Source organism: Diabrotica undecimpunctata, chromosome 6 (genome assembly GCF_040954645.1).
Source record: "Diabrotica undecimpunctata isolate CICGRU chromosome 6, icDiaUnde3, whole genome shotgun sequence".
Lineage (NCBI taxonomy): Eukaryota > Metazoa > Arthropoda > Insecta > Coleoptera > Chrysomelidae > Diabrotica > Diabrotica undecimpunctata.
Genome location: NC_092808.1, coordinates 86,973,232 through 88,126,664, shown reverse-complemented (window position 1 = coordinate 88,126,664; position 1,153,433 = coordinate 86,973,232). Strand labels below are relative to the sequence as shown.

The following is a 1,153,433-nucleotide window of genomic DNA, read 5'->3' as shown; positions in this document are numbered from 1 at the left end:
CGTTTCATTCAAACGTTGTTTCTAAGAAGGGTACATCTACATACAAAGTGTTACTAAACATTGTTGTTCAAAATTACCTCTCTACAATTCTTGTTTGAAATATTTTTTTCTGACTTTTGACGGGCAAGCCGGGGTAGGAGTGGTAAATTTTTTGCATTTTTTCTGGGGTCAGCAAAATTCAGCTTGTTCGTCTCGTTTTTAGAGATCAAATCTCTGATGACGACTATCAAAATAGTTATAAGAAAAGTTTAGCAACTAATTGTCCTAACTACTTAATCTATTAATAATCACTACTAGTACTAATACTTTAACATAATCCTTTCAAAGTAAAATAAAGCTTACATAATTACAGTAAAAATTATAAAAATAGATAATTTTATATTTACCATAAATAGTGTATTGTTGTTCACAGAATCTTACCTGTAAAACAAAAAATATATTGTGTTTATTACATGTATGAGATCATCTACATTCTATACATAAAAAAAAGAAAAAATCATTGGAAACTATTATTGTCAATTATATATTTCAGTAAATATTTACATTTCTGTCTGTACAGAATGGCTAAATTTACTCGTGTGAAATAAACGTCATGTAACATTGAATTTGAAGACTGTAGTTTAATGTTACATGATGTTTTTGTACATGAACACCACGCTAGTACTGTTCGCAGTATAGTTTCTAATTTTAAGAGAGAGAGAGATGTTCTTTAGCGCAGCTATTGCTTAAAATCAAAATAATCAGAATAATGCAGTAAGTGCAGAAATTAACAGACGGATATATCTGGCAAATAGAGCCTATTATGGATTAAAAAAATTTAACAACAAGCCTAGCTACAAAAACAACGAAACTAGTGATATACAGAACTCTTATCAAGCCCATCCTCACCTACGCGTCGGAAACATGGACGATGTCAAAGAGCGATGAAGAACGTTTAAGATGCTTTGAACGTAAAATACTACGGCATATCTATGGAGGAGTACATGAGGGTGGATTATGGCGTAGACGCTATAATTTCGAACTTTACCGCCTGTATGACAGACCTGATATTATTAGGTCCATCAAAATAGACCAACTGCGGTGGTTACGTCACATAGAGAGAATGAATGATATGGAGCCGCTAACACATATTTATAATCAAAGAATAGATGGAGTGAGAAGGAGAGGCAAACCCAGAGCACGATTTAAGGATCGGGTGGAGGAAAACTTGAGAATGTTGGGAGTACGAAACTGGAAAGCCAAGGAGAAACATAGGAGAGAATGGAGACTTTTCCTTGAGCAGGCCAAGACCTACCATGGGTTGTGGAGCCAATGATGATGATGATTGTTTAAAATATACCTGGACTCAAAATATGGCGATGTAAGTGTCAAATGGGAATAACTGTAGGTAATGACACAATAAACTTTCTTCTGTTCGCGGATGATCAAGTACTGATAGCTGCTGATATTGACGACTCAAGCTATATGCTAGGAAAACTGTTTAGGGAATACTAGAAATAAGATTTAAAAATAAAACTACACAAGACCAAATATATGGTAATTGGCGATGGAAACAAGCAAGATCTCGTTACAGAAAAATTTAATATTAAGCACTGCTCATCCTTCAAATACATACTGGGATGTAACATTAACCTCTGACAGAAAGAGTCAGCAAGACATTAGAAATAAGACAATTTAACTTTGAAATAAGTTTATTTTTGGCGTTTCAATTTTCACTTTGGAAAGGAAATCGTTCTCAAAATACAAAACATTATTGTTAATAAAAATAAACTTACTTTAAACTTAAATTGTGGCTTATTCCCATCAAAAATAGTGAAAAATATCTATTTACAAAACCATTGTTGAAAGCATATGTACATATGGGTCAACAATGTAAGAAGTTCGAAAAAAAAAATACAGATATCCCTAGAAATGAAGTACTGGAGACAAAGCGCCAAGAGTTTAAGGCAAGACCATGTCATAAAAAAATGGTGAAAACTAAAAGATACATCAATCTAGTTGGTATAATAGAAGAAATAGAAAAGAAAATACTGTTATGGTATGGCCATTCAGAACAAATGATTGACACTAGATGGTCAAAGAAATATGGAGTTGGGTCCCAGAAAAAAATAGGAAACGAGGTCAGTCAGCAATAAGTTGGAAAACAGATGTCGAAGAGGCAATGAAGGTGACTGGCAAAACCGAAAATTATGGAAGTTGAGAAACGAGGAACGGTTTAGGCCGTAAAAGAATTGCATAATATAAGTTATTTACAATATTTTTCTAAAAATTTTATTATAAATTATAAAATGTGGTCTTTATTTGATGACGTTTCGATTTACATAGCGAAAGTCTTTTTCATTTTTTTTTAACCCTTTTTTACTAAACATTTTTCACGTAAGTTAATCTTATTTCATTAGAATATGGCATTATATATTTTGAAGTATTATAGCTAAAAATAGTATTAAGTTTTTTTGGATATATTTCTGTTACGAATTTATTGTTCATTTAACAGAGGCAGAGAAACAGAGGAGATATCCACTGTTCTGTTTTCGAGCTGCCCTTTAATTTATGTCACATTGACAATGAGCCAATTAATTATGACTGCAGTTTTGAATTGTTATAATATAATCAAATTAGTTATAATCAAATTAGTTAATTTAATACAACTTGTGTTTTCTAGAACGGAATATTTTTTGAGGTAAATCATGTTACTCATAAAATTATAAGGGGAGTACTCATTATATCAACAATTCTTCAGTTTATGGCACGCTTGGGCCTAGACGTCGCGTCTTTGAAGATCTTGTCCAAAAGTTCATTGCGTGAAATTATTGATAGTCCAGTACACCCCGGTTTTTAACTCCCAATTCCATTAACACCCATCGATTTTCTTGAAATTTGAATAGAAAGGAGGGAATACCTAACAAGGTATTATACTCTATGCGGAAATGTGCTTTTATCCAGGGGGTGGAATCCACCGCATCTGGGGGAGGTAACATATAACCTCAAGAATCAATAGAAATATATATTCTAAGCAAAAAATGTTCTATAGAGTTTTTTCCACAAATCAATACTTTTAGACTTATTCATGATCGAAAATTGTAATTTTTCTTGTTTCCAATTGATTTTTACAAATTCAAAAAACATTTCATCGAAAAAACTGTAGAACGATCAAATTAATCTAGCTTTTAAAAAAACGAAGCCATTACTGTTTAATTTTTACTTTAAGCTTAATACAAATAGAGTTATAACTTACTGAAGTTAAAAATTATGTACGAAAACTTTTAAAAATTCAACATTATAATATAATAACAGGAAAACGGTCAATTTTACGGAAAAATTTATAGTGTCTTTTTTAAAGTACTTAAAAAAAGCCTTAAAATGAGATTTTGTAGAACTCTTGAGCATATGAACTAAGGAAGCTATAACGAAAATAAAGTTCATTTCTATTTTTTTTTTGTAAAAAAAAACAAACCCTTTCTATTTCTACCATAATAATTGTACATAAACGATATAGATTTAAAATTCACTTTATTTAAGCATCAGTAACGGGATCCAAAACAATTTAAAAATTTGAACAATTTCAAATGCATAATTTTAAGAAACAATATGTTAGGGAGAAAAAAATATTTATGACATTTTTAAAAACACCATCTTTTGTTATAAGTACAGAACTGTTTAAGATATATAAAATTTGCTATAAGAACATAATTATTTCTTTACAGAAAATTTTGTTGTTTTTAAATTGTTGTAGATTAAAAAACTGAGACATGGTTTTTAAAGTACGTATTAGCATGTGACTGGTGCTGTTTTAGAGCCCTTTATATGTTGCCCTTTTAAACTTAAAGGACTTAACAAATTATCAACTTTCATATGTATGTAAGTTATAAATAAAATGGTATTTTTTTGACAGCCTAGCTCGAAAAACCAAACAACCCGGTATGACTAGTTTATCCTAGTTTTGACTAAAGCCTTTAGGCCAACCCCGAAATAAATTCGATTTTCGGCCTTTGACTGAAGTGTTTCAGTCAAGCCTAGAAGTTCCTAACTTTTCAGTCAAACATCGAAAGAGCTGTTTTGAGCTTTGCCTAGCTAGACGATCCTAGCAGCCACTGACAGACTCAGTCAAGCTCTGTACTGTACTTGTTAAATGTTTAAACAGGTTTACACATATTCTCTTGAGGTGTTTCGATTCGATAAATTATTTCGTCAGTCATTTGGTGTTTTTACTTTGAGCTTGCGGGTATGTAAAATTAAAGATAAGTGTTCCAAACAGTGTTGGCACTGAAAACGTTACCGAAAAGGCGATTGTAGGTCTTCATGCTCAGGCTAATGTTATGAAACAATTAACTGAACAAAAAATTCTGCAAATTGCGATTGAAAAAACTGTAACCATACCTATTTCCAGCTTTGATCGAGCCAAAGGAGATGCTCGAAATGTATTGGGTATGATACAAGATAAAACAGTTAACGTTTTATACAGACTAGGGATGAAACACGGAACAATAAACACACTTTTTTCGAGGAATCAAATAAGATTGCAAAGAGAATTTTGTTAATTTCAAAGATGTGCCCGGTGCTCAACTGTCTCTAAAAGAAATCGATTTAAAAGATTTCAAATTTGAGGGACAAGGCTTTATAAAATGCTACTGCAATAAAAAATGCATTTCAAAATTGTGTAAACGTAAAAGTTGTAACGTATTGTGCAATTCTAAATGTCATAATGCCTCACCAGATTAGAATAAAGACAAATTTTTTATTACGACAATGACAAAAGGATGTTTTGTCAGGGGTTTGGCAGGTTAGACCCCGATGTCATGAAATTGAGTTTCCACGTTTGCCTGACCAACTTTAATTGTGGAAATCGTCATGCAAGATGAGTTGACTGAACAAAAAATTATTATACCAGAAGATGCCGACGTATTAGTTATTCTGACTGTCTTCCGACTGAAAAAAAATTTTTTCCTATAATTAGGCAAATAAAATGTCCTCTTTGGTATATTCATTGCAAAGCTTCGAAGTAGAGTGTCCAAGCAGTACAAGATTTATAGCTTTTTCGCATGCATTTTACTTAACTGGCTGTGATACAACGTCACAACTTAACAATGAAAGTAAAACGAAATCTTCTGAACTTTGGAAAAAAAGCTGAATTTAAAAAAACAGGCATATATTTTACAGTAGTACGTCTGAAGCAGAGAAAATGCTAAAAGCCGGCAGGTATTATTCAATCATTTTATACGGACCTGCTAAATATACACAAGTAAAAAATCGTAAACATTGAAGACTAGCAAGTATTTCTTGAACAAATCAGTCGTTGAGTAATTCTTTAAGGCAACCACTAAAACCAATACCAGTCTAAGTCAAATTATTATCTCTTGTTCCTACAGTGGATGCTCTAAATGAGCATATTAAAAGACGCTACTATCAGATTCTAGTTTGCCTTGCATCAGACTGCAACAAAGTCCGGCCCCACAAGAGGAGATGACGAAAATACCGATAGTGATGATTGATGATCAACCATAATTTATTTATTTATTAATTAAATTAAATTTAAATTAATTTTTTTTTATTAATTGACTTACATCTAGGTTTTGAGGGATGAAAATGTGTAAACAAATTATATAAATTTAACGCGGTAAAAAGATAATGGGTTTATATAAATGATGTATCAAATCGTATAAATATTTTTTGTTACAAGGGATGATCTTGAAGGGTTGACAATTTGGAGTTTCCAAAAATATTTCAGTGACACACAATAAAAATTGCCAATTTAATATAAATAAAGTATGTCAAATTCACTATTTTTTTCCAATGTTTAAATTAAGAAGGTAAAGTTTATAGTGGATAAAATAAATCAAAAAGGGTTGACAAAAATCATAAATAGTCTTTTACAGTATCATATACCTTTAATTCAAACCCTATAAATGCTTTTCAACTTATTACGTGCTTCAAGTTATATTGTTTTGTTGGGAATAATCACAATAGTCCAGTCGTCAGAGTTGACCCCTAAAAATCATACGAACATGCTGAATTTTGCAGAGAATATTAATTTTGGGACCCCAAAAAAGATGCAAAAAAGTTTACCACTTTAACGCTCGGGCTTTCCCATAAAATCCCCCTCGCAGGGGGGTAAAAACGCAAAATCAATTTACCAAGAATCTGTACACCGTCGAAAAAAATGTATAAAATAAAAAATGTAGCTGAGATAATTTTAAACAAAAATGTTAATAAGCATTTTTTGTGTAGAATGAACCGTTCTCTTAGAAATGACGCTTGAAGCGACCGTCGATTTTGCATGTCAGTTACGCGCGCGAAATCAATGTTCAATAAAATTCATATCAGCTGGACGGTAAAAATTCGATATCTTTTGATCCAAATGTCCTATCAACAAAAATCAAGATGCGTTTTAAAGGCAAAAAGTGCAGCTTTCGTATGTAGTTTTTTTATTTTTCGGATAATAAACTCAGTTTTTATAAGGGTGTTAAATAAATTACCGTGGCGCGATTCTTGCCATTTTTTATGATTCTCGTGAGATCAATAAAATTGATCACTTTCACTGACCAGTTATAGTAAACTTTTCATATTTAAAAATCAATCTTTAAAACCTTCAATTTTGAGTTCTGGTAACAAATATGAGCCATTTGAAATATGAATAAAAACGCAGAATTTAATGTTTTACATTACAAACGATCACACGTCACGGAGAATGCATTTAAGAAGACTGTGGTGGCTGTAGATTATTGCAGTAGTTTTGTTTTTTTTTTGAAAAAAGTACTAGTGTAATTAAAAAAAAGTTTTAAATGTTTCAGATCGTTTGTTGTGTAAAATATGAAAGTTTAAATCCAACGTTTTTAAGCATATTTTAAATGCGTCACATTTGTTGTTAAAAAGCTAAACTAAAATTTCATGCTATAGCTTTTAAAGGTTAGGCTCTAGTAATCAAAACTTCATAGTGGCCAGTCAATGAAAGGGATAGGTTGTATTGATCGCGTGAGAATCATTAAAAATGGCAAAAAATCGCGCCACGTTTATTTATTTAACACCTGTATAAAATCTGAGTTTATTTGCGGTAAAATACAAAAATTGCACACAAAAGCTAAACTCTTTACCTTTAAAACGCATTTTGATTTTTGTCAATAGGACACTTGAATCAAAAGATATCGAATTTTTACCGTTGAGCTGAAACAAAATTTTATTGAACATTGAGATCGCCCTCGTAACTGACATGCAAAATCGACGGTCGCTTCAAGCGTTGTTTCTAAGAGAACGGTTCATTCTACACAAAAAATGCTTATAAACATTTTTGTTTAAAATGATCTCAGCTACATTTTTTTTAAATATTTTTTTCTGCGGTGTACAGACTCTGTGTAAATCGATTTTTTTGCATTTTTAAGAGGAAGCCGGGGGTAAACGTGGTAAACTTTTTTGCATCTTTTTGGGATCCCAAAATTAATATTCTCGGCAGAATTCAGCTTGTTCGTATGATTTATAGAGGTTCAGTGGCATTTTCGTCTCTGACGGCTGGAGTACAATTTTACTTGAAAGTTAAGTTTATTTGAAGTTTTGATTTCCACTTCAAAAATTGTTCTCAAAATACAAAACATTACTAAATCTTTATATCTTTATAATTTTTCGAAAAATGCTTCCTTAAAATGATACGCCTAAAAAATTTTACTCGAAGCGATTCGGGAAATTGTTTTTTGTTATGTTATTTGTTAATAACAATGTCAGACCCACTTGAAAAAATTAAAAAGAAAATACATTTGAACTTATAACTATATATATATATATATATATATATATATATATATATATATATATATATTTTAAAAAAATAATTATATTCCGGTTCTAAGCATCTTTTGGGGGTAATCCGCACGTCTATATAGACAAGGAATATGTAAAGAAATAATTATAATGATACTACATTTTCTACATTATTAATTACAAAGAAAGATCATATCAAAAAATAACCGTTCTAAGCGAAAATAATATAATAGACAGAACAATCCCAACATTGTATTTTGTCCTCCCGCTAATGATCCTCAGTGATTGATGCGATTAGTAAATAAAAAAAAATGTAAACTATTTTGACGGTCATTTTTCTAAAACTCAAATCTGTTCCCTTGACACACACATTAGATTTCAGCCATCTTATAAATCACGAATTCACAAAAAATATTTTCTATTTTCTACAAAATATTACCTTAAAGTTATCGTAAAATCCAGAGCACAATTCGAATCACCTAAACCACTAAATCACAGCACTGTCAAATGGCGAATGAGTTTTTTTTCCTGTCGTCGAAAGCGAAAATTCAACTGAATAAAACTCGCTGGCTCGTATCTTCCCAGGCCCAGGCAAACTTTCTGTTTCGAATAGAATGAGTATCTATACCGTTTGTATACACAAAGCCTACTAAATAATTTATTTTTAATAAGTTATTACATTAGGTATAGAGAAACAAATGAAGGTGAGTGAATTTCCGCGAAGTGTTTAGCACGCGTTTGTGATGCCTCAGTGTCTGTGATTATGTAGACAGGTACGGATTGACTCATCAAGTCATGAGTAAAAACAAATGCAAGGTTACGTAATGCACAATAGGTGTAAAATAAAACACTGCTAATACAATTTGAATTGGAATAATATATACTTAATAATAAAAATGCTTTCAACAGTTGATTTGAAATGCAGCGAAAAAAATAATCGTGATACATAATGTAGAATGAGTCCAATTTAATAAATATCTATAATAGCAATGTAATATAAAAGTATAAGTTTTCCTTTATAATTTAATTTAATTTTATTTGATTTATAATTTTAATTTTTTAAGAAAACACTCCCTACTACATACATATGGCTTGGTCATATACAGGGTAGAAATAAATATTCTCATAATTGAGTATATGGGTCCCTTGAGGGTGGTGGTGAGCTATAGAATTATCCATACTAGAAAAGCCTTCTTGTGTCTGATATCTTATAGTTTTTGTTAAAACAAATCCGTTTGTACTGTATCCGCTTTGATGGGGCATATATTGTAAGCCTCGAAACCAGTAGCCTAATAATTCTACAACAATAAAAAAAAAACTACTTGAGATCGTTAGTATTGACTCATCTCCTATACATTAGTATGTATTCCGTTCTTTGGAACAAGCTTTGGAGCTATTAAAATTAAGCTGGGGAAAGTTGAGAAGTCTTAACTACTGACGGAGGTAAAAACATGAATTGCCAAAACAAAGGTGTTGTAAGCAGAAATTACCACACAGAAAGATTCAGGATCAGCGGCGCCCTTGATATTCCAAGTATTGTTCATCAAGGCGCGCTGTGCGCCAAGGTTTTACCTTGGAAAGGAATAATGGCCAAGGTCATATCTACTATCAATTTTATAAGAAAAAATTGGCCCACACATCGTCTGTTCTAAAAGTTCCTAGAAGATCTGGAAGCTGACTATGGTGACGTGGTTTATTACTGTGAAGTTAGTTGGCTCAGTCGAGTTGCCGTTCTAAAAGTTGTTTTGAACTGAGGAAAGAGATTTGAGCTTTTATGTAGACTAAAGAAATGTTAGTTGAAAAGTGGAACTTGGTTTTCTGACTGGTTTAACCGGGGAGCTATATCAGCTCATCAAACTCTTGTAGGGGAAAATAAGTTGATATGTGAAATGTATTCAGATGTAAAGCCATTTGAAATGAAACTGAAAATAGTTATCAAGCATATTGATGAAAGAAAACTCAATTATTTTCCCAACTGCAAGAAAGCTGTTGACGAAGTTGGCGAGAGTTTTGGATGACTAAAATGAAAAATGTGTTGATACAACTTCAAAATGTCTTTGAAAATAGATTTGCTGATTTTAAAAAGATCTTACTTGACATGGAGATTTGCCAAAACACTTTTGCAGTTTATATTGCTGTGGTACCACCAACCAGGAATTTAAGGAAAGCATGAACTTGTTATACTTCTACAAAGGTTTGGATTCTAACTTCAAGAAATTCAAAAAGTAGTACAAATTACTTCAAAATGAGAGTTACAATAAATACGGTTAAAAATGCAAATATTAGTTTGATCTAAAAAAATTGTGTTTTAAAAACGTTTGTAGCTCTTATATACGAAAAGATTGAAGTAGTTTCGGTTATTTGGATATGGATACAAATAATACAAGGGTAGATGCAATATTAATATATGAAATGGACTATAAACAAGTCACGATATAAAAACGAAAGGATTCATCATATAAATAAAGTTGATATTTTTTGATATGAAATTAATACGTTAAATAAAGATTTACATTTTAAAATCATTGTTACAATTAATTAATAAATATAATATAATTTTATAAGTCGACTAAAGCAAATATTACTGCGTTACTGAGAATAATTTGTATTGTTAAATTTTGCTACCAAGGTTAAACACGTCTCTGTATTCTTTCACTGGTCACATGATTTTCGTTTGTAGGTTAAAAATTACCAGGTAGCTATAAGTGTTGTATTATGAATATGGTGTCCTTTTTTGTGGCGCCTGGCAAGAAAGTTTTATTCGTGATTTATATATACTAAAGGAAATATTTTGTAATAATAAAAATTCTGAAAGAAATATGTATTGATTACAGTGCGTGGTACCTTAATTAAGCAATGGTTTAGGAAATAGTTGTATTTTTTATGTTTCAGTATCGAGTTAACAATAATGTATAAATTGTATAAATAATATTTATATAATCATGTCTATATATTTGTTTGCGTTCTACAATTTCGGGAACAAACTTTGGAATGAACATCAACAAACTGATATATTTGATTAATATATAAATTTAAACCTTAAATAAATTATGTGATACATTATTCCCGTTTTATGTACATGTAACCAAAATGAGTGTAGTTACAGTATACGACAGTCATCTTTACGATATATCTGGGTGTGTGATAAGAAGCGAGACGGTTAAATATTTTGCGAAATAAACATCGGATCGAAGTACCGAAAAGCAGGTGCTGAAAAAAAATCTATCGATTGTCACCAAACACGACCCTCACCCACACTCCCTAGAGCGGGGTGTGAGGCAACTTTGAAATCTTAATTGGGAACCTCCTTTTCTATTGCAGATTTGGATTCCATATGCAAAATCCAGTAACCTTTATTTGAGACATTTTTATGAATTGTTATTCTTATTCCCTAAGAAAATTATGGAAACGGTCTAATATCTCGAGAAATTCACTTCAATATCAAAAACTGAAAAATACGTACTGAATATTTTTCAAAAATCTATCGAATGACACCAAACATGACGCCCACTTTGGATGCAACTTTATAATCGTTAATAGGAACCCCCATTATTTATTGCAGATTTTGATTCTACAAAACATTCTTAAAAAACTGTATTCAGTATCTACCATAAAAATTAGTTTACAGACTTCTGTCCTGTATATGTTTCTCTGTGATTACAGCGTCATCTATCGCGAATCTAAAAAAAATTTCAAATATTTACTTTTTCACGTAAAATCCTACTTTGCAACAAAAAATGTGGTTTTTCATTTAAGAGGTTAAAGTTTACACCACTCCACCTCCAGAGGCCGGGAGTGCGGGTTCTGTTTGGTCCCATTCGATAGATTTTAAAAAAATATTAAATACTTAGTTGTTCATTTGGAAGTGAATTTTTCGAGATATTAGAAAGTTACTATTATTTTACCTAAGGTATTATGATAAATCGTATTTTTCTAATTATAGTAATCTATCAAGAATTTGACAAAATGTTTTTTATAGAGTTATTTATTTTTTTATGAGGAATTCGTGTGGGCGAGGGGGTCGCGTGTTTGGTGTCATTCAAAAATATTAAACACCTGTTTTTCTGATCTTCGATCCGACGTTCATTTCGTGAAATATTCGATCGTACCGCTTCTTTTCACATATCCGGTATATTAATAATACATGAACGGATGTTTTTTTTCTGCAAAGATCTTATGACAATGCCACTAGTATAATTATTTTATAAAATCATGCTACTTGGCGAATTTTAGAAATATATCTCAGTTTAACAATATTTTGTAAATTTCATATATTTTTTTATTTTCTTAGATTTTTAAATTCACATTGTAAAATTAAACTTAACTTTTATTGTCTAACATAATTATTAGACATTGCAGTATTCGCCTATTGGTACTGTATTCGCAAAATCTAAAACTGCATAAACAGTTTTTTCAGATGTGGGTGGCAGGTAGGCCATCTGCATTCGAAGAAATAACATTTATATTATGTACATTTTGCACAAAACCTTGTTTTCAACGAATAAGTCAATTATGTGGGTGAAACCTTTTTATATTTGAATTTTTATTAAAATAACCAAGGCTTGACAGAATATGTTCTTTGTTTGGAAGTGCCCCATTAAATGTAATTTATTACGTTGAATAAAAATGTAGGCACAAGGCAAATTGGAACGACAGTGAGTTTTTAATTATTCCCATAATACATACACAAGGCAACTTTATTAATAGAATATTTAATAAGCTACAGACCAGTACAGTGCTTAAAAAATCATTTTCAAATTAAATAATCTATTTAATTCAAATTAAATACATACTTAATGGAACTAACTGAAAAACTAAATGGTACCAGAAAACGTTGAAAATTTTAGCGAATAATATCATTTTCCTATAAAGTCAATATACTTGTAAAAAGTAGTATGTTATTAAGGTTTGTAGGTCTAGTCCTACATGTCATTTGTCGTCTGCAAGGACCAACTTTTCCTTCTTAGTTAAAGGATATCGCTCGTGTCTAAATCACTAGAATCACGATATCTATTAATACGCCTTAAAACTTCTTCATTTCTAACATGGTCAGTCCATGGAATTTTTTAATTTGGTGAAATATCCACATCTCAAAGTTTACGTAGAGATCCACATCTCTAAGTAACGAACTAATTTGACAACGTATCCAGACTTCCATATCAGGTAGTAGGATACTGTGTATATAGCATTTTATCATCCGGTATCGTAGAGTTAGCTAAAGATCTCAGATGGTCAAAAATTATCTCATTTTTAGAAATACGTTTCTGGCCTATGTTAGGAGTATTCTTTTTCGTGATAACCATTGTTTTTTTGTTTTCTATGCCTCAATTGTTGTAATTAAGGCCATATTTTTTACGCTGCCTCACTAACTTCTTCAGCAGAATTTGTAGTTCCTGCAATTAATACCGTATCGTCGACATATCGGATGTTATTAATAATTCTTCCGTTGACTTTAATACCTGATCCAGAGCTTGTGCAAAGATCTCCTCCGAGTATAGGATGAATAAAAATGGCGAGAGTATACAACCAACTCCTATTTAGATTTTAATGGTTTTTAGTGTCTTTGTTTTATTTAACAAATGCATTTTGGTTCCAATACAGTTTACGTATTATGTTTATATCACTGGAATCGATGTTCTCGTTTTGTAAACATTCTAGTTTATCGTGCTTGACTTAATCAAAACCCTTCTCATAATCTATGAAACAAATATGCATATTTTTGTTGATCGCGATATTTTTGCATGAACACAATGAAACTAAACAAAACCTCTCGAGTTCTCATACTGTTTCTGAAACCATATTGTTCTGGGCCCATATCATCTTCGCACTTTTTGTAAATTATGTTGTGAAATACTTTTAGAAATAACTATAACGTATTGGATACGCGACTTATAAATCGAGAGGCGTTACACTTTTTGGCGTTTTTAGAATTTTGGATTTAGGGAGAGGTACAAACTATAGTTTATTTTTATGAACGAGAGAGTAATTAGCATAATTTTAACTGGTAGCTCCGACCACTCCATGGGCGTGCTCAAGATTAATTGAAAAATTACTTTGAATAATTGTAAAAAATAAATGAATTATTTCAGTGTTATAAAGTGTTATGTGTATGTAAACAAAAGTGACCTCTTTTATCACACACTATATTAGAACTGACTGGCCTACATTAAAAAGGGTTTTAAAAATTCACATTTTTTTTAATTTTTAAAAATTACAAAAGAGAAAAAGAGTTTTTAAAACCGTCTAAGGCATGTTAAATAGATGAATAAAAATATTAATATAAAACTTACAGCTACTTGTTACAAATCCAAATCAGATTCAGAAGATGAACTTTCAGAACCAAGATTTATAATAATTGGCTCGATCATTTTATCAGTAATATTGTCCAGCTTCCACATTTTTTCCTCTTCTTTAATAGTGTGATTTACTGCCTTTTCCCAGTTTTCAGGTTTTACATTATTTACGGCCTCCAAAAACAACTGTTTAACATCATGAATTTTAAAAGTGGTATTTTTTCTTGAAACTTCACTCTTTATCTGTGCCCATACCAGTTCAATCGGGTTTAATTCACAATGATATGGTGGGGATCTAAGTACTGTCATTCCACGATTTTTGGCAATTTCATCAATTTCGTATTTTTTAAATTTTTCTTTATGAAGGGCATACAACGAATAAAGTTCCTTTCTTATAGATCCGGGATGGTACGTAATATTTTTGAACTCAGCCAATTCTGCAAGTCTTTTTTTAACCACTTGGTTGTGGGCAGTCCTTCTATAAGTCTGGAGTGATAACTTGCATTATCCATTACTATTACACAGTTCTTAGGAAGAAGATCTATCATTTGTTCGAACCATTCTTAAAAGACATCAGCGTTCATGTCTTCATGGTAGTCACCGGTACGAGTTGATTCAAAAGTTAATAAACCACCTTCAACAAAACCGTCTGAACTGCCAATGTGTACTATTATCAGCCTGCGTCCCTTTCCTGATGGTGGGTTTAAACCAGTAGATAAGTTCTTTACAAAAGCGTGCCTTTGACTTGTAACAGTTTCATCCTGCCAAAATTTATTTGGTGTATGACCCTCGTTGATCCATGTTTCATCAAGATAAAATATTTTTCTTTTTTGGTTTCTCATTTCCTTTATGGTTCTTAGAAAATGTCTTCTCCATATGACAATATCGCTTCTTTCTAATAAAATAGACTTTCTGGGATTCTTTTTCCAGCGGAAGCCTATTTCTTTTAAAAGTTTCCATAGCGTACTTCGACTCATTTCTGGGTATCCTTATCATCTCGAACTGAGACAAGAACTTTATCCAATGTTGGAAATTCTTGTGTAAAGAAGAATTCATGCACTTTCCGTCGAAGTCCTTCTTTAAAATGATATTCTATTTGAAATTTTGGTTTCCCTGGAGCATTACACGGCATTTGAAAACTACCACATTTCTCTTCTTTAATAACTCTGTAAATCGTAGATTTCCCAACACCAAGTGTACTGCTAACTAACTCAACGGTCTCATCAACACTTTCACATAAACGTTTGTCTGTAAATGATTTAAAACAATTAAATATTAATGTTTTTTCATTAACTGTTAGAGGACCAATTTTTCGGCGTTTACACGGCACTTCCAAATTTTCCATAACACTAGTATACACAATAAACTGCACCTTGCAACTGAAGTACCTACTTTTAGTGAACTGTTAAGAATTTTAAATACGCCACTTGGACCTTCCTATATACAAAATGGAAAAACCCACTATCACATTTTCTGTGGAATAAGTTTAGAAGGTAATTATCTAGTCAATTACTGTCGTAGATTCCTGGAATTAAAGAATTAGATGTTTGATTGTTGAAACCCTTACTTCGTGGAATGCACTCATTTCAGATAAAATAAAACGTTTTATTTTATCTAAAGAATTAAACTTTATTTTGCAAATAGGCAAAGAATTAAACTTTATTTTGCAAATAGATAAAATAAAACGTTTTATTTTATCTAAAGAATTAAACTTTATTTTGCAAATAGGTAGGTACTTATTAAACTTTTATTGGTCATATATAACCAATAAAATAAACATCTTACATTTCTTGCAAATTCATTAGTACCTGTTAACCTCCATCACTCCGACACTGGCAACCTTATTTAGGGATTAGTAACCCTCACAACTATTGTATTCTATTCTGCTCCAACCTTTATACCTGATGGTCATACTCAATTTAAAATTGTTTTCCTATATACTTCTGTAAACTTGTTGACAAATATCTGTTTTTCATTGAGTCACCCGTATCAACAGTTTAGGGATTTGCATACATAATTTATTGTTTTATTACTCTCTCATACATAAAAATACACTATAGATGTTAGCCACTCTTGTGGAATTTTGCATATATTATTATAAGCTTTGTATATATTATTGAACATCTAATAGACTAGAAATATATGGAATATAATATATTTAATATTTAGAAAAATAATATGAACATCTAATAGAAAAGAAAGAGAAAAGAAACAGTTAGATGAATGACAATATACTGCAACTAATGGAAGAAAGAAGAAAATGAAACAACAACAAAAGAATGTACAAACATATTCAGAGACAAATAAGAACCTAAATACGAAAGGCCAAAGAAAATTGGTTAAAAACACAATGTGAAGAGATATAGTGGTTGAAACAAAAACACGATACATTTAATATGCGTAAAAAGGTAAAACAAACAGCTGAAATTCAAAAATCTAACACAGCTAGCAAACTACAGATTAATAGGGAAACATGAAGAAATATGCATGTGGACCAAATATATACATAAACTCTTTGATGATAATAGGTCCGAACAACCTCCATCCTACATATGTAATGCCCAGTTACCAATCACATCAGATGAAGTGGAAAGTAAAGCACGACAAGCTGATAGAGATATTAACAAATATTGGAATAAATACCTGTGATCTAAGAGTTATTGGCCATCTTTACTTGAATCAAACATCGTGTATCCGTACAGATGCCGAAGAATCCAATGATATCAAAATGAAACGTAGGGTGCGACAGGGATGTATACTATAACCCCTGCTGTTCAACATATAATCTGAGGAAATATTTTAAGAAACAGTATAGTATGTTGAAGCCGGAATTCGAATTAACGAATAATGTACCAATAACATCAGATACGCGGACGACACGGTGGTATTCGCTCACAGTTATGAAGCCCTCTAGGAGGTAATCAATAGAATCACAGAAGTAACTCAGAGATATGAACTTTCACTAAACATAAAATGCAATGTAGAAGAAAAACTATGAGTTTTAATTCTGGTGGATATTAGGTTAATTATACTGCACTTTTTTCCAGAAAATATTCGTAGAGTCAATCTTTTACGAGCAGTAATTTACTCAGTTTACATGCAAAAGACCTTTGTCACCGACCATATCTCACTTTGTATTGTCTCTAGAATACCTTGTAAAAAATAAACCTATTTTTTGAGTTATTCATGAAAAATCGTTGAAAACGTGACTTTTTTTTATGAAAATTCGCCGTTTTCAACTACAAATAGCTTAAACAGTATTGTCTTTCTGAAAAAACTCTATAGAGCAAAAGTTTCTTAGAATTTAATCCTCATCGATTCCCATAATTATTTTGAAAAAAGAAATTGTTCATCCGAGAGAAGGGGTGGCAACAGTTCTGGGGCGGAAGCACACATCGGCGTGATATAGCTTTTGTTATTTGAGCAATTTCCTATCAACTCACCAAATTTCAAGTGAGTCAGTTCAGTCCGACAAAATTTGGAGGTGAATAGCCCGAGTGACAGAAGTAGCTGCCTAAATTGAAAAAAGAACTATTATAATATATGTAATAATGTACTAATCCAAGGTTCTTAAGTAGAAAAGCATATAATAAGTGAAAGAAGTCCTAATTATGAGGTGAAGAAAAATCATTGGACAAATCCATTTCGAATGAGAGTGAAACCAAAGTTTATATTTAGAAAGTATTTTGTTACAGAAAAAAAATCAGAGACAAGTTGATCTAACATCTTAAAAAAAGAGCTCAAGAACACTAAACTTTGAATTATTATAAATATATTATTGTAGGGAGATTAAATAAAACGAGCGGTTCGAATTTATATAAGTATATTTATTTATAAGTTTACAGTTCGGTAATAACTTATCAACTAAACTCACTCATAACATCGTTACATATATATACCAAAAAGTATTATTCTCGAATCTTCTGGGGTGGTCCCACCTCTAATTCGCCTACGTGACGTGTTGTTCTCTCTCGCACTCGATACATCGCGAATGTTCTTGATGACTTTTTCGAGACGCAACCGTTACATGGGCCATGCCGAAAGCATGTTCGTAACATTATATTATGAACCAAAATATTGAAGAAACAAACGATTGGTCCATTACTTTTCCCGGAAATGAACGGATCAAGCATAAATTTAATTAGCTATTTTACAATCTTCAACGAAAAATACAGTGAAAATGAAAAAAAAAAAAAAAACGAAATAAACAGAATCACATGCAATGGAAACAGCAAAAAAATCTACAAAAACTCTATACAGTAATATCAATAAACCTATTAATGGGACGGTTTCTAATTTTTATAGACTCAAGTAGACAGTTCCGAAACTTGAATTTTTGAGTGTATATCAACTGCATCCTGAAACAATAACTGAAAACATGAAAGTATTTAAAAGAGTGATATGATCAATGAATGATCCTGATATCAAATTGTTCTGTAAGAAAATAAAAGCTACACAGTATCAAGCAAGTTTTAAGGGTTCATATTCATTGGATTTTAGAAATGAGATTCTTAACAACTATCTGACCGGAAGGAACAATGGTCGATTTTAATGTTATAAATATAGATAGATGACATGATTAACAGTATGCCCAATATTATCAATCAATTGAAAATCGTTTCTGTTAACTCTCAATCGAGTATAAATAAAACAAACAGGATCGAATTGATGTTTACTTACAATCAAAAATTCTGATATGTATTTATCTAAATGCTGGTATAATGACAAAAATATAAATTTTTTGTATTATGTTAATTACCACTTATATTCTTATCATTATAGAAGTGAATATATTCATCGTGACCTACTAATATTGTTTAAAGATACTTTTAGATTTAATATTCCATTTAATTTTCCAATAATGCCTCTGAACATTTTAATTTTAAAGGTTATTTTATTAGTGTCAGTTACGAATCAAATCAATATTGCCTACTAAATACATATTATAGAACAATGGGAATGCTAAAAAGAATTAAACTCAGAAGACAAGAACATAAATTTAATATAAGAATGCTTAAAATAAAATAAAAACAAATAATATAAATGTAAACACGGAAAAACACTAACTGATATAAAAAAAATATTGAAACCAGTAAATGAAAGATTGGCTCAAAACAGGCAAGAGATTTAAAAATATTGGGTGACACGACAAAATACTACTAAGAATAGAGGAAATAAGAAAATATAAAGGAAAATATGTACAGATACAAAGAATAATTAAGGAAAAAATTCAAAGCAGCTAATAAAAGTAAAATGTAATGGCATGTCTCGCAAAACAGAAAACCAAAAAAGGTATATCGATGTAAGGCAACCGTATCTACGTATTTCTGACTATTGGTCGTTTTCAGTACGGTGCAGCCAAGTTAGAAAAGTAGCATGTTAACTAGCATGCTACTTATATAAATTAATAAGTGACCGGGATATGTACAAAAAATTAAAAACGTGGACACATAAACGACGTAACATTACTGAACGGAATATTACTGATATATTTACCCAATACATTAAGAAAGGTTACGGTTATGGAAGGAGTACTTTTGGAAACTGTTCCAAGACGAAAGTGAAATGTAAGAGACAAAAGAATTAAAGCCTTCAAAGTGACAGAAGATCATGATAGATGAAAAAAAAAATATGCTAGAATAATAGGATAACATAGAAGTATTGACAAACATGTTCAACAAGTCGGCGTTTATATCTATTTCAAAACAATCAGCAAAATCAAATCTCTCAGTATAGAACACTGAGCTTCATGAGTCACATTTTAAAAGTACTGCTTAAAGTGATAAATATGAGAATTTATAAAAAATTTATAAAAATAAGACCACAAAATATGAAACAAATATTCACAATAAATGGTAACGTGATAGAACAAGCAGAAAATTATCAAAACTCGGAAATTTTGACCAATGAAACAAATGATCATACTTCAGAAATATACAGACGGATAGAGATTGCTAGATCAGTATTTATACGAAATAATAATACACACCATTCAAGTATTTTCAATATTATATGGAGCTGAGGTATGGACGTTAAAAAAAATTGAATAAAGCAATTTTATTATTTATTTATTTATTACTTATATATTAAATAAATTATATTAAAATAATTCAATAAATTATTATGCTTGCTTCTAACGCCACCTGCTAACGTATTAACAAAGCATACGTTGTTTACTTCTGACAGACCTGCCAAATTCAGGTCAATCAATTCATTCAATTCAATTCAATTTAAAAATAATAATTGTATTTATTTATAATTATTTTAAAACGAGAAGGGTCATAAAAATTTAAACAGATGATTCAATATTGTTATTAATTGGACGACATTTCGGACATTGGATGACATTGATTTCGCCAGTCGTTTCTGGACGCTAAAGATACAAGAATGATAAATTAGAGGCTTTCGAAATGTAGGATTACAGAAGAATGCTTGGAATAAGCTGGGTGGACAGTGTTACAACCAACCGTGGTAATGTAAAGAATATGAAAACAAAAAGAAGTCCTAAACACTATGACAATTAGAAAGGACGAAGAAGCTGAGGGTAGAAGACGCGTTTCCTGACTAAAAAATCTATGAAAGTGACTCAACTGCAGTTCTACAGAACTGTTGAGCAGCGGCATCGAAGATTCAAATGGCTATGATGGTTGCTAACCAGATAGGAGACAGCATGTAACGAGTAAAAGTCTTTCTTTTCGTTTTTGTCCGGAATATTAATCTTTTATATTATTTGTAATTTCGGCATGTACCATACTACGAAAAAAAATTAACTAGAATTAGAAATAGAAAACTGACTTACCCGTAACAATATTTTAATAAATAATTCAAATCCAGTGGAAACTTTACATTACTCACTAGATTTATTTTAAAAACAAAAATTATCATTTTCCCACTGAATTCCAGTCAACCGCACTAAGTTCTGTACAATCAATTACGATCATTTTATTACTGAATCAAAATCCTCTTAGATTTCTCGGAATGATTCATTTCTCAGAACATTGTCTGTAATTTAAACAATTAAAGACTGTTATTAACACGTTCATAGCCAGGTTAATTGTTACATAATATGTACATATCCGAAAACTATTTTGACTGCTCAATGTAATTTTTAATTTTTGTTATATGTAACAAATAAGATCCTTAATCAAAGTAAAAGAATGTTAAAATCAAGCAAAATTAGTTAAAGCAAAGTAATACCAAAGAGGGGATGTGAGAAAGAAAAATGAATAAAATAACCAAACACACAACAAAGAAAGCTAAATTCTTAATCAAATGAGATTTATACTAGACAAAAGTTATAAAAAACCGAATAAAATGTTAGAAAAGGATATAAAAATGTACTAGAAGAAACACTCTAATAAATTCATTCGGCATTAGCCGGTTTGAGTCCACTGCTGAACATAGGCCTCCCGTAAATAATTCCATTGCATCCGATTTTGAGCACTTTTAATCCAGTTGTGCTGGATGCGCTTGATATCGTCTGACCACCTAGTTGGAGGCGTCCTCTATTACGATAAGCATCATGTCTAGGTCTCCATTCTAAAATTTTCTTGGTCCATCTTCCATCTCTGACTCTGGCAACATGTCCTGCCCAGTTCCATTTCAGCGTTATAATTCTTTTAATTGCGTCCAGAACACAAGTTTTTCTTCTATCTGTTTGATTTGAAACTCTGTATCTGAGGGATATATTCAACATTGACCTCTCCATTGCTCTCTGTGCCACTTGTATCTTATTGATTACTTTTTCGGTAAGAGACAATGTTTCTGCTCTATACGTTAGAATTTGAAGTATGCATTAATCAAAGACCTTCCTTTTTTAGCACATGGGAATATCTGATCTAAAGACTCCCCTCAGTTTTTCGTAAGCTGCCCATGTTAGAGATATTCTCCTGTTTAACTCTGTTGTTTGATTGTCTCTTCCTAATTTGAACTCGTGGACCAGAATCTTATATGTATATTGCACAAGTTTATAGTATAAACTTGTGCAATTTGCGCTCCATTAGTTGAAATGATGGACAGAATACAGGAATGAATTATTTGAAGACGATAGAAACAACTTAACTGAGATAATCAATGCAACTGGGCCAGACATATTGAAAGAAAAAGTGGAATAGGCAATAAGAAACGCTAAAAATGGAAAAGAAAATGGACCTGATGAAATTCCTACAGAACTGTTGAAGCTTTTGAATAATAAATCCGTAACCATAGTATTACATCTATTCAATACAATATACAGTACTGGTATAATACCTCAAGAATGGTTGCTGTCTACGTTTGTCACCATACCGAAAAAACTAAGGCAATGCAATGTTCAGATCATCGAACAATCTCCTTTTTGAGTCGTCTGCTTAAAATATTTCTTAGAGTCATCCACAACCGAATCTATCAAAAGTTATATATTGATATTAACGATAAACACATGGGATTCAGAAAAGGATTAGGTACAAGAGAAGCTCTCTTTACCTTAAACGTCCTAACACAGAGATGTCTAGATGTTAACCAAGAGGTACACGCATGCTTTATAGACTTTGAAAAGGCCTTTGACAAAGTACGCCACAATAAACTCAAAGAAATCCTGGAGGGTAAGAACAACGACACCAGAGACATACAAATAATATTAAATCTGTACTGGAATCAGCGAGCTAATATAAAAATAGGAGACCAAACATCGGACGAAATATAAATAAGTAGAGGAGTACGACAGCGTTGTATATTGTCACCGCTCTTGTTTAATATCTACAGTGAACACATATGCCAAGAAGTTCTCTCACATGCAAACGAAGGGATAATAGTCAATGGAGAAGTTATCAATAACATTCGATATATATGCTGACGATACTGTGATAATGGAAAGAACAGCGGAAGATCTACAACATCCAGTTGGATGTATGAATGAGATATATAATCACTACGGCATAAGGATGAACGTCAAAAAAACCAAATATATGACCTTCAGTAAGAATCCAATACATGACAATATTATCGCAATAAACGGTACCCAACTCGAAAAAGTAAGCGAATACAAATACTTGGGAACCCTCATCAATGAAATGGGTGACCAAAATCATGAGATAAAAAGACGTATTGAAATTGCCAGGTCTACCTTTATAAAAATGAAAAAATTATTTTGTAATCGTGATATTAGTATTCGTTCGTTAATATTCGTATATATAGTTTCCGGCACGTAGCGTTTTCACTCCAGCAATTGGGCTGCGCGTTCACATTTTCATACATAGAACGTTTCAGTTTGGTTCGGTGAAGATATGATCTCGCTTTTCTCGACAAAAATTATGTGCAATTGCTCTTCTTTTTAACGATGAAGAATGAAAAACTGTGTTAAAAAGAAGGTTTGAAGTACATCCAATGCTAAGAGAAAGGAAGAAAGAATGTGAATACTGGACTTTATACAGAGAATTAATTGATGACGATGAAAAATATTATGAATATTTTAGAATGAATAGGATTCAGCTTAAATATGTTTTAAATTTAATTTCACCTTCAGTTAAAAAACAAAATACTACATTTAACGAAGCCATACATATCAAACCAAAAAGTATTTTTAAAAAGAAGAGGTATCACTTCCGTACAAAAGTCCTAATTGTTTATCACTTCCGTGATTAATTGTCACAAAGCAATAAAAACACATGCATAAATGACAAAATAGCCTCGAAAATTAATTTTTTAAATACTCTGTATCAAAATCAAACAAATACCTAAATAAACAACGGCGGGAAAACGACGGAGATCTAATTCACATTATCCTTACCAACCGGTTACGACTCGTTACGTAGCCGTCGGCATCAGTAAAATATTGTTTTCAAATATACTGAAAGGAAACGTTAAGTGTCTGAAACGCTATGTTCCGGACAGTGTGCGTTGTTCATGTTTAAAACCATTTAAATTATATTTTTCGGAAACTAAACGCTATGTGCTGGAAACGCAACGTGCACGATAATATGCCACGACCTTTAAACAGAGTAAGGTTAAAAATCTTGAAAGCTTTGAGATGTGGTGCTACCGCCGTATACTAAAAATAAGTTGGGTGGATAAAAGTACAAATGAAGAGGTAATACGCAGAATAAATAACGATCCAGAAGTTATACTGAATATAAAAAAGAGAAAACTTGAATACTTAGGCCATCTGATGAGAGGACAAAAGTACACATTCCTACAAAATATAACGCAAGGAAAAATCCAAGGACGCAGAAATCCAGGCCGATGTCCTGGATGAGAAATTTAAGAGAGTGGTTTGGCTGTACCACTAACGAATTACTCAAAACAGCAGTAAATAAAATTAGAATCACCCTAATGATATCCAATCTCCGATAGGAGAGGCACTCAAAGGTGAAGAAATTGAAATGTTTTTGAAAAATACAAGGTTGGTCATATATTGTGTTTTGGAGAAAAGTTTATCTTAACACCAACTCGTGTACAAGAGCTCTGAAGGTCTTAAAGGAATTGGCAGACATGATATACCCGATCTGCAATAAGGACTATGTCACCTGCAAACCTCAAGTTGTCCAGAAACTCCCCATTTATGTTGACTCCAATATTTTAATTATTGTTTCTCACAGCACTCTGTAATAAAGCGGAGATGGTGTCTACTTGCGTAATACCCTTATCCAAGGAAAATGTATTTGTGTCGCCACAGTACATTCTCAGTGCAGCTGTTGCTATATTGTATATACTCTGAAGAAAAGTTGTGTACCTATGATCAATACTGCACTCCGTACGAGCTCTAAAGATGGAGCTTTGCTGGAGTAAAATACTTTCTGAAAGTCTACAAATATTAATATCGATGGCTCTATAACTTTCTCTATCAAGGATTTTATTACTTGTAATGGTCTAATGGTCATTCGTTCCAAAGTCATTACTAAATGCGGCTTGCTCTAGTGGTTGGTGAAAATCTAACTTAGGTTCCAATCTGTTGGTAATTATTCTCATAAAGAACACTCCCTGATAACTTGGTAAACGAAAAAATTGAAATTAAGAGAACCCACGAAAGTAGTAAGTTTAGTAAGTGCACTGATGTCCAAAATAACAAAAAAGAAATCCTTAAGTACTAGTTCAAACAAAGGAAAGAAAAGTAGTTGAAGAAGTAAGGATATCATAAAGAAGAAAGCAAGCGCTAAAGATATACAGACAGGAATATAAACAGGAATACAGACAATGGGTCCAAGACCTGCGCCCAGTTGCTAAAGGGCAGCTCTTAGCAAAAAAGGAGTAACAGAACAGGACAAATCGATACATAAACTCCAAAACCTCTCAACCGAAAATCTGGGCTTCTAGATGTAAGTTCTAAAAACTCTCAATTACGTTAAATAATTTATGTGAACTAAAATTCAGTAATTTTTAACTCAAATCGCATGGAAAAGTTGTGACCTAATGAAAAATAAAAAATATTCTTTGTCATCTACGGTCCATACCGTAAAATTTGGAGATTTTCAGTTAAAAGATTTTGGAGTTTAGGTATCGAAATCCCCAATAAACTAAAAAACGGTGTACAAAAACAAACGAAATGTTTAACAATGTTCAAATTATAGAGATAGCTTACTACTTAACTTAACCATAGAATGGAAATATGTAATAGAATATATTTTGAATGGAAAATGAGTTCCAGGAGATTATGTAAAATCTGTAACCAAAACAGATGTATAATGAAATAAAGCTACGGTAAGTCAGGTGTCGGAAAATTGATAAATTTTACGTCTTTTCAAACTTAATTAGTAGTTTAATAGGTGCGAGTATGAAGTTGGTTGATGCGCTTAAAAGAAACAGAGTACAAATTGCTTGCATTCAAGAGACGAGGTGGAAAAGGAGACGTAGTTACTAAAAGTAAAATGATATCTTTGGATAGTGAAATCAATCGGTATTACAGAATAATAGGAAATAGATGGAGATGCATGCAGTAGAGTTAGGATGGAATGGATGAGGTGGAGGGAAGCGAGTGGTGTGTTGTGTGACAGGTAGATTCCATCGAAACTGAAATGAGAATTCTATAAAACTGCCATCAGACCAGCTATGATGTAAGGAACTCAATTTAGGGCAGTTAAAAAGAAAAGAACAACAAATGCATGTGACTGAAATGGGAATGATTAGATGGATGAGTAGAATGACAAAAAAGGATAACATTAGGAATAAGCATATAAAAGGAAGTCTAGGGGGATGTAAAGATGATAGGGCATATAATTAAGATGGTTGGGGCATGTTTCACGTCGAGACGTTAATCATACAAAACAAAGAATTGCTGATTTGCAAGTTCTTGGAAATAATAGAAGAGGAAGACCTAACTTACGCAGGATATGTCGGTAAAGTGAATTGATATTGGTACGACAAAAGGTTAAAAGGAATTTTTAAATGTATTGTTTGTGATAATGGTATACAGCCAGCTACAGGAATTTAGTTTCCTTGTGGAAAAGAGAGAAACATATGGAGAATTGTAATTAAACAAGCCGACTCTACATACGGATAAAGGGCAAATGGAATGATGATGAATACATTAAGAATAAAATCAGTAAAGTTAAGGACAAATGATGGTCGGCTTCTCATTTTGCTATTTTGAGGTCGGAATATGATAAAATAGATTTAAAGCATTTCCTAGATTGTCAACGATATTTAACTATTTTTGGTCAATTATTTCTTTGAACATAGATCAAAATTATATAATTAATAATTAGTCAAAATATATAAGTCTTGATCTGACTTTCAGCCTCGAAATCGGTATAATAATACTCCTAAATCGGAATAATACTCCTAAATATAATATTTAGTATCCTAGCACCAATTACACGTTGTAATTGTAATAATTTTTAAAAAGATATGACATTGAGTACATTAAGTGTTGGGAAACTAGAATTCACAGTAGATATTTTATCAAAACAACGAATTACTTGACACGAAATAATAGAATATCTAATTATTGCTATTTATTTTATCAGATTATGTCAAGCAAACTAGAATTAGCTAGTTTATTTTATTATTAAAAATGTTTTTATACATAAACGTACGCTTATTATTATTTGTGTTAAATTACACCGTATATTATCAGAAAATTACTACGATTATACGATTGTAGGAAAATATAGCTTAATATTAAAATTTTCCAAGTTATTTGTTGAGAATTAAATGTGTCTTTTTAAAACAGTTTATTTTTACTCCCGGTAAATCTAATTTTTATTGGTTTGTTGTTTTTGTAAAATTTTAAAAGTTATATTTGGCTTACTGTAATTAAATATCGCACACGTACATATGAAATGGTTTTTCTATTGAAAGAACTAGATATATGTTCAGTTATCCGTTTATTGAAACTTCTTCCTGTCTGATCTATGTGCACTTTTGGGTATGTACCACAAGTATATACTCCCGAACTTCGGCTGCTATCATCTCTATATTTATTATTTTTAGTAATTATAGAGAATTGTAGGTTTTTAGAGCTGTGTTGTCGCGTTAAGAGATGTCATGAAATCATAACAAGCCAAAATTGAAGTTTAAAATAAGTTTATTGACGTTTCAATTTCCACTTTGGAAATCGTTCCCAAAATACAAAGATTGTATATGTATAACACAATTTTTTGGTTTCAATAAATTGCAAACAATTTATGTATACAAACTGTTTGCATACAAAAATATATAGTTTAATATTAATATTTTTCGGAGCAAACAGATCTTTCAGCTTCTGAATGAAATTTCAGCGAAACAATAAAATTGAATATATTTTGTGGAAGTTACAATCGGTGTTGTGTCTTATGTTATGCAGACCCACCCAAAAAAATCGTAATTAGAGCAAACCTTGCAATTCTTCTTCTTCTTACTCAGCTTTTGCCTTTTCAGGGGTCGCTGTTGCTTACTCTTCGTGCCACTCATTTCTGTCCATTGGGTCTTCTTCACTTAAACCTTTCTCTCTCAAGTCCTCTGCCACACAGTCATTCCATCTTCTTCTCGGTTTTTCTCTACCTCTTCTTTCATCAACTTCTAACAGCTCTATCCTTCGTCACACATAATTTTCATCCCTACGTCTGATATGACCAAACCCTTGCAGTCTTTGTTCTTGAATCTGTTTGAGACTGTAGTCACCCCGGCTCTTTCTCTAATCAAGTCGTTTCTGATCCTGTCCCTTCTAGGCTTACCCAACATCCACCTTAACATTTTCTTTTCAGCTACCACCATCTTCTTTTTCTGAATCTTCTTTACAGGTCACACTTCCTCGACGCACACCAACGCAGGTCTCACCACACTGTTGTATATCTTTCCTTTCAGCCCTTCCCCGATTTTGCGATCAAAAAGTGTACCGCTCATACACTTCCAGTGTTAAACCAAATAGCCTGTATCCTGGCAGAGCAGACCTTGGAATATGCCTTCCTTATTTTGGATGGTTAATCACTCCCATAAAAGGAATTTAAAATTAATATTACATAAAATAACTTGTGTATAAAATTATCTAATTTGTTTAAAATATAGTTTTAATGAAAATAATATTTGTTTATAAATGCCTAAAAGATGTTTAAGGTCTTTTCGGAAAGGAAAGATATTTGTCAACAATTTAATAACATTCGTAAACAAGGTCATTCAAGTTTAACCTCTTTTGAATGTATGCTGTCTATTTTAAGTATTTTCAAAAGTTCTGAAGAGCACGAAAATGAACTAAAATAAGAATCTAACTGCTTAAAAATCGAGAATTTCAGTGCTGTCATTGGTGTTTGTGCTAAAGCAATGAAAAAGGGCTACCCAAATGTTTTATGCTTATCTGGGAAAACATTATGGATGATAGTAGTGTTACGTAAAAATATGAGTCATAGTTTTAACCTTTAAACATGTTTTATTCACTAATAATTCTGTTTTATTGTAGAAATTTTGGCGAAGGATCTAGATTCAAATTATGGTGAATCATCCAACTAGATGCTTCTCGATTTTTCGATGCAAGACAATGCGATCTTTCGATGCTGTTCTAGTATATCAGGATTTCGTATATAAATACAACATTTTTATATGGAGGGCCAGTTAATTCTCAAGACCCGCGCTCGCGAATTTGTTACGTACGGATATAATGAATTATTGTCAGATAAGTTAATATAAATAAAGAAATAAATTAAATCCGTAAGTGTTATAAATATTGAACCTTTTAATAAATTCACAACAAATGGTGTCAGAAGTGAGATCGAACATAAATTAGACTTATAATAATAATACAAGTGGATATAAAATAAATTGTGAAAATGACGACGATTTATGAGCTGACAGTGACTAATTTAAGAAGACATCTAGAAGACAGAGAATTAGCTTCTACCGGAAAAAAGGCTGAGTTAGTCCAACGACTAAAGAACGCTTTGCTAGAAGAAGGTCTAGATCCAGAGACTTATATATTTGAAGATGCTGTCCTCTCGTCGATTTCGAAAGTTTCTTCTGATGTAGCCAAAGTTTCTGGTGATGTAGCCAAAGTTTCTGGTGATGTAGCCAAAGTTTCTGGTGACATCGCATCATTAGAGAACAAAGTTTCTGACGATATTTCGAAAGTTTCTTCTGATGTAGCCAAAGTTTCCGGCGACATCGCTTCGTTGGAAGACAAAGTTTCTAACGAGATTTCTTCGCTGGAAAGCAAAGTCTCTGCTAACATCTCTTCGGAAATCTCTAAAGTCACTTCTGAGATGTCTGCCCTGGACGATAGAATATCTTCGTTAAAAAACCAAGTTGCTGCCGATATGTTGGCCTTCGAAGAAAAGATATGGAAAGAGATGGAAAAGAAGCTGGAGGAAACAGGGACGGCAGAGAGAGGAAACAATCCAATTACAGTGGAGATAAAAGAAGACGAGACGAAATGTAAGTTAGAAACACGGCCGAAATTTGAAGGAAGTGGAGGTTCTGTCCATGTGAAAGTCCCAACTTTCGATGGAAAATCGTCATGGAACAACTACATGAAACAGTTCGAATCAGCCGCAAGAGCAAATGGATGGTCTGAAAAAGAAAAGGCGGTAAACCTGACTATCGCTCTTCGAGGAGATGCCTTAGATGTGCTTCAGACCATAGCCGTAGAGGAGACCGATGATTTCGAACAACTGAAGAAGAGGTTAAATATGCGATATGGCCACGAACATTTGGAGCATGTATATCAGTCGCAGCTTAAAAATCGTAGACAGAAGAAAGATCTTCAAGAATATGAGGTAGATATTGCCAGATTAGTACGATATGCTTATCCAACAGCTCCCGAAGACATGATGGAAAAATTGGCCGTTCAAACGTTTATTGATGGTCTTCGTGATCATGAAATGCAGAGAACACTACGATTAGCTCGTCACAAGACGCTGGTTGATGTCTTATCCGCTGCCCTCGAATACGAGTCAGCTACGCAGGCCTCTGGCGGGTACAGTAAAGTTAGGACTGTAAAAGAGGAAGGAGATGAAGATAAACTTGACCAGCTCGTTAATATGATGAAAAGCATGACATATAAGAAAACGAAGATCATCAGATGCTGGAATTGTGGCGAAATAGGACACGTACGAAGCTCCTGTAAGCACCCTAGGTACGACGCAAATCAAGAAACTCACCATCAGGAAAACTAGAACGGGTCAGCCGTAGGGGGGCAGCTTCGACCCAAAACTTTTCCAACGACCCTCTCATACTAATAGCTTCTTTGAAATGTCGTGAAGATAGTGTATATGTAGATGGAGACATAAATGGTAAAAAGCATACGTTGTTGGTGGATACCGGAGCGACCAGAACCATTATACGCCCGACAGTTATAAACAGCCGAAAGAAACTGTTACCAACGAGGTTACGACTTCGGACCGCTACAGGTGAAAATGCCAACATTCATGGAGAAATCCAGGTACAATTGGGAATTGGGGCAGAAAAGTTTGTCCATACTGTTATAGTTGCTGACATCGAAGAGGATGTTATATTAGGAATGGACGTAATGAATATGCATGGATTCCAATTGGATTTTAAGAATAAGGTAATCAAAGTTGGCAACGAGGAGGTATTTCTCCATCCACATAATGACAACACTGTGCAAGCAGCCATTACAGAAGATACAGTCGTGCCTGCGAGAAGCGAAACGATCATAGTAGCGCGACTACAGGGAATTGTAGACGAAGGGAGACCTGTTATGATGGAGCCTTGGAACCACGACGATGAGGTTGGCCGTGGAATCATAATTGGAAAGGAATTGGTGACTTCGGCTAAAGAAATTCCTGTGAGACTTATCAATGTCAACGACTACCCAGTGACCATCAAGAAAGAGACAAAGGTAGGAACTTGTGTACCTGTGACATCCATAATCCGTCAGGCGACAACATCTGATAATTCCAACGACAAATTCGACCAAATGGTTGCAGTTGCAGGACAGTCTCTAAATCAGATGGAGAAAAGGAAATTAAGGGAATTTCTTCGGCAGTATCGTGATATTCGACGGGAAGAACTACCGTTGTTAAGCATAAAATTGATACTGGTAATGCTAAGCCAATTCGTCAAACAGCTCGACGATTACCACAGGCAAAAAGAGAGGAAGCTGAAACGATTGTTCAGGAAATGAAGAAAGACGGGGTGATAGAACCTTCTACGAGCCCATGGGTCTCTCCGGTGGTCCTGGTTAAGAAGAAAGACGGAACGACGAGGTTCTGTGTGGATTACCGTTTGCTGAACAACGTTACCAAGAAGGATAGTTATCCTCTGCCTCGGATCGATGACACATTGGACACATTGGCTGGAAGTAAATTGTTTTCTACTTTGGATTTGAAGTCTGGATACTGGCAGGTAGAAATGGACCCAGTAGATAAAGAAAAGACAGCCTTCACCACAGGATCTGGATTGTGGCAATTCAACGTTATGCCATTTGGACTCTGTAATGCTCCTGCGACATTTGAGAGGCTTATGGAAAATGTGTTGAGAGGGTTATCTTGGAAAACATGCCTGGTTTATTTAGATGACATAATCGTCTTGGGGGAGACATTCGAAGATCATTTGAGGAATTTAGAAAATGTTTTTAATCGACTTAAAGCTGCCCAATTGATGCTAAACCCCAAGAAGTGCCAGCTATTTCAAGGTAAAGTCAATTATCTGGGTCATATAGTCAGTAAAGAAGGAGTGGCCGTGGATAAGGGAAAAATCGATTCTATTAAGGAATGGCCAAAACCAACTGACAAACATCAAGTGAGAAGTTTTCTTGGACTATGTACTTACTACCGGAGGTTTATTAAGAAGTTTGCAGATATCGCTAAGCCATTAACGCGACTTACAGAGGAAGCAAGAGAATACCGCTGGGATATAGACTGCCAAAATGCCTTTGAAACGTTGAAAAAGCATTTAATAACAGCACCAATTTTAGGGTATCCACTGCCAGAAGGAGAGTTCATCTTAGATACGGATGCAAGTAATGTGGGAATTGGAGGAGTGCTGTCTCAGATTCAAGGAGGACAGGAACGAGTCCTCGGATATTTTAGTAAAGTTCTTTCAAAACCTGAGCGGAATTATTGCGTCACGAGAAGAGAACTTCTGGCAGTAGTGAAATCAGTAGAGCACTTCTATCAATACCTCTATGGAAGGAAGTTTTTAATCCGAACCGACCATGCCGCCCTTAAGTGGTTGATGCAGTTTAAGAATCCAGAGGGTCAGATAGCCAGGTGGATCGAACGACTCCAAGAATACGATTTTAAGATTGAGCACCGGGCCGGAGTTAGCCACAGAAACGCTGATTCTCTTTCCAGAAGGCCATGCCCAGCAGAGTGTTCCCACTGCAACAAAACGGAATACAAGGAAGCAGCAGTGCTAAGAACGACGATTGTCAACGACGACTGGACGCCTACTAAGATAAGGGAAGAACAAGAGAGAGATCCAGTTATACAGAAAATCCGAAAATGGAAAGAGGAAAACCGTCGACCACCTTGGCAGGAAATATCAAACCTATGCTCAGTAGTTAAGACGTATTGGGCCCAGTGGGACTCATTTATCATCGAAGATGGCTTGCTCAAACGAGTCCTGGAAAATGATGACGGTTCAGAGAAAAGAAGACAGTTGGTGATCCCAAAGAGCAGAATAGCCGAAGTACTTCGTCAGTTACACGACAGTCCATCGGGAGGGCGTTTTGGTGTAAGGAAAACCCTTCAGCGAATTCGGGAACGGTTTTATTGGATGAACAGTTCCGACGAAGTAAAAGACTGGTGTAAGAAATGTACTATTTGTGCTACGAGTAACGGGCCTCACCGGAAAAGGAGAGCTCCTATGAGACAATATAATGTTGGAAGCCCGTTTGAAAGAATAGCTTTGGACATTGCAGGGCCATTTCCAGAAAGTGAAAATGGGGGCAAGTACATGTTGGTAGTAATGGATTACTTCACTAAGTGGGTCGAGATTTACGCACTTCCAGACCAGAAGGCCGCCACCGTTGCAGATAAGTTGATCCAAGAATATATCAGCCGATTTGGAGTGCCTTTGGAGATCCATAGTGACCAAGGCAGGAACTTCGAAAGCGATCTATTCCAAGGAATATGTGATAGACTAGGCATGAAGAAAACAAGAACTACCGCGTATCATCCGCAATCGGATGGTATGGTAGAACGAATGAATAGGACAGTTGGCAAGTATTTGACAAAGATGGTGTCCGATCATCAGCGAGACTGGGACCAATACCTTCCGTTCTTCACAATGGCCTACAGATCTGCTGTTAACGAATCAACAGGCCAGACACCAGCCAAAGTCCTATTCGGACGCGAAATGCGACTACCTTGTGATCTCGAGTTTGGATGTAAACCTGGAGAAGATGTAGCAGGTGAAGATTATGTGATCGAATTACGAAGAAGAATGGACGATGTACATGAGTTGGTCCGTTCCCACCTTCAGATCGCTAGCGACAGAATGAAGAAACGGTACGATACACAAGCCGAAAAGGGTTGCTTTAAGAAGAACGACAAAGTATGGCTGTATAATCCCAAGAAGCGAAAAGGTTGTTCTCCCAAATTGCAGCAGTTTTGGGAAGGTCCATACCTCATTATGGAGAAGATCAACGATGTCATCTACCGAATAAGCAAGATTCCGAGGGGAAAGCCGATGATAGTACACCATAACCGGTTGGCATCTTTCGAAGGTGACCACGACGTAGATGAAGAAGTGGAAGTAAACCAAGTCCAAGATGTGTCTGACCTCACGTTTGAGGAATTCATGGGTGCCTATGGAGGTACCGGTAAAGCGAGACATGGTGTTACCACTGAAGAAAAGCAAGATCTACTCGCGCTCCCCGATGACTACTCGCTGGCCCTTACCATCCCGGCCAGTATCAAAGACGCACCAGGGTTGGCATCCGTCTTTCGAAGGAAGTTTGGTCGAGTTGCAGAACTTCAATGCCAAGTGCCAGCTCCCGGTAAAACCTTGAAACTCCAAGATGCATCACGTTACCTTTTCTACCTGGTAACAAAAGACACTGCCCGTGACCAACCTACCTACCGAGATGTATGGGAAGCCTTACTTCAATTGAGAGGGCACGTACTAGAGTCCGACGTGCAAAAGTTAGCCATGCCAAAGTTGGAGTGCCGCCAATTAGATTGGAGGGTTATCCGAAATATGGTGGAGGAGATCTTTAAAGACACCGAAGTCCAGGTGTTAGTCTGTTGCAATCCGCATAGTTACTGGTGCGGAGAGAAAACCGTCCCTTGTCATTTTTATACAACTGGAAGTTGTAAAAGAGGGTCCAGTTGCCGATACCAGCATACCGTTCCAGTTCTAGTCCCAACAAGGTTCCAGGAGGAACCATCTTTTGAGAGGGGGGCAATGTTACGTAAAAATATGAGTCATAGTTTTAACCTTTAAACATGTTTTATTCACTAATAATTCTGTTTTATTGTAGAAATTTTGGCGAAGGATCTAGATTCAAATTATGGTGAATCATCCAACTAGATGCTTCTCGATTTTTCGATGCAAGACAATGCGATCTTTCGATGCTGTTCTAGTATATCAGGATTTCGTATATAAATACAACATTTTTATATGGAGGGCCAGTTAATTCTCAAGACCCGCGCTCGCGAATTTGTTACGTACGGATATAATAAATTATTGTCAGATAAGTTAATATAAATAAAGAAATAAATTAAATCCGTAAGTGTTATAAATATTGAACCTTTTAATAAATTCACAACAGTAGTAATAAAAATAAAAAATCTGTGTAAGTGTTGCCTTTACATAATTCCACTAATATTTAGTGCATAAAAGTTTACATACTGAAAACAGACAATTTGAAAATAACAATATTGGAAAAAGAATCATCAAGTGAACATGCATATTATATTCATATATACTAATTGCTGTATTTTATACCATTTTACTTATTTTCTCAAAAAAATGGTAAAAATATAGGCCTAATCCAACTTTATACTAACAATTTCAAGACAGAAATGTTACTTCATTCCGCGAGGTGGCTACACTACAACATGCCGTAGAAATAAGTGTACTATTATACAAACTCTATATTATTAAACACAAGTTTCCGGCTAATTCCATATAAAATATTAAAAAGTCATATGTTGTTCGTCGACCTACGGAAAGCCTACGACAGCGTTCCACTGAAGAAGCTGTGGCAATCAATGGAAAGCACGAATATTAATATAGAATTATTAAAAGCCGTCAAAGTGCTATACAACCAACCAATAACAAAGATAAAAGCAGGGACACAAATAACAACAGGATTTATAACATCAAAAATACCTACCAGTTTATTTAAAAAAAATACATCGAAAGTGCTTTAAAAAGATGGAAACAAAAATGCAGGAGAATGGGGATACCGCTCACCCCAACACTATGGTATATACGCTCAACTTTGCAGACGATCAAGTAATAATGGCTCAAGATTATGACGATTTAAACTATATGGCACGAAAATTAATTGAAGAGTATGATATATGTTGTCTAGAAGTAAATAAAAAGAAAACCGAATACCTGAGCATTGGAGTAGAAATAAAAGATCTCATATTAGACGATAACACTACGATAAAGAACTGCTGTGACTACAAATACCTAGGTATCACTATTTCACAAGATGGAACATTAGACAAAGCCATAAGAGAGAGAAATACGTCAGAGAGAAAAGCCATCACAATGTTAAACACCATTTTATGGGACCAATCCATCAGCAAAGAAAATAAAAAGAGGATATATGAGACTATAGTAAAAAGTATCACTTTATACAGCTGTGAGGCATGGCCACTGAATGAAAGAACACTGTCAACGCTGAAAGCGACGGAAATGGATTTTGGAGAAGAGCCGCAGGAAGATCTAGAAGAGAAAGGATTACCAACGAACGCATTAGAGAAATAATGGGAATTAAACGAACAATCACAGATGACCTAACAACAAAACAACTTATCTGGTTCGGACACATACAAAGAATGGACGAACAACGAATGCCAAAAGAAATACTAAAGTGGCAACCAGAAGGAAAGAGAAAACGAGGTAGACCGAGAAAAAGTTGGAGCGAAGGAATAAATAAAGAACTGACAGAGCCATAGAAAAAGATCTATGGAACAACCGGTCTAAGTGGCGATTGGAAGTCGGAAAACGGCGGAGAACGTTATAAACCGACAAGTAGTAGTAGTAGTAGTAGTATTATTGTCCAAGAAGTAACGATAGAAAAGACAGCCATATTTGTGTTTATTGTAAAAAAAATAAATATGTGTGCAGAACACCAATTTACTATTTGTGTAGATTGTAAATAATACAAGAATAAACTATTCAGTTCCCAACTTGTTTATTAATTTACTTTTGACATCTTAAAAAGTATTTGTCAAATATAAGTGCTTTTATATTTTGACTCACTCTGTGGATTAGTTTTGCTTATTGATATCTAACAATACATTTTTACAATTTTTTGACAAAAAATTTTAAAAAACATTTGTCTTTTATTTTAAAAAATATTTTCGGTTTGCCGGTGACCCCACCTTGTGAAAATCGTTCGACCAATTTCAGTTTGTGGTTCTAGCAGTCGGGTTATACTACAAAATGTAGGAGACGAGATCAAACAAACTATATGGAAATGTCAGAAATATCAAAAATTAAATAAAGGTGATAAATTACGAAAAAGCGTTAAAATATAATTTTTATTAAATATATATAATTATTTTGATTTACCTATAAAGATACATATCTCCGCTCGCTGACCATCACCTTGAGTCATTACACATATTATACCTAACATAGCTTTAATAGGAAAAGCCACAAGAGGTCCCATAAAATATAATTCTGGGAACTACAGATGCAACTTATATAATTTAAAATTGTTTTCGATGTTAAATTTTATACTATAATTCAGTGTGATTAGTACTAAGCAAAATAATTATTAAAGTTCCTTACCCTCAAATAATCACCTTATTAATTTAGTTTAATCTTAATCAACCTCGATGTTGCACGTTTTACGCGAATATGGATAAAACTTAAAATCCCGCTAAGGAAGCAATTTTATCGTTTTTCAACAGATAAAGAGAGCAGCACTGCACTGTTGATTATGATGTATTGATAAAAGAGCGCATTAGAGCTTCCAGGAAAATAAAAATAGACACTGACCTGACCTCTAACTAAAAAGCTATCAGGCGAAAGAGTTCCCTGAAAACCTTGACTTAAAACGAAGTTTAAAAAAATTCCATTGCTTTTCGTGATTATTGTGAATCCATTACATAAACGGTATCGGGCGTTCGTCTTGGAAGTCATTTTAGGCCAGTAAAAAGTTGGATTAGGAAAAATAAAATCAGATGAAATATTAAAGCAACACTGATCCCGAAAATAAAATATAACATGGTAAAAAATCATAAGTGCTGCAATAAAAAAGCCCTAAAATGATTATGATAACAGAAAATCGGAATTTAGATAGAATCCAAATCAAGCATAGTATGTAATAAAGGTCTTAGAGGCAACAGTTGCTAAAAGTTTAAAATCAACTTGGAAAAAAGCAAGAAAAAAAGTGGTGAAAAATAAAGACGTAGGAAAATATTTGTTTATTTCAAAAAATGTATCATAATTCTCTTTGTCTTCATTCCTACGCCGGGTCGACTTCCCTAATTACATCTCTCCGTAAGTTTCTATCTTGGGTTATACCAATATCCTCAAGATCCTGTCTAAGCGTCTCCTACAGGTGTTCTTTGGTCTTCCTCTCCTACTCGTTCCAGGAACCTGCAGATCAGCGATTCTTTGTATTGGGTGATTAAAATCTCGACATTTAATATTACCAAACCATCTTAACCTATGCCCTCTCATTTTGGCATCACTTGGTGCCACCAGTATCCTTTTCCTAATATACTAACTCTTAATTTTATCCTTTTCTATCACTCCACTCATTCATCTAAGCATTCTATGGTCTTAAGTTTTTTTTTTATAGAATTTTCCATCCAGCTTTAATGGAATTTTTCTGTCACACAACACACCACTTACATCCTTCCCCTAAATCCATCCAAATATCATTCTACTGCATGAATCTCCACCTATTTTCCCATTGCTTTGTAATACTGATCCTAGTTACGTAAAACCAATACTATTCACATTAATTTCACCATCCAAAGATATAATTTTATTTGCAGTAACTCTTTCTTTAAATGTACCTTCCAAATACTCTGTTTTGTCATTTTTGTAAATTTCCCTTGTTTTTGTAAACAGGTACTTATATACTGCTTTTACATTCGTCTGGCATTTGTCACACTTCCATAATACTATTAAGTAAACCTGTTTTTTGGTGGCCACTGTTATTACTATCACCGTTAACTCAACTGGTTTTCTGTCCAATTTTTGACACTCTTTTCTCGGATACATCTAATTTCTTTAAAATCGTTTGCTTTTTTTGCTTTATGTTTGACACACAATTGTTACTAAGAGCCTATTCCTACTAACCACTTTGAAGCCTATTCCATAGTCTGGATTTCTTGAACTATTAGGTGGATTACTATGTAGTGAATTGCTGAAAGAGAATCTGTACAGATTTCTACCATTTTATTGTCGTTAAGTGAAGTTTTCACAATTTGCAATATTCCATATATTTGGGCAGTAACAAGTTTATTGTACTAAAGTGGATATATAATAGCACAGTCAAAACTTTTTCCCTTTTGGATGCATCTGTGAAGAGGATCTTACGGAATTTGCATTGATAGATTATTTGACAGAAACGTTGTTTGAGAATAAGAGGTAATGTTTCATTCGTATTGAATTTGCATAATTTAGTTTTAAAAATTTGGGAGCTTAGATGTGCATGGAGGAGTGTGAGGGATATCGAAAGACGCGAGCATGAGTTCCTTTTTTATCATTCTCTTCCATGTGACTAGTGGTCTTCTATAGGTCAAAGTGTGACCTATCCACCTCCATTTCCGCTTTTATTTTGTAATTTCTATTTTTTTCTCGTTCGTTATTCGCCACAGTTCTTTGTGTGTGATTTCGTTTGGCCAAAATATTTTCAATATTATCCGTAGGCATCTGTTCACAAAAATATGCATTTTTTGAAAAAGTTTATTATATTTCCATGTATCGGCACCGTATATCAAGACTGATTTCCCATTTAAAAATTTGTATGTTATATGTCTTTTTCCGTGCCACCTGTTGCATTTACCTAGATAGCCGAATTAGTCTAGTTCTTCTATTTATTTGTCCTCCAGGTGTACAGGTCAGCTGTTATTTTTTTTGCTTGAGAGTATTTTTGTTTATTTTTAATCCAACAGTTTTAAAATCCAAATGTCTTTTAATGCGGTCGTTTTGTAATTGCCATGTCAGTTGTACTTCAAAATAGAAAGAGAAATTGCTGGTCATCTATAAAAACGCATACCTCTATTCAAAATTCATTTATATATTAAATCTTTCTTTGGGGCGAGTAATTACATTTCTATTTAATCTAAAACTACACACCACGTTTTATTTTTCAATGTATTATTCCCATATGCAGTTAGTATCTTTAATATAATTTTTTTAATAATTATTATATTCATTTTATCCTTGCCAATTTAGGCAGGGAGAGAAACTGAGCTAGATGAGGCCGAACAATTGGATGCCAAAGAAAGTTCTGAGCTTTATTGTTCTACATTGGCTGCCAACTTTCGGGAGTAGTTATATTATTACCCATTGGCACCCACCGTTTCTGATGGGTCTTTCGATGATTACACATTGACGCTTAACTTGGACCTTGATGGTTACAAAATTAATAAAAATTTCTTCATTTTTTCCGCTACCTCTTCCAAAATGATTTTAAATTTTATTATTATTCTTTCGTTCCGTTCAATGGGTATCTGTTCTTCCATCCAGTAGTATTTATCATATCCACTGACAGGGTTACGTGCGCCTTTATTAATTCTGCTGGTATTCCATCTACTCCCGATGCTTTGTCATATTTTTAAATAGTTTATTGCGTGCCTTATCTCATCTTTCGTAAATTTCTGTTTCTTTATGTTCAACACTTCATTCCTTTCTACTTCTTCTGCCAATACTTCTAATTCTTCTCCAGTTCCATGTCCTCCTCGTACAATTCTGCGAAAAATTGTATACATCTTTCTGCTACTTCTTTTTGTCCTGTAAGTATATCTCCTTCCTTCACATTTATTTTTGTTTTTTGTTTGCTTGACCTCCTTTCAGTCTTTTTATTATTTCGTACAGCGTCTTTGTTTCATGTATTTCAGCTGCCCTTTCTGCCTCTTCTGCGATTTGTTCTATGTGCAGCCTTTTATTCAATCGAGCTCGTTTTTTTTTCGTATTTTTCTCTTCGTCTTATCGGATTTGTTGTCCTGATTAGTTTTGTTTTTATTGTTCTTCTCTCTTCAATTTGTTTTAGTGTCCTGGATTATCCACGGCTTGTCAATGTTCCCTTTATATCCAAGTGTCTCTATTGCTGTGTTTATGTATGCCTTCTTATATATACCCCATATGTCCTCAACATTTAACTCTCCCGTACCGTCTCCCTTCGAAAGTTAGCAATCCAACAGTGGCTCTGAAGATCTCGATCGATGTTTTACCGTTGCCGAGCCACGGCATTTTATCATCTTCCTATTGACCTTTTCCCCCGAATTTTTCTTTCGATGATCAACCGAACTATTTCGCATCTACCTCCTCTCATTACATGCCCAATATACGTTAGTTAACGCTCTTTGATCGTTGGCGTTAGAAAACATTAAAACAATGGTGGAGCATGTGATTTAATATTAATTTTAAAGCGCTTTGAATATTAATTTACTTTATATAGGTATAATATTATATAAGTCATATTATAAGACAAACATTAATACATTTTTCAATTCAACTAATTATGTCGAATTTTGGAATATTTGGTTGAACAATGAACATATTGCATCTTTTGAGAATATTAAACTGTCCGTTAGATTTAAATGTTTGTTTTTAAATTTAATGAATTTTTAGATATACTGATTAAATTTTTATACAAATTTTTTTTTCTTCTCCACACCGTGGTAAAAGTGGTTTTCACACAGTTTATATAAATAGTAGTTTTGATTGATTGAGTTGCAAATGAAAAAAAATATTTATTTATATGTGTTTTTAAATAATATATGTAAAGTAAAAATAATTCGATGAAAATCAGAATGTGATATCGTATCGAAAAGTAAACTTTCAATGCTCATAATATATCTTTCGACACAAAATAAATTAATGTTATGATAGCGTAATCTTGCTCTTATTATTTTTATTGTCACGCTGACTCTACGTAAATTCTCTAATCTATTTCTCCTCTCACTAATCTTCAGCTCTAATAACGAGTTCTAATTTTTAATGGTTTCGTGTAATATTTTGCAAATTGTGGTTTATTCTCTAGTATATAACTGATAAAAAATATTAAACATTTAAATGGGGTTAAGCCAAAATTGATTGTAATGAAAATTACATTTACTATATTGTGCATACATAGTTATTCAATTTTTGATGTTCTAATATCTCCTGCACCTCCGTAAAAGGATCTGGTCGTGCTAGTGTTATGTATCAAGGTAAAACTTAGCTGAGTTAACGGACCGAAACTGACTCAATAATGTTTCCGATTTCCAATCTAGAACCATTAAGGATAACTAGACCATTCAATAGACACATCCCCGCATGTACACAATGAGCAGAGGAAGTAAGTGGTGCCATCATCAGTAACAAAATGTTTTTCTTAAATTAAACAAGATTTGTTCTAGTTAATGACATTAACATCCAGGGACTATAGAGAACTAGGACAACCTTGCTTTCGTTAAAAAAGTCTTCGCATATCAAGATGAAACTATATCATTTTGGAATATAAAATGTTTGGCTGTCGTCGTGTAAATTTTATTCTTGAGAAGATAGGAGGAAACACTGATTCAGCAATTATTTTGCTGAATTGGTAAAGCTTGGCCATAAAACAATATAATGAACTGAAACAAAATTAAAGTAAATATAAAGAATTATCAATCTAGAACATAAGAGATATGATTCTGATGAATAAAATTTAATAACAGTACTTGCAATATGAAATAATTTAAAAATCCTGGCCTACTAAACTAGTAAAAATAAATTTTACCAGGAATTTGCCGGGAGCGGCTAAGTTTGTAGATCGCGTGTCTTAAATAGTAAAAACACTCACAACTCGTAAAATGGAGTAATGAACTAATGAATAATTTACCCTGATTATTTATTGTAGGGGTTAATTTTATCTTTATGCCCCTGAAACTCGACTTGCATGTTGCGGGTATGTACACTAAGTAAATACGCAGAAAACCTTGTTCAATTTTCACTAGAAAGTCGTTATTTATCGAAATGTAGCTTTTACCTAGATTAGGGACCAAAGTGTACAAAGTTACGTATTTACGTCAATACTGAATGAAGTGGGAAGAAAGCTAAAGGGATTTTCGTTTGAAGTTTAACAAGTAGTTATTTAATATTAGACTAGTCATGTGTTGCTATGTTGGGTACAACCCAGTAATTAATTAATAAACGGAAATAAGCCTGAACGAAAATGATTTTTGAAAGTGGCACTAAAGGTACCTGGAACAAAAAGTAAAGGAACGTAGGTGTGAACGCAAAAGGACTACATTACAACACATCAAATTATAAACACATATTAAATAAAATGAAAAAGACAGTAAAGATTTGATTTCACGCACAAAGCGTCTATGTATCTGTTGATACGTATTTCGACTTAATAAGTCTCATCAGAACAGTTATTCATAGGCGTTCTCAACGTGAAAAATAAATCTTTTCTGTCTTAAGAAGCAACAGTAAAATAGCTTCATTTTATTCGGATCTACTCTATATGACTACAAGAAACAAATTCGTTAAGGATTTCTGCTTAGTTGATAGACATGTCGTGGAATGCAAATTTTAGATTCCCCATGTCTCTATTAACATCTTTATCAACGTCTGTTATACCTTGCAATTTTTAGAAGGTTCAGATTAAAGCAGAAATCTGAATTTGTTTCGAAACTATTTTACCGATTTTTTACATATTAAATATTATTGTATTGCAGTAAGTACTTACTACAAAGTAATAGTCATACGTTGTTTACTTCTGACAGACTTGTCAAATTCAAACGAAATATTAAATTAATAATAAAATATAAATAGATATCATTTTATAGTAAATTCATAGGAAATCCAAATAATATTTGCAATATACTGAACAATTTAAGTAAATTGTCTGTAAAACTCTGTCTGTAAATTGCTGAACTCACCCAGCCTTTATTTATCACGTTCACTGCTGGACATATGCCTTCTTCAAACTCCTTCATTCTTTGCGATTTTGTGCTCTTTGTTGCCAATTTTTCGTGATACACCTGATGTCGTCAGCCTAACGTGTAAGTGGTCTTCCTCTACTACGTTTGTCTGCTCTTGGCCTCCAACGTGTAATTTTGCTCGTCCATCTTGAGTCATGCATTCTCGCTACATGGCCTGCCCAAGTCCATTTTAGTTCCGCTATGCGTTCCACAACATCAGCAATACTCGTTCGCAGATCTTCGTTTCTTATTCGGTCCCGCAACGTCACTGCCAGCATAGACCGTTCCATTCGTCTCTGTGCCACTCTCAATTTCGAAGCCGTAGTCTTGGTTAGAGTCATAGTTTCTGCACCATAGGTCATGACCAGTAATAAGCATTGGTCAAATACTTTTTTTTTGAGGCTAATTAGTATGTTGGCCCTAAGTGTGTTTCGCAGTTTTCCAAAGGCTGCCCACGCTAAAGTAATTCGTCTTTGGATTTCGCATGTTTGGTTATATCTGCTGATTCTTATTTCGTGACCCAAATGCGTATATTTCTCCACCAGTTCTACCAGTTTGTTTTGAATAGTTAAATGGTTATTGGGAACCATGTTTGTCATAAACTTAGTTTTGGACAAGTTCATTCTGAGGCCCACCTTCGAACATGCAAAGTCCAAGTCATTTAACATATCTGTGGCTTTTCAAAAAATTTCTGTGATAAGGATAATGTCATCTGCGAAACGGGGAGGGTTAAGTTCTTCGCCGTCTATTGTTACTCCTCTGTGATCCCAATTGACCTTCTTAAAGGCATACTCTAATGCCGTTATGAATAATTTCAGTGACAATGTATCTAATTGCCTTATCCCACGTTTTATTTTTATTGGTCGGGTTTTATCGTGTATCTTAACAGTCATAGTGGCATTTTTGTAAATATTGTAAATAAGTTCACTATACCTATGGTCAATCCTGCTGTCATTCATTGCTTCTATAAGACTGTCTATTTCGATCGTGTCGAAAGCTTTATGAAAATCTATGAAAGTGAGAACAAGAGGTTTGTTGTATTCTATAGATTTTTCAATGAGCGTCTTTACTGTATATAGGTGATCATTGGTACCATAATTTGATCGGAATCCTGCCTGCTCTCTCGGTTGGTAGAAATCTAATTTTTTCCCCAATCTTGATGTCACTAACCTAAAATTGTATATGTAGTTCAACAGGCTAATAGGTCTATAATTCTCTAGATCCGTTCTATCTCCTTTTTTTATGTAAAAGGATGGTTATAGCATTGTTCCATTCTTTGGAAACCTCTCTTTGCTGCAAACATAGATTAAACAGTTTCTGTGGGGTATTAACAAACAAATGTACTATTACAAATTAATAGTACTTAATTAACAGAACTATTCCTTCGGTAACTCTGGCGAGAAAATAATGGACTTTTCCTCATTGGTGCAAATAATTATTAAAATTTAAATGGTTGCAATAAACAATCAAAAACAATTTATAGGTTTAGGTAAAACTAGGTAAAACTTACCGCTGGGTCTAATTACCAGGGTTTGCACTACAAAACAACGAACGAAATCAATTTAATATGCGTGCATGGGTTCCCGTGCCGGGTTGCGTCTTTTCTTTTCAACGACTCGTGCTCTTCTCTGCTTGGCGATATGTATTTCCGAGCCCTCAGCGGTACTATTAGGATCGGATGAATACAGGGGAGGAAAAATGTAATGATTAATTTATACAACCATATTTGAATTTAAACATTCTCCCCCCTTTAAAGGCCATAAGGTCTTTAAAAAACAAAACGAATTCTAAAATTTTAAATACTATCATTACTTAAACAACTAAAACGATAATTAATACAAACAATTCCTATACAAATCTTAAACAAATATTCAAAGCTTAAACTACAATAAAAAAATTAAAATTAAAATGGTGGTTTCGTCGCGGTTATATTGACAAAAGCCGAACAAAACAAAATTAATAAAAACGTTGTAAAGCGGCCAAAAAAGCTTCCGAGGTCAAATCACTAGCTAATTCAAGATTTAAAGCCTTTGTAGCGCAACATACAAATAGACACAAATAGGGCTTTTGAGTTCTAACTCCCCTGTAACGAGACATGGTTATCGAAAACGGTCCACCATAATCTAACCCACAAATCGAAAAGGGTTTAATGACACCGAGACGAAATCTAGGCAAATTACCCATAGGGGGTTGTAAGTTTGTAGGAGATTGTTTCCAACATCTAAAACATTTGGACAATACCAAATTAACGGCTTGTTTAGAAGACATTATCCAAAACCTTTGACTAACCAAAAACTGAGTACTCTTAAATCCAGCATGTAAATACTTCTCATGATAATGACGAACTAGAAGAGTAGTAAGACGAGATTTTTTTGGTAACAAAAACGGGTGTTTTGCTTCATACGATAACGAAGACTGAGATAGACGACCACCTACTCTTAAACACTGAGTACTATCATCTAAAAATACTCCCAACTTACGAAATGGTTTTGGAAACGAATTTGATTGAAGATGTTCTTCAAAATACTTTTCTTGTGTAAATCTGACAAGAATAATCAACGAGTCTTCTAATTCTACGAAAGTCAAGGGTCCTGACCGTTTCGACCTTTTATAACGAGAGTTGTGCGCGAATCGCAACATAAAAGCCAAAATTCTTTGGATCGAGGTAAAAGACGATTTATTTTTCAGCAAACAAGACAGAAAATGTTCCTCACGAGTGGAAACAAACACTAAAGCTTTCTTTATCTCTTCCAAAGAGGATTTTTCCTGCAATGAGGGAGGAACCTCTGGAAAAATTAATGGAATATTATACAAAAACGAAGGACCTGTTAACCAGTCTAATTTTGATAGAAAAGCGGCCGGTAGCATGCCTCGCGAAGGCGCATCGGCTGCATTATTTCGAGATTCGATATAATGCCAAGAATAATTTTGACTATGGGACTGGATATACGAAATGCGACTTGCGACGAAAGTTTTGAATCTCGAGTGGGAGCTTTTAATCCAGTGCAATACGATTTGAGAATCTAGCCAAGCATATACATTTTGAAATATTATATGCTTCCACGACTCTAACACAAACGACATAAGTTTTACCAAATGAACAGCAGCTAACAATTCTAATCGAGGTATAGTAATCTGTCTTATAGGAGCTACTTTCGATTTGGCACACAGTAAATTAACTTGAACTAGGTTACGAGTATCAATACTACGAATATAAACGACACAAGCATATCCCTTTTCACTAGCATCGGCAAATCCATGAAGCTCCAAGATGGGACATGAGGAAATATTCAAAAAACGAGGAATTTTGAACTGTGAAATAAGAGATAGTTCGCTCTTATATTGTTCCCATACCCGAATTATTTCCGAAGGAGGGCGATCATCCCATTTAAGACCGGTTGCCCAAAGTTGTTGGATTAAATGTTTAATAAAAAAGGTAATAGGTGTCAAGTAACCACAAGGATCATAAATTCGAGCTAATTCGGACAAAAACGATCTTTTAGTACAAGGGACGTCTTGCAATTTGACTGAAAATTGAAAGACGTCGGACTGTGCAATCCACTTCAAACCAAGGATTTTTAATGAAGGACCATTTGCTTCTGGATCAAAATTAATGGAGTGAGGATTAATATGGGATTCAGGAAATTGCGACAACAATTTGGATTCATTCGAACACCATTTCCGTAATTCAAAGCCTCCTAACTTTAACAAAGCGACTAATTCGTCAACTAAAGTTTGTGCTTCTTCGAGAGTCGAAGCACCAAAAACAAAATCATCAATATACGAAGCGTGACGAATAAGCGAGACGGCGTTAGGAAAACGAGAGCCTTCGTCTAATGCTAATTGTTGGAGAGTTCTTAAAGCGAGATACGGCGAAGATACTATTCCAAAAGTAACAGTTAATAAACGATATTCCTGAATTTCCTCAGCGCTAGAAAATCTCCATAACACGCGTTGATAATCCGTGTGTTCAGGAGCGACTAAAACATTACGATACATCTGACGAATGTCCGCACACAGCGCAAAACGATTAAGTCTAAAATTCAACAACAGCGAGACTATGTTCTGTTGCAGCTTAGGACCGACCAGTAAATAGTCGTTTAAAGATTTACCGCGACTGGGACTTTTCTGAGACGCATTATATACAACTCGAATTTTACTTGAAACACTATCTGGTTTCACAACGCAATGATGTGGAATATAATACTTTCCCCTTTTCTTTTCGGCATTAGAGACTAACTGCATATGACCTAAATCAAGATACTCCTGCATATGAAAAGAATATTCTTTTTTCAAACTTGGTTGACGAGATAAGCGTCGTTCTAATGATAGCAATCTATTTAAAGCAATATCATAGCTATCTTGCAAACAAGGCGGCGATTCACGAAAAGGCAAAGATACAACATATTTACCCGAGACGTCCCGATTATGCGTTTCCAGATAAATGTTCTCGCACAGAACGTCTTCTGGTTCTGAAACTGGCTTTTCCGGTACGTTTTCCAGTTCCCAAAATTTCGTTAACGAAGAATTTAGTGGGTCTACAATATTTGAAAGACAAACAAGCGAAGTCGACGAAAGGTTAGGTGTGCTAGTAGGTCCTAACAAAATATAACCAAAAACGGTATTTAGGGCATCTGGTTGTCCCGCTTTACCTTCAATTTTACCTTCTAACAACACCTTCGAAAATATGCTACAACCAATTAACAAATCTATAGATTGACTACAGTTAAATTCGGGATCGGCTAACTTCAAATTCTTAATATAATTCCACGTCGATATGTCAATTTTGGTGCTCGGCAAATCCGAGCAAACCCGATCTGTAATAATAGCCTCCAAGTGAAACACCGGTGACTCCTGATGACGAGGTTGGATAGAAAAACTTATTTGACCTTGATTCAGTTTCGTTTGCATCGAATTGAGTCCGTTAACTTCAAATGAACAAGGAGTTTTAGGCCAACCTAATCTACTGGCAGCTTTACGACTAATGAACGAACTCATTGAACCTGAATCTAGAAGACATCTCAAGGGCTGTTTACACCCCTTACTATCAATCGCGTGAACTAAAACGGTACCGAGCAAAATTTCCTTTTTTGTCTCGTTTTTCTTCCCTATAAAACTAGCAGCACAATGTGATATTTCAGGCGAATTTTGTTCGACTCCCGATGCCCCTGGATTATTAGTATTTTCTATGGACGACTGACTATTGGAACGATTTCTATCAAAGTGCAACAAACTATTATGAAGCTGACTATTACATTTACTACATTTAAAGGCCTTTGGACACGACTTGACAGAATGATTAGCCTGATTAAGACACCTAAAACACGAGGAAGATTCTTTACAAAATTGGTATCTTTCTTTTGGAGATTTTTTCAAAAACAACGAGCAATGGTTAAGAAAATGACTTTGTTTACATAAAGCACAACATATTGACGACGAATTTGTAACAAAGGATGAACTACTATTATGCCTTGACTCATTGGAATGTTTATAATTACACTTTGGCTCCGTATAGGTTGGAGCCCTCGACGATTTCTTAGATTCACTTAAGCTACTATTCAAATTATCGTAAGCAATGTACAGAGTTTCAATAAACTCTACCAATTTTTGAAATGACGGGATTTTATTCGATTTATTTTCTAACTCAAATAACTTTACTGAATCCGCGTCTAATTTCGACAAAAGTAAATTAAACATAATAAAATCCCAATGTTCTGTCGGAAGACCTAATGTTTTCAATGCGGCTAAATTTTCTAAAAACGTATCTACTAATTTAGCCAGATTTTTCGAATTAACTACCGATATTTTCTGTACGCCCAAGATCGCATCCCAATGCGCGGTCGCACAACGACGAACATTTGTGTACCGTTTAACAATTAGATCGTAAGCAATTTGATAATTATCGCTATTTATTGACAAATTACGAATCAAACTAAGTGGAGTCCCTTCTAAACATCCTTTCAAATACTTAAACTTTTCTACGTCTGCTAGGCCTGCGTTATTATGTACAACCGAATTATATAAGTCTAAAAACGAACTAAACTCCTTAAAATCACCCTTAAATTTAGGCAGCTCTATTTTAGGCAAGCGAATATTTGATTGTGGAACTACTACCGATCTAAATGGTTCTGGAGTTTCAAATTGTGGCTCAAATAATTCCGCACTAAATAGTTTTATTTTATAAAATTGTTCCAAAAATAATTCCCGAACATTTTCTTCAACCCTCGTATCCGCGTCTGGTACAGAAAGAATATTACTAATAATATTAGTGTGATGTTTTAAGAACTCTTCGCGAATCGAATCTAATTCTTCCAGTCTAATTTTAAATAAAGGGCGAATAGAAACGTCTGAACGGGCCTTAAAACCTAAATCGAAAATTAACTGAATATCATTTAAAGCAGTTTTTCTTAAAAATTTGAGCTTCCTATTCTTTTCTTCAAGTTTTTCCATTTTAAATTTCTAACAAGTTCCAATAATATTATACAAACGAAAATGTACAAAATGTGGTCTAAAACCCCGAAATTACCGATTTGTAATTCGATACTTTATTAAAACGACGATAATTCCCTTCTAAAAAGTCCCATATGGTCGACTTTACAAAAAGGTCATAAATTATTCTCGAGCCACGACAAGAGACGCAAACTTAAGATAAGAACCCTCAAAACGACGAGACGAAACCAACCATTCAAATTTAAATATAACAAAAAATATTTTTTCAATAAATGAGTTCAAATCCGGCTAGATAGGCCAATGTGGGATATTAACAAACAAATGTACTATTACAAATTAATAGTACTTAATTAACAGAACTATTCCTTCGGTAACTCTGGCGAGAAAATAATGGACTTTTCCTCATTGGTGCAAATAATTATTAAAATTTAAATGGTTGCAATAAACAATCAAAAACAATTTATAGGTTTAGGTAAAACTAGGTAAAACTTACCGCTGGGTCTAATTACCAGGGTTTGCACTACAAAACAACGAACGAAATCAATTTAATATGCGTGCATGGGTTCCCGTGCCGGGTTGCGTCTTTTCTTTTCAACGACTCGTGCTCTTCTCTGCTTGGCGATATGTATTTCCGAGCCCTCAGCGGTACTATTAGGATCGGATGAATACAGGGGAGGAAAAATGTAATGATTAATTTATACAACCATATTTGAATTTAAACAGTTTCCTTAATTGATTTAATAGCATATCTCCTCCATTTACGATAGCGTCTATTACAATTCCATCCTCTCCTGGGGCTTTGTTATTTTTCATTTTTCTTAACGCTTGTCGAATCTCATCTGCCTTTATTTCTGGCATTAGTTCGGAACCTTGATTCATGGTCTTCTTTGAAGTGGCTGTTTGTATTCCTGTTTGATCTTCTCGTCTACTTCCATATAATTCCTCGTAGAACTCTTCGACGACTCCTTTAAATTTCCTAAAATCTCTCCTGATTATATTATATTACTTCTCATTTAATGCCTGTATTTTGTTAGTTATTTTTCATGTAGTTTTTAATTTAAACCTGCTTAGAATAAATATATGATGACTAGAAACTAGTTGATCGAGAGTAGTGAATCGATGTGAAGGACCGCTATTTTGTGACGGTACCTGTGACGCCTACTCGTGACACTCGTCTCAGCATTTCACTAAGAGAACAATTTACATAGAGAAAAAAGTTCTTCTTCTTCTTCTTCTAATGGCGCTACAACCCTTTGTGAGTCTTGGCCTGCTTAACAATGTTCTTCCATTCTGCCCTGTCGGATACTTTCCTTCGCCACTGCCTGATGTTCATGGTTTTAAGATCCCTCTCTACGTCGCCTAGAGAAAAAAGTTATACAACGCAAATATAAAAGCGTCGCTTCAAAAAAAAAACATGATGCAGTAGACTAGCGCGAATCTTCATACTGTTTTCAAATTATATCATATTATAATATTTCAATAAATTATGTTTGCTCCTAACACCTAATAAAACGCTCATAATAACATTAAATAAATATTCATTTGATAGTAAATTTAATTACCATATAAATCAAATAAGATGTTTAAAAATAATTATATTTATATAAAATTATTTTAAAACGAGAATTATTATAAAAATTTAAACACATGATTAAACGTATATTAGAATATAAGGATACTAGAATTTCCATTAACCCTCCCTTTTTTACGCCATGGGATTCGACAGCTTGGCAGTAGTGCATAACTCAAAGTAACGATATTAGTTATCTGTAAGCTTAGGGAACAATTTAAAAACAAAATTGCTGAGTTGGCGGCTTTCGCAATGCGAAAATGCAAAACATCAACAACCTCCTTTATTCAACAGTATAAATAGCAATCTTTACCTTCCAAATATTATGTTTGTGTTTCAATAAGGCACATATAGGGAAGAAGGTGGAGCTGATGATAACAAGTGTTCAGTTAATAATGGAAAATAAACTGAGCACCATTCAGAGGCTTAAACAATGTAATGTAGATGAAGCAAATACTCCGCCAGATGCGGATTATAGCCGCATTAAAATTTCGTGTCCAAAATACACAGAAGAAAATGACAGATTTTTTAAAGCTTAATACATTTTTTATGACCGTAAGTTAATACTCACGTAATACTTTCCTAATTAACTATCATCCTCTGGACTATACCTGTTTTGAACGACCCGTGTATGGGTCCATCCCAAAGTCTCCTTATTTTTGGGAAAAGGCTCTTAGTCACGGTAACTCAAGTACTCAACGCACCCAGAGGCCAAAACGAATAGCAAGGGAAGCGATTAACGTTAAGTAACTCAACAAAATTAGAAATTACATTCAACTTAAAGTATTTTTGTTTATTCGTATTATTTTAAAAAAGGGTTTGAATTTGGTTATAAACAATGGTGGTCCTCCAAGGTAAAATAATAAATGGGCCTTAATCCGGACCATATTTATGTAGAAATATAGGACCACTCTAAGAATATCGAATAGAAAAGTTGTAATAAATATAACTGATTTATATTGATAAAAATTTGCAGTTTTGCTAGCTGCTTCAGTGATTTTAATACTAAGTTAGGTAGAAAGTACGCCCAATTCGAAAATAATGAAAACATTTTATATACTTGTGTGTATAAGTAACAATAATTTCTGGTTTTGTTGTTTCGTGACTTAGAACATTCAGGAGATTCGTGATCAGCTTTTACAATATCAATCAGATCTACTTGGATATCACAAAGAGTAATCAATAACCCATCGTCAACTTACATTTTATCAAACGCAAATGGCAAAAATATATACCTAGTAGTTTTAATCTAGAGGTAACATTTTAAAATAAATAAAGTAAGATAAGCGCAATTCCTTTGTGGTTACTTGAAATGTACGACAAAAGTTGGCGGCAACGTGGTTACCTTCAATTGTATACTGGTCCAATGTTCAATCAAATTCTACATCCATATATATATATATATATATATATATATATATATATATATATATATATATATATATACTGTTATGATTTAAAAAATATGCACAAAATTTGAATGACAGAAAAGAAGAAAAATGATATGAATTATATTCATATACGGTTTTATTTGTGTTGGAAGTTAAAAGAACTTATTTTCGACGTATAGTGAATTGTGAAATTTAAAACATTAGGTAGAATTAAATGTAAAAATATGTATAAATAGAAAGTGTTTCTTTTTAAACTTCAGGGAAAATATACTTATTTTATTTAGATGTGGAAATTGAAACGTCAAAATATACTTATGTTAAAGTAAAATTGTGGCTTATTACCAATAAAAATAGTAAACTGTAAAATAGGGAAAATGAACATATTTATTACAAAACATAAAAGATCAATCCAGTCTGTACCCCAGTTGTTTTAATATTCAGTTATGCATCCAAAAAAGAGAAGAATTGACACATTTGAGATATGGTCTTGGATAAGAATGCTTCAAATACCTTCCGATAACCAAAAGGACAAACATCAGTTACTGAGGAGACTAACAACAGACGGGCTTCGTCGCTTTGTGTAAAACTTACCGAGGTCACTGGTTAAACAAACACTACTAGCACAATCAGAAGGGTTTTGATTAGAAGGTAAATAATGCCGAGTAGAGCGAGGTATCAGTTCTTGTATGTGTGTAATACGATTGGCAATATATGGGTAGAAAAATTAGCTCGAGTGAACGCAATCGCCGAATCAGTGCAAACATGAAGATCGGACCAAAAACTGACAGATGTGGCTATATCAGCCAGCAATACGGCTGTCAACAGCTCCAATCTTATTGAATCAAAGCGAGTATGAAAATTGGACGATACTCGTTGACAAAAGTGACTAGATCAGTCAGCAGTACGGCTGCCAAGAGCTTCGATCTTCGAAAGAATAGTCCACTTTGTACAAGGTTTGTCAAAGGGACGAGAAGAATAAGAAAATATGTCAGTCATAGGGTCCCATTTAAAGCCTAGCACCTGAATAAATGGAAGGTTCCTCTTTGTTAAACGAAAAACATGTCAAAATACCTGAGCCAAAGCCTTAATATAAAGGAGGATGGTTGCTGACGCATTTGCCTGAATAAGTGCTCACTGCGGAGAGCGAGAATATAAAAGAGAATTACTTCAAGCGTGATTCTTTAAGCGAAGATGAAATAAGACGACTTGATACTAAATTCCGTATACAATTCCGCAGAAATATGATTATTTACCTAGAATTAAGATTCATTTCTCAAATCACCCATGCCGACAATGCAGGAAATGTTTCTAATTTTGCAGGAAAAAGAAGTAAAGGGTAATCCCCAATCAGGTGTACTGACAATGTAAAAACTAGTAGATACAAACTAGTGCAGTACGAGTATCCCAAAATAGAGACAGATAAATAATCAGCGTCAAATCTAGCCCTAATCTGCATTGGTCTTAGAGGTTTGTCTAATGGAGCGTTGGTGGTAATTTGTAAACCTAGGTAATTATATTTCTCGCATCGTTTAATTCGCTGTCCAACTTCTAGTAGTAGGTCCTGCTGTTCTCCTCTAATACACAAATATTTAGTTTTCTCCATTTTCAATTCTAAACAACACTAGAGAAGAAGTAGCTGACAAATTGCAAACTTCATTAAATTAAAATTAATTCTTGGACCCTAAAACGACGAATCAAATAAAATGAAACGAAATTCAGCCATAACAACTTCACAAATAAAAGGATTGAAAATGTACCACTTAAAGTAAATGATAGCCACGAATTATTCAACAAATCAGCAAAGTATTTTGGTACCATTATACGCAAGATTGCGGTGGCAAGTCCACACTGAAACTTAAAAAAATAAGTAATTAGTAGTCTTCCGAATTTGACCATGTCTTTGACGCTCCATATCTATGTGGGTCCTTAAAGCTTATTTACCTTTGTTATTAAGGAATACCGTTGATACCATATACGGAACAGTGATCTTTAACGCGATCTGTCCATGGAGACTGTGGATAAAGTAATCTATAATACAGCAGCTACTCGAGAACAAAACCGCCAGGCTATGTGATTGTTGAAACAATCCAGTTCCTTGACTGCTTGAATATAAAGAAGACCCAAAAGGACAAAACCTTTCGAATTGCTTTGGGTTTAGTATGAAAAAAGAGAATAGTGAAATGTAGTGTCCCATGTTACATTACAACGTTATTTAATAGATAAAATAATAGCATACCTTAGGATGGCTTCTTAGTTTTAGAAAACAGTCGGTTTAAGTTATGAGATTCATTTATAGTCGTAGAATTGAATTTTTATCTTAACATTGCAATTTCAAGCGATCTAAGAAAAATATGCTTTGTTTAGTAACATATTTTTAATTTTTTTGTATAAACATATCAATATGAAAAACTACATAATAGTCTTACCCATTGTTTTCTATAAATTTTAAAACCAGTTAAGTTCGTATGAAACATACTAAATCTCAATTTTAGATTTTTTTTCTTGGTCGAAATATTAAAACACTATTATTTACCTGAATAAGTAATTTCTGAGAAGGCATCTGGCTATTTAGAATCTAATAACATCTCGCAACTTCTCTTAATAAACCGTTTTCTTAACAAATAAATTCATAAGAATTTGTATCTGCCTAATAGCTTTCAAGAAAAATAACGAACTTTTGTTGCTTGGAATTTCCCAAACAACATTACGTTTATTGCTAACCGTTACCAACAAAAACAATGTGGATTGCATTAAGATTATGTATATGCATGCGTCTATGCGAGGGAGGAGCTGGGAGAGTCGAGAGTTTATGCGATTTTTGAAAAACTGGCTATTTTTAAACAGCTGTATCTTCAATATACTAAATGGATTTTAATTTACCAATGATCGTTTGAAAGGTGTTTAAAAATCTTATAATTTACCTGTTTCTACAATTTTTTCTTCGTTTAGTTAAATTTTGACAATTAATTGAAAATCATAAAATTTTGTAAGATTTCTTTTCGTTCTTCTTTACCTATAAAATAAAACTTTGCGTAAACTTTGATGAAAGATGCTATGTGTTCTCCGTATTATTTTATGGGTTGGAGGCTTGGACATTAAAGAAAGATGTTTCGGGCAGATTAAAAGCGTTCAAGATATGGGCCTACAGAAGGATATTAAGAATAAGTTATAGGATAGAGTGGATAGAGTCACGAATGCCGAGAAGTTGGGAAGAATGGGAAAAGATAAAGAGGTTTTAAATACAATTAAAGTAAAAAAACTGCAATATCTGGGATATTTCATGAGGGGCGAGAGTTATAACTTGTTGCAATTAATAATGCAAGGAAGAATACAGGGTAGAAGGAGTCGCGGAAGAAGACGCATCTCCTGGTTAAACAATTTGAGAGCTTGGTTTAACTGCACTTCTACTGACCTCTCTAGAGCAGCGGTATCGAAAGTGCGAATTGCCATGATGATTGCCAACCTTCTTAGAGGAGATGGCACATGAAGAAGAAGTAAACTTTGATATTTGCGTACAAATCGTCCAGTTATATCTGTTTTTACCGCGATATATGAGGAAAAGCGTTTGATTTAATTTTTAAAGGATGTTTCCTATTGTTACGATAATTTCGATTTTCCTCTCGTCGATTTCGAAAGTTTCTTCTGATGTAGCCAAAGTTTCTGGTGATGTAGCCAAAGTTTCTGGTGATGTAGCCAAAGTTTCTGGTGATGTAGCCAAAGTTTCTGGTGACATCGCATCATTAGAGAACAAAGTTTCTGACGATATTTCGAAAGTTTCTTCTGATGTAGCCAAAGTTTCCGGCGACATCGCTTCGTTGGAAGACAAAGTTTCTAACGAGATTTCTTCGCTGGAAAGCAAAGTCTCTGCTAACATCTCTTCGGAAATCTCTAAAGTCACTTCTGAGATGTCTGCCCTGGACGATAGAATATCTTCGTTAAAAAACCAAGTTGCTGCCGATATGTTGGCCTTCGAAGAAAAGATATGGAAAGAGATGGAAAAGAAGCTGGAGGAAACAGGGACGGCAGAGAGAGGAAACAATCCAATTACAGTGGAGATAAAAGAAGACGAGACGAAATGTAAGTTAGAAACACGGCCGAAATTTGAAGGAAGTGGAGGTTCTCATGGAACACCATGGACATGATGGAAAAATTGGCCGTTCAAACGTTTATTGATGGTCTTCGTGATCATGATATGCAGAGAACACTACGATTAGCTCGTCACAAGACGCTGGTTGATGTCTTATCCGCCGCCCTCGAATACGAGTCAGCTACGCAGGCCTCTGGCGGGTACAGTAAAGTTAGGACTGTAAAAGAGGAAGGAGATGAAGATAAACTTGACCAGCTCGTTAATATGATGAAAAGCATGACATATAAGAAAACGAAGATCATCAGATGCTGGAATTGTGGCGAAATAGGACACGTACGAAGCTCCTGTAAGCACCCTAGGTACGACGCAAATCAAGAAACTCACCATCAGGAAAACTAGAACGGGTCAGCCTTAGGGGGGCAGCTTCGACCCAAAACTTTTCCAAAGACCCTCTCATACTAATAGCTTCTTTGAAATGTCGTGAAGATAGTGTATATGTAGATGGAGACATAAATGGTAAAAAGCATACGTTGTTGGTGGATACCGGAGCGACCAGAACCATTATACGCCCGACAGTTATAAACAGCCGAAAGAAACTGTTACCAACGAGGTTGCGACTTCGGACCGCTACAGGTGAAAATGCCAACATTCATGGAGAAATCCAGGTACAATTGGGAATTGGAACAGAAAAGTTTGTCCATACTGTTATAGTTGCTGACATCGAAGAGGATGTTATATTAGGAATGGACGTAATGAATATGCATGGATTCCAATTGGATTTTAAGAATAAGGTAATCAAAGTTGGCAACGAGGAAGTATTTCTCCATCCACATAATGACAACACTGTGCAAGCAGCCATTAAAGAAGATACAGTCGTGCCTGCGAGAAGCGAAACGATCATAGTAGCGCGGCTACAGGGAATTGTGGACGAAGGGAGACCTGTTATGATGGAGCCTTGGAACCACGACGATGAGGTTGGCCGTGGAATCATAATTGGAAAGGAATTGGTGACTTCGGCTAAAGAAATTCCTGTGAGACTTCTCAATGTCAACGACTACCCAGTGACCATCAAGAAAGAGACAAAGGTAGGAACTTGTGTACCTGTGACATCCATAATCCGTCAGGCGACAACATCTGATAATTCCAACGACAAATTCGACCAAATGGTTGCAGTTGCAGGACAGTCTCTAAATCAGATGGAGAAAAGGAAATTAAGGGAATTTCTTCGGCAGTATCGTGATATTTTCGTACCGAAAGGAGGAAAGACGGGAAGAACTACCGTTGTTAAGCATAAAATTGATACTGGTAATGCTAAGCCAATTCGTCAAACAGCTCGACGATTACCACAGGCGAAGAGAGAGGAAGCTGAAACGATTGTTCAGGAAATGAAGAAAGACGGGGTGATAGAACCTTCTACGAGTCCATGGGTCTCTCCGGTGGTCCTGGTTAAGAAGAAAGACGGAACGACGAGGTTCTGTGTGGATTACCGTTTGCTGAACAACGTTACCAAGAAAGATAGTTATCCTCTGCCTCGGATCGATGACACATTGGACACATTGGCTGGAAGTAAATTGTTTTCTGCTTTAGATTTGAAGTCTGGATACTGGCAGGTAGAAATGAACCCAGTCGATAAAGAAAAGACAGCCTTCACCACAGGATCTGGATTGTGGCAATTCAACGTTATGCCATTTGGACTTTGTAATGCTCCTGCGACATTTGAGAGGCTTATGGAAAATGTGTTGAGAGGGTTATCTTGGAAAACATGCCTGGTTTATTTAGATGACATAATCGTCTTGGGGGAGACATTCGAAGATCATTTGAGGAATTTAGAAAACGTTTTTAATCGACTTAAAGCTGCCCAATTGCCAGCTATTTCAAGGTAAAGTCAATTATCTGGGTCATATAGTCAGTAAAGAAGGAGTGGCCGTGGATAAGGGAAAAATCGATTCCATTAAGGAATGGCCAAAACCAACTGACAAACATCAAGTGAGAAGTTTTCTTGGACTATGTACTTACTACCGGAGGTTTATTAAGAAGTTTGCAGATATCGCTAAGCCATTAACGCGACTTACAGAGGAAGCAAGAGAATACCGCTGGGATATAGACTGCCAAAATGCCTTTGAAACGTTGAAAAAGCATTTAATAACAGCACCAATTTTAGGGTATCCACTGCCAGAAGGAGAGTTCATCTTAGATACGGACGCAAGTAATGTGGGAATTGGAGGAGTGCTGTCTCAGATTCAAGGAGGACAGGAACGAGTTCTCGGATATTTTAGTAAAGTTCTTTCAAAACCTGAACGGAATTATTGCGTCACGAGAAGAGAACTTCTGGCAGTAGTGAAATCAGTAGAGCACTTCTATCAATACCTCTATGGTAGAAAGTTTCTAATCCGAACCGACCATGCCGCCCTTAAGTGGTTGATGCAGTTTAAGAATCCAGAGGGTCAGATAGCCAGGTGGATCGAACGACTCCAAGAATACGATTTTAAGATTGAGCACCGGGCCGGAGTTAGCCACAGAAACGCTGATTCTCTTTCCAGAAGGCCATGCCCAGCAGAGTGTTCCCACTGCAACAAAACGGAATCCAAGGAAGCAGCAGTGCTAAGAACGACGATTGTCAACGACGACTGGACGCCTACTAAGATAAGGGAAGAACAAGAGAGAGATCCAGTTATACAGAAAATCCGAAAATGGAAAGAGGAAAACCGTCGACCACCTTGGCAGGAAATATCAAACCTATGCTCAGTAGTTAAGACGTATTGGGCCCAGTGGGACTCATTTATCATCGAAGATGGCTTGCTCAAACGAGTCCTGGAAAATGATGACGGTTCGGAAAAGAGAAGACAGTTGGTGATCCCAAAGAGCAGAATAGCGGAAGTACTTCGTCAGTTACACGACAGTCCATCGGGAGGGCATTTTGGTGTAAGGAAAACCCTTCAGCGAATTCGGGAACGGTTTTATTGGATGAACAGTTCCGACGATGTAAAAGACTGGTGTAAGAAATGTACTATTTGTGCCACGAGTAACGGGCCTTACCGAAAAAGGAGAGCTCCTATGAGACAATATAATGTTGGAAGCCCGTTTGAAAGAATAGCTTTGGACATCGCTGGGCCATTTCCAGAAAGTGAAAACGGAGGCAAGTACATGCTGGTAGTAATGGATTACTTCACTAAGTGGGTCGAGATTTACGCACTTCCAGACCAGAAGGCCGCCACCGTTGCAGATAAGTTGATCCAAGAATATATCAGCCGATTTGGAGTGCCTTTGGAGATCCATAGTGACCAAGGCAGGAACTTCGAAAGCGATCTATTCCAAGGAATATGTGATAGACTAGGCATGAAGAAAACAAGAACTACCGCGTATCATCCGCAATCGGATGGTATGGTAGAACGAATGAATAGGACAGTTGGCAAGTATTTGACAAAGATGGTGTCCGATCATCAGCGAGACTGGGACCAATACCTTCCGTTCTTCACAATGGCCTACAGATCTGCTGTTAACGAATCAACAGGCCAGACACCAGCCAAAGTCCTATTCGGACGCGAAATGCGACTACCTTGTGATCTCGAGTTTGGATGTAAACCTGGAGAAGATGTAGCAGGTGAAGATTATGTGATCGAATTACGAAGAAGAATGGACGATGTACATGAGTTGGTCCGTTCCCACCTTCAGATCGCTAGCGACAGAATGAAGAAACGGTACGATACACAAGCCGAAAAGGGTTGCTTTAAGAAGAACGACAAAGTATGGCTGTATAATCCCAAGAAGCGAAAAGGTTGTTCTCCCAAATTGCAGCAGTTTTGGGAAGGTCCATACCTCATTATGGAGAAGATCAACGATGTCATCTACCGAATAAGCAAGATTCCGAGGGGAAAGCCGATGATAGTACACCATAACCGGTTGGCGTCTTTCGAAGGTGACCACAACGTAGATGAAGAAGTGGAAGTAAACCAAATCCACGATGTGTCTGACCTCACGTTTGAGGAATTCATGGGTGCCTATGGAGGTACCGGTAAAGCGAGACATGGTGTTACCACTGAAGAAAAGCAAGATCTACTCGCGCTCCCCGATGACTACTCGCTGGCCCTTACCATCCCGGCCAGTATCAAAGACGCACCAGGGTTGGCATCCGTCTTTCGAAGGAAGTTTGGTCGAGTTGCAGAACTTCAATGCCAAGTGCCAGCTCCCGGTAAAACCTTGAAACTCCAAGATGCATCACGTTACCTTTTCTACCTGGTAACAAAAGACACTGCCCGTGACCAACCTACCTACCGAGATGTATGGGAAGCCTTACTTCAATTGAGAGAGCACGTACTGGAGTCCGACGTGCAAAAGTTAGCCATGCCAAAGTTGGAGTGCCGCCAATTAGATCGGAGAGTTATCCGAAATATGGTGGAAGAGATCTTTAAAGACACCGAAGTCCGGGTGTTAGTCTGTTGCAATCCGCATAGTTACTGGTGCTGAGAGAAAACCGTCCCTTGTCATTTTTATACAACTGGAAGTTGTAAAAGAGGGTCCAGTTGCCGATACCAGCATACCGTTCCGGTTCCAGTCCCGACAAGGTTCCAGGAGGAACAATCTTTTAAGAGGGGGGCAATGTTACGATAAATTCTGACCCAAAACCGTAAATATATTTATTACTAATATTTTCATTCATTCACGTATTTTTTAGGTAATGCCTACCTGACACACGATGGGTCCCCCTTTGTAATAAAAACATAACAGTTCGAACCTTCTGGAGACAAGCCGATTTAACCATACCGGTTCTGAGAACAATTCGCCGCTCTGTCTAGAAGGCCTTTCAGCAAAACAGCGGTCTATGTTCGATGTGTTTCGAGAAACAACTGTTTTCATTCTCGAATAACAGGACTTTATATTTATAGAGGAATTTTGGTTATGGAGGGACAGTTAATAAAGAAGATTCGCGCTCGCGATATTATTGTTACGCTCGCCTACTAATAAATTATTGTATATGTAGTGATAAATAAACTTATATAAATTATCGTGCCTTTTAATAAATTAAAGTAGGAACAATATAATAAATTAGTAAAGACATTATAAATTAAAGACATAACAATTAATAAATTCACAACACTATTATTAAATGAACAACTGTATTGTTTTGCAAAGTATTTTTTTAATTAACGTCGTTTTTATGTTGATTCTTCCTTAAGTTTCCTCTCTTTTCGTTTAAACTTTAATTTGCTACGCTACTTTAGTTGATACTAACAAAAATAAAATACGAGTATGCGGCCATTTAATTTTCGTAGAAAGGCAAAACTGAATCAGCAATATTAAAGATATTACTGTTTACAATTGATGTGATTCCATTGTTTCATTGGATGGCAATTTAATTCCGATAACTGAACCACTTCCCGAAGTCATTAACAATGGGACATGAAAGGCCTTACACATTCATACAATGTGTGGTAAATGTGTCATTGTTTACCATATATATTAATTATTTTATGACTAATTTATTAAACAATATCACTTTTATCCATTTATACTTTGTATTGGTTAAATGGGATGGTTTACACAAAGGCTTTAACATTGTTTTTTTAATTTATTTATACGGGGGCTGCCCAGTGTTTTTACAAAAATTGCATACAGTACAGGCATAATGCAATAATGGAATATTATTCAATAAGTATTTTAATGTGCAAAATGTTCAAAGAAGCTATTTAGAACTATTATATCGCTGTAGAGACTTAGTTTAAATAACAATTTGCATATTTAGCTGTACTGTCTCCTTAAATAATTCACTATTACTGGCTATTTCCCAATTTATACTAAGAGTGTCAATCTCTTAAAAGAGATAGCGAACGTTGTTTAAGAAAACAAAAGTTTAAATGTTTTGAGGTGAAATACGAACAACATAGGCAACAAAAATATATACAGAATAAGAAACAGACACAGAAACATTACCACGGATAGAACTGAAATCCTCGAGCTTTTAGAATTCTTTTATCGCTAAATGATGAGGTGACCAACGAAAGACAAAATCAGCCCCTATCCAAAATCACAAATTTAAGGATGAGAATAAATGCCAGAAATAACACCATACGAAGTCAAAACGACACTATTAGAAATGAAAAATAACAGATTCCCTTACAATTATAACACCAAAAATCTTTCATAACAAATTTTGAATATTTGCAACACTTTTGTACGAAATTATTACTAATATACAACCAAAAGTTCAAGAAACTAATATAACAAATAAATCTTTTAAAGATATAATGCAAGAAAATAAATATCTAATAGAATCTTTCCTCTGTTTGATCTTAACAATCAAAAGAATAATGATTATCAATTAAGCCAACAACAAAGTGAAAAAGATGAAGTAGTCAACTTATTAGTATCACGTGACGTAATTTTCTTTAAAAATCAAAAAAGTTCAAGTTCTACGTGATTTAACAAATCTCAGATAATATCCTGTCAAGGACACATTGATGACATCGTTCTAATTACCAAGGGAAGTTTAAAAAATATCTTCTGTGACCTAATTAGGAAAGGACTGAATTATACAAATACATAATTAAAAAGGATGGGACTTATGATCAACCCAGTTTACAAATCAATAGAAACATATGGGACCACAATTGAGTGGAACATAGGGGATAACATCCAGGTCTCATTTTAGATAATAAACTCATCTATTAGAACAAGCATTAGAAATGGTAATCGACATGGCCACAAAAAGTCCAATATCAAGTGGATATATACAACATTGGTGAGACCAATTGTTAATTACGGAGCAGTAGCCTGGGAAGTAGAGCTAGTACAGGCAACACGAGTAACAATCTCGGGAATCTAAAGACTGCAATTTGTATGCATAACAGATGCAATGAGATCATACCCAACAACTGCCATGAAAGTAATCCTTGATCTCACACATCTACATATTCTAATGGAGAGTGTGAGAAGATCATACATGGTGTAACCGATAAAGAAATAATTAAATCAAATTCTTGATTAAACTTTGAAGAGAATAAAGTATTGGTATATGTTCCAAGAAGACATTGCTCTATTAAATAGCAAAGGTAACTGGGATAGGAGTATACGGGTTCTAAGAGTAAATTAACGGATTGTTAATTTACTTGCGCTGAAATTACTTACAAACACTTCCAAATTTATATGGGAACACTTATATAAATTATAAAGAAACTTATAAATTTATATATATATATATATATATATATATATATATATATATATATATATATATATATATATATATATATATATATATATATATATATATATATTAAAAAGAACTAAGCAAAGAAAACTTAGTTACCATCCTATCATCTTAAAGCTGGAAGAAATCGAAAGAGAAGTGGATCCCACAAAATTGAAATATTAGGATGATTTACAAACAATTAAAAATACTTCTAGAAACTATAACAATAAAAGATTTAAACATAGCATTAGTCTGTTTTCTTCTTCTTTTGGCAGTAGTGAAGCGCATAATAGTGCTAAGTCTAAAAGAAGAAGTATTTTTGTTTCGCAACGAAATGCAAATATTATTACAGTCTGCGATAAAAGATTAGTCAAACTGGACAAAGGCTTGAATATTAGGATATAAGATAAGAACAAAGTTAAATTATCTTTCCTTGTTCCTACAGTGGATCCTCTCAATGAGCATCTTAAAAGATGCTACTACCAGATTCAAGTTTGGCTTACATCAGATTACAACAAAACCCGGCATCACAAAAACTCGTGCAAATAATATTTTGAAACTACAAAAAAAGGATGTGGTGCATCATGTGGGTGCCTAAAAGTTGTCATTTTTTGCAACTTAACTTGTGATGGATATTCTGGTCAACACTGCCAAAATAGTGCTTCAATATCAATATTAAATGAAGCAGAGAAAGAAGACGAAAATACCGATAGTGATAATGCTAATTATCAAACTTAATTGTATGAAAAAACTGATTTTGTTTATATTGTATGTGACACGGAATACACGGAAAAAATGAACATAATATTCCTTTCTAATTTTCCAATTTCATTTTTTTTACAATTTTATCTATGAGGGGTATTTTTTAAGTATAAAGATAGTGGGTTAACATAAGTGATGTATTAAATTGTATAGATATGCCCGTAGACTTAATTTTTTCGTAATTAAATGTCAAGATGATAAGTATGAAAAATTCACTAAATTGGTTTTTTTCAACGTTTAAACTAACGAGGGAAGCTTTACAGAGTTTAAAATAAATCAAAAATGGTTTACAAATCATAAATAGTATCTTACAGTATCAAATAACCTTAATACAAACCCAATAAATGTTTTTCAACTTATCGGCATAGGGTAGATTTTTGAAGTTAAGTGTAAATAGAGGATACACCTGGAAGTTGTAAAAGAGGGTCCCGTTGCCGATACCAGCATACCGTTCCAGTTCCAGTCCCGACAAGGTTCCAGGAGGAACCATCTTTTAGGGGCAATGTTACGATAAATATATGATTCATATTTAACTGTAAACATTATATTTCTAATTCTATTCCATTCAAGTCTTTTCTAGATCATACACCAGCCGACAGAAACCCCAGGTAATACCTGACGGGTCTCCTACGATTCGAAGTTTCTAGAAGCAGTTCGAATGAAAACCAGTCCGGTGACCTTCTTGTCTGTTCGAAGGGAATCGCCGGAATTCTAGTCTAACGGTTGTTTAGTATAAATATAGAGAAGCCTTTTATTTAAGTTACAGTTAGTTTTGAATATGAAGTCGAGTTTTTAGTCCGAAATAAATGTAAATAAATGATATAAATTAAAGTAGTTGTGTTCTAGTTCTTAGTTATAAGTAAATATTGTAATAAAGACTTTAATAAACTTGTAAGTGTCATAAAATGTAAAACCTTTTATAATAAATAGAGACAATAAATTAGATTAATACAAAATACTACAATACTAAAATGAATTTAAAAAACGAATAATTTTAATGATAATCAAATGTAATAACCGTGTTTTGTATCATAAAAATAGATAATTATTTATCAAATTGTGGAGTACGACAAGGATTGCACAATAAAAGAAACAAATTTACTTTTAACTGAAAATTATTATTGTTAAATTATCCTTATGTAGGTACAAAGCAATATTTATATTTTTTACATAATATACTTTCTTTACTCAAAATATACGAAAGAAATTATTTGTTGTTTGTATGGAATAATAGTAATTACCAAGACTTTAATGCGGTTTATATAACAGAACAAGAGAAATTGTTTTAGACAAATGTTGTAGTAACGATTTAAAATTATTTATTATATATTTGCAAAATCTATTAATTCAAGTTGACCGTTTCGAACTGTAGTTTAAAGTCCATTCTCTAGTTTTCTAGTTACAGAATAGATTTCAAATGTAGGTGTTAACATAAGCCCCCAAAAATCCAAAATCATGAAATTTATCAGAAGGAGGAATTTAGAGAGGTTGTGTCCTCTAAGTTTACATCGTACACATCTAAATCTGGTGAGTGAAGTAAAGTATCTTGGGATAATATTAGACTCGAGGCTTACTTGAAATCAGCAGATAAAAGAATAACCAAGAGAGCAGTGACTACGATAAGGGTAGCCAGACGTGTTCATGAAAAATGTGGGGTTTAAAACCAGACATGTTATATTGGATTACTGACATGGTGGTAAAACCAACAATTGCAAACCAAATGCATCAGGGTATGGTGGCGAAAGCTGCAGTAAAAAAGTACAATCCTCACACTAGGCAAAGTGCAAAGACTTGTTTGCCACTAAATCATAGGGGCTATGAGGGGCAAACAAATGACAGCTACAGAGTCCCTACTGGACCTCCTTCCTTTACACATAGCGCTAAGGGGAATGACGCGAATGGAATATTATAGACTGCGAGAAAATCTGACCAACGCCAACATACCGATTAGATCAAGACATAGTAACATCATAAATGAAATTAGGGATACCGAACGGATGATAATTTCTAACCATATGGTACCCAGATTTTATTCCTAAAGTACCTTTCCAAGTGAAAATTTGCCACGAGAAGGATATGGCAGAGGAAACAGATCTAGACTGCAGGGTTATACACGGTACACAGACGGATCTAAAACTGCAAAAGGTTCGGGTGCAGGAATATTCAGTAGTGGTGGACATTTAAACATTTCTATTCCAGTAGGAGTATTCCAGTAGAAGTACTTGACGCAGGTATTTTTGCAATATTGCAGTGCACAAGAGAAATTAATATGAATGCTTTCAAACTGAAGCGGATCAATATATGCACATGAATATATAAGCAACCACGGATTGCTAAGGTATACTAAGGCCTACAGTAGGCTCTAGGCTAGTGTGGAAATGCCGAGAGGAACTGACAGACTGATGAACATAACAGTGTCACACTGGTATGAGTGTTAGGTCACCTGGGAATACACGACAATTAAAGAGCTGATGCGCGCCTGAAAAAAGTCCGATCCAAAGGCAATATACTCACTTGGAAAACATACCCGGTCAAACTACTCAAGTACAGCGGAAAATAAGAATGAGTCAGCTCAGAGTCATTACAAGCTTCCTTAGTGGACATGCGCCAGTCAAGGGACACCTACATATAATAAGGTTTAATCTACAGACTTGGTAGCAGAGAACCTGAAACAGTTAGCTTTATCTTGCATGACTGCGAGAAATCAGATCGCAGTACGAGAGTATCAAGTGACTCCAACAATATGTATTAAATATAAATACAGATATGAGGAAAAACCTGATATCAGGATTAAAAATGGCGTTATAGAAACAGAAACAATGAAAGAAAAAACAGAGATATTGAAAAACAAGAACAAGTTAGAAAACCACAACGATCGCATTTACATAAACAATGACATAATAACGAAAGAAAAAGACCATACAGAAACAAATCAGCATAGTGACGAAAGAAGAAAAGGAAAAATGGCAAGAATATGATAAAAAGGTTAACAGTAGAATGTAGGGAATGGAGACACGATGAAGAAAAGGAACAGCTATATGAAATAAAAAAGGGGAAACGGCACATAGGGCGATATAAATACTAAGCAACAAAGGAAACATGGTAATGACATGGCTTCGATAAGGACGATGATTTTGGAAAAAGGTAAACAAAATAGCAAGAAAGAAAACAAACAAAATGAAAATAGAACGAGGAACTTACGCGAAAGAAGCATTGAGAAATTTAGATGAAATACGTGTGAAATATAGAATCGAAATAATGGCCTTACAAGAAAACAAGCAGCTGGGAAGTGAGATAGTAAAAGTTGGAAAAAATACTCTTTTTAAAAGCCAAAATAGATACCTAAGGATGGGTTTTAGGGTGTTAAGTAACTGAATTTTAAGCAATATCAAAAAGATTGTGCTACTTAAGATTGCTCTGGAAATAAAGAAAAATCAGCATAATTAACGCACATGCTCCTACAGAAGAGGAAGAAATGGAAATAAAAAATAAGTTCTATGAAAACATGAAAATGAATACTATTCTCAGAATTCTGGAGTGGCCATGGGTTCACCTATCTCAGTACCAATAGCAAACTTAGTAATGGAAATATTTTATCTCTAAATTGAAGTGCAAACGATGTGTTGATGACTGCTTACTCTACATTCCGGATCATGAAATCGATTACATTCTTCAAATGTTCAATAATTTCCATAATAGCATTCAATTGACTTATGAACTAGAAGAAAACAACAAAATTACTTTTCTTGATTTAAGTTTAAAGTATAACAACAATAACCGTCTGATAAAAACTAACTGGTTTACAAAAGATGTTTGGCCCGGAAGATATCTAAATTTTAATACCAATGCGCCTATAACTAATAAAATAAGTGTATTCAGTCTTACTGACAGAGCAATTAGGCTATCTAGCAATGGTATTGTGGGCCATTCCGAGAATCTGAAAAAAGTTAAAGATATCTTTAACTTGTTAGAGAAAAAAATTATTATCCAAAAGCATTTTACAACCATATGATTAAAAAAAGAAGTTGAAGTATCAGAAATAAATCTAATTCCGATACCACTCTAAAACACACCCAAATCATACCTAGCAATAATAATAGTAATGTCACTAAATCAATTAAACACTCCTTACCACATATTAATGAATTCTCTGAACCAATGTCGAAAATGTTGGCAAAATATGATTTCAATGTTGGACATAAATCGTCAAAAACATCCGCAAAATATTTTTCAAAATTTAAACCCAATTTTAATAAAAACAATCATCAGTCGGGTGTTATTTATAAAATAAATTGTAAAGACTGCAATTCAACATATATTGGGAAAACACACCAATATCTACGTAGTTTATTGTACACAAACATAGTGTTCTCTAGAAAATAGACATTCTTTTGATTTTGAAAATCATAACATATATAGATCCACAGCATCCTTGCCTTAGTCCTTTCGTGACCAGGAAACCTTTTAATAGTTTATTTTTGGATGTCAAGTTTCTATGGTTTTTTTTTCTAGTACTTCCCATAGTCTATTAATAGATACAGTGTCATATGCCTTCGTTAGATCTATCATAAGTAAATGCAACTCTAGGGCTCTTGACAGATTTTTTTCTTTTATTTAAGTTATATGATTCACAAATGAGGTCTTTTAATATTCTTAGTGTGCTAGTTAAGGTAATACCTCTGTAGTTATTTGGCTCTTGTTTAGTACTATTCTTATGTATAGATGTTATTCCTCCGTCTGTTCAAGTCTGTGGTACCGATTCTCCATTTGAAAATCTTTTAAATAATATTGTTATTATTTTTGCTAATAACAAAAGAGAGGAATTATTTGCGTTGACGGTACTCTTGCAGAAATGTCGGGAATATAACAAGAGTGCATATGTATGCTTCATATACTTTAGGAAGGCCTTTGACCGAGTGCAGCATATGCAGTTAATAGATGAATTAAAAAACATCAATTTAGAGTAAAAAGACATTGAGTTTATTAAGGCTATATACTGGAACCAGAAAGCAGTAGTAAAGGTGAACGATATAGAAACAAATAATATACCGATTGCGAGAGGGGTCAGGCAAGGATGCGTCTTGTCTCGACGCTTTTCAACGTGTACTCACAGGTCATATTCAGAAAAGCCTTATGGGAAAGAAAAGAGGGAATAAGAATTAGTGGAGAAATCGTAGGCACCATGAGATTTACAGATGACACGGTAATTATGGCTGAGAGTATAGAAGAACTACAAACTTTACTAGATGCAATAAATAGTGAATGCATTCAATTGGGACTTGACATCAACACAGATAAGACCAAATTTATGATATCACAGTATCAAGGAGTCCAATAAATAATGAACAACTAACCCTTGGTGGACAGCAAATAGAGAGAGTGACAAAATATAAATATCTGGGAGCTTACATCAACACAGAATTAGATCCAGACCAAGAGATCAGGGTACGAATAGAAATGGCAAGGGCAGCGTCTTAAAATTCAAGCAATTGTTCTGTGACAAAAATCTGAATACTGCGCTGAGACTGAGGTTTGTTGAATGTTACGTCTGGTCCCAACTAATGTACGGGGTAGAAACATGGACGTTAAAAGAGCAAATAGTTAAGAAGCTTGAAGCCTTTGAAATTTGGATATACCGGAGAATGTTGAGAATTCCATGGACTGCCAGAGTCGCCAATGAGGAAGTGTTGAGAAGGATCGGTCAAGACAAAAAATTGTTGAGAACAATAAAAGTACGCAAGGCTGCATACCTTGGACACATACTGAGGAATGATAAATATAGTCTTCTGCAGGTCATCATGCAGGGTAGAGTCGATGACAAAAATAGAATAGGTAGAAAGATTAAGTCATGGCTGCGAAATATTCGAGACTGGACAAACATGACTGTAGACGAATTATTCCACGTCACAAAAGACAGAGAAACTTTTAGAAATGTGGTCGCCAACCTCCGTTAATGGAGACGGCATAGGAAAAAGAAGAATTTTTGCTGATTTGCCGGTTAGTACCATTTTTTAGTAATTCTGCAGGTATTCCTTTCAGGTTCTGGGATGAGTCCCATTTTTAATAAGGTTATTACATTTTTCGTCTGTTCCTCGTTTATTTTTATTGGCCGTCCTGTGATCTCGATTGTTTTGTGTGATGCTGTACTGTATTCTGGTATTTTTTCTACCAATAGTTTTTTGTAAGGCTCTTCCCATTTCGTTGTTTTTATGGGGTTTATCACAGTTTCTTCTCTTTTGTTGGGTCTTATATTATTTATAAATCTCCAGGCTTCTCTCTATTTTCACTCCGATGTACGTGTCCAGCTCCTGACATGTGACTTCTAATTTTTGATTTTAACTATTTAACCATTGCTTAAAGGTTTCGGCAAATTTGCCATTTTCAATAAGCACTTTAGTTTATTTTATAAACATTACATTTTCACATGGATTAAAAAATTTATATATATATATATATATATATATATATATATATATATATATATATATATATATATATATATATATATATATATATATATATTCCGAAAGGTTTCCGCACAATTAAACCTAGAGCTACGTTTAATACTATTACATGAATCAATATTATACTCAACAGTTTTCCGGGTTGAACCGCGTCGATTATTATTGCTCCGAGCTTTCGACATCCTCTTCGATGTCTTCTTCAGGGCTTCCGAGGTCTCAGTCTCCCGAGCCCCCAGACACTACTACATTGATCACTAACCAATGCATTACTGGTACTGGGAACAGAGGACGGTTCATTTATACCGTCGATGATGACGTAGTTTGGGTTACGCAAACCCCCACGCCATAGGGAGGTTGTCGTGGGGGTTTGCGTGGGAATTGGCGCGAAAATTGGCACGGGGGTTGGCGCAAATATTTCTGACAGTAGGATTTTGATTGAATTGTGGAGCGGACGATATTTTCTTTATGAGTAGTCTCCAAGTGGAAGGTAACCGTATGCCATCATCTCTTTTATTGAGACAATTTGGCCTTCTTTCAATTTCTATGGCCTCTCGGATAATTAATTCTTGGTTCATTAAAGCGGATGGGGCCAATGGTTCTAGAGTTTTCAAAACCAAAATGTGACCTGTGACCTGTATGGAATTGCGAACAGAAATGGAATGTTAATAAATCTTATTTTGGATTCTACGATTTGTTTGGCCTATATAGGATTGGCGGCAGTGTGCACAAAGAATTTCATAAACTCCGTGTTGTTCATTTGAAATGTTGTCTTTGATTGATCGGACAGGAGATCAAAGTTTTTGTTGTGGGGTAAATATTGTCTTTATTCCTCTTGATTTAGGAATTTTGTCGATTTTGTCAGTGACACCTTTGATGTAAAGAAGAAAAGTTTTCGTATGAGGAGGGTCAGAGTCTTTTGGTTGAGATCGAGTGGGAAATTGATGTCTGGGATGATTCTATTGATGTGATTTTCGCGGTATCTATTTTGGATGAGGGCTTGTTTTGAACTAGAGAGCTCAGCGGGTCTACTTGCATCATCGCAAAGGCATATTGATTTGGAGACAAGCGTACTAATGACTAAATTAATTTGTGAAGGGGGATGATGAGAGTTGGCATGCAAGTAACGATTGGTATGGGTGGGTTTTCGATAAACAGAGTGGTGAAAACCTTGGGATTGGTCTTTATTTAAAATAACATCGAGAAAACGAAAAGATAACGTCTGGAGAAAACAACAAAAGCCATTATCAATTAAAATCTTTAGGGAACCAACATTAGATAGTGCAAACATGAATTTACTTATTGATAGATACTTTTATTGCGAGCTTGTTAATAATATACGACTAGAAACAAGATTAAAATTTTCGATTTATTTAGCTAAAAGTTAAAATATCTTTGTGTTCCACCGAGGTATTTGTATGGCTTCGTTAGTAAATCGCTCAGGGTAAACCGAGGCGAAGAGTATTATGCATTTAATATCATTACAGTTCAAACAAAAGTTCGTAAAACACAATACTTTTTAAACATTAAATATGTACAGCCAGCCAAGCCTGGAATACAAATAGGAAAAATTCACACATTCATAATTTTTCTGAATAAAAACGAGTTACAAATAAAACGCAAAATTGGAAGTCAAGTAAATTAAATAAAGAAATTTATGTGTACAACTAATTACGTTAAACTGTATCATAGTGACCTTTAAATATCATCATATATCAAATATTATTATTCATTCTTTATACAAAGAAACCCGTAACACTTTTTATGTTTTTATTGAGGCATAATTATATTGGATTGTCGTCTAGCGTATTTAGTTCTGGCAAAGTTGAACAGTTCTCTATGGGACATGTTCCGGTTCTTCGAGGGTGTAAAAGTGGTCCTTTCTTTGAAATTAAACCGCTTGCAAACAAATTATATGCAATAGCCTAGTCTATATTGGTCCAATTCTGTTTCACTTTCACAGAAACGGCAGTTCTCATTCTCTAATTTAGGAATCTTATTGAGGTGATATCTCGAAAAGCAGTGTCCGGTTAGGAATCATGTTGCCAATTTATTTTTGGTCATTTCAAGACAGATCATTTTCTATTATAATACGATTTAAGATAACTTGACCTTGCAACATACTTGACGAGGATTGCTACACTGTCCTCATACAATCTTTTGGGTTTATTAACAGTGTTATCCTAGATACTTCGCCATATGTTCTAAATTGTACCGAAATAAATGAGACATTTTTACCATGAGGACTATAGGTGCATAGTGTATGAATTATGTAACAAGGTTAGACTGAAAATTCGATACGAGTGGAAGATTCCGAACGCGGTTGTTTGCGAGCATGATGAATCACGAATAGATCCAGTTTCCATTCTAACCGAAGCGCGACGGTATTTTCTTCACGACCAGTAAAGAAAGTCTGAATCAAAAGCAATTCAATCTGAACAAGTTATCAATTGAAACAATTAAATCGTTTATTTCAGAAAGGTACTACTAACTACGAAATGTAGATACTAACATTTAGTTAATTTTGAGAAAATGATTCAAAATACTTAGGGTAGATCTTTGTGAGCCCAATGAAAAGATGAATTAATGGTTTAGAAAGAAACAGATAGTAAAAAGAGAAAAAGGAAACAGCTATTACTTTACTAAATGAGGAAAATTACGTAGCAAATTTTTCAATTGAATGCAACATGATATGTTAACCGAGACTGAAAGAAGAAGTCGGTAATAAGAAAATATCAACATTGATGAATTTATCAATATAACAGGGACACATCACTTAAAATTTAAGATATATATATACTCACTAATGCAGATCCCAAACAACACACAGGGTCAACAACAAATCAAAATTATACAGGGTTATCCACAAATCTCCTCAAATATTTTTTCTGATAAAGGTTTTTTGAACTGGAAGTCGAAGCGTGTTTTAAAAGCTTGCATGTAATTTCTTGTAAAATACAATAACAACTCTGAGATTTAACCAAATGAGCAGAAGGGGGAATGAGGAACCGCGTCGTTCGGAGGACCAAGGATCACTTAACCACGTTCTAACTCTTAAAGGCTCAAAGGCATATTTAGAGGACTAACGTTCTTCACTAGTGGACTAATAAAATATTTTATAACTAACCTATTTTCAAGCGACAGATATCACAATATAGCAAATATGATAAATACAATTTGTATGATTAAATCTAGATGTATGTATATAAATCGATATGCAACTTACTGAAGGTCGAATAGCAAAGTAATATTAATGAACTAAAGATAAAAATTCTCGAAACATGAGACTTTCTATTCATTACATTTGATCCTATCAAGATCTGCAAAAGAGCTATAATCGAACAAAAATTTTTTATATCTAGATCCTTACTAAAAAATCTTTGTCCGGAGTATTTTACTTAAGTAAATACTTTATTCCACACGAACAGCGCGAATAGAGCGAATACAGCGAAGTTGTTTTAGAAAATGATCATTCGGTTCATTCGCACATATATCACACGCTATAGTCAACCAATATTACCTATAGTGTATGTATTTAATTTAATAATATCTATTAACTTACCTTTAGAAGAGTGAGAATTTTTTGTGACAAGTCGTAATCAAAATTTGAGTATTTCGAATTCGACATGTCGTATATGAAGACAATACCAGCCTTTTGAGTTGTTGGGTTTTGCAAGGCACAATCCAGTTGATAGACAACACCCTGTAAAGTAGTTTGGTGCGTGCTATTCGCAGGTAAGTGCTTATGAGCAGTGAACACAGCTATGGCGGCATCTGCCGAGTCCCGTTTTGGCTGAAAAAAGAAAGAAATTTGTTTAATATATAACAGAGTCGCCTGGCTGGCTATAGCTGACAGTAAATGTCACAAATACTACAGCCTTACTATTGGACAATAACAGACCTAAGATCTAATATAAGAAGAAGATATTTAGTAGTTAGATCTTGCAGAAACAGTGACCATTACATTGTTTATTTTCTAGATGTTCAGACAATTTGTTAATAATAATAATAATTAGCCAACCAAGAGAATTAATTTCAAAGTTTTTTGAAAACCCATTTCCAAGTGCTGCTAGGAACACAAGAAAATTCATTTACACAACATTCTTTGGATTGGAAGAAATAAACAAACCCGACTATTAAATGAGGTCAAACGAGCAAAAGGCAAAGAAACGATAAGGTACCGGGATACTACGATCTTCACTCCCAATATTTAAATTAGGTGAAGGACACCTAGCAATATAGATGCATGCACTCATATTGATGAAGATTATCGTTAAAATGACTCTGAAAACAACTGTGTTTGATGAGGATTGTTCATCTTAAGCTCTTCCTTTCATGTTCACGCTTGGTGTTGACTTACCAGGAACGCCGACTGCTTTATCACTTACGATGTGTCCAATATCAAATCTTCAGAATTCATATCCGAAATTGGACAGTATAATTTTATCACCCAGTAGACCGAATAAATCTATTTGTTATTAAATACACACACGTAGTTAATTAGGTTACATACACATTTGGTCAATTATAAATAATAATTTGGACATCAGTCAAAAGTACTGACAAAGTTAAACAATTTACATAAATTAAATACACATATCACGCTAGGTACGCGAAAAATATTGACCCAAATAGAATTTATATAAAACTAATATCTCTTGACTAGAGAAGCATTCAATCAATAATCACTCAACGAACATATAGTCTTCAACGATCAACTTCATCAGTCTCTACTCAAAGTAATCCCGGGTCTACACCCATAGTGTACGTCTCAACAATAAACTCTGCTACTATTATTTGGTGTTTCCATTACAACAGAACGAACATCTTCACTGAGCCAACGAAGGGAATTTGTTCATGGTCCTATCGAGAAACAGAATACTTCAAGGAAGTTTGAGAGAGCATATACAGTCCACGCCAGCAACACCCTCAGTAGCAGAGAGAGACCACTAGACCCGGGAGAACGAGAGCAGTACCAAAGCCGAGAGCCATACTAGAGCCGAGAGCGGTACCAGAGCCGAGAGCAGTACCAAAGTCGAGAGCCAGACTAGAGCCGAGAGCAGTACCAAAGCCGAGAGCCATACTAGAGCCGAGAGCAGTACCAAAGCCGAGAGCCATACTAGAGACGAGAGCAGTACCAAAGCCGAGAGCCATATTAGAGCCGAGAGCAGTACCAAAGCCGAGAGCCAAACTAGAGCCGCAGAGCAGCCAAAGGACAGGACCGATTGCAGAACCCACCAGAAGCGAGGGATCCTCAACGTCTAAGAACACAAAAAACCGTAAGTTTTTGAATAATTACAAAATCTTCCAACTTTTACAATCTTACAATTTAACAAGTTTTTTTTTTATTACAATTTAACAATTTAGAACAACAATCTCCACTCTATCAATCGTATAATAATGTACTTTAGAATGCATACCATTTAAATAATACAGAGAATTGATAAAACAAAAATAAACGTCATTCACAACTATAATTAACTAAACAGTAATTTTGTATGACAATTTGAAAAAAGAAACGTTCATACATATAGCTTGCTTTTAATTACAATTAAATATTTTATTTCGAAAAATTAAAATAATTACGTAGCAAATAATTTCATTTATTTTGATAACAATATATATATATATATATATATATATATATATATATATATATATATATATATATATATATATATATGTATGTGACATCAAGAATCTAAGCGATATATACCACCTGTTACTTAAATCAGATACCAAGAACAATACTATATCACAGATTACTAACTTGACTGATATATCCATTAACAACTAACATACCTTTATAATTAATTTTCATTAACAAAAAATATATAACATTCCCTTGCTTTTCTTAGATACGTCTCAATAAGATTCAATAATACATGAACAATATAATATAATTAAATAAAGAAAATCAAAATAATATTTCCCTTTACTGGGATTTAAATTCATTCGTTTTTTACCAATGAACCTTAACGACATAAAGATTCATACCAATTATAATGAAGTTGTCAGCGCTTGCGTTCTGGCTTAAACAGAACCTCACTTTTAACTATTTAAAATCAAAAATTTAGTTATTGCCGACATTTCAAAGAATTACCTCCTTTTAAATGTAGTTGCATTGGGTTTTCGATTAACCTTGGGTAAGCCTTTACGTGTCAAGTTCGAAGCTACCATACATTTCATTTCTTATAAAAAACTTTTTTTGCACATAGTAACAAAAAACACCACTATGTTACTAGCAAAGTTTTTTAATATTCTAACTCTACAATTCTAAGTTACGGTAAGATCATTAATTTTTTAATAGATAATATATGGTAGCTAATTATAATTTATTCTCTTTCAGCCCTGAAGAAGCCAAATTAATTCTCTTTGGCGAAAACGTTCGGCGAAACAATTGATACACATTAGAGTATTTCTTGCAGATTTCCCCAATATTTAAGAGTTTACTATATATATGTATATATATCATTATAAGAGTGTGTGGATTACATCTTGACCTACCTCAATGCAAAGAATAGCACAGCAGGCAAGGTCAAACTCATATTTCGCTAAATTGCACATTCCGATAGAAAAGAAAGTGTTATAATACAGGTATACTTATTTAATACATAACGTACATTTAGTATTGTCTAATATATTTACCGCTGAATGTAAAAATTTTTAAAATAATCATGGAGAGTCTATACGTTAAGCAAGCGGAATTAGGAACAGAAATAGTGAAACTCGTTTCAAATACAAAAAAGGATTCCCAATCTCGGAAAAATCAACAATACATCCGGGATAGACAGGAAAAATTAGAAGAATATTGGGCAAAATTTTTAAATAACCACGAAAAGCTGCTAGAAGGGGGTATAACGAAAGAAAAATATTTTGAAACAAAATACTATGATCAGGTATTTAAGACATACATTGAGGGGAAAACCCTGTTGGAAGAATATGGAAGGGTGCTGAAAAGAGGAAAAGCACCGAAAGTAAAGGAGATACAGATAAGAAAACAAAGAATCGAGGAATTATTACGGCCAGAAAATGAACAAGACTTGCAGGAGGATGAAGAATTGCAGTCAGAGTTAAGAGAATACATGGAAAAGGTGAATACACTAATGATTGAAGCAGCAGTAAATGAGGAACTGGACGCTACAGATATTGGAGAAGTAGAGAGAATAAATCATCTAAAGAGGAAAGTCAGGGAAGTTTTAAAGAAAATAAGGCCAGGAATGCAACGGCCAGAAAGCACACAGAGGAGGGACGGTGTGACATTGCCGCAGGTAAAAATCCCTGTGTATGAAGGCAGATATGAAACGTGGAGAACTTTCCACGATCTGTTTACTAAAGTAATACATGAAAACGACCAGTTATCAAACGCAGAAAAAATGCAGTACCTAAAAACTCAAGTAAGAGGGGAAGCCAACAGAATGATACAACACTTAAACATATCCGAGGCCAACTACGAAGTGGCCTGGAACATGCTAAAAGATAGGTATGAGAACCCAAGGATGATATTGTTTAAATTAATAGACAGGATGCTACTAGCGCAGGAAGTAAAGGAATCTTCTGCTAGAGCATTGAAATCACTACATGACACCTTCCACGAAAGTCTGGAAGCCATAGGAGGGTTAGGAACAGACACGGAAGCGTGGAGCCCATTGATAGCCCGAATTATCATAACGAAATGGGACAATGAAACTAGGAGGCTGTACGAAAACCACATTGGAGACAGTAGAGAGATACCGACGTACAAATCGACACAAACATTCTTACAGCGAAGATTTCAGACACTTGAACTGCTGGAGTCAGAAAAAAGACAAGAGAAGCAAGGAGGATCTCTTAGGAAACCAAGAACACATTGCGTGATATGCAACGGAGATCACGGAGTACCGAACTGCAGAGAATTTCAGGAACTCAATGTAAGAGACCGGAACAGGATGATAAAAGAAAAAGGATTGTGTACAAACTGCCTAGCACATAAAAAAGAAAAACAATGTTATTCACAATATAGGTGCAGACACTGTGGCGGAGACCACCACCATATGTTGCATTATGAAAAAGGAAACACAAGCAACAAAAGAAACTCCAATGAAACGAAACGAGAACAAACACAAGAAAGAAATGGAAGAGATTCAAACAATAGAAGAAACGGGTACCAAGCTGATAGGTACAGAGGAGGAAATAATAATCCATACAACGCCAGAGAACAAAATAACGGAAGGCGAGAAAATACACAAGATACCAATGGGCCTAGGAATAGCAACGACCAGCAAAGAGGGCAGAATTCAGTAAACTGTGCAAGCCATAAGGAAGGTGAAGCATTACTAGCGACAGCTGTGGTACGCATAAGAGATGCGAAAGGAGATTCACACATAATGAGAGCACTAATCGACCAAGGGTCACAATGCGCATTTATAACGGAACAAGCTGCGACGATGCTAGGAACAACAAGGAAGCCCATACAGGCGACCATATCCGGGATAGGCTCGTCAGGAGAAAAAACAGCCAACTGGAGTATGAAACTTATAATCGAAACTCATTACGAAAGTGACTTCAAAATGGAAATAGAAGCACTAGTACTACCGAAGATAACAAGGAATTTACCGGAAAAGGATATAATTCTACCGGACTATAACGAGAAAAATGCAATACTGGCAGATCCAAGATATTACAAGGTAGGGAAGATAGACTTACTACTAGGAGTAAAAGAATACAGTTACATATTGACAGAAGGGATGCACAGAATAAGTAATGGACTCCTGAGTCAAAACACCAAACTAGGATGGATAGTTTCGGGAATAGCACGAGAAAGGGAGAATATAAAAGCAGAAGTATGCTGTATGATATCAAGACAAGAAATGGACGTACAAATAAAGAACTTCTGGGAATTAGAAGAAGTAAATCAGGATACAAGTTTCTCAGTGGAAGAACAAGAATGTGAAGAACTGTATCGACAGACTGTAAAAAGGAATGAAGAAGGGAGATACGAAGTAAAAATTCCGTTTAGGGAAGACGTCGCAAAGTTAGGAGAATCTAAACAGCAAGCATTCGCCAGATTGATGCAACTAGAAAGGAAGTTTGCAAAAGACAAACAGTTAGAAGCGAATTACAGACAATTCATGGAAGATTATGAAAACCAAGGTCATATGGTAATAGCAGAAAACCAGGGAGATGGGTACTACTTACCTCATCATCCAGTGAGAAAAGAGGACAGTACTACAACGAAAATAAGAGCCGTGTTTGATGCATCAAGCAAAAGCTCATCGGCAGTAAGCCTGAATGATATTATGCACACAGGGCCGAAATTACAACAAGACTTGACAAATATACTATTACGATGGAGATCCAATAAGGTAGCATACTCAGCGGACCTGGAAAAAATGTTTAGACAAATCAGAATGGCAGAAGAAGACCAAAAATATCAAAAAATTTTGTGGAGAAAGGACACAAAGGACCACATACAAGAGTATAACTTAACGACGGTGACATACGGCACGGCCGCAGCACCCTTTTTAGCGTTAAGAACAATACAACAATTACAAGAAGACGAAGGAGCGAGGTTCCCGTTGGCATCGAAAATTGTAAAAGAAAACATGTATGTAGACGATATACTAGGAGGAGCTGAGACAGTGCAGGAAGCAGAAACAGCCCAAAAGGAATTAATACAACTGTCCAGAAAAGGAGGTTTCACTCTTAGAAAATGGTTGAGCAACGAAGAAAAAATAATGGAGAACGTACCGGAGGATATGAGGAACGTAGACTCGAAGGCATTCAAACAAGAAGAAGTACGGAAAACGTTAGGAATACACTGGTCACCTAAAGAGGATATAATCACATTCAAAATAGGGATAACGACGGCAAAGAAAATAACGAAAAGACACGTACTGTCAGAAGTAGCAAAACTATACGACCCACTGGGATGGATAGCACCTGTAGTAATTCAGGCGAAAATGTTCATACAGGAATTATGGGAGCAAAAGACCAGTTGGGATAAAGAATTAACTAGCAACCAACAAAGCAGGTGGAATACATACCAGGTGCAATTAGTAAATCTGGAGAAAATAACATTGCCCAGGTGGAACAACTTAAGCAAGATAAACAGAGTAGAACTGCATGGATTTGCAGATGCGTCTATGAAAGGATATGGAGCGGTAATCTACTCAAGGGTATTAGGCCCAGAAATTAAAACGAATCTAATGATAGCAAAATCGAAAGTCGCACCATTGAACAGGGAAAACATTGAGGTATATGCATGGTCGGACTCAACGATAACCCTGGCTTGGATAAGGGGATCATCAAAAAGGTGGAAAATGTTCGTCGCCAACAGAGTAGAGGAAATAAGACGCGTTATAGGACCGAAAAATTGGCATAAGGTAGATACAAAGGAAAATCCAGCGGACATCCTCTCACGTGGAAGTACCGCATCAGAATTATTAGAAGCAGAGCTATGGTGGAAGGGACCAACTTGGCTGACTAGTAACAAAACTTTAACTCAGGAATCAGAAGAAATACCAGAGACAAATGAGGAGGAAGTCAAAACGAAAATAACGGTGCACACGACAACGATAAAGGAGGACATATGCGAGAGATTCTCAAATTTAGAAAGAATGAGAAGAGTACTTTCATATTGTAGGAGATTTGCAGACAAATGCAGAAAAAAGAAGGACAATGGACAAAGTCAGATTACAGTCCAAGAATTAGAGGAAACGCTATTAAAGGTGATAAAGCACACACAGCACGCCTACTTCAAACAAGAAATAAATAAGCTGGAGAAGAAACAGCAATTAGACAAGAAAAATAAATTAGCGTCATTGGTACCATTCCTGGATAGACAAGGAATTCTAAGAGTCACCGGAAGACTGAGACACACGAATCTAAAGTACGGAGAAAAACATCCGATAATTTTGCCAAAGGATAGTGCATTAACAAAGTTACTTATAACAGATAGTCACGCAAGAAATCTACATAGCGGATTACAACAAACACTACAGTACATAAAAAGGAAATACTGGATAATCAACGGCAGAAGAACCGTGAAAGATCATCTAGCAAAATGTTTAAGGTGCAGGAGGTATAAAAGCCAAGCAGCACAACAATTAATGGGAGATCTACCGAAAGACAGAGTGAACCCGAGTCATCCCTTTACTAACACAGGGATAGATTATGCCGGGCCAATAAAAATAAGTACCACGAGAGGCAGAGGACAGAGGAGCTATAAGGGCTACATCTCAGTATTTGTGTGTCTGTCAACGAAGGCAGTACACCTTGAGGTAGTAAGCGATATGTCTACGGATGCTTTCATCGCAGCGTTCAAGAGATTTACGGCACGCAGAGGACAGTGCAACAACGTATACAGTGATAACGGAACCACATTCGTAGGAACAGCAAATTTGTTGAAAAAAGAAAATCAAAAAATAGATGACGAGATAAAACAAGGATTACGGGCACTAGGTACCCAGTGGCATGTCATACCTGCATATGCACCACATTTCGGAGGATTATGGGAGAGCGCAGTGCGAATAATGAAATATCACTTGAAAAGAATCATCGGGGAAACAGTTCTAACATATGAAGAATTGAGTACGGTGCTGGCACAAATAGAAGCATGTATGAACTCGAGACCATTATGTGGGTCATCAGAAGACCCTGAAGGGAAAATAGCCCTGACACCAGCTCACTTCCTTATAGGGAGAGAAATTATATCACCAAATCGGGAAGAAGAGCTTACGACTTATTTGAAGATGCCGACGAGGTGGAGATTAGTGGAGAAAATAAAAAGAGACTTCTGGAAAATTTGGAAACAGGAATACCTGCACCAATTACAACAGAGAAATAGATGGCATAAGGCGCACCCTAACATAAAAGAAGAAGAAATAGTTATAATTAAAGAAGAGGATACACCTCCAGGCAGATGGCCATTAGCGAGGGTAACAGAAACACACCCTGGAGCGGAGGGATTAACCAGAGTAGTAACAGTGAGAAAGGCAAACGGGAAACTGACTAAAAGACCCATACATAAGCTAATACGACTGGAAGAAGAGAAACAGGAAAAGCCGAAAAAGGCAGCAGCACTAAGATGGAAGAAAATACTAGTAGCTATAATGTTTTTAACGATGTTAAAACCCATAAAGGCAGAACCGTATAAAATATATAATCCGGTACCAGGATTTTTCACAGAAGACCTTGGAGAGGTCGTCATAGACCGGGGAACATTTCGAATAAAGGTGTTACTCGAAAAAGGAAGAATTCGAACAGAGCACCAACTAATAGGAAATATGATACAAGGCGTACGAGAACTGTGTCATGAGATAAAAATCGTGAATTGTAAGGATATAATAGAGAAATTGGAGGAAGGACAAAGAAAGGCGGAGTCAGTAAGCGAGGGGCTGACAGTAGAAATAAAAGGAAGGGAAAGAAGAGGAATATTAGGAACAATATTAACCTCAGTATTTGGAGTCAATGACGAAGCCTACAGTAACATTGAAGCATTAGATAATAACCAAAAGGAGCTAATAAAGGAATCACAGCACCAGGCGAAGATAATGTTAGAAACAATAACATCAATCAATCACACAGAGAACAGGATAAACGAGCAAATGAACAAGTTTAACAAAGCACTAATCACAGGTCTACAAGAAATATCTAAAGGACTTAACGAAGTAGAAGACAAAGCACAAAAACTAGAAACCGAATATAGCACGTTACGAATACAAACGATAGCATTACAAGTTATGGACTTCATAAACGAATATACTCAATTTTACGAGGGAATATTAAACCTTCACTATAACCACGGACACTTCATTGATATAGTGAAACCGGGTGAAATAACCAAATTAATAGGGAAAGCAGGGCAGATACTGCCTCAAGGGGTCGAAATACGACGACAACCCATTATAGAAACAGAAGTCAGTCATGACGACAGATATATAACAGTCATCGGCTACTTCATAGTGACAGGGAAAAATAAGTACAGCATGCTCAAAGTCACGGCCATACCACTTAACGTTGAGGGGTCGGTGTTGCGCACATTTGTCGCCCCAAGGAATCTACTGGTCGTAGATTATAACACACTGCACTACTTCGAATTGACCACGGAAGATAGAGAAAGGTGCTTACTGTTGACAAAGGCGCAGATAGCGTGCTCACCAACGGCTATAAGAAACATGGATACCCAACCAAACTGCATACTAGAAGAAATTTATGAGCGATCTAAGAATAGCACATGTCCAGTGGTAGCCAGGACAATACAGACAGCTCAATGGAGTAAGATGGGTACTCCCAACCTCTGGCTAGTTATCACGCCAGTCACGATACACATATCCATTATTTGCGATGGAAATCGGAGCGAAAGAGTACTGGTACGAGTCACATTCCTGAAGCTTTCACCCAAATGTATCGCCCAAACGAAAAATATTACATTACTCCCCACTAGCAGTGGGGTGGACAGAGCAGTGACGAGTTACCTGAAGTCGCCAATCACTCCCGTGGCCCAACTGGTGGCGAGGACACCCCGCAAGTTTAACACGCCTCTAAACACCTACCTTGACATACCAGGAGGAGAGCTACGTCATGTGTTACTTGAGGAGGAGAGTCTGGAACAAGAAATGACGCATACGCAGTGGCGATCGATTCACGAATCTAATTGGCATTATTTTGTGGCCACCGGGATCATTACTATAATGGTAATAATTGGGATACTCACGTTATGGAAGTACCGTCCTGTTGCACGACTATGTCGTTCAGGGAATCCACAAACTCAGACTAACGAACAGGAAGTACCTGTATTAGTTAGTAATCGGCACAACAATGTACGGTCGACTTCCCAAGTTGACATCCCACTTTCCACATCTTCATCCAATTGCCCTAATTTTAATCTAGAGATAGAGTCGGACATTGATAGCTAGGGTACGGTTGGAAGATTTTGATTATTCTTAAACTATTTATAATTTATCATGTTTGAATTTTACTATGTTATGTAATACTTATATGTAAACTTTGAGTATTGACACTTGGGCCAGATTGCCCGATTCCGCAGTATGTCCAATATCAAATCTTCAGAATTCATATCCGAAATTGGACAGTATAATTTTATCACCCAGTAGACCGAATGAATCTATTTGTTATTAAATACACACACGTAGTTAATTAGGTTACATACACATTTGGTCAATTATAAATAATAATTTGGACATCAGTCAAAAGTACTGACAAAGTTAAACAATTTACATAAATTAAATACACATATCACGCTAGGTACGCGAAAAATATTGACCCAAATAGAATTTATATAAAACTAATATCTCTTGACTAGAGAAGCATTCAATCAATATTCACTCAACGAACATATAGTCTTCAACGATCAACTTCATCAGTCTCTACTCAAAGTAATCCCGGGTCTACACCCATAGTGTACGTCTCAACAATAAACTCTGCTACTATTATTTGGTGTTTCCATTACAACAGAACGAACATCTTCACTGAGCCAACGAAGGGAATTTGTTCACGATGAATGGCAAAGAAAGCAGTATTCGGGGAGGATCCTTCGGTGTCCCCTACGAAAGAATTCTAGTAGAGAGGGTAAAGCCAATTCTCAAGCCTCATCTGGTTCCTGAAGCAGACACCAACTGGACACGCGGAGCATCCAATATACCTCGGAGTAAAGATGGACATAATACTCACTTATAAAGCTCACTGTCAAAAGACCGCTCTAAAGTTAGCATCCCGTAACAATCTACTTCGCAAACTCCCCTACTCTAAATGGAGCTCCCAGTCAAACGTCTCTCAGTTCCTCCACGGGCGAGTATGCATGCTCTGTCTGGGGTAGATCGACACACGCTAAAAGTGGATGTGGCCCTAAACGAAGCATTCCGAAGAGCAACGCCACTAGAGAAACTATATCAGTGTGCGGGGATCGACCGATCGGACCTGCGAAGACGAACCACGGAGTACACTGAAAGCTTCAGTCATTTGACGACAGACATGTGACGTTCGGTGCGGAAGAGCACTCATAAGAAGACCTGCAGCTAAAATCCAGGAAAGATTTACACAATAGCGTTCTCGTGGGAGCTTTAGCTTGGTATCCTCCGAAATGAAACCAACCGACTGGTTTAAATTGAGTCAATTTGTAGTTTTGAGCGAAGAAAATCGTAATTTGGTGTTTTTTCAGTTTTAAATTATTTATAACTCGAAAACGATCAACTTTAGAGAAAACTAACAACAGATATTTTTTAATCATAATGGTCTAAACACTTTTGTGTCTTAGATCTTGTTACTCTCTCTTATACACGCCGCAGCCCGAGCGCCCGTCCTGTCATAAGCGCTTGATTAACGATAAAAGAACAATATTTAAAATTAAATAAGCTCAAAATACTTATCGGGAAATAATAGAAACAAAGATTGAACTTGAATTACGGTCCTTGGTGAATTCAAAAATAATATTTTTTAATTGTGTTTTTAAGTCTAGAAAACAGTAATTTTGAGTTTTTTTAAATTTTAAATTATTTAAAACTCAAAAACAATTAAGTTTAAAGAAAACTTACAGGATAACTATTTTTTTCAGAATGGTCCAAACAATTTGAAACAATTTGTCCGGACCGAAAAATTAATTGTTACAATTTGTTTAAAAAAAATTGTTCACAAAAATTTGAACATCTTTTCGCCTGGGCGACCTCTTGAACCTTATTTTGGGGTATCTCATGAAAGTGAATATGCAAAAGAATCTCATAGGAGTATTTTGCCGAACGAAACCGAGCTTTTCGCCTTGTCTATAGTTGGATACACTATATTTTCCAATATACAGAAGAAAATATTATTTTTTAACGCAAACATTGTCGTCAGATGCTATAAAAAATATTCCGTCCCTAACTAATTATATAGACAATTATATTTATTTATTATTATTATACATTTACTTATACCCGCTAGTATTTTTAATTACTATTTCTACAAACATTTAAATTGTACTATTGGAGATGATATTGCACAAAAATATATCATTCTTTATAGCTTACACACAATTTAGTTGATACAAGGACTCTGATAACTCTACGAAAATTATATGCAATTATACCAGAAGTTTACTTGGAGTTTTATTATAAACGTTCAAAGTTTTCTCATTTTTGTTATTAAATAATGGAAAAGTTATATCTATACTAAAACCACAAATTACCATTCATATTATTTGATAAAGTTATATTTTGACAACATCGGTTTATTTGTGACCATTAGTTGCTTATTGAATTACGGTATCAGTAGTATTTTAAATTGATTATCTATCAGTTAACTAGTAATATGGTTAAATAGATTAAATTATTAAAACAAAATTAAAATTACTGGGGATACACAGAAATAACGTGGTATTATTACATATGTATTATAAATTACGTGTTTCCTAGTGACGAAATACGGGTAACAATACATTTCGGTTGACGGATTAGTCCTTACAGTAAGGATCGTGATATGTACAGAAACACGTAAAAGAGTATGAGTAACACTGCACTTTGGTAGTGTGTTGTTCAAATCTTCCTGGAAATCCTCCTAGTGTGCCATGTTCCTAGGGAACGTCGGCGACTACCATGATTATAACATTCTGATATTGATATCGGTCTTGGGCTACGTATAACAATTGGTCTGCTGTTAAACCCATCCATTGTCGAAACTTTTTCAACCAGGAGAGTGTCCTCCACCCTATCCATTTCTTTCCTTCAATTGAGACTTAGCCAATAGAAAGCGATCATAAATTGGTATTGTGCAAAATCCGAATGAAAACACATATATGTAATAACAAAACACCAGAATACACCACAAAGATAAAAGTCAGAAGATTACAGGATGACTTCTCAAGATACCTATTCCAAAAAAGAATAACCGAAAAAAGCAGAAATACATATATCACAGAAAGTGATGGAGTCAAAGAAAGCTGGGCAGAAGTTAAGTTTAATATCTTAGCCTCGGCGAAGGAAGTTCTTGGTGAAAGAAATATAAATAAAAGAACTGCATGGTTCAAGGCGAAGAACTCCATGGTTTTGTACAGAAGTGAAGGAAAATGTAAAGAAAAGAAAAAAGGTTACCTGAAATACATGTCAAAGAAAACACAAGAGGCATAGCATAATTACAAGACAATTATAGACGAAACACATGCAATTGTAAGAAAAAATAAAAAATGATCACTGGAAACGTTTTCGAAAGAAATGGAACATGATTTTTACGGACTGCAAAAGGAAATATGGCGCTTCATAAGAGGTCAAAGAACGGAGGTAAAGGAACCAATAGAACAAAAACAAATAGAAAAGGATACGTTGATTGACTACCTAAATAAGCTATATGCAGAGGAAGAACAAACGACGCTACAACCGTAGAAATTTCCACAAACGAAGAACTTAATATAAATGTACAGGAAGTTCGGAGAATATTTGAAAACCTGAAGAACAAACAAGCAGCAGGTAAAGACGGGATACCAAACGAATTACTGAAATATCGTGGAGACATTTCTCCATAGAGAAAAAAATAGCCAAAAAACAGAGGTATAAACTTGTTAAATACTACGCTAAAACTTACTACTAAAATTTTACAAGTACTAATAAATCAGAGGATAAGTGTTTTCGTAGTGGAAGATCGTGTACAGATGCAATATTCGTTATAAAGCAAATTACTGAGAAATCGCTAGAGTATAATAGACCAGCATTTCTGTGTCTGATTGACCTAAAGAAAGCGTTTGACAGAGTAAGACACAAAGAATTATTCCATCATCTGCATAATAGAGAAACTCCACTAAATATTATAGAAACTATCGAAAACATCTACCAAAACAACAAAATGGAAGTCAGAATAGATGGACAACTTACAGAACCTATAGAAATAGGCAGCGGAATAAGACAAGGGGATTCACTGAGCCCCATGCTCTTCAATTTTATCATGGATGAAATCATCAAAAGCGTTAACAAAGGAAGAGGATACATAATGGGAAACAAATAAATCAAAATACGCTGTTACGCAGACGACGCAATATTGATAGCCCAAGGTGAAGATAGTGTTGTGAATTTATTAATTGTTAAGTCTTTAATTTATAATGTCTTTATCAAAAGGTTCTTATCTAAATTTATTAAAAAGCACAATAACTGATATTAATTTATTTATCACTAAATATACATAATTTATTAAAAGGCGAGCGTAACAATAAATATCGCGAGCGCGAATCTTCTTTATTAACTGTTTTCAAAATAAAAGTTCCCTCATATTTATACGAAAACAGCTGCTCTAGAACTCCATGGATGTTGACCTCAATTGACCTGGTTTCGCCTCGAATGGACAGGCCTAATTCCGGAAGATTCGAATGGAACCAGTTTTTTTTATTACTTGGAGTTTATGCCAGCTGGTCGAAAGGTCTCGTATAATCTAAAACATATTAGTGAATAAAAACATGTTTACAGGTTAAAACTATGACTCATATTTTTACGTAACATTGCCCCCCTCTCAAAAGATGGTTCCTCCTGGAACCTTGTCGGGACTAGAACTGGAACGGTATGCTGGTATCGGCAACTGGACCCTCTTTTACAACTTCCAGTTGTATAAAAATGACAAGGGACGGTTTTCTCTCCGCACCAGTAACTATGCGGATTGCAACAGACTAACACCTGGACTTCGGTGTCTTTAAAGATCTCCTCCACCATATTTCGGATAACCCTCCAATCTAATTGGCGGCACTCCAACTTTGGCATGGCTAACTTTTGCACGTCGGACTCTAGTACGTGCCCTCTCAATTGAAGTAAGGCTTCCCATACATCTCGGTAGGTAGGTTGGTCACGGGCAGTGTCTTTTGTTACCAGGTAGAAAAGGTAACGTGATGCATCTTGGAGTTTCAAGGTTTTACCGGGAACTGGCACTTGGCATTGAAGTTCTGCAACTCGACCAAACTTCCTTCGAAAGACGGATGCCAACCCTGGTGCGTCTTTGATACTGGCCGGGATGGTAAGGGCCAGCGAGTGGTCATCGGGGAGCGCGAGTAGATCTTGCTTTTCTTCAGTGGTAACACCATGTCTTGCTTTACCGGTACCTCCATAGGCACCCATGAATTCCTCAAACGTGAGGTCAGACACATCTTGGACTTGGTTTACTTCCACTTCTTCATCTACGTCGTGGTCACCTTCGAAAGATGCCAACCAGTTATGGTGTACTATCATCGGCTTTCCCCTCGGAATCTTGCTTATTCGGTAGATGACATCGTTGATCTTCTCCATGATGAGGTATGGACCTTCCCAAGACTGCTGCAATTTGGGAGAACAACCTTTTCGCTTCTTGAGATTATACAGCCATACTTTGTCGTTCTTCTTAAAGCAACCCTTTTCGGCTTGTATATCGTACCGTTTCTTCATTCGGTCGCTAGCGATCTGAAGGTGGGAACGGACCAACTCATGTACATCGTCCATTCTTCTTCGTAATTCGATCACATAATCTTCACCTGCTACATCTTCTCCAGGTCGACACCCAAATTCTAGATCACAAGGTAGTCGCATGTCGCGTCCGAATAGGACTCTGGCTGGTGTCTGGCCCGTTGATTCCTTAACAGCAGATCTGTAGGCCATTGTGAAGAACGGAAGGTATTGGTCCCGGTCTCGCTGATGATCGGACACCATCTTTGTCAAATACTTGCCAACTGTCCTATTCATTCGTTCTACCATACCATCCGATTGCGGATGATACGCGGTAGTTCTTGTTTTCTTCATGCCTAGTCTATCACATATTCCTTGGAATAGATCACTTTCGAAGTTCCTGCCTTGGTCACTATGGATCTCCAAAGGCACTCCAAATCGGCTGATATATTCTTGGATCAACTTATCTGCAACGGAGGCGGGCCTTCTGGTCTGGAAGTGCATAAATCTCGACCCACTTAGTGAAGTAATCCATTACTACCAACATGTACTTGCCCCCATTTTCACTTTCTGGAAATGGCCCTGCAATGTCCAAAGCTATTCTTTCAAACGGGCTTCCAACATTATATTGTCTCATAGGAGCTCTCCTTTTCCGGTGAGGCCCGTTACTCGTAGCACAAATAGTACATTTCTTACACCAGTCTTTTACGTCGTCGGAACTGTTCATCCAATAAAACCGTTCCCGAATTCGCTGAAGGGTTTTCCTTACACCAAAATGCCCTCCCGATGGACTGTCGTGTAACTGACGAAGTACTTCGGCTATTCTGCTCTTTGGGATCACCAACTGTCTTCTTTTCTCTGAACCGTCATCATTTTCCAGGACTCGTTTGAGCAAGCCATCTTCGATAATAAATGAGTCCCACTGGGCCCAATACGTCTTAACTACTGAGCATAGGTTTGATATTTCCTGCCAAGGTGGTCGACGGTTTTCCTCTTTCCATTTTCGGATTTTCTGTATAACTGGATCTCTCTCTTGTTCTTCCCTTATCTTAGTAGGCGTCCAGTCGTCGTTGAGAATCGTCGTTCTTAGCACTGCTGCTTCCTTGGATTCCGTTTTGTTGCAGTGGGAACACTCTGCTGGGCATGGCCTTCTGGAAAGAGAATCAGCGTTTCTGTGGCTAACTCCGGCCCGGTGCTCAATCTTAAAATCGTATTCTTGGAGTCGTTCGATCCACCTGGCTATCTGACCCTCTGGATTCTTAAACTGCATCAACCACTTAAGGGCGGCATGGTCGGTTCGGATTAGAAACTTTCTGCCATAGAGGTATTGATAGAAGTGCTCTACTGATTTCACTACTGCCAGAAGTTCTCTTCTCGTGACGCAATAATTCCGTTCAGGTTTTGAAAGAACTTTACTAAAATATCCGAGGACTCATTCCTGTCCTCCTTGAATCTGAGACAGCACTCCTCCAATTCCCACATTACTTGCATCCGTATCTAAGATGAACTCTCCTTCTGGCAGTGGATACCCTAAAATTGGTGCTGTTATTAAATGCTTTTTCAACGTTTCAAAGGCATTTTGGCAGTCTATATCCTAGCGGTAATCTCTTGCTTCCTCCGTAAGTCGCGTTAATGGCTTAGCGATATCTGCAAACTTCTTAATAAACCTCCGGTAGTAAGTACATAGTCCAAGAAAACTTCTCACTTGATGTTTGTCAGTTGGTTTTGGCCATTCCTTAATGGAATCGATTTTTCCCTTATCCACGGCCACTCCTTCTTTACTGACTATATGGTCCAGATAATTGACTCTACCTTGAAATAGCTGGCACTTCTTGGGGTTTAGCATCAATTGGGCAGCTTTAAGTCGATTAAAAACGTTTTCTAAATTCCTCAAATGATCTTCGAATGTCTCCCCCAAGACGATTATGTCATCTAAATAAACCAGGCATGTTTTCCAAGATAACCCTCTCAACACATTTTCCATAAGCCTCTCAAATGTCGCAGGAGCATTACAGAGTCCAAATGGCATAACGTTGAATTGCCACAATCCCGATCCTGTGGTGAAGGCTGTCTTTTCATTATCTACTGGGTCCATTTCTACCTGCCAGTATCCAGACTTCAAATCCAAAGTAGAAAACAATTTACTTCCAGCCAATGTGTCCAATGTGTCATCGATCCGAGGCAGAGGATAACTATTCTTCTTGGTAACGTTGTTCAGCAAACGGTAATCCACACAGAACCTCGTCGTTCCGTCTTTCTTCTTAACCAGGACCACCGGAGAGACCCATGGGCTCGTAGAAGGTTCTATCACCCCGTCTTTCTTCATTTCCTGAACAATCGTTTCAGCTTCCTCTCTTTTCGCCTGTGGTAATCGTCGAGCTGTTTGACGAATTGGCTTAGCATTACCAGTATCAATTTTATGCTTAACAACGGTAGTTCTTCCCGTCTTTCCTCCTTTCGGTACGAAAATATCACGATACTGCCGAAGAAATTCCTTTAATTTCCTTTTCTCAATCTGATTCAGAGACTGTCCTGCAACTGCAACCATTTGGTCGAATTTGTCGTTGGAATTATCAGATGTTGTCGCCTGACGGATTATGGATGTCACAGGTACACAAGTTCCTACTTTTGTCTCTTTCTTTATGGTCACTGGGTAGTCATTGACATTGATAAGCCTCACAGGAATTTCCTTAGCCAAAGTCACCAATTCCTTTCCAATTATGATTCCACGGCCAACCTCATCGTCGTGGTTCCAAGGCTCCATCATAACAGGTCTCCCTTCGTCCACAATTCCCTGTAGCCGCGCTACTATGATCGTTTCACTTCTCGCAGGCACGACTGTATCTTCTTTAATGGCTGCTTGCACAGTGTTGTCATTATGTGGATGGAGAAATACTTCATCGTTGCCAACTTTGATTACCTTATTCTTAAAATCCAATTGGAATCCATGCATATTCATTACGTCCATTCCTAATATAACATCCTCTTCGATGTCAGCAACTATAACAGTATGGACAAACTTTTCTGCTCCAATTCCCAATTGTACCTGGATTTCTCCATGAATGTTGGCATTTTCACCTGTAGCGGTCCGAAGTCGCAACCTCGTTGGTAACAGTTTCTTACGGCTGTTTATAACTGCCGGGCGTATAATGGTTCTGGTCGCTCCGGTATCCACCAACAACGTATGCTTTTTACCATTTATCTCTCCATCTACATATACGCCATCCTCACGACATTTCAAAGAAGCTATTAGTATAAGAGGATCTTTGGAAAAGTTCCGGGTCGAAGCTGCTCCCCTAAAGCCGACTCGTTCTGGTTTTCCTGATGGTGAGTTTCTTGATTTTATAGTCTTCGTTTTCTTGCATGTAATAATTTTCATCATATTAACGAGCTGGTCAAGTTTATCTTCATCTCCTTCCTCTTTTACAGTCCTAACTTTACTGTACCCGCCAGAGGCCTGCGTAGCTGACTCGTATTCGAGGGCGGCGGATAGGACATCAACCAGCGTCTTGTGACGAGCTAATCGCAGTGTTCTCTGCATTTCATGATCACGAAGACCATCAATAAACGTTTGAACGGCCAATTTTTCCATCATGTCTTCGGGAGCTGTTGGATAAGCATATCGTACTAATCTGGCAATATCTACCTCATATTCTTGAAGAGCCTCATCTTTCTTTTGTCTACGATTTTTAAGCTGCGACTGATATACATGCTCCAAATGTTCGTGGCCATATCGCATATTTAACCTCTTCTTCAGTTGTTCGAAATCATCGGTCTCCTCTACGGCTATGGTCTGAAGCACATCTAAGGCATCTCCTCGAAGAGCGATAGTCAGGTTTACAGCCTTTTCTTTTTCAGACCATCCATTCGCTCTTGCAGCTGATTCGAACTGTTTCATGTAGTTGTTCCATGACGATTTTCCGTCGAAAGTTGGGACTTTCACATGGACAGAACCTCCACTTCCTTCAAATTTCGGCCGTATTTCCAACTTACATTTCGTCTCGTCTTCTTTTATCTCCACTGTAATTGGATTGTTTCCTCTCTCTGCTGTCCCGGTTTCCTCCATCTTCCTTTCTATCTCTTTAATCTTTTCTTCGAAGGCCGACATATCGGCAGCAACTTGGTTTTTTAGCGAAGACATTCTATTGTCGAGGGCAGACATCTCAGAAGTCACTTTAGAGATTTCCAAAGAGATATTAGCAGAGACTTTGCTTTCCAGCGAAGAAATCTCGTTAGAAACTTTGTCTTCCAAAGAAGCGATGTCGCCGGAAACTTTGTTCTCTAATGATGCGATGTCACCAGAAACTTTCGAAATATCGCCAGAAACTTTGTTCTCTAATGATGCAATGTCACCAGAAACTTTGTTCTCTAATTTCGAAATCGACGAGATGACAGCATCTTCAAATATATAAGTCTCTGGATCTAGTCCTTCTTCTAGCAAAGCGTTCTTTAGTCGTTGGACTAACTCAGCCTTTTTTCCGGTAGAAGCTAATTCTCTGTCTTCGAGATGTCTTCTTAAATTCGTCACTGTGAGCTCATAAATCGTCGTCATTTTCACAATTTATAAATATTCACTTCTATTATTATTATAAGTCTAATTTATGTTCGGTCCAACTTCTAACACCATTTGTTGTGAATTTATTAATTGTTAAGTCTTTAATTTATAATGTCTTTATCAAAAGGTTCTTATCTAAATTTATTAAAAAGCACAATAACTGATATTAATTTATTTATCACTAAATATACATAATTTATTAAAAGGCGAGCGTAACAATAAATATCGCGAGCGCGAATCTTCTTTATTAACTGTTTTCAAAATAAAAGTTCCCTCATATTTATACGAAAACAGCTGCTCTAGAACTCCATGGATGTTGACCTTAATTGACCTGGTTTCGCCTCGAATGGACAGGCCTAATTCCGGAAGATTCGTATGGAACCAGTTTTTTTTATTACTTGGAGTTTATGCCAGCTGGTCGAAAGGTCTCTTATAATCTAAAACATATTAGTGAATAAAAACATGTTTACAGGTTAAAACTATGACTCATATTTTTACGTAACAATAGTCTGCAAAGACTGGTTCACAGATTTAACATAAGAGCAAAAGAATTTAATATGACAATCTCATCTCAGAAAACTAAAACAATAGTAGTCAGCAAAGAACTAACCAGGTGTAAAATAGAAATTGATGGCATCAGTATTGAACAAGTAATGGAAATAAAATACCTGGGAATTACACTGTCAGCTATGAAGACCTAGACAAAGAAGTGAGAGATCAAGTACAAAAAGCAAATAGACTGGCAGGATGCATTAATGATACTATATGGCGAAACAGACATAATGACACTGAGATGAAGTCAAAAATTTATAAAGCTAGTGTAAGACCAATAATGACATACGCCTCAGAAACAAGACCAGACACAGCCACAATGCAAAGGTACTGGAAAAGGCAGAGATGAGAGTACTAAGAAGAATTACAGGAAATACGCCGAGAGATCGAAAGAGATGTGAAAACATTAGAAGAAAATGTAACGTACAGTGTATAAACGAATGGACATAAAATAGAAAAAAAGAATGGAATAACCACATAAGCAGAATGGAGGAGACCAGTGTCGTCAAAATAGCAAGAGATAAGTCACCAATCGACAGAAGAAGTATCGGACGACCGCGCAAAAGATGGAGTGGCAACCTTCCATAGAGGTATTAATCCGTCAATGAACAAGCAAAGTTGCTTATAAAGAGGAAGTAGATATTGGTTTATTATTTGATATTGTTTGCCTTTATTGTCCCTTCCATTGAGAATGCTAGCGTAGCATTAATGTTGACTTTTGTTCATATCATTATAATGATTGCTGTTGGTGTAAATTTATTGATATATTATGGTCTTAGAATCATATATTTGAATTACTTTTATCGTTATTTATTCTCTTTATTTTTATTATGAAGTACTCTAAACGATTGAATATTGTTTTGATAACTTGTATGTGTTCTACCAATCTTTTGTTTATGATAAACCATACTCCGAAATACGTGTTATCTTCATTTCCGTTATAATATAAAAAATACCGGATCTTAATGTAATGCGGTTTTATACTGTCTCGTTATTGCTAAAATTAGTATTAAGTTGTTTTATAATAAAATATTATACCGCTAGTGCAGCTTGGCAGTGTAATAAGGTAATAGTCGCTTATTTCTTGCGCGCCTACAGTATACAACGAAATTGTTAATCATATTTACGCTGAGTCGACCTATGGCCTTTAAATATTTTTAAAATATCTAGATATTTTCACAACAAAGTTTTTTAAAAAGAGATTGTCGACGATTAAGTTGTCTATGGAAAGGTTGACACTATTGAATTCCGGTCATAGAAACAGCGCCGGCAGATTCATTTTTACGTTGCAGACTAGCTCTAATACTGCATGTTTTCGTTAGTCAGAAGTGGGACCAGCTTAGCGTGAGGTAGTGCATCTTAAAACTTTTAAACGTTGACCAACTGTTTCTCTACAGTGATACATCAGATATAAAACATAAATAATTTTTCTGTATGTAACTACTTAATTTTTAAATGCTTTACGCTTGTAAAAAAATATAGTAACAATAGTATGTTTATAAATAATTATTTCTGAACAAAAATATGTAAAAATAAAACTAACATTTCGTTTCAACTAATGGAAAAGTTATGTATTAGACCGCATTAGACCAAATGTCCACGATTTCTAGAAGATTAAGTATACCTAATTGACTTTCAAAATAACTTAAAACCCCGCATTACTAGCCACTGCTCTGGTAATAAATAACTTTTAAAAATTAAATGTTAAAGCGTCAATATTTATGCAATGTTTAAAAACTGATATAAACGTACACTTATCGTTTTGTTGAGGGCATTAAGAGTTTCTTTATACTCATAACATAGTAAAGGAACCGAAATGAAATTTTGGAAAATTACTGGAACCGAATCTTCACATCGTTGTTACTTATGCGCGGCAACATCCACTAAGTTCAACGATATTAACGCAATGTTAAAAAGAGCCGTAAACGATAATCATTACAAACTAGGATTGTCAACTCTATATGCAAAAATTCGGTGATTCAAATGTTCATATATATTCAACCAAAATGCTTACGATCCAGGATGGTTTCAAAAAAGAATTAAGATTCCTCGTCCTCATAGACTAGCCAAAACTAGGCTTTGGCAGTAATATTAATGGAAACAAAACTCGACGTTACTTTGAGACTACGAATATATCAGCTAGTATAACCGGAATCGACTAAAACTGATCCATCGTTTTCATATTATTTTACCAACACTTTCCAGTGGTGAAGAAATTTATATAGAAAAATTTCGGAAATATAACTAGAGCAACAGCCAAGTACTCTGTTATATCTATATCCCTGATACCATATACCCACCGAAGTTCACCGATTACTGACCCATGGAACCTATATAATTGCAGCAGCATTATTATCAATAGGCAAACAATCAGAAAAAGATTATTACCAAAAGCGAGAGCTCTCTTAGTCTCCGTTCCGATTGTTTCAGACACTGATGATGATTCAGAAAAGGATGTTTGTGGAGCCAAAGATTCCTACACAGGATGAAGACTCCGGCAGTATATTAGCGATTATGAAGATAAAACTGAAGAAACGCTTACACAACATGACAGCGGACTTGAAAACCATAAAGATTAGAGAAAATTAGTGCATACGATCGTAATATTTCTAATGTTTTACATAAATAAATTTATTTGTAACGAATGGAGACATTTCTGAGGGAGGCCAGGGCTCGAAATGGGCTGTAGAGCCTTAGGATGGATGGAAATTATTCATGTTTATAAATTATATTTATTGATGATTTCTTAAGCTGACAAAGAATTATTACACTTGTTAAAAAAGGTAAATATTTTTTTTTAATTTAAATATTAATTACAACTGAAACATTTGTATTTAGAAAAGTCAAAAACTTTATAGTCTAAATTTTTATAAATTTCGTTGGTCATTTTACCGTTTAGAATATTCAAATTTTGATATCATAAAAATTAGTATTCAGCGAGGTCGTATTTGTGTCCAATTAATTCAAATTTTATGAAATTTGGTCCATCATATTGGATTAGCCATTTTGAATTTTTCAATTTTGACATCATTTTCGTAATCAGCCTAAATTGGGTTGAAGACCTTATAGCGCACATTCATATCGATATAGGTATATTTAGACTTTTAGCCACGTTTTCCGTAATTCGTCCCACTATGTAGTGCAAGGTTTCAAAGTGGGCATTCTGGATATAATTAGAGCTGTTGAAAAAGTCTGTCAACACCTATCAACACATGAAAAAGAAGAATTTAGAGTACTGTGCAAAAAAGAACTCGAAAAAAGCACAAAATCCAAAAGAAAATATAAGTAAAGAGGAACTGAAAGCTGTCAAATCTTAAAAAAAAAAGTAAGTATATAATATGTACTCTAATCAGCAGATAAGGGTAATGTAACCGTAATCATGGACAAATTCAGTACCAGGAGAAAATTCAAGAACAAGTAACAAATGGACCATATAAAAAAATGAGAAAGAACCCAACCAAATCTTCGGAGAACAAAATATACAGATCATTATCTAAATTTAAGGAGTAGCTGACAGACGAGCAAAGAACCTTAACACCCCATTACAGTAGGACACCACATATATACGAAGCCCCAAAAATACACAAAGCTAACGTAATCCTCAGATCAATTTGGGCAACATGGGTTCTTCTTGCAGCAAACTGTGTAAACTCCTTCTAGATATAATACAACCATTGGCACATAGTACGAAAACTTTTATAAACAATACACATTTGCTGCAAAAACTAGCAGAAATAGATTACAACCCAAACAACATGTTAGTTAGTTTTGACATCAGCAGCCTATTCACAATTGTGCTTCTGGAAAATACCTTAAAAATAATATGAACCAAACTAGAGAAGGATAATACATTGACAACTAAATAACACTGAATGTATCGGCTGGATGGAGCTAGAATATTATGTACTGATACCACCTATTTTCAATAAGACAACGATTTTTATAAACACGACTTTAGATTAGCCATGGACTCTTCATTATTTCCATTATTAGCAGATATATTCATGGAATAATTTGACAAAAATATTATGTACATGACCATAACACTTCTTGGGGTAATTGCGGAGTGGATTGAGTAGCTCTGCGATTAGTAATATTGCTCAAAGAAACAATGTACAGCCTCAGAACAGGATTGATACTATGAAGATGACCACGGCAAGAAATAAGGACAAGCAAAAAACATACAAAACCCAGATGAGAACTACTACATGGAATATCAGGTCACTCAATCAAGGGACCAAGAAATAACCCAAGTGCTGAAAGAGAAACAAATAGACAGTTGCGCTCTACAGAAAACACAAAAGATAGGAAAATGACAATCAAAATTAGATGAATACATATTAATCTAGTGGAGTAGCAAAAGGAAACAGGGCCAAAGAAGGTGAAGCCTTACTACTTCACCAAAGATACCAAAATCACATCAAAGAGTGTCAATACATATCAGAAAGAATTTTAACAGCAAAGATAAGAATGGAGAAGGAAGACCTGAACATCATCGGAGTATACGGCCCAGAAAATAACAAGCTCCAAACAACAAAGGAACCGTTTTATGACCAATTACAACAAGTAGCAGATCAAGTCAGAGGAAAGATGATAATATTGGGGGATTTTAACGCTCGAATAGGCAACATAACGAGGATGTTAAAAACGAAAATGGGGAACTGATGTTAAACTTCTGCACGAATAACGAACTTAGAATAAACAACATATTTTTGACCACAAAGACCAACACAAATATACATTTAATAACACCCGTGGACCAAGATCTGTGATAGATTATGTTATAGCCAACAGAGATACATCCATCGAAAATAATCCACGTAAGATGCCTCAATTCAGCAGATCTAGGTAGCGACCATAGCCCAGTATTATGTAAAATAAGAATCATCCTGAAATACTTCACACCCAAGAGAGCGGTGGCAACATAAACCAAAATCATACTCGAAGGACTCTGATAATACGGAATTCACGGAATACTTATACAGAAAAAGAATATCGAGACGATTGTTGGGAATAAAATATTAGAAAAACTCAAAACCTCAAAAATAACATAATTAACGCAGCAACAGATCACTTGGGGAGAGGATGGCAACAAACACTAATATATCAAAAAAGAAAACCCCATGGTTTAGGCATACAACCACTATAAACGAATCACCACCACCACCAAAGGCGACTGCAAACGAAGAAATAAATATTGAAGAGGAAGAGGTAAAGGAATCATTTAGGAAATTAAAAAACCCAGGAGAGGACAGAATACCGAACGAACTCCTAAAGTACGGAGTACCAGATCTGACCAAACAACTATTAAAGCTAATCCAAAAAATAATAGAACAAAACAGACTTCCTCAAGAATGAAGATCAAGCATCCTAGTACCTCTCTTTAAAAAGCAAGACAAGTAGGACCCGGAAAATTACAGAGGAATTACTTTATTAAATACAACCCTAAAATTAACAACTAAACTGATAACAAATAAACTTAATGAAATTATAACACTAGCAGAAAAACAATAAGGTTTTAGGAGATCGTGCGCCGATGCTATATTTATAATGAGGCAAATGCAGGAGAAATCATTAGAATACAACAAATCGGCATATCTGCATATTTGACCGGGTCACATTAAAGGACGTTATCTACTTATCGTACGCAAGAGAGATTCCTTTAGGAATAATCAAAACGATTGAAAATATCTACCAAAACAACACGATAAAAGTAAAAGTAGAAGAAGAACTAACTGACCCTATTAAAGCTGGCACTGGGATAAGACAGGGCGATTCCCTGATCCTCTATTGTTCAACCTGATTATGGATGAAATAATAAAAAAAGTAAAAAAGGCTACCAAATGAAAGAAAAACAACCAAAACAACCTACTCTTTCAAAGTGAAGATGATTTACAACGTAAGCTGCACCAATGGAATATAACCGCCACAAAATTTAACAAGTTAATTTCCCCAAAAAAGACAAAATGCATGATTATAACAACAAATTTACCAAGATTTAAATTGGAGCTGGAAGGTCAGATAATAAAACAAGTGATGAAGTTAAAATATCTAGCATTAAACATTATCTAGCTGGATAAATTTCTGTAAGAAATGTATCCAAGTGTTGCTACGCCACTAGTAGCAATTAACTTACAATTCTTAACTTATACCTAGGTAAATTCTCATGAAAGTCGAAAATGTATTTAAAAGATATGTTTACCCGTAGATTAACTTTCTCCGACCAATTCCAAAAATTTCTCTGTTAGACAAGAATTCAAAAGGTCGGTTTTTACCTACCTTTGTATAGAAATATCGAAGTTGTCCCTCGCCGCTCGAAAATCCCTTGCAATAGTCAGGTATTGAAAATCGGAATTTTAAGTCAGTATAATATTGTAACCCAGCTTAGCTGGTCGCTCGCATATTAGTTAGTTTTTAGTTTAGAATTCGATATAATTCGACGCATTTTTGGTTTAAGAGTTTTTAGACTATCGCGTAATCAGTATCAAATTGTATCCCAGCTGAGCTGGTCGCTTCTTGTTTTTAGAGTTTTATCTCGCGCATTGTAGTTATCGTCACATAGCTTAGAGTTAAAAGCTGAACGCTCATTAGTTATCAAGTTTATTCATATATAAGAAAACGTCCTTAGTTGAAGTGATAGTAGTAATATTTAATCTGTATCAGTGCTTGTGTTTGTAGTGTGTCGTGGACCAGTGTATAGACAGTGATCGGGGCTATTTCAATAAAGAACTTGCGCTACAACTTTGGCTAGATATTAACTTAATTGTAGTAACATTCAATTATTAAATTACGGATTGTTTGAACTGCTTGTGTTATTATTTCCCACGCCAGTGGGTGGTCTTTCCGATTGGAAGTAATTACAAGACTGAGTACGCTCTAAATGGTAGCAATATCGCCATCCTAATTTGTTGAACAAATGTCCGTTTAATTCTACCACTAGCTACGATAGCTCGAAACAGAAGTGGAAGATCAAGTGAATAGAGCAAACAGAGCCGCAGATTGCCTGAATGAAACAATATGGAGAAATAAAAATATCGGGAAATAAATGAAAGGCAGAATTTACAAAACAGTCATCAGACCCATAATTATATACGCGGCAGGAACACGACCTGTAACAGACAGGACAAAAATTATGTAAGAAACAGCAGATATGAAAACACTTAAAAAAATTGATGGTAAAACAATATGGGGCAGAGAAGTACAGATATACGACGTAAACGCAAGATGGAAAATATCAAGAATTTCGTAAAAAATAGAAGAGTAGAATGGAACAATCATATATGCCGAATGACAACAAATAGAGTAGTAAAGACACCAAGACGGTTCCCAATTGGAAGACGATCAATAGGAAGACCACGAAAACGATAACTTACTGGAGACACATTGAAAAACAGAGTCATGTCTACATAAAAAGAAAAGGAAAAAGAAAGAAAGAAGAAGAAACATGACCAAAAACCCATAGTAGGTGAAGATATTTAGATGATCTCAATTTGGCCTCACGGACCAGAAGCACTCTAACAAAATTTTGATGAACATTAACTGTAAAGAAGAATCAATCAAATTCACCATGTAAAAGGAAAATAATAACTCACTACCATTTCTGGATGCATTAGTCACAAAGGAGGATATGGCAATTGTAACTAAAGTCTACAAAAAAGCAACCCACACCCACAGATATGTAAATTATTAGTCAAACCACAACATAATTTCTAATCCTCCTATATGATAGGAACAAGGAATTTCACAAGATTAAAGAAAAGAAACAACAAAACACCAAAGATAACCCATAAATGCTCATAAGAAGGGATTTGAAGAGAACAACAATATTATGTAAAAGTCTTATAAGAAAAATTAAAAAGAATAGGAAATAAATGCATTACAACAACATTTAAAACAACCAACAAACTGAGATCTATTCTTTCCAAAACCAAACCCAACAACACACAGAAGAGATCAAAAAACTGCATTTATAAAATGTGAATACAAAAACTTTCATCTGGTAAAAACTTCAATAAGGATAAATGAGATTTAATCATAGGGACTTTGATATATCCCAGATGCATCAATAGTCATGAAAGAAACAAACAGCAAAAAGAGGAAAATCAAAGAAGCAGAAATACAGATTAAGATCATTCATAATAAATTTTATTTTAGAATTTTTGAAAATGATTTACGGATTAGAAATCAAAATGTCAAAACAAATGTAAAATATAATTCTCATTCCTATCAGTTGTGGTTTAATCCCATATAAAATAATACTTATGATTCTAGTTAAAATAAAGATGGATACTTACCAAGATTGTGAATTTCCCTGTGAGCAGTTCAGACTTGAGCGGTTCGTTCTTGGGGTCAAAATTTATTAGGCCTTCACGTTGTCGAGTCAATTCGTGTTGGTCAAATAACGTCAGAGCTCTGACGACGTCAAACTTACGCGCGTACAAAAATCGCACAGCCGTGGTCCACGACACCGGTCCTAGTTTCCGACGGTATTTGGCGTTTACTTTTTCTATAAATTCTTTTGTCGTCTGAAACAAAAAAAAATAATAAATAATGGGTTATAATATTTATTTTATAAGAATGAAAATAATGTCACATAAATAGTAAAAATAAATACTTCAATTCGAGCGTTCAAAATTTGAGGAGTTTTATTATATTATTACAAAAAGTGGCAGAATAATGAAAAGTTAAGCATAAACACAGGAAAGCGCGCGATCAAAGGGCATTCAATTACAATAAATTAATCTGTATAAAGTAATCTCATTTAGTTTAAATTTTTACAGTCGATATTTTAAAATTGGAGCATATTGGAATCCGCTGAAGAAAGTTTTGTTTTCATAACAATAAATTTGATGCACGAAGCATCAGGTAAATTATATTGCATAAAGAAAAGAAGTACACGCGTTGTTTTGAATGCTGAGTGGATTGGAAACTAGTATAAATTGAGATTGGTCCAAATTTAGCGGTAGTATTTTAATATTTTTTCCTTAGTTAAGACGTTTAAGTGTACTTATTTGATATACAAATAAATTATTTTTTACACAATTCTACTGTCGACTGCGTATTATTTTTTCATCGTCGATGTCCGAAGAACAATCAAATAATACACAGGATATATCTCTTCTGCATCGGCTTACAACACTTCGACGTGGGGTTAAAAATCGAAGCATGTCTACGTCTGGTGTATATGTAATATTTACCGACTTGCTGAGTTCGTGTATTTGTAAAATTTGTTATATACAAATTTATAAAAAAATATTATTTTATAGCACATATATAATTTATATACTATTTATATATATTATTAATTTATATACTGCACAGCACAATTCCAATTTCTCTTTTGTTTTGACGTCACTTGAAATTTAAAATAGTTTCAAGGATGAAAAGATTTTTAAAGTTTAATAATTATAATACAACATCGAATATTACATTCGTAAGAAACTGTTTGTTATGAAATATTTTGTTGGGAATAAACCACGATCATAAAAACATGTATTTGATATTTCGGTTTCCGGAAAGTGATAGTGATTTGTAAATATAGCCAGCGTATTTTCTAGAGTAATAGAATGCCACAAAAATTACAACCATAAAAAATTACATTATGTAGTGAAGTGAATATTGAATACGCCTTCTAAATTGGACATATTTAATTAATTAATGCAAATACCTAAACTTGAAAAGACTGAAAAATTGTGTTACTTGAATCTATTTTAACAGTCTAATCTGCAACAAACACTAAACGAAGAAATGAACTAAAATTATAAATCTGATTATGAATAGATAATATTTAAATAAGAGTTCTATAAAATGTATGCTTGGAGAGAAAAGAGGGCAAAACATACGATAATGAGCTGTGGTGGAATTTACGCCAAGTAGTTGAACAAAAAAAAGGTATAAGATTTGAAGTAAAGGAAGAAATAAACAAAAGCCAAAAAAAATAATTGCGAATTTAAGTGTGAAGAGATAGACAGGTATATCGGAAGACTGTAAAATCTTTCAAAGCTAAAACAGATCAGACAAAAACAGTAAACTGTAACAATATTACCAAGGTAATAGACAGAAAGTAGAAAAAACAGTGCATGAAGTCAGGACAGCCTTAAGAAACATGAAAAATAAAAACCGCAGGATCTGGATGGATACCTATAGATTTTAATAAAAATTATCCATCATTGGCACTGGAAAAATGTGCTAAATAAATATACGATTATATCATCATCAGTTGGCGCTACAGCCCTTCGTGAGCCTTGGCCTGCTTCAAAACATTCTTCCATCCTTCCCTATCGAGTGTCTGTCTTCTCCAGCCCCTCACTCCAATCTCCCTCAGATCTTCCTGTACATCGTCCAGATATCTGAGTTTAGGTCGCCCCCTTCTTCTTCTTCCGACCGGCCTGTTTAGCATAGTTATTTTAGTGGGATCACTCTCATCCATCCGCATAACGTGGCCCACCCACCTTAGGCGGTTTGTTTTGATGGTCTTCACAATATCTGCATCACCAAAAAGTCTATAGAGTTCAAAGTTATATCGCCTTCTCCACAGACCCTGTTCGTTTACTCCGCCATATATGGTCCTCAATACTCAATACAGTTTCAAAGACTCGCAGTAACTCTTCATCTCGGGTCGTCATTGCCCATGTTTCCGATCCGTATGTGAGCACTGGGCGTATTATTGTTTTATAAAGTTTGCACTTTGTTGCTATTGACATACTTCTCGCTCTTAGTTGAGGACCCAGGCCAAAATAACAGCGTTTATCCACGCATATTCTTCTTTTATCTCGTTGGATGTGTTATTTTTGTAGTCTACCAGTGATCCTAAGTAGCAGATTTTCAGGAAACGGAAGAACAATATTACCAAGGTAATAGACAGAAAGTAGAAAAAACAGTGCATGAAGTCAGGACAGCCTTAAGAAACATGAAAAATAAAAAAACCGCAGGATCTGGATGGATACCTATAGATTTTAATAAAAATTATCAATCATTGGCACTGGAAAAATGTGCTAAATAAATATACGACTAAGTTAACTTATATAGGCTCAAAAGAGGAGGGTTGAGCGGAGGGCTAACTACCCACCGTCGGAAAAAGAAACTAGTTATGAAAACTGCAACTTTGCCTCGGAATCGGACAGATAAACACAAAAAAACGACAAATGCTATGTAAAAGGACTATGAATATCGGAACTTGGAATGTCCAGAGTTGGTACAGACCTGGAGCTGCTATAAATGGTGTGGAGCAACTGGAAAACATAGGAATGGATATAACAGCAGTCCAAGAAATAAGATGGCCAGACGATGGAAATATAAAAATAAGTAAATCCATCATCTTCTTCAACGGTAACAAAAACGGAAGACATGAATTCGGAACGGGCTTTGTGATTAGAGATAGCCTAGTACAGAATATAGTAAATTTCAAACCTATAAACGAATGAAGGTAGAACGATACAACATTTCGATTATTTCAGCGCATGCACCAACGGAAGAGAAGGATGAAGATATTAAGGATGACTTCTACGATGCCCTAGAAAGAGAGATAGATATGATGCCCAAACAAGATATGCGCATACTCTGTGGGGACTTTAATGCTAAAATAGGCAAAGAGCCTAGCCTATACCCCACAATAGGTAAACACAGCCTCCACAATATATCCAACGACAATGGCTTAAGACTCACAGAAACTGCAGCAGCTAATAATATGCTAATAAAGTCAACCATGTTTCCGCATAAAGACATCCATAAGCAAACCTGGGTCTCAAACGACCATATTTCGCGCAACCAAATTGACCACATCATTGTAGATGCCCGTCATGGGAACAATATTATAGACGTAAGAAGCCTGAGAGGAATAGACGGAGACACAGATCATTGCTTAGTCAGAGCAAAAGTCAAATCCAGAATATCTAGCCACAAATACAATAAAACAACAATAAACCCACAATGGAACATGGACGAAATGCACAATACAGAGAAACAACAAAACTATAGAGAATAACTTGAACAAATATTGAATTCTGAAAGAAAATATAATGATATAGAATAGCTATGCGAAACGACTGCCGAAATGATAACCAAGACAGCGGACAAGATCTTTGGAAGGAGTAGGCAGAAGAGAAAAAAGACAAACAGTAAGGAAGACTTGGATACAACTGCAAACAGACCAAAGTAAAAAGGAATATGATGATTGCCGAAAAGAAACAAGAAAATAATACGCACAAAGAAAAGAAACTATGGACAGCAAAAATATGAAGATATGGAAAGAGACGAGCAATTTCCTCTGAGAAAAGAGGACATAGAAACAATTCCATCTATACACTAAGAGACAATCAAGGCCGTATGATAATCGACGGTAAAGAAGTAACCGAAGAATGGAAAGAGTATTTTAGGGACCTTCTAAACATCATACAGGAAGAACAGGACAAAGAAGAGATCTATATCACAGCGGACATACCCGTCAAAAATCCCTCCTTTGAAGAAACCCAAAAGGACTTAAATAAGCTGAAAAATTCACAAAGCGCCGGGTACGGACGAGATACCAGCAGAACTTCTGAAATATGGGGGAGACGCACTACATCGCCAAATCCACCAGCTAATAATGCACATATGGTTAGAAGACAGGATACCGGCACGATGGAAGGAAAAAATTATAGAGGATTTTCACTCCTAAACACGGCATATAAAACCCTCTCAAACATCATTCTTAGTAGACTAATCCCTTATGCTGAAAATATCCTAAGCGAATATCAAGCCGGTTTAAGGGCAAACAGATCAACAATAGATCAACTATTCACGCTGAGACAACTTCTAGAAAAGGGATGGGAGTATAACAGACCTATACACAATCTTTTCATAGACTTTCGACAGGCATATGATAGAGAAATGTATTAGATAGATATATTAGAGAAAGCCATGAGGTCGGCCGAAATAAAAACAGAATTGCTATCGGTTCAAGGTCCCAAGCTACGGACCTCACCATGACATCACCACAAACCAGTATAAGATCAGAACCAATATCGAATTAAAAGCACTCTACAATGACGCCGATATTGTCTAAGAAATTAAATCACAGCGACTAAGATGGACAGGCCACGTGCATAACGAGAGACTTGTAAAACTGGTATGGGAGGAGATTCCTACAGGAAAAAGACCACCCGGACGTCCCAGAATGCGATGGAGAGATAACATCCAAGCAGATCTCCGGAAAATGAACATTAAATTTGATCCTAGGTTGATGGAAGACCGAACAAATTGGAAAAAAGTTGTACAGCCAGCCAAGACCCACCCAGGGTTGTAGCGCTACGTGATGATGATGATGATGATGATAATGCAATTTTCTATAAGACACGAGTGGTTAAAAATGTAATACAAAATTCAAAATAGCAATAAATACAAAAAAAGAGGGAAAACAAGCCTTTTCCTTTTCAACGTTTTTCAATCACTTTGATTGCACTTTATGAAGGTCCTAGAAAATGTTTACAGCATAATAAAACAGCCCACCATATTTCATTAAAAACGATTTAATAGATTTCGCATAATAATTTTGCAATCTAATTTTTTTTAACAATTAAATTTTTTTAAAATCTTGCACAACAAAAAGTAGACCATATAGAAGTTAACCAATTTTTCTACTTATAAAAAAGCACTCTACCTATCTAACGTACTTTATGGAATTGAAATTTGATTATTTGGACGGCCTCGGGAATGTTTTAAAATTATAAACAATTTTATAAAAAAATATAATAACTCGGAAAATATTAGTTTAAATGAAGTTCAGAAAACTACGTTGGAAAAGAAAAGAAAAAAAATTGAATTACGATCAGTGGTTCCTGAGATACAACCGGTCAAAGTTGACCAGCATTTGCGACGAAGTTATTATAAGACAGAAGACATGACATAATAATCAAAAGGATCGGTATTGCACCTGAAAAATACCAAAAAAACTAGTACTGTTCTAAAGCTATTTTCTTGTGGCATCTTAAAGTAATTACTATTTTAATGGGAATAAGCCACAATTGAAGTATTGGCGTTTCAATTTTCACTTCGGAAATCGTTCTCAAAATTTTGCTCAGAAGCTACAATCAATGAATGTTTTATTTCTGTCGTTACAGCTTTTTAATCATCTGACCTTGTAATTGGCATATGATTTATTTACAGTATCTCTCACTTCATAATAATTATGCTCTCTTCTGAAATAACCTATGAGCTGACTCACGAACAAAATTTATAAAATACTTGGAAATTCAAAAGGAAACCACTTATTTGTCATTTCCAGTAATCTTGTTATTAAGTAATACAAATTGTTTTAATTGTTATTCTCACAATTCAATTAATTTATAATTATCACCACTTTTTATTATAAAACATAAGTTTCACGTCGTTTCAGACAAATAGATAATAACAAATTCGATAGAATAGTCAATATTACTATGCGAAATATGTAGGTGTCGTACCTACGACATAGTACAGAATGGTCTCGTTCGTTCGTTTTATTGGTATACCTACTACCGAAATATGTAGAGCCCTAGACTTTTTTAATTTGTTGATTCTTTACCAATAGATGAACAAAGATAAACATAATTGAAGCATTGGATAACTGTTAAATGATAAAAATATCTTATGTATGTCGTACCTATATTCACAGGAAATAGATACAGTTTACTGAAACTGATTCTCAAAAAAAAACAGAAGATCAAAGGGGTATAGGGAGAAAATAACCTTCTTGAAAAAGATCGAGATTAGATCGAAATACGAAACACAGCGTAACTGTTATTGTCACTTGGTACAATACCGTTAAGCTTTCTTTATGACGATTGCAAATGTTGGATAATTTTGATATGACAGAAAAAGAATAAACATGTAGTCAACTTATTCTTGTTTCCATTGACGCTGTTAAGCTCCGTTTCTGTTTCATCAGACGTTTCTGTTTCAACTGTTTTGCCTTTCTGGTTCTACTAAATCTTTATCAAACTTTCAATTTAAGAAGTTATAAAAGCATTTTTTCCAGAGCATTTTCATATCGACTTCGACTACTAGTATTATCCCAGATACATTTTTGTTATTTATTTCGGAATATAGGTATATTTTTATAAACTTCTGTTTTAATTTTAATTTTTTCATGTTTCTTTGTTTTCAATCTTTTTTAGTAGATGATATAATTCAGCTTCATAGATCGCAAAAATTGATAGATAAATAGATATTTACATTATATTTTACCATTAGGTGTATATTTGTGTTATAACTACCCCCGTGTGACGAACTAAGTGGACTTCGATAAAGTTCTAGTTTTCCTACATCTATCTTGCATCATTTTACATAGGTTCAGATGATTTCAGTCGACACCATGCCATGTTAAATTAGAAATTTTTCAGGTATTGACGTCGCTATATAGCTTCTGATCTTTTGAGTTGTGTTAATAAGTAATATAAGTATTACTAAATACTTATATATAGATCTAGTCATTCACTATGAATTTTCACTTCTAAATAAAAAGTACGATAGAAAATAACGTTACTATTGTTGGATCGCTTTAGTTTGGTTAATTCCCATTTTAAATTGAACTAATTACTACTAATTTTAAACATCCAAGGAACTAAAAGAGGTAAGTTAGCACTTCCGGTCGTTCTTCGCGGTAAACGCCTGTCAAATCAATTTGTAAATACACTAATCCATTGCAGTCGAAGTACGTTAACCTGGAACCCCTATATTAGCTGTCGTCTCCCAATTTCCCCGATAACTTAATAAAACTCGTCGCCGGTTTAAATTCTCGTATAGGCTCGACTAAGCGTCGCGTCTGTTAGAATATTGAAGAAGATATAAAAATGTTTAATCAGTAGATTTTTTACTGCTATGTTATTAATTGGAATAATTAATTTAAAAAATGAATAACATGATGTGCAACAAGTATTCAAAACTCTACGATCCCTCTTATGACAAAGTTTAAGATCAGCGTAATTTGAAAGGGGTAATGGAAATATTAAATGAATTAAATATAAGATAATAATACATAAAGTACATAAGATGGAAAAAAATGATAAGCTAAACTGCTTCAATGTGGTCTCTATTACTATATGGCTGTGAGACCTGGACATTAAAACAGTATGACGTCAACAAATTAAATTCATTTGAAATGTGATGTATCGCCGAATGCTAAGAATAAACTGGACCAGCAGAGCTACGAATGAAGTACTGAGAGCAATTAACACACAAGCCCTCATGTGGTCAATACTATCAAAATTAGAAAGACGTCATATCTAGGACACATAATGCGCCATAGGGAATTTGAGCAGCTCCAGGTAATATTAGAAGGCAAGATTCAAGGTAAAAAGGGTATAGGCCGAAAGAAAAAATCTTGACTACGAAACATCAGAGATTGGACCCACACAAGAGGAAATGAATTAATTCATCAAGCCCAGAACAGAGAGAAATTTGCCATATTGATCGCCAACCTCAACAGAGAAGGCAACTGCTAGGAGGAGGAAACTGATTCATAAAATTGTTGGAATATAGGTACATCCACAGAAGAACAAATCAAAAATTATTAACGAATAGTTGACTATTACTAAAATTAATTAAGTTGTTACTGAAATGGGATTAATAAAAACGTGGAAATTGTGTGTAACATTAGGAAAAAAACATTTCGATGTAAAATACTTGTATGAAAAACGCCATGATCTCTTTTATACCATCAAATCCCATCTAGGTGTGTATTGCGTGTGTGTACCTATTCGACTATAGTCATTATCATCATCACCCAGCCTGCTACGCCGAAAGTTGAATGTAGGCATCCTTTAATTTCTTCCAGTTCTGTATATCTTAAGCTTCATACAGCCAGTTCCGAGCGATTCTTTTGACGTTGCCGTCATTTGTCTATTGTGTAGGTGCTCTATCTCTGCTTCTTCTGTCTGCTTATGATCTTTACACTGTAATTTTTTTGGTCCATCGCTCATCATTGTTTTATTTCCTGGTTCCTGACCCTGTCTCTGAGAGTCAGTCCAAGTAACGACCGTTCCATTCTTGTTTGGTTTATTCTGAGTTTGGTTGCTGTGGCTTGTTGAATAGCTTCTTTATATTCTCTAAAAGTCTTCTCCATCCAATTAACGATTAAATGAATACATATTTAAAAAATTTAGAATAGAAAAAGGAATCGAATATTTTTAGCCTTAATTATTTCATTAACTATGACGTTATCAAAAATGTTTACTGAAACGTGTTTTTCGGTATATCAAAAAAAGTTTTTACATTTACCTTTATCTCGATTTTTATTACATGTGTTTACCATTTGACTATGGTATGCAATTTGAGTTTGTTTATATAATTCGCAGTTATCTCAACGAATATAGACGGTCATAGAAGGTTGCTTACAAAAAAAATTGATTAGAACTAAAGAATTGAAAGGATTAAGAACCATAAGAGGAATTTCTCTTACAGATATAATAAGGAATGGGGATACGTTAAGAGAAAATGGAGTCTAGGATGTGGTGAGATAGATACGAGCACGAAGCCGCAAACGGAGAGATCTTGACGACAGAATGGACCCAGGAAGAATCGCGAAATAGGCAAAATAACATTAACCCCATATAAAAAGAACACTTCGAAGTCCCTCGAAGAGGTGGTAGAGGTGAGTTATATCCGGGCCGTTTAAGAGATGGAATCCAAGGTCGCATGATCACTCAATGCAAGCATCGGTCAGGTCGTACAAAACTAGCCTTTCTAAAAAACTGTTTACACCGTCATTATTTGTGTTTCACTTCCGCTGGCTGGTGAATTTTGTTAGGCAGTGCTAAAAATAATTGTTTGTAGAGTTCACGCGTACGTATATTAATTTGTATTAATTACTGAGTGAGTTGGGTTTATTAACGATTGTTATTAATTGTGTGTTACATCTATATTAACTATGGATGTAAACACTCTTTCACCTTCAAGAAAAAGATAAAAAAAACACTTAACTGTTGAGGAAAAAGGTGTAATAATGAACACTTATAAAAAAGCATCCCAAGAATTAGCAGAACAGGGAAATATTGTAAAATTCACTGCTGAGGCTGCAGGTAACTATTAGCATTAATGTAAATCAATAACCTGTAAAAAACCGTATAAATATATTATAGGGAGAGTGTTAGTTCGTTTTTGTTGAGCGGTGTAAACGTGGAAAAAGTGATAACATAGGGAAAGGAATTTTTAAGAGTGCGTGCCATTCACGTGATCATTCCACCTTTTCAGCGGCCAAACTATAAACATCAACATCACAAGAGCTAGGATGATACAATAAAGAGGACCATGTCCTACAAGAAAAAGAAGATAGAAGGTTATCGCTTATGGAATTGATATCCTCCGTTTTAAATGTAAAAAAAAAAGTTTTGTTAAGCGGTCGATTAAGGTGCCTTGATAATCTTGTTTGCGCAATTCATACAAACTTCTGACAACCGCTGTGAAAACAAGATTTAGTTGAATCGCTGAATAAATTATTGATGCACATCAACTGTAAAGAAGAATCAATCAAATCCAACATGAAAAAAGAAAACAACAACTCACGTGTTAATCAAAAAGGAGGATATAGGACATGTAACCAAAGTCTGCAGAAAACCAACCCGTACACAGATATTTAAATTATCACTAAAACCACAACATGAATATCAAAAAGGAAATCATGCAATTACTATATAATGGAGCCCAAAACACCTGTCCAACAAAAAAGGATTTCGGGAAATAAAAAAACTTGCTAAAAAAATAAGAAATCATTATCCATTGTAAACAACGCAATTTAAGATTTAAGAACAAGAAAATTTTACAAGATAGGCTTATCAGAAAACTTAAAAAAGATAGCAAATAAATCTAACATTACAAGAATATTTAAAACAACCCACATACATAGATCTGTTCTTTTAAAAACCAAAACCAACACACATGAGAGATTAAAGTGCAAAACTACATTTATAAAATACCTTGTGAATGCAACAATTTTTATCTGGGCTTTTTATCTGAGTTATCAACTTTGTATCTTTTTATCAGATAGACCGGACATCAGATGTCCGGCCTATCTGATAAACATGTCAGTGCGAACTAACATTGAAACACATTCTTACTGAATATCATCAATACGGTGCAGTAAGACGTCAGCTAAATCTCAAACCGCAGCTAGGCGACAATCTTAGTGATCCCAACCAGATATACAGAGTTCTTCAGTTTTTTAGAAAAATATTATTGTATAATAAACTCTAAATTATTTTTATATGATATAACTTATTAATACCTCTTGTAATGTTGTATGTAATCGCCCCGGTGCTAGTGGCCATAGCTGCCGAGCACGTAAATGTAAATAAAAAAAATATTTCATCTATTGTTTTCAGTAAGCCCCCTACGCAAAAGCTACTTGAAGTTGTCAGCAACAATACATAAATAACTACATATAATAACTTTCTGATATTGTCTCATATTTAGAAATAAAATTAAGTTTATATTCGTATTAAGCACTCTCAAACATATTAAACACGTTAACTTTATTCAACTTTAATACCTTTTGGGACAATCCGCGCAATTTGTGACTGAATTTTAAATAACTGTAAAATAAAATTACAATCGTAATCTAATTTATTCCTTCAGACAGAAGGTAAAAGTTTTATCTTGTTCAAAAACCCTAAAACCCTAAAATTAGTTTTTAAACCTTAGACTCCCGAGATAACTGTCTGTCTTTTTCTTGTTACTAACCGCACGAATGGAAGATTTATGAAATTTTCTAAATATAACAATAAGGCCGGTCATGGCATAATTTTAATGAAGATGAAAATGAGTTGAAAATACGACGGCGACGGAAGTTTTTAATAAACCGGAAATTTCTATTTACAGACACAACGTCTTAACTAAAAATATGTTTTATATATAAAATAAAAATATTTACGGTTTAATGTAAAATAAAAAGTTTAATGTATAAGACATAATCTCTAGATTACGTGAAAATAAAATAATACAAGAAAAATGATGTGAGTCAAAATTAAATATGCACCATGAAATAGGTTTGAAATACAGAATATATATAAGGATTTATAAATTTTCTAAAAGTATCCGTAAAATTTCTTTTTCAGTTCTTATACCACGTCAGGTATATCTTTTCAGAGTTTTTTACTTTAGTCTTTCCACATTTCCCTATTTGGGTCAGGTTGGCAGTTCTGTTTTGTTGAGTGACTTCAAAATTTTCAAGATTCATCGTAAGTTTGTTTTAATCAAAGGTTATTTATAACTGAAATTATAAATAAAAAAGAGCATAATATTGAATGTTTGATTGTATCGGAAATGAAAACACAGCCCTCTGTTATGATGTTGGCAAGAAGAAACTGAAAATATTGAGTTTATATCGATTTAAGATCGCATCATGGTAGAACTACGATAAGAATATTGTAATAAATATTATACGAGTACACCCTCCTACTGTAGATAAAAACTAAGAGATTATAGAATAATTCCATAATATCTTAGAAAAGGAAACAACAGCTTTGACAATTATTATTGTCAGCATAAATATTGAGCGACTTGCGAAGAATAACCAGCAACTAACCAAAAACTGGAATATTTTGTGCCTACGGAAAATCCATCAGAGGAAAGTGAAATAGTAGTTTACAAATGGAATGACAATAATGTGGTTTCCATAATATACAATCACAATCAGATATATCCAACAAAGCAAGTACAACGGTATTCTCAAAAAGAAAAAAAGAAGGTGCTTGTTGATCAACCGAATATTATAAAACAGTATAATGAAAACATAGGTGGCGTCGATCGGGCAGATGAAAATATCAGCTACTACAGAGTAGCCATGAAGATGATATGGCAAGAAATGATATTTTCCCATTATAAGCCACATAGTGGATCTAGCAGAACAAAATGCCTGGCAACTCCATAGAATTAGTGATGACAAATGGATCACTTACAGCATCTTCGTACAATTACAGTAGGGATTCTTGAATCTTTTAAAAAGAACAAAAAAAAGACCCAGCAAACCTTCAGCCAATTTGCATAGTCACTCAAGATACGATCGGATGGACCACCTTATTGTCTATAAGGACACTGAAACTCGTTGTGCTGCTTGCCACAAAAAGGTAATTTTTGCTGCAATAAATGTAATCTAGCACTACATCCAAAACAATGTTTTTATAAATATCATACACACTAGATATTTAAGATTTTTTATTTTAATTTGTTGAAATAATTAGAATAAAAAACTTTGTTTTAAAATTTTGGTACTTTTAATTATTTGTTATTCACAATAATTGATTAGAATCGGGCTTTTAAAAGGACACCCTTTTTGAAAAATATATCGTATTTTTTGCAAAAATTCTTCCATACTTTATTTCTGTCAACCTTAATAAGCCTAAAAATTAAATATCTCATCAATATAAGAGAATAAAAGTTTCGGCCTTAAATGGGTTAAGAGGTCTACTCACCAAAAGGAAAATATGGTTAGACAGTGTGAGAGACAATCTAAGTAATATGAATGTGAAGTGTAATAAAGTTCGAAGTAGACTACTGAGGAGAAGATCACATGAGAAATAGTATGGGAAGAACATGTATACTAACTATAGTTATATGTTTTGGGAATACGTTTAATTTTAGGTATTAAAAAATTGAAATATTGAATTTTATTTCTCAAAAAACTTATTTTAATCATTATTGTATTCATAATTATGTCATTCATAATTATGTATATAAAAAGACTTTTTAGAATGCAAAATAACGAACATCGTGATTCTAACTAATCTAATGAGGACATGTAATAAGAATCCAGCCTGTCATTTCGTATTTCCGGTAGTTAATAGGATTATTTTCAGGAATTGTGTACAGACAAGGTTTTTAGCGATAGGCTATTTTATTGATATATAATCTGCTACCGTGACAATTAAATTCTTAAAATAGTGACTATTGTAACTGAACTAACGATCTATTTTCTAGGAAATATGTGTAGGAACTAACCTCAAATAAAAACAGAATCCCTTAGTCAATAATTCCTGGATCGAACTCACTCAATGGAACACTTTAATAAACTCTTATAACGACACTAAAGAAAGTAAAATTAAACTCTAGAAAGTTACTTTTATTTTAAAAAATCTTATGAGATCATTAAACAATTGATAAATCTTCTGCTAATGCCTAACAAGGCATGAAAATAACGATCAAAATCTATATATAATTAACAGATCCAATGTGATACAAGCCCTTCTATTTATCTAAAAAGCTTAAATTGTCCACTGCTGAACGTAGGCCTCCCTAAGTTTTTGCCACTCCTCTCTATCTGTGTCCTCTTTATCCAGTTTCCAATAATTTATGTCGTCGGTTCATCTACTGGGTGGACTGCCTCTACTTATGTACGCTTCGTGTCTCGGACGCCATTCTACTATTCTTATCCACCGCTCATCCATAAGTAAAGTAAATTTGAGGTAAGTTTATTCTCTTTATAGTATTAACCCATTAACGGCCGATACAATAAACGAAGATAAATTTGACAATTAATTTATTCGATTGGATTAAAAAAACATAAATTAAGACTAATTTACAACCAAAAGATTTTTTTTTCATTTTCAAGGAAAAACAGCACAATTTTTAATAAAGGAACATATTGTATCTAAAATGTAAATTAAATATTAAGGTGAACATTTTCGAAACATTCGGGGTGTAGATGCACTCTACACCTTTTACATAAATAAATAGTATTACTTTTGCACATCCTACATTCTTGCACTATCGTCTCTTTTTGTAATGTGGCCAATATTGTCGAATCTGGTTTCATCTGGTAAAGCAAATTTAGATTGACGTCCATGTACTAAGTTTGACACTGATGTAGCGGTTTCTTCACTATTTTAAATACAAATCTATGTCGGCTCATGCTTTCTCTTATAATGTGCACTTCTTTATCCTCATCCTTCGACCAATACATATCAACTTGAAGTAGAGTGTGAATAAGATAATATACATATGCCAATAATTTTTTTTAAATCTATGTCATTCATTTCAAAATCGTGACGGTTATTCTACGATGCATAAATATTTGTAAAATATAGAATGCTCTCAATTATTTGTTTATCAAAAAAAAGAGTGAAAAAACTTCAATGTATGACTTGCCTGAATGGTTAGCTTTTATATTGTCTAAATATCAATCATACTGATGTTGAATTACTACTGAGTACGAAGGAGTATCTGTTGTTACCTAACTTGAGATAAATTTGGATTTACTATTTTGCCTGGTTTTTTCTTTAGACGTTTTATCTGTGCTTCAGAGGAATATCATAATCAGAATCGTCAGAATTCACAATCACTTGTATTTCATATATACCTGCAATATCCGATTTTATATCGAGTCAGCATTTTCACAATCCGAGTCTTCTTTTAACAAAGCTATTAACTATTTAGTAATTAGTGCCATCTTCATTTCATATTTCGAGAATTTACTAAAATAAACAAATGTACTACTATATACACGCATTCATGATAATAGTTTATCTCACTTAATTTTGATTTATATGGAATATAAAACAAATAAACACATGGAAACTTTCAAATCAAGTTAAAAAAACAAATATAACGTTTACAGCACACTGCAATTCTATAAATAGAGAATAAGGTGTAATGACGAGATCGTATATTAAAATTTCAATTTAGTCTAATGAAAAAATAAATATTTTGCAAAGTTTTCTGTTTTTTGAAGTACTGTATTAGGTACTCTATAATAACAATAAAATTTTACTTTATTTTGTTAGACAACTATAAGATACCTGTTAAAAGACACATGATAATTTAATAATTATATGAGTCTTAGATTTAATTTTTACGTAATTACTTATGTGTTTAAATAAATAATTAAAATTTTTTTTGGTACGCCTTTGCAAAATTGCTAACTGGAAATATGATTTCGTTAAAAATTGTTTTAGCACAAGTGTCTATGGTCTATTCTACACTTGAATAAGGAATCTATGAGTTTTTTGACATAAATATATTACGCATTCGTATGTGTTAATTCTGACATTATTATTGTGGCACTGTCACACGGTATTTGGATGGATTCTAAAAAGATCCTTAATCTTTTTGAGTTTCTGAGATTGATCATCTAAACATCTTGAAGTCTGTCTATAATAAACAAAACAAAATTTATGCCTGTTTTTATTTGTAATGAATTGCATTCGTCGGAAAACTTGAATAAAATGACGTGAAAAAGAAAAGATTAGCAGTTGATAAAAGATTTGGTACAAGAGTGGAGACAATTAATGTTGAGACTAGTTTGATTTTTGTTTTTCACTTCCATGAGGGCGACTATAGAGGTAGGAAGGCCTAGACTTCCCGATAGGCGATCGTAGCGGCACGATGTAAGAAATCTGAACTTCACAGTGGGGATCCAGTACCATATAATATTCTCGATTAGTCTATCTAAGGTTGGAAAACATTTTTAGAGATTAAATGTACCTTTGGAAGTAGTATGCAGTCAACGAACTAGTAAGAGATATCTGAGTTGCAATATGCCGATGAAAAGTGTTTTAAGTTGCAGTTTAAGGGAGTTTTTGGACATAGAAGCACAAACTGTGAGTTATATTTTCTTGTTTCGCCTTTCTTTCTGATGAAACAAATTAATGGAAGCTGAAATTTTCAATTGAGATATTTGGTCAAGCCAATTTTTTTACCTAATTAAACCTGATTTCATTTAAACTATTTTTACATACTATGTATTTAGTGCAGTGAAGTACAAAGTTTTTTTATATAGGGTATTTCCATTAAAATTTTATTTCGTATTCCATAATGATCTTCTGTTTTTTTTTGTGTACAACCTAAAAGTTCAGTAATAGTTTGTATGTTCCGTAAAACTTTTTGTTCGGTTAATTTATAGGTATTTTTTTTTTAATAGATAGTAAGTGTTAACGCCGATATTATCATGATGCTATAGGTGAGGTAATGTCTAAGCGGTTTTGCTAAATGTTACTATTTAAATTCATCTTACAGCTTTACCCAGTTATAAAGGTATTCCATCTAATTTTAGAAGTATTTGTATTTTTTGTTTTTTTTTTCGCTATTTCCTTTGTTTTATTTATGTTTACTTTACTAATGTGTTGACATTCCGTAATACTTTTATCTGGCTGAACGTTAAAGTAATAACAATTGTTAATTTGTCGTCATTTTTTTGTTTTATGCTCTCCTATAATCTCTTCATTTCTTCTAGTAACTAATAAGAAGGTAAATCAGATAGAAATCTAGAGAGATAATATAAGGTAAGTATGTTTGCTTCCTTTTTTGACTATGCATGCATTCTGATTTTTTAGAGAGATTTAGCCTATATTTTTTATCTTTCTTAAGCCAATCCTCTCATAGGTCAAGTATCGACCTCGTACCTCGACAAAGGACTAGGTGGCGCCTTTTATTTTCCCCCTTTCTTTTAGTACCAAATTCTGTGCTTTTCACAAAAATAAAACACAAACTCAGGTGTCCTTCAAAACACCTGAGCGCCTGTTTGCAAGGTGAACCGAGTTGCATCTGGATTTTCTATTTCTCTTTCCAATCTCAGTAGGTTACAATATATCCGGGCAGGATATAAATTCAGTTTTCAATACTAGTCTAGAGAAATTTTCATGAAATTCTTCAATGACTTCATCTACTTTATTGTAGTTCTTTTAACAGCATTTAACAGCTTTTATACTAAAGTACTACGGAGCCACCACTAAGCCATTGAGGAAATGGTGACACTTCCCTTACTACCAATACCTCCTATCTCCATTCAGACTGATTGTACAGGAGAAGCAAAAGACTGTTTTTAATATTAATGGTTATAAATAGAAACAAAATGGGTTTGAGGTATTGTTTTATTTATATTATTAAGTATCTTACAAAGCACAAATCTGATTTGACAGACAAGAAGCTCTCTGTGTAAGTTAGTAGATATTGGTAAAAAATAACACTTTATTAGAACTTAGAAGTTATTTCTACACATTTTTAATGAAAAAATTAACAAGTTTCTTCAATTATTAATTTATTAAGTTATTCTATCTAATCTTAAATTGACAGTACCTACTAATAATATTTTTTTAATTCTTATCCGCTCTAACACAAGACAATATTTAGTTGATTGTGTTAGTTATGAGGCAAATGATCATAATAGATGTGACAATCAGGAGGAATCACTTTTTTTAATACCTGCAAGTGTTTGTACGTTAATGCAATATGCGATTTTTTTTTATTTTTCGTTCAGTGGCACTATGTACTGAGTCACATTCCATTTGAGTGTGACCGACTTGTAGGTATTTTTGGGTTATTGATATATTATGAATCATTGCAAAATTAAGAAAAGCGTTGGAAAGAGTAATATTCCTATTTTGATTTGTGCAACCATTAGTAAAGATTACAATAGGTAAACCTTTTGATAAGCAGTGACGTGTCAAGTAATAAATTAGTAGTGATGCGTAGGTAGAAGCGTTTAGGTCTGTTTCGGCCTTGGTAAACCAATAACAGGTGGCAAGATAGGATGTAACATTTTAAACTGTATAATTGTGCATAGATAATTTTGTCTTAACATATATTGCACTAGCTGTGACATGAGGACAAACTTTAGCTGCCTGGAGATCAGCAGTGAGTACAATGCACTCACCCTTTCCCGCTTTCAACTTTTTTCAGTGATCTTTTCCTCTCTAGCTATTTTTTCTCGTAAGATGTGCTTGATACTCATGTGCATCAGCGTTACCTAGATAATGAGATGCACATGTCTTTTTTCATTTGATGCATAGATAAGTTTTTTGCATGCAATTCCTCATGGAATTTCTTAAGTGAAAACGACGTAATGTTTTATTCCACGCAATATTCTTTGTAAAGTTTGTAAAGGTGCGCTTGGGACTTCTACGTAGGCTCAAGGCAATTTTAATAATTAGTCCCACTTTTAATTATGAATGTTAACTATGAGATTGATAAGCATAAAAATAATACCAGATTGTACTAAAAAGTATTAAAATAATTACATGTTCGTGGCGTATCGCTGGTATTCACTAATTTCATATAAAAATAGCAGGCAAATGAAAGTTAGGAGATAATGAATGCTTCCTAGAATTTGACAGTTTAAAGTAGAATGTATTTCCACTGACCGTAGTCGTTCATTGAAATTGATTTTAGATGAGATGTCTTGGCATACGGCGACTTTAATAATTTTCTAACAGATGGCGTTAAAAAGTAATTTTGTCAAAATTTCGAAGATAGGAGGTATTGGTAGTAAGCGGACGATATGTCATTCTAATTTCTAGGGCAACGTTGTAAGTTCAACGAAAATATTGTATCAAATCAGCTAAAAGGAGGGCTGTGCGACAGACACATTATAAAATTACAGTAGATAAATTCCAATGTTCCCTGTGCCAATACCCTACGTTTAAAGATCCTTTAAACATTTTGAGCATTAACTTAACTCTCCCTCTGGTTATTTAATTTATTAGATACGGTTTTTTGTTTAATGATAATAATAATACCTATATAGAAACATTTTTGAACGTTCTTTTTTTATTTAGATTTAGTGCCATTCTGTGATGGCAACAACGAATTGATTCACGAACCATTGTGTGAAGTCTAAACACAGGTTTACATTGGGAAAAAAGTGAACGTTTTTTCGTCTCTTTATATGGTAGAAATAAAGATGATTCTCTAACAGCATGAGATACAAACGATTCGCCAAAACAGCAAAAAAAAAATTACATTTAACTTATCATCGCTTCCGCCAAAATAAGACGCAGCTCGTTTTCACAGTGTTAGAGTTTATCCCAGGAAACACTGCGATCCTGAAGATTGAGGCTGGAAAAAACATGGAAAAATTTGGAAACCAATCAAAACTTTCAAAACTCCAGCACCCTTCGAACTTCTTAAATTAATTTTCTGCAGATGCAAGGAATACTGTGAAAATATGTGTGGTTGAGGACAAGTAGGCTTAAAATGTTCTGCAGTGTGCCTCAATTGTTCTGGTGAAACTTACAGTGACATGGAAATATTAATATTAATCGAAAAATTCGTAGACGAATTACCTACAGTGACGCCAATTCTAACTTCCGTTCTTTCGCAAACATTCACCTTGGATACTGAATTAGATCCTGAAACGCACCCTGGGCCACCAAAAAAAAAATGAATAAACAAGAGCTGGAAAGCAACTTTTTAAATATACAATTATGATCAATATTATCTCGCCTGGAAATTGTCAGTGAATTAGGCCTGATGAGGATACCACTTAAAAAAACGCGTCTTCACACACGTCATAGATGGTCGGGGAAAAGGTCGATAATAATTAATAATGCAATAGAAATGTTAACCAAATAATAAATAATATGAATAAAAAAATATATATTAAAAAACTAAGCCTAATGATTTGTTTTTATCGTATTCTTATGAGTATTCGAGAACCCGGCCAACTTCGGAGCGCTGTAAAATCCAGAGAAATTGTTCCACAATTTTTAGTTATTTTTGTTTATAGCTTTTTTATTTTCCATTTTGCGATTAAAAATAATAGAAATAAAGTTGTAGACATTTAGAATTTAATTTGCTACAATGTCTGGTAACATTTTCTGAAGGTTTGCTAGTTTACGAGAAACAGAGCGAAAATCCATTAAACCCCTTATTCCAAAATGGCGAGTATTCTAAGATCTAATGTCGTTTTATTGTAAAATAACCAGAAACAAAGTTAAGGCTCAAAAGAAAATTTGTTTAAAAGTTTTTAGTTATTTTTGTTTAAACTTTTTTATTTTCAATTTTACGATTAATTTAATTTAATTTGCTACAATGTCTGGTAACATTTTCTGAAGGTTTGCTAGTTTACGAGAAACAGAGCGAAAATCCATTAAACCCCTTATTCCAAAATGGCGAGTATTCTAAGATCTAATGTCGTTTTATTGTAAAATAACCAGAAACAAAGTTAAGGCTCAAAAGAAAATTTGTTTAAAAGTTTTTAGTTATTTTTGTTTAAACTTTTTTATTTTCAATTTTACGATTAAAAGTACTAAGCAATTTAATTTGCTACACATATTTTATAAAATTTTCTGTAGCGTTGCTAGTTTACGAGATACAAGGCGAAAAACCGTTGCCATCCTTTTTTCAAGATGGAGGCATGGGGACAAGGGTGGTGACCCCACAGACTTGAACTTAAGTTTATACTAACCACCCCAACACATCAAAAAAATAAAATTGCGCCTTCTCAAAAATGTAATCTCAATGGACTATCATAATAATATAATACAAAAAAGAATGGCACATGACATTCTTCTAATATCAAAAAGAGTGCGTAGCTTTTCAATAAATATAAAATGAATCATATACTTAAAATAAGCACAAATTTAATATTATATTGGGTTATGGTGTCCCTAATTGGCCGTAAAAAAAGGAAATCGACTATTTTAAAAATATACACTCACTTTAAAAGGTCGTCAGCCAAGGAAAGGCCATATGCCGAAGCCAAAGAAACAGGTAGGGCTCAGATAGGCAACAAAAAGATAAGAGTTCGATACCATCAAATCTTTTTCTCACCATCGGTATTAAGACGGGAATGCAAAGCGATTACGAATTAATTTAGGAAGACCAATTCAATAATTAGCCGGGGATTAAAAAACCCTACAAATAAAAGAAAAACTGCCTTTATGTCGAGTTTAGATAAATTGACAAAAAAATAATTAAACTTACCACTTAGATACGTGGTTTTTTCACTAAGAACTGTAAATTTACGTCTGTCGACATTGTGACCAATCCATGAGAGCAAAATCTGGGCGTTTTCGTGTTTTAAACGTTTAACCACACTAATTAGAGTAATAGACACTTTAAATAAGTGCTTAAAAAAATTAATGTGGCTGAGACTATATTACGGGTACACTTTTAACATACTTATCCCCAGGCAAAATCGATTATAGGGAGAAACTTAAAAATAAAGCGTAGTCATCGGCAATATTACGCATGTTTCTAAATAATCTAGACACACAGCGTTAATGTTATGGGAACTTAAAAAACGGTGTGACTTGGTACAGTACCGTCAAAAAATTTAAACTTCTGAAATAGTGCGATTTTACTCCGTTAGAGTCTTTCGTGTGGGGTTTTCGTCGCAGGTCTATGCGAATAATCCACAAACCATAGCGGCCCTCAAAGTCAACTTTCAACATAATTTCAGCCTGATTTATGTGCCAGAGTCATGGAAAATTAGACATTTCGGAAGCGTGTCATCTAGCAAAGCCATGACAGACATTTGAATGATATTATATTCCATACATAATGGCATCGAGAGGTATTTCAAATGAATAAAAAAAATTTGATGATATATCTGTTTGTTGTCATTTTGTCACTTTGTTTTATTTAAATTTAAAGATAGGAAACGCTTAATTAAAGCCCCTATATACAAAACAAAAGTTTTTGGTTAACCTACGCCGATATACATAAAAGAAAAGTTGCTGGAAACACAGTTTGAACTTACTCAGGAATCGTTCTCGTGTTAGTAGATGTTTGCACATGGTACTAGCGTGGCTACAATTCAACCCATACCCAAAGTTCAACCTTGGCAGATTGACAGGAAGAACAAACATTCGCAGCAATATGTAAATTATAATCAACATACAGAACTGTAAGCTAGCACGCATATGCATTGTAGTATTGTATGCATTGTAGCTAGTTAACTGCTATGTGTAAATGCATCTTAAAATTTCAAGACAATGCTTATTTAATGATAGAAAAAAAAATAGATCGGAGAGAGACTTTTGCTTAGCGAAAACATGCATCTTAAAGTTTTAACAGGATCTAATGGGCTACAAACACAAAGTTTATTTTATTAAAGTTCTATTTTATTATTTAGTTTATCATCCGAATATAATTCTGATTTAGTATACTGTGTACACGTGTATTAATATTATTAGTAAGACTAAAGTACACTTCATTGATGATTGCTCATTAGTCCCATCTCAAAGCAATAATTTTAATCGATCGTCAATTTGGCGACCGATAGTGTTAATATAGACAGAACTCTATCGATTTATTATTTTTAGAAACGTACGGGCCTCCAGGAAGATTGGCTGCGGTAATTTATCGAAATTTAAGTGGAATTGATTTTGCCAGACACCTGTGGTTCGTTTAACTGCTTGTTTAATGACGCTGATTTATTTCCACGTATTCTTACTTAATGCTAGCGTTTATTGTAAACCAGGTGATATTTATTCGCTGCGTCATGTATTTAGTAGAAAATAGGGTGAAATCGTACTTTTTAGAAATTGAAACGATTTCCGTCATAAGAAAAAATGTATTTAACTAAGTGCTTAGTTGTTTATATAGAGCAACAAGGTAACCATAAACGTCATGAACCAAAAAATTATCAGAGACAATGGATATAGAAATATACAAAATAACATGGAAAAAGTTTATCCACCAGAAATGTTTTGTATTGACTTGTTATAGATTTTTAAAAATTCATTTCATAAAAACAAAACGTTCATACACATAGAGAAAGCATTTAATAACACCTCATTAGAATCTATTAAATCTGCAATAGTGTAACACTGCCGTGCTACAATGATATATACAAGCCAGAATCGCTCACTGTCGAAGAGAATTGGGCGGGGTTTTCTTAAACATATAGAAACTATATCGTATCTTAAATTCAAGCACAATTAGATAATATGAAATTATAATTTATTATTGGACGCCACCCCTGGTTTATCCTCGAAGGGGAAGAGCAAAAAAAAATTAAGATTTATTGAAAGTTTACAAGAAAACTATTCTTTATTATTTCTTAGTAATGAACAAAAAGAAAACATTAAAAGTTACGTCATCCCAAAGGGATTCCAAAATATTATTTTATGTTAACATTATCATAAACAAAAAATCTTTGTATCGTATTAAATTAAGAATTGGTTATAAAGAAAATGAATGTATATATATATTAACCCCAAATTTCGAAATTTGTTTACATTGAAAATAATATAGTTATTTATCAACTAGGAACAATGAAGAAGATAAACCTTTAAATTAAATTAGAACACTTCACTATATTTTCATTTTTTTGAGTTCATAATCATTTCTGTTGTCTTGAAAGTAGGTATAATAAAAATTGGTACAACCTTAATCTGCTCTGTTTCTCTTCTTATTTAATCAGTCACCAAATAAACCATTGATTCAGCTACGTACTATATCAAATCACCACCATCCTAGATAAGAGGGGTTAGGTATTCCATAAAAAGATACCGCTATTGGGCCATGATCTGGAATAACTCCATAGGAATACTATCTTGCGACGAGTATTAGAAATATAATATCAGCATTATAGCCTCTCCAATAAGGGTCTAAAAAAATAAATATCTATCTGAAATATGAACAAGAAAAGGATTGCTTAGCTCACCTCTGAAATTGAGACCCACTTTGGAAACACGTCTTAACGGTTGGACGGTCTTAACAGAAAAGAGCGAAGCGCTATCATGGCGCCTGATTCTGGAAATTGGGCGTGAGTGACAAGTTGAAAAATATGCTCATCTACCGGATATATTTGGGAATTACAGAAGAATCCTTGAGTCGGCTACAGGTAGGTACTTGACAGATAGATGGGGTTAGAAGTTTTATTTAAAAAAAATTATTGAAATTTATAATGATTTTCTTTTAAATCTTTTGAAACGGTTACAATAGGAAAGTTATACTACCTTCTATAGTCGTCGAATTGCCGTCTGGGGTCGATAGAGCTTGACGATCTTTCAACAAAGTCGAAAAGAGAAGGATTTCCTGCTCTGGTTTATGTAGATAATTTAGTTATAGCAGTTGTAAGTAAACATGACATTATTGCTGATCGCTTGCAAAGTAATTTAATCTTGTAACTATCTGGTGTTCGAAAGAAAGACTACCAATAAACTCTAGCAATGATAGAAATACTATTAATGCTAAAACGACATGGTTCTGAAACTGTTAGTTTAAATTTAACTGTCTAAGTTAAAATTTAACTAGAATATTTAATGTTTATATGAGATTAAGCCACAATTGGTTATAATCAAAATTACATTTGATAATTGTTAATTTGACGTTTAGATTTCTACACCGGAAATCTTCTTCAAAAAGGACTATTTTAAAATGGTGTGCTGCAATTATAACCAAGTTGTTTGGCGTTTTCCAAATTGAACGGTTACTTACTTGACCTTGATCTTGTAGGCTCATAGGCACGCTTTTAGCTGATAATTCTAAAGGTGATGTTTTTGCCCTATCAAATTCTGATTGTTAGAGCTAACTACATTCTGCTGATGAGTTTGCTACACATTTTTCTTCATTAAGTACGAAGAGCGTATTATGAGAGGTCAAAGAACGAAGGTAAAGGAACTAATAGAACCAAAACAAATAGAAAAGGATACATGGATTGTCTACATAAAAAAGCTCTATGGAGAGGAAGTACAAACGACGCTAGAACCAGAAACACCAGAAATTACCACAAATGAAGAACTTAATATAAATATATGTATAGATTCGTATACTTGTATAAATATAGCGAGTTCGTAAAGTACTTGAAAATCTGGAGAACAGAAAAGCAGCAGGTAAAAACGGAATACCAAACGAATTACTGAAATATTGTGGACCAGCAATGACAGAACAATATTAACAACATTAATTAATAAAATTATTAAACACAATAATATACCGGAAGAATTGAGAACAAGAAAAACTAATTCTTCTATTCAAAAAATGAGATAAAACGCATCGAGAAAACTACAGGAGGTATAAACTTGTTAAATACTACCCTAAAATATACAACTAAAATTTTACAATAACTAATGAATCAAAGGATAAGTTTAGCAGATAAATACATAGTTTTCGTACTGGAAGATCATGTAGTGAAGATGCAATATTCGTCATAAAGCAAATTACTGAGAAATCATTAGAGTATAATAGACCAGCAATTCTGAGTCTGATTGACTTAAAGAAAGCATTTGACAGAGTAAGACAGTAATATATCTTCTATATAATAGAGAAGTTCCACTAAATAGCATAAAAACTATTGAAAACATCTATCAAAACAACAAAATGGAAGTCAGAATAGATGAACAACTTACAGAACCTATAGATATAGGCAGCGGAATAAGCTCATTGAGCCCTGCGCTCTTCAATTTAATCATGGATGAAATCATCAAAAGAGTTAACAAAGGAAGAGGATAAAAAATGGGAAACAAAATACTCTGTTACGCAGACAACGCAATATTGATAGCCCAATATGAATATAGTCTGCAAAGACTGGTCCACAGATTTAACATAAGAGCATAAGAATTTAATAAGACAATTTCATCTCAGAAAACTAAAACAATAGTAATCAGCAAAGAACCAATCATATGTAAAATAGAAATTGATGGCATCAGTATTGAACGAGTAATGGAAATAAAATACCTTGGAATTACTCTGTCCAGCTATGGAGACCTGGACAAAAAAGTGAGAGATCAAGTACAAAAAGCAAATAGACTTGCAGGATGCCTAAATAACACTATAAGCGAAATTGACACAACACTGAGATGAAGTCAAGAATTTATAAAGCCAGTGTAGGACCAATAAAGACATATGCCTCAGAAACAAGACCCGACACAGCCAACACAAAGGCTACTGGAAACGGCAGAGATGTGAGTACTGAGAATAATTACAGGAAATGCGGTGAGAGATCGAAAGAGAAGTGAAGACATTAGAAGAAAATGTAACGTACAGTGTATAAACGAATGGACACTAAATAGAAAAAAAAAAGAATGGAATAACCACATAAGCAGAATGGGTGAGACCTGTATCGTCAAGATGGAAAGAGATAAATCACCAATCGGCAGAAGTATCGGACGACCGCGCAAAAGCTGAAGTGACAAACTTTCATAGAAATATTAATCCGCCAATGAACAAGCAGAATTGCTTATAAAGAGGAAGAAGAAGAAAAAGTAAGAAGAGGACTGCTTCTTTGATTGTTCTCTTTTTCATGTCTGTTTATTTCATGACTATTGTTGCATCTTTCCATTGTACTATGTGCTCATTATCCCAGGCATATCTGTGATTTGTCGAAGTCTCTATTTTTGAAGTATAGGTATTACATTTATAACACTAACAGAAGAACACCACGGGAAATTATTAGAATACAACAAACCGGCATATCTATGTTTCGTGGACCTTAAGAAGGCATTTGAAGGTTAAATTAATCACAAATTACAACCACTCGTTCAATATACAGATCACGACATTGTTTTATTGACCATACAACACAATGGCAATCGCTGTGATATGTTACACGTTTCCACCTCTATTTTCATTTCACAGTAGGTACGAATTGTAATTGTCACATTGACATTAAAAATTTCTTGCCTTCAAAAATAGACCCTCACCAAGTGTTACAACAGTTAAAAATACCATTAAACATTTTCAAACTTCGGGATGTGTAAACAGTTGTAAAAAGTGTCATGAAGGTAATGAACCACGTGTTAGTCCTGTCGATGAGGAGCGTCAAAACAGGGATATTGATATTTGTGCTTTTGTGGAAGCTAGTGAACCCTGCAATAGTGTACAAATTGCTAGGGAAGTTAACGTGAATGCTCGAACTGTCCAGCGAGTTCTCAAAAGGAATACTCACTGTTTTAAGATACGACCAACACAAGAACTGTTTCTGAAAGATAACTTTAGGCGGATGGAGTTTTGTGAATTTATGTTAGAAAAACAGAATGAAAACGTACACTTTTTAAAAAATATTTTATTTTCTAACGCATCTTCATTTTCATTACATAAAAAACACAATCTATCCGTTGCAAGGTATTATTCTTGGAAAAAATAGGCACTTCAGTGTTACAGTGCGACCGCAGCATCTGCAAAACTTAAATGTTTGGACTGGGATGTTAGGCGACCATATTGTGGGTCCATTTTTTATCGATGGAAACCTAAACGGACCCAAATATTTACAACTTTTACAGAATGAGATCATTCCGGCAGTTCGACGCCTTCCCGTTCAATTTTAGGAGGTTTATTTCCAACACTCGGAACTCAGAGCAACTCTAGAGCAACTATTGACTTCCTCAATCAAACGTTTCCTGATCGACTGATAAGTACACGTGGTACAATTAAATGGCCCGCTAGATCCTGTGACTTAGCGCCTAACGATTTCTTTTTTTGGAGTTTTCTCAAAGAAAACATTTATAAGCATCAGTTTGAAAGGGCCACAAACCTAGTCAAATTAAGGGCAAAAATACTTCATTTCTCTGCAAGCATTACACCAGCCCTACTCCAAAATATGAGGAGAAATCTGTATGACAGATTTGGTTACTGTTTAGCACAAGGATTTGGAATATTTGTACTTACTTATTTATTTGTATTATTTGCTATTAAGACTAAAAAATAACCAAAAAATTAGTTTTAGAGCATTATAATAAATATTCTCTAAAGATGGGACTGCAATAAATCTTAATTCTTATGGTCAACAAAACAATGTTGTTATCTGTATAATAAATCAGTGCAAATCCTTGCCTACGCTTATGATATCAATATTGTTGGGAGAAAGGAAAATGCTGTACGAGAGGTGTATGTAGCATTAAAAGAATCAGCTACAAAAATGAGTTTAATAATAAACAACAACAAAACGAAGTATATGAAAATAAGCAAGCAACCACAAATCCTATGACCACGTGTTATAGAAAACGACGTCATCGAAGCAGTGAACGAATTTGTATACCTGGGAGCGCTCCTTAACACTGAAAATAATACTACCGCACAGACATAAATCTCAGAATTTGCACGGCTAAAAGATGCTACTTTGGGCTCAATCTCCTCCTTATATCCACAATTATATCGAGGAATACAAAAAAACACTCTACAAAACAATAATACGCTCAGTCCTAACATATGGTTTAGAGACCTGAACTCTAACAAAAAATAATGAAAACATGTTAGGATGTTTCGAAAGAAAAGTAGGCACTGAAGATGAAGAACGACAATGGAGTGTGAAGAAGACGATACAACTTCGAACTTTATAGAATATACTAGGAAGCTGATATCGTAAAACATATTAAGATAGGACTTCTGAGGTGGATAGGTGGATGTAATGTGGATGGAACAAAATGACACAGCTAGAAAAACGCTCCTTGATAAACCCATTGGTCAGAGAGGAAGAGGAAGACCCAGAACAAGGTTCTTTGATAACATCGATGAAGACATGAGAAATATGGGAATACGTGCTTGGCGGAGGAAGGCGATGGATAGGGACGATTTTAGAGAAATTCTTGAGGAGGCTAGGACTCACGCAGTTGTAAAGCCAGATTGATGATGATGAATAAACAACTGCATTCTTAGTACCAGTTTGTTTTAGACAGACAAACCCAGACAAAACCGATTAAAGGGAGAACTCGAGTGCTATATTGGACTTAATACATAATATCAGTTATAATGAACTGTTACAATCTAACCAATATCGTCAAGGGTATGTTGCAGAATAGAAGATTCTACGTGTCACTGCAAGGTAAGACGAGTCTTTGGAGGAACCAAAAGAACGGTTTGTCTCACAACAGTGTGTAGTTCCCTCTACTATATAATAGCTGGGAGTCAATTGATTATAGAGTGGAATGGATTTAGACTGCAGCACTGCAACTATCTAAAATATCTAAGTGTTAAAGACGGAAATGAATTCTTCTTCTTGTTGTACCTATCCGTGACGAATGTTACAAAGAAAAGCTACGCAGATGTTGTGTTGAACCCGGTTCTGAGGTTCTTTAACCAGGATGTTGTTCTTCTTCCTGGGCCTCGCTATCCTCGCTAAGTATTATTCGATATAGCCACATATCAAATGCTTCCAATCTTCTGCACATATCTTCGTTCAAGGTCAACGATTCAACACCATAAAAAAGTACAGAGAATACGTAGCATCGCAGCATTCCTACTGTTATACCAAGAGAGAGGTTGTGGCTCTTTAGATCTAGCTTTTCCAATGCACGTTCTTAACTCCTGGTTGTTGTCCATTCTTCATTTACTATGGTTCCGAGGTAGTTGTAGTGCGCTACTCTTTCTACTGGGTTTGGTTGACGTACGTCAACCACGGAAATGAATAATGCATAGAAATAAAATGAATTGCTTTTTAAATAAAAATGTTATTGTTATTATTCTTATTAATTTTATTATGATTGGCACAGTCTATACATATTTATGTATATACAAAACATATATCATTTAATCCTATATTGTTATTTGTTAAACATATTTTTTTTAATCTTAATCTTGTTTCTTTGCCCATTATCATTTCTTTCCCTTGGTTATTTAACAATTATATTATTTGATTAAATGAATGTATTATTAATAATTAGATATATTTTCCGGTATACTGTTAAAGTTATACTTTACATGGCGTTTGTGTTACCTCTATAAGACGAATGCAATTTTTGAATTTTGACATAACAATAACGCAACTTTTACGCAACTGTACTTTGAATACTAGTTGCTACTCTTACATTATTCATTTATTTGATTAGATATTAAAATCAATTCAGTTACACGATTTGTTAACAATCAACAGCCGTAAGTCTGCTGTTGATTGAACATAAATTATTTACAGAGCTTAGAACTGATAAATTATCATTTATAAATTGTAATAGCAAATATTTATTTCTTTCGAAACTAGAGGAATATTAAACTATATAGAATTGTTATAAACGTGAAAATGGTGGAAGAAAAAATTTACTTTAAAAGAAATGACATTAACAAATTTATACAAAATAAATTAAATAATTTATCAATAATTATTCTACTGCCTTTACAATTCTAAAAAAATAGGTTAGCTAATAAACTACCCAAGTTGCGGTAGCCACACTAATTCCTTGAGTCCATTACTTATTTTATAAGTATAAGCATATTACGATTCATGAGTTTTGGGAGAATTTAGATTTAATTTATTGATTTATGTGGATTCATAACAAAATTAGCTGGATGCTCTTATTAACGAACAAACACGAACTATTCTATTAATAGCCTACCTGAGAACCTATTAGAAGTTAATCCTTCTATTCTAGTTGCTTGTCTACATTAAATTGTACCATTGCCAATGCTTTACGCATTTCTTGAATTTAATTTTTGTATTATTATAAGTCTCTATTATATTTGTCCAAGTAAATATAAACAAAAAAAAACAAACAAAGCAGATTTAGTTGTTGAAACGCGTAAGCTGTACAAAGAATAAATAGGTAAAATTGACATTGGCAAAACCTTTTACAAACTCTGGACGAAACACACAAAAAAAAACAGCAGAAGAGAGTACAAAATAATATCGAGAAAATAATAAATAATTGAAAATTACTTATATGTTTTTGTACACCTCTATGACAAATGAATGAATGGAAAAGAAAAGTATTTTTAAAGTGTGCAAAATATTTAATTACTAGCTGAGCGTTTTCGACTTTCAAAGCCATCTTCAGAGCTATGGTCAAAATTATAAAGTACCACCACTAAAGAGAGATCATATTGGCGAAATTACAAAAATTTTTCTTTAAAAGTAAAAAACTAGAAATTTCTCTAAAAAAAAACATCCACAAGACACCACATTATACTCAAAAAAAAAACATTCAAATTTTTTTTATAACTCCGTGTGAGCGACAAACGATATGCCGACCAACGCCATAATTGATTCTTCGCCAAATGGAAATCGTTTGGCAATACAGGCTTGAGCGTTTCTCTCATCTGATGGTCGCCACACTCTTCTGCACTATACTTATACTCCAGTCATTCGGGCTATTCACCTTCCAATTTTGTCGGACCGAACCGATTCACTTGAAATTTGGTGAGTTGATGGAAAAGTACTCAAATAACAAAACCTATTTAGCGCCGATATGTGCTTCCGCTCTAGGGGTGGTTGCCACCCCTTCTAAGGTCCCATTCAAAAATGTAGTTCTTTTTTCAATAAATTCTCGAGAATAATATTCTCGTTTTTTATAAATTTCTTTACCGTAAAAGACAATGGAGATATTACCGATTAAAATATATGTCTTCGTGCGAACACCCCCTGTTTCGAGTGCTTCAAACTTAATTTTTTAAAATTGAAGAGTACCTTGGCTTTCCAAACTTATAGCTCTTGAAATTACCTTTCAAAGACTATGTAAACATATATCAAAGCTGTAAAATTAACTGACTTTTTAAAGAAAAACCAATGATATTTTTGGGAGATAATTTTGGAGCGTGAAAAATATACGTATATTGGAGCTCCCACATATCCAAAGTACGCATAATAATTTTGGAGATGAATATCTCGGCACCAACAACGACATTTTTATTTATAAAAATGATACAAGCCGTTCACCGTGCTTCGGAGGGCACGTTAAGCCGTCGGTCCCCCTGAGCTAGCGAACATCGACACTAGCTACTTGAAACAGTTAAAAATGTAATTGTTGCCGGAACCTATCTATTATTAAACCAAAACTATTTTTAACGTTGTAGTCGTCTTCAAGCGTGATTTTTAGGGGTTGAAGAGTTTAAACTAAAGAAATATCGTTTCATAAGCGAGGAATAAAATTTTAGTTATCTAAACTATACTTATCTCAAGTCATTTTAAACTATTTTTAAGTATTGTTTGGCTTTTAAGTATTTTTTGGCTTTTAAGTATTTTTTGCATAAAGGGATGCTTTCTAGGGCTTAAAAACTTGAAATCAATGAAACATCATTTCAGAAGCGATGAATGAATTGTTATTGATTTTAGTTCATAAGTTAACCATGTTACATCGTAAAAAAATATTTTTTAACGTTATTTACGTCATAAGCGGTGGTTTCTAAGGGTTGAAAATTTGTATTAAAGTATATTAAAGTATATTGTGTTGAAATTTTTCTTACAAACCGACGATTTATTTATTGCTCTGAAACCGGTTGAGACATGCAAATGAAATTTGGTGAATTTTAGTGGTAGTGATTGCGCATTTTTTCCATACAATTAAGAATTTTATATTTATTATTACCGTGGTAATGGCTAATGGCGTGCATAAGGCTACAAAACTTATTTCGTTGAAGGGAATACCAGAATATTTGAATTGTACATAACAATTTCAAACAACAATGCTAGTAGTCAACATATTCTGGATGGAAAGTTTTCGAAAATAGCAAACGAAGCAAACGTATAGCAAAGAAATAATTCAACGATTGTTTTTGTTATATTATTGTCAAGTAAATATTTTGTTTTAAATTTAATTTTATTTATATATTAGACGTCACTTCACTTTTAAGTACTTAAGTAATTTGATAACTCATGAAATATTAAAAAATTAGAGATTACTTTTTCTCGACCAACGTAATAAAACAAAATTAATGTTTGGCACAAAAAAAAACACAAATAACTCACAAATTAAAGCAGTTAGGTATTGAGGTATAAATTATAAAGTATCATAAAAAAACATGTCATTGCAATACTAAAATACAGGATATTCCATTAAGGAAAACTCAGAAAATACTCATTTTAAGTTCCGACTAACCCTGTATATCAAAATTAAAGATTTCGCCATGTTAATAATTTTAGACAATCGTAGGCTATATTAAAAATTTTTTGAACATAAATACATTTTTTGATCAAATCTCTACTATTCTACAGGGTGTTAATTTCGCTACGAAATTAATAAAAAAAACGTAATTATAGTTTAAATTACCACCTATAACACTGCTAAAACTTATATTGAAAAAAACTAGAACATTGAGACAAGTCCAAAAATATACAGGGTGCTCCATTAAAAAAGTTTGTTCCATCCAATCAATATGGGTGGCCTTGAATATTTGAAAACATTTTTAGAGTATGGTTCTATCTGTACTCCAACTTTAACTTAAATATTTTTTCACAGTATCTCTTACAATAAATGAGTAATTGGACTTCTTCGCACTAATGCCACACCCTATATATATATATATATATATATATATATATATATATATATATATATATATATATATATATATATATATTTTACGGTAATAAAACGGATTTAGCAAGACGAGAGTGTATAAAATCCATAAAACACACCGATACTGAGGGAAAGATATATATTGTAATGCATTCAGTGGTGAATTTGAACAGTGGTGCGATTTTTATATTTTATTGAGTGATTCTTTGTTATGTCCTTAAGTAATGGGATATCCAGATCATTGTGAAGTGTTTGGTTAGATACATATCATGGAGCTTTACTTTTCATATAAGGTATGTTGGATTGGAATGTTTGAAATATCTTCGCATTTGAAGGTTTACTACAGCCCCATAGTTCTATTCCATATGCCCAAACTGATATAAGTATAGCTTTGTACAGAAGCAGTTTGTAGAAGTAAATGTTGTCAGAGGAAGAGATAGTTGACATGGAGTTTCGAGGAAATTCTTATATCATCATCTTCATCGTTTTTAGTATCTGGTGCTGCGAATACAGTTGCAAGATGCTCTGCGAATACTGTTGTTTTTTCTGCGTTTGCGCGGGCCCAGATCATATATGTTTTTCTTAAACGTGAATTTGTTATTGTCGGTCGTTTAAATTTTATTGTAGCTTTCCATATAGAGTGATCTTTATTTGAGAGGTTCAAAACACAAATCTGGAAAGAGTCGTTTTTTTCTTCATGTAATGCTCTATTTAGTCTATGACTTATCCTGTTAAGGTACGCTTTTTTAGTGGCTTTCTCGTTTGTTTCCATATGCGTCGAGCTCTTTTTTTTTCTGCTACAAATTCTGTTATATGGAGGGGGATATTATGGTTTTCTTGCACACTTCTTTGGGGCTGTGTGTGTGTAAATCATGGTTTAAGAGGTGAGAGAATACATTTTTGAATTCATTTAGGAAATTTGATAGTTTATTTGCTAATTCATTGTTATTTTTGTTATCTGCATTTATATTTCCAGTGGCAGCATCTCTATAACTGATTCTGTTGAAATTATGAGTATGATGTTGGGTAGGTATATTTACATTGCAATTGTTGACAGGATTTTGAGTGGTGATTTGTTTTGATTTGTATCTGACATTTAGTAGTTCACGATAAACAGAACATCCTCTGTAATTGGAAGGATGGTCTCCTTTGCAGTTAGTGCAAGTTGCTGGCCTGTTTTTTTGGTTTATTGAAGTCCTTTGTGTTGTGTGATCCAGCGCATTTTACGCAATTATATGGTTTTGCACAGTACGTTTTAGTGTGACCATATCCTTGACATCGTGTCTTGTGGTATATTTCTTTTAATTCTCAGTGGTTCTACCCTTATTTTACAATGTTGTATATACTGTAGTTCAAATATTTCTTTGTTGTTCGTTTGAGGCTCGAGGTCCACAAAAAATAATGGTAATGGTTCACGGCTCAATCTGTGTCTGACATTTGTAACGTTCCTTACCTTATGACCCTTTTTCTGAATTTCCGCTTTAATTTCATCTATCGGAACGAAATGATGTAGATCTCAAATAAATCCTCTGTGCCCTCTGTCTTTTTTAGGTTGGTATGTATGGTAGACGATTTTTTCCTCTCGTACGTGATCTATTAGTTTTCTGTAGGATTCAGGTGCCTTTCGTAAAACTTTTATTGTGTTGTTTATTAAGGCTTTAGTAAAGTAAGTTTCTACTTCTACTGCTAGAGTTAAATTATCTATCATTTTACTATAGTCATTTACGCCATATATAAAATCGGAAGGGGTTTTGAGATTGGTGGATTTTTATTCGGAGTTTTCCTGTGGAAATGGCTGAAACCTATTTGAGAGAGTAATTGAAGCTTCTTCTTCTTTTGAATCTTGACGTTTAAGCCTTTTTCTTTTTGATCTTATTGTTTGCCATGGATGTTTATTATTTTGAGAGTTTTCATGTTCTTCATCTGACATCGAATCATATTCATTCTGTATTTCTGGATTGTTTTTTTAAGTTTGTTAGCCTGAGAGTTTGATGTAGAATGAGAAAAGTTGGTTTGCTGGGCAACTATTGGTTGTACCTGATATTGTTGTTGATAATTATCAAAAGGTATCATTTGGTTGATTTTTGGTTGATTTGAGCACAATGGTGGAGCTTGAGTATTTATATGACTTAGAATTGGTAATACGGATGTATTAGGTGAAATGATAAAGCAAAACTTAGGATATAAGGTTTTAATCAACATAAATTGTACATATATTGTTAACAAAAACAATAGAAATTAATATGGCAGTGACAGTGACTTCTTTCAAACACTGACAGCATAAAGTTGCCTACAATATTAGAAGTCTACAGCCAAAGCAATACTAAGGAGGTTAATATCACATCATTCTCCCACACTATAATCTTCCAAATACCGTGGTAAATGACGAATTCTTTCAGATCTTCTAGGTAGTGCTGAAGGAGGCGATAAGCTCTGTTCAGAACTCATTGGGGGTTCTTCAAGAAGAAATGAATCCGGTGGAGGGGGAGATGTAGATGTATCTGCCAGGGGCTGCATGTTTTGCGTGGTTGTATTGGATAATGAATCATTAAGACTCGAATGTAACTCATGTGGGTCTTCTACGAACACTGATTCTTGACCTGGTATATCTAGTATTTCCCCTTCACCTCGTCCACACGGAGCCAGATGACGATTAGACACTGTGGTCTCCCGTCCGTCTTTCAGTTTAACAAAAGAGTATTCAGGATTTGCCTCTATTACCTCCACTTCCTCTACGATAGGCTGCTACTTGTTCTTCCGATCGAACCTTTTCATCAAGACATGCCCAGATTCTGCTAGCCATGACGGTATTGTATTCCCATTTGGAGATCGACGTGTGTGCACGAACATCCTTTCATGCGGCGTACAGTTAGTTGCGGTACACAACAGTGAACGAATGGAATGCAGCACGACAGGTAGGTATTGTTCCCAATTCTCAATAGGTGCTTCATGTGATTCACAGGCCAGTTGAATAGCTTTCCAGACAGTAGAATTCAACTTCTCCACTTGACCATTTCCTCGAGGATTATAAGCAGTAGTTCTACTTGTTGCGATTCCTCTGGCGTTGAGAAACTCTTTGATTTCAGCTGACAGAAATTGAGCCCCCCTATCCGAATGAATGTATGCAGGCATTCCAAACATCATGAATAAGTTATTTAAATTCTTGATTACTGTTTTGGCACTAATGTCACTGCATGGGAAAGCAAATGGGAATCTGGAATACTCATCTATTACCGTAAGAATATAATGATTATTGGTATTCGAAGGCACTGGTCCTTTAAAGTCAATACTAAGGCGTTCGAAGGGAGATGTGGCTTTTATAAGCTTTGGAAAAAGCCCCTTATTCTTAAAGTATCTCGGCTTAATTTTAGCACATACCCCACAGTCACGAGTCATAGTCTTGACTTCATTGAGAGAGAAAGGCAAATTCTTTGATTTTATCCAATGAAACATACGTGTTACCCCTGGATGACAAAGTGCAGTGTGAAGTGACTTGAGTTTTGATGCACCTGCCGCCGTGGTAGTAGCACAAGAGCAGATGCGCGATAAAGCATCCGCTGCTTGGTTGTCTTTTCCTGGTCGATACACAATGTCATATTTATAAGGTGCCAATTCAAGTCGCCATCTTTGTATTTTCTCATTTTTAATCTTGCTGGAATGCTTCGTGTTAAACATAAATGTTACAGACTTTTGATCAGTAATTATTGTGAAAGGCTTTCCTATAAGAAAATGGCGCCACTTCTTTAGAGATTCAACAATAGCATATGCTTCTTCCTCCACAGCAGAATGGTTCAGCTCACTAGAGTTAAGTGATCTTGAAAAGAAAGCAACGGGTCTGGAATCCTGACTCAAGGTAGCAGCAATTGAGTGTTCTGAAGCATCAGTTTCAACAACAAATGGCATATTTTCGTTGATAGCGTGAACAGATGACTTTGCAACTATAGATTTCAGATTTTCAAAACAAGATAAAGAATCTTCGTTCAATGGAAAATTGTTGACATGAGCTAATGTGTGGACCCTTTCGGAAAATTTGGGAATCCATTTTGAATAATGGGCAAACATACCTAATACCCTTCTGAGAGATGCAGTGTCATTCGGTGGAGGCATTTTTAATAAGGGTTGTAGTCTGCTAGCATCGGGCTTTATGACATGGTTTGGTCCTATAGTATAACCAAGTAAGTTTATTACTGTTTCATTGAATTTGCTCTTGGTTTTGTTTAGTGTCAAGCCATATTTGTCTGTGGCCTTCAGAAAGTTCTCAAGATTTTTGTCATGTTCTACCTTCGTCTTACCACAAACAGTTCCCTTCAAGGTTTTCTGTGCGTATGAGCCAGTCGATTGTTCTTTGGAAACTGGCTACAACATTGGTAACACCAAACGGAATGCGACAAAATTGGTACAGTTTCCCAGCGGCTTCAAAAGCTGTGTACATCTTTTCATGTGGAAGTATTGGAACCTGATGGTATGCACTTTGGAAATCTATTGCACTAAAGACAGTGAATTGTGATACATTGGAAACCATTTCCTCGATATTTGGCAGTGGATAGGCATCAAGTTGAGTGAATCGATTAATTGTTTGAGAATAATCAATGACAAGCCGCTTCTTGTGAGTTTCGTTTTTGGTGATAAGCACTTGCGCTCTCCAAGGGGACTGACTTTCTTCAATAATGCCATCACTTAAAAGCTTCTTTACCTCATTTTTAATAAAAATCTTATCTTCAGCACTATGCCTGCGCGATTTTACTGCGATAGGTTTACAATTTGAAGTCAGGTTACAAAATAAAGGAACTGCAGGTACTGAAGCTTCAACTACACTACATACCTTGAATACTTCTTTAGGTCCTCCAAATTCAAACTCTAGACTTGAGTGGTTAGATAGAACATCATGACCAATTATAATATCAGCACAGAGATTTTTAACTATAAGTAAATTAATGTTGTCGTAGGAGTGGTCACCAATTTTAATATTTTGAGTAGTCACACCTTTAACTTCAGAGGTGTGTGATAATGAGGCCATAGAAACAGTCTGAATACAAGGCTTCCTAGGGAGTTTGCACAGGTTAGCAAAGTCTTAGATTCTTAGATCACAGATTAGCAGCAATAATGCAGGCTGTGCAGTTTTCATAGCCTTCAAATACGTTGGCAGATGCACTAGTGCACTTGGAGCGGCAAACCTTTGCAAAGTGTCCCTTTTTATTACAGGATTTGCAAATGGATTCTCGAGCGGGACAGTTCTTCCTTGAATGTATTATTTTCGCGAGAATCCCAAAATTTGCATTAAGTTTGACAGTTATTTTGACAATATCTGGGCGGGGATTTAAAAAACCTTTCCAAACATTTCCAATTTGTGTGTATTTATACCATAAGAAGTTGGAAATATTGGTTTTTAAATTGTTTGAAGAATAAATAAGGACTTTTGGTTATGAACATTCATTCCGTGCGATTGGTATTAGTTGTTATTCGCGAATTTGTGAGGTAAGAATATCAAAGTATTAAGATATTTACTATGAATATTCATATTTTAAGGTTATGTCATTGTTTGATTGAATACTTTAATTATTTTTTATTGTATTTCAATATATTTGGTTGTTGTTTTTATCGGGGTTATTTCAAATTTAATCAATAAATCATTGAATTTATTTACGAAGTTAAAAAATATTTAAATTATTGTTCTATTCTTTTCTTTTCTATTCTAAAAAGGCTAAATATATTCGTTATCTCGCAGTTTAAATAGATAAGAGTAGTTTTGTTGTCATTACTGAAAAATTCAGTAATACTAGATATCTTCAACCCATGTTTACTAGCCATTAGATCCCCAGATCTAAAAAATAAACTCAAAAACTATTACAACATTCAAAAAACATTTTTTTTATACTCTTAGTGGCAATTTGATAGAAAGGTTTCCACAGAATGTTATATTTTAACTTAAACTACGAGAAAACAAATATCTTTAGTCTTTTACAGCATAAAATCAATTTTCAACTTCGTAAATAAATTTAATGATTTATCGAATTACTTTGAAATAACCGCAATAAAAACAACAACAAAATACCTTGAAATACAGTAAAAAAATAATTAAAGTTTTATTCAAACAATAACATAACCTTAAAATATGAACATTCTTAGTAAATATCTTAATACTTTGATATTATTGCATCACAAATTCACGAACAACATATAATACCAATTGCACAGCATGGATGTTCATAACCAAAAGCCCTTATTTGCTCTTCAAACAATAAAAAAACCAATATTTCCAACTTCTTATGGGACAAATACACACAAATTAGAAATGTTTGAAAATGTTTTTAAAATCCCCGCCCATTGTAACGTCAGACTTAGGTAGTCCATTAACCCAGTCATTTATAATCCAAATGACGATACCGACCACGGTGATTATGAGTATTAATCTAATTCTTGATTACACTGTAAAGTAATCTGTTTTCATTTTCTAATTAAAAAAAACTTTAGAGTGTTATTGTAATTATTTTATCAGTAAATACCTACATAGAATTTGTAATTTTGTTCTATTTTTGTACGAATGATTATATATTTCTCTAAATGAATGTAAAATCCATTATGAGTTAAAACCGCATTTTTGCTTGTCTTCGACAGTGCTTCAAATCTTGAGAGAATTTTCAATTAACTTTCTCAGCACAGCGGACCGTTTAAGTCAAAGGTTTCCATCCCTAATCCAAAATAGCCGCAACTTCGTGAAATATACTTTACTACGTTAGTTTTCTTTATTTTTTTTGTACACCAGGTCAAGGATCCGAACCACAATGCGAGCCTACCAAAGTTTTTCACATTATTCAAATTTAAAAATTAGGAATGAGTGATAAAATTGACCAAACTATTATTTTCAATTTAAAATTCACTTTTAAAATCACTTTGATTATAGAAAATTGATATGACATTTCCATTCAGCAAGACCTCTAATGAGATGTTTTCTAAAAAAATACATAAATAAAAAAATACAACGGTATATATTTCGTAAGAAACAGTGAAACCCTCACCTAACCAAATCCAACTGTCAAGATTGTACATTATATGTTTGAGCTCAGTACTTTATTCGCAGTATATTTTTGTATTTGTGTACGTAATTCGTAGTAACAGTATTTTTGGGAATAACGAATTATGCAATTCTTGCAATAATATACCTTTAGTATACAATATGTACTCTAGTATATACCTTTATATTCGATTTAGTATTTTTTTCTTACTTTCGAAAATATTTCATGATAATCCTATTCGTGTAGAAATTATTAACTAAAATATTTATTTAGACCCTTTTTTTAATCTACATAGTTAACTATGTACACCATGCTTTACCCCGAAACAACTTTTACTAAAACATTTTTAATCTTCTCTGGACTCGAGTAATCATTTTCTAGGAAAGACAACCTCAAATAGTTTAAATTTAGGTCATCCTTATACATAGTGCTCTCGCCGGTTTCAATTTTCTTTGGTATTCATGAGAAGTCCTAGCATTTTTTCTTCGAGATTGCTCATAATGTATTCAAAGCCAAACACGTGACGATATACCATAGAGAACAGACGAGCAGTGATCTATTTTTCAACAGTTTCATATTCACAAGTCCGTGTCTCAGGTTTGTAAAGCACATAAATAATAATCCCGAGGTTTTGATAGAGGACCCTTGATTCTTTGTGTAGGAAGATTAAAGTTACAAAAAGAATGGCACTAGTTTTAAACTTTAAGATTTACATAAATAGAAAATAGGTCAATGAGGCCTTATACTCAGTGGCGTATGTGTACACAATAATTATTTATGGATGAAGCAAAATTAAACGTACTCTTGTATAAACTAAATAATCTTGTATATTTATATTGTATATTAGAATGTTTAGAAATTATGTCAGTTTTACGAGAAGTATTTAAATTTAAACTTACATAAAATAGTAATAGGTAGAGAAAGACATGTAATATTCAAACTCAGTGTATTAGGCTTGTAAAACACAAAAAATAATGCTACGATTTTGATATAGGATAATTGATTCATTCTGTAGGATTATTATCATCATTCTCTTTGCCTTTATCCCTATGCGGGGTCAGCTTCCCTAATTACATTTCTTCATAAGTTTCTATCTTGGGGCATACAATATACCAATAACGTCTCGACGTTAAAAATGGCCAAACCATCTTACCATATGCTCTCTCATTTTGGCATCAAATGGTGCCACCCCTAGACTTCCCATAATATATTTATTCTTAACTTTATCCTTTTTTGTCACTCCACTCATCCATCTAAGCATTCTCATTTCCGCGGCATGCATTCGTTGTTCCACTTTATTTTTATCTGCCCAACATTCAGTTCGGTACATCATATGGCTGTCTTATAAAATTTTCCCTTCAGCTTGATTGAAATTTTTCTGTCACATAACACAACACTCTCTTTCATCCACTTCATCCATTCAACCCTACTTCTACTGCACGCATCTCCATCTTTTTCCCCATTACTGTGTAATACCGATCCTAAATGCTTAAAATTATTACTTTTCACAATAATTTCACCATCCAAAGATCATACACATAATCAGCATACATTAGGGGATGCTACCCTGAAGTTTCGCTGTTATCTGATCCAACACTAACCACCAGGAGGACGCAAGAAATCTCGTTGGCAGTAGATCGTGGAGGAGAACGGCTACAGACCGTAACGAATGGAGAGATTTGCTTAGGAAGGCCAGGGGTCGAATTGACCTTTAGAGACAAAGGATGGATTGAAGCCTTGGGCAACCCTACTTTTATATGAAATTTATCAGTCTCTTCCACACCTGTTATAACACTAGTTGTTATTCCCTCATAATTGTCTCTCATAATCTTTCCACATTCACCGAGAGGTACGTGTGATCTTCATACCAAAAGCAGGTAGGATGGACTACACCCTACCCAAGGCTTTCCGACCAATTACATTAACATCATTTCTCTTGAAAACGATGGAAAAGCTATGCGAGAGGTACATAAGGGATGAAGTTCTGGTTTATAACCCACTTCGCTCAAATCAACATGCATATACTTCGGAAAGATCTACTGATTCTACCCTGCACCAAGTAGTGAGAAAAATTGAAAGATCGCTAGAAAGGGAGTCTGATAAAATCACATTCCCAAACAACTCAATCTCAGGAATGTCCTCCTGGCCGTGAGCGATTTTATATTCAGTGTGTTCTCCAGTAGAGCAATAAGCATAAATATAGAAGACATTTCGGTTAGAGGGATTGTTACGAGGGATTGTCAACAGGAAGAGGTGCTATCACCACTCCTATGAAACATAGTTCTAAACACCCTGATTGACCAACTCAGCAGCAACGAGTTCTACACAACAGCCTATGCAGAAGGCTTTGCTATCCTGCAAAGCGGTAAGTTTGAGAATACACTATGTGTGAGAGTTACGAAGACATATGAAGACAGATATGGTCCTCTTCATCAGAAAAAGAAACATCACGGAGGGTCTACACTTTTCTGAAGAGGTGAAATACCTTGGTATTGTCTCGACAGGAAGTTAATATGGAACTCCCATTTATGATGGTAAAGCTAAAAGAGCATATATTATATTGCCTATGAGCAGTGTCGACGAACGGTCGGACGCTCCTGGGGCCTTTCGCACAGAGGTACCAAAAATACTACAAGCAACAGCGATCAACAAACTAAACCACCTTGCCTAAATATAATGGGTTCCATGAAAACAACACGAACTGCTGCAATGGAGTTGCTCATTAGCGTCACCCCTCCAGACATATATGTCAAAGAGGTGGCGCTGGTGACAATGATGTGAATGCGATCAATGGATGCAAACCTTGATTTAGGAACGGGACAATTGAGATTTCGTTTCTGGCGGGGAGAGCTGGATGCCTAAACCCTACTACAGGCAGGCTGCAATTCAATTAAACCTAAGTGTGTTTTTGACAAACCCTCCAAAATCGAAACAAGACAGCACAGGGAGTCAAAAGTGGCAAATGCATGTTGCATATACACCGATGGCTACAAAATAGAAGAACAATCAGGATGCGGGATATACTCCAGATCACTGAACCTAAGAATAAAGGGCAATGGGTATGGACAAAAATCCCAGAGAAGTTCAGACAGAACTGGCTGGTATCACCATAGCTGCAAAAGAGATAACCTAGAAAGGTATAACTGAGAAAACCATAATAATCTGCACGGACAGCAGACAAACAATACTAACCTTTAATAGACCACGTGCCACACCAGGGTTAGTAATGGAGTGTCACGAGTCACTAACTCAAGAGTCGCATTATAATAACATCATCCTGAGGTGGGTTAAACGAATAAAGGCAACGAAATTGCTGACCAACTAGCTAGGAAGGCTACAACAATCATACGCAAACCCTGAAAAGATGGGAAGAAGGGCAAGGATGTAGACTTGCCAAGGTAACACCAAGTAACCGTGAAAAGTCAGCATCAAAGAAGTAATTAAGAATAATGACCAAGGAAAACCCAAGCTTGACATTTGGTGTTTTTAACTGGTCATTGTCAATTTAGCAAACACCTCTACATACTGGGGCTAGTAGACACACCTCTATGCAGGAAATGTGAACGAGAAGACGAAACTGTAGAGCATATCCTATGTGAATGTCCTCAGTTATCATCAATACGCGTTCGGAGAGCCCTGGCCTACATCTGCTCACATAAGGGAGATGCCCCATGTAGACTTGTCCACCTTCCTGAAAATGGCAGGATGGAAAATGAGCTAAGGACGAAAGTTCTCTAGGAGGATGCAGAATGTGTAATTTGGGGCCTAAGTGCTGTGGGACTTGACTCGCCCTCTATACTCTACAGATATGGATCAAATCGGGATATTCCACCGGAATATCCACATGGATATTCCTCCTAGGATATTTTTTTTTGTCAGGGAAACATTAAGAAATGATGAACCGATACCATATTGGTTTTTATTGAGATTCAGATGCCGTATATCGAATGTGTGGGAAGATAAGTTTCCAAATTTATGATTTTGAAAAATGGACTAAAAACTGACACTTTGAAGTTCTATAACTCAGAAACAATTGATTTCTGAGTCTTGGGACTCTGAAAACGTTTAATCAGCATGATCAAAGCTACATCTCTGCAAAGTTTCAGTCAATTTGACTGATACCATATTAAAAAAAATTGACAATATCACCCGTATGGGCGCCAATAATGAATATAAAATTCGTAATTTTTTGGTAAAAATGCGCAATAACTACCTCTTAAAACATACCAAATTACATTTGTTTATCTCAACAGGTTTCAGGCCAATAAATAAATCATCAGTTTGTAAGAAAAATTTCAACACCCCATATCTCAGAAAACGAAGCATTTGCGAAAATACGTTTATTGAGCAAGCTGTCATTATTTTTTCATGCAGAATGACTTCTTGAAGTTTGTTGCATTTATTTACTAACATCCTGTATATTATACAAATATGAATTATTCAAATGGACTAAAATCTGACACTTTGAACCCGTGTAACAATTAATTTCTGAGCCTTGGGACAATGAGACTTTTGATCACAATGACCAAACCTCTCTGCAAATTTAACCACTTTTACATAAGAAATTGCTAGTGTCCTTTCTTTACTCTTCACTGCTATATTAATACGAGTAAATTTATTTTTTAACAATACCAATGAATGTAGTCACATAACACATCTTTTCACTTAAAATCACATAAAACTTAAAGGTTGTTTCTGTTGAAATATTTTCTTGAACTGTTTATTCTTTTTTTTTTTTTCATTTTTCAGCTGAAATTCGTTTAATTTTCATCTTATGAATTGTGGAATATTATTATTATTATTTTGACATTTATTATTTCTTCTTCTCCATGCTGTCACTCCTATATTCTGTTACAATTTAATTTATTTAAATATTCCTTACTGAACTTACTCAGGATTGCCATGTAATTAAAGCCGATAGCAGGCATTATTTCGAAGCAGATTCTTTTCAATGTTAAGAAATTAAGAGAGAATAAGAACAAATCAATGCAATGTGGATTATTCAATTCACCATATGCTTACTCAGCAGAACGTGTGATCTTTAAATAAGCATAACACTTTACATTTGGAAATAAAATAGAATATACAATAAATTTAATTAATATTTAAAAGAACCCTTTGGGGCTACATCACAGAACGTTTTTGGAAATGCATGTATGAAGCAACTAAATATATGGATAAAACCCCTTAAATGTTGTTAAGTTAGTTTTAAACTACATTGTTGCTAAAAACACATTCCCATATGGTAAAAATTTCATGGGTCTACGTTAGATATCATGTTGTCAAGTGAGCAAAAACAACAAAATAATTCTGATCAGATAGTATCAGTAGACATAGTTATAAGTTATTTAAGGAATATCTCATGTATTTCTAGTATTGCATAAAATTCTTTAACTTGTTTCCTGCTGAAAATCTTTGTAAATGTCAGTACAGACTAAAATTTTAACATAATAATAATATGTACCTATGTATAGTATTAACAGACCTTTTAGGCCTGTTGCTGTATGGATAATTTCCATGTTTTTCTGTTCTTAACTGTCAGCTTCCAATCTATAATTCCCATCTCTCTGAAATGGATTGGATTGGTCTTCCATCACTACATCTCTCCATTTTTTCTTTGTCTTCCTCTCTTTTTTGCCCTCGGGTACTCTCCAACCAATATTCTTGACTTGTCTATTACCTTGCATTCTTTCTAGATGTCTGTGCCATTCTGTTTGTTCACTACTTTTGTTATTAGAGGATTAGCTTACAATTGATACACTTCTACATTAGTTTGTTTTCTTCATTCTCCCTCTACTACTTTTCCACCAAACATTCTGCAAAGTATCTTTCCCATGCTTCCAACCTATTCTGTATGGTTTTGTTCATAGTCCATGTCTCGGCAGCATATAGCATTGTGGGTCTAATTATAGTTTTGTTTACTCTTATTTTTGTATTACGAGATATATCTTTGGCCTTAATTATTTTGTTCATGCCCACAGCACATATGTTGCTCTTGGTCAGTCTCAGATTGATTTCAGTTTCTTCCTTATATCTCTGGTCAATAACGGTAACTAAGTACATATATTCATCCACCTCTAATTTAAAGGAGTCTTATTCTTTTTTTGCTACAAATTTCCATGTACTTGAATTTATTAATATTAACTTTTAGTCCCATTTTAGTGCTTTCCTGAATCAGTCTTTTTGCTATACTTCCCAGTTCTTTTCCATTTCTAGCAATAAGAACCACATGATCAGCATATGCTAAGCATTGGTGCTCATTATAGAAAATAAAACCTGACCTATTTATCCCACTAACCCTTACAATTTTTTAAAGAACTTATATTGAATGGCAAGGTAGACAATGGGTCTCCTTGGCTAACACCTTTTTTCACTTCGATTTCTTCTGAGACTGTACCATTGCACTCCACAGCACAAATAGTTTTTCTAATTGTCATTTTTACCAATCTCGCTATTTTTTCTGGTACTTGGAATTCTTTTAGGAGTTACTCTTTCTTGGAGTTTCTATTAATTTGTTTCTTTCTATTGTAGGTATCATTGGCGGCCATCTAATCAACGAAAAGTAGTTGTGCCAAAATGTTGTATTCATAGCAATTGATCAGGATTTGTTTTAATATAAAAATTTGATATGTTGGTGATCTTCCCTTGAGAAATCCTCACTAGTATTCTCCTAGATTCTTCTAGGATACACATATATTTCTAGTCGTTTTTTGATTAGTATGGCGAGCACTATGTATATTACCTCTAAGAAGGACATTCCTCTACAGTTTTCGATTTTGGTCCTATCTCCCTTTTTATGTATAGAAATTATAATGGCCTCTCCTCCATATTTGAAATTCTCTGTCACAATGCCGCTCTCCCTGGGGCTTTCTCGATTTTTCATATATTTTATTATTTCTTTAATTTCTTCTCTTGTGGGAGTTGGTATTATGTCTACTACTATTTTGGGGTTCAGGAACATTATAATTTTTAACATTAGTCACTCTGCCATTTAACAACTCTTTGAAATATTGTTACATTCATTGTTCTTCCCTGATACCCAGATTTAATGTATTTTACCCCTTTGCAGAAACTTTTTATTTCGTTTTTTTCTTAATGTTCTTTAATACACTTTACTTTAACAGCCATATACTTTCTTTTCTGTGTCCTTAGGATTTTCTTTACTTTTTTTCACTGTGTGGCATAGCTTTCTAGGTCATCTTGTTTTTGCAATGGCAAACATTTTAATCTCCAATCTGATATTTTTTTTAACTCTGCTCTACATTCGTCATCAAACCAGTGGTTTTTTCTAAATTCTCTTGTTCTATGTATGTTCTTCGATGTTGCTTCCTTTATATTGTTTCTCATATTCAAGAACCTTTATTGTATATCACTCATTGTATGTCCTTTTGGTAACCCTGTACTACCTCAAATTTTCACAGCGCTTCAACATTAAATTTAGGTTGCACATTCTTTTTCTGTTTATGTTTTTTAATTATTGCATCTCTCATACTCAGTAATTCTAACCAAAAAAATGATCAGAGTCTATGTCTGTGCCTCTAAATGTCCTATGTGGTCTATTTGGTTAGTGTCATTTGATCCTCGAATTTTCCATGTTCATTTATAATATTCTTTCTCCTGAAACGCATACTTATTATTTTCATCGGGTTTTCAACTGCAAATGTAATCAATATTTGGCCGTTATCATTTGTATTCATGTTTACTTTCGCCCCCTGTTACGTTTTTTATATATATATCTTCTCTTAAAACTTTTGTATTTGCATCACCTATAATAATTTTAATATCTTGTCTGGGCATTTCTTCTGTCAATGACTCTAGTTCTTCATAATGTCATAATAATAATAACATCATACACTTAATCTAGTGCAATGTTTCAAATGCTTCACATTAACCAGTCCTCTGTTTAGGATTCTTAATTTTAAGAAAATTTAAATGATATTGAAGTGTAACATCTCCTTAAAATCTTCAATTCTTAAGCTATTACTTTTGTTCTATTTGGTGTTTCATTTTAATTTTCTCTTGTTTATTTAATGTTAATTTAATAAATTTCATTTGTTAATTGTAATTTTAACTTTTTACATTAGCCGTAGCAAATGTTTACTAGTCTTTTATGAATTTAGTGTTTAACTGTGAATAAATTTACTTTAATTATCTATACTTGTTCTTTTAATAAGAGTTTTGTGCTATCCATCATTTGTTTTAGTTGAATTTAAATAGTTGACTACAAAAAAATGGTAAAATAAATATTAATTTAACAAATTACATTATTACATTAATAACATACATAAATATATAATGAATTTAGTCTGCAATTATTTATAAAACGTTTCATTAAACAAAAGAAGAACTCTTGTTCTTAACAACTTCAACAGTGTTATTGTCTATATTTAAGTCCTGTAAATTGTTGCTTTCCGAAAACTTCATACATAGTTAAAGGTATTATACACTTTACGTGTGTGGGTTGGGTGTTTCGACGAAGAGAACATTTAAAAAAATTAAAAATAATTCCCAGTAGCCTTACAAAACAAAGTTTAGTATTTTTTAGTACACCGGAAAAAAAAAGAGATGCACTGTCATTAGTAAAATATGATTTATTTATCGATGATCAGAAGAGACACTTAGGTTGCAATATAATAAAGTAGGTTTTTAATTTGTTACTTACATTTTCCTGGTCGGGTGTTAAATTGGCATCCATATTTGTAAAAGATACACGTATTTTATTTTTCTCTCACACTGTGTAAAGCCACTACACTACATTCAATATTAAAAACCTACTGTAAATTCGATTATATTCTGATTTTCGATGACACAACAAAATTATTCGATTTTTCGATTTATTTTCTCGAGTTCAATATCGATTCACCAAATCCGTTCACAGTTTAAAACAATCCGAGCTTATTGTAGGCAACACCTTTAACAAAATTTTATTTAAAAATTCTGTATAAAAAGTTTGTATATAAGATCCTTTCGGGCTTCATCACAGAACTTTTTCGGATTAAAAAGTCCATCATCAGTGTATTATTACCAGGTGTACATAAGTCAAGCCACTAAATATCTGGGTAAAAACCCTTAAAAATTTAAAATATTTTTATTGTGTTACGTTTTTGTTGAAAATATGGTGTGATGTTATAGTATTTAACAGATATACTGCATGGCAACGTAAGACTCCCAATAGGAGGTTGTTGCTGACCCTCGGGCATTGCTTGAGAAATGAAATCAGTCTACTCGAACATCAGGAAAAAGCAGAACTAATCTGATTTGACAATGACAAGTCTGACCTTGCCGAAACGTCGCCAAGACAATGGTTTTTCCAAAAAACAAAGCAATTTAACGCGGTGTCAAACCCAGAAAACCACAGAAATCACATATAGCTCCGCAGAAACTTCAAATCCAATATATATATATATATATATATATATATATATATATATATATATATATATATATATATATATATATATATATATATATATATATATATAAACCGCGAATGCTTTGTAGATCCTATTTCTTCAGTAGATCAGTCTTTTTTGTTTATCTTATCTTCTTGTCGATATCTCTCCATTTTTTCCTGTCTCTAGTTCTTCCTCTCCACTCTCTGACTCCTGCCCTTTGGAGGTCTTCTTCAACTTCTTGCAGCCACTTTGATCTCGGTCTTTCCTTTCTCTTTCTTCCTCCTGGATTCCATTCTATCATTGCGTATGTCACTGCCTCATCGCCTGCTCGCCAAATGTGACCTAACCATCTAACTCTGCACTGCTTTATTTTAGTTACGATGTTCTTCCTTAATCTCTGCATTTGTTCTGCTTCTATATTCATTTTGCTCTGTTCTGATTGGTCCTAGTATGGTTCTCATAAACTTTCTCTCTGCTATTCTTAAGTCTTATTCATCTTTTTTAACCATCGTCATTGTTTCTCCTGAATATATTAATATTGGCCTAATTATGGTGTTATAAATGCTCATCTTAGTTTTCTTATTCAGTGTTTTGCTTTTATGTAATGTTTTATAAGTAAGTAAGCTTATTTTGCAAAATAAGCTTTATTCGCTGCTAATAGTTTTTCTTTTATTTCGGATTTCCTTTCTCCGGATTTGCTTATTGTATCTCCTAGGTATTTGAAGTATTCTACTTCTTCAAACTCAGAACTTCCTATTTTGATTTTTTCTTTCATTGGTTTTTCCCTAATCTTAATATTTTTGTCTTTTCTTGATTTAATCTTAGCTTCATTAACTCCCCTTTCTCTCTTATTTCTTCTAGCATTTCTTTCATTATTTTTCTATTCTTTGCAATAATAGTGTTACGATAAATTCTGACCCAAAACCGTAAATATATTTATTACTAATATTTTCATTCATTCACGTATTTTTTAGGTAATGCCTACCTGACACACGATGGGTCCCCCTTTGTAATAAAATCAACAATTCGAACCTTCTGGAGACAAGCCGATTTAACCATACCGGTTCTGAGAACAATTCGCCGCTCTGTCTAGAAGGTCTTTCAGCAAAACAGCGGTCTATGTTCGATGTGTTTCGAGAAACAACTGTTTTCATTCTCGAATAACAGGACTTTATATTTATAGAGGAATTTTGGTTATGGAGGGACAGTTAATTCTCAAGACCCGCGCTCGCGAATTTGTTACGTACGGATATAATAAATTATTGTCAGATAAGTTAATATAAATAAAGAAATAAATTAAATCCGTAAGTGTTATAAATATTGAACCTTTTAATAAATTCACAACAAATGGTGTCAGAACAGTGGAATACTTAGATAAATTGCGAAAATAAATTACAAGTGAATATAAAATAAATTGTGAAAATGGCTACGATTTATGAGCTGACAGTGACTAATTTAAGAAGACATCTTGAAGACAGAGAATTAGCTTCCACCGGAAAAAAGGCTGAGTTAGTCCAACGACTAAAGAACGCTTTGCTAGAAGAAGGACTAGATCCAGAGACTTATATATTTGAAGATGCTGTCCTCTCGTCGATTTCGAAAGTTTCTGGTGACATCGCATCATTAGAGAACAAAGTTTCTGGCGATATTTCGAAAGTTTCCGGCGACATCGCATCATTAGAGAACAAAGTTTCCGGTGACATCGCATCATTGGAGAACAAAGTTTCTGGCGATATTTCGAAAGTTTCCGGCGACATCGCCTTATTAGAAAACAAAGTTTCTAACGAGATTTCTTCTCTGGAAAGTAAAGTTTCTGCTAACATCTCTAAAGTAACTTCCGAGATGTCTGCCCTCGACGATAGAATGTCTTCGCTAAAAAACCAAGTTGCTGCCGATATGTCGGCCTTCGAAGAAAAGATTAAAGAGATGGAAAGGAAGATGGAGGAAACAGGGACAGCAGAGAGAGGAAACAATCCAATTACAGTGGAGACAAAAGAAGAAGAGACGAAATGTAAGTTGGAAACACGGCCGAAATTTGAAGGAAGTGGAGGTTCTGTCCATGTGAAAGTCCCAACTTTCGATGGAAAATCGTCATGGAACAACTACGTGAAACAGTTCGAATCAGCCGCAAGAGCAAATGGATGGTCTGAAAAAGAAAAGGCGGTAAACCTGACTATCGCTCTTCGAGGAGATGCCTTAGATGTGCTTCAGACCATAGCCGTAGAGGAGACCGATGATTTCGAACAACTGAAGAAGAGGTTAAATATGCGATATGGCCACGAACATTTGGAGCATGTATATCAGTCGCAGCTTAAAAATCGTAGACAGAAGAAAGATGAGGCTCTTCAAGAATATGAGGTAGATATTGCCAGATTAGTACGATATGCTTATCCAACAGCTCCCGAAGACATGATGGAAAAATTGGCCGTTCAAACGTTTATTGATGGTCTTCGTGATCATGAAATGCAGAGAACACTACGATTAGCTCGTCACAAGACGCTGGTTGATGTCTTATCCGCCGCCCTCGAATACGAGTCAGCTACACAGGCCTCTGGCGGGTACAGTAAAGTTAGGACTGTAAAAGAGGAAGGAGATGAAGATAAACTTGACCAGCTCGTTAATATGATGAAAAGCATGACAAATAAGAAAACGAAGATCATCAGATGCTAGAATTGTGGCGAAATAGGACACGTACGAAGCTCCTGTAAGCACCCTAGGTACGACGCAAATCAAGAAACTCACCATCAGGAAAACTAGAACGGGCCAGCCTTAGGGGGGCAGCTTCGACCCAAAACTTTTCCAAAGACCCTCTCATACTAATAGCTTCTTTGAAATGTCGTGAAGATAGTGTATATGTAGATGGAGACTTAAATGGTAAAAAGCATACGTTGTTGGTGGATACCGGAGCGACCAGAATACGCCCGACAGTTATAAACAGCCGAAAGAAACTGTTACCAACGAGGTTACGACTTCAGACCGCTACAGGTGAAAATGCCAACATTCATGGAGAAATCCAGGTACAATTGGGAATTGGGGCAGAAAAGTTTGTCCATACTGTTATAGTTGCTGACATCGAAGAGGATGTTATATTAGGAATGGACGTAATGAATATGCATGGATTCCAATTGGATTTTAAGAATAAGGTAATCAAAGTTGGCAACGAGGAGGTATTTCTCCATCCACATAATGACAACACTGTGCAAGCAGCCATTACAGAAGATACAGTCGTGCCTGCGAGAAGCGAAACGATCATAGTAGCGCGACTACAGGGAATTGTAGACGAAGGGAGACCTGTTATGATGGAGCCTTGGAACCACGACGATGAGGTTGGCCGTGGAATAATTGGAAAGGAATTGGTGACTTTGGCTAAGGAAATTCCTGTGAGGCTTATCAATGTCAATGACTACCCAGTGACAATCAAGAAAGAGACAAAAGTAGGAACTTGTGTACCTGTGACATCCATAATCCGTCAGGCGACAACATCTGATAATTCCAACGACAAATTCGACCAAATGGTTGCAGTTGCAGGACAGTCTCTAAACCAGATGGAGAAAAGGAAATTAAGGGAATTTCTTCGGCAGTATCGTGATATTTTCGTACCGAAAGGAGGAAAAACGGGAAGAACTACCGTTGTTAAGCATAAAATTGATACTGGTAATGCTAAGCCAATTCGTCAAACAGCTCGACGATTACCACAGGCAAAAAGAGAGGAAGCTGAAACGATTGTTCAGGAAATAAAGAAAGACGGGGTGATAGAACCTTCTACGAGCCCATGGGTCTCTCCGGTGGTCCTGGTTAAGAAGAAAGACGGAACGACGAGGTTCTGTGTGGATTACCGTTTGCTGAACAACGTTACCAAGAAGGATAGTTATCCTCTGCCTCGGATCGATGACACATTGGACACATTGGCTGGAAGTAAATTGTTTTCTACTTTGGATTTGAAGTCTGGATACTGGCAGGTAGAAATGGACCCAGTAGATAAAGAAAAGACAGCCTTCACCACAGGATCTGGATTGTGGCAATTCAATGTTATGCCATTTGGACTCTGTAATGCTCCTGCGACATTTGAGAGGCTTATGGAAAATGTGTTGAGAGGGTTATCTTGGAAAACATGCCTGGTTTATTTAGATGACATAATCGTCTTGGGGGAGACATTCGAAGATCATTTGAGGAATTTAGAAAACGTTTTTAATCGACTTAAAGCTGCCCAATTGATGCTAAACCCCAAGAAGTGCCAGCTATTTCAAGGTAAAGTCAATTATCTGGGTCATATAGTCAGTAAAGAAGGAGTGGCCGTGGATAAGGGAAAAATCGATTCTATTAAGGAATGGCCAAAACCAACTGACAAACATCAAGTGAGAAGTTTTCTTGGACTATGTACTTACTACCGGAGGTTTATTAAGAAGTTTGCAGATATCGCTAAGCCATTAACGCGACTTACAGAGGAAGCAAGAGAATACCGCTGGGATATAGACTGCCAAAATGCCTTTGAAACGTTGAAAAAGCATTTAATAACAGCACCAATTTTAGGGTATCCACTGCCAGAAGGAGAGTTCATCTTAGATACGGATGCAAGTAATGTGGGAATTGGAGGAGTGCTGTCTCAGATTCAAGGAGGACAGGAACGAGTCCTCGGATATTTTAGTAAAGTTCTTTCAAAACCTGAGCGGAATTATTGCGTCACGAGAAGAGAACTTCTGGCAGTAGTGAAATCAGTAGAGCACTTCTATCAATACCTCTATGGAAGAAAGTTTCTAATCCGAACCGACCATGCCGCCCTTAAGTGGTTGATGCAGTTTAAGAATCCAGAGGGTCAGATAGCCAGGTGGATCGAACGACTCCAAGAATACGATTTTAAGATTGAGCACCGGGCCGGAGTTAGCCACAGAAACGCTGATTCTCTTTCCAGAAGGCCATGCTCAGCAGAGTGTTCCCACTGCAACAAAACGGAATCCAAGGAAGCAGCAGTGCTAAGAACGACGATTGTCAACAACGACTGGACGCCTACTAAGATCAGGGAAGAACAAGAGAGAGATCCAGTTATACAAAAAATCCGAAAATGGAAAGAGGAAAACCGTCGACCACCTTGGCAGGAAATATCAAACCTATGCTCAGTAGTTAAGACGTATTGGGCCCAGTGGGACTCATTTATCATCGAAGATGGCTTGCTTAAACGAGTCCTGGAAAATGATGACGGTTCAGAGAAGAGAAGACAGTTGGTGATCCTAAAGAGCAGAATAGCCGAAGTACTTCGTCAGTTACACGACAGTAAGGAAAACCCTTCAGCGAATTCGGGAACGGTTTTATTGGATGAACAGTTCCGACGACGTAAAAGACTGGTGTAAGAAATGTACTATTTGTGCTACGAGTAACGGGCCTCACCGAAAAAGGAGAGCTCCTATGAGACAATATAATGTTGGAAGCCCGTTTGAAAGAATAGCTTTGGACATCGCTGGGCCATTTCCAGAAAGTGAAAATGGAGGCAAGTACATGCTGGTAGTAATGGATTACTTTACTAAGTGGGTCGAGATTTACGCACTTCCAGACCAGAAGGCCGCCACCGTTGCAGATAAGTTGATCCAAGAATATATCAGCCGATTTGGAGTGCCTTTGGAGATCCATAGTGACCAAGGCAGGAACTTCGAAAGCGATCTATTCCAAGGAATATGTGATAGACTAGGCATGAAGAAAACAAGAACTACCGCGTATCACCCGCAATCGGATGGTATGGTAGAACGAATGAATAGGACAGTTGGCAAGTATTTGACAAAGATGGTGTCCGATCATCAGCGAGACTGGGACCAATACCTTCCGTTCTTCACAATGGCCTACAGATCTGCTGTTAACGAATCAACAGGCCAGACACCAGCCAAAGTCCTATTCGGACGCGAAATGCGACTACCTTGTGATCTAGAGTTTGGGTGTCGACCTGGAGAAGATGTAGCAGGTGAAGATTATGTGATCGAATTACGAAGAAGAATGGACGATGTACATGAGTTGGTCCGTTCCCACCTTCAGATCGCTAGCGACCGAATCAAGAAACGGTACGATACACAAGCCGAAAAGGGTTGCTTTAAGAAGAACGACAAAGTCTGGCTGTATAATCCCAAGAAGCGGAAAGGTTGTTCTCCCAAATTGCAGCAGTTTTGGGAAGGTCCATACCTCATCATGGAGAAGATCAACGATGTCATCTACCGAATAAACAAGATTCCGAGGGGAAAGCCGATGATAGTACACCATAACCGGCTGGCGTCTTTCGAAGGTGACCACGACGTAGATGAAGAAGTGGAAGTAAACCAAGTCCAAGACGTGTCTGACCTCACGTTTGAGGAATTCATGGGTGCCTATTGAGGTACCGGTAAAGCAAGACATGGTGTTACCACTGAAGAAAAGCAAGATCTACTCGCGCTCCCCGATGACTACTCGCTGGCCCTTACCATCCCGGCCAGTATCAAAGACGCACCAGGGTTGGCATCCGTCTTTCGAAGGAAGTTTGGTCGAGTTGCAGAACTGCAATGCCAGGTGCCAGCTCCCGGTAAAACCTTGAAACTCCAAGATGCATCACGTTACCTTTTCTACCTGGTAACAAAAGACACTGCCCGTGACCAACCTACCTACCGAGATGTATGGGAAGCCTTACTTCAATTGAGAGAGCACGTACTAGAGTCCGACGTGCAAAAGTTAGCCATGCCAAAGTTGGAGTGCCGCCAATTAGATTGGAGGGTTATCCGAAATATGGTGGAAGAGATCTTTAAAGACACCGAAGTCCAGGTGTTAGTCTGTTGCAATCCGCATAGTTACTGGTGCGGAGAGAAAACCGTCCCTTGTCATTTTTATACAACTGGAAGTTGTAAAAGAGGGTCCAGTTGCCGATACCAGCATACCGTTCCAGTTCCAGTCCCGACAAGGTTTCAGGAGGAACAATCTTTTAAGAGGGGGGCAATGTTACGATAAATTCTGACCCAAAACCGTAAATATATTTATTACTAATATTTTCATTCATTCACGTATTTTTTAGGTAATGCCTACCTGACACACGATGGGTCCCCCTTTGTAATAAAATCAACAATTCGAGCCTTCTGGAGACAAGCCGATTTAACCATACCGGAATTGGAACACCTTAGGAAGACAGCAAGAACAGCTTTTAATAGAGCAAAACGCACCAAACTCAAAGAGGATTGGGATTCTTACCAATCAAATCTCAGAGAGTTTAAAAAAGTCTGCAGACAAAGACAAAGAGCTGCTTGGAGAACCTTCTGTGAGGAAATCGAAGATTTCCCGCAGGCTTCCAGGTTACAAAAAGCGCTCTCAAAGGACCCACATCGGCATGTCGGCATACTAACGAAGGAAGATGGGAATAAAACTTCCAACCTTCGCGAAAGTGCTGAGGTCCTGATGAAAACACACTTTCCCGGTTCTAGTGTCTCAACAGCACCAAACCGGATGGAAGAAGCAATCATACCGTCAACAAACGACTGGCATCTCGCCAGAACAATGATTAATGAGGAAAAGGTAAAATGGGCCATATTGTGCTTCACCCCTTTCAAATCACCAGGGCCTGACGGCATATATCCAGCCCTACTACGGTGGGGACTGGATATCCTTCTGCCGCACCTCGTGGAAATATTCAGAGCCTCTTTGGTTCTGAGATATATTCCTAGGAAGTGGAGAGAGGTACGTGTGGTCTTCATACCAAAACCAGGTAGGATGGACTACACCCTACCAAAGGCTTTCCGACCAATTAGCCTAACATCCTTTCTGTTGAAAACGATGGAAAGGCTATGCGAGAGGTACATAAGGGATGAAGTTCTGGTCCATAACCCACTTCACCCAAATCAACATGCATATACTTCGGGAAGATCTACCGATTCTGCACTGCATCATGTAGTGGGAAGAATTGAAAGATCGCTGGATAATAAAGAATCCACCCTAGGTATATTCATAGACATTGAGGGAGCGTTTGATAAAACCACATTCCCAACTATCACCCAACAGCTCAACGTCAGGAATGTTCCCCTGGCCATAAGCGAATGGATATTCAGTATGCTCTCTAATAGAGCAATAAGCATAAATGTAGAAGACGTTTCTGTTAGAGGCATGGTTACGAGGGGCTGTCCACAGGGAGGGGTGCTATCACCACTACTCTGGAACATAGTTCTAGATACCCTGGTTGACCAACTCAGCAGCAACGGTTTCTACACAATAGCCTATGCAGACGATATTGCTGTCCTGCAAAGCGGTAAGTTTGAGAGCACACTATGTGAGAGATCACAAGTTGCTCTCCGACTAATAGAAACATGGTGCAAGGAACACTCACTATCTATAAATCCAAAGAAAACTGAGATGGTCCTCTTTACCAGGAAAAGAAGAATCACGGGCTTAATACCCCCAAGGATTCTAAACTACAGTCTAAATTTTTCTGACGAGGTGAAGTACCTTGGTATTACCCTTGACAAGAAGTTAACATGGAACTCACACTTAGATGGTAGAGCTAAAAGAGCATATATTGCCTATGAGCAGTGTCGACGAACGGTCGGACGCACCTGGGGCCTCACGCCCAGGGTGATCGCCTGGGTCTACACCGCTGTCATTAGGCCAATGCTAACTTACGGAGCTATTGCTTGGGTACCAAAAGTGCTACAGGCAACAGCGATTAACAAACTAAACCATATTCAGCGGATGGCTTGCATAAATATAACAGGTGCCATGAAAACAACACCAACTGCTGCAATGGAGTTGATCATTGGCATCACGCCTCTAGATATATATGTCAAAGAGGTGGCGCTAGTGACAATGATGCGACTGCGCTCAGCTGGTGCAAACCTTGATGTAGGAATGGGACAATTGAGAACTCGTTTCTGGCGAGAAGAGTTGGATGCGTTACCACTTCTACAGGCAGGCTGCGACTCAATTGAACCAAAGTTTGTCTTCAACAAACCCTACAAAATTGAAACAGGACAGTACATGGAGACAAACGTGGCAAATGCCTATTGCATATACACCGATGGCTCCAAAATGAAAGAAGGCTCAGGATGCGGGATATACTCCAGATCACTGAACCTAAGAATAAAGTGGGGTATGGGCAAAAATGCCAGCGTAGTTCAGACAGAACTGACTGGTATCTCCATAGCCGCAAAAGAGATAACCCAAAAAGGTATAGCAGGTAAAACTATAATCATCTGCACAGATAGCAGACAAGCGCTACTAACCTTGAATAGACCACGTGTCACATCAGGTTTAGTAATGGAGTGTCACAAGTCACTAACCCAAGCTTCGGATGGTAATACCATCATCCTGAGGTGGGTTAAAGGACACAATAGGAATAAAGGCAACCGCATTGCTGACCAATTAGCTAGGAAGGCGGCAGGCCTAAGACTCTTAGGACCTGGGGATCTTTTTGGTTGGTCAACTACAACAATCGCGGAAATTGTCAAATGTCACTCCCATACTCAAACCGTAAAAAGATGGGAAGAAGGAAGTGCCAGGGTAACACTAAGTAACCTTGAAGAGTCAACATCTAAGAAGTACTTGGGAATGACCAGGAAAAACCTACGTTTGGCAGTTGGTTTTTTAACTGGTCATTGTCAACTAAGCAAACACCTCCATACACTGGGGCTAGCAGACACACCTCTATGTAGGAAGTGTGAACGAGAAGACGAAACTGTAGAGCATGTCCTATGTGAATGCCCAGAGTTATCGTTAATACGAGAGTACGCGTTCGGCGAGTCCTGGCCAACACCTGCCCACATAAGAGAGATGTCTCCTGGTGACTTGTCCACCTTCCTAGAATTGGCAGGATGGACAATGAGCTAAGGGTGACAGCTCCCTGGGAGGATGCACAATGGGTCAATTGTGGCCTAAGTGCTGTGAAACTTAACTCGCCCTCCCTACTCTACAGATACAGATACAGAACCATACCGGTTCTGAGAACAATTCGCCGCTCTGTCTAGAAGGCCTTTCAGCAAAACAGCGGTCTATGTTCGATGTGTTTCGAGAAACAACTGTTTTCATTCTCGAATAACAGGACTTTATATTTATAGAGGAATTTTGGTTATGGAGGGACAGTTAATTCTCAAGACCCGCGCTCGCGAATTTGTTACGTACGGATATAATAAATTATTGTCAGATAAGTTAATATAAATAAAGAAATAAATTAAATCCGTAAGTGTTATAAATATTGAACCTTTTAATAAATTCACAACAATAGCAACATCGTCTGCATATGCAATTATTTGACCACATTTTGTTCTGAGATTTCCTTTATTTATATTTCGTAGTACATATTCTAATACTAGATTAAATAGCGTTGTTGATAAGGCATCTCCTTGTTTAATCCCTTTATTTATACTGAATTCCTGTGTCTCTCCTCTTTGTGTCTTTATGCTTATTTTTGTAGTTCTCATTGTCATTTCTATTAATTTTCTGAGTTTATGTGGAATTTTTAATTTTTTAAGTGATATCATTATTCCATTCCTTTTAATTAAATCAAATGCCTGTTTGAAGTCTATGAATAACATTTCCAATTCTAATTTATACTCATTGCTTTTTCCATTATTTGTTTTATTGTGTTTATTGCATCTATTGTAGATCTTCCTTCTATGAATCCACATTGGTATTGTCCTACTGTCTTCTTTATGGTCTTTGATAACCTTTTTTTTTATTAGTGATGTCTATATATTTCATATGTTGTATTTAGTAACGTTATTTCCTCTATAATTTTCACAGGTTTGTTGGTCTCCCCTTTTATGTACTGTTATGATCTGCCCTACCTCCCAATCCCCTGGCATTTTCTGTTCTTTCCATATATTTTTCAATAGTGCCAGTATTTTTCCTCTTAGTTCCCTTCCTCCGTATTTTATTAGTTATATATTAATTCCATCTTTACCAGGTGCGTTTTAATTTTTGCTTCTCTGTATTACTTCATCCAATTCCTTTAATATTGGTTCTTTTGAAATTTCGATGTCTACTTCATCTGCTTCTTCTTCGTGCACCGTTTCCTCCTCGTTATGCATTTCTTCTTCTATTGTTTCCTCCGTCAAGAGCTTTCTGTAGTAATCTCTCCATACTTGCTTGTATTCTTGGTCCTCTATTAACACTGTTCCTTCTCTATTTTTTATTCCGTTTGTTTTGCCCTTATATTTTTTGTTTTGTTCTTTAATCTTTTTGTAAAAACTTATAAATCTTTTTGTACATACATATTGATGACTGTCAATTAAATCTTCAGGGTTGTTCCAGAAATGAACATACCATTTTAAAATATAAAATAAAAATATAGTTCTTTACACTTTTCTTAGTGTAGAATAAGTAAAATATTCACTAATATCTAGTTTGCTCGGGATAGCCCGACTTAATGGCGCCACCACAGCCTCTTAAATAGTTTTCACACCTAAATACAAGAGGGGTAATCTACACTTTTACGCACCAAATTTTATTTTATTAGTTAGTTCTCACTCACACGCCCTTGAGGCAACACTCTCAATTCATATATAAAATATTTCTCTACGCCGAAATCGGGCATTTTTTCTCATAAATACGGTTTTCTATTTTACGTGTGATAAAGAAAGAATTATTTGATACTGTATAGTCAGCTACGTCGTTTTGAACCTCTTTAATCTAAAAATAGTTAATTATAAGTCGATAAACTTAAAGTGCTTTTATTTCTCTGGAGCAATAATTGCTCATCTCAACAATCCTTATCCTTCAACGGTCACTGAAGAACCAAACCTATGGAGATGCATCCATTCACAAGTCCTTTGAAGTAAGGCTTGGAATCAAAAGATTTCCAACCCTCTCATCTAGGGAGCCAGTTACAAGGCTCCCACTCATTCGTGGTCCTATCGAGCACAGATTATTTGATGAAACAGGACTGAAGAAAGAAAAGGATTACACACGCCGGAGAGCAACAGGAAGAAAGAATAATGGTTTCTCGTCCCTAGAAGAAAGATTGCACAAGTTGACCTTCGTTCAAGATTAGACACGTGTGTTTTGTAAAAAGTGCGTTATGTGCTGGTAAGCGACAGCGGTAATTAAATTGGATACTTGAAAAACATTTGGTGAGGTTAAAACTCTTTCTATATTTTCTATAATCACTGCATGCACATAATTTATATTGATAGACATTTGTCTCGACTTTTATTTGTTTATTAATATTTATATTAACTAATGGCTTTGATTTGACAACAGATCTTTCTTCTCAATATCGCTAAAGATAGCTGACAATTGTTTATTATACAGATTGTCTCACAGCCCGCTCTCACGAAAAATATTTATTTATCACTCTAGTAAAAATACTCTATTAAAATTAAAATCGCGTCTTAGTTGAAAAAGACATTTACACTAAACAAAACCATTCACTCTTATTTCTCGCTCAGCATATATTTGCAAATAAATTCACTTTAAATAAAAAATGGAAGCTTTAAAGAAAAAGCGCAAATCACTTAAAGCATCAATTACACGTATCTCAGAATGGTTTATAGCTAATAAAGACACAGAAAACGAAATACTTGATTTTGAAAATAGGAAAGAAAAACTTTTTAATTTTTTCACACAATATGAACAAATTCAATTAGAAATCGAACAGACTGATGACAGCGACCAACAATCAGCTGATCGAGCAAATGTTGAAGAAAAATACTTCAACACACTCAAAGGTTTGCAAAGAAAAATAATAGAATTAAATTTAACAGAAAATAAAGTACCTAGCTCAAATAATAATGCTGTTTCCAGTGCGAGGCTGCCTGAAATTAGCATGAAAACCTTTACCGGAAATTTCTCAGAATTCAATGAATTCTTTCAACTATTTGAAACTCTGATCACAAACAATTCAAGTTTAAATAATGTACAAAGGTTTATATATTTAAAATCCTTCCTCAAAGGAGAACCTTTAAACTTAATTAGCAGTATCGAAGTAGTAGATGCAAATTTTGCTATCGCTATAAAAACCCTAAAAGAAAGATATGATGACAAATCACGAGTGATTAGTACTCTTATAAAAAAGCTGTTAAAGTCTCAATCTCTAGTTAAATGCACTCCTCAGGTACTAAGAGATTTTCTTGTACACACAAAGCAAACGCTTCAAGCTCTTAGTAATCTCGAAGTTCCAATTGAACATTGGGACCTCCTTTTAATAGAAATATTTTTAGAAAAAATAGATTTTGCTTCTCACAAGGCTTTTGAATATGAAGTAGGTTCTAAGAATGTTCCAACACTCAAACAATTTTTTGAATTTCTAGAAAAAAGATGTAATGTTTTAGAGAAACTTAATTACACTGAAACTCAGTCAAAGTTTAATAATAAAGTCACTCAAAAAACTGCTCATATTTCCACTATAAATAATAATAAATCTAGCTATGAAAATTGCATATTTTGTAAACAAACTGGTCATAAAATATATCAGTGTAACTTATTTAAAGACACAAATTCTCGAGAAAGGTTTAATTTTGTAAAGCAAGCACAGCTTTGCAGAAACTGTTTTGGCACTAAGCATTTTACTGATAAATGCATCTCTAAATACACATGTAAAATTTGCAATAAAAAGCACAATACACTTCTGCATGAAGAAAATAATTTTTCTCACACTCATCAAAATAATTTATTCTCTCCCACTCGAAGCAATCAAAGTGCTTCAAATTCACATGATGGTAATCAAAGTCACGCCAATAGACAACAATCACGCTTTAATGCACCACAAACCTCTCAATTGTCCGCAAGTATACAGGGTGATTCACAAACTCAAAGTCATTTTCATGCTCCTCAAAGGAGTAATAATACCCAAGTTACTCAAACAATTAATTCTCCACATTCATATAATGAATCACCAAACACTTCTACTCACTTAAGCACTCAGACAAATGAAAATTGTCTACTCTCAGACACGCAAAGTCAAAATTCATCTTGCATCTCTTCTCTCTCCACTTTCAATCCAAAAAACGAAGTTTTGCTAGCCACAGCGCTGGTAACAATTTACTCTAAAAGTGGACAACCTGTACACGCAAGATGTCTTCTCGATAATGGATCTCAATCGAGCTTTGCAACAAAAGATTTAGTAAATAAACTAAATTACTCTACCACTAATAAAAGATTACAAATTTCCACAATCTCTCAAAATTGTTCCATCTCAAATGAAATGGTAAACATTGAATTTTTCCCATATAAAAACAATGATATGAAATTTGAAGTATCATGTGCAGTTTTGGATAATATTACGTGTAAAATACCTCAGGTACCTCTAGATCGTAGCAAAATAAAAATACCAGATGGCATAAAGCTCAGTGATCCCTCTTACTCCTCCCCAGGGAGAATCGATCTCTTATTAGGTGCAGAAATTTACTGTGATCTATTAAAATATGGTTTAATTCATATTGGAGCAGGTCTTCCAGTGCTTCAAAACACTCATTTAGGATATGTCATGTTCGGTAACCTATCTCCACAAGTTTCATCTAAGAAAAAGATGCACTCTCACTCAAACTGTAACTATTCACACTCGAATCATATTTCTTTATTTGTTCAATCTCACACTGAAGAAGAAAATATAAATAATCTTCTCCAAAGGTTTTGGGACATTGAAGAAGTTCCCGAAATAAAGCATTTAAGTCCTGATGATGAAAAGGCTGAGAAAATATTTAAAGCCACAACACAAATCCTACCGAATGGACAGTTACAAGTAGATTTACCCCTATGCACGCCTAATGAAAATAATAAATTGGGCGACTATTTGCAAATGGCGCAAAGGCGATTTCTAAATTTGGAAAACAAATTCTCAAAAAATGATTCTCTTTACAAACAATATAAATCTTTTATAGATGAGTATGTTGAATTAGGACATGCAAAATATGTTCCGTTGTCTCTGCAGAATGTACACTCAGAAAACAAATATTTCTTGCCTCACCACAGTGTAGAAAAAGACACTTCTCTCACAACTCGTTTGCGCGTAGTTTTTGACGCATCCATGAAAACCACTTCTGGTTTTAGCCTTAATGATATTATGTTAAAGGGTTATACCACACAACCAGAACTATTTGACACTTTAGTCAACTTTAGACTCTTCAAGTATGTATTCACATCTGATATAAAAAAGATGTTTAGACAAATCAGAATAAACCCCAACCAAACTTTCTTATTAAATATTTTGTGGCGCAACTCTCCCTCGGAGCCGTTAAAATGTATACAATTGGAAACGGTTACCTATGAAACGAAACCAGCTACCTTCCTTAGCACACGATGTTTAATTGAACTCGCAAACATGCATAAGGAAGAATATCCTCTCGCTCATGATATGCTCATTAATTTTTGCTATATTGATGACATATTATATGGTACAAATAGTATTGAAACACTCACACTTGCGCATGAGCAAATCACTGCACTGCTACAAAAGGCAGGCATATCTCTTCACAAATGGTGTTCAAATTCACCACAATTTTTAGAAAATATTTCACAATTTTCAACTGACTCCACGTATGTCATATCTCCAGAAAATCATTCTAATAAAATATTAGGTCTTTGTTGGGACTCTAAATTAGATAGTTTCTCTATTTCAGTACCAGAAATCGAAATAAAAGATTCCTACACTAAGAGACAACTGCTCTCGATAATCGCAAGTTTTTTCGACCCCAAGGGATTAATTAATCCTGTAATAGTAACTGCAAAAATAATAATGCAAAAAATTTGGCTTTCAAAAATTCAGTGGAATGAAAGTTTAGACTCTACACTCTTAAATGAATGGTTAAATTTTCTCAAACATATTTCAGCACTAAAACATTTAAAAATTCACAGACCTTTTTTTATTGAAAATTATATATGTAGTATACAAATACACGCATTTTCCGACGCTAGTGAAAAGGCATACGCCAGCTGCATATATATTAGAGTTACTTATAGCTCAAGAAATGTCTCTTCCACACTCATCACCTCTAAAAGTAGGGTAGCTCCAATAAAAACATTAACTTTACCTAAGTTAGAACTTATGGGTGCTGTTTTATGCAGCAAACTCACTAAAAGAATAGTTGAAATTCTAAATAATAAATTAACTCAAATAGACTCAATAAACTGCTGGACGGACTCAGAAATCGTACTTGCTTGGTTAGGCTCACATAGCTCGAGATGGTCACAGTTTGTTGCAAATAGAGTTTCTGAAATACAAGGAAACCCACAATTTAAGTGGCGATATATAAAGTCAAAACAAAACCCCGCAGATATTGCGTCAAGAGGCATGTCTGCTCCTGAACTTCTAAACTCAAAATTTTGGTTTCAAGGTCCCTCATTTCTACTTAATTATGACTTAGATTTAACTTCTTATGATTCAAAACCAAATGTAAGTAAAATACCCGAGGAAAAGAAAATAGTTCATCTAGCACAAGAAAGTCCAATAAGTTTCATTGAAAATTTATCTCTCAAATTTTCAAACTTCTCAAAACTACAACGCAGTATCACACTTATTCTCAGGTATATTCACAATTTCAAGTTTCCAAATGAAAAATATGTTGGACCCTTCTCTGTTTCAGAATTAAAAAATGCTGAAAATTTAATAATAAAACTTTTGCAAAAGGCACACTTTTTTCGAGAATTTTCTTGTCTTGAGAATAAGGAGATAATTTCAAATAGAACAATTTTAAAACTCAACCCATTCATAGATAATCAGCAAATGATTCGTGTAGGTGGTCGTCTAAGGTACTCAGACGTCCCATATGAACAGAAGTACCCATTACTTCTACCCTCTCATAATCACATAGTAAAATTAATGCTGCATAGAGAACATATAAGATTATGTCATGCAGGCCCTCAAAATACTCTTTCCAATTTTCGTTTAAGATATTGGTGTCTAAATGGTCTCAAAGAAACTAAAAGGATAATTAATAAATGTCACGATTGTTTTAAATTTAAAGCAAAGACAGCCACACAGTTAATGGCTGATTTACCACGGGAACGTTCATGTTTCTCCCCTCCATTTACCAATGTTGGTCTAGACTTTGGTGGTCCATTTCTTATAAAAAGCTCCAATTTAAGAAAGGCTCCAAAAATAAAATCCTACATAGCGTTGTTTGTATGTATGGTTACTCGTGCACTGCACATCGAATTAGTCACAGGTCTCTCTACCGAAAGTTTCTTACTTGCTTTAAAAAGATTCATCAGTAGGAGAGGCTGTCCACAAATTATCTACTCAGATAACGCCACTAATTTTCTAGGAGCTAGAAATCAGTTGAGGGAAGTTGCACTATTTCTTAAACAAAAGGAAACCTCTGAGTCCATATTCAATTTTCTCTCCTCTTCTGAAATCCAATGGAAATTTATTGTAGCCCATTCTCCGCATCATGGTGGAATTTGGGAGGCAGCCATAAAAAGTGCCAAATATCACATTTTAAGGCTTTTAGGCAATACCACTTTAACTTTTGAAGCCTTTAGCACAGTTCTCGCACAAATAGAAGCAGTACTAAACTCACGCCCTCTTTGTGCTATGTCAAATGATCCAAATGACTTTAACACATTGTCTCCAGGACATTTCCTAATAGGAAAACCAATTACGTCATTTCCTGAAGAGATAGTGACGGAAATACCTGACAATAAATTAACAATTTGGCAAAACTACATGAAGATTCAGCAATCATTTGCCAAACGCTGGAAAATTGATTACCTTAATCAACTTCAGAATCGCCCCAAGTGGTTAACACCACAGAAGAATCTTGAAGTTAACGACTTAGTTCTATTAAAGGAAGATAAAGTTCCACCCCTACACTGGCCATTGGCAAGAATTGTTGAATTGTTTACTGGTAAGGACGATAAGGTCCGTAGTGTTAAAATAAAGACTAGAGATGGATATTTTAACAGACCCATTACAAAACTCTGTCCTCTTCCTGTGGACAAAGTAGAAAATTAAAATTTTAAATTTTGTCACATTTATATGTATTACTCTAGTTTAGGAATAGTTATTTCTTAAATTACATTTAAGTTAAGTTTGCTTACTTTCTCAAATCACTCTTTCTTTCGTTTTGAAGTAAATACTTCAACGCGGGCAGTCTATGTTCCAGAAATGAACATACCATTTTAAAATATAAAATAAAAATATAGTTCTTTACACTTTTCTTAGTGTAGAATAAGTAAAATATTCACTAATATCTAGTTTGCTCGGGATAGCCCGACTTAATGGCGCCACCACAGCCTCTTAAATAGTTTTCACACCTAAATACAAGAGGGGTAATCTACACTTTTACGCACCAAATTTTATTTTATTAGTTAGTTCTCACTCACACGCCCTTGAGGCAACACTCTCAATTCATATATAAAATATTTCTCTACGCCGAAATCGGGCATTTTTTCTCATAAATACGGTTTTCTATTTTACGTGTGATAAAGAAAGAATTATTTGATACTGTATAGTCAGCTACGTCGTTTTGAACCTCTTTAATCTAAAAATAGTTAATTATAAGTCGATAAACTTAAAGTGCTTTTATTTCTCTGGAGCAATAATTGCTCATCTCAACAATCCTTATCCTTCAACGGTCACTGAAGAACCAAACCTATGGAGATGCATCCATTCACAAGTCCTTTGAAGTAAGGCTTGGAATCAAAAGATTTCCAACTCTCGAATATAGGGAGCCAGTAACAAGGCTCCACTCAAGGGTTAATGTCTGTATCACCACTAGGAATGTTTAGCGAGGAAAAGATCTCTTTAGTGACAATTTCATAATTAATTATACTATTAGTAGTAATATTCCACTATAGTTTTGTTTTAAACAATAGTCAGCTTCTGTAAATTGTTTTGATCATATTCTCGCGGTTTCTACATTAAATTTGTCTCGCTGAAAACACTTGAAGACTCATAGTTTACGCATTTGTTTGTCTCTAGGAAACACAAGAAAACGACATTTCGAAAAAGATTTACTTTTTTTATTATAATTGTTTAAACAACCCACCACTGCGCAATACATTATGGCAACCAAATAATTAGTCTTCTTTATAAAGTAGCTACAAGTAGTCAAGAGAAAAATACGTACGATATATAAATTAGGTGATATTAACACAGTAAACTGAATGTTTTCACCACAAAATTTATATAACAATATAATATACAAAGTCTTTACTACATCAATGAATAAATAAAAATTTCATTCACTACGTTTTGAAGTACACAGGATAGCAACAGATAGAGCATTTAACTTCTATAAAGTTGTCTGAATTTCATTCACTACGTTTTGAAGTACACAGGATAGCAACAGATAGAGCATTTAACTTCTATAAAGTTGTCTCGGGTTTACGTCACAGGTGTTGCAAGAACATGCGCGTTGACTTATCTTGTTAGTTATAGTACTAGCGGACCAACTCGACATCGACCGGAAGTAAAAATATTTTTATCAATAACTCAAAAACTATAAATGATAATTTCGTAAACTTACATGTTTGAACTCTACGTTGAATTCTCTATTGATTTGACTAATAAAAACGAAACTGGAAGTCGACCTCAAAACCGGAATGCAATTTTTAGTTCATCAAATGTCGACATGGATATCATTTAGCAGTTAATTTTGCATGTTGATCACGAATCCGGTGTCAGATTTGCTCTATCTTGACGTTTTATGCGCGTTTCGGGTCACTTCCGGTGTCGGATCGCAACCGGAAGTACATATTTAGATTCGTCTCGACGAGACCTTTCGATCCATATATACATTGTGGGGTCTAAAACTTAAAGTAAATTTTAACTTCCGGTCATCTCAAAACCGGAAGTGAATTTTTGCACCAAAAGTATATCTTGACAATCTCATACGTAATACTAATAATATTCCGAAAAAATATTTTAATTATCTAATATGGTTTTTGAGTAAAGTGGTGGACAAGAAAAGGGCTTAGCGTTTTAGTATATAAGATCATGAGCGTGTGGCAAAAGTGTATAAAGTGTTGCCGCTTTTTTAGAGTAAGAATTTTGTTTGTTTTGATTTCTTACACAATTTGATCATAATATAATATATATTAATAAATTGTATTTATAAATACATATTAAATTTAGACTAATAGCTTTAAAAACTAATTATTGTTGTGTATTGTGATTGTGCTATGCCAAAGCAAATAAATAGTCTGTAGAAAGCTGATAAGCTTTCATATAAGATAGCTTATTTTGGACAAGAAATAATGGCGGGACGTTTTTACTTTTAAAGCCCTAAAAGAGGTAAGTTTAAAATTTAGAATATATAATTTTGTATTAAAATGTTTTCTTATGTATTTTAGTGTGTTACAGTGGTCTTAAAACTAAGTGTATTTACTGGTAATATAATAGTTTGACAAATAGTTGACATTTTAAAAATTCCTCACCTACTATGGACTGTTTTTTAACCAGGAGGAGTAATTCAAATTTTCCGCGCCGTAATGCTTGTTTGTAATTGGTCCAACCGCAGGCAAGTTTACTCCACTAAATTATGACATTTTGACACTAATGACATTTGTGAAATTTTAAAATTCAAAATTTATATCGACAATTTTTTGTGTTTTCTGCGTTATTCCTTACATTTTTAGATATTTCGTTTGTATTTATATAAAAAACAGTTCTTTTTAGAACTATTTAGCGATATATTAGTGTTATTAAGATAAAAATATGGATTCGATGCCAAGTACTAGTGGTAATTATTCCTCTCCACTTAAAAAACGCCGTGTAGATTTGGGTCATTTATCTTCAAATGAGAAACAATGTTATATTGTTTCATAAACAACATTATAACCATGTATAAACAAATCAAAATTGATAATTCTGGAATAAAAATAACAGCCACGGTAGCAAAAATAAAACAGGCAACAGGTTAGTTTTGCAGAATAGTTATTGTTAAAATCAAGACTTACTAAAGTAATGTGCTAATTTTATTAGCACATTACTTTAGCTTGTAAATTTTAATTTATATTCTAATTTTATTAGAATATAAGCAGACTGGAACAGTAATATTATTGTAAAATTCCATTGGATTTTAGATATCATTTTATCACGAATATATCGCTTTCGTATACGTTCCGGACGATTTTCTTCTACAATGTGATAAATAAACTCTAAAAATTCTTCAACTTCTTCATAACAGTCCAACATTTTTTTATTGTAATTAGAAATACTAAATAATATATATTGGAAGTTAATTCGAAAAATTATTATTCAAACATAAACAATCAAAGTTATGTTAGAATCAACGTGTGAAGATGTCCGATACTGATTACTGGATTACCGCAAGGCCGAGATAATCAACAAAAAAAGAAGATGTATTTGGTGACTTTTCTAGTAACTTTCTTGGGTGTGAATCTGTCTTTTTAGTTTACTCCTCCTGGTTAAAAAACAGAGTATGATGTTTTGGCAACACTGTACGGTTCTGACGTCGTAAATTTTGAATGACGTGCAAGAATTTTTATATGGAAAAAGCTATATGTGTGTTATTATTTTTAAGTACTGTAAGTTGCCTAGATATGCCGTAATTTTGAGATATAACTGTAATTTAGACAGTTATGCTCGATAAAACTATATACAAAATCATTACACAATTGTCCATATTCATTAAATTTATATCAAAATCCAGAATATTTCAAAATTTAAAGTGGCAATCCTGACAATCCCTCTTATTTGCTCTTATTATATGAAATGTCAGTGTCAATAATCAGCTGTCACACTGTTTTGAATTATTTACCAAAAAAACTTAAAACTTAAGGTCCATTACCATTAAATAATTGAATAACCTTGACATAAATATTTCTAATAAATAATTGTAAGTACCGTTTCAACGAAATAACTTGTAAACAAGCAAGTAATTAAAATATTAAATCAAAATTACTGGGATAATAAATCTTATGGTTGTTCTAAGAGAATAATTTACTATAAATATTTATACTTTTAAAGTTATAGTTCTCTAAATAAAATATCCTCACATATTGTTGAAGTTCTATTCCTACTTATACTGGAAAATGTATATTTTAGTTTTAAAGTCTATGGACCTATCTATTTTTATTTATTTAATTTTAATACTGATTTCCAGAGACTTAAATGTATAATTATGTTATGTAGTTTTATGCCAAATCTTCTGTAGCCAATAATCTGCTAGTTTCTTAAAACTAGATAAGATTACTTAATGTTATACCGTTTTTTTAATATCAACAATGTTTCCTGGTTTCATATGAAAATACAGTTACATAAGATGTTTTAAAAATTCTCATCTATCTCTTTTATTTTAACATTTGATACATACTTTCCTAAACATACTTCAGTATTTACATATGTTATAGGAATGTATGTATTCATTTTGAAATTGACTATTCTGGATAAGCTATGCTGTTGCTATGTTGCTAAGCTATGGCTCCATTTGTGTTAAGTTAATTTATCTTAAAAACATTTTGTTCAATCTTGATATTAGGCCAATTGTTTGTTTTATCTTTATACACTTCTCCCCTCCATGTTTGGATCATTGTTGCCCCATTTTCAATCCCCTTCTATGATTTGATGTCCTACTTGTGATTTATCTTCAATGATTCTCCCTACTTTTCCTTGTATTCTGTTACTTGTTTATGCACTTTTGATATTATATCGTCCATTACGATATGGTATAGAAGGGTCTGAATGCATTTCAGGCCCTTCTCATTTCCACATATTTATGTAGTTTTTTCTTGATTTATAGTCAGGTCATATTTTCTAGTTTCTTCTTCAAATTTTGTAAACATTTTTCGAAGTTCTATTATTGAACTGTTTAGAAATACGAAGTCATCTGTGAAACCTATACATTGTTGTTTTTGTTAAGAATTGTGCTGCTTGTCTGGATCTTGGCTCCTCTATTTATTTTTTTCTAGTACTAGGTTGAATAATTCTGTTGACAGGGATCTCCATGTTTTAATCCTCTATTGACAATAAACTGATTTGAAAGACTTCCATCTATCATGACTTTATTGACTGTATTAGTTAGTGTCATTTTGACTAATTGTATCAGTTTCTCTAACATTCCTAGTGATCTCATCCCTTCATATAGTCTGTTTCGTGAGATTGATTCATAGGCCTGTTTAAAGTCAATGAAGAGAATATGCAAACTTAGGTTTTTGTTCATAACTATTGTTTTGTAATAACTTAAGCATAAAAATTTGATCAGTTGTTGTTCTTCCTGTCTGAAACCAGTCTGGTATTCTACTATTAGCTCTGTTCCGCAGATTTTTAATCTACTTCACATAATTTTTGTTAGTATTTTATATAGTACTTCTAATATGCGATTCCTCTATAATTTTCACAGACAGTTTTATCACCTTTTTTGTGAATTGGGCAGATGACTGCTGTGTTCTATTAATCTAGCATTTTTTTGTTTTCACAAATTTTTATAATAAGTTGAGCTATCTTTTGCTGCAGTATATCTCCGCCTACCTTTAATATTTCTGCACTTTTATTATTTTTTAAGTCTCTTATTACTTCTATTACCTCCTGCTCTGTTGGTTCTTATGTTTGTTGTTCTGTTTCTTCTTGTGTTCGTTGTTGGATTTCTGTTCCTGTTTCAGCTTTATCATTTAATAATTCATTGAAATACTCTATATTGTCTCCTAATAACATACCATCTTTATTTCTGCAGAAGATTGTACTTTTATTTTGTGGCTTTTTTGTTCAAAGATTCAAAAGTCCCGTAATATTTGTAGTCCTTTATAAAACTTAATAATATATATATATATATATATATATATATATATATATATATATATATATATATATATATATATATATATATATAACAATAATTTGTACTTCTTTTTGAAGATAGCTGTCTTTTATTATTTCTAGTTGTTTTTCCAGTGATGTTCTTTTCTTTTGGCTGCATAATTGTTTAGTTTATCTTCTTTTGGTTTTATAATGCTCTTTACTTTTTTCTGTATTACTTCTAATATTTTCCAATTTTGAGGTACTCCTTTGCGCTAGGATTCTTTTGCAGTCCTTTTTGAACTAGTGTTCTCTCTTTTACTTTTCAACTTTCCCATTGCTAAGGTCTGCCGCTTGTATCATGGGTGTTTTGTATTTGTTCCCATTCCACCTCTAGGTTCCCTGTCATGATTTTTCCCAATCTCTTGTATATTTCTTCCTCTATTCTTTTTGCTACCTCTTTATCTTGAAGCTGCTCTACCTGGTATTTTTTCCGTTGTTTTCCTTTTCTTGGTCATTTGGGAATATCTTGCTTAAGTGTAGATATTGTCAATATATGGTCACTGTCAGTATCTGCTCCCCTATAGGTTCTACAATCCGTCACTGATCTATTTTGTTTTCTTTCAATAAGAACATGGTTTATTTGGTTTTTCGTTTTCCCATCAGGAGAGATCCAGGTTATTTTATGTACGTCTTATGATCAAATTGTATACTTGCTATCTTAAGGTTATGTTCCATTGAAAATTCTATTAGTTTTTTTTCCATTGTTATTACTTTCTTTATACAAACTTTTACCCCCTGTTATATTCATGTAAATGTCTTCTCTTCTTAATTTCACATCCATATCTCCCTATTTTTATGTCATATTTTGCTACTTTTCCAATTAGCTCACCAAGTTGCTCATAGAACTCATTTTTTATTTCCGTCTTTCTCTTCTGTAGGAGCATGAGCGTTAATTATTCTGATTTTTCTATATTTCCCAAGCAATCTTAACTGCACAGTCTTTCTGATATTGCTTGAAAATCAGTTACTACTTGGCTTATTCTCTCTGACATAAAAATTATCTTATGGTTGGACTAATTAAATAAAACATGTCTGTGTTGTTGAGTCAATTATAATGTATTTAGTTCTCTATGTATGTTTTCTTTTTTATTTTTAGATGAACCACATTTCAAATTTTTTTGTAAAAACTCAGCGTCTCAAACTTACTACTTTGGTTAGGTTTGAACATAGTCTGGAATCATCACATAAAGTTAACAACTTAGAAAAGAAATTTTTGGTATGGACTGGCAAATATAAAAATGTTGCAGAGGTACCACCTTATGTGACTCAAAGTACGATGGAGAGGTGTAGAAACAGAATGAGAATTAAAATTGCAAATTACATGATGGCTGCTACTGCTTTAGGTTGTGTTCTTATGGTATATTTAGGAAAACGAGATGCTAAAAGGGGAATAACTTTAAGTCAGGAGAATAAGGATTGGCATGCTAAAATTAAAGCTGAACATGAGGCCAAAAAAGATAGTGCATAAGTTAATATGTTTTAAAGCATAAAAATGTATATATACCATTAGGAATTATGTAGTGTGTACTAAGTTGTATATTAAATGCATTAAAAACGTATTGGGCTTAATTTGTACTATATTTTTAATAACCAATTTTAAGCAGTTAAACCAGTTTTTGTGAGACTATCATCTTCCCTATTTTTTTTATATGTGTGTTGTTTTGTTTTTATTATGCCATAGGTTTTCCTTGAGAACTATAAAATAGTATGCAAACGCAAATTTTTTCTGTACACATAGGCATGTGTCACAATGACAGATTTGTTCCCTTTTAGGTACTTTCAAGCCCCATATCGTTCTAGAAAGTTGACAACTAATTACATGTTTTTCATTTTATACAGGGAGTTGTGATCTAATGAGTAGATTATATAGGCCGATTTCCCACAGGAAGTGATATGTCAATAATCTATAATTAGATCTGTAACCGTTTCAAAAGATTTAAAAGAAAATCATTATAATTTCGATTACTCTTTTTTTTTAAATAAAACTACTAACCCCATCTATCTGTCAAGTACCTGTAGCCGACTTAATGATTCTTCTGTAATTCCCAAATATATCCGGTAGATGAGCCCATTTATCAACTTATCACTCACGCCCAGAATCAGAGCGCCAAGATAGCGTCTCGCTCTTTTCTCTTAAGAACGTCCAACCGTTAAGACGTGTTTCCGAAGTGGGTCTCATTTAGAGGTGAGCTAAGAAATCCTTTTCTTGTCCTTATTTCAGATAGATATTTATTTTTAGACTCTTATTCGAGAGGCTATAATGCTGATATATTTCTAATACATGTCTCAAGATAATACTGGTATGGAGTTATTCCAGATCATGGCCCAGTAGGGGAATCTTTTTATGGAATACATAACCCCTCTTATCTAGGATGGTGGTGGATTGATATAGGATGGAGCCGAATCAATGGTTTATTTGGTTGACTGATTAAATAAGAAAAGAAACAGAGCAGATTCAGGTTGTACCAATTTTTATTATATCTTTCAAGAAAACGGGAAATGATTATGAACTCAAAGAATGAAAATATAGTGAAGTGTTTTAATTTTATTTAAAGGTTTAATTTCTCTATTATTCCTAGTTGATAAATAACTATATTATTTTCAATGTAAACAAATTTCGAAATTTGGGGTTATTCATTTTCTTTATAACTAATTTTTAATTTAATACGATACAAAGCTTTTTTGTTTATGATAATGTAAACATAAAATGGTATTTTGGTATCCCTTTGGGATGACATTTGACATAACTTTTAATGTTTTCTTTTTGTTTATTACTAAGAAATAATAAAGTATAGTTTTCTTGTAAACAGTGCTACTGATCTTTTCTAGGTCGATGTGAAGTGATATATCAATTTACTACGCAGTATCTAGTTTTAGTGAGATGCTCTATAGTTAGATCTTAGATTATCTAGACTGATTCTCCGCAGGAAGTAATATGTCAATAAGGTTCTAAAATGATTTTCTTGTGGTATGTCTAATATCTCCTCTACACATCGGCAGACGCGTCTGCATATGTATCATCACAAGCTGACCACCCATCTATAGGTCGTTCAGTACCTACTAACAAAGTAAGTGAAATATAGAGTTACTAAGAAAATTTTGATTTAGACTTTCCTGATATAATTATATTGGTAGGTATTAACTTTTACATTACACAATTTTTTTTAAAGGTGTAGCATGTAAAATAAACTTGCTGAGCTTTACGCGGAGCCATCTGGAGAGTTTAGTAATTTTGTTCGAATGTCTTACAGCGATTTTGAATACCTTATACAAAATATATCTCCAATGATTGCTAAAAAGGATACTCATTAGAGGGATGCAATTCCAGTGAAAGTTTGCCTGACAGTAAAATTAGGATGATTAATTTCATCAATATTTTAGGATGTCGAAAAATTGCTTTAACGTATTGTTTTAAAAAATTGAAAAAAAAAAATGACACACTGGAGAAGAGCTATTTCACCGAGGCAGCGTCTTGTAGTTTGTTTAAGGTACGTACGAAATAAATAAATTTATAAGATATTATGGTTTTCTAATTTTAAAACGTGGTTTTTGCAAAAAGGGTGAATTTCTGAAACGTTTAACTTTTTCTAATCAATATTCTGGATCCACATAATATGATTGAAGAAAAGCGCTTAGACCTTCATTTAATAACTAAAAATATACACAAGTTTTATAAGAACTAAAACATTTCTCAAATAGTATAACCCTAATAGGTACATAAAATATATACGTTTATAATATAAACATAAAATACATATTATATTGAAAGCTGCGAAAGCAGTCCTGCAAATCTTGAAAGTTAGAAGGGCTTGTAGTATCATCATCATTTATAATTTGTATTGGCAGTGCAGATTGCAATTGGGTATAAACAGGTGATTGCATCGGTGAATTGGTTGTTGATGTATTAGCATATTGGTAACTGGATACAGGCGATACTATTGGAAGAGCTGTTGTACTATTTGATTGTTGCTGATTATAATTATTATAGGTTTGTTCTTGAAGAGACTTTAGCTCATATTTCTGATTTCACAAAATGAAAATTTAGAGCCGGAAGGGACTTTTAGGCTGGTGTTATGCCAGTTAGGAAGGCGTCAACTGCAGCTGGTGGTGCCGTAAGTTGCTCCCCAAGTTTGTTAATTAAATACTCCATGAGTTTTGCTGAAGCAGAAGGCTGAGAATAGGTAACTTTTCTTTTACTCCTGCTCTTTTTTATGTAGTAGTGTTTTTGTATTGGTAGTTTTTTAGTCCCTTGAATTGAAGCAGACGAATCTTCTCTTTGACTCTTGGTTTCTGCTATTATTTCATTTCGTTCATCGTTTGTCTCTTGGCTTGGGACAGAAACATTGTGTTCCTTCTCATTGCCAGAATTACTTTTTTCATCTTCAGGTACTATTTTTTTAGACTCTTGTTGGGTATTATCAATATCCTTAATGTTAGTTATCGTTTTTTTTTCATTAAAATGTTTTTTCAAGAAACTTAGTTGATCAGCGTATTTGTAAGTACCTCTTTGTTACTTTGCCACTCTGTCCACTTTTTGTGATGTTTCTTTTTAAATACTTTCTAAATGTGTCTCTAATATTTGCCCATCTAGTCTTACACAGTTGACCTACAAAAATGTAATTTGTTTAAAGACAGATAACATAAAAAGTGGTTTGATAATAGAATAAAAGTTTTACATAAAAAACAGTACTACAGCTCTTTGCTTTTTAGGTATTTGGCAACTGGGGACTCTTTCTTGACGGTCTCTTTTAGTTTCCGCTTAGGACATAGTACAGTGCAAGATATTGTACATAAAACATGTAAAGTTATATGCAATAGTTTAATAGCCGAAACACTACCAGAACCTACTGAAGAGATGAGGAGAGCCATTGCTGGAGATTTCTACCCAAACTGGAACTTTCCCAACTGTGTGGGAGCCTTGGATGGCAAACACATTACTATTTAAGCACCTCCAAACACAGGATCGCCTTATTATAATTAATGAAAATCATTTTCAATTGTTTTGTTGGCTTTTGTAGACGCCAATTATAATTTTTTGGTTGTTAACGTCAGAGAATATGGCAAGAACAGCGATGGCGGAATTTTCGCAAATTCTTCATTGGGCAAAAGACTTCTACAAGGAACATTACAACTACCACAAAATACAACTCTACCGAATACACAAGTTGAAGCCCCATATGTAATAGTAGGAGACAAAGCATTCCCTTTAAAAACATATTTATTGCGACCTTATCCACGTCAGGACTTAAATATAGCAGAACGTGTTTGCAACTACCGCCATTGTCGTGCCAGAAGAGTTGTTGAAAATGCGTTTAAAAATGCAGATAACATAGTACTGGCGACTTGTATTTTACATAATTTTATTAAAAAATATGATGGATACACGTGCAACTATGACAAAAATGAGCCAAAAGTAGAAACAAACTCTGAACTCCAAAATTTGCCGTTGCAAGGTGGAAATGCAACAGGAAATGTTTTTCAAGTAAGAGACACATTTAAAAATTATTTTAATTCGCCAGGGGGACCTTTGCCGTGGCAACTTGAAAAAATTTAAAAACTGTATGTTGTTTTTCTTTTAGTGAAATAAAAATAATTGTGGGTCCGACAGTGAGACATGGACATTAAACAAGAAGGAAGAGGATTCTGCAAACACGTTCTGCTATATTTAAGTCCTGACGTGGATAAGGTCGCAATAAATATGTTTTTAAAGGGAATGCTTTGTCTCCTACTATTACATATGGGGCTTCAACTTGTGTATTCGGTAGAGTTGTATTTTGTGGTAGTTGTAATGTTCCTTGTAGAAGTCTTTTGCCCAATGAAGAATTTGCGAAAATTCCGCCATCGCTGTTCTTGCCATATTCTCTGACGTTAACAACCAAAAAATTATAATTGGCGTCTACAAAAGCCAACAAAACAATTGAAAATGATTTTCATTAATTATAATAAGGCGATCCTGTGTTTGGAGGTGCTTAAATAGTAATGTGTTTGCCATCCAAGGCTCCCACACAGTTGGGAAAGTTCCAGTTTGGGTAGAAATCTCCAGCAATGGCTCTCCTCATCTCTTCAGTAGGTTCTGGTAGTGTTTCGGCTATTAAACTATTGCATATAACTTTACATGTTTTATGTACAATATCTTGCACTGTACTATGTCCTAAGCGGAAACTAAAAGAGACCGTCAAGAAAGAGTCCGCAGTTGCCTAATACCTAAAAAGCAAAGAGCTGTAGTACTGTTTTTTATGTAAAACTTTTATTCTATTATCAAACCACTTTTTATGTTATCTGTCTTTAAACAAATTACATTTTTGTAGGTCAACTGTGTAAGACTAGATGGGCAAATATTAGAGACACATTTAGAAAGTATTTAAAAAGAAACATCACAAAAAGTGGACAGAGTGGCAAAGTAACAAAGAGGTACTTACAAATACGCTGATCAACTAAGTTTCTTGAAAAAACATTTTAATGAAAAAAAAAACGATAACTAACATTAAGAATATTGATAATACCCAACAAGAGTCTAAAAAAATAGTGCCTGAAGATGAAAAAAGTAATTCTGGCGATGAGAAGGAACACAATGTTTCTGTGCCAAGCCAAGAGACAAACGATGAACGAAATGAAATAATAACAGAAACCAAGAGTCAAAGAGAAGATTCGTCTGCTTCAATTCAAGGGACTGAAAAACTACCAATACAAAAACACTACTACATAAAAAAAGAGCAGGAGTAAAAGAAAAGTTACCTATTCTCAGCCTTCTGCTTCAGCAACACTCATGGAGTATTTAATTAACAAACTTGGGGAGCAACTTACGGCACCACCAGCTGCAGTTGACGCCTTCCTAACTGGCATAACACCAGCCCAAAAGTCCCTTTCGGCTCTAAATTTTCATTTTGTGAAATCAGAAATATGAGCTAAAGTCTCTTCAAGAACAAACCTATAATAATTATAATCAGCAACAATCAAATAGTACAACAGCTCTTCCAATAGTATCGCCTGTATCCAGTTACCAATATGCTAATACATCAACAACCAATTCACCGATGCAATCACCTGTTTATACCCAATTGCAATCTCCACTGCCAATACAAATTATGAATGATGATGATACTACAAGCCCTTCTAACTTTCAAGATTTGCAGGACTGCTTTCGCAGCTTTCAATATAATATGTATTTTATGTTTATATTATAAACGTATATATTTTATGTATTAGGGTTATACTATTTGAGAAATGTTTTAGTTCTTTTAAAACTTGTGTATATTTTTAGTAATTAAATGAAGGTCTAAGCGCTTTTCTTCAATCATATTATGTGGATCCAGAATATTGATTAGAAAAAGTTAAACGTTTTAGAAATTCACCCTTTTTGCAAAAACCACGTTTTAAAATTAGAAAAACATAATATCTTATAAATTTATTTATTTCGTACGTACCTTAAACAAACTACAAGACGCTGCCTCGGTGAAATAGCTCTTCTCCAGTGTGTCATTTTTTTTTCAATTTTTTAAAACAATACGTTAAAGCAATTTTTCGACATCCTAAAATATTGATGAAATTTTACATCATCATAAAGCAGTTCTTTATACAGTGTCACGTATTCTCCTTCGGTATCTCTTTTTTTTTATGCGCCATGGATCTTTTTCCGTCTTTTTGCTTGGTTTGCTTCCGCTTCTTCTTCTTCCTTGTTCAAACATATATCAATTATTGCTAATTCTTCATACGAGAAACTTTCCATCTTTTCAACAGGAAACTGCGATTTACAATTCCGACCCAGAGATAGCCGTAAAACTCGTTTTTGACCAAACAAGTGCCGATAAGAAATCAACAATGGTTCATTTTATATTGGCGTTTCTGAGGGTAGTGCATGTGTTGCATTTTGTGAGTATATTTTATGTGATAAGTTTGTAAACTTATTGTTGTCAAGTGTTTTATCAAATCTGTATTGTAGTATTGATAAAACGTGTTATTGATAATACGAGTGTTATTAGTTTGTCGTTTTATAGTAAATTTTTAGTTATATTCTGTGATTATTTGGTTTGAGTTTTATTGGAGTTTTGGTTTATAGTGAATTTTCAGTTATATTCTGTGAAGAAAGATCGAGTTGTTCCAAGAGAAGACAGCAAAATTCTGATTCCAAAAATGAAAAGCCGCAAATGAGACGGAAAATGTTAACGTCCGAAGAGAAGGTAATGATACGAAACGTTTATGAAGGAATTGTCGATAGAAAAATGGCATTATATGTTAGCCAAGCGGTCGACATTTGTAGCAGTTTAACAAAAGTATCCGTTAGCTGTATTTATTGTGTACTTAAAAATACATCGGAAAATAAAAAGCCAGAAAAAGGTAAAACTAGAGTTAGCATTGCTTTGGATGACGAGACAAGGAATATTATACATCGAAAAATTCATTCATTTTATTTTCGGAGTGAAATTCCAACACTGAAAAATATTTCTCAAGAGCTCGAAAACGATGACTCCTTACCCAAGATATCTCGTAGAGTCTTAATCAGGACCATGCGCGAAATGAACTTTCGATATGTAAAACGCAACAGAAAAAGTATGCTATTAGAAAAAAATGAAATTATTCTGTGAAGAAAATATTTAGAAGAAATACGCAAAATTCGCAGTACTGGACGCAAAATATATTATTTGGATGAAACCTGGATTAACGAAGGTCCTACAATTGGCAAAGTTTGGCAAGATTTAAATGTCAAAAGTAAACGCAAAGCATTTATAGAAGGCTGGTCTACAGGATTAAAAGCTCTATCAGGAAAGAGACGGCGTTTAATCATCACCTATATATAGGAAGTGATACAGGGTTCCTTGATGATGGTTTGCTTCAATTTGAATCGAAAAAACAGGTGATTATCATGAAGAAAAGACTTCCGAAGTATTTGAGCGCTGGTTTAAGAGAATCTTACCACAACTGGAACCTGGGTCTGTGGTTGTTATGGACAATGCACCATATCATAGCCGCAGACTAGAACAATTAGCGACGACGGCATGGCGGAAAGGGAGAATTCAAGAATGGCTTACAGAAAAGGGGATTGCATACGAAGAATCAATGCTCAAAATTCAGGTACTTGACATTGCACGGTTAAGGAAAAGTGAATATCTTAAATATGCTGTGGATGAAACTGCAAAAGATTATGGTGTCAAAGTTCTGCGTCTACCACCTTATCATTGCCAACTTAATCCCATTGAACTTATCTGGGCGCAAGTGAAAGGAGAAGTACCACGCAATAACAAATTTAAGCTAAATTTGTAGGCCACATAATTAAAGAAGAACATCGTATGTGGGAACTTGACACTTATGTCGAAATTTTACTAGAGCCAATTATAATTACACCAGGCGAAGATAATGACAGCGATAGCAGCACTGCATCTTCAGATTTAGACAGCGAATAATATTTTCTAATAGTTTAGTAAGAACATCAGCATAAAAACCCAAAAACAAAAAAAAAAAGAACATAGTAAGTGTGTATAGTGTTTGTTTTATAGGATTTTATTTTGTTTTGTTTTATACTGTTCAAGTGTTTTGTTCATTTTATTTAATGGGACAATATGGCTCTTGGCGAACACTCATTTAAAAAAGTAACGCGCCACAAGACATACCTTTGGGGTGATGTGGAAACTGTCTTAAAATTTGTTTTAAAAAAATTTCATTGTGTAACTCTTTAAGGACGGGTCACGTCAAAAGACGTTTTAGCGTAACTTCTGCGACAGCCGGGTGGCACCAGTAAGCTTTCTGCAAAATTACTTGTTTTTTATAGCTTTCTGTTTGTGGAATTCTGTATTTTTAGGAGACTGTAGGGAATAAGCCACAAAATATTTATTCAAATGTTTAATTTACTGACGTTTCGATCTCTATATAAAGAGATCGTTTTCAAATATACAAATGATAGTAATATTTATTTTTTTGTGGTTTTTTGCTCTCCGTTCTGTATTTTTAGAAATAATGTTGGGAATAAGTGACAATATATTTATTCAAATATTTAATATATTTATTTTTCTATAGCTTTTTGCTTGTGGCATTTCGTCTTTTTAGGAAGAATGTTGGAAATCAGCCACAATACATCTATTTACATGTTTAATTTACTGACGTTTCGATCTCTATTCTAGAGACCGTTTTTAAAGCTAAGAAAAAAAAAAGAAAATAAATAATATAAGATTATATAAATATATAATAATACACAAATAAAATAAATATAACTATAATTTATATCTTTGAAAACGGTCTTTGGATATAGAGATGGAAACTTCAGTAAAAACGTGAAGATAAATATATTGTGGCCTATTTCGAACAATAATATTTAAACAATATAATATAATTAACGTTAAAATAAAAGTGAGTGTACGCTACTGGATTTTCATACGTCTTTCCCCACTTCTCCGCCTTCAAACGATGAATCACTCTTCCAAATAGTGGAATTATAGTTTAGGTAACTATATAATTAAAAATATTGTTATAATAACTAAGATTTAAGTCTAATACAATGTAAACTTTTTGAAAATATTTTAATATGTTGTTTTTTGTCAGAATAAACGTTTTGAAGGAAGTGGTCTCAAAAATTTATTTTACCCTGTACAGTAGTAACAGATTTTTTTAAAAGTTAAGATTGATGTCAAGTCACCTATATAACAGCTTTACTTACTATTTACACTGATTTTTGCTTACATTTTCAAGTTACCTAACAGACAGGGTGACTTGAGAAACACGGTTTTTATTTTATTTGTACTTTTTTTGTTTTTTTTTTCAAAAAACTTTTATATAGGTTCTATTCTTTGCTAAAAGTGGCATAACACCATATTTTTTGTTTTGTTATAGATTTATCAGTATGTCAGGTATTACTGAATTAATGTCCAAATTGTAGTCAAGTAATCCAACTTTACGGTTTCAAAAGATACTCGTGAAAAGCCAAATGTGGTTAAAAAAAGTGCTACTGTAAGGCAGCTAATACTTTATGCAACTTCAAATGTCACGAAAGTTTGTGATGTTTAAATAAATAGTAGGTATTTTTTATAAAATTGACAACTTTGTATTATTTCTAATACACTATTCAAAATTGAGAATAGTTAAACTCGACATTAACCAGCTAATGTCAATATATCTGAATTTTATACATTAACATTACATAAAGTTGATGAATTTTGGGCTACCGGTATCAAGGCTTACAATATTTGCCCCATCATCAGGCCCCAATACGTTATTTTTGTATGTATTAAAAACTAAAAGCTAAAACAACATATAACACCAATAAACAACTGAAACACAATAAGCTCTAGAAGAAGGAAAAGTCTGTTCCGCAATTTTCCTCGATGCAGCACAGGCTTTTGACAAAGTGTGGCATGACGGATTATATCATAAAATGAGATGCTACTTACCAAAACAATATTCTGAACTACTAGAATCATGTATATTCGACAGATACTTTCGAGTTAAATAGGAGGAAGCATATTCAGAATTAAGAAAAGTTAAAGCTGGAGTTCCACAAGAAAGTGTCCTAGGGCCAGTGCTATACCTGCTCTATACCAGCGATATTCCATCATTAGAACCTAACACAGTTGCGACATTTGCAGACGACACATGCATTCTAGCAGTCGGACAAAACCACGAGGATGCAGCAACCAAGCTACAGAACTCTGTTAAACAAATTAATATCTGGACCAGGCGATGGCGTATCAAATTGAATGAAACAAAAGAGAACAACAGTTAGTATAAATAGAAACCAAATACCTTATGCAAATACGGCAAAATATTTGGGTATGACATTAGATTCCAAGCTACTTTGGAAAGCACATATTAATAAGAAAATGGAGGAATTAGAAATTAAGTTCAGAAAGATGTACTGGTTAATAAAAAAAATCCAAATCTATCTACTTATAACAAATTGTTATTGTATAAGCAAGTCCTTATACCGATATGGACATATGGGATACAGCTATGGGGCTATACAAAAGAAAGTAACATCCAAATTATACAACGATATTATTAAGGAACATCAATAACGCTCCATGGTATTTCAGAAACTGCGATCTTCATAGAGACCTCCAGATGGATGCGGTTATCCAGACAATAAGTAAGTTTGCCGAGAGTCATGAACAAAGGCTCTCCAACCATGTGAATGTCGAGGCCATCAAACTCCTAGACAACGCCAACCAGATAAGAAGACTTAAAGGAACGAAGCCGTTTGAGTTAGTGAGTGAAAGTGAAAAAGCAGAACAAAGTGCGGCTAAAGTGTACACGTTAGCTAGTAGTACTATAATATATTAGAGCCTAAGGAATATTGCTGAATGTAACCTTAGATAAGTTTTTTTGTAATATTTTGTATATAGAACTAACTTGCTTATTGATCATAGTGAATGATCAGATAGCAATAATTATAAGATTCCTGTTTGAGTTTAATTAAATAATAAAAAAAACTAATACAGATCTTGAATATGTTGTCTGTGTGAGTATATTTCAAATTAGGTAAAACGTATAAGAATAGGACTTTACTCACATTCAATTTGTTCTACCACCAACAATCGGTTTGGCATACTATAATTTGCTATGCAACTTCAGGTCAGTACAAGCAAAAAACTAATTAAGTAAGTGAAATTTTTAATTTTCACTTAATTTTTTATTTAATTAATTGGAATTCACACTTAATAAATTGCACACATATAATATTACCATCGTTGCTATATATTTTGTACCAGACAGCACCCTAATATGGGTTATTATATTTTCAGTATTTAGTTTACTGTTGACCTGTAGATGCATAGCAAATTATAGTATGCGAAACTGGTCATTGGTGGCAGAATAAATTGATTGTAAGTCTTATTTTTTTACCTAATTTACCTACTAATACAAATCTTAATTAAAATTTATATTCTAGCTGCAGCAGGGAAAAAGAAAATTTTAAAGAAAGGTGTTGTTCCCTCTCAATGCCTTTTAAAGGTCTTACTGTATCGCGTACATATTTAGAAATATCCATAAGACGAACTTTAACGTCTTTATTTTCCACTATTAAACCAACTAAAAATCGATGGAAGGTAATAAATACAGATATTGCTTCACTTAAAACGATGTCTCATATACTATGATAGTTTGATTTGTTTTCCTACATGCTCGATCAGCTGAGCATCTGTCAAAGCGCCCCCTATACTTCATATACATCGCCAATTGCCACTGCCAACGCAGTCAATATTGTGCTGCTATCTATGAGCGAGTTTTAGGTGTTAATATTTGCACCACTATTTACTTATACAAAAAAGTGACTTACACCAATTTCTCTTTCACCGCCTTAAATGTGGATCCAGCTATTAAATATTGAAATCAAATTTAAAAAATTGTAAATCATAAAGTTGAAACTTTAAATCATAACAAACACAGAAAAATATATTGTAAATAATAGAGAAGGATATGTATTAAAAAATGCAAAAAGATACTTAGGGAAAAATAGCAAAATTTATTTTGCAAATTAAACAAAGAAAATAAAACATATGGTAATACAAATGTTTTAAAATATATTTATACAAAAAGTATTTTAACTAAAATATTTAACATTTTAAAAACTTAATTAACATTTATTTCTGACGATTAGTAAGTAAAATTTAATAGAGTAACTTTAATGTGAAAACAAAAACGTTTTATGTAAGTAGTTGTATACAATATTAACAATTACTAAGTCCAAATATTATATACATGAAAATTGCCTTACAAAAAATATTACAGAGTTTTAAATATTCTTTGAGCCATATATCATATGAAATATGTAAAAGAGCATTTTATTCCCGATTAAAAAAATCTAACAATCAGTAATTAATTTACTTAACAACAAGAAAATAAAATAAAAAAATAAATACATGAAGACAAACATAAAATTTAATGTATTTGATAAAATTAAATTTAACTCTAAAACCTTGTGTGCAATCTATTATTGGAAAAAATTCTTAAGTATTTAATAAATAATCAGATTATTACTTAATATATTATTTTTTTTTTAAATCAAATAACATAACATGTAATACAAATTAAGCTCAATATGTTAATGAAATTAATATACCCCTGAGCATAGACTAGACATTGAAATTCTTACTAGCAAACATAAATAGTGGATCACCCTGATATTTGAAAATATTCGTTAGATTTTGTGACAATAACCTGTTGATTTTTATTCCAAACAAGATATGTTTTAATGATAGAGATATTATATCAACCACCTCCCTTCCAGTTCGACAACCACTTAATTTTAAATTGGGAATATACCATATGCTGCACATTATTAGGCAAGCAATGTGATAGTGTATGATGTGTATCAATGATGTTTTATTTTCATACTAACTCCATTTTTGTGAATAACTTACTTTACTTAAAACCTGTTACATCTTTTAAAAATGTATTACATTTAGATGTACTATTTAAATAGTACATAATTTATTGAGTGTTACACCTTTTAAAAATAAAATTAAATGCCTATGTATCTTTACCATCACATATCACATTTACATGTCGAACATGGCTGTTTCACACAATAGTATTCAATTCAATGGTTCATAATTATGATGAAACTACTGGTTGTTAAAAAAATTGTGTTTCAGCATTTTCACAGTCTTCTGAATATTGTCAAATATAAGGATGAACTGTTTTCAGCAGCCCACTTAGTATATTTTTCATATAATAAAAAAGTTTAAACTTATGCACTATCCTTTTTGGCCTCATGTTCAGCTTTAATTTTAGCATGCCAATCCTTATTTTCTTTACTTAAACTTATTCCCTTTTTAGCATCTTGTTTTCCTAAATATACCATAATAACACAGCCTAAAGCAGTAGCAGCCATCATATAATTTGCAATTTTAATTCTCATTCTGTTTCTACACCTCTCCATCGTACTTTGAGTAACATAAGGTGGTACTTCTGCAACATTTTTATATTTGCCAGTCCATACCAAAAATTTTTTTTCCAAGTTGTTAACTTTATGTGATGATTCCAGACTATGTTGAAACCTAACCAAAGTAGTAAAGTTCAGACGCTGTGTTTTCACAAAAAAATTTGAAATGTAGTTCATCTAAAAATAAAAGGGAAAAAAACTAATTAGATTAAAATAAACTTTATACAAATAATTTTTGCATAATGTGTTAACTACACAAAAATTAAAAAAAATTTTCTGTTTTTCCTGTTTCTAAAATTAGATTCAATTATTAATAAAAAATACTATCTAAATCATTTTAAACAAACTAAAACTGGTAAAAATTTGCCTCTGAAACGAGCAAGCCTTGAATGTTCCATATTAAGTGTCATTTAACATGTCTAATTCATGGTCATTCATACCTATACTTTTCTGACTATATATTTTTTATTTTTCTTAGTTCAACTATCTAGAAACAACTTCTACAACTATTTATTTTCCGATGTTATATTTGATATCACAAATAAAAAATAAATGAGAAAAACCCTCTACGGAAAAATTTTTGTTCCTTTTTTTCATTTGAACTTGAGATATTTTTGACTATCTGTTGATTTTAATCAAAAAGAAGATTTATTTTTGTTGTTTTTATATAGAATTATCATCAGTTACTTTAATTGTGTGACAAAAAAAACATTCATTTTCAGCTCAAGATAGCTAATAGAAGATACAATGTATATTTAAATTATAGGGCTGCATCTAGTACCCCCTTATATCATAGTCAAATATTATTATAAATTTATTGAAATATATAGATGGAAGCATATACAACAACTTACAGCAAATATGGTAAACTTAAAATGTATATACTATTGCATTTGACTACTACAGTCATAATGACTTAAGCCGGGGATACACATGCCTGTTACTATAACAATGGCATACCAGTAACTATTAAGAGCCAGCTACTATACCCAAACTGGCAAGTGTGAACATTTACGGGAATGTTATTTTTCGTGCCAGTAGCATGCTTTTTGATGTACTGTGCATGTGTGCAGAGTAGCACAGGCATGTGTGAATGCATGTGACAGTTAATGATATGCCAGTAGCAAAATTTTTCTCTTTTTTTTAGTTCGATTTGGTTTTCATTATTAAATTTCTAACAATACCCATGGCCATGAGCATGTGTATCTCTGGCTTTATATCTACTCCTGCTTTTTTGCGTTTCCAGTACATGCATGCAAACTACTGGTATGCCAATTACTTGCAAATGTGTTTTGTGCATACCAGTTACTGGTTTGGGAAAGTTGGGAAAATATGGAATTATTTGATAAAGAACAAAAATAAAGAGCAATAATTCATCTTTAATTACTATTTAGGAAACGTTTCAATTATTTAATATTTCAGATAATTTTTTTTAATGTTTCTATTGTGTTCTTAAACTTTTTATGTAATACCTATGGGTAAAAAAAGTTAATGCTATCCATAGGAAGACATAATACGATCTATAGTAAAATATTTTCTTCTGCTAACCATAAATTATTGTTTCAATGTTTAATGGAATAATTTCGACACTGGACATTATCAAAATTATTTAAATATATCTATTCTGTCTTTAAGTAACTTGTATAGTCACATGAAAATTTGGAATTACACTTTATGTAACTACATGTAACTTATATTTTAGGTTTATGTTATCACTTATAATTTATAAGGTCAAATGAAAAATATAATCTCAATTGATTTAATGTAAATTTGTTATTATTTGTAAAGTTATACATATCATTAAAATAGTACTTACATTTATTTTTATAACTATACAATTTTTCTTTAAAAAGTCACCTCAAGGTTATTTAATTACTTTTAACACCTTTTAATAATTATTCACTCATGACTCAAGACACCCTATTTTTATAAGTGTGTTCTGTGATTCAAATCAAAACAGATAACAGAATAAACACAGAACACAGATTGAAATGTTCACTTCACAATAACAAATGCCGCCTTTGATTTTTTGATGCAAGGTTACTTGATCGTCGGCATATTGTACGGGTACGGTACGCGATAAAGTCAGAGTGGTATTGGTATAAATTTTGTAACTACTATGCAGGTCTGTACTTGGGAAAATATCGTGGTTTTCAACTTAAAGTCAAAATGCTTTATTGCCAGAAAATGACTCGTAAAACACATCGAAGTTTTTTTAAGTTATAAACGATATGGTATTTGTGAAACGAAGCTTTTATACTGGCGTTGTATTAATTTTTTCTCTATAGTAAAATGCTTAGGCGAGCGTCACTGAACTAGCGCCACAAAATGGCGTCGTCAGGGGAGCGTAATTTGTTTCAAGTCATCATATATTTATTCTAAGAAAGTTTTAACAAAATACAGACATTAAATAAGAAGTAAAAAAATTAAAAGAATATTTGTCAATAAGAGATTCGATTCGCCACAAATGTCAAAATTTAAAAGTCATAATTGTCATTAATCATTTGTTTAAATTTTTAACACACAATATTTCGTTTGAATTGGACAGGTCTATCAGAAGTAAACAACATTTGTTTTTTTAAGATGTCAACAGGTGGCGTTAGAAGCAAACATACTAATTCATTGAATTATTTGAATATAATATAATTTGTTTAAAATATAAATAATAAAAAAGTAACAACTTTTTTAAAATTTATTATTTATTGTATTTAGGTATTGTTATTAATACATATAACAGTATCCCACATAACGTGCCTCCTAGTGGCGGAATATGGGCAACAATACATTGGTTTATAGGGCAGTCCCTACAGTAGAGATTCTGGCCTACACAGAAAAATGCAAGCAGGTGTGGGGTAATACTGCACTTTGGTTGCATTGGTGGTGTAATGGCTAAATCGTGCAGAAAATGATAATGATAGATAAGGCATTAAGGCATCAAACGTTCGAAAATCTTTTCAGACCATAATAATGAAAAGACCTCCAATTTAAGGTTGATCTTCACCCCCGATTAATTTGTTTCTGATCCTAGAGATGGCTCTACTGCGGCATACTACTGTGGTAATTTTTTTAACTTAATCGTAGATTTCTACATGATGACTCTGTGATATTTTCAAACGCTAATATAAATTACAGTTTTCTATCATTATATCCATTGGCTGAGTTGCCAAGTTGTGTAGACAGTAATTTTATCAAATACCTAGTAGACCAAGTAAGCAAAGATATCTTTAACAACATCTTTATGTATAATATTTTACTGCTCCGCTGTGTCAATCGGAATATATTAAAGTTACGCATTTGCAAGAACATAATCCACACATATCATTGAAAAATGACACATATTTATTATGTAAACATTTTTATCGACAAAGAGGTACTTAGCGGCGCTATCTGTGAATATCGTATTACCATTAAATTTATACATGCAATCATATATTAGATTTTTGTTGATAGTTAAAAATTAAATTATCTGGTATTATTAAATATTTTAGCGGGATTTATATGAAAAATGGTTAATCGTCAAAAATGTTATTTAAAACATGCGAACATGTCTTTCTTTTGGTCTGTTTATTACTGGTTTCAGGTTTGTTATCTTCCTTATTAGTGCGTCTTTTTCTCTTCTTTGTATGTGTCCAAACCATCTCAGTCTGTGTGGATTAATAAATTTCACTATGTCTTCCCCTTAGGTTATATTTCTATTTCTTATTTCATGCTTCATTAGTCTTCTATATTCTCCTTGTTCGGGCTTTATTGGGCTGTTTATTCTTCATTTCTTATGCTTATCATTTTGCTTTTAATAATTCTTACTTTTTCTTTATATTTTACTTTTTATTTATATTTTTATTTTCTTTATATCTATTTTCGTAAGACATATTACTTTTGCTACGTATGCTATCACCGGTCTAATTGCTGCTCTATATATTTTTGTCTTTGTTTTTTATCTTTAAGTAGTGAATGATATTTCCAAAACACGATGTTTTTCTCTGACCTTGTGTGCGTGGTAGTGTCATGCGTTGGATGTACGATTTGGGGTAGTTGATGCCTATTTAGTTATCACGGTTCTATTTGGTCTAATTAGTTCTTCAGTTTCCGTATTCGACCATTTTATAAAGCCAAATGAGTATGTGAAAAGTGGTATTGCGTATCTGTTTATTGCTTTTACTATGTGCTTGAAATTAAGTTTGCTTTTGAGTATTAGTATCCCAGATTTAGTCATACGGCTCACACTCCATCTAAGGGGAAAATTCACTCATCCCAGATACCTACGGTATCAAAAGAATTGAGCTCTGGTGGGACTCTTTCCGTGTTATCGAGCCCTAGGTGGCTTGGTATGTTGGAGTATCTCCCAAAAATTTTCGTACACATCTGGACGTTGAGAGTACTACAGCTTTCTGCATAGTCTTGTAGAGATGTTGATTCTGACCTAGCTTTTTTATGTTTTCTAGGAGTTTCTTTGAAATGACTCCAGTAGTGGAGAGAATACTAGGTATTGTCTGGGTACTTTCCATTCTCCACTGTCTTCGTATTTGAATTTCCAGATCCCTGTCCTTGGCGATTTTTTCGTTCTGTTTAACACGAAGATTATTGTTGTTGGGTATCGCCACATCAATTAATGTTGTTAGTCTCTTTAGTTTATTAACCAGTATGAGATCTGGTCTATTATGTGCCACTGTTTGTTGTGTGAGCACAGTGCGGTCCCAGTATAGCTTGTAGTTGTCATTGTCAAGTATACTCTCAGAACGTATTGATAATATGGAAGATGGTTTGTTTGAAGAAGTCCCAGTTTGATAGCTATCTCTTGATGAATGATCTTTCTTACTGAGTCGTGCCGTTCCTTATATTCAGTTTCAGCAAATGCCTGACAGCCCCGGTAAGATGTTGGATGGTTTCCTGAGCTTAACATCCATATCGGCATTTGTCATTCTGGACCTGAGGGTCTTTGACGATATATTTCAGGTAATTTTTGGTTGGTATAACCTGATCCTGAATGGCCAGTAGTGAATCTTCTGTTTCAGGGAACATCTTTCTTGATGTCAGCCAATAGTTCGACGCTATATTGTCGACATGGTCTTGACTGACCTCAATGGGATGTCGCCCGTGCAGAGGTTTACCCATCCAGGTGCGCATTTTTTCGTCCTTAATAAGATGGTTTATGCGCATTTCTGGTTCCCTCAGTTAGATCGGTGTTGTGATCTATTGCACAAATCGCGCAATGTAAAGTAGATGTCTCAGCTTGCACCTGAAAATAAGTTCTTAAATTAGTAATCTGTTTTTCGAGTTGCTCACTTATATCCATAAGTCCTCGTCCTCCGAAATACCGCGGTAATGTCGTTCTTTCTACTGCACTTCGAGGATGGTGTTTTTGTGCCTTGGTGAGGTGTGTTCGTACTTTTCGCTGAAGATTTTCTATATCAAAAAGAGGTTTAATCTTTGTATGTAGGTATATTTAAAAAAATATACCTATATACCTACATACAAAGATTAAACCTCTTTTTGTGTTACATGGTATACAGCCAGCTACAGGAATTTATTTTCCTTGTGGATTTTGTATATCCGTTTTTGTCCACTTAACAATACCAAATGAATAGCTAAGCGCGGAACATGCGTAGATGTTTAGTGCCTTAAACAAATTTTTACTGTTAAGGTGTAAACGAAGCAGCTGTTTTACCTTTCGTATAAACTCAGTAGTTATCTCAGTTTTTATTTGCTTATGGTCAATCTTCCGCGCTTGCTTTATTCCTAGGTATTTATACAGATCATTTTCACCGATAGCCTCGATGTTCTGGCCGTTTTGCATATCGAATCAGCCGGGCTGAACCTTTCCTTTGATTATACGGCACTTCTCAAGACCGAAGTGCATACTAATATCATTAGAGAAATTTTCTACTGTTTTTAGCATCTGATCCAGGTGGCTTCGAGTGGAAGCTAATAGTTTTAAATCATCCATATACAATAGATGATTAAAGTTGATACGCCGGGCTACACAGGATGTGACCAATTTATACAGAGTTGGAAGACAAGTAATTGGGCGGTACTTGGTTGGATCTTGAGTGTTACTTTGATCTTTGGGAATTAAATAAGTTATTCCCTGGGTTAGGAAAGATATAAATAGAAAAAAAAAATACAAACAATATAGTTAACATAAGGCTAGGTACAATATTCTGTTCGTTTTCATCAAACTTGTTTTTGAAACTATTTAAACTAGTAGCTTCTACTATAAAAACAAGTCCGGAGACATTCTATGAAAATTTTGATATAAAGTATAAAGCAGAATTCGCTTTACTAACTATTTTTGCTGTTTGAGTAGACCAACTTAATGTTTGGTTGACCGTAACACCAAAATCATTAACTTCCCTTAGCGACTTCAGAGGAACTCCATCCCAAACATATTATGTATATCGGAAATATGAATATCGGCATGAGAAGATTTAAATGACAAAAAGTTAGAAAACTATATGTAAAATGTAACTTAAATGTAAAGAAGCAATATTGGTCTAAAAAATATTGGTTGTTGTCTTTATTCGTTTTTTTGCGGCATTTTGTTGGTTAGTACTAATAATAGTTGAAACTTTATTAATATACTTTATTGTTAGTTCTTTGTTAAGTACTTTATATTTTTCCAGTTCCTCTCGCCATTTATTCAAATAGTTTAGTTGATATTTAGTTATGTCATCCTTTAAAATTGAACTCTAGAAAATTTGGTTCTTAACCACCTCATCTAATTGTGCAACATAAATAATGGACTATTATTATCTGCAAATTTAACCGTTAATGGCCTAGGCTTATTACTATTGTTAACCTGCCAATACGAAAAACGGAAAAACGTGGAAACTGATAACGAATATTTACTTCTTGTTACAATCCTCGAGTTACTCAATTGAGTCACTTTGAGAAAGTTGTTCCAAGGCCTCGAGACAATCCTTAATCGATGCGAATCTATCTGATAACTTAGAAATTAAATCAGATAATTTATTAAACTGATCTTAGAATGTATAGCAACTATTACAGACAATTCTTAGTGACTTCGATTTTGTCCTAGTTATTCTTATAACTTCTTCTTGTGCAATATTTAGACATTGAATATGAATACGAATATGAACAAGTTCGTTTGAAATACCTTCTATAATTATTACACCAGCATCCAGTTCAAATAATTCTAATATGGCACCCATTTTTGATGTTAACAAAGATTTTTCTATCTTACCAGTAAAAAACTATATAAAGAATAGTAGGAAAATGTAACTTGACTTTCACACACAATACAAAAAATCCAACAACGCTAATTGAATAATTAAATTACCACGTTAAATATGCAGAACACAATAATTATTGTATAAATACACAATATGATATTAGATATACATATCTAATATTAGGCTTATAACAAAAGTAGACAGGTGGTAGACATTGTGGACTATCACGGGTTGTGTTTCTCTGCATGTGCTAGGAGTAGAAAAGAGACATCTCTATGAGAGAAGAGAGCATTTGACAACAGCTATAAAAAAAAGAAAGGAAAAGATCAATGTAAAGATGGCAAGAAGAGGAGAACAACAAGGAAGATGTTGCCCAGTGGACCAAGATGCTAATCCCGAGCCTAAGGGGACTGGTTAGATTGTCTATTTTAGGGCGTATCTTCATAGGTTCAGAAAGACAGATACAGATAAATGCCTATACTGCGAATATTCCGACATTGTTACTCACACAATGCTGGAGTGTAATATATGTACAGTGGAGAGAAACAGAGAAAGAAATAGGTATGAACCCTGTGACTGTAAGAGAGATGATCGTGAAGATGACTGGAAGTACGGAGGGATGGAATAGTGTTCACAATTACATCCGAGCAGTCATTAAAAAGAAAGAAGAAGAAGAGAAACACCAACCGAGCCAACGACAGAGATAAGATCTAATTACTATTTTAATGGAAATAAGCCACAATTGAAGGTTAAAATAAGTTTATTGACGTTTGAATCTTTGATCTTTGATCTTGCACTAATAACTTGTTTATATTCCAACAATTAATAGAAAAAAGAATAGTAGTTGGTACCAAAGTACATCTAGCCTTCATCGACCTAGAAAAGGCGTATGATACAGTTCCAAGACTTAAATTGTGGCAACAACTCGACATTAGTCCATACCTTTTAGGAATAATTACAGAAGTATACAGGGAGAACACTACTTACCTAAAAATTGGAAATAGACTATCAGAGCCAATAAAAGTAACTAAAGGACTAAAACAAGGATGCAGAATATCACACTCACTGTTTAATTTATATATTGAGGCAGCCCTCCATAATTGGAAAAACCACTGCCTGGGAATGGGAATCCCCATAGGAAATTACGTACTGTTCTACCTGAACTTTGCGGATGACCAAGTCGTCCTAGCTCAAGATTTTTATGATCTAGAGTTTATGATAAAGCGTCTATACAGAGAATATGTAAAATGTGGGTTACAAGTCAGCATGAAGAAAACAGAATATTTAGTTATCAATTCAGATGCAAAGTTTGAAGTGTTGATCGACGAGGACGTGGACATCAAACAAGTGGAAAAATTTAAATATTTAAGTGCACTCATTGCTAAGAACGGCTTGGGACAAACCGAAATTAAACACCGAATTACTCAGAGACGTAAAATTGTAGGATGTCCGAACTCCTTATGGTGGGATCGCAACATTTCCAAAAGGAACAAAAAAAGAATAGGGCAAACCATGGTTGAATCAGTTCTTTGTTATGGCTCTGAAGTATGGACAATTGTTAATGCAGACCTGAAGAGAAGATTGTTAGCAGTTGAAATGGATTATTTGAGAAGAAGTGCTAGAACATCAAGCCAGGAAAGGAAGACCAACGCTACAGAAACGGTCATTGGCAGAATAGAAAAAAAGAGGTTCAAAATGGTTTGGACACCTATTGAGAATGCCTGACGAACGTTGGCCCCAAAAACTTCACAAATGGATGCCCCCTGAAAGAAGAAAAAGAGGTAGAACTTGACGCTCATGGAATGAAGGAATTAGAAGAGCGATGGAATCGAAAGGTTTGGAGGAGGAGCATGCCTTAAACCGGCAGGATTGGCGGAGAAGAACGAGAATACGGCGATAGCCCTCTCCAAAATGTATTGTATTTACAAGTTGGCTTATTCCCATTAAAATAGTAAGTACCTTAAAAGCCATAAGAAAATAGTTTCAGAACAACAGATAAGATTTAGATAAGAGAAGGGAGTGTTCCAAAAATGTCTTCACCCCACTTTTGGAGTACGGCACGTGCGACAGTCAAATGCACACAAGTAAGAGAGGGTGGTTTTAGTTGGTAGGCAGGATAATAGATACCTGAATCTTTGGCACTGCTATCTTTAGTACTTTAAATTAAACTTAAAACCAAATTTTAGGGACTCAAAATGGAGGTAGCATAAAAAATCCTCAGACAAATTCTGTGTACGCCACTGGTTATGTAAGAAACACTATTTTTATAAATACTAAAATAATTAACTAAAAACGCCTAAATAGGTTTTTAAAACTAAATAGGTTTTTTATAGATATATTACTTATAGAGTGTAAATTTTATGATATAATACTCTCAAAATAAAAGTTGCAGTATCTACTATTCTGTAACTCTGTAAGTTTCAGCATGACCGGTTCAAAGTTCAAACCGATAATATTCCTATTAAATTTTGTTGTTATCTGCCAAAGTGTTGTACAAAGTAATTGATATGGCAACCCTGTTAGTGTGACGTTTCGCTTGAAGCGTTTCGAAGCCGAACGTAATGCTATCTATCGATGATAAATACTACCATTTCTTCAGATGGAGCCATCTCCCTACATTACAATTTGAAGGCGGCAGTTCAAGACATAATTCTTGTTTAACGAGATTTTTCATATGTTTAGGAAAAAATATTTAAATTTTTGTTGCAAATATTATCCACTTTTACAGTTTTATATATGTTGTTATTAAAAAATCTTTCGGTTTCTTACCGATAACTTTATTATAAGCCGAAACATATTATTTTTTCGTATTGGAACAAAACTGTAAATTCAAAAATTTTCAAAAAATTCATAAGTATTTCCTATAATCATATCTTGATGCTGTAAAAAAATTAACAAAATCCTATGTTTGGTTTTCCCGCTTTATACTTGGAAAAAAGTAGTTTTTTTGAGTTTTTTCAAAAACGAAAACATGAAGTTTGTTTAAAAGTTGTCAAAATACTTCTAGTCATCACATATACCTTCTCAAATTTTTTCAAATTTTTTGAATTTGGGGTTTGTCTTTTGGGGGGTGCAGATCAACCTTAATAAAAAGACTACTGAAATGATGGTATCATATGAGGTTGTACCATACATATTGAACTGAATTATCAAGAAGTAAATTTAGAGTATTTATACACAATATACTCGAAAACACCATTGCTTAGTCCTGGTAGCTTATGGGTAAGGTCGTTCATAGAGAATTAAAACACAAGAAAGAATAGATACAAAACAATAAAAAATAAACAGGGAAGAGAACAAAAAGTCGCCACTATTTTTAAAATCTTGAATCCCAAAAAAAAACTGAAATGTGATATTCAAAAAAGAAAGAGAAAAATGCAAATGTCACAAAAAAATGATAGAATTTTTAAAATATAAAGTATCATAAGTTAATCAAATATCATATCACATATCAACAAAGTTATAAAATATAAAAAGCCTGAAAACAGTCTTAGCTAACCTAAGTTCTCTTTGCAACGGATTAACTGTGTTGAAAATAAAGAAAAAAACATGCCATCAAATGAGAGAATTTAGATGATTACGTGAAAGACCAAAAAATTTACTGTTTTACTGTTTAGTTAATCCATACCGATTTAAACATGTTTAAAATAGAGACTTCACAAAAAATATCACTTAAACAAATTGTATAAACTTGCTTATTTGCTTTGAAACACGTTTTTTTTTGATAATCTGTGTCTTTTGTCTTCACAAAATTGAGTTATAGACTTAGGCAAATATGCAAATAAAAAAGTATGAAATATGCGCATAAATATGCAGTATTTTACGCAAAAATATGCAGTATTTTATGCAAAATATGCATATTTATCTAAAAAAATGCATGTAATAAAATATATTTACAATTTTTTTTTATTTACAAAAATACTTACAATATTCTAAATACATAACATATACAATTATTTTAACATATAAATATTATTTTGAATTGTGGTAACAATAGATTATCAAATGATGTTCAAAATTTTCTAATAAAAACTTATGGCTTCTATCTGAATACATAATTTGTAAATAGAAAAACTTTTTTCGACATCAACTGATGTAACTGGGGCATTTTTCAAATTTACTATAATAGATGGTTCTAAATTAAGTGGTTCGGAAAATGTCCCAGCTAGTACTTAAACCACTTCAGAAAGAACCTGGTAACCACTATTTTTTTCCATGTTTACTTTAAATTTTTGAAAAATTTCCTTTCCAATAGTACCTTTAACGTTTTGACATAATGACTCCAATTCTTTTATTAAAACTGTACTCTCTAACAATGATAATTTGGAGGATTCTAATTGTGTTCCAGAAATGAACATATCGTTTTAAAATATAAAATAAAAATATAATTCCTTAGACTTTTCTTAGTGTAGAATAAGTAAAATAGTCATTTCATCAAGTTTGCTCAGGATACCCGACTCATTGGCGCCACAGCCTCTTAAATAGTTTTCACACCTAAATACAAGAGGGGTAATCTTCACTTTTACGCATCAAGTAGTATTTTATCAGTTCATTCTAACACATCGCCCTTGAGGCATGTGCATTTTAAAAACACTCTCAAGTTTCATGTATAAAATATTTCTCTACGTCGAAATCGGGCATTTTTCTCATAAATACGGTTTTCTCCTTTACGTGTGATAAAGAAAGAATTATTTGATATTGTATAGTCAGCTACGGTCGTATTGGGCCTCTCTACTCTAAAAATAAGTTAATTATAAATCGATAAACTAAAAGTGACATTATTTCTCTGGAGCTATATTTGCTCACATTAACAATCCTTATCCTTCAACGGCCACTGAAGAACCAAACCTATGGAGATACATCCACTCACAAGTCCTTTGAAGTAAGGCTTGGAATCAAAAGATTTCCAACCCTCGAATGTAGGTAGCCAGTTACAAGGCCCCCTCAAATTGAGTGATAGTTTTCTGGACAAAACTATAATTTGATTTTATGAATGACGGTTGCTGTTGGAGGCTGTTATTTTGGAAGGCTTGCTTAGCTTCCAGTAAAGATTGGCAACTATCATCCGTTAAAAGGTTAATTTTTTTTTTAAATCAACAAAATGATCAGCATTGACGTTAGCTGCTTCCAACCATGTTCCCCAACGTGTTAAAATGGGTTGCCGTGGCAGTGGAACAGCAGGAAGCATATTTCTGTAACATTGTATTCTTACAGGTGATTTCAGGAATACCTTTTTGACGCTCGCTATTAAACTGTTAACTAGTGGAAAAATTTTTCTTACTTCCTCCGCAACTCTGTTTATTCCATACGCTAAACAAGTGATATGTATTAAGTTTGGATAAAATATTTTTAAATTTTGTCCTGCTTTCACCATATATGGTGCGGCATCAGATAAAATAAGCAATAATTTATCATTAGGCACAGCAGCAGGAAGAAAAAGTTTGCTAATGCTTCTTGTAGAAACCGTGATATTGTTAAAGTGTTGGTTTTTTCCACTTGCTTACAGGAAATTAAATACGATTTTGGAAAGGTTTCATCGCTAAGTACACCAATCAATAAGTGCACAATGTATCTTCCTGACGAGTCAGTGTTCTCGTCCACACATATGTAAAAGTAATTATTACCTATTTCGGCTTTTATGTTGTGGATAACTGAGGAGAATAACAAATTGACATTATTTCTCTTTAGAGTTCGTTCACTGGGAATGTTTTGTTTGCAATATTTTTTTAAAAAAGAACTACGGTTTTCATTAGATAATTTTGAAAGCGGTATATTAGAAGATACTAATGCACGACACAAGTCTTCGTTAAAAGTTTCTTGTTCGGTTTGTTTTTTGGAACTGGACTGAAAGCACTTCGACACTGAAGGTTGATATTTTTCACCAGATGTGATTTTTACTTTTTCAGCTAAATGTTTCGCGGTTCTGACATGCTGATCTATTTGAAATTTTTTTTCAGATGAAATCTAAAAAAGAATATAAATATTCTATAGTTGTACCCATTTTTAAATTCTAAGATTGTAGAAATAAACTAAAAATGAACCGTTTTTGCATAACAATTAAATATTTAAATTAGATCAAATAAAAATCGGTGTAGTAATCTTGAAAAAGTCAATAAATGACTGCAAAAAGGAAGAACCCACAAATATTTACAAGAGGCTCTTGGTCTTTTCTGTTTACATCTAAAGAAAAAATACTGTGAGCATATACTAAAAGCACTTAATTAATTAAGTCCAATATCTGATATGTTTTTGTATTTAGCAAAATTAAAGCAAACTATGCTATTGTTAGAAAAAAAATGTTAGCGACCTTTCAGTAGACTATTGAATGATTTGAATTTTAAATAAGTATCCTACTTTTTATCGCAATGAGTTTAAAAAATGCTTGAAAAAAGAAAAAATACATCGATTTATTGCGAACTAGCCTTGTGTCGGTACTTTTCTTAAACATAATCTCCAATCTTAAAATCTTTGTTTGTACCACCGTGTAAATTTTTAAAATAAAATAAAAAATATTACGTATGTACTTATGGTTTTGCCATAACATGAACAATAAACTTTATCCATATCCATAGATAGCTCTTTGTAAGGTTTTATCCAACTTGAAACATTGCTTATTTTCGGCATTTTCAAAGCACAATAATTATTCACAATTGAAAATACACGTTGTTTTCGCCTCCAATTTTACAACAAAAGTGAAACCAAGTGAAACTGACCGCCAAAATAAAAATTTTTACCTAGAGACATAAACTGGCAAACACAAACCTTTAATTCCAGGACAAAACGTGAAAAAACTATAGGCCGCTGTCTTTTATTAGTTATTACCTATACCAAGATTTTAAATACCAAGTGATTATAAAACAATATTAAATATTGGCATTTTCAAGCTATCTGTAAGTTTGAATATAAAAATAAATAGTTAACACCAAATTTTCAAATGATATGCACATTGCACATTATGCTCACTTTTATAAAAATATGCAAAATTTGACATTTTTGCATTTTTTATGCATTATATGCAATTTGCATATTTGCCTAAGTCTAGTTATCATCCCTGATAATGCGCCATATCATACCAGAAAAATTGAAAAACTTTCCACAAAATGGCGAAAACAACACATTATCAATTGAATGATTCACAATGAAGTTCCATACAAAGATAATATGTTAAAAAAATTATTAAGTAGCTTTTTGTGAAAATGTTTGTTTAACTTGTGAAAATTTTATTTTGTTTAAAGTAAATTACTCATTATTATGTGTATATTAATTATAAACTATTTAAACATATCTAAAATGTGTATGTAATAGTTCATTTATGAAATTCCATTACATGATTAGAATCAAACAGTGTTGACACAAATACAAAAGTTTCAATAACATTATCGAAGTTAATTACTACTTAAATGGGAATAAGCCACAATTAAAGGTTAAAATACGTTTATTGACGTTTCAATTTCCACTTCGGAAATCGTTCTCAAAATACAAACATTAGTTCACAGTAGGGAACAACTCAATTCCTTTTCTATTATAAACCCCAACAAAAATAAAAATGATTTAATCTTTGCTGTCTTTTTCATTTTATTCGGATCTACTCTGTATGAGTACAAGAAACAAATTCGTTAAGGATTTCTGCTTAGTTTTTAGATTCCCTATATCTCTATTAACATCTTTATCAACGTCTGTTATACCTTGCATTTTTAGAGGGTTCAGATTAAAGCAGAAATATGAATTTGTTTCGAAACTATCTTACCGATTTTTCTATCAGATGTCGCTATTGCGTCCATAACGAAGCCATTTTATTGTTGCTTCTAAAAAGACAGAAAAGATTTATTTTTCACGTTGAGAACGCCTACGAATAACTGTTCTGATAAGACTTATTAAGTCGAAATACGTATCAACAAATACATAGACGCTTTGTACGTGAAATCAAATCTTTGCTGTCTTTTTCATATAATATGTTTGTTTAAGGCCAGAAAGTAAAATAGAAATTTGACATATGATTTTATCTTATAAATTTCGATTTAGACGTAGAATATTTCTTAATGAAATGATGTGAAAAATTACAGATAGATATATTGACTATCAAAGGAAACATGACAATATAGGAATCAAAATGGCTGATGGTTTTTATACTTTTTATTCATAATTGAATCCACTCACCGGCTAAGAGTGGCTATAAATCAAATGGTACACACTAAAAACAAACTAAAACTTTTTCATCTTCTTCCCCCCAAACAAAAAACTTTTCTTCAAACAAATTTAGCACAGCTCCTGCCGCCTACTTTTTTTTAATTAACCGAACTTCCTTTGCTTAAAGTTGAAACCAGAATGCGCGCTAATTGTTAATTCTTAGTCGGATAAACATGCCTGCCTAAAACGGCCGCTGGAGTCGCTGTTTAACACCAACTTAGAAATTAAAAATTAAGAAATATTAATGGGGTATGGAATTAAAATTTTTATTTAATAGTGAATAAAGAAATATTAAAGTGACGGACTCGATACACTATGATGCAGATATTTTAGCCCCAAGTACACCAGCAGAAACAGTGAGTGTTCTCCAAAAAGAACAAAATATCCATTGCCAGTTTTACAGTCTTCTGCGCCAAAAAATTGTACCATCTGCAGGTGGATTTACTGTTTCAGGTATTGCCAAAAAAATATCAAGAAATTATGTAGACATCTTATTTTTTTCCCTTTTTCCAGGTTTAGATGCAATAAAGAAGGATTCAACCGAGTTTTCGAATATATGATGGAGAAAAAATACATGAAATTACATATAAATGAAATAGCCTTCAGAGGCAAAAACAATTTGCCCAACGATGTGAAACATATGTCATCACCAATGCAGTATTTCAATCATTACTTCAATAAAGAAGTTATGACTTTGATTATTGAAGGAAAAGAGAGAAATAGAGCTGCTTTTATTGCTAATTCAAATTTTGCAACAAATTTTGAGGACATGTATTATTATATCGGTATTTTGCTCTACATGTCGATCTATAAGTATCAAAACCTGGAAAGTTATTGGGGAAAAACACATTTTAAGCAATCCAGTTCACTATGACTACAGAAATTTGAACTGATCAAAGGATATTTATAAGATGAGAGTCGACGTGCTAGAAAAGGTGAGTTTTGATATGACAAGCTTTTTCATCTCAGAAGACTTTATTTGTTGTCATTTGCCTTATACATCGTTCCATTTTACTCTTCTATTTCTTATGCAGTTCTTGATGTTCTCCACCTTGCATCTATGTCGGAAATCTGTGCTTCTAGCTTTGTCCCATGGTGTTTTATCATTCATTTTTTTTTCTCATCATTAAGTTTTTTTATCTTTGCTCTTTCTAACATCCTTTCGTCCTCTGTGTATCAAGTCTTGTTTCTGCCGCGTATGGCATTATTGGTCTGATGGCTGTTTTGTAAATTCTGCCTTTCATCTCTTTTCCGATGTTTTTATTTCTCCATATTGTTTCATCCAGGAACCTGCGGCTCTGTTTGCTCTATTTCCTTGATCTTCCACTTATGTTTCGACTATTCCGTAGCTAGATAATGTGATGCCTAGATATTTAAACTCCATCAGTTGTTCTATTATCTGACCTTTCAGCTTCAATTTACATCTTAGTAAATTTGCTGTTATAACCATGTGTTTTGTCTCTGTGGGGAAATTAACATGTTGAATTTTCTTGTGGCTATATTTAATTGGTGCAGCATACGTTGTAAATCATCTTCACTTTGAGAGAGTAGTATTACATCGTCTGCATAGCAGATTATTTTATGTTGTTTTTCTACTATTCGCTATCTCTTTGTAGTTCTTACTTTTTTATTATTTCATCCATAATCAGGTTGAACAATAGAGGACTCAGGGAATCAGAGGTATTAGGGCACTGGCTGATAAAATAAATGGAAGATTTGATTCCATTCCGAAAACAGCTGGTTTATGAGTAGACGAGCAAATGTGTAGTACCAAGATCATGCATCATTTGAGACAATACCTTCCGAATAAATCACGTAAATAGGGAATAAACCTCTTTATATTATGCGATTTACATGATTACGCTTACCGATTTGAAATATACAATGGTGCAGATCATCATTTTACCTGGTACACCAGATCTTGGTGCTACAGCTAATGTAGTTGTACTATTGTCTCAAACAGTACCTAATTTTGTCCAGCATATAATGTACTTTGACAATTTTTACACCTCATTACCTTTATTAGTATATCTTCGTACAAGAGGTATGTATGCACTTGGTAACTACTATAAGAATCAATCGGATTTCAAGTTGTAAACTTCACACTGATAAGGAAATAAAAGATGCGGAAAGAGAAGATTCCATGGAATATGTTGGCACTGCATATGATATCGATGTAAATACGATACAATCAGCTAAAAATCACGATATGATAGTAAAGAAAAAAGTGCATTGAACTAGAATGTCGTATAATATTACGAAACCCATGTGACTATTATACTCTCCATGTAAACCCATGTGACTGTTATACTCTCGAATAATACGAGAGTATAACAGTCACATGGGTAGCGTAGACTTGATATATGGACTGATGGGTCGTTATCACATCAGACTAAAGACTATGAATTTAATGATTCGAACGTTTTATCATATGATAGACGTGTCCGCAACAAATGCATACATTCTATATCGTCGAGGCCATGATGATAAATCTAGTAATAGTGATGAAGGATAAATTATACCAATTACAGTTACCTCAATTTTGAGAACAAATAGCTACTGGTGTTGTGGTTTATAAACAAAGACGTACTGTTGGTCAACTATCTTCTCAGTCCGGATCCAGTCTATATCCTGGTACTAGTAGTGATCACAAAGCTAAACATCCTGTCGCTGATGTCAGATACGACAACTACGTTAATAATATATCTTTTTAATAATATATCTTTATTACATCTTTAAATACACCTTAATAACATTAATTTAATAATTGTATTATCAATTAAAACAATAATATAATCCATATTTAAATTTAATTATAAACAATACCCAGTAGGCGTTTATTATTTGAGTGTTAACCAAAAATTCACTTTCACCTGCCTTAAAAACCTTGTCACTTGTAATTAATTTTATTTTCTGATCTAATTAGTAGGCTAGTATTAACCATTGGATCAAGTTATTCATGTTTCCTTAAAGTGATAAGTATCCTATAACATTTTTAAAGTTAATATGATATTAGATATTACTACCAGAACTGAGGTGGATTGGAATCCTCAAGGATGTCGAAAAGGAGGCAGACCTAAAAAAACTTTGAAACGGGCAGGGACGAAGGGAAGAAAATTGGAAAAATTAGACTTGAAATCTTTGTTCCTCTAGAAATTTCGGAACTTTTACGATCTTTCATCCTTTACCCATTCTTTAATACGTATTACACGTATTACACTAACCTAGATTATTTTTCGTATTTTCGTAGGTTATTAAAAATTCTATTTTTAATAAAAAAATTATTTATTTAATATGTAGAATATATTTTTTAAATTTTTCTGTTTTATTTTCGATTTTATTGGCTTCATCTATTTTACCATCAATTTTTACAATTATCTGTAAATACCTATTTGTTTATCTCTGTGCATTCAAGTATATTTAATTTTAATTTTAACTTTTAATCAGATAAGAATATAATCTGTAATTGACTTCTCGTTTCCGTGTTATCGTTTAGATCTTATGAACTTTCTTTTGTTGAAAAATTTCAATTAGTATAAAATAAAATAAAATTTTTCCAGATTATCCTACAATTTTTGGTGTAGTATTTTTCTAGCTCTGGAATGTACATTCAATAATTTAAGCAGCAGTCATTCTCCGGGAAGCAGATTGCTGAGTCACCAATTAGCGTTATTAAGGAAAGTATGTTATATGGATAAATAAGACACTTTTTCCATTTTTATTTTTTATTATATTTATTAAAAAATTATACAACAAAACAAACCGGCAACAGCTTTAATAATAATAACCTTACCCTTTCTTTCCTTACCAGTCTGTCTAGTACTTGCCCATTTAACAGATTATAATGCAGCCCAGGATGCAATCATTTTTGATACGTAGTAAAATTGTTTTTTTGAATAATTTTTTATTAGTTTATATGAAATTGTTTTAAAAACTATTTCCAAAATGAAAGAAAAAAAAAACGGCAAATAAACTAGTTCTCGGAATATTTGTGGTGTAATCTATTGTCAACTTTTTGACTCCAAACACAGAAAAACACCAGTAAAACAGGATGATGCATTAAAAAAAACAGAACTACAAAAGAAAAAAAAAACAAAAAAGGTCCTAATGGTAGAGTCTTCCTTGCTTATTCCTTCCAGGAATTTGCAAATCAATCCCAACATATGCCTAATCATTTTAGTTAGCAACAATATTGGTGTCACCACTAGACTTTCTAGAGAAGAAAAAAGAACTGACAACAAAGTTCATACGAAGGGTAAAACTGTTATTGTAATCAAACCTTATCATCAAAAAAATCTTTAATTTACTCAACAGTTGTCCATGCTGTGACAGTACATACATGATTCTTATTCAAACAGACAAACATTATCTTTGGAATGCGATGTGACGAACAGCATTACCAGGATGTCTAGGATGAAGAGGACCAATAGATATAGGCAAGCATTTCGAAAGATAGGCCCGATTTTACACTACAAAATTAGCGTTATATATGACAACACCCCTTAAACTGAGGCAACAAGAAATACAATAACACCATCTATTCAAAGTAGAATAAATGCGTGTCTGAATTGAGAAACCTCTTCATGAATTGCTTCCCATTGAAGTCAGTCAGGACTATGTCCATAATATAGTGTTGAACTAATGGTTGACATAAGGAAAGATGTTTCTCGAAAGTAAGTGTTTCCTACTAATTACTTATTATACATCCTAAAAAATGACGACTTCAGGCTATATTGGCACCGTACTATGCTTAGATCAACCAGTGTTAGATAAGAGTCCGGTTCTAACTAGGCAAAAAATGATTATTTGTCTGTCGATACCTAACAACAATAATCTTCATAATAAAAATGAGAAAATAGTTAACTGTGTAGTGTCCTTGTTAATTTTTGCACTACCCAATTTTGGGCGTGGGCGTCTCCTCGTAACATATTTACCATTTTAGTATCGAAAATGATCGCATTCTTATACGACTCTTACGTGTTATACAGCTTCTTTCCAAATAAATTAAATAAGTTAAAAATTATGTTATTACGTATAAAACATCATACATATGTTTAAAGCTACCCAAAGAATTCATGAATATTGTTTTATATTAAAAGAAAAACATAGCACTCATTCTAATACACATCTAAAAACTAAATTCAGAAATTTGACCTTGGTTAATAAACAATAGAACGATATTTCCATCATAAAAATATGATTTAGAGTTTAATTATTAAAATGTCTTGTTAGAATGTAAAAATTCGAACTTAAAATCATATTATCAAAATGTCATCATCACCTACGCTATACTTTAGAATACTATAATAGGATTCTTCCGTCGCTATAGCGTTTGAAGCGATGATAACTGTGTCATCGGTGTATGTAGCGAATGTTGAATCTGCTCAACATTTCAAATGCATGAGTATTGGTATGACTGGTAAACTGGTAGAAACGGTAAACCGATCTTTTTTTTAATTTTGCATTATGCTTTCGTTGGTTTAGTTTTTATTGAATACGGGTTATGATTTCTTAAATAACGCACATCATGATATTCGAGATTTCATAATAATTGAAAACCGTAGAAATAAATAGTCCTAGATTTTAATTTAAACAAAGCATTATAATAGTGCAGGATATGACGGATTTCTGCTCAGAATTCTTTTTATATGCATGAATTGGATTGAAATTTTGACAATAGATAGAAAAAATAGTTTATAAAAAATCGATAGTAGTCGCTAGAATAGTAAATTTTAAGACACAAATATTCCTTAAAGTTTTTTTAAAAAGTCAATATTTTTGGATTTATTCATGATTGAAAGTTTTCAAATTATACGTCAAAAAAGCATGTTTGTTAACGGTTTTTTGCGAATAACTCCAAAAATTTAGATATTATCGGGAAAAATGTTTGTATTTAAAATGAAGCTTATAAATTAAAGAGACTCGTTTTTCTTATTACTGTAAACTTAATATTAACAAAGTTAGGGGAACGACGGGTAATAGCGAACAGCGGGTGATTGCGAACATCACAAAATACATGCGTACGTCATCTGTATCATTCCGTTGTAAACTTCATTTCGTGCTTCCTACTAGTCTGCACATGGTGGCATAGATACACAGTTGCCCCGTATTTGTGGAATTTTTTACAGCGATTTATTTGTTTTTGGTGCTTGCACTACAATTTTAGAAATTCAGAAAATAAGGTATGTACCTAAACACTTGATGGTTTCATTTAAATTGTTAGAGTTAGTTAACTTCCTATTACGGAGAAGTTAAATGCATTTATATTATGATTGTTTCGTTTCTTCATATTCATTTCCAAATCGGGTAATCACGAACAGATGTTCGCGATTACCCGCCAAGTGTTCGCGTTTACTCTTTTAATAATTTGGCTTAGATTCTTTACATTTTTGCTTTTCTTTTGCTTATTCAACAATTTGTATCTTTTTCAGATGCCTTTTAAACGGAAACGAAGTACCAACAAATTTTCATGGACTAATGATCAAATGAAAGCTGCTCTAAAGGCAATTGAAGAAAGACGTTATGGCCTAAGGGAAGCTGCACGCCAATTTAATATACCTGTTACAACATTACAAAACAGATTCTCTAGAGGCTTTTACAAAGGCAGGCTGGGTGCAAACACTCTCTTTTCAAATGAACAGGAAGAAGAAATGAGTCGTCATTTACTAACGTTATCTAAAATATTTTATGGATTAACCCCAATTCAGTTGCGAAAAGAGGCCTTCGCCTATGCAGAGAAATTAAACTTAAAACATAGTTTCAACAGAGAAAAACAAGAAGCAGGTAAAGACTGGTTATATGGATTCATGTCAAGGCATCCTGAGTTAAGTTTCCGTAAACCTGAAGAAACAAGTCTTAATCGCATTCAAGGTTTTAATAAGGATCAAGTCTCAAAGTTTTATGACAATTTGGCTAAGCTGTACGATGAATACAAGTTTCCACCTACTCGAATATTTAATGTCGATGAGATTGGCATTACAAACGTAAATAGGCCTAATTGGATCATTAGACCTAGAGGCCAAAAACAAGTTGGAGCCGTTACAAGTGGAGAAAGAGGCAAGAACGTGACGGTATGCTGTTGTATGAGTGCCAGCAGATCTTGAAGAAAAATAAAACTGCAAAGAGAAAAGTACTACAATCTTCAAGCGAAGAGGAAGATTCGACATCATATAAAGATGATGAATCTGATGACAATGACGATATTAATACCGACGATTGTAATGAAGGAGAATCTTGTTTAATTTGTGGTGAGTTCGGGAAAAGCGAACTTTGGTTCCGTTGCATTATATGTGGTGGATGGGTGCATAAATTATGCAGCGGCTCGGACACACCGGACAACTATAAATGTGATTTCTGTTAATAGGTAATACTGTTCGCCATTACCCTTCTCATGTTTATTATTACCCGACATTTCGGATAACAGCGAACATTTCGTGAAAATTTTTAATTGAGTTTTTTTATTATTAAAATTTTTATTTTTGATTATCCAATAACAAAAATTAATAGCTGTATTACTGTTAGCCACTCTATAGTGGTTTCCGAGTTTTCAACATTTTTATATTTCAAATAAACAATTATTTTCCTTAAGTGTTCGTAATTACCCGTCGTTCCCCTACGGCTGTTCAAAAGTAGACTTTTATTCATCGAATACAAAAATCCAAACATATAATGTTGAATATCCCGAAAATGGTGAGTTTTTCATGCAAAAGGGATAGAAACTTTTTTAAAGAACTAAAAAAAACCTTTACAATTGATTACTAGTAAAAGTGATTTGCGTGAAAATTAAGGTAAGATACAAATAAAATAAAATCCGCTTATATTTTTTCTGACGAAGCAAGTAACAAACTCACTCCCGCTAAAAAGTATCCTGTTTGAAACGATTCATTTTTTATTTAAAATTTTCTTCATATATATATATATATATATATATATATATATATATATATATATATATATATATATATATATTAAATATAAACACGTGTATTAATCAAAGCTGGTTGATTAAGTTCTTCAATTCCAATATGTCGTTGGTGGTCACCATCATCATCAGAGAATGCTACAATTTAGTTACATAAGAAGTCACAGTTAGACCAATTACCAGTTAGACCAATAGTGTCATCCATCGAAGCGCTTACAGAGAGCATATCCAATCTAGTAACATACATAACAAAGGCATATGACCTTAATAAAATGAATATTACTTTTTGAAGCTAAAAAATTAGTGGAAGGCATCATTCCCCAATTATATACTTGCCAGTCTAGATGTAGTATCCTTGTTTAGTAATATTTATTTAGAAGCTTGCTTAAGATCTATTCAAAAGAGACGGAATAATATAAAAACACATTGTAAAATCGAAATTTTCTTAGAATTAGTAACCTTTTTATTCGACAATGACTATTTTATTGTCAAAAGAAAAATAGTTATTCGACAATAAATACTTTTCTTTTGACAATAAATTATATAAATTTACCTTTGGATCACCTATGGGTGCAAAAGTTTCACTAATTCTTTCCTCTTAACATAGTGATCCCAGTCCTTTTCTTTGATTTGATTTTTGTCAAAAAATATGTTAATAACATCATCCTGGCACTTCTCAAAGATAAAATTGAAGATATATTATTTGTATTCAACAGTTATGACCCACATATACAGTTTCCAATTAATACTGAGGATAATAAAAAAATCCTGTTCCTTTCCTCGATACTAAATTAATAAGAACAAACAACAATAACATCCTAGTTGACTTTTATAGAAAACACTCTACATCGGGTAGATGCATATCCAAAAAAATTAGTCAACAAAATCCTTTTTGACACACCCTCTTCTTTACTACAAATTCTAAACTATGCAAATAAAAATATAAAATGCCAAGAGAGAAATGGGAGTGTTAAAACATATTACTCAATTGTAACTTTACCATATCAGGGATCTCACCCATAGACTGGCAAGAGGACTCAATTCCTTATATAATTTTAAAATAGCAAATAAAACAGTGTATAAAATTAAAAATTTACATACTAAACTAAAAGATACTACACCTAAGGAGCAAATGTCACATGTAGTCTACAGTATCCCTTGCAAATATTGCAATAGAGAGTACATTGACCAAACAGAAAGGTACCTGAGCAATCGTATCACATCACACAAGAGTGACAGTAGACTAAATGACGACCGTTGCTCTTAAGCACTACATGTAGTAAATGAAAGACACTGTATGAATTAAGAATCCGTTAAAATTCTAGAAAGAGAAACTAATTACAAAAAAAGACTGTTCCTAGAGATGGCTTTCATAGAACAAACAGAAAACAATATGAACAAAAAAAAAAAACAGTTGACAAACAACACATGAAATTTAAGAACTCTGTAGACTCCATCAGAGACTAAATTAAAGTCACTCACCATACTATCACATAATTTATAATAGATTTTTGGGAAAATAAAAAAAACAATAAAATTAAATTTCTTAACGTTTTATACTATAAACATAAAACATATTTTTCAATAAATAATCAAAATTGGGTTTTTCACCTAATGTTCAAAGTTTATGTGTCGATAAATCCAGTCTTTTTTTAACAAAATTTAAATTGTCACCTTGTGTTAAAACAACTTTAATAGTGCTCAAATAGTGGTTTCCATGAAAATCTTACCGTTTTCCGGTTATTCAACATCATATGTTTGGATTTTTGTATTCGATAAAAGTCTACTTTCGAACAGCAATAACATGCCATAACTTTGTTAATATTAAGTTAATGGTAAAAAACAAATATCTTTATTTTATTAATTTAATTGCTTAATTTTATATCCACAACAGTTTTCACAATAAAATCTAAATTTTTGGAACTATTCGCGAATAATCGTTTTAAAATGTGCTTTTCGGGCATGTAATTTGTGAACTTTCATTCACGAATACCGCCAAAAATATTTTCTTTTCCAAAAAATTCTAAAATACATTTTTATCCTAAAATTCACTATTCTAGCGAGTACCATAATTTTTTTGGATAAACCTTTTCTACCGACAAAGGAAAAGCACATATTGGCGTAGACTAGACTTTGATCTTTGATCTATTTTTTACCTACTGTCAAAATTTCTAGCAAATCGATGCCTATAAAACAAATTTAGAGGTTTTCTACTATTTTTACGATCATATCATGGACTAGAAATAAAATATTAACCATACAGTGCATATTGATGCAAATACTGACGCACATAAAACCATATATGTTGTATGCATCAACCATACTTCTAGTTCGTATCTTTTTATGCATATAGGCGACACGTTTTGAGCCCATCCGTATTATTGGGATATTTTTTTTATAGGTGTAAAATAAATGCGAGATTGAAAACATTTTTCATTGAAATAACTATTTTCTAATTGCTAAATAAAGATAAGATTTTTTCTATTGTATTTTATAAGTGTTGAAATTGTATTCCCACCGTAAGTAAAGGTAAATATTAAAAATTATATTTATGCTTTCTAAAAGACAAATACTGGATGCGTTAAAATAGACTGGATATAAAATTAGATTTTTACCAACCTAGTGAACAGGCAGGTTTTAGTAAAAGCTTTGGCACTAACGACCACCTCCACTACATAAAAGGGATTCTAGAAAAATCCATCAAATTCAATCGACCTTTGGTCTTGGCTTTCATTCGGAGACTTTCGCAAAGCATTCTATACGATAGAAATTACCAGCGTAATTTGAGCGTTAGTCGCATAGATTATCGGTACTCCAAACTGATTGCAAATATATGCAATAATGCAATCATGACCGTAAGACTACACAGAGATACAAACTGTATACAAATCAAACGAGGAAATCAAACAAGGAGACAGGTTATCTCCCAAACACTTTACAGCAGTTCTGGAACATGTTTTAAAAAAATTGGAGTGGGACGCCAAAGGAATCAATGTCGACGGACGAAATGCTCTACCATTTACGATTTGCAAACGACATTGTTCTGATAACAGATAACTTAAAAGAGATTAAAACTATGCTTACTGAGTTATATGCCGCCTGTAAGGAAGTTGGTTTAAACATAAATTTTGGAAAGACACAATACATGATATTTAGTACCAACCAAAAATCCAAAAGTTGACTGCAGCTAAATAGGATTAGTTCCTAAATATAAATACTTCGGTCGTGAAATCCAAATTACCAGCGACAACTGTTGAAGGCCAAATTATTTGAAAAAGAGGACGTTAGATCAATATGAGCTTCCAGTCATGACTTACGGCGCCGAAACGCTTTCCTTAACTTAGGCTATAGCAACCAAACTTACAGTAGCCCAAAGAAGAATAGGACGCTCGCTACTTGTACTGACTCTCATAGACAGGGTTAGAAACGAAGAAATAAGAAGAAAGTTAGTCGTCACAGATATCATAGGGATCGTGATTTCTTCCAATATTGCTAACAATTTTTATCCACTGGTCTCTACCTTTAGCAGCTCTAAGAGCTTTGCAGAATGAATTTCCAGCTGAATTCTTCGTTTGGTCGGACCATTTAGTTGGTGATCGTCCTCTTGATCTTCTCCCCGGCACGTTTCCAGAAACAATTAATCTTTCCAAACTACCGTCACCTCTGAGAACCACGTTACCGAAAAATTGCAGAATACGTTGCAGACATATTGTGAACAGCCTTTTTTAATATCGAGTTGGTTTCGAATGGAAACGTTTGTCCTATGAGCTGTCCAAGGTATGCGCAGCATTCTTCTCCAGCACCACATCTCAAAGGCATCAATTTTTTGGCGCTCGCGTCCGCGAAGACTCCAAGTCTGCCCCGTATAGAAATATTGAGAATAAAAGGGCATTCACCAGTCTCATCTTGATATTTTGAGAGATAGATCTGTCTTTCCAAACTTTAGTTAGGCGACTCATCGCATTTTTGCCATACCAATAGGTCTCCGAACTTCTGCTTCACAGTTACCATCGTTAGTTATAATAGACCCGAGATAGACAAAACTGTCCACTATCTGGTATTCCTGAAACATGTTAGTAAGTTGAATAGTGTGGAATCTGTTGACCATTATTTTTGCCTTAGCTTTATTGATTTTCAGACCAACTTTGTTGCTTTCGGTCTCAACTCTTCGCAGGGGATTAAACATTTCTTGTTCATTTGCTGCTATAAGTGTAGTGTCATCAGCAAATCTTAAATTGGAGATTTTCCTACCAGCCACTGTTAGTCCACTGGCCCATCCATCTAAAGCCAACGTCATGACATGTTCACCAAGATCGACATAGCTGGAAGAAATTGGGCGAGACTAATAAATTCAATTTTGAACATAGAAGGCTTAATGATGATGACAATGATTGTTAAATTTTGCATGAGTGTCGATGGAAGAAATTCTTTCAGTTGATGAGTAGATTTGTTTAATATAGGCCCGACATCATTTAAAATAGCACATGCCATTAGAACCACACAAATGAGGATACAAACGTTTTATTTTATATGGAGTAACAGTCTGTTGTTACAAATTTGAAATCCACAAGGAAACTAAGTTCCTGTAGCTGGCTGTATACCATGTATCACAAAAATTTTTTGTTAAAATCCTTTATAAAAGGTATATAAATTAAAAAATTTAATTTTTATACCTTTTATAAAAGATTTTAACAAAAATTTGAAATATATACCGGCATCAATAACGATGCTACTAAACAATTTCTAGGAGAGCCAGATTTAGGGGCCAGTCCTAATATGGTGATACGTTTGACAAGGAAAAATCCTGCTAAAAACAGCTATTATGAATGTTATATAACCAATGTTTGGTGAAAGGATAATAAAGTAGTAACGTTATCCTCGTTTATTGAAAACGAGCCATCACAAACAGTACAAAGCTATAACAGACAGGAAATATTATAACGGCATTGCCTCGCTGTTGTAAAAAATATAATTAACACATGGGTGGGGTAGATTTATTAGAAAGAAAAACATCATATACGAATGAGAACATGCAAATGGTACATACGAACATTTTATCATATTTTGGATCTTGCAACAATAAATGCTTGGCTTTTATACAAAAAGTGTAATGGAGGAGGCCGAACAATGAAACTTGTAGATTTTCGTCTAAGTTTGGCATACACGTTGTGTACTATTGGTTCATGTGCCACACCGTAACGTGGAAGACCATCAGAATTGCAAAACGAAATTAAAATCAAGAAGAAACAAGCAAAATCTGACCCAATTCCTTCTCAAGATGTGCGGAACGATAAACAAAAATATTTTCTTTAATGAAATATTACCAGAATAAAATGCAAATTTGTTTGCGAAAAATCTAATATAGCTGTATGTTTAAACAAAAGAAAAAACTGCTTGGTTACATTAAATAGCTCCTAAGTCATATGTTTATTTGCTTCTTGCATGTCAAAGTAATTTGTATTATTTTCTTAGTTGCAGATATCATATACCACTGTGTACATATAAATGCATTGTGATTCATATGTGAATCATCCATTTTTTTTTAAAATAAATACTAAAAAACAAAAGAGGATACATTTTTTTTATCATTGCGTATTTTAATCAGATTAGATCTATTCGCGACTAGACGAAAATAAATTCATTAAATGTAGAATTTTTCACAAAATTAGTTGAAATAATCAATATAGTAACAAAAATATTAACCAAATAAGAAATAAAGTTTCTCGAGCATCACAAAAATTAAAGTTGAAAGTTGGACCAGACAACATATGGAGGTATGTATAACGTTAGGAGAGACCAACTGGCCAACAAGTTTGTTAGCTAAACCAATTTGTCCTAGTTTCATAATATAACTATGGGTGTGAAACAACTTCCAGGTAAATATAAAAGTAATCTTTTACTATTCAACAATGCACATACTCTTATTCTTCATCATCTTTGCTTAGAGAGTTATGGATTTACATCAAAAAAAGCTCTCATTTTGTTCAATGAGGTGATAAGTCCCCTTTCCTTGACTTTTTGTTTGTTGTTGTTGCTTATATTATTACTTAAAACGTTTTTATAACGTTTATCACTTACGATAATATATACCTGATCAAAACTTCCTAGCCCTTTCCCTTCCTTTTAAATAGAATTTTTTTGTAGGAGGCTATAATTTGAACATTTTTAACAGCTTTGCAATGCCGCTGTTTAACACAAGAACACATATCATCTAAGCAGTCTTATTTTCAAAACCATTGTGATGTTTTTGCTACTGTCATTTAAAATTCTTTTATTTGTTTTTCGTGTACTAGTAATTTTTGTTATTACCATAAACTGTGTTTTTTTGTAAAAAAATATTTCATTTTCCTCGGTGCTATCTAATACTTTGTCAACTATTTGTTAATCTTCCAATCATTCAGCTATTAGGGCAGTATTTTCTCTAAAACGTATATTGTTGAAGAGTTGACCATTTATTTTTATAATTGTCGTTAGCTCTTTCAAAGCTTCGTTGATTATTTCTTCTGTTTGTGTGTTTAACTGGATAGGATACCACACTGTCTGATACCTCATTTATTGTGTATTTTTTCTAAATATTCTCCTATCTAGTTTTTTCTTTTCGAACAATTGTATGAGCGGTTATGTTTGACTTTGTTATATGTAGTTCATGCAACTTTGTATAAAGATGTTTGTATACATTCTCTTGTTCTCATTGCCCTTCTGAACCCATATTGCGTTTAGATAATAACATATTCTTTAGTAGTAGTATTTTAAGAAATATTTTAAGTGTTTGACTCATTAAACTAATTGTTCTATGATCTTAATATTCTTCTTCATTATTGCTTTGTACTATATATATATATTGTACTGTAATAATTGTTGTACTATATATATTGTGTTTTATAAGTCGACCGGTATTTCGATATTATGCTTCATAGACTTTAGGAAGGCCTTTGACCGAGTGCAGCATATGAAGTTAATAGATGAATTAAAAAAACATCAATTTAGACAAAAAAGACTTTGAGTTTACTAAGGCTATATATTGGAACCAGAAAGCAGTAGTAAAGGTGAACGATATAGAAACAAATAATATACCGATTGTAAGAGGGGTCAGGCAAGGATGCGTCTTGTCTCCGACGCTTTTCAACGTGTACTCACAGGTCATATTCAGAAAAGCCTTATGGGAAAGAAAAGAGGGAATAAGAATTGGTGGAGAAATCGTAAACACCATGATATTTGCAGATGACACGGTAATTATGGTTGAGAGTATAGAAGAACTACAAACTTTACTAGATATGCAATAAATAGTGAATGCATTCAAATAGGATTTGACGTCAACACAGATAAGACCAAAGTTATGATAGTATCAAGAAGTCCAATAAATAATGAACAACTAATCCTTGGTGGACAGCAAATAGAGAGAGTAACAAAATATAAATATCTGGGAGCTTACATCAACACAGAATTAGATCCACACCAAGAGATCAGGGTACGAATAGAAATGCCAAGGGCAGCGTTCTTAAAATTCAAGCAATTGTTCTGTGACAAAAATAATAAAATACTGCGCTGAGACTGAGGTTTGTTGAATGTTACGCCTGGACTTTCGCCTCCATATACATATAATACCGAGACTGTACGTTTCAATCTAAAACCGTTTCCCCAGTGCGAAAGAGAAAAAATATGCGAGCAGTCCTTGTATGTCTTTTTAATGGCCGGGGTTTATTGACCACGTAACCTTCACACTATCAACCAATCTCCAAACACATGTGAAGCAAATACATGGAGGAAGAAATAATATGTTTATAAAAAAATATGATAGCTGATGAAAAAATGTGGAAATAAAGAAAAAATGCTCATATGGTGTCCATTATTCTCGAAAAAGCATACGGAAGTAGGAACTTATAATCAGAAAGGAGTTCCGGATAAGGATGAGACAATTGTGACAGATATGTGTGCTTGATGTTAGAAATAACTGGTGTTAAAATAGGCGGGCAAGGCAAGTAACAGGGACATTTTAAGGGCAAATTATTTGGGATTTAATATATGATGACGATGTTGTATTGTGAAAAAAGTAAAAGAGAATTAGAGCAAATAATAGTGGAGGTAAGCTCTTAGAGAAAACAATTTAAAACGTATAAGAATAAAAACAGTGTATGTAAAATTTTCATTTAAAGATGAAGTTACTACGACATGTAAGATGACGTCTTGGAGTAGTGAAATTATTGTAAAAAGTAACAGCTTTCGTTATCTAGGGAGTTATTACTTAAACTTATTACGAAAGTTATGGGAAAATAAATACAGGTGCATGCAGTACAGTTACAGCCATATGGATGAAATGAAAGGAGAAGAGTGATTTGTTCTGTAACAGAAAGAGTCCAATGGGATTGAAATGAAAATCCTATGATGAAAATTATCATAACACCAGCTATGATTTATATCGCTGAATGTTGTCAGTTTTAAAGAAAGATTAACAACGAATATCCTTATATTACGTATGTGGCGTAAATATTATGTATATTTATATAGCAAAAATTTAAAACTCATTTAAGAATTAGCGAGTTGCAACATGCTTTTAGGTCAGTTGGAAAAGAAATCCCCAAACTACTTTTAGAAAAAAGAACACCTTGGATAATAGTAGGAATTCTTGAAATTCTGGAAGAACGAAAAAAAGAAAGCAAAAGACCTGAATAAATACAGAGAAATTCAGGGAAACATCACATAGACAATTCAAGAGGCAAAAGAGAGGTAATTCTTCGACAGATGCAAGAAAATAAAAAAATCTGTATAAAAATTATGTAAATATTTTAATTTACACAAAAAATTTAGAAGAGAAATGGTTTTAGAAATATCATAAGACTAAATATCCTTAAAAATGATAAAAGGAATATTATTACAGATGTACAGGTAAGATTGTATCACTGGACCAATTACATCCAATAATTTTTTATTGATGAAAGAAAAGAACTGTCATTAGAAACCACAGAGGATACTGAAACACCAATATTACGAGAAGAAGTCATCTATGCCATCAAAAACACAAAAGATGGTAATGCTACTGGACCAGATGATGTTACCATTGAATTATTAAAACTCATTGATGAAAATGTTATTAATGTAACGATTGACCTATTTAATATAATACATCAGACTGCCACAATCCACAAAGAATAGTTGAGAATGAGTCTGATTAAAAAAAAGGTCGAAAAATGTTTCGCAGATATCTGCAGCTTTTAAGGCATAGGTGGGGGTTACTAGATGACGAATAGATGAAAAGATACTCCTATTTTTACCTTGCGTTTTTTTTAAACAATAATTTATGGTCACAATTTGATTTTTTGTCTATCAGTTTTTTCCCTTATATTTTAAATAAACAATATTTATATCATTTTTTTATATCAAGAATATCTTTATTTTTCCGTTTTTTTCGATTAAAATTCATGAATAATTTACGAGATATTTGCAAAAAAGCAGTTTTTTTACACAAATTTATAAATTGTATTAATTTTGTTATTAACAAAATAAAATGTTATTAATACATTTGAACATCAAGGAATTACCGTCTTTTAAATTTGTGCGAAATTTTCCCCCGATCGGTGAAATGGTTTAAAAGATATTTAATTTTGTTAATCCCTGAGACTAATTATTTAAACTATTGAACTTGCCCTATGCATGATGCTAGACACATTTAGCACATTTCCTAGGATTCTTTAAGACTTAGACTATCTCAGAAGTTAAATGCATATTGCGTTTTCATCGAAATTATTTATAAAGTAAACGTTTGAAAAAGGGGTATGTTCTTTACTTATAAACAATTGTAATAACTTCTCTATTTTTCAATCTACAGACTTGTACGTACAACCATTGGATAGCTGGTAAAAAATTCACATTAGAAAATAAAAAACCTTCTGACCAATAGGGACGAAGTTAGCGACTATTTTTTTTAAATCATATCTCCATTGTTTATAAACATTAAGAAGTAAAATTTGCACAAGTTTTGAATGAAAATCTAAACTTTATATTGAAACTTATAGCTATAAAATTCATCTAATTTTTCGAAACTTAAAGCCCTTCGAAACGAAGGTACTTTCGAAAGATCAACATAGGAAAGTGAAGAGGATAACTGTTTCAGCTCCCTTTTTTTTCGACATCGGAACTTCAAATTGCAACACGTAGGAAAAATTTACATTAAATCGGCTTCCATTGCAGCTGTAAGCCTCTTTTTTTATTCTGGGGTAGCTCGTCGAAATATGAATAACTACATAGTTTTCACTGGCCGAAAAATATGGGAAACCTCGGAAAAATTGAGTCCATTTGAAATTCACCGTAAATACTTACTTTTTTTTTTGCTGGAATAGTCTGTCTCAGCATTAATAATGATGACATAATTTTCACCCCCCATAAATCTCGGAAAATCCCGGAAAATCAACATATATTTTTTTATTTTATATCAATGATGTAATAATACTTATATATTTTATAAATTAAATTTCAGGTAATTTTTTACACAATATATTAATATATTCCTTATATTAATAATTATAATTGTTTGTATCTTTATAATTAACAATATTGATTTTTATTCTATTTTTCGTACAAATATGATATACATTAATAATCTAATCTGCGTTACTGCTTTGATAAAATAAGTCGATTTTTTCATCACTTGTCTTATTAAATGTTGCAATGTTTATTGAACTTTACTTTTTTTATTTTCTTTACATACATTGGTTTGAAAGTTAAAATTTGGTTCATTCATTCGACTTCACTGTCAGCTCTGAACCTTTTTGTTGCAGGTTGTTTGTCTTCACTTATTAAGTCAGTCTATAAATATACATCTTCAGAATCACTGTCGTCTTCAAACGTAACTGTACCGAAGTTGCAGCATATTTTCTCCTCTTCTTTTAGTTAAAACTTTTTTGTTCAAAAAACACAAAATATTTTACTTGAAGAAGTATATTGCTTTCTAAAGCCACTACACTAAGACTGCCGAAATTTTGGAGCGAGGAGCTAAAACAGTAAAAATAGTCGCTAACTTCGTCCCTATTGGTTATAGAATATATCTTTTTTTTTTAAATGTGAGTTTTTTTACCAGCTATCCAATGGTTGTACGCACAAGTTTATAGCTTGAAAAATATAAAAGTTATTACATTTGTTTATAAGTAAAAAACATACCCCTTTTTCAAACGTTAATTTTGTAAATAATTTCGATGAAAACGCAATATGCATTTAACTTCTGAGATATTCGAAGTCTTAAAGAATCCTATGAAATTTGCTAAATATGTCTAGCATCATGCATAGGGCAAGCTCAATATTTTAAATAATTAGCCTCAGGAATAAACAAATTAAATAATTTTTAAACTATTTGATCGATCGGGAAGAAATTTCGCACAAATTTAAAGGACAGTAATTACTCGATGTTTAAATGTATTAATAACATTTTATTTTGTTAATAAAAAAGTTAATTAAATTTATAAATTAATGCAAAAAACTGCTTTTTTGCAAATATCTCCGTAAATTATTTATCAATTTTAATTGAAAAAACCGGGAAAATAAATATATTCTTGATATAAAAAATGATATAACTATTGTTTTTTTAAAGTATAAGGGAAAAAACTTAAAAAAAAACAAAAAAGCAAATTGTGACCATAAATTATTGTTTAAAAAAACGCAAAGTAAAAATAGGAGTATTTTTTCATCTATTCGTCATCTAGTAACCCCCACCCATGTCTTAAAAGCTTCAGATATCTGCGAAAAATTTTGCCGTGAAACCGATGATTTTTGCATAACCAGACTGGGCTAAGCTGCAATTGACCAGATCATAAAACAATATCTTTAATGAGTGACACACTTAAAATATTTTTGAAATTATTACACAGCAGAGTTGTTCAAACTCTTGAATATAAAAATAGTAACACACAATTTGGCTTTAGAAAGGGTATGGCCAAAGGCGATGCTTTGTTCGGCTTTAACATGCTGGCCCAGAGATGCATGGACATGAATCAGGACATGTACTTATGGTTTGTAGACTTTGAAAAGGCATTTGATAAGGTTAAAATTATATCTAATCTATATTGGCATCAAGCTGCCAAGGTCAGAGTTGACACCTAGAATATCTAATATATAAAAATACAGAGAGAAGTCCGCCAGGGTTACGTGCTGTTCCCACTACACTTCGATGTCTACAGTGAAGCGGTATTTAAAGAAGCGCTCACAGGTTTAGTATAGGGTATATTTTTATACAGGAACAACAGGAACAACAATGATTTACAGAACGTAATGTAACGCTTTAACGAATGCTGACATAAATATAGCCTTAAGGTGAATCTGAAAAAAACTAAGTGCATGATTATGACTAAAGCTGCAGATGTAAATATCCAATTAATTATTGAAGATACTGTAATTGAAAGTGTGGACACCTACAACTACTTAGGAACATGGATAACATCAAATGTAAGCCAAACCAAAGAAATTAAAACATTTACTGAAATAACACAAGTTTCTTTGTTGTCGGGATATAAGGTTAGAACTACGCATAAGGATACTTCGATGTGACGTGTTCTCAACTCTCAAATAAGTTAACCACCTTTAAATTTTAGTGTTAGATAAGAATCTACCAACATCATGGATTAAAAGAATCTCAAACTTGGAAATAACTTACAGGATAGGAAATCAAGGGAAAATAATATTAACTCTCAAAAGAAGTAAACTTGAGTGCTTAGTACATGTGCTGAGAGGACAAAAATACGCATTATAACAACTTATTATGCAAGGCGAAATTTAAGGAAAGCAAAATGTGAGAAGACGAACAATATTCTGGCTTAAGAACGTGAGGGATTGGTTTAAATGTAGTAGTGCAGAACTATTTAGAGCAGAGGTCAACAGTATGTATTTTTGTTTATAGGCTTCCTATTTTTAAGAGAACGGGGGAAACATTTCTGAGGTAATTTAGGTAAAAATTTAGGGACTAGGAAAAAAGGAAAGGCTAGGAAGTTTTTATAATTTTTTTTAGGATAAACCAGGCTTTTAAATCTGCTCTTTTTAGTTTTGGAACATAGTAGATACGTATAATAATACTAAGTAAAACCAAATATTTTCATAATTGCAAATAAATTTTAATATATATTCCTTTTTTTTAGGAATACAAATTAATATTTAAATTCTAGATATGAGTAGAACCTTGGGTAGCACAACATATGTTTATTTGTATAAAATAAGGAAAATGTTTTAATACTTCTTTTACACATATACTTTTATATCTTCATTTCGTCTACTTTTTTCCCAACACTTAATCTTTATTATCTATATATTATTACATATATAAACGAGTACAGTCCGAATTATTTTTCATTAGGAAAAAAGTATACCGTAAATATCGGCCTACACGGCAACTGTTTTTAGTTTGATAGTTTAAACACATATTTAGATTAGACTTCTATGTAACTTATCCATTTTATATTTACTTAAACTTAGTTTTCATAAATATGTATTTTACGGTATATTTACATAATAAAAACAATTTTTTAAGGTGGTGCGTGCCTGTAAACACAAAATACTTTTGATTTTGTTTACATTATCTACAGTAAAAGATACTAAATTCCGCTCTAATATTGTATTACATACTAAAAATAGTACAAAAGTTATATTTAAGTTTGTAGCTAAATAAATAAGGCCTAAAATTGTAGTTGTGGAAATTGACAAATTACAATTTTATAAACTATTCCTCATTTGGATTTGTACCATGTTATTTCTACTTCAATTTTGGTAAATTTATTTGCTTTGCATATTATTCTGAAAAAAGGAGAATCTTTTTTAGGTACTATGATTAAAATATTGGTTAAAAACGAGTGGTAGAATTACGTGCCGTAATGTAACTACTCATTCGTGAAGCTTGATTGAGTAAGTAAATTACTTCTATACAGCGTTCCACGTTAAGAAAATAATATTGCGGAGATAGGGCCATGTATTTCTTATGGACGATAGAAGCGCAGCGATGCCACGATGAACACAAGCACTATTCACGGTTGTATAATTTGTATTTTCGTTTTCACAGACATGAATTAAATAATTGTTTTTTGACGTAATTTACCAAAAGTGTCCATTCGAAACAAGAGATGAAAAGTAGGGAAAATGATTTTAATTAAATAAATAGTATTTACAACAGATAATTTTATTTTATCTTATTTTAATTATAGTAACGATAGTTTATTTGTTTTTCGGTAAGAATATCACATACCATGAATCATAGAAATCAGTAGAAAATATTGCTTAGTTAATATCTAATTACTAATTACTAATTGCAACTTAAAATAATGCGGTGTGCGTATGTCAGCGATTTTGTGTCGTTCTCTGAGACTACATAATGATAATAAGGGTTTGTGGTTCTTCAGTTGTTATTCTGACTTTACAGTTAAATGTTAATTGAAAATGGAAATTCGAAAAATATATCGACAATCTAGTAAACCGCATGCCTGAGAGTTTTGGCAACACTGATCTACATAAGCCTAATGTTATTTTCTTAACGTGAAACGCTCTATAGTTAGGTAGTTATGCTACTTACGAGGTAAAATCCACCTACACGTCCAATCAAGCCATTTATATAATTGAAAGAAGCACCTATTATACATAAATATATTCACACTTTGTGTTCGGAAGCCATGGAAGATGTAATCATATATATTTCAATCCTTATACAGGGTGTCCAGAAACTCTCCTGACAAACAAAAACCGGAGATTTCTCGGATCATTTTAAGACGATTTAAGCCAATTTACCTAGAACGAAAATGCTTCCTAAGGAAGCTAGTGCTCTTTGAAGATGGCGCATTGTAAGTAGTTTTATTTAATAGCTCGAGAATGCTTTTATTAAGAAAAAACGAAAATTAGTACGATTATTTATTCTCCTCCTGAGTTGAATCGATCCCATTAATTGCGAATTTCTAGTACCGTTCATAGGCGTCCTTTTTGGGTAAATCAACGGTTAATTAACGCATAACTTATTTGTATTTAACTTTTAAGCATTTGTGATACTGACATATGAAATTTTCAGGTATTCTAGTACCAAAAGGTATTTATACTTTAAGTCTGTAGGATACACCGTTTTCTTTAAAAATCGACTAGAAATTTTTTCGTTTTTTCGCCAGAAAAATTAAATTAATAGGTACCTTAATTAATTTTATAAATTACCTTTTATTTCAATAAATGGTAGATAGTAACAAAGGAGGCTCAATGTGATGACCATTAGTCTCTCAATTTTTCATCTTGCTTAAAGAACGCTGAATTCTTGCAAAAATTCCAAAGTTATTTCTAGATTCGTTGCAAGCATCTTGCATCCTTAGCTAGAGTTGTGCACAATTTTGTATTGAAATGGAAATCACAAGGATTCAAATCCGGCGACCTTGCTGGCGAAGCAACTGGACCACCTCTTCTAATCCAGTGGTCTTCTTAGGTATTATCAAGAAAGTTGCGTATATTCCTGCTAAAGTTGACCGGACAGCCGTCATACACTTTTGTTGACAGTTCAAAGCCAACTAGTGCAAAAAATATTAATTTAACTTCCATGACGAAAAAACGAAAAATTTTCAATTTGATTTATCTTGAAAACGGTGTATCCAACTTACATAAAATAAGATTAGGTTTAGTCAACTCTATAGGATATTTTCATTTTTTTCTATTTTTAGCAGGAAATCGCTAAAAACCACACGTTTGAACATCGAAACTCTAAATATAAGGTCTTTAAGCAAAGACGAAAAAATCTACGAACTCGAAGAAGACATCAAAGACTTAAAATAGGACATAATTTGTCTAGCAGAGGTAAAAAGAAAAGGTGAAGAGTGCATAACACTAGAGTCCAGTAACGTCCTATATTACAGTGGGCGAGAAGAACAAAGTCTAGATGGCATAGGATTTCTAATCTCCCAGAAATATGCACATAAAGTAGAGCAATTCGTAGGAATATCTGAAAGAATTGCAATAATTAGGCTAAATGTAAACGAGAACATCTCCCTGAAAATTATTCAAGTGTACGCTCCAACCGCTGCACATCCCGATAAAGAGATTTTTATCGAATTTTATTAGAAAATTGCAGAAACTAGCAAGAATTATCACAGCACGTATACGATGATAATAGGAGACTTCAACGCTAGGATCGGACAACGACTTAAATAAACCGATAACTATATAGGACAATTCCGCTCTGGAGTTAGAAATGAGAGAGGAGAAACCTTGGTTAATTTCCTACAAGCCCACAAATACTATGCAATGAACACATTCTATAAGAAAAAACCTCAGAGAAATTGGACGTGGCTATCCCCAGACAGAAAAACTCGGAACGAAATAGATTACATACTGTGTCACAGATATCATACAGGACGTAACAGTAATAAATACGGCGTCAGTAAATAGCGATCACCGAATGGTTAGATAAAACATAATAAAAATAGAAATAAATTTAGAAAAACTTGGAATATAGACACAGATAAACTAAAATCTAATACAGAACAATATAAAAGCAAGTTAAAACCCACGAAAGTATTAAATCTAGATAAACTTAACTTAAATTAAATTAATGAAGTCATAACAAAAGAACTATTTAATGCAAGCTCAGAAGTGGCAACCGCTAACAGAAAACGAAAATCCAAAATAAGTGTAGAATCACAAAACATGCTAAAACAAAGAAAAGATCTTCTGAGACAAACCAAAAGAGACACTGCAGAATTTAAGGAACTTAATCCAGTAATAAGAAAACAGATAAAAAAAGACATTAAAAAACATCAAGAAGACCGTATAGAACAAGTCATAGAAAAAAACCAAAGTCTTAAATGCACCAAACCAAAACTAGAAAAGAAAAACATAATAACCATTAAAATGAACAAGGACAACTAGAAAAAAGTAAATCTGATATAGCAAACTCAATTGAAAAGTTCTGCGCCGAACTGTATCATTCTAGAAACGATCCAAACGATTTAAAAACGATCGAGTCTTCGAGGTGGTAATTGGAAAAAGGTGTTCATTATTGCACTATCCATTTCCTGGCAGAACTGAACAAGGCGGTCTCCTCTATCATTTCGCGTTCCTAGTCCAAAGTGTCCCACAGTATTGCCAGCACCTCCTTTGCCTACTTTGGCGTTGAAATCTCCTAGCAGGATATTCAGTTCTTGGATTTTGGTATGTTTTAGGGATTCTTTAAATTGTTCATAGAATATTTCTATTTCCTGCTCTGAGCTTTCCGAAGTTGGAGCATATGCTTGAATAATATTCACGTTAACTGGTTTAGCATTAATTTTGAGTACTGATTTTAAATTCCATAATTATAGAACTATCTGATATTCCTATAAAACTAAGTACACATTTGTTAACTTCTTTATTAACTATTATAGCCACTCCGTTTTTGTTACTTGTTGTAGTATCTCCACAGTAGTATATTGTGTGGTTTTCTATTTCGCACTCGCCTAAATTGGGCCATCTAACTTCACTGCATCCAAGTATGTCAATGTTGAGTCTTCGCATTTCTTTAATTACTTTATTCACTTTTCCGGCCTGGAATAAACTTCGTACATTTCATGTACCAATCTTCTTATCATGTTTAAATCTAAATATTTGTGGCCACCGGGGGATTCTTAGTACCTTCTCCCCACTTAAGGGGTGCCCGGGACTAAGGGTCGTTTCTTAGCTAAGAAATTTAGCTTTTAAAATCTAATTCCGCTAAGACAAGCGGAAAAAAAATAGACACTACTGAAATGTTCTATTGGGGAAGGATGCTACGAATTCCGTTGACCGACCACTAGACAAATAATTCAATTTTAAATGAACTATAGGTCAGCACACGTCCATCTCCAACAATTAAAATACTTTGTACATGATATGAAAGCAGACACAGAAAATATAGAAATACTTATTATCTGCGAAAAGGTAAAAGGCCGAAGATCACGAGGAAGATTCCCAACATGGAATCGACTAAATTGCAGGAGTATGCATTATTAATTTTAATCGTATTTACGATTTACATAGATAACAGAAGAAAACGCCAGAAGAAAATATTTTCAGAACAATCATTTATAAATTACAATTTTATTGTGCGTATTAATCAAAAATATCCACAATTATTTGTACGATACCATTCAATATAGGGGGAATTTAGTTCCTTTCACATAATAAAAAATATAATAAAGGGCGGTGTAGATAAAACATTAACAATAACAGCAACAACATTTTAGCAACAACAATGTAAATCATGAGAAAGTTACTCAGACACATATGTTTTTATCATTATTTTTTAACATTATTTTATTTTAATATTATCGTTTGTGACAATTAAACGCCTTTTTATTTATCATTATATAATAGTATATACAGAGTATCGGTCTGTTTAACTTTCGAGTTTTACGTATATAACTTTTTTCTCCTATCTACATCTGGTTTTTGGCTAAATTAAAATATACCGTAGGATATATCAATCGAATGGTAGTAAATTATTTAATTTAATTAACGGTGTGCCATACCGATTTTTAATAATTGACAGAATGTTCTATAATTTAATACTTGGCTTGAAAACTTCTTATGAAGCTAAAATTTTCTGCTTTATTATGTTTTTTTTAAGAATAACTAAATAATTTTTTCCTACTACTCCAAATGGGGTTAGTTTCTCATTCAATACGAGAGTTTGGAACGCTCCTTTTATTTAAGCAAATTAATAATTGTGTTCATGGTTGTTCAGTCAGCAAAATAAAAAAATATGGATACTCCAATTTAAAGATATATTGAACAGGTTTTTATAATTATTGTAGCTTCCAACTCTTTTTCTATTGTGCCCTATTCAATTAATGAATATTGGTAATTACTTCGGCACATTTTTTCTATAACCTGCTGTTTTTGTTCGTTTATTCTAGAAAGCTTTTTCCTTCTAACACCAAGTTTTCCTTCAATTTTGCCTGTTAATATGAGTTGTGTTAAATTAGGTTCTGGTTCCTTAATAGGTGTCCACGGTATTATATATTTTCATGTAAGTCCACATCTCAAATGCCTCTATCTTGTTCATGGTTGGAATTGTGAGTCTGATCCGTAAAGGCTAGTTATCCCAAAATAGCATTAAAGTAGTCGTATCTTAAGCCTCAAGTTAAAGTGTGTCAATTCTGCACTTAAACTCGAGATTCGGGTACAGTTGGTTGTTTATCCAGCAGCCCAGGTACTTTATTTTGTTATTTGTTCCAAGATTTGACCATTATATATGATAAGCATTGGAACATTCTGAGATCAAGAAAAGGCCACCGCTTTGGTAATCTTTGATCTATGTTTATTTTCATATAAAATTCTGGTATAGTAAGATGGAGTCTATCGATATTCCTTTGAGGCCCTATACCTGAGTCTTCTATTAAAATTGTATCATCTGCATATGTTTTCAAACGCTTTGCTAAAGATTGCTTTAGAGTACAAATTAAATAATATAGACGACACCACATAGCCCTGTCGTTGTCCTCTATTAGTAGGTATTTGTTTTGACAAGTTGTTATCAATTCTAATTGCCACATTTCTATCAGTGCAGGCTTTTAAATTAGCCTTACGTCTTTATTGCCTGGTTATATACTCTTTATTAGTTGTAAAAGTTTGCCGTGGTTGACTTTGTCAAAGTCCTTCTTCAATTTAACGAAACACATAAAAATATTTTCTTTGATTATGGAATTGTCCCAACAGTATTTGGTGATATAAAAAAAACTTCCCTCGTGCCCAATCCACTCCGTAAACTGCAACTGATCTGCACTTAAATTCTAAATCTAAAATTTTTGAAATTGCTAGGATTGACTTTTTTAGGCAATGAAGATTGATTTCAGCCATTCTTGTGGGAGATCTCCCGTTTCGTAAATTAAATTGAATGCAGCTGTTAAGTGATTTAAATTGTAGTTTTGAATTAATTTTACTATTTCAACATATATGTCATCAGAAGCAGTACTTTTGTTTAGTTTAAGTTCTATGGTTGCTCATTTTAATTTACTTCCTAGGATTTTGTCTGGTATCCTGTCTGGTATCTTGTCTGGTATTTTGTGGAATGTAGTTGTAGAATTTAGTCTTTCCAAAAACGGGAAAAATGATCTTCCTTGGAAACCAAAAACTTTTTAGAAGATTACCAAAGAAGCCAAAGTGTTTTTTTACAAAGAAGGAAGTGACTTGTTTTCGTTTTAAACACATTAATGTTGGCATTACTAGCTACTTTCTTGCTACATTTTCTTTTTTTTGTAATTTATACAAACACGAATATGAGTATTATACATATACTTCTTCTTTTCGTAGCACTAAAATAAGCTCATAAGACATAACCAGCCCATCTTAGACGTTAAGATTTAATTTATTGGACTACATCGCTAGCCCTATACATCTGTTTGACCTTGGCATTTGTTATCATTCGGTATTAATTAGTATTCGGGTTATGATAGGGTCCAAAGATTCTTCTGAAGACTTTTTTCTTAGAACAACTGAGTTTTGTTTCCATTAATCCTATAGATACATCTGTTTGCATGTCTTGTACATATACGAGTTTATTATTAGATCCAAGTTTTTCGGTTTCATAAACCAGTTTATTATTTATAGCTTTATCACCATTCATCAAAATCAAACAGAGTAAACAAATTTCAAGTGCCAATTGTAGATAACCTTATACCGATAATTTTATTCTTTGTTGTTGTATTTATTTTCAGATACGACGTAAAAGCGGAAATTTTAGATTAATACAAAGTTAGATTGTGTTAATATTTTCAGAGACGTCTTTTATTTTTTTATTCTCAACCAAACATTACTAAGAATAAGCCACAATTAAAGGTTAAAATACGTTTATTGACGTTTCAATTTCCACTTCGGAAATCGTTCTCAAAATTCAAACATATGATATAATATGTTTGTATTTTGAGAACGATTTCCAAAGTGGAAATTGAAACGTCAATAAACGTATTTTAACCTTTAATTGTGGCTTATTCCCATTTAAATAGTAATTAATTTAAAATGCCACAAGAAAATAGCTTCAGAACAATATTACGAAGAAGTTTTAACATTACCCAACAAGGGTATATAAAAAATATAACAATTTAGGTTTAAGCTTTTAATTGAGTTTTAGTGATGAACACAAAGAACTGTTTTAATTTTTTATTTTATACAGGTGTACTATTAAAAACACCCAACTGAAAACTCATGTAGTGTCTAGTTGGAAAAAAAAAAATAAATAGCGACATAAAAAAGAATAATCTGGTTCCATTTTTGGTAACCTTTTGGATGCAAATCCAAATTTTAAAACTCTTCACAGAAACGAAATGTAATATTTAAAATATTTAAAAAAATATTTTTGAAGAAAAAGAAAAGATTTGAATTAATTTGTTCCTAGGAACGTTCGTTTCTATTTAATCTTTAATTACATTTGTGCGTTTAAATTCCATAAGCATCATCGTCAATAAAAGAATGATTTGTATGTAGAGTAATAAATTCAGAAAATGTAAGCTCTGCATGCGAAGAAAGTATGATAAAAATGGAAACTCTAAACTGGTAACAAGTAGATAATTTGGATCCGCGTTAAGCAAACAGACAAAATAAATAATTAAAGAAGTCAATTTCAGTTATTGCATTAATTACAACCCTTCGATTGACAAATATACAGGGCAGGTCATACATTTGCTATCGAAAAATTCCTTAAAACCATTTTCCAACAGTAAATTATTATTATCTGTTGTTATAAAACTTATGACATTTATTGTATGTACAATCTATATTTAGCACAAGTGTAAAAATTTAAAATCAGACATATAGTTTTTCGAAGCAGCACTACTGACCTCCTGCATATTATTTTTACAAATCCACATTTTTTGCTGGACACTTAATTTATCAGTAATCACTGTAAACTAATTAACAATGCACCGTAATCATAAGAGTTTTTGTTATCAGGCAATTAAAAATTCATGACGTTTGTTGACTGTGGTTTCAATACATTTTTATACAACTTCTTACCTTCCACGTTTAAAAAAAGCAATAACAGTTAATGTGGATTAAAAATTCCCGTTATTTCCGATCTACAGTCCAAGTTAATTGTAATTATTGTTTTAAATATACAATAGTTGTAATGGTAAATAGGCGTAACATGACTAAATGTAACAAAAAACAAGTAGAAAATACCACAAACCCAATAAGTAAAGCGTCTTAATTTTGTTATCTTTACCGCCGAAGAACGAAAACACAAATAAAATGCTAAGTCTAAATGTTACACACAAATCAATTGGATATTGTTTTTTTTTATTTACTTAATTAATAACTAATAAGTTATCGCATTTGTTCTTGATAAGCAAATTTATATAAGCATTATTCATAAAAGTAAGACAATATTTCAGAACATTATAAGGAACTTTAAAAAAGATTTAGGATAAAAATGACTTGTAATTAAAAAAAATTACGAATATAAGTGTATCAAAAGCAATGCAACAAATTTTATTAAACAGTGTTTATGTTAGGTATTATAACAAACAAACGAATAACATTTAACAACAATATTCATAATAATACTTAAAAAAAAAACAAAGTGATCGCTAATAGAATATCCATGATTTATAAACGTCGACTTTACTGATTTTATATTTTAATTATTGACTATTATTAATTTAATTATTTTAATAATTTTAATTATTGCATATTTAGAAACATTTGTATACGAATACGACGTTCTACTTTCTCCCACAGATTTTCACTTGGGTTAAGATTAGGGAATTTTGACGCACCTCCAAAACTCTGACGTTATTTTTTAAAATAACTTCAATTCGTGACAGGTGTTTTGGTTAAATATTTTGTTTACTCACTTACTACTGACATTTTCCACTCTACTTAACCCTTTAACGGCGAAATTTGCTTTCTTGAACTTTACCATAAAAATGTATTTATTAGACGACTATAAGTAGGTCTTTAACAGAAATAAAAAGATAATTTAAAAAAAAGTTGTATATTTTGAGAAAAAAAGACCGTTAACTTAACGTAACGCTAGCGTAATGTGACATACAAAATTAGTTAGTGTGGAAAATTTCGTTACATTCGATACATAAGCCTACATCACACTTTCGGCATTTTGTTCTTACACTGGACGAACACCCCTCACCGGCACATCTTCTTCTTTTCCTTCCTTCATTTGGCACAAGCAAGTGGTTGCGACCATCGTACCTCAAATCATCTGATACCCTGTTCAGACTTACACTGGGCCGTGATACTGCCGGCTATCCTGCTCCCTTAGACGGAACTCCATATCTCGTAAGATATGTTTGCACTATTTGTCTTCTAAATCTTTCTTGCTGTCTGTAAACGTTCCACGCATTCACTACTGAAACGTCCAATAACCAGGTAAAATTGCCCACCACTACTTTTTGCGTCTAATACTTATTCTGTATCTGGCAGTATTCTCATCCAATAAATCAGTGCTGCCCATAAAACGATTGTGTTCCGTTATAAGTGATGGACGGCTGATATAAATGTTCTTTTTTTTCCATTCGAGAAAATCGTTTTACACTGGTAGTTGGATTTGTACCATGACAGGTGGAAGCCGCCGCGACGACATTATTGTCCAACCATTTTAGAACAATAACTCCATCGTCTTTATCAATTATGGAACGGTATTCGCCTCTTTTGTTTTGTTTCTGAAAATCTTTATTTTTCATAAGTGGACACGACTTGGGTATGCGGTTTTCTCGAATTGTTCCCGTACCATCATAACCATTCTGCTTCAAGTAATATAAAACATTGAAACCCGTGAACAAACTGTCGAAATAAAATTTAAATGGCAATTTTTTTACAGCTTCAGGAAACTTTCCAAAAATGCCTATCATTGGCGATATGGTTGTTCCGAATTCTTTTTCGAAGTTGCTTTGTCCTTTTGGATTTTTACCTTGGTATAAATCAAAACTGACTAAATACCCTGATGGTGTATTCACACACCATATCTTGAATCCGAATCTAATGGGTTTTCCACGAATGAACTGCTTACAGGAGTGGCGTCCAAAATAAATATCAAAGTCTAAATGTTCTTCAAGGATCCAGTTTTCTATAAATTTTTATTTTATAAGATCCATAAAAGTTCTGAGTTTCCATAGCTTGTCTGATTGGTCAGGTTTTGTATTATCTGCACAATGTAAATATTTTATTATTTGTCGAAATCTATCCCTTCGCATAGCGTGACATACCATTTGATTTCTCATATCATCGTTGAAATCCCAATAAAAATCTCTACCGGGTAATTCAGCATAGCCGGATAAAATAAGAATGGCTAGGCAACATTTCGTTTCATCGCATGTTATGTTTGGATTTGTTTCATTTAAAAATAATGCATATCTATTAGATTGGTCAACAAGAAACTATACAATTTGGTCATCTATAAATTTTTCAAACATTTCAGCAGGAGACAAGTACACATTTGAGAATCGATTTGATAGTTTAGGAAATTCTCTTGGAGATGGAATAAGGTCTCCGTCAATCCAACTTATTTGGGTTTTTGCTGGTCGCTCTAATAACTTTTGTATTACACTACTAGCAACAGCTTCGACCTGATAATTCTCCTCTTCGTTGTGAATTCTAACTTCAACATGAGCAGAGAGTTGTTGTCTGTTGAGATTATCAATCATTCCGCCATCATCCTCTTCACCAGAGTCTTCATCCGTGAAGACATTTAAGTCTGGAGGTTCTATAAAAATCTCTCTAACGTCGATATTATCATCATAAACCATATTTAGTGCCCCTTCAAGAGTGAAACCGCGCCTAGAATAAAAATAATTATTCTTATTATTTTGCTCCCGCAATCGGCTAGCGTTACGATAACGTAACGGTAAAAAAACGTCTACAAAACGACAAAACCGTGCCAGTTAACTACATGTTTCCTATTCAGTTATAAAGTTCAAACATTTGTTTAGTATTATTGGCTTCTAGAATGACCTCTACCACAAAAATATAAATCTATCAGTACTTACTCTAAATGAAAGTCCATTTTATGATCACTCATAACACAACATCAAATTTAACACTTATTAACAAATAAATTAAAAGCAAAATCAACCAATTCTGTCACGCTACAGATTGTTTGACCATCTGACAGTTGTCTAACATAACCTAGAAACGGATTTCAGGCTACAGTTGGGACAGAGCCATATAAATAGAGTTGGGTGCGGCCGTTACATAAACGTAACACTAGCCGTTGATGGGTTAAAGGAGTATGATATTTTTCATTGCATCCTTATAAATAAGTCGATCCATAGTGTTATTCCATGGTGTATGGATCCATATTAGAAAGAATTTCATAAAAGAAACGCTTTCAGATGCTTAAGGACTAAACCTGTTTTTAAATAGCGATTTTTTAGCCGAGCGTACACTGAATATGCTTCTACCAACCTTCTCTAAACTGCCCGGAAGGCAACAATAATTTCTGGCATTTCAGCAATGATTTTAGGTACACAATGACAAATCCTTTTAATGTATATGTTGGTGCATATTATTGTTTTTATTGATCTTCCCTTCTCATGGATCTTTTATTCTAGGATGAAACTAATTTAGATAAAATGTAAATCAGTGATTCAAATTGTCTTGAAATTTTAGCTTGTTTTTATCTTATCTTCCATGAATACATTCACAATTCTCTGTTTAAAGTGTTGTGAAATGGGAATACTTCCTGTCAATATTAATTCAGGAAATATTTATATTATTATAAGATCTAACTTTGCAAAATTAGCAAAGTCGGCGATCTCTACAAGAGATATAAAGGAGATCCTGGGAATGTGGGAGAAAGTTGTAGAGTTCGTGGACAAAAATCACCTCGAAAACGTCGAGTTGTTCAACGAAACTTGCCTAACTCATTTTCATAATATCCTAAAAGAAAGGAAGAAACAAACCGCACTGGATAGTTTTTTTAAAGATCTGAAGGTGAGAATAAGCAAATTGTCATAGAAAAAAGACCAGTGACGAAATTAAGCACTTCCGTAAGCACTTCAGGTTTTCTTTTATTATATTTTTATAGAATATGTATTTGTTATTTGTAAATAAATGTTTCTTCTTGTAAATACATTTGTTTAAATCAAAAACACTTAACAAAAACAACTGAGGTGGTATTTTGGGAGCTGGAACGGATTGATGGCATTTCAATTAATTTCAGTGGGGAAAATTGCTTTGACATACCAGCAGTTTGACATACAAGTAAGGTTACGGAACGAATTAAACTCGAAGGTACCACTGTATAACCGAACATTTACATAACTCATTGATATTTACAAAAGTTTTAATGATTTTGTTTTATTTTTTAAAAATGGTGACATTTTATTATTATATTTTTGTGTATTCGCTCCGTGCGTGACCATGGTAGAGGTACCTTGAAACTATGCCAGCGTGCGTAGCGGCGAAATATGACAAAATTGGACACTATCTTTTTACGTATAAATTTTATCAAAAATGTGTGCAAATACACGTTGCGTATTTAGTTGTGCTAATAATAGCAAAAATAGTAAGTGTAGTTTTTATAGGTTCCCAAAGATTACATATAAATTAGAGAAAAGAAAAAGATGGATCCGTGCTATTAATATGAAAAAGGAAATATCACGTAACCTCATTTTTATGCAATTGAAATATTTAAATAATTTACCTTAAATGATATTTTATAAGGCTTCAAGCTAACTGCAGAGTGCCTGATGACTTTAGCTTTTATATCATAACTTTTACTATTACTGTTTTTAATTATATGCTCTTTCACGTGAAAAACTTGATTTGCCAGTACTAGATTTTTAACTTTTCTTTTCCGTTTGGGATTAAAAAGATATATTATGATGAATTTTGAGAAACCCAGTTTTTAATACTACATTTATTTTGTACATAAACTGAAAAAATATAATTAAAAAGTTAATTATTAATAATTGTCAAGTTCGCCTGTATTTAACAATGTCAAACATATGTCATTAATGTCATATGTTTAACCTGAAAATTGGTAGGTCCAAAACTGTCAGATGAAGGCGGTAGGTGTCGCGTCAGTCACGCACGGAGCGAATATTTGGATAAATTGAACATAAAAGATAACGTAACCAAAAACGTAAAAAGTCTACACAAAATATGGATATTTTAAGAAAAATCTTCTGCAAAAATAAAAAGCAAAGAACAAGTTTTATGTGTTTCAACATGTTTAGTGTTACTATAAACCACATGGCAAGACGACATTTTACACAAAAAAAAGTTGATAAAATGCTTAATATCCAAAAACTGACATTATTGCAGTCAAACTACTAGAAGATCAATATATTATTATTAGCCATTTTTTACGCAGCTTAGAGCTTTTACAATATTAGCCAGAAATCGAGAAGCTAGAAATCTGTAGACTCAGGAGCAACTCAACTAGACTAACAAGCAACTTATGTTTGATTAAAGATGAATACTAATTTGGTCCTATAGACTGAGAGTTTCGCGAGAACTTTGATCAATTAAACATCTAGAAACAGTTGGGCTGCTAATACTTTGGTGGCAGAATACTTTGCATTAAATGTTAAATTAAAGAAAAGTTAAAAGAAATCAAAATTAGTTTTATTGAACAAAAATACTGGGTAATTTAAAAGATGTTATTTCGATGAGAAATTAAAATTTGTATAAACACTATTTTATAAAATATTTACTAAAATATATAGTTTTTGAGTTATAACAAAAAAACCGAAAAGCGGACCGATTTACCTCGATCTCAAAAACGCAAGTCTTTATTTGGTGGTACTCTTCGATTTTACCATTTTTAGAGGTCAATTAACCATAACAGACAATAAAATACCTTGAACGCCTCATTAAATTTTTATCATGTTTTTTTTTAAATGGTCAATAGACTATTAAAATTGACAAAAATACGGATTTGGCAAGATATTGTATATTAAAATGTAAGTAACCCAGATAATATCAAATCCTGACATTCTTTTACTGAGCACAAACGATTAGTTTTCTATACATCGAAAGAAAAACAGTTGTCAGCTAATTCGCTGATTCTTGGTGTTATCTCTTCTTTGTTCATATGTAAATATTCCTTCAATCACAGCACAGTTTCCATTTCCGCTATTTCGGTTCGAGGCCTAAAACATACGAATTAACAGTTACAAATACGTTCATATAATAAATATAGTAAGAGATAAAAATATTGTCTAAGTAAAAAACATATAGTTTAAAGCAGGGGTGTCCAACTTGCAATGCCTCAAGGGCCAAAACTAAAACCTTTGATGTTGTCGCGGGCCATATATTATAATTTTGCTACAAGTAATAACAAAATAAAGTGAGGTATAAACATAAATAAAACAAAAAAGAGTATTATTTCTTTTATTGCTTAACAACTACATTTTTTTATAAACGGAAAATTTATTGATAACACTTTTCAATAATCAAGACAAACATTGCAAAAGCAACGAAAAAGATGTATCCAATTAGTGTGAGGACTGTGGTCGATCGGCTTCATCCACCGATGAAGAAATGTCCACCTCCAGTTCAGTTGTAGTCACTCTCATAAGATGACGTAAGGAAGAATCGGTAAGGTTGCTTCTGTTTTTATTTTTTATGTATTTCATGGAGGAAAAGGCACTTTCACATGTATATGTGCTTCCGAACATTGACGTCATTTTCAGTCCAAAATCTCGCAGGTTTGGGAATTCCTCCTTTGACAGTAATTTGAAAAATTCAGGTCCCTTTTCTTATCTGGTGATTAGGAACATATTTGTTTGAAGATCACATAACTCAAGCTGTAAGTTGGGTGGTTGATCATCAATGGTTGCTCTAAGAGGGTTATTATAAAGTAGTACACTGCTTTTGAGACAAAATGTTATAAAAGCTAACTGTCTTAAGAATTCTGGATCCTTAAACTTCTCTTCCAGTTCAGTTGTGTCAGATGAAATGTACTTGTTGAGGAATGCAGGGATTTCCTTTCTCATGGCAAAAAATCGTTCCATGCACTTTCCTACATTCAGCCACCTTACATGGTTGTACATTAGCAAGTCTCCATACTCAGCCTCTGTTTTCACTGAAAACTGCTTTGTTGCCATTGTAAAAAAGATCGATTTCCACCTCTAATCATATTTATAATCTTAATCACAGTTTGAAAAACTTGATCTGCCTTGACTGATTTTCCACATAAAGCTCCCTGATGTATAATACAATGAATTGTTGGGCAAGTGACACCATTCTCTCGAAGCAGACTCACTAATCCAATTTTTTTACCTGTCATTGATGGGGCCTCGTCTGTTGCTATGGCTGAACATTTATCAAAGCCTCCAATTCTGTCAACTGTTTTCTTCACAGCCTCATAGATGTCTTTTCCTTTTGTTGTTCCATAAAGAGGACAAATATCAAATAACTCCTCTTTACTGGTAAAATCATCAAAAGTAGTGCGCACAAATATTAACAGCTGACTAACATCGGTTTGATCAGTGCTTTCATCCAAACAAAGTGAGAAATATGAACTTTTCTTAACCAGGCCAAGCACAGATTTTTCTACTTGCTCACCCATAGCAACAATCCTTCTTTGTATGGTTTGATGTGAAAGTGGCACTGATTTAAATTTCTCCGCCATTTTAGAATCACCGAAAGCTTTGGCCATTTCAACAGCACATTTTTTTATTAAATTGCCATCAGTGAAAGGTTTTTTTGCCTTTGCCAGCTCAAGCGACACGGCATAAGATGCATGCAAAGAATGCGTTTGAGAGTGTAATATTTTACTGAACATACCAGTTTGCTGTTTAAGCTTTTTCTTCAAATCTGCAACTAGGGCACGCCGACTTTCATTTGTGTACGTAGCATACTTATTTTCATGCACTGTTGTGTAATGTCTTCTCACATTATATTCTTTAGGCACTGAAACGACATTTATGCACACTAAGCACTGCAACTTTCCATTATTGTTAGCAATCAAGTAATCACTCTTACTTTCTTTGTAAATTCTGTTCTCACTATCAATTTTCCGTTTTACTGGTTTTACACTCATTATTGTATAAGAGGAATCAAGACAAAGAATTAATCAAGTTCACTGTTCACTAGCAACGTAATAGATTAGCCGACTAGCCTACGTGTCAGTAGCACACTGGCACGATGGCGACGGATGGTAAGCAGTGGGAGGTGTGGCCTGCGTGAACTGTGATGCGCAGTAATCAGTGCAGTTTTCATAGTGGTGGGATTGTGTTCGTTACACGTCCGCGAAGCGGCACGCGGTACAGTACTTGTGATGTAAAAACACTGCTAAACCATAAAATATAAAATAAATTAAAAAATCTTTTTTCACAGTGGCAGCATTTAAAGAAAATATATGCTTTTCGAAAATCTTACGTGGGTCACAACAAATAGCCTCGCGGGCCGGATGCTTGCCGCCAGTTGGACAACCCTGGTTTAAAGCATTATTACGGCACGTAATATTTATGTTTGGGAACAAAAACTAATAAACAAAACAATCATTTTTCAAAAAATGTAAGATATGTCAGCGATATAACTTTTTCCGAAACATTTTTATCACACCATGGATTTTCGTCCTCTTTATCCTTTATCCTTCTTAAGGATATAATGTCTTTGTGCTGCCTCAGATAGAGAGTAACCGGTGGTACTCTTTATTTGGCCTGATCATCGAAGTAGCTATCTTCCTCGGGTTTTTACCATCGACTTTGCCTTAAACCACCCATCACTCCATACCTTTCTTTTTTTTTAATCTTATTACATAATTTGATATGGAATTTAACTTGTAACAGCTTATGGTCTGATCCACAATCAGCCGCTGGTTTTGTCTTTATGTTGACCACTGAACTTTTTCATCTTTTGCTGACCAGAATATAATCTATTTAATTTTTATATCTTCCTCCCGGTAAAGTCCAAGTTGATAGTCTTCGCGGGTGATGTTTAAACATTATGTTCATGATACTAAGTTCACCATTGATGATAAATTGTAGTAGTCTTTCTCCTCATTAATTTCTTTCGCCTATTCCAAACCCGCCAACTGTTCCTTTCAGTTGATCTTCTGTGGTTGTCTTGCCTATTTTAGTATTCAAGTCGCCTAATACTATGACCCGTTCTTTTTTGGGTATATTAGTGATGTTGCTGTTGCATCGTGAGTCATTTTGAGAGGTTCTTATAAACCAGTATGGTTACGCCTTTTTGACCAAATTTATTAGCGTCCAACATAAAGACCTTGTAGTAATTAGATTTCCAGTATCTCTGGACTCCTCAGTGAGTTTCAGAAATTCACACATATTTATGTTTTCCCTAATAAATTCTCGCTCAAATATATGTAGTTCTAGCCTGGTTCCAACAAACCTCGAACGTTCCATATGGCTATATGGTGTTTCGTATGTAATTTTTTTTTAGTTTTTTTTTTAAATAAAGTTTTCTAGTCACCAATTTTGCAGGTATTGCCTGGTTACCCACATCCATCTGTTCGGTTGTCCGTCTCACACCCGCCGATCCAGACCCGATGTAGAGTCGATTGCTCCTCAGATCGCATAGCACTTTAGTATTTTTGTCTATCGTCTCTATAAGGTGTATTTAAATACATAATCAAGTGGTTTTCCTGCTTGATCCTTATGCCGTTGACCACATTGATGCTTTATACGTTATGTTGATCAAGCTTATGTTTAACACGTACATCAGAGCAAGTAATTTGATTAACCATAAAACGTTTTTGCACCACGTTTACTCTAACTGATAATATGCATCCACAGACACGTCATACAGTGCGTACAGAAGAACTTGCTGCTGTAGAGCGTAGCATACAGAAAGACGCGAATCAGTCTATCTGCCATAGTGCACAGCAGTTCGATACGTCGATCCACTTTATGGAAGATTTTGTGGAAAAATCTGACTTTGCGTGCTCACAAAATCCAACTTATGCAAAAGTTAAAGGTACATCATCACCTAGCAAGGCATAGATTCGTAAGTTTGGTGAGTGGGTCCAAAACGAGATTGCCGTTGATTCCAATTTTCATAAGCGAATTTTGTTTAGCGATAAAGCTCACTTTTGGTGGTCAATGGCTACGTCAACAAACAAAATTGCCCTCTTTGGAGTTAAGGTAATCCTCAAATGTATATTGAGAAAACATTATATTCAAAAAACTGACTATTTGGTGTGCTTTATGGTTTGGTGGAATCATTGGACCGTACTTCTTCAAAAACGATGCTGGACAGAACGTTACCCTGACCGTTAATGGTGACCGCTAATGGTGACCGTTAATCGTGACCGCTATAGAGCTATGATTACTGCCTTTTAAATTCCCCAATTGAACAAACATGATGTACAGGAGTTGTCATTTCAACAAAATGGCGCAACATGTCATACAGTTCGTGTCAGAATTAATTTATTGTAGAAAACGTATGATAACCGCAAAGTTTTACGTTTTGGACCGTGAATTGGCCTCCAAGATCGTGCGATTTAACATTGCTAGACTATTTTATGTAGGAATATGTGAAGGTACGTAAGTCAATTTTATCCCAATTTATAAAAATCATCTTTGTTTTATTTCATTTCAAAGTTATATACCTATAAAAAAACACCGACGATTAAAACACTTAAAACCGACGATTTTCTTTAAGTTTTCCAATACTATTTATTGGATCTAATATTTTTCTGAATATTTCTTTATTGAATATTAATAGTCTGTTTTCATATTCATTAGAAAGTACTAGGAAGCTTCATAAGGACTAGAAAGGTTCTATATAATGGTATTTTGTTTTGCTGCTTAAACAAAGGTGTATAAGTTGTTTGATAAATAAGTTTATAATAAATTCTGTTTGCAAGCGTTATTCTTCGGCTTATCTCTTGGGATAATATGTTCGTGGTATGTACCATCCTTCCCAGATAAGAGAACTATTGCACCACTTTATAATTTATCATAGTTACCAATGTTAAAGTTTTGTCCCATAATTACCATTTAAATGGGAATAAGCCACAATTAAAGGTTAAAGAACGTTTATTGACGTTTCAATTTCCACTTCAAAAATCGTTCTCAAAATACAATCTTTAGTAAATTTTGTCCCATATTTCTGATTCTTTAAATTTTTCTAATACCACGCGCTTTATTTTGCTTTTGTTGATTATTAGATCGAACTTATAGATACTGCATTTAAGAGTGCAGCGAACATCTTGTAGTTATGAGTCGTGAGTGTGACAAGATCCGTTCAAATTATCTGCATAGGCGAATACCTGGATAGATTTAATAAATATTGTACCTCACTTTTTCAGTTTTGCATCTCTTATAACTTTATCTTTCATGTTAAAAACAAGGCACATCAGAGCATGCCCCGTCTCAATCCTTTGTTGGTGTTAAATTTTTCAAAACAGCTAATTTGAAATTTTTACTGTACATATGACTTTTGACATGGTCATCATTATCAAACTTATTAGTTTAACAGAAATTCTCAAGTTCCACATTGCTTTCTATAACTTGTTTCATTTTATGCTATCATTCGCTGCTTTAAAATCTACGAACAGATGAAAGGTGTCGATATCAAACTCACTTGATTTTCAAGGATCTGTCTTAATGCGAATATCAGGTCTAGTGTTGACTGAGCAGGTCATAATTCACTTTGATATTGACCCAGAATTTCGTTAGAATATAGGCTTAACCGTGTATAAATTATGTTTTTATATATTATATTCAAAAGGGTGTCTGTCTGTAATGGTCATATTCAAGCTGATCACCTTTTTTGTGTAATGAGCAGAGCGGACTGATATTCTATGCTATAAGCATTTGATACTCTTCCGTACTCTTAATATAATTTTGTAAATTTCATTTGTTAAGTGCTCTTCTCTATATTTGTGGATTTCTGTGAGGATTTCACCTATTCCTGGTGCTTTGTTGTAATTTATTTTCTAAATTGCCTCATTAGTTTACTGTAAGGTTAATGTATCGACTTCCCTCTCATTAGCTTAAGGTCTAATTGCATATCTAGAGCATTGCATCATCAGTGTACGACAAATCTTTTTACAGCATTTTTTAAGGATCTTCTACTTATTAGCCCTGCACAAATGCAATTTAGGTTTAAGTTATTTTATTGCACTATCGATTTTTTTTATAAAAATTTCTTGTCCCGTTCTGGCTTCTTAGAGTTTTCAGTTCTTCAAGCATTTTAGTCTTAAATTTTCTTTTTTTACTTTCGTAGACATGGTTTCTCATCGTTTCTAAGCTATTCATAAGGTTTAACAGCTGCTCGTATTTTTCTTTGTTGCATACACTTGTATGTATGGTTCTTATTTCTTAGGGCTTATTTACATTCAGCTTCGAACCAACCAGTGCTTTTAGATAATTTTTTTCTTCGTAGGATCTGATTTACTGCATGTTTCACTATCCTAATAGATATAATGGATAGTAATTGTAGGTTGGCACCTATATAACTATGGATATCTAGCAGGCTAGAAAAGTGTCTACTATTGGTTTGGTTGGTAAGATTTAGTTATGTGTGTATTCAATGCATAGACATATAATACAAGATAGACTAACTGCTGCAACACAGTCGCGTTCATCCAGTGCGACAGAGAAAACTGACCCAAAGCAGTCCCTGTATCTCTTTCTAATGGACTGGGTTTATCGACCACGTGACCTTCTCATTGCTCATTTAGGTCACGTGGTCGATAAATCTGGCAAATTGGATAGAGATGCATGGACTTCTTTGCGTCAGTTTTCTCTATCTCACTGGGGGAACGGGCTGCTATTGCAAGGATCACTCTAGCTTGTGTTACATGTCTGTGGTCGAATGTATGTTACACAAGATGACGAGCGATGTCCACGTCACCTTCTGTATCTTTCTGCAAAGGAAGTATATGCTACCAAAAACCATATTTCTTGAGGCTTTGAAGTTACTTGCCCAGATTCTGTTTCATGTGTGATATCATGTGTGCTAAATTAAAAAAAAAATGTAAAATGTGATTGGAAGCTGGCCTATTTATATCATCATCATCATCATCCAGCCTTCTACGTCCAAAGTTGATTTGACAATTTTTGTTTGCGTTGTCTTTGTGATTTGTTAATTGTCATTACACAAACCAAAAGCACGGAAAATTGTAAATGATTAAAATCAAATGGTACGTTCGTTAGAATCATCGGTATACGCGGGATCATGACATTCTTTTTTTTTGTATTTTTCCTTGATGCTCGTTGCCTCGAGCATGATATTATTTATTAGCCTTTTCAGTCAGTTCCTTTCCATGAAACAGTCGAGATTAGCTAGTGTTACGCTGCATAATGACAACTGATCTTACTTTTAATGGCTAATTGTTACATGGGAGTACAGGCAATTCCAATGAATTCAAAAACTCTGTAGGATAGTTTACTACATCATTCTGATTTATAACTGTGTCAACTAATTCGAAAGAAAATAACTATCCTGGAAGAAAATTCAGAGTAGAATATTCAACCAAATATACATATAAAATTTCATAAAAATCGGTCAAGCCGTTTTGATGGATTATGGCAACTAACCCTGTGACACTAATATGTTTATTAAATAGTAGGGGTTGGTGATAGAATGGTGACAATTCAGGATTGTGTGTATTGTTTAATGCCACTATTTTAATGGCAATTAAAAAATAGAAGTTAGTAATATATGGGTGAAAATTAAGTAGGATGTATGCATGCATTTTTTAAAGTTACATCATAAAAAAATTGAACACATATATAAAATTTCATCAAACTCGGTCCAGCAATTTTGGAGGAGTATGGCTATTAGGAGGAGTATGTGACACTAATATGGGTTAAAAAAACTGGGTGTTAGTAATAGAGGGTTGAAAATTAAGGGCTGTATGTTTAAAAAATAAAAAAAAATAGATAACAGCCTATTCTCAGACTTACCGAATATACATAAAATTTTATAAAAATCAGTTCGGCCATTTCGGAGGAGTATGGCCATGGTGATACGATAAATATATATATATATATATATATATATATATATATATATATATATATATGTGTGTATAAATATTGCATTCGATAATATCAGACAGCAGGTGTTGTGATGATACTCGTATAGTGGTAATACCGAAAAATTTAATTTCTCCAGCACAAATTGTAGAAGATAAGGTATAATAAATCCTTGTTTCTTTTAGGGCCTACTTAGTATAACAACATTTTTTTGCAAAAATTATGCTTTATTCATTAAAATAATCTCCTTTAACGGCGGTACAATCATTCATACCTTTTCTAATTTTACTTCCTTACCGGAGCTATATTTCTTGCCACGGAGCATTTTTTTTTGATCGAAAAAAAGGTGATAATCTCTTAGGGCCAGATCTGGACTACACGGTGGGTGCGGAAGCAATTTAAAGCCTAACAAATTTTTCTTGAACAAATGAGGACTTTTCTGTACGATTTAGGTCTTCAAACGCTGTAACAAACCAATGCAGGTCCTTCTGATTGTGTCTCTATGTTTCAAATATTGAATGAAAATAGTTCCATGTGGGTCTCAAAATACAAAGGCCATATCCTTTCCGGAGGTTTGTTGCATATTTGGTCGTTCAGACAACTTTCTCTAGGTACTGTCCACTCTAATGACTGCCGATTTGATTCTCGAGTGAAGTGGTAGATCCACATTGCATCCATTGTAATATATCGAGGCAAAAACCCCGACTTATTACGGCTAAACATATTCAAACAGCGCCGAGATATATTAATTTGTTATTATTTTTGCTATGGTGTGAGAAAACGCAGCACCTATTTGGAAAGCAGTTTTCTCATACTCAAATATTCACGTGATAACTTTAGACTGTCAGCTATCTCTTTTAACTTCTTTTTGCAGTTTTCCATAATAATTTTCAGCACTTTTTGGATGCTCGGGAATAACTGCATCATTTGGCCTTCCGGAGCGCTGAGCATCATTCGAGTCGGTACGACCCCGTTTGAATTTAACCAACCCTCGTTTAATGGTTGTCATCGATGGGGAGGAGTCCCGACAACACTTTTTAATCGATTCCTCAGTTTGGACGGTATTATTCCCATCAAGTTGCAGTGATAAATTAACAAGAAACTTGAATCCATTGTTTATAAAAATCAGTAAAGTAGCGTCACTTTAAACACTGCAACTCTGTTATTAATAATCCGAATGAGATGAACATTTTGGCAGTCTTCTTCTTCTTTTTTTAGCTTTTATTCTTCTGAATAATCAGCCAGCACATTTGTTTTGTTAATTTTTGGGCCACTGTCGTGAGTCTGAGAATATATCTAATGCCCTATTATCAGTGAATAAAGACATTTCATCTACATAATATCTACATTTTATTTATATTTTCCGTTTTTTTATTCTTATTTAATGTAATAATTAAATCAGATACCAAGAACAATACAACATCACAGATAACTAACTTGACTGATATATCCATTAACAACCAACCTACCTTAATAATTAATTTTCATTAACTAAAAAAGATAACATTTCCTTGCTTTAGATACATCTTAATAAGATATTATAATAATACATGAACAATATAATACAATTAAAAAAGAAAATCTAAAATATTATTTCCCTATACTGGGATTTAACTTCATTCGGTTTTACCAATGAATTTTAACGACATAAAGATTCAAAAGAACTACTTAAATTGTCAGCACATGCGTTCTGGTAAAACAGAACCTCACATTTAAACTTTCTAACAATAAAAAATTTAGTTATTGCCGACAATTCAAAGAATTACCTCCTTTTAAATGTAGTTACATTGGGTTTTTCTATTAACCTTGGGTAAACCTTTGCGTTTTAAGTTTAAGGCTACCATACATTTCCAACGTTAAAAAAAAACTTTTTTTGCACATAGTAACAAAAAAACACCACTATGTTGTTACTAGCTAAGTTTTTTAACATTCTAACTCTACAATTCTAAGTTACGGTAAGATCAATAATGTTTTTAATAGATAATATATGGTAGCTAATTATAATTTATTCTCTTTCAGCCTTGAAGAAGCCAAATTAATTCTCTTTGGCGAAAACGTTCGGCGAAACAATTGATACTCATTAGAGTCTTTCTTGCAGATTTCCCCAATAGTTAAGAGTTTACTATTTAACTTATCTGCAAAGATTAAATTTTTTTTCTATATATATATATATATATATATATATATATATATATATATATATATATATATATATATATATATATATATATATATATATATTATATTCTTCTTATCTCACTCCATATTCTCCACATTTTAATTTTTTTGGACGGTTTGCTAAAATTGTTTGATTAGTTTAAAAATATCTTAAAATATAGATGAAAAAATTGTTTGAAAATACATAGTTGGAAATTATGAGCTGCGTACAATGGATAACACTGAAATTATTACGACAGCCTATACATAATTGGTGGATGCGAAGTGGTCAGTGACGGCGATCATAGTGATGGTCAGATTATCCTTCCACCATATATTTAAAAGTATCATTATTATTTCTGACCGATATAATGATTGATCAAAGATCGATATGGATATATACTAATCTAAAGACTTCCCTCAGTACAAGGTTTGTCATGTATTGTGTTTAGGAAAAGTTAATTTTAAGGCTACCTCGTGTAAAAGAGATCTAAAAGTCTTGAAGAAGTTGGCAGGCATAATGTACCTGGATTGCAATAAGGACTATATTCTCTGAAAACCTTAAGTTGTTCGGAAACTCCTCATTTATGTGGACTCCAATATTTTCCCAATTATTGTTTCTCATAGCTCTCTGTAACAATGCGGTGAATAGTTTAGAAGAGAAGGTGTCTCCTTGTCTAATACCCTTCTCCAAGGTAAATGTGTTTGTGTCACCATAATACATTCTAACTGCAGTTGCTGCGCTATTATACATATTCTGAAGAAGAGTTGCACACTTATGATCAATACTGCACTTCCTAAGATCTATAAACATGGAGCTTTGCTGGAATTAGTCAAATTCTTTCGCATAGTCTACAAATATCAATATCAAAGCTTGTTTTATTCTACAACTCTCTTTGTCAAGGATTTTATTACTTCGTGGTCATCCGTTCTAAAGCTACTCCTAATGCGGCTTGCTCTAGTGGTTGGTAAAAATCTAGCTTAGGTCCCAGTGTATTATTAATTATTCTCATAAAGAGCTTATATAAGGTGATAGGTCTGTAGTTTTCAATTTCTGTTATATCTCCTTTTTGTGCAATATTTTTTATTTTTCCAGTGGAATTCCATCAAAGATGCATTCGCCTCTTAGTTTTATTATTTCACTTACAATGCCATATTTTCCAGATGTTCTGTTGTTCTTCATGCCTGTTAATGTTGTTTTTGAAATTTAATTTCCTCTTCGGTTATATCTGGAAGTTCGTCTGGCCTTTGATTTTGTATTGCTTCTATTTCGATCATTCTTCTACTTCTTTTTATGTAGACATGACTCTCTCTGTTTTTTTAATGTGCCTCCAGTAAATTGTTGTTTCATCATTTTTGTGGTCTTCCTACTGATCGTCTTCCTATTGGGGAACCGTCTCTTGCGATCTTTAATACTTTATTTGTTGTCATTTGGCTTATATGATCGTTCCATTGTTATGTTACGAAAAAAGCCCGCAATTGGACATAGCTACAATCCTAGCATTGTACGGAAATTATTGTCAACTTCTAGCATTGTACATCCAAACTGTACAATGTCCGAAATAATCAACATTAAAAATGATTATCGAAACGCTCATCATCGAAAAATCGAACATTTATTGTTAATTATTTAATATTTTTATATTTTCTATTTATATATACAGTTGTTCTTTTTCGAATCGACAATGAGATAAAATGCTATGACAAACTACAATAAAAATAATAAGAAGAAATTGTTCTGCAATAGAATGATAATGTTAGTGAAACTTTTCAAATCTTTAAGAGATAGGTACATCAGTATAATACAGGGAAGATGTTTGTGAAACATTTCAGATTTTCAAGAAATGTGTATGATAATTTAAAATAATTTAATTCAACAATCCAGAAGTCAGAAGCCCTAATGAATTATGGATTTATAACCTCATTGATGTTTGTTTGTCTTTAATAACAAATTGTGAATAATTGACGCATGGCTACTTACTGAATTTCAAACATTGTACAGCAATTCTTTTATACAAAGTCCGACGATTATGTATATTTCAGAGATTGTACAGTAAACGATTACACTGCTGGAAGTAGACAAGATTCCATACAATGCCAGGATTGTCCAATTTCGGACATTGCTCGTAACATATATATATATATATATATATATATATATATATATATATATATATATATATATATATATTTATATATCTATATATATTATATAATATAGAGATTATTATGAATATAACATATAATTCAGTATATAGTTGCATTACGTTGCATTAACTTTACATTAAATAAAGATAAAGAGAAAGCATATTTATTTAAATTCAAGTTTAAAGCTGGAGATTCGACACTAACAAATTAGGACATCGGTGCTGTAACAGATGGTGTAACTAGTAGAGCCACCAAATTGAAGCGTAAATAAAATTATTGGCCACTGTTGGCTCTATTTCAAAAATAAATGTGTTTAGTGAATGTTGCTTAACTGAGAAAATGGTATTAAATGAAAGGTTGCCTTTTTTCCTTATTATTAGAGAAGAGAAAGAAATTCGGAAATAGAAGAAATTCCATATACATTTAATGTTAGCTTTCAGAAAACAAAAAAAGATTATATTACTTATATAATCTTATAATAATTATCTTATAATAATATATTATTATCTTCATAAATCTATCGCTGAAATAAAGGTAAATATTTTCTTTAATACAGGATCACTGACAAGTCATTGCTGTTTAATTTTTCTGTTTTCAATCAAACACAACACAAAGTAGCTTCTAGACTAGCTCCTCAAGAAACATCCCCCTTTTAGTTCGATGTATCTTAGACGATATTTTAGCATAAATGAGCATTTTGTAACACGCCATCTTAAAAATTGACAGATTTTACTTTACCGGTGACCTATAGTTTATATACCGGTTTACCAGAAAACTATAGTGTTCGAAACCGGTCGCCGCTTACTAAATAAATAGATTCTGAGTAAGTCTGTCATTAATTTCTACTACCCAGTTTTAAAATTATCTCACACGAGCAAACAATTCATTATTTTATTAAATGTTTAATTTATAGCTAGAAATATTGGGTAAAATTGAAAAACGAAACTTTCAACTTCTATAAGTGTTTTATTTTATTTTTATTTTAATTTTAAATTAAGCACAAGGTTTGTGACTAGTGCATATCGTAATTATTGACGTAAGGTACATCCTAAAGTAATTCCAGCAAAAAAATAGACTCGTATGGAAAATATCCAATTCAAAACAGATCCCGCCTAGACTATAATAAGAGTTCCCAATCTTGTTTTGCATTCCTTCGGTACTTCTATAACCAATCGCATTGTTTTAACCCTTAAAACATCCAGATCGCCCAGTCAGGTTATTAAGGGATATATTGAGCCCATGTCTGCCTAAAGACATTTTTTAGAGCGATCCTGTTTACATGTGTATGTAGCGGCGAAAATTACTTTACGAAAGTAATGTCACCCATTATTCCTTACTTGCAGTTTTTGAAAATCTGTTATTATTGACGTTAAGTTTATTGTTTTGTTTTACCAAACTAAAGCAGAATACGTAATTATAGGTCTGATAACTGTTACATACGACCAACACACAAGTTTAGACCACATATTTTACAAAGCCTTAAGTATAACCAGAATGCTCTTCTCGCATTTGTGGTGATATTTGTGGAGTGCGCATTCCACGAAGGATTTATATCACTAACAACTCTGAAAAACTATGGTAATAATACTTTCATTTATGGACAGTGGCGGACTTATTACTGAATTAAACAAGAGTCTTTTTATACAGATTCATTGAAAATCCTTCTTTCGAACAGCATGCTTACATCTTACCACGATACCTACATAACCTGAGCATGAAATCCTTTTTTTGAATTTTATTAAAATGTGTTCGAACACGATATAGCAAAACTCATTCCTAAGGACAACTTGTTATTACTTTTTAAGTAGAATTTAGCCACAATTAATTTACATTTATATTTACTCTGAAGATTTAATTTTCAATGCGGAAACCGGTTTTTAAAATCCTGAAATAAAAATTCTGAATGATCTTAACCTGTTAATGATATTAACCTATACATCTTGGAATGCATATCTTACCCCATTATTTAAATACGATATTTTTAAAAGTAGGTATATTACAATACATTTAAGTCAATAATATTTCATTACTATCTACATATCTGAGGTTAATAAACAAAGTTCGAAGATCGCATAATGACAGATGCGGACTCAGTGGCCCAAATCTTTCAGAAAAACAGCTGACGAGGAAAACAATGATTGACGTCAAAAACAAATCTGGACAGAGCATTAGCGATCAGGATGGTGGGACCGCTGGCCGAGCATATATAATGGGAAGAGTCAAATGAAGAGGTTTTAAGACAGTAAGTCCAAAAAAGGAGGAAAGGAGCTTTACGTTACCCCAGTAGGCGACTTTATTGCAGCAAAGACCTCTCCGATAACCCATTTCTTGGGGACTCAATATTAAACTAGTAAGTTTGTCCCCAATCCCAACGTTATCTCACGCGACTGATGTCAGAGGGTTACTTACTACATGACATCATTTTAGTAAAATTCAGAGTTCTATTAAAATATATTCAACCACTTTCGATCGCAGTAGACATGGAACTACTCCTTCTTGAGGAGTATCTATGTTATGATAGGTACAATTTTTCTGCCGAAACGGCGTCTATTATTCCTAGGTACTATCAAATCAAATGTAAAAGTATATTTTATATTTGATTTAACGTGTCTATTTCAAATGCGGAAATCATTTCCAAAAATTCTGAAATAAAAATTATGAATGATCTTAACCTGTAAATGTTTATAATTGGCAATGGGTGGTAATATCAACAGTTGACTTACTTGGCCTTGACCTTATAGGCCTTAGCCATGTTTGGGGTAAAAAATCCTGAGAGGTTTTGTTGTACCATCGGATCGATATCAAAATACAAACTTTCTGTGCTTGTTATAGTTAATTATAGATGGTAAGTCCCAGATCAGATATTAACTGGTTAGTGATGGTATGTTCTTATTGTTAATTTCTTTTTTCAGTAGTGATAACCAAATCTTGTTGTCGTTTATTGATAGGTTTGCTACATATTTTTCTTTATTTAGTAGAATGAGGACTGCTTATTTGATTTTTCTTTTTTTTGCTGTTCATTTCTTTTATGAATATTGATGCATATTTTGGTTAGATTCTGTATTTCTTATCCCAAGTATGTTTGTATATCTCAGATATGTCAATGTCTCTTAGTTTTATTTAAAAGTTTTTAATGTATATTGTTATGTATATTGTTATATTGTTTTATTTTGTGGAATTTGTCATATATTCAAAATATAAAATGTAATTCTTATTACAATAAATTGTGATACGCAGAGATGTATATATATATATATATATATATATATATATATATATATATATATATATATATATATATAGATATATATATATATATATAGATATATATATATATATATATATATATATATATAATATATATATATATATATATATATATATATATATATATATATATATATATATATATATATATATCTGTGTGTACATCGGTGTTCTCATATGTTCCCTATATTTCTATAAAAACATGCAAGACATTTGTGGCGAATTTACTTAAGTGGTCGGTCAATTGTCCAATAGGCCAATAAGCTTTTTGTAAAGTTGTAGACTTGACAGGTATTCACGCTTTATGTACATGTTTAATGTTTTATCTTAAAACTATTCAGAAAAAATGATGTAAGACTATAGATTTATACAATTTTAACTTTTTTGGAAAACGTTTGCCACCCTAAGAAATAAAACAGACACTGTCTTTATATTTTGGATAGCTATTTAGCTTTATTAAATTCTATTTTTTGTGAATTTTTGTTTCGTCTTCAATTAATCTTATATACTAAAACGCTAAGCCCTTTTCTTGTCCACCACTTTACTTAAAAACCATATTAGATAATTAAAATATTTTTTCGGAATATTATTAATATTACGTATGAGATTGTCAAGATATACTTTTGGTACAAAAATTAACTTCCGGTTTTGAGATGACCGGAAGTTTTAGACCCCACAATGTATATATGGATCGAAAGGTCTCGTCGAGACGAATCTAAATATGTACTTTCGGTTGAGATCCGACACTGGAAGTGACCCGAAACGCGCATAAAACGTCAAGATAGAGCAAATCTGACACCGGATTCGTGATCAGCATGCAAAATTAACTGCTGAATGATATTCATGTCCACATTTGATGAACTAAACATTGCATTCCGGTTTTGAGGTCGACTTCCATAATCACTTTTTTTTTTACTTGCATTATTATTGATTAATGCTATGTATATTCTTACTTATATTGTTTGTATTTATCTCTTAATTTTTCTCACAAAATAAAAACTTTATTTAAAAAACTCGATGTCGAGTTGGTCCGCTAGTATTGCATTAAGTGAACAGTTTACCGTACGACTCAAACTATACCAGGTTGTTTCAAGTTTATAACGTCATAACATATCTCCACTTTACCTTTTTTGACAACACCAACGATACGCCCATATAAAAATAATTATATATTAATGACAGTAAACCATGAGACATCAGATATCAATTTTTTACTTCTGTCAATTTATTAATGTCAGTGTCCCGTTTTACGTTTTGGTAAGTTTTTTTATATATTATACAATAACTTGTTCCCAATTCTAGAATCTTGACAAAGGCAAGGGTTTCCTGCCGAAACATTGATTTTAATGGACAATAAAATCTAGTTTTAATAATATTTATTAAAAAAAAATATAATAATATTTATTGAAACTAAGTCCAAGAAATACTAATTTTTATATTAAATATAGTACGGTTCAAGAAACTCCATAAAGTTGTGTTGTATTATATATATATATATATATATATATATATATATATATATATATATATATATATATATATATATATATATATATATATATATATATGTTCGGATAAGTTTCCGCGGTCAGATAAATGAAAATTACTGAGTTCTCGGGAAGAACCGCGTTAAGAATTTAAAACTCGACGTTTCGGCACCCATTTTGGAGCCATTATCAAGACTTATACGGTTCGGTTCGAGTTCCGGGTCTCAATCTGCCTACTCCCCTTACTCGAGACGTACCAGTATCGTGTTCTATATTGCAAGAACTGTCTCTCGGCACTGAGGTCTCAATCTGCCTACTCCTCAGTGTCGAGTGACAACCGGTCTTACCCTGTGTGGCTGCTTTTATACTCGTTGTATGCGCGGGAACGGTATCCGTTGACGTGGTCTGAACTGACGTGGCCAGAGCGGTGTGGGCGGGAGGTCGCTGAAGCAGTGGTCGCCATATTGCCGGCAATCGTTTTGCGTCGTCGCGCGTGTTCAGGCTGTTAGGCCGTTTTTCGATTTCGATAGCTTCACGAATGATTTTCGCTTCTAATGAGCGGATGGGAGCGATGGTTTTTGCTTTTTCGAAATCTATTTTGTGGCCTGTCTGAATATGATGTTGGGCTAGGGCTGAAGTGGTATTGGAATGTTTGACTGATAGAGAATGTTCGTATTATATATATATATATATATATATATATATATATATATATATATATATATATATATTTGTAGAAAAGAAAGAGGGATTATATTATTATACCTTATTTTCTTAAATTTGTGCTGGAGAAATTAAATTTTTCAGTATTTACACTATACGAGTAACACAAATCCTGCTATCAGGATTTTATGGAATCCAATGTTTTGCGATTGTAGAATATAAATCTTAAGTTTACAAGTAAAAGGCCGGTTAGAATGTAACTGCAACATTGGTAAAGAAACTGATGGCTTTGTTTAATACGCTATATATAAAAGAAGGTATCGGCTGCTCGTGAAATCACATGTTACTGCGATGGTATCTGGAGCCGTTTACCAGCTTGGCAACAATATATAATTATAATAATATATCTACAAATTAATGTAATCTAATAGGTTTTCTCTGCTTTATTTACAAAATATTCCACAGATTAATCTATTTAGCTGCCCCATTAGCGCACTAGTTCAATAAAGGTCCAATAAAATGATGACACATTATTTTAAACGAATCAATAAGCAATTTACTATCATAAATCAAAAATAATTTATTTTCGAAAAGTGATATGTACCTAATAATTTCTTATTTTTTTAATCTAATTATAGTATTTGTTGTTGTTTTTTTCATCAATTAAATATGAAAATACCAATGAAAATACCAATGAAAATGGCCAATAAATCAAACTGTGAATGAGATTTTTAAAGTAGTCTTACTTGCCCACTTTTTTACAATAATATTAAAAAATGTCATAAAACGGAATCAAAATAAATGTTTGACTAAATAATTAAAGCCGATACTCTTTTAAAAAGAGTTTTATAAATTGAAGTCGAATTAAACTAACAACAAAAACAGTAACTTTAAATTATTTTATAAAATATTAAAAAAACTAAAGTTATCTCGTTACTTACCCAAACAAATCCACATCGCTTCCTGCGGGATTTAAACTCCTTAGTCTAGCTCTTGCTTGTTCTCCAGAAACGATTACACTAAAAATTATAATGTTTTTTAATAACTTAAAAATCAATAAAAAATAGTCATAAATCCTGTCATCAAAAATAATACGTCATAATATATTAAAGAAGAATATAAAATATATTCTTTATTTCCGCTAGAATGAACTAATAATTATCATATACCACAAAAACTAAAAATTCTGGATCAAAAATGCATATAAATATCCTCTTTAAGTAAGTAATACTTTAACTTCAACTAACTCAAAACTTTTATCAGTGGAGAGCTATCAGGGTTAGCGACAACATTTCTCCACAATATTTTGTCTGTCACTTAGGTCTGCCACACTGGAGCACAATTATTGTTCTAAAAATTTCCTAATAAACAAAAATATACACGTATGTAGATAATTTTCAATCCATGATCTGTAGCGTTATTTATTAGATTTGAAATATAGATTAAGCAAAACAAATTAACGAAAAAAAAATCCAAATAAAAACCATGTAAGGCTTTAATTTACATGAGCAGTTGCTGCAATAACAAAAATAATCAAATTACAATCTTCTGCTGTTTCTTCTTAGTGTGCTTCATTCTTTAAGGATATTGGGGACCATCAAGGCCAATTTTACTATTTGTCTGTAGCAGTTTTGAACGGTTATATTGTTGTTTTTCCACTCCACTGTTCCAAGATTAGTTATTACTCCCTCATACATATCTCTCACATGCTACATTCCACTTCACTGTTTTTACACTCTACTGTTCCAATATTAGTTATTACTTCATCATACATATATTTCACATTCTACACGTACACACCAGGTACTCATCCTACTTATGGAGCGCCCACGACAGAACTTATCGAGGAACTCTAACATACGCTTTTTCAAGATCAATATATACGATATGAGTGTTTATTTGTTTATTTCTATATTTTAACATCAGCTACCTTATAATGAAAATTGCATCTGCTATGGATCTTGCTTAAATCTTCCCTCTGTAATTAAAAAAAAAAATACTGAATAATTCGGTTTCTTCCCGAATCCGCATATCAATTACTCTCTCTCTCTCTCTCTCTCTCTCTCTCTCTCTCTCTTCTTCAAGTTCCCCTCCTATCGGAGATTGGAAATCATTCTAGCAATTATAATTTTGTTGGTTACGCGCCTGAATAGTTCAATTGAACTGCATCCAAACCATTCACGGAGATTGCGTAGCCACGAGATTTTACGTCTTCTTACGCTTCTTTTGCCTTTGATTTTACCCTGCATTATATTCCTTAGTAGTTTGTATTTTTCACCTCTCATGATGTGCCCCAAGTATTCTAATTTAATGATTTTTATGGAATTTAAAACTTTTCATTGTTTTCCTAGTTGTTCGAGAACATGTTCGTTTGTTTTGCGATCCATCCATGATGTTTTCAAAATACGTCGGTAACACCACATTTCGAATGCTTCTAGGTTTTTAATGTTGGATTTTTTAAGTGTCCAAGCTTCAACCCCATACAAAAGGGTAGAGAAAATATAACATCGAAGCATTCTTATTCAGAGCGATATATTGATATCGCGATTACAAAAAAGTTTTATATATATTTAGGGATTCTACAGTATTCACTGCCTTCCCTCACTCAACCGTTTCCATCTCTCTCTGTTGTTCCATTCTCCATCGTTTAGTCCTCTCTTACTCATGGCGTCGTCTACTTCGTTCCTCCAGGATTTTCGGGGTCGTCCTCTTTTCCTCCTTCCTATGGGGCTCCATTCGGTTATTCTCTTTATCCATCTGCTGTCGCTAGTTCTTCTTACATGTCCATAGCACTTTAGTCTTTTTTGTTCTATATATGTTAGTATGTCTGTTTCTATTGATGTTCTTTGCTTTATTTCGTTATTACTTTTTATATCCATTCTTGTTACTCTGCAGCATCTTCGCAGGCATTCCATCTCTGTTGCTACTATCTTACTGCTGTTTTTCTTGTTTATGATCCAATTTTCAGCCCCATATGTCATAATACTTCGCACTAATGTTTTATAAATCTGCGTTTTTGTCTTCATATTTAGGTGTCTATCCCACCCATCCTGAGTTAAGTTGTCGGATTGCTGTTCTTGTTTGTCCTAATCTTTGTGTAATTTCTTCCTCTGTTGTTGCCTTTTTCGTGATTATAAATCCCAGGTATTTGAATTTATCCTTTCCTTTGATTGTTACGTTGTCATCAATCTGTAGATCTTTTATGTCTTCTTTACTTGTAGATAGGTACTCTGTTTTCGCGAGGTTAATATCTAGGCCAGCCTTGGTATATTCTTCTTGTAGTTTCTTCATCATGTAGGTGAGGTCGTCTTGGTCTTGTGCAATCACTACTTGATCGTCTGCAAAACTTAACGTATATAGGTATTCATTCCGTACCGGTACTCCCATCCCTTCGCATTTTCTTTTCCATGTAGTCAAGGCTTTCTCTAAGTATATTTTGAATAGGGTTGGAGATGTGGAACAACCCTGCAGGAGCCCTTTTGTTGTGGTGAAGTCTCCTACGATTCTTGTTCCCATTTTAATGGACACTTTATTTTATTTATACAGAGCTTTTGTAGCTTCTATGAGTTCCGTCTGTATTTCTAATACACAAAAAAGTTTTCTTATTCTATTAAAAGTTGACTGTGCAATTTCAATGCGGCATGTTATTTCTTTTGTCTGATCAGTATCTTCTGTGATCCATGCTCCAAAGTATTTGTACGAAGCTATTTGTTCAATTTCTGTATTATCTAGTACTAGCTTAACTTTGATGTTTTGTGCTTTTGTAGATACCATGAACTTGGTTTTCTTCAAATTTAGTTTTAGTCCATAATCGTTGCAACTCTCTCTCTCTCTCTCTCTCTCTCTCTCTTATTTTATTTTTCTCATATTTGCATGGTGTAACAGTGATTTTATGATATGTATGTAGTTCATGGATTGTTAAACGTCTCTTTCGTTTTTGTAAACAGGTACCAAGATACTGCTCCTATATTTTTCCTGCAATTTTCTATGACCATATTTTTTTCGATAAGTATTTTGTTGATTCCGTATTTAGTCTTTTGACACTGATTTTCATCCGTATTCGTGCCGCTCTCTTGGGTGTGCTGTATTTCATAATGATTCTTTTTTTACCCCAAGATACAGACAAAGGTGAAAATCAAATCGGCGTCACAAGTAAGAACCATAAGTGACGCTGCGATAACTGCTAATAACACGGAAGTAATTTAGTAACTTTTAAACTAGGTAATTCAGGAGATTCAAGGAGATTCATTGGGCTTCCAAATAAATATTACTTAAATTAAGATAATGATTATTAGTAAAAAAAGTTCCAAAAGTACCAGATACAAAAAATATACGGGAAACAGGTAAAAATTGTGTAGAAAGTTTAAATATTTGGATTTATGGCTAACGTCGGACTTTAGCGGATCCTGATTTAGATGTTAGATCTCCAATTGAACAGGCAAAACCATCAATAAATACAATGAAAAATATATTATGTAACTAGTTATTTAACATCAATTTATGTTTTTTTTCGTTTGCTGCTATGTTTATCCAGGTTTCTTATATGTAGATTTTTTTTTGAGATGTATATTTATAGAAGATTAATAAAAATGCTCTGAAGGGATCCTAAACACAATAGGAAGGTTCTTCAGAAGCTAACTAAAGAAATACTGTTGATTTATAATACCAAAAAAAGAGAAATACTTAATACTTGGTCCATGTTCTAAGAATATTATATTTATAGAAGATTATTAAAAATGCTCTGAAGGGATCCTAAACACAATAGGAAGGTTCTTCAGAAGCTAACTAAAGAAATACTGTTGATTTATAATACCAAAAAAAGAGAAATACTTAATACTTGGTCCATGTTCTAAGAAACAGGAAAGCAATTCATTTGAAAATAAGTATCGAAGATAACATGGTAAATGGCAAATTTTTAAATATTAAGTATTTTTGCCTAGGTGTAGACTAATAAAAATTATAGTTAATTTTCTGTGCTGTTCTTGATTTTGAACTTTGTTTTAAATTATTTTGTAAAAAAATGACAAAAACAAGAGGTGGTTATCATTAGAAGCAACAAATTGCAAGTATTTTTAAGTTTTGAAAACAAACACAACAAGAAAAAGTACACTTTTGCTGCAATTTGATATAAAGTAAGGATCAGATTTGTAATATTTCAAGAGATCTTCTTTTGTTTTACCAACAAATTTCGGCTCATCTTTGATGGAGAGTCTTTCACTTCCTCTACCTTTCGATTTGTAAGTTAGTATTTGTCTAGTTGATTTGCATATATTTTGTTTATTTTTAGTTTTATTTTATTTTATATTCTCTAATTTTCATTGATGGAATAAATATTCACTTTTTGTTTTACATTTTCATTTTTATGTATATCAAGTCTTGCAATATCTTATAACCTTCTCGAAAATTTTCGAGGCTTTGATACCAGAGTTATCTATTTATGTAATTAGCCAACATTTACATCCATAAACAGAGTGGGTGTGGTTATTCTTCTATAAAGTTTTATCACTGTCTCTATCATAGCTTTATTTTTCAACGTATTGTAATCTGTTCCATAATTTTGTGACCACTGTCTCTATATTTCTCGAAACCTAGGTAATTGAAGTGCCTCACATTGTGTAGAGGATAATCAATTACTATTTTTGTTGTTGTGGGGTCTTCTTCTTAAGGTGCCGTTTTCTTTTGAAGATAGGCGATCTCATGATTATTTGAACACTTATGTGCACATCAACACTTACAACACTTATGTGCACAAGCACATTTAGGTGCTTGTTTAGTTTCTCTCCTGATTTATGGACTTACTTAATGCATTTTACTACAGGACCTGCATATTTGTGTTTATTCTATCACGGGCTAGGAAGGCGCCAGAGATGTTATGTTAAGCTGGTAATTAACAAATAAAAATTTAATAAAGATCTTGTTAGCTATTTTAATTCATAATAGAGTTTATGAAAATAGTTCATTTATAGTGCTTGTTTTCTTTAAACCATTATATTCTTGCATTGTGACATTTAAAAATATTGCTGCATTCCATGAAGAGCTCGGTAGAATAAGTTTATTTTGTGTATTAATAACCAGAATTAGTAAACAATAATAAATTCAAGGCAGTCACAATTAATATCACAAATGATTTCAATATTTTTTAACATAGCATAGCATAAAAATTTAACACACAGAGTAAAAATTTATTGTTAAAATTTTACTATAAAGTAATATTATAACGTTAAAATTTTACTTTATAGTACAAATTTAACGTTACACAGCTCCTTTAGACCTTTTTCAAAATCTTTAAATGCAACCCAAGGTAAAACAAGAATTCTCGTTCTTTATTTTTTAATAATTTGTTTAACAATGAAAACATTGTTGTTAGTAGATCTATCGAACAGTCTACTAGCGTGTTATTCTTCTCATATAATGGCTTCTGTAACATTTTTTAATATATTGTTAATAATTTTAAAGTATATTCTATAGATTATACTCTATGCAGTATTCAAGCAACTTTTATGCCCGCCTTTTTAAAATAATAATAAAACTTCTCATTTGCCACATACCTTTTATCAGATTCGTGTAGCAAGAGACCTTAGAAGCTACATGTTTATTTTTACATGTCTACTCCTCCTGTTTTTCTATTTTTTGGTATTGCGATCACCTAATTTCTTGCCTTATCTTGTGGCCAATTCGATATAAAATTTGTTCTTGTAAGTTTTCTTATAAATAACTGTTAGTGTTATATCATAGATTCTCATAGTGTTGCATCTATTGTTTTTTGTTAATAACTTCTCAGTTGGCGGTAGGTACCTGTTTCTATTCTCTTTATTTCTTTTATTATTTTGTTAAAATTCAAACGTTAAAAATTGCGAAGACTAAAGAATAATAAGTCTTATGAACCATCATTTAAAAATGTTCCTGAAAATAATACACAGAAGAATAATATACAAAACATACAATTTAGATTCAGAGAGGCGTTGGGCGCCAGTGAGGCTCTGTTCGTAGTGCAATTTCTCTTTTAAAGATGGAGAGACGTCAATTGCGGCATGTACGTATAATGCATTGGTTATCAAAAGGCGTTCAACACAATTAAGCCCGATGAGCCAATATACATACTTGAATGGATTGGACTAGACAGCAATGACCTTTACACACAAGGACAGCACGGATAATTAACAATATATATATATATATATATATATATATATATATATATATATATATATATATATATATATAGATATATATATATATATATATATATATATATATATATATAGATATATATATATATATATATATATATATATATATATATATATATGTATATATATATATATATTTATATATATATATATATATACAGGGTGGTCCTTAAGTAATTGTACAAACAAAAACCTTAGATTCTGCACTTTCATATATTACGATTTAAGCCAAATTGCTTTAATAAAATGTTGATATTAAGAAAGATACAGGGTGTTAAAGTGCAAAATTAAAATTTTATTTTTCGCTATAACTTTCATGTTTGTAAACATTTATGTATAAAAATTTACAACTGGGTACTTTTAAATATGAGAAATTATAATTTGATGCACACTTTGATGTAACTGTAACGAGGGCGCCACTCATGCCATATATGTGGTATAAATTTGCACTTAACTTTTTTGCTCTTTAAGTTACCTGTATTTGGGATAAAACATATTAAAGATACATTATTTTAACAAAAAAAAGGGATACTTGTTAATAACTTAAGCAACGAAGAAAAAATAGACAAAAACATTAATACTTCTGAATTTTGGTATAAAATACCTTTAACTAAAGTTATTAGTTCATGAAATATTAAATAAAATAAATATATCAGCAGGATAATTAATAATAGGATTTGACAAAATAACAGAATAATAGGATTTTACATCAAACATTTTACGTTTTAAGTAAAATAAAGTCATAATCAAAACATTTTGTTTACAAACCAAATTAAGAAATAGTTAAACTAAATAACATAACTTTTTATCAAAGTAAGTGTTCGATATGTCCACCATTTTCTTTAATTCATTTGTCAATATATTCCATAAAAGATCGTCTTATATTAAATAGCATCATTGGTTCTAAAGAAACTGCTGCAGTATTTATTTCTTCCCATAGTTGGTTGCGAATGTTTATGGGATTCTTATAGACACGTTGTTTTAATGCGCTCCATGCACCAAAATCAAGCGGATTAAATTCCGGGCTACGTGGTGGCTATAATGTATAATGGATGAATATATCGATGACATTACTTATTTATATGATTACGTTACAGCTTACGAGTAACTATAATTACATCTCGAACAAATGGACTATTATGATTTACTAAAGAACTAATGTTATGCTGAACTAAATTGCCTGTGTGTTTACTATATTTATAACAATATCTTTTATTAGGACAACGATCATGTTTTTGTAAAAATGCTGAGTCTTTCGAGTTAGATTTGTTGCAAAAGTATTATGAAACAGGACATATATGTGTTATTCAATACCTGTGCTCTAGTTTCTATTTGTCCTAATAAAAATGAGTAAAAAATTTACGTAATGAACAATAAGTATTCTTTTTGGATTTTTTATGAATTAAATAATTATATCAATAGCTCACCACATTGCCAAGGAATATGACTACCACGACCAATCCAACGTTCAGAAAAGTTGTATTTAAGTATGTTCTAACTGCCTTCTCTCTAGAATATGGTTCTGTACCATCTTGCATAAACCACATATTTTGGGCTTTTAGCATTTTACAATAGAGAATAAGTAATATAATGCCATTATAGAAACTTAAGAAGCGATAGCAAAGGGAAATTGTAAACATGATGACGGCCAACGTCTGAATATGGACACGGCACCTAAAGAAGAAGATGAAATATCTTTTCTCCAATAGGACATTTAGCACGTATAACAAAGCATTTTGTGATGTTACATTATCATCTTTGAGTTGTTTTAATAAGAATAAACTATGAATTATGCTTATCTACAGGTATTCAGTGCTTTACCGCACAAATATCAAATTAAGAATTATTGTGCAGCTGACTTATAAAATGCATTTATCTCGAAAACGGTTGAATTTTCAGATTACTAACAAGTATACCTTTTCTTTGTAAAAATAATGTATCTTTAATGTTTTTTAACACAAATAGAGCTAACTTAAAGAACAAAAAAGTTAAGTTTAAATGTATGCCACACACGTAGCATATGTGGCGCCCTCTATTAGTTACATTAAAGTAAGTATAAAATTATAATTTATCCTACACAAAAGCATCCAACTGTAAATTTTTGTTTCCAAAATATTTACAAACGTAAAAGTTAGAGCGAAAAATAAAATTTTAAATTTTCACTTTTTAAGCCTGTATCTTTCTTAATATCAACATTTTATTAAAGCAGGTTGGCTTAAATCGTAATATTTTAAAGTGCAGAATCTACGGTTTCTGTTTGTACAATTACTTAAGGACCACCCTGTATATATATATATATATACATATGCGAAATTATTAAAATAGACGTAAGCAATTGAAATAAAGAGTGGAGTACGATGGGGATGCGCACTGTCTCCAATACTCTATACCGTATATTCAGAACACATAATGAACCTGTCTTGCCTGTTAATAAACGGCAAACGACTGAACAATACGTTACGCAGACGATGCCGATATCTTCGCCAATAGTTTAAAAGGACTGCAGATACTTATTTCAAGAATAGTAGAGGAAAATGTAAGATTTGGATTAGATTTTAATAATAAATATAATTAGTATATGGTCGCCAGTTAAAACAAAATTACACCTGGACAACTCTTAGTCAACCAACAACCAATAGAACAGGTTACCAATTACTGCTATCTGGAAACAAATTTGAACGATCGGTGGAAACACTGGACGGAGACAAAAGTAACGATTAAGAAGACAAGACCAGCATTCCTCATAATGAAAAAGATTTGTTGTCATGATCTACAACTCCTAATTAAGGTTCGTTTGCTAAGATGTTTTGTTTTGTACGTTGTCTTGCATGGATGAAATCGTGAATTTTATCCTAGGCATTCATGAAGCGCCTTGAAGCATTTGAAATGTGGTGCTACAGATTCATACTGAGAATATCTTGCATGGACAAAGTTACTAATAATAAGGTCTTGCAAAGGATAACGACATATGTATAGTTATAAAAGACACAAACTGGAATATGTGGGTGACGTAATGCATAACGAATATTGGTACAGCTCCAATATATTTTACAGGGTAAGGTGCGTGTAAAGAGCCCCAGGAAGACGTAGGATATCATGGCGGTAGAGCAATCTCTCAGATTAGTACAAATAACGATTACAGAACTTTTTAGAGCACCACTTAATAAAGCTAGAAGAGCCATGCTAGTAGCCAATATCCGTAACGGATAAGCACAGCATAAAAAAGAACATTTGGTAAGAAACAGTTTCTCCTGTTTTCCTATTTATTGATGTATTTGACTTGATGTCGTTTTCGCTTTATTTCGTATTTCCTTGTTCATTCTTTTGTTTTCTGTTGCTTTATTGTGCAAGTACTTATGATATGCTAATTTCTCCTTAATCACTACGCTTTTACTTGTTGAATCCATTGTCGTTAGTTGTGTATGGTCTTTAAAGATCTCTGTCTCTGGTCCTTTCTTTTAGTTCCTGCCTTGGTTTTTCACCTATTCGTATAATTTGTTAGATCTATTTTGTTGATGATCTTCTTAATGATTTTTAGCCTTCTACTTTTACTTGGATGATAAATCTTTCCATGTTTTTTGTATTTGATCTTATTACATGTCCAAAGTTTTTTACTTGTTAGATATAGACTTAACTAGAGAGTAGTTGGGTGTCGTTCTAGATATTGTAAGTGTGTTTGGTTAAAGATTTTCTTCGTGAATAGGCAATCTAAAAAACATGTAGAAAAATTGACGCTCCAATTTTTTACCAGTCGGTAGTCGTTATTGGAGGTTTGACTGTATTTCGATTTTTTAATATTCATACTTTAAAACATTTAGTTTACAAACATAATGGATCTAAGGACTATTTAACAGTAGTGACATAGCCAGGATTTTATTTCGGGAGGTGCCACTCATTTAAGTTCCCTCCCTTTTTATTAAACGTTTAAAAATTCAATCTACCAATGAATATTATTAAATTTAAAAAAAAAATTATTTGTATAAATTCAGAGCCCTGATAGTGTATATTTGTATTATTATTAAATATGTAGATTTATGAGAAACAGTATTTAAAAAACAATATTTGTAGAAAAATAATTGACTTTTATTGAATATGAATAGTAAGTAAAATTTTAGGTAGTCTATGTTTGGAAAAAACCTTTTATTACAAAAAAACCAAAATTTTTGTATCAGTCATCAAAGTTCTCGTTTTTTTACACCATATTGAATACTCTTCTCTTAGTTCTGCTAGACAACATTTTATCTTCAAAATATGGAGACAGCTTTTTTAACTGGTAAGCTTTACCTCGAGATGCAAAAGCAGAAAGGATTATTTTAAATACAGTAAAAATATTTTTATTTTCGATAAATCTTTCTTTTGTACTAGAAATTATATTGTCTAAAGATGGAATGAACGTTGATACTCTAAAATATTCTTCGGCTGGAGTTGTTCGATAATTATTTCTACATGTCTGTCTCTTATTGTAATAAAAAAGCTGACAAAAGTAGATGGTAATGATAACCAAGATGATCTAAGGAAGATCACGTTGCTCAACTTGACTGGAAACGTTCCAGCCAGCTTGAGGGTGGGGGGTGAGTAAAGATATAGATGATAGAAAAGAAAAGTACAGATTAAAGACAGATTAATAAACGATAGATAATTTAGATAAGAGGAAGACAGATTTTGGTTTCGTCAATATCTTTGGATTTCTACTTGTAATTAATTAGATAAGAGTTTAACAAAAAAAACAAGAAACATTGAATACAGCTAAGCTACAAAACAAAATGGGCGCCAATGAGCTTTAACCTAAAATTAATATAGAAACTCAAGATTAGATAAACTAAACATTGTATTGACATTTATTTCAAAGATATCAAAGAAATACACACGTTAGGGAACACATCAACGAATTATTTACCCTTAAGCTGTTAAAAAGGTAACATTTTCAATAAGATACTTTAAAAAACGATTTATGGCCTCTAAACTGTTATTATTTAAATAAAATAGTACGTCACAATAAAAAAAATATGTTTATTAACCTTGCGGTGCACGGGTTGGTTCTGTCGGGCCCATTCAGTTCTTCTAATATCTCTATTCGGTTAGCGAGTCTAAATACGGTTTTGGCGGTCTAGGTACCTTTCGACGGCATGGCCAGCTATAATCCCTCAGTTACTAATGCGTATTAGAGCGACAATGTAGATCTTATATCTGTTTTCGTTCTCTCAGACCCAACCCGTGCCTTAATGTAAGTATTTTTGTTATGAAAGTACAAAACAAAATTTGCAGTGCATTGTTTTTAGAGCTAAGCAAAACAATGTATTCTTACGAGGGAAAGGTAAAACGTTTGCAATGTATCTACGAGAAAGTTGCAACCGACGAGGAAGAAAATTATGAAGATTCAGATTCCGATGAGTCTATTGTTGGAAAATTATAAAATGAAGATGGTAATCATAACTCAGAGTCTGAATTCGATTTATCAGACACCGAACTAAACTTACAAAAATGTATTCCACAAGGTGGGTCAAACCAACACCTTTATTACATTACCAAAGATAGAATGGAATGGAATAAGACATGCGGATCACGAAATGTTAGAACTAGACGAGAATATAATAATCACAAAACTTCCTGGAGTCATTCGTGAAGCAAAAAGTTACACAACTGAAAAGGAATGCTGGAAACTGTTTTTTAATGACAAAATTATAAAACATACTGTTGAATGTACTAATGTATATATCGAGCGTGTATTCGTGAGATATAAAGACAGTTTAGATGCGATGCTAATAAAAATATGTGAACTTAAAAGCTCTGATTGGCTTGCTTTACTTAGCTGAAGTTTACCGTGGAGGTAGAACTTCAATTTTTAAGTTTTGGGGAAAAAATGGTACGGGCATTGACATATTTCCGGCAACGATGGCTCTCCGCAGATTTAGATTTCTTATGAAGTACTTACGCCTAGATGATATTCGTACAAGGGACGAACGGAAAGAAGTAGACAAACTTGCAGCAGTTAGAGTCGTATTCGAGGTTGTAGTTGAAAATTTTCAAAAATATTGTACCATTGGCCAATATATCACTATCGATGAGATGCTTTTAGGCTTTAGAGGTCGCTGTAGTTTTAGAATATATACTTTTCAAACAAACCAGACCGATACGGTCTGAAGGTATATCCTTAGGTGGATTCTCGCACTTTCTCTATTTATCAATTAGAAATCTATGCCAGTACACAACCACCAGGTCCAATTTCTATCAGTTCTGCAGCCTACGGTGTGGTTGAGCGGCATTGCAAACTAATCTCCAAATCCAACCGGACTGTCACAATGGACAATTGATTTACATCAATTGAAGTCGCACAAAACTTACTAGCAAATCATAGTATAACAATTGTAGGCATCCTACGGAAAAACAAAAGGCATATCCCAACCGAATTTGTCTTGAACAATAGACCGCCAAAAATCAAAGGATTTACCAAAGATATGACGATATTATATATCAAAACCAAAAAAAAAACATGTTGTTCTTTTGTCAACCCTACACCATGATGACCAAATCGATCCGACAACGGGTGACGAAAGTAAACCTGAAGTCGAAAAGTCGAAAAGTGGTGTGGACACGGTTGATCAACTTCGAGGTTCGTATACTGTCGCAAGAAATACAAAACGTTAGCCCATGGTCATCTTTTATGGATTGCTTGATTTTGGTGCAATAAATGCATTTGTAATACAGAGCACTAACAAACTGGATCTAAAAACAATCAAAAGAAGAAGATTTTTTTAAAAGAACTAGGTCTTTAGTTAGGTTAGGTTAGGACAGTTAGTAATGGACAATATAAAAGAAAGAGCTCAATCTCCTCATTTGGCACGAGATATAAGAGAGCTTGCTGCTAAACTCAGTGGTGTTAGACCAGTACAAGCACCTGTGGAATTTCAAAATAAAAGGGGGCGTTGTGCTTTTTGTAGAGATCGTAAAACTCGATACATCTGCCACTATTGTACAAAATTGATTTGCTTGGAACATACCGTACCTGTTTGTCGCATATGCATTGATAAAATGACCGAATAAGTTATATACAAGGTGTTTTTTAAACATCGGCCATATTGTAGTAAGTAATTTCTTTTATATTTTTAGTTTTAGTATTATAAGTTTATTTTCTTTTAACGTATGTAAGTTGTCTTTCGTAGTAGTTCTAATATATGCAACGCAAACCTGTTGTTACAAAATTAAACATAAAAAATTCTTATTTTAATTTTTGGGCTTCTCAGACCCAACCCATTCTTTCGTGTATCAAAGTATCACCCATGTACCGAAGGGTTAAAACTTTTAAATTTAAACAAACATGAATTTATTAAATACTCAAAATACGCAATTTATATGTGACCATATTGTCATCAATAATCTCATAACTTAACAGATTACAGCTCTTGAAATATAGGAAAAATTATTTAATCATAAATTAAGTTGGTAATATTTTAAAATTTCTCAAAAATTAATAAATAAAAATAAATATAAGCTATCGTCTCTTAGAAACGTAAAAGCTTTTAACTTCTGCCTAAAATATGACAATAACATTATTTTAATAGCAGAAAAAAACATTATTTTTAATATTGAAACTAAATATAAAATTAATTAAAAAAACTTTAACATAAATGGTTAAAATAAAATCATCAGAACATAAAATGGCTTTCAATAATAGAAAAACAGATTCTATATACGCACTTCACCTTCTAGATTATAATCATTCTTTAAATAACGAATTTCAAATTCTTCTTTACTTCTTTAGGCGCCGTCTTCTTAGCGAAGGTTGGCGATGACCTCTGCAAAGTCTTCCCTATTTTGGGCTTTCCTTATTAAACTTTGAAAGTCTAATCCTGTCAAATCTTTGATGTTGCGCAGCCAGGTCATTTGTCGTCTACCCGAGCCACGTCTGCCTTCTATTTTTCCTTCTATAATAAGCTGAAGGAAGTTATACCTGTCGTGTCTAAATATGTGTCCAAGATAAGACGTGTTACGCTTCTTCACAATTTCTGTGAGTACACGTTCTCTATTCATACGTCTTAAAACTTCTTCATTTCTAACGCAGTCGGTCCATGGAATTTTCAGCATACGATGAAATACCCACATCTCAAAGCTCTCTAAACGTCGAAACGAGCTGACTGTAAACGTCCAAGCTTCCACGCCGCGTCGAATTCTTCACATTCAAAATAAAGGTCTTAAGCTATCCTTGTTAGAATCTATGGAAATTAACAAATTAAAAAACACAGATATAATTCTGAATAACCAACTTGAGACAAACAGTTCTCCCCACCTCAACCTATTTCATTAAAGACTATAAAGTGTAAATGCAGGCCAAATAGATCACTTCAGAAAAGCAATCAGCCGAAACAGCTCTAGTGTTAAGATTTTATAATAAATGTTGTGGAAGTTTTGAAAACAGAGTTTTCACTGTTTTATTGTTACATAAAATGAATTTCCATCAAGTAACGGTCGAATCAATCAATTATTTATAAGAAGTCATTACAGGACTTTTGACCATATTGTTTTCAAGATTACTTTTGAAACATAGACTTGCGACAAAAAATATCTGGTTTTTAAATATGTGTTTACAATATAAAGTGTTTCCAAAATATATTCAGTTAAAAACCAAGAATATTAGCACAGCGGCACAAAAAGGGATACATCACGGCAAGAACAGATGGCTGAAAGACGACAGAAAAAACCAATACAAAAAGCGAGATATTATAGCTGTTTATCTTAAAGTATGTCATTCACAATTAAATTATAGATTAAATAATATAGAATTTGTCATCCTAGATTCTAACTTGAGAATTAATATAGATAATATAATAGATAAAAAATTCAATACACAGTGTAAAAAACTAAATAATCTAATAAAAACCCAATATTTATTATACAAGAAGTTTTTCGAACCATAATTTTTTCAATAGATTTATAAATTTAACAGATACTAAATTTAGTAATAGCGAGATACAACTTTTAGAGAAAGGATTAAACTTGCCTCAACGGAATAATCAGAAAACTATAGAATATTTAGGTGTATAATGTGAAATAGCATTAAACAATATAGCAAACTGCTAACAATATCGAAAAAACTATAATTGCAAAATCTATTACAGATGTGTGTAGTGAAACCAAAAATTCCTGTTACAAAGAGAATAAAACATTCATTTCAATTAAAAATAAATTAATAGAAAACAACATAGTGTTTACAAAAGCAGACAAAGGTAACACTACTATTGCTATAAATAAAATAGAATATAATAACAAAACAAGAGAATTTTTAATAATCAAAATATTGAAGCTTAACACAAAGATCCGACAGAAAAGTATTAAAAACAAATTGCTAGCGTTAGAAAATTCAAAATCAATAGTAAACCCAACAGAACAGAAATACTTCAATATCATGAACCCACAGCCTCCTAAATTGTACTCTTTTATTAAACTACACAAACCGGATCACCCAATAAGACCTGTAGTTTCTTTTTATACAGCCCCGTCATATAAACTTTCAAAAAAAAACTGTTAGAGATTATTTTAGAACACACTAAATTTTCACCTAAATTTACCATAAAAAATACAATAGAACCAGTTAATAAAATAGAACATTTTCAATTACATAACAATTCCAGAATAAGTTCATTTAACGTAAAAAATCTTTTTCTTAGTATTCCTTCTACAGAAACTTTTATTCTTTTTAGTAAAAAACCTTTTAGACCAAAATAGTACAAATCCAATCATTACATCTGAAATTTTACATCTTCTTGAAATTTGCATAAACCAGGACTACTTTGAATTTAATAATCAAATATATACAAATAACGGCGCAGGACTTATAGTGGGCAATCCTCTAAGTCCATCACTATCAGAAATTTTATGGATCATCTAGAGACAAAGATTTTAAAACATCACATATTCAAACAGTTTTTATATTGCTGGAGATACGTAGATGACGTACACACATGTTTCACAGGAACTAATAGGCAACTCGACCAATTTTTATCGTATATTAATTTACTTCATAGTCATATTGAATTTACAATAGAAACAGAACAAAATCAATACATAAATTTTTTGAGATTTAAAAATTATCAGACTTAAAAACAAACAGGACTTCTCCATATTTCATAAAACTACACATACGGACACAACTATACACAATTCATCATTCCATCCCACACAATATACACTGGCTGCCTATCATAGCATGTTACATAGATTAAAAGAAATTCCGATGTCAAAATACAACTTTGAGACAGAATTAAATATCATTAAGCAAATAGCAGTAAACAATGGATACAACGAACAAACAATTAATAAAATTTTAAATCAAAAACTACACAAGAAAGCCCTGAAATTAGTATTTCCACCACCAGAGAAAAAACCCAGTACCTTCTGCTCGATTACATGTACAGGCAAAATATTAACAAAAATAGCCAAACATAAAAAATAAAGGAATAACACCAGCTTTCAGAACAAATAATAACTTAGGCAAATATTTTAAAAACAAAAAGAGCCAAAATAAAAAGCACTTACACAGTGGTGTATACAAACTTAAATGTGGCGACTGCCCAAAAACTTACATCGGTCAAACTGGTAGAAATTTTAATAAACTAATAGGAGAACATAAAATGGCTTTCAATAATAGAAAAACAGATTCTTTAAGATCATAATCATTCTTTTAATGACGAATTTCAAATTCGTCGCATTCAAAATAAAGGCCTTAAGCTATCCTTGTTAGAATCTATGGAAATTAACAAAATAAAAAACACAGATATAACTCTGAATGACCAACTTGAGATAAACAGTTCTCCTGTCCTCAACCTATTTCATTAAAGACTATAAAGTGTAAATGCAGGCCAAAAATAGATCACTTGAGAAAGGCAATCAGCCGAAACAACTGTAGTGTTAAGATTTTATAATAAATGTTGTGGAAGTTTTGAAAACAAAGTTTTCTGTGTTTTATTGTTACTTAAAATGAATTTCCATCAAGTAACGGTCGAATCCATCAATTATTCAAAATAAAATATTTACGCACTCACTTTAACAGGTCAATGAGATTTGAAGAAAGCTGATACGACCAAAATAGGTGGTCCAGATTTAGATAAAGTCAGCTTGCAACACCCTCAATATTTTTAGCGTTGTCGGCAATAAGATTGTAAAAGACGGAAACCAGCATTTGATGTACGAGGCGCCATTGAAGAAAAGATGGTTTGTGAAACTCTATAATATATCGAATTTATTAACGATAAATTGACAAATAATAATTTAAGCTTAGCGCATTTTTTGGAGGTTTCATCAGAACTAAACAACACGATATATTGACTATGCATATAAACATCATAGGCCATTTTCGACAGACAGCTAAGAAATGAAAATGAAATTGGGTTTTGGCTTTTTTATAAGTTAGACTAAGGTAATTAAAAAAGGGGTGTTTTTTTTTGCATGGGAATATTTTACCACTTTATTTTAATCATAGCAAACATAATTAAATTTTGAGGGTTTGTGTGAAATTAATACTTAAATGAAGTAGTTTAAGAAAAAATCATGCCCCTTCATGGCAACTTATGACTATTCTAACTCAAACATAATTTATTAAGAAAAGGAGGACTTTTAAGTACACACGTTTATACGTATTCAGAGCGATAAAAGTAATAATCTCTAGACAGAGTTAACCTGAAAATACAGTTTCGTCAAAAAGTTTTAAATTTAAGAGAAATTAACATGCCACATTAATAATCCTTGGAATTTTAAGATCAGCATCAATAATATCTTTAGATAATTTAGAAGCAGAAATAAAGTGTGCTTCAAATTCAATTTCGGGATTTTTTCTTAAATCTTGAGTGGAGATAATATCTTTGGTACATTTAATATCACTAACGTAATCGTAAGAACCACTTTAAAGAAATATGGATAATGGAATTATAATGCTTAAGATTTTTTCACAAACCAAGAGGGATATTAGTAAACTACTTTTTTTCTATCGCTGAACATAATAAACTAGCTGTTCCCGAGCTTTCGTGACCAGATTGGGAGATTTCTTCGGAACTGATACAAATAGGTTCAAAAAACTCAACAAAGTTAAAGAAAACTAGTGCGTCGATTAATAAACATAGTTTCGCACAAGCTACTAAACTTTTTCATTTTATAATCTGGAATGTGACCTTGAATTACATCTTTTGGGGTATTGTCAGCATGAGCATTTTTTATGAAAAATGCTCAGTAGACTGTAGAAAAAATGTTTAAAATAAAAAATGTAGCTCAGATAATTTTAAACAAAAATATTTATTAGCACTTTTTGCATATAATGAACCGTTCTCTTAGAAACAACGCTTGGAGCTACTCTCGGTTTTAAATGTCAGTTACGCGCGCGAAATCAATGTTCAATAAAATTTGCATCAGCTCAAAAAGACAAATTCGATATCTTTTGATTCAATTTGTCCTATCGACAAAAATCAAAATGCGTTTTAAAGGTAAAGAGTTTAGTTTTGTAAGCACTTTTTATATTTTGCCGCAAATATACTATATATACGATTTTATAAAGGTGTTAAATAAATACATGTGGCACGATTTTTCCCTTTTTTATGATTCTCATGAGATCAATACACTCTATCCCTTTCATTAACTGGCCACTATTTAGTTTTGATAACTAAAGACTAATCTTCAAAACCTATAGCAATAAATTTTAGTTTTAAGTTATGGCAACAAATGTGAGGCATTTGTAATATATTTAAAAAAATACTGGATTTAAACTTTCACATAACAAAGGATCTAAAACGTTTAAAACTTTTTTTTTAATTAAACTAGTACGTTATTAAAAAAAACAACCTTCTGCTATAAATTACACTCAAAATAGTCTTTTTGGAGGCACTTTCCGTCACGTGCGATTGTTTGTGACGGAAAAATCTTGCGTTTTTTATCCATATTTCAAATGCTTCATATTTGTTGCCATAAATCAAAATTAAAATTTTATTACGACTGGCCAATGAAAGTGATATATTCTATGATCTCACGAGAATCATAAAAAATGGCAAAAATCGCGCCACGTTTATTTATTTAACACCTTTATAAAAACTGAATTTATTCGCGGCAAAATACAAAAACCGCGTACGAAAGCTGCACTTTTTACCTTTGAAATGCATCGTGGCTTTTGTTGATAGGATTGTTGATAGGAACGGACGAAACTATACCGCAAGTATTACGGTATAATTTTGTCCGTTAGTGTTTAACTTTTAAATGGCGAATCCAACGACTACGTTTAGTCTAGTTTAGTTTAGTTAATAATTAATAAATATAAATATTCAAAGGCCCATGTCTCCAAAGATGGAAAAGTTATATGACGATGGATCAAAAAAGGGTGTCAACAAAAAGTGTACACAAAGGAGGGTAATGAAAATTACGTTATTCTCGAAAAAGCATCCGTGGAGCATAATCATGCTATCCACAGATATCCACGTTGACCGGCAAATTTTTAGTACTTCTACAAAGAGGAAAGCTGTAGAAGATATATGTGAAAGACTTTTAAAGATTGCCCACAAGGAATTGAGGAAGGAAAATTTCAGCAATTTACCGCTGACGACGAAAGACATTTCTTGCGTTTGAACAAATATCTTTGCTGCATGACCAAAAACCAAACCATCATTGCTCACAGGAAGAAATTCTACAAGTGTTAGTGAACTTAAATTAAAAAAAAAAAAAAAATACAGGTGAAAACTTTTTATTATCTACGAAAAATAATTCCGCAATTTTTAGTTGTTTCACAAATCTTTACTTTTTGTGTAATGTAGATTCTTTGTATGTAGATGGAACTTTTCAATACTGTTCTAAATATTTTTGTCAGATGTTTACTATGGATGGCCACAAAAATGGTTTTTATGTTTCTCTAGTATTTTGTTTGTTAACTCACAGCAATCACAGCAATCGTACAAAAGTACTTTTGATACATTAATAACAATATGTACAGATTTGAATTTAAATTTCAAACCGAAGCGAATAATTTCTGATTTTGAAACAGCAATTCCAAATTCAGCCAAGTTAGTGTGGCCAGACATTATTATTTTTTGTTGCAAATTTCATTTAACACCAAATTGGTACCGAAAAATTCAAAATTCAGGTTTGTCCTCGGAATATAAAAATCAAACTGTTATTGGAAAATATTTAAAATTATTTTTCGGCATTCCTTATTTAGATCGAAATGATGTTGGAGACTTTTTTTCTGATGAACTTTTTAATATTATGCCAGAAGATGACAGAGTTTTGCAATTTTCTGATTACCTAGTTGATAATTATTTAACGGAAGATTTAACATTTCCACCTTACATGTGGGCATCAAATTCATCATTTTTTATATTTACTACAAACCCCTGTGAATAATTTCACTCGAAATTTAACGAATATTTTAAAAAATCACATCTTGTCATATTTAAATTTACAGACATTTTGTTAAATTTTCAAGCAGAAGTATATGTGAAAATTAGAACTGCACATAGATTCGAAAAAAAAACTTGATAAAACGGCAAAAAGAAAAGTTGATTTTATTGAAAATAGGCTAAATGAATATTACGGTAATTAAAACATTACTAAATTGGACTTCATTAAGTCAGTTTGTAATTATTATGCACCTAACTTTTAAAATCTAAAATATAGTGTTTACTCTTACTTATTTTAATCACTAATCAGAAATTAGAATTAAGCATTGTTATTTTTTAACTGTAGTTTGTTATTGTTTATAAGTTAATGTAGATGTATAAATAAACTTTATTTGATTATATTGTTATAGTTTCATTATTTAATAATTTAAAATTTTCGCTCATGCTTTGGAAATTGGGTTCCTTTTTGAATACAATAAAGTAAAATAAAAACTCTATATTTTCACAAAAATATTATCTAAGTACCTAGGTAGCGTAGGCAGTTCGTAGTCGCTTTTAATCCTAATATAAAACTGAACCTATTAAAATCTAGTTAGAGTGGGGGAGTTCGTAGTCGCCCATCTGAAAAGTTGTTCAAATACGGCAGAAAACCATTTTCTGGACATTATTTAAAATAGTTGAAGAGGTATTATTTAGTAATAAAGATTTTGTGAATATAATAGATATTATTTACTTAACATCTTCACAATTTCAGGAAAACCCAAATATTTGTCAAATTTAAAATAAAATTGTGCAATTTAATATTTTTCACGTATGTATTGAATTTTAAAATCATCAATATTTGATAATATTTCGGGAAGTGTCCGGACCCCTGTAAACCTCCCTGGCTACGTCACTGTTTAACAGATCAATAATTTAAGTTTGGGAAATTACTTTTTGATGCAATTTTCCAAAATTTAATAAAATTTGAGTATTTGTAGTTGAAACGTGACCATTGTGTTTAGGGTTTTTTTACACTAAGGTGCTGTATAAAAAGCCAATTTTTTTGCAAAGGAAAAGCAGGATTAATCTTTCATTATGAACAGAAAATTATTGTCTATGCAGATGACATGATATTAATAGTAAAATCAAGAGATGACGTGAGATTAATAGTAAGATCAAGAAAATAATTCGCGCAGAAATTTTGCTAGGTTTGAAAGAGAGAAAAAATATAGCTTCTGCCTTATTAAAAACGAAATTAACTACATATAGAACGGGACGGGAAGAGACAGTAAGAAATACAAAATTTAACTACAAAATTTTCATATTATTCATATAATTCACTTAATTTCATATAATTTACTTAATTACAAAATTTTCAGCAGCAAATACGGCCGTAGCTCAGCGGCAAAATGCCTTCTTAACCAGAGCGCACTTTCGTTAAAGATGCAATTGGAGCCGTAACAATTCGAAAGAATCTCCCTAGCAAAAATGCCATACGATATTATTATTATCAATACAATTTATTAAAAAGGTAAGTCACTTTAAGGATTTGAAAGTTTTACAACAAATATAGCTTAAGAAAGTGCTGAGATGGAAAGAAGAATCATTAAAACTACTAAAGCAATAGGAACTTCAATACTAACATCAATACTGAAGACGAGAAACATATCTATATCAGCATATATCGAGTATGAATATGCACAGATTACAATTTCAAGCAATCATAGATAAAGCAGAAATTGTTTAATTAGTAGTCAAACTTTTAGTTGGACAAAACCAGTGAAAAAGAAAAAAAACTTAAATGAAGGTAAGTAAACAACAGTACAAATAATATTCTACAGAGCTTCCTAGTTAACAAAACTTTTTATTTTATAATAAAACATTGCACAAGTGTAACTCTAACATGTACCTATTATTTATATATTGACACATATAATATTAACATTTAACTCTTCACCTAACTCTTCACTTCTAACACCTCTTACCGAAGATCCTACTTCAAAAACGCCATAACACCCCTTAAGTGAATAATTCAATATTTAATACATAGAAATATTTTTGTGTAACCCAAACCAGAAGGGTTATTTACTATTTTTAATGGGCATTAACCCCAATTTCAGTTTAAAATACGTTTATTTTGATGTTTTGATTTCCACTTTGAAAATTGTTCTTAAAATAGACATTAAACAATTGCCATTTTTTACTTTGTAATACAAAATATTCTTCTAAGAAAAAATAATTTAAAAGCGAATTAGTTTGTTTATATTGTATTTTGAGAACGATTTTCGAAATGGACAACGAAACGTCAAAACGAAAATATCATTCTTTTAAACTGAAACTTTGGGTAATCCCCATTAAAGGTAATAAATAAAATAGTTTTAGAACAAGGTAAAAAAATTCTAAGAGTTCGAATTTCTGCTGAATTTAACGTTATTCTTTTGTAATACCTTAAAACGCAAAAGGATGCAGATCATATTAAAGTTATGCAGTTAGGTATGCACTTTAATAAAAAACATATAGTTGACAAACACATTTCTGTCTTTTTTTTAATTTTTTTTACATTTCTAACGATTTGGTATAACGTATGCAATATAACATTCCGTAACAATATAATATCCATTAATACAATAAAAAATATAGTTCAGTCCGCAAATAGACATAAATGAAACATGCTAAATTAGGTAGGCGTCTATACACAATAGCTCTATCAATTCAAGCTCAACTAAAGAATATACTAACAAGCATTTCAAATGAGAACCAACTTAATTTAATTTTTATTCAAAACTCGTGCAGATGTGCGTAATGGTGAATAAATATGACCCAACTAACTTATAGTTCCTAACAAGAATATGTTATGAGCTTAATTGTGATTTGGAGTTATTTTAAATAGTATATATTAATATATATATATATATATATATATATATATATATATATATATATATATATATATATATATATATATTAGAAATGATTATTTCGACCAAAAAATAATTTATAAATACGTTCAAATTATCGGGTAAAGTGGTCTGTAATAAAAATCTTTCTTTTTTCTTAATTACTCAATATTTCGCCATTTATTTAACAGCTTCTTCAGGAGTAAACTAAAACAATTTGAACATTACAAAAAATGGCGTACAAATACCTTTTAAAACACTTACAGAATTTAAAAGATTTCGCAAATAAAAAATGACATTGAAGTATTTGAAATATTGAATGTCAAGATTAAATTGTCTTAAGCACGTTCGTTACAGCTATACGATAAAAAATTAAAATTATTTCAAATGTAAAAATAAAAATAACAATAAAAGAAAAGTAAGAAGAATAATATTTCTTTGATGAATTATTAAGGTTAGTTGTTATTAAGATGAATGTTGGCTATTTTGAATATTTATAAATTTTGTTCAATATGTTACAATATATGTTACTTAACTGTCCAGTGTCCGTTTTATAATTTAAAGTGTTTTTATTTTTGTTAATGTAATACATAATGGACACTGGACAGTTAAGTAACATATATTGTAACATATTGAACAAAATTTATAAATATTCAAAATAGCCAACATTCATCTTAATAACAACTAACCTTAATAATTCATCAAAGAAATATTATTCTTCTTACTTTTCTTTTATTGTTATTTTTATTGTATAGCTGTAACGAACGTGCTTAAGACAATTTAATCTTGACATTCAATATTTCAAATACTTCAATGTCATTTTTTATTTGCGAAATCTTTTAAATTCTGTAAGTGTTTTAAAATGTATTTGTACGCCATTTTTTGTAATGTTCAAATTGTTTTAGTTTACTCCTGAAGAAGCTGTTAAATAAATGGCGAAATATTGAGTAATTAAGAAAAAAGAAAGATTTTTATTACAGACCACTTTACCCGATAATTTGAACGTATATATATATATATATGTACCTTACCATCCAAAGATTAATTTAACAGTCCGGATTCCAACGTTTATAGTTAATACTAATAATGATTATGCTTTCTTTGCAAGTAACATTAGATTCTTTTAGTCTCTGGTAATGTCGTTATAAATTTGTAAATTATTCCTAATGCTAATAACTCGTATATTTGTTAAAATAATTTTTTTTTTGTTTTATCAAATATTTTAATCCAAAGGAATTATCATAATCCAATTTATAATTTACACAAATCCAAAATTAATGTTAGCATCTTTTATTTTTTTGGAATTGTTCTCTTTGTTACAGAAATCGAAAAACGAGTAAGAACTTATCTCAGAATATCAATGAGTCTTTTATATTACCCAAAATATTATCCATATCAATTTTAGTCAGTTTAGAATTTTTATTTGTAAAATCTATTAATTCATTTACCTTTAATTATTATTAAGGCACAAGACGACCTTCTCGATCGTCAACAGATGAAATTCTTGTCAATTTTTCGCAAAGAAAAACCTCATGATCTGCACATGAAATGTTAAAACACTATACAAGAGTAGTAAAATACGTAATGAAATCAAGATAGATAGACTACCAATGTGAAATTAATAATCATCACATATATTATGAGTATACAGAGAACCCCAACGGACGGCTTGAAAATGGAGTAGGTATAATCTTAAAGCAGAAAATTGACAGGTTTGCTAAGAATGTTGTACCAATATTAGAAAAAATGCTTCTGCTTTAATCTATTTCTTACCCAATTACAACATTATCAGGTATATGCCTCCACAGCTGACAAACGAGACGACGTAAGCGAAGCATTATATAGCGAAATATCCAACCCCTTAAAATCTGGGGAACTCATAGGACATTTTGGCCTTGGAGAAGAAATAAGCGAGGAAACCGATTGGGTGATTTTGTAACAGAAGAAAAGTTTGTGATTACTAATACATACTTCAAGCTCCTATACTGCGTTATTCATGCAGAAGAAAAAGACCAAGGGCTTGAAAATTTGCACAGAGTCGTACAAGACATACAAGTTTCTCAAACCGCCAAACATAAAAAAGTCGTAGATGACAAACGAAATTTTATATATGATGAAGAAAAGATGAAAGTTTAAAGATCGGGACACAAGATTATATAGAAGAATAGACAAAGAGATCAAAAATGCAATAATAATAGCTAACGACACATGGTTAATACAACGTTGTGCTGAAATACAGCTATTGCAAAATAAACACGATTTATTTAATATACACAAGAAAGTTAGAAAGCTTCAGGCTCACACAGGCCTAGAATAGTCAGGCGTTTGATAGAAAACCAAGCAAACCACTATTTAGTGTGATATATCCTAGACACTTACAAGAAATATGTGGAAGTAAGTCATGCAGACGCAAAAACAAATAAAAAGTTTTATGCAAAATTCCTAGAAGTTTTGGATACACTTGGAATAAAATGATTAACAACTATATTAAGCAAAATATGTATAACTAGAAAAATTTTCCAAAGCAGGTTAAATTGGTCATTTGAAATAAAACAACGCATAGAAAAAGCAAGATCACCGTTTGTAAACATAAAGTCTCTCTTTAGGAGTCACAATTTACCACTTGGAACCAAAATGTCTATCATCAAATGTTATGTATTTTCTGTTATTGTACGGCTATGTAGAGACTTAAGCACTTTCCAAAGTTTGTTTAGGAAAGCTCTAGGCATTGGAGATGTGGTGTTATAGACGCATCTTAAGAATTTCATGTATGGATCATGTAACTACTGTTGAGTTCTGATCTTTAAGTTCTGATTCAGAGATTCAGAAATGTCAACTGCGATGTAAATGTTTGCTTATTTTTTCGACTACAAAAAGACATTTGATAGTGTAAACATCATAAGAGAACTAAAAATCATCTATAATATATGTTATAACAAAACTACTAATACATTTTATACTCATACACTTTTGTTATTGGCGAGATGGGTACTTATCCCGACTGTCAGAAAAGCAAATGATCGGTTGACACAAGCAATCTCGAGTGAGACAAATGTGAATGTTGTCCTCATTGTCATTTAATTTTATTTAACAAGACCAAGGGATATTACGTAAAGAAGTGCGTCTAACTAATATTAAATATACTGAGGATGAAGTACTTTTTGTAGACAATTTAAAGCGTTTACCAACGCCAATTAACCAATTCACCAACCAACCAATTCATATATCAATAAAAAGTAAAGACTGGTTCTTATTACAAAAAGAAAATACAGAATTGTCAGCCAATACCAACACATACCGTGGTCTAGACATAAACACCCAGTGATACGAGTCTATATAAAAAAAACGGATAAGGCAAAATCAACAATCATAAAGATTAATCTTTTTTAAGGAGTCATGATATACCACTTAGAGTACTCTTCCTTAAATATTATGGTTTTTCTACATTTTTGTATGACGTAAAGGCTAAGATGATTTCTAAAGCATGTTTAAAAAAGACCCAAGCCTTCGATATGTGGTGTTATAGGTATATCGTAAGAATTTCGTGGATGCATCTGATAACTAAGGTTACCAGAGTGCAAATTAGAATATCTGGGCTATATTATGAGAACTAACCAGATATATGGCTTGTAACTCAAAATAAGGTGTAAAAAAAACCAGGGTAAAAAAATTATTGGTTTTAAAAATTGAGAAATGGTTCAACACGTATACAACCGAACTGTTCCAAAAAGCAACCAGTAAAGTAAGGATAGTTAATATCCGAAACGGATATGCACTATAAAAAGAAGAAGAAAAAGAAGAAGAAAGAAGGTAAATTATGTTACAATAAAAGCACTGCGTTTTGAGTCGTAGTTATTCCTTTTAAGTTTCGAAATCAACTCCTGTTAGACCTGCTTGGTACTCATGAAGATATATGTAAAATGAAAGCCAATGATTTTCTTGGTATGAACCATTAGTCATAAAGCAAGTCACATATATAAATTAGCTACAGAAAATATCACATTCATTGCCTTCAATATTTACTCTAACAGTAAAAAAATAAAACAAATATATGAACAACGAAAAAGAAAAAACATGGTTACATGCTTCCGATCTACGGACCCGCCAGGACAATATTTTAAAACATTCTAGACTTAGGCCACGAAAGGTAGGTAAAATAACATTACAAACAGTAACGAATCTAGAAAATCGTTCTAACACTAAATTGATTATTCTGTGAATATAATATGGACATATTTTCAAAGGTAGCAGGAATATTCAAATTAAAAAGATTTTTGATTGATCCACATTTACGTTAAGTCAAACTTGTTCCTAAAATTGGAACCCGAAACAATATCATCCATAAGCTATGTGGTTCTACTTTGGGATCTTGGCACTGGTAGTCTGGTCTTTTCACTTATTGGGTTAAATGGCGCTTACACCAACAAGATTAAAGTATAACTCATTTACTGGCATCACAAAGTCTACCACGACTTACTGTCTATCTATCTTAAGGCTTATCTTTCCACATATTCTTCAAATAAAATGTTCTATTAGGAAGGAATACAAACAAAGAACCAACAAACTCCAACCTTTGATACAAGAAGATCTAAGAGCCTTTGAGCTACAAAGACTAACGTTTACATATCCACCCCTAGTAACAGCCAAGCAACTGTCCGAAATAAAGTCCGATTTTGTCACAAGTCCAGAATCTACGATGTGCTTTATAAAAACCACCTGTTTTTGAACTTCCAAGAAAAACATGAACACGTCTCAATAAAGTTCGCACAAACTATAGCAACACGGACTGCTGTGGTACTGAAACACGGACGGTACAACGCGTATTGGAGAAGTGCCAAAGCAAAGCTTACGATAAATATCACCAGGATTTCTTGTTGACTACGAATGGAATTATTATTTAAATAAGTTGTATTTCTGTTTTTATGTTTTGTTCCTTTTTCCTTTTTTATATTGTAGTTTTGAGAATGAGAATACAACAAATATAAATAATGCTGATAAACTATTGTTACGTGAAAATGATTAAAATCCTAATAAAAAGGTTTGGAAAAAGCTTTTAGTTGAGTTATAGGAGTTAAAGATTATTTGTGTAAAACTTTAAAGTTTTTTATGGAAAACGCACCTTAACCTTAGGTAGCCAATTAAATTCAGCTGTTATTCAGAGTGATTCGATTTTGGATAATGTGTCTACTGATTATGAAAATAGTTGTCAATCTAATGAAAGATAACAGTGATAGCGAAAATAGTGAGACACTAGAGAGAGATATGTTGATTAAAAGTTGTAACAGTAAAATTAAAAAGGATTGCTTAAATATTACTGATATTATATCAAAGGGAAAAGTTAAAAAAAATTATAGGTGAAGCAGATTATAGTATTTTTATGTATCATTATTATGTCAGCAAGATTCGACAGATAATTTTTTTTTAAATTAATCATTGCGACTAGCTAAGTAGATAAAGTGAAAATGTTTTTTGAATTGATTGATTTTTATATATTGTTGTTATGTCAGCATGATTCGACAGATAAGATATTATATCAAAGGGAAAAGTTAAAAAAAATTATAGGTGAAGCAGATTATAGTATTTTTATGTATCATTATTATGTCAGCAAGATTCGACAGATAATTTTTTTTTAAATTAATCATTGCGACTAGCTAAGTAGATAAAGTGAAAATGTTTTTTGAATTGATTGATTTTTATATATTGTTGTTATGTCAGCATGATTCGACAGATAAGATTTTTTTAATTAATCATAGTGACTAGCATAATTGTAATTGATAAAGTTTAAATGTTTTTTGAAATCGTTATGTCAGCATGATTCAACAGATCATTTTTTTATTAATCATTGTGACTAGCATAATTGTAGTTGATAACATTTAAATGTTTTTTGAAATTGTTGTTATGTCAGTATGATTCGACAGATCATTTTTTTTATTAACTATTGTGACTTGTATAATTGTAGTTAATAAAATTAATTTTTTTTTAATTAATCTAAAATATCTCGTCTCAAATAATCTAAGGAATGTATTAAATTATTTATGTAATTTACACGATTAGCATTTAAATAAAAAAACAATTAAGAAAGTTCCAAAACAAACATATTTATGGTTTCTAGAACATTTGAAAATTTTATAAAATGACCTGGTTAGTTATATTAATTATTTTTATTAGTCACCAAAATCACCAAATCAAATAACTTCATATAACATGTTAACAATTAAAATACCTTTAAATTAAAAAAATGAGTATGAACATCAGTTTGGTATTAAATTTTTTATTACTTTATAAAAACATTTAACGAAAATGCTGGGTCATATTACTTTAACAAGACAAAAGCGAAACAGAAATGCACATTTCAAAACTCCTTGAATGCTGTCGTTCATTAGCAACACGTAGGGTAAGTCTGTGACTTACTCGGGTGACTCAGAAGAATCCAGACAAGATGTGAAACAGTTGCAGGTGCTAGGACGTTGACGCCTACCATTACAAAATTACAGGAATAAAGAATAAAAAATTACTGTACGGGTTATCAAATTGTGTTGATATTTTATTAGAAAATAGAATAGTAAAAAGTGGCTAATCTGCTGAAATATTTTGTTTGTTGGTAAGAAAGTTGCAAAAATTGATATTGATAAAATTTAAAGGCAAAAAAGTTACACATATAAACATATCGTGTATAACGTTATACAGCCACAATTTAAAAATGATTGAAAACTAGACTTTAAATAATTTGTAGTTCTAAAAAATCCGATATTTGCAAGTTGAATCTAGTTTAATATTTTAAAATTGTTTAATATGCTTTAAGCAAAATTGACTAGTACAATAATATAAAGGGCGAAAGATTAATTTAGCAAAGTTTACTAGATCCCATATAAAAACGATGCAACAAATTTGTTTATACAAATCGTAGGTAGCTTTGCAATGAAATGCAATATTTTAATAACGACGTGAGAGATAAAAGTTTTATTCTGTTCAATAAACCACTCGATATTTTAGTTTAAATTAAAAAGCCACTTCACTTTCCCAATATAACAATCAAATGTATTTAATTATATTGGGAAGTTAAAACCACTTCTTGAAGTAAATCATAATTCACCGTCGAGTACCCATAATTAAACACGAGTATAAATGTTAATTATAATGCACTTAGTAGTCACTTGTTCTCGATATTTGGTCCCAATTAAAAATCTATGTTAAATGATATATTTACTTTGATATTTTGTAGACTGTGTACATTAGATTTTCGATCATTTTTATTGCACTCGATATATGTCAATAGTATCAGTTCTATGTTCCATTTGTTTGTGACATATGTAAAGATTAGACTTATTTTGGTATGTTGCGCCAACTTGTGCTATCGAAAAAAAGAAATTGATGAAAAAATCTATATTAATATTATATCAGTGTTTGCCAATGATATAAATATGTGCTTCACGCATACCATTTAATGCCACACTTGAGAAAATAATAAGAGACTCTACAGTCAAACTTAAGGAAAGTGAACTGAGTAAAAATGTGTAAATACTAGCCTTTGCAGATGTCGGAATAATTGCAAGATAGACAAGAGAAATGATAGAAACATATAAACAAATAGGATAAGCTGCAGAAAACAGTGACTTAAATATAAAGCTAAAACAAAATACCCACATAAGATAAACGTGGGGAATACGTCACGGTCGGGTATATGACGCGTTTTCAAAATTTTGCAAACTCTGCCTGCTAGCGCGGGAAAGGTCTTGGGGAGCGATATTACCCACTATTGCCATCAGGTAAAGCATGCCCAAGTTAGTGTATAGTGATCCGTCGTGGCTCAACATTACTTATATTTTTTATTGTAGGACTGATTCTCCCTTTGTAAATATGCCTAGCTACAAGTGTAAGAACATGCAGAGTTACTGGCCTAAAGATAACCTTCGTACCGCTTTTAAGGATATTGCAGACGGCTCTTCAGTAAGGTGTGAAGCTAAAAAATATGGGATACCGGAACAAATCCTAAGATTCAGACTCAAAACAAAGAACAGCAATATTAGCAAGCTAGGACAACCTCCTACCCTTGTCCTGGAAGCCAAACAAAAATTACTAGTTCATGTCATGTGATTGCAGACTGCGGGATATATGCCAACAAGGGATTCACTATGTTGAATGATTTTCAACCTGACTGAACAAATGAGCCCAGTTTCCTACGGCCTATTCAATGTAGAGAAACGCAAAGCAGAAAGGGGATGGTTTAACTACTACTACTACAATCGGTTTACAGCGTTCTCCAACGCCTTCCGACTCCTAACCGCCATTCTTCTCTATTTAACCATATGCCTGGAGGGATTTCTCTTTCCTCTAGTTCTTTTTCAATTCACTCTCTCCAGCTTCTTCTCGGGCTTGCTCTTTTCCTTCTCCCTTGTGGTGTCCACGTCAAAATCTGTTTCGGAATCCTGTCATCTGACATTCTCTGTACATGGCCGTACCATATTAACTATTTTGTTTTTATGTCATCAACTATTGTATGCTTGGCTCCCATCATTTCTCTTATTCTCTCATTTGGTATCCGATCTCTTCTTGATTTGCCTGCTGCTCTTCTCCAGCAGTCCATTTCTGTTGCTAGTAACAGTTTCTCTGTTCTTTGTTCATTGGCCAAACTTCACTGCCATATGTGATTACACTTTTAAGTAGGGTGTTGTATATGAGTTGTTTATTCGCTTTATATATAGTTTGGTCCCACAGAATGCCGTTTATCATGGATATGGCTTTTCTACCCTGTATGTTTCTGTTTTTTATAGCAGCATCGAGTTTTCCATCTTGAGTTATCTTCATACCCAGGTACTTGTATTCATCACAGTGTCTAATTTCTACCCCATCGTCTAATATAATGGACTGCTTTGACCCTCCAATACACATGGTTTTAGTTTTCTTAATGTTGACTTCAAGACCCCATTTGTTATATTCTTCTATTAGCTTCCGAGTCATGTAACTCAAGTCATTATGATCCTGAGCAAATCAGTATTTGGTCATCAACGAAACATAAGGTGTACAGTGTAGTCTCATCATTGAGAGGGATTCCCATACCATCGAAGACCTATTATCGAAATGCAAATGTCAAATATGGAAATACAAATCCTGTAAAGAAGATAGGACGCAGGCACTTTGACCAACCTCTACATAAAGTCTGGTTTAGCTGCAACAATATTTACGGGTTCATGGGTCAGTGCTGTGGTCGGTCCACGGAATTTATAACATTATTCTCCAACAGAACATTTCAGTGGTGTCTACCTCTCTTCTTTTCGTTTGTCGTAGGCTCCAAGATTCACATCCGTATGCCAGTATTGGGAATATTAAGCAGTTGATCAACCTAATTTTTAGAGTTTGTGAAATTTGAGAGTACTTATTTTGGACATCTTTCCGACGGCGACTTTTGCTAGATCACATCTCGTTTTACTTCTTTCTCTAGTGACCCTGTGTTTGTGATAAACTATCCCAGATATACTAGTAAATATGAGCTCACAATCTAAAATTGGTCAATCGTGGTTATATGTGGATGATTGTTATGTAGTCTATTCAATATCATGATCTTTGTCTTGGATATGTTTGCATGTAACTACAAACCAAATATTTGACTTTCATTTTCAACCAGTCGTATGAGATCAATTAAATCTTCTTGACTATTTGCAAGATTTCTCCAAAACGTATGTTGTTTATTTTTCGGCCATTTATTGTGATGCTGTTTTCCCATCCTTCAAGCACTCTTCTCATAATGTGCTCCCCATATATATTAAATAATTGTGGAGACAGTATACATCTTTATCTGACTCCTTGTTTTGGATGGAATCTGGTTTGAGAGTATGTCAAGCACTTTAACTGTTTCAGTAGTGTGTTCGTATAGTTCAGTTATAAGCAAAATTAAGTATTGTGGTACGTCTACTTCTTTTAATAAATGCGTAAGTGTTGCCATTTGACACTGTCAAACGCTTTGCGATAATCTATAAAACAAATGTATATTGAAATATTGAATTCCCCATATTTTTCTATTATTTGTCTTATGTTCAGAAGATGTTTCCGATTACCTTTACCTTTGGTTAATCCAGTCTGCTCGTAGGATATTTCTCTTTATAGGAATATTTTCAGTCTCTCAATGAAAGTTTTGTCGGTCTCGTGATCGTCTACCAGATTGGAGGCTTTTTGTTTTCAATGTAAATTTGATACAAACGTTTATCATCTATTCCCATCAACTCTAGATATTAAAACAGCCTAACGTGTTGAGCCTTTTTAAAATCTATAAAGCAAAGCTAAATTGGTGTTTGCACCTAATTTTTATAACCCTTGGAATAATGTAAACATTGAAAACAAAGCTTCCCTTGTTCCTAGTCATTCTCTAAAACAGAATTATTTGTTTCCCATTGTTTATTCGCATTTTAATTTTATTGAGAATTATCTTGGGAAGCAGTTTAAAAGACTGACTTGTGGAACTACTTAGTCTAACCTCTTAACATAATGATGTATGAGGTTGCTTTGGTAGTAGAACAAATGTAGAATTCAGCTATATTTGTGGAATCATTCTAGTTTTTTAAACGTAGTTATAAGACTTTTGCTTTGCTTGATGTCTTTTTTTAATTACGCTTTTAAAATGCTAGGACCAGTGTTCTTATATTTTGTGGATGGTCTTAAATAAGATCCTCGTATCAAGAAAGAGTTTTTTATGTATTTAGTCCATTTCTTCTTTTTCTAGTTTAACTTTAGAATTACTTTCAATTTTGATTTTTGCTCGAAATAAGGAGTTTTTTTCCTGAGTATAACTAATTTATTTAAAGGCTGTTGTGTATAATAAACGTGTTATGTTTTCTTTTCAGCTTATTCATTTCACAACACCTTTGTTTCAGCCAGACCTCATTTGCTATCTTGCCTTCATGTCTTATTCGTCGAAATATTTTTCTATACAGAACTTTGGCTTATTTTTCCACTTGCTTCTTTATTAAATATTGTCTAATATTTCATCTAATCTTTTTCTTAATGCGGATCTAATCCTTTTCTTAATGCGGTCTTTTTCTGGTTCTCACACTTAGTTAGCTATTGTTAGCATGGCTAAAATTCATAATACCCAATGTTGCGTTTAGATTTGCTTGATGAGATCATTTTAGTTGTTTTCTAATTTTACAATTTATCTTGTTTCCAAAATTATTTGCTTTTGGGGGATTTATTCACCATCATCATCATTATTATCTAACCTCTTGCATCTACTATTGGAAATATATTTCCTCCATCCTCTTTTACTGTTCTCTATCGTGTGCTTTCTGTATGCAATTTGTTGCTAATTTTCGTAAGTCTTCATTCATTTTCTAGTCGAAGTGATCTATTTTGGTGTCGTCTTCATTCTATAGGTATCTTGCTCCACCTATTATCATTTAAACGTACTATATAGCCAGCCCATCTCCCGTTGGATTGTGCAATTTTTTCTATGACATATGTTGATTTGTTATTTCCATAATTTCCTAATCTAATGCTCTTTGGGTTACTCTTAATTTACTGGCTAATTTTTTAGTCAATGAAAATTGGTAGCGTTTCTTTTAGAATTTGTCGCATCTTACCAAATGCTGCTCATCCCAAATTTATACGGCCTCAAAATTCATAGGTTTGATTTTTTTTTTGATTTTAATTTCATCTACCAAATAAATATAGCTAATAGCTGATATACTTCATTGCCATCTATTCTTATAACATCACTTGGAACTAAATTGGTCATGTATTTTGTTTTTGAAAGTTTATGTTCAGGGCCACTTGTTCTATTGCCTGTTTTAGTTCTTCTATTACTTTGTAAGCCTCGTCTAAACTTTCAGCTACAATAATAATATGAGCAAAACATACGTGACTTAAGTATTTACCATCAATATTAATTTTCTTTTTAGTCCAATCTGGTTCCAATTCATATTTCAGAGCTTCTTTAGGTGCCGTCTTCTTAGCGAAGGTTGGCGATGACCTCTGCAAAGTCTTCCCTATTTTGGGCTTTCCTAATTAAACTTTGAAAGTCTAATCCTGTCCAATCTTTGATGCTGCGCAGCCAGGTCATTTGTCGTCTACCCGGGCCGCGTCTGTCTTCTATTTTCAGAGCTGCCGTGAATAATTATGCAAAGATGATGTCGCCCTGTCTAATTCCTTGCTCAATTCTATATTTATCTGTAAAGTCATTGAGTTTAACATAATATATGGCGTTACTTTGTTGTATATATGTTTTATAAATTTGGGTATAGTCTACTCGACTTTGTTTAGTTTCAGTACTAACGGCAAATTCTCGGTATCAAAAGCATTCTTGAAGTAGGCGAATATCAATGTGAGTGGCTTATCATACACAACACACTTTTCAATTTAAGTTCTTAGTGCTTGTAGGTAGTCATTTGTTCCATAGCATCTTCTAAACCCAGCTTGCTCCTTAGGCTAACAAAAAAATAATTTTAGTGGACTAAATATGAGACAATAGTCTTATTGGCCTATATATGGTACAGCCCCTTTTTTGTGATTTAACATAGTGATTGCATTGGTTAATTTTAAAGGTAATATAGTTTTGTTTAGATATAGGTTAAATAGTTTAGTCACTATTTTCAGTAATTCATCACCTTCTACTATAACAGCTTCTATTACTATTTGGTCGTATCCCGGAGCCTTGTTGTTTTTCATTTTCTTAAGAGTTCGTTTCAGTTCCACTATCGTTATGTTAGACAGAAGTTTGGATACTTGGTTTATTAATTTGCGATCTCTAATATGTGATTTGTTCTCTTACATTAACTAAATTTTATATAGTTCGTCATAGAGACTTTTTGTTATCTCTAATATTTACTATTTGTTGCTATATTACCTTCCTTGTCTTTCAGTTTGATAATTCATTAGTCTTTTAGTTTGATAATTCTTCCATTTTTACTATCACAACGTTTTCTTCTGAGTATCTGCATATTTCCATTCGCCTTAATCACCTTTTGAATTTTCTCAATATTAAACTTTCTTTTAAATTTACGAATTGCTTTTTAGATAGAAAGTGTTCAAGCTCCTGAGTTAAGCTGAGTCGCCTTTCTGCTCCCCTTTCTTGATTTTTCTCCCTTTAATAAAATCTTTGGTTTTTCCAATGAAAACATCTCATTTTCTTGATGATTAAACATAATACTGTTTTTGTGTAGCTACTACCACTTCTTAAATTACAATATTTACGGTTTCAACATCCATTGGAAGAGGGCTTAGGACCCGAATTATAGCTTTCACATAATCATTTGTGTTTCTGGTTTACCCCATTTTATTATTTTTCCTCTCCTTATTAATCTTAATTTTTCATTTTTATATCTTGTTATGAAAAAAATCATTTTATTTTTTATCTTTCGGTTGGGGCTTAGCCATGTCCATTGTCTATGTGGATTCTTTTGGAAGAAACTATACATCAGATACAATCGATGGTTATAAGAAAAATTTAATAGTGTCTTACCTCTCTCCCTTTTGGACCTTCTAAACCATGCTTTCTGACCTATCTCTTTTTCAGATAGATTCTAATCCGTGTATTCCTATTGTTGTTTATTCATCATCAATTTAAGTTCTTCCCTTATTATGGAAGTCTCTTATGAAATAAAAGTTTATTTCCGATAATGCTGTTGTTTAATATTCTAAGGTGTATTTTATATGTGTCGAAATTTTCAATCGAAATGTCAGTTTTCTATCCCACCAAAACCCTTGGAAATGACCATGTTGTTCTGGGTGCAAGATTCTGAACGATTGGTTCTACTTGCCTGGGGTGGTTTCATTCTACTTTCGTTTAAATATCACGTCTGTCAAACGGGATCGCAGTATAAAACCGAATAAAATTACTGTAGTCGTAATGTTTAACGCTATCAGGGATACCTTGTGTAGACGTGGGTCTTCGCCACGCATTATGGTCTTATCTAGAGAAAGGCCTAGGTTCCACTTGTAAGAGCATCATCTAGCCCTGTGATCTTGTCACGGACCAGAATTCAGCCAACCTGATACAAAGGAACTACCTCTCCAAACCAGTTAACCCTAAAGCTTTTTAGGAATCTTTTATTATTAAATTTCTATTATCAGGTTTCTTTTAGGTGATCATAGCTTTCATTATTTTTATTTTTTGTTTCAATTTAGCATAAAGCAGACTATAGGTAGTTGCTGCGTCTGCATTCGGATATGTAGAATTTTTAAAGGCTTAAAAGAAAGTGGCATCTGGCGATGAAGATATCTTTGGAAATTAGGATTGACCCAAAAAGAATTGTCGGGTCAATGATGCTTATGACAAGCTATTACTTATCCAGTACTTCAACAACTAATGAAACCGTTTATGAAGTAAGGACAATTGTTATTAAAATTTATAAAATGAACATAAGATAGGTTTCTAAGGATGTTCGTATATCGGCATCAATTTTGTGGTACAAGTCTACTGTGAAACAAGCACAATATTGGGCCAGCTCCCATGTTATTATTTGTTCGTAGATTTTTGACTATAAATATGCCTCAGTCACAATATTCACCGGACTTGGATCTCCTGTGATTTTATCCTATTGTTGTCAAACCTAAAAAACTACGAGAAAGAGAAAGAGAGAGAGAGAGAGCAAAATACTAATGTTTGTATTTTGAGAACGATTTCCGAAGTGGAAATTGAAACGTCAATAAACGTATTTTAACCTTTAATTGTGGCTTTTTCCCATTTAAATATAAATTAATTTAAAATGCCACAAGAAAATAGCTTCAGAACAATATTAAGAAAGAAAGACAGAAAGGGAGAGAGAGAGAGAGAGAGAAAGAGAGAGAGAAAGAGGGAGAGAAAGAGAGAGATATAGAGTAAGGGAGTGAGAGAAAGGGAGACAGAGGGGAAGGCTGAAAATTTACCACAATTCAGAAGGTAAACACCTCATCATTATACGGATTCAAGACCATACCAAAAAATTGCATATCAGAAACAAATTTAAAATCTCACTTGTCCAAGTGTATAATAAATTTTAGGAGGATTACTTTCAAGCGGACAAAATTGTGGACAAAACAGTTATTGACTAGTAAATAGGTTTTTTTTTGCTATGAAAAGTCACCCTATATTGCAATGTGGTGGAACATGTCATCTAGAAGAAACTACAAACAATAGTTTTCAAACATATTATTTGAGTATAATTATTTAGCACAATAATGGATTTTAATTAAATATTCTCAGTTCTATATTTAAAAGAAACTTTGTTGCTTATTACAGATAGAATAGATAAAATCAGACACTAGCTTGTGTAAAATAAACCATACCCGTAATTATGTAGAGCGAACAAACGATAATTGAGAGCAGAAATCTGAAGTTTCTTGACTTAATTTGTATGCACGGAATAATAACTTTTTGGCCACGTGAATGCCATCGTGAACTTCAATAGTTTAATAATGTCGTTGCGTTCAGCTCCTTTGTTCATGCAAATCTTTTCGGAAAATTGTTGTTTCAGTGGGATAGTTGTTATAACTTTACTATTGCTTACACTTTGTTCCCTATATAGGTACGTAGTAAATAACTTAAAATTTGTAGAGAAAAAGTAAGACGTGTGCCTCGTGGCTTGGTATATATCTACTTACAAAATTATTCTCAACATTTGAGTAATTATTAATACTTGTTACGTCGTTTATAAGAATTTATTTATTCTTATATTTTTTGTACCTTTTATTACAAATTAAATATTAAACATATACAGACTAGTCACAAAATGTAGTGATAATTACACAGATTTAGTTATAAAAATCTGGTGAGTTGTAATTTTTATTTCAGCAGATTAAAACCAAAACTTACATGCTAAGCTGTGACTAAAGTAGATGCCATTGTAGCTGATATTAATATTTTATTTATGATATTTTAAGTTAGGCTAAAATTCAGCAATTAAATAAATATAAATTTATGATATCACCAATTTACAGTATTTTTTAAATATTAATATAGAAATAAAAGAACAGATGTTATTGTTTTTATATCCATAAGACTTAAGTTAGGTTAGGTTATGCTCAATAAGAGTGGACCATATACATATAATACCTAGACTGAGCGGTGCAATATATGTAGACCCATTCCCTCAGTACGACAGAGAAAAATGTAGCAAAGCAGTCCTTGCATCTCTTTCTACGGGCAGTGTTTATCGACCACGTAACCTTCCTCCCATTAACATACCTTAAATGTGAGCTAGAAACATAAATATAACTTACATATTTGATGTAACAAGTCGAGTGGTAGCTACGCTGTATTTTTTCTGCTTTTGGACCTGGATAATCGGGGTGCGAATCTTCCACTGATTTTTTTTTATTTAAATTTAATATTATTTAATATTACGTTTACTAGACATATTGAAATATCTTTTGATCATAGCTTTGATTATTGTATTTTTTTCTTAACTATTCATTTTATGTATTAAAAGAAATTAAACTGAACTGTGAACTGTGAACACATTTGTTCTCACATAAAAAGCTTTTAATTATTAATGTCTGGCTATATTAAACTAGTTTTAAATATATATAGACATATTTATTATTTGCAAGATTTACTTAGAGATATAATAATATCGAATAAACATAATATTGATTATTATTAAACTTATATAAAAAAAGAAAAATCAGTGAAAGATTCGCACTCCAATTATCCAGGTCCAAAGCAGAAACAATACCACCTATCTACAACTCATCTGGTTACATCAAACAATTTATACTTAAGTTGCTGCCTCATTTGTGTTTGGCAGTGGTAAGGTCACGTGATCAATAAAATTCAGAAAGATATGCAGGTACAGTTTAACATCATTTTTTTCTGTCACACTGGGGGAACGAATCCATATTGCAGCGCTCAGTGTAGGTCTTCCACTAGGCATCCTTCCATTCGACCTAAGAGGTCTATTGTGGCTCATCTCTAGGTTAAAGTTGTCCCTTCAGTCCAGACTTTCTTACAAAGTCTATTATGACGTTACGTACACTTCTACAAAGTCGTAGGGCTCGAGTTAATATTGCTCAAATGTATTGAGCTTTATGCTATCCAACTCTCGGCAGTTGGATAGCAGAACATGTTTCGCCGTCAGCCTGAAATAATCTTCAATTCGCACTCTCTCTCAGTTCGATTTTGTTCATATGCCCCTTAAGGCGACAGTGTCCTTATATATAACGATAAGAATGAAAGAGATTAAAAAGATGATTTTAAGCTTATAGAGCCTAAGCTTTAATCTAATGTTAAACGCAATTATGCAATTTTGCAGAGTTTATGTAAAATAGTAGTTACATACCTGTCAGGAATTTTATAACAAAATAAATAAAGTACCTAATTGTACAATTAATATAAAAATAACAGATAAAGTTTTACATCAATATCTAACTCACCTAGTGACAATAATCTCAAGAAAAATGGCATTTTGTTCAGCCCATGAGCTTTTTGAATTTATCCAGTCCATGATCCCACAAACCACTTAGTTATTTGAATAAATATAACTAGTTGAATATATATATATATATATATATATATATATATATATATATTATTTGAATAAATAAAACAATGAAAGTTGAAGAAAGAGTAATTAGCGTTTATCTTTTTTTATATTTGTATGCGGATACAAAGCATGGGAAAATAATAATAGTGTTTAAACACAAAATCTTTAGGCGACATTTTAGGATAAGTTTACCTTTGTAGATGGCATATCTGATGGTGCATGTAGGTATAGATTGTTATTTGTAACTGTGAAGTCTATGTGAATCATCATCATCAACAGCTATTCCATCCATGGTCGGATGTAAGCCTCCCATAAATGTGTCAATTTATTTCTGTTAGTTGTTTTTTGCATCTATTTCTGACTTTGTGATTTTGCATCTAACTTCTCTTGTTTGCTCTTAGTCTTCATTTAATAATTTGCTTCATCCAACGGTTGTCTTCCATTATTCCTATGTGTCCTGCCCAGTTCCATGTTAACATGACAATCTTTTGGATTACATTTGTAACTTTTGTTTGTCTTCTGGTTTTTTTATTAGACTTGCGATCGCTGAGCTTGATGTTAAGCATTATCCGTTCCGTAGCTCTCTAAGTTATTTGGAGTTTGTGGACTATGTTGTTGTTACAACCATATGTTTGAGTTCCATATGTCAGTACTGGCAACATTGATTAAAAGTTTTTGCTTTTAAAGTATTTGGTAAGTGTGATTTAAATACTGTTTGTAATCTGCCGAATGCTGCACATGCCAAGAAACATCTATTTGAATCAGCCTTTAAGTTGAACTTGGTTAATTCGATTTTTTGTCCCAAGTATATATACGACTTAACATTTTCTATATTAATACTAGCTGACCCGGCCGGCTAAAGTTTTTGTTATATTACATTATAGTAAACAATCTAAGAGGAACAATAAGAGAACATCAGTCACGGAGTCTACTATGCTTTTTCACACAGATGGTATTTGTAAAAAAATATGGTGATCTCCTTATTTGACTTTCTACTACTATAACCCTTTAGTACAATGAAATTATTTACGAACAAAGACGAAAATGTTGATATTGGTATACAAATTCACTGGATTGAGATTTGAAGGGGAAGTACGTTGAACACAATTAATTAAAATGTTCTTACACTTGATATTAAGCAGAAATCAATAGGTACAAAATAAAAATTTATCAGATTTATTATTTCCATTTAATTTTATAACAAATATAAGTATATTACAGTATAATAAGTAAATAACATGTGACGCTTAAACTCATGAATGAGGTAGGCAAGGCAGACAGTCTTAAACTTTTAAACATTAATATCTATTTTTTTGAATTATAAATACTTTCAATTTCAATTTAATTTAACACCAATCGGTGCACAATGTTTTTGGTTAACCTGTCTTTAGCTAACACAAATAGATTCGACGGTTTCCCAACACATGAACACGCAATATATAGTTGCCCATGAGAAAAACATGTATTTTCCAAATCTAAACCACAAATGGACATTGTTTGACCTTAAGATTTATTTATAGACATGGCGAAAGCTAAACGAATTGGAAACTGTAGCCTTTTGAAGGATATGGTAGAATCTGATGGTATCATCGGAATACGTGGCAGCAGGACCACTTTTCCTTTAAACTTCCCAGCCAAAATGGTTGCTTCAAGAATGTTTCCGGTGATCTTTTTGATGACCAAACGCGTACCGTTACATAATTGGGGTGGATTCAAATTACGGAGGAGAATAATAGGGGAACCAATCTTTAATCGAAGATTATGTGGTGGCCTTCCAGGGATATCTAATGAATTTAAAAATTCAATCGGAAAATTTACACTTTCATTTTCATCAACAACAGTATCGATTGATTTAAAAAACATAAGATCACCTGGTAACAACTGTTGTATCTGGAAGTTAATTTCGTCAACATCAACGTTTTTGGCTGCCAAAATCGCCCGTTGTCTAAGCCATTCATAATTCAAATAATTATTCTGTATATCCGGGAAAATACTCTGAATCAATTAATTTTTATCCTGAACAACAGTGCAAATATTGTCTGGTAGTTTAATGCATTGCGTATTTGGTTGCAGTGCTATTTTACCGTTTCCAATATCTAGTAGTTGTTCGGAAAATATTTGTGCTGATGGATCATTTTGCAATTGTACTCGCATATTTATGGTCAATCGAAGTGTTTCAACACTTCGCCATAATAATGATTGTTTCAAACATGCATTAATCTCATCCGCGAAAGTAGAGCGAGGTATAACCGGTAAGGTCTGCCGGAAGCCACCAGACAAAAGTAAGATAGCACCACCGAAAAGTTTATTATTGCTGTTTAAATCTTGCATAGTTCTGTTTAATGCTTCAAGTGAATATTTGTGTGCCATTGTGCACTCATCCCAAATTATTATAGAACTCTATTTTTTTTGATTTTGTATTTAGGTCTAATAGCATTTCCTGCAACTTTTTTGTCTTTTGCTATTAACACAATATCATTGGCAAATTTAAGGTAAGGTCATCAACTCTATTGTTGCTTAGGGCGTTAAGGATGGCCCAAATTTCCATGGAGTCAAATGCTTTCTCGTAATCTATCCAGAGTATTATATTGTATTCGTTTGATTTTTCAATTAATGTTCTTATTACTTGTATATGATCTATGGTACTATAACCTTTTCTAAATCCTTCTTGCTCCCGAGGCTGATGACTATCCAGTTTGTTTGTTAGTCGCAAGGTAATTATCTTCAATAACAGCTTATACAAGACTGATAACAGGCTAATGGGTCTATAGTTTTCTAATTTATATTTATTTCCCTTTTTAAATGTTAGTATTATAAGAGTATTTAACCATGCTGCGGGTACTTCATTTTATTTTAGCAATATTATGATGTGTTGTCACATTTTATCATTTCTAATACAATTCCGTCCTGGAGCTTTTTTATTTTGCATACTGCTTATTGCGGTTCTTGTTTCGTCCTCTGTTATATCTGGTATATCTTTAGATCCAACATTTTTTATTATTTTTCGGTGTTTTGCGTCTTTACCGGGTGGTGGTATTGCTTTTGACCCAGATAATGTTTGGTAGTAGTTTTATATCATGGTGGTTATTTTTTGAATCTCATTAAAGTTTTTTCCCTGTTTTCATCATTAATTAGTTTTGTAATTAGGTTTCAACCTTCGCTTTTTTTGTTTTTCCAATCTCGTATGACTTTATTTTCTTGCAGTATTTCTTTAACTGTGTTATTTTGTACTTCCTTATGTCTTCTCTATACTTTGTCTTAATTATTTTATTGATTTCTGTTATTTATATTATATTAAGTATTTGGTTTTGCACAAGTTGTTGTCTATTTTTTATTAAATCTTGTGTTTTCCTGCTGAGTTTTTAAACTTTATTTTGAGGTTTAAATCTTTGTCTATTAGTACAGTAAGTACGATCTACCAGTTTTTGTTCGTATTCAATTTTTCTTTTTTTTAGTTTGTCTATATTTATGGTTTTTTGCCTGATGTTTATAAGTTTTCTTCTTTCTGTCTTTGTGCTAATTTGTATTCGTGTTCTTATCATTCTGTGATCGCGACCTGTGTTTATTATGTTTAACACTACTGTATCTAATATTAAATTTCTGTCGTTGCAAAATATTAAGTCTATTTTATTCTTTGTTGTCCCATTTGGACTTTGCCAGGTCCATCTTCCCTTTCTTGGTTTTTAAAGAAAGTATTTGTTATATAGCTTGTTTTCTGTTGCATAGTTCTAGTATTTCTCGTCTATTATTTCTTTCTCCTAATCCATAGAGTCCTATTAAAATTTAATTTCTTTACCTATTTTTGCGCTAAAATCGCCCAATAAGATTATATACCTAGCCTTGTTTGTCATCATTGCTTCATTAGTTTCTTTGTAGAATTGATCTACTTCCTCATCTTCGTGATCTGATGTCGCAGCATAGGCCTGAATAATTTTACATGCATAACGTTGGTTAATCTTGATGTCTATTGATATTACTCTTTTCAATATAGGCTTACTGTGTAAGCTGTGTGGTGTGTGATGATGAATGTCAGTTTTTTATTAATAAGTAAACCTACGCTGACTATTGCTTGATTTTCATCTCTTTTGTAGAATAGCTGGTGGCCACTCTTTAGTTCAATACATAGTTCTTCTTTTCGTCGTACTTCTGCCAGGCCTATCACTGACCACTTTATTTTCATAATTTCTTCTTTTAATTATAGCAGGTTTTCTTCCAAACTTAGTGTACGCATGTTAAATGTAGCTATGAAAAATTCAGTTGTTTGATGTTTTTGTGTATGTTTTATATATCTGCTTCTGTTATTTCTCATCGGATTTCTGCCCCCCCCCAAATCCATGGGACGGTCTGAAGTTTCAGTGTGAGATTATGAGAATATCTCTACTGGCCTAAGGTAATTCGTTTCGGATATTCGACATTCAAGGGGTGTTTTATCCTTAACTTCAATTCTCTCCTAACTACCACTCCCTAACTAACAATCGAGAAGGAATTCCCCTATCCGTCACCTGTGGACGCAATCTCTGAGGCTCCCCCAAAAGAGAGAGAACTATGTGAATGCTGATGTATAATACTGGAGTATCAAGGATTTGACATAATTCTATCAACTAAGTACTGAGCAAGGTGTAGTTGGTACAAGCAAGATTGATTGGCATAGATTTGACGCAATTTATTGATGAATTATATATTGAATTAATAATTGAAAACATTAATGAAAATTTAATGAAATTTTTTCTAATTTTGTACCTAAGTAACTTTTTACCAGGAGAGGAAACGAAATAACATGATTTCAAGAAAAACCTCTCGGGTTCCTAATATATTAACATAATGTAAAACACAACACTTATTTTAATTTAAAAAAATATGGTTAACTTCATTTGCTTCGCTGAAATATCAGCTTCTTTAGAAACATGATAATTTTAAATACTGGATGAATCAAATGTTTAAATTTAACATATATCTAATCTAAATTTAAAGATAATGCCAAAAATTGTTCTTAAGAAGCGAATATTTTAATGAAACATCTATTTAGTGAAAACTAAAAACAATGTTACATACTATAATGAGTTAAAACAATTTTTATTTAAGTAGTTAGGTTTACGTTTTTAATATAGTACGTGACGTTTGGAATTGTCATAAATCCGTACATGTTAATAACAATATGATAAAAATAATAATACAGAATATGTAAAAAGACTAACATTAAATAAAAATACAACTATTCGACATAACTTTTTTCGGATGTCCGGAGTGGTTTCATTTACGGCACTAATTCTTGCTTGTTTAAGATCCACAATATCATTCACCTATTCTATTGACACCAAAGTCGAATATGACGAACAGCCATTATCATTATCATCATTCTCTTTGTCTTTATCTCTATGTGAGGTCGGATACCCTAATTACATTTCTTTATAAGTTTTTATCTTGGGTCATACCAACATCAGTCTCCTTTACCGAAATATCCTGCCTAACGTCTTCTCCCAGGTCTGGTTTAGTTTTTCTCTCCTACTCCTCCCAGGAAGCCGCCGATCAGGACTTTTTTATATTGGGTCATTAATATATCGAGGTTGAACATGACCAAACTATCTTATGCTCTCCTATTTGGCATCAATTGGTGCAATCTCTAGACTTTACCTAATATAATCATTCTTATTTTTACCCTTTTTTGTCACTTCTTCTTCTTCTTGTGCCACTCCTCTCGGAGATTGGAAATCATCAAGGCTATCCTGAACTTGTTGACAGCTGACCTAAAGGGTTCATTAGTGGTACAGTCAAACCACTCTCTCAAATTACGCAACCATGACATTCTTCTACGACCTGGATTCCGTTTTCCTTATTCGAGTTTTCGCCTAACGTTAGGCGATTTTAATGCTAAACTGGGGAAAGAAGAAACGTTTGCAAATATATTTGGGAAACACAGTTTGCACACTGAAACCAGTCAAAATGGACTCAGGGTGGCACAGTTCGCAGCAGCAAATAATTACGTAGTTGTCAGTACTAACTTCCAGAGAAAAGATATTCATAAAGGAACATGGAAAATACCAGGAACTAATGAAGCCAATCAAATTGACCATATACTCATCTCAAAAAGATGAGCAACAGACATAACTAATGTCAGAACGTATCGCGGGGCGAACTCTGACTCAGATCACTATCTTGTAGGGGCAAAATTACGGCAGAAAATAGCGACAGTAGCAAAAGGGAAAAATACTCAAATCAAAAAATGGAATGTCGAAGGATTCAAAAGCGCAACAAAGAGACAAGATTACAGAAATGCTCTCCAAATAAAACTCAACCGAACTAGAGAGGAAGATATTGCAGAGGAGGAATGGAGACAATTAAAAACAATTATAACGGAGTCAGCAGAGGAAACTGTCGGAAAAGCCAAAAGGCAAAGAAATGCGGAATGGTATGATGATGAATGCAGAACTACAGTAGAGGAAAAAAGGCAAGCTAGGCTTAACCAACTTCAAAGAAACACAAGAAATAGCAGTGAGATTTATAACGAAAAAAGAATACAAGCGACTAGAATATGCAGAAGAAAGAAAAGAGAGGCTATGAAAAAACAAGTACAAGAAATCGTAAAGCATAACAACAGACGCGAAAGTAGAAAATTCTATAAATGCATAAAAGAAAGCACACAGTCATTTAGACCAAAACTAACGATATGCAAAGACAAGGACGGAGAACTACTAACAGAGAAGCAAAAAATTATAATGAGATGGAAACAATATTTCGAAGAAAATCTAAATGCAGACAACGAAAATGATCAGAACGAGACAATATATTATACGGCGGAGCTGCACATCGAAAATCTTCATCCGAGTTATGAAGAAGTAGTTCAGATAATAAATAAACTAAAAAACAATAAAGCACCAGGAACAGACGGAATTTAGGCAGAATTATTAAAGCATGGAGGATCCGAACTCTGGGAAAGAATCCATTACCTAATAACATTTATATGGACGAAGGAGCATATGCCAGAGGAATGGACAGTTGGTCTCATACAGCCAATATATAAAAAAGGAGATAAGAGGGAATGCCAGAATTATAGGCCAATTACATTGCTAAATGTAATATACAAAATTCTTTCTGGTATAATCTACAATAGATTATTAGAATACTCCGAAAATATAATTGGTGATTATCAAAATAGATTCAGACCAAATAGAGCCACTACAGATAACATATTCATACTAAGAACGATACAAGAAAAAGCTTATGAATACGACATAGACCTATATAATATGTATATAGACTTTAAACAAGCTTTTGATAGTGTGAATAGAGACAGAATGCTGGAAGACCTTTATAATCTAGGTATACCTAAGAAATACATCAGCCTCATAAAAATGACGTTGCAGGGTTCAAAAGCCGCAGTCAGAGTAGATGGAGAACTGACTCCCCTATTTAACATCAACATGGGAGTAAGACAGGGAGATGCCCTATCAACCATGCTATTCAACCTAGTTCTTGAGGCAGTCATCAGAAAAACCAATATAACCGGCCATATAAACACCAAATCAGTACAAATTACTGCATATGCAGACGATGTAGCCATCATTAGTAGGAATAAGCCACGACTAATGGAAGTGTTCAAACAAATTGATTGAAGCAAGAAAAAGAGGTCTTAAAATAAACGAAGCAAAAACGAAGTATATGACAGTCAAAAGAATAACTGACAATGAAAATAATATCACAATAGACAACTATACTATCAAACGAGTGGATGCCTTTACATATCTCGGCACAGAAATCAATCAGAAGAACTCCGTAAGTAGCGAAATTAATGCACGTATTTCCAGCGGGAATCGTACATACTATGCTAATAAAAGATTGATGACATCGAAATTATTAGACAAAAGAACCAAAATGACTATCTACAGAACACTGATTAGACCCGTAGTAACCTATGGATGTGAAACTTGGGTAATGACGAAAAAAGATGAAGCCCAACTCAGGGCATTCGAGAGAAAAATACTGAGGAAAGTATATGGCCCGGTACAAGAGGAAGATGGCACATGGAGAATCAGGAGAAACGACGAGGTTAATGAGTTAAATGAAGATTATGACATTGTAAGATTTGTGAAAAGTCAAAGACTGTCATGGCTGGGACATGTGCAGAGACAAAGCGATGCAAAAACAACTAAGAAAATGTTACAATGGAAGCCCATAGAAAGGCGAAAAAAAGGAAGGCCCAGAACGAGATGGTTGGATGACGTGGAAGACGACCTGAAAACAATGAACATAAGACAATGGAGAAGAAGGGCACAAGAGAGATCTGAATGGAAGGACATAGCCAGACAGGCAAAGACCCATCCAGGGTTATGATGCCAAAAGAAGAAGAAGATTATACCTATTGAGTCATCATTCAAGAACTTTAGCAATTCAGTAGGAACCTCATCAGGTCCATTTGCCTTTCCAGTTTTGGAATTTGGAAGTGCCATTTCTACTTCACATTTTAGGATTTCAGGTCTCGTTTCACCATTTACCTGAACAATATTATTTCTGTTGTCCTCAAACAATTCTCTTATGTATTTACTCCATTTATTAATTTTCTCTGTTAAATCTATAATATTCTTTCCGTATTTGTTCTTAAGGAAACTTATTTGATGTCTTCTTTAAGTTCCTGTAATTTCTTTTACTTTTTTATGTACATTGAATGTGTCATATTTTCTTTCATAGTTTTCCATTTCTACACATTGTTCTTTAATCCATAATTCTTTGGCCTTCTTTATTCTTTGCTTTATGTTGTTACCAACCTTTCTGTATTTTGGTACATTATTCTTCATTTTACGCCTTTCATCCATTAGTTCTAGTATGTTTGGTGTCATCCATACCTTGTGTTTCTTTGCAGATCTGGTTAGGTGTTTCTTTCCCGTAGTTATTATTGTAGTGTTTATATACTTAAGTTTTTCATCTATATTGTCCGTTCTGCGAATTTGACTGTCTGCTATTCTGAGACTGGTGTTTATTTCTTCTTGTACTATTTGTCGTAGGTGTTCACTTTTTAGCTGGCTTAAGTCTAACGCTGGGATGATGGTTTTTCTTATTTTCTTTGGTCTAGCTTCTATCACAGATATTTCTGGATTATGATCCGAACCGATATCAGCTCCAGGATAAGTTTTAGTAGATCTCACGGCATTACGGTATCTTTTTGTCACCATTATGTACCTTATTTGGTTTCTGATAACTTTTTCTTGAGTATGTTATTGAATATGTTTTGTTTTGTTTATCTACTAAATTTTATTTATCTACTTCTAATAAATTTCCTGATAATAGAGTATCTCTGAATATTTGCTAATAAAAATATTTAACTATCACGATAGTTAGTTAGTAAACCAGGAGAAAGTTCAGGTTGAATATGTTTGTAGGTAAGCAGGTGGACGAATATTACCGAACATATTTATTATTTGATTATGTAGTGTGTTGACCACATTTATTTAATAATTAACTGTTAATAGCTTTTCTTGTATTTGGCCTCAAAACCTTATTACCTCTCCTTATTTTTTTTTCGTTTCTAAGGTTTCTTAATTTTCCCCTGCTAACCCCAAAAAGTTAAGTGGCGCCCTTTTTTATCTTCTCTTATCCTTGGTCATTTTACCTATCTCTCTTGTTATCTATTTCTTTGGCTTTTATAATTTATCTAATCTTGTCTTATCCTTATTATTTCTTCTGTTGGATCCAATCCCGCTTCCAAAAGCTAGTTTCGAACCCCCTACTCTCTCCATCAACCATCTAGCTGTCGTTCGCAGTGTCTCCATTGGTGACGTTTCTAGCACCATCCGTATTGTACATGGTTTTTGACTGCCATTAGAGTAAAGCTAGGTATTAGATTTCACTTGGTAATTTGACTGTTGTCTTGGGGCTTACTAAAAAATTCGCTCCTATTGTGGCTACTGCCCTCAAAATTCATTTGGCGTTACATGGTTCTAAGACGAATCTATGATTTGTTAAATAATGATAGCAATCTGTTAACCAGGAGATCTAGTTCAATTTTGATGACATGGCGTTTCTTTGTTGCTGCTTATTTAGCGTAACTCAGGGTGTACCACCTAATGGCGAGACAGTTTTACACCCATTATTCTAATTATTCTTCCATCTTTGATTTTAATCATTTTTCTAACTTTAATTCATAAAATTAGAAAGATGGACAAATAATTACCTACTGCTTCTCTTGGAAGGTAAGTAGGCATCAGAAGAAGAAGTTAGAGCTACAGAGTAGCCACTTCAAGTTATATTCTATCGGCATCTATATTTAAATAGATTGAATAATAAAAAACTAATAAGTTTGATCAACACCAGTGTTATTAGATTAAGTACATATTACACAAAAAGAAGTAAATTTAAAACTATTCAATTAACACACGAAATAAGTTTGCAAAGAGGAAACATTTTGTATATTTGTGAAAATATTAAACACATTATGAGATTCAAAGTTTATTTTATTTGACTTTCTCTATCATTTTTGTTCTTTGCAATTTATAGAGCTTTACTTTTGACAAAATCGATTAACGATAACGGTAATTTTTAAGTAATCCTACTGTAAAACACAATCAACTCGTCTCCTCTTTATGTACAAATCACTGATATATGAAAAAGTGAATTTGACGTTTCGTAAATGTAATTAATACAGACTTTTAGTAACAGAATCTTATTAGTCAATTCTTAAAACAATTTCACTCACATAAAAAAATTATGTACGTTTTATTTTCACACTCCTTAAGTACGGAAAAGGACACATTGTTTGGGAAATTTACCAGGCACGTTTAAACTTTGTGAAAGGAAGGTGTTGTCACAAATAAAATTTATTATAGTTACCAACTATAAATTTTCCGAGTTCAGGCGTAGTTGATATTTAAGTTAAAACTTTATCAACAGCAGTCAAGAAACTTTTATAAGTTTAAGATACTTACGTACATAAACTGGTGTACAAAGTATTTAATGTAAGAAGGAAAGAAAACAAAGGGGTATGACTTACAAGCTTATGTTAACAGTGTAATAATTTCAATGGATTTTCTTAGTCCTAATAACTTAACAAACACTTAGCGAAAATGAAATTTAAGTTAGAAAATCTGGAACGTGACAAGTAAAATACCCTAAAAATTAGTTTCAATTTTTGTTGACGGGTTATTATTCCTTTGTTACTGTGATATTTAGGGTTTTAACAATTTTTCTACCATACTTGTTAGGAATTGCAATTTTTTTTAAAATCTCAAAAAATATACAGATTAAATAAGTTGAGTGTATTTTCGGTGAAATCTGAAGTAGAGTAGTCACAAAAAATATGACGTTAGACGCTTTATATGTCATTGTACTTGCATGCAAAGTTTCATGAAAGGCGTCTTTTTTGTATTAAAGATATTAGGTTGGTCCCATACTTTATCCCAATGCTGCATAGTTTAATTAATGCGCATGCTGTGACAAAAGAAAAGTAAGTTAAAGAAAAGTTTTATGATGAATTGGAGTTTGCATATCAGTCATATCCAAAAAAATTATATCAAAATATAATAATCTGTGGGGTCTAAAAGCAAAAGTTGGAAAAACCTTCAATTCCAATCCATAATAGGTAAGCACAGTCCTCACGAGTAATCAAATGACAACAAGAATAGGTTAATAAACCTAGCAATATAACTTAACATGGTAATTTCCAGTACATAATTTGTTCGAAATACATATACACACAAAGGTACCTGCAAATCACCAGACGGATTTATGAGTAAATATGATAGATCATCATAACTACCTGGTCGAACGTAGGGTAAGGCTAAGAATTTTAAACAAAAAAAAAGGAAATAGATTCTAAACGTATATCATACAATGTAGAAGGATTCAAAGATACGAACAAATATAGAGAATATAAAGAAAATATAAACATCAAACTGAAAAGTAGACTAAAACATGAAAACATTAATGAATTAATGAGGAGTGGGAAGAGTGAAGAACCATCATAAGAGAAGCAAACACTAGTCATGAAAAGTAAATAAAGAAGAACAAGAACGAATAACTGGTTTGACAAATAATGTCAGATTAAAACAGAAAAAATACTGAGCCTCTTTACTGATTCAAAAGCCGACAAGCAAAGAAGGAATATAAACAACTACGTACAAGAGAGAAAATATGAACAAAGAACTTCCAAAAACTACAAAAACTAAGTAAGCCAACGTAGACAAGAAAGTTTTACCAGAAACTGAACAAAACCAGACAATAATTCAAACCGAAAACAACGATGTTTAGAGATAAGAAAGGTAATTTATTGACAGAACAGCAAGAAATATTAAGAATAAGGATAGATTATTTTAGGAAGGCTTGAGGTAGATAGAAGGAAGGCAAACCCTGATATAACATTAGATCAAGCAGACAACAGAGAAAAGAGTCCACCAACAATAACCAATATTAAAACAGCAGTAGACAAATAAAAGAATAAATAATCACTGGGATTGGATATTATATTATATATTGGAAAAATTATTTACGAGCTAATAACAAAGATATGGTTGAATAAGCAGTTACCAGCGAAATGAAATAGAGGAACTACTGTACCTCTCTCTCACTCCTCTCTCTCTCTTCAGTCCTGACCCCCCCGGAAGGAGTGTAGTGGTCATCGTAAGGTCGTGTATTGTCCATCTCCAGAGATCTCTGTTCTCGTCATTTCTTTTAACTCATGCAAAGATTTTTTGTATATTCCTTCGGTTAATCTTGTTGGGGATATTCCGCGTGATCTTCGGTTTTCCACCTTTCCTTGGATAATTAGTCTTTCCATGTTTGTTGTGTCTGCTCTCATAACATGTCCAAATGATTTTAATTGTTGGAGATCGAATTTGCTGGGTCGTTTGCTGACCTTTAGCTCATTTAAAATTACATTGTTTGTCCTGTAGTCGGTCGACTGAATCCGTACCATTCTCCTCCAATAGAACATACATATCAGTAGCGCCTATCTTAGTAATAGTACTACTATCTCATTACAAAAAAAAGAGACCAGTGAGAATATGGACACTACCGTCAAATCCAGCTGTTAAACGGTGCATAAAAAAATAATGTTTAACGCCATGTATGAAAGGCTTAGACCACACGCTGAAAAAATAGTTGGCAAATACCAATGTGACTTCTGCAGAAAACAATATTTAGCAATATATCAGATATTTTTTCTACGACAAATCCTCGAAAAAACAAGTGAATATAATATCGACACATCATTTCTTCATAGATTTTGAAAGCGCATATGACAATATAAACCAAAAATTCTTAATACAAACAGTGGAAGGAAATGGAAGATGCTTATGTCCAGATATTAGTAGACACAGGCTGAAGAAAAAAAAGTATTTCCTAGTTAGTTACTTTATTTTTCAGTTTAAGGTTGGTTACTAAAAGATAACAGTTACTCATCTATTATTTTGATTTTAACGGTAATGGGTGGATACTCTTTTACAAACCTGAAATAAGACAGGTCTACTTTAGATATGCAAAGCTGCTCCCGCGAGCAATTGGCAAAAGTACGACAAAAAACAGAACAATATGTGTAATACTAAAAATACGGACTACAAAGGAAATAAAACTCAAACGGCTATAAAGGAAATGAAACTCAAACGATAGGGGAATAGGCTTGCTAATCAACAAATAAATAAAATCTAAAATGCACACAATATCGAATAGAGTAATATTACTCCAGTCGTCAGAGACGAAAATGCTACTGAACCTCTAAAAATCATACGAACTAGCTAAATTTTGTCAAAAATAAAAATTTTGGGACCCCAAAAAAGATGCAAAAAAGTTTACCACTTTTACCTCCGGGATTGCCCCTAAAACCCCCTCGCAGGGGGGTTAAAACGAAAAAGAATCGATTTAACAAGAATCTGTGCACTATAGAAAAAAATGTTTCAAATGAAAAATATAGCTAAGATAATTTTAAACAAAAATTGTTATTGGCATTTTTTGTGTAGAATGAACCGTTCTCTTAGAAACAACGCTTGAAGCGGCCGTCGATTTTGCATGTCAGTTTAGAGATATTACTTGAGCAAATAAAATATACTCAATACCTGGGGAGTATATGTGCTAATCTGAAAGTTTTAGCTATACCTTCTTATTAGCTTACAGGGAAAATGTACTAAGTTCCGATGTTTTTTTGTGTGAATGAAACAGTAGTGCAGCAGTACGTATTGAAGAATTAGAGCCAAAAAGAAAAAGTTTAACATTTTTAGTTAAAAATGTATCTTAAAAACCTCTACTGCCACTAGATTAGAAATTTTTCTGCCACCACTTCACATAACGCTAATATTCATGAAAAATTTCATAAAAGCTGTGAACAAAAATGGCAATGCATTTTAGTATCTTAAAGCTGTATTTCTCCGAATCGGTGACGCGAAGTTAAAAGGCGGCATTTTTGTTGGTCCGAAAATACGAGAGCTTATAACAGATATAGCTTTTAATTTGATATTAAACAGAGTTAAAAAAAAGAGCTTTTGCAGTTCTAATAGAAGTGTGCCATCATTTACTTGGTAATACGAAAGCTGACAACTATCGAGAAATCTTTCAAGAACTTCTTTGTGTTTATGAAGATCTAGGATGCAACATGTCACTTATTTTATTTTTTAGATTCGCACTTAATTTATTTTCCTGAAAATCTGGGTGTCGTATGAGATGAGCATTTTAAAAAGTTTCACTAGGGTATATTGCACATTGGACGAGGCTACAACGGAAAATGGCCAGCAGCAATACTGTTGATCGATTTTCTGTTGGTCGATTTACCGGGAAACTCCTACTGGAGCAACGAAAAGAAAGAAAACTACAATATAACTTTAATTTTATCATCAAAATGAGGTATGACCTGTACCTGAAAAAATAGTATTTTTTACTGTAAAACTTAAACATAGTATTTTATAACCTTGTGCTGTATTTATTCTCATAGTAAATTTCGCGTTTAGAACAACAAAAATAACGTTATTACGTATGAAATCAAAAAAGAGGAAATTTTTTTTGCAGATCAGTGTAATTTTTAAATTACACCGGTTTGGGAATAAGTCGATTTTTAAACCAAAACGTAACACTAGCATAGTTTTTTCTGATAAAAAAAGTCGTGACCAGGACCCACATTCTCTCTTTTCTCTTAACCAATGAGTACAAGGAAGTAAAAATTTGGAGTGAAAGTTGTCAACTCTGATACACCGCGTCTAAATGGCTAATAAAGAATGTCTAAGGATAGATGTAAATAAGATATATTCAAATAAACATACGCGAAATAACTGAAAATATGACATGGCAGCTATGCGACTCTATAGATTTTTTGGTATACGTATGTGTAAACATGATATATAGACATACTCCTGCATAAACACACATTCATATCTACCTCTACCCCAAAGAAGATTGAGATTAAGCTAGAAGGTATCCCCAGAAAACATACATGACAGAAAGTCTTGAAGAATAAGGCAGTAAAGTCAGACGCTTATCTGGGACCCAAAAGAAGAATATTCAATAGCAAGAAAAATAGCTGTTGACACGTGGATTAAAGAATGTGAAAGACACCTAAAGAGAACATGAAGAGCATCGTCACAGAAATATTTAAGGAGACTAGATAATAAAAATTCTAAAAATCGAGGAGGCTGACAAATCCTAGTTTTTTCGATGTACATGCTCTTACAAATCATCAAAGGCTACTTAGACAACCATTGCGCTTAAGAATACCAGAGTGAACTTAAGACTCCAATCGATTCCTACGGGCGAATATTCAAAAATTCCAGCAGAGTGAGGTAAATAAATAATACTATTCATTCGACAATGTTAATTTTTCAACTAAAAGAAAAGCTTAACGCATATTGTCAATACAAAAGATGATCTCTGTATGTTCCACTTGAACAGACATAACTTAGTACTATCTTAATACTTAAGACTTAATTATTAATACTTAATATTCAGATTCTAGTGCTTTTACTCTGCATATAAAATATTATATAAAACACATTAAACATGTTGTGAGACGCATTTTTCTTCTTCACAAACAACAGTTTTTGAAGAATAAAAATCAAATTGCTTTTGAAAGATCAATTCAAAAAAATGTCGGTGGTTTTTTTTAAGACCACAAAAAAATAAGATATTATTTTAATCATTCATAGTTAATTTTGAACATGTATAAATTCCTTATAACTACCGAATATTCAATGTATAAAATTTATTTGGTACGCCCCTGGGCTATGTATAAAATTCCGTTAAGTTTCTGTTTATATTGTGACGTAAGTGTCTGGACACATCGAAAAAAAAATTCTGCTGCTTTACGTCTTAGTTCTGCAATTTTCAAAGCTAAGAATGATCAAGGTCAGATACCCTGATTACGTCTTTGAAAAGAATTTCGATTGGCTAGTCCCTTTGACTTGTCGAGGGGTTAGAGGAAACGAAAGAAGCCGGTACACAGAGACTGAGATAAGGTCAAATTCAGGTTGGAAAAATATTGGAACAAGAGAAGACACGGCGTGTGTAGCCTGAAGGAACCAGCAAATTTGTTTGTAAAAATGTGAATTATACTCAAATGTAATGTTTTTGTCTGAGTAGTCACTGTTTTGGTTCGTGCTGTGTTTCACCTGAGAGATTTGTAAAAGGGCGTTACAAACAATTTTATAGATGCCCACATGGTTCCAAGCAAAAGCTTGAGTTTTTAAAAAGCCAAATTTTGAAGATTGCGTCAAGATAATCCAGTGCCCAGCTTCCATTCTCATTTTGTTTGTCCCCGGTCATTCCAGACTATTTTTGCAGCTTGTGAGACGCATTTGTGTTGTTTTGCAGTGAGTTTTGAGTCCAGTTAGAACTTTTAAAAGAGATATAACATTCGGTGAAAATCAGGAAAAAAGCCTATCCTTACATCCAGCAGGAAGATTCTTGTAAGCGGCGTCTATTTTAAATAGCTTAGGAACCTTTTTGTGTTGTGTTCGTCCAGGAGATCCATGTAAGTACCCCTTTTGATTCACTTTTTGTGGTTACCCCATTCCAGTCCCCTTGTTCCATTCACAGTTTCCTACGCCCAACTCTCCAATCAAATCAAGAGTAGCAGTTCTCAAACGTTCCGGTTTGGTTTGCTTACCCTATCTCGATCCCAACAATTTCTGTCCCTAATTTTCAACCCCCTATAAGTGATCCCAATGTGGTAGGCAATATAACCGTTACAATCTGCACTAATTATATTTAAAACTTCATAGCTAGTCCTAACTATTATTACCAAAAAAATTGTGGTAACATGAAACAAAACAATTAGAAACACAAAAATAAATATATATTTTTGCACCAAATTATTCCTTAAAGTAGGTTTAACGTTTACTTTATAATAAGTACAAAATATATGAAAAATATTAATATCACTGTTCAGCTTTGATATTTAAAATATTGAATCTCGGTATTAAAATAAAAATTTGTTACTTAAGAATCAGCTACATTGGCTTTTTAAATCGAGGGTGTCTTAGAATAAAGTCATTTTAAAATTTTGGTTTTCTGTTAGTGTTTACTAAAATTATTTGCAAATTTATTTTAGGTTATCTTTTATGTTTACAAAATCATTACTATGTATCATATTCGGTTGTTCGAGCCAACAAGACTTTAATTCTTATAAAAGAAGCAATTTTTTAACAGAATACTGTAAAACCTTCAACTATTCTTATTATTTACCTTCCAAGAATTGAAAAATATAGTTACGTTTCATACACAGTACAATCTTTGCCGTTAAATGTAAAGCAATGAATTATATTTTTCATACTAATAAAAATGTCGCTGTATGCACGAATTCATTAGTATCAATTTATTTTATTTGGTAGAAATAAACGGAGTATTTGTTCCACAAATTAAGATGGCGATCTTACTACCATTTAGAGGGTACTAAGTAATGTAATTAATTCCAAGTCGAAGAACCACCCATTAATGTGGGAAATAAAAACACAAGCATTAAACAATACATAATTCAATGATTAACTTTTTTACTATAACTAAGTTAAGATCCAGCCAAACTTTACCGCAAAGTTTTTATATCTAAACCGCCGATCACTGTCTAATTTACACGAGTCCGCGAAACACCACACGAGAGCACTGTTACAGTTTAAATTGGCTACTAATAAAATCGTCACATAAACCAAGGATGTTTTTTTCAATATTAATATATTTAATTAAGAATAAGCGTCTATGAAACATATAACCTTTAAACTATAGGCTATATAATAATAACTAAGTATACTCAATACGCAAGAGTCTAAAGCGTAAAATTTTATCGAATACTAAACTAACACTAACTAATATGCGAGAGTTGCTAACTCTAACCAAGACGCCACCAACTAAGCTAGCATACAATTTAGTACTGACTACGTGACTACTTTCAAATTATCATTACCTCACCTATCAAGGGTCGGGAAATGGTTAAAAAAAGCTTTTAAATGTTTTATACCAGCGGTTTCTTTGAAATTTGTTAGGAGAAAGTTACCTCGGTAGATTTTAAGATTTTATGAAATTAGAAATTGTTTACTACCAGTGGCGTAGCAACACCTGGATAAATTTCGTACAGAAACTTATCCATTATTAAAACTTAAGCACTTTATGGATACCATCTCATACAAATACTACAAGAAACGAAAAATTTATTCTGACGTGTCAATTTTCACTTCGGAAATCGTTCTCAAAATACAAATTAAACAAATTATTTTACTCACTCATATTGATAATTGAGACATATATTATACATTTTAAAGTAGTATTGTCAATGTTTCTGAGGTGCGCTCCTGGGACGATTTATTTATAAAACTTGTACCGTAAAATGGAGTGTAGTTGATCGCTGGGGTGAATTTGACTGAAAAGTTCGAAAATGTTTCCAACATGCGTATTTTTTTTGTTATTAATATTAGTAAAGTTTATGCTAATTATGTTCATTGTAAATGTATGTTGAACATATTTTATGTAAAAATAATGTACAAATAAAAAAATGTGGCCTTAAAATTATTAACTTAATTTAAGTATAAGAAAATGAATATTCTTAAACTTTGATATAAAAAATTATTATACTAAAAATATTATTGGCAACTGTTGGTAATATTTTTACGAATCATTAAATGTAGATAAAAATACCAGTTACTAATTTTGAAAAGTTTTTAAGTTTCGTTATAATCTTAAAATTTGTTAACTTTGCACTTTTTAGAGAAAATATTTTTAGAGATAATTACGAACTTATCGACAATAAATTTGTAAAATGTCGAGGGTGTATAAGCGTAAGGATGGTGCAAAATTTTTCAAACAATACAGTGCGAAAACGTTAGAAAAGTGTTTAATAAAAGTTTGAGATGGAAAAATAAGTGCTAATGCAGCAACGAAAAAATACAAAATTCCAAAGGGTACGTTAATGAACAGAATACATGGGCGATGCATTAAACAACATAGTGGTCAAACTGTTTTTTAGTTAAAGAAGATAATTTTGTGGATGCAGTGATTACTAGTGCGAATTGGGGATTCCCATTAAATACATTGGATCTTCGTTTAACTGCAAAAGCTTACCTAGACCGTCTTGGTAAAAACTCACTCTTTAATAATAATTTTCCTGGGTACGATTGGGCTAAGTGGTTTCTAGAGAGACATAAACAAACTTAAAGTGAACGCTTAAGCAACAATATAAAAAGAGCTCGTGCTGCCGTCGATGCTGAAACATTAACAAATTTTTTTGAGAAATTAAGCAAAACACTTGAAGGTGTCGACCCTGCTGCAATATTTAACTACGACGAAAGTAATTTAACTGATGATCCGGTTAAAAAGAAACTAATTTATCAAAGAGGTGTCAAATATCCAGACAATATAATAAATTATAGTAAAAGTGCTGTGACAATTATGTTATGTATTTAGGCAACTGGAGATATATTATCGCCTTATGTTATTTATAAGGCTACAAATTTGTGGGATTCTTGGCGCCAAGGAGATCCTAGGGACACCCCACGTTGTGAAAAGATATGCTGCAGTAAAGGTACGCGTTATAATCGATCATTGCTTTCATTTGTCTTCCACCAAATGCAACGCATCTTTGCCAGCCCCTCGACGTTAACTTCTTTGGCCCAATGAAGAATTATTGTAAACAATTACTGCACGAGTGGAAGAAAGCCAATCCAAACTCATCGTCTGTGGAGAAAAGTTTGTTTGTTTAAAAAAACTTTTTGAGAAAACGGCGCCGTCTGCTGCAGTTAACGCTAGAAAGGGGTTTTATGCTTGTGATATTTTTCCTTTGTCCAAAGATAAATTTTTAGCAAAAATTTCTAGTGAGAAGCAAACCACTTATCGAAACAGTGCTGATGTAAGTAGATTGAAAGAACAGAGAAATCCAAAAAAACGTGAGCCTACAATAAAACGAAAGAAACTGAATGTTATACCTGGAAGACCAGTTGCGTATGTAGACAGTCCAGAGAAAGAAATTGACGACGATAACATGCCGATAAAAGTTTTTGAAGAAAGCGACGAAGCAAGTTCCGGAACAGAGAGCGTGAGTGAAAATTTTGACCAAGAAATTTTATTTAAAAATTATATCGCTTATAACTGTTGTGCGTTGTTTCTGAGAGAACAGTTTATTCTACGCAAAAAGTGCTAATAATAGTATATTACTTTATGAGGCGGAGAAGCATGACTTTTCTTGACGCGCCGGATATTACGCGCCGAACGAAGTGAGGCGCGTAATAGAGGGCAAGTCAAGAAAAGTCGCTTCTTTGCCGAATAAAGTATACTATTTTTTCTTCAAACGTAGCAATTTTTAACCATTAATAGTAAAATTCATACGCTATTTTTACTCGAAATTAACTGTGACAACTATCAAAGTCGTCTAGATGTTAGAAATTAAAATAATTTTTTTTTCTTCTTCAAAACATTTTTTTCTTCAAACGTCAAATAATGATGACATTACTTATCTAACTTGATCCTGTCAAAGTTTGATGTCTCCGCCGGCAGCAGTTTTTTCCCATTTCTTTACGGCGGAGGGAAAAATGTTGTCATGGCAACAATATGAAACATGCCACAAAGCAACAATACAAATGTCATTAACAACAATTAAACATCATTTTTATTTATAGTAATATTAAAAGTACAATTAGTTAATCAGGCATTTTCAAAATTGAAACCGTGCAAAAATGTTCCGGACTCTTGATACGCATTGGTAATTGTTGATGATACTGATGGTCGAGAACAACTTTCAGCAATCATTCCCGATGTTGGCGAATCATGAGGGTTTAAAATTTTTTGAGCATTATCGTTCTTATCGGACTTGGAGGGCCCCAAACGTGCTACTGCATCATTAGCCGCGGACTCAATTTCGTTTAGGTTTTCCATTTTCGCACTAAATTTGCGCTTGCGGTTGCAACAACAATAAGCTGTCTTTAATAATTGCAAACAACTATAACCAGGGAGACGCAAATCCCACCGACGACTTAATTATTTTAATTTCTAACATCTAGACGACTTTGATAGTTGTCACAGTTAATTTCGAGTAAAAATAGCGTATGAATTGTACTATTTATGGTTGAAAATTGCTACGTTTGAAGAAAAAATAGTATACTTTATTCGGCAAAAAGCGACTTTTCTTGACTTGTCCTCTATTACTGCTCTTTTAAGAAAAGTCATGCTTCTCCGCCTCATAAAGTAATATACTATTGTTTAAAATTATCTCAGCTACATTTTTGGTTCAAAACATTTTTTTTCTACTGCGTACAGATTCGTGATAAATCGATTTTTTTAGTTTTCGCACTATAAGATGGGGGCGTTTTAGGGTGAAGCCGTAGGGTAAAAGTGATAAATTTTTTTGAATCTTTGTTTTTTATTGACTGCAATTAAAATTACAATCAATCCAAAAATTAAGAATAATAAGTAATTTGTTTGTTTACACAACGTGTAAGAGTCTCTTTCAGCCTCTTCTAGTGGAGAGTTCCTTTTCTTTATTTAGCAACTGTAAATATAAATAGTTTAATTTTAAAGTATGTGAGTTAAAATCGATAAAATAATAAAACACAATCACAATTACATATCACATAATTAAGGTAGAATTTAAAATACAGTTGGTTTTGCTTAAACATTAAATCTGTTTGGTAGATCATTTAGTTTAAAACGTTTTAGACTACGCACTTCATTGTTGTCATCGAATAACCGTTGGGATGCACTTTTAGACGTTGACATATTTGACACTGTAGCTTGTTATAACTTCTTTTACCGACAGCACTTCTAGATCTTTTTCTACAGAGAAGGATGTAAACATACCATGGAGTATTTACTATAGACCTTAACACTTTATTATGGAAGCGTTGGAGCATTACAAGATTAGAACTGCTAGCGGTGCCCCATAGCTGAATACCGTATGTCCATATGGGCTTGAAGATCGCCTTGTATACAAAAAGTTTATTATCTAATGTTAATTTAGAGTTTGGACCAACCAACCGGTACATATGTTGAAATTTAATTTCCAGTTGTTTTCTTTTGATACAGATGTTTTTTTATCTTATAGAGGAGAGCTTCATACCAAACCTTATCAAAAACTTGACTGACGTCTAGGAAGGCTGATGAGAGGTAGAATATACTTTTCAGCGCATACGATTTTTTTTACTATTCTGTGGAGCTATTCAATTCCCAGCTGCTTTAAACTGAAGCCAAATTGGTGGTCCGGAATAAGTTTAGTTTTTTATAAGATGGGAATTAATCTTACCAATAGAAGCTTTTCGAATACCTTTGACAGAATCAGCAGCAAACTTCTATTCTATTCTATAATTCGGTCTATAGGATTTTAGGTCTTCTGGTTCTTTTTCCAGGTTTTGGTGTCAGGATAATCTGTGAACTTTTCCATTGACTCGGAAAGTAGCCTGTTCTAGTGATGGCGTTGAAAATACCCTGCAGATATTTGTACCTTTTTATTGTACATTCTAGCAATAACTCACTTCTTATCAGATTAAACGCTGGGGCTTTTTTTTTGTTTTTATATTTTTCATAATTGTATTTCTTATTTCGGTAATATCGAAGTTTTTAATTGGTAAGTCCAGTTGAAGCAAGGCTTCTAAGAAGTTATGAATCTCGCTATAACTGTCGTTAGGATCTGGTTTGTTTGATTCAATCTTTTTACTAGATGTGCAGCAAAGTCTTCGGTTTTTCTTTGTAATATCTGGCCCATTTACCCTGTATGTCTCTTATTGGAGAACAATATTGTTGTTGTTGTTTTAACTTTGCCTTGCAAAGTAAGTAGTCTGTCTCTTCATGGGCTGCGAGAGAACATAGGTAATCTTTTATACCTTTGTTTTTAATATTATTTAGTAACTTGTTAAATCTTTGGTAGCACTGTTTAGTTTTGGTTTATCGCTTGCGCATCTAGATATTTCTAATTTTTTTCGCAATTGCCTTTTCTCTAGCATTTTTTGTTTAACTACAGGGAAAAGATTTTTTCCAGATTTAGTGTAGTCAATAGTCGAAGTTGCTGCCCAGGTTGCTTTCTGTATAGCTGTTGTAAATTCTTTTGTTGCATCTTTTATTTCTTGTGGCGTTTGAAATGGAATTTGCAGATTGATTTGTGCATGTAAGTGTTCCCTAATTTTTACCTTGTTTGTTTTGTAGTTATATATAGTTGCTTGCCTTGGTTTTTCAATAATTTTATTGGACAGTGAGGTTATGATTGGCGAGTGATGCATCTTTTTTGGGCTACTTAGAATAATTTAAAGAGGTCAAATCTATGAAGACTGAACTAGTGAAGGTTACTTGTTATGATTTTTCTGACGGGTATTCTTAACTTAAAGGTAACTGAAAATAATCAAATGAACTATTCTTAACTAAAGTCATCCCAGGAACGCACCTGATCGTTCATGAAGATCGATTATCATATATCGTATCTTATATTGTATATCGTATAATTTTTAATTTTAGAAAAATAAATAATAAATAAAATAAGCAGCGGTAAGATAGCTGCAACAAAAATATAATGCCTTTCATTTTTTTTGGAAGCCGTCTGTTATAAAGCGGTTGTACTGCAGCCAATTAGCTTATTGTACATGTCGTACTGCAGCCAATTAGCTTATTGTACATCTACCATTCATTTACTGTATCCATTCCAGAATTATGGAATCCCGTACCAGCTTGTAATAGATACTCATCTCATCACGTATTTATAGTCTACAAAGCAGCCTAGGACTTTGTGTAACTAGAAGAAAAATGTTCAGAGCAATGAAAGAGCTAGAAGTACCGAATCAGTTAAATTTAATAAAACTAACTCTTGCAAAAGTTCAATGTATAGTACGAATTCAGGGAAAACAAATTAGTAAAAATCTTTGCCTATGATGATAATATCAATATTGTTGGGATAATGGCAAACCCTGTACGAGAGACGTATGTAGCACTAAAAGAATCGGCTACAAAAATCAGTTTATCAATAAACACCAACAAAATGAAGTACATATAAATAAGCACGCAACCACATAACCTACGACCACTTGTTGTGGACAACGACCTCTTAGAAGCAGTTAACGAAACTGTATACTTGGGAGCGACTGTCAACACTGAAAATAAATCTACCGCAGAATTTTTTGCTTAATCTCGTTCTTAAATCCTCAATTATATCGAGAAATACAAAGGTAAAACTTTACAAAACAATAATACGCAGTCCTAACACATGGTTAAGAGGCTTGGACTCTAAAAAAAGTAATGAAAGCACATTAGGATGTTTCGAAAGAAAAATTCTAAGGCAAATCTATCGAGCTTTAAATGACAATGGTGTGTGAAAAAGACGATATAACTTTGAACTTGAAGTAGAATACGCCAGGAACCAGATATCATAAAATATATTAAGATTGGATAGCCTAGGTGGGTAGGGCATGTAATGCAGATGGAACAAAATGTCCCAGCTAAAAGATCGCTCCTTGATAGAACCATTGGCCAGAGAAGAAAAGGAAGACTCGAAACAAGGTTCCTTGATAACAGTGAGAAGACATGAGCAATATGGGTAGGTATACGTTCTTGGTGGAGGGAGGCAATGGATAGCGACGACGGGAGAGAAATTCTTAAGAAGGCTAGGAACCACACAGGATTGTAAAGCCAGAATGATATGATGATGATGATGATGTACCAGCTTATAAAGTGGATGGGTACCATATGTTTTTGAAGTCACTTGGTAGCCTCTAAAAAGTGTTTGCCGCTTGAGATCTAATGCTTTGCAGCCATAAAAAATACGATTGATTGTTTTAGGATCTCTGCTACAGAGTCTGTAGTTTAAGTTTCCATAAAACAGCCCTAGTTTACTCAGATATCGCCTGACTGGCGCCTGTCTAGTAATAAACCCTCTTATGACTCTAATCTGATTTCGGCTTCTTTCTGCCATACTTCAGCCCTATTAGCGTATGTACGTCCAATTTGTATTTTGCCATGTTTTTAACCAGAAGTATTTTTCCAGTGATAGCTATGTAGTGTTCGGCTTCAGGCAATTTTATAACTTTATGCCAGTGTATTCTTTGGTGACCGGAACCTATACCCGTGTGTCACTGTTATGTTTTGACAGAGTATCCAATTTTTTTCGGTATTCTTACATTAGCAAATTTAGTCTATCTTACAGCTTCTAAGATTGCATAGATCTCGTCTTGGAATACAAAGGTTATGTTATGGTGGAATAGGAATGTTAACATTTTCAAAAATGCTGAAGATTCACTTGACCTTTCCAAAGTTTTACGCACGTCTGTGTGCCAAGTGTAACTCTGCTGTCTGGGTTGTGTATTTACTTTGAACCATCCCTCCTGTGGAGATACGTCCATTTATAAAGATACTTTCGTTATATATTTCGTTATCATTTCATTTTCAAACTATATATAACGTTTTTTAGGTCTCCTCGCACTCTATAATATACCATTCTTGCTTTCTCCCGTATACCTACGTACAGAGGAGGAGGTGCAGTAGGACCTTCATAGTTGCTGTTGGTGTATCCCTCAAAGCTCCTGTGATTCTAAAGCAAGCAAGTTTTTCCTAATTGATAAATATGAGGATGGCACGTTTTAGCCTAACCTTAGGCCATCATACCACTGATGCATATGTAATTGTTGATTTTACATACATGTTATAAATCGAATATAATGGGTCTGATTTTAAACCTCGCATTTTTTCATGAGTACATCTGGCTACCGATTACGTAGCCATCGCTCTGTTGGTTATTTGTTCTATCTGTTAATTATAAGTTAGCCTTTAGTCTAATACTAGCTCAAGGTAATTTACTTCACTTATCTGATTTAGATCTGTGTTAACGCTTGGTACTCATATTGTTATATTCTTTGTGCACAACTTACAATCTTCTATTTTTATTTTTCTAAACTTTTTGCAATATAACTTCCGGTAATTTTATCAAAGATTATATTGTTATTAAATTGTAGCAAAATCAAACAAATATACTTGACCAACTATTGTTTAGTATGTAGTTTTATAATAATTAGAATATTGTGTTCTACTTCAAATGGACTAGTTTGTTTGACTGTTTATTTTTAATTCTATAAATTATTCATCTTCAAATCATCTCGATTTAAAAGATGTTTCCTGATACTTTAAACCCAATATTCAGGTTTTCTACTAAATTTTTTTATTATATTTAAATACATTTTAAGTTTTTATACTCTTTTTAAAATTTTTTTTATCATTTATAATTCTAATTTTCCCATTTATCCATAACTTAAACTTGATTCTTGTTGAACTCTTATTCCTTTGTTGAACTTTTTCTAGAGCTATTTTCTTGTGGCATTTTAAATTAAGTACTATTTAAATGGGAATAAGCCACAATTAAAGGTTAAAATACGTTTATTGACGTTTCAATTTCCACTTCGGAAATCGTACGATTTAATTGTGGCTTATTCCCATTTAAATAGTAATTAATTTTTCTAGAATTTATTGATATTATATTTTATAAAATTTTCAGTAAATTGTGGTAACTTCATATTTGTAGTTCTTTATGTGGACTCAGAAACTCAACAGCTTTACTGATGCCGCTACAAAGTCAGATAAATTGGGAGGGTTAGACAAGCGGTAAGCTCAACCGGATCTCACAGATATATGTCGGTAAACAGATCCCAAAACGGTAACCTATTTAAACTAGGACCCTTAAATTGTAAATGTAAGGTTTATAGTGAATATAGTATAATAGTCTGGTATAAAAACAAAGCATAATCTGAGGTATTATTTGTAAGATTAAATTACGAATGTAGAATGTTAAAAAAGGAAAAGCGCTTAGAAACAATAAGAACTTCTAATTGTGTACACAACAACCAAACTTATATGAAAACATATATTTCTTATTTTTACAAGCAAAAAAAAAATCAACAAACGAAGTCAAACAATATTTATTTTAAAGCAATTTAATCATCAATATATAAAAATCAAAGAAAAAAATTCTTAAAATAACAAATTAAGACTATTTGTTTTAAACTCAACAGCATAAAAGATTTCAATGTAAAACGAGTAATATTTATATTGTTTTTATTTATTTATGTTTTTTTAGTAATCAGTGTTACTACCCCTAACTATGCAAGCTTCAATTTGCGTGGGAATGCTCCTAATTAAATTGTTAACATTTTGTTGTACATAATGGGTTATTTAATTCTTCAAGAGCAGATTGTACTTATAGCTGTGCAGTATTTTGTAGATTGCAATTGCATAGCAATTGCCTATAGGGATAAGGTCGAATGAGTAAGCAGGCCACTCCAGAACAGTGATGTCTTATGCTTTAGAGAAGTCTGAATTTTCTCCCATTGCAGCTCTTCAGGGCATAACTATATTAAACTTAATTGGAAGTAAATTAAAGTATTTTTTTCACTGATTATAACTCCTCTGCAGAACATCAGACAATTCCTCCTTTATATCTGTAAACAGATCTGACAGTTTCAGTTCTTTTTTGTCTTCCCCGCCTTCTAAGTACACGAATTCGTCGGTTATCTGATTTTACACAAATCCTCGTTTTGTCTCAAAATAGCACATTTTGCCAACTTTCAAACTTCCTGTTTCAGTGTTAAAGACACCAATTTAGACAATCAATCTTGTGCAGCCTTGATAACTTGAAACCCGTAACTTTTTCCTGCTGTATAGTCCCTGGACACAAAGTATTTTTTTATCTTTCTTCCAAAAGCTACTTAACTTTTACAATAACCTTATTTTTATCAAAACCGTTCACTACATTCCACGGAGTCTAGCAATTGCCCAAACTTTTCCTAATAAAAAGCATTATAGATTCAGCTATCGAAAGACCTCATTTTTGAAGATTTAGGATGAGACATCCTAAAATACTACATCATTAAAGTAAATGCCTATTATTCAAACCATACTATTATAATTTATTCTCCATTTTCTAGTCCTACGTCCTTATTTCTTTACTTATTATAATTTATTTCCGATACCTACCGTAAATTCTACTACGATTATCCCTGCTGAACTATTTTTCGCTCCGATTTTTCATTAATGATAAATCCTTTCAAAATTTGGAAGAACCATGTTCCCGAATCGACACGGAGAAGAAATCACACAAGAAGCAACGAAAACCGAATACTGTATCAAGCGAATCTTACAGTTAAGTACCAAAAAGTTTTTTACCAATAAACTCCTGTCCATAATCGAGACATCATCATATAAAAACTATCCGAAGCCCATTATATTGGAATATTCCCGGAATCAACCAAAATTATAACTCGATGTTCTACAACAAAAACTTTAGACCTAAAAGGAACTTATCTCATTAACCTTCGGCCAGGATATGAATTTAAAACCCCAACCCTGAGTGATATTAATTCAAAAACAACCATTCCAGAGAAACTGCTAATGCTTCCCAAAAATTAGGACCATGTATATTCAAACATCAACGAAATTCAAACCATTGGGAATGGATCACATCCCGTTAGACAAACTCTATAATTTCTCTAAGGAAGAAGAACACCTACAGACAATTAGCCCAAAATCATGGAACCATAGCCATAACCATTTTTGGATAACTCCTGTGTATATTTTTATTACAATAGTCTGCCTTTATATATGTTACAGGTATAAAACAAGTAATAGGGAAACAAATTCTAGAAACTCCAGAAAAAGCAAATGTTTTGTTCGTCCCTCACAAAACTTATTCAGAGGATGGAGTAGTTATCGTACAATGATCGCAAAGTATATTCGACATGCGAATTCAATAAGAAGTTACCGCGAATCAGCACCGAACATTCTGGAACTTTGCAACATTAATTGCGACGTACTAGAACAGCAAATTCAGCAATATTATATTTTAAATTGTAACTAAAATATTGTAAAGTGTAAATAAAAGTGTGTTTTGAGTGTTTCTGCTTTTAAAAAAGTGTTTTCAAAAAGAACATTCATAATTTGCGTAACGCTACTGGTTTGAAGTGTCAGTTGTGTGAGTTTTTAAAGCATGCGTCTAGATGTATAATAAATAATATACATATTAACACTTGTCAAACCAGTGTCGTTGTGCCCTAACTCCATTTTACTTTATCTTTGATATCTCGCGTTTTTAACAGCTGCCAACCCTAATTTTCGACCATTTTTTCTCAGGCTACCTTATATAATCATGCTAAGAAAAAAATGAGCTTTAATTTGATATATAAATATGCATATACGTCATGAGCAGCGTATTTTATTTAAAAAATAAATCAATGAAATAAAAATTTTTTAACAACTAATTCCTTTTAATTGCATTAAAAATATTTGCGGCCACTTTTTGACTGGTAACCTATTATCAATGTATTCTTATAATTTTAAATGAATGTAAAAATGTGAGTTTGACGAACTACGTTATGAACGTAGTGATCCTGGAGTGGGATCTTATACTATAATCGAGTGGAAATAAATACGGAAAAACAAGATTTCTGCTTTGATCCAGTCTACACCAGAAATGATGAGAACTTTTATTCGAGCTAGAGGAAGAAATACTCAAAGTTAATAACTATATTTTAGAATTATTTTTTAATTTAGATTTAAACAATATCTTACTCCAGAATAATTTTTTTTAATATTTTGATTTGTTGTAAAACTAATCAATATTTTAGATTTTTTTATTTTATGATTTATTATTAAACATACAATAAAAAAAAATTATTACAGTTTTTCTAATACTTTTTAATTTTACTTAAAATACCTTGGTGTCAGGTTAATTTTGAGGAGCAGTGCATTAATCATGTCAAAGTTAGCAAAACTGTTATGCACTTAGCCAAATAGCACAGTTCTGGTGTGACAGTAACATAGTAAGTGGATGTTGGCTACAGTTTAAGTTAAATATCTTTAAATTTAATTTAAGATTTAATATAAGGATAAGTCCTTACGCTTTAAAGGACAACAAAAAATAAAGGAGTACATTTTTTTATATTTTCTATATTTTAAAGTCATATGAAATTTAACATGACTTTAAAGTACCTATACAAAACGAATATTCACGAACCCGAAGTTCGTGAGTTTACACTCACAAACAAGCACTTTTTTTATAAAAAAAACTATTCATAGAAAAAGTATACCACACAACTTGGTGTGATATTGTTATGTAATATCGTCTAAATTCATAATTAAATAAGATTTGTAATCCTAGAAGTTCAATGCGAATTAGACTTACTTTACTACATAAGATTTGTTTATATATCTTTTTATAACAACTTTAGACAGAAGTCAAATAATAATTAAACTAATTTTAGAATTTAGAATTTAAAATTATTCAAACTAAAGAATATTTAAGTTATTTAAACATTTGAAATGTTTCCGCCTGGCACAAACATTGTGAAAGGCTTTATATATTTACTTTTTTTTATGATTTTGACGTAGATGCAAATAGTTTTAGTAATTTTTTGTAGCGTTTAATCCTTCTATAAAAAATTTTTTAGAAAACTAAGACACCCTTTATAAATATAGGTAAAAGGTTTAACACATGCTGCGTGCGTTTAAGTGAATAGTTGTATAAAAATAAAATTAACGAGTAAATTGTGGTAAAACGAAGAAAAAATATACTTACCGCTTACAGGGTGGAGGTGGTTTAATTCCATGTGTTTCCATTTCTTTTTCCAATTGCTTAATTCTTAACTGTGCGACATCCAATTCCCTTTTCACCTTCCACAAGTGCGTATCACAAATTGGATCTTTACATCTAAAATTAACAAACGATCAATACCTTAATGTTATAAGGTCAATCATGAAAAAGGTAACTTGATGAATTATGTGAGTTGACTTTGGCTCTATACAAGGAACAGAAGGGAGTGATTAATCGGGAAGATTAAGTAATGAAACTGTGTCAAGAGAAAGATATAACTGCCTTAAATGTGTTTTTTACAACCAGTCATGTGGTATTACATTTATTTTTACAGAAACTAAACTTTTAGTCCAGACGTTGACTTTAATCAAAATTTATTAAAAGGATAAATATTAATGGTTATGGGAAAACATAACATTTTATAACGTGAACAATACATTGGCTGACAGGAGATTTCTTAAAGTATCTAGGGATTCTGAGCTGTACAGAAAAATTCAATTTGCGGTCAATAACTCTTCTTCTTCTTTACATATTCTTCGGCATTTTATTATTCTTAAAGCAAGACTTATTACATTCGTTAGTACTTCTTAACCTTCCTTTTGGTGAAATGAAAAACCATATTAAATTTGCAGTCAGTACATGTTCTCCTGGCAAAAATATTATATGTTGGTTACTTTTGGTATGAGAAATACTTGATTACATTTAATGACTTATAAATTAATTTGAAATAATTATAAGTTTAGGCTTTTCTATTCAGACAAGAATTTATTTTAATAAAGGTTTCAACTAACACCTAGTTCGAAGTAAGTACTTACTAATCTACTCAGAATCACTGTTAATTACCGGCCAAGGCACGAAGCGAACACTTCAAAGGTTGTATACGAACAAATTTAATATTTCAACAGGTATTCGTTTAAAAGTATGTTAATTACTTGAGTGGAATCGTTCATTTCGCATAAACCCGAAAAAGAAGAGTGACATTTCTTATAGCTCGACCTATCAGAGCGGTAATTTCAAATCAGTTGGAATACTATGGTGTTGCCAAAGTTAGTAGAAGTTGATATCAATGAAGTCAGCAAGGATTTAGAAGAAAACACCTCTATCATTAATGAGGATATCAACTTTGCATTAACCTGTGAGAAAATACCACTATCAATAATGTGGATCTCAACTTTGCACTAACCTGTGAGAACACAACTAATGCTTGCATACAGCACTCACTATTCAGATGAATAAATCATAATTATTGTTTATCTTTGGTTCACTTTATCCAAAAAAGTAACTATGTTAACAATTAGCAGGTTTAAAGTAAGTTATTGTTATTTAATATTTAATTAAATTTTTATGTATTATTACACATTAACTTATTTAATTACTTATTTAAGGAATGGTCCTATCTATATAAGGATTTTTACAGCTGTCGCCGCCTTCCTTCTTTCAGCCAACGTTTCCAGTCCTTTCTGTTCTGCCATTCTCCATCTCTAAGGTCTCGTCTTTCCATGGCCTCGTCCACTTCATCTCTCCATGATCTTCGGGGTCTACCTCTTTTCCTCCTTCCTATTGGGCTTCAATCCGAAATCTTTGCTATCCATCTTGTATGATCTGTTCTTCTCACATGTCCATACCAAATTAAACGTTTTTCTTCGATGTAACTGAGTATGTCTTGTTCTACTGTCATTCTTCGTTTTATCTCCTCATTTCTGATGTGATCCATTTTTGTCACTCTGCAGCTTCTTCTCATGAACTCCATTTCAGTTGCTGTGATTTTGGACCTGTTTCGTTTATTTATTACCCAATTCTCTGCTCCATAGGTCATTATACTGCGTACCAAGGTGTTATAAATTCTCTTCTTTGTATTTCTGGTAATCTGTCTATCCCACAGTACCCCGTTCATTTGTTTAATACATGTTCTTGTCTGTACTAATCTGCTGGTTATCTCTTGCTCGGTGGTTCTATTTTTTGAGAGTATTCCCTATTATCGTCCATTTCCACGTTTCTCACTGGTTCTTGCCCTGTTGTTAAATATTCGGTCTTTTCTAGATTTATTTCCAGTCCATTTTTTGTGTATTCCTTTTCTAATTTTCGGAGCATATAGCACAGATCATCTTCATCTTGAGCCGTTACCACTTGGTCATCTGCAAAGCTTAATGTGTACAAGAAGTTGTCCCGGATTGGTATTTCCATCCCTTCACATTTCCTTTTCCATGGTTTCAACATTTGTTTGAGAATGGGTAAGGTATGAAATCTATAAAAATTATTAAATGACAGCTGAATAAAAATACAAAGAATCAAAATATAATTCAGTTCTGCAAGATTAAAAAATAATAGATTTAATTTAAGTAAGTTAATAATGTCAGTTCTCTTATTGGGAGTATTCGCTTGTTTAACTATGTAACCCATTTCAAGAAACTGTCTTTTAGTAAAATTTCTTTTATTGCAAAGTTTATCTGTAACTTGAGGAAAGTACGGTAGTGAAGAATAATGGAATATTGACGTTATCAGAGGAGCCAAATGTGTTTGTGTAGTTTGCGGAGTTTGTATTATTAACAGTGTTATTTGAAATTGACCTTAATTCGTCACCATTAGATAAATCATTGATTGTGGAACCATAACTTTTTGAAAAAAGATATTTATTAATTAAAGAAGGGGGTAGAAGTTTTCAACAAGAATACTTTTAAGTAAAAGAAGGGATTCTCTTTGATTAACCGCATGTGATAACCTGTGTAACCTAAAACTAAGGTCTTGGATGGGGTTGATTTTATATTTAAATGGATGACAAGAATGGTAGATACGAAACCTGTTAGACGCCATGGGTTTCCTATACCAACCTGTAACCAAGGTATTGTTTGAACTTCTAAAAACACGCATATCCAAAAACGGTATGCACTTCGTGATGGAGTCCTCTAATTCACAAGTGAATTGCAAATGAGGATCAAAATTATTAAACAATGACAGGGTGGACCATGTCCTGTTCAGTGGTAAAGCTAGAATTGCGTCATCAACATAACGCTTAATAAAAGTGATTTCAAAATACAATATTCTTCTAACTATATCACTTATAAATACATATGAATTTCTAGAAAAACATGGAGAAATGTAATAGACGTATTCTACCATCGTTTAGCATACTGTCAAATTAACAACAGAGGAAATTTTGACTACGTGATTAGATAGACATTAATTAAGCAATGTAGTAAACTGTAATATGTTTAAATTTAGTTGTACCTAGTTAAACAAATAAAAAAAATATTGATATAATTATGCGTTTTTGGGCATATATTTTATTTTTTTAAAATGTTGCTGAGTACATAAAATCAAGAGCTTTGTATAAGGTTGATTTGGTATTGAAGTGGAGATTTTAATAAAGGTACAATATACAGGGTGCTGTATTAAAAAAAAACCAACGTGACTAATGATATCAGAAAAATGGTAAATCTGGCAACGTAACAAACATCAAGTTTTAAATCTGTATATTGCAAAATAGGTGTATATCTGTTTTTGTATAATCCGGCTTATCGAATTAGGTGTTTTCAGACTTTTGTTCCTCTCTCTCTCTCTCTCTCTCTATATATATATATATATATATATATATATATATATATATATATATATATATATATATATATATATATATATATATATATATATATATATATATATGTATATATATAATACAGATTAGTTTTTGTGCTTGTCATACTGCTGTTAATTAGTTTGTAAGTTAATCAGTGCGTTAAGTAATTGACTTGTTAATAAGTGGTCGGTTCGTTATCTTTATCATTATATTACCCTTTCTTCCGGTAGAAATGTATAAAAGTGTAATACCCAGCCACAAGCCCTATGGTTTGCTTGCCTTTTTGTTGTATACATCTTTAGTAGTGCTTACAAATTTTTCCAATTACGCTCCCTAATTATTGTGGAGTAATTCGTAGATAGAGTTATCGAATTCTTGTATAAAGTTGTTTTGCCATTTTTTTATCAACCTTTGTGTAGAATTAGAGTATGCTTAATTGGTTTTTACGTACAATTCATAATGAACTTATTTAATTGGACAAATGTTTCATGATATTGTTGGGAAAACGGAAAACACTGTATGAGAGGCGTATGTAACATTAAAAGAATCAGCTATAAAAATGGGTTAAATAATAAATACCAATAAAACGAAGTATACGAAACTAACTAAGCACGCAACCATAAATCCTACCACCACTTGTTATAGAAAATGACGACAGTGAAGAAGTGAAGGAATTATATAGTATATATATATATATATACCTGGGAGCGCTCCTTCACACTAAAAATAATACTACCGTAGAGATAAACCGCAGAATTTGCACGCCAACAGATGCTATTTTAGGCTCAATCTCTTCCTTAAATCTACAATTATATCGAGAAATACAAAATAAAACTCTACAAAACAATAATACGCCCAGTCCTAACAAATGGTTCAGAGACCTGGATTCTAACAAAGAATAATGAAAACATGTTAGGATATTTCGAAAGAAAAATACAAAGGGGAATCTATGGAGCAGTGAATGACAATGGAGTGTGGGGAAGACGATACAACTTCGAACTTTATAGAATATACCAGGAACCAGATATCGTAAAACTTATTAGGATAGAACGTCTGAGGTAGATAGGGCATGTAATGCAGATGGAACAAAATGACCCAGCAAGAAAAACGCTCCTTGATAGACTCAATAGTCAGAGAAGAAGAGTTCCTTGATAACATCGATGAAGACATGAGAAATATGGGAATGCATGCTTGGCGGAGGAAGACGATGGATAGGGACGACTAGAGAGAAATTTTTACTACAAACTGTAAATGTTTCTTCGAAGGTAAATAAACAAACTGTAAATGTTTATTTACCCAGCTCAATTTGCCTTGGGTAAATCGCGTCCTTCTTTTTAAATTGTTTTCTCTGTAAATCTCTTAAGTTCTTATTTAACGCATTTCGAATTCTATCTCAAAAAATACACAATCCAATTGTTTGTTTTTATTGCCAGATACCTCTGCCGATAAGTGAAATAAATTAAATCGCTGACTCGGAGATTTATTTTACCAGGAAAAGATCATCTATGCTTAAGAACAAGAAATTCAGTTGTAGCCAGACAGTCAGTTAGCGAGGTGGTACCGAGAATTTGTCCCGGTACTGGCGACGAGTCTTCATCGGGGTAGCGAGAAGGTTCGTTGGACCTAGAATTGGTTCGAATTAGCGGCGTTCTACTCCGCCGATAGAGGCTGGAGGCCATTTGCCAGAAATGTCTGGCAGTACTGTTAAAAATAGTTTGTTGTAAATAAAATATTATGAAGTAAATTAAAGTATTTTGTAACCCTGTAAGAAAAAAAAACAAGAAATGAAGATTAAGTAAGTGCATAATTTTAATTTGTGGTGAAAGCATAATTCACTGTACGATTTTACCTTTTTATATCCTGCTATAGCAGACTTAATTACTATCCTGAATATTTCCTGATCATGGTCAATACAAAAGGAACGACACTCGTCATTATTTTTATTGTCTTTAACATATCATGTACTTAGAGTCAGTGCTTCTTCTTCTTATAGTGCCATCTCCCTATGGAGGTTGGCAATCATAATGGCTATTTTTATTTTTGAACTTGCTGCTCTAAACAAATCAATCGATCTGCATTGATACCAATCACGTAGATTCTTCAACCATGAGTTCTGCTTTCGGCCAACAGATCTTCTTCCTTCGGCCAACAGAGTCAGTGCAGTGTTGTAGTATTTTTTTGAATCAGGTGTTTTCCTTTAATTTATTTTGCATTTTTATTAACCATTGTTTTTTATACAACACTAAATTTATATGAAGATAGTAATAAGGGATAAGTTCCCTTAACTACATATGATATGAAATGACCAAGGTAAATACATATTTTACTAGTTCATCGGGAGAAATAATATTTAACTTTTTATAAATATGTATGTGTTAAAGTCTTAACATACCACCAATAATACCTCAATATTTTGTTAAAATTATTAATAAGACACATAAATATATTCTATTTAGTTTCGATATTTCTAAACTGAAATAAAACGAGTTTTTTCTCTCGTTCAGAGTCCCGCTAAAAACAGGTTGCTTCTTTTGGTATCAAACACATTTTGATATCATTTTACCGCCGATTCTCTTCTTCTCAATATAAAAAGGTATCATTTTTACAACCACAACACGTCATAAGTGTTTTTTATTCGTACCAACCGCCTCGCTATTTTCTTACAAAAAACAAGTTTTTTATCTACCTAGAACTGGGCCAACAATTTTTATGTGTACTCGAAACTCGTAAAAGGGCCATAAATCTTTTAGTTTTATTATTTTTATCATTATGCAGTTTCTTCGTACATGTATAGAAGAAGTGGCTTTTTAGCGACCACCGTTTGAGACCTTTAAAGTTCGTTAAAACCGTTAAAAAATTGGCAGTTGGTTTTTCCGAGAAAAGGTTGAATCAAAGCGGCATTCAGAGACTTCGTTCCCAGTGCTCCTACTGGACAGTAGTGTAACGTTAGAAACGTCACATCTTTATATTCAAATAATAATATTTTAATTTCTGTATTATATTATTAATACCTTCAGTTTCTTTTTTACTATTTTTTCTTCAAAAAAATAGTTGGCGCCTTCTCTCTTTCTTTCCGTTAAAACAAATATTCGCCCTCTCTCCTTCTGTCCGGTAGACTAAATATTCTGTTCTATGTTGACAGAAGAGGTAATTTCATCATAGACATACGTCCTATGACATCTGTGCTATATTTCATTGTAGTCGCTCCCTACTTTTTGTTAATTAGCTTTCAAATGTGGTGGGATATTTTTTTGTCTGTAATTGAAATTTATAAAAGAAGGTAAGAATTATGGTAAGGTTCATTTTATGGTCTGCAGAAATCTCTTGGGTTTGTTGGATAATTTATTGGATAATTCCTGGAATATTTTATTAGATAATTTCTGAAATAGTTTATGGAATTTATGGAGTGACGTGGGACTAAACAACTGCAGCTGTCTTCAAGACCTACCCACATGCTCTGAAGGCAGCAACAGGACCTACCCGTATAATTTAAAGGCAACATATTAATAGGAGCAAGTAACCACATATATACCATAAGTACCAATTCTAAATCTGTTTGTTGTAAAGTTTCAGGCAGGGTTTGTTTTTGCAAACTACTTAAATATTCGAGACAAAAAATTGTTGAGAACAATAAAAGTACGCAAGACTGCATACCTTGGACACATACTGACGAATGGTATAGTCTTCTGCAGGTCATCATGCAGGGTAGAGTCGATGACAAAAAGGGAATAGGTAGAAAGAGGAAGTCATGGCTGCGAAATATTCGAGACTGGACAAACATGACTGTAGACGAATTATTCCACGTTGCAAAAGACAGAGAAACTTTTAGAAATGTGGTCGCCAACCTCCGTTAATGGGGACGGCATAGGAAGAAGAAGAACTTAAATATTATTTTTTATGTTGAATGAATATGATTAGTTAAATCATTGTTTTATTTGTTACCAGCTAAATTTTCATTGTTTAATTTACAGTTTAAGATGAGAAGGATTCACACTTGAAGTAGGCGAAGCATAGACGATAAGCTCCCGTAGTTGATTGAGGTAATATTTTATAATAGTATTTTAATTCTCTTTGGTAGTATTATCGTTACAGTAGTTACTTCAAGACTCCTCTCTCAAACTTCACCACCGGTTTTCGTGTCGGACAGTTCACATTCAAGATTGTGTCCTCGATCTTCAAGCAGGATAATTCTCACTTGCACCTGACTTCGTTCTCTCAAGTTTTGTGCAAAAATACACGCTCTCTACGTCAACCTTACCTTCGTACACAGCAGAAAAATAAATAGTTTAGTGTTAGTCAAATATTTTGGAACCGACAATGTTTTGTAACTAAAGTGCAACATAAAATAAAGTGCCCTTAAATTCAACAAGCATTATTATTACCATTTCGACTTATAAATTGTTGCGACGAAGGATTATTTAATCCAAGTCTACATATTTAGCCAGTCCCAACGTCTGGCCCGCTTCTTGTGTTGTAGAAAGGAGACAATCTCAACAGTATGTTTGAAGATACGACGTCTGAGGTGGATAGGGCATGTAATGCGGATGAAACAAAATTATCCAGCTAGAAAAAAGTTTCTTGATGGACCCATTGGTCAGAGAAGAAGAGGAAGACCCAGAACAAGGTTCCTTGATAACATCGCTGGAGACATGAGAAATATGGGAATACGTGCTTGGATATGGATCGGGATGACTGGAGAGAACTTCTAGAGGAGCCTAGGACCCACGCAGAGTTGTAAAGCCATAATTATGATGATGATGTTTGAAGGTATCATTTGGTAACAGACATTTTTGTTAAGCTGTTTTTAAAATGTAGCCAGCAATAAACATAATTAGTAGGTAATGGTATTATTTTTGTCTCAAAAACAAAACATAACATAACAATTAACAAAACTCATAACAAAATTATCCAGCTAGAAAAACGTTTCTTGATGGACCCATTGGTCAGAGAAGAAGAGGAAGACCCAGAACAAGGTTCCTTGATAACATCGCTGGAGACATGAGAAATATGGGAATACGTGCTTGGATATGGATCGGGATGACTGGAGAGAACTTCTAGAGGAGCCTAGGACCCACGCAGAGTTGTAAAGCCATAATAATGATGATGATGTTTGAAGGTATCATTTGATAACAGACATTTTTGTTAAGCTGTTTTTAAAATGTAGCCAGCAATAAACATAATTAGTAGGTAATGGTATTATTTTTGTCTCTACTAAATTAATCTTCTCTTGAACAGCAGATAAATTTTAATAATTTTCAATAAAGGCCGCATAAGTCAAGTGTAATTGCTCTGTGTGAAATCCTCTGACATAGAATTCTGAGTTCTAATGTCATTCAGCGAAAAGATAAGGTAGCCTCCTTTTTCCTTTTTGTTTACTTCAGTTTTTTCTACTTTTCTTTAAGATAGTACCGTATCTGCTTTCAGTATCCCTTAGTTAGCGATATAAACCTACGTCCGAACGCTCGCCGTTGTATCCCTCAAAACACTTGAAAGCCGGTTGCATAGTAAACGTCTGTAAACCTGGAATTCCTCGTCTATCTTGAATTTCAAGACTAAACTTCTTCTTGGATTAATTTTCATGTTACCCATCGTAATACCCAACTTCTGGACATCATTCCTTCCCATACAGATTTATTTACATTACAAGTAAAAGTAGTGAATAGTATTGGTTGGCGAATATAACAAAATAAACGAATATATTGCTTATACATATTTTATCTTTTGAGTGACACAAGGTGTCTTATGTTTGTTTAAGTGCCTTTAAGTTCCAACACATGCGTATTGTTAAAAAACAAAGAGGGTTTGTTATAAAATGTCGGACAGAAAGGATAGCTTCTTGTCAGACGACGAATAAAAAATTATACTTGGTAAAAAATATATATTTTACATAAAAATATAAGTGGCTTTTCCATTTGGGAATCCAGTGCGTTTCGTGTAAGTTTTGTTTGTGAAATAAAGGTTTTATTGTGAAAAGTTGCCTAAATTATTCCTAGCATTCCAACCAGCAAAGTTTCTTTAATGTTGAAAAAACACAAAAGTATTTTACATATAGCAATAATAAAAATATTACAAACATTTTTATATATCTTATTATTTATATCTGCTTTTATAAGTTAATATGTCTAAAGTACTAACCTGTGATTTCTAAGAATATCCTGTGCTTCGTAAACTGCTCCCCTAAAAGTAAGGCTTTTTCCCATAGACAGACTTATTAAAGCACAACATCCACCTCTATCAGTCTTAGCCAAATGTTTTCTGACATATTTGAAGTAGAGATGCTCTAGAAGAAGCAAAAGTGCTGCTAGTAATATTCCGGACATTAGTAACAAAAAGGCTGACAAGAACTGCTCCAGAGCTAGAGGATCAGAACTTTTATGTTCTTGTTTGCCAGGTTTACAAACACCAGTCATCCAGTAGCGACGCAAACGTTCCAAGTCACCGTTTTCCCGAAAATCTAATAACCTAAAACAAATATTTTATGCTATTTATATTTAAACTACGCTGTTTATATTTAAGTCGCAGAATTGTAATCGTCTTTAAAATCAGCAAAGAAGTTATATGTTAATAAGGAATGGGGCAATAAAAAAAACAATCCAAGAACTTCAAAACAATTTAAAGAAATTATTTGCAGTAAATATTTTTTAAAGTTTATTTTATGGCTTGGACTATCGATTATACAGCCATTAATGTAATAAACACTTTGTCCCATATTGTACACAGAACACATTAATTATTTTCTAAAATATAAACATTGTCAAGAATTGAATATCTCATAATCAATTTAACTATAATCTCATTTTGGTTATGAACTTTTCCGACATGTTTCCTCTTTATATTTATTTATGATATTTTCCCTTTTTGTACAGTTTAGTAATATTTAGTAATGTAGTAACTTTTTTTGTGAAAATTTCTTTTCTACCTTTATTCGTTTTTTTTCTCCATTCTGATCTCTCTTATTATGTGTGACCATCCTGGGTGACAAATATTATGACTGTCCAAATTAACTTTAGAAGTAAAATTTAATGTTTTGTTTATAGATTAGGTAGGTACTCTATCTTTAAAAGAATATTTTTTATATCAGATAATAATCTGTTTTTATTGCAACAAATATTTTTTTGTATCTGATAGAATCTGTTTTTGATGCAACAAATTATCATTTTTCATAAATTATCTCCTCTTTTTCAGTGCTTACTTTAATTTCTTTTAAATACTTTGCACCCACTCTATACCTCCAGCATGTATTAAACACCTAGGAATGTCTATATAACACTGCTCTTTTACCTGATTAATACTAAGGATGGGATAGAAGGTATATTAATCAGAAAAAATCAAAATATACCTAAACCTTGCATAATAGACAGGCACATTTTGGAACAGGTGAGCATATTTAAGTACCTGGGATATTGAATCTAGAAGAGTCTAAATTCTGATCTAAAAATAAGATCGATAATAGAACAGGTCAGAACATTTTTCCAAAAAGACACACAGCTGAACTGTGTAACGATGTGCATCGCCAGGCATCGCTACATCCTGTCAACAGTCTGTACACGCATTCCCACCGCTGAGTCCCACTTCCATCGATGCGTGCTAGAGGAGATGGAAGGCCGACAACCGTATAAAACAGCATACGCCACAGGAGAGAATCTACGCCACAGGAGAGAATTCTACCAGTGTTGATCTGGTAACCACTCCACGGGCCCTAGGCTGTAGACTGAAGGCCAACCGCTTCTTCTTAAGTGTTAATCTAACGGCAGTTCCTTATTGGTCCTAGGGTACGTCCAAGATGAATGCTGACAGACTGTCTGACTCCTAGCGGCGGGTAGGATATGACCATTATGAATGCTGGTTTTCAGCGCCGACAATTCAGCATTGAACTTAAAAGAGAACATGCTGCAGCTCTTTTGCTGCTTAGTGACAATGTTAAAACCAATTATGAGGGAAACACATTAAATTAATAAGTTAAGACATATTTACGTTAAGTTCAGACACCTTTTTCTGCAATTACTTGCAGACGAAAACCGATTTTTCGAATATTTCAGAATGAATCGGCACATCTTTTATTTATTTTGTCAAAAATTAAACACAAACTTACAAAGATCTAGGCAAATTACCACAAAACCACTTATCGGGGTAAGATACCTGAAACCAGAATGGAACGTTTATTTTGGTAAACGTATGAGTCAGATTAGTAGCGCGCTGGTGCATTTTGCACCACATACCCGCGTATACGAAGGATTCTTTGAACACCGACTCAGTGAGGATCTCTCTAACGCCGAAAACCAGCATTTATCTTGGACATACCTTTACAGTGTTGATCTGAGGCAGACCTATTCTGTGTGCGACTATTACTCATTTTCTGATTGTTACCAGACCGAGTGTTGATCAATCCGTCTACCTCTAACCCGTCTCTCCTTTTCTTTGTCGAGTGTGTATTAACGCACCCTAATTGTGTAATTGTCAATAGTAATACCACTAGTGATTCAATTTTCGCGATTAGTCTGTCGATTTACTTCTAAACGAAACTGAGTTGCTTAAAAACACCACGAGTCAGTAGGACGAGTGGTGTTTTCTTTAAGAAACTCAGTTGAGTTTAGAAATAAAAGACAGACTTATAAGCTAAATTAAATCACGAGTGGTATTTTATTAGACTATTTCATGAACAAAGTGATAGGTCAAAAATTCAGTAGAATGAGAGGAAGGAATTTAGTTAGTCTTTCGTTGTTATTTTCTGCATCTAATTTGTAGTTGCGATCCACACAGAACATCATAATATTGTCTCCATATATAAGATTTATATTTTCTTGTGTTACTCGGTATATTTTCTTCAATGTTTTGGTTTATAACTTCGTTTGAAGTACCACCAAAACGACTCATTTTGACGTATACAGTTACAATAATTTGTTTGGCGAATGTCAAACTTTGCTTTGCGATCGGTATCCGTGGTTACGTCGTTGAAAACACGAAGCTGATAGACCAATCAGAATTGAAAGACAGTTGGTGTTTTCGCGATAACACAAGCTGTCTTTGGTTTGTGATTGGTCAGATTATGTGAAAATTTTAAGATGAGTGAAATAGTCGTTACAATTTTATGACATTAATTTTATTTTATTTTTCACAAAGATTAAACGGTGGAATTATCGATCCGTGCGTCGATACCGTCGCCGTAGGATTGGAATTTAAATTTTTTACATATCATCTGGAATATAATTTTATTTTGGTATTTATTTGTTTTATATATTCTTATTTTAATTAAACTCAAGTTTTAATGAGTCTGCTGTCTAAAAGAGCTGGCCGTCACAACCGTGAACCCTTAAAACATAAACTTTTAAATTTTAGGCCTTTAAAATATGGATCTACCGGAGGATCCTCAAAAAAATACTATCATGGCTAAGAAGCATCCGACAATGGACAGGGCTAAATTTTAAACAGTTAATAAAAATAGTTAAATACAGAGAGAAGTTTGCAATTCTAGTAGCCAACCTCTATTGAGGAGAGGGTACAAAAAAAAAGAAGAATACTAAGGATGTATATATGCCTATCTTTTCAAATAAAATGCAATTCTTATATTCTGTCTTATAGATTTCCTAATCTAATTAAATATTTTCCTGCGAGTAATATATAGTAGAATATATACGATATTGGAGGAGAGAACTAGCAAAACTTAGTTCGGATTTAGGAGTGGCTTGGGTACAAGAGAAGCCTGGTCAGTATACAAGTACTGATACAGAGATGCATAGATATGAATCGAAATGTATGCATCTGTGCAATAGATTTTAAAAAGGCTTTTTAAACAATTAGAAATCTATACAAGTGGCAAAAAGGAAAGCTGAACAGGAACTGTCGGATAAAATAAATATAAAAAGAGGAGTGAGACAAGGCTGTATACCCTCGTCTCTACTTTTAAACTTGTATTCAAAGGAAATATTTAAGGAAACCTTAATAAAGACAACAGAAAAATGAATGGTGTAAACGTGAATAATATTAGATATGCTAGCTAATTGCGGAGAAGACCTTCAAAAGCTAATGTACAAAATAAAACAAACCTGTCATCAGAATGGATTAAAACTCAATGAAAACTAAATATATATTAGCTAAGTAATACAATTATATACATTATGACGGTATAAAAGTCGAAGATGATGTACTAGAAAGAGTAGAGAAACTCAGATATCTCGGCAGTAATATTAATGCTGGGATCCAACCGTGGAAATTAAAAGTTGAATAGAACAAACGCGAGCTGATTTTGTAAAAATGAGGAACCTACTTTGCATCCACAATCTTACTACTGACCTTTGCATTAGAATGATGTATTACTATATCTTTCTAGTGCTGTCGTTAGAATGGAAGCGTAGACTCTAACAGGACTTTTTAACACCACGGTATATATATATATATATATATATATATATATATATATATATATATATATATATATATATATATATATATATATATATATACCGTGGTGTTAAAAAGTCCTGCATCACGTAACCACCTTATAGTTTTTGAGGTTTAACACAAGAGTTTTGTATATTTTCGCTAATTCATTTTAAGTTTGTGCTTGTAATTAGCATTATCGGTATACTTACTAATGTTTTTTTTTAATTACTAGCTCAAAATAATCTGATTAAAGGGATTTCCCATAATCCGAGAAAATTATGAGGTGATTAATTCGTTAAAGTACTATTAAATTGAATCTAAATGACAAATTTGTTATTTGAAACCCTAACAGATTTATTCGCTCTTTGATTTTTGACAAAAAGGTCAAAATGTCATCCCAGACCAAACAAACTAAATTATCGGACGAAAAGCGTTTTGAAATTACCTTTCACCATAAAAACGACAAATCTAGTCGCGAAATAGCATCCCCAGTAAATTGTAATCAATCTACAGTAATTAGAGTCATTAAGAAGTAAGCTTAAAAGGGAAAAATCGACGACAGACCGCGTAGTGGCCGACCAAAGAAAACTTCTGTTCGGGATGACGCTGCGTTAAGGAGAACCAATCTGGCAGACAGAAGCCTTAATTCCACCCAATGGACGAAGCTGTGGTCTGAATCTACAGGTGTAAGCGTGTGCACTTGTACTGTGAGAAAAAGACTGCTTAGTTTTGGACTTAGAGGACGTAAGGCACGGAAAAAACCACTGCTTTCAGAAAAGCAAATATTGCCCAGTTTAAAATGGGCCAAGGAACATCGAATCTGGACAGCAGAGCAGTGGCAGAGGGTACTGTTTAGTGATGAATCCACTTTTAATATTAATAATCATGCTGAAAATGCCTACGTCAGAAGACTTCCTGGTGAAGATTTTTCTCCAAAATGTGTTCTTCCCACAATTAAACATCCAACCTCCGTTATGAGGTTGCATGTCCGCTCGAGGAGTTCGTCGCCTACACGTTGTCCCTGGGATGATGAATGCTACCAAATACATTGAGGAATACAAAAATTTATTTTTCAGGATGATAATGCTCCTTACCATAAAGCAAAATTGGTTAAAGCTTGGATGGAGAGTAATGAAATTGATAGGATGGACTGGCCAGCGCAATCCCCGGACCTCATCGAGAATTTGTGGCAAAGGATATCAAATATCATTTCCAAAAGCAAACCCACAAATAAAACGAAATTAATCGAATCTCTAATCCACGCTTGGAACAACTGTATTTCCATGGAGGAACTGCAAAAATTAATAAATTCCATGCCCAAAAGATGTGTGAATAATAATAAATTCCATGTGATGTACAATATCGTCTTGATGTAAATAGCCTAATTTTTGTAATATTGAATAAAAAATTTTCCGAACTACATTTTTTTTATTAATCAAAATTTCTGCTGTGTTTCCATTTTATAATATTGTGTGTTTAACTGCTTGTTTGATGTAGATAGTAAATGGTTAAAAAATATTGAAGGTAAATGCCTGAAACTTCTATTTTCATGTATTTGGTAAGGTGATGCTGGACTTTTTAACACCACTGTATATATATACACGCAAAGTTCCATTTACAAATTTACGAGAAAGTGGGTGCGGTAAAATTATACAATGGTAATTTGGCGAGTTTTTGAGGAAAACTCAAGTAACTTTTCGTATCTAAGTGAGTTAAAAACTAAAAACTCGATTTTTAAAAGATGTATCACTTTATGAATACATGACATGTAAAATGTAAAAGTACTGATGGAATTACAACTGTTATGTTTATGTTTTTCTACAAAAGATCAAGTTTGGATATTCTTTACTTTTATGTGTGTTGTAAGTTTTACAATGATCAATTTTATTTCTTAATTTATAAATTCATTAACTTTGAGTTAGTTATCATTATTTCTATATTATAGAAATAATGATAACTAACTCAAAGTTAATGAATTTATAAATTAAGAAATAAAATTGATCATTGTAAAACTTACAACACACACAAAAGTAAAGAATATCCAAACTTGATCTTTTGTAGAAAAACATAAACATAACAGTTGTAATTCCATCAGTACTTTTACATTTTACATGTCATGTATTCATAATTAAGTCATATTTTATTACCATATATTATATGGTAATAAAATATGACTTAAAATACCTATATTACTTAACACAAAACATACATATAGAAACAAATTACACCTTTAATTAGTAAACGAGTAATACAAATTCTTGGTTGAATTTAGCTAGGTTGTTGTACATGTACATACTTAATAAAACAGGCATACGGCTTATCGTGCTTCTGAAAAAGTTGTACAGTGCTCCACCAAATTAGCTGAATACTATTTTGACCGATGCATTTCTCAAACAAGATATTATGTAAATTAATATAAAATAAATAAATATATCGTTAATATGTCTACTATTCTTATCAATAAAAAGAAGAAGTGCGATGCATCTAATGAAACATGGAAACATACTAGGATCTGATAATTTTCACTCAGAATGTCTAATACTGACGAAGGAATTAAATAGTTAACAAGAATATTCAATTGTGTTTATGAGACAGATATAACTTGTTTTAAATTAATGCTTATAGTAGCTTTATGTAGAGCTGGTTTTAAAAAAGGTGATAGCTCTAGACAATTTTCAGCTTGAGTTTTAAATACATGAATGTTTTGGTTTGTTTCCGTAATTTTTATTTCTGAGATTCTTAAGCCTGGATCTGACAGAACGTGGAGAAGCGTTCTTCATCGGCGAAGAGAAATAAAAAATACTTATTAGAAAAGGACAAAATCTAAAGATAGGAACGCAATGTGGAATACAGCTTTTTCCCTTAATATTTGTAGTTTACGATTCCTGAAATAGGGCAAAACTGTCTATTTACGTTGAGTGTGCTGTCCCGTCATATGTCAGGAAATCAACACGATTCAAAGAAAGTTGGAAGCTGACGTATGGCACATTACTTACCTCTCCAACACTTTCGACGCGACTAGAGACAGGTACGGTCAGTGTCGTTGTACTTTTACTATCTAGTGGTCTAACGAAGTTGCGTTGGAATTTTTATCATATATAAATTACTCCACTTACTAAAATTTTATACCAGTCGACAAAATTAAACTAAACCTTCAATCTCGATAGGACACGCCTTGTTAGTGTAGTTATCAAAAAGTAAATATTTATTAATTTTACATTTACACTAACATGGGAGTTGTGGCAACGCTGCGGTCAAGCGTATGAAGTGCAATTGGCTTGCTCCTGCATTAAACCCGAAAATCGAGAGGTGCAGAGTGAAATAATTGTGTCAAAGCAGCAATAAGTGTGTGTAAAGTTACAACGCGTATCGCAGTGTGAATAAACCGACAGTAAGTGGCTAATTATTAACAATAATAAGCAAAATCAGTTGTTCCGATACGAACAGTTTTTGTTGCTTAATTTAGCGATAAGAGCAAAAGAACTAATTCGACCTCGGGATTATGACCGGTAGAAAAGCGGCGTTGCCGTAATGCAAAAATAGTAAAGAATTTAAAGAGAACAGAATTATACAATTTATTGTGAAGAAAACTGTAGCTTAATAGAAGACCGATCGATAAAAGCAAGACTTACGACGGGTTGACCGGGGTCTACTTTTTACGCGATTGGGTAGTTGAACTAAGTCAAGATCACGAGCACAATTAGAAAGCAATGAGTAGTGAAGACGAGTGCACCACGGATGAGGGCAAAAGAAGGAAAGGCTCACAAACATTTGGTTTTGGAAAGTGCGCAAAAACTAAAAGATCTCCAGACATAAAAGAGAAAAAAGAAGATAACTCAGGAAAAATAATGGATATGATCCAAGGCTTGCAACGATTTATAGAAGCAGAAATGAAGGAAATAAAACAAGAACAAAAAAAAATGTCTAACAGAAATTCAAGAGCTGAAAAAGGAAAATACGCAAATCAGGAAAGAAAATCAAGAGATCAAGAAAGATCTTATACAAGCAATGGACAGAATTGAAAGACTTGAGAACGAGAAAAGAAGAAATAATGTAGTAATTCAGGGACTACCAATAGAAACAAATAACGTAGAAATAGTGAAGAGCAATATGCAAAGATTTATAAGTACGTACCTGAACATTGAGATTGAAATAGAAAGAGCAATTAAAATAGGAGGAAAGACCTGTTTATTGGAACTAAAAGATAGTAACCAGAAATATACACTTATGAACAATAAAGCCGAACTAAGAAATATTAGAGAACACAAAGTATATATAAATGATGATATGAGCGAACAGCAGAGAATTATTCAAAAGAAATTAGAGCTAAAGCTAAGGAAGAAAAGAGTAAAGGGAATACAGTCCAAATGGGGTTTCAAAAACTTATTATAAATGGAGAAGTATGGACGTGGAACAGGGAGATGAAGGCTCTCAATAAATCCAGAAAGAAATAGCAGACCATCAGCCAAATAGAACTGATCAACATAGAATAACAAACAAGGCGAGAATAAGGTTTAACGATATAATTGAATTGAACAAAAAAGAAAACTGTAGCAAAGAAAATTTAATACAAGATCAAGGTGCAAATAGACTACAAACGTACATAAAAATGGCTACGTGGAACGTCAGAAGCCTCAATGGAAAAGAGAAAGAATTAATAGATAAATTTGACAAAGCACAATTAGATTTTTTGGCAATCACGGAAACTAAGAAGAAAGGTCAAGGAATGGATGAATTGGATAAAGAACATGTATTTTTGTACAGTGGAGTCAGTACCGATAGTAGAGCGGCAGAAGGTGTAGGATGCCTAATGAGAGCAAGCTATATGTCATATGTTAAAAATTGGAAATTTATATCACAAAGAAATTTAAAGATAGAGATAACACTAGATAATTCAGAAATAACAACTATATTAGTCACATATGGCCTTAATGATGACGAACCATTGAAAGTTAAAGAAGAATATTGGGAAGAGCTCAATGATGCTATAGAAAATGTAAAAGGTAGAATAGTCATTCTAGGCGATATGAATAGCAGAGTTGGTAAAAGAGACGATGATAACATAGATATTTTGGGTATGCAGGGGGAAGATACAAGAAACGATAATGGAAGAAGGATGATAGACTTTTGCATGGAGAATAATTTGATTATCACCAACACATTTTTTGAACACAAGGATATACACAAGTTCACGAGAGAAGTCAGGAGCAGAAATGAAAAATCAATTCTAGATTATGTTCTCATTAATAGAGAATTTAGGAAAGCGGTCACTGATGTCAGAGTTAAAAGAGGTCCGGAAATCTATAGTGACCACTATCTGGTAATGGCAAAGATAAGATTACCTCAAAAAAACCCTAAAACCACTAAACAAAGAACGAAAAATAATAAAGTGAACGAGAATATTAAAAACTATAAACTAAATGACCAAAAAGTCGCGGCCATGTTCAAAAGTAAAATAGAAGAAAAACTAGCCAAATTAACTAATGCACATAGTACTGACAACTTACAGGAAACTTGGAAACAATTTAAAGAAACCATCGTGACGACAGCCAAAGAAACGTGTGGAATAAACCATGTAAACAGAAATAAGAAGCAAACACGATGGTGGGACGATGAATTAAAAGCCCAAATAAAATATAAAAAACAGAAATGGAAAATATACTTAAACAAGAAAACAGAAAATAGTTACGAAGAATATAAACGACAAAGAAAGGTGGTGAAAGAAATGGTACTGACGAAGAAAAAAAAAAGCCTGGGATGAGTTTGGAATGAAGATGGAGGCAGATAGTCGGGGTAACCAAAAATTGTTTTACAAGGCACTAAAGACGCTAAGAAAAGGTAAAGAAACAACGATGAAACAGGTGAAACGTAAAGACGGCACACTGATTATCAGACCAAATGAGATTATGGAAAGATGGAGACAATACTTCAGCGAACTCCTATCACCAAGACAACCGAAAGAGGAAACTGTAATGATAGAAGTAGAAGGAGAACATGGACAAGAAAATTATATTCAAATAGAAGAAGTCAAAGAAGCAATTATTAATACAAAGAGAGGTAAATCAGCTGGTCATGACAAAATCACTGCTGAAATGTTAAAGACAATGGGACCGAAAGGAGTTGAATTTTTAACCAAAATTATGAACATGGCTTGGAACCGATGTACAGTCCTCGAAGATTGGAGAATTGGCATAATACTACCAATCTTTAAGAAAGGAGACCCAAGTTCTTGTGAAAATTATAGAGGAATTAATCTACTCAGTATCGTCTCCAAAATATATGAAAGCATCCTAGAAAAGAAATTAAGACACATCGTTGAACCATATCTGGATGAAGTACAAAGTGGGTTTAGGAAGGGACACAGTACGCAAGACCATATATTTACGTTGAAACAAATAATTGAGAAAGCTAGAATAAAGAACACAGACATATATATGGCATTTCTAGATATAGAGAAAATCATTTGACAGAGTGTCCCAAGAAGCAGTTTGGAAAAGTCTGCAAAATAGAAATATTGACCATCAACTAACAGGTGCTATCAAAAGTTTGTATCAAAATAACAAGAGTTATGTACGTAAGGATAACTTGGAATCAGAGATGTTTGCAATAAACGAGGGTCTAAGACAAGGAGGTGTTATGAGCCCCACACTGTTCATATTGATTATTGACGACATAATTAAGGAAACAAAAGCAAGTATACACAAAGTACATATCGGATATAGTAAACTACGACCGGTTGATATAGCTGAGTGTGCATTCGCAGATGATCTCATGTTATGCGCTTCCAACGAGAGGGACCTCCAGAAAAATATAGATAGATGGAATAATGAGCTGGCAATTAGAAACATGAAGATTAATGTTAAGAAAACCAAGGTGATACTAATAGCGAAAACTAACCGAAATGTTAACATAGAAATTAACCAACAACTCATAGAACAAGTAGATGCATTCAAATACCTAGGGGTTACAATAGACAGAGAAGGTACCATGCAGAATGAAATAACAGAAAGAATAAGTAGTGCTTCAAAAGTGTACCATAATCTTAGTAGAGCATTCATAGGTAAACCTGAAATCAGCAGAAGAACCAAAATGACAGTTTATAAGACAGTATTCCGACCAATCTTGATATATGGAAGCGAGAGCTGGGTTTTAACAAAGCAATTAAAAAGCAAGATACAAGCCATTGATATGAAATATTTAAGACGAGTCAAAGGAATAACACGACGAGACAAAATAAGAAATGAAGATGTTAGAGAAGAACTGGGCATAGAATCTGTACTACACGCTATTGAAACACAACAAATAAAATGGTTTGGTCATCTATGCCGAATGAGCGACAACCGACCCGTTAAGCAAGTCTGGAAGGCTAAAGTGAAAAAGTTTAAAACCAGAGGCAGACCAAGGAAAACCTGGGATGACGAAGTAGGGCAGATTTTGAAAAGTAGGGGAATGGAATGGTCAGAAGCTCACAATAAGGCAAAAAATTTTTGCCTTATTGTGAGCAAATGGATTTTCATTGGATTTGAGATGTAATGTATATCTGTAACCTGTATTTGTATTTGTTTTTACCTCACACCTTAGGGTAGAGAGGTGTTCGATTATATAAATATATATATATATATATATATATATATATATATATATATATATATATATATATATATATATATATATATACACTAACATGGGATGCCAACCGTGTTTTCTTTTCTTTTCAATATTAAGTATTTTCTTTTCCTTTTTACCGACGTGAATCAAGCGAAGAGCGCATTTCCACGTTCTGTGAGATGCTGATTTTATATTTGAAATTAATTCAGCTTACTTGTTGACATGTAGTGAGGTTTTTCGCGACTAAATGCTATTTTGATTCTTTAATTATTATGGATTTTATTGGACAACAATGTAACAAAATTATATAATTATAATTAAAAAAAAATTTTAAAAACAATTTAATTTATGTTCATTTTTAGTTTACATGTAGGTATATGCTTTAATTACTCTTGATTGATAGCCTATTAAATATATTGCACTTAGGTAAAAGAAATAAGAATAAGACTTACTCAAAATCTATTTAATGCTAGCACCAATGACCGGTTTCACAACTAAAAAAACTAGCTTTTTTGCCAGTTCCTCTCCTAGAAGTGATTGTACCACTAAGTGCCCCCTTTTAAATTAAATATCTGTTTTGTCTTTTTGAATGTGTTGTGTTTGTCCCTAAGGGTCTTTAAGTGTTTTTAATTTTTAATTTAAATATATTTTCATTTAAATATATTTTATTCATTTATTATCATATAGCTGTCTATTTTTAATAAATGATTCAACAAATTAACACACATTTCCAAAATATACCTATTGAATAAATGTAAATAACTTTTAAATAATATAACACATCACATTCTTTTCAACAAACAATTACACAATACCTACTTACTAGTTTATATGTTAGTATCTCTCTCCTCAAGAACTTCCTCTCTAATTGTCAAACAGTTACAATAAAACCGATGATCACCCATCACCAGCTAATCCAGGATAGTTTGAACTGTTTTTTAAATCACTAAATAATAATTCTTGTACTGTCATCATTTAATTTACCATGTACCGTAAATTGTAGTATGCGAAACCGGTCGTTGGTAGTAGAATTAAATAGATTGTAAGTAAGTCTTATTCTTCATAACATTTTAAGTTGATTAAACATATTTTTTAACTCAAGTTTTTTCATAATATTATTACAAAATAAAAAATAATATGATGAGCATACTTACCTTTTGTTAAACATTTTTAAATATTTGGAATTCCTTGGAAAAGCAAGTCCGTATCCGGTCATTGCGTACCAAGAACCAACAGTCAGCAACCTACAATCTTCATCTTGAGAAGCTAAGTAATCCAACACTGTTCCATCGTAAATAAAAGCGTCAACTTCACCGCTAAGAACATCAGCTACACCCTGTATAACATTGGATCGTTGGTAGGGTTGCATATACGCATGCATTTCTTTAAAATATTTAGCTATAGTTGAGTCGGTATGGGACCATGGAATTGTTCCAAATTTTATCATAGGTTTGTGAGAGGTAGGTCTACAAAGGCGGTGATCATCAACACCTAAAGAAAACAAAAATAAATAATTTTTATTAATAAAATCTTACATATATGTCTATAAAAATTGTATAATGTAATGTGCTAATTATTAAAATGCTGTTAAATCTCCTATACCTATCGCCCTAACAAGCGATCATCTTTTTACAAGAATTGTTTTTATGTTTGTTGTAAAAACAATAAGTTGTATTATATTAGTTTATTTTTCGTTTTCACAAATATTTGTCTCATAAATGCGTTATAAGGTCGTTGGGTTATAACCACTGATGCCTCCCTAACGGCTTTTTTAGGTAAAAATTGGTTCCAGCAAAAATAATCGCAGATGTGATTTGTATTCTCAAGTTGCTAGCCGAATGTGCGGCTGTGGGCGGTACTCAGTAGTCTCGATACGCTATCTCAAACATGCAGTGAAAAGTGCAATAGTTTTCGCTATATTTCGCTATATTTTTCGGTATAAATAATGAACAATGCGGTAAAGCAAACTCTTTAATTAATAATAGTTGGTTTGTAAATATTCTCTAGTTATTAAATGCGTAGCATCGATCGATTACGCTTTATTTTTCTCTAACTGTAACCTGATAAAACCACATAAGGCATCATCGCCGTCAAGTCTGCTTAGGTATATCGAAGGAATATCTCTAACAGTCCATGGTCCTAAAATAATTGGTACTGTACCCGCTAGGGAAATGAATTTAATAAGCTTTCCCCCAACAATTCGTAGAGATTACCGCAAAGTTCCATAATTGTTTTTGGTCCTTACCTCGACGGATATTGTGTTTTTGTTTCGGGTTGTTTGTACTTTACTCTCAGTTTCGCAGATTTATATGAATGTGGTTAAAAGACTCTAGAAAAGACATGTGTCGCGATACACTCTAAAACAAAAGGACAGAAGTGAAGTTTTTCTGGTGTTTGTGCCTGTTACTGTAAACTACAGGACGAATTGGGTGAGATTTTTCCATATTAGAACTTCGCTTATGTACAGGGTGAACCACTTTACCCAAAGACTATCTCTAATATCTATATCTAAATTTTATGTGTAGACATTTACCGGGTGTGCGAAAAATTTTATTGCAAAATAAACTCTTAGTGTGATTTAAGACTTTTACCGCGTTTTTTGCAATAACAGTAAACCACAACATTTGCAGTACCTACTTATATTAATGAGTAAATGGACTTCAAAGAATCTGCAATTTTCAAATGGGGCGAAAATTGTTACAACAATGCGGTTATAAACGATTTTACTTTATATCAATAAATCTGTAAATAAACTATGTTTAAAAAAAAGGAGCAGTAGTTTATTCTAATTTTATGCTTACTATGGCAGATATTGGGAAAAATCGTGAGTAATAATATTAGGAATTGCTAAGTAAAACTACAGCATCTACGGATGTTATGTTTTTGTGGTGTTTTTTTCTTAGCATAATGTTAAAGAAAATATAATTAAACAACAAAACAAGTTTTTGAATAATTTATTAATATATTTAATATTATGTATTTAATAAAAAAAACCACATTTATTAGACCGGATAAATCCTAACAATCAAAATTTAATACAAAAGAGAAAAAATTAAATATAGAAAGAAATTATCTTATTAATCCTTATCTTCCTCAAGATTTTGTCAAAATTGTAATCTATTTGAAGGCATTATGGTTTTGAGATTTTGAGTAAGGGTTTCTTTTTTATTTTTTGATACTCCACATGGAGATGTAAATGCCTGAACGCTGGGAAGTTTTTTATTTAAAACTTTATTTTGAAGAAAATTCATTCCAAACATACTATCGGAGTTAGTTGTTAACTTGTACTTTAGAGAAAATGATCCCCTGTTGGCAACAATTTCTCCTTTTTCGCCAAGTAAGGACGAGGCTCTATTTTTTTAATTTTTGCTTGTGACGCGAAATCTTGCTACTTAAAAAAACCTGTATACTGCATTGTTTTTATTGTAACCTTTTTTGAATTTGCATTTCCAACAGCTGTCACAAAATCTTTAAAATCGTAGGTTTTCTTTTATTTTTTTTAAAGATAGTTTCACCTGATAGTGGAAGCTCATCGGCGGACATGAAGGTGTATCCTGGTTCGAAAAATATAGCGCCAGAATTTACAATATATACAAGGAAATATAAAAAACTCCAATTTTTGTTTTGACAGGAGCAGTTATCAACCGAAAGGACAAATGTTCTATATACCTGTAATGTAAAAAGAAAGCATTGTATGAGCTAATTATTTCTTCTTTTCTCGCTCCAGTAATGCCGTCATACCATAGGCAAGAAAAAATTTTTTGTTTTTTTTTCTTTACCCAGGTGTACAAAGCTTTCATTAAATGTCGATATTCTTTGGGTAAATATTGCTTTCTTAAACATATCGATTCTTAGTAACATTATGATTTTTTGTAAGTCAACATAGACTTTAAGGGTCGTTGATGTATCTGGTTCATTTGTATCCAAACGGTATAACTCTCTTGAATCTCTGGCACGTTGAATGTGTTCTTTCTAGCTATCATATTCACTATGATATCATCACATTCAGGTTCTCCGAATTATGCTCTTTATTGTGTAGTTGGAATACTTCACACAGTTCGCACTCTTCATGGCCCAAATTTGGGAAAGATATGTTTTTATTTTTAAGATGCTTTCAGTAAACCTCATACGAGCATTAATTAGGAGGGTAGGTTGCTAAATAATCCTTGTGTATGACCTGTATGGTTAAACCACTGGGCAGGTATCTACGATACAGGGCGTGTTCACGCCTGTAATGGGATATACTGGGATTAAAACTTTCTATATGTATATCAAGGTTTAGAGTGGATATTTCGCTTTTACAAGCCGCCTTCATACGTCCATCTTTTTTAGAGCAGATAGGAGTTGACGATTGAAACACATTTTGTCTGACAAATGCTTTCGCTAATCGTACCAATTACGTAGCAAAAACACCGCGATTGTGTATTGCTTAGAATAAACACAGTAACTGCAGGCTCCGTCAAGTATTTGCGGGGTTTTACCTAAGTAATGTTGTAGATGCGGAGTATTTCCATAGTTCCACGCATGTTTTCGTAGATGCTAGGTTTAGTATTTCTTTCAGAATATATATTTAGGATTGTTAGTACTGTAATTTTCTTAAATATCCATGTAATATAAACTCTCTAGATCTAATTTTCGCGTCCAACTAAATTTTCGTAATTTTTGCATATGCGGTGTTTTTCCTAAGGACGGCAGTGTACATGTTATTATATAATATAAACATTATTGACTCTATTCTAGTCGTGTGCTATACATGTTATTATATATTACAAACATTATTGACTATATTTTCGCCGTGTGCTATACATGTTTTTATTGTAACATAAACATTACTTACTCTATTCTCGCCGTGTGATACAGGTATTATTAAATTATATAAACATTCATTTCTCCAAATAATTTGGTGTTAGTAGGTGAGTAGCACTTGTTTAAGTTGAAATGGGAGATCTCAAGAAGAAGGGGAAGTCACTGAAGACCAAAATTACCAGAATAGCAAACTGGCTGCTAGAAAACGCAGATGCAGAAACTGACGATCTCCAGTTTCAATTCAGATATACCGAAATGAAAACATGTTATCTCAAGTATGAAGAGGTGATGAATCAGATTAAAGAAATTGATGAAACGGATTCCGAAACGGAAGACAGGATGCGCATGGAAAAAAAAATACTTTTCTACTCTAGCTAGACTACAGCATAAGATGGAAGTTTTAAAATTACCCACCCACTCGCTTAGTTCAAACGCTACTCCGCCAACTGTAGCCAATAATGTAAAGCTAAATAATGGGCAAAAATTTATATATCTCAAATCTTTCTTTCAAAATGAACCTTTACACTTAATTGAAAACATAGATGTTATAGAAGAAAAATTTCGGATCGCTTTGGACACGCTCAAGAATCGATATGAAAATAAATCGCGTGTGATTAGTTTACATAAACGAAAATTGTTAAAGGCTCCATCTTTAGCTAAAAGTAAAGCAAAATCATTACGAGAATTTTTATCTCTATGTAAACAAACTTTACTTGCTTTTAAAACTATGTCTATACCTACCGAACACTTCTTCTTCTTAAAGTGCCCTCTCCTCAATGGAGGTTGGCTACTACAATTTTAAACTCTTCTCTATCTTCAGCTGTTCAAAATTTAGCCCTGTCCATTGTCGGATGTTTCTGAGCCACGATAGTCTTTTTCTTCCTAGGTCTCTCTTTCCCTCGATTTTTCCTTTCACTATAAGTTGGGCATATTGGTACTTATTATTTCTCAGTATGTGGCCTAGGTATTATGTTTTTCTAACTTTTACTGTGTTAAAAAGTTCTCTTTCCTTGCCTATTCTATGCAGCACTTCTTCGTTTGAGGTATGCGATGATACCGAACACTGGGATTTACTAATGATCAAAGTATTTTTACAAAAATTAAATTTCGTGACGCACAAGTCATTTGAGTATAAAATAGGTTCAAAGGCTTTACCTACTCACTCACAGATTTTTTTAGTTTTCTTGAGAAAAAAGTGATATACAAGAAAATTAAACGTTTCTAATAATGAGAAAAAATTTAATAAACCTCAATCAAAAACATTCCTTGTTTTCATCAGTTGACTTACAAACAAACTCTTTTTCGGATAGTAGTTGTATATGTTGTAAAAGTAGTTCGCATAAAATTTATCAGTGTAATGATTTTAAATTCCTCTCTTTACAGGAAAGATTTAATTTTGTATAAGGTAAGAAACTTTGTTGGAATTGTTTGGGTAATAAACATTAATGCTGTAAGGGAGTAAGATTGGACAAAAAGTGACAAAAAAGATAAAAGTGACCAAAGGACTTCGCCAAGGCTGCTGCATTGCACCTACACTCTTTAAGATTTATTTGGAGGGGGTTTTGGATATTTGGAAAAGAAAATGTTGACCTATGGGTGTTAAAATTGAAGACTATACACTGTACAGCTTGCATTTTGCTGATGACCAAGTAATACTTGCAGAAGATCAAGATAATATCCACTACATGTTACGAAAAATAGATGAAGAATATACTAAGTGGGGCTTATCAATTAATCCATCAAAAACAGAGTACGTAGTAGTGGGAGGTGAAGGAAAGCACTTAGAACTAGGAAGCAAATAAATTCAAAATACTGATAGCTATAAATATCTCGACGTAAACATTACAAACAATGGTCGGACTACAAAAGAAATAGCTACTAGAATTAGTCAAGGAAATTCAGCAATACGTCAACTAAATAGTATACTTTGGAATAACCACATCACCCGAAACACAAAAATTAGGATATACAAAAGTATCATAGAAAGCATTGCTACATATGGTTCAGAGCTTTGGGTAATAAATAAAAATGACGCATCCAAAATAAAAGCAATGGAAATGAATTATTGGGGAAGATGTTGCGAACTCACTAGAAGAGATAGAGTAAGGAATACTGAAATCAGAGAGCGTATGGGCATAGACATTGACGTCCTGGAAACTATAGAATGCAAAAGGCTGAAATGGTATACCCATGTAGAAAGGATAAATGATCAACTATGGCCAAAGAGAATGTTACAGTGGATCCCCACCAACCGCAGGAAAAAGGGAAGACCAAGAAAATCGTGGAGACAAGAAGTAAAAGGTGCAATGAAAGATAGGGGTCTACAAGTAGATGACTGGAACGATCGCAAGCGTTGGAAGCTAGGTTGCGAGAAACGGCGGCAGCTGTAATAAACTCGTTATATATATATATATATATATATATATATATATATATATATATATATATATATATATATATATATATATATATATATATGTATATATATATATATATATATATACACACACATTTTTTTTTCTCAAGACTGCAACTCTTCACGCTCATGTAGTATATGTAAGAAAAGACATCACTCACTCTTGCATAGTACCTCTAAAAAGTTTCTTTTTGTGTAGGAACACAAATAGGCAATCTTTCCCGATTGATCGCAATGCTAAAGCTCTCAAACATTCTCAAGGTTCTTCCAGTTGTGTCGCTTGCATATCTACTCCGCCTTTTTAAAATGGTCATACCCAAAATAAAACCCGTTTGGTCATATGGTTCGCAGCAAAGATTTCAATCTAAAATTCTAAGAACAATCGCTAATGTCCCTTGGTATATCCAGAATGACGCCTTACATAGAGATCTGCAGGTACTAACAGTCTCTGAAGAGTGTACAAGAATTTCTGAACAATATTAAATCAGGTTGCGCGTGCATCCTAACACTCTGATATACAATCTTCTCCACAACCAACAAGCGATGAGATTAAAGCGATATGATCCCTTGGACCTACCAAACCGTTAGTGATAGTGCCTACACTAGTGTGGAAGCTACGCCTTCAACAACGCCGAAAGATTGTGATCTGTGCCATTTTTAGTATTCGGGTTCGCGTATCTGTGCACATCTGTGCATATGTGCGCATCCCACCTGTAAACAAGCCAATATTTGTGTTCTGATGCTTTGGTCACTGGACCTGACATCTCTCTAACATTGTAAAGACAAACAATTCACTTATTGTGAAACAGATTGTAAAAATTCTTATTATTGGCAGTTTCTACATATATATATATATATATATATATATATATATATATATATATATATATATATATATATATATATATATATATATATATATATATATATATATATATCTATATACACTCAGGTGCAAAAAAATCGATCCATTCCTCATTTCTTATTTATTTGAAGTTATATAATTTTAGAGACATTAAATTACGTATGTAAATTTAGGTGTACCCTCGTATACGAGAAATAAAATATTATTTTGAATATTGCTTTTTATATTTCTTAAAACAAATTGGTATTTCAGGTTTTTGTCAAAAAGGGTCTGAAGCAAGTAGATATTTATTGAATGTTGTTTTTAATTCAACAACCATACTAGTGTAGTGATTTTATTTTTAAAACGTTTTATATATTTATTTAATTATCCTTCCTAAATGTCTCTAACTCCGACAGATGCTGCAAGGGCGGTGACTTTAGTTCAAGATGGCCGTAGCCAATATTATGCAGCTGAAATGTTGGGTGTTAGTCGATCTTCGGTTCAAAGAGCAGTTCGGCGTTTTAGCGACACCGGTAACTTCACAAGAAGACCAGGATCAGGTCGTAGAAGGGTAACATGCGAAAAAGATAATCGATTTCTGGTCTCATCATGTTTGAGAAATCGTCATCTAACTTCAGTTGAACTGGCAAATCGTCTGAGCGAAGTGAGAAATGTGGATGTAAGTAGATGGACAGTTCGTCGACGACTTGTAGAAGGTAATTTATTATCCAGAAGGCCAGCCCTATCTCCAATACTATCCATAGAATATCGCAAAGCTCGCCTTGCTTTTGCAAGAGAACATGAAAACTGGAGTGATGCAGATTGGAGCAATGTATTGTTCTCACATGAGTCCAGATTTTGTCTAAGGTCACCAGACGGCCAAGAAAGGGTTTGGAGAAGACACGGAGAGCGATATTTTTAATGTAATATTGCAGAAAGAATAAGTTATTGGGGGACTCCGTTACGGTTTGGGCTGGTATCAGTTTAGAAGCCCATACTGATTTCGTTATTGTAGATAGAGGTTCTATGAGTGCTGCAAGATACATAACAAGTATTTTAGATCAGCATGTGGTACCTTTTGTTCCTTTCATTGGACCTAATTTTATTTTTATGGACGACAACGCGCGTCCTCACCGTGCTAGAATCGTCAACCAATATATAGGGGAGGTATGAAGTGTCCGTATGAACTGGCCAACTTGCAGTCCCGATCTCAATCCCATAGAACGTCTATGGGATATGATGGGAAGACGTCTTCAAAAACGAGTACCCCGTCCAAACAACTTGGCTGAACTTACAACGGCTCTTCAAGAAATATGGGACCAATTGGATCAATTTAATATCCAGAGGTTAATTACCTCAATGCCTAGACGTGTACAGGCTGTTATAAGGGCCCAAGGGGGAAACACTAGATATTAATTTATTATCAATGTTTTTCTTAATTTCAGAAAGTTTTGAATATTCTTGTATTTTTGAGTTTTGGCGTATGTCTCTATAAATAAATGATTTTTTTGATAATCTGTAAAAATTATTTTAATCTAACATATACTTTTACATATATACCTGATTTAAAACTAATATCTTCAAACGTTTTCTTTTTTCAGCAAATAATACCCATGGATCGATTTTTTTGCACCTGAGTGTATATATACATATATATATATATATATATATATATATATATATATATATATATATATATATATATATATATATATATATATATATATATATATATACTAGCCAATTTGCTATAAGTTATTTAATACGGTAATTATTTTCAATTTTCATATGACAAGGAAATAGTTTAACACACCTGCAGTGGCTAATACAAGGTACTTTTTCTACTTTTTTTGGCCTAATTTTTATCCACCTTTTTGGGTGAAGAATTCTGCAGCACGTGGTCAACCATCAACACCCGTGGCCAAGACAACATCTAAAGCCATACTTAAGTAGCATTTTAAAATCTTTATGTAAAGCTTATAGGCAAGATTTGATTTATGATTTTGTTCGATTTTAGTTTAATATTAAAATTTTCAAATTTTATAGTTATTTATGTACAATAAATATGATTAATTAATATCTTAGCTTACTTGTGTTAGCCAAACTCATTTTTTATACCTATTTACTTCTAAGATAACAAGTTTTTACACTTGAGAGACTGAGCTAAACGAGGCCTAACAATTGGCTCCCAAAAAAGTTGTGTTTTATTGTTCTGCATTGACTCCCAACTTTCGGGGGTAGTTATATTGTTACCAATTGACACCCTCCGTTTTTGTTGGGTCGTTCAATGGTTACACATTGGCGCCCAATGCCTAAAACCTAGACCTTAAAGGTTATAAAGTACAACATCAAAACAACATTCAAAATATCTAACACACAGATCTATGGTGTCCAAAACCAAACAAAATAACATACAAGTAAGATCATAGAACGACATCTATAAAATACTCTGTGAATGCAACAATTTCCATGTAGAAGAAACCGCAAGACCCATAAGTGTCAGGATAAACGAGCATGAAATATACATCAACAACAGAGACTTCGACAAACCTCAGATATGCAAACATGTCTGGGATAACGATCACAGAGTACAATATAAAGATGCATCAATAAACAAAAAAGAAATAGACATGAAAAAGAAAAGAAGTAGCATTCATCCTCCTTGATGAAAAAAAAAATGTGTAACAAATTCATCACCAGAGAGTAGCAGGCTATGGTTGCCAATACTCAAAGAAGAAGCCAATAAGAACATGCAGACAATAGCGGATTAAAGAAAGTCGCAGAGATCATTTATAACTAAAGACAATATGTATGCAACACACAATATACAAACATATTATCTACGTTAAATATACTTTACAAACAAATAAAACAATAAAATACACACAAGAGTTAGAATTTGATATTCCGAGAATAAAAATGTCACCCTCAGATTTTTTGTCTACCAAAAGGTTATTGCCTATAAAATCGAAGCCAGGTGGGTCAACCATCACTTTTTAAAAATATAATTTACAAACAACAACTTACATACACTCGCGATCATAAAATCCGGGTCACCTTGAAAATCACCGATATTTCATTTTTAACGAGTTTTATCGTAAATAATAAGAACACAAATACAAACTAATGCATGTTTCTGAGATTTGTTGCGGTTTCCTTTGTAACAAAGAATTCCAATAGTGCAAATTTCGCGGTAAAGTGCACACTTCCCAAAATGAACGCTCCCTGTAACTCCGCTTGTTTTAAATGTCTCGTTTATGCTTCGACTTTTTGTTCAAATGCAACGGACAAACGTTTATTATTGCCACCATTAGTGTTTATTAGTGCCATTATTAGTGTTTATTTTTTGACCAAAATGCCTTTGACTGTTGAAACGGCACAAATTGTTGCACTTGTGGAAGACGGTCACACTCAACGGCAAGTCGCAAGAACTGTTGGCGTAAGCCTTTCTACGGTTCAACGAGTGCTTCAACGCTTTCAGTAGGCAAGTTTGCTAACCAGGCGACCTGGCTCTGGACGAAGAACAACGACCACGGCACTAGATGACCGTTTCCTTGTGTTTCAGTCTTTACGAAACCGGACCTCAACAGCGGTTATGCATCAAAATCGTCTAGAGGAAGTACGAAATCGCAATTTTAGTATTGCAACAGTCAGAAGAAGACTTCTTCTCTAATATAAGCTTTTTATAATTTCAGTAGTTAATTTACTTTGTACCGTTTGACCTGAAGATGCTTTGCAAAGTGTAGAAAGCGAAACCGGTCGTTTTGGTAGTAAAATTAAATTGATTGTAAGTCTTATTTTATTTCTTTTACCTATTTGAAATGGACTCACACAAGCAACACATTCACGATTTAAATGAAAAATGTAAAACAACGATTTCTTCTTCTCCTGGCTTTCACTTAAGAAACATACCAAAAGAAATGACGACGACCTAATGTTTTTATTGCGGACTAATGCAATAAAAAAAGTTACACTAGTTTTTATAATAGCCTACCTTTTGTATAATAAAATAACAATAGAAAATTTGACAGTGTTTTTTATTGAAATATTAAGCGACACCAAATAAGTATCTTTTAATAAAATCTGTTGCTGCAATAGTAACAAATCTTCATATAAAATCAAATTACTGAAAGTTTTCAAAATAACAAAAATTTAATACATAAAAGTTTTATTCTTTAACCATAGAACTATTATCTCAATGAGATAACAAAATTGGTTATTTAAACAATATGAATGGCTTATTTCAGAAAATTTTAAATGAGAACTTTTAAACTCGATTTTCTCTAAAATGTTTAATTTTGAGTTATGCCACTATTGTCACCAATGTGCGATATTATGTTGTAATAATTGCACTTTGTTTCGGAAGTTCTTATTGTTTATTCTATAGCGATATTAAATAATAAGGTTGACAATGAGTCACCTTGTCTTACTCCAGTTTATTTATGTATTATTGGAGAGCCATATCCGTTATGATTACTGATGTCGATGTGTCTATTGTCATTTTCGTTATCTCGTTAAATTTCATCCCGATATCTTGATTAAAAATGTTCTTATTAAATTATCGAATGCTTGCTTGAAATCTATGCATAAGTCGATTTCATATTCATACAATTTCCCAATTGACTGTGTGATTATCTCTACAGCGTCTATTGTTGAGCTTTCTGCTTTAAATCTCTGCTGGTAATCTCCTATTTTAGTGTATACAAAAATTTTTTTGGCTTTGTATATTATTTTTCTAATAAGAAACGCAATGAGCACTATGTAAAATAAAAATGTGAAGACGGAATAGTATTACAAATGGTAAAGTATGGCGGACAACGCAGCATAAAAATGTTAAAAATCATTTTTAATAAATGTATAGAGATAACAATAAAACACTAAAAACTTTGTTCTCAAAATTTCCACAATATTTATTATAAAATCTTAACACTACAGCTGTTTCGGCTGATTGCCTTTCTCAAGTGATCTATTTTTGGCATGCGTTTACACTTTATAGTCTTTAATGAAATAGCTTGAGGAAGGGAAAACTGTTTGTCTCAAGTTGGTCATTCAGAATTATATCTGTGTTTATGAATTTGTTAATTTCCATAGATTCCAACAAGGATAGCTTAAGGCCTTTATTTTGAATGTGAAGAATTTGAAATTGTCATTAAAAGAATGATTATGATCTAGAAGGTGAAGTGCATATGTACAATCTGTTTTTCTATTATTGAAAGCCCTTTTATGTACTGCTATTCGTTTACTAAAATTTCTACCAGTTTGACCGTTGTAACTTTTTGGGCAGTCGCCACATTTAAGTTTGTATACACCACTGTGTAAATGCTTTTTATTTTGGCTCTTGTTGTTTTTAATATATTTGCCTAAGTTGTTATAAAGCTGGTGTTATTCCTTTCTTTTTATGTGTTTGGCTATTTTTGTTGATATTTTGCCTGTATATGTAATCGAGCAGAAGGTACTGGGTTTTTTCTCTGGTGGTGGAAATACTAATTTCAGTGTTTTTTTGTGTAGTTTTTATTCAAAATTGTATTTACTGTTTGTTCGTTGTATTTATATATTTATAAAACTATTTACATATTTATATATTTATAAAAATTTAGAAAACTATAGACTGAACTATAGACCGTAACAAACAAACTGGATAGTTATCAGCCTCGGGAGCAGGCAGGATTTAGAAGAGGTTACAGCACCATAGATCATGATTACAAGTAATAAGAACACTAATTGAAAAATCAAACGAGTACAGTATAACACTCTGGATAGCTTTGGTAGATTACAACAAGGCATTTGACTACATAGAAATTTGGGTCATCTTTAACGCTTTAAGCAACGTTATATATATATATATATATATATATATATATATATATATATGACAATGCTACATCGCAAGTAAAAACAGAAGAAAAAATAGAAAAAATAAAACTACAGAGAGGGGTTAAAAAAGGAGATTCTATCTCGCCGTAAATATAAAGCTATTCAGTAAATAGCTTTACTTTAGCTCTAGAAGATATGTTCCGAACTTTAAAATGCTGAAATAAAGGAGACAGCGAAAACCTGAATCACCTATGATTTGCTGATGATGTTGCGTTAATAGCAAAAGACAAAGATGAATTGCAGGAAATTCTGTTAGACCTGAAGACAAAATCAAAAGAAATATTACGATTTTGTCTTTAGGTCTTAAAATATTACGATTTAAGCCAACTTGCTTTAATAAAATGTTGATATTAAGAAAGATACAGGGTGTTAAAATGGAAATATAAAATTTTATTTTTCGCTATAACTTATTTTTGGCCAAAAATTTACAGTTGAATGCTTTTGAGTAGGATAAATTATAATTTTATACATACTTTAATGTGACTAATAGAGTAACTAAAATATTAAAGATACATTATTTTTAAAAAGAAAAGGTATACTTGTTAGTAACCTGAAAATTCAACCGTTTTTGAGATAATCGCATAAGTCAGCTGCGTAATAATTCTTAGATTGATATTTGTGCGGTAAAGCACTGAATACCTGTAGATAAGCATAATTCATAGTTTATTCTTATTAAAACAACTCAAAGATGATAATGTAACATCAGAAAATGCTTTGTTATGGGTGCTAAATATCTTATTGAAGAAAAGATTCTTCATCTTCTTCTTTAGGTGCCGTGTCCGTATTCAGACGTAGACCGTCATCATGTTTACAATTTCCCTTTTCTATCGCTTCTTAAGTTTCTGTAATGGCGTTTTATTACTTTTTCTCTATTGTAAAATGCTGAAAACCCAAAATATGTGTTTTGTGCAAGATGGTACACCACCACATTCTAGAGGGAAGGCAGTTGAACATACTTAAATAAAACTTTTCTGAACGTTGAATTTGTCGTGGTAGTCATATTCCTTGACAAAGTGGTGAGATATTGATATAATTATTTAATTCATAAAAAATCTGAAAAGAATACTTATTATTCATTACGGAAATTGTTTATTCATTTTTATTAGGACAAATAGAAACTAGAGCACATGTATTGAATAACACATATGTGTCTTGTTTCACAATACTTTTGCTACAAATCTAACCTTAAAGACTCAGCATTTTTACAAAAACATCATCGTTGGCCTAATAACCGATATTGTTATAAATATAGTAAACACACAGGCAATTTAGTTCAGCATAATATTAGTTCGTTAGTAAATCATAATAGTTTATTTGTTCGAAATGTAATTATAGTTACTCGTAAGCTGTAACGTAATCATATAAATAAGTCATCGATAGGTTATTCCGTGTGTGTATATAAGTAACCAATGAACGAGATACGTCACAACTATGTGAAGAAATAAATACTGCAGCAGTTTCTTTAGGACCAATTTAGGATGCTATTTAATATGAGACGATCTTTTATGGAATATATTGACAAATGAATTAAAGAAAATGGTGGTCATATCGAACACTTACTTTGACAAAAAGTTATGATATTTAGTTTAACTATTTCTTAATTTGCTTTGTACACAAAATGTTATAATTATGACTTTAATTTAACATAAAACGTAAAATGTTTGATGTAAAATCCTTCTTCTTCTTCTTCGCGTGCCATATCAGAATTATCCGACGTTGGCGATCACCATTGCGAATGCTTCTCGATCTTCTGCAATATGGAATAATTGTCCTGCATTTGTTATCTGTGTCCATTCACGAATGTTCTTTAACCATAAAACTTGTTTTCTTCCTACACCTATACGGCCCTCTATTTTACTTTTAAGGATCAGTTGTAATATTTTATATCGATTTCCCCTTACTATATGTCCCAGATAAGACATTTTTCGATGTTTAGCGGTCTTTAAACGGTCTTTTAACGGTCTGTAAAATCCTATTATTCTGTTATTTTGTCAAATCCTATTATTCTTTATCCTGCTGATATATTTATTTTATTGAATATTTCGTTAACTAGTAACTTTAGTTAAAGGTATTTTATACCAAAATTCAGAATTATTAATGTTTTTGTCTATTTTTTCTTCGTTGCCTGGAGTAATTGCCTTAAATCAGAATTATGCAGCTGATTTGTAAAATGCGATTATCTCGAAAACTGTTTAGTTTTGAAGTTAATAACAGGTATACCGTAAACTGGGGTAACATTGCTCCACTTTTAGGAGTTATTTAAGGAATTGCGAGGAAAAGTGTATAAAATTTCTACTAGTATTATGTTTTTTTTTAATAACCCATGAAGAAGGTATACAATGTAAATACTGTGTGATATTTTTTATTCTAACAATAATTAATTACATATTTTTTTTTTAATAAAAAGTGGAGCAAAGTTACCTATAGTGTGGGGTAACTTTGCTCCACCTCATAAAAGCATGAAATTTTGTATAGTAACATATAGTTGGAGCAAAGCTAATGGGTTGCTTATATTAACCTTGCTCCAAAAATATTATTTGTGCAAAAAAAAAACTAAAAAAGAAGGTAGCGTTATTTATTTGAAAATAATAAACAAAAGTGTTAATTATAACGTGAACTTAATTCAGGAATTGTAAAAAATCCCCTTTTAGAAACTTGTTTAGGAGTATTAATACAGCCTAGTACATCAGTCCATAGGTAAGTCAGTTCATCCTTTTTTGAGGGCCACTTCCACAGTTTGAGAGACTTTTCCATTGCGCTAATGGTTACCGTTTTATTATCAAAAGCCATAATGCGTCCAGGGTATAGGTGGCTTTCGTAAGAAAACACTACAAAACGTCCCACTTCTCGAACAACACTTTCAAAATTATTATGTTTGTTTTCTTTGTCTTCTAAAAAATTTACAAATTCATTTTCAACTTCTTTCTCCCTGGCAAGCTCTTCAAAGTCTACATCGTCCGATGAATTATCGTCAAATACCATCTCTTTAGCTCTAAAGCGAACAATATTTGATTCCTAATCGGAAGATTCATCAGGAGTTATGCTTCGTCGTTGCTTATTGGTATTCATGCCAGAGGTTGTAGGTTCTTCCATATCTGCATCGTTGACTGCACAAACACTTTTTCCAGCTGGAACATTAATTTTTTTTCTGCGGTGGTTAACAGTTTTTGTCAAATCGGATCTTTTTGCTTCGAGGGCTTTTAAAAACTCCGATTGCACAACAGATGGGTCGCATTTTCGTGGTATTCGGCTTAGTACTTCCTCAACATTCAGGGGAAATATTCCGCATTTTCGAAACCCTGCCTCTAAATTAGATTTGATTTGTGGACCAAGCAAGTCTATTACCTTTGACAACAATGGAGGAAAGTGTTGCTTTTGTATATTAGTGTTGCGGATGCCATCTTTAGTACTTTTCCAATCTGACAAAATTTTTTGCCAAGCTCTTTTTAGGGGCCGAAAGAAAGCCACATCTAGAGGTTGCGTCAAATGTGTACTGTTTGGAGGCAGACAAATTAAATGAATGTCGTTTTCACGACAGAGTTGAAGTGCATGTACTGTAATATGTGAAGAGAGGTTGTCGCATAGTAATACCTTTTTACCCTTCAGCTTCCTAAACCTAGGTACCAACTGGAATTCAAGCCAATCTGCAAAAATATTTGCATCGAACCATCCAGAACTACTAGCGTTGTAACGGTATCCTTTTGGCGCATTCTCAGCCCAAGTAGTCCACATTTTAGCAGCCCGGTAAACAACATAGGGCGGTAAAAGTTCACCTTCGCCGTTTCCACAGAACATAATGGACACAGAGGTCTTTGAAGCGTTTCTAATTAGTTCTGGATACTTGCAACCTCTCTTGACAATGACTTTCTTTTTGCCGGGATCATCAGTGAGATTAGTTTCATCACAATTCCATATATTTGTTGGAGGAACGCCGTCTAACTCGACTGCCAGATTTTCGAAAAAGCTTCTCAATATGTTTTCGTCAACTCCTGCTCGTACACGTTTAATGTTTTCTGCAAAACGTGGCGAAATTTCAGGATGTCTGACCATAAATTTTTTGATCCAATCCTCTCCAGGGAAGTTATCCTTGAAAATTTTGACATCTCTTCCACAACGGTTTAAATAATTTTTGATAATGTTTCTCAGTTCCCTTGCGTTAATAGGGAACCCATACTCTCCCATATAAATCAGGCAATTGACAAATTGGTTTTCTTCGCCGGGAGTAAATACGTTTTGCCTCCCTGGCGTTTTGGAATGTTTCCCTTTAAGTTTATTTAAAATGGTCCTTCTTGGAATCTTATATTTTTCTTCTGCCCTTCTGTGTGAGATTTCACCTCTTCTTATTTAATTTAAACACTCTTGTAGGGTTTCTTGTGTATAGTCAGCATAGCGCCGTGATCCTAGTACTCTTTTAGGTCTTCTAGGCATATCTGTAACAAAAATATATATTAAACATAATATATATTTCGGGGTAACTTTGCGCCACTTTTTTGGTGCAAAGTTACCCCGAATCACCTGATAATTTGTAAAATTAGGTTAGAAAAAGAAAAGTTTATCATTTGTTCAATTATAAGTCACAATTAAGTAAAAAAGTTGATAAACAGTATACACTTAACGCATACACAAATACTTACTTGTGAGATAATAGCACAACTTTTCTACACACACCAAATTTTATACGTAGTTTGTACCGAAGTTTTTACACCACTACCTTCTCGACTCGCTGTAGGCATGTAAATGGAAGAGCAAGTCTATGCTGCACGCGGGGAGACTGTGTCAATAAGCAACCAGTAAAACGGCGACGCGCGTTTTGTGAAGACGGTTATTAATTCATAGGTACATTAAAATGAAACTTTTTTTAGTAATGGAGCAAAGTTACCCTGGCAGGGGCAAAGTTACCCCGGTTTACGGTACCTTTTTTTGATAAAATAATGTATCTTTAATATTTTTGTCCCAAATACAGGTATCTTAAAGAGGAAAAAAGTTAAGTGCAAATTTATACCACATATGTGGCATATGTGGCACCCTCTATCAGTTACTTTAAAGTGTGTATCAAATTATAATTTCTTATATTTAAAAATACTCAGTTGTAAATTTTTATACATAAATGTTTACAAACATGAAAGGTATAACGAAAAATAAAATTTTAAATTTGCACTTTAACACCCTGTATCTTCCTTAATATCAACATTTTATTAAAACAATTTGGCTTAAATCGTAATATTTTAAAGTGTAGAATCTACTATTTCTTTTTCAACAATTACTTAAGAACCACCCTGTATATATATATATATATATATATATATATATATATATGTATATATATATATATATATATATATATATATATATATATATATATATATATATATATATATATATATATATATGTATACTTAGGATAAACAATCAAAATAACAAAGCTGAATTTAAAGGCTGACTTAAATCGAAAATGTTTCTTAGCATGGGCAGCATTCGGAAAATTACAAACATTATTTAAATCAAACTTACCAAATGCGTTAAAAGCAAAAATTTTCGATCAGTATGAGCTGCCGGTACTGACATATGGAACTGGAACATGGGCTTTTAACAACAACATAGTCCACAAACTCCAGGTGATTCAGGGAGCTATAGAATGAAGAATGCTCAACATTAAGCTCAGCGATCGCAAGACCAACGAAGAAATAATAATACGAACGAATCCAAAAGATTGCCATGTTAAAATTAAACTTGACAGGACACATAGTAAGAATGGAAGACAACCGTTGTACGAACCGAATTATTACGAAATATTGTATAAGATAATATTATGTATGAAACAAAAGAAGTAGAGGCAGACGTCAAACCAGATGGACTGATGACATCAAGCGAATGGCTGGTCACGAATGGATGCAATAAACAACAAACAGAAATGAATGGACACACCTAAGGGAGGCTTACATCCGACGATGGGTGGAATAGGTGCTGATGATGATGATATTATTTTTCTACCTATTTGTATAGTCTGGCAACACTGTCTGCGTAGGTATACAAATATATAATGTTAATATCTCAAATATTTTGCAGTAATGTTAAGATATTTTGTGGTTATTTTTGCTTTTTGAATTTTTAAATTAGGTTAATATTTATTACATATACTTATTTCTTAAAATATGCAGCTTAAAATTCTTATTTTTATTTTCTATTTATTAAAGGCAGCTTTGGTATAATCGTCATTCGATATATATATATATATATATATATATATATATATATATATATATAAATGTTTTGGATGGGTTGGAGTCAATAAAAGGGCTATTGGTTAACTATTTTTTATCTCGAGCTTTCAGTTGTGTTTACAATTATTATCAAGAGCTGCTAAAAAATACAAAATATCTTACAAAGTTGAACTAGAAAGAAAAAAATTTTTGTTTCTAGCATAAAAAACATATTTCAAAAACAATTATTATAAAAATGTTCTTATGAACTTAAGAAATGTTTCTCTGAAATTTGAATATAATTTTGAAAAAGTTTTAAAATTTTCTTTTTTGTGTTAAGAAACTTTTTCAAATATTATATTAAAATTTCAGAGAAACATTTATTAGATAAGAACATTTTTATAATAATTCTTTTTGAAATATGTTAGCAGCAATTTTATTAACCAAACTAATTTTATTTGGTGAGTTAACAAAAAATTTTTTTCTTTCTAGTTCTACTTTGTAGATATTTTGTATTTTTAGCAGCTCTTGATAATAATTGTAAACACATTTAAAAGCTCGAGATAAAAAATAGTTAACCAATAGCCCTTTTATTGACTCCAACCCATCCAAAACATTTATATATTTTTTCCAAACGAGTCACAAGTACTTCTTTTTTCTTACTCTTATCGTTGATTGAATAACCCAAATGGGGGTACAATGCCTATAATTTTCTGAAAATGTATTTACAATAAAAATTTTAAGTAATTATTAATTTTGGACTGTAAGCTACTATTGATAAAGTTTATGTGTGATAAATCAAATGTAGAAAAGGTTTGGCAACGTCGCGTTCATCATTTTATTTTAAAAAGGGCAGAAAAGTTTATATCGTAAATTAGATCTAAAAGCTGTGCAAAAAAATGTCAGTCAGCTGACGGCGTCACAAATTTTAAATGTTTGCCGACTAACTTTATGGATCAAAGGGATGGAAAGGTTTGCGACTGACGTTGTGAGTTTAATTTATCACCCAATTTATTTAAAAATAAAACATAAGTATTTTAAATTGCACAAATAATTTTTGTAAGGTTTAGTTATTAACTTACGGTTACACGAAATTGAAATTAAGTCATTAACACGTCAAAACATCAAAATAACTGTCAAAGTGGCTTTAGTTTTTTCGGAAATCTCCCAAAAAATATTAATTTTTGGTAGATTCCAGTCGTGTTTCTACATTTGAAGTCATCGAACCTACGTCGTGTTTTCAGTAAAGTATTTACCAATAGATACTACTTTATAGTAATTAGTGAAAAGTTGTGTTTAGGACGCAGGTGCATTGTATAGACCATGGCAGGTAACGGAGTCGAGCCTGGCGGTCCTGGTCCACCCTCGATTAATATAAATAATGATAATGATAGTTAAATGGACACAACATCAATAAAATACAATAAATGTAAATAATTATGACGTTAGTATTAAATATCAAGTAACTGATTCAGGCCCTTATCTGGTATTTTTGGAACATACTGATTAAAACCTCGGTCGTCTTTTCCCAATTAGAATTGAATTTTATTTACATCAAGTAATTCAACTTAGAAACGATGTTATTAATATTCATTCTATGGATTTAAAACGTGTTAAGGTCATTTTCACATTTTCAGAACATACAAAATCGCTGATTTACTAATTAACCACGAAAAAAAAAAAAAAAAAAAATAAGTTGGTTGTTTGTATAACAAAATTTTTCATGCATAAAAAGGTTTAATCCGCGGTGCTGATACCTTTTTCACCAAGGAGTACTTAAAGCAGGCTATTAATTCCATTGTTCCAGTGGCTGAAGTGCGAAGAATGAAATGAAAAAAAAAAAAAAAAAAAAATAAACACTAAAATTAAAAAAGAAGCTTTTGTTAATAGACAATTGGTAGCCTCCCAATGCAAAGTCAAATTTCGGTGTTCTCGATGCGCAAATGATCATTCTTCCACTGAATGTAGTTTTAAGTTGCAAATGTGTATTTACTGTAAATCTTCTGATCATCCGTCAATATTAAGACATTGTCCAATGTACAAGAAACAATATGACATAAAAGGGGTAAGGACTTTCGAAAATCAGAGTTTTAAGGATGCCAAATCATCGATTAATAATCCAGCTTCAATAGATTTGATATATTAAATACTCTTTTCCGATTTAGCACCAGCAAAGACCAGGTTTATTTAGCACCAGATTTATTCTTCTTCTTTAAATTCTATTTTCTAGTTGTGTAGTTGTGTAAATAGTTGTGCACTACTGCATTCAAACCATTCCCTCGAAGCCACGTTCTTAAGCCACGATATTCTTCGTCTTCTCACATTTAGCTTTCCTTGAATTTTGCCCGCCGATGACACTGTGTTACTAGCAACCAGCCTAAACGATCTGCAGGCCTTACTAGACCGAGTGCGAAATGTGAGCGTATCATACGGACTGAACCTTAATATTAAGAAAACTAAATTCATGGTTGTTAGCTGTACAAATTTAGATCCCGGGGCACTAATGGCAGGTAGCGAAGAGATCCAGAGAGTCGACAGATTTACTTACCTCGGAACTACCCTCAACGTACAATGGGACTACGCTCAAGAGATTAGATCCAGAATTGAAATGGCACGGTCTACATTTATTAAGTTAAGATCCTTGCTGTGCTGCAGTGATCTCAGTTTGGGAACCAAGATGCGGATAGTGAGGTGCTACGTTCTTCCAGTGTTACTATATGGAGTTGAAGCCTGGACACTGACGCAAGCCACTGAAAAACGAATCGAAGCCTTCGAGATGTGGATATACAGAAGGATACTAAAAATATCTTATGTGGACCATGTCACCAACGTTGAGGTCCTACAGCGCATGACAAAAGAAAAAGAAGTGCTTAATTTAATTAAACAACGGAAGCTTGAGTACCTCGGCCACGTGATGCGGAACGAAGAAAAATATCGAATTCTTCAACTTGTTATGCAGGGTGAAGTATTTGGCAAAAGAGGACCGGGACGCCGTCGTATCTCGTGGTTGAAAAATCTCCGACAATGGTTTGGGATGACCTCAGCGGAGCTGTTTCGCAGAGCAGTTGTGATTTTGATGGTATAGATGATTTCTTCCCGTAACATTGGTGGTTTCTAACGATAGTTCTTCTCTTTCATCATTAAATAGCTTTCGGATGTAATTGGTCCAGTGATACAATCTTTACTTTATATCAATAATAATACCTCCTTTATAATTTTTAAGGATATTCGTTCTTGTGCTTTTTCTAAAACTTGTCATTTCTTTGATTTTTTAGTGTAAATGTAAATTAAAGCTATAATACTTTTTACCCAGATCTTCTATTTCCTTGCATCTGTAGGAGAGCCACCTCTCTTTTGCCTCTCGAATTTTCTTTCTGTTTTTCATAAATTCTTTGTATTTATTCAGGTCTTTTGCTTTATGTTTTTTTCGTTCTTCCATAAGTTCAAGAATTTCTACTGTCATCCAAAGTTTTGTTTTTTCCCTAAGTGGTATAAAGGTTTCTTTTTCAACCGACACGAGGGCATGTTGAATTTTTATCTCATTTTTGGTCAATCCTCTCCTCAGTCCTAATCCCTTTTGGGATGTGGTGACACCATCAGGCCTTTACAGTTTTTTCACGATTTCCCTCCATCCTCTCCTGTCCTGGGCTAGTTGTTCGGCTTGATGTAACCCTTGGTTAATTAATATTTTTTTTTTGATTTACCCAACGGCTTTCAGATCTTCCCCTAGGTCTCTTTCCTTTAGCTCTACCCTCGACTATCAGTTTTTCTATCGTACCTGTTCTTCTAGCAATGTGTCCAAAATACTGCAAATATCTCTGTTGTATTTGTTTAAGCAATCTGTCCTTTACTTTAAGTTGTTCTAATATCGATACGTTAGTGCGATGATGAATCCAGGATATTCTTAACATGCGGCGGTATACCCACATTTCAAAAGCGTCTAGTTTATTTTTATTCGCTTTCTTTAAGGTCCACCTTTCGGATGCATATCTGGCGATGGGAAAAATGAGTGCCCTTACCAGCCTTAGTTTTGTGTGTATTGTTATGCTAGAATTTTTCCAAATTGTTACCAGTTTCATCATATAGTTCGTCCCAAACCCTTCTTTCAGTGCGTCATAGTTGATCGAATTCTCTCTTACACATTAAGCTAGAAGTGACAGAAAAAAACGTGAGTCTGTGATTATTATACATAGAGCTTAGAAAATTATTTATCGTAAAGCTAATTCTACTTACGGATGTATAATTGGTTGGAGTTTAGAATACGCTAAATAGATATCCAATCAATGATGCGCATAAATATAATTTGACGCAGATTGTCTCGATCGTGACAGTACTTTCACAATGTCAACTGATAAAATGATAATTGTCATTCCAGGTTAGTATTATCAAACATTTTACAGTGAAAATTTAATTTAGTATTTATTGTCATAAAAATATTTTAAATATGCCGAGATATATCGAGAAAGAACAAAGACTAATATTAAAATTATTAAATTATTTTGAATTAGAAAAAGAGAGATTACGATCTTGCAACTGTCAAATTTAACTAAAATGTCATGCAATAATTCTCGACATTCTTAAAATCCTATATGACGTCAAAATTAGTGACGCACTGAAAGAAGGGTTTGGGACAGACTGTAGCTGTTCTAGCAATAGTCAACGTTCTACGTATCTCTCTGCCACACCCTCCGTCATTTGTTATTAGGGACCCCAGGTATATAAAACTATTTACTAATTCAAAGCCCCCAATTTCTTTAATGTGTTGAAGACCGAGCTTTGTCTACTATCATGATCTTTGTCTTACTCCTATTTAGCTTTAGTCCATATGTTTTTGTTTTTCTCCTCCAGACATCTCATTATGTCTTCCATTTCTTCTTGATTTGCCGCGATTATTAAAGTGTCATCAGCATATCTCAAGTTACTGATTTTTTGACCTCCTGCTGATATTCCACCCTTCCATCCGTCTAGTACCTTTCGCATAATGTGTTCGCTGTAGATATTAAACAGAGTTGGCGAGATTATGCATCCCTGCCTGACACCCGCCTCTGTTCTGAAATGATTGGAATGGGTGTTGTTTATTTTTACTGTGCACTTATTATTTTCCCTTTGGGGGGTAGTGCCCTTTTAAGGGGTTTTGGGAGGTAGTGATGCGTCTCAAACAGCCTCTCCTACTCAAATGTCAACCTCACCTTTACGTTGGTGAACCTTGTTATCACAAACGAGGCTCTGACGACCGAGTATCAGCGGTATAACTGTAACACCCGGAATTAAGGAAATGTAATTCCATTAAGAATGAGTGGTACCGACCTATCTTTTCCGAGGGGTGTTGGCTGAATTGGGTAGGCCGCTAACCTCGGTTACAATGGTTGGCACGATACATTCTTATACCCCACCAACTCGTCTGGCCAGCGTGATGGGTTATGGCCAAAACCTCCAAAACCAAACATGTCGATTGCAACAGAAACACGGAAGGTACCCCAGGTGGGTAGGAATTCTATTCCACAGTCCCACACCGTAACAATGGTCTACTCCGAGGATTCTGGAGGGGGGGGGGGCAAGTCGACATTGAAAAAGAAGAAGAACAAACAACTCCATATAGCAACATACAACATCCGCTCCATGGGAAAAGATGAAAAACTCTACGAACTAGAAGAGGAATTGGGGAACTTGACTTGGGACATAATGGGACTGTCAGAATTTAAAAAAAGAGGTGAAGGATATGTGGACTTACATTCAGGCAACAGACTCTATTATAAAGGCAGGGAAGACTACACATACGGTGGAGTAGGTTTCTTAATCAACAAGAAGGGAAAATCTCAAATTCAAATAATTGACAGCATATCAGACAGGGTCTTAAAACTAAGTCCAAAAACTAAAATAATGATCGTGCAAGTTTATGCTCCAACTGAAAAAGCAACCGATGAGGAAATCAATTCTTTTTACGAAGACGTTAAAAAAGCTATAGACAACAACAAAGAACCCAAAATAATAATAATGGGAGACTTTAACGTCAAAATTGGAAGTAAGATTGAAGACTCTGAAAGCAAGATTGGAAATTTTGGATTCGGCACAAGAAACACAAGGGAAGAAAAACTCATGGAATCCCTGGAACAAGAAAACATGTATGTTATGAACACCTTGGAACAAAGGAATATTTGAAGACGTCACAACAATAAACAACGTAACAACGGGTAGTGACCATCGTATAGTTAGAGCAAAAATAAATATTAACATGAAAGAAGAGAGAAAAAGGATTTTTTAAAAAACAACGAGGATAGATGCCTTTAAACTAAGAACAAATGAAGAGCAATTCCGATAGGTCTTAGCGGATAAGTTCGAATCTGATCCTTCACATAATCAAGATCAAATTGACGAGATTAATAAAAACATAAATAAAAACCTTCTCGAAGCAGGACTACAGGTCGCAAAGAAAACAAGGACTAAAGAAGACAAAATAAGCAATGAAACTAAACAGCTAATGACGGAAAGAAGACAACTACTAGCGCAGAACAAACGCCATACTCAAGAATACAGAGAACTTAATAAAACAATTAGAAAAGAACTAAAACGCGACATACAAAAATGGAACGAGAACTTAATAGAGCGAGTCATTGAAAACAACAGAGGCTTAAAAAATGTCTAAGACCCGCACTGGGAGTTCAAAGAATCATCAAAATTAAAGACGCCAACAATAAGGAAGAGAAGGACAAATATAAAATAACAAATATTGTCAAAGACTTCTACACATCCTTGTACAGCTCGCAAGGCCAGCCTAATGAAACAACAAAGGAGAACGTTAAAAGAAAAATAAAAAACGTGGGATCAGAAGTACTACCAAATATAAAGGGATTCGAAATAGAAAGAGCTTTAAAAGAGCTAAAAAATAATAAAGCTCCAGGACACGACGGTATAATTGCCGAGCTCTTGAAAACAAGCAAGACATTAACAATCCCTCTACTAACAGAGCTATTTAATAGATGTCTCCATAATAGCAAAATCACTAAAGACTGGAACGATAGTCTAGTAATACTCTTACTCAAAAAAGGGGACAAATGTGATCTACAGAATTATAGACCTATATTGTTGCTCAGTCAAGTATACAAACTATTTATGAGAATTATTAACAACCGGTTAACCTACAAAATGGACAATTACCAACCGGTTGAACAGGCTGGCTTCCGCAAAGGATATAGTACATCAGACCATCTTCTGGCAATGAGAACATTGATAGAGAACGCAAATGAATACCAACTATCCGTATTTCTTGCCTTCGTCGACTATGAAAAGGCGTTTGATAGTATCGAGATGTGGGCCATAGAACAAGCTATTAATAATTGTAGAATAGATTCGAGATATAGGCAACTAATACATAATATATATGAAAATGCAACTATGATAGTACAACTCGACGAAAATACAAATCCCATCCCCATTAAGAGAGGAGTGAGACAAGGAGACGTAATATCGCCAAAACTTTTCAACCTAGCCCTAGCAGACGTCTTCAAAACTACAAATTGGTCAACCTATGGCATTAACGTTAATGGCAACAAGTTAAACCACCTCAGATTCGATGACGACATAGTGATTATAGCGAGCACATTCGAGGAACTGCAAATTATGATGGAGGAACTAGCAGCCAACTCCCAATACGTCGGCCTAAAAATGAATATGAAAAAAAAAACAAAAATAATGACAAACACAGATGACCCCAGACGTATAACTATAAATGGCAGTGAGATAGAACAAATCCAGGAATATATCTACCTAGGCCAAATCCTGAGACTTGACAAAGAGAACCAAAGTGCGGAAATTACTAGAAGAGCAAGACTAGCATGGGCAGGATTTGGAAAACTTAGTTGGATACTTAAGAACCGCAAAATACCCCAATACTTGAGGAGCAAAGTGTTCAACCAATACATTCTTCCTATCATGACATATGGATGTCAAACTTGGACCCTAACCAAGGCAAACATGAATAAACTAGCCACAACAGAAAGAACAATGAAAAGAGCAATGTTAGGTATACGACTGTCAGATAAAAAGAGGAACGACTGGGTAAGATCCGAAACAAAAGTCGAGGACATAGCAACAAAAATTGCCAAACTTAAATGAAGCTTCGCGAGCCACACTGCTAGACAAAAAGACCAACGTTGGAATACTACAATACAACATTGGAGACCTTATGAAAGTAAACGACTAATAGGAAGACCACAGATGAGATGGGTTGATGATATTAAAAGAATAGCCGGAACAAATTGGAAATATGTTGCTCAGGATAGAGACCGATGGAAGGAGTTGGGAGAGGCCTATGTCCAAACATGGACGACAGAAGGCTAAGAAGAAGAAGAAGAACTTATTATTTTCATAAAGACTTCTAATTTGTTGAATTGAGTGGTGGCGTGTTCCCATTTCGGCTAATATGGACCATAGCTGCTGCCATTTGACTTTATCGAAGGTCTTTGTGTAATCCACAAAGCACATAAGCATAGGAGTATTAAATTCACGAGTTTTTTCGATTAGCTGTCTGACATTAAGGATATGTTCTCTTGTGCCTTTTCCTGCGACAAATCCCGCTTGTTCTTCTAATATCTGAGGCAATAGAAAAGCTGTTAGTCTTTCATGTATTACATGAAGTAGAATCTTGTTTGCATGGGATATTAGGGTTACCGTTTTGTAGTTGCTGCAATCTAGCGGAGTTCCTTTTTTGAATATAGGGATGAAAGTGGATGTTGTCCAGTCGTTGGGCAACTCTTTGGTTTCCCAAATCTTTTTGCAGATCAAATGCATAACATTTACTCCAACATCTCCAGTCTCTTTTAAAACTTCTACGGTGATCTGGTCTGCACCAGGAGATTTTCTATTTTTTAACTTTTTGATTGCTTTTTCTACATCTGACTTTAGAATGTTTGGTTCTCTCTCTGCAGTGAACTCGTCATGATTTGCATTCTGAGGATCCTCTGCATATAGACTTTGACAATATTTTCTCCATACCTCCGCAATCCCTTTCTTGTCATTTATAATATGTTGGTTTTAATCCATTATTGTTTATGGGATTGGTTTAAATTCCCTGGATAGATATCGGATTTTGTTATATAACTCATGGTTTACATGTCTCTCTAGTTCTTCGCATTCTTCATTTATATGTTTATTTTTATCATCCCTACACGCTCTTTTAATTTCTCTATTTAACCTTGCTAATTAGATTTTGTTACTGTCGTTTTGATATATAAGAGATTTGATTCTCCTTCATTCTTCGAGAAGTTGCAGCGTTCTGTCTGTCATCCAGTGTTTACTGTTGATGATCTTTTTTCGGTTTTAATTCTTTCTACGGAGGTTTCTATGGCATTTCTGAAACCTTTGCACATTTTTTCTGGGTTGTCTTGTGTGTTCAACATACTAGTTTCCTTTAATGCATCTCTAAATGTTTTCGGATTTGAAATCTTCAGCCTGTTTTGATTTTGGTGCGGTATTGTTCTTTTTAGCTTTATCTTGAAGCAAGCCCATAACAATTTATGATCGGATCTACATTCAGCTCCTGGTCTAGTTTTTACGTTTGTAAAACATGTCTTCCATCTGTTTCTAATCAATATGTAGTCGATTTGGTTCCTGTATTCTCCATTTGGGTTGGTCCACGTCGATAAACGACGGGCATGATGTTTAAACATTGTGTTTACAGTGGATAAACTGTTTTTGGTTGCAAAATCTATTAAACGTTTGCCTCAGCTGTTTCTAATACCTAACCCACAGTTTTCTACATTTTGAATGTTATCATTTCTTGTTTCTCTTACCTTAGCGTTAAAATCGCCCATGATTATGAGTGGTTCTTTAGATGAAATATTTCTTATTGTATCTTCAATAACGAAGTATACGTCTTCCACTTCATTGTCTAACGCGACTGAGATTGGCATATAGACCTGAAGAATGTGCATTTTGTTTGGTGATGCTAGTAAGGTTATTTTTATAAGTCTATCATTTATCGGTTGGTAATCGTATTGTTAAACTTTTTTAGTCATTATAATTGCAACACCATTTCTTCCTATGTTATTTGCTCCCGATATGTATACAACATGATCTGCGTTCGAAAGTGTCCTTTTCAATGGGCCTCTGAAAGTCCGCATATTTTTATATCCTCTCTTTCGACTTCTCGTTGTAGTATATGCAGTTTGCCTGGTTGCAATAATTCTCGAACATTCGAGGTTGCTATTCCCATTGCTTTTCTTAACTGAAAATCTGATTTTTTTCCAGGCGCCAATTTCGCATGTGTTGCCTGGTTTTAGTAAATAGTTTCTGCATTATCTTCTTTGACTTTCCTTAAGTTTTCGTTTATTTTAAAATTTGTTTCCGCATATGTGTTGTCTTGTTTGTGCCGCCTTATATCCATGATTTTCTTAGAGCTAAGATGCTTTACATTTCCTAGTTTCACTCAAATCGACAAAACAACTGGATTGCGATCGGAGAATATGTTCGCTCCTGGATAAGTTTTGGATGATGTTATAAAATTTCTATATCTTCTGTTGACGATAATTTAATATATTTGATTTGTTGTACAAACTATATTGTTGTTATTGTCAGCTGGTGACCTCAATGTATATAATCTACATTTAGGAAGTTTGAACAAGGTATTTGCAATTATGAGTTCCTCATTGATACAGAAATTAACCAGCCGTTCGCCACGTTCATTTCTCTCTCCGAGTCCATATCGCCTCACATAATTTTCCACTTCTCCTTAGCCCATTTTAGCGTTTAAATCTCTAAATATAATATTAATATCATCTCTTTTAGTCAGCTTTACGGCATTACCAATTTGTTCATAAACGTTCTCTACAGTGTCTTCATCCTTGTCTGCAGTGGATGCATCTACTTGGACTATATTTATTTCACGTTTTAAGAGTTGAGAGACAGCATCAATACTCGATTGGAGTAGGGAATAAAATTAAAAACAGATTTTTGAGAATTTTTATCAACTAGAATGTCAACTCCCTGCCGGCGATTTGAGTTGTTGTTACCGGAATAATACATTTCTTGTCTTAAATTTTCCTGATTCAGGCCATAGTATATCGCTAAGCCCAAGTATGTTAATCTGCATTCTGCACATTTTCGACACAGTGTTATCTACTTTGCCAGATTGGTATAAACTTCTTATGTTCCATGTTCCAATTTTCAAGGCTATAGAGTTATTCTTATTTGGTTGACAGGAATTTACCTTGATGACAGACTGAGAGGGCCTGTCGTTTAAATCTGATTGTTCTTCCCTGCCAAATCTTGAATTCAGAGCTTCATGATCATTATGTGAATTATCGACTAGTAGGCCCATGATGATTTTATTTTTACTAGGGATATCCATGCGGATCTTGAATGTAGTCATCCCGTGGATTTCCACATCTCAATACCGTTGACTAAATAAGCTCTTCCGCCTTTGAAGTTAATTTTTCAGCTTTACCACGTGTCAGTTCTTCCATCCGTAGCTGTTGACCAACAAGTGGGGATTACTTATACGGGTATTCGTATAGTTAATGTCAAACTTGTAGTATTGTGTAAAAGTGGTTTCAGTTAATTTCGGTGAAACTTTGCAGAGATGTAGCTTTGGCCATGGTAAATATTAAGTTATCGATGCGGCTTATTTCCAACAAAAATAGTAAATTTATTATTAGCTGCTGTTTAGTTACTTATATTTTATTGTCTCCATTTTAAATAAAAAAACATTAAATCATAAAGATAGAATAGAATTGAATTTATTTGGTCAATATACAAAAATAGTTTTGTTTTTGACAAAGTCAAAGGCATAGTGACAATTTACATACATACAAACGATAAACAACGTTTAGATGATTTAAAAGAACTACTACTTTACTGTAAAGAAAAAAATAAAGTGTAACATATTTTGAACTTCCAGTTTTGCATAAAGTAATAAAAGTTTCTTACCTGAAAATTCAAAAAACTCCTCTCTAGTTATCATGAAGGCTGCGAGGTTGGCAGTGTAGATAGCAAGGAAGACAACGGCGAACATCGCCCAAACATTGGTCATAAATCTGGCTGTAAAGCCCCGTGGGGAGTCGACATGCACAGCGGCTTGGAACAAAACGGCCCAGACCAACCAGTAAGTTCTGAAGAGGGAAAATCGGTGAGATGTCGACGGACTCTGCAACAAGTTACGTGTTATAGTTACCCAATAAATTTTACAACTACAGTATAGTTTATGAGGTAATTTAGTGTCTAAGATAGTGTATTAAGGAAATAGCTACTGTACAAATAACGATAAAAATAAAACAAATTTTCAATTATAACAACAAGGTCGAGAAGATATAAAAAATTTAAAATGATCTTAAAATTCTTAATAAAAGAGAAAACATTTATTAAATTCAGTAGTACACATTTTATTTTATTTTTTGTTTCTGCAACTTGTGCAAAACGTTCGAGAAGTGAGAATCTTGACGAAAATGTTTAATCCTCAACATAAATATTTAAATTGAAACATCTAAGTTGGATCAGATGCTTATAGTTGCTGTCAATCATTTCTTAAAATTCCAGAACCTTCCTACAGATTTATTTGGATTTTTTAAAAACTGTGTTGATTAATGCGAACAAGTGTATATGGATATGCTATTAAAAAATTTGTAATTGTATCAGGCCTTGGATTAAGCCTTCTTTCTTCTGAATGGTCACATACACAAAAGGCATTAAAAATATAACCTAACCTAAACGACAAATTTAAGGCAAGTAAAATTACCTACAATACGTTTAAGCTCTTTTTGTTACTTTTAGAGGTAGCGTATACAGGGAAAATATTTATCATATTAATGTAATAAAATTTATAAACAAGGTCATTCAAGTTCAAATCGTATTTAACTGTATGTGATCTATTTTATATATTTTCAATAGTTATGACGCATATACAAATTCTAAAAAATGAACTCAAATAGGAAAATTTATTATCATCATTATTCTGGCTTTACAACCCTGCGTGGGTCCTAGCCTCCTCAAGAGTTTCTCTCCAGTCGTCCCTATCAATCGCCTTCTTTCGCCAAGCACGTATCCCCATATTTCTCATGTCTTCATCGATGTTATTAAGAGACCTTGTTCTGGGTCTTCCTCTTCTTCTCTGACCAATGGGTCTATCAAGCAGCGTATTTCTAGCTGGGTCATTTTGTTCAAATAAAAAAATTACGATTTGAAAATCGAGAATCTTAGTGATGCTATTGGAGTTTGCAGTGACAACAAAAAATAAATTTACTTAAATCGCTTCTAGTGTCTATAGTTCAAGATCCCACGGCCACCAGACCTTCGTTATTTTCTCACAAATAAAATATATTGAATAACGTAGTATTAGTATCTCCTTTAAGTGTATGCATACCTGCTAGCTTGGGCCGAAGACGGCCAATGCATAGGTACGAGGTGCTAAAGGTAGTTAGACACAGTCCTAAATTACGTATGTTTTATGTTTTAAAAAATAATGTTCAAAATTAATAATTATTACTGACAGATACATTTTTTTGGTGGTACCTGTTACCAGACCCTTTACGACTTTAAAAAAATAAACCAGGTCCAGGTATATGAAACTGTTTACAAGTTCAAAGCCCCCAATTTCTTTATTGTGTTGGAGATTATTCCGAGTTCTGTCTAATAATATGATCTTTGTCTTACTTCTATTTAGCTTTAGTCCATATGTTTTGCTTTTCTCTTCCAGACATCTCATTATGTCTTCCATTTCTTTTTGATTTGCCGCGATTATTAAAGTGTCATCAACATATCTCAAGTTACTGATTTTTTGACCTCCTACTAATATTCCTCCCTTCCATCCGTCTAGTACCTTTCGCATAATGTATTCGCTGTAGATATTAAACAGCGTTGGCGAGATTATGCATCCCTGCCTAACACCTGCCTCTGTTCTGAGATGATCGGAATGGGCGTTGTTTATTTTTACTGTGCACTTATTATTTTCGTATAGAGATAATTAGTTGAATTAAGTGGTGGGGTGTTCCCATTTCCGCTAGTATGTACCATAGCTGCTACAATTTGACTTTATCGAAGGCCTTTGTGTAATCCACAAGCACATAAGCATAGGAGTATTGAATTCACGAATTTTTTCGATTAGCTGTCTGACATTTAGGATGTGTTCTCTTGTGCTTTTTCCTGGGACAAATCCCGCTTGTTCTTTTAATATCCGAGGTAACAGAAAAGCTTTTAGTCTTTTATGTATTACACGAAGTAGAACCTTGCTTGCATGGGATATTAGGGTTACCGTTCTGTAGTTGCTGCAATTTAGCGGAGTTCCTTTTTTGAATATAGGGATGAAAGTAGATGTTGTCCAAATCTGTTTGCAGATAATATGCATAACATTTACTCCAGTCTCTTTGAAAACTTCTGCGGTGATCTGGTCATCGGTAGGAGATTTTCTTTTCTTTCAGGAAACTAATCCAAGAATTTTTGTAAGCAGCCAGACCAATCGAAAGGACCAAACATTCCACAAGATTCCGTTCAGGCTTCAATCTCTCCCCTTTGAAAATAATGAACGGTGGGATGGATTGCCCCAGGGCATTTCCACAACCCACAATACTAACATTTTCACCGTATTCATGCGCTGTCAAGTGGATACGTTTAGCACCTTTCTTGACCACTACGGTTTGCTGTTTATGGATCGTTAGACGGCAACCTGTCTCGTCCATATTGTATAAGTTTCCAGGTTTATCAAACAATTCCAATTTAATGAATACTTCCTCCAATTTCTTAAAATAATCCTTGAAAATAAATGGATTCATTTTCTGTGCTCTTGCTGGATTCATTTGCTGAGTCTTCCTTCTAGCCACATCGGGATTATTGCAAAGAATAATTTCAGCCATTTCTTTCCTGCTAATTTAGATGTATCAGAAAAAGGATTAGGAATGTTCATTATCATCGCATACGAAAATACACTTCTTCTTACTATTTTACTAGTTATTGACATGTCCATCTCTGCTAGTTTATGAAATCTGCGAACTAGGTCTCTTTCTTGTTCAAAACTTAAAACACTTTTCCTTCCAAGTCGTTTAACCGAATTTTGGCTGCAATAATGTTGTCCAAGTGTTGTTTGAGATATGTCATATCGTAATGAACCTGGCTTATACTGCTTCCAGCTCTTATTGCTTCTATCGCTGCAACGAGATTCGCCACAGACCACAGGGCTCTCTTTCTATTCGGTATTCTGTTAAAAAGAAAGTTTTTATTAATAAAAAGTAAATTTTCTATACAATACTAACTGGTTCCACGTATAACGTTTTTAGAGTGGTTGTTTTAATTCGATATTTGAGCTTACATGACCATCTGTGATTCAAGGGACAAATTAATAAATTTATGGGGAGTGGCAATATTAGGAACATGGCAATATTTGGCGCACTTACCTTATGTATATATATATATATGTATATGTATATATATATATATATATATATATATATATATATATATATATATATATATATATATATATAATGATACTCAGAGATCTAATCCAATATATTGTAAGCAACCAGACCAATCAGAAGGGCCAAACTTTTCGACAGACACACACAAAGGCTTACTATGTATATACAACAGTACTTACGTTTCTTAAAGTCTCAATGCTTATTTTTACGTATGTTTTAAAAGTTAATAACTAATACTGCCAGACTTATTTCGTGGGAGGTAACTTTTACACAGTCACTTTAAAGTTTTCAAAAAAATAATGTAACTTTACAAAATAAAAGCGGAAAATTCCATTAGTTGGCTGTATACCATAGTTTAAAAAAACTTTAACAGAAGTAAACACTTTTAGTGTATGTATATTATTTTATTAAAAAATAATTAAAATTTATCCACATGGATTACAATTATCAGTGAAACCTGAAAGAATATTTTTCTTTAAAATGACACAAAAATTAGGTAAAATTTTGACGGTTTTTCTAAAAAGTAGTTGATACGACCTACTGAACTAGCTTTAAAAATGTTTAAATTAGATGACAATCATGGTTATATTTATTAAAGTGATGACACAAGGTCGATGTTATAAGATTTCAATTAAAGGAACATACATTTCCCTGCTCGAAGCAGGGGGACTACTTTGCCCACCGGGTGAAACAAGCCAACTGTATAAGTCTGGGAGGAAGTTAAATAATTAATTAAAAATTGAGAGTTCATCAAGACAGTGGATAATGGATTTTTGACAAACACTAAAAAAAGCACCACATAGGTACTAGATGTATGTAAAAATATTGTATTAATGAATTAAAATAGTAAGTAAGTTGAATTCAGTTATTGCATGATTTTACATTTAAGCAGAGACGTATCGAGGTAAATTAATAATGTTGTGTGATGATAAGTTAGTGAAGAAAATTATTATATGTTAATAGTAATTATGTTTACGTGACAATGATGGGAGGAAGGAGCTAGGAGCTGTTATTTCGAAAAACCTAAAAGCTGTCCCAGCTTTTAGGTTCTTCGGAATACCAGCGGTAGTAGATAGAATAATAGGTACTGTCTTGGTGCTTTTCATTCTCCATTGTTTTCTTTTTTGTGTTTTAAGATCTCGGTACTTGGTGATCTTTTCGTTGTATTTACCACGTAGATTATTGTTGTAAGCTATCGCCACATCAATTAGTGTTGTTTGCCTAGTAAGTTTATTAACTAGTATGAGATCTGGTCTACTATGTGCATTGGTTCATCTGTGTGCACAGTGAGGTCCCAGTATAGCTTGTAGTTGTCGTTTTAAGTCCCAGTTTGTAAGCTAGTTCTTGATATATAATCTTTCCTACTGAGTCATGTCATTTTTTATAATCAGTACTGATAAACGCCTGGAAGCCCCCGGTAAAATGTTGGATGGTGCTTGGGCTTGACATCCATATCGACATTTGTCATGTTGGACTTGAGGATCTTTAACAATATATTTTACATAGGTAATTTTTAGTTAGAATAACTTCATCCTAAACGGCAAGTAGAAAACTCTCTGTCTCGGGAAACATCTTTCCTGATATCAAACAATAGTTCGACGCTGTATTGTCATCGTCGAAGTTATAGTGTATTTTTATGTATGAGAGAGTAATAAAACAATAAATTATGTATGCAAATCCCTAAACTGTTGATACGGGTGACTCAATGAAAAACAGATATTTGTCAACAAGTTTACAGAAGTATATAGGAAAACAATTTTAAATTGAGTATGACCACCAGGTATAAAGGTTGGAGCAGAATAGAATACAATAGTTGTGAGGGTTACTAATCCCTAAATAAGGTTGCCAGTGTCGGAATGATGGAGGTTAACAGGTACTAATGAATTTGCAAGAAATGTAAGATGTTTATTTTATTGGTTATATATAACCAATAAAAGTTTAATAAGTACCTACCTATTTGCAAAATAAAGTTTAATTCTTTAGATAAAATAAAACGTTTTATTTTATCTATTTGCAAAATAAAGTTTAATTCTTTGCCTATTTGCAAAATAAAGTTTAATTCTTTAGATAAAATAAAACGTTTTATTTTATCTGAAATGAGTGCATTCCACGAAGTAAGGGTTTCAACAATCAAACATTTAATTCTTTAATTCCAGGAATCTACGACAGTAATTGACTAGATAATTACCTTCTAAACTTATTCCACAGAAAATGTGATAGTGGGTTTTTCCATTTTGTATATAGGAAGGTCCAAGTGGCGTATTCAAAATTCTTAACAGTTCACTAAAAGTAGGTACTTCAGTTGCAAGGTGCAGTTTATTGTGTATACTAGTGTTATGGAAAATTTGGAAGTGCCGTGTAAACGCCAAAAAATTGGTTCTCTAACAGTTAATGAAAAAACATTAATATTTAATTGTTTTAAATCATTTACAGACAAACGTTTATGTGAAAGTGTTGATGAGACCGTTGAGTTAGTTAGCAGTACACTTGGTGTTGGAAAATCTACGATTTACAGAGTTATTAAAGAAGAGAAATGTGGTAGTTTTCAAATGCCACGTAATGCTCCAGGGAAACCAAAATTTCAAATAGAATATCATTTTAAAGAAGGACTTCGACGGAAAGTGCATGAATTCTTCTTTAGACAAGAATTTCCAACATTGGATAAAGTTCTTGTCTCAGTTCGAGATGATAAGGATTACCCAGAAATGAGTCGAAGTACGTTATGGAAACTTTTAAAAGAAATAGGCTTCCGCTGGAAAAAGAATCCCAGAAAGTCTATTTTATTAGAAAGAAGCGATATTGTCATATGGAGAAGACATTTTCTAAGAACCATAAAGGAAATGAGAAACCAAAAAAGAAAAATATTTTATCTTGATGAAACATGGATCAACGAGGGTCATACACCAAATAAATTTTGGCAGGATGAAACTGTTACAAGTCAAAGGCACGCTTTTGTAAATAACTTATCTACTGGTTTAAACCCACCATCAGGAAAGGGACGCAGGCTGATAATAGTACACATTGGCAGTTCAGACGGTTTTGTTGAAGGTGGTTTATTAACTTTTGAATCAACTCGTACCGGTGACTACCATGAAGACATGAACGCTGATGTCTTTCAAGAATGGTTCGAACAAATGATAGATCTTCTTCCTAAGAACTGTGTAATAGTAATGGATAATGCAAGTTATCACTCCAGACTTATAGAAGGACGTCCCACAACCAAGTGGTTAAAAAAGACTTGCAGAATTGGCTGAGTTCAAAAAATATTACGTACCATCCCGGATCTATAAGAAAGGAACTTTATTCGTTGTGTGCCCTTCATAAAGAAAAATTTTAAAAATACGCAATTGATGAAATTGCCAAAAATCGTGGAATGACAGTACTTAAATCCCCACCATATCATTGTGAATTAAACCCGATTGAACTGGTATGGGCACAGATAAAGAGTGAAGTTTCAAGAAAAAATACCACTTTTAAAATTCATGATGTTAAACAGTTGTTTTTGGAGGCCGTAAATAATGTAAAAGCTGAAAACTGGGAAAAGGCAGTAAATCACACTATTAAAGAAGAGGAAAAAATGTGGAAGCTGGACAATATTACTGATAAAATGATCGAGCCAGTTATTATAAATCTTGGTTCTAAAAGTTCATCTTCTGAATCTGATTTGGATTTGTAACAAGTAGCTGTAAGTTTTATATTAATATTTTTATTCATCTATTTAACATACCTTCTCTTTTGTAATTTTTAAAAATTAAAAAAAATGTGAATTTTTTAAAACCCTTTTTAATGTAGGCCAGTCAGTTCTAATATAGTGTGTGATAAAAGAGGTCACTTTTGTTTACATACACATAACACTTTATAACACTGAAATAATTCATTTATTTTTTACAATTATTCAAAGTAATTTTTCAATTAATCTTGAGCACGCCCATGGAGTGGTCGAAGCTACCAGTTAAAATTATGCTAATTACTTTCTCGTTCATAAAAATAAACTATAACGAGTTCTTGGCTGATCTCATTGTTGCTGATCACCTAACATAACCTAACATGTCGCCCATGCAGAGGTTTACTCATCCAAGTGCGCATTTAACTCAGGTAGTTTATGCGCATTTCTTGTTCCCTCTATTTAAGCGGCGTTGTATCGTCTACTGCGAAAATTGCTCGGTTTAAAGTAAATGTCTCAGCCTGCGCCCAAAAGTAGCTTCTTAAATTAGCAACTTGTTTATCCAGTTGATCAACTATGTCCATAAGTCCTCTTCCCCCTTGATATCATGGTAATGTTGTCGCTACTGCACTGCGTAGATGGTGTTTTTGGACCTTTGTAAGAAGTGTTCTTGTTTTCCGTTGGAGACTTTCTATATTCGTTTAAGACCACTTTATAATACCAAATGAGTAGCTAAGCGTAGACAGGCGTACGTATTTAATGCCTTAAACAGATTTCTACTATTAAGGAATGGCCGATTTAGCTGGAACAGATTTTGGACAAACTCAGACGTTAGCTCAGTTCCCATTTGTTTATGGTAAATTTTCTGCACATACATGTCACTTTCACCCATTGCCTCGATGTTTTGGCCATCTTTTATATCGAAACCTACGGGCTGAACCTTTCCTCTAACTAACTATATTAAGAATACGACACTTGTAAACACAAAAAAGACACAATTTATGGTAATTACAAAAACCCAACAGTGCCAAGAAAACATAACAATACATGGAGAACAAATTAAAAAAGTTAAAAAATATAAATATCTCGGTACAATAATTAACGAAAATAATAAGTATACAGAAGAGATTAAGGCAAGAATAGGACAGGCAAGAAATTCTTTCAACAAACTGAAAAAAGTACTCTGCAGCAGGGACATTTCAATTTCTTTAAAGATAAGACTTCTGAGATGCCACGTGTTGTCCGTTTTATTTTATGGGTTAGAGGCTTGGACTTTAAAGAAAGATGTTTCGGCAGATTGGAAGCCTTCGAGTTATGGGCCTACAGAAGGATATTAAGAATAAGTTGGGTGGATAGAGTCACGAATGTCGAGGTGTTGAGAAGAATGGGAAAAGATAAAGAGGTTTTAAATACAATTAAAGTCAGAAAATTGCAATATCTGGGACATGTCATGAGGGGCGAGCATTATAACTTGTTGCAATTAATAATGTAAGGAAGAATACAGAGTAGAAGGAGTCGCGGAAGAAGACGCATCTCCTGGTTAAATAATTTGAGAGCTTGGTTTAACTGCACTTCTGCTGACCTCTTTAGAGCAGCGGCGTCGAAAGTGCGAATTGCCATGATGGTTGCCAACCTTCTTAGAGGAGATGGCACGTGAAAAAGAAGAAGAGCAAACAAGAATAGATTTCACTTAAAAACTTTTATTTATGACATTTTTAGTTTTAACTATAAATGCCATCTCCAGAACAAGACTTTTATTCAATTTCTTCTCTATTGTCAAAACCTTAGAATTTTCAAAACTCATACTATGATTTAACTCTTCTGCATGTTTCTCTAAGTAAAATTTGTCTTAATAATGCCCAACATCATTCTTGTGAGATACTATGCGGTCTTTTAGACATCTTGAAGACTGACCAATATAAATTTTATTACTCTCTAGGTGTCTGACTCCTTAGGTGTTTTGTCTTTTAATTTAGAAAAAATGGAAATAATTGGTAACACTGTCTTATTAGCTATTTTCATATTAGTATATAGTTTTCATATCCGTATAAATTTAAGTGTGAACTTCTGTATATAAGGTAACGTGAAAAATTTATACTCTTAAGTTGAGATCAGTTACAAGTTCAGTGATTATTATTTGTTGTTAATTTTTCTCGTTTCTGTTATCTATTATTTTATTCTCGACTATATCTTTAAAACCGCACATTAGAATAGTTAATATATGTTTTTTTTTAAGTTTGGAGTCTACTAAAATCTGCTAGATATTTCTTGGTGCGTATAACTGAATGATTTTTATATTAAAGGGACTGGAGTTAATCTTTAATAACGCAACTCTGTCTGAGATGGGCAGGAAATCTATCACTGCTTTATTTATTTCCCTTTTTACTATTGTTGCTACGTCATTTTTGTTTCCTGTTGTGTCATCTCCCGAAAACTAGATATGGTATACACCTATAATTGTTTCATGTATTAGCTTCACCAGAATTTGGCCATCGAACTTCAATGCATCCTAAAATATCTATGTTCAGACGTGTCATTTCTTGAATAATATTTTCTGCCTGGACTATTTGACATATGCTTCAAATGTTGCACGCACCCATTCTTTTTCTTTTTGAGACATTATTGGCTGACCGTGGGATTGTTAGCGCCCTCTCCTCACTTAAGTTGTGCCCTGGACAGAGGATAATTTCTGTCGGCTTTTCATTGCGATGCCCTGGGAATATCCTTACAGATCTTTAATGTGGTAGTCATCCAGTAGCTTTTCACATGCTGTTGACTGTTCCTAACAATTACTCCGCTTGTGAGATAAATTTCTCCATCCCAGGATAAAATATGTTCTAATAAGTACAAGTTCTTCCACCCGTAGCTGTTAATGTAGTAAATGTGGATTACTTATACTTTCAATAATTCGGTCGCCCGAGCTTGACCAGCTAACCAGTTAAGTTATTTCCGCAGTACTAGAGGCTGTTAGATTAATGTGGTTATCGAACGTGAGTGTGTGGCACCAGATCTGGCATGCAATTTTTTCTAATAGTCTTGGCTAACTATTGACATAGTTGTTGCTCAATGTCATGTCCTCAGTTGATTCGCGTGTACTTATTTGGTTCAACCTTATTCACACCTGCCCTACATATGTATAGAACCTTTCGTATTAGCTATTGGGACGCGCGGTGCTGGGGGTAAGGAGACAAACTTTGCCGTCCAATTTGTCTTCTGTGGAGTACTGAAAAACCCCTACCTAGTTCACACTTCCTTTTCCACAAACGCTAAAACCGGCTGGGCTTTTACTGAATAGAGTATAAATTAACCTTATATATTATATGTAACTCAGTGTGTAACCAATGGTCCAAACTATAACATAAAAAACATATATCACCTTGCATAATCTGGTTATTTGGTAACAAATTATTAATTTTTGGTATAATCTGCGGATATAATAATACATACTATTTTTTAATTAACCTATCTCCAAAATTGATTATGTAATATTGGATATTGGGTCTAAAAAAATGAACAAATTTAAAAGCTCGGCAATCCTTGAAAATGTCGTAATTGGTTGCTATTTTTAAAATTCAGATTTAATATAACTTAGTGGCTGAACTCCGTTTAGCTTAAATATATTCTTAAAAATATCTGGGGAAGTTCCAACAGCCCTAAAAATAAAAAATTAATGAAACAAAATTGTAACTTTAATTAAAAAGCAAGATACACAATTAATTCAGTTTTTTGAGAAGACCAGGTTTTATGAGCTATAACAACTATTACGAATTACAAATTTTCCAGTTGCTCCGAAATATCCAATTATCCTGCTGCCAAAAAATAAAAATAAAATAATTTCAACATTTGCGTGGTAAAAAACAATTTCCGGTCCTGAAATCCATTTACAGGGACTTATCATTTTAAAGCAACTTTAAGCAAAATAAAAGTGTTTTACCCAATATATGACTCTTCTGTTAGAAGCGACCAGGCATATTTTTTTGAAATGTTGTTACCCATCTGTATGTCCGCTCGATAACTCTCGATGGACTCGAAGATTGGATTTGGAACTCGAAGTTCCAAAGTCTCTAAACTTCTGGTTGTTCATGGATTCTTCTTATTGAATTTAAAAATAATCGGTTTTCTTTTTCTCATGGTATTATGTTTTTTCTTGTTATTGAAGAAATAGTCCTTGAAATGCTTTGTACATAGGAAGAAACCTATTAAAATTTGAGGTAAATAAGTTTGCTTTTTCTTATATTGTTACACCTTTTTAGGCGTTGAACTAGTGGTTCGGATCCCTTTTAACCAGTTCATCCATGTTTTTCTGTCACTAGGTCATAGGCCATTATATATATATATATATATACATATATATATATATATATATATATATATATATATATATATATATATATATATATATATATATATATATATATAATAGAACCAGAAACAGAAAACCATTATTTAAACTTTTGCGCATTTAATAATTTCGCATTTGACAGTTGCCATGATGCAAATGCCGTCTAAGCAAACAATCAACAATAGAATATAACTTAGCCTTGAAGACTTGCACCTTTAAATGACACGCGGGTCTCTCTATCAGCAAAGTACGTACTTGTGTGAGAGTCTTGGGTACAAGGAATCCCACACGAAATCCTACCCCTAACAAGGGGCAGCGTTAGGCACTCTATTCCCGCTATCTCTACTGGCATATCATCGAACTGAATTGCTTGATCGGGCCTTGAGTCCCAGCTCTGGGCAACGCTTACTTCGGCGACTCAGCGTCCGAGGACGTGGGCTCATTTGATGGTTTTCGTTTTTTATTTTTTCGCGGATTGCGCCTTTTGTTTTGTTAATTTTTATGGTGGCCATAGCTGTTTTTTAGCTTTTTGTGGTTTTTATGGGCTGTCTGCAACATAAACATATTAATTAGTAAATTGCCAGTGCCATAAAAGCAGGGTTGTCTTCTACTGATAGAGCTATGATTATCTGGTCTTTGCTATATATTGGCCAATAATTGCTGATTTGGTCGGTGCTTCCATTGATGGAACACATCATACCTTAATATATCTCGCAATATCGAGCTTGGGTGGCTTTCCAATTCAGCTCTTTTTGTTGCTATTATATATATATATATATATATATATATATATATATATATATATATATATATATATGTCAGAATGTGGGAGACGCATATGTAATTATTGATAGTATGATGTTGTTAATCTTTGTTTGGTTTTCATTCTCAATTTGCTTCTTCTATCGGTGAGTCCTCTTATGACAGCTCTGGCTGTTGTCGTTTTTTGGATTGTTGAGTTGACATACTACCTCAATACCAGTACTTAATCCATTGTGATTCGTAGGTATTTCGCTTTTCTTTTCTATTCGATGTTTTGCATTGTCAGCTGTCTGGGTTACCTCTCCTTTTATTTAAGATAACCGCTTGTATTTGGTCTAAGTTCATGGCTATTTTCTATTGGATACTTCACTTGTGATTGGCGTCTGCTTAGTATAACTCTTTCTACAATCTTGCTAACTACTGAAAGTAAGCTGATCGACCTGTAATTTTGCGGAAACCTACCTATTGTCTTATCCTGGCTTAGAAATCATGATAAAGTGGGCTTCCTTACATCAGTTTGGAAAAAGCTCATATCTTAGTATCGCATTTGTTATGTTGGTTAGGTATGCTACTGATTCCGCTGGTAGATACATCAGAGCGCTGTTGGTGATTTCGTCAAGACCAAATGACCTGACCTATTTTTGATGACCTTTTTTTAGTTAGTTTAATTATTTCCTTCGGAGATGTACATGTAATTATCTCGTCCAGTTCTTTAGGCATTTCTTGATTTTCTTCGACTACTTCGATGAGATTTATATCTTCATATTGGTGATAATTAATTGTCTACTCTCTTTCTAGAATCCTTCTCATTACCTCGGTCTTTTCTTTGATGAAATAGACAGTTTCATTTTGCCGTGGAGTAGAGTTATGGATTTTCTGTCGGTTCTTAATATTCTTTAGAGTCTGCATATTTTGACTCTGTTTCTTTATTTCGTGCACATAGTTAGTCTGCCTTTGGGTTCTATGTTCTGTAGGCGCCTTTTTGACCGTTTTGTTTAGTCGATTTGCCCTGTTTAAAAGACATACTTCCTGGTTTCTTGTTTCTCTGGCTCTCTTTTTGGTCCTGTTCTTTTAGTTTATTATATCTTTTATTTCTTGGTTAATGTCTCTGACAAAAATTTGTCGACTAGAGACCAAGACAAGAAGCAATACGGAGCAGAGGACGCCTACCAACTAGATGGACTGATGGACGACCTGAAGCGTGTTAGCAATAACTAGATTCTAGCCGTACAAGATAGAGACGAATGGAAAGAGTTGGGAGAGACCTATGTCCAACAGTGGACGCACACAGGTTAATGATGGTGAGTGTGTCTAAATCTTTCCATATATATGTATATATATTTCTAGCTGTTCTTCAGTAGTGCTATTTCTTAGTGCTTCTTTGATGGTGTTTTTCTAGAACTTTTCCTTCTATTTCTTGAAGATTGTTAATCGTTATTATGTTGTTGATTCCAATACTCACAAGTCTTTTGAAGTTTGACCACTTTGTTTACTTTCTTTTTTTTTTGTTGTTGGGTTGTTTTCTTCCCATGTGCCTATTTGAAAATCCAGAGGGACTATGGAATGAATTTAAAAACCTAGTTAACAAAATACCCATAAATAATGATTATAGAAGTAACTTAATCAAGAAAAATCAATGAATGACAGAAGACGTCTTGAAATTAATGAAATAAAGTTGACTTATAAAATAGAATGAAACAGAATATAGACATCTAAACAAATTTAAAAACAAGAATTAAAAGGAAGATAAAATTAGCCATAGAAAAATGAATGGAAGTAAGGTGCGAGGAAACTGACGTTGTGATGTCTGGGCACGACTTTTTTAATGTGCACAAAGAAAAAGAAGAAATAAGTAACATATTTAAAAAAGGACTTCTCTTTATAATAGTTGATAATAGCAACAAAATTATTGTAAATGAGAATAAAGCAAGAAGAGAATGGCAACTTTATACACCAGAGTTGTTTCAAGATGACAGAAATTATACAAAATTGTACTAACGACTCAGAAATTATGAATTATTTATAAAAAATATTAAAATTAGGAAAGCTTGTGGTGCGGATGATACACTAACTGAGTTGCTAAAGCTAATAGATAAAGATAACATTAAAATACTAATAAAACTTGTTAATGCAATATATAACACTGGAATGATTTTCGCAGATTGGCTCAACTCCATCTTTGTTCATCATCCAGCCTCAAAAGTCCACTGCCGAACATGGGTCTCTTCCTCGTGTTTCCAACCCCGTCTATCTTGCGCCACTTTCATCCAGTTTTTATTTTTTCTTCTTAAATCTTTGGTTATTGTGTAGGTGATCGACCGAAGCTTCTTGTCTTGTCTTCCCTTGGTATTCATTCCAATAACCACTTTGTCCATCACCATCCGTCCATCACCATCCGTCCATCACCATCCGTCCATCACCAACCGTAGTTTGGTAGCCGAGGTTTTTGTCATAGTAAGTGTTTCTGCTCTGTATGTCAACACTGGGAGGACGCATTGATCAAATACATTTCAGTTTTCAATACGCTGCCTATCCAAGACCAATTCTCTTTAGTTTATGAGTTTTATTATCCTTGCCAATCATTATTTTTAATTATAATTACTATACCTAAAACACACAATGCTGGAAAATGATCGATCGATCGATCGATATCGATCAATTAGCATATTCAGTCACACACTTAAGATTTTTGTAAGAACAATCCACAACAGAATTAAACTCAAAAGCGAAGAAGATCTCGAAGATACACAATTTGGTTTTAAAAATATTATGGGGACTATGGAGGCACTTCGAAAAGGCATTTGATAAAGCACAGCATGTAAAACTATTGCAGATGCTAAAAAATATAGGAAAAGATGACAAAAATATTCGTGTCATTAAACATTTGTACTGGAATCAAACTGATATCATAAAAATTGGAAATAATTACACCAACGCAATCTCCATATAACGAGGACTCAGACGAGAACGCGTTTTATCTCAAACATTGTTTAATGTTTACTCGGACCAACTATTTAAAAAGGCACTTGAGAGACAGCCATATGGAATTGAAATCAACGGAGAACAATTTAATGTACTTAGATACGCGGACTATACAGTAATTCTGTCAGAACATATTGAAGGGCTCCAAATTCTGCTTGATCGTTTTCACGAACTAGGATGGACATTAAAATAAACTCAAACAAAACCAAATTTTCAATCATTAGTGGTAAGCCACATCCAGATGCAGAGCTTCAATTAAATGGAATGTACGTTGAAAAACTTCGCAAAATTACATATTTGGAAACTGTCATAACGGACCAACTAGATCCGGACATATATATATATATATATATATATATATATATATATATATATATATATATATATATATATATATATATATATATATAAAGTAGTTCGGTATTATGGAAATTAGCATTATGGAAAGCTCAAATGTAGTTTATATAATACCATGCGAAAATTGTGATAAGTCATACATCGGACACACATCTAGAAATCTAATAGGCAGACTAACATCACATAAAAGTGACCTTAGAAATATTAAAAATACGTGTGCATTAATAGATCATGCAATTAATAAAAATCATTCATTTAATTTCAATGAAACTAATATATTAAGACGCGAAAACCAATTAAATAAAAGAGAATTCTTAGAAATGGTATGCATAAATAAATATCAATGCGTTAATAAAAAAACTGATATTGATAAACTAAGCAATATCTATAATTACATTCTGTCTTACGAAAATTAATACTATAATTTTCCAATATTAGATTTTCTGACTATAAATATTAGAATTTCAAAAAATTTAAATATTCATATTTGGCGCCACTTTGTACGTAACCATAATAACAATCAAGAGCTAGTTAACAACAACAAAAAATATAATAAACAGAAACGAGTGTCTTTCTGACATAAATCAAACAATCAATGTCAAAATGAATTTTTACAAAATTAAATTAAATTGGAATATTGTACTTACATAACTGTATAATTTTTAAAATAAGTTAAGTTTTAATGTTTTGCAAATTTGAAAATTTAATGGATTAACCTCATGTTGTAAGTTTTTTTACTAGTTTTATACAATGCTATTTAGTTCTAATTTCGTTGTATTTACTGATACCATATTTTAGCATATCCTGAAGAAGCAAATAAATTTTGCGAAAGCTTGATTAAAGAACAAAGAGTTTTACTTTCCTGCCCTATTAATGACTGCAACCTCAAAATAAAACTTTATTATATATATATATATATATATATATATATATATATATATATATATATATATATATAAAACGACAAAAATACTTTTAAAAACTACTTTTATGTATAACGAATAATCGAATTATGTAAAACGAACTAGTAATTATCTCAGTTTAGAACGAAAACGAAGAACGGGTAAGTGCTACATTTGGTCTGTACTTTTGTATGAAGCAGAAGTGTGGACACTAAAAGTATCAACTGTGAACAGAATTAAAGCATTGGAAATGTGAATTTATAGACGGGTGCTAAAGATTCCTTGGACAGCAAGAAAAACTAATCACGAAGTACTTAGGAGGGTCAACAAAGGACTATGTCTAAGGATAGTTTTGTTTTCAGCTTCCAGAATCAGTTCAAAATTAGTTCACAGATTACTTATATGTAGTATTATTGGAATTTGAGATATACTTGTGTTTTTGTTGTTTGTTTTATTTATGTAAAATTATTATTGGTTTACACAAGCGATAACGAAACATTTTTGGAAGTAAAGGGTGTTTTTTTAGAGGTATAGAACTTTGAAATGGAATAAAACAAAGATGATTTTTATAAATTGACATAAAATTAACTTTATTCTAAAGATAATCTTTTGGCATTATAATTTACATATGATTTCTGGCATATGACCACCATGGTTGTCTCTGACTTAGTCTAACCTGGAGGTCCAATTTTCGATCACTTTTTCCAATATTTGTCGCCTTATATCGGCGATATCGCGGCGGACGTTGTGCTCCAAGTGGTCAATTGTTTAACACTTATTGACGTAGACTAAAACCTTCACATATCCCTACATAAAATAGTCTAGCAGTGTTAACTCGCACGATCTTGGAGGCCAATTCACGGTCCAAAACATGAAACTATGCGGTTACCAAACGTTTTTTTTAATAAATTAATTGTGGCACGAGCTGTGTGACATATTACGCCGTCTTATTAAGAAGACAGTTATCATGGATTTATAGCGGTCACCATTGACTGTAACGCTCTGGCCAGCATCGTTGTTGAAGAAGTATGGGCCATTGATTCCACCAGACCATAAAGCATACCAAACAGTCAGTTTTTCTGGATATAATGGTTTCTCAACATATCTTTGAGAATTATCTTAACTCCAAATAGGGCAGTTTTTGTTTGTTGACGTAGCCATTGAAGCAAAAGTGCGCTTCATCGCTAAACAAAATTCACTTATGAAAATTGGAATCAACGGCAATCTCGTTTTGGATGCACTCGCTAGGTAATGATGTACCTTCAATTCTTGCATAAGTTGGATTTTATAAGCACGCAAAGCAAGATATTTCCGCAAAATATTCCATAAAGTGAATTAACACGTATCCAACTGCTGTGCACGATGGCAGATAGACTGATTCGGGTCTTCCTGTATGCTTCTTCTTCTGTACGCACTGTACGACGTGTCTGTAAATGCGTTATTATCAGTTATAGTAAACGTGGTGCAAAAACGTTCCATGATTATTCGAATTACTTGCTCTGATGGACTATTATGTTGACCATAAAATGGACGTAGTGCGTGATACGTATTTCGAACAAAACCACAATTTCATAATAAATTTGTACAATTTGGAAGCATTGTTTAGGCGTCAAGTCTACTAATGCTGAAATGCTAAAACCCAACTTAACAAATCACTTAACAGCTGTCAAAATGGCCGACATTTAAAAAAGTGTTACCAACTTACATTTCTATGCGCTTGATGTCATCTGACCACCTTGTTGGAGGACGTCCTCGATTACGATAAGCATCGTGTCTAGGTCTCCATTTCAGAATTTTCTTCGTCCACCTTCCATCTTTTAATCTGGCAACATGCCCCGTCCATTTAAATTTCAATGTTGTAATCCTTTGAACTGCGTCAGTAACACCAGTTCTTCTCTTAATTATTGTATTTGATACTCTATCTCTGAGGGATATATTCAGCATTGACCTCTCTATCGCTCTCTGTGTCACTTGTATTTTATTGATTACTTTTCTGGTAAGGGTCAATGTTTCTGCTCCATACGTTAAAACTGGGAGTACACATTGATCAAAGACCTTCCTTTTCAAGCACATGGGAATGTCTGATCTAAAGACTTCTCTTAGTTTTCCGTAAGCCGCCCATGCCAGTCCTATTCTCCTGTTTAGCTCCATTTTTTGATTATCTCTTCCTAATTTAATCTCGTGGCCCAGATATTTATAGCTATACACCTGTTTAAGATGTATAGCTATAAATTAATAAATGAGGTAGAAAAAAAACCTCTCTAAAAAAGTCTTTTATTTGGATAATAATCTGAAAATGGCTTCAAACATTTTTTTGCGGAGGAAATATGACAAACTTTTTCAATGAACTAACTGATTTGTGAGGAATCCGGAGAATTTTTTAATTTTTGCAGAATATCACTCATAGATTTTGAATTTTTGCTTCAGAAAATTGAGCCCATGATAAAAAAAACAGACTAAAGTAAGACTTCCAATACCACCAAAAATAAGCTTGGCAATAACATTACGACATTTGGCCACTGGGGACAGTTACCAAAGTTTGCATTATTTATTTCGAGTATCATCACCAGCAATTTCGCTGATTGTGCCGGAAGTTTATAAAGCAATTACTACTAATTTGTGGATTATTAGAAAATATAAGTTCCACATTAAATTGAAAGGTAGACCAATTAGCTTTCAAATCATTTCATTTAGAGAATGAGGTAATAGAAAAAGTTCAAGAACTTATTTGCATTTGTATAAGTATTGGATAATGATCAGATCCAAGCGTCTTTGTTTTATTTTTCTTCAGCTTTTTCCATCTCAAGGGTTGCTATTGCTTACTCTTCCTCGCTACGAATTTCTTTACATCGGGTCTTTTTACCTAAATCTTTCTCTCTTAAGTTCTCTGCCAGACAGTCTTTCCCTCATCTCCACGAATTTTCTCTATCTCTCATTTCATCAACTTTTAGCAGCTCTATCCTTCCTCCCACATAGGTTTTAGTTCTACGTCTAATATGTCCAAACCATTGCAGTCTTTGTTCTTAAGTCTTTCTTGAGACTATAGTCACCCCGGCTCTCTCCATAATCAAGTCGTTTCTGATCCTGTCACTTCTAGCGTTACCCAACATCCATTGTAACATTTGCATTCCAGATATCTTTATCTTCTTTTCCTGAATATTCTTCACACGCCACACTTCACCGCCGTACACCAACGCAGGTCTTACCACACTCTTGTGTATCTTTTCTTTCAACTCTTTAAAATTTTTTTGATCACAGAGTAAGCCACTCATTCGCTTTCAACTAAACCAACCAGCCTGTATCCTGTGGGAAATTTTCCTATCTAGTGTCCCTTTTTTCGTTCAATAGGAGCCAAGTTATTTAATTTGTCCTTCTCGTCCCCCTCTTCCTCCCTTCCTCTTCAATAGCCCTTCTCAAACTCTCGTACTTCTCCTTCACCATTTTTTTGTTCTCCTCTACTAACACGATATGAGCCTCCTCCGATACTTTCGCTGCTAGTATATCTATATTAAGTTTAAACAAGTAGCGACTCAGCTGAAGAACCTTAATGCAAACCAACCGTCACTAAAAACTTTCAGTCAATGCGACACCCTTACTTTAGTCTAGGCTCTCTCATACATATCCTTCACGAGCATTACGTACTTCCTAGGAACCTATTTCTCTCCACGGCTCTTGTCTAGGAACTGTGCCTTCTCAAGATCTATAAATAATAAATGTAGCTCTCTTTCTTTTCGCTGTATTTCTTTATTAACTGTCTTAAAACAAACAAAGCAAACAAGCGAAGCGTTGTCTTCCTTCCTGGCATAAATTTATATTGTGTGTAACATTAACTTTATTCCTCTATTGCTTTTAGGCAAAGAATGTCTCTTTATCTTTATATAATGAGTATACATAGAGAATACACTCTTTCCATGCATTGGACCCCGTTTCTTCCTCATATATCCTACGAGCCTTTCAAATCTTCACAGGCATTTCATCAGTTCTTATTGCCATATCACTATTCATCCTATTTAAGGCCTCTATAACCTTATCCCTCACTAAACCCGGTATCACATTCTCATTTTGATCATTTGTTTTTTAAGCATCCTCTGTCTCTAATCTGGTGTTCTTCATTTAGCAATTTTCTAAAGTACTCATAGCATCTTTGCTTTATTTTAACATCGATTCTCCTCGAACACTCTTCCATCCACATTCTCAATCTAGTGCAGCTAGGGTAAGTCCTTTGATGACTTGTCCCTTACTTTAGCAATGCTCTATATCCTTTTCATCCCCTTAAATGTTTTCAATTCTTTATACAGCTGTGTATACGATAACATTATAGTGTATTTACAATTAATCCCCCTTTAAATTTGTTAGCAATACGTAAAGAGAAAATTGTTAGTTCTATTGCAGTGAGTGTGCCTCTAGAGAAAATTAAAGTTGGACTCCCGTCATTCGTAGTAATCATATGCAGGCCATCTATCGCTTTGACTAAAATGTTTCCAAGTAAATTCTTAGGAGGTGGGCGCCAAAAATTATGATGTACATGAAAGTTTCCAAAAAATAGCGTTTATTACAATTATGAAAATAAATTCGTCCAATATCTTTTGACAAAATTAAGGTTGATAAATTTGTAAACAAAAACAATGTTACGATTATCTAAGCTTCCGATTGAAGCTGCATATACTTCTATGTTGGGATTAAAGTTATAATTAACATAAACTTCTCCACAGTCTATTCCTTCATTCACGACAACTCGTAATTGGACGTTTCATACCCAGTTGGAGTGATTTACGTTACGTCATAATTTTACTAATAAAATCTGGTCGCAGTATTACGCGTATTTGAAGTTTGAACTTTCGACAAGTTACATGTCGTGCTTTATTGCTGCGTTGTCAGAATTAAACCGAAAGGAAAAATTGGCTTGGGAAAAAATTTCAAACATAAAGATTTAAAAACTGGTAAGTGGGTGAATTTTGAATTATTAGATTTAAAAAGAGTCATTGAAGATTTTTTACGGTGTACTCACTTGAAAAAGATAATGCGATATGTTTCCAAGAGCAGGACAGCAAGTCTCTTAGGAAATAAATGATCTCTTCAATATCTTCTTCCCGTAAAAGCAAAATAGACAGTCAACCTTTCTTGGAAAATGTTCAAGTAATTCGATTTCAGTTTTAATAAGAAAAAAGTGCTTATTAAACAATTAAATTTTAGTACAAAAGATCTTCGTCCACTGAATAAAACAGAATATTATTTTGATTTACATTTTTAATAACCTGTTTTTTATTTACGTAACTTTTTAGTTGATAGCTTCATACAATTTGCCCGAGTTACTAAATTTGAGAGTACAATTTGGTGAACATGATCATATTAGGTATATCATTAATCGTATGAGCTTCTAGAAGCGCTTTAACAAGGATGATTTTACCAGGAGAATACAACAGAATAAAATTAGGTTACAAATATTTCTTAGAAACTCTAAAGTTTCTGTAACCACTGATTTATGGGTAAAAGAATACACAAAACTGGGCGTACTGAATCTATGGGTTTATTATTTCTATTACAATATGTATATTAAAAAACATGTATATATGCGTTAAAGAAATTAAGAGCTACCGAAATATTTCACGAACTCCGATAAAGAGATGACCTTCGAGAATTTTTTAAGAAACCGAATCATATGACAGTCAAATGTTTTAAGATAATTCGTTGTGATTATATAAACTAGCAGAGTAGAGCTTTGAATTGGCGATTCTATATATCATCAGTGCTAATTTTTCTTAGTGATAATTATTACGGTAACAAGTAATTAATTATGATATTTGTTATAAAGTGGGTTTTGAGTTTAAATTAAGTTGGTTAAATCACGTTGTGCTTCATTTGATCACTGAACCTACAACGTAACAATTGGCCTCGTGGAAAATTTGTATGGGGAAATCAAGAAGCAAGACCAAGATGGATGAAATTGAAGATATGATTGCCCCAAAAAAAGAAAAAAGAATCTCATGAAAAACGGAAAAAGAAAAAGAAAAACGACGACAAGAAGCTAAAGAGAGATATCGTCAGGAAGATAGAGATTAACTTATGAGTCTTATATCAAAAATAAAGACCTAAAAAGTGGGTACACAATTAATGAAAAAAAAGTCAACGAGAAAAAAGAAGATATGATTAACCTTCGAGTGGTAACGTACGGTCTCTGACACTGACGTATTGGATTTTTTGCGTTAAAACACAAATGCGCATACTGTTTTGTTTGCGCGACCAGGTAGCTTTCTAACCTCTATTCAATCTTGAAAAATCTGTGGCCTAGTACCGACAGTTCATAGGTTATTTGATCCGACAGTGTGAGAGACTGACGTTACCATTTATGTTATACTTAAGGGCAAGTTTTTGTCGTCTTGGGTCCATAGTAAGTTAAAATAATTGATTTTAAAAATTGTATATGAATATGGATTACGAATCAGAACAAGCAAGGTTGCACTAACTTTTTGACAAAATTTTTGCTAACTCCGAACCCGAACCAGAAGATGACGACGCAAGTTTGCAAGATGGTCGTTCAGGAGTTCTATACTATCATACCAAGTCGGAGGAGTATTTCTGTGATGAAGAATATGTCGAAACTCATGTAGCAGTAGAAGTAACATCCCACATGAATTGAATCGTAACATTCGAACTCTCGCTAAAAATGTTGTTCCCAATTAGTGAAAAAATAGATTTGGGAATGTTTTTCACTACAGATAATTTAGAAAAAATAGAAGAATGCACCAACAAGTTTAAAGCATTGAAACCTTTGTGCATTGATTGCATAAAGCATAAAGTATTGACTGTGTTGTTATTGACATAGTCAGTAACAACACGGCTAGGCCAATTATAGAATTAAAATCTATCGAATAATTGATCTGTTGGGTATGTTATACATATCTGGCGCTAACAAAAGCAATATTCGGGATGCTAATAAACAAAGGCAAGAATTCGAGAATTCATAATTTTAATAAACGCTATTTTTTGGAAACTTTTATGTACATCATAATTTTTGGCGCCCACCTCCTGAGAATTTACTTGGAAACATTTTAGTCAAAGCGATAGATGGCCTGCATATGATTACTACGAATGACGGGAGTCCAACTTTAATTTTCTCTAGAGGCACACTTACTGCAATAGAACTAAAAATTGTGTCTTTACGTATTGCTAACAAATTTAAAGGGGAATTAATTGTAAATACACTATAATGTTATCGTCTACACAGCTGTATGAAGAATTGAAAACATTTAAGGAGATGAAAAGGCTATAGAGCATTGCTAAAGCAAGAGACAAGTCATCAAAGGATTGCACTACCTGCACTAGATTGAGAATGTGGATGGAAGAGTGTTCGAGAAGAATCGATGTTAAAATAAAGCAAAGATGCTATGATTACTTTAGAAAATTGCTAAATGAAGACCACCAGATTAGAGACAGAGGATGCTTAAAAAACAAATGATCCAAATGAGAATGTGATACCGGGATTAGTGAGGGATAAGGTTATAGAGGCCTTAAATAGGATGAATAGTGATATGGCAATAGGAACTGATGAAATGCCTGTGAAGATTTGAAAGGCTCGTAGGATATATGAGGAAGAAACGGTGTCCAATGCATGTGAAGAGTGTGTGGTGATATCATTATATAAAGATAAAGAGACATTCTATTCGTAAAAGCAATAGAGGAATAAAGTTAATGTTACACACAATATAAATTTCAGAGGGGACTGTAGAGCAAATTTTAAGAAGAGAGACATCGATAGGAAAAGAACAGTTTGGGTTTATGCCAGGAAGGAAGACAACGCCTCGCTTGTTTGCTTTGTTTGTTTTGAGACAGTTAATATTGTTTATTATTTATAGATCTTGGGAAGGCACAGTTCCTAGACAAGAGCTGTGGAGATATATTGGAGAGAAATAGGTTCCTAGGAAGTACGTAATGCTCGTGAAGGATATGTATGAGAGAGCCTAGACTAAAGTAAGGGTGTCGCATTGACTGAAAGTTTTTAGTGACGGTTGGTTTGCATTAAGGTTCTTCAGCTGAGTCCCTACTTGTTTAAACTTAATATAGATATACTAGCAGCGAAAGTATCGGAGGAGGCTCCTTGGTCAATGATATTTGCTGATCATATCGTGTTAGTAGAGGAGAACAAAAAAATGTTGAAGGAAAAGTTCGAGATTTTGAAAAAGGCTATTGAAGAGGAAGGGAGGAAGAGGGGGACGAGAAGGACAAATTAAATACCTTGGCCTCCTATTGAACGAAAAAAGGAACACTAGATAGGAAAATTTCCCACAAGATACAGGCTGGTTGGTTTAATTGAAAGCGAATGAGTGGATTACTCTGTGATCAAAAAATTGTTAAAGAGCTGAAAGAAAAGATACACAAGAGTATGGTAAGACCTGCGTTGGTGTACGGCGGTGAAGTGTGGCGTGTAAAGAATATTCAGGAAAATAAGATAAAGATATCTGGAATGAAAATGTTACAATGGATGTTGGGTAACGCTAGAAGTGACAGGATCAGAAACGACTTAATTAGAGAAAGAGACTATAGTCTCAAGAAAGTCTTAAGAACAAAGACTGCAATGGTTTAGACATATTAGAGAATTCGAGAATTCGAGAATTTGATCCAGATGCGTGAGAATTAAGGGCCTTTTATTTTAATCTATCAAAGCATTACAATCTTCAACATATTTTCAACATATTTTCAACATATTGATGAACATATTCGCAAATGAGCCCTAGAACAAAAATATTTCAAAGACAATTTGTATGAGCCGTAATAGCCGAAATTTGTGGCATGCATACAAGAAACCAACCTATCCAGAATAATGTGTTCGAAAGATGTACGTTCTGTAGTAGTAAGAAAAACCGAAAAACTCGGTTTATTGTAGGCAGTGTAGCAAATATATGTGTTTGGAACATTTAACTGGACTATGCATTGTGGCGTGGGCAATAAAAAAGAAAATGAGGAAGTAAACGGACAATAAATTCAGTTTATGCTTGACATACATTGAATAATTTTATTTGTTTTCTGACATTTTAACCCTTGACGATATGTTTGTTGATATTTTGTATTCAAAAACATATCTTTTTGTGGATTGTTTGTCAATATATGTTTGTATCTAAAAAGAGCCAATTTTTTTGTATATAAATAAATATTGATCATTCCTTACTATATTATTATTTAAATATAGTCATATTAAATATTTAGCTTCATTAAAATATTAAGAGAAAATCACAACCTAAGATATTCATTATTAAAAAAGTCGGTTTCAGAGACCGACGTTACCAACTATGTTACAAGAGTTCACGTTACCGGCGGAAGGTTAAAGAAATTGAAATAACAAGAAAAGAGATAAGACATGATCACGTAACGGGAACCGTAGAAACTAAAACGACCAAGCAACTGAGAGTTGAAGGTAAACCAGAAGTGATTTGTTCTCCTGTCAACGGAATAGCTAGTACTCCTATATTTGACGATAAGACCTTCTGGCCAGTATACCGAAGGCAATTAAAAGCCGCAGCACCAAATAATGGATGAGAAAATAAACAGAAGGCGACATCTTTCATATCAGCACTTCAAGATAAAGCTGCCGAAAGTCAGATTTTAGTTTAAATAAAGTTAGTTAAACCACGTCGTGCTTCACTTAACTTCTGAACACACAGTACAACAAAACAATATTCTAATTAAAAGGGATGGAATGAGTAGAGTTCGTAACTTAAACTTACACCAAAATATTTAGCTGGCTTTTAGATCTGTTTAGTACATTTTCTGAAAATTTAAGATTAAATTTAGATCCTACCTTAAACAGATACGTTTTATGACAGAAAGAAAAGCTGTCATAAATCTTATCTGCCTTGGCTAAGGAATTAAAAATATATACAAAATGCATTGAAGATATTAAAATTTAATTTTTTTTACGGATATTCTAATTAAAACTAATGTTAGTCTCTCTGGAAGTCTTTTTAATATGATGGTTAACGTAAAATCGATATTAAAATAAATTAAAAATTTGAAATTACTGCGAATATTTTATATAAAATTTATATCTTGTGCTTTTTGGTGATTAAATATTTTTATTTGCATGTAATGGAATTTTTAGCTTGTTTAATTATACAGAGCACTAGAGCTTTCTATAAATCCTCTTTACTTTATAAGTCCATTAGTTCAACTTTAAAATGGATTCATCCACGTCTGCAACATACCATGTTTTCCTACTTAAAATAGTTTCCTTTCTGAATCACAAAGGGGTGTTCACTAACTGTGGTTTTCAATTGGAGAGTTTTCTTTTTTTATTCTATTTACAGAACGAAGTGTTTGGAATGCTAGCGGAACGTATTCACGAGTTTGTATACTTTTCTGGTTAAAGTATTCACCGGACCGTTAAAAACATCCAGCGAGAAATTTTAGTCTTCTAAACACCGTCTGTGTTAAACAGATTTAAAAATTTCAAAGAAGCTTCTTTTAACACGGTGACATGGCAAAACTGCAATTGTTGTACATAGCTTATAATATAAAGTTTGAATTCACAATGTTTTTCTAAAAGTTATTGTATATATTTTCCAGAAAATGGAAGAGTGTTAAGGCTAGAATAAATTTAAAATTTTTTTATTTACTATTTTGGCAATAATTTAAAAAAAAATAATTATTTAAAATTTAACAAATACGAGAGAATGTCAAGAACTTTAATCAACTTTCGCTCTTAACAGTTATAATTAGACTAAATAATAATTAATTAAATGAAATATATTATACCTGTAACGATAAGAGTACCAAAGAGAATTGAAATACTATTATAAAATAATACTAATAATATTAATAATAATAATTTAATAAAAATAATACCTCAATCAAACATGGGAGCTTATCGTCTATGCTTCGCCTAGCTCAGTCCCTCAAGTGTGAATTCGTCTTAAACTATGAATTAAACCATGAACCTTTAGCTGGTAGCAAATAAAACAATTATTTAACTAGACATATTCATTTAAAATAAAAAATAATATTTAAGTACCAAAAAATAACCCTACCAATGCTTTACAGTAAATACATTTGAGCGATACTTATGGCATCGATGGGGTGCTTGCTATTAAATATCTGTGGCCTCCCAATTAGATAGTTATGTCCTCCTCACAGCTGCAGTTAGGTCCTCCGGAGCATGTTATTCCATATATACTACAGTAAATATTCCATAAAACCAATAAAGCCAATAAACTTCTAGAAATATCCCATAAAGCCAATAAAGTAGTAACACAGCCAACAAATTCTCCAATAATGCCAATAAAACTAATAATACAGACAATAAACTAAAATATTAAACATCCTGTATTAGAGAAACATCCAAGGGGGTTTAACTTCCTTGCCAGTTTACAAAATTACAGTGAAAAAAATGGCAGATCGCAAGGATAAAATGAAAGAATTACTATTGAACTTAGCTAAATTTTGTTGGATTTCTACTGCACAAAATTATAAAACGTGGCTTAGAAAGAAGTAAGGTTATGAATATTCAAAATGCTGTCAGAATTATAGAATATAGATAACAATGAAAGTACTCACCCCAAGAGAATTCTGCAGATCATAAAATGAAGCTTATAATAATTCTTACCTTCTTTTATAAATTTTAATTACAGACAAAAAATAATCCCACCACGTTTAGAAAAGTTGATTGACAAAAAATAGGAATACTGAAATGAAGTTTGCACAGATGACATAGGACGTATGCCTGTGATGGAATTAGCTCTTCTATCAACATAGAACAGAATATTTAATCTATCGGACAGAAAGAAAGAGGGCGAATATTTATTCTACGGGAGAGAAAGAGAGAGAAAAGAAAGACAGAGAAAAACGGCGCCAACTACTTTTTTGACGAAAAATTAGTAAAAACGAAACTGAAGGCAAAGGAATTATTAAATTAATAAGGAAATTAAAATAAAATAATTATTTAAATATAATTTAATAAAGATGTGACGTTTATAACATTACATAGCTTAAAAAACTAAATAATATTTCAATAGTTGTAGTTTTCGATTCATATAGATCAATAGTCCCCGCGCTCACACTTCGAATTGTGGATCTTCTCTTGTCTTAGTTGACTTACGTCAATTGTTATTACCAACTGAATCTCGTATATAATAATTAAATTTACTATAAATATCACAACTTTCGTTTACATTAATTCATCTATTTTTTTCCATAGACAGATTACAAAATTGTCGAAAACTTTTACTCAAATGTCATTCGTTTTCCAATTGGAGACACATGGTATATCGAAAACTTTTAATTTAAAATTTTAACATAAGTCATCATCTGTTATGATGCCATTAAAACTTTAAATTTTCCTAGTAATAACTGAAACATATGTCCTTCAAATTAAAGAAAACTTCGTTATGACATATATAAAAACCAAAGAATTATTCATTTTTGTGGGTTGAAGCACAGATAGGTCTTAAATACAACAAACATGTTGACTTATTTACTAACAAAGCCATTATTACTGGATCGCACACTGGTCACCAAATCTATAGACAAGACGCAATAACAATAATTAAAAATAATATCAATAGTAAATGAAAACAATCATCACATATAAACAGTACACATTCTTCCTCCAAAAAACTACCTTGGAATTACACTGTCCATTGGTATATAGACCTGGACAAAAAGGTGATATATCAAGTACAAAAAGCAAATAGACTTGAAGGATGCCTTAATAACACTATATGGCGACACAGATACACTAACACTGAGATGAAGTCAAGAATTTATAAAGGCAGTGTCTTTTTCATTATTATATATATATATATATATATATATATATATATATATATATATATATATATTATTTTATATTATTAAAGCAACTGATAAAGTCCTCGTAGACATACCGTCTCAGGACTTGCAACTTAATGTAGAGTCATATGTCGCCATGTTACCAATCCAACGGTAACTTTACCATCTTAATTTTAAACTAGACATAATGTAAACTAAATTTCATTTAGTAATTTTTAAAGGGTTTTACCCCCATATTTAGTGGCTATTTCCATGTATTAACCTGACACTGATGATGGAATACTTATTCCAATTATAGTTTTGTCAATTTAACATAGCCCAAATGGGTTTTTTATATACCTTTTGATAAAGGATTTTATTAAAAATTTTTTTTAATATATGGTATACAGCCAACTACAGGAACTTAGTTTCCTTGTGGATTTTAAAACTTAAAACCTAAAAATTGAAAATTTATTAGAGTTAATTCTTTATATAAAATTTCAGATTAAAAATTGTTGACATGACATTTGTCTCTAATTCGGAAAATAGTAAGGAGAAGAAAGCCTATATAGATCCTTTGTAACGACTTTTTGACGCTATATACCAGCTTGGTCACCTACTTGATGACTGGCTTACTTCCACATTTATACCTTTAACTTAGAAAACAGCAGCAAAATATATAAGGGCTACAGAACCATAAGGTTATTGAGCCAAGTGCTAAAAGTATTTCTGTATATTTTCCATGACAGAATTTACCCTGTTTTATAACGGCATCTTGAAGAAATTTAGTTTGGCTGTAGAAATGCTCTTGGCGCGAGAGTCACTTTAAGCTTACAGGTAGTGACCCAAAGAGCTAAAAATAAGAATAGCAAAGTTTTCGCTTGATTTGCGGTCTATGAAAAAGCGTTTGACAGAGTAAACCACGAAAAACTTATAGCTATCATACAAAGGTAAAGTTAAAGTGAAAAACAGGTAGTCTGAGCAATTTAGCATACTACGAGAAGTTCTTCATATATGTGTGTTGTCGTAGATGTTATTTAAAATTTACTCTGAGCATCTCTTTACACAAGCTTTGGAGGATATTGAAAATGGTATATCAGTTAACGGGATTTGTATAAATAATTTTAGGTAGCTATTTGCCGACAGTGTAGAAGGATTTCGGCGGTAAATTGATAGACGGCTCTTAATAGACGGTATAGTATGCATTTTAATATTGGCAAGTCTAAGGTAGTGATCATCAGAAGAAATCATAACATTAACCATCAATTCCTTGAAAGCAATACTATCAAAAGTTAAGAATTTCACATATCTGAACTGCAACCATCAGTCATCAGAAATCAGAAATAAAGATAAAAACGAATACAGAGAATCCACGCAATAATCAGGCAAAAGATAAGACATGCGAAAACACAATTTCATAGTAAAGAATGTAATGAAATTAAACAATATGTATCTTGGCAGTAATATCATTGTCAGCTGGGATCCAACCATAGAAATTAAAAGCCGCATAGGACAAGCCCGAGCCGCATTTGTAAAAATAAGGAACGTGCTTTGCAGCCACGATTATATAATTGACCTTCGCTTTCCAATGACATGAGGAGCTCTTTTGACGCTTGAATCAAACAATATAACTGGTCAATATAAGACGCAAGCTAGAACACTTAGGTCACATTATGAGACACCCTGAAAAATATGAACCTTTACATCTGATCATTCAGGAAAAGATACAAGGTTACCATGGTCATGGTACAAGAAGCACATCATGGCTGAAAAATCTAAGATAATAATACGAAAAATCAACTACATCATTATTTAGAGCTGCTATTAATAAAGTCACGATTGCGAATATGTTAGCCAACATGACATCCAACGATCGATAACAGTCATGGAACTAGAAGAAGAAGAAGAACTGCAACCTAATAACCGAAGATTGGAATCACTCTCGTAAAAGCCATATTAGAATCAAGAAATCTAGATGTATATTTTACAAAATGAAGAATATGCTGTGTAACTTACATCTTAAATATGTTACAGATATCATGAACACATCATGTCACTAATAAAGCCGATTTGAAAAGGATAGGTCAACAATAAGACCTAATTTTTACGGTAAAACAAAGAAAATTGTCATACTTCGTTGAGATATTGCGAAACGAAAACTACCATATCCTTTAACTCATGAAGGGCAAAGTGAGAGAAAAAAGAACCAAGTAACGACGTATTTCATGGTCTAAGAACTTACGATAGTGGATCAAAAAACTTCATTGGGCTTATTCAGGGAAGCCGTGAATAAGGTGTTGTAGGTTAGAGTGTGACTGCCATGATAGTCTTTAACATCCGAAACGGAGAGGCACCACAAGAAGAAGAAGTGCTAGAGTGATTACCAACTTCCAATGATAATAGAGTACTGCAAAAATAAGCAGATCAATCATTCATTGATCAACACGTGTTATCTGATTTCGACTAGTTTTAATATAGAGCTCTAATTTGACAAGCGAAAAACTATAAGAACATTTTAAAATATAATAATAAACAAATTTGTAAGATTAAAAACCTTTTTTTTTTGTAAAGATAATTTTTTTTTAAATTTAAAATAATTTACATAATTATGCTTTGCAACTTTTATAAAAAATAAAAATTCTAAAAGGACTCAAAACAAACAAGAATTAGTTATCTTTTTAACAATTCTGTTCACCTCATTAAAAGTAAAAAAATGGAAATTATAATCTTTTATTTTTATTTATCAATACACATTTAATTTATTTCACTTTATTGAACCCTTATAATATAATGATATAACCACATCAAAAATGTATGTAACACTATTGTAATAGTTTACCTGATTAAGAGAAATTCTCATATCAAATCCGCTCGGGGATAGCCACTCAAACAGGAAAATCATGAAGGTTGCGGCTTGTATGGCAACGATGCCGACCAACATCCAGGACGCAGTATCGAAAGGCTCCAGGAATGCTGTGGGGGAAATAATTCCCGTGCGTTTAGCAACAATGATGGCTATGCCGGTCTCCATGAAAGGCACGCTGAAATCAACCTGAAATAATTTACAACACGTCAGTCGCAATATTGGGAACAAAATAGACACGAAGAATAGCACATAGACTAAAGGGCGATGACATTTTTATTAAATACATTTGGAATACATTTTGAATTGAAATCAAACAATTCTAATTATTCTAAACAATAATCTAATTATTAAATAGATAGCATTATTTATCTTAAGCTCAAATATTAAAATAGTACCAAAAAATTTCAGTGATGTGTTAGAGGGAGTTGAAATACAAAATTTAAAATTATTGTGAATTATACCGGGCAATAAAGGATTATAACCAAAGTAAAAAATAAAATTTTTTAAAGAGAATATTTTACATCATTTCAAAATCCAAAACTCACTTGAAGTATGAGTTGACTAAATTTTACAGTGTAGTCTGACTGTACTGATATTTTGACACTAAAAAACGTACATATCAACGCCGATAGTTCAATCCCTTTATAATAATAAAAAAAATCTAACTGTCAAGGATTCAAAATATCCTTTGAATTTTTAGTTACTGTTCTTGAAAATCGTATTTCCTGTATCACAAATGAAGTCGTCTTTTAGATTTGAGTAATTTTTAAAGATATTACTATATATAAATTAAGCAAATATTGCAATTTTTTTATATATACTTTATGATATTTACAATTTCGGATAAATTTAATATTATATTTATGTATATTTTTTTATTGGTCAATTATACTTCAGGTAAAATATGACAATATTATACGAATATATTATATATATATATATATATATATATATATATATATATATATATATATATATATATATATATATATATATTATATATATCTATATTAAAATATAGTAAAGACTACGACAGTCAATTTATATTTCTAAAGTAGTCAACTAGTGAATTCAGAGGTTTAATCGGTCATTCAGGTTGGCTAATAAAAAAAAAGTCAACTACTTCATAAGTTTATCGAAGACATTTCGCTTTATATTTCTAAAGCTTCATCAGTTCTCTAAAATATAACAAATGACATACAGTTTATAAGAAATATTATCGATGTTATCATATATCTACTGTACACTTTACTAATTATTTAAAACTAACTTAACCAAAAAAGGAAAAACAAAAAAAAAAACAAAAAACACACAAAATCTACAGAAAATAATGTAATAATTTTCGGTATCGCGTCAAGTTGTTTGCTTAGATTGCAATAAATCAGAGCTTTGTTGGTCTTCAGTGGAGAACCATCTAAATGAAGCCAAATGTTCGTTTAAAAAAATATCTACGAATATGAACATTATTTTCTGTAGAGTTTTTGTGTTTTTTGTTTTTTTTGATTTTCCTTTTTTTATTAAGTTAGTTTTAAATAATGAGTAAAGTGTACAGTAGATATAAAGGGTGTTCCAGAATGAAATTTAGTTTTCAAATGAGCCTTATGCCGACCCTGTCCAATTGTACGAAGTCGTAACAATCGTGCGGATTTGTAGAGAATTCATTGTGTGTTCGTAGTTCTCTGCCTACCATAGCCATGGCGCAGTGGTCGGGTGAACAACGCGCTTATATGCTGGAGGCATACTTTAAAAGGCGATGATTCATTCACCATAGCTCGTCGTCGGTTTTGTGAACACTATAACATTCGCCGCTTACCTGATGCACCATCAGCTCCCTTCAGTTTCCTAGATGGAAACGTCAATAAGCAGGCTTCGCTATACTGGGCTAATGAGAATCCACGACAATTACACCAGAAGCAACTCCATTCTAAAAAAGAGACCGCGTGGTGTGGCATGTCTGCACACGGAATAATTGAACTATAGACTTTTCCTGGTTATAATGAAGACAGCACCTGGTTCCAACAAGATGGTGCCACACCACATACAGCCATTCTTTCGATGGACGCGGTTAGAGAATTGTTTCCAGGCACCGTCATCGCATTAAGCGGTGACATCCCCTTTTCGCCACGATCGCCAGATCTAACTCCGCTGGACTAGAGTTTTTGCTAGCTTAAGATCTAGATTGGAGCAGTGCCATGTACAAGACGGTCAACATTTAAAAGATATTTTATTTAAACATTAAAATCCGCATGTCTTTTGGTTTTAAATTTTTAATTAAACTTATTTTAACATACAGGGTAACGGAGTTTCATTTATTCAAAAACTAAATTCCATTACGGAACACCCTTTATGATAACATCGATAATATACTACATATTGAGTTGTAAGTTATGAACTATAAACATCTGTATTTCTTATAAACTCTATGTCATTTGTTATATTTTAGAGAACTGATGAAGCTTTAGAAATATAAAGCGAAACGTCTTCGATAAACTTATGAAGTAGTTGACTTCTTTATATATATATATATATATATATATATATATATATATATAATATATATATATATATATATATATATATATATATATATATATATATATAAGGAAGTAAACGTTAAATAGTGGGTTTGCAGCAATAAAAATGAAATGTGTACTCTTTTAAATTTTTATTCCAAGCTTTCGGACATTGGTTATGTCCTTCATCAGGGAGCTACAAATGTGATTAAGAAATTGTTGGTGTTGGTATAATTAATTAAAAATTGTTTCTACTTACAAACTTAACGAGGTTGTATCAACAAAGATCTATTATAATATTGATAAAATTTATCATGGTCTCTCATCTATTTTAATATATAAAAACTATTTTTATGTTTAAAATTTTAAAAAAATTACTGTAAATACAAAAACACTTAATTATTCTAAATAAATACGTGACATTATTTTGACAAAATTCTTTCAAATGTCAATTGATAAATTGTTGTTTGTGTTATTATTACATTTATCTAGTAGTAACAAATAGGAGAACATTTCATTTAGATGGCCAATATCCGTTTTATGATTCATTGTATTATTATTTTGGCAAATGTAGGCCATTTCAAGAAAAAGTCTTTTGGTGATGTTACTTTCCTGTTCTACTACTTTGATGTTATTATAATCTATCTGATGCCCATTTTTAAATACATATTCACCCAATGCAGTTTTTTCAGGATGCAGTCTATTATCTGACTTGTGGGATGTAATGCGATCTTTAAGGCATCTTGATGTTTGACCATAGTATACTTGTTCACATGATCCACACGGTATACAGTAAACAACATCTGTTAAAGACAAGAGTGCGGATTGGTCTTTAAGTTTAGAAAAAACTTTGTTAACTGTTAGTACCGTTTTATTATTTTATTCATCAATTAATAATATCAAAATTGCACATAAAACGGTACTAACAGTTAACAAAGTTTTTTCTAAACTTAAAGACCAATCCGCACTCTTGTCTTTAACAGATGTTGTTTACTGTATACCGTGTGGATCATGTGAACAAGTATACTATGGTCAAACATCAAGATGCCTTAAAGATCGCATTACATCCCACAAGTCAGATAATAGACTGCATCCTGAAAAAACTGCATTGGGTGAATATGTATTTAAAAATGGGCATCAGATAGATTATAATAACATCAAAGTAGTAGAACAGGAAAGTAACATCACCAAAAGACTTTTTCTTGAAATGGCCTACATTTGCCAAAATAATAATACAATGAATCATAAAACGGATATTGGCCATCTAAATGAAATGTTCTCCTATTTGTTACTACTAGATAAATGTAATAATAACACAAACAACAATTTATCAATTGACATTTGAAAGAATTTTGTCAAAATAATGTCACGTATTTATTTAGAATAATTAAGTGTTTTTGTATTTACAGTAATTTTTTTAAAATTTTAAACATAAAAATAGTTTTTATATATTAAAATAGATGAGAGACCATGATAAATTTTATCAATATTATAATAGATCTTTGTTGATACAACCTCGTTAAGTTTGTAAGTAGAAACAATTTTTAATTAATTATACCAACACCAACAATTTCTTAATCACATTTGTAGCTCCCTGATGAAGGACATAACCAATGTCCGAAAGCTTGGAATAAAAATTTAAAAGAGTACACATTTCATTTTTATTGCTGCAAACCCACTATTTAACGTTTACTTCTTTACGTTGTCAGCAAATACTTCTGGTTCATTATATATATATATATATAAAATTGCATTTTAAGTTCGATAGCATATATATTTCAACGAAGTTATTGCCAAATATAATACCAAACAGTGTAATTGTGATGGACAATGCCAGCTACCACAGTCGTAGGCCGAATAAATTTCCATGTTCTAATGACACCAAACTTAGAATCCAGGAATATATGCTGGAAAATGATATATTAAGGATAATGCTAAATTAAGGATCACTCAGAAGAGTGGTGGGTTTTTTCAGTCAAAAGGTGGAGAAAAAAGACAAAGTTGATGGCTACTTCATCTATTTATTGAAGACGTTTCGCTTTCTTAATCAGAAAGCATAATCAATTCATCTAAAAAGAACAATATGAAAAACCACACAAGCATGGAAAAGTTGTTACATGTGTTACCTTAAAAAGATATGTAGCAGTTAGTGATACTAGAGTTGTAAAGACGCTTAAGTAAATGGACATTATACGATTACGATGTATAAACAATAAATTGAACTAAATAAAGTTAACAATTTGTTCAAACTAAGCACAGCAAAAAGGACATGTGGTTTTTTTTTATAAACATGTATGAGTAAAAAAAACATTGAAAATGAGAATGAAGAACTAAGAAAATCATAGATGCACTTCCAACAATATAGCAATAGTTATGATTTAATTTTAACTTTAGGTAGCATTATTATAGTAATTAATATTGAAATTAAATAATTTAATGTATAATGAAATTACCACTCCTGGCTTCTTGAATGCTGCCGGTAAAATGGTGTTATATTAAAACAAACGCGCCAACAACGTAAAAAGACAGTAAACGTTGAGGTCATTAATTATGACAGAACAACAAGGTGAAATACCAACCATACTAAAAGAGCGGTTTATTTAAATGATAAGATGAGTTTGGGTGACAACCTGCTTGTAAGGAACCAATAAATGAAAGGAAAGGTGGTTAATAACACCAAATTTCCCCCAGTGATCGGTAAAGAAAAAACAAACAAACAAGTGAGGTGAAACCAAAAACTCATATATAAATCGTCAATGTTGTGGCTGGTTAATCAGCCACGGGTGAAGATAATTTCCAACAGTCCAATGTTCATACACTTGGAGCTGCAAATGATAAAGGATTCTATGAATCACATCAATTATATAACTGTATTGAACTATTTGATTAAAAACAGTTAATACAAATCTGTGTATACGCAACAAGTGACTGGGTCAAAAGTAATGCAAGTTGCATAAGTGTAAGCTAATATAAGTAAGAAATATTTCTTATATTCTATTTTATATTTAAATTTATTTTACGTTAATATGTATGTGTGTATATGCAACGAGTGACTATGTCAAAAGTTACCTAAGTTTAAGTTAATATAAGTAAGAAATATTTCTTTGTTTTTTATTTATTTTATTTAATGTCACTACGATGTGTAGTAAGGCGCCCTTTCAATGATCTCCCAGTCTGACCGATATAACATGAGTCACACTCAGCTCAAGGTATGTGATAAATGGTATTAACTTGTTCCAAAAGGGACAAGGGTGTTTTAGTTTTTGAAAACAAATTTCTAACACTCTTAGCATTCTTAACAGCGATTTTTACAGGTATGTTATTTTGTTTATAAAGTTAAATAAGTTTCTCAGTAACTTGAGGAAAATAAGGTAAAGATAAATAATGGGTAGTAGGAGTCCCAAGATCAGTATCAGGCAGAACAATGCTATTAATTGAATTATTAGATATTATTCTAAGTTGGTCACCATTGGGTATGTCATCTAAAGAGGAGCCATAGCTTTGTAAGTAAAGGTATTTATTAATGAGAGAGGATGGATAGGAATTCTCAATCAGAATACTTCTTAGTAATTGAAGTGATTCCCTTCGATTAATGGGATGTGTCAATCTATTTAGCCGACAGCTTAAAGCTTTAATTAAGTTTAGTTTATATTTGAAAGGATGACAAGAATGGTAGTTAAGAAACCTATTGGAGGCCATCGGTTTCCTATACCAACTTGTGGTTAAGATGTTATCTCCCATTCTAATGACACGCATTTCTAAGAAGGGAATACTATTGATGACGGGGTCCTAAAGTTCAGCAGTGAACTGTAAGTGAGGATCAAACTCATTGAAGATAGACAAGGTGGCCTGAATCTTGTCTGGGGGTAAGGCTAATAATAAATCATCCACATACCTCTTAATAAAAGGGATTTGAAAATCAAAAAGACCCAAACGGTCAGATACCAAATCATCCAGTACAAAGTTAACTAGGATAGGAGAGATTGAGGAACCCATAGGTGTGCCAAATATTTGAAGATAATATTTGTCATCAAAGACCAAGAAATTAGTGTCAAATACTAGTTGCAACAGTTCTGCAAATACATCCCATGAAACAGGACAGTTAGGTTGAATGGAGTTCCAATGATTTCTTAAGGAGGTAATAACATTAGATAGAGGTAAGTTAGTGAAAAGAGACACTACATTAAAACTCACTAAAAGGTATCCTTGTGGAAGTTTGAAGTTGTTGATAAATTCACTAAAGTGAAAAGAATCAACAATATTGAAGTTGTTATTGTAATTATATCATTTAGATAAGATGTCCGTTAGAAATTTAAAAATATTAATATTTGGTGAATTAATGGATGATACAATAGGTCTCATGCTCAGCGTTGGCTTATGTATTTTTGGTAGACAATAAAATCTGGGAGCATATCCATCATAATTATGTAAATATTTAGCAAGTGGTTGATCTATGATCTTTAAGTTTTTTAAGTGAGTTATAAATTTATTTATTTTATTAGTGAATTTAGAACAAGGGTTGGTAGAAAGAGGTTGATAGTATCTATCATCATCTAACAACGATTTGCTCAGACTGGAATATTGATGTCTATCCATAAGGACAGTAGCATTACCTTTATCGCTCGTGAGAACGAGAAGATTGGGGTGGGTTTTTAAAAACGATACCGTTTCCCTGTAAATATTATCTAACTCCGATATGAATTGTCTAGAGCGTTTGGTAAAATTTAACAGAATATTGTTGGAAGAAGACCTAAGAGATAGAAGGCCAGAGTTGTCAGTATGTGACAAAATATTTTCCACATCTGCTAAGATTCTACTCACAGAGTAGTCTCTGAAAGTTGGTTAAAGGCCAAATTTAGGACCCAAAGATAACAACTTAAGTATGTCCTGCGGAACCTCAATATTGGATAAGTTTTTAATCCATTTAGGACTAAATGGGATTTTCTTAAACTGGGGATTGTCTAAATTATTTAGCTTTTTACGAAGGCGTGCCATGGATTTATGATATATAAAATTAAATTTCTTTTGTAAAGATGACTCAAAAGTGTCCAACAAATTATCAGGTAGGTGATTATCAAGAAAAGAAGTGACGTTATTGATTTGAGAAATAATAAATTTAATGTCAGTGTGAACCTTAGATATATGGAAATTAAGTAATGGGTCCCTCACTTGTATGTTTAAAGCTTGGCTTCTGCGGTATAGTGTGTTGTCTGTGGAACCAGATGTTGATGAAAGTATGTCTAAGATTTATCTTTGACACCACCTCCAACATACTTTCATCTACATCTGGTTCCACAGATCTGGATGTAAATTTTTACCACTGTGTTTCCTAAAACTTGCGAAACAAATTCGGTTTCGCTAGGTAGAAATCGTTTGATTTCTCGTTTTGTTTTTAGATGGCGTAGTTACGTCCGTATATAGTTATTTTGATAACTATTGTCTAGGACGGGAGATATTTTTGTTTTGGTTCAGAGCAGTGGCTATACCGTTCTGACAAGACCTAAAGAGGTCGGTCGAAATACATTTAAGCGGTTGTCGCTGCCCTGTATCAAAACAAAAATCTAATACCGTCATTATGTTTTATTACTTACTTCGTTTGGAGTACCAGGAACTGAATTCACTACGAAATTTGACCAGGATGAACGGCATGTGGAATGCAATTTTAGATTCCCTTGCCGAGAAATTTATTCAGCTGTTTGTTTCGCAAGTTTTAGGAAACACAGTGGTAAAAATTTAAATTCGGTTTCGCTAGGTAGAAATCGTTTGATTTCTCTTTTTGTTTTTAGATGGCGTAGTAACGTCCTTATATAGTTATTTTGATAACTATTGTCTAGGACGGGGGAGATTTTTGTTTTGGTTATATATATATATATATATATATATATATATATATATATATATATATATATATATATATATATATAGTAATAAATTTGTGTCCCAAGCTTCAGTAATTTTTACTTTCAATTCAATTCTATTTGATATTGGGGCACTATTTGCTTTATTTTTTAATGTCAACCACAAATTTTCAATAACATTCAAATCTGGTGACTGGGCTGGTGTGTTAATGTCATTTCGGCAATTATAAAGCAACCAAGTATAAACCCGATATGACGTGTGTTTTGGATCGTTGTCCTGATAAAACCGGTAATTGTTATTAATACCCAATTTTTGAGCACTAGCGGTGAGATGCTGCCTTAGTATATCGAAATACATGTATTGGTTCCTATTTCCTTCAATAAAATGTATGTTACCTACTCCTGCAGATGACATACACCCCCACATCATCACTTCACCTCCACCGTGCTTAACCGTAGCTTTTATATTTTTTAATTTTAGTTCTTCATTCGGCTTTCTCAAACAAGTTATTTTGGTTTCATCAGCAAGTATTACTGAATTCCAAAAGTTCCAAACTTATTTTAATATGCTCCCTAGCGAACACCAATCTAACACGCCTCATTCTTTGGCTAATAAAAGGTTTATTTCTAGTAGTTCGACCATATTCTTTCGTAATTTCCGCATAAAACTTTTTCCAAACTGTCTTTCCACCTCATTTCGTAATTTTGGGGCACTTTTTGTAGCATTATTTGCAATTTCTCTGACAATCCATCTTTCCTCACGTTCGGTCAAAATCTTATTTGGAGCTAACCTTGGTTTATTTTTAACTCTATTTTCATTTCCATAACGTTCAAATAATGTGCTGAACTGTTTATGAATATTTATTTACCATTTTGGATATGTCTCTTAGGATGTATCCAATTCTATGGTGAGTAATAATTATTTCTTTCACTAATCGTAGTTCGGCGACCCATTCTTAAATACTTTTGTTATTTGCCGATTAGATAGTTTGAAATGTCAAATTAGCCATAAAAATAACTGCAATATGAATTTAATGCAACGCCTATTTCGCAAATTTGTAACGATAAGACTACCAAAGAGAATTGAAGTACTATTGTAAAAATAATACCTTAATCAACCATGGGAGCTTATCGTCTATACCTTGCCTAGCTCAGTATCTCAAGGGTGAGTTCGTCTTGTCTTAAACTAGGGATTGAACCTGAGTTCTCAGCTGATAGCAAATAAGACAAATTTTAACTAAACATATTTATTTAAAAGAATAAAAAAAAAATTAACCCTGTCAAAGCTTAACAGTTAATAAGTGCTACTTATTGCTTCGATGGGCTGCTTGTGTGTTCTAGCTGTTGGGTCCTTTAATTAAAATTTGTGGCTTCTGGAGAGCTGCAGTCACACGTGGCTGTATGTGCTGACTAAGTTTTGGTGTCCAATAAACCAATAAATTCAATAAATCCAATAATTTTAATGAATCCAATAATTTCAATAAATCCAATAAATCCAATAAAATGTCCAATAAACCAATAAACTAAAAGATAAGGAACAACTTGCATTAGAAACACATCAAAAAGACAGGTTTAACTTCCTTGCCATCTTACAAAATTACACTTAAACAAATAGCGTATGGCAAGGATAAAATGAAATATGAATGTTACTACTTAGTTAAATTCTGTTAAAGAGTCCTAATCCATATATCAGAAAAAAAAATGTGCTTTCGAAAGAAAGTAAGGTTACAAATATTGGAAATGCGGTCAGAATTATAGAATAAATATCACAATGAAAGTACTCACCCCAAGAGAAGTTGTAGACCATAAAAATGAGTCTTATAATAATTTTTGCCTTCTTTTATAAATTTCAAAAAGAGGCAAAAAATAATCCCACTTTCCACTACAGAAAAGTTGTTTTGACAGAAAGTGGGAGACTGAATGAAGTTAGCACAGATGTCATAGGATGTTGCTAAAGATATCATGAAACTAGCTTGTCTGTCAACACGAAACAGAATAGTCTGCCGAACAAAAAGTGAGAGGGCGAATATTTATTCTTCGGGAAGAAAGAGATTGAAAATAAAGACAAATGAAGAGAAGAAAAACAGAGAGCGCCAACTACTTTTATAAATAAAAAATAGTAAAAATTAAACTGAAGATGAAGAAATTAATAAATTAATAAAGAAATTAAAATAAAATAATTATTTAAATATTAATTAATAGAGATGTGACGTTTATAACGTTACAAATTTCAAATTGACAAGTTGTGTAATGCTTCATTTTATCTGCATAATTTTAGCTGTGAAATTAAAATCATACATAAAATAATTAAATATTTATTGTTATTTAGATATGGTATATTTGAAACCCAAAAAATAGCTTATGCTATTTTAGGAGACCTCTAGTTATTTAATTTCAGTATGCAATTTTTTTCTAATAAATATTGAGCCGCTGAAACAAGCTAATTTTATTAAGTAGCGACTGCATCATTTAAGCCGTGAGCCACTGTATAGTCACGTTACTTTTAGTGTGGATCAATCAACAAGTCAGTGTTGAGCGGGGTCAATAAGATTTATGTCAGAAATACCTTAGGCACATACGCAGTATATTAATACAGAGAACTTAAATTTCAGAAGTCGTTTTTACCCGACAAAACTACAAAAATAGCTTTCTAAAAGTCCTTTTGCCCCAACACTAGAGCAATAATGAACTCTCTGACTCGCTGACGAATTACAGAAACTTCCTTATGATATCCAACTAGTCGCGTGGAATACCACATAGTTATCAGCACAAGAACCAAAAAAAGCACAACAAATCAAACGCATACATCCCATCCTATATTTTTAAATTGAAGCTTCTATACTAGCGTTGTATTACTTTTTTATCATAATCATCATCATTCTGGCTTTACAACCCTACGTGGGTTCTAGCCTCCTGAAGAATTTCTCTCCAGTCGTCCCTATCCATCGCCTTTCTCCGCCAAGCACATATTCCTATATTTCTCATGTCTTCATCGATGTTGTCAACGAACCTTGTTCTAGGTCTTCCTCTTCTTCTTTGACCAATGGGTCTATCAAGGAGCGTTTTTCTAGCTGGGTCATTTTGTTTCATCCGCATTACATGCCCTATTCACCTCAGACGTAATATCTTAATATGTTTTACGATATCAGGTTCCTGGTATATTTTATAAAGTTCGAAGTTATATCGTCTTCTCCACAGTCCATTGTCATTTACTGCTCCATAAATTCGCCTTAATACTTTTCTTTAGAAATATCCTAACATGTTTTCATTACTTTTTGTTAATCCAGGTCTCTGAACCATATATTAGGACTGGGCGTATTATTGTTTTGTAGACTTTTATTTTTGTATTTCTCGATATATTTGTGAATTTAAGGAGGGGGTTGAGCCCAAAATATCATCGGTTATCTCTGCGGTAGTATTATTTTCAGTGTTAAGGAGCGCTTCCAGGTATACAAATTCGTTCACTGCTTCGATGACGTCGTTTTCTATAAGAAGTGTACGTAGTATTTGTGGTTGCGTGCTTATTTTTGTATACTTCGTTTTGTTGGTGTTTATTATTAAACCCATTTTTGTAGCTGATTTTGTTATTGCTACATACGCCTCTCATACAGCGTTCTCCCAACAATACTGATATCATCAACATAGGCCAGGATTTGCACTAATTTATTATATATTGAACCAGTGGTTGTGATTTGTGACATAAGTATTTCTTTTTCCAAAGCCAGATTGAAGAGTATACAGGAGAGAGGTTCTCCCTGGCGCAGCTTGTTATTTGTTTTAAAAGATTCAGACAGTTCCCCCTGAATTCGTACTCTACATTCAACTTTTCCAAGAGTTAGTTTTGTTAAATTTACCAACTGATTTGGTATTCCTAGTTCTTTCATTGCTTTCAACATTTCTCTTTTATTTACAGAGTAGTAGGCTGCTTTGTTGGCTATAAATATGTGATGAGTATCAATGCCATATTTTAGTGTTTTTTCCAAAATTTGTTTTAGGGTTACAATCTAATGAACTGTCGATTTACCACCTCTGAAACCAGTCTGGTATTTTCCTACTATCCGTTCTGCATATGGTGCCATACGATAGTACTGTGTAATTATACGCTGCATTTAGAAGCGTAATTCCTTTGTGGTTAGAGCATTCAAAGATATCTCCTTCTTTGTGTATGGTGCAAAGTATTTCAATATTCCAATCATTGGGGAGGGATTTCTGTGTCCATATTTCTTTTATAAGCTGTTGTAATGTCATTATGTTATCATGGCTACCTTCTTTATATAGTTCAGCTAGATTATCTATTCCAGGTGATTTGTTTCTGGCTAGTTTTTTCACTGCACCTTTAACTTCAAGAATCGTTGGTGGCTCCTCTTCCCTCTCGTCTATTCTCCTTGCCTCATCTCTTTCGTCTTCCAGGTTTTCTTCTTCTTTCTTTATATTAAGTGACTGGTTAAAGTATTTCACCCATCTATTCAATATATCTTTCCTTGTTGTTAATAGGTCGCCATTCTGACTTTTGCATTGTCTTGTGGTTGCCTTATATTCTATTATGTTGATGTTAACTTTCTTATAGAATGGTCTGAATTCTTTCTTATTGTTGACGATTTCCATTTACGTTTCTCATTTAGGTGGTGTATTACTTTTTTCTCTATATTAAAATGCTGAGGAAAGCATCATGAAACTAGCGCCACGAGAAGAACTCAAGGGGAGCGTGACGAAATAGCCGTTCTTCACATTGATTCACTGCTCTCGATCGATTTGTTTCTAGCCATCATATATTTATTATAAGCAGGTTTAAAATAAATACTGCACGAAAAATAAGTAACAGACATTAAATAATAAGTTAAAAATAAAAATTTAATAGTCATAAATCTCATCCAATTAATAACAATATTAAATTATCTGTATAAACTTTCATGACACTTCTTGTTTTAAAATAATTTCATATAAATATAATCATTATATTTAAACATCTTATTTATTTTATTATAATTAAACTTACTATTCGATGATATTTATTTATATTTTATTTATTATTTTTATTATTTTAATATTACGTCTGAATTTGACAGGTTTTCCAGAAGTAAACAACGTATGTTTTGTTAATACGTTAGCAGCTAGCTTTTGGCACAAACATAACAAAATATTTTAGTATAATATAATTTGTTTAAAATAAAATTATAAATAAATATTAAAATTACTTTAAATTTTAAAAATATTATTTAAACTTAAAAAATAGAGAAAACATAGTATAAAGCTTCACACTAATCTACTGTACCGCCTACTGTACATTCTTTTTTTCTCCTTGACTCTTTTCTGTGTTTTAGTATCGTTTTTAACGTTGTTTTTCCATTTTTTTTATTTTGTAAATTTTCTTATTTATGAATGACAATGAATAGTAATTTTACTGGATAGAATACTTCTTTTATTTTTTTTTATTTATATATTTATTATTTTTACTTCACAATAAGTTTATTTTGACCTTTTGATTTCTACTTTGAAAATCGTTTTCGAAATACAAATTAAACGAAATTTGTTTAATTTTAAAAAGCATTTTCGTTGTTTTCGCTTTGTAAATGGTGACCTTAAGAAAATAAAAAAGAAAGATGGAATGCTGAGGAACCTTAATATGTTAACAGATTAACTGGTACAGCACCAGCGCTAAGGAGTTTGTTCTATGAGCATTATAAAAAATGCAATATCGACAAAATTCATCTTTTGTACACTAAGTTTGTTGCGATAATGGACGCAACCATGAAGACGTAAAGCCATTATGGAAATTAATAATAAAACATACTACATAAAATATATTTTTTATACCTTTATATTGTAAAACAATTTTTCACAAGATATTAAGTTGTTCTCCAAAAATTTAAAAAAGTTTTATTTTGTCCTTAAGCCATAATGTCGAGCAAATTTTTAAATTAAAAAATGTTTCAAATAAGAAAGAAATCTTTACTTTTTATTTTATATTCACTTCAAAAACCAAGGCCTTGAACATACTTGGCTTAATATGAGAACGCAAACGTTGAATTACCGAGCCCTTCTTGTTCCAATTGTTAAAACAGATGTAGATATACGATTGTTTTCATTCATAAATTTTCCTTGAATTCAGTCATCCATTTAAAGCACACCCGAAGGATTTAAGCGAAAAGTTAAATGTCACCATTGATTTTCCACTGGAAGTACTTGACGTATAGGAGAGTGTTTTAAAATAAAAATAATACGACAGAACAAGCTAACTCGCTGTTAAAATATTTCTCCCCCATTTTAAATACATCAGAACGTTATGGAATTATCTCGGATAAATGATTATAATTGGCATGTAAAATACCTTTTAACAGCTTCTTCTGCTACTAAAATATATAATATTTTAAAATGTAAATACAATTGAGGTCAAGCAAAATACGTTGGAATTAGTCTAAGAATTTTAATTCACGTTCGCTCCGTCCGTAATACATATTGGCAAGTAAAGTTTTTGTACCTACTAACGGTTTTACCAAGATAATCCATTTCTAGCAAAGGAAGTCGCTAATATGTTCAGTTTGTCGTCTCAGAAAGATTCCTTAGAACAACTTTGGGCAACCTCCGGACCGCGGGTAACATCCGACATCGTGCTAGATTATTTCGTCTCACCACTATTCCTTGTTGAATATTAAAACGGGCGGCAGCGTTGCACATACTGAAGCTACCCTTTGAAGTCTTATTAACAAACTACTAATATAATAGTTTTTTCTATCATACGTAAAGTACGATCTTTTGCTTGACAATGACAACGAAAAGTTGACATTTATTGAGGACCGACACTTTGTTGCTCTAGAGCGTGAAAATCTAAAAAGCGCGGCTCATTGAAAGCAAAACTTGGATATTTAAAGTTTTGAATTAACAGATTTAAAAGTTTGTACAAAAATTAAATATTTCTGCAATTTACTTTATTTATTTACTCAAGTTTGATCAAAAATTGTGACAGTGAAAAGATCGACTTTAATCTCTATATTGTGCCGCAGGATGCTTTTTATTTTTTTAAGGGGAAAAACTACTTCTTATTGCCAAATTTATAAAAATCTTAAAAAGGGTGAAATTTGGTTCAGATCTATCAAATAATGATTGACTGATACTCTAACTATAATTTTTAAAAATTCATTTAACCGACCCCTAATTGCTTAAATTTATAAAAAAATCTTAAGAGGGGGATAAAATTTGAATCGGATGGTTTGGATAATAATAGTTTTATATTCTTAATACCTATAATTTATAAGTACTTTAACCGTTAAAAATTTATTTTTTAGGATGAAAACTACCTCCTATTCCGAACTCTACAAAAGAGTTTATAAACAGTAACATTTGGTTAAGATAAATTAAATAAAGATTTTTTGTTGTTCTAGATATAATTTCTAAATATTTCAAACCTTAAAAAATTTAAAGGTTAAAAGTAGTCTTCATTGCCAAAATGTATAAAAATTTAAGATAATAAGATCTGGTGTGAGCAACGTAATGATAATCGAAACACAAAATGTATACAACCCTATTTGGTTACCATGAATCTTTGTAAGAGTCTTTTAAGTGGGACCATGGAGAAATTAATATATTATTTGAAAGCACTTGTATAAATTATTAGGTCCCTAGATTTTCTTATTTTTTGTGGCACCGTTTCAAAATCCCCACTAAATTGTTAAAATCTTATTAAATCAAATCTCGGTGAAAGAATAACTCTTTCTTCTCAGATGAATAACGTCACTAGTATCATATATATGCCAAAAATCATAATTTAAAAATAAAATCGACCTTTTTTGAAATTTATGTCATGCATATAAACATATACATAAAAGAAATTTAAAATAACAATCATTATATTTGTCCCTTTCATCTCAACGCCCATGACTACTATATGTACTAAATATTCAATGATAAATAAAATAGTTTGGAAAATTAAATAATGTATAAAATTAGCGAAACGATATTAAAAGATATATTACGATTTCTCCATTGTTTGATTTTTAAAACCAAAGTGACAAAAATCAGAACATATTAATTAAAAAAATATATTCCCCCATTGGGATCGAACTCGCGACTTCTGGTTCTAAATACCGCGCCTCAACTCATTCGACCAAAAACATTAAGTAATAAGGTCGCTAATCAATGTCATTATTTGTCAAGAACATTATGTCAGTTTTTTGGTTGTATTTTGTGTTTATTTATTTATTGTATTCCAAAAATGGAAAGGTTATTACGAATCAAAGAAGTTCCAGGAAGAATATTTATTTGCAAAAGACTTTGGCCAAATGTATATATCTACCGAATTAATATGAAATAATAATAATATTAATAAATATTATATACATTTACAAAAGGAACATTTTTATTCTCCAGAGAGAAAGAAAGAGAAAATATATCTTGTGTTGCTCTCTTACCTATATCTTACATATGTAATGGTTTTGCCAATTCACTCCCGTACAAATTTTCAACGTCGAATGCGCGTATAACTGCAAAAAGGAAAGGGTCAAATTAAGATAGATGACTATCTGATGATTTAAAGTGGTGTTGCAAAAGAAACCAGAGAAAGAAGGAGTCGCCCTGTTAGTAGACAGACAATTTTTTACACCAAGAACAAGAATATAAATAAACCTCTGAAAGAATAGTAAGTGTAAAAGTTAAACTGGATGTCAAACCTCTGAATGTGATAGCAATCTATGCACCAGAGAACAACAGAGATACCAGCACAAGGGAAAACTTTTACGAACACCTTCATACTGTAATAAACAAGACCTCAAACGATGAATACATAATCATTATAAGTGATTTTAATGCCCGTGTTGGCTATGATATAGTTCCAGGAATAAAACAGCGATATAATGAAAATATCAGAAGTGAAAACGGAGATCTTTTGACAGACCTCTGCAGCATAAACGAAATACGTACTATGATACATTTTTCCGTTACAAAGAACAATACAAGATAGACTGTATTCTGTTGACTAGAGAGTTACAACCCTTTCAAATCTTAGATGTAAGAGCATTAACATCAGCAGAAATAGGAAGCGATCATAAATTGGTATTGTGCAAAATCCGAATGAAAACACATATATGCGTATATGTAACAAAACACCAAAATACACCACAAAGATAAAAGTCGAAAGCTTACAGGATGACTCGACAAGATACCTATTCCAGAAAAGAAGAACCGAAAAAAACAGAAACAGATATATCCCAGAAGGTGATGGAGTCAAAGAAAGCTGGGCAAAAATTAAGTCTAATATCTTAGCCTCGGCGAAGGAAGTTCTTGGTGAAAGAAATATAAATAAAAATAAATCATTCCCAAGGCGAAGAACTACATGGTTTTGTACATAAGTGAATAAAAGAATAAAGCTTGCCTGAAATACATGTCAATACAAGAGGCATACCATATTTACAAGACAATTAGAAACGAAACACATGCACTTGTAAGAAAAATAAAAAGTGATCACTGGGAATGCTTTTCGAAAGAAATGGAACATTATTTTTACTGTCTGCAAAAGGAATGATGGCGCTTTATAAGAGGTCAAAGAACGGAGGTAAAGGAACTAATAGAACCAAAATACATAGAAAATGATACGTGGATTGACTAGGTACCTAAAAAAGCTCTATGCAGAGGAAGAACAAACGGCGCTAGAAATGGAAACACTAGAAATGACCACAAATCAAAAACTTAATATAAATGTACAGGAAGTTGATAGAAACAGCTAGAAAACTACAGAGGTATAAACTTTTTAAATACTACGGGGAATTACACTATCTAGCTATGGAGACCTGGACAAAGAAGTGAGAGATCAAGTGTAAAAATCAAACAGACTGGGAGGATGCCCTAATAACACTATATGGCGAAACAGACACGACACATTAACACTGAGATGAAGTCAAGAATTTATAAAACCAGTGTAAGACCAATAATAACATATAACTCAGAAACCAAACCCGATACAGCCACAACGCAAAGGCTGCTGGAAACGGCAGACATGAGAGTACTGAGAAGAATTACACGAAATACGCTAAGAGATCGAAAGAGAGGTAAAGACATTAAAAGAAAATGTAATAGAGTGTATAAATGAATGTACACAAAATAGAAAAAAAAATGGTATTAGCAGAATGGAGGAGACCCGTGTCGTCAAAATAGCAAGAGATAAGTCACCAATCCTCTTAAAAAATTTCTTTTACGCCACTGACCCCTACCCTAATATGTCTATCAAAAGTTCCAAGAAAGTTTTTTAAAATTTTTCTTAACAAAGAAGATATAATAACGTCGTTTTCGACATTTTTCAATTATCGCCCTGTACCTAGCTAATGTGGGTAGCTATTGATGATTTGATTGGAAAATAGTTAGTAAAACGAAAAAAGAAGTCATGACATCTTAACTACTTTTTTTATCTTCTCTAGTTTTAGGTACATAGCTATATTCTGAAAAACATACCAACTTGGGACACCCTGTAAAGTGGATGTAATTATACTAGTTCTATTCCAAATTTATGTAGATGATGTTTAAGTTTTTCTTAGCCCTTCCCTTTAAAATCTAATGATCCAAATTAATAATATCGCTGGAGGCATTTTAATCAATTTTTTTAAAATCGAATAAAGCAATTAAACTTTAATAAATAAAAGAAATTACAGTATTATAACAATAAACTAAATAAATAAAGCAGCAAAACTGAATCATTTGAATAATTTCTATCATCATAAAAATAAATAATAAAAATATCTCGACAAATATGAAATTGGTACAACCGATCGAAATAAAATTTTTATCAATTTATATTTACTTTAATTATATCAAATTTATATCGTATACAATATACGAGATTTTAACGTTGCGTTGTTTATAATAATTATTCATCATTCAACTACTAGTAACAACAAGTGATTTGCCTAACATAATATACTGCTCTTTGGCAATCCCTCTATTGATTTTCAGAAATACCCCAACATAACACAACGCGATAACATCCATATTACATCTGTACAACAAGTTGCTTTAGTAAAATTTCCAATTTCGCCCACAATAAACTAACACAGTTACAGGTTATGTAAATCTATTCACTTACCACAGCTTCCCTCTCGGCATTAATCATCAATGATGTCAAAACCATATCTGTTTTCCGATTGACAAGATCAGATATCAATCCGTTCCACTTTCCGTTTTCGTTAGTTCCCCATTTTCCGTCTTCAACCTTTACAAGTTCGTAGGTGAATCCCAATTCTTCACTAAACTTTTGTAATAAATCGATACAAAAACCGGAACAGCATTGGTAATAACTTCCGTTTTTATGAGCCTGGGACATGTCAACCCTGAAAAAAACAGTTATGATAAAATCAGCTTAGCCATACCATTAGAAATTTATTAAAGTAACTATTTTAAATTAAATAAATGGAATATGTTTTAAATAAAAATAAACTTAAACGTTAAAAACGAGAACTTACGTAATAATGAATTTAAATATCGGAATAAACTTTTCTAAAAATAACCATCTTATAAATCAATTATTCTTATATTATTTTCCGAATCAAGAAAAATACCTAATAAAATTTTTTTTAAACACGATTTTTAAACAGGCTTAAAATAATTTCTTATACATCAATAGAGATTTATAACCGGAAAGAGAATAATAGTCTGTAATTGAAATCCTTCTTTGGTCCAGAAAAAATTGATTGGCAAACTTCATTCTAATAAACGTTAAACAAACGCCATTTTATATTTTCATAGCTTTTTTATAATAAATCCATAACGATATTTTGGTTGTGACATAATTATTTGAAGTCCTAGGACTACTAGGTAAGAAAATATAATGAAATTATAAAGAGAATAGTAGAAACAACGGTTTAATTTTCTATACAAATAATAAGATTATACCCTTATACAAAATGTTATATTAAGACTCTACCTCTACAGTGGTGGTTTATTTAAACATGAAGTAACGTTTAACAAACGTCATGTCTATTTACGTTTCTCGTTTTGCATAAATTGTAAGTAAAATAATAAAAACGGATTTATTTTCCCATACACACAGTTATAATATACTGATCTATACCATATACTATCAGATATAAACTTTTATTGGTTGTATATAAAGTGTTGTCAAAAGTATATACATTTTGACAGAATTATGTATGATTAGAATTAAAAATAATTTTAAAATGTTTAACATTGTTTATTTACAATCAAAAATGATTTTTCAATATTTTCTCTGCATTAAAGTTAAAAATATAAGTTTGTGCATTAATTCAATACATTTTAATAATTATAAATTTAATGAAAAAATTCTAAATAAACTTAAATTTTAAAATCTACTGAGAATGTTAAAATCTAGTTGAGTATACTAAATTCATAAAATTTCCCATATTAATTTTTATCGTAATTGTAATATATTTTAATCGTAGTTAATGATAATTTACAGTCGTTGAGTTGCGCCAAATGTAGGCAATTTACAGTTGTTGAGTCAGAAAATTGTTAGATGGTGGGCGAACAGCACATTCAGTACGCAAGCTGCCAACAGACGTTCATAGCAAACCAAATGCATTAAGTAACATTAAAAAAAGAAGTGTACTGGTTGCAGTAACGCAAACGAGTTGAGTTATTATCTGGTATAAATGCTTGATGGCTAATAAAGATTCACTCGAAGCATTACATAGAAGTATGCAAGATTTAAATGGAAACGACAAACTATTCGGTGATGCTGTATTACTACTGCCTGGTAACTTCCGACAGCCATTACCGCTTATTCCTCTCTTTAATTAAAAGTTTTAATACATTACACCAAGTTTCAATACTTAACATCCATCAAAACTGCATTTTGATCAGTGGGGTTCACACAGCATTTTACATTACATATTTGAAAGTGTATTGTTTTGTAATTTTTGACGCTAATTAAGGCTTTTAAGTACTGTTATAAAATTATCATACGCTGGCTGATGATACTGTCATTTTTTCTGACAGTCTTGAAGGTCTGCAGACACTGGTCTCCAGGGTGGCAGAAGTAAGTAGCAGGTTTGGGCTTGATATTTACATAAAAAAACCAAATACATGGTTATAAGCAAAAATAGGATACCACCTGGTCAATTACTAGTTAACCAACAGCCTATAACACAAATCACCAACTTTTGTTATCTGGGTGCAAACTTAAATGAACAGTGGGACCAATAGACGGAAATTAAGATAAGGATCGAGAAGGCAAGATCAGCTTTTGTCAAAATGAAAAAAATCTTTAACAGCCACGATATAAAATGGGAAATAAAAGTTCGTTTACTAAAATGCTACGTATTCTTCGTTATTTTATATGGCTTGGAGTCATGGACCTTAACTGAAGCATCACTGAAGAGACTCAAAGCATTTGAGATTTGGTGCTATAGACGCATGTTGAGGACTTCCTGGATAGACAGAGTTACCAACGAAGAAGTACTACATAGAATGGGTAAAGAGCGCGAACTAGTCGTAACCATAAAACGTCGCAAACTAGAATACCTGGGTCATATAATGCGCAATGAACAACGATATGACCTACTTCTGTCCAAACTTCAAGGTAAAGTGCATGGGAAAAGAGGTCCAGCACGAAGAAGAATATCCTGGCTGCATAACCTGCGAAAATGGTTTAACTTAAACAGTACCGGACTTTTCAGGGCAGCAGTCAACAAAGTCAGAATAGCCATGTTAGTGTCCAACATCCGTAACGGATAGGCACCATAAGAAGAAGATAAACTTATAGAACGACCTATTACATACAAAACTAGTTTTTGAGTGACCTTGACATATTTCTTCGATGGTTTTATTATTAGCTGGACTGTTGGCAGCTGTTCGAGCTGACCAGCTTGTCAGTCTTACGCCAGTCAGTCTTACGCCAGTCAGTCTGACGCAAAATCTAACCCTGCGTGGAACTGTTCGCAAAAACAAGCCCGACACACCAATGTAACTAAACAGTTCTAGAAATCGAGCTATCTTCTCGTTTGAATTTGCCCTTTCATAAATGTTGCCATGGTACCTAATGTACTAAAGAAAAATAAACTGGTCCAGTTCCTGTCTACGCAACATCAAAATAAGTCTGTTTCTGATAAAGAAAATAGAGAACTAGAAATGATATTAACATACAATTTCGACAAATGGACAACTGATGATGTCGATAAAATAATTCGGGAATACACGTGTACTCGACACACTTCTCGCTGTCCTTATCGACCATTTATGAACCCTCTTGATATTACGAAACTAAACAGTTTCGTCATAGATGTAGCTAAGAATCCAGGTTTCTCATTAAAGAAACAATTTCTTCAAACACTAGGCCAGCAGCCAGGAAATCCTAGCATTTACAGAGCAATAGCTGTACGCGGAATAAATACTTTATAGCAAGAAAATCAAGTCGACCCAATAAATCAAAAGAAACAAAGAAGGTGCAATTTGTGTCCTCGTTCACTTGATAAAAAAGTGAACTATAAATGTGTGTGTAAAAAAAATTTCACTGCTCAAAAGATAAAAGCAGTGTCCAACATATTAATTGTAATTTGCATTGTACTTAAGACAATGACCCTATTTTAATCTTTTGGTTTTTTTTTGGTTTACTTTTTTTATTTTAATAAAGTTTCCAGGTAGGTATATAAAAATCAGTTTTTTATTTATCTCTTTTTTAAAACATATATTAACTTACTAAAAATTACACGTTTCCATAACAAATGATAGTACTATACGTAACAAAATTGAACATAATTGTTCAAGGGTTAAATAAAAATCCATGATTTCTGAGTTTCACCATTTCAAGGATTTAAGACGTTTTGGAAATCAGCTCTTTAATTACTAGTTAAAAATTTTAATATACATAAAATAAATGCTTATACTAGTACTAAGTACTAAGTTGAGATTGAAACAGATTTTTTATTTTAAGATTTTTAAAGTTCTAGACAGAGCAAGAGCAAGGCACTTTGGCACAATATCATATTGGATCATTAATGAAAATTGTGTATTTATTCTTAGTTTACAATACATACAAGATAAAACAGTTGGCGGTTTGTACAGAGTAGGTCGGAACAATAAACACACTTTTTTTTCGAGGAATCAGATAAAATATTGCTATGAGCATTTTCTTAATTTCGACGATGTGCGCGACGTTCAGCTGTCTCTAAGAGAAATCAGTGTCAAATTTGGTGGACAAGGCTTTATAAAATGCAACGTCGTTAAAAAATGTTTTACAAAATTATGTAAATGTAAAAGGTCTAACGTATTGTACAATTCTAAATGTCATCATGCCCCACCATGTTAGAATAAATACTTATTTTTTAGTTTAATTACGACAATATAAAAATAATAAACATTAAAATTAAAAACGAATCCTAATATTAAAAAAAACTAATCTAACAAATTATGACGTTTTAATACCTGATCAAAGTTTGACGGGTTAAATTCTAATTTCATAAAATTAAATTTCGATGCTTGCCTGACCAAATTAGTTTCTCCTAGGTTTGACGTTTTCGGTAAAAGGCCGAAAATAGAATTTATTTTGTGGTTGGACTACGGCCGTTATTGAGACCTGAGGATGAACTAGTCAAATATATATAGGTATGTATATATATAATAGTAAATAGTGCTATTACAAGTTGTTTAAACAACCGCCAAACAACTAGGTTATAATAACAGCTCACTACTTTACAATAAATCGAATAATTTTCATTGGACTGCATTATATTATATCTCAGTGTTATCAATTGTATTCAGTTATCATGTTAGTTTAAATTTTATTAACGGTGTACAGAAAAATGAAAGAAATTTAACAGAAATGCACAAAATAACAATTTTACAGAATATTAGTGAGATAACACACGAACACAACTGGTTGCTGGTTTATTTTATGAAATTTTTTAAAATTTGCTGCTTAAATCTTAAGTGGAAATTAGTAACATAGAGACATACTACGCAAGTTTAGACAAGCAGGACAGATAAAAACAACCAATACGATGATACAAAATTGTATATAATGCTTACGTTTAAGGAAAATCTACATACTTTTCGAAAACTACTCTCAATCTTCGATGTAAGCCGTTTAATGATTATGTTACCCTAAATGAAAGTACATAACCATAAAATGATAAGTACCTACTAAGGAGTCCCTCGAAGATGATTTTAATATAAGAATAAATTTATCTGAGCAAATGATGGCAATATTAGGTAATACTGTAATCCAATTACAAAGTGTTTTGTTTTTTGATAAATGCACCTTGATAATAACACTTTATGATTATGCTTATCGTTAAAATTGCTTATATTGGTCTAATGCTTAAATTCTTTACTGCATTACAGAATACCAATTAATAATAAAAAATTAGTGTTTGGGAAGGAACTGTTGAAAATTTATTGTAGGTTCCTTTATAACTTGATGTTATTTTTAATGGTTATAATAATTATTTAAAATCCTTAAGAAACTTTAATAAAAATCCAAAAACCCACAATATGCAGCTAATAGGATATGGTTTTAGTAAGATAGAACACAGCCTCATTACCCAATCAATGTCAGGCATTACCTCAACAACATATTATTCCTAAATCGCTGCATATGGACTCTAGGAACCATTGAATGGCTAGCACCATCTCCTTATTTGACGTTATTAGATTTTTTTTATCAAGTTATGTCAATAGTGTTAGAAACAAAACTTAACCACTCGACTTAATTTACTTAAAAAGATAAATACCATTTGAGATTAGATAGATCCCAGCTGAGATGTTGATTTACGTTAGAAAAAACTTACTAAAAACTATTGAAGTCTATTAGGAAGAATCTTTTACACACTGATATTAGGAATTTTTTGTTTTCTTTGCGGTTTTCATTAAATAAACAGTACCACTTATTTATTTTTAATCGTTTTTTAGCGAATTTCTATATTCAAATAATGTTTCTTTGGTTAATGATAACTTTAAACAATAAATCTGAAAACACACAATAACACCGAAAAAGTTAAATATAGGATAAATAGGAAAGGTATAGGACATTATGCATTAAGTTTATACAGATGGTTATGAAAACTCTAAAAATTATTAATATAATATATTTACTCTTTTTAATGAGAATTACCGACGATTTCATGCTCCATGTGCCTAGTTTCCCACGCAATTTTTTGCTACTTTTATATTGTAACATAAAATATTATAAAAATTTGTTATTAACTATCAAAATATCCAAATATACATACCATCTCTGCATACATTCGTATTTTGTTGCCAAAACGAGGCATTATCAAATTTCTATTGCCTGGATTTTCAATAAATGGTGTAGATAGTCAACTATTTATTCATTGCCTATTAAGTAAATACAAATTATGCAATAACTATATTTCTTACTTCTTTCTCTAACTACTTCTTTGATTTAATTTTTTAATACGATTAGTATGATAGCTGATAAATAGCTTAAAACTTAAACACTGTTGTTCCTTGAATGTAAATGCAGAGAAAATTAAAACCATTTAAAATTATGTATTACACTCTAACCCGTGTCTCAACATTTTAAACTGGTAATTTTTAACTGAAGAGAGATGAAGGGGGAGGTTAATAATTTTATCCAGAAAGAGCAATTTTTAGAAATAAAAATCAACCTCTTTAAAATTAATTTTGTTCTTAAAACTTATAAAAGAAAATATTTCATATCCTCCATTATTTTACATAGAGAAATATTTTCATTATTTTAAACTTTATATCATAATAAACATATCCGTATCAGTATTTTCCAGGTTAATAATTTTTGCGGTAATGAAGTTTTAATCCAGTCAACACCAATGTAATCTTTTTATTTTTGGCATTATATATTGTGATAAAAACGTTACATAAAATATCGGTTGGATTGTAAAATAAATATAAATATATTTGGCTTCATCATCCAGTATTCTGCTTGATCACGTATTGGTATATTAAATTTGGCCTATATATATATATATATATATATATATATATATATATATATATATATATATATATATATATATATATATATATATATATATATATATATATTTAATATTACAGATAATGTTTATATTTCATCGACCGTCTCATAGTTAAAATTTTAATCAAACAGGCAAATATTTGTACAATATAATTGGTATTACAATTATTGGTATTTCAACTAAAGTACTGTATTGATTAATTTAAACAAAGTAAATCATCAAATCAAAAACTACATTAAAATTTATGATAATTCTATCATTTACAATAAATGGTTAAATGGTTTAGATTCAATAATTATTACACTACACTATTGACGAATAAATAAACAATATACCAGGTATAGCCCAGGCTCAGGAACGATATGCAGCGCTGGCAAAAATATCTATATATTTTTAAATATCTACAGGCAGTAGATACTGGGTAGTAATGGGTGGTTAAAGCGTAGGCTGGCCTTGTTACCTTCCTTGTATACCGTAGGCAAAGAGATACCAGTCTACCCTGCTATAATCCCAAAACCGCACTAGCGGTATAAAGGGAAAGGGAGATATTATTATAACAAAAATTTGAAACTTACTTCATTAAAAACCTGTTTTATTGATAATTCCAATGTAAAAAAGTCAAAAAAAGAGGAAATGTTGAAAGAAGATACGGAAGCGCCATTCGAGTTTATGATGTAGAAAGTCGATACATAAATAACTAATTCCTTTTGTTTGCTACACTTTAATTCAAAATTAACAAACACCAAGATTTTGCCTAAAAACTAGCATTCAAATAAGTTTAAGCTATTCTCAAGTGAGTATTTAATAATAGACAAACTTTAAAAGTAAATTACTTACAAACAGATATCCTGTGAAATTAAAATGTCACCGCACAGAAACAAATTTGAAAGTGGGGGTCTAGCAAAGCCATTCGTGCATTGAATGTTGTGCAGTAAGGAGCTGGATATTTTTACACGGTTGCATTATTTCTTTTACTCGCGATATTTAAATTTAATTTTGTTGTGATTTTACGTTTTGTATTTGTGTATTTTGTTTTACCCATTTTCTGCAAACGTTCTTTTCAGAACTCTGTTAAAATGAAAAACTGTAAATTTAAGGAAATAATTGTGATATAAAAAAGTAGATATACCTAAATTAATGTTATTTAATATTATAACATGGAGTTTAAGAGCAAATTATCTAGGCTTTATGAAAAAGGAAGTTGGAGAAGGTGTTACCATACCTCATCATTGCATAAAAAAGCGTGTGGCAGCGAAAGTATAATTTATAGAGTCTCAGTTGAACAAACGAAAATTGAACAAAGTATGTCTTATAGAAAGTAGTAAAAAATACCTTCATGTAACCCCTAACTTTAAATGCATTTTAAAGTTTTGAAACGCCACATTTTTCATAACTGACGTTTTATTACATCTCTTGTGATCTAATTAAATTTTACGTAACTGCCTAGTCCAGTAATCAGAGATTTGATCTCTAAAAATCATAAGAAAAAGCTGAATTTTGATGAGAATATCAATTTTGGGGACCAAAAAGATACAAAAAAGTTTACCACTTTAACCCCTGGTCTTCCCCCTAAAACCCCCCTCCTCTTAGGGGGAAAACAATAAAAATCGATTTACCAAAAATTTGTACGTCGTAAAAGAAAATGTTTGGAATAAAAATGTAGTTAAGATAATTTTGAATAATAATGTGTATTAGCACTTATTCTGTAGAATAAACCAGAAATTTTAGGGGAAGTCCGAGGTTAAAAGTGGTGAACTTTTAACATCTTTTTTGGGGTCCCAAAATTAACATTCTCAGCAAAATGAGCTTGTTCGTATAGTCTTTAGAGGTTCAGTAGCATTTTCGTCTCTGACGACTGGAGTAAGTTCCTATTTATTTAGTTATTTTTATATGATATCCATAGTAAATTATGTATACTAGCACTAATGAAATAAATGTACTTGCAGGGCAATGCTCCTCGTTCTCCTCTCCAAGAAAACATATTAAAGAGAAAAAATATGCAAACTATTGACGACGACAACAAAGGGGTGTTAAGGCATATTATTCATAATATGCATATAAGCGACGCAGAAATACCTCAGCTAAAAATATTCTGTCTAAATTCAAAGATGCTGTGGGTTATCAAGGTAGTCGAGAATCTTTAAGATTAATTATAAGAGATATTGGCTTCCACTGGAGAAAAACAAAAACAAATCGAAGATTTCTAATGGAAAGACATGACATTCAGAAGCTTCGTATACACTACTTAAGAGCTGTTAATAAATATCAGTATAATAAGTACATTCACTCAACACATACCACACGCAAAAGTTGAAGTGATGATTCCAATGAAATTATTAAGCAACTAACATCAAAAGGAAATCGTTTGATTATTGTACATGCTGGTGCTGAGTGTGGTTTTGTTCAAGGAGCTGCCTTAATTTTCAAATCTGGTACTAAAACAGGCAAAATGCGATGGAAAAAACTGTCATAACTTTAAAACACAGTAATTTGGAATGGGATTTTTCTGATGAAGAAGAATCAGATACCGAGGATCTCTAACCCCCCATGGGTAAAAAAAATCTAATTGATTTTATATAACATTATATATAGTATAGCATACTAAACTAAATAATTACTAAGTATATTTAAAATGTCAATAATAAAATAAATAAATAAATGTTATTTAAAATATAATATAAAAAAACGAATAAAAAAAGTTATAATAAAAACATGTCATATTTATCTATTATTTGGTAAATATTATATTTTTAACAAATCATTATTTTTGTTTTTCTTCTAAGCTGAGCTTTTTATCGAGAAATAGTTTTTTTGTAAAATGTATGACAAACTTTTCTTAATTTGTATAAATTTTTTTGGGACACACTGTATATCATACCTCACGAAAAATTATTCATGTCAAACTAAAAATACCCCCTATTATTGTGATCATCCATGACTTGCGACTCGTTCGGAAAAAATATATAAAATATATTTTGGATGGGTTGGAGTCAATTAGTCAATTAAAGACTTTTATTGACTCCAACCCATCCAAAACATATATATATATATATATATATATATATATATATATATATATATATACATATATGTATATATATATATATACATATATATATATATATATATATATATATATATATATATATATATATATATATATATATATATATATATATATAAAACATACTGGATATTAGTGACTGTCGATATAAACAAACAACACAGTTTATTAGAACTGCAGTCAGAAAGTTTGGCCGGGATCTTACACAAACACTCTTTTGACTTTTGGTCTAGCTTTCGGAATTGTTTTATTCCTTTTTCAAGACACTGTAATTAGAAGAATGTGTAAATATTTACAATATATCACAAATTGTCAGTGCAACTTACTAGTCTTTGAGATTATTTATATAAAGCTATGACACTCAACAATAATAACACACATATAAAATATAACATAAAATAATGAAATTCATGATTTTATAGGGAGGATATGTGAAAATGCTAGTCTACACCGATAAGCATGAATATATTGACCACTTGAATGACAACATTCGCGCGTTATTGCCGACATACGGCGACAAATATTAGACAAAATGATCGAAAAGTGGACCTCCAGATTAGACTACATCAGAAATCATATTTAAGTTATAATGCCAAAAGATTATCTTTCGAATAAAGTCAATTTCATGTTAATTTATAAAAACCATCCTTGTTTTATACCTCTAAAAATAACACTCTTTATTTTAGTCGTATTTTAACAAAAGGGATAAGGTTTAAAACACGTTAATAATGATTTTGTACGTACAGTTGGAAAATTAGTAAGAAAATAAATTTTTAAGAACTGTAATATTTTAAATGGACGTATATCGCACCCTTGCTGCAAAAGTGACATAACTCAAAATTGGTTATATTTGAGTTAGTCATGTTAACGGATTCCATATTACTATACGCATCCATCACCGGAAGTGTATTAAGTTAACTTCATGTATGGGCTGCGAAGTGGCAATAATGTCACTTTTCATGTTCCAAATATATATTATTCTGCTTAAGTCTTATAACGATAGTTGTGCTTTGAGGGTTGTTGGTGTAGGACGTGGTTACAATTATACAAAGCTGCAGTATTTCGAGTTGCGTCGTTTTAAAGAGAAAATTGCACCTGTCTTGGTTATTTATTTTGTGTTGTGACAGTTTTTTAGGTGAAATATTAACTATAATTTTTTTAATTATACTTGTGTCGTTTTAGCTAATTACAGTAAATATACCTGTCGAATATTATATTATCAACAATGTCATATTACTAATTTTGGCTAAAAAAATTCATCACAACTATCACTAAACTGAAAAGAAGTCCGTGAGAGCCAGAAGAAGATAAAAAACCGTCACAAGTCAAAACAATGATTTTTTTAAAGGTTAAAAGCTAGTTTAATCTAAATAAGACTACAGTCTTTACGTTGAGACATCAATAATTAAATCAGCTGCTTTTAAATATTCTAAAACATTCTGTTATGTCAGAACTAGTTTTTCAATTTCTGAAAAACTAATTTTTTCCAGTTTTGTCACTTTTGCAGAAGTGGTGCGATATATTATAAAGGAATTTAAAAACTTCAGTTAACAAATCACTCTACTTAAAGGCTTTAAATAATACTGTACTTATAGTACAAGTTTTTTAAATAAAAAAATACAAATACAAAGCGAATTAAACTAAGGTTAACTGTTCTCATAACCTAGTTTCTCCATGTCACACAAAATAAAACGCAATCTTCAATCCTAATTGCAATATACTTATTTATACTACTATTAAAAATATTGTATATTACTAATATACAATATTTTTCCAATAAAGTGGGAACAATATTATAAACCTTACTTTTTAAATAAACTCATAGGAAGAAGTCTAAGAGAGAGTTAAATCAGATGATCTTGCTGACCATTTAGTAAAATATCTTCGTCCAATCCATTGCCTAGAAAACAATCATTATTAAGGTATCGCCTTACGTTTATATACAGTATATAAACGTAAGGCGATACTGTAATGCGGAGGTGCTTCATCTTCTTGGGCAAACAAATCATCTTCCGAGTACTTGCTATTATTTTCGATCATATCTATCAAAATGGAATCAATTCTGTCTTCTAATGCCTCTAGAAATATTTTTCGTTAAAATTTTGTTGCAAAAGGAATGGCCTAACATGCCCAATGGCCCAATATGATCCCCATAAATTCCTGACCATGCGTTCAGTTTCAGTGGCTGTTAAGTAAATGTTTCGTGAAAAACTATATAATTTTCGTCAGTCCAACAACAGCAATTCTGTCAATTTGCATTACAATTAAAACAAAAGAATATTTATCCAAAAAACAAATATGAAATAGAAAGTTCGGATTACTATTTATTTTCTTAATAATAATCCCAAAAAACTATAATCGCCTTCTGCCTGGATCATCTACATTTATTTCCTATACCCAGTTTATTTTGTAGGGATGAAATTTGCAACGTTTTAGTATTATTCGGACTATGGATTCTTGAACTATTTTATTAGTATTTGAAGCAGTTTGCAAATTAATGTGATCTAAAATTACTACTTCTGCTGCATCAGTGTTAACACGTTTTTTACATTCCCTTTTTTATCAGCTACTGACCCCGTTTCTCAAAATTTTTTAAATAGTTTTAATACGTATGAGTGATAAAGCAGCTTATTTTGATGAAATTGATTAATTAATGTCGCTATTCCAATAGTTTCTTTATGCAATTTTACCCATAATAAAGTTACTGTGTTTTGGCTTTTCAAGCAGGTATGGACTCATAAAGTGTAGATTTTATTTCATGTCCCAGGTACCTGGGACATGAAATTATGATTGGCAGGGATAACCAGACTCATGAACTGAAGAGAAGAATCGGCCTTGGGTGGGCAGCATTTGGAAAACTGAGAGAAACTTTTAAAAGTGAGCTGCCCACATGCCTAAAGAGAAAGGTATTTGATCAGTGCGTCCTCCCAGTCTTAACGTACGGAGCAGAAACACTTACCTTAACAAAAGCAGCAGCTACCAAACTGAGAGTCACGCAGAGAAGAATGGAGCGGTCCATGTTAGGAATAACTCTGCGAGACAGAATAGCCAACGAAGACATCAGGAGAAGAACCGGAGTGACTAACATCATCGAGAAGATAGCCAGACTAAAATGGAGATGGGCAGGACACATAGCAGGAATGACAAATGGGCGATGGACAAAGAGGTTATTGGAATGGAGGCCAAGGGAAGACAAGAGAAGCGTCGGTCGACCACCTACAAGATGGACTGACGATTTAAGAAGACTCAATTAAAACTGGATAAGAGCGGCGCAAGATAGACGGGGTTGGCAACATGAGGAAGAGGCCTATGTTCAGCAGTGGACTCTTGAGGCTGGATGATGATGATGTAGATTTAAAAGCATTTAATGTAGCTTGACGAATGAAGTAAATAATTTGAGCAAATTGAGGTGTTTTTTTAGACACTCATTGACAGTAAAAATTTATTGTTTGCAATATAACGCTTAAAATATTGTAGAAGTATTTTGAAGGGTTCATCATTAGTCTAGCGACGGTTAACCCATATACTTATTTCTTTCTGTTTTTTGATATATCACTATTAGTGTAAGATAGGTACTTTCTAGACCAATCCTCCTTACATGTATATGACAACATTATCATCTTTATTGGTACTACGGCCCGAGTTAAGCTTCGACATTCCTCAGTTGATTGTTCCATTAGATCGGTTCTGTGGAAAGATTATTCTATTTGGCTGTAAATTTTGGGATTTGTGTGGAAGTAGTGGATAATGTTTTGAATCTTATACTGGCAAAATAATTGCTAAAAATTATCGCGAATATTTGACACTAGGGTCAAGAGTAGTACTAGAATTCATTTTTGAACCTGCAAGCCACTGAGTATTTTTTAATAATTTATTTACCAGCAGAGATTTATTATTTCATAACGTATACAAGATACAAAAACTCTTGCTAAAGAAGCTCTGGTAGGTCATATGATTTTCGATTTGATGTAAACGGATGACCAATGGCAAATTAGCTTTCATTTGCTCTCCCCCCCGCTTGCGTCTAATATTTACATGCACACACACATATCTATATATATAAATATATATATATATATATATATATATATATAATATATATATATATATATATATATAATATATATATATATATATATATATATATATATATATATATATATATATATATATATATATATATATATATATATATATATATATATATATAATCTGTCACACAACGCTTTTATGCACAACCAAAAATACAAAAACCTAACTTAACAAGGAGACCAATTATATCATCAATTAATTCACCAAACAGTAAATTAGCGAATTTTTTAAATGATATTCTTACAAAGTCATATAACTTAGATGATAGTTATCTATACAAAATTCTTTCGAACTAAGTAATTTAATCAACAACCAAACAATTATATCATAGTAAAATTTAACGTTATATCTTTGTTTACCAATTTACCACTACATATTATTAATGACAGTATAAACAGACACTGGAATAAAATCGAAATAAATTTACAAAAAAAAAAAAAATAATTTACAAAATTAACAAAAGAAAAACGTTCTTAAGCACTTTAAAATTTATTTTTTATTCTAATGTATTGATTTTTGATAATACATTCTATAAACAAATTTTTGGCACACCTCACATGGGCTCAAGTATATCGTGTATATTATGTAATTATACGATTTAATAAGAGATTTTTTAAATAAGTTGCCTTTTCATATCCCGTTTATCAAACGCTTTGTGGATTACTTAATACTTCTTTACATACAGACAGAATAAACGAAACTTTACAAACTTTTAATAAATATAGTGAACATTTATTGTTTACATGTGAAAAAGAGATGGAAAATAGCATCCCATACCTTGACATAAGAATCAAACGAAATGCACATAATGTATTAAGCACTGAATGGTACAGAAAACCTATATTATTAGTAACAGATTTTTAACTATCATTCACAACATCCACCTGATATGAAAATAAATTTGATATTAGCTTTAAAAAACAGAATAATCAAATTATCACACACTAATAACATCAACAAAGAGTTAGTGGACCTGAAAGACATTTTATTAGATAATTCTTACCCAATTAAACTAATTAACAAATTTTTATTTAACAACCCCAGTAATATAATGATTGACATGAATCAAATAAAAGAATCAAATCACCAAATCGTGCAATCTCAATTTACTTTCACATCACTACCTTACATACCAACATTAACTAACTTAAGTCTTTGCTAACTATTCTCGGATTAAAATTGCAACTAAAAATGTTAAAACATTAGCATCATTGTATACAAAAACTAAATCACCTATTAGCATTATGGAAAGCTCAAATGTAGTTTATAGAATACAATTCAAAAATTGTGATGAGTCATACATCGGACACATATCTAGAAATCTAATAGGCAGATTAACATCACATAAAAGTAACCTTAGAGATAATAAAAATCCGTGTGCATTAATAGATCATGCAACTAGGAAGAATCATTCATTTAATTTCAATGAAACTAAGATATTAAGACGTGAAAACCAATTAAATAAAAGAGAATTCTTAGAAATGGTGTGCAAAAATAAATATCGATGCGTTAATAACAGAACTGATATTGATAAACTAAGCAATATCTATAATTACATTCTGTCTTACGAAAACTAATGCAATAATTCCCTAATATTAAATTTCCTGACTAAATTCAAAAAAATTGAAATATTCATATTTGGCGCCACTTTGTACGCAACCATATAACAATCGAAAACTAGTTATCACCAACAAAAAATATAAGATACAGAAACGAGTGTCTTTCTGACATAAATCAAACATCAAAATAATAATTATTATCAATCATGATTCCTACAAAATCAAATAAAATTAAAATATTGTAATTACATATGTTGTGTGAATTTCAAAATTTAATGGACTAACCTCATGTAAGTTTTTGTGCTAGTTTTTTACAATGTTTTTTAATTCTAATTTTATTGTATTTACTGATAAAATAATTATAACCATATCTTAGCATATCCTGAAGAAGCGAATAAATTTTGCTAAAGCTAGATAAAAGAACAAAGAGTTTTACTTACACTGCCCTATTAATGACTGCAACCTCAAAATAAAACTTAAGTATATATATCGTCGGCATACTGCCAAAAGTGACCAAGTCAAAAAAATCTCATTTTGATGTTTATTGACCAAATTACTTAAAACTATAAGATCTTTTCCAGAAAAAATGCCCAACTCGTGATATAAATATGGTTGCCTAGTTTCAGGCATGCCTTAGAATGCTTAAGTCATAATACTGGTATTTGCTACCGCCAAAACTGACCAAGGCGACTTGGTCACTTTTTTCGGTAGGTTGTTGTTATTAAACTTTTCTGATCAATTTAACTTAAGTAGACGTTACGTACAAGGATACTTAATTTTGTGTCAAAATCATTGTCCTAACGCAAAGAAAATTCAAAAAATGTGTTCCAGGGGGAAGTACATAGCCTCCTTGTGTACAGAAAATTTAACAAATGAAATTGCAGTAAACATTACAGGTATGTAATTATTTATATTATGTTCCAAAAATTACGTTATAGGTTAGATATTACTTTTATTGTATTTGATTGATTATGATTTATTTTTAATAAAATATTTCAAGTTATGCCAAAGGGGTATTTCATAAATAATATACGAGTGAAATGATTAGAGATTATTTATAACTTCTTTTATTTCAGATCCAAATACTAGCCTCAATAACAGTTCATCGGGTGGTAATCAAAATCAAATACCTATCAAACTGCATGTAGATGCTGAATTTACAACGAGTGAGACTGAATCAGAACCATTTGGAACAGAGAGTGATGATAATTACATTGCCACTGAAGATGAAAGTAGTGAGGATGAAGTATTAGTAAAAAAACCAAGATGGAAAAAAGCCAGTCCAGAAAAATGGAAGAAGAATATTGCCAAACAGAACAGATCGTTAAGTATTCCCTACGTAAGTAAAACTGGTATAAAAAGTCCAAATAAACCAAAAAAGGTCAACTGCAAAAACTGTAAATTTCAGTGTTCAACCAGTTTTTCTGAAGAAGAACGTGACAAGTTATGCGCAAGTTTCTGGAAGTTACATTATGAAAGGCAAAAGGACTTTATTCTATCTTGTGTTTCGTGGACTAAGCCAAAATATCGAAGGGTTCGTACTGGAACAGGCACTAAGAAGGAAACATCTAGGAAATATCATTTCCAGAAGAATGAGCACAGAATTCAAGTGTGCAAAGTATTCTTTCTTAAAACTCTTTGCATTAGCCACGGGCCTGTGGATACAGCTTTGAAGGGAGCAAATGAACATGGATTGTTTGCTATTTCAGATAACAGAGGTCATCATGTTCCATCTAACAAAACATCTGAAGACATGATAGTAATAGTAAGAGAACATATTGCCAGCTTTCCTGCGATGGACTCCCATTATTGCAGAAAATCTTCAAAGCGACAGTATCTAGATCCAAGTTTATCAATTTCCAAGATGTATGACCTATACGTCAATAAATGCAAAGAAGATAATAAACCATACGTTTCCGAAATTACTTATCGTCGTATATTTGGGAAAGAATTTAATTTATCTTTCTTTCACCCGAAAAAGGATCTTTGTGAAGTATGCGAGAAACACAAAAAGAAATTAATATCGGATGAAGATTACACAGCTCATATTGCGAGACGTGACGAAGCAAATCAACTCAAGGCCAATGACAAGGTTAGAGCAAATGCAGATACTAATTTTGTAAGTGCAACTTTTGATCTACAAAGCGTTTTAAATATTCCAACTTCGGCCGTTTCTCAAATGTATTATACAAGGAAGTTATGTGCCTACAATTTGACTATTTATGAAGCTGCGAAACCCAATAATGCTCACTGCTTTTCTTGGACGGAATTAAATGGTCAAAGGGGAAGTTGTGAAATAGGAACTGCGTTACTCTGCTGGATAAAAAGTATTCCAACTACTATAAAAGAAATTAGTGTTTTTTCTGATAGCTGCAGTGGACAGAACCGAAATCAATTTATTTCTGCTCTCTTTCTGTATATTGTACACCACATGCATTTTGATGTTATTCAACATAATTTTTTGGAGAAAGGGCACACATACATGGAAGTGGACTCAATGCATTCTGCAATCGAAAAAGCAAAGAAACATGTACGCATCTTTACACACAATGACCTTTTAAACATTTTCCGACTTGCACGTTCTAATCGCAATAAAAATAAAAGTTGTAGTCCCTATAATGTTCAAGAATTAAGATTTTCTGATTTCATTGACTTAAAAGCTCTAGCAAATACCTTAATTAAAAATAAAAGCAAAGATGAGAAAGGAAACAAGGTTGAATGGCTAAGAATAAAATGCATGAGGTATGAAAAGGCTAATCCAGGATGTATTTTATTTAAATACAGACCTTCAGAGACCGAGTTTCATGTGCTTCGGGTAGCTGGAAGAGGAAGACCAACAGCAACGGCGATGGATCTACAGCCATTATATAAAGCGTTGTTACCAATAACGGAAAAGAAGAAAAACAGTTTGCTTAAACTTATAACAAGTAGCATAATTCCGCCTGAATATCATGATTGGTACAAGTCTTTGCTGTGAATAATAAGGCGCTTGATAGAGTTCCAGAACCAGCAGTATCAGATTCAGATAGCGATATTGATATTGATTAATTTTATTGTATGTAAGCAATAAACATCTATACTACAAACATTTTTTTTTATTTTTATCGGTTCTTACGTTAGTTTTACCATGTCAAGTTAGACATGCCCAAGTCATATTGGTTAATTTTATCTTACATCGGAAGTGACCAAGTCATCTTTATTGCATTTTTGTTAGTGTACCATTAGAGTTATTTTATTATTAACTAAAGTATTTGCGTCTAGATGACTAACCCTCGAAACATAAAACCTTCAAAACTGTGTAGTTATCATGTTCGATTTTATAGGCACTTCTAAAACTTTACACTTCATTTTCTCGAAACTACCTAAACATGACTTGGTCACTTTTGGCAGTATGCCGACGATATATATATATATATATATATATATATATATATATATATATATATATATATATATATACATACATTTTATCGGTTTTGCATGACCTATACCTATAGAAAATTTAAGGTAATAAATCACGCACTTTTCCTATCAAAGATGGAGATATTAAGTAGTTGCTGCCATTAAGTTACCTTACTTGATATTAGCTATTATATAATATTTATCTCTATCTATTATAAAAAAGAAAAGAGTAATATCTACGCAAAACAGCGTCATAAAATTAAAGAACTCGAAAATAGACACGACACGTTTAACATGTATAAAAAAGTGAAAGAGGCGGCTGGTATCTTCAATAAGAGACAAACTGCACTGCTACATGATGAATACGATAAAGTTATATTTGAAGTAAAGGGCAAACTTGAATAATTGAAAAATTACATTACGAACCTATTCAAAGACTATCGGGTTAGTTCACCACCGGACATTACTTACTGCGACGGATTACTAAGCCTTGAGGCTTTTGAGATGAGAAGATTCGAAACTAAACTAAATATTGTAGATATTAGAACATCTCAGCAAGACTACGGAGATTAAAAAAAGCATAAAGAAAAAAGAAAGCTGCAGTTCTTTGGACCTGTAACGAGAGAGAAATAGCAGGCAAACGCAGTCCAGGGCTAAGAAAGACTTCATGGTTAAAGAAGTTGCAAGATTGGTATGGTATTGATACAAGAATGCTATTTAGGGTGGCAAGGCAAGATACCTATGATGGTAACTAATGTTCTAAAAGGACATGGTACATAAAGAAAAAGAATCCACTATAACTTTGTCATCTAAATAAACCATAGCACGAAATTCTCCTCTTTTAAGCTTTGCAAAAAATACGCCAATCGCTAGGTACTACAGTAAAAGTAATACGATTCCTCGAGAACAACCCCTGACTGGCCTTGTAGTGAATAAATTATTATCATCGAGTAATTAATTATCTTATTAGTTAGCTTGTATTAAATTCATTTATTTATAGAAAGTTGTATAGCTTTCCAGCTATCGTAACTTCAATTAATTATACTGAGGTAATATAAGATATTTAATGTAATATAAATGTATAAAGTTACAATACAATCAAACAGAACACTACTTACATAAACTGAAGGAAAACACAAATATTAACAATTCTTAAAGATTGAATTTAAGATACACTGTGCGCCAAGATAAATACCAACTTCTCTTATTTAAAATATAGATCCTAGTAAAGGAAACCAACTAATTCATTACCTACTGAATGGGTTTAAGGAGTTGTAAGTCTGTAGCTTCAATTAAATTAATTCGTGCAGTTGCGTTTTAAACTTAAACGACATGGAGATAGAGTAATAAATAATGAAACAAATTATAACTACGTTCTCAGAGTTCAAAAATAATATTTTACTTAATAACAAAAATTCTAAAATCTCTCGTGGGTGAACTAAAATTTGTAAAATTAAAATAATATTTTTGCACTATATCAGCAACTTTTTTAGATATTTGCTTAACAAATGGACTGTAGCTATTTATAATAATTCTTCTTCTTCTTCTTTTTGGCTTTTATTCTTCTGAATAATCACCCAGTACATTTGTTTTGTTAATTTTTGGGCCACTGTCGTGAGTCTGAGAATATCTCATGCCCTATTATCAATTATCATTGACATATAGACATTTTTTTTCTACAAATCTACATTTTATTTATGTTTTCTATTTTCTTATCGTTGGTTTAAATGTTAATATTGGATAGGTTATTATTAAGGTTATAATTTTATATGGTTAATCTGTAGGAATCTGATAAGAATTTTGATAATTTTAGGGTTAGTCTCGCATAGAAGCATTGGTATGTTGATTGGGGTTTTAATATTAATTTTGATCAGCTCCTGATAGACATCATAATCTTTTATTTTGTTTATTGGGCATTCAGAAAATATGTGTTCTAGTGTATCCATTTGCCCACATTCACAGTATGGGTTATCCCGAATGTTGATTTTATATAAATGTACTCCTGTCAGGCAATGACCACTCCTCATTCTAATAATGGTAGTAATATGCCGCCTATCTATGTATGGGATTGTGTCAAACCATAGTTTATTAGGAAAAAAATTTTGTATGTTGTTATACCACTTGCCTTTATATTGAAAAGAATTTAACCAATTATTTTGACGCATAGAACATATTTTATTTTTTAATAATGGCATGATATCCAAGTTACTTAATCGAATTTTAGCAGGAATATTTAATTCAGCCCCAATCTTTGCCAGTTTGTCAGCTATTTCATTTCCCTTGATATCATTATGTCCAGTAATCCAACATAATCTAATATCTTTTCCATATTTATTTAAATAGTATAGTTTCTTTTTAACTTGCAAGACTCTGTAATCTTTTGTTGCAGTTATCATATTGTTATTAATGTTGTCTATAGCGCTCTTTGAGTCCGTAAATATTATAGCTTTATCAAAACTTTTTTCCTCACAAATCATTAGACCCTTTTGAATAGCTATTATTTCTGCTGTACAGATATTAATAAGTGAAGGAATTTTTTCAGAAAAGGAATAATTTATACTAGGTATGTGTATTCCTATGCCCGTTTTGGCTTCCTCAAGGTTTTGATTTTTTTGTTTTTTTGAAGCATCTGTAAATATTTGTATGTAATTATAGTAATACGAATTTACAAAATTGTAATATTCCCAAAGGTTATGGGAACTATTTTTTTTTAATAATGTTTTTATAATTGGTATATTATAAGTGTAGATATCATATTCATTTGAGTAGCAGGCTGGTATGTCACTTGTGTTCATTGATGGTAAAAACTTTTTAACTTCTGTTAGAGCGTCAATCAAATATGTTGGATTTTTTCCCTTCCAATATCCTTGTTGATAACCATAATATTTTTTTAAGTCTAGAAGCATATTTAATAATGAGTGATTTGGAGTTGTGCTAATCTTTGCTATGTATTTCGTGGCAATCCATTTAAATCTATGGTGTAGATCGATAGTTGCACTTTCTGCTAAAATGACATTAGTGGGAGTAGATTTCATCATCCCATGTGTTGTTCTCAAAGCTTGGAATTGTATTCGGTTTAATTTCATAAAATTTTGTTGAGAGAAGTTATTAATTATACTAGCGCCATAATCTAATTGTGATTGTATCAAGCCATTATATATTAATTTTAGTGTTCTTGGGTCTGATCCCCACCATACTCTACAAAGAGCACGTATTATATTAATGCCCTTTTGGGCTTTATTAATCATGTTATCTATTTGGTCTGACCAATTTAGATTGTGCTTAAATATTATACCTAAATATTTTTTCGACAGAACATTAGGGATTATATAGTCATTAATTTTTATATCTGGTGAATTACTAATAGGACGGTTCATTTTAAACCACAAAGTCTCGCATTTTAATGAGGATAGTTTAAGATTATGTGTATCAAACCATTTGGATAATTCATATAAGATAAAGTTTACCTGATTTGCTATATGGTTAAAATTACTACCTTTTGTTAAGATAATTAAATCATCTGCATATGACAGAAGTACACAATTTTCAGGTATTATTGTGTATATATTTTTAAGATAAATATTGAATAATATTGGGCTTAAAGGTGAGCCTTGTATTAGACCTTGTGTAGTATGCGATGGTCCAACCATTTCGTGATAATGATTTTTAACATATAGAGTCCTATTGTTTAAGAATTGAAATATAAGGTTATTGATGTCTACTGGAATATGAAGATTATTAAGAAGTCTGTATAGTATGTAAATATTCACATGATCAAAAGCTGCTTTAATATCTAAGAAAGTAGCATTTACATATTGGTTTTGTGAGAAAGCCAATTGAACATAAGTATTTAAATAATTTAAATTATCGTTAACTCCCATACCTTTTCTAAATCCTACTTGAAATTGGCTAAATGTTTTTTGATTTTCCACGATCCAATCCAGCCTATTTTTAATCATTGATTCCAGTAGTTTTACTACACATGATGAAAGTCCCAGAGCTCTATAATTTTCTGCTCTTAAATTATAATTTTGAATTTTGTTGTTCTTAGGAATACTTATAATAATCTGAGTTTTCCACTCATTGGGAATCAGTTCACCTTCTTTAACCTTGTTGTATAAATTTAGTAGCCATATTAGCCCTATTTCAGGTAAATGTTTTAACATATTAAAGTTAATATTATCAAGGCCTGGTGATGTGTTTTTCTTTAAAAATAGACTATTTTTTAATTCCGTGAGATTGAATTCACTAGACAAGTGATCAATGGTCTGTAATTCAAAATCCGGTTCAATATTAGTTACTGAAAGGTTAGTTAATATTTCATAACTTATTTTTTCATTGGGAAGTTTATTGTTTGAAGGTTGAGAGAATGCATTTTTAAATTTTCTTATAGTTTGCCAAATAGAGCTGATGTCTACGTTTCTATTAATACTCCCGCAATATTCCATAAACTTTTGCTTCTTTATTGTTTTTAGAAGTCGTTTTGATTTAGCAATTATGTGTTTTGCATTGATATAATTACTAAGGTTAAAATTATTTTTAAATTCCTTTAACGCTTCTCTTCTTTTATTTATTATTTCAGTGCATTCCTGGTCCCACCAAGGTACTCTTTTTTGATATTGCAGTTTTCTTATGCCTCTGCCTTGTTTATTTGGGATAGCAATTTCTACTGCTTGGTTAATTATACTTGTGAAGTGGTCATAGGATTGATTTTCTATATTTAAATGTTCTTCTATGTATTTACTATACTTGTTCCAATCAATTTCTCTAATGTTGTTTCTAAAATTTAAGTTTTTATTGGTTGTAATGCTTTTTCCTTCACTATAGTTAATTTTCATTAGAATAATTGTAGGAAAATGATCGCTACTACCACAATCTTTCAAGACATTCCATGTACATTGTATTGTTTATTCTTTAATATAATTTGTTCTTCTTTATTCATATTTGTAAATTTTCTGTATAAATCATCTATTGTATTACAGTAATTTTGCGATGCACTAACAGGCGTTGATTTATTAAAATTATGTTTTAAATTGTTGTTATTAATACCAGATATAGATGGAGTGTCATTAATTTGAACTGTACTATTTAGTTGAGATAATCTACCATTTTGATTTATTAATTGCGATTCATGTATAGTTTTATCATATGAAATATTTCTTTTCTTTATTGTTCCCGTTGATTTGGCTGCAGAAACGTAACTCCTTTTAGAATTTATGCACTGGCTTGCTGTGGTTCTTCTTTGATTAATATTAATACTGTTGTTTTCTGTATTTTGTTTTGGTTTTATACTTGGGAAGTTAGCCGGATGGTATTGACTATCTTCTTTTCTATAGTCTTTACTTAAATAATTTTTTGGTGCTAGTTGTGCACCTTCATAAAATGATAAGTTTTCATATGCCATTAACTTTTTAATTTCTGTTTGTCTGGTATATTCAGGACACTTTTTATTAACTGAGTTATGCTCAGGACTCTTACAATATATACACATCGTTAGGCATTTTGCCTCTAGATGTGACTCTAAGTCACCCTCTTCCACCTGTTGTCCACAATTATGACATTTTGGTTTAGTTCTGCAAAGAGTCCTGGTATGACCATATATCAAACATTTATAACATTGTGTGACTCTCGACACATATGGAATAATGTTGAATTTAAGATAACTAATTTTTATTTCTCTTGGCAATATCTTACCATCAAAAGTTATAAGTATTGTGCCTGTAGGAGCATATTCAACCGAGTTATCATCTTCAATAATTTTCCTGTTTAGTCTTTTGATGTCTATAACATCGAAGGGTGAGATTAATGATTTTTTGATTTGATCTTCGGTTAGTGACGGGTTAACATCTCTGATGATGCCCTTACATGTTATTTGATTATATGGAATATATGTTTTATATTTATCTTTAAGATTGATAGGGTTATTAATAAAATTGTTAGCCGCTTCGCTGTTTGCGAAAGAAACACCAACTTTATTTATACCTTTGATTTTAACCTCCAAGATATCTTTTAAATTTAAATTGAAGAGGTCATTTGCTATTTGTAAATGATTATACTTGCCTATTTTGAATTTTTTCTCGATTCCTTCTACTACAACTAAGTATGGCCCTACAGCATTATTCTTGTATCTGTTGTCGCTTTGATTAAATTTATTTTTTTTCTCATTATCAGACTTATCATTTATTATTGTATTATTTTCATTATTCGAAATATCCATATTATCGTTTTCATTATTGATCGCTTGGAGATCATTTGGCTTTTTCTTGCCGCCATGCGGTGACATATCAGTAGCTGATCAAAATTTTACTAATATAGAAAAAAAATATGTAATGGAAAAGACTTACCAATGCTCTAGAAGAGTTATATAAAAGTAGATTAATTATCTCTATCTCTTAAGACTCTTGTCTGAAATTTCTTTAACTCAGCCAGTAAAAATTGTAGTATATTACGTTGTATATCGAAACTGTTGTTTCTACGCTGTAATTGTGAATTATTATATATTTAATTTTGCGATATACTCTCGTAAGTATAAAGACAACCAATATTTAAATTTACCGCTAGAAAGATTCAAACTTTTGACGTTTCGGTAAATTTGACAATCATTTATAATAATAGTAAAATAATGGTATTTTTCTTCTTCTGCTTCTTGTAGGACATAGTCTTGTTTATTCTATCATTCTAGTACTTGTTATATTGATGTCGATCTGTCATACTATCTACGACTACTATAATGCTGTCTTTTGGTCATTCTGTCGACATGATCTCTTTATTTGAGGCGTCGTGCTCTTCGCCGTCTCACCATATTCTGGACTCGTTTCTCTTGATGTATCCTTATTCCCTATTATATCTATGACAGAAATTGCTCTTACAGGTCTTAGTACTTTCATTTGAGTAGTTTTTATCAATCTTTTTTCAAGCGACGTTAAGTTCTTGTTTCCACTGCTTATGTTAGTACTAGTATAACACATGCTTTATTTTATCCGCATTTTCCTTTATACTGTCATATATTTTATTATGTGTTTGTTAATCATTACTTAACATCTGATGGGACTCTTGGATATAACTATTAATTGGGTATTTTCGTATTTAACTTGTGTGCCTTGTAAGCCATAACGCCCGCTTATTATTCCCTAGGATATAACAAGTGTTTATGGTAACCGTATCCCAGTTCAAATAAGCAAATAATATGCAAGTGAAAAATAAAATAAACTATATAACCAACAAGGTAATACGTTTGGTTATGCTTTTTAAAAGTGACGGTTGACTTAATTAGCATTGATCTTGTAGACGGTAGCCTTGTTTTGATTGACAAATAATCCGAGAGTGGTGTTTTAATTCTCGAAATATCAAATTCTCACTGTTTTGTGTGTTTTGTTTTCTTTATTTGTATTCTGTGGTTTGTAGATTATGTGTTTGTGTATTCTGTGCTGCATATGTATTGAGTTTAATTGTAGATGATGTCTGCAACTTTCTGTTTACCGCTTATATTGGCATGTTCTTATTGTTAGCTTTTTCTTTTAGGATTGTCAACCAAAGCCTGCAACATCCTGCGGATGCCTTTGCTACACATTTTTTTTTATTAAGTAGGAGGAGAGCTGATTCTTTTTAGCTTTTTCCTGTCTGTTTCTTTATTGATTATTGATGTATCTTTTCATTGTATTCTATACCTGTTATCCCATGTTTAAAGGCATATTTAAATATCTGACATTTGTCGAAAGGAAGCAGGTGCCGCGCCAGATCGTGGGTGTGATTTTAAAGGTCACAATATTACTTGTGATAACTTTTTCACATCGTAAAATTTAAAACAACCTCTCCTATAGAAAAAAAAAATACAATGCTGAGGACTATATGACAAAATAAATCGAAGCTTCCAGCACAAATCGCGATAAAAAAGTTCATAGTTTATCTTTTCACTTCACACAAGATATTATTATTGTTAACTATATTCTTAAAAGGAGTAAAAATGTTTTTATTCCTATAAAGGAGTTTTTATAAGTACTTTGCATCATAGGCAAAGGAAAGGCACAACAAAATTAAAAGGAAACCAAAAATTATTTTATGTCATACTAGTTTATTATTGTGTTTTTATTGCTTAGTTACCAACTACGTAATAGTGTAATTTATGGCTCGCATGGGCCTAAAGATACAAACAAAGAGATAACTTATTAGAAACATCTTTATTTAACAACATTTCAAAACATTATTTAGAATTCTTTTATGCGTTGAAAGGATCTTTTATGGTTGTTTTTTTCCGCTTTTTATAAAATTCGGTTAGGGATCTCAAAAATATCTTGCGTTTTCACGGTTTTAGTTTGACACGTTTGACGGCATTTACGTAGCGTAGCAACATAGCACGGACGATAGAATGTCTACTAGTAAATATATTGTAAAAATGAAATCGAATTTTCGGATTTTTTATAACATATTTATTTGTAGATACAATATCGAACTTCTTCTTTGAGTGCCGTCTCCCGATCGGAGGTTGGATATCATCATCACTATTTTTACTCTATCTACTGCTGCTCTGAAGAGTTCTATAGAACTTTATTTAAACCAATCCCTTAAATTTTTTAACCATGACACTCTCCTTCTTCCTATACTCCTTCCTACTCTTATCTTTCCCTGTATACAGTTCGTATACAGCTGTGTACTGTGTACAGCCTTAGCAGTTCATATCGCTGTCCCTTCATTACGTGTCCCAGATATTGTAACTTTCTTATTTTTATTGTGTTTATTATTTCGCATTCTTTGCCCATTTCTCGCAATACTTCCGTGTTAGTTTTCTTCTGTGTCCATGCTATTCTAAGCATCCTCCTGTAACACCACATTTCAAAGGACTGTAACTTATTTATGTGTTCTTGCTTTAATGTCCAGCTTTCAAGTCCATATTGCAGTATCGAAGACACGTAGCATCTCAGTGCTCTTACTCTCAGTTCTAATCTAAGGTCTTTGTTGCAAAGAATTGTTTTCATTTTTACAAACGCATTTCTTGCTATTTCTATCCTTGCTCTTATTTCGGTTGTTTGATCATTATTGTCTGAAATCCAGGTTCCTAGGTATTTGTATTTCTATCGGTACATTTCCCAAATGTATATTTGTTGGTATATTTGTTTTCTTTGTTATTATAATGTATTTGGTCGTTTTTATATTCATTTTTAGTCCATATTTTTTCACAGAAACTGTTTGTTTTGTTTAGCAGTAATTGAAGTTATTCAGCAGAGCTTGCCATAATCACGGTGTCATCTGCATAATATCTTATGTTGTTAATAATAACGAACTAGTATGACATAAAAGTTTGTATGCACCGCAGGTATTAATAGATGTATATGCCCTCGGGCGACTTACAAACCCTCGGGCCAGAGGCTCTTGGGTTTGTAACATCGTCGCCCTCTGGACATAAACATCTATTTAATACCCTTGGTACATAAATAACTATTAGATTACAATTCCAGTAAGGGACCAGTGAATAATCTAGATCAGCTTGTTGCTACATATACATTTAAGATGAAGACATTTCTGCCTTACGTTTTATGAACATTAATAAATCCTCAATGAAATACCAATAAACTGACAAAACGGAAAATTTTTTTTGAGGAATTGGGAAAAACACTAGTGAAACCACTTACCGTCTCTAGAAAATATATACTAAGAACTAAAGACTCACAAGAACTGGTGAAAAGGACACGAACAAAAACAAGTAGGCAAGATAGAAATTCTAGTGAACCGTCCATGGACAATCCAGCTCCGCCTGCTAAACGAGCACGATATAAATTTTGCTCTAAAATTTTGTAGATATTTGTTATTAGGCTTTTCTGGTTAGTGAAAGAAAAAAATCTTTTATTTCTGTTACGAAGGTTTAATTTACACTAACAACATGATTTTTGTTTAATTAACCATAATTTTTTTTGTTAATAAAGTTTTGTTTAGCACCATTAGCTTATTTTATTTTGATTAAGGAGGGTAAACTATAGTTGGGTCATATTGACCCAAACAGTACATTTGTGTAGTTAACGCAAACGTATCAAAGTTTGACTTATTGATTTAAAGAAGGCCTTTGACTAAGCACAAAATATACAACTGATCGAATCGTTACAAGCGACATAGCAAATGAAAGGGGAGGATATAACGAATATATTAATGGTGTTATACTAGATTATAACAAAGTCAAAGCTGTCGCTGACTTCCTTATTCCTAAAAATTCTATGCAAATTAAATCATTTCTTGGTTTAGCAGGCTACTATCGCCGATTTATTGAAAACTTTTCTTGATGCTTTCATTACAATCAATTGTGGCTTAACCCCACATAACTATATTATTTTGTCTTATTTATTATTCTTAAGCAATTTTCTTGTTTAATGTTAGGTAGATATCTAGAAATGTCAGATTGGATTTGTTGACAACGCAAATATATTTTAATTTTTACGTTAAGTAGCTTAGACATGAGCGATTTTGGACTTAATTTTTAGGTAAATAAAATACTAATATTTTAGGCTTCTGAATATACCCTTACAACCAAAAACTTTCGTTCTTAAAACTTTCCACTTTAAAAAGTAGCAACTTTTTAAATCTAACACCTTATTCTGAACCAAACGCAAGCAGATGTATACAATTTAAACTGTAAAACAAAGTGGAAACATCCTGAAACCAAGAAAATATATTTTAGAAAATCGGTACGTTAAAACACAATACGGATGATCGTAAAAGTTTTATCATCGCACAGCGTGTCATGACTAGCTAGAAATATAGTATTATTGATGAGATTTTGTTTTCTTTATTCAACCATCAATTCAATTGCAGAAACTTATATTCTTTTCTTAATAAAACCTGTATCGCGAGAATAGCGCTCCTAATCCAATCGGCTTGGATATCTATATCTGAAGTCGATTATTTGGAAAATAACATTTATTTTCTTTTTTTTACGACACTCATAAATACATGTCTCTTGAGTAGCGTCTTGTGCTGTCGTTATAAAAATTTATGATCGCATCAATTTCGTTCTTCTGATATACGTTTTCATAAACGTAGGAGAGCTCATTTTTCATTTAGATATTTATGGACAATATACTCTAATATACTTGTCAGTAAGTCGTCCCGTCTATAAAAAATAATTAATTATCGCAAGAATTTATGAGTGTAAATACCAACACATTTTTTACTGGTATCTCCTTACCTCATGTGAATCAAATTATAGCACTAGTTATGAAAAGCCAAAGCAATATGGCCAAAGCAATATCTCTTTTACGTGTAACCCTGGAAACTAAATTAATTACTATTTAAATGGGAATAAGCCACAATTAAAGGTTAAAATACGTTTATTGACGTTTCACATATATATAATATATACAAACACAATGTTTGTATTTTGAGAACGATTTCCGAAGTGGAAATTGAAACGTCAATAAACGTATTTTAACCTTTAATTGTGGCTTATTCCCATTTAAATAGTAATTAATTTAAAAATGTCACAAGAAAATAGCTTCAGAACAATACCTGGAAACTAAACTTGGTCAATGCGTTTCGTCCTTTTGAATCTTTTTGCTAAGCTCGTGTTGTCCAGTAGCTAAAGAACTTTTTTATGGGTATGATAAACCAGGAAAAGAAGAATCACGGGCTTAATACCCCCAAGGATTCTAAATTACAGTCTAAATTTTTCTGACGAGGTGAAGTACCTTGGTATTACCCTTGACAGGAAGTTAACATGGAACTTACATTTAGATGGTAGAGCTAAAAGAGCATATATTGCCTATGAGCAGTGTCGACGAACGGTCGAACGCACCTGGGGCCTTACGCCCAGGGTGATCGCCTGGGTCTACACCGTTGTTATTAGGCCAATGCTAACTTACGGAGCTATTGCTTGGGTACCAAAAGTACTACAGGCAACAGCGATTAACAAACTAAACCATATTCAAATCATGAATGTGTTGCTTGGGTGAGTCCATTTCAAAAGGTAAAAGAAATAATAAATTAGACTTACAATCAATTTAATTTAACTATCAGACGACCGGTTTCGCTTTCTACAATATGCAAAGCATCTTCAGGTCACGATACAAAGTTAAATTAATACTGAGAATAATAAACCCATATTAGGGTGTTGTCTAATAAAGGTAAAACAAAGATAGGTGATATAAATTATATAAATTACAGTAATTATGCCAATATTACATGTCTGTGGTTTTTAAAAACGAATAAAATATTTAAGCAGACAAGGTAAGACCCACAAATTGGTAAAATAGTCTATTAAACTGTAATGAAATAATAAATAAACAAATAAATAAAACATTACTTACATGCCGGTACTCTATTAATTGATGGTTGAAAGAACATGGTTCAAACTATCTTGTATTGTTGATTGGAGAACTCAAGTCAACTATTGTAATTGTTTAACAGTAAACGGGGAAGTTCTTGAGGAGACAGATTTTATCCAATGAAGTAGAGATAGGTAAACGTAATTGTTTGTTTGATGAAAGTAACGTTCTATACCATTAAGTTCTTTAAAGTTATTTATATTTATTCTGGAGATATATTTATGAAATGTGTGTTAGTTATTGAGATTTTAATTTTGTTTTGGAAGGTGACAGTTGTGAGACAATGAATAAGAATAGATGTACAAATTGTGTGGGTGTGCAATTATATCAGCTTGTAATTATCAAATTTCTTTGATAAAGTTATGTTACAATATGTGGTAAATTGTTGTAAAGTCCAATATATAAAGTTTAAAATTAAAATTGAGACACTTTAAGACACACAGAAAACACACAGAAAACACTTAAAAAACGGGGGGACAAAACAGACATTAGATTTAAAGAAGGGAGGATTTTAAAAGAACTACATCTCTTACTTGGAGACAATGAGTTTTTTATGTGTTATATATCAGATTTTAGAGGTAAACTTGACAAATGTAGGTTAAAGTGTGACAGTTCTTCTTCTATTTTAAATGGTGTGAGTTAGGCTGTAAGTTAAGTTATCTAGTTTTATGAAATAAGCTGATATTAATAAATGTCTGTCTCTAAAAAAAAAAACAAAATTCCAGACATTTATTAATATCAGCTTATTTCATAAAACTAGATATCTTAACTTACAGCCTAACTCACACCATTTAAAATAGAAGAAGAACTGTCACCCTTTAACCTACATTTGTCAAGTTTACATCTAAAATCTGATATATAACACATAAAAAACTCATTGTCTCCAAGTAAGAGATGTAGTTCTTTTCAAATCCTCCCTTTTTTAAATTTCATGTCTGTTTTGTCCCCCCATTTTTTAAGTGTATTCTGTGTGTTTTCTGTGTGTCTTAAAGTGTCTTAATTTTAATTTTTAATTTTATATATTGGACTTTACAACAATTTGCCACATATTGTAACATAACTTTATCAAAGAAATTTGATAATTACAAGCTGATATAATTGCACACCCACACAATTTGTACATCTATTCTTATTCATTGTCTCACAACTGACACCTTCCAAAACAAAATTAAAATCTCAATAAATAACACACGTTTCATAAATATATCTCCAGAATAAATATAAATAACTTTAAAGAACTTAATGGTATAGAATATTACTTTTATCAAACAAACAATTACGTTTACCTATCTCTACTTCATTGGATAAAATCTGTCTCCTCAAGAACTTCCCCGTTTACTGTTAAACAATTACAATAGTTGACTTGAGTTCTCCAATCAACAATACAAGATAGTTTAAATCATGTTCTTTCAACCATCAATTAATAGAGTACCGGCATGTAGGTAATGTTTTATTTATTTGTTTATTTATTATTTCATTACAGTTTAATAGACTATTTTACCAATTTGTGGGTCTTACCTTGTCTGCTTAAATATTTTATTCGTTTTTAAAAACCACAGACATGTAATATTGGCATAATTACTGTAATTTATATAATTTATATCACCTATCTTTGTTTTACCTTTATTAGACAACACCCTAATATGGGTTTATTATTTTCAGTATTAATTTAACTTTGTATCGTGACATGAAGATGCTTTGCATATTGTAGAAAGCGACACCGGTCGTCTGATAGTTAAATTAAATTGATTGTGAGTAAGTCTAATTTATTATTTCTTTTACCTTTTTTAAACCATATTCAGCGGATGGCTTGCATAAATATAATAGGTGTCATGAAAACAACACCAACTGCTGCAATGGAGTTGATAATTGGCATCACGCCTCTAGATATATATGTCAAAGAGGTGACGCTAGTGACAATGATGCGACTGCGCTCAGCTGGTGCAAACCTTGATGTAGGAATGGGACAATTGAGAACTCGTTTCTGGCGGGGAGAGCTGGATGCGCTACCACTGCTACAGGCAGGCTGCGACTCAATTGATCCAAAGTTTGTCTTTAACAAACCCTAAAAAATTGAAACAAGACAGTATATGGAGACAAACGTGGCAAATGCCTATTGCATATACACCGATGGCTCCAAAATGAAAGAAGGCTCAGGATGCGGGATATACTCCAAATCACTGAACCTAAGAATAAAGTGGGGTATGGGCAAAAATGCCAGCATAGTTCAGACAGAACTGACTGGTATGTCCATAGTCGCAAAAAAGATAACTCAAAAATGTATAGCAGGGCAAACTATAATGATCTACACAGATAGCAGACAAGCGCTACTAACCTTGAATAGACCACGTGTCACATCAGGTTTAGTAATGGAGTGTCACGGGTCTCTAACTCAAGCTTCGGATGGTAATACCATCATCCTGAGGTGGGTTAAAGGACACAATAGGAATAAAGGCAACCGCATTGCTGACCAACTATCTAGAAAGGCGGCAGGCCTAAGACTCTTAGGACCTGGGGATCTTTTTGGTTGGTCAACTACAACAATCGCAGAAATTGTCAAATGTCACTCCCATACGCAAACCGTAAAAAGATGGGAAGAAGGGCAAGGATGTAAACTTTCAGGGTAAAACTAAGTAATCTTGAAGAGTCAACATCAAAGAAGTACGAAACTGTAGAGCATGTCCTATGTGAATTCCAGGAGTTAGCGTTAATACGACAGTACGCGTTCGGCGAGTCCTGGCACATACCTGCCCGCATAAGAGAGATGTCTCCTGGTGACTTATCCATCCACCTTCCTAGAAATGGCAGAATGGACAATGAGCTAAGGGTGACAGCTCCCTGGGAAAATGCACAATGCGATGCGTCAATTGTGGCCTAAGTGCTGTGAAACTTTATTCGCACTCTACAGATACAGATACAGATATGGGTATGATTACGAAGCCCTTTTGCATTGTTTCTTGTAAATCAAATTTTTAATTTAGTGCTTTTGAAGTTCCTACAGTTGCTTTTATTTTTATTGTAACAAGAAACATTTACCCTATGTGTCCGTTCTTTATTCTAAAATCAACAATATTCGTATTACTTTGTTTGGTAAATCCCCACATATATACACTGTAAGTTCACACTACTTGATTAAGGAGGTGTTTATAAATTTATGTTTTGTTATATGTATTTAGATTCACGACTAGGTATTTCCTTTCATATTTGTGTAAAGCACACATTGGTTGTTAATATACGCGGTGTCGGTTTGTCGGTAATATAAATATTTTTAAAAATTCCAGGTTGATTTTTTATATCGCTGGAGTGGACTTATTTTTATGCAACATGATTTTTGCCACTTTAACCCTGTGCTGGCGGTTACAACCTCCTTAATTTTTAAACGAGACAAAAAGTCAAATAGCAGTTAATTATGAGAAGCTTTTTATTACTTACACAACCATTTTAATTATTGTTTTAAATCGATCAAATAATTACCGAACTAAACTAAAAATCAACTAAACTAAAAACTAAATTATTTACTTTTATTTATATACTTTATATATTTTATATTTATTAAAAAAAGTAAATTACAAGAATACCAAGTATAAATAAAAAATAAAAAAAACATCGTAACGAATGTCAAAATTTACTTTTATTCGCCACGGTTATAAGATCGTGTTCGCCTACCATCTTATACCAAAGTTAATTGCCATTTAGTTTTGTAATAATATTGATTATGCCGAAGGCATAGTTAGAGCAAGTTAGAGCTTTTAACCGTTATGTCAATACCCAAGTACCTGATACGGGAGTCTATATCCGTGCTACCCAGGTACCCGGCATTGTTTCGGTAAACTTCGCTTGTGCATTCCGAAAATAACAGACAATTGGGATTTTTCTTTGTTTGGTATCAGTGTTTATTTAACTGTGCTTACAAGTTGTTAATATTTTTGTGACTATATGCGTGTTTTATGTTGTAATTACTTGTAATAATGGCAAGAAGAGAAGTGAGTGCTAGCGAATTTAGAAGGTAAGTTATTACTGTTTATTTTTACAATGTTTTATACATAGATCATTCAATTTTAGAATGACGTATGAAAAGCAACAGAAGTACTTGCAACAATTTATAGACAATATAGATGAGGAAGTAGACAAAAATATCGAAAACCAGGAATCAGATGAGGACTATGTTTCGCAAAGCAAACCGGATGGAGATGAAGATGAAGATGAAAAAAAATCTACACGTTCGAATTGGTTTACGCAGGAACTGTACAATTTAAGGGATCAGCTAAAACTTTTAGAAACGATCTGTCAGAAAAATAGTAATCTTAGGCCAGTCCTTCATTTGGCAAAGGCAGAATAGTCAATTAAATTAAAAGCAGCTAAAAGTAGTCACTTCATGAGACAGTTAAACGAATCATCAAATAAAATGAAATGTATTTGGCATTTAGTAAACTTAACAGTCGGGAAACAAAATAACTCAAAAGTACCTAGTGATGATAACAGTAATTTAGCAGACAAATTTAACCACCATTTTGTTGAAATGGCTCCAAAGTTACTTGCCGCTTTGGATCCTACTAAAATAGGTGGGTTTACATCAGCATCAAAAAACCGTAATAGTTGTTCTATGTTTTTATATCCTACTAACCCACAAGAAATAACTAGTATAGTTGAAAGTTTTAAATCCAAACATAGTTGTGGTTTTGATCAGATTTTCCCTAAGTTATTAAAACAATGCATTTATGCTCTCGCAGATCCACTGACGGATATTTGTAATGCCTCTTTTCAACAAGGAGTATTTCCTAGTATATTTAAACTATCTATTGTAATCCCTTTATTCAAAAGTGGTGATAAAGATGACCTTAACAACTATCGTCCCATAAGTCTCCTATCTGTGTTTTCAAAGATAATTGAAACTCTGGTTTATACTAGAATGAACGCATTCCTAAAAAAGCATAGTGTCTTGCATAACTACAGCTCTTGCAAATTTCGTCAGCTTAGTGTTGGATGCTGTGGACAGACGAGAGAAGGCATGTGGTTTATTTCTCGATTTGTCCAAGGCTTTTGACACTTTGGATCATAATTTGTTGCTAATAAAACTTGAGGGTATTGGTATTCGTGGTGTAGTTCTAAAATGGTTTACTTCCTACCTAGAGAATAGAAGACAAAAAGTAAAGATAACATCTAATGAACTTGTAAACGAATCAAACACATTGGATATCCATTATGGTATCCTTTAGGGTAGTGTATTGGGTCCTCTACTTTTTATAGTATTTATTAATGATATGGCTTTGTTAACTAATTCACTAACTGGGGTTAACATCATCAGTTATGCGGATGATACTAACATTCTAGTCACAGGAACGTCTGATCAAAATTTGCAAAATAAAACCACACAGATACTATCCACCATCAACAGTTATTTCTTATCCAACAAATTAGTTTTGAATAAAGAGAAATCAAAGTATATGATTTTCACGTCAAATAATTTATTAAACCATCAAGCCACTATAGAAGCAGCAATAGATAAAACAGACTGCACGAAGTTGCTGGGGGTACTTCTAGACAGTAATTGTAAATGGTCAAACCACATTTCTAATTTGAAATCCAGATTAAGTAGCGCATGTTATCCATTGAGAATTCTTTCACGCCTCCTTCATACATCAGTATTAAAAACAGTATACTTTCCCCATTTTCACTCAATAGCCAAATATGGCATTGAAGTCTGGGGTTGTACCTCTGAATTAGAGCAGATATTCGTACTTCAGAAAAGAGCTATTAGGATAATGTATAAAATGAAATTTAGAGATTCTTGTAGAGGCATCTTTAGACAAAACAATATTCTTACAATTCATGGTCTGTATATATTTTCGTGTATAATGTATTTACATAGCAAAATTTATGAATTTAATAAATTTCAATTTAACCATGTTTATTCAACAAGATTCAGAGACAATCACTTTATGCTTCCACAACATCGTTCTGTTTTGTTGGAAAGTAGCACACACTATGCAGCCATAAGTTTCTTTAACAAATTGGCAATAGATATACGAATGAATTTACATCAGCCAAACTTTCGGAGGTGTGTACATCAATACATTTGTGAGCTAGAGCCATATTCTAAAAATAACTTTTAAGTATGTTTTATCGTGTTTATTAATTTATATACTTTTAAGATAACTTTGTAAAATGTAACTTTGACTTGTCTCATACATGTACTTTGTATAATGTCGCATGTGATCAATAAATTTGACTTGACTTGACTTGACTTGACTTAACTTGAAGCTTCTGACGTAGAGGACGTTTTTACTGATATCAATAATAAGATTGAAATCGATACCGACGGCGACGATAGTAGTAATGAAGATTTTGACGATTTTCCAGAAAGTTCTTCCCAAAGTGATGTTCTGGTTGCAAAAGATAAAACGATTTGGCAACGAAGACCGTTTACTGCAAGTCAATCACTGAAACGTAACCTTTTGCGTGAAAAAACGGACCCAGTACGTTCTACTAAAACTCTTTCGATTAGAGATACATTCAAATGTGTTTTCAGTGACGTAATGTGTGACATAATTATACGCGAAACCAATCGAAAAGCTAATAGCGTTTGTGAAAAGTATAATGTTGAAAACCCCGACAAACCTCGAAATGTTGGGAAGTTACTCACAACAGAAGAATTTGATGCATACTTAGGTCTTATTACAGCAGGAGTACGGCATTCAAATTCAGAGCATTCGAAAGGTTTATGGAAAACAGACTCTCATCCTTTGTACCGAGCAAGTATGGACATAAATCGCTTTTGGAGCATCAGCAGATTCTTACGGTTTGACAATGACAAAACACGTGCAGAACGTTTGCAAAATGATAAAGCTGCAGCTATTACAGATATATTCTATCTTTCTCAATGATAATTTACATCGTAACTATGTACCGTCAGATTCTCTTACAGTGGATGAACAGTTATTTCCTTTTAGAGGTAGGACACGTTTCACGCAATATATGCCAGCAAAACCTGCCAAGTATGGCATCAAGGTTTGGTGGGTTTGTGACGCCAATAATTCGTATCTACTTACTGGACAAATTTATACTGGAAAAAATTCGACTAGACGTGAAACTAATCAAGGTGAACGCGTAGTAAAAGATTTGTGTTACCGATACAAAAATTCTGGACGAAACATAACAATGGATAATTTTTTCACAACTCTTCCACTAGCCCGTCTCCTGTTGTCTTGGAATTTATCATTAGTTGGTACTTTGAAAAGAAACAAACCATATATTCCACAAGAAATGCTGCCTTCGTCAGAGCGTGAGCCTGAATCGTCATTACACGGATTCAGTGCAGATCGTGTTACTATTTGTTCATATGTGCCAAAAAAAAAAAAGCGTTATCTTGCTATCAACAATGCATGACAACCATAATGTAAGTGGCCCAAAAAATAAACCTGAAATAATTCAGTTCTATAATACAACTAAAGGAGGCGTAGACAACATGGACAAAATGGTTTCTCATTATTCCACTAAACGCAGAACTTTGCGTTGGCTAGTAGCCTTCTTTTACAACATCCTACACGTAGCTTGCCTAGCAACCTATATAATTTATACAGAGAATAATCCACAAAGTTCTACTGAAACCAGTAAGCGTAGAATTTTTCTATACAAGACTTAGGGAAACAACTAGTGATACCAGCAATTTCTGCTAGATTTAAAGTACCAAATGTATACCGAAATTTTTCATCAAGGTCAGGAATTGAGTGTATGTTAGGAAAACCTCTACCTACAGATTCAAGTAATACTGCAGAGTCATTACCACTTAGAGATTCCACTGGACGCCTTAAAATTGTTGGAAACTGCTACATTTGTATGTCTTTAACAAAAAAGCGGCTAAGAAAGACACGAAAATCATGTAATGTTTGTAATCGTCCACTATGTAACGAACACTCAGTAAATATAAGTAAGTGTAAGTGTTGACAATGTGTTTAAAATGTAACTTTTATTTACGTTTACATATCACTTTTATTATAAAAAAAACTAGACAGAGCTTCATAATTTACTAAACATTAGTGTTACCCGGGTGACACGGGTGTGGACGTAATGGTGTAAAAACTTTGACAGGTAATTTTAATATATTATATGCATTTTTTTCTTTGGTTTTTATTATAAATCTCTTCGTTCTAAATAATTTTAGGAATAACTAGAAGCTCGAATAAAAATATTTATACTATTGTCAATGATTCAGATAAAACAATTACCAAGGATACCCATGTACCTGGGTATAGACACAAGTTAATCAAAATCATCCAAACGAAACTTTGAGCTACCATTAAGTACCTCACTTATTTAGCATTCGTTTAGCATTAGTTTTTAACTTCGGGTTCAGTCAACAACAACATCAACCGAGAAGTAAGGTATTGAAGTTGCAGATTTGGGTCATGTGAAAATCAGTCTATCAGAAAAATATTTAAAGATTCCGGGTTTCACCTGCTAGTGTTTAAAGACTTTGAAAAACACACAACTTTTATCCATACAGAATGAGACAAGTTCAAGAGTTGAACTAGGATGATACGAGGCCGGATCCAGTATTCCATTGATCCTGTAATGATCGGAAAATTAAAAAAAAAACTACAATAACGGTGCTGCACGGGTTTTGATATTTAAGAACAAAAGTGTTTTTTTGCAGTATTTTTTGGCGCTGAATCCAAATCCGTTTTTTTTCATAGGTACAGTTTTTTTGCTACACAGATTGCATCAATAGGCATTACATTTAGAGATATAAAAGGTTTTATCGTCTTATGATGAAATTGTTGTGATTTGTTGAAAAATGTAAAGGTAAATGAGTGTAAAAAGTAATTATTTCGAAGAATTGATGAAGTACCTACTCGATATCGGAGATCGTGTGTAAATAACCCTCATGTGTTTTGTTTGTGTCAAAACAGAGACAACATATTACCAAATTCGTAAACAATGTGTACTTTTCATATTTTGGTGTAAAACTTGGCAATGAAGACAATGAATGGGCCCCTTATACTGTTTGTCGAACCTGTGTCGAGACATTGCGACTATGATTAACAGGTAAAAAGAAAGCTATGTATTTTGGAATATCGATAGTCTGGAGAAAACCAATAAATCATGTGGATGATTGTTACTTTTGCCTGACTAATATATGGGGCTACTCAGTTAAGAACAAGAAATGTATTAGTTATCTTAACTTAACTTTTTTTACGCCAAAAACTAAACATTATTATTTGGTTATATTTAATGTGGGATGTTTTCATCATATTATTCTTTTTTAAATTAGTTAAAAGTTATTTTATCCTAGGATGTATTGTTCTAGTGGTTTTTTATCTAGAATATATTCCAATACTATTAAAATAAAACTTTTTTAATGGATTTCGATGGGTTTTTGATTAAAACACATCAGCATCAACTCACCTGTAGCAGTAAATTTGGTTCAAATGACACAATTAAATGCTTCATCTAATAAATTTCTACTTCGAAAAAAGATGAAGTGGTCATCATTTAGATGTGCGTTTTATTAATGCTCTTGGTTGTATTTACACAGTTTATCGAATAAGTGACGAATGCTACATAATTTTAATTACTTGAGATTGTCAAACATGTAGTATACTCATTATTTAGTACTGCATGTCAACAGCTCAATTGCTCGAAAACAATAAACTGTGGAGCAAGTACAAGCATGATATATTAGATAATATTTTACCCCGAACAAATGTCTTCTTTTTCTTTAAGTGCCATCTCCGCGGCGGAGGTCGGCAATCATCATAGCTATTCGGACTTTTGAGACGGCTGCTCTGAGAAGTTCATTTGATGTACATCCGTACCACTCTCTCAGGTTGCGCAGCCATGACATTCTACGCCTCCCTATGCTTCTCTTTCCTTGGATCTTTCCCTGCATAATCAGTTGGAGCAAGGTGTATTTCTCTCCACGTGTAATATGTCAGATATTCCAATTTTCTTGTTTTAATTCTCTTTAAAATTTCTATTTCTTTATTCATCCTTCTCATAACCTCTTTGTTTGTGACGTGTTCTGTCCACTATATTTTTAGAATTCTTCTATACATCCACAGCTCGAATGATTCCAGTTTTTTCATTGATGTTGCATTCAAGGTCCAAGATTCCATTCCATAAAACAAATTCGAAAAAATATAGCACCTCGCCAACCTAATTCTTAGTTCCAATTTTAAATCCCTTGTACATAGTACTCTTCTCATTTTGTTAAAATTTGTTTTAGCCTTTTCTATTCTGATTTTGATCTTCTGAATGTAATCGTTTGTGGAGTTAATCATTGTTCCTAGATATGCATATTTGTCCCCTCGTTCGACGTTGGTTCCGTTTATTAGAAGATTCTTGTTATTTATTTGAGTTTTCGATATTCTCATAAATTTCGTCTTCTTGACGTTCATTGTTAGATCGTACCACTTTCCATACTCCGCTATGCTGGTCACCAGTCTCTGAAGATCTTATTTTTGGCTAAGATCACAATGTCGTCCGCGTATCTAATGTTGTTAATGGGGACTCCATTTATCTTTATTCCAGCTGTTTCACCCTCAAGAGAGTTTTTCAAGATTTCTTCGGAGTACAACAGCTTGTAGTCTTCGGTCCATCTGCGTAAAAGGCAGTGACAGTGACAGTATGTAAATAATAAGTATTTATCCTTCAAAATACACTGCTCAATTTTTTACAAAATACGCTTTAAGAGTCGTATCAGTTTTTTAGGAACCAGCTGTACATTCTTTAAAAATAGGTATAATACTTCATATATTTAAAGCATAAGTAAATTTGTGTTTAAAATGATAAAAAGCTTTAAAAAGTATTTTTTGAGAATACCGATGTAATTTTATCGGAAAAAATTATCCGCTATGATGTATACTACAATCTGCAACATACATTTTTATTTTTTATGTGTGCTTCGAACACCAGATCAGCTAAAGGTCTCAAAAAGGAGTACTAAGGGAAATCCAGCGGAAATCCCATTTACTCTCGGGAAATTCCATGTGGAGATATATTAAGCGTTAAAAACTGACAATCATTCACGTAGCGCTGACAAATATCTTTTGGGACCTGAAGCGAAAAATAGACAGAGCTTGGCACTCTTGAGGATTATGGAATTATGCAACAGCTTTAACTAGCTTATTTTTGTTTCACCTACGAATTTACAGGGGAATTTTTAAAGCATGAAAATTGTGATTCACGGAAAAGTAACAATGTCAGTTTAACTCCGACACAATTCTATTCTTTTTAAAAGTTAAATCGGTTTTGCTTGTAGTGGCTCGTTAGGAATTTTAAAAATTGTAAAATATTTTTACATAAAAGATAAAGGGGTACACGTTTTTCGTTAGATATGCTGCATATTTCTCATGTTTTTCATAAATGCATATGTCTTGCAGTATTTGCAGATTTAAGAGCATATAATTACATATTTTGATATAGAGGAATAGCAGCATACTAGTAACAGTTATTAAAATAAAATGTGAACGTATATATTCAGTGTTAGCTACTTTGTTGTTGTACCGATAAACGTAATGGGCGGTACCACCAAATGTATGATCCAGAAAGAAATACATTAGTAGGTATTATATTTTGAATATTACAAAAACTACCAGTACTTTCAGCTTTATAAATTATACTTGGAAAAAGAATTAAAATTATATTTTAAGGTTAAAGTAGTTATCTTAAATTATTATATTAATGATTAGTCTTAAATCAATTGCCGTTTGTTTACCTTTTGCGATTGCAAGTCATTATCTGTAATGTGTAGAAAAAGTCATTTTATTATTTTTTTTGTAAAAATGCCTAAAGTAGTAAGGGAAAAATCAAGTCTTTCAAAAAGTTGGATTGGAAGCAACAAGTATCTATAAGATATCGACTATGAAAATATGTTTTGAGATTTCGGTGACAAAAAGATAAGTTCTCTTTCAATAGATTTTTAAACTTATCAAACTTCTTTACATATTTGTATCTCTACCAATTTAAGGGTGAAAAACAGTCCCGTAACGTCACGGCTGTCCTTTATAATGATACTTCCACCATTTATTATATTTTTTAAAAATAACTACTAAAAGTAAATTGTTTTCATTTAAAGTTTGATGATTTCAATTTCACTTTCAGAAATAAAAAATTGCGTTAGCATTAAAAAGTTCCATTATTTTATTGTAGGTACCTATTTAAGAAAATATTTATTTTAAATACCATGTCAAAAGAAATTTCAAATAGTTCAACAAATAAAGACATTACCTTATCGAAATAATTAAAAAATGATAATAAACCTCGCCAACACATTCTACAGAATTGTTTCCTGATTTAGAGTATGCTAGATGGACAATATATTTTTGCAAATGATTTATATTAAGTGTTGATTCAAAATATACCGCTATTGATAAATTTTAAAATATTTTTAAAGAAAAGCCTATTTCAATAATAGGCTATATGAAATAAAATTTCGATATCATTAATTTAGAAGCTCAAAATTTGTGTCTCCATTTCGATATTCTCCATTTGTGAAAATACAAATGGAGAATATCAAAAATGAAAGAAATGTAGAGACTAGCTGGAGAAAACTTAAGAAAAATATTCTGGATGGTGCCCGAGAAGCCCTTGAAACGAATATGGTAAACAAAAAGTGGTCAACGAAAACACCATGGTTTACGCTAGAGGTTAAACAAAAATGTCACCAAAAAAAGAAAGCTTTCCTAAAATATAAGTCAGAAAAAACGAATAAATTATATGAAGAATATAAAATAATAAGAACTGAAACTCATCAATTGGTAAGAAAAACAAAAACAGATTACTGGGAAAGATTCACAAAAAGACTAGAGATGGATTTCTATGGACAACAGAAACAAGTATGGCGCTTCATAAGACAACAAAGAAGCGAAATGAAAGAACTAGTTAAAATAGAACACATACAAGAGGGTACATGGGTGGCCTTCCTGACAGAAATGTTTAAAAAACAAAACGAAGAACCTCTACCAGAAACGCCAAATATAATAACTGAGGAAAAGACCGAAATTTCCGAAAACGATGTGAAAGAAGGAATAAACAAATTAAAAAACAGAAAGTCACCAGGAGAAGAAGTATGACGCTTCGTAAGACAACAAAGAAGCGAAATGAAAAAACTAGTTGAAATAGAACACATACAAGAGGATACATGGGTGGCCTTCCTAACAGAAATGTGTAAAAAACAAAACGAAAAACCTTTACTAGAAACGCCAAATATAATAACTTAGGAAAAGACCGAAATTTCCCAAAACGATGTGAAAGAAGGAATAAACAAATTAAAAAACAGAAAGTCACCAGGAGAAGATCAAATACCAAATGAACTCTTAATATATGGAGGTGATCACCTTGTACAACAACTGCAACTTCTTATTAATAAAATAATCACCACGAATAGAATACCAGATGAATGAAGGAGAGCGATCATGGTGACGTTCTTCAAAAAAGGAGATAAGGAAGACCCCAATAATTATCGATCAATAAATCTATTAAATATAACACTCAAATTGACAATAAGAATAATAGCGACAAAAATAAACGAATTAATATCTCTGCAAGAGGAACAGCAAGGATTTCGGACAGGAAGATCATGCACGGATGCAGTTTTTGTAATAAGACAAATAAAAGAAAAGTCGCTGGAATACAACAAACCAGCATATATGTGTCTGATAGATTTAAAGAAAGCGTTTGATAGAGTGAGGATTCGGGACGCGATACATTTATTACATGAAAAGGGAATATCACTGGATTTAGTAAAAACCATTGAAAATATATATAAAGATAACATAGCTATGGTAAGATCTAAAGAAAAACTATCGCAACCTATGAAATATGAAACTGGCATTAGACAAGGAGATTTGCTGAGCCAATTAATATTTAATCTGATAATGGATAAAATCATAAAGAAAGTTAAAAAAAGAAGAGGATATAGAATGGGAGAAAAGGAAATAAGGATAATATGCTACGCCGACGACGCCATAATAACAGCCGAAAATGAAGATGACCTACAAAGATTAATGAAAGAATTCGAAGATACTGTCAAGCTACGGAAAAGTGGAAGAAGAAGTACAAAAACAAGTGAACATGGCAAACAGAGCAGCAGGATGTCTCAACAAAACAATCTGAAGAAACAAATACCTCACAAAGGAAACGAAAACCAGGATATATAAATCAACAATAAGACCGATAATGACGTACACAGCGGAAACAAGAGCAGATACAGCGAAAACACAAAGACTACTGGAAACAACAGAAATTAAAGTCTTACGAAAAATAACAAACCAAACTCTAAGAGACAGAGTAAGAAGTGAGGAAATACGAGCGAGATGTGGAATAGAGGAAATAAACGCATAGACCAAAAGAAGAAAAGTGGAATGGAATCAACACATCGAAAGAATGACAGAAAATAGAATAGTACGAATAGCAAGTGACCAATCGCCAAATGGAAGAAGATCATTGGGACGACCGAAGAAAAGATGGTCAGACAACGTCAATTAAGGCTAAAAACCGAAGTAAAACAGGCATTAAGCCTAATTATAAAGTAGGAAGAAGAAGAAGAAGAAAACTTGTGTCTTTACGATCATATTTCTATTATTGATTCAGGTAAACAGAAAATATCAAATATGAATGGGAAAATGGAGTAAAAATTAAATATAAACTTTTTGAAGTTTTAAACAAAAGTGAGAGTTTTACTTTATTGCGTTTCAAAACTAATATAATAAATATTGAAAACTTTGATGAAAATATTAAAATAGATCCGTCTTGGGGGTTGACTGTCTTTCTCTAGCTACTCGTGGGATCAATATGGAATCTCAAAAAAAAAAAAACAAAGACAAATACAGAAAAAACTCAGGGCCAAAGGGTCCCCGATGCTGAAGGGCCAGGGAACTCCAGACCCAAAATCACAGTGCCTAAAGCCGAAGGGCAGGGAGCTTCTGGAGAAAATCCGAACGTCGAAAGTCCCGAAATTTCTAAAGAAATCTCATAAGCCGATAGGCAAGGAAACAAAAAAGCTGTCAGAGTAACAGCGTTGGAAGACGTTAATCTCATGACAGACGAAGAAATTGGGGCTGCAAAGCTATCTGGCATCTCTAAAGCCAAAATCAGTAGGCTAGTGAAACAAGGCCAAGATTACGTTCAAGCCAAAAGGGCTGTAATCAAGGCCAAGTTCATTAAGGCGGCTGACAAAAGTAATACAAACCAAGAAGATCGATGACCCAAAAAGGTTAAGGTCAAACGGAAGCACACCACCTGAAAGCCAACGCAAAGGGAAAAGGCCAAGAACCGAAGGTGTGACTTTCAGCGAAGCTGCCGCTTCTGTTAAGGTTGCAGTGGTACTAACAGGATTCCCGGAAGCCAAGATGGATATAGACAATCTTGGGTACGTATGACAAAATTCCGGAAGCAGGACCACAGGTTTGCTTCCTGAAGAGTACATACAGGCCGGGTTTGCTGGAACTTAACTGTGCGGACGACATAAGTACGCGGTGGCTAAAGGAGCTGATCCCAACCCTAAGGCCTTGGGAGAGTGCATCTCTCAGGGCTGTGGAGGAGGAAGACATACCCAAGCCGCACTCATGCACTGTCTTCGTACAGGACGAGCATGGGGAACGTCTTAAGTCCAAAAGGATCCTTAATAGATTAGGGATAAGTAACCATGGGCTCAGGACACATCTATGGACAGTCTGGGGTAATAAACCTTCAGACAAAGGGGTGTTATGGACCTTCTCGATGGATTCTGAATCTCGAGAACTCCAGAAATTAAAAATGTCACCCTTTTTCGGAGTAGGACGGTTAACGTTCCGACCCAAAGAAGGGAAGACAAAAACACAGAATGAAAAGTCAGTAGCAACTCGTTCCAATGAAACAGAGCAGACCTCTCTACATATGGAGGTTCAGGAAGAGGAACAACCTTGGAGCTGACACACTCATAAGGACTAGTGTCCAAGAGTGTGTCGGACCCACGGGAGAAGGAATGTCCACAGATCCAGAACCGGCCATCTTTTCGCAATGAAGAGAGAAATAAGGCTCCTGCAGGCCAATCTTCAACATGTAAAAGCCGCATCGACAACGCTAGTTAGAAGATTGGAACAAGAAGGCATTGATGTGGCCCTCCTGCAGGAGCCTTGTAGGATAGGTGAGAATATTGCTGGCCTATAAACCAAACAAGGTAAGGTTCTATACACACCCAAAGCAATAAGGCCAACGTCGTGTATAATTCACAGTAATAGAGTAGATTGTACATTAATCCCGGTGCTCTGACAAACATTAGTCTGCAAACATTAGTGCAAGGAGTAAGTCTATTTTGAATTTCATCTTATCTGAAGGATTGGTTATATCCAATATAGGAAACAAGCCAACTTTTGTCACTAAGGCACGCAAAGAAGATTTAACACTCTGCACAAGCACGATAACTGATATAATAACAAATTAGTTGTGTCTGACGAACCCTCATGTTCGGATCACAGACATATACGATTTGACCTTGATATTTTTCCATTTAAATATCATTAAAGTTCCAATTAAATACAGAAATACTAGAGATACAAACTGGGTAGGATATAAGGAGTCCCTCAGTAAAAATCTCGAGGAAAGAACGATCTCGTTTAAAGGCCCAGAGGTTATAGATTTGGCGACAGAAACGATAAGCGAAGCTATTATGGCGGCTTACCAGGAAAATTATCCAGAAAAAACAAGGAAAAGTACGGGCAGTAATACAGTCTGGTGGAACAACGGCTTAAAGAAGATGAGGTCGGAAGTCCAAAGCCTATTTAATAAAGCCAAAAGTAACCAAGATTGGGATGACAACAGGTATAAGCTAACGCTAAATTCATGAAGAGAGTTTTGCGAGGAGATTACAGATATCCCGGCATGATCTCGAATCTATAAAGTCCTGGCAAAGGATGGTGCTACAACCAAAGAAGTAGGTTTCCTAAAGAAAGCTAATGGCAAATTTATGGACACCAAAGAGGAAAGTCTTAGAGAACTGATAAACACGCACTTTCTGGGTTCAACAATTCTGGATGATGCAGATAGGCAAAGCAACATAGACCAAAGGTTCACTAGTCCTTCACCAGAAATATGGCAAAAGGTCAAAGTCATATACTTGCCTAAGGTAGGTAGGTAGGTAGAAACAAAATACTTTGGGGTATATTTTGATCATAGGCTTACATGGAATACTCACATTCTGAAAACCATACAGAAAGCTACTATGTCCCTGGGTAGATGTAGAAGAATGTGCGGTAAGAATTGGGGACTTAACTCCAAAATAACTCTATGGGTATACACAAGGGTTATTAGACTCATGATAACCTATAGCTCAGTGACGTGGCGGACAAAGACGCAGCAAGTGGGAGCAATAAGGCTGCTAGGTAATACACAAAGGCTAGCAAGCTTGTGTATTATGGGGGCCATAAAAACAACTCCTACTGCATCGTTGGAAGTCCTGTTGAATCTACCACCACTTTACATCTTTATACAGGGCGAAGCCAGATCAGTGATGTACAGATTAATTTATAGTCAGCGACATATAAGCCAGATGCATGGTACTGACAACAGAAAGCTAATCGAGGAGCTAAAAGCTGATATTGTGATGGGAAAACCTATCGATGCAACAGTTACAAGATATAGCTTTAACAATAAGTTCACAATTAAGACACCAGGCAGGGGAGACTGGAATAAATGTGTACCCATACAAGCTGCTGCTACCTGGTACACGGATGGCTAAAAAAATGGGTAAGCATGGGTGAAAGATTGTCTGGGCCTTAATAGCACATTATGTCTATCTTACAATGCTCCAGTATACTCGTTCTGATATCACCTGAAACATGTGATTGGTGTTTTAATCATACTTGGTTAGCTTTAAAGCTATGAAATAGTTGTAGGTTTTTTTAAGGGAAATGAGATCATGTAAATAATTTTTTTAAACAGTTATTTTTAGAAAGGTTTTAATTAAAAAGGCTTAAACGAGTCACTAATCACGAGTGTATGCAAACTTTGAACAGCAATATCTTAACCAATTTTTGTCTTACAGAAAAAAAAAAAAATTAATATATTTAGATTAGCAAAACCTATATTTTTTACTTTTCGTATCACTAAAACTTTTTGAGTTATTTTGAAAAAAGGCATTTTTTTCAAAACATCAAAATCTTTTTTTTTTAAACTAACTTTTTTTTTTCAAAAACAAGCAGTGTTATGGATATTGATTATTTGTATGGAATATCTATCTAAACATCCTGTATTTTAGTTAATTTTTTAGTTTTATCATGTTACCCAAAATTTCGCGTTGCTATATGTCTAAAGACTATGTCAGATATAATATTAAAACTGCAGAAAACAAACTGTCACCGATTAGGGAAAAATTTAAAGAATTTATCACTAAGAGGGAGAACAGTAAGTAATGGAAATTAATTAGTTTTTTTGTATTGTTAATTTTATATATTGTAGGAATTGTTTTTTTGAAAAGTTGTGAGTTGTTTTTTCAAAAATAAAAACAGTTTACTACAAATCCGTCAATTGCTGGCTGTATAAAAAAGACAAATTCCCAACAAGCACTTACCAAGTAAACTCATAGATCATATATAAAAAACACACAAGTTAAGTCAACTGTAAAGCGGTAATGATAAATTTTATTTGGAGTGCTAATTGGGATGTGATTTTCACGATGTTTTTACCAAAAAATAGATTCAACTTTGTTTTGACCGTAACTCCCTTAGTTTTGCCTTAGCTAGAAACTCGCTAAAAAAACAATTATTAAAGCTTTTTTTAACAATTTTAAGAAGTTTTATGCGTTTTTAACGAAAAGTGGTTTATTTTGTGGTTATTTTACATTGAAATATTCCATTTTGAATAAGAGCCTACTTTTATGAGTTACAACTCTGCTTCTACTGGGTCTACAGATTTTGTAATGTTTTTCTATAAGCTGTATTTTTGCTGCAAATATTTTTTTTTTCGATAAATACATTGTAAGGTAATTGTAAAAAACCGTCTAAAAGCGTGGTTTTATTTTAAAAAATTTAACATTTTAACTCGCAAATAACTCAAAAAGTATTAACTTAGTGAAAAATTTTTACCAACTAGAGTTGCGTAGAATTATATAATTTATTATTTTCCGGACATATTTTGGAAGTATGTGTTTTCACCTCCGAGAATGGGTGATTTTCACCAGCCAAGTAGAAGCAACCCTGGGCTAAAGTATAAAAGTGAAGTAGGAGGTAAGAAGAACCTAAATTCAAATTTTCAAGCAAACCCGTAGTGACGAGGAAAATTATACTCCAAAACAGTCATTTACGGAAGTATATTTAGTATCCAAAATAGCATTCGTTAAAATATTAGTTACTGCAGAATAATTTTTCCTAAATATGATATAATATAAAAGTTTTATGCTAATTGCAATAAATAAAGGTTAAATTAAAAAACAAATACAACGACTTTTGCACAGATTCACGCTCAACTGAATACTGAAATACTGCAAATTTTAATAACGAAAAGTACCAGTGTCCTATTTATAGATCAGTAAAATAAATATGATGACGATTCGACAATTTATATTTGACCTGTTTATTTATAAATATAGTTAAAAATAAACATTAATCAACAATAATAATCTAGTAAACAATAAAAAATGGCAAAGAAGAAACTTTTATTATTAAATGTGTAAATCTAAACGAAGTCCGCTTTGTAAAATTTTTATAATTTTTTTATTGAAAGTATATTGGAAACATAATAAAACAAAAAATTATAATTAAGTTACGTACAGCCTAAAATATCTATGAAAGGGGTTAAAATGAAAATTAAATAAAATTTTCAGTGATCTATAAATAGGGCGCTGACCAATAATGGGTTAAAATGTGTTTAACACGCCTAAATTGTAATTATAAGTTATGCAAATAAAATGAAATTACTGGAAGGAATTTGTTTATATAGAAAAAAAATAGTTTATTAAATTTTTCAAAACTGTTGTTTTAAAAGCATTAAAAGCTGTCGGCTGAAACGTCAAAAAGTAATTTTACGTTACAATTGTGGTTTTTAATTAATTACAAAAACATGTTTCGTTTTATACGGTTATTATACATGCAACCAAATTCACATTCATAAAAATTAGAGCGCTCTAAACATGTTATTAGGTTAAAGTAAATTTTAGTTGAGCGTAATTAGAGAAGTGTAATCTGATTTATATGAGCTTATAAATCAAAAGATAATTTCAGTATTCATTCTAAGAGCATTAATTAATTTACAAAGAAGAAATAGTATGTATGGAAATATATCCCTAACTCAATTAAAAGTCAATAACAAAATATGCACTGTATTGAAAACTATCATTAAAAAATCATTCGTTTTTGAAGTTATACTTCTATAATATGCTCGCTCCACGTTGGAAATTTGTACGGGAGTGAATCGGTGAAATCATTACATATGATAAGATAATGAGTAAGAGAGAGACAAAAGATATATTTTCTCTCTCTTCCTCTCTCGAGAATAAAAATGTTACTTTTGTATACCTATATATTTAATATTATATATAAATATATATATATATATATATATATTATATACTATATATATTATATATTATATATATATTATATATTATATATATATATATATATATATATATATATATATATATATATATATATATGATATAATATAATATTTATTAATATTATTATTTATGTGATATGTTTTGTATTATTTATTAAATGTTCATAATTATTTTAGTCTTTTGTATTTCAAAATAATAAGCTCAATAAATCACTGTATGACCGAGAACTGTCAATTTTGAAATACGTCTCTGTCATGTCTAATTGGCAAATATTTTACGTGTTTGGTTCATACGCTGGTGTATGTAAGTTCGAATCCCAATATAAATTTCGTTTTTTATTTTTGAAATATTTAAAAACCCCACGATAATTTTATTAAATATATGTAATATACGCAAAAATGCTAAATTTTAAAATAAAATGCAAATTTACAACATATAGTATTTTTCATATAAAAATGCGTGCACGTCACAATTTATATAAAGTGACGTCACTTACTTAAAATTTCCAGAACGTCAACCTTAGAGTTCAAATTTTCCTAACACAGCTAATAATACGAAACCCATACGGAACTGCTCGATTTTTCATAGGCGTCAACATGGTATAATAATCAAAAAAATGTAATCATCATTATATTGGGAATTTTAGAATTATATTGATTAAATAACCGAAAACATTTGTTATTATTAATAATATAAATTTTGTGAAATAACTATTTAGTCTAATATTCCACAAAATAATAATTTTAATTAAATATATTAGACAATTGTACGCAACTGATATGGGAATACTTCCAATTTTTTGACAGTTCAGCGTGTGGTAAAATTGTTTAAAGTGTTGCCGCTTTTTTGAGTAAGAATTTTGTTTATGTTTTGATTTATTACACAATTTGATCATAATATATTATATATTAATAAATTGTATTTATAAATACATATTAAATTTAAATTAATAGCTTTAAAAACTAATTATTGTTGTCCATTGTGATTGTGCTATGCCAAAACAACTAAATAGTCTGTAGAAAGCTGACAAGCTTTCATATAAGATAGAATATTTTGAACAAGAAATAATGGCGGGACGTTTTTACTATTAATGCTCTAAATAGAGGTAAGTTTAAAATTTAAAATATATAATTTTGCATTAAAATGTTTTCTTATGTATTTTAGTGTGTTGCAGTAGTCTTTAAACTAAGTGTATTTACTGTTATATAATAGTTTGACAAATAGTTGACATTTTAAAAATTCCTCACTTACTAACTATTCTGATGTTTTGGCAACGCTGTGGGGTTCTGATGTCGTAAATCTTGAATGACGCGCCCGCATTTTTATATGAAAAATACTTTAATCCGAGTTGTTGGTTTTTGAAGTTATACTTCTATACGCGCGTTCGACTTTGAAAATTTGCACAGGAGTGAATCGGAAATTTGCACGGGAGTAATAAGCCTCGTTAGGCATGTTAAATTATAAATTAAAACTTGTAAATATCTCAAGAAAGTTCAAATGTGTACTTATATATACAACAAACAACAATTAAATATTGTATTTGTTAATGTCAGATAAATTGACAGTTTTATCACCAAACAATATTTTTTTATTAATATTGTTATCATGCTAAATTAAATATATGCGTAAGTAAGTTACGTATATTGTCATTTTTAAATACTTATGAATATTGCATTTTAATTTGTATTGTATTATTGTATTGAATTATGTGGCAGTGTATTGTGTTTTTATATTAATAACAAAATTAACAATGAATTTTACTGCAGAGTATGTGTAAAAATTTTTTTTTTACATTCAACTCCTTTTATACATATATGAAAATGAAAATATATATTTTCATTAAAATATTGATTCAATCCTTCATTTACTTGCTATACTCCTATTACAGGTCAAATGTTTATATACAGCAAACGATGCACCGTATACCTGTATACCTAATTATTTTTCTCTTTCTGCTCTCTCTTACCTATAGCATTACATATGTAATGATTGTGCACATTGACTCACATATAAATTTGTAACGACGAACGCGTGTATAGAAGTATAACTTCTACCGGCAGTCCCACTGGACTGCCACACCCGTTTTTTATTTTTTATCTAAAACAGAAATTGTAAAACCATATATATACACAAGTTTTTATATCAAGGGTAAAAATGTAAAAAATTAAATATAAGTTATATAAAAACTAATTTCAAAAACCAATAATAAATTATTATCTTGTGACACGCAACGTTCTTGGTTCTTTGTTCAACGTTCTGGATGGAGGGTCAGTATTTTTATTATATTATATGGTCGAAATTCCATCTAAATTCGTTCCAAATAATACGAGAGCTAATAATAGTAGCTTGTTTGCCTTCTAAACTGGGTGCACTTTGGTTTCTTACGTTCCCAGAAAAGGAAAATGTTTAATTTTTGCTTCAAGTCTACATGATTCCTCTATTGATCTTGAGGTAGGAGATAAAAAGAAACAATCTATCATCACCTTTTACAATCCCACCAAAGGCGGAGTTACAAAAAACAGATAAATTGTGTGCATCATATAACGTAGCTAAAAATGTTCGTCGTTATCCCATGGAGGTATTTTTAGCTATGGTCAATATTAGTGGAATCAATGCTGAGATAATATATTTTGGCAATGATCAAAATGTTATTCGAAAAAAAAAAAATTTTGAAAGATTTGTCACATGCATTAGTTTTACCTCATATGTTTCGACAAAGTTCAGAAACATCAGAAATTCATATCTGCCTGCAACAACGTCCAAAAGAATTTTGCCCCATTAAAACAAGTAGAATAGAAAACAGAAAATAAACATGTCGGAAAATGCAAGAGATGTCATACATGCATTGGACAAAGACGTTTGACAAAGTATAACTGCAAAAAATGTAAGAAACCCATTTGCCTGATTCACATACACAGCTGACTGTAGACTGCAATATTTGCATTCAGATATATACAGAAGTACCACAAAATGACATGCATAAGGGAAAAATACATATAATACATAAATTTATGTTTATTTACGAGTACTAAAATGTTTTTATTCGTACATTTATACGTACATGGATGACATGTATTAAATGCATAGTATTGAAATAAGTTATTGATTTTTACAATAAGAGGCGTAAACAGCCGCGTAATCAATTTGATACACCACGCCGCTTATTTCCTTTGTTTTGAAGACCGCGCCCGACGGAAGGTTAAAAAATTAGTTTACAAAAGTAATTTGTTGGTATAACTGTTTCAAAAGTACTTAGTATTTAAATCATGAATGTGTTGCTTGTGTGAGTCAATTTCAAATAGGTAAAAAGAAATAAAATAAGACTTACTCACAATCAATTTAATTTTACTACCAAAACGACCGATTTCGCTTTCTACACTTTGCAAAGCATCTACAGGTCAAACGGTACAAAGTAAATGCTGAAATTATAAAAAACCCATATTAAAACATCGAGAAAAGGAGTACGACCGTTAATCCAATATAAATTAAGGATCACTCGAAGAGTGGTGGGTTTTTCGGTCAAAAGGTGGAGAAAAAAGACAAAAAAGGTGGCTACTTCATCCATTTATTTGAACACGTTTCGCTATCTAATCAGAAAATATCATCAGTTCATCTCAAAAAGACATGTAGCAGTTAATGATATAAAATGTAAAGAAGCTTAATATATTAGACATTAAATAGTTAAGTAGTATAAACAATCAATTGAAACTAAGTACAGTTTACAATTGAAAACAAACTTAGAACAGCAAAAGAACCATGTGGTTATTATACATGTAATTTAAAAAAAAGTAAAAAACTTATGTAAAATATAAGTTTTTATATAGTATTTATTTATTTATATATAAATAAGTATCTGCCGAGAAACTAATAAGATCACAAGATCACTCTTCCAACAGTAAAATATTAATTTAGTTTAATTTTGACTTTAGGTAACATTATTAAAGTGGTTGCAAAAGTTTGCTGTAGTAATCTTGTAAAAAATGTAATGACAGTTACCACAAAAATCTTCTACACTACCTGGAGACACTCGGCACACACACACACACGCAGTGATCAACCCTGCCCCTAGGAACATGTGTATACCAATCTAAGAATGGGATCCACATGTCCGAAGATCAAACCGGTCTCACTTCGCTAGTCGAAGTGGTACCTATCTGACCCCCAGGTTTTTCCTCCACCCCTCCTCATCGTGTGACTTACGTGAGGAGGCTTATGATCTGAGTGATTGAAAGTTACTTAAGGTGTCCTGGGTAATGGAACACCCTCTGTTTTTAATTACTGTGGTTATGCCACCTAACTGTAGGGGTAGCCACATCTAGGCTTTTCTCCCTATTTACATTACTGACTCTATTGAAGTTACTCTATCATGACTTCGGGACTTGAGTCCCTAAAACAAAAGAAAAAGCGTGTGTTCCGACCATAGAGCCCCCAGCCGTGGCTGACGACTCTATGTTCGGAAAAGAGTGTGTGCTCGGTCACTCGGCCGCCGATTTGGCAAAATAAATTTTGTTCTCTTCGCCGGCCGAGCATCCGAGTGGGGTCCGGCCACTGAGCCCTTGTATGCCGCACAAGACCTCAGTGCTCGGATTTCGCGAGAATATCAGTATTCATCTGATCCGCCTTAGGGGCCTAGTCCGTTGTAACGGTATATGTGGAGCCTGATGGGCCCTCCATATTTGGTCAATGAAAAGTGAATTTACGTAAAAAAAATGACAGAGATTTAGTGATGAATGAATCTGAGTGATTTAAATAGAGAGACCGTTTTATATATTTTTTTTTTTTGTTTTTTTTGTTTTTTGTTTTTATTTTTTTTGTTTTTTGTGGACTTCCTTGGAGCTTCGGAACTATAATATGCCAGGGTCCCAATTCTTTCCTTTTTTTGTTCCTTAATCCTATTTGTGTGCGTGTGTTGGGGTGAGCATTCCCAAGTGTATACTGCTCTCACTCACCCCGGTGTATATTGGACTTAATTCTACCTAAAAACCTAAAAACCTAAAAGAAAAAGCGTACCCTCTCGCCAGAGATATTTTTTTGGTTGGTCTCCTATCTATCTTGATCTTGAGGTTATGACGACTATGCACCATTGCATCCTTTGATTATTCGTTTGGGTTCTTCCTATGTCTTGCAATTTGCTGTTTTGGTCTTCTGTGTACCGTCCTGATGTTTTCGTTGTAGTTTGTCAGCTCTCTTAGCATCCTACTAGGGTGGTTTGTAAGTCCGTTGAATATATCGTATGCTCTTTCGTCTAGCGTCCGTAGTATCCTGGTTTGTCCTGAGTCTCTGAATACGTACCTTAGAGGTACGTATTTTGGTATTTTTAATGCGTCTCGAATGATTTGGTTCTGAGATCTCTGAATCTTTATCCTGTTTGACTTGCAGGTATGTCCCCAAGCTGCCGAGGCGTACGTTAAGACTGGCATGATGATGCTGTTTGCAACCCTGATTTTGGTTTTAAATCTAAGTTTGCTTCTTCTTCCTATGAGCGTTGAGAGCTGACTTTTCAGCGCTTTGGCTTTGTATACCTGTTAGTTGATGTGTTCTGTGAATGTTAGCTTCTTGTCGAGTAACACTCCTAGGTATCTTGCCTGGTTGGTCCATTCGACTGGGGTGTTGTCTATCGTAATTTCTCGGTTTGGTACACTTTTCCTATGACTAAACATTACAGCCTGAGTTTTATCTGGGTTTAAGGCTATTTTCCATTTTATGCACCATCGTTGAAATCTATTTAGTGCTCTTTGCAGATGATTAGCTGCATGATCCGGGTTTCTCCAGCTAACCGCTATTGCTATATCGTCTGCGTAAAGACTTAACAGAGATCCGGGTTCTGTTGGCGTGTCGGCCGTATAGATGGTGTACAGGTATGGCGATAACACAGCACCCTGAGGCACACCCGCTTCCAGGGCTCCGACTTCAGACAGGGTTGCCCCTATACGAATTCGCAACCTCCTGTTAGCGAGGTATGACGCAAGGAGACATGTCATCGCCTCGCTGTATCCCAATGAGTTCATTTTATATATGAGTCCTTTGTGCCAGACTCTGTCAAATGCTTTACTGACGTCCAGAAATGCGGTTGCTGTGTATGCTTTTTCGTTGAATCCTTTGGTTATAAATTCTGTGAGTCTTAGTGCCTGTAATTCACAGGAATGTTCACTTCTGAAACCGAATTGAGCTTCTGGAATGGTGTGTAATGCTTGAGATTCTTCATTCAGTCTTTTTAGAATAACTCTTTCCGCAATCTTGCTTATTGATGATAGTAAGCTGATTGGTCTGTAGTTTTGAGGAAATGTGCCATTTTTCCCTGGTTTTGCAATCATTATTATGTGAGCTTCCTTCCATCTGTCTGGGAAATATCTTAGTTTTAGCATATTGTTTATGATGTTGGTAATATAGACAATAGCTTTTGTGGGTAGGTTTTTCAGCGCCCTGTTTGTGATGTTGTCTGGACCAGGGGCTTTTTTGGCATTGGTCTGCTTGATGAGTTCCTTTATTTCTTCGGGAGATGTATGAAGTATCCCTATTCTGCCTTTTGTCCTTTTTAGTCTTCTTGCTGTCCTCTCTACCTCTTTTTCGAAGTCTATGTCTTCGTTGGGGTGTTCGTTGTTTCTACACGCCCTTTCTATTTCGTCTTTTAGGACTTCTGCTTTTTCGATTTCTGTGTAGACAATCCCGTTTACTCCATGTAGAGGGGGTATGGGTTTTTTGTCTTTACGTAGAATTTTTGATAATTTCCAGAACGCAGATTTGTTTGGATTTAGCTCTTCGATATAGGAGTCCCAGCTTTCGTTTCGATGATTTTGAAGTTGTTTTTTCACTTCCCTGTCTAGCTCATTTGCAATCCTTTTGTCTTCTACCGTTCTAGTGCGGTATGCTCTTCTTCTTTTTCGGTTTTTTTGTTTGATTAGGTTTTTAAGTTCTGTGCTTATATCCCTAAATCTTCCTTTTTGTCTGGTTATGGTTTCTGTTTTAGAGCTGGCATCGATAGCGTTGTTAATTGTTTCCTCTAGTTTTGTTACACTGTCCTCTAATTCTGTTATGTTGTTGATTGTGGGGATATTACCGATGTTCTCGCTCACAATTCTTCTGTAGTTTGGCCAACTGGTCTTTTTTCTTTTGTGGGGCTGCAAATAGTTTGTTTCTATTGCGCCCAGGGTCAGGACGATTAAGTTATGTGTCGAATCGCCTTCGTTAAGAGAGTGTATCTCATATTGTTGACCCACGTTGTGTAGGATTGCAATGTCTAGATGGGTGGGAAGTTGTCCGTGAAAGCATGTCGGCTCAGTTGGTCCGATCACGTACGTATTGGGTCTATTTTCCAGATGGTTGCATAGTCGTCGTCCGTTATTGTTGGTCGTCCTGTCGTGCCAATTGGGAGATCTCGCATTAAGGTCTCCTATTATTATTGTAGGCTCTTCTGAGTTTAATATTAGGCTCAAGTCTTCATCTAGGATCGGTTCATTTGGTCTGACATATGCAGACACTATTTTTAATGAGTCGTTGTTCGCTTTTATTCTTATGAGTGTGGCTTCCATTGTGACCAGTCCATCTGGTGTTGGGATGTGTTCGTGTTCGATTTCTTTTTTCACAATTATGGCTGTTCCACCTGATAGTGCTCTGTGATCCGTCCTGTAGATATCGTAGCCGGGAAATTTTGTTTTCTTCCTTTCCACTAATTTGGTTTCTTGTAGGGCTACGATATCGAGCTCTAATCTATTTAACATTTCGTCCAGAAGGTTGATTTTTTTGGATAATCCGCCGGAGTTCCATGACCCAATGCGAAGATCTTCCGTTTGGTGTATTAACATTTCTGACCTATGTTTCCTATGGCTGTCATTACCTGTTGTACTTGATCTAGCATGCTGGTGACATGTGCCATTTTAGCATTTAGATCGGCGTTGAATTTTGCTATTAATGCAGCTGCTTCGTTTGTAGCTGTATTCTCTGTGGGTACGCTTTCAGGCTTTTTGGTAGCCTGAGCGTAGCTAACACCTTTGTTGGAGTTGCTTGCATTGATAGGCCTTGCCCTTTGTTGTTGTGGGGCGGCTTTCTTCTTTGGAGCTCTTGGGCATCCGCGGTAGTTTGCTGTGTGCGCTTGTTCGCAATTAGCGCATTTTGGATCGGTTTCCCTGTCCTTTTCGCATTCGCTACTAAGGTGGTTTCCTCCGCACTTTACACATCTTGATCCACAGTGGCAAGATTTAGAACTGTGGTAGAAGCCTTGACAGTTGAAACATTGGATTGTTTCATGTCTTGACTTCATCTCGTCTTCAATGCTGATCCTCATATAACATAGGTCAGATATGTTTTTGATTTTGGCGTCCTCTTCTGCTTTTATTGTTACTAAAAACATTGGGAGGGGTTTCTTATCCGGTTTCTTGGAGATCATATTGACGACCTTGGTGGCCTCCACTCCTTTGCTTATAATTTCGTTTAAGATTAGATTCGTATCGGTTTTTGCCGATAGTCCTCTAATGATAACTCTTTTCATTTTATCGGTATCAATAGGATACGCGATAAAATCGATCTTTGGTGTGTAAGTCTCTAGAAGTCTTACCATTTTCAGGTAATCCTCCCTGGTGTTTGTCTGGATGACGATTGATCTTCCTGATCTGGCAAATTTATTTGCCGAGATTATTTTCATTGCTGCAGCTTGCTGCAGTATCCTCTGATGTTCGCCGACTGATTTTAAGATAATCGCCGGTGGTTTTAATTGTTTTGGAGTGGAGACCACTTCAGGTGTGATCTCAGGGGTCGCTTTTTCATCAACTTTTTTGTTCGGAGGTTGTGACTCCGTGCTGGCAACTTTTTTGGTAGGAGTTTGCGCCTCCTTTTTCTTTGCGTCAACTTTTTTGGTAGGAGGTTGCGACTCCTTTGTCGTTGACTCTTTTTTATTTTCGGGAGTTTGTCTGTTCTCCTGCCTTGATTTGATTGTTTTTGTCATTGCTTCTTCGTTTCGCTTTTGGATCAGCTGGGTTTGCTTTTCCGCAGCGCTTTGTCTTGGTTTCTTGTTTTCAACTGTTTTCCACTCGATGTTGCAGGTGGAGTGCCATTCATCTTCAGCTTCAAGTTCCATAGCGTCATCACTAGTGGTGATTGGTATGACTGTAACTTCTTTGTGAGTTACTTTTTTCGAATTCGTTTTTTTCGCCGAATTCGACTTGGCTGGTTTTTCTTTTGGTGGTGGTGGTTCTTGGATTGCATCTGCTTTCTCTTTTACGAGTTTTGCCTCATTACGTTGTTGTGTTAATGCGTCCATTAACTCGAGTATTTTGTCGGTAAGTCTCTTGACCTCCCGATCTTTCTCTTGGTTTTCTTTTCTTAGCTCGTTTAGCTGGCTAAGAAGTTTCTCTTCCCTGGCACGCATTTCTCTTTTCATATCCTTCATCTGTTCGGTCAGTGCATTTACTGACCTACTTAGTTCTTTGGCTCTTTCGATGGCTTCCATCTCTTTAGCTTTTTTCCTTTCCTCTTCGTCTTCGTCTATTTCTGGGGCACGCTGTCTCTTCAGTTGTTTAGATGGTGCTTCCATCTCGACGTTATTTTCTTCTAGGGGCGGGGCTACGGCGTTTAATGGTACGTCCGACTCGACGTTCAGATGGTCGTCCGACTGAACGTTCAACGGTGCGTCCGACTCAGCGTTCAAAGCTTCGTCGGGGATGGCTGCGTCCATATCATCTTCGCTATTATTTTTCTCGTCCTCGGACTCGGGCGAATAAGAGGAGTCGTCATCGGAGGAAGTTGGTAGATTTATCGTGGGGTCGTTAAGGCTCGCGGTGAAATTATTATACAAATCTATTGCAGCTGAGACAGATGGGGTGGATGACTGGGGCCTGTCATCATCTTCTTCTTCGCATGTTGCCACCTGCGTGACAACATTGTTTTGGGGAGGGCAGTCACTCATGTTGCCGTAAGGCGGTGAACATAGGTTCAAAAAAGACTGATAGAATTTACTACTTAGTAGACTCTGTTTTTTTCTTCCTGTCAAGCCGCTGCCTGACAGTTTTCCTGGGTGTCGTCCCAGCAACCTCGCGGTAGTTCACTCCCTGATTTCTCAGGGAGGGATCCTCTTGCCGTTTCTCTCACCTTAGAGGCAGGGGCCGTTTCTGTCCGACTTAGAATACAAATTACTAAGCCTTACAGTGTCATCCCTGTCGACCCACTGAGATGAACCCGAATTTTTCGTAAACACGAAGCTATCAAAAGCCTCCTGCGAGGAGCCTATAAAGGCAACCCCTCGAGGTTTAACTTAATGACAGCCTCGCATCCACTCTTCGCTTATTTGAATAACAAGTGCCTGTGCCACGCACGGTGTCTTACACACCGGGAGCTGAGAAGCTCCGTTGACAACAGGTCAGTTGTCCCCACCTAAGCGCACTTCGCTGACTCGCGTCCGTATCGTCCGACTACTAGAGCCGAACTTACTGATACTGATGAGACACTCGGCAAAATTACCTACTTAGTATTTATTTAAAAATTTTATTTTTTTTACTCTAATTATTTTATCGTAATATGGTCTTTTAATTACTTATTATTATATCTCTATTATTATCTTCTTTAAATTCCTCACGTTCAAATTGGTTAACATGTATTAATGTATGTTAAGTTCTGAGCAACCACTTGCCATCAATTCGCCCAAAAGCATAAACGCTTTTAAAATATCAAATTGTTTTAACCATTTACCTAAACTATTGCATTCCAAAACGGCGATGCATATACTACGCACACTCAATTTTATTTTGGATAGTTGTGTTCGACGTTGCTTTTTCCTAATTAGATATCAATCCCTGAGGTGGGTCTGCATAGATGTCGACATACACTACTTCGCAAACCAAATTAATATGTGGCCATATAAACCATTTTCAGTTATGTTCTACGAGGGCGAGTCGTTACTACTCTTTAAAATTTTTTCTTCACTTCCTTACATACGTTTATGAATAAAAATATGGATATTCTTCGACAAAAGTATTGGGAAGTCGAAAACATATCTAAACCTGCTATTTTTGTCCCAGGACGATCAAGTAAGAATATTTCTCATATAAGTCATTAACTTTTCTAGAGTCAACAGGCATATTTTTTGTTACTCTACAGTTTCGACAACCAGATTCTCCTTATTTATTTCTTTTTCTCTTTTTTTTTCATACTTATGATCATGCATAGCATCATTTTGTACGTTAGTTATTTCAGGAAAATCCACAATCTCAAAAAGACATACGTTGAGTCCATGAATGATTTTATTACTTTCCAACATATAATACCTGTTCCTGAATCTGATTTTAAATTTTCTACTTCTTATTACTCTGTTTATTATGCAGTTAAAAAAAAAATATTTTTAATTAGTCTCTTATCTGCAAAATTTGCGCTAGCTTTGACGCCAGTGTCTATGACGTTCGAGATGTGTCTCTAAATGACACCTCTTATTTTTCTTAAGGATCCCTCTTCATTACTGAAGGTTAGCTATAACTACAGCAAATTGCTCTTTATCTTGAGCTGTTCTTAGTATCGAATGTATGTCCATGCCTGTCCAGTCTCCTACATTTTTTAGCCAGGAGCATTTTCTTCTTCCTGGACTTCTTTTTCCTTCCACTTTCTCTTCCATTATCAGTCGTAGGAAGTTGTATTTTTCTTCTTTGTAAATATGTCCTAGATAACTCGTTTTTCTGGTTTTTACAATATTTAGGAGTTCTCTCTCATTCTTCTCAACAGCTCGTTGCTGGTCACGTGCTCTGTACAAGAGATCTTCAGCATCCTTCAAAAAACCCACATCTCAAACGCTTCTACACGTCTCATACTTGTGATTCGGAGTGTCCATGTTTCCACTCCGTATAGCAATATGGAATAAATGACTGCTTTTACAAATTGGTATCGGATATCCAACGATAAGGTAGAGTTTATTAGGAATTTATTCATTTTTAAAAGCGGACCTAGCATACTCTATACGAGCACGTATTTCAACTTCCTAGTCAAGATCGTTTGTTATCCAGCAACCAAGATACTGGAAGTTTTGTACGGGTTCTATCTGTTTGTTGTAGATACAAATATTAATGTAGGCATTTGGTACACGTGTAACGGCCATTAACTTTTTTTCATTTGTAATTGTATTCAGCCCCAAGCTATCTCCCTCTCTGGTTATGGCATTCAAAAGTCGTTGCAAACCCTTAGCAATCTCTGCGATAATGATGGTGTCGTCTGCGTATCTTAAGTTGTTTACATATTCTCCGTTGATTTTTATTCCTTCTTCAATATTTTCGAGGTCATTTTGGAAGATCTTCTCGGAATATATATTAAACCATAGTGGAGAAGTACACATCCCTGGCAAACTCCTCTTTTTATTGACATTTCTGCTGTCATACGATGGTCTATTTTAATCGACGCCATTTGATCCCAATATAGGTTTTTAATAAGGGCAACCGTGTTATGGTCTATATATTGTTTTGTTAGGGTTTCTATGAGTTCTGTGTGTTTTACTTGACCAAACGATTTTTCGTAGTCGATAAAACAGAGAAACACGTATTTTCGTTGATCTCGGCATTTTTATAGTAATATCTGGAGGCCAAATAATGCATCCCTCGTACCAAGCCCCATATGAAATCCAAATTGATTGTCGCTCATATTTGTTTCGCATTCTCTATATATACGTTGATTTACAATTTTGAGTAAAATTTCCAGAAAATGGCTCATCAGGCTAATTAATCTGAACTGTAAGCATCTATTTGCTTTATTTTTTTAGGTATAGTTATAAATATCGATCTAAGCCAGTCTTCTGGGAAGATTCCAGTGGTATATATTTTTTAAATTAAATAGTAGTGTTAAGGACTAAAGATTTTCTTCATTGATAAGTTTTATCATATATCTCATCTGGACCTGAGGCCTTACGTGGCTTTGCCGTATTGATTGTTTTTCTAACTTCCGACGTTAATATATCAAGTATTGTGTCTTGTACTATTTTCATTTGTGGTTCTTTCTCTTGTCATGTTTCCCATATATTTCCTACATTTTTTGGGTGTATATACTATTTGGTTGTTATCATCTACTAGAGTTGTAGTCAACTATATTACACTTCTTATATTCGTTCTAAAAGAGTCTGTTCTCTATTACTTGATTTTCATCGCAAGCAAACGTATTGACAAATTAACCTAAACAAATAATTTTGGAACCATCAAAGAGTTCTCTGGAGATCGGATTCTTCTCAGCCTCTTCAGGAATATTTTCTATTATACGTTTCGTTACTTACGTCACTTCTTCTGTATCTTATTTCTCTTTAAAAACTCTATAAGACTTAGCCAATTCGGCAGAATAACGCTTTCCTACTGTCTTAGAAGCGTTAACGCGACATTTTGTCAACGGTTTGTTGGGAAGTGATCTTTTTATCATCTACTGGCACTCTTCAGTTAGAACTCATTCAGCTTTTAAAGCTAGATGGTTTTAAGCTAGGCAAATGCGCCAATAACCATTCTGTGTACTTTAAGGTTTTGACATGTGTTTATTTAAATATTTTGTTTCTAATACTCTCAATATTTTTTGTATTATGATGGCGTTTAATTATATATTTCAATTACTTATTAGGATATCTTTACATTATCTTGTTTAAATTTCGAACGTTTAAACTGACTAATACATATAAATGTATGTTAAGTTTTAAGAAACCACTTGCCCTTAATTCTTCCGAAAATATAAACGCTTTAAAAATATCAAATTTGTTGGAACATTTGTCTAAATTATTGCATTTAAAAAGGACGATTTACATGCAATACAATAGCTTTAATTGATTAAGGTGTCCTGCATTTGTTTTAGTATTTCTAGACCACCGAGAGAGAAAGATCTTTCTCAATAGAGACAAAACCGGGCAATCAGTATATATTAGCAACAAGTATTCGAAATGATCTGACCTACAGTTTTCGCGTTTTGTTGTGGTTTCGACATGCGGCTAACCTTTCTACCGTGTAAAAACCCATTGTTATGAAATACAAAGTCAAAAGTTAAAAACTCTGGACGGAACTCTCGATGGCGGTATATGCGACGAAGTAAATACAATTAAGATCATTGTCTTTATTTACCTATAGTATATTATAATAAAACTTTATATAACTTTATACTTTATATTTTATACTTTTAGCACCATATAAGCCAAACTATTTGGCTGTACGGTATAATATAAAAAAATTAAATATAGTTGCCACAGAACGAGGCATTTGGACAGCATTTATAATAAATGACAAAGTCAAGCACTTGGTTATATCCACTGATACAAAATTTTTTTTTTACAGTGGACACTGAGGGACAGGGATAGCTATACAGTGCAGATCTATCTTAATTCAGATATACTTTACGTGAGTTTACGTCAACTTTGATTTTTATAGTTTTATTAAACAAAATTATTATTAAAAATGGTTTTCACGGATGAACAAAAGCGATATATACTCGAAATATATTTAGAAATTGCCAAATAATTAACGGAGAATGGGTTTACTCCAACCGAGATGCTTTTGCAGATTTTGTTGAAGAATTTCCCAATGTTTCGGTTCATTATGGCGTCTTTTGCAAAACAATTCGTCGCGTTATAGATATTTATAGAGAAACGGGAAGAACTCACAAGCCAGGGGCAGGCAGGCCTAAAGTGCGAACTGAAGAAAACGTTGAACTGGTCAGAACAGTTACTGTGGATTAAAAAAATACATCAATTCGGAATTTACATCAACTGGTAGATCTTTCATATGGAACTTACCAGCGTATTCTTAAGTAAGATTTACATTTTTATAGCCTTCTATAATTGGTTTCTGAACAATCTTAATAATAACGATGTATTAGGCTAAAACTTTTTTACTGACGAATGTTATTTTCATCTTTCTGGGTCCACAAATTCTCAGAGTATGTGGATGTGGAGTGCAGATAACCCTCATTATTTTATTGAAACGCCTTTATTTCCACAAACACTTGGAGTTGGAGCTGCTATAAGCAAGCAACGTATTACAGGACCCATATTTTTTAAAGTGATTTTAAATGCTGAAAGATAGAGTAAAAAATTTTAACATCATTTGTAAATCAATGGATGGATGATAAATTAATAGGATATTTTCAGCAGGAATGGTCGCGAATTCATACAATGCTGCAAAATTTGAATTTTATCATGGACTTTTTCGACAATAGAATCATAAGTTTAAATACGCCTATTATATTTCCCCCTCGATCCTGTGATTTGACTCCCAGCGATTTCTTTTTGTAGTCACATTTAAAAATATAATCTTTAATTTATAAATATATGGGTAACCATATTAAATGCATTAAAAAATTTTTAAATCACTTTACCTGCTTAATATTGGTTAAACGTTTCAAAGCGAAAGGGACAACTATTTATTGATTACGCCTTTGCCTTTATAAGAATGTAAGTATTTAAATACTTGGACGTCATATTGGGAATTCCCATGTATTTAAAAATATTATATGGGGTTATTATTTCTTAATATGCCTATTATATTTCCCCCTCGATCCTGTGATTTGACTCCCAGCGATTTCTTTTTGTAGTCACATTTAAAAATATAATCTTTAATTTATAAATATATGGGTAACCATATAAATGCATTAAAAAAATTTTAAATCACTTTACCTGCTTAATATTGGTTAAACGTTTCAAAGCGAAAGGGACAACTATTTATTGATTACGCCTTTGCCTTTATAAGAATGTAAGTATTTAAATACTTGGACGTCATATTGGGAATTCCCATGTATTTAAAAATATTATATGGGGTTATTATTTCTTATCTAATATCTTAGATAAGCTATCTTATTTCTTCCACCTGTGGCAGTGGGCAAGGGTTAAAGCTAAAGTTCAATAATTTCAAAATCCTTAAGTAAGTCGTAGTCTTGTGTCTATGTGGATAAGAAACTAATTTTGGTATGAGAATAAGTATTATGCTAGGCTTGAGAAAAAGAGGTAATCTCTTTCAAAATATTGGATGTAAAACTGTATTCAGTCGAAATTTGTGAGTATGAATTTTTCTGCGGCTGTAGTACAAAATTGCTATTTTCTTTTTGATAATACCACTACATACATTCTGTTAATAGAATTTTATTTCCGAATCGTATAACACAACAAGACTATTGTCTCACTCCATAAAAACATATAAAAGGACCACGAAATTACCGGGCTTTTATTTGATATAGAATTAAGAATTTGTCTTTTATGTATATAATATCAGTTGATAGAGAAATATTTCCTCCACAATTTATACTGATATTCTGTTTGAAAATTAAATAAATAATCAATAAAATATATTTTTTAATTAATATAATATTAAGAGTCTTCAATTATACATAAAATAAAAACTCTTCATATCTTGGCATATCTAGTCATTGTTTGTGTATATATTATTATTGATTTACTATACATTTAAGTAATATGAGTATTTATTTTAATAGTACTATGTGAAAGAACATTAAAAATAGCAGCACGTTGTTACTGAAAAGCCTAAAAATGGTTGTCAGAAATAAGAAAGACGAATATTTTGCAGACTTCTTTACAACAATGCATTTCATTTTTAGCATATTTAAGAAAACGCCAAAATGATTTCAATATTTCACTAAGTAAGGTATCCTAAATTTAAAGACTTAAAAAAAAAACTGTCACCACAAGCCACCCATTACTCAAGGTACACACTTAATTGTATATCATTTATAAAGAGGTAATTCAATATATACTAACTTTTATAAATTTTCAATTTCTGTACATTGTTGTGCATAAAACGACACATGTTCGTTGTCGATATATTGAAAATTTATTAGTTGGTGTCCTTAATTAAAATATATTGCCAAAATATTTTTTAAGACTTAAAGAAAATCAAATAGTCTACAGGTTGTTCAAATTTTTAATGAAAGCTTGATGTCTTTTTAATCCAGGTATAGTGCCGAATGATAAAGTTCTAATTTTCGTCACAGAAACGACAGCGTATGTGAACCTACGTCGTTTGTCTAGCGCATGGAATAAATAGGGTTACTAGGTAATTAAAGTCATGCTAAAAAGTATAATTATCCATTTGCCAAGTGTTCAAAGAAACTTAAGATAAGCAAAAAGCCCCTTGGACTGTAGAAAATTATTTGTGAAAGTCGGTATTGTTTGAATTTTATAAAAATCACAAATGGAAATATTAAGAAAAACCAAACCAGTAAACGAAATGAAGGGTTTGACAGGGAGGGCCAAGAATCAACAGAAAACAAAAATTAGGAATACCTTAAGAAAAATTAAGCAGAATGCACAAGAAGGACAAAAAAGAAATATCGTACCCTAAAAGAAGAAGAACAAAATATTATATAGAAGAAAAAAAGCAATTTAAAGAAATGCAGTTAAAAAGGCACAATGAATGGTTTAAAGTTAAATTGAAAGTTAAAAGGCATGATGAATGGGTAAAAAAATCAAAACGAAACTCGAGTTTCTACAGAAATTTAAAGAAAATGAGTAAAGAGATTAAGAAAAGAATAGAAAGCTGTAGAGATTTAAAAAGAAATATCCTAAATAATACGGTTCCAATCTGGAACATATGGGTGGAACTTTTCGAGGAAAATTTAATGAGCATCCTATCGAAGAAGCAGATCGAAATGACTAAAATCTATTCAACCCAAATGAAAGACCACCTACCATTAAAGAGGTTGCCAAAGCCATTAAAAATTTTACAAGTAATGAATCACCAGGAACTAATCAAATTTGACGTGAGTTCTACAAGATGCTACAGACACTGCATAAACTTTTACTTATTGAACGAGTCACTAATCACGAGTGTATGCAATGTTTGAACAGCAATATCTTAACCAATTTTTGTCTTAGAGAAAAACAAAAAAACAAAATGTTTAGAAAAGGTCCTATATTTTTTACTGTTCAAGATTTTTCGTATCACTAACACTTTTTAAGTTATTTTGAACAAAAAGGGATTTTTTTCAAAATCTAAAAAAATTTCTCGCATATCAAACTTAAATTTTTTACAAAAGCATAAATTCTCATTGTTTATAAGACATGCCATAAAAATTTTTAAATTATGGAAAATATGGAAATTATTATTTGTACCTATACTACAGTTTCTCTAAATTTATGTATGTCATATAAAAAGCCCTAACTTTTTTGAATGGATCGAACTTTTTGTACCAATCTAGCAATTTTATTTAAAAATATAGATTACTTATATTTTAGAAGAATTTTTCCCAAGCCTTAAAATGTGAATATACTTGTTTCTTCTCTTAACGAAATAAATAGGTAAAAAGTAATAACCGTCACACGTAATACAAATCACCGAAATGATATCTTCATATATAACAAAGAAATATAGAAAGTCCAAAGATTTTAATTAACGAAACCAAATTTCAGATTTTTGCTTTAAGAGTGTAGGCGCAAAATTTCGGGATAATGCTTTTTAAATGCATTAATTTTTTTCGAATCCTGAGAAAACTAATAAGTATTCTTGAAAAATTTATAAGCCGAATGAAAGATTATTATTACCGAGAGCCGAAAGTACCTGAAAACTTCTATAATGTGTATTTTAGTAAGTTATAGGGGTGAAAAAAAAAAGAGAAAATAAAGTGTGATTTTTAATCTCAAATATCTCATTTAAAAGAAATTTTTTTTTATTCTAAGAAACTTTAGTCAATACTGTAGTCAATAATGTAGTCTTTGATAATGCGTTTAAATTTTTCAAAAATATTTATTAGTTTTCTTAGGATTCGAAAAAAATTAATGCATTTAAAAAGCATTGGTTCGAAATTTTGCGCCTACACTCTGTGCTTTCTATAAATTTTCAAAGCAAACCAGACGATGTTAAAGATATGAAATATAATTTTATTCAAATTTCAGTACCTTGGCTACTTGATAAAAATCGATCTAAACCATGACTTTAAAATAAGAGCTCGAATACAAAAACCAGAACACACTTTCAACGAATGAAAAAAACTCCGCCCAATTTATTGTGAGATATTCGACAGTTGTTCGTTATAGATTATCTATATTACATACTACATACTTTATGGAGTCGAAACATGCATTCTACGAATCAATAGATTAAAACGACTGAAAGACTTCAAGATATAAATACCTTAAACAAACACTGAAGAAATGCTAGTTTTTGTGTCATAATGAAGCGCACAACGTAGTGCGATGAGCGTAATTATTAAGATTTCTATATATTGTACTAGAAAGTTTAATTAATATTATCAAATATTATTTAATATTTACCTGGGTAAAAATTGTGTATTGTGAATCATTATTTTGTAAAGGAGAAGTGTTATAATTCTGAGGCACGAGTGCTTCAGTAAGCAGCTCATGTATGATTGCAAAAATACTGTTTTAAATAACAGAATAAACTGGAACTTCGTGCAGTGAAGATGCGTTTTATTCTCCCTTAGATACTTATCATTAAAAAGAACCTTACCTATCAACGCCCTTACCCCACATAGCTATTCTATGGTTTTGTGAATTGTGCTATATTACCTATTATTCCCCATCGACTAGAGATTAATGTTGATAAAAACGTTACCTATAAATTTTAAATTAAAATAAATTTTTGTAATTAAATTTTCTCATAAACGTCACATTCCTTATTACTAGACTTCGGCAAATATGCATATTGCATATTTTGCATATTGTGCATATTTTATGCAAATATTTCATATTTTGGCATATTTGTATAAAAGTTTGCATAAAGTGCATAAAAGTTCAGATTTTTATACTGTATTTGAAAATTTTTAAACATACCAATTTATTTCAATTCTTGTATAAAATTTTGTAGTCATTTTAATCAAGAAATGATCTAAGTACGTAATCTCTACAGGTACAAAACATTTACAATTTCAAAGAAGATCAATTTAAGTAGCCCTCAACATTCTTAGAAAGTCTCGGTCACTGAGGCATTCAGTTATTGGATAATCGCTAAGGGTTCGCTCATTTGCATTTTATGATCTAATCCCCAAATCTATCTACAATTTATTGTATCGTAACAGCAGGTAAACGGCTAATAGTTTTGTTCCTAATTTAGGGATTTTCCAAAATCTCCCAGTTTATTGAATTAGGTACCTAAACATTTCTAATTTGATGCTCAGATTTGTAAATCATTTTTGTTTTGATATTCAAAGCGTAAACACTCGTTGTGCGTAAAACGGAAAAACGGAAGATTGTGATTTTATAATGCCTAAAACAACCAGTGCTTCAACTTGGATTAAACCTTATAAAGAGCTGTCTATGGATATGGCAAAAATCTACTGTTCAGTCTGTGGCAAAATTGTAAGTATCTAATATTTTCTATTAAATATCTAATATTTCATACATACAGGGTGTTTTCAAATGACACTTACAACGTTTGACTGTAGATACTTCTCGAAAAATTGAACAAAACGATATAGTTAATGAGGGGTCAAACTTATTTACTTTTCGAGATACAGGGTGTTAAAATTAAAAAAAATTAAATTCTTTTAGTTAATAACAACAATAACTTTAAAACCAATAAACGTATTTATTTAAAATGTAGTACTCGTAGGTTGTTTTTAAATGAAAAATAGCTTCCTTTAGTGAGAAAAAATTGTCCATGGTACAATACAATGGTGTGTATTTAGAAAAATTTTTCACCTTTACTTTTTTTTATGAAGTCAGCTATTCTAAAACACAATTATTTTTATTGTAATTGAATTAACAAAAAAAAAACTTTTGTTGAACTTTAAAATAAGTTATATGATGTACTAATGGTTAGTAACAAAAACTAATTTGTGGATTAATACTGCATTTAAAACACTTAGCGAATGTTTTTTTTTTCCAAACCAGTTATTTGATTAACCAAAAACACCTTGTATATTTTTATATTTTAAAGGGTGGGTTAAAATAAAGGTTTTTATTTTTATTTATAGATAGCATGTGAGAAGAAATTTCAGATAGACCAACATGTGAGAACTGCTTCACACATTGCAAAAAAAAAATAGGAGGAAAACATCAAACTTCAATGGCTAAATGTTTCCAATCTACTTCAAAAAAATTAGATGAGCAAGAAACTTTTAATGAAGACTTGTGTCGCGCATTAGTGTCTGCAAACATACCGCTTTCAAAATTAGCAAATGTAAATTTTAGTTCGTTTCTAAAAAAATATTGCAAACTTAATGTTCCAAGTGATCGGTCTCTAAGAAAAAATAATGTGAACGGGCTATACTCGTCGGTTTTAATTAATATTAAGGAAGAAATTGCAGATAATTATTTTTACATATCTGTAGACGAAACCACTGATTCATCAGGAAAGTATATTGCTCATTTATTGATTGGTGTTCTTAAAGAAGATACCTTACCAAAATCTCATCTTATTTCATGCCAGCAACTTGAGAAAACAAAAGCTTTAACAATTTCGCGTTTTATACAAGAAACATTAGCAACTTTTTTTCTTCCGACAACTATTCCTTCTAATAAATTACTGCTTATTTTATCGGATGCTGCTCCTTATATGGTGAAAGCAGGACAAAATTTAAAAATATTTTTCCCAGATTTAATACATGTTACTTGTGTAGCGCATGGATTAAACAGAGTTGCAGAGGAAATACGAAAAAAGTTTCCTCTTGTAAATACCATGATATCCAGTGTCAAAAAAGTATTTCTTAAATCTCCTATAAGAATTCAACTTTATAAAGAAATGCTACCTAACATTCCTCTTCCACCACAACCTATTTTAACGCGATGGGAAACATGGTTAGAAGCAGCTAATTTTTATGCAGATCATTTTGTTAAAATAAAGAACATAATTGATACGTTAACAGATGAAAGTTCCCAATCTCTTTTGGATTCTAAACAAACTTTTCAGAGTAACTTGCTTCAACAAGAACTTTCATTTATAAAATCAAATTTTAGTTTTGTTCAAAAAACAATTACTCAGTAATTGACAGAATTTGCGTCATGTAGTATAATAATAGTAGGAAATATTTAGTTATGTACACTTTTTTTTTTAAATAAAATTGTTACTATTTTACGATTTTTTTATTTATTTGTATGCATATTTTGTAAAATATTTGCATATTTTCGGGTAAACACGTGCATATTTATGCGCATATTTTCTACATTTTTATTTGCATATTTGCCGAAGTCTACTTATTACAGTGAAAATAATTTAGTATGTTAGTTTTGTATATTTTAACTAATGCATATTAATATTTCCATTTAATATTATGTATATAATCCTTAATAATATTTGCAAATGTTTTAAAAATTAGAATTTTTATAGCTAATTCACTAAATGCCTAAATAATTTTACAGATTATAGGATGGATCACCCGATCATCGTTGAATTATAGAAATCTCTACGTGATTGTGTTGAATTTAAGATATAACATAAGAATGAAGATGTCGAAATATATATTATATATATATATATATATATATATATATATATATATATATATATATATATATATATATATATAAGGAAGTAAACGTTAAATAGTGGGTTTGCAGCAATAAAAATGAAATGTGTACTCTTTTAAATTTTTATTCCAAGCTTTCGGACATTGGTTATGTCCTTCATCAGGGAGCTACAAATGTGATTAAGAAATTGTTGGTGTTGGTATAATTAATTAAAAATTGTTTCTACTTACAAACTTAACGAGGTTGTATCAACAAAGATCTATTATAATATTGATAAAATTTATCATGGTCTCTCATCTATTTTAACATATAAAAACTATTTTTATGTTTAAAATTTTAAAAAAATTATTACTGTAAATACAAAAACACTTAATTATTCTAAATAAATACGTGACATTATTTTGACAAAATTCTTTTAAATGTCAATTGATAAATTGTTGTTTATGTTATTATTAAATTATAAATTATTATTTAAATGTCAATTTATCAATTGACATTTAAAAGAATTTTGTCAAAATAATGTCACGTATTTATTTAGAATAATTAAGTGTTTTTGTATTTACAGTAATAATTTTTTTAAAATTTTAAACATAAAAATAGTTTTTATATATTAAAATAGATGAGAGACCATGATAAATTTTATCAATATTATAATAGATCTTTGTTGATACAACCTCGTTAAGTTTGTAAGTAGAAACAATTTTTAATTAATTATACCAACACCAACAATTTCTTAATCACATTTGTAGCTCCCTGATGAAGGACATAACCAATGTCCGAAAGCTTGGAATAAAAATTTAAAAGAGTACACATTTCATTTTTATTGCTGCAAACCCACTATTTAACGTTTACTTCCTTACGTTGTCAGCAAATACTTCTGGTTCATTATATATATATATATATATATATATATATATATATATATATATATATATATATATATATATATATAATATTAAATATACACATAATAAAATGTAAAGCATTGCGAAGAGGAAGATATTATTTATTTGAGTAATATACTTGATCAACGTCTAAACTAAAAACTAAAAGCGTCGTTGAGAGATACGACATATCAAGATCTTCGATCATACTATATATATATATACTAGGAACGTGGTTGAGAAGGTTTGACACATGTGCAGAAAAAATAATATTAATTAAGTAGTGATTAGAAGGAAATAAATTTAAAAAATGGCCAATTACTATTAAACCATGTCACGATACTAATAAAGAAAATAGATAATCCTAATATTAACGCTCACTCTGCGAGTATCGTTAAACCTTAACCGGAAAGGTCAAATTTTTGAACACAAATGGGAAGGTCTTTTCTAACAGATAATTGTATTATATCCCTAGATATTTTTGTCATTTTAATGAAGATATTAATTAAAAAAAAAATAACCTTATTCAACGTTCTCAATGTGGTAAATAAAATATTTACTGGTAAAATGTCTTTAATTGATCAAAAAACACAGTAAACTACAAGTAACTATATTGGGTAAAAAAAATTGGGCAAAATCATTGTCGAAAACTCTATAAAACACTAAAATTTAATGAGTAGTAGAGATCTTTATGAGTAGAAGATAACTTTTGAATAAAAAGGCAACTACATATACATTATATAAAATATTGAAGAAAAGGCAAGATTCTTCATGATCATGTTTTCATGTTTAGTATAGGAGTTTTTGTTATTGTTATGTTTACTTATACGAGACAAGGTTCATCATCATACAAGTATAATTTTACCGTGCCTACATATATTTTTTTATATCGTCTGTGTAACACGAACAAACGTTGCCTCACAAACTAAGATCACTTTATTTTATCCTATATTTTAGGGGCAAGTTTACGTACTGATTCAAAATTCAAGAAATATTTTTTTAAATTATTGATTGATGGCGCTATAATCGGAAAAAACGACTGATCGCGATACCTTAGAAAAATTCTGTAAATGGTCTAATATCTTGAGAAATACTCCTTTAAATGAAAAACCAAAACGCTCTTGTTTAATATCTTTTAAAAGTCTACAAGGAAAATAAAATTATTGTAGTTGGCTATATACCATCAATCACAAATTTTTTAATTAAAATCCTTTATAGAAGATATGTAATTAAAAAGACCCTTTCGAGTTACACCACAGAACATTTTTGAACTAAAAAGTCCATCATCAATGTATTACCAGGTGAAGATGAGTCAAGCCATTAAATATTTAGGTAAAAACCCTCAAAATAGTACAAAACTCATTGTTTATATAATAGATTATTAAATAAAATTTTTAAAAATTCATCTAATGGTACCAAACACGACTCCGCCCTCCCACCCCCTGGGGGTTGTGCCGGTGGCAACATTGAAGTCTTAAATAGAAAATCACATTTTTTATTACACGTGATTTCACGTAAAAAAGTTATTTTATCTGAATTTTTTTCGATTGGCGATATATTGTGCTGTAATCATAGAAAAACCTATACAGATTTGAAGTCAACAAACTTATTTTTATGCTACTGAATACAATGTTTTACAAATGTTTTGTAGAATCAGAACCTGCAATAAAAATGGGGGTTCCTATTTAAGATTTTAAAGTTATATCTCCCCTCTTCACAGAAGTGTGGACTCCTGTTTGGTGTCAGTCAATAAATTTTTAAAAAATATTAAACACATGTTATTTGGTTTTTAATATGGAAATGAATTTCTCAACATATTAGACCGTTTCCATAATTTATTTAGGGTATAAGGCTAAATCGTTTTTCCCATTATAGTACCATCTATTAATAATTAGAAAAATATCTTAAATAAAGTTTCTTATTTAACATAGGGATTCTAAACCTGTAATAAAAAGATCGGTTCCTACTTAAAACAACTAAAGTTGCTTCTTTCCCCACTCCCAGGGTGTATAATGGGGAGTCGTGTTTGATGTCATTCGATAGATTTGAAAAAATTATTCTTCTTCTTCTTTAAGTGCCGTCTCCCGATCGGAGGTTGGATCATCATCACTATCTTTACTCTATCTACTGCTGCTCTGCAGTAAAAACTGCTGTAAAAATTATTGCATACATGTTTTTCAGTTTTTCGATCGGATGATAGTTTCGTGAAATAGTCAACCGCCCGTCTTCTTTTGTCACACCCTATATATTGTATTAGAAATACTAATTAATATTAAATAATATTAAATATTATTTACTATTAAATTAAGTTAAATTAAGTACTATTTAATTTAATTAATTTTATTAAGTTGTGTATTGTATAATATCAAATAACTCTATTATTATTTTGTAAATTGAAAGTGTCCTATTTCTGAGGCACAGGTTCTTAAGTAAGCAACTCGAGTGTGATTCAAAGAATACACTATTATATTTTAAAAGAACAAAAGAAACTGGGGCTACTTGCACTATAGATGTATTTCATTTTTTCTTAGCTACATAACATTAAAGAGAACCTTACCTACTATTGTCATCGACTGCGATAGTCTGTGGACTAGTACGCATTTAGATGCGCATCGCCCCGCCTCGAATTTTCCCATTGGCTCTTGACCTGGAAATCTCTATTTATCGCTCGAACAGCGCGTATAAATATTGGCGATTTTCAGGTCAGCCAGGTCAGTCCCTCACGGGCTCTCCGAGAGCTTATTGCTCTCGGGGCTCTGCTCCTGTTCTATTTTCCATACTCTGTGGCTGAGAGTTATTTTCAACTTTAACTTGGTGTTTTTATTTCGACAATCCTTTGTCATGTAAGAAAATATCTTGTCTTTCTCAAGACAAGCCATCGGAAGACCACAACCTAATGTACCATTTTCGACGAGGAATTTGTTGTGTAAGAAATATCTTGCCTTTTTCAAGGCAAGACACCAAAGATATAAATATTTTCCAAGTCCATAACCCGAAAATGGACTTAAGTAGAGGAGCTCTCGACAGTATATTCGAAGCCCTCTACAGAGCACCCGGAGACAACAGAAGGTGGTTAGACCCTTATTTGTTCCCCCGAGGTGACACTATCGCCCTTACCTCACAAGGGCACCATTGGGGAAAAAGGCATCGGAAAGAAGAACATTCTCGTGGTAAAAAAATGTAAGAGATTGGGTAGACATATATGTAACGTTTAAACTTCGAATTCTGACAATGTCAGAAATTTTTATTCACGTGAATTACCCACGTCATGAAGTGAGCATTTTATTAGGACATTGGCCAAAGCGAAATACCCAGAACGAGTTGTGGGTAAACGAAATTACTCAGTTGCCGAAATAAACACGTTCATAAGAGATTGAGCAAAACCATAATACCATTAACCCGACGTGGGTAATCTATTTTACTCACGTCGGGTTGTGTGTATTTCCAGTTTGCGCAAACGCCAAAATCCGTTTCTCACGGTTCAGACGTGCAGGTCGAGACATATCACCCATATTATCCTCACTGTTAGCAACGAATAGGCCTACGGTCTATTTTCATTGAAATTAGTGCATTGTCGTTATACACAAGCAATTAAGTTTTTCTTTGTTCTGTGCATAAGTGATTGGTGTTGACTTATTTTAAAGTGTTATTGTGTTTTGTAATTTTGTTTGAAATGAAGGAATTATTTTACACTAAATTGAAAGACCTGATGTCTAAGAAGGATGGTCTTACAAGTCAAATTATCGAGGAACCACGCTATGAAGAAATTATCAGCGAAGTAAAGGAGAAGAGGAAAACTCGTCAGTCGTTAATGTCTAAAGACTTGATGTTATAAATATTGGCAATAAAGGAATGTTAATTGAAAAAACAACTGGAGAAATGACAGATATAAAACATTTCTGCCACATTGATCAAATGTATGACACAATTTACTTAGCTCACTTACTAGTTAATCATAAAAAAGGAAAAGCTATGGAAGCCAAGATAAAACAAAGAAATTTTGTAACATGTCCAGGGAGGTAATTAAAATATATTTGGATCTCTGCGAACCTTGCGCACTTGAGAAAAAGTCAAAAAGTAAAGGAATAGTTGTTAAACACATCATTATGGCAGCATTAAATTAACACTGCCAGGTAAGATAACATAACATTACTCTGAATATTATTCTCTAAAATTCAAATAACTACAAAATAAAATGTCATATTTAATGGGAAGCTGTTGAATTTCAAACTTAAATGGAAATTAGAATTTAATTTTTGCATACCTGTTGTGTATCTATATTTCAGAAATAGATTACCATGAGCCGATTTATGTATTTTTATTGTACTTTAGGTGGATCTAATTAATATGCAATTAAAACCTGACGGCGAATACAAGTTTATCCTTAATTATCAAGATCATCTCACCAAGTTTGTTGTTCTGCGTCCCTTGAAAACAAAAACTGCTGACGAAGTATCCGACATCCTTTTGAATATATTTTGCTCATTTGTGGCACCATACATACTTCACAGTGACAATGGACGGGAATTTTGTAACCGGTAAGTGGTAAAAACATATTAATGTAGTAAAAATATAAAGATTCACTAACGGTATATGAAACAGGTCATGAAAATTTCCTGTTTTCTGATTTTCCGAGAGGCAAGTCATAATATAAGCCTCTGTAAAGTGTGTTAAAATTATTCAAATTTAGTTTTTTTATAATTAAGTAATGGTACGGTTTTTAGGTTATCGAGAACCTAGCCAGTAAATGAAGTGCTATAGAAGTAGATTATTGAAGAAGATAACGAAAAAATAAATGCTGTGGATGAAGAAACTTCGGAGATTTTGACAAGGACTGTAGACAACAATAAACACGTAGAAAAATAAATAAACTATGTCCAGCGATAACTTAACACTCTGCGATATTGATTGTAACAAAGCAAACAGCTGTTGTGAATGTGGTCAGCACATCCATGATGAAGTTTCCAATAACGCAAACTTAGACTTACCTTTGTGCACTCTTTGCTAAGAAAATCTGCCATACACACAATACGAAAAAACTGGCTAAATGCATTATAAAGTCAGGCTGCTAAAATGTTAGAAGAATACTGAAAGAAAATTAACACTAATTTTATTCGGCGATAACGTTTTGGTAAACATTCCTAATGTCGATCGGGCCGACTAACTCAAAGAAATGTAATAGCTGTTGTAATAAACAAGAACGATGATTCCTGTACCCCTAGTATAAAGCATGGAGTTCTTGACAAACAGTTTTCTATAAACCAGTTCTAAGTAGCTCCTAATAAATTTATTAACAACATGGATGTATCTGATGAACAGATCAATGTCTGTATAGAACCAATGATGTCATCCGGGTCCAAACAAGGTTTCATCAGATGTGGATGCAAGAAGAACTGTCCTGAAGAAATTTTAAATGTCACGATAGCACTTCTTGTGCTAAGAAGTCAAGAGAATATTTTCTGAAAAGAACTGAAATAAACATTGAAAGTGGTACGTGTATGAAAAAGACTCATATAAAAGACGTATATGTATAAAAACGTTTAATAATTTTTTTATATTCAATAACAAGATATTTGTATTTTACTGTTTAGTTTTTTTTTTAATTAAAAAAAATATTATTTCAAGGAAAATTTAATTTTATTTTACTTGTTATTATGGAATTAGTGTGGGGTATGGTTGTGTTTGGAGGCTTTTCATCGTTTGCGCAAATTACAAATACGCACAACTCGACGTGGGTAATCTATTTTACTATGGGTATACGAATATGGGTACTAAGGTTTTGCTCAATCTCCGGTGAACGTGTTTATTTCGGCAATTGAGTAATTTCGTTTACTCACAACGCGTTCTGGGTATTTCGCATCGGATAATTTCCGAATAAAATGCTTACTTCGCGACGTGGGTAATTCACGTTGTCCACATCGCGAAGTGAGTAAAAATTTCGGACGTTGTCCGAATTCGGAGTTTAAGTGTAACATATATACTAAGAAGTGCAAAATATCGTGATCAATTTTGCGCAGTAATAACCAACCTTCAATAAAAAATAAAGAACCTATACAATTGTAAAATATCTTGGCGAAGATAAATTTATCTTAATAGTACGAAGTCTACGCCAGCTCATTCTTTCGAGCAAAAATAGATAACGCAATTAGTTTTCGACGTTTAAGGAGGACATGATACATGAAGAAGATATACTCTTGATATATGACTGAAGACTTAATTACAGGTAGTACCTACTGAACAAATAGAACCTGCAAATAATGATTTCGAAAAATAACTGGTCATAAGGAACATAAATGAATTTTTATCTTTAAATATTTATGTTGTTATTTTAGTTAGCAAAAATATATCTTTATTCGTACCTGATTTCCAACTATCAACAGAAAAGAAAAAACCTAAATGATGAGATTTCTACTAATTTTAAAATTTATTGATATTCTCCTTGAACTTCTGAAGACTCATTTTAGATTATAGATAAAAGTGTTTATTATTGTTGTACGACACGAATATTAACAAAAAAAACAGTTTTCTGATAAACGAGATATGTCAAAAAATAGGATAAAAGCGGTTTTCACATTATTTTTTTAGTCGCCTAAGAATGACACTGTTTCTATACCTACTATAAATGAGATTTTCTTTTTAAGCTTTTGAAATTCTTTTATATCAAGCAAAATCTGAATTTCTAAAATATTTAAATATGATTTAAATTTAAACCTCATTTTTGTCCGCATAATACAGAGAGAGGAGACAAGCGGGAGCCATCATCTGTACGCATCCTTACAATTTTCAGTTTGAGTGTTTCTGGAGAGCACCTCAAAGAAAGGAAACATTGCAAATATTTACTTACGGTCAATCGCACAAGTCAAATACTGCTTTAAAAGTTTGTAAGATACTATTAAAGCATTCGATTCTTTAGGCTGAAAGCTTTGTACAAATTTTATAATTTCTGAATAAGAAATTAAACATTGGGACGTTAGTAAAATTATTTGATTTGGATTTATAAGCAACTGTACAATAATGAAATTTTATAAAAATAGTTAAGCAGTAATGATAAAAATCGCGAAAAATACAATTTATTGGACCTTATTATTTTTAATGTGAATAAGCCACAATTTTACTTTCACGATTAAAAAAAATCCTAGTTGAAGAACTATTTCCGAAGTGGAAATCGCAATGTCAAATAAACTTATTTTAAAATAAAACTGTAACTTATTCCCAATAAAAAAAGTAAATTTCATTAAGACGCCACAACATATAGCTTCAGAACAACAAATTATTGAAGTTAATGAGATAGTGCATTTATTTATTTTGTAGTCACGCGAATGCAAGAGTATTTGTGCAGTATGGACCACTTAAGAAAGCAATAAAAAATTTACAATCTTTATTGCAGTTCACAGTCATAGCTCTCGGCGGCAAATTTCTTGAATGTGCACTTTAGCGTAAGAGCATTTACAATGCAAACTATGTATCAAATTTGGAACAACGTCTAGTTTAATTTTAGTATTATCTCCAGACTTAACTTTCGATATATGTTAATTAAATATATTAGTAAATGAAAGATCAGGCACTGGATCATAAACGGTATTTTTTAGAGGTATAGAAATGTAAATTGGTAACACTTTTTTAACTGTTGGCCATTTTGACAGCTGTCACGTGATTTATGTTAAGTTTGATTTTCTCATTTTAGCATGAATAGACTTGACGTTTGAACAACGCTTCCAAATTGTTCAAATTTATTTTGAAAATTGTAATTCTGTTCGAAATACGTATCGGAGTAATTCGATTAACCATGGATCGTTTTTGCACCACATTTACTCTAAATGATAATATGCATCTACAGAAACGTCGTACAGCGCGTACAGAAGAAGTTGTTGCTGCTGTACAACGTAGCATACAGGAAAACCCGAATCAGTATATCTGCCTCCATGCACAGCGGTTGGACATGTGTCTATCGACTTTATGGAAGATTTTAAGAAAATATCTTGCTTTGCGGGCTTATAAAATCCAACTCACGCAAGAATTGAAGGTACGTCATCACCTAGCAAGGCGTAGATTCGTAGATTCGGTGAGTGGGTCCAAAACGAGATTGCCGATGATTCCGATTTTCATAAGCGAATTTTGTTTAGAGATGAAGTTTACTTTTGGTTGAATGGCTACGTCAACAAACAAAACTGCCCTTAAATTTGTAGTTAAGATAACCCTCAAGTATATGTTAAGAAACCATTACATTCAGAAAAACTGACTGTTTGATGACTACTGACTGTTTGATGACTACTGACTTTCGAATTCTCCAATTGAACAACCAGGAGGATGTGCAGGAGCTGTCGTTTTAATGAGACGGCACAACATGTCACACAGCTCGTGCCACAATTGACTTATTGACGGAAACGTTTGGTAACTCCATAGTTACACGTTTCAGACCGTAAATTGGCTTTTAAAATCGTGCGATTTAACACTGCTATACTATTTTATGTAAGGATATGTGAAGGTTTTAGTCTACGCCGATAAGCATGAATCGATTGACCAGTTGAATGACAACATTCGCCGCGTTATTACTAATATACGGAGATAAATATTGGAAAATGTGATCGAAAATTGGACCTCGTCCATATACCAAACATCATGTTTAAATTATAATGCCAAAAGATTATCTTTCAAATAAAATCAATTTCATGTCAACTGATAAAAAATCATCTTTGTTTTATTCTATTTCAACCTTCTATACCTCTAAAAAAAAAACACCCTTTAATATATTTTCCGCAATAGTAACGTACTCCAAAACACGCAAAATAGTTTGTGTGATGGATGAATTATAAAGTATACTTGATACATTAACGAGGTTTTGCTTCTATCCTGTCACAGCTACTTTCATTAAAAATTAACTGTTTATTTTATATTGTAAATATCAAGACATATGATGTAGAATTTTACAGATGTTGCAATAGATCATGGATACGTCAGATGCATAAGATCGATCGATACGTAAAGAGAATTCATCAAGATTAAATAATTTAACCGTGGACGTTTTAGATAACCAAGTATATAATAAATCAGTTTGTCACCCGCCCTTAAAAACTTCTTCTTAAAGTCCCTTCATAAGTACAATGGTTATGCTCCTGGGTTTTATTACTGATCTAAAATTCGCTAACATAAGTTAATGTCTCATCAATTATTACAATTTTTCTTAAAAAAGACCCTGGAATCATAGTTTACCTAATTCTTCTGTTTAATAAAATGTAGTTGCTGATCTGTTAAAACTGCTGATATTGTGATAGTGATTTTTAATGACAAATATTGCTTATATAGAAGTGATTCATATATTGTATCATTTAATATCATTTATTTTATTAGTGATGATTGAATATTATATCCAACGGTTGTTGGGTTGATAAATATCTTTTGTTTAATGCGACATAGTGAATCATTTTTACGTATGACCATAACATGTTATGTTCCATGGATGTTGCGGATGACCATGGGCATCCGTGGTATTACCGCCAGATAAAGTCTCGGGTATAATTTCAGTGTTTTCGTAGCTCACTTATGTGCACTAGAGGACTAGATGACAACTGTGAGCCAGAGGATAACAACAGAATTTCATTTCTGAATATCCGTGGTAGGTAGGATGGTTAGGTAGGTAGATAGGAAGGTAAAAAAAAATTGGTAAAAGGCTTTGATTTGATTTCCATTCTTTTCGCCCAACAAAATATAAATATAATCTCGTTCCAGCCCTTTGTTTTAGGTTATTCAGGTTAACCCACGCATTATTGGATCTCTCAATTATCTTACTTGGCCTCAACATTCTAAACGTTTTGTGTGTTTTTTGTATTATTTGTTTGTTATTATGCGTTTGCATAATCTGAAGGTATATATTTATATCTGTATGTATTGGGAGTTGATTAATTTATATGTTTATATATTAAGTGTTGCATACGTATTGTATATTACTGTAGATGTGGGGGCCTTGTAACTGGCTCCCTACATAAGAGGGTTGGAAATCTTTTGATTCCAAGCCTTACTTCAAAGGACTTTTGATTGGATGTATCTCCATAGGTTTGGTTCTTCAGTGGTTGAAGGATAAGGATTGTTAATGTGAGCAAATATAGCTTCAGAGAAATAAAATTCACTTTAAGTTTATCGACTTATAATTAACTATTTTTAGAGTAAAGAAGCCTCAACACGGCCGTAGCTGACTGTACAATATCAAATAATTCTTTCTTTATTACACGTAAAGGAGAAAACCGTATTTATGAGAAAAATGCCCGATTTCGGCGTAGAGAAATATTTTATACATGAATTGAGAGTGTTTTAAAATGCACATGCCTCAATTGCGGTGTGTGAGAACGAACTGATAAAATACTACTTGATGCGTAAAAGTGAAGATTACCCCTCTTGTATTTAGGTGTGAAAACTATTTAAGAGGCTGTGGCGCCAATGAGTCGGGTATCCCGAGCAAACTTGATGAAATGACTATTTTACTTATTCTACACTAAGAAAAGTCTAAGGAATTATATTTTTATTTTATATTTTAAAACGATATGTTCATTTCTGGAACAGTAGATATGTCTTTGTTTTATGATATGTAATCCGCTATTAATGGTATACTCTTGTGGTTGATTTTCTTTAGTATTGGCAACCAAAGTCTGCGATATTTTGCAGCTGGGTTTGCTTCCTCAAATGGTCCCTTCATATCGATTTGTTGAGTAAGAAACTAGTCTTAGCCTGCTATGCAATAAGATCTGTTTCGAAGGAAATCAATTTAGCATCTTAAAATAACATACTTTTCTTTGTTCGAGTCTCATCTTCGATATAGCCTTCCTTTTTAGGGTTCTAGTAAAGCTGCCCAATCTAATGTTATTTTTAAATTACACAAAAAAACAATACGGTATCTTTTTGGCCTCAGTATAATCACACATTGCAGAAGCTACTTCCAAAATCACGGGATTTCAATTCTACCTTGTTTATATATTCTAGAAACTGTTTGCTTAATTCGTAAACACCTACATGTTTTTCCAGCAAGACCTAATCATGACTACTTGACCAGAAATTTAAGCATTGATTTGTATTTGCCGATCCCGTCCACTGAGTTAGTAAAGAAATCTATATTACATTCGGCAAAAAAATTAAACAACCATCTCCCTTTGTAACTTAAATCTACAACTTCTTACCTTAAGTTCTATAGCCTATATAGGTATCTGAAAGACCATTTTATTCACTGGCAGAGTTTCTTAACGAATAACTAAGAAATTACAATACGTTTAGGTACAAACAACAAAGTATTTTTATATACACTGTGTAATAGCCAAATGGATAAATTAGCTAATAAATAAATAAGGAAGTATTCGAAAAAACAGTCAAACACGCCGATTAGTATTTATAGTTGTGCATTTTTTTCCATAAAAACTTTAAAACTTTTTATGGGGTGCATCAGATAACGGTGGCCAATACCAACTTGCTTATTTTAAATAGAACACCCTGTATATTAATTAATTTTTGTATTCTTAGATCATTTTAGACATTTTTTAATACAATGTCCTATACCTATCTTTGACTGTTTCGGAAATATTAAGTAAAATGCAAATATTCACATTTAGAAAAGAAAATTATTTATTTGTCGAAAGTCGCTACCACTGTCTTAATACTTCTTGCCCATTCAGATCTTGACAATGATAAAGTAAGCAAAAGCTATTTAACCATTCCGTTTTATTGACATGTTAAAAAAAACAAAAAATTGTTTACTTTGGTTTAAAACGTCAATGTTTTATTTTTCCATGACAGAAGTAGGTGTCAGTGCTATAGTCGTTTGAATTTTATTAACCGCAAGCCAGAAAAATGGTTCATTTAACAGAAATACACAAAATTTTAATTATACAGATGGTTGGCTATGGAGATAAGACACGGATGCAAATGCAAGTGGCTCGTTTATTTCACTAAGCATTATTTCCTGATTTGCCGCACATAACTCAAGGGACAATTAGTAAAATAGAGAAGCAATTTCACGAGCTGGGCCATGTTAGGAAGGTAAAAAAGAAGCTACCAATGCAATAATTGAGGATACTAAATTGGCTGGTATGCTTATGTTTGAGGAACACTCACATACATCTGTTCGAAACGCAGCCCCAGTACTCGATAAAAACTGTTCATCAGTTATTTGAATATTACAAGAAAACAAAATGCATCCCTATAAAACTATACACACCCAGGAGCTCATAGAAGATGATTTGACAGGAAAACGTATTTTTGTGAACAAATGATGGTAATGTTAGACAGCAATGTTATCCAATTAGAATATGTTTTGTTTTCTGATGAGTGCACCTTTACTCTTCACGGTCATGCTAGTCGGCAAAATTGCCGTATTGATCCACTGAAATTCCTCACTGGATAAGAGAAGGCAATACTCAATACCCTGAGAAGGTTAACGTGTGGGCAGGAATTATTGAAGATCAGATCGAAGGTCCCTTTTTCATAGATGGAAATTTGAATGGCGACAATTATTTAGCATTGCTCCAAAATAATGTAGTGCCAACGGTGGCCAACTTGTATCCTGATCCAGGAAACCCACAAGTTCCAGCAAATCTGATATGGTTTCAACAAGCACGAGCACCACCTTACTACCAAATCCATGTCCGGTAGTACCTCAACCAAATATTTACAAATCGGTGGATAGGGAGGCGAGGACCGATGGAATGGCCACCACGATCCCCCGATTTGACGCCATTAGACTTTTTCTTATGAAGATATGTGAAAAGTATTGTATACAAAACTAAACTCACTGACTTAGCTGACTTACGAAGATGAATAAAGCTTGAGATTAGATCGATCACATCTGAGTTGTTGAAGAACGTTAGAAGAAATTTCTATTCACGGTTAAGGTGTTGCCAAGACGTTCGTGGGGAGCATTTTGAACATCTTCTACATTGACATTATTGTTTAGATTTGTATTATTTAGAAGTTTTTGAATATGTTGTAGCGACTTTCGGCAAATAGATAATTTTCTTTTCTTTTTCTTTTCTAAATGTGAATTTTTGCATTTTACTTAATATTTCCGAAACACTCGAAGATAGGTATAGGACATTATATTCAAAAAATGTCTGAAGTGATCTGAGGAATCTAAAAATTAATTAATATATAGGGTGTTTTTATTTAAAATAAGCAGGTTGTTATTGGCCATCGTTATCTGATACACCCCGTATAAAAAGTTTTTATGGAAAAAAAAATGCGCAACTATAAATACTAACCGATATGTTCGACCGTTTTTTGAAATACTCCCTCATTTATTTATTAGCTAATTTATTCCATTTGGCTGACAGATAGGTATATTTGGGTATCACATGCAGCAGCTTAAACTTATTCGTAAACTATTAGAAAGGTTTTATTATGCAATTTGCAATTTAGTGAAATTTTGCAATGGATTGTATATTGTATATTTTATTATGTTTTATTTTGTGATATTGACGATTTATGTAATTTTAGTAAATTTTAATTGTTATTGTTATTTTTTTGACTTTTTGTAAGCTTTGTACATAAAATTGTACAATTTTCAGTCACAATAAAGCATATTTCTATTGTATTCTATTCTATAGAAGACGCAATATCACCAAAGCTCTTTACTGAAACTCTAGAAAATATATTCAGCAAAATGAACTGTCAGAACGAAGGCAGATAAACAGATGTTGATAGTTTTGAAGAGTTGTAATTGAGTTTTTTAAGTTTATAGTTGTTATTGTATTTAAATATTGAACACAAGCTAGAGTTTAAATGAAGTAATTTTAAAGAAGTGTAACATTGGTGACAGCGGCGTGATAAATCTTACAAAACTAATAATTATAATACGTATAATGCACCAGAAAATGTCTTTTCCGCGTTAAAAGCCTGCCTTCGTTCACAGTACGACATGAAAATTTCTTTTTTTTTATATAATTTAAACATATTTCTTTTCAGAATAAGTTGCTTTTACTTTAATACCATAATGCAAAGCTGAAAGGTGAAAGGTATTTCCATCCAAATGGATGTTGCTGTACATATCTATTATTTATCGAGTTGACAGGTATTTTCGAGTAAATTCAAATATGTAAATGCATGTGGGATGATACAAGTATTTAGGAATTTATGGCCAAACGACTATATTTATGTCTATTACTACGTATCTCGTCGCACTTTTGTTAAAATATTTAATTTATATTATGTACAAGAAATCTAAAACTTTCATAAACACAGCAAAATACATATATTCAAAAATGTAGAAATAGCAAAATTTTATAAAATAGGATTTTATAATTTGCAGGAAAAACTTTTTAGTTGAAAGGATTATGTATCACAAAAGTTGCAATCGTATATAAGTTAGTATAATAACTATTAAACTGGTTCTTATAAAAACTTATACTTCGGTTACTTTCCGAGTATACTTCAATTACTTCGGTACTTTCGGTTACTTCGGTTACTTTCCAAATGAAGTTTCATCATACATACCAATAGCTTTTACTCAAAACTAATTATTAAAACTGAATAGCTGTTTTTAGCAAATTCGCGTTTAGGAATAACCATTTGGCAATAGGTCTACGGCAAAGAATTTCAAATAAAATTAAAAAGTTTCCCTATTCGAAAAAAGTGAAATAAAGATTAAGTGCAAAAACTGAAATCATTGATGCCTAAAAATATTGGCAACCTTTGCAGTCTTGTTATATATATTATGATTAATAACGATATCGTTATCAACCAGAATCGCTGATTACTCTAAAATGTAACGTTCTAAACGTCACATCTTTATTAATTTATATTTAAATAATTATTTTATTTTAATTTCTTTATTAATTTATTAACTCCTATACCTTCAGTTTCTTTTTTACCATTTTTTCTTCAAAAAAGTAGTTGGCGCCCTCTCTCTCTCTCTCTCTCTCTCTTTCTTTCCGGTAGAATTAATATTCGCCCTCTCTCATAATTTGGAGGCAACGTCTAATTAGAAGCAAGCAGCCCATCGATGCCATAAGTATCATTTAAATTTGTATGCTGTAAAGCTTTAGGTGTGGTCGTTTTTGCTTTGTTTTATGTTAAATAAATATGATTAGTTAAATCATTGTTTAATTTGTTACCAGCTAAATTTTCATGTTTTAATTCATAGTTTAACACAAGAAGGATTCACACTTGAGACACTGAGCTAGGCGAAGCATAGACGATAAGCTCCCATGGTTGATTGAGGTATTATTTTATAATAGTATTTCAATTCTCCTTGGTAGTCTTATAGTCACACATTGGCGCCCACGTTACTTGTCTTGTTGTTTGCGAAGGCAAGAACATCCATGGAGAAACTTTTCGAAAACGTTCAAACAACCAAAGTCAGTGAGTGTTTCTAAGCAACTAATTATATATTATCTAATGAAAATTTATGCACTTTTCCTTCAGTACAATCTGAAACTTTACCTTCTTCTAGTACTTCTGTTTCTTCTAGTGGTCTTTTAAATTCTAAGGTACATTTCAATTCTGGTCCATTACTAGATGTTCATACTAATGATAATAGACCATATATTTCTATTTCTGTAGGTAATGAGCCAATCTCTGCACTTCTTGATAGTGGCAGCAATGTTAATATCATTGGTTCTCCTTCTCTATTTTTACTTAAAAAGCTCAATTTAGTACTTAATTATGATGTTTCAGTTCAACTCACTACTGCTGATGGAAACATTCAGAGTATTTTAGGATAGGTTTGGCTACCTGTTACTCTATTGAGTAAAACACTATCTTAAAGTGTTAATAGTTCCTTTTATTTCACATAAAATGATATTAGGTATAGATTTTATTCATTCGTTTCAACTTTCTTTGGATTTCTCAAATTTTTCATTTAAGGCTACAGATTTATCTACTTGTGTAGTAAATACTATTATCAGTTTTGAAAATCTTTCTGACATTCAGCAATCACAACTGAACTCTGTTATTAAGTTGTTTAAAGAAATAGGTCCTACAGATTCCATTGGTAAAACTCATCTATATACACATCATATAGATACTGCTAATGCTATACCTATTAAACAGAGATAGTATCCATTGTCACCTGCTATGCAGAAGGTTTTAAATGCTGGAATGGATGAAATGCTTAAACTTATAGAACCCTTTACTACCAGTACACCGTGGTCTTCTCCTTTATGGCTTGTGCCAAAGAAAGATGGTTCACACCGAGTTTTTTTCGATGGTAGGAAACTTAATTATGTTTAAGGTCCTAATAGTTATCCCATGCCTTTAATTGATACAATTATTTCTAAAGTTAGAGATGCTAAGTTCATATCTTCTATTGATCTTAAACAGGCTTTTTATCAAATTTCTTTAGATGAAGAATTTAAATTAAAAACTACTTTTTCTGTGCAAAATAGAGGTTCATTTTATTTCAATGGTTTGAAAAATGGTAAATTATTAAGACCTTTCGGTCTTATTAATAGTGCTCAAGCTATGTGTAGAGTCCTGGACTCAGTATAAGGTCCTTAAATAGAACCTTATATTTTGTATTACCTTGATGAATGATATTATCGTTGTAACACCAGATTTCGATACTCATATCAAAACTCTGAAAATGCTATTCAAACGTTTGAAAGATCCAAATCTCACTATTAATTTTGAGAAATGCCAGTTTTACAGATCTTCACTGCAATTTCTTGGATTTGTAGTGGATGATCAAGGGTTGAGAACTAATCCTGGTAAGGTCCAGTCTATTCTGTATCGACAAATACAACCCAGATACGTCTGTTGAATGGCTTAATTGGTTGTCACCGTAGGTTCTTAAACAATTTTGATATTATTTGCAGTCCCATTTCTGACTTGCACAAAGGCAGAAAGAAAGGTCAACCTATTACGTGGACTCCTTAAGCTGATGAAGCTTTTTATAAAATTAAACAGGTTCTTACAACAACTCCCGTTCTTGCAAGTCCTGATTTTTCCAGGCATTTCTATCTTGCTTGTGATGCAAGTGACTGTGGTGTGGTGGTGTTTTATTTCAAACAACTACTGAGAAATAATTGTTAGCAATTTTTTTTATCAATTAAACAATTTAGATGCCATATTAAAGGTAGTAATGATTTTTCTGTTATTACAGATCACTCCTCATTACAGTGGTTATATAGCATGAAGAATCCTTCTCCTAGAATTGCCAGATGGATAATGAAACTGTCTTGTCACAAGTTTACTGTTGTTCATCGTAGTGGTTCTTTAAATGTAGTAGCTGACTCTCTTTTAAAAATTCTTGAAGCATATCAAGTTTCCCTCTTAAACTTATCTAATTTAAAAACAGATGCTTGGTACAGGAATATGATAGCAAAAGTTACAGATAATGCTAACTTATATCCTGCTTTTAAGGTTCAGGATAATGTTCTCTATAAACATGTCTTTTCTAGCTCAAAGTTTTCTGATTGTGCTCCAGAATGGAAAATTTTTGTTTTTTCTCCACATAGGAAGGACATTTTGCAAATGTATCATGATGATCCTACAGTTGCTCATTTAGGTGTCTTTAAAACCCTTTCTAGGATTACAGAATTTTATTACTGGCCTAAAATGAGATCTTTTGTTGTGAACTATGTAAAGTATGGGCTTCTTGCAAGCCTAATAACTTACCTCCAGCTGGTCTTATGGGATAATATCGTGAAATTAATTTTTCTTTTCAGTTTTTATCTGCTGATTTACTTGGTCCACATCCTAGATCTAAAAATGGAAATCATTATCTTTTAGTTGTTGTTAACGTAAACGTATATACGTGGTAAAAGTTATACACGTCACATCTTTATTAATTTATATTTAAATAATTATTTTATTTTAATTTCTTTATTAATTTATTAATTCCTTTACCTTCAGTTTCTTTTTTACTATTTTTTCTTCAAAAAAGTAGTTGGCGCCCTCTTGCTCTCTTGTCCCGTAGAAGAAATATGCGCCCTCTCTCTTTTTTGCCGGTAGAATAAATATTCGCCCTCCCTCTTTCTGTTCGGTAGGCTAAATATTCTGTTATATATTGACAGAAGAGCTAATCCCATCATAGTTATATATTCTATGACATCTGTGCTATAATACTTTATTGTAGTCTCCGTCTCCCACTTAATTTCTGTCAATCAGCTTTTCTAACATGGTGGAAATATTCTTTTTTATCTGTATTTGAAATTTATAAAAGAAGATAAGAATTATTATTAGGTTCAATTTATCGTCTGCAGGAATCTCTTGGGGTAAGTACTGTCATTGTAATCTATGTTCTATAATTCTGACAGCATTTTCAATATTCATAACCTCACTTCTTATAAAGCGACGTTTTCAATTTTATGCATGTAGGAATCTTACAAAATTTAACTAATGTTAATAATAATTTTATTTCATTTTATCCTTGCCATCTGCTATTTGTTTAATTGTGATTTTGGTAAAATAATTGGCAAGGAAGTTAACCCCTTTTGATGTCTCGCTAATGCTGTTGTTATATTCCAATTTATTGGGTTTATTGGAAGATGGATCTTTAGGCAGGGTCGTTTGTGCTTTATTTTATGTTAAATCGTTGTGTTATTTGTTACCAGCTAAATTTTCATGGTTTACTTCATAGTTTGAGACAAGACGGATTCACACGTGAGAGACTGAGCTAGGCGAAGAATAGACGATAAGCTCCCATGGTTGATTAAGGTATTATTTTATAATAGTACTTAAATTCTCTTTGGTAGTCTTATAGTTACAAAATGAGAAACCAAATCAGCCTTTTCCCATCTCCTGAAAGTTACCAAACTCAACTTTATCATCCCAGATGGTGTCACACTGGTACATAACATACAAGCCGAAAATATTTTACGATTGGATATTTATGAAGATTTGGAGATTGTCACCTTATCATTGTTAACCTAAACATAACTAAACCCAATATAGTTTATATGGGCTTAAGTAAAAGGTGAAGTGACAAGAGAAAATATAAAATTGAAAGATGTCAAATAACTTTTATTAAATTCCATAAAAAATATAACGAAAGACAACTTAAGCAATACCGTAAATCACTTAAAAAAGAGGAAAAAGGATTGTAGACTCTTAATAATATCATTAAAAAACTTTGTCAGTCTATATAATCATTTCAATCGGGTCGAACAACGAATCTGACAGATGAAGAACAAGAGATGAAAATCAATAATGTTTATAAGTAAATCAGTAAGTTTCGTATTTATTCAAATTGCTTAAACGTTAAACATATAAATACCATTGTTTAAAAAAGAAAATCTTTTTTTAAACAATATCAATACGATGTATCGGCTTTAACATTAATTTTATTTATTTAATATATAAATCTGCCCTTAGGGGCCTGCGTAACGCAAGCGGTAGGATGCTTGCCTCGCATGCCGGTGGTCCGGAGTTCGAATCCTACTGCCGGCAAGAACAACTAGACATTTTTAAAAATGTCTATAGGCCCCAGGTCGACTCAGCCTGAATAAAGTAAGTACCTTGGGTAAAACCAGGGGTAATATTAGGCAGTTGAAGCGTAGCACTGGCCATGTTACCTTCCTTGTATACCGTAGGCCCTAGATATAGCAGACTACCCTGCTATAAAGCCAAAGCCGCGAAGCGGTATAAAACGGGAGACTATTATATTAATCTGCCCTTTTTGATTATCTAACACTGACACATGATTCATACCTGTTAGGTGTATAGTCTATGGGTTTGCATTGTTATTTATATGTCAACAGGGTACACTCTTTAAAAAATAATATCCAAAACTACATTTCAACAGAAAATGATATTATTTTGATATGATTTCAACTTTACTTGCTGTTTGCAGATAGGTGAAGATTTTTATTTATAATGAGCTGCCAGTTCAAAACAAATAAATTAGAGAGGCCGTAAGAAAGGCTTTTAATTTTTGAAATGTTAGTAATTAAGGTTAGAACAAGATTGCATATTGGTAATTCTGACCAGACTGTAATTTCAATAAATATTACATAGATATTACATATTACATAGATATTTATTGACAAAAATATTTTATTATTTGCTTATTTTTGATTTGTTTTAAAAACATTTTCTTTTGTTTAAAGCAATTACTGTAATGTGTTTTTAAATAAACAAAAAATATTAAGTTAGTACAATTACTATTTTTTTGGGAATAAGCCTCAAATTAGGTGGTAGAAATAAACGGAAGACTTGTTTTACAAGTTTGGATGGCGATCTTACTACTATTTAGAGCGTACTAAGTCATGTAATTAATTCCAATTCGAAGGAACGTAAATAAGAACACAAGCACTTAACAATACGTAATTTAATAATTAACTTTGTTATTACACCTAAGTTAAGATTTAGCCAAAGTTTTAGCCAAAAGTTTTTATATCTCAAATAATATCTTTGAAACTATTTTCATTTAGATTTTTTGCAGGTATTAAGTGTAAGAATTAGTTCTATAAAAATGAAACAAAAAAGATAAAATTAGTATAAAATTTGTTCTATAAAAATGAAATCAAATAAAAAATAATTCCAACACTACTGTTTTAAAAATAACTCCAAACAATTAGAAATTCTAAACCAAATTCGTAGGTAATTAAATGTTCAAACAGACCATTAAGTTGTAACAAACAGTAACCAAATCTATTATACAAGGCTATTTGGCTAAGTTGGATTATCTTTTCTTTTAGTTCCTCCAAGTTGGTAGCTCGCTCGAACTCATGCCTGTACAATTTTGTTTTTAGCATCCCCCAAAAATAAACATCTAGAGGAGCTAACTCAGGTGACCGGGGGACCATTTTATTGCACCGTCTGTACTAATGACACGTTCAGCAAAAATTAACGATAAAAATAGTCTCTAACGACTTTGCATTATGTGCAGGACAGCCGTCTTGTTGAAATTTCGTTGAAGTTAATTTGAAGACGTTGAAGTGCAGGAATAATTTGATTTTGCAGTAATTGGATATATTTGACTGCGTTTAAATTGCCTTCAATGAAAAAAGGACCAATAATATGGTCTCCCAAAATTCCAGTTCAAACATTTATTTTTGTGGATACTGTGTACGCACAGACACACTCAAATGCTTATTCTCCTGAGACCAATAACGTACAGCGGATGAATTATGTTTCTTGTGAATTGTGAAGGAGGACTCATCTAAAAATTATTATTTGCATGGCATCTCTCCATCATAATTTCACAAAATTGCATCCGTTTAAATTTATCATCAGGAAATATTTCTTGTATGGAGTTGTCTGCACTTATATTCCTCACTGTTTTTGCTTTCAAATAAAATTCATCGGCAATTTGTTTACTTGAACACGGCGTCGCTTCAGCCAATGCACAAACTTGAATTTCTCTAATTTCTCGTTCTTGAGAAATTTTTATTTCGCGAGGTTGATCTGATGGGCAACATTTTTTACATCTGCCATTAGTACAGTCAAACTTTTCAAATTGATGAATAATGGCTAATACAGTTTTTTCTATAGGTATTGGCCTATTTTCAAAAGCCATAATAAATAAATTGATAGTTTCTTGTACTGAATTGCCCCCAAAGTACCATTTTATTATTTGTACCCGTTCTTCTGCATCTTCACACTTACAAATTTACCTCCAAAAAGAAATACATAGCTGTCGACAGGTATACAGTATAGCTGTCGGCTTCTCTCGTCCCGACGAATGGCGATGTTGCCAAAATATCTTATATTATTCAAAATTGGGTTACAATTTCGTCAAATAAAAATGCGAATCTGAAAATTTTGGATTTTAGAAATTTTGGACCAGTATTTGTGTCAATTAATGTTTCATTTTTAATATCATCATTAAGTTTTGAATGGCAATATAACCGCACCACTGATCGCCAATTTTTTAAATCAATTCAATGTTTAAATTCAAATATGTAATAAGGCAACCCTGTCGCGTATAAGCTAAGCTGGATCGGAAATTCGTAAGACGTTCATTAATGGGCGTGTCTAAAAAATGGGGTGGGGAGACCAAGGGGAAATATATTTGTCGCGTATAAGCTAAGCTGGATCGGAAATTCGTAAAACGTTCATTAATGGACGTGTCTAAAAAAATGGGGAGGGGAGACCAAGGGGAAATATATTTGTTTTCTTTGTCTATTCGCTGAAAATATGATTTTATATCTGAGTTAGATATCCTGTTAAATTCAACCATACCGACCATAAACTTTTACCTGTACGTATACGTTTACACGTATATATATATATATATATATATATATATATATATATATATATATATATATATATATATGTATATATATATTATTTAAAAATATAAATGATGTATCCTCGATATGTTACTGACTTACTGACCACTTATAGTAGTATTTTCCTTTTATTGACTTCCTCTTTTTTTATGCTTAACCAGATCCTGCTGCATTATCCCAAGGAATTTGGTCTCATTTAGCATAATTAGCGACGCTTTTTGATTTTATTTCTTTAAAATCTGTTTCTTTTAGGACTATTCTCGAATCGTTACAAAAAACCCTATGCTCATTTTCTCATCATCAATAAATCTTCGCTTGACCCCTGATGAACATAGATCTCCCTCATAATTTTCCATCTGTTTCGATCTTGTGTGTGTTGCATTCAATTCCTATGGCAACGTTTTAGATAGTCAGTCCAATATGTTGGTGGACGACCTCTGCTTCTATAGGCATCATCTCATGGTCTCCATTCCAGTATCTGCTTTTTATATCTGTTATCTGCTATTAAGGTCATGTGACCTGCCCAGTTCTACTACTGATCTTCGTTGTAGCTAGTTTGGGATCTTGTCTCGTATTGAAACATCTAAGCAATCTACATTGCCCTTAGAGACCAATGGATCTTTTTCACTTTTCTCCCTTTCTCATTTGCGTATGCGTTTCTCATTTTCCCTGATCTATCACTTATTCTAACATTTATTCCTCTTGATGTTTAATCTAAATAAAAATGATCGCATTCACAAGGTATTTTATACATACAATTCTTTGCTCTTTGTTTTTCATTGTTAGGTTTAGTTTAAGATAAAATAGATCACAATGTGTTTGTTGTTTTAAATGTTGTTAAATTGTTGAATTTATTTTCTATCGTTTTAAGTTTTTCTGATAATCCTTTTATGCATAGTATTATCATTTTCCTCACATTATTCCGTGTGTATGTTGTAGGATATCGTTCTAAGTTCCCTTTTTAATTTGGATGTTGTGATTTGTAATTTAGATCTGTTGGTAATATGTAGTTTATACTAATATATTAATTTCAACCATATCTGTTGAAAATAGGTACTATAAGTACATAATGTCATTAACTCCATTATAGCTGATACATTTAGTTTTGTTACAGATGCCAATATAATATCATCATTTTTTAATTTGGTTTTAACTATTTTTAAAGTCTTATCTAATAGCATATTTGCAAATAAACTATTTATGTCAAAACGTACTTAAATATTATTTAAATTAAATTCAGTATTCGATAATTTATTTAAGAAATGTGTATTTTTTATAAATCTGTAATTTTTATTTGCAAATTGATACATATTATTTTTTTTTTTTTTTTTTTTTTTTTTTTATTTCAACTTTAACGTGCTCGGCTACTATGGCCACTTACACAGGTACTATAACATGAATTTTCATTACACAAACATTAAGTGTTACATTAAGAATATGTTACAATAATACGGAATAATAATAATATGTTATACAATGTCTAAATTAAAATCTAATTATATTTTTTGATATAAGTGTTCATCTCTAAGGAATTGTAGCACAGCTTTTATTTGGTCAGGGTTGTTTAGGATACCTCGTACTTCACTTTTGAGTTTGTATTGTAATCTTCTGGCCAAATGTTGATGGCATTCAGTGAGAATATGTTTGATTGTCAAATATGATTGGCAGATTTGACAGGAGGGACGGACGCTAGAGGACATTAGGTAGCCGTGTGTGAGATTTGAATGTCCTATCCGAAGTCGTCTTATCACAATGAGATCTCGTCTTGAGAGGGCTGAATAGTCAAATGTAGGCTGACTGGTTATTGACGGTTGTATTTCGTGCAAGATACATATTATTTAAAGACTGAATAGGCTGAATAGCTGAATCCAAGGCTTCCTTGGATCCTTCGTTAATTTTGTTTAAGGTCCGTTTGTAATTAGATCTTTAATTTTGTTTTCATATTCATTTTTATGCATTTTTTATTTTCATTTTATATATTTTATGAATTATATAAGTTTTTGTTTGTGAGTAAACTAAATGTAAGACCAAATACTTACCATGTAGGCATAGTATTATGGGGTCTTTTTCCTGGTTTTTTCCTCATGATTTTCTATGGAATCACTAATAGGAAAGTTTTACAGTCATCATTGCATGTGGATGTCTTTTTAAAAACGAATTACATGTTATGATTTTTCAGACAGGTATTCTCAAGCTAAAGGTGAGTTCATGGAATTGAATGAACTATCTTACAATAATTTCATGCCAGGAACTCAACTCAACACTATTGACAATAATAATTTAAAGTCGTTTTCACCAAGTAACAAAAAACAAAATTGGTTTAATTTATTTATGGTTTGTATTTTGAAAACGATTTCCCAAGTAGAAATTGAAATGTCACAAATAAACTTATTTTAAACTTAGTTTGTGGTTTATTTCCAATTAAAATAGTAATTCCACGAGAAAATAGCTTCAGAACAATATTAATTTAGTTTACATTAAGTTGATTGTTGCTATCAAACCTTAACACTTTAACTATGTATACATAAAATTACGCAAATATACCTGCAATAAATGGTTTTACTATATTTACCACCCTGTTATAAGAATTTCGTTCATCGCTGTAAAAATATCGACAAGGTTTTTTATTTCCGTTTTATTGCATATTTCCGGGGTTGTGTTTCCAAGGGAAACTTTATTTAAAGAGTAATAGCAGGTAATTGAATTTTGGTGATAAAGCGAAGGGAAGTGCATGAGCACTTAAAGAATTCGTGCTGATGGGTTTTGATTCTATCGGGAAATTAGTATTACCGATTTACCGTGGAAAAATTATCCGCTTTAAAAATTTAAAATTAGTTTTGCTTCCGCATCGCAAAGACAAATATTTTAAGAAATTTTTATTAGAGTGATTTGATTAGAACTTCTGTATGTGGTTTTAATCTTTTTTAATTTTGTTATTTTTCCTTTTAATAGGTATGTATAATGCACGACATACCATTTCGATCCACAATAACGATATATGGGACAGACAATCATACACAAAGTGTAAGACTTTAAAATTAAATAATTTTTAAGTATTCCAGTATGATCTTAATTAAAAACGGCTTATTTTTTATTATGAAATCTAATTTAAAACAAAGCCATATAAATTTTATGATGAACTATGACGAAAAGCTACACATTTAGCTGCAGCTATTTATTTTAGTTTGTATATCGTTAATAGTGTACCGTTTTTAAATAAAATAAGCGGTTCTAATGTATATAAATATACACAGATCATCGTCGTCTCGAGATGCAACCGTTATATCGGCTACGTCGGAATAATCAAGTTTGGTATAATAGTTTCTCGATAATTTTTATTTTCTTGTTCTTTACGTGGCTTCTCTATTACCGAAGGCTGGTTATTATTGCGACAAATTTTTGTTATTACAGAATATGTTCGTATACCTGCACAATCACCTGAATTTTAAAGTCTGTAATTTCCTTCGAAATACCTGTATTCCGAAGGCTTCCGGTTTTTAATATTTACTATTAAAATGACTGTTTTTACTTTATCTAGTAATAATATGATTAATCTTTTCATACATAGAATATACAAGCTTTTGTTCGTTAAAGCATTTCTTTTTAAATGTGAACTGTTTAATTTTTCCATTAAATTCTTTAGGCCAGCACTGCATTTATACTAAAATAACTTCTCTTTCTCTTTCTTTAACTTTTGACTACTCAAATATAACTGTGCGCCTATGCTTACTTAGCGTAACGTGTGGCCTTTAAATAATCATAAAACTTTTATAAATGTAAGACACGATATAATGATCTTCCCAGCTCTCCTGTTTCTTTACTCTCTTTTGCAAGTCTATCCACATGTTCATTATATTCTACACCTATGTGGCCACTAATTAATTGTAAACGTGATACTATATTCTAGCCAAACTCACTACGCGGCCCGTGGGCCGCATGCGGCCCTCGGAGCGATTTTTCGCGGCCCTCAGACTGCTAGGCAGTAAAACAAAATTTGCGAGTTATAGTATGTTTCTATTTATGTATTTAATCAGATTACAGTAGCGTAGAGCGGCGCCATGCATTGTACCGCATTTTGCATAAGTCATTTTTACCCCCACCACAGTGGCACTGGCCGGCCAGTAAATATGTTTCAAAACCTTGTGGACCTCGTAAATACGCATGCCCGAAAAAATAGATGGACCCTAAAAACATTTACCATTTTAATTTCATAGGAAATTAGGCGACAGGGTAGGATTTGCAAGTGCTAATTATGTCGAGTATTTCCAATAAACATGACATAATATTAAGTTTCTCTATGTGTTATGAAACACTTGTAAAGATTGTGAATGTCATAAGATCAACTGAACTAAACCACAGAAAGTTTCAAGAATTTTTGAAAGAACTTATGTCGCAATATGGGGACATTCTTTACCACACAGAATTGAAATGGCTGAGTAAGGGTAAAGTTTTGAAACGTTTCTTCAGCATTCGACATGAGATTACTTTGTTTTTGGCTACAAAGAATAAAGAGTTTCCTGATATTCATAATTTTAGTTGGTGGCTTAAAGTAGCGTTTCTCACTGATACAATGAGCATTATGGATGAAACATTGACCAAATTGCTAGGAGACTACAATAACATTGTAACCAAAATGATGAGTATTGTGTTTTCACTGGAGCAGAAGCTGTATATACGTATATTGAAGAATTGTCAAATGAAGATTTTTCCACATTTGCTTACGTTAAAGCACTGTTTGATGAAAATCCAGATGAAAGTCAAGAGATTTCTGACCTACTGTAGCTGTTAGCAGACCTAAAGGATGAAACGTCTGTGAGGTTTAGTGACTTTAGGAAGTTCCAAGAACCATTTCGCTTAGTGGAAAATCCATGGGCAATAACAACAGCAAATGTAGCTCATCTTTCTATTTTTGAATACGAAGTTGGGATTTGAAAAATGAGTTAATTGATGTTCAGAATTACACAGAGCTCAAAAGTATTTTTGAAGAAAAAAAGAAGGAAAAAGCTTACCATAAGTTTTGGAAAGCAGTTGAAAATAACAAATTTCCTAACTTAATTGACTGTGATTAGAAAATTTTTGTGTATTTTTGCATCGACATATGTCTGTAAATCTACATTCAGTAAGCTGAAGTTCATAAAAAACAAGTACAGATCTAGGCTAACTAGTGAGGACGTTGAAAACATTTAGAAAATTTCAATTTCTTTCCAACCTGCTAACATAGATACCATTCTAGAGACCTCTGAAAGATTTCACCCGTCGACTTCAAAGAATTAACAAATTTAGGACTTGACATTCCTGGAGTCAAGTAAAAGACATTTTCCTACTTTTTACATGCAAAACAGTCCATATAATCTATAATTATATTGTTTTTGTGTATTTTGTAATAAACTTATGTTATAGTCATATAGTTTTAAAGTTATTTCATAACACCACTTGTACTTGCGGCCCTGAGGAAAATTTCATTCAAACTATTAGGCTCTCAAAGAAATCCTAGTGAATCCTTATTCGAATAACATAAAAAATGTGTAATTACTTGGATATTTTAAGTTGTGCTATCTCCCAACCGGAGGTTGAATATCATCATCACTATCTTTACTATTTACCACTGCTCTGAACAGTTCTATTGTTAAAGTAGTCCTTTAAATTTTTTAACCATGATACGCTTTTCCTTCTTATACTATTACTTTTCTAATATTTCCCCGTATTATCAATCTTAGCATATCATACCACTGGCCGCTCATTACTTTTCCAGCAATTGTAAATTTCTTATTTTTATTGTGTTTTTATTTCGAATTATTTGCCCATTTCTCGCAATATTTCCGGGTTAGTTTTCTTCTATGTCCATGCTACTTTTAACGTCCTTCTATAACTCCTTCTCCTTAATAGCCTGTATTTTATATGCCGCTCTTCTAGAATTGACAGGTTCGTTTTATGTTCTATTCAGAACACTCATAGATTTCTTCTCTAGATCGACATCTTAAAGGCTTTAATCTTACTCCTATTGATTTTTTTAAAAGTCTATGTTTCAGCTACGTATGTAGCAATAAGAAAAATATGTGTATGGATCAATCTGAGCTTAGTATTCCGTATTATTGCTTGGTCTTTCCATATTTAAATCAATGCAGTTGTTGCGGTTCGGGCTATTGATAGTCTACGCTTGATTTCTGAGGAGCAATCGCCATTATTGGTTATCAGGGAGCCCAAGTATATAATTTTCTCTACCACTTCTTAATTCGCCACTTGGTGTATGGGCGGTAAATTATTTTTGGCTCTATCTTAGAATATTATTTTTGTTTTTCTGGTGTGGATCTGAAGTCGGAATTCTTTGCTCATCCGGCTTAGCCCTTTAGTGATGTTAATAATTTCAACTTCATTCGCTGCTAGTATAAGTCTGATCTGCGTATCGCAAGTTGCTGATTTTTTTTTCTTTCTATAGTGTTTCCTCCATCCCGTTTGTCTAGTTTTCTCTTTTCTCATTATATATTTAGAATATATATTGGATAATAATGGTGACGGTATGCAGCCCTGTCTAGCTCCTTTTTGTTTATACGCATCTGAATATAGTTCGTGTATTTTAACTTTAACTAAGTTTTTATCATACATATTTCTTATTAGGTTAACTAGGTGGCTAGGTACTCTCAAATATACTCCAGAGGGAGTTCCATTTTACTGAATCGAAAGCTTTTGTGTAATTTACGAAACAGAGCAGCATTGGTATGATCTGTTCTCTCGCTTTTTCTATTTACTCTCTGGTATATAGTATGTATTCTTTGTACTCATTTCTTATTCTGGTGTGAAACTGCTATCTCTGGAGGTAGAAAGTTCTTAAGTCGTTCATTGATTGTATGTATCAGGGTTTTGCTTGCATAAGAAATAAGAACAATAGTTCTTTAACCGTATTCTGCATACGTTTGGCGATCCTTTATTATGGATAGGGATAACGGTTGATTCTCACCCCTCATCAGAGCATTCACCTGTGATTCATGTTCCACATATCCAGTATTATATCTACGCCAATCTCGCTCATTGCTTTTATTTTAGAGTCTCCGCTGGTATGACATCGATCCCTAGGGATTTTTTGTTTCTTAGTTGGTTAAGAGCCTTCTCTACTTTTGCTTGTAAGATTATAGATTCTGCCCCTCTGATTGAATGTTTCTTGTGTTCTGAGACTGATGCATCTTTTGAAGTGTTTTTGTATAATCCTGAGCAGTAATTTTTTTATGTCTCTGCAAGCTTTATATGTCAGCTTTTTCTTCTCCATTATGGTATTAAATAGATTTAAGTTGTGGCTGGAACTCTGTGGCCAAATATTTAACTATTTTAAGTAGGTCATGACTTTCATGGCGGTGTGCAAGTTGCTCTAGTTCTTGACACACGTTATTATTTATATGGTTGTTTTTATCTCTGGTGCATACACATTTTATTCTTCTGTTTAGTTCCAGTATTTCTTAAATGTAGCTTCCTGTTTTTGTAGTATGTTGTAGCATAACTCTTCTTGTTTACACTAATTATAAGATTTCTCCTGACATCCAATGTTTGTTCTTTTAGATTTTGTGTTGTGTACACTCTTTTTTGCTGAATATATCCAGCTTTGTATTCTATTCCACGTTTTATTTATGTCTTCCAATATTTGTGGTTTTTCTTTGTTTATCAGTTTCATCTGAAATTCTTTTCATAGTTCTAGTTTCTATAGTTTATTTTTAGCAGTTTATAACCTTATCCACAGTATGCTTCAGGCATAGCTTTTACATTTAATATTAAAGTTTTCCATCTTTTCCGCACAAGTATGTAGCCGATTTGATTTTTATGTTCTTTGTTTGGACTGGTCCACGTTGAGAACCTTCTTGGGTGGTGTTTGTAAAGTGTGTTTGTTATTACTACATTGTTTTTACTGGAAACTGTAGGATACGTTCTCCTTTGTTGTTTCTATTGCCCAAGTCAAATGGGAAGAAGACGCATTTCCTGGCTTCAAAATTTACGAAAGTAGTATAACACGACTACCACTGAACTGTTCCGCGCTGCAATAAATAAAGTAAAGATAGCCGTGATGATCGCCAACATCCGGAACGGATAGGCACTTTAAGAAGAAAGAAGAAGTCAAATGACCTGACAATATCTCTCAAATTTGGTTTATTTTTTGTTTTTTTTCATCTTGGCTATAAAGCTTCCAATATTAAATACCGGCTCTTTATCATGTCTTTATCTGGGGCATCTGTTGTAGCCGTATATACTTGAATCACATAAAAAATTTCTGGTTTAGCTTCTAATGTAATTTTTATGATGCTATAATTTATTGTTTCATATTGCCGGATATATTTCACTATTCTATTGTTTATAAATAAGACTACTCCACTGTACTCTGTGTTTTTAGATCCTAATGTGTAGAGAATGTGGTTTTTTGTTTTAAAATGTCCTTGTGTTTTTTCTACAATATTTTGCTTTATTAGCTCTTTATCTAGTACGTGAAGTTTTTCAGTTTGTATTAGACCCTTGGCGTTCCATTTCGCTATACTCATCGATTTTTTACTTTGAAGCTTCTGTGTTTTTCTTTTTCTTCTAGTCGCCCATTTACCAAAAGTGGCCTGGTAGCTCGCGCACTCGTACTCGGTTACCTATGTCACACTGTCTGACCTGGAATCAGAACAGGACCGATCGCATCCCTTCTCTCCTTTTTATGTTACACTCATTTATTTAAAGTGTAATCTCGGGAAGATAATCAGGTGGTTTCTCCTTGCCTGCCTGATCGCCTTGTTAAGGCCGGTTCAATCATTATGTGATATTCGCCAGTAAGTGTCTGCTATCAAGCCAACAGCAGAAATTATTCCACGGCAGCCTTGAAACAGTAATGACATAGTTGCTGCCTTATGCCATGCACTCAGTTGGTGCACGGGTGCTCATTTTTTAACACCTTATTCACACCTATCCTACATATCTGTATAACATTTCCCTATCAGACACTAGAACGCGCCGTGTTGGGGTTGACGAATCCCCCGCCCGTCCATCTTCTGTAAAGTATAGAAGACACCTACTTAATTTAGAACTCCTCCTCCACGCAAGCTGGGACGAACACTTTTAATAATGCCACAGCTTTCAAGTTTATATTGTAGAATAGAAAACAGGTAACATCTCAGAGGTCTCACTCTCAGTTCTAATCTAAGGATTAATAGATTCATTCATATACAATAATCAAAATTACAGTTTGGTTTGATTGTTCTACTTTAAAAAATTAGTATACTCCTACATTTCGATACTTTCTATTAAACTAATTCCCAGGGAGGAATCGAAACGTCAATCTGAAATTAGATATGCCACAAGAAAGCAGATTTAGAATCTTTTTAAACATTATGTTAGCATTCTTAAGAATATCCTGTTCCTTTATTAATATTTCTCTATACAAATTGGATCTGACAAAATTTATTATTTTAATGAATTACCAACTCCTTTATTTTCAAGGTTTCTATGCACATTTCTTATATTTTTAACATTTATCTTTAAATTATGTCCATACAATGGATCATTTCGCCAATTTTATATGGCGGATTTCTCAACAAAATACCGGAATCTAGAGTCTATCGAGGATTCTGACAAATATAAATCATGCATAACTAACAAAGTCTCATTCTTTGACAACTTTATTTACCTTACAGTTTTTTCGTGCACAATATTTAATCAAGGCTCTCAAAGATACTCGTAGAATGAACGACAATTGAAGTTTCTTGATTCTAACTGATTATCTTATTTTGGTAGAATCCTTTCGTAACTTATTTGCCATGGTTAGTACAATTTTAATTAAAAAAATTTTTTACTACCATTTTTAAATTGTAATTGACTAAACTTCAAATATCATATAAAAACCATGTCACAGGAAAATACACATCAGCAAAGAGCTGATGCACTTGGTTGAACAGTATGGCAAAACACTTTGGTCAAGAGCCGGCTGTGGGAGCGTTATCCACAACCAAAAAAAAGCCTGAATACGAATGCAACGTACCTTTCACTCGAAAATGACAAAATGACACATGGCAAAATTTATATTAGACGGACATGTGCTAATAGAGCTGAGGATTCTGTGGAACAAGCAGGAATCAGTTCAGAGTCATAATAGGCTTCTTTACTGGACAGGGTACATGTAAACTGATCACTTATTAGCATAAACGCCCTCTACAGAATACAAACTGACCGATGTAAAATTAGTGATTTTAAGATTATAGCCGGAGAGATTTGCAAACTGATTACTGGTCACCTCCACCCCGTGGCAGGTACAGACAATAAAATGTTTGAAAACCGCTAAGGTTTCATAATTTAAAAGAATAATCCTAGATAGAAGAATAAGTCTAGATATATTAAATGAAAATGCAATGCATTGACTCGTATTAGGGAATTCCACTAAATTCTATTTATAGCTACCTAAAACCATGCGAAAATAAAAATTTCTCTCTAATGGGCCACTCACCGGTAGATACCTAATATAAATAAATATACGAGTATCGGTTAATTAATTTTCTTAAAAATTTTCTGAATATAGTAGATTACTACATAAACAAGAAGAGTAGCAGATAACAGGCAATCTTTCGCATTCGAAACCAGCGAAAAATACTGGCGATGAGTCTACCTAACTACGGTGATAAGTAGACTTCGGCAAATATGCAAATAAAAATGTAGAAAATATGCGCATAAATATGCACGTGTTTACCCGAAAATATGCAAATATTTTACAAAATATGCATACAAATAAATAAAAAAATCGTAAAATAGTAACAATTTTATTTAAAAAAAAGTGTACATAACTAAATATTTCCTACTATTCATTAAGATTTACATTTATTTTAAGTAACTACATCATTTTTATGTATGAATAAACTTATTTAGAATTATGGTAACAATAAATGACCAAGTGGTGTTCAAAATTTTCTAACAAAAACTTGTGGCTTCTGTCTGAGTACATATATTTATATATGGAAAAACTTCGTTCAACATCAACTGATATAACGGGAGCATTTTTCAAACTAACCAAAACATTTGGTTCTAAATTAATTGTTTCCGAAATATTTCCAGCTAGAACACTGACTACTTCAGAAAGAATATGGCAACCTTAATTTTTTTCCATAGTAGCTTCAAATTTTTTTAAAATATCTTTTCCAATATTACCTCTAACGTTCCGACAACATGACGCAAATTCTTTTATTAATGCTGTACTTTCGAACAATGACAGTTTTGGTGATTCTGAGTAATTGTTTTTTGAACAAAACTAAAATTTGATTTTATAAATGAAAGTTCTTGTTGAAGCAAGTTACTCTGAAAAGTTTGTTTAGAATCCAAAAGAGATTGGGAACTTTCATCTGTTAACGTATCAATTATGTTCTTTATTTTAACAAAATGATCTGCATAAAAATTAGCTGCTTCTAACCATGTTCCATATCGCGTTAAAATAGGTTGTGGTGGAAGAGGAATGTTAGGTAGCATTTCTTTATAAAGTTGAATTATTATAGGAGATTTAAGAAATACTTTTTTGACACTGGATATCATGGTATTTACAAGAGGAAACTTTTTTCGTATTTCCTCTGCAACTCTGTTTAATCCATGCGCTACACAAGTAACATGTATTAAATCTGGGAAAAATATTTTTAAATTTTTTCCTGCTTTCACCATATAAGGAGCAGCATCCGATAAAATAAGCAGTAATTATTTATTAGAAGGAATAGTTGTCGGAAGAAAAAAAGTTGCTAATGTTTCTTGTATAAAACGCGAAATTGTTAAAGCATTTGTTTTCTCAAGTTGCTGGCATGAAATAAGATGAGATTTTGGTAAGGTATCTTCTTTAAGAACACCAATCAATAAATGAGCAATATACTTTCCTGAGGAATCAGTGGTTTCGTCTACAGATATGTAAAAATAATTATCTGCAATTTCTTCCTTAATATTAATTAACACCGACGAGTATAGCCCGTTCACATTATTTCTTCTTAGAGACCGATCACTTGGAACATTAAGTTTGCAATATTTTTTTAGAAACGAACTAAAATTTACATTTGCTAATTTTGAAAGCGGTATGTTTGCAGACACTAATGTGCGACACAAGTCTTCATTAAAAGTTTCTTGCTCATCTAATTTTTTTGAATGTAACTTCTTTTATTTTTAAAATAAAAAATGGCCATTACAGCTTGATTCCTTAGCATAATTGATTTTAATAGAAGGCTACAAAAGAGAATAGTGTAATATCGAAACTAATTACAAACAATAAAAATTACGAGTGAACTTAAACAAAATTCTCTCGGGTATTATGCCTTTAAACATCAATAACCGTTTGCATACGATTTGGAATGAAAAAGAACAAATTTTTTAAAATAAAAACTTGAGGAATACGTTCATATTCTTCATGAAGCATGTTTTAAAATTCTGCAAGACTTTCAGGCTGGCCTGGTTGACTTCTAACCCTACGATGAAGTTCATCTCAAAGATGTTCGATGATATTCAGATCAGGGCTACAGGCTGGCCATTCTGGAGTACTAATTCCTACTTTCTCCAAGTAATTTCTCACCGTTCTTGCAGTATGCGACCGTAAATGCATAAGGACAAAATTGTCCCCAATAAATGTACCAAATGTAACTACTGCTTCTGAAAAAACATTCTTTATATACCAGTGAGCATTCAGGGGACCATTGATAAAAATAAGTTCAGTTCGAGCTTCAAATGAGATCCCAGCCCAAACCATGATACCACCACTGCCAAACTTTCTTCTCTGGGACATACAAGCTTGGGCTTATTTTTCATTTCTCCATCTCCAAACCCTCTCTCGGCCATCGCCGAATTCATCAGTAAAGAAAATTATGCTCCAATCCTATATATCCCAGTGTTGATGTTGTCGAGCAAATATTAATCGATTCGTACAGTGCCTGGGTTATAATTCGGGAACAATAGCCGGCCTTCTTCTTATTAGTTCTCTTTCATTGAGGTGTCTTCTAATCGTTATTTTACCTACATTTACATCTCGAACCTCCTGCAGACGGTACAATAAAACGATTGTCTCTTTGCGAGGAAACCTTTTCTACAACCGGATTTGGGTCAACGTGAGTATGGGTACACGTAAACTCATCACCAATTACCATAAATACCCTCGTACATAGTACAAACTCATCACCGCCATAAAAGAAGGGTTTTCAAAATAGACCCTAAGAGATTGGTAAACTGATCACTGGCCTACCTGCACCCCGGATCAGGTATAGACCATAAAATCCCAGCAAACGGCTAGTTTTTGGTAATTTCACAGAATAATCCAAATCCAGACGTCTTAAATGCAACTGAAATTTATTGGTTTTTAAGCGGACAAGGCGGATAAGGCGGACAAAAAATTATGGTTATCAATAATTTCAAATTTCAATCGCACTGGTTTTCGCGAATCATCCTGATCAAACAGAAAAAAATCAGCGTAATTGTTAACTGTATAAGATGTTTCTTGTAGGCAAGGCATAATATTACTTTGTTGCTGTAGATTACCTTTTCTGATATTACATTTTGAGATTTCTAATTAAATTGTTAAAGTTACATTGTTTGTCAAAAAAATGAATTGTGGATATCCCCAAGTCTTAATAAAATTCATATTGTTTAACGAACCGCGCAAAAGACTGAAGAATACTTAATATCTAATTCTGATGATTGAAATTCTAGATCATTCAGAACCAGAGAATAAATTTTTTTTTATAAAACTAAAAATAAAAAAATGTTTCCATATGGTACAGAGTTAATTGGACTCCTTGTATATATATATATATATATATATATATATATATATATTAAAAAAGCGAAAAACGCTTGTAGTCAACGCTGATCAGTTAGACACACAAAACACAACTATTTGGGTGTGCTGCTGAAGATAGGACAAAGTACTCTTTTTAGTCTACCAAGCTTTCGCAAATCTTTATTTGCATCATCAGGGTGCTACAATAAACAAAATTAGTACAAATTACAAAATAAAAATTATTTTGTACCTTACACTAATTGAAGTTAGTTGTCATGATGTTTATAAAATGAAATGAACAACTCATCTGACTCCTACAAATAATGGCGAAAACTAACCAAAAAATGTAAAAAAATTGCTTTTAAAAGCACTCTAATTGTGGAATCTTTGTACAAGTCATTGAAAGATAAAATACAGGAAACTGTATTTAAGCATTATGATGCATTCTGTCACAATAAATGCATTGCTGATTACTTCAAATTTAAAAATTTCCGCCAATGATGCCATAAAATGTAAAGCTTTGCACTTGTAAAAGATTAAGTTTCCTTCGACTTCAATGCACTAATAGCACACACTTAAGTTTTTAGCTTTTCCTATTTTTTAGACATTTTATATTTACTTCCTGTCCAAAATCGTCTATTATTTTCAAGATAGTCAAATAACGCCAAAACAGTAAGACTTAGACCGAATGTATGCTTAACAAATTATCTCGAGAATTCAATGAGAAATATAAAAATGCAATGAAAATCAAATAAAGAAGTTGGAACTACTTTCGATATAAACAAAAATAGCACATGTTGTCAAATATTTTCATTTTAAAGTTCACTATCGAAATCCTATGTAACTAAATTTTTAGATCCCAAAACCATTTAGATTGGCAGATACATCTAATAGGCCACACTGTGAGACATATTAATATCTCAGTTAAATTTTAAAGCCACTTGCTTAAAATAATTTCTGAATTTATTAAATTATCACATAAACGAGAAGTATAACAGGTACGAGGCAATCTTTCGCATTAGAAACCAGGCAAAAATCCCGGTGATGAGTTTACCTATCTGCGGTGATGAGTTTACCAATCTCCAAAGGATGCCGGTGATCAGTTTACTATATCTCCGAGGGTCTAATAATTTTATGGGGGGCTATATAGTGATGAGTTCGTACACGTCCGTGAGTATGTACCAGTTTCAATAAAGCGATGGAAAGCTAACGGTACTGTAGTTCTCGGAATACTTATAGTTTCGGATACATAAACTTGACTTCTTCCGTCTTGTAGCAATGCAATAATTCGAGCAACATTTACTGTAGATAACACCATATTTTAATAATTCACTTAGTCGAAATCCGCGTTTGAAAAGCTAAATTACTGTTTAATTAAATTTTTTCAACTTAGAAGATAAACAGCGACTACAGAAAACAACAACATAAACGTCAATACAGTGCATAAAACTTCCAATGAATTTTTTTTTCCGAAATTTATAGTGTGGCCACTTTTTTTGCCGCTCAGTGTATATTTAACGGCTGGTTAATCGATAGAAATTTTAAGTTATACTTAGAACCTAATCTTCTTTTATTTTATATATAATAATTAAACCAATTTGGGTTTATGTAATTGTGTATATTATTAATATGTAAACTATATAGTACATAAAGTTGTGGTCGTACAAGTAAATTTAATATTATAATTATCCAGAGATGGCAATCTAAGATTGTTTGTACAGTAGTGAATATTCTGGTACATCTCAATGCCCGTAGATCTGAATCAGAACTTATCTCAAGGATTTCATAATAAAGACAAGAATAAAAGATCATGAAAAACTACAAAAATACAATAATCATTTACTTCGATTACTTCTTAAACTCTGTATTAATAGAAAACTAAAAAGACGTTTATAGGCAGACCTACGACGGTAGCAATAGACTTATCGCTGGACAGGGCTTCATTGAATTTATCGTCTTCATTAATGTAAAGCCTTTAAGTTCTGTAGTTGTCGAAATAGCATATATAATAGCATATATTCATTACTGATAAATGTACCTACTATTAAAAAAAATAATAAAAGAAAGAGGTAGATAAAGAATTAATAATTAAATATTATTTACACGTAAAAAATGTATTTTGTTACATTCTAACGATTTAATGTGTAGAGAATAAACCATCTAATGAATTTTATCACTTCTGTTAATGCTTTTATAAATAATTTATTACTTATCTCTTTTTTCTTTTTATAATTCGAATTTATCGAAAATTACGCCACTCCTATTGCAATACACGTATAACCTCGATTTGCGGTTGAGTTTTTATTGGTGCAAACTTTTACAACACGTTCAATAAATCTTAGTAAACTTTTCCTAAGGATATTCTTTATGAGAACCGTAAAGTTTATTTAAGGAGATAGAAAAACGAGACAGAAAGTCAATAAGCTCCCGCAGGGTAAAAAATTTAACACACAAACCAATCAGAGCCAACCTTCGAAAACAGGTCCGATAATAGGATTTTCTGGATTAGCCAAATATTTGGTTTGTAGAAGGTATTAAAACTGTACGATCTCTCTCTTAATAGGGATTCATTAGAAAGGTATACTTGCAGGAAAAGAAACTGTTAAAACTTTGTTTATTTATTAGCTTAAAGTGGAGAGATAAGTTAGGCGAAAATTCAATATTTCGCAGTATGAATATGTCACTACTTTTTATAGACCAGGTCATTTAGATCAAAAAATACCGGAATAAATCGATTTTTTAATATACACCTTTGGACAAGGCGAAAAGCCAGCTCAGGTTGGTTCGGAAAAATATTCCCATGAGATTTTGTTGCATAACAACTTTCATAAGATACCCTAAAATAAGGTGTAAGAGGTCGCCTAGGCGAAAAGTTGTTCAAAGTTATAAATAATTTATAACTGAGAAAAACGCAAAATTACGATTTCAAGGCTCAAAAACACTAGTAAAAACCATAATTTTTGAATTCGTCAAACACCTAAATTCAAGTTCAAACCGTGTTCTATCATTTCCCAATAAGTATTTGGGGCCGATTTTATTTTATATTATTGTTTTTTAACGTTTAGGAAGTGCTTATGACAGGACGGGCTCTCAGGCTGCGGGTTTATAAGATAAAGAAACAAGATCTAGAGCACAAATGTTTCTAATTTAAATTCTCATTGTACAAATCCGCACCCGCCTTGCCATACGTGCTTCATTATCAATTAAAAAACAAAGGTTTAATATTTATTTACGCACCAAGGGTGTTATTAAGATGATGACGCCCGAAGAGCAACATAATCCAGCCAGGGGACCTCTGGCCGCCCACGGGATGTATATTGCTCGATGTCATTAATTAGTATATTCTCCTTTATTTATATCCGTCCTAAACCAGGTACCTAAAAGACCTTTACCTACTTCATAATCGTACTGAGGAATCTCTAAAACGCCCGAGTCCTCTGTTTGCATTAATTTAGTGCCCAAAACCCTCCAAACTCCATAAGATGATGCGCCTGAACAATAACATGCCTTCTTGGGTCGGTTCTGAAGACGTATTAGTATTTAATGACTCCAAAAACTTTCGATTAACATCTGGTACTTATTTTTTATAAAATTCGATATGACCCCACAGTTTGGTATACCAAAGAGAAACCGATAAAGAATAGAATGGATCAGACAGAAATCCAAGGTCACTGATATATTCCATACGACAATAGATGTTCCACTAGAATTACACTATGGTCGTAAGAAGACGTCTAAATTTAAAATAGGACTTCTTCTTCTTGATATGCCTATCCGTTACGAATGTTGGCGATCATCATGGCAATCTTTATCTTATCTAGAGCAACGCGGAACAGCTGCACATATGTTGTATTGAACCAGATTCTGAGGTTCTTTAACCAAGATGTTCTTCTTCTTGCTTAACCTCGTTTTCCAAATATTTTTCCTTGCAGGTTGGTTTGAAGGAGAGCATATCTGGATTCATTGATGGATGATGGAACAGAGTCAGACGGAACAATTTTGGATATAATAGTGTACACTGGCCAGAGTTGGTAAAGATGATGCCTAGAAAGTAGTAAAACAATGAATGCGAAGTTATCTAGATAACGGACACTCCCTTTATATGGATAATTTTTACAAGTTACCGTTTCCCTAATATTTTCCTGGATATAAATACTTTTTGTAGAGGTTCTCTTCGTAAGATCCGGAAAGGTTGGATGTCGTATATGCAAAGTTAAAAGCAAGTGAGACAAAAAGTTAGTACCTTATACCTATACTTATATTCATTTCTACTGAATTTAAAAACCAAATAGTACAGGGGAAAAATAAAAGAGGTCTAGTGCAAGAAAAACCAGTGTCTATCGTTCAATACAACAAACTTATGGGTAAAACAGATCTTCGAGATTAGCTAATGCCATACTATCTAGTGACATGAAAGGCATTACGATGGTATAACAAACTCGCCATTCATATTCTTCAGTTATACTTGCATAATGCTCATAACCTTTTTAACAAACATTCTGGTAGGAATCTTCCACTCGAGCAATTTAGACTTGCAGTTTTGAAAAAACTGTTGCCAACAATAACATCCTCATTGCCAAAAACACCCTCTTTTACAATTAATGTAAGCAAAATTGGACATGCACCTGCACTCTTAGAAAAAAATGTCGTATGTACACGAACAAGATGATACGAACCTCCATTAGAACTAAGAAGGTCATTTTTAGCTGAAAAAATGATTATTAAGTCAATAAACAAAAACTCACCATTCATTAGCTGCATATATAAATTAAACAAATACGACCTAACTAAGCCTTTTTGGATTCATAAAAATTCTCCTATTATTTGTGATGGATTAAGAAACGTGACCTTAAAACCAAAAACAAAGGTAGCGACCGACTACTTTGATCACTTTGTTTCCTGTGATGTGAATATACCCTGTGATGTGAGTTAGGATCATTTATTAATATAGTCATAAATCAAATTTTAGAGGAATATCCAAACTACGTCACTATATACACTGATAGATCAAAAAACACCGATGGTACAGGTTGCGCTTTACCTGCGCTTTTAAAAACACAACCAAGGACATTATTTTTAGCATCCAAGCAGTACTTAAACATTTACAAGATCAAAATAAATATATAAAATTCTTCTGGGTCAAAGCACACGCAGGAATAATAAACAATGAAATTGCAGATCAAATTGCCAAAGAAAGCATAGTAATGGGGAAACAAATAAATAACGAATTAACCACAGATGAACAAATAATCATAGCAAAACAGAGAATGATGAAGAAATGGTCCTATTATGGCAAGAGTACAGCTTTACAAATCCAACACGTTACATTAGGCTTAAAACCAAATTAAGGAGAAAACCTTGGTACAATGAGTACGATTACAGTCGAAAAAGTATAACTACTATCAGCAGAATGAAGTTTGGTCACGCGTGTTATCCAGCACATTTGTTTAAAATAAAAATACTTAAGAGTGATCTTTGTGAAGTCTGAGCTTAATCTAATGAACTTCTCAGAAAACTTTTAAAAAGAAACATTGAAAGCCCATTAATTTATATTTAAATGGGAATAAGCCACAATTAAAGGTTAAAATACGTTTATTTCCGAAGTGGAAATTGAAAGGTCAATAAACGTATTTTAACCTTTAATTGTGGCTTATTCCCATTTCATTATAAATTAATTTAAAATGCCACAAGAAAATAGCTTCAGAACAATATTGAAAGCCCATATAATATACTGCATCTTCTTGCTTTAGACAGAGAAGAAATTTACGATTGTTTGCTGTCTTTCATATCTTTGATGTATAAAACATTGCACAGTTTTTTTTTGGATATGTTTTATTTTATCTTTGATGAATAAATTTTGATTTTCATAAATATTTAAATTATTTTATTAAGACGTTCAAGTGCTTCCCCGCATATTTTTTGCAAAAATAGCGCTTTGCAAAACATACTAAAAAAATATTATTTTGGCTAACAGTGGGATATTTACACTACAATAACTTAAAAGTTTTACTTTTTTTTTAAAAATATAAAGGTATTTTTCGCTAAAAAATACCTTCGCATGTGCGTATTACTTTCATTTGTATGCCGCAGCAAAAAAGTTTTAAGGATTCTCCTTGGTTCCAATACAGGTTTTAAATAATGTGGAGGTATTTTTTATCTAAGTTTTGCTTCTGTATTTCATCCAATAATTTACCACGCCGAAGTCTATACAAAGACTTTTCGTAATATACTAAGCACATTATGTACTTGTTTCTGGTGATTAAGGCCTTTTTATATTAGAATTTGTATTAAAAAAAGAGGCTCACTTTTGAAGTCGCTCCTTTAATAAATTGATCTACTGTAATAAGAATCACGCTTATTCTTAGTCTACAAAACTTCCTTAAATCTTACTCTGAATTATGAGTCGTAATATCATATTTTCACCTTCTCATCACGTGACACAAGTATTTGTATAGTGGTGATTAGTTTTGTATCAACATGATCAAGGTATGAAAAATTGGATGTTGAGCCATATTCTGAGAAAAAAATATATGGAATATTTCAACTAATTTTTCAAGGAAAATTGACTGCAAGAGCTAAATAAGTTACAAACAATTGTCGTGGCTACGGACAGTGCACTATAGGTGCACGGCACTTTAAAAGGAAGATTAGTTCTGTTTCTGTTCCAACCCTCTTCCCAGCATTTATTTGTAATTTTTTTTTTATGGCTACGGCAGTTTGCCATACAGCCAGTTACATGATTTTTTAATCTCATTAGGCGCAGTAAAAAGTTTGTGGTAATTTGCAATCGAATAGACTAAAATAGATAAATTTAAAGTTAGGAAATCAGTACAACATTTAACAAAAAGAAGAGAAAAAATATATATACATACACATATATATCCATAAACACATACAATTAACATGGGTCACTCGCTTCACGTCCAGGGGCCCATCAGGACATTATAATATATAACATACACAGGAGAACTAGGCCACGGTAAATAGGATTAAACATTTAAAGGAGAGAAAACAAAGGTAAAAAGTAAAAACAAATTTTTTTAACTAAAGAAAAATATTACATTTGGTCAAAAAATCGATTATGCAATCGTAAATTAATCTATTTTGAGTCGCTAGGGCAGATAAAACGTTAAACGGAGATTTACCGGTAATATGAACTATATTATTGTATAATAAGGTGGATTCCAAATTATATTTTGCACTACCAAAAATTACATGATCTAGGTCACCTTCTACTCCACATTCCACACAGTTTTTACTCTCGATCACATGAATCCTTGCAAGATGAGCAGGAAAACAAGCATGTGCAACCCTCAGTTCTTGATATATTTAATTTTCTTCTGTATAACCAGAGTTCGAAAGCATCGATTTTTTTTTTATTATTCATTTCTCAAATCCATATATTGCTTTTCTTCTATGTTAAAACTGTCTTCATTTGTATAAATGTCTTCAGTTGTTTATTTTTAATGAATGCTTATTTGATTCATTGACTTAAGTTTCCAAGTACTGATATTTTTGAAGTTATACTTCTATACGCGCGTTCCACGTTGGAAATTTGTATGGGAGTGAATCTGTGAAATCATTACATATGTAAGATAATGAGTAAGAGAGAGACAGAAGATATATTTTCTCTCTCTTCCTCTCTCGAATATAAAAATGTTCCTTTTGTATATATATTTATTATTATATATTATATGTATATATATATATATATATATATATATATATATATATATATATATATATATATATAAAATATTTATTAATATTATTATTTATGTGATATGTCTTGTATTATTTATTAAATATTCATAATTATATTAGTCTTTTGTATTTCAAAATAATAATCTCAATAAATCACTGTATGATCCAGAACTGTCAATTTTGAAATCCGTTTGTGTCATGTCCTCGGTAGTATAGTAGTCAGTATCCTTGCCTGTCACGCGGGAGACCGGGGTTCGATTCCCAGTCGGGGAGGACTTTTTTATTACTATTATTACATGATAAATTATACATATGCGTTAGTAGAAAATTTATGTATATTATTGTGATTTTTAATTACTGACGAATATTGCATTTTAATTCGTATTGTATTAATATATTGAATTATGTTGCACTGTATTGTAGTGTATTTTTATGTATATTATTGTCATTTTTAAATACTTATGAATATTGCATTTTAATTTGTATTGTATTATTATATTGAATTATGTTGCAGTGTATTGTATTGTATTTTTATATTAATAACAAAATAAACAATGAATTTTACTGCAGAGTATGTGTAAAAAAATTTTTGCATTCAACTCCTTTCATACATATCTAAAAATAAAAATATACATTTTCATCAAAATATTGATTCAATTCTTCATTTACTATACTCCTATTACAGGTCAAATGTTGTTTATTAATTGTTAGTAAGTTGTTATTAATTCTGTTTCTCTTTCTGCTATGTGTTACCTATAGCATTACATATATGTAATGATTGTGCAGATTGACTCCCAAATAAATTTATAACTGCGAATGCGTGTATAGAAGTGTAACTTCTACCCGCAGTCCCACTGGACTGCCACACCCGTTTTTTTTTATTTATTCTATCAACCATTTATTGTTGCATATTTTTTGATCCTTTTATTTCGTCTTTTACCCTTTACATGAATTCCCATCATAACACTGTATCTTGTCTTTAAGACCATTCTAAATCCAACATATTTCGCACTTAAGATAGATACAACTCTGTATTGTCTTCAAGAATAATTTTTTTTTGCTAAAAATGTATGTAGTAAGAGACTCCTTAAGTCTAAATACGTCGCATTTGCGGGAGTTAACTTTCGTTGGTATAGGTATGAATTCTGATTCAAGCTATTGCTCTGGTATAATGTCATTTTTATAAATGTGATTAAAAATATGAGAAGTTTTATACTATTACTATAAATATAAATATATTTCTATTTCCTATAGACCATAATCTTCTCTGAGATTTGCAAATTTTATTGCATGTTTAATTTCTGTGATAATACCTTATATTTTTTACAACGTTCGGTTTTGTACTATCAATAAACTCCTTTGCTGAAATTCGGGCCCAAATATAATTAGCGGCAAAATAAATGGTTAAACTGGCCAGACAGTCTAGCAGATACGTGACTAAACTACGTGTACTAATTAGGTGTGAAAACATGGGTTGCGTAGTCAACAAGAATTATTTAACCCTTTGTAAAATAAGGGTCCCCATAAATTTATTTTTGACGGTAAATAATTTATCCAAGATTGGCACACAAAATATGTATATTTAATATTTATAATTTAGTAAACAGTATTTATATTTGTTAACCTTTATCATTATCCTTACCAGTGGCGGACCAAGACTAAAGTGGGCCCTAGGCAACATTGTAATTCTGGGTCTATTTTTCAGTCATGGCACATTCTTTGCGTTTGGTAGTTTAGTTTCAACGCATATAGTATATCTTCTTCTTCAAGTGCCATCTCCGCGGCGGAGGTCGGCAATCATCACAGCTATTCGGACTTTTGAGACGGCTGCTCTGAAAAGTTCATTTGATGTACATCCGTACCACTGTCTCAGGTTGCGCAGCCATGACATTCTACGCCTCCCTATGCTTCTCTTTCCTTGGATCTTTCCCTGTATAATCAGTTGGAGCAAGGTGTATTTATCTCCACGTGTAATAATATGTCCGATATAGTATATAGTTCTACTTAATTATCGAATCCCAAACAAAAAAGAAAAAAAAATAATATACATGTACAAAAATTAAATAAATATAGTTTATTGAAACAAACAATAGTACATAAACAAATATACCCAGATTGATTTGTTATATTGCCTTTTTTCTCAATTTTAATTCTGCAAAACCGTCAATTAGTTTATCATAATTAATAAAGTTACTAAATAACTCTTTCTATATAAAGTAATGATATACTATTTAATTTTTTAATTTAATCAGAATTGTGTTTAAATTTGGGAATATTGCAATAATATTATTTCTCTGAATAAATTAGTACATGGATACTAGCACAGGTTAAATAATATTTTCTTTACTATCACATTCACGAAAAGTTGTTTTGAATTTATTGTTAATAGTTTTATATCCCTCAGATCTTTATGCGGTCAGTAAAGAATCGCACAAAACAACAAAAATTATTATAGTTTTAAAATATTGTTTGACACTGAATCTTATTTCATGTTCTGCAATTTCATCACGAAATAGTTTTCATATTTTCTGCCGTTTTTTATCAGTAGTACAAAATATGCAATATCTTTAACTTTTTCTGTTTCTTTTAAATGAATCTTACTCAATGAATCATATATTAAAACTGCTGTATTTATTTATTCGCCTTTTTGTTGAAGTCTGAGGCATTTATTTTCTCTAAAATCTTTTCCCACATAGTAAGTAATAGTACATACGCAAATGTATCAAGTTTTTTATGTGATTTGGCAGCTTATGACCTTTTTAATGGTTATTTATCTTTGTTTGAGTAAAAATAACGTACACAATGTTTAATTTCTTCATAATTTTCCTTTAAATATATCACAGCATCGGAAAGAGCAGACCACCTGGTGTCACAAATAGGTTTAATACTCAAGTATTTGCCCGTACAAAATGTAGAACCACTTATATTATACAGAACTTATGTATGTGTATATGTAGAAAAAAAATACATACAATTCCTGATCGATATTAAAAAAAGTTCAAATTTTCATTTTCCATGAAAATTTCGGTAGCCGCGTTTTCAATAAAATTTTAAAATGATTGGCGCATGATATGAAATAGACAGAAAAATATGTTTTATTCTGGATTTAAGTCCCTTATATTTACCTGACATATTCAACGTATTATCATAACGCTATCCCCGACAGTTAGTGATGGAGTTAATATGGTCACTTGAGTTTTTACACTCTGACAATTTTTTATGTACATTTTTCCAATCATGATAAGCATGGAAACGCTTGTCCAACCTTGTCGACTCCAACGATTCATCAATCAACGATTTGGTATAATTTAGACACGTTTCAGTAATAATTATAAGTATTACGTTTTTCTGTTAAGTAAAAACAAAAATTAATTATAAAAATTAAAAAGTAAAATAAAAGTAACCTAATTATGAGAGGCTTACCAATAGACACAATAGAAGCAGAGCAACTGGAGAACTTCATAGAAACAAAAATGGGAGTAAAATCAGAAATAAATAGGGTACAGAAGATAAATGAAACAATGTGTGTTATCGAATGTAAAAAATTCGAAGATAAAATGAAAATACTGAAAGCCAAGGGTAAACTAATAAACTATAAGCAACATAGAGTATATATAGAATGTGATCTAACATTAAAAGAGATAGAGATACAAAGAAATCTTAGGAAGATAGCAGCAGATGAAAAGACTAATGGGAAAAGGACAAAAATTGGATATGGTTTCATAGTTATTGAAGGCATTAAGTGGAAATGGAATCAAAAAACAAGCCAGATAGAAAAAATAACATACAATACAGAACCAACTAGTTAAAAAAACTAGCTAAAGAAAACACAATAACGGACCGAGAAACAAAACAGGCACAGAACAGGGACATGAGCAGATCTAAAGATAATAACACAAACGGGAGTAAAAACAAATTGAAGTACAACTTAAACACAGAAAAGAACAAAACAATTTGGAAAATGGCATCATGGAATGTGAGAGGTATAAATGGGAAGGAAATAGAACTGGGGGAAGAAATTAGAGATAAGAACATTGAAATAGTAGCTATAACAGAGACAAAGAAAAAAGGAAAAGGATCAATAATATTAGAAAACGGAATGTTACTAATATACAGTGGAGTGGAAGAAACAAAGAGAGCTCAGGCAGGAGTAGCGTGCATGATAAAGAAGGAGAGTATCAACAAAATAAAAAATTGGATATATTACAACGAACGTATACTAAGAGTAGACATAGATATGGATACAGAGGAAACCAATACAAACCTAATCATATGTTATGGACCAGATGAAGACGCAACAAAAAACAAAAAGAATGAATTCTGGGACAAATTACAAAAAGTGATAAATGATTGTACAGAGAAAATTCTGATCACAGGAGACATGAACAGTAGAGTGGGGAAAGAAACAGAAAAATGGAACAATGTCATCGGACCTTATGGGGAGGACAAACTAAACAAAAATGGAAAATTACTACTCGAATTCTGTCTAGACAATAACCTGGTGATTATGAACACACACTTCCAACATAAAAGGATACACAAGATGACAAGAGAAGTCAAATCAAGAGACGAACAATCAATTATAGACTATACTATAGTGCAAAAAATAGAGAAGAACTGGATAAGAGACGTAAGGGTAAAAAGGAGTTATGAAATTGGTAGTGACCACTATCTACTAGAAACCACATTCAAAAGCAAAAGAAAAGAAATGAAAAGAAATGAGAACATAAACAGAAAACACAAAGAAATAATAAAAATTTATAAACTAAGGGAAGAAACAACAAGAATAAGATACTCAGAAGGACTAGAGAAAGAGATGGATAATGAACATGAAATAACAGAAACAATAGAAGAAGAATGGGGAAAATTTAAAAATGCGATGATAAAAACAGCTAAATCAATATGTGGAACCACAAGAAATAACAACAGAGGGAAACGAACATCTTGGTGGAACGATGAAGTGAAAAGAGAAATAAAAGAAAAGAAGAAATTATGGAAAGAATACATCCAAGACAAAACACAACAAAAATATGAAAATTATAAGAGACAAAGAACAAAAGTTAAAGAGATAGTTAAGAAAGAGAAAAAGAAAAGTTGGGAAAAATTCGGGGAAAAAATGGAAGAAAACAGCACAGAAAACGTAAAATTATTTTACAGAACACTGAAAAACCTAAGAAGCAACAAAGAAACGAAACTGAAACAAATAATGAACAAGGAAGGAACAATAATAAACGACGATAAGACAATAATGGAAAGATGGAGGGAACATTTTCAGCTGATACTGAATGGAAATCAAGCGAATACAATGGGGAAGGAAAGCCACAACAGGAGAGTATCCATAAGAAACACGGAAAATCCAGAAACTATAGAAAAAGAAGAACTGGAAGAAGCAATAAGAAAGATAAAGATTGGAAAAGCAGCAGGAAGCGATGAAGTAGCACCAGAAATGATGAAATATATAGGAGTAAAAGCAAAAGAAAAATTGTTATACATATATAACCTAATATGGAAGAGAAAAGTAATACCCAGAGAATGGACAAATGCAGTAATTATACCTATATACAAGAAAGGAAACACAAGAGACTGTAGGAACTATAGAGGTATATCACTACTATGTGTAGCAGCAAAAGTATACGAAACCATAATAGAAAGGAAAATTAGAAAAGAAATAGAACATAAATTAGAGGATGTACAAAGTGGATTCAGGAAAGGACACATCACACAAGACCATCACCATGCAACAAGTAATAGAAAAAGCCTTAAAGAAAAATAAAGAAATACATCTGAGCTTTATAGACATGGAAAAAGCATTCGACTCAGTCAAAAGAAAAGATATATGGGAAAGCCTAAAGAAGAAACAAGTAAGTGAAGAACTGATAGAAGCAACAAAGAGTATATACATGAAAACAACAAATACAGTAAGAATGTTAAATATACAGTCAGAACCATTCGAAACAACCCAAGGAGTTAGACAAGGGGGAAGCCTCAGCCCAGTACTATTCATAAATGTAATAGATGAGATAGTAAAAGAATGTAAGAAAACATTCAAGAAATACTGCATCGATTGAAACAGAATGCAAATGATAAATGCTGAGATGTGTATATTTGCAGACGACATAGTATTAATTGCGGAAACTGCAGAAAAACTGAAATACAACTTAGAGAAATGGAACCTAGAAGCAAGCAAATACAACTTAAACGTAAACAAAGAAAAGACTCAAATAATGAAAATATCAAGGAAACAAGGGACGGAAGATCAAATAGAAGTAATGATAGACCAACAAAAAATAATACAGACAAATTCATACAAATACTTAGGAACAGTAATCAACAACAAAGGAGACATCGAGGATGATCTTAACAACAGAATGGAAAACACAGGAAAACTATTCCAAGCACTAAATAGAGGATTCCTTAATAACAAAGAAATATCAACTAAGACCAAAATGACAATATACAAAACAATATATAGACCTACAGTGACATATGGAGCAGAAAATTGAATATTAAACAAAAGACATCAGAGCAGAATTCAGGCAGCAGAGATGAAATACCTCAGAAGAACGATAGGAGTAAAAAGAACTGATAGAATCAGAAATGAAGAAATAAGAGAAAGACTCAAAATCAAACCGATACTCAAGTCAATCAAAGAGAAAAAATTGGCATGGTTCGGACATCTAACCCGGATGGACAATAATAGACAAGCTAAAAGAGTGTGGGACGCCAAACCAATAGGGAAGAACAGAAGAGGAAGACCCATTAAAGAATGGAACAGTGACATCTCGCAGATACTGCAGAGTAAGGGTAAGACTTGGCAGGAAGCAACACAGATGGCATCCAATAGGAAGGAATGGAGAAAGTTCGTTAAGAGCTAGGACACCTCAGAAGACTGTCAAATATTGTAATGTAATGAATTGTATTTTAAACGGCCCAACACCGAAAGGTACAAATGGGTCTACTGATTAAGTAAAGTAAGTAAAAGTAAAGTAAAAAGTAAAAACCTAATTTTCGGGCCCAAAAAATTACGGGCCCTAGGCACTTGCCTAGGTTGCCTAGGCCTTAGTCCGCCCCTGATCCTTACGCTTTCCTAATATTTTCATATTGTATGTCTGAAATGTAATAGTTTGCTTTTCATTCTATTGTTATCTTGTGTGTGTTTATAATTGCTTGATGTGTAAGATTATATCTGTTTCACCATTTTGCCTCGAGATATGTCTAGCTAATTCTTGTTTTTTTTTTCTGGTAAACTTAATAGAATTACCATTTTTCAAAGTAAAAACGTTAGACGTCACGATTTATACAATGTGACGTCACTTGTATTTAAAATTTCCCGAACATCAACCTCAGAATTTATATTTCCCTAAAACAGCTAATAATACGACACCCATACGGAACTGCTCGATCTTTCATAGGCGTCAACATGGTATAATAATCAGAAAAATGCAATAATGATTATATTGGGAATTTTAGAATTATATTGATTCAATAACCAAAAATATTTGTTATCATTAATAATATAAATTTTATGAAATAACTGTTTAAGTTTAATATTTTACAAAGTAATAATTTTAATTAAACAGATTAGACAATCGTACACAACTGATACGAAAATGCTTTAAAATTCAATGTCAGTTCAGCGTTTGGTAAAATTGTTTAAAGTGTTGCCGCTTTTTTAGAGTAAGAATTTTGTTTATGTTTTGAATTCTTACACAATTTGATTCACAATATATTACATATTAACAAATTGTATTTATAAATAAGTACATATTTAATTTAGCTTAATAGCTTTAAAAACTAATTATTCTTGTATATTGTGATTGTGCTATGCCAAAAACAACTGAATAGTCTGTAGAAAGCTGATAAGCTTGAATAGATGATTTTGAACAAGAACGTTTTTTGTGAATGTGAACACGAAAGAACTTTTTTGTTCACATTCACATTTTAAATATTAATGCTCTAGAGAGCATTAATAGTTAATAGTAGCGACAGGTAAGTTTAAAATATAGAATATCTAATTTTGTATTTAAATGTTTTCTTATGTATTTTAGTTTGTTGCAGTAGTCTTAAAACTAAGTGTATCTACTGTTAATAATATTTCTCAAGCTGTTAAAAATAATAAACTTTTAAAATTAATTTTGAAATTTTAAAAATGTAATTATTTTCTTTATTTTAAAAATCCAATTGACTAGTGCATTGTATTCTTAAATGGTTGACAGTTTGAAAATTGCTCACTTATTAACTATTCTGATGTTTTGGCAACACAGTGGGGCTCGGACGTCGTAAATCTTGAACGACGTGATCTCATTTTTATAAAAAATTCTATATGTATTGTTTACAATTTTTCAACAATTACTTAAAATTTGCACTAGTAGTCCCTCCTTTTACTGCTAGATACCTAACTTAATTTTTAATTTATTTATTCACAGTATTGCCCAAAATAAACAGTACTGAAACTAAAACATAGATGTCTCTTTGTGCGCGCTGCCATATTCAAATTAAGTAGTATAGACCTGTCAAGTAACCATTAAACAATTAAATATTAAGGCCTAATTGTTAAAAATGGTGTTAAGTACAGAGGAGAAAGTGTTTTTTTGTGGAGCATTATTTTCGCTCATACGGAATCGGCCAACGTAATAGTGCAAGCTTGCAATACGTGTGTGATCAATTCACACAACGGTTTAATAAACGTTCTCCAAGTAATACTGTAATTTTGAAGGTTGTTGAAAAGTTTAGAAATACGGATAATGTATTGTGCCAATGAAAAGGAAACTCAGGGCGTCCCAGGACAGATAACAACAATGATCACCATGAACGTGTTTTTGAGTGAATCTTGGAAAATCCGAAAGCCAGACAGACAAGAACAGCGCTGCATCTGGGCTTAAAACGAACTTCGTTGCAAAGAATCCTGAAGCAGCTGGGTGCATTTTCGTATATGATTCAGGTACATCAACAATTACATCCCAGGAATTATTACAGTAGAATGGAATATTGTGCCAGAATTCTTGCATTACAGTATGAAAATCCTGAATTTTTGAAAAATGTATGGTTTTCAGACGAAGCACATTTTCATTTGTCAGGCCATGTAGATCATCGCACAAATCGATTTCTGGGCTTTGCCAGACCAGATGACGTTCAAAAATTCCTTAACATAGCGCAAAAGTGAGTGTCTGGTATGCAGTTTCGGGACACGGAATCATTGGTCCATACTTTATCAAAGACAATGCTAGGCAAGTCACGCTTAATCAACAGAGGTACATACGAATTTTAACACGCTTTATTCCTGATCTACGTCAATTTTGTCGTGCACGTAATTTGGCATTTCGAGTCCAATTTTTCCAGCTGGATGGAGCAACTTGTCATATTGCTGTTATTTTCCAAACAAATTCATTTCACGATTTACTGATTTCCCCTATCCTGCACGTTCTCCAGACTTAACATCTCCAGATGCATACATTTGGGGCATGGCTAAAACTGCCGTTTTTAACGGGTACCAAAAACCATCAATGAGTTAAAGGATACCTTTAGAGCCTTCTTCGCGGACTTGAGGCAACCTTTATTCCATAAGATTACGAGAAATCTGGAATATCGGTATGAAGCCTGTCTTAAGAAAGGAGGAGATCATTTAGAACATGTCGTATAGTGGCAATAATATGTATTTTTTAAAACAATAGAACAATTACAAGTTCAGTACTGTTTATTTTGGGCTATACTGTATGTTAGTAAGGAGTCTTGAAAACAAAAGGAGTTGCCGATATCGCTCTAGCAATAAAACTCCGAGAAGTGTCCACTATTTCCTAACAAACTGTTTGGCGGCCAAAGTAAAAGGTAAATTTCTGAGGTCTTAAAACTGAAACATATTAGTTAAGGTTATAAAAAGGTTGTTACTTCTTCTTCTACGGCACTACAGCCCAAAATGAGCCTTGGCCTCCTTTATTTTTTGCCTCCACCCTTGTCTGTCTGTGGCTGCTCTTCTCCATACACGGACTCCTAAAAGTGCTTGTGCGTCGCTGCTTACTGTGTCTTCCCAGCGCTTTCTTGGCTTTCCAACTGGTCTCTTTCCCTGCATTCTGGCGTTCAGTGCTCGTTTTGGTAGCCTATCCTCTCCCATTCGTATCACATGTCCGGCCCATTGCAATCTTTGTATTCTAATGAAGTCTGACAGGGGTGTTTCCTTATACAGTTGATAGAGCTCGTTGTTATATCGAATTCTGAAGATTCCGTTTTCCCTCACAGGTCCTAGTATTCTCCTCAGTACTTTTCTTTCGAATGTGTCGAGTTTGTTTTTGGATGTTTCTTTCAGGACCCATGCTTCGCTGCCATAACATGCTATTGGCCGAATTAAAGTTTTATAGATTTAATATCGAAAATATAACAAAAGTCATAAAAAATAACCTTAACATTAAAAGCTAAACATTAAGAGTTTAACATTAAAAGCTAAAATTTTGGCAGTTTGTCAATAAAGTTTCAGTTCATGACTTAAAATTTTATTAAGTTTATTATATGTATGTATAATTAACATTGGCCGCATGCCACGAGGAATTTTTTTCAAGCTAATAAAAACATAATTGTATTGTTTTTTATATATTTTAAAAGAATTAAATGTTTGAAACACTAATTTAAAGCAAAAACAAATATCATTTAAAAACAATATATTTTTCTTTATAAAATGTTGCTTTTTTTAAAATAGATTTAATTATTTTCGATTTTTAAAATAAATTTTAATCACTTTTGATTGTTTTATAAAGTACACACATAAATTGATAATTATTTTTATGTCATTCTAGTTTAATATTGTCTTTTTATTGCTTAGTTACCAACTATGTAATAGTGGACTTTATGCCTGCGCGGGCGTAAAGATACAAACAAAAAGATAACTTATTAAAAACAAAACATTATTTAGAACTCACATACAACTGGCAATTCTGAAAGAATCCGGTGATATTTAGATTACATTAGGAGTTCAAAAGTATCTTACATTTTCACGGTTTCAGTTTGATACGTTTGACAGTATTTCCGTAGCGTAGTAACATAACACGGACGATAGAATGTCTACTAGTAAATATATTGTTAAAATGAAATCGAATTTTCGGATTTTTTAGAACATATTTATTTCTAGATGCAATAGCGAACTAGTATGACATAACAGTTTCTATGCACCGCGGGTATTAATAGATGTATAATGCCCTCGGGCGGATTTCAAACTCTCGGGCCAGAGGCTCTCGGGTTTGTAACATCGTCGCCTTCTGGGCATAAACATCTATTTAATACCCTTGGTACATAAATAACTATTATAAACCTTGTAATCGTTTCAATCCCAAAAAATAGTTTAGATTAAATATTAAATATCCATTTAAAACTATAATATTGGGCATTGATGCAGGAATAATATTTAATCTATACTCAAAATATTTTTAAATGAATTATACCTTTTTATTTATTATTATGAAATTACACAAACAATAATATTATTTTTTTACAGAGAATATAAAAAATATTTTACAAAACAACTTAATATACACAAAAGTAAATAATTCAATAAAATTAATAATTTAGGATTTTAGCTGGTTGTAATATTTTTAAATATGGCAAATATTTTCAACTTGAATATTTTATAATACTTTTTTATGGATATAAATATTTGAAATATATGTTAACTAAAATAACATTTCTGAAAAAAGCAATGTAAATATTAAAAAAAAATAAAGGACAAAAACAATTTAATAAAAAAATGTTTTTTTATAAATAAAATTGGTTTCTTAAGAAGCAACAACAATTTCAACAATTTCAGTGTTCTTTCAAAATATACAAAAAGAGTTAATTTGTTTAAAAAAAGTGGTTGGGTCTGTCTTGGTCTGCCCCTCTTTTGTTTTTTAATATTTGTGCTTATATCTGTGTTGCTTATTCTATCCATCTAGATAATACTTTAAATTCCTTTTAAAAACTTCATCTTATAGCCTGTATCTTGTTTTTTTTCGTTCCGTTTCGTTAGTATCCATGATTCGCTGTCAAAAGTCAGCGTTGTAGCGTTTTCTCTACTCGGCTATTGGTTTTTGCTTCTAGAGATCCTGTTTCTTCTATTATTATTCCTAAGTATGTAAAAGTTTTAATTGTTTTTTTAGTTCTAAGTAATTTTTTTCCTTCAATTTCTATAAAAAAGTTCTTCTCTTATTCTTTTATCGTCTCTTTTATAATTGGTTTATCCTTTTTTGTACCAGTATTTTTTTCTTTTTTTATTTCTTTTTGTATCTTTGTTACTACCATGTAAGCCATGGTAGCTGCCTATTTCGGGTCCTCTGTAGTCTTTTTACTTTTCTATTATACATGTTGATTTCTTTATGTTTTAAAAATTTAATAGTTATTGTCAAATCATTTAAAAAGAACAATTCCTGCAATCTCCTTCCATTGTTATTTCTGGTCATTTCTCCATATGGTCTAATATGGTCATAAAATTTGAGACCCCGAAAATGATCTTTTTTCAAAATGTCCTGAAATTGGGGACTCACCATCAACATTAACAAAACAAAATTTCTAAGAATCAAGGACGAAGAACGAGGCAACGATTGTCGATAAGAGATATAAAAAAAATGCCAAGCATTTAAATACCCAGGGGGCTAGTGATACCGAAGGACAAAACATCAAAATGGCACATTCAGCAGAAAATACAATATGGCCGAAATGTGATACAAATACTAAACTCACTACTTTGGTCTACTAAAATTAGTTTATGAACAAAAATGACAATCTGCAAGTCGGTTGTAGAACCAATTTTGAAAGAGCTTATCGGATATCCAGACTTGATAACCTTCCAAATCAAGAAATAAGAAAAAGAACAAGAAGGAATTACAATACCGTAGATTTAATAAAACCCAAACAACTTTTATGGTACAGTCATGTAATGCACATAAAAGACAAATCATGGCCAGAACAGGCCGTAAACTATGTTCCAAGAGACAGAATTAGGAGGAAGAGAATAATTTTACGGTTGGTATCAACTTTGTAAAGATGAATTTTGATAATTTGGTTATGGATTGAGAATCAATGTCTAAAACCAAGTACTAGTGGTGAAAGATTTCAAAAACCTTTAATGGAAAGCTTAAAAAAAGGAAAAAAAATTAACATTTACTAAACGACTACAGTAAAAATCAGTTATCATTTGCTGCACAATTAGGTATCCGAGCGAGTGACAAACGAGATGCCGCTAGGTTGATAAAATAAATATCGTCAACCTCACTAAAACGTGCTTCCACTTAAAAGAAGCAAGAAAAATTTAAGATGTTCAAATAAAAAAGATCATATACACCTAAAGAAGCTTTGGCCCTTTTAAACCAAACAGTTGTTCTGTTCAATTTTATGAGAATGTAAAAAAAGAGACACAAGAAAGGTTTTATTGCATGCTCATGTTATGATTACATAGCAAAGTAGCTTGTATAAGCAACCGTTGAAGGACCCAGAAAGTACAGATGGGTATAAGTTTTTAATGTCGTTATTTTCATTAAAACTTGTGAAAAATCGACAAAGGACCTCGTCATCATTGCCAAAATTCTGTAGAATATTCAAATTTATTTATAAGAAAGAAGGCGAAGCATTGATAAAAGACGAATTGAAAAGCAATTGATAATCAAATTCAAAAAATGTGCAAGGTAACAATAAATCAACTGAAAGATGTTTTATCTGTAACGCGACTTGTTACCTTACATATATTACTAAAGAAACTATATTAAAATGTGCCCCTAATGACTTAAAAGTGTTGTTAAATAAAAGTTGTTATGTGCAAACAGTATTCAAGCCCCTACGACTGGGCCATACCAGGCTTACTCACTCATATGACTCACTTTTTCTCAAGAGCTAAAGCATCTATTTGTGGGTCTTGTAACAAACAACTAACTGTTACACATATTCTTATTGAATGCAAAAAATCTGATTTTATTATTGTAAGTTAGTGGAGAGCTAAGTCGTGGATAGGATTTCTTTTTTGGGGAGAATTGGGAAAACAAACTACGAAAAAGAAATCAAAAAATACTTACAGAGATGTCCAAACACTAAACAAGAAGACTCCTAAACTATTTAAAATTAGGACGCCGTTTAAAAAAATCCCCTTGCTACTTAGAAAGAAAGGTTTTTCTTTCATAAAAATTTTTAAGGGTGAATATCTTTTTAAAAGAAATAATTTTAAACTCCTATAAAGAAAAAAGTTACTTTTTATTTACTTTACTTTACTATTTTTATTTCACATAAACAGTTATACAAAAAAATGTATTTAAATCATCAACAAACAATACATTGAGTTGGACTTTCTATCAAAACAGAATTAAAACTATGAATAAGTACCAAATTACACAAAAGATATACTAACTTCATATGTCGAATATTTAAAAGAAAACTAAAATATGACAATTAGCTGATACATAAAACTTATAGGTATTTATAAACTTTAAATTAACATAAGAGCAAATCTTATTGTATTGACGATGAGTGTTGATTAAGAATAATATAACACAACTACTCGTTTGATTGGCTAATTATTTCTTTTTAAGTAAAGTTTGTTACTTTACATTTGAATAGAAAATGTTGTCCCAGTAACTTTAAAACTAATTGGATCTGAAGCACGGGAAATACAAAATGGAGGCTAACAAATCCTGGGAGAAATCAAACCAAACATACAAACTAGACTTCAGGTTATCCTAGATGATAACAATATGTGTTTATTATGATTAACTCACTATACAAAGACTGCCACATGGCAGATTAAGCTTAAATCACCTACTTTTTACCAAAACTCATGGAATTAAGCAAAACTGCCATTTTTTTAAACTCTAAGAGAACGATGTTTCTCCGTTTAGACTCTGAATTATTTTCCTTGACCGCTATACTACCGAATTTCCGATGATGAACTTCTAACTTACATAATGAAAATGTTCGCCTCTTATGACGCCCTTTCTCGAAGTCGGATTTCTACATTGAAAGCGTCTACTAAAGTGACCTCATCCCCAAAGAGCATTATAAACAGAAGCAAAAATATTCCTGTTTATTTCGTGCGCAAATATCTAGGCGGAACAAATATCAAACAACAGAGTAGTTTGCTTATTATGAACAGACTTAAAATGTTTATATTATCAACCTTGAAGACGCAAAAAGTCTTCAAAAAAAATATTGTCTTTTTAAAAACAATTGGCGTATTTAATAAAATCTAATATGTTTTTGTAGATAATGTATGTAACCTTATACTTATATTGTACCACAAAATTGTAACTTATGTATTGTTCCGTCGCTAATTACCATTAGGTGGATGCAATTTTTTCTCAAATTAGAAAAAAAATTTCAAAAGAACGTTTGTGTACTACATGTTTCTCAATGGTTGCGTGTCTTTTAAAACATTTACTAGGACATATCCTAACTAAATATTTTATTATTTACTGCTAACTAAAAAATCCATGTAGCAACTTACGATATTTTTCCACAAAAATATAATGAAATATCTGGTATATAAGCAAGGATCATTGACAACCTACCTTGCTAAAAAGATTATAGGAATGAATCGGTATTACCAAATCAAACGTTAGCTTTAACAAATTTTAATGATTTAAAACTTAAAGGTCTATTAATATTGTCATAAGTGTTACTGAGATTACTTGTTTCCTTTATTAAACAAATGTTGAACAGTAAAAAAAAGAATCCATTCATTGGTAGATAAAATACTAATATGATAAATCTAATCTTCCCGAAATGTGTGAAAACAAGTTTTAGTTTCTCCGGAACTGTCTTTTAATAATCAAGAAAACGGAAAAATAGATCTAGGTCAAAAAAGGGCTTCTGTTAATTTATTACTGATAGAAATATAAAAACCGCGAGATAAGATAATTTAAAAAATAATCAAAACAATTGAGATTAAATAGGATCATAAATAAAAGTAATATTCTGACAAACGAATTAATAATTTTAAAATAAATGCACTACAAAAATATATACTTTACACACTATCTTTATACGACTAGTGCAGTTTATAAGTATATCAGTAGTCTGCTACTTCTTTGATTCTACGGTATACAAGGAAGGTAATAGCACGTAGGTAATAGAAGGTAAAAGTCACGCTTTAACCACCAATTATTTATAATCACTGGTTTTAATCAAGGTACTCATTTTGTATACTTTTATAAGTGGACTGATTTTAACTGATTTAAGAGACCATGTGCTTGCAGAGTTGCCAAATAATGACAGTGAAAATGAACGGGACGATTCTTTTGATTTCGACCATTCTATAATAGACAAAAACTATGTTATTTCTTCAGATGAATTGTACAGTGATCGTAAGTGCGAGTAATTTATTCGATGATGATAATGAGACAGAAATTGAAAGCGAAAAAATGTCAGAATCTAAAAGTGATAATGAAAACGAGTGGCGCAATATAGATGAGTATGACAATGAAGCTAGTTCGTTAAAACAATATCAAAATATGCCTATATTACATTTTAACATTAAAAAATTAAAATATCCTATTTATTACGCTTACAAGTTATTTGTAACCGATGATCTTTTAGAGAATATTGTTACTGAAACAAATAGATTAGCTCGGAAAATATTGTTAAATATACATCCTTAAAAATCACGTATACGTTACTGGTTTAATTGCAATATAGTCGAACTTAAAACGTTTTTTTTTGCAATATGTATAGTTATGGGATTAGTTGATGGTCCCGCAATAAATCTATATTAGTCGAAAGATCTCACGTTCAGGAACAAGTTTACGAATACTATGAGACGAGACAGGCTTCTTTTACTGATGCGTTGCATTTATTTTTGTAATAATGAGCAGTGCAATAAAAATGATCGGCTCTATAAGTTAGGTGAAGTTTTAAAAGTACTGAACAAACATTGTCAAGCTCTATTAACTCCGGGACGGATTTTGGTAGTTGATGAAAATATAGTACATTATAAAGGAAGACTGCAAATAAAGCAATATTTGTTAAATAAAACACACCCATATGGAATTAATTATGTAAGTTATATACAGGGGATGGATATACTAACAACATAATCGTTTATCGTGGTAAAAATACGACTACTAACGCAAATACTTCTCAGAGCGAGCAGATAGTGTATGATCTTTTTGAACATGTTTTGAACATGAAATGGATAAACAAACGGCCAGTTTTGATGTTAAGTACTAATCCAACCCATACAACTACCTTCATAGAACCAACAGGAAAGCGAAACTGGCGACATGAGCTTGTATTGAAACAAAAGGCAATTATTGATTACAATCCAGCAAAAAAGGAGTAGACTTCAGCGATCAGATGAGTTCTTATTATTTCTTTTTAAAAACAGTTTAAAATGGTACCGTAAACTAGCCTTTGAATGAAACACAGGGATATGTTTATGATTTATTAGTATTCATAAAAAATAATTTATTGTTCTGAAACTTTATTGTTTTTTGTTTAATATCTAAGAATAAATTATTTAGTTTACACACATTTTTGTTTTCAAATATCATATATACTAATAAAATATTAGAAAGTCTTCTGTCATTTGATATTTTAATCTAATTCTGTAAAAAATAGTAGGCTATCTTGCCACTTTAAAACATTCCTAATAGGAAAGCTGATCAAAAAACGAATGACAATGATAAGTTTTTAAATGTTTTTACTTTTAATAATTAATCTTAAAACTCGTTTATAGAACTGGAAAAATATAAAAACTAATTACGTAATTACCGGTCTCCGACGGTCGGTAACGTATAATGTTTGCGCCAAGCTACCGATCCCGGGGGACCGGTATTGCATAGTTCCGTGGTTTACATATTTTAAAGATGCAGTCAACCTATTAAAAATGTCCATTTTATGTTTTCGCCGACTACAGGTATCACACCTTGGTCTTCAGTGTCACAATCAGAAATTCTAGCAATTGCGATATTTGGCCAATTATTACGCACTATAAATGAGAAAAGGAAAACTAGATTCAACGAGTTAAAATGCTAAGACGACTACAAAAAAATTGCGTAGTCACAAGAAGAATCAACGTGAAAAATTTAGAATACATAGACAATATTAAGTATAAAGTTTAAAAACTTATCATGCAAGGAAAGATCAAAGGTAAAATAAGCATAGACCGAAGAAGGATTACCTGGCTGAGAAACTTTCGACAGTGGTATACTTGCAGCTCATTAGATGTTTTGGAGTGGCTGCAACTAAAATACCAATAGCTATTATAATTATTACCAACATCAATAGAAAAGAGAATGAATCACAAGGAAAAGTCGCATTGATTTATTAAAAAGTTATTTATTCAGTGATAAGTTATTTATTCAGTGGAAAAATAAAACAAAAAATACACAAATTTATTTGCGGGCAATATATAAAGGAAACCATCACAGAATTCTATGTTTAAGTGTAAGTTCAGTTGCAATTTTAGTGAAGTATGAGTTTATACATAGGCTAATTTTTTTATCTCTTTACTATCACTTATCTTAGGTGACTTTTATTATGGTACAAGGGTGTATTTCCTACAGCAAGATCAGTAGAGAGGAGTATACGTGGCATCTTGAATCCCGTTTTTATTTTAAGAATGCGGTTGCTGAGCAAAGTCCTAATATTGAGGAAAGTTGCTCTTGTCATTTCTAAAATGTGCTAATATTGAAAGTCAATACTTGAAAGCTTTAAACAGTGATCTTACAAAAGGTAACCAACGTAAGGATGAAATAATATATTTGTTAATATCGAAAAATATTTCTTCAAATGCACCTTCTAGTTGGAACGTTGCCAAATCTTCAGACAAAACAGTTAAACCTCATAATACTAATGTCTGCAAATCTACGAAGAAAGAAGACAATCGCGAAATCGAAAACAATCATGAAACGTTACAGAAAGAAAAATAAGGTAAATGTAAGTTAACTACCGTCTCTAGATCGATTCCTCAACCTTTCAATAAGAATAATGATCTTATCACGAAACAAGAAAAAATTATGACGTCAATCGTTTCCCAGGGAGAAGGGAGAAGGCAGCCTTCAGACAAAGGCAGACGGGAAGAAGTTCGTCATAGAAGCAGAAGACAGAGACAAGCTATTGTAGGCACAAGTACAGATACCACTATAAAAGGTAGCAGCAACAGCTGCTTCTATTGTACATCATTTAAAGCCTCATTTTCCAGAGGTCATTTGTGAGGGGATAAATTCAAGTTATCCTAAATTATATGCATCCTTCAAAGTACGGATACACCAAGAACACTTCAAGAAGGCAATGGATCCTGCATTATGGCCTAAGAACGCTTGTGTAAATACCTACGGTGGCAACCCCAAAATCAGGGGTAAGTTTTAATCCAAATTTAATGCTGTTTAATATTCAAAGCATAAATAGTGATAAAATTTGTGATGTTAGAACTTCCTTCTCATAAGAGCATAAATATTATCTGTTTAACGGAATTATGGGAATAAAATGATTCTATTAGAAAATTTAACATTGAAGGTTTTATCCTAGCAAGTTGTTATTTGCGAGGTAACTCAATAAGAGAAGGATGCGTAGGAATTTGGGTTCGAAAAGGTCCTAATTTTAATAACAAACTCAACTCTAGGATAAAGCAATATTGTGTTGATAAACATTCTGAATTTTGTATTATTTTTTTCATAGACAAGGAAAATAACTCATATGTTATATTAAATTGTTACAGATCACCATCTGGTGATTTAAGTATTTTTTTGAATAACCTCGAAGGTATTTTAAATTATTTATATAAACCAAATATACGTTTTGTAATATGTGGTAATTTTAATGTAGATACCAGAAATATGACTAACGACCATGTTAATCTACTCAATGTTATACTGAATTTTATTATTAATTTTAATCTTGTTAATTGGCCAACTAGGGTCACTGATACCAGCGTTACAACATTAGATAATGTATTTGTCATGTGTACTTGACAAAACTGTCAAGATCAGATCATAGAACAGTTTTGGTGGAACTTGACGACTTTGAAACGGAATTGTCATACTTTATACAAAAAAGACAATTTGGTGAGGACTCGATAAATCACTTAATCGTTAACCTCATTAACGAAAACTGGAATAGTGTTTATGGAATCTTAGACACTAATCTAGCATTTCAAGCTTTTACAAATATCTTTTTGTATCATTTTAATAATAGCTTTTCATCAACAAGAAAAAAAATCAAAACAACTAAAAATAAATGGATTAATAGTGAAGTGCGAAAATCGAGTTTTGAATTAAGAAAATTATACACATTATCAAGGGCAGTACTAATTCTTAGAGATTTTTATCAACAACAAAGGAAAAACATAAAAAACTTTTAACCAAAACAAGAAAACCATTACAGGAAAATCATTACTTCGTCTGATAATCCCAATAAAATTACGTGGAGAATTGTCAATGATTTTTCAAAAAGTGCTAATAACAATGCTAATACTACTTGTTTAATGTATGATGATAATAATATAATTACAGATCACCAAGAGGTAGCATGCACTTTCATTACATTTTTAAAAATGCACCCATTGGTATCGTGTCGAAAATTCCATGTAATACAGTAGACAAAGACAGTCAGTCAATTATTACAGATCATGAAAATTTCTTTGAGTTGTACCCACTTACTGGGCAGTAACTGATCGAACTCCTGCAGAGTAAACTTAACAACAAATCCTCTAGTCGTTTTGACGAGATACCTGCATTTTTGGTGAAAAAGGTTTTACCTTTTATAATCAATCCTTTAACTTATCTCACCAATTTGTCTTTTTGCAATTTGGATTTTCCTAATTACTTAAAGACAGGCAAAGTAGTTCCCATTTTTAAAAAAGGAGATCCAAAACTGGTCAGCAATTATAGGCCTATTACAATTCCCAGTAGATTTTCAAAGGTATTTAAGTATGGATATTTAAAGAGATTAAATGGTTATCTAAAAAGTAATAATATCATAACTATAAATCAACATGGATTTCAAGAAAATAAATATACTAATACGGCAGAGGTATATTTTGTGATATTAGTAGGACATTTGACTGTATCAACCATGAAATATTATTTAAAAAACTAAAACAGATAGGTATTACAAAATTCTTTACAGTTGATTATGTCATTTCTAAACAATAGACAACAATATGTGAGCCTGCAGATGAGGATCGAGGATTGTGTGACAAGTTGTAGATCTAGTCTTGTTACTACAAATATGGGTGTTCCCCAAGGATCTATAATAGGACCAATTCTCTTTGTAGTCTACATTAACGACATCGTACAAGTGGACACAGCAGTAAATTTCACTATATATGCGGATGATACGTCAATTATTTTATCTAACAAATCCAACGTAATCCTACAACATCAATGTAATGATTTTCTTTCATCTTTATATTCTTGGTTTTACGATAATTCGTTGCATCTTAATGCAGAAAAAACGCAAGTTATACATTTTCACAATAAACAAAAAAACCTGGAAAATATTTAGTTTATTTTTAACAACATGCAAATAGCTACGGTGTCGTCAGGCAAGTTTTTGGGAATAACGATTGACGAAAGTTTTGATTGGAAGTTGCATTGTGGAGCGGACGGAAAATCAGATGCACTCGTGGAGTCCAGGCTAAGATACGATATATGTTTTTGGGGCATGTCTAGTTACGCAAATGGTATTTTCGTCATACAAAAAAAGAAAATATTGCGTTGTGGCGCTGCTGTCTTCCGACTAACTAGTTGTAGAGAATATTTTAAAAAATATAAAATTTTAACATTGGCATGTCTGTACATTTTTGAATTATGTGTTTTTATTTTTAATAACTTACATCAGTTTAAAACGAGTGGTACATAATTTAAATACTAGATATTTTAATATCATTTTCAAAAGGTAACATTAAATATAAATCGCCCAGGGTATATGGGCCACAGGTGTTTAATCATTTGACCACAGTTGTACAGTCCACCAGTTCAATAAATGTATTTAAGAGGAATCTTAGGCAACTTATGTGTGAAAAAGTGTTTTATACAGTCGAAGAATTTTTTAGATCTTAGATATTAGCTGTATTTCATTTAGCTTTTAAATTCATTTCATGTCTTGTTTAGTCTAGTTTAGTGTTTAGTTTTTACCAATGTATAGGATCTATGAATAATTCTATACAAACTACGTTTGTCAGAAAGAAAATAAAGAATTTGATTTAATTTAATTTGATTGATCCTTTTTATATTTCTAGGTCTGTTCCTCAAGCCAAAGTCTTTTATTAGTTTCACTTGGTTTGTTGTTTTTTTATAAATATTTTTGTTTGTCTGAAAATTAGGGTTACGACCCTTTATAATCTTGTTTTAATTTTCAGATCAAGTTCGTTTCCTTCTATGAATAGTCTGTATAGTAGAAGCTGGCAAATGCATTCTAAGTAGTCATTTACCAGAAGTGTCGATAGGACACGACCTTTTCTAACTTCACGGTTAAGTGGTATTTCTGCTGTTAGGCTGTTTTTCAGTCTTTCTATTTAAGTTTGTTTGCCCTCATGGTCCTTTCTCTTAGCATTTGAAATTACCATTAAAACTAAATGTTTAATTTTTAGACATACTTTTTGGCTTGACTTATCAGAGGAAACTGTTCTGGTTCATTCCATGGTATTTAAATAAATTTTAGAACAATTTTCGACAGTTCATCTTGATTGTATATTGCATTAGGTACTGTTTTTAAACAGCTATTTTATTATATCTATATTATTTGTATCTACTTGTTTTAAAATGTCTGAATATGATCCATCAGATAATGCCGTTTTGGTTATTTTGACTGCTTCTAGGGGTGTAACAATTTGATCTTTTATTATAGATTTTCGTTTTATTGCTGTTAGATGGTGCGATATATCACCAATTTCTCGATTTCCGTGTACCTAATTTCATTAATTTGTTGCGCATGTTAAACAGATCATGTTTGTCTTGTGACTGCTAAATTTCAATGCACCTACCTTTCGTTCATATTTCTTTGGCTCATCTGATTTTATTTTCTATAATACTACTTACTTTTTTGGTCTTTTTCTTTAATCAAATAATTGGATTATTTCGGTGGTCATCCATTATAATGTACTGCGTTCTTGTATTTTCAAATTTTGGTCCTATGTGGCATTTAAGGCATACCTGATTTTGGGTTTCATAGGTTTTCGATTAAATTTTTTTTAGTTACTTGGTTAATATTTTCTTTGGTTTAGTTTTTTTTTTTTTAATAATTTCCGAAGTGAAATTCGAGACGTCAAAAATAATATAAACTGTAATTTTCATTACAACTAATTGTGGTGTAATTCCATATAAACACCATATTTAACTTTAATATGCCGTAAGAAAACAATATCAAAATCACCAATTTTATAGATTTGTGTATATTATCTGTATGTACTCCATATTAACCAGATTATTTGTAATTTAATCTTACGCAGTTTTAAGTTTTATGAAAAGCTTTTATAGCTATTAAATTATTTTGTATAACCTCTTTACTAGTTTGATTAAAATGACATTACTTTGCGATATTTAAATTTATCAGTAATTGAATATATACCAAACAATATATTACTATGAGAAAAAATCTTACTTTACTCTCATAACATTTTTTAAAAATCTATCAGAATTTACATCCACTATTTATCTTACTGCAACTAATTAAACTCATTTATTGCTTTTAACTCAAACTGTATACTTGTTTCGTTTACGGAAATGAAACTCAAAGTACACACTAATCAAAGACCTAAAAGAGTATCGAAGCAGTCATTAAAGTTGGGCATTTGAAACTTTTGTTGACCAATGCAGTGTTTGTTCGCGAAAGTAAATAAACAGTTTTCTCGTTTTTCTTAACGTTTGATGTCTATTTTCAGACTGAAATCATCTTTCAAACAAGTAATTTGCTTAAAATTGTATAAATGGAAGCATAATTAAAAATCAATAAAATTCAAAATAAAAAAATATATTAAAAGTTTTAACTACTAACAGATAATAAATTAGACTGCAAATACAAAAATTCTTAATGACGAAACGATGTGTATTAATTATGTTGTCGTTCGATCTAGGGAAAGATTATTAAATATAAATATTACTAAAACATGAATCAGCTATTGCCACTGGATATCATTATATATATCACACAGTAATCGTTTCAGAGCAACAATAGAATAGTAATTCACGTAACATATTCCGAAAGTGATTTTTTACGGGATGAGTAGGAAGTTTCCACAACGAGCTGAAGGCGAATTCTAGAATCCTGCAGATCCCGTAAAATCACTTTTGGATCAGAGTCCGGCACCGATATCGAATAAGCATAGACGCATTTTTATCGATCCTGACAAATTGTGACATCTACAGAGTAATAACAATCGTAAAATTCTTACACTGCACCATCATACAGTTTTATAGTGTTAGTTTATTGTGCATCGAAGAAATAAGATCTGTGAGAATATATTTTATTATTATTAAAGTAATCCGTGATTACAGTATATTACAAACACAGTACATAAATTATACCAGCCATTTATCGACACCAGTTTTTATCATCAAAGGTAATTACCAAAAGCTGAAGCGGAACAGGTCCATATTTAGGATAATCAAATGGTAATTAAAAATTAAATTTGATTTTACTGAGAATAACGATAAAGAATCACCAATAATATAAATTTTTTTCAAACAATGGAGGTTTCATCTCTGTAAACAATATACAAATTTAAGTCCGTAGACTAATTACTCCAAGTGAAAGACTCTTAATATCCAATGTATCTCCCACTATCCCGCATAAGACAATAGAGAAGGAACTTTTATCTTTAGGGCTAACACTTTATCAATGTCATTTTTGCGAATAGGAACCACCAATCCGGAATTGGAACCATAAAACATGTACTTTCCGTCGACATATTTACATATCCCCACCCACAATCCCAATTCCCGATTCCATTGATATAACGTAACATGACATTAACATTTAAATTTTCTTAACGCTAGACAATGTATATTTTGATTGCAAACAACATGGTCACATTTCCAGCAGTTGTTCAGTAACTGTAAATAGCTAAGATACAGCTGTCCCAACTACTACATCTACGAACAGAAATGAATCTACTACATTTTCAGCAGCAATGACTGCTATGACACCTTTAACAACGAGTACTTCCTCAAATATATCAAATACCTTAACGTCATCAGTTAATACAAAATTAGTACTATCTAAAACAAATATATTCACTTCACTAACCATATCATCCCACACAAGCGTTACTTACCAGTCCTTATCTTCCAGTCTGCACAATAATTCTAGCTATCTTAATGACATTAAAATCGTTCTCTAAACGAACTATATCTCAAGCAAGAACACCCCCCCCCATTGAGATATCAGCTAGTGACAATGTATTTCAATCCCAACGCAGACACAAAAAAAAATAAAAACAAAAATATCGACAGTATCTTTAGAAACCCTAATGCAACCAGTTAAAGAATTATTCGTTTTTGAAAAACAAATATTAACCTTCGAAGAAACACTTAATTTATTTGAAAACATTAAAGATGCTGAAGATGTTATCAGTGTTGCAAATAAATATACCCCAGACACTCAAGCATTTATAAAACTCTTATCCAAAATCCATTCATCCAAGCGTCCACTAAAATTGAAATGTACAAAGTTGAAGAAGAAACTGACGAAACAACTCAAAAAACTCAAATACGAAGATGAAGAACACGACACGGATACGTCGAGTGAATTATGTCAGGAGCTAAACATTTTATTAAAAACAAAATAAACATTCAATTTATTACAATGAAATATAAACGGGTATCATACCCATTATGAAATGCTAAAAATTTTAGTTAATGATCTTTCACTTGCTATTATTTGTCTTCAAGAAACAAATTTCAAAGACCAACTTTTTTTTAAAATAGAAACAATCAGAAAAAAGCAAGTGGTGAAATTGTTATTTATGTTAATAACACCCTTAAAATACAAACAATTCCTTTTAGAACAGACATCAAAGCTGTAGCCGTCTCAGTTAAAACTTCCCAATGCATTAATGTATGCTATATTTATGTTCCCCCAAAGGTAGTCCTCTCCATAACCGACTTAAAAGCACTCATCTCACAACTCACAAATACCTAAATTTTTAAACCAAAGGCAGACTATTCGAAGACCTGTTAAAAACAGAAAACTTAAACATTCTCAATGATGGACGAGCAACCAGATATAATGTACATATTGGTAGAACATCAATTATCGATCTATCGATTTGTGACCCAAGTCTTTCAATCACACTCAACTGTAATCCTCTACCCTTTTTATATGAGAGCGACCATTACCCAATAATACTATCTGTATTTTCTGATAATATTACCTCTGAGTACCAACCGTCCGAAAATGGAACCTGAAAAACGCTAATTGAAATAAATATGCTAAGGCCATAGAAATAAACATGGAATCACTAGACATCAGTTTTGACAACACTGATATAAACGAAACTAGTAATAAATAGAAATTAGTAATAAATCGTATTACTAATATTATTATATACGCGGTAGAAACACATATAGGAAAAACAAAAATATTAAGGAAACACAGACCTCTACCATGGTGGAACAAAAAATGTCAAAACGCAATCAAGCAATATAAAGTATCTTTCAACAAAATGAAAAGACATAATTACGAAACTAACATCATTGAATACAAAAAACAGAGAGCCTGCTACACATATAACAAAAACTGTTTGAAAAACTAATTTGTCTCAAATATAAATATTTCAACACCTTAATCTACAGTCTGGTGCAATATTCGTAAAATATCAGTAAAAAACAAATTTTACCAATTACCTTTTATTACCTATAATACTAATATAATAACAAAACCCGATGAAAAAGCCAATGCTTTTGCTAGATATTTCGAAACAAACTTCAGCAATAGCAACAATTCCGAAAAACGACACAGAAAAACAACAGCTTGATTGTGAAGATAAGGATATAGTTCCATCTATATTCCTTTAATCTTAGATGAACTTAACTTTGCCCTTAATACTACTAAAAACTTTACTCCTGGACCTGATAATATACCTTTAATATTCTTGGAAAAAATGCAAGACAACGTTAAATGTGTTTTTCTAAAAATTTTTAATAGGATATGGTTAATAATGTCTTTCCAACTTCCTGGAGCAACTCAATAATTATATCTATATAAACTCAAACCTAACAATGCACGAACTGAAATTTTCTTATATAGACCCATCTCACTCACCAACGTAATGTGCAAAGTTATGGAAAAAATAGTTAACACAAGACTGCTATGGAGGTCAGAGAAAAATCACCTCCTGGTAAACGAGCAAAGTGGATTTCGACAAAACCGAACTACTGAGTCTAAAATTCTGGAATCTTTTGCAAACAAAACAGGAAACTATTGCAGTGTTGAAAGATATTACCAAAGCATTTGATACGGCATGGCGTTATGATATCAGAATACTTCATACATGGAATTTTAGAGGTAATATCATTAATTATATTTCAAATTTTCTTAAACAGCGTAATTTTTAAGTGAGGATTAACCACTGCACATCTTTAATGATACATCAAGCAAATATCACCCCTCAAGGATCTGTAATAAATGCAACGCTATTTTTAATTTCCATGAATAATATTATACCAACAAAATCTAGCTTGGTTCGTGGCAGATTATATGCAGATGATTTAGTGTTAATATCTTCAGGGAAAATATATATTCTCAGTTCAGCGTCACTTACAAACCGTACTTTACGAACTCGAAAAGTAGTCGGAGAAAACAGGATTTCAGTTGTTACTCAGCAAATCAAAGTGCTTGTTATTTACAAAGAAACGTGATCCAATTAAACCACAGCTAAAATTATATAACCAAATCTTAAATTAAGCTGATGACATTAGTTTTTAGGAATGATCCTCGATACGAAACTAACATGGAAAAAACATATACTGCAAATTACAAAAACGGCACAATGGAATTAATATTATGAGAACTCTCTCTAATAAAAACCATAGAGCGGACTATAACTGCTTAATTCATATTTAAAAAACCCTAATAAGATCTAAAATAGACGTTTCCAGAGTATTTGCATCTGCCAAAGAAACTGTATTACATCATATAGACGTTATTCGAACTACGGCATTAAGAGTAGTCACAGGAGCATTACGAACCAGCCCAACACAAAGTTTAAAAACAGAAACTGGAGAGGCACCACTTAAATATAGAAGGATGCATTAAACTCTCAGATTTGCATTTGCCGCTAATTATAATCCGAACAATCTAACTGGATACAACATATTCACTGATCGTTTTCAAAACTTACATACTGAAAATAGGAATGTGAAACCCCATTCTACGAAAGAGATACCAAATACCCTTTCCAAATTCATAAGAATACCTCCTTCTTGGACAATAAGCATTCCTCAATCCAAAACATCCTTAAATACCTTTAGAAAAAACGATACTCCCTACTACTTAATAAAAAATGCCTGCATCAAAAAATTTCCAAAATTTTCTAACTTCTATCACGTATACATAGATGCCTCTAAAACATCTACCGGAGTTGGGGCAGCTGTCGTTAGTTCAAATATTACACTTAATTATAAACTACCATCCTTAAGCTGCATACATACCGGCGAGATATATGCTATTTACCAAGCACTCACTCATAGTAACTCCGGTAATATATCCAAAGCTCTTATAATCACCGACTCCCTTAGTTTCATCAATACCATTAACCAGCCTTACACAACACATAGAATTGCTCTCCTAATTAAAAAAGAACTTGCTACCATACAAAACAGCAACCATATCTACTGTACAATTTCTATGGGTTCCTTTACATATTCGAGTTCAAGGGAACGAAGAAGTGGACCGTATTGCCCAAAAGCAAGACACAGTGAAACCACATGTGACGTAAGAAATGTAGTGCTAAATGACTTAAAATCAATTGTTAAAGTGAAGGTTAAAAATTTGTGGCTAAACAAGTGAGACAGTTCCACTTCAAAACTTCGCGAAGTGAAAACATATGTAAAACCGTTGAAATGTCAAATTTGCACCAGGGCTCATCAAGTCGTTCTTACTCGACTTCGTCTAAGACATACCCGACTTACCCACGGGCGTATATTCGGCCACACTAATCCTACTTTATGTGACAATTGTAATGTTCCACTCAGTGTTAAGCATGTCCTTGTAGAGTGTCCAAGATACCAGTTGCAAAGACATGGACATTTAATGGAAAATCGAAAACACTTTCGAATCTTATATGACAAGCGCTGTCATAATAAATATACAAGTTAATATTATTCTAAGGAAGCCTGCATAAATACTTAAAATCATTCTAAAAGCAAAAAAAATCGTTCCAAAAGAAAAAAAAATAGTTGCTTTCAGTCGATTTGTGTAGAATGGAACTTTTGATTTCATGATTCATACCGATAGTTTAGTTTTCCGCAAGGTTGCATAAAAAATATGTTTTAAAAATATTTATATGTACTAAAATATCTATATTTATATACGCTAATATTTTCCAATTATAGTTTAAAACAAATCTACACTTTTGTAAACAGCTGACACATGTAAAATCCAGCAAACGTTTAGTTTTACTTTACTCTGAATGCTTGACTGATTTTTTGAACAAATCTGACATCCACCATGCTCTAGCAATGGAATTGACCTATATATTGTAAACGGACATTTCATTAATTTTTCATAACCGCGAAACGTATTGTTTTTAGATTGGAAATTATCCTGGTTGTTTATTTGAGCCAACTATGCTTATTTTTAGCGTTTATAATTTTTCAAATCACTATTTTTTTAAATAAAAAATATATTATATTTTTAAATATTTATCTTTTAGATTATTTATCGAAAGAGTTTTTTACTTTAGTTACTATAAACGGGTGTTAGTAAATATGTGCGACAAACTTCAGTGGGTAATTCTGCATGAACAAATAATGACAGTTTGCTAATGTATGTCCGCAAATGTTTCCTTTTCAAGATACGGGGTGTTGAATTTTTTCTTACAAACTGCCGATTTATTTATTGCTCTGAAAACAATTGATATTATGCCAATAAAATCTTGTATATTTTAAGAGGTATTTATTGCGTATTTTTTGGCATACCACTAAGAATTTTATAATTATCATTATGGATATATTATCACCATGGCGCGCACATGGATAAGAGTCTGAATTTAATTAAAGAAAAAATGGTGCGCTACTGAGACATTTCAAGTTAAAAATAATTTTTAAAGTCCTCGTTTTATTTGTGACAAAATATTTTAATTATTTTGCATACGAGGCGCCGTTTTTATGCAAAAAGTAAAACATCTTTACGCGTATTTTTATTTGTTTAATACGTTGTCTAATCCAATACTGTCAACAATTATTAGTTATTTTATTAAGATACTATTCACATTTATCTTATATTAAATATGAAATATCGAAGTAGCGTACTATAAGATTAGTTTTAGTATTTAATTTTTCTTTTATAGAAAAGAATGGAAAATTTTACAAATGCGTAATTGCCAGACATGCATTTGGTCTATGGTCAAAGTAATGAAAATTATCGACAAGGTCAATGATTGTATGCTAAGTTCCCAGGACGTAGACTACTCCATTCAAAAATATTAGCTCGTCTTCACCAACGTTAGAGATTGTTTTTGTACGCCTACTTTTTTGCCAATGAATTCTTCATCAAATTGATTAAATATATAATTTTTAAAATGGCATTTTGTATACTGACCGGGCTACTTTTGGACGATATTGTATACTTGTTAAACTGTTTGTTCGGGCTGTTAGGCCGTTGTCTTTTGAGATTAGTTCTCGACGTTTCGCCAACACTAGGGGTTGGCACCTTCTGGATATGTTAGTGCTTCGCTTGTACGATGAAATTGACGTCAGTTTCAGCGTACAAGCGCTAAATTCGTCATTAAAAAAAATGATTATGGTCTAGAAGATGAAGTGCGTTTGTAAAATATGTTTTTCTAGTTTTAAAATTCCTGCTATAATGTCTGTTAAAAATTCTAGCAGTTTGACCGATCTAAGTTTTAGTTAGTTCGTTATACCCATTGTGTACTGATATAGTTAACTAAAAGCTAACTTCATCAATTTTTATTGTATAATAATTTACAATATATCCATCGTGATATTAATTTGTAATTGAAAGAGAACACTTACATAGATTAACAAAAATTCCCATGTGAAAAAACAAATTCGAGAGAAAATTGAATATCATTAAGTAAAAAGCTGTAAACAATGGGTATAACGAACAAACAATAAATAAAATTTTTAATCCAAAACTACATTAGTATTTCCCCGAAATTAGTATTTCCATCATCAGAGAAAACCCCAGAAAAGCAAAATAACGAAAAGAAAAAGCAGTTACACTGCGATGTACACAAACTTAAATGTGCAACTGTCCAAAAACTTACATCGTCAAACTGGTAGAACTTTTAACAAACGTATAGCAAAACATAACTTCACGAGAACTTTATCTTCTAAACCATAATTATTTTTTTACCGACAGATTTCAAATTCTTCACAAAATAAAAAATATATTCATAATTCTAAATGATCAACTTAAGAAAAAACAGTTCTCCCCAACTCACATTATGCAGTTTAATTTTTTAAAGTGTATATGCATACCAAAAATAGATCACTTGAGAAAGGCACTCTGTCGAGTTTTATCGTGAGCTGTAGTGATAAAAAATTATAATAGCAGTAAGTAGAAAGGTTGAAAGACCACAAATATCTAGAAACTGAATAAATAAAAACAATGACCAAAGTAGAGAAATCATTTTGAGAAATTTGTAATATGATAAAGATATTCACCAATAATGACCTTTCTATGCAATTCTGGATAAGAGTCCTAAGACGTATGAAATGGAAAGCAGAACACTAAAAATATAACCTATAAAGCATTTAAAAGTGTTTGAAAATATGATGTTATGAGCTTTGAATAAAAATAGATGATATAAAAAGTTAAAACGCATTTATAATCTGATGCTGTAGGCGTATAATAAAAATACCATCGATTTAACGAATTATATACGCTGAAGTGGTTAGACAGATAAAGAAAGATTGTAAAGTCATAAGAACTATTAATTATATCAAGTATGTGTAAGTCATACTACCAGATGAGATAAGTATAAAGCACTAAGGTCTATCATGAATGGAAAAATCTCATTTAGAAGACATATAGACCGAAGAAGAATTTACTGACTAAGGAACCTTCAAAAGTGGTATGATTGCAGCTCAGTAGTTCTTTTCCAGGAGACTGACAATAATATACAAATATCTATGATGCTAACCAATCTCTAATAGAGGAAGGAATCGCAAGAAAGAGAAACAACTGGTTAATCTTCAATTTTTGAGTTGAATTTGCCCAATGTAATTTGGTCTTTAATTTTTGTAGAATCTTAAAGAACTGGTAATAATTTTTCAATAAAATTTTATACTTTTTGTTCATTGATTAGGCCCTTGATTTGTAATACGTGTATTTTAATTAGTTTTATATTTAAAATAAACTAGCGGACCAACTCGACATCGAGTTTTTTAAATGAAATTTTTATTTTGCGAGAAAAATTAAGAGACCAATACAAACAATATAAGTAAGAATATACATAACATTCATCAATAATAATGCAAGTAAAAAGTGTATTAAATATCACGAAATATTTCGTCGAAAACAATGTTTTTTGTTACAATGTTATCATTTAGCAGTTAATTTTGCATGCTGATCACGAATCCGGTGTCAGATTTGCTCTATCTTGACGTTTTATGCGCGTTTCGGGTCACTTCCGGTGTCGGATCGCAACCGGAAGTACATATTAAGATTCGTCTCGACGAGACCTTTCGATCCATATATACATTGTGGGGTCTAAAACTTAAAGTCAATTTTAACTTTCGGTCATCTCAAAACCGGAAGTGAATTTTTGTACCAAAAGTATATCTTGACAATCTCATACGTAATACTAATAATATTCCGAAAAAATATCATAATTATCTAATATGGTTTTTGAGTAAAGTGGTGGACAAGAAAAGGGCTTAGCGTTTTAGTATATAAGATACTTACAATTCAAAGATTTCTAAGTGTTCGAAACTAAGTGCTTTAACTATAGAAACTATAGAAAAGACAATATTAGTCTTTTCTATAGTTTTATATTAGTTAATATAACGTTGGTATTATTATTATTGTTATGTATTAATTTAATTAATACTGGAGATAATAATATACCTCCTCAATTTCTGTTATTTTTGCCATTTGCGTTGTTACCTTCGTAACATAATATGCTTTTTGCATAAAAATTTCTGACTCTGTTTTCAAGTTCTGAATAACGGTAAAAAGTTGTAAATACCGATACTTATCTTAATAATATTTTACTAATAACACTTATAGCAAACGCAATATCAGTTTTGGTACTTTAATTCTTATTAGCAAATTTATACCTGCTCTATATCGTAAGAGGTAAGTGGACAAATTTTACTATTCTTCTTCTTCAGGTGCCATCTCCGTTACGAAGGTTGGCAATCATCGTAGCTATTTTAATTTTGAGGCAGTAGCTCTAAATAGTTGTTTTGAGCTGCATCCAAACCATTCTCTCAGGTAGTTAAGCCATGAAATTCGTCTTTTACCGATGCTTCTTTTGCCATCTATCTGTTCTTGCATTATGAGTCGCAGGATGGCATACTTCTCGCCCCGCATCACATGTCCGAGATACTGTAGCTTTCTTGCTTTAATTGTAAGTTTAACTACTTCCTTCTCTTTACCTATTCTTCTCAGTACTTCATTGTTCGTAACTCTATTTACCCAGGAAATCCTCATAATTCTTCTGTAGGTCCACATTTCAATGGCGTTAAGTCGTCTTATTGTGTTTAGATTTAACGTTCATAATTCCACTCCATAGTATAGTACACTGTATACGTAACATTTTGTTAGGCGTACTTTAAGAGCTAATGTTAAATCTTTGCCACATAGGACCTTTTTCATTTTCATAAAATTAGAACGTGCTTTTTCGATTCTAACTTTGATTTCTGCAGTGTAGTCATTATTTTCTGTTATAAGTGTTCCTAGGAAAGTGTACTTGTTTACTCTTTCGATCTGCTGGCCCTCTACTATCAAGATTTCGTTAGTATTATGGTTGTTTTTACAAATTTTCATAAACTTTGTCTTTTTGATATTGAGCGAGAGTCCGTACTACTACACATTACTATTTTACTTATGAGTCTTTCCAGGTCTTGTTAACTATCGGCTATTATTACTGTATCAACTGCATATCTGATGCTGTTAACTAAGACTCCATTTACTCTTATGCCGACTGTTTCATCTTCCAGAGTTTCTCGAATTACCCCTTCAGAATAAGCGTTAAATAATAGAGGTGATAGTATGCAGCCTTGCCTGACTCCTCTCTTTAGTTCCATTTCTTCAGATGTTTTTTTTTAATTCGTACTATTGCTCAATCATTGTAATAAAGGTTTGTTATTAGCCTTAAATCTCTTTTATCTAGGTCTATATTTTTTAGAATTTCCATGAGTGGGTCATGTTTTACTTTATCAAACGCTTTATTGTAATCTATAAAACAGACGTAAAGAGGACGGTTAACATCCAAAAATCTCTGTGTCAGCACGTTGAAGGACAATAGTGCCTCTCTGGTACCCATACCATTGCGGAACCCATATTGTGTGTTACTAATATCCAACTCCAGTTTAGAGTGAATTCTGGCGTGGATAATTTTCAACAGAATTTTCATGGTATGTGACATTAAGCTTATGGTTCGATAGTCACTGCACTCTTTGGCATTCACTTTCTTTGGCAAACATACAAATGCTGATGTCAACATTTCTTTAGGGATGATTCCCGTAGTATAGATAGCGTTGAACAGTTCTACTATTATGTCCAGGTTTTTCTCGTTGACCAACTTTAATAGCTCGCTTGGTAATTCATCTGGACCAGCAGATTTATTGGTTTTAATTGAGTTTAATGCCAGACTAACCTCTGATTTGGTTATCTCTGGGCCTACATCTCCCGTTTGGCTATCTACAGATGAACTAGCTTCTATCTGGTCATGAAATAATTCCTCGATGTACTATTTCCATCGTCGTAGTTTTCGTTCTGTCTCCAAAATAATATTTCCATTTTTGTCTAGCAATATATTCAAGGTTCTTCTACTTCCAACTCCGGCTAGTTCTTTGACTTTTTTATGTAGATTAAAGTTGTCATATCTGTTTTGCAGTTCTTTTATTTTTCAGAGAAGTAGGTTTCTTTAGCATCCCTAATTTTTCTTCTTATTTGGTTTTGAAGCTGTTTATAGCGGATGGTATTGATGGTTTTGTTTTTTCTTCTTTCGTTCATCAACTCTAGAATTTCCTCGGCCATCCACTCTTTTTTCTTACATTTGGTTGTTGTAAGTACTTTCTTAGTTGGCACCAATATAGAGGTTTTAAAGAAATGTCACTGCTGCTCTACGTTGCAATTATTTCTTGAGTTTATATCTAGATTTGTGTTGATTTCGTGTTACAGGTTTTCTTTTGTTTCTTTTGACTTTGGTTTCTGTATGTTAAGTTTTATGTGGTTACGGCTTTTTTGCATCTTTTTTAGGTGAAGTTAAAACCTAGCAATCAGAAGACTATGATCAGAGGATACGTCTGCTCCTGGATATGCCTTTACTGCCTGAATTGAGTTTCGATATCTGTGTTTTATTAGGATGTAGTCAATTTGAGTTCTGGCAATTTTGTTGTCCTTGTCAGCTGGCGATTTCCATGTATAAAGGCGTCGCTTAGGTAATTTAAAAAATGTATTTGCGGCTATAACATTTTACAACTAACAAATTTTATTATTGTAATTGTTCAATTATGACCGCATAATTTTATCCGTACAAATGTAAAACATAATAATATTAATTTATCTTTATAATTTACTATTTGATATCCTTATTTGGCTATAATCATTTCCTGTAATCTTACAACAGACTTCATCCAACAAATTTCGCCAGTGACATTCGCTAAAACTTCTTATTTAATTCTTGAGCATAGTCAATCTTAAGATATTAAATTTAATTAAATCTTAAAGGGCGGCTCGCTTATATTTAATCAAAGCCACTCTATTCGAGATGCCGGTTAGTCAACAAAATTCGTCGAAATGAGAGATATCCTGAGAATGATTTTAAATTAAATCTCTATTCAGATTCGTAAAATTACGAGTCATTTAATTTAAAATCTTACAAATGTATTTTTGTTTACGGATATACAGAAAGTAATTTAAACGCATAGAATTGGTGATTTGCGCAATCTATATTACAAATACTCAAAAAATAATACCCATAGACAAGATACAGTACTAAAAAAAAATTTAACTAGAAGATGATACTGAAAATATATTGTACTAAAGTACTGAAAATTAAAAGGACAAAAAAGAGACCTTATTGCTTAACAAAACTAAAAGCCAAATAAATTAATATAAAAAATAGTCAAATACTGACGAGAATTTTGTTTGAGAGAACAAAACAGGTAATTAAAAAAGTAAGTGCCAAATAAATAGGGCGATGTATTGATGATATCAACACCCATTTTATTTTCTCTGAAAGCTGCCTGTTATACACGGGTCCTTATGCAGCTAATTGGCTTATTATGCATCTTGCATTGACGACTATTATAAAAGTTTTTTTTACTTCGAAGGATCTGTTATATATACTTTTCCGCCAAAATCCGGTGGAACTTTTAATTGGATATTGTGCTGAAGGTTCGCTTGTAGTAACCGTAGGAATCTGATTGGGATAATTGAACAGTTCGCGACACGCAGCATTTAAATGCTCTTTTAAAATATATTTTTCTGCAGCTATTTTCTTGTGGTATCTTTATGCAATTTACCATTTTTGTTGGGAATAAACCACAATTTTACGTTAAAATAATTTTATTTGACGTTTCGCGTAACGTTTTGTATTTAGAAAACGATTTCCAAAGTAGAAATCCAAATGTCAAATAAACTTATTATTAAATTAAAATTGTGGCTTATTCCCAACAAAAATAGTAAACTAAAATTAAATTTTATTTTTAAACTCAGAAGAGTAACTTATTTTTAAATCCCCTTCTAGATCAGTTTTTTTGTCTTGTGTCCATTCTATTTCCACGAATTGTACACTTAGTGATTAGAGAGCGCAGTAGTCGCAGTAGTTGCAATCGACCTTTGTAGTAATACCCAAAATATCAAGTTCAACAATCTGCTCAAATCATAAAACAATATCTTTAATGAGTCACACACTTAAAACAATTTTTGAAAATAATACACAGCTGAATGGTTACAACTCTTGAATATAAAATGAGTGACGTAACATTTGGCTTTAGAAATGGTATGGGCACAAGAGATGCATTATTCGACTTGAATGTGCTGGCTCAGAGACGCATGGATACAAATCAGGACATGTACTGATGTTTTATAGATTTTGTAAAGCTATTTCATAAAGTTAACATAAAAAGCTTATACAGATATTAAAAAGAAAATATATTGACAGTCGTGATATGAAAATTGTATCTAATTTATATTTAAATCAAATTGACAAGATGAGAGTTGACAACTAAAACGCCCGGGATATCAAAATACAGAGCGCAGTTAGCCAGGGTAGCCACTACTCTTCAATTTCTACAGTGAAGCAGTATTTAAAGAAGCGCTCTCAGGTGCAATAGTAGGTATATCTATCAATGGCTTTTATAATAACTTGCCTTTTGTATACAAATGCAGACCTATTAAGAGCGGCAGTCAACAGGATATCCATAGCCATGGTGTTTTCTAACCTTTGATATAAGATAGAGCTTGCAGAAGAAAAAGTCGCAGTACAAAACTCCCTGTGTGATGGGTAGGTCAGTTGTGGTACAACTTACAGGTGATTTGCCAATTCAAATATAGATGTGCATGTTTATATGTATATTTTGGGTTTGAGCCTGTGTGCATGTGGGTGCGTGTGTGTGTGTTAAATCACGAAATAGAAAATTAATTATATAGCTGTATAGATGTGGCATCTGTTGTTATGATCTAAGCTGATCTACGGACATTTAACTGGTTATAATTTATTCACACCTGCATTATTATTATATATACTTATAAAATGTTTTCTATTAGTGATTAAAATTATGACTTATCTAAGATAAAAACTTTCCAATCAGTTTATCCTGCCTAAAGTACTGGAGATCTTAAACTCAAAGTCTCCGATGAGCACAACTTTCAAAACCATACGAATTATTTTACAAAAAGCAGGAAATATAAAAAGCAGCAAATATTTTAATTTTTTAACTTTTTTAGTCAGTTTCAGAAAACCTTCGATACAATTAATCGGATTGTAAAATTAATGTGGCTATATTAAAACATGAAGTTATTTAATTCGTTCTTTACTTGGCTACAGGCTGTCTAAGTTTCCTAACGCAGTATTTTATCTCTGGGTCTCAAACATTTCCCAACAAGTAGACTTAAGTAGGTATCATCTAATTAAAATTGTTATTCCATATTATTATCTATCTTCATTATTTTGTTTTTTTCCCAGCTTAAATTGCGAGTCTCTGTAAACATTCCACCGTCTCAGGTTTTCACATCATCGTGTATTGAACTTTGCTTTCTTTCTATCGAGCTGGCAAATATTTTCTACTATGTTTAAACATGGCATTCTTTATATATGCCTCACCTACCTCGGTAGTTAATTTTTTTACGCCTATTACAATAAATCGTTAATACAACTCGTCTATAAGTTATTTTCTTATTTGTACGTTCTTCTGTAGGCTCTTATTTGTCCATTTTCTTCGTAGACTATTATTATCAAGAATTTAGTACTTTACCCTGAGATATCTTTTTCAGTATTATCGTTTTTTATATTTTTAGCGTATCTTATTACTTTTATTAAAATGAGAAGATCTCTGTCAATACTAGCTGGATCTTTTACTTGGCCTTCACGGTGTTGAAGAATTCGGGTCGTCAACCAGCAAAATCCCTGTGAAGTACTAAATACCACTCCTAAAAAAAAATAGAAAAACACCCAAGAGGGTATTAAAAATTGGTACATGGAATGTTCCATGGAATACAGAGTATGTATGATCCAGGCAAAATACATAATATAATACAAGAAATGCAAAGATTAAATGTCGACATTCTAGGCATTAGTGAAGGAAGGTGGCCAAATTCTGGCAGTTTTTCGACAACAAATGGCATGGTATATTACTCCGGAAACAGTAGTACCCAACACAGACACGGCGTAGCAGTTTTCGTATCTAAGTCTATGATGCAGTGGGTCATTAATTTTACTCCAGTATCAGATCGGCTCTTATTTCTTCAATTACAAACAAACACAAGTAAACTAAATATCATACAGATCTATGCACCTACTGCAGATAAATCCGAGGACGAAATTGAACAATTCTACGAAGAAATCAATCAAGTATTAAAATCGACGAAACCACGAGACATTACCGTAATTCTAGGTGATTATAACTCAGAAATTGGTAAAGGAAAAAGTGGAAAACATGTAGGAGAATACAGACTCGGTAAAAGAAATGAACGAGGTGACAGACTACTTCAATTCTGCCAGGAGAATAACATGATTGCATCTAATACATTCTTCAACTTACCAAAGAGAAGACTTTATACGTGGAAATCACCCCAGGACAATGGCGAAAAAATAATTCAAAACCAGATTGATTTTTTACTGATAAACGAACGATACAGAAACTCCTTAAAATCCGTTAAAGCTTACCCAGGCGCAGATGTCTTTTCAGACCATAACCCTCTAATAGCGCAAATGAGTATTAAACTAAAAAGATTGGAGCAGAAAAGAAGAGCAAATCAAATAGACGTCAGTCATTTATGTAACCTGGAGGTAAAGGAGAAACTGCAAAAATGTATTAATAATAATTTTAAAATACTTCATAAAAAAGAAACATCTCAGCTAACGAACAACATAGATAAAAAATAGCAAAACGTAAAAATGGCGATAACAGGTCCTGTGAAGAAAATTCTAACTAAAGAAAAACCAAAAATAATGCAAAGGTCAATGACTGATAAGATCCTTCTTCTCATGGACAATCGGAGAATAATGAAAGGAAAAAACGAACAAAGGTATAAACAAATACAGAAGGAAATCAAAATAGAAATCAGAATAGCAAAAGAAGATTTTTATAAAAGAAAATGTGAAGAAATAGAGCAATTGCAGGCAAAACATGATATTTTTAATGTACATAAAAAAGTGAAAGAACTTGCAGGTACACAAAAACGTTAGCAGCCAAATACCCTGTATAATGTCAACGGAAACATAATAACAGAACTAGAAGAACAGTTGAAGACATGGAAAAACTATATTAAAGAACTCTTTGCAGATGATAGACAACAATCTGAGCTAAGTAACATACAAGGAGACGAAGGTCCAGAAATAACGGAAGAAGAAGTAATGTACGCACTAAAAAGAATGAAAAATGGTTTAGGAATGAAAAAAGGGCTTTACCCCAGGTCCAGATGAAATACCAACGGAAATCCTTAAACTAATAGAAAAAGGCTCGATTCACATTTTAGTTAAACTTTTCAATAGCATTTATACATCAGGAAAAATACCACAAGAATGGCTTTTATCCACCTTTGTTACTATACCAAAAAAGATAAATGCCAAACAATGCAGTGACTACCGTACAATCAGTCTGATAAGCCATGTACTGAAAATATTTCTGAAAATTATACACTCTAGAGTACACAGAAAACTGGAAATGGACATCAATAATACCCAGTTTGGATTCCGAAATGGACTTGAAACAAGAGAGGCGTTGTTTGCACTGAACGTTATGTCTCAAAGATGTCTTGACATAAATCAAGATGTATTCATATGTTTCATAGATTACAACAAGGCCTTTGATAAAGTGCGGCATGATCACCTAATCAGACTCCTGACAGAAAAGAATTAAGATAAACTAGACATCCGACTAATAGCAAATATGTACTACAATCAGAAAGCAGTAGTGAGAGTAGAGAATAATACCACTGAAGAAATTGAAATAAAGCGAGGTGTGAGACAAGCGTGTATACTGTCACCAACCCTGTTTAATCTCTATTCCGAAGACGTAATGAATAAAACACTCTCTGAGCAATCCGTAGGTAATAAAATAAATGGTGTTAGATTAAACAATCTGAGATTTGCTGACGACACCGTTCTGATCGCAGAAACACTTGAAGAGCTACAGACATTGGTAAATAAGATAGCAGACTGCAGCGAAGAATATTGACCATCTTTGAACATAAAGAAAACTAAATTTATGGTAATATCGAAATCAACACAAAATGTCCAAAATTTATATTTACACAATGAAATTATCGATCGAGTTAGCAAATACAAATATTTAGGCACTTTTATAAATGAAGACAACGATAGCTCAGCAGAAATCAAAATAAGAATAGAAAAAGCCAGATCCATATTTACTAAAATGAAGAGAGTGTTCTGCGGAAGAGATTTGAGCCTTGAAATGAAACTTCGCCTGATGAGATGTTACGTACTTTCTATGCTGTTCTACGAAATGGAGTCATGGACGTTAAAAAAGATTGATACCAAAAAATTAGAGGCATTTGAACTGTGGATGTATCGCAGAATCCTTAGAATATCATGGACCGAAAGAGTCACAAATGTCGAGGTCTTGAGAAGAATGAATAAAGAAAAGGAAGTCATATTTACTATCAAAAAACGAAAACTGCAATACTTGGGACACATTACAAGAGGCAAAAGATATGAACTGCTTCGAATAATTATGCAAGGGAAAATAGCAGGAAAAAGGTCCATAGGAAGAAGACGAAACTCCTGGCTAAAGAATCTACGGAAATGGTATAGCTGTAGCAGCAACGAATTGTTTCGGTCAGCAGTTTGGAAAATACGTATAGCCCTGATGATCGCCAACCTTCGGAAAGAAGATGGCACTTGAAGAAGAAGTTGAAGAATTCATTGTAGAACCTTGATTGGAGTCATGGAGATCTATTTGGGAGAGAGACAGAGTCCACGACCGTACCCTCTTTGCTGCTCGTTTTGTCTACATATTTATTTATTGTATCGTCTGCCAAATGCAAGTTATTCAAAACTTCTCCTTTAATAGATATTAATTGAATCTGTTGAATCGTCTATTGAATCTGAGAGCGTTTCTTTAAATACCGCTTCACTGTAGACATTGTAGAGTAGTGGTGAAACCACGCAACCCTGGCAGAGTTGATTCCAATATAGATTAGATATAATTTTTATATCACGACTGTCAATATTTTTACATGCTTTTTATGTTGAACCTCATTAAATGCCTTTTAAAAATCTACAAAACATAAGTACGTGTCTTGATTCATATTTATGCTTCTCTGAGCTAACATGTTCAAACTGAACAAAGCATCTCTTGTGCCCATACCATTTCTAAAGCCAAATTGTGTATCATTAATTTAATATTCAAGAGTTTTAACAATTCAGCTGTGTATTATTTTTAAAAACTTTTTATGTGTGTGACTCATTAAAGCCATTGTTCTGTGATTTAAACAGGATATTGCACTTGACTTTTTGGGTATTGCCACAAAGGTCGATTGCAGCCATTGTAGCAGTCTGATATATTAGATTAAAGAGTTCGAACATTACATTAATAATATCTTCATCAATAAGTTTTAATGATTCGATGGGCACATCCTCTGCTCCGGTAGCTTTACCTTCTTTTGTGTTTTTAATGGCGTAGATGACTTCTTCCCGTAATATTGTTGGTCCGGTGTGCTCTGTGGTTTCTGTGGATCTTCTCTTTCATCATTAAACAGATTTTGAATGTAATTGGTTGAATGAGACAATATTTCCTTTATATCATTAATAATATCTCCTTTGTCATTTTTAAGGATATTCATTAAAACCTCATTTCTTTTTTTTTGTGTAACTTAAACCTATCATACTTTTTATCCAGATCTTCTATTTCCTTGCATTTGTCGGAGTGCCACCTCTCTTTTTCCTTGCAAATTTTTCGTTCCTTCTTTTATATGTATATATATATATATATATATATATATATATATATATATATATATATATATATATATATATATATATATATATATATACATATCTAACTAATAAAAAAAATTAATGGCCCTAAGAAGGCATTTGACAGGGTCAAATTAAAGAATGTTACCCACTTATTGTACGCAAGACAGGTATCTTCAGGAATAATCACAACGGTCGATAATATTTACCACACACAACAACACAAAAAAAGTTAAAGTAGAAGAACTAATTGATCTAATTGAAACGAGCAATCGGATAAGACAGGGAGATTTCCTGAGACCTCTATTGTTTAACCTAATTATGGATTAAATAATAAAAAAGGAAAAGTCGAAAAAAGTAGTAAAAGAAAGAAAAACAACTTAAAAAAATCTGTTACAGTCTGTCCCAAACCCTTCTTTCAGTGCGTCACTAATTTTGACATAATATGGGATTTTAAGAATGTCGAGAATTATTGCATGTCATTTTAGTTAAATTTGACAGTTGCAGGATCGTAATCCGTAATATTAGACAGACTACAGACTCTCCTCATTTTTGGCGAGAGCGCTCACTCTAATTTGTTTGCTCGAATATACGGATTGCTATATCGTAACTTCAGATTTCCACAATAAACGTGTAATCACTAGATTATCACAAAACTTAATAGATATCAATTAAGAAAAGAGGCTGATTTCATAACAAGACTTAGTCTGCTGATAATTTGCTAGCAATATAAACATTATTAAAAAAAAACGAGAATGAATGTTTTATGCGTTTATTTCCAAATTGCTTAATTTCGAAACATAATTAGATTGTGTGTAATACTGGGTCATAAGAATGTGCATTTAAACAGTATTAGAATTAACTACAGCTATTAAAATCACAAGTGGCCGAAAAAAGTCCTAATAACAAGCAAAGAGCCCTAATGTATGTCATAAATTGTTAGTAATATTGACAGGAGGTATTTATCTTAGTAAATAAAAGTTAAAAACGATAACAATAATAGTGACTAACCACTAATAACCTAGGAAATACGTCTCTAATGTAGATTGGAAGAATTAATCAATGTGTAAAAGATTTAAGATGAAGAAAGAACTACCACATATTACCTGTTCGAATGTGAGACGCTCGATTTATTATAAAATTAATATATAAACAAATCGGATATTTAGTCGGTTAAATTTGAATTACTCTTCGGTTGATATCATCAGAACTCTCGAAATATGAACTTCTTCATCTTTAAATTATTCTTAAAGAGTGGTATCTGGGCATTCAAAGCTAGGAAATTGGGCTATTTAAAAGCCAGTAAAATTTTTCTCCTGACAAAATAGGTTTAGATTTCTATGAAACAGTTTTTACCAAGAAACAGAAAAAAGAACGGTATAATTATATCTCAGACATGGAGAAGGATTTCTATGAAATTACTTTGCTTGACCTTCGTCACCTATCTATCCAGTTAGCCGAAAAAAAATAAAATGGACCATCCATACAACAAAACAAAGAAACTTGCAGGTTTAGATGGAGCGTACAGATTTGTGCAAGGGCTGAAGCTTTTAATCGTTACAATGTTAAAACAATCTTTTAATTTGTATATAAGATAATTTAGATTTTAAACATATCAATCCAACGCGTATTTTTACCTGTGACGAAACACGTCTAGGTACTGTCCCCAGATACAATAGTAGAATATTGGTGTATAAAGGACGGAAAAAAGTTGGACGGCTGACTTCTGCCAATAGAAATATAATAACAATCGGCATGTTGTTTGAATGTCATCATCAGAAAGAAAATGAATGTCAAAATTTAAGCTGGTGTACCTGGTTCAATATTCGCCTATAGCGATAGTGGCTGATAAATACTGAAATATTTTTAATATAGAGTTAACATTTTGTTCAACAAGCAAAACCAAGTAAATACTATCCGATATTGTTAACCTTGAATGGATACAACAACCATATACAAAACATTAAAGTAATTTATTTGGCTTAAGAGAAACATGTACATATCATTTGTTTGCCTCCACATCCCACTAATCGAATGCAGCCAAACTAAGTGCATTATTACATAGCACCTTTGACACGATCTTATGATATGACATTAAAAAATTTCTTTAACAATCCTGGCAGAGTCGTAACGGCTTTTCAAATCTCTAGCTATTGGGGAGGCTTTCTTACAAGCTACGACACCTTTGACTGCTATTAATGCTTTTAAAAATGTGGCATAATTTTTTATAATCCCAACATATTTACAGACCAAGATTTGCACCATCTGCTACGAGTGACAGAGATTTGAAGAACACAAAGATTTAAATCAGATTTCCCCTGCTGACAATATAGCAACAACTTTATTTGGAACAAACAGCTATAAAGACATTTATCCTCAGCCAAAGAGAAGTAAATTATTGAAACCAAAAAGGAAATCTAAAAAAGCTTAAACAGCTGTAATGCCTTCTAGTTTGTATGAGCTAGAATTAGAACTTAAAATAAACACGAAGAAGACAAAAGAAATAACGAAAAAGAAAAAATCTATAAAAATAAATAATGTTAAACAAGAAGATAGTGAAAGAAGTAACAAAAATAAAAGTTTGTCCTTCAAAAGACGCTAAGGGAAAAAATAATGTAACGATTAAGTACATGATATAACCAATGATGAAGATGCTGAATGTTACCACTGTTAGGAGTAATTCTCCTTATCAGCCCATAAAGAAGGATGGGTACATTATTTGGTCTATCTAAAATGAGCTCACGAAGCATGTATGGGAATACATCCAAAAGATTATGAAGAATTTTAGTATGAATTATATATTTGTAAATAATTATAGTATGTACCTATTTTTGTATGTACCTAATGTTCTCTTAACGATTTTCTTAATTAGTTTTTTAACAATAAAATACTTTTTCCTTGATTTTATTGATAAAACATAGCCATTATGCAATGAGATTGTCTGATTTTACTCAGCAGTTTGCATTGCGCTACCCTCTTTGGCAATGTGAACTTTTGACCTACTTAGTTCTCATTTTTTACTTTCAATACATTTAAAAAATTTAGTTTAAATTGCAACTAATGGACCGTCATCAATATATTTATTTTTATATGAATATTTAATCAATGTTCCTAATGCATCAAACAAAACAAAATTATTTATTATTATTAACTTTTATTGTTATCTAATATTTTAGCAGATCTACTGAGTTTTATCACACTAATTAATCACCCTGTATATACACGTCGAGTCGTTCAAAATGCGTATGTAGCAGAAGGTAGAAGCGCTAAAAGCATAATAGATATCATAGTATTCGCTCCATGCGTGACCATGGTAGGGGTACTATGAAACGATGCCAGCGAGCGTAGCGGCGAAATATGACACAATTGGACCTACCTTTTTACGCATAAATTTTATCAAAAATGTGTGCAAATACATATTGCGTATTTAATTGTGCTAATAATAGCAAAAATAGTAAGTGTAGTTTTTATAGGTTCCCAAAGATTACATATAAATTAGAGAAAACAAAAAGATGGATCCGTGCTATTAATATGAAAAAGTTAATATCACATAACTTCATTTTTATGCAATTGAAATAGGAAAAATTTAAATAATTTACATTAAATGATATTTTATAAGGCTTCAAGCTAACTGCAGAGTGCCTGATGACTTTAGTTTTTATATCATAACTTTTACTATTACTGTTTTTAAATATCTACTCTTTCACGTGAAAAATTTGATTTGCCAGTACTAGATTTTTTCCTGTCTTTTCCGTTTGTGGTTAAAAAGATATATTATGATGAATTTTGAGAAACCCAGTTTTTAATACTACATTTATGTTGTATATTTAAACTAAAAAAATATAATTAAAAAGTTAATTATTAATAATTGTCAATTTCGCATGTATTTAACAATGTCAAACATATGTCATATGTTTAACCTGAAAATTGTTAGGTCTCAAACTGTCAGATGAAGGCGGTAGGTATCGCGTCAGTCACGCACGGAGCGAATACAAAGATGATTATAACCTGTTTTATTGTTATTATAAATATATTATATATTACATTTATATATTACAACTGAAAAATAACTAGCGAAATGCTACAACCGAAAATCACGAAGGAAATAAACGCTATAACAAGCTAAAAATATGAAGAGTTTAACAATTAAAAAATTAAACAAAATACTGACTAAAAACTTTTAGTCAGTATAGTAGTTTTAGAGGAAGGATTTTAAATGTAAAAAACAAAACAAAGTTGCAACTTAGAAGAAAGATACAAAGGATTTAGAAAAATTCTAATAGACAAAGCAATGAAGATATGTGAATATTCTTTTTTTTAAGCCGTCTTTTGTAAACACCTGCAGCCACTGAATATTGAAAATATTTTATTCATTTATGATACCCATTCCAGGAAATCCCGTACCAGCTTATAGAAGTTTAGAGGATGGGTACTGCCATGTCGCCTGCGATCGCAGGAATCTTGCAATATGCAAGATTTCTTAAACCTCTGTGTGAATTACTGAGCTATATTTTTCCAGTACAATAAAAATCTTTAAATTTTTTCCAATATTACTGCACACCAATCCATCTCCAGTTTTAGACTGTAGGTGTAAAAGGCCAAGATCTGCAGTCGAGGTCCCGTTTCTTCTGCTCCATTCCTTTCGTGGATAAATATTTACTTATATTTTACAATAACTTCTTTATCAATGGTACCTAATGCCCAATCTTACAAGTTTCTTGTCTTTGAAAATTTCACAAATACATTTTTGCTCTTTTAAAGCAAGGAAAATATCTGCACTGAAAGCGGAAATTCTGATAGTAGAAATAATCAAAATTAAACAGCGAATTTGGACAAATTTGGAAAAAGATCAAAACAGAAAAGATACTTGTAAATGCGAAAGATGCTACTTTTTTTGCGCCAGAAAAATTATTCGTAGATATTTATCAACGTCAAGAAAAAAATTCGCCATGAGAATGTTATATATGTATACATTAAATTGTGGTGAACCTAAAAGAGTAAAAAATCGTAATTTCCACAGGACTAAACTTTCGGATAATAATAATATAAAATTATATATTATATTGTCAATTAGGGGTAGCGGGCAGATACTTCTCTGCGATCGCGTCAGGGGATAGATATACTTCAGGAATAGCACCTGCCCACGCGAGCTCATGGATTTCTCCAGCCTCCCATACCCTGGGAACCCATGCACAAACCCAAAGCATTCCCATCTCCACCCTTTCCTCCCCCCACTTTCAAACCAACTCGCCAACACGCACTAGTCAAGAGTGGTGTTTTAATGGTTTAAAACCCCAAAATTTATTTGCCATGAAAGACGAAACTACTCAGTCTCAGGCGGCTTTAACACCCCCAACCAAGGTAGCGGTTGGAACTGGTTTGGAGCAGAGGGTGCTAAGAATCCCCGGAAAAAATCAGGCTACTACAAAGAGCGACAAATGCATATTACTTCATTCAATGTGAGAACTCTTATATCAGACTAGAAGATGATGGATCTGGAGGAAGAGCTAAAAACATAAAATGGGACATCATTGGCCTCAGTGAAATAAGACGAAGAGGAGAAGCCCAAATTACTTTTAAATCAGGACACGTATTTCATTTTATAGGCGAAGAAGACACTTAAAATGGTGAAGTAGGATTCATTATACATTAAACACACAAAATATAGTTCAAATTATCAGCATAAGCCCCAGGATTGTAAATCTCGTCTTCAAACTAAATGCAAGCTTTAACCTTAAGATAATCCAGACATATGCTCTAACGACTACCTACTCAGACGAAGAAATTGAAAATTTTTATAAGAACCTAGAAACAGCGTTACATGCCACACCAGCATATTACACAATAATTATGGTCGACTTTATTGCGAAAATGGAGTTTAAACAAGCGTAAATAGCGTACCTAGCGTAAATGGAGATGGATGAGCCCAGATGACAGTGTCAAAAATGAAATAGTCTATATCATAATAAACACAAAAGAAATAATCAAAGACATCGAAGTACTAAACATTTTTTTATTAGAAAACGTCCACAGAATAATTCGAGCTCAGATACTATTAAATATCAAATTGGAGAGAACAAAGATAATCCTATAAACAAGAAAAAAAAAAGAAATAAATTCCCCCAGAAAACAAGACCTGTATACACTAATCAGACATATACAAGACTTGCAAGATAAAATAGAAGGTGTAGATCAAGCAAATGATGGCATAATCAGGGCTCTAAAATAAATGGAAAGGAAGTGCTGCCCGACCGTTTCGACCCATAAAGAATAACTAAGCCAAAATATCAAAAAGCTAATAGGTAAAAGAAAACAGCCGATGGAAAAATACGGCTCCAACTACGCAACAATGAAGAAATTAAATAAATATATCCACCGGTCAATCCGAAAAGACAAAAGAGAAAACAATACACGAGAAATACCTAAAATAATTCAAGAAAATAAAAGTTTAAAAGTTTTGAGGCAAAATACGAACAACATAGGCAACAAAAATATGTACAAAATAAAAAACAAAGATTAAAACACTACTACTGATAAAACTAAAATAATTGATGTTGTTGAATCCATTTATCGCGAAATGTATGAGAGCACCGATGAAAGGCAAGAACAGCCATTTTTACCAAGCGAAAACAGCTGGACCCCAAACCCAGCAAACTATACTCGTTAATAGTTTGACATATAAAGGTATTTTAAAATCGATTTAAGGTTATGAAATTTACCTATGGGAAACAGCAGCTACATACAGTATCGACATTTTTGAAAGACTCCATTAGTGAGTCATTTGAATGACAAATTATACTCCATGGCACGTGTTAAACATGACCATCGCTCGAGGCCTCAAAATAAAAACTGTTACCGAAGAAGTTACAAGAATTTGCAAAACATATGAACAGAGAATAATCCCAATATTGTAGCTCAAAACATAATGACACAAACAATCGGAAGAAGACTCAAACCAAAGAACTATAAACTAGTAGAAACCCAGGAGAGTTTGGAAGCAGAAACCCAACCAAACCCTAAGACATATGTGACACTATTTCAGTGCCAAGAATACACAGGAAATTGTCAATGGGCAATTTTCTACAAGAAATTTTTTATATATTGTTAAATATTGTACAGACAATTTACTTATTGTTACTATATTACAGATTGTAAATAAATTTGAATGTTAGAAAAATTGTTTATTAAAGATGTTCAGAATATATTAAATCGTAAGATCTGATTGTTATCCTTCATATTTTATTAATTTTAAGTTTCTGTCACATGGAAAATTCTTTATTCTAATTACTTGAATATGTACTAAGTCAAAAATAAGCTATATTAATCAAATTAATGAATAATTAGTCCAAACTATTAACTGACTATAATTAAAGAAATTTTACCTACGATCTCGAGTTAGTTTTAAAAATCGTATTACAGTTATGTATTTAACGCGGGAAGGTATTAACGAATGTGTGAATCAACTTCAATGATCATTGATTAAACACAGAAATGTAATCTTAATTTTAAGAATCGTATGTAGTGTTAATTATAAGAATTTGTATAACATAATTAAGACGCGAGTTAGCGATAGTGTGAAAGTAATATAATATACCTGTATAGCTAAATATATAAGCTGTGTTTATCACACTAATTTTAAAAAAATTTGACGCATTTTTAGCATTCATGCTAAGTCTTTGTTCGCAACTAATAATCAGATAAATATTTAAAAAATATTAATCAGAAAATAATTCAATGCTTTACGTTTATTGATAGACCAAAAAATATAAATACTCACTCAGTAATGTCAGCATCGGTGGCAACCCTACAAAGCACGCCTCTGTCCATTGAGCATTTTCCGGTAACTGGATCCGGTGGGGCTAAGTTAATGTACGGCGGTTCCTCCAAAAAAGTTATTTTCAAGTGGAACTTTTCGGGTACTCCCTGGGGAGGAGTGTGGCTGTTCCCAGGCCAGACGATGTCCTTTATATCGAGTCCCTGTTTTTGCCAAGATTTCCATACTCCGATCTGTAAATGCAAATCCGAGAGGGTTAAATTAGATATCTCGACAGAAACCCTCGCTACGGCCAGTTATACGTTGGCCTTTTACCCAGACAATTTTTATTAAATTTATACGGACATTGACAACATGTCTGTGTTTAGTCGAGGGACAGAACACATTCAAAATAAATATAAACATTATTAATAGACAATGATATAGTATATTATAATATCATTGACAAAATTATTAAACATTTTTAAGATTTTAAAATTTATTATTAGAAAATAAATTTTAATTAATTCAACTCTTTTAGCACTTTTTAACAGTAAGAATAATTTATTTTGCAAACTTTTCAGGTAATATTATCAAAACGTTATAAAAAAATGATCGTGAAAAAAAGTTATGTTTATTATTTAGATGATATACTATGATACACAGATTTAGAGAATGATACTATGATTTAGAACAGTTAAAATATTGTGATTAAAATAAGAGTAAAGCTAGTAACGGTTACCTCCACATTTCCATTAATATTGCGCTTCAAATATAATTTCTTTATGGTACTTAGTACATGATTTCTTGTTTTTATGCGAAGTTTCGAATTTCTCACTAGGTAACCTAATGTGGTTAAATCCGAACTATATGTTTGTCAATTCAAAGAGTTAAGCTCTATCAAGGATTTTATTATTTTTAGGTTGTCATTTGTTCCAAAGACACTTCTAAATCCCGCTTGCTATAGTGGTTGATGAAATCTGCTGGTAATTATGCTTATAAACAGCTTATATAAATAAGATAACAATATGTTAAGTTTTTAGTTTCCAATTTCTGTTACAGCTCTATTTTTAGTTAATAATATTATATTATGTTATCATTCCATTTTTTTGGTGTAATTCCTTTAAAGAGGTAGGTATTACAAAGAGTTGTTAAAGCTTTTCTGATGAATTCGCCTCCTAGTTTTATTATTTTACTTACATTGCAATCTTCTTCAAGTGTTTAAATTGAATTGATCTTTTTATTAACCTCAACTTAATTTCCTCTATGGTTTAATCTGGAAGTTCCTTGATTACCGGATCCTAGTAGAGGGTAGAGGCACTTTACGATACCAGTAAAGTTAGTTCCACTTCAGAGTCGCGACCGTTCCTACAAGTGCCGTGTTTCATTTTCACTCCCTTTAAACGCGAGGGTACCAGGTCCCAACCTATCATCCTTGCCGATGACTCCAAATTTCCAACTCATATCAACATTCTTCTACCAACTCTCACAGGCAAGCGTGATAGACAAATGCTCATAAATCCTGCTTCTTTGTCGTGATTTCTTTACTTTCCGTTTATCGGTTATTTTTTATGTGATTGTGTTCTAGCTAACACTTGGCTTGGAGTTGTATTTGATTTCGCTTTCTGTATCGATCTTGTAAAATGTTCCACCGTATTGTCTATATTCACATTAGGAGTTTTAGAGCAATGTATTCACAAAAACCATTCCAATTAGTGTATTTGTTGCTCAAGGTTGGACTTGGTTTTTTGTATTAGGTCAGTGCTAATTGTAATTAGAATTGGTGACTGGTCAGAAGTAACTTAAGACAAGAGTTTGCCAACACACAATTTTTGGGAATTACCTGGTAAATTCAAAAGTAAACAATATCAGGGTTTTAGTTCTGTCGGTCGACCATAAGGTTGATATGAAATCAAGACTGTTGTTTTCTATTGCTTGTCTACCTTTTGGTGTTATTAATCTGGACCCCCATTGTTTATGCTTGACAATATATTCACCAACAGCAATAAATCTGTTGCTAAGTGTAGTAAACAGCTTCTCTTATCGTTTGTTAGTTATTGAGTGCCTTGGTAAGCTATGTACGACAGAAACTGTCAGTGAACTATGTCAGCCCTCTATGCTTATATTGGTTGCTTGTATGTGGTCTTGGATATTGGTTTAGTTGACCTAATAATAATTGCAGTTCCTCCGTGTGCCGTACTGAATGATTTGTGAAGTAGCGTGTGTAGCTCAAATTTTTAAAATATCAACAAGCATAATATCTATATTAAAGTTTATATTAAATACTTTTACTCCTACTGGATGTTTTGCTAGACCGTTGGCATTCTATAGAGCTATTTTTAGCAACTTAACTATTTTGTTAATTAATTAAGTCACGACAGTAGTAAGACGATTTAGTATTGTTCTCATCTGTTCCATAGAATTTTTTAACATGTTTTTAAGTTCATCTATATCATTCGTATTTTGAACACTTAGTGTGCTTGCTGCATTATTTAATATTTCTTGTGGCTGATTTCTTGTTACTTAAGCATAACTAAAAAATGTTGTAGGTATCTAGAATATATATAAGATATAGGAGAACTTTGTTTTGGTCTAAGAGTCGTATATTAATTTTTTGCAACACTTTGGTGACATTTTGGTGGACAGAGCCACCATTACAATTTGCAGTATGGTTACCCTCGCAAAATGTGCATTTTGCATTGGCTGTCCTTTCTTTACGTAAAATAGCCTGGTTGGATGGTCTTCTATGCATTTAACGTACCTCTGTCTATGGTAGCCGTATTGTTTTGTGTGCCCATAACGTTGGCATTTTGTACACTGTTCCATGTCTCTTTTATGGTTTGGTCGCTCAATTTTTAGTCGACAGTTTACTAAGTGCTCTAAGTTGTATATTTCTTTATTATTATTTACTGAGGTTATGCTAATGTAAAATATACGTAATGGCACTTTGGGTTTAAAGTGTTTTAGGCTCCATATGGTCTTAACTTGTTAGCCATGTTCTTCAATAGCATTTTTTAATTCACTTGTATTAACTGAATAGTGAATGTTTTTAAAAATAATTTTAAAATTACAACTCACTATCTACTGTTGTATAATCAAAACTATTTATTATTTTAGGTAAGATCTTAACCTGATCGAAGTTTAATATTTTGATTTCCTAAATCCCTAGTGTGTTGTAACAATCCTAATAATGAAGTTGGTTTATCAGTTTTTTATATTTTTTTTTGTATTAGCCTCAGTAACTTCTTCTGTATCCATTTCTCAGCTATAGAAACGATTTAATGTGGATTTAGGCGAATTAAGCCAATAATCATTTATTTTTATTTGTTTTTATGCTTGATTATCAGGACTGCCACGATTTATATATTTTTTAATTTTCTACACTTTGAGACTGTTTTTGTAGATGGCCGGTAAATTTTGTGCTAGTAATTGTGGGTTAGGATAATATCTTGCAGTACGGAAGTTCCTTGGTGATACATCACTGTAGGTACCTGGCTATAATATACATACTGGTGAATTTGTTTGGAAATTTTGTGTCATCGTGTAGGAGTTCGGATTAAAGGCCATTTCGGACATGTATCATTTATCAAGCTTATCATCATCATCATCATCATTGGTGCTATAGCCCTATAAAAGAGCCTCGACCTTCCCAAGTCTATTACGCCAGTCAGTTCTATCCATTGCCAACTGTTGCCAGTTTGCTGCGCCTATTTGTCTACCATCCTCATCTACACCATCCCTCCATCTGAGTTTTGGTCTACCCCTATTTCTACTTCCCACAGGTTGTGACATAAGGATTCTTCTAGGAGGGTTGTTCTGCTGTGATCTTGCCAGATGTCCTGCCCATCTTAGTCTTCCTATTTTTATAAAGGATACTACGTCTTTACCACCAAATATATGTTTATATCTGTGATATATCTTGTAGTTGTACCTCCTTCTCCAAACACCATTTTCACAGATGCCACCAAATATTCTTCTCAGGATCCTTCGTTCAAATATAAGCAGGAGATTTTCATCTGCCTTGGAAATGGTCCATGTCTCCGACCCATATGTCAACACTGGTTGTATACGGGTTTTGTATATGGTTATTTTTGTTTTTTGGCTTAAGTTTCTGCTTCTCATATGTCTACTCAGTCCAAAATAGCATTTGTTTGCTAGGATTATTCTTCGCTTGATTTCTTCCGTCATAACGTTCTCCTTGGTGATCAAGGAGCCTAAGTATGTGAATTTGTCCACCACTTCAAAGGTAGAATTATCAACCGTGAATTGGTGGCCAATGTTTCTGGCTCTATTGTTGGGTGTTGATGCCATTATCTTAGTTTTATTTTCATTTACTTGCAGGCCCATATTTTTTGCGGCGTTTGACAAGGTGTTCGTCCAATGCCGGACGAAAATCAAGCTTATCACTTGTTACAATATCACAATAAGTTATTTTTAATCGAAAATTTTATTTATAACAGAGCTCACACTCTTTGTCGTTCGATAGTAAAATGACAACTGTTACTTTCATGTAAAGAAAATTTAAAACTTCGAAAGCGCATAATTAAATGGTATGTATGGTCATCATTCTTATATAGTGTTGAAGTGTGGACCTTGAAAATTATTTACTATTAATCGCTTAAAGACTTTTAAAATGTTGTTATATAGACGAACCCTCAAAAAAATATAGACGCTATGCAACAAACAAAGCAGTTCTTAAGGGAGCGGGGGCAGATGCTGTTCGTGAATTGCTTGATGCGTCAAATCTAACAAAATACATATTATTTCTTGGATGCATATTTCATAGATTTTAAATATAGTTTTGACAGGGTACCTCATGATTTACATAAAGATATTCTTGAGAACAAAGGTATAGATGATCAAGATCTGAAAATAATCCCCAATTTATACTGGATTGAGCGAGAAAATATAAAAATGGATCAAGTTTCAGATCTAAAAATAGTAATACATGGAGTGAGGTAGGCTGTATATTATCGCCTTTACTGTTTAATGTCTACAGTGAGAAGATTTGCCAAGAAGTACTTACTAACGAAAATGAAGGAATAATCGTCAATAAGGAAGTAATAATGAACATAACATAAGATATGCAGATAATACTGCGCTGTTGGCAAGAATATAGGAAAAGCTTAAAATTTTAGTAGATAATATGAATGCAATAACTAAAGTATACAGACTAATAATACAAAGAAAACCAAGTATACGATTTGAAAAAAATTCCGATTTATCACAGGTATTACTATAAATAACACTCCCATTCAAATGTTGAATAATTAGAAATATCTGGGAGCTATAACAAACGAGAAAAGTGGTCAAAATATCAACAAACGTATTGAAATTGCTAGCTACATTTTTATAAAATATAGTCTAAAAGTATCAGTCTCTCTCTACGAATAAAAATGTTAAGAACGTAGGTGTTAAGTAACGTGTTGTAGCTTCCAAACGTGTAGCACTACAAATGAACTACTTAGTAGGGTGTATCGAAAAAATAAAAGTTGGAAATATATCTAATAGTGTGAAAAAGTTGTTAGTGTTGTTTTTTAGCATATTAGTATTTTTATTTTCTTTTTTCTAAACGAATCTTCTGTCCCCCAACGACCTTGAACTTATAACTCGATCTAATACCAACTAAATAAAACTTAAAATGTTGTAAATTATACATTTAAATGATATTTACAATTTTATTTGTTTATTAAATGTCCCCAACCCTATTGAAAATTACCGCAAAACGTGTATTTCTACTAATATCTGCTGGTCGAAATTTTATAATACTATTCGTTGCAAGACAATTCGGATGGAATTACCCAGAGTATTTTGTGCTTGATATCGGCCTAGTCTCTTAATCTGGGGAAATCCATCCAAATTATCTTGCAACGGATAGTACTAATGAAACAAAATCGGCAACCACGCGTATCGTATAGATCCTGATATTCTAATGTCATTGGTACGAGACACTCCGAGATGCAATGGTGCAATGTCATTGATGCTTGGCTAAAATTATTCGAGTAATAATCGTTGAAATTCGTTAAAACAGGGGCTCAAGGTCAAGACTGCCCCATGATAAGACTGCCCGATTTCCTTATCAGTAAGCGTCTAGCATCTGTGCCACACAGTCCGTGAGTGTAATTTTCGCTTGTAAAAATATCTTTTTACTTCAACAGTGCGTTCGGCAATTTTTGTGAGGTATTGCATTTTCGTCTCAAAATAAAAATTATTTTGTCAATATTTTTTCAAAATTTTTAATTGTCTTGGGGGGTAGAAGATACTTTCCAATTTCGACCAGATTTTACCAAAATACTAAACAGTTGATTGGGCAACTTTTGTGACGCATTACTTTTCCATCACAAAAAACTTTTTTTTTCGACTGTTTCGATGCACCCTACTAATTAGAATAGCTGTACAAAAAGTTCGAATAGCCTTGATAACATCCAACCTCCGAAAGGAGAGGAATAGAAAGAAGAGACCCAGGGCGCAAATTACGGGGAAGTCGGTATAATATTCTTTAACTGATTAGGAAGCAAGCCTATTGGTCACAAAATATAAGAGAATGGAAGCATAAGGAAAGCAAAACAATAGTTTAGAATAGCACAACACAGAAAAAGTTTTCATATGTTAATCGCAAACGGGGACTTGATAAGACACGTAGAGAAGCATTTTATATATTTTATTTTATAGTTAATTTATATTTACTTTTAAAATTTTATGTATGTAAAAATATTTATTTGTATCATAGAAAACTGTAGTTTATGTTACAAGTTAAAAAAAATTATCACAAATATTAGCTTAATTTATAATAATTTTGAATTTTGTATTAAAATGAGTATAATAGATATTTCTCTCCGTTTAAATATATAAGATTTAAAAAAAATAGATTAAATATAAAATTATATAAATTTCAACATAGTACTTACTTCTTCCCATACCAGCTGCTTACTTACACCTGGTCTCAGGTTCATAATTTTTAACTCAGCAGCCCGTAATACGCCATCTTGAGTAAATTCCAAATTTGGTTTCCCCTGATCTCCTTCAACACTAACATTCTTTAAGTATCTGAAAAATCGGTCACCAGTATCCCAACGGGCAGCTCCTACTCCTTCACAAGAAAGTTGGGTGTTTAGGGATCTATCTTTATTTTCAGGGTCTGCTGTGAAGTCTTCGACACCGTATGCATATACTTTAATGGCAGTCATTATTTCGTTTACTAAGGATGCACTAGAAGTATCAAAGTGGACACCTGTAATAAAATAAATATACGGTAATATAAAAATAAAAAATATAGAAATATTTTATAAAATATCTAAACCGTTTAAAAAATTCTAAAATAAACAGATTTGTATGATGCGTGTACATATTTTAAATAATTGTATTGTGATTGTGTTTTAGTAGGTTATCTTAACGATATTTAACCATATGTAGATAATTCCAATAACCCAAAACACTAAGAGATAGCCTACAATTACTCTGACAAGAAATTAAAAAAATGTGACTAATACATGTAAAATATGCCGTTATCTCATAAGAAAATCCAAATAATATTGGTTCACAATATACTGATAGCTCTTCGTACATTTTAATGGGTAACACGCGGTCTTTTTCAGTGAACCAGCTGTAACAACAAACGAATTCGAGATACGTTTTAGCAAATTAATATTTGATCAGCACAATTCATGCGAATTAGTAATTATTTACTCTTTATCAGTTTCATAAAGATGTCTTGTATTGAAATTTAAATGTATTTGGGATATTTATTTTATAACTATTTTTTATTATAACTATTTATATTCTGGTTTATATATGGGTATACTCCATAGTAATTTAGCCCAAGTAGCAGACCATTTAGTCTTAATATTGCTACGTAACCCTTTTTGTTTTCTGCTCAGGATTTGAACAATCAATTTATTCACTAGATCATTCACAGTGAAGTCTGGGCCGCTTGGGTATCTGACCCACTATTTTATTCCAGTAGTAAATGCGCCTTTTATGTATTTGTAAACGATTAATAAATATATAAATAGATAATCCTACAATAAAAATTAATTTATATTTTGTGATTTAAAATTATCGTTATCGTACCTAGGATATTTACTACAAATAAAATAAATCCATTCTCAACCGTCTCGGATAAAAAAAATAAAACAACAATAAAAATATTTATATTAAACATTAAATTTTTTTAATTCCTTAAGGCTCAAAACAGTAATATCATGAAGTGTAGCCATTAAATTACAACAGCATATTGACGATATAAACCACGGTACTCCGTATTGTCATTATTTCTGTTTTGACTATATTCTCTAAATGAAATACATTTTTCTCGTAACCAGTTCTGCATGATGGATTTTCTATTAGTCATTATTGAAATGCGTTTAAAAAGGCGGCTGTGGTAAGATGCATTATCCAATACTATGACAGAGTTACTATCTGCACGCTGGAGAATGTTCGCGAACCCCTTCTCAAATCATATGGAGTTTATGTCTTCATGATAGTCCCCAGCTTTCTTCGATATTAAATTAAGAACACCATTTTGCAGAAAACCAGTATCGCTTCCAATATGAGCGACAGCTCATAGACAGCGTTAGACAGTTGTTAGACAGAGCGTTAGACAGTTGTTAAAGAGTTAGACAGTTGTTAAACATTGGCTATATTAACTGTATGTCTGGCGTTAAATAAAGTCTCGTAGTTTCGTTTTGTCGCATGATATTTGTGAATTATAGATAATTACGTCGCCGTAATATAATTTCCTCCTTATTGGTTAACATGGAATTCCGGTATCATTTTATGGTAGATTTGAGAGTTGGAGCCCTATTTTCAACGAAAAATAAATGTACAGTTCTGATTTTTTGGGCTTTATCCAACTTAACAGGTTTTCTTCAGAGGTGATTATCAGCTGCAAATTTAAAACCATTTGTTAGTTTTTTTCCACGCACAATACAATGCCATTGCTTCTCCTGTTAAAAAAGACAAGCGACTAACAGCTTCCGTTGAAGATAGTATTTTTAGTCGATCATATATCTTGCAGATAATTTATTTTTTGTCTTATGAGACGGGTCTATGACGTGGATGTCGTGGACTTATATCACTGGTTATATATATTTCTATTCTACGAAAAACTGATGGAATATACGGGAAATCGTGGTTCTTTAACCTAATATTTTGTCTTACTTTAAAATAAAAATAAAAAACTAATTAACAAAATAACTACTGAAACTATTAAGACAAAGCAACCAAACACAAATTTACCAGCGGATTCTATAACAACAACGATAAACACTGATTGCAAAAACTCTTCGAAAATCGATTCCGGTAAAAGCTTTAATCGTAAGAAGTCATGTACCTATATTCCTATAATAGTCAGGTGAGATCGGGTAATTACGAAATTCACAGAACGACATAGGCTCTAATAGAGACATAATGATTAATTTATAATAAAATAATTTAATTATAAAAAATAATAATAAAATAACCACGTCTCTGGAATCGCAAGATTTTCCATGGCCTTGACGAAAGCCGCAGTATATATTACCTATATATGTATATATAATATATATATATATATACATATAATATATATATATATATATATTATGTATATATATATATATATATACATATATTATATATATATATATATATATTATGTATATATATATATATATATATATATATATATATATATATATATATATATATATATATAAGAGTAAGAAAAAAGAAGTACTCGTTTGGAAAAAATATATAAATGTTTTGGATGGGTTGGAGTCAATAAAAAGGCTATTGGTTAACTATTTATTTTCTCGAGCTTTCAATTGTGTTTACAATTGTTATCAAGAGCTGCTAAAAAAGACAAAATATCTTACAAAGTTAAACTAGAAAAAAAATTTTTTTTTGTTAACTGACCAACTAAAATTAGTTTGGTTCACTAACTGCTGCTAACATATTTCAAAAAGAATTACTATAAAAATGTCCTTATCTAATAAATGTTTCTCTGAAATTATAATATAATTTAGAAAAAATTTTTCTTAACACAAAAACAATTGAATTTATAAATAAGTTAGAATAGCGACCAATTACAATTAAGCCTCAATGTCATAAATGCCAACTTAAAATTTTTATTTTTGACAATTATATTGCCAAAAATAAAATTTTGTTTAAAAATTCTTTTTTGTTTAGTAACAAAAAAGAAGAAGATTTATTCACCATTGATAGATGTCTGAAAAAATGTAAAAAATATATGGAAAATTAAATCAAAATGTGATATTTTACAGATTTTATATATAAACTACAAAGAAATAATATAATTATAAATTTTGCTTAGATTTTAAATTTTTGATCTTGTGTTTAAATTATTATCACTTTTGCTAATATTAAAAATTATATTTAAATTACAGAGAAACATTTATTAGATAAGGACATTTTTATAGTAATTCTTTTTGAAAGATGTTAGCAGCAATTTTATTAACCAAACTAATTTTATGTGATGAGTTAACAAATTTTTTTTTTCTTTCTAGTTCAACTTTGTAAGATATTTTGTCTTTTTTAGCAGCTCTTGATAATAATTGTAAACACAATTGGAAGCTCGAGATAATAAATAACCAATAGCCCTTTTATTGACTCCAACCCATCCAAAGTATTTATATATATAAGATTCTTAGATGAATAAGCCCTCACTCACTCCTGAACAAACCACAAAATATGCTTCGCTCCCGTACTTCCCACAAATCACTAACAAGCTGAACAAATTTTTCAAAAACTTACCTGTCAAAATAGCCTTAAAAATACCAGAACCTTAGGTAAGTTATTTTCTAAGACAAAAACTCCATTGGCCCCTCTAAAACAAACTAATGTCGTCTATCATGTACCCTGTGCAGAGTGCAACTCCTGCTACATTGGCCAGACCTGCCGCTCTCTTCAAGGTCGACTAACGTCCCACAAAAGCGACATTAGGATTTCTAAACCATCTTGTGCCCTTGCACAGCATGCCATTTCAATCAAACACAGTATCGACTTATACACGAATACCAAAATACTCTGCAAACAAAAAAATTATCATAAGCGATCCATCCTTGAAATGTGTCAAATTATAAAACATCCATCGTCCCTAAATAAGAGAACCGACATCGACAACTTGAGCCAGATATATCACTCTCTTATCATACAAAACAAATAAAAAAACCCCTTACAAGACAGTAACTTCATTTCCATTCTTCTTTCCATTTTTGTTTGTTTGTTTTTTTTTAAAGAAAAAGTAATAAATGAATCCTTTTTTAAAAAAGGTCTGTCCCTGTTCCGCCCGCTAATTCCCTCAAGAATCGTGCCTGCTTGCTACATTCCAGAGAAAAACATGTACGACAATAAGCCACATGTGAAAATTATGACATCCTAGAGCTGATACAAAAAATCGAAAAGATTAGTGTGATTTGACCCTCGAAAAAGCTTAAACCAACATTCAAATAAAGCCATCGGTTAAAATCAAATGAACTAGTGTTCTTACAGTTTTTCTTGTATTTTTTTGTTTCGTTTTTTTCGTTTAGTTGTTAATCTTTAATGTTAAGTTATCGTAGAGTTTTTATAACATCTATAAAAAAACCCTACAAATTGTTTTTGTAATAAGTATGAACCCTGTTGGTTGTTTACTTATATTCTCAAATCTTTTTTATTTGTAGTGAACTAATGATGCTTTTAAAAATAAAAGCGAAACGTATTCGAATAAATCGTATTTTTTGCTATATATATATATATATATATATATATATATATATATACATATATATATATATATATATATATATATATATATATATATATATATATATATATATATATATATATATTTCTATTCGCATTTTTTGTTTGGTTAACACAAGATTGTATTAACACAAGAAATTGGTTTGGTGCCGACAAAAAATCTTAATGCCCTGAAATTTGCGACAACCTTGAATATATTAAAATAATTATATGGTTTTTAGAATCGAAAATAGAGATTAAATTACTAGAGAATAATTTATTCTCAATGTATTTATAATAGGTATATAAAACATTTCTCAATGAAAAGCAGACTCCAGGGGTAGAATTGCAAGAATGAAAGTCAACCTTATTAGCGAAGATTGCACATGAAGAAGAAGAAAAACAAAAACAAGAAATGAATTAACAAATATGTGTAGGATAGACAACACAAATGAGTGGGTTAAAGATAGAAAGCAATAATAAAATAAACACATTAAGAATAAAAACCTGAATATTTAAAATAGCGCAAGATAACTCCTTCTATTTTGTTATGACTAACATAAATTTGGGTTTTAAGCCTTAAAACTTCTAACATCGCAGCTTATCTTTATTATGAATAATATTTTGTTTATTTGTCAGCTCCGACAATACTTAGTTCTTGTAAAAACATATAATTCAGTTAAAATTATACTTAATAGAAACAAGTGTAATGTTATATAAATGGCGATCATTATTATGTTAAATTAATTTTGCGTTTTATGATAGGACTAGTACTCTATATAAAATAATAGCTTCGTAATTATGTATCAAATAATTATATTTTCATAATAACGCTTGGTAATTCTATTCGATCTATGTTAATGACAATGACGACACTAACAATATCCCGAAAATTACGGATCCCAATTAAGCTCTTTGTAAGGAATAATTATTATTACACGTATTGGCAATAATCTCTGTGGACAGAGTTTCGAGAATATTTTAACATAGATTAATGATAAATTTCAATATGCCGTTCTTGGGTTTTCATCAGAAAGTGAGTGAGAAATCAATTTGTTACCGAAAACGTCAACAAAAGGCTTATTAAACTCAAGTTTTAGACGTATATAGAGATTAATTGACTGCTTTGAATAAGATACTTTGGTGTATATTATTAAAGTAAGTTTAATTTTGGTGTATATTAATTCTTAAAAGTATTATTTAGTAAATATGTAAACAAAAACAGGACACTCTTTTTGTTTTTCCTTAATATATGTAATTTTGGTTTTAATAGTATGTTACGCCACTGTCAAAATACTTAAAGTCTTATTTTTCCAGTTAATAGCTATAATAATTTTATTACTGCCATAAGAGATACCATTTTATTATTATTTAATAGTTTCAAATGTTGTTTTATTTTGCAGGTAATGTAATTAAACAATTTAATATTGTTTATTTATTATAATTATTATTAACTTTAAACAATAAAGTTGTTCTATTCGCAGAGAAATGCCATTGAGTTTTATTAATGAAACTTTGCTAACTGAGAAAACAAACATTATTACAAAACAACATTTTTGAAAAAACTTAAGTACAAATGGCAAAACTAAGATTTGAATTTATCATGAAGGCATTAGCGAGTGATAATAAAACACATACCATTACCATAATCTAAATTGATAGCCAGAAAAGTGAAATTTGAAATCCCTGATTGGGAAAAATGGGAAACAAAATTTTGTGGCACATATGGAGACAAACGGTGGGCCCCACTGAAGTATGCCATTGAGTTAGGATACATAAATGGTTCTTTATTAGAATATGCTCTGAAGAAAAATAAACATCTGCTACAAATAAACAAGTTATTAGTTATAACAATTAGTTATTATTAATCTTATAGCTGTTGGACTTCCACATTATATAGATCGCAGAATTTATAGTGACATTTTAAAAGAAACTAAAGATCTCTTTAATGAAATAAGAGGCCTAGAAAACTTCATAAGAACAAAGACACCAAGGCAAACAAAAGAATCGTAATTTGAAAAAAAAAGAAAAAATATTAGAAAAAAGATAATCTTGTAAAATTTGTGAAAAAGAAGGAAAATGTGTACGTTTTCGTTCCAAATCAAGCTGCTGGTTCAGAAGTAAAAGTAAAATTGCGAAAACTCAGCAAGAAGTAAGAACAGTTAACAACTCTCATCTCGAGATAGAACTAAATAAAACAAATCCAAAAACCTTTTACTTCCATCATTAATAAAAATCAAGTTACTATTAAATGACACATTAGAAATTGATCAAATATATGACTCTAGACCAAATGTGTTATTGATAAATGCAAAACTATAACGGATAAAAGACCAGAAAAGAATGACCTTTACATAGTAAACCTGGGGACAACTAATGGTGTAAAAAAACAAATGGTGTAGAAGCGCTGAAAATTTAGGCAACTACATATATTAAAAACATTAAGAGCCAAAATAAAAAGCACTTACACAGTGGTGTTTGCAAACTTAAATGTGACATTTGCCCAAAATTAACCTCTGTCAAACTGGTAGAACTTTTACCAAAACGTCTAGCAGAAGATAAAAGGGCTTTCAATAATAAAAAAACAGATTTTACATACGCGATTCACCTTCTAGATCATTATTATTCTTGTAGTGACGAATTTCAAAGTCTTAACATCCAAAATAAAGGCATTAAGATATATTTATTAGAATCTATGAAAATTAACAAATTTAAAAATGTAGACATAATTCTAAACGACCAAATTGAGACAAAACAGTTCTCCCCTCTTCAACCAATTAAAGCGTATAAAATGTAAATACAACATAATAAAAATATATCACTTCAGAAAAGAACTCTGCCGAAACTGCTGTAGTGATAAGATTTTATAATAAATTTTGTGGAAGTTTTGAAAACAATATTTTCAGTATTTTATTGTTATATCAAATTATATATTCTGCTGTGGATGCAGTATTTTTAAACGGTGTCAATGAAAGACTAAACAAAACATTAGTTAATAAAATAAGATGCAAAATAAATCAAGTGATGAGAAAACATCATGGATAACAATTGCTTAAAAATGTGCACAAAAATATAATGAGACAAAACATACAATTACAAAATCTGCATCAAAATATTTATTAGAAGGGAAAATGTGAACATTCTGCCTATAGAACTGAAATCTAAAGTGATCTCGAAGGCAGATCTCGAACGAAACCAAAAAATTACTACAACAAAATCTCACAATTATGATAAAAACCGGTTAGATCTACATAGCAAGGCAATTGAATTAAATGTTAAAAATTAAGTGTATGTGGAGAACGTAAACCATCTAAAGAGAAAGAAGTTAGATGAAGTAAGGATTGGGCCATATTAAACAAGATTTCCAATTAAATCTACTGGAATGGGAAGTTGACACTAGGCATAGGAAAACAGGATATCACTAAAATTATTCCAGTGTTAAAATAGAAGGAAATACCCGTTAAACAGTTACGTTAAAAGAGAGTGAGGGGGATGTAAAGAAAAACAGAACACTATTTTTTTGGTCTTTAATTTACGTTATTTTTGTTTTGGTTCGAAGGATTTGTTACGCTTAAATGCTTATTTTTTTATTAATAGATTTAAGTTACTATTTCTTCTTTTAAAGGGGAGCTTTTTACAGTTGTCATTATTCATTATCTTGTCTTGTCATTACTTATTCTGATTACTGTCATAAGAATCGCCATTTTACTATCAGTCAAAAGCTATCAATGTTGTTTTTTGTTGCAAATAATGTAATTAAACAATGCATAGAAACGCAATTCAGTTTTATTATTAATGAAACTGCTGATTGAAGACACAATAGACACAATATATATATATATATATATATATATATATATATATATATATATATATATATATATATATATATATATATATATATATATATGTAGGACGCAAACGGGGAAATAATTGTCCATTGTATAGAGTTATCGCTTAATCAATTAAAATAAGAACGAGATTAAGAAAAGATTTGCTTGATCTTTAATTATACATTTTCCTACATTTTTTGCATAAGCATATACACAAGTATTAATTAATAAACATTAACATAAACATTAATTAATAAACATTAATTTTGGTTTGTTTTTTATTTTCAACACTATTTTTCACAATTTGTAACCAACATTTTAAATTATATCAGACATTTTTTGACACATTTTTGCATCACCCTTATACATAAAAAATAATTCTTAATTTTAGGTAAGCATCATTTAAATTACTTACAGTTGTAGTAAGTTCTAGTTCATCGTCATTCTCATTGTCGGAAATATTAAACACCTGTTAGTTTTCTTTAAAATCACTAACACAACTAGCTAAGTTACTTCAGGATTTTCCGTCAATAGTGCTTCATCAATCTCTAGGTAATTCAAAAATTTTTCAACTCAAAGACTTTCGCAAAAGATTGACAATGGCATATCATCTTCCAGGTGTTTTAGCTCCAGATTTTCCACAATTTCTTCTCTACTACTATCGTTAAAAAAACGTACTTGAAATACACATTTTAATTTTTTTGGTTAAAACGTTTCTCCATGCTGTCACAATTCAAATAAAGGCGTTAGCAATCGTTATGAACATGTTTAGTTCAGTCGTTGATAAAGAATATTCTACAGATGATATCGGTAGATCTTTTACAGCCAATGTTGATTATATATACAGGCAAGATATCAACAAAAATAGTCAAACGCATAAAAAAGAAAGAAATAAATCCAGTTTTTAAAACAAAAAAGAACTTAAACAAATTTATTAAAAACAACAGGAGCCAAAATGAAAAGCACTTACACAGTGGCGTATACAAACTTAAATGTGGCGACTGCCCAAAAACTTACATCGCTTAAACTGGTAGAACTTTTAACAGACGTATAGCTAAACAAAAGAGCTTTTAATAATAGAAAAATAGATTCTGCATACGCACTTCACCGTCTAGATCATAATCATTTTTTTAATGATAAATTTCAAATTAAAAATTAAAATATACAGTTTTAACAATTAAAATAAGTGCTCCAACAGATTTATCGGTGAGTGTTACTTTTTATACTGCTATTGTTAATGGTCAACCTATAAATATTTAATATCAGCAACAGCAAATTCAACCAGAATGCCCAAATGTCCTTTTTCTACAAAATTTACCACACAAACCAAATTTAGCACAAATTTTAAACAACCCACCAACAACAATATATTATGTTCCTAACCAAGTACTATCACAATCTTCCTTAAACTGCCAATACAATCCTATAATAAATCCCACATTATCTACACCTTAAAATGAAGCTTCTGATTCTATTAAGACAACACATACATTACAAAGTGAAACATCTTCAGGAGAAATCATCGACATTGAGTCATCGGACATCCACGAATGGCAAACTATACAACATAGTAAGAAAAAACGTAAAATTAATCCTCCGACACCAACAGAAAACGAATACACAGTAGTAACCAGCCATAAATTTCAGATTTTACAAAATAAAATAGAAAACGACAACAATAATAGTACAGAAAATATCAACGAAACTCCAGCAACCTCTAAACCCCCACCAATTTTTATATATGGTGTTACTGAATACAATAAAATGGTTAATAACCTATCGGAAATAACAAAGATAGAGATATACGTACTATTGTACAACATTAGAAAATAACACTACAAAAATAAATTCAAGGCACTCTGAAACATACCGAAAACTGGTAAAACATTTAAACGGTAAAAAAAAATTGTGCATCATACGTACCAAATGAAGGAGGATAGAGCATATAGAGTTGTAATTTGCAATCTACATCATACAGTGCCCATTAATATAATAAAGAGTGAAATAGAAAAATATGGGCATTTAGTACTCAATATGGTAAATATAAAACACAGAATAAAAAAGGATCCTCTAATAATGATGTTCTACGTCGATATAAAACCTAATCAAAATAATAAAAAAATATATAAAATTCAATTTATAAACAACGCGAAAATAGTTATTGAGCCACCGTATAAAAAGAATTATATTATCCAGTATACCAGATGCCAATTATATGGACACTCTAAGAAGACATACTGTAATATACCTTATCACTGTGTCAAATGTGGAGGCAACCATATGTCAGCGGATTGTAAAAAACCTGCGGACACACCTGCCATATGCGCTCTCCGCAATGGAGCACACACCTCAAATTACAAAGGATATATGGTATAAAAAGAGTTAATTAGTAGTAAAAAGAGAGCAAGAGGAGTATCATCGCACAATCCAGCGAACAACCAACTGCAATATAACAAAAATACAGTACAGAATAATCCGAACTTAAGCAGCAATTAAAATCACGCGACTTACACACAAGCAACAGGTGGAATAAATGTAATTAATGTCCATAATAATACGAACTTATACAACCAAAATCATGCAACTAACGCTCAAATAACAAGTGGAACAGAAGTAATACAAACAGTGACCTTGGAGAGATCATGAAGAGTTTCCTTAACGAATTCAAAGCTATGTTTTCACTACTAATAAATCAAAATAGCGTGATCTTAAACATGCTTTCCACAGTAATAAATAAATCCAGTTATGGAACTTAAGTCACTACGAATTGCACAATGGCATGCCAACGGCCTAGGCCCCCCCCCCCAACGAGGATGCAAGACAACTACACCTCCAATCAGAAGTAAGACGAAGATTGAAGAGACAGTGGCCAACAAACTTTATTCACTAATTTCAATTTTAAATTTTAATTTTAGTTTCAAATTATAATCCTTTATTAATTTAATTTGTTAGTGTTTGTATTGGGAGTGTTATAAGTAGATAATTTCTCCTCTCATGTATTTGCAATACTCACATTTACCATACTAAAAATACATACATAATTCTGCATGAGAGACAAGCAGTTTTCCCCTCCTCAACCTATTCAGTTGAAGACTATAAAGGTTAAACACATACTAAAAATCCAATCACTTGAGATTTTATTTTCCTCATTTACTAACATAGAAGTATCTGTTTTATGATTTAGTGGAACCAGAATTTTTACTTGTTATAATTATTTTGATTTTATTAAAAGCCTGTTCATAAAAATGACACTTTTTTATTACTCCATTAAAACTGTTAAAAATATTTTATAATTTTCATATATTTGTATGCAGAATAAGATACAAAATTATATAAATACAAATATTTATCGTTTGTCACTTACAGCTGAATTTCTATTTTTTTTTAATTTCGGAAAAAGTCGGTTTGTTAGACCGACGCTATCAAAAATTTTAAATTTTTTCACGTTATCTGCGGAAGGATAATACAAAAATAACTACTGCATTTACAACTTTGAAGTGTAAATCTTTGCTTTAATTGTACTATAAATCAGTCTATAAGTCAGAAAACAAGTCATAAGAAAAATATTGTTGGCAAACTAGTTTCCTAAATTATTCATAATTATCTTCATTAATTCAACCATTATCCCGAACAGCCCGGATATACCCATGTTAATGTCCTTGTTTATTATTCCCTTGAACCATGACAATTAAGCTAGGCCGATGTCTACACTTACGGATTTCATATCTTAAGTTTTAGATTGTATATGATAGCAGCTAGTTAAATTGGATAAATTGTTAATTAATTTTAAACACCTTTTATTTAATACGTACAATTTACAATTTTATATGGTATCAAGCTATCAAAAATTCGTATATAGATCAGGTAGTATCAATATTGTGTAAAATTTATTATCATAAATTATAGTAAAGCTTAAAAAGTTGCAAAGTTCAATATACCGGCATACACTGTATAGCTGTAACATTGAAATTAAGTGTTGGAATTGAGTGGCTTTTAATAATTGTATAATTTGTGTGGCTTTTTTTCTGGAAAAAATATTTTAGTCAAATCTAAAGCAGTCTTGAAATATGGCAAACATTACAAGATAAATGCACAATATATTTATTTCAAAAGTATACACGGATTCCTGACCTGGAAGTTAACCAGTATAATAGGAAAATATCGGCTCTTAAGTTAGGTGAATTCTAAGTTAAACATACCCCTTGAAAAATGACAAGAGTGAGTTGGTAAAGTATCTGAGTAGAAGTAACATCAGAGACTCTGCAAGTCAGCTTATATTATATAAATTTATTAGTAATAAACAAAAATATTTATTTGACAACATAAGAAGAACTATCCAATATTTCAAATACAAACAAGAATTTCTTATCTTTCTTGTTTTTGCACCGGCTTAATTGCCTTGTTATAGTTTGGATACAGGACCGTATTCAGATCTAATGACTAGTTTCAAAGTTTATTTAAATTGATGATATTAATTCCGAATTAGCTCAGGAAATGAGCTGTTTTTCACCACCAACACTTAAAAAATCGTACTAATCAGTAACCAGTATTCTTAATTTTCCATCCAGAAAGCAAGCTATTGTATTTAGTTCATTAGAAAATGTAAAATTAGAAGATTACCTTGTATCACTAGGATCATTTATTTCTTAAAGATATATTGTTCTCTTCTCATATAGCAAACAACAGGATTTGTATTTATTTATCTAAGGAAGAATTAGTTGACAAATTTATAAATGTTCGTCAAGGTAAAATCATAGTAAACAATCAAATAGTACAAGGTAGAGGATTAATTACTCCTAGTGAACGACCAATATTATTCAATGTATGTCCAACAATTCCACATAGTATTCTAGAATCAGAACTACAGAAACTAGGCCTTAAACTTATGTCTCTATTATCATTCCTTAGAATTGGCACATTCGTCCCGAATTTCGACCCGTATTAAGTTTTCGTAGACAGGTATATAGTTTACCTTTAGTGGACCTAATACTTCCTGAATCCTTGTTAATTTGTCATAAAAATACAAACTATAGAATTTTTATGTCTGTAGACCAAAACTCTTGTCATATTTGTAAAAAGATTGACCATATCACCTCAAACTATCCTCAAAAAAATAACAACTTTAGTTCAATAATAAATAACACAGTGACTACAGCAAACATTATAACTGACGTAATACAACACTCAGTACAAATCCATTCAGAACCAAATTATTTGGTACAAGACACTCAATCTAAACGATACAAAAATAAAGATGTAGATGTAAAAAAACCAAGGCCAAAAAACGATAACCCGCTTACAAATGAAGGTATAAACGTAAATGAAATAGGATTGGAAATAATGAATCATTGATCACTTTACCAATTAGCACAGAACCTACACTGCAAACACAGAGAAAAAGAGCTTTCTCCGAAACAGTTACACCACCTGAAACTCCTGAATGTAAACTCCTGAACATAAACAGTTATTATACACAACTAGAAATGTTACTGACCAAAAATTAGCAAAATTAAACGCATTTACAGGTTATCATAAAAACAGATGTAATTTTAAAAAAGCCAGTGGAGGGGTTTCTATTTATGTTATTGAGTCATTGGAATCTAGAGACCAAACTTGAACCCTAAAAACTCCAAAAATTATTAACATCTATAACATTTATTTTTCACCGAATACTGATATAGATATAAAGGAGATAACTCATATTATAGAACAAATTTCATCGCCCAAGATTATAGTAGGAGATCTAAATGGATACAATCCACTTTAGGGATCTAATAGATATAACAAAATAGGACACATAATAGAAACGGTCATTAATAACACCAATATTACCCTACTTAATGATGGATCTTCAACAAAATTTAATTCTTTTACTGGAAATACCAGTTTTATTGACTTATCACTTGTAGACCCTTCTTTAGTACAAAACATAACTTGGGAAGCTAGTACACAATTGTATGGAAGCGATCATTTTCCCATAGTGATACATTTCGAAAACAAACAAAAAATTCAACCATACACTAGATGGAGTACAGAAATAGAGGGTTGGTCACCGTTTACACAATTTGTGGAGAATCAATTGAATTATTTTTCAGATCCATCCCCGCATGACAATATAAACGACTTAGTAAATAAATTTTTCTCCGTCATACTTTCCGCAGCAGATCATATCATTGGAAAAAAGAAAATAATTTTTAATAATTAATTTTATTTAATTTCATTTAATATAATTTACTTTAATTTGTTATTTAATTTTTATTTATTATATTTAATTTCATTTTATTCTATATAATTTTTAATTATATTTAATTTTAATTGATTTTATTAAATTTTACTTAATTTTGTTTAATTTTATTTAATTTTACTTATTTTACTTAATTTTATTTAATTTTATTTAATTTTATTTACTTTTATTAACTTTTATTTAATTTTATTTAATTATATTTAATTTTATTTTATTTTATTAAATTTTATTTAATTTTATTTAATTTTATTTAATTTTATTTAATTTTATTTAATTTTATTTAATTTTATTTAATTTTATTTAATTTTATTTAATTTTATTTAATTTTATTTAATTTTATTTAATTTTATTTAATTTTATTTAATTTTATTTATTTTATTTTATTGTATTTAATTTTATTTAATTTTATTTAATTTTATTTAATTTTATTTAATTTTATTTAATTTTATTTAATTTCATTTAATATAATTTACTTTAATTTGTTATTTAATTTTATTTATTATATTTAATTTCATTTTATTCTATATAATTTTTAATTATATTTAATTTTAATTAATTTTATTCAATTTTACTTAATTTTGTTTAATTTTATTTAATTTTACTTATTTTACTTAATTTTATTTAATTTTATTTAATTTTATTTAATTTTATTTACTTTTATTTACTTTTATTTAATTTTATTTAATTATATTTATTTTATTTAATTTTACTTATTTTACTTAATTTTATTTAATTTTATTTAATTTTATTTAATTTTATTAACTTTGATTTACTTTTATTTACTTTTATTTAATTTTATTTAATTATATTTAATTTTATTTAATTTTATTAAATTTTATTTAATTTTATTTAATTTTATTTAATTTTATTTAATTTGATTTAATTTGATTTAATTTTATTTAATTTTATTTAATTTTATTTAATTTTATTTAATTTTATTTAATTTTATTTAATTTTATTTAATTTTATTTAATTTAATTTATTTTATTTTATTTCAGTTGATTTTATTTAATTTAAATTTTTTTGCACACTTTCTTATAATTAATAAGAAAAAGAAGAAGAATAATCTAAATTACTAATTTTTTGAATAACTCAATTGATTGGGAACATAAGTTGGGTTCCTAGATCAATTATTAATTTAAGTTTTATTATTCAGAAAAGAAGACGTGAACTTAAACTGATTTTCTTGGGTGTTTGTTAAAAGAACTTAAAACGGTCTTTCAAGTAATGTGTTAGTTGCCACATGATCGTATTTAAAATAATTTTTATTTACACCCAATTTTATAATAATGTTAAAGTTACCTTTAACTTTAAAGTGATTATAAAATCGAGTGTTAGTTACCTAGAAAATTACTAATTTAATAAATATATTTATTAATTGTAAATTTTAGGCGCTTAATGTACATTCTTATATATCCATTTATTTATTTAAAAAATAGTTACAATATTTATTGCAGCTATAGTATCACCTTATTTTATTTACTCAAACGAAAATTCTTAAGTATATAGCTTCTTGAAGAATACAATCATATTGTGAAATGAACTTTAAATTAGTGTTAATTCTGAAAGAACGCTGCTGAAATTAGATTAGAGTTTCTGGTATGAGCTTCTATTTTATTATCTTTCCTCGCCTGTCTCTGACAAGTGAGAGCAATGGAAAATACGAAAAATAATTGGTTAAAGATAAATTAGAAAAATTATCTTTAGTTATTCCGAACGTCCGAGTTATTTGTGGAAACGAAATCTAATAATCGAGAATCGGGTGTCTGATTTTATATATGTGGATATGTCACAACAAAATTTGCTGTAGCTCGATGAAACGCGCTTCGCATTTCATTTCATTTGAAACGTGACATTTGAAATATTGTTTGGGGTTATTTTATGATGTTTAATTTAATTTAATGCTTTGTGCAATCTAATTAGTATTTTTTTAGTAATTATGGTTTAAGCATTAATTGATTTGAAATTAATTTAACTGAAGTTGATGTTTACCAAAAAATTAAATATAAGATTATTCTCCTTTTGTTTTAGTAACGTGCCCGATTATCGCGCAATGGCAATCAAATTGGCTATGGTAGTTCTGTTGACAGCTTGAAAAATGGATGCAGGGGATCTGTTAAACTATACTCTTAGGATTCGAAACCATGACGTTCTTCTTCGACCTGGCCTCATCTTCCGTCTGTATTGCCTTGTATTATTAAATGGATAATAATATACATCTCTGGGTGATGCATAACATGTACCACCCAGAGGACAACATAATACATCTTTGCGATTATACACTGTTCGGACTACTTCCGTATCTTTCCCATCCGCTGCAAAACAACTGCGTTACGTACTTTATCTACCCAACTTATTTGCAGCGTTCTCCGATAGAATCAGATTTTAAATGCTACCAATTTTCCAAGAAGTGTTTTCTTTAAGATCCATCCCTTGAGACCATATAAAAGGGTAGACATATTACTAATCTATCTATAGATCTTACTAATCTAATTGTTAGTCTCAAAGTTGTTAGGACTTCTGGTTGTATTGATGCTTTAATGACCACCACCACCTTAGTCCTTGCGGTGTTTAGCTTCAGTACATATTCATCACAGACTGTGGTTATCGTATCAATTGGAGGTTAAAGTTATTTAAAATTAAATATTATGTTTATGGGGATTAAGCTACAATTAACTATAATGAAAATTAGATTTTTGTTGTTTGAGGTTTTGATTTACACTCCGGAAATCGTTTTCAAAAAAGGTTTTTTTTCACATCCTTTATTTATTGTAATCTGTTTCTACAATAAAAACAATAATCAATAAGTTTATCATGTAATTAACACAAAGGAGATCCGTCCAGTGACAAAAATCCTTTAAGATAAATTTCTAATATATATAAATATTTAAAATATAAATAACACTTTACAAAGACATTTACGAACATATTAAAAAAATAGCAATAGTTAAAATACACACACACACACACAATTATAAGTTATAGGTATATATAATATAAAGTATAAGGTGTAGCTATAAAATGATATAGTATACGTTTAAGTATGTAAAGGTATAGAAAGGTCTAAGGAATCACGGCGTTTTAGTCTTCCCCTTCTCGGTCGCTTAAGTAGGTCTTTTCAAGCGTATTTGGATGGTTCAGTAGTCTATTTTTCTAAGTGCCACTGAGTGAGACAACGGTGCCTTTAATATTTTGGATCCGAAGTTCTCGATGTATAACATAATTGGGCACATATCACGGTGCATTGGTAATATGTCTCAAAACTTTAGATTGGAAACGCTGAAGTTTCAGTAAGTGAGAATTAGATGCTGTACCCCATATCTGTATACCGTAGGTCCAAACTGGCTTTGGAATAGATTTATACTGTAATAATTTATTATAAAGACTTAATTTAAATTTTGGGTTCATGAACCAATACATTTTCCTGTATATTAATCCTAGTTGCAGTTGCTTTATCCAGATGTACTTTCCCCAATTTAGTCGGCTGTCAAAATGTACTCCCAAGTATTTAACATCACTTTTTTTGGGTATTATGGTATTGTTTATGCTCACAGATGGTACATTCTCTTTTCGTAAAGTAAATGTTATACGTGCTGATTTGCTGCTATTTACTTTAACTCGCCACAGTTTTAACCATTTAAATCAATTTGTAAATTTTGACAGGCTCTAACAGAAACCGAGCTAGAAGCCATTATCACAGTATCATCTGAATAGGTAGCAATTGTGTTGTTTACTCTTGTGAGAATATCTGCCGTATAGAGAAAGTATAAAATTGGTCCCAATATACTCCCCTGAGGTACTCCCGATAGAATTGGAGATATGTTTGATACTGCTTCATTGTATCTGACCTGAAAATATCGATTGGTAAGATAGGATCTCAGAAGTGCATACAGAGAATGAGGAAAGTGAGTTTTTATTTTAGATAGTAGCCCCTCATGCCATACTTTATCAAATGCTTGTGAGACATCCAAAAAGGCTGCAGTGCAGTATTCTTTCTTTTCAATTGCATCTCTTGCTACTTTGGCAACTCTATGTACCTGCTCAATTGTTCCATGTTGTTGCCTGAATCCAAACTGATAATCGAGTATTAACTTTTGTCTGTCGATTATAGAATTTATTCTTTGAACGAGTATCCTCTCAAATATCTTAGAGATAATGGGAAGCAAACTGATTGGACGATAGGAAGATAGTTCGTGTGGATCTTTATTCGGTTTTGGCATTAGAATAATTTGTGCCATTTTCCATTGAAACTGAAAATAGCCTAACTTTAGTATAGCGTTAAATATGTACATAACCAGCCAAAATCCTTCTTCGGGTAAATTTTTGCAGATTTTTCCCGATATTAAATCATACCCTGGAGCTTTTTTAATATTGAGATGTTTAACTATCTCCTTAATTTCGTTAATTTTGATATTTTCCATAGAAGGTGACATGTGGTAGGGTGCATCTGAGTTCTTGTGAATAAATTCTTCTTCTTCCTTTGAGACAGTTCTGGAGTGAGGTTGAAAAACTTGGCTGAGCTGATTAGCGAATACTTGTGCTTTATCTTCATCGGCCTTGGCCCAATCATCATCTTTATTTCTAATGGGACCATCATGCTTAATCTGATTTTTAAGTTTCTTAGAGAGTTTCCAAATAGAGTAATTTGTGTCATCCGTCGCAGTGAGACTTTCAAGAAATTCATTTATGCCTTGACCTTTGTATTTGTGTAGTTCTCTTTTAAGCAAACGAGTAGCCCTATTTAGTTCAGTTTTGTTCTCAAGAGATCTGGAAGTTTGCCACTGTTTTCTTAGTTTTCTCTTTTCGTTTATTAAGATTTTTATATGATGTGGATATGGTTCACAGTTATTACTATGATTTAGATTTGGAGTTGCTCTCCAAGCTGCCTGTTGAATGATTGATGTAAGGTGATGAACTGCTTCCTCAATATGTTCATTTGTTTAAAGAGGAAGATTTAAGTTAATTGCAGTTTGAATATTAAATCTGAACAGACTCAAATTTGGTTTATAATTTGAAAACATGGGGTATATATTTGTATTATATACATGTTCCATCACATCAATAAATATGGGAGAATAGTCCGACGAAAGATCAAAGGAAGGTTTAATATCTAAAAAGTTGTTACTTATTCCTTTTTGATACCAAAATCAATAAGAGTGGGTATTTTATTTCTATCTGTAGGCCAGTAGGTTGGTTGCCCAGTAGAAATTGTAGTCAAGTTATGTTCGTTTAAACTTTTAATAAGTTCTCTTCCGCGTGTTATTATTAATCTTGAACCCCATCTTGTATGTTTTGCATTAAAATCACCTGCTGCAATAAAGCGATGGCCAAGCCCATTGAAATAGCTAGAAAAATGTTCTTCTTTAATTATTTTACCAGGGGGGTAGTACGCAACTGACATCGTTATGTGTCCTTTACTAAGTTCTACAGATATAGAGGTTGTCTGAATGTTGATTTCACACACTTTATTTATTGCGTGATGTTTTATGTTACTTCTAATGATTAACGCAGTTCAACCATGCCCTTTCCCATTAGTTGTGGTGTGACATAGGTGCAAAAATCTGGCAAACTAAAATGGCTCTTGTTTGTCATATGAGCTTCAGAGACTATCATGATATCAAGATTATTTAACTTTATAAATGTCTTAATCTACTTACTATGGTTTGTAAGGCTGTTTGCGTTCTAATATCCAATTTTAATTTTAGGGTTGAACATTAATTTTTGATAACATCTTTATGAGAGGGTCGAACATTTTATCCATTCTCTCCATAAGTTTTTGGACCATTAATTCTAGACTGCTACTGGTTTCTGTTATATTCAGTTTTTTCTGTGTAGTATTTGAGACAGATGCGGTAGTATTATTGGGTTCCTCCACAGCGTTTGCATAAGTAACAGATGTGAGACGAGTATTTGCGGAACATGGCGGTCAATGAGATTGTATTTTCTCCCTCATCTTTGGAAATTGTTTTCTTTGGAGCTCTTTGTAAACCAAACAGCCTCTGTAGTTGGCAGGATGATTCTCTTGGTAATTTGTATACTTTACATCTTTAATTCGTGTTGGGTTTGGACATTCGGATGACAAGTGATTGGCTGTACATTTTACGCATCAAGGCATTCTGTTGCAATATTTGTGAGTGTGTCCGAAATGTTGACACCTGTGGCATTGCGGAATTTGTATTTTGGGATGTGGTGGTTCAACTTCAACTATTGAGTTAAGTAGTTTATTGACTTTATAAATGTTTTTATTGTTTGCATGAACAACCAATTCTACTTGGAAAAGTGGTAGTTGCTTTTTATCCTCTTTTCGTTTTATGTTGGAGATATTTTTGACTATGTCCTAGTTCTTTGCCCTTTTAATATCATTAATTTCTGTTGAGGGGTGAATATTGCGGATAACCACTCTAAATCCACGGCCCTGTTTTATCTGATATGTGTCAAACTGCGTTTTTTTTGCTGTTAAACTTTTAATCATATCCGAATAGTGTGAATCTACTTGGAGTTTAATTAGGTTATCCCTAAGACATTTAATGGTATATAGATTTGGCATTTTTTCATCAAGCAGTTCGCAAAGCGGTTTTATATATTCGACATTCTGAATTAATATTGGTGGAGGTTTTTTGGATTCGGAATTTTTATTTTCAAAAAAGATTATAATAAAAAAATAATAAGGTATGTTTTTTTATAAGTGAAAATTGTTTATTGCAATGTATTTTCAAATTTGAAGGGTGGCTAACTTTGGCCTCGATATTATAGGTAATTAGCCAAGCTTTTATTTTAAAATTCTGAGGGTGGTGTTTTCACCCTCATGATATGATAATATCATATTCCGATTATTTTGTGGTTTGTGTATTATTTGTTTAGGTAAAATAAATAAAATAGGACTTACTCACAATCAATTTAATTATACTACCAAAACAAACGGTACAAAGTAATTTAAATGCTGAAATTATAAAAAGTCCATATTAGGGTGCTGTCTAATAAAGATAAAGATCAAAAATAAAAAATTACAGTAATTATATATATATATATATATATATATATATATATATATATATATATATATATATATATATATATATATATATATATATATATATACCCGGTATTTAGGCGGCACACGCCCTTCCGGTAGGGATCTATGGAGGAGTATCACCGAGCCGCAAGCCCTTATCTCTTGCCGTACTGCTCCACCATAGGCCGATCAGATACCAGCATATTCCAGACTAAGCCGCAGATTCATTTAGAATTTTAAACTGCTGCGTTAGCCTTTTTGTTTTCTGTTCACCGAGCTGGGGATTGAACTGACATCTCTCGCATTGAAGCGAAGGAGAAGCCAGCCGCCCAGCCCGCTTGGCTATCCGATCGACACAGTAATTATGCCAATATTAAATGTCTGTGTTTATTAATATGTATAAAATTAATTAAGCAGACAATGTAAAAACTCACAAATTGGTAAGAGAAAATCTATTTGAATTGTAATAAATTAGTAAAACAAAAGACTACTTACATGCCGGTGCAAGAATTATTAGTTAATGATTAGGGAAACATAGTTCAAACTAGCCGGTATTGCTGATGATGAGTGATCTTCAGCTTTTATTGTAACTGTTTGATAATTAGCGGGGTAGTCTCTTGAGGGGAGAGATTTTAACAAATGAAATAGGAATAAGATATTATGTGTTTGTTTGTTAAATAAAAGATATATATATATATATATATATATATATATGTATATATATATATATATATATATATATATATATATATGAGGAGCAGACTTTCTATATGCATTTTGTCCATTTTTTTAAATTTTCAACCAAAGATGGCATCGCAAATTATATGTATAGAGCCACCATTTTGTGTCACGAAAGACGTTCTAAATGCATTCTGTTGTCTGCAAATTAAATGAAAAAAATACCTTGGACTTTCTATGTGCTGTATGTCCATTGACGGTAGACGAACTAAACGAAGTTTGTCCGTGCGCTATGGACTGATTGCGATTTGTTTGTCGTTGGCGGTCGTTGTCGTTGTATAGTTTTGGTGACTATACTGTTAAGTTTGTTTTATGTGCGTTTGTTTTTCCGATTTTTAACAAGACAATATAAAATAATGGATGTAGTTGTGACAGGAGATCATGTAGTTGGAGATACGGACCGCGGTAGCAGAAAAAGAAAAAGACATCTAACTTCTAAAGAGCGTAAAAGCAATGTTAGGTAAGCTTTAATGACTTATAGGTTACTTTTGTATTTTAGTATTGTTTACCATATATCATCTCAAGTTTTTATGTTGTTGTCGTTATTATTTTAATATCATTCTCTTTTCAAGGCATTCAAAACATTATCCTAATTTGGAACATTTTATTGATTTTTCCTGTAATCACCCTAATCGAAATGATTTTTGCTGTAATGAAGTATCCGAAGACGATATTAGGACAATTAGAAGTATGTTTTATGAAACAATAAACAAAAATGTACAGGATAATCATTTGGGGCATTTTATGGATGTTGAAAAACCAGATAGAAGTCGGAACCGAAAAATAGAAAGAAAATCTCACAATTTCTTTATAAGATATCATGTAAGTTTTGCTTACAATAAAATCTTTTTAGCATTAAAAGGTTTTGTTTGGATATTTTAAAAATACGGTGAAAAACACAATATGACGGTAATATTCTTTATTTTAGGTTTGGAAGAATGAAAAAAAAAATTACATTTGCCAGAAATTATTCTTATGCATATTTAGTGTCAGTCAGAGACGCGTAAATACTATTGCTCGAAAAATGTAATCTGGCAGTGGTATTTACACGATCCTACAGTACAATAAAAACCCCTACACAATATTATGACATTTACTTTAAGAAGGGAGAACTTAAACAACGTGGTAGAGACTGGACTCTTTACGATATAAAAACTACGTTAACCCGTTTAAAAAAAATTGAAGGAATCAGTGCAGCCAAACGAATTATTATTAAGAGATCACAAAAAAAACAACAATATTTTGCTTAAGACCGAACTGTTCTATAGAAATGATGATCCATCCAAACAATTCCAAACATTGAAACTTAGAAAGAAGCTTTCGACTTTACACTTACCTGCTGTAGAACTCCAAAACTAAATTAAACCAAAAAAACTCCAGAGCTTATTGAAACTATTAGTGGAACTATCAGGGGTGAATTGGGTCAACGATCCTGAGCTAACATGGTTACAACCAATTCTTTCTGGCACTGGTGGGCAAAATGACAATCAAGTTAACCTTGGTGAAACTGAGGATGATGACGTTATCGAAGAAGCTGAGTGCTGTGATTACAATGATGATGACCATGGGGACCTTTATGATATGTAAAATGCCATTATTGTTCCATTCATTTTTATACATTATTTTGTATTTAAAAATGAAATACTATTTTTATGAAACTACTTGAGTTTTTTTACATCGTTACTACCAAAAGTCTGTCATACCGCTTGGTGTAGACAATCAAAATGCGTTTTGTCCAAGGATGACAATCTAAATGCAGTTTGTCCAACAGTTTTTTTAAGTTTTTTGGGATATTATCAATACTTAATTTTTAGCATATAGGTATAATATTTGAATGATTTTTCATCCATATTTTAGGTATATCAGTTTTTCGTTCAATTTCTTGCCAAACGCATAGCAGTTTTTCTCTATTTGCCAAAATTACAAAAAATGGACAAAATGCATATAGAAAGTCTGCTCCTCATATATATATACATATACATAGAAATGGAAAAGGGTAATACGAGTGAATAATAAAAGTAAAAGTAATGGCATGTCTCGCAAAACAGAAAACCAAAAATGGTATATCGATGGAAAACAACCGTAGCAACTAAGTAGCAATAAGTATTACTTAGATATTATGTGTTTGTTTGTTAAATGATATATATATATATATATATATATATATATATATATATATATATATATATATAAATTGTTATGATGTGTTTTTTGTTTGAATGATGAGCAATGAGTATTTTTAATAATATAATATATAGGTTTTTTATCGCGGTTCTCAAAGAATTAGCTTGTAAGTACTTTTTTAAATTATCTTTATTATAACTATTATGAAACACACATATATATCTAACCTATCCAATGTAAATTTAAAATAAACTATCTTTAAACTGATATTCTTATAAAACTAATTAAATTCTATAGACAATCTAAAATTTAAACAAACTATCTTCAAAATTTAAATTGTTATAACACTAACTAAATTATATTAACAAAATTTTGTACCTTTCTTTCACTGAATGCCTAAATGAACTGTTTTCCACTATATAGATTCTAATCACCACTGAATGTCTTCGTACTTCAGTTATCCTTGTTTTTTGTGAAATTACTTTTTTCAATTATCAGCTTCTACCAATTTAAGATATAGTTTTCTTCACCAGCATTTATACACTACCAACCAAACCAGCAAACAGCATTTATATTTATTCTTCTTTTTAATATATCAATATCCAATTATTATAAGTTGATTTATACTAATCTCCAATCATAATATAATTTTATTTCTTCCAATATACCTTTTTGTATCTTCAATAATTATTTGTGTATAATTATAAATGTGCATTAAATATATGCATAAATTTTAATCTTCATTTAACTCACTATATTAAATAATTTGACTATTTGTAACTGATTCACTGACTGTCTTGAAAATTCTGAACAATTTACTTCACTCTACTAACTTTCATCATAAACTGGCCTGACTTCTGACTAAAAACTTCTAAAAACTGCCATCTTGAATCCAAATCACGGTTATTTATATCTTTCGGATATTCCAGAACCATCTCGTAAGATATCATGTTCTATGTAATTCTATTTAATACATGTCTGAATTTTCTGGAACAAACCATTTCGCAAACATGGCCATCTCTGGAGATCCAGAGAATTCCATTCTTTTCTATTAATAATTTTGTTGACATTTAGGCTTTTCAGATCAGAATAAACATTCAAATTAGTAACTAACACTCTAATTTAATAAAATACACATTTCAAACAATATAACCCCACTTATATTCGTAATTATGATTCTTAATTTGACACTTGGAGTATGTATAGTTGGTTGCCTAGGCACATGGCTCACTTAAATCTATTTACAACATTAAAATTACTAAAATACAACTTTTTACAATTATTATATGCTAATTTATTAAAAATGCCCTCACATAAATATATTTTTATTAAATTCTCTAGTATATAACTTATTTAAAACAACCAAATATCTAATATTATGTAGTATATAACTTATAAATTATTTTCTATAAACCCCAATCGTCACAATACCCCAAAAATAATATTTAAAATAAATAATTTACTTATTATTTTTTTAAATATTAATTTTCTCATACCTTATTAAATTTAATAAATCAAAATTTTTTTTAATTTAAAATGTGTTAAATACATCCCTGTTCGCTGTCTATGTCAAAGCAGAGAACAACGCTGCACAGTTCGGCTATTCTATGGTCAAACTGTCATGTCAAATAAAGCAATGGAGACTATTATATGAGAAAATAAACATAATCATATATTATTGTGTTATGTTTATTTATCGACAAAACCTATGAATTATTTCCATTCAAAATAACTTTCATCAATATAAATTGGTAAGTTTTTTCACTTTATTATATTAGAAAGACATTTTTATAGCAATTATAGTATCAATTTTGTGTCTAACCCCAAATTATGTTTTTTAGGGTACAAATTAATTTCCATATATACAAAATTCAACAAGTATGATGTCAAATTGATTCAAAATAATGAAATCTACCATCTACCATTTAACAAATCAAGTCTATTGAATAAAATGGATATATCAGTAAGTTATTAGTGTTATTATATTTGTGTTAAAGGTATAGAAATCATTATTCAATCTCTTCATGATATTGAAAAATGTCGTTGATATGAAATATGCCTCTTAGTCTGTTCTCTGCATCTATTAACACATAACTATTTAGTCCATTCTGATTTTCAATAATCTTGTTAATATTCCTTGCATCCAAACATAACCTGATTTCACCTGATCTTTTTCGTACTACTACTATGGGGTTGATAAAACGTGTATCTGCCTTCTCAATGATTCCATCTTCTAACATATTATTAATTGTTTTGTTTACTTCTTCTCTGTATTTATATGGTATTGGGTATGATTTTGTTTTAAAATCTTTTTCTTCTTTAACTTTTATACTATGGATATAATTTTGTGCAATTCTATTTTCTTTATTGACAAGTCCCTTGTGTTGCTGCAATATGGAAATGACTATTGATTTATATTCTTCAGGGCAATTTAAAACTTTCATCATATCTTCTTCTTTACAAATCACATTATTCTTCAATATGTACTCATTATTCCTTGCTTCCAATTTTACGCACTCCGCCTCGTAGGCATCCATCTGCTTAAAATTTCCATTCCTTAAATATTCACTACAATAATTATTCTTTACATTCTTTTGGGACATATCCCTATCATCAAAATACATTTCTTCTTCATAAACATCACTATTTTCTTTTAATAATATCCTATCAACTCTTATTCCTTCTTCCACCTCATCTTTCTGCATAAATTTAATTATTTGCCCTTCCAAAGTTACCATTTTTTCTTCAAAATCTATCTTTACTTTCTTCTTTTCCAATTCATCATTTCCCATTAATATATCAACACATAAATCCTTGACAATAAATCCTTGCATATTAATTTCTTTATTAAGAATATTAATTTTAAAATTGGCTAGTTTATCAATTTCACCCAACTTCTTATTATTTGCACCAATAATTTTAATTTTTGGAATCTTTATTATATCTGATAGTTTTAATGTATTAAAAATAAAATTCTCCGAGACTAATGTACTTTCTGAACCAGTATCTATCATAATTTTAATCATTTTATTTTTGGCCAAAGCATTTATATAAATTAAATTAATAGATTCAATAATTTTATCTTCATCTAAAGAAATAAATTCAGAAGGTTTTTCATAATAGCAATGGCCTAACTTGTAATTCAGAAAGTTTACTGCACAAAATTTTGATTATTAGAATTGTCCGATTGTATCTGACCACTTGGATCTGATGTCCTATGTCTTTCCCTACTATGACTTCTACTCACATTCTCCTGCCTTGTACTACTTCGTTCCCTGCCTTCGCAGCTTCTATTCCTTCGAACACAATTTACCTGTCTGTTATAGTTAGGTCGCTCTGTATTTTTTCTATTATTAAAATCTTGTCTATTATTATTAGTACTGTTATTAAAATGTTGTCTATTATAATTAGTATTATTATTAAAATTTTGTCTATTATAACTAGTATTATTATTAAAGTTTTGTAAATTATTACCATACCTAGTATTATTGTTATATGATTGTCTATATTGTTGATTATCATTTTTATTATATTGTAAGTTATTATTGTTTTTTTTGTTGTTATTATTACTTGTCATATTGCCTCTTCGTATTCTTTGAATAAAATTAATAAAACTATCTATTGTTTGAATATTTTGTACAGTTACGGTTTGCACAACATCAGCATCAAAATGTCTAGATACATTTAAGACTGTTTCATCCTCTCTAAGTGGTGGTTCTAAATATTTTGCAACTGTTATCAATTTCAATGCATAATCTACCATATTTGATTTTAAATTTTGATTATACTTTCCAAAATATAGAATTTCTCTAAACTTGGCTTGCTCTAGTTCACCCCAATAATAATTTAAAAATTTATTTTCAAATGTTTGAAAATTATCTAAATCATTCTCAATACTAGCAAACCAAGTTGCTGCATTGTCATTTAATGTCATTCTAATATAATCTTTAATATCATTAATATTATTCACAAATCTTAATTTATGTTTTAAACTATTTATGTATACTCTAGGATGCAAATTTTTTATATTACCAGAGAATTTAATCCCAGTCTCATTTGTTAAATTTAAGTAAGGTCTCCCTATGTCTCTCATTTGTGAAATATCATCTATTCTCTGTTCCACATTTCTTATTTGATTACTATTTATTTGGATATTTTGTTGTATATCGTCTAATTTTTCTTCTGTGTTTCTCCTGTCTTCGTTAATTTTTACTTCTAAGTTACATTTCTGTAACTCTATTTTCTGTTCTATATCTATTTTATTATCTTGAATAATCCTCTTTACTTCTGTCCTCTCATTGTCTATCCTTTTCTTGTAGTCATTCCGTATACTTTTTATTTCATTTGCAACTTTTTTCTCTGCAGCTTCAAGTTTTTTATCCATTTGTTTTTCCATTTGTTTTACAATTTTATTATTATTATCTTCTATTTTCTTTTCTAATTTTCTATAATTCTCTTCCAATTTCTGTTCCATTTTTTTCATGTCTTCTTTGACTTCTTTTGAATTCTCTTCCAATTTTTTTATGTCTTCTTTGATTTCTTTTGAATTCTCTTCTATTGTCTTGTTCATCTGCATCATTAATGACATCAAAGCTGCCATATTGACATTTTCCTCTCTTTCTGGATTCATTTCTGCAGTATCTTGTGGAACTTGAACTAAACTCTCCTCTTGTATAGGTTGTGTTTCTACTTCCACATCTTCTTCATTCTTTTTGCTTCTTGTACCTTTCTTTCCGTAAGACATTTTGAGACTTTACTTGTTCAAATATAATTAAAAATAAAATCTATAATTTTTTCTTTCTACTGATAATTAATTTAATTATATGAGAGCACTTATCTTCCCAAACTAATTCTTTTAAATAGAGAGCCACCGCGTTGGGTGCCAAATTGTTATGATGTGTTTTTTGTTTGAATGATGAGCAATGAGTATTTTTAATAATATAATATATAGGTTTTTTATCGCGGTTCTCAAAGAATTAGCTTGTAAGTACTTTTTTAAATTATCTTTATTATAACTATTATGAAACACACATATATATCTAACCTATCCAATGTAAATTTAAAATAAACTATCTTTAAACTGATATTCTTATAAAACTAATTAAATTCTATAGACAATCTAAAATTTAAACAAACTATCTTCAAAATTTAAATTGTTATAACACTAACTAAATTATATTAACAAAATTTTGTACCTTTCTTTCACTGAATGCCTAGATGAACTGTTTTCCACTATATAGATTCTAATCACCACTGAATGTCTTCGTACTTCAGTTATCCTTGTTTTTTGTGAAATTACTTTTTTCAATTATCAGCTTCTACCAATTTAAGATATAGTTTTCTTCACCAGCATTTATACACTACCAACCAAACCAGCAAACAGCATTTATATTTATTCTTCTTTTTAATATATCAATATCCAATTATTATAAGTTGATTTATACTAATCTCCAATCATAATATAATTTTATTTCTTCCAATATACCTTTTTGTATCTTCAATAATTATTTGTGTATAATTATAAATGTGCATTAAATATATGCATAAATTTTAATCTTCATTTAACTCACTATATTAAATAATTTGACTATTTGTAACTGATTCACTGACTGTCTTGAAAATTCTGAACAATTTACTTCACTCTACTAACTTTCATCATAAACTGGCCTGACTTCTGACTAAAAACTTCTAAAAACTGCCATCTTGAATCCAAATCACGGTTATTTATATCTTTCGGATATTCCAGAACCATCTCGTAAGATATCATGTTCTATGTAATTCTATTTAATACATGTCTGAATTTTCTGGAACAAACCATTTCGCAAACATGGCCATCTCTGGAGATCCAGAGAATTCCATTCTTTTCTATTAATAATTTTGTTGACATTTAGGCTTTTCAGATCAGAATAAACATTCAAATTAGTAACTAACACTCTAATTTAATAAAATACACATTTCAAACAATATAACCCCACTTATATTCGTAATTATGATTCTTAATTTGACACTTGGAGTATGTATAGTTGGTTGCCTAGGCACATGGCTCACTTAAATCTATTTACAACATTAAAATTACTAAAATACAACTTTTTACAATTATTATATGCTAATTTATTAAAAATGCCCTCACATAAATATATTTTTATTAAATTCTCTAGTATATAACTTATTTAAAACAACCAAATATCTAATATTATGTAGTATATAACTTATAAATTATTTTCTATAAACCCCAATCGTCACAATATATATCTATATATTAAACCTTGATTATTTATTTTTCCTTTATTTACTTATTTATAATACATAATTAAACCTCCTAATTCCATTTCCATAAGATCCTACTGTAGTGGTAAATATCGCTAAACAAAGTTTTTAAACAGATTAATGTGTCGTTTAAGATTTTGTTCTGTATCCTTTATATAAATATGTAGTTATAGCAGGTTAACATTACAAATTTGAAAATTTTGATCATTTAATAAATTATAAATTCTTTTTAAGTGTAAATATTTGAGTGATGCTCTAAGATAGCTCAATTTAATTGACCGAAAAGATTCAAAGAACAGTTTATATTCATGCCAGTCAAATTCTCTTTAAGCGTTAGTTCAGCATGAAGTAAAGGGATAAGGATATTATTTTGATGAATAACAGCAATTTGTCGTCAGTAAAATATATTAGCTACGCGACGCAAGGAAAGAAAAATGTTCTCCTTTTACACACAGCCAATACTTCTATCTCGGTAGGTAGCCAATTACGTATATTAAAGATAAAAGCAAAATAAATTACATTTTTACATATCTGTAAACAATCTTCAAAAATTAAAATTTAAAAAAGTGTTGCTTATGCTAAAAAAGTGCAATTGTTTTTTTTTAATTATTTAAGGTACCTAATATTTGATCGATTATCATCATCATCCAGCCTTCTGCGTCCAAAGTTAAACATAGGCCTCCCTTGATTTTTTTCAGTCCATTTGATCGATTTACAATGAAAAAATTTATATACAATATGTAGTAGAATAGGTTTTTTAATCTTTAAAACAACGAGTTGGTCGTCTGATTTTAAATAACTTTAAATGAAATAAGCAATTGAACTTCGTAAGTCCTAAATTTTTATCCATCATGTCCGTTGTGTTTTTTCACCCAACTCTTTATGTAACTTTATATCGATTGATATGCGATTTTGAGTAATTTTGGCCCATAACTTTTTAACCGGAAATGACGTCAAAACCGGAAGTAAATCTTCGAGCTCGACTTTTCTGTACGCCTCGGCGTCACTCGGCGTCAATTGATACATCACGTGTACTATTTCTGCGACTATAATGTGACATTTCCAGTTACATCTTTTCAACCGAAAATGATATAAAAACCGAAAGTATATATTTGTTCTTGTCATGTTAAGCCACGTCAAATAATATATCGCTTCTACTATTTCGGCGGCGGCTTTAAAGTTTTACTTCCAGTTGCAGCTCTGAAACCGGAAATATAACTACAAATTTCCTACCTTAAATACCATCCTTATCCGTAAGTTATAAGCTTTCATTAAATACCTCATAAACAGATCAAATTCAAATCATTCCTTGGTCTCATAGATGGTCTAACCATCGTTTTCTGGAAATTTCTTTTAATATTCTTATAATGTGTAACTTTTCTTGATATTTTTATTACTTTAAACACTGACTCATATGTGGATTCGACTTTTTTCTACCTTTTAATCTTCAAAGTACAATATATTTTCATTAGGTGATATATTCCAATGTTATGTCTATAAGGAGACATAGCAGATTTAAAAACTACCGTCCTATCAGTTTGCTGTCACGCATATATAAAGTTTTCACAAAAATTATCAAACAAAGACTGGACGCTAAATTAGACTTCTATCAGCCTAGAGAACAAGCTGGATTTAGATCGGGATACAGCACTAAAGACCACTTACTAGTGATAAAGAACCTGATAGAGAAGTCTGCAGAATACAACAAACCATTATCACTGATATTTGTTGACTACGAGAAAACATTCGATACCATAAGCCATCAGAAACTGTTAAAAGCATTGACAAAATGCCGAATAGACTATCGCTACATTAACATAATCAAATATATCTACCAAAATGCTATAGCTAAACAAAAAACAAATAAATTCTGTATACAGCGAGGAATACGGCAAGGAGACACAGTCTCTTCAAAGCTACTCACGACGCTTTTAGAACATACTTGCAAGAAGGCACAGCCGATATAGATGGATGTTGCAATAGTAATGTTTGAAAAATTATATCACGCTTCCTTGGAGGTCGGACTAAAGATTAGTATGAACAAGACACAAATAATGACTAATCTGGTGATAAATCGAAATATTGCTATTGATGGAAGGTATATTGTGCAGACTACATCGTATAAGTACCTAGAACATGAAATTCGGTTAAGCAGAGATAACCAGACATGTGAGCTCCCACGTCGCATAGGATTATCCTGGGAAGCGTTTGGTAAATTAAACTATGTATTTAAATCGAATCTACCCAAATGCCTTAAAAAGAAAATCTTTGAGTACTCAATTATGTAGCGGAAACATTACCACTCACAAAAAAGATAGTTAATAAGATTCGCGTGACCAGATGGCTATGGAGCGCTAGATGTTGGGTGTCTCTTTGAGAGAGCGAATCGGTAAATAACTCTAATATAATAATAATTTGAATATTCACTAACCGTAAATAAAATAATATTATTATTCTCAGAAAAGGTTAAGAATCTCTGAGTTATCCTTAATAGGAACCTTACGTGAATTGGAGAACTCATAAATATTTCCAGGAAAGAAACCAGAGCTTTTAGCACGTGCACTAGACTTTAATAAAATTGTAAACCGTGAAATACTCGCATGCTTATTTTTCAATATTTTTGCTTTTCACACTCTTCTTATTGGTACGGTTCATCCGGTGTAAATAATTACCCCAACTTAGCTGTTTCTGTTTTATAAACTCTAATGTGGATTGTATTTTTAGTTTGTTCTTTATATCCCTGTTTTTTTATTCTATCCATTTTGTTAACGCCTTTAATTCTTCTTAAAAACTTTATTTCTATAGCAATTCTCCATAGTCTTTATATCTTGTTCTTTTTGATTTCTGCTTCTAGAGATCCTGTTGTTTCTATGATAAGTCCTAAGTATGTAAAAGTTTAAATTTGTTTTATTTTTGTTAGGTACTTTAAGTTCTATATTAAGTTCTTCTCTTGTTTTTGCTATCTGCATAACATTTGATTTATTAATATTTCTCTTATAAGTTCTCAGTGAGTACTTCTTTTCATATTTTTAAATTATTATGGAGTTATTTATCAGTTTTTGCAATTAGCTCCAAATCGTTAGCATATGCTACCTCCTAGATTTCTAGTATTTCTAGATTTCTATACCTTACATTGTTTTTACTTCTTGTTGTACATTTCTTAATACTTTCGTTCATAATTATTATAAATAGTGTTTGGCTAAGTATTCCCTCCTGTATTAAGACACCATTTATTGTAAACGTATCTGATGTTGTATTACTGCTAATTACGGCATTGTTGTTCTCATTGTATATATTTTGTATCATTCTTAGTAACTTGTTGTCCATTCCTCTTTCTCTCAGTATTTTCCGTAGTTTCTATCTTGTTACTTTATCGAAGGAATTTTCTACGTCAAAAAATGCTACGTCATTTTATTTCTCTTGCAGCATTTTTTGAGTTATTTTTTTAAAAGTAAATAGATGATCCTGTATACTCCTACCATTCTTCTAAATCCAATTTACCCTTCATATAATGTGTTTTCTGTCATTGTTCTTATTCGTTTGTTTATTATTTTTGTTCGAAGAGTTTCATACATGTACATAGCAACGTCAATCCTCTGTAGTTATTACATTCTCTCCTATCTTGTTTTTTGTATATGGGTACTTTTCTTGTGGCATTTTAAAGTAATTACTATTTAAATGGGAATAAGACACAATTAAAGGTTAAAGTACGATTATTGACGTTTCAATTTCCACTTCGGAAATCATTCTCAAAATACAAACATAAATAAACGTACTTTAACCTTCAATTGTGGCTTATTCCCATTTTATGGGTACTATTAATGAAACTGTCCAATCTTCCGGTATATCTTAATTTTTGCATATTGTATTTAATATTTTTAGTAAGGTTTTTCTCCAATTTTCTGCATGTTTTTATAATTTCTGGTGTTATTCTATACACTCTAGGAGCCTCTCCATACTATTACGTTTTTACTACTTCTTCTAGTTCTAGCTCTTTCTCGTTTATTAAGTGTTTTCTATGTTATCTTCCAATATATTATTTTGTTCTTCAATAATGTCGTCTTTAAATAATATCATAACGGTAAAAATGCGTCTGGACATTGACATTCATTGTTGCCATTAAAGGCAATCATCCTCAAACACACATACACACACACACACACACATACACACCTACATACACACTTTCCATAATTTTGTCTAAATAATCTTCCCATGTTGTTCAAAAAATGCTTTACGGGGTTAAGGTCTACACTTCTGAGAAGCCAGGCTAGTACTCGAATATCACCATATGTGAAGTATTGCATTTTTATCCTGGCTATGTGCGGCCAAGCATTATCCTCCATTGTAAGCAAATTTTCAACCACAAAACACATATAAGGTAAAACATATTCTTCCAGAATCATGAATCATGAAAACTATCATGAAATTATATGGTACTCTGGCCAGTCTCCTAGCCAAAACTGTAGCAATAATAGCCCAGTCTGGTTATACAAAAATCATCGATTTCACTGCAAAATGTTTCGGAGATATCTGAAGCTTTTCGCAGATATTAAAGCAAAAATTGGTGGGGGTTACTAGATGACGAATAGATAAAAAGATACTCCTATTTTTACCTTGCGTTTTTTTTTTAAACAATAATTTATGGTCAGAATTTGATTTTTTATCTATAACTTTTTTCCCTTATAATTTAAATAAACAATATTTATACCATTTTTTTTATATCAAGAATATCTTTATTTTCCCGTTTTTTTAATTAAAATTGATAAATAATTTGCAAAAAATTTTAATGCAAATTTAATTAATTTTTTTATTAACAAAATAAAATGTTATTAATACATTTCAACATTGAGGAATTACCGTCTTTTAAATTTGTGCGAAATTTCTTCTCGATCAGTCAAATAGTTTAAAAGTTATTCAATTTGTTTATCCCTGGGACTAATTATTTAAACCATTGAACTTGCCCTATGAATGACGCTAGACACATTTAACAAATTTCATAGGATTCTTTAGGACTTTAGGACTTATACTATCTCAGAAATTAAATGAATATTGAGTTTTTATCGAAATTATTAACAAAATAAACGTTTAAAAAAGTGGTATGTTTTTTGCTTATAAACAATTGTAATACCTTCTATATTTTTCAAGATACAGACTTGTACGTACAACCATTAGATAGCTGGTAAAAAACTCACATTTAACAAAAAAATAAACCTTCTATGAACAATAGAAACGAAGTTAGCGACAATTTTTTTGTTAATTATATCTCCATTGTTTATAAACATTAAGAAGTAAAATTTGCACAAATTTTGAATAAAAATCTAAACTTTATATTGAATTTGGTTACGGATTTATCATTCAAAAGCTTCAACAGTTCTGTAGGAATTTCATCAGGTCCATTTGCTTTCTCATTTTTAGCGTTTCTTATTCAGGTATTCTGTCCATCTTTTTATTTTATTCTCTAGATCTACAACTATTCTCTACCTCTTTGGCTTCTTTTATTCTCTTTTTTATGTGTTTATTTATTTCTTTGTATTTTTCTGGGTAATTCTTCATCTTTCTTCTTTGTTCCATCAAGTCTAGTATATCTTGTGTCATCCACCCCTTATTCTTTGTTGTTGTTTTTGTAAGATGTTTCTTTTCTGCTGTTTACATAGCTGTATTTGTGTACTTTAATTTTTGGCTAACGTTGTTTATATCGTTAATTTGTTGCTGCACTGAACAGAAGTTTTTATTTATTTCTTCTCCTGTTTCTTGTCGTTTATTTTTGTTTCTAAGTTTATTTAAATCTAGTGCCTTTCTGTATGGTCTTCTAATCTTTTTTAGTCTCGCCTTTATCACAGTAACTACCGGGATATGATCTGAGCCTATATCAGCTCTTGGGTACGTCTTAGTACATTTAACAGCATTATGATACCTCCTTGCTATCATAATGTAGTCTATTTGATTTCTCACTATTTTTTCTTTGGTATGTTGTGGAGATGTCCATGTATATAACTGTCGAGGAGGTAATTTGAAAAAGGTATTTGTTATTACGAAGTCTTCACTTTGGCAAAATTGAATCAATCGATCTCCTCTGTCATTTCTGTTTCCAAGCCCATATTTTCCTACTTGTTCTCCTAACTTACGTTGACCCACCTTGGCATTAAGATCGCCCATTAATGTGTTAATGTACGGAAAGACTGACTTAATAAGTGAAGACAAACAACCTGCAACAAAAAGGTTCAGACCTGACAGTGAAGTCAAATAAATTAATCAAATTTTAACTTATAAACCAATGTATGTAAAGAAAATAAGAAAAGTAAAGTTCAATAAACATTGCAAAATTTAATAAGGCAAGTGATGAAAAAATCGACTTATTTTATCAAAGCAGTAAGGCAGATTAGATTAATATTGTATATCATATTTGTAAGAAAAATAGAATAAAAATCAATATTGTTAATTATAAAAATACAAACAATTATAATTAATACAAGGAATATAATGTGTACCTATGTGTAATATAATGAATTACCTGAAATTTAATTTATAAAATATATAAGATTATCCGAGATTTATGGGGGGTGAAAATTATGTCATCATTATTAATACTGCGACAGACTATTCGAGCAAATTAAAAAAAATAAGTATTTAGGGTGAATTTCAAATGGACTCAATTTTTCCGAGTTTTCCCATATTTTCCGGCCAGTGAAAACTATGTAGTTATTTATATTTCGACAAGCTACCCCGGAATAAAAAAAAAGAGGCTTGCAGCTACAAAGGAAGCCAAGATAATGTAAATTTTTCCTACGTGTTGCAATTTGAAGTTCCGATGCCGAAAAAAAAAACAGAGCTGAAACAGATATCCTCTCCACTTTCCTTTGTCGATCTTTCGAAAATAACGTCGTTTCGAAAAATTATATAAATTTTATAGCTACATATAAGTTTCAATATAACGTTTAGATTTTCATTCAAAATTTGTGCAAATTTTACTTCTTAATGTTTATAAACAATGGAGATATGATTTTTTTAAAAATAGTTACTAATTTCGTTCCTATTGGACATAGAGGGTTTTTTATTTTTTAATGTGAGCTTTGTTACCAGCTATCCAATGATTGTACGTTCAAGTCTGTTGCTTGAAAAATATAGAAGTTATTACAATTGTTTATAAGTAGAAAACATACCCCTTTTTCAAACGTTTATTTTGTAAATAATTTCGATGAAAACTCAATATGCATTTAACTTCTGAGATAGTCTAAGTCTTAAAGAATCCTATGAAATTTGCTAAATGTGTCTAGCATCATGCATAGGGCAAGCTGAATAGTTTAAATAATTAGCCTCAGGGGTAAACAAAATAAATAACTTTCCCCCCGAGGAAAAAAATTTACTCGGGGGTAAATTTCGCACAAATCTAAAAGATGGTAATTCCTTGATGTTTAAATGTATTAATACCATTTTATTTTGTTAATAAAAAAATTAGTAAAATTTATAAATGAGTGCAAAAAAACTGCTTTTTTGCAAATATCTCTGTAAATTATTTATCAATTTTAATTAAAAAAACGGGAAAATAAAGATATTCTTGACATAAAAAAATGACATAAATATTGTTCATTTAAAATATAAGGGAAAATTATTATAGACAAAAAATCAAATTGTGACCATAAATTATTGCTTAAAAAAAGCAAGGTAAAACTAGGAGTATCTTTTCATCTATTCATCATCTAGTATCCCCCACCTATGTCTTAAAAGCTTCAGATATCTGCGAAACATTTTTCCACCTTTTTTTTTAACCAGACTGGGCTATAACTTTTTGCTATCGAAGCACTTAAATATTGCCTTTGATTTTCCTTGCCAGCTCTTCTACAGTAAGAACCAATTTTTCGAAATATTTGTAAAGCCTCGAATATTGTACTTCGGAATCTAAGCATTTCTTCGATATAACGAGTGGAACACCCATCACTGTGCAGAGCAACAGCTTGCGCTATATGATCTAGCCTTTATTGTATTCTTTTTTAGTAAAAACATTTTTCTTTTTATCTTTTAAAGAATGAATGGATAAAGGAAACTTTTCATTTTATAAATATATTTAATTAGGCAAGTCAGCAAAACTAAAAGGAGAAAACTTTGGAATTTTACCTGTCCGGTTAATTCTGCGATACAGTGTATATTAAATGTAACAATATTAGTGGTAATATGTAAACGCCGAACAGCACATATCTAATATAAAACATGAAATCATTTTCAAATGTTAGTCATATTATGTTAACAAATAATATGATAGCATACATTTATTATTTCACAGAAATTATTTGTTTGATGTAAAGTAATAAAATATAAGCAGTGAAACGGTTTTTTCAGTATCATACTTAGGGACTGTACAGTGAGTTTATTACGTTGATGTTTTTGTTTACAAAAACCTCAACGTTTTGTTTGCTTTTAGCTCTGTTTAAAAATTTGGTTAAAGGATCTCAATTTTTTTTATTAATTATACAAAACCTTCAATTATTTTGTTGGATAAGACTTTTCAATACTACTTATTAAGAATGGTCAGAAACACATATTGTAAAACTATATTGGTATTTAGAGTTTGGAGAATTAATTTTTTTAATAAAATAATATTTTTTTTTTAATTAAGTTTATTCTACTTCTCACTTATTTTACATAATTTTTCTTACTAACTTACTAATATTTATTACATAGAGTTTTGAAATATCTGTAAAGAACCAATATATTTTGGCCCAAGATTATAACTTTTTACTGAGTGGTTTAAATTAAAATCTCATTTATTTCGTTGTGCATATTCACAGGGGGGTAAAGCGGTAGAATGCAAAGACATTGAGTTGGTTCCAGCTTACTCTACTTAGCCTCTTTTACTTAAATCTGACTCTTACCTTCACACTGGGCCTCCTGTTAAACCCAGCAACCCAACTGGGAATCCGGTATCTACCCCGGGTGGAAAGTTGGGTTGGAAACTTACGAGAGCGGGTAAAATAGTCTTCCGAAAAGGAATACCATTCTGAAATGAAAGATTCTATAGTCTTTTGGTCGGGTACTGAGAACAGACATAAATACGGATGTGAAATTGTCATGTTAGAAAGATTAAAAACTGCAGTGATAAATTTCAAGCCAATAAACAAACAAATCTGCTACATTAGACTCAAAGGTAACTGGTTCAATCTCACTGTATTCTCAATATATGCCCCAACAAAAGATGCCGAAGAAGATAGGAAAGACGAATTTTACGAATTATTGGACCAACAGTATAAAGCTGCTCTAAAACACGACATCAAAATAGTAATGGAGGATTGTAATGCTAAACTAGGTAAGAAAGACATCAAGAAAAGCAATTAGTTAATATAACCTACACGTCACAACAAATGATAATGGACACCGACTAACACAATTCGCAATATCCAATTATATGATTTTTAAATTTACCTAATTTGAAAGAAAGGGTATTAACAAGGTCACATGGGTTTCAAATGATAAAAAAACACGTTACCAAACAGATCATACCATTATTGATGCAAGACACTCTAGTAGCATTATTAATTCCTAAAGTGTGAAAGGAGCAGATAGCGATAGTGATCGCTTTCTGATAAAATCTAAGCTGAGAACACGAGTATCAGTAAATAAGCTAAACCAAGAAGAACAAAGAGAACGATGGGACATAGAAGCTCTTTAAACACCAAATATAAAGAACTGAATTATCAAATAGCCATAAGCAATAGAGTCCAATTGCTGGAAGAGAAAGAGCAAAATATAGACATAGGACAATCATGGTAGCGAGTGGCATCAGTTTTATACCAAGCAGCGAAGGAAACTATTGCAAAAAAAAAGAATCACCTAAAATGGAAATGGTTTAATAAACAATGCGAGGAAATGCTGGAAATAAAAACTCAAAAGATTGAAAATGCTATAAAACCCTACAGATAAATACAAAGCAGATTTTCACATAACAAGAGCACAGACAAGGCGACTAGTCAGAAACTCAGACTATATAGAACAGCAAATACGAGAAATGGACATAACTGGCGAGAGAAATTAGGTAAGAAAATTCTTTAGAAAGTGAAGATAGTCAGACAAGGTAAAAGTGTTGGGGTAAAACAAGCTATGAGAAATAAAGCAGGTGAAATAATGGTAGAAATAGAAATCGTCGAACGATGGAAGGAATACTTTTAAAATTTACTAAATATTGAAAGTGAGATGAAGAAACACATATTACATTCCATTCTGCAGATGTGGAAACACCAGCACCAACACTTCAAGAAATAAAAAATGCGATAGGATCTGTTAAAGATTACAAGGCGCCATATGATCAATAAAGAACTGATAAAAAAAGAGGAAACGTTTTATATCAAAAAATGTATGATATTATTCTGCAACAGAAAATACTAATACCGAATTCAGCAGAAATCTATACCAATTTTTTGTAGATTCCCAGCAAGCAGATGATTCGATAAAAAGAAGTAAATGGTTAGCAAGCTAGAAGTAGGAATACCAAGAAAATTGGTGAAACTAACTTAAATGTGCGTGACAGACTCATATGCACAGGTAAAGATAAAAAACAGAACATCGATGCTATTTAGTATAACATCAGGGCTTAGAGAAGGAGACCCCTTATTATCATTGCTATTTAATTTAGCCTTAGAATATGCAATAAGTAAAATATCATCTGAGCTAACAGGGGGATTTGCGAACTATTGTTGGCCTTTTTTTATGATCTAGATGCAGTCGCTCATTCTACAAGAGACGTGAGAGAGGTCTTTTCCCAATTTAAGGAGGAAGCTCTATGTAGAGGAAGAACAAACGACGCTAGAACCGGAAATACCACAGAAATTATCACAAATGAAGAACTTAATACAAATATAGAGGAAGTTCAGACAATACTTAAAAATCTGAAGAACAGAACAGCAGGAGGTAACGACAAGATACCAAACGAATAACAGAAATATTGTGGAGCAGCAATGAGGAAAAAATTAACAACATTTATTATTAAAATTATAAAACACAATAAAATACCGGAAGAATGGAGATGCGAACTAATTCTACTATTCAAAAAGGAGATAAAAAACAGCCAGAAAACTACAGAGGTATAAACTTGTTAAATACTACGCTAAAACTTACAACTGAAATTTTACAAGTGCTAATAAATCAGCGGAATCATATTCGTAATAGAGCAAATTACCAAAAAATCAGTATAGTATAATAGACTAGCATTTCTGTGTCTGATTGAATTAATAAAGCGTTTGACAAAGTAAGACTCTAAGATGTGATCCATCTTCTGTATAATAGAGAAGTTCCTCTAAATATTATAAAAACTATTGAAAACATCAACCAAAACAATAAATCTCAGAATCAGTCAGAATAGACGGACAACTTACAGAACTTATAGAAATAGGCAGCAGAATAAGACAAAGAGATTGATTGAGCCCCTTGCTCTTTAATTTGATCATGAATGAAATCGTCAAAAGCGTTAGCAAAGAAAGAGAATACAGAATTAAAAACAAAGAAATATAAATGCTCTGTGACGCAGACGACGCAATATTGATAGCCCAAGATGAATATAGTCTACAAAGACTGGTCCACAGATTTAACATAAGAGCAAAAGAATTTAATATGACAATCTTATCTCAGAAAACTAAAACAATAGTAGTCAGTCAAGTACCAACCAGATGGTAAAATAAAAATTGATGGCATCAGTATCGAAAAGGTAATGGAAATAAAATATCTGGGAATTACACTGTCTAGCTAAGGAAACTTGAATAAAGAACTGAGAGATCAAGTACAAAAAGCAAGTAGACTGGCAGAATACCTTAATAACACTATATGGCAAAATTGACACATTAACACTGAGATGAAGTCAAGAATTTATAAAGCCAGTTTAAGACCAATAATGACATATTCCTCAGAAACAAGACCCGATACAGCCACAACGCAAAGGCTACTGAAAACATCAGAGATGAGAGTACTGAGAAGAATTACAGAATAACGCTGAAAGATCGAAAGAGAAGTAAAGATATTAGAAGAAAGTGTAACGTACAGTGTATAAATAAATGGACACAAAATAGAAAAAAAAATGGAATAACCACATAACCACCATGGAGGAGACCCGTGTCGTCAAAATACCAAGAGATAGGTCACCAATTGGTAGAAGAAGTATCGGACGATCGCGCAAAAGATGTGACGAACAGTTACAACCTTCCATAGAGTTATTAATCCGCCAATGAGCAAGCAGAATTGCTTATAAAAAGGAAGAAGAAAAAGAAGGATTAGAAAACAGGTAGAAGAATAAAGAATTATACTCGAAACGAAAATCTAAATTAAAATTGTACAAGTTAATTATTCGCCCAGTTGATACATATTATGGAAGTGAAACATGGACTCTACATCAGTGACAGATAAATAAGCTCCTGGTATTTAAAAGAAAAATTCTAAGAATGATATTTAGACCTCAAGTAGATAAATTGACAGGAGAGTAGAAAATTCGCCGTAATGCTGAATTGGTGACTTTCCTTGTTACTGAAATTATCGTCAGACATATAAAAGCTAACCGGATGAGATGGTCAGTTCATGTGGTAAGATCAGAGGAAGACAGGGTGCTAAAGATATTGTTTTTTAAAAGACCAGATGGTAGAAGATTAGTAGGCAGTACCAGAAAAAGATAAAAGGATGATATTAAAGCTAATTTAGCTAGGACTGGGGTAAATGGAATCGCAAGTTCGTAGAAAATGTAGGACAATTGTTAATGCGGCGAAGACCCACCCCAAGTTTTAAAGCCAGTCAAGAAGAAGAAGACACATTCACATAATTTTCCAAATCTGTATATTGTGAATACCAAATTAATTTTTATAATTGTACCAAAAATTTACTTTGTTTCCTTCATTTACTAAGTGGCCAATAAATCATAAAATTTATTTAAAAAATAATTTGAAATCGCAGGAATCGTGCCACAATCATGGAATAAATCCACTCGTGTGAAATTTAGATTTATCAGAAAACAGAACTCAAAAAACATTAATTTTGTTGTAAACTTGCTTTGAGTTACAAAAACGTAATATTTTATGAAAACCGATTTATTTTCGGTCTTGATGGATTTATACGTCTTAAGAATAATAATTACGTTCTTTTAAATTTTCCCAGCATGAAATATTATCGTTATCGTTTTAGGAAAAATAAACTTTTTAGCAGTTACTTATACTATATCTGTATGTATTAATACAATAATATTGTAGGCTGCTATTTACTATTTAGTCCAAGCTTTCTCTATAGAATTTTCCATGTTTTACGTATAAAAATTTTAAAATTTTCAATAGACAGTAATAATAACACTGTAAGTCCGGGCATTTTTAATGTTATATTTACATACGACGGCATTGTAGCAGAATGTGTACCGGTCCGAATAGAAAAGCAAACGTTATAACATATTTCTGTCTAAAAGAGAGTTGAAAATATGGAGGCTTGGGTAGAAGATCTCATCTCAAAATCAAAGAAAATGGAGTGTGCATCCTATGTGGAAAAAAGAAAAACCAAAGGAGAATTTAAAATATACAGAGAATTTTTGAACGATGAAATAAAATTTCACAAATATTTTAGAATGTTCAGTTCTTTTTTCTTAAATACATATAAAAAACCATAATATACTAACTGCACAATATCTCTTGCTTGTCTTTTTACTAGCACTCGCGTTCACAAAACTATAAAATCGTTGTTATTATACTCATAAGAGTACATTCTTGTTTTTTTTTGCCGGGTACTTGTTATACCGTTCCCTTATTTTCTTTTCTCTCTTCGGCATATTTTATCGGCCCTTCGTTTTGCATTTTCGTAGCTTGCTCTTCTTTCTCTATTCCTTCTTTTCATATATATCTTGTGTTTTTCATTTCTTATCTGTATGGCATTTTTACACTCGCCATTGAACCATCCTCTTTTCGCTTTTTTTGCCTATGATCTTTCTTGCTTCGTCAATTACTTTTGTTTTAATTTTTTCCCAATATTGTTCTGTGCTTTTCCATGTTCTCCCAAAGCACTCCCTTGTAGGTTGGGGACCGAAAAAAATACATTTACCAAGAATCTGTAAGCCGGAAAAAAATATTTTAAACAAGAACGGTACGTGAAACAATTTTGAAGAAAAATGTTTATTAGCACCTTTTCTAAAAAATGAACTATTCTCTCAAAAACAGTGTTTGAAACGACCAGCGGTTTTCAATGTCAGTTCTTTTTCTTCTTCTTCAGTGCCTTATCTGGTCCAGATGTTGGTGATCATCAAGGCATGGTTTTGTTGACTACTCTGCGAAACATCTCCGCGGAGGTCATCCCAAACCATTGTCGGAGGTTTTTTAACCACGATATATGACGGCGTCCGGTCCTCTTCTGCCAAATATTTTACATTACATAACGAGTTGAAGATTTTGATATTTTTCTTCGTTCTGCATCACGTCTCCGAGATACTCAAGCTTACATTGTTTCACTAAATTAAGCACTTTTTTTTCTTTTGTCATGCGTTGTAGGACCTCAATGTTGGTGACATGGTCCACATACGATATTTTTAGTATCCTCCTGTAGATCCACATCTCGACGGCTTCAATCCTCTTTTCTGTGGCTTGCGTCAGTGTCCAGGCTTTAACTTCATATAGTAACACTGGAAGAATGTAGAACATCACTATCCGAATCTTGGTTCCCAAATTAGGATCACTGCAGCACAGCAAGGATCTCAACTTGATAAAAGTAGACCGTGCCATTTCAATTTTGTATCTAATCTCTTGAGCGTAGTCCCATTGTGAGTTGAGGGTAGTTCCGAGGTAAGTGAATCTGTCGACTCTCTGGATCTCTTTGCTACCTGCCATTAGTGCCCCGGGATATAAATTTGTACGGCTGACAACCATGAATTTAGTTCTCTCAATATTAAGGTCTAGTCCGTATGTTACGCTCACAGTTCTCACTCGGTCTAGTAAATCTTGTAGATCATTTAGGCTGGTTGCTAGTAACACAGTATCATCGGCGTAGCGGATATTATTGATGTATTCACCAACTCCATTTTCACTTGGATTCCCGTCTCTAGGTTTGTGAGGGCTTCAGTAAAAATTTCCTTAGAGTATATATTGAAAAGAGTCGGCGAGAGCACAGAGCCTTGCCTTACTACTTGAATGATTTTGCCTTGGACACGATGGTTCCAGTATAAATTCATGATGATCCGAATGTCCTTTTCATCCAATCCTACTCTGTGTAGGGGGGCGAGCATCTTCTGGTGCTGACAACAGTCAAATGCCTTGGCGCAGTAAATAAAACAAATATAGACATCACAACTGATATAAACAAATATAGACATCACAACTGATATCGCGCCATCTCTAAAGTAAGACTTGTAAGGTGAAAAGTGCCTCACGTGAAACCATATAATTGCGGAACCCAAATTGCATTTCATCGACATTTTCATTGCATTTCTTGTAAATTTTGGTATGTATGATTTTAAGAAAAATCTTAAGTGCATGACTCATAAGGGTAATAGTTTGGAAATCTTCGCACGTTTTCGCAGATCGGTTTTTTGGTAGTGTTACAAATATTGACAATAGCCATTCCTCTGGGATATTCCCTGAATCGTATATGGCGTTAAACATTTCAGTTAACTCCTTTGTGCTCACTTCACTCATTACCTTAATAAGTTCAACGGGTATTTCGGCCTAAGGCCTTACCATTCTTAGATTGTTTAAAAGCTGCTTTCAGCTCGCTTTCTTGTATTGACGGCCTTGTCGTGCAATTTATTTCTGGAAGGTTACCTCGGTAGTCCCAGAAAAGTTCTTCGATGCACATTCTCCAGGTCATTAACTTCTCCTTAAATGAGGAGGTGTGTGTTTCTCCTCTTGTATTAACCAGTGGCTTCTTAAATCTTTCAGTGAATATTTATATCATTGTCTTTCACTTGGAACTCTTTAATTAGCTTACATTTTTCTTGCATCCGTATCTCCTTAGCTCTTCGTATTTCTTTTTTAATTGTTTGGTTGATTGCTTGGTATTTTTTTACGTCTCTGTTTTTCATTAATCACCTTTTGTCCATCATCTGCAGAATATCATCAGTCATCCATTTTTTATTTTTTACTCTTGTTTTCTTTCCCAGATGTTCTTTTCCCGCATTTAGCATGACGTCTTTGATACAACTCCATTTTGTTCTACACTCTGTTCTTGTTTAGCGGTTTCTAGTTTTTCTCTCATTTCTCTCATTTTTTATTTAAATGTCAGTTACTCGCGCCAAATCTATTTTTTTGCTAAAGTTTGTATCAACTCGACGTTAAAAATTCGATATCTTTTGATCAGAGTGCTCTATCCACAAAAATCGAAATGCATTTTAAAGGTGAAGATGCTTTTATAAGTAATTTTTGCTTCAGACGTGAGATAGTTTTTAATGTGAAATTTTAAATTCAGCGTTTCTTAGGCATATTTCAAATGCACCATTTTCGTTGCCAAAAATGAATGAATATAAATTTCATAAAATAGGTTTTGAAGAGTAGGCTCTTACAATGGAAATCTTTAGTGACCGGTAAATGGAAGTGATATATTTTATTTTTTTCATAAAAAACGTAAAAAATGCTTTTAAAGCATTATATAAACTAATTTCATTTTCGGCAAAATGTAGTAAAAATTGCGTACAAAAGCTGCTTATAAGTCTTCACTTATAAAAAGCATATTGATTTTTTTGAGCACATTCTGATTAAAAGATATCGAATTTTTACCGTCAAGTTAATACAAATTTTATTAAAAAAATTGATTTTCGTGCGTAACTGACATTCGAAATGGCCGGTCGATTTAAGCGTTCTTTCCAAGAGAACGGTTCATTCTGCAAAAAAGGTGCTAATAGACATTTTTGTTCCAAATTATCTCATAATTTAAAACGTTCTTGTCTACGGTGCCGGCGTACAGATTCTTGGTAAGTTGATGCTTATCAAGTGGCACACATTTTTGCATTTGTTTTATTGTCCCAAAATTGACATTCTCAGCAAAATTCATCTTGTTTGTCCCGTTTTTAGACATCAAATCTTTAACGACTGGACTATTAACCAATATGTTAGCGAAATTTTTTTAGATCATATCAGCAATGCAACATTTTACGGAACATACCAAATAATTTAAATTACTTAATTAAATTCTCAAAAAATTTGAGTAATTTGTATACCGCTCCAAAGAATTTACTTGTAATTAAATGAATTATTCTACATCCATATTTTTGATGGTAAATCGCATACATGAATTCTTTTTTTTTTTATTTACAAGCTCGCATCAGCCTGTAAGGCTATTAGCGAAAAAAAAAAAAGAAAAAGTAATAACAATAATTGAACAGTGTAACAATTAAATTTTGTATAAATAGTTTATTGCTTTTAGATATTGGATAATCACTTTGGCACCGCACTTTAAGAATAGTTCTCTCAAATTCTCCGGGATTCCGAATTTACACCTTTCCGCACTGTGTAACGGGCACTCCACTAGAAGGTGTTTTATTGTTAGCGGAGTCTTGCAAGCATAACAGACCGGTTGTGGATCCCTTGTCATCAGATGTCCATGTGTAAGGCGACTATAACCAAGCCGCAGTCGTGTGATGATGACCTAAGAAAAACGATTGGTGGAACTATCAGACCATGGTTGAAATATTGGTTTTATCTCAAGTAATTTTGCCTGTTTTTTACACCATCTGCTATTCCATATGTTGACTATTTTGCTGTGGAAATATGATTTGAGATCTGTCGCTGTAGTTTTTGGATAGAATTCAATAGTTGTGTCCTCTAAGGCTTCTCGTGTATATTTATCCGCCAAATCGTTTCCCGTGATTCCAACATGAGATGGCACCCACAGGAATGATTTTTGAGATGATTTCTAGAGAACTTAGTGAGTCAGTAATTATTAAGAAATTAGTTTCAGGACATTTTGTAACATGACATATGGCTTTATATATTGCAAAGAGTTCTCCTGTTAAAATAGTATTAGTCTCCGCTAGTTTATATTTATTTATTTCATCATTTGTTACAAAGGCAGATGCTACACAACGCTCTGTTTTAGATCCATCTGTGAATAACTGTTTGAAGGAAGAAAATTGAGAAATTAACGTTTGATATTTAGAATTAATTAGATGACAATTGCTTTCTTTTTTATTTTCTAATAATAGATCCAAATTTATGTGAGGAGAAGACATTAGCCAAGGAGGGAAAGTTGGCATCCTGCTAGGATAGATTTCGGGGACTTTAATGTTTAATTTATATATGATTCGTCTGCATCTTTCGTAAAAGGGAATGTGGGTTTTTGCGTGATGGATATTCGAGCAGCGAATGGTTTGGTGATATTGTAAAGAGTACCGCTTCGATGCATAAGAGAGCATTAATTCCTGTCTTCGTAAATCTAATGGTAGTTCACCCAGTTCGGCCTGAAGACTTAAGATAGGGGTTATTCTAAATGCGCCGCTTATTATTCTAAGAGCGTTATTTTGAATGGTGTCTAAAACTTTTAGAATTGTTGTTGAAGTACACGAGTAAGCGTGGCATCCATAATCGATCTTAGAGCGGATCAAATTTTTATATAATGGGTAGAGTTCTACCGTATGCTCCCCAGTTCGTACCAGAAAGATATTTCATCTTTTTTGACATATAGCTGATATATATTTGATGTGGTCCTTCCAGGTTAGAGCTTGATCAAATATTAGACCTAGATATTTAATTGTGTTTACATATTCAAGTGCTTGACCACCAAGTTTTAAAGTAGATATTTATTTTATCTATTTTGGTCTCTTTCAGAATACGATGTAGCGAGTTTTAGATGAAGCAAATTGAAAACCACTCCTTTTAGACCATGCTATAAATTTATCGAGTTGATCTTGTAATAATTTGGCCATACTCTGTATATTGTTTCCGTTTAAGAGTATTATGAGATCATCCGCGTACAATCTCGCTTGAATGAGTTTGTTCATTGATTTGATTATGTCATTGATAGCTATAAGGAAAAGCGTCGGGCTGATTACCGAGCCTTGGGGTGTACGATTTGTTTGATATTTCACATTAGATAGAAGTCCGTTTACTTTTACCTTGAAATTTCTATTTAGGAGAAAATTTTTAATAAAAGCAAGTATATTTCCTTGATAGCCCCATGATTCCAGTGTTGAAATTATTTTGTGATGCCAAGCCATATCAAATGCTTTGTCCAAATCAAAATAAATTGCAATAAATTTTTGGTTGTTGTAGAATGCGTTATTAATATGTGATTCTATATCTACTTAATTGTCGGTATTCGATCTTAAAGGACGAAATCCAGATTGTTCATTAATCAGTTGGTTATTTTCTTCCAGACACCACAATAAACGTTTATTTATAATTTTTTCTAAAAGCTTACACATTACACAAGTTAGAGACACTGCACGATAAGAATCTGCTTTGTTCTGTGGCTTATTAGATTTTAAGATGGGAATAGTTATGGCTGTTTTCCATAAATTGGGAAATTCATGTTTGGTCCATATACGATTATATATTTTTAATAATATTTCTACTGCTTCGTCAGGAAGGTGTTTCAAAAAAGAAGCTGGGATGTCATCGGGACCAGGGGATGTGTCCTTTAAAGAATCTACCATCTCTCTTAGTTCTATGATTGTGATAAGTGCATTTATAGGTTCATTGTTGTTTACTACGTTAATAGGGATGGTTTCTTTTTGTTCTTTGTATGTTATGAAATCTTTATCATAGTTAGAATTTGTGGATGTTATCTTGAATGTTTCCGCTATTTTTTCTATGATTTCTGCATGGTTTGTTATTGACGATTTATTTTCTACTTCTAATGAATTGATTCCTTGATATGAGCTAGTGCCTGTTATATTTTTTATTTTCCTCCATATGTTTGTTAAGGATGTGTAATTATTGATCGTTTCCACATATTTTATCCATGATTGTCTTTTAGATCTCGTGGTAATCAGTTTGGCTCTAGCCCTACATTCTTTAAGATTAATTAAGTTTTCTAGGCTTTTGTACCTTTTGTACTTTTGAAGAGCTTTCTTACTTTCCTTAATAGCTTCTTTACAATATTCATTCCACCAGGGAGTTACTTTATCTCTTTTTATAAACTTTGTTTTACCTATCGCTTCTAGAGCTGCTTCCGTTATGAGTTTATTGAACTGTAGAATTATTTCGTCTATTGAATTTTCTAAGCAAATTTTTGATGATCCGTTACGGATAATTTCTTGAAAACTGCGCCAATCAGCTTTATCTAGCCTCCATTTTGGATCAGGTGTAACTGGCGTAGGTTTCATCGAGTGTTTTTCTATTAAAATTGGAAAATGATCACTCCCATATAAATCTTTTTCTACATACCTATTGTGATTTAATTGAAGAGTTGGCGTACAGAGTGAGATATCTATAGAAGAAAATGTCCCTGTCGATAAATTTAAGTGTGTGCTGCTACCATCATTTATTAATGCAAGGTTTAATGTGTTTATGATCTTTTCAATCTTTTTTCCAGTGTGTGTAGTTTTAAAGGAACCCCAGTTAGTATTTTGTCCATTTAGATCTCCCAAAATGAATTTCGGATTAGGAACCTGATTTATTAAGTTTACAAGATCTTGTTCTTCTAGGTTATAATTTGGAGGTATATATATATATATATATATATATATATATATATATATATATATATTACATATGTTGATCTTTTGTGTAGTGCCAATTTCTACAGCTACAGCTTCGAGATTTGTGATTAATGGAATTTCTTTGGATATTATTTGTTCCTTTACATATATTGCAACTCCACCTGATGCGTGTTTTGCATTATCTCTGTTTTTAAAATATGAATTGAAGGACTTTAGATTCATGCACGTGAAATGTTTAAAATTAACTTCTCGAAGACAAATAATTTGTGGTGTGTATTTATTGATTAATAGTTGCAACATAGGTAAACGAGTTTGAAAGCTATTTATATTCCACTGTAAAATTTTATTATACATAAATTATTATATATCGATTAAGCGAAAGAAAAAAAAATTCAGGGTTAACAAGTGGATGTATCACTTTCAGTATCCAAAATGGCTAAATCAAGTTGTACAGCCAATTTTTTCCTCAATTTTGTGCAGCGATATTTTGTTGTTCTGTCTTCTAAGTGGGGACGTATTTCTTCCAACATATTAATAAGAGCTACGGTGTCTGAAGTATATTCATTCGCAATCGTTAGTACAACAGAGCATTCATAGCAATTTTTAAGTAGACTTTAAATTTGCTGACTGTTAAGACAAAAGGAAGGAGAGTGTTTATCTATATATGTTTTAATATTGTCTGAAAACTTTATGTTTTGTTCCGGTTTTTTTCTGTTTTGCTCTTTCTTTTCTGTTTTAAAGTTGGAATTGGAAATTGGGCATCCTCAGAAGTAGGTGATGAAACAGCAGAAGCAGTACGTTTATGTGAAGTATTTTGTGTAAAGGAAGGATAAGACTTCGTATTGTCAACCAAGGCGTTTTCGATTATCTCAGAATTCACAGGGGTATTGATAGGTTGAGAGAGGGGTGGATTTGACAGTTCTGTATTTTGGGTCGAAGATGAGTCAAAAATATATGGGAGTAAGTTTTGGTTTATTTGCGAGCTGTGTGCGTTGGCGAATTGTGAGCTGTTGGAAGAAGAAGTTGTAGTGATTCCAGCAATAGTAGTTTGTGAAGTTTGGGCAAGAGATATGCTACCTGATTGAGTATTGCTTACTGTAGGTATTGTATTAAAAGTTGGTGAAACAGAAACAGTACATTGTGAAGCATTATGTCCTGCTTGCTTACATTTGAAACAATTATGGCTGTCTTATGTTAAAAATAACCTGCTTACTACTCCATCTTGTTCTATTTCAATAAATTCAGGAATGTGAGTATTTATAGGAGGAGAAATGTAGATTTGTCTTCTAAAACTTAATATGTGGCTGTAAGCTGGATCAGTAGCTCCAATTCTCAGTGAAGTCATTGGCGATAACAGTGTTAAACCTAAGTTTTGTAAATGTCGTGTAATATCTTCATTAGGAATTGTGGGGCTTACATTAGATACCAGCAATCTTTCTGATGGAGTAATTAGTCGCCGAGCAACTAGACGAGTGTTGTTAATTGTGATGGCTTCATTATTTTTAAGAAGATCGTCGACAATTTTTTTATCTCTTAAATATATGCAAACTCGATTGTTAGATATACGTGAAAAATATATTATATTTTGTGGGTTAACTATTGGTCCAATCTGTAAGAGATAGTCTTGAATTTTGCAACCTTCTATCGATGGGAAAACTATCGCTTTAGATTAGATTTAGAATTAGAATCTCATATTATGTGTCGTTTCGTCTCTAGGTGATTCTTCTTTCACTACCGGATCTAAGGCTACTGCATTAACTGGTGGTAGCACTTTTGTATTGGTTATCATGCTCTCTAACTGTTTGATCTTCTCTTCTACTTTATCAAATGTTCTTGAGACTTTTTCAAATTTCTCATTGTTTTGATTACATATTTCTTTAATTATTTGTGAAGTCTCGTCGAATCTTCTAAATACATTTTCGAATGTTTCATCGAATCTTTTGGGAACATTCTCTAATTTATTATCATCTCTTTTAGAAGATTCTTCTATCATTTAAGAGACGTTTTCAAATTTCTTATCATTTTTTCTAGAACTCTCTTCGATCTTCATTAAAACTGCTTCTTCTGCTGACTGAAAATGGAATGTCTCTGGGTCATCTCCATTCTTGTTAAGAACATTCTTCAGTCGTTCTTGGAGGATCTTCTTGGACCCGCTGCAATCGTCATCGCGTTCTTGTAGCTGCTCACGCAACTGTTTTACTGAGAGTTGTACTAGCAGCATCTTTGGTCAGGCAGGCATGTTCAAAAGTCTTTTTCAAAAGTCACTGCTGAATTTATTTTTAAATAAATTAATTATCCTCACACCGTGACACCAACTGTAGCGAGATTAAATAAAACGAGCGGTTCGAATTTATATACATATATTTATTTATAACTTTACAGTTCGGTAGTATCTTAACAACTAAACAACTTCTAACATTGTTAACTATATATACCAAAAGTATTATGTTCGAGAATATTCTAGCGTAGTCCCACCTCTAATTCGCCTACGTGACCGGTTATTCTCTCTCGCACTCGATACACCGCGAATTTTCTGAAAGAGTATTAGAGATGCAATGCAACCGTTACCTGGGCCATGCCGAGAGCATGTTCGTAACAGTATGATGTTCTTCTTCGACCGGGCCCTCTTTCCACATATGTTACCCTGAATAATAAAATGAAGGACTCCATAACGTTATGGGTGTTGCATATTATAAGCAAAAAACTCAAATACTTCGGGTTGCTTTTTTAAGCGTTTTAATACTTCTTCATTTGTCATTCTGTGCGTAACAGTCTTCGATACACCCACATTTCGAAACGAATATGGATACAGTGAAGTAATGACATGCCTCCTTGCATCGTACTTTGCCAACAAAAAGTTCACAGTTCGGATAGGGCCAACTCTGTAAAAACCGTTAACAGGTTCCGAAGTCGAAACCATGGATGCTGGAGTACCGTAGGAAGCGGTATTGTTGTACTACTTGTATACCATTTATACAACATACACACCAACTGATCCCAGATAAATGATGCCAGATCATTTATATATAGACGATACTGCAATAGCAGCTAGTTATAAAGTACTTTGCAAAGAGCACTAGACCAACTGCAAGCATGATGTATACAGTAGAAAATGGCAGTTGAGAAACCCTAAGAGAACACACCACAATGTACTATTTTTTATAATTATTATTTATCTAAAACTAAATCTAACAATGGACAAGAAAGAGCAAGAGAGATTCAAATATAGTTCTGAAAAAAAAAAACAGATGGTAAAAAGAGAAAAATCAAAGAAATTACTCGGCAGAGTGCAGTAGGATCTGGCCATCCATTTTAAAAGAGGAAATTAATAATAAGTCAAAAGCATATCTAGAATACATCATCATGTTTTTAAATACATTTTTAAACACATATGAAATCAGAGTTTAGTTTTTTCTTGAGAGTAAGCTTAATACAAAGACAATGTTGGGATATTATCATGAGTTTTTTCCTGGTATTTCTTTATGATGTACTATGGAATCTCTAACGGAAAACTTTTACTATTATAATCTTACAGTTGACTATTTTAAAATGTATAATATATATCTGCATTGTTAATATATTAATATGAATGACTGAGATAAAATTAAACGATTAGAAGAATTTTTTTCACCAAGTAAAAATGATAATAGTAAATTATTTATCGGTAGGTATGTTAAAAGATTTAAAAAATGTTTAAAAAAGAGCAAAGTAATAAAGCAACTTCTACAGTTTTCTCTTCAGTATACCAAACATCACTTTTCACTGAATTAAAGCTAGACAAGCACGAAACCAACTAGTCGATACCGTGAAACCTCTATTCTTACAATGTTATAGCTTTTGTGGTCTGGGTGAAGCCTAAACTCATTATAGCGACTGGAAATAATTGTTATTACATTGAGTTCGGTTTTCCACCTTAGTTAAAATAGACGTACGGAAATTCCTTCTGGTTAGTTTAAATATTATCTGACGTCGTAATTAATTAATACAAACCTGTTTACGGTAAATAGTTTACAAAGCTATTTACAAATTACACATAAGCCTATTAAAAGTTTGTAGAAGCGAAACTATGCGGTAAATCCTTTTTAATTTAAGAGCATTCCTCAGATGAAAACGGACCTAGAATATTAATGCTGTTAAAGTTTAGAAAGTTTAAATACTGTTTCATATTGAATAACATTTCTGAAATAACTAAAATGAGTTATTTTTAAATATTCTGTAATATACTTTCCTTTAAATCCGCTAGGTAGGTTAATTTTGAATTAAAATAATTTACATGTGAAAATCTCTTTATATATATAAAGAGGTTATGATTTTAGGTTTTGACATTTAATATTTTGTAGATATCATGGTTTGAGGACCTATTACACAAATACGGAATTTCTTTTTAGATGTTGCTTATTGGCCTTTACTAGCTAACCTTCATGAAATTTGTGAATGGTCACGATTTTAAAGCAAAAAATAAAATATTTTTTATATTATATATTTTTATAATATGTGTATATATCGTGCGTGCGGAAGAAGACTGACTACAACTCAAAAAGTATACATGTTCAGGAGAGCTGATTAAAGATAATTTTTTTACAAATTATTTTTAATTTTTAAATTTGTGAACTTTTCACGTATTATTTATTGTTTTATAAGATCCTGACATTTAGAAGTCTGATTCAGACGATATAATTCTATTTTATTTATCACTATTGTTTTTGTAAAAACAGGTAGTTGTATTCCTCTTGAATATATTATTTTTTCTAAATTTGTATGTCCTGCTTGCTTACATTTGAAACAATTATGGCTGTCTTATGTTAAAAATAACCTGCTTACTACTCCATCTTGTTCTATTTCAATAAATTCAGGAATGTGAGTATTTATAGGAGGAGAAATGTAGATTTGTCTTCTAAAACTTAATATGTGGCTGTAAGCTGGATCAGTAGCTCCAATTCTCAGTGAAGTCATTGGCGATAACAGTGTTAAACCTAAGTTTTGTAAATGTCGTGTAATATCTTCATTAGGAATTGTGGGGCTTACATTAGATACCAGCAATCTTTCTGATGGAGTAATTAGTCGCCGAGCAACTAGACGAGTGTTGTTAATTGTGATGGCTTCATTATTTTTAAGAAGATCGTCGACAATTTTTTTATCTCTTAAATATATGCAAACTCGATTGTTAGATATACGTGAAAAATATATTATATTTTGTGGGTTAACTATTGGTCCAATCTGTAAGAGATAGTCTTGAATTTTGCAACCTTCTATCGATGGGAAAACTATCGCTTTAGATTAGATTTAGAATTAGAATCTCATATTATGTGTCGTTTCGTCTCTAGGTGATTCTTCTTTCACTACCGGATCTAAGGCTACTGCATTAACTGGTGGTAGCACTTTTGTATTGGTTATCATGCTCTCTAACTGTTTGATCTTCTCTTCTACTTTATCAAATGTTCTTGAGACTTTTTCAAATTTCTCATTGTTTTGATTACATATTTCTTTAATTATTTGTGAAGTCTCGTCGAATCTTCTAAATACATTTTCGAATGTTTCATCGAATCTTTTGGGAACATTCTCTAATTTATTATCATCTCTTTTAGAAGATTCTTCTATCATTTAAGAGACGTTTTCAAATTTCTTATCATTTTTTCTAGAACTCTCTTCGATCTTCATTAAAACTGCTTCTTCTGCTGACTGAAAATGGAATGTCTCTGGGTCATCTCCATTCTTGTTAAGAACATTCTTCAGTCGTTCTTGGAGGATCTTCTTGGACCCGCTGCAATCGTCATCGCGTTCTTGTAGCTGCTCACGCAACTGTTTTACTGAGAGTTGTACTAGCAGCATCTTTGGTCAGGCAGGCATGTTCAAAAGTCTTTTTCAAAAGTCACTGCTGAATTTATTTTTAAATAAATTAATTATCCTCACACCGTGACACCAACTGTAGCGAGATTAAATAAAACGAGCGGTTCGAATTTATATACATATATTTATTTATAACTTTACAGTTCGGTAGTATCTTAACAACTAAACAACTTCTAACATTGTTAACTATATATACCAAAAGTATTATGTTCGAGAATATTCTAGCGTAGTCCCACCTCTAATTCGCCTACGTGACCGGTTATTCTCTCTCGCACTCGATACACCGCGAATTTTCTGAAAGAGTATTAGAGATGCAATGCAACCGTTACCTGGGCCATGCCGAGAGCATGTTCGTAACAGTATGATGTTCTTCTTCGACCGGGCCCTCTTTCCACATATGTTACCCTGAATAATAAAATGAAGGACTCCATAACGTTATGGGTGTTGCATATTATAAGCAAAAAACTCAAATACTTCGGGTTGCTTTTTTAAGCGTTTTAATACTTCTTCATTTGTCATTCTGTGCGTAACAGTCTTCGATACACCCACATTTCGAAACGAATATGGATACAGTGAAGTAATGACATGCCTCCTTGCATCGTACTTTGCCAACAAAAAGTTCACAGTTCGGATAGGGCCAACTCTGTAAAAACCGTTAACAGGTTCCGAAGTCGAAACCATGGATGCTGGAGTACCGTAGGAAGCGGTATTGTTGTACTACTTGTATACCATTTATACAACATACACACCAACTGATCCCAGATAAATGATGCCAGATCATTTATATATAGACGATACTGCAATAGCAGCTAGTTATAAAGTACTTTGCAAAGAGCACTAGACCAACTGCAAGCATGATGTATACAGTAGAAAATGGCAGTTGAGAAACCCTAAGAGAACACACCACAATGTACTATTTTTTATAATTATTATTTATCTAAAACTAAATCTAACAATGGACAAGAAAGAGCAAGAGAGATTCAAATATAGTTCTGAAAAAAAAAAACAGATGGTAAAAAGAGAAAAATCAAAGAAATTACTCGGCAGAGTGCAGTAGGATCTGGCCATCCATTTTAAAAGAGGAAATTAATAATAAGTCAAAAGCATATCTAGAATACATCATCATGTTTTTAAATACATTTTTAAACACATATGAAATCAGAGTTTAGTTTTTTCTTGAGAGTAAGCTTAATACAAAGACAATGTTGGGATATTATCATGAGTTTTTTCCTGGTATTTCTTTATGATGTACTATGGAATCTCTAACGGAAAACTTTTACTATTATAATCTTACAGTTGACTATTTTAAAATGTATAATATATATCTGCATTGTTAATATATTAATATGAATGACTGAGATAAAATTAAACGATTAGAAGAATTTTTTTCACCAAGTAAAAATGATAATAGTAAATTATTTATCGGTAGGTATGTTAAAAGATTTAAAAAATGTTTAAAAAAGAGCAAAGTAATAAAGCAACTTCTACAGTTTTCTCTTCAGTATACCAAACATCACTTTTCACTGAATTAAAGCTAGACAAGCACGAAACCAACTAGTCGATACCGTGAAACCTCTATTCTTACAATGTTATAGCTTTTGTGGTCTGGGTGAAGCCTAAACTCATTATAGCGACTGGAAATAATTGTTATTACATTGAGTTCGGTTTTCCACCTTAGTTAAAATAGACGTACGGAAATTCCTTCTGGTTAGTTTAAATATTATCTGACGTCGTAATTAATTAATACAAACCTGTTTACGGTAAATAGTTTACAAAGCTATTTATAAATTACACATAAGCCTATTAAAAGTTTGTAGAAGCGAAACTATGCGGTAAATCCTTTTTAATTTAAGAGCATTCCTCAGATGAAAACGGACCTAGAATATTAATGCTGTTAAAGTTTAGAAAGTTTAAATACTGTTTCATATTGAATAACATTTCTGAAATAACTAAAATGAGTTATTTTTAAATATTCTGTAATATACTTTCCTTTAAATCCGCTAGGTAGGTTAATTTTGAATTAAAATAATTTACATGTGAAAATCTCTTTATATATATAAAGAGGTTATGATTTTAGGTTTTGACATTTAATATTTTGTAGATATCATGGTTTGAGGACCTATTACACAAATACGGAATTTCTTTTTAGATGTTGCTTATTGGCCTTTACTAGCTAACCTTCATGAAATTTGTGAATGGTCACGATTTTAAAGCAAAAAATAAAATATATTTTATATTATATATTTTTATAATATGTGTATATATCGTGCGTGCGGAAGAAGACTGACTACAACTCAAAAAGTATACATGTTCAGGAGAGCTGATTAAAGATAATTTTTTTACAAATTATTTTTAATTTTTAAATTTGTGAACTTTTCACGTATTATTTATTGTTTTATAAGATCCTGACATTTAGAAGTCTGATTCAGACGATATAATTCTATTTTATTTATCACTATTGTTTTTGTAAAAACAGGTAGTTGTATTCCTCTTGAATATATTATTTTTTCTAAATTTGTAAATGTAACTAAAATTGAGTTCCGACTATAATTATTATAAAACTACATACAATTTATACTGCCATTTCATAGTAAAATATCTAACAAGTTTTCATAAAATGGTAAACATAGACAAATAGAAACACTTAAAACAAGGAAATAAGCCAGAAAAGCCACTTCTAACTCTCTTCCACAGAAAATAGAAAACAAAGTTAAATTTTAGAACGTTTTATTTTCTAGACAAAACGTAACAAATAATGAATGATCAAACCTAAGTGGTCTTTCAACTACATAGTTTGACTGAGTATTAATTTGGGACTAAAACACTATACACTATACACTGTAATATAAAAATAAAAGATACATAGCCAGCTGCCTATTAAGACAAAGAGAAACAAATAAAACATACTGGGTAACGACAATAGCGATATTTAAAAAAAACATTTTTCAAACCCATGCAATAGAACATAAATACAGTGCCAATATTGCCTGTTTTTACAAATTCTGAAAAAAGTCTAAATAATACAGTGGTACGCACTTTATTATTTACTAACTTATACTCGGTTCGCTATTCCCAGTCCGAACTGTCTAGTGAATTTAGTAATTATTTTTTTGCGAAGTTAGTTACTTTTTGGCAGACTGAAAGTGGCTGGAAATTACTATACAACCAAGCACACGTACTCATAGCCAATATTAATAGTAAACAAACTAAATAGTAAATAAAATAGAACTTGGCGAATTACCGACAATCAATATTTATTGATCTGCACCATATAATAAATAGTTATGTTAAATTAAAACAACTAAAATATATTATTTAAATATATACTACCCAAAATTTGATAGGTTTAGTATACACTTCCACTATTTAAAATAATTCTTCTTTTTTTAAAGAAAGAAGTCTGCAATAGTAGGATACTTGAGCTATTAATACTGAGAAGTAAGAATCGTGTTGTAGGTTTCCGACAATGAATCTGTCAAAATATGCCCGAGCTAAGCGAATGTAGTATATTATTTTTCTTTCACTAATTATTTCGGTTTCCATATAATTTTCGTCATGGCTGTATTTGTAGAATAAAATATTTGGTTTGTTTTGTTCCCTTTTGAGAGGAGTTTACAACTTAAGGATGGCTAACTCTCTTCTTTAGTTTATATGTATACTATTACAATATTGGTCTATTGGTTTTTACTTTGGTATGTTCGAGTATATTGCACTGATAGTAGTTTGGATCATTAGAAAGAAATATTTTGTAAGACGTAATTTCAAAGTTAATAATAGTAAATGAAGGGAGGTTTAGATGTTTCATTAAGGGAAATAACATTTTTCTCCAAAAGTCAAAACATGACTTAAATAATATAATCATAAAGTAATAAATTATTTTAGTTATATAAATGTTTTTCTCCAACAAAAATATGAATTGTGGATATCGCTAACTCTTACATAAAATTTATGATTTTCGACAAACCGCGTATATAACTAAAAAAATTTAATATCTGATCGCGGTTTTTAGATAATTCAAAACTTTTTATAAAGATTAAGTTTTTTTCATAAAATTAAAAATAAAAAAGTTTCCCATATGGTCCAATTAAGTCTGCAGCATATGGAAAACTGTTTTATTTTTAGTTTTATGAAAAGAAGTTATTTTTTATAAAAAGTTCTGAATGAACTAGAACCCAGAGTATAATCATACAATACTACCAGAATCCATTTTGTCCAGTCAACTGTAAGTGAATCTCTCTCATCAATCCTCACCCCTCAGAGAGAGTGTAGTCCTCTCTAGTCATTTCTGTTAATTCATGCATAGGTCTTCTGCATATTCCTATAATTTGATTGATCCATCTTGTTGGGCATCGTTCTCGTGCTCTTCTTTCTTCTACCTTTCCTTCTATAATAAGTCTTTTTATGTTTATTGTGTCTGTTCTCATAACATTTTAAAGTATTTTAATTGTTGTAGATAGACTTTGTTGGAGTTTTTTTTTGGTAAAAACAAAAAAGATAAGAAAGTTTATTTCTGTACATTCAACTTTAATTTTTTTCAATTTTGGATTGTTTTTAATTTACTCAAAAAATTTAAAATGTCAAGAATTTGCGGTAGTCAGCAGTTTCGTTATTTAAGTAACTTCGAAAAAGGACGCAATCCATTAACGGTGTTTGGAGGAGGTCGTCTAAGACTTATCGGCGTCGTGGAGGACCTGGATGTCTTAAAATATTGCAAGGCCGTGACTTGTGCCACCTTAGACTTCTTGCTGGTAGAAATATGACGAATCAGTATACATTAAGTAAGAGATGATTTAGTTGCAGTTATTGGAATATATTCAGAAAGAACAGTTAACCAAAGATAGGATGGGACGAAGAGCTTACCGTCTGCTTTTGGTTTTACCATTAAAGTCACAACATAAGCCTTGGCGCTTTGAATGGTACAGAGTTTAAAAAAATTGAAACGGCCCATGAAATTTTGGCTGCTATGTGAGGGATCTAGGTTTTGTTTGGGTGACTCTGATGGGCGCATAAGGGTAAGACGTTTTTTGGGGTAAGAGATCAAATATAGACTTGACTGTTGTACGTCACATACAACCGAGCAATATGGTATAGGTGCTATATGTTTGAGAAGCAGATCACCTCTTGTGGTTATCAAAGGTACTCTGACAGCAGTACTGGAACCGGTTTAGTATCCCTACCTACAAACCATTTCAAATGTGGTCTTTTAAGAAGATAACGCAATTCATATTCTTCATATTGCCCGTTAAACCATAAAATTTAGTCAAGTATCTGGTACAGAGACTTTGGTACAGAAACTTTAAATCGATTTTCACGTCCTCTAGCAAACTTACAAGGCCTGTAGCGGGCCGTAAAAAGAATCTTAATAAGTATTCTACAATATGATATAGATCACTTAATTCGACTTATGCCCCATAGAGTAACTGGGTGTACAGAAAATCTAATTTTATAAAAAAATCTTTAAAAGCCAATCATTATTAACGATTATTATTATCCATTTTTTGACGAAAATTACGCTTCAAATTTGTACAACGTTATTAAATGTTAAGAATACTATAATGTATACTTCCATAAATAAATATTTAAAATATAGATTTTTCCTGGGTGTTGCATTTTTTGCTATCAGTATATATTAAATAATTGTGGGGACAGTATACATCCTTGTATGACACCCTGTTCTAGATATAATTTGTTTGAGAATGTGTCAAGCAATTTATCTTTTCCAGTAGTTGTGTTAGTATAGTTTTTTATTTTAAACAATAAGAATACACTTAATCTATTAGATAAATCAGCATTTTTTTAACCCAATTTTCTTAAGTTTGTTTATAAGCCAGATGTCACGTGGACATCTTCCTAGCATTTTTTGGTATGAAATGCCCTCTTCTTTGTTGTGGCTACACAACACGGCACTGAATTTGCTTTTCACTAACTGCTCACGTCTTTGTTGTGGCTACAATTTACAACACTAATTAAGCTGTGCACAACTTCACACATTACAAAAGCTCGAACGGTTTAGTCCTCCTGAGCATTCGCTTCTAAATTTGGTTAACACAAAACTGAAGTACTTTATGGTTGGAATACTTAGAAATTATCTGCTTATATCTACTGGCGACTTTCTTAATTTCATTTGAAATAGATTAGAGTTTAAGGTCTCTATGAAAATCATTACCCTATAAGGATGGCAGGATCACCTACAATATTCTTTAGTATTCGGCTCTGGAGCGTTTCTTAATTTCTATCATAATTGTTTTTTTTTGGTTCTGTTCCTTAATTGTAGGCCATAGGTTTACACCAGTTTTAATATAAACAATTGTATGTATTTTTGATGCCACATCATAACACATAAAATATTTTGTTTAAAAAATTTAAAAAGATGTTTGGGCAACCCACCCTCACCACTTAGGACTATGAAAAATAGATAACAACTTTTTAGACCTATAGAAAAATATAAAAAACTTCATAGAAGTCGTACCAGCTGTTTTGGAGAAGGAAGGTTTTACATGGCAACAATACGCGGTGTTCCCAATCGGTGACCAATCCAAGTGCTAACCGCAACTAACACTGCTTAACTTCGGTAATCGAACGAGAACCGGTATATTTAGTGCGGTATGGCTATTGCCCAATCTGTCAATACTGACATTTACTTTGTTAATTCTAGCCTCCTTTTGTTAGTCATAGTATGCCGATATATATCAGTTAAATTGTGATTTAAAATGAAACAAAAAGAGAATTATCTAATTTGATGCAGTTATTCCAAAGTGATGTTCGTACGAACATTTTAGCGATTCATTTTTATTAATGTAGATAAATTCCATGCATACTTCTTGTCGTGTAAATTAACATAATTCAAAAATTAGATACTTTTTGGCTACCTCCTATAAATAACTATATTAATGTTTATATCACTAAATAAAGAATTAAATAACCTTTTTAAAAACCTAGCACACGATCCCTATTTAAAAAAATCGTTGAGTACGTGGATGGATAAAGCCACTAGTATGATAATATACCAAGAAAATATGATTTACAAATAAAAATTAATCAGTTTCGGAATTTATCTCCAAAGTTGCCTAGTTTTAAAAAATTAAGTATTTGCATAATGTTGCCCCTTACTGTATATTATTTAAACAAACATCCTTAATCTTTAATATTTTTCATTAAACTTCGTGAATCATTTAATTGTAATTACCCGTAATGATGCCAATGGATGCAGTAACCTTAGCTTTTAAATTTATATTTTCTCTTTGCCTTTGTTCCGTTGTTACACTGTATAACTTTGTAATGACTTTGGAAGTGTCTTCTCCAAACTTTATCCCGAGATTGGCAAATACCCAACTTGACAATGCTTTACTTCACAATTAATTTACCAAATAATTTTAATACTTACGTCGTTTTAGCACATTTTGTTCCAGTATTATTAAAACACTTGTTGGGCAGAGGTCTCAAAAGAATCACTTAGGGAAAAGTTAACTTTTATAAAACGTAATAAGTAAATGTATTAGTTTGTATTGTAAAATCTTTACAAGTAAAAAAATTTTCTTACTTATAATGTACCTAATGCAAAAGTGATTTATTTGGGTGGTGGCTTCTACCAAAAGACACTATTTGTTTTTTAAATAAAACACTAAAAACTACAGACATAATTCTAAATGACCCAACAATTTTTCCCTCCTCAACTCATTCTGTTAAAAATTTTAACGTGTAAACTCATCCCAAGTATAGATCGCGTGAGAAACGCACTTGGCGAAACAGATGTAGTGATAATAATTTAAAATAAATTTTGTAGAAGTTTTAAAAACAAAAGTTTTCAGTCCATTATTGTTAGATAAAATGAATTTCCATCAAGTAACGGTCGAACCCAATAAGTAACATTTTTGGTTCTCAAACACGAACACCTTTCATCTACCTTCCATTAAAAGAAGAACCTCTTAGTGCAACTGTTCTTATTTTAAATAAATCAAAAATATATTAATTTTATAGAAAAACCAAGTTCTGCCTATAAAAACAGTTTACTCACTTTCATCAAACAGGGAGCGAATTGAATACAAAAACATTAATCTTAAAGACAAATTGTATAATCCTTTACTTATAAGAAAAACTAAAACGTATCCTTTCCTGCAATCTGTACATTTTAACAGATGTTTCTATATTATGTTAATGATGCAAAAATGTTAGAACAAATTCTTAATTATAAACACCGACATTTACTTGGGCACACATTAACAAAATTTCTGAATCTATCAATTCTAAGACAGACACGAACCATTTGAGTAATATCTACTGCAATATTCTGAGTAACATATGACATAATAGATCCTAACCTTTAAAAAGCAAATACATTACTCAAATAATCTTTAAATCACTCTACATATTCCATTTCTGAACGTCAGTATTACAATAACTTATAAGTATTATCAGTTACATTTTATAGATTAATACAATATGCTCCTGATCCTTTCTCATTCCTCTAACAATAATTTAATCTTCCACCTTATAATATCGGTAGTCATCTAAGAGTCATAGTCAAGTTTTGTAAAAGCACCACTACCAAAGAGAAATCCCATTGGTGGCCAAAATTCACAAGTTTTCCTTTTCTTAGAAGATTAAAAAAACTTTTTTCTAAAAGAAAAATTCTTCAAAAAACGACATAAAAAACAGAAACATTAGACTTCACAAAAAACGATTTAAAAATTTTTTTATGGTACGTATGTGAGAACTCAATGCTAAATCATCTTGATGTTTTTGAAGAGCTTTTTAAAAGGCTGAAAAAGAAGAGGTGTCCCCGTACTCTCTTCTTTTCCAAAAAGCTTTGTTTCAAGTGTGTTTTAAACTTTGTTAAGATATTAAAAAAATACTGTTTTTAAACTAAAAATAAGTTTAATACTTTCATCGAGAACTGATAAAATTGAACTTTAATTTAGGTTCATGATGATTTTAAAAATAATATTTTTAAACGTTTTTTTTTGGACTTGAAAATCGTAATTTTGCGTTTTTTAAAGTTTCAAATCGATCAACTTTGGAGAAAACTTACAACTTTTTGTACTTTTTGTTCCTAATAATCAAAAAAAAAATTACCTTATATTGAAAAAAATTATTGTTACATATTGTTTAAAAATGAATTGTTTGTTTAAAATAATTTGAGCAACAATTCGCCTGGGCGACCTATTGAACCTTATTTTGGGGTATCTCAGGAAAGTCATTATGCAAAAAATCTCATTTGAATATTTTTCCGAACGAATTTTCGTCTTGTACATAATTGCTATAGATAGGAGAGTTATCGCAAAAACAACCTTACCATTAAGAAAAAATATATTTATCAATATTTAGATGCTTATAGATAATTTAAGTTTTTGTGTCAAACCAACATAATTATTTTATGGTTTTTTTTCTTGTGAATAATTTATTTATGTTTTATCTAAAAACTTATTATTAACTAATAAAAAGAACATCGCTTCCATACAATCATTGCACCAAAATAAGGCCGCCAATAAACTAGTTTTTATAGGTCCAATAAGATCACTGCCAGACAGAGCGATTCGAGAGAACTTTTGTCGTTGTCAATAGAAACGAATACGCAAAAGTTGGATTCAACTGCAAAGGTCTCCTATGGTGACCGGCAATTTATAAGTTTGAAGAAATAAGAGAAAATCCCAAAACCCAGATAATGTTCCTCAAAATTGAATAGCATTTGCCCTGAAATCTGTCTCAATTTAACACTAAAAAATCTTCAAAAGGAAAATAAAACGGCTTTACTTGCACTTTTGGAAATGAATGAGCAGGATCGGTTTTAGAAACAAGTAAATAAATAATTCATATATGAACATTTATATTATATATATATATATATTTATATATATATATATATATATATATATATATATATATATATATATATATATATATTGAAATGATATGAATATAGGAGAAAGAAAAATAGTGTTTAAAAAATTAATTTATAAGTTATATACTAGAGAATTTTATAAAAATTATTTATATGAGGCTATTCTTAAGAAATTAGCATATAATAAGTGTAAAAAGTTTTTTCTTAATAATTATAATATTGTAAATATAGTTAAGTGAGCCATGTGTATAGGCAACCAGATATACATACTCTGAAAGTGACATTTTAAATAATAATTACGAATATAAGTGGGGTTATAATAATATGTTAGTTTAAAATGTTTAGTTTACATATAGTTACTGAATTTAAGTTTATATTCTGATCTGAAAAGCCTAAATGTCGATTAAATTCTCGATAGAAGTAAGGAATTCTCTAGATCACCGAAGATAACCTGTTTGCGAAATAGATTATTCCAAGAAAATTCAGATATGTAGGAAATGGAACAAATCGAATATGATTTCTTGCCAAATGGTTCTGGAACATTGAAAGGGTATAAATACTCGGTGATTTGGATTCAAGATGGCCAGTCAGTTAGTTAGAAAGTTAGTTACAGTTATGAAATCAGTATAAAGTCAGTCGGTCCTATTTTCAAGATAGTTCAAGATAGTTCCAGATAGAATACAGTCAATCAGTTGGTGAAATGTTCAATATAGTGAGTTCAATGAAGATTAAGAAACAGAATTAAGAAAATATTATTGAAGATTAAAAATTATGTTATGTATAAATGGTGATTGGATAATGGAAGGAAGTATTAATTGAAAATTAAAATTGTATAATATATTTGGTGATTGGATATTGGTATATTGAAAAGAAGAATAAATATAAATGCTATTAAGAAGAAAAATATTTTAAATTGGTGGAAGCTGATAATAGGAAAAAGGAATTTCACAAAAACAAGGATAACCGAGGCTGAGAACGAAGACATTGAGTGGTGATTAAAATCTATATAGTGGAAAACAGCTCATTAAATCATAATTATCGATCATTACCGTTCCTTAACGGTTACGAGTATGAGCAGTAACATAAAAACAAATATCTGTTTACATTGATTTATTATATCCCTAAATTGGGCTAATTTTTTAATGCAAGAAGTTTCGCGTATAAAATAATTTTGAGTACAGCCCTGCTTTTAGTGTACAGTTGTAAGATGGAAAGTTTCTTACCTTTATCTTTGCAATTTTACACGTTTAGTATATTCCTGTTGCTTTGTTCTTTTTCTACTTTTGTTTGGCGTTGTTTCCTCTGTCGAATTATCCATATTTCAGTAATATTAACTTAATTTTACAAGAGAAAATTGGCAAAAATTCCCCTGTGTGGTCGTTAATCGACAACAACTACCAGACAACTTATTTAGAATGATATAGTAACTTGAGCTTGTCCCGAGTTACTATTGGTCGAAATGGACTTGCCCAATATTGAAACTGAAATTGTCAGGATTTGACTAAATTTGAACATCACACTGATTTTTATAAGCAATTTGTAAGCGTTAATATGAATTTGGCCCGGTGTTGAACATTACTATTCTGAAGACTCGTTTTCAAAGTTTTTACCCACCATAAAAGTACATTTTCTTAATTTTTGGATTTGACCAATTTTGACTCCAGGGTACAGATATGTCTTCTCAAATTACTTCAACATCCATTTCTTTTTTTTATTATTGTGATGTACCTAACAATACTACTTTATACCTTTGTTCAAATTAGTCTCCGTCTGATATTGGTTTTGACTGTGGGCGACTATATTATATATCATTGATTTGTATCCGTTTCCATTCTTAAATGTGTAATTATCCTTTAGTTCATGATTGCAAAGCTTCTGATTCGTATAATAATTGTAAAATCAAAAGATTTTTTTTTAACTTTAACAAAACTATATTGCAACAGTAAATTTAAAGATTCTTCGAAGATAATTCAATAAAATTGATAAACTGAAATATGTACATGGATTGAAAAGATAGTTGACTTTATAAATGATGATATGATATAATGAACTTGATTTTCTAAAAAAGTAAGGATACAAAACAGTTCCATATATTAATACCGAGAAAATTTTTTTCTCATAACAACCAAAATAACAAAACTGACAGTATTATTAATTTACCATAGGCCGGTCCATTACGTAACAGAGGTCCCAAACAATGCCATTTAACAGCACTGATAGCATTCTTTTGTCCATTACCCCAAAACTTCTTTATTAGGTACAGTTTAGCCACGGCTAGAGGCTAAACGAGATTGTGGAAATACCACATGAAAGAAAATGCCATAATCTTGAGTTAACGATCTTCATTAGAAGTCTTTTAGATGTACCTAATTACACAAAAGTTTTTTGTGTATTTGCGTTTTATTACGGTTAAAACTTGTATAAAGGAAACACTATTATCTACGTTCTGCGGTCAGACATAACAAAAAAAATTAATTAAATGCAAACAATCCTCATTTAATGAAACGGTATAATTGACTGTTAGTAAATTAGATATTTAAAAAACATATCGTTGGCCTACGATGAAAACCACGTATCTACAAAAACTAGATTTTACAGAGGACAAAAAAAAAACAGTTTATTAGCATTTACAGTTTTTCGATCTATTTAATTCTTTGATAAATAATAATTGTTATAATCTATAACAACTTATTTAGAAAAATCTAGGACTCCATACAGAGATACAGCCGCTAATTGACGGAGCTGGAAATCATAATCCCATTATAGGAAATTCGCACTTGGAAAGAAAATTACCTCATAATTTAAAAAAAGAAGAGGAAAAAGTGGTCAACCTTCAAAAGCTCAGTCAGTGAAGAAATCGGAAATATCACAACCATGAACAGAACTTAAGTATATAACTGAAGATATACAAAAGGATTTCTACAGCCGCCTTTCTTTTTGAAGTCAGTCATGTTGTCCCTCTATAATCATATTCTAGGAAACGTAATATGGTTCCAATTAGCTTCTCTAACAATCAAACGTATTCTTAAGCAAACATTACTAAACAATGATATATCATCAAGGCTGACGAGAAGATAGTTGTCTGGTGACTTGTAACTATTAAAATTATCAATAATTCAAAATTAATCTTTGATATCATACCTATTCTTATAATCATAAGTCTTTTTAGAATGCCTGTAACAAAAGCAGATTTATGTTCGGTATGGGTAGGTGTTCATTAAAGCTACTTTTGGACACACTTATAGAATTGGTTTATGGATCTTGGGAAATGCATACAATTTTGCAATTGTACCATTATAAGTGGTAAATTTCTTCTTAGTATTGTTAACAATTTCTTAGTGTATTACATCTTCTTTGAATAAAGAAAGTAGAATCAGAAGAAATTATTGTGTGATCCATCATTACGGGTAAGTGAAGAACAGAGTTGAAAATACTGTGTTTTTTTAAGGTAATAGTGACATTTCCTTTATCTGTCTTGGTAATTACCAGGCCAGGATTCGGTTTAAATTGCCTGGTTTTGAAATACAAGTTAATAAAAAAGGTATAAGATAATTTCGATGTGTTTAAAATATGGTTAGTTATGATGTTTGTAGATCTTGAACAAACTAAAACAGTCGAAATTAAGGAATGAACTTCCAATTCAGGTAATAATAAACTAAAGATTGTGTTTTCAATTATTAAGAAGAGATTTAATTTAAAGATGTTTTCCTAATTTAGGATCAACTTACTCCACCAAAACAATTTACAGTACGATATACAAAAACACGCGTAACATTTAACAATTTTAGTAATAAGAATACGAGCTCTTTCTATTCCGCACATTAAGAGTAATTACAGCAATACGGTTCCCTTGGTCTGTCAAGTCCATCGTAACGACTCAAACGAGCCTGGAATGTTTTGGCTCCTTTATAGTGTACATGTAAAGACTACTTTCAATATGACTTTTAGTTTCATAGAGAGCATTTTAAATATAGTGGCGTAAACTTCTAGGAACAGTAAAGCCTGATCTAACAAAGCAGTGGCGTTCCAAAAAATCCTTATAATTTAAATCAAATTGTTAAAAATAGTAAACACAATGTTTTAACTAATAGTATTAGAATTAATATTTTATTTAAATTTTAATTAAATATTTTCATACATAATATTATTAATATTGTTTTAAACCTACTTTCTTGTGACATCTTAATGCGATTACTATTTTCATTGAAAATAAGCCACAATTTAAGTTTAAATTAATTTTATTTTTGACGTTTCAATTTCCAATTCGGAAATCGTTCTCATTATTTTAAGAACGATTTTAAACTTAAATTGTGGTTTATCCTCAATAAAAATAGTAATTGCATTAATATGCTACAAGAAAATAGGTCTAGTACAATATTAATATATGAAAATATTGTTGTACATGTGACAAGTATGTAAAACCATAGATACGTATTACAGTATTATTAAATAATAATTACAAAGATATGTGTAATTATGATAGATTGTCCAATTAATTGTTTATACAACATAATCTTATAATGTCCATTGTCGTAAGCTTCTTTATACATTTAATATCGTGACTGCTACATATCTTTTTGAGGTAACAGAGTTATAATAGCTTTTTTTCGGATGTTTAATTTTTTATATTGTTCTTTTTAGATGAACTGATGATGCTTTCTGATTAGTATCAGTATTATAGATGATGTATATATATACTTCTATAAGAAATTAACAAATTAACACACCACTTCAATAAATCAATTTTATTTGTCAACAGGCAAAGATTAAAAAATAAAACTTTACCAGATTTATTCTACTTTTTATTAGTAATTATAACAATTTGTCTAATCTTCAGAAAATGTTGATGTACATGAGAAAAGATAAATAAAAAGGAAAATTCTAAAAAAATATTGATAAGAAAAATAAATAAACTACAATATAAAAAAGTTTTACCGAGTGTTTCCACCTCTACTACGTATAACAGCCTCACAACCGTTGGCCCATACTTAAATTAATTACCGTATTTCATTTTGGTCTAGTGCTCTTCAAATCTGGATCAGCCTCTCTCCCACTTCCTGTAAGTTGTTTTGTTGGATCGGTGTCACTCTTAATCGCCTACCAATAATATATCAGAGATTTTCAATCGGATTTAAATCCGGACTATTTACTGGCCATTCCATAGTGTTAATTTCTACCTCTTCTAGATAATTTCTGACGATCTGTGCAGCGTGAGGTCTGGCATTATCTTGCGTTAGTAAGAAATTTTCACCTATATAAGGAGAGAATGGTACTACAGGTTGCTTCAGGATCTCCAATATGTAGCTTTTAGCTGTAACAATTCCATTTTGTATGACCATTAGGGAGGAATCAGACTGATCGACCAGAGCGACCGTCGACGATCGACCAATATTACGAGTCTATGAAAATGTATGCGCAGAGTCAGGCTGGTGGACCGTCCATAACTTACAGCGACCGACCGTGATCGTCCAGTTTTGAAATTCGGACTCGTTGGAATTTTTGATCGTTGGTCGATGAATATGGAACATTTCTTCGCATTCATTTATACTGTTCTAAACAATTACATTGACCATTGACATTTCAAAATTTGTAATTAACCTATAAAATTTGGGCTTGCTCATGCAATAATAATTTTGAAATTTAATAGAATAATTTATTAGAATGGGATATAATACAAAGAATTCTCCTTGTTGGCGTCTTTTTAAAAAACGCACCCAAACTGTCCTACGCCTACGAACAACTCTTCACATAAATAAGTGATAAACAATTTATCAGTAGAATTATCGCTGCTAATTCTATTCATACTTAAATTTTCTACAAAAAGCCCGGTAAAATAATATACAAAAATTTGGTTATGTTGCTACAGCCTCCTGACGTTTTGAAGTGGTTTTGACGGTAGGTCGATGGAACACGAACGGGTAATGTGAGTTTTTTAAAAATAAAAATACAAAAGTTGGTTGATCGCCGTCGGACGGTTGGTCGTGGTCGGTCGATCAGTCTGATGCCTACCTTAGGTCCGTACGTGCGGTCAAAGAAATATCACCCCACACCATAAAGGATCCTCCACCAAAAAATGTGGTGTGTGAGAAATTACACTGAGCATATCGTTCGTTGGGTCGTCGCAACACAGGAACACGTCTGTCGTTATTGTACAAACAAACTCGAGATTCATCAGTAAATAGCACTCGTTCCCAGTTAGCCTCTAACCAATTAACGTGTTCTCTGGCAAAATGTAGTCTCCTCCTTCGATGCTATAAGTTAATAGATCTTGGGCGGCAATCCTAGGTTTTAAGTTGTATTCCCTAAGTTGCTGGCGAACAGTTTCAGTACTAATTTGTGTAGCATGCACGTCTCACAGCTGAATTTTTAGTCTTCGATGTGTTACAAAACGTTGTCAAAGAGCAGAAATTCTTAAAAATCAATCTTAAATATGGGTAGTTCCCAGTTTCGTCCTTGCCCTGGTCTGCGAGTATGATCCCCTGTTTCGAGGAATTTTTCTAACACCCGTGAGACGGATGTGTGGGTATATGTATATAAATATTATATAAATATATATATTATATATATATATATATATATATATATATATATATATATATATATATATATATATATATATATATATATATATATATATATATATATATATATATATATATATATATATATATATATATATTATATCAATGGTATTCCGGGTTTGACTCCGCGTTAAATGTTGTTGGTTTTGATAAAAACCATTTTGACGACGTTTCGGCAAGATCTCACTTGCCATTTTCAAGTCTCTCTGGATAGTCTGCTTCTTGTCGATGTTCGAGTGGAAGTGACGCTACGGGTGTTAGGCAGCTGGCTTTTGTAGTTACTGCGTGTTGCGCGCGCTCTTGTAATTGGTCCGGTGCGCAGGTCAGTGGGCGGGGTCTTGGTCGATTCCGTTCTTGCGTTATTCTTCGGGATAATTGTTTTCCATGTTTTTGGCAATCTTTGGGCATCGTCTCGAGAATTTAAATTATTTTCTTGTTTTTCTATTTCTATTGCTTCTCTGATAATTCGTTTTCTTTTGTTTTCGACATTCGCTAACATTACCGTATGTTTGAGGTCAATTTTGTGTCCTGTAGCTAAAGAATGCTGGGCTAGGGATGACGTCGTTTCTTTTCGTTCGATGGCATTGCGATGTTCTTCTTGTCTTACTTGGATCCTTCTATTTGTCTGTCCAATATAGGCTCTATCGCATTCTCCACAGGGAATTTTGTATACTCCTTGGTTTTCTAGGGGAATCTTTGTCTTGGCAGATGGTAATATGTTTGCGATTTTTCTGTCGGTGTTGAAGACAGTCTCTATTTTGTGTTTTCCTAACATAATTAACCTTCACGGGGAGGAAATTCTACCAGATATCCGAAGAGCTTTTTCAAATTAAATGCTAGTTGCTGTAAATCTACTTAATGACGTTAATTGGACATGAAAACTTAGTAGGGACAGAATTGTCGGAAACTTTTAAATGGCTTTTGCAAGAATATTTATTAATGCCAAGATGAGGTACGATATTCTAAAGTTACATTTTCTCTCTTTAAATTAACATTTAGTCCTTTAATCAAGATACTCTTTTTAGTAAATACACAAATGCTTTACTGAGTATATAATAGTGTAATTTTAAATAGATACTTATTTTAAAACACTAGGAAATGCAGTTAAAAAGAGATTAATATTTTATTTACGAGTATTTCGAGTATATATATATATATATATATGTGTATATATATATATATATATATATATCGTATTTCTTAATAGAAATATATTTCTATCTAATATGTTTTGCTGAATTATAAAATATATATTTTATTTTTTGTTTATCAAGAAAATATATTTTGTCTCTTTTTACACAATTTGTAGTTTTTTTGTTATACTGAAATATTTAATAAAAAACTGTTTTTTTACACTAATGCCATAAATGCTATATTGCACTTATTGGTCATATTTCTACAGCGTTTTGTAATAATAAAAAATATAGATATTTTTACACTTCTTGATATACACTGTTACTGTAGTAGCAAACAATATTACTATACTTAATGACAGAGCTATTCAAAAACTCAATTACTACTACTAACTAGTTGAACACTTAACTTCCTGTGTTTATATATTATATTCTACCGTTCCATATCTCCGAGACATTTCTGGATTTTTTTATGACATCTCGAACATTCTAGTTGTCTAATAATTATTTGCCGCAAACGTATTTTTCTATACGAAATAAATATTACGGAACTGGTACCAATATTTATTCAACTTTTATGAAAGATTGTAAAGAAAAGTTCTAAAGGAAGACTGGCCCTGGCAAGGTATCGTTAAGTTGTACTGATATTGTACTCCTAGTTTTTAATAAAAACAAGTGGTTTTATTAAATGGTTTTTTAAAATTAAAGTGTTTATCGACTACATACTTCTACGTAAGTCATCTATACCTAATTTACATTTTATTATTGTAAAAAGAAAACGTCAAATAATAAATATACACTACCGTACAATCATTTTGTGAGGTTAGCTGCTATAAGTAGCTTATATTAGCATGCGGTTAGTTTGTCACTTACCAGAGTCGGAGCCTTCCGCAGCTTAAAATGACTTCATACAATGTAACCCACACACCTTTCGATCTAACCAGTCCAGTAAATAAACGTTCAAATATCATAAACAGTTATGCATCAGCCGCTTCACATTCTTTTCCGAGTAAGAACCAAGTAATTGTATTTAGTTGCATCGATAATGCTAAACTGCAGGATTATCTCATTCCTTTGCGCACAATCATCAACCCAAAAAATATTATTTTTTCATCTAGATTATCTCATAATAGAATCTGCATGTATTTGGCAAACAAAACCGTAGTAGATAACTTTATGACAAAACATGGCTCTATAGAAGTACTCGGCGAAGTTGTAACAGCATGAAGACTTGTCTCTCCAGCAGAAAGACTAGTCTTGTCTGGAGTCTGCCCGTCAATTTCTTATTAAGTATTAGTTATAGAATTACAGAATATCGGTTTAAAGTTTATTTTCCCAATAACATTTCTAAAAATTAGCTCGACTCTTCCTGAATATAGTCACATGTTGAGCTTTCAGAGGCCAGTTTATATGAGCCCCATAACATCACCAATTCCAGATTCTATTCTAATAATTTTCGACCAAACACGTTACCGCATATTTTTGTCACAAGGTACATTCACCTGTTTTATTTGCAAAAATACAGGACACATATTATCCCAATGCAATAACAGTTCGGTAACGGAATCAACTCATATTGAATAAAACAATAAGGTACCAAATCAAACAGCTTCAACAAGTATACTACACAAGGTACCAAACACCCAGCAGTCATCAAGCTATCCATTATCAAATCCAACATATCAACTACACCTACAAATCTCCATGACAAAGAAATTACTAAGACTCCTCCTCATAGCAACACTTTTAATCAACCTCATTCAGCGGCAATACCGTTTTCACAAACTTCGGAAGCAATATCCTCCAATCTATCAGCTCCTTTTTTTTTCATTAGATACAACTGCAGAAAATTCCAGTAAAACTGATACATCACCACAATTTTCTAAAACAACCATCAACAAATCTTACAAATAAAACTTCAAGCTCGACTTCTGTCACTATCAATGAGTTTGCTCCAGTACTTCCAAATGTAATAAAGCCACAGCGTCTAAGTGAAAACTCTAATAGCAATTGCGAAAACGCAAGTTCTTCCATAAAACGCAGTATTGGTGAGATCGACACGCCTCCTTCAGACTCAGCAATTTCGTCAGAAAATCTGTTTGCAAAACCCAAACCCTCTAAACCAAAAAACCGCACTCAGCTAAAGTTCCATCTACACGGGAAACTCTTGAAAATTTCATTGATAATCATACTTAACCATTCGTTTTAAATTACCACCAATTGTTCTTACTGAATGATAATGTCCAAGGCTCCCCGACACTATTAGCATCGTTAAAGAATTTACAACTGATATGGCTGGTTTACTTTATTTTTTACAAAGCAGCTATCAATATGCAAATGATAGATCTACAAAAAGCAAGTTTACAAACTACACGACCATTTAGGGAAAGAGATTTCTGACTTAGATAGTGACTCTTCTGTAGAGAATTGTTCAGTATCATCTAACTCCGAATCTGTTAACAACATTCAACTCGATACTTCAATGGAAGATTGATGGATTTTTTCATCGTTTCCCTATGCTACAGCTTCTTTTATCTGAATATTCTCTAGATATTATTTGTCTACAGGAGACAAACTTAAAGACCAATAATTTGTACAATTCAAAAAATTTCACTTGTTTTCGCAAAACAGATTCCCTTGGCTCTCTAAACTCATTAATACACATTTTTCCGAAACATCTTTTTGAAAAGCTGCTAAAATACTAGCTTTTTCAAGTTCATGAACATGGAAGAAGCGTCCAATTTTTATGGGGTTCCTCACACGTCGGAATAACAAAAAATAAAGAAGCTGACAGGACTACACTAGAGGCAATTTTAAGTAATTTGTCGGAGTCGATAGACAAGTGTGTTTCCAGCGACTTAAAAGCTTACTTAAAAAATAAAGCGTTGTGTTTGTGGCGAAATGAGTGTGGTCTTAAACTAATTCCAATCTAAATAAAATTAAAAATAATGTGTAGTGGTTTTCTTCTTCTTCTTATGGTGCCGTGCACCTATAGTGCGTTGGCGAATTATCTTAAGCTCAGACGTCTGTCTTTTGCGGCATGCAAAAGTTCGCCAGTGTTAGTTACGCCTGTCCAGTTCTTTATATTTCGCAGCCACGACATTTGTTTGCGACCTACTCCTCTCTTGCCCTCAATCTTTCCTTGGATAATTAGTTGAGGGATTGCGTATTTTTTCCCTCTCAGGATGTGGCCCAGGTATCCAATCTTTCGTGCCTTGATCAAGCTGAGCAATTCTCTCTCAGTATTTGCTCTTCTTAGGACTTCCTCGTTTCTCACCCTATCTGTCCATGGTATGCGGAACATTCTTCGCAAGGTCCACATTTCGAAGGCTTCCAGTGGTTTCCATCGTCGCGCAATAAACGAGAACAAATTACGGTTGCGCGTTTACGTCTAGAGCATACCAGATTAACGCACTCCTACCTTTTCACAAAGAAAAATCCACTTATATGTGATCAGTGTAACGTCCGATTAACAGTCGAACACTTTTTAACAATTTTTAGTAAATATGACCAAGAAATACAGCGCTTCTAGATCCTAAAAGCTCTACCACAGGCTCTACATCAAAACTGTTCCCGTGACAATATAGTGAATTATCACATTTTGTACAATCTGTAGGTATTTAACTTTGTTATGAATGTATATTTTGTTCCGTCGCTAATAACCTTTTGGTGGATGCGACATCTTTTTTCTAATAAAAAAAAGTTCTAAAACTGATGTTTTCTTTTGGCATGTCTAAGATCTTGTTTATAGAGGGTTCAAACACAGGTAATTTTAATGAAAAATTACATTTAGAAGTAACGTTTAACGTTGTGATTTCTACTGCGGAAATCGTTTTCTAAAAAGGCTATGTTCTTTATCTTTGTCTTGTTTTAAACCAACATTGGGCTACTTACTTGTGTCAAATAATTTATTTTGTTAAAATCTATTAATAAAAAGTTATGCTATTAAACACAGTAATAAGTATTAAGGATTGTCCAGTATCAATGTTATTTATTATTTCAAAAAAATTTGGGCTGAAGAAGTTTACTCGATATTCGAATGAAAAAGTTGACAATTTTACGAAAGAAAATGATTTTGAGATAATTATGAAAACCTATCATAATTTACTCGGTCTCATATCTAAGATTTGGTAATTTGCGGATAAATCTTCTAGTCAGACTTGAAATGAAACAAAAAGTATTTTTAAATATTTGACGACTTCAGAAACTTCAGATTGACTTACTAATAAATAGTAATTGATTAATTTATAATATATATTCAATTGCAATGACTATTTAGATTTAAATTGGTGTAGCAATAAAACCTATCGTATGAGTACCAGTAAATCAATTATTTTTTATGGTGGAAATGCAATACCTTGATGGAAAAGCAACATACTCTGGATATATATCAACTACCAAACTAAATATATAGCAACTATAGCTATGGCTAGTTAACATATTTCGGTGAATGAAATAGTAGAATGGTGTAGAAAAAAATACAAAAAACCGTACCAGTTGACAACAAAAATGTTATTAATCTGATGAAAAGTGTTTACAATAGAAAACCAAGCAAACATATGTATTTCGGGGTATATCCAGACTGAAGAAAACGGGTATCTGAATTGATTATGAGATCGTTTTATTACGATCGTTAGACGATAAGTCTTTAAACAAACATATTTTAAGAAGAAAATATAAAGTTTGTAGAAGATTCACTATTTTGTAATTTTCACATTATTCAAATTTAAAAACTGAAGGAAGACTGATACACCTAAACAAACTATTACATTGGCCTTGGCCAAACCATTACATTCCCCTTGGCCAAACCATTACATTGGCTATATTTTAGCATGTATGACATTTTTAATTGGTAGAAGTTTTATTGTATCTCGAATTATATAAGTTCTTCTTCTTGTAGTGCCTATACCTTCTCCGGATGTTGGCGACCATCATGGCAATCTGTATTTTACAAACTGTGGCTCTAAAAATATTTGTGGTTGTTGAACCACATACTTAGATTTTTTAGCCAGGCAATTCTTCACCTTCCTCATCCTCGTTTTCTTTCTACTTTTTCTTGATCCTTATCGTCTTGGTTAACAAAAATATCAATGATAAAGATTGTATAAATTTTGTAAAGATAACTTCATGATTATGGCAAACACCTGTTATAAACTATCCAAACGACGACTATATACTTGAAAAGCTGCATTTGATGATAGCAGCAGTCCTGGGTCTTCAAGAATCCAAATAGATTATAAACTTGTAAGTAAGCGCTTCCAAAATGTGGTCAAAAAAGTCACTACATTTCAAGAAGCAGATATTGGATTAAATGACTAACCCCTTGTGACAGATATTAAACTAAGGTTAAAAACCAATTCGACGACAAAAATCAAAAACCAATATAATTAATTTTGACGATCTAAGCATAAAAGATAACATTAAAAAATAATTTAATAGTAGAAAAAAGACCACCAAAAAACAACTAGAAGATCTAGAAGAACTATGGAATACATTTAAAACCAAGTTAACAAAATCTTCACAAACAATGTATATGGAAATAACTTAATCAAGAAAACCCAATGATTTACAAAAGACATTTTAAAATTATTGGAACAACGACGACTTATCAAATTAAATGAAACAGAATATAGATATCTACAGAAAAGAATTAAAAAGGAGATAAAATTATTCAAAGAATAATGGATGAGGGGAAGGTGCGAGAAAATTAAGGATGTGATATCTAGGCACGATTTTTCTAATGTTCACAAAAAAGTAAAGCAACATATTTAAAAAACGAGTTTTTTCTATACTAGTTGACAATAACAACAAAATTATTGTAAATGAGAACGAACCAAGCAAATAATGGCAACTGACTGACTTAAGTCCATCTTTGTGACAATACCTGAAAACCCAATGCAAGAAAATGTTTGGTATATCGATTAATTGGCCCAATGGGCCACACTTTTAAAATTTTCCTAAGAATATTCCACACGCATACTTAAATGCGAGAAGTATCTGGAAGATACCCAATTTAGTTTTAGAAATGCTATGGGAACTAAGAAGGCACTACTTGCGATAAATATTTTATTACAAAAATGCTGTGATCAAAGAAAATATGTATTTACATACTTTTTTGACTTTGCAAAGGTATTTGAAACGGTACAGCATGGTAAATAATTTAGATGCTAAAATATATAGGAATAGATGACAAAGGTGTTCGTGTTATTAAAAATCTGTACTGGAATCAAATTGCTATCATAAAAATTAAAGACAATTACGCCGACATAAATCTCCATACAACGAGGAGCCAGACAAGGTTGCATTTTGTCCCCATTTGTTCAACGTTCACTTGAACTCCCTATTTAGAAAGACACTTGAGAGACAGCCATATAAAATTAAAATCAACCGCGAACTACTTAATGTAATTAGATACGCGGACGATACAGTAATTCTCTCAGAAAATATTGAAGGTCTTCAAATTCTGCTTGATCGTATTCACAAATTAGAAGAGGACATGAAATTAAAATAAACGCAAATAAAACCAAATTTTTAGTCTTTAGTCGTAACCCACATCCAGATGCAGAGCTTTAATTAAATGGAGTTCAAAATAAAAAAGTACACAAAATTACATATTTGGAAACTTTCATAACGGACCAACTAGATCCAAACAGAAGTAAAACGAAGAATAGCAATTAATAAAACTAGTTTTATAAAAATAAAGACATTTCTTTGCAATAATCATCTAAGTTTAGAACTAAGACAAATAATGGTTAAGTGCTATATTTGGTCTATACTTTGGTATGGACAAGAACTGTGGACAATAAAATGATCAAGTATGAAAAGAACTAAAGCACTGGAAATGTGGATGTACTAAGTAGAGACAGGAAAGATAATTTCTAAAGACTGTTAAACATCGGAAAATGTCTTATCTGGGACATATAGTGAGGGAAAATCTATATAGAATATTACAACTGATCCTTAGAGGCAAAATAGGAAGCTGTAAACGTGTATGAAGAAAAAAAGTAAAAAACAGTCATAAATGGATTGAGATATCAAGTTCAGGACAATTATTTTATGTGGCAGAAGATCAAGAAGGCTTCAAAATGGTGATCGCCAACGTCGGATAACTCTGATATGGCACGTGGAGAAGAAAAAGGTGAATCAATTCAGTTTTTCGTTATATAGTGTTTAGCTTAAAAGTTTTTTTTTTTTTATATTTAAACAAATATACCCGCATCAACCACTAAGGGTTATTAGCGGGGGGACATACACAAACAGTAAGATACATATTGTTGCATAAAAAAAATATTTTTTACAATCTGGTATATAGTTTAGTCATTTTAAGATAACTTAATAAAGACTGTAAATTTGACGTTAGTATAATTTTTAAATTATCACTAAGGGCACACGCGATTCTTTCGTTCTGGTACACTGGACACTCAACAATTATATGTTTCACTGACAACTGAGTGTTGCACTTGGTACACATCGGAGCAGCCTCCTGGTTGAAGATATGCTTGTGTGTAAGGAAAGTATGTCCTATTCGGAGTCGGTTAATGATGACTTGGTCTTTTCTATTATTTGGTAAGATGAGTTTGGTTCCTACTTGACTTAGACATTCTTTGAGTTTATTAGCAGTGTGATCCCAAGTAGTTTGCCACGCTCTGTATACGTGGGCTTTGATATTTACTTTGTGATCAGTCCAAGGCATTTGATTTATGATAGCAATACTTTGGTCGGTGGTTGCATTGCTTGCCAGAGAGTCCACTTCCTCATTACCACTTATTCCCATATGGGAAGGTACCCAGATAAAGGAAATATCTTTTTGTTGAGTCTGTAGATAAGATAACTCTTCTTTGATCTTGAGAAGTATGGCGTGAGTTGTATATAGCTGTTTTATTCCAAGTAATGCGCTCATTGAATCGGTGATGATAACAAATTTGCTTTCATTGATAGAACAACATTTTTTCACGGCCTGATGAATTGCCGTAAGTTCTCCGGTATATATACAACAATTTGTTGGGATTCGTATGGTAGACTTGACGTTTTCGTAGATGTAGGCTGCAGCATGTCCTTCATGACATTTGGAAGCATCAGTGAAGATTTGATGGGTTGTTGGGTATTTGGATATTACATTTTTATAAGCTTGCTGTATAAGGAAAGGATGTGTGGAATGTTTCGGGAGTTCTTTTAAAGACGTGTCTATTTTTGGATGTTTAATCATCCAAGGAGGAACATTTACATGAATAGGCATAGTAAGACTGAACTGTTCTAAATTAAGACCAATACGTTTTATTCGTTCGGGAAATGGTAGTTTTTTTATTGCAATGTTTCTGTAAAGATCGGACGTTATATTTGTTCTGCAAAGTATTGTTGAGTAGGTTACGTTGCTGTTGTTTGCTGAAATTCTGGCAACGTAATTTAGTGATAGGAGTTGCCTTCGTTGGCTTAAGGACAGTTCATTAGCCAAAACTTGTAAGCTACTTACTGGACTAGTTCTTGTGGCACCTAAAACTAATCTCAAGCACATATTTTGAATGTAGTCAAGTTTTTTTAAAGATGTTTTGTTAGCAGTATCGTAGCATAAACAGCCGTAGTCTAGTTTACTTCGTATTAGTGATCTATATAGAGTAAGTAAGGTTGTTGTATCTGCCCCCCAAGAGGTATTTGACAGCATCTTTAGTAGATTAATTCTGGATTGGCAAGAACGTTGCAGATTGGTGATGTGGGTTTCCCAGTTTAAGTTACGTTCAAAAGAAAGTCCTAAGAAATTTATTTCTTCTGCTTGTTTCAAAACAACTCCATTTAGTGTTAATTGAACATTAGGATAATTTTTTCTTTTGCTAAAAATTAAATAACGTGTCTTTTCACTAGAGAATATAAAACCCGTGTTTTGCGACCAGCTTTCAATTGTGTGTAAGGTAGTTTGCAGTATATGTGTTCCCAGAGTTACATTGTTTGTTCTTAGATAAATGACCAAGTCATCTGCATATAGGCTAGTAAATACAGGTAGTTTTATTTGATGTATAATACTATTTATTGCAACTAGAAAAAGAGTAGGACTTAGAGTAGATCCTTGTGGAGTGCCGTTTTGAAGTACTCGTCTGGAGGATGTAAATCCATTGGTTCTGACTCGAAAAGTTCGTGTTTCTAGAAAATTCTTAATAAAGGACAACATGTGCCCTTGAACATCCCATTCTTGAAGTGTTTTTAGTATAAGATGTCTCCATGTTGTGTCAAACGCTTTTCTTATGTCAAAAAACACGGCAATAAGTTTTTGGTTGTGCAGAAAGGATTCATGTATACTTGATTCAAGTGTTATTAGATTGTCTGTTGTGGATCTACCCGTACGAAATCCACTTTGTCTGATACTTATTAGGTTATTGTTTTCGAGGTACCATTTAAGACGATAATTAAGGATTTTTTCTAAAAGTTTGCAGGTACAACACGTAAGTGATATTGGACGATAGGAATTTGGATCGTCTTTTGGTTTATTATATTTAAGGATTGGAATTATAGTTGCTTGCGACCATAGATCAGGAAAGTCATGATGAATAAAAATATTATTAAAAATATCAACTAATATTAGCTTTGCATTCAGAGGAAGATTTCGTAAGAAAAGAGGGTGGATATCATCAGGTCCTGGACTCGAATTTTTAGCACTTAAACAAAATTCTAATTCTTGAAGACTTACTGGTTTGTTTATTGGATTGCCACTCTCTGTGATTTGTATATTTGAAGACTCCGTTAGTTTTTTGTGCTCTAGAAAGGATAGGCTGTAATTAGAATCACTAGAATTACGTTCGTATATATCTGCTAGTATTTCTGGAATATCTTCTTTGTTTGAATGCATTTGGTTATTATATGATAGAGTATCTATACCTCGAAAGTATTTTGTACCTTTTATTCTACGGACTTTGTTCCATATGTTGCCTAAGGGAGTGGAAGGATTTATTGAAGAAACGTACTTTTTCCAACTTTCTCGTTTTGCTTTTTTGATTAATTGTCTGCTTTGAGCTCTGAGATTTTTAAACCTTAAAAGGTTTTCGATAGTTTTATGTTTCTTGTAAACGTTAAAAGCGTGTTTAGACAAAGTGAGTGCTTGTGCAATTTCGTTATTCCACCAAGGAACTGGCTGCCTTTGACTCGATTTTGTTTTTCCCACTGCGATTGTTGCTGCAGAAATAATAATGTTATTAAATATTTCCAGGTTTTGGTTTGCGTTATTGGTTAAATTATATTTGTTTGTTTGTTCTTCTATCAGTGTTCGATATAAATTCCAGTCAGCTGACTTTATTTTCCATGTCTGGTGAATTGGAAAAGTTGATTTATCATTAGTGTTTATGGTTATCGTGATAGGGAAGTGATCACTATCATATAAATACCCCAATGTGTCCCAATATAATAAAGGAGCTAGCGACGGACTGCATAAAGAGAGATCTATGGCAGAAAATGTACCATTGTATGAATTGAACCTAGTAGATTTGCCAGTGTTTAGTAAGACTAAATTTAAATTATCAATGAGATTATTTAGGAGATTGCCACATTTGTCGGTTTTGTTACTTCCCCAAGTACTGTTGTGACAGTTAAAATCGCCTAATATTATTTTTGGGTGTGGAATTTGGTTTAAAACATTGCTTAGTTCAGTTATGTCTAAATCAGTAGGATGAGGTAAGTATACATTGCAAATATTGATTTTCATTTTGTGGGTGACTGACACTGCAACTATTTCGAGATTTGTTTGTAGTTGTATTTCAGTTGACTCTATGTCATCCCTTACAAAAATTGCTGTTCCGCCGCTTGAGTGATCTGCAACTCGGTTTCTTAGAAAAGGAACATAATTTTTTAATGTCACACTTTGGTGCTTGAAATGGGTCTCTTCTAGGCATATGACTAAAGGAAGATATTCGTGTATAAGAAGCTTAATGGATTCTATATGTGTAAAATAACCGTTGGGGTTCCACTGTAATATGAATGTGCTGGCCATTAACTCTTTATGTGTTAACTATTTATTGTTGAGAACTTGATTCTTGGTCAGTTTCGTCAGTAGAAGAAGGACTGTTGAAAAGCAGTTTCTTCTTCAATCTGGTGATATTGTTTTTTAAAGTTTTATTTTGTATTTGGGAATATATAAAGTTTAAAATTTCTTTTATTTCTTGGCTTTCATTTGAATAATTTTTAACAATGACTTCAGGATGTTTTGAGTGAAGGGAATTTGCCAGAAAATCACATATTTCATGAAAAGTAAGTGTAAAGGAAGGGTTTCTATTTTCAATTTTTTCTTTAATTTGATTTAGAATAATTGAAATATCTTCTTGGGTTTTAGGCTTTTTCTTAGGTTTTTGAGTATCGGGAGGAGGTAGGTCATTTTCAAGAATTTCAGGAGAGGATATTTGTCTTTTAGTTGCAGGAGTAATTTTAGTGCTTTTTCTATCGCTTTCAATTACTAAGGAATTATCTTGGAATATTTTTGGTTGATTCAAGATTTGTAATTCATTGTTTGTTTGTGAGGAAGTGGTTTGGTCTTTTGTAGCTGATGCGTGATTTTGTATGGTATTGGGTTCTGGTTCCATTAATGTTTCGGTATCTTCTTGGTATTGGTTTCGTGGTTGATCTTGTAGCTGATTATATTTTTCATTGGTAGAGTTATGTATATTCACGTGGTGGTCAGTTTCCATTTGATTAATTGAGTTGCTTGATGATGATAAAGAAGGACAGTCAGAATCTTGATGTCCGACAATCTTGCATCTGGAGCAGTTTAAACCATCTATGGAAATGTATAGTCGATATGATGTATTGTCGAATGAGATTAGAAATGAGTCAGGAATTGATGCATTTTCTAAAGGACTTATGAACATTTGCCTCCTAAAGCTGAGTACGTGGCTGTATTCTGAGTCTTGCATGCCTACTCTTAGAAACGTCATATTGGAGGCGGATTTTATACCCATAGTTTTTAAGTGCTCTTCAATTAAGCTATTAGGTATAGTAGGACATACATTAGATATGATGAGTCTCTGGGCGGGGGTTATAAGTCTTCTTACTTCAATCTGGTTACCATCAATATTTATATATTTGTGGGAGCTAAGAAATTGATCAACTACATATTTAGAGGAGAGGTAGATGCAGATGCGGTTGTTTGATATTTTGGATGCCCAAACAACATTTTTGGGCTGTACTATTGATCCAACAGCTTTTATATATTCGAAAACTTTTATTCCTTGTATGGTTGAAAGTATAATACCTTGGTCTTTTGAAGGATATTTGAAACTATTTAATGCATTGGAGTAAGATATATGTGACGTAGTGGGTATATTTCGTGAGGTAGCAGCTGATTCCGGTTCATCCATCTTCCCGCTGAGAATTTACGTACATTGGCACAGAGGATCTAAAGCCGGACTTGGCCACTTAATAAAATTAAACAGCAGCCTAGCCTAATTACTTGTTAGTAGCAAGAACCAGCAAAAAGTTGTTGTCAATAATCGATAAGTTGAATTGAAATCGATAAAATATTTTGCCTTTTAAACTTCTGATTTTAAGGTTATTAATAATGCAGTTTTGTACTCACAGAATTCTACGATTTTCAGTACACTGTCACATTTAACTTTGAACAGGATTTTGATTTTAATATTATTCACTATTTACACGTTCTGAACTAAAGAAATAATAGTTTAAATATTTAAATTTTTAAGAGAAACTTTGAAATGCGTCTAAACACTTTGACAGTTCGCTTAAAAGTTTATATTATTATTTTTGCTTGTATTGTTTGAATTAAGTAATGTAGCAAATAAAAAATTAAAAATAAATCGAATCGTTAGTTTAAATTCTCGTTACAATACTTTAGGTTATAATACAATCAGCTTATCAAAGATATATAAAAGAAATATTATAGTACATTAAGTATTCAATAAAGGTAAAAAATAAGAACGAAGATAGATAAATTAATGAAATGAATTTAAATATTAATAGTGCGGAAAAAATACGGACTACCCTAAAATTTTTTAGTTTAGAGCTTTGATGGAAAATAGCCAAATAACTTTTCAGTTTTGCGTATTTTGATATAATTCATTTGTCTTTTTTTTTTTTGCTGGGAAGACATATGACGTGCACTAGATAATAAGAGTAATTTCATTTTCATATAAACGTAGTTTTCACTAGAACTTAATTTTGTATTAAACAAAACCCATTTGGCCACGAAGATAACTAATAAAATTAAACTAGCACTTTTATTACATTTTGAAACTTACCCAGCATTCCAACGGGAAATTGATAAGGGGTCTGCTGTGGATTTTCAACTACACTTTGAGTCACCACCCAGACGTAATTTTCTCCGGTTAGGTGCAGGTCCCTGGCAGCCGTAAGGATGTCAATGGCCTCTTCCCGAGTACAATACAGTAGCATAACCCGAGCTTCTGAATCGACGAGTGCAGCCAAGTCGCCTCTGTTTGCTACCAGAACGGCATTGAGAATTGTGAATTTAAAGCGATCCTGAAATAAAAATTTGATTTTGAATTAAATAAATATAGAAAAAGATAAACACATATAGATATTTACATATTATATTGTTAAGTAAAATATATCTGTAGAAGCTTTAATAGACAAGAGCTGATATTATTCAAACTTAATGGCTCTTCATTTTTCTCATATTATTTTAACATTTTTAACTATATTTTTATTGTTTCGCGAATAGTTTATATTTTTTTGGCCAAAACAAACTTTTGCATTGGCCAGAATTGCGTCGATCATTACTAACTAAATAATAATTAAAAGTTAATTTTTTGCGGTACATATTTTGTCTAGAATCTGGGAAAATTGAGTATACCGTGGACAGATCCCGATTGATCTTATTTTTGGTAGCCTATTAATGATCGCCCTTGACATGAGAAAATACAGATTCATAGTAAAGAATGTAATGAAATTAAGTAGTACAAAAAGAAACACGATACATCTACACAAAAAATTGAAAGAGATCACCGAAATTAAACGGAAACAATTGTCCCAAAGTTCAGAAAAACGGAAACAGAATATTATATAGCAATAAACAGTTAACAAAATGGGAAATCTAGATTTCTAAATTTTTTGAAGATAAAACAGTAGAACAGTATACACCGATTGCTGTAACATGTCCATCGATAACAGAAAGTAAGATTACATGAGCAATAAAGGCAGCAAAAAATGGAAAAGCACTTGGCCCTAATGAAGTAAGTGCTGAAATACTAAAGTTTTTTGGAGAAAATCGAATTAAAGCACTGTGTGGTCTTTTTAACAAAAATTATAACACTGGGATATGTCGACATTTCTCACAATGCCAAAGAAACTTGTTGCAAAGACATGCAGTGATTATTCGGACAATAAATCTGATGACTTACGTTTTTAAAATATTTCTGCGAATAATACATAACAGAATATACACGATAATCGAGGAGAGATTAGCAATATTCAATTCGGATTTAAGGGTCGCTTGGGTACGAGTGAAGCTTTGTTTAGTATTCAAGTTCTGATCCAGAGATGCAGAGATATGATGCAGAGATATAAAATCAATTTTGAAAAAGCTTTTGATAAGGTCCGACATAACAAAATGCTAGAAATATTAAAAAAAGCTGGACTGGACATTAAAGATTTACGAATAATTATAAGCAAAAGCAAAGCAAATTATAAAAATAAGCAAAACTGTCGGAAGAATTAAATATAAAACGAGGAGTGAGACAAGGCTATATACTATCGCTTTACTCTAAATATTCAAGGAACCTCTAATTGAGACAAAAAAAGGTGTTATTGTTAATGGTGTAACCGTATACAATATTAGATATGCCGACGATACCGTGCTGGCTAATTGCGGAGAAGACCTTCAAAATTTAATATACAAAATAAAATAAATCTGTGATCAGTATAGATTAAAACTCAACGGTAAAAAAACTAAATATATGATAGTTAACAAACAAAATTATATACATAATAACGGTATAAAAGTCCGACATATTGAACAGAGTAGAGAAACTGGTGTACATCGGCAGTGATATATCAATATTAGTAAATTTACTAATGTTTGTATTTTGAGAACGATTTCCGAAGTGGAAATTGAAACGTCAATAAACATATTTTAACCTTTAATTGTGGCTTATTCCCATTTAAATAGCAATTCATTTTAAAATGCCACAAGAAAATAGCTTCAGAACAATATTAAGAAACCGTTATGGACCCAGCGTTATTCAAAATTTTCGGAAATTGGAAATTCTGTACAAGAAACTGGCACATTGTCAAAATTCAATCAAATTTTTACGAAGATGTAGAGACAACAACCTGATATATCAATGTGAGCGAGGATCCAATCGTAGAAATTAAGAGCGGCGTAGAATACGCCCTGGCTACTTTTCTAAAAATGAGGAACGTATTTTGTAGCTACAACCTTAATATTAACCTTAGCGTTCAAATGATATATTGCTATATTTCCAGTGCTAATGTATAGAGTGGAAGCGTAAACCCTAAGCGAGGCAATGCTTAAATGCTTGGAAGCCATTTAGGTGTGGTTAAACAGACGATTAATATAAATAAGCTGGGTCGAAAAAGTTGAAAATGAGGATATTCTAGATGCCTAGTTAGGAATGGGGATATCCTTAGACGCCTGAACCAAACAATAAAACTGGTCAATTTAATAAAGAGACGTAAGCTGGAATACTTCGGTCACATTATGAGACACCCTGGAAAATATAAACTTCAGAGAAATATACAAGATAGTCCTGGTAGAAAAAGAACATTATGGCTGAAAAATCTAATACAATAGTATGAAAGTACGGAAAATCTACCACATTATTATATTACGAGCTGGTGTCAGTAAAGTTACAATAGCAAATATGGTAGGCAACATGATATCCAACAATCAATAACGGTCATGGAACTAGAAAAATAAGAAAGCTTAGAAGACTACATAATGTTCTTTAATGAACAGTGTAGTCTGTGAGGGAAGTCAAAAAATAGTGAATGTGAGGGATTTGGATCCGTCTGTGAAGGTAGTGATTAAATTGGTGTATTTTTTTAATAGTTTATTTAGCGAATTTATAAATTACGCGTGGAAATGGCCATCCTAAAGATGTTGACACTTTGTATAAGTTTACTAGATAAAAGTGGTCAGTTTTCACTTGACACAATACATATATGCGGCGTATGTCCTTGTGAGGGACATATGCGTATGTTGTAATTATTCGTGCCAGTCTGAGACGGTGAATCTGAGTGTGATAGCATACCACGTAGGATTATAGCAAATTCTACGGTGACTATCGCCTTGGCATAATATGAAATGGCCTAGAAAAGAACTTAAAAATGTATTGGGAAGTAGAGAGGTAACCTCGTTCGCAGACCCTCTCAATGTCTCAAATAGATTTTAATTAACCTAATAGTAACAAACCATCAGCTTAGAAAATAGCTTCCTTATAAATTACTGTTGCTATGGGAAATGCCGGTGTCACCTTAATACAAAAGTAATGGATATATTATGTACTGATGATAAATAAAAAGTCCGTCGGGTGTTGACGAAAAGCTTATATTTATATAATAGGTCTGCGAAATTTCCGAGGACTTGTAACATAGGAAATGGAAGATGTAAAATATTGTGATAGACTTTTGTACAGCACGTGTAGAACAAATGGCTTTCGGCAAAAAAATAAAAAGTTACACTTAAAATTAAAAAACGCAAACAAAATAAAACAAGTGCTATTTCCAAACGCCAAATACTGGCAAATAAAAGTCATAGGCGTATCATAAATAATTGATCGTGATGTATAAAATATTTAATCGTGATACAGAATGGACATAGACAATCCGTTCTTAAATTCAAACAAAGTGAGCAGATCTCCGCCGAGAAGTTCAATTTCAAAAAAACACATTGCTAATCTGCAAATAACTACCATGCAACAACCATCGAGCAACAGAACCTTGTCTAGCGAACAACAAAGCAATGAAAATTGCTCAACCAATATATTACTCCAAGAGTCAACTGAGAATCAACATGAACAACCAGCCTTTTCTTTCTAATCATGCTTCTTCTTCTTCTTATCTACCGTCACAAATATACATCGCTAACCCACAAGATAGCCAAGAATACCAAGATCAAAAATGGAAAACTGTTCAAGCCCACAAACGAGCAAGAAATGACAGCACTGGAGGTGATAAACAACTGTAACAAACAATAATGAGCGATTACTGGCTCAAAGCACCCACACCAACGTCTAATAGATTTGCTAGCTTAGATGAAGTACCTGATGAGACCAACCAAACCAGAACTGATGCAGTTAAAGAAAGTATTCAACCCCCACCCATATTTGTTTCAGATGTAGGTGATATACAACCTCTTCGACAATTGTTAGAAACAATATCCCTCTGGGATATTCCATCAAATGTCTCTATAACGACCAAGTAAAGATCCAGCCCTCAACTTTTGAATATTACCGAAACATAACCAAAGCACTCAATGAAAAAAAACACATTATTACACCTACCAAACGAAGGAAGAAAGAACATTCCGAGTTGTGCTTCGTAATATGCATCAGACAGCAGATAAAGACGCTTTAGTACATGAGCTAGGAGTAATGGGACAAGAAGTAACCAACATAGCTAATATATATAAGAATGGATCCAAAATAGCGCTTTCGCTCTTTTATATAGAATTAAAAACTAAGCCAAATAATAAAGACATATATGATGTGAGAGCACTCCAGAACATGATTGTGTCCTTCGAACCACCATGTCCCAAACGTCAGGTTCCCCAATGTACAAAATGACAACGCTACGGTCACACACAAAAATTCTGCCATATGCCTCCAAGATGCGTAAAGTGTGCAAGTAATCATCTTACTTTACACTGTCCACGAAAAGAACGCAGCAATAACGTAAAATGTGTACTTTGTATGGGAAACCATCCGGCCAACTATAAGGGCTGCAGCGTATACAAACAAATACAAAAAGAAAAATTCCCACAACTCAGAAAGAATCAAGAGAACCACAGAACAGACACCTATGAAACCAATAGTCAAAGAGTAACCCCTGGTGTTTCTCACGCTCAAAAAACTTCAGGAAATAGTCAAGCGGATGAAATCACAAATCAACAAACTAATGTCGGCTCAAACCATTCAACGAAAATTGCCAACCTTGAAAACCTGATGACAAAACTAGTAGAGAAAATGGACACTATGCTTAATCTTCTTATGACTATGATTTCCAAAATGCACTAATGCAACACATACTTAAAATAGCCGTCTGTAACTCAAATGGCCTAACGAACCACATCCAAAAAATATTATGCTTGTATCAAAAGCTCATCTAACAGAAAAAAACTATATCAAAATTCCAAAATACATTGTCCACTACACAAAACATCCAAATGACAAGGCACACGGTGACACAGCTATCATTATCAAATCTAGTATAAAACACCATGAGTTAAATAAGTTCAGTGAAAAGTACCTGCAATCAACTAGCATTGTCATCAAAGACTGGCTAGGCAACCTTACCTTATCTGCGGTCTACTGTCTTCCTGGTCAACTAATCAACGAAAACAACTTTGACACCTATTTCAGTTCTCTTGGACACAAATTCATAACAGCAGGAGACTTTAACTGTAAATATCATCACTGGGGCTCTAGGGTAATTACAACAAGGGGTAGACAACTGCTGAAGTCAATAACAGGAAATAACCTACAACACATATCTACAGGAGAACCAACTTATTGGCCTACAGATCCAAATAAAACACCAGATCTCTTACTTCTGTGTGATTAAAGGTATCTCTCTTAACTATTTAGCAATAGAATCATGCTGGGACCTCTCTACAGATCATTCTCCCATTCTAATTGACCAAAACCCAAAATCATACTCAGAAATAAGCCTCTAGTCCTAACCAATAATCAAACAAATTGGAAAATATTCCGAAGCGCACTAGCAGAACAAATAACAACGAACTTGCCACTTAAAACAGAATTACAAATTGAAAATGCGGTACAACAACTTACTACCTACACACAAAAGGCAGGGTGGATTTCTACTCCTGAACAAACAACATGGAAGGAAAGCATAAACTGTTCGCAAAGTGCGAAAAACCTGATCGATGAGAAAAGAAAACTTAGGAAAAAGTGGCAAAACACACACGCTCCTATTGACAAACAAAATTTTAACAGAATTACCACAAGACTTAAAAATCTATTAAAAGAAGAGAAAAACAGGGGGATCCAAACTTACTTAGACATTTTGACTCCGTCCAAAGACACCAATTATTCTCTATGGAAGGCGACGAAAAAGGTAAAAGGTCCACAAGACGCCATACCTCCTCTAAAAAATGTCAAAGGTAAATAGGCAAGAACAGACACAGAACAATCTGAGACATTCACTCAACATCTTTCTACAGTATTTAGTCCATTTAACAAAGTAGTGCCATTAGAACCAAGAAGAACCATTTAATTCTTTTCTTAAGGCTCCATATCAAATGGAACTACCAATCCCCAAGTTTAATATTAAAGCAGTAAAACAGATAATAAAGAATGAGATACAACCCAATAAGGCTCCGGGATTCGACCTCATAACGGGTAAGATCCTCCAGGAACTAACCAATGACTGTTACAGAATAATTACTATGATCTTCAATGCTATGCTTAGTCTGCATTACTTCCCTCTGCAATGGAAAGTGACACAGATTATACTCATTCAAAAACCTGGAAAAGATCCAAAAGATGTCAACTCATACCGACCGATTAGTCTACTCCCAGTCATCTCTAAGGTCTTCGAAAAACTTCTGCTACGAAAAATCAAACCAATATTGAACGAAAAGTGCCTCATACCTGACCATCAATTCGGTTTTCGTAACCAACATGATACAATCGAACAAGTTCACAGACTATACACAACAATAAGAAGTAGTCTCGAGAACAAGCAATACTGTATTGCAGCCTTTTTAGACGCCTTTCAAGCTTTTGACAAGGTGTGGCATACAGGACTTCTGTACAAATTAAAGAAAAATTTACCTTACCCTTACTTTAAACTGCTTCAATCATACCTTACAGAAAGGAGATATCTGGTAAAATATAGTGAAGCCCACAACTCTACCCGATTCTATCTGGTGTACCTCAGGGTAGTGTGATTGGGCCGATTCTGTACCTGATATATACGGCTGACTTGCCAATAAGCAATAACCTAACGCTTTCAACATTCGCAGATGATACTGCTTTCTTGGCCTCTCATAGCAACCCAATAATAGCATCAGAGAGAGATCTGAACAAAACAAATGAATGGCTTAAACTCTAGAGAATTAGAGTAAACCCCTCAAAATCCACACAAATTACATTCACTCTAAGAAGAGGTACATGTCCACAAGTTAACCTCAATGGACATCCTTTGCCCCACAAGCATGACGTAAAATACTTAGGTATTCACCTTGACAAACGTCTAACTTGGACCAAACATATATGGATGAAAAGGCTTCAATTGGGAATTTTATACAAAAAACTTTACTGGGTGTTGGGAAAAAACTCTCACCTATCGATTGACAACAAGCTGCTGATATAAAATACAATAATAAAACCCATTTGGACATATGGCTCACAGCTTTGAGGTTCAGCTAGCAAATCTAGTATTATAATAATACAAAGATTCCAATCCAAAAATCTGAGAACAATCTCTAATGCACCTTGGTATATCCAGAATGATGCAATACATAGAGATCTTCAGGTACTAACAGTCTCTGAAGAGTGCAAAAAATCTTCTGAACAATATCAAAACAGGTTGTGGGTGCATCCTAATACCCTGGCACACAATCTTCTCAACAACCAACAAGCGAAGAGATTGAAGCGACATAACCCCTTGGACCTACCTCACCGATCCTGACAGAGCCTACAGCAGTGGGAGTTACGCCTTTAACAGCACCCAGCCATTGTGATCAGTGCCGCTTTTAGTGCTCGCGTATCAGTGTATGTGCGCATCCTACCGGTAAACAAGCCAATTTGTGTCGTGATGATTTGGTCACTGGACCTTACATCTCTCTGTCACGTAAAGACAAAAATTTTACTTATTTTCACTGCAAAACAGATTGTAAAAATCTTAAATGTTAATAAAAAAAAACTTACAATTCTATGAATTTTGCATGTAGAATTTCTATTTAGTTGGTGTGAAAAGCACATAAAACAATTGTGTGGAAAAAAGATGTTATGCATTAAGTAAAGTCGCTTTTGGAAAAAAAATTAAATTTGAAATATTTTCTTTGTGAAACAGGAAATAGTTCGTTTACTATTTCGTAAATTAAAAGTTTCGTTAAGACTAAAATAAATGGGAAAGTAAGAATTCACGCTACAGGTAAACCTATAGATGTACTGAGTAGAAATTAATTGGAATCAAATAAAATTAAACCACCAATGAGACTATTTACGTAAAACCTATAAATAATTATTTTAAATAATGTTTATTCATTAATAATAAAAATTTGAAATATCTCTTAAAATATTATCAGTTTTACTACTCCGATAATTGTACAGCATTCCATTATACCAAGTATTAATTATTTCCATTGGTTTAGTTTATTTGGTATAAAACAATCATTGTTATTTTTGAATACAGAAATTAATTAACTCGCAAACACAAATTAATGTACATAGTTCAAGGTTTATCTATTTTATTTCCGAATTTTCTTTTCGTTTATGAGTTTCATACTAATGGAAATAAAATAAGAATTCTATACGGCAATTCTCACCCAAGAGGACGGAAGGTGTCAAAGAAGCTAGAACGTTCAACGTCGGAAACATGACAAGTAAAAGAAGAGAGCTCGACGATTTTATGCTTAGGAGAAGGTTGGTGTACTTTGTGTGCAGGAAATTTGTTGGAAGTGTAATAAGTCAAGAGATCTTAAAAATGGATGTAAGTAAATATATGGTAGTTCGATCAGTCATGGCAGAAATGGAGTAGTTATTATTTTGAACAACGAATGGAATGAAGATCTTGTAAGGGTAACCGGAAGAAGTGATAGAAAAATGAGTGTCTAACTGAATACAGGCAATACCAACGTGGACATTATATGTGTCTACGTCCCATAGGTAGCGTGTGAAGACAGGAGAAGGAAGAATTTTAAAGGACCCTTGAATACGAGATGCTCGAGATATCTGCAGACGAAGAGTGTTTTATTGGAGGTGATTTAAATAGTAAAATTGATACAGAAAGAGCGGAACTGGAAATAGTTCATACAGGTTTGGGGATGGGAATAAAAAATGATGAAGGAAATAGTGTGATTGACTTTGAAGTGGAATGGGATTTGACTGTCATTAATACGTTCTTTATGAAGACTAAAGACCAATCTGTACCTAAAGTAGCAAGGGAAGAAAAAGTCAGATAGATTTTGTGCTGTAAAGAAAATGTCAGCTAAACCAGTTTACAAACTCAAAAGTGATAAAGAATGAGTGCGTAGCTAGTCAACACCGATCGATAATAGTGGATACGGAGATAAAGGCGAGGTGGAAAGCAAAGCAAGTAGAATAGCAGAAAGTAAAGTAGTGGAAGTTAAAGAATAAGGATTTGGCAATAGTTTTTAAGAGTAGAGTGCTAGAAGAGCTTGAGAATAAAGATAAGGTTGGAAGTCATCAGTTGTTGTGCGAGTGGGAGAGAATGTGCTAGGAAAAACATTTAGCAAAGGGCTTCCTAGAGATAAAAATACTTGGTGGCAGAACGATGAGGTGCAATAGAAGATTAAGAATAAGAAAGAGGCTAGAAGGAGGTATAGCAGGTCTAAAAGAGAGGAAGATAAGGATATATACAAGTAGACATAGAGGGATGCAAACCGCTCTGTAGCTACTGCTAAGTAAATATCGTCCGCACAGCTGTATGAAGAATTGGAAACACCCGAGGGGATGAAAAGGTTATACAGCATTGCTAAAGCACGAGATAATTCATCAAAGCACTAGATTTACGTACGGCAGATTAAAAGTGCGAATGAAAGAGTCTTAAGAACCGATGTTTAAATAAATCAAAGATGGTATGAGTACTTTAGTAAGTTGCTAAATGAGGGATAAAGATTGCGAGATCCTAAATGAGATGAAGCTGTTGAGGTGTTAAATAGGACAAAGGACGGTAAGGGAGTAGGACCTGATCAAATAAATGTAGAGGTTTGGCAGACTATAGTAGAGGAAGGGGTTGATATTTTGAGTAAATAATAAGTAGTTTATATGAAGAAAAAGGGGCGCCCAATACATGGAAAGATAAATTGAAGAAAGATACAAAAGATATTTAGGACTTTAAAAACTATACAGGGATAAAGTAAATGTGGCACACAATAAAAATTTTAAAGAGAAATGTAGAGCAAAGGTTAAGTAGAGGAGAAAGACATCGATATGAGAAGAACAGTTTAAGTTTATGCCAGGAAGGAGGACAACGGGTGCATTGTTTGCATTGAGATAGTTGATATCAAAATACAGCGAGGAGAAAAAAGAGCTACATTTGACATTTATAGATCTTAAAAAGGCATACGACACAGTTCCTAGACAAAACCTATGGAGATGTATAAAAGAGAACTGGGTTCCTGAGAAGTACGTTAGACTTGTGAACGATATGTATGAGGGAGCGTACACCAAAGTAAGGAGTGCTGTCAGATTAAACGAAAGTTTATCAGTAACGATTGGTTAACATCAAGGATCTTCGCTTAGTCCTTACCTTTTTAATCTTATTATGGATGTACTGACAGAGAAAGTAAGGGAAGGGGCTTCTTGGTCAATGCTCTTTGCTGATGATATCGAGTTAGTGGAGGATAACAAAGAAATGTTGTAGGAGAAGTTACATTGTTGAAGAAGGGCTATTAAAGAGGGAGACTTAAGGTTAGCAGCTCGAAATAGAGTATATATGGTTGAATGGAAGAGAAATGAATGCGGACGTAGACTTGCTTGCAAAAAAGCTAGAATGAGTAGGAGATATCTTGGCTCTTACATAACAGAAATTAGATACTGAAGCGAGAAATTGCTTACATGATACAGACTGGTTGGTTTAACTGGAAGCAAATAAATGGGGTAATTTTTGATAAAAAAATCGGAAAAAGTACTAAACGGAGAGATACACAAGTGTGTGGTTAGACCTGCGTTGGTTTACGGCAGTAAACTGTGGCATGTAAAGAAAATCAAGGAAAAGAAGATGGAGGTAGCTGTTAGAGAACAAACATAAAAATACCAATATACAATAAAAGACTAAAAATCGACCCACATATTTACAAAGAAATAACACAAATCTAGTCTACATTTAAGTTAATAAATAGCACCTTAGGCATATTACAAAAACAACAATAGTTTAGGGCCAATAGACCTACAACTTATCCAATCTTCATATTACAGCAACTAAAAGATGACTCCAAAGAGCTCAACAAACTCCCTTTTCTGTGCTTAACAAATTCTACAAAAGCATTTGACAGAGTCTAACTAAAAGTAATCCAAATCATAAAGTAGAAGAACGTCAATCAAAATACATAGCAAGAATCACAGAGCTTAACAGTCCATAAAACACCAATAAAAACGCAGCATAACCTAACCGAAGAAACAAACGTGGCGGCAGCAATCAGGCATAAAATAATGCAATAATCATGGCTGAAATTAAAGATGACATTCAGCGCCTACTTTTACAGATTTAATTTAGTAGCACAATATGTGTAAGGCCCGTACTAACATACGGAGCAAAAGTAATAGCTAAAACGTCGCTTATAAAACGCATAATAAGAACTTAAGAAATGAAAGTATTAACCATAAGAGCAATTCTTATCAGAGATAGAATAACTGTAAGGATACATTAAGTAAAACTAGATTTCAGGATGTGGTGGCATAAACAAGAGCACAGTGTCACAGATAGAAAGATCGTGTCAAAATGGACAAAAAACCACTAAAATGACCCCCGAACAGGTGGTATGACAGTTGGACATCAATATCACAAAAGCCGGTATAATATTATTACCACGAAGAAGAAGAAGAAGATATATGGAACTACATCATGTAATTTTATTCACTTCGTGAAAATATACAGGGTGTCCCAAAATTAATTGCGCATTAGCTAATGGGTGATAGCTGACATCAAAGTAAAGAGTTTGAGCTCAAATTGCTTAGGCAAAATGTTGCTAGTTTTCGTTCTACAGAATGATTCATTAATATTTTTTTATTTTATTTTTAGGGATATATTGAAAAATATTCAACCGATTTAAGTGAAATTTGGTATGTTGCTATTGTTTAGTATGCTTAATATGAAAAATTAGTTTTACCATTGACACTAGGTGGTGGTGCCACCTACTATAACATTAGTTCAATAATTTGGCTATATTTTTTTCTCCGCCTTGTATAAACATTCTAGAAAAAAAAAATGAAATAACATTCAATTATACACAAAAAAGGTATGCTTATTTCAAATTAAAAAAGTACTCAGTTTTTGAAATAAAGGTATTTTTTAGAGACGTACATAAAATGAAAAAATTTTACAAAAACTTATGTAAATTTAAATATTATTCAAAAGGTCTTAAATACCAGTGAATAATAAATATATTAGTGGTAGATACTTTTTGCAAACAAAATGCATATAATTTTTTTGTATTAACTCCATTGACTACAACAATCTGCCCATTGGGCATTTGCATTTGGTATGGTAAAAAATGCAGACATGTAGAGAGTTACTCCAGTGAGTAACCTTCTTACAATTCTAAAATTAAAATTGTATTAGTTTGAATACACTTATTATGTTCAGTTTTATAAGTCGGACGACAATTGCCGTTTCAGTTTACGCACTTCAAAGACGTTCCGCACAATTAGTTGTCGAGCAAACGCGTTAGAATGCACTATCACTTGCTTACAGTATTTAGCACTAAAACGTTGTATGGCTACTTTCACGGATTCTAGGGGTATGTCGTGTTGAATCACCTCGTTGGATACATAGATAGGATAGATAATTTTTGCAAACAAAATGCATATATGATTGAAACAATTATTTTTATTAAAATAGTGTAATTTTTTGATTTAAAATAGGAATACCTTTTTTATATAGAATTGAATGTTAATTCGTGTTTTTCTTTCCTAGAATGTTTATACAGGGCGGAGAAAAAAATTATTGCCACATTAAGGAACCAATGTTATATTGAGTGGCGTCACCTAGTGTCAATGGTTAAACTAATATAATTTTTGTATTAGGCATACTAAATAGTAGCAAGAAGCCAAATTTCACTTAAATGGGTTAAATAGTTTTCAATATATTTCGAAAAATAATATAAAAAAATATTAATGAATCACCCTGTAGAACGAAGACTAGCAATATTTTGCCTAAGCAATTTAAGCTCAAACGCTTTATTTTGATGTCAGCTATTACCTATTAGCTAATGTTTAATTAATTATGAAACACCCTGTATTACTTTTATGTGATGGATCGCAGATCCTATCTACTTTTAAAACTATTACTTTTCAAAATCATTGCTCCAACCACGTTAATATTTTATTTATTGTACAAATCACTGTCTATATGTAGGGCGTCGATCAGTTACACAAGCGTATTGTCGTACTAATAAATTTACCAAATATTTTCCGTTCCATTTTCGTTTACCAACATAATGAAAATCAATCAGTTAATATAATTTAATAACAATTAATTCTTTTAGTTTTGTGTTTTGTATCCCCTTTCACAGACAAATTAATACAATTTAATTTTAAACTTTATGCCTTCTTAACGTTACATTATTTAATTGAAAATCGACAATTTAATTTCGTTTAAATATTTTGAAAACATCCATTACTAAAATTACGAATTCTGTGAAAATGAAAATTACCATTTACACTCTACCGCCCCAATAGCAGCAACATCTGCAAAACGTTTTGGTAATTGCAGCTATATTTACTTGTTGAATTGAAAATTACAATGCCAAATATTTCATTCTAAATATATCATCCTGAAAAGTGTTTGGCAATGAAATACAAATGAAAAATGGGCACTAATGTGCTTGTATAATGTTTGATATTCTGAAATTTTATTTATTTATAATTTAAAAGGTATATTTAAATTTTAAATAATGTAAGAAAATAAAAAATAAAACTAGAAACACAACACTTCAATCGATAGAGAACAAAAAAAATGCTCAATAGACTTAAAAAAGTAAACTATATAAAATTAAATATATTATATGTATATTTAAATTTTGGTATTGAAATTTCATTATAAGTATACTTTATTTTTTTCCCACGTTTTACAATAGAATTACTAACAACAGAATTTTACTGTACTAATTGGATATATGTGTTTTTAAAGACAAATCATATGCTTTGTTTTTTCTGACATATATTTTCAAGTTAACCCTTGTTGTCACAGCGTCCTTCTACGAGGATACAAACTAAGCATCATATTGCCAAAGAGTGGGATTTCAATTACGAAATATCATACTTTCTGTAGCTTAATGTGTAGTTTCATGGGCGAACTTAGTACCAATCACATCACGTTGATTACGTCAGTTTCGCGCGCAGTCCATATACGTATAAATTTGTGATTGATTTACACATAGAATGAAATATATATACACTTGGTTTGATTCTCACCAGAAACTGAATGAGTTATGTTTTTTTTTTGTAAACACACACAGCGTTCTTGTAAACTTTGTATATTTTTGAAAACATCGACGTCCTTCAGGAAGAACAATCGTACTTCATGACAAAATTGTGAGGGTTATATTTTTTGATTTTGGTTTATTCTAGTTTTGATTTATTTCTAATTTACTTTGTTACCATCATCTGGGTACTTCTTTCTTACTCTTACTTCTCTATTGCTTCTTTTAACAACACAGACCAAGAAAACATTAGATAACATAAATAACTGCCGTTATATCACCGAACGAATAATACATATAAACATCACAATGGACTACCAAAAATTAAGTGTCATATTTATCTATAGCCTCGAGGAACGCAAACTTAAGGAGAAATGAGAGGCACTCTACGAACAATTTTAAACCATCCTGGATGGTATACCTCAAAGATTCAATGAAAACCATGTCAACGCAAATGAAGAACTTATGGCTAATCTCTGCGCTTTTAACGAACTGAGAATCAATATTACATTTTTCGACCATAAGCTCCAGTATAAATATACATTTGACTCCAGGGGGCACAAATCTATGTTTGATTTTATAGTCACTAAAAGGAAAATCTACCCAAAGCAGATTCTAGATATCCGAACTTTAAACTCAGCAGACGCAGAGTGTAAACACAAAACTAGTACTAGCAAAAATAAGAATGAAAATAATATCAAAACATTTTTTGCGGGAAATCACCGAGGAAATATTCAATGTAGAATCAGTGTGGAACGACTCTACAAGAGAAATGTACCAAAGAAGACTAGCACAGAAGATACAGCTGTAACAAATAGAGGACATTAGATAATATAAATGCGAGCTAAGAGAAAATTAAAAACAATATTAAAGAAGCAGCAACAGAAGCTCTAGGAAAACGTAAACTCATACTAAATAAAAGAAACAACAACAATACACCTTGGTTCAAAAAATAAATACAAGAGAAATGTAAAGAGAAACAAGAGTCCTACACGAAGTACAAAACATTAAATACTTTAGAATTCCGAGACACCTATAGAAGAATACGAAATAAAACAAACAAAACAATAACGTACCTGAATTAAGACATGAAATAGAAATCAGTTTTCAGGAAGTAGAGATAACCATAAAGTCAGTAAGAAAGTCACCATGACCAGACAGAATAACCAACGAGCTTTTAAAATACGGAGAAAACCTAGAAATGACAAAACTTATACAAAACCTAATATTACACTGCAAGATACCAGTCGCATGGAGAAACAGCATAATGATACCAATATTGTTCTGAAGCTATTTTCTTGTGGCATTTTAAAGTAATTACTATTTAAATGGGAATTATTAATTGTGGCTTATTCAAATTTAAATAGTAATTAATGATACCAATGTTCAAAAAAGAATATAACAAAGACCCCAACAATTATAGAGGTATAAATCTACTGAACACCACAATTAAGCTTACCAATAAAGTCCTAACTAACAAAATCAATAAACTAACAACTTTATCAGATGAACCACAAGGATTTAGATCTGGAAGATCCTGCGACAAAGCCATATTTGTACGAGGAAAAATCACAGAAAAGGCTAACGAGTACAATAAACCACCATATCTATGCTTTATAGACCTGACAAAGGCTTTAGATCGCATCCAAGTCGAAGACGTCTTACACCTACTGTATAAAAGAAACATACCAATCAATATTATACAAACCATCAAAAATATCTACTTCCATAATCGAACGTTACTTCCATTAACACACATCTTCAATACAACAGCCAAGAAACAACATGATAATATCAGCAGAAAAAACCAAATATCTCATTACCCACTACGATGTGAAATCGAAATTGATGGAGAAATAATAAAGCAGGAAGCAAATTCTGGATATCTAGGAATAGATATAACTAGTTACGAAAATGTTGAAGAAGAAGTACGACAGCAAAGCTTAAAAGCAAGTAAAGCGGCGGGATCTCTTAATGACATAATCTGGAAGAACAAACACCTAAGACAAGACACAAAAACAAGAATCTATAAAGCAGCAATTAGACCTATATTAACATACACGGCGAAGACAAGACCTGACACATCTAAAACGAAGCGACTACTAAAATATCAGAGATGAAAATACTTCTCGGGGAAAAGTCTGTTGGATATGGAGTGAAGCGAAAACATAAGAAGAGCATTCAATGTAAAAGATATAATTGGATGTGTGACAAAACGAAAACAAGAGTGGAACGAACACATTAGTAAAATGGCAGAGGATAGGGTAGTACGAATAGCACGAGATAAGTCACCAAATGGACGAACAAGTATTGGCAGACCAAGAAAAATATAGTGCGGTAGTTTAAACAATTTAGAAGGCTAATATAAAGAAAAAACATAATTTAAAGCCCACATACAAGAAAAAAGAAGGAGAAGAAGACCATATCTGGGTTTATTTCATACAGAAACATTTTTAAAAATTTAAGGAGCTGTTAGAGATGTCACAAAGTACGAAGAATGGTCATTACGAAATGGTTTAATATTAAACCAGTGATTGTTGTAGGAACACCCCACTGGCACTGCTCGGAGTAGGTATAGTTTTCAAATGTTCAAACATGACCGGAATTAGACAAACAACAACTTTTGACAAACAAAATCAGGGACCGTACATTTATTTTATTGTCAAAATAAGTTTCTTATATTACAGAAACTTTATACTAAATTTTGCCAAACAGAACAAGCAACAAATTGTGTAAACTTTTGAACAAATTAGATAAAACATTATTGAAAAAAATTTTGACAAATTAGTAAATAGAAATACTCGTAGGCGTTAATTTAAAGTTTGTCTACTTAAATAATATCGTTATAGCGTTATAGTTAATAACATATAGGTTGGATTTGTTGATCACGTTTTGATAGAATTTATTTTAAACTCAACGAAACTTTACCATGAATAAAGGACTTTTAATACTTCCGAAAATTATTTTTGTCAAATAATTCATTTTCACCGATCAATTATGTCGTAGTTATGCACAATACAAGTACCACGAAAGAATAAATGAAAAATTATTTTACAGTAAGTAACAAATTAAACAAGCGCTTAGACTATTTAAAAACCAAGAAATAAAAGTAGAGAAAGGAAGAACCAAAAAAAGCATTTTCAGTTACGCAAAAAGCATGCACCTATCGAGAGCCTATACGCTGAACATATTTTTTATTTTTGGTATACCGTAATCCAGTACAGTAATACCTTTATAGATAAATCTAGCAAACTTTTTAATTCTAATGATTTAATAATTGATAATTTAATTCTAAGAAAACCATATTATGAACGAATTAAAATATATTCTAAGAAATTAAACTTTGATTTTCCCGATATATTCCATACAAATATCGCCTTACACCCCGTGGTCAATCAATATTTCACAATATAATCTTTATTCAAACAAATACAATAGGTAGAAAATACATCCCTCAGTATTAAAAACTATTTTGGCTTGATTTACCCGGTGGGCAAGGTAGTCTGATTTTTCGAACAGGGAAAAAGTATGTTTTCTTTAAGGGAAATCTCATAACATCTGACATGGGTCATCACTTTGATAAATATAACCATTACTATTGTTCTGAAGCTATTTTCTTGTGGCATTTTAAATTAATTTATATTTAAATGGGAATAAGCCACAATTAAAGGTTAAAATACGTTTATTGACGTTTCAATTTCCACTTCGGAAATCGTTCTCAAAATACAAACATTAGTAAATTCAATTAATTAATTTACTAATGTTTGTAATTTGAGAACGATTTCCGAAGTGGAAATTGAAACGTCAATAAACGTATTTTAACCTTTAATTGTGGCTTATTCCCATTTAAATATAAAATAACCATTACTGTCATCTAATTTAAAGGTTTCTATACCTATTTCAGTACCTAGTATCAACTACTTTTTAAAATGTTTCGCTGATGATGGACTGGACCGAAAACGTTTTGGAATAATTGCTTTTATCTAAATTTTAATTATTTTTTAATAAAATAATATATCATTAGGCACCAGAAATTTTTATTTTTTGTAAGTTTTTTGTAAACTATGCTATACAGCCAACTACTGGGATTTTCCCCTTTTATTTTGAGAAACCATTTTGTCAAATATACCCCAATCTTATGAAAATTTCTTTAAAATATATATACAGATGCTATAAAATATAAAAATAAAGTTGGTACTGCTTTTGTGGTTAATTGAAGTAAACATTTGTTTTAACTATCTTACCACAGGGAGTTCGGCCCTGATAGCGATCAAATCTACCACGTTATCAGCTGTCCCGAAATATGGTTATTTTAAATCGTAAAAACAAATCATAATTTAATATTTTATACCTCTACTACAAATTTAAGTGCATTAGTTAGTGCTGACAATATTATCTCAAGCGAGTAGCATTTCTTTTCGTATTATTTTTGTAACAAGAACAAAATAACCTTTAAATAATACCTACGTATTAGATAAGAGATAGCGTAAGAGATAACGAAAATTCCAATTGGGTCTTGACCAGTTTTTTGGACCGGATACAGGTTCAACTTCTGATCAAAAAAATTAATAAAATGACTTCATACAACAATAATACTACACACGACTTCACTAAACACAGCTACTCAGATGTCGTAAACTATTTTAAACATCCAACAAAACAACAAGCAAAAGTCATTTCCAGCATTAAAAGTACAAAATTGCATAATAACGTCGTAACTGCTGGAACACTAGTGGGTCCAATTAATATACTTTTTGCTTCCAGAATTGCTAACAGTAGAATATGCATAGGTCTTTGAAATGTGGCTGCACAGACGTATACTAAAAACTCCATGGATGGCTCTATGACAAATGTGGCAGTCCTTGAGAGAGCAAATGCTGCTCGCGAGCTGCTTGATAACATCAAATGTAGAAAGATGGCCTATTTTGGACACGTAGTAAGGGGAGACCGATATAATATTCTTCAACCTATTATGATGGGTAAAATCTAAGGACGCAGAGGAATTGGTAGAAAGCAGGCCTCTTGGTTAAAGAATATCAGGGAGTGGACAGGAATGAGGAAAGCTGAGCAACTCTTTAGAATAGCTCAAGACAGAGACAGTTTCGCCATGTTAATCGCCAACGTCAAGGGGACTTGATAGGGCACGTTAAGAAGAAGAAGAATATGCATTACCTCTCTTTAAACAACACTGTTGATGCTCTTCTTCATTCTTATAAATATATCGAAATAAATGGATGTCAAGTTGCAGTAAGAAGATTAATGCTCCTGCCCAGAGACTTCTAATATCTAATGCATGTGCTATAATCCCGACCGAAATAATTGAACAAGGATTACAAAAACTTGGTATTCACACTGTATCCAAAATGACATTTCTTCGAGTCGGTATGTCTGAAAGTGAGTACAGTCATGTTCTGAGCTTTAGAAGGCAATCATTTATTACACCCCTAGAAAATATGTCTATTCCTAACTCTTTTACCATAACTCAGATAATACTTCCTACCGGGTATTTATCTTCATAGACGGATTCAGTTGCTTCAAATGTAAAACCATTGGTCATCACTTGAGGGGAACTTAAAGTTCAAACCTCATTGAAAAATAATCTAAAGAGATACTGGTAACCTAAAGGTGATAAATATGTATTTATAAAGTGGGTGCTTCAATGACAAAACATACAGATAATCAATTATTTATTATTATTATTATTACCATAGGGTTAATAACCGATGTAATAAAGAATAATGAAATACGACGTATATAAGTATTTTCAGTAATCGCTTTAACTATTGTAAATCAAGTGAATAATATTTATTAACAAAACTCTGTTTTATTTTAATTGTAATGCTTTATGATATACAATATTTTCTGTTTGATTACCTGGTGAATATACAAACAAATCTGATGATTTTCTAATACGGAAACAGGCAAAATACAATTGACCGTGAGAGAAACATGGGTTTCTAGATTAATACCAAAAACACTTAATGTTTGCCCCTGAGATTTATTTATTATCATAGCAAAATCAAGCCGCACTGGAAACTGTAGTCGTTTAAATTCAAATGGTACATCAGTCGGAGTCATTGGGATGCGTGGTATCATAACGTCTTCTCCTTTATACTTTCCTTTCAGTATAGTTGCTTCTATCACGTTGTTCAATCATTTTTTTATCGCTAACCGTGTGCCGTTGTAAAGATGTGGTTGATATATTTCTCAACATTATAACTACCGATCCAACCTTTACTTGAAGATAGTGAGGTGTCAATGCTGGTAAATCCAGCAAGTTTAAAAATTCAGGCGGATAGTTAACGACATCATCTTGGTTAGTAGCCGAATCAACTGATTTATATATCCTCAATTCGCCTGTAATTTGTTCTGGAATTTTGAAATTTAATTCATTTACATTTATGTTTTTAGCAGCCAATATAGCCCGTTCGCTCGACCAATCATGGTTTCTGTAATTTTTAGCAATATCTGGAAACATCTATTGAATAAGTTCATCTTTTGATCGAGTTAACTGACAGAAATTTTAAGAAAAGTTAATGCAACAAGTCAAGGTATCTATAGACAATTTGCCATTACCAATATCAATGAGTTGTTTAAAAAATATATCTCCAAATTAATCATTTTGCAACTCGACACGCATATTCTTGCTTAAGTGTAATACCTTGACATTCTTCCGCAAATTGGAGGACTTTAAACATACATTGAGTTCATAAGTTGGCGTTGATCGTGAAATCACTAGCAATGTTTGACGATAATCACCTGCTTATAAAATCAGTGCACCTACAAATGGGTTATGATTGCTTTGTAGATCTTACCTATTCCCGTGTTGGAAAACCATCAGATTTGTTTGTATATTCACCAGGTAATTAAACAAAAAACATTATGTATTATAAAACACTACAATAAAAGTAAAACAGATGTTTGTTAATAATTATGATTCACTTGATTTACAATAAAGCGATTACTGAAAATACTTATATACATTTTATTTCATTATTCTTTATTACATCGGTTATTAACCCTATGTTAATAATAATAATAATAATAATAAAGAAATACCTGAAATATATCGTCAAAGACTCTCAGGTCCAAATCGACAAATGCCGATATGGATGTCAAGCCCAAGAAACCATCCTACATCTTACCGGGGGCTGCCTGGCATTTGCTGCAACTGACTATAAGGAACGGCATGACTCAGTAGAAAAGATCCTCCATCAAGAGATAGCTTTTAAACTGGGACTTCTACAAACAAACCATCTCCCATATTATCAACACGTTCCTGAGGGTATGCTTGAGAATGACAACTACAAGCTATACTGGGACCGCACTGTGCTTACAGACCAACCAGTGGCACATAATAGACCCGATCTCATACTAGTTAATAAAATTACTAGGCAAACAACACTTATTGATGTGGCGATACCCAACACCAATAATTTACGTGTTAAACACAACGAAAAGATCGCCAAGTACAGAGATCTAGAAATACAAATCAGGAGACAATGGAGAATGGAAAGTACCCAGACGATACCTATTATTCTTTCTACCACTGGAGTCATCCCGAACAGCCTCCTAGAAAACACAAAAAAGCTGGGTCTAAATGAACATCTATTATGCAGAAAGCTGTGTTACTTTCGACGTCCAGATGCGTACGAAAATTTTTGGGAGATACACCGACATACCAAGTCACCTAGGACTCGATAACATGAAAAGAGTCCCACCAGAGCTTAATCTTTTTGATACCGTAGGTATTTGGGATAAGTAAATTTTCCCCTTAGAGGGAGTGTGAGCCGTATGGCTAAATCTGCATAATAATAATAATAAATAATTAATTATCTCTATGTTTTGTCATTATCACTTTATAAATATTTGTCACCTTTAGGTTCCCACTATCCCTATAATTATTTTTCAATCAGGTTTGAACCTTATACCAGTCGAGGTTTTTAGTGGGTCCAAAAGGGTGGCCAAAATTCGTATAAGCGAAGATACTTAGGTTACCCGAGCTGACCCTCAAACACCGCCATATCATCATGGTGACGGTTCTGTTCAGGAGAATTAAAAAAATTAACTGCCACATTCCAAATCTATTTAACAGAACGAAGTCTGTCGGTTTCGCTAGTTGATAAAATAAAAACATTTTAATCAATAACTATTATCCAAATAGCTGTTTTTATTTGGAGCTGACAAATTCACACTAATTAGTATACCTGTCACGACCGAAGTGAAAAAAAAGTAATGTTAAAATTGTTTTACGATTTAAACGTTGGCATCAAATGTCATGAGGAACTATTTGTGGAGGACTGAAATCTGTATTGAAAACAAGTAATTTTAAAATTGTTTTGCGATTTAAACACATTTCAAAATTTTGCAAACAAATATAATACATTTTCCAGAGTATTGTTGTAAAATTTAGGCTACACGTAGTGCAGAATGTGTATATAGATAAAAACAAAAAACAGGAATGTTTTTTATACTTAATTTACTGTCCATGGACACCGTTTACATTTTTATTTTAACAAAAATTTCCCTCTAATGTAATAATTTTGTTCAGCACTAGTAATATTATTTAAAATTTCTTTTATACATATATAATATATATATATATACATATATATATAAATATATATATATATACATATATATATATATTTATATATATATATATATATATATATTTATATATATATATATATATATATATATATATATATATATATATATAGATATATATATATATATATATATATATATATATATATATATACATATAAATATAAAAAACCCACGAGGAAACTAAATTCCTGTAGCTGGCTGTATACCATGTGTCACAAAAAAATTATTAAAATCCTCTATAAAAGGTATATAATTAATTAACTATAATTAATTATATACCTTTTATAAAGGATTTTAATAACAAAAAACGTTTGGTTGATTTAAGCAACCACTTCTTCTCGCAGATGCCATGAACTGAATTATTTGGCTACGAAAACACTGTCACTAAAAACTGACATGCTTTCTCTTCGTCAAGATAACTGAAATTCGTACAAGCTCGTAATATTAATTTTTTTCTTTGTATATATTTCTTTATACGAGGTCTACCATGTATTGTTTAAAAAATGTTATGAACAGCATCAGAACAACAAGATTTTAACCCTTGTTGTATAAAGTAATAACCGCGTTATTTCTGACTCTGAAACCTGTACAAAGCATAAGTTGCGTTAAAAAACACAAACTAAAATTAAAAGCAATATATAGGTACTACATATATTAAATTAGAATCTTAACTTAGGTTATCATACTACAAACCTTACTGATTTATTCAATGTTGTAGGTTTTCTAAATAACTCCAAACGATTGATGTGCTCTTTTGCAATTACTAAATAACTCTAGATCTTTAACATATCCATTCATAATCTTATAAAGGAAACATAAATCTGCTTCAAACCTTCTATGATGAAGTGACGAGATATTAAGTATTGTATATTATCATATGTATATTGTTTTTTGATGAAACCAATCTTGTAACCACATACCCTCAAAAATTTATTTTAAACTCTCTGGATACTGTAGGTGTCACTATTATATAAAGAAGACCAAATGAGAAAACCATACTCCAAAACCGATCAAATTAAATTAAACTATAACATGTTTAAAGTTTGTACTGATTACAATGTTTAAGAATAAATCCCAACACCTTTGGGACTTTAGTTGAAGTTTCATTAATATGATATTTAAAAGTAATTTCTATATTTAGCGTAAGATATTCCAATAGACCGATTCCAGGTTATACGATAATTCGAAGGATTTTAAATAGTTTGAAATTACTTCCACCGTAATTCCAAATTGTAACGGTTCATTTTTAATATTAAAAAAAAACTAAAAAAATATATCTATATTCATTTCTAAACATAAAACAATAAGAAATGTTCAAACAAATCTCTATTTTGTACTAAGCAATATCTCAAACAATAATTGTAAAAATTCAGTTTAACATTTGCCAGATCGCGTGACATTATTTTCACACAGTCATTATTAATTCGCCTATTTAATTCTCAAATATTTGTAAATTTTTGGGCATGATAAATTTTGGATTTTAGATGCCCCCAGATAAAATAATCGTTAGGAGCGAGATCTTCCAATCTCGAAGGCCACTTAACCTCACAGTTGTGTCCAATCAAAACAATTATTATTAAAAGTGTTTTTACGGAATTCCTTAACCACCTGGCTATTGTGCGCAGAGAACCCATTCATTTTAAACCAAATGCCTTCGTCATCTGGAGTCTCTTTTGCAAGTCTAAGTAAAATTCTTTCTTGTAGCAAGTCGAAACAGTTTTCTGAATTTAAATTTTCCTTATAAAAAAATTGTTCAAAAATATTATTTTTATCCAAATTTTCCTAACCAAACATTTATTTTTAGACGATATTGGATTTTGTTTTTGAATATTATTATGCCTGTTGACCACATTATAAAATTTGGAACATTTGGTTCATCATTTAATATTAATGTACATTCATTGCTAAATAAAACGTTTTTTTTTCTTAGAAAAATTATCTGTCGGCTTTAGCCTTTTCTAAAATTTTATAACAAAATTCCGCTCGTCTATCAGAATCTCATTCTCTTATAATAGTACTTGATGACATTGACATTTATACGAACGTAATTTATTATAATTTTTTTTTTTAATTTTTAAGGTTGTAGAATTATCAATGAAAAAACTGGTCTACAGCGGTTCGAGAACGTAGAATTTTAAGCTACTGCTGTTAATACATAAATTTTTTGATTTTCTAAATTTTTTGATACCTCAGTAATATTATTTGCACAGGAACAATTAAAAATTGCTGTCCCAGTATTTTTAATGTTTTTAAAAATCATTTGAATTTTTGAATGATTTGAAATTGTTAAATTAGGTAATCTTACGCTAAATAAAGAATTGACAGTGTGCGAATTCTTGTTTAAATATTATTATTATTATTATTATTATTGCTGCTTTTTCCTCAACTGAGAATATTTTATCAACTTTATTATTCTTTAAACAATAAATCAGATAATAAAAACATTCAATTATTGTATACTTTCATTGTGACCAAATGCAATGCTTTATACACATTCTATACTAAGTTTGGTCTAACTTTTATAACAATACCCAGTCCCATACAAATAGTTTCTGATAACTATTGAGTACAAACGGTACAAAGTAAAATAAATTCTAAAATTATAAAAACCCCATAGTAGGGTGCTGTCTTATAAAGATAAAGATAAAAAAAAATACGATAATTATGCGAATATGACATTTCTGTGTTTATTAATATGCGTAAAATTGATTAAGCAGACAAAGTATAAACCCACAAATTGGTAAGAGATAATCTACTTAATTGTAATAAATTAGTAAAAAACAAAATACTACTTACATTCCGGTACAAGAAATATAAGTTAATGATTCGGAAAACATAGTTCAAACTATTCTTTATTGCTGATGATGGGTGACCTTTGGTTAATATTGTAACTATCTGACAATTAGCGAGGAAGTTTTTTGAGGGGAGAGTTGTAAATAAATGAAATAGGAATAAGGTATATGTAATTGTTTGTTAAATGAAAGTGATGTTTTATATTATTTAAAATTTAAATTATGAAAATATATTTATTCAAGAGATATATTTTAGAAATGTGTGTTAATTTATTGAATTTTTTTACAATAAGAGGGCAGTTGTATGACAATGAATGAAATTAGATGTACAATTTTGTGGGTCTCCAATTTCTTTAATTTGTAGTTAACAAATTTTTAATAAAGTGCATTTGATTTCTGTTTTGACAGAAAATTGTGGTGTCAGATATGTTAAAATTATTAAAATCAAAACAATTAAGGACAAACAGAACACAATTAAAAGGACAAAACAGACATTAAATTTTAAAAGGGACACTTATTGGCACTACATCACTTTGTAGGAGAAGAACTGGTAAAATTGAGTTTTTTTGTTGTCTACTAGTATTTTAAGAGGTAAATTTGACAAGCTAATGTAGGTGACAGTTCTTCTTCTATTTCCTAGTGTTGTAACTAAAGTTAACTAGTTTTTGAAGCAAACAGACCTTACTGAAATAGCAGTTGAACATTTAACTGGAAATTGTGAGATAATATGTATAATATTGGCATGATTTTACCAATCACTAAATGCATTAAATTTAAATTTAAATGTGGCAATCAAAATAATTAAAATAATGTCTTATATAAGAAAATTTAAAAAGTCAGAATTACAAAACAAACTTTAAGTGAGTATTTGGTAACAAAATATTAATCCAATTAATTAATTTTTCTTTATACAACAGCACCCTAATAATGCTGTGCTATTTATAATTTCAGTATTTAATTTACTTTGTACCGTTTGACCTGAAGATGCTTTGCAAAGTGTAGAAAGCGAAAACGGTCGTTTTGGTAGTAAAATTAAATTAAGTGTGAGTAAGTTTTACTTTATTTTTTTTACCTATTTGAAATGGACTCACACAAGCAATACATTCATGATTTAAACACACACTCTTTATTTTTTAAAGCCAGGCGATAAACTCAAATCTTTATGGCCTGGTCTCTTGTGATGTCATTGCTTACTATATCATATTTCGTTTCCCATACATGAAAAATGCAACGTATTCGAATGTATAATTTAAGTGTCCAGCATTTCTGTAGTAAATAAACATGTTGAGAAACACATTTTAATTTTTGTGTCATTTCTATTCTACATGTGTATAACCAATTGCGAAAATGTAAATTTTATTATGGGATCTGTTATTTAATTTTTGAATAGAAAAGTTATATAACATTTTAAATAAGTTAAGTTTAATGTTTTTTGAATTACAAAATTTATTGGATTAAACTCATATTGTAAGTTTTTGTGCTAGTTTTATACAATGTTTTTTAATTTTAATTTCATTGTATTTACTGATAAAAGTATAACCATATTTTAGCATAAGCTGAAGAAGCGAATAACTTTTACCAAAGCTAGATAAAAGAACAAAGAGTTTTACTTATCCTGCGCTATTAATGACTGCAACCTCAAAAAACTTTAGTTTATATATATATATATATATATATATATATATATATATATATATATATATATATATATATATATATATATACATATATATACATATATATATATATATATATATATATATATATATATATATATATATATATATATATATATACATATATATACATATATATATATATATATATATATATATATATATATATATATATATATATATGTATAAATATATACATATATACATATATATCCGTGTGGATGTTGTCTGTCGCCCATCGGACGCGTCCCCAGGTGGTGGATAGGGGAACGCCCTAACTAGTCCTAGGACTGGTGGGTAGGTGGGAAATAAAATACCACCCGTGAACCAAAACAGACTGGCTTGGCAACCCAACAGAGTCCCTGGCCTTCCAGGTTGGGGGTTAGGCTAGAGGCTAACAACCTCTTCCTGTAAAAATCATATGTTACGGAACCTCAAGGACTATTAGCCGGACGGAACTTACGACGACGACACTGCAAACGAAAAATGGAATTAAGATTAGGAACATGGAACACGCGAACCCTGTACCGAGCTGGAGCACTCGCATCTCTACTAGACATAGTGAACATGTACAGAGTAGATGTTTTGGCACTGGTTTTCTTGATAAGAGAACCCACTCCATATATTACAGCTGCAATGAAAACCAACACATAGATGGAGTGGGATTTATAGTAAACCAAAGAACAAAAGGCCTAGTTATTGATTTTAAAGCCTACAGTCAAAGAATGTGCTATTTACGCTTAAAAGGTAAATTCTTTAATTACAGTTTAATTAATGCACATGCCCCGACCGACGACAAACTAGAAGACATTAAAGAACAGTTTTTCGAAGACCTAGAACAAGCCTACAGAAGATGCCCCAAAAATGACATTAAAATAGTTCTAGGTGACATGAATGCAAGAATAGGACGAGAGCATGTTTTTATGCCGACTATAGGAAGGCATAGCCTACACAACATCAGTAGCAATAATGGATTACGACTGATAAACTTAGCAGCAGCACTGAACATGACCGTCAAGAATATACACAAGGTAACCTGGACCTCCCCTGATTTAAGAACAACTAGTCAGATTGATCACATCTTAATAGATTCAAGACACGAAACGGACATAATAAACTGCAGAAGTTATAGAGGCGCAAACATAGACTCAGACCATTGTTTAGTGATCTCAACACTAAGGGCTATAATTCAACAAAGAAAAAGAAATAAATAGAAAGAAATGGAATGTACAAAAGCTGAGAGATGCAACTGTTGCAAAACAGTATTGGGAAAATGTTACCAATAGGTTAAGGAATCAAAGTCTAGGCGAAGAAGACCAGAGAGATATAGACTCATTCTGGAACAGGATAAGGGAAGATATTGAGTCAGCAGCACAAGATGAAATAGGAACAGAAACTTGTACCCGAAAAAATCACTGGTTTGACGATGAATGCAAAGACGCAACACAGAAAAAAAATGAAGCCTATGCAAAAATGCTTACCCGCCAAACTAGAACAAGTATAGAGAATTACCAGACAAAGAGAAGAAAAGAAAAGAAAATACACAGAATGAAGAAACGAAACCACTTAAAAAAGGAACTTCAATATATAGAAAACCTCAACAGAGAGAACGAATTCAGACCATTTTATAAGAAAGTTAACATCAACAGAAAAGAATTTAAGGCAAACACAAATCAATGTAGAAGTTTAAATGGCGATCTCTTAACAACAAGAACAGACGTACTAAACCGATGGACGGAATATTTTAACCAGATACTTAATATAGAGGAAGAAGAAAACCCGGAAGACGAAAGCTGCGAGGTAAGCGAAGCAGACGAGAGGGAGGAGGATCCACCAACGATCCTGGAAGTTAAAGACGCTGTAAACAAACTAGCCAGAAACAAATCACCCGGAATAGATAATCTCCCAGCGGAATTATATAAAGAAGGTAGCCACGATATCATAATAGCGCTACAGCAGCTTATAAAAAAAATATGGATACAGAAGTCCCTTCCCAATGATTGCAATATTGGAATACTTTGCACCATACACAAAAAGGGTGATATCTTTGAATGCTCTAACCATCGAGGAATTACGCTCCTAAATGCAGCGTATAAAATATTCTCCAATATACTATGCCATCGTATGGCACCATATGCAGAGCGAATAATAGGACAATACCAGGCTGGTTTCAGAGGTGGTAAATCAACAATTCATCAGATTTCAACCCTAAGACAAATTCTAGAGAAAACACTGGAATACGGTGTAGACACGCACCACATATTTATAGACTACAAGGCAGCCTACGAGTCTGTAAATAGAAGAGAATTGTTTAGAGCAATGATAGACCTAGGAGTACCAAATCAGTTGGTAAGTTTAACCAAACTAACCCTTGAAAAAGTTGAATGCAAAGTACTAATCCAGGGGGAACTCTCTGAACCTTTTAAAACAAATAACGGGCTACGTCAGGGAGACCCACTCTCCTGTATACTATTCAATCTAGCTCTGGAAAAAGTAATACGTACGTCACAAATCACAACTAACGGTTCAATATATAACAAATCTGTGCAAATCTTAGCATATGCTTGTCATCAAGTGCCACCAATCACGCACTTCGATGTTCATCGCCCTTCCTTCTGAAACATATAATTAAATTTAATTGGTTGAGAAATGAAAAAGTTTCATATAAAAGTTAATTTATCTTTAAATATGCGACATTTTCGGATCTCAAGTCAGTAGTGTACAGTACATGGCTTTACCCGTTTAGGGTAGCTCCCTAGAGCACTTTGCTCGAAGGGCTCTGAATCTTATTAAGACTCTGAAGCTGAGTTTTTTTCTTCTTAGAAGAAATGTGTTTTATTTCCACCTATAATAAAACCATAATGGAATTCAAGATAATGCCACAATAAGAGCGTACCGACCAACTACGCAATATTACACCATATTGCGCAATAGTTGGACAAATTAATATATATATATATATATATATATATATATATATATACCCAACCTCTTTATATATATATATACATATATATATATATATATATATATATATATATATATATATATATATATATATATATATATATATATATATATATATATATATATATATATATATAAAGAAGAATGAATATGTAAGGGAAGCTACACCATAATCGATAGAATAGTCTGAGAATGATGATGATGATATATTAAAAACATATTTCAATTAAAAAATTTTTGTTATTTTTTTTTTGCAAAACTCCTTAGATATTCTGTATGGTCGGTTTCTACTTGACGATAAAGTCAGTTTACAAGTTTTGATCATATCCTAACTTAAAAACACAGTTTCATATATTTCTAGAATTGTTGGAAAGTATTTATAAATAATTTAGGTTAAATCACTAAAAAATTTATTTACAGGAAATATTAAACACTAGAAAATGTTTTGCTGTTTGCAAAAACAAAAGTTTTTGCAAACAGTGTTAATAAAATGTATCCTGTTATACTTTCATAAAAAAATAAATGTATGAGTAATAAGATCACAAATGCAACAAGAAATAACACAGTCAATAAATTACAAAAACAATAAACTGAATCTTGCGAAGTAACAATTTATCATCCGTATTTCCTCACAACGGGAGGTAAGATATAAAAATCGTTCCGTGTCCATAAATCAAAATCAAGAAGGTTATAAGTTCAACTGGGATTAATTATAGTAGGCCACGTGCAAAAAATAATAACTACTCAACTAAATATAAAAATATTACCAATGTGCTACAAAAATGTTTTAATATCAAGATAATAGGTATTGAAACAGCTCTGTGCTTCATTCATCATCTTTAAAAAAATATTAAATAAATTTAAGAAATTAAAACTTGATTCTCTACTTATTTAAGATGCATTTGAAAAATGTACTGTTTTAAAAACTTCTATAATAAACGACGCCTAGAAATATTTTTTAATAAGGATTTAAAATTTGTTATTAAAAGATATTTCAAAAAACGGCCAGAAAAAAAAGAAGAAAACCGACTTTAAAACGAGAGGGTTACCAATAGATACATCAGATGAAGAGCAAGTAAACAAAGACATAAAATGACTTTACAGTCAAAGAATTGGGTATAATACCAAAAATAAACAGCAAAAAACTAAATAATATGATGTGTGTCATTAAATTAAAAAATTTAAAAAAAAATTAAAAGTACTGAAAGCAAAAAATAAATTAACAAAATATAAACAACACCAATTTTACACAGAATGTAACCTAAAACTAAAAGACATAGAAATACAAGGAAAACTAAGCAACGTAGCCACAAACGAAAAGTAAATGGGAAAAAGACAAAGAAAAAGGTTATGGATTTATAATTATAGAACACACAAGATAAAAATGAAACCAAAAAACAAACATGATCGAAAAAGGTAGAAACAATACAGTGCCAGTTAGTTCAAAAATCTAGTTGACGAAAATACGTGGACCGAACGGCAAATGAAAAAAGCACGGAATAAGGACATAAGTAATTATAAAGGTGATAACACAGAAAAAAAGAAACCATATTTAAAGAAAAACATGATGGCAAACAAGGAAAAGACCAAACATGGAAATGTAAGAGGCATAAACGGGAAAGAAATAAAACTGGGCAAAAAATAAAAAATAAAAAGTTTTAAGTAGAGGCTATGACAAAAACAAAAAGAAAAGAAAAAGCACTCACGATATTGGAAAATAGAAACCTACTTATATATGGTGGAGTAAAAGAGAAAAAGAGAAAACAGGCAGGGGTAAAATGCATGTTAAAGAAAAATATTATCAATTAAGTAAAGAATAGAATATATTTCAATAAACGTATACATAGAGTAGATATAGAAATGAGCTCAAAAGAAGCAATTGACCTAATATGTATGCTATGGAACTGATAAAGATGCAACACAAATGAAATTAATAAATTCTGGGAAAAACTGCAAGAAGTAATAAATGATTTTGCAGCAAAAATAGTAATCGTATGAGATATGAATGCGAGAGTAAAAAAAGAAGTAAAAAAATCGGACAATATTATAGGACGATACAGAGAGGATAAAATCAACAATAATGGAAAACTATTACTTTAATTTTGTTTTAATAATAACATAATGATCATGCATACATTTTTCCAAGATAAAGAGATACATAGGATCACAAAAGAAATTATATCAAGAAACAAACAATCAATTATTGACTATACTATAGAGCAAAAAAAAGAGGAGCTGGATACGTAAGTGTGAGAAAGAGCGATGAAATAGGCAGTAACCACTAACTACTGAAAATTATATTTAACAACAAATGAGGGAAATTTGGAAATATTATGATATATTCAGTATAACTACTATGTAAGACTACAAGAAAAAATTGTAAAGAGAAACGGACACCATAATGAAATAAGGAGGTAAAAATCTAAACAACAAAATAAAAGAAATTCTGAAGATAATAAATACAAGAAAAAATACCTAAAAATACTGTAAAACTGGTACAAGCAAATTAAGCTAAAACAAATAACAACCAATAACAGAACAATATTAACCGATGACAAGAATATCATGAAAAGCTGAAGCTGACATTTTGAACCACTGTTAAAACGAAGCGCAAAGGAAAATGAAAACGACGTAATTCGCGGAGCAGGGGAAAATACCGAGAAAAAAGAAGCTCTACAGAAACAGAACTAAAGAAGGCAATAGGAAAATAGGGATTGAGAAATCTCCTCAGAAGGTTAGTTGATAAACTTAGTTAGTCCAGATCAAGTTATTCCAGAAATCACAAAATATATGGAAGAAAAAGCGAAGAAAAGCTTATTATACATTTTAAATCTAGTTATTAGAAAAGTTAGAAAAAAATATTGCCTGTAGAATGGTCAAAGGAAAATATAATAAACTATCAAAACTATACAAGGTCATATATTCACGACGCAACAGGCAATAGAGATAGCTTAAAGAAAAATAAACCAATAATATATACGCAACCATTTAAAACAACACAGGTTAGACAAGGAGGTAGTTAAAGCCTAGTACGTTTTATAAATTTAATAGATGAGATAGTAAAATAATGTACAAAATCCTTTAAAACCTACTGTATAGGATATAATAGAAAGCAAATTATAAATACAGAGATTTGCTTATTTGCACATAACATAGTATTATTCGCCGGAACAGCAAGAAAACTAAAGTACAGTACAGTTTAAAAAAATGGATCTTAGAAGCAAAAAAAAATAAATTCTAATTGTAAATAAAGAAAAAACACAGCAAAAATATAAAACAATTAAAGACAAACATTCATATACGGAGCAGAAATCTGAATTTTACCAGTAAGATACCATAGTAGAATACAACCAGCCGAGATGAAATAACTCAGAAGAATGAAGGGGCAAGGAAAACAGGCTCAGAAATAAAAAAATAAGAAAAATACTTAAAATTAAACCGTTACTTGATTAAATAAAGGAGAAAAAATTAACATGGTTCGGTCATTTAACACGAATGGACAGTAACAGACAAGCGAAAAGACGGTGGAAAACTAAACCAATAGGTAAAACAAAAGACGCAGACCAATAAACGAGCGGACTAGCGACATAGCAGAGATATTACACAATAAAGGATTATCTTGACAAGAAGCATCACAATTGACGAAAAACAGAAAAGAATGGAAAAAAAAGAAAATTTGCAAAGGTGCTTGAATGGTAAAAAGCGATAAAATTTATGACATTACCATTACCAAGAAAGTAACTAAAATTTAATTTGATAATTGTACGGCACGTAATTTTAATGATGTGTAGTAATTAGTAACCAGTCCGTTTTTTCAGCATTTAGCTCAGAAATATTCGAAAATGATATTTAAATATTTCCTTCTCTTAGATTTCTTGTTCAGTTTAAAATTCAATATGATTTCAATATTTAGTTTATTCTAATTTAAGATTAGATTTAAAATGCAAAGATACAGTCCCAATACTAATTAATTCTTTTGATGATTAAATGGTTTTTTTGAGGAAATAAATATTTATAAAGAGTCGTCGAACCTTAGTTATTAATCTGCAAGCTGAGGAAATTTTTCCTTGGCAAAATTTATGTATATATAATATCAAAGATATGAATTTTAAGTTTAAAACGATAATAATTAAACATTTTAAATGGAACAAACACATTTGCTCCATACAATGATCCCGTTTAATAAGATAATATACGGTAAATTAATACAGATCTAGATACTAAATCAACTGTTCTCATAAATTGTAATTTACATTACATTTTATTATATAAACATAAAAATAAAAATTAATTTGTAACTATTGATAAATGAACAAATTAATGATTTAGTATATAGTATATAGAAGCTCTAGGTGCAGACTGTAAAATACTCTGAATTTCTTGAAATATATTAATAAGTACCACAATATTTAATAAACCAAATTGTAATGCAGTATTTGTACCTAATGTAATCCATTAATTTTTCGCTAATGGCCATTTGGTCGTTGCGATTTTCTAAATAAAAAAAAATGATTTAGTATAATAAAACAATATAAATTTAGTGTAAGATTTCTTAATCCAGAATTATAGATTAGTTTTGATAAAAAGAACACCTTCCTAGTACTTAGTACTTAGCTTATCATTCTATCATACAGATTTGTACATACAAGGCAAATGGATACAGCTGCTCTTTCTTGACATTAGAACGACCTTGTTATAAAAAAAAAAATAAAAGTTACATACTATAAACCGATTTCTTTATTACGTTGTAGAAGAAAATTGTAGCACCAAGTTCAATTTTTTTACGTTTTTTATTTTATGTTGGCATCCATATATTTTTTAAAACATATTTTAATACCGTAATTATTCAGTCATTTTCAATAATTTTATTCACTGCAACTACATATTATTTATTGTCGAGAGACAGAGTGTCATTAAAGATGAAATCAATTTTTTTGCCTCTATTTGTTTGTTGTGTCGCATCCAGTAAAAGGTAAATTTTACATACACCAACCGAAACATTCTGTGCTGTGAGACCGCAAGCTAATGTTCTCAGTTTGTAACTGCGAATTTAGAAAAATAGTCCCTGAAGATATTGCAAATTCAAAAAAGATCAGTTATATATCTCTAAAATAAAAATATCAGTATCTACAATGCGAATAATTATTATCTGTGAAATTGTTGATAATTATAGACAACATGACAAAAAATTCGCGTATCAGTTTCCAAGTGATTGCTCTGTAATTCGGGTACATCAAACATTGTACGACACTCAAGCTTAAAATATTTTTCAATGTCCGGAAAACCAACTGAGATAAATAACTAGTGATTATTTTCCACTGAAACGTAATAATAAGCTTTTTGACACAATAACTGAACAAGTTGGAGTTTTTTTTTTGATTCGCTAAAAAATCTTTAATACTAGACTATATTTTAGTTTCGGCACTTTGAATTTTTATTTTTATTATTTCTGTATCTTTCGTTTTCAGTTAATATTTAAAATACTTTATGCTTCAGTTATCAGGTATATTGTATATGCAGCCTGATTGTAAGCAATATGCTGTATATGCTGTATATACGAACACGAGATTAAAAATTAAAAACTAATGTTAAAATTAATATCGTAAACTAAAATGCTTAAGGATTTTTTTGAAGAATATTCGTGGCTCTTGCTGATATCAAAATATTTCTTTTTTCATATTGTTTTTCGGAGTTGAAAATGGCCATTTTTGCGTTGTCGTTGTCAGCCATTTTTACAGACTCTTCTTATTCTTCAGACTGTTTGCATTCTCACTTTTGCGTTACTTTGTCCCCACTTTTGTTTTGATACCGGTACTACGACTATGCTTTCTTGGTCTCCAATGTACAATGTTTTTCGTCATCTTTAGTTGTTTTATCGTGCCGCTATTCCTACCCAGCTTCATTTCAATTCTTTAACTACATCTTTCTCCTTTATCCTACTTCGCAAGTCCTCATTTCGTAAATGTTTTCTGAGAGAAACATATCTCATTCGATGACACTCTGTGTTGTTCGTAATTTATTTGCTGATATTTCTGTAAGTGTCACGGTTTTTATTCAATTGATCGCAACTCGTAGAATACAACTGTTAAATACTTTGTTGTGGGTTATTGTTGCTTATGTATTCTATGTGATCGGCAAATCTTAGATGACTTAAAAATCTATCATCGACTTAATTCCGCGTTGTTCCCAATTTATCTTCTTGAACACATTTTTTAATGCAAGAGTAAATAATTTTTGATAAATGGTGTCTTCCTGTCGAATGCTTTTTTCCCTTCTTATTCTGCTTGTTAGACCTCCTGCTTCTATGCAGTTGCATTGTCATATATGTATATGAAGAATATTCCCTATCTGGAATCAATTCTTGTTTTATTCAAATAAGGCCCAAATTTCTATGAAATCTAATGCCTTTTTGTAATTCACAAATCTCAAATGAAGAGGTTTATTGTATTTGTCAGACTTTTGCAATAAGTGTCTGTACAGTTTTTACAGACTACATTACTAAAATATCGTAAGGAATAATGTAAAACTCGTAGTAACGATGGGAGCCAATTATTTAAGGCTTCGCCTAGCGCACTCTCTCAGGCACGACTACATCTTATCTTAAATTCAAATCTAAAAAACGAGTTTGGCTGAAACAAATAAAACATGATATTAACTTATCATATTATTATTATACATTAAAAAGAAAATAAAATAAAATTTCAAAAACAACAAAGCAAATTCTGTCTAAAGCTGTACAAACTTGAGCTTAAATCCCTGAAACCTAAAAGCCTAAAGCCCTTTATCACTTATTGAAATATCACTTGCTTCTGTAGTTATAACTGGATGTAAGTACTTGTTTGGATCTTTTTGGACAGAAGGGGTGTTCTTCGTAGTAGGGGCCAGGTTGGTACTACATTTTTGTTTCCAGTAGCACCCTATGGTTTAGGAAGTCTCACTCAAAATAAACATAAACAAGAAAAAAAATTATTTTAAGTCCAATAAACTAAAATGAAAAACCTTGTGTTAGCGACTGCATATATTTTAAACGTTCCTTGCCATGTTTTATTAAAATTACATATAACTACAATTTTAATAAGATGCAAATCGCAAGGACTAAATGAATATAACTAGTATTCAAATAAATTAGTTAAACTAAATAAAGATCCTATAAACATATACTATTTATAAAGTTAAAATATATATATATATATATATATATATATATATATATATATATATATATATATATATATATATATATATATATATATATATATATATATATATAAGTAAAATGTAATCGCAAATCTCGCAAAACAGAAAACCCAAAAACGTATATCGATGGAAGGCAACCGTATATACGTATTTCTGACTATCGGTCGTCTTCAGTACGGTACAACCAAGTTAGAAAAGGAGCTAGAAGAGCAACTTGGAAAAGGATTACTACAGGAGCAATGTATATTGCAACAAACATATATATATATATATATATATATATATATATATATATATATATATATCTATATATTTGTCCACTTACTCCAAGATTAGATTTAAAGATAATAATAAATAAATTTTGGGACTAAAACATCAGTTTAAATAGCTAAAAAATGTTTAAAGATTTCGCATGTGCAAACGATTCATCGCATGTGTTTTACTGGTGTTTAAGATAAATGTCGATGACGTCATGTGATTGAGAGTTACCAATAAATAAACTATATAAGTGCTTTCCATAAGAACTGAAGAACACCCAATTATAAATACTGATTATTTTTTTTTACACACTCGTCATTGAATATTGAACAGCCGCCATTTTAAACAGCGTAACAGAATGATACAGAGATCTTTCAGCGTTGTAACACAAGTGCTTTCAAATGCGTTTTAGAAGCTGACAGGTTAATAATAATTTGGGTATCATTGTTCTAGTATGTTTCTAAATCTAAATTATTGTTCTAGTATCTTTCAATTAATAAAATTAAAATTTATTTTATCTGTTTAATATACATTTAAACATATATAAGACATAATAAAAATTTTCAGTTGCAAATCTTAAAGATGATGAGTAAAATTATTTTGAATTTTATCTGCCCTGTTCAAATTTATTTTAATTCTCACTAAATATTCAAGGGGTAAAATTGTATTAACAAGTACTAAAAGTAAAAAGACCAATCTAGACGGGTTTTAGTGAAACTTTCGTTATGTCTCATCATCTTCTACAAAAAGCCCACGGGGAATAATATGCCAGGAATAAGGATTTTAGGATTTTAGACCCTCCGTTTCGTTTCTCTGAAATTCTTGCGGTAAACGAAGGTAGGCCAATAACCCCTAAAACATTCCTCCGTTAACTCCATTCTTAATAATAAGGCGATATGCTTATAACGCGTAGTTTTGCTCATTACTATTACGCAAACGTTCTCTCTTATGGAAAATTACTAGAGCAGGTGGAAGTGCTTCATTTAGTATTTAACCCAAATTAAAAGTTACATTGGTTTACGTTAGGTAAAATAAAACACTAGTCTCGAATAAATACACTTTCACGTGTCCTATAATCCATATCACATTGATCGTAGATAGACGATAAATTATTTATATAAACGTTTTAAACCATTATTTATGCATATATTTCAAATCAATTAAAAAAATACGGTAACATAATACTATTCGTAATATTATTAAGTGCAGAATTAATTGATTCTTCTTTCAAACCAACCTAACCTATTTTTTTAATTAACCTATATTTTCTAAAAACCGTACAGGGTTTACACTCCAGCATTGTGTAAGTAACAGTGTTGGAGTATTCGCAGTATATGCATTTGTCGGTATTTGTTTCTCCAAACCCATTAAGATACACCCTAAAATACCCGTGTCCTGTGATCACTTGCATCAGGAAGTAATCCAGTCACCTGTGGTCACAGTCTACCCACTCCATCTATAAAACTTATAGAGGAACGTAACCCAAGATAGTCCACTTGGCCGCCACAGATACAGTCCTGTAGCGCATGCTACTCGCAACAGACTCGTTCTGTGCACTTATATCGTGAGTCCCTTGTAGGCATTCACCTTCCTCCTTCAAGACTGGTGCCGCGTAAAGGACGAGTGACTGCACAACACCCTATAGGGCCATCTTTCTTTTGGATTTGGGTCCCACAATGTTGATCATCACCCTTCTTACCGCATGTCAACGCTGCCCCTGCACATTGAAGTTCCATCTCTTATCTTTTTCGTTTATACTTTAGAATGATGGCTTTGGTCTTTGCTATTGCAAGTTCCAGTCCGTGATCTGTCACCCAGTCCTTCACGACGTTACTGGTATGCCTGACAAGAAATCGGAGATCGGGCTCGTCCCGCACATCGAGATCATCAACAAAGCGAAGGGGGTTATTTCTTCTTCATATTCGCAGTTCATGGCCACATAATATGCCAGATTCCGTAGCGTCGGGCCCAAGACCGATTCTTGTGAAAAAGATATCTAGACAGCTACAATCCCAGCATCACCTTTTTCTACTGAAAAGTGTTAAATGCATTTCTTACATGAAAGAGCAGCAGAGCCGCCCAGTGCTGTTTGTCCCCAATGTTTTGCAATGCCCCAAGTTCACTTAAAATTGGGTCAATTGTGTTCTTCCCCTTGCAGAATCCGAACTGCCTCGGGGCCTGATCTCTTAATCGTGTCATCGATCCGTACTCGCAGCATCCTCTCGTATAACTTCCTGATGCATGGAAGAGACACATGGGGCGATATTACTTACAGTTTTGAGAAGCAACACCAACCTTGATGTGCTTTAATCAGTGCATTCATGTGCTCCAAAAGCCACCCAGGCTTTGCGCGTTTTAGATCCTTTAACGCTTTGGGCGGTATTTGGTCTAGTTTGAGAGATCTACGCGTCTTGAGTGCATCCAATGCCTTGAATTATTTATCCATGTTAAAGGGTACGGCCCGCTGAGCTCCCTCGTTCCTCCACAATCCATGCCATTTGACGGACGAAAAAGCTCTCGTGTTATTTCGAGCTTTTTGTCCAGTAGCATGTCGTATGAGTGGTGTCCAGGTCTGTATGCCAGTATGGCATTATGCTTAGATGTCAATGACCTATGCTACTGTCTTCCATAGCTTTTTTCATGATTCGTCCAAGGTTTTATACCATTGGTGTTTGACCCTACATCGTGCCTACTCTTAATTTAATAAGTTCCTCATATTTTGCCTTTCAGTCGTTCTTACCCTTGTCAGCCTGTTTTCCTTATAGATCGTCAAGTTTCTTATTCTTTCGTTCGGATCGTTTCTTAGTTTGTTGAAGATTCCATGCGCGTTTTTATTGTTTACCATTATTATTTTTCTTTTGAGGCTTAATTTACAAGTGTACGTTATTAAAAAGTTTTATTTAAAAATCCTTTATAGAAGGTTTACAAATAAAAAGACTCTTACGGGCTACATCACAGAACGTTTTCGGACTAAAAAGTCTATCATCCGTTTATTGTTATCAGGTATATATGAGTCAAGCCGCTAATTATCTGGGTAAAAACCTTTAAAAAGTTACAAAACTTGTTATGTGTTACATTACTGTTAAAATATGTTATGCTAAAGTATTTAACAGATACCCTGCATGGCAACGTAAGACTCACAATAGGGTTTGTTGCTGACTCTCAGACAATGTCTAAATGATTCATGTACTGAATGTCTGTCCCACGTCAGAATGAGGTAAGTTAAAGGACGCAATAGGAATAAATGCAACCGCATTGCTGACCAATTGGCTAAAAAGGCGGTAGGCCTAAGACTCTTTAGGATCTTTTTGGTTGATCAACTACAACAAACGCGGAAATTGTCAAATGTCACTTCCACACGCAAATCGTGAAAAGATGGAAAGAAGGGCAAGGATGTAGACTTACCAGGATACCACTAAATAACCTTAAAACAAGCATCAAAGAAGTACTTGGGAATGACCAAGAAAAACCTGCGCTTGACAGTTGGTTTTTTAACTGGTCATTGTCAACTAAGCAAATACCTCCACATACTTTGGCTAGTAGACACACCTCTATGCAGATAGTGTGAACGAGAACACGAAACTGTAAAGCATGTTCTATGTAAATGTCCGGAGTTATCGTTAATACGGGAGTACAGATGATGATTTATATTTCTTTGAAAGGTTTTCTTTGCGAAAACAAAACAGTTGTGTCTTTATTTCAATGGATAGAACTTTTAATAAAACTTCGTGACAAAGAGGTATGTAATATTATTAAGATATAATAAGATTTGTCATTACATTAACATTGATGAATAAAAAATTATTAAAAGGTCAAACCAACCAACATTAATTTTCTAATGTATATACAGAAAATACTAATCAGCATATGATTTCCAAGATGCATAGCTGCAGTTATTTGTATACTAATACGAATTGATTCTTAGGGAGGTACAAATGCAAAAATATATGGTTCAGAAAAATAATTTTTGCAATAAATGTTTCAAAAATTAGTGACTAGTTCAAAAATTAGAAATATTGTTGCAAAATGACTGGGTTCTGTACATGATCAAACAACATTATTAGTGATTTATAAAGATTTAAAGCTGAAGACTTTGTTAGGTTTGTACAATTTTTATAGTTGGTCAGTGTGTTTACAGTTTTAAATCATATTTGATGACACGGCTAGACAAGATGCTAAGACAAACGCAGAGAATCTTTATAATGAATCTACCATATGAAGTAGGAATGTTGTGGAAGGTCACTACAGCAGTATTTCATAACATCACCATAGAAAATGAAGCCTTGTTTCCTATAGATCATAATCTAGATCAACAAAAAAACCATTTAAGTAAGGCCATAAAAAAGAAAAAAAAAGAAAAATTTCTTTTAATTCTAAGGTCAAATTAAGGGAATAATATTGTGTGTAATATTATAATTATAGTAGACAAGATTTTGTAGAACTATATTTACAATTTCTAAAAAAATAATTTCCATTAAACCAATTAATTGTTTTGTTTTTGAGGTAATTTAAAATGTAAAAGTTTTTCACTTATGACGTGAGGCTTATGGATATGCTTATATTTCAGTAATTTGCATTTTTATAATTGTACATATATTAATGATAAATATATTAGGTAAAGTTCATCCACAATTACATATATAAGAATTGACTTATGCAGAATTTAAAAGTATCCCGCTGATAAAGTCGAAGCCATAAAGGGATTTGCCTCTTCAGGTAAATAGTGAAAAGGGGCCGGCTTAACGAATTTTATATTTTATTTCGTATTTACATTGCATATTTAATTTAAATAAATATCTAGATAATTAAGGGAAAAACTACATAAACTGATGAAGTACTAGAATTAATTTATTATTATATTTTTCTGTGTCGATTCTTTATTAAATATATCCAAATTTTGAAAGTAATAAACAATTTTTAAGGTATAAAGTATGTCTGAAAACGTTGGCAACAAATGGGAAATTTCTTGATTATTAATTTCATGAAAAAAACTATTCTTCATAAAAATTTCTGCATTGCATAGAAATCAATAATCAATAATCAAATTTATAAAATTTTAAGTGGTATACAGCGAATATCAAAAATATTGATTTATGCTTAAAAGTGAAGTACTTTTAAATTTAAGTACAGAACAAAATGTCATTTTAATTTGGATGTTTAATTCTGTATTGTTATTTTCATATCGCTTGAACTGGGAATTTTATTTAATTACCTGCTATGATATGTTTCATTGTCCATAACTATAACACTATTAGGGGGGATGTTAGGTATTAACTTATTTTTAAATCATTTTTCAAATATATCTGAAGTTGTGTTATCATGGTAATAGAGACATGAATCACTGATGTTTTTAGTTGATAGAGATAAGGCATTTGGAACCCATCCATCAACTGATCCAGCATGGAATATTGTTATTCTTTTTCCTCTATTAGAAGGCGTTTCTGTTGAACAAGATTGGCTATTATCTACCCAACCTTTAGATGGCGTATCGTGAGTATCAAACCACGTTTCATCTAAATAAATAATAGATCGATTCTCTTGACGATACTGTTTAATTTTGTTTAAATATTCCGTTCGCCATATCCTTAAACGATAGGATTCCATAAGTATCTGTCTTTTATCTACTTTTTTGTATTAAACCCTATACGTTGCAAACACTTCCAAACGGTTGTTCTACCGCAATAATTTCGGTGTTGTCGACGTGAAGCTTGTCAACTAATATATCTAGTGTGGGTACAATTTGTTCTTCATACAAGGCATACACTTTGCCACGAATAAGATCTTCATCTGCACGATCGAGATTCCGAGAAATACTGTTATCCCGTCTTGTTAATCTTGGTATAATAGAATTACTTACAATTTTTCTGACTGTGGATAATGGCTTTTTAGTCAAAGTTGTCATTTCATGTAAGGCTTCGTTACTGTCCATGTTTATTTCAGGAAGAGTTTGAAAAACATTTGCTTTTAATTTGGTTTTCATCAGTAATATTCGTTTTCGGTGTTCAGGTTCTAATACTTGAATGAGATCACCTGCTTGTGGATTTGGTTCCGGTTCATTAACTGTCGAAATTGCCCTATTCTCTGGACCAGGGACGCCACATTGTTTCATAAAATAAAGGTAAATTTGACTTACGTGGATTTACCGGCAAGTGTACACACTCTAAATTTAAAAATAAACACTCTTATAACAATACTCAATTAATTTTTTGCACAAACTGAACACCCAAACGACTTTACAACCAATTCCATCGAAAGCAGACTTTTAAGTGTTCGTTTGTCATCGTACAACTCTCTTCAAATTAAAAAACAATTATCGATAAAAAATAGATAGAAAGTTATATAAATTATATAAAACTTATTAATTTCCACGGCCGGTTCAGTCAATTGGACTAAATTAGGATTTTCATAATTTTGAGCGCATTTTCTTCGTTGAGACTTAAAATAATGATTAATAAAAGAATACAATAATTATGTGAAATTTGTATGTTTATAAAAAGAGTTGTTTGACATTACACGTGAATGATAATATTTGATCTCATTATATATACCTACCTACACTTGACTTGGCTATATGCCAGTCCTGCTGACAGCTTGGGTAGCTGTGATAATTATACAACAATAGAGTATTTACAATGGATTATTTAGTTTTACAGCTGTTATTAAAATAACTTTTATAATGAGACACTAAATTTCTGGATATACCTTAAGTAATTTGTGTACTGTGCTCTTAAAATTTGTGTATAGTTAAAATGTACTCATTTAATAAAAATGAGAATAAAAGTCAAAACTTTTTGTACAGTATATTTATCATAGTATTATACAGTACATACAATACATTTTGTACATTATTATATATTTTTGTTTTAATTATAATTTTTAATATTTTGATTTTTAATTCTTGTTCCTTAATATCTTTTATGATTAATCTCTTCTTTGTCATCTTATTGATCATTCTCTTCATTTAAAATTTTTAGTTTTAGTTAATATTTTTTCTTTGTTTCCATACTTCATTGATTTATATTTGGATACTTCCTCAATAAGTAGAAGTTTCCCTTTTTGTGACATTTAAAGAACTATTTCTTTTTGATACAGACATAATTATTCACAATTAACAATTATACACACAAAATTAACCTACAACAAAAAATATAAGGTTATTTCGACAAAAATAAAGTAAAATTGTTAGAAACTCAATTACCAACCTACTAATTTAAACACCCAAGTTTACTTTCAATAATAAAAAGAGCTGTCGGTAATATGAAATTGTGTGTAACACTAAAGTGTACTTTAGTTAAAAGTTAATATTAGTTTAGATTTAGTTTAGCTTGTCATTATGAAATCGGGCTTTAGTTTTTATTTTATACACTTCTTTTTAAAATAATTTCATATAAATATAATGTCGGATTTTTGCAATTATCAGTTTAAAAATTGTAATAAACTGTAACAAAGAGAAGTATTAGTAAAACATTTTAAGTTAAACTTTCATTTCTATACTTTGGAGGAGATGTCTAAATCAGCACATAATAAATATGACTTCTTACGAAATAGTAGTCACAGTAAACAACGGACTACCTAAGTTCTGACGTCACAATGAGTAGGCATTAAACTTTTCCAAACAAATCTGTTTTACGTATATTTCTCCCATAAGAAGTTGGAAATGTTGATTTTTTTAATATTTAAAAGAATAAGTAAGAAATTTTGGTTCTGAATATCCATTCTAAGCGATTGGTTTTCTTTGTTGTTCGTGAATTGCTGAGGGAAGAATATCAAAGTATTAAGATATTTACTGCCAAAGTTTATACTTTAAGGTTATATTATGTTTGATCAAAACTTTAATTTCAAGGTATTTTGTTGTTTTTATCAGTGCTATTTCAAAATTAATCACTAAATCATTAAATTTATTTACGAAGTTGAAAAATATTTCAATTATTGTTTTATTTCTTTTTAGGTGCTAGTAATTTTATCCCATAAAAAGACTAAAGATATTCGTTGTGAAGTTAATAAAGACTGTACATTAAGATGTGAATAAGGACTGTTATTTGTTATTTGTCTGTTATAATGGTTATGTGCTTTGCTCCAGCTGTAAACATTACAGTGAACAAAAAACATGCAAGTTTTTTGTATTCCCTTTTAATATTTCAGAGAGGCAGACGTGGATAAATCTCATGAGGTAAAAGTAGTTATTAGTTTGTTTTAATATTGCTTATATTTTAGATATTCTGTGCTTGTCTTTTCAGATTTATACTATGTATCTGTCATGATTTTGAAAGATAATTTAAAATGTAGTGCTATTTGTATGTTAGGCTAAACTTAATAACTTTATTTTGGTCTGTTTCCAGGAGGCAAAATAGAGAACCATCTAAGTACTCGTTAGTTTGTAGTTGTCAGCTTGTAGTCCAAGATAGGAAAAATAGACCAACAATTTTTAAGCATAACATAAATAGAAAGTTTCTGTTCTCCACTCCAGAAAAACGGTAAGCTTAAAATTAGATTTAAATATATATCTCAATATAATGGGACTACTTTTTTTAGCAACAGACAGGCTCAGCAAATAAATTCCTTCTTAGATGAAGGAGCAACTTCATCTTCAGTTGATATTGTAGATAAAGCAGCTAGACCATCAACAAATAGTCCTGACCAGGTCCATCCATATCAATGCACACATAAAAAGTGACTTGATCTCTACCAGAAACAAGTACTGCATCTGTAGGGGCAGAAAATTACTTAGTAAATCAACTAACTGAAAAATTAAAATCTTTTAGGTCGGTTTAGTTTTAAACAAATTAAAAATAATGATGCTCATATTTTAATGTACACAGAAATACCAACCAGTGCTCTGTACTTAACATTATTTGAACCTATAAATGGTTTTGAGTTAACTTATTACGCAAACTGGTAAGTAAAAATTTTAAACAAAATTGACCAATTGCTAGTGACACTAATGAAATTAAGGATAAATTTACCACATGAAGATTTGGCAATAAGGTTTAATTGCAGTACAGCTACTGTCACCAATATTGTGATGACATGGATTTTTTTTATAAATAAGTTTAAGTTTTTTTTCTGTTATACAAATATCAATAATGGTAAAACCTGTACACCATATACAAGTTGTTAGCACAGTTGAACCTCATCTTCATAATAAAAAATTCTTAATGTGTTAAAGTAATTATATTAGTGTTTGTATTATATACTTTTTCTAATTCGACCCACATGGCCTTCGCTAAGGGTCTGTAAGTGTATATTTAGCATTTGAAAGTGACATTTGTACTTTCATGAAATAAATAAATAAAAAATATGTTGCATGCAATTTTATTTAAACAATTGATGGAAAAGATACACATAAAAAAAATCAAACATGACTTTCAACTGCATTTTCATCATTTAAAAATTTTATTGGTGATATTTCAATTATGTGCTGCTTTAACGAATTTTCAATACCCTTTTATTAAAGAAGTTGAGGCGTATTACTCATAAAGTACTTTATTGGTGTTAATAAGAGGGTGTAACATTTATTCTTGTAAAAACAAAATAATGAATGTAGATGGTGAAAGATAAATTTGGATCTGTGACATCAATCAAATTTTGTACTTGAGCCAGTTGAAGTGTAAACTTTTAAAGAAATATTTATTTGTTGATTTATTAACTCCAAGCAGCATGTGTTTATAATCGCACAGAATAAATGTTCAGAAATACACGTAGAACAGATTTGTTTGGAAAAGTCTTCTAAGCCCCGCCCATTGTGACGTCAGACTTAGGTAATCTATTGGAAGAGTCCGTTTACGTGACGAGAGGTGACCGTTATATAACATGTAAGCTTATATAATTTTATTAAAATCAATAAAAATAATAGATAAATAATAAAATTACTTTATTAAATTTTAAACATAATATTATTTAAATTTTTAACATAGAGAAAACACAATATAAAGCTCTGCACTAGTTTACGGTACTGTCTAATGTACCACCTTTTTTGAAATTACCGCTCTACACAAATAAGTTAATCTGCATTAATACCTGTTCCGTCTCATTATAATTCACTTCATGTTATTGTCGATTTTATTTTATTATTTTAGATTTATATCGGTAATTCTTAAAGTTTGGGTAAATTTGCTTCCAGAAATCTATTAAAAGATTAAAATGTTTGTCAGTTTTACATATTTCTGGTGAAAGTTTGTAGATTAAACCCTCCCTTTAGAAAGTAGGTACCCGGCAAATCCGTCGGCTATTGTTGTCGCAGTCGCTGCGTCTGTAGATGGTTCTGATAAGGACAATCTGAATAAATTTGTAGTATACGTTATTTCCAAAAGTTAAAATCTTATAGTTTTTAGAAACGACCCCCCTTCCCTAGGGGCTCCTGTTATACGTTTTGTTATGTATTTTTAGGAGTAGCATTCGACACTCAGTTCTGAAAACATGTATAGTTAAGCAATAAATAGTTCTATGAAAATTGTCGTCGTATATTATTTTAATTTAATAAAATAATCTTTTATAGCAAATATAACTCACAATAAACTAATCGTGGGTTGTGACAATACCAATTAAGTAGATTTTTTAACCAAGAATTCTGCCTTCGTCCACAAGATCTTCTTCCTTGAAATTTTTCCTGTATTATGGCTTATCCTCGAAAATCCTAACGGTAAAATTCAGTGGGATATCTATTTCAAAAATATCTTTCTTTACAAAAACACGAAGAATATTCTACACGTCATCTTGTACTAAAGTTGGGCTTTTTAACTTACTTACAACCGGACACCCACCCCCTGTAATGAGAAGTCTTGGGTCTATACAATAAAGCGAGCGGGAGGTCTTCTATTCAGTGCGGTTATGGGGTAATTAGAATAACACGAGTATACCAGAGTAATATTATTTATTAAATAATTAATTCACAACTTAGCAAAGGTACATACAGGTATGTATAACAAGATATTTTGAGGTCACAGTATTGCCGAATTCGTTTTTTTATGTCTTATATTTTCTTTTGTTTTTTTTTTGTTACTTTTTTACTGACAAATTGGCTTTTAACGTAGAATTAGTTTGATGATAAATATTCTGAAATGGAAAATTTTGAGATGTGGCGAATAAAAACATTCATGAAAGGATTTACGTCTATTAATAGTGCGATTTATAAAATTATTACTTGAAGCCCAAATCGCGGGAGGAATATGTGCATCAGTTTTCAAATATTTATTATTTACTACATAATTTCTAAATTGAACCACTTTCACTTCTTTAGGTAATAATGTATCTGTTTTGACAACTAAATAGGTAATTAGACAAAATAATGAGTATTATTTTGAAATTATTAATTTCAAAACAGGAGTTTAAAGAATTAGAAGGAGGTAGTCCGGGCCCAGTTGAACGGTCAAGCTTATTCCAGTGGAAGCAATAAGGAGGATTATTTTTCATTTTGGCTCAGCTGACATGCTCTCTCTAGCACATGAAACTGTGGTAAAAAGCATGCTTTTATTTACACGGTTGTTAAACGAGACGATTAACAGAGACATCGAAGAAAGATATGAAGCCGAACTGGATGCAATAAAGTATGAGAATAGTAGGTACAGTCATGGATGGCATACAACGAAAGCAGCTCAAATGGTACGGACATGTCCAATGAATGAAAGACAGTACCTGTATGAACACCTACAATAATTCAGAAGAGAGGACTACCTTAGAAAACACGGATGGAAGGAATAAGAAACTCAATGAGCTCTAAAGAACTTAAAGAACAATGGAACAACCGAAAAAATAGACCATATTCGTGACACTCAATAATCCAGGTCGCTGACAACTTTTTTAGTTATTGTAGACCTTATAGGAAGAAAACCTACTTGTTTCCTGCCTTGAATTTGGAGCCGTTTTTTACATATTAACAATTTAATGCAAAAAACGCGAGTTTTTCTATGATTATTAATGATACTAGTATTAAAAAAATAGATTTTTGGAAGAAAATTATTTTTTCACGAATTGTTTAAACAAACTAGACCATTTATTAATTAATTAATATATAAACAAATTACATATTTGTAATGTACGTAGAAATTACATACAAATTAAAAAAAGAGTGATCAAAATCCATTGAGTAGATCCGGAGATATAGAAAATTTTATTAGTTTAAAATTGTTTGTTCGGTATTTAAACGCCATGGATTTGTGGGTTCTTCCTAGTCACTATTTGAACTACATTTTCGAAAATTCGTAGAGGGTCCTGTAAAGGTACAATGTTTGTGCAATTTTTTTAAGAAAAAATACAAATCCCATTCTTTAACATGGCGTCAATGAGGTTGCTAAATTATTATAATCAAATTAGCTGTGAATTAACAAAAAAACATGGCTAACTTTGGCCCAAATTAACCTAGGCCAAACTTTTTTATTTAAAAGTTGGGGTGAAAATACTACGTTTTCGAATGTAAAAAATATTTTTTCTAGGGACAATGTTTTTAAAGTTATTCTAAATGTTTATAAATTATAGAATTTAAAAAATTTGACATCAGGATTTTTGACTGTAATAAATTATTCTTTTATTTTTTTTTAATGCATATTGATAGTATAAGTCTTTTGCTTTCATTTGTCACTTACAGAATTACCCTATCTTTATTATTTTCTATCTTATGTTATTATAAAAAAAAGGTCTCTGAGATAAACAAATACAATAACTTTTAAACTAATTAATATATTGGTCCCAAATTTTGAGGGGTTGTTAAGTACCCCAATACCCAACTTTGGGTGGAACTATAAAGTTTAATGTTTAAGTTTACTAAAAGTTTTTATCAAATATCAATTGTCACTTATTTTGCAGTTTGCGAAGCAACAAATTGACTTTTCAACTTTCAAAAATCGGCATTTTGAAGCTTTATCAATATTCTAAAAAATAAAATTTTGTAATTCTATGTCAAGTATTTAGCTTTCTAATGGAGTGCAAAAAATAGAAAAAATCCCATTTTTTGCATTAAATTGTTAATCATTAAAAAACGGCTCCGAACTTTAGGCAGGAAACAGATAGGTTTTCTTTTTATAGGTCTACAATAACTAAAAAAGTTGTCAGCTACCTGGATTATTGAGTGTCACGAGAAAATCCTTATTACCGTGGACTAATAGACTAGACAAGCAAGTGACGAAACAAACTTCATATATTATGTAAACTTTACTAACAAAAACGTTTAAAATAAATATTCCAATAACTATAAATAATCAAATTCCATATTCAAATACTTCAAAATATTTGGGTATTACTCTTTAATAAGCCCTAATAATGTTATTCAACATTATTTATGAGAGGGTGTATATTTCTTACCTACCTGTCGGCGAGAATCCAAAAGCTATCGACAAAGACAGCCTGTACTGACCGAGAGAGAGTAACATTTAGCAGAACTTTGAGATTTTTTAAAAAGTTTATACCAAATAGCTGCTTTGTGTTACACTTTATGTTAAAAATAAAAACAGATTCGGAAAGTGGGTCAAATTCTGTAGTGCCCTATTTAAAAAAAAAATTTACGTTTATTTTAACCAAAAATATTTGAAAAAAAAATATTGTTTAAACAATTTATTAATTTACAACCAAATAGTGCACTAGAACTTTTTAAGACCTTTCGTATAAAAAAAGAATCATCTCAATATCTGCCATAGTTTTTGCGTTATTTGATATAAACTTTTACATTGGAATTTAGCTATGCCCAGAATCGCGAGGGACGGCCTTATGACTTAAAATTTTATATGTTATCGCGTGGCCTAAGTATTCCAGTTTTTTTCTTTGTATAGTGGTGATTAGTTCTGTTTCTTTACCAACCCTATTCAGTACTTCTTTATTTGTAATTATCTCAGTTCATGATACTTTTAATACTCTGCAGTTCGAAAGCCTCGATTCTTTTTCAATGTCATTTTTTTAATGTTTAAGTATCAGCTTCATACAATAATACATAACATCGAACGGTACGTAGTCTGATTTTCAAAATTAGGATTTCTGCCCATTAAGAGTGGCTTCATTCGTATAAATTCTGATCCGCCAACCTTTATTCGTGTGTTCATTTCTACAGTGTGATCATTGGTTTCATTGAAAAAAGTTCTTAATTGCTGATATTGTTCTACTTGTTCTATCATGTTACCATTTATATCAAAGTGTCATCTGCAAGTTGTTAATTAATTTTCAGTTAACGGTAGCTCCCGTTTCGCTAATTATTGAGCGTGTTTCTAAAAATTTCTTCAGAATATAACTTAAAAAAAATTGCGATAAAACGCTTCCTTGTATAATTCTTTTACAAATCTTCATTTGTTCTGAATGTTAATGCTCATTAATTTCAACTATGGCACTTTAATTTTAATATAATTTTTTTATTATCTTTATGGCTTTACAATCAATGTGCTTATTCATAAGTATTGGTATTAGTTTTTCATGTTGCTGCATCTAAAGCTTTTTAATAGTCAACAATACAAAAGTGTAGGTAAACGTTTGTATTACGATAACCATGAATCAGTATGTTGATGGCAAATAATCCTTCTCGAGTACCCATTTCATTTCGAAATCCAAATTATGTTTTACTAATCTCCTCTTACAACTTTTCATAAATTCAAGTATTTTAAGATAGGATAGATAGAATAGGATGAGTATAAAATGCAAAACGGGATGCTGAATAATCTTCGTCGATATCTTAGACGTTTTACGTGTTCTTCACGTGCTGTGTTAGAATTATCTGACGTTGGCCATCACCATTGCAAAGGCTTCTCGATCTTCTATCATATGGTATAGTAGTTCTAAGTTTAATATCTGAGTCCATTTACGAACATTTTTTAGACAAGAAGACTTCTTTCTTTCTTATTGCAGTACCAGCTCCTCCCATCTATATTCTGCTAACGAGACATGCGCATATCTTTCAATGCAAAATTTAGTTTTCACGTCCTTGACCAGTAACTCCTAGAGTTTCGTTCAAATTTAGTTTATAGTAAACCAGTGACGAAGTACAGCTTGTTAGGGCTCGTTCTGACTCCACTTGCGTGTTACATTTTTTGTGTCATATGTATTTTTATATTATTAAAATTTTAAAGACTTTGGTAAATTTGAAATGTTTATGTTGTTAGATAGAGTAAGTATATACATTTGTCGTTTTATTTTAGCATGAAAATGGTTTTTAAATGGTCTTTAAGTGGGCAAGAGCGTAAAATACTTGGGAATCATACAAAACAACAAAATGGCATTCAGACACCACATACAAGAAGTATGTCGGAAGACGCAAGTAATGCCTTAATAAGATACCCTAATAAAATAATGCCGAATATAGGAGGCCCCGGGTGACACAAAAGATCAGTTATCTTACAATCAATCATGTCCATCTTACTACATGGGGACCCAATGTGGCATCAGATCCGCAACAAAGCGAAATATAAAGACATGCTTTTTAGGACGCAAAGGAAACCATTAATCAGGGTATGCAGCACGTACAGGACCGTATTAACCATTGCCTTACAAGTCGTGGTCGGTGATGTACCGTGTATATCCTGGCTAATGATAGAATTCGTATGCACCAAAGGGGCAACGGAGCTTTAAGTTCAGAAACCTAAGAAAGAAAAAGGAGTTTGGAGATCTGGTAGGAGAATGGTCGAGAGAAACAGACAAGGCTGCCTGAACAAGGGCTCTTATTCCAGATGTAGTAAGGTGGTATAAGTGTAAACACAGACGTGTCAACTACTACTTCACCCAATTTATGACGGGGCATGGATCTTTCTGGTCTTATACATATAGAATAAAGAAGACAGATGACGATCTGTGTCCCGAGTATGGAGTGATGGATGACGCGCATCATGTAGTATTCGTATGCCCTATGTGTGGCGAACCTTATTGCAGCTGGGCCTGCGGTCACCTCTAGGCGAGCCACATGAACTAATGAATAAAGCAATTGAAAACAAAAAAATCTTTGACTTGATCATTGGTTTTGTAACAGAAACCATAAAACACAAGGAAGAAAAAGAGAGGAGACTGCAACAAAGGTGAATTGTTTATTTTAGTGTGTCGTATCTGTCGGCGTCAGTGGAAGAACCACTATTCAGCTTCCACTACTCACGGCGAAATCTTAAACAAATTCTCAAAGAACTTGACTACATTACAGAAATCAATTTACATACGTGTTGTTTTGTTTTGTCTCTACTTGTATTTAGTGTATGGTATGTGTCTCCTTTTGGAGCAAGCTATTACTAAGTAATGGGCTGCTGTAGATGGAGAAATGAACTGACCATCCCCGGGGGTAAAATATGAGTGTCTGGAGTTGCTTGTACCTGTTGTCTGATCTTTCTCGTTAAGTTCAAGATGGTTGAAATAACGGCGTGGTCGCTCCTTTCTGTTTATCGCTCTGCACAAGGATGGTTAATTTACAAACCAAGTCCGGTGCAAACGTGAGTGGGGTGGCTCAACTAGGATGATATGGCAATCACGGAACGCAGACGGAAAGCGACAGATGGGTGTTATGAGTAAGACTGACGGGTCAGATGGTAATGCTTGCTAAGAGCGGCCTCAGGCCCGTCGATTGGAGAAAGAGGGGGTGAGTTTGGTTGGAAGGCGATCATCTACGGTAAAGCGTAGTCGTCCTTCGCAGAAGTCTTTTAAAGATTCTCGCCTACCAAAAAAAAAGTGAACAAGAGCTACAAGAGGGGCCAATGGACAATTTAAAAAGAAAAAGATGAGGATGTTATCTCATACGAGACTAAGAAACAGATCCAAGGTAAGATTATCTTAAAAAACGAAAAGTGGAAAATGGTAAAAGGCAAATCTAACTATAAGTGGACTGTGCCAAAAACCAGAAAGTAAAGGAAGATGTTCATAAAAAATATAATATTATTTATGCCAGGTCCAAAAACAGAGGCCCGTAACGTAAAATCACCATAAGAAGCATGGAATTTACTGTTTAATCAAAATACTAGATAATATTTTTCCTTATACTAATGAGATCATTTAGTGAAAAAATATACTTTTGGTAAACAAGCAGTTATACCACCGTAGAACCGACATAACGAAAATCCGTGCTTTTATTGGATTACTCTTTTTTTTTGTGGAGTAGCTAATGTTAACGTTGAGAAACTATGGTCGAAACAATATGGAATATCGTTATATAAAGCAACAATGAAAATTAAACGGTTTAAACACTTATCTCCTTGCTTACGTTTTGATGACAAGCAAGCTCGAGTAGAGAGACAAACGAGTAGCAAATTAGCTCCTATAAGAGATATATGGGACACAACACTATGTAATTGTAAAAATTTTTATACATCACACTCTTATTATACCATTGATGAATAGCTCATTGGATATAGGGGTAGATTTTCATTCTGTATTTACCTGGCTTCTACACCAGATTAATATGGCATTAAAATTGTTATTATGAATGGCGCCAAAACATGGTATATGATTAACGCTATTCTTCACATTGGCAAAGTTAATACTGATAACAACGACTCAGCTCCATTATATTATGTAAGAGAACTTTCTAATCCGATTCATGGAACTAATAGGAATATAGCTATTGAAAATAATTGGTTTTCTTCTGTTGAGCTTTTTAACAAAATCGGTATAAAATTACAATGATCTGGACTTTGAGAACAAACAAAGAAGAAATACCTCTTTTGTGTTTAAATGAAAAAGGGAAGGGGACATCTCAATTTGCATTTGATGACAATAAAACCCTGGTGTCATTTGCTCAAAAAAAAAACAAAGTGGTTGTTTTGTTGTTAACGATGCACTATTCAGATTCAATTGATACTTAAAGTAATGAACAAATTGTAATATATTTTAACGGTACTAAAGATGGTACTGATACTTTTTATTACCCTTGTCAAGCTTATACAATAGCAAGAAGTACTCGACGATGGACAATGCGATTTTTTTATGGAATATTTGATCACGCCGCCATAAATGCTGCGGTATTAAATAATTTAGCGAATGAAAATAATAAAATACACAAACGGATATTTCTTAAGTAGCTCGCTTTTCAATTGACACAACCTCTTTACTTAGAGTTTGGTTATAAATTTTGACTTTATAGGACTCTGAAAGCCTACATAATAGATATTTTGGAGATTCCCGAAACAACACCTGAACCAAGAAGTTAATCAAAACACGTTAGTTGTCACTTTTGCTCCCCAGATAGAGATAGAAAAACTAAAGTGTTGTGTAATATGTGCCAACTTACCCTGTGTGATGACCACCGTGCAACAAAATATTTTAAATGTGCACAATAAAATGTTTGTCTGACACGTTATTGTTCATTTCTTTATCTTTACCCAGAATATTATTTAGTTTATATTTCTTTATATTTTCACATAATAACGTTTAGTTTAAAGCGTGTTAAGTAATGAGAATCATTCTTTTATTAACGTTATTTTATTTGCTTTGTTAAATAAACAAATTTTTTTTTTGGAAATATCTGTTTAATTAAAATGGTTTATTATACTTCAATAATTTAATTCAGTTGAATGTACCATTTTTGAATAAAATGTACATAATTAATAATAATAAAATTTGGGATCAATCAGACACAACGGTGATGTATGTGTACGGTGCCTATATATAAGGTTATATTATTAACGTACTTAAATTATTCTTAGCATTCATAGAAAAAATCAAAAATATTAAACTTGTCGAGAAGTAAATGTAAGTTCTATGATAAACTGCATTGTGCTATAAACCTTTTTAATTTAATTGATATCGTCTTAAAACATAAATTTCCAAGATGCCATTAATTACTTTCAATAAGCTCTTTATTAATAAAGACATAAAACGCCGAAGTAAATTGTCAAAAAAAGGCAACTGAGTTATCGATCATAAAAAGACCCTAAAATGAATGAAAACCTGTAATTAATGTAATTAATTTCGAAAAGTGATAATAAACTTGAATAAATTCCGATCAGCGTTTGGATAAAACATGAGCTACAGCATATTGATTTGAATACAAAAAAAAATAATTGAAATGATTGAAATTGAAAAAACATTGAAATGTATAAGTGGCAGTTTTATAACATTTATACATTTGAAAGACTGTAAGAAGAAAAGTATTGTTAAAGTGTGTAAATATTGAATTCCTAGCTTAGCGCTTTCGGCTAACAAAGCCATCTTCAGAACTATGGTCACGTATTTTAAGTATCACTACTAGGAGAGATCTCATTTGATAAAAAAATTACATAAAATCCTTTTTTAAGCTGGTTCTATTACAAATTTTTCATTAAAAAAACATAAAAAAGACTATACTGAACTTCATGAAGACATATTAACCCGGGATCGGTCCCGTGGTGGGACAACATCTCACTTTTTAATAATTATTGCTATAATTTTAATAATAATTTTTTTAACGTCTTGGGCCTTAAGCAATGCTTCAGGTACGTCTCTGGGATTAGGCTTGTAATATTTTGAGTGGTAGGAAGACGACCGTTATTAGTTAGTGCCTATCGATATCTAGGGGGTGACGGACGGTGAGAAAAAAATCTCTTCACGAGACTCTTTGCGTACGTAAATTTGTTAAGTAAACGATTTGTCAATAAAAGCTGATTGAAGAGAAAAATAGGCAAGATTTTAAGTAACATTTCTAAGAATACTTAATATTAACAATTATTATTATATTTAACATACTTTTTATTTATTTATTTGTTGTTTTATGGATATGTTATTTATTTTCAATATAATCTATGCTTACAGAATAAATAATTTTTTTCTAGATTGGATATTTTCCAAAACCAGGAATCAACTTTTAAAGTTGTACGAAGAAGTAGAAACAGAATCGATATCAGAATATTCTGACTCAGAAAATGACGCTTCTTCTGCACATAGCATTCATGAGACGGACACGGAGAAGTCAGAAAACGATGAGAATTTGGAATTATGTAACGCAATTGACGAACCTATAGCTATAACTATAGTTCCCTCAAAATTTCCTCAATTTATTGGCAAAGATGGAACAGTTTGGTTAAATCATAAAATGACAAAACCTGTATCAAAAATAAAAATATAAAATATTGTTATTCAACTTTCAGGTGTAAAAACCATAGCATCAAAGTGTTGTTCTGGACTGTTGGAAACTTTTTTCCTGATAGTACTCTAGAAAATATCGTACAACATACAAAAAAACAACTTGCGGTCATGCGAAAATCATAAAAAAGATTGGCCAGCCACAGATTTCCATGACATATGTGCATTTATTGGGCTTCTATATTTACCTGGAATAAAAACAGGGCAACATTTGAGCACTCATGAATTGTGGGCAAACGATCGAAAAGCACCTGAATATATTGCTGCCACTATGACAAAAGTGCTTCCATATCCTTGTGCGAGGTATTAGTTTTAATGATTGTCAAACCAGACCAGAAAGGAGAGCTGTTGATAACTTAGCTCCTATTAGAGGGCTATGTAAAAACTTTGAAAATAAATGTTCTCAATATTATACTCCAGGGTCATATATTACAATCGAAGAGATGTTGGAAGGTTTTCGTGGTAAGTGCCATTTTCGTCTATATATAGCAAATAAACCTCAGAAGTATGGCAATAAAATCTATGCGCTGGTTGATGCACGAACATATTATGTCCACAGTATGGAGATCTACGCTTGGAAACTAGACCAGAAGGGAGAGCTGTTGATAATTTAGCTCCTGTTAGAGAGCTATTTAAAAACTTTGAAAATAAATGTTCTCAATTAAGCTGTAAGTGCCGTTTTTGTCAATTTATAGCAAATCAACCTTAGAAGTATGGCATTAAAATCTATGCGCTGGTTGATGCACGAACATTTTATATCCACAGTATAGAGATCTACGCTGGGAAACAACCAAAAGACCTTTACGTACTGCAAAATGATGCATCGAGCGTTGTAAAAAGATTAATAAAATCCATTAATAATGCACAATTATTTTACATCTATTCCTTTAGTAAATGATCTGTTTGTGAACCACAGACTTACTGTTGTAGGCACAATAAGAAAAAATAAAAGGGGTTTACCTTTAGACTTTCCTACTGTAATAGGTCGACCAGTTCATATTAGCATGTTTGCATATGGCCAGAATGAAAATCTCTGTACTATGGTCTCATACACCAAAAAAAAACCGTTCTGTTATCAACGATGCACGATGACAATTCAATTCATGGCCACTTACTCTATTTTGTACTCTTCTCAACATAGCTACTGTAAATGGCCAAATAATTTATAGGAGTAATACTAACACCTTACTAGAAAGAAAAACTTTTATTTCAAATTTAGCAAAACAGTTGATAAAACCACATTAAGAAAAATGGTCTTCAATTTTAACTTTTTCCATTAGCTTAAAGCAAAAAATTCGGAATATTCTACAGATTAGGATCAATCCAGTTTCACAACGGACAACTTTAAAGAACAAAATAAAGTGCTCATGTTGTCCTGCCAAGAAAAATAGATACACACAACACTCTTGTAGTTATTCAAATCATGAATGTGTTGCTTGTGTGAGTCCATTTCAAAAGGTAAAAGAAATAATAAATTAGACTTACTCACAATCAATTTAATCTAACTAATCAGATGACCAGTTTCGCTTTCTACAATATGCAAAGCATCTTCAGGTCACGATACAAAGTTAAATAAATGCTGAAAATAATAGACCCATATTAGGGTGTTGTCTAATAAAGATAAAACAAAGATAGGTGATATAAATTATATAAATTACAGTAATTATGCCAATATTACATGCCTGTGGTTTTTCAAAATGAATAAAATGTTTAAGCAGACAAGGTAAGACCCACAAATTGGTAAAATAGTCTATTAAACTGTAATGAATTAATAAATAAACAAATAAATAAAACATTACTTCCATGCCGGTACTCTATTAATTGATGGTTGAAAGAACATGGTTCAAACTATCTTGTATTGTTGATTGGAGAACTCAAGTCAACTATTGTAATTGTTTAACAGTAAACGGGGAAGTTCTTGAGGAGACAGATTTTATCCAATGAAGTAGAGATAGGTAAATGTAATTGTTTGTTTAATGAAAGTAATGTTCTATACCATTAAGTTCTTTAAAGTTATTTATATTTATTCTGGAGATAATATCTGGAGTAGATATACTAAGAGGGCATGACTACAGAGATAGGGAAATCAATGTGTTAGAGAGAGAAGGATCTTTTAGTGAGTAAGAGTGAGAAAGATATATGACGTCGAAGGAATCTTCTCTACCGTAATTCAACTATTGTCCGCTAGGTGGCGCCGCCATTTTCAATCCAATTTTAAATTAAAATATTAAATAAATTAAAAATTTTAAACAAAAGAAATCTACATTACTGACTGTCATAGTTCAGCTATCCGCTAGTTGGCGCCGCCAATTTTAAACATTCGCCTTTTTTAGTCCAATGTAAGCTAGTTGGCGCTATTCTTTAAATTAAAATATTAAATAAATTAAAAATTTTAATCCAATTTTTCTTGTTAGTTCTGTGCGGAACGCTCTTCTTCTTTTTGTCAACTGTCAATTCTTCTTTCCGCAACTAGATATACTAAGAGGGCATGACTACAGAGATAGGGAAATCAATGTGTTAGAGAGAGAAGGATCTTTTAGTGAGTAAGAGTGAGAAAGATATATGACGTCGAAGGAATCTTCTGTACCGTAATTCAACTATTGTCCGCTAGGTGGCGCCGCCATTTTCAATCCAATTTTAAATTAAAATATTAAATAAATTAAAAATTTTAAACAAAAGAAATCTACATTACTGACTGTCATAGTTCAGCTATCCGCTAGTTGGCGCCGCCAATTTTAAACATTCGCCTTTTTTAGTCCAACGTAAGCTAGTTGGCGCTATTTTTTAAATTAAAATATTAAATAAATTAAAAATTTTAATCCAATTTTTCTTGTTAGTTCTGTGCGGAACGCTCTTCTTCTTTTTGTCAACTGTCAATTCTTCTTTCCGCAACTGCCAATTATTTTTTCCGTAGTCATGAACAATAAAGGTTGTAGGTCTGTAGTTCCTAAACGGCTTAACGTATAGAGATATGCTACGTATCATGCCGTAAAGGCGAATAATAGGATTTAACGAATAGACATGATTTTTTTACGTAACACATGCCATTAAGTTTTAGTACCATCATGTCTTTGAGTGAGTACAGACATAAAGTTACACAGTTTCAAGAGAAACTCATTGAGTTACAGAAAGATATTAAAGTATATCAGGATTTAAGAAAAATTATCAGACAGTTAGAGAACCTACATCTGAGTGATAGGGTGATAAATTTTAATCCAGAAATAATACAAGAGCAGCAAACCATCTGGATTTACGCAGACGACTACCACAAGCAACATATTCACTAGAACATGAAAAGTAAAATTAATAATATATTCACATTGACGTGTTTAATTTTAATGCCTGTATTTGTCTTAATTTTAAAAATTCTTAAAAAAATGTAAATAGGAAACTTAAATCTATATGTAATATAAAAGTTGATGAAAATAAGGAGTTTTAATTAAAAGTCAATAGTTTTCTATTTCTATTTCATTATATTTATGAAATGTGTGTTATTTATTGAGATTTTTATTTTTGTTTTGGAAGGTGACAGTTGTGAGACAATGAATAAGAATAGATGTACAAATTGTGTGGGTGTGCAATTATATCAGCTTGTAATTATCAAATTTCTTTGATAAAGTTATGTTGCAATATGTGGCAAATTGTTGTAAAGTCCAATATATAAAGTTAAAAATTAAAATTGAGACACTTTAAGACACACAAAAAACACACAGAAAACACTTCAAAAAACGGGGGGACGAAACAGACATTAAATTTAAAAGGGGAGGATTTTAAAAGAACTACATCTCTTACTTGGAGACAATGAGTTTTTTATGTTATATATCAGATTTTAGAGGTAAACTTGACAAATGTAGGTTAAAGTGTGACAGTTCTTCTTCTATTTTAAATGCTGTAAGTTAAGCTGTAAGTTAAGTTATCTAGTTTTACGAAATAAGCTGATATTAATAAATGTCTAAAAATTTTTAATTTTAAATTTAGATATCAAAGTTATTTGACGTGTTAATATTGGCATACTTTAACAAACTTTAAATAATTAGATTTCAATGTATAGAAAGCCAACCCATACTGGTACAGTTATATCACCTGACACACACCATCCTATTCAACATAAAATGGCAGCATTCTACAGTTACATTAATCGTTTAATATCGTTACCATTAACTTTAACATCATTCAATAAAGAATTAAAAATAATTCAACAAATAGCTATAAATAACGGTTATTCAATTAATCTAGTGAATAAAATTTTACACAAAAAGACAAATAGAATGTTAGAACACCAAGTATATACACAACATTCTAATGAAATAGTGGAACAAAAACCTTACCGATCTTTAACATACATAGGTGAACTTTCTTATAAGATTGCAAAAGTCTTTGATGACTACATAAACACCTCTTTTAAAACTGCCTCTAATTTAGTGTTGACTGTCTTGAATAACAAGGATAAACGTAACTCACTTGAGTATAGCGGAGTATATAAGTGGAGCTGCCATACCTGCAATGCATGCTATATCGGTAGAACCTTCAGATCCTTCAATATTAGACTAAGAGAACATCTTAGATATATAGAACGTCCAACATCGGGTCAATCACACTTCTCCCAACATATCCGACGAAAAAACCACAGCTTTGATCCACAAACAGATTTCACAATCCTTCATACTTGTAATAAAGGCTCCTTACTAAATAACTTGGAACATTTAGAAATATTAAAATCCCTAAAAAATCACACATCAGATACATTAAATGCACAGTTAGAACTAGAATACACACCCGTATACTCAGTATTGATATAAAATTTAATATAAATAATATTACCTGATCTCACTCCATTCCTGGTTTCCACACCAAAACCCACATACTTATAGAATTGATTCCCCAAAATCAACTTTCATATGAGGTTTCCATATAGTATTCATTATCTTCATGCATTTTTGGAATTAACTTCAATATCATGGTCAAACAATACTTTATTCCAGAATCCCATATACATTCAAATACATTTGATATACTTCTTAGATTATTTAAATTTTCTACATAAAGTTTAAAATATGGTCCCCCATAGATTTAGGTTTTTTGTTCACAGAATTTCATTAACATATTACTAGAAACTACATTTTCCTAAAACTATATTAAATATCAGTATTGAACTGGTATGGTACCTCAACTTATTTAACCCAAAATTATTATTACATCCCATCTGGTTTCGAAATACACTCATTTTACAAAATATTTGATTTCAAATTCAACAAGTGGTTTGATTGTTCCCAACACAACATTGTAAAGTCGTTCACACTAGCAGTAATAATTAAATGAATTTTGTTATTCCTAATAATATGCAAATCAACATTTTCAAATAGAAATATTATATTTTAACTATAAACTGCTATAAATTTGAAATTGTTAAAGTGTTACAGAAATTATTATACAAACTCATCATTGTTCATGTCGGTGTGATGATATTTCTGCTCATGGTACAGAAAAATTGAAATAAGAATAATTTTGCTTTACACCGGTTTAAATAGAGAACCTTTTACCTGTTGGTATAACCAATTTCCGGTCCCAACTGTCAGGTATTAAAATTACCAACTAACTATTGAATGCTTAATAATTCAGTCAATTTTCTTTAATTTATCAATAATTTTATCATCAATAGTTTATTTGCTTATTATTTAAGTTCCATATTAATATATTAGAACTGGAATAAATATTTGAAAATATTTATACACACCATGACAGATAACTCACACCAACAATTATTTCAAAGAAAGTTTGTAATTTTGTTATACATTTTGATTACAAATGTACATATTTAATTTAATTACCAAATAATCAGTTAAGTTTGTTCTGTAACTTTGACTAAGCTGAGTTAGTTATCATAGAAGATGTATTACAATTATTTATATTGTTACATTGAAATCTAATTATTTAAAGTTTGTTAAAGTATGCCAATATTAACACATCAAATAACTTTGATATCTAAATTTAAAATTAAAAATTTTTAGACATTTATTAATATCAGCTTATTTCATAAAACTAGATAACTTAACTTACAGCTTAACATACAGCATTTAAAATAGAAGAAGAACTGTCACACTTTAACCTACATTTGTCAAGTTTACCTCTAAAATCTGATATATAACATAAAAAACTCATTGTCTCCAAGTAAGAGATGTAGTTCTTTTAAAATCCTCCCCTTTTAAATTTAATGTCTGTTTCGTCCCCCCGTTTTTTTAAGTGTTTTCTGTGTGTTTTCTGTGTGTCTTAAAGTGTCTCAATTTTAAATTTTAACTTTATATATTGGACTTTACAACAATTTGCCACATATTGCAACATAACTTTATCAAAGAAATTTGATAATTACAAGCTGATATAATTGCACACCCACACAATTTGTACATCTATTCTTATTCATTGTCTCACAACTGTCACCTTCCAAAACAAAAATAAAAATCTCAATAAATAACACACATTTCATAAATATATCTCCAGAATAAATATAAATAACTTTAAAGAACTTAATGGTATAGAACATTACTTTCATTAAACAAACAATTACATTTACCCATCTCTACTTCTTTGGATAAAATCTGTCTCCTCAAGAACTTCCCCGTTTACTGTTAAACAGTGACAATAGTTGACTTGAGTTCTCCAATCAACAATACAAGATAGTTTGAACCATGTTCTTTCAACCATCAATTAATAGAGTACCGGCATGTAAGTAATGTTTTATTTATTTGTTTATTTATTAATTCATTACAGTTTAATAGACTATTTTACCAATTTGTGGGTCTTACCTTGTCTGCTTAAACATTTTATTCATTTTGAAAAACCACAGACATGTAATATTGGTATAATTACTGTAATTTATATAATTTATTTCACCTTTCTTTGTTTTATCTTTATTAGACAACACCCTAATATGGGTTTATTATTTTCAGCATTTATTTAACTTTGTATCGTGACCTGAAGATGCTTTGCATATTGTAGAAAGCGAAACCGGTCGTCTGATTAGTTAGATTAAATTGATTGTGAGTAAGTCTTATTTATTATTTCTTTAACCTTTTACTGTTGTAGTTCTTGCACAATAGCAATATGCAAAGAACATATAAAATATATGCAATAAATTTGCAAAATCTAAATTACTCCAAAAGGCTTATGTTACTTATGTTACAAATCTAATACATTGTGCTTAATATTATATTGTCTAAAAACTAGCCCAGATAGTTCAATTTCATAAGGCCATTATTGATTTTATACCTATTTTATTTTTACTTATACTTATTTGTCTGTCAAACGTGGTTCGTTAGCTGTATGATTTACATTTTTGTAATTTGTAATCAGACAATTTGTAATATAAAGAAAAAAAATATATTTAATTAGACCTAAAAATAGCATTTTTATGCTAACTGTAATTTTTTTTACAAAGCGAGAAAAAATCTCTACACCGGACCTATGGCGTTACGTAACTTAACGGAACCTATCCCGGTTTAAACAATTTTTGGTTATGGTACGGGTGTCAGAACCCAACCATTTATTGGAGTTAAAGTGACAGAAAGAATCAGCTTCAATTCCAATAAGTGGTCGGTTCCTGACACCCGCATCACAACCAAAAATGTTTTAATGTGTTTTTTGTGGAGTCCAGTGTACAGTCTTTTTTGTGTTTTTTTCAATGAAAAATTTGTACCTTAAAAAAGCAAAATTTTCTGTAAATGTTTACCAAATGACATCTCTCCTAGTAGTGATACTTTAAATACTTGACCGTAGCTCTAATAACTTTATAAGCCGAAAGTGCTTAGCTAAAAATTAAATATTTCCACACTTTAAGAATACTTTCTTTTTTCCATTTTTAATATGTCATAAGTGTGTACAAAAACATATCAATCTTTTCATCTATAGAGTTGACATTAAAGTAGAAATAAGTAGTCACCATGTTGACTAATGTGACATTTATGACTTGACGTGTTCAATGTTTTAGGTCATAAACTGTTTCTCGCTTCTTTACTTCCATAATTTTCATTCTTGTTAGTTACTACGGAATGAATATCACATTAAAGATCCATAAAGATATCACCAGGACACCACAATGGGTAAAAATCCAAACGAAACGTACCTCAGTCCCGGGCATCCATTAAGTGAGTTCTAAGAATTCCCCGGTCAGCCAATAATGTCTCAAAAGTAAAACGCATCGGTAAGTGTAATATTCAAATCATGTACCAAAAAGGCAAGGCAGCAGGTATTATTCAAGAAACAACATTTCTGAAGTTTTTGTGGAAGAAAAGTAAAAGGAAACAATTGTGTGATTGCCAACACATGGATTGTTCCATATTTGCCACTTATTTTCAAAACAGACTCATTGTAACGAGAGCATTGTAACGAATTTTGAAAGTAAGTGAAATCCATCAAATACATCTGAAAATATATAATATAAGGTAGTGGAATGGCGGTTTTTGGCCTTTAAAATTCCAAAACTAACAATGATATTACCCACCACTAAGTTGGCCGTTATGTGAGCTACAACGAGATGATTGTAACCAATGGAATTGGTTATTACACTGTAACGTTATAAACGCCAGATGATTATTATTTTTCTTTCAATCATTATTTTATTTAAATTTATTCTGATAGTTTTCATTTATTAACTTTCTCATTTTTTTATTATTACTCTTCTAAAAATAGTTTAAGCTCAACTCTTCCACCAATTGAATATCCTATTGTTTTTATTGTCTTCTGTAAAATTACCTTTTGGGTTTTTACCGAGTTATCATTTTTGGGGTATAATAATTATTATTATTTTAACTATTTATTTCATTGATAATTTATTAAATAATCCTTCCCATTAGCTATGTCCTTTTAAAGTTTTTTTCTATGGCAAGAAAATCTTTAAAACGTATGCAGTCGCTAACGCAAGGTTTCTCATTTAACTTTTTTGGCCAAATTATATTTTATATATCAAATGATATTTTACATCGACTTCGTATCACTTCAAGGAGTCATAATCTAGCAATTAATGATAAATACATAATAAGGCTTTGCTCTTAATCGAAGAGATTTATTACGTTATTTGCAGCAGTTTTTTGGTCAAGTTAGGAATGTCGTCGCTTAGTCGTAAATTGGCCGACGGTTTCAATCGAGAATTGGAACGTAAAACTGAATCTGATTGGAATGTATTGAACTTTCAAATATAAATAAATAGAAATATAAAGAGAACCAGCAGATAGGCGACCACAGTCACGTAGTCTGTATCTGTACCAAATAGGTCTCAATGACCACAATTAAGATTCTATAGGCAAAGCTTTTTCTAAAGCAAATAAACTTGTATAATTATATTTTCCTGTAACTGTAATTATATTTTTGATTGTTGATTATATTTAATTACATTCTTTTTGATGACAGAGAACAACAAACATTGACAGTCTCATTAAATCTATAATATTTTGACCTAATGAGATAATATTTCACTGTTCTGATGTCGATAAATATTCAAATGGAATTTCTATTGAACTTCTTGTTTGTAAGCTCTAGAATTCTTTGTTTAAAACAAAACCAATTTCCCAAGAGACGTTCGAACTATTTTTCTATTTTCTCAAGTGTCATTTTACGCTTTGTAAAAGATTTTTGCACTGAAGCGCAATATCAAATTCTATTAGGTATTCCAACAGGACGGAAAACTAAAGAAATGTGATAAATTATAGAAATGTATATTGAGAATTGATTAAATCTTTGAATGTTTTTACAAAATAAAATACGAAATATTCTTATTAGAATTTATGGCTTTTTATGAATTAGTTTCTGTGTTGATAAAAACTTAGCATTAAGATTACAGTTCACCGGATTTTTGTGAAATATTGCATATTTTTAGTTTTGTCCGGCTTTTTTTAGACGTTTATTTAATTCAGTTAAAAAGAATTCTAGCAAAATAAGAGAAATACTAATAGATTCTTCTTTCTAACCTTTCTTTTTTATAAAGCCACTAAAAAGCACTTTTACAGAGAAGTAAAAATTTCTATTGTATAATGATATATAATTTTATTCAAAAATATATTATTTTATTCAAAAATAATAAAATAATATACTATTAAACACAAGAAGTTTTTACTTCTCCAAGTTTTTTTAACCCATTTGATCCGACGACATTTTTTTTTCGACAATACAAGTTTTTTTTTGAATGTCCTTGTTGGATTTGGGTGAAATAGTAACAATTCATTGTTATTTGACATAAAAAAATTAAATTTTTAGCAAAAAGTAACTGTACGAGTACAATGGGCTGATCGGGAGTCAAAAATATAAAACAATGTGTAAAAATGAAAATATTTTATTTTCTTACAATATAGGTACATACTTGGGTATATCCTGTATTATAATCTAACTAGTATGAAATTGTACAAAACAATCACGTTCAATACACAAAGTAACTTTATACTTTATACAAATCCAACGTACTCTTTGATGCCACAAGCAACATCGATGTTGCTTGTCTATTTTCTTTGGAAAATGACCATTTCCATCCATTTTTAGACTAATTGGTACAGATTCTGCTAGTCGTTTTCTAGAATAAGTAGATTTCCCAAAACTTCTTAAAAAATGACGTACTACATCTTGTTAAAAAGCCAAAAGATCCATTTCTTTATTTTCAGCAAATATTTGTAATCTCCATGAGTTAACAACAGCTGAGCTGAGCGTGTGGGTAAAAATAAGCCACCACCATTTTCTATTTTGTATACTGACTCGGTAGTTATTAACCGATTGGTCAAAAAGATCAACACTGACCATTGAAGCATTGTATGATGAGAAAAGTTTTGGTTGGGGTACATCAATTTTTCGTTTGGCAGCAGCACACCAACGATTCACCTTTGAAAGCGGTTCAATACTATCGTAATTTGATGCCATTGTGACCACATTGTTGTCCTTCCGTTTAAAAAAGTAGTAGACTTGTTTTGTGAAAGCGATATTCTAAATATCCACGATTATACCAGGGATTTCAAAACTTTTCCGTACAATCTTTCTTATATCCTTTTTTATAGATTTGTATAATTCAGTTTTCTTTTCGGCTTTCGTGTATATTATTTCAGCTTAGGTATTAATAATTAAAAAGTTCGGTCAGAATATTAACAAGCTACGGTGTTGCATTTTTCATGGTTCTACACTTTAACCCAACTAATTTAAAAAAAATTGGCTAGGGATAAATCATCTATTATAATATATATATATATATATATATATATATATATATATATATATATATATATATATAATATCTATTATTTCTTATGTTTCAATGCTTCTACAATGATTTCCGATCAAAATAAAGATTAAAATTCCGTTCTCTGAAAATTTTAAGGTAAATTAGGGACTAAGGTAGGACTGCGGTCTATATCCTTAACTTTTCAAAATCTACTTAAGTGAGGCACTGAAGAAGTGAAGCAAATTATGTTCTCGAGTCGTTGTATGATGAAACGAAGAGACAACCCTATAAACGCTTTATATCGCAGACGATCAAGTGGTCATTGCAACCAATACTGATGAGAGTTTTACAGTCAATAATAAAATATTATAATGAAGGTTAGCCAAGTTCGAAAAATAAATTGAAAACAGAAATTAAACCATATTATAATTTTAATCAGGAAGTACATGTTATGGATGGACTAGTCTTTAAATGAAATCAAATAATAATTCCTGAGTCATTACGTCATATTGGAAATAATTCATGAAGATCATTTCTTCTTCTTCAAGTGCCATCTTCGTTCCGAAGGTTGGCGATCATCAGGGCTATACGTATTTTCGAAACTGCTGACCGAAACAATTCGTTGCTGCTACAGCTATACCATTCCCGTAGATTCTTTAGCCAGGAGTTTCGTCTTCTTCCTATGGACCTTTTTCCTGCTATTTTCCCTTGCATAATTATTCGAAGCAGTTTATATCTTTCGCCTCTTGTAATGTGTCCCAAGTATTGCAGTTTTCGTTTTTTGATCGTAAATATGACTTTCTTTTCTTTATTCATTCTTCTCAAGACCTCGACATTTGTGACTCTCTCCGTCCATGATATTCTCAGGATTCTGCGATACATCCACAGTTCAAAAGCCTCTAATTTTTTGGTATCAATCTTTTTCAACGTCCATGACTCCATTCCGTAGAACAGCACAGAAAGTACGTAACATCTCATCAGGCAAAGTTTCATTTCAAGGCTCAAATCTCTTCCGCAGAACACTCTTTTCATTTTAGTGAATATGGATCTGGCTTTTTCTATTCTTATTTTGATTTCTGCTGAGCTATCGTTGTCTTCATTTAGATCATTTAGGATATGAAAAATGTATTTAGCAAGCACGTACACTGGTCTTGGTTTTTTGGCCAGGAATGACAGTGGATATAAAGAATAAAGTTGAACAATGTCCAAAATGTATTAAATATCATAGATCAAATAGGCCAGAACCACTATTACCACATGAAATACCGACTTTACCTTGACAGAAAATTGGTGTTGATTTTTTTATTATAGTAAAGTGACATATATTTTATTAGTAGATTACTATTTTAAAAATTTTGAAATAATGAATTTAAATAATACATCAGCAAAAGAGGTAATTAGTACAATGATGTTTATATTTGCGAGACACGGAAGGCTATTGATATTAATGTCTGATAATGGTTATCAATTCTCATTAAAAGAATTTCAATCATTTTTAATTAATTGGGATATTACTTATCAAAGTTCTACTCCTTACTATCCAAAAAGTAATGGTTTGGTAGAATGAATAGTTCAGACCATCAAGAATATTTTTAATAAGCGTGTAGAGTCAGACTCTGATCCTCATCAGGGAATATTCCAATACAGAAATACAACATTAGAGCGTGGTTATTCTGCAGCTCAATTATTAATGTCACGTAATTTAAGAATAAAATTACCTGTTAGTGAAAATATGGTCATACCAAAAACAATTGATAGGGATGAATATAACAAATTTGTTAAGGAAAAAGAAAGAAAAGTAAAAGAATATCACGATAGGTCAACAAGAAACCTACCAAGTCTGTTTGTTGGGAAAAATGTATTTTATAAAAAGTTTTTATCATCACCGTGGTTACCAGCTACTGTAATAGAAATAGGTCCTTTTCCACGATCACATGTCGTCAGAACACCTAAAGGTGTACATTATCGTAGGAACCGACAACACATATTACGCCTGCCAGTACAATTGGTAGACATAATACTGAAGTGATAGTTAAGCATGAAAATAGTACAGGAACTAGTTCCACTTTGCATGAGGCTCCAAATATGAACAATAATACACCAATTTCATTTCAAAGTAATAACAATTCAAATGCTAGCTTAAATAGGTCACACAGACAAAATGTAAATAATCAATTTTGCACTAGGAGTGTTCGAATAATAAATAGGCCAAAAAGTTTTCATTTTTAGAAGATTAATGTGGCAATATAATATTGCAAGTATATTTAATGTGTTTGTATAGATTAGTTTTTTCTGTTAAAAAAAAAAGGGGCATGTTATGTTGTCTTAAGTTTTAAATCTACCTTAATATTTGTAAACCTACCTGAACATTCGTGACATGTCAAATAGAAGAAGAAGCCCGGGAGTGAAAAAGAAGGACAGACATTGACGGTCGACAGAATGGTTTTATGGCTCTTTAGAGATAATTATGTATTAGTATTATTTTGTCTTTTGTAATAAATATAATATACAGAAATGAGTCGTTTATTATAACAAAAAGCCCACAGAATAGAAGAAATAGAGAACAAGTTAAGTTAAATAGTATGTTTATATGGGATTAAGCCACAATTAATTGTAACGAAATTGTTGATGTATTTTCACTGTGGAGATTATTAAAAAAAAAGTATTTAAAAAGTGAGCTTTTGTTATGTTAAAATGTTGTTTAAGGGTTATACTCAGTAACGTTAAATCGATTCTTTAATGTGCCAATTTAATTTGCCATTTTAATTTGTGGTCTTTTGTAAAACAGCTCATTTTTGCTATTTTAGAGAGTACTATACAAATTTAATTAATTAACAAACAAAAATGGTAAAACCCACTAGTATTAGACAAATTAATCATCAATTAAACCTAGTAAACATTTAAGTGCCTCAGTAACATATCGAGAAGAAAAATCCAAACATTTCAATAGTAATTAATAACTTTTAGCATCTTTTTCTTCTTATTGTGCAGTCTTTCAACGAAGGTTGGCGATCACTTTTTAAACGCTTCCCTATCTTTTGCAACGTGATACATCTGTTTAACATTAAGGTTAGTCCAATCTCTGATATTTCTCTACCAAGATTTCGTCTTTCTTCCCAAGCCTTTTCTTTCCTCTACTCTTATTTGCATGGTGACGTGTAGAAGAGATTATTTATCGTTTCAAAATATGTGGCCCAGATGCGATGATTTTATTATATTAATTGTGTTCAGAAGCTTTCGGCCATGTCCAATTCGTCTTAACACTTTTTCTTTTAAGACTTTTGCAGTCAAGGACTTTTTAGAATACCCCTATATAGCCACATTTCAAATGCCTCAATTTTTTTACTAACTGGGCGTTAAGAGTCCAAGCTTCTACCGCATATAGCAGTTGCGACCATACATAACATTCGACGAACCTCAATCTGATAACTATACTTAATTTCTTATTTATAAACATTGACTTGTATTTTATAAATCCTTTTCGAACTGGTTCAATTCTGACCTTTATCTCCTCATCTTGATCTAACTGTAAGTTTATAATTGCTCCGTGGTGTTTATACTTGTCGACCTCCCTAACGGTTTATCCTCCAATGTCAGGTGTATGTTGTCAACAGGGGTTTTTCCAAATCACCATGTATTTGGTTTTAGCTATATTCGTTGTTAGTTTTTGGCATATGAAACGCTAAATAAAATTAAAGCATGCTATTAATACTTTTTTGTATGTTCCAATCTAGCATCGTTCGCTATAACGGTAGGCATCAATGAACGGCCATCAAACCTCACATAACCATAATGCATGGCTGACAATGATAACGCACCAGTTGACATGGCTTAACCACAAATTTAAACATCAGAATACATTTGATATTTTTAAATTTTAAAAATTTTTGGCAGCAGTATGGCTTGAACAGCAGCTAAAGATTTGGTCTACTGGCAAGGATCGATCCCATCGTAAACCGATAATATCAACGGAAATAAGGTCTCATACGGCAATTGTAGCTAACTACAATTGTCTAGTAAGGTCACACTGATTTGGCCCTTTCGACTTTCGGCACTTCAAGAGATATCGCTATTCCCTTTACCTAGAAATGATACGGCCTTGGAGGCATTAAGGAATAATCCCAAGGATGGTAGTTTCTCACCATTACCTGCTCGAGTAAGTGCGTCAACCAAATGTCCTAACCTTCGGTTTCTCTCGACTGAGCAGGATTACTATCGCAATGCCGAGTCATCAGTAGGGTAAAACTAACCTATTTCACGACAGTCTATAGATCAAGTTCTTTATCTATGGGTAAACAATTTAAAGGCTTTGCAAATTCTGCTTCACAATGATAGGAAGAGCCGACATCGAAGTATTAAAAAGCGACGTCGCTTTGAACGCTTGGCCGCCACAAGCCAGTTATCCATGTGGTTACTTTTCTGATACCTCTTAAGGAAAACTCTGTAAGACAAAAGGATCAATGAGCTGTGCTTTCGCAGTCCGTATGCATGCCGAACATCAGGATCACGCCAGCCTTTGCCCTTTTGATCTACGCAAGGTTTCTGTCCTCACTGAGCTGACCTAAAGAAAACTGCATTATTCTTTGACAGATGTACTAGGTGCCTTTGAAAGTAGGCTTCTCTGAACTACAGTATTTTAAATATTAATGAAATAGTTTAAAAATAAATATTAAACATGCATATATTTAAGAGTCACTGCACTTTTATTTTTCTTTTAATTTTATACGTATTTAAAATTCGATAATATAAAAAATGGTTAATTGTTAATTTTTAAACTGAAAGATTGTGTTTTATCTAAAGCAGTATATTTAAATTGTGTATGTAAAATATGCTGTAAAATTGTAAATATTATTTTAAAAATCTAAAGGTCATCTACAGCATCCTACAACTATTGCAAATAAATTTCGTTATTATCTTTTATTCTAATACATGTACTGAATTGTATCACATTAATTCACCTCTCAGGAGTAACAATCTTAATATTAATTAAGTTCTGTCACTATGAAAATATTTACAACTTAAAAAATATTCATAAATTATTATAAAAAGTATATTGAGATCTCTCAATAGTAGCAGTTAACAAGAGTTGATGATTAATGGCATATTTAGATTTAAATTCTGTATGTGAAATCCGTTTTCCAGCGAATATGAAATACATAAACATGTCTCTAAACTCTCAGAATTTGGGTAAATTATTGCCACATTTGCGAAGAGTGGGTCGTAATATACCATTTTAGTAAAAATGATATTGCACAATACCTCATTTAGCTTTATTCCCTTTTTTGGTCTCTGAAAGATTAAATAATATATTATGTATACTAACATACCAAAATTTGATAATTATGGTGTTATGTTAATGGTGTTATTTTAATATAATTATTATTCATAATTTTTACTTAATCTCAACTTTATTTTATTATACAGGCATGTATCTAATCATGGCAGGCTAAACAAAGTTCGGACTATTGCCTCAAGGAATCTCTAACAACATTCAGAATTTACATTGGGTGACACAGAAAACTGCTTAAAATTCTTCTGTTAATATAACGTAGAGCCATATTATTTTCATTAATTACTTACTTTGACCCAGTGCTCGCTCCAATTTTAAATTTTCTGATATTTGTTAATGACGTTTGTCTCTTTTAATCTTAAATAGTACTAGTGATAGGAGATATAATGTATAAGTTATACCTATAAATATCTATGTTAAACGTTGACAATTTATATTAAATACTAATGTTTATTTGAACTGAGCTTGAAATATAGGTTAGTCATAGTTCTCTTTTCATGTTTATATAATATTTACGATACAGGTACACTAAGGCTATTAATCTTCTCGATTTAATAAAAATCCTTTTAATGTATAGGATATGAGTCAATCCTCACAATCTTAATTAATTTTTTCTTGTTGTAGAATTTTAGGCTACCGGTTTTAAGGCACACACAGTACGTAGGTCTTTGTTTTCACAAAAAATATAAGCTAAAAACAACATGAAACAAATAATGAACAACTAATACAAAACAATAGTTAAAATCAAAATTAAATTATTTAAGCAAACAACTATAACCATAATAAACTAAAGTTGGTACTATGTATAATGCTAATTAACTGAGAACTGATGGAAACCGAACAATTTAATCATTCATTATTTGGTTAAATTGATATAAGTGGAGACTCATTAAGCCCACTTTTCTTTAATATAAGAATGGACAAAACAATACAAACAGTACGTAAATGTCATAGTTACAGAATGAGGAACAAAGAAATCCAAATATTATGTTATACAGACGACGCCACATTAATCGCCAAGACAGAAGACGAGCTTCAAAGATTAACACACATCTTCAATACAACTTCCAAAAAATACAACATAATAATTTTAGCAGAAATAACCAAATGTATGTCAACATCTAGATACCCACTACGATGTAAAATTAAAATTGATGAAAAAATAATAAAGCAGGAAGCAAGGTTCAGATTTCTAAGAATATAATAATATAATATAATTATCTAAGAATATATATAATTATAACTAGTTACGGAGATGTTGAAGAAGAATTACGACAACAAAGCTTAAAAGCAAGTAAAGCGGCAAGATCTCTTAATGGCACATTCTGTAAGAACAAATACCCAAGACAAGACACAAAAAAAAAGAATCCATAAATATTAACCAATCTATAAATATTAATCCATATTAACATACACGGCGGAGACAAGACCTGACACATCTAAAACGAGACGACTACTAGAAACGGAAGTCGATTGGATATGGAGAGAAGCGAAAACATAAGAAGAGCATGCAATATAAAAGACATAAATGGATGAGTGACAAAACAAAAACAGAAAAGGAACGAACACATTAGTAGAATGGCAGAGAATAGGATAGTACGAATAGCACGAGATCAGTTACCAAAGGGACGAAGAATTATTGGCAGACCAAGAAAAAGATGAATGGTGCGATAATTTAAAGAATTTAGGAGGCTAATATTGAAGAAGAAAGCCTACATACAAGAAGAAAAAAAAAAAAAAGAAGATAAAAAGTTTTGTACATTTAGATTTAAATTACAAGTACAAAGTTAAACACAGTAATTATAATATAATTATGAAATAATATATTTATTTCTTATATATTTAAATAGATGGAAACTAAAAATATATTAATATATTTCTGTCACATAATTGTGTTTAACTTTGTACTTGTAATTTAAATCTAAATGTACAAACCTTATATCAATTCAACCAAATAATAAGTGACTATATTGTACAGTTTCCATCAGACTGGTTACAACCAATGCCCCTGATGTCTCAATATATTGTTTTATTTATTATATGTATATAATAAATAAAAATCAATATATTGTATTATATATTTATTTTAATTTTAATTTTATCTCTTGTTTTGTATTAGGTGTTCATTATTTGTTTCATGTTGTTTTTAGCTTATGGTTTTTGTTAGAACAAAGACCTATGTACTGTGGCCTGATGATGAAGCATATATTAAACAACAATAAAAATCTACTTAAGATTGTAACAATTGATTCATCTCCTATACATTACTATTATGGATTCACATTGGCAACCTTTTCATCATTTAGAAATCCTTCTGTTGTACCGTACCGTACAGCACAAAGAACGTTGTAGTAAGTTTGTTTATGCTGTAAGATTAATTAACTTACAAATACGCAAGGACATGATTTGTGCCGTAACTATTTAAGGTGTGCTAAACATATAAAAAAGTTAAGAATGCCTAATAGGTATCAAATTAAATACACCAAGGATCCTTCAGGTTTTTCCTACAAGAAACAGTATCTAAAGTAATCTAAATTTCTAATGATGAAAAAAGTTGCTCTTTCTTTTTAAAAAAGAACCTGAAATATTACGGAATACTACTTTATTGATTGATATAAAATGTATGAAATATAAGAAATATACTACATTAGACAACACGCTGGAAGGCCAAACAAGGCTAACTAATATAATATAGTGAAAACTCTTAAAAAATTGAATACATTGAAAACTCTATAAATCCAAATCCACTACATGACGACCACAATTTCAAAAGGAGTATGAAAGGATAAGGATATATTTATGATGAAGATGATATAGCTGATTAAATGGATACGTAAATCATCTATCTTATTCTTCAGCAGATTTTTTCTCATATCCGAGGTTAAAAATCATCTTTATCTTAACAAGCCATCACTTTCTAGATTTTTCATCCAAATTTCTTACATTTTGCGTCATCCCAGGCTAGTCATTCTTTATGTACTCTCATGTTTAATAAATCGTTCATGATATTATGTGCAATCTTTATATTGTGAATGGTTCTGTATCTGTGTCTGTAGAGTAGGGAGGGCAACTTAGAAGGACAGCAGTCAGGCTACAATTGACCCATTGTGCATCCTTCCACGAAGCTGTCGTCCTTAGGTCATGGTTCATCCTCTCTCCAATACTCTCGTATTGATGATAATTTTAGACATTCACATAGGACATGCTCGATCGTTTGGTCTTTTCGTTTACACTTCCTGCGTAGAGGCGTGTCTACTAGCCCCAGTGTGTGAAAGTGTTGGCTTAGTTGATAATGACCAATTAAAAAAACAACTGTCAAGCGTAGGTTTTCCTAGTCATTCGCAACGACTTCTTTAATGTTGGATTTTCAAGGTTGCTTAGTGTTACCCTGGCAACTCTACACCCTTGCCCTTCTTCCCATCTCATCACGGCTTGCACGGCATTTGGCAATTTCCACGATTATTGTAGTTGACCAACCAAACCAATCACCAGGTCTTAAGAGTCTTAATCCTGCCGCCTTCCTAATTAGTTTGTTAGCAATGGGGTTATCTGTATTCCCATTGTGACCTTTAACGCACCGCAGGATGATATTATTATCATCTGAAGCTTGAGTTAGTGACTCATAGCACTCCATTACTAATCCTCATGTGACACGTGTTCTTTTCAAGGTAACTAACGCTTCTCTGCTGTTCGTGCAGATTATTATGGTTTTCTCGGCTATAGCTCATAGCTAAAAAAGAGATAACCTTTCCAGGTGCCTGAGCCTTCGTTGTTAATGGTTGCAAAGTAAGGTTTTGAGTTATATGAATGTTTTTCTTGCAACTTCTATTTTGGACCTTATTTCTTTTGTATAATTTGCATCTTCGTTAACCATATTCCTGGGTATTGTTTTGTTATTGAAAAGCAACAATGTAAATTAAGTTTAGTTTATTTTTCGTTTTCATAAATTTTAGTTTGCATTAGATGATACATACTGTACCTCTTGTCTACAAAAATAACTTAACTTAATGAGTGTATTGTTTAATATAAACATTGACACCACTTTGTCGGATCCTTTTACCTAGGTAACATCTTGCGTGAATTGTGTCAAGCCAAAAATTAATCGCAAGTGGTCTCAAGTCGCTAAACCACGTGTGTGTGACGCTCTCTCAAAAATGCAGTGGACAGTGTTAAATTTCGCGAGATATTGAACCTCCGGTATAAATGAACAATTTTGTAAAACATACTCTTTTATTTCGTTAAAGTTTTTGTGTAAAATATTCTATTGTTATTAAATATGCTATATCAATAAATTATTCTTTATTCTTCTCGTATGTACAACCTGAATGTACCGTGAGTCGTCTGTTCCATCCCTAAAACCGTTTTTGGTATTAATGATTTTAAATATTGCACATTGCCCAAAAGATCGAAACGATTTAAAAGGATTACGAAGGCTTTTTTAGTAGGATGTCTTCTGCGCGGATATCTTTGATTCTACATTTTTAAATCTATAGAGTTTCTAAATCTAGTAAAGATTTTAGTTGAAAAATTCATATTTAAAATATAAAAATGGTTACAAATATGCTGTAACTTCAACAATATTACCAGCTTTTGTGACACAAGTAGATACTATTTATTTTAATAAATATTTTCACAAAATACATTTACCATTTTTTGTTTCAAGGCATACTTTATACGTTGTTAGAATGTCGGTGCTGTCATTAAAAAGTTATTTAACTGGTATTTCTCGAAAATATAATTTAACTCAATATAAATTTAGTAAAGTAAAGCGATCATAAATAATATAGTTCTTCTCTAATATCTACAAAACAAAACATGCTAGGCATGTAATGCATGTAAAACTTTATATTGAAAGAAAGGTTGTAACTACAAAATACAATACTAATATACAGGGTGTTCCATAAAAAACATAAGAAAATTTTGTATTTGAAAATAGTGATCACACTGAATATTGTATGGCTGAATTTCAAAGGTAATAAATTATTTAAAAATAATACTACACTAGAAAATTTTTGACATAACATGACATTAACATTATCATTACCTTGGAAAAATAATCCACAGCCCTTTAAATATTACCGTTTTACTCAATAAAAGTGTTAATATTTTAAAAATAATAGGCCCATAAAACTTTAAAACTTTTCATACATTAAAAAACAAACCTTTAAAAATGCTTTTATATACAAAGTGTTCAATTTAAAATAACACAACATTAGTTTATTCAGTTGTTCTGACTGACCCTGTATAATCAAAAATAATTTATATAATTGCTGCTGTTATACGTGTCTGAGGCATTCTGTTTATAATTACTTGTAGTGGCGCCTGTCATCCGATGGTCTACCTCTTTCTGGTTTTAACTGGACTCAATTCTAATAGCCTTTTACTTTATCTATCGTTTTTGAGTTCTGCAGCGGGGCGCGCGAATATTCATCTTGTATTTGTTATTTTTAATATACTACCTTTTGTCCGCATTTTTATGCTAATCTTTATATTTGTTTTTACGTAGCGTGTAAGTTCAATTCTTCAATTACTGATATTGCTGCTAACTGTCACCATTCAGTCGTTATAAATATGGGACAAAAACTACGATGCCCAGTGTATTATAAAGTTTTCTCTGTATTGGTCGCATGCGAAGGGGGATCCAATCGATTGCCACCTACAGTCAGTTATTAAATGTTTAAAATAATAAACCTTTTGTATATAATCCAAGTAAATATAAAGTATGATTTGGTGCACTTCTGACCTGACACTATGTTTTTTTACTATACCCTGTATATATATATATATATATATATATTTATAAATATATATTTATATATATATATATATTTATAAATATATATATATATATATATATAAATATATATTTATATATATTTATATATATATATATATATATATATATATATATATATATATATATATATATATATATATATATATATATATATATATATATATATATATATATATATATATATAAAAATGTGCACTCGTAAGTGAATGGGATATTTTCGGTCAATTTGGATATAAAAAAAGAAAAGAGTTGTGCTACTTTATCTTTTTATTGAATACGTTTCGCCCACTGTTCAATGGGCATCATCAGTTCATCTAAAAGAATGGTATTAGCGATACATCTAATATAAAATGTCACTGAGTATATATATATATATATTTATATATATATATATATATATATATATATATATATATATATATATATATATATATATATATATATATATATATATATATATATATATATATACTCAGTGACATTAGAAGTGTTACACCCAGAAGGAATAATTTCTTGAACTTAATTTTTTGGCAACATGGTAGATTTACATCAAGAATGAAACGATAACGTTGTCAAGAACTTTTATTAACAAGTAATCAAAAAAAAAATTAATAATGTGTTTGGCGACCCCGTAGCTGAATACACTCCTGTATACGTCTAGGCATGGACAAAATGAGATGTTCAATGTCTGCTTGTGGCACCTCGTTCCAAGCAACTTAAACTTCATGTATTAACTGTGCCAGAGTCTGTGCAGGATGGTGCAAAATGGACAGTCTCCTTCCCATCATATTCCATACATGTTCGATAGCATTTAAATCCGGAACACGGGGCGGCCGTGGCAACACATTAACACCAGCTTCTTGGAAAAAGTCCATAGTTTGATGAGCAATATGGGGACGCACGTTGTTTTGCTGAAAAAGGACGTCTCGACGGCCGTCGAGATAAGGTAGTAAACTGGTTTGTAAGATGTCTTCAACATAACGCGCAGCTGTGATATTGCCTCGAATAAACACAAATGGTGATCGGTTACCATAGGCAATAGCCCCCCAAACCATTACTCCAACTGTCCTGTATACATGCCTCTCAACAGCAAACCCGATATCTCGTCGTTCTCCACGGCGGCGTCTTACCATCCTACGATCATTATGCATTCCTAAACAGAATCGTGATTCATCGCTGAATGTTACATTACGCCATTCTGCTACCCAATGCTGCCGTTCTCTGCACTAATTCAAACGTTGATGACCGTGGTCCGTAATCTAAGGAAGCACTAGTCATGGGCGGAATGAAACCAGTCCAAAGGCTCGAATACGACGGTATAGTGTACGCATACTAACAGGTCTACGTAGTACTCCAAACCATTGGTCAGCAATTTGACGCGCAGTAGCAAAACGGTCTCGCAGAGCCAGTAATCTAAAGCACTTATCTTGACGCTCTGTGGTACGACTTGGTTGACCAGTTGGTCTTCTTCGTGTTCCTCTACCTTAGTTTGTCCACACACGACAGACACGCATAGCCGGCATTGCCGTACAATTAACACGACGGCCAATTTCGCGATACGACAAACCCATATCTTTATACGCAATAATTCTACCCCTGTCAAAATCGCTAAAATGGTGGTAATTATGGTTTATTCGAACTCGGGGCATTTGCTTACACTGAATACAATTAGACTGAGGAACAATAACTAAAAATTTCTATACGAACCGGTTTTCACAAGTCGGTCTCTCAGAAAAAAATTTAGAAGATAAAACTTTATTTTTACAAAAAGTAGAAGAGATAAACCATTGGTATTGTTATCATAGCATGTTCTAAATATAGTCATTCTGTTGCCAAAAAATGAAGTTCAAGAAATTACTCCTTCTGGGTGTAACACTTTTAATGTCACTGAGTATATTTATATAATCTCTTGGAAAGGGCTTTAGTGACTGGGTGAGTATTAATATATATATATGGATATTTTGGGTTTTGTAGTCAAATACTGGCCTTTAAGTAAAACTTTTCTTTCGAGTTTACTTAACTCTTTCTCAGAACATACTAAAAATTAAAACACATAAAACACAAAACAAATAAACTTTAAAACTACATTAGACAATGAAGTTGTTGTATCTTTAACAGGCTTACCCTTGTGAGGATTGTACTATAAAATTAGCAGAATTACTAACTTTTGACATTATATTATTTGATTTTCTTTTTCTTTCAGTCAAAACTTATTACTATGGTTTCCCTATCTCTTCTATTTTTTATATTCATTTTAGGTTAGTTTGACAGAGGAAGCGTTTATGTTTATATCCAATTGCAAATTTTGATATATTATGTAAAAATGTTTCGTTTGCACTTATTAAACAAGTAACAGAGTTTCTATTAATAAGTAATTAACTTATTTGAACTTGGAATAATCCCTTTAATCTGTGTAACTTTTAAAGAACTTTTATATAGTTGTTGTTCTTTTCTTTAAAAGAAGAGTATAGCACTAAGATTTTCAATATCTTCTCTTTTGTTTAAGGTGTTTTGTGAAGTTTTAATTAAACACATTTCTAGAAACAGTCTGTTGTTAATCCTGTAATTTCTTTCCCTTCTCAATATTTTAGTAATTTCTTTCACTTAATGCACAGGCTTGTACTATATTCAGATTAGTGTCATTGGCGATGTTAATCTTCCGGATAAATGTCTGTATCTTTCTCCAATATATATATATATATATATATATATATATATATATATATATATATATATATATATATATATATATATATATATTGGATATATATATTCTATTGCAATTATTACAGTGTAGAGAGTACACTACATTGGAGCTTTCTTTAATATTTAAGGGTGTTTTAAGTTTGGTGTGTAATTTCGATATTGTTTTTATATTTCTGGTTCCAATTTTAATATTAGGTACTTCTCTAAATGTATTTAATAGTCTATTTCTTAAACCTGGAATATATGGTAGAGAGTGGTACAATGTATTTTGGTTGTTTGTTGAAACAGATCAAACATAATACGTCATTGATTTTACATTAAAATTACACTAACCTATATCTCTAGCAATTCTACGAAAAAATTAATTACTGTAAAGTAGTAAAATTTTTGATTAACAATATTTGAATCAGTAATTTGTAGAATGAATTATGATTGAAATGTCAAACGTTGATAGTTCAGATTTCTTTCCTATATGGCGTAGTTACCTTACTGGACAAACGGTGTGACCTATCATCATAGCCTTTTATATAAATAGATTATTTACATTTAACACAAATTCCAATTTAAAATACGTTTTTAGAACGTATTTTAAACTAATATTATGATTAATTCTCAATAAATATAGTGTGTAAAAGCCAAATGAAATAAATTCATTATTTAGGTTACTGTACATATTTATAAAAAATCCCGAAACACGTCAAATTTAAATTATAATTTGACATTCTTTAACATAAAAATGCAAGCCCTACCTTCAACACCCTTAGAATGACAGGTACAACCCCCAATTTTTAAAATATGAAGTATAGGCTAGTGATATATCGTTTAAAAGGTATTTTCATTCTCCATTCAAAAATGTTGTCGCTTTCAAGTTTATTAAGATTAATTAAGATAAAATAAATTAAAATCATGTGGTTACCGAAATTCGCTACAATACAATCAAAAACTAAAATGTAATACAAAACGTAATAAAATGTAGAACACGAAAAAGAACTATGAATGCTAATGAAGTAGATGTTCAAAATGTTCACCGCGAACGTCTTGGCAACATCCTAATCTCAAATAAAACTGTCTTCTAACATTATTTAATATAACAGGCGTGATCGACCTAATCGCAAGCGTTATTCGTTCTTTTAAGTCATTTAAATCAGAAGGTTTAGTTTTGTACACATGGCTCTTCACATATCCCCATAAAAAGAAATCTAATAATGTAAGATGAGGTGATCGCGCTGGCCATTCAATCGATCCTCGCCTCCCTATCCACCGATTGGGAAATATTGTATCGAGGTACTGCCGGACATTAAGTTGGTAATGTGGTGGTGCTCCATCCTGCTGAAACCATATCGTATTCGCTGGAACTTGAGGGTTTTCTGGATCAGGATATAAATTTGCCAACGTTGGAATGACATCATTTTAAAGTAGTGCCAAATAATTGTTGCCATTCAAGTTGCCCTCAATGAAAAAGGGACCAATGATATTGTTTCCTATAATCCCTTCCCAAACATTAACCTTTTGAGGGTATTGAGTGTGTTCTTCTCTCATCCAGTGAGGATTTTCCGTGGTCCAGTAGCGGCAATTTTATCGATTAGCATGACCGTTAAGTGAAAAAGTACACTCTTCTAATTGGATAATATTGTTATCCAACATGTCCATCATTCGCTTACAAAAAAAAGTTCTCCTATCAAAATCGTCTTCCATGAGCTCCTGAGTAGGTATCATCTTATAGGGATGCAATTTATTTTCTTTTAATATATTTACTATCGATGTATGGCTAGCATTGAATGTAGTGGATGCCTGTCTACTCGATGTATGTGGATTTTCCTGAAACTTAAGCAACAGATCTAATTTGAGTTCATCACTCAGTGCATTGGCAGCTGCTTTTTTTATCTGCCTTACATGACCAAACTCGCGAAACTGCTTCTCTATTTTACTTATTGTTCCTTGGGATATAGGCGGTAAATTAGGAAATTTCTCATGAAATAGGCGAGTTACTTCCTGTTGTGTTCGGGTGTTATCTCCGTAACCAATCATTTGTAAAACTGTTATTTTATGCATTTCCGTTAATCTAACCATTTTTCAGAATTGAATTGAACGAACTTTTTACTTAAATTAAAATACTGACAACTTAAATAAAATAATTTACTAATGCGTGTTAAAATAACGTTGCCACGGAAATTCTTTAAAGTTTTTTAATGGTTAACATCTAAAAATCACATTGCTATGGTTTTTGTGTTCACTTTCTGATTATCAAGACCTAAACGGGAAATAAGTTTTGAGTATATTTTAGCGAATTTCGGTAACCACATGATTTTAATTTATTTTATCTTAATTAATCTTAATAAACTTGAAAGCGACTACATTTTTGAATGGAGAATGAAAAGACCTTTCAAACGATATATCACAAGCCTATACTTCATATTTTAAAAATTGGGGGTTGTACCTGTCATTCTAGGGGGGTTGAAGGAAGGGGTTGCATTTTCACGTTAAAGAATGTCAAGTTATAATTTAAATTTGACGTGTTTCGGGATTTTATATAAATATGTACAGTAACCTAAATAATGAATTTATCCCATTTGGCTTTTACACACTGTATAGTAAAGAATACTTAGAATTAAAAGAATTAGTTTCGTTATGTTTGTCATCATTTCTTATCCATGCTAAAACATTTTTGGAAAAAATTAATAATTTTACTTTTTGTTAGCTTGTAACAGGTATAGATTTTAAAAAATTCATTTTTAGAGTCGTTCCTTTCGGATTACTATTTTTCTGGTTATATTTCATTACTCCACGACACTATTTTTTTAATAATTTAGTTGCCTATTATTTATAGATATTTTATGTATAATATAATACGTTCTTTACATATATAACAATATAAGTAGATTAACTGATTATTAATATTAAAATAATCTATATATGTATTCATGACTTTGTTAACAAATTCACTGTTGATAATATATTACAAATTTATGGGTATATTAATATGCCAATATCACTTTCCGCCACAGAATGGAAAGTAGCCTTTGGCGAAATAGTCCCCTTTATATTGTGGTTTATGTCAATATTGGCAAAAATATTCAAATAATCTGTATCTCCTTTGAAGACTCAACAAATAATTTACGATAGCATCACTACACAATATCAAAGAGTGCATTTTAAACCTGCACTACAATATAAACTGACCAAACAAATACGATAAAATAAAAATATTGATAGTGAGCAAAGTTATTGATTATTGTCAAAAACAGGATATGCACATAAATGTGTATAAAGCTTTATATTGTTTGCTATTTGTCTTTTTATTTGAGCATTGCGAATCTGCTGTTAATGTTCAATTTAAATTATTTTACAACAAAGCTGTTTATGTAACAGAACGGAAAAGTACTTTTTCCGTCGAACGTCCATTTGTGATTAATTTTAACACCCTCAAAATCATTTATTATTGACCCCTATTAATGAATGATTTTCTATTAATGAACGATTTCATTATAGGCAATACAACATACATTGCTTGTATAAATTAATTTAACCACATTTAACGCTCTGTGATTGGCAGTTACCTGTGGTGTAGGCAACCAAACATACCTATTTATATTCCCACTAAAAAATTATTTAAAATGAAGTAGCCGCTGTAAGTACTGTCTGTCATTGTATGTTATTATTTATCGTTAAGTAAAAAAAATTTGAACTAAGATATTTTTATTTCTGAAAAGTACGGTCGACGGAAAAGTTTTGTAACGAACTCGTGAATTAAAATGGCGATTAACAATCCCGAACATTAACGCACTCGCTTCGCTCGCGCGTTAATATATCTCAATTGTTAATCGCTCTTATTAATACACTTAACGTTGGTTAAATAACTATAAATTACGTAAGGAAGAAATTTGGCAATGTTTAGGACTATAATTAGTGAGTAATTATTATTATTTATTAGACGAATATGATACCTGACTGGATTCTAGAAGTTTTATTTTTTGCATAAACATATGTCCAGAAATTATTAGATTCGTTAGAAATACTATTCTGAATTTTTTCAAGATAAACTTTATATTCAGTTTTGATCATTTGTTTTATTATTTTTCACAACATTTTAAATTCATGCATATTAAGTATATTTCCTGTTTTCTTATAATTTGTGATATGTTTTGACTTCAACTTTATCATTCTAATTATTTCCGCATTATACCGTGTAGGATATTGATGTTTATAATTTCTGTATATTGGTACACACATATCAAATAATTCATATATCTTAGCATAAAATAATTCTAGGACTGTATTTACATCATCAGACATACCTGAAAAATTCTAGTCGCAATTAAGAAATTCTGAGTAGGTACAGTAAAGGAAAATTGCTTTTTTAAAATTATATCTTTTAGTTTTAGAATGAGGCACCAAACTGAGGTTTCCTTTTTCTGAAAATCAATAATATTTATCATTAATACTGGATGATGTAAATCTTCTTGAACAAGTGGTGCATTATCGCGACTTACATGACACAGATCTGATGATATAACTAAGTCTAACAATCGATTTAAATTATTTCCTACCTGATTATACTGATTTAAATTAAACACATGATGTCTATCACTGCCGATGTCTTCACATCATTCCTATTTTGATCAATATTCATTGGAATGTTAAAATCAATCAGGAGAATAACACTGTCATTAAATAGTTCAAGCTGCTCTAACATTTCAAAAAAATATTCAAAATCAGTTAACTTGAATTTGTCAGGAATATATAATACTGCAACATAAAACTTTTTATTTCCTGTGCGACACTTAACAACCAACAAATCAACTAGTGGAAAATGTAAATAAAATGTTGAGACATCAACGACAACACACTCAAAATTTGACCTAAATGCCAACAGTACACCTCCACCAGTCGATTTATTAACTATATCAAAATTTCGGTCTTTTCTGAAAACCCGATAGTCATCATTAAACAATTCCTAACTAATAACATCAGAGTTGAGCCCAGTCTCAGTTAGAGCAATGACATCAAATTCACATTCACTAACACTAGAGTAAACATCAATCTTTGAGTAGCGTATATTTTAAAATTAAATACTCATCGCAGAGATATTTTCACGTCATTTTGATATGTACAAATTTTAAAGTTCTGGTTTAACACAGTAAATATTTACATATTAGTTTAATTTTTGAAATTGATCAAAGTGATGCAGAAAAAAATACACATACACTATTAGTTTAACATAAAAATTTGTTACAAATATCCAAGTAAGACTTGTAGTACGTTATTTTTATTTTCTAAACATAGCCAAGGGTCTGACTAAAAAAGGTCGATTTAATGCACTAACTAGTGAATTTTTGAAACTTTCTCTATTTTACAAACTGCAATATCAGAAGCAACTCTTTTGTCCGCGCAGCAGCAAATTTTTGGTTATTATTTATTAATCAGACTCTAAAAGGATAACAATTCACTTTTTGATTCACATTGTCGTGAATCTGATATACGTCACTTAATAAAGTTTAGCCCTAAACTTATAAATCACACTAAATAGCTTTAATTTAAGCAAGTTTAATTTCGATCAATTATTATTGAATAATTAGCGCTCAAAATTGAAAAACGCTACTATATGAAAATGGCCATATTTTTTGTAAAAATGTTCAAATAGTAATCTTTAATGTATTAGAATAAAGCCCTTTCAATGTCCAACAAAACGAGATTTATTACAGCAGATACATTTTTAAGAAAATATAATTAAAAATTAAGAAAATATATATAAAGTTAGAAGAAAAATAAAATTCCTGATATGAAAAATAGTAAACATTTTGACTGGGATTTGTTTTCTACTATATTGCTTTTCTATTGTACTCTGTGTGTTTTACCGTTTTTTTCTCAACAATATAACTGTAATATCTGATCTTTTGTTCTATTTTTTGTTTGTTTTCTAGCTTCTAATTTGCATTTAACCAATTTATGGTTAATTAAAGTAATTATTGACAACAATAGGGCTTCATCCAAAATTCCGTCCCTAATTTTAATTTCCCTTATCATGATGTAAATAATTCCATTAACGGTTAAATGTATAGCACAAGACCTTTCCTAATTTGTATAATTTTGAATCAAGATTAATTAATCAGAGAATCAAATTCCCATGCTATAGTGGCAACAATACTCATCTCATGCTAACACCATCAACCGTGGTCCTTGAATGGATTTCATCATCCCCTAAGGAGATTAAATGGAGAGCTGATAAAGTGTTATGAGCTGAAAGTGATTATTTGTTAACAATATTATTCAAGACAGTGCTTATTTCTTAAACTATACGTTGACAAATTTCTCACGTATCCTCTTTACTACCAAATGATTAACGTCTTCATTGTAGCGAAACCAGATATTTTGAGAATATTCGCAGGTCTGGAATTACAGTGGTAATTATAGTAGTTAAAGTCGTAGTAAACAGATATAAAATAGAAAAAAACAAACTTAGAAATAAATACAAATACAAAATTGTATCATATTATTGTGTCATATGTTGGACATTAATATGCAAACATATTAATGTACAACATTAATATTATGTTTACAAAGTATAATATTAATGTTGGACATAAATCATCAAAAACATCTGGAAAATATTTTTAAAATTTAAACCTAAAGTTAATAAAGACCATAAATCAAATGTTATTTATAAAATAAATTGTAAAATTTAATTGTAAAAAAAAGACTGCAATTCAACATATATTGGACAAACACACCAATACCTACATAGAAGAATAGTTGCACATAAACATAGTATACAAACCAAGGCATTAAACACAACAGCTCTAGCCAAACATTCTCTAGAAATTAACCATTCTTTTGATTTGAAAAATGTACAGATTTTGAAAAAAGAACAAAATTACAACAAAAGATGCATATTGAAGATGATTAACATAAAAAAGATCCAAATCCCATCAATAATAAGACTGACATCAAAGATCTTTCCAATATGTATCATAATTTACGGCGTCTTACCATCCTACGACCATTCTGCATTCTTAAATAGAATCGTACTTCATCGCTGAGTGTGTAAATGTACTTCGTTGGCAACGCAGCGCTAAGTGTGTAAATATTAAATTGTATTTGCTCCTGTATTAAACCCGATTTTTCGCGAAGTGCAGAGTAAATCAATTATATCTAAAGTATAAAGTGGAAAGTTAAGTAAGTAAGCGTAGCGCAGAGTGAAAAACAATAAACAAAACATTAAAAGTGTGTTAGAAATTGGCAAAAATACCAGGTAAGAATAACACATAAGCAACAAAAACGTCACCAATATTGGGTTGAACTTGGCTGAACCTTGATTGATTCGAAAGCGGTGTTGCCAAGTCTACAGCGAAGTCAAGTAACTAGGGAGGCTCAAAATAGTATATACTGCTCAATACAATTATTAACATAAATAATTAAAATAAAGTAAGACGTTACACTGAGAAGGGTTAAGCTTCAGAGGAGACGATCCGGGCGAGACCTATATCGAGCTGAAACGAAATATTTTTAATGAGCAGTGAAGATAAGGACAAATATCATTTTCAAATTTTGAATTTCGATTTCAAAAGCGACGATACCACAACAGAAGAAAACGACAAAAAAAGAAAAAGAGATCCAGAGGAAGAGTTACAACGTGTTTCACCAAAAGTCGTGAAATAGTGAGATCTCCCATCAACAAAAAGGAGAGAATAGAAGAAAATGTACAGAAAATTATGGAAATGATAACGACAGGAGTGAGTATAAATATAGAAGAACAATCAAGAGAACTCAGCGAAATTCGTAGAGAACAAAAAGAATATAGAGGAGAAATAAGACAGTTAAGACAAGAGAATGTAACGTTAAGAGAAGAAATTTAAAACTAAAAAAGGTGGGTTTTCAAATAGAAGAACGGCTGGAAAGTTTAAAAACTGGAAAAAAGCGTAAAAATATAGTTACACAAGACCTGAACATAGATATAAATGTCCAAGAGACTCTAAAACATGAAATAAAAAATTTAATGCAGGTAGAATAAGAAGTCGATGTTCAAATAGACAAGGTTGTAAAGCTGGAAGAAAAAGTCTGTCTGGTTGAGCTCGAAAAGAAGAGGACAAAAGAAAAGTCATGCGAAACAAAAGCAAATTAAGAAACCGAAGAGAAAGTCTAGTCTATATCAATAATGACCTGTCAAAAAAGGACAGAATTGAAAGAATTGAAGAAAGAAGGGAGAAAACTGAAGGTGGAATATAAGAAAATATATTCCGATCGGGAAATATGGCGCTGGGATGGCATGAACCAAACGTTGGTGGTAGAGACCAAAGCAAAAAACTAAGCACCAGCAAGAAAAGGAAAGAAAAGATGACGAACAATGCGAAGAAAAGGATTACGAACTATGAAAACGAAATAAAACAAGACAGTAATACAACGGTAAAGCCGAAGAATGACAAGTTACATCTAGATACATGGAATGTCAGAGGAACCTTTTATGAAAGTGCGCTAAAAGAGCTAATGAATGAGGCAAGGAAGTATAAAATCGACTTAATGGCTCTTCAAGAGACAATACAATTAGGATCGGAAATAACTGATATTGAAGATATGGTGCTCTTTAAAAGTGGAGGTAAAGATAGAATGCTTGGAATTGGTTTTTTAGTAGTTGAATGTTTCAAGGACAAAGTAATAGCTTTTAATCCTATCTCTGATAGGATGTGTCAATACGAATTAAAAGTAAGAAAAGGAATTGGAGTATAATCAATATTCGTGCACCGTCAGAAGACAAGGACGACGAAATAAAAGATTTTTACTATGAACAGCTAAATGACGAATACGAGCGCCTACCTAAACGTGATGTAAATATAATAATGGGTGATTTTAATGCTAAAGATGGAAAAGAATCTCTGTACACTGCAGTAACTGGTAACTACAATAAACACGAAGTAACAAACGATAATGGTCAAAGATTTATTGGTTTTGCCATGGAGAAAAACATGGTGGTGAGAAGCACACAACTAAAACAAAAGGAGATATACAAAGGTACGTGGGTCTCCCCAGATGGAAGGAAGGTGAATCAAATAGATCATGTTATGATTGAAAGTAAATATACGAATATCGTTCAGAAGGTAAGAAGAATGAGAGGAGCTGAAATCGACTCGAACCATTATCTCGTTAAAGTCAGATGTAGGAGGAGGCTGGAAGAAAAAGAGAAATCGAACAATAAAACGAAGAGAAAGTACAATATTGAAAAACTTAAGGAAGTAGAAACAAAAAATAAATATAAAAAAGAAATAAGTAAAATTCTACAACAATGTGACCAAAATTTACAGATAGATCAAGACTGGGAACAAATTAAATCTGCCGTAGGAGAAGCTAGCGAGAAAATAGTTAAGTGTGACTCCAAGAGAAGTACAAACAAAGATTGGTTTGACGAAGAGTGTTAGGCGATAGCAAAGGAAAAGAAGAAGATCAGACAAAAAAAAACGGGTGTGGCAGTCCAGTGGGACTGCCGGTAGAAGTTATACTTCTATACACGCGTTCGCCGTTAAAAATTTATATAGGAGTCAATCTGCACAATCATTACATATGTAATGCTATAGGTAAGAGAGAGCAGAAAGAGAAAAAGAATTAGTTATATAGGTATATGGTGCATTTTTTGCTGTATGTAAACATTTGACCTGTAATAGGAGTATAGTAAATGAAGGATTGTATCAATATTTTAATGAAAATATATATTTTTATTTTTATATATGTATAAAAGGAGTTAAATGCAAAAAAAAAATTTACACATACTCTGCAGTAAAATTCATTGTTTATTTTGTTATTAATATAAAAATTACAATACAATAAATACACTGCAACATAATTCAATATAATAATACAATATAAATTAAAATGTAATATTCATAAGTATTTAAAACTGCCAATATACATAACTTACTTTACGAAGATAAAAATAAAAAACCAACAACTCGGATTATATTGTAAATTTTCATTTTATTTTAAAATTTATGTTTTTTGCGTATATTACATATATTTAATAAAATTAACGTGAGGTTTTTAAATATTTTAAAAATAAAAAAGGAAATTCATAATTGGGATTCGAACTTACAACCACCAGCGTATGACCCAAACATGTAAAGGATTTGCCAATTAGACATGACACTAACGGATTTCAAAATTGACAGTTCTCTGTAAAACAGTGATTATTTTGAAATACAAAAGCCTAAAATATTATAAACGTTTAATTTTAAATAATACAAAACATATCACATAAATAATAATATTAATACATATTATAATATATATAATATTATATATATTTATATATATATACAATATTATATATAATATATATAATATTAAATATATATACAAAAGGAACATTTTTATTCTCGAGAGAGGAAGAGAGAGAAAATATATCTTCTGTCTCTCTCTCTCATCTTCACAGATTCACTCTCATGCAAATTTCCAACGCCGACCGTGCGTATAGAAGTATAACTTCAAAAATATTACCAGATAATAGATAGTGTAAAAAACAAGAATATAGAATAAATCGAGGAAGATTGAAAGTTCTGTGTTGAAGGAAAAAGAGATACCACAATGAGTTGAAATTAAAAGAGATAGAAGAGAAGTTTAAAAACAAAAAGGTGAGGTCGTTCCTGATCAAGTTTGGTAAAAAACAACTACAAAGAAAAATATACCAGCTACTAGTGCAAGTAAGAGGAAAAGGAAATAATGCCATCGGATTGGTAGGCCCGCATATGCCCTCTGTGTAAAAAAGGAGACAAACTGAAGTGTGACAACTATGGAGGTATAGCCTTACTAGACACGGTATACAAAATCTTGGCAAGAATATTGAGAAATAAACTAAATTGCTCTACGGAAACAATCCTACATAAGTATCAGGCCGGCTTTAGAAAGGATAGATCTACTGCATGGTACAATGAGCACAAGGTATGATACATAATATTCCAAAATCGGGTTGCGTCGCGCATGACGTAGTCAAAACTGCTTCTTCGCGCAACATTTGAATGTAGTTGTATAGGAAAGACTTTTAATTTTAAGTGTTTTTATATAATTTGGCTAATTTAATTATAGTAATTATAAATAGATGATAAAATTATGTTATTATAATATTTAATCATAAATAAAATTTTGAAGTTAATTTAATTTTATTGATTTTTGGTACAGTTATTTTGTTAACATAGATATCCTTTATAAAACAAGTTTTTATTATCTTTTATTACACGTAGGTAAAGGTTAATCAACTTATAATTCAGATTTTGATATTTCAGATGTTAAAAATATACAAAAAAGTGGTAATGAATATGAGTGTAGTAGTGAAGTCACACAATATTTTAAATTACATCTTTTGTAATTTTCACACATTAAATTATCTTGGTATTGTTTAAGCTAAATTGATTTCCTCCGAAACAGATCTTATTGCAAATTGCATAGCAGGCTGAGGCTAGTTTCTTACTTAACAAATCGATATGAAAAAACCATTTAAGGTTGCTGTCTCTAAAAATAACAACAATTTTACATTAACATGTTAAAAAGCTTTAAACTGATATATTCATATGAATTCTGGGTCTTCGTTATTCTACAAAATGAAAGATATTATAATGGAGTTTTTTCTAGTTGCATAACTATGCATATCACTTAGTTTATCTAAATGTTTTTAAAAGCACCTATTTTTAACACATAAAAAAAATTCAAAAATAGCGATGATTCATGAAGAATAAAAATAAATTAATGCAGAGCTGGATCAATTATTGCAGAGCGCAGATATAGTTAGATTTGTAAAGTCACAAAGACTACTTGGCTACTGGCCAAACTGGCTTGGCTACTTGAAAAGAATACCAGATAATCGAGCTGTACAAGTAATCCAGAGATTAAAACCCCAAGCAAATAGGACAAGAGGTAGGCCCAATAAAAGGTGGATAGAGGATATAGAGGACGATCTTCAAACCATGAACATCAGGCAGTGGTGAAGCAAAGTATTTAACATGGTATTCAACTTTATAGCCATCAAATTTTTTAAGCTCTTGCGAAGTGGATATTTGTATAAAGAGACATAATGTAAGCATATATCTAAATTATTTTTCTATTATAAAATAGATGACTCAGTCAGTATTGAGTTACTTTAAAATATATTTATTATCTCATAGTCATAACTTGCAATTTGCAGTTGTCATCATTGATATTTAATAGATATTATTGTTGAACTTTTGTTTTTATACAAACCTTCTGTCTTGCCGGTGTAAAGTTGTCTGAAGTCGATATTTATTGTGTTTTGCGTTTGAACTAACTTGTGCCTTATTTTCATATTATTATATTGTTTGGTAAGTAAATTTTGCACATAATAATCGGTGGGTTATAGTAATGTGTATATTTTTTTATTTTACTAAATTTAAAAATAAATAAATCTAAAATACCATATTGAATTATAAATTAGATTTTTCTTTATTGTAATTTATTTTGTTTTATTTCAGTAAAACTGCTTGGAAATGAGTGACAGTGAATCAAAATACACAAATCTACTACTATTTACCTATACAAAAAGAGTGCGTATATTATTAGTATATGTATGAAAACAAAAATAAATATTTCGCCTGAACCCCCAGGAAAAGTAAATGTTTTACGCTACTGAAAATATATTTTTTATTCAATTCTAACCAAAACAAAACATTCAAAAAAAAAAAATTCGATCATTTTTTGACCATAATTTCAAAATTAATGTGTACGTTAAGCTGTAATAATGGGTTCGAGCGGTCTTGACTAAGTCACATTCCTGGGCCAGCTGTCAAAATGTCATGCGCAATAACATACCTTGTATTCATTGTACCATGGATCTACTGTAGACCAAATCTTCTTATTAAAGGAGATACAAACGACTTGTTATGAAGGTAAAGTTCCCCTGCATGTTTTGTTTGTGGATTTTAGACAAGCATGTGATAGAGTTAATAGAGTCAAAATGTATCGAGCAATGGAACATTTGGGTATACCAAAGAAACTGATCCAGCTAGTTAAAATAACACTAAATTACTACGTGTGAATTTGCTTGAAAGGGTCACATATCAGATCAATTTACGGTTGCAAAAGGCTTGAGACAGGTAGATCCTTTATTCTCTACATTATTCAACCTAGTGTTAGAAACTGTAATCAGAAAATGCAGCATGAAGGTAGAAGAAACGATCATAAAAAATGAGCACCAGTGCTTGGCATTTACTGGCGATCTAACGATCCTAGCAAAAACCGAGAAAGAATTAAGAAGAGTTGTGAAGAACATAATTAAAGAAGCACATAATTTCGGATTAAAACTAAATGAAGACAAAACCAAATATTTGATCATGGGAGGGACAGAAGGGAAAAAAAGAAGACTTTAGTGTGAGGTCAATAAGTGGTTTTGGATGAAAACGGAAAATAAAAATGGGAGCTCGAAGCCAGAATAGCAAAAGGGAATAAAAAATTAGGTAGTTTAAGAGCCCTACTGAACTCAAAATACGTTTCTAGACAAGGTAAACTCACAATATATAAAACAGTAATTCGACCCACAGTAACATATGCCGGTGAGACATAGACATTAAATAAGAAGGAAGAGGATACTCTGGAAAGATGGGAAATGAAAATATTGAGACGCATATTTGGAAGACGGAAGACAGAAGATGGTTGGAAGAGAAGAACCCACAATGAATTAATGGCTTTATTCAAAGAACCTACCATTACTAAGTCCGTCAAGTCAAAAGAATCAGATGGTTGGGACATGTGGAAAGAATGGCAGCAAATAGAATGCCTAAACTAGTAATAACCAGAAAACTAATCGGCCCCAAAAGAAGAGATAGACCCAGAACGAGGTGGATTAGTAAAGTGGAGGAAGACCTTAAACACGTGAAGGTAAGGGACTGGAAAAGAAAAGCACAAAATAGAAGCGAATGGAGAAATATTGTCCACCAGGTCCTTCAGGGCAGTTAAGAATGTTGTATATATATATATATATGTATATATATTTAAGTTAAAGTTTTGTTTAAAATAATTGTAATTAGTTAATATTAGAATTATGTTTAAAAAAACGCCCTAGGCCTTAACGGCCTGTTGTGCGTAAAAATAAATATTCATCGCTGAATGCTACATTACGTCCTTCTGTCACCCGATGCTGCCGTTCTCTGCACCAATTCAAACGTTGATGAGAGTGGTCCGAAGTCAAAGGAAGCACTACTCGTGGGCGGAATGAAATCAGTTCAAAGACTCGAATGCGACGGTATAGTATACGCATACTAAGAGGTCTACCTACTACTTCAAACCATTGGTCAGCAATTTCGGTCAGCAAGTCTCTGTGGTACGCCTCGGTTGATCAGTTGGCCTTCTTCGTGTTCCTCTACCTTTGTTTGTCCACACACGACAAATAATAATAAATATAACACCATAAAAATCTCTTTAAGTCATAAAATATCTCCACTTTACCTTTTTCGAAACCATCGATGATACGATAAATAATTATATACTAATGACAGTAAACCATGAGATATCAGATATCAACTTTTATTTATTGTGTCAGTTCATTAATGTCTGTGTCCCGTTTTACGTTTTGGTAAGTCATATATATATATATATATATATATATATATATATATATATATATATATATATACATATTTTACAATAACTGTTTGTCTTATACATGTACAATTTTAGAATCTTGACAAAGGCAAGGGTTTCCTGCCGAAACGTTGATTGCAATGGAAATTAAAATCTAGTTCCACATGTAATATGTATTTTATTGAACCTAAATCCAAGAAATACTAAATTTATATTAAATATATATATATATATATATATATATATATATATATATATATATATATATATATATATATATGCGTTAGACACAATACCAATATCAATTATATTTAATAATATTATTTCAAATTAATTAAATCCAAATCTGTACAAGCGAATCTGAGATTTCATTTATTGGTTGAAGGAATGTTGGAAGTAAATTGCCTGATGATGTGTTGGGTTTGGTTACACAATATAGAATTTAAGACACTCTCATGTTTCTTAACCGTTTAGTTTACACGGAAACCAACCGACAATTTTCGTCTGACAAGCAATATGTTTGTATCTTTGTTAAATTTGTTACTCCCGATAAAATTAAATTTAGAGTAAGTTTGCTGAAATGAATCTTGTTGAAGGTTACAGTCGACTTCACAAATTACTTTGCCGGGAAAATGCTTTTTTTTATTCCAAGATTTATTAGTATCTACTTGTACAGAATAGACCAAAATTGGTTTTAAATTGATTTTAACCAGCTTTGTTAGGTAATAATCCTTTGCTGTTATTTATTATGAAGTGGATATAGCTTGGAAAACGGTATATTAAGTAAATATTTCAGAAAAATATCCATAATAGATCTGTCCATCCTCATATTGCCCTTACGTTGTTATGTAAAAAATCAACAAACTGCTGGGTTGTATTTAATTATGTAATTGTTTTAAATTGAATGAGCATTTACTTAAACCTTAATGTAAAAAAAACATATTTTTCTGAAGAAAGTGACAATATACAGTTACTAAGCACTGGTACATTTAGAGAAGTGACAACTCAAAAAGAAGAAATAAAAAATATTTCACTAAAAATATTAATATTGTTACTAAACTTTCGTAAGATTTATCCCACATAGAAGAAGTCCCTTGACAAAAAAGAAGAAGTAGTTCGAGAACATTTAAGATATTAAAATGAAATGAAAACATGAAATGTCTACTCAAGTTTCGATCGTCAGAAAATATAATAATAAACAGATATTTTTGACAGTTAAAAACAGTCGTGTTTTGAGTTTTTTGTTGAAGATTTTGTAGTATGCCTACATTTAGGAAAAAATGAATTGTAGGTTATCTTCAATTGTTTTGCAAATTTCTCATTCTTTCGCAATTAAAACATCTTCACTTTTTATTCTGTACTTATGCTCTAAAATTTTCGTACCACTGCTCTCTCCTTTATAGTTCGTAGTTTATTATTCGCCTCGAATAATTGGACTATCGAATTGGGATCGATTGAAGCCAAAAAGGTGGATCAGTTCCATGGTATGGAGCTAGTCTTTCGATATGAACTACCTTGGGTTATTTCTAGCTGGTGCGGTAGATTAGATGTGGTGAATTAGACGGTTTATTTTCTGTAGGACGGTGTGTATGGGCCTTCACAGTTTCGTTGAAGTTTCGGACAAACTCCAAATTCCATACCTTTCTCAGGTATGGGATTGTAAAACCATACTGGCTCACCTCTTTTGAAAGTTGTACCGGTAGCATACATGTTGAGCCAGGCTTTGACTTTACCACTGTAAAACTTTAAACATTTACTAGCAAATTTGTAGACTTTTTTTATACTTTCCTTCATAACAAAAATTTTAAAGTAGCTCGGTGGATAGAGAGACTTTAACATTGTAACTTCGACGTAGTCGAAAAAGGGCATCTCCATAACAAGGGCGATACTGTTTCTAGACGACCCTATTTGAAACGACAATACCAGTACTGTAAAAGAGTGGAAAATAGAGAGAACATAACTGAAGAAGTAAGTCTTCAGGCAACCACAGTTATACAAGAACAAAATAATAATCAGACTTATCTGATATTAAACCGTGAACTTATCCAAATTAAAAATATTACAATATAGTTCTTTTTCTACACTAAGTACATCATACCGAAAAATATGTTCAGGAAAGTTTAGATAAGGCATTTCCCAGAAATAATAGAATTCTATAACATCACATGCGGGCGGGTGGAGCATGCACCTAATGGACTATCGGCGAAGTATATATATGTTAAATGAAATAGCCGAAGCGACGGTGGAGAATGAGACTTTTTACTTCCTATTAAACACATACAGGCCATGTATTTAGGATGAAAGGAAACAGACTCAAAAAAAATGTTAAAGTATTTACTATTTAAATGAGAATAAGCCACAAATAAAGGTTAAAGTACCTTTATTGACGTTTCAATTTCCACTTCGGAAATCGTTATTAAAGTACAAACATTAGTAAATTGTTTTAAAATTTTTTAAACGATTTACTAATGTTTGTATTTTGAGAACGATTTCCGAAGTGGAAATTAAAACGTCAATAAACGTACTTTATACCATCAGACAAGTAAGATAGAACCATTTTAAATAATTTTAACAAGTTTTGAGTAAATAAATAATTGTGAGAAATATTAAAAAAAAAAACTGGTTTTGGCGAATGTTTTAAGTCCGAGGGGTCGACCCGCTTAGGCATTCCTACGCGTTTTTTGGTTTCTTGGCAGATAAGAAAGTAATTAGTGCCGACAAAAATTAAATATTAAAATAAAAGCCTCAGAAGTTTATTATAAAAATCCAGATCCGGCCTTAGACTAAATTAGTTTAAAGTTAAGATTAGAATTAAATTAAATTAAAATAATAAATATTAATTGTTATTATAATAAAAAAGTTTAATTAATATAGGAAAATACTATATTGGTGTATATTAATATAGAAAATATATATTAATATAGAAGGTAACAAAATCGAATGAATAGCAAAAGAAACAAACCAGAACACGATAACTCATCCGACGAGGAGGAAGCCTTCAAAAGAAGTAAAGCTACATTAAGAACACCTCCAAAGGATAACATAAAAAATCACGAAATGGAAGAACTAAAGAAACTACTAGAAGAAATAAGTAAGGAGATTAAAACGGAGATAAAAGAGCTGAAAACAGAAATGAAGGAAGAAAATAAGGAGATCAGAAGATATATAAATGAAGTTAAAGTAGAGATAAAACTAAATAATGAGGAAATAAAAATCATAAAGCTGGAAATAGAAAGGGTGAAGGAAGAATGGACAAAAGAGAAAGAAGAACCGAAAAGAGAAAACGAACTAACCAAAACCGATAACAAAAAGATAACGGAAGAATTAAATGATCTAAAACACTCATTGGAAAGATTAGACAAAGAAAAAAGAAAGAAGAATATAATCATTAGTGGAGCAATAATAGACTCTGAAGACCCAAAAACATTGAAAGAAGGAATGACTACTATGTTAGAAAATCATATTGAAGTCAAAACTAATATTAAAAGAGCACAAAAAATAGGCACAAAAACATGCTTAATTGAAATAGAAAGCGAAGAAGAAAAAACAACAATCTTAAGAAACAAATACAAACTTAAGAATGTGAAGACCAAAAAAATATGGATTACAGAGGACCTCACAAAAGGAGAGAGAGAGAACATGAAAGCTTTAAGAGATAAAGCAAGAGAAATGAGGGAAAATGGAAAAATGGTCAAAATGGGATACAATAAAATCACAGTAGATGGCAAGGAATGGAGATGGTGCTATAAAGAAGAAAAAGTAGTGGAAATAGAGAGTTCAAAAAACTATCAGAGCAACATAAAAAGAACCAAGGAGAGGTCAAGCAACGAATAGAGAAAGAAGAATTACAAAATAAACCGGACAATGATGAATGTTTAGTTTTAAGTAGTAATAGGAATAGGATTAGAAATGTAAATGATAAGTATGCCATTAGAAATTTGACTTGTGATAGGAATATGGGTATTAGGCTTACTAACAGTAGTGATAATATTATAGTTAGGGGGAATATCAAAAATGGGCATAGCATTAGTAATGAAGGTAGGGAAAAATTAAATATTAGCATTAGAAATAAAAACGGTAATAAAATAAATAACGGATATAATGTTAATACAAAAACCAGGGAGCATGAAATCAACGTTAACACCAATAATGGAGAAGAAGAATACAGTAATAAGGAAATACATCTTAACAAGACAAATCATATAGGAATAGCGACATGGAATGTGACATCTCTGACCGGCAAGTAAATAGAAGCTACGGAAGAAATGGAAAAAATGAACGTACAAATAATGGGAATAAGCGAGACAAAAAAGATAGGGAAAGGACACATCAGTATTAATGAGAAATATAGTCTATATTATTCCGGAGTACCACAGGGTCACAGAGCAAAAGAAGGAGTCGGTATAATAGTTAATAAAAGAATAGAATCAAGAATAACAAACTACGAAGCAGTATCATCTAGAATAATCACAGCCCAAATAGAACTAAAAGACAAGATAGGAATAATACAAATATACGGACCAACAGAAGGTAATGAAGAAGAGATAATGATAGAATTCTACAACGAACTCCAAAACGCATTAGACAAATTAAGAGAGACAAGAGAAAAAATAGTAATCTTAGGCGATTGGAATTCAAGAGTAGGTAAGGATAATAACAGGGGATTAGGATGCATTGGACAATATGGGGAAGAAACATTAAATAGAAATGGAATTGAAATGCTGGAATTCTGCCAAACCAATGACCTGATAATAGGAAACACATTCAGTGAACAAACCATTAACGACAAATATACATTTGTGGCTGAAGAGAGAAATGCGAAAAGCTTAATCGACTATATAGTCTATACGAGAAACCTAGAACAAAATATAAAAAACATCTTAACGGAAAAAGAACCCGAACTGTCTACACAACACAGGATGGTCACTGCAAAACTGGAGGATGAAAAAATGGGGGAAGTGGAAAGAAAAGAGTACAAGAAAGTAAATGTAAACAAACTAAAGATAAAAAGTGTGCGAGAATTTTACACGGAGGAAACTAACAAAAGACTGAGACAAATAGAGCGCCAAAAAGAAACATGGACAATGGAAGAAAGATGGAATACATACAGTGAAGTATTAAAGACAACAGCAACTGAAGTGTGTGGAATCAAAAAATATAATAAACAGTTAAAAAGGACAAGGTGGTGGAATAAAGAAGTGAAGACAGAAATAAAAAAGAAGAAAATAGCATGGAAAAAATACCGCGAAACGGGATTAGAAGAAGATAAAGAAAAATACTATAGGCAGAGACGATTGGCAAAAAAGACAGTCACACAAGCAAAAACAAAAACATGGAAAGAATTTGGAGAAGAACTTCAGGAAGAATATATAACAAATAATAGAAACTTTTGGACGACAATACGACATATAAGGCAGGGAAAACGAAAGGAAATAAACGCAGTAAGAGATACTTCAAACCAAATACAAATAAGCCCAGAACAAATAGCTAGGGTATGGAAAGAATATTATGAGAAAAAATTTGATACCGAAGTGATAAAGAAAAACAATATAATCAATGAAGGCGAAGAAAACACAGAGCCAGAGCAAATAAGTAGAGAAGAAGTAATAGAAGGGTTATCAAATATAAAAATAGGCAAGGCAGGTGGAGATGCTGAAATTGAACCGGAAATGGTAAAATACATGGGAGAAGAAGGAATAAACTGGCTATGGAAAATATATAAAGAGGCGTGGGAAAAACAAACAATCCCTAAAGACTGGCAGAACAATATCATTGTGCCAATATACAAAAAAGGAGAACATGTAAACTGCGACAACTATAGGGCAACATGTCTGTCATCGGTGTGCTTTAAAATATATACGAAAATAATAGAGAAGAGACTGAGACAAGAAGTAGAAATGGTATTGGGAGAAGAACAAATGGCATTTAGACCGGGAAGATAGACAAATGACAACATATATATCATTAGAAACCTAATAGAAAGAAGCATAGATACGGGAAAAAAACTAGTATTAGCATTCATAGACCTAAGAGCAGCATTTGACACGATAGAAAGACATATTATAGGGAAATGCTTGAGGAAAATTAACGTACCTAATGCATTGATAAAAATTATAGAAAGTACTTACAAAGAGGTAAAAGGAAGGGTACAAATAACAGGGGAAAGATCGGAAGCATTTAATTGGAAGAGAGGTATTAAACAAGGAGATAGTCTCAGCCCTTTGCTATTCATAATAGTAATGAACGAATTGATAAGAAACACTAGAGTCAGAACTAATCAACTACAGACAATAATAGGTTACCGCAGATTACAACCGGTAACAATAGAGTCCTTAATGTATGCAGACGACATAGTACTAATAGCAGATTCCGAGAATAAAATGCAGAAACTAATGGATATATGGGTAGAACAAATAGAAGAACTTAAAATGGAGATAAACGAGGAAAAAAGTAAGATAATGATAATCAGCGGCAAAGGAGATAAGGAAGATAATCAAATAAAGATAAAATGTAAAAACTCAGAATTGGAAATAGTAACAACTTACGAATACCTGGGAAGTATAATAACTAATGATGGAAAAATAGACTGGGAAATAACAAATAGAGCAAAGAAATCAAACAAGTTATATTATGCGTTAGCCCCAATAATGGGAAAAAGAGAACTTGCACGAGAAACAAGAATAAAAATATATAACACAATAGTGATACCGACTGTGCTCTATGCAAGTGAAAACTGGACAATTCTGGAAAAACATAAGAGCAGGATAAACGCAATGGAGATGAGACATCTAAGAAGGATAGTTGGAAAGACAAAATGGGATAGATTAAGCAACGAGACTATTAGGAGAATGGCCAACCAGGAACCGATAATGAACAAAATAGCAAAGAGACAAATGAACTGGTATGGGCATCTGATGAGGATGCAATCCAATAGAATAACAAGAAAAATTTATGAAGCAAAAAACATCGGAAAAAGAAAAAGAGGCAGACCAAGAAAAAAAAATGGATACAGCAAGTAGTAGAGGCGGGAAAACTTAAACAAAAATCACTCGAGGAATTGAAAATAATGGCAGGAAACAGAAAAGAATGGAAGAGGTGGGTAAATGGAAATTAAAATAGCTAGCCCAAATCCGACACCCTGTTAGGGTAAAAGGAAGGGGAGAAAGAAAGAAAGAAAGAAATCCATGTTGATTTATTGTTATGATATTATTGTTTTTTAGATAACCATTTAATCTCCTTAAATATCCATACTCAAATACTTTAGAAAATATACTGGGAATTGTTGTAGGCCTATAATTGCAGACCAGTTTTGGATCTCCTTTTTTAAAAATGGGACTAGTTTGCCTGTCTTTAAGTACTTAATTAGGAAAATCCCCATTGCAAAAAGACAAATTGGTGAAATAAGTTAAAGGATTGATTATAAGAGGTAAAATCTTTTTCACCAAAAATGCAGTTATCTCGTCAAAACCACTAGAGGATTTGTTTTTAAGTTTACTCTGCAGGAGTTCGATCAGTTCCTGCCTAGTAAATGGGTACAACTAAAAGAAATTTTCATGATCTGTAATAATTTACTGTCTTTGTCTACTCTATTAGGTACATGGAATTTTCGACACGATATCAATGGGTGCATTATTAAAAAATGTGTTAAAAGTGCATGTTACCTCTTGGGGATCTGTAATTATATTATTGTCATCATACAGTAAACAAGTAACAATATTGTTACTAGCACTTTTTGAAAAATCATTGACAATTTTCCACGTGATTTTATTGGGATTATCAGACGAAGTAATGATTTTCTGGTAATAATCTTTTCTTGTTTTAGTCAAAAGTTTTCTATTGTTTCCTTTGTTGTTGATAAAAATCTCTACGAATTGGTACTGCCCTTGATAATGCTTGTAAATTTCTTAATTCAAAACTCGACTTTTGCACTTCACTATTAATCCATTTATTTTTAGTTGTTTTGATTTTTTCTTTGTTGATGAAAAGCTATTATGAAAATGATACAAAAAGATATTTATAAAAGCTTAAAATACTAGATTTGTGTATAAGATTCCACAAACACTATTCCAGTTTTCGTTAATGAAGTTAACGATAAAGTGATTTATCGAGTCTTCACCAAATTGTTTTTTTTTTGTATAAAGTATGACAATTCCATTTCAAAGTCAAGTTCCACTAAAACTGATCTGTGATCTGATAGAGTGTTGTTAAGTACACATGACAAACTGGAGTTCGAGAAATTTACAAATACATTATCTAATGCTGTAACGCTGGTATCCGTGACCCTAGTTAATAAGACTAAAATATTATTAAAATTCAGTAAAACATTGAGTAGATAAAAATTGTCGTTAAATCGTTAGTCATATTTCTTTAAAATCACCATATACTACAAAACTTATATTTGCTTTATATAAATATTTTACACCCTCGAAGGTATTTACAATACCTTGGAGGTTATTCAAAAAAATACTTAAATCACCAGATGGTGATCTGTAAAAATTCAATATAATATATGAGTTATTTTTCTTTTCTTTGAAAAGAATAATACAAAATTCAGAATTTTTTGTTTTCCTGTTTTGTGAAACATGTTTTCCTGTTTTCCTGATTTTTTGTAGATATTGCACGTTACTTTGATCACATTACCTATTTTATAGAACGAGTGTCGAAGTAAACAGTGTCCAGTGGGAGCAACCTGAAGTTCACTTTTCTGAAGCTTTAAGAGTAACCTACAGAGAGTTTTAATGACCATTTTATTAACCTTTAGACTATAATATTTTTCTGTTAGGCTCTATTCAGTTCCTTTTTCCATTATTTTTGCATCATTTGCGATGGAGATGTTAAGATAATACAAAATGGCAGTAATCCCATGAAATAATTACTAGCTTCTTATGGGAATAATAATAGATGGTGACAATAATGCACACTAAAGTCTCCCAGAAAAAGATTTGCAGAGATATTAAGGAAACTAGATTTTCAAAATAAAAAGTATATTGGTGATGATAAACTTAAACACATCAATAGCATTTATCTAACACACTACATATTTTTTTAAAAGAAAGACAACAAATTTTAATGTTCTTAAAATCTTAAAATTTTATTTATGCTTAAAAATAAAATATAGGTGCATTATAAAAGTTGATATATAGCAAGGTAATAGTAAAATAGTGAAATAACAACATAAATTGTTGATGTTTATGTTTATCAAAAAACATATTTAGAGAAACCTCTATAATGTGATATTTTCATATATAAATACCAAACACCAAAAATTACAACCTATAGTTATTACAGCCTATGGTCTTTGATGCAATATTATATTATACCATACTGTATAAAGTATTTGTCTTGACCTACGATTAGTTTACCGTGAGATATATTTGCTATAAAATATTATTTTATTAAATTAAAATAATATACGAACTGAGTTTCGTTCAATCCTACTAAAAATACATAACATATGCTTAACAGAAACCCTTAGTAGAGGGGAGAGCGTTACTAACAACCATATAATTTTACCTTGGGGTAAAAACGTAAATTACAAACTCCTTTATATTGTCCTAATCACAACCATATACTGACGCAGCGGATGCGACAACAATAGCCGACGGATTTTCCGGGTACATACTTTCTAAAGAAAGGGATTATAATAGAGACATTTTCCCCAGAAATATGTAAAACTAATAAATATTTTAATCTTTTAATAGATTTCTGAAAACTAAAATTTACCCAAAACTTTAAAAATTACAACTTTGGTGGAATATTTTCGTTTTTCTGTTTGCAAATGAATTTTAAAACGATCAATATATTATGGCATTTTAAGTTGAGATTCTAAATATCAAGTTTTGGTATTCAGCTGTTTTTGTCTTTTGTCGTTAAAACGCAATAAACTGGAATATTTAAAAGTTGTTTCGAGTCCCCTAATATAATATTGCAAGTCAGGTATACGGTTTTTCTAAAACGTATTAACTGAGAATATTTTTTTGTCTTTTTTTACATTAATATTCCCCTATTCTCTGTATGTATTGTGAGGTAAAAAAATTTCCAGTTAACCAATTTAAAAGTAAATACTCAAGAAGTTTTTTGTCGGTTCGTTGCTAAGAATGAGGTCAAAAAAGGGTAGATTGTTTGTTTTAAGTTTGTAGGCAAAAACTAGCTGTAAGACGTAAAGGGAAATTTATTTTGCGTTGAAATTTGTAAAATGTAAGGCATCGAGGAGTCGACATTTAAGCCCTAAGCAGAGCAGACAGAAGAGATTTTGAATCGCGAGTCGATTCAATTTTTTTGTGCAATATCTTAAGACCGGTTAAGGTGATAGTGATGATACTCTATGCAATGTGGCAGTTTAGATCAGAGTAATCACCCACAAGATTTGTGCAGTACACCGGCACTGATGAAATTTGGAAAATGTTTATATAGAATGTCCCCGTCGACAGCTTGATTTCCTCCATCAAGTTTCTGTTCCAATCGTTCCTGCCTACGTATGGAAATGGTTTATTTTTATTCAAGTTGAGAGTTATGTCCTTTGCAGCTCCAGTCCCATAGATGTTAACAAGTTTTTTTTGAAAGTTAAGTGCTAAACAGTGAAATCAGGTAACAATTAACATTTTAATTTTAAAGTAAAGACAGACATTTTTTTGCTAAAGCAATAATTGCTTTCATTAAAATTTAAAGGATTTGTAATAAATAATAAATTGTAAATTTTATGGTTTAACAGCTGTCATTTTAATTGTTTTTTTTTTTTTAATATAATGTTAACATATGACAGCTAGCTTTGTTCTTTTCGATATTCGAAGTTTTGTTTGTTTAAAAAAAGGTTAATCTCTGTGCGATAACATTTGTAAGTTTTGTAGTATCTCCAACCCCTTTGTAAACGAAGTTTGTAAACGGACACATGTAAGTTTTTTATTCTGTATTTGCCAACTATTTATATAGTATATTTTTTGTGCCATTTTTATGTTTGATAACTGTTTGTATGAGACAAAAATAAACGTTTGATTTGCTTCTCTGATCCTTTGTTGATTTTAGTTTAGAAAATCTCCTAACCCTTGTATGTATTTTTGATTTTAGGGAAGAAGAAATTTTCTTTCTTTTTCCAGCAGGAAGTTTTCTTCGAAGCGGCGTCCAAATTTAAATAGCTAGAGGTAACCTTGTCTGCCATATCTTATTTCATTTTGTCCAGGAGATTTATGTAAGTACCCTTTCATTTTTTTTGTAGCTGCCCCAATCCGACCCATTTATTTCACTTATCCACGACCCCAGATCTCCAACAACCAACTGAGTGTTTTACGCACTAGTAGCGTTTATTTTGCTTGCCCTATCTTCGCCCCATAGTTTTTGTCCCCTATTTCTACCCCTATGTTCGTACCCTGAGGTAGGCAAAATATTTTCGCTACAAACTATGAATCTAAATAAACTAAAATCAAAAAATAATATTAACTAAATTATAATGAGACGGAACAGTATTTATTATTCACTTTTTAAACTTTTCTCTGACTATACTGTATGATATAAAACTAATCTTCACAATTCATTTTTATTGTAAATCGATTTCCTAGTCAGTATATGTGTGTAAAATTTAAGACCTTAAAGTTCAAAAGATCCATTAAATATTTTTAAAAGCAAAAGCATGTTTGACGTTGGCGTAGTTCGACCGAAGGTATTTCATAATGTAGCTAAAGAGGAAATACCAATGTCGAGTGTGTAACAGACATTTATGGTATCCAACGTTAAACCAAACGGTCTCTCTTATTTGAAATATTACGGGATTCAATGACAAAAGAAAATCCAAACATTTTAGAAAATAATTTTTATTATAGAATCAAACGCAAGCATGCCAGTTAAATGTTTTTAACAAACGCGAGTATTTATTTGCTTTTTGAAACGAAGCTTCTATACCGGCATTGTATTTTACTTTTTTGTCAATAGTAAAATGCTGAGTAAAAAGATAGCAAAAAAATAGAAAAATAAAAGTACGATACTAAAATTCGATTCGTAACGATCTTCAAACGACAAGATTTATCATTAATTTCATAGGTCATAAATATCGTTACATCTAATTATTAACGATATAAAATCGTCTGTTTAATAACGCCTGATATCATAATCAATTTAAAGTGAACATTAAATACATTAAAGGTCCACTTTAAACTTAAACAGTTGTCTGTTAAGTTCGAATTAATCCAAAAATGAATTTATATATGTACGCCATTCACAAGTTTACAAAAAGAGAGTGAATTGTTCAGAATAATATGATGATTTATATTTCTTTGAAAGGTTTCCTTTGACAAAAGATACAGTTAGGTAGGACTTAATACTGAACCTTAAGTAGTAGTCACCATTTACACAATTTTTAAAGGCTCTTTGAGTTAAAACAAATTATATAAAATCAAATATAGTTTCGGTGATTCTATGTTGCTTTAGTTTGGCGATTATAGCTTCTCAATTAATCGTGTCGAATGCCCCTTTAATGGTAATGACGGCAGCCGTTACTTCATAGTTTTTATTTGTTGACATGGCGATGTTATTCTGAAGAAGGACAATATTGTCGCGTGTGGATCTGCGTTGTCGAAACCCAGATTGTTTTTTTGGAATAATTTTGTATGTGTCAAGATACTAGATAATACATTTATTGATCATTTTTTCAAATATTTTACACATAGTACAGGTAAGAGATATAGGCCTATAAGAATCAGGGACAGAGGCTGGTAGTTTATTTTTGTATTTGTAATAAAATTAACGTTTACGATTCATTAGAAAATTTGCAGCAAAACCATATTTAATTATATATCTTGAGAAGTTTATATAGACACGGAGCAAATTATATACAATGGACCAGCAGCTGTGTTTTTATAGGATTTAGGTACAGATTTTAGTTTGTATAGCTTAAAGGAGAGTTTAGATAATTTGTATCTTGTGAAACTGTAAATGAATAAGAAAATGGTAAAAAAGAAAAGGGTGTATAGGATTAGATCCATATTTGTTAAGCAACTTTTTTTGAAAGTTTTCTGCCAGCATCTTGGCTTTTTCCAGATGATCAATAAGAACCTTTTGTTAAAAAAAAGATTGGAGATTTTAAGGTTACTTTTTTGCCCTATATTTGTAAAAAATTTTTCCAAACGGCTTGGGCTAGCATCTTTATTTATGGAGGAGATATATTTTATCCATGAAGTTTTATTACTTAATTTAATAGTGTGTCTTGATTGGGCTATTGATGCTTTTAATGCGATAAGTCACATTTGTTTTTGCTGTAAAGTTGTAGAGCAGACTTCTGCTGTTGCACGGCGTCTTTACAAGAGGAGTGCACTATGGAACCCTTTTTTATTTGTAGAATTTCGAATCACCTTGTATATGTTAAAACTCCGAAAAATATTTTCAATCCTTTTGCGTCGTTGGGATTGATAATATAAATATTTCTGATTTGTATATAATAATTTTAATTGCATCCTTTAATCGTGATATTGCCTAATATTGCGCGACAAATAAAGATCCACTTAGGTTGATGGGAAAAGTATGTGGGGAGACGAATAATAAGCAAGTATAGTAATGAAATGAAGAGGTGCAAAGCATCGTTGTAGACAAGAAAATTGCACTGTAGAAGAAACGCAAAAACAATGATCTTGCTGTGATAATTGGCGGATGCTACGAGCCACTCTCGTGATCCTTCGGCCCTGGAGTAAACAAGTCTTGAGTATCTGTGATACCGAATTTACATGCGCACTGTTCTCATCTGGAATGTCAAAGGTAATATCACAAAATACTCTAACTGCACTCCAATTTGGCTTTTATGCAACGCCATGAAAATATTCGAAGGGGTGATAAAAGGCTGAATTATAAACATCATTCGCATCAATCCCATCCAGTGTGGATTTGCAAAGGAAAACAACACGACGGACGCAATAAACGCAGCAAGACTGCTCCCGGAGGGGCAACCAGAGAAGAACAAAACGGTGTAGGGGTTTTCGATCTGGAGAAGGTCTTTGACCGCTAGCTGCATAACCTTACCTCGCACGTCCTTAGATCATACGACGTTTCTAAAGCCTACGTATCTTGAGTAAAACTTTTTTACACCAACATCATGAGCTACATTCAGTACCTATCAGGAATATCTTTGCCTGTCCCTATCACCCCTGTTGTTCACCAAAGATCGGCTCGTGTATAGATACGCTTATTGCAGGCCATCACGAACCATAGCCATGTCTCCAACACTAGACACGTATTACAGCAGCAAACTTATTAATGGAAGGCACAGCACTAAAACTATAGGTTGCGGATAACATCAAAAACACCGAATACATTTATTTAATGTGAATCTCATACAAAAGGCATCAGCATCATCCTTAAGTCAGCACCTTAAGAAAGTCGAAGAATTTAAGAATCTGGGTTCTGGCATCGGCTGCAATGGCAGCTCAATATCCAATATTTGATCTCGCATTAACGTAATAGGGTTAAAATTACATCACGTAACTGAAGTATGGTGCGAATTTCGAATGCTCGATGGAGTCAAGGTAAAACTATACAAAACTGTTGTCCGCCCAGCGGCTTTAATGAAACAGAACGTTGAAATGCCACTTCAAAAGAAAAACAGGGTATGCATATCATGGAAACAAAGATTCTGCGATAGATGTTAGGCATATCCTGCCATAATTACGTCAAGAAGGAAGATACCAGAAAATAATAGAATGTATGGATATGTAGTAAGTAGCGCCGGGACTTTGGGGCAAGAACAGGGATGCGACTAAACCTTAAAGGACGCTCAGCACCAGTACGATCTTAGATACGCTAGTACGATAACAGAGACATGAAGACCGTCGATGTCACGCCAGATGACACCCTGGATCGAGCCAGATGGAAAGTACTGATCGATGTAGAAGACTTGAAATAGTGATAATATTTTCACTTTAGTTTTTTATCAAAATACAATTTTTTTGTTGGAATAAGTATATGTGGGCATTTATTTATTTCATCCCGTCCTCGCTGTTTATAAAAGTACTATAAAAAAGGTAGTCTAAATGCATAAAATATTTTCTGATAATAATAACGTGTTTAATAAAAAGTACGTCAATGCTTAAAGAAAAAAAACACTGTATAACGTTTATTTGTCATAAAACTGAATAGCTGCCATGTAGTTATCTTGAAACATGAAGTTATCTTTATTACCTGTATAATAAAGGACATGCGTGGTCTTAATTTGTCATATTTCTATATGAAAGTTGGAAATTTGTAATCTTGTTTTATGTTTTGGGCCCAGTATTTTATTAATATTTTACAAAAGAACTCGAGTGTCAACATCTGGTCGAAAAAGTCACAAAATCAATATTAAACTGTTGTATAAAAAATGTCTGGAGGTATATGCAAAGCTTTAATATTTGGAACGAGAAAAGATAAATATGAATAATATGAAAATATTTCTTTTTAACAGTTGAAAATAGCGAGTATTAAAACATAGTAATCTACTAATCTTAAAAATTAGACTCTCTTAAAACCTAATTATATAATATATATAAATACTTATATATATACACACACATATATATATATACACACACATATATAATATATATATATATATATATATATATATATATATATATATATATATATTGTTCTTTTTAGATGAACTGATGATGCTTTCTGAGTAGAAAGCGAAACGTCTTCAATAAATAGATGAAGTAGCCACCTTCTTTGTCTTTTATTTCTCCACTTTGACCGAAAAACCCACCACTCTTCGAGTGTACCTTAGTTTTTATATATATATATATATATATATATATATATATATATATAATGCGAGGGAATAATAAAGATAAAATGTAACGGCATGTCTCGCAAAACAGGAAAACAGAATAGGTATATCGATGGATATATCTACCCTATAGCGCTGCAAAAAAGAAACTACAACTCTTTTAAATAAAAATGAAAATACTATGATACCGACTGACGAAAAGCCAAAACGATGGAAAGAATATATGGAAGAGCACTTTGATGACGGAAGAGGAAACCTACAAAAGATATATCTTTCGAGGACAGAGAAACAAGTATAGAAATTATAAAGGACGAAATATTGTGTGCACTAAAGAACACAAGAAACGAAAAAATCCCGGGCCAGATCAACTGCCAATTGATATCCTTAAAATAATAGAAAATGAGTACATGGATGTCGTCTTAAAGCTCTTTAATGAAATTTATAAGTCGGGTGATATACCCAATGAATGGTTGACTTCAACATTTATTTGTCTCCCAAAAAGAAAAATGCTAGAGAATGCACTGACTACCGCACCGTAAGCCTGATGTCTTACACACTTTTATGTTTTTAAAGATCATCCATAAACACATTTACCAAATATTTGATATAGCTATTAAAGAAACCCAATTTGGATTCCGTAGAGGCGTAGGTACTCGTAAAGCTCTCTTTGCATTCAACGTACTAATCCAGATATGCTTGAATGTGAACCAAGATATATACGCATGTTTCATAGATTACAACAAGCCTTTCAATATAATCCACCACAAAGAGCTAATGGACGTACTTGAAGCAAAACAAATAAAAAACAATGACCTTCGAATTATAATAAATCTATATTATAAACATCAGGCACACATACGCATTAATGAACACACATCAGAAGATACATACACACACTATTCTATGCATACTCTGAAGAAATTATGAAAAAAGTTGTTGAAGGAGAAACAGCAGAAATAAAGGTCAATGGATCAAGATAGTTGAGTATGGAGAAGAATATTTATTACCAATAAACATCAAGAACACTAAATTTATGAGGATATCAAAAACCCAAAATAATGATAAACACCTGACAATTAACGGTAAAACTTTAGAACAAGTTGAAAACTACAATTATTTTGGCAAATAGTTAATCATATAAACGATTACTCCAAAATAATCAAAGTTCGAACAGAGAAAGCACGCAAACTTCAATAAAATAAGAAAGGTACTTCGTGCAAAAGAACTGACGTTACTTTAGAGTTAGGATGGCAAGGTTTTATATTCTCTCGACCCATTTGAATTGTGGGTGTATAGAAGAATCCTGAAGGTATCATGGACCGAGTATGTAACAAACAACGAAGTCATGAGAAGATTTAACAAAAGAATAGAAACATTGGAAACCATCAAGACACGAAAGCTGTGATACCTGGGGCATTTTATCCATAATATAAGATACAAGATACAACATACTTCAATTAATTATACAAATGAAAATCCAGGGCAAGAGAAGTGTAGGAAGGAAAAGAATCTCTTATTTGCGTAACTTGAGGGAATGTTACGGATGCACATCAATCGAACTATTCAGAGTGGCAGCCTCTAAGAATAGCCATGATGATTGCCAACCTTCGTCGCGGACATGGCACGTAAAAAAGAAGATATCGATGAAAAGCAACCGTAAATAGTTATATACAAACATTTTCTTTTTTTCCAGGTAGCCGTAGCCTTAATCGTGGTTATTCTTAGTGGTTGCACTGGAAACCAACAGGGTATTCTAACTCTATTGCCACAAATTGGTCGCATTGCTCCTGCGTGATGAATAGGATACCAAAGATGTTTCTAAAATGAAGTCCAATCACAAAACGAAGAAAAGGACGACCCAGAAAAAGATGGTTTGATTGCGTCAGAAAAATCTTGGAAAAATGGGAACTGATGGTTAGAAAAAATGAGAAATAAACAGAGATGAATGAAGGAGAATAGTAAGTCAATTTAGTAGGAGTGAGGAGCATGATTTTTACAAGAAGCCACCTCACTGGATACAAGTTTTGCAATTAAACAATTAAAGTATTATATTAATTGTATTTTAGTCCTAGGCCTTTGAATATTCCTGAGTTTGTAAATAAATGATGATGTGAACTTATAAACGAAACGTTGTCAAATAAAGGTTGAAGAAGCAGTATCCTTTTTTGAAGCAAAGCTTCTACACTCGGGTTGTATTGTACTTTTTTATTTTACTTTTTTACACGGAACTAACGCCGCAAAATGCAGTTGTCACGAGTAGCGTCATGAAATAGCGGGTCCTCATATCGATTCATTACTCTCGACCAATTCGTTTCTAGTCATCATATATTTACTCTAAGCAGGTATAAGTCACAAACTAAATGTTAAATAACTAACAAATACAGACAAATAAAAAGTAAAAAATTGAAAGTACATGTCAATAAAAGATGGTAAAACAAACGGAAAAATAAATGAACGTCAAAATTCATCATAAATGTCAAAAGTCTAAATGTCATCCCATTCAATTAATAACAATATACAATCGTCTGTTTAATAACGCCCGATATTATACTCAATGGTATAATAATAAATTAGCAATAAATAAATTAAAATTTCTCTGTTAGTGTAAATTTCAGTTTTCTTCAAGTTTATATTAATCCAAAAATGAATTTATATTATGTACGCCACTCAAAAGTTTACAGTGAAAGAATGAATAGTCTAAAATAATATGATGAATTATAATTTTTTAAAAGGTTTCCTTTAACAAAAGATACAGTTATGTTTGTATTTGAACAGATCGAACATTAAATAAAACTTCATAATAAAGAGATAAGTAATCATTAAGATATAATAAAATTTGTCATCACATTAATATTGGTGGATAAACAGTCAATAAAAAGCTAAACCAAACAGCAGTAATGTACATTTAGAAAATACTGGAATCATCACATATCTTCAGGGGAGAAGTTGTTACACCAGCTCAATACTTATTTTTAACATTAATATTTTTGCTTTTAGAAAAATGAAGCTGACTATATGGGTATATCGAGGGAACATTTTCAATAATTAAAAATATATCAAACAAATGATGAAATAATCCCAGTTGAAGCAAAGTTTTATGCAATTTTTGCAACAAATGTCAAAAAAATCAGTGACTAATTTATAAATTAAAAATTGTTGCAAAATGGTTGGGTTCTCTAGATGATCAAACAACATTTACTAATAGAGGCTTACAAATATTTGAAGCTGGATACTTTTTTAGGTTTGTACTATTTTTTATGGTTGATCAGTGTGGTTACAATTTGAAATCATATTTGATGACACTTCTAGACAAAATGCTAAAACAGAAACAGATAATCTTAATAATAAATCTCCCATACAAACTAGGAATGTTGTGGAAAGGCAATACAGGGTATGAATTTCTCAATTTTTAAAAATCAAATAAGATTAAATTTGAAAGTGACTATGAGTGTAATAATAGCAACAGCAGAATTTCATAACCTCACCATAGAAAATGTAGTCTTATTTCCTGTAGATCATAATCTAGATCAACAAGAAAATCATTTAATTAAAGCCATAGAAATAAAGCAAACAATTTCTCTTAATTTCAAAGTAAAATTGAGGGAACATTATTGTGAATTAAGCGTTGGACAACATTTTGCAAAACTCGATTAACTATTTCTAAAAAAGTATTTTCTATTAAACCAAATTGTTCTGTATCTGAGGTAATTTACAATGTACAAGTTTTAAACTTACTTCCCCCTTTGTCAAGACAAATATTATAGGATACTATAATGCTTATATTTCAGTAATTTGCATTTATACAATTGTACATATAGAATCATAAATATATTAGTTCAGCAATTTCTGTACTGTATTTTAAATATTGTTCCTTAATATCTGTCATGATTGGCCTTTTTCTCTTTTGTAATATATCAGCCACATACCCAAGGGAAACAACCCCACCCCCCAAACGCAATCGTTATTCAGTTAGCCCGGTATGTAACAAGTCAACATGGCAAGAAAATAAAAGAAACAAAATAAGGGGTAGTTAGCCTAGAAAAGAATAATTATATTTAATTAAATCATTATTATATACTCCAAATTAAATAAAGAATAAAAAATTCGACATAATTTAACGTATACATTTCAAATTAAACAAAGAATGAAAATTGACCTAGTTAACGTGTATGACACGTTTTGATATCAGGTCAGCTCCGAATGTTTAAAAATTACGAAATGTAAAGACCTTCATTGGAAAATAATACAAGGAAGCGACACGCCAGCCATAAGAATTGAGCTGAGCTAGCAAGCACGCCATCGCATAATCCATTTTAACACGTGGAGCAGATGGCATAATCAACGAAAACTCTAGTAGGGCGCGATGTCTCGGTACTGGGACGAGTAATTGAAGGTACGCGTTACGGGACATAAAAAGGAAAAAAGTTGGTCAACGAGGCAGTAGAGTTCGGGGGACCGGTCCAGGGAGTAGTGTTCGGGCAACCGGGCAGTCAGTGTTAGGCAACCTAGGAGGTGTTAATCAGTCAGTCGTCCCGGCGTGAATCAGCTCAGTTAGCGCGGCATCGTATCTAACGGGAAGGTAGAGAGTATAGTACCGAATTTTAACGTAAGCTAATAACCTCTAACTCTTTACAGGGCCTGCATCTGAACGTCATTCATCCCCTTATCCAAATTTTCCTACCCTCTTGTAAATCCGCGAGGGTGGAATCACGACCAGTTCGGACTAGTGGACCAGTAAGCCTCACCTCCGCTCGCAGAGTTAAGTCTCCCTTAATATTATAGACGTGGATGTTAAAATATTAACAGCGTTTATTACAGTGTCGACAGCGGTATTTCCCGGCCGTATTACAGTCACTAACCCAGGGGATATTACACTTTTAACAGTCATTTTTTTTTTCCTTTAAAACTTCCAGTTTTCTTTAATAATACTTTTTTTGTTTTTTATACTTAATTGATTATAGTTGGATACTTGCTTAGTAAGTAAAAGTTCTCCTTTTTGTGAAATTCAAAGAACTACTTCGTTTTGATACCGATATAATTAACAACAATTAACCAAAAGCAAAATTGATAGAAACACAATTACCAAGCTATTAATTGAAACAGATAAGTTTACTTTTAATAATCAAAAGAGCTGTAGGTATTATGAAACTGGGTGTGGCACTAAAGTTTACTTTAGTGTAAAGTGAATATTAGTTAAGCTTTAGTTTAGGTGGTCAATATGTAATCGGGCTTTAATTTTCATTCTATAAACTTCTTATTTTAAAATTATTTCATATAAATATAATGTCGGATTTTTACAATTTTCATTTAAAAAATTGTAATAAAGTGTGACAAAAAGAGTTGTTAGCAAAACATTTTAAGTTGAAATATATATATATATATATATATATATATATATATATATATATATATATATATATGAAGTAACAAGAAGTCCAGAGACCTCTCTCTGACAGTAAATTAGGTGAACCGCAAATTCAAAGCCTCTTACTAGAGACTTTTAACGACGCTAGAAGTCCTTTTACTTCAACATGCATCTACGATTCACCTTTGAAAATTACTATCTTTTTCGCTCTTTACGTAGAGAAAGACGTTTAAATGAAAGTAAAAGATTGCATTTCATTTCAATCGGAACTCCACCATTGCTCTACACGTGTTTCGAGTTATTTAACTCATCATCAGGAGCACTTGTGGAAGTTCAACTGAAATAAAATGCAGTCTAGTATTTGTTTATTATAACCAAAATAACAGCCAGGTACGCTAGCAGCGACATCTATACGAAGTATAGATAGTATATTGAAATGAAATGCAATCTTTTACTTTCATTTAAACGTCTTTCTCTACGTAAATAGCGAAAAAGATAGTAATTTTCAAAGGTGAATCGTAGATGCATGTTGAAGTAAAAGGACTTCTAGCGTCGTTAAAAGTCTCTAGTAAGAGGCTTTGAATTTGCGGTTTACCTTATTTAGTATCAGAGAGAGGTCTCTGGACTTCTTGTTACTTCGTATAGATGTCGCTGCTAGCGTACCTGGCTGTTATTTTGGTTATAATAACCACATACTAGACTGCATTTTATTTTAGTTGAACTTCCACAAGTGCTCCTGATGATGAGTTGAATAACTCGAAACACGTGTAGAGCAATGGTGGAGTTCCGATTGAAATGAAATGCAATCTTTTATTTTCATATATATATTTATATTTATATATATATATATATATATATATATATATATATATATATATATATATATATATATATATATATATATATATATACATATATATTTTATTGTATGGAATAAAGCTTAGAAACAGTCATTACGGGGGAATATGATACTTCTGGAATGTAAAAAATTAATCAACGAAACCGTTTTGGGAGGATTTGATGTGAATAGAGAAATTTAAATAAGAAGAAACTAGATAAACGAAAACTTTTATGGCTCAAAAATATGAGGCTAAATCCATTTGAATTTGCAATCTCTAAGTGAACAACTCTGACCCGGGAACGATTGGTCGAAATTTTAGTTTTCTCTGAACAACACGCTACTACGAGAAGAGTCTGCTCGTAAATGTAATATGTAATATATAAAAATAAAGTATGTTAAGAAATTTACCATTTGATTGTCAGAGTTTGATTAACAGAATTTAGGTACGAAAACTTTATCCTAAATATAAATTGCTTTAATGTCTTGATCATCAAAAAATATCTGGAAAGGCCTTTTAGGATCACTTTTATTCACCTGAGGGTCTCTAAAAAGTTTTATTTTGTGATTATAAAAAGTTTAGATTAATGAGCCAAGAGTAACGATTCTTTTGTAAGCTCCTAATTTTGTCTTAAAGTTTTAAAGCAAAAACGCTGTTTAAAATACAGATGCTTTCGTTAAATATGGAATTTGTTAAAGATAAAAATACAAAATTGAAAAAGAGAGAAAAAAAATATATTACAACTATTTCTAAAAAAAGGAATAAAATGGTACAGTAAACACTATTTTTATGATTTTTATTATAAATTAAGTAAAGTTATTTTATTATTTATTTACTATTTTAATTAAACGTGTAGTTTTAATAAACTCATGGGAAATTTATAGATAATTCAAATAAACATTCTCGCTATGTGCTGTTAATTCTGCAAGGGCGAAAAGCTATTTGTTTGTTGCAAGTTAACTCAATGAAAAAGACAGTTTTCCTATTTTTTTAATAATGTATTATCGAAATAAGTCCAAACTTTCTATTTACATGGAGATTTTAGAGAAAAATGTACCATGTAAAAAGTTATGAGGACTAAAACTTAAAATAAATATTCGATTTCTTGACTTAAAAATTTCAATAACTTTTAAACTAAACTTTTAATTATATGAATTATATTCAATTTGGAACTGGATTTTATTTTCCATAGAAATCAACGTTTCGGCAGAAAACCCTTGCCTTTGTCAAGATTCTAAAATGTACAAGATTAAGAACAAACAGTTACTGTAAAATATATAAAACTTACCAAAACGTAAAACGGGGACGTTAATGAACTGACAAGTAAAAGTTCATATCTGATATCTCATGGTTTACTGTCATTAGTTTTCGAAAAAGGTAAAGTGGAGATATGTTATTGACTTAATGAGCTTTTTATGTTATATTTATTATTATTTAAATCAGATTGAAATATATTTTATTTAGGTTCTGTGTATTTTTTTTTCATTTCTTTTTATTTCTATTGATTCGTATATCTCCTTCTTCTTTTGTTTTATTCGGTTTTTAAGTTTTTGATGTTTTCGAAGTCAAATTTATGTTTGTTTTCATTTTCATGTTTTGTGAGCGCAGTGACGTTGTTCTTGTCACATTTGTGAAAACGAATCCTGGGTTAAAGCAGTTGACTGGTTTTCCCGATATAAACACCTTCACAGTTAATACATGGTATGTCGTAAACAACATGTGATTTTTTGAGTTTTGAAGTATGTGTTTTTAGTTTACTGAAATTTTTATTTAAAAGGTTGTTGCCTTTGTGGGCCAATGTTATGTTATGTTTGGCTAAAAGATTTGTTAATTGTTCGGATAAACCTTTTATATACGGAAGAGTTGTATAAGTAGTTTTGATACTGTTAAATTTATTGTTATTTGTATTGTTGTAAAATTTATTAAGTATTAATTTGAAAATAGTTTCGATTAGAGATGTTCGAGATTTGCATTACTTAGAAAAGAACTTTTTGCTTTTTTTTTGATTGCAGTTCATCTGTATTCTGGATCTGTTAGTTTTATAGATATATCATCAACACTTATAATTACAGACTTCTTATGGGAGAATGGATGATGATATTTGTAGTTGAGCTATCGTGAAAACCATGTGTATAACTGTGTTATTAATGCGATGTAAGGTGATATCCTGAAATATTATTTTATTATTTTGTTTAATTTCTATAGTAAACTATAGTTTTGGATGGTAACTGTTAAAATTATTTATAATTTCGTTCATTTTATTTGTTGGAATAGCACAGATACAGATATCGGTATAGCGGTAGAAAAATGGTACATTAAAATCTAAATGACTCATGACAGATTCTTCCATGTCTTCCAGAACCAGTTGAGCAATGACACCAGAAATACTTGCACCCATTGCACATCCATCCATTTGTTGGGATATTTCGTCCTTATATAAAAAGTATGTTGAGTTTAACGTTAATCTGTATATGATTGGAATTCTTGCAATGGGATGTTAGTGTACTCTTTTATGTCATTTCACTTCTTTATAATAACGTCAGTGGCAAGTTTTATTGGGATGTTAGTTTGTAGTAAAATGACATAAAGATTAGGTGGTGAAAATTTTATTGATATCTTAGATAACTGAATATCCAGATAATTTGTTGCGATGTCTAGGAATAAGAAAATTTGTCTTTTTTGCATTGTTGCATTATTCTGTCAAATTTGTGCAGCCAATCTGTTATGATATCTGTGTTCAACAAAAAAAGAGGATTAAAACTGAAGGTGTTGTCATTCATACTACAGTGTATGATTGGTTTTGTAAAGTGAGAAATAAGAACATTCCATTATCTGGACAGATAATAAACGAAGAAGCTTTAGAGTGGCAAAGATATTTATAACGCTGACGAGACTGGTGTGTATTATCAAGCGTTACCAAGTTAAACTTCGCGTTACCAAGTTAAAGCATTTCGAAATGAAAAGTGCGCTGGGGGAAATCTGTTAAGAAAAGGCTGAAGGTCTTGTTGTAAGTAAATTTAAATGAGCAAAAATAAAAACCTCTGTTAATTGGCTAAAATAAAAATCCTCAGACAAATTCTCTTATCCCTACACAATGCAACAACCTATCCAGATATTCAGTTCTCTAACATATCGAGAATATTTTTGCCATCTAACACTACTACAGATTGTCAACCGTTAGAACAAGGAATAATTAAAAACTTTAACTCCCTGTATAGAAAGTTTTTAATGAGAAGAATGTTTTTATCTACAGAATGTTATTTATCAACGGCTGAACTAAAGAAGTTCGATAACGATTGCTAACGCCTTAATTTGGATTGTGGCAGAGACCTTTCAATCAAAACAAATTAAAAGTGTTTCATTAGGTGCGGTTTTGTAAAAAACGATGGTAATGAAGAAGAAATTGTAGGAAATCTCAAGCTAAAAGATCTTTAAGATGATTTTCCATTGTCAAACTTTTGTGAAAGTCATGGAGTGGAACATTTTTTAAACGAACTAGAAATTGATGCAGTCCTATTGACAAAAAATCCTGAAGTAAACTTATCTAATTGAGTTAGTGATTTTAAAGAAAACGAACATGTGTGCAATGTTTCCGACAGTGAGAGTGACGATAAACTAGAACTTACACAACTGTAAGTAATTTAAATGACGCATACTAAATTAAGAGACTTATAATTATTTCTTATATATAAAGGTAATGCATGAGTAAGAAAAATTATTATCTGATGCAATTTTAAATTTCAGAAATTGTGCTTTTTTACATTAGTATTTAATTTGTTTTATTACGTTATTTATTTACATACAAAAATGTATAATTAAAGATTAAGCAAATCGAAACCCCTTTTTTATTTCAATTGATTAAGCGATAACTTTACACAACGAACAACTCTACAGAACGCACAATTATTTTCCCCGTTGGTATTTGTTATGGAGAAGTTTCACTGTATTAATTTTAGTTAAATTTAATTAGGAAGTTACCAACACTGCCAGGTAATCTCTGCTGATGCTAATTTCTCCACTTGTATTATAAAATTTGATTATTGCCAAACAGGACTTTACTTGAAAACACAAACTGCGGGATGTACAAATCATTTCAAAAGTCGCTTTTTTATTGTTATTTTTTATTTATGTATTTAAAATATAATGATAATAAATGGATGTTATTTATAAACAATATTAAATTGTTATTTACAAACAGTTTTTTCTTATACTCTGACTAAATTTGAAGAAATCAATTTTTTGTAGTATCAACAAAATTAGTTTTGGAACCAAAAATCGTATATATAATAATAAATTATAAGAAATTATAACTTCTCTTAATATCTTATTTATGGGAAATTAAAAATTACTAAATAGACCATTTAAATAAATTTTCAAGATATCCTGAAAAGTTGTTAAGCTATGTAAAATTGAAAATAATATTGGTTTGCTCTTAATATATTTCAAAGTACAAAATATAATAATTCAACTAATAAACTATAAAAGATATTTTGAAGAAATGAAAGTCGATTATCCTGGATGACCTAGAGTAAACAAAATTTAAGATATGCATAAATTATTTTCTTTGTAAAATATATTCGAGTGACGTGAGTGAGCTTAAGTGAAGTCATGAACAATGCGAGCGGGTTTTCCAAATGGACAATTGGAAATGTACAGTGAATAAGACAATAGAATAGAATATTTAGCAATTATATTTCTCCGTTGGTTCTTAAGAATTTGTAGAAACCGATTAGCATGTTAATAGTTTTTAGGAAATTTATAATTGTAGGTAAAATTGTTGTTTGTTATCTAAATGAAGAGATGGGGATAAGTGTGACGAACTCTGATTGGAGGAGATTAAAAAAAGTGGGATAGGTATGTAGGAATGAGAGTTAAGCTGGATTTTTGAGGGAGAAAAGATAATCAGTTGTTTTCCAAGGGTGCAAGGCGAACAGTCGTTGTTCTCTGGTGGTTCCCAAGTGATAGTAAGCATTAAAAGTGAATATTTGTGAGTTTTCTTGGAGTAAGTGTATCTGACGGAAGATGATCCAGTAAAATATTGTAAGTTATACTTTTCTACTTATATATTCCATGAGTCACTGTTTAGGCCGGAACGAGAGATTCAGTTTATCGAGAGGAGGAGAGGCTAGCATCTTTTGAACGATACGTGCATTTGAAGGAGATCATTAAAGACGAGAGGCTCGCAATAATTTGTTGTAAGATTGCTAATTACCTAGGGAACTGCTAAGAATAGATAGTGTAGGCTACAAGGAACAAGGATTTGGACAACTCATCATCAGAGAGATAGTTTTTTACCATTCGTCAGTTTTTCTTTATTAACAAAGTTTTGTTAATTGCTTTAGAAAAGATAGAAATATTTTGATCAGGAGATTTAGAACAACAATTTTGATTTGAAATTTTAATTTATATTGTATATAACATTAATTTTTGAAGGTTCACGTACGTAGAACAAAAGTTTGATAATCATTGTATGACATATTTTTTGTTGAAGATATTTGAGTGTGAATTTTATTTCAATATATAATATTGTATCATATATGTTTTTTATTGTTCCGGTATTCTTTGGGCCTTACATATCACATGTAAAGCATAGATATTGAAGCACGAATATAACCCTGAGATAAGAGAATTAAATAGTGTGATAAAATCATAATTGCATCATTTAAATAAGTTTAATTAATTAATTAATTAGCTAATTAATTGCTTGGCGCACCTCTGACTTTTAATATTACATTAATATATATATATATATATATATATATATATATATATATATATATATATATATATATATATATATATATGAGCAATTCCAATACTTTTCACCCACTTTTGTGGGAGGGGTCTTCGGATTTGCTTCAAATTATAGTATGTTATTATACCTTATGAAATAAGACTACAGTTCAAGTTTCAGCCCTCTAGGTACACTAGGGCCCGAGAAATCTCTTTTCAAAGGCCCAAAAAAGGCCCTTTTTAGCCTATATTCAAAAAGCTATATCTCGATGTCCTATAAACCGATTTTAATTTAGAATAGTTCATTTTTTTGCTATAACGTCAGCTATTTACAAAACAATTTTCAAAATCCTAGATCCTAAGATCCATTGTCGGGGACTAAATTAGTGCGGACGAAATTTAAAGATTTTGGTTATTTTTAAAAAATCATAAATAGTGAATGAGTAATTAGAAATACTTTTGATAGATCTTACTTGAAAGGTTTTTTTATTACCTTTAAAATGAGACTTGGTAAATTAAAATTTATTAAGTAGATTCAGAGTTAGAGCTATTTGAAATTGATCATTTTCGTGAAAATCGCGTTTTTTCGAATTTTCAAGCTAGCAGCAAAAAAATCTTTGAACTTTGAGAGTAACGAAACTTGGTGTGATGATAGTTCTTTATATGTACAACAACCTGTAACTCTTTATTTTTTGTGTTTTAGCCATTATTGACCTTATCTAACTGCTTCAAAAATTGGAAAAATCGAGTATTATGCATCTAAAGTAAGCCAAAGTACTCGGCAGTTTTGGCATTCTTGAATGAATTTCATAATACTAACCCCTTTTTCTTAATATAGATACTAAAAGAACTTACCAAGAGCTTTAACTTAAGTGATGGTAGAATTCTCTGGGTGATCGAAAACAAAAGTTTGAATTGTTAAAACGTTTTTTTATAATTCAGGTTATTAAATCTATGAAAAGTCGTTTTTGCCTATTAGTAAGTTTATGTAAAATTTTGAACAACTTTGATTTTGTAGCATATAGAAAACTTCTTTAGTCTTTTTTCAAATCTATTAGCAATTGAAACAGTTTTTTAACCACAAAAAAAAATGTACCGCCGAGCGGCCAAGAGTGTAAGGATTAAAGCTAGTACGAATTCGTGCACGCATGTGTGCACAAATATTTTTTCTCTAATAATTTTTGGAATTCTAATAAATATAATAAGCTTACAATAGATTATAATATAATATTTTACCATATTATTTTACAAAAATCGCTGAAAAAAATAATAAATTATAGTATATGAATTGAACCTGGCAGTAATAGTTACAAATTTGACACTGCCTAAAATACTGAATCGCCAATAGGGAATGATTTTAACTTTATCAACGAAAATTTTTAAATTGAAAAAATATCACTATCTATTAGGATAATGTAAACATGCCGACTGGAACAGTAGATGCTTTAGTATATACAGTTTTAGTATATAGCATTAGTATATGCTTTAATTCACATTGGAAAACTTTTATAAAATATTTATATCGTATATACTTATATATATATATATATATATATATATATATATATATATATATATATATATATATATATATATATATATAAAATACTATCGTATATATATATATATATATATATATATATATATATATATATATATATATATACGATATAAATATTCTTATATTCTAATTAAGTTTAAAAATTTTCGTTTTACTGTTCGTTTTGAGAATAAACATTTCTGATAAAAAACTTTGATAAAAAGTTTTCCAATGTGAACTAAAGCATATACTAATGCTATATACTAAAGCTGTATATACTAAAGCATAATGCATCTACTGTTCCACTCGGCATGTTTGCATTATCCTACTAGATAGTGATATTTTTTCAATTTAAAAATTTTTGTTGATAAAATTAAAATCATTCCCTATTGGCGATTCAGTATTTTAGACAGTGTCAAATTTGTAACTATTACTGCCAGCAGGTTCAATTCATATACCTACTATGATTTATTATTTTTTTTGAGCGATTTTTGTAAAATAATATGGTAAAATATTATATTATAATCTATTGTAAGCTTTATTATTATTAGAGAAAAAATATTTGTGCACACATGCGTGCACGAATTCGTACTAGCATTAATCCTTACACTCTTGGCCGCTCGGCGGTACATTTTTTTTTGTGGTTAAAAAACTGTTTCAATTGCTAATAGATTTGAGAAGTGACTAAAGAAGTTTTCTATATGCTACAAAATCAAAGTTGTTCAAAATTTTACATAAACTTACTAATAGGCAAAAACGACTTTTCACAGATTTAATACCCTGAATTATAAAAAAACGTTTTAACAATTCAAACTTTTGTTTTCGAGCACCCAGAGAATTCTACCATCACTTAAGTTAAAGCTCTTGGTAAGTTCTTTTATTATCTATATTAAGAAAAAGGGGTTAGTATTATGAAATTCATTCAAGAATGCCAAAACTACCGAGTAATTTGGCTTACTTTAGATGCATAATACTCGATTTTTCCAATTTTTGAAGCAGTTAGATAAGGTAAATAATGACTAAAACACAAAAAATAAAGAGTTACAGGTTGTTGTACATATGAAGAACTATCATCACACCAATTATAGCAAAAAAAATGAGCTATTCTAAATTAAAATCGGTTTATAGGACATCGAGATATAGCTTTTTGAATATAGGCTAAAAAGGGCCTTTTTTGGGCCTTTGAGAAGGGATTTCTCGGGCCCTAGTGTACCTAGAGGGCTGAAATTTGAACTGTAGTATTATTTCATAAGGTATAATAACCTACTATAATTTGGAGCAAATCCAAAGACCCCTCCCACAAAAGTGGGTGGAAAGTATTGGAATTGCTCATATATATATATATATATATATATATATATATATATATATATATATATATATATATATATATATATATATATATATATATATATATTATATATATGTATATATATATAATATATATATATATATATTATATATATATATATATATATATATATATATATATATATATATATATATATATATATATATATATATATATATATATATATAATACATATATATTAGTCGTAGAACTCTGCGCGGCGCGAAATTAACAATTAAAAAACAATGGGTTGCTGTAAAGTTATTATTAAAAACTCTTTAAAATCTTGTAAAATGGAGGTTTGGGTTTAATTTGTTGATTGTCAAACTTATAATTATTATTGTTTTACTAGTTTTTACAATTTTTCCTTAGAATCAGGCAAGTAAGCGAAAAAAAGTTAAATTTTACAATTTGGTAAAAAAAAATTTGAAACCATTTTTGATCATGTTCTCTTGGCAACACGCATTTTTGGTATTAGAATACTTTTTCAAGCAAGATTGTACTACCCAGACTATAAAAAATACGAGATGTAAATTCAATTAACGAATTTAATCTTTAAGAAGTTATAGTATCTCAAAATATAATACTGTATATACGATTTTTTGTTCTTAAAATATTTGTTTTAATACTGGTTTAAAATAACTGATTTGCTCAAATTATGGAAATTTAATGATTACCACTTAATGATCATCATCCAGCGTTCTGCGTTCAAAGTTGAACGTATACCTCCCCTAATTTCTTCCAGTTCTATCGGTCCTAAAGTTCTTGCAGCCGATTCTCAGCGTTTCTGTTGAACTCGTCACGTCATCTGTTCATCGTGTAGGTGGTGTACCTCTGCTCCTTCTGTCAGCTCGTGGTCTCCACACTGTAACTTTTGGATCCATTGCCCGTTATTCATTCTGGACAAAAGGCCCACCCATATCCATTTCAGCCATGCTATACGCTCTATATCATCTGTGACGCCTGCCCTTCTTATTTCTTCGTTTTTAACTCTCTCTCTCTCTCTCTCTCTCTCTCTCTCTCTCTCTCTAAGAATCAATCCAAGAGACCAGAAAAATAAGCAAAAAAGTACCCTGTTTTTGACAATAAACCGGCCAGGCAAAAGACAATTTTATTGAGTAGTATGGACCTCTGTAACAAAAAGCTATATGTTTCCAGCAGTTGATTTTTTGCACTTAATTAATTATTGTGTTCATAGACGAGGACATGGAAATCAAACAAGTGGAAAAATTTAAATATTTAGGTTTACTCATTGATAAAAACGGCTTGCGGGAAACCGAAATTAAAAAGAGAATTAATCAGGTACATAAAATTATAGGATGTCTGAACTCCGTCGGTTGGATAGCAACATTTCCAAATGGAACAAAAAAAGAATAGGGCAAACCATGGTTGAATCAATTCTTTGTTATGGCTCTGAAGTATGGACAATAAATGCAGATCTGAAGAGAAGATTATTGACAGTTGAAATGGGTTATTTGAGAATAAGTGCTAGAACATTAAGGCTGGAAAGAAAGACCAGCGAATCTATAAGAAATAACATAAATGCTACAGAAACGGTCGTTGACAGAATAGAAAAAAGAGGTTTAAAATGGTTTGGACACCTATTGAGAATGCGTGACGAACGTTGGCCCCAAAACTTCACTGATGGATACCCCCTGGAAGAAGAAAAAGAGGTAGACCTCGACGCTCAACGAATGAAGGAATTAGAAGAGCGATGGATTGAAACAAATTTGAGTTAAGAAGAAACTTAAGTCATACAAAAACCTTCAAAATGGTGTTTTCTAAACGTTCCTATCCTTGTTGCTTAGAAAGTTGCAAAATAAATCAAAAATTTTAGTTTTTTATAAATGGCAAAAACATGTCAATTTTTTGTTTATAAAAAATTAGAATAACTTGTTATTAACTACAAAACATTAACTGATTTTTTTACGAACTTAAAAGGAGAAAAACTAAACCTAGGATATGTTGGGACCAAGTAAGTGTTCTCACTAGTTAGCCTAGATCTGTACTTGTTTTGTTATAAACTTCAGCTTACTAAATGTAGATTCAAAGACATATATAGATGCAAAAATACACAAAATTTGGTCATTTGGACATTTCATCCATTAGGTCTGCTAAAAGCTTCAGTAGCTCAGAAATCTCTTGACCTTCATCTGAACTTTCATCAAACATTGTTTTAACGAAAGGAAAGCTGGAATAATCTTCATTTGACAATTCTTCAATATACATTCAGCTTCTGCTCCAGTGAAAACACAATATTCATTATTTTCGTTACAATGTTATTGTAGTCTTCCTACAATTTGGTCAATGTTTCATTCATAAAGCTCATTGTATTAGTGAGAAACGCTACTTTAAGCCACCAACTATAAAATTATGAATATCAGAAAACCCTTTATTTTTTGTAGCCAAAAACAGATTAATCTCTGTGTGTTAAATAATGTACCCATATTGCGACATAAGTTCTTTCAACAATTCTTGAAACTGTGGTTTAGTTGATTTGATCTTATGATATTCACAATCTTTACAAGTGTTTTCATAACACAGCTGAAATTTTTACCAAATTTAGCAGCTAAGCTTTCTTGATAAATGATACAATGGAAACTCAACCAATTATCATTTCCCAAGTGTATTTTCATTAGCTGAACAAACCCCATATTTCGCCCCAACATTGATGGGCAACCATCAGTATACACAGAAAAAACCTTTTTCAAATCAATGCTGTGCTCGTTAAAAACAGTTCTACTACAGTAACACAGTACTACAGTAAATGGTAAATGTTTTTCGGGGCCATTTAGTTTTTTGGGCATGCGTATTTACGAGGTCCACAAGGTTTTGAAACATCTTTACTGGCCGGCCAGTGCCAGTGTGGTGGGGGTAAAGATGAAATATAAATGATAAAAATGCGAAATGCGGTACATAGAATGGCGCCGCTCTACACTACTGTAATCTCATTAAATACATAAATAGAAACATAATTATATTATAACTCGCAAATTTTGTTTTACTGCCTAGCAGTCTGAGGGCCGCGAAAAATCGCTCCGAGGGCCGCGTAGTGAGTACGGCTGCTCTAAATAGACAAACTTTTAAGGTATAAGCAAAATAATGAGTTAGACGTTTTAGTTGTGTATTAAAAAATATTTTCACTAAAAGTTGATAAAGCTTTATTAAGAGTCTTTTTATAACATTTCATACTAAACATTTCAACTGTCAAATACGTCTTTACAGTTGTGTCGAATAAAAAACTAACTTAATTGGCCTATAAAGCGATATAAACAAACAGACTTCCTAACTAAACTTCTAGAATACTAGAACGACTGAAATGGATTCAACTATCTTTAAATATCATTTGAATTAATGTTGTGTCATTATTCATGATTAGTTAAAGGGAAACTTTAATGCAAGTTCTTCTTCCATAACTATTATGTAGTATACTGAAATTTTACTTATTGTTCCAATGGAAGAAACAGATTATTGAAATAAATGGGGTTGAATAAAAAAACTCATCTCAATAAACTTATAACTAAAATAATTTGTATGGACTATGGCGCCATCAGTTACAGATTTATAAGAACTGAATTTTATTGACGTACACGTGGTAACTATATAATTAATAATCAAATGTGTGTTCATAAACTTATAGATTTATTATAAGATAATAATAAATATCACAAACATATAGATATAGGTAAGATAGTTATATTTATTTAAATATATACACTCTTTTCGACTTTAAAATAAAATAACTGAAACAACAAATTAGATTTTTCCCTAAAATAAAATAAAGTGGTAGAATTTAAATACAAATCAAATTAAAACAACCTGTCGTCGCGTCGCCTTAAAAGAGATCTCATTTTCTGATAACCTTTACACTTTTCTTTTTAGTATGCGTTATACAAAAAGGTGATTGCTTTTCTCTACAAAAGTAAGATAAAATGACTACTCCTTCAATATTTGGTTTAGAATGTGACTGAATATCTTAGAAGCATTCTTAAAAAGAATAGATTAATTATAAAAATAAGATTAAATGCGTGTTCTCTATAAAAAAGCTTAGTTTATATAGTCTGCTTGTTTATTATATGAAAATAATATTATAGTGATGTATTATTCTGATTATGTGCTTTTCGAGAATATTTAGTGACTACAGATTATCATTGTACATATATTTATATATTAGACCCCATCGCCGTTAAGAAAGAAATGTGAGCGACGAAAAACTCTGTTCATTTGAAGGACAAAACGATTTGCTATAAAGAACACTTATTTCGAACTACTTCCATGAGGATTATATACCTGAAAATAACCAAAATATGGTAATGATTTTACTACCATACGAAATTAAATTAATTATATCAAACATAGAAATACCTATAAAATGGCCAAAACTTATCCAATAGCGCTTATAAATTTTGATCATAATAATTTGTTTCTTAAAGAATTTAGAGTACAATGAAAAAATTTAAAAACAAAACAAAACGGAACTAATTAAAATAGAGGAAAAGTCAATGATCCAGAGGTCAGACCTTAAATCATGGATAGTTTCATTAATATTGTACTTGATAAAACAGCTCAGGAGTTTAAAAAATTAATAAAGGGTCACAAAAACTGTAAAGAAAGATTTCGTAATATAACGACCAAACTCCCATTAAAATTAAATGGAGAAAATTGATTCTTGCTTCAAAACGACCATTCTCCAAGGTCGTGTAGGTTTCAAAACAACCAAAATTTCTCTGCACCAATTAGAGAGCTAGATTGTATCATGTGGTCAGTGATTTTTAAGATTTTGGTTATACTAGTGTCAAGTTTTTGCAATTTAGTAATAAATTGAGACAACACCAGAAGTATTAACGCCTACAAAGTGTAGAAAGTTCGGAAGGGACAAGGAATTCAGAATCCTGGAAAATACTGAAATCTTTAAGGAAGAATAACAACGAAAAGGTCCAAACACAATACATATCAGAAAAAGAGTGGGAAGACTACTATAAAGAACTACTCACAGAAAACCGCCCAGATTTCATGGAGACAGACACAGAACAGGAACAACAACAAAATCAGAATGAAGAACAGATTGAGATAACATTAATCGAGGTAAAGAATGCCATAAAGACTTTAAACAACAAAAAATCAGGGGGACCAGGAGGAATCGTTAATGAACTAATTAAGTACGGAACGGACAAACTACACAGAATTATACACGAAATGTTCAGTAACGCTATAAACCTGAACAAAATACCAGATGAATGGTCCAAAGCATATATATAACCTCGAGACATATAAAGGGAGAAAGGCTGAAAGAAAAACTGGAAAAATCTATCTCAAATAAAATCGGAGAAGATTAGGCGTGGTTCACGGCAGGAAGATCTTGCATAGACCACATATATATATATATATATATATATATATATATATATATATATATATATATATATATATATATATATATATATATATATATATATATATATATATGGCATTCATAGATTTAAAGAGGCATATGACACGATCCCCAGAAAAGAACTATGGAACACGATGAAGGAAATCGGAATAACTCAGAGGTTAATAGAAGCCGTAAAAAACCTTTACAACAACAGCAAGGTAAGAGTTAAAATCGGCAATAAATACTCCAACGAATTTAAGACCACAAAAGGCTTATTGCAGGGATGCTCTACATCTCCGACACTGTTAAAGATATTCCTCTAACACATATTAAAACCATGGAAAAGGAAATGTGAAGAGATGGGAATACCAATCCGGGACAACTTCTTGTACACATTAAGCTTTGCAGATGACCAAGTGGTAACGGCTCAAGATGAAGATCTTTGCTATATGCTCCGAAAATTAGAAAAGGAATACAAAAAAAATGGACTGGAAATAAATCTAGAAAAGACCGAATATTTAACAACAGATCAAGAACCAGTGAGAAACTTGGAAATGGACGATAATAGGAAAATTAACGGCACTGGCAGATTCAAATATTTAGGATTCATACTCTCAAAAAATGGAACCACCGAGCAAGAGATAACCAGCAGATTAGCACAGATAAAAACATGTAATAAACAAATGAATGGAGTACTGTGGGATAGACAGATTACCAGAAATACAAAGAAGAGAATTTATAACACCTTGGTACGCAGTATAATGACCTATGGAACAGAGAATTGGGTAATAAATAAACGAAACAGGTCCAAATTCACAGCAACTAAAATGGAGTTCATGAGAAGAAGCTGCAGAGTGACAAAAATGGATCGCATCAGAAATGAGGAGATAAAACGAAGAATGGCAGTAGAACAAGACATACTCAGCTACATCGAAGAAAAACGTTTAATTTGGTATGGACATGTGCGAAGAACAGATCATACAAGGTGGATAGCAAAGATTTCAGATTGGAGCCCAATAGGAAGGAGGAAAAGAGGTAGACCCTTAATGTATATATAGATAGAAGTGTAGAAAAATAATTGCACAGTCAGAGAAATGGACAAGAAATGTAAGAAAACGGCTGAGGTTACTATATTTTTAGATCTATATAGAAGAAAACATGTAATCTGTCGTGAGTACAATATGCTTGGCAGTTTTGTTGGCAGGGAACATGTGTAATTTTCATTGTTTCTTATATTCAAAAAAAAAGATTTATATATAATTACTAGATATCTAAAATAGAATGTGAATTTATTTATTTGTAGGTATCGAGAAACGAAAGCGCCTAAAATGCCAACATGCAAGCACGACGGGAGAGCCTACCAGTGCACAAAACTCACTATTGCCGATGTGATGGCATTTTATAAAGCTTTTTATAAAAATGAAGAGAAAGTTAAACAAGACCTTTATACTGCAATTCCTAGAGTTAAACCCTGTTCGCAGACGTCGCTCAAAAACTGTTTGCCAAAAGACTTTCTCTAATGCCTTGAGGATCACAAGGGGCCGACTCCGAACTATAATGAACAATTTTAAAGGGGAAAGTAATCTTCCATGTAAGAAAACGGGAGGAGACAAACGAACGCATTTATATAAAGAGAAACTGAAGAGCGTGGTCAAATTTATTAAAAGTAAAAAATGCGTGGAGTCTCATTACTGTAGTGGTTAAAGTGAGTGCAAGTATGCATCAGGTGATCTGAGTATTAATAAACTTTGGAAAATTTACAATGATCAAGACAAACCAGAGACACAGGTCAAAAAGGATATTTTCGAATGATTTTTAATCGAACATTCAACATTACAATTAAGGCGCCACAGGCGGACATGTGTTCGTTATGTCTTTCACTCACTGAAAAAATTTTAAAGGAAACAACGCCGTCGGTGAAGCAAACCCTCATGACCCCTAAAAGAATTCACAAGCTTAGACCGAAAGCCGTTTTTGCATTATTAATAAAATCTAAGCCGAAGTATTGACTTTATCCTTTGACTGGCAAAAAAACCTTTCGCTGCCTAAAGTCCCAGATCAAGCAGCGTACTACAGAACTCAGCTGTATAAACACAACTTGACAATCGAAATAGGACATTCTAAAGCTCCATTAACAAAGGAAAATTGTTTTAGCTATGTATGGTCAGAGAATGAGTATGGCAAGGGCTCTAATCCATTGGCGTCGGCAATGTATTACAGGCTGCCTAATACTGATTAAAAAAAATTAGTGTCGTAAGATTAATGTGTGATGGATGTAGAGGCCAGAATAAGAACCAAATAATTTTATCCATGGCAAGTTGCTGGCTGATACAAGCTCAAAAAAACATTAAATATATTGAAATAGTGTATCCCGTTCGAGGGCATTCATTCTTGCCGTCGGATAGGGTGTTTGGGACGATCGAGAAAAAACTAAAAAAATGTAAGTTATTCCCGCCCCAATATGGATTTCAGGTTCTACGATTGGAAAACCGAAGCATTGTCTACAGTTAAAGCACTGCAGAGTTGACACTTTCAGATATCGAAAATAAAAAGGATTTGTTTGGCAAGATCAAAAAAACAAAATAACGTCGTATTGGTTAAAGGGGACGAAAGCTACAACTCAAGCAACGGTTTGTTTAGAAGTATTTTAAAGAAGAAAGATCAACCATTAATATCAATCAAAATGAAATAGGAGTCGGGAACTTGGCCAAAATTAGCAAAGAGAAAATGAAGAACGTAGGGAAGCTACTGGAAAGTCATTACGGCGTAGAATGGCAAAATGATCCTAAACTGACTTATTTCAAAATCGTCCTACATTACGAAAATGATCCAAGCGTCCCTGAAGAAGACGACGTTTATTGCGAAGCACTCGATAATGACAACGTCGAAGAAGTCTTAAGAGCATAGAATTTTGGTATTAATAATCTTTATTTTAATGAAAAAGAGAGTCAAGATTTGATTTCACGTACAAAGCGTCTATGTATCTGTTTATACGTATTTCGACTTAATAAGGCTCATCAGAACAGCTATTCATAGGCGTTCTCAACGTGAAAAATAAATCTTTTCTGTCTTTAAGAAGCAATAATAAAATGGCTTCGAAATGGACGCAATAGCGACATCTGATAATAAATCCTTAAAATAGTTTCGAAACACAATTCAGATTTCTTCCTTAATCTGAGCCTTCTAAAAATTGCAAGGCAAAGCAGACGTTGATAAAGATGTTACTAGAGACATGGGGAATCTAAAATTTGAATTCCACGACATGTCTCCTCAACTAAGCAGAAATCATTAGCGAATTGGTTTCTTCTACTTATACAGAGTAGATCCGAATAAAATGAAATTGCTCAACGTCTAATTTATCAACGTCTGCTATGCCTTGAAAGATTTATTTTTCACGTTGAGAACGCCTATGAATATCTGTTCTGATGAGCCTTATTAAGGCGAAATACGTATAAACAGATACATAGACGCTTTGTACGTGAAATCAAATCTTGACTGTCTTTTTCATTTTATTTGGATCTACTCTGTATGAGTACAAGAAACCAATTCGCTAATGATTTCTGCTTAGTTGAGGAGACATGTCGTGGAATGCAAATTTTAGATTCCCCATGTCACTATTAACATCTTTATCAACGTCTGCTTTGCCTTGCAATTTTTAGAAGGCTCAGATTAAGGCAGAAATCTGAATTGTGTTTCGAAACTATTTTACGGATTTATTATCAGATGTCGCTATTGCGTCCGTTTCAAAGCCATTTTATTGTTGCTTCTTAAAGACAGGAAAGATTTATTTTTCACGTTGAGAACGCCTATGAAAAGCTGCTCTGATGAGCCTTATTAAGGCGAAATACGTATAAACAGATATATAGACGCTTTGTTCGTGAAATCAAATCTTGACTGTCTTTTTCATTTTATTCGGATCTACTCTGTATGAGTACAAGAAACCAATTCGCTAATGATTTCTGCTTAGTTGAGGAGACATGTCGTGGAATGCAAATTTTAGATTCCCCATGTCTCTATTAACATCTTTATCAACGTCTGCTTTGCCTTGCAATTTTTAGAAGGCTCAGATTAAGGCAGAAATCTGAATTGTGTTTCGAAACTATTTTACGGATTAATTATTTTATTGTATTAAGTACTGTTATTTAACATTTGTGTTTTTACTACAAAATACCCAATCTCCTGGTCTGTTCATTTCAAAATAGCCAATATCCACTTGTTAAATGCAAAGTAGCCAATCCCTAAATATTTTACTTTATTTGTAAGAGTATTTTTATTAACAACCAAGAAACTAGCAACGAAAAACTAATTTTGAGCGATCATGGTTTATGGATAACGAATTTTGTGGCTCCAGGTTTTACAAATAATATTCACGGTAAAAAATTACGATTTATGTCAATCTTGCCAAGGTGGAGATTGGTTATTTTGCGAATAGAGATCTCAATTAAAAATCAAAATACTATGATGCTATATATTTTTCAGCTTTTTATACGGAGTAAAGTCTTGTACCTTGCTGACAGTCTACAAGCCCATGGAAGATTTTTAATGGGTCATTTGAGCCAGCATGAATCAAATATAAAACTTTACATCAATATGGAATAACAACTTTATAAACTATGCCGTCAATTCTTATCAGGTAAAAGTACCACTTAATTTTTGGTCAACTTTTCCCCATTTTTGGCAATTTACGCAGTACGGCATTCATACACAAAGTTTCAGATGAGTACATAAATTAATTTTTTTGCAAAGCCGTACATTTTGGCTGGAACAGGTGTGAGAAATATAATTTGAACATGCTTAGAGTACCGATAAGAATTCGCGGCATAATTTCTAAAGTTGTTATTACATATTGTAATATTGATTTATATGTGATTTAAGCTGGGTCAAATGATCTATTAAAAATGTCCCATGGGCTTGTAGTCTATAAGGCAAAAATATAGAGGCTGAAAACATTCGAGATGTGGACTTACAGAAAACTTAAAAAAGAATTTATAGATGAACAAAACTTAACGAAAAAAGAGAAATAAAGTATACGTAAAACGTAGAAAATTAAAAATTTGGATCACATAATGAAAAATAAAACCAAATATAAATTAATAAAATTTATTCTACAACTAAAAGTTCAGGGTAAGAGAGTCGTCGACAAAAAAGGGACATTCTGACTAAAGAACTAGAACCTGGTTTGCTATATCCACCATGGGACTATTTAGAGTAGCAGTTAATAAAATTATCATTGCCAGAATGACTGACAACATTCCATAATGGATATACACTAGAATAAGAAGACAGAGAATTTAAGAATATTAGCAGAGTTTTTGTCAAATGTTTTGTTTTGAACTAGTTATTAGAAAAACTGAACACTTGTCGACCCTGAGAGTGTGAATCGTTGCGATAGGGAATTTGTGATCCGAGTTCTTTTCACTTAGAGGGAACCGAGAAAAATGGTGATCAAACGGGAAAGATGGTGATTGGGCGGCATTGGCATTTCTTTGCCGGAGGCCAAGGGACTGGACTGGAGGCAGAAGGGTGAAAGAAAAAGCCGCTACCTGAGGGGAATCTTTAGTAAGATAATACCGGTGAATTATGAGTGTGCCATAAAATAAAAAAGTAATATTTAGAACTGAGTTATTAATATTACCTTTTGTACTGGCCTTTATAGATTTATAGATTGAATGAAAAAATATCGATACAGAATATTTGGTTTATTAAAATTAGCTGCAATCTATTTTACTTAAGATGATGATAAGCAGAGAAAACGACAAGAACTTCGAACCGAAATTCATCTCATTTATTATTCCATTTTTCTGACGAAGCAAGTTACGCACGGTATGCTGAAATTTATCGGTATATTTAACGGTATAGCTATCGCCCTTACACACTAGAAAAAACTTCTAAAGCCAGTGTTCACTGGCAGTGTTAAAAATTATTTTTTATTTGATTGAATGTTTTTATTTTTGGTATGTTTAGTACTCTAGTAATAAAGTATTAATTACTATACTGTTTGTTCGGCTATATTTATAGGTATATTTTACTAGATAATTAGTTGTCGTACCTACATATCAAGATATTTTAATAACAGAGGTAATGTTACGCTTCTACTTTACCTAGTTCTAAAGTGACTCCACATAATTATAAAAATATCGGTTTAAAACCTGACTTGTTTTAATTTACATTTATGATTTTGCTACTAGCATGTTTGATTTATATCTATTTTGTTAATGTTGATAATGTTGATATGTCTATATTAACTTTTCCTTGGATGAAATTTCTACCATATAAAACTAAAAGTTGGTAATTAATAGCAAATATTATTTATGTATTACTTCCTCATAATCTTCCTTTCTTTTGAGAAATAATAAGATAATTCTGACAGTATTGTAGAACGAGCATATAAGGTAATTATGTTTGTTTTTTGACTATATATGCATATTGGTTCTAAAGAGAGGTCAAACGTAATTTTCGTGTTTTTTAAATCTTTCCTAAACCAATCTTCTCTTGTGTCAAGTGTCGAGTTTTCCTTGTCCCTCTTAAAAAAGACAAGGTGGTGCCCATTACTTTTCCCTTCCTTCTTATAACAAATTTTGTCTATTTCATTCATTCGAATGGTACCTTTTAACAATTTCTCTTTATCCCAATATCCTATACTGGATCTAGACCCACGTCCCAAAGCTTGCCGTTATGACCTTCAAAACACCTGAGCGCCGGTGCGTGAGGTAAACATACCTGCACCTGGATTTCTATATTTCTCTTTTAATCCGCTCTTCCCATCCAGACATTGGCGACCATTATGTTACACTTAATGGCGCCTAACGTGGTTCCGGTTACACATTTTGTCGATCATGCGTGGAGCCAGATTTCTTTCTCTTTATACACTAATTTAGCACCCAACTTGTCAACGAGTTTGTTTAGAATCTAGCATCCTATTTTTTTTTGCTGCCTTTGAGTTTCCAAATTTTCTGCAGTAATTTATTTCGGAGGATCTTTACGGAACTTATGACCAGTGGAGTGAGTGCGAATTTAAACTTGAGGTCGAAATTAGATTTGCGTATCATTTAACCTGGTTATCCAAGAATAGGATAACCCCAGGGAAGCTTGTTTAAGCTGGCTTGTTGGACACCTTCCTTTGTTTAGCTGGAATCGCCCCTTTTTTGACGTGACAACGTCTTAAATTAGGTTGTGGCTCGGAGTCATTCATGAAAAAGTGTAACGCCCGCTCACGTCTGTTACGATGAGTCACCGAACGAGAGAGAGGCCCGCCGGACCGGCGAATGCCTTGCGTCTCTCCCCCACTCAAACATGATCGGTCCGCTGCGAGCGCAGCACTAGAGAATTAGGCGCGTTGAATCGGTGCGTGCTTGTGTCTCTGTCTTTCTCGAGCGTTCTTGGCGTTCAAGACACATTACAGCAGAAACACTTCCTTTCATTTCATATTTCTCCTATCATCGTCCTATCCTCAACAAAATCACTCAAATAGAAATTAGTTAAGTTTAAGTTTACATGTACAATGTTTTAGTAAACAAAATATATTTCTATAGTTAAAATTTGTGAAATTCTTATTTTCATTCAATTCCTTGTTCCTATTGTGCAATTTAATAATATTCATATCAATAAATATTCTACCGAGAAAAAGACGTTGTCACGTAAAATCTTCGCCCGTAAAACCGACTTTACTAGCAACCGATTTTTTTTCGCTTTAACATTGGTCTGTTTCACCTTTTTGGTTAGTTTAGAGCCATTTTTATAGAAATCTGCCACTGGTCGTTGAGCATAGTTTTTATTTTGCCCGATTTTATTTTGCTGTTGACATGTTTGATTTATATCTATATTGTTAATATGTGGATATTTTTATATTAACTTTTACTTGGTAAAGTTTCTACCACACTAGAAATAAAAGTTGTTAATTAGTGATAATTATTGATTTATTATCCTCAAAATCTTTCTTTCTTTTAATACAATAATAAGATAATTCTGACAGAAATGTAGAGCTACCATATAAGGTAAGTGTGTTATCAGAGGTTAAACTTAATTATCATGTGTTTTAAATCTTTCTTAAACTAACCTTTTTTTACGTCAAATGTTTTTGTTCTCTTTGCCCTTTTTAAAAAAAGAAAAGGTAGCGCCCTTTATTTTTCTATTTTCTTTATATACCCAATTTTGTCTTTTTTCAATGGTACGTTTTAATTAATTTATATTAATCCAAATATACCCCATATTAAATCTATAAACCCAAGTTCGGGAGCTCGCCGTTGTGTCCTTCAAAAAGTGCTGGTTGGCAAGGTGAACATACTTTTACCTGGATTTTTTATTTCTCTTTTATTCCTCACGTCCCATCCAGACGTTATGTTAAAACTTTATCAGTCATACAATTTATATTTACATTTTTTTTGTCCTGAAAAAGTCTTACAATGTTTAAAAAAAAATAAGACAGGATGCGATAAAACATTTAAAAATATCAAGCCAGATATATTACGTATGCTGAAAACGTGATTTCAAAAACTGTTTTATGAAAAGCAATAAAATAAATTTGGTACAATGAGAAAAATTGTAGACTTAAAAAATAAGAATATAATAAATACTTTCCACGTGCCTACCCTTCAGCATAAAGAATTTAAATTCAACGTAAAGAATTTCATTAAACCATTTTTATTAAAGACTCTATGTAGAAATAAGTAGTAGGTATAAAAATCTCAAGTTTGAAAAGCTGTACAAAAGGCCATAAGGAAAAATAAAATTGGTTTCGTGATATAAAAGCAAATTTATGCCAGTTAAACATACAATGCCAATGTAAGAAAATAAAGTCATTCTGATTGGTAAAATTTAACATTATCACGGATTTTTAATTTATTATAATTATTTTCGGTAAAGACGTTGAATATTTTCGAAATCTGTTTGAGGGTTACACAGTATAGTCTAAGTAGAAAAAGCATCAGTTTTTTATACTTGATATTAATTTTATTATTAAATATTATGTTATATGGGATTAAGTCCCAATTGAATGTCCGAGAAAGAGAAGGGATTATGCCACAATTTTTTTTATTATGTTGTAATAAAAAAATCAATTGATGGTATTATTAGACTTAGCATAAGACACATTAAATGTCATTTTTAATGAATATAAAAATTATGTTTGGAATAGTTATATACCAAAGAATCTGGAAAAATTGTTTGAAACATTTTTTTTTTTATATATAAAATTTTAGAAAAATGTCAGTAAAATAATTTTTTTTATTTTTACATTAAACTCTCTTAGAAACACATTAAGCAACACATTTGAATTTTTATGTAAATAGAAAATAATTCATAAACAAGTATACACAATACTTAAAACAATAGATATTAATCGAATTAGAAAAAGTTGAGTCAAAAATAAATCTTTTTTTTTTCTTGTTTTTGTTGTTTTCTTGTCTTAATTTTTTCATGTTAAACTTAGAAGTTAAATACAATCAATACTCATCAAAATAATACAATTAGACCTCCTGAACAAAAATATTGACCTGAAAACCATTTTCAACTTTTACAGAAAAAAACATTAAGAAATAAGTAGGGTAAAATGCATTTAAAAAAGTCCTGTAAAAAGTAATTTTGCGTAAATAACCTAGTGAAAAAATGTTATGTGAGTCTTTAATAACACAACTTTATTTATTTACTCCTTTTTGTAAGTTTGCCTTCGTTGGTTTTAGACTATTGTATATATCATGATGTACAACAGGTATCAACGTTATGAACGATAATAGTAACATTAAATCTCGATGTTTGAGGGCGTTGATTTCTATTTTCTCGAGGTAAAGGCTGGGCAGCTCTTTTAACATGGTTGTTGTTAGAGATTCTTTTGGCAGATTCTTTCATGGACGTCCTGTTTGCTTTTTAAATATACAGACCCTAGTTCATTTTTACGGATATTTAAAAAATTAAAAAAATTAAAACATCTTTTGCTACTCTATCCAAAAGTTTCTTTAACTTAAAAAAAATCAGAACATCTCATGTTGATTACCTAAAAAGGCTCTTTCACTCTAGTCTCTCTAACAACCCTCTACCAGTCATCAATAGTAAAAAGATAATTTACTTTTCTAGCCTTCTTTTTTATTATGCCAAAATCCCCGTCACTATTTATAAATATATGTCCTGAGATAAGAAAAGAATGAATAGTTTTATCGAACTTTTCAATATGGACCAAAATGTAATACAATATAAATACATCCATGTTTTTATTCTGACCTTAAAATGAATTAGATAAAAACCACAGTTTCTTTTATGAAGAACTATGAAGCTAGATTCAGATAAAATCTTATAAACACAAGAGTCTGTTTTATTAGTTGTTTCATTAGATCCTTGGAAGGTTAAGTTTTCTGATCACATACACATTAGTCCTGTGTTATTGTTACAAATATGAAATCCAAGATTACAAACTCACAGCTGTCTCAAATAAAAAACAATCTCAGTGGAAGTTTTGGTAGTTTCATTTCTTGTTGTAAACCATAAGTAATCACACGGCATTAAAAATTAGGATGCTGTGATAATCTTTTGGTGTCTTAAAAGTACATAGTTTGTAACCTTAAACTGATTTTCTTTTAGTTAAGTGAACAGTGAACGGAACATCATCTTCGTCTCTAAATTTTCATTCATCACACAAAGAACAGGTATATGATAGTCTTAAAACCAAGTTTAAAGGGGTAACATAAATGTTATAATATTTCTCATATTTTACAGGTAGAATATATTATATGCATAATACCAGCAGAATTGTATAAGGTAGGTGGCGACCACCTAGCAAGTCACATCCACGCGCTCGTCAAAGACATATGGCAAGAAGAGAAAATACCCGACGACTAGAAGAAAAGTATAGTATGCCCGATCTATAAAAAAGGAGACAAACTCCAGTGCAAAAACTACCATGTAATTTCTCTACTATGTACAGCATATAAAGTCCTCACATATATTATAAACCAGCGCCTACAATCACGAGCAGAAAATATTATTGGAGAGTATCAGACGGACTTCCGACGGGAAAGATCGACACTAGATTAAATTTTTCCAGTCAAACAAATCTTGAGTAAATCAGTAACATGACATTAATATTCAGAACGTGTTTGTAGATTTCAAACAGGCATACTACTCAGTCAAAAGGAACAAACTCTACAATATATTGGCTGAATTGGCAATATCACACAAGCTAATTATTAGACTCATTAAAGTCAAAATAGAATAAACTCAGGCATGTGTACAAATACAAAACCACCGAATAAACTTTTTCAAAATTTCGCAGGGATTAAAGCAGGGAGATGGGCTGGACCCAACTTGTTTTAACCTGGCACTAGAGTATGCGGTTAGGCAAATCCAAACTGGACGAGGACCAGCCAAACGGTTTAACTGGCCGCTTATGCTGATGATATTAATATTATTATAAGTAGAACATCAACAAAAGCATAGGAAACAGACGCAGAGTTAAAAATGCAAAAAAATGCTACGTCTGAAAAGAAACACGGAAAAAACAAAAATAATGATACAGATAAAAAGAAATATAGTCCCACAAAACATTTTACATGAAGATAACATTGAAACGGTTGGAAAGTTTACATACCTGGGAGTAGAAATATATGCCGACGGATCAGAAGATGAAGAGATACGGAAGAGAAAAACGCAAGCAAACCGAGCTTATTTTGCCCTCTCGTATATATTTCGGTCTAAAAATGTTCACCGAAATACAGAATCTATAAAACCTCAATTCGATCAATAGCATGCTATGTCAGTAAAACATGGTTCCTTAATAAAACATCCAAAAGCAAACTCGATACGTTCGAAACGAAAGTTCTGAGGTGAATACTAGGACCTGTGAGGGAAAACAGAATCTTCAGAAGTCAATATAACAGCGAGCTTTATCAACATTATAAGGAAGCACCACTGTCAGACTTCATTAAAATACAAAGATTGCAATGGGCCGGACACGTTATAAGAAGGGAAGAGAATAGGCTACCAAAAAGAGCACTGAATTCTAGAATGCAGCGAAAGAGACCGGTTGGAAACCCAAGAAAGTGCTGGGAAGACACGGTAAACAGCGGCACACAAGCCACTTCAGCCACAGACAAGCAAGGGTGGAGGCAAAAAATAAAGGAGGCCAAGGCTCAATTTGTGCTGTAGTGTCGTAGACGAAGAAGTAGACGTTTCGTCATTTCTCTTGTTTTTATACCCTCTTTTACACTTACTACTTTCTATGAAATACAAAATATATTCTGTTACAATTTGCTAACTTATAGAAACCCACAAATAAATTGCCATTGTCTATTCTGATAAAGTATGATATGTAAAGCAATCTTGTTTAGCATTTGCAGACGTTAGGTTACAGATACAGCCACTAAGTCGTCTTCTTGCTGGCACAAGTTTATTGGTTTTTATACTTGTGTATGTTTATGGTTATGGTAGATCAGGTCATCGTTGTACTTATGAGCCCTTCAGACACCTAAACCTCCCAAGACGGGTCCATTGTATCACCCCTATCATACGGAATAGGCCCATAAGGACCTATTTTTCGGAGTTTCTGGGGCCCAGGCTGTTCCGGGCTTCCATATCTGAGTTATCAGAAAGGATTTTAAGTCTAAGCCCTTCCTGCCATTCTGAAAGTCAAATCCTTTAGTATTCTGGTGGCCTCACAGAAAGCCACAAGTCTCTTTAAGGATAACTCCCTCATTTGGCTCGGTTGCATAAAGATCGAACCCAGGATCTGCCACATCTCGTAGGCCAGTGCCGGGAACTTCTAGAGGACATGTAAAGTTTCCTTTTTCTTATTAAAAAGATGGCACTGTATACTATCCGCCAATCCAAGCAGATGAAGGTGTCGCCTAATTCTACAGTGACCGGTAAGTATAGTGACCACCAGACAGCACCTTCTTCGGTCTATAAGGAGAAGTTGGGCTGTAAGACTTTTGGATGGCCTCATTATGTTAAAAAGGCTAAGCTTAAGGGACAACTATAACCTACGGATGAGTCACAATAGGGGAAAGAGTGGGCAAGCGCCCACTCATATTAAACTTGACGCAACCTAACGGTTATAATTTTTTATGCAAAAATAAAAAAAAAAATTTAAATCATTTTAACTTTAGTGAAATACAACAAAGTAAGTGGAAAATGTTTGCACTGGCCCTAATAACGTGCCTCTGGTTAAAACTTTCAAACGTAATTTGACAAGAAATTGTTAGTTTCATAAAAAATTCTACACAAAACTTAAAATTGATAAGCGTTTTTGATGTATATTAAACTTTAGTTTCGAGTTTAAACTTTTAATTCTCTGTATATTACAAAGACAAAACTTATTACAGATGTTTATTGGTTCAAGTTTAAAAATTGAATAAAGAATCCCCCACAAAATTATTTCAGATTATTTTGGAAACATCAAATATCTTAGTAATTGATTCATATTTTTTACTAGAGAACTTTCAGGTATAATAGTAATAACATATTCTTTTTTAATTACTATATTTTATAGAAGCTGCTCTAAATCTATTACAACCGTTATGTTAATATTCAAATTTATTATAAATACCACAAATGTTACAGATTTTAAATATTTTTATTTCAAATAAATTTCAATAATGGGAGCATACAAAATTGTAGTGAATCATTCCACATATTGCTTTACCTTGTAATATAAGAATATAGGATATGATAAAGTAAACCAATGGCAGGAGCTCTAAAATCCTAGGAAAATAAAAATGCTGAAATGGCGTGCATTAAGATATTGTTTTGAAATAGGAAACGAAACATTTTCTGATGATACGTAGTTATGAATAAGCAAAGTGATGCTCAAAATATGCTATAGTGTAATAGATTTCTTCTTGTAATAAAATATTTATTTTGCGAGTGAACGTATAAAAGGTTTTATTTTGAATTGGAGGAAATTTTAATATAACAAATTCTAGAAATTTTAAACAAACTACTTACGTGTTTCGACCATTTGTAATACTGCCTAACGACATATTTATTGCTACCTTTTGTACCAAATAAATTTTCGTTAACTTTAATAATGGAAACCTCTTTAATTAAGCATTATACATTTGTATTCTTAACCCTATGGCTACTATGAAAAATAAGGTCACAGATCCACCACGTAGGTCTGTCGCACCTATAAGTTTAGGGTAGTAGTGATATTTAAAATTTTGTTATATACTCAGTCATCAGAGACGAATATACCGCTGAACCTCTAAAAATCATACGAACAAGCTGAATTTTGCCGAAAATGTCAATTTTGGGACGCTAAAAAAGATTCAAATAAGTTTACCACTTTTACCTCCTTGCTTTCTTCTAAAACTCCCCACGTAGAGGGGGAAAAACGGAAAAAAATCGATTTACCAAGAATCTGTACACCATAGAAAAAAATGTTTCAAATGAAAAATATAGCTAAGATAATTTTGAAAAAAGCATTTGAATTTTTTTTTGTAGAATGAACTGTTCTCTCAGAAACAATGATTCAAGCGATCGGCGATTTTAAATATCAGTTACTCGAAATCAATGCGCAATAAAATTTGTATCAGGTCGATGGTAAAAATTCAGTATCTTTTGATTCAAGTATCCTATCGACAAAAATCAAGATGCCTTTTAAAGGTAAAGAGTACAGGTTTGTATGCCATTTTGTTTGTATGCCAAATAAACTCAGTTTTTATAAAGGTGTTAAATAAATACACGTTGCACGAGTTTTGCCACTTATTGATTCTCATGTGATCAATACAATGTGTCTCCTTCATTAATCGGCCACTATGGAGTTTCTATAACTAGAAACTAGTCTTCAAAATTTACAGCATAAAATTTTAGTTTTAAGTTTTATCGACAAATGTGAGGCATTTGAAATATGCTTAACAATGCTTAATTTAAACTTGCACATTACAAACACACTAAAACGTTTAAAACTTCTTTTTTTTAATTAAACTAGTAAGTTCTTGAAAAGTACTTAACTTCTGCTATAAAGTACACTAAAAACTGTCTTATTGGAGGCATTTCATGTGACGTGCCATCATTTGTTATTTAAATTTTTAGTATTTAAAGTTTAAATTTTGCGTTTATAGTCATATTACAAATGCCTCATATTTGTTGCCAAAAATCCAAATCGAATTTTCATGTTATAGATTCTAAAGACTGGTTCCTAACAATGGAAAACTCACTACGACCAGTCAATAAAAGTATTGAATTTCATTGACCTCAAGAGAATCGTAAAAAATGGCAAAATCGCCCAAAGTTTATTTATTGAACAGCTTTATAGAAGCTGACTTCATTTGCGGCAAAACACAACAATTGCATACAAAAGTTGCTTTCTTCACTTTAAAAACACATTTTGATTTTTGTCGATAGGACACTCCGATTCAAAAATATCAATTTTTTACCGCTGAGTTGATACAAATTTTATTTTAGATTGATTTCGTGCGCGGAACTGACATTCAAAATCGACGATCGCTTCTAGCGTTGTTTCTGAGAGAATGGATTATTCTATGCAAAAAGTGCTGACGACTAAACTAATATAACTTTTATTGATAGTAAAAAACTGAAATTAAATTTTGTGGAATAAAAGTCAATCTAGGTAACTAGAATATGTTACAAAAAACTAAAACTCACCATTACAAAGGTTCTGAATCTGTTTTCTTGTGATTGCCCAATGCATTTTATATAATATAATAATTCAAGACAAAAACGACACGTAAAATAATATCGATTTATCTATGAACTGAGCCTATTACCAAGAAAAAATATATTTATTTTTCTTCTACAAAATCTTAAAAAAGGACATGCTTTTATTAATAGTTATTCAGCATTTTTTTTATACATAAAACAAGCAAATGCTCGTTAGAATGGTTCCGTTGGCATTTTTTGCATATTTATTTTGTTTATCTGTCAACTTTTTTTAGACATATTTCACATTTTGCTTGTTTTGGAGGAGACTTCGTGGAATCATATTCCCTTTCTTGTGTCGTTTTTTTTAACAATCTCAACTCCCAACTATGGATCATGTTGCATCTTTTCTTAACGTTTTTTTGACATGTTTGCAACATACGGTCCAAATATACACCTTCCTTGAAATATAAGCAACTGTAGGTACATGCACAGTCATACATCAGTTAAGAACGTACGCATCCATACGAACGCATTCACGAATTGGGTCAAGTTTATCCACTATTTTTTTTCTCTTTCGTACTTCCGCATATCTACATCATTAAATCGAAGAAACGCAAATTATCTTGAAACCGATTTATATACCGCGATAGCTATTAAAATCTCTCTAAATCTTGGTAATTCACTGATATCTCCATTTATATTTATACACAACTCTATATCCTCCCTGTTATTCCACCCTACTGATATTCAGCATGGCTTTATGAAATAAGAGGAGAAAGGATAATGGTATAGACCTTGCATTTTGCAAGGTAAGTGTAGCCTGCTATTTTAAGACTGTGTTGACTTACTCATCTGTCAAATTTGCTTCTTATGTTTGACAACAAATTCTGCTTTTAGTATGCCTATACCCGGTTCATAATTTGTTGATAGCTCACTACAAGTTTAACCCTAATTAGAAAACTGAAATACAGAGAGGATAGGTAATACGATATAATAGTAAAAACCAACCTACAACTGACGGTTTAAGACGTTTTCGACTAACCCACCTTATATCTGAAGGAATACAATACCTTATAATCCTATTAGGGGGGTATTTTGAATGGTTAGATATGAACGACCAGTGTCGTAGAGTATATAATTGAAACATTTATTTTAACTAAATAAATATATTTTTTAAATTGTACTTATGTAAATTGTATTTTTTAATAAAACTTATTTATTTTATTCAAAAATAAAAAGTTTCTTGCCATTTGTAAAAGATACATTTATTTAATTAAGGAAAAAGGCGCCAAATGTCGCCTGGCAAAATTTCTAATGTGTTTTAAATGTATCCATTATTTTCGAATCCGGAGAAAACTAATAAATATTTTTGAAAAATTTAAACGCAGAATGAAAGATTACATTATTACTGAGGGCAGAAAGTCCCTGAAAACTTCTACAATATTTATTTTAATGTTATGTAACAGGGGTGAAAATAAAAGAAAAAATATAGTATAATTTTTAATTAAAAATATTGCATGCAAAAGAAACTTTTTATTTATTCTAAAAAATATTTCATTCTGCTTTTAAATTTTTCAAAAATGCTTTTTAGTTTTCTCAGGATTTGAAAAAAAAAATGGATACATTTAGAACACATTGAACATTTTGACAGGCGACATTTTGCGCCTTTCCCCTTTAATACCTTACGATTACAACTACTATTACTTACCTTATATAATTACGATTAGAAAACTATTCAAATTCAAAATAAATAGGATCAACTTCGGAATCCGAGTCGTCTTACTGCATCTTTCCAGTTTTGTTTTGTAATATGTTATAAAGACTCGTATAACAATTCACGTACAACTTGTATTTTATACGACGTATTTTTTCTAGCCACATAACTTTTCATTTGTGCTCAAATGAGTTCAATTGGATTTATTTCGCAGTGGTAGAGTGGAAGTCTAAAGACTGTGATGTTTCGCCTTTCTGCCATTTTGTCAACTACGTATTTCTTGAACTTAGATTTGTGTTGCCGGGCAAATTTTAAAAGTTCTGCTTTTACCATTCCATCTTCGTAAGGCAGATACTTATTCCGCAGCCAGTCAAGAATATCCTGTTTCTTCCACGCATTCGTTAGAAGTCTTTCTACTAGTCGTGAATGATAAGGTGCATTATCTAATACTATAATTGAATTTGGTGGTATGTGTTCAATCATTTGCTCAAAATACTATTCGAAAACATCAGCTGTCATCTCCTCGTGATAGTCTTTTGTTCTTTTGGAATGAAATTCCAACAAACCATGCTTAACAAATCCTTTTTCACTGCCAATTTGAGAAATTATTAATCTACTGCCTTTACCAGAAGGTAAGGAGATACCAGTAGACCAACCTTCCATAAAGGCTTGCCTCGAGCTTAATATATTTTTATCTGACCAAATTTTTTTTAGATTATGACCTGAGTTTACCCACGTTTTATCCTGGTAGAAGATGGGCCTTTCTTCAGCCCGGAATTTTCGTATGAATCTTAGATAATTTCTTCTCCAACATCATGTTCTCCTCCCGGTCAATCAAATGTGATTTTCGGTCTGATTTCTCCCACCGGAAATTTAATTCTTTTAAAACTTGCCACAATTTAGTTCGTCCGTTATGAGGCAAATCCGGGTCGTCTCTAACTTCTTGTAAAATTGTGTTTAGGTTTGGTATTTCTTTTTTGAAAAAAAATCCATGAATTTTCCTTCGAATACCATTTTTGGCACATTCATCAATTTCAATAGGCTTTTTCCCTCTCTTTAAGTGTTCGTTTGTGTTTGGGTTAGATATACCGTGTTTTTTTCTTTCTGATAGGAACCTATATAAAGTTGACTCTCCTACGCCAGTCATGTTGGCACAACTTTCGACTATGTTGCGAACAGTGTTTGTGGGATTCTGAGAAACCAGAGCATCGTGAACATTCAGGACAATAGTCTTCTCTCTTGGTGAATAGACAGACTTACTGAGTGTACGCAACAGTACCGGTGTAAAACTTGATGATGAAGCCATCACAAACAATCCAACAAAACGAGCACGAGCAAAAGGTACGTATATGTTCGTAGGTATATGGAATAAAAAATCACTCACGCACTGCATATAATTCGCAAAAGCAATATTCGAGACGCTAATTACTGCCGTAGACGCGGAAACACCGACGAGTCGTAAATTACATGCGATCAAAAACGTACCAAACAAAAAAATTGTTTTCGTTCGTAATAACTTCACCCTTTCAAGTTAAGTTTCGAATATAATTATATTATTAAAAATCTGGGGAATTCCATCTTAATTATCTTGCAACGAATAGTACCTTCGGATATGAAATCCAGGTTTTCTAGTAAAGTGATTAAACGCGAAGATTAGTATTGAAATATCCAAAGAGATAAGGTATTCTCATTTACAAAATTGTTAATGGTTAAATTCTTATTTTTATTAATATAATATAATAACCAACATTAGTCGTGAAAGTTTTAATTGTTTTTTTGCTAAATATATTAGTATTAAAATATTATCAATGTTATATATTATAACAGTATTAAAACATTATATTATTATTTAATAAATAAACACCTTACGAACGCCTATGATTTACGACCGTTTTATGAGTTTGAGGCATATTTCGTGCTCTCAACAATTTGTGAACGAAGAATAAAGACCTGCATTTGATAAAATTTGCTATCATTTTCATATTACAAACTATAAGCATCATTATGCCATTTTACCTTTTTTACATGGTATATGGTGGTAAAAGTAGAAGTTCTAAAGTAAATTAATATATTGGATATTTTGACATTAAAGCAGCTACTTGAAGAGCTGACTTAAACTGTATCAAAATCATCTCATCTTATTTTCTAAACTAGCATATACGTTATTTTGTAATATATAATTCTTTTATCTACTGTTCTTCTGTGGATGATAGGTCGACGGATATTGTTCTTTGTGCCTTATCTGCTTAGGTATTGTAGTTTTCTGTATCTTTTGCTATTCTAAACACTTATTTGTTGATAACAGATGGCAGTACTTAGGTTCACGTAAATAATATACATTTTTTTTGTATTAAGTCTATATTTTGCGTGATCTTTAAAGTAAAAGCTAAAACTATACAATCTTTTCTTCAGTGTGTATTTATGATCTGGGTATTTGAATATTTCTATCATAGTATCATGGAAGTTGGACAAATATTAGATTAAGGGCAAGCAGTTTATTATTACCTACATAATTATTGATAGACGGTTGCATGAAAAAACTGATATATCTCATAATCAGTTTGGCTTTATGCAAGGCAGACGGCAGTTAAAAGAACTAATCAGAAACAAGTCACCCGGAATAGATAATCTCCCAGTTAAACTATATAAAGAAGGTGGCCATAATACCATAATGGCACTACAGCAGCTTAAAAAAATATAGACACATAAATCCCCCCAATGATTGGAGTATTGGAATACTTTGCACCATACAAAAAAAAAAAATTATATATTTTTGAGCGCTCTAACCACAACGGAATTACGCTTCTAAATGCAGCGTATAAAATATTTTCCACAGTATTATGTCATCGTATATGCAGAACAGATAGTAGGAAAATACCAGGCTGGTTTCAGAAGTGGCAAAGTGACATTTCGTCAGATTGCAAGCCTGAAACAAATTTTGTAAAAAACACTGGAATATGGCATTAATACTCATCATATATTTATAGACTACAAAGCAGCCTACGACTCTGTGAATAGAAGAGAAATGTTAAAAGCAATAAATGAACTAGGAATACCAAATCAGTTAAATGTAGAGTACGAATGTCACAAATCACAACCAATGGTTCAATATATAATAAATGAGTGCAAATCCTAGCCTATGGTAATGATATCAATATTGTTGCGAGAACTGCAAACGCTGTGCTAGAGGCGTATGTAGTATTAAAAGAATCAGCTTCAAAAATGGATTTAATAATAAACACCAACAAAATAAAGTTTATGAAAATAAGCAAGCAACCACAAATACTATGACCGCTTATTATAGAAAACGACGTCATGGAAGCAGTAAACGAATTTGTATACCTGAGAGCGCTCCTTAACACTGAAAATAATACAACCCACAGATAAACCGCAGAATTTGCACGGCTAACAGATGCTATTTTGGGCTTCTTCTTCTTATGGTGCCTATCCGTTACGGATGTTGGACACTAACATGGCTATTCTGACTTTGAAACCCTGAAAAGTCCGGTAGTGGTTAAGTTAAACCATTTCCGCAGGTCATGCAGCCAGGATATTCTTCTTCGTCCTGGACCTCTTTTCCCATGCACTTTACCTTGAAGTATGGTCCGAAGTAGGTCATATCGTTGTTCATTGCCCATTATATGGCCCAGGTATTCTAGTTTGCGACGTTTTATGGTTACGACTAGTTCGCGCTCTTTACCCATTCTATTTAGTACTTCTTTGTTGATTACTCTGTCTATCTAGGAAATCCTCAACATGCTCTATAGCATCACATCTCAAATGCTTCGAGTATCTTCAATGATGCTTCAGTTAAGGTGCATGACTCCACGCTATATAGAAGAACGGAGAATACGTAGCATTTGAGTAAACGAACTTTTATTTCCAATTTTATATCGTGGCTATTAAAGATTTTTTTCATTTTGACAAAAGCTGATCTTGCCTTCTCGATCCTTATCTTAATTTCCGTCGATTGGTCCCACTGTTTATTTAAGTTTGCACCGAGATAACAAAAGTTGGTGATTTGTGTTAAAGGTTGTTGGTTAACTAGTAATTGAACAGGTGGTATCCTATTTTTGCTTATAACCATGTATTTGTTTTTTTATGTTAAAATCAAGCCCAAGCCTGGTACTTACTTCTGCCACCCTGGAGATAAGTGTCTGCAGACCTTCAAGACTGTCTGCAAAAATGACAGTATCATCAGCGTATCTTATGTTGTTCAGTCGTTCTCCGTTTATAACTATTTCCTCGTCTATGTCCGTTAGCGCTAGGTTTATAATGTGCTCTGAAAAAATTATGAAAACATGTTAGGATGTACATGAGGATATACAATCCTAGACCATCATAAATATGGAAAACTTAACCTTTCTTTTGAGACAATTTTTGTGATACTCTTTTCCTGACATTGACGTGGGTGCTGCCGGTTTCGGTACTCTGTTAGCCATAAAAATCGGTTTCTTCTTTGTTTCTGTATAAGAAGTGGTTTCTCCGTTGCCTAAAGTATGATGATAAGGTTGAATATTTAAGATGAGATAAGTGTCGCTTTTAAAAACTTACCTTGTAGAATCAATATGCCATTTTTTAATTTGCTTCAAACAAACGTCTTTCTAAATTGGTAAACCAATAGCACATCTACCATAATTGATTATATTTTCTCAGATGTTTCACCCCCTGATGTAAGCTCTACAATTATTAATGCACGACTATATAATCATAAAGCAGTGTATACCAAATTTAACAAGCTTAACAAACAATCCTTGAAAACCCAACTTTCGGAATTGTTTCTTAAGATTGGTAGCATTTTTCCAGTCAGAACTTTCGTAAATTCAAAACTTTGTGCCTTAATTTTGGATGGCACTTTCCCTCTCTGGACGTGGACTATAATTTTAGTGATTTTTTAGATAGGCTTGTCTGTATTTTCAATAAGGCATTTTCTTTAATAACAATTAAGTCAAAACATCACAAACCCTGGACAAATAGCAAATTCTCGGGAAGACTCTCGGCGATCTTGTTTTATAAGTATCCGAATAGCACGGTCATCGCTTTCCGTAAGCTTTGAAGTATGACCAGTTTTAACTTAAGTATTACCCTTACCCATTTTTTTAATTTGTGAAATTAAATTTTCCATAGTTCCTTCAGGAATATTTAAATTTTGAGCAATTTTATGTCAAGAAAGTCTTCTGTTATGGGCGGATTTCATAAATCAGAACAATGGAATTTCATAAATCATTAAAGATTCATTCTCCGTGAAATATTTTGACAAGCAATAAATTAAATTAACTTTAAGCAAAATTCATAAATTATTTCTTTAACACGTACTTAAACATATAATTTCTAAAAAAAATTATAAAATAGATTTTATTGTATAAATAAATATTTATCACTGATTGGGTGATGATCCAATTATTTTGTGCAAGACTACTTTACTTTTTTGTTTATTTTATAAAGTATTATAGAGTGTGTTGTTAACCCCTCCCCCCAAAATAACTCAGAATCCAAGAGTTTCTATCAAATTTTAAGAAAACACATCAATTTATATTCGGAGGGAAAATTTTAATTTAAAATTCATACTCTTAAATGTAACCCCTTACTGTCACACATCAACCTACAGTTTTTTTAAATAGCAAGTGTGGTCAAGTGGCACATCATCTTCAAAGTTAATTTTTTCCTCTGCACGACACTTTATTTTTTTTAATTTACGTAATAACTTTGAAGGCAGTTTTGGATTTAACTAATTTATTGGTTGACTATCAGTAGTAACAAGTAAAACACAAAATTTCACCAAATTAACTAATTACATGTTCTTAGTGACCTTCAATACAATAATTCAATCAACCTGCAAATCTGTATCAATATGCCACTATAATGAAGATAATTTGTTTTACTTTTTGTAAAAATATCCCTTTTTCATATGATTCTTTTTTTTTTAATATAATGAATCCTAATTTATCTTCTTTAGCGTTTACCAGGTAACCTTTTATTTGAGATTTGTCAACGACTCATTAGTCAGAGATATTATTGTAAAGGATTACAAAAATGGGATATTCTAGTGAAGGAAGTATAGAATTAGTTAAGCTATACTATAGAAATAATCAATTTGCTAGGGCTACGGATCTTAAATACGAACCACCCAGAAAAAAACTTTATCTGGTAATAATCTTTTAGAGAATGAACACATTATGATATACGCGTAACACAATTTTTAAATTTACATTTTCCAGGACGTTGGATTGGCACAAGGGCTCCAATAGAGTGGCCAGATAGATCACAGAATCTTTCGCGTTTGGATTTTTTTGTGAAGATCTTCTTCTTGTAGTGTCTATCCGTTTCGGATGTTGGCCACCATCATGGCAATCTGTATTTTGCAAGCTGAAGATACCTAAAATCAAAAATATACGACACTCCGCCTGCAGATCTTGAAGAGTTGCGATAAAGAATTGTGACAGAATGCCGATTATTGACACCGAAGGTATTTGCAAATGTACGAAGAGGCTTTGAAAATAGACTGTATTATTGTATGGAGTTTACAGGAGATCATTTCGAATATTCAATTGGTTAATTTTATGACATTTTATATTTTTTGGTATTACTGTGTTCAATTAATAAATTAATTAAATCCAAAATTATCTTCAAAGTTATTCCAAAAATTTTAAAAAATAGAGTGTCGTGTAGAGAAAAAAATAACTTTTAAATGATGTGTCACTCGACCATACTTGCTGTATAAAAAAAACCGAGGGTTGATGCGTGGCAGTAGGAGGTTACATTTGAAGGCATGAATTTTGCATGAAAATTCGCCCCCCTCCCAATACAAATTAACGTGTTTTTTTTTTTAATTTTAAAGCTATGGTTTGTTAGAACAGTGAGCGACGCATAACTCAGTTAGTCGAACGCCGCGTACGTTCGTCAAAATCAAAGAAATGTTTTTTTATGATAACGGTTTGTTAGGTTCTGCTGAGCTACGCGCACTGCAGAGCGATAGCCGTGTACGTCGACGGTGTGCGCTGGAATCAACTGCGATTTGATTTGGACGCAAACGTTCAGCTGAGCTCACAGCGTACACATATATACCGAAATTATAATTGTATTTTTATATAGTTATTATTATTGTAATGATTAAGTGATGTCTACTAAATTTTCTTCAGAGGAAGATGAAAGACTAGTGGATCTAGTACAAATTGTTAGACAGTTCCAAATAAATCCCTGGAAAGTCTAAAGTATTCTCGAAATTGTTCCTCGTTTTGAAGCAATCTTTCTTTGACTGTTAATTTAAAAGCACCTTCTGTATTAACACATAAAAAAATTTCGTTTAAATTTTTATTTCTTTTATTTCGATTTAACGTTATCAACTCTTCTTCTTGCTCCTCTTCTTGGAGTAATAAAATTATTGCGTTTAATTTGCGAGAATTCATTTTTTTAAACGTACAAACTTTGAGAGAATAAACGTGAAACTAATTTGTTTTCAGAGCGACAGAATATTTATGCGAATTAATCTAACAAACTGACTCACCCAAAACTGCCATGAGTCGAGTACAACATATTCTGCTGTACGTGTATGCTGTGCGCTGCGCACTGTTCTAACAAACCGTAGCTTTAGGAAACCTTTGGTGTCTGAGTTTTTTAAGGGGGCTGTCAAATTTTCGTTGGAACTCACTGTATATTGTTGAATAATTGGCAAAACCACATATTATGAAATAAGCTTTATCAAAACCGTTTAAATTAAAGTTAGATAAATTAGAATTCAGAAAAATAAAATTGTGATGCATACTGGTTTTGGTACAATTGATATGCAACTGGGCTCGTATATATCTCCGTTATAATGCGACTGGGCTTGTTTATAGAATCCATAGTCTTGTTTATAAAAATCGTTGTCTAATTGAAAGTAGGTATTGTCAGTTCATAATGTTAAAGATTTACTATTTACAAACTAGAATTTTTAAAAGAGCTATTATCAATTAATGTTATGTAATTCTTTAGCATGTTAAAGTTCGTAAGTTAATTATTTGAAGGACATACGTATTAAGCATTGACTCTTCCTCTTAGATGCTTCTGAAGGATACTATATCCAACATTTAATCTTAATATTCTTGTTTCATTGGTTAATTTATTGCAAATCACTATTTTTAATTTATATGCATACAAAATCAGTAACAAAATTTATAATATTAAAATACTTTTGACCTCACGCCCTCTTGTTTCCCTTGTCTAGACTGCTATAACACAAAACTGTACTGCTCACCTTAGTGTCATTGCCTGAATTAATATGGATTTTAATACATCGCTTCCTAGAGGTCATCTTTGAAGTTTCCAGATTAACATAAAGTATACCGATGGAAACAGTAGTTAAATCTAGAGTCTATTAAAATTTAAAAAAAATACAATTTAGATAATAATGAGATCTCCATTTATCTGGATGTCGTTACAAAATCGGATCAAATAATAGGAAAGTATTATGTAGTTATTCCTGATTGTTGCAGTTCTTAAGCACTACAGCAAATTTTTTGTATTTTTTTGACGTATTATTACATTGTGGAACTAAAATTAATATTTGGGAATCCGTAAATAAAAATTATTTGTTTCTGTATTAAACCATGGCTCACATGAATGTGAGCTGTCCGATAGTTATCGAAGTTAACATTTTTATGCGTTTAAGAAATTCTTTTTAATGGAACGATGATGGTGATGATGATTTTAATACACGTAGTCTTTAAAGATATAAAATATGTGAAAAAAAAAACAAAGACCGCGAAAAAATGTTCAAATATGTAGCAGTCTTCCCCTAATTTTTGAAACTAATAAACCATCAATAATATTAGAAATGGACGTCGAAAGTGACACGTCGTTAGGCAGAAATATTTTAATTTTATTATTACATTATTTAGTATTGATAATTATTGTTATAAGGGCCTGCGTAGCGCAAGCGGTAGGATGCTTGCCTCGCACGCTGGTGGTCCGGAGTTCTAATCCTACCGTCGGCAACAACAACTAGACATTTTAAAAAATGTCTATAGGCCCCAGGTCGACTCAGCCTGACTAAAATGAGTACCATGGGTAAAACCAGGGGTAATAATAGGCGGTTGAAGCGTAGCACTGGCCATGTTACCTTCCTTGTATACCGTAGGCCCTAAATATAGCAGACTACCCTGCTATACTCCCAAAGCCGCGAGGCGGTATAAAACGGGAGACTATTATATTAATTATTGTTATGCTATAGTCGTCACATGTCACGTTTTAGTTAGCGGTTAACTACGCGTTTAAAAAGAGTAGAATCAACAAATATTTGTAAGACTAAAGTAGAGTGTATACTTTTAAGATATGTCATTTTAAAACTTGTAAATATTTTGGACCTACCTGCATCGCAGAAACTCTCTCTCGTACGGCTTGTATAAAATCATCGTGCCCAGCGATTAAACTCGTGACAACAGAAAATTGATGCCATTTATACCTAAAAAATAAAACGGCATATTAAGCTTATGGTCTAGAATAACTACTTATTATAAAACAGTAGAAAAATTTATTATATAATACATTTGAGATGTTCAGTTACCGAGGTGAGAAGCAATAACATACAGTCATATTTGTATCATGTGTCGGAGATTTTTTTCCATAGATGTTATTATGGTCTGTTTTTTAACCAGGAGGAGTAATTCAAATTTTCCGCGCTGTAATGCTTGTTTGTAATTGGTCCAACCGCAGGCAAGTTTACTCCACTAAATTATGACATGTTGACACTAATGACATTTGTGAAATTTTAAAATTCAATATTTAAGTATATCGACGATTTTTTTGTATTTTCTGCGTTATTCCTTACATTTTTAGATATTTCGTTTGTATTTATATAAAAAACAGTTCTTTTCAGAACTATTTCGCGACATATTAGTGTTATTAAGATAACAATGTGGATTCGATGCCAAGTACTAGTGGTAATTATTCCTCTACACCTAAAAAATGTCGGGTAGATTTGGGTCATATATCTTCAAATGAGAAACAAAACATGATTTGCTTATACATTATAAACATGTATAAATAAACAAATCAAAATTGATAATTCTGGAATGAAAATAACAGCCACGCTAGCAAAAATAAAACAGGCAACAGGTTAGTTTTGCAGAATAGTTATTGTTAAAATCAAGATTTACTAAAGTAATGCTAATTTTATTAGCACATTACTTTAGCTTGTATTGGAATATAAGCAGACTTCAACAGTAGTATTGTAAAATTCCATTGGATTTTAGATACCATTTTATCACGAATATATCGCTTTCGTATACGTTCTTTTTACGATTTTCTTCTTTAATGTGATAAATAAACTCTAAAAATTCTTCAACTTTTTCATAACAGTCCAACATTTTTTTATTGTAATTAGAAATACTAAATAATATATATTGGAAGTGAATTCGAAAAATTATTATTCAAACCCAAAAAAGAAGATGTATTTGGTAACTTTTCTAGTAACTTTCTTGGGTGTGAATCTGTCTTTTTAGTTTACTCCTCCTGGTTAAAAAACAGAGTATAGTTTGCCTGATGAGTTATTCTCCAAAAAAGCTATTTGTTATACTATCTTCTTCAAGTGCATTTTCTTTCCTAAGGCTTAAAACCATCAAGGTAATGTATGCTTTGGTGCCTGATACTATTCTCCTCAAGGATTGTAAAATATTTGTGAGTTAAGTAAAAAAAGAAATTTAATTAAAACACTAACTTAAAATATATGTAAGTACAGAATCTGGATTATTATAAAATTTACTGTTTTTCTATATTTTAAATACATTAAGTTAAAATTTGTATTTTTTTTTTTGGAATGTCAATATAACGACTGTTACATGGATATCTTTTTTCTATGGTAAAAACTATTTCTTAGAATTGTTTCTCAGTCCATTTGACTTTGATCGTACTATTTCATTTGATTTTGGAGTAAAACGTATTACCATAAACTATTTCTTTGTTTTTAGTGTACAAAACTAAAACGAATATACGAATCGTAAAACGTAGAAGGTTGTCTTAAATTAAAAGACATAAAATACGCATACCTTAAACTAACCCAACCAAATTCTTAGTGGATATCTTTTCATTTACGAGTTTAGTAACAGTTTAAAACTATTTAAATATATATAGGAAACTTCGGTTAAAAGAGCAAACCGTTCCATATTATAAACTTGGAGTTAAACATTAAGACATCGTAACTTTTAATTAAAACTTGGTTTTATTTAAATCTGAAATAATTTTCTTAGATTCTATATATACGAGGAGATATTTTCTTCTAGTGATTTTCTTATGTATGACAAAGTTATATGAGATATCAAAGCTGGACTTCAGGTTATCCTAAATGATAACAATATGTTATTCTTCAAAACTTGTCTGATTTTTTTTCACTAAATCATATTACAAAGATTGCGACATGGCATTTTGAGCTTAAATTATCTTCCTTCCTTAAATCAACTCTTTAACTACGCTTTGGATTAGAAATTGGACTTTAAAGCGCCAGGTCTTAAAATTTTTGTGGGAATTTATTTAAATTAAGAAGCAGTTAAAACGAGGTAGAAGTCGACAATTACTCAGTTAATATTTTCTTCAGATGGCTTCTCAAATACACTTGAGTAAACACACTTGAGGTCGTTGTGACGTATCAACCAAAGGCGTTGCAATAAACACCTCTAATTCGCTGTTACATGTCAGCCAGGGGCGTATCAAATAATTTCTTTGTATAGCTTGAACTTTACATAATAGAGATTTAGTGAGAATTTGACTATCAACTCCATACAAGTATATTGAAAAGATGTTACATTTGAATTGTTTTCAGGTTATTATTAACACTTCATCCAGATAATATTTTTCATTCACAAGAACGGTGCTTTTACCTTTTCAATGCGGATTTTTACCTCTTTGCTCATATCCCAAATTTTATTTATATATGAACCAATATACGTGATTATATTGGTTTTTTCTACTTCAGTTGAACACTGATCTTAATTCCATTGATCGTAATACCGACATCGACCCTGGCCTGTTTGAGAATGATGATCAGAGTACAGAAAAGTAAATGTCACAATACGTATCACTGCCGAGCTCCATGGAAAATTTTAAATGATTTAGAAGTATTTAGTCCAATTCTGACATTTACTTGCTGGTGATAGTACAAATTTTTTATAATTCTTAAGTGTTAAGCGGCTAGTATTATTTGTTTAAAAATTTACATAAATTTCCATATCTTAGATAAATGCATTAAAGCCCACAGAATGCTTGTGTGGATCATGTTCACAGGTTGCTTGATGTCTAGACTCCTCTATACCGTGAAATTGCCTCCTTTTTTTCAAGAATATTACAGAAACTACAATGCGTATTACTTATTTCTCCTTCACTTCTAGTATAAATTTTGGGGTAAATTAACCAGTTAGAAAGATTTTTAAAACGTGACCTAAAATTATTGTTCTATAGTTGGAGCACTTTTCTTTTTTCCAAAGCATCGCAAATAGAAAGTTAAGTAAGTATGTCAGTATATTCTATGTTTCGTATAATTTATTATAAAAGATCAAGAAGTATTTTTCCCTATATTTTCAAGTATTTTAAGTTTTTCTGTTATTATTTATATTCTCTTGTAGATTTTTTATTTTTGGCTGTTTTTATTGTAATACAATTTGGTATTTACTTTACTTGTATATGATACGGTTAACCTCTTTATCGACAATGTTGTATGATATTTTATTTCTTATTCCAGTAGCTTCTGCTATGTTTTTGTGTAAATTAAATACATTTTCCTACTAACCTTTTTCTTCTTTTGCTGTTATGGGTATTCCTTGTGAAAACTACGTGTTTCTTGTCTTATTTTTTTTCTGTACGTTACTGTGATTTTGAGGATCTCTTTTAAATTTCCTTCTTTCTTCCATCAGGGTTAATATATTCTCATTCATTCACTGTATTTTTTTATTTAATTTTGGAAGTCGGAAGTAGTTCTGTTTATTACAGTTTTGCAATGATTCCAGTGGTCTTCAATATTGTAAAACTCTTCGTCTTCTATAAAATTATTTGCGATTGGTTGATGAAAATAACTTAAAAAGTTGACATCGAACCTGTGATTGGGTTGATGTTTTGAGTTTCTTGAACCTTAGTTTTAATTCACCGAATAAGTGGATACGGTCCGTAGGAACATCAGTTCCAGGATATATTTTGACTACTTTAACGAAGTTTTGAAAACTCTTATTGAGAGTGCTATAGTCTAACTTACTTTCCTGATTCTTTCAGGACCATCTGCTGGAGCTTTCCAAGTGTAAAATTTTCTTTTTGTCATTTTACAAAAGATATTTGTAATTGACAGTATTATTTTTTGACAGAATGCTACAAATCGGTTTGCTATATCGTTTTTGTAAGTTTCTCAAGAATTAACGCTCCTGCTCGACATAAGAAACCTTTTTACAAGACTTAATCGAAGACCTAGAAGATAATTGAACAGAATTTCTTCAATTTTACAGAAAGCAAATATATTGATCTGTATAACGGAACCTCATATTCGCTCCGTGCATGACTGACGCGACACCTACCGCCTTCATCTGACAGTTTTGGACCTCCCAATTTGAGGTTAAACACATGATAAATACATACGAAATTGACAATTACTAAGTTTTTTAATTATATTTTTTGAGTTTATATACAAATGGATGTAGTTTTAAGAACTGGGTTTCTAAAAGTTTATCATAATTTATCTTTTCAATCCCAAACGGAAAGGAAAGGGAGAAATCTAGTACTGGCAAATCACGTTTGTGCAAGAGCACACAAAAAAAAAATAGAAAATGCCATACCTATTTAGAGCAAGTTGGTGCCTAATCTTATGTATATTATTGCTAGTACAGGGAAAACAGTGGGAATATAATTGGGACTTCATTTTCACATTTTTTATTGCCGACGAAATGAGCACTACAAATTCGATCATTAGATTTTGGAGTGTAATCTGAACCGACAGCACTAAAAAAAAACTACTGTTTGATATATACACCTATTTTAATTGTCATAAAAATGAGGTTAGGTGATATTTACTTTTATATATTAACAGCACGAATCAATTTTCTTCTTTTCTCTAATTGATACGTAATCTTCGGAAACCTATAAAAACCACACTCACTATTTTTACTATTATTAGCACAATTAAATACGCAACATTTATTTGCAACCATTTTTGATCAAATTTATGCGTAAAAGATAGGTCCAATTTTGTCATATTTCGCCGCTACGCACGCTGGCATCGTTTCAAGGTACCCCTACCGTGGTCACGCACGGAGCCAATACAGTTATTAGTGGTTTAGAAGTAATTGTAACTTTTTATATCCTTGTAGAGGTCCCGTCATTTCGGAAGGCATCTAATTTGCATATTATCGCACTGGGCAGAGGTCAAAATTTGAAATTTATACCTAAGCCACGCCTTAGCAGTAAATCATTTCAATACTCAGTAGCGCAACAGTGCAGTTAAGAACAAGTTGTGTGTGTTAAATATTAGATAATTTTATTTTCAAACAATCTTGCTGAAAATGGACGGAAAAAGAACGTAGCGTTATTAAATAGCAGGGTCGTCAAATAATATTTAATGTTTATAATTATTTTAAAAATATGAAAAGTGAAATGGACACTCTGCTAATGGTAAAACATAAGACTGCTGAAGCAACAGGTAAGGAGTTTCAATGCATTTAGTATTAATTTTTGATATTCATATTCAATATGTCAACACTTTTTACTTTTAGTTCTCAATGGTACTTATTTGTCAATCTTTTATACTCTGCTCTTGTACCCCATTTTGCTTTTCTTTTGTATTGGGTCTGTCGAGAATACCATTTTCGACATATTTCTTTTTTCATTCCTTCGATATGTCCTAAATATCGTATTCTCTGCACTTTCGTTACAGTTGTTATTTTTAGCTATTATTACGTGTACTTCGTTCTTCTTGATCTGCAGGTAGTTCTATTACTATGTGATAGTCTACAACTCCATGGTGTGCTTCCATTACTACTTCATTTTTATTTAACATAATTTTTTGTAAAATAATAACCACATTTACTGTAAAATAATTTTGCCAAATTGTCATTATTCCCCTAGCTAGTTCATTTAGTAATAGATCGTCATCATTTTTCATATGTGGAGAAAGAGTTCATAGGCTCTTGTTTTCGTAGAAAGCTCTTATTTATTTTTTTATTTTCTACTATCGCTTTGAGTTACTTCTCAATGTACTTTTTTGTTTCTTTATGTTGTCTGTTTAAAATTTAAAAATTATTCCTGCAACATACCAATTATTTTGAATTATTATTTACTTCATCATTATCATTATCAATGGCGTTACTCTTCGTGAGTATTTGCCAGGTTTACTATTGCCTTTCATGTTTGTCGGTCCTGTGCCACTATTTCCCATTGTCTCACTACCATTTTCTCCAGATCTTCTCTTACTGCATCTTTCATTTTACTTATACACTAATTATATTTACGTCATTATAGGTATTTCTGTACGGACAGTATCCCGAATACTACAAGAGAGCAAACGGTCTCTAGATAATAAAAACAAAGTTGAATTTCCTTCAAAGAGACCTTTATGAAAGTCACCTGTGACAGATTTACCAGAATATCAAATTACAGATATTCGACGTATAATACACGATTTTAAATAATTGATGGATTCGACCGTTACTTGATGGAAATTCATTTTATGTAACAATAAAACATTGAAAACTTTGTTTTCAAAACTTCCACAAAATTTATTTTTTAAATAATATTTAAATTTAATATAATTTTATAATGTATATAATATATTTAATAATATTTAAATTTAATTTAAAAAATTTTTAAATAAATTTTGTGGAAGTTTTGAAAACAAAGTTTTCAGTGTTTTATTGTTACATACACGATTTTCATAAAACGGAGAATTGTATTGTTACTGTTCATAAATTGAAGAACAATATTTAGAGAGATTTGGACATTAAAGTATCAGAAGCCTCGCTACGAAGAATTCTTCGAAATATGAATTTCCGTTGGACGAGAGCACAGGACAACAGAAAATTGTTGGTTGAAAAGACGGAAATAAGGGCTTGGTGAATCAAATACTTAAGACTTATCAAACATTATAGAAACGAAAACAGACCCATTGTTTACCTCGATGAGACATATGTACACAGTGGACATACTTTTTCGAAACTTGGAATGATAATTCTAGTAAAGGGTTACTGATGAACATTTCGAATGGTCAACGTTTAATAATAGTGCATGCTGCAAATTACCGTAAATGGCTAAAGGAAAAACTAATTCCAAATTTACCCCCTAACTCAGTAGTTGTTTGCGATAATACCTCATACCATTCGGAACAAGTAAATCAATAACAATATAACATTTAATCCTCAAAGTTTTAAACCCGAATTGTAAGCGTTGATTAAGTACCACAGAAATCGTTTCAAAAGGTATGAATTCAATGAACTTTTGCGTGAATATAGTCACACTCCTTTACGGTTACCTCCATACCATCCGGATTTAAATCCGATAGAGATTAAAAATAATATCGCACAAAATAACATAAAATCCACAAGGAATCTACCTTCCTGTATTTGGCTGTATACCATATATTAAAAAATTAATTAAAATCCTTTGTAAAAGATATATATTTAAAACCCAAACGGGCTGTGTTAGACAAAACGTTTTCGGAATACATCATTCCATCATCGGTGTCTAGGAGTACATGAATGTAGCCACTAAATATATGGGTAAAAACCCGTTAACAAATAATTAGTTACATTTGTTCGACATTATATCTTATAAATACTTATGATGTTAAAGTTACCGTTGGATTAGGGTATGTTATTAGCGCCATGTTACCTAATCCAACGGTAACTTTAACATCATAAGTATTTATAAGATATAATATCGAACAAATGTAACTAATTATTTGTTAACGGGTTTTTACCCATATATTTAGTGGCCACATTCATGTACTCCTAGACACCGATGATGGAATGATGTATTTCGAAAACGTTTTGTCTAACACAGCCCGTTTGGGTTTTTAAATATATACCTTTTACAAAGGATTTTAGTTAAAATAACATAACTTTCAAATTGGAAGGTGTAAGACACCTGTTGGAAAAACGAGTTTCCAAAATAACCCCAGATGAGTGGAGAAAACAATGTGTTCATGCAATTAAAATAGAAGACAGTTATTTATTATCCGAAGTCCAAATAGACCGTCAAGAAGATAATAATCCCATTATAATAAACTTAGGAAGTGACGATAGTGACATCGAGTGTTCTTCGGAAAAAGAAAATTAAATTAGATTTTGTAGTTCTTCTTTGAAACATTCACATTAGGTACATGAATTTTTAAATGATATGTATATAGAGGTAATTTTATATCTTTTATAAGTTTTCATTTACAAATTTAGATGTGCATATATTTTAGAAGGACAGCAATTATGACGGTAGTCTTTATTATATCGCTAATATATATTTCCAAGAAAGGTCTTAAATCGGGTAGGTCCAAGAAATTAGGCCTTTCCCAAAGACAGGAATATTTATGTTTACATGACTTTATTATATTACTAAAAGGCTTCCAAGAAAAGAATTAAATCAAGTAGAAGTTTAGTTATATGTAATTGGGACCGTTCATTAGCATATAATTATCCTCACTCTTTAATATTTTGGTATTGTATTATATTTGCTATTTTAAAAATCCATTTTGTTAAACTTATCAATATTCAGAACTTAATAATTCTTTTGTACAATAAAAATAGTTTGTTTGTTCAGGTAAAACGTATTACGAAGGTATTAATATTTTTGTCCCATCAAATATCTTACTGATCATTTTTCAAATGTTAGCTATATGTTCAAAATTATTGGAAACCAAAAAAATCGCCTTTATTCAGTATAATATGTTTTAGCTGTATCTACTAAATAGTGGGCGCCACTGTCGTTTAGTTAAAATTTCAGTAACCAATCACCAACTTCAAAGGCGGTTCTTATACAATTTCGACATGCCTCATAATATGCAAATTAGATGCCTTCCGAAATGACGGTACCTCTATCTGTATGTACAAGGTGTTTGTATGATGTACAAGGTGCTTGTATGTATATTTTAGTTAAATACTCAAAAAATTATTGTCTTTAAAGATTCTTTCGTTATGTCCAAAATCGAAACTTGAAAATCAAACCTGCCATAGCTAAACTGAAATTAGTCACTTGTGATTTTTTTCTAAATTCCTTAATAAAATTGTAAAAATATTTAAAAATAGTGTAAAAATTTAATCTCTAAACGTATGGTCCTACTGACAAACTAAGTAGACTTAGTAGAATAAAACATTCTGCAAATATTTGTAAACATCGTCAATTGAGTTGATTTTACTGTATTTACAGTCATAGCAACCTTCTCAAATGAAGACATATCAAATTCAAATTGAACTGTGCTGACCATCGGTCGCGTGATAGATTCAATAAACAAACGCTTTTCTTTTGGTTTCAAGGATCAAAATTTTTACGTATCGTGGAAAATACGTTGGATTAAGCGATAAGTCTTTACAAATTGTGAATTCGCCTAAAATAAAGGAAATGTATATCGCAATTCTTATAATTTCATCAACTGGATAACTATTTTGTACCGTTATATAATCTTCTAATCATCTAATCAAGATGGCGTCGACTGAGAAGGACGTGTTAAGTTGTTTGTTGATTCACTGTGTTAAAACAGTGAGTAATGGGCTAAAATGTGTAAATTGTTCCTTATTAGCTCACACCAGCTGTGCTAAAAGAATGAAAAATGTAAAAATTGTTGATCAAGGCATGATCTGTTATGATTCAAATTTAAAGGTTGTCAGTGAGACTAGTTCTGAACTCGTAATTACTGAAGATGTGATTATTATTGAAGAAGATGTCTTAAAAAGGGAAGTAGAATATTTAAAAATTATACTTAATCACAAAAATTTTATAATTCGCGAACTCCAAGAAAAAATTAAATTAATCAAAAATAATGGAGAAAAAAACGTAAACAACCAGTTTCCCCTATACCATTTGCCGAGCGAAACCTCTGATGGTAATTTAAGCGACCTCGAACCAAGATTAAGCTTAAGGTCAATGAATGTTAATGTAGCTGAAAATAATACGAATGTTTCAGAGGTGGATGCAAAACCCAGTCATTTGAAGTCCCCTTCACCCGGACTGACTGTCATTTGTGATAATACTGGTGAGGTTAAAAGTCAATTTAACCCTTAAATGCCCAATCGGGACATACATTTTTGGCTATAATATCTTTATTTGAAACATTTGGCAACCGCGCAATCAGGTATTTGTGTGGACGTGTCTCCTACGTTTTCTGTTAGTATACCACGAACATTCGTGAGGTGCAGTGGTCTGTAAGAGAGATTTAGATAAGTGGGGTCTCGCTGTGACACCGATTGGGCATTTAGAGGCACCAGAATATTTTTATTATTTTTAACATTTTTCGTCAGTTTACATTGAAAAATGGACCGTAAGAGAATGAAAATGACAATAAGCGACCAAGAACATGAAAAAATTATCCGAAATATAGAAGAAGGGATATCAGACTCCGATTTCGACTATGAGATTACCGACGAATCAGATAGCGAAGAGCAAGATGTTTTTGAGGAAAATGTTTCGGAAACTGAGGACAATTTAGAAGTCAACAGTGACGAGGAATCAGATGCAGAACCTACCGAAGTGGACGATAATATTAGTGAGGTTAGTGGTCCAACATATACATCCAAATCTGGAATGCAGTGGAATAGCCTACCTGTCGTGAGGTCCAAGAGGCAACAAAAAAATATTATAAATGTACATCCAGGCTTAACAAACTATAGTAAAAATTCCAACACGTTTTTAGACTATTTCAATTTATTTTTGACCGAAGAGATGAAGAATGTCATATGCCTTCATACTAATGAAGAAGCTGTTAGGCGTTATCAAGAGTGGAACGAAAAACATCCGAATAACAAAAAAGAGTGGACGGTACTTACCAACAATGAACTGGATAGCTTTTTAGGAGCACTTATCAAAGCTGGTGCTTTAAGGTGTGGGAAAGAATCGACACGAGAGATATGGTCTACAGACACCTCAATACGCCGGTCATTTTTTACAGCCGCATTCGCTAGGAACCGATTTGAAGAATTATCGAGTTTCTTGAGGTTTGATGACAAAGTGACCAGGGTGGAGCGGAAGGAACAGGATAAGTTAGCGGCGATACGAGTAATTTGGGACATGTTCGTCTCTAACTGTGACAAAGCCTTTGAACCATACGAACAGATAACCGTTGACGAACAGTTAGTGAGTTTTAGAGGAAAGTGTCCTTTTAGACAATATATAAAATTAAAACCTTGCCGCTATGGGATAAAAATTTGGGCTGCCGCGGATGTTAAAACATCTTATTTATCAAAACTTCAGGTGTACCTTGGAAAACTACCAGGTGGTAGAATAGAGAAAAATCAGGGATTTCGTGTTGTGAAAGATCTGGTGGAACCATATCATGGCAGTTGGAGAGGAATTACAACTGGCAACTTTTTTACCAGTGTTCCTCTTGCTCAATATCTTTTATCTAAAAACCTTACTTTACTTGGGACCGTCCGCATAAATAAACCTGATACACCACCACAACTAAGTTTGACAAAAAGACCTGCGGAGTCGTCAATATTTGCTTTTACTAAAGAATTAGCTATGGTTTCGTACATACCTAAAATACACAGGATGGTACATCTTCTTTCAAGTCAACACGATAGTGATATAATTTGTCAAGACTCTCAAAACAAACCCTTGATGATTTTAGACTATAATAATACCAAGGGTGGTGTTGATAATGCCGACAAACTGATTAGGGAATATTCCTGTAAAAGAAGAACTGCTCGTTGGCCATTCAGGCTCTTTATGAATATTATAGACATATGTGCACTAAATGCCTATATTTTATACATTTAAAAAAATCCTGATTGGAAGAAAAATATTTTTTCACGAAGACGTATTTTCCTGTTACAATTAGGGGCTGAGCTTGCTCGAAACAACATGGAAAAAAGAGCGAAATATATAAAACATAAAGCCTATGTAAAATCTGCTCTAAAAGATTGTGGCATACCAATGGTAAACCCAACTACCGAAGTTGCAACTCAATCCGTCCATTCAGCTAAGAAACGTGCTCGTTGTTACCAGTGTCCGCGAAACTGTGACAGAAAAGTGAATACCGTTTGCTCTTTTTGCAAAAAATTTATATGCCAGGTGCACAGAAAAGAAGAAAAAATTATTGTATGTAAAAATTGCAACTAAAAGTTATATGTTTATATTATTATTTAATTTTAATTTTGTTCGAATTGAAAATAATTTGTTTCTAGAAAAGCCGTTAATTTTGTATGAAAAATAAATAAAAATTATTCAAATATGCTTAAAATTATTTTTAACCGTGTTTTCCTTTTAGTCAGTGCTAAATGACGTTACTAAATTGAAAATTTTAGTGGGGTCCCTAGGAGACCCCACATGGGCATTTATGGTTATTTTCATATCACGGGCATTTAAGGGTTAAAACAGCTGATAACAACCAAATTGTAAACAATAATAAAAATCATATATTTAACAAGAAAGATGTTCCGCGCTATTCACGATGCCGTAAATCAACAAAAAAATTTAGATACACAAAATTTAAAAGAAACATGGTGAAATTAAGAGAGATGAGTGGTTGACTCAGAATTGTCGTAAACGTAGACGTCAATATTTAATTGGTGGAAATAAGATGGAAAAGTCTGTGGAGTCCGTTCCAAAATTTGTGTCTCTGCATGTCACACGTCTTAAACCGCAAACAACCCCTGATGATTTACATAAAATGTTAGCTGTATCATTTCCTGAAGTCCAATGTATGGTACACAAATCAAAAATGCCTAAAGCATATAGTTTCATGAAGGTCACCATTAATCAAGAAAACCTAAAGAGAGCTTGGAACAAAGATGTTTGGCCAAAGGGTGCAGTGGTATCTAAGTTTTTGTAAAGGGGAGCATGCCAATGTAACTGGATCCTCTTCAAAAAGTATTGTTAAATTTAAAAATTGTTTAAATGTCATTTACTATAATGCTCAATCGTTACGTAACTCTTTTCTAGATTTTGAAGTTCTGCTTAATGATATTTCACCTGATTGTTTGTGTCTTAATGAGCACTGGCTTTTACCTGATGAGCTACATACTGTCAATATTAAAGGCTATCGTATGGTTTCTGGATTTTGCAGGACGGTCAAGTCTCATGGAGGTGTAGGTATATATACTAGGAATAACGTAAGTTTTAATCATTTGAATCTTGAAAATCTCTCTTCTGAACAGCATTGTGAGATTACAGGTATTTTATTAAATAAATCTAATCTAAATCTAAAAAAATTAATGTCCATAAATCTGTTATAATTACGGGTGACTTTAATGTCCATTTTAATGAAACAGATATCAGAGCTTTAAAACTCTGCAATTTTTTTAGGTCTTACAATATTACAAAAAAAGTTAAATTTAATACTCGAGGTAATATATGTCTTGATAATGTTTTCACAAATATTGATGGTACCACAAAACCTGTGGATCTCACTCACACATCTGACCACAGAGGTATTTGCTTTCAAATAGCTTACTCATCAACAAATTGTGCAACCAGAGTTTGTTATAGACCTATCGCAGATGAAGGACTCTTCAATCTGAACCAGATTTTGCTAAATTGCAACTTTTATTTTGTATACAATGATAATTTGGATATTAATTTAAAATTTAAAATGCTAATTGATGTGTTATTAAATTACATAAATATCTATTTTCCAGGAAAAATCAAAATTGCGAAATTGCTGAATAAAAACAATCCAGGTAAAAAAGTAAACTGGTTCAATGACACTTTGAGAAAAATGCGTGAGAGACTTCAATTTATTGTAGCAATAAATAGAAACGATCCCATTGCTGCACACAGAAGTACCATTATCAAACTTAGAAAGTACAGGGAAGCCATCAAGCTTGCAAAAATTAATGCAAATGATAGGTTTATAAAGAATTCTGGCAACTCTCAACAAGCTATGTGGAAACTAATTATTGATAACAAACATAAAATTGTTTTCTTCACTGATAATTCTAAACTCAATGCAGATAGTTTTAATAGCCACTTCTCCTCAACTGCTGAGAGAGTAATAAATGAACTTGAGGTTCCTCAGCTAGCTCTTGATGACTATTTAAAGTGTATACTACAGAAAAATATCCCGTGTTTTAGCTTTCAGCCAGTGAACTTTAGTGAAGTTGACTTAGCTATTACAGAAATAAAAAATAGTAACAGCAAAGATCCTGATGGGTTTAACAAAAAAATTATTAAAATAATTAAAGATATAATTATTAAACCTCTAACAACTTTAATAAATCAATCAATATCTTGTAATACTTATCCTCAAGTTTTCAAAACTGCAAAGGTAGTACCTCTATTTAAGAATAAAGGCTCTATTAATGATTATAACAATTATCGACCCATTTCTTTGTTGCCCATTTTATCAAAAGTTTATGAACGAATTTTAAAAAATCAAATTATTCTACATTTTGAATCTAATGAACTGTTTGCCATAAACCAGTATGGATTCCGAAAAAATAAAACAACAACTTTAGCTATTGATCATTTCACTAGTAATGTTTTGAAAGTGTTTGAAAAATATCTTGATACTCTTGCATCGTTTTTAGATCTTACTAAGGCTTTCGATTATGTCACACATAGTATTCTGCTTAGAAAACCTCCTTATTATAATTTTCATAGTGATGCTATTCAACTAATTGTTTCATATCTATCAAATCGTGATCAATACGTTCACTTCAACCAGTGTGATTCTCAAAAACAATCTCTGTTGTTTGTTGTCCCTCAAGGCTCGGTTTTGGGTCCAGTATTATTTCTTTTCTATATTAATGATCTAGTGTACTCTCAAAATGAAACAGTGTTTTATTTGCTGATGACACTACTTTCTATGCAAGCTATCACCCTTCTGAATTTGACATCCTTGATTACCAAACATCTGAAAAAAACTTATTCAATTGGTTTTTAACTAACCGTCTCTCTTTGAACAACTCTAAATCACAAAGTGTTAATTTTACTCTAAGAAATAACACTTGTGTTGAAAACGTTGCTCTCCCACAATGTGTAACCGGAGCGAAGTTTCTGGAGATATATTTGGATGCAGGATTAACCTGGGAACAACATATAGTTAATCTATCGAAAAAGCTTTCCCGACAACTTTTCCTCTTTAGGAACCTTGTACAGGTGACTTCCAGGGAAACTATTTTAACAGCCTCTCATAGTAATTTTCATTCTCATCTGACATATGCTATCCTCTTCTGGGGTCACACTTGTCATATTGATAAAGTGTTTGCACAACAAAGAAAGTGTGTTCGTATTATCTCTGGGCTCTGTTATAGAGCAAATTGTAGAAACTCCTTTAGAGCTTTACAAATTTTGACTTTACCTTGTGTATACATTATGCAGTGTCTGTTGCACATTAAACAAAATCTTAGTCAATACAATGAGCATGTAGATTTTCACAAGTATCCCACCAGATTTAACAATAATCTTATACCAGAATTTAGCCGTCTTGAGAGATCCAGAAATTGTTAAAGGTATTTAGCCATAAAATTCTATAACTTAGTACCAGCTAGAATAAAAGCTCTTAATTTTCATCAGTTTAAGGCGAAAATTAAGAGTTACCTTATAGTGAATGCCTTTTTTACTTATGAGGAGGATTTTACCTCCAATTTTAATTTGTTGTAATTGTTGTAAGTATATTTTAAAACACTGTATTTATATTTTGTGTTTATATTTATGTGTTTATTAACTATATTGACATATTTTATCTTTGACTTGTAAAAAATACTTTGTATTGATTTATTACCAATAAACCATATATCTATCTATCTATCTATCTATCTATCTATCTATCTATCTATCTATCTATCTATCAATCTATCTTCAAAATCACAGAATTTATTTTTTTATTTACTAAAAATTGTTACTTTAATCACCTGGGTTATTAGCGACATTAGTTATTTCACTATATTAAATTATATAAAGATGATGTCGGATCTTTAAAAATGATTGTCGGATTATATAGGATTACAAAATTTAGTTGGATATCTATTTGGGTTTATACACAATACACAAAATAAAGTAAATATTATTACGAACATGCTTTCGGCATGGCCCATGTAACGGTTGCATCTCGAAAAGTCATCGAGAACCTTCGCGATGTATCGAGTGCGAGAGAGAACAATCCGTCACGAAGGCGAATTAGAGGTGGGACTACTCCAGAAAATTCGAGAATAATACTTTTTGGTATATATATGTGACGATGTTATGAGTGGGTTTAGATGATAAGAGAGTACCAAACTGTAAACTTATAAATAAATATATTTATATAAATTCGAACCGCTCGTTTTATTTAATCTCGCTACAGTTGGTGTCCGGTGTGAGATTTGAAAATAAATTCAGCAGTGACTCTTGAAAAAGACTTTTGAACTTTTGAAAAGTATTGTTCGTCGGGAACATTCGCGTAGTTGGGTAGTGATTGTGATGACGAAAGAACATTTAAAAAGGTACGTGTGTGCCTGTGTACGTGTGTGTGACCAAAGATGCTGCTGATAGAACTTTCAGTAAAACAGTTGTGTGAGCAACTAGAAGAGCAGAAAAAGCTGTTTTACCTAAAATAATTAATGGAAAATTCGAGAATGTTTCCAAAAGATTCGATGAAACGTCTCAAATTATTAAAGAAACAGCTAGGCAAAACGACGAGAAATTCAAAATTATGTCTAGAAGATTCGACAAAGTATGTATTCAGAACAATGAGAAATTTAAAGAAGTCTCAAGAACATTCGATAAGATACAGAAAAATGTAAACAAAAAGATAGAAGACGTAGAAGAGAAGATCAAACAATTAGAGACCATGATAACTAACATGAAAGTGCTACCACCAGTTATTACAATAGCCTTAGATCCGGTAGTGAAAGAAGAATCACCGAGAGACGAAACGACACATCATATGAGATTCAAATTGCCACCATTTGATGGAAAGTCCTCTTGGTCCATATACCTTAAACAATTTGAAGCTGCTTGACTGCTGCTTTACGAGGTGATGCTGCGGATATCCTATGCTTGTTTACTCGACTAGACAAACGTTACGGAGATGCCCATCTACAAGTCTACAAGGCGCAACTAAGAAGTAGAATTCAACGAGCAAGTTAAAAATTTACAAGAGTTTGAAGCAGATGTTGGTAGTATAGTGCGGTTAGCTTATCCAGAGGCACCAGACAACATGTTGGAAGAAATTGCTGTAGATATCTTCGTCAATGGGTTAAAAGACAATGAATTACAGAAAGCTTTACGACTATCAAGACCAAAAGTTCTAGATGAAGCGCTCGGTATTGCCTTGGAACATGAAACAGTTAGTCAAACTTCACGGACCCATCGAGTAAGAACCATTGAAGAAGGCGACGAACCAAACGATGAACGTCTGGAAGAAATGGTACGGAAAGTAGTTCGTAACACGATGCCGAAGAGACGCGAGCCCAGATATTGGAATTGTGGTGACTTAGGTCACATTCGCTGTAATTGCAAGAAAATGATACAGCAGTCGGAAAACTAGAACGGGTCGACACCAAGGGGTAACTGCCGACCTCGAGAAACACAGCCCCCATAGTAACTGTAAACATTACGTCCTCCGGTGGAATTCATAGCTTGTACATCGAGGGTCGTATCAATAATAAATGTAGATCGTTTTTGGTAGATACAGGTGCAACAAGAACTATTGCACGGCCAGAAGTAGTACGAGGCCATCTTAAATTATCGCCTACAACAGTAAGGCTTAGAACAGCAACTGGTGAGATAATTAATACATATGGCGAGGCTAATATGTCAGTATCCATTGGCCAGACCACAGTGAAACATAGAGTGTTAATTGCAGAAATCTCCGACGAGTTCATATTGGGGATGGATTTACTAAGGAAAGTTGGAGCTGTATTAAATGTCAAAGATGGAGTTCTCGAGATCAGTGGTGAAGAGTTGCCGTTTCATGAAGATATAGAAGATGTTATCAGCTTAATAACTACTTGTGACGTAACAATACCCGGTAATAGTGAGAAAATTTTGATGACCAGACCTGATGATTACTGCCGCGAGGGAAGTTTATGGAATGGTCGAGAGAATGAAACAAACGATGGGTAAACACCTATCCAAAGTTGTATCAGAACATCAAAGAGATTGGGACCAGCACATTCATTTATTCCTAATGGCCTACCGCTCGGCCGTGAATGAAACTACAGGCCAGACTCTAACCTGCCTGATGTTAGGTCGTGAAGTTCGTTTGCCGTGTGACCTAGAGTTTGGCTGCAGACCTTCCGAAGAACATGTTGCAAGCGAAGATTATGTCTACCGCCTGGTGTTAAGAATAAACAACATTCATGAAATTGCCCGACAATACACCCAGTTAGCCAGTGATAGAATGAAAGATCAATATGATTCTCGATGCAAGTGGCTTGTCTCCTAAATTGCAAAGACAACGGGAAGGTCCGTATGAAATTAAAAAGAGAATAAATGCCGTAATATACCGCATTAAGAAGTTGCCGAAGGGTAAACCAAAACTAGTTCACATAAATCGTCTTGCATCTTATGCTGGCTCAAATGAAACAAAAGGAGCCCGAACCATTCAACATGAGATCAAAGATGACCGGCGACCAAGCTTTAATGAATTTATGTCAAATAACGCAGAGAGAAAGAGTGCTAGATTCGGCGTGACGACAGAAGTTCAGCAGGATCTTTTTAGTGTTCCGCATAACGCCTCTTTAGCTCACTGTGTTGCCCAAGATCTTGAGATGACTTAAGGAATGTCATCTGTATTTTATAAGAAGTTCGGTCATTTAGACGAGTTAAAAAATCAGCAGCCTAAAGTTGGAAGAGTACTGAGATTAGAAGATGGCCCTCGATCTTTGCTGTATATGGAGACCAGGAAGTCGTATACAGACAGGGCAAGCTACGAGGATATATGGAGTGCTCTAACTAATTTGAAGAAAATCGTGTGCAATTATGACATCAAGAATTTGGCCTTACCCATGATTGGCCATGCACTAGATAATTTGGATTGGAAGATTGTCAGAAGCATGCTTGAAGTGATCTTCCGAGAAACCGGCGTAAGAATTACTGTGTGTTGCATTAATCCGAAGAGATCGTGTCCTTCAAAGACAGTAGACTGTTATTTCGTTATTTCTTTTTGAGGGGTTCATGCATAGCTGGAGAGTCCTGTAGATTCCGCCATCCTGGGCCTACATATAGAGTTGTTGATCGGGACGCTCAGATCTAAGAGGGGAGCAGTGTTACGAACATGCTTTGGGCATGGCGCATGTAACGGTTGCATCTCGAAAAGTTATCGAGAACCTTCGCGATGTATCGAGTACGAGAGAGAACAATCCGTCACGTAGGCGAATTAGAGGTGGGACTACTCCAGAAGATTCGAGAATAATACTTTTTGGTATATACATGTAACGATGTTATGAGTGAGTTTAGTTGATAAGAGAGTACCGAACTGTAAACTTATAAATAAATATATTTATATAAATTCGAACCGCTCGTTTTATTTAATCTCGCTACAATATAATTTAGGAATATTTTAAACACTGAGAGAGAAACTAATTTTGACGATTTTGTTAGGAAAAAAAAATTAACAGTTATTTCACAAAACGAATTACTTTTTTATTAACACACATCTCAAACATGAAATTGCTTCTTATTTATCCTATTCTAGCCTTTTCTGGCATTTCACGTCGCTTAAAAAATGCAAATGCTGATTGCAATCATAAATTTTCCATGTTACTATAATAATTATATATTTTCTTTTTTCATTGAGAAAGACCATTGAAGGTTAACATCACAAAATATATTTTACCGATAAAGATACAGAAAGATACTGTAATTTAAGCGGAATTACATACCAAAAAAATATATAAAACTGTATTTAAAACTCGTTTTAAATTTAGTGCTGGGACATCCTCAAAAATTATGTCTTCGCTTTCTTAGATAGATTAACCCATTTAGCAATTTTTTTACAATTATATAAAAGTTTCATTTACAAATTGCGAACAGCATTCTGTTAATAGAGCTTTGACCATTCAGAAAAAAAATTTTCACGCAAAACAATATACATAATTCGAAATAATGTCAAAAGTAGCAAACTAGCTACTGAAATTATTACAAGGGAAGTACTTTTTAAAAAAATGATTTAAAATATTTAGATATTATTGTTTTATTATTCACAAGATACCGTTATAGCTTAGGATATAAAGTAATAATATTTTTAACGTAAAATTTATTTGTTTTTTAGAATATAATGTCGTTTTAGGACTTTGAATATAGCGTTGCATTAAGGAAACCATGGGATAATAAGTATAATACATAGAATTGACTAATTTTTTGTGTAAACGTGACTCTGATGATGTTATTTTGTCTTGCGTATGTTCGACTTAATAGTTGTCGTTTATATTTGGTAATGACAGTATCTAGGCACAGACTTTTCTTGAATAACGGTATTTTTTGTATTTGAGGTGCTTTCTATTAGTTTTACGGTATCTGTATGTGTTCACTAATAGTCGACAAAAATTATTGATGCCGACTATTATTTCAAATCCAAAAAAATATTTGAGATATTACAATCGTCTCAACTTTGACTTGGATCGAAATGATTTAGAAGTAGTTTTGGGACTTTTAATTTTGAGCAAATTTCACACTCTTCCACGTGCAAAACTTCTGTTCTTCGATGAAGATAAGGGAGTTTAGTTTGTAAAATATGCAATGTCTCGAAGTAGATTTCTTGAAAACGTGGAAACATATATCTTGCAGATAACGATCAGCTAAATAAACAATATTATATCCATAATATTAGAATACACTACAATTAAGTTTGCATCTTTACCTAGACCGTCAGTGGTCCCCTTACACTCGTTAACACAGTTTACCAACAGGCATCCTGCCTTAAACGATGTTTTATGAAACTATATAAGTTGATTCTGACATCCGATGGGAGTCCCGACCACTGCTTCTTCCAGTTTCTTGCTGATCAGGTCTGCATAAGCTTAATCTAATTAAGTATCAGGATATTATCTGTGTGCTACCGCCATTCAGAATACTTTTGTGACTTTCTTGATTTGTAAGCGACTCTTTGTTTTTGATTTTTTTTTTCGCTTTTTAATTTTTGACTCGAAGTCTATTATTTTCAGAACAACTTATGGCTGAGTATTTCGGGAGGATGTAGGATCTGCGATTCGAGTCGCTAAGGTTTTAATTTCTTAGAGTTGCCAGTGCTCTGGGCATAACTTAAGGCAACAGTTGCTACTGGTAATATGCATCACGAAGGTACAATGATGTTACAGTTTGGGATTATGCTGTGCAGTAGTTGCAGAAGGATCTCCATGTATGATAAGTTAGTTGTGATTCAGCTGTCTATGATTGGTCGTCATTTATAACTTCTTTCTGCTTCCAAAGTTATTTACTTAAATTTTAACCTTTACAAAAACTGTTTTATATATTAATAGAAAAATTAGATCTTACCTCTCAAGTATACTGAGCATAGCCGCTGTTTGATGTTCCAAAGAGGGAGCTAATTGTAACATTAAAGAAGATTGTTGCGAAGCTCGTCGTTCTAGGCCAGAGTTGTCGGCATTCCAGGCAATGACAGGAATTCCTAAATAGCCAGCCAGTTGTAGAAAGTATTGTGCCGATGCAGTACTCCTTCCATATTGCTCGTAGTTCATTAAGTACAGAATAGCGGAGACATTGTAGGAAAGAAATTCTTTGCATAGGGATTTTAGGATTGCTGAAAATGAAAAAAAGTAAAAGTTAATATTACTTAAGACCTTATTACCAAATCAGTTTATATTTATATCTTTTATCTTATGATATTATTTACTATAAATATAATATATATATATATATATATATATATATATATGTGTATATATATATATATATATATATATATATATATATATATATATATATATATATTGTGACGATTAGGGTTTATAGAAAATAATTTATAAGTTATATACTACATAATATTAGATATTTGGTTGTTTTAAATAAGTTATATACTAGAGAATTTAATAAAAATATATTTATGTGAGGGCATTTTTAATAAATTAGCATATAATAATTGTAAAAAGTTGTATTTTAATATTGTAAATATATATAAGTGAGCCATGTGCTTAGGCAACCAAAAATACTCTCGGAGATTGACAGATATTTATACTCTGAAGTGACGTTTAAGAATATTTACGAATATAAAGTAGGTTATAATAATATATTGTTTGAAATGTGTATTTTATTAAATTAGAATGTTAAGTTACTAATTTAATTATATATTCTGATCTGAAAAGCCTAAATGTAAACAAAATTATTAATAGAAAAGAATGGAATTCTCTGGATCTCCGGAGATGGCCATGTTTGCGAAATGGTTTGTTCCAGAAAATTCAGACAAGTATTAAATAGAACTGAATAGAACATGATATCTTACGAGATGGTTCTAGAAATCCAAAAACATATAAATACCCGTGATTTGGATTCAAGAGGGCAGTTTTTGGCAGTTTTTAGAAGTTTTTAGTCAGAAGTCAAGCAGTTTATTATGAAAGTTAGTTAGAGTCAGTGAATCAAGTACAAATAGTCCAATAGTTTAATATAGTGAGTTAAATGAAGATTAAAAATTATGCATATAATTTAATGCACATTTATAATTATACACAAATAATTATTGAAGATAAAAAAAGGTATATTGGAAGAAATTAAATTATATTATGGTTGGAGATTAATATAAATCAACTTATAATAATTGGATATTGGTATATTGAAAAGAAGAATAAATATAAATGCTGTTTGCTGGTTTGATTGGTGGTATATAAATGCTGGTGAAGAAAAATATATCTTAAATTAGTAGAAGCTGATAATTGGAAAAAGTAATTTCACAAAAAACAAGGATAACTGAAGTACGAAGACATTCAGTGGTGATTAGAATCTATATAGTGGAAAACAGTTCATTTAGGCATTCAGTGAAAGAAAGGTACAAAATTTTGTTAATATAATTTAGTTAATATCATAACAATTTCAATTTTGAAGATAGTTTGTTTAAATTTAACATTGTCTATAGAATTTAATTAGTTTTATAAGAACATCAATTTAAAGATAGTTTATTTTAAATTTACATTGGCTAGGTTAGATATATATGTGTGTTTCATAATAGTTATAATAAAGATAATTTTAAAAAGTACTTACAAGCTAATTCTTTGAGAACCGCGATAAAAACCCTATATTATTAAAAATACTCATTGCTCATCATTCAAACAAAAAACACATCATAACAATTTGGCACCCAACGCGGTGGCTCTCTATTTAAAAGAATTAGTTTGGGAAGATAAGTGCTCTCATATAATTAAATTAATTATCAGTAGAAAGGAAAAATTATAGAATTTATTTTTAATTATATTTGAACAAGTAAAGTCTCAAAATGTCTCAAGGAAAGAAAGGTACAAGAAGCAAAAAGAATGAAGAAGATGTGGAAGTAGAAACACAACCTATACAAGAGGAGAGTTTAGTTCAAGTTCCACAAGATACTGCAGAAATGACTCCAGAAAGAGAGGAAAATGTCAATATGGCAGCTTTGATGTCATTAATGATGCAGATGAACAAGACAATAGAAGAGAATTCAAAAGAAATCAAAGAAGACATAAAAAAATTGGAAGAGAATTCAAAAGAAGTCAAAGAAGACATGAAAAAAATGGAACAGAAATTGGAAGAGAATTATAGAAAATTAGAAAAGAAAATAGAAGATAATAATAATAAAATTGTAAAACAAATGGAAAAACAAATGGATAAAAAACTTGAAGCTGCAGAGAAAAAAGTTGCAAATGAAATAAAAAGTATACGGAATGACTACAAGAAAAGGATAGACAATGAGAGGACAGAAGTAAAGAGGATTATTCAAGATAATAAAATAGATATAGAACAGAAAATAGAGTTACAGAAATGTAACTTAGAAGTAAAAATTAACGAAGACAGGAGAAACACAGAAGAAAAATTAGACGATATACAACAAAATATCCAAATAAATAGTAATCAAATAAGAAATGTGGAACAGAGAATAGATGATATTTCACAAATGAGAGACATAGGGAGACCTTACTTAAATTTAACAAATGAGACTGGGATTAAATTCTCTGGTAATATAAAAAATTTGCATCCTAGAGTATACATAAATAGTTTAAAACATAAATTAAGATTTGTGAATAATATTAATGATATTAAAGATTATATTAGAATGACATTAAATGACAATGCAGCAACTTGGTTTGCTAGTATTGAAAATGATTTAGATAACTTTCAAACATTTGAAAATAAATTTTTAAATTATTATTGGGGTGAATTAGAGCAAGCAAAGTTTAGAGAAATTCTATATTTTGGAAAGTATAATCAAAATTTAAAATCAAATATGGTAGATTATGCATTGAAATTGATAACAGTTGCAAAATATTTAGAACCACCACTTAGAGAGGATGAAACAGTCTTAAATGTATCTAGACATTTTGATGCTGATGTTGTGCAAACCGTAACTGTACAAAATATTCAAACAAGAGATAGTTTTATTAATTTTATTCAAAGAATACAAAGAGGCAATATGACAAGTAATAATAACAACAGAAAAAACAATAATATTTTTCAATATAATAAAAATGATATTCAACAATATAGACAATCATATAACATTAATACTAGGTATGGTAATAATTTACAAAATTTTAATAATAATAACAGTAATCCAAATAGACAGAACTTTAATAATAATACTAGTTATAATAGACAAAATTTTAATAATAATACTAATTATAATAGACAACATTTTAATGACAGTACTAATAATAATAGACAAGATTTTAATAATAGAAGAAATACAGAGCGACCTAACTATAACAGACAGGTAAATTGTGTTCGAAGGAATAGAAGCTGCGAAGACAGGGAACGAAATAGTACAAGGCAAGAAAATGTGAGTAGAAGTCATAGTAGGGAAAGACATAGTACATCAGATCCAAGTGGTCAGATACAATCTGACAATTCTAATAATCAAAATTTTGTGCAGTAAACTTTCTGAATTACAAGTTAGGCCATTGCTATTATGAAAAACCTTCTGAATTTATTTCTTTAGATGAAGAGAAAATTATTGAATCTATTAATTTAATTTATATAAATGCTTTGGCCAAAAATAAAATGATTAAGATTATGATAGATACTGGTTCAGAAAGTACTTTAGTCTCGGAGAATTTTATTTTTAATACATTAAAACTATCAGATATAATAAAGATTCCAAAAATTAAAATTATTGGTGCAAATAATAAGAAGTTGGGTGAAATTGATAAACTAGCCAATTTTAAAATTAATATTCTTAATAAAGAAATTAATATGCAAGGATTTATTGTCAAGGATTTATGTGTTGATATATTAATGGGAAATGATGAATTGGAAAAGAAGAAAGTAAAGATAGATTTTGAAAAAAAAATGGTAACTTTGGAAGGGCAAATAATTAAATTTATGCAGAAAGATGAGGTAGAAGAAGGAATAAGAGTTGATAGGATATTATTAAAAGAAAATAATGATATTTATGAAGAAGAAATGTATTTTGATGATAGGGAAATGTCCCAGAAGAATGTAAAGAATAATTATTGTAGTGAATATTTAAGGAATGGAAATTTTAAGCAGATGGATGCCTACAAGGCGGAGTGCGTAAAATTGGAAGCAAGGAATAATGAGTACATAATGAAGAATAATGTTATTTGTAAAGAAGAAGATATGATGAAAGTTTTAAATTGCCCTGAAGAATATAAATCAATAGTCATTTCCATATTGCAGCAACACAAGGGACTTGTCAATAAAGAAAATAGAATTGCACAAAATTATATCCATAGTATAAAAGTTAAAGAAGAAAAAGATTTTAAAACAAAATCATACCCAATACCATATAAATACAGAGAAGAAGTAAACAAAACAATTAATAATATGTTAGAAGATGGGATCATTGAGAAGGCAGACACATGTTTTATTAACCCCATAGTAGTAGTACGAAAAAGATCAGGTGAAATCAGGTTATGTTTGGATGCAAGGAATATTAACAAGATTACTGAAAAGCAATTTGAAGCACCAATGAGTATAGATGGAATATTAGGAAGAATTACAGGAATGTCATTTTTCACTAAAATCGATTTACAGCATAGTTTCTGGTTAATACCTCTAGAAAGAAAAAGTAGACAGTATACAGGATTTCAGATAGATGGAGTAGTATATCAATTCAAAGTAGTACCATTTGGACTTCAATCATCTTGTAGTGCTCTATGTAGATGTCTTCATGATATTTTGGATCAATATGAACATTTTGTAATTCACTACATTGATGATATATTAATTTTTTCTAAAACGGCTGAAGATCATGAGAAACACCTAAAAATTATAATAAATAGATTAGACAAAGTTGGACTAAAAATAAATCAAGAAAAATGTACATTTTTTCAAAAAGAAGTCATATATCTAGGTTATAAACTTAACACTAAGGGAATCGAAATGGATCCAGAACGGACACAAGTCATTCAGGAATATAAAACACCACACAATTTAAGAACTTTAAGAGGATTTATTGGAATAATTAATTATTATAAAAGGATGATACCAGATCTAAGTATAAAAGAAATTCCATTACTTGAACTACTGAGAAAAGGTGTAAAATGGAGATGGGATCAGAGAAGAGAACTAGCATTCCAAGAAATTAAAAACATTTTTCTGTCAAATTTGAAAATATACTATCCTGACTACACACAGCCATTCATATTAAGAACAGATGCATCAATAGAGAGATTATCAGGGGTATTATTACAAATACATAATGGGGTCGAATACCCAATACAATTCATTTCAAGAATCACAAAGCCACATGAAAAGGGTTACTCAGTTTCAGAATTAGAACTAGCAAGTATAATACACTGTGTCACAAAATTAAGATTTTATTTGTTGGGTAATGAATTTACAATAGAAACAGATCACCAAGCTTTAACGTCTATATTAAATAACAAATATGGAAACAGTAGAATACATCGGTGGAGTCTAATACTTAGTGAATACTGCTTTGAAATCAAATACATTTCTGGAAAATCCAATATAGTGGCAGATGCTTTATCAAGGTTAGAAAATACATCACAAAAAGGGCAGCGAACAATAAAAATTGGATTAAATCAATTCGTAGAAAATACTGGATTATATTCTAAAGAAGAAATTATAAGAGATCAGATCAATTTGAGTGAAAAACAAAAAGTCCTTAGGAAAGATGGAGTATATTATAAAATAATAAATGGCATAGAAGTATATGTAATAACTAGAACTTTAGCAAAGAAAATATTGAAAAATTTACATAACGATTATATGCATATTGGTTCAAGAAAGCTATGGATGCTATTTAGGGACAATTATTTTGCAAAGAATGACATAAGTATAGCAAAAGAAATTACTACCCAATGCCCAATATGTCAACTAAACAAAGAAAAGAATTTCAAAAACCAGAACACATATAAATCTAATGTTGTATATGAAAAACTAAATACAGTTTCCATGGATTTTATTTCAAATTTAGTTCTCAGTCCAACAGGAAAAAAGCATATACTAGTGATAGTTGATTTATATACAAAATTTATTAAACTATATCCCTGCTCCAGAACAAATGTTAAAACATTAAAATTATATATTAATCAATTTTTCGAAGAAATAGGACCATTTAGAAATTGCATAATAGATAATGCTACATATTTTAACAACCAAAAATTTCGGACATTTTGTGAGAAAAAGGGAATCAACATTCATTTTACAAGTATCAGACATCCTCAGGCAAATCCTGCAGAAAGATATATTAAAGAAGTTATAAAATATTTAAGGATACTGTGTCAAAATCAACACGAAACTTGGCAGCAATATACCACAAGTAGAATATTTTTTAAATAATACACATAATTTGAATACAGAGGAAGTACCAGAATATTTAATGTTTGGCCATATAGGAAACAGAAAGTGGATTAGTGAATATAATCAGGATATGTTAGAACAAGTAATGCAGAAAGTGAATAACCGAATTAGGAGGAAAGCTGAAAAATATATCAGAAGACAAAATCGAAATATAAAAAAACCAATCACATTTCAAAAAGGAGACCTAGTGTTAATTCGTTCACTTAGAAAAAGTAATGTTAAAGAAAACCGTTGTAAGAAATTACAACCAATGTTTGAAGGTCCATATACAATTGAAAATCAGAATGGACTAAATAGTTATGTGTTAATAGATGCAGAGAACAGACTAAGAGGCATATTTCATATCAACGACATTTTTCAATATCATGAAGAGATTGAATAATGATTTCTATACCTTTAACACAAATATAATAACACTAATAACTTACTGATATATCCATTTTATTCAATAGACTTGATTTGTTAAATGGTAGATGGTAGATTTCATTATTTTGAATCAATTTGACATCATACTTGTTGAATTTTGTATATATGGAAATTAATTTGTACCCTAAAAATCATAATTTGGGGTTAGACACAAAATTGATACTATAATTGCTATAAAAATGTCTTTCTAATATAATAAAGTGAAAAAACTTACCAATTTATATTGATGAAAGTTATTTTGAATGGAAATAATTCCTAGATTTTGTCTATAAATAAACAGAACACCATATCTATTATATTTTTAATTAAGGTTATATTTTATTCTCTGATATCGCATCCATTGCTCCATTTGACATGACAGTTTGACCATAGAATAGCCGAACTGTGCTCCGTTGTTCTCTGCTTTGACATAGACAGCGAACAGGGATGTATTTAACACACTTTAAATAATAAAAAAAAATTGAATTATTAATTTATTAAATTTAATAAGGTATGAGAAAATTAATATTTAAAAAAATAATAAGTAAATTATTTATTTTAAATATTATTTTTGGGGTATTGTGACGATTAGGGTTTATAGAAAATAATTTATAAGTTATATACTACATAATATTAGATATTTGGTTGTTTTAAATAAGTTATATACTAGAGAATTTAATAAAAATATATTTATGTGAGGGCATTTTTAATAAATTAGCATATAATAATTGTAAAAAGTTGTATTTTAATATTGTAAATATATATAAGTGAGCCATGTGCTTAGGCAACCAAAAATACTCTCGGAGATTGACAGATATTTATACTCTGAAGTGACGTTTAAGAATATTTACGAATATAAAGTAGGTTATAATAATATATTGTTTGAAATGTGTATTTTATTAAATAAAATGTTAAGTTACTAATTTAATTATATATTCTGATCTGAAAAGCCTAAATGTAAACAAAATTATTAATAGAAAAGAATGGAATTCTCTGGATCTCCGGAGATGGCCATGTTTGCGAAATGGTTTGTTCCAGAAAATTCAGACAAGTATTAAATAGAACTGAATAGAACATGATATCTTACGAGATGGTTCTAGAAATCCAAAAACATATAAATACCCGTGATTTGGATTCAAGAGGGCAGTTTTTGGCAGTTTTTAGAAGTTTTTAGTCAGAAGTCAAGCAGTTTATTATGAAAGTTAGTTAGAGTCAGTGAATCAAGTACAAATAGTCCAATAGTTTAATATAGTGAGTTAAATGAAGATTAAAAATTATGCATATAATTTAATGCACATTTATAATTATACACAAATAATTATTGAAGATAAAAAAAGGTATATTGGAAGAAATTAAATTATATTATGGTTGGAGATTAATATAAATCAACTTATAATAATTGGATATTGGTATATTGAAAAGAAGAATAAATATAAATGCTGTTTGCTGGTTTGATTGGTGGTATATAAATGCTGGTGAAGAAAAATATATCTTAAATTAGTAGAAGCTGATAATTGGAAAAAGTAATTTCACAAAAAACAAGGATAACTGAAGTACGAAGACATTCAGTGGTGATTAGAATCTATATAGTGGAAAACAGTTCATTTAGGCATTCAGTGAAAGAAAGGTACAAAATTTTGTTAATATAATTTAGTTAATATCATAACAATTTCAATTTTGAAGATAGTTTGTTTAAATTTAACATTGTCTATAGAATTTAATTAGTTTTATAAGAACATCAATTTAAAGATAGTTTATTTTAAATTTACATTGGCTAGGTTAGATATATATGTGTGTTTCATAATAGTTATAATAAAGATAATTTTAAAAAGTACTTACAAGCTAATTCTTTGAGAACCGCGATAAAAACCCTATATTATTAAAAATACTCATTGCTCATCATTCAAACAAAAAACACATCATAACAATATATATATATATATATATATATATATATATATATATATATATATATATATATATATATATATATATATATAAACACAATAGAGAAATAACAAAAGAATAAAATAAACAGAATTTAGAATAAAATAACTAATTAAAGAAATATAATATCTTATGTATTATGGTAAGTATGGTTATGTGTGATGTTATAATTATTGGTGACTTTCTAATCATTAAGAGTTATATCCTCACATCCATATAAAAGGTAGGAGGATGGAGTGCTACTCCTGAACCAAACCTTAACAGAATTATGACAAGACCTAAAAATCTGTTAAAAGAAGAAAAAAATAAGGGTGTCCAAATTTATCTAGAAGATCTGACACCGTTCAAAAATATAAACTATTCTTTACGAAAAATTACAAAAAAAGTAAAAAGGGCCACAAGACGCCATACTTTTTTTTTTAAAATGTCAAAGATAAATGAACAAAAATAGATACAGAAAAATCGAAGACATTGGCAGAACATGTTTCGAAAGTATTTGGGCCATTTACTAGAGTAGTGTATCTAGAACAAAAAATTCCCCTTCATTATCTTCTTAACGCTCCATATCAAATGCAACTATAAATCTTCCAATTTTACAATAAAGAAGTAAAACAGATAATAAAAAATGAGATAAAATCCAATAAAGCGCCGGAATACGATCTCATTACAGGTAAGGTCCTTCAAGAACTAACCCATAATTGCTACAAAATAATCACTATGATATTCAATGCTATGATAGGTCTGCAGAACTTTCCTTTAAAATGGAAAGTTGCACAGGTGATAGTTATTTAAAAATCTTGTAAAGATCCAAAAAATGTCAACTCATACTGACCGATTAGTCTACTATCAGTAATTTCTAAGTTTTTTCAAAAACTTCTGTTGAGAAAAATCAAACCAGTATTGGACAAAAAGGGTCTTATACCTGACCATTAACTCGCATTTCATAACTAACACGCTACAATAGAACAAGTTCACAAATTAGGCATAAAAATAAGAACTAGTCTCGAAAACAAGTAATACTGTACTGCAGCCTTTTTAGATGCCTCTGAAACTTTTGACAAAGTGTGGCACAAGACTTCTGTAAAAGTTAAAGAAAAACCTGCCGTACATCTCATAGTAATCTAGCAATATCATTAGAGATACTGCAACTACAACTAAACAAAACTAATAAATAGTTTAAACTCTGGAAAATTAAAGAAAATCCCTCAAAATCTACACATGTTACAATTACTCTAAGAAGAGGTATATGTCTTGAAGTTAACATAAATGGACATACTTAACTCCAAAGGAGTGACGTAAAATATATAGGCGTTTATCTGGACAAACGATTATCATGGACCATACATGAACATATATGGACGAAAAGACTACAACTAGGAATTTTATACAGCAAACTCTTCTGGATGCTGGAAAAAACTTACACCTATCGATCAACAATAAGCTACTGATATACAAAGTAATAATAAAACCCATTTGATCATATGGTTCGCAGATCTGGGGATCAGATAGCAAATATAATGTTATAAAAATAAAAAGATTTGAATCTAAAACTCTAAGAACAATAGCTTATGCCCCTTAGTATATCCAGAATGACGCCTTATATAGAGACCGGCAGGTACTAAACAGTGTCTGAAGAGTGCCAAATAATTTCTGAACAATATTAAAACATGTTGCGCGTACATTCTAATACCCTAGCGCATATATTGAAGCGATATGATCCCTTGGACCCACCAAACCGTTCCTGACAGTGCCTACAGTAGTGGAAGCTACGCCTTCAACAGCGCCCAGCCATTGTGATCTGTGCCGCTTTTAATATTCGGTCGCGTATTTGTGTATGTATATATCCCACCGGTAAACTAGCCAACATTTGTATTCTGATGTTTTGGTCACTGGGCCTTACATATCTCTGACATTGTGAAGACAAACAAGGTTATTAAAAAAGGAGTCAAATTGTAGTTCTTTCATTTTTTTAGGTATTAATTAACCAGTACCATTAGCAATAATAACCACTACCTCTAACTCTGCTTAAAGCAGAAGCTCTTTTTATGAGCGGCTGCTCAGAAAAAGAGCAAAAAAATAATTAATTATTTTTTTTATTCGTGTACATTTCAAAACGAATTCTCATTCGTTATTAACTATTTTTTACTATTACCCTGGGGTGTGACCCTTAAACGAAACTTATAATACCTTTGCGACTAATAAATGGATCAGTTTTTGCAGTTACTTCGAACCTGAAGGATGGAATCAGATCAGCAGATGGAGGAAACAAATCTCGAGGTAAAATAAATCGACGAGAGAGTTTAATGAAAAAGTAAATTGGTTCACAATACTATAATCCCATTTAAGTAAACTTCTGCTCGTTTATAGCCGCTACCATTACGTGAAAATATCGTTTAACGATTACATTCCATTTTGTGGATAAAACTCGAACAAAAGAATTTATGAAACAATGTAGGTTCTGAAAGTTATAAAACAAAGCAAAGCAATAAAATTCAAAGCTTGGAACTAAATTTAAAAGTTAAATTAGTGTTATTACTATTTTGGTCACGAAGTTTGAAAGAGGAATTTTAATAAGAAGAATTTTTGCCTTGCATGTAGTATAAGAGGGTATTGACCAAAATTAACACAATATCGGTTGTTGGGACCTGACCCAATTTGCGTAGTATTATATTTTGAGTTACTGGATAGTAACCACCGTCCTATTATCTAATTAACACATTAAATGCCATGTGACTTGTAATTAACTCAAACCCTCTTTGGACAAGGTATTCTGTGAGTTAAACATAATTCCATAGACTATTGAGATTTTACGCTCTGTGGGAATTTACTCTATAGTTTATACGTTATTGATTTGCATATGATTTGCGCATGGCCCCATAGTCAGATTACTGAAATTTATTTGCTGTGTTACATGAAAGTTGATATCTCAATAGCCGTAAAAAATAAGATGCACAATTCATAGTATATTATTTATTAAAAAAATTTTATAATTACAGTAATTGTTTTTTAGAATATTTATAAGTTATAAACTGACGATAGTTCTGTACAAATTAAATTTTTCTAGATTTGTGTTTTACAAAAAAAAAACACTCGATACAAAAAAGACAAACTTATTACACTGGTATGGAGCCTGCTTAGTTTTCTTAACAACATATTTTCTTTTGTTTTTTCCTTTTATATTTTCATAGCAAACTGTACGTCTTCGTCTTGCTAACTCCATTTTTTTCGAGCAACAAATTTTTAACATTTCTTCTTGTTGGTCTTCAGGGGTACTCAGGGGTATATACTTCAAATAGTTCTCAAGGTACGTCTTGTCTGCAGGAAGTAATTTTTGTTTTATGTTTAGTTACAGCTTAACCCATCATTTCTTAACCTTTTACTATTTGGGACCTAATTCTCCACAATTATTATTGTCACTGCACCCACTCTCGTACAATAACAATATATGTATGCAACACTAATATATCTTTAGTATTTTGACGCTAAACTTACAGAAAAAGCTTAATTCCCAAATTACCAAGAATAATTAAATTTATTAATATGTGGCAATACATATTCTGAGTTTTTCAAACATTCTCGACCATCTACATCTCCTCAGTTCTGACCAACCTTAGAAGAGTCGGTCTTTCTGTACCTGTTAAATTTATTGTAAATAAGTATGTTGTAGTTTGTGTGTTAATTGCAATTCACGGTATTAAAATATCCCAAGCAGTAAATATAAATTTATACTAAATCATGGATAAATTCTTAACTGGGCGTAAGCGGGCATTCGGTACTAGTGAAGCATCAACAAGTACATAGGCAAGAGTAGTTCCAAAATTAAAATCAAGAAAATATTCTCAAGAATACTTAAATTTTGTTTTTTTTGGGTTTACCTTTACTGAAGCAAACAAAAAAAGTCCTCTGTGTATCAATTGCTCAAAAATTTTAGCAGTCGACAGCATAAAACCTAATAAGCTTTAAAGACATTTGCAAACGATTCATAGTCAGTACATTAACAAATCAGAAGAATTCTTTGAGTTAAATTAAAATCACATGAATAGCAATTATCATTTAAAATAAAAACTTTGACTGTGAATGAAAAAGCTTAACTTATATATATAATATAATAACGGATTTATTACGGCTGTCGCCGCTTCTCCGCCCCCAATTTCCATCTTTTTCTGTCATATGCAGTTGCCTCTTCTAAGTCTCTTGCCGCCATTGCTTCATCAATATCGTTGCGCCAACTTCTCCGTGGTCGTCCTCTCTTTCTTCTTTCAGGAGGGATCCATTCCAGTACTCTCCTAGGTAATCTGTACTCTGGCATTCTTTTAACATGTCCGAACCAGATTAATTGTTTTCTTTCTATGTCATCATTGATATTTCTCTCCATTTTCATTTCGTTTCTTATTTGTTCGTTTCTAACTCTCTCCAGTTTCGATCTACCGCAGCTTCGTCTCAGATAATCCATTTCTGTCGTCATAAGTTTGTTTCTATTAGCTTTGGTGATGTCCCATACTTCCGAACCGTAAAGTGTAATACTTTGAACTATACTACCGTAAATGTGTTTTTTGGTTTCTCGTCGAATTGTTTTTTGCCAGAGAAGAGAGTTTAAGGCACGGGTCGCTGCTCTGCCCTTGTTTATTCTTTCCCTGATTTCATCTGCGCTATTTCCCTTCTTGTTGAAAATGACCCCCAAATATTTGCAGGATTGCACGCCTTTGATTTTGTCGTCTTCCAAGACTAGGTCACATATTTCATCTGTTCCTACTGAGAGATATTCACATTTTGTCATATTCATGTTTAGACCTGCCACCTCATATTCTTCTTGCAGTTTTCTTACCATATAGCTAAGATCGTAGCTGTCTTCGGCAATTACTACCTGGTCATCCGCAAAGAAAAGTGTATATAGCTTGTTTTCTTCCACCGTTATTCCCATGTTTCTACATTTTTTTACCCATTTCACTAAGGATCTGTCCAAATAGATTTTAAATAAGGTGGGTGACAGACAGCAGCCTTGTCGTAGTCCTTTTGTTGTTTGAAAAGGAGAGGTGATTTCTTGTCCCATTTTAATTCTCGCAAAGTTTTGTTCGTAATATTTTTGAGTGGCGTTAATAAGAATTGGGTTTATTTTCAAGTTACCCATTTCTATCCATAGTTGGGAGATCGGTACACTGTCATATGCTTTTTCCAAATCTATTAAAGCTATATGAGTTTCTCTATTTCTCTGCACTCGTTTTTCCATTGCAATTTTTAATGTGAAGATATTATCTATAGTGGAGCGTCCGGCCCTAAATCCCGCTTGTTCTTCGGGTTGTTTGTCTTTGATATCATTTTCTATCAGGTTTCGTAGTACTTTTGAGTATAGTCGGCCTATAGTAGCAATCACTGCGATCCCTCTATAGTTTTTAGGATCCATCTTTGTGCCTTTCTTGTGTATTGGAGAGATATACGATTGTCTCCATTCTTCTGGAACTTCTTCTCCGTTTAAGCATCTTTCGAATAATTTTCGGATCATCTCAAACAGTTTTGATGATCCATATCTAATCAACTCTGGATGTATTCCGCCTGGGCCTGGAGATTTTTTAAATTTCATTCCCTTAACTGCTTCATTCACTTGTTCTATTGATATTTCGATTCTTCCTTCTACTTCCACTTGTTCATTTGTCTGTTTAAACCTTTCTCTTCTCTCTGTCAATAAGTTCTCAAAATGCTCTACCCATGTGTTCTCTGGTATTCTATTTATTATGACTTGGTTTTTTGTCGTTGTTCTCATCGTTTTTATAGTTCTCCAGGCTTCAGAGCTCTTTGTCCCTCCTATATGGTTGTCTAGGTAATGGCATTTTTGTTCCCATGTACTATTTTTCTTTTTAACCACTTCTCGTTTGACTTCTTTATTCAAGTTTTTATATTGTTGTTTTGTACGTTCGTCTCCCTGTTGTAATAACTGTAGATATACTTCCTTCTTTCTTTTTATCTTTTCTTCCACTTCTTTATCCCACCAATATGGTTTATCTACTCTTCGTACCTGTGGCCCTAAGGCTTCTAGCGCTGCGTCTTTCATGCAGTTTTTTATATGTTCGTATTCATCCGTCGTTGATCTGTGTGATTCCTGTAGTTTTTGTGTTAGTCTCCAGGAGTAAAGTAACTGTGTGCTCTCGTTATCTAGATTATCTAAGGTGTACGTAGTTCTCTCTATTTTTTCTCTGTCTTCTTTGTTGATGTCTGTGTGGTTCCTGTCTACGAATGGTGTATATATTTTTCCTATTATCAGGCAGTGGTCCGAGCCGCACTCTGCTCCTCTATTCACCTTTACGTCCTGTACTCTTAACTTAGTTTCTTGTCTTGTTATGAAATAATCTATTATCGATTTTAGACCTCTTGTGTGCTGATACCAGGTGTATTTATGTATGTTCTTGTGGGCGAAAAAACCATTCAAAATCTTTAACTCATATTGTTGGCATATATTTATGAGTCTTTCTCCGTTGTTGTTAACAGTTTCTTCTCCATGCATGCCTACCACTTTACTTTGAACTTGTTTTCCTACTCTGGCATTCAGGTCTCCTCCGCATATAATCTCATGGCTGTTAGGAATTTCGTTCAGGATTTTTCTAAAGTCTTCTTCAAAAGCTTCCTTTTCTTGCACTGAGTAGTCATCATTTACGGCATATACCCCCAGAATTGTTATTTGTGTTCCTCTTAGGAGAACCGTCACTTTAATAAAACGTTCGTTGTATGCTTCCCAAGATTTAATATATTTTTCAAATTTCTTGTGTACAAATATTGATATCCCTGCTCTTGCTCTTTGATCCTTTCCCACTCCTGAGAAGAAATGTACATAGTCTTTTAATTTTTCGCTTCCATTTCCTTTTTTCTTGGTCTCAGAGAGAATGGCTATATCTAATTTTCGATTTACAAATTCCTGCATAATTTCTTGTTGTTTGTTCCGGATTCCCTGTATATTCCAGATTCCGTAATTCATGGTCCATTTTCGTTGCTGTTTTCGTCTACTGTAATTTCCGTCCGGTAACCGAGGCTCATTGGGTATTTTAGCACTGTAGAATTTTCACAAGTGTAAGGTCGCTGGCCTTACGACTTAACCCCCATCCTTGGAGGACCGAATTTTCTGTTGGGGTTTATTCCCCTAGCCGATATGTTCCAGTTTTTAGGCGCCAGAAACTCGCCTTTTACCCTCTCTCGTCTGCTACATAACTGCTACGTAGCTATAAAAGCTTAACTTGCTTCTTATAAAGTCTCATATGAAATAGCAAGATGTAAAAAGCCTCACACTATTTGTGAACATCTTATTTGGTCAGTTGAAATTGAAATTGTACAAACTATGTTTGTAGATAATTTTGCCAAAAAATTTGAGTCTATATCTCTATTAAATGATAGTGTTGCTCGTCGAATCGCTGGTACAAGATGAGCTACTTGGTAAGTTGCGTAAGAGATAGCAATAAAGATTCTTATTTTATTGGCTACATTTCATTTTGTAATGGCATGTAATATTGGCAAGCTTACAGATCTGATTTTATAAAAGATGCACCAATATAGTGAAAGAATTGCGTCGGAATATGCACCGATGGTGCCCGTGCAATGTCCGGAAAATTTTAAAGTCTACAAGCGCTTATGAAACAAAAGTCTCAATGCTGTATATGGACACACTGTATGATCCACTGAGAATCTCTGGCATCCAAAAAACTGTCTCGTGGCCTGAATATTGTGCTATCTACGATTGTAACAGTAGTTAATTACATAAAAAGAGACCTTGAAATACTAGAATCTTTTCTACATTTTGTTAAGACATGGGTGCACTACAATCAGCATGATTATTTTATTGTGAGGCAATATGGTTATCACTTCGTCAATTTTTTAACGTATTTTTAAATTAGGGCATAAAATCGTCATTTTTATAGAAAAAAAGAATATACCAGAAGCCGAGAAGTTTTGTGATGGTCTATTTTTGATAAAATTAAGCTACTTGGATGACATGTTTGGGAAACTAAGTATTTTGAATCTTCAGCTATGCCAATATAGAAGGAGACAATGCACATATATTGAATACGAGTGGTATAGTGAATGCTTTTTGTTAAAGATTGAAATTGTTGAGTGGTAATTAAATCAAAACAACCTAGAAATGTTTGCAAATGTGAATGAATGTATTAAAACTTATAAGTTCGAAAAACAACAAGTGAAAGTTGTTTTTCTAACCATTGACAATCATTTAGAGATGCTGACAAAAAATTTAAAAGATATTTTTCTGTCGATGACAATACTTAGTTGCCAATGGGTTAGCAATCCATTTTAAATTGCACCCGAAGGGCTGTCTACTACCAAAGATCCTACCTTTGTCGGATCCAAATATAATTTTCCGCTGTGGCTGCTTTGAAGACAAAATATAGATCGCAGCTAAATATAGAAAAATAAATGAGAACGTCTATTTCTTATATTACACCCTATTTCGATAAACTTTACTCAAAAAACAGGCCCAGGAAGTGAGTAATATATACTAAAGTGTTTATAATTTAGTACTGATAAGTTCATATGTAGTAGTAATAAAGTGCTCTTTATAAAGTACTTATTATATATCATTATTGTTGTGTATTTTTTTTATTTTGTCATAATTTTGTTTTGCTTTCATTTTAGTAAATTAGTTAACGTTGTTGGCGTTTTTTAGATATGACCACGTCACCCATGAGTAATAGCGCGCCGTACAGGTTGATAATCACTGGCTAAACCGATATCTTACGCTATTTGCACACATACCGATTTTGGACGGCCAATATAAAATCGGACGATATTTTATTGGTAGCAGGTGCTTGTAGACTCACCGGATTTTTACCGGTCAAACAATCAGTTGCTTGGTTGTCTCGACACGAGTTTACTGAATAATAATGAATCCTAAACGAGTTGTTGCTATGTGTTTATTGTATTGTCCTATTCAGCACCATGGAATTAAGTGCAAGTGGCGGATTAATCCTATTAATCAAAGCAAAGAACCCACAACAACATTCTACACTATTTTGAAGAAATAAGGCGTGATGGTGATGGAGTTTTACAACTTCTTCAAAATATCTATTGCATCAATTGATGAACTACCTGAAAATCACCCATTGCAATCGTAATTAACACTCACTACCAAAACTAGTTTAATCGTATGTGTGTGTGTGCTGTCAATTTCCTTCGTACCTACAATTTCACCGAGCAATCGACTGAAATGACCGGTAAAAAAATCGATGCGTGTGCAAGCCTGTATTTAGTCACCTACGCCACTACTTTCCGGTATTGCCGGCGATACAGTGGCAGTGGCCGGCTGTTCATCGGCATTTTGCGGGCACCGATCAGCGGTCGAAGTGTGTTCCGAAGGTTCCGGTCTCACATATGGTTCACTAATGGAATTTGGACAACCGGTATAAAATCGGCCGTCTTAAATCAGTGAAATTCCCCTTACGGTTTCATTTAACTTTTTATTAAAATTATTTTAAATAATAATTATAATCATCAGTCACTGCTTGTGGTTTTCTCACTAGCTTGATGTATTTACTCCAAATCATCACTTCATTGTCTGCGACTACTATGCTAAGGATAAAGACATGTTTTTTATATTCCTGTTGTAAGCGTATCTATAAAATGTTTTGATTCATCGAAAAGCTGGAGAGGTAAGTAGACACTTACACAAAGTATCAAAATTATCTGTGTATGGTATTCTACTAGAATCCCAGATTCCAACCATCCATGTAAACCAGTAAACTTTCTGGTTGAAAGTGCAGCAATTTTCATAATTTATTCAGTTTAATACCGAATTTATATGTTTCTTATTTTTGATATATTTTTCAAAGAGTGCCCACGCACTGATACTACGCAGTTGGAAATTAGTCCTACGAAAGATCGATTATTTAAAGTTAATTGAGCTAGTAAGGTTAAATTTTGTCGATCACCTTTTGGACATTCACCGTTTTTAGTAAAATCTCACATGCACAATATTAGTTCGAACCAATGTCTTTACATATAATTTTTAATATCATTGGCAATAGAAAGTCCTTGGACCAATAATCTGAAAGTCGAGGTTTTTTGCTCAAACCCATCCAAATAATGATACCCAGAAAAATTTTTAATTCTTGCTTCTCTAGGTATTTCCACTAATCTTATATGCTGCAAAATACTTTTTTTATTTAAAGAATAACCACATTAACCACGAAGGTCCTTTGTGGGGTAAATAAAATACAATAGGTATACAAAGTATGAATTTAGGTACATTATATCTTACTTGGACGTTTTCTACTGATCTGTTGATAAGATTTCCAATGTCTTCAGTGAGGCTCTCATGATAATACGGCAAACAAGTGTAAGTGGGATAGCAGTTGGATTTTTAAGGAACGCAGTTTCTTGTAAAGTTCACAGTTTTTTATGTGAATGAGTTTACTGATAATGTTTTGATTAAATCCATTGTTGACTACTACTTGTCTGAGGATGCTAAATTCTTTATCATAATTATTGAGATAGGGAGTGTTATTGAGGCGATGAATGTACCTAACTTTAATACAATATAGCTTTATCAGACATGTTTAATGATGATTGCCTACTTTTATTTCAAATGACACATAAATTTACTATACTTATACATTTGTTTTATAATTATATCAACATAACATTATAATGTTTATTCATTCATAATTTTATCATATTCATTTAATATATTGTTGGCCAGTGCCACATTAAGACAGACACTTCAAGTTACATTGACGTTGTTTTTCATATATCCTTCTTAAAAATGTCATTCTAATCAATTGCTATTGACAACTCATAGAGTCAAAAAACTGTCAAACTTGAAGCACGGTTTTTTGAAGAACGTCTTAACAATTTGTCGATTTTGTTCATCGAAAGTAGGAGAGAGGTTCTCTCAAACTCATTTGAGGTTGAGGGTTGAGGCTATCTTTGGTTTCCGTGATTGGCTTTTGTGGAGAGAGGTTGTATTATAACAGTTCTGTTCCTATCCTTATAAACTTTAATTTAATTTTTAGTTAGTATATAAAAAATTTGTATTGTATATAATCAATTGAAAAAAAAAACAAAGTTTAAAGAGGTTTAATAATGGGGGATAGCACAGGGGGGTTGGTCCTCCTAGTGTTAAGATGGTAATAAGTAAAATAGACGATTCAGATTTAGAATGCAATATAAATTTAGACAAAACATTTGTAGGAAATAAAGATAATTCGGAGACCACTAATCAACATGAGAGTAAAAAAGACAAAAACAGTATTCTTATCAGTATACCGACACTGGCCTATTTGAGGTCTATATGGAATCAAAAAACAATAACGTCGGAAATTATAGTTTTTTAAAGCTAGCAAAATATATACATGATAAGAATATTGAGAATATACAAAAAATTAATAAAAAAGGTAAAAACCGAATTAGCGTTATTTTTAAGAAATGGGAATGTGCAAATAAATTTGTTTCAAATATAGAGATTAAAAAAGAATGAATATGAACTCTTTATTCCTGCTAATAAAGTAACTTGTAGGGGTGTAGTAAATAATGTTGATGCAAGTATTTCTGATGTTGAATTAATTAGTTTTTCGGGTACATACTCAGTAAATATTAAAATTTTGGAGGTAAGACGTTTTAAAAGAAAATCTCAAAATATGATTCAGGCAAATACATAAATACAGAGACAGCTGCTTTCACCTTTTCAGGAAAACAAATTCCAAAAGAGGTTTCTATATATGGGATTCCCTTTAGGGTAAAGCCATATATGATTCCGGTGGTTCAATGCTATCATTGTTTTCGTTTTGGCCATACAAAAAATCAATGCAGAGGGGATAAAAAATGTAAAAATTGTGCTGATAAAGCACATGAAGGTGAATGTATGATGGAATGTCTCCATTGTAGTAGTAATTTTCAAGTAAGTACTTTTAAAGAGTGTCCTGAATATGCCAGACAACAGAATATTAAAGCTGTTATGTCATTAGATAATCTCTCTTATTTTGAGGCAAGTGAAAGGTATCCATATGTCTCCAATAAAAAGTGATCAAAAGAAAATACATTTAGAGTAAGCCAGGACGAATTTCCACCTCTATTAAATCGGGTTAATATACCTGACAGAATTCCAATTAATGAGCGATGGATAGAAAATATTCGAAGTAACTCAGAACAGTGGTTTAGCAAAAAAACAGAAAATAGCGGGAACAAAAATAAAAGAAAAATTAACGAGTCAAATAAAACTTATGACAGAGAGCTTTATAATTAGAATTTAATATCTCCAAATGGGAGATTTGAAGAGGGAACCTTCTCTGTTAGTTCTAAAATTCCTATCCCTGGATGTTCACGTACAGAACAACTAGAGAGGGAAACGGAAAAAATATTGAATAAAATACTAAAAATACTGAATTGGAGACATAAGGAAGACCTAATCACCTACTTGAACAAGCTAATTATACATGAAACATCAACAAATAGAAAATTATTAGATCTAGACGGATCCCAAGAATCCATACATCCTACAATGGAACATTAAAAGTTTAAACAGTAATTATAATAGTTTAAAGATTTTTATACACGATTTTAACCCTAAAGTAATATTATTAAATGAAACATGGTTAAAAATAATTCATCATTTTTATTTAAGAGGGTATAAAATACATCGATTGGATAGATTAGATGATTATGGTGGTATTGCTACTGCTGTTGATAATAGTTTGGATCATAAAGTAGTATATACTTATAACAATAATAATAGTAAAATTTAAATTTTAGCAGTTAAAATAATTGATTGGGACATTAAAATCATTAATATTTATATTCATCCTGGGGTAAAAATAGATTTAAATGGATGGGTTGGCGAATAGAAAAAATCAGAGGTAATGAAATTATAATGGGTGATCTGAATGCACATAATGCACTTTGGGGAAGTCAGGTAACTACTAATGCTAATGTAAGAATAATTGCTGACTCTCTAGAGGATTTGGATCTAGTTTGTTGCAATGATGGAAGATCCACACGGATTACACTCCCAGGTCAGAATGCTTCCGTAGTAGATCTAACACTAATCTCCTCGGAAATAGCGAACAGATGTCAATGGGATGTGTTAGAGGACTCGGTTGGTAGTGATCATTTCCCAACTATGTGTAAATTCCTGACACAAATTCAACATACATCTATCCAAAAAAGTTACAAAAGAAACATTAAAAATGCCAATTGGGAAAAATACTGTTCAAAAATAGAAGAACTAATGAAAAGTGGGTGTAAAGAATATACCACCTTTACGCAAATTATGGAGAAGGTCAGTGATTAAGAAATACCCTTTTTGGAAACAAAAAAGCACACAGGAAAAAAGAAAAGTCCTCCGTGGTGGGACACGGAATGCTTAAATTTAATTAAAATAAGGAAAGAAAAAATCAAAAAATACAAAGAAGATGCAAGTACAGATAATTATATAGAAATCAAAAAAATCTTTGCCTATAGTAAAAAAATATTTAAAAATAAAAAAAGAAATAGTTTTAGATGCTTTTGTAATGAACTAAACAGGGACACTCCTCTAGCAGAAATATGGCGAACTGTTAAACAGTTCTCCAGATATCAAAATGCAATAATTCCTGCCAAACTTCCCAGCAAATACATAGCTTTGGATATATTAAATAAATTGGGAATTGATATAACAGATCCAGAGTTTACTGTTATCCAATCCAATGAGAATTTGGAGGATATTTCTAGAGACGAAATAATAAGTGTCATTAAAAAAAAGGATAAGGCTACTGGCTTAGATCTAATAACATATAGTATAATTAGCAGAATTCCTCAGGTAGCATTAGAATCACTGTCAATAATATTTAATCAAATAATGAACAGAAAAGCTGGATTTCCACAAGAATGGAAAAATACTCTTGTTATTCCTTTCTTAAAACCCTATAAAGATCCATTATGTTCAGACAACTATAGAAATATTGCCCTAGAGTCATGTGTGGCAAAATACAAAATATAATTAAATTAAGAATTGAACAAATAATTTAAAAAAATTGTTTATTGAATCCAAAACAGTTAGGATTTAGAAGAAATAAAGGATGTAACGATAATAAAGCTTTAACAATAAATTATATTAGAACAGGGTTTAGTAAAAATTTAAATACAATCGCAATTTTTTTGGATATTAGTAGGGTATATGATACTGTCAATACGTTTTTGCTATATAAATATCTAATAAAGTATGGTATTCCAACAACCTATACAAACCTAATTATGCAATTCTTGCTCAATAGAAATATTTATATTAAAGATAAATCAAACAGTATACTAGGCCCAATCCAAGCATCAACTAGATTGCCACAAGGGTCACTTCTCAGTCCAATATTGTTTAATTTGTACTCAAAGTCTTTACATGATTTAATCAAACCTGAAATGGAGTGCCTCCAATATGCAGATGATTTTGTAATTCTGATAGAAGGGTCAGATATATATAAATCAATTAATTGCTTAAATACTTACTTACAAAAATTACAGGAGTGGTTTGAAACACACAACTTTAAAATCTCAGCACATAAATCAAGAGCAATCATATTTAGGAAAAGAGCTCAAGCTTATAGCTTTCCCCACTTTATGTACCAAAACATGGAAATCTCATGGAAAAATGAAATAAAGTATCTGGGGTTCCCTCTACAGTGTAACTTGAATATGACAATTCAAATAAATGATATGATAGCTAAAGCAAACAATGGAATTAATGTTTTGAGAGCAATTTGTGGTACAAAATGGGGAGCTGACCCAAACATTCTTTTAAGCTCATACAAAGGGATAGTAAGATCTCATTTAGATTATGCAGCCAATCTTTTAAATCCTTGAAGTAAAAGTCTGAAGATGAAGTTGGAACAAGTACAAAATGTGGACTTAAGGATTATAACAGGTTGTCTACGTTTTACACCAATTTTAATATTACAAGCGGAATGTTCAGTATCCACACTAAAAGTTAGAAGGGAAATATTGGCTCATAAGTATATATTGAAACAAATGTGTGAAAAAAATAACATAGTAATAAGAAGTTTAAACAAGCTAAATGAAGCTATAAATTCAAATAACCAATTTTGGAAGAATAAAGCTATACCAGACTACTCATTAGCATATACAGACATACTAAAAAAATCAAAAAATTTAATCCGATACAAAATTAATCCCATATATGAAGTAGAAAGAAAAATTCTTTTATATCCTATTACAATTAATAGCCTAGAATATGAAAAATATGAAATTGAATCGAATGAAATGTTTTTAGCAAAATATGGTGGAATATATAGTAATCATACCTATGTATATACAGATGGATCTATCGACCCATAAACAAACCAATCTGGATTTGGAATTTATATACCACAGATTAATTACAAATTTTCATCAAGGCTCCATAATTACACACAAATCTGTACAACTGAAATGATAGCTATATATAAAGCTATCTCTGTGTGCATTGAGAAGGGGATCATGAAAGCAGTTATCTTTGCGGATTCAAAAAGTGCTTTATCCAAAATTTTCAGTCTCAAATGGGATCAAAGGGATTACGTAACCATAATGACCAAAAAACTATTGGTAGAAGCTAATAATATGGGATTCTCGATAGGAATAGAATGGGTGGTACCTGGACATCAGGGGATTAAAGGTAATGAGGTAGCTGATAGACTGGCGAATATTGGGAGAGAATTAAGAGTACCATATGATATAAAAAATGTTACAGATACAGATACCTTTTGCGTTACAAAAAAAAAGACATTTTAACACAATTCTACAATGAATGGCATTCCCAAATTAAATATAAAGATCCAAACTATGGCAAATTGCAGTGTGATTTCCCCATAAAACCATGGTATGTCAAATGTGGGTATATGGACAGAAATACCGTAACAAATATTAATCGTTTACGTAGTACACATTTGCAAAACTCCTTGCTATCTCTACAAAATAGGTAAAACGGAAACACCGATATGTGAATGCGGAACCATTGGAACAGTGATCCATATCTTCTTTGAATGTCCCATAAACAAACACAAAAATATGGATCTGTATTTAGAACTAATAAAAGCAGGAATAGAGAGTCCAATATCTTTACATAGTATTCTATATAAACCCTCTGACAAAGTTATAAAAATAATTATTAAATTCATCAAATTTTTTCAAATCGATTTAAAAAAAAAATTTATACTTGTCAAAATAACAAAATAAATCTAGAAAATACTGGAAATATCGTAACATACAAAAATGTACGTCCTTAAAATCCTTAATCCTAACCGAAAGTAGCATTACCCATAAACCTAATGTAACAATGTTTGGAAGCTACCCCCAAACGAGAAAAGTCTAATCTAACCTTAAATAAAGAAGATAAACAAATGGAAAAGCTGATCTTTCAGTATCACCCAGTTGTCAATTAGCAGTAACGAGTAACCTTAAATGAAGAAGATAAACAAATGAAAAAGCTGATCTTTCAGTATCGCCCAGTTGTCAATTAGCAGTAAACAGTAACCTTAAATGAAGAAGATAAATAAATGGAAAAGCTGATCTTTCAGTATCACCCAGTTGTCAATTAGCAGTAAAGTAAACAGAAGTAGAAATTTATCCCTGGTTGTGCATTGCCTAGAGCAAGACGAGCATAACCTTACATGTACTGGGTAAATGATTATTTGTATAATCGAAACCCAAAAACAAACGAAGAAGAAGAAGAGAACCCATAGATATGCCTTCTCTTGGCTTGGCAACCCCCTGGGAGTCTTGCGTTGCCATGATGTAAATCTGTTTTAAACTACATTATTTAAATTTTATAACAAATATTTATTAATTAACAAAGATTACATAATTTAAAGGGTTTTACCCTTTAAATTATGTAATCGGCTAAAAAATTATATATAAATTTAGCGGCTTTTAAAAAGGCAATTTTAGAATAAGTTTAATAATAAAATTTAGAAATTTGGTTGAGTATCTTCTGACATTATAGAAATTTTCTAGGCGAATTATAAAGATCCTAAATGCAATCCAAGTTAAAAAAAAACACCGAATTAAAAAGGCTTCTTTTTTTTCTCTTTTTTGTATTTATTGTTATTTTGTAGCAAGATTAATGCCGTAAAACATTTTTAACTGATGGTATCTTATAGAAAATTCAATTATCTTCATTACGACGTTGCTCCATAATAAATTATTTTAAATAAGCAAGGATAGCAGAAATAAAAAACTATGTTATTAGTTACTTTTAAATATTTTAAATTTTTTATTTATATGCTAGACCTATTTGAGAGAGATGATAAATCAATTATAATTACTGACGTCATCATACACATTTTTTGCAAAAATTAGAATGCTACCTCTCCCACCCATCTCAAAACAGATCCACCCTTGTCTATATAAAAAATATTGTGATTAAATAACAATCAGTCGGCATTTATCTTAGTAATGACAAGGGTCGAGCGGTAACGAAACTGATCTGATGACGTTTGGGATCCGCAAAGGATCAAGCGAAACTGATTAGTTTTAACTAATACAATTTGATCAATTTGTGAGAACCTGTAGATTTATCTTTTTACCTTTATTACAAGACACGACAAATAATGGTGATACAAATAAGTCAAAAGTGTGGCTTAACTTACAGTTCTCTATTACAACTGTTCTCTGGTTTGAGTATTAGAAGTAACAAACGATCGTTCAATGAAACTAAGTTTTAAAGATAAACGTTGTTTTGTATTTAACAAATAAAGTCAATATATTCAACATCACCATGAAGACATGTGCGTCATTTTTTAAACATTCTATAAATATCCACACGCAAACTAAGTTCCTGTAGCTGGCTCTATACCATGTATCACAAAAAGTTTTTGTTAAAATCCTTTATAAAAGGTATATAAATTAAAAAACCCAAACGGGCTATGTCATAAAGACAAACGTTTTCGGAATCCATATTCCATCATCAATGTCTAGTTGTACATATTTTGAGCCACTAAATATCTGGGTAAAAACCCGTTAAAAGTTATATGTTGCAATTTAGTTTACATTATTTAGTCTTATATATTAGGATGTTAAAGTTACCAGTGGATATGATAACATGGCAACGTATGACTTGACATAAAGTTGCTGGTCCTGAGACGAAGTGTCTACGAGGACTTGATGATAGCAACCTCATCAAGTTGCAGCGTCACTCTAACCGTTAAGACCAAAAGATAAGGAGTAGCGTTAACACATTTTGTACAAAATTATGTTGAATACTGTTTACTATAAATATTTTTGGTTTTTCATTTCGTTTAGCCAACTGCAGTAATTCAGGTTTGAAAGAATCCTGAGCAAATGAAATATTTGCATTATTTAATCAAACTTTTTATTTTATGCACTGTCCAGGAATTTGTTGGTTGCTTATTTAAAAATACTTCAAAAAATACTTTAAAAATACTTCAAATCATAACTTATGGAACAAAACGCGCAAGCTTTCAAATTACTCGTTGTTTGATGGAATTAGCTAAAACTCATCAGAACAACTACCCATTGGCCTCCGATGCTCTCTTAACATGCTGCTATGTAGATGACATTCTATATGGGGCCAATGACACGCAAACTCCTCTTAAGACTCATAATGAGATAACTGACCTACTCAACAAGGCATGCATTCTACAAACTCTGCCTATGTTATCTCACCAGAGAATGCTTCTAATAAGGTTTTAGGTCTCTGTTGGAACCCTAGTACTGATACATTTTCAATTTCTGTACCTCAACTATTAATAAAGGATAATTACACAAAAAGGGAAGTACTCTCTATTATCGCTCAAATTTTTGATCCACAAGGGCTCATCAATCGCGTAACTGTTCTTGCTAAAATTATTATGCAAAAAATTTGGATTTCTAAAACTAATTGGAATGACTCCGTGGATTCAAATATTTTAAATGAATGGTTGAAATTTATAACTGATCTCGCTGCTCTCAAAGACATAAGCATACCCAGATGTCTTGTCTAATGTCATGAAATTTCTTCTGTTGAAATTCACTCTTTTTTCTGACGCAAGTTTGAAAGCATATGCTGCTTGTTGTTATATACGGGTTATCTACAAATCAAAAAATATCTCGTGCTCTCTTATTGCTTTGAAAAATCGTATTGCTCCTTTAAAGACCATAACGCTTCCAAGGCTGAAACTTATGGGTGCTTTATTGGCTAGCAAGCTCACCACAAAGGTGATTGATATCATAAAGGATAAATTGCCCTTTATTACCTCTACAAACATGTGGAGCGATTCTGAGATAGTTTTGGCATGGCACAGATCACATCACTCCAGTTGGAATCAATTTGTCGCCAACAGGGTAGCTCAAATTTAAGAAAATTCTTCTCACTCTCATTTGAGACACGTAAAGTATAAAGACAACCCTGCTGACATCCTCTCCAGAGGAATGATGCCCTCTAACATACTCAACTCCACTCTTTGGTTTCACGGTCCTTAGATTTTGCAAACATTTGACCTAAATTTGTCTGAATATAGTTCGAAGTTTAATTATGATAAATTGTCTGAAGAAAGAAAAATTGTTCTTCACACTCGAAGTGCTTAATTCGATTTTCTTTCGTTTTACGAAATATGTAAGGACTATAGCTTATGTACTCACATTTGCTAATAACGCAAAGTCTGGCACTCAAAAATTATCCGGGGCACTTGAAGTATCTGAACTTATAGAATTATAAAATTACTGCAAAACTCATGCTATTCCTCAGAAATCGCTGATCTCCAAGGCAATAAGATTATTTCTAACAAGTCTCTCTTACAATTTGCTCCCTTTCTTGACAAAAATTAAATGCTCCGTGTAGGTGGACGTCTTAGTTATTCCGAAGTTACCTTTGATCAAAAATATCCTCTCCTCCAACCCTCGAAAAATCATGTCGTTCGGTTAGTTCCCAAAAGAGAACATCTTAGGCTCCATCATGCAGGTCCTCAGAATACTCTCTCTCAAGTGCGTCTTAGATATTGGCCCTTAAATGGTCTACGTGAGATTAAGAGGATAGTCCACGAATGTCATGTTTGTTTCAAGTTTAATGCAAGACCCTTAGTTCAAATCATGTCTGATTTACCTAAGGAACGCTTATGCTCCACTTAAGTTTTTGCTCATGTAGGTTTGGATTTTGGTGGCCCCTTTCTAATAAAGGCCTCTAAACTTCGTAAAAGTCCCTTGATAAAGTCATACATAGCTCTGTTTATATGTATGTTTACACGTGCGATTCATAAAGAGTTAGTCAGTGGGCTTACAACAGAAGCGTTTCTTCTTACTCTCAAGCGCTTTATCAGTCGAAGAGGTCTCCCTCATACTATATTCTCTGATAATGCGACAAACTTTCTTGGGGCTAAAAATCAGTTCTTCGAACTCTATAATTTCTTGAAAAATAAGAAGAAAACTAACTCTCCTATTCAAGAATTTTTAGCCTCCTCTCAAATTCGGTGGAAAACAATACCACTTCTACCAATAAATACTAAATTTGCGCTCGCACAGATTGGAGAATTGTTCCTGACATCGCTGACATCGAATTATTTATACCCGACATCGGTATAAATAATTCACTAATTATTGCATACTTTTTTCCACAGCCTGGGCTTAAGACATATATTTATAGGGAAGTGCGGTTCGAAATTTCTGCTTTCCAATTTTTCATCGTTAATATGACGTCACTAAGGAAAATAAGATTACCTTCTTCTCATAATCCATGAATAAAAAAAATCAAGTCTCTTAGAACAACATTATGCTAAAAATATATTTATTATTTATGTGTGAGCTATTGACAAAAAATCATAGTTTTATGAGTTTTTATGGAACTAGCCTTCAAAAACTAGCCCTTAAAGATATTTTTTAGTTAGTAGATAAGTTATACAACATATTTGCTTATAGAAATAATGCTAAAAAGGATATTTTTTTATTTCAGTATTGAATAGATTCAAAGTTTTCAGCGATAATTTCATATGATTGTCCATTTTTAGTTTTTAAATCAATGTTTCAATATCTCTAAAACCTGTAAATAAATTACACACCACTTAGTTCAAAGCTAATTCATAATGACAAAAACAGCATTCTGGAACTGAATATTGTCACTCGCAATTTACTTCTACATCTATACAAAATCATTATTACATAATATTTGCTTTTTCCTCTGTTTGATATTTTTAAAATTTAATTTGTAAAAATATGTTTGCAAAGTTTACCTTAAAATCTATTTTAATATAAAAGTACCAAACCGTAACTGTAAGAATAAAAGTAGGTGAGATTTATAGATTACTATGTATAGATATAGATATATAGATTATGATTATATATAGATATATATATATATATATATATATATATATAAAAATATATATATTATATCTATTTATATTTATATATAAATCAATATACAATCCATAATATATGATATTTTGGATTAACCTCGCTTGCTTTGTTCATTGGTTTTCTCAACCAATCACTGGGGGGAAAATGGTGATCTTAACCACCATTTCCTTTGTCAGTTAAGTTGTAACCCAAATTTATCATATTCTTTAAATGTACCGCTCTATTGCACTAGAGGTTGGTATTTTGCCTTGCTGTTCTGTCATATTTTGACCTCAAGGCCACTGTCTTTTCACGTTGTTGGCGTGAATGTTACACCTGTTGCTTTTATTTACCTGCGTCACCTAGTAAGCTAAAGACTGGTAACTTTACTTTTAAATATTATATTTCCATCTTAATCTATTCAATAATGTTGCCTAAAGTCAAAATTAAATTTAACTATACTAATTATATACTGTTAACTACTAATTAATATACTGTTGGAAGTGCATCTTATGACCTTTCTAGTTCTCTATATAATAATATTAATGTTTTTTACTTAAGTTTTTTACAAAACTTTTTTATATACATGTATGATTTTCACATTTTTTTTTGCTGTGCTAAGTTTGTTAATTTGTAAACTGTACCTAGTTTCAATTAATTGTTTATACAACTTAATCCCAAAATGTCCATTGTCGTAAGCTTTTTCACACATTTAATATCATTGACTGCCACATATCTTTTTAAGGTAACACACATGTAATAACTTTTCTATGGATGTTTTTCATATTGTTTTTTTTTTTAGATGAACTGATGATGCTTTCTGAGTAGAAAGCGAAACGTCTTCAATAAATAGATGAAGTAGCCACCTTCTTTGTCTTTTATTTCTCCACTCCATTTCTCCACAAAAACCCACCACTCCTCGAGTGTTCCTTAATATATATATATATATATATATATATATATATGTAATTTCTGGCTGAATAAAAGAATAATAATAAATAAAGAACAAGGAGCAGGACGGCAGGGGAGGAAATTAAACCAGGGATATGAAATGTTCTTTCCTTCTTCTCGGGAGCCAAGAACCGGTAAGTACCAAAATTAGTTTACGGCCTCACGGAAATATTTTCGTTCGTTTGATTTATTTTGGTAATAAGCAACTCTTAAACAAGTTTATTTCTGATTTATGGTAAAAGGTATGGTTATTTTTTAAATTTTTCCTTAATATAATCTCTTCCTTAAAAATATATCCCAATTTTCCTATGATACACCGTAACCTGAGAATTATTTAACCGATTTTATTTATCTTTTTTCAAGTTTTTTAATACTGTTAAACATATGTTAGAAGTTAGTAGGGGGCAAAGTAGAGGAACAAAGGCGGATTCCTATCACATACTAATGATTACAAAATTAAGCGAAACTATCCCAAAGGTCAGAGAAAAGACGATACCGTATAAAAGATATGTCGTCGCTAAACTAAAGAAAAAATATACCGCTGATTCATTCAACACTCAGGCAGACGTGACAGCAAAACTACTTCAAAGTAAAAAATCAAGGTGACATCAAAATGGAGTGGAAAATAGTAGAAGAAGCTGTTAAGGACTGAGCTTAAAAACGACTAGGTCAAGTACAAAAGAGGAGGTATTATAAATAGTTGGATGCCTTAACTTGCAGAGTTTGATTTCAAGAAAAGCGTTAACAAATAAAACGAAGCAAGACTAAAATGTATGGACAAACTAAGTGACAAAAATAGAAGTAAATAAAAAGCAGAAGAAGAAAATGGAACATACGGATAAAAAGCTCCAAGAGATTAAAGGATCTCTACCTTCTAGCATGAGACAAAGAAAGCAGTGACCAAAATTATTACAAGAATAAAGAAGGGCATCTAATAGCAGATAAGTGGTGAACGCTAATCTGCTAAGCGGCGACATATCAGGCAAGAACATCTTATAGAACTGCTTAATGAAGAACCAGATGGAAATGATGAGGAGCAAGTGAAAGTGGTAGGGAAAGTCAATAATATAGCGAAAACAATGAAGACTCCCACCGTGGAAGAAATAAGAAAAATCATATATATCATAAAAAAAAAATAAAAGTGCAGGCAGCAATGGTTTTCTTGCAGAACTAATCAAGCATGGGGGAGAATCACTTATAACGTGGATATGTAGTCTACTAACGAAAATAATAGGAAGCAAAAGGAAATGTTGAAAATATGAAGAGGGGCAATAGAAGGTAGCATTCAGAAGAAAGGAGATAAAGTAGTGTGCGGAAACTTCAGGCGTATGACAAAATTTAAAGTAAGAAGAGGACTAAAGCAGGGAGATCCGCTATCCACAATAGCCTTTAATTTCTTGCTGGAGGCAACAATCAGAAAGAGTGGAATACGAAAAAAAGGAATGATTTATGACAACAGATGCCAGGTCCTGACCATTGTGGACGATGTAGTGTAAACGGCAAGACCTAAACGGGAACTGCTGAGTATTTTCAAACTCTTTAAAGTAAAGGCTAAACAGTATGGACTAATTAATAATAAAGACACACAAAATAAAAACTCAGAATTAAAGACTACCATAAACAGCAAAAGTAAAGAGTATTGCCTTAAATAGGTGACGGAGATTAAATATCTAGAAGTAATCATGACAAGAAAAGGAGAAGAAAGACGGGATTTCGAGAGGAAGAAATACGGTCGATGCTCTACACAAACTACTAAGCGCAAAACCATCTTCACAGAGACAAAATTGAGACTATATCGAACAGTAAACCAATCTACGATCCTCTATGAAAGCAAAACATGGGTTATAAATAAAAATCAAGAAAAGATGCCAAATATCTGGTAAGGGAGTGTTTTAAGAAAGATATTCGGGGGAGTAAAAACCTATGAAATTCGTCAGAACAAAAAGACTTAAATGGTAAGGCCATCTTACGAGAAAGATAGATAAAAGGTTTGGCAAAGGAATCGCCGCTAAGAGGTGAAGAAGAGAAAAAGTGGACGACTACGAAAAAAGTGGCTAGAACCGTGTAAGAAAGGCCTAGAAAAAATCTGATAACAAATTGAGAAATGTAGAAACATAGAAACATAGAAACCTAGAAATATATATATATATATATATATATATATATATATATATATATATATATATATATATATATATATAGTTGCTATCAACAAGCCCTCACAGACACTTCGTCTAAGGACTAGCAATGTCCAGTGGGATCTTACGTTTGGACCTATATATTTAGTGGCTTTAAATATGTACATCCAGATAGCACTGATGATGGAATATTAATTCCGAAAAACGTTTTGTGATGTAAACAAATTTTTAAAATAAAATTATTTGTGATATATAGTATACAACTAACTACAGGAATTTAGTTTTCTTGTGGACTTTTTTGTTAGTTTTCTGCTTTAGTTGGTACAAAGATTTGATTGTCGTTATCAGTTACCATTTTGTCAGCCTTTATGTTTCATGTAGGATTATACATCTTAAATAGACCGAAACGTTTATACTAATACAAGAATTATACTTAAGTTAAAATAACCTATTGTAAAATATACACACAATTGTAAAATAATGATATAATTACGCCAGAATAATGATTTCAATATTTTCTAATTTTTACGTAATGTTTGATTATTATTACTTTTTTTATGGTCGTAATATTACTTATAGCTCCATTATAATTGGTCGTAAACGATTTTTCTTTGGCTTTCTTTAGGTATCTCAACTATAAACGGATTCTGGAGTCAGAGGTTAAATCCGGAGAAAGAAAAGATTGGCTTTAGTGGAATTAGAGTGGAGAAATATAGAACGACAAAGGTAAATTCTCCAGTAAAGATCGATGAAATTTCATCTTTTACGCAACTGAGCCCAAAGCCAGGGCTAAACTCAAAGATTTCACCGCTTCAGTTTTAAACTCTCCGATTTATTAAGTTCCAGTGAAGTGTAAAAAGGGTTTAATCATTTACCATAATTTGATGAAGAATGAACAAACTGGCTGTGGAACGATATCTTAATTGAAAATAACGATAAATTTTAAATTGCGGTTTAGTTCAGAAAATTATTAAAAATAAAAGTAAAATACTGTTCGGCAGCTATTTCTTGTCATAGACTAATATAATTTACTATATCTATTTATTAACGATTTTAAAAAAAATCTGTTGCAAAAACGTTTATTTTGACCTTTCGGTTTTAACTTTTCAACTCTATTTATGATTATTTGCCATTAAAGATAGTAAAAGCAAAATAATTTAGAGATTAAAATTATTTTCAGAAAATATATAATTATTATGTATATCAGACAGTGTGTAAATAAGCACCGCTTAAAGAGCATGTGAATAGAAGCTGAAATTTGGACGACAAAACCTTGCATAGAGGAAATCAGAATAATATCAGCCAAGACTATGATAACAATAAGCTATCGTAGTATTGGCTGACTTCTTTCTGTTTCGGTCAAAATGTTTTTAAAAACAGACAATATCCTCAGTCATTCAGGAATAGACAATTTGAACAAAAAACCTGCCTAAAATATATCGTTATTTATGTCTATAGTTGACAAAAATGCTTATTAAATGTGAATAATAAGAACAAAAAAAAAAAAAGATTTTACCCCTTTCTAGGTGCTGTTAAAATTTTTCGTTTATCGCAATTTGTTAAATATAACGACAGAAAAAATACTCCATTAAGAAATAACTAGATTAGATTAGATTAGATTAGATTAGATTAGATTAAGAGAGGTGGCCTTTCGGCCTATTCCACTGCGACCTTTTCAGATCTATTGTGGTCCTCTAGTCCTAGATAACATTCTCTAGCCTGACCCTTTTTATAAAGTCTAGTAGCTTCGAGACTGTACCTTCCATGTAGCTATTTGCCGGTGGATTTTCTTCTCCTAATGCAAAGAACCGCACATTTGCCAGACTGTCACACTGACATAAAATGTGCTCTGCTGTTTCTTCTTCAAGGTGACAGAATCTGCACAGGTCATCATCTGATAATCCCATCAGCTTCAAGTGCCTATTCAGCTTACAGTGCCCTGTTAGAAGACCTACTATGACCTTGACTGTTTTCCTGTCTTTGCTTATTAGGTCTTCCGTAAATTTTGGCGAATGTTCTGTAATGAACTGTCTCGCCTGTCTTTATTCTGGTGAATTCCTCCACCATTCCAGAGATTTGCGAGCTACCCACTTCCTTGTAGCCGTTCTTGTTACTGATTTAGCAACTCCGCAGAAGGGTTCCGGTCCAATGAATGGCAATGATGAGCCTTGTTTGGCCATTTCATCTGCTTTTTCATTGCCCTTATGACCCTCGTGCCCCGGTACCCAGGCTACCGTAACCTTGCTACGGTCTCCTAGTTTATTTAGGGCACACACGCAATCCCATACTAGCTTAGAATTGACCTTTACAGAATTGAGTGTCTTAAGCGCTGCCTGACTATCTGTGAAGATAGCAACTGAACAGAACGTTCTTTCCTGCCTTTCTTTTTCTTCCACGCAGTGATGGATTGCAGTTATTTCCACCTGGAAAACTGTCACATCCTTAGATAGACTTACCGGGAAATCTATCCCTTGATTTGTCCCTACTATGCCGGCTCCCACACCCTCCGATGTTTTTGAGCCATCCGTGTACCAGGTAGCAGCAGCTTGTATGGGTACACCTTTATTCCAGTCTTCCCTGCCTGGTATCTTAATTGTGAACTTATTGTTAAAGCTATATCTCGTAACTGTTGCATCGATAGGTTTCCCCATCACAATATCGGCTTTTAGCTCCTCGATTAGCTTTCTGTTGTCAGTACCATACATCTGGCTTATATGTCGCTGACTATGGATTAATCTGTGCATCACGGATCTGGCTTCGCCCTGTATAAAGATATGAAGTAGTGGTAGATTCAACAGGACTTCCAGCGATGCAGTAGGAGTTGTTTTTAAGGCCCCCGTAATACACAAGCATGCTAGCCTTTGTGTATTACCTAGCAGCCTTATTGCTCCCACTTGCTGCGTCTTTGTCCACCACGTCACCGAGCCACAGGTTATCATGGGTCTAATAACCCTTGTATATAACCATAGAGTCATTTTGGGGTTAAGTCCCCAATTCTTACCGCACATTCTTCTACATCTGCCCAAGGACATAGTAGCTTTCTGTGTGGTTTTTAGAATGTGAGTATTCCATGTAAGCCTATGATCAAAATATACCCCAAGGTATTTTGTTTCTTTGGCAAATGAAATCTCTGTTCTTCCCAGCACCGGTGGTTTTAGGCCTTGTAGTGCTGTTTTTTTGGTGCAGTTGACAATTTGTGTTTTCTGAGCATTGACTATCAGTCTCTCTTTTTACACCAGTCGTCAACTATATTTAGGGCTGCTTGCATTCTCTCAGAAACTACCTGAGCAAACCTGCCCCTGACAACGATTCCTATATCGTCAACATATCCTAGACAATAAAAGCCTTCTGTGGACAGATTTCTGAGGAGATCATCTACCAAGGTTGCCCAAAGTAGAGGGGACAGAACTCCTCCTTGTGGACAGCCTCCACCTACTTTTGCTTTGATGGTTGCTTTACCCAGAGTGGACATTACTGTCCTATTCTCCAGGGATGCCCTTATCCATCTGCATATTACCGCAGGTGCGCCTCGTCTACTCATAGCCCCTATCAAAGAGCTGGTGGTAACATTATTAAATGCCCCTTCTATATCTAAAAAAGTGGCCATTGCTATCTCTTTGTCTTCCATTGACTTTGAGATAAGCCTATTTAGATCATCCAACGCGGAGTCCGTAGATTTACCAGGTTGGTATGCATATTGACGATTGCTTATAGGATTATCTTTTAGCACTTCGTCTCTGATGTACCTATCAAGAAGCCTTTCCAGCGTTTTTAATAGAAAAGAAGATAGGCTTATCGGTCTATATGACTTTGGTGTTAGGTCTGATACTTTACCTACCTTAGGCAAGTATATGACTTTGACCTTTTGCCATATTTCCGGTACGATCCCCCATGCTAAAGTGGCTTTGAGGAGCTTGCATAGGTGTGGTATCAATACCTCTAATCCCATATGCAACAGTATTGGATATATGCCATCTGTCCCTGGAGACTTATATGGCCGAAACTTATTTATAGCCTATCTAATTCTGTTTGGTCTTGTGATTGCTGTGGCTATTTTCCAATCTGTAGACCTTGGTCTAGTGAGCCTTTGGTCTATGATGGTTTGCCTATCTGCATCATCCAGAATTGTTGAGCCCGGAAAGTGCGTGTTCATTAGTTCTCTAAGACTTTCCTCTTTGGTGTCCGTAAATTTGCCATTAGCTTTCTTTAGGAAACCTACTTCTTTGGTTGTAGCACCATCCTTTGCCAGGACTTTATGAATTCGAGAACATGCCAGGATATCTGTAATCTCCTCGTAAAACTCTCTCCATGAATTCCTTTTGGCTTTCCAAATTTCTTTTTTGTATAGCGTTAGCTTATACCTGTAGGCATCCCAATCTTGGTTACTTTTGGCTTTATTAAATAGGCTTCGGACTTCCGACCTGATCTTCCTTAAGCCGTTGTTCCACCAGACTGTATTACTGCCCGTACTTTTCCTTGTTTTTTCTGGACAATTTTCCTGGTAAGCCGCCATAATAGCTTCGCTTATCGTTTCTGCTGCCGAATCTATAACCTCTGCGCTTTTAAACGAAATCGTACAATCCTCGAGATTTTTACTGAGGGACTCCCTATATCCTACCCAGTTTGTATGTCTAGGATTCCTGTATTTAAGAAATAACTAACAAACTGGCACTTTCTGAAACTGAGCATTTCTACTATATTTTTATACTATACTTGAAAGTAATCAGGTAAATAAATTAATTAGTAAATACAAGCTGTATTGGGTTGGTACTGTATTTACATACCAATCGATGGCACCTAAGAATCACATTTTGTTACTAATAATGAATAAACAGATTAGGAATAGATAAGAAGGACACTCGAATGATTACGAATTTGTACTAGAGCCAGCTTACGCAAGTCACGGTCGAAAACAACTTGCAAGTTGACTTATTAGGAGAAGATCGTAAGAGGAGTAAGACAGGGCTGTGTACCCTTTTTGACTCTAAGGAAATTTTCACTAAAATCTATCTGAGGATATTTTTACTAAAGAGCTCACGACTATAGAAATGATAGTTCAAATTACCGAAAAACATACTAACAATCTTTTACTAACACTGTGCTACTAGCAACCAACCTCAAAATCATCCACAAACTTGACTGGATCGCATAAGAACTACATGTATAAAGCCTTGACCTCAACAGGAGCGTTAATGGCGGGGATTGTAAAAGTTTACAACTACCTTGTAACTTATATATATATATATATATATATATATATATATATATATATATATATATATATATACATCAGTTTAGAACGTCTTTCGACGTTGTCGGATACCTAAACACCATCTCTTCCTATCTTCGCAGTCGTTTGTTGTTAAATTTCTTTCGCTCATGGACTTGTTTACGCCGTGTTGCCATTCTAATCTGGGTCTTCCTTTTTTCCGTCGACCTATCGGTTGCCATTCTACTGCTTTTTTGCGGAGTCTTGTTGCTGGCATCCGTTGAACATGCCCATACCACCTTAATTGTTTCTTCTCTATATCTTGCGTTATATTTCCTTCTATTTCAATACGTTGTTTTATTACATCATTTCTGATTTGGTCTCGTCTGGAAATACGTAAAGATCTTTTCATTGCATCCATCTCTACTGCTTCTATTCGCTTTTTGTCCTTTTCACTAATTCTCCATGTTTCAGCGTAATAACGAAGAGTAGGTTTAAGCTTTGTCGCGTGTTCTTTTAGTTGTTTATTTTGAATTTAGGTAAAGGCCTTTATAAGTCAAATAATCAAAATTTTTTTTTAGTTAAACTATTTTTATGCATAGTGCCCTATGACATCTTGTATGTAACTATTAGTTCAATAATATTGAAGACATTGTGTAGTTTCTTTTTGTTAGTCGCTTTGTTTTTTCTTACCTATCTATCTTAATATATTTGTGATATTCTTCCCTTTCATTTAACGTATCACACGCTCCAATCGAACCAAACACAAAGGAGATATGATGCAATGCACTATTAGCAATGCAGCAATATGTGTTTTTTATTTGTCTTAACATATTTGCTTCCGCCTCTGGTTTTTAACGATCAACTGCTACGTCAAGATCCGACGAACTGTTCTACCCCCACCACAAAACGCTCAAAAAATTATTTATTTCTACATAATTCTTAATAACTTAATTTAATTTTATTTAATTCTACTAATCTTTATTTAATTCTATTAAACTAAATTTTTTTAATTTTATTTAGTGTTAATTTTATTTTATTTTGCTAAAGCGCTGACTTTCGTTAAACGTCAGTTTATTTTTATAGTAAGTGTTTTTTTGTTTTACCCAGTGACATATAATAAATATATATTGTACGTCATAGATCTTAACTTAAAATTACAGTAATTTATATCTTCAGTAATTTTTGACAAAATTAATTAACTCAGATTTCTTGGTTTAGATGGCGTTAGGATATTATATGTAAACTAACATAAATATTTAAATTATTTTGTATTAAATTCTACCTTAAAAATATTATTTAGATTAATTAGTAATTATATTAATATGTAACTAATACAGTATTATTAATTAAACATATCGTTTTAAGAACAAAATATGATTGAAATATGGTAGTTCATATTTCTTTCCAAGATGGCGCCGTTGGTTTACTGGACAAATGGTGTGACCTGTCATCTTAGCCTTTAACATAGATAAATACTATACTTAAAAGTAACTACAAGCTGTACTGGGATGGTACTGTATTCATATATCAACCAGTGGCACCTAATAATCATATTTTGTTAGCAATAAACAAACAAATAGTAGGAATAGATGTTAGTTAGTAAGGTTTTGCATTCTTACGGAGCTACTATATGAGACTAAAACCTGGACACTGACGTAAGCCACTAAAAAAAGAGATCAAACCCTTCTAGATGTGGATCTGCAGAAGGCTATTGAAGATATCCTATATGGTCCACCTCATCCACATCTTAGTTGTACAGCGCATGAGAAAAAAAAGTGCTAAACTTAGTGAAGTAATGTAAGTTTGAGTACTTAAGCCGTGTAATGAGAAAAGTAGAAATATATCAAATTGTTCAATTTATCATGTACGGAAAAGTATTTGACAAAAGAGGCCCAACATCCGGATCGAAAAAGGGACTGAAGAAGAAGCAGAACAAACAAAGCAGTCAAACAACTTATTACAGTGACTATTAACAACAACAACAATTTTTATGATAAACCAAACGACAATAATACAGGAATACAAATAAGTAGAAATTACAATATTGAAGGTGTGAAGGTACCACGTCTCAGCTACTGAATTCGAAAACCCTTAAACATTTGGTTTCTAGTGATCGTCTTTATCAGACGATGCAGAAATAATACAGTTTACGACTTTTTTAGATACGTCAAATAATTGTTGAGACATACTTTGGCATACCAGGTCAGTTACAGCGCGAAATTACTCTCATAGCTGAATTTTCTTGACAGGTAACTTAAATAGTTAAATCTTTTCTAATATAGTAGATAATAAAAATATGGTTCAGAATACCAATAGCAGGACGATTGTTTTTGTTTTATACCAACCTACGAAACTGAATAGATGCCGCTGTTGTTACAGTCAAAGCAAAAAAATTACTAAAAATGACCAGCATCTAATAGACAATGTGATTTTTAGGGGAAATCCCATTTGGTATGGTTATTTAATACTTTTTTTATTATTTCATCCACAATCAGGTTGAACAATTGTTGACTCAAGGAATCTTCCTGTCGTATCTATTATATACATATATATATATATATATATATATATATATATATATATATATATATATATATATATATATATATATATATATACATATATATATACATATATATATATATATATATATATATATATATATATATATATTGTTATGATGTGTTTTTTGTTTGAATGATGAGCAATGAGTATTTTTAATAATATAATATATAGGGTTTTTATCGCGGTTCTCAAAGAATTAGTTTGTAAGTACTTTTTTAAATTATCTTTATTATAACTATTATGAAACACACATATATATCTAAACTAGTCAATGTAAATTTAAAATAAACTATCTTTAAACTGATATTCTTATAAAACTAATTAAATTCTATAGACAATCTAAAATTTAAACACACTATCTTCAAAATTGAAATTGTTATGACACTAACTAAATTATATTAACAAAATTTTGTACCTTTCTTTCACTGAATGCCTAAATGAACTGTTTTTCACTATATAGATTCTAATCATCACTGAATGTCTTCGTACTTCAGTTATCCTTGTTTTTTGTGAAATTACTTTTTCCAATTATCAGCTTCTACCAATTTAAGATATAGTTTTCTTCACCAGCATTTATACACCACCAACCAAACCAGCAAACAGCATTTATATTTATTCTTCTTTTCAATATACCAATATCCAATTATTATAAGTTGATTTATATTAATCTCCAACCATAATATAATTTAATTTCTTCCAATATACTTTTATAATCTTCAATAATTATTTGTGTATAATTATAAATGTGCATTAATTATATGCATAATTTTTAATCTTCATTTAACTCACTATATTAAACAATTCGACTATTTGTACCTGATTCACTGACTCCAACTAACTTTCATATTTCTTACTAAACTTTTCTGACTGACTTCTTGAAAATTCTGAACAATTTACTTCACTATTCACTAACTAAATGTGTCTATTAACTTTCATAATGAACTGGCCTGACTTCTGACTAAAAACTTCCTGACTGCTTGACTTCAGACTAAAAACTTCTAAAACTCCCATCTTGAATCCAAATCACGGGTATTTATATCTTTTGGATATTCCAGAACCATCTGGTAAGATATCATGTTCCAATTTGTTCCATTACTTTCATATAGATGTTCTCGAAAAAAATATCTGTTCGATCCACCGCCATAATCATTATATCGAGAATGTTCGACTGTAAACAATGGTCATCTCCGCTGATCCAGAGAATTCCATTCTTTTCTATTAATAATTTTGTTTACATTTAGGCTTTTCAGATCAGAATAAACATTCAAATTAGTAACTAACACTCTAATTTAATAAAATACACATTTCAAACAATATAACCCCACTTATATTCGTAAAATTCTTAAAATGACACTTAGGAATGGAGGGTATAGTGTGTTGCCTAGTCACATGGCTCACTTAAAAATATCTACAAAATCATAACTACTAAAATACAACTTTTTACAATTATTATATGCTAATTTCTTATAATGCCCTCACATAAATATATTTTTATAAAATTCTCTAGTATATAACTTATTTAAAATAATCAAATACTTTTTTATATCTAATATTATGTAGTATATAACTTATAAATTATTTTCTATAAACCCCAATCGTCACAATACCCCAAAAATAATATTTAAAATAAATAATTTACTTATTATTTTTTTAAATATTAATTTTCTCATACCTTATTAAATTTAATAAATTAATAATTCAATTTTTTTTTTATTTAAAATGTGTTAAATACATCCCTGTTCACTGTCTATGTCAAAGCAAAGAACAACGGATCACAGTTCGGCTATTCTATGGTCAAACTGTCATGTCAAATGGAGCAATGAATGCTATGTATATATCAGAGAATAAAAATTAACCTTAATTAAAAATATAATCTATATTGTGTTATGTTTATTTATAGACAAAATCTAGGAATTATTTCCATTCAAAATAACTTTCATCAATATAAATTGGTAAGTTTTACACTTTTTATAAAGACATTTACAATCAATCAACTCTGTATCTAACCCCAAATTATGATTTTTAGGGTACCAAACAATTTCCATATGTACAAAATTCAACAAGTATGATGTCAAATTGATTCAAAATAATGAAATCTACCATCTATTTAACAAATCAAGTCTATTGAATAAAATGGATATATCAGTAAGTTATTAGTGTTATTATATTTGTGTTAAAGGTATAGAAATCATTATTCAATCTCTTCATGATATTTATACTTAGATCTGGTATCATCCTTGTATAATAATTAATTATTCCAATAAATCCTCTTAAAGTTCTTAAATTGTGTGGTGTTTTATATTCCTGAATGACTTGTGTCTGTTCTGGATCCATTTCGATTCCCTTAGTGTTAAGTTTATAACCTAGATATATGACTTCTTTTTGAAAAAATGTACATTTTTCTTGATTTATTTTTAGTCCAACTTTGTCTAATCTATTTATTATAGTTTTTAGGTGTTTCTCATGATCTTCAGCCGTTTTAGAAAAAATTAATATATCATCAATGTAGTGAATTACAAAATGTTCATATTGATCCAAAATATCATGAAGACATCTACATAGAGCACTGCAAGATGATTGAAGTCCAAATGGTACTACTTTGAATTGATATACTACTCCATCTATCTGAAATCCTGTATACTGTCTACTTTTTCTTTCTAGAGGTATTAACCAGAAACTATGCTGTAAATCGATTTTAGTGAAAAATGACATTCCTGTAATTCTTCCTAATATTCCATCTATACTCATTGGTGCTTCAAATTGCTTTTCAGTAATCTTGTTAATATTCCTTGCATCCAAACATAACCTGATTTCACCTGATCTTTTTCGTACTACTACTATGGGGTTAATAAAACGTGTGTCTGCCTTCTCAATGATCCCATCTTCTAACATATTATTAATTGTTTTGTTTACTTCTTCTCTGTATTTATATGGTATTGGGTATGATTTTGTTTTAAAATCTTTTTCTTCTTTAACTTTTATACTATGGATATAATTTTGTGCAATTCTATTTTCTTTATTGACAAGTCCCTTGTGTTGCTGCAATATGGAAATGACTATTGATTTATATTCTTCAGGGCAATTTAAAACTTTTATCATATCTTCTTCTTTACAAATAAACTTATTCTTCATTATGTACTCATTATTCCTTGCTTCCAATTTTACGCACTCCGCCTCGTAGGCATCCATCTGCTTAAAATTTCCATTCCTTAAATATTCACTACAATAATTATTCTTTACATTCTTTTGGGACATTTCCCTATCATCAAAATACATTTCTTCTTCATAAACATCATTATTTTCTTTTAATAATATCCTATCAACTCTTATTCCTTCTTCCACCTCATCTTTCTGCATAAATTTAATTATTTGCCCTTCCAAAGTTACCATTTTCTCTTCAAAATCTATCTTTACTTTCTTCTTTTCCAATTCATCATTTCCCATTAATATATCAACACATAAATCCTTGACAATAAATCCTTGCATATTAATTTCTTTATTAAGAATATTAATTTTAAAATTGGCTAGTTTATCAATTTCACCCAACTTCTTATTATTTGCACCAATAATTTTAATTTTTGGAATCTTTATTATATCTGATAGTTTTAATGTATTAAAAATAAAATTCTCCGAGACTAAAGTACTTTCTGAACCAGTATCTATCATAATTTTAATCATTTTATTTTTGGCCAAAGCATTTATATAAATTAAATTAATAGTCAATAATTTTATCCTCATCTAAAGAAATAAATTCAGAAGGTTTTTCATAATAGCAATGGCCTAACTTGTAATTCAGAAAGTTTACTGCACAAAATTTTGATTATTAGAATTGTCAGATTGTATCTGACCACTTGGATCTGATGTACTATGTCTTTCCCTACTATGACTTCTACTCACATTTTCTTGCCTTGTACGATTTCGTTCCCTGTCTTCGCAGCTTCTATTCCTTCGAACACAATTTACCTGTCTGTTATAGTTAGGTCGCTCTGTATTTCTTCTATTGTTAAAATCTTGTCTATTATTATTAGTACTGTTATTAAAATGTTGTCTATTATAATTACTGTTATTATTATTAAAATTTTGTAAATTATTACCATATCTATTATATGATTGTCTATATTGTTGATTATCATTTTTATTATATTGAAAGTTATTATTGTTTTTTCTGTTGTTATTATTACTTGTCATATTGCCTCTTTGTATTCTTTGAATAAAATTAATAAAACTATCTATTGTTTGAATATTTTGTACAGTTACGGTTTGCACAACATCAGCATCAAAATGTCTAGATACATTTAAGACTGTTTCATCCTCTCTAAGTGGTGGTTCTAAATATTTTGCAACTGTTATCAATTTCAATGCATAATCTACCATATTTGATTTTAAATTTTGATTATACTTTCCAAAATATAGAATTTCTCTAAACTTTGCTTGCTCTAATTCACCCCAATAATAATTTAAAAATTTATTTTCAAATGTTTGAAAATTATCTAAATCATTCTCAATACTAGCAAACAAGTTGCTGCATTGTCATTTAATGTCACTCTAATATAATCTTTAATATCATTAATATTATTCACCAATCTTAATTTATGTTTTAAACTATTTATGTATACTCTAGGATGCAAATTTTTTATATTACCAGAGAATTTAATCCCAGTCTCATTTGTTAAATTTAAGTAAGGTCTCCCTATGTCTCTTATTTGTGAAATATCATCTATTCTCTGTTCCACATTTCTTATTTGATTACAATTTATTTGGATATTTTGTTGTATATCGTCTAATTTTTCTTCTGTGTTTCTCCTGTCTTCATTAATTTTTACTTCTAAGTTACATTTCTCCAACTCTATTTTCTGTTCTATTTCTATCTTATTATCTTGAATAATCCTCTTTACTTCTGTCCTCTCATTGTCTATCCTTTTCTTGTAGTCATTCCGTATACTTTTTATTTCATTTGCTACTTTTTTCTCTGCAGCTTCAAGTTTTTTATCCATTTGTTTTACAATTTTATTATTATTATCTTCTATTTTCTTTTCTAATTTTCTATAATTCTCTTCCAATTTCTGTTCCATTTTTTTTATGTCTTCTTTGACTTCTTTTGAATTCTCTTCCAATTTTTTTATGTCTTCTTTGATTTCTTGTGAATTCTGTTCCATTTTGTGTTCTATTTTTTTCATATTCTCTTCCATTGTCTTGTTCATCTGCATCATTAATGACATCAAAGCTGCCATATTGACATTTTCCTCTCTTTCTGGATTCATTTCTGCAGTATCTTGTGGAGCTTGTACTAAACTCTTCTCTTGTATAGGTTGTGTTTCTACTTCCACATCTTCTTCATTCTTTTTGCTTCTTGTACCTTTCTTTCCTTGAGACATTTTGAGACTTTACTTGTTCAAATATAATTAAAATTAAAATCTATAATTTTTTCTTTCTAATGAAAATTAATTTAATTATATGAGAGCACTTATCTTCCCAAACTAATTGTTTTAAATAGAGAGCCACCGCGTTGGGTGCCAAATTGTTATGATGTGTTTTTTGTTTGAATGATGAGCAATGAGTATTTTTAATAATATAATATATAGGGTTTTTATCGCGGTTCTCAAAGAATTAGTTTGTAAGTACTTTTTTAAATTATCTTTATTATAACTATTATGAAACACACATATATATCTAAACTAGTCAATGTAAATTTAAAATAAACTATCTTTAAACTTATACTCTTATAAAACTAATTAAATTCTATAGACAATCTAAAATTTAAACACACTATCTTCAAAATTGAAATTGTTATGACACTAACTAAATTATATTAACAAAATTTTGTACCTTTCTTTCACTGAATGCCTAAATGAACTGTTTTCCACTATATAGATTCTAATCATCACTGAATGTCTTCGTACTTCAGTTAGCCTTGTTTTTTGTGAAATTACTTTTTCCAATTATCAGCTTCTACCAATTTAAGATATAGTTTTCTTCACCAGCATTTATACACCACCAACCAAACCAGCAAACAGCATTTATATTTATTCTTCTTTTCAATATACCAATATCCAATTATTATAAGTTGATTTATATTAATCTCCAACCATAATATAATTTAATTTCTTCCAATATACTTTTATAATCTTCAATAATTATTTGTGTATAATTATAAATGTGCATTAATTATATGCATAATTTTTAATCTTCATTTAACTCACTATATTAAACAATTCGACTATTTGTACCTGATTCACTGACTCCAACTAACTTTCATATTTCTTACTAAACTTTTCTGACTGACTTCTTGAAAATTCTGAACAATTTACTTCACTATTCACTAACTAAATGTGTCTATTAACTTTCATAATGAACTGGCCTGACTTCTGACTAAAAACTTCCTGACTGCTTGACTTCAGACTAAAAACTTCTAAAACTCCCATCTTGAATCCAAATCACGGGTATTTATATCTTTTGGATATTCCAGAACCATCTGGTAAGATATCATGTTCCAATTTGTTCCATTACTTTCATATAGATGTTCTCGAAAAAAATATCTGTTCGATCCACCGCCATAATCATTATATCGAGAATGTTCGACTGTAAACAATGGTCATCTCCGCTGATCCAGAGAATTCCATTCTTTTCGATTAATAATTTTGTTTACATTTAGGCTTTTCAGATCAGAATAAACATTCAAATTAGTAACTAACACTCTAATTTAATAAAATACACATTTCAAACAATATAACCCCACTTATATTCGTAAAATTCTTAAAATGACACTTAGGAATGGAGGGTATAGTGTGTTGCCTAGTCACATGGCTCACTTAAAAATATCTACAAAATCATAACTACTAAAATACAACTTTTTACAATTATTATATGCTAATTTCTTATAATGCCCTCACATAAATATATTTTTATAAAATTCTCTAGTATATAACTTATTTAAAATAATCAAATACTTTTTTATATCTAATATTATGTAGTATATAACTTATAAATTATTTTCTATAAACCCCAATCGTCACAATATATATATATATATATATATATATATATATATATATATATATATATATATATATATATATATAATCTATTGGCAAGGTACCAAATTCTTACGCCAGAATTTATGCACCAAATAAATCGACCAATATTCCAATATTACATTATATTATAAGCATTTAAACTTTATGTAGTTGTGTTTTTTTGTATCCTAAACCAAAGAAGACTAGATTGTAATTAGTCGAGAAAATTGCAAGTCTTTTAAACGAATTTGGCACTAAGAAATAAATACAATACATAGGTACCATCTATCCGACAGACCACTATCGATTTCCAAAATATTTATAATTTCTGTAATTTGCTCACTAGAGATCGTAGTGATACGTACCTTTCAAGGTCATTACAGTGTATATTATTTTCCTTGTCCTATTCCTACTCCAATCAATACTTTTATGAGATACCTACACTTGCATATATAACTATGCTGAGACTTTTATCTAATAATATAATGCACTCACCGGCATGAAAAACGGAGCAATTACATTTTTAAAATAAAAATTTAAAATTTTAATTCTCTTTTTACTTTTATTGTTATAATAACGAAAACAATAACGAAACAAACTGTTTTAAGTAATTTCTAATAAAATTTAAGTGCTTATCCGAAAAAAAATGCATAAAAAATCAGAAATCCACACTTTCACAAACATAAATCACTTTTAAAATTTCAAAGGTAGCTGTTGGTATTGTACTGTTATTCTTTTGTACTTGTTTATGTAAGTAAACTATCGAATCAAGTATCAAACACAATTTAAAGTTGATTTGCGTTTATTTAATCTTAAGAATTATCGTTTTAAATCCCGAAACAGCGGCTGCCATTGTTGCGTTGTTTCAAGACGAATGAAGTGAACGATATTTTGCTCAAAAGTATCAAAGATTCAATACCGTATTTTTATACGTTTCTTGGCAACTGGAGCTTACACTAGACGACCTGGAACCGGTCCTCAACGAAGAACTAGTGCCTGTGATGATCGCTTCATTCTCTAACAAAGTCTACGAGATCATTGTGCCAAGGCTGTATAAAACGGAAATCAATTTCAGTACGTCCGGAATACTAACGTAAGTGAACGAACAATTAGATGAAGGCGTGGAGAAGAAAATTTAAGCAGTCACAGACCTGCAACGGGCCTACAACTTCTCAGGCGCCATCGAGTTGCGAGGCTTCAGTTTTCCAGAAATCATGTTATTTTACTGTAAATAAATGGGGGTATGTTTTATTTATTTATTTATTTTATTTTTATTTCGGAAGTATGAGACGTCACCAAAGCTAATAGAAACAAACTTATGACGACAGAAATGGATTATCTAAGACGAAGCTGCCGTAGATCGAAACTGGAGAGAGTTAGAAACGAACAAATAAGAAACGAAATGAAAATGGAGAGAAATATCAATGATGACACAGAAAGAAAACAATTAATCTGGTTCGGACATGTTAAAAGAATGCCAGAGTACAGATGGCCTAGGAGAGTACTGGAATGGATCCCTCCTGAAAGAAGAAAGAGAGAACGACCACGGAGAAGTTGGCGCAACGATATTGATGAAGCAATGGCGGCTAGAGACTTAGAAGAGGCAACTGCATATGACAGAAAAAGATGGAAATTGGTGGCGGAGAAGCGGCGACAGCCGTAATAAATCCGTTATTATATTATATTTATACGTTTTATTTACCGATGAGTGTAGGTTTACCTTGCGGTCTTCAGATGGCCGTAAAAGAGCATGGTAAAGACCACATGAGCGTTTTGCAGAATGTACCTTCAAGGTACATTCCTTTTACCTTGTACCTTGATACCTATCTTTTAAGGTAGGCTATCAAGGGTACTCAATTATGGTGTGAGCTGGAATTTCTCTAAAGGCACGTATAGAATTATACTTCGTTCCGGGAGGCTCCAAAACAGCTGCCAGGTTGATTAATGAAATTCTCCAAGATTTTGTTGTGCCTCATGCTGGTTTTGTTGGAAATGACAGGTTTGAGATGAGATAGTGAAAGAATGTAAGAAAACATTCAAGAAATACTGCATTGGTTGAAACAAAATGCAAGTGATAAATGCTGAGATGTGTACATTTGCAGACGACATAGTATTAATTGCGGAAACTGCAGAAAAACTGAAATTCAACTTAGAGAAATGGAACCTAGAATCAAGCAAATAAAACTTAAACGTAAACAAAGATAAGACTAAGATAATGAAAATATCAAGGAAACAAGAGACGGAAGATCAAATAGAAGTAATGACAGACCAACAAAAAATAATACAGACAAATTCATACAAATACTTAGGAACAGTAATCAACAACAAAGGAGACATCGAGGACGAGGATCTTAACAACAGAATAGAAAACACAGGAAAACTATTTCAAGCACTAAATAGAGGATTCCTCAATAACAAAGAAATATCAACAAAGACCAAGATGACAATCTTATAGACGAGAAAACAATATATAGACCCACAGTGACATATGGAGCAGAAAAATGGATATAAAACAAAAGACATCAGAGCAGAATTCAGGCAGCAGTGATGAAATACCTCAGAAGAACGATCGGAGTAAAAAGAACTGATAGAATCAAAAATGAAGAAATAAGAGAAAGACTCAAAATTAAACCGCTACTCGACTCAATCAAGGATAAAAAATTGGCATGGTTGAGAAATCTAACCCGGATGGACAATGATAGACAAGTAAAAAGAGTTTGGGACGCCAAACCAATAGGGAAGAACAGAAGAGAAAGGCCCATTAAAAAATAGAACAGTGAGATCCCGCAGATACTGCAGAGTAAGGGTACGACTTGGCAGGAAGCAACACAGATGGCATCCAATAGAAAGGAATAGAGAAAGTTCGTTAAGAGCTAGGACACCTCAGAAGACTGTCAAATATTGTAATTTATTGAATTGTATTATAAACGGCCCAACACCGAAAGGTACAAATGGGTCTACTGATTAAATAAAGTAAAGACTTTGGTTTGATGCATAATAATACCAAGCCTCACAGTGCGAGAAACACTTAACATTTTTTAACCATCAGTTATAAGATGCCCTTTTAGAGGAATTGGAACTTATTCCTCAACAGGACATTTCTCCTTTGATTTTAGGCATACCAAGTAGAATTTAGGCAATAATTCCAGCACGACTAGGAAACATTAATTATTAAAGTCAGTTGGTCCCAACACATGTTTTAAGTTTTCATTGGGCGTCATTTTGTTACCACACTTATTTACGATTTTTCCTTAATTTTTAAATTGTTATCTACTGAAACAGTTCTTTGCTGAAAAGTTAAGTTTTTAATAAAAATTACTTAAAACAGTTTGTTTCGTTCGTTTTCGTGTTAACGTTATCATAATAATAAAAGTTTAAAGAGAATTAAAATTTAAAGTTTTTATATTAAAAATACCAATGCTCCGTTTTTCGTGACAGTGAGTATATATGTGTACGTAAAAATTTTGGATTGTAAGTAACATATGTTATGCAAATATTAAACTAACAATACTCATCGTAATGAACAAAAACGTATCCTTGATAAAACGTTCGACATTCAAAAGTTTTCGAATGTAAATTTCATTGTAGATATTACCGTCTATCCGAGCTCGCAAAGTAACATCGTGACACGTAGTTCAATCAACATACTTTTATGATGAAAACTGGGAAACGGGAAACAATGTGTAATAGTTGAATAGAAGTTCGAGCCCTTCGACACGCCAAAAGCGATATCCATGAATTTAAAACATTAATTTAGTCGATATTTGTCAACATGAAAAGATACCTCGGCTGAACCCTAAAGGCAAGCGTTGATCTTTCCGGAATTAAGATAGATGAAAATTTCCGACAGCAGCAGATTTCTGCGATAAACACACAATAGTCTACATTGAGGGGAGTTTAGAAATTACTACACAAAGCAGATTTTCGTGTAGAACTAAAATCACATCAATTGACAAGTGACACTAAATTGATACCAAATGAATCTACTAAATTTTAATATTGTCATTTTTAGAGTTTTACGTAATTTCATTTATTTAAATTTTTTAAAGCACGTTGTTTAGAATTTTATATTTTTTGAACATTTCATATTTTTTTAACATTTTATTTTATTTGAGAATTTAGTAATATTATTTATTTATTCTAATTAGCTAGTAACTTATTTTAATTTAAATGTCTACTTGAGCTGTTTAAGTTTTTCTTCTATCTCTTTCTAAGCTTTTCTTTCTGGTATTTTTTAATTAGGGTTTAGTTTTTGATATAAATTATGTAGATCTTGTTTATTTTTTACCAGCAAATATTTACTTATAGCGTTCTAATCATCTACCAATGTGCCCCCATCAGAAATCGATCGCTTAGATAAATCTTATTCCTTGGTACTGACGAAATTTGGTGATCATGTTAATCCCAGTTAGTTGGTACCCATGGCGGTGAAATTTTGATACTAAAATGCTACTTTCCAGTTCAAACCTTAACTGGTCCGGCGTCGTCTGACAGACGATTCCATATTTTTAATTATATTTTATTGGAAATTGGCACTGCCTACAGGCAAGTCCTTCGATCTAATCCTTAAACTATTAGAGCTTGACAAGTTTCTCTCAGTTCCTAAAAATATATCGCAATAATTAGGTGGAGAGTAGTTCCTCAGACGACGCCGGACTGTTAGTGTGACTTTTTTGTATGTCGTGAATTTTTAGAAATTATGGCCGGGCCATCAAAACAAAGTGCGTTTCGGCGATGACGATTATGAGACAACCCTTTTAAAGTGGTACAATGAGGAATGTGATAGTGACAGTGATGTAGACGATATTTCGAAAGACCATAACATTGAATCTGAACACGATACATGTTCGGAATTTTCTGATTCTGACGAGCCTGCAGATTGAAATAAATTAGCAGTAAGTGATAGTGACAAAACCTATGTTTATGGTAAAAATCGACACAGGTGGTGTACGTCAGAAGTTATCCCCTCATCTAAAACACGTAAACACAACATTGTCATAAAAGTGCCAATTCTAAAAACAAAGGCAAAAATGCTCGGACAGACTGCGATACCCTTGTCTGTTTGGAATATGTTGTTTAGTGATAACATTCTACAATATATTGAGCAGAATACAAACACAAAATTACGATCAATGCGTGAGAAATATTCTGATAGTTGTATCCATCATCTTAGAGACATGGATGTTATTGAGTTAAGAGCATTTTTGGGGCTCCTTGTTTACACTGCCATTTTCAACTTCAGTCACATAAATATAGACCGTTTATTTGCAACAGATGGAACTGGAAGAGAAATCTTCAAAGCAGTTATGCGCAAAAAAAGATTTGCTGTTCTTTTACTGGCTATCCGATTTGACAATCCTCAAGACAGGGAGGAACGCAAAAAAGATGATCCAACTGCAGCTATTTCATTTATATTCAATACTTTTATAGAAAATTGTCAAAGTGTATACGGACTTGGTCAATCTGCCATAATTGATGAAATGCTTGTAAGTTTTTGAGGTAAATGCCGGTTTAAAATGTACATGCCTAACAAACCGGTTAAATACGGACTCAAAATACAGTGTCTGACGGATGCAAGTAATCGTTATTTTTTTAATACTTATATCTACAGCGGAAAAGACGCAGACGGATTTGGTATCGTCACTAGCTCAAAAAATTCCTAAAGCCTGTACAAGCTGCGTTGCGCTTAGCTGAACCGCTTTTTGATAGCAACCGAAATATCACAGCTTATAATTGGTACTCTTTTATTTAATTAGTGGATATTTTACGAACAAAAAACTTGACTTATGTGGGCATACTGAAAAAAAAAATAAGGCTGAAATACCTCCATCTTTTTTGCCCAACAGAAACAGATCTGAAGGGTGAACAAATTATGGATTTAGGGAAGAATGTACCTTAATTTCTCATGAAGGAAAAGTGGGAAAGGCTACAGTACAGTACTTATATCTTCAAAGCATAGTAGACGTTATAGTGATCCCCCTACTGAAAAACCAGAAATTATTTCTAATTATAATGAGAATAAGGGAGGTGAAGATTCCCTATATGAGAAATGCTCCAAAAGCACTTTAAGCCGTCGAACCCGAAGATGGCCCTTAAAGATTTTTTTCCGCATATTGGACATTTCTATAGCAAATTCATATATTCTACATCAGAGTTACAAAAACAATCCAGTAATAAAAGAAAAAAGTGTTTTTGCTTTGGAGTTGGCTATGCAGTTAGTGCAAGATCACATGAAAAGACGAATGACAATGAACTACGTCTTACAATTAGCCAGATACTTAAAGTTCAAGAAGAACAAGAGGACAATCAGATGGATGTTCATATTTTAGAAAAACGCAATATTTGTAGTTTGCGTCCGAAAAGAAATTGCAGGATGACAAAATACCTGTGCTTGCGTTGCAAAAAGCCTGTTTGTTTGGGATGTACAAAACCACTATGTAAAAATTGCATATAAAATTGGTAAAGTTTGACTGATGCTGGAAAAAAACATTTTTAATAGATTTTTATTTTACCTAGTTTTTTGTTTAGTGTGCAATTTGAACATGTATCCTAGGAATTCCTTTTTTTTTTCATAATGTTTTATATATTTTTTTTTTACTTTACAAAACTATGTACTTTTTCACAAATATTTGTATGGATGTCAGTTTTATTTAAATATTTTTTTCTTAACCCAAATAATGCCCAAATCTAATAAATTCACTTTTATACAAATATATCAGGGTATGTTTGTAACATTTTTTCTTAATAAAAAAATTATTTTTGAGTGTTGTTTTGCTTTCTTGAAAACAGTAGTTTCGCAGACTACGCCGGACCAGTTACGCTACTGCTACAGTACCGGACCAGTTAAGGGTTAAATTTGGTTCTATTGGTAATCTATTTTGAACTTTCCCAATTTTTATATGAGTTTATTTTTTTTCAAATTTGCAAAATTGGAATATGGTTGTTTAAACTTTTACAGTACTAAATTCATTTTTGTCTTTTTTTTTTAATTTGAATATGTGTTTAGCGCGAGAATACATTATTTCAACTCAATTAAATTTTCTTTATTTAAAATTCTCTTACTAGGTAGAAGCTATTTTTCTTTAATGAGCAACTTAGTCCAATCTGTAACGTTTCTTGGGGAGCAGATTTATAAGCCACAGAAAGGAATTGATCATATTTCGAGCTACATCTTTGTATTCAAGAGTAGCTGCATATAGATTCCAATTTACAATTTTTAACTATCATGTATTATGCTCCAAGGGTTTATCATCTGTAACATCGAGTGTAATCAATATGGGTAGGTGATTTGATCCATGTGGATCCTCTATTCTGGTCCATGTAAAAAAATGTACAATATCGTTAGTGCACAGAGTTACGTCAATTTCGTTTTTACTACTTGAAAAACTAATGTTAGAAAGTTAATATTTAGAAAATCTACATTGGTTTTTTGCATCAGATAAAATGTAATATTCCTATATATACCATTAAATTCACAATCCTAAGAAACATGGTGGGCATTAAATTAACCTGCTATTAAAAAAGATTTTGGTATATGGCAAAAAATTTATTCCACTCTTGTAGAATTATTTTGTTTCTTGGTTTAATATATAATAAAACTATATGAATTGTTTTTTATTGGGTAACAGCTTAAGAGCAATACATTTATAAAAAAACATTTACTTTAGTATATATTATTACTTGTCATAGCAAATAATTGCTTTTATTAATATGGCCATCCCTCCATATCCATCTTGACGGTCTTAACAAATAACACTGTAATTTTTAAAATTATAATACTTTCCCTCTTTTAACGAAGTTTCAAATAGCACCGCATGAGCAGCAACATTTTCATGAAGAAGGAATTTCAAGTTTTCTATATTTGAAACTGCTAATCGGCATTTCCATTGAATGATACTAATTTTTTGTGTTACATCTGCGAATTTATTTTGTTTTCTAATAGCTATATATTTAGTTGCTTTCTAATTATATATGCCAGTACAGTTTTGGTAATACTATATATATTGGTCATTCTAATTATTGTTGAGATAATTTTTGCCACTAATTCTGATATAATTTTGACATTTTCTAAACATGAACGTAAATGATGCGTTAAACAATTGGTGTGTTTAAATTAAAACACATCAATTAAAAACATTTTGAATCATTTCGGCCTATCCCAGCCTTATCAGACACCGGAAAGTCCAACGAATGTCTCCTAATTCTCCATTACAGTGTATGCGTACAGTGGCGCCATCTGCTTTGGCGGCCGTGAACGAAAACGATATAATAATATCGTTTTCTGTCCTCTGGGCTATGCGAAATGTGTATAAGAATAAATCTTCTAGCAAAAGCTGCTATCGCTTTGTTGTTGGTATCAATAAAGTGTTATGAATCATTTCGGCCTATCCCAGCCTCATCAGACACATTACAGTATCAAAGGAAATACTAAAATACAAAAGTTTTAACAAATATGTGTGTTCTCGATTTATACTTATGTCACAAGTAAATATTACTAAGACAGACGTTGATATGATACAAAAAACACAAACAGTCATGTAATGGAAAATGTTAAACATACAATTAAAGGACAAGAAGAAAAACACGTGGAAAAAAGAGGAAACAAAAATTAGTGATGCCGGAGGGAAAATAAAAGAAATGATTAGTGTTTTATTTATATACTTTTTTTTTGATATTTAAATGTTTCGTATACTGGAAACAAAATAATATAACAATCTAAATACCATGCTTTCCATTTGTATGGGATAATAATAATAATAATAATAATAAGCGCAGGAATATTGGACAAATTACAGAATACATCCGAGGAGTAAGAAGTTGAAAAGTAATTAAAAGAACTGAAGAAATAATTCTGAACACTCCAAGACACTCACAACATGATCCAGAAAACAACACAGCTCAACACTGTCTAGACACATTAAAACAAAAACTCTCCGTTTATTCAGGTCGCCTAAGGAGATACAAAGTTAGTAACAACCGTAAATGCGACAATATACTTTTTGAGAATGCAGAGAAGGCTTTCTATAGAAAACTAAATTCCACCGTAGAAAATGTAAATAAATCCTACCCAAGCCAAGAAGAAATTCATGAGTTTTGGGGAAACCAACTTTCGACGCTAGCTACTCATGACAACAATGCTGGATGGATTGAACAAACGACGAACAACTGTCAACACTACAGTAATATTCCTTATGAACCTTTTAACACTGAAGAAGTCTCGAACATTATCAAAGAGCTTCATAACTGGAAATCTCCTGGACCAGACGGAGTTCAAAACTTCTGGCTAAAGAAGTTTTGGAGTGTTCATGAGCTTTTAACAGCATTTATTAATAATATTATTTCTAATTCACAGGAAATACCATCATTTCTTACTCAGGGAACCACTTATCTAATTCCGAAGGATCAAAGTAACAGCCAAGATCCAGCAAAGTACCGCCCAATTACTTGTCTTCCAACTTTGTACAAATTGGTCACATCCTGTGTGACCCGGCGTATCTACCAACATTGTGCTCTGAACAATATCATAGAGCCTCAACAGAAAGGATGCGCTAAGGGCTCCATGGGCTGCAAAGAACAACTTATTATCGACTCGGTAATTTCTAACCAGGCATACACCAAAAAAAGAAACTTTTTACTGCCTCCATTGACTACAAGAAGGCTTTTGATTCAGTGCCGCATGAATGGCTTATGGATATACTGAAAATATATAATGTCGATGATAATCTCGTGACCTTTTTGAAGCATATAAAGGCAGAGTGGAAGACTAAAATTCACCTTCAAATACCGAGTGAAATTAATATCGAAACTGAAGATATCCCTATTAACCGGGGGATTTTCCAGGGGGACTTGTTGAGTCCACTTTGGTTTTGCCTAGCAACGAACCCACTATCTCAGCTGCTGAACTCTATTGACTCAGGTTTTAGCATCAAAAATAACAACACTGTTGTAGCGAAGCTTAATCATCTGTTGTATATGGATAATTTAAAATTAATGGCTTCCACTCGAAACTACCTAGATGAGATGCTAAAAACTGTAGAAAATTTCTCTAATGATATCAGTATGAATTTTGGACTAGACAAGTGCCGTATACTAAATATAGTCAGAGGAAAGGTTTAGCCCGGAGGTTTCGATATGCAAGATGGCCAAAACATCGGGGTAATGGATGAAAATGATATGTACAAATATCTCGGAGTAAAACGGGCGCGAAAAATTGACCATAAACAAATGAAAACTGAACTAACTTCGGAGTTCGTGTGAAGAGTAAGACAACTAAATCGGTCATATCTTAATAGTAAAAATTTGTTTAAGGCATTAAATACGTACGCCTGTTCCGCGCTGAGCTACTCATTTGGTATTATAAAGTGCTTAAAAATGGATATAGAGGGTCTTCAGCGGAAAGTAAGAACACTTCTCACAAAGGCGCAAAAACATCATCCACGCAGTGTAGTAGAGAGAACAACATTACCGCGGTATCAAGGGGGAAGAGGACTTATGAATATAGGTGAGCAATTGGATAAACAAATTGCTAATTTAAGAACTTATTTTCAGGTACAGGCCGAGACATCTACTTTACATCGAGCAATTTGCGCAGTAGATGATACGACGCCGCTTAAACTGAGGGAACAAGAAATGCGAATAAACCACCTGACTAAGCAAGACAAAATGCGCACCTGGATGAGTAAACCTCTGCATGGGCGACATCTTAATGAGATCAGCCAAGAATATGTCGACAATACAGCGTCGAACCATTGGTTGACATCAGGAAAGATGATTCCCGAGACTGAGGGTTTCCTACTTGCCATTCAGGATCAGGTTATTCCAACTAAAAATTACCTGAAATATATTGTTAAAGATCCTTAAGTCCAAAATGACAAACGCCGATATGGATGCCAAGCCCAAGAAACCATCCAACATCTTACCGGTGGCTGCCAGGCATTTGTTGGTACTGATTATAAAGAACGTCATGACTCAGTAGGAAATATTATCCACCAAGAACTAGTTGACAAACTGGGACCTCTTCAAACCTCTTCCTTATTATTAAAAATCAAAATTAATCAAAATCTTCCTTATTATTAATACGTCCCTGATAGAATACTTGAAAATGACAACTACAAACTATACTGCGACCGCACTGTGCTTACAGACCAACCAGTGGCCCATAATAGACCCGATCTCATACTAGTTAATAAAATTACTAGCAAACAATACTTATTGATGTGGCGATACCCAACAGCAATAATTCACGTGTTAAATACAACGTAAAGATCGCCATGTACAGAGATCTAGAAATACAAATCAGGAGACAATGGAGAATGGAAAGTACCCAGACAATACCTATTATTCTTTCTACCACTGGAGTCATCCCGAAGAGCCTCCTAGAAAACATAAAAAAGCTGGGTCTAAATGAACATCTATATAAGATTATGCAGAAAGCTGTGTTACTTTCGACGTCCAGATGCGTACGAAAATATTTGGGAGATACACCGACATACCAAGTCACCTAGGACTCGATAACATGGAAAAAGTCCCACCAGAGCTCAATCCTTTTGATACCGTAGGTATCTGGGATGAGTGAATTTTCCCCTTAGAGGGAGTGTGAGCCGTATGGCTAAATCTGGATAATAATAGTAATGAAATATTGGAATAATTTTGGCGTTATTATGTACTATCTGAAAAAAACCTGAAACAGGTTGATTTTAATTCTTAAATTAACAATTTACAGTATGAAAATATTATCCCCTTTCAGCACCCCCTTAGAATTATAAGCACCCTCTCAAAAATTTTAAATAACAAAGGGGGTCGTGTGGCACCTTGTTAGAAAGAGATTTATTCCTCTGCTCAGAAATATAATAAAGTTTTTTAAGTTTGGTGCAATCATAACTGAGAAAATTGATTTTTACAATTAAATTAAATATTTAACTTGACCACCATTATTCACTTCTTGGCAATAACCGAGGCGATTTTGGAATTCTCGTACAACATTTTGTATGACCTCGGGGGTTATTTTGTTAGTTTCTTCCGTTATCCTAACTTTTAAATCAGCATATTGCCTGGTCTATAAAAATATACCTTAGAAATAATCAATTATTTTCGTATCTGTTCTGCTAAACATTAGGGAAAAAACCTTGAAGGTAATAAAATATTAGTCAAAAAGCCAAATAAACAATTGATATGAATCTAGTAGGCTGCTGATATTTTGATATTTAAAGTTACTAAAAGACGTCAGTATAATATTTGTGTGCGTATTAAATTTAATTATGGCTCATTTGTCCGAGACTCAAAGAATAGACATTTTAATTATGATTTTTTTTTTTTTTTTTTTTTTTTTATTTTATTAACGCATCAACCACGCAGGGTCATTAGCGTATTTAGATTAATACAATATAGATACAATAAGTAAAATATACATTAGTTTACAATAATAATAATAATAATATCTTTGTATGTTACAATGTTCATTTTAGATCTTTTGAAGGAGTTGGCAGTCTTTAAGATAGGAAAATATTTTTCGGGTGTCTGTATTTTCTTCTAGGGCATCTCTTAGGGAGTTGGGTATGTTATATTTGAGTCGTTCACTATTATATTTGGGACACTGTATTAAAAAATGTTTAACCGTTAGAGCACTGTTGCACACTTCACACACTGGTTTATTTTTGCGCTGGAATAAATAGTCATGAGTAAGTCGTGTATGGCCGATACGGAGACGGGTAATTATCACTTGCTCTCTCCTGTCTTTTATTTTTGGTTTCCAAAGATGTGAATGTTTGTTGACTTCGTATAGCCTTGATGGAGTGTTGTTCCAAGTTTCTTGCCATTTTTGAAGTATTTTTTGTTTTAGGTATGGTTTTAAATCGTTTTGTACCAATATATTACTTTCTTCGGACATCGGGTTAGTTGGTGCGTTCTTAGCCAGTTTATCTACAACTTCGTTACCTTCAATTCCTATATGAGAAGGCACCCATAAAAAGTGAACTTGGATGTTCTTATTTGCAATGTTTTTAAGTTCTTTTTTAATTAGAAGTAGAAGGGGGTTGTCACAGTACAATTGAGTCAGTGAGGATAATGAACTTAAAGAATCTGTGATTATTATATATCTTTCTTTGTTTTTGTTTTGTATTAACAATAGTGCTTTTAGGATTGCAAATAATTCAGCCGAAAAGATGGTTGTAATTGATGGCAATTTGAAACTAACTGAGGAGTCTTCCGAATAAATTGCTGCTCCAACTCTGTCTTCATTTTTTGACGCATCGGTGTATACGTTGTAGGTATTGCCATATCTGTTTAATAGTGTATAAAACTTTTGTTTAATGACGGTTGATGATATCTCTGATTTTCTTAGGCTTGTTAGACTGATGTCGATATCAGGAATAGATATTGTCCATGGTGCTGGGTTGTGGATTGAAGAGGTATCATAGGTTTTTGGAAATTGAAAATTTAATTTGGATAAGTATGATTTTATACGAAAGTAAAAAGGATGATCAATTTGATGTGTTTGTTGGAATTTATTTGTAAATCGATCAGCAAAAACGTTATGCAGTACTGGATTATTTCGGTTTGATGACACTGCCGCTGCATATGTTAGGCTTAGATATTATCTTCTGAAAGAGAGAGGAAGTTCTCCACTTTCCCAATAAAGACTTTGAATGGGACTTGTGTAGTGAGCACCTAAAGAAATACGTAGACATCTATTTTGGATAATATCCAGTGACTTCAAATGTGTTTTTTTGGAGGAGTTGTAGACGATGGCTCCATAGTCAAGTTTTGATCGGATTATGGATTTGTAAATAAGTATTAAACTTGAATAATCGGCACCCCAGTTTTTAAAGGAAAGGGATCGTAGTAAATTTATACCAGGTAGACAGGATTTTTTCAGCTGTTGAATATGTGTCTTCCAAGTTAATTTTTTATCAAACGTCATACCCAAAAATCGGATTTCTTCTACATAATCTAGTTTTTGTTCGTGTAGATATAATTCTTTTGTTTGGATTTGATTTCTCTTTGAGAAAAAGATTGCTTTCGTTTTTGTAGTGTTAAACTGAAGTCCACTTGTAGCTGACCAATTCTCAATGTGTGTTAACGCTTTTTGAATGTGATTGTGAATCGTTGCTATGTTTTTTCCTCTACAGAAAATAACTAGGTCGTCAGCGTATAATCTAGCTTTGACGGGGTTTTCAATTTGTGTTAATATCGAATTTATTGCTACTAAGAATAAAGTTGTGCTTAAATTTGATCCTTGTGGTATACCATTTTGTTGAATTTTTGTTTGAGAATATGTTCCGTCAACTCGAACTTGAAATTGTCTGTTTTCAAGAAAATTTGAAATGTATTTTAGTATGTTACCCCTTATTAACCAGCTGCTGAGTGTTTTAATGATTGAATATTTCCAAACTGTATCATATGCTTTGCTTATATCAAAAAATATTCCAACACAATGCTGTTTTATTGCAAATGCTTCGTGGATTTCTGATTCTAAGTCAACGAGATTGTCTAAAGTTGAGCGATGTTTTCGGAAACCACATTGTTCTGGAATAATTAATTTGTTTGCTTCTAAATACCACATAAGCCTATTGTTTATTATCTTTTCTAATATTTTACCTATGCTACATGTGAGTGATATCGGTCGATATGTTTGTGGATCTGATTTTGGTTTAGTTGGTTTTTGAATAGGTATTATGATTGAATTTTTCCATGATTTAGGAAATACGTTTCTGGATAAGATTATATTGTAGATTTTGAGTAGGTGTTCTTTAGATTGAGGGCCTAAATTTTTAAGAAATATAAACGGTATATTGTCGGGTCCAGGACAAGTGTTCTTACAATTCTGAAATACATTTTCTAATTCTTCCTTTGTTATTTGTATATTGAGATCGTTATTGTTTTGATCGTAATATTCTATAGGATTTTTTTCTTCTTTTATTTTGATTTTTAAGAAATTGGAAGTATAATTTAAGTTACTTGAGTTATATTCATAAGTAGATGCTAGTATATTGGATATTTCTTCTGGGCTTTTATAAATAGTGTTATTTTGAGTTAAAAAGTTTATTGATTTATGGGGTTTGGAACAAGACATTTTGTTGACTTTTTTCCATATAGCTGTTATAGGAGTTGAACTATGTATTGTGGTGACATATTCTCTCCAAGAGTCACGTTTGGCTTTTTTAATGGTATACCTAGCGACTGCCCTTAATTTTTTGAATTCTATAGAATTTTCTTGAGTTTTTTGTCGTTTGAATTTATTAAAAGCTTGTTTCGATTGTTTTAATGCTTCTTTGCAGTCATGATTCCACCAAGGTACCGACTGCTGTTTGTGATCGTACTTAATTATTCCAACGTACTTTTTTGCTGATTCTGTGATTACGTTTGTCAGAGAGTATATTGTTTTGTCTATATCTACATTGTCATTTAGGTTTTGCAGGTTGTTTTCAACGTAATTTTGAAATTCTGTCCAATTTGCGCCTTTTAAATTCCATTTTAGTTGTTGCGGGGTAGTTGATTGTAGTTCATTGCTTATTATGATAGGGTAGTGATCACTATCATATAGATCTGGTAACACATCCCACGTAAGAGTATGTGTAATTGATGGTTCGCAAATACATAGATCTATACAAGAGCCTTCACCTGTTCTTGTGTCAAAGCGCGTATGTTGTCCGTCGTTAAGAATATTTAGGTTGACTTCTTCTATTATTTTTTCTATTTTTCGACCTTTCTTTTGAATCGGGTTCTTTATTGGGGGGAATGTAAATATTGCAAATTGAAAAAGAAATTGTGTCTGTGACTCTAATTCCAATTGCTTCAATAGTTGTTGTGAGTTTTATTAGTTTAGCGTCAAAGCTATCTTTTATGTAGATTGCTACCCCTCCGCTTGCAATTTTCGAATTTTCTCGATTTCTAAAAAAACAATTGAAATTCTTCAAGTCATGAGCTTTGTTGTTTTTGAAGTGGGTTTCTTGTAAACATATCAGACTAGGTTTATGTTTTGAAATTAGTAATTTTAACATTTCTAAATGGGTGTAATACCCATTTATGTTCCATTGAATTAGAGAGTTGAAAATGATGTGTTATTAATTTTCTATTGATGCGTCGCTTTCTAAGTCTGTTTGAAGGTCTAAGTTGATTTGCTTTAATATTTTATTTTTTATTCGAGTGCATTTGACTTTAATTTTTCGGTCCTTTAGGTAAGGGTATATATTAGTTAATAGATCTGTGACCTCTGCTGTTTCTTCTGTATACATTTTGGTGACACTTAACGGGTCTGGTGAGTTCTCACAGTTTTCAAAAAAGTCTAATAACTGTTTGTAAGTTATAGGGTAGTTGGAATTTGGGTTCTCAAATAAAGGTTTACAGTATCTTAGCATTTCTTCTAGTGTTTTTTGTGGTTTGATATTTTGATCTGATTTTACTTTCTTCTCTTTATTTTTTGGTGTAATAAAAGTAGGTTCCTCTGTAGATGTAGTAGCTGGTGGAGAGACTTGCGAGATTGTGCGTTTGTTTTGTGCTTTCCATGTGTTTATATGCGTTGCCTTATTTTCTATATCTATTTTTGGGTAGTTTGTTGTTTCTGAATCTTCTTTAGTTAGTTGCATGTGTGGTTTTTCTTGTTGGCTATTTTGTGGTTGGGTTTCTTGTTGTGTGCTTTCTTCTTTTGATTGTTGTTGTTTAGTGTTTGTCTGGGTTTTTTGAGTTGATAGATTAGTTGTATTTTCAATTGGGTTTATATTTGGAACTGGATTATTTGATGTTGAATTATCTGTTGTAATCGCAGTAGACATTGGACAATTTTTTGTTAAGTGGTTGGTTTGTTTACATGTTTGACAAGCTTGGTTATCTAATGAAAGGAAAATTCTGTATGTCGTTTCCTCATATGTGATAAGAAAAGAATCAGGTAAGGGCTGGTTATTTAGTGGAGATATGTATGTTTGGCGTCTGAAACTCAAAATATGTTGGAATTGTGGTGTTGATGTGCCTATTCTTAGGAATGTTATAGGTGACAGAAGATTTAATCCATGTGATTTTAATGCGGATATTAGGACTGAGTGTGGGATTGAGGGACAGACATTGGACAATACTAATCGCTGACTGGGGCTAATTAGTCTACGAGCTTGTAGGAGTTGATGGTTTATTTGAATTTTTTCATTTCTGTTTATGAAATCCTCAGCTAGTTTTTCGTTTGCTAAATAAATACATACTCTATTATTTGATAATTTTGAACAGAAGGATATCTGGGTTGGTTGTATCAGATGACTCAAAGCGGACAAGTAATCATCTAGTTTGGTATTTTCAATTGAATCAAAAATAATTGCTTGTTTTCTTGATGGAAATATATTGGATTGTTGTGTTTGATTGGTTACGGAAGAATATGTAGGTGATCCATTAAATTGATATGATGAGGAGCTGTTTGGTGTATTGTTAGTTGTAGGAATTTCAGATTGAATAGAACTATCCATTTTTAATTATCATTTGTAACTGGAGTACGGTCCTGGCAAACAACCTTCTTAGTCTGTAGTGGAACAGGTTTGGTATAAATACCTGTCCTAGATTTTGTAGGTTATCCAAAATAATATTTGATAATAGTAAAAACTGTTATGTTTAAAGTAACTTACTATCTCTGTTGTGTTTATTTTTGTTATTTCACTGCTGGATCACTAATTAACGAAAATATTTTTAGTATTTCACTAGTTTTTAAATTAATTATGAGAGCTCGATTTAAAACACGTATTAGCTACTATGTTCAGAGTCGAATCCCTTAATTATGATTGGTTTTGGTAATAAAACAAAAATACAAACGGAGGTTTGTGAAATCTTTAATAATAAATACCCTGTTCAACAAGTTGAAAGGAAGTTTCGTTATAAAGAACATGTAAAAATTATTGAAAAATCAGGTAGAAATGGTCAATTTACTGATGAAAAAAAGTTAGATGTACTTCTAGAGCTTGAGTAAAATCCGCATAAGATAACTCGAAAACTGGCTGCCGTGAGTGGCGTAAGTAAATCATCTATTTTGAGAGTTTTGAATAAAGAAAAATACCACCCTTACAAAGTTTAGTTGGTTCAGAAGTTAAATGAAGATGATCCCGGTTGAAGGCAAGAATTCTGTGAAATGATGATAGACAGAATGAACGCAGATTTGCAGTTCATAAACAAAATAGTTTTTTCTGATGAAGCGATGTTTCATTTAAACAAAACGATAAATTTTCAAATGGGATAGATGGATCCATTTACTACCAACAAGACAGAGCTCTTCCGCTTTTTGCACGTATGTAGTTAGAAATTATTTAAATGAGGTTTTTCCCAATAGGTGGATTGGAAGACGTGGAAAGATCGAATGGCCGGCTAGATCCCCGATTTGACTCCTCTCGATTTCGTCTTATGGGGTTGTTTAAAATTGAAAGTATATTTTAATAGACCAAACAGTATTGTTTAAAATTTAAAGTATATTTTAATAGACCAAACAGTATTGCTAATAACCCCCGAGGTCGTACAAAATGTTGTGTGAAAATTCTAAAATTGCCTCGGCTATTGTCAAGGGTCATTTTGAACATTTAATTTAATTGAAAATTACATTGAAAAATACATTCTAAATATTATGTAACAATATTGTCTTCATTCAACCTAAAGTTTTGTGATAGAGACATTATCAAAATTTTACATCTTAAAAATTAATTTTCTCAGTTATGATTGCACCAAACTTAAAAAACTTTATATGTGTGAGCAGAAGACTAAAATCCCTTTCTAACAAGGTGCCACACGACCCCCTTTGTTATTTAAAATTTTCGAGGGGGTGCTTATAATTCAAAGGGGGTGCTGGAAGGGGATAATATTTTCATACTGTAAATTGTTAATTTAAGAATAAAAATCGACCTGTTCCAGGTTTTTTCAGATAGTACATAATAACGCCAAAAATGAATTTATTCCATACATATGGACCGCATGGTATACCTATCGTGTATAAAGTTTTTTCAAAGCTAGAAATGCTATGCAAACTCAACGGATAATCAATTTACGTTGTGACTGGATTACTAGGTGCACTATTTGATCCGAAACTTTAGATTGAAAATACATATCAGGAATCTGTACCTGACGTAATGAGAAGTTCGTGTAGGCTTTAAGCTATACTCGCTTCATACTAGCAATGAATATATTAAAACGTCATAAACATTTACTTGTGTATAATTGTATATAATTAATATATCGGTTATATGCACAATTTATTTTCTATTATAATGCTGGTGAACGACTCCCAATAATATTTATTAATAATTAATAATTCAAACTTTCATCAAAACCAGTAGAAAATTCATCCTGCCCTAAATGGGGAGCAGAAATTTAGAACCAGACAAGTCACAAAACTCACATTTTTTAGTAGACATAAAAATCGATTTCATAGTTGAGATATATTTTTTTTTGATCAGTCATTTTTAATTAATTTCCTTTTATGCTATTTTGTCACACTGGTTGGTCCCATTTATTAAAAATGTTTTTATTTACAGTAAAAGGCGTTTATATTTGAATATTACTAATGTTGAATGATTGTCTGTGACATGTGTCTTTTTGAAAGAATGATAAAGTTGACATATTATCTGAATAAACGTTTATTGATATGTTTAAAAATATTATACATGTAAAGCATAATCTTTATTGCAACAGTTAAACTCCATTTCTTCTTAAACATCTGGGTTTTCAGTTCATATGCGTTAGTGTATCTTTTAATTTGCATTCATCAAATTTATAAAATTTGGAACCTTTACAATTTTCGGCCCTCTTGTTTCTCATAAACGGTTTCTTTCTTTAAATTTTCTTATTTAATTCTTGCATATTTCGGGTAAATAATGAGCACATCCTAAATTTCATAGAACTGCCAATCTTATACCAGTTATTCACCGTCTCATTGCTAAATAATGTATTTTCATATTCTCTTTAAGTTAACATAGTACTTTTTTTTCCTAAGTAACCTTTCTGCTCTATTAAACACTAATTCGAACGGAAGAGAATTGTGGCCTCTGACTGAAAAAATAATGAATATATTGTTTTTTGCCTCTAGGGATGTATTTAAGAACCAAAACAATAATGTCTGTATATTAAACGCGTTTTGATATTTGTTCTGGACTTTCAATAGCAGAGAAACGAAGATATTCGATACCGCCATAACTTAAAGACTTGATGTGCCGATAAAGAACCGATGCAATTTGAAATGATCCTTCACTTATCTTATTCTTCGTCCTTGTATAAAAAGTGGGTATTGTTGAATTCATGAAAACACAAAAAAAACGTGTAAAAGTTAAGCTGCCAGGATAAAATGCATCCTGTAATTTAATTAACAATATTCCTTAACATCAACAGGTTATCATATCGTCTACACGAAGCTATAAGTAGCAGTTTCATTTTTTTTTAATTCGTATAACTGTAGACAGGATTTGCTTGATTGATATTAAAACATTTTATTTTTTTTTAATGTGCAATAAATATAATTAGGTAATAGAGGCTGTTTCATTTGTCCGAGTGAAGCTCATTTTTTAGATTTACATGTAAAAAAAAACGTTCTTAAATCTGAGAGACTGAGCTAAACGAAGCCTTAACAATTGGCTTCCAAAGTAAGAACACATTGGCTTCCAACTTTGAGAGGGTAGTTATATTGTTACACATTGGCGCCAATTGGTTTTGATGGGTATTTTAATTGATACACATTCGTGCACCACGTTGGACACTCCCAAAAAATTCTTACCATATCAAGAAAAACAAGAAATTAGTATAATTTTTGTATGTAACTTAAATGTCGAAAAGTCCCGTTTTGGCTTACAGCATGACCACGACAAAAAATTAGACAAAACTAAAACCGATTTGCAAAAGCCAGAATAATTGATAACTTTATATAATTTTACAAAAGCAGGGGTAGACGTTTGTGATCATCTTTATGCTAGGTTTTTAAATATTGCAGTTCTTTTTAGTATATTTAAAAAAAAATACGAATGCGTATTGGACTGAAACACAATGTATCTGAAGGCATTCTGTTTAACCTTTATCGTTTGCATCATTCCATAGAGGATGTGGACACACATGGATCATATTGACCGCCAGCTAGCAAATGAGTCATTTTTTGTGATGAAAATAGTTAATTGTGAAACCCATTTTCAATAATTTTACATATTAAAGATTCAAAAAATAAGCCCAACTTTTCCATATCTTGGCATTAATTTCCGCGGATTTCAACGGCGTTATATCATATATTCAGTATAATATTTCAAGGATCGGTTTCAAATGAAGGTCCTAAGTAACGGTTGGACGTAACAGTTCCAAGTAGAGGTTCTTAGTAACGATTCCCAAAGTATCCACCAAAAATCAGTTACACAAAAACTGTGTCACGTAGATAAAGGGGCCAGGTAAATGTTTCACAAAAGATTCACCAGAAAACAGACAACGGTTACGGAACTGTTTCAGTGAAGATATTGCGTATTCAATTTCAATACAGCCCGGAACTCCACAACCGTGCAGTGCAGCAGCAAACGCATAAGACACTTAACCCGTATAAGTGTAAGTAAAAAAACATCTTATACGAGGTCGTAACGTAACAACAACTAGTACAAACCAAACCACCTCGCCTCCCAAATCCCAAATCTTCACCACTTTCTTCCATCGAGCCTTCCCACCTACCAAACCTGGTAATGACAATCAATCTATCCTAATAACGATGACAATAAATGGACACGACTTACAAACCCTCCGGGATGTCAAGCAGGTAATAGCAACCCTAATGTATAAATCTAGACATCTCTTATACCCACAAAAATACCATAAAAAACATGACGTATATTAACTGTTCCTGATCTTCCTATTAACTCTGACCTGAATAATTTTAACCCAACTGCTGAACCTTAAGAACAACCACACAAAAATGACTGCAAATTATACATCAACCAAATCTCCAAAAAATTCTCAGACCAAAGAAAACTCTTCAAAATCTTCAAAAACCTTGATATTTCTGGAGAAATGCAGTACCAATTGGAGATTTAATCTACAGAACAACAAGCAATCATATACAAGCTAGATTCAACTATTACTAAATGATCTTAGATCTTGTACAGACAATAGCAACATACTCATCTTCAAATGTAAACCACCCAGTTATCTCTCCTTCACTAATATACTTTATAAACCATAGAAAATTCACCTGCAGCATACCGCTTAACAAGACTGAAATCTGCTGGCGGAACTACAATCAGATAACCCTCTCCTTTACTCAATATCTCCAGAACAAAACCCATAACAAACATTCCAAACCAATACTCGATTGACAACATCCCCACAAGTATTTATCAACAACAATTATTCTTCCAAATACTATAAGTTGATGACCTTCTTTCAAACAACATTGACTCTCTTAAAGTCTTCTCCTTCCCAATTGCAACCAATATTCAAACGTACCAACCCATCGACGTCTCCAACTTCCAGGCAAAACTACACAAATTAAAAATGTTTAAGAAACACCAGTATTATTCTACTTTTTTAAATAAAAACCTAAACATTTTTTGGTTATACATACTATTCGATTTGAAAACTTGTTCTGCGCAAATAAAGGAGTTCTACAAAAATTATTCTTTCCATTGCACTGTTTTATTAAAACAAAAGTAAAAGCGCTACAAATTTGTACGATTAATTGCTTCAAATTGTAGAGAAGAAGCGCTTTAAATTTTAAAGATAGTCTGTATTTAGGCTACTTTAAAATTTTACTAAAAGAAATTTATTAAACGCAACCATATTTATAGAGATTCGGAATTTAGCACATGTTTAAATGGTAAGTGCTGTGAATGGTTAGGACTGGTCTTTCACAAGCTGATATTGTACGTCATTTTGATTTGTCTCAAAGCGTGATTTTAAGATTGTGGTGTAGTCACATCGCTGTAAGACATGGAGATCGTCAACGCACAGCTACTCCTCGACAGTAAACTTCGTCGAAATGTGCATATAACTGCACATGAACTCCGTCGTGCTTTGGAAAATATCCAGAAAGTTACTGTATGTGACTAAACTTTAAGGAATAGGAAACAGGAAGTTGGCTTGTACGCCAGACGTCTATTGAGAGTTCCCATGTTATGTCATGGGAATCGTAGAATCACATTAAGGTAGACACAACAACAGGTGCATTGGGGTTTACAAGAATGGAGTTTTGTATGATTCACAGATAAAGCTAGGTTTCGTTTCTACTCTGTTTTAAGAAAAGTAAGAGTTTGTAGAGTACTTGGTCAACAAGATAGACTAATTTTTCATCATCGAACTGTTTCCGTTTTTGTGGAAAGTATTTTGAATCAATATCAATATAGTGATCGTATCTTAGAACCTGCTGACCTTCCATTTGCCACTACTGCAGATCCTGATTTGCGTTACATGCAGAATAATACAAGGTCACATACTGCAGCAACAGTAAGAGATATTAGTATATGTCGCTACAGCGTCTGGTTGTAAATATTTTTTACATAATTACTTTTAGAGTCGGGGTAGCTTTTATCTCGTTAGAGATCGCCATAAGTTCGCTCTAATGAAGCCAAGAGGATGAAATATGCATATCAGCGAATGGTGGTATGCTGTAACGAAATCAAACCTAAACCGTCTATTTTATTTTTATTAGTAAGAGATCAATTTTTTAATGAGGATATTAAACTTTTACCGTGGCCAGTATATTCGCCAGATCTTAATCATATTGAGCATATATGGGATATGCTTTTAAGACAGATTACTCCTAGTTTGCACAAGTTTATAATAGACAAGCTGTAATTAGTGCGGCTGAAAGAAAGACAGAATAATAAATACATTTGCTCCTAGATTATCATATTTTATATTGAGTTTTAAGTTCAAAATTTTCTTTAAATTCGTGTATTTCTTAAGTTTTGTTTAATAACAAGAGAATTTGTTTTGTCATAGAGAAATCTAATAACATTGAAATTAATAACAATTCATTGCTGACTAATCATGCATTATAACGGCATGTCAGTTTTTAAAATGTCATCAAAATTGATGGATATATTATGCGAAACAACAAAGTTTGTGTCTTACAGACTGTTTTGATATGTTTACATTATTAGGCTATAGGATATATAACAAGCTATGTAGCCCTAAGACAATTTTGTAATCTCACAGACAATTTAAGTCCCACTTCCACGCATATTCAGATTAATTTTTTCTTAGTTATTGCTGAGCTCTTCCCATCGAGAGTAACCCACACTAAACCCAATTTCCGTTTACCAAAGTCATTCAAATTATTGTATATTTCAACAATAAGAGTACATCATTCATCAGACTCTTTATGGACTCCAAAACCAAGTCCGCTGAAGCACTCTCGATGGGTATCAAGATTAATGGGGACCATTGCAATGTAAGATCTAAAGATTAAAAAATGTGATGTCTGTCCGTGTAAAGTACTGTACGAGATGTTGCAAAAGCAAATATCTTAACATTAAATGCGCCCAACAGATCATCATTTGCCTCAACTGCTGACAACAGCACACATTGCTTGCTTGTCTATCAGCTAATGCTCAATATGCCCAAACTGCTATGGTAATCACATTGGTTTTTCTCCCGGATATCCCATACGAAAAGCTCCACCAGTCTTCACTAAACTCAATCGGTGACTACCTCCAAACAAACTCCCATGCATAATTTCAGACATAAAATCTTTCAACCATTGCATTTCTATGATCCTTTTTAACCTGTTCCTAAACAGACAATACGACTTTTATACCCGCTATTATTACGCTCGCAGCGAGTATTTCAAATACTAGAAAACTACTGTTATTATATTCTCTTATTAAACCCCTTAACGAGAGAATAAGTTACAAGATAGTTATATAAGTGCCAACTAGGCATCAAACTTATTTTGATTTCTCTAATCATGTTTTAAGTTACTTCGGTGTTTATTGTGAGGAGTTTGAAGACACCAATAAAATATATTTTATTTTAATTTTATTAATAAAATTGAACCGAACTCATCCCCTTATTAATAGGTGAACATTATAATAAAGCACATAATCTTACATAATGTATGTACAAAGCATCATAATAACAACAACAGTCGAATTTAATAAAACTTGGTACGATGTCAAATTAATAAAGTAAATTTCACAAAGTACGTCATTAATTATATAGATGCAACGGTTTATAATGAATAATTAAATAATAGCGCTATTAATAATAATAAACTAATCAAGAATTTAGTACGGGTTTAATGTATTTAAAATGAGTTTACAACGATACTTCAATAGTAATCTGAATTAATTGTTACAAATTAATCATTATGTTAATATTAAATTATACATCAATCATTAAATGGATGCTGTGCTGTTAATTAGAGATAAATATTACATGCATCTTAAAGGACATCAAATGCGTGTAAAAATCACTATTTGTCTTATGATCATTAACACTAATGAAATAATGCAGTTATCAAATTTATTAATAGTCAAAATTAATAAAGTGGTTTCCATGGTATTAAAGACTTCCGATTAGCATTAATGATCTTCGTCATACCAATAGAAGTTTTCTGTTTACTTTGCTTTTAGCTCAATCTCCTTTGCTGTTAAAATTCCTAGAAAAGGTACTAAAATAGTATTTTTATTTTTCGTGGTAAATTTTAACAATAAGTTATAAATTTGACATTCAAAAGTGTGGATACGCACTTAGTTAGTGCGTAGTTAGTTTTTTATTTTATTTGTAGTGTTTAACAAAAATAACCTTGCATATTGCTTAAAAATTTGTTACCATCTCCTATGGGGACGACATGGACTCGAGGACACTTATATATATATATTGTTATGATTCATTTTATCCGCCAAAGATAAAATTAAAATTACTAAATAGACCATCTAAATAGATTTTCAAGATATCCTGGAGAGTTGTTATGCTATGTACAAATACAAAATAATATTGGTTTGCTCTTAATATTTCAAAGTATAAAATATTAAACAAATAATTCACCTAATAAACTATAAAAGATATTTCGAAGAAATGAAAGTCCATTATCTTTGGATTACGTGTAGTAAACAAAATTTAAAGATATGCATAAATTATTTTCTTTGTAAAATATATTTGACGGAGCTTAAGTGAATTGAACAATACGACCGGGTTTTCCAAATGGACTTGTACAGTGAATAAAGACAATAGGGTAGAATTTAGAAATTATAATTCTCCGTTAGTTCTTAAGAATTTGTAGAAACCGATTAGCATGTTAATAGTTTTTAGGAAATTTATAATTGTAGGTAAAATTGTTGTTTGTCATCTAAATGGTAGATGGGGGGAAGTATGAGGAACTCTGATTGTAGGACATTGAAAAAGAGGGAGATAGCTATGTAGGAATGAGAGTTTAGCTGGATTTTTGAGGGAGAAAATAGAATCAGTTGTTTTCCAAGGGTGCCAGGCGAATAGTCGTTGTGTTGCGTTGTAGAATGTTTGTGAGTTTTCGTGGACTAAGTGTATCCTGACGGAAGCTGATCCAGTAAAATATTGTAAGTCATACTTTTCTACTTATATATTCCAAGAGTCACTGTTCAGGCCGGAACGAGAGATTCAGTTTATCGAGAGGAGAAGAGGCTAGCATCTTTTGAACGATACGTGCATCTGAAGGAGATCATTGAAGACGAGAGGCTCGCAATAATTTGTTGTAAGATTGCTGATTACCTAGGGAACTGCTAAGAATAGATAGTGTAGGCTACAAGAAACAGGGATTTGGACAACTCATCATCAGAGAGATAGTTTTTTTTCCATTCGTCAGTTTTTCCTTTATCAACAAAGTTTTTTTTTAATTGCTTCAGAAAAGATAGAAATATTTATCAGGAGATATAGAACAACAATTTTGATTTAAAATTTTAATTTATATAGCATATAACATTAATTTTTGAAGGTTCACGTACGTAGAACAAAATTTTGATAATCCTTATATGAGATATTTTTTGTTTAAGATATTTGAGTGTGAATTTTATTTCAATATATAATTTTGTATCATATATGTTTACTATTCCGGTATTCCTCAGACCTTACCTATCATATGTAAAGCATAGATATTGAAGCACGAATATAACCCTGAGATAAGAGAATTAAATAGTGTGATAAAATCATAATTGCATCATTTAAATAGGTTTAATTAATTAATTAATTAGCTAATTAATTGCTTGGCGCATCTCTGACTTTTAATATCACATTATCTGGCTTCCAAAACGTGGTGGCTTGAAAATATCGCAGCTTTACGAATGATGGTAGGGAAAAAGATCCGGAATAAGTACAGGTGATCCAGAGATAAGAAAATAACATTGAGGGAATTTGAATTTGAAAGTATTTTGACAATTTTTCCAGTGGATAAAAATTTGATTTATTGATTGATCGTAGTTAGTTGATATTTACTGCTATTGAATTACTTGATTTTTATTTTCTTTATCAATCGTACATTTGATATTTATTTTAAATTATTTGAATTTTACGGATTGCGTATTTGAATTTGTCGTGTTCTGCAACATATAGAGTGTGGTAAAATTTCACATTTAGCGGGGACAAAAACAGTAACGAAAAGAAACAATATGTCGACCACAAGAAGTCAAAGCAAAATGCAAGAAAGGAAGGTGGATAACAGAGAAGAGGAAACAATTGTTGAAGAAGGATCGGATAATGAAGGAAATGCTACAATAATGGAGGAAAGAAAAGAAACAGGGATGTTAGGAAAAATATTAGCAATGATGCAAATACAGACACAACAAATACAAGAATCATCACTAAAAATGGATGAAACAAAACAAACAATAGAGAAAAACCAAAAAGAAACATCACTAAAAATGGATGAAACAAAACAAACAATGAGCAATATAGAGCTGCGTCTGGAAAACCATGAACAGGAACTTAAAGGATGTGTTGAGGGGATAAAGAAAGAACTGATACAACAAATAGAAGAGATTAATGAAATTAAAAATAAAATGGGAGGACAAGAAAAGAAAGTAGAAAACAAGATGAAGGAAATCAAGATTGTCCAGAAAAAGGAATAAAATCAGTTAGAAAAAAATTTTGAAATTGCGCTACAAGAAGACAGGAAAGAAGTAGAAAGGAGATTAAAACAAAATGAAAAAGATATTGCAGAAATTGAACTAAGAGGAGCAGAGAGAAAAGAAGTCATCGTCCATGGAACAAGCGACGCGAAAATACAATTTGGCGGGGATATTAGAAAAACACACCCAGTACCGTTTGTTAAAAATTTGAAAACTAAATTGAAACATGTTAGATATTTTGACGATTGTAAAGAAACAATTAGAAACCATCTGAAAGAAGAAGCAGCGTTATGGTATGAAAGCAAAGAAGATGAGTTTGAAAATTGGACAGATTTCGAAAATAAATTTCTCAATTATTTTTGGGGGAAAAATAAACAGAGAGAAATTAACCAAGAGCTGCAGAATGGAAAATATCACCAGAAAATGGGAATATCTGAAGAAAGATATGCTTTGCAGATATATAACAATTCAAAATATCTAGATTACAAATACTCTACAGAACAACTGGTAGAAATGATTAGCAGACATTTCGAAGAAACGTTGGAGGATCACGTGATTTTGAGAAACTATCAAGATATTGATAGTTTGTGCCAATTCCTTTAATTAAAAGAAGCGAAAAGAAGAGAAATAAGAAACAGAAGACAACATGACCAATACAATGGACCGGAAAGAAGGTATCAATCAAATTATGACCAGAGAAACCGACATCCCCGATCAACAAATGAATATAGGCCAAGAGAATACCACAATTACACTAGACAACAAAATTATGATAATAGGAATGACACACAAAATAGAACATATGAAAATCACGAACAAAGGGACGGTAGAAATAATCAGAGCTTCCAACAACAAAATAGAAGGGAGATAAATCATGTAGCAATAGAAAACGAGGAAGAAGATGTATGCAACGAATCCAGACAGGATCCACTAAACAAAAGTAAAAAACTCTCCGGTATATTTTGTCATCCGAGAGAGTTTACATAGTTGGCAAGAAACGAACGACAAAATTCTAATTCCAATCTAATATTTTTAGATGCCTTTATAAAACATAAAACGATTAAAATTTTGATTGATTCTGGATCGGAGATATCGTTAATCAATAAAAAACTAGTAAAATAATTAAATTTGGAGAGATTTGTGTATAAGATTCCTAGGGCTGCTTAAGTGGGTGCAAACAATAAAAAATTGACGACAGTAAACGAAGGTTTAGGAGTACGGATTAGAGTGGGGGAGCAATTTTATATTATGCAATGTGTGGTGATCGAAGATTTAAATCATGATATGATTGCGGGAATTGATGAATTAAGTGAAAAACATATCACCATTAATTTTTCGGAAAATAAACTGGAAATCAGAGAAGAACCAGACAACACAGAAGAAGAAAAGGGAACAAATAGGACAAAAATTTTTGAAGGAATAAACGAACAGGAAAAACATAAAGAAATCAATATGACCGTAGAGGATAAACCGAAAGGACAAGAAAAAAATTAATCAGAAGAGAAAAAGAGAAGGAAGAAAAAGAAGAAGACTTCGAAAAGAAGGCAGGAAAACAAGGTGGAGACAAGAGAAAAACAGGAAATAGAAGGTACAGAAGAATTGGTGGCAACCGACGATAAAACAGAAAGGAAGCAGGAAGAAAAGGAAGTGATCATAAGAGAAACGAAAGGAGTAGAAACGTGGTGCTCGGAATACCAAATGGAAATTGAAGATAGAGAAAAACCAGAAGAAGAAATAAAGGATGAGGACAAAGAAGAAATGGTAATTATGGACGAGAGTCCAGAATTTTATGAAGAAATATTATGGACAGTGAACACACGTGAACAAAATGAGGATGAAAGAAAAATAAAATGTGAAGAAAACACGGAAAAGGACAAGAACTATGAGAATCGGAAAACTGATGATTTAAACAAAGAACAAACGGTAGAAATGAATTTGACAACGAAGCAAGGACAGAGAAAGAAGAAAAAACAGAAATCAAAATTAAAAAATGGAATAGAGAATTCCGCAAAAGAAGAGATGAGTTCAGCCGAAGAATAAAAAAAAATCAGGTTTGATAAAAGAAAAGGGAAAAGATATAATTGAAACGGGTGTGTTTAAAAAAGAAGTACGCGAGATGGAGAAAACGGAATTAATTTCCGAGTTCGAAGCTGTAAAATTTAAAAAGAAAAATTTGCAGATGTTGCTGGAAATGAAAACTGATGACAAAAAAGCACTTATGGATCGCCTAAATAAATTTACATTTATAGAAGAAAGTTTAAACATGAAAATTGACAGATTGTTTTAGGAGAACAAAAACGAAAAATTGGGGAATTAGAATCTTATGTTACAGTTAGTAAATTTGTTTTTTCGAATTTAAGATTAAGCTTTGATGTAGAAAACTTGCAGAAACAAGGATCTCAAATACCTGATTCATCTGCGCATACCAAAAAAAATATCGGTTACAAAAACTCACAGGAAAGCTTTTTTAGGATCAGCTAAACTGGATTCGATAGTGAATGAAACTAAAGAGATCTTAAATCAGATCAGTTTGCAGTACGATCCTAAAATGGGATCAAAGTGTTTTTGCGACTTTGGCAGTAGTATTAAAGGGGTGAGGAAGCTGCTCGAGGAGGATATGGCTTTAAGACAAGAATAGGCTTCTCAGGAAATTGAATCTTTACGAAAAATAAAAGAAGTTGGTTAGGATAAAATGATAACAAGAGAAATTTTTTGTTTGAGAGAAAATATTTTTTCACTTATAAAAAAAACATATTTGTATCTCAAACAAGGCGGGGATGTTGTTATGATTCATTTTTTCCGCCAAAGATAAAATTAAAATTACGAAATATACCATCTAAATAGATTTTCAAGATATCCTGGAGAGTTGTTATGCTATGTAAAAATACAAAATAATATTGGTTTGCTCTTAATATTTCAAAGTATAAAATATTAAACAAATAATTCACCTAATAAACTATAAAAGATATTTCGAAGAAATGAAAGTCCATTATCTTTGGATTACGTGTAGTAAACAAAATTTAAAGATATGCATAAATTATTTTCTTTGTAAAATATATTTGACGGAGCTTAAGTGAATTGAACAATACGACCGGGTTTTCCAAATGGACTTGTACAGTGAATAAAGACAATAGGATAGAATTTAGAAATTATAATTCTCCGTTAGTTCTTAAGAATTTGTAGAAACCGATTAGCATGTTAATAGTTTTTAGGAAATTTATAATTGTAGGTAAAATTGTTGTTTGTCATCTAAATGGTAGATGGGGGGAAGTATGAGGAACTCTGATTGTAGGACATTGAAAAAGAGGGAGATAGCTATGTAGGAATGAGAGTTTAGCTGGATTTTTGAGGGAGAAAATAGAATCAGTTGTTTTCCAAGGGTGCCAGGCGAATAGTCGTTGTGTTGCGTTGTAGAATGTTTGTGAGTTTTCGTGGACTAAGTGTATCCTGACGGAAGCTGATCCAGTAAAATATTGTAAGTCATACTTTTCTACTTATATATTCCAAGAGTCACTGTTCAGGCCGGAACGAGAGATTCAGTTTATCGAGAGGAGAAGAGGCTAGCATCTTTTGAACGATACGTGCATCTGAAGGAGATCATTGAAGATGAGAGGCTCGCAATAATTTGTTGTAAGATTGCTGATTACCTAGGGAACTGCTAAGAATAGATAGTGTAGGCTACAAGAAACAGGGATTTGGACAACTCATCATCAGAGAGATAGTTTTTTTTCCATTCGTCAGTTTTTCCTTTATCAACAAAGTTTTTTTTTTAATTGCTTCAGAAAAGATAGAAATATTTATCAGGAGATATAGAACAACAATTTTGATTTAAAATTTTAATTTATATAATATATAACATTAATTTTTGAAGGTTCACGTACGTAGAACAAAATTTTGATAATCCTTATATGAGATATTTTTTGTTTAAGATATTTGAGTGTGAATTTTATTTCAATATATAATTTTGTATCATATATGTTTATTATTCCGGTATTCCTCAGACCTTACCTACCATATGTAAAGCATAGCTATTGAAGCACGAATATAACCCTGAGATAAGAGAATTAAATAGTGTGATAAAATCATAATTGCATCATTTAAATAAGTTTAGTTAATTAATTAATTAGCTAATTAATTGCTTGGCGCATCTCTGACTTTTAATATCACATTAACTGGCTTCCAAAACGTGGTGGCTTGAAAATATCGCAGCTTTACGTATGATGGTAGGGAAAAAGATCCGGAATAAGTACAGGTGATAAAGAGATAAGAAAATAACATTGAGGGAATTTGAATTTGAAATTATTTTGACAATTTTTCCAGTGGATAAAAATTTGATTTATTGATTGATCGTAGTTAGTTGATATTTACTGCTATTGAATTACTTGATTTTTATTTTCTTTATCAATCGTACATTTGATATTTATTTTAAATTATTTGAATTTTACGGATTGCGTATTTGAATTTGTCGTGTTCTGCAACATATAGAGTGTGGTAAAATTTCACATTTGGCGGGGACAAAAACAGTAACGAAAAGAAACAATATGTCGACCACAAGAAGTCAAAGCAAAATGCAAGAAAGGAAGGTGGATAACAGAGAAGAGGAAACAATTGTTGAAGAAGGATCGGATAATGAAGGAAATGCTACAATAATGAAGGAAAGAAAAGAAACAGGGATGTTAGGAAAAATATTAGGAATGATGCAAATACAGACACCACAAATACAAGAATCATCACTAAAAATGGATGAAACAAAACAAACAATAGAGAAAAACCAAAAAGAAACATCACTAAAAATGGATGAAACAAAACAAACAATGAGCAATATAGAGCTGCGTCTGGAAAACTATGAACAGGAAATTAAAGGATGTGTGGAGGGGATAAAGAAAGAACTGATACAACAAATAGAAGAGATTAATGAAATTAAAAATAAAATGGGAGGACAAGAAAAGAAAGTAGAAAACAAGATGAAGGAAATCAAGATTGTCCAGAAAAAGGAATTAGATCAGTTAGAAAAAAATTTGAAATTGCGTTACAAGAAGACAGGAAAGAAGTAGAAAGGAGATTAAAGCAAAATGAAAAAGATATTGCAGAAATTGAACTAAGAGGAGCAGAGAGAAAAGAAGTCATCGTCCATGGAACAAGCGAGGCGAAAATACAATTTGGCGGGGATATTAGAAAAACACACCCAGTACCGTTTGTTAAAAATTTTAAAACTAAATTGCAACATGTTAGATATATTGACGATTGTAAAGAAACAATTAGAAACCATCTGAAAGAAGAAGCAGCGTTATGGTATGAAAGCAAAGAAGATGAGTTTGAAAATTGGCCATATTTCGAAAATAAATTTCTCAATTATTTTTGGGGGAAAAATAAACAGAGAGAAATCAACCAAGAGCTGCAGAATGGAAAATATCACGAGAAAATGGGAATATCTGAAGAAAGATATGCTTTGCAGATATATAACAATTCAAAATATCTAGATTACAAATACTCTACCGAACAACTGGTAGAAATGATAAGCAGACATTTCGAAGAAACGTTGGAGGATCACGTGATTTTGAGAAACTATCAAGATATTGATAGTTTGTGCCAATTCCTTCAATTAAAAGAAGCGAAAAGAAGAGAAATGAGAAACAGAAGACAACATGACCAATACAATGGACCGGAAAGAAGGAGTCAATCAAATTATGACCAGAGAAACCGACATCCCCGATCAACAAATGAATATAGGCCAAGAGAATACCACAATTACACTAGACAACAAAATTATGATAATAGGAATGACACACAAAATAGAACATATGAAAATCACGAACAAAGGAACTGTAGAAATAATCAGAGCTTCCAACAACAAAATAGAAGGGAGATAAATCATGTAGCAATAGAAAACGAGGAAGAAGATGTATGCAACGAATCCAGACAGGATCCACTAAACAAAAGTAAAAAACTCTCCGGTATATTTTGTCACCCGAGAGAGTTTACATAGTTGGCGGGAAACGAACGACAAAATTCTAATTCCAATCTAATATTTTTAGATGCCCTTATAAAACATAAAACGATTAAAATTTTGATTGATTCTGGATCGGAGATATCGTTAATCAATAAAAAACTAGTAAAAGAATTAAATTTGGAGAGATTTGTGTATAAGATTCCTAGGGCTGCTTAAGTGGGTGCAAACAATAAAAAATTGACGACAGTAAACGAAGGTTTAGGAGTACGGATTAGAGTGGGGGAGCAATTTTATATTATGCAATGTGTGGTGATCGAAGATTTAAATCATGATATGATTGCGGGAATTGATGAATTAAGTGAAAACATATCACCATTAATTTTTCGGAAAATAAACTGGAAATCAGAGAAGAACCAGACAACACAGAAGAAGAAAAGGGAACAGATAGGACAAAAATTTTTGAAGGAATAAACGAACAGGAAAAACATAAAGAAATCAATATGACCGTAAAGGATAAACCGAAAGGACAAGAAAAAAATCAATCAGAAGAGAAAAAGAGAAGGAAGAAAAAGAAGAAGACTTCGAAAAGAAGGCAGGAAAACAAGGTGGAGACAAGAGAAAAACAGGAAATAGAAGGTACAGAAGAATTGGTGGCAACCGACGATAAAACAGAAAGGAAGCAGGAAGAAAAGGAAGTGATCATAAGAGAAACGAAAGGAGTAGAAACGTGGTGCTCGGAATACCAAATGGAAATTGAAGATAGAGAAAAACCAGAAGAAGAAATAAAGGATGAGGACAAAGAAGAAATGGTAATTATGGACGAGAGTCCAGAATTTTATGAAGAAATATTATGGACAGTGAACACACGTGAACAAAATGAGGATGAAAGAAAAATAAAATGTGAAGAAAACACGGAAAAAGACAAGAACTATGAGAATCGGAAAACTGATGATTTAAACAAAGAACAAACGGTAGAAATGAATTTGACAACGAAGCAAGGACAGAGAAAGAAGAAAAAACAGAAATCAAAATTAAAAAATGGAATAGAGAATTCCGCAAAAGAAGAGATGAGTTCAGCCGAAGAATAAAAAAAAATCAGGTTTGATAAAAGAAAAGGGAAAAGATATAATTGAAACGGGTGTGTTTAAAAAAGAAGTACGCGAGATGGAGAAAACGGAATTAATTTCCGAGTTCGAAGCTGTAAAATTTAAAAAGAAAAATTTGCAGATGTTGCTGGAAATGAAAACTGATGACAAAAAAGGACTTATGGATTGCCTAAATAAATTTACATTTATAGAAGAAAGTTTAAACATGAAAATTGGCAGATTGTTTTAGGAGAACAAAAACGAAAAATTGGGAAATTAGAATCTTATGTTACAGTTAGTAAATTTGTTTTTTCGAATTTAAGATTAAGCTTTGATGTAGAAAACTTGCAGAAACAAGGATCTCAAATACCTGATTCATCTGCGCATACCAAAAAAAATATCGGTTACAAAAACTCACAGGAAAGCTTTTTTAGGATCAGCTAAACTGAATTCGATAGTGAGTGAAAATCTTAAATCAGATCAGTTTGCAGTACGATCCTAAAATGGGATCAAAGTGTTGTTGCGACTTTGGCAGTAGTATTAAAGGGGTGAGGAAGCTGCTCGAGGAAGATATGGCTTTAAGACAAGAACAGGCTTCCCAGGAAATTGAATCTTTACGAAAAATAAAAGAAGTTGGTTAGGATAAAATGATAACAAGAGAAATTTTTTGTTTGAGAGAAAATATTTTTTCACTTATAAAAAAAACATTTGTATCTCAAACAAGGCGGGGATGTTGTTATGATTCATTTTATCCGCCAAAGATAAAATTAAAATTACGAAATATACCATCTAAATAGATTTTCAAGATATCCTGGAGAGTTGTTATGCTATGTAAAAATACAAAATAATATTGGTTTGCTCTTAATATTTCAAAGTATAAAATATTAAACAAATAATTCACCTAATAAACTATAAAAGATATTTCAAAGAAATGAAAGTCCATTATCTTTGAATTACCTGTAGTAAAAAAAATTTAAAGATATGCATAAATTATTTTCTTTGTAAAATATATTTGACGGAGCTTAAGTGAATTGAACAATACGACCGGGTTTTCCAAATGGACTTGTACAGTGAATAAAGACAATAGGGTAGAATTTAGAAATTATAATTCTCCGTTAGTTCTTAAGAATTTGTAGAAACCGATTAGCATGTTAATAGTTTTTAGGAAATTTATAATTGTAGGTAAAATTGTTGTTTGTCATCTAAATGGTAGATGGGGGGAAGTATGAGGAACTCTGATTGTAGGACATTGAAAAATAGGGAGACAGCTATGTAGGAATGAGAGTTTAGCTGGATTTTTGAGGGAGAAAATAGAATCAGTTGTTTTCCAAGGGTGCCAGGCGAACAGTCGTTGTGTTGCGTTGTAGAATGTTTGTGAGTTTTCGTGGACTAAGTGTATCCTGACGAAAGCTGATCCAGTAAAATATTGTAAGTCATACTTTTCTACTTATATAAGTCACTGTTCAGGCTGGAACGAGAGATTCAGTTTATCGAGAGGAGAGAAGAGGCTAGCATCTTTTGAACGATACGTGCATCTGAAGGAGATCATTGAAGACGAGAGGCTCGCAATAATTTGTTGTAAGATTGCTGATTACCTAGGGAACTGCTAAGAATAGATAGTGTAGGCTACAAGAAACAGGGATTTGGACAACTCATCATTAGAGAGATAATTTTTTTTTCCATTCGTCAGTTTTTCCTTTATCAACAAAGTTTTTTTTTAATTGCTTCAGAAAAGATAGAAATATTTATCAGGAGATATAGAACAACAATTTTGATTTGTAATTTTAATTTATATAGTATATAACATTAATTTTTGAAGGTTCACGTACGTAGAACAAAATTTTGATAATCCTTATATGAGATATTTTTTGTTTAAGATATTTGAGTGTGAATTTTATTTCAATATATAATTTTGTATCATATATGTTTATTATTCCGGTATTGCCATACGATAAATAAAAATAAATTATTCCGGTATTCCTCAGACCTTACCTATCATATGTAAAGCATAGATATTGGAGCACGAATATAACCCTGAGATAAGAGAATTAAATAGCGTGACAATCATAATTGCATCATTTAAATAAGTTTAATTAATTAATTAATTAGCTAATTAATTGCTTGGCGCATCTCTGACTTTTAATATCACATTAATATATATATATATATATATATATATATATATATATATATATATATGTATATATATATATATATATATATATATATATATGTATATATATATATATATATATATATATATATATATATATATATAAGAATAAGAAAAAAGAAGTACTTGTGACTCGTTTGGAAAAAATATATAACTGTTTTGGATAGGTTGCAGTCAATAAAAGGGCTATTGGTTAACTATTTTTTTATATCTCGAGCTTTAAATTGTGTTTACAATTATTATCAAGAGCTGCTAAAAAGAACAAAATATCTTAAAAGTTTGAACTAGAAAGAACAATTTTCGTTAACTTACCAAATAAAAATTAGTTTGGTAAATAAAAATTGCTTCTAATACATCTTAAAAATAATTAATATAAAAATGTCCTCATCTAATAAATGCTTCTCTGAAATTTTTAGTTTAATTTTGAAAACATTTTTAAAATACAAAAACAATTGAGTTTATAAATAAGTTTAAATAGCAACCAATTACAAATAAGCCTCAATGTTATAAATGCCAACTTAAATTTTTTATTCTTGACAATTATGTTGCCTAAAATAAAATTCTGTTTAAAAATTCTTTTTTGTTTTGTAACAAAAAAGAAGAAGATTTATTCACCATTGACAGATGTCTGAAAAAATGTAACAAATATATGGAAAATCAAATCAAAATGTGACATTTTACAAGTTTTATATATAAATTATAAAGAAAGAATATAATTATAAATTTTGCTTAGATTTTGGATTTCTGATCTTTTGTTCAAATTATTATCACTTTTGCTAATACAAACTATTTCCAAAAAAGCCCTTTTGAATTTATTACTTTCACTACATAAAATTTTAATGTTATCAAAATCCATAATATGGTCTTTATCGATTATATGCTCTGCCAAAGCACAAGATGATTTTTTAATTCTGCAATCACTTTTGTGAGAAATAATGCGATTTGAAAGATTTCTTCCGGTCTCACCAACATATTCAGCCTCACACTGAGTACAACTAATGCTGTATACTAAATTCGTTTTTTCAAATTTGTCTATAGGATATTTAGTTTTGGAATATAAAGATGAAATAGTTTTAATGTTCTTTGTTGCTATTTTTATATTGTCAATAACCTTTAGTGTTTGTATTAATTTAGGTGTTAATGATGATATAAAAGGTAGTGAATGATAATAGATGTTCTGATTGTTAGATACAATGTTTTGAGATTTAGCAAAAAATGGTGTTAAGTTATTTATATTACCAATATTAGAAAAAAGCATCCTATGTAGCATATCTGGAAGATAAGAGTTTTAATTAGAATATTTTTTAACAGTTGAAGATCTTCTTGTAGATAATCTGGATGAGAAAGTTTTAAAAAATGTTCTTTTAATCCTGTTGTAAGGTTCATTTTCATCTTATTTGGATGATGAGAGTAATAACTTATAAATCTATTACTACATATGGGTTTTCTGAACAATCTGCTTTTTAACATATTGTCTGTATTTCTTACAATTTTTATGTCAAGGAATGGTAGAGAATTATCTACCTCTTCCTCAACTGTAAATTGTATATGTTGATTATGAGTATTGAAAATGTTGACTGTTTCATGAATTTTGTGTTTAGGAAGTGCAAAAAGTAAATCATCTACATATCTTTTAATAAAAGAAATGAAAAAAGTGCAATTGTTGATACAATCACTGCTAACATCATCCATGACATAGCTACTTAGAATGGGTGAAAGACTAGATCCCACAGGACTACCAAAAATTTGTTTATAAAAGACACCATTAAATATAAAAATATTAGAATCAAAAACAAAGTTGACAAGTGTTTTGAAATGTTATAAGTCAATATTAGTGTGTTGCGAAATCTCATTCCAATGTTTTTTAACACTACTTATGATTAAATCTAAAGGCAAATTGGTAAAAAGAGATGTTACATCAAAACTAACTAAAACATAATTTTGTGGTAATTGGAAATTATTAATGAAAGAACTAAAATCAAATGAATCTTTAATTTAGGAGGGCATAAAGATGAAACAATTGGTCTCATAGATAAAGTTGGTTTATGTATTTTATATAGAGCATAAAAGCGTGGAGCAATAGAATTATAAATTTTGAGCTCTTTTGCTTTTTTATTATCAATAATGTTCTTTAATTTTAAATTTAATTTAGATACTAGACAATTTGCTTTTTGTTGCAAAGTACAAACAGAACTCCTTCTAAGTGTAGTGTAATACTTAGTATCATTTAAGAGTTCTCCAGTTTTTTGTAGGTAATCCTCTTTGTACATTACAACAGTTATGTTACCTTTATCGCTTTTTTTTATTCGTTTTTAAGAAAAAGTTTAGTTTGCACATAGTATTTATTTAAAAAATGATCTTTGACTTCTTTATGCAAAGTTTTTAATAACGTTTGTACATTTAGGTAAATCTGATATTAGAGTTCCTAATTTACTTTCTGATATTGAATCAATAATCAGACCACGTAATGATAGTCAAAAGAATGTTGTTAAATCTAAATTATTAGATTAGGACATTTTTATATTAATTATTTTTAAGATGTATTAGCAGCAATTTTTATTTACTAAACTAATTTTTATTTGGTAAGTTAACGAAAATTCTTCTTTCTAGTTCAAACTTTTAAGATATTTTGTCTTTATTAGCAGCTCTTGATAATAATTGTATACACAATTGAAAGCTCGAGATATAAAAAAATAGTTAACCAATAGCCCTTTTATTGACTCCAACCCATCCAAAACAGTTATATATATATATATATATATATATATATATATATATATATATATATATAAATATATATATATATATATATATATATATATATATATATATATATATATTAATGTATATATATATATATATATCTATATATGTATATATATATATATATATATATATATATATATATATATATATATATATATATATATATACATCATACTATCATTTTCGCATCGATACATTATGCTTTTACCATCAATTTAGCATCGTCTTGCAAAGTAGCATCTGTATATCGACGCTACTTTACAAGACCTTAATAACTTTTTTCCTGTACTTGTTACAAGAATTTTAACCATCTCATTGATTAGAGTGTTGATACCGTGTTAATATTTTAAAATATCCGCTTTCTCTTTTTATCCCTTACTGAGTTATACAAGTTTATTCCAGAAAATGTTTGAGTCTAAAATGATGGTACAGTGAAAATATTATATATATTTAGTTCAGGGTTTTACCGTTTACTCGCTGCCATTATATACATGAGAATGTATATCCCACTTTCATTATCAATCATTTTAGCATCAGAAATTTGGCATCGCTGTTGAATATAATATTACCCACAATGAAATAGTAAATTTAAGAATATATATACATTCTTTTCATCCACAAATCATTCTGGCATCATGGTTGGTTAAAAGTAACGGGATATGATATATTGCAACTACCTATGGTATCTTCGCTCCAATTGGTCCAGTCGCGACGTACAGCCCCTCAAATGATAGGATTTAACCAATAAAATACAATAAGACAGAAAAATCATATATAGCAGCATGTCAAAAAGGCCTTAATTATATATCTTCGTTTCTATAAGTCCAATCGTGACGTACAGTATCTCAAATGACAGGATTTAACGAATTGAAAACAATGAAATAAAAAAATTAAATACAGCAACATGTCAAAAGGGCCGTAGTCACGTATCTTCGGTCCTATTAGTCCAATCGTGACGTATAGTAACTCTAATGATAGGATTTAACATAGAGAATACAATGGGATACAAAAATCAAATACAGAACAATGTCAAAAGGGCCTTAGTTGTGTATCTTAGTTCTATTAGTCCAATCATGACGTACAGTACCTCAAATGAAAGGATTTAACAAGTAAAATACAATGAGGTATAAAAATTAAATAAAGTAGCATGTCAAAATGGCCTTAGTTATGTATCTTCGGTCCTATTAGTCCAATCGTGACGTACGATACCTCAAATGATAGAATTTAACTAATAGACTATAATGAGATAGAAATCAAATACAGCAAAATATTAAAAGGGCCTTAGTTACGTATCTTCGTTTTTACTAGCCCAATCGTGACGTACAGTACCTCAAATGATAGGATTTTACCAATCGAATACAATAAGATAGAAAAATAAAATACATCAGCTTATCAAAAGGGCCTTAGTTATGTATCTGCGGTCCTATTAGTCCAATCGTGACGTACAGTACCTCAAATGGTAACATTTAACCAATAGAATACTACGACGTAGAAATCAAATACATCAACACGTCAAAAGGACCTTAGGTATATATCTTTGCTCCTATATATGTTATGTCAAAAGAGCCTTAGTTGCGTATCTCGGGTCCTATAGGTCTAATCAGGATATATGGAGCCTAAAATGATAGGATTTAACGAAGATAATACGATAGTGGAGAGAAATTCAACATGGCTGCATCTAATAACACCTTAAACTGGCAGCAATAAAACGAATTTACGCACAGAGGTATGTGGCATATTACGTGACAGGATTTAGCGAATACCATACGATTACGTCATACATCTCTTTGCATACGTCCACTTTTAGTTAACTACTTAGTATGTATTCAGTACTTAGCTTTACGGTGTTGAGGCATGGACTCTTAAACAGAAGAATGTTACAAATCTTGAAAGCTTTGAGATGTGGTGCTACTGCCGTATACTAAAAATAAGTTGAGTGGATAAAATTACAAATGAAGGGGTAATACGTAGAATACATAACGATCCAGAAGTTATACTGAATATAAAAAAGAGAAAACTTAAACACTTTGGCCACCTGATGAGTTAGTGATGAGTGAATTATTCAAAACAGCAGTAAATAAAATTAGAATCGCCCTAATGATATCCAATCTCCGATAGGAGAGGCACTCAAAGAAGAAAATATGAAAGACTCGAAAAATCTCCAACGTTCACTGTTAAACATATTCCTCCCGTTCACTGCACACATTTACTACTCCTTGACGCTGTGACGAGAATGAGATAGGATTTAACAAATAAAATGACAGAAAACTAAACAAGACAGTGTGTCAAACGTGGAATGCGTCGTAGAACGTGAAATAGCGTCAAATTATATGATGGCCATAGACGTTTCTTTAATACCCAGCAAACGACTCGCTTTGTAAAGTTACATAGGCGGGATCTGTGCGAGAAAAAGTCGATCATTCGTTTTATAATCCAAAGGGGACCATAAAATATTCAACGTTAAAATGTGACATAATGTAACGTTATGACAAATCTTTTTTCTCCCGCACGGGTGCATGCCTGTGTACCTATGCAAGGGGAGTCGTGCATAACCTTTAAGTTGATCGTAATACATAACTGCAACAAAAAGTATGTTGACGGTTCGGGTTAGTATATACAGTGCACTCCGTACGTTTTTTAAACATGATTAGGAAATTGTTGACTGGAGGCTATTAAAGAAGTTCTTAAAATTTTTGCGGGTCACCCCCTTTTTTGTAAATGGAGTGAATATTGTTATCCGTTTAATTTTTTCCCCAGTTGAATAATTCCTGCTGGTATTTGGTCTAAGCTTACTTATTTTCCCCATTTAAGCTGTTTCATAGCTAATTCTACTTCCTCTTTATAGTACCCTGTTCACCTGGCAATTTCGGACTATTTAATCTCTTATAACATAAAACAGTTGTTTCAGATATCTTTATCGCGTTTCCTTTTTTATGCATGAATATGCTGCCGTTTTCATCTTTTACTATTTCATATGGAGCTACACGATTAACAATTCCAAATCAAGACAACACAAGTAACACTCCGAATTATATTATACAACTAATAGTCGAAAAATGAAGAGCAAGAGTTAGATGACCAAGAAGCCGAAATCTTAATGACGAACACAAATATAATCGACTAATCAGATAATTAAGATCAGCGCTACATGACGCACGCAATGCCACATTTGAACACTACATTAGTACATTGTCTAAAGAAGATCATTCAGTATGGATACCAACAAAAACACTTAAAGAGACCTGAACAACACAACCCACAAATTAAGAAAGATGACGTTAGTTGAGGAAGATCAGACCAGGAAAAAATGTCAACATTTTCAGAATACCAGATAATAATAAAGCAATAGAACACTGAAAACTTTTGTTTTTAACTGTACGCCCGTCGTGAATGGCATACCATTTTTTAAATAACACTTAATATTGCACTTTTTTAGTGTATTTATTTCATGTTTCAAGATAATTCTTTTAGGAATATATTTATTTATAACATACGGTCTTATGGTCTTATTACGGCTTTCAGATTATACGACATAAATGTATCTTGTACCGCACTGCTAATTAGGAATTATGTTTGTAATGCGATAAGAGGTCCAGATATACGAGACACCAGTGACTCATGCCGCACTGATAAAAATCCGACCGGAATCTGCATTTCTATAAAAAAAATAGATTAATTTGTTTTGTGTATTAATTTAGTTTAGGTCGAACAAGAGTTACAGTAAAAGATTTTTCTAAATATAGAGTGTAAACCATATTTCCAATCCTTTATGAAAGAGAACAAGTTTATAATATTCTGGACGACGTAATAACATCTTATTTTAGAATATTGGTCGATGAATTGAAATCATTGTTCAAGAAACGAATTATTCATGTGCAGATGTTTTACTCTAAAAACATGTAAAACTAAAATCTCGATTAAAAAAATTGCAACCAGTTACTCTCGATGAAATTTATCCCCATTATTGATTTTACGAGTGATAAAATGGGTCGACAAAAGACCAGTTTTAATCCTTGCAACATTTAAACATAATAGTTGTATCTTGGTTTAATCAAATAAAACCACAAATTATTCTCGATTATAACTTGATGAAAAAGAGTGTTGATTTTAGTGATCAAGTGGCTTCTTACCAAAGCCCAATACGCAAAATTCTGAAGTGGTACCGGAAAGTGGCAATGGAATTAATATTTAATACCGCAGTAGTCAATGCTTAGTTGCTAAATAATAGAAAACGTAAAAAAAGCGACAACCTATCCTTGAGTTCAGACTGGAGTTCGCGAAGGCATTTACAAATAAAGAAATGTTGTAACCCTCATGACCAGTTACACCCAAAAATACCATCTAAGGCAAAGCGATGTAGATAATACAAAGAGAAGAAAGTGTACAAGATGTTATAAAGTTTTAAGAAGAAGCATGACTAGTAGAAAGGCCGATAGAAAAGTTAAAAAAGCTAAAACATACTCTGAAGAATGTGATGGCAAAACTGAAATATATCTAGTGTGCTTCAATGAAGCACATTAAAAAACAATTTTACTTATACAGGAACTATTATTGAGTAAAAACGTATTGTGGCTCAAGTAGCCTTATAGTATTGGAAGTCGTAAGTTGATAGTTTCCAGTAGAACGTTTTTATTGTTAATTACCTCCGTAAAAGTGAGTTATAGTATTTATAAAGAAATGGATGTAAATAATATGCCTTCGACATCTAAAAAAGGTAGATGTGAACATAAACGTAGATTGACCACTGCTGAATTACAATCATTGTTAGAAGCATCGGGCGAGGACGATGTGGATTAAATGAATGGTGGAAGTGACTGACAAAATACTTGCACAAAGTCGTTCAGAAAAATCGAGGATTGCGTTTTGGAAAGAGACAACACAAACAGAATTTAAGACTTTTCTCGAGCTTATGTTCCATATGGGGACAATTAAAATGAACCGTCTGCATGACTACTGGAAAAGTATAGGTAACTATAATAGTGTTGACTTGACTAGACAATTGTTCATAGCCCATATGAAGAAATAACCGAATCCTCACTTGTCAAAGAAACTAAAAAAACGTTAAGTGGTCTAAAAACTAAAAAGTCTCCTATTCAAACTGGTTTTTAATAAAAAATTTAATAATATGTTAAAAGTTTTTTTAATATACCCTAAAACTGAAAGCGCAAAGAATCGACTGCAAGTTACAAAATACTTATAGTCATACGAGTTTGGACAAGTACAGTTGTTTAAATAATTGCTTTCTGTGATAAACAAATTAAATAAATTGTAAAATATTTTTTGATCTGCTTGATATTTAGCACACTTTAATAACTCATCAATTGCCATGATTTCAAGTAGCTATATTATCTGTCGTTAGTCACAAAACAAAGTTATTAATATTTATAAATTACTACAAACATATAATATCTTAGAGTTTATGGTTTTTTGGAATTATCTCAATTATTTATGTATTTAAATTTGGTATTTCTCTACATAGAAAACTTTTTATGGTCTACAACTTTTATTTAAATTATTTTTCTTTAGAATGTATACAAAACGTTTTATAAGCAAAATTTTTTATTTTGCCTTTTAAGATTGTTTAAGAAAACAAAGCAAAATCAACTGTACGTCTTTACGAATTTTTCGTCGGCTACCCCTCATACTATTTAGAATTTAAATTTCTGTAAGATTTTTTAAAACTATTTAGCGAGGTTCCGTTAACTACTTTCTTATGGCATGGTCAAAGTCAAATATTATTTTTTTTATGTGATTATGCCACAATTATTGGTCGATATTGAGATGAAAATTACATTTTTAATTAACTAATATTTAACGATACGATTTCCAATATTTAACCTTGTTTATTGTACAAATTATGTAAAAATGTGTATAAACATTTTGTACAAAAAACGTTTTTTGAGAACGATTTCCTGAATTGAAATCAAAATGTTAAACATTAAATAATTAAAAATGTGATTCTCATCCCAATCACAACCAATATTTTTGACCTAATCCCATAAAAATCTAATATTTATCTTAAACTATTCACTGATAGCTTCGATTAAACAGCTTGGAAATTGAAATATGTAACATATTCCTCTACACAACTCTCTGGGAAAAAATATCTAAATTGAATAAATATAACAATTGAACGTTGATATATAAAAACTAGTTGGTTGACCCCAGCCGGTCGGCAGGTAGTCGGCAATGTCTTCATTTGAACTTGACCCAAAACCGATCGATATTTTTATGTTTTCAAATATTATTTAAGTATTAACACTGGCAACATCTATTGGCTTTAAAATGATACCAAATACAGTAATTTTACCTCCCAATGTTAAAATGATGGTTTGATGTAAAAAATTTAATTTATAAAAAAATCGGATTATTGAAAAACCGACAACGGTGCCAAGCCTACAAAGGTGCACTAAACGAACATACACGACTTATAAATAGAAAATGATAGCATTTCTTGGTGATGCTAAATGACTGCAACGTGAAAAGAGCTTAAAACGATAGTGGGATGTATATATATATATATTCATATATATATATATATATATATATATATATATATATATATATATATATATATATATGTATATATATATATATATATATATATTCAGCTCAACATGCCTCGAAGGCCTAAGGCTTAAACGGTTTTGTTTCATTTCTTTCTATATTGTGCTAAATTTTTCCAATCTTGTACACGCAGCGACTTCAGATCTTCTTTTGCCGACTCCAGCCATTTTCTTCGGGGGCGGCCTCTTTTTCTTATTGTACCCGCCTTCGTGTTTATTAATTCATTGGGAACTCTTCCTTCATTCTTGCTATATGTCCGAGCCATCTTAATCTTTGAATTTTAACGAGTCTTGTTATTTTTGGTTGCCCATATATTTGCATCATTTCTTCATTCGTTCTTCTTCGCCAGATGTTCCCCTCTTTTACACCTCCGTATATTTTTCTAAGAATTTTTTGTTCCCATCTGTCTAATTTTACTTCCATATCTTTATTTAGTGTCCAGGTCTCGCTAGCATAAAGTACTGTAGGTCGGATAACTGTTGTATATATTCGTTTTTTTGCTGTTCTGGATATTATCTTCGACTTCAGTATCTTAGTCAGGCTCCCAGCACTCTTACTACCTTTGGCCATTTTTTTTATGATTTATTGGTTATCTTCGTTCCTATTTGTTAGTGTCACTCCTAAGTAATCGAATTGGCTAACAACTTCAAAGTTATATTCTTTACTTGGGCTTTGTATCTTAAAGCAATGTTCTAGATGATTTTCGTTTCCCTTCATCACCATATATTTTGTTTTTTCTTCGTTTATTTCTAAACCACATTCCCTGGCTATTCTCTCTATTCTAGTAAAGATTTCTCTTAATTCTGCAGATCTCCTTGTTATTAAGGTAACATCATCTGCATATGCTACGCATTGATGCCTGTGATGATATATTGTGCCTCTAGTGTAGATGTTACATTCTCGTAAAATCTTCTCTAGGCGACAAGGGTCACCTTGTCGCAGACCTCTATTGGTGATAAAGCTATCCGAAACCCGTCCTTCTAACATGACTTTACTTTTAGTATCATTGAGTATGCATTTAGTCAGTCTTACTATTTTTGGTCGAAATTTAAAATATTCTAGTGCTTCATATACTTTATTTCTTTTTATAGTATCATATGCCTGTCTAAAATCAATAAACAGCATGTGTAATGTTAGGTTGAATTCATATGAGCTAGCTAAAATTTGTTTCACTGTAAAAATTTGGTCTATTACCGATCTGTTTGCTCTGAAACCTGCTTGATATTCACCTAGACAATGTTCAACTTTTGTCTTAATTTTATTTCTAATTGATATGGCCAGAATCTTATACACTGTATCTTGTAGAGCTATTCCCCTGTAATTTTTACATTCTGTAACGTCTCCTTTTTTATGCATTGGACATAAGATTGCTTCTTTCCAATGATTGGGTATTTTTGCTTTGATCCACACTTCGCGTATTAACTCAACGATTTCTTTTTGTACAAGTTCACCACCTTCTTTTAGAAACTCAGCAATAATACTATTTTCACCAGGTGCTTGCTACATTTTTTATGCTTGCGTAGTTAGTTGTGTGATGATTGTTACATGATTTTTCAATAGCTACCCAATGGCAACCCCTTTAATTTTGATTGAATAAATCACTGTAATTTTTACATTCTGTAACGTCTCCTTTTTTATGCATTGGACATAAGATTGCTTCTTTCCAATGATTGGGTATTTTTGCTTTGATCCACACTTCGCGTATTAACTCAACGATTTCTTTTTGAACAAGTTCACCACCTTCTTTTAGAAACTCAGCAATAATACTATTTTCACCAGGTGCTTTGTTGTTTTTTAAGTTTTTTATGATATCTATAATTTCTTCCTTGGTAGGTTCTTCTTTATTTACATCTGGATCCCTTACTTCTTTATGTTGTAGTTGCGTTTGTTCTCTTTCATCTTGGTCGTCCGTACATAATATTATGTTCTCGAAATAATTGGCCCACCTTCTTAATTTTTCATCTGTTCCACCTAACAAATTCCCCTCTTCATCTTTATAATATCTTGATGTGGTTTTGTACTGGGTTCGGTCTCGTTTTATTTCTTGGTAGAAATTCCTCACTTGTTTATGTAAAAAATCTTCTTCAATACGAACTAGTTTCTGCTCTAAACTTGACCACTTCTTCCTTCTACAGATCTTCTTTGCTTCCCGTCTTTGCGACATAAGCTATGTTACTCTCTTCATTATTTCTTATTATGCTATTTATTCTAGCTTTATTTCGGTCACTAATGGCTTTCTTACAATCCTCATCATACCAATCCGTTTGTTTACATTGTCTGTTTCCTGATAATACTAAGACGGCTGCTTCTTGAATTTTTTCTTCTAGTTGAACCCATCTGCTTTTTATATCATTTACTGTTGTCTGGCTTTTTAGTTTCTCTTCAATTTGCTGCCCGAATTTTTTTTAACTTCTCCCTCCTGAAGTAGTGCACCGTTATATCTTTTTATTTTTTACAACTAATGTTATTAATTGTGGGTATTATTTGCTTCATTTTAACTTTGACCAGAAACTGGTCCAAATTTGCATCAGCACCTCTGTAACTTCGGCTATCTTTTATGGCTCTCATATGTTTGGCTTCTATTAGTAAATGATCTATTTGGTTTACTGTTTGTCCATCTGGTAATACCCAGGTACCTTTATGAATTTCTTTGTGATCAAAATAAGTGCTCATAATTCGCATATTATGTTTGAAAGCAAATTCTATTACTCTTTTTCCATTCAGATTACTGTCTCTATAATTACTTTTCTCCCCTGTTATTTGCTTGTATATATCCTCCCTGCCAATCTTGGCATTCAAATCTCCTACAATTATTTTTATGTCATATGATGGTATTTTGTAAAACATATGTTCTAATTGTTCATAAAAGCTATCTTTAACGTCTTCATCTGTATTTTCTGTTGGTGGATGCACATTTATAAGGGTTACTTTTCTATAATTTCAAAATAAATCTTGGCATTTAAATCTCCTATAATTATTTTTATATCATATGATGGTATTTTGTAAAACATATGTTCTAATTGTTCATAAAAGCTATCTTTAACGTCTTCATCTTTATTTTCTATTGGTGCATGCACATTTATAATCTATAATTTCCTCTTATTCTTATTTTACATAATCTGCTTGTGACTGCCTCAAAATCTATCACCAGATTGGTAAATGTTTTCTTTATAAAAAATACACGTTCCCACCTCAAATACACGTTCATTATCTCCACTGTTGAAAAACACGTAGTTTCCCACATCCATGGTAAAATTTCCTTTTTGTTTAGTTTCTTGTATAGCTGCAATATCTATCTCATATTTCTCTAACGTATCTGATAAATTCTTTAGTGCTCCTACTTCAAAAGTCCCTCTAACATTCCATTGTCCTATCATCATTCTATTCCGCGCTTTATTCGTTTCCATATTTTCCTGACCACTGTGCCTGTGTAGACTCATTTTTTTTTTCATTTTCTCTAGTTTTTCGGTACTATGGTTCCATTTCCACCATTCATCGTTTATACATATTTTTTGATAGCCGACTTTTGTTTCATTACCTTTTCCTTTTTCTTCTCTCGCCATATCTCTCAGCTCTTTCTGTAGTTTCGTTTCGGCTTGGGTTAGATCGTTTTCAATTTTCAATGAAATACCGCGTCTATCTTAATTTACTCTTATTCTTCATAATAAGTTCTTTATCCTTTATTGTATCTACTTTTACTATCGCCACTGGTGGTATCCCTTGAGAGGTTCTTATGTTCTGCACATCTTTTATTTTCACATTCACATTCAATTGACTTGCTATAAAGTTGGTGGCATCTTCCAGTTCCTCATTTTATTTTGAAATCGTGTTCTTTGATCACAATGTTTTGTTTCCGAATTTGTTTATCCATCTTTTCGATCCTGCTTTCCAGGAAATTTACCTTACCCTTCAACTTACGATTGGACACTTTTAGTGCTTTTATATTATTACGTCATCTGAAGTAATGAAGCCTGATGAAAACGTGGTACTCAATAGAGGATTTACCAATAATTAAGATAATTATAATCTTGAAAATATTTTCGTTTATATTTAAACGATAAATAACACCTTTATTCCGGGTTACTAATTACAGAGCAAGGGATTCATTTGGGAAATTGATACTCAATTGGATACTGTATATTTACAGGAAAATGTTAAATCTCCTTCACATATCTTAAATACTAAACGAATGCATAGAAAATTAAAAAAAAATGGTATAATTGAGTATGTTGCAAAACAAGCTGTCACTATAGCTTTTAAAGGTACTATACTGCTTCAGTACATTATTATAAATAGAGTTTTTTATTAAGTAGAATAATTTGTAGTAGGGTTCCTCAGTATTATAGGTGTTTGAGATAAGGCCACATTTCAAAACAGTTTAGAAGTTCTCAAAATATATGTATTTATTGTAGAGCAAATAAAGGTAAAAATCATTCATGCGAAAGTTCAAACATTAGTTGCATTTATTGCAAGAGTATTAAACATGTTTCGATTTCAAAAAATTGTATTTCTTGACAAAAACACCAAATAATTAAAAATAATATGGTCTAAAATAAACTTAGTGGCCAAGAAAATTAGTGAAAACTCGTACTCAGAGTACTAGGGCAAAATAGTTTTTAATTTTATCCAACTGCGATAAAAATTTTCCTATTATTACTCAAAATAAAATGTCCCTAATATCTGCGCAATCTGCTTCTAATGCAGCTACTAATTTTATCCAACTTTTTGACAAAATTTAAATAACTACTCAGTTCCTAACAAAAAGGAGAAATTTAATTATTTCCTGATGTATCTTCTAACTACGTGCAGTGTGCAGTCACTTCCCATGTTTAACTTCAGATTTAGACCATCTCAACTTCTACCTGCTAATCCACCCAATTTCGTTTCTTACAATGGAGAAAGGGAGAACCAAAATCCTACTCGAGCAATAACTAACATTGCAATAATTTTTTGAAAAAATTTACGTACCTTAGACAATTTGAAATCTTTAGATAACGAAATAATAAATTATGAAATTATATTTGTATTGTAGGGTATAAAAAGTTCACATAATTTTCTCTGTCTTAAATAAATTTAAAATCATGCAATGGAATTGTAGATCTGCTGTTGCTAACAAAAAGAGTTTAACACATTTTTTTAATGAAAATAATATTGATGTTGCCTTGATGAGTGGGACATGGTGTAAACCCAAAAAAACATAATATTTTTAAGGGTAATGAGATTATTCGTCGCGACCGTAGACATATAACACAAATAGACTGATTATTTTGAAGCGCACATGCAAAAACAAATGCACAAAGCAAAAAAAAATCAAGTAATAAGTGATTTATACTTAGTGGCCATATCAGAATCCATTTCAAATGTTTAACTTTATTCATTGAGTTAAAATCTATGGAGGGGCGTCACGTGACTAAAAACGACTTCACTTCGGCCATATTAGTATGATCGTTGTGTCAGATCGTGTATGATTGTTCACGTTTGTTGTTTTTAGGATCTTTTTTAATTTTATTAAACATAAACATTAACTGTATTATTACATTGTGGTAGTGAATAATAATAGTTTCTTGTTCTCAACGTAGTTGCAGTAGCAGTAGCAATGTTGATAAAAAATCTTCAGGAATAACATTTCTTAAGTTAAATCTTATAAGTAACGTAGATCAGTTTCTCGATTAATTTTTCAGTCATTATTGATTTTTTTTGTAACGTTATTTGTTATTAATGCTTAGTGATGCATATAATTGTATTTTTAGGTTTTATCTTAAATCAACCAAAAGCTGAAAGTTTTATGATCAGAGATACTACCGACTCCAGTTTACTGATTTATCGTCTTTTAATAGTAATTTTTTCCTTTGACGATGAGCAATTGATAATATAAGTACGGTGATAAAAAACCGAAGAATAATTGTTAATAATATTTATTGTATAAGTATATATGTATTTTTGTCTTATTTATTAGCAGTTGTATATAACTAAAACTTAACAGAATCAAATTCCGAGGTATGTTTTGCGTATTATTCTTGAAAGTATTCAAATATCTTAAATCTAAATATCTTAAATTCAAATATTAAATACGGTAACATATTTTTTTTTTATTTCTACACAGTATTTCGATTATGATATTTGGTAGATATTCATTGTTGTTTGTTTAATAATATTAATAATAAACTTTGTTAATTGAACTAATTTTTGGTCAAGTATGTAACGAGCTTTGCACAGCGTTCATTGAATTTGAAGTTATCAAATACTAAGTTGTAAAACGAACGTATTTCTTTTATTTCATACCGTATATTTAATTTACTTTTTAAAATATTATTTATATTATTATCTTTTTCAGGTACAACTTGTTATTTAATTGTATTAATTATTCTTTATATATTATGTATATTATATAAGTGGTATTTTTACTGTTTACAGAGGGATATAATTACTCTTCCTTACTCTTTTTGTTCCTGTCTAGAAACCATCTGTTGCTCTGTTCGTTTAAAAATTGGGTGGTTTTTCAACAATACTGTAGCACCTGTATTGGTGTACCCGTGTTGCCAATGATCAGAGCATTTTCCATCTCTCATTTAACACACTTCTCCACAGCGAAAGAATGGCATTTGTTGCGCTACACTTTTAATCAATGTGCATCTTGTATTCCCACGTTTTAATCAATTTGTTTGCTACATTTTTTATGCTTGCGTAGTTAGTTGTGTGATAATTGTTACATGATTTTTCAATAGCTACCCAATGGCAACCCCTTTAATTTTGATTGAATAAATCATAGTTTATTAAAAATGTATTGCACTTTTTTAGATTACATTTAAATCTTCTGAATAACTAATCATAATAACTGTATAGTAGTTTTAATATTATTGAGTCCGGCCCTGATCCGACCGCCATATTGGTATGATCGTTAACCACACTTTCTGACGCGGTTTTTAATATACACGTTAATATGCTCATAGCTTCTCCATAGATTCTAACTCGATGACTTATCAAAAACTATTATTTCTTACAGCAACTATGCTAAAGTAGAAAACTATGCAAACATATGTTCCTCTTGAACTCAAGCAGAAACAAACATGTGATTTGAACCAGTCAGGAACGCCTACCTTAGTCACGTGACACAAGCAAACTATCAGAATGCAAAAGTCTTTAGAACGTACCAGAATAAATAGAATTATCGTTATTAATAAAATATATGCGGACTGTGCTGCAATACTACCTAAATAAAAATAACAACCAAGAGTACCAATGAATATACTGTCGAAAGTACAAAATAGGTTTGAAAATTAATACTTCCAAAATTAAAACGAATTATTTTTAACAAAAGACCGCAAAGGTAATTTAGTAACTATATAAATGTAGATGACATCAACCTTCTAAATAGATAGATTTACATTTATCTGAATGATTAGATAAATAGCTTATTAGACCATTCCATAGAAATTACAAGGCGCATCAAAATAGCAGGATCAGGCTTAAATAGTTTATGACCAAAAAAAAACCATACTAATACAATTAATAATGCTCAAATGCTCAGTACACGATATGGTCTTCAGTACTATATGGATGTAAAACATCAACACTGAAGCTAAACGCATTCGAAATGTATGAAGTTCGAAATGTAATACTAAATGTATGAACACATTTTGCTAGTAAGTTGGACAAGTAGAACCACTAACGAAAATGTATTAAATAGCATAAACATCAACCTCATCAGTTAAAATCATTATAATTAGAAAAACATTATACCTTGGGTATAATGTTTTTATACCCAAGGTATAATGTTTTAATAACACGGCATAGACGGTTTAAAAAAACTTACATGTTGAACACAATATTAAAGGAAATATCAAAGAAATTGTTACGTAACAACATAAGAGAAAGTAGAAATTCGACTTATTTCTCAAGCTAGTTACGATATCAATTTCCGACTTTAACAAGCAGGCACTTGGGGGAGGAGGTACAACGTACGAAGTTTTTTTTCCTTAGTGTTCTTTTAGTTGCGGCTCCCTTCCTGTTATATCAAGTACGTTTGCCATCTGATTGATCGACAGGTAATTTAATTGTTTTTTGTTTAAAAAAACACAGAAGTTAAAACACTTCACACTTGTATTGTGGTATAAAAAACATAGTTAAAACTTTATAAAAAGTGTCGTCAAAATTGAAGTACTAGCATAATGTTTTCGATCTGAACAGATCATCTTCAGTGCCTTGTATAATTGTAGCTAACAATAAAGTTATATGTGAGACCTCCTATATGGGTTTACATCATTCCAAATGTTACATTTTGATTATGTTGTGACTCTAGGTCGATGACAATGGATAAATTTTAATTACTTTAGGGACTATATGTCTCCCTGCTCGATTTTTTACACGTGGTAATTGTCAGTTAAAACGACACAGACCAACTGGCTGAGGTGACAGGAATATAATTTAAGAAGACAGCTGAACGTGATTAGGTGAAGGTGTGTTACGAAACTAATGTAATTTTTTTTTAATTGTGAAATTATAAAATTTATTTTGTTGTGATAATACTAATATCTTACTAATGATCCTGTAGTTAAAATTAAATTTATTTGAATGATAAAATTTACTGTTTTAATTCAGCAAATCTCTATTATTGAAAAAGAAATTAACTATTAAATTAATGGGATTAATGTTTAAGGTTGAATTTATGACATCATAACTGGTGAGAAAGTGATAAAGGTAAGAAAGGAAGTGATGTGGTACTATCTACATAAAAATGTAGAAAGTGTATGAAAAAATTGCTATATACTAAACGATTAAGTAGAAATCCAATGAAATGGAAGTAAAAAATTATTTTTGATTGGGTAATGGTGGTTGCCTAGCAACGGTAAAAGAACTGTCTATTAAAAGTTTTATGAGAAATGATAACAGAATATGATATTCTAACTATTATTATATTGTAGTTTTGATAGTCTTAATAGGAAATTACCTTATTGTGCAGTATGTTGAATGAATATAAATGAAGATGTGAATGAGTGAGTGAAAATATTAATATAGAGAAGAGGAAATGTAAAATGTTTGATATGTATGTGAATATGTATTAAAGAAAAATGAAATAATAGAGACTATATGTTGAGTTAGTTGTGAGAAGATTAGATTGACTGCATGTCTGAGTTGGTTAAGTGAAATATGTATTATAAGTAGTAGTGGGGTCCATAGACTGAAAGTGTTGAAGGGATGTGTGGTGATAAAGGATGGAGTTTTGATTGTAGTGATGGAGTTTAAGTTTAAAGTCAATGATTGAAGTTAATAATGAAGAATAATATTGAAAAAGTAAAAAGACAAGTAAGGAGACCCCAAGAAGTAAGAGACATGAGGAGAGAATATGTGAAAAAGACAGACGAAGAGTCACAAAAGAACTGGCAGAAGGATGACAAAAAGAAAGAAACTGTCATGGGATCAAATGGTATAAGAAGAAGTAGTACGATAAATAGAAAGACAGAAAATGAGGGGGTGGAAAATTGTTGGTATGGTGTGTGTCATCATTTTACAACTTTTAGCTATCACCATTTAAAGCTTTTATTATGTTTTAACAGATAGTTATGACGTTTAACAGATAAGTTTTTTAATTTTACCTCAAATATTAAGCTTTTTAATGATAAGCAAAAAATTGACCAAATTGCGTTTTTACACTAAACTGTTTAACGTTTTACGGTTTTAACACTAAACTGATTAAAAAACTTCTTTATATAGGCCTATGATAACTAAAATGCTTTCAGATACCTGGATTTGTCACAATCTTGAGAGAAATCTTAGTTAACCGACCTATAGAAACTTGCTACTGAGGCACATTTACTCAGTCTAACCTAGCGTTTTGTAGTTTAGAAGTTTCCGTAAACAATTTTTTTCTTTTGAGTGGTATATTGTACATAAAATTTTTATGTTATTTCTTTTTGATAGCACAATTAGTGATATACTTAGTATAGTGGTGTAATATTTATTACCTTGCCGTTTAATTGTGTTTGCTACCTATTTAGTCCAGTCTTTCCGGTCGTGACGGGAAATGCTTTCACGAAGACGGATTTGGGTGGAATTTGTAGCTAAAGTTGTGTATTTTTGAAAAACGTCAAAGAACAGAAGCATGTTTAAACATCTTAGTGATTTAAGATTACTTGTAACGTAAAGGTTTATATTTAGCGTGCCTTTAGAAATATTTAAAATACCTCATGTTTGTAGCCGACGCTCAAAATCTAAATTTCAGGATATAATTTTTGGCTCTAACAATAGAAATTACATAGTGACTGGTCAACGGAAGTACTACATTTTATTGACTTCATGAAAATCGTAAAAACCGGCAAAAATCGCGAGTCGTTTATTTATTAAACAGCTTTAAAGAAACTGACTTCAGTTGTGACAAAATGCAAACGTGTTATAGGAAAGCTTTACTGACGTTTAAAATCGCCTGTCGCTTTATGCGTTGTTTCTAAGAGAACTGCTCATTCTACATAAAAAATGCAAATCGTCGCTTGGATGCAGAAGTAGCCTAAGTCACAAAATGTTAATTTTACAGGAGAGCATTTTTTTTGTTTTTTTCTTAAAATATAAAATTCTTTTATCAGAAAATTGTATAACAATGTTTAAAAAGCTACTTTTCCTACAGTTCATTGCTTTAACGATAAAGGCCACATTCTAAAAAAAAGCTGGACATAGACTAGTAAAGTCTCAACTGATGTAGTCTATGTCCAAATTTGGACATAGAATATACTTACATGGAAGTACTTAGGCTAGTTCTGATCAATCCATAATATCAATAATCTAATCATGTAGTAGGTATAGGTATAAATTATTTTAACACAAACAGTGTACTTACTTATAAATCGTATATTGTCGGCTTTCAGGTTTAACAAATAAGTTTCTGAAATTATTAACAACTGGGCCGTGTTAAAAAAAGACAGAAAATATTACTACTTAAAAAATCAAACAGATGGAACAAAATAGAAAATAAAACAAATAAATTTAACTCAAAATTAGGAACTAAAATTAAACAATTATGAATATTTAAACATCAATATCTGAATCTTCCCCTGTTCGTTTTTCATCATAAGGTAGGTTTTTAAAAAAATCATGATATTGACATGAAATAACTTTCTTCTGGCAAAGAAATTGCAAATGGTCGTATTTCTTTTTCGTTAATGGAATTTGCCTCGTATAGTTTGGCTTCAGTTCAATATCTTCTATATTAATTTGAAGTGTCTTTCTACCCTTTTTGACCAGATTAATTTTTTTAAATTCAATGTCTTCAAAATTGTATTTAAAAAAACACATATTTGGATAGTCTGGCCGGGTTTGTAGAATTCGTAATTTGTTCCAGTAAACTTTCTCATTAGATTCATCCTTGTCCCAATTAATTGATGTTTTTGCTAGAAGTTCTTTTAGATCAAATATATTTTTTTGGTCTAATTCAACGACGTTATACGGGTTGTTTCTCTTTGCAGCTCTGACAATTGTGTACCATTGATGAGGAGAATAGACTGGAATATTACGTGATGCTCTTTCAATCACACTATGAATACTGTCTCCCTCATTTTGTGTGTGCCCTCGTTTCAGAAAGCTATGACAAATTTTTACTTTATATAATTGAGAAATGTAATTGTATAATGAATATAAGTATTTATTTCTATTTTTTCCGGCACAATTGTCAGAAAAAAATGAAAACTCATTTCTACCGTGTTCAATATTACGCTTTATAAAATTCAAAAGGCAACTACCTATTTCACAAGAGCCTCTCTTGCCTATGGTTTCATACCACATATAACAGTTGCATTCTTTATTACCCATATTGAAAATAGTAAAGTTATAAGTTGACAATTTTAGCTTATAATACGCTAATCCAACTTCCGACTTTGGTACCTGAAGTATTTGTTGTAAATCAAAAACTGCGCAACAAATCTGTTGATTCTCCTCAGCTCTTTTTTTTCTGCATCCTTAAATTCTCTGGCTAAATTCTTGTTTTTCAAGTGCAGTTGATACATTTCTTCAGCTGCTAATTTCTCTTCAGTAGACTATTGTTCGAATCCATGGCAAATATCGCACAAGTCTTTCTTTGGCTGAAAGAATGACATATTAAAATCTGAATTAAAGACAGCCCTGTATATACTTTCCGTTGCTACTTCAGTAATGTTCATATCGGAACAGTATTCCTTGTATAAAGAATGCATTCTGTATATATTAAGAGATGCAGGTAAATACAAACGTGTTGTGTTTTTTCTGCAATAGTGACTTTCAATTGTCTGAAAGGAATTTATATGTTCTCGAACGGATTCTTTGACAGATTCGTTGAGTAAGGAGTTTTTGCAGGCCTTTCCTCTTCTGTCTTCGGAAATCGTACCAATGGAACAAGTTTTATTAAGTACAGTTTTAACAACCTTGGCACTTATGCAAAGAGTATTTAAAAAGAAAATCTTACACACAGGTACTTTGATGTTGTCGTTTATGAAATAATAATCAAACGTGAATGTTCTTCTACTATGTTGGTTTGGAGAAGGCGATTCTTCATTTTTCTCTGCAGCAATATTTATCTTCTTTCGGCTAATTCTTGTTCTTTCTTTATTTTTTCTTTGCACTAATTTTGAAATGAAATCTCGTTGTCTGATGATGTCTCCAAGATTCCAGTAACGACCAAATATAGATTGCCTTTCTTCTTCAGGAATCTTTTCGCTACATTTCATTCTACAATGACATGGATCTTTCATTTTCCGGGATGGTTGAAGTTTATTTTTCCAAGAAATGTATTCCTTTTCGCTATTTCGAGATGTCTTTATTATATTTCTTTTCCAGGAAATCGGGTTTCTTTTTCTTTTGCGTGACTTTCTTATTGATACTTCTTCTTGATCAGGTTCCTGATCCAACAAAACAAATTCGGGATCATTTTCATCGTTATCGGAAGCATAAGGATCAGACTCAGAGGATGACATGTCCAAATAATTTTCCAACACATTCGTGTTAACCAATTTGACAGATCTGCTAGGTTTGGAATCACAAGATTGGTTGAACAGTTTTTTTGGCGATGCTTTGTGATGCTCACTGGGTCTGAAACTATTAGCTTCTTCAGTGTGGTTTGGTTCGTTAAAAAATATTTCTCGGAATGGTTTTGTCGGTGTCTGATTAAATGAATTGGAATTAAAGTATGTTGAAGTTTCCCAAAACTGTTGTAGAACAGGCGATGGTTCTAAATTTACAGAATCCATTAACTTAATGGCATATTTTGGAATGGAAACGTCGTCGTTGGACTCTGAAGTTAACATTTTATCTGAAACAACAATAATTTGTTTATTGCCATAATAGTTACTATTATCTAAAACATTTTTATTGAGAAACAAACTTTAGGCCTACTCACTATAGGGTAATTAATAATAATAAATAAAATAGCATTTTTTAAATAATTTCTCATTTTTATCAGTAATATAATTTTATTAGATAAAAAATGATAATTTTTGGCGTAGTCTCAGGTTCATGCATATAATCTAATCAAAAAATAATTTATTCAAAAAGGCCATTTAAATAAAATATTATAGCCAAATCCAATATGACATTTGTCTAGGGTAGTATATAATAATGAGTGACTTTACCCTAATATTTGGTTGATATTAACAGTGCCACTGAATAAACAGCTACTATTTGACATAATAAAATAAAAATAGGAAATAGAAAATCACATGAACAATAAATTTTTGCCTTACCTGCACACTGGTTCTTCTTCACTTCAAGCAACTGAAATATTTTTGTACTTCGTGAGTTCAGCTCCAATGATTTTTGATTAAACATAATTTAAATTCTTATTGAGCTATCGTAAATCGCGAATAAGTTTATGTCTTCAATATATATACGTAAATTTATGCAGAACTAGTCTATGTCCGGCTAAGCGACGGAGATACGATCGGTTTGCTGCGGCACTCTTACATAGACTGATTCTGCATGAAAACTGACAACGGTACGGAACATAGGCTAGTTCAAGTTTTGATCAGTATGAGCGTTAGTTGTAAAGATGGACATACAATACTTCTGCATCCAATGTAATGATGCTTTTACTTTCAAATGGGCCTAAAATATCAAATTAGGCAAAAATGGACATAGACTACTTCTGCATCCAAGCGACGAAATGTTTGTTCAAAATTATCTAAGCTATATTTCCTGTTTGCAACATTTTTTTCTACGGCTTAGCTTGGGAGTAGGAGGAACAAATCTTTTTGCATCGCTTTTGGCGTCTCACAATGGACATTCTCAGCAAAATTCAGCTTATTTATACAGTATACTTCCTCTATAACGAACAAGGTTATTATGAGGTTTCGATTATAACGAGGTACATTAGATGTCTATTGAAATTTCTATTAAACTATAACCTTCTATAGCCAGGCAACTTTGGTTATAACGAGAGAAACTAAGGTAGAAAAACGTGTTTTTTTACGTTTTTGGCACGGTCGTGGCTATAAATAAATACCCTTTTTAACTGCTGCCCGCAATAAACTTCTTCGAAAATTAAAAATTTATTATTCATAAATGTCAGTATAGGGGGTTGACCATTCGCACCTTATAATAAGAAGGTCCTAATAGACAAGATGTGGAAAGTGCTTTAAACGTTGTAAGAAACTTTATTCAAAGACAAAACGCAAATAAAGAAGCATACAACTGTTTCGCATCTTTAGAAAATATGATAGATACAATACTGGAAAATTTAAAGCAGTCAAAAATGACAGACTTCTTCCAATTGCAGAAGCAGTACTTTACGTTATCCTTAAAAATGCGCTTTATACAGATTTACAGAATACGGATTTTTGTTTTAACGTATATCGTTGACAATAAAAGTAAACAACTCTTGTTTGTTTTAATGTATTTCATTGACAATAAAAGTAAACAACTTTTTTTCAAAAACGCCATTTAAACAATATTTAGCATCTTATATTGCTCCGAATGGCTTCACAGTAGGAAGCTTTAGAAAACTACATACATATTAATATGTATGTACAGTAATATTGTTGTTTGATATAACGTGATTGACTTATAACGAGGTAATTAGTCTGGCATTTCAGTTCTTGTTATAGAGAAAGTCTACTGTATAATTTATATAGGTTGAGTTGCATTTTCAACTCTGACAACTGGACTTATTTTGTATATGGCAATATTATATTTTTCCACAATTTTCTATACAGTTATACATATTTTCATCTCTACTTTATTGTTCTTTTTTCTTTTTATTGAATACGTATATAAAATAAATAATATAAATATACAATTAGTAATTTTCGAACATTACAGACTTCAATGTTATTTGATAATTAGATAAAAATTATTGCTACAGACATTGAAGTTTTTACTTCATCTGTAAAACGCGTTTATCGACAAAAGTGAGAGTTAATATACACACTGTTGTACGGCGTTCCTTTTCAACAAAAGGCCATAACAAAAGGTTTCCATTAGATTTGTTATCGGCGACACGTACAACATCCGCAACTTTATCCGTCCCTTAAGGGTTCAGATGAGGGCATTCAGTAGGTAGGTAGCTAACGCTGTCCTTCTAAATTGCGGCACACGGTTATACCCACTCGTTTCGACTTTTGAGCTGCCAGACCCGAAAATAAAATTCTCGCTTGAAAGTAAATCCCTGTCTTTGAAGTTAAGCGGTAGATATTGAGATTTTCTTTTTAAAACGGTTTTTGATCTCCATGTCGTGTAATATTGGTATTTAGACCAGAAAATCTAAATCAAATAAACATATAGGAGTAAAATATTATGGTAACCCATTTTCTATTCAAAACTGTTTTTTTTTGCAATTGAAAAAAAGACTTTCAGAAAATCTTTATAAACTTACACTTCTTTGGTTTACATATTAATATTAATTAATTAATATCAATATTTTAAATTATTAATGGTTTATTAATAATTAATACATATTTTTATATAAATTTAATTAATAATTGCCTCCTGACTATGAAAAAACAACCCCTATCACTATGGAAAAAAAGTGTCTTGGATTTATGCTTGATAATCTAACATAGAATGCGCATTTCGCAAATATTACTTTCCAAGTAACATAGCTTCTAAGGACGTGCAATAGGCTTCTTAGAGACACATAAAGAGACTCTCTTTATGTGTAAGAGATAATGCTACACTAGAGGTAATGTTAGACCATACTACAGTACACCTATATATTAGAAAGGTTATTCTAAACGGTTAACCTTGTTAAACGCAGTGAACAACGAATGCACTGAAGAGGGCTTACCAATCAACGCAAAGGAAACAAAATGGATAATGGACAAAAAAATTTATATCAATGACTCCATCTAAAATAAGGTAACAAAATCCTGGAAAGGGTGAAGTATTTTAGATATCTGCGTAGTTGTATTGCCTGCAGGGTTGAAAGTGACGAGGAAATTTCGACAAGAATAAAAACTGCATGAAAAAGCTTTATTGATTGGCGTTCTGTATTTTGCAGTAGAAGTTTGTCATTGACCACACGTCTAAGAGTATTGAGATGCTACGTCTGGTATGCTTTGTTCTATGGGTGTAAAACCTGGATAACAAAAATAAAAAATCTTAATAAATTAGAAGCGTTCGAGTTATGATGTTTCCATCGCATGCTCAGAATCCCGTGGACAGCACACATATCTAACGAACGTGTGCTAGAGATCATGCACAAAGAGCGAGAATTAATCAACATCATCAAAATAAGAAAAGTCCAGTACTTCGGTCACATAATGAGAAGACCTACATATCGGTTACTCTGGTTGATCAATTAGGGCAAAATCGAAGAAAAACGCTGGGTCGGAAAAAAGCAACTGTCCTGGCTGTATAACTTTAGACAATGGACAATATTTTTGTATACAAAAAAGGCTGAAAAACCCTTAAATTAAAACAAAATACTTATTTGCTTCTGACAGTTCAGATGCATTACAAATTTAAAAGTCTCTAACTCTAAAAGTCAGATGGAAAAATCGATCTGACAAAATTCGACTAAGAACCTTAATTCTTATAAAAAATGATTTTGTTCCTCCTTGCCAGTGGATTACAGGAACAATCACTAAGCTTTGTTCAGGTAGAGAAGGAGAAACCAGAGTAGCAGAAGTCATCACCACGAAAGGACCAGTTACTAGTTCAGTGAGATTTTGAGTTTGAAAAAGAGTGTGTAAAAAGATCTCAGCGTGGACGCATGTACCTAGTTGTGTATTTATTACAATTTTCAATTAAAATACAGTCCAACCATTGTCTTTCTTTTAAACCATTGAACCAGCGAAAAATATACACATTCACCAAACATATTTTAGATTAGATTGTCGTCAACCAACATCTCAATTTTCTTAAATTTTTTTATCCAAATTCCCCATTTCAGTTAACTCACCTCCTTTACGAAAAAGCCGAATTTCTAATATCGCTTCCAAACTCAAATTTCAACAACAACAATAAATTTCTCTTAGTAAACTCTAGGAATTAGTATTAACATGTTGCGTACGGCTGTACAAAAAAAAATATACCCCCAGCCGGAGTTTTTTTTATGTATCTAGATTCATTTTTATCTAATTAACATGCCACAGTAATTTTTCTTGTTTGATTTTCGATATATCACAAGTTTTTTTAGAATAAACTTTGTGGCACAACGTTTATTTCACGCCGGCCAAGGATTACTTTGTTTATTCCAGCCGGCGTGATTTGTTACGCGTACCACACGCTATATTTCACGCCAAATACATATTCATGGTTCTTGGAACAGTAGTGGGGTGACTGAATTTGCAGATCGTTTGTATTCTGTGTCTCGTTAGAAGTAGTCTTAGTTGTTATTAGTTGTTGCTGACGAAGTGTTGTTATCGTGCCATTTATTGCAATATGGGAGATAATGAAAAAGAAAAGAGCCGTCTGCAAGTCATTTGGGATGAGATTATGTCTGATGAGGACAATGAAAGCAAATTTGCCGATGTTTATTTGTCAGAAGAATATGAACCTGAATCTTCCAATCAGTATTCTTCTGATGGTTGCGAGGAGCCATTTCGCAAAAAGCTTGTCAAGAAAAATGATGAAAAATCTGGCGAAGGTACTTCTAATGTGGTTTCTGCAACCGTAAGTTATTTTTATTTTGTCAACAATAAACAGGTAAACTTTTTGTAGGTGGATTTGGAATCTGGTTCACATAAAACTATTTCAATCGAAGGAACAAGGACTGTTGAACAACAAACAAATATTATTGATATATTGACTATACTAGAAGTAATTGATATGGCAACAATTACTACAGAAGTGTGTCATAGCGAGCAATTTCAGTGGAGGGAAGTTGATGAAACATCGCTGAAAACATTCGATTACAGTGTAGAAAACGTCGGAATAAAATATTCGTATTACGAGAATTATATAGATCAAGAACTATATGATTGTTTCACGATCTTCCTTACTGACGACATAATAAATTATATAGTTGAACAAACCAACTTATATGCACAGCAGGTTTTACAAAATTATACTACACCGTCAAATAAAAGGAAACACAAAAATAAGTGGGTTCCCAGAAATACTTCTGATATGGAAACATTTTTTGGCATTATTATGTAGATGGGATTAGTCAAATATCCTCAAATAAAAGCATATTGGACTAACGACATTTTGTATAGAAATTCTATAAAAAGTATAATGTCTCGAGATCGTTTTGAAGAGCTATTAAAGATGTGGCACTTTAGCGACAATAATGACCGATCTGTAGTAAATGATTGGCTAAGAAAAATTACTTTACTTCTCCCGAAGCTAATTGAACAGTTTCAAGCAGTAATGATGCCATGTGAAGAAGTATGCATAGATGAGACACTTGTGCCGTTTAGAGGACGCCTAAAATTTAGGCAATACTATAGGTGGGTACAAATACAATTTCAAAGTGTATTCAGATAATGATAAGACTGATGATGGTAGTGCTTCCGCAGGAGTTGTGTTGCATTTGATGGATAATCTACTTGACTGTGGGCGTATTTTATACACCGACAACTATTACACAAGTGTGAGTCTTGCAATCAAGTTATTAGAAAAAAAATACACACCTAGTTGGCACTGTAAGAGCTAATCGTAAACGCAATTCTCCCGAAGTGGTTAATACTAAAGTAAAAAAAATGAAATTGTTGTTGAAGAAAGTTCTACTGTTATAGAAATGCTAAAGTGGAAAGACAAACGTGACGTGATAATGCTTACGACAAAATATCAAGCAGACACCACTAAAATAAAGAACAGACGCGGTGAAATAGAGGAACCAACTGCTGTCGTTAGTTACAACAGGTACAAGAGCTACATTTATATATCAGATCAACTCAAGTCTTACTCTCATTGCCTTAGACGAGGTAATAAGTGGTACCGAAAATAGCAGTTGAACTGATTTTTGGCTGTGCATTAGTAAATTCCTTTTTAATATATAAGGAGGTAACACAGAAAACAATCCAAATAACGGAATACAGAGAGCTGTTAGCTGGAAGGCTATTATTCGGTAAACATCGTGTGGACCACATAGAGAACGAAAAAGCAGATGATATAGAACAACTAGAACACGTTTTGGTACACCATAAACGAAACCGTTGTGTTGTGTGTTATAAGGCCTTAAAAGAATCAAATGACAGGAACACTGCAGCGAATACTTGTTCCCGGTCAGTTTGGCAATGCAATGGGTGTAAAAAGAATTATTATATTCCTTGTATTTTTTTTTCAGGAACATAGGATGAACAAGAAATAATATTTTTTTCGTAATTTTACATGTTTTGTTATAATTTACTAATATTCCGATGTTTCATATGCTTATTATAGATTTCCACTAAAACAGAATTTTTACTATTTACATTTTTTTATTCACCTTACCAAAAATAGGTTCATAAAATCAAAACAAACGTCCGGTGCATACCAGCCTCTCGCTAGGACGGTTTTTTTTGTATTCCTGCTTAAATAGCACAGTCGCATGAACCGTTTTGTAATACACGCCGTCTAAGTGAAAGTTTACCATGTGGTACACCATTTGAGCCACGCCGTCCAAGGATCAAATCAAGTGTGATATACGTATTGTCTCACGCCGTACGCAACGTGTTAATATACAATATATAATAACGCTTTCTATTTCGAGTAAAACCGTTTACAATAATTAAAAAGACCTTTCGTTGTACAATATAATTTTTATATTATTTTTTTTACTAAATATACTAAATAGCCAAATATTAGATTGATGATATTTCTCTTCTTCTTCTATTTTATTGTAGATTTTCATTTGCTACCATTATCGCGAAAACAACTGGATCATAAGTTGAGGAAAATGTATTGGTTGTTAGACTGAAAATCAAAACTATCAACTAAAAGTAGTGATCGCCAACCTTCGTAAGAAGACGGCAAAATAAGAAGAAAAGTTTTATATAAAAATTATAAATAGTAGATATAAGCATGCTTATAAGCATATATATATATAATTTTTATAAATATTATCCACGTACGCTCTTGGACAAAATAAACAGTACCAAAAAGACGATTGTAAAATTGTGCATAAAATACATATTTACTTAAATAGGATTATTTATCAATAACTGTCCTATTAACAGTCCTCTATTTTTATTAACCTTCCAGTACTCGCAACGTTATAAAATATGTAACATTTTTCAACATATCGCCATAATTTTCAACATATTGCTTCTTTTGTGTTCTGCAACCAAGAAGACTGTGTAAGACTATGTTAAATAGTGGTGTTAGTACCTATTATCTTATAGGCGACAGCGGTTTTGGTGAGTTCAAATCTAACATGCGTGCGGTTGTGTTCGTCGGAGGTTGGAAAAAATTTAACTACGCGAATCTAGCGTGTGTTGATTTTTTTGGAGATCACTGTTATTTTTATACCTGTTTTGGTATTTTGCAGGTAAATATGCACAAGAAAATGAAGAACCAGTTACTAAAATCATTATCAATGGCGCTACAACTCTTCGTGAGTCTTTGCCGCGTTTATTATTGCCTTCCATGTTTGTCGGTGCTGTGCCAGTAATTCCTATTATCGCACTCCCATTTTCTCTAGATCTTATTTGACTGCATCTTTCTACCTTTTTCTAGGCCGCCCTACAGACCTTCTTCCCTCTGGCCTTTCCCAGAACACATTATTTATAAGGCGATTGTCGTTACTGCGTATCACATGCCCTGCCCATCTGAGTCTATTGGCCTTTATATATCTGACTAGATATTTTCCGAATAGGGACTCTAGCTCGTTATTGTATCTGCCCCTCCATTCGTTTGTCACGCTGTCTCTGCAAGAGCCATATATCATTCAAAAAATTTTACGTTCACACTCCAGCAATTTACTTATTTCTAAATAAATGTGTGAAAAAATAAAAAGTTACTAAAATGGTGTGAAAAAATAAACAGCCATGTGGCACCACTAGATTCTGATCAGGACCTAAGCCAAACACTCCCAAATGTAAGACGAAAACATGTAATATTATTAAGAACTTATCTGAGGTGAAAGCAAAAGAAAAAGGCAGCAAAACCATATTAGAATGCTGGAAATTGTCTTTCTCGGATGCTATCATTAATAATATTATAAAATACACAAAACAAAAACTGGATATGATGAGAGTACTCGCCTTAGGGATTGTCCTGATGTTGATTACGAGAAAATAGATAGCTCCAGATTTTAATACTGATGATCTCTGTAAATTAGATGGTACAGCTTCTGATATTTTTGCAGCTACTTCTTCTTATGGTGCCGTGCACCTATAGTGCGTTGGCGAATTATCTTAAGCTCAGACGTCTGTCTTTTGCGGCATGCAAAAGTTCGCCAGTGTTAGTTACGCCTGTCCAGTTCTTTATATTTCGCAGCCACGACATTTGTTTGCGACCTACTCCTCTCGTGCCCTCAATCTTTCCTTGGATAATTAGTTGAGGGATTGCGTATTTTTCCCCTCTCAGGATGTGGCCCAGGTATCCAATCTTTCGTGCCTTGATCAAGCTGAGCAATTCTCTCTCAGTATTTGCTCTTCTTAGGACTTCGTCGTTTCTCACCCTATCTGTCCATGGTATGCGGAACATTCTTCGCAAGGTCCACATTTCGAAGGCTTCCAACTTGTTAACGGAAGATAGCTTGTTAATGGAAGATAGCAGCTACTATCTTCAAGAAAAGATTTCACCAAATAATTTAAGTTGTAAGATTTTACCACGCCACTAAGGAGCAAGAAAATTCGGCAGTTGCCAATCTTGCACCCATTTAAGAAATATTTAAAATGTTTATCACTAACTGTTTATCAGTATACAGTTCTGAATTCTATATAACCATAGATAAACTATTGGAAGCGTTCCGTGTGTTGACGCAAATTTAGGCAGTATATAGCCAATAAGCCAACGAAATACCGAATCAGGATTTACGTCTTGGTGGACGCTAGAATATGTTTTACACAAAATCTCAAAATTTACGCCAGCACACAGCCTAAAGAACCATATTAACTATTCAACGATGCATCTAGTGTAGTGAAAAGACTTATAGGACTCATAAGTGGAACCGAGCGAAATGTAACGACGGATAATTTTTTTTCCTCTGTAGCCTTAGCCAACTCTTTAGTGGACGATCATTGCTTGAAAACGATAGGTACTTTGCGTAAAAACAAACTACAAATTCCCTCTGAGTTGACAAATGTAAAAGGAAGTAGCTTTGCTTATGATGACGACGAAAACAAGCGTTTACTTGTATAATATGTACAAAAAAAAATAAGAATGTATTACTGCTTTCAACAATGCACAGCGATGGTCTCATTGATAAAAACAAGCCATGAAGCCAGACATGATTACTTATTGCAACCTCACAAAATGTGAAGTGGATGTTGTTAATAGAATGAGGGCAGAATACTCGGTGACTAGATTTAGCAATAGCAGGCCGTTTATTGCTTTTGCAGCCTACTCAATCTTTTAACTACAAACGGCCAAATAATTTACAATAATAACATTAATAATTTAACATCTCGAAGAAGCTACACTGCAAAGCTTGGCAAGTACATTTTAATGTCCCATATTTAACGTTTGAATATCCCAAATCTGCCTTTTCAGTTGAGACTCAGAATCTCCAACTCCAACTATAAGTTGTAGTAGCTAATATAATATTTCTCTTGTAGCTTACGCCGATGATCTCGCACTGATATTCAGGAAACTAAGGTGTTAGTTCTCAAAGAGAGCCGGGAAAAATCCTCTCTTCGCTTTATAGTAGAAGGTGTGGAGGTTGCACTGGTTAAATCGATTAAGTATCTGGGAGTCTGGTTGTCGGAAGGACTAAGGTTCGAAGTACACATCCAAAACACGGTACAGAAGGCAAACCTAAATCTAGAGGTGTTAATACGGCTATTGCCAAACATTGGTTTTCCAGTCGGTGGTAACCTACGCTGCCCCCATGTGGTGTAGCGTACTAAACACTGTGAAATACGCTAAGCAGATGGAGACTTCGCAAAGGACAATGCTCCTCAGGGTATGTAGTGCAGTTAGGGTATGTATGTTAGGGCATACCTCAGGGTATGTATAGGACAGTTTAAAATGAGGCTCTATATGTCATTGGAGCAGTGATACCCACCGTTTTGTTGTGCAAAGAGTGAGCAAGGGTGTATGAAAGAAGGATGGATGTAAATATAGATGAGAATAAGACAGAAAAAAACAATAGTAGAGTGGCAGAGAGCATTGGCGAATGATAGCGGATAGGCAAGGTGGACGAAAGGGCTTATTCTCGATCTGAGACCGTGGTGGGAATGTAAGTTCAAGAAACTAGACTACTTCCTGACGCAGTTTCTGACCGGACATGGTAGTTTTGGCACCTTCACAAATAGAATAGGCAAATCTGCCTCGGCAGACTGCACTGTTTGTGGGGTACCAAAACCTCCCGCCCACATTTTTAACTGCCAGAGATAGGGAAATAAGAGGGGAGATTTTGAGAGGCGAATGAGTTTCAAGCTGGATGAAAGAAACGTTGTAAACATAATGTTGAGAGGAGAGAAAAAATGGAGAGAAGTATATTGTCTGATTTCTGGGGTGATGAAGAAAAAGGAACAGGAAGACAGAGGCGGAAATTCAGCCAAGAATCTGAAATGTATGATTAATATTATTTATTAGTTTATGGTCTAACGTCTGAAACATTTTCTGATTTACGGTAATAGGTATGGTATTTATAAATTTTTAGTTTTTTATTTTAGTTGTTCATTGAGTGCCAAGACCACCTCTCTGGAACGATGGTTAAGGTTTTAGCCGGATACGGTTAATCCGGAACTACCCTGGTATCTTCTGGCCTAGTATCCTACTCGGCGGAAAGGTGCCAGAGAGTCTTGTTCCGTGACGTAGATGACCAAAAAGATTCCCCCACCGTTGCCTGTCAGAATTCAATAGATACCTTCTTAGGATCTTACTGAAATCTGTCAATACGGCAATTAAAACAAAATTAACTATAAAACCAAGATGTTCTTTTTGCAATGTAAGGAACAAAATTTTTACCCAACATTATTGTGCTAACTGTAAGTTGTCGATATGTAAAGAGCACACTGGTTTAACAAATTTTACTTGCCACCGCTGCTGAGAAGAGAAAGAAATGCACTTTTTTGAGTAGTGAGTATATTTTTGAGCAATAAATCTCCTTATTTATTTTATTTTGAGGTAATGTGTATATTTTTTTAGTTTAGTAGTTTTTTTGCAATTTTGTTTTAAACACTTATAAGTTTATCGTTTTTTGTGAGTTAATATACAACAAACTTAACTAATAACTACAAATGACTCATTTTTTTTTTACCTATACTTGTATGTCAGATCAAATCTCACACGTGAGTAATGGCGTAATTTTGTTTAAAGTGCGGAAAATGTAAGGTTAAAACCATCGTATAAATAGTTGGTTAATAGTGGGAAAGTGTTTATTATAGAGCAATATTTCCGCTCATATAAAAATGGACGAAATAATGGTCTAGTAAAGTTGTAATTTTAGCAATCGATGAACAATTTCGTAGTAATACATGTAGTGTGTTGTGTCAACGCAACAACTCTTCCGGTCATCTAAAAACAGTTTTTACTAACGATAATCAAGAACGCAGTCTCGATCAGACAGTATCAAAAACGAAGCATTTGACTTACTGTGTATAAACTGTTTTTCGTTTACTCCAAAAGGGTCTTTTTAATAATATACCGTTTATAAAAGATTCATAAATAAAACTTTTTAATAAATATTATTTTTCGTGTGAATTTTATTATTAACTCAATTATTGATCTTTGGTATCTACTAGGTTCCTTCCATGTGTATTTATGTATGTTCTTATGCTAAAATCTTGCGTTGGTTATGGACAACTCGTACTTACGCGACTTTTATTGTCGTTTCTAATTTCATCTTCTCCGAATCGTCCCACTATATCCTCATCTTTCTTTCCTATATTGCTATTAAAATCTCCAATTAGAAGAATACCTACGACTATTTTTATCTTATCTAATCTGACAACACCTGACGGCATATACTTGCGATATGCTAAAGAAATCAATATTTAAGTCAGAAGTTTTGCAGTAGATATTTACAAAAAAAATAATAACCTGTTTTCATGAACTGAAGCAACCAGTTTATAAATATGTTGAATAATCTGCAAAATCATATGAAGCTTGTTTGCAAATCAATGATGCACATTCTAAATATACAAATTACATAAATAAAAAAATAAACTACGATGTTCACTTATTTCGGTACTGGTTATTTTGGCGAATACTCTATTAGTCATTTCGACCAAACGCACATTCTAAATATACAAATTACATAAATAAAAAAATAAACTACGATGTTCACTTATTTCGGTACTGGTTATTTTGGCGAATACTCTATTAGTCATTTCGACCAAACGCCCTTCTATTTCTCTTGTTTAAAAAATTGCGATGTAAAGATGTATAATGCATTTTAAGAAATAAATTTGAGACTGCTGGATTTTTAAACAGTAGCTTTTAGAGAAGATATAATCTTTTTATAAAAGTAAGTTTATGTAATGACACACTTAACATAAGTAAGAACAATCAGCAAAGTAACATTGAAAACATACATCGGTTTGTAATTCCTTCTTCTTTATTCGAAGTAAAACTTCAATTCATATAACTCAAACAAATTCCATTTGTATTTTTAAGTAGAATTGCTAAGAAATGTAAAATGTTAAAATAATAAATAAGACCTTTATTTAAAGTTCGAATATTTGTTTATTTTCTGTCTGTTTTGGCACAACTGCTCAATTAGATAACTCTGTATGAAGCGAAGACTTGTATTGAGTTTTAGGTTTACACAGCTAATGAGCGAAAATTATACCTAACTTTTGCAGAGTTTAGAAATATTTGTTAATTAACTAAAACTTTAAGTAAATAATTTCCCCTTAATTATTTATATATTCTGTTTTCGAAAATTATTAATTTTATAACATTTCTTTACCAACTTTAATCTAGATACAAAAAAAGTATTATTTATAAATCAATTTTATAAAGTCATCTGTTAATATAATTTGGTTGAAACATTACAATTAGAATGGGGCGATTAAATTTAAAATTATGTTGTTAAAATCAACAATAATAAATGCAACAAAAATATTCAGTAATAAAACCAAAAAGAAAAAATAAAAATCAATAATTTAACATTTTTAAAATTTATTTCAATCCTTATAAACACCAAACACTATTGCAGGGACAAAATGCAACACATTCGGATAAAATATTTTAATAAATTGTTTCTATCCTCAATAAAGAATGTGCCTCCTAGTGGCAAGATACGGGCAACAATAATTTTGGCTAATAGGTTAGTCCTTACAGTAGAGATCCTGGCATATACAGAAAAATACCCCACAGTGAGTGTGGGGCAATACAATACTTTAATTGCATTGGTGGTGTGTTGGTTAAAGCGTTCAAGAAAGCATCATTCAGGCATCAAACTTCTCCAATATAATAAAATTATACTGAAATAATTGCATTTCATGAGGTTAAATTTTCCGCAAGCAAAATGAGCCTCCGTTAGGATTTCTGGGTGAGAACTATTTCAAGACGAACAAAGGTTGGAAAAATTAGGATAGGGGGCAGTGGAATCTTAAAAGATTTACAAGTAATGTATAAAATTATAGTAAAATAATTGCATACCCTGAGGTAAAACGTTCTCTTCTGAAACCATAATGAGCCTCTGTTTAGATTTTTAGGTCACGAAAATTTTTTTCTTAACTAAAATCTGATTTTTCTTAAAATCTTAAAAATTTTTCTGGTAAGAATATAAGGTTGGTAAAAGCACTTAAAAGAAAAAGAATACAAATTGCTTTAATTTAAGATACTAAGTAGAAAGAACAAAAGACAGAAGTTCTAGGTGAAAAATACAAATGTGTACACGGAAAAGTAAATCTGAGAATGTGGTTAGTATAATTTCTGGTAAAAATCTTATCATGTTCTCAGTTTTTCGAGGTTGTCAATTGGTGATAAATAAATAAAATTTTTATTAAAGGGCCAACAAACCTAATTACGTTTTTTTTAAATGGTAAATAAATATGTACTTGGAGAAATTTTAATGCTTATTATTATGTTATAAAAAAGAACTCAAGATATTGAATATTTTGTTTTGTATCGGAAACAAAAATTAGTAACAAACTTTTTGCAATTTTTCATAAAGTTGATTTATGTGAAAATTAACTTTCTCATTGTGATATTATATGTATTATTATACCGCAGTGTAAGGTTGCTTTCAAACATATGATACCCACCATTATTTATTTATTTGCGAACTTGTCATTCAGCTATAAATACGTAAAAAAATTACACACTATATAAATATATACAAATAAGTAGAATAAAAATATAAAAAAATTATAAAAAGTCACAAAATGCTACAGGTGTAGAATGCATTATTACTAGTGGCTATGGATTCAAACTTAATTAAATAAGTGTACACACAAATATATCTGTATTATGTATACTATTACATTAATTACAAATTCTAGTTATAGCTGACTTTTGACCATAGAGTGTACAATGGTGTTTAATCTGAAAATTATTTGTCTCAACTACGGGTAGGTTTTGTAGGTACCAGAAAATCCACAGAGCTAAGATTTCCTCGGCAATCTATTAAATTGTTACATAATTTATATAAACAACATGTATGTATGTACAGCGTTAATAGGCCTTTTACGCCCATTGCTGGATGGATAATTTCCATTGTTTTCTGTTCTTAGATACCAGCTTCCAATCTCTGATTCCCATCTCTTTGACATCTTCCATCACTACATCTCTCCATTTCTTTCTTGGTCTTCCTTTCTTTTCTTTACCATCAGGTACTCTCCAAGCAATATTCTTGACTAGTCTATTACCTTGCATTCTTTCTAGATGACCGAGCCATTCTAGTCTACGTTTTTTCACCACTTTTGTTATTGTAGGTTTAGCATACAAATGGTACACTTCTACATTAGTTCGTCTTCTCCATTCTCCCTCTACTGCTTTTCCACCAAATATTCTGCGAATTATCTTTCTTTCCCATGCTTCCAATATGTTCTGCATAGTTGTGTTCATAGTCCATGTCTTGGCAGCGTATAGCATTGTAGGTCTAATTATAGTTTTGTATACTCTTATTTTTGTAGTACGAGATATATCTTTGGCCTTAATTATTTGGCTTATGGCTCCAGCACACCTGTTGCTCTTGGTCAGTCTCAGGTTGATTTCAGTTTCTTCGTTACATGTCTGATCAATAAGAGTACCTAAGTACATATATTTATCCACCTTCTTGAATTCTACAACTGATCCATCCTCCACCTCCAATTTAAAGGATCCTCTGGTGTTTATTTTGCTCAAGATCTCCATGTACTTCGATTTATTAATATGTATTAACTTTCAGTTCCATTTTAGAGCTTCTCTGAATCAGTTTTTGCTATGTTTGATAGTTCTTTTCCATTTCTTGTAATAACAACCACATCATCAGCGTATGCTAAGCATTGGTGCTCCTTATATAAACCACATAATATATCCAAATAAGATCTCCTATCCTTAAGAAGTAGGATTTTTAAAAGACATTGCACTGACGTAAAAGCAATTTTATCGTAGGGTTGAACTAATAAATAATCTGAAATTAAATGAAAAAGACAGAAAAGATTTTATTTCACGTTAAAAGCGTCTATGTATCTATTGATACGTATTTCGCTTTAATAAAGCTCATCAGAATAGTTATTCATAGCCGTTCTCAACGTGAAAAATAAAATTCTCTGTCTTATTAGAAGTAACAATAACATGACTTCGTTATGGACGCAATAGCGACATCTGATAGAAAAATCGGTAAGATAGTTTCGAAACAAATTCAGATTTCTGCTTTAATCTGGAGCCTTCTAAAAATTGCAAGACATGACCAGACGATGATAAAGATGTTAAAGAAGACATGGGGAATCTAAAATTTGCATTCCACGACATGTCTATTCATCTAGGCAGAAATCCTAACGAATTTGTTTCTCGTACTCATACAGAGTAGATCCGAAGAAAATGAAAAAGACAGAAAAGATTTTATTTCACGTTAAAAGCGTCTATGTATCTATTGATACGTATTTCGCTTTAATAAAGCTCATCAGAATAGTTATTCATAGCCGTTCTCAACGTGAAAAATAAAATTCTCTGTCTTATTAGAAGTAACAATAACATGACTTCGTTATGGACGCAATAGCGACATCTGATAGAAAAATCGGTAAGATAGTTTCGAAACAAATTCAGATTTCTGCTTTAATCTGGAGCCTTCTAAAAATTGCAAGACATGACCAGACGATGATAAAGATGTTAAAGAAGACATGGAGAATCTAAAATTTGCATTCCACGACATGTCTATTCATCTAGGCAGAAATCCTAACGAATTTGTTTCTCGTACTCATACAGAGTAGATCCGAAGAAAATGAAAAAGATTTTTCACGTTGAGAACGGCTATGAATAACTATTCTGATGAGCTTTATTAAAGCGAAATACGTATCAATAGATACATAGACGCTTTTAACGTGAAATAAAATCTTTTCTGTCTTTTTCATTTTCTTCGGATCTACTCTGTATGAGTACGAGAAACAAATTCGTTAGGATTTCTGCCTAGATGAATAGACATGTCGTGGAATGCAAATTTTAGATTCCCCATGTCTTCTTTAACATCTTTATCATCGTCTGGTCATGTCTTGCAATTTTTAGAAGGCTCCAGATTAAAGCAGAAATCTGAATTTGTTTCGAAACTATCTTACCGATTTTTCTATCAGATGTCGCTATTGCGTCCATAACGAAGTCATGTTATTGTTACTTCTAATAAGACAGAGAATTTTATTTTTCACGTTGAGAACGGCTATGAATAACTATTCTGATGAGCTTTATTAAAGCGAAATACGTATCAATAGATACATAGACGCTTTTAACGTGAAATAAAATCTTTTCTGTCTTTTTCATTTTCTTCGGATCTACTCTGTATGAGTACAAGAAACAAATTCGTTAGGATTTCTGCCTAGATGAATAGACATGTCGTGGAATGCAAATTTTAGATTCCCCATGTCTTCTTTAACATCTTTATCATCGTCTGGTCATGTCTTGCAATTTTTAGAAGGCTCCAGATTAAAGCAGAAATCTGAATTTGTTTCGAAACTATCTTACCGATAATAAATAATCCTTTATAATGTTAATTTTTAAGAACTTTATATGCAATTTTATAAAAAAATCAAAAAAACGCCTGTTTTGAGAGTGAATGTACTCCTCTACTAAAAAGGTGGGGTGTTTTTTTTTAACATTTTAGAGGTTCAGTTAGTAGTCGTATATGTAAAGCATCAAACAAATTTGGTTTACTGTGATTCGTGTAATAGATTTTGGGAAATATCTAGTCTTTATTCTTTATATCCCGAAACGCAACGGTGTATCAATTTGTTTATAAATTTTTGAGATATGAAATCAAAATAGAATTTTGAAACTACTGGACTTAACGAGAATACGGTTTTTTTCATATAAAAATGCGGCACGTCACAATGTATATAAAGTCACTTATATTTAAAATTTTCAGAACGTCAACCTTAGAGTTCAAATTTTCCTAACACAGCTAATATTACGAAACCCATACGGAACTGCTCGATCTTTCATAGGCGTCAACATGGTATAATAATCAGAAAAATGTAATCATCATTATATTGGGAATTTTAGAATTATATTAATTAAATAACCAAAAACATTTGTTATTATTAATAATATAAATTTTATGAACTTCCTCTTTAAGTCTAATACTTTCAATATTCCATAAAATAATAATTTTAATTAAATATATTAGACAATTGTATGCAACTGGTACAAGAATACTTCAAATTTTTTGACAGTTTAGCGTGTGGAAAAATTGTTTTAAAGGGTTGCCACTTTTTTAGAGTAAGAATTTTGTTTATATTTTGAGTTCTTGCACAATTTGATCTTAATATATTAATATATTAATAGAGTGTATTTATAAATACATATTAAATTTAGATTAATAGCTTTAAAAACTAATTATTGTTGTGTATTGTGATTATGCTATGCCCAAACAACTAAACAGTCTGTAGAAAGACATGAACAATGACAATGACAAGCTTCCATATAAAATAGATTATTTTGAACAAGAAATAATGGCGGGACATTTTTAATTTTAATGCTCTAAAAGGGGTAAGTTAAAAATTTAGAATGTAAATGTTTTCTTATGTATTTTAGTGTGTTGCAGTAATCTTAAAACTAAGTGTATTTACTATTAATATAATAGTTTGACAAATAGTTGACATTTTAAAAATTCCTCACTTACTAACTACAGCCTGTCCCAAACCCTTCTTTCAGTGCGTCACTAATTTTGGCGTCATATAGGATTTTAAGAATGTCGAGAATTATTGCATGACATTTTAGTTAAATTTGACAGTTGTGGGTCGTAATCTGTCTTTTTATAATTGAAAATAATTTAATAATTTTAATATTAGTCTTTGTTCTTTCTCGATATATTTCGGTATATTTAAAATATTTTTATTATACAATAAATAAATACAAGATTAAATTTTCACTGTAAAATGTCTGAAAATACTAACCTGGAATGACAATTATCATTTTATCAGTTGACATTGTGAAAGTACTGTCACGATCGAGACAATCTGCATCAAATTATATTTATGCGCATCATTGATTGGATATCTATTTAGCGTATTCTAAACTCCAACCAATTATACATCCGTAAGTAGAATTAGCTTACGATAAATAATTTTCTAAGTTCTATGTATAATAATCACAGACTCACGTTTTTTTCTGTCACTTCTAGCTTAATGTGTTAGAGAGAATTCGATCAACTATGACGCACTGAAAGAAGGGTTTGGGACGAACTATATTCTGATGTTTTTGCAACGCTTTGGGGTTCTAACGTCGTAAATCTTGAATGACATGCACGCATATTTATATGAAAAATACTATATAGATCTGAAATACTTGACAATCTTCCATCTCGTATTGTAAGTAAAATAAGCATTTTCAAAAAAAAAATCATAACAATTACTTCTGTCTTAAATTATTTCAAATTATCAAAAAAATAGTCGATAAGTATAAAAGGTAATATTATATATATTTTTTTTAATAAAAAAGGAAAATTTTAATTATTTTAAACATAGTATATTCGATTAAAACAAGTTTTAGTTTGTGGGTACGAAATCCACCATTTTGCACAAAAGCCACGCGCCTATGAAATGTCTAATTTAGATGATTAGAGATGTCTAATTCTTTTGTGATTTCTGTTGAAATGACAAAAGTGATTGATACATTTAATTAAAAGAAGTTTTGTAGTAAACTATTTAATAACGTAGTAGCTAATAGCATCTCATTTTTATCTTTAGTGGTGTGTTTTAATAGGAACAAACTAGTATACTAAAGTATAAGTGTATATTGAGGCCTTACCTCAGACTGAGGTAAACACGCGCGATTTTTCGAGCACGGCGGCGTAGACGGCGTAGCCGTAGTTAAACCAGTTATCCAATAATACATTACGCTATTTTTTTTATTGGTACACTTTGAAATAATGCATTACTACTACAAAAAATTAAAATAAGAGCTAATAATGTCAAACAATTGAATTTGTGATGTACATCAGTATAAATTTCGTTATTATGGAAATAAGAAAAACAAAATTTAATTTGCAATCTGTCACATCAGATTAATTGTTATTACTGGTTTTATATTACTTAAAAAAGAATGACAAGAATATTTCAAACATTATTGGAAGTGCCATTAATGGAAGTACAATCCCATTGGCTTCCGAAAATGATGGTAGTAGTAATTTAAACATCATTTCCTGTGATTTAAAAAACGGAAGTATAAATATTTCAAACAATACCAACTGTACTTTTCACATTCATTTAAAAGATTAAGATTTCCAAATATTAGAATAAAGCTTTTAAAATATTTGTTAGTAATATTTTACTATTACTAACTATTCATTCCTGTATTCATGTATTCATTTGACGTTACAAGTTATGTTCTACTGTGAGGTCAGAAAAATATTTAAAACTGTTGATGTGGCCGTGGTAACTTTAAGACACGCGCGTTTTTGAAATTTGAATATATATATATATATATATATATATATATATATATATATATATATATATATATATATATATATATATATATATATCGGTTTCAAAACGTCTTGCGTCGTTGTCCGATGCCTAATTTCCACGAATTTCTATCATTCCATTGTTCTTCGGTCAAGTCTCGGGAGCTCATTGCCTTTGTTATTCCCTCCTTCCATGTTCTTTTTGGTCTTCCTCGTTTCTTACGATTTGGTGGTATCCATTTCATGGCGATTTTTGGTAGTCTTGTTTCTGGCATTCTTTGAACATGGCCATACCATATAAGTTGTTTCCTTTCTATGTCTGTTGCCAGTGATCCATCTACCCCCATCCGATTTCTTATTTCATCGTTTCTAATTCTGTCTGCTCTAGATATTCGAAGTGATCGTCTAAATACATCCATTTCTGTTGCTTCGAGTTTTCTTTTATTGCTTTCTGTTAGTCTCCATGTCTCTGTACCATAGGTTAAGCTGGTTTTTATGAGAGATTCATATATATTGTATTTTCGTCTTTTACCAATTTCTGAGCTCCAAAGAACTCCGTTAAGGCATCCAATTGTTCTACGGGCCTGGGTTATTCGTTTTCTAATTTCCCTATTGTCTGTGCCTGTGGTGTCGAAATCAATTCCTAGGTAGGTATATTCAGTGCAGATGCAATATTTGTTATACAGAGGAAAAAAGAGATATGTCCGAGCACTATAGGGAAAAAGGAGTAATGTCAATGTGACCGACGCCGTCGAAGCGGTTAATACATTTAGATTGTACGTAGTTCAGAGGTGTTTAGAGGTTATGTATATTTGTTTACTGAATCTGAAAGCAGACTTATCAAGTTGTAAATATGTTTAGTAAGAGAGACGAATTTATGAAATGTGCTGTTATTGACAAACGGGAAAATAATGCAAAGAAACGTAGAAGATATGGACGAATTCATGAAGTAATTAAAAAATTAAATAGACAAAGTCATGTAATAGGACCCGATTGTAAGTGCGTTATTTTTAAGTGTTTTCTACAAATACCGGAACAATCAAGAATTCAAATTAATAGAAAGTTCAACCTCATCGTGGAGTCGACAGATGCCCAAAATATATACGTATGCGGATTAATTACTGTACAAACTGTACAGCAATGAAGACCACGAGTATGAGAGGACTCTGCACGTCTTCATGATGCGCTTTTAGTTATAGAATCCGTTATATTGTAAATGACAAAATACAAGAAGTTCTAGTATGTCAGAAGGCCTTTTTGGCATTTCATGGGATTGGGAAAAAAATTAGAAGTTCTACAAAAGTCACTAAACTTGACGGATCACGCTCCAAAAGATACTAGCCCTTCGTTCATCGCGTGTTGTCTGTGAGTCTACGACAAAATAAAAATTTTGGATAATTCTCTTATTTTACTTTTTTAAATTTCTACCTTTTCAGTACCTTCCCAGAAACTAAATACCATTCGGTTTTTTTTATACAAAACTGTTTTTGAAATTTCTATGGCCGTTTGTCCTGACAGACCCCACCCAATCAAATGTGTAATAATATTTGCACTGCTTCTTAGTTGTATTTTTCTTGCAATCTTGTTTCACTTGGCCAGAAACAATGCAAATTAAAAATTGGCAGGTATATTCTTCAGTTTTTGCAGTTAGCAACGATATGACGACTGCCGTATCATATACACCGAAGAAAGGAAAGAATGTGATTGTTGTTTCCACTGTGCACGATGATCGGATTGATGAAGATACTGGTGATTAGAAAAAACCAGAAATAATTACTGTTTATAATTTCACAAAGAGTGGAGTAGATGTTGTAGACAGAATGATCACATCATATAATGTTTCCAGAAATACGAAACGTTGGCCAATGGTAGTAGTGTATAATCTCCTTAATCTCGCAGCAAATAATGCATTTGTAATTTACAAAGGCAACAACCCAGATGAAGAATTTTCCAAAAACGCGAAGATTATTCCAAAAAACCTAGATATAGAATTGGTACAGGAGGGTATACGACGGAGAGCAGTTGACACGCATTTGACAAAAGCTGTGCGTGCTTCGGCCTTGAGACTCTGGGGCATTAAAGTCGACGTTATACCAGAGCCCCAGCCAGGTAAGAGAGGAAATTGCTAATATTGCAAAATACGCAAAATTCGCTTTTGTTGCAAAATGTGCAAAGCCTGGCTATGTATGGACCACAAAATGGCATGCTGCAAAGATTGCTTAGAAAATTTGACCACCAAAGTTTGGCCACTGTAGTTTGTGTCCACAATTTAATTTTTTAGTTTATATATGTTTTTGTAGTACTTTGTTTGTTTCTAATTAAAGTTTTAAATGTTTTTTTTTTGTTTTTTTCATTATTTAGTCGCTGTTCACAAATTTGAAAAAATATGCGTTGAAATTGTAAACATTTTTAAAATTTACCTAATACAACAACAATTTAGAAATTGTTTCTGTAATAAACATTATATAGTAAATGATTTGTTTAAAACACGTTGATGCAAAATTAGCAATAAAATGTATGCTGTTTCTTGGGAGGTGGTATTTCATTTTGGTCCCCACAGACCACACCCGACCGAAAGTGTTCAGAATGGTCACCCGATGAACGGAGGGCTAGAGGTAAACATGAAAACCATTGTCATGAAGTCATCTATGGAAACAAAAAACTGTATAATGCAGCATACAGGGACTTTCTGGTGGAGAAAAAGTCATTATAAGCTACATAAACTTAAAGCCCAAGCATTTTATAACGAAAACAAGCTGCGAGAATAGCTAGTAGACAAAATGTGTACACAGGGGCTATATGCATGGATTTTGCAAAAAATCTGCAAATACCCAATATTAGTACAAATGATGTTTACTATAAGAGATAATTGAGTTTATACTCGTTCACTATACACGTCCTGCCTACAGTTGAGTCCATATTTTATATGTACCCCGAGACTGTTGGCAAAACGGTAGCGACGGTGTTTGTTCACTGCCTTATTACTATATATCTACAACTATCTTCATCGAAAAGTACGAAAGTTAAATATTTTCTGCAACTCGTGCGGAGGACAGACTAAAAACTACACTGTTCTTCGGTTTATTCATAACATATTTTATAATGAGAAGAGACTGGACTCTATCCAAATAACTTTTCCTGTTGGGGGACATTCCCACCTAAAATGTGACAAAGATTTTGGACTTGTCAACCAAAATTCAAAAGCCGAACTTTTTCAAGACTGGACGGAAGTGTATAAAACTGCTAGATGAAAACCATCATAGTTTCATATTAAAAAATATCCTCGAGAGTATTTTCAAAAGTGGAATGAATATTTACGCAAGCATTATAAAAAAAAAATGGCCTTTTATAACTCGACCTATCTGCCAGGTAAAAGCTGTTGGGGATCATCCTCGTCTTTTGTACTACAGAACAACATTAAATGGAACTTGGTTGACCACAGTAATAACACAGCAGACACTGACGACACCCAAATTGCCGGAAATGGAATTTGAGCTACCTCCATATGCCTATACAGGCAAAACTCTCCAATTATTTAGTTTTATAAAGCTTACTTTTGTTATTTTTTTTTAGCATTCCTGCAGATTATTCAAGCGAAATATGCAGACCCGCGGCATCTAAAAAAATTTTGTGGTTCAGATGCCCAACGTTATTTTGATGAACTTCCCCATCAATAATTTAGAGACCCATTATACCCAAATCTTTTGTAGAGGCTATAAAATCGTAAAAAAACTATTTTGAAGTTCCTTTACATAAAAATTATTTCTATATTAATCGTTGTTTGTTTTCTGAAATAAAATACATTTTTGTATCAACGTTGTTACTACTTTTCTTGACATACCTCCTTTTTTACTTTAATATTTTGAATTATTGTGTAAAATTTCTAAATGTTTGGCAAAATAAAGAAACTAGAACAATTTATGATTTTGCAGTTCAACTGAAACCTTATACTTGACCTCTGGTAATACCTTGATCAATGTAAATGACAAGACTATAATCTTTGTGCCGTTTTAAAGTATTAAAATCGCCTTATTTCAGAATGTATTATTTCTGACATACCTTCTTTTTCCCCTGCCTCCTTCATATGCATAAATAATGTCACACTCACAAAAAATATTTTTGACTTTAAATTACAGACTTATTTTGGAGACATTAATATGTTTATTTATTAAAGGATTAGTAGTATTTAAAGCAATATTTTTGGTCTTAGTACAAACTTAAAACACAAAAACATTTGGAATAGATAAAAAAAAAGTATTTAAAAAAACCATTTACTATAAAAAATATAAATACAATATGTATTATAACGTCGATCTTTGTCGATTAAAACCAGTTTTATGTAACTAAGCTTACCAGATTTATAACAGCTCAGAAAATCGATTCAACTATTGAGTTCACTCACCTGAAATGAAAAAAAATTATATATTATATATATATATATATATATATATATATATATATATATATATATATACAGATTGAACGAATTTAAAACGGAACATACAATTTAATATATGTCTGTTTGAACTGCATTTGAAATAGTGGACCAATATAAAACTTGGACAAAAATAAATCCAATATAAAGTGATAGACATTCTATAAAATATCGTTCAACTATCTGTCTCCTTTAAAGGAAAGAGGAGCTTGCCTAATAGTCGGAGAGATAGAGCCGAAATTTTGGAATGATCAGTAATATGACATTTCTCTATTGGAATATATTCATTGTAACTGGGTTAAGACTTTGCCTTATAGGAGGACGCCTCTCGTGGTACAGGGGGTGGCTATACAGGGATGAAGTTGTAATTTTTTTCGGAAAAATTAACGATCGATAATATGGCTGAAAATTTGCCCAGAGTAAGATCTTGGTATAACTAGACGAAATCCCAAAGGGCGGACGCGAGAGTGGATACATAAGGGGTGGCGGATAGGGATGAAACTGTTGGGTTGGTACAGAGAGCCATAAAACGGGGTCAAATGTACCACTTGCCTGCGCATTTTAGGTCTCGGTAACAATTTTCAAACTGATTTTATTATGATATTTTTATACCGATTGATTTGAAAATTTGTATGCTCACTTCTGTTACCATTCTGAAAAGCGTCAAGTAGAGTTTTCCTCAAAATTTTCCAAAAAAATTTCCGTAAATGAAAATTTTCGTAATTTTTTGAGGTAAAATCTAATTTGTAGAATCCTTTCGATTTTCTGTCAGTTATACCATGATTTTTTTCCAAAAATTTTCAAACGATTTTTCCGATAAGAAAAAAAAATTTAGAAAAAAATTTCGTCATTTTTCTCACTCTCATTGATGTCATCACAGTCATCATCTTCGTCACTTTCACTTTCAATAATATCACATTCATTATCTGCTTCATTTTCAATCACTACTTCTTGAACTGATTCTGGCATCTGAGGTCCACTAAACCATTTGAATTTATATGTTTCATCTTAAAACGCCCAACCATGTTCTTCAACAATCAATTCTGTTGGTACTTTTTTATGAGCATTTGTCCAAATATTTGAAATATAATGGGCTCGCAGTAGATGTTGGTGTAATTCATCTTGACATGGTGGTAAGCTTGAAGCATCGAAATTTTTTAGTTTTTTTTTTTTAAATGCTCGTTTACATCATGCAACTTATACTGCCGGTTAAATAGTGAAAATCTGACATCGTTTACTTTTCTTTTTGGAATTGTTCTCGTCAGTCCTGTTCCATATAAGTGACATATGAAAGTTTCTAAGGTTTCAAAAACTTCATTACAATCGAAGTCAGTTTCACCAAGTTGGATAAAAGCATCTTGATACTTATTACATTTAGCGCATACGTCTAGAATTACTGGTCTAAATGGAACGCGCATCATTATTATTTTAATTTTTTAAAATAATAATGATATAAAATTAATGTCCAAACAGAATTTGTAAAATTATAATTAACTAATGAAAAAAAAATTCAATTAATTTAAAAGTTAAAAAAAATATTGAAAATATCTACAAAGTAAATTTCAAAACTTAAAAAATTGATAATTCCACTATTAAATTGATTTTTATTAATAATTATTTGTAAAATGTTAAAGGAATTCTACAAATTGAATTTTACCTATTGATAAATAGAAATAATATATTTTGTATTTGATTATTAATGTAATAATAAATCAAATTTTTCTTATATCTGAACAACCATTATTTATGCAATATAAATTTAAAAACTTTTTTATTGTAATAAAAAATAAGTAAAATTACTATTTGTTATACAAAAAATATTTAATAGTTAACATTATAAAATTACTTTAATTTATTAAAATATCAAATATCAAACATTTATTCAATTAAAAATTAATTCCTAAAATATTTATATTTAAGAAAAAAATGTGATTTGTAAAGTAAATATGACTTTAGTTTGAAAAAAAAACAATATCACCATGAAAATGGCGGACATATTACTTATCGTTAATTTTTCCCCAAAAAATTGCAACTTCACCCCTGTCCGCCACCCCTTATGTATCCACTCTCGCTTCCGCCCTTTGGGATTTCGTCTAGTTATACCAAGATCTTACTCTGGGCAAATTTTCAGCCATATCATCGATCGTCAATTTTTCCGAAAAAAATGACAACTTCATCCCTGTATAGCCACCCCCTGTACCACGAGGGGGTCCGCCTGTAAGGCAAAGTCTTAACCCAGTTACAATGAATATATTCCAATAGAGAAATGTCATATTACTGATCACTGATCAGTTCAAAATTTCGGCTCTATCTCTTGGACTATAAGGAAGCGATAAGTGGTTTGACAGCATAATAACTGCTTGTGTAGTCTAGTTTTTTCAGTGATTCTAGGCAACCTATTTGCTTGGAGTTTTGATTTGTTCTTGAATGAATTCAGAATCCAGCAGCCCGCTGAAGTATTGGTTTTTTATAATATAATTATTTGACAACCTTTTGTTGGCCAACCACCTAGAGCGGAGTTGAGCCGAAATACATTGATTTCGTATGTTCCGTTTTAAATTCGTTCATATCGTTCTGTATATATATATATATATATATATATATATATATATATATATATATATTATAATATATATATATATACATATATATATATATATATATATATATATATATATATATATAATATATATATATATATATATATATATATATATATATATATATATATATATATATATATATGTATATACAGTGTGTCCGTAAAGTATGGAATATATTCGATATTTCCTAACTTAAAAGCCTTTTTAAAAAAAATCTAAAACACGTCTACTTTTAAATTTGATGTTATACATTTTACAATAAAATTTCATTATACAAGGTAATACACATTACAGTAACACTCTGTATTTTAGGACATTTTTAGATCGATAAAAATGAGCTGATTCTAAAAAAGTATAATACTGTGGGTCTAACGGATATAATTTAAAATATATGCGCTTTATTTCTATAATATAAAAAATTCAAATGGCAAATTTTATATTCAAGAAATAGTAATTGCTTACAAAATTATTTAATGTCTTTTTTAATATCATATTCTATAAAATACCCTTTAAAATCCAATCTTTTTTGTTTTTTTTAAAGAATATACGACAAGGAACCTTCCAGGGTCACTTGCTTCTCGTCTAGGGACCCATCAAGACATTCTTAGTAGACAAACAAAACTAGACTACGGATAAGGTGTCATAACATTTAGGGTAAACAAAGCATACAAATCTAAACTTCCACACGATCATGAAAAATTCCATGCTCGCATACAAATTCTATAGAACCGCGCATGTGTCTGACAAGAAATCTATAATGATATTATATATATTTTCACAAAAAAACTAAGTTTCTGTAGCTGGCTGTATACCATGTATCACAAAAATTTTTTGTTAAAATCCTTTATAAAAGGTATATAAATTAAAAACCCAAACGCGATATGTCATAAAGACAAAACGTTTTCTGAATCCATATTCTATCATCAGTGTCCTAGAAAGTATATAACCACTGTAATTAAAAAGAACATGAAGTTAAAATTTTGACCAAGGTTAATACAAAATGTGGTTAATACTTACTAGGTGTACATGTTTTGAGCCACTAAATATCTGGGTAAAAACCCGTTAAAAGTTATATGTTACAATTTAGTTTACATTTTTAGTCTTATATTTTGAGATGTTAAAGTTAAAAGTGGATATGAGTACATGGCAACGTACGACTCCACATGAAGTTGCTGGTCCTGAGACGATGTATCTACGAGGACTTGATGATAGCAACTGATTTGAATGACAAAATTGACATGTTAGGACGGAAGTCCGAACAAATCAGTCAGTGTAACTTAATATCTGTGTCTAAATATGACAGAGGCCAGCAATATTTAAAAATTGAATAAAGTTAAAGTTAAAATAATATAACAGTAGCAACCATCAATGTTGTAGTATTAAATTGTGAATTTGTCCTGAATTTATGTTAAGAACATGGAGAAAAGTGTTTTATTGACTAATGTAGGTGAAATGAATTGTGGTGAAAAATTGGGTGGGTACTGATAGGCAACCAACTATACATAGGTCTAATAAATTGATCATTCAGGATCATAGTAAAATTAGGATTTTAATAAAAGGCCCTTTATGTTTTGCAACAATTGGTACCTGGAAAATGCAATATAGACATATGTGGGAAGTTGGATTCTTGAGACTTTATTGTTGATGGGTTAACTGAAAATAATATTTTTGACAATGCTATTAAGTGAATACAATAATAAATATTGTACATTCTATAAATATTATACATATAATAAATACAATTAATATATTTTTTCTGTTCCTGTAGCCAGTAGAGATTGAATATTGAATGGTGCATAAATATTAAATTCGATTTATTTTTTGTATAGAGAGTTTGTATGCTGTTGAAACTTAGGACATTCAAAAAAGATGTGATCAAGATCACTCAGTTTTCCACAATATTTGCAATTATCATCTTTAATCACATTTATTTTAAATAAATGACTTGGATAGAACGTATGTCCAAAGCGTAGTCTGTTTATGGTGTAAATTGTTAAACCAAGTAGTTTCTGAAATAACTTGTTGTAAATTGGTGTATCTTGTATTGTTTGTAGAGTAGTAAAGATTCCATGTCGATAGCTCCTTTTTTTTTTAAATCCTAATGGCATCTAATAAACATAAAGAATATGACAAAAAAGTGCCTAATATTATACTGGTTTTAGCTAAGTAATTTACATATTCATATCTTTGAGTCCAATATGTGCCTTAACCCAAATAAATTTTATATTAAAGCTAGAATCTGCTAAGAGCTTTAATTGATCCTTTATTAAAAAAAATAAGGATTACTAAATCTATTGGGCAAAAAAGTGTTTTTTTCTGTTCTGTAGAACTGATTCTTCTCCAGTTATGGTTAAGTTATGTTAATAATACCTATACAAAAACAGAATAAATATGTTGAAATTACTTGGGTACAACAAATCAGTCAATATTAGAACATTTGGAATACTCACTCAAAATAAACGTTAAATTATATTTTTAAAAATTGATTGACTAGTCAAATTAGTATTATGTGTTTCAATGTTTATTTTTTTACAAAATATTATAAAGCTTTTCATTCTAGCATGGCTTTCTGACTATTCTAATCTCAACATTAAGTAAGTACTTTTTACGATTAATGACATAAAACGAATTAAAAAATTTAGTTGTATTTGTAAAGAAACTAAACAGTTTCCAAAACTCGACTTTCAATAAAGGAGTATGTATATTAGTGTTTTATTCACTGGGCCTTTTGAGCCCAACCTCATCATGAATTTTTGGAAGATTTACTTTACTAGTCGGTCACAAACAACTATATATAATCCAGTTTGTTTAATTAAGTCGGCATCATGTTGAAAACTTTTTTATTATTAAATTTACAAAAAAAATCATTCCTTATAAAAAGTTGTGCATGGTCCAAAACCAAAGATGCAACCATCAGATAACAGATTTTAATATAGAGGTACGTCAAAAAATTCAGAGTAAAATATTTTTATAATTAACAAAATCAAAAATGTTTATTATCAACAGTTGTTTAAAATATAAAACTATGTTTTAATATGCAATTACATGCTCCTAATAATTTTTTTTTACGATACCAAGGTATTTTTATTTATATATGATAACTCTTCCTTTCCGATAAAACATGATAAGCAAACTTTTACACAACAGAATACATTAAAAATATAATAATATTGAAGAGTTATTAACCTATTTTTCTATCGCAACGCAAGCATTTAAACAGTGTACAAAGTATATTGTTGGTCAATATTAATGCAAATTTACTGCTAGAAAGTCAACTATATGTAAAATCCTAGCACATAGGCAGTTTCTAGAAAAGTCACTAGAATATAACTTAGGTACATACCATCTCTTTGCCTATGATAATGTGAAAAAAATTGCATTATATATTGCAATGATAGATTTTAAGAACCCACCTAAGTTAGTTAAGTTGACCCAACTAACAATGCAAAAAGTAAGCGCATGCGTTAGAATTTAAGAAGAAATCTCGTCAGTAGTCAAAGTCAGTAATTCATGCTCACTATCTGCTCCTTCTAGATAATCATCCATATAGAAAGACCTTTTTATCGATTCACTCGCTTTAGAATGAACCTTTTCATGTTCACTTGCTAAATTGTGTTAGACAGCGTACAGCTAAATAAGGAGCTGAAGCCGTACCGTACGTCACTGTGTTCAGCTGATAACATTTTAAATCATCGGCTGCGTTTTGTCACCAAAATATTCTCTGTAGTTTACGTTGTTCGGGAGATACGTGAATCATTCGATACATTTTTGATATGTCTGCAGTCATAACAAATTGATACTTTCGAAACCGGAGAACTATTGAAAAAAGATCATCTTGCAAGGTCGGTCCTACACATTGTACCTCATTAAGAGACAGACCGGACTCTGATTTCATTGAAGCATCAAATACTACTCGAACACGTGTAGTTTTACTTGTTTCGCCAACAACTGCATGATAAGGTATATAGTAAGCTAATTGTTGCTCTCCTTCTTCATACTCATATGTCCCAATTGTAAGTACTCTTGCATAAACATATCATAATCGCGTTTTAGCTCGGGATTTTTTAAGAGCCTACTTTCTTGTAAAAAATATCTTTGTAAAGCACTCATACGTGAATCACCTAGATTTGTTAAATTTTCCTTAAATGGAATCGATACAATGAATTTATTGTCCGCTGATCGCTTGAATGTATTTTTGAAATAAAATTCGCAATATTGCTCTTCTTCTGAAAGAATCGTTTTTACACTAAAATGAACATCTTCTATCTCTCAGAATTTCAACAATATTTTATCAATATCCTGCTCCTGGCTCAACTCGCTGGAAAAATTGCTAGCATGCTTTTTTACCTGGCTAGACGTTGAACTTATCACGCCGCCCAAGATCCATCCTAATTTTGTCTCTTGTAGAACAATTTTGCTATCTTCTAATTGAATCCTGTCCAGTTGTAATATTTCCCAGAATACAGATGATCCTATTAACAGATTAATTTCTCTCGCTCGATTGTAAGTATGGTCAGCCAATTTAATATCCTTTGGTATTTTTAAAATGTTTTTATTAAATGAGGTGGTAGGTAGCTTGTCGGTAATATTTTATAACACTAAACAATCAATAATTGAATTGAAATCGCTTGTACAAGAAGATATATTTAGCTTCACTCGATTATTTAACTTGGATGTCGCTTGCCCTATTCCTATTATTTTAAAATTAACCGACTCCATACTTATATTTAATTTTTCACAAAATCTCCTTTTTACAAAGTTGCTTTGTGATCCATTGTCTAACAGAGCCCTACATTTATGTACATTGCCTTGGTTGTCCTTAATATTGACCAAGGCTCTTGACAGACGCACTTGTGATGTCATAATTTTCTCGCTAAAATAAGTATGACTACTTTCTACTTGTGTATTATTATGATTTTCACATGTACTTTGTAATGTTCGATTGTCATTGTTAATAGTTCTACAATTATCGCTAGATTGTTTGTCATAAAATGATCTCAAACTTACATGACTTTCTTTTTGTATAACAGGATATTCAAATAAGTCTTTTATATGACTATGGATTAATAAACTCGTTTGATCATACCTATCTTTTAACAAATCCCATAATTATTCTCGGAAACTGAAATTGATTCTATAAGCCCTAATGATTTATCATTCAAACATGATCGTAAATAATAAAATTTTTGAATATTAAACAATGTACTGTTATCGTCAACTAAGGCTTTAAATGAATCTCTGAGCTCTATCCATTATTGAAAACTGCCACTGAATTTTGTCAATTTTATCGCGGGCAAATCGACAGCTCTTGAGCGATTTTGTTGAATTGGAGTATCGCATAAATTATATCCTAAAGAGACTGCACTATTGCTAGTATAAAATTTATTTAATTTTGACTTCATATTACTTATTAGTGCAAAGTATAATTTTTCAAAGCATTCCCTCTCGTCCTCGTGCTCTTGTAATCCAGTTTCTGTCGTCTCAGTTAATTCTATTGCTTCTTGTTTAATATTTAATTCTGCGTGTAAATCTTCGACTTTGTCTAATCTTACTTCTAATTATTTGGCGGTTCTATCGTCTAAATTCGCCAAAAGACTCACGAAAAACTTACTCTGCCTAGACAGTTGACCTTTTAGTATGCCCCTTTCCCTTATAAAGCTGTTAATTTTGGAATTCATCTTAGTACTAGTTTAACTCAAATAAAACTCAATTCGAAATATAGGAAATGTATGGTAACGATAAATTAAATGAAAATTACAAAGAAAAACTCACTTTTGTTGAGGTTAATTTACACGTGTTTCTAATCGCTTGCACTGGTTTTTCTCACTATTTGTCTCGTTAGACCAAAAAAGGTTGGGGTAAATCGCTTGTTTTAATAACTCGCTTGCGTAAAACTGATACACTAGTAATCTTTATTTTTATTAAAAGAAACTTACAAAAATCTCATTACAAAAATTATTTTTACGCTCAAAATTAAACCTGTTTCTAACTTCATGGTCTTTTTTTTCATCTGCTGTCACTTCTCAACTAAAGATGTAGACAACTGCACCCACTCTCACCGCAACTGCACTTATGTTTTAATTTTCCGTAACAATTACAATTAAAAAATATATAGAAATTTGATGTATAGAAATATGGATGTGAAACATGGATCATGAAGGATAATATGATGAACAATTTAGGATGTCACTCAGGTATATGAAAAACTATGGTAAATGCGCCATAACTATAAACTAAGACAATATTTACCAAAACGATACTCTCAAATAATTGAATCCTGCATCTTGAAAAGATATTTCAGACTTAAACAGGAAGATACATACACGGAACTAAAAGAATTTACAGTAGGGCTGCCACAAAGAAGTTTCTTTACCTTTTGTATACGTGTTATATTATTGTCCTAGAAAATAATACAATTGCAACATTTACCGATAATACTGCTATCATGGCAATATGTAAAACCAGCGAGGAAGCTACAGAGAAATTACACAGATGTTAATCAAATATATACTCCAGGGAAATAAGCAAAAAATAGACCGTGTTTGGGACACTCAATACTTCATGTCGCTGACAACTTTTTTAGTTATTGTAGACCTATAGGAAAAAAACCTACTTGTTTTCTGCTTTGAATTTGGAGCCGTTTTTTAATTATTAACAATTTAATGCAAAAAACGCGATTTTTTCTAAGATTATTATTGATGCTAGTATTAAAAAAATAGATTTTTGAAAGAAAATTATTTTTTTCACGAAATGTTTAAACAAACTAGACTATTTATTAATTAATATATAAACAAATTACATATTTGTAATATACGTAAAAATTATATACAAATTAAAAAAATAATGATCAAAATCCATTGAGTAGATCCGGAATATAGACAATTTTATTAGTTTGAAATTGTTTGTTCGGTATTTAAACTCCATGGATTTGTAGGTTCATCCTAGTCACCATTTGAACTACATTTTTGAAAATTCGTAGAGGCTCCTGTAAAGGTATAATGTTTGTGCAAATTAAAAAAAAAACAAATCCCATTCTTTAACATGGCGTCAATGCGGTTCCTTAATTATTATAATCAAATTAGCTGTGAATTAACCTAGCCAAATTAACCTAGCCAAATTTTTTTACTTAAAAATTCGGGTGAAAAGACTAGCTTTTCGAATGTAAAAAAAGATTTTTTTAATCATTTTTTATCTTTTTTTAATACAATTTGATAGTATAAGTCTTTTGCTTTCATTTGTTGCCCACAACATTATCTATTTTAAAGCTTTGTCAATATTCTAAAAAATAAAATTTTGTAATTTTATGTCATGTATTTAGCTTTCTAATAGAGTACAAAAAATCGAAAAAAATCTCCTTTTTTTCATTAAATTGTTAATCATTAAAATACGGCTCCGAACTTTAGGCAGGAAACAGCTTTGTAAGCTTTACTAACAAAAACGTTCAAAATAAATATAAATAATCAAATTCCATATTCAAATACTGCAAAATATTTGGGTATTGTCCAATAAATATAAATAATCAAATTCCATATTAAAATACTGCAAAATATTTGGGTATTACTCTGAGCTCATGTAAAGAAGAAAAGAAAATAATAATTCTGATTGAAATACAAAAAAATGTACTGGCTGATTGACCAAAATTTTACGCTATTTCTACATAATAAATTATTATTACATAAGCAAATACTGAAACAATAGTATTATTATTAAAACAGTATAAACATTTAGAAGGAAAATGTCACAAATCAACAGAAAATATTTCTATTTATATAAAAATTTAATCAAATTATAGGTACTTACTGCTTATTTATATAAAATTTCCTTAATCGTTGTCGACTTTTTTGTCCGGAACATAAACGTCTTCGTGAACTACTCATTTTAAAAACAATAAACACACTGGTTTCTCAAAAGTCGGAATAAGCCCTAATATTGTTATTCAACACTATTTTTATAACCCTCCCCCGAGAGGGCGTATACTTCTAAAACAGAAGCTATCGACAAAGACAGCCTATGCTGACCGAAAGAGAGTTACATTTAGCAGAACTTTGATATTTTTTCAAAAGTTTATACCAAATAGCTGCTTTGTGTTACACTTTATGTTAAAAATAAAAACAGAATCGAAAAGTGGGTCAAATTCTGTAGTGCCTTATTTAAAAAAAACTTACTTTTATTTTAACCAACAATGTTTGAAAAAAAAATTGTTTAAACAATTTATTAAATTACAACCAAATAATGCACTAGAACTTTTTAAGACCTTCCATATAAAAAAATAATCATCTTAATATCTGCCATAGTTTTTGCGTTATTTGATATAAACTTTTACATTGGAATTTAGCTATGCCCAGAATCGCGAGAAACGGCCTTAAGCGAAATTTATAACTTTTATGATACCCACCTAGAATAATATAAACAACATTTGATATCTGATGATTGCATCTTAGATCTTAGACCATGCAGGGCTTTTTGTGTAAAATAACTTTTTTTAATAAACTTATTAATATTAAAAGAGTTATCAGTTATCAGTAAATGGAATTCCAAACAACTTTTGATAATAACAATTTTCGACATTGTGAAATATAAAGCTACTTTAGCGACATTCATAATTTTCAAAATACCTCGTATAATATTGATGGTTGCATATCTAAGGATTTAGACCATGCACAAGTATAAAGAAAATCTTTTTTCGTAAAATAATATTAAAAAAGTTTCTCATATGATGCCGAGTTAATTGGATACACCTCATTTTAGCAAACAGCTTATAAAAGACACCAAATTATTTTCTTGGAATCGTTACAAAGTTAAAGATTTTTTAATACCCAAGAGACGGCACAAAGAAAATCGACATAATTATCAAGTCAGCGAAATCATTTTCCATGAATAATAATGATATCGGTAACTTGTTAAAAAAAGCCTTATTTATTCGGCTCATAAATTTTAAAGCTATCTTAAATCTGATAACTCTATAAACTTCTTCGTTTAAACGCTAAATGATTTCTATATTTAGTGACAATTAACGTTAGTTTTGCTTCGGTTTTTAAATTTTACATTGTCAATAATTACTATATATATATATATATATATAACAAAAACAAAATACTCCGAAATAGCTTTCAGTGTAGCTGAGATTTAAATATAAAATAATTTTCGCCAAGAAGAGTTAATATTTAATTTTAATACAGAACATCACCATTTGCTTATACGTATTTCGTCATTTTGGACTCCTCAGATCAAACTTTTCGTATGATCTGAAAAAAAATTAAAATCATTTTGTCATATAAGCAATTATTTTAAAAATAATGTGCACTAGACAATAGACATTAAATTTATAAAGCAAATAATGAACTGACATGAGGAATTTAAAAATTGCTTTCCATAACACGTCAACTTATCTAGGAAAAAAACCATCGAGAACTGATTTCTAGTACTCATATTGCGTGAATAAATTAAAAACCTGTGAACATTGACTAAGAGACACATAAAAAAAATAACATTCATAACGAAACAAAGACTGTCTTCAAATAAAGATAAATTTTAAATTCCTAGGGAGTAATGATATAAAATAAGTATTTAAGAATGCAAGGAAAAAGTAAAATGGACTCAGATCACGATGATAAACACAAATTAATTTTAAAGGGCTCTTTGCGGTATTGGTCCATTTTTACGTCAAAGAAATGCATGAGTTATAGGATATTAAATAATAACTGTTTAATAAATTTACTAATAGTGAAAAGCATAATACTTTTAATAGATTTTGGACAAATATTTCATGAGACATTAAAAGGATGCACATCAATTCACTTTTTTCCAATGATACTCTGATATAAAACTAAAAAAAAAAGACTGAAAAAGAATGAGTCTACAAGAAAATAATTCCCTTTTCTCTAGGTGTAAGAAGAAAACGGTTTTAGTTAGTAACTATAGCCGTAAACACTTTGAAATACATTAAATTCATAAAAATAAAAACATCGAAAATAGGCTGAAGTTTTACACAACAATCAAAATAATTATTGAAATGATTTTGAGATCATATACCAAAACTGCCGTCCCACTATTGTTTGTCATTCTCATCGAGTCTTTACCTAGATCTATTGTTTTAAAGTAAACAGGATCACTACTAAAACTATAAAAATAGCTGCTAACCAACCAGAAACCATTATTTTCACATTTTTACATAGTAAAAAAATGTTAGTAAACTATATTTTTGCATTATTTTTTTTATGTTAGCAGAGAAGTCAAAAAATTTGGAAGCAAAACTTGAAACTTGTTTCTAACCATAACTATTCAACAACTACACTTCATCAAAAAAGTATCGCATCACTTATGAGACTGCAAATTTTGTATTAAAAATTATTTAAAACATGGTTTTATTTAATATATTTCATTAATTAGAAGTAACCGCACAAACAGCATTGAATAAAAAAAAAATCAAAATCAAAAGTAATGATAATTTAGTAAGACGTATTGCCTCCTCTAGCTCTCATAACATCTAGACAACGTTGTGGCATACTTCAATGCATTGACATGCATTAAAACCAAGTCATTACTAATAACTGATGCGTAAGGAACAATATTTCTCATCTCCCTCAACAAGCATCTCCAAAATTTCTCTAATGTACCTATCAGCAGTTAAGAATCCTCCATCTAGCTGTACCAATTCGGTTTGACCCCTAACAGATATTCCGCCCTAGAGCATAATAGATATTTCTCCAAAGTTTGTCGCTGGTCTTAGGTTGCATTGAAAATAACGCTCGCCATCTCGTCTATAAACTGATATTCTTCGATCCGAAGTGTATAAACAAAATCTTGATCATCCGTAAAGAATGTTACCCCAGTCGATATTCCAGTTTACATGCTCTCTTGCAAATGTTAGACGTGCTATACAGTGTTCCCTTGTAAGTCTCGGGGCAGTGGAAGCTACTCTGGCCCTAATTCCAGACTATCTTAAGATGTGCCTAACAGTTTCTGACGACACACGAACATTTCGAGTCTCGGCTAAGTCATGTTGAAGTTGACTTGCAGTCACATGTCTTCGACGCAAAGCCTGAAGGATTAAAAATCTATTGTACACATGCGTAGTTGCTCTTGGCCGACCTGTTACAGCTCGTCTCTCATAAAGACCAGTCTCTCGGTACCTTACTACCACTCGTGATACTGTCGACTGATTTACACCCACTAAATTTGCTACATATCTCTGACTCCTTCCGTCTTCAATGAGGCAAATTATTCTAACCACTTGATCTCTCGTTAAATTTAAATTTATATTGTCACGACCTTACTCAATATTTATTACGAAATTTAAATTAATTGCAAACTGTATACTTTTTACCAAATTAAAATAAAGACTGATAATATAAAAACCATCCAAAAGAGAAATTAACATTTTTTTTTCTTAAAAAGTAAGTAAGCTGTTTAGAAGAGACTGTTTAGCTGTAAGAAGAGAAATAAACATAGCAATGAAAGAGTTAGGAATACCAAATAAGTTGGAAAATTTAACAAAACTAACTCCTAAAAAAGTTGAATGTAGAGCTCGAATTTAGGGGGAACTTTCTGAACATTTTAAAACAAATAACAGGCTCCACCAGGAAGATCCTCTCCTGTATACTGTTTAATCTGGCTCTGGAAAGTAAAAGGTATGTCACAAATCACAACAACTGGTTCAATATATAATAAATCAGTGCAAATCCTGGCCTATGCTGATGATATCAATATTCTTGGAGAACGGAAAACGCTGTACGAGAGGCGTATGTAGCAATAAAAGAATAAGTTACAAAAATGAGTTTAATAATAAACACCAACAAAACTAAGTATATGAAAATAAGCAAGTAACCACAAATCCTACGACCACTTGCTATAGAAAACGACATCATTGAAGCAGTGAACGAATTTGTATACCTGGGAGCACTCATTAACACTACAAATAATACTACCGCAAAGATAAACCGCAGAATTTTGACGGCCAACAGATGCTATTTTGGGCTCAATATCTTCTTTAAATCAGGAAATACAAAAATAAAACTCTACAAAACAATAATACGTCTAGTGCTAACATATAGAGACCTGGACACTAATAAAAAATAATGAAAAAATGTTAGGATGTTTCGAATGAAAAGTACTAACCACTAAAAGTAATATATGGAGCAGTGAATGACGATGGAGTGTGGAGAAGGCGATACAACTTTGAACTTTATAGAATATACTAGGAACCTTATAACGTAAAACATATTAGGATAGGACTTCTAAGGTGCATAGGGCATGTAATGCGGATGGAACAAAATAACCCGGCTAGAAAAACGCTCCTTGATAGACCCATTGGTCAGAGAAGAAGAAGAAGAAGACCCAGAACAAGGTTTCAGGATAACATCGATAAAGAAATAAGAGATATGGGAATACGTAATTGGCGGAGAAAAGCGATGGATAGGAATGATTGGAGAGAAATTCTTGAGGAGGATAGGACCCACGCAGGGTTGTAAAGCCAGAATGATAATTATAACGATGAAAATCATCTATGCAAAAAAATAAGATCCGGTATACATAAATATTATTTAACGCAATGCTTCTTTAAACGATCTGAAATTGTCTTTTCAGATGTAAAAGAGCTTTAGTAGCCTTAACAAGTAAGAGATGCTCATATTTACGATACGTTGCGTTTTATTGGTTAAATAACTAAGCAACTAATTACATCGCCTCCAATATACTTCATCTTCTACTATAGCTATTATTGTTTATTTCTACTAATTTAAATAAATGTTGTTATTATATTTTTAATTATTTTGACTTAGTATTAGTTATACCATTTTTTTCAAAGTAAAAACGTTGCACATCACAATTTATATAAAGTGACGTCAATTAGCCAATTAGTCAATAAAGAAAAAGAAGCTGTAGAGAAATGTAAAGAAATAGAAAGACTACAAGCCAAGCATGACAATTTGAATGTACACAAAAAGGTAAAAAAAATAACGGGTACTTTTAAAAAGAGAACACAAATGAAACTCATAGACACCAATGGAAAATTAATCATTGACACCCAAGAGATGAAGGACAAATGGAGAATATATTTGGAGACACTTTTTCAAGATCAAAGAACGGATTATAGGCATGCATTTTCAGAGAGGATGACGGGCCCGGACATACTTAAATCCGAGGTAGAAGAAGCAATAAAACGGATGAAAAGCAGAAAAGCTGTAGGGCCTGATAATATCGAAGCTGAATTTTTAAAACTCTTGGAGGATGAAGGAATAAATTGGATCACGGCTGTCTTCAAAAAAATATACAATATAGGAATCATCCCTGATAAATGGCTAGAATCAGAATTCATAGCGATACCTAAAAAACAGGGGGCTAAAAAGTGCGAAGAATATCGAACAATCAGCCTAATGAGCCACATGTTGAAACTGTTTCTTAGAATCATCCATGGAAGAATTTATAAGAAGTGCGAGGAACAAATATCAGACAGACAGTTCGGCTTCATTAACGCAGTGGGTACCAGAGAGGCACTTTTCGGAGTACAGGTACTGATTCAAAGATGCAGGGACGTTAACTGCGACGTATACGCGTGCTTGATCGACTATAAAAAGGCATTTGACAGAGTTCAACATCAAAAGATGATAAACATTTTAAAAGAAGCAGACCTGGATGACAAAGACCTCAGAATAATTTCAGAACTATACTGGAATCAGACCGCATACATGAAAATTAACGGAGAAGAAACAGATCACATAAAAATACTACGCGGAGTTAGACAGGGATGTATTCTATCGCCGTTGATATTTAATATGTACTCAGAAAAAATTTTTAACGAGGCTCTTTACGGAATAGACGAAGGCATCCTTCTAAATGGTGAAAGAGTAAACAATGTTAGATATGCCGACGACACCATGGTGATAGCAGATAGTTTAGAGGGACTTCAGAGGCTAATGGACAGAATAAACGAGTACAGTCAACAGTACGGACTAAACATTAATACCCACAAAACCAAACAAATGATTGTCAGCAAGGAGAATATAAATGCGGTTCATCCATACATTAATGGGACGCAGATAGAGCGAGTAAAACAGTATTGCTACCTGGGAACTATTATAAACGAACAGTGGAGCAATGTACAGGAAATAAAGTGCCGCATAGGAAAGGCAAGAACGGTCTTTAACAAAATGAGCGCCATCTTCAAAAGTCACAACATATCCCTGGATACAAAAATGAGACATTTGAGATGCTATGTTTTCTCTGTGTTGTTGTACGGGGCGGAGGCATGGACGCTTACAGACACCACTATTAAAAAACTTGAAGCATTTGAGATGTGGCTTTATAGAAGAATGCTGAGAATATCATGGACAGCAAGGATCACGAACAACGAAGTTCTAGAAAAAATGAAGAAGGAACCAGAGATTGTGTTTACGATCAAACGCATAAAATTGCAATATCTGGGACACGTTATGAGAAATCAGCACCGTTACTCCCTGCTGCAGTCTATATTGCAAGGTAAAGTCAAAGGTAAGCGAGGACCCGGTAGAAGGAGAATATCATGGCTGCGGAATTTAAGAACATGGTTTAAGAAAACCTCAACGGAGCTGTTTCGAGCCGCAGCGAGCAAGGTCATGATTGCCAATATGATTTCCAACATCCGAAACGGATAGGAACCAGAAGAAGAAGAAGACGTCAATTATATTTAAAATTTCCAGAACATCAACCTTAGAGTTCAAATTTTCTTAACACATCTAACAATATGAAAACCATACGGAACTGCTCTATCTTTCATAGGCGTCAACATGGTATAATAATCAGAAACATGTAATTATCATTATATTAAGAATTTTAGAATTACGTTGATTAAATAACCAAAAAAATTGTTATTATTAATAATATAAATTTTATGAAATAACTCTTTAAATCTAATATTCTAGAAAATAATAATTTTAATTAAATAGATTAGACAATTGTACGCAACTGATACCGATATCAGAAGTAATACTTCTAATTTTAATGACAGTTCAGCGTGTGGCAAAAATTGTTTAAAGTGTTGCGCTTTTTTAGAGTAAGAATTTTGTTTGTGTTTTGATTTCTTAGACAATTTGATCATAATATATTATTTAATAATAAATTGTATTTATAAATACATATTAAATTTAGATTAATAGCTTTAAAAACTAATTATTGTTGTGTATTGTGATTGTCCTATGCCAAAAAAACTAAATAGCTGATAGTAGACTGTAGAAAACTGATAAGCTTTCATATAAGATAGATTATTTTGAACAAGAAATAATAGCGGGACGTGTTTACTATTAATCCTCTAAAAGAAGTAAGTTTAAAATTTAGAATATATAATTTTGTATTAAAATGTTTTCTTATGTATTTTAGTGTATTGCAGTAGTCTTAAAACTAAGTTAATATAACAGTTTGACATATAGTTGTCATTTTTAAAATTTCTTACTTACTAACTATTCTGATGTTTTGGAAACGCTGTGGAGTTCTGACGTCGTAAATCTTTAATGACGTGCAATCGTTTTTATATGAAAAATTCTATAATAACTTATTAATTAATAATTAAAAGTTATTATTATTACGAAATAATTTTCTCAAAATTAATTATTTTACAGGAAAAAGTGTCAAAGACCCCTTGTTGCGAATATATGTCGTCTGGAAATAATATCCCCCTGTTTAGTAAGGACAGAATGGTCAAACACTGTAGCGCTTATCATGGTAATTACGGCTGCAGCCTGGTAATTTATGAATTCACGATTTATGCAGAAGATCAACACCGCTTTGATAAGCTATAATTGAAGGTGCCTATTCTGGTCATGTAATTATTGTCTACTGACCTAAAATACAAGCTGCAGGATTGGTTTTAGATAAAATTGTTGACATGTTTAATATCGTATGAAAAAAACTATGTAGGTACTGCCAATATATTATCTGGTGGCTAGCTGAATATAAACTTCATAATACATGGCTACTTAAAAATTAGTAGAACGAAATTTATGGTCCACTAATAGAAAAAAAAGTGTAACGGTTAGTCTTTCTGTTTCTTATGAACGCGCATGAGGAACTTATTATAGACACTCACATAATATAACGAATTAAAAATAGACGTAACATTGTGATTTGTTTTAAGAAAAAAAAAACCAAGTATCGTACTTACTATACGTACTACTTTTAACGTAAGTAGCATATGGCTTAATGAGTTTGGACATGTTTTAATTCTTGAAAACGATAGTATAACAAGACAATTAAAAATAGCTCTACTGAAGAAGTTATTGTAACGAAAGAGCCCATCTCCGATACGTCATAATTCTTATAAGGAAAGATCTAGAGAACACAAGAATTGGCATTTCAATACCGCCCGTCTTCAATGGTTCTTTCGATGAGAGGAATTAGAGGTGGGACAACGCTAGAATATTCTCGAACATAGTAACTGTAGTATATGTGAACATTACGTCCTCCGGTAAAATTCATAGCTTGTACATCGAGAGTCGTATCAATAATAAATGTAGATCATTTTTGGTAGATACAGGTGCAACAAGAACTATTGCACGGCCAGAAGTAGTACGAGACAATCTTAAAGATCACAGACCACAGTAAAACATACAGTATTAATTGCAGAGGTCTCCGAAGAGTTCATATAGGGGATGGATTTACTAAGGAAAGTTGGGGCTGTATTGAATGTCAAAGATGGAGTTCTCGAGATTAGTGGTGAAAAGTTGCCGTTTCATGAAGACAAAGAAGATGTTATCAGCTTAATAACTACTTGTGACGTAACAATACCCGGTAATAGTGAGAAAATTTTGATGACCAGACCTGATGGTTTCTGCCGAGAGGGTAGTTTAAGGAGGGTCAAAGATCTGAATAATGCCGAGTTCCAAACAGCAAAAGCTTTAGTGAGAATTCGAGATGTCGTTCCTGTAAGAGTTATGAATTTAAAGGGAACTGCTATTAAGTTAAGTAAAAGAACTTTGATCGGACAGTGTGTTCCCGTGGCTTCGATTTGTTCCATGAATACTAATGAGAAACCGTCGAAATCTAAGTATACAAAGGAGCTTGTCGAGACGATGATTAAAACGTGCCAAGATCTTGATGATGATCGAACTAAAAAAGTGAAATCTATGCTGATAGAATTTCAAGATGTTTTTGCCTTGGATAAGAAGAAAAATGGCAAAACAAGCATAGCAAAGCATAAAATTAATACCGGAGACGCTCAGCCAATCAGACAACAACCTAGACGACTTCCATTTGCGAAAAGAGATGAAGCCGAAAACATTATTAAATATATGAACAAACAAGGGGTAATTAAACCATCCAATAGTCCATGGACATCACCAGTGGTGCTAGTAAAGAAGAAAGATGGTTCAACACGTTTTTGTATTGACTACCGACAGCTCAATGCACTAACTAAAAAATATAGTTATCCTTTGCCCAGAATAGACGATACTTTGGATACACTTTCTGGTTCTCGTTGGTTCTCCAAACTCGATCTGAAAAGTGGATATTGGCAAGTAGACATGGAGCCAGCTGATCGTGAAAAAACCGCATTCTCGATACGATCAGGGCTTTGGCAGTTCACAGTTATGCCCTGTGGTTTATATTATGCACCGGCCACATTTGAAAGATTAATGGAGGCAGTTTTAAGAGATCTAACATGGAAAACATGCCTAGTTTATTTGGATGGTGTAATTGTAGTTGGAAGATCCTTTGATGAACATGCCAATAATCTGACAGAAGTCTTTCAAGGATTGCGGGCAGCAAATTTGACGTTAAGTCCAAAGAAATGTCACTTGTTTCGACGAGAAGTGAAGTACTTGGGACATATTGTAGCTAGTAATAATGTAACAGCTAATCCTAAAAAACTTGTTGCAATTAAGGATTGGCCTGTACCAAGAGATAAACACGAAATTAAAAGTTTTCTTGGCCTATGTACATATTACCGACGTTTTGTCAAAGGATTTGCCAACATCTCCAAGCCATTAACAAAGTTGACAGAAGAAGGCAAAGAATATACATGGAGCGAAGAGTGTCAAATAGCTCTCGAACACTTACAAATGGCTCTGACCAGCGCACCGATTTTAAGCTACCCTAGGCAGGCAGGAAAATTTGTCTTGGACACCGATGCAAGCAACAGTGCAATAGGAGCTGTTCTCTCCAAAATCCAAGATGGACAGGAGAAAGTCATCGCTTACTTTAGCAAAGTCTTGTCGAAACCAGAAAGAAACTATTGCGTTACTAGGAGAGAATTGCTAGGCGTAGTAAAGGCTTGCGAGCATTTCCATAAATACTTGTATGGCAGAAAGTTTTTTCTTCGCACGGATCACGCTGCTCTAAAATGGCTCCTACAGATGGCAAAATGGTTAGAACGATTACAAGAATATGATACGAGATCGAACACAGGGTTGGAAGAGTTCATTCAAATGCTAATGCCCTTTCGAGACGGCCGTGCAGTGCAAATTGTAATCACTGTCTTAAATTAAAAGAACGACTTTGCCCCGTGAGACGAACCACCGTCATTAATCATCAATGGTAGCCTCAACAGCTACAAGACGCTCAAGAAGATGATCCATGCATAAAAAGAGTATTGGATTGGATGCGTCGAAGTAAAAGATCTTCTTGGCAAGACATTAGCGAATGTAGTCCAGAAGTCAAGTGTTACTGGAGCCAATGGAATTGTCTAGTGCTGAAAGATGATCTTATGTATAAAACGTTTGAGAACGATGATGGTACAGAAACTAAGCTTCAGTTGATTGTACCTAAAAGTAAAGTGTCAGAAGTATTGCGTCAGTTGCATAACAGTACATCAGGTAGACAATTTGGTATCACAAAGACTCTGCAAAAGGTTCGAGAACGGTTCTATTGGGTGAACTGTAAAGATGATGTAAAAAGATGGTGCCGGAAATGTGAACTATGTGCAACCAGTAATGGTCCAGCTGGTAAAAAGAGGGCACCCATGAGACAATACAATGTTGGTAGTCCTATGGAGAGAGTAGCAATCGACACTTCCAGAGACAAATGATGGAAATAAATATATCCTGGTAGCCATGGATTATTTAACGAAATGGACTGAGGCCTATGCGATACCAAATCAAAAAGCTGCTACCGTTGCAGAAATACTTGTTAAATAATTCTTTTGCCGATTTGGTGTTTCCTTTTCCAAAACGTTTGTAAATTGATTGGTGTCAATAAGACCAGAACGACACCCCTGCATCCTCAATCAGATGGAATGGTCGAGAGAATGAACCGACCAATGGGTAAACACCTGTCCAAGGTTGTATCAGAACATCAAAGAGATTGGGACCAGCACATTCATTTATTCCTAATGGCCTACCGCTCGGCCGTGAATGAAACTACAGGCCAGACTCCAACCTGCCTGATGTTAGGTCATGAAGTTCGTTTGCCCTGCGACCTAAAGTTTGGCTGCAAACCTTCCGAAGAACATGTTGCAATCGAAGATTATGTCGACCGCCTGAAGTTAAGAATGAACAACATTCATGAACTTGCCCGACAACACATCCAGTTAGCCAGTGACAGAATGAAAGATTAATACGATTCTCGATGCAAGAGTAAAAGCTATGAAGTAGGTGATCTTGTTTGGCTTTATAATCCACAACGTCGTCGAGGCTTGTCTCCCAAACTGCAAAGACAATGGGAAGGTCTGTGTGAAATTAAAAAGAGAATAAATGACGTCATACACCGAATTAAGAAGTTGCCGAAAGGTAAACCAAAAGTAGTTCACATAAATCTTTTTGCACCGTATGCTGGCTCAAATGAAACAGGAGAAGCACTAACCAACATGAGATCAAAGATGACCGGCGACCAAGCTTTAATGAATTTACGTCAAATTACGCAGAGAGAAAGAGTGCTAGATTTGGCGTGACCACAGAAGCTCAGCAGGATTTTTTTAGTGTTCCGCATAACGCCTCTCTAGCCCACTGTGTTGCCCAAGATCTTGAGATGACTAAATGAATCTCATCCGTATTTTATTAAAAATTCGGTCGTTTGGACGAGTTAAAAAACCAGCTGCCTAAAGTTGGAAGAATACTGAGATTAGATGATGGTTCTCGATCTTTATATGAGCTGTATATGGTGACCAGGAAGTCGTATACAGACAGGGCAACCTACGAGGATATATGGCGTGCTCTAACTAAGTTGAAAACAATCATCTGTAATTACGACGTTAAGAATTTGGCCTTACCCAAGATAGGCCATGCACTAGATAATCTGGACTGGAAGATTGTCAGAAGCATGCTTGAAGTGATATTCCGAGAAACGGGCGTACGAATTACTGTGTGTTGCATTAATCCGATGAGATCGTATCCTTCAAAGTCAGTAGACTGGTATTTATTTTTAAGAGGTTCACGCAAAGCTGGAGAGCTCTGTAGGTTCCGCCACCCTGGGCCTACATCTAGAGTTGCTGATAGCGACGCTCAGATCTAAGAGGGGAGCTGTGTAACGAGAGAGCTAATCTCCGATACGTCATAATTCTTAGAAGGACAGATCTAAACACAAGAATTGGCATTTCAATACCGCCCGTCTTTGACGGTTCTTTCGATGAGACGAATTAGAGGTGGGACAACGCCAGAATATTCTTGAACATAGTAACTGTAGTATATATATCTCACGATGTTATGAGTTAAGTTTAGTTGTTAAGATACTACCGAACTGTAAACTTATAAATAAATAATATTTATATAAAATCGAACTGCTCGTTTTATTTAATCTCGCTACAATATTATTTCTGTGCACGATATGTATACTGAAATGATCTTTATTTATGTCTATTTAATTTATAATGTCTTGTTCTTATCTTAATTCATTAAAAGGCACAATAATTTATATCAATTTATTTAAACGAATAATACACATAATTTATTTAGGCGAGCGTAACAATAAATATCGCGGCCGCGGGTCTTCAGAATTAACTGTCCTCTTCAATCAAAGTTCGGTTATTTTATAAGCAATCCTGATATTCGAGAACAGCATCGAAAGATCGCATTGTCTTGCATCGAAAGATCGAGAAGCTTAGCCGGGCTCATTCACCATAATTTTGGTTCCAGACTTCCACCGAAATTTCTACAATAAAACAGAATAATTAGTCATAAAATTTAGGCCAGTATATTTATCGTAACATTGCCCCCCTCTTAAAAGATGGTTCCTCCTGGAACCTTGTCGGGACTGGAACCGGAACTGTATGCTGGTATCGGCAACTGGACCCTCTTTTACAACTTCCAGTTGTATAAAAATGACAAGGGACGGTTTTCTCTCCGCACAAGGTACTTAGCGGATTGCAACAGACTAACACACTGGACTTCGGTGTCTTTGAAGACCTCCTCCACCATATTTCGGATAACCCTCCAATCTAATTGGCGGCACTCCAACTTTGGCATGGCTAACTTTTGCACGTCGGACTCTAGTACGTGCTCTCTCAATTGAAGTAAGGCTTCCCATACATCTCGGTAGGTAGGTTGGTCACGGGCAGTGTCTTTTGTTACCAGGTAGAAAAGGTAACGTGATGCGTCTTGGAGTTTCAAGGTTTTACCGGGAGCTGGCACTTGGCATTGAAGTTCTGCAACTCGACCAAACTTCCTTCGAAAGACGGATGCCAACCCTGGTGCGTCTTTGATACTGGCCGGGATGGTGAGGGCCAGCGAGTAGTCATCGGGGAGCGCGAGTAGATCTTGCTTTTCTTCAGTGGTAACACCATGTCTCGCTTTACCGGTACCTCCATAGGCACCCATGAATTCCTTAAACGTGAGGTCAGACACATCGTGGACTTGGTTTACTTCCACTTCTTCATCTACGTCGTGGTCACCTTCGAAAGACGCCAGCCGGTTATGGTGTACTATCATCGGCTTTCCCTTCGGAATCTTGCTTATTCGGTAGATGACATCGTTGATCTTCTCCATAATAAGGTATGGACCTTCCCAAAACTGCTGCAATTTGGGAGAACAACCTTTTCGCTTCTTGGGATTATACAGCCATACTTTGTCGTTCTTCTTAAAGCAACCCTTTTCGGCTTGTGTATCGTACCGTTTCTTCATTCGGTCGCTAGCGATCTGAAGGTGGGAACGGACCAACTCATGTACATCGTCCATTCTTCTTCGTAATTCGATCACATAATCTTCACCTGCTACATCTTCTCCAGGTCGACATCCAAACTCGAGATCACAAGGTAGTCGCATTTCGCGTCCGAATAGGACTTTGGCTGGTGTCTGGCCTATTGATTCGTTAACAGCAGATCTGTAGGCCATTGTGAAGAACGGAAGGTATTGGTCCCAGTCTCGCTGATGATCGGACACCATCTTTGTCAAATACTTGCCAACTGTCCTATTCATTCGTTCTACCATACCATCCGATTGCGGATGATACGCGGTAGTTCTTGTTTTCTTCATGCCTAGTCTATCACATATTCCTTGGAATAGATCGCTTTCGAAGTTCCTGCCTTGGTCACTATGTATCTCCAAAGGCACTCCAAATCGGCTGATATATTCTTGGATCAACTTATCTGCAACGGTGGCGGCCTTCTGGTCGGGAAGTGCGTAAATCTCGACCCACTTAGTGAAGTAATCCATTACTACCAGCATGTATTTGCCTCCATTTTCACTTTCTGGAAATGGCCCAGCGATGTCCAAAGCTATTCTTTCAAACGGGCTTCCAACATTATATTGTCTCATAGGAGCTCTCCTTTTTCGGTAAGGCCCGTTACTCGTGGCACAAATAGTACATTTCTTACACCAGTCTTTTACATCGTCGGAACTGTTCATCCAATAAAACCGTTCCCGAATTCGCTGAAGGGTTTTCCTTACACCAAAATGCCCTCCCGATGGACTGTCGTGTAACTGACGAAGTACTTCGGCTATTCTGCTCTTTGGGATCACCAACTGTCTTCTCTTCTCTGAACCGTCATCATTTTCCAGGACTCGTTTGAGCAAGCCATCTTCGATGATAAATGAGTCCCACTGGGCCCAATACGTCTTAACTACTGAGCATAGGTTTGATATTTCCTGCCAAGGTGGTCGACGGTTTTCCTCTTTCCATTTTCGGATTTTCTGTATAACTGGATCTCTCTCTTGTTCTGCCCTTATCTTAGTAGGCGTCCAGTCGTCGTTGACAATCGTCGTTCTTAGCACTGCTGCTTCCTTGGATTCCGTTTTGTTGCAGTGGGAACACTCTGCTGGGCATGGCCTTCTGGAAAGAGAATCAGCGTTTCTGTGGCTAACTCCGGCCCGGTGCTCAATCTTAAAATCGTATTCTTGGAGTCGTTCGATCCACCTGGCTATCTGACCCTCTGGATTCTTAAACTGCATCAACCACTTAAGGGCGGCATGGTCGGTTCGGATTAGAAACTTTCTGCCATAGAGGTATTGATAGAAGTGCTCTACTGATTTAACTACTGCTAGAAGTTCTCTTCTCGTGACGCAATAATTCCGCTCAGGTTTTGAAAGAACTTTACTAAAATATCCGAGGACTCGTTCCTGTCCTCCTTGAATCTGAGACAGCACTCCTCCAATTCCCACATTACTTGCATCCGTATCTAAGATGAACTCTCCTTCTGGCAGTGGATACCCTAAAATTGGTGCTGTTATTAGATGTTTTTTTAAGGTCTCAAAGGCATTTTGGCAGTCTGTATCCCAGCGGTATTCTCTTGCTTCCTCTGTAAGTCGCGTTAATGGCTTAGCGATATCTGCAAACTTCTTAATAAACCTCCGGTAGTAAGTACATAGTCCAAGAAAACTTCTCACTTGATGTTTGTCAGTTGGTTTTGGCCATTCCTTAATGGAATCGATTTTTCCCTTATCCACGGCCACTCCTTCTTTACTGACTATATGACCCAGATAATTGACTTTACCTTGAAATAGCTGGCACTTCTTGGGGTTTAGCATCAATTGGGCAGCTTTAAGTCGATTAAAAACGTTTTCTAAATTCCTCAAATGATCTTCGAATGTCTCCCCCAAGACGATTATGTCATCTAAACAAACCAGGCATGTTTTCCAAGATAACCCTCTCAACACATTTTCCATAAGCCTCTCAAATGTCGCAGGAGCATTACAAAGTCCAAATGGCATAACGTTGAATTGCCACAATCCAGATCCTGTGGTGAAGGCTGTCTTTTCTTTATCGACTGGGTCCATTTCTACCTGCCAGTATCCAGACTTCAAATCTAAAGTAGAAAACAATTTACTTCCAGCCAATGTGTCCAATGTGTCATCGATCCGAGGCAGAGGATAACTATCTTTCTTGGTAACGTTGTTCAGCAAACGGTAATCCACACAGAACCTCGTCGTTCCGTCTTTCTTCTTAACCAGGACCACCGGAGAGACCCATGGGCTCGTAGAATGTTCTATCACCCCGTCTTTCTTCATTTCCTGAACAATCGTTTCAGCTTCCTCTCTCTTCGCCTGTGGTAATCGTCGAGCTGTTTGACGAATTGGCTTAGCATTACCAGTATCAATTTTATGCTTAACAACGGTAGTTCTTCCCGTCTTTCCTCCTTTCGGTACGAAAATATTACGATACTGCCGCAGAAATTTCTTTAATTTCCTTTTCTCCATCTGATTTAGAGACTGTCCTGCAACTGCAACCATTTGGTCGAATTTGTCGTTGGAATTATCAGATGTTGTCACCTGACGGATTATGGATGTCACAGGTACACAAGTTCCTACTTTTGTCTCTTTCTTTATGGTCACTGGGTAGTCGTTGACATTGATAAGTCTCACAGGAATTTCCTTAGCCGAAGTCACCAATTCCTTTCCAATTATGATTCCACGGCCAACCTCATCGTCGTGGTTCCAAGGCTCCATCATAACAGGTCTCCCTTCGTCCACAAATCCCTGTAGCCGCGCTACTATGATCGTTTCGCTTCTCGCAGGCACGACTGTATCTTCTGTAATGGCTGCTTGCACAGTGTTGTCATTATGTGGATGGAGAAATACCTCCTCGTTGCCAACTTTGATTACCTTATTCTTAAAATCCAATTGGAATCCATGCATATTCATTACGTCCATTCCTAATATAACATCCTCTTCGATGTCAGCAACTATAACAGTATGGACAAACTTTTCTGCCCCAATTCCCAATTGTACCTGGATTTCTCCATGAATGTTGGCATTTTCACCTGTAGCGGTCCGAAGTCGCAACCTCGTTGGTAACAGTTTCTTACGGCTGTTTATAACTGTCGGGCGTATAATGGTTCTGGTCGCTCCGGTATCCACCAACAACGTATGCTTTTTACCATTTATCTCTCCATCTACATATACGCTATCCTCACGACATTTCAAAGAAGCTATTAGTATAAGAGGATCTTTGGAAAAGTTCCGGGTCGAAGCTGCTCCCCTAAAGCCGACTTGTTCTGATTTTCCTGATGGCGAGTTTCTTGATTTTATAGTCTTCGTTTTCTTGCATGTAATAATTTTCATCATATTAACGAGCTGGTCAAGTTTATCTTCATCTCCTTCCTCTTTTACAGTCCTAACTTTACTGTACCCGCCAGAGGCCTGCGTAGCTGACTCGTATTCGAGGGCGGCGGATAGGACATCAACCAGCGTCTTGTGACGAGCTAATCACAGTGTTCTCTGCATTTCATGATCACGAAGACCATCAATAAACGTTTTAACGGCCAATTTTTCCATCATGTCTTCGGGAGCTGTTGGGTAAGCGTATCGTACTAATCTGGCAATATCTACCTCGTATTCTTGAAGAGCCTCATCTTTCTTCTGTCTACGATTTTTAAGCTGTGACTGATATACATGCTCCAAATGTTCGTGGCCATATCGCATATTTAGCCTCTTCTTGAGTTGTTCGAAATCATCGGTCTCCTCTACGGCTATGGTCTGCAGCACATCTAAGGCATCTCCTCGAAGAGCGATAGTCAGGTTTACAGCCTTTTCTTTTTCAGACCATCCATTTGCTCTTGCGGCTGATTCGAACTGTTTCATGTAGTTGTTCCATGACGATTTTCCATCGAAAGTTGGGACTTTAACATGAATAGAACCTCCACTTCCTTCAAATTTCGGCCGTGTCTCCAACTTACATTTCGTCTCGTCTTCTTTTATCTCCACTGTAATCGGATTGTTACCTCTCTCTGCTGTCCCTGTTTCCTCCATCTTCCTTTTCATCTCTTTCCATATCTTTTCTTCGAAGGCCAACATATCGGCAGCAACTTGGTTTTTTAACGAAGACACTCTATCGTCAAGAGCAGATATCTCTGAAGTGACTTTAGAGATGTTAGCAGAAACTTTGCTTTCCAGAGAAGAAATCTCGTTAGAAACTTTGCTTTCTAAAGAAGCGATGTCGCCGGATACTTTGTTCTCCAATGATGCGATGTCGCCGGAAACTTTGGCTACATCACCAGAAACTTTGGCTACATCACCAGAAACTTTGGCTACATCAGAAGAAACTTTCGAAATATCGTCAGAAACTTTGTTCTCCAATTTCGAAATCGACGAGATGACAGCATCTTCAAATATATAAGTCTCTGGATCTAGACCTTCTTCTAGCAAAGCGTTCTTTAGTCGTGGGACTAACTCAGCCTTTTTTCCGGTAGAAGCTAATTCTCTGTCTTCGAGATGTCTTCTTAAATTCGTCACTGTGAGCTCATAAATCGTCGTCATTTTCACAATTTATTTTATATCCACTTTTGACACCAATGAAATGATCTTTATTTATGTCTATTTAATTTATAATGTCTTGTTCTTATCTTAATTCATTAAAAGGCACAATAATTTATATCAATTTATTTAAACGAATAATACACATAATTTATTTAGGCGAGCGTAACAATAAATATCGCTGCCGCGGGTCTTCAGAATTAACTGTCCTCTTCAATCAAAGTTCGGTTATTTTATAAGCAATCCTGATATTCGAGAACAGCATCGAAAGATCGCATTGTCTTGCATCGAAAGATCGAGAAGCTTAGCCGGGCTCATTCACCATAATTTTGGTTCTAGACTTCCACCGAAATTTCTACAATAAAACAGAATAATTAGTCATAAAATTTAGGCCAGTATATTTATCGTAACAATACGGTTGGTAAACTATTAACTTTTATTCACGCTTTCCATGAGTTATTAAAGCTGATTAGTGTCATCATACCTTTACTTTTGACATTATATAATTAGCCAGTGAAGAAAAAAGTTCATTTTTCTAAATAAACATTTTTCGTTAAATCAGTAAGATTTGCTTTAATTACCAATTTAAAATGTTTTAATTAAATATAAGTTTTATGGGTCAGCTAATTGTCATATTTAAGCTTTCTTTTAAATAAAATTAACTTTTGATAATTAATTAATATTTCAGAAAATTTGGGATTTCATTTCGATATAGTCAGTCTATCCTTTTCTTTCATTTGGTACTAAATCAAAATTTTAAAGTCTGTTTTGTTAGATTCTATTTTGTTAAAAGGTTAAACTCAATGTAAGGTTTGTTTATAAATTTGGATACTTTGGTATGTAAAAACTGTTTATGTGAACTCTTTTAACCAGAAGTTTAAAAAGTATTTCTTTTAAAAAGATATTCACCCATGAAATTTTTTTAGGAGAAAAAACTTTTTTTTCTAAACAGCAATAGGATTTTTTTAAACGGCGTCATATTTTAAATAGTTTAGGAATCTTCTTCTGTAGTTTTGCCCAGGACATCTCTGTAAGTATTTCTTTATTTCTTTTTTGTAGTTAGTCCTGCAATTGTTTAGTCCCCTCTTTTAAGTCCCCATCAGCAAATATATAAATTGTTACAATTTATATAGAGTCTATTAATTTATTTGATCAATACAATTTTTACGTACAATATTAGATTTAGAATGTCATTTACAAGTAAATGCGCTATATTTTGTACATTTTATAAATGTATACTTTATTTTTTCACTGCAACAATTCTACAAACTTAAATCAACTGTGGTTTCTTTGTGATGCAGCCATTAGTATATTTTTGACAGCTACATAAAATAGACGTATTGGGAAAAATTAAATTAATTTTATAGACCTAATGCTTCTTAAGACTACACTGTTAAATCTTGGTGTTATGCATTTAGTAGTGGCTATTTATCTACGTTGCATAAACCACGTACTGGACGACCATTCGATGCAGATACATAGGAAAATGTAAAGAATGTCCTTGATATCATTTTTGCTCATCGTACTGTAAAAGCGTGTAAAGTGGCAGCAGCCACAGGAATAAGTAAACAACTTCTTCTTCAAGATCCGCTGTTATCGGAGATTGGAAATCATTCTGGATTTTATGCATAATTATTGTTGGTTACCCTCCTGAATAATTAAATTGAACTACATCTAAACCATTCATGGATTTTACATCTTCTGACGCTTCTTTTGCCTTTACGTTTGCCCTGCATTATATTCCTATATAGTTCGTATCTTTCACCTTTCATGATGTGCCCCAAGTATTCCAAATAACTGATTTATATGGAATTTAAAACTTCGAGTTGATTGTCTAGATGTTCCAGAATGTGTACATTTTCTTTTGAGATCCATTCATATTATTTCCAGAATAAGTCGGTAATACCACATTTTGAGTCATCATTATCATCCAGTCTCAAAAGTACACTATTAAACATAGGCCTTTCCTCGTGTTTCTAACCCCGTTTATCATGCGCCACTCTTATCCAGTTTTTTATTTGTTTATCTTCCTAAATCGGTAACTCATTGTGTAGATGACGATGCTTCTTTTTGTCTTGTCTTGGTCTCCATTCTAATAATCGGGTTTTACGTCACTAATCCGTTATTCTGGTTATGTGTCGTGCCCATCTCCATTTTTCTCTAGCTATCCTTTCGATGACGTCAATCACTTTGGTTCTGCTCTTGGTCTCTTTTTTTAATTTGTTTCGCAGAGTTATTCCTAACATGGATCACTCAATTCTTCTCTGTGTGACGCTTAGTTTTCGTTAAAGTAAGTGTTTCTGCTCGGTATTTCAACACTGGGAAGATGCATTATTCAAATACTTTTCTCTTCATGCATGCACTTTTAAAAGTTTCTTTTAGTTTTCCATATACTGCCTACCTAAGACCGATTTTTCTCTTCAGTTCATGGATTTGATTATCCTTGCCAATCATAATTTTATGTCTTAGGTATTTATATTTATCTACGAGTTCTACTTCTTGCCACCAATACTCATGTTCTGGATGAGTATCAAATTTGTCAATATTTTTGTTTTCAAGATATATTTATATTTAAATCTACCTTTCTTGTAGCCGCAACGAGTTCCTGTACCATCTCTCTTCTCATTCCTAAGTCCTCAGATATCATCAGCGAAACGTAAGTTGTTTAGACATTGTTCATATATTTTTATTACCTTTGTCATCCAACCTTAATTATTAAAAGCAGGTTTCAGCACAGTATTAAAAAGATTAGGTGATATTGGGTCTCCTTGTCTAACCTCCTGCTCTATTTTTACGCGATTAATATTAGCACGTTATTTGACGGTGGTTGCCTGTAGGTGTATATTGTATAATAATTTTGTATACTTATAGTCCCGCCTGAATTCTTTAAGCGCCTGTAGTATTTTGCTTAACTCAACTGTGTTAAAGGCTTTTTAACATACAGACAGCTATGATAAAACTAAATATCGGACTAAAAAGAATAGAAAAAGAGGACCAGAAGAAGAAAAACTAAAAATAATGTGTTACGTGCAAGAATGAATAGTAGAAAATGACCAAAACAGTCTAAGCTGCATTTTAAATATTATTTTGAAGAAAATTATCCTAATTTATAATCAAAAATGTCAAAAACATCGTTTCTTTTTTGTACTTTTTACCTTACATTTACCAAAGGTAAATTGCAGTGTATAATATTATATCAACATAAACATATAATTAATGTGCCTGGTAATTCGATTCATTTGACTACTTTAGTATATTTAAATTGCGGCTTTAGCTATTTGTACAGTTGATATGCGGCCATACGAAATTTTCGGGCATTATTTAAGCCTTCAACATTTGACCACCAAACTAAATTATACAAATTAGTAACGAAGCGGTCAAATTACATAGAACGCTTAAATAGAGAGTCAAAGCAAGCTGTGATTTTAAATTAGTATCAAACGTATCCGTATTAAATAGGCAATTATGTTTTTTTAAATGATTCGGTAAAATAGGTCAATTATAAAAACGTTAAAAAAGTTTTTCATTGTTTTGAAAAGTTTTTCTACAACAATTTACGTAAAAACATATACCAAAAGATAATGTGTTTTGTGGTATAGTGACCGTATATTAGAATTTCGAATTTAGAAAAAATTCGAAGAGCAAAAACTTCTTTATCGATGAAATTGTCAAATTAGTTCGATTTGCTTAAACTTCCTTTTATTCTGATGTTATTTAAACGTTTTATTATATCTAAAGAATTGTTACAAAAAACTTTGGTATAAAATTAGTGCTAGACTAAATTTTGTTGCAAATAAACGCTGATAGTAGAAAACCGCAGTGTTACAGAAACTTATAACAGGCTTTAAGGGTCAATTTTGTTTATGAATTTTAGAAAGTCCATGTATAAGCTAGGTGTTATAGGATAAGATACAGTTAACTTTATGTTGTTATGTTCAATAATAGTACCAATAAACAATTTAACCATTACTTTTGTTTAACTAATAAAGGTATTAATGGAATTTTTTTTCTAAAATCACAAAACTTTTATCCGAAATAAAAGATTCTACTTTCTTTATGTATTTTAATAATCCTAGTTATAAATATATATAATATATATATATATATATATATATATATATATATATATATATATATATATATATATATATATATATATATATATATATATATATAGTATTAATCCTACAAGTTTAAAAACTTGTTCTAGGATTACAACACAATTTTTCTTACAAGGACTACCAAACACTACTACTTTTAGTGTAGTCAGCCAACCATTCTCCAGCATGGTTTAGTCTAGTTTTTACATTCAGACTCCACTAAATTTGCCCCCGAACTAACATTTAAATTTTCACTGACATATTTAAGTGTGAGATCTGGATTACAATAATTAATATAATTTCATATTTCATTAGTTGGCTTTTCCTATATTTACTACATACTAATTAATATAATTTCATATTTCATTAGTGGGCTTTTCCTATATTAGTGGTCAGTTGGACTTTTGGTAACTGTTCAGTTTACCATCGAATTTTTTGAAATTTACAGATTACCATAATTGCTGCTGCCCACCTAAGTTGTCATATATGTCAGATGTCAGATAACATTTCCGTTAATACCAGGAGCTATTCTGTCTCGTGTCATTGCTCACAATGTAGCTTCGAAATAATTTTTTAAATGTCCAGTGTTATTTTTTGTGTAAATGTATTGAACGTGTATAACATACGTCTGGATACTTAATATTTTTGACGAAGTAAGTCTAAAACGTGATATTAAAATTTTTATCAACCATCTTTTGAAGTTAAATAATTTTCACCCACTTGAATAAACATTTCTTGGCTTATTTTCGATGCCCCTGAAAATGCTCTGAAAGCGAAAGTACTTGGGCAAGATTTAAAAAAACTATTCTTGATATTTGCCTTTATTTACAAAGTTAATAAATAAAAACAATAAAATAAAATAAAATGTTAAAATTTCATAAACCAAAATCTCTTAGGAAAAACGTCTAATCCCCTTATAATTATTATATTGCGACAAGTATTTTGCAGACTTTATATTTTAATCAAAACTTTTAGGAACCCAGTCGTATTAAAAATGCGTCTTAATGTACGATTTATTTTCTTTGTCTCGTAAATCCGTAGATATAATTAGCCTACCCTGAGGGATACGCAATAAAGAGAAATTGAAAAGCAGCAAACTGTTGAGAGTGTCTAACGTCGGCTGTGATAGTGAATCCCACAAAGCGAAATAGAGAGTCGTAGTAGCACCATTAACAATCGAATAAATGAGAGCTTCTCACGAAGCTTCAATAGAAGCCCCTTTTCAATTTTAGTAGGACCATCTCGATAACTAATCAAGGTGGAGAGTTATGGAGCACGGGTTTGAGATCCCGAACACGGTGTCGATACTCATCAACTTTAAGTTAAATTACAGTTCGGAAATTGATAAAGCACTTAATATCCTGCTTTGAAGGAAAGCGCTTATATAGTAAAGATCGAGAGAGAGAGAGGCGTCTATTTTATACCGCAAATTTAAAATGATTTACGAAACATATGTTCGGTAGCAGTTATGTACATTTAATTAATATTAAACTAAATTATATTATATAGGATGTGTAAAAATGATCGGATTGGTCGAATATTTTGCGAAATGAACATCGGATCAAAAAATTGAAAAACATATGTTCAATAATTTTTAAAAATTTATCGAATGACACCAAACATGACTGTTATCCTACCCACTGGATAAGGAGCAACTTTAAAATCCTTAATAGAAACCCCCATTTTAATTGCAGATTCTGATTGTAACAAAACATTCTTAAAAACTGTATTTAGTACCATAAAAATTAATTTGCCGACTTCTGATCTGTATACGTTTTTCTGTTATTACAGTGTTTTACATAACAATCATACACAGACTAACTCACAAGTCTGTAGCCTATCCCCAAATTTCTTAAACTTAAATTTAATTCAGAAATAAATTATGCTCTCATGTGTTCATTTGCTAATTTTTTCACGAAAAAAAATTTCACTAGTTATTCAGTAGCTAGATTAATAACTTTGACAAACTTTCTATGCAAAACCCCTATTTTTTCCCAGGTTAAGAACAATATTACATATATCATTTAGAAATAGTTTATTGACTTATCTTAAAATTAAGTAAATAAGACACATCTTCAAAAATATACTCAAAATAAAGGTAAATAATTCCATTATTACACCATTGACACAGTTACAAACAATAAGGCCCTTTCTGTTTTCTTTTTCTGGTAACAATTAATTACAACACAAAGTACCTTCTACACTAGCTCCTCAAGAAATATCTTTCTTTTCAGGTCGATATACATTAAGTAGAAAACTCAAAGACGACACGTTAGCAAAAATGAGCATTTGAAATACGCCATATTAACAATAGACCTTGTACCGGAATGTAAGTACTGAATATATTATCTTTATACTAATGTCACCTTTACATTCAATAAAAAACCACTCACACCCTCAATTTTAACTAACATATATAATATTGGCACCTTTTGTACCATACCTGATGTAAGGTTTAATTAAATTATTAGTATTACAATATGTACATATTATACAATATGTAATACTTTTAGCTTTGTAAAGATTGTACTTTACCGGTAACCTGATGATGACCAGAAAACTGTAGTTGTCAAAACCGATCATCGCTTACTAAATAAATAGATTGTTAGTAAGTACTACGCAGTTTTAAAATGTATATACACGAGCAAACAATTCTTTATTAACACTTTTATTACTAAGTTTGTTTAAAAAATGTTAGATATAATAAAGAACAAAAAAACAAAAATTAATAAAAAAAAATAAAAATAAATAAAAGTTAGTTTCGTTCTACCAATAAAAAAAAATAATTTTATAGGTTGCCAGGACTAAGCATGGATAAAGTGTGAAGCCAAGTTTGTTCTCCCGATTCTTTTATTTTTTATTACTATTTACTGATTATTCCATTTAAAAACATTGTACGGAAAAATAAGAATTTATTTACCTGAGAATCTAATCTTTCATCTTGTCTGCAAATGGCCCCAAATTTGTCTTGTCCGAAAATACTCTGGATGAGGCACAAGAAGGTATTAAAGACAATAAAATAATTTTTATTAACATCCAATATGCCGACGATACGGTATTAATTGCTGACAGCCGGGAATAACTACAAAATCTGGTGAATAATGTAGTGAGCGAGAGTGAAAAATGTGGTATTAAAATTAAAGCAAAGAAAACAAAAACAATGGTAACCACGAAAAAGAATACTTTAAACATACACTTTCGTAAATGACAAACTAATTGAACAAGTTGAAAAGTTTACAGATCTAGGATAACAAGTACATGAAACCTTAGGCTCAGAACAAGAAGTCAAATGTAAACAGAATAGAACAGGCCGGAAATGCATTTTTAAAAATTAAACCATGTTTCACAAACCAAGATCTTGATATAACTACGATATCGCAAGATAAAATGCTATATACACAGTATCCTACTATATGGCATGGAAGCCTGAAACTCGAGAATTAGCTCGTGATAATGCGTGCAAAACTTTGAGATGTGAATATTCTGCCGCGTTGTGAAAATTCCATAGACCATATTAAAAATAAAGAAGTTTTAATACGTAAGAACAGAGATCTTGAACTTGAATAAATTTTAAAAAAAATTAAAAAATATAATCTTGGACATATGTTCAGACACGAGAGATACACTTTCTTTCAACTAATAATGAGAGGAAAAATAGTAAGAAAGCGTGGCCCTGGCAGAGGACAAATAACCTGGTTGCGTAACATTAGAAGTCATTGCCAATATTCATTAGCGACGGCAGCTAAAGAAAAGGAAGAATGGGAAAAATGGTCACCATATACGATGCCTGTCGTACATTTGATTTTTTAGATACCTGCACATGTTTGATATAATAAACAATCAAATACTTGATGAAAGCCAGATATTGTCTCCACCGTAAAGATACTTTGGTATATTTCCAAACCCATCTAATTAGTATACACCATAGTATCTAGTTCACGATGGAGATAGAGACTGATTTAATATTACCATTTCTAAACACCGTCAAAAAACAAAATTAATTTCAAGGTTACTTTTACTCAGTTTGCCAAAAAACCACTTATATTAACCACTACTTGCATGCGAACTCCCAGCATTCACCTTAACAATTAATACAGTCATACAGATGTAAATAGGTCAGCAATTTTTTTTTAAACAAATATCCTCTTTTAAAATTACAAGAATCAGAACAATGGGTGTACTAAAACTGTTCGTTTTCCGATATCCAGATTAAAGCAATTTTTAATTCTGGACTAATTTAAAAATTATTTCCAAAAAAATTCCTGTAATAAAATTATGAAAAATGGATATTAAAAATGTTCCACAAGAAAACAAAGTTCCTGTATTTGGCTGTATACCATATATTAAAAATTTTGAATAAAATCCTTTATAAAAGGTATATAAAAAAAAAATAAAAATTTTTTTTTTTATATACCTTTTATAAAGGATTTTATTCAAAATTTTTAAAAATGTTGTTTGTTAATTGGCGGTAAAGGAAAAGTTAATAGTTTGACTTAGCCTCGGTCTTGGATGGATCCATCATGTTTGCACGTTTAGAGAGGAAAGGACTAAATGAAGATATTATATCCTCTGTTGATCTAAAATTATAATCTTCCTGTTGATATTATTGATAGTGTGCTGTGTTTTTGTTAATTATACATAGATTATGTGTCTCTTACCGGTTGTTAACTCATTAGTACTGGTATATGGTACTGGTAACTTATTCTTTAATTATTGGCAACAGATCTTGCTGCATTTCATTAATAAATCTAATATTAAATTTTTTTCATTTACTAAAACAAAGAGGTCCTTACTTTAACTCTATGAAATACACGTTTCTTCTAAATATATTAATTTATCTTTTAATTGGACCCTACGTTCAGTATCCCAAGCATGGTTGCACGTCTGAGATTTACCAAATTCTTTGTTTTTAATGTAAGCTATTTACATCTGCTTATACTCAGTGGTCTTAAAGATTCAAACCAATACAAATTGCTACAAGGTTTTATATAAATGCACTTCTTTGATCTTTCTTGTACATTTTTGGGTTGGGTTTTGGATAATTTAAATCTCAGTATGTGAATTGTTATAAATGTTAAGCACTATCTAAGGAATTTTATTTTATTTAACAGTTTAAAAGGGACCAATTTGTATTTAGTTTTAGACCATCTAAATTCTCCCAAATTAAAGAGCAAACAGTTTTAGCTTGCAAAAAGTATTCACTATAATCCAATGTACATAATACCTCACATGCATTTTATTATATTTAAATTCTATCTTAAGTTCTAAAAAATTGGTCATTATAGTCCTAACAATTTATTCAATACTACATTTAACTCAAAATTTTTACAGACAGAGCACTTTTTTAAATTTTAAATACGATTATATGGGTTGAATAATACACAACTCAGGAAATTTTTTTATCTTATCCCATTAACAGCTTCAATAGAGTCAGTTAGTTCTTCTTCTTTTTAATTTTATTGTGTTGTTTTTGTAGATATTTTCAATTGTTTTAATTATTCCTAAAGATGTCTCTCTTGCGTAATAATATCCTCTAATTTGGCCCGGTCAATGCCTTCTTAAGGTTCACGAAATATACCTAGAAACGCCGGTTTGTTGTATTCTAATGATTTATCTTGCAATTGCCTCATTATAAATATAGCGTCGGTACATGATCTTGCCGACCTAAAACCTTGTTCTTTTGCTAGTAATATAATTTCGTTCAGTGTATTTGTTATCATTTTGGTTGTTAATTTTGCTGTTGTGTTTAATATTATTAGTTCCTCTGTAATTTTTCGGGTTCAATTTGTCTCCCTTTTCACAGAGAGGTATTACGATGCTTGATCTCCAAGTGATCCTGTTGTTGCGTTAATTATGTTATTTTTAAGTCTGAGCAATATTTTATGATATTCTTCTTCTGTATAAGTATTCCATGAGTTACGTATTTGGTTCTTTCGACTCTGATATTTGTTTGTGTTGGCGCCGCTCTTTTAGGTGTGAAGTATTTCATGATGATTCTTATTTTACATAATGATAGGCTATGGTCACTACCTACAGCTGCGGAGTTGAGGCATCTTACGTCGTTTGTATTTGATGCATGTATATCTCTATTGGTTATCACGTAATCTATTATAGATCCTTGGACACGGGTGATATTGAATGTATATTTGTGTTGGTCTTTGTGGTCAAAAAATGTGTTGTTTATTATAAGTTCGTTATTCGTGCATAAGTTAATCACCAGTTCTCTATTTTTATGTTAACATTCTTTAGTCTGATTTGATTTACAACTTGTTGCAATTAGTCATAAAATGTTTACCTTGTTGTTTGAGGGTTAATGTTTTCTGGGCCTTATACTCCAATGATTTTTAGGTCTTCCCTCTATTCTTATCTTTGCTATTTCAACCTTTTTGATATGTATTGACACTCTTTGATTGGTACCTTTGGTACCTTTGGTGTATTATTATGGCTACACCTTCTTTGGCCCTGTTTTTTGCTACTCCACTGAATATTATTATTTATTCACCTAATTTGGATTGTCCTTTTCCTTTCTTTTATGTTTCCTGTAGAATTTCTATGTTTCTCTTTCAGCACTTGGGTTATTTCTTGGTACCTTGAGTTGAGCTACCTGATATTCCATATGGTAATTCTCATCTTGGTTTTGGATATTGTAGCAATATTTTATTTGCCTACCACGTTGGGTGCCAGTTGTAACAATATATAATCCCTTATAGGGGGTTGAAAGGCAGGACTAAACAATTAATGGGCTGGAGATAGGGTAAGCAAATAAATTAAAACATTTATGAATGGCTACTCATGTTTTGGTGAGAGAGCTAGGTCGTGGATAAAGGTTTCTTTATTTGAGGGCCTGGAGAAACTGACTACAAAAAAGAAAGCAAAAAAATGCAGCGATTTCCTGGGAAACAACACACAAGAAGATTTCTAAAATCCCATTGCTGATTAGAAAGAAAGGTGTTTCTTTTCTAAAAAAATCAAATGGCGAAAATCGTTTTAAAAGAAATAATTTTAAACTTCTAGTTAAAAAAAAACACATATTTATTTTGAATTCACATAAGCAGTTATTACAAATAAAATTATCCAAATTTATCAACAACCCTTACATTGAGTTTAACCTTTTAACAGAAAGAGAATTTAAATTTTTGGTTTAAAAACCAAATAACAGAAAAAGATAATGCTGACTGTCATATATCAAAATGAATTATCAAACTTTTCTGAATTATTAATTAACTATCAAGGTTAATTTTATTTTACAGAAGGCTAAAATATGACAATTAGCTGATCCATAAAACTTATATTTATTTAAACCTTTTTAAATTGGTCATGAAAGCAAATCTTAATATAATAACGAAGAATAGAATATTTATTGTACCTAAAAAAATTTAACAAAAACCTTTGCTTCACTGGCTGTGTATTTTTTTTTTAAATTATTAAGAAAGTTTATTACCATGGAATTTTATACAAAAAAATATACTGTTCCACATAAACGTCATACGATCTTGATTCAACCCATGGAGACACAAAGTGGAATGGGCATCGAACTGGGCTTCGAAGGCTGGTTATTTTAGATGATAACTAAATGTATTCTTCAAAACTCTGCTGCTTAATTTTTATTTAAAACCATCCCTTCGAAACGCTGTTTTCAAATCCCGTCACATGGAATACAGCACCCAACAAATTGGTGCATTACTAATTCACTAAACAAAGACTGTTAAATAGCATTTTGAAAATAAATTCACCTACTTCTAACTCATAGAATTAAATGAAAATTTTGCTAGTTTTTTGGAACTATCCTCAAAAATATATCTTTTCTGTTCAGAACCCAATCTGCTTCTCCTCGATTCATTTGACCTTTCACCCCCACCAACCTTCCGTTGTCAGCCCTCTCCGTCTGTCCCCGTCCAGTTTTTAACTGAGCCAATCAGAACTCTGTTTAATTACACTTTTAGTTTGATAATGGACCTTAAGTGTGCTGGGTTTTGAAATTTATTTAATTAAGACGAGAATAGGCTCTAAACACCTGGATAAACAAAACTTTCGATTATTATTATGTATCAGCCAAGGGCGTATCAAATAAATTTTTATGCATTAAATATTTGATAGGTGTAAGAAAATTTTTATGCTAGAATATTTTTCGGTGGTTCTTATTTCTTGCCTTAGTCATCCTCATAGTATTAATCCTGCTCTGAGACTGTATATTGTTTCTTTGAGCAATATTCGTTTTTACGATTTGTAGGTTGGTAACCTTACCAATCACACTCTACATTTTATCCGGGCTTGGAACCGACTGTGGTAACCGCAGAGCTACTCAATACACTTCTTAATTACCCCAGGTAGTGTTAAAATTAAATTTAAACAATAAAATTAAAATTATTTTTTTTAATATTTATTTCAGTGAAGTATAAACAATTGTCTTGTATTATTTTCTAAACAAAGAAACTAAAAGTTCTATCTTTTTTTTAATTATTTAACAAAAGCATTTCTGCCAAATTTTTGTTATAGAATTCTGAAACTTTAGACATACTCATTACATGTTTACTACTAATAAAGTGTATTATTTCATTATCTTGTTTAGAAGTTATAAGGAAGTAAAATGATTACACTTAATAAGAGTTATATTGCTATAAAAAATTAACTCAACTGTTGTATATCAAACGACAAAGTACATAAAAATTAACGGCTAAGTTTAATTTTCGAAATTAATCTCGATTATGTAATTAAATGAAAAGTTTTATGAGACATTAACGTTAAAGTACTCTCATTATGTTGTTTCAATGAGGTTATCAAACTCATTTTATATCAAATTAATTGAGTTTTCAAACTTGATAGTATTACAATTTAGAACAAAATTTACGTCAAAATGATGGTCCTACCAATTTAAACTTGGTACATAAAGGGCGACAAGTGTCCACGTAATGACACTTTGTATTAAAATAAATTTGAAAAAGTTAAGGTATGAAAAATTAAGAAAATTTTAAGTTATAATAATAATTAAAAAAAAAATCAAATTATTAAATACCAATAAACAAATAAAATTTTGCTCGTTATCTACTGGATATGAGATACTTTTTTATATTACCAAAAAAAAATATAACTGTTAAAGTTTCATTAGAGAATTATTAGACCTATTTGGATACCGATGTAGAAAATTTTACAAAGCAAATTACTTAAATCCGAAATAAATAATATTTAAAAGCAGAAAATATAGAAGTAAGACCAAAGTGCGACTTAGCAGTATATTTAATTAATTCCAAAAAACCGTCTACTCCCGAAATTTATACATAAAAACGAGATTATCATTAGTTAATAATTAGTAAGAGATATATACTTAGGCTTGTGTATGCATGTCTCTTAAACGGTAATGGATGAGACTTAAGGAAAAGTTGTATATGACCCATTTAGGCGAGGCAATGAAGCAGTAAGAAGCCCAAAATCTACCAAATTTTTGCAGTAGGATGAATTTCGATAAGATTTTTTGCACTCGATTCGTATGAGTGTCAGAAAATTTTGTAAATAAAAATAATGATGTTGAGATAACAATTGCATTATTAAAGAAAGAAAATGCATTATGCAAAATTGCATATTGCAAATTGAAAATAATTGACAGGACTAAGTTTAATACTACTAATCAGGAATTTTTGGGGCTTCGGACACCATCTTCGAGGTGCCTCGCACACTATGTACTATTACATATAGTAGTATTATATGAGTAGTAGTATATCTAACGACCCCAAAAAACAAAAAGTAACGGGTTTGCACTGATTTTGTTTCCAATTTTTACAAAACTCTAGAAGCTCAGACCTTCCTGAGCACTAGGTGCCTCGTACATAATCGCCGATATGATATTATTGTTCAGCAATACCAAAAACCCCCGATTAGTAATATTAAACTCGTTTTAGTAATTTATTTCCGATTTACAAATTTATCATTTTTCATCACTTCGAAATGCTCTTTGGAAAATGTCTTCTCCTTATTCAATAATGCAATTTTTATTTCCACATTATCATTTTTATTCACAAAATTTCCTGTCACTCATACAAATGGAATGCAAAAAGTTTCATTGGGATTCATTTTACTGCAAAAATTTAGTAGGTTTCATTGTCTTTTCCAAATAGGAGATAAACTTATAGGCAATGCGGAAAATTCTTTTGATAAAACATACCTATGAGATTTTTTGGATTATTTTAACAAACAAGGTGAATTGTAAGATTTTTCTAAAGTTAATCATTTTCTTGTTTTAAATAATTTAAAACTGAAAAAAAAAATCGTAAAATGACAATTTTTAAGGCTCAAAAATAGAAGTAAAAATATAATTTTTGAATTATTTAAGTGCCTACATTCGAGTTTAAGCCTTTTTCTAATAACTTCTCATAAAAATTCCAGGCTTATTTTATTCTTCTTCCTCTTTACAAGTAATTCTGCTTGTTCATTGGCGGATTAATACCTTTATAACAGGTTGTCACACCATCATTTGAGCGGTCGTCCGATACTTCTTTTGCCGATTAGTGACTTATCTCTTGCTATTTTGACGACACGTGTTTCTTCCATTCTGCTTCTGTGGTTATTCCATTCTTTTTTTCTATTTTGTGTCCATTCATTTATACACTGTACGTTACATTTTCCTCTAACGTCTTCACTTGTCTTTCTATCTCTTAGCATATTTCCTGCAATTCGTTTCAGTACCCTCATCTCTGCCGTTTCCAGTAGCCTTTGCGTTGTGGCTGTGTCCGGTCTTGTTTCTAAGGCGTATGTCATTACTTATCTTACACTGGCTTTATAAATTCTTAACTTCATCTCAGTGTCAATGTGTCTGTTTTGCCATATAGTGTTATTAAGGCATCCTGCCAATCTATTTGCTTTTTGTACTTGATCTCTTACTTCTTTGTTCAGGTCTCCATAGATAATAAAATTCCCAGGTATTTTATTTCTATTACTTGTTTAATACCGATGTCATCAATGTATATTTTACATCTGGTTGGTTTTTTGATGACTACTATTGTTTTAGTTTTCTGAGATATCATAGTCATATTAAATTCTTTTGCTCTTATGTTAAATCTGTGGATCAGTCTTTGCAGACTATCTTCATCTTGGGCTATCAATATTGCGTCGTCTGCGTAACAGAGTATTTTGATTTATTTGTTTCCCATTCTGTATCCTCTTCCTTTGTTGATGGTTTTGATTTTTTCATCCATGATCAATTTAAAGACCATGTGGCTCAAAGAATCTCCTTATCTTATTCCTCTGCCTATTTCTACAGGCTCTGTAAGTTGTCCATCTATTCTGACTTATATTTTGTTGTTTTGGTAGATGTTATCGATAATATTTAGGGGAACTTCTCTATTACACAGAGAATGGATTACATCTTTGAGTCTTACTCGGTCAACCGCTTTCTTTAGGTCAATCAGACACAGAAATACTGGTCTATTATACTCTCGTGATTTTTCAGTTATTTGCTTTAGAACGAATTGCATCTGTACACGATCTTTTACTACAAAAACCCTATTGTTCATCTGCTAAATTTATCCTCTGATTTATTAGTACTTGAAAAATTTTAGTTGTAAGCTTTAGCGTAGTATTTAACAAGTTTATACCTCTGTAGTTTTCTGGATGTTTTTTAACTCCTTTTTTGAATAGTAGAATTAATTCGCTCGTTCTACATTCTTCCGGTATTTTATTGTGCTTTATTTATTATAAAAATATATTATAATAAATATATTTTAAAAGTATATCATAATAAATATATTTTATTATAAAACAACATTTTTTTTAATTGAAAATTAATTGTTAATGAAGCGCCAATGACAGGGCGTTTCTCTCTCTTATACACGCCGCAGTCCGAGGACCCGTCCTGTCATAAGAGCTTCATTAATGATTAAAAAACAATATTTCAAAATAAAATAAGCAAACAATATTTATTGGGGAATAACAGAACAAGGTTTAAACTTGAATTTAGGTTCTTAATAAATTTAAAAATAACATTCTTTACCTGATTTTTGAACCTTGAATATCGCAATATTGCGCTTTTTTTCAGTTTTAAATTGTTTATAACTCGAAAACGATGAAGTTTACTGAATAATTAAAATAAATCTTTTTTGTTTAAAATGATCCAAAATATTCAAAAAAAATTGCCCGGACCAAAAATTGAGATTTTTTAAAAAAAAAATTGTTTAAAAATATTTGAACAATTTTTCGCCTCGGCGATTCCTTGAACCTTATCTTGGAGACTCTTATGAAAGTGATTATGCAAAAAAAAATATGGGAATGTTTCTTCGAAGGAACCCAAGCTTTTCGCCTTTTGTTTTAAAAATAATTTGAGAAAAAGAGGTCATTCATAAATTTCATGAAAAAACATATTTATTTGCAAACGTATTTTGCTGTTACTCCTGTTTGCTGTTTGTATTGTTGTTTGCTACTTAAAACAAGATAAGATATTTATGCGCCTTTATTATTTATCTACACCTCTTAAGCGCAGCAAGCGAAAAGGAAATGTGCATAACTGGACGTGTTGATCTGTCTTGCTGCTTGCAAACATATTCGTCGTACTCATCATCATAATTAATTTATTCATCATTCTCATTCTCTCTCTATTTTAAATACACTTTTTTAAATTTTATTTTTATTTAAATTTTATTAAGGTCTATAAATATAAATAAAAGTGATTCTACCTTAAATCTTAATAACATAAAATGACTTACAACTATAATATTATATTATATATATTATTAATCAAAGATTCATCAACGCTTATGTTTTTTTGAGGTATTGGTAAAATTGGTATGAGGTAAATTTTAAACAATTTACGATTATCAGAATTATGTTAATAATTGATGGATTCGAGCGTTACTTGATGAAAATTCATTTTGGTAACAATAAAACACTGAAAACTTCCATAAAATTTATTATAAACTCTTATCACTATAGCTGTTTCGGCTAATTGTCTTTTTCAAGTGATCTATTTTTGGCATGCGTTTACACGCATGCCAAAGTTGGTCATTCAGAATTATATTTGTGTTTTTTAATTTGTTAATTTCCATAAATTCTAACAAAGATAGCTTAAGACTTTATATTGAATGTGAGAATTTTAAATTCTTCATTAAAAGAATGATTCGAAACGATAAATGATTATTGTTACATAAAATGAATTTCCATAAAGTAACGGTCGAATCCATCAATTATTTAAAAGAAGTCAGTACAGGACTTTTGACCATATTGTTTTCAAGATTACTATTGATTTTGAATTTTCTAACGCTAGCTTACTTTGTTTTTGATACTTTTCTGTCGGATATTTGTGTAACGTTTCAATATTTTGATTATTTAAAAATTCTTTTTTTTTATTATATTCTATTTTATCTATAGCAATAGTAGTGTTTTTTTGTTTGCTTTTGTAAACACTATGTTGTTTTCTATTGATTTATTTTTAATTGAAATGGCTGTTTTATTTTCGTTGTAACAGGAATTTGTGGTTTCACTACACACATCTGTAATAGATTTTGCAATTATACTTTTTTCGTTCACGTTCTACACCTAACTATTGTAAAGTTTTCTGATTATTATGTTGAGGCAAGTTGTGTTTAAATCCTTTCTCTAAAAGTTGTATTTCGCTATTACTAAATTTAGTATCTGCTAAGTTTATAAATCTATTAAAAAAAAGAAAAACTTCTTGTATAATGAATATTGGGTTTTTTACTATCACAAATTATTTAGTTTTTTACACTGTGTATTGAATTTTTTATCTATTATATTATCTATATTAATTTTCAAGTTAGGATCTAGGATGTCAAATTCTTTAATATTTAATCTATAATTTAATTCTGAATTACATACCTTCAGATAAACAGCTATGATATCTCGCTTTTTGTATTGGTATTTGTTCTGTCATGTTTCTGTCATCGAATGCGATAGTCTGTGGACTAGTACGCATTTCGATGCGCATCGCCCCGCCTCGAATTTTCCCATTGGCTCTTGACCTGGAAATCCCTATTTATCGCTCGAACAGCGCATATAAATATTGGCGATTTTCAGATCAGCCAGGTCAGTCCCTCGCGGGCTCTCCGAGAGCTTAGTGCTCTCGGGGCTCTGCTTCCTACATTTATTTTCCATACTCTGTGGCTGAGAATTGTTTCAACTTAACTTGGTGTTTTTATTTCGACGAAGAAATTGTCATGTAAGAAATATCTTGCCTTTTTCAAGGCAAGACACCAAAAATAAATATTTTCCAAGTCCATAACCCGAAAATGGACTTAATTAGAGAAGCTCTCGACGTTTACTCCGAAGCCCTCTACAGAGCACCCGGGGATATCAGAAGGTGGTTAGACCCTAATTGTTCCCCCGAGGTGACATGGCGCCCGACAACGTGGTTAAAATCCGAACCTACGACCCAGCTCAAATTCACAGAAGGCAACACACCATTGACTTCAACATAGGTTGAAGTCAAGAGAAGAATGGGGAGAACCACGTAGTGTTAGAAAGCAATACTCTAACACTCTGACATCGAGGCCTTCTGCGGACCTGACGCCTTCGACGTGCAGACACCTTTGACGAGCCAGGCTTATTCGAAGTTAGAAGCCCCAGATACCGATGGAAGTCCCGGAGTAGACCCAGTCATCGCCCCCCTACCGAAAGTGGTTGGACGACCACGTAGGCTTCGGCGCACTGGTACTCTACGAAACCCCGTTGGATATGGCAGATGGGATCCGGACGACCGAGAAGAAGACGAGCCCGTTGGAGGAGTTGGCACACCGACCGAGGATGGACCTGTAGGAGCTTCAGATGCCGTCATCACCACCGACATCCCCCTGTAAGTAGTGCAGTGTTGTGTGAATTATTTTGAACATTTTTACTTGTATTTTTATGCATATTTTATTGTGTATTTTCACATGTATTTTTATTGTATTTTTTATTCAATAAATATTTTTCACAGTCGCAGAGTCTCCAGAGGAGAGGGGACTAGTCTGTGGACTAGTACGCATTTCATTGTTTCAACTTAACTTGGTGTTTTTATTTCGAAGAAGAAATTGTCATGTAAGAAATATCTTGCCTTTTTCAAGGCAAGACACCGAAGATAAATATTTTCCAAATCCATAACCCGAAAATGGACTTAAGTAGAGGAGCTCTCGACAGTGTATTCGAAGCCCTCTACAGAGCACCCGGAGACAACAGACGGTGGTTAGACCCTTAAGTGTTCCCCGAGGTGACATTTCAGCCATCTGGGCTGGTCGTGAGGTGAGGTATCCCTTTTAGTGCGGCTGGGCTGAGGTTCTTGTTCGGAAACACTTTATTTTGTAAACACATAATATGTGTTTACATCTGGTTTTTAAATATTATTTAAAAACCAGATGTTTTGTATCGCCAGTCTACGTTTCAAAAGTAATCTTGAAAACAATATGGTCAAAAGTCCTGTACTGACTCCTTTTAAATAATTGATGGATTCGACCGTTACTTGATGGAAATTCATTTTATGTAACAATAATCATCTATCGTTTCGAATCATTCTTTTAATGACGAATTTAAAATTCTCGCATTTAAAATAAATGTCTTAAGCTATCTTTGTTAGAATATATGGAAATTAACAAATTAAAAAACACAAATATAATTCTGAATGACCAACTTGAGACAAACAGTTCTCCCCTCCTCAAACTATTTCATTAAAGACTATAAAGTGTAAACGCATACCAAAAATAGATCACTTGAGAAAGGCAATCAGCCAAAACAGCTGTAGTAATAAGAATTTTTAGTAAATTTTGTGGAAGTTTTTGAAAACAAAGTTTTCAGTATTTTATTGTTACAATTACCGTTAAATTGTTTATTATTTACAAAATAAATACATTTTTGTTTGAGATGAAATTTTTATTCGGATATAATTCGACTATAGAAAGGCGTTTCAATATTTTCACGTTTTGAAAAGTACATTTTAGTTTCTGGTTTTGCACAAACACCTTGTAAAATAAGAAACCCCAAAAAAGTTCTTATTTCATTGGAATCAGTGTCGATCTAATCATTTGTTCATGATCTAACTTTTATGGTTTCTTGATTTTTTTCGATAAACTATTTAGCGTATCGATTAGTTTCTGTAGCAATAATTTTAATAAGCTCATCGGTAAAAAAACATTTAAATATTTCCAGTAGGTTTTCATTATTGGGAGTTTTTTGTAAACCTCTATTGCCTTTGAATGGAAATGGTGGTCGAGGTATACCAGAATTAACACAAGGAACGTCTAGTGGCTGTGGTAAGTTCGTATTATTTATAATATCGGTTTTATCATCGCTAGATTCACTGTCACTTTCAGAACTGTCTCACGAAAACCAATCTTCTCCACTATGTATGTACAAAAGTCTAATCTACAAAAGTTACAAACATGTTTTGATACAAAAACAAATAATAATTATCTAACCTGTATGCTCCTAAATTTGTTCAATCACGTACAGTGTATTGAAATGCTGCGTCAACACGTGCACCTTATACGAAATCAACATCTACACTACTACTACTTATTATTTTCATATATTACAAACGAGTTGATATACAGACCTCCGCATGGTACATTTAAAATAATACGACAACGCATGCGGATATACAGTGATGAGTGTCTTACCACCCGGCTTTTTAACGTAAGAGATAGAAAACACAGTTACCTTGTGAAATAAAAAGAGATGAAACTCGTAGAGGTGAGAAATAATCGGAAAAACCTATAATTTATATTACATTACATTACCACTAACGATAGTCTCACACCTTTAGACGTTAGATTCGAGCTAAATCACCTCGGTCATAATTATTATGAGTAACGTCGAATGTGTGACGTATTTTCATTTTTTAATTTCGCATAAAGTAAAAACTGATTGACCACAATAAAGCAAAAATGTGTAGTGATTATTTAATCTAAAGTTTTAAATTATTAACCAAGAATAATTTCTACTATGATTTGAGGAGTTTCATACACTATTGTCACGGAATAATTATAAATCCTTCGTGGATTAGTGGTAAGAATTCGACATTGCGATACAGACATCGCAGACGATTAGAGTTCAAAACCCACATGTGGTTCTCTTTTTTTTTTTAATAATTTGAAATTATGCAAAGATCGTTTTGCTTTGAATCACTAAATAAAACTAAACAAAAACTAAAGTTAAAACAAAAAATCTTATTGACAAAATAGTATCGTCGTACTTTCGAAAATAAAGTAAAAACTTTTAAAGAATGTTTAAATAAGTAAAAATTCTACAAAAATAAAAAAATATCCGTGGCCACTAATCAATCGATTAGGAAAAGTCGCACTGAGATATTCACTGACGATGCGAGTATTATGTGCAGGACAACCATCGTGTTGAAATCATATGGAATCGAAAGGTATTGGTAAATTACAAAGGGCTGGGACAATTACATTTTGCAGAAGTTCCAAGTATTTCCGCCCAGTCAACATACCGTCTATAAAAAATGGACCAATGACATGATTCCCTATTTATTATACCTCCCCAAACATTTACTTTTCGAAGACGTTAGGTACGAGCGACATAAATCTGACGAGGATTTTCTCGAGATCAATACCTAGCATTGATTGAATTGTGACGGCCATGCAATGAAAAAGTACATTCATGGGTGAACAAAATGTTCTCTAAAAAATGTTCATCTTGATGTGACATTTCCATTGCAGTTTGACAAAATTCTAAACGTCTATATTGATCCCCAGGGAATTGTTCGTTGGATTTATGAAGTTTATAGGGACGGTATCGATGTCTTTACAAAATTTCACCTACTCTAAATCTTGGAATTCCACATTGTTCTCCGAGACGAGGTGTTGATTGGGTAGGATTTTGCTCAATACTTGCACAAATCAAAGTGTCCCTTAGTTCCAAATCTGGATTTACCTCCCTTCGTCTGCGAACTCCTCTTGGATCGAACACGGATCCATAAGTAAAAAAATTACGTATAATAGACTGAATTGTTGATCGTGCTGGAGCCGGCCTATTTGGAAACATATTTACAAATTGTTGTCTAATCATGTTGTCTGATAATCCATTCACATGCCAGACAACATTTTGCACTTTTTCCTCGGCCGTTAAAATCCTTTTCACGAATTGTTTTTTCAATAAAAAGTTTCTGTTTACCGTAAAAAACACTTCTCGATGTGTTATTATTTGATAACTTGAAGGCTTGATGATTTGGTTAGCTATAAAGCAGGTAGCTGTTCGCGCGCATCCATTCCAATGTCGTCAATTGTTTTGAAAATTATTACCTGTACAGAGGAATTGATATTAACACTGAGAATTTAGTGATGGATTTGACATTAAACAGTCTTCAATGGATTATTTTCCATTCACAACTGAAGACTGTAAAACTGGAATTGAATTTGAAATATTTTGTATTTCTATTTTATAACATTGAAATAAGAATAAATTGTAAATAATGAGTTTTTCGAAAACTTGTTACCTAATATGTATCATATTTTCCATTATTTTTGATTGAGTAAAACAAAAATTTTACCCTTGGTGTGAATTGAACCCCAGTCTTCTTATCGATAGACAACGTCTCTAACTATTACACCAATTCTAGATACAATAATTGTTTTCGAACTGATCATACCTATTTAGTTTAGTCAAATATTTCAGTTGAGTTATTTTTATTATTAAATAAACTTAAAGATTTATAATTTAAAATCGCTACTAATTTATGTTTTTTACTATAATATATCTTAATATATTTAATCATTTATTCTAACATCAGAAATTATTAAAATAAAATATTTTCGAGGTCATCCGTATAATTATGACTGAAGTCAAATAGACACGTCTAATAACTAGCCTTATCTCGTACTATCTCACAACCTAATCTGTCTTCTATCCTTTCCGCTATTTTGCCGGGTGGTAAGACACTCATCACTGTATTTGCCACGCACACTATAAATCACCTGAATTTCGAACATATGCGTCATAACCGCGTAGGAGGTTAAGAGAAATAATTTTGCGTTCTCGAAAAATGCCGTTTTATTATCCAAAGATGGACTTTCGTAACATGAAATTTTTAAATATTGATATGTTAATAACCTGTTTTATGAGCAAAGATAATGCAATTTCTAGAATAATAAAAATTTTTAGAAACCGTAAGCAGGAGTACAAATATGGTTTAAAAAAAGAAATATACCTACATTGAGTAAAAAATTTTTTAAGTTGTAACTAGATTATTTTGAAATTATAAAAAATTTGCGTAATACCAAATTTCTAAACACTGCATGATTAAGTTCCTGATTTTAATGAAGTTTGTATATCATCGTTTACAATTATTGTTTTCTGTAGGTTGAAGTTTGGTACCATCGATGCCGTGACACATATAGCTACAGACATTGAAATAAGCCCAACTGAAAATGAATACTGTGGATTGAGCGTAAATAAGATTTATCATTAATATTTAACAAAGATATAGTATTACAACAAGCTTTAAATTATGTACAAAAGGAAGAATACCAAAATATAATTATTTTACAGATACACTTTGTTTAAAAAAAATTGAAATCCAAGTCCAATACATCCAATCACATTTTATGAATGGCCGTTGAATACCCTTTTTTTAATTGTTGGTATTTTTTTGTTTTTCGACACAACACTGAATATTTTACCTGCTGTCCAAGTTATTCCGATTCGCCTAGTAATCTCTGCCGTTTGATCGTATGACCTAGATATATAATACTCTTCAACATTTTGGCTTCCATCTAAGTCTATTGTGATATTTTAAGTTGACATCAGTTTTGTTTTATTTAAATTCAGTTTTAAACCGATTTTTCGCAGATACCTGTTTAAGCTCTATTAACAGATAACGTTAAAAATTAATACGTTAGTATATTTAGTAATGACGTTGTCGTGTTAATATAAGGCCAGTATAAAAGCTTAGCTTCAAAAATATGTCTAAAGCAGTACTAAAAATTAAAAAATAAAATAATTCATAAAGTTTTTAATACAAAGAAACAAAGTTAATGGTGATTATAAATTTGATCACTTTCCCAGATAAGTCTAATCCGATTAAGGTGAAATACCTTGTGCACATAAAAACTATGGTAAGTTACAAGATTTAATTATACTTTTAGTGGTGAAAACGACTTCTATTAAAAAAATTATATTGTAGTAAATTCAAGCAATTTAGAATAATTTAATTGTACAATGATATTACAATTTTACTGTCTTACCACATAATTTCTACATTAATAAAAACCACCCCTTGCGAAGAAATTCGAACAGTTGTGGTAGTATTTTTATGGGAACTTTAAATACAATAATTTTTGAAATCATAATGTTATAAATTTATTTTATTTTAAGGTAACAAACTACCCTTATTAGTTTGTAAGGATGGGTGAAAGTATGTCTGTGCCTTAGTTACAAATTATGTGTATCTTTCATAGGTCCAGTATATGCCTTGTGATATCTTCTAATATATGTGATATATTTTTTTACTCACAAGTCGGTTAGCTTTTAAGCTATGGAGTATTTAAAAAATCATCTTTTAGGTTTTTTTTGTAGGAAAAAAAGATCATTTAAGATAATTTTTTTAAACTCTTATTTTTTAAGAATTTTAGTTAGTTTAGAAAAGCCAAACCTCTATTTTTTACTCGTCAAGATCATTTTTAAATTATTTTAAAGCTTTTTCATCAAAATATCAAAAATTTTTCTTTTACTTTAAAACCATACTTTTTTAAAAATTGCTGTTTGAACCAGTATAATTTACAGATCTTATAAACAATACATAAATAAAGTAAATTATTAGACAATAACGAATATTTTATTTAGGGTGCTAATTAGGGGGTAAATTTCACGATGTTTTTACCAAAAAGGGGCAAAACCCTTAAAAAAACAAAAGTAAAGTTTTTTTAAACACTTTCTTAAAAAGGTTTTATGGGTTTTCTTAAGTGTACTATTTTTATTTATAAGCTACAGTTCTGCTAAAATAATGTTTTAAGATAAACACAATTTAAGTCATTTGTGAAAAACCGTATGAAAACGTGGTTTTTATTTTTAAAAATTAACATTTTTACTCGCAAATAACTCAAACGTATTGACTTAGTGAAAAACCTCTATAAATAAAAGTTGCTTAGAATTAGTAAATTTTTCCATTTCCGAATTTATTTTGAAAGTATGTTTTTTCACCTACGAGAATGGGTAGCTGTCACTCCTTAAGAAAAAATAACACTGGGCTCAAGTCCAAAAGTAAAATTGGCGTGTCTATACATTTTTGAATTATGTGTTTTTATTTTTAATAACTTACATCAGTTTAATACGAGTGGTGATATGCATAATTTCAATACTGGATATTGTAATAAACTTTATAAACCATTTTCAAAAGGTAACATTAAATTTAAATCGCCCAGGGTATACGGGCTACAGGTGTTTAATCATTTACCTACAGTTGTAAAGTCCACTAGTTCAAAAAATGTATTTAATAGGAATCTTAGGCAATTTTTATGTGAAAAAGTGTTTTATACAGTCGAAGAACTTTTTAGATCTTAGATATTAGCTGTATTTCATTTAGTTTTTAAATTCATTTCACATCTTGTTTAGTCTAGTTTAGTGTTTAGTTTTTAGCAATGTATATTTATGACTAATTCTATACAAACAATGTTTGTCAGAAAGAAAATAAAGAATTTAATTTAATTTAATTTAATTTAAGTCCAAAAGTAAAGTAAAGGGTAAGAGGAACTTGAATCCAAGTTTTCAAGAAAAGCCGTCGTGACGAAGAAAATTACACTCAAAATGGTCATTTGCTGGAGTAATAAATGAAATTCTAAATAAACAGTATATTTAAATACATGGATTCAAATAATTATAAAAAATATGAGTTTGGTTATTATTTCAGAGTTAAAACGATATAACTACTATTTTTTGCATCATGTAAATATTATATGACTCAACTATATCAAATTAGAAATTTTCCGGAGATTTTAATGTTGGAATTACTATAAGAAACCATTTAAAGCTATTTTTGCAAATGGAACGAAAATTAAATTAACAGAACACTCCGTTTGAGAATATAGTACATAATATAAAGAAAAAATTAATTGAATTTTCCTAAATGATAAAGTCTATAAATTCCATAATATTTCTGTTAATTTCATCAGGCGTTAACAGATTAAATCAAGTTCTTCAAGTAATCTCATTAACAATTTAAGTGACCAAAAGTTAAATTAATCCCCGTTCAAAAGAAAAATTCCTCCAAACGCTAATTTAGTTTCAGCGCATCAGTCAAGCTTTTTCATGTCTTTTCCTTTGTTTTTATTCGAATTTTTGGGCTCCGTTAAATTAATATTATGACAAAGAATGTAATTGAGAATTTTGTTAGTGAGGATGGCTTACATTTTTTAACAGAGATTGATAGAGGGCATGCATAAGACTTTGAAGATATTAAATGTTTCGAATAGGGAAATTAAATAAAAATGCAATTTTAGCAATAATGCAATAAAATCATAGGAGCTACGATGTAGTGAAAATACCAATAACATTTTTACACTAAAAATAAGACAATATAAACAAATATATTAAAATACCAAAAAAAATAATAATAAAAAGTAAAGAACGCAGGCGTCATTATAAAATTGTTCGAAAAAATTATTAGTTAAAATGCAGAAAGCTAGAAAGCTGACTCATCTCTCTCTCTCTCTCTCTATCTATCTCTCTCTCCCTCTCTCCCTCCCTCTCTCTCTCTCTCTCCATCTCTCTCTATCTCAGAAATTTTTCGCAAAAAGCTTTTATCTATAACGTTATTATGCGTAAACTATTAGGTCTATATAAATTCTGAAAGTACCAAATTGAAGTAAAAGGATTATTTTATGAAATTAAATCATTAAGCATATATTAAATATTCATGTATTATAGTTATAAATAATACTTTTTAAAAATAAATTTAACAAAAAATTAATTTTTTATTTGAAAATCAAATCTATACGTGTTAATTTTGCTTGAATTATGCTTATTATTTTTACAATTACTTTCTTCACATAAAAACATCATAAATGTATTTTAAACAAATTAATTGTTATACATTCCAGATATCACAAAAGAGGAATTAAAATCAGCTCTCTCGGAGATGAAAACAATAAATCACCTGGAGAAGATGGGATAGTCATTGAACAAATTAAAGTAGGAGGAGGAACGTTAGTAAATATGTTGAAAAAGATGTTCAATACTTGTTTGACAAGAGACGTAACCCCCTCCCAGTGGCACAATTCAATAATAACCATAATGCACAAAAAAGGTGACATTTCAGACCTAAAGAACTACAGACCTATTAGTTTGCTCTTCCATACATACAAACTATTCATGAAGATAATAACAGAACGGCTTGTGAACAAACTGAATAGTTACCAACCTTGTGAATAGGCTGGGTTCCGCTCCAGATACGGAACAAATGATAATCTACAAGTTATAAAAACGCTAATAGAAAAGTATACAACAAGCCTATCTTTCTTATATTCATAGATTATGAAAAGGCGTTTGATACTACAGATCATCATAAAATACTTCGAGCATTGGCTGACTGCCGCATTGACTACCGATATATCGCATTGATTAAAAGTATTTACGAAACTGGTACAGCTTGTGTCCGCGTTCATGAAAATACCAAGAAGGTTCGAATAGAACGTGGAATTAGACAAAGTGATACTATCTTCCCTAAATTGTTTACAGCTGTTCGTATATATATATATATATATATATATATATATATATATATATATATATATATATATATATATATATATGTTCAAGCAAATGGAACGAGAGGATAACATGGGAATTAATATAAATGGGGAAGATCTGAACCACCTAAGATTTGCCGATGACATCGTTTTAATATCTGATAGAGTTGATAAAGCTACAAAAATGCTGAACACGCTCTATAAAGTGTCAAAAACAATTGGTCTTAAAATTAACACCTCAAAGACAAAATTTATGACCAACCTTGTAGTCAGCGTTAAAATTCTGATTAAGAGCCATAGCATCGATCATGTAATAGCTTACAAATATCTAGGGCATGAGATTCGCTTAACCCGAGATAATCAGACAACTGAAATACAAAGAAGGATAGGTCTCAAATGGGCTGCCTTTGGTAGATTGAATAACATTTTCAAGTCTGTTATCCCAGTTTGTTTAAAAAGAAAGGTTTTTAACCAGTGCGTTTTACCGATTCTTACATATGGTGCAGAAACACTGACTCTGACAAAAATAACAATAGATAAAATAAGAGTTACACAACGCGCTATGGAAAGATCAATATTAGGTATTACCATCAGAGATAAAGTACCAAACCTAGAAATAATAAGAAGAACAGGAGTCACAGATGCAGTAGAAAAAATAGCCATGGCTAAATGGACTTGGGCCGGACATGTTGCCAGATTAAGGGATGATAGATGGACCAGAAAGATTCTGGAATGGCGACCAAGGCAAGAGACATATCGAAGCAGAGGACGACCACCGACTAGATGGACGGATGATATCAAGCTGGATACAAGATATCACCACAAACTGGATACAAGAAGCACAAGATAGAAATAGGTGGAAAATTTTACGGGAGGCCTACGCTCAGCAGTGGACAAATATATGCTAATTGATGAATTGTTATACAATATGTAAAATTAATAAATAAAAATAGTAAAATTAAGTACCTATGTAAATTGTAATATACTAATATATAGAGCTTAATTCCATTATTTTTATTTATAATTACATGAAATTTATAACAATTATTAATTTATTTAAAATATATTAATTTGTAATATTTTTGAAAATAAGTAATTGTAAAAATGAGAAGCAGAATTCAATAAAATGATCACGTATATAATGTTGAAATAAAAATTTATTTTTTGTAAAATTTATTGTTAAAAGATAATTATATCATATAAATATTTAAGTTGCTTATAATTTCATAACCTTTTCTAGTAAAATTTTATAAATATATATTTATTTTAAATTGTTTAAACAAGTTACTCGGTCAAATTAAAAATTTACAAATTAACTATAAATGCATTTTTATGATCTATGCTACGGGGTACCCCAAATTAAAAAAAAAAGAATACATTTTCGTTGTTTAGAACCGGAGATATTGTAACTTTTATAAATTAGATTTTATGAATTTTCTTTTTGAAATAGTAAGATCGCTTCACTTTAAGTCGTTTTCAGATTTGTTTTTATCTTAACTTAAACTCTTATTCTTTCAAATTGTTCATTTTTAATTTCTTATTGTTTATAAAGAAAGCTCCTGCAAAATTTTGAAAAAAGGACTAACTAGGGTTTAAAAGGACGAAAGACATCATGGCGAATAGAAAAAAATAACTTCCTACACTACTTTTACAAACATATTTTTCTACATTTACATAAACTTTTTAATCGTTAAGTGATTTAAAAAAACATGTTTTTTTAATTTGGTGCTTTTACCAAACAACAAACAACAAACAAACAACCAATAAACAACTTCCACTTTGCAATAACTATTTTGAGACAAAATCAAAGTATTTTTGTGTAATTTTTTTACTAACTAAATTTAATAATTTGTTAGAATCGATCAAGTAGCGTAAATGATTATTCGATATCGGTGCCGGACTCATATCTAAGAAGTACAAAACACTTAAGGTAATTGGATAACAGCACAGCCAAGAGAGATTGAATATAAACAATTTTTGTTTCTTGACACCAACTTCGGCTCCTATAACTTTTATCTTTATTTTTTTTATCGAGTGAGTTTTTCGTTCTTTGAGCAGTGTTGAAATATATTAAGTAGATTTAGTAGTTACCGTTATGGAGCCAAAGAAATCTGAATTTTTTTTAAGAAGTAGGTTGATTGCGTCCACGTTTTTAGCACATAGGAGTCGTTTATTTCTAACTTTTTGCGCTATTTCTCGTATTTTAGTTTATTCTTGATTTAATTTATTTAGTTCCGTATGTATTAAAAACTATACCAAATACATTTCGTAGTATGCATCTTTTAAACCTTTAGAGAACGAATATCTAATATAAAGAAAGATAGACTACAGATAGTTGACATTCTGGATAAATTGGTCTGGCGTATAAATGTTATGCACATTAATTCGTTATGCGTACACTAATTACCATTTTACAAAATGCGTTTTATTCTATAATATTCATTATGTAGCTCGCCTCTGACATTTTGTTTGAACTTTCAACAAAGTCACTAATTGCCTGAGCGAGTATTTTCTCTATCTCTCTTTTGCTATATTTATTGTAATGTACTCGCCTTGCTTGTTCCAGTTTTCTAAACGATCTCAATTCTTATGCGGTTTGTAGCTGCAGGCTTGGAATTTATTCACTAATTAAACTGATGGGAATGACTGCTGCACTGGTGATAGGTCTTAAATAGCAGCCTAAATAATAGTTTTACGTAATCAAATATAAAAATGGCTAATTAAAGGTCGCAGATATATGGCAAAATATATTAACATCTACTCTCTCAATATGCACATTACCGTCCATGTTAAAAGAGACACTTAAAACAAGGTTTTGTGAACTTTTTTAAATAGGTCTCACTAATTAAATTTATTTTTGATAAAGGATGCAAAAAAGTTGAAAAAATTAAACAATGATGTTTAATAAGTAAAAGTGTAATAAAATGCTAAATATATAAGTATAAACAAGAAAAAGGCTCACGATATAATCAACATGACCAACAAAGCAATCTTTGACCAATCAAAGAATATAGTTGGTAGATTAAGGATGGCAATACATTAGAGTTGTTACATATACCCAATCGTAATATACTCGTATCAATAATAATTACCTTAATGTGTACAACTCATCTGAGCTTATTTTAAAATATCCAATGTTTTGGGAGGATACTTTTTTTGCAAAATAAAAACCCAACGGAGATAGGAATATTCCAGGTATTAAGTTAAAATAATTTACTATTTTTACTGGTAATTAACTGCAATGTTAGTTTACAATGCGTTTATTTTGACGTTTAGACTTCCACTTTGGAAATCGTCTTAAAGATTACGAACTAAACTAATTTTGCGGTATTAATAATTGAGGCATATATTGTACATTTTAAAGTAGAGGAGTTTAAAATTATATTGTCAACATTTTTAAGGCGCATTCCTGAGACGACTTTATTTGAAGATAGTTCGTTCGATTAAATGAAACCAACTGTGGTGACTAGCTCCCGCTACGGCTTATCCAACTAGTTTTTCATGTTGCGCTATTAAAAAAATATTGGTGGTACTTTTGCATTCTTTATTTGGTTTACAATTACATTTTGGTTTATAATTACATTTTAACCCAGATTGGGTCGAACATAATAAACAAAAACCGATATTTACACTCTACTTAGGTTAACACATAACAAATGAATCTTATCTGTCGATATTTAACAGGCTGTAAGCTGCTTAAGAGCGTAGGCGCAAAATTTCGGGCCAATGCTTTTTAAATGCATTCTTTTTTTTCGAATCCTAAAAAAACTAATAAGTATTTTTGAAAAATTTAAAAGCAGAATACAAGAATACATTATTACTGAGGGCCGAAAGTCCCTGAAAACTTCTATATAATGTTTATTTTAATAAGTTACAGGGGTGAAAAAAAAAAAGAGAAAATTTAGTGTGATTTTTAATATTAAATATCTCATTCAAAAAAACTTTTGTATATTCTAAGGGGCTTTAGGACCTCGGTAATAATGTAATCTTTTATTCTACATTTAAATTTTTTAAAAATATTTGTTAGTTTTCTCAGGATTCGGAAAAATGATTGCATTTAAAAAGCATGGATCCGAAATTTTGCGCCTACGCTCTTAACCCTCATAATACCACGGAGTCACTGTGCTTAACTCGTCACTATACAATATGCTTAACTTAATTTTGTTTTTATTCTAAAATTATTTTTACTTAAAATTCGAAAAAAATTTGACTTTCCCTAATATGTTGTTTCTATGTCTAGCTGGAGCACATTTTTTGTAGATTTTATAATTTTGTTAAAAAAATAATAAGTCATACGTAATACCACGTGGGTTACCAGTAACCCCAAATATTTTATATCATTTTGGCATTTCTTTTCGATTTCTGCTGTTTATTTCGATGTTTTCTTAATATTTAAACGTTTCTTGGGGGTAAAATTGTTCTGTAACGTATGTTCTGTTAATTAGGTGCATCCTCGATTTCCGTGTGGGTCATAGGAAAACACGTGTTTTTTACTGGGAATCACTCACTTCCCACTTCTAGTTGCATGTTTGGTTCGTCCTCCAATTAAAAACAAGTATTGAAACAATTACTGTTTTTATTGGGAATAAGCCATAATTTAAGTTTAAGATAAACTTATTTTTGACGATTCGATTACCACTTCAGAAATCGTTCTCAAAATACAAATTCATATTTTTGCTTATTCACAATAAAAACAATATAATAATTGCATTAAGATGTCACAAGTAAATAGCTTTAAAACAATATTAAGTATTTTATTAAGTTCTGCGTTTAGACAATTCGTAATACGTTTGCTTATTCGTTTACTAATTATGGCTGGAAGAAGTTTGGTTCACTTAGGTGATGAAGGTGTGGAAAATATTTTGCCGCAGTGTTGAAGAATATGACAGTGATCATGAAATTGACGAGAACGGTATAATGACGATCAACATAATCATGTTTTAAGAATGGGTCGCTAAGCATAACGAAATGGTTTACATAAAAAAAAGGACCTACAAGACATGCTAAACAAAACGTTGACACAATTTGCAATATATTTAATCCTTTATAAAAGGTATATAATTTATAAACCCAATCGGGTTATATCACAAAACGTTTTCGGAATCCATATTCCATCATCAGTGCACTAGGTGGGTATAAATTTATTGAGCCACTAAATATGTGGGTAAAAACCCGTTAAAAATTGTTATTTAAATTAAGTTTACATTAATTGGTGAAACATTCTATGATATTAAAGTTACTATTGGATTTGGTAACATGGCGACATATGACTCCACGTGAAGTTGCTGGTCCTTAGACGATGTGTCTACGAGGACCCAATAAAAGCAACTCAAGAACTTTAAATTATTACACATACGAGTAATAATACGAAACTTATTGAGATCATTCTTTAAAGGTTTTAGTTTTACACAAATATTTCTTTCTATAAATAATAATAGCGTCTAGGAAATTAAATAGAATTGTTGTTCGATTGCGTGCATTTAGAAACATTTGCATTTGAAAAATTAAACAAATAGAAAAGCTTCCAGATGAAGTTAATGTTTGGACATACTGAATTAATGAATTTAATTGCTGTTGCGGAAGACGTAAATTTAGATATGGAAGTGTTATATTTTTATTAATCTAATTTATTGTTTTTATTCATTATCTTCATTAAGGTTCTACACTTATAACACTTACAAGTACATTTAAAGTCCTTATTTGTACATTATAACTAATTTATTTCACACTAATAATTATATAATTTATCTACATTTATTACAATACGTGCGTTACATTTCAAAAACTCGACGTGATGTTCAAAAACTAACTGTTATTCAAAAACTTTCGTCTTAAAATATAAAGCACCGTTAATCTAGAATCTCGTCAAAGGATGTCGACCTTCCTGACCCTTGGCGACAAGAATGTCGGTACACCAGTATGGCGTGAAAGGTCACGCCATACTGGTTTTTTAGCCGAGGGAGACCCGTGGATCTTCTTACTAGAAAATACTTGAATGAATAAGGATATTAGTATTAAATATGTTTACAGATTTGATGAGTCATAATTATCGTAACACTGCCCCCCTCTTAAAAGATGGTTCCTTCTGGAACCTTGTCGGGACTGAAACTGGAACGGTATGCTGGTATCGGCAACTGGACCCTCTTTTACAACTTCCAGTTGTATAAAAATGACAAGGGACGGTTTTGTCTCTGCACCAGTAACTATGCGGATTGCAACAGACTAACACCTGGACTTCGGTGTCTTTGAAGATCTTCTCCACCATATTTCGGATAACTCTCCAATCTAATTGGCGGCACTACAACTTTAGCATGGCTAACTTTTGCACGTCGGACTCTAGTAAGTGCTCTCTCAATTGAAATAAGGCTTCCCATACATTTCGGTAGGTAGGCTGGTCACGGGCAGTGTCTTTTGTTACCAGGTAGAAAAGGTAACGTGATGCATCTTGGAGTTTCAAGGCTTTCCCTGGAACTGGCACTTGGCATTGAAGTTCTGTAACTCGACCGAACTTCCTTCGAAAGACGGATGCCAACCCCGGTGCGTCTTTGATACTGGCCGGGATGGTAAGGGTCAGTGAAGAGTCATCGGGAAGCGCAAGTAGATCTTGCCTTTCTTCCGTGGTAACACCATGTCTTGCTTTACCGATACCTCCATAGGCACCCATGAATTCCTCAAACGTGAGGTCAGATACATCTTGGACTTGTTTTACTTCCACTTCTTCATCTACGTCATGGTCACCTTCGAAAGACGCCAGCCGATTATGGTATACTATTATCGGCTTTCCCCTTGGAATCTTGCTTATTTGGTAGATGACATCGTTGATCTTCTCCATAATGAGGTATGGACCTTCCCAAAACTTCTGCAATTTGGGAGAACAACCTTTTCGCTTCTTGGGATTATGGAGCCAGACTTTTTCCATCTTCTTAAAGCAACCCTTTTCGGCTTGTGTATCGTACCGTTTCTTCATTCGGTCGCTAGCGATCTAAAGATGGGAACGGACCAACTCATCTACATCGTCCATTCTTCTTCGTAATTCGATCAAATAATCTTCACCTGCTACATCTTCTCCAGGTCGACACCCAAACTCTAGATCACAAGGTAGTCGCATCTCGCGTCCGAATAGGACCCTGGCTGGTGTCTGGCCTGTTGATTCGTTAACAGCAAATCTGCAGGCCATTGTGAAGAACGGAACATACTGGCCCCAGTCTCGCTGATGATCGGACACCATCTTTGTCAAATACTTGCCAACTGTTCTATTCATTCGTTCTACCATACCATCCGATTGCGGATAATACGTGGTAGTTCTTGTTTTCTTTATGCCTAGTCTATCACATATTCCTTGGAATAGATCGCTTTCGAAGTTCCTTCCTTGGTCACTATGGATCTCCAAAGGCACTACAAATCGGCTGATATATTCTTGGATCAACTTATCTGCAACGGTGGCGGCCTACTAGTCTGGAAGTGTGTAAACCTCGACCCACTTAGTAAAGTAATCCATTACTACCAACATGTACTTGCCTCCATTTTCACTTTCTGGAATTGGCCCGGCGATGTTCGAAGCAATTCTTTCAAACGGGCTTCCAACATAATATTGTCTCATAACAGCTCTCCTTTTTCGGTGAGGCCCATTACTCGTAGCACAAATAGTACATTTCTTACACCAGTCCTTTACATCGTCGGAACTGTTCATCCAATAAAGCCGTTCCCGAATTCGCTGAATGGTTTTCTTTACACCGAAATGCCCTCCTGATGGACTGTCGTGTAACTGACGAAGTACTTCGGCTATTCGGCTCTTTGGGATCACAAACTGTCTTCTCTTCTCTGAACTGTCATCATTTTCCAGTACTCGTTTGAGCAAGCTATCTTCCATGATAAATAAGTCCCACTGGGCCTAATACGTTTTAACTACTAAGCATAGATTTGATATTTCTTGCCAAGGTGGTCGACGGTTTTCCTTTTTCCATTTTCGAATTATTTGTATAACTGGATCTCTCTCTTGTTCTTCCCTTAGTAGGCGTCTAGTCGTCGTTGACCGTCGATGTTCTTAGCACTACTGCTTCTTGGATTCCGTTTTGTTGCAGTGGGAACACTCTGCTGGGCATGGCCTTCTGGAAAGAGAATCAGCGTTTCTGTGGCTAACTCCGGCCCGGTGCTCAATCTTGAAATCGTATTCTTGGAGTCGTTCGATCCACCTGGCTATCTGACCCTTTGGATTCTTTAACTGCATCAACCACTTAACAGCGGCATATTTGGTTCGGATTAAAAACTTCCTTCCACAGAGGTATTGATAGAAGTGTTCTACTGATTTCACTACTGCTAGAAGTTTTCTTCTCGTGACGCAATAATTCCGCTCAGGTTTTGAAAGAACTTTACTAAAATATCCAAGGACTCGTTCCTGTCCTCCTTGAATCTAAGACAGTACTCCTCCAATTCCCACATTACTTGCATCTGTATCTAAGATGAACTCTTCTTGTGGCAGCGAATACCCTAAAATTGGTGCTGTGATTAAATGCTTTTTTAAGGCTCAAAGGCATTTTGGCAGTCTGTATTCCTGCGGTAGTCTCTTGCTTCCTCTGTAAGTCGCGTTAATGGTTTCTAATGCGATATCTGCAAACTTCTTAATAAAAACATAGTCCAAGAAAACTTCTCAATTGATGTTTGTCCGTTGGTACTGGCCATTCCTTAATGGAATCGATTTTTCCCTTATCCACGGCCACTCCTTCTTTACTGATTATATGACCCAGATAATTGACTTTACCTTAAAATAGCTGGCACTTCTTGGGGTTTAACATCAATTGGATAGCTTTAAGTCGATTAAAAACGTTTTCTAAATTCTTCAGATGATCTTCAAATGTCTCTCCAAGACGATTATGTCATCTAGATAAACCAGGCATGTTTTCCAGGATAACCCTCTCAACTCATTTTCCATAAGCCTCTCATAGGTCGCAGGAGCATTAAAGAGTCCAAATGGCATAACGTTGAATTGCCACAATCCAGATCCTGTGGTTAAGGCTGTCTTCTCTTTATCTACTGGGTCCATTTCTACCTGACAGTATCCAGACTTCAAATCCAAAGTAGAGAACAATTTACTTCCAACCAACTTGTCCAATGTGTCGTCGATTCGAGGCAGAGGATAACTATCTTTCTTGGTAACATTGTTCAGCAAACGGTAATCCACACAGAACCTCGTCGTTCCGTCTTTCTACTTAACCAGGACCACTGGAGAGACCCATGGGCTCGTAGAAGGTTCTATCACCCCGTCTTTCTTCATTTCCTGAACAATCGTTTCAGCTTCCTCTATTTTCATCTGTGGTTATCGTCGAGCTGTTTGACGAATTGGCTTAGCATTACCAGTATCGATTTTATGCTTAACAACGGTTGTTCTTCCCGTCTTTCCTCCTTTCGGTACGAAAATATCACGATACTGCTGAAAAAATTCCCTTAATTTCCTTTTCTTCATCTGATTTAGAGACTGTCCCGCAACTGCAACCATTTGGTCGAATTTGTCGTTGGAATTATCAGATGTTGTGTCAATCACCTGACGGATTATGGATGTCACAGGTATACAAGTTCCTACTTTTGTCTCTTTCTGGATGGTCACTGGGTAGTCATTGACATTGATAAGTCTCACAGGAATTTCTTTAGCCGAAGTCACCAATTCGAAAACAATATATTGTACAAATAAAGACTTTAAATAAACTTGTAAGTGTTATAAGTGTAGAACCTTTGATAATAAATAAAAACAATAAATTAGATTAATAAAAATATAACAATTGTCAGAAGTGGGATATAAAATAAATAGTGAAAATGACTACGATTTATGAGCTCACAGTTACGAATTTAAGAAGACATCTCGAGGATAGAGAATTAGCTTCTACCGGAAAAAAAGGCTGAGTTAGTCCAACGACTAAAGAACGCTTTGGAGGAAAAGGGTTTTGATCTAAAAACTTATATATTTGAAGATGATGTCATCTCGTCGTCGATTTCGAAATTAGAGAACAAAGTTTCTGGTGACATCGCATCATTGGAGAACAAAGTTTCTAACGATGTTTCGAAAGTTTCTTCTGATGTAGCCAAAGTTTCTGGTGACATCGCATCATTAGAGAACAAAGTTTCTGGTGACATCGCATCATTGGAGAACAAAATTTCTGGCGATATTTCGAAAGTTTCCAGCGACATCGCTTCATTAGAAAACAAAGTTTCTAACGAGATTTCTTTTCAGGAAAGTAAAGTTTCTGCTAACATCTCTAATGTCACTTCTGAGATGTCTGCCCTCGACGATAGAATGTCTTTGTTAAAAGACCAAGTTGCTGCCGATATGTTGGCCTTCAAAGAAAAGATATGGAAAGAGATGGAAAAGAAGATGGAGGAAACGGGGACAGCAGAAAGACGAAACAATCGAATTACAGTAGAGACAAAAGAAGAAGAGACGAAATGTAAGTTGGAAACACAGCCGAAATTTGAAGAAAGTGGAGGTTCTGTTCATGTGAAAGTCCCAACTTTCACATGACTGGAAGGTCACGCCATACTGGGTTTTTAGCCGAGGGAGACCCGTAGATCTTCTTACTAGAAAATACTCGAATGAATAAGGATATTGGTAATAAATACGTTTACAGTTTTGATGACTCATAATTATCGTAACAGAAGAATTGATTATAGTGTTAATTAAATAACTTTTTTTTATTTTAAACATCGTTCAGCATTGAACATGAACATTACTGCTAGTGAAACTCACAATGTGTCCTCTGATCTACCTATTAGATCAAAAACTAAGTCAGCAAATCTTCCAAAACTAAATTTATTTAAAATTTTAACATTTATAGATTTATATAATGCTCTTGTGAATAATAATTTTGATCTTTCTAATATAGATATAGATATAGAAAAGTTTAGTTATCTCTAGCAGTCACTTAAGGGAGCACCTTATAATTTGGTTAAAAGCTTTAGCTTCAATATTCTTATTATATAATTACTTACAACACTCTAATTAATGGCTATGATGGTAAACGAGACTCATCTAGAGCATTATCGAAAAATATTCAAAATATCAGTGTGGTTAAAACTGATGATCCTATTTCACTTAGCTATTAGCTATTAGCTTTTTAAAACTTAGCCTCTCTAGAAAAATTACTTTTTTCTCCCGCTCAATGGGACTTCAGTCTAATGCAGTTACTGATAGACAAATTGTAGTAAAAATTGTAATAGAAATGTAATATAGAAACAGTTAGAGCTTTTGAATTACACTTTACTTTAAAAAATGTACCTATTTACGAGAAAGTTTATAAGTTTGCATTCCAGCGTTGCACTTCATTGGAGTCATATAAAAGAAAAATTAGCCAAAAAGGTTAAATCTGTCAGTTCCGATACTACTAATAAGGTAAGGCATTCCTATAGTTAAACTTCTATATTTCTGACCAGTTCTGTCAAAAATAATTGTCTATTTTATGGTTCGCATCATGCTCTATTTAAATGCAATTAATTTCTTGCTGAATCAGCTGAAAAACGTTTTGAATTTGCTAAACAGAATAAATGTTGTATAAAATATTTGTCCAAAACTCATGTTATGGTCAAATGCCTTTTATCCGGAAGATGTACACATTACCATAAAAAACATTATACTTTAGTAATCTTAATGTGAATGATCATTTTTCTTCTTCTTCTCATAAGGAGGTTGCTATATTGTTGGAGGTTGGACAATGGACTCTGAAATAGAAAAAAAGAATAGATGCCTTTGAGATGTATATATACAGACGAATGCTGAGAATTCCATGGGTACAAAGAGTTACTAATATTGAGGTACTTCGTTGCATGTGTAATAAAAAAGAATTACTAATAACAATCAAAGAGAGGAAAATGCAATACTTAGGTCATGTGTTGAAAGGCGAATTACTTCAAGTTAAACTGGAAGGAAAAGTACAGGACAAAAGGTCAGTAGGAATACGCCAGAACTCGTGGCTGAAAGACCTGAGGAGATGGTTCGACCGCTCAGCAGTTTCCAAAACTACAATTGCCATTTGGATCGCCAACCTTCGAAAGGAGGCGGCACCATGAGAAGAGAAGAAGATTTCTGTACAAAGCGAAATCTCTTAAGTAAATTAGCTCGCATATTCGATTCTTACGGTATTCTTAATCCTGTCACTTTCTTAGTGAAGACTATTATTCAACGTCGTTGGCTACTTGATTTAGATTGGGATGCAACTCCACCTGTAGAAACTACTTCAAGGTAAGAACAATTTAATATTGAGTTGCCTAAATACTATCTAAATTTTCTATGCCTATAGAAATGCCTATAAATTTTAATTGTTGTTATTATTATTATTTTTTTTATTTTCTAAACTTTGTCCATAAAATTGTACAATTTTCAGTGACAATAAAGCATATTTCTATTCTATTCTGTAAAAATTATTACATTATATACTTTAAACTCTGTCTATACCGATTAGTAGAATTTACGCATGGTCGGATTCGACTGTTGTTGTCCATTGGATTAATTTACAGCCATATAAATGGAAAACTTTTATTAGTTTATCAGGAAAACAGAATTTCTTATATTCGAGACAGGGTGCTTCAAAACACTGGCGATATATCCGTTCTTCATTAAATAGTGCGGATCAGGAATCCCGTTAGACTTTCCTCTGAGAATTTCTTAAATACTCCTGCTTGGTGGGTGTGTCTAAAGTTTCTTCGCACTACTGAATATAACTCGCTATTCTCCTTGCACAATTCTATCGAACATAATGCGGAATTGAAACAGAAGAGTTGTCTCTTATCTTTTTCATCTGATGAATTTGTCGATAATTTCTGTAATCGATTTTCTTTCTTTTCAGATCTAAATCTTTTTCTATGTTCTTAGATTTATTGGTAAGCTAAAATCAGCCAATTAACGAACATTTGGAACGCTTTTTATTCAGCAGTGAAGTAATGCCACTAATCAACTAACTAGATTTGTGCAACAAAGATATCTAAAGAGGGAAACAGAACAGGTTAAGGGTAATACTGCAAAATTCAAATATTTGAAAAAATTAAATTTCTTCTTTGATTCACATGATCTTTTAAGAGGGGCGGAAGACTAAGTGGACTATGAGAAGCGCTTTCCTCTTCTTTTACTTTCCATTCCAAGGGTAATTTTATTAACTTACTTAATTCAAGGTATATACTTCGCCTCGTCTCAAAACTTTTGGATAATGTCATCCAAACGTTTTATTCGTAGTTTTATTTTAAAATGTCTTTTTTGTTAGAGATCAAATCCTCAAAATTATTAGCCACATATGGGGGCTCTTCCCGACCTACGAATATCTATCATTTTCTTGCGTTGGCGTCGACTTTGGAGGTCCTTTTCTGATATGAGCCAATAAGCTTAAACAAACATTCTAAACGAACGAAAGCCTATATTTGCCTATTTGTATGCCTTTTTAGAAGCCATATTTTGTTAAAGATGACGTCACTACACGACATTTAAGTCCTCATGCAGCTTTTCATTTTGGTAAATTGTTTGAAGTGGGTTAAAAGCGTAAAAACACATGTGTCTACAGTCATAGGCGAACACGTTTTAAACTATGAAAAATTTAATACATTACTCATACAAATAGAGGCTCTATTAAAAATAGTCGTCCCTTATGTTCTGTCAGTAATGATCCAAATGATTTTTCAGTGTTAATACCTGGACATTTTCTTACAATAGAGCCTTTAAAGATAATTTCCGATCTGCATTAAAGTGATGTTTATATAAATAGGCCAAGTCGTTGGCAATTGCTACAACGATTACGCGCAGACTTTTGGCAAAGATGGAGCACAAAAAAATGTTAACATACTCTTCATCAATGCATGAAGTTGCATAAAAATTAAGGTAATCAGAATAAGGTACTATTACGCAATGAGATCAAGTCTCCCTTACAATAGGAAATGGATCGAATTAAAACTTTAATTTTCGGTGAAGATGGTATTGCTCGAGTAGCTATGGTACAAACCGCGAAAGGTGAACTCGGGCCACCTCTGGTAAAGCTATGCCCTCTGCCATATATTGACTAAAAATTCAGATATACATTTTGGTGGGTAGGAATGTCACGCCCCTTCACACATAATCTTATTTTATTTTTATTTATTATTTTTTATTATTTTATTTTATATTTAATTCTTACTTAACGTGTGTTCATGTCTTCTGTTTATATACGTAAGTTACTAGGGTCCTGTACGCACGGCCCCTATGAAACTTAAGGAAGGTGAAAATATTTCGGACTACACGTACCTTAGTTTTAGATAGATCAGCGCGATAAACACTTCAATTTTTGTATAATATCAACCACGCAATTTTAAGAAGACTCTACCCCCTGACACAGTGCACTATGAAAGAAGCCGAAGTGTTAGATTAACATCACAGGTACCGTAGTTTGATTTGCATACATACACAATATTGATCAATTTTAACATATTTTTATATACAAATAATACCAGCAATTAAATAAACATTTGGACCAATTGTTATTGACTCATTAAATACAATTTGTATATTAATTGTCATTTGTATTTAAACCTAGATAAGTGATAATGCCAAAAATTTTCGTATGCACCCCGATGTCGCGTCACCAGCAGTTCTGATTTTTGGATTAACTTAATAAAGAATTTCAGATGTGTGATGTTATTTTGAAGATTACTTTCCGTTCCTTTTTTTATTTATAAATTCGCATCAACCCGAAGGTTATTAGCGAGAATCGGATTTACAATATTAAATATATTATATATTAACAAAATTAATAGCTTTTAAGTAGTTTAACATGTTTGTGAATGAACAATTTGCACCAAGTGCTTTCTCTAAGTTTATTGAGATACCATAATTGATTCTTACTGTAGAGAAAACTGTACAGTCTACAACCACAGGTTTTACCGAGAGTTTAGCGTTACACTGTTCTCATTTTGGTTCGGATTCTTTAGTAATTAAGAACTTGTGCGTGGCACTGGTATGACCTAATCTAAGACGAGTTATTGTCACTTGTCTTGATCCCTTCTTTTAGTGGGGAGACATCTCCATGGTTTAATGACCGTTTTTAATATTCCGAAGATTGGACACTAAAAATTCCCACCGGTTTTGCCACTCACTTAGGATCCGCGATTTGATAACACTTGAAACATCACTAGCTATCACGTATTTCACAGTACAAGAGTCAGCTGAATTGACGGCTTCACGAGCACACTTATCTGCTTCTTTATTACCTCTAATACCATTATGTGATGGGATCCAAATAAAGATTACCTTCTATTGTAATAGCCGTTAATATTCCACTGTATTAATTTATTGAACTCTATTTTATTAAATAAATTTATTTAATGATTGGTTTGTGAGCAGTCACTGTCTGTATCGGATACTAGGTCGTGTGGGATTTGCATCTGTAAGTGTTTAGAAGAATTTTTCTTAATTTGGTATTTCGTGTCTTTGTAGATCTGTCTTGAGTATAGGGATATATTTTGCTTAACATATCGATGAGAGCTGTAAAGTTGTTTGTATAATTTTCAACGGTAGTAAGTGGATCGGGTGAATTCTTTATGTTGTCGAATAGGTCTTTTATCTGAACATAGCTTAAAATAAATCGTGGTGACTGCTGGTTTATGAATGCTTCTAGAGATTTACCATTATTTAGTTTTTTCTTAGGATTAAATGGTATTTCTGCTGGACTGGTAAACTTCGGTTTATTAGTGGTATCATTGGAAGGCGGAGAAGGACTTAAGATATCGTCAATAGTTCTTTTTAATCTGTTCTGTAGAGATTCAATTTTCATATGTAAGGTAGTTGTTTCATTCGCAGTTTGTTATATATTTAGTTGATTTTCTGTAGTTGGGGTGTCTGTTTGACTTGAAGTAGATGTCGGTGTGATGGTTGATATTTCTGGAAGGCTACATGTTGAGATTTCTTCTGGTATGGTTGGAGAAGTAGGATTTGGGTTTGGATTGATAGGGTTTTTGCAGTTAGTTGCCGTATGCCCATTTTGTTTACAGTTGTAACACGTTAGGTTGCCGCTTGATAAAAAGATTCTATATGAAGTATTATCGTAATTAATTAAAAACGATTCTGGAATTGTGAGATCTATTGAGCTGATAAAGATTTGTCTCCTAAAGCTTATTATATGATTAAATTGGGGTAATTGGGTTAAATTTTAATTTGTTTAATTTGTATTTTGAGAATTATTTCCAAGTCAAGAACGAAACGTCAAAATAAACTTATTTTAAAGTAAGGTTCTAGCTTACTCCCAGTAAAAATAGTAAATTGTATTAAGATGGCATAAGCAAATACCTTCAGAACAATGTTAAAATAGTTTAATTCAGAAAACTTACGGTTGAAAACATCCTGTTGCGCTTAAAAATAGGAAAATGGTTTTACTACAATAAATTTTAATCAACAGTCACGTCCGATTTTATGTTCCGAGAAGTTAAAGAAACTTTTAATTAGAAATTCTATTTCTTATGACAATATTTTTTCTCCAGACATTCTTTTTTAAATTACATGTTGACCTAAAATAATTTTTTTTTCAAAATTACGACGACGAAGTATAAAATATTTTTACCTTAAATCTTAGAATTCATATTTGTTTGATGGCGCAAAGTATGTGAGTCCTCAAAGTGTAAAAAACCGATACTCATGTATAAAAATCCACAACGACTTTTTTAAAAACACAATTTTTTTTTAATTATTGCAGTATAGTTACGAACGGATGATTCTTCAATTGATGAAGATTAAGATGAGAACGGTGATGACGAAGATAAAAGAAATTGATTGATTTTAGTTTTCATATTAATTACATAGATTTTTTTTATACATACATTAGAATGTTATATACAAAACATTTTACCATACGGTATAGGCATATAGGCTTTTATTATCGGAATTCTCGAAAGGAGAACTTCCTCATCCTTATATTTTACTTTAAGTAGCGTCCCGTGTACTATATTGCCACTGAGTTTTTTCACCAGCAAACGCATTTTGTTACATAATTTTATCTTGATCAGATTTCTCAGCATGATGACGACAAGCAGATTTGAAGCAGTGTAGTGTACAAACGATTTGATTTAGAATTATTAAGTTTAAGTCGGTCGGTCAAGACTGTGGACAGGCCATGTAGTTGGGATATCCACATTGTAAAAAAACGGGCACTCTATGCTCCATGCTATCGCATGCTGGACGAGCCACACCCTGTAGTCAACACCCTGAAGAATAAGGGGAAACATAAGTTGTATCAATACTCGTATTGTTATGAAACGCACTTATCGGATCATAAAGGTCTTTACATTTTACTCTTTTTCAACTTGTCTTGACTGAAATGTCTTTAGTCTTTTATAGACAATAATATGTTAGCCACTCCTGGCTAATTCTTGTTTATTCTGGTCCCGAATGGCTATAACCTATAACGTTTCCGAGGTTAGACGGCTCAGTATATTTCATTCTACTACACACTCTAGGAAGGCAACGGGAAACCATCTAGAGCCTAACTTTTCTAACAAACAAACATTAAAATGGCTGATTAATACAACGGCCCCAAGTGTGAGTCTTAAATAGAGTAGGGGTGCTAAGAATCTCTCGATCAGCTAGAAGCATGAATACATTTTCTGATGAAAGAAAAATAGGTACATGGAAGTAAGAAGCATGCACGAACCTGTAAATGATCTCAATACTATAAAAGAAATGTAATTAATATAAGTATACTTGGGATAAGTCAAATGTAATAGCCAGGGTCTGGGAAAGTAACTATAGAAGATCACATGGTATACTATTCAGGAGAAGACAGTTTAAAACACAAAAATGGTGTAGCCATAATTGTAACGAAGATAGAAGATTAAGCTGACAAAAACGTCGTCGTATTCTCAGACAGTATATGAATGTTACAAATACAAACAAAAACAATAAATGTGAATATATTACAAGCATATGCACCCACACAAGACTATGAAGAAGAAGAAATTAAAAATTCTCTTATAATTTAGAATAAGTATTAGCATCTAAAAACAAACAAGGAATTAATATTGTCTTGGGGAATTTAAATGCGAAGATTGGTGAAGAAAAATAGATGATATAGCAAAATATGGTTGGGAATACGAAATAAAAGAGAATATATGTTGGCAGTTTTTTTGCGTAGAAAAATAATTAGTAATAACAAAAACAATTTTTAAATTTTTAAAGCATCGTCTTTATACCTGGCTATTACCACCAGATACACCTGAACGTGTGGTTCGTAACCAAATAAATTTCATGTGTCTAAATAAAAGATACAAAATTTTAGTACTAGCAGTCAACACATATCCAAGTGCAGATGTACCAACAGACCACAATATTCTGGTAGAAAAAATAAGACTGAAATTAAAAAGATTTACAAAAACTAATGAGCAAACAGATAATATTGATGGAGGAAAGATGTTAAATGATACCGTAAAACAAAAAATTACAAATGTATTATTATAAAAAATAAAGTTGACATCCAGAAAAGATAAAAGTACTGAGAAGAAGCTTGACGAGAATTAAATATATAATATATTAAACACCGTTCAAGAAACAAAATTAAGTGCAGTTAAAACAAAAAGAGAACAAGGTTGGATGACAGAAGAAATACTGAGACTCATGGATTAAAGAAAATAAATCAAAAATAAATATAACAACGAATACTAGAGGATCCGCGTAATAATCAGGCAGAAAATAAGACAGGAGAAAATATAATTTTATAGTAAAGAATGTAACGAAATTGAACAATATGAAAAGCAACGATTCATTTTATCTGCACAAGAAATAAGAGATTGGAATAGGAGCGTGGAATCAAACGGAAAGAACTAGCCCAAAGTTTAGAAGACAAAAACGAACACAGAATAGTAGATATCAATGAACAGTTAAAAGAATAGAAAAACTACATTTCTAAATTATTTGAAGTTGAAAGAGTAAAATAATTTGCAACTTTTTTAGGTTTTTGGGTAAAAATGGAATTAAAGCACTGTGTGGTCTCTTATACAGAATTTATGATACTGGGATATTACCAACTGATTGGCATAAGTCGACATTTGTTACAATATCAGAAAAATATCGTGCAAAGACATGCAGTGATGGTCGGACAATAAGTCTGATGAGTTACGTTTTGAATATCTTCCTACGAGTAATAGCAAAATATACACGATATTATTAGAGGAGAGAATTAGCAATACCTCATTCGGATTTAAAATGTATACATATGTGCAATCAATTTTGAAAAAGCTTTTGACAGGGTACGACATACCAAAATACTTAAAAACAGCTGGATTGGACGATAAAGATTTACGAATAATTACAAATTTATACTGGCATTAAGTGACAAGAATAAAAGTTGAACAAGAACTATCGTATTGTTATTAATTTAATTTATTGTTTTTATATATTATCAAAGGTTTTACACTTATAACACTTACAAGTTTATTTAAAGTCCTTATTTGTACAATATAACTAATTTATTTTACACTAATAATTATATAATTTATCTACGTGCGTTACAACAGGTTTTTTTTATATCGGAGAGTACCCATCGGCTATTACCTGGGGTTTCTGCCGGCTGGTGTATGATCTAGAAAAGACTTCAATGAGAAGGATATTAGTAATAAATATGTTTACAGTTTTGAGTCATATGATGCATCATTATCTATCGTAACAGTATAAAATAAATATAAAAGAGGAATGAGACAAGGCGGTATAATATCGCCTTTACTCCATAACTTGTATTCAGAAGAAATATTTAAGGAAACCCTAATGGAGACAACAGATAGTATTATTGTTAATGGTGTAACCGTAAATAATATTAGTTATGCCGACGATACCTTAGTGCTCGCTAATTTCGGAGAAGACCTTTAAAATATAGTGATCAAAATAAAACAAACATGTGATCAGTATGGATTAAAACTAAACGTTAAGAAAACTAAATATATTATAGTTCGCAAAATATTTAAAGAAGGACAGAATAAAAGTCGGAGATGACGTACTGGACAGAGTAGAGAAACTCGTGTATCTAGACAGTAATATCAATGTCAGCTGATATCCAAACGTAGAAATTAAAAGCCGTATAGAACAAGCCCAGAGCCTCTTTTGTAAAAATGAGGAACGTACTTTGCAGCCACGATTTTAGGATTAAAATTTACGTTCGAATGACATACTGCTACATTTTCCCTGTGCTTTTTTATGGAGTGGAAGCATAGACTATAAATAAGGCGATGCTTAAATGCTTGGAAACATTTGCGATGTGGTTATATAGACGACTATTACGAATAAGCTGGGTCGATAGAATTAGAAATGAGGAGGTCCTTAGACGCCTAAATCAAACAACACAACTGGTCAATATTAAAACGAGACTTAAGCTGGAATACTTCGGTTACATTATAAGACACCCTGAATATAAACTTTTACATCTGATCATTAAGGGAAAGTCCAGGGTAAACGTGGTCCCGGTAGAAGAAGAACATCATAGCTAAAAAAACTAAGATAAAAACTAAGATACGAAAAATCGACTACATCATTATTTTGAGCTGCTGTGAATAAAGTCACGATATCGAATATCGAATATGGTAGCCAACATAAAATCCAACTATCGATAACCGTCATGGAACTAAAAGAAGTTTGAGTCATCTACATCCCTGTTATTTGCAACAAAAATTACTCGTTAATTAACTAATTGTAATTTTTGTGAATCGTCATTAAGTTCGGCAACACTTCATTAACGAGATCGTCCATCGATAAGACGTTGAAACAAAATCACTTCGTTCAATTTATCTACAGAAATATGGTAATTACCGATAACCGACAATTGCTTGAAGAACTGTTTTTTCTTGCAGAAAGATCGTTTAGCAATGCAACTCAAATGTTTTTTCTTCAGTTCAATTTTTCTTTACATACAGCTAAAAAGTTGACGATTAGAGGCTAGCGATTATTTTATCCACAGTGAGCGATTTCCTTATTACTGAGTGTTTTGCAGGGTGTTTTGCAGGGTGTTTTGCAATGTTGCGTTAAATATCAATTTTTTAAGGATATGTTTTGGGTATTCATTATTTTCAAAAATCAGAAGGCTTATTAAATGATAAAATTACATATCTTCAGCTAAAAAGAGATCCAGCTATTAGGATACAATTTTCTTATAATGAACTTATAAATAACTATAAGGAATAACTTAGAAATAAATCAAGAATTTCTAAAAAAACTGACTATATACAATGCATATTGTTCAAAACTTTACTGCTTACCAAAAATCCACAAAAAAGGTATACCGTTGAGACCTATTGTAAGCTCTATAAATTCGGTAACTTATGACTTATCCAAATTTCTTGTCAACATTCTTAAAGATGCTTTTGACGAAGTAAACAACTATAATGCAAATTATACATTTTTATTTGTTAATGATGTCAGAGAGTTGATTTTACAGAAAGATTATGTTTTAATTTCATTAGATGTTATATTATAATTTACTAACATACCAATAGATCTGGTCAGTAATATAATACAGTCAAAATGGAATCTCATATAAAATTATACAACTATTTCTAAGTATAGTTTTTTAACACTTATGAATTATGTTTTTGAGAACACCTATTTTAGCTTTAATGATAAATTCTATCGACAAATATTTGGAGCACCTACGAGTAGTCCACTCAGCCCCATAATAGCAACCATCATTTTATACATTTGCTGGATGTCATTATTCCACAATGACCTTTCCCTTTACCCTTCATCAAAAAATTTGTAGACGATCTTATATGTTCTGTTCCTACTTCACAAATTCAAAATACTGTTACGATAAAAATCCTGGCCTAAAAATAACTGTAAAATATATGATGACTAATATTCTGTTTTGTTGTAGAAATTTCGCCGGAGGTTCTAGATTCAAATTATGGTGAATCCTCCAACTAGATGATTCTCGATTTTTCGATGCAAGACAATGCGATCTTTCGATGCTGTTCTAGTATATCAGGATTTCGTATATAAATACAACATTTTTATATGGAGGGCAGTTAATTCTCAAGACCCGCGCTCGCGAATTTGTTACGTACGGATATAATAAATTATTGTCAGATAAGTTAATATAAATAAAGAAATAAATTAAATCCGTAAGTGTTATATATATTGAACCTTTTAATAAATTCACAACAAATGGTGTCAGAGTGAGATCGAACATAAATTAGACTTAGACTATAGACTATAATAATAATACAAGTGAATATAAAATAAATTGTGAAAATGGCTACGATTTATGAGCTGACAGTGACTAATTTAAGAAGACATCTTGAAGACAGAGAATTAGCTTCCACCGGAAAAAAGGCTGAGTTAGTCCAACGACTAAAGAACGCTTTGCTAGAAGAAGGACTAGATCCAGAGACTTATATATTTGAAGACAAACATGATGCTGTCATCTCGTCGATTTCGAAATTGGAGAACAAAGTTTCTGACGATATTTCGAAAGTTTCTTCTGATGTAGCCAAAGTTTCTGGTGATGTAGCCAAAGTTTCTGGTGATGTAGCCAAAGTTTCCGGCGACATCGCATCATTGGAGAACAAAGTATCCGGCGACATCGCTTCTTTAGAAAGCAAAGTTTCTAACGAGATTTCTTCTCTGGAAAGCAAAGTCTCTGCTAACATCTCTTCGGAAATCTCTAAAGTCACTTCTGAGATGTCTGCCCTGGACGATAGAATATCTTCGTTAAAAAACCAAGTTGCTGCCGATATGTTGGCCTTCGAAGAAAAGATATGGAAAGAGATGGAAAAGAAGATGGAGGAAACCGGGACAGCAGAGAGAGGAAACAATCCAATTACAGTGGAGACAAAAGAAGACGAGACGAAATGTAAGTTGGAAACACGACCGAAATGTGAAGGAAGTGGAGGTTCTGTCCATGTGAAAGTCCCAACTTTCGACGGAAAATCATCATGGAACAACTACATGAAACAGTTCGAATCAGCCGCAAGAGCAAATGGATGGTCTGAAAAAGAAAAGGCTGTAAACCTGACTATCGCTCTTCGAGGAGATGCCTTAGATGTGCTTCAGACCATAGCCGTAGAGGAGACCGATGATTTCGAACAACTGAAGAAGAGGTTAAATATGCGATATGGCCACGAACATTTGGAGCATGTATATCAGTCACAGCTTAAAAATCGTAGACAGAAGAAAGATGAGGCTCTTCAAGAATATGAGGTAGATATTGCCAGATTAGTACGATATGCTTATCCAACAGCTCCCGAAGACATGATGGAAAAATTGGCCGTTCAAACGTTTATTGATGGTCTTCGTGATCATGAAATGCAGAGAACACTGCGATTAGCACGTCACAAGACGCTGGTTGATGTTCTATCCGCCGCCCTCGAATACGAGTCAGCTACGCAGGCCTCTGGCGGGTACAGTAAAGTTAGGACTGTAAAAGAGGAAGGAGATGAAGATAAACTTGACCAGCTCGTTAATATGATAAAAAGCATGACATACAAGAAAACGAAGACCATCAGATGCTGGAATTGTGGCGAAATAGGACACGTACGAAGCTCCTGTAAGCACCCTAGGTACGACGCAAATCAAGAAACTCACCATCAGGAAAACTAGAACGGGTCAGCCTTAGGGGGGCAGCTTCGACCCAAAACTTTTCCAAAGACCCTCTCATACTAATAGCTTCTTTGAAATGTCGTGAAGATAGTGTATATGTAGATGGAGACATAAATGGTAAAAAGCATACGTTGTTGGTGGATACCGGAGCGACCAGAACCATTATACGCCCGACAGTTATAAACAGCCGAAAGAAACTGTTACCAACAAGGTTACGACTTCGGACCGCTACAGGTGAAAATGCCAACATTCATGGAGAAATCCAGGTACAATTGGGAATTGGGGCAGAAAAGTTTGTCCATACTGTTATAGTTGCTGACATCGAAGAGGATGTTATATTAGGAATGGACGTAATGAATATGCATGGATTCCAATTGGATTTTAAGAATAAGGTAATCAAAGTTGGCAACGAGGAGGTATTTCTCCATCCACATAATGACAACACTGTGCAAGCAGCCATTACAGAAGATACAGTCGTGCCTGCGAGAAGCGAAACGATCATAGTAGCGCGACTACAGGGAATTGTAGACGAAGGGAGACCTGTTATGATGGAGCCTTGGAACCACGACGATGAGGTTGGCCGTGGAATCATAATTGGAAAGGAATTGGTGACTTCGGCTAAAGAAATTCCTGTGAGACTTATCAATGTCAACGACTACCCAGTGACCATAAAGAAAGAGACAAAAGTAGGAACTTGTGTACCTGTGACATCCATAATTCGTCAGGCGACAACATCTGATAATTCCAACGACAAATTCGACCAAATGGTTGCAGTTGCAGGACAGTCTCTAAATCAGATGGAGAAAAGGAAATTAAGGGAATTTCTTCGGCAGTATCGTGATATTTTCGTACCGAAAGGAGGAAAGACGGGAAGAACTACCGTTGTTAAGCATAAAATCGATACTGGTAATGCTAAGCCAATTCGTCAAACAGCTCGACGATTACCACAGGCGAAGAGAGAGGAAGCTGAAACAATTGTTCAGGAAATGAAGAAAGACGGGGTGATAGAACCTTCTACGAGTCCATGGGTCTCTCCGGTGGTCCTGGTTAAGAAGAAAGACGGAACGACGAGGTTCTGTGTGGATTACCGTTTGCTGAACAACGTTACCAAGAAAGATAGTTATCCTCTGCCTCGGATCGATGACACATTGGACACATTGGCTGGAAGTAAATTGTTTTCTACTTTAGATTTGAAGTCTGGATACTGGCAGGTAGAAATGGACCCAGTCGATAAAGAAAAAACAGCCTTCACCACAGGATCTGGATTGTGGCAATTCAACGTTATGCCATTTGGACTTTGTAATGCTCCTGCGACATTTGAGAGGCTTATGGAAAATGTGTTGAGAGGGTTATCTTGGAAAACATGCCTGGTTTATTTAGATGACATAATCGTCTTGGGGGAGACATTCGAAGATCATTTAAGGAATTTAGAAAACGTTTTTAATCGACTTAAAGCTGCCCAATTGATGCTAAACCCCAAGAAGTGCCAGCTATTTCAAGGTAAAGTCAATTATCTGGGTCATATAGTCAGTAAAGAAGGAGTGGCCGTGGATAAGGGAAAAATCGATTCCATTAAGGAATGGCCAAAACCAACTGACAAACATTGAGTGAGAAGTTTTCTTGGACTATGTACTTACTACCGGAGGTTTATTAAGAAGTTTGCAGATATCGCTAAGCCATTAACGCGACTTACAGAGGAAGCAAGAGAATACCGCTGGGATATAGACTGCCAAAATGCCTTTGAAACGTTGAAAAAGCATTTAATAACAGCACCAATTTTGGGGTATCCACTGCCAGAAGGAGAGTTCATCTTAGATACGGATGCAAGTAACGTGGGAATTGGAGGAGTGCTGTCTCAGATTCAAGGAGGACAGGAACGATTCCTCGGATATTTTAGTAAAGTCCTTTCAAAACCTGAGCGGAATTATTGCGTCACGAGAAGAGAACTTCTGGCAGTAGTGAAATCAGTAGAGCACTTCTATCAATACCTCTATGGAAGGAAGTTTTTAATCCGAACCGACCATGCCGCCCTTAAGTGGTTGATGCAGTTTAAGAATCCAGAGGGTCAGATAGCCAGGTGGATCGAACGACTCCAAGAATACGATTTTAAGATTGAGCACCGAGCCGGAGTTAGCCACAGAAACGCTGATTCTCTTTCCAGAAGGCCATGCCCAGCAGAGTGTCCCCACTGCAACAAAACGGAATCCAAGGAAGCAGCAGTGCTAAGAACGACGATTGTCAACGACGACTGGACGCCTACTAAGATAAGGGAAGAACAAGAGAGAGATCCAGTTATACAGAAAATCCGAAAATGGAAAGAGGAAAACCGTCGACCACCTTGGCAGGAAATATCAAACCTATGCTCAATAGTTAAGACGTATTGGGCCCAGTGGGACTCATTTATCATCGAAGATGGCTTGCTTAAACGAGTCCTGGAAAATGATGACGGTTCAGAGAAGAGAAGACAGTTGGTGATCCCAAAGAGCAGAATAGCCGAAGTACTTCGTCAGTTACACGACAGTCCATCGGGAGGGCATTTTGGTGTAAGGAAAACCCTTCAGCGAATTCGGGAACGGTTTTATTGGATGAACAGTTCCGACGATGTAAAAGACTGGTGTAAGAAATGTACTATTTGTGCCACGAGTAACGGGCCTTACCGAAAAAGGAGAGCTCCTATGAGACAATATAATGTTGGAAGCCCGAAGTACATGCTGGTAGTAATGGATTACTTCACTAAGTGGGTCGAGATTTACGCACTTCCAGACCAGAAGGCCGCCACCGTTGCAGATAAGTTGATCCAAGAATATATCAGCCGATTTGGAGTGCCTTTGGAGATCCATAGTGACCAAGGCAGGAACTTCGAAAGCGATCTATTCCAAGGAATATGTGATAGACTAGGCATGAAGAAAACAAGAACTACAGCATATCATCCGCAATCTGATGGTATGGTAGAACGGATGAATAGGACAGTTGGCAAATATTTGACAAAGATGGTGTCCGATCATCAGCGAGACTAAGACCAATACCTTCCGTTCTTCACAATGGCCTACAGATCTGCTGTTAACGAATCAACAGGCCAGACACCAGCGAAAGTCCTATTCGGACGCGAAATGCGACTACCTTGTGATCTAGAGTTTGGGTGTCGACCTGGAGAAGATGTAGCAGGTGAAGATTATGTGATCGAATTACGAAGAAGAATGGACGATGTACATGAGTTGGTCCGTTCCCACCTTCAGATCGCTAGCGACCGAATGAAGAAACGGTACGATACACAAGCCGAAAAGGGTTGCTTTAAGAAGAACGACAAAGTATGGCTGTATAATCCCAAGAAGCGAAAAGGTTGTTCTCCCAAATTGCAGCAGTTTTGGGAAGGTCCATACCTCATTATGGAGAAGATCAACGATGTCATCTACCGAATAAGCAAGATTCCGAAGGGAAAGCCGATGATAGTACACCATAACCGGCTGGCGTCTTTCGAAGGTGACCACGACGTAGATGAAGAAGTGGAAGTAAACCAAGTCCACGATGTGTCTGACCTCACGTTTGAGGAATTCATGGGTGCCTATGGAGGTACCGGTAAAGCGAGACATGGTGTTACCACTGAAGAAAAGCAAGATCTACTCGCGCTCCCCGATGACTACTCGCTGGCCCTCACCATCCCGGCCAGTATCAAAGACGCACCAGGGTTGGCATCCGTCTTTCGAAGGAAGTTTGGTCGAGTTGCAGAACTTCAATGCCAGGTGCCAGCTCCCGGTAAAACCTTGAAACTCCAAGATGCATCACGTTACCTTTTCTACCTGGTAACAAAAGACACTGCCCGTGACCAACCTACCTACCGAGATGTATGGGAAGCCTTACTTCAATTGAGAGAGCACGTACTAGAGTCCGACCTGCAAAAGTTAGCCATGCCAAAGTTGGAGTGCCGCCAATTAGATTGGAGGGTTATCCGAAATATGGTGGAGGAGATCTTCAAAGACACCGAAGTCCAGGTATTAGTCTGTTGCAATCCGCATAGTTACTGGTGCGGAGAGAAAACCGTCCCTTGTCATTTTTATACAACTGGAAGTTGTAAAAGAGGGTCCAGTTGCCGATACCAGCATACAGTTCCGGTTCCAGTCCCGACAAGGTTCCAGGAGGAACCATCTTTTAAGAGGGGGGCAATGTTACGATAAAAATCCTGGCCTAAAAATAACTGTAAAATATATGATGACTAATATTCTGTTTTGTTGTAGAAATTTCGCCGGAGGTTCTAGATTCAAATTATGGTGAATCCTCCAACTAGATGATTCTCGATTTTTCGATGCAAGACAATGCGATCTTTCGATGCTGTTCTAGTATATCAGGATTTCGTATATAAATACAACATTTTTATATGGAGGGCAGTTAATTCTCAAGACCCGCGCTCGCGAATTTGTTACGTACGGATATAATAAATTATTGTCAGATAAGTTAATATAAATAAAGAAATAAATTAAATCCGTAAGTGTTATAAATATTGAACCTTTTAATAAATTCACAACAATACCTTGAACATTTTCAATAACTTTAACAAACATATCCAATTTACTTTAGAGATTGAAAATGATTGTTCGATATCATTTCTGGACACCAAACTAATAAGAACTGAACAAAACAAAATATTGAAAGATTGATATCAAAAGCCAACACATTCTGGAAGATATTTAAACTTTTTTTTAAATCATCCCCATCAAAAGTTTATTACAGTGATAGCAATGAAGAATAGGTAAGGCATATTAGTGATGATACATTCATAAACAGAAACTTAAATTTGCTGTTAAACATTTTTGAAAATAATGGATACCCAAAACATATCCTTAAAAAATTGATATTTAACTCAGATATTTTTGACGGTCCCACTGATATCGGAGCAGTACAAACAATCCAATATAAAAAATTACCATTATTAAAACAGTTAACACCTTCTGTGACCAGTTTATTTAAACAATTTACTAACATTAAAATTGTCCAATATAATTTATTAGAAAACCGACAACTGTTTTCTAAAGTAAAAGACAAGACACCAACTGTAAATAAAACTAATGTAATCTACAAACTGCCTTGTTTGGATTTTCAGAGCTGTTATGTTGGCCAAACTTCTCAATGGCTAAAACAAAGGGTCACAAAACACAAAAGTGACTGCACAAAGAAGAAGAATACATGTGCGGCAGTTGACCATTACTTAAAAACTGGGCATCAATTTGACTTCTCAAATGTCAGGGTTCTACAGCAAGAGAACAATAACAAAAAAAAGGTTGTTTTTAGAAATGTGTCATATTATTAAAGAAAAGTATGCAGTAAATTATAAGGCAGACACGGGACAGTTGAGCAATATCTACTGTAATATTCTTAGTATGCTCAAATAGTTTTTGTTTACAATTATATTTTAAATCACCCTGTATATTTTTAATGTGTAATTTTATTGTGTTTTAATTGTTTCTTAGTTGTTTTTTTTTGGTAAAAAAAAATTTTTATAATTAAATTACTAGTGACTAGGTGCTTTAACCAATATTGTCAGTACTGCTTTGAATATATTATGTACAACATTTTTAAATATTTTTAACTCTAAATCTGTTAGTAAATCATTGTTTATTTTCACCTGATATTTATATACATTTTAACCATATTTCAGTTGTCTCCTGATGAAGCTGACAAAAAATCAGCGAAATATGGAGTAATAAAAGAAAAAAGAGCTTTTTTTAAATAACAGACCGCATACCCGACACACCAATCCAATAAATTGTTTACAGCTGATGAGTTAGGTCCAAAGAATAACGGAATAAAACAACATAATATGATATGAAAATACTGTAATAAAATATACTGATTAAAGTACCTCCAAAAATTATTAGCATACAATGTTTATCAAACAAAATTCGTTCTACGTACGTGAACGTATGAGTGAATGTATGAGTAATATAATACAACTACAATCTAAGATACAGCTTATTATTCTACATAAACAAATCAAATAATATTCAGTGTCCTTCCTAATGCAAGTTTGATATAACGATTGTACCAAGAAAAATTTGTATGAATTATCCAATTCTCTCCACAGCTCCGTGTCCCCTCTCAGAACAAATTTGATCTCCTTCGACTATCGACAACTTATTCACACGTTACTAATATAATATACTATTTTTTAACCCAAAGTTCTCAAATTTAATATATTATGATGTTTCTCCCGTTGAAACGCTTCCTCTGCCTTGAGTTGTCCAATTCCTTGTTCTATGCAAAATGAACTATCAGTTCACAGCAGCCTCCTAGGTAATTGGCAATATTAAACAAGATATTGCAATTTAGTGTCTTCAATGTTCTCCTTCGAATGCACGTACCTTTCCAATGATGCCAGCCTCTTTTCCTCTAGCCAAACGTAATCTCTCGTTCCGAAATAAACAGCGATACGTAGAATATAAGTAGGAAAAGTTTACTTACAAATTTGTACTAGATCAGCTACCGTCAGACACAACTACTTCACCAACTCACAACTTATTCTTTATCACTTGCTACCCTTGGATACCACCTCGAAAACCAACTATTCACTTTAAGCAACTAGAACTAACTGCTCCTGTCATCTCCTCTATCCATTCATCCAACCTCTCATTATACACACCCATCTCCACTTTCCAAATTCTCGGCCAATCAGAAATTTGCATACCACTCCCACATAAAATCAGAAATACCTACAAACTTTCCTAATTCATATTATTTCTTCAAGGACACTTAATTTCCACTGGGTATTTACATATCATTTATTTATTAACTATTTTTATTGTCCTTTTCATGGCGCAAATCCGGCTTACGGAACACTTTATGGCTTATGGGGAAAAACCATCGTTAACTTCATTCTACCCGCACTATTTCACTTGTTATATTTATACAAAAGATTATTTATGACTAAGATTACCTTTGGTTAATTCCAGGCAGCTCGGGAGTATTTTTTTATTTTCTATAATCTCTGAAATATTAATTTCATCGTACATTTAATATTTTTACCCTTCAATTTTGAATACCACAACAATATATATATATATATATATATATATATATATATATATATATATATATATATATATATATATATATATATAATGAACCAGAAGTATTTGCTGATAACGTAAGGAAGGAAACGTTAAATATTGGGTTTGCAGCAATAAAAAATGAAACGTGTACTCTTTTAAATTTTTATTCCAAGCTTTCGGACATTGGTTATGTCCTTCATCAGGGAGCTACAAATGTGATGAATAAATTGTTGGCGTTGGTATAATTAATTAAAAAATTCACTACTTACAAACTTAATGAGGTTGTATCATTGATGATGTATTGTATCGTTGATAAAATTTATCACAGTCTCTCATCTTTTTTCAATATACAAAACCTATTTTTATGTTTAAAAATTTTAAAAATTACTGTACATCTACAAACACTTAATTATTCTAAAAACATACATAACATTATTCTGACAAAATTCTTATAAATGTCAATTGATAAATTATTGTTTGTGTTATTATTACATTTATCTAGTAGTAACAAATAGGAGAACATTTCATTTAGATGACCAATATCCGTTTTATGATTCATTGCATTGTTATTTTGGCAAATGTAGGCCATTTCAAGAAAAAGTCTTTTGGTGATGTTACTTTCCTGTTCTACTACTTTGATGTTATTATAATCTATCTGATGCCCATTTTTAAATGCATGTTCACTCAATGCACTTCTTTTAGGATGCAGTCTATTATCAGACTTGTGGGATGTAATGCGGTCTTTAAGGCATCTTGATGTTTGACCATAGTATACTTGTTCACATAATCCGCACGGTATACAGTAAACAACATCCGTTAAAGACAAGAGTGCGGATTGGTCTTTAAGTTTAGAAAAAACTTTCTTAACTGTTAGTACCGTTTTATGTGCAATTTTGATATTATTAATTGATGAAAAAATTCTACTTAGTGTCTGTCCAAAGTCCTTAATGTATGGAAGAGATACTTATCTAATTGTAGTTCGTTTGGGTAACTGGTGATACAGACAGATTTTCTTCGTTTCTTAAATGACTAGTTAAATTTTGTGGAGTGTTAAACAAAATTTTCTTTAGTAGTATACTTAGGTATGAGTTTTCAATGAATAGGTTATAAAGGATTTTTAGATTTTTTGTATGGAAAGCGGTATCGCTGATTTTAAGGACACGATTTTTCATTTCTCTAATTAAATTAAGTTTCATTGAATATTTATGGTAGGACCAATAATTGAGATATCTGCCTGAACTGAGAGGTTTTCTATACCAATCAACTAGTAAATGGGTACCTTTTCGTATTAATTTGGTATCTAAAAAAGGTACTGAACCTGTAGTATCTTTACGTTCTAATGTGAATTGAATATAGGGGTTGTAACTATTGAAATACCAAAGTATATCATTTATCCCTGTGCTTGGTAATGCTAGTATTATGTTATCAACATATTTTTTCATAAAATGTAATTTATAAGGTAGGACAAGGATGATGGTGTCTAGTATGTGGTCCGTTACATAAGAGGAAATTATTGGTGATATAGGGTTCCCCATAGGTGTACCAAAAGTTTGTTTGTAAAATTTGTTGTTAAATGAAAAATAATTGTTTTCGAACAGAAAAAAACATTGCTAACTATTTAACAGATATTTTAACAAATGCATATAATTGTGAGACTGAATACTATATTAAAGACTCATTTCAAGTTAATCAATTATTTAATAACATACAATTGCCAGAAGGCTACGTGATTGCAAGCCTAGATGTAGTATCCCTATTTAGCAATGTTTATCTAGATATATGTACACTTGTCATTGGTAACTAGTTTCCTATTGCATCATACCTAAAACAGCAGTTACCATAGAAATAGCTGAACCATGCAGCGCCACAAACTCGAAGCAGCCGTTAGCTACCGTGGGAATGCCAAATCATTTCTTTTAGCGATATTATAAATAGAGGATTAATAGCATTTTAGGACACTCGTCAAAATCTCGTCAAGCTCGATAGAACGTCGCTACGTACTTATTATTATTTCATTTTGTACCTTGTCAGTTTACCTTATGTATAAAAAAAAATTGTAATAAACATTTTTAATAAAGTGTTTTTTAAAAAGTCAAAGAAGAAATAAGTGATATAACATCACTTATTTTAACAACTTGGTATAACATGTTCATTGTAGTGAATAGAAAAAAATGGGGAAAAACCCTGTGTAAAACTTCTTTAAAATTATACGCCACCCAGACAAGATAAGTGGTTGGTAAGTGGTACGGCAATTAAAAATTTTTTTATTTAATTAACAAATATTTAAGGACAAACAGTTATTAAAATACACATATTAGGACACTATTCAAGTTACATGGTCAATGAATCATTCATTTATATATATTTAACACCATATCTGATACCAAATTGCCAAATATAACTTTACACAGAATAACCTAGGTTTTTGAAAAATCAAACATAGAACGTCCAAACAATTATTTATGTCTAACATTTTATACAGAATACGCTGCAATATATGTAATAGTTGCTATATTGGCTAAAAACGTTAGTGGCTAAAACAACGGGTATAGAAACACAAAAGTGACTGCAACAAAAAGAAAAATCGATGTGCCGTGGTCCGACAGACAAACCGAACGCAGTTTTGACTTTTCCTAGAAACGTATGACATCCATAACAGTACAAATATTATTAGAGACAAGTTATTTTCTAAAGAGTTATTAGTTATATCGATGCAAAACATAAGTTTAAGTCTGAAATAAGTTGTACTCATCATCCTAAAAGTTTTAGCCGTCAAATTTCATTCTTTGGCAATTCTTTGTTCAGTTTGTTTCTAGTTCAAATTTTTATTAAGGCAGTACAATTTGTTTTATATTTAAATAATTATTATAGTTTTTCGTTTTTGTTAGTTTAGTAACCTTTATAGGCAATCATTTTTGAAAACTTTTCGTGCAGTGAAATAATTCATTATAAAGTAAGGTATGTATTTAGTTTATTACATTTTTAATATATTAAAATTTGGTTTATTATATTTTGTTACCTTTAGTAATAAAAATGGTGCTTTATATGGTATATAAAAAAATTATAGCTTTACTTCTTTTTCGTCTTTAGGAACCGTCTCCTCTAAGGAGGTTGGTAATCATCATAGCTATTTTTACTTTTGAGATTGCAGCTCTGAACAAGTCGACGGAACTGCAATTATACCACTTTCTCAGATTGTTGAGCCAGGAGATGCGTCTTCTTCCGATACTTCGTTTTCCCTGTATTTTTCCCTGCATTATGGTTTGTAGCAACACATATTTATCCCCTCTCATAACGTGGCCAAGATACTGTAACTTTCTTATCTTAATCGTATTCATGATTTCCATTTCCTTTTTCATCTTTCTGGGGACCTCAACATTTGTTATTTGGTCTACCCAACTTATTTTTAATATTCTTCGGTAGGTCCACATCTCGAATGCCTCAAGTCGATCGATCACCTCTTTCTTTAAGGTCCAGGCCTCCATCCCATACAGCAGCACCGAAAACACATATGAACGTATATAGCTTTACAGAATAAGTCTTTTTGATAACTGATTTTTAAAAAACTAATAGGAATATAAATTCCTAACCATCCCCTTGAGGAATTTGCAGGGAAGAGTGGCCAAAGTTTGTGATGTTTTTGTCAAAACGGTAAAACGTATTGTTCAAGATATATATAAAAAAATCAACTGGTGAACGCTTTAAAAAATGTATTAACAAACCTTCAATTTCCAAAAGATCCATTAACGCGATTAAAGAGGAAATAATTTAAAGAATTATTTATTTTTACACTACAATCCACAAAATAGGACATACAAGAAAAATAATTTTTGAAGAAGTAAAGAATGAAGAAGAGGTAAACTTTAGTGATAAAATAGACTTGTTTAGAATAGTAGTTGAAAAAATAGGATTTATTTCTAATCTCTTATAAACACTGGCTTTACTTACCTAGAAATTTGTAATTCTGAATTCCAAGTACAAATGCAATTACCTGATTTCATTTAAATAGGTAGACAAAATTATGCTTAAAATTTTGTTTACCATTCGTTAACAACTCAAAATTAAAATACGTACCTGGCTACACCTACTTTGTATCTTTTAGTAAAGTACCTTTAAACTTTGGATAGAATTTAAAATTGAACCTAATGCAACGAAAGACTAAGGGTGACTATTCGTTACAGCATTAATGGACTACAGTTATTTTGTGCTTGATATCGGCCCAGTCTCTTAATCTGGGGAATTCCATCCAAATCTGGCAACGGATATTACAAACTTTTTACATAATATCCAGTTAAAATAATATAAACAAACTAGATTGCAATTATTTGTTATTGTTGTCAATAGACCAATCCTGTGTTATCAACGAAATAACCATATTTAAATTTAAGCTCCCAGTGAATCGTTGCCCGAAAGATTTACGCAACTATTTACAACGCCATAGCCCTTTAGAAAATCTATTATCTCTAACTATTAAGCACACACTAACAAATTGAGCAATATATGCTGCAACATATTAAATAAAACGCTAAAATATTTTTACGCATACCATTCTGAAACCAGTGTGGTATGATACCCATTATTAAAAAAGGTAAAACAAAGGTTTACTGGTATTTTCGGTATTTCTCTATTCTTTTCCGGAAAGAGTAATGATTTTTTTGTAAATATTCCCCTTTGATTTTAAATTTGTAGCGTTGATTGAATATCCGAATTCGGATATTCGAATAACACTCCGAGTTATAATTCCATTATAATTCCAATCGTTCTTTAGTCTGTACATGTTTAACATTGATTTTAATGCTTGTTTTTTGTACAATAAATATTAATAATGGAACACAATTGGTTCATATACGGTAAATTTAATTTCTATTTTATTGGTTCATTATAGTATACTTCTATTTTTTTCTGATAAAGCCTTAAAAATATTGACGAAAAACTAAGAAATAAGTTATTAGTACAAACAGATGTTTAGTAATTGCATACACGATAAATATATACATAGATACATAGATATATATATATATATATATATATATATATATATATATATATATATATATATATATATATATATATGTATATATATATATATAAATATATTTATATATATATATATATATATATACATATATATATATATATATATATATATATATATATATATATATATATATATATATATATATATATATATATATATATCTATGGAGTTTTCTGAACCATATTAGATTTAATATAAAATTAGTATTTCTCGGGTTTAGTAATTTGGATAGATTTTATTATGCCATTAAAATCAACGTTTCGGCAGAAAACCGTTGCCCTGTCAATATTCTAAAATGTTCAAGATTAGGAACAAAATGTTATTGTAAAATATATAAAAAATGGTTTACTGTCATTATTATATAATTATTTGTTTATTTGTATACGGGCGTATTGTTGTTATTTTCGAAAAAGGTACAGTGGAGATATGTTATAACTTTAAAAGTCTTTTATGGTGTTATCTTTATCATTAATAAATCAGATTAAAATATATTTTTTCTTGGGTTCTGTGTGTCTTTTTTGTAATTGATTGCCTTGGTATTTCTGTTTATTTCTATTGATTCGTATATCTCCCACTTCTTTTTGTTTTGCTTGGTTTTTAAAAGTTTGGTATTTTCTAAGTTAAATTTATGCTTCTTCTCATTTTCATGTTATGTGAGCGCAGTGATGTTGTTCTTGTCATATTTGTGAAAACGAATTCTGGATTAAAGCAGTTGACTGGTTTGCCCAATATAGACACGTTCACAGTTAATACATGGTACCTCGTAATCAACATGTGATTTTTGTGTTTTTGAGTATGTGTTTTTAATTTGCTAAAATTATTATTTAAAAAAATGTTGCCTTTGTGAGCCACTGTTATATTTTGTTTGGCTAAAAGATTCGTTAGTTGTTTAGATAAACCCTTTATATATGGAAGAGTTGTGTACATAGTCTTGATAATATTGGGTTTATTGTTATTTGTATTGTTGTATAATTTACTTGGTCTCGAATATATAGCTGGATTATATAAACAACTAATATCACTGCGCTCACAAAATATGAAAATTCGATGAAGTATAAATTTAACTTCGAAAACATCAACATTTTAAAAACCGAGCAAAACAAAAAGAAAAGGGAGATATATGAATCAATGGAAATAAAAAGAAATACCAACGGAATCAATGACAAAAAAGACACACAAAACCTGAATAAATTATATTTTAATCTGATTTAAATAATAGTTAATACAACACAATAAAAAACACTTAAAGTTATAAGATATCCCCACTGTACCTATTTGAAAAATACCAACGATACGCCCTTATAAAAATAATTATCTATATATTAGTGACAGTAAACCGTGTCAGTGTCCCGTTTTGCGTTTTGTTAAAGTTTTTTATGTATTTTACAATAACTTTTTGATCCTCATTTTGTTCACTTTAGAATCTTGACAAAGGCAAGGGTTTCCTGCCGAAGCGTTGATTTCAGTGACACAATAAAATCTAGTTCCGAATTTAATCTTATTTGATAATAATATTACTATTCAACCTGAACCTAAGAAATACTAATTTTGTATTAAATATAATATGGTGCAAGAAACTGTATATATATATATATATATATATATATATATATATATATATATATATATATATATATATATATATATATATGTATATTTAGATATCTAACCTTAATTTTACCTTTATAAAAGTTCGACACTTTGTTGTTCAAAAACGAACAGGGCATTTAAATCTGCTAGTTTTGTTTTTCCAGAGGCATCCACCTAAGCTAAAAATGACACTAAACTTGAAAGTGCCGCTAGAGCTGGACTAAGTATTAATCTCTTTTAAAGTGTTCTTGTTGTTCTAAGTTTAGGTTTTAAACTACTAACGCCCTTTATCTTAGAAACTAAGCTCTTTAAAGTTTAGTCTTCTATTTCAAATCATATAGCTAGAGATTTCCGGGCTAGGGCGTTGTTTGTTGAATATAGAAACAACGTATTAAAACAATAAAACCAAATATTATAAAGTCAAATACAAGTATTACTAATGACAAATAAAAAAGAGAAAAGTGTTATTTGGTTCTGCATCGAAAACTGTAATGTTCTAATCAATGTGGGCTCCGAATATTAATAATTTTGACAAAATTAATATAAGTAATATTTGTAAATTTCAGTGATATATTTACATAAACAGTAAGTGTACAAACTTTTTACATAATATGAAGTTAAGCTAATATAAAGTAAAGTAGATTGCAATTATTTTTTATTGCTGTCAATAAAAAAATCCAGTTTTATCAGCAAATTAATCACTTTTAGTAAAAGCCCATATACCACTTTTAGCAGGTGCTCAGGTTAGGATTTACTTTTCACATAATATTCATATTTCCTCATCAGAAACGTATTCTTCAGCAGCGTCGAAACTGCAGTTTCCCTCAAAGAACAGGCAAATATTGTTAGTGCATTAGAAAACACCAAAGTTTATTACTGACTTCTCTCTAAAGTTCAACCGAAATCTTTTTTTTTTCTTCTTCTTCCTCTCTTTATATGTACAGGTAACGACATTGTTTTGTTGACCATAAGAATTAAGATTTGTTGCATTGCCATATCTAGAGTATATTTATTATAATGCTCTAAAACTCATTTTTTTATAACAATATAACAATATAAATATAACAATAAGACAAGAAGAAAAAAATCAGAATAAGAACCGTTTGTACTTTTAAATATAAAAAACAATAAAATTCTTCCAAACTTAAACAGATTAATGAATTAAGGGCTCAAATATTCCACCTCCTTATGCTTAACAGTAACCAAGTCTGTCATACAGATTTCTCCTCATATTTTGAAGTAGGGCTGGTGTAATACTTACAAAGAAATAAAGTATTTTTGCCCTTAATTTGACTAGGTTTGTGGCCCTTTCAAACTTATGCCTATAAATGTTTTCTTTGAGAAAACCGCAAAAAAAGAAATCGTTAGGCGCTAAGTCACAGAATCTAGCGAGCCATTTAATTGTACCACGTGTACTTATCAGTCGATCAGAGGAGATTTATTGGGTAAGTCAATAGTTGCTCTAGAATTATGAGCCGAACACCTATCCTGTTGGAAATAAACCTCCTGAAAATTAACTGGAAGACGTCGAAATGCCGGAATGATCTTATTCTGTAAAAGTTATAAATATTTGGCCCGTTTAATATTCCATCGATAAAAAATGGACCGACAGTATGGTTGCCTAACATCCCTGTCCAAATATTTAACTTTTGCGGATGCTGCGTTCGCACTGAAACACTGAGGTGCTTATTTTTCCGAGAATAATACCTTGCAAGGGATCGATTGTATTTTTTGTGTAATGAAAATAAAGATTCGTCAGAAAATAAAATATTTTTCAAAAAGTGTATATTTTCTTTCGGAAACAGTTCGTGTGTTGGTTGTATCTTAAAACAGTGATACCCATTCCTTTTTAAAACTCGCTGGACAGTTCGAGCATTTACGTTAACTTCCCTAGCAATTTGTACACAAAGCACAAATATCAATATCCCTGTTTTGACGCTTCTCATCGACAGGTCTAACACGTGGTTCATTACCTTCGTGACACTTTTTACAACTGTTTACACAGCCCAAAGTTTGAAAATGTTTAATGGTATTTTTAACTATTGTAACACTTGGTGCGGATCTATTTTCGAAGGCAACAATAAATAAATCAATTACTTCGCGTATCGAATGACCCTGAAAATACCATGTTACAAGTTGCACTTTTTCTTGGACGATATACATCGTAATAGGCATTTTAATAATTATTTGTTTATTTTTTCAGAACTTCGTTGGAAATTTTTAATGTTAATGTGACAATTACGACAATTCGTACCTACTGTGCAATGAATATAGAGGTGAAATCGTGTAACATGTCACAGCGATTGCCATTGTGTTGAATGATCAATAAAGCAATGCCGTGATCTATATATACATTACTCTGTCTCTTTTTCAATTGGCCTTCAGTAAGTTGTTATTCTATCGTTTTTGTAATCTTCCTGTTGATCGTCTTTCTATTGAGAAACCGTCTCTTGCCGTCTTTACTACTCTCTTTGTTGTCATTCGGCTTATATGATCGTTTTATTTTACTCTTCTGTTTCCTACCTAGTTCTTGATGTTCTTCACCTTACATCTACGTCGTACCTATATCTGTACTTTTAGCTCTGTCCCATAGTGTCTTATCATCAATTTTCTTAAGTGTTTTCATCTCTGCTGTTTCTTACATCCTTTTTGTCTTCTATGTGTCAGGTTTTCTTTCTGCCGCATATGTCATTATTGGTCTGATGACTGTTTTGTAAATTCCGCCTTTTGTTTCTTTCCCGATATTTTTATTTTTTCTAATTTCTCCTAATTGTTCTATTTAGGCAGCTTGCGGCTCTCTTTGCTATATTCACTTGATTTTCCACTTTAGTTTTGAGCTTTCCGTAGCTAGATAATGTGATGCCAAGATATTTAAAATGCATCAATTGTTCTATTATCTGACTTTCCAGCTCCAACTGACACCTTAGTAAATTTGCTGTTGTAACCATGCATTTTGTCTTTTTTGTGGAGATTAATAGTTTAAGTTTTCTGGCGGTTAACTTAGATTGGTGCAGCATACGATGTAAATCATCTTCACTTTGAGAGAATGGTATTGCGTCGTCTGCATGGCAGAATATTTTAAGTTGATTTTGTCCCATTTGGTATATTTTTTTAGTTCTTACTTTTTTTAATATTTCATCTATAATCAAGTTGAATAGTAAAGGACTCAAGGAATCTCCCTGTCTTATCCCATTGCCAGCTTCAATAGGGGCGGTTAGTTCTACTACTCTTACTTTTATTGTGTTGTTTTGGTAGATATTTTCGATCGTTTTGATTATTCCTAGAGGTATCTCTCTTGCGTACAGTAATTGGATAACGTCTTTTAATTTGTCTCGGTCAAATGACTTCTTTAGGTCCACGAAACATATATATGCCGGTTGTATTCTAATGATTTCTCTTACACTTGCCTCACTATAAATATAGCGTCGGTGCATGATCTTCCCGAGCTAAAAGTTTTTCTGCTAGTATTATAATTTCATTCAGTTTATTTGTTATCACTTTGGTTCTTAATTTTCGTGTTGTGTTTAATAAATTTAATGGTTTACACTTATTTTAGGCTTTTTAACCTGATGATGAAATTAATATTCCGAAAACGTTTGTTTTTTCTGATGTAGACCTTTTAAGAGTTTTTTAAATATAACTACATACAAAGATTTAAACCTCTTTTTTAATAAATTAATTCCTTCTGTAATTTTCCGAGTCCGATTTGTCTCCTTTTTTGAAGGGAGGTATTAGGATGCTTGATCTCCATTCTTGAGGAATTCTGTGGATACAATAAACAAATGGTGGATGATTTCATGAATTATCATGCCGAAATAGAAACACAAGGTAAAATTTTCAGAACAAGAAGGTTAGTAGTTACACTAGTAGAACATCTTGTTCTCTCCAATGTTTGTCTCACGATACCGGACGAGTTATTAACCAATAAGTAAGAAAAGTCGATGTAATTAATGTTTCCCCCATTCCTACAAATTAGTGCTTCTATGCCGGAATACAATCACATTCTTAGTTTTAGAAGACAAATTTATATCAGCCTCTACAGTCTTACACCACCAGAGTGATTTACGTTTGTTTTTGATAACACGTCATAAAAATATTCATCTCTTTATACGGCTTAGTTTGCTGTAACTGCAAGAAGTCAAGTGACATAGACTCACAGTACTCCTAGCCACCAGCTCAATTAACCCACAACCAAATCAATGAAAAAATCAACATAACAAATATATATTTGCATAAATCAAATGATAATTAATCCAAAACGTATTTTTGATGATATTGTTTCACCTGAAGCAGATCTGTATATGAAAATGTATACTGATGCATTCAAAGGTTAACTTGCATTCGGAGCAGTAGTCGTAATCCCAAATGACTCTTTTTAATTTAAACTTTCTTAAACTCACAACAACTATATTGTATAATTATATTTGGTTTGCTTAAATCCATTAAACATGTAAATATTAAGAACATTCATTGTTGTCTAGTCCTTTCCGAATACTCGCTCAGTGCAGTTATAGCTTTACAAAATACACTCCAAAGACCCTATTGAAAAAATGATCAAAGCCGAACTAATGCAAGCTAAAAAATTTTTTTGAAGAATCCACTTCTTGTACTCATTCAGCCATCGAATATCACAAGTTATTATTACACGACTACGACCTGGAAACTGTAGATATAAGTACGCCTAACTCTTCTCAAATAGCGAACCTCCAAAATGCAAAACTGGCAATGCAGTAGGCAATATATAGCACTTCCTAATAGACTGTCCCAAATATGTATATTACAATTTTCCAAGTAAACGAAAAGCGTTACTTCTTCTTCTTCTGTTTTTTGTATGGCTTCGCTACGAGGCGATTCGCCAGCACTATTTGTTGGCGACCGTGATGTAATCTGGTTCTAAATCATATCAGGGCCGCTGAGATTTGCGTAAGGTGGTAGTAGTTTTTCTGAATTTTTAAATTTGAGGTTAAAATGTTATATACAAATAAGGCGCCACAAAGGAAAAACTAAAAGGCAATAATATTAAATTAGAGTTGAGCATCATAAATTACAAATTAATTTTATTATAATAAAAAAAACTGTAAGATTACATTGACTGGTCTTTAATTAGAGGATATTAAGATTGTGTCTATTGAGATTGGGGTTTTGAATTTCATTGAAATAAAAATTGAATATAAATCCATGTTAGGAATACTATTAATGGGGCATATAAAGACAATATGGTTTAAATCCTCCACTAACCTGCATTCACATGCTGGACTGTCTATTATTTTGATTTTAAAAAGTTTAAAAATGTTGTTTAGTTAAGCAATGATCTGTTCTCGTTCTTCTTATTGTGGTGATATGTCTTCTGTTTTTAATTGTTAGGGTTAAGAACCATGCCTTAAAGGAAAAAGAGGTTTGCATTCCCTTATACTGGTAGTTTTTCTTCTGCATTATGGCCCCCCACTTAAATTAAAATTTAGCAATAATTTTTTCCTTTATGATGTTTAGAATATTTTGTGATTCTAGTTACATACCTAACGGAATGTTTAAGTTTGTTACTTTTACTTTTGGAGCATCAGTTTATGCAAGGGAATAATCCCTATTGTTTTTTTGGGTGAATATTGAGAATTTTTGTTAGATGGATGATTTATTTTTCTTAATATTACAGTTTTAAGTCTGCATTGGATTGATAAGTGAGTTAAAATCTAGGTCATAACAAAGAAAATTTTGGTGGTTTTGTATTTTATTTTGATTATGGAAAAACTGTTCAAACGCCATAACAAGGAGAGGTACGAGGTTTGCCTTATGGAAAATTGGTTTATTTGATTTTGATGATTTTTCTACGTATATTAAGAAGCCTTACTATTACTGGATGATTATTAGGTTTGAAAATTTTAGATAGAAATTTAGAGGCAAGTATTAGACTTCTTCAGGTCTTCATGTTTCATGTCAATCTGAGCAGATTTAGCTAAGATTGCCATGCGTGGAGTGGATTTCATGCACCCCAGGCAGCTTGTGAGTCCTTCAAAAAATAATTATAATATTACTTAGGCTATTGCTATATTTCTGCGTAATTGGGCTGAATAGAAAGGAGCCGTAATCTATTTGAGACATAATTAAAGCATTCTTCTTAAGGTGAGTTCTCCATTACTAAGGGTTGGCTATAACTACAGCAAATTGCTCTCTATCTTGAGCTGTTCTTAGTATCGAATGTGTGTCCATGCCTGTCCAGTCTCTTACATTCTTCAACCAGGAGCATTTTCTTCTTTCTGGACCTCTTCTTCCTTTCACTTTCCCTTCCATTATAAGTCGTAGGAAGTTGTATTTTTCTCCTCTGTAAATATGTCCTAGATAACTTGTTTTTCTGTTTTTAACAATATTTAGGAGTTCTCTCTCAGTATCCATTCTTCTTAGCACCTCGTTGTTGGTCACGTGCTCTGTCCAAGAGATCTTCAGCATCCTTCGACAAACCCACATCTTAAAAGCTTTCATACGCCTAATACTTGTAATTCCGAGAGTCCATAATTCCACTCCGTATAGCAATATGGAAATAAACGTTTTTACAAATTGGTATTGGATATCCAACGATAACGTAGAGTTTAATAGAAATTTTTTTATTCGTTAAAATGCGGACCTAGCATATTCTATACGAGCACGTATAGAATATGCTGGAATCTTTCTACTGGTTCTATATATTTGTTATAGATACAAATATTAATGTCGACATTTGGTGCACATGTAACAGCCATTACTTTTGTTTTATTTATGTTTATATTTACTCCCAAGCTATCTCCCTCTCTGGTTATGACATTCAAAAGTCATTGTAAACCCTCAGCACTGTCCGCAATAATGACGGTGTCGTCTGCGTATCTTAAATTGTTCTCGTATTCTCCGTGGATGTTTATTCCTTCTTCAATTAAAGCATTAAACATTATAATTAGGTTTTTGGGATCTGCACTATACCGAACTCTACATAATGATCTCAATATGTTGATATTTTCCTTTGCTTTAAGTACAATTTTGTCAATGTGAGGGTCCAATTTCAAGATTTTATGAAAGGTGATGCCCAATCAGATAATGTTGTTTCAAGCCAGAGTTTATTATAAAGGTTGTATATTTCAATATTGTCATAGGCTAATTTAATATCTAGAAAAATGGCTAATACTGTTTGGAAAGATTCAAAGGATTCTAAAATCGTAGAGTGTAAAAGAGCCAAGTTATTTTTAAATACAGACGATTTTTTATTATGATTAAGAGAGTTTTAAGTACACAGGATGATAGGATTATTGGTCTGAAACTCTTAGTCAAGATAGGATTTTGTTAACGCTTTAGGATGTAAATTACGTTAAATTTTTTTCCATTCCACAGGGATAGGGTCCGCATTCAAACAATAGTTGTAAATTCCTAACAGTGTGATGATATTTGGAAGGATCTGAGTCAGATTTTTAGCAATACACTGGAATACCAGGCAAAGTTTTGTTGAGAATTTAAAATTTTTTCTAGTGTGTTGTTTGCGTAATAGGATGTTAAAAATTGTTGTTGAGAGGGGGATATGATGATTTTTCAGGTCGTGAATTGGGAAAAAAAGGTTTTCTTTGTCGTATCCTTTTTGAATGACTCTTCTTTTGTTGTTTAAATTAGATAGAACCTGTTGAAATGAACTCTTTGTAGTGGAGGATTTAAGATTGTAGGTTCTTTTTTGAGAGGGCATGACAGAGTTGTTACAGCTAGCATTATTGTTAGGGTTGATATTAGACTTCCTGTTTCTAAGTGCTGGGAAGTCAGTTGCATACATAACAAACTTATCTTTTTCTACGTATGTTTTTGTAATGGCTTCATTTGCATCATGAATGTCATGTTTTGAAGGGCCATTAAGTCTTTGATATTTTTTTTTTCAAGGAATTCTCGGCAATTCTTGTCTGTAACTTTATGAAGTCGCTTGCAGAAGAAGCATTTGACTTCACATACTTCGGAATGTAAGTTCAAAGTAACTGTGTCATTTTTGTACATGTACACTTTCTATTAAGTCTTTTAACATTTAATATATTAATATCAGTACCCGTTCTACAACATTCTAATAATTCCTTGTTATCAATTTCTAAATCTATTTGTCGAACTATACCTTTGCAGGTTACAAAATTGTAACGAATATAAATCTTATATCCCTGGTCTAATAGAATTTTATTATTTAAAAATTCGTTTGCTGATTTGACATTAATGAATTTAATCGCAATCCTATTTAAGCCTTTGCCTTTAACCTTTTTTAATATCTCTTAAATTTAAATTTAATATATCATGAGTAATTAGAATCCCATTAAAAGAACTTACTTTGACCTCAGGTATGTTTTCGGCCACTATTCTAGGTATTACTCCAGTCGTCAGAGACGAAAATGCCACTGAACCTCTAAAAATTATACGAACAACCTGAATTTTGCCGAAAATTATAATTTTGGGACCTCAAAAAAGATGCAAAAAAGTTTCCCACTTTTGCCCTTTGGTTTTCCCCTAAAATACCCAAACAGAAGGACAAAAATGCAAAAAAATCGATTTGTTAAGAATCTGTACACCGTAGACAAAAATGTTTCAAATAAAAAATGTAGCTGAGATAATTTTAAATAAAATTGTGTATTAGCATTTTTTTGTGTAGAATAAACCGTTCTCTTAGAAACAACGTTTGAACAGACCGTCGATTTTACATGTTTTACGCGAGCGAGATCAGTATTCAATAAAACTTTTATCAGCTCGACGGTAAAAATTCGATGTCTTTTGATTCAAGTGACCTATCGACAAAAATCAATATGCGGTTTAAAGACAAAGAGTTATACTTTCGTATGCATGTTTTGGATACGAAAAAAGCAGTGGAATACAATAAACCTCTAGTTCTAATATTTATCGATTTTCACAAAGCCTTTGACACAGTTGAGCTAAGCAAAATATTACAGGCGCTTAAAGAATGCAGACTAGATTATAGATATACTAAATTATTATACAAAATATACCTGCAGGCAACAACCACTGTCAGATTACATACTAACAGTAATCGCATAAAAATAGAACGGGGGGTTAGACAAGGAGACCCAATGTCACCTAAACTTTTTAATACGGTGCTAGAACATGCTTTTGAATTTGGATTGGATGACAAAGGGAATAAAAATAGATGGAGAATATCTAAACAACTTACGTTTCGCCGATGATATACTTATAATAGCTGAAGATCTAGGTATGGCAAGAGAGATGGTACAGGAACTCGTTGTGGCTACAGAAAGTGTAGGTTTAAATATAAATATCTCGAAAACAAAAATCATGACCAATTTGGTACCCAACCAGAACATCAGTATTGGTGGAAAAGAAATAGAACTCGTAGATAGATATAAATACCTGGGACATGAAATTATGATTGGCAGGGATAACCAGACTCATGAACTGAAAAGAAGAATCGGCCTTGGGTGGGCAGCATTTGGAAAACTGAGAGAAACTTTTAAAAGTGAGCTGCCCACATGCCTAAAGAGAAAGGTATTTGATCAGTGCGTCCTCCCAGTCTTGACGTACGGAGCAGAAACACTTACCTTAACAAAAGCAGCAGCTACCAAACTGAGAGTCACGCAGAGAAGAATGGAGCGGTCCATGTTAGGAATAACTCTGCGAGACAGAATAACCAACGAAGACATCAGGAGAAGAACCGGAGTGACTGACATCATCGAGAAGATAGCCAGACTAAAATGGAGATGGGCAGGACACATAGCCAGAATGACAGATGAGCGATGGACAAAGAGGTTATTGGAATGGAGGCCAAGGGAAGACAAGAGAAGAGTCGGTCGACCACCTACAAGGTGGACTGACGATTTAAGAAGACTCAATAAAAACTGGATAAGAGCGGCGCAAGATAGACGGGGTTGGAAACATGAGGAAGAGGCCTATGTTCAGCAGTGGACTCTTGAGGCTGGATGATGATGCATGTTTTGTATTTTGCCGCAAATAAACTCAGATTTTATACAATATATCTCTTTTATTTACTATTCACTATGAAGTTTTGCTTACTAGAACCTATCCTTTAAAACCTATTGTTTTAAATATGAGGCAAAGGTATATTAAATGTAAGGCAATTGAAATATTTTTTTTTTCAATTACACTCGTACGTTGTTTAAAAGAACAAAACTTCTGAAATAAACTATACCTAAAACCGCCTTTTTAAATGCATCGTGACGTGTAATCGTTTGTAATGTAAAACATTAAATTTTGCATTTTTTATCATATTTCAAATGCCTCATCCTAACTCAAAACTAGAATTTCATGTCATAGGTTTTAAGGACTGATCTCTAAAAATAAAAATTTTACTACAACTGGTCAATGAAAGTGATCAAATTTATTGATCTCACGAGAATCGTTGAAAATTGCAAAAATTGCGAAATGTTAATTTATTTAACACCTTTATAACAGCTGAGTTTATTCTCGGCAAAATACAAAAACTGCATACAAAAGCTGCAATCTTTGCCTTTAAAACGCATCCTGATATCATAAAAGATATCAAATTTTTAACGTTAAGCTGATACAATGTTATTGAACATTGATTTCGCGCGTGTAACTGACATGCACAATCGACGGTCACTTCAAGCGTTGTTTCTAAGAGAACGGTTCATTGTACACAAAAAATGCTGATTAGCATTTTTGTTTAAAATAATCTTAGCTATATTTTTTATTTGAAATATTTTTTCTACGGTGAACGATTCTTTGTAAATCGATTTTTTGCGTTTCAACCCTCCTGCTAGAGGGGTTTTAGGAGACAGCCCGGGGGTTAAAGTGATAAACTTTTTAAATATTCTCTGCAAAATTCAGCTTGTTCGTATAATTTTTAGAGGTCAACTCTCTGACGACTGGACTAATACAAAAATTGGACCATTGTCTTTTACCGAATAACAATTGATAATTTTTTGTTTCTGTGTTTTATCAACTCAGATATAACATTATTTATATATGATATAACATTGTTTCGGAATCTAAAACTATGTTCATAATCTCAAAAGCCGGTCAATGCAAATTTTACCATCAGATATATATATATATATATATATATATATATATATATATATATATATATATATATAAGGTTTATTTTATAGTATTAATCACAAGTTGAAAATAAAAATTGTACTTAAGCGTAAAGTTTAATTTATATTCTATAAACATTTATTATATTTGCGAATGTACTCAAGCGCGAAATATGGCATTTATACATTTAAATTCGAGACGAGCCTGCTGGACCTTCATCCTTTTATAAACTCAACGAACAAACAAACTTATAAGGGCATGCAGGATAAAAGAATCTAAATGCAGAGGTTGGGACACAATATTCCAGACATGGGTTCAAGGAAATCCTTTGTCTGAATGCTTACGGTTAGAGATAAAAATGGAGTGTAAGTGTAAAGATAGGTGTAAATATATGGAAATATATTTGGTTAAGAAATAAGCAAACTCGACGGAGCGTTTTAAGGATATAAAACATTTACGTTGATGTACATGCGACAGGTGGATGTTTGTTAAAAAGTTTAAGAACAGAATTTTGCAAATTTTATTGAAAAATAAAATTTTATTGTCGATTACCAAACAGTTGTTTATGTTGATATATCATCTAATATATGCTAAAAAAATGTAACGACAAAAAAAATTGGGTGTCCTAGTCATACTCGTTTCTTTTGCCTCCAACATAAATTTTTAATAATTCGGATATCTTTGTCACAAACTTTTATTTTGTAAGGTATTTGGTATCAGCTAATGATCCTGGACAAAATCAAAAGATTTTTCATAACCGATTAACAAGGATATACATCGTTTCTTTCACCTCTGCGTTTCTGCAGGTGTAGGTTTACAATGACTACAGCTTCGCGTGTTCCAAATGCTTTTCTGAACTAAAACTGTGAGTCATCTAAATCTTGTTCCCATTTACTTCTAATTGAACTATGTGTTATTTATAAAAATGTTTTATGCATATGGGCCATAAGGCTAATTGGTAGGGAATCAGCAGAATTCCTCGGCTGTGGTTATTAGGCATAGTAATAAATTGTATATATATTAATAAATACCTTGACAAGTAGGCCAATGTTTTCGTCATTTATAACGTTTATTCAAAATACAATTGGTTTATCATATGTGCCAGTTGCATTCCTGTTGTTGCTAATTTCAACCTTTATTATATAAGTACATCGAGCAGTCTGTTATTTATAAAATATCTTGTATATATTTTGGTAAGTTGGCTTAATTTTTCTTTATCCAAAATTATTTCTTGTTGACTAAAATCACCAAAAGTATTCTTTTGTTTATTCCACTAATTTTTTAAACTTGTGTGTATATTAAATATTTATAACATAATTTTCCCCATTCGTCTTTAGTAGTTTTTATCTCCTGTCTTATTATTTTTTTGCTATATTCATTTTGTTTGTATTTTATGTTCCTGCGTTCTTTTATATCTTTCAGTATATCTATCCACAATATGTCTACAACGTATTCTGCAATTTTTCGGTCACGTGGTTCGCAGATGTGACGATAGTTTGGAGAGAATGATTGTTTCTGGAACCGGTCCAAGGAGTAGATCAAGAGGACGATCACCAACTAGATGGTCCGATCAAATTAAGAATTCAGCTGGAAAAACTCATTCTGGGAAGATCCCAGAAAAGCTGATAATTAAGACCAATGAAGAAAAATGTTTTTGGAAGGATTTTGGAAGAAATTACGATCCTCAGTAATGGCGAAATGGCAAGAGAAAGATATGCTCTGTCAAACGAATACAAATGTTAGTGATGATGTCTTTAATTTTAGTCCAAGTAATTCACAGTTTTAGTCATCGCTAGCTAATTCTGTTAATTTATTGTTATTCTCTTTAGTGCCTTTTTGTCTGGTTTGTTCTTGATTTAATTAAGATGTATCTATTGGTGGTATTCTTGCTTTTTTTGCAAGTTTTCAAATAAGTTTCCATTTTTTTGACTAATGGATTATGATCTGTTTCTACGTCAATTCTGGGTTAAGTTTTAAAACTTGTGATGCGTTTTTTTTTATAAAAATTTAATATATTTGGTTTTTTGTTGGTTTTCTAGTAACTTGTTCATAATATTATGCCTCCCATATACACGGTTTAAGCTCACTTAGCGCAAACCATATGTTTGTAATTAACATTTCTGAATCTTCAAAAAATTCATATAACTTATCACCCTTTTTTTTACTCTTGCCCAGTTTTTCCAAAAAATGTCTTCTCCGACATTATTCTATTTTTGCATTAAAATATAAAATTAAAATTGTTATTTGTTTTTCAGAGATTTTAATGTTCTATTGATCAAAGAGTAAAGAGTTCTATATTATCATCATATTTCCTTTCAACTATTGAAGCATACATTTGTAAGATGACTTACAACACCACGTATCCTAGCCTATTTAAATGAAGATGGAAAATTTCTCATATATTGTGACAAATTTCGGAAGAGTATTGACGCCGTTTTATAACACGAATATTAAAACAAAGAAAAAGGTATTGCATATTTTAGTACAACAATGAGAAATGTTAAAAATAATTACTGATGTACTAGAAAACAACTCCTACCTATTATACAGTCCTCTCTCCTACAGTCCTTCTGTATGAAGTTGAAGCCCGGACATTAAGATTAAATATCAGGACACGACTAGAAGCCTTTGAAATGTAGCTGTATCGCAGAATGCTTAGAATATCATGGACACGACACATTACGAATCGAACAGTATTAAATACCACAAATAGAGAGTTAGAACTTACTACAACGATTAGGACAAGAAAGACCTCGTATCTAGGCTACATAATCAAAACCTGGACGGGCGTAAACGTTTAAAAAATAATAAATGTAGCGTAGAATAAAAAACATTTTGATATAGTGATCGCAAACCTCCAGTAATGGAGTGCACCAGAAAAAGAAGAAGGAAATAATCAAAAAGACTGAGACATTTTATTTCTTTTATTTTCGTTAGCCTATAAAAGTTCCTAACATTAAGCGAGCGGTTATTTTTTATCGATGATAATCGCCGGAAAAATATTGGAACTTCCTCAAAATCTTATTCTTGGATTATGGTCTTCCAGCGAACAAGAATGTTCATTCTTGATGTACATCGAAAATTTAAAAGAAAAATTGGAAAAAGTCAATAAATTTGCTCTTAAAGTATAAAGCTTTAAAGCTACCGAAACAACTTATAAAAGAGGCGACTCAGTATAATTATATAAACCTAAACGTAAAAAAGGACTTTTTGAAAACTTTAACCATACTGGGAAAGCCCGTACATAGTTTATTTAGCTCCATACCATGAAACTAATTCGCCCTATTAGATTCAGTTGGTCCCCGATAGACCAGTTATTTGAGGCAAATAAGTATAAAGAAGAAGCAGTGTTACGACAGTTCCGTAAGACTTATTTCATATAGAAAAAACCGCTTGACGAAAAAGACAGTAGTAATTGAGAATTTGAATAGTTCTGTGATTAAGCAAGAGTTAATAAAAATATTCAGGGTAGCGGGTAGGAACCCCCTTGGACAGTCCTATCAGGGAAAGTGAATCTGTTCCTGCTCTCCGCAGATTCCAGGAGTTTCCTGACCCGGGAAACTAGTACTTGCTTAGGGTCCCTTATTCAGGGTTACGGATGAAGACCACAACGATATCCACGGTGGAGAAAAACATCTTCGGTACAGTGTGTATGGCAGAAGTGGCACCCCAGATTTTAGGGTTAGTATAAAATTAAATGTAGCGTCTGATCCAGAGTGGACGGCTACAAACAGCGTTTGACCCAGAATGGGCGGCTGATAACTAACTCACCAACCCGCCTGGCAAGCGTGGGGTTTTTAACTGCCATTATCCCCCCCCCCACTTTTATCATGGCGAATAAAAAACAAAAGGAAATGGTCCCCAGGTGGGTAAGATCATTTCTGAATCCCACACTTCAAAGGCCTGCCTCACGGTATCTGGGGGAGGCAATAATTCGCTTTTGATAGATAAAAACATACATTATGATAATATTAAGGAGTCCAATAAATAATGAACAACCTACTCTTAGTGGACAGCAAATAAAGAGAGTGACAAAATATAAATATCTGGGAGCTTACATCAACACAGAATTAGATCCAGACCAAGATATCAGGGTACTAATAGAAATGGCAAGGGCAGCGTTCTTAAAATTCAAGCAATTGTTCTCTGACAAAAATCTGAATACTGCGCTGAGACTGAGGTTTGTTGAATGTTACGTCTGGTCGCAACTATTGTACGGGGTAGAAACATGGACATTAAAAGCGCAAATAGTTAAGAAGCTTGAAGCCTTGGAAATTTGGATATACCGGAGAATGTTGAGAATTCCATAGACTGCCAGGGTCACCAAGGAGAAAGTGCTGAGAAGGATGGATCGAGACAAAAAATTGTTGGGAACAATAAAAGTACGCAAGACTGCATAACTTAAACACATACTGAGAAATGATAAATATAGTATTCTGCAGGTTATCATGTAGGGTAGAGTCGATGGCAAAAAGGGAATAGGTAGAAAGAGGAAGTCATGGCTGCGAAATTTTCGAGACTGGACAAACATGACTGTAGATGAATTATTCTACGTTGCAAAAGACAGAGAAGCTTTTAAAAATGTGCTCGCCAACCTCCGTTAATGGGGACGGTATAAGAAGAAGATAAAAACAAAAACCCACTAAGACGAGCACAACATAAATCAAAAGCATCTGTCAACCTGTCAATAGGGACATACAATATTAGATCAATGTCTATGGATGAAAAAGTAGATGAACTGGAAGATGAATTAACAAATAATATAAAATAGGATGTCATAGGCCTTTCAAAAACTCGACGAAAAGAAAAAAACCGAATACAGCTAAAATCCGGTAATCTACTGTATTATAAAGGAAATGAAAAGAATAGTAAATTTGGAGTCGGATTTATAATAAACAAAGCTATAAGTAAGCATGACCAAATTATCAAAAGTATATCAGATCGTGTCGTCTATGTCTTACTTAAAATAAGAAGAACATCAATTAAAATTATCCACGTATATGCCCCCACGACAGCTTATGGTGACAAAGATATCGAACTATTTTATGAAGATATATTAAAGGCTATGGAATAACATAAAACTCGTATTACACTAGTAATTGGAGATTTCAATGCTGGGTAGAAAACTAAACAAAGAAGAAACTAAAATAGGAGATTTCGGGTATGGTCAGAAAAATGATAGAGGTGCTACTTTGATGAACTACCTAGAAGAAAAGCATCTATACGCAATGAACTCATTTTACAAAAAGAAACCCCAACGAAAATGAACAGAGATCAGCCCTAATGGATCCACAAAAAATGAGATCGACTACATACTGTCCACGAAACGATATATCATTAAAGATGTAACAGTTCTTAACAGATTCACAACAGATAGCAATAACAGGATGGTCAGAGCAAAAATTAGTATTTAAGGTAACTATGAAATGAAAAGAAAAATAATTAGAAACTGGGATCTAGTAGATAGAAATAAACTAGGGCAATATAGAGAGATATATAAAGACCTATTAAAAGAACAACTTACTCAAAAATTAGACAGCGATGAGAAAGATATACACGAAATAGACAACATACTTATAGCAACGATGATTACATCAAGAAAAGAAATAGAAAAAAATAATCTAAAAAAAAACAACTATATATCAACATAAACAAAGAAGCTTATGAATAAAAGAAGGAAGCTGAACAAAAAAGGCAAAAGGACATTTATAGAATATGTAGAAATTAATAAAACAATAAGCAGAATGATAAAAGAAGATAAGTGAAAAAAACAAGAAATAAAAAAAATAGAAGAAGTAATACAGAACAACAAAAATATGAAATGCTTAAGACCGAAATTAGGTAAGTGTGAAATAAACAAAATAAAAGATGTAAACGGAGTAGTACATACATTAAAGATGAAATCATAAATATAATCCATCATTTCTACTCAGAAGTATATAAAACAAAAATTGAACCACCAGAAGAAATTCAAAACCAACTTAAGGGTAAAATAAAAAATGTCAACTCAGAGCTACAGCCAGAAATAAGCAAATCTGAAAAAAGGAATGCATTGAAAGAAATGAAAAACAAAAAATCACCTGGAAAAATGGAAATGAGATGCTGAAATATGGTGAAAAAGTGATAATTTATACTCTACATTCCCTTCTGAGCAAGATATTAAAAAAAAATCCCAAACAACTGGAAGGAATCCGTAACCAATATCCTACACAAGAAAGGGGATAAAGCAGATATAAAAAAACTACCGTCCTCTAACACTCCTCAATGTAATGTATAAACTCCTAACAAAAATTTTAACCAATAGATTGATGACAAAATTCGACGGATACCAGTTGAAAGAATAAGCTAGTGCTAGAAAGGGGTTCAGCACAAGTGACCATTTACTAAGTATGAAAATATGTATAGAACGAGCAAATGAATACCAAATTCCTCTATATATAGCGTTGATAGATTTCGAAAAGGCTTTCGACAGTGTCGAACATTGGGTTGTGAAAAGTTCTTTGATTAACAGCAGAATTAACCACAGATATACGGAACCAATAGCAAATATATATAAGGAAGCCAAAACAACAAAAAAAGTATATGAAGGAACAAAATCAATACAAATAAATAGAGGCGTGAGACAGTGTGACACAATATCACCGAAACTTTTCAATCATACTCTGGAAGATATTTTTAAAAGATTAAAGTGGAAAGAAAAAGGTACGAAAATTTGTGGACAACACTTAAACCATCGAAGGTACACTGATGACATCGCATTGATAACCGATAAAAAAAAAAGAATCATTTGAAATGATGAAAGAGCTGGACGTAGAAGCTGGAAAGATAGGCTTTAGTATGAACTACAGCAAGACCAAAATCATAAATAATACAGATGAAGACATCACAATGAGAATCAGACAAGATAAAATAGAACAAGTTCAGTATTATATGTATATATATATATATATATATATATATATATATATATATCTGGGTCAAACTATAAAACTTAACAAAAAAAACCAAACAGCAGAGATAAAAAGACGAGTTAGACTGGCATGGGCCGCATTTGGCAAACTAAGCTACATTCTTAAAAACAAAAATATCGTCAGCAACTTAAGACCAAAGTATACAATCAATACGTACTCCCTGTTATTACTTATGGTTCCCCAAATGTGGACATTTACAAAAGCAAATATGGACAAAATCAACAAAACCCAAAGAGCAATGGAAAGACAAATGTTGCACATAAGACTAATATATAAAAAGAAAAACGAATGGATAAGAGAGAAAACAAAAGTGAGGGATGTTAGACAAGAAGTTGCAAAATTATAAACGAAGTAGAAGAAAGCCCCAAATGAGATGGGCAGATGATATCAAAAAGCACGTGGGCTCTAGGTGGATGACTGTAGCGACAGACAGAGAAGAATGGAAATAGATTGGGAAGGCCTATGTCCAAAGATGGACCGAAGAAGGCTAATTAGATAAAGATAGATAGATTAAAAATATTGTAATTTGGTTTGCTGTTTTCATTAAAAGTTATTTTACAAAAGTGTAACAATTTTTTGTTCTGAAACTGTTTTCCTGTGCCACGTTTAAGTTAAGAATTATGTATATATATATATATATATATATATATATATTATATATATATATATATATATATATATATATATATATATATATATATATATATATATATATATATATATATATATATATATATATATATATATATATATACAGGGTGGCGCACCGAAAACGAAACAGATGCATTTACTGGCAGATGATTCCTTTTTAAAAAAAACGCTTGGACCCGTCGATTTTGTAATAAAGATTTTGCTGAAAACGTTGCCGGACATTTTGCAATATTTGAGGAGTAATTTGATGGCACTCATTCACAATTCTTTGTCGTAAATCTTCTAAGGATGTTGGCTGAGTAGCATAGATTTTGCTTTTTAAGTAACCCCATAAAAAGAAATCCAAAGGTGATAAATCTGGCGATCTTGGGGGCCATTCAACGGCACCTCTTCTACCAATCCATTGACCTGGAAAGGTCTGATCTAAATAATGCCGAACTCTTAATGCGTAATGTGGTGGGGCACCATCCTGTTGGAACATCAACATATTCTCAACGTATCGACCATCATTCTGATTTTCAATTATATCTGTTAGCGCAGGATCTATGGCATTTTGCAGTAATTCCAAATACATTTCACCAGTCAAATTTCCAGGTAAGAAAAAAGGACCAACCAAATGATCGCCAAAAATGCCAGCCCAAACATTTAATTTTTGTGGCTGCTGTGTGTGTACCTCATGGTAAATTCTGGGATTAGAGTCCGACCAATATCGACAATTATGACGATTTACTTCGCCATTTAAAAAAAAATGAACATTCGTCGGAAAAGCAAATGTTAAATAAAAATTGTTCATCGTTTGTAATTCGTTCACTCATAACTTCACAAAATTCGAATCGCTTATCAAAATCGTCTTCATTAAGTTCTTGTACAAGGTGAATTTTATACGGATGAAAATTATGGGCCTTTAGAATCCGTTGGATAGTACGTCGACTAACACCACACGAAGTTTGCAATTTGCGGGTACTTAATGTAGGATCTACAATAACTTGCCCTAAAACCCCCACTTTTGTTGCTTCGTTCCTTATAGGATTTTCAATATTACGTTTTTTATTGGCGACTGATCCAGTTTCCCGAAATTTAGCTACAAGTTCTAGAACATATTTTCGGTGCACATTATTGTTCTCATGTCGCTCATTAAAAATTTGTGCTGTTCTATTAGCGCACTGATTATTTCCGAAAAATATTTCAATAATTTCAACCCTTTCTGCCGTGGAATATACCATGGTTAATTTATGTATAAAGCAATAAATGATATTTTAACAACAAAGATTGGTCAAATCAATCACAAATTAATGTACTATTTCCTATTTAAAATAAGTACGTGGCATTCTCTACTTATCTTTCTTCAAGAAACAACTTTTTTTGTCACAAAGGACACTTCAATTGCTATTTTTATTATTAATAAACCATGGGCGTAGTAAATAAAAGCATTTACTTATCAAAAAAATGCTTTTACTCAAATTTCTTCTGAAAGAAGTACAAACTAATTTGATGTACCTATTAAAGTCTACTTTAAACTTTAAATCAATAAATCTCCAAAACTACTGAATTGAATACATGAATTTTACATCATTATAAAGGGAGTTGAAAGACCTTTCAAATAATGGATCATTCGACCCCCCTTTTCATTTAAGATTTTAGAGATGATGCCACCCCCGCTTAAGGGGCTGCAAATGTTACAGTGATTTTATGCCAATTTTGTGTCCCCCTCGAAAACAAAATCGACGGGTCCGAGCGTTTTTTCAAAAAAGTAATTATCTGCCAGGAAATGCCTCTATTTCGTTTTCAGTGCGCCACACTGTATATATATATATATATATGTATATATATATATACAAACAATATATTATATTGACAGTCAATAGTATCCAGTATTTCTTGTATATATATATATATATATATATATATATATATATATATATATATATATATCTACGGCATAAAGTGGACTCCGCCCATGTTAAAATTCAGGTTCAAGTGAGCTCCGTGGTCAAGTGGCCACCGATATACGGAGCTCACTTGACCATTCCATAATATTGGCTCTGTCGATTCGTCAACATGTATAGTTTCACAACAACTTTGTCTTTGCTTTGCTTGTCTAAAGACTTTGGATATTAGCCATTGTTGTATTTTTAGTTCAAATTTTATAGTTTTGTGCTCAGATCCTCAGTCAGGAGCCGTAATATTGTTCATTATATACGTGGATAGCGGATCCAAGCTCAACATCGTTGAAAGGTTCTCTCAGCTGACTGGTTTTGTTTTCTCTCATTATAAGTTTTTATGTAAAGTGAAGTGTCTTTATCTCTAGATATACTCTTAATATTTATACACATAATTAGAATAGTTGGTCCTAAAAAGGACCGATTTGACAAAAAACATATTGAACGGGTGATTTAAGAATTAACGATTACTTAATTATTCATTACCCAGGGTAGTCCCGATTGCGGTGATCTTATTAGTACTTCAATTTTCGTGAACGCTTCTACTTTAAACTTCATAAAAAATGACTAATCTTTCACTTTTCTGTTACTGTTATTTTAAGACATAGTATAGTCATAACTATAGTCAATATATAGTCTCTATAAGTAAATGAGTTTGTGGTATCGGTTACAATTCATGTATATTGATAATGAGGAAATAAACAGGTTAAAATAAGTGTAGAAAATTTTACCTACATATATCGGCACCATTGTTCAGGAGATTGGTTTATCCCAGAGATCAAAGGTTACATACTTTTACAGGCGTATTCTAGGTTCTATTTATATATTTTTATTACTAAAAAAGTGTATTTATAATAAAGGCCTTAAGCTATCTGTAGATTCCATGAATATTAGAATCTATGGAAATTAGCAAATTAAAAAATACAGACATAATTCTGACTTGAGACAAACAGTTATCCCCTCCTCAACTTATTCAGTTACAAAATATGACGTGTAAACGCATACCTGTTTAATTGTTAGATAAAATGAATTTCCATCAAGTAACGGTCGAATCTATCACTTACTAAAAGAGTACGAAAAGACCTGCTTATGCTTTAGAGTATGGGTACTTTAGTACAAAGTACCCTTTGCTTTTGCCAATTGCTTTGTCACTTTCTCAGCGATGGGTCTCCCTTTTGCTCATCAATAATGTTCCCGCTCGATATAGTTATTCTAAGATATTCAGATTTCACTATATGCTCTACATCTGGCTTTATCTCCTATTAATTTACAACTACGACGAAATCTTTATAATATATCTGATGCATTGATATTAAAGTGGAGTAGAATACTTGGTAGATAATATTTATTTGTTTTGAGTATACTTATTTTACGACCTAGTACATAAAAAAATAAATACTTGTGTGCTCAGTGCTTTCTAAGTCTGTAAAACATAAACATGCTTCCATATTAGATTATACATTTATTAAGAATGTCCACTCTCTGAATTGAAGTTTTTATCTTAAAATATGACTGTGTCCCACAATCTTTCACAAAAGTTATTCTTTTCTGAAATTTTCTGAATAAGGTTCAATAGGTTTTTATATTTTGTTTTAGGTTTTAATCTTTAAATCGGAGTTCATTTTTTGAAAAACTATATACATGTGACATCAGATGTAGACCAAACAAAAGAAATTAGGACACGTATTGAAATAGCACGTGCATTATTTTTTAAACTTTAAAAGTTTCTTTGTTTTCGGGATATAAAGTTAGAGCCTGAGAATGCTTCGATATTACGTGTTCCCTACTTTTCTTTATGGCTTGGAAGCGTGAACACTAAAACAAGTCCATCTGAATAAGTTGGCCGCCTTTGAATTTTGGTGTTACAGAAGAATCCTACGAATATCATGGATTCAAAGAATGTCAAACGTGGAAGTAACTAGAATGATAGGAAATGGGGCGGAAATATTATTAACTATCAAAAGACGAAAACTTTAGTACTTAGGACATGTGATGAGAGGGCAAAAATACGCATTATTACAACTTATTATGCAAGGCAAAATCCGAGGAAAGCGAAATGTGGGAAGACGAAGAATATTCTGGCTTAAAAACTTAAGGGAATGGTTTGAATGCAGTAGTGCAGAACTTTATAGAGCGGCAGTCAACAGAGTCCGTATAGCCATGATGATTTCCAACCTTCGATAGAAGATGGAACTTAAAGAAGAAGATAGAAAAAAAAATCGGTTGCCTGTAAAGTCGGTTTTACGGGCGAAGATTTTACGTGACAACGTCTTTTTCTCGGTAGAATATTTATTGATATGAATATTATTAAATTGCACAATAGGAACAAGGAATTGAATGAAAATAAGAATTGCACAAATTTTAACTATAGAAATATATTTTGTTTACTAAAACATTGTACATGTAAACTTAAACTTAACTAATTTCTATTAGGCATTCGCCGGTCCGGCGGGCCTCTCTCTCGTTCGGTGACTCACTTTAACAGACGTGAGCGGGCGTTACACTTTTTCATGAATGACTCCGAGCCACAACCTAATTTAAGACGTTGTCACGTCAAAAAGGCATAAACTATCTACGTAATAAATCCCATTAACCTGTTAGTAACGGATAACCAGATATATTTAAAAAGATTAAGTACCTTTCTTTTTATTTTGGATTTTGAATTTTGCATAACTAGAGCAAGCGACTAATTTTTGTGTATTAGTTTTGGACCAAGCGCCTCTTGCGAGCGTTTTAATGATTGTAAATCGAATATTTGGCAACATATGTACATAAACGTGGTTAACAATGGTGACGTTGGCAACTTGTTGAGGCGTTTAAGTTAAGAAGTAGTGGCAGTTATTGCTTAAATTTTTCTATAATAGTCACATTACAGAAGAGCTAACATAGAAAGAGAATACTTAACAAAAGACATAACATTAAGTAAAATGTATGAATTGTATATTGAAGAAGCAGACAATGACCTCGTTAAATTTTCGTTTTACAAAAAAATGTTTTTAACACGATTTAATCTTCAAAGAAAAAAGTTGAAAAAAGATACTTGTAGTAGATGTGATTGTTTCGAATTAGAAATTAAAAATTGCGCAGATAACGAACAATTAAGTGTTAAAAAAAGAAAAAATGTGCACTTAGAAGAAAGAAAGCTAGACATGAAGATAAGCAACGATCAGCCAGAAGTGGAAACCTTTTGTTTTGATTTAAAGAAAAACTCTTCCCCTTTCGAGAATTCTAATAAATATTGTATATTATAAGCGTCAATTATGTATTTACAACCTTGGTATCCATAGCGCCAAGGATAAAAAAGGTCATTGTTATATTTGGATAGAAGGTGAAGCTGGTCGGGGAGCCCAGGACGTAGGCATTTGTCTTAAGAAACACATTGAAGAAAATGTTACTTCTGCAAAACATGTAATTTTGTGGTCAGACTCTTGTGGCGGCCAAAACCGCAGCATTAAAATAGTTTTGATTCTGAAAATGATTTTGGAAACTCATCCTACCATTGAAAAAATTACATTGCGCTATTTCTTTCCTAGTCATAGCTTTTACCCAATGGTAGTGATTTTGGAGATTTTAAAAATGCCCTAAAATTTCAACAACGTTTATATACCGTTGATGATTACCTAAACGTGATGAAAAAATTCCGTAAAAAAACCCACTAGTAGTTCACAGAATGAAAAAAGAAGAATTCGTCAAGCTAAGAAGAAATACAAGCGAATCAACAGAAGAGACCAATTTAATAGATCTTGATAAAATATTAAAGTTAACAACTACAATTTCGTAAATATGGAACACTTTAAATATCTTAGATAAATAATCACGGTTAATAATAATGCCACTAAAGAAATACAGATCATAATTTAAACTTTTTACCTATTTTAATACATAGATGCTAATCATGGACAATGACTAAAACGGATAAGGAAGAACTACGAATATTTGAAAGGAAAATAATAGGAAAATTGTTTTAACCTCATTATCATATCGCTACAAATCCGTATAGAAGAAGAACACATACTTAATAAAGAAAGCTCTTATAACGATATTGTTTGGGCAAATAAATTGCTTAAGGTAGATCGTACACATGCATAGACGCCAAGATGTCAAACTTGTAAAACTGTTATGGAAGGAAGTTAGCACAGAAGAATACCACTTGGGCGTCTTAGTATGCAATGAAGAGAAAACATCCAATCATATCTCAAAAAATTAACATCGTGAAGGTTCTTCTCTGAACCCCATAACAAATGGCTAATCTTTTACTTTTCATTAAAAATTTAAATTTTAATAAGTTACGTAAATAACGTTTTAAAAGTGCCTTTCCTGAGATAACTTTTTTTAAGCCTGGTTTGTTTGATTACATGTAATTGATTTGATAGTCCCCAACAGATGAGTATTGACTATAGGTAGGATAGCAGGTAGTTGAACAGGCATGTGTTGATAAATATGATGAGTCGGTAGATAGTCTCATTATTCCTAAATCTGACCTCATGTTACCTTCCCCCTTCATTTGTGGAAGTCCTAAAGGCATTTTTTCTCTTGGGGCATCCTCCCAATTTAACTTGGCAATGTAGTTATTATAGAGCCTTTGGATATAGCCAGCGCAACTTTAGCATTGAGATTTAGCTTCTTACACGACGTTGTTGTCTTTATATATGTGTTTTGCCTTGGCATTAGTTCCGTTCGGTATTGGTTAGTACGCGGACCTTTGTAAGTCGGAAAATACCTCTGATGGCTTTTCTAGCAATCCTGATCTAATTAATACCTGAGTTTTACGTACATTGTTTTGTTAGCGTTCTGGACACATATCCACACATTACACTGGTTTAATCACTGTTTTATATAACCTTATTTAAGAAAGTCATATTAGACCTCTGAATTTAAAAGTATTATAAGAGTTATATATATACATCAGTTAGCTACCTAAATATTCCCTTTTATTTCTTATGTTACGTTATCTACGATATCTAAAATGTTGCAATCCTTTAAAATTATATGGGTCTATTGTTACGTTATACCCTACTCTACGTCACCTCTTTTGTATGTTAAAGAACATTTATATGCTTTATTACTGACTATTAGACCGTTTTTTTATGCTAATATTATTATTTTATAGTATTCTAATAATTTATGGATTCAATCCGGATAGCAAATTGATATTCTTCACTTTCTCGGAAAAATAATATTCTAACACACAAAATCCTATTAAATTGCCAAAACCTTCCTTGCATATTCTATTCAGTCATGAGGGACAGCAGCAATATCAGTACCATAATAAGGCGTATAGTACTGGACTGGCTAATCGTTGGATAATGGGAAGCATGAGTTTTAATGTTTTCGGGACTGCCATCTGTTAGCGGAGAGCAGACATATTAGTACCAAGTTAATGCATATAGTAATTGTTGCTTGAACTTTATTATTATTAAACAACACTATATTTTCTAGTAAAATCATCATGACTTTACAGTAAGACAAATTTTGGAACGTTGGTTATGGAAACATCATGTACATACCACCAGGTTCCCTATGTCGATATCCAGCAAAATCGTTGTAATAAGGAGACGGCAAACAAAAATCCAGAGATAAAAATATGCACCAAGCAAGTCTGTTTTATTCAACAGTCGAATAAACTACAGATTCTTGATTCGAATAGTCAAAAAATCAATAAACAGCTTAGTAAAATAGAAATAACGCATATTTAAGATGTAATCCATTAACGGGCCAAGGTACAAAGCACTCCTCGCATATGCTAATGATATGGATCTCATAAGAAACTCTCTCCGGTCCGCAAACATTTTTAACAAAGTGCACGAAAAATGTTTCAGTTAAAATCAACGAAATGAAAACCGAATACAAGCGAATCAACAGAATAGACCAATGGCGCAGAACAGAAGCAGATGGAAAAGTCTAGAGAAGGCCTATGTTCAACAATGGACAACTCAGGGCTGATTAATGATGATGATGATGACTATTAGACCGCTTTTTTTGCTGCTACTAGCATTATTTTAGAGCATTCTATTATTTAATTTATGGATTAAATCCGGATAGCAAATAGATATTCTTCACTTTCTCGGAGAAATAATATTCTAACACAAAAAATCCTATTAAATTGTCAAAACCTTCCTTGCATATTCTATGCACTTATGAGGAGCAGCAGCAATATCAGTACCACAATAAGGCGTATAGTTCTGGACTGGCTAATTGTTGGATAATGAGAAGCATGAGTGTAGCAGTTTTAGTGTTTTCGGGACTGCTACCTGGTATCGGGGAGCAGAATTATCATTACCGAGTTAATGCATATAGGAATTGTTGCTTGAACTTTATTATTATTAAACAACACTATATTTCCTAGTAAAATAATCATAAATTTACAGTAAGAAAAATTTTTGAACGTTGGTTATGAAAACATCATTTACATACCACCGGGTTCACTATGTCCATATCCAGCAAAATCCTTGTAATAATGATACTGGAAACCAAAGATGAAAATATGCTCCAAGAAACTTTGTGTTATAAAACAGTCGAATAAAATACAGATTCTCGATTCCAATAATCAAAAAATTAATGAACAGCTTACTAAAATAGAAATAACGCCTATTTAAGATGTAATCCATTAACGGCCCAAGGGACAAAGCACTCCTAGCATATGCTAATGATATAGAACTCATAACTCTAATGAGAAACTCTTCCGTCCACAAACTTCAATAAAGTGAAGAGAGCACAAAAAATGTTTGACTTAAAATCAACGAAATGAAAACCAAATACAAGCGAATCAACAGAAAACCAATCAACCAATTCAATAAATTTAGAAAAAACATTAAAGTCAACAACTACAATTTCGAAAGTATGGAACACTTTAAATATCTTAGATCACTAATCACGGTTAGTAATAATGCCACTAAAGAAATACAGAGCATAATTCAAACTTCAGACCTATTTTAATACATGGATGTGAGTCATGGAGAATGACTAAAACAAATAAGGAAGCACTCCGAATATTTGAAAGGAAAATAATCAGAAATTTTTATTTAACCCCATTATCATAACTACTATTTAAATGGGAATAAGCCACAATTAGGGGTTAAAGTTAATTTATTGACGTTTCAATTTCCACTTCGGAAATCATTCTCACTAATGTTTGTATTTTGAGAACGATTTCCGAAGTGGAAATTGAAACGTCAATAAACTAACTTTAAGCTTTAATTGTGGCTTATTCCCATTTAAATAGTTATTACTTTAAAATGCCACGAGAAAATAGCTTCGGAACTCATTATCATATCGCTACAAATCCGTATAGAATAAGAAAACATACTGAATAAAGAAAGCTCGCATAACGATATTGTTCAGGAAAATAAATCCCTTAAGGTATATCGGACACGTGCATAGACGCCAAAATGTCAAACTTGTAGAACTGGTGTGGAAGAAAGTTAGCACAGAAGAATGCCACTTGGGCATGTCGGTATACAATGGAGAGAAAACATCCAATCATATCTCAAAAAATGAACATTTCATTTGATTTCAGATTCGTGGAAAATCGATCAACTTGGAGATAAGTTGTAGTCAGCGAAGACCTACCCAGTGTTGTATCGCTACGTATTGATAATGATAAAGAGAAAGGAGAAACAGTGACAAAAAGCAACAAAAATGGACTATGGAGCAAAGCTGCTTCAAAATCTTTGATTGGAGAGGATTTAAATGAAAGTATAAGAAATACAATGGATGATTGATGGATTCGAGAAACTTGAGACTTGAGAAAGGCACTCTCCGAAACAGCTGTAGTGATAAGATAGAAATAATTTTGTAGAAGTTTTGCTGTTTTATTGTTAAACAAAATGGAATTAACATACATTATATACGCTAAAATAACTAGACAACTTATATGATACGGACATATAAGGAGAAAGTTTAATGATACAATAATCTACCCAATATTTGTTATGAGTAAAAACGATATGAATAAACAAAATAAAGAAATCCATGGCAAAAGGCAAAAAGAGTAATAATTTAAAAATGAGAGAGGTATCCTGTGGATAACATGTGCTTAATTAGGAACGAATGGAGATGAAGATCAGAAGACGACAAAGAATGTTTTAAATTGATAAATGTATACAATTTTTAACAATGTATATTTATAGGTCATTATTAGGGCCCACGTGCTAATTTTATGTAAAATAACACTTTTCAAATTGGATCGGTTACAGCACGGTGGAATCTAATACACCCAAAGTTAAAACCTATCGATGTTTATATGAAAGATGAAACCTTATGGCACATGACCGTGTAATCTTGACACCTACACATTATCACATAATTGTGAACGGTATATTGTACCTAATTACTAAGAAGTTTGTTATTTTATTCTAAGAATAAGTTTAATAATTTACGGGAGATTTAATGTATTTAAAATTTTACAGGATCCGGTATCGTAATAAGAAGTCAAATTTCACTACAACTCCATAAAAACGTGTTAAATTTTACTTTGGATATTCCTTTTGTGAATATAATAAGTAAAAATACAGTAAGTTTCATCTTCTTATTGTGCCGTATTCTAATTAAGGTTAGCGATTACTTCTTTAAACGCTTCCCATAAATTATTATAGTTTAAATTTAACTACTTTATGAAACAAATATTGCACGTCATAAATTGCAGGAATTGAAAAATTACAAAGATCTCCTGTTTACAGAGTTTCTTTTAATTTTATGTAGTTTATTATAATCCTACCGAAGGGCTTCTACTTTCTTAAACTGTTACACGACTACTGTACTCGATGTTAGTACATTTAGAGACTAAATGTTTAAGTGCATATTCATTTTAACAAAACATAATAATAAATAAAACAAAAACTAGCCATTTCCAAGCTTATAATAAATACTTTTTTAAGTTTGAAAATAATTAAAGCAAGTAATATAAATAACCACCATAAAATATTTAACTACATTAACCGAGTACCTATTTGTGAAATTTCTCGATGACTAAATTGATTGATATTTAAATAAATTTGAAGTTCCAAAACGTACCTGCTGTAAAATTTAAAAATCTATGACTAATCAAATTATTGGCAACATCGGAGGAGTTTAGTTGTGTACGCAAAGAAATGTATACGGATCCCAAAAATGTTTTAACCTATTACGGAGTCCACTTAATCCGACGTGTTGGTCGGAGTCTACATAAAGCGCTACCCAGATAATAATATACACGATGTATATTCGCCTGGAGTTAGTATAATACCGTTTTAGTACGGAGCCCCCATTAACCGCTAGATCTATATATATATATATATATATATATATATATATATATATATATATATATATATATATATATATATATATATATATATATATATATATATATATATATATATATATATATATATATAGATATATATATATATATATATAGATCTAGCGGTTAATGTGGGCTCCGTACTAAAACGGTGTTATACGAACTCTAGGAGAATATACACCGAGTATATTATTATCTAAGTAGCGCTTTATGTAGACTCCGGCCAACGCATAGGATCAAGTAGGCTCCGTAATACGTTAAAACATTTTTGGGATCCGTATACACCTTGTCTGGTACAAAACTAAGCTCCTGCAATGTTGCCAATAATTTTATTAGTCGTAGATTTTGAAATTTTACAGCAGGTATATTGTGGGACTTGAAATTTATATTAATATTCATCAATTTAGGCATCGAGGAATTTCATAGATACTTGGCTAACGTAGTTAAAATTTTTATAATATAAATTGTTAACCGACATATAAATTTATATTACTTTTATGTTTAATAGGCAAGGTAGTAATTTATATTACTTGCTTTAATTATTTTTAAACTTAAGTAAGCGTCTATTATAAACTTGGAAAGTTTCCATTTTTATGCATTAGTATTTTCTTTTAATGCATCGGACTGAAACATTTATCATATAAGTGTACGTATATCGAGTGGAGTTTTCGTGTAACAGTTTAAGAAAGTAGTAGTATTATAATATTTGTTACCACATAAAATTATAGAAAACTCTGTACAGCAGGGAGATCTTAGTAACTTTTTGATTGCTACAGTTTATGACGTGCAATATTTGTTTCATAAATTAATAAAATTTAAATTACAATAATTTATAAATCACTTTTTAAATTGGTCACTTATGTTAATAGAGGTCATCGTGAGTGCAAAAAGTAACAACGAGTACGAAAGATATCAGGCATCAGGGGTGGTATTTGTAAATCTAAATACCGCTTACGACACCTTAAATTAAAGGGAATTTCTCTAAAAACTATATGACATCCCCTTAGATGATAAACTCACTCATTTTAATATATTAAAACTGCTGTATATAGAGATTCGCGGATAGCGGGTAGGAACTCCTTTTTGGACAGTCCTATCAGGGAAAGTGAATCAATCCCTGCCTTCCGCAGATTCCAGGTGTTTCCTGGCCCGGGAAACTAGTACGTGTTAAGGGTCCCTTCTCCAGGGTTGTGGATGAAGACCACAACGGCATCCAGGGCGGAGAAGAAGGTCTTTACAACGGTCAAATTTGATATCGAAAAAAGCTGTAGAATAGGCACATGGAATGTGCGGAGTTTACGGAATGAACCCGGAAAAACACAGAATGCCATAAATGAGATGAGAAGACTGCAAATATCAATTCTGGGTATTAGTGAAATGCGATGGCCCCGATCTGGCCAATGCCATGTGGACGATCATGAAGTGTATTATGCAGGAGAAGACAGTAATTATCATCGTAATGGTGTAGGATTCATAGTCACAAAAGATGTTAGCAAATGTGACAGGGCGATATGCCAGGTATCTGAACGGGTCATAATGATTCAGTTGAACGCGAAACCCAGAAATATAAATTTAATACAAGTGTATGCACCGACAGCGGAAAGTGAACTGGAAGAACATAAAAATTCTACGCCGATGTAAAGACCATCACTGACCAACTCAAGACTAGAGATCTTACTATTCTGATGGGTGACCTTAATGCTAAGATAGGAAAAGGCAGACAAAGTAACATTATTAGATGCTATGGACTGGGCGAGAAAAATGAAAGAGGAGATTATTTCTCAGATTTTACAAAGAACATCATCATCATCATCAATCAGCCCTGAGTTGTCCATTGTTGAACATAGGCCTCCTCTAGACTTTTCCATCTGCTTCTGTTCTGCACCTCTGCTATCCAATTGGTCACGATTCTTTTGAGGTCGTCGGTCCATCGCGTTGGGGGTCTTCCTCGGCTTCGCTTCTCAGTCCGTGGTCTTTACTCAAGCAATTTTTTTGTCCAACTGTCGTCTTTCATTCTTGCAACATGTCCTGCACATCTCCATTTTTGCCTTGTAATATGTTCGATAATGTCTTCCACTCCGGTTCGTCTACGAACTTCCTCGTTTCTTATTCTATTTCTTAAGCTTATTCCAAGCATTGATCTCTCCATCTTTCGTTGTGTCCTTCTTAATTTTTCGGCTGATGTTTTTGTGAGAGTTAAGGTTTCTGCTCCGTATGTGAGGACTGGTAGAACGCACTGGTTAAAAGCTTTTCTTTTTAAATGGATCGGTATATTTGTTTTAAATACGTCTCTCATTTTTCCGAATGCAGCCCAACCCAGACTTATTCTTCTAAGTAGCTCGCATGTTTGGTTATCTCGCGTTAACCTTATTTCGTGACCCAAATACACATATTTTTCCACAAGTTCTATGGGCGACTTTTCGATTTCTATTAGCTCATTGGGGACGAGATTGGTCATCATTTTTGTTTTTCCATAGTTTATTTTTAAATCGACTTTCTGGGTTACTTGCTGTAGTTATTGTAGCATAACTCTGGCTTCTCCTAAGTTGTCTGTTATGAGAACAATATCATCGGCATATCTGAGATGATTGAATATCTTTCCATCGATGCTAATACCCTTTGATTCCCACTCTAGCCGTTTAAATGCGTACTCCACAACTGCTATAAATAGTTTTGGCGACAAGGTATCTAGCTGCCGTACCCCTATGCCAATTTTTATCTTCTCAGTTATGCAGTGGAGGTTAACGGTTGTTGTCGCATTATCGTATATATTTCGAATAATATTTGCATACCTGTGATCTATTCTGCATTCTGATAGTGCTTTTAAAATAGCAACTGTTTCGACTGTGTCAAATCCTTTGTGGAAGTCGACAAAGATAAGAGCAAGGGGTCTGTTATATTCGATAGACTTTTCAACTAGAGTTTTAAGGCATTGCAAATGGTCGTTTGTTCCGTGTCCCGCTCTAAATCCTGCCTGTTCTTCTGATTGATATAAATCGAATTTTGCTTCTAATCTGTTTGTCAGTGTTCGAGTAAAGAGCTTGTATAGGTGGTTAAACAAACTAATTGGCCTATAGTTTTTGAGATCTGATTTATCCCTTTTTTTGTGGAGGAGGATTGTAACCAAATTCTTCCATGTACTTGGAATGTTTTCACTATGCAGACATAGATTAAAAAGTGTTTAGATTCGGGACATCAAAAGTGGACCTCCTAGTTTAATTGTCTCAATGACTACACCATCTTCCCCCGGAGCTCTATTATTTTTCATATTTTTGAGGGCATGTTGAATTTCCTCTCGTGATATATCTGGTATATCTTCCGATCCTACATTATATACCTTTTGTATTGGTTGTTCGATGAGCTCTGGAATAACTTGACTTTTATATAATGTTTCATAGAAACTTTCTACTATATGTAATATGCTTGGTCTATCTGAGATAATCTTTCAATTTTTGTCTTTAAGTTGGAAGATTTCTTTTTTGCCATTTTCCATTTTTCTCCTCAATGGTTTCATGCTTTTGTTGTCTTCTATAGTTTTTATAATTTTCTTGTTGTATTTTCTAATATTCCGTCTGATGGCTTTAGAGATTTCTTTATTGATGCTGTTTATATCTTGTGAGTCAACATTTCCTTGACTTCTGAGCATTCTACGGTCTTCCATTTTTTGTTTCGTTTCTTTACTAATTTTTTGTTCTTTTCAATGTTTAAAGCCAGATTTTTCCTGAGCTTGTGTTAATGTATCTACTATTTCTTCGTTTAGGTTATTTACGTCTTCTCTTGTTGTATTGAGAAATCTCTAAATTGATTTAAGACTGTAACATCTTTGACTATATGTTTTTTGTCAGTGATGATGAAGTCGATCTCATTTTTTGTCTTACCATCGGGGCTCTTCCAAGTCCATCTTCTATGGATTTCCTTATAAAAGAAGCTATTCATTAAATATAGATTGTTTTCTAATAGGAAATTTAAGAGTATTTTGCCCCTTTCGTTTCTATCTGGTGTGCCAAAATTTCCGAGGGCATTTTCAGCTGGATCAGTGCTTATTCCTATTTTGGCATTAAAGTCGCCACATTTTACCGTAAAATGTTCTTGGTCTTTTGAAACAGCTGTGTACAAGCCATCATACAACTGTTCTATTTCTTCGACAGCGTGACTCGATGTTGGTGCATAGACTTGAATGATCTTTATGGAGTAACGGGTGTTTAGTTGTAATTTTGCAAGTATAACTATAACTATCGGTTTGATTTTATACCATCCCTAAAATCCAGGGATGCCACTTCCGCCATCCACGTCGCACCGAAGATCTTCTTCTTCGCCATGCCTACCGTTGTGGTCTTCACCTGTATCCCTAGGTAGGGGTCAGTGTTATACCCCACAGAAGTGGGTCCCGATCTGGACTTGGCCATGTATTCACTCCGGCCTACTGAAATGATAGATGCCAATCCCCGCGACATGGACGCGCCAGATTGGAGTTACCCACGTGAGCGACAGAGAACGTGGCTCTGTGCTCCGCAAAGAACATAACCTATGTATAAAGAACACCTTTTTCAAACTACCTAAACGGAGATCATTTACATGGAAATCTCCAGCAAACACTCCCTGTAATATCGTCAGAAATCAAATTGACTACATAACTATCAGTGAGCGTTACAGAAATGCAGTAAAGTCTGTAAAAACTCTTCCTGGTGCAGATGTTCCATCTGATCACAACCTGTTGTTAGCAGAAATAAAATTAAAACTTAAACGGATAAAGCAACAACGATCCTATAACAAACTGTATATGGATTTTATTAGAAACAATAGCCAGATGATTGCAAACAATTTAGAGAGCAATTTTGATAATTATGAATAACAAGAATCCATCGAGGATCATTGGAACCAAATCAAAACGATTATAAGCAACTCAACTCCAAACTTAAAAGAGAGCAGTCAAAAAAAGCAAAAGTCGATGAACGATGAGATTTTGAATTTGATAGAAAAAAGACGCAATTTTAAGAACCAAAACGTAGAAATGTATAAAGTAATTAATAAAGAGATAAGGACTAAAATAAAATCTGCAAAACAAACATACTTCGAAAACAAATGTTCAGAAATTGAAGAATTACAGGGAAAACATGATTCATTTAATATGTATAAAAAAATAAAACAACTGACAGGTCAGAACAAAAAACAGGCAAATAACAACGTTGATAGAGACGGAAAACTGACTATCACTAATTCGCATAAAATAGACAGATGGAAAGAGTATATTGAGGAACTGTTTAGTGATGAAAGGCCCGAGCTTAAAATTAACGAAGTAGTTACAGGACCTGACATAACTATGGACGAAATTGAACAAGCAATACGATTAGCAAAGACCCGAAAAGCGACGGGACCAGATGAAATACCGAGTGAAATAATAAAGTGCTTCCAAAGTTCCAGTAAAATATCTCTCCTTCATCTGTTTAATAAAATTTATGAAACTGGCTATATACCAACGGATTGGCGGCTGTCGATTTTTGTGACGATACCTAAAAAAGCAAATGCAAAAAGATGTAGTGACTACCGAACCATCAGTTTGATGAGTCTCAAATCTCAAAAATCCCTCTTTTATACCACTTAAAAGAACATAGTCAAGAATGACGGTACGCTGATCTATATCAGGTGTTGAATCAATAATTAGAGAGTAAAATTTCGCTTTCTGTAATTTGTTCACTCTTATGAGTTGCAGATATTTCAATACAATAGAAATAAATTCATCACATATTGTAGGGATAAATAATTTATTATACCAATCTTGCAGTTAGATTGAACTCAATAAATATTCCAAAGCACCTATTTAATTACCATTATTTTCACACAAAATCATTTTTACCACGACACGTTAAAGTGTAAGAAATAAATTTGATTGTCGCTACCATAGGTAAAAGTACTTCCCTTCAATATATTTTTTTCAAATATTATTTTTAAACACGTGCATAGTAAATAGGAATGGGAACAGTATATCCTCCATACATTAAATATATCAATATCGCTCAACAGTATTAGTACAGAATATTAGCACGTATGTAATATGATCCAGAATATATTACATACTAAAAAATACTATGTCTAAGTAGCCATTGTCAAGATCAATAGCGTCGATATAGGTAGTTAAAATTTTGAACACTTATTTTAACTGTTTATTATCCATATAAACGACTTGTGACTGAAATTACAAACTTATTTACTCTGCATAAAGAGATTCTTTATTACCTACAGTTATTAGTACACAAATCTGATTCGAAATATCGTCGAATAGTAATAGGCTGTATATAAAAATTAAATTTTTCATAAAAAGTAAATAATAAGCCATTACTTAAGGGGTCAAAAGAAGGAGGCTTCACGAAGATTAAAGTACTAATGAGACCATTGCAATCGGACGTACCCTGGAGAATGATTAACTAATTAATTGGCTAATTATTCAATCACAAAATCACACCGTGCAATATGATTTTGTCAAATCGAACCTTTTAGGACAACCTATTCTAATTATGTTTATAAAAATTGAGGGCATATCTAGAGATAAAGAAACTTTACTTCACTAAAACTCATAGGTAAGACATGTGTCTAACACAAATGTGACGTATTTCTAGTGCAGATAAAACAATGTGATAAATAGAAAAGTGTTATCTTTGCCGGCAAAGAAGCAAAGAAAAACTCAAAGTGAGAGAGGAAAAAACCAGTCAGCTGAGAGTACATAACATACTATTGGTCTGATAATAGTTTTGTAGACCCTGATTTGAATGTGTGTTGTTGGAGCGAAACACATGATCGAGTGAAAAATAAGCTTTGTTTCCCTTTACCATTCTTCTTTGGATTTCTGGCTCTTCTGTTCCATCCGTGTTTAATGTAACTCCTAAATATATGAAACTTTCTACCGTTTCAATATCGTCCTCTAATTCAACTGTGCGTCTGTTTCCACTAGCTCTTGCCTGTGTTAACTTTTTTGTCTTTTGAATATTTATTTCTAGTCCGGTCTCTTTTGCCTTTGATTTTAATTGTGAATATATTTCTGCCGCCTCTTCTGTTCTGCAAGACATGATGCTGATATCATCGGCATAGGGCAATCTGTATTGATTTATTTGTTAGGAGATTACCTCTCCCATTAATCAGCTGTCTTATCACATATTCCAAGGTCAGGTTGAATAGTGTCGGTGCAAGCCCGTCTCCTTGCTTTAATCCTTGGGCTATCGTAAAATTTTCAGTGAGCTAATTTTGGACTCTGACAGTTGCTATTGGCGAATCCATTGTTGTTTTTACCAGTCGGATGTATTTTTGGGGGATATTAAAGCTCTGCAATATTTGATATAACTTGTTCCAATTAATTAAGTAGTAGGCTTGTTTGAAATCTATGAATATGTTGTGGACGTCAATGTCGTATTCCCACGATTTGTTTAAGATTTGTTTCACTGTGAATAGTTGGTCAGTTGTAGATCTTCCTTCTCAGAAACCGGTCGTTTGTTTAGTATGTAAGTAAAAATTTTGTACGCCGTGCACAAGAGGGTTATGCCGCGATAATTTTCGCATTTTAGTTTATCCCCTTTTTTATAAATTGGGCATATAATCCCGGTTTTCCAATCATTAGGGATCTTTTCATCATTCCAAATCTTGTTCATGAGCACATGCATTTGTCCTACTAGGTGATCGCCACCTAATTTATATAGCTCAGGTGGGACGTTGTCAATACCTGGAGCCTTATTCATCTTTCGTGCTCGTATTGCCTGTTTTACCTCTTCCATCGTTGGGGGTTCTATATTTTCGGTGTCTCCCTCATTGAGGGATGTCAATATGATCTTCATTTTCTTGTGTCCCTAAAAGAGTTTGGAAATAGGTTTTCCAAACTGATTTTATTTCTTTTGGACCACTGGTTATTTGCCCTTCTTGATTTCTGCATAGATTTGTTCAAGGTTTATATCCTTCTCTTAAATTGCGTAGATATCTGTACACCTGTCTTATATTGTTGCTCTGAACATTTTCTTCCATTTTCTGTATATTCCGTTTTCGTATTTTCTTTTCTTTGTTTGGCATATTTTATCTGCCCTCCGTCTTGAATCTTGGTAACTTGCCCTTCTTTATCTGGTTCTTCTTTCCATATATTTCTTGTGTTCTTCATTTCTTTCCTGTATGGCCTTATTACACTAGTCATTGAACCATTCCCTTTTTTTATTTTTCTTATTCTTGCCTATGATTTTTCTTGCTGCGTCAATAACTTTTGTTTTGATTGCTTCCCAATGTTCTTCGGTACCTAGTGCTGTCAGTGTTTGTGTTATTTCTCTTTCATAGTTCTGTGTAACATCTTGTTGTTTAAATTTTTGTATATTTAGCTGTTCTGTTCTTTGTTCCTGTCTTTCTTTCCTGTTTCTCTGAATTCTGCATTTGTATTTTATCTGTACTAGAAGATGGTCAGATCCGCAGCATGCTCCTCTTCGGCTTTTCACATCTTGTATGCTTGTTGCGGCCCGTTTGTCTATCAAGACATGATCAATTTGGTTAGCGGTTGTTCCTCCAGGCATAATCCATGTCGCTATGTGTAAATAGGTGACGATAAAAGAAAAGCTTTCTATGATCAGTTAGGTGGTAGACTTAGAAATATTCCAATTAAGAAATGACTCATAATAGAAGGTAACTTCAACGCTAATATAGGCTAATTAGACAGAGGAAATGAACATATAGATGGAGGATACGGCATTGGAACTAGAAATAACGCAGCAGATAATATACTGGAATTAGCAGTAGCACTAGGTATGGCCACTGTTAGTAAATGCTTTTAAAAGAGAGAAAGTCAACTTACCAACCAATAGAAATATTAGAAAATCAGTTTAAATTCACGCAAGGCAAATCAACAACGGATGCAATTTTTATCATAAGGCAAGTAATGGAAAACTAATGTTAGAACAGGTGAGGGTAAGACTGATAAATTTAATTTAAGAATAGTATTGCATCAGGGGTCAGTGCTAATCCCTTTTCTCTTCTAATTAGTGTTGGAAAAATTAACGAAAACATGTCAAGGAGATATTCTATGGTGCCTGATGTATGCTAACGATGTGGTGTTAGTAAGAGATAAGGAGAGATAATTCAATTAATGATTGAGACAATGAAGATGGGCGCTTGAGCAAAAAGGTACTAAGGAAGACAAAACCAGAGTATCTAAAGTGTGCATTTAAAAATTAACTTCAACTTCACTTTAAATCAGGTTGTAATGTTGACTGGTGAAATTATTGAAAAAAAAATCGTTTTAGGTAGGAATCTAGATTTGATGTTACAAAGCAATGGGGAAATAGATGGAGATATAGTAGACTCAAATAAGGATGGATAAAATGGAAAGAAGCAAGTGATGTCTTGTGTGATAGAAAGGTTCTTACGAAACTGAAAGGTAAATTCCATAAAACGATTATAAAACCGTAATTGGACAGTTAAAAAAATAAGAACAATGAATGCATTTGAACGAAATGACAATGCTTAGATGGATGGGTGGCTTAAAAAGAAAATATTAAATTAAAAATTAAAATATTAGCAGAAGTCTAGGCGCAGCACCTCATCTATGTAAAAATGGGGAAGCATAGGTTACGATAATTAGGGCATGTTGATCGTCGACACGAGAGTCATGCAATACATAGGATTCTGGTTTTCCAGGTCCCAGAAAGTAGTAGGAGAGAAAGACCGAATAAGAGATGACGGGAAACGAATAGGAGAAATATGTGTATGAAAGAAATTCATCTTGATATGGCGAAAGATAGAAAGATATCTCTGTATATAAGGATAAGGCGTAAAGGGATAAAGGCAAAGAGAATGATGATGAAGAATCAGTAAATATGGTGAGACTTGCATATATACATAATTTTTCAAAATAAATGAATCAAATTTTTCAAAATATTATATAACAAATTGTTCATATTTGTTAAATCAGTAATGTTAAAACTATTTGAGAAACAGCTAGTTAAGAACCACCTTAAGTTAATGAAACCAATAATAAAAGAAAGGAGCTGATTCCAAACCAATAATTTTTATTCAGAGATAAAAAATATCCTATGATTAATTGAATATACAGAATTATCGATATAGGTAACTAAGTGAGAAACTTGTTGAGAAACACGTTTTAGAAAAAAAAAATTGTGCTAGTCTTTTTTGACATAGCTTAGGCCTTTGCTAAAGTATAGCATGGGAGTTTAACCTGCAAATAGTATACCTACATGGTCATAGTTGGAAATGACACTGTCATACTCACAGTATTTGACAACAGCAAAGTAGCAGCAAAAAAATTATAACTGTTATTAAATAAAATTCATATGTACTTAAAATTGGAAACCTAAACTAAATGAGTCCAAATTAATGAACGTCAAGTTTATACATCTGAAAATCTAAAACATTAATTTTACAAAAAACGATGTCTAAATACCTTATGCATCTTTCACAAAATACATGGGAACTGTACTTGCGACTTCTATAGTATCAGAAAATGTATCCGCAACTCCTATAGACATTAACTTGGTACTGATATCTCTGCTCCCCGATTTTAGCAAGCAGTCACCAAACCATTAAAACTGCTACATTCATACTTCCTATTATCCAACGATTAGCCAGTCCAGGAATATATGCAATATTATGGTACTGATATTGCTGCTGCCCCTCATAAGTAAGTAGAATATGCAAGGAAGTTTTTGGCAATTTAATAGGGTTTTTGTGTGTTACAATATAATTTCTCCGAGAAAGTAAAGAATATCTATCCACTATCCTGATTTATTCCATAGATTAAATATTAGAATACTATAGAATAATGCTATTACCAGCAAAACAAAACGGTATAATAGTAACGAGAAAACCAAATAAATGTTCATTAACAGACAAAAGAGACGATGTAAAATAGGGCATACAACGTAACAATAGACCCATATAATTTTAAAAAATTTGAGCGTTTTAGATATCGCAGATAACGTTGTCACATAAGAGACAAAATGGAAAATTCAGGTAGCAAACTGATATATGTATAACCTCATAACACTTTTAAATCCAGAAGTGTAATACATACTACTAAAATTAGGATATATACATATATAAGACAATGTAAGTAAAACTCAGGTATTGATTACATCAGGATTGCTAGAAAGATTCCCCTTAGTCAGAAGTGTTTGACGACCGGGAACTAATGCTAAGGTCAAACAGGTATATAAAAATTGCACCGTCGTACAAGAAACTAAATCTCAACGATAAAGTTATTGTTTTGCACTTTGTATTGATTTGTGATCTGATTCATAATAGAATTATATATTTCTCTAAGAATTCTTCTTTCTGCGATGCTCAATCGGCTCTTATTTTATTTTTTCATTGTTCGTGTTTTACTTACATACGTAGAATTATATTTTTCTTACTGCGGGATGTATTTTTGGATTTAATTT

The 1,153,433-nt window shown here is 32.3% G+C and overlaps 3 protein-coding genes across 3 annotated transcripts in view; all 3 read right to left on the bottom strand.

Annotated features, from left to right (window-relative positions):
- Positions 1–153,716, bottom strand: part of Ptpmeg2 (Protein tyrosine phosphatase Meg2) — a 329,068-nt gene extending 175,352 nt beyond the window's left edge. Inside the window, exons 1-3 of the mRNA XM_072534846.1 lie at positions 153,587–153,716; positions 104,378–104,608; positions 75,178–75,408 (exon numbers count right to left, since the gene is read on the bottom strand). Of these exons, the coding sequence (XP_072390947.1) occupies positions 75,178–75,408; positions 104,378–104,608; positions 153,587–153,619 (495 nt within the window). The 5' untranslated portion in view covers positions 153,620–153,716. The remainder of the gene's footprint in view (positions 1–75,177; positions 75,409–104,377; positions 104,609–153,586) is intronic.
- A 37,765-nt stretch (positions 153,717–191,481) lies between these two features.
- On the bottom strand, positions 191,482–194,925 carry LOC140443529 (UPF0389 protein CG9231). Its single transcript, XM_072534845.1, has 2 exons — positions 194,682–194,925; positions 191,482–193,042 (listed from the first exon to the last, which is right to left on the bottom strand). Exon 2 carries the CDS (start codon positions 193,040–193,042, stop codon positions 192,671–192,673), a length of 372 nt encoding a protein of 123 aa, XP_072390946.1. The 5' UTR covers positions 194,682–194,925; the 3' UTR covers positions 191,482–192,670.
- A 48,241-nt stretch (positions 194,926–243,166) lies between these two features.
- Nmdar2 (glutamate ionotropic receptor NMDA type subunit 2) lies at positions 243,167–885,716 on the bottom strand. The gene is made up of 13 exons (XM_072534844.1): positions 885,454–885,716; positions 864,238–864,331; positions 704,288–704,528; positions 616,045–616,367; positions 609,161–609,390; positions 439,775–440,018; positions 420,312–420,524; positions 388,232–388,448; positions 357,321–357,657; positions 344,314–344,640; positions 334,590–334,721; positions 262,685–262,762; positions 243,167–244,215 (listed from the first exon to the last, which is right to left on the bottom strand). Exons 1-13 carry the CDS (start codon positions 885,654–885,656, stop codon positions 244,176–244,178), a joined length of 2,679 nt encoding a protein of 892 aa, XP_072390945.1. The 5' UTR covers positions 885,657–885,716; the 3' UTR covers positions 243,167–244,175.
- Between the last annotated feature and the right edge of the window lie 267,717 nt (positions 885,717–1,153,433).

Coding starts and splice junctions, on each gene's coding strand:
- LOC140443529 (XM_072534845.1), bottom strand. CDS start 193,042: ATGAACTACATTTCAAATTTTTTTGTGAAAACACAGCGTCTGAACTTT.
- Nmdar2 (XM_072534844.1), bottom strand. CDS start 885,656: ATGAACTACGAGCAATATGGAAGGAGTACTGCATCGGCACAATACTTT. Junction 388,449..420,311: donor TGAGAATTTCTCTTAATCAG/GTAAACTATTAC, acceptor AACTTGTTGCAG/AGTCCGTCGACATCTCACCG. Junction 357,658..388,231: donor GGAGTTTTTTGAATTTTCAG/GTAAGAAACTTT, acceptor TGTTTTCTTTAG/GTGTTGATGATCACCGCCTT.